At 48.1% G+C, this 1,092,028-nt stretch overlaps 1 protein-coding gene, 1 non-coding gene and 2 pseudogenes across 3 annotated transcripts; 3 read left to right on the forward strand and 1 right to left on the reverse strand.

Annotated features, from left to right (window-relative positions):
- Nucleotides 1-184,542: 184,542 nt before the first annotated feature.
- Nucleotides 184,543-831,021, forward strand: LARGE1 (LARGE xylosyl- and glucuronyltransferase 1). Of its 2 annotated transcripts, XM_075551019.1 has the most exons (16): nucleotides 184,543-185,043; nucleotides 264,932-265,146; nucleotides 340,334-340,521; nucleotides 451,891-452,192; nucleotides 481,466-481,548; nucleotides 496,776-496,899; nucleotides 551,900-552,071; nucleotides 695,295-695,399; nucleotides 726,205-726,317; nucleotides 728,498-728,623; nucleotides 767,774-767,929; nucleotides 787,647-787,810; nucleotides 802,798-803,076; nucleotides 821,051-821,197; nucleotides 825,047-825,242; nucleotides 829,534-831,021. In XM_075551019.1, the coding sequence occupies exons 3-16, from the start codon at nucleotides 340,416-340,418 to the stop codon at nucleotides 829,729-829,731; spliced, it is 2,271 nt and encodes a 756-aa protein (XP_075407134.1). In that variant the 5' UTR covers nucleotides 184,543-185,043; nucleotides 264,932-265,146; nucleotides 340,334-340,415; the 3' UTR covers nucleotides 829,732-831,021. The 2 variants fall into 2 exon arrangements, with proteins under 2 accessions (XP_075407134.1, XP_075407133.1); XM_075551018.1 differs by lacking the exon at nucleotides 264,932-265,146.
- LOC142451351 (small ribosomal subunit protein eS17-like) lies at nucleotides 247,361-259,623 on the forward strand (annotated as a pseudogene).
- LOC142450726 (gamma-aminobutyric acid receptor-associated protein pseudogene) lies at nucleotides 577,814-578,163 on the reverse strand (annotated as a pseudogene).
- A 146,067-nt stretch (nucleotides 831,022-977,088) lies between the features above and the next one.
- LOC142452068 (U6 spliceosomal RNA) lies at nucleotides 977,089-977,193 on the forward strand. Its single transcript, XR_012785131.1, has one exon. It is a non-coding gene; the product is annotated as a U6 spliceosomal RNA (small nuclear RNA).
- Nucleotides 977,194-1,092,028: the final 114,835 nt, after the last annotated feature.

Genomic DNA, 1,092,028 nt, shown 5'->3' on the forward strand with positions numbered 1-1,092,028 from the left:
AGGCACCAAAGAACAAAAAATCCTATCGTTGTTTGCTCACCTTCCCAATATAATCACTGAAGAAAAATAGCTACATAAGCAAATGTGGTGAAGAAAGCTGATGGTGCCCAGCTATCAAAAGATATAACATCTGGGGTCTTAAAGGCTTGAAGGTAAACAAGTGGCCATCTAGCTCAGAAGCAACAAAGCCCACATGGAAGAAGCACACCAGCCTGTGCGATTACAAGGTCTCAAAGGGATCAGGTAGCAGGCATCATCAGAACAAAAAACATCATATCATTGTAAATGAGGGGAAGTGTGGAGTGGAAACCTAAAGCCCATCTGTAGGCAATTGGATATCCCCTTATGGAAGGGTCTTGGGGAGGAGACAAGCCAGTCAGGGTGCAGTGTACCAAGTATGAAACATACAACTTTCCTCTAGTTCCTAAATGCTTCCTCCCCTCCTCACTATCATGATCCCAATTCTACCTCACAAATCCAGCTAGACCAGAGGATGTACACTGGTACATATAGGAACTGGAAACACAGGGAGTCCAGGGTGGATGATCCCTTCAGGACCAGTGGTGGGAGTAGCGATACTGGGAGGGTAGAGGGAGGGTGGGTTGTAAAGGGGGAAGCGATTACAAGGATCTACATATAACCTCCTCCCTGGGGGACGGACAACAGAAAAGGGGTGAAGGGAGATGTCGAACAGTGTAAGACATGACAAAATAATCATTTATAAATTATCAAGGGTTCATGAGGGAGGGTGGAGCAGGAAGAAAGGGGGAAAATGAGGAGCTGATTCCAGGGGCTTAAGTGGCGAGCAATGTTTTGAGATTGATGAGGGCAATGAATGTACAAATGTGCTTTACACAACTGATGTCTGTGTGGATTGTGATAAGAGTTGTATGAGCTCCTAATAAAATGATAAAAAGAAACGAAAACAAACAAACAAAAAATCCCCGCTCCCCACCTCTGGTTCCAATATGGTTTCCCTATTTGCACTCAAAAAAAAAAAAAGAATTGCCATGGACTTGACTCTAATTCATGGTGATCCGCGGGGTACAACATAGAACTTGGCTCCATAGGACTCTCTCAGCTATGACCTTCAGGGAAGACCAGCAAGCCTTTCTTCTATAGCACTCTTGGGTGGATTGGAACAGCCAACCTTTGGATTAGCAGTCAAACACAAGCCATTTGTACCACCCAGGGACCTCTCTGTACTCACCACAACCTCTGTTATAAATCAGCCTCTGTGTGATCCTCTTGAAACACAAGCATGGTTCCATTTTTCCGGGGGTAGAAACTTTTGATGACTTCCATGGCCCTCCTTCCAGAAATTCCACCTCAAGCATGTGGTGTGAAAGCCTGCCTGAGTGTCTGGCCTGCCAGTAGGCACTGCAGTGATCAAGATAAGAAGCGATGCGAAAAACGCTGAGGCCTCCAAGACAGTAGAGATGGTTGGCAGAAGTCAGGGATGGACTGTCCTTGGGAGAGAGACTGCCTGACCCACTAAAATAAAGAACCTGAGAGCGCCTCCTACTTGTTTGGATTTCTTCTGCTTGATGGGTTGGGTTGATCGGCATTGAGATGAAGAGACCAAGAAGAACAGCAGACTTGGACAATAAAAAGTAAGTAGTTGGACAAGATTCTCCTGGATGTGTGCATGACAAATTCGGTTGGACATGTGAAATAGCTATATGGATATATTGACCTAGAGTAGAAGAAGGTCTGGGCGGGAGATGATCACTTCAGCGTTATCACTAAACCCATAACCCAATGCCATCTAATTGATTCTGACTCTTGGTGATGCTACATAGGTTTTCAAAGACTCTACAGGAGCAGGTAGCCTCATCTGGGTTCGAACAGCTGACCTTGCAATTCATAGTCCAGTGCTTACCAGGGCTCCATCATCACTCAAGATGTGGTTTCTAAGAGCTTAGCCTGGGCGAAATCACTCAAGAAAGAGTGCAACTAAGGACGGGACCTCGGAAGAGGGCCTGGGCCAACCCATCCTTCTAAACGAGGTAGAAGATGTCCACTCAGACAGGAGAACGGCAACACTGGTGACATCAGGGAAACAGCAGGGGGATGTGGAGTCACTACAGTGAGGAGGAGCCCAGCACTCACAGAGATGAGGAGACAGGGGTCCAATCGATCAGCCCTTCTGCAGGACATTCGATCAGTGATGTCAGCTCCAGCGGGGAGAAGAAGCACTTACAGGGGAAATGATGTTGACTAAAGAACTAGCTGATGATCAATAGCCCCATCAGGCCAGGCAATTTGGTTCAAAGAGTAACTACAAGCAAAAATCACAGATGATGGTTTTAATTCATTTGAAGAGTTTGATCTGATAAAATTCAATCCCACCAGCTGGCATGGTTAACTTTGATGTCAACTTGAATATGTATGACAAGGTAGGGGTAGAGTGCCACCTGTCAATCAGGGCACAGCCTCCTTGAGGGGGTGGCCTTCTCATCAGAAAGGAAAGCTGGGAGCCTCCCTCTTTTGTCTGTCCCTCCCTGCCTGCCTCCAGGGGTGATCTCATGGGGGTCCCTGGCCCCTGAGTGTTGTTAGCTCTCTGCCATGCTTCCTCTGATGTTGGATCCACATGATTCTACACCCACTGGCCTGTGATTTTCTGACTTTCTGCCTCTGTTTTCTGTATCACCAGCCTGCAGCTGTGTGAGTCTAAAGAGGGACTTATGGACTAGCATCTGGCTTGAGTTGGACTGGGCTGGGATACCTTCTTGATATGTAATTATTTCTTGATAGAAAGCTCATTCTTACACATATGTGTCACTGGATTTGTTTCTCCAGGAAACTCAGCTTAATGCACCTCTTACTGCTTTCATTCTTGCTTTTCAGGCAAAAGACCTAGGATCAGTTTCCAACCAGGGCCCCTCAGAGAAGACATCAGCTGTCTATCAGAGGAACCTGTGGGTTGCCCTGTGATGTGTGTTTCAGCAGAACTTCCAGATCAAGACAGACTAGAAAGAAAGACGGGAGATGTCCTTCCCAGATTCAACCCAGAAGAACGCAATAAATCATAAGGGCTTCATGAGTAGAGAGGCCAACTCATCAGAGGCTAACAACCACAACAATCGCAATACTAGCCAGTTAGTCATTTCAAAGTCCAATGGTATAAAAGTTTCAGTGAAAATAGAGAATTGACTCACATTATTCTAGAACAGAAGTTTTCACAGGGGTCACCTGATTCATAACAGTACCAAATTACCGTGATGAAGTAGCAATAAAAATGTTATGGTTGGGGAGGTCAGCACAACCTGAGGAGCTGTATGAAAGGGTCGCAGCCTGAGGAAGGTTAAGAACCACTGTTCTAGAAGAGGGGACTGTTCACTGGGACCCCCTGGGGATTTGTGACTAGAATTCAGAGGCTCATGAACTTAGCTGGCAAAACAAATTGCATCTTTATTGTCACAAAGCTTCTGGATTGCTGACTTTTCCTTCAGTAACTTTGACTCTGTCACCAACCGAAATCACAGATATTTTTGAGACCATAATACAGTCCTTACATTTATCTTGAAATATTGTCTGCACACATCTTCTACTTCAAAGGAGACCCGCTGCTAGATCTTATTATTTCATGCATTAATAAAGAAGTGCAGGAATTACTGTATCGTAATTTGTTTGTGTTCTGTTTTTAGAAACGTTCTGATCACGGAATTTCAGTATCACCCCTGGGCAAGCCGTAGTGTGTCATTTTATATGTTTTTAAACATTGTTCTGAGAAGGGGTTCATGGTATGAAAAGATTAAGAGATCGTATCAGAAAGGGAATGTGACCCCAGGGGAGGAGAATGGCTACGGGAGAACCAGAGAAGATGGATGAGGCCGGAGCCATCCTGCTCCAGGAGAGAGAATCCTCCAGAAGTAAGACACTACCAGTAGGAATCCCAACCGAAAGCCTGGAGCAGGAGAAAAATGAAACACCGTGACTCTTAGAGGAGCAGCAAAAACAAAAACACTCCCTTGTTCAAGGGTAGACTTATGGCCCAAAGCAGTAATTTTAAAAGAAAGATTTTAAAAAGACAATAGGGTAGAGGATCAGTGGTTATGTTAATGGCTCCCAGTACAGAGTTGCCAGATCTAGCCAATTAAAATGCAGAACCATACAGGGAAATGAAATTTGTGGTACGTGCAAAAACATGAATGGACCTTCAGATACAAAAGAGGAAATACTCTATGATCCCATGTATACGCAATATCTAGACTGGGTAAGTGCATAGGGGCCAAAGTAAGATTAGTGGTTAGAGGTGGGGAGAGAAAGAATGGGGAGTTATTGCATAGTAGGTACTGAGTTTCTGTTTGGGGTGATAGAGAGTCTTGAAAATAAATACTGGTGATAATCACACAACATTGTAATTGAGGTCACTGAATCAAACATTTAAGTATGATTGAAATGGAAAGTGTTTTGTAATCAATTCCATTATTTTAGCTGAGATTCAAATTTAACTTGGTGCCCTGTCCTTTACCTTGAAGCCCTACCCATGAGTCATGCCTCTTGGTAGCCACATCTTTGCACTGTCCCGTCCCTGACCACCTGACTTGCTTTGGCCAATGAGGTGTCTGCAAATGTAACAGCACCAAGAGCTTGATTCACCCTCACACAGAGGCTGGCCCTCCTGGTGCCACCATGTGAGGACGCTCACTTTATCCTCTGTGGCTAGTGGGTTACTCGTAGGAATGCTAACCCCACGTTTAGCAGTTTGAGGCCACAAATTGCTCTGCAGGAGGAAGGTAAGGCTTTCTATTCCAGTAAAGATGACAGTTCTACCCTGTCCTATAGGGTCGCCGTGAGTCAGAATTGATTAGATGGCGATTAGTTTGAGTCTGAATTTGAGTTGAAGGAAGAAAGCCAGCAGGAAAGGAGAAGCCTACCTGGCCCAGCCCCAGTTGACCCTCCTGCTGAACGTAGCTGCACAAGCACAAAGGTAAGCCCAAAAGAACCTCCTGGACTGCCAACCCACAGAACCGACTCCTTGGTGGTTGAAGCCCCAACATTTGAGAGACGGTTAGTTATATAGCAATGGATACCCGATGCAGTCGTACTTTATCATAAGTCACCGTGTGTCAGTTTAGGGACACTGCTGGAATAAGTAGATGAGCCCGAGTTCCCAGCATGCTGCCGTCCAGTACATTAGACTTAACCAGATTATTTTTTTAAACTCCTATTGCTGTACCAGTGCTATTGAATCAATATCTCTGCAAGTAGGGTCAATAATTTGTATTTGGAATCAACTTCCCTTTCACTTCCCCTAAGTCCATTATGACTCATCGCAACCCTAGAAGATAGGACAGAACTGCCCCTGTGGGTTCCTGAGAGTGTATCTCTCTCTTTTTAAAAAACCATTTCATTGGGGACTCGTACAACTCTTATCACATTCCATCCATCCATCCATCCATCCATCCATCCATCCATCCATCCATCCATTGTGTCAAGCATATTTGTTTCCATCATCATTCTCAAAACATTTGCTTTCTACTTGAGCCCTTGGGATCAGCTGAGACGGTATCTCTTTCCAGGAGTAGAAAGCCTCATCTTTCTCCCGAAGAATGGTTGGTAATTTCAACCCAACTTGTAACCACTGCACCACCACAGTGCCTATAAAACTCCCTGGTGATTTTTAATTTGGTTTAGAGTTTCAGGGTCATTGCATTAAAAAGACATCGTAATTAGCACATACTGTCCTGCCTTTAAGCAGGACAGAGCGGTCCACAGGGAACTATCATAAAACCCAAACCAAGCCCACTGCCATCAAGCCAAGTGCAACTCACAGAGAGCCAACGCAGGATTTCCTCGGCCTTGGACCAGCCGCTGCTACGAGCTGAAAGAAGGGAGGCAGGTTAGTAATTAAAGAGATGATTGAAAGGATAAATGAGTTAATGAATGAGAGGTGGCGTAGATGATTAGAGATCATCTGGTCAAACGGCCTCTGATTCTGGAGGAAGATTAAGCAGAAGATCACCTGTTTGTGTTCGGTGGGAAAGAAAGGAAGGGTGGGTTCCAGAGGCAAGAGGAATTTGAGGAGAATCAACTAAAACAAGCAAGAAAGCAAAGGTGTGGATGTGTGGCAAGATCGACCTGCAGAGCATAGGCCTTTGATGGTTCACGAGGAAGAACAGAAAGGTAGATTGAGCAAGAAGACCCAGAAGAAGGAGTACGGGACACCAGGGCCTAGGGGCAGTAGTAAGAGCCCCAGAGCAGCTAGCTCATCAGGAATGAAGGCTGAGTGGGAAGCCCCATGACACTCCCTGAACTAAGTTCTGCCCAAAGTGAATAAGAAGCACTAATTGGTGATGAAATAAGCAGAGAGAGTTCACTGCTAAAGGTCAGTGAGGACATTAAGATGCCTGGGCATCATGTGTCGAGATCATTAGATTCTGTGGCTGTGCAGGTTAATGCTCCGGTCAAGGAGATCAGTCCATGCTGAGAGCCCTTAATTCTGTCCTAAATTAAGTCAATTCTGATCATTTAATTAGCTATCTCCTGAAGTTTTCTCACTCTGGAGAGGGGGGGGGAAGTCTTTTCTTCTGATTTCTGAGAAAATTAGACGAGACCTTAAGACTGCACATGTAAGCACTTTGAAAATTATGAGGTATCATAAAAATGCAAAGGGTGGCTCTCGTTAACCAACGAAGTTGGCTTAGAAGTGGGGGATGGGGTGGAATCAACGCGTACATGCTGAGCAACAGACACTTCAGAAACATCCCCTCACATCTTAAGTGCCACAGCCCTAAAATGCGTCTTGGAGGGTCCACGAGACCGGTCTAGAATCAGTCCAGCAGTGGTAGGGGTGTGGCTGTGCGCCTGCCTGTAGAGTCTGGGATTTGAGTCTCACTTGTTCGAGTCCCCTTGTAGGGTGCAACCTAGACAGTTCAGTTCATCATTAACTTGAAATACAAAGCATATTTTCCATGACCATCCTACTCGATGAACTCAGGGGCACGTCAAGAGGCTGAATGCTTGTGCTTCCTTGGAGGGGAAAGCGGTAAACTTGAGAGTTGGAAACCAAACCCAAACCAGATTCATCGTCATCCAGTTGATTCTTGGAAGTCAAGGGGTTTTCGTGGCTGGGACCATTGCAGAAGCAGATCGTTTGGGCCTTTCTTAGAGCCACTGGGTGAGTTCAAGCTGCCAATCTTAAGGTTAGAAACCAATCACAAATCACTTATTGTTGTAGTTGTTAGGCGCCATTGAGTAGGTTGGGACACATGAGCAGAATATCACACAGCCCGGTACTGCACCATCCTCACACACCACTTGAGATGTGTTGAATACAAATACGTCCCTAGTTGAGGCTTTGGGATGCTAACCAGAAGGTTGGTGGTTCAAACCCTTTTCCTACCCACTCTGAAGGAGAAAGATGAGGCTGTCTGCTCTCATAAAGATTCGCAATCTCAGAAACCCCAGAGAGGGATATCACTGTGAGTCAGATCAGCTCCCTGCTAGTGAGTGTGGTTTGGTTTTCTTGGGTCCAGTGGTCATAATTATCAAACATATTTTAAAAAACATGATCATTTACAAAATTCAATGTAAAACATGATTACTTACAAAATCCCACACCTAATACATATATTTCAAACTGAGTTCTTAATTTCTTCCCTAAAATTCTCCCAACCCCTGACCTCCTTGACAGTCATCCTCATCTCAGGAAATGTCACTATCACCTGTCCAATGGCTCAGGCAAGGCATTTCGAGAGTAGTTTTCACTTTCCCTCATCCCCTCCTTGTTCCCCATCCTGTCCTGAGGCTCACTCCCCTTCATTTTCTCTATCCTCCTCCATATCTTACCTCCTCCACATTTATCATTGCCAATGCTTCCCAATCTGTCCCCCAGTTCCAGTCCTACCCCTTCTCAGACTCCTATGTCATCTTCTTACGACATAAATGAAATCAGTAACCTGCTTAGAATCCTCCACTGATCTGGACTTGAGTTAATAATATTGTACCACTGTTGATTTCCTTGCCTTGATAAAGGTAGCATGGTTTGTGAGATGTTAAGTTTTGATGAATGCTTCGTGGTTATGTGAGACTAGAGGAAAGTGGGTCAAGGGCATGAGAGAACTCTTAGCACTATCTCCTCAGCCCGTTGGTAAATGTAACATTCACAATTTAAAAGAAGGGGGGGGGGATAAAGTCTTCTGATCACTTGTCATTCCCACAGCCTGCCCATCTCTTGCTTCTAACACTGTTCCCCTGAGGCCCCCTCCCAGCACCTAGAAAATATCAAGGTTCTAAACCCCTGTACACTTTGGGGTCCTTCCACCTGCCTTCTTGCCTCTTGGCACTTTCTTACTCTGTTCTTCAAGCTGCTTATTTTGGGTCCTTAGATCTCATCTTAAATAAGTCCTCCTCCAACCAACCACCTTATCTAAAGTACTGTCCTCTCCATTATTCTCTCTGCACACAGAGAAATGCGTGACTCTTGGTTGTGTGGTGGGTCAATGATAGGATCTCCATCATCCATGCAGGAGACTCAGGTTCCATCTCCAAGTAGTATTCCTCCTACCTGTCCATGGGGGCTGACTTGTTACTAAAATGCCAAACAGGTTTTAGCAGCGCTTTCAGACTAAGATTGGCTACAAAGAAAGGTCTGGTCATCTACTTCCAAAAATCAGCCAACAAGAGCCAGTTGGTACCCAGTGGTCCCATCTGCAACTGGTCATGGGATAAACCAGGCAGCACTTTCCCCCCATTGTGTATGAACATGCATGCCACTCAAGTCAGGGGCAGCTAGAATGCAGTTGACAACACCAGTCCTACATCTGACCGTGAACTCTCGGAGGGTTCACACTGTGTCTCTCTCAACACACGTTCATCCACAACCTTCACCACATTGTTTAGAGCCCAAAATACACTCCTCCCTCCTCCCAATCCACTTTCCCTCTCATCTGACAATGTGATTTCAAGACAGCCATTTGATGTTCCAAATCTGTCTGACTCTGGGGTCAGTATTTCCTTCCCAGGAGCACAATCTTTCACACCTGGAGAAACACATCTTCAATTAGGGTACATGCTTTTTTACAAGAAGGCGATGGTGGTTCCTTGCATTGATAATGTTCAAGGATGCGATGGTGGTCGAATTCTCATCTTGGGCTATTAAGCCCAAGGACGACAGTTCAAAACCACCAGCTGCTCCATGGGAAAAAGACAAGGTTTTCTACTCCTGTAAAGAGTGACAGTCTCAGAAACCCACAGAGGCAGCTCCTCCTTGTTCTATTGGGTCGCTATGAGTTGGAATCGACTCAAACGCAGTGTGTCAGTTGTTCGGAGACGCAGATTTTATTCCAGAACAATGCACTTCTTTTTTTTTTGGAACTACTAGACTAATAAAGAGTAGGATGGAAGGTCTGGAGATCTCCTCTGAAAACCAGCCAATAACAATTCTGTGGATCCCAATGGCACAAGGCTATTGTGCATGAGCTTCACTGAGTCAGGGACAGCTCCATGGCAATCCATGACAGCAGAGAACTTCTATTTCAGCAACAGTATAAAAAAAGAACTTTGGGGGGAACTGGCTGATAAAAGAATAAGAAAAAAAATAAAAGCACTTTCCTCATACACTGATGTCAGCCCTACCACAGCACAGCTATAAAACAGTTGTGGAGAGCATGACAGTAAGAGATGGAAGAAATCAGGCTGCCGTTGAGACCTCTGTGCCTAATTCAGATAAATGAGGCTTGGGAGACTGCCTTCTGCCGTCTCCTTGAATGTTTTTGATACCGTGGGATGCTCAGCTCAGCATTTTGGTGCTTGGATGCCCTGCACCCCCACCACATCCGACTTCATATTAAAGTTACAAAGATTTTACATATCACCCCAGGGAGCGGGACAGCCTTCAAAACAGAGTGCACATCATGGATCTGTGTAATGAATGAGAAAATGTGGTACGAATAGCTGTCATTGATTGAGTAGGGCAAGACGGGTCCTAAGTAAAGTGCTTGCCTTACATTATCGCACCGGATTCTTCTTGTTGTTTGGTTCAGTGGTGCAGCCAAATGTCTCCGGTAGGCAGGCAGGCGGCGCTCTGTCAATGAAGACCCTTCTAACCTAGGTATGGTGATTAACCCAGGTGTCCTCTAACCTACGTATCCTTCTGACCTAGGTATTCTCATCTTTCGGATGATTATTGTGGGGCTTGGAGAACACAATCCAAATAGAGACTGGGAAGTGCAGACGGAATTCTTGTCCAGGGTGAGCCTATAACCATCATGCCACTTCCAATTGGAGCAGCTAATCGGTCTTTCCAGGTCTAGAACTCACTGCGGATAAAACCAGCAGACCGAGTTGCTCGGGAGTCCATGTCGACTCATGGAAACCCCAAGTGTGTTCGAGTAGTACTTGGGGCCACGTGGCTTTGGATCTAAGATAAATGTTCGCAAGATTGCCTAATCCTAGAGTGCACTGTTTACTATTTCCCAAAATCTAGGAGCCCCATTCTCGCACCCACTTCTATATCAACTTTCTGGCTGATTGGATTGGCAGGCTGTTCTGAATGAAGGAGCAGCCTCATCAAGAGACCTTTCTTCAAACGAGCATTGACCCTTTATTTTGGAAGTCACTTGACACTGTATTTCTTTCAGTAGGTCAGGGTTGCTGAACTCCCACTTACTTGTTTTCATCTTGTAGATGCACAGGGAATACGCATGGCATAGAAAGCCCACATCCGTTGTTTTTCTGAGTAATCCAAGGCTGGAAACACGGGCTTGATTGGTGTTCTCGGCAGGCTGCTGGTCAGCACTCAGGAGAGTGGCATCGTAAAGAGTTGCACCTGCTCCCTAGATGTACAGCCTTTAGATGGTGACCAAGAGACCACAGGAAGGGGGGAAAAAACAAAAACCTGGGCGAGGAGCTAAAATGGAAGTGAGGCATTTCTCTTAGAAAACAAAAAGAAACACAGCAAGTCACTATTAGTGAATGGAACTGTCATGGAAGGCATATAATGGGAATGGAGCCCCTGAGGTTGTACAATATGGTGGACTGCTATGTGTACCAACAGCTATATTAAACACACATTCCCTCGGTTCTCTCAATCAATTCTCACAACAAACCTTTGAATAAACAGTATTACTATGTGGAATTTCCAAATGACAAGATCAGCCTCAGAGAGATTAACTATGTTGTCCAAAGTCAATCAGCTACTACATTGGAATTTTACCAAATTTTATGGAAGCCAGTAAAAATATGAAGAAGCTCTGGGCAGTGGTGAAATGTCCTGGGATATAGGATACCTGGATTTTAGTCCCAAGTCTGCATCTTGATTGATATGTGTTCTTGGGCTAATCCGCTATCAGCTTTAAGATTCATCTTCCTCACCTATGAAATGAGGAGACTGGCCTTTATCAGTCAATTGTATAAGCTTTTGCTGCCTGTGCATAGTGGGTGTCAGAAAGGAAAAAGGGGGGATCTCTAGTGCTGTCTGGGGTGAAGGAAGACATACGTCACAGGAGGTAAAGCTTGACTTGGGTTTTAAGGATTTATGGAAGTTTATTGAGGAGAGAAAAGGGGAGATAGGAATTACATGCATTTGGGAACAATATATTCTAAAAGATGGAAACAGTGGACATCATTATGAAGATCACTGGCAGCTATGAAGTGAAAAAGACCTAGATATAAATCTAGTTTCACACTTCCCAGCGGGGGATAAAAGCAGTGGTGATGAGACAGTAGATTCCAAAGATATTGAGATAAAACTAAAGTACAGAGTTAGATAATTTACTGGATATACAGGCACTGGGAAGGAAGGAATGTAGGACACGAATGGAGGGGTAGTTGGATGATTATGTGGATGATAGATTTGGATATAAAACAACTCAGCACAGAGACAAAATGTAATTCATGCATGTTCTCTTCCTGCACCCCAAGGAAACACTATATCAACTTCTCCATAGTCTCCCAGCTAAGTGGCACCAACTTTATATTCAAGGGTGTTGGTAACATGCTTAAGCCAAATTATTTTGAACTTCAGAATTACTTGTAAACAATGTCATGTATTGGCCTCTGGAAGTCCCTATGGATTACATTGAGAGTAAAGGAAGTTGCGCTGTGCAGAAAGGTGGGAAACTTTACTGCCTCTACATCTTTTTGACCGGATGACCTTGAGTAGGTCACCTCTCCTCTCCTCCTGTCCTCCCCTTTGCCCCTGAGCCTATGAAATTAAGTATTTGAGTTAGATATTGTGAAAGTGTCAACCCATTTAACATTATCCATTGGTAATTGTCTCTGTAAAGTTATCTAGAATAGTAAAAAGTAGGATTTATTAGATTTCTAGACAATATGGAATATGTGACCCATTTACCTACGTATATTAACTGCCTCCCTAATATCAGCATCTTATTTAAGTTACTACACTGCCTGGATTTGAACCTAGCCCCTCAACTATGAGCTCTAACACCAGCCCCCAACAAAGTAACCTCTCTCCATGGGTACAGTCTTTTCCAGAAGATATTTGAAAGAATAAGTAGATGTGTCTCTCTGGTCGTTTTGCTGTTATTAGATGTGACCTAGTCAACTCCGACTCCCAGAGACTCTCTGCACAACAGAAGGAAACATGATCTGGTCTTGCACCATCCAAACAGCCCTTGTTATCTTGGAGCCCATTGGTGCACGCACTGTGTTGATCCATGTCTGTGTCTCTACTAGAGATTAGAAAACAGAAAATAGTTACTGGATTCAGCTTCAGTTTTGTGTTGTTTTTCTCTCCTTTCAACCTGGTCACCCACTAAGATGACATAGACCTTCAGTTACATGACACGGATAAGAGAAAAAGAATGTTTTCATTTTCCCAAAAAAATTCCATTTCAATACCTAAGATGGTTTAGTAGACACTCAAGACCCGGCAGCAGGTACTCTCCCTTCCCAGTACACTCCCCTAACAACTGGACTCCAGAAATCTTGCAAGACTATAACATACTGCTTCAGTTGCCTGTTGCTATCATAACAAAATGTACTTCAAGTGGGAAGTTTTAAAGAACAGGATCTATTTTCTCACACTTTGGGAGGCCCAAAGTTCAAAGCAGAATCTCAGATACATCAATACCTCCCCATGCACCCCTCTCCTAGTTCCTGGTATCTTCCAGTGATGTTCTTTGCTCAGATGATACCTACCTTCCATCTGGTGGGTAATCATGCCTTAAAAAATACTAATCACAAGTGATTAGATTTAGAACCCACCCTATTCTAGGATGACCTCGGTAACATAACACAATAGAAATATCATTTCCAAACATGTCATATTTATAGGTAAGGGGTCAGAACTTGCAGAATTGTTTTGGGGACACACTTCAATTCCATAGTACCTAACACAATCTGAAACTGTGGCCTCTGCGGGGTTTGTTATGGTTACGTACCATCCAGTCAGTTCCAACCCCAAACAATCCTATGTACAACAGACTGAAACACTTCTCTGTTCTATGCCATCCTCCCAATCGTTCCAACGCCTGAAGCCATCATTGCAGCCATGATGTCAATCCATCACCTTGAGGGCCTTCCTCCTTTAGCTCCTGTACCAAATAGGATATCCTTCTCCAAAAAATCTAGCTCTCCTGACAATTGGCCCAAAGCATAAAAGACAATGTCTGTTATCTTGGCCTCTAAGGAGCATTCTGGCTGTACTTCTTGCAAGACGGATGACTTTGTCTTTTTATCAGCCTGTGGTACTTTCAATAATCTTCCCCAGCCCCACAATTCAAATGCATCAGTTCTTCTTTGGTCTTCTTTATTCCATGCCCAACTTTCACAGGCATCTCAGGCAACGGATAAGCCCATGGCTTGGGTCAGGCACACCTTAGTCCTCAAAGTAACACCCTTGCTTTTGAGTACTTTAAAGAGATCTTATGTAGCAGATTGACCTAATACAACACATCTTTTGATCTCTTGACCATGGTGTTTAGAAATCTATTTGTACATTAAAATGGACGTATAAAAAGAACTTCCTATCACCATCTGTAGAGAGACTCATCTTCAACCTGTTCTTTATATGACAAATGAAGTAACTGTAATATCTTCTTATTGACCTGTCCTACCTCCTAAAAGCCCACTATCAACACTCACTGTAAACAAGATAAAGCCATATGTTTTTATCAGCTAATGAGAGATGACTTCCGAAGCCTGCACGAGTGAACTCTGATATGAATGGCTCATACAGAGTAAAGCCATCCAATAAAAGATAAATTCCTATGACAGCACAATTTTCTCAGGAGATCAGAGCAGGTTGACAAGAGCAGAGAATTGCAGGGATGGACTTGAACTTTGAGAGGCTTTGCTCTTCAGAATTTATATGACTGCAGAAGGACAACTCCAAATGGAATCAATAATTATTACATTAAAAATCCCAAAGACTAAGAACATAGAATCAATCATGTGACAGATTTTTGTTTGTTTGCTTTCTTACAATCACCAAAAAATTTTGTTGACATTATAAGTGATCAAAGTATAGCATCTGCATAGCTTCCAGTTTTAATTAACCCTCAAGATGGTAACGATATGCAGTGAATATTTTCAGGTAGAGATGAAGATAGATACTTTTCCTTATCACCTGCTCCAAAACTTAATTCAACAGATCATGAAGAAAAGATCCGTTTCCTGTTTAAGACCCGCACAGGTAGTAGCATTAATTTTTTTTTATGTTCTGGAAGCTAAAGAGGCACATGGCAGCCTTCACAGACACAGCTAAGATGGGTTAGTTAGGAATATTAGCTTGGTCAGGGTTATCTTCAACATAAGAATAATACTTATCTTCCAGTATGGGGAAAATTGAATTTGAGATGACTCTGGAAGTCTGTCACTCTTCCAAAAAATCTCCTTACCTACTTTCTAGCCTCCCCCATAATTAATGTTCTCCTCATACTTCGAAGAATGCTGAAATTAATCTAAATGGTTTATTACTTTGGAGTATGGGGATGGGGATGATTTGAAAGCTGCAGGACTGATTTAACTTGATTTGATCCTGTGAGTGAGGAATTTGGACACCATTTCTGTAACTGAAATCAGACAAATCGTTTAACAAATACTTTCCTTTGGCTCAGACATCCCCTCAACCTTCAGACCCCATTCTCCATATGTGGTTCCATGGGAAATTTAACACTAGGAGCTGCTGGTGAAAAGGTTGATGAAAATGCTTGCTCCAGTAGGCATGAACTATAACTAGAGAGAGAGAGAGAGAGAGAGAGAGAGAGAGAGAGAGAGAGAGAGAAAACACATGATCATTAAAAACACCAGCTTTAATCTTACAATTACTTGCTATATGACCTCGGTCAAATTGCTTGGCCTTTCAGAGACTCCGTCTTCTCACCAGTAGAATGGAGATTGCAAGACTAGAGTTGAAAAGCAAATGTAAGTTCAAATCCTGCCATGACTAGAAGGCACACAGGATGGCGCAATCAGGTGATACAAGCACAATGGACGGAAGAGACCATGGTAGGTGACATCCCAGAGCAGTAATACAAATGAGTAAGCAGCCGGCACCACCCAGAGGTGCTTCAGAAGAAATGCTTAATGATCTGTTTCCAAAAGGTCTCAACCATGAAAACAAGAAGGCAGCTCTACTCCGCAACACGTGAGGTCACCACAATCCAGAATCGACTCCATGGCAACCAGAGTACTCTATTATTTGTTTTAAATAAACAGCAAGAAATAAAAAGGTTGTTGTTATAAACAAAACACTGCACCCTCCTTACACTTGCTATGTTTGCAGCCCATTAACAGCCACTGAGTCAATCCAAATCCATGAGTCTTCCTCTTTCTTTTTTTTTTTTTTTTGGGGGGGGGGTTATTTATTTATTTATTTATTAATTCTTTTTTTAAAATTTTTTTTTATTTTAACAATTTATTGGGGCTGATACAATTCTTTTCACAGTTCATACATATACATACATCAATTGTATAAAGCACATCTGTACAGTCTTTGCCCTAATCATTTTTTTCTCTTTTCTTCTTTTACATTTTATTAGGGACTCAAACAACTCTTACCACAATCCATACATATACATACATCAATTGTATAAAGCACATCCATATATTCCCTGCCCCAATCATTCTCAAGGCATTTGCTCTCCACTTAAGCCCCTTGCATCAGGTCCTCTTTTTTCCCCCCCTCCCTCCTCTTTCCCCCCTCCCTCATATGCCCTTGGTAATTTATACCTCGTTATTTTGTCATATCTTGCCCTATCCGGAGTCTCCCTTCCCCCCTTCTCTGCTGTCCCTCTCCCAGGGAAGAGGTCACATGTGGATCCTTGTAATCAGTTCCCCCTTTCCAACACACTCACCCTCCACTCTCCCAGCATCGTCCCTCACACCCTTGGTCCTGAAGGTATCATCCACCCTGGATTCCCTGTACCTCCAACCCTCATATGTACCAGTGTACAGCCTCTGTCCTATCCAGCCCTGCAAGGTAGAATTCGGATCATGGTAGTTGGGGGGAGGAAGCATCCAGGATCTGGGGGAAAGCTGTGTTCTTCATCGATACTACCTCACACCCTAATTAACCCATCTCCTCTCCTAAACCCCTCTATGAGGGGATCTCCATTGGCCGACACTTGGGCCTTGGGTCTCCACTCTGCACTTCCCTCTTTATTTAATATGATATATATATACACATACAAATATACATATACACATATATACACATACATACACACACTTATATCTTTTTTTTTGTATGATGCCTTATATCTGGTCCCTTGGGCACCTCGTGATCGCACTGGCCGGTGTGCTTCTTCCATGTGGGCTTATTTGCTTCTGAGCGAGATGGCCGCTTGTTCACCTTCAAGCCTTTAAGACCCCAGACACTATCTCTTTTGATAGCCGGGCACCATCAGCTTTCTTCACCACATTTGCTTGTGCACCCATTTGTCTTCAGCGATCCTATCATGGAGGTGTGCAGACAATGATATGATTTTTTGTTCTTTGATGCCTGGTAACTGATCCCTTTGGGACCACTCGATCACACAGGCTGGTGTGTTCTTCCATGTGGACTTTGTTGCTTCTGAGCTAGATGGCCACTTGTTTATCTTCAAGCCTTTAAGACCCCAGTCACTATCTCTTTTGATAGCCGGGCACCATCAGCTTTCTTCACCACATTTACTTGTTCACCCACTTTGGCTCCAGCCGTTGTGTCGGGAGAGTGAGCATCATAGAGTTCCAATTTAATAAAAGAAGGTATTCATGCATTGAGGGAGTGTTTGAGTAGAGGCCCAAGGTCCTTCCGCCACCTTAATACTTGACCTATAAATATAGACACATAGATCTATTTCCCCATCCTCCTATATATATTTGCATGTACATGTCTTTGTCTAGACCTCCATGAATGCCCTTTGACTCCTAGCTCTTTCCTCCATCTCCCTTGACCTTCCTCCTGCCCTACTACCATGCTTCATCGCCACCTGGGCTAGAGTATACCTCTTCTCTAAGCAACCTTACCCTTGATCATTTCCCACCAGGCCTGCCACTTCCTCTTTCTTGCTGCTCTTCTACTTTACCAAGGATGATGTCCTTTTCCCTGGATTGATCTCTCTTGAAAACATGCATAAAGTATAGGAGATGAAGTCGCACCACGTTTGCTTCCAAGAAGCATTCTGGTTGCAGTTCTTCCAAGACCAGCACCATAATCCAAATGCATCCATTCTCCTTGGGTCTTCCTTATTCAGTGTCCAGCTTTCATATATATATGAGTCAATTGAAAATATATTCGGTTGGCTATGACACCAGTGGAAACCTAAAACCCATTTGCAAGACCTACGCATGGATTAGGCCTCCAGTAATCCCCTTTGACTACGGAGATCATGGGGAAGGCAATCACGGCAGACATCGCTAGGTTAAAATGTAATGTCTGATTATTTGATCTCCCTTTGGACCCATCTTAAAGGTGTTTTATTTTTCCTAAGTGAAGGAGACGTATGCATGGATGATGCACAGTGCGTTGGAAAGGGATCATTGCAGATGCAAGTTAGGTGAACATTTAACACCTTATCATTTGATCTCCCATTGGACCGATTTTAAATTTGGGTTTTAATATTTTCCGATTTCTTTTTTATGAGGGTTTTCTCTGTTTTACTTTGCTTTTTTTGTTGTTGTTGTTATTGGTATGTTTTTTTTCTGTAGATGAAATCGAGGCTAGGTAAATCTATAGAGACAATAAATAGATTAATGGTTTCTCGAGGGTATGTCAGGGGAGGATGGAGGGAAATAGGGAGCTAATAATAATAATAAGTATGAAAATGAAGAAAATGCTCTAAAATTGATTGTGGGGACCCAAGCAAGAGGATAATTCTTTCGATATTTTCTCCAGCTTTCATGATATTTTCTGTTGGTATAGTTGTGAGGATTTGGGTTTTATTTACTTAGTGAGTGTTATTTATTTATTGAGTTGTAATCCATACTGAAAGTAGCAGTCCTTGGTTTTCATCAGCAAGTGCTTCAAGTCCTCTTACCACTCAGCAAGTTGTGCCATCTGCATATCATAGCGTGTTGATAAACCTTCTTCCAATCTTGATGCCACATTCTTCTTCCTATAGTCCAGCTTCTTGGACTATTGGCTCAGTATCCAGAAGAATCAGTATGCTGAAAGGTTACCACCCCAGTGGACACCTGTTCTGATATTAAGCCATAAAGCACTCCCTTTTTCTGTTTCTATGACTGCCTCTTGGTTCACATACAGGTTCTGCATTACCACAAAATCCCCATTGTTATCAATATTATCCATAGTTTATTATTATCGACTTTGCATAGTCAATAAAACACATGTAAACATCTTCCTGACAGTCTCAGCTTTCAGACAAGATCCATCCGAGGCCAGCAATGACATCCTTTGTTCCACATGCTCGTCCCAATCCAATTTAAGTTCCTGGCAGCTTCTTGTCATTGTACTATTGTTATTACCATTGTTGAATTGTCTTCAACAAAACTTTACTTGCGTGGGATATTGTTTGACAATTTACACATTCTGTTGGATCACCTTTCTGTGTAATGTAATGAACCTTTTTCCAGTGGGCTGACCAGATAGCCAAAACAGAATGTCATTAAAAAAAAAAAAAGGCATGTGCTCTGTGGGTCCTTTGTGCACTGCACCCAACGTAAAAGTGAAAAAGGGAGGGTGATTTTGTTGTCGTTGTTGAAATTTCTATGCGCTTAAGAAAAAATAACTTCACTTTTTAAAAAGAATTCTTTATTGTTAATTAAATAGGGGAGGGGGTTACACTTTAGATCATCAATTTTGTTTTCAACCACTTAAACTACTTATCAACCCCACATTATATGACCTGCCCCATTTTGATTTCTTCTTCTTCTTCTTCTTCTTCTTCTTCTTCTTCTTCTTCTTCTTCTTTAAACCCTTAGCTGCTTTTAAATTTCTTACTGCATGGACACTTGTTAGCACTGGATCAATCAAATATAATTTGCTTGTAACACTTGTTCTGGAATACAATTCCAAATATAAGACTTTAAAAATGTTACCTGGACAGTAAAAAGGTTATTCTGATTGAAAAGTAAAAAACAAAACACACATTTTACTTGAACAGTGTATGTGCAATAGAATAGAGTTTGTAGTCAAGAATAAGATAGATAAAATGTAGGACCCAGAAGAGATAAGAAACAAGCCACGGCCAGACATCTGTGCTCCAGTGTTCATCGCGGTGCAGTTCACAATTTCAAGAACTTGGAAACAACACAAATTTCCATCAATATACAAATGGATTAAAAAGCTGTCATTTATGCATACAATGGTACAATGGAGTAATACATATCCCTAAAAAGCAGTGATGAATGCATGAAGCACATTGCTGCATGGGAAGAACTAGAGGAAATTATGCTAAGCGGAGTAAGCCAAGCACAAAAGGACAAGTACATGGACCCGCTGAGGTAAGCTTAAAAATGCAAAAGGGGCATAAGGGGAAAGCAACTGTATACATACATACGTTCCTGGGGTGAGGTCCAGGTAATACAGCAGGGGCCAGACTAAACCCAGGGACACATATGGTAGCCAACTAAAAAGGAGGGGGGGGAAGACACGGGTGGCCAGGGAACAGGGCACTAACCCACCCAAATGGAGGGTGTCGTTTATATCTCCACAGGGAAAGAGGGACCAGACTTCACCCCGGTGCTCCAAGAAAAGAACACAATACACTGGCATGAAGCAGGGAACCAATTGAGAGGCCTGAGGGGCCAGCACCATTCCCGACTAAATGGACAACACCCCCTCCCCCGAACAATTCACTTCAGAGGTCAGCACTGAAGCTACAGCTCAGGGAGAGGAACATGTCTGATCAGAGCACACGGGAGCAAATGAAGAGGGGGGAGAAAGAGTAAAACACATCCTGACCCACCAAGCTCTAAGAATGATATTTCTGCTTAAAACAACCAATGCACAGAGAGAACCATGAGGTCAGCACCACCATAAGACACGATGTCCCTCACTGACCCATAGTACTAGGGGGACAACACTGGAGACACACTGCAGGAATCCTGCCCGATTTGAGCCCACCACACTGAGGTGAAACACTAAGGGAATACAATAGAACAGGAAAGGGGAGCAGGGAACACCAAAAATAGACTGTGGATCAGGGAGTGGCACCTCATCAGACTGGACTGGAAAACACTTGTCAAGGTCAACAAATAGACCTTGAACTTTGATAGACTTTTCTCTTTTTTTGTCATTGGATTTTGTTTTATTGTTGGAGTTACTGTTTTATTTTCTATTGTTGCTTTGCTTTTCTCAGTCTTGTGTTTGTGCCTATTATTATCTATGTGGGTATATCTAGATAAGAGAGGTGGGATAAACAAACTGGGGGAGAAAACAACAGGATGACAGTTCTGGGGTACATGGGAGAACGGGAGATGGGGAAAAGGAAGTACATGTTAACAAACCCAGGGACAAGAGAACAACAAGTGATCCAAAATCAATGGCTAGGAGGGTGGAGGAGGTCTGGTGGAGCTTGATCAAGGGAAATGTAGCCAAGAGGAATTACTGAAACCCAAATGAAGGGTGAACATGATATTGGGACAAGAAGAGAGTTAAAGGAAATAGAGGAAAGAACTAGGCGGCAAGGGGCATTTATAGAGATCTACATATATTTATAGGTTTAGTATTAAGAAAGCAGATGGATATTGGGCCTCTACTCAAGTAGTCCCTCAATACAAGAACATTTTTGTTCTAATAATCCATCATTCTGAGATGCTTATCTTCCAGACAGGATTGCTGAAGATAAATGGGTGCATAGCAAATGTGGTAAAGAAAGCTGATAGTGCCCGGCTATCAAAAGATATAGCATCTAGGGTCTTAAAGACTTGAAGATAAACAAGCAGCCATTTAGCTGAGAAGCAACAAAGCCTACATGGAAGAAGCACACCAGCCTGTGTTATCATGAGGTGTCGACAGGATCAGATATCAGGCATCAAAGACTCAGAACAAAATATCATGTCAGTGTGAATAGGGGGAGTGCGAAGTGGAGGCCCAAAGCCAATCCATAGGCAACTGGACATCCCCCTACAGAAGGGTTGTGGGGAGAAGACAGGCCAGTCAGGGTGCAGTATAGCACCCAGGAAACATACAGCTGTCCTCTGGTTCTTTAATGCTTCCTCATGCCCACTATCATGATCCTAATTCTATCTTACAAATCTGACTAGACCAGGGCATGTACATGGGTATAGATATGAGCTGGAAACACAGGGAACACAGGATAGATAAACTCGGGACAAATATTGAGAATAGCCATATCAGGAAGGTAAGGGGAAGGTGGGGGGAGAAAGGGGGAACTGATCACAATGACCTACCTATAACCCCTTCCCAGGAGGATGGACAACAGATAAGGGGATAAAGGGAGACATTGGAAAGTGCACAACATGGAAAAAATAATAATAATTTATAAATTATAAAGGGTTCATGAGGGAGGCAGGGAGGGAGGAGGAGGGAGGGAAAAAATGAGGAACTAATACCAAGGACTCAAGTAGAAAGAAAATGTTTTGAGAATGATGATGGCAAGAAATGTACAAATGTGCTTGACACAATGGATGGATTGTGATGAGAGTTGTAAGAGTCCCCAATAAAGTGATTTTTTTAATGTAGGACCCTTATATAAAGGCAACTTAGCTGAAATAGTCAAAATAGTCTTTGTACTATAAAGGCCTTGCAGGGATCTGACACATAGTCAGTGAATATTTGACTGAATCAATAAAATATTAATAGCATTAAAACCATAATACTATCAAACACTCAAACAAATGGACAAAAACTCAAACTCACTGCCATTGAGAAAATTCTGACCCAACTCATGGAAACCCTATAGAAGAGAACAGAAACATCTCTCTGGGTTTCCGTTACTGTAACTCTTTACAGGAGTAGAGAGCCTCATCTTTCTCCCTTGGTGTCACTGGTGGTTTTGAACCATTGACCCTATTGACCCTGAGGTTAACAGCTTGATGCATAACACACTATCCAAAGGCCAGGTACACATAGCAAGAACTTTACTAAATTAATTCATTGAATCTTCTCATCAACTCTCGTAGGATGACTACTATTGTGCTCATTTGTAGACAATGAAACTAAGAAACAGACCCATGTCCCCCACCCTGAAAAAAAATTTTCCACTGCCATTGAGTCTATTCACACTCACAGTGACCCTATACAGATTTCCAAGTCTGTACATCTTTTATTGTTGTTTAAATTTTTAAAATTTAAATCGTTTTATTGAGGGCTCATACAACTCTTATCACAATCCATATATAAATCCATTGTGTCAAGCACATTTGTACATATGTTGCCATCATTCTCAAAACATTTGCTTTCCACTTGGGTCCTTGGAATCAGCTCCTCATGTTCCCCCTCCCTTCCCACTCTCCCTCCCTCATGCACCCTTGATGCTTTATAAATTATTATTATTTTATCATATCTTACACTGCCAGATGTCTCCTTTCACCAACTTTACTGTTGTCCATCCCCCAGGGAAGAGGTTATATGTAGATCCTTGTAATCGGTTCCCCCTTTCTACCCCACCTTCCCTCCACCCTCCCAGTATCACCACTCTCACCACTGGTCCTGAGGGGTTCATCTGTCCTGGATTTCCTGGGTTTACAGTTCCTATCTGTACCAGTGTACATCCTCTGGTTACAGGAATAGGATAGCTTCCTCTGTTCCTATGATTTGAACCAATGACCTTGTAGATACCAGTCTAACCCTTAGCTGACATCTCCCCCAGGGCTCAGACAAACTCAATTTTCACTCATAGTCAATTCCTACTCACAGTAACACTATAGAACAGGATAGAACTTCCCCTGTGGGTTTCCAAGACTATGTTGGGGCTCTCTCCAGGAGCGGAAAGTCCCATCTACAGTCGACGAGTATGCCACCAGAATGACTGTGGAGAAGTATGGAGCAATGCCCCCCAAGTCACCCACCTAGTACGTAGTAAAGCTGGATTTGAACTAAGACAGTCTGACTCTTGAATCTGTGTGCTTACCTCTGAATGTATTACCATCACACAATAGGAAATGTATGAATATTTTTAAAGGAACACATATTTACTTGGGGAAAAGTACCATGTTTAGATTGTTAACCTTTGATTTACTTCCCTTTCTGCATTTTTTCTATGCATTTTAAGTAGAGTTATGAATATAACTTAAAACAAATCTATATACTGTTTCTAAATGGTCTAGATCCCTGATAGTGTATTGGTTATCCGATAGGCCACTAACCTTGCAAGGTCAACAGTTTGAAACCAGCAGCCACTACTCGGGTAAAAAGATGAAGCTTTCAGGCATCTTACAGAGTTAGAGTCTCAGAAACCCACAGGGACGGTTCCACCTGTTCTACAGGGCTGCTGTGAGTCAACATCGGCTCAGTGGCAAAGAGTATTTTTTATTATCATTCTAAAGGGACTGGTTAGGCAATCAACGGTACTGCAGGCAGTCTTGTTAAAAAATAAAAACTTTTGCAGCACAAGGATCTACATATAACCTCCTGTCTGGGGGACGGACAACAGAAAAGCGGGTGAAGGGAGACGTCGGACAGTGTAAGATAGGACAAAATAATAGTAATTTATAAATTATCAAGGGTTCATGAGGGAGGGGGAAAGGGGAGGGAGGGGGAAAATGAGGAGCTGATACCAAGGGCTCCAGTGGAGAGCAAATGTTTTGAGAATGCTGATGGCAACCAATGTGCATACGTGCTGGACACAATGGATGGATGGATGGATTGTGAGAAGCCTTGTTTGAACCCCCAATAAAATGAGTTAAAAGAAAAATGCAAATAAACTAAATGTTTACCTTGTGAGTAACGGTGCCCTCAGGAGCCGTGGTGGCACAGTGGCTATGAGGTGCACTGTTACCCTCAAAGTCAGCCGTTCGAACGCACCAGCCATTTGAAAGGAGAAAGACGGGTTTTTTACCCCCTTAGAGATTAGTCTCTGAAACCCACCGGGGCAGTTCTGCACTGTAGCGTAGTTATGCATGAGAATGGAATGAAAGGCGGTGGGAGAGGGTTTTGTTTTGTTTTTTTTTTTAGCAATGGTGACCAGTCCAAAAGTTGAAATCCAATCGCTTTTCAATCCAGGTTCCAGACAGACCTTCCCTCCCAGAATTAGATTCGCAAATATGACAGCTGATAGTTGACTTGTACTTATATCCCGATGTTACACGCTCAGGGGCATTCCACCTTCCCTCTGCATTGGGCATCAGTGTCCTCCCTCCAACCTCCTCCTATGTCCCGGTCAGCAGTCTATTTGGACAGTTGGAATTGTGCATGGCAGGGGGCAGTGAGCATGTGGTTTTTCCCCAGCGGAGTTCTTGTTAGTTTATTCCTCTGGGGCCTGTGGGTAACAAGCTACAGAAAGCAGTGTCTGTGCTTTTCAACCACAGTTAATAAAGTGCTACCACAAAGCTGCATGCGCCTTTTGCCCTTTGCTGCTTTCCAAAACCAGCATTTTTCAAAGTCGACTTACACATGGAAAGGAAGACACCGTGGTTCAAGAGTCAGAAGCCTCTCTTTTCTCTTGATATTGACCAGTAATATTGAAGAAAGTCCCCTTATTTCTCACCATGACTTCCCCAGGGAAAGTATGGGTCAAGGCCGTGATTCAAAATTTAGCTGATTTATTGTCGTCCTGAACAAGGTTTAAAGGAGCCCTGCTGGCACAGTGGTGAAGCACCCAGATGCTAAAGGAAAGGTTGACAGTTCAACCTTACCAGGTGTCCCAAGAGAAAGATGGGGCAGTCTGCTTCTGTAAAAAAGGCACAGCCTTAGAAATCCTATGCGAAAGTTCTATTCTGTCTCACAGGGCCTCTATGAGCTTGACTTAAATCCATGGCACTTGGGATTTTATGGTTTTGTGGGGGGGTTTGTTTTCTTTTTTGAGGGGAACACAAAATATTAAGGCTATATGCGCATTCCTCTTAGAAGAATGGGGAAAGAGGAGACATGTCATGGAATTCAAGTTAGAGGACAATTTCCAGAAAGGTCTAGAGTCGGGATCATCAAATGCATCCCAATAGACTATCAGAATGAGAATGAAAATGATCCATTGTAATTGGCAATTAGTTCATTCGCTCCACAAATGTTTGCTGAGAAATTACAATGTGCTATGCTCTCTGTTCAATTCTGGAAGTCAGAATTAATAAAGCCCCTGTCCTACCAGAACAGACAGTCTAAGTGACATTTTTGTGTTTCTTTCAATATACTAAAAGGAAGATAACTATAAAGTGTGAAAAAAAGATTTGGATGTAGGTTGCTGTACCCGCAAAATTATATTATTTAGTTTGGAAACTGCTTGTGGTAACAATTATACAGTCTACTTGATGTGATTGAAATTTGGAATGGTATATATGTATTAAATCCCAAATAATACATATATATATTATTTAAATGGAAAGATAAAAAATCAAAACTAACAGTAAATGAAAAGAACAAAAAACCAGGGAACACCTTGAGTAGGTGAGTAAACTTTGGGAAAGTTTTGGTCTGGTTGTAGCTTTTGCTTTATTTCTGTATTGAGACCAGCAAAGTATGATTGAGACCGAAAGAAGAAAGCAGTAGAAAAAAACTTGGAAACAGACAAAAGCAGCAATAGCCTTGACTCTTGTCTTAGTCTAGGTTCTCTAGAGGAATAAAACTAGTAAAGTGTATATAAAGACACGGAGAGCGAAATTTACCTCAAGGTAATAACACGTGTGATTGTAGGGGCTGGCAATTCCCAAATCTGTAATTTGGGAGATAGGCTGATGATGTCTGCTGGCTCGTGTGACTGTAGGGGCTTAGGCCAAAAGTTGGAAGCCACTTCAGGCTTACAGAGTGGCAGCCCATGCCCTGCCCCCACCCCCCAAAAATCACTGTCATTGAGTTGATGTTGACTCACAGTGATCATGTAGGACAAGGTCCTCTATGTATAACTATGGGTTTCTGAGACCATACCTCCACAGGAATAGAAAGCCTTGTCTTTCTCCCATGTAGTGGCTGGTGGTTTTGAACTGCTGATCTTTCAGTTAGCAGCCCAACTCGTAATTCACTATACCACCAGGGCTATGGCAAATCCAACATCTGCAAATCAGGTGGGAGACTGAAGATGTCTGCAAACTTGTTATTATCAAGTTGGCTTGAACTCATAGCGACCCACGAACAACAGAACAAAACACCGTATCTCCTGCACCATCCTCACGGCCGTTCTGATGCTTGAATCCATTGTTGAAGCCACTGTGGCAATCCTTGATATTGAAAGACATTCACAATGGCCCTTCTACCTTATCAAACATGACATTCATTTCCAGGGAAGGCTCTCCCCTGATAACATGCTCAAAGTATGTGAGGCGAAGTCTTAGCATTCTGAGTTCTAAGGAACAGCACTCTGTCTGCATTTCTTTCAAGATAGATCTGTTTGTTCTCTTGGCAGTCTAGTACTTGATGCTTTTAACATTCTTTGCCAGTGCCGTAACTCAGATGCTACATGTCTTCTGTGGTTTTCCTATTCACTGCGCAGCTTTCTTTCTATCACTAAGGTCATATTTTCTAACTACTGATCCTTCTTTTTTCCTACTTTGTATTCCAATCACCAGTAATTATCAGTGCATCTTGATTGCATGTTTGATCAGTTCCAGACTGAAATAAATTGGCAGAATTCTTCAATCGCTTCATCATTAGCTTTGGTGGTTGGTACTTAAAGTTGGCACTTCTGTTGTATTAACAAGTGTGCAAATATAAACTTATCACAGACAGAGGAATCAGTGCATTTGCATTCTGGTGCTGGTGGAGAATATTGAAAGTACCATGAACTCTCAAAAGAACAAACAGATCTGTCTTGGACGAAGTACCACCAGGATGCTCCTTAGAGGCAAAGATGGCGAGGCTTTTTCTTGGGTACTTTGGACATCTTGTTAGGAGAGACCAGTCTCTGGAGTAAGACATCATGCTTGATACACTATAGGGGCAGCACAAAAAAAAACCCAAAATTTGGACCCAATGGTATAAAACAGCGGCTGCAACAATGGGCTCAAACATAACCACAACTGTGAGGATGGTGAAAGACAGCATGGTAGTTCATTGTGTTGTATATAAAGTCGCTATGAGTCAGAACCAGTTCAATGGCACCTAAGTACAACAATGTGAATTGCTCTCGACTAGATGGTAGTGGTTTTGTCGTTGTTGTTTGGTTTAAAGAACTTTAAACCAAAAAAGAATATAACCCATTAAAGAATTTGAGAAGGGTCTTACAGTACCATGTTCTTAACATTTAACTAGACAACCTGAGGACACCTGCTTGTATTTCAAGAGAGATCTTGAAATATTTTTTGACAATGAATGTGACACCATTCCTCCTGTATTTGTCCCTCCCATCATGACAAATTATGATTGCCCAACTCAAAATGGCTAATAAAAATCTCTTTCGACTCACTAATGTTGAGAACAACAATCTTAATTTCCATTTCCCTTTTTACAGCTTCTGTTTTCCTTTGAGTCACCCTTTATACAACCTATGGTCTGATTATTAATGGATGTTTGCGGCTGTTCCTTTTTGTTTTAAGCCATGCTATATTAACAAATAGAAACCTGAGACTCTTTGTTCCATCCTTGTCACTAAAGTTGACTCTACGTTGAGGTCACTAGCTCTTCCCCTATTCAATTGTGTGTGCCTCTCTAAGCTGAGGGGTTCCTCTTCTGTCACGATTACAGACGGTCTTCCAACACTATTCCTAAGGTTTGCAGCAATTAATCCCAAATAAGTAGACAATCAATGTCTTCTTTCTAGGAGCCTTAGTGGTGCTACTGGCTAAGCAATGGAGTGCTAACCACTAGGTGGGCAGTTCAAATATGCCAGCTGCTCCACAGGAGAAAGATGAGGCTATTTGTTCCTGTAAAGATGAACAACCATGGAAACCTCATATAAGGTCACTGTGTATTAGAATTAACTTAATGGCAGTGGGTTTGGTGTTAGGTTCATCTTTTCTTACTATGAAAGCTCTGCTGGAATGTGTTCACCATGAGTCACCCTGCTTGCATTTGAAACACCGGTGACATGGCTTCCAGCCTCACAGGAACACACAAGCCACCATAGCAGTGTGACAAACAGCAAATTTCATTATAATACTTTACTTTGTCTTCTTGAACTGCTTTTTGAAATTTTCTGTTCAGCTCTGTGACGTCATCGTTTCTCCCATTCACAAGCTTAGCTTCCAAGGCTTGGAAGTCAGGCAACAAAAAGAGTGGACATGGGAGAGAGAGAAAGCTAGCCTTGTCCGAATATCCACTTATACACTGGAGACAACCACACCCCCAAGGAAATGCCCCTTTCACCTGATTGGTTGATCATATCAGATCACTTCTGAAAGCAATTGCATTATAGAAAAGCAGTTAGTCCAATGTCTACCAAACTACCGAGAATCATAACCTAATCCAGATGATATATAACATGAATCATCTCACCTGAAGAAAAACTGCATCCAGATCACAAAAGAATGTTTATTTTGGAAATAAATGTAATCTCTCCTTGTTCCAAGGCCAAAAGGAAAACAGTAAACCTAGTCGTATGCTCATGTGTAATTTGTGAATCAAGTACTTGCACGTGGAGTGGTCTGTGCCTTTCTGAGTGTAGGGGAGGTGATCTAGGAGGATTCACTTTGGATGAGAAATCATTTGTCATTTCCAGGTATGCCTGCATTTTATTGGGGAAACAGGACAAAATAAGCAAAATGGGAAGTTGTTGGGAAAGCTATAATATATGAGTGCTTAGATCTCCATCTGGAGAAGAAATAAGGGAAGTCGAGAGAAGACAAGCTTTCAGGCTCCATTTTCTTGGTACAATTGAAGCTGTGGGGGTGAAGTACTGAACTTTAAGAAGACAAGCAACGGCTTGGAGCAGTAGACATAAAGATGGGAAAGGGCACCAAACTGGTGTTATCTTGCATAGTGTTGGGAGCTACTGCAGAGGGATTTATGCATTCTGGAAGAGATGCTGAAGAGGTCATGCTGGTTTATGGGAAGCCTAATTAGGAAAGTTAATCAGATGCAAAATTATCCCAATGAATTCCATGCATTCCAAAGCTAAAGAGTTATGATTTGAGGATTGCCTGCTGTTTTGGAAGTTCTATGCTGCCAAGTCTCCTCCATTACTGCAGATAATTGTGTTGGCTACATAGAGGGCGGCTATCTATAAGTGTGCAGGGGCTGTCACACTTTTCCGGGGTGCCCCCTGTCTTGGCCAGCTAGGTGCCTTTAAATCAGTAGTAATACTACTGGGGGTTGGGCCTGATAGATGGACAAAAAGTCAGACATGAAGCTTCCATCTTCTTCGACTGTGCGAGTGAGCAAGTGTACCATCCCAGTTCCTGAAGACATGCACTCTCCGTTTCTAAATCGTCAGCTCTGATCTCTCGTATTCAAAGGTGGCTTCTTATTTGCTAGGAGCACAGGTTGATGGGGGGAATGGCTGACACTTTCATATCGCACGTCCTTAGGAGTAGATGCTAAGATAACTGTACTGCTGACTACTTTCAGCTATAATCTTGATGTAGCAGAAAATCTCAGCTCAGATTTTAGAGTCAGATAATTTGATACTAGAATAGAAATTCTAGTGTCTGGGGTCTTTTGGTATCTCTGTGTCTCTGTTTTGTTTTCTGTATGATAGGGCTTCTTCGATGTGCACAAATGTGTAGAGAGGTGAATGATCTGATATCGATGATGGAGATAAATGGTGAAACAGATAAAATGGATGATGTGATGAGGAGGAGGAAGACGCATGGATGGATAGCTGGATAGACAGATGAATGATGCGGTGGTGATAATAGACAGACAGATAGCTATGGATAGGTAAAGATGGAGGGAGGAAGAGAAGAAAGTTGTACAGGTTAAAAGCAGCAACACAGGCTCTGGAACTAGACTGCTTAAGTTATATCCAAAGAAACAAATAGTCCATTGAACTGATAAACCTTGCAAACATCAATCTCCATAATCTCCATAAACCCGAGACCTGAAGAACTAGTTGGTGTCCGGCCACCTCTACCACCTGCTCTGAAAAGCATCACATTCAAAGATCCCAAATAGAGTGGGAGAAAATGTGGAACAAAGCTCAAAATCAGCAAGAGACCACGCTTAGAGTTCAGAAAGAGACAGCTGGAACTCCTGAGACCATGGTCTTTAATTACCTGTCAGGTGTGAGACTGACCCAGCCCCTGTGTTAGACTAATCTGCCCTCTGAGGTTCAAAGGGCAGTCTTAACCATGGACAACGTTCATGGGGTTAGGCAAAAAGGAGGAGGGGAAACAGAAAACATAGGGAGAAAACAAAATAAATGAATAGACTGCAATGGGTGAGAGGAAATGATGTCTGTATGAATCGGTGGATATAAAATTGATGCTCTGCCCTGTGATCCTTCACCTAATGCACAATAAATATTTTAAAGAAAAATAAAAAATGAATCAACACAGCTGACACCGTTGTTGGATTTCTGAGTCTCCAGAGTGCTGAGACAATAAATTATATTTTTCATAAGCCACACACACACAACATGCTTCAGTTATTGGCTATGACTCCTTGGACAAGGTCAGTCCCATATTTGGGCTGTGGGGATTAAATTCAATATTTCTGTAAAAGCTTTGACACATAGCTATCTTAATAATCAATGACATGTAATACATGTTAGCCATCAAGCTGAGCAATCTATATTCATTAACCCACTGACTTCTCCTAACATCACCCAGAGAAGATGTCATCCCATTTTCAGATAAGAGGAGGGTCAAACAAAGCTGGATGGACAGAAATTCTATGATATGATGACAATGATGGTGGTGTTTGGAAACTCAGTTTGGCATTCAGATGGCTGGAAAAGAAGAAGAAAAAAGAAACTGTTGAAAAGATTATCATGACATATCTCCATTTCTCTAGTGTCCCGGCGTCTCAGGCTCTGCTCAGATTTCCATTAGCAAACCTACAAAGCCAGTTTACACCGGATTTAAAATTCTTTTGCACTTAAGCGCTGGTTATTCCCTACTCTCGATTAAATAGGTGTGGCTTGTCTTTTGCTAATCCATCTGCAAATGCCCCTTATTTCCAGTTTGCTCTTAGCCATTCTTGCCTCTCTGCTCGTTAGTGTCTGCTGAGCAAACAACAGCCAATAGAAATCCTAGCCCTAGTAAAGCTTCATTAGGAAATCAATGTGCTCTTCTCTTCCTCTGTGCTCTGATGAGAATCCCACAGATGAAGACCCAGTGAGTGGAGCCACCCATCAGCATTTAAGGATCCTGCCTGGGATTGACACCACTATGCAAACTTTATCTCCTTCAGAAGTTGTCAGCAAACTACTCTAGTCTACTCTTTCATCACTCCCTATTTGCTCCCTACCTTGGGTTCAACTCCAGTATTTGGGAATCCAAAAACAAACCCAATGTCGAGTCAATCATGTCGCATAGTAACCCTATAAGACAGAGTAGAACTGTTATACAGGGTTACCAAAATTGCAAATATTCTTGGAAGAAGACTGGCCCGTCGTCTTTCTCCTGAGGAGCTGATGATAAGTATGAACAATCAATCACTGGTTAACCCCCTACTGCTTTAACCACAGTGAATAAACCTCTGTCCAGGGTCCTGAAAACTTGTTGCCCGTTCTCTTTTCTTTAAGGAGCTCTGGTGATATAGTGGGTTACAGGTTGGGCTGCTAAGCAAAAGGTGAGCAGTTCAAACCCTACAGCTGCTCCTAGGGAGAAAAATGAGGCTTTTTGCTCCCATAAAGATTTACTGTCTCAGAAACTCACAAGAGCAGTCCCACAGAGTCACTATGAGTCAGAATTGACTCGATGGTAAAAGGCTTTTCCTTAAGTACCAGTGACTCCTGAGTACAATGCAAACAAAGTGAGGGGAGAGGTGAATAGTTAGGAAGGATTAATGTGGATAGGGAGACATGGAGATGGGGGATACATAAGAGGAAGAGGAAAAGACAGAGAAAGGGAGACAGTTAAAGAGTGGGAAGGGAGCTGGCCATTGCCACTGAAAAATTAAGATTGACATGGAGGAAACACCAACTTCCTATGACACTATTTTAAAATAACTTGCTATCTAAAGAGGATGATAGATCCTAGGAAGTTAAGGGATAGTATAGAGTTAATAAGCACACGCACAATATGAACTATTCTTACTGCCATGTGAGTGAGGCCTTACGTCTTTTGGGGTCTAGTGGTCTTAGCATATCCCCTTACCTGCATATTGCTGCCTGGTGGAGTATAAGGGAAGGGCTAAGCATAGCAGCTGGGCAGAGACACGGGAACCTGTGAAATGTTTAAATGGAAACTTCCTTTAAGCACTTATCTTCCTGGACCCAGAATTCCGACGCAGAGCCTTGTCTGGAGATACAGACTTGGGATTTATCAACAAATCTAGACCATGGATCCAATTGTCAAGGGAAATGACACACCAAGAAGAAATGCCTATCAAGAATGAAGCCATGATATGTACCATCACTTAAGGACAGCGGAAAGGGTGCCAGGGTGGTGGTTAAATGGCATAGTCTGTGGAAAGAGGAATCCCAGAAGACAGCACTCTCGGATGAATATACAGCCTTCGGATTTAGGTGCATGTGCCCCCAGGAACGACGACTGCAAGGATCACTTGAACATGCTGCTTTCAAGGAATCGGTCCTCTGACATGCATGTCCCAAATGTGTGCTTTCAACACTGCTCTGCCTGCACAGGTGCTGGTCATGGTCCTCTTTCTCCACCTTCCATTTCAATAATCACCTTCCCTGGCTTTGAAAGAAAAGCATATTCTTTGCATGTTTGTTTGTTTTTCACAAGAACATGTATTGGTGCATTGCTTTTTAGAAAACAAACTTAAAAGGAAACATGTAAACCACAATGAAGATAAATAAGAAAAAAACTCATGTACAGTGACAGTGATTGGTTAAAAAATGAGTGTTCATTACAAGGATTTTGAAAAATTAATCAGGACCAAAGCGTGTGGCAATCAATTGTAAAATAGGTTTCATGCAGATGGTGCCTGGCTATCAAAAGATATAGCATCTGGGGGTCTTAAAGGCTTGAAGTTACACAAGCAACCAACTAGCAGGGAAGCAAATAAGCCCACATGGAAGAAGCACACCAGCCTGTGGGATCTTGAAATGTTGACGATCAAGTGTCAGGTATCAAAAGATACAAAACAAACAACTATATCCATGTGAACCAGGAGGGGGAGGGTGGAATGGAGACCCAAAGCTCATCTGTAGACAACTGGATATCCTCCTACAGAAGGGTTATGAGGAAGGGACAATTCAGCCCAAGTGCAGTATAGCACCGACGAATCACACATCATTCCTCTAGTTCCTGAATGCTTCCTCTGCCCGACTACCATGACCCAGTTCTATCTTACAAATCTGGCTAGACTGGAGAGTACAAATTGGTACAGATAAGAACTCTGGACACAAGAAATTCAGGACAGATAGACCCCTCAGGAACAATAGTGGGAGTATCCATATCTTGAGGGGAGGGGGATTGTCAGAAAGGGGGAAGGAGGAGAAGGGAGAAACCCATCACAAGGTTGGATTATAGCACCCCCACCCCTGAAGGGGATGAATAACAGAAATGTGGGTGAAGGGAGACAACAGACAGTGTAAGATATAAAATAAAATAACAATATATAACTGACCAAGGATTCACGAGGGTGAGAGGGTGGGGATGGCAAGGAAGAAAAGGGGAGCTTATACCAATGGTTCAAGTAGAAAATGCTGGGATGCTTGGTACAATTTATGGATAGCATATCATAAGAGCTATAAAAGTCCCCAATAAAATTAATTAAATAAAAATTTTCAAATGTATAAAATAGTTCTCATAAAATGTTTGCTCTGAGGGTGTGGGAAATGTTGGCTTATACCCTGCTAACAAGGTGGAAGTGGGATAAGTGATGTTTCACTGCATGACTTTGGTTATTTTTTTTAAGCTCATCAGAGACTGTGTATACAAATGACCACAGCAGTGGTGTTCATTGTGGCAAATGTTCTTTAAAAAAAAGCCTTAAACTATAGGAAACTAGACAAACCATTCAGATCAAGCCAGGCACATTGGTCCTTCAAAATCATAAGAAAAGCATATCCTTCGCTCATCTTGAATCACTCCATGGTGTTTTGCCTGAAGATACATTTCCAGACAAAGGGTCAATTTAAAATACAGCCATCTGGAGCTCCACAAAAATGCCTTGCTTTTCCTGCCTGGTAAAAAAAATTTTTTTTCACAAGAGAAAAGCTTGTAGTTAGTTCAGGGATCATTTGCTGGCCCTTAGGAGTGTTTTCCAGTCCAGTCTGTTGGGGCACCACGCCCTGGCCCCAAAGTCCACTTTCAGCATTCCCTGGGGACCTTGCCACTCCATTCCCTTGCAGTTCCGCTGCACTCCCCCAGTGATTTGCCTCGGTGTGGTGGGATCAGGTCAGGTGCAGTTCCCACACTGTCTCCGGTGCAGTCCCCTGTATCGCCCTTAGTCACTGATTGGCATCATTTCTCATAGTGGGGCCAGCCATGTTGTTCTCTCTGTGGACTGGCTGCTCTACTCAGGAACATCATCATCACAGCCTGGTGGGCCAGGCTGTGCTCCACTCTCTCCTCCTGCCCCTTCATCTGCTCCCGTGTGCTCTGATCAGATATGTTCATCTCCCGGAGCTGCAGAGTCAATGTCGTCCTTTGGAACAAATTCTTTTTGGGGGAGGGGCAGGAATCCACTTAATTTATGGTGCTGGGGCCAGCATCCCAGACCTCTCCACTGGTTCCCTACTCCACGCCGGGATATTGCATTCACACCTTGCAGCACTGGGTTGAAGTCTGGTCCCACTTTCCCTGTGGAGATATAAACAATACCCTCCCCTTGGGTGGATTAGTATATTTTTATAAGGGCAAAGTGCAGTGTTAGAAATGTAATGTTTGTATAACCTTAACCCTACTCCTATCCTTATTCTATGCCTACTCCTAATCCCTAACAGAAAGTAAGAAAGGAAATCAAAGGAAATGTAGTATTTTTATCCATGCCTGATAATATTGGGGTATCAAAAAAACCCAAAACAAAACGTGGAAAAAGCTCCTCTGAGTGGAGTTTTCAACGTATGTATTTTTCCCGCTAGGAGAGCATCAAGCAACTCGCTCTGAGTTAGTGCACCGAGTGGCGTCACCTGAGAACGATCTCTCTGGTCACAGTGAATTTTTTTTTTAAGCTATTTCACTGAAACCTCGTTTTCTGGAACGGCCACTTTAAGAGAACAGAGTGCAGCTGTGAAATTTTGTTTCCTGCTCAGAAAAAAAATGCCGCAGAAATGGTTGTGATGTTGAACACAGCTAACAAGGACAGGGCTATGGAAAAAGCTCAAGTGTACGAGTGGTTTTCTCATTTCAAAAAAGGTGAAATGTCGACTGATGGCAAGCCTTGTTCTGGACATCCATCAACTTCCTGATCAGATGAAAATGTCTACTCATAGTGCATTCGGAGTTCATCCGACCAAGTCAGACTGTTAGTCAAGCTTTCTAAATAGAGGTTCTGAAAGAATTGCTTACCAGGCCTGATTTGTGGTAGACAGTAGATGGGGGACTGGTCTTCCCACCATGACATGCACCAGTTCACACAGCCATCTCAGTGCACCAGTGTCGGGCGAAAAACAGCATGCTTCTCTTGCCCCATGCACCTGAATCACATGACCTCACTCCGTGTGGCTTCTTTTTGTTTCTGCAAATGAAGAGGGACATGAAAGGACAGCAATTTGACGGCTTAAAAAAGTTGAAGAAAAAAACGAGGGAGGAACTGTCAGCCATCCAAACAGATGAGTTTGAAAGCGTTTCCAAGAATGGAATCACAGATTTGAAAAATGTATTAAGTATAATGGAGAGTACTTTGAACGTGATAAGCTTGTTTGGTTAAAAGATTTAAATACATAGCTTTGAAAAACTTTTTTTCAAAGAGGTACCCCTTGTATCTATATAGGAATTTAAATACTCAGCTATTTAAAATCATTATTCTTATATATTTAAATTTATGATAGTGTAATTGCTAGATTCCAATAGCTATTTTAAACCACAATGTGATCATTTCTTTTTCAAATACCAATACTTACAATCCATTGCAAATCACATACTTTGTCATTATTTAAACAAAAAAAATCTTAGATGGCAATTCAAAATATTTTGAGAAGACGTAACATAGTCAAAAACTATTTCAGAGAATGGTGCTAGGTGCTATCAAGTAAGTTCTGACTAAGAGTAACCATATGTACAATAGAGCAAAACACTGACCACTGCTTACAAGTGTTTTTATGTCTGTGTCCCTCTTTTGCAGCCATTGTGTCAATACATCTCGTCCCAGGTCTTCCTATCTTTCACTGACCCTCTCTTCTTAGAGAATACTAAGCAAAAATGTTTGGAAACTACTGTCAAACCAAGAGAGAGAGATAATGTAGGGAAACCATGGGTCTGGAAACCTTTCTATGTTCATTTTTTTGGAGGATCCTGTAGCTCTTCTAACAATCCTTGCATCAATTGTATGAGCACATTTGTACATTTCCGTGTCCGGTCAAAGTCTGACCAGCTGACCTTGAACTCATCTACCTCTGCAGTCATAGCTGTGGTCTTCCTGTCCATCTTGGATACATGAGCCTCCTAAGCTGCTCAGGTAAGAAGAAGCCTCCATTTTAACATTCAACCAATGGACTTGCAATCTGCCTGGACTCACACCAGACTTGCCCACTTCTCCAACCCTGTAAGCCATTTTCTTGATACACACACGACTGCATCACTGGCTTTGCTCCTCTACAGTACTCACCCCTAAGACATGCCCACTGGAACTTGCCTTCACTCATTCTGTGGGCCAGGAAGCCAACCACCCCACATCACGTTCCCTGTACTATGGCCTCTGATGCCTCTGTTGCAGGTGCCACTTCATGCAGGCAACTGGCTTGACGGTCATGGGATTCTCGGTTCCTGCTTCTCAGATGCCTTGCTTCATACCCAGTGGATTGGCTAAGCTGATCAATCCCTGTGTTAGTCCTCCACACCTTATTTGTATAATCCCACCCAGTCATTTGATAGAAGTTATGGGTAGAAGAGCCATATCAAATAAGTTCACTTTATCACAGAAAAAGAATCAACGTGCTAGCACCTAACAACAGCATGGTGCTTAAAAACACCTGCCCCTCTCCAGTTATGGTGGCAGATGTGTACCTGACCTTGGAAGTACCCCCCAGAGAAGTGTCAGAGATGGATCAGAACCCATCGTGGAGAGCAGACCCACAGACGTGACCTCTGTGTGCACATTGCAACTTCCTGAAACCCAAGGCTCTTCTCTTGGACTTACCCTTACAATTTCCTATATCGCTAGGTGCTGCTCTGGAGGCAGGAAATCTTCAAAAGGAAAGAAGTGGTTATAAGAGTTTCTTTCATTAAAACATATTTATCAATAATCTCTACTCCACCCAGTTTGCAGTAGTGAAGGAGGTTTAGCTACAGAAACAGGATTTGAGCTAATACCGAAACTACTCAGGAGCAAGTAATGGAAAACCCCAAGAAAGAAGATCCCAGTCAGAAAGGACAGGTAAAAGCTGAAGTCTTGAAGTCCAAGTTAACTTCAATGTCTTAACCAAAGAGGAAATCAGCATGACGGAACCCCAGTAACTGAAAAAGAAGTACAAAAGTAGTGCAATGCCATGGTAAGGCATTTTCACTAGTTCTAAGTCTTCTAAGAATTAAAATAAATCAGTATGAGTCTTTATCCTTGGAGTGAAATTCTCGCATTCACATATTTATCATTTTGATTCCCATAAGGACAACATAGGACTTTGAGTGATGAAAATGTGTTATACCTGCCACTCACACATACACGCACGCACATGCATGTACACACACTTATTTTTTCTCTTTCTTGAAGTCTCACCAAAATCGCACCAAATATATTTTATTTGAAGGCATATAGCCCAGTGATGGTAAAATGAGGGAGTCCCAAATTTTGAAACCTAGAAGGTGCATGAATAAATCGTAAAAGATGAACAGATCTGAGAAACCAACTTTCTGATGGAAATAAGGAAATCTGAGAACCAATTTTATTTATATCACAGAATCATTAGACAACTAAGAACTTAATGAATTTAGATACTTTATGTAAGGGACAAGAAAAAAATTTTTAATGGAAAAATATACTTAAGTCCAGATGAAGATCTCATTCCCCTCATAGTACAGTTGAGTAATTGCCCCTCTGTCGCAGGCTGGAAAAGCTTTGCTTCTCCAGAGAAAGTAAAATAGAGGGTCTCTGGTCTCGTGGGAGGATTGGGTCTCCAAGGACAGGGTTTCAGATGAAGTTATAGTATTACCAAACTAAAAAAAACAAATAAGTAAATATGTTCATTCTATATGCTGAAACTACAGAATTGTTTCTACCACTCATATTCCAGAATGGTGCCATTTATGTTTTTTGTGAGAGTTTTTCTATTTATAAGAAAGTTTAAAAGTATGATGCATCAAATAACTCCACATGAAAAAAGCGCAGCACCAACCAGTGTCATCCAATGATTGCTAACAATAAAACCCAAATTGCTAACAATAAAACCCAAATCCAAAGGAGGGACTTGGTATCAGAGCTTAAATTGTGAGCACCTGGTTTGCAGAAGGCGATGACAGTGGAAGCTGAAATTCCATTTGCAGGGTCCACACATGTTTTAAGCTTCTGATGAATCCCATCTGACCATCGTTGAGGGGACTGAATCGTCCTATCATCAGACAGACAGCACTGCAAATCTGATTATAGTTAAGTTAAAATGTGATATCTTATCACTTGATCTCCTTTTTTGACACATTTTAAAAAATAGAAATAAGAGATACCATCCAAAAAGAATCCCCAGAATAATTTATAAGAGACTGCGATAGGTAGGTTTATTGTGCCAGCCTGGCCAATAAGAACACGTGGAATTAATAAAGTCTCAGTTTGATTGGAGGGCAAAGAGATAAATGGCTCAGTGAGCCCCGCCTCTCTCTCTCTCTCTCTCTCTCTCTCTCTCTCTCTCTCTCTCTCTCTCTCTCTCTCTCTCTCTCTCTCTCTCTCTCTCTCTCTCTCTCTCTCTCTCTCTCTGGTGATCGGACCAATGTGCGGCTGCCTTAGCTAGTTCTCTGCCTCAACTTGCATGCTACACTACCTGTGGGATATTCAATCCGTGGACCATGCTGCTAGAGCTTGAAGTACCTTTGAAACTTGCTTCGCCACACTGTTGGTATATACATCGCTTGGGCTGGGAACTGTTGGATTCTGTCATCTGGCTGCCTGTTGGTGACCCACCCTGATGTTTGCTGTCTGTGGCCAGACTGCCTGCATTGCTCTACAGAAGACTCAGCTGTCTGCTTCTTTGACCTTGGACCCAGCAGCCCTCATGAGTTGAAGGACTTCCAGTATATTAGCTGTTTCACAGAAGTGAATTGAACTCAGCCATGTATACTGCTGGGTGGACTATTCCTTTGTACTGTATATATCTATATATAGACACAGAAAATCATAAGTGCCCTGGTTTTGTTTCTCTAGAGAACAGAGACTTTCTAGGATGCCAGTTGTGTCACAGGTATAAAAGGGCAAGGAATCAAAAGTGGGTAAGTTCTTTAATTTTTTTGCTTTCTTCTTTTCTTTTTTTAAGTGAAGGAGAAATACTCGTGGATTAAGCCTCCAGTAAATTCCCTCTGATCATAGACCAGAGATATGACTAGCATTGCTCTCCTGCACAAAGCATTGGAAAGTGGATTATTGGATCTGCGGTTAGGCTAGAATGTAACACCTTATCATTTGATCTCTCTTTTGGCCCATTTTACATTTCCTCTAATGTTACATATTTTATGATTTCTTTCCAGTTAAGGTTTTTCTCTGTTTTACTTTGTTATTGTTGTTAGGTTTGGGTTTGTTTGTTTGTTTGTTTAAGTTTTTCTATATATAAAATCCAGGAGAAGTAAATCTATAAAGAAAGTAACTGAATTAATGGTTCCTCAGGGGTGTAACAGGTGAAGTTGGAGGAAATGAGGAGCTAATAATGATGAGTACAAGAATGAAGAAAATATTCTAAAATTAATAGTAGTGATGATTTTACAACTCTTTTTAATATGACTGAACTATTGAATTGTATAGTTTTGGAATTATATGCCAATGAAACTACTTTTTTTTAAAAGGTATAAAATGTTTACTATGTAAATACCTGTAACAAGGATCCAAGATTTAGGTTAGATAAGTGCTGGGGTAGGGGAGATAACAATGAAAATTAAAGAGAGATGTAAAAAAAATCGAGAACACTCAGCATGGTTTTCAAATTGGAAATTTAAAAAAAAATCATTTTATTGGAGGCTTATACATCTCTTATCACTATCCATCCATCCATCCATTGTGTCAAGCACATTTGTGCATTTTCAAAATATTTGCTTTCTACTTGAGCCCTTGGTGTCAGCTTCTATTTTTTCCTCCTCCCTCCCCGGCCCTCCATCCCTCATGAACCCTTGATAATTTATAAATTATTACTATTTTTTCATGTCTTACACTGACCAATTTCTCCCTTCACCCACTTTTCTGTTGTTCATTCCCCTTGGAGGGGCTTATCGGTAGATCATTTTAATCGGTTCTCCCTATTTCCCCCCACCTCTTCCCCTTCACCTCCTGGTATGGCTACTCTCAATATTTGTCCTGAGGGGTTTACTGTCCTGGATTCCTTGTGTTTCCAGCTCTTATCTGTACCCGTGTACATGCTCTGGTCTAGCCAGATTTGGCATCATGATAATGAGGGGGAGGAAGCATTAGGGAACTAGAGGAAAGTTGCATTTTTCATCAGTGCTATACTGCATTATGACTGGCTCATTTCCTCCACATGACCCTTCTGTAAAGGGATGTCTAGTTGCCTACAGATGGCCTTTGGGTCTCCTCTCTGCACTCCCCCTCACTCACAATAATATGAATTTTTTGTTCTGGGTCTTTGATGCCTGATACCTGAATTTATTGACACCTCATGATCACACATGCTGGTGTGATTCTTCCATATGGGCTTTGCTGCATCTCAGCTAGATGGTCACTTGTTTATCTCAAGCACTTAAGATCCCAGATGCTGCATCTTTTGATAGCTGAGCACCATCAGCTTTCTTCATCATATTTGCTTATACACCCACTTTGTCTTCAGTGATCGTGTCAGAAAGGTGAGCATCATGGAATGCCAGGTTAATAGAACAAAGTGTTCTTGCATTGAGGGAGTACTTGAGTAGAGGCCCAATGTCCATCTGCTGCCTTAATACTTAACCTATCAATACATGTACATAGATCTATTTCCCCATCATACTATATAAATACATTTACATATATACATACCTGTATTTAGATCTCAATAAATACCCATTGCCTTCTAGTTCTTTCCTCGATTTCCTTTTACTTTCCTCTTGTCCCACTATCATGTTCAGCCTTCCTCTGGGTTTCAGTAATTCCTCTCAGTTACGTTGCCCTGATCCAACCTTACCAGGCCTCCTACACCCTCCTTGACATCGGTTTTAGGTAACTTGTTGTTCCCTTCAAATTGGAAGTTTTAATGGATGCTCAGCACAATTGATCAACATAATCCCAAGTCAAGTGGCATAAACATAAAATTTTAGAACAATAAGGATAAAGAGATACTTTAAACTCTGAAGAAGAAGAAAATGAAAACTATACGCAGGTTAGGTAATCAGAAAGCCTCAGGCTTTGTAATATTAACATTGGAAACCAGAAGGCAGTGGGAGGGAAGAACACTTTCGAAATACAGAAGGAAGTCTATTTCCAAGCTATAATTGTATATACCTAGCCAAACTATCAATCATGAGTCAGTGTAAAAAAATTTTTTTCAGAAATGCATAATGTGAAAAAAAAAGTCTTTCAAGGTCTCGTTCTTTGGGAAGCAACTAGTGAATATAGTCCACAAATAAACCAACAAAGAAAGAGTAAACCAGCAAAGGGATGGAACAGTAGCAATAGGAGATATTATCCAAAAAGGGTCTCGAGAATGATTTATAAGGGACTTTCTGTGATGCCAACTGTGTCCCAGGGATAAAAAGGCGAGAAACCAAAAGTGAGTAAGTTTTAAAGGCCCAGAGTATTACTAAGAAGGATAAAGTAAAGGGATCGTGGGAGATATATAATCGTTTGTTGATTTGAGGATTGAGAGTGTAGGGGTGGAGTCTAGCCTGTCAATCAGATAATAGCCAATGAGGCCTCTGTATGGGCATGGTCTTTTCCTGAGAATTCTGGGATGTCTGGTACTTCCTCCTTGAGGTGAGAGACATTTCTGTCTCTCTGGATGCTCCCTGGGAGATATAGCCACTGACAAGACACATGGACCCACCCTGATGCAGAGACTACTGCCAGCGCTGAGATGTTTCCAATGCCACTGGACCCAAAGACTTTATACCCACTGGCATATGATTGTCCTGCATTTGGCTTCATTGCATGTGTTTCGTGAGTCTGAAAAGGACTTTCTAGATTGGTATCGGACACATGGGCTAATATCGGACTTAATGGACTTGATGTGGACTGGGCTGGGAGGTTTTCTCAATGTTCAATTGCTCTTGTATATAAATCTCTTTCTTATACACATATGTGTGTCCATGGATTTGTTTCTCTAGTGTGCCCCAACTAACACAGGGATAATATCCAAAATATCTATATGTCTTGAAATGTAAGCATGTATCTGAGACAAATTGCTGAAGTCAGTTCCAACTCATAGAGATTCAGTGTACAATTGAACGAAGCACAGCCCTGCACTGAGCCATCCTCACAATCGTTGAGTTTCTTTGCACTCATGATTGCAGTCACTGTATACAAACCCATCTCATTGTGAGTCTTCTTTTCATTTCATTGACTCTTCTTTTTTGCTGATAAGAACATATAAAACTAAGCAAAAGGGACAAATTTAAGTACTGGCTCCAGGGAAAACAAAGATGATAAAGGAAAGGAAAAGTAACCATGATTTACTACACAGCTCAGCTGTGAATAGCATTTACATACTCATAATAAATAAACACAGAATATTGATCTAGCAAAAATTGTGATGGCTAGGAGGGTGGGAGGATGACAAGAATATATATGCCCGTGTTGTAGAACCAATTGAATTTCTTAGATAATGTCTAAATAGGATAGAGCAAGCTTGTTGTGTAGATAGAGCAGAATTAACATCTAAATTTTCAACCACAAAAAAATTAAAAGTATTGCTTCTGGGGAAAGGAAAATTAAGCAAGAGGGACAGAAAACGGATGCTTTATGTAACACTCTGTATAAATATTTTACTGTTTAAGCAATATTCATGAATAATAATATCTTATGATAGCAAAATTTATTGTGCACTTACGATGAGCCTTGTCCTGTACTAAGCATTTGCATGCATTTTAGTAATTGAATTTTTGTAGAAGCTCCAGATGTTTTTCCCAATGATTATTTCCATTTTACAGATGAGACAACTGAAGGACAGAGAAGCTAAGCAATTGGTATAGGATAGTAGAAATTAGCAGCATCATAATTCTCACAAACTGAGTCTAGAGTGTCCACTCTCTTCAACAATAGTTCAGCTTCTTGTTTTGGTCTGTTTTAAATGTTCTAGTCTATTGATATGTGTGCCATTTGCCATTCTGGTGGATTCTAGGAACGGCCATATTTTAAATGCACAATATACAAAAAATACATAAAATTGCCTGGAAACCCAATTGTATCTCAATAAAGTTGTCAAAATACTTTAAAATTCTATTCAGCAATGGATATGGGGAAATATTTGTGTTGTTACACAAGACACAGCAAGATCTAGCGGTGGGTTTAACCTATCTCATCATCCAAAGTGGTCGTGAGCATGAACAGTAATGGAATACTAAAATATCAACTTGGATTGCTGACAGAGTCTCTCAGGCACTAACCTAACTGAAGGAAAATTTTAAAGAAGATAGTGAAACTAAAGATAAAGTCTTCACCCATCCTAATTTGTCAACCTTGCAAATTCTACTCATGAACCCCAGGAATGTACACTACGCTATACTGCCTCTCAACTTTTGATAACGGTATAACATTAATTTAAAATGTCAAAGATTAAGGAAAAGGAAAAATAATGCTTATCATAGTAAGACAAGAATGGAAGGAGGGAGTGCAAAAATAAAGAGGTGAGTGCAAAATTCAAACCAGTTATCCTTCTAATGAGACCCCCACGTATCCCATACTAAAAGTGTGCTCCATAGGGTATCAATTGCCCAATATGTTTGCAAAGATAATTTCTTTCATCTAACTTACTGTGTTAATCCATTTCCCACATAGTACAGCTAAACAGTTACCAACTTTTCTCTCTTTTTAAATTATGTTTGTTTGGGGATATACTTCATATATCATACAACATAATCATTTAATTAAATTAAGATGATTTATGCAACTATCACTACAATCAATTTCATAACACTTTCTATTTATCATCATTAGCTCCCATCCCTACCACCCTCTCCCATTATTATGGCCCTCGGGTGATTATCAGTTCACTTACTATCTATCTAGATCCAGCCATTCTGGACTTTATATATAAAACCATACATAGTACAGACAGGAAGCAAACAATCAAACGAACAAAAAGACCCTCAACAACAATGACTAGAGAAAACATAGGAACACTTCATTCCCAAAGAAAGCATAAGATATTAAAAATCCATTTTTAATATCTTATGCTTTAGTTGGATGCTTTTTGAAGTAGATCATCAAGTGATTCTTCCAAGTCACCCCCGAGTGTGCTGGAACCCCCAACTTTTCAGTTAGCACCTAAGTATGTTAACTATTTCCACTACTCAGTGTAACAGTAAAACCCACTTCCATCTGTCGGTATCGGTTTAGAGCAACCCTATATAGAGTTTCTGAGGCTGGAAGTCTTTATGGGGGAAGATAGCCTCAACTTTCTCCCTCAGAGGGACTAATGGATTTGAACTACCAACCTTCTGGTTAGCATTCCAAAACTTCCTCAAGAGTAATAATCCCTGACATTTTCAGTACTCTGCAACTGTTTATTTGCTCTATAAAGTGCAGTTATTAAATGTTATCAGTCATCTCTTATCACAATAACATCATGTAACAAACCACCACAAAATTTCAGTAGCATACAGTAAAACCATTTATTGTTCAAAAAATCTAAGAATTCTGCCTACTAGCTCTTCTGGTTCTGACCTGGACTCAGTTGAGTAGCTTTTTCAGTCTCTTCCAAACTTTCCCAAATGTGTGTGAGTTACTTAAATTAATAATATTAAATAATTCGATATGGTTTGCATTGGGTTACCTTATCTTACCAGTTGCCATCAAATTGATTCCAACTCATAGTGGCCCCATGTGGATCACAGTAGAATTGTACTCTATAAAATTTTCAGTAGTACATAGGCCTTTCTCCCAACTTACCCGCAGGTACACTTGAACTTCCAACCTTTTGGTTAGAAACCAAGTATGTTAACGGTTTGTACCATTCAGGGACTACTAGGATAACCAAAGCCAAACCCATTGCTGTAGAGTTGTTTACAATTCATAACAACCATGTAGGAGAGTAGAACTTATCTACTAGGTATGTTTTTATGGGATCAAACTGCCACATCTTTCTCCCACTCAGTAGCTTGTGGGTTTGAACTGCCAACCTCTTGGTTAGCCGCAGAGTTGCTTAACCACCTTAAGGTAGCTAGGGCTCCATACTAAGATAACTAGGAAACCATACTTCTCTCAGTCTCCTGCAGGCTTGCCCAAGCAGGTTTTCATGATGGTGGCTGAAGTACGAGAGCAACTAGAATTACACAAACATTTTTTAACGTTTGGCTTGAGTCCTATTGGCTAACATCCCATTGACCACAGCAAAATGGCACGACTGAGCAGGGGCTGAGTGAGTTGCCTGGCAAATTAGCAAAGAACCAGAACCGCCAAGGCAATAATGCGAACAATCTAGCACATTGGGCCTTCGGCTGGTAAACGCGATGCTCCTTGTGGCATTGCGTTCTCCCTCTGGATGTGCACGGACTTGTCCTCTTCGGTAATCTAATAATGCCAGAGCCGACACAACACCGCTTCTCCTGGAGGTCTTCTTACAACAGCCTGAAGCAAAACTGTGGGTCGAATAAAGTTGCAGATGTCAGTCTCCCGGTCCCTCAGCTGCTGCTCCTCAACATTAAATAGGAGAAACGTTTCCATCTGCACTTCCCGTTTGGTAGTTTACGGTGCACATTGGCGAGATCAAACTAGCTGCTCTTTATTTTTCCTTTTCCAAGATTGGACGCGCCCATTATTCAGCATCTATTTGAAAAGATATGTATGTTGCTTCATTACCCAGAACACACACAGAAAAGGCAAAAAATAATCATAATTATTTTGAATTACAGCAATTTCTCATGCATCTATTTCCCCACTACTCACCCTACCTCTTTTTAAGGGAAAATTGTTTGAAATAAATTATTAGCCAGTCAAAAAGTGCTATGTTCAGTCAAGAAAAATTACATAGGGAAGGGGCTAGAACTAACTTTAACGTACGAGAAAACTAGGCAGTAGACTCCAATTGACAAAACTAGGGGTTGTCTGGGTACAGGTGGAGGATATGGTATTGCAAGACCCTGCTCAAATTCCTTAAAAGGTCCTTAAGCAAAAAAAAAAAAAATTGCCCCTGAGTTAATACCAACTCATCATTACTCCCTATGAGTTTTCTGAGACTGGAAATCTTTACAGGCACAGACAGACTCATCTTTCTTCCAAATGGTTCCCTGATGGCTACAAAAATATTTAAAGTTATTCAAGGTTCTTCACAATCTGGCCTCAACCAACTTTTCTAACAAGATACCGCAACACTTCACTTCATGTATTTGGCGCTTTAGCAAAAACAATCAACACCCCATAAGCAGTACCCATTCCTTGTCTCTTGGTTTTCTCCTGAGGTCTCCTCTGCCTAAAATAGCTTCTACTCCCTGAGCATCACCTGACCATATCCACCCTTCCATTCACGGCCACGCTCAAGCCATTCCAGTTTGTTAGCTAAGCATTTCTTGAGGGTCTCCTGAGTTCTGGACACTCTAGAAATTTCATTGATTTCTAAGAGAAGATTTCTGAAGATTAAGTAGGGATAAATGGAGGAAATGTGGATAGACAAGGAGAGGATGGAAAGAAAAATATTCCAGGCAGAATCAGCGGCATGGGAAAAGTCTTACAGATAGAGGAGAAACTCAGGTTACGTTCACAGGGTGACAGGTTACACAACATCATTGTTGCTCCTCTTACCTGTCATTTTACCTGGCCACTAACTCATGGAAATTCCATGCACAACAGAAAACTTGCCCACCCTTGGGTCACCCCCTTCATCAGATTGGTGTGATCCATGAGAATTTCACTGGGTGATTTTCAAGAGAAGATTGTCAGGCCTTTCTTCAATTAGCGCCCAATCGGAATAGAGTGCCAGAGCAGTGAGCTCTTGCTGTATAACAAAACCATCGCCCAAAGCCTTGTGGCTTAAAAAAGAATCACGTTCACGTGTTCATATGTCTACAGACCAGATAGAGGGCTGGAAGAGCCTTCCAAGCTGACCACATTCATGTGTGCATCATCCTCTGGAAGGTAGCTGAGTGCTGATGAAGCAAAGGATGCTCTCAGTCACACGTCTGGCTGATGGTTGGTGGCCATCTGGGGTGACCACCTGCTTCCAGCAGACTTGCTTGGAATTATCCTCATGGCAACAAGGCAAGTCTCCAGAGGAGGCAGAAGTATGCAAGGCACTTGAGGCCTAGAAACAGAATGAAACAATGCCATTATTTCCGTTTTCTATCATCCAAACGCATTACAAAACGATCCGAAATGTAAGGTATCAGGAAATGGCAAACCTATTACAAACAGTGGAGTTGGAGGAGGGTCTGCCCTGTCGCATTGTGATGGACATAGAAAGGGGTCGACAACTGGGGGGTCATTTATGGCATCAACCTACTATAAGACATTTAAAAAAAATCATTTTATTGGAGGCTCATACAGCTCTTATCACAATCCACACAGCCATCCATTGGGTCAAGCTCATTTGTACATATGTTGCCCTTAATATTTTCATAACATTTTCTTTCTATTTGAGTCCTTGGTATCAGCTCTTCATATTTTTTCTTCCTTCCCCCATATTCCCTCCCTCATGAACCCTTGATAATTTATAAATTATTATTTTTCTCATGTCTTACACCAACCTCTGTCGTCTATCTCCCACTTCTTTGTTGTCCATCTCCCTGGCAGGGGGTTATTTGTAGATAATTATCATCAGTTCTCCCTCTCCCCCCACCTTCCCCTGCCCTTCCTAAGATCTCTATTCTCATTATTGGTCCTAAGGAGTTTGCCCTGGATTCCCTGTGTTTCCAGCTCTTATCTGTACCTGGGTACATGCTCTGGTCCAGTTGGATTTGTAAGGTAAAACTGGGGTCATGATAGTGGCAGAGGGGAAACATTAAAGAACTAGAGGAAAGTTGTGTGTTTCATCGGTGTTATACTGCACCCTGACTGGCTTACCTCTTCCTTGTGACCCTTCTGTAAGGGGATGTGCACTTGTCTCCTTTATGGCTCCACTCTGAGCTCTCCTTCATTCGCATTGATATGATATTTTGTTCTGTATCTTTGATGCCTGATACCTGATCCCATCGACACCTCGTGATCACAAAGGCTGGTTTGCTTCTTGCATGTGGGCTGTGTTGTTTCTCAGTTAGATGGCTGCTTGTTTGTGTTCAAGCCTGTAAGAACCCCAGATAGCTGGGCACCATCAGCTTTCTTCACCACATTTTCTTATGTACCCCTTTTGTCTTCAGCGATCACATCGGGAAGGTGAGCATCACAGAATGCCAGGTTATTAGAACAAAGTTCTTGCATTGAGGGAGTACTTGAGTAGTCCATCTACTAGCTGAATACTTAATATATAAATTACAGGATATTTTTATACAAATAGGACTGAGGCAAAAAAATAATATCCTTACCAGAAGCAAACAAGGAAAAATATTGCCTGGCTGTAATGGATGGTGGTAGTGCAAAGGATGTTGTCCACCCATGGCAACCCCATGTGGCAGAAAAGGTTTACCCGGGTGGTGGTTTCTAGGCTGTAATTTTTTTTAATCATTTTATTGGGGGCTCTTACAATTCTTATCACTATGCATACATACATCCATTGTGTCAAGCACACATGTATATTTGTTACCATCATCATTCTCAAAACATTTGCCTTCCACTTGAGCCCTTAATATCAGCTGCTCATTTTCCCCCTCCCTCCCACTCCCCCTTACCTCATTCATAAATTGTTATTATTTTGTCATATGTTACACTGTCCGACGTCTCCCCCTGGTATCTTCTCTGCTGTCCATCCCCCAGGGAGGAAGCTATATGTATATTCTTTCTATCCCACGTTCCCTTCACCCTCCAGGCATCGCCACTCTCACCACTGGTTCTGGAGGAGTCATCTGTCCTGGATTCCCTGTGTTTCCAGTTGCTATCTGTACCAATGTACATCCTCTGGTCTAGCCAGATTTGTAAGGTAGAATTGGGATCAAGATAGTGGCGGGGGGGAGTATTTAAGAACTAGAGGAAAGTTATATGTTTCCTTGTTGCTACCCTACACCCTTACTGGTTCATCTCCTCCCCACAACCCTTCAGTAAGGGGGTGTTCGGTTGGCTGTACAATGATATGATTTTTTGTTCCTTGATGCTTGATACCTGGTCCCTTCGACAGCTCGTGGTCACACAGGCTGGTGTGTTTCTCCCATGTGGGCTTTGTTGCTTCTGAACTAGATGGCCACTTGTTTATCTTCGAACCTCCAATACCTCAGACGGCTTTTTGATACCTGGGAACCATCAGCTTTCTTCTCTAGGCTGTAATTTTTATGGGAACAGGTCATCAGGTCCACCTGGAGAATCTGGGTGTGTTTGAACCACTAAACTTTCTATTGGCAGCTGAGTGCTTAGCACAGGACTTGGAAGACAGAGACAAGCTCCTACTGAAAATGTACTATGTGTTCTTCCCAATAGATCGATGAAATAGATACTATGATAATCACAACCAGGCAGATATGGGAATTTTTTTCCCAATGAAGGAGACGCCCTCCTTAAGACTCTCCAGAATTTACACTACTGATCAGCAGAAGAAGAAGTGCACATCCAGCATCACCATGAGAACCTGGACAGCATACCTGGGCCCTACCTGCATTCAAACAAACAAACAAACACGCTGCCAGAGGTTTCCCTAGTTGCCTAAGAGCTACAGGACACTACTTTTCATCTGGATCTACTTTTCCCTTTGCATCTATTTTCTTTTATCATCCCTCTTGATTATCCCAATGCCTGGTACGTTGGTTTTTCAGTTAGTTCATAATGTCTTATAATAAAAGACCTTTCCCCCACTGCTTTATAGCGGCATGGAGAGGATTAAGAGTTAATCCAATGATGGCAAAATGCCCTGAGCACCTCTGAATTAAATATGTCGTGTGCAAATAAATAAATAAGAGCTTTAGAGAACAGAGGCATCAGTCTTTGCTGAATCACATGCTCGGAGTGTCTAAATGCATGCGCACACACAGCTAGCTGAGAAATCTACTGATTCCATGAGACAGGCACCAGGGGATCCGAGAATGCACTGGTTCCTGAGTGGTCTGAGAGGGAAGAGAAGCAATCCCAAATCTTGTCATGTACCGAATTTGCTCTTTTGATGTGGAGATGAAAAATCAATTAAAAATGCCTTCCTTAAGGTTTGATCATCCAAGACCTTCCCTTTCTCTCTCTCTCTCTCTCTCTCTCTCTCTCTCTCTCTCTCTCTCTCTCTCTCTCTCTCTCTCTCTCTCTCTCTCACACACACACACACACACACACACACAGAGAGACACAAATCTCTCTGATTCCTAGCCTTTCTGTCTCTTTCTTTTCCTGTCTCCTCCCCTCAAAGACTCTACTTCTGCAGTGAGTCCATTGGTGACTAACCCATGAGAGGGTTGAGGAGAATCTGCAAATCCAGAACATGAATAAGAACAGCTCAGTTTGACCTGTATAAGGACACATCCTCTGCTTTACTTTTGTTGTTAGCTACCAGTTGGGGGTAACCTTTGGTATCAGCATGGTCCTCACAATCTCCAATGGTGTTCAAGTCCACCACTTACACTACCGTGCCAATCCATTTCTCCGAGGGTCTCCCACCAACCATGATGTCCTCTGTCCTCTTCCAGAGATTGCTCTTCTGCTAATGGCATTTCCAAAGCAAGTAAGTGGGGCGATGTACTCTTGTAAATCACCAGGTGCTTTTTCTTAGCCTCTCTTAGTCTGGAAGTTCTGCTGGAAGCGTGGTGTAGTTACCAGCAGCATAGCCACCCCAGAGCAAGAGAAAATGAAAGATGGTTGCGGGCAAAGCAGAAAACCAATTGCTGTCAACTGGATCCTGGTTCATGGTGATTCCATGTGTGGCAGAGCAGAAGTATGCTCCGTGTTGTTAGATGCCATCAGTCCGCTCTACCCCTTTGCGACCCAATGCACAACAGAAGGACAGACTGCACCATCTATGCCTGAGCCCACTGAGGATACAGCTATCATTTCATCTCATTGAAGGCCTTCCTCCTTTCACTGGCCCTCCCTGCACTTTACCAAGCATGGTGTCCTTCTCCAGGATCTTCCTGACAATGTGTCCAAGTACATGAGACAAAGTCTTGCCATCTTTACCTCTAAGAAGCAGTCCGGCTGTACTTCTTCCAAGACAGATCGGTTTGTCCCTTTAGCAGTCCATGTTACTTTCCATATTCCTCTCCCGCACCACAATCCAAATGCATCCATTCTTCTAAGGTCTTCCTTATTCAGTGTCCAACTTTCACATGCATCTGATGCAATGGGGAATACCGTGGCTTGAGTTGGGTGCACCGTAGTAATATCCGTGCTCTTCGGTTCTTTAAAAAGGTCTTGCACAGTAGACTTACCGAACGCAGTGTTTTTTGATCTCTTGACTACTGCTTCCATGAAGAGTAATTGTGGAAGCAACTAAGACAAAATCCTTGACAACTGCAACCTTTTCTCCATTTATCATGATGTGACCTATTGGTCCAGTTGTGAGAATTTTGGATTTTTTTATGTATGATTATTTATTTGCTTATTTATTTATTTTATATTCCATAGGCTTTTCAATTGGCTGGGGTTTTTTTTTTATGTAAGTTACCAGGTCTTTCTTCAAAGGCATCTCTGGGTGTACTCAACTTACAACCTTTCAGCTAGTACCTTAACTATGTGCACCACTCTCTCTAGTTTATTAGCATATCTTTATAAGGAACCCTGGTGCTGTGCTGGTTGGATGTTGGGCTGCGATCCTCATGGTCGGCAGTTTGAAACCACCAGTATCTCTGAGCTTTCTACTCCTGTAAACAGTTATAGTCTCAGAAACCCAGAGTGGGTCACTATGAGATACCATTGATTAGATGACAGTGAGTACTCAAAGCATCCATTTATTGGTGCTACTTCCTCTCGGGCTGCTACAAATAGACCCTTCTATAAATGTTAGCCAGCCCCAAGTTCAGTCATCAACCCAACACCAACCAAGAACTCGGCATTCATGGAAGCCTGAGACTCAGGAACCCACTGAAACCCATAATTTAGCTGTGATTACATGTGGGGTCAATAAGCCTCTGTAGGTTGTGCTGAAATCATTTAAAGCATCTTTCTGGGGCGGGGGGGAAGAAAATATTTTGAGTCCCAAGCAACCGATAGGTGAATGAATTTCTAGAGTGTAATGATTGGCAGTCAGGGCTCCGTGTGAATCTAATCAGATGAAGTAACTCAGATGAGAGCATCCATTTCCAGGTTCACCCCTCCAGCTTCATGGTTCACAAGTTCTTGAATTAATTTTCCAACAAGGTTATGTTTGAATTTCAATTTAACCAGATTAAAAGGACGAAAACCTAGCCTCCAAACGACTTCACTAAAGACACCTCTTTGTTGTTGTTAGTTACTATCAAGTCAGCCCCAACTCAGGGGACCTGCTGTGTCACAGAGCACAACATTGCCTGATCCCCCAGCGTGTCCATGACCATGGGTAGATTAAGCTCGTTGGTGGGACAACTGTGGGAATCCATCTCATTGAGGGTATTCTCCATTTGGGGGCCCTCTACTTTCCTGATCCTGATGGCTTGCTGTGACTATTGGTATCACAACAGACGCCTTCAACAACAACAACAACAACAACAAACCTGTCTGCCATGGAGTCAATTCCAACTCATAGGACATAGTAGAACTGCCCCTGTGAGTTTCCAAGATGGTAACTCTATGGGAGTAGCAAACCTCATCTCTCCCCCACCCCCCCACCACCCCCTGAGCAATTGGTGGTTTAGAACCGCTAACCTTGTATTTATCAGCCCACCCTTTCTCCCTTCCCTTCTCCTTTCCCCCGTCCCTCCCTCTCTGTCTTCCGTCTCTCATTTAATCTCATCAGCCCCTTCAGGGGGGATGGTATAGCCTGCATTTAAATTACGAAGCCATTGAGATGACAGAGCTGTGGCTGTTCACTTGGTTCTGAGATGGATCATGTATGCATTAAGGACTCCTAGCGCAGGGTCTGCCATACAGTAGATGTAGGGTACAGGTTACCTCAAAAATCAATCCATCCATCAAATAAGAAGGGTGGGTGAAGCTGAATCAGAATAAAATCTACATCTATCCACCCCCTGAAGTTTGTGCATTTTTCTAAGAATTCACCTCCTTGAATGAGACCACAGTTTTTTCATCCTGACATAGGGAATGCCCCAAACTTAAAATCCATGAATCAGTTTGTCTGAAAAAGAAGCGCAGCCGGAATGTGCTGCCTTTGGCAATGCCAGTGTGCTTGACTTTCCCATGGACTTGCACTATCCTTTCTTTGCTCATCCCAGAGATGGACCTTCGATGAACGCAACTCCTGATAAAGCCATCAGAGACTCCAGTGAAAAGATGGTTGAAAAGAGAGAGGCCTTGAATTCATTGCAAACTGAGTATTTAGTTTCAAGAATACATTCCCAAGGGAAAGTCATTCTGTTACTAACTAGGGCTTCGAACCCAATCCTACAATGCTCACCATGATCTTGCTTGCAGGTGGCACACTGCCCTGACTTCGCAGTCCTCTCGTGTTTATTCACCTGGCTCTACTCATGATGACCTCCTTGCTGTTGTTTAGGCAAACCCATAATGCTCTGGCCTCAGGTCCTTTGCATCTGTTGAACATCTCTTCCTGAAGAAACTACACTGCTCACCACCACCACCACCCCCAAACTGGTCACATTTCTCATCGGTTTGCTCAAGTGTCACCTAATCAAGAAGTCATGCCTGACCACTCTCCCACAAACTCTAGCATATTGTGCAGTCTTTAACCTGTTTGTCTGTTAGCTGTAACACTTTGACCCCTCTCTGTCTCGCTCTCTCTCCCTCCCTCCCTCCTCTATGACATAGGGCTTATTTTGCCCACAGTTTTACCTATAATGCCTAGAGTAGTGCCTGGAACTTAATGGGAACTCAACCAATATTTTGTGAATAAATGGATGGCAAATACATATGCCCTCCCTCTTCTCTTCCATGCCCATAACATACCTTATTAATAATCATAGGAATAATTCCTTTGAGCCAAGATTAAGCCAGTTTCAACCAAATGATTCCAACGCATGGTGGCCCCGTGTATATCAGAGTAGAACTGTTACATAGGGTTTTTGACGACTGGCTGCCACACATTTCCTCACCACCAAACTTCCACAGAGCATCCAAGTGTGTTAACCGTGTGTACCTCCCAGGACTCCAGGCCTAGGATGGGGTCCCAAATGCATGCTTTACTAAAGCTTCTTAGATATTAGTCCACGTTAGACTTGATTGTTGCAAGTAATTAACACAGGTATTCCTTTTGTAAAATGATGAAAAAAGCCTTTTCAAAATCCTTGACTGCTGTTCAAGCAACGGCTTCCCCTCTCTGAGCAATGTTGGATGTGAGCTAGCGGCCCAGCTCATAAGCACTACACCACGAGGGGGCCTGGAGAGACCAGCCCCTGAATCCGGACACCGTGCTGGGTGAAGTGGAGTGGCAGCAAAAGAGAGGAAAACCCTGACTAAGAAGGATAGCCACCGTGGCTGCAACAACAGGCTCAGGCATAAGAACAATTGTGAGGATGGTCCGATGCCAGGCCATGTTCTGTTCTCTTGGGAGAGCAGGTGGTGCTTCATTCTGTTGAACAATCCATTGGAACCCATTCGATGGCACCTAACGATGACTTTGGATAAACCCTGCTAGCTATGGTTTTTACTGGACTTTTTCCACAGAGTGGTTTATTAAACTCACAAAGCAAGCCCACGAGGTGGAAACTCGCATTGTAGATGTGTCTGCTGTTATCATTCCCATTTTAGAGATGGGGAAACGGAGGCTTGGAGAATCCAAGTCATTTATATCAGGCCAAATGGTTGATAAGTTGCAAAGCCAGATTCTAGAACTTAAACCCTTAATCATTAAGCTTATTGTCTCCCAAAGATCTTAAAAAATGAAATAATAATGCAAATTGAATTAAGTGTAAGAAACCTCACTTAGCGAAGGAATCTAAAAGAAAAAAAAAATTTTTGATGAACCCAAAAATGTTTCTCAAAATCTTCACACACAAAAAATTCACTTTGCTGGATATTCCATGTATAGAAGTCAGAACGTTACACCTATATTTCTACGGGGCAGACAGCAATCAGAATAATTGGTTTGGGTAGAAATCAAAGCAACCAATAAATTAGTTTGAACATGACCTTTCAGAGGCAGCCTTCTATTTTACTCCTATTCTTTGGCCCTGAATTGTGGCACGTTAATTGGTAGTTTGTTTTCTGGTCGGACTGCCTGTTTCTGACACTGGGTAATGCATTATGAGATAATCTACTTTCTGTGACTTCACTCAGTTCCCATGGCAACCTTCAATGCCATTTCCCTGCAGAACGCCTGCTTCGTTTGTTCCCAAAAAAAATGTTGCAGGAATATAAACATCTTCGATAAAAATGTCCAGTGAAATGACAGCCTAAGCAAGGAGTACCAGGTGGGTGATGGTAATTTTCCCAACTCCCTCCCTCAGATTAAAAAAAGGGGGGGAGTGGTTTGGTTTAAAAAAAAACACTTATATTGTTTGGAGGGAAAAGCAAGGAAAAGGTTTACTTCACAAGACTTCATTGAGGAGACACAAGTCCACTATGAACAGAGTTTGTTCACTCAAGGGTCTGTTCCGTAGAGTTGGGATGGCAATGTTTCTGGGCGGGAACAACCACGTTCATCAACCAGTCACCTCAGACACAAAGCAGGGACTTAACCTTGACTGGCGCTTCAGGTAACCTAGGCATCCTGACATTCCAAGCTAAGATTCTCTGGATTGAGGGAGAAGGTGGCTTATGTTTAATTCTTGCTGGCTAGCTACCTAGTTGGCTCAACGTGAGTTCTGGAGGAAATAAGGTTTGACTCCAGTTCAAGCTTTCGGACGCCGCTCCAAAGTAAAGACAATCAGCAACTGGGTCCCCCACAGTACCAGAGAGTCAGCTCTGACTCACCTTGTTGTAAAGTGCAATGTAGTCAGTTCTGATTCACGGCCACCCTGTATCCACAACAAACCAAAACGCTGCCCAGTCCTGCAGCATCCTCACCGTCGTTTGCTTTTGAACCCATAATTGCAGTCACCGGTCAGTCCATCTCCTGGAGGGTCTCCCTCTTTTTCACTGACCTTCTGTTTCATTACACACGATGTCTTCTTCAGGGACTGATTCCTCCTGTTGACTTGTCCAAAGTACATGAAACGAAGACTCACTCTCTGGCTTACTTCTTCCAAGACAGGTCTGTTTGTTCCTCTAGAACTCCACAGTGTTTTCAGTATTCTTCACCAACACCATAACTCAAGTGCATGGTTCTTTCTTTGGTCTTCCTCATTGTGACTCAGCGTGACCCTCCCTAGTGTTTCTGAGGCCGATATCACTGTGGGAACAGCTAACCACACTTCTCTCACAAGGAGGAATCGGTGCGTTTGAATCAATGACCTTGTGTTTTGTAAGTCTGAGGCTTACCCAATAGTGCCATGATCACGTTTATAATGCTTTCTCCCAAATTGTGCACATGAATTTCCTTCTACCTCACATTCACCTCCCCACCCACCCACCTTCTAAACTTGCTCACCCCAGTCCCAGTCATCCTCCAACACTTAGCTGGGTTAGCTCTGTTAGCAAGGTGTGGTAGGCAGAATTCTAAGATGGCCCAACAGATTCCCAGCCCCTAGGGTACATAACTGTATAATCCCTGAGTCCGTGGGTGGCACTTATTAAAATGATAGAGTATCTTTCTTATGATTCAGCTAATCAAAGGGGAATTTATTCTGAATGGGCCTGATGTAACCAGACAAGTATTTAAAAGTATTTAATCGCCAACATTTTAGTTTCAGGGCAGACATAAAATATTTTAAAGAAATTGTCATTTCTATTCTTAAACCAAGAATAAATTAAACACTCTGAAAATCAGTACATTTTCTCAGGCACATGAGGAACTGAAAATGCTGAAATGTCCCCCCTGAGATCTGAGGGGACAGTTTTGTTCAGAGAGACACCTGTGATCTATTTACCTGGAATGGAAGCTTCTGGAGCCAGAAATTCAGAATAGACAAATAGAGAGACCAGAAAAAGAACTCTTAAAACCCAACAATAACAAAACAAACAACCCAATTAAAAAGGGAATAATATATTGCAGACATCCACCTCACCAAAGATGTCAGACTGGTGACAGGTACACATAGGAAGAGAGGCTCGAAATCATTTGCGATCAAGGAAGAGCAAACTCGGATGAGAATTAAATACCACTGCGCTCCTTTCAGGACAACTAGACTCCAAACGACTGACAGCATCTGCTGCTAATGAAGATACGCAGCAGCAGAAGCATTCATTCATCGCTGTGAGAATAAAAGGTGGTGCAGTCACCTTGAATGGCAACCTGGCCGTCTCTTGCCTTGCTAAATGTAGTTATGCAATATGATCCAGGAATCATTCTCCTATGTATTTACTCCACTGATTCCAAACTTCTCCGTCTATTCTACACAGGTCAGCATTCACGTGTCTAGTATCCCAATGTATCTGCTGAAAGGCCTACAGCACCCGAGTGCAACAAGCACACTAGCACTCAGATCTTGGCTTCTAAATCCATTCCCCAATAAAAGGCAACAGGACCTCTGATAAACAGGTGATGCAGTGGTTGGGTGGTGACCTACTAACCAAAACACTGGCAGTTTCAACCTAGCAATCTCCTTCTATGAAGATTTCAGTTTAGAAAACCCTCTAGGGCAATCCTACTCTTTCTGCACGTTATGTTTGGATTCATTGTTGCAACCACTGTGTCAGTAGGGGTTGAATAACCCTTTCACAGCAGTCACCCGATTCGTAACAGTAGCAAAATTACTGTTATGAAGTAGCAACAAAATAATTTTATGGTTGGGGGATGCCACAACATGAGGAACTGGATGAAAGGGTCACAGCATTAGGAAGCTTGAGAACCCCTGGGAGCCTTACCCTTCTCTTCCACTTAACTTAATCAAGCAAGATACCCTTTTCTGGAAGACTAGTCCTTCTTGGTAACATGTCCAGAGTACAAGAGATAAAGTCTCACTATCCTTGTCTCCAAAGAGCATTCTAGCTATACTTCTCCCAAGGCAGACTTCTTTGTTCTTCTGGAACTTCATAGTATTCTCAGTGTTTTTTGTCAGCATCATAATTCAAATATATGGATACTTCTTCTGTCTTCTTATTCTGACTCATAGCAACCCTGCATGGGGTTTCCAAGGCTGTATATCTTTATGGGAGCAGATACTTCATTTACCCCCACCCCCCCCCAGGGAACACTTGGTGGGTTTGAACCATTGACCTTCTGTTTAGAAATCCAAAGCTCACCCAACAGTGCCACTAAATCTCCTTCCAGATCTTGATAGCAAGTGTGAGCTACTGTGGATCAAAATTGACTTGACAGCACCCAACAACAATAATACTGGAGCAGAAAATATGCAGGACCACTTAGGATTATCTTGTAGTGCCAGAAAGTAAGGAAGAGCTAAACACAAAACTAACGTAAACAAAAAGGCTATAACAAAAGAGCATAGAAACAAACTAGAATTTTTCAGGGTCCGAAGTTCCCAGTTTCCATATTAAAACAGCTCAAAGTATAAGATAAATGCCAATGAGTTCATATTGACACCAAATAATGAGTCAATGGACGTGGGGAAATAGAAAAATCCCCCAGGCAAAGGTTTCCAAAGTTTGTGCATACTGACCTTGAAAGAGGAACATGGCTGTCCACTCCGTTAGTGTGGACTGCAGGTAGGGACTTTCTTCCAAAGAGGATAATATGGAAAGAGTAACTTTACACGAAATACACTTGCCAGACCCCACCTTAGCCAGGTGGCCAAGATGAACCTGAACAGTGATATGCCGTGTGCGGTGTCTCTCTTGATATTCATGATAAGGATGCACCTTACTGCTGTGTTGGTGATTAGTTCACAGGCAGCAATACTCAAACCAAACTGCCACTGAGTCGATTCTGACTCGCAGCTACCCCAGAAGAGAGTACAACTGGCCCCATACATTTCCAAGACTCTAAGTCTTTACGGGAGTAGCAACCTTGTCTTTCTCCCACAGAGTACTTGGTGGTTTCAAACTGCTTCGACCTATGACTGGCAGCCCAGCTTGTGTCCACTATGCCACCAGGGCTCCACACTAATATATGAGTTTTCCCTGCCTGAAGTAGTTAGTTTTTTGTGCCAATCTGGCCCATAAACACGTGTGGGGTTAATTGTAGGGCGGAGGGATAAATGGCTCGGTGAGCCTTGCCTTTGAGTTCTCAGGTCTCTTCCTTTTTGATAGTCAGGCCAGGGTGCAGCTGCCTTAGCCAGTTCCCTGCTTCAGCTGGCAAGGTTCACTTCCTGCAAGACATCCATGAGGGGAAGCCGCATAGACCTACCCCGATGCAGCCCTGAGAGCTGGAGCAGCCATGTGGAGACCCCTGCCAGCCCTGAGGTGCTTACACGCTCACTGACTCAGCTTTCCTCCTGTAATCGGCATCATAGTGTGTGTTTTGTAAGATGGAGGAGGACTCTGTGGATTGGTACTGGACATATGGGTTAATGGGTTAATGTTGGACTGTGGACTTTGGCAGCACTGGGTTGGAATGTTTTCTTGATGTACACTAACCCTTTATCTCAAACTCTCTTTTATACATATGAGTTTCTGTAGATTTGTTTCCCGAAAGTAGCCAGACTAACACAGTGCCTATCCAATATCAGACTCATGTGTTCCTCTTGGGGAGGGGGAGGGGTTTTCTATTCTCATTATTCTATTGATTTAGCTTGCTCCTATTGAGACCTACTGTGTGCATTGTGCTATGATCACTCACTGCCATTGAGTCAATTCTGACTCATAGCAACCCTGCAGGACAGAGCAGAAATGCCCTTGTGGGTTTGCAAGACTGTAACTCTTTATGGGAGTAGAAAGTCTCATATTTCTCTCAGTGTGCCATGAAAAATGCTGAGTATAAAGTGTGGTTATGAATGAAACAGAATCTTTGTTTTCATGGGGTTTAGAGTGTGGTGACAGACAGGCAAATATTATACAGATGTTTAATGGACAAACTGTAGTAGGTTTTCTAAAGGAAATAACAGAATGGATAGAAACTGAAATGCTGAGCTATCAGAAAAGACTTCTCTGGAGGAATTGATTTTAAGTGGATACTTGAGTGATAGGTGTGAATTTGATAGATAGCAAATGCATGTAGTGTGAATGTCCTGAGAAAAGACCAGAAGATTTTAAAACAGATGGATATTGAGCTACCATATGACCCAGAAATCCCCCTACTGTGCATATACTCAGAAGAGGCTAGAAACAAACCAAGGCCAGACATCTGTGCACAGCTCACAATTTCCAGTAGTTGGAAACAATCCAAATTTCCATCAACAGATGAATGGATTAAAAAACTGTGGTACATACATAAAATGGAGTATTATGCATCCCTAAAAAGTAGTAATGAACCCATGAAGAACATCACTGCATGGCAAGAACTAGAGTAAATAATACTAAGTGAAGTAAGCCAAGCTCAGAAGGAGTAGTACAACATTAGTCCGCTGAAGTAAGCTTAAAAATGTAAAAGAGGCATAGGGAAAAAGCTACTGTATACAAATATTCCTGGGGTGAGGTCCAGGTAGTATAGCCAGGGCCAGACCAAATCCAGAGATACATGTGGTAGCCAACTAAAAAGGGTTGGGGGGGAAGACATGGGTAGTGGGAGAACAGGGTACTAACCCACTCAAGGGGAGGGTATTGTTTATATCTCCACAGGGCAAAGGGAACCAGACTTCAACTTCATGCTCCAAGACATGAATGCAACATACTGGCATGAAGCAGGTAGATAGGTTTGAGGGACTGGCTCCAATCCAAACTATGTGGACAGTCATCCCTCCCCACAGAAGAATTCACTTCAGAAGACAGCGCTGAAGCTACAGCTCAGGGAGAGGAACATGTTTGAACAGAGCACACAGGAGCAAATGAAGGGATAGTAAGATTGAGTGGAACACATCCTGGCCCACCAAGCCCTGAGGACGATATTTCTGCTCAGAGAAGCCAAAGCACAGAGAGGTCCCTAGGGTCAGCCCCACTATGAGACATGATGTCCCTCACTGACCCATAGCACTACAGGGGACAATACTGGAGACACTAGTGGGAACTGCATTCAATCTGATCCCACCACACTGAGGTGAAACACTAAGATTGTGCAGCATAACATCAAGGAGAACAGAGCAACGGAGTCCCCAGGGAATACCAAAAATAGATCAGGGTGTGGCACTCCATCAGCCTCGACCAGAAAACACTCCTAAAGGTCAACAAACAGACCTTGAACTATTTATAGGCTTTCTTTTTACTGTTGTCTGTTTTTGTAGTTGTTTTCTTTTATTGCTTCATTTTACTCTGCCATGTTTTTGTGCATATTATTATCTCTGCAGGTCTATCTAGATAAGATAGGTGGGATAACCAATCTGGAGGAGAAAACAACTTGACCGATGGTTTGGGGGTTACATGGGAAAGGGGGAGGTCAGGGAAAGGAAGTGGGTGTCAACAAACCCAGGAATAAGGGAACAACAAGTGATCCAAAATCGATGGTAAGGAGTATGTAGGAAAGACTTGATCTAGGGCAATGTAATCGAGAGGAATTACTGAAACTCAAATAAAGGCTGAACATGATAGTGAGACAAGAGGAAAGAAAAAGGAAATAGAGGAAAGAACTAGGAGGCAAAGGGCATTTATAGAAGTCTAAATGTAGGCATGTACATATGTAAATATATTTATATATGACAATGAGGAAATAGATCTATGTGTATATATTTATAGGTTTAGTACTAAGGTAACAGGAGGACATTGGGTCTCTACTCAAGTACTCCCTCAACACAAGAACACTTTGTTCTATTAAACTGGCATTCCATGATGCTCACCTTTCTGACGCGATCAATGAAGACAAAGCGGGTGCATAGGCAAAAGTGGTGATGATAGCTGATGGTAACCAGCTATCAAAATATATACCACCTGGGATCTTAAAGGCCTGAAGATAAACAAGCGGCCATCTAGCTGAGAAGCAACAAAGCCCACATGGGAGAAGTACACCAGCCTGTGTAATCTTGAGGTGTTGATAGGATCAGGTGTCAGGCATCAAAGAAGAAAAAATAATATCATTGTGAATGAGGGGGAGTGCAGAGTGGAGATCCAAAGCCTACCTGTAGGCAACTGGACATCGCCTTACAGAAGGATTCTCCAGATGTAAATGAATCAGTAAGAGTACAGTATAGCACTGATGAAACATACAACTTTCCTCTAGCTCTTTAATGCTTCCTCCCCCACCCACTATTATGATCCCAATTCTACCTTACAAATCTGGCTAGACCAGAGGATGTACACTGGTAGAGATAAGAGCTGGGAACTCAGGTAATTCAGGACAGATAAACCCCCTCAGGACCAATAATGAGAGTAGAGATTCCAGGAAGGTAAGGGGAAAGTAGAGAAGAAACAGGAAACCGATCACAATGATCTACATATAACTCCCTCCCTGGGGGACCAACCACAGAAAAGTGGGTGATGGGAGACATCAGACAGTGTAAGACAAGAAAAAAAATTATAAATTATCAAGGGCTTGTGAGGGAGGGAGGGGGAAAAGGAGGGAGAAAATGAGGAGCTGACAACAAGGGCTCAAGTAGAAAGAAAATATTTTGAAAATGATGATGGCAACAAATGTACAAATGTGCTTGACACAGTGGATTGTATGTATGGATTGTGATGAGTTGCATGAGCCCCCAATAAAATAATTTTTAAAACAAGAGAAAAAAAAGTCAGAAGATTTTTGAGAAGTTATAAAGGACCAGCAGGATGGAAAATATCAAAGGCAAAGGAGAAGTCTTGAAAGAATCCAGAGAGAACAGCTAGTAAGGGGGCTTTGGGAAGAGGAGAGGGGCGGGAGTTATGTGTGGGCAGGGAGGCACTGGCTGTCCATGAAAGACCTTAAAGTCCAGGGCATCGAGTTCAGTTCATGCAGAGGGCCAATAGACAACATCCCAATAAACAGAAAAGATTGCAGAAACAGAAAAGATTGCAGTTGAAAGGATTTCTTCCCCCCTCCCCAAGACTGAAAATATTTATTTATTATAAATCATTTTATTAGGGGCTCTTACAGCTCTTATCATAATTCATATATACATCCATGTGTCAAGCACATTTGTACATATGTTGCCATCATCCTTTTAAAAACATTTTCTTTCTACTTAAGCCCTGAGATCACCTCCTCATTTCCCCCTTCCCCACCCTCCCTCCTTCATGAACCCTTAATAGTTTATAATTATTTTTCATGTCTTATACCAACCACTGTCTCCCTTCTCCCACTTTTCTGTTGTCCATCCCCCTGGGTAGGGGTTATATGTAGATCATTGCTTATCAGTTCCCCTTTTCTCCCCTCCCCATCCCCACCTTTCCCTTTCCCTCCTGGTATCTCTATCCCCATTACTGGTCCTGAGGGTTTCATCTGTCCTGGAGTCCCTGTGTTTCCAGCTCTTATCTGTACCAATATATGTGCTCTGTTCTTGCCGGATTTGTAAGGTAAAACTGAGGTCATGATAGTGGGGGTTGGGGTGGGAAGCATTAAAGGACTAGAGAAAAGTTGTGTGTTTTATTGGTGCTATACTGCACCCTGACTGGCTCATCTCCTCTTTGTGACCCTTCTGTAAGGGGATGTACAATTATCTACAGATGGGCTTTGGGTCTCCACACTCCCTCTCATTCACATTGATATGATTTTTTGTTCTAGGTCTTTTATGCCTGATACCTGATCCCATTGACACCTCAAGATCACACAGGCTGGTGTACTTCTTCCATGCGGACTTTGTTGCTTCTCAATGTGATGGCCCTTTGTTTATCTTCAAGCTTTTAACACCCTAGACATTATATCTTTTGGTACATAGGCACCATCATCCTTCTTAACCACCTTTGCTTATGCACCCGCTTTGTCTTCAGCAATTGTGTTGGGAAGGTGAGCATCACAGAATGCCAGGTTATTAAAACAAAGCGTTCTTGCATTTAGGGAAGAATTGAGTATAGGCCCAATGTCAGTCTGCTACCTTAATAGTTAACATATAAATATATGTACATAGATCTACTTCCCCACAACTCTTGCTTGTGTGATTTAACGACTGAATTATATGACATGGGAAGTATATGCCAATAAAACTGTTAGAAAGAAAAAAAGAAAGGAAACGATAGGCAAACTTTGTCTCATGTACTTTGGACATGTGATCAGGAGGAACCCACGTCTGGAGAAGGACATCATGCTGGGTAAAGTAGAGCATCAGAGAAACAGAGGAAGGTCATGAGCTCCAACATAACAGTTGTGTGGATGGCGCAGGAGTCAGAAATGACTCAAGGGCATTTAACAATATTATCAGAGCACTGTGCTAACATGTTAAAGGAAAGAGTGAATCCAAGCAGGACAACAGTTCACATACTGCTCCAGACATTTCAGTGGGAGACTAGCTCGATAAGAATGGCTTTCTTGGATGTGGAAGGAACAAGAAGACTTAAGAGCTCCCCAAAAGGCAGAGTAGCTGGACAGAGTAGTGGGTTTCTGGACCGAGAGGTGAGGTACTGCACATAGAAATAAATAGAAAGAAACAGCAATGCCAAGAATCCCCAGCCTTCCAAGGCCATGAGTCAAAAGCATAATTTGGCAAGGTGAGAAAGACTAGGGGGCTGTCTGCTGTGCTTTCAGGGTTACACATGCATAATTGTTCTTCCATCTTCTTCCCACACCATCTTGATCTAAGCAGCTCCTACTCTACCTTCAAAACCCAGCTCGGAAGTTACTTCTGAAAAGCATTCCCTGAGTACCCAGAGCTTAAATACTCTGCTCCAGTTGTCCTTGAGGACATCCTTTTGCATAGCACATTGTGTCGATGGCATAATGGTTCATACATTCCCTCACCCACGACATTAGGAACTCCTGAGGTGGCTGGAGAGACTGTATGTGGAAATGCTGTTTCCCACTAGAACAAATCGAGTGGGAAATGAAGGTCTGCCGGGTGATTAAAACAAGCTCTGGTGGTGCCACTGCTTAAGCACTCTGTTCACGCCTCCCAAATGAAATGAGGTCATCAAGCTGTAAACCGATTGACAGGTTAGACTCTACCCCTTCACAGGTTGACAGGAGGTTCTATAACTGCCACAACCACTAACCAGAAGATGGACATTCAAACCAACCAGCAACCCTACAGGACAAAGATGTGGCAATCAACTCCTGTTGCGATGACAGTCTTGGAAAGCCAATGGAGCACTTCTCTTCTGGCTTATACGGTATCTATGAGTCAGGATGCACTCAAGAACAATGCATTTGGTTTGGGCTGGGAGTGAGAAAAATGAGTTGTAATGTAAGTAGGATTCGATATTGGGAACCATGGCTCCTGAGCACAGAGCCCAAATCCAAGGAATAAACAAAAAACTTCTTAACCAGGAAGCAACTGCCTCTAAATGCAGTCAGCGAGGTTCCTGTTCTTGATTCAAAGGCAGACAGTTTCAGCCTCACTGAGAGCCCATGTCCTGCAGACATCATTGGAAGGAGTCTGATCTATCGGATTTCTCAGTCCACAACAGATGTGATGGCGCTTAGAAGGGTTGCCACCCCAACAATGAGGCACAGAACAGGAAAATTAAAAGCACTCAATTATGAAACCCGGGTGTCTCGGTACAAAGAAAAAGCAGTGAGTGAGTGTTTAATCTTCCTTCTGTAGATACATGATGAGTTGAGATTTCCTTAAATGGCTGTCATGATACAAACCATGATAAATCTGCATGGAACTGTCGGCATAGGAGATTCAGCTACTTTTTTATTCAGTTGATCTCCTTAACAAACACTGGAGACTGGGTGGATTGTTATAGAGATGTTAACGTATAATGCAATGAAGACTCAGCGAAAATAAGTTTGCTTTCCAAGAATAATACATTGAAAATGTGAGGGAGTGGAGAATCGGGGTGACCAGGAAAGCAAAGGGAGAGAGACATGAGATGGAGGAGAGGGAAGGAAGGTCTTCAGGAGTATTGGCCATCATCAGAGGGGCAGTGCAACCACCGTGGAGACGCCTTGTCCAACAGCACAACACCCTGCGTGGCCCTACATGATGCTCACAATTTTGCTTTAGCTCAGTGTGGCTGTCCATCGTATCCAGAGCCTACCTCTTTCTCGCTGACCATCCACTCATTTGTGTTCTTTACTGTTGCTCCCATGGACATTGATTGTCCGTGGCACAAGGAAAATAAATGAAATCCTTGACAACTTCTTTTAAACACCCCTCATATATGTAAAGCCACTCAATTGCATCACAACTGTCCTACCAGGAACATTCTATTATTCCCATCATGGAGACAAAGAGATGCTAACCAGGTAACTCCCAGACAAGAGGGCATTGAGTCCATTTCTACCAGACTCCAAACCTCATCCTAGCCACCAGTCCCTTCTTGTAAGATAGGTCCCTACCCTCAGTCTCTTAGTCATTTTTCTTAGCAGTGAAGAGAGAGGCATGTAGGAGTGACCAAGTTCTGACCCATCAATAATGCTGGTATGTACACAGGACCAGCAACTACAGAACAGGTACCAAGGTTTTGCTTCATCCAGAGCCATTGGGTAAAATGCTAAGCACGTGACTGAGAAGTGAAGCCTAAGTGCTCTGCTCCCATCTGAATCTTGGGATGAGAAGCTTCAGCCATGTCAGCAAGAGAGAAACAGGCAGGTGGGGCTTGATCAAGAGCAAGGCAGCCAAGATAAATTACTGAAACCTCAAATGAAGGCCAAACATGATAGCGGAACAAGAGGAAAGTAAATGGAAATAGAGAAAAGAACTAGGAGTCAAAGGACATTTATAGAGGTCTAAATATGAGCATGTACATATGTAACTATATTTTTATATAACAATAGGGAAATAGATCTATGAACATGTATGTATAGGTTAAGTACCAAAGTAGCAGATGAATATTGGACCTCAACTCAAGTACTCCCTCAAAGCAAGAACACTTTGTTCTAATAACCCAGCATTGTGTGATGCTCACCTTCCTGACACAATTGCTGAATACAAAATGGTTGCATAAGCAAATATGGTGAAGAAAGCTGATGGTGGCTGGCTATCAAAATATAGAGCATCTGGGGTCTTAAAGACTTGAAGATAAACAAGCGGTGATCAAACTAAGAAGCAAGAAAACCCACATGGAAGAAGCGCACCAGCTGATGTGATCATGAAGTGTCCATGAGATCAGGCATCAAAGACCCAGAACAAAAAAGAATATCAATGTGAATGAGAGGGAGTGCAGAGTGGAGACCCAAAACCCATCTGTAGACTATTGGACATCCCCTTACAGAAGGGTCACAAGGAAGAGGAGCTAGTCAGGGTGAAGTTTAGGAAACACACAACTTTTCTCTAGTTCTTTCATTCGTCTTTCCCCCACTATCATGATCCCAATTCTACCTTACAAATCTGTCTAGACCAGAGCATGTACACTGGTACAGTTAAGAGCTGTAAACATGGGGACTTCTAGACAGATAAATCCCTCAGGACCAATAATAAGAATAAAAATACCGTGAGGATAAGGGAAAGTGGAGGGAGAAAGGGGGAATCAAGTATAATGATGGACATATGAACACCATCCCCCTTCCAAGGATACAGAAAAGCGGATCAAGGGAGACAGAGGTTTGTATAAGAGATGAAAAATTATCAAAGGTTCATGAGGGAGGTGGGATGGAGAAATGTGCTGATACCAAGGGCTCAAGTAGAAAGAAAATGTTTTGAGAATGATGATGGCAAAATATATACAAGTGTACTTGACACAATGGATGGATGTATGGATTGTGATAAGAGCTGTACAAGTCCCCAATAAAATGATTTAAATAATGAAAAAAGAGAGAGGCAGAGACAGGCAAGCAAGCAGAGACAGAGTAGTGACTCCTCCCCATAGACCCACCAGGGGTAAGGAGTTAGCTATCTGTGGTCCATGTCATTGTAGTCACAGTAACCTTGCCTTCTAGACAAACATAACCCTGAGATGTTCTGAAGCTCAGTACATGGTTTTCTTCCTTGTGGAGAGTACTGTCCAGCACATGTCACTGGAGGTTGCTGTTTGGTGCTGTTGAGTCCATTCTGATTCACAGCAAGGTCATGTGACAGAGTAGAATTTCTCCACAGGGTATTCCAGGCTGTCACCTTTACAGGAGTACATCGCCAGGTCTTTCTTTCATAGACTGTCAGTTGGTGGATTCTGTCAACAGTTTACAGCTGTGATGGAAGATGGCATTTATTCAAAAGCCAAATGAAGCACTTCCCCAAGAACAGAGGGTCAGAAGGATGGACAGAAACAAGAAACACTGAGAGGAAGAGGAATACCCGGTGGTGCATTGAGGGCATTTCAATGGATGAGGTAGACTATGTGGCACTTACATAATCTTCTGTCAACTTGAGGAAGGTGTGGCAGTTACATATTCTGGTGCCAATCTGAGACCATTAAGAATGAAGGGGTGGAGTTTAACCTGTCAATCAGGTCACTGCTTGATGACCTCACTTGGAGGCACTACAAAGATAAACAGCTTGCTGAAAGTGGCATGCAGACTCTCTGCTTGGTATTCCTGATGACAAGACACATAAAGATAGGGCTACGCTAGAGCCCTGGAGTTGGAGGAGTCACGTGGGGACCCACGCCAGTGATGAGATACTTATACCACCACTGGATCCACAAGACTTTCCACCCACTGGCCTGTGATCTTCCTGCGTTCAGCGTCATTGCATGTGTTTCTTGAGTCTGAAGAGGAATTTATAGATTTATAGACTGGTATTGGGCATATGGGCTAATATTGAACTTATGGACTTGATCTGGACTGGGTTGGCATGCTTTCTCAATATGCAATTGCTCTTGTATATGAAGTTCTTTCTTATACACATATGAGTGTCTATGAATTTGTTTCTCTAGTCCAGTGGTTCTCAGCCTTCCTAATGTCGCGACCCTTTAATACAGTTCCTCATGTTGTGGTGACCCCAAACCATTAAATTATTTTTGTTACTACTTCATAACTGTCATTTTGCTACTGTTATGAATTGGGTGACCCCTGTGAAAGGGTCCTTCGACACCAAAGGGGTCAAAACCCACAGATGGAGTACCACTGCCATAGAACAAACCTTACCCAGTCCTGCACCATTCTCACAGGTTGAGAGCCACTGCTCTAGTCTACCCAGACTAACACAGAAGGGGTAGGGTCTAGCCTGTCAATCAGGTCACAGTTTGATGACCTCATTTGGAGGTGCAATAAAGATAAAAAGTTCACTGGAGGCTAGACCCACAGTCTCTGCTACACATTCCGGTTGACAAGCCACATGGAGTTAACACTGATGGAGCTAGAGCCCTGGAAACCCACCCAAGTGCTGAGATGCTTCCACCTACCACCGCAGGATCCACAAGACTTTCCACCCACTGGCCTGTGATCTTCCTGCATTCGGCATCATTGCATGTGTTGCATGTGTCTAAAGAGGAATTTATAGACTGGTATTGGCCATATGGGCTAATATCAGATTTACGGACTTGATCTGAACTGGGTTGGGATGTTTTCTCAATATAAAATTGCTTTCATATAAAACTGTTTCATATACACACATGAGTGTCTATGAATTTGTTTCCCTAGTCAACCCAGTCTAACACAGACTACAATGTGTATAAACTCATGACTGTAAAACTCATGCGCTTTTCTGTAAACCTTCACCTGAATCACAATAAAAAACTAAGAAAAAGAGCCCAGCAGTATTTTCTGCCTTTCTTTCAACACCAGTCTTAATGTTCACCAGCAGACTCTGCAATGACCTCTTGGCTTTAACAGCCCATCAACTTGATGTCTTCATGCAACAGTTCTCTGGAGTGCAAGGTCAACTCCTGGGTAAGAGATAATAGAGGAGAACCCTTCATCCTAGCATGTCACGTGGACCAGCCACTCTTGGCACATCCTATCCCATGAAGCATATTGACATATATGTCACACTGACACCCCTTCACCAGGACCCCATGTCTTCCTGAAGTCCCTTTGCATTGCCACTTCATAACTGAGGAACCTCAGGGTCAACAGTTACTATTGTGAAGAATGATTTTGAAAGCGCTTAAATGTCCAAGTTCCGCCAAAAACCCTGTGCTTTGTGCATCTCCATCTCAATGAGGGTGACCTGCATCACTTTCTAAATGCTAGCCCTTCTGACCCTGCCCATTTTCCAATGGGGTGAAACCGGTGTGGAATTATTCACTACAGATTAGTAAGTAAGTACCATTACTCCAACTCTGACTGGAAATTTGAAAATAGGCTTTGGTTCTATAAGAAGATGTTGCGGGGTTGGGAGAGAAATAGATGCCAGCCTCCGCTAGAAGCAGTATCTCTGCTATGTTGAAATAAAATGAGATTGTTCACTACAAATTAGTGAATCAGCCTAAGGAAGCCCGTTCTTACCTTGCTTAGGGGGTAATCCCTCCCTGGGTTTATTATTTACTTGTTTGTTTTGTTAATAGTCTCTCTTCCTATCAACACTAAAAAGGAAACTCCATGAGAGCAGGGCTTTAGTCTGGCATGTCAGTGCAGAATCCCTCCTTGGGAGTGAGAATGCCTTACACCTGGTGCTCAGTAGATATTTGTGGAATAAATGAATGAATATTGGCAATGAATTTTTCATTTCCAAATAGGCTTACATTCAAGGTCATGTCACCCATCCACCCCCCTCCACTCCCAAAAATCACATGATGCCTCAATAAACCGTGACATGTTATATTTAAATTCTTATAAAATCTCTAAATGAAACCATTCACTCCACCCCACACCCCCACCCAAAGTATCACTCCACATAGGCAAACGTGAGAGGTGCTTCTAAATGAGGCATAATTACATCTAGACCTTCCTTGAACTTCCATTTTTGCTTTCACCAGCCTAGGCTGCAGCACACCGACTGTGATAGTTAGGGTTGGGGTCAACTTGACTGAGCCAGGAACTTTAGTAGTTTGGCAGTTGAGGTCTTCCCCATGACATGACCTAACATAATCCGAACAACTCCCTGACGGGATCGGTTATGAGCAGCTGAGTAGTTGTGGGAAGATTAGGGTGAAAGGTAACTTTTTACTTAGGCCATACCCTTGAGTATGTTTCTGGAGCAGGGACCTATTTCACATACAAACATGCACACACAGAGAGAGAGAGAGAACATTCTCACTTCTTACTGATCTTGATCTGACTCTGTACTTGAAGTTCTTTGGACTTGAGTCAATGGCCTGCCATATTGCATGCCAACCACGGTAGGCATCCAACTGGCCAACCTTACATTCATCCACCTCTGGATCCACCGGTCACAGTCTGTCTGCTTTATCTTCTTTCCTTGCTTATCAGCCTCAGCAGTTCCTTGAGTGAGGAAAATCCTCCAGCTTAACATTGGAATCACAGATGTGCAGTGGTGTGGACTTACCTACCTCTACAAATGTGTGAGTCACTACCTTTATATAAATACACACACACAGCATCACTGGTTTTGCTTCTGTGGACAGCCCAACACACTGACCAGAACAGTAGAGAGAGAGCTACCGACTGTTCAGCAAAGACCCCAGTGGAAGGCTGTGCAGAATACCAGCCTTCTTGGGGATCTGCATTCTCACAACAACCCTATCAGGGAAGGACTATCACTATGCACATTTCACAGGTGAGAAAACTGAGGCACAGAAAGGGTAATGACCTGCTTGAGGCATACAGCTAATAAATAATAGACTTGAGGTTCAAGTTCTAACAAGCCCAACTCCCAGATGCACCTTTTAACCATTTTGCTTGACTGTTCTTTCTAAATTAAAGTCAAAGCGAGGATATCAAAGATTTAGTAGACAGGCCCATCAGAAAAGCTAGACTTCCTCCTTTTTTCCAATCCTCTGTATAGTCTATTCACAAGGTGGTCATTCCTGACAGGATATCAGCCTGCTACCTGAGGAGGCCCAGTTGCACAGGTAAGTGACTGAAATGAGCCCATGTAAGCAGCTTAGCAGACACATGACCAGCAGACTGGGCTTTCTCACTGCATCCCCTGCCCGCTAATTCCCATGGGTAGCACTGGTCAGCTTCGACTTCAAACACAAAATCCTTTCCTAATTGAGATTATGGTCCTTTTGACAGCTCCCAAAAGGAGAAGGATTACTGCTTAATAAAAGAAAAATTCTTACTGAAATAGAGTGTGGAGACTTTGACTTTCTGTCAACACAGTGTTGGCCGTGCAAGGAGAGGAGAGATTCCAGGTGATACGCGCACCCAAGGAACACAGTTAGGGATGACAACCAGCCAACTCTAGCTAATGGTCAAGAAAGGGGAGAATAACAGTGTCTAGCCCTTGCCTTAGAGTGAAGTAAACATGTGGAAGTGAGAGTTCTCAAGTCAGATTGAATTGGGGAAAATCAAGTACCAGGAACAATCATTTAGTTTTCTGTTTGTTTCATCTGGTTTGCTTGTTGTGTGCGTGCTTGTTTTTCTTGTCCTGCCTTCTTTGACATTGAGTACTTGGTAGCATGTTATCTTCCAATGGTGGATTTATTAGATGCAACTTGTTTTATATTTTTCAGAGGGTTCTCAAAATGTTACAATCTGAATGTTTACCCCATTGCAGCCTGTCTTCAAATAATATTATACTACTAATATGTATAAAAGTGTTTTTTTTAAGTTCAGAGAAATTTTTCATTATCTTTGATTCTATTTTCCATGAGTTATTGGAAGCCTCTTGTATAAGGAACATTGGCGGTGCAGCAGTGAAGTGCTCATCACCCAGTCTTCAGGAGAAAGATCTGACAATATACATGTGTAAAGATTACGGCCTAACAACCCTAAGAGGCAGTTCTCCATTGTCACAGGGAAACCCCCTGAGTCGAAAGCAATGCTTGGTATCTAACAACTCTACATGCATTGGAGCCTTGCTACAATGCTGTTCTATATCCTTACATTACTTCTTCCCCCTCATTATGCTACAGTTGTCACACATTTTATTTCTAAATATATTATAATCCCATAATACATTGTTATTATATTACTTACAATAGTAATTTGCCTTTTAAAGATGTTGCCTTAAAGAAGGTGGGCAATCTTCTATAATTATCCACATATTGATCTCTTCTGGAGCTCTTTATGTCAGTGTACAGCTCACCTGACAGCATTTCCCTTTAGCCTTTAATAAACCTTTCCCTTTCATTAACCTTGCCATATATGATTGCTCTCAGATTTTGACAAATGCTTTTAACTGGATTTCCTGAATATTTTATATTCATATTTGAAAGATATTTTCCCTAGGTATGGAGTTCTCCCTTGATAAAGGTTCTCTGCTGGCAGAGAATATTGGAAGTATCACGAATTATCAAAAGAACCAACACATCTGTCTTGGAAGAAGTACATCCAGAATGCTCCTTAGAAGTAGGGTTGGCAAAACTTTGTCTCCTGTGCTTCAGACGTCTCATCAGGAGAGGCCAGTCACCAGAGAAGGACATCATGTTGACTAAAGCGGAAGGACAGCCAAGAAGACGAAGGCCCTCAAGGAGACGGATTGACCCAGTGGCTGCAGCAATGGGCTCAGACAGCCGAGCAATCGCGAAGATGGCATCGCACCAGAGGGGTTTCATCCCGTTTTACACCGTGTGGTAGTTAGATGATTTTAGGTTAACCTGAAGATGTATGAACCTGTAGGGGTGGAATACAACCTGCCAATCAGGTCTGATGGTGCTTCCTTTGAAGCCTTATCATAAGGAGGAACCTAGGAACCTCCTCATTCCATCCCCCCCCCTTCCTGCTTGCTGGACACCCTAAGGGATACCAGAGCGCTGTCATCGTTCCACCCTTGGATCCACGTGACTCTGCACCCATAGGCCTGTGATCTTCGAGACTGAGTGAATCTGAAGAGGGACTTATGAACTACTATCGGGCTTAGGGACTTGCGCTGGACTGGGCTGGGATGCTCTCTTGATATATACTTACATCTTGATATAAAGCTTTTTCTTCTTTTTCTGCCATTTTTATTTTATTTTTAAAATCATTTTATTGGGAGGGTTCATACAACTCTTATCACAATCCATGCATACATCCATTGTGTAAAGTACATTTGTACATGTGTTGTCTTCATCATTCTCAAAAAAGCTCTTTCATATACACACGTAAGTGTCACTGGATTGGTTTCTCCACTTAGCCTGGCCTAACATACAAAGAACTGATTCGATGGAAACTAACAACAAGAATGCAATTGTATTGTCTTTGGGTCTGCATTGCTTTTACCGAGATACCTACAATTATTCTTGTTTATTCCTCGATACATGATGCATCTTTTCCTCTGGATGCTTTAAAGTTTTCTGCTTATCATTAATTTATAGCAATTTAATTGTTAATGCTGAGTTTGGTTCATCTTCCCTCTGGTGAAGTCAGAGGAGGTCAGACACCACCCCACACCATAATGATGCATAGCCTAACCAAGATGACACATCACATTAACTATTGCACTGTATTAGGGAAGACGTAGAGTAGTCTTTACTCGGGGGCTAGCTTAGCCTTACTTCTTAAGCTATAGCTCTTCCTTTATGCCTGCTCACGACTTAGACGACTCCAGTCTTGTGTGAACTCTGAGAATTCTTTAGTTTATATTTTACCCATACAAACACGGCTTCGTGTGCAGCAACTGATGTGGTTGCATCCCTGTGCCCTTAGGTAGATCTATGAATCTCTCCCCCTCTCTCTGATTTCCTCTCCCCATAGATATTTCTCTCTCTCTCTCTCTCTCTCTCTCTCTCTCTCTCTCTCTCTCTCTCTCTCTCTCTCTCTCTCTCTCCCCTCCAAATACAAAGAACCACCTTGTTGTTGTTTTGTTGTTGCTAGATTTCTTTCGGTCAGTTATAACTCATAGCAGCCTTAAGTACAACAGAATGAAGCACAGTCCGGTCCTGCCCCATCCTCACAATTGTTTTTCTATTTGAGTCCATGGTTGGAGCCACTGTGTCCATCCATCTTGCTGAGGGCCTTCTCTTTCAGAGTCCCTCTCTTTCACAAGCATGATGTCATTTTCCAGCGACTGGCCTATCTCCTGTTAACATGTCCAAAGCATATGAAACCAAGTCTCACCATCCTCAGTTCTAAGGAGCTTTCTGGTTTTACTTCTTTCAAGACAGACGTGATTGTTCTTTTAGCGGCCCATGGCGCGTTCCATATTCTCCAGCACCGTCATTCAAGTGCACCCATTCTCCTTCAGGCTTCCTTATTCAATGTCCAACTTTCACACGCATGTGAGGCCACTGAACATACCATGGCTTGGGCCAGGAGTCCTTAGTGCTCAAAGTAACATCCTTGCTTTCGACACTTTACAAAGATCTTGGGCAGTAGTTTTGCCCAATGTAATGTGTTGCTTGATCTCTTGGCATCTGATTCCATGAGCAATGATTGTGAATCTAAGCAAGGTGAAATCCTTGACAGCGTCAATCTTTTCATTGCCTACTGGTCAGGTGTGAGGATTTGAGTCTTCTGGACATTGGGTCCTCATCAGCACTGAAGACTAATAGCCGTAACCTTCATCAGTAAGTGCTGAAAGTCCTCCTACTTTCAGCAAACAATGCCTATCCCAGATTGCTAATAAGCCTTTCTCTAATCCTGAGGCAGAATTCTTCTTCATAAGTCCAGATTCTTTAATTATTTGTTCAACGTACAGATGGACTAAGTTTGGTGACAGGATACAACCCTGTTGCACACCTTTCCTGATTTGGAACCATGCGGCATTCCCTCAGTCAACCTCGCCTCTCGGAACTGTCTCTTCACAGCAGCAAGGCCACCACACAACACGGTCCTTACAGTGCCTCTGAGAAGGAAGTTAGGGAGTGAGAGGGCTTGCACATCTCTATCTCTTCTACCACGGATCACAGCCCTTCACGGCCTGCCTCCCAATGTCTGCAATCGGTCATTTCACATCTTGGGTTCTTGCTTTCTAGTTTTGAATGGGATGGTGTGTCCAGTCCAGGTTACATGACTGAAAATAGGAGTGCGGTTGGTTTTTAAACATGTTAGTAGCGAAATTCTCTTTTCAAACAAAATCTGTCATATAACCATGATGTAGCAGAAGGACAGGGGTGAAAAATCCAGGGTTTCCCTGAATGTCAACCTATGCAGTTGCGCACAATTCTTCCATTATTCGTGAAACCCTTTGTTTTGCCTCCCTGGATATTATATTTGAAAACTGTGGTCTAGACTAGCAATCAGATTAGAAAAGCATAGGGAGAGACAATGACGACTATTAGGCGCATTGGCAAAAATACTAAAATGTATGTTTCAACACCTTTTAAAATTTCTATTTGGGGTAAATGATTTATGATGCAGAAGACATGTCATAGGTGAGCAGAGCATTTGAAAACTTTATCAATAAACAAATACACCTGTGTAGGCCGAAAGACGATGGCTTTTTTATGTGATTTGTTTTACTAGTTAAAGTGCCTGATTTTTTTTTTTACTAGTAAAAGTGCCTGATTAAAATGGCTTGAAAGTCACTGGACAACATCAGGGGTCAACCAACTATTCTTATAAAGGACCAGGGAATAAATATCCCAAGGTTTGCAGTCTCTATCATCCTTGTCAAAGCTCCTCCGCTCTCCCATTGTAATCAGAGAGCAGCTGTAGACAATAACTAAATGAAGGAGCAGGGCTGCATCCCCACAAGATAATATTTGCCAAAACAGACAATGGACGTGATTTAAGTATGAGCCATGGCTTATTGTTCTTTGGCCTAGTTGATTTCTGAAGACCCTCTCAGCTGGTGTCTTTGGCTCAACTTAAATCTGTAGTCGGGAAGTAGGGGGGAAATCGGTAGTCGGACAGAGTTGAGCATCTTCAGCATGTCTAGCTCATACCAATTCCTAAAGAACTGATATAATTTATACCAATTTATTTAATTCTTCACACACACTATCTTTTAGCAGCATTCAAATACACAACAAATTATCTTCGGAACACCAAAAAGGTTAACATTAGACCCTGAAATCAAGCATAAGAGGCTCAAATCCCAACTCCATGGGTAAAATGACACTGTTTTCTTATCACCCTGGTCCCCTCCATCCCCATAATGTGTAATACAGATATTCTAACAACTACCTAGCAGGGCTAGTGTGAAGACTGAAAGAAGTCACCTGAGCATCCAGACAATACAGGGCAGCACCAGCATTCAACCCCAAGGAGTCTTCGTCTGCCCAGTCCATCATTCATTCTTCAACACAGTCCAGGGTCTTGGGCTGTGTCCGTGAGTAATGAATGGTCTGTTCCCTGGGACATCCCATTCTACTGCCCCGTAGAGCTTCCTGGTTTCTAAGCTTCCCTACACTGCCTCCCTTTGAGTGAAAGGGACTATTAGACAAAGTCTAATATTCCCAAAGAAGAGGGTATTTCCAATCCTGGGCCTTTCTGGAAAAGGTTGGTTATCCCCAAATACGGGAACAGGAAAGAAAAGCCACGGCAAGATGACCAAGTCCATGAGAATTCCTGCATCTTCAACTCTTCCTTGGCTGTCCTCCACACTGATGGGTAGGTCTTTGACAGGGGTCTTCCTCACATAGACTGAAGAAAGCCAGTGGTCACTCAATTAATCTTGGCTGGTTTTGTTTCCCTGAGCTTTTGCACTAATTAGATGGTGGGTTGTTGTTGTTGTTATTGTTAATGTTTAGGGTATTTAAGGCCATTCCTATGTCTTCCAATCATCTGCTATCATCAAGTCAAATCTGCCTCATTGTGACCCTACAGACGGAGCCAGACCTTCCCGCCCCTTGTGGTTTCCAAGGCTGAAAATTCAACAGAGGCTTCATCTTTCTCCCAGGGAGTAGCTGGTGGGTTCAAATGGCTGACCTTTTGGCTTAGCTACCAAGATTCCAATAGGGTAGAAGCTTCATTATTTTGGAATCACTATTTCAAAGTCATTGTCTGGAGAGAAAGAATGGAAAAATTAATGCTAGTCGGGAAGGGTTGTCTGGTGAAGCCATGAGCAGAGGCCACACCCACTGGAGCAGTGGTGATCAGGGGCCACACTCACTGGAGCAGTGGCGAGAGAGGTTCTAAGAAACTCGGGTTAGATTCTCAAAACAGAAGAGGAAATAAAAGCCAGGATGGTGGGACCCAGATTTTTCAGAGGACTTACAGATAGAGATCAGTACCAGAAATCTTTGCTGCCATTGAGAGATTCACCCCAGAAGAAAACCGTACACCGTCGTGAGGATTGGGTGTTTCGATACGTTGTTGTTAGATACCATCGAGTGAGTTCTGACCCATAGCGCCCTTATGCACAACAGAACATGTCACTGCCTGGCCCTGCTCCATCCTCACAGTTGTTCCCATGCTTGAGCCCATTGTTTCAGCCACTGTGTCAAGCCACCTCTTTGAAGGACTTCCTCTTTTTAGCTACTCCTCTGCTTCACCAAACATGATGTCCTTCTCCAGGGACTGGTCTCACCTGGCAACATGCCCAACAAATGTAAGATGAAGTCTTGCCATCCTTGCCTCCAAGGAGCGCTCAGGCAGTGCTTCTTCCGAGACGGGTCGGTTTGTCCTTTGGACCATCCTTGATGCTTTTGATATGCTCCAGCACCGCAATTCACATGCATCGATTCCTCTCCAGTCTTCTTCATTGAACGTCCAACTTTCACATGTGGATGAGGCCGTTAAAAATACTGTACACACCATAGGACAATGTATTTCTCTGTGAGCAGAGTCTTCTTGTGCTAGTGAATTTGAATGGACTTTACCACGAAGTCAGGTGTTTGGTGTGCTGTTTGCTGGCCTAGGGACTGCTCAGTCAGAACCCATACCAGGCAGGATCCATCTTAACACCGTTCAGAGCCCTCTTACTGGGCATTGAACATGCGCTTACCCACTGTCACCACCCACCAGTGTGATGAATTTAAAGGACATCTGTTCCCTGAGCATATCTTCAGAGATATGGGGCAGAGAACTACTAGCATAGGAAAATTGGACAGTGTCAGGTTTCCTAGATGAAGACATCCATGGGAAAACCTCAGGAAGAGTCCAGGGGCTGGGGAGCCAGAGACATGTGTTCCTCTTCCTGCTCCTCGGCTCTCTGCCTTAGTGGATATACCGAGTAATAATGATGATAGCAATATCACCGCTGTTAGCGGCCATCGAGTTGGCTCCAATTCCTGATGAGCCCTGTACAACAGCACAGAGCATTGCCAAGTAGCCTATTCTATCTGTACAATCATCAGTAGAGCAGAGCAGGCTCCAAGACCATTTGGACAAAGACTCGGTGGTTATCTCCCATTCTTGTCCATGTTCCCACTCAGCAGTGCATGGGGAAAGGTCTGGGCATTGGCTTCCATTTAGATTTCAGCCAAGAAAATCTTATGAGGCAGTACCACCAATAATGTGTGGGGTCGTCATGGATCAGAATCAACTTGATGAAAGCTAAGAGCTATCATCTCTCTCTTCCCCAGGCAACTGGGGACGGGAGAAGGTGGGTGTGGTTCTGCCCTTAGTGCAGATGCTCAAACCTGGGCTCACCCCCCGGATACCCCAAGCAGTCTGCTATGCCAAACAGCCTCCATGAAAACAAAGCCCTGCTGCCCTTCCTGGGGGGTTATAAGCTCTTTTCCATTTGAATTGATGGAGAAATATTTATCCAGGATTGCAAAAGTCCTCCAGGAGGGCATTATATATATTTTTTTAAGTTGGGGGAAAAGAAAAAGGTTTCCTGCTGTATTGGAGAAACAGCGCTTCCTTTCTGACATTTCATCAGGCATAAATTTTATCGCAACGGAAGCCCCAGAGACACCCTGGGAGCTAAACTGCAGGTGAAGGCATATCGTGCCGGAACCCAGGGAGCACTGTGTCCTTGTCTTTGTTATCCTGAGCACACGCTTGTCTCCAGCATCTCTTGTATGCCTCTTCCCTCTAAGGTGAACTCACCGGGGACTCCAGCCTTCAGTTAATGCTCTTCTAAAATGTATGTTTTCTTCCATGCTGCCGGCTCCCTTGCAGAACCCATCCTGGCAGGCAACAATGCGGGGATTGGGTACCTGGGGGCCGGGGGGGGGGAGGGTGGCTCTGCAGGAAAGCTGGCTCATATTGTTTCTGCCTGGCTTTGTAAAGTTGGCCTCCTGCTCTTCAGTCACAGGATTGCCATCAAGGTGACGACTCCCGTTGTCAACGAGTCGATGTTGGCTCATAGTGACCCCATAGGACAAGGTTGAAAACCCCATCTTTCTCCCAAGCAGCAGCTGGTGCTTTCAAACGGCTGACCTCTCAGGTCACAGCCCAACATATAACTACTATGCCACCTGGGCTCCTTCTTTAGGGTCAAGACTTGGTTTAAATAGGCACTTACTTTCTACACAGTGCTACCAGCTACTGATGGTGAGCCCTCATGATGCATTTCCTGTAATGTTAGAAAAATATTTTTAACAAAGAATTGAAACTAAGGTTAAAGAGAAGATCATATTCTACAAGAAGAAGGGGGGGGGAGGAATGAAGGACAGGGCAAGCTATTGGGAGGTTTGATAAGCTATTGAAATGCTTGAATTCAAAAACAATGAGCTGAAATATAAACCCCCATCTAATTCACAATGAAAAGGTTTATTTGTTTATTTTTTTACAAAAAGTGATTGGCAGTGTCTTAGTTACCTAGTCATGGGTGGATTACCTGGTGAGCATAGGCTTACTTACTAATCTGCACTAAACAGTTTCACCTCACATAAATATGTGAAACTGTTCACTATGTATTAGAAAGTAAGAACAAGTGAGTCCGTGCTTATCTTGTTGCCTTGGTACTTGAATTTGAAAAGAGACCTGCATTCAGTGGGAATGTGCTGTGAGGTTGAGAGAGACAGACAGATGCTGCCAGACCTAGAAGCAGGATCTCTGAGGTGGTACAAACATGATCATGACGAATTGGTAAGTAAGCACAATAAGTTCGTGCTTTCCTTCCTTATTGGGGGATCCAACACTGCAGCTAGTGCTGCTACCACATGTAAGTGGGTTCAAAGAAAAGAATTTTATTTTCTGGTACTTCAAAGAAGAGAATTTATTCTCTGGCTGGAAATCTGAATTCTGGGCACTGTAATAGGACAGCCTCACTGTGGGCTCTGAAGGGCTATCCCTGTATGTTCTGGCTCTCCTGTAGCCAGTGTTCCTAGGTTCCCTGGTGGTCTCCATTGTGACATCTCTCCTCCCCTCCTTGGTCCTCGTGCTTCTGCATCTGATGTGCGCTTTTTGTAAATTCAAAGTGGTTAGGTTTGGGACCCACCCTCCACTGACATGGTTCATTAGCATAACAAAGAAGGGGCCTTCTCCACAAAGATTACATCCAGAGTTAGAGGTTAGGATTACAACACATCTTTGGGGGAGCATAATTCAGTTCATAACAGATGAAGGTCAGAAGCTGATCTTGCCTGAGATCAATTTGAGGATCTCCTTAGTCACTTAAAAGGAGCCCTGGTGGTATAGTGAGCTATCTGCTGGCCTGTTCATCACAAGGTCACCAGTTTGAGCCCTGCAGTTCAAACCCAATAGCTGCTCCTGGGAGAAAGGTGAGGGTTTCTTCTCCCCAAAAGATTTGCAACCTGTAAACCCCAGGGAGCAGTTCTACTTGGCCACACAGGGTGACTCTGAGTCAGCGTGGACTCAAGGCAGTGGGCTAGTTACTACGGTGACACTGCGGGACAGGTTGGGCTACTGACCACCAGGCCGGCCATTCAAGCACACCAGGTGCTCCACAAGAGGAAGATGAGACTGTCTCCTCCTTTAAAGTCTCAGACACTCCATATCAGCTCATCATGAGATGGAGTCACCTGACTGGCAGTGAGTTGTAATTACTTAGAGGAGCTTTGGTGGTGCATAGATTAAGTGCTTGGTTGCTATCTAGAAAGCCAGTTGTTCAAATCCACCAGCTGTGCCACAGGAGAAAGATGTTGCAGAAGTCCCATAAAGATTTACAGCCTTGGAAACCCTAGGAGTCTTTCTATAGGGTTTGAGTATCTATTACTCAGTCCTATAGGGGCTATAAGTATATGATTACTAAATTGGAATCAACTCAAGAGCAATGTATTTGTTTGGGGATTCTTAGTTGCTTACAGAGAGTTCAAATATTGGCTCTCAAATTTTAATGGACATAAAATGTACCTGCTTGGTATATTGAAATTTGGACCCCTACGTAGTTCCCTTCTGGTACACTGGGAGGAGCTGGGCTACTGACCACATGGTCAGCAGTTCAAAACCATCAGTCCCTCCCCAGGAGAAAATGATTCTTTCTTCTCCTGTAACTATTTACAGCCTTGGATCTCTAAAGGGGGCAGTTGTCCTCTGTCCTATAGGGTTTCTACAAGTCAGAATCTTCTCAATGGCAGGGAGTTATGTCAGAAAGATCTGATTTAATAGGATAAAACTCATGACTGCCTGTAACACGGTCTGTGTGTGTGATTTTGATGTGAATGGCTGACAACCAGTTTTGAGGAAACACTGATAACATGAGAAGAGAAAGGACGCAAGTCAGGCAACCTCTGGTTGTAGTTGTTTTCCTTAGGTGCAATCAAGTCGAATTTTGACTCTCATGACTCCATTCAACAGAGTAGAACTGCTTTTTTAAAAATAGTTTTATTGGTATATAACCACATATCATACAATTTAATAATTACATCATATTAATAAGAATTGTGCAATCATCAGCACATACATTTTAAGATATTTCTCCTCCCATACTCATTACTGTTAGCTCCCCATTTCCCCTTCCAAATCCCTAGTTAATTATTAATCCAGTTGCTGTCTCTATAGATTTACCTTTCCTGAATTTCATGTACAGAACATACAAAGAACAAATAAGAAGCAATCAAAATGACGTGAAGGAGTGTAAACAAAGTGGAGACGCAAAACCCACACGTAAGACAATCACTCACAGAAGGGCCACATAGAAGTGATGATATATCCAGGAAGTGGCATAACACTGATGAAACACATAACTAGCATCTAGTTCTTAAATATTTCCTTCCTTACAATAATGGTCTTAGTTTTACCTCATTAATCTTGTTAGAACTGCATATGTCCATTTATATAATTAAGATCGCTGCGTGAAATCCAAGATCGGTAAACCCTGCAGAAATAGTAACAGGAGTAGTGATTCCCTGAGGGTAGGGGAAGAGTCAGGCGGTGGGGCCGGGGGAGTTGGGGACCAATACAATGATGACTATATATTCTTTCCGCTCAAGGGAAAGAAGGTGAACGGATACATTGGATGGTGTAAGATGTGATTTTATATATATACACACACATATATACATATATAACAATGTTTTATCTAATTGAATTATGAATTGTTACAATATCTATAGGAGCTCCCAATAAAATGATTTAAAAAAAACAAATAAGAAATAAAACAAAACAACAATGACTAATCAAAACAGAAAACACTTCAACCGGAAAGAAAAAAAGGCAGAAAATATTAAAAACTGAACAAACTTTAAAATGGGCCAAAGTGAAGACTAGTGATAAATTGCTACATTTTAACCCGGCTTCATCTGCCATAATTGACTTTACAGTGCTCTCTGATAGCAACACTGTTAACATCCCTGGGCTATGGTCAGAGGGGATTCCCCAGAGGATTAATCTACATGGGGACCCCGAAAATGGATTTGGGGCTTCCACGGTTTTTGGTAACCTTCTGAAAACTGGGTGCTCATGATTTAATCCTCCTTCAGATTTAGAGTTTAGTATTTACAGTCCTTTAATTGCACTGGCTGGTGTGCTTTTTTGAAAAAAATCATTTTATTGGGGGCTCAGCTCTTATCACAATCCATCCATCCATCCTTTGTGTCAAGCACATTTGTACATTTGTTTCCATCATCATTCTCCAAACATTTGCTTTCTACTTGAGCCTTTGGTGTCATTTTTTTCCTGCCTTCAACTAACCCTCCCTTATGAGCCCTTGATAATTTATAAAATATTATTATTTTTTCATGATTTACACTGACTAATGTCTTCCTTCACTCACTTTTCTGTTGTCCATCCCCCTGGGAGGGGATTATATGTAGATCATTGTGATTGGTTCCCCCTTTCTCCCCCAAGCTTTCCCTTATCCTCCTGATATCACTACTCGCATTATTAGTTTGAGGGATTTACCTGTCCTGGATTCCCTGTGTGTTCCAGCTCTGATCTGTACCAGTGTACATGCTGTGGTCTAGCTGGTTTTGTAAGATAGAATTGGAGCCATGATAGGGCAGCAGGGGGCATAATTAAAGACCTAGAGGAAAGTTGTATGTTTCATTAGTGCTATACTGCACCTTGACTGACTTGACTCTTCTTTGGGACCCTTCTGTAAGGGAATGTCCAATTGTCTACAGATGGGATTTGGGTCTCCACTCTGCACTCCCCCTCATTCACATTGATAGGATTGTTTTTTGGTTCTGGTTCTTTGATACCTGATCCCATCAACAGCTCATGATCACACAGGCTGGTATGCTTCTTCCATGTAGACTTTGTTGCTGCTCAGCTAAATGGTCACTTGTTTATCTTCAAGTATTTAAAACCCCCAATGCTATATCTTTTTGGTAGCTGGGTACCCTCAGCTTTCTTTACCACATTTGATTATGTACCATTTTGCCTTCAGCATTTGTGTTGGGAAGCTAAGCCATGTTATTAGTACAAAGTGTTCCCGTGTTGAAGGAGTAATTGAGTAGAAGCCCAATGTCAGTCTGCTACCTTGATACTTAACATATAAATATATGTACATAGATCAATTTCCCTATTGCTATAGATAAATATATTTAAATATGGACATGCCCATATTTAGACCTCTATACATGCCCTTTGCCTCCTAGTTATTTCCTCTATATCCTTTTACTTTCTTCTTGCCCCGCTACCATGTTCAGCCTTCATTTGGGTTTCAGTAATTCCTCTCAGTTACATTGCCTTGGATCAAGCCCTACCAGGCCTCCTAGACTCTCCTCACCATCGATGTTACAGCACTTGTTGTTCCCTTGCCCCTGAGTTTGTTAACACCTACTTCCTTTCCCCGTCTCCACCTCTTCCATGTCCCCTGGAACCATCAGACCTGTCATTTTCTCCTCCTGATTGTCTATCCTGCCTATCTTATATAGATAGACATGCAGAGATAATAATAAGCACAAAACAAGGCAGAGCAAAAGAAAACAACAACAAAAAGAAAAGCTTATAAATTGTTTGCTGACCTTTAGGAGTTTTTTCTGGTTGAGTCTGATGGGGTGCCACATCCTGGCCCCAAAGTCTATTTTTGGTATTCCCTGGGGAATACCATTGCTTTGCTCCCCTTACTGCTCTGTTGCAGACCCTCAGTGTGTCACTTAGATGTGGTGGGGTCAGATGGGGCACAATTCCAGCACTGTATATCCAGTGTTTTCCCTTGTAGTGCTATGGATTAGTGAGAGATGTCTTGTCTCATTGTGGGGCTGGCTCTATGGTCCTCTCTGTGCATTGGGCGCTCTGAGCAGGAATATTGCGCTCCGAGCTTGATGGACCAGGATGTGTTCCACTCTCTCTCCTTCCCTCTTTGTTTGCTCCTATGTGTTCTGATCAGATGCACCCTGCTCCCTAAGCTGTAGCTTTAGTGTTGTCCTCTGAAGTGAATTCTTTTGGGGTGTCCACATAGTTGTGAATGGGGCTGGTCCCACAGAACTCTCTATTGGTTCCCTGCTTCATGCTGGTATGTTGCATTCACATATTGACACCCCAGGTTAAAGTCTAGATGGTGTGCTTCTTCCATGTGGATTCAGTTGATGTCCCACTGAGATGGCTACTTGTTTTTAGACAAACCTTTAAAACTTGACATGCTATTCTTTCTGATAGGCACCATCTGGTTTCTTTAGCACACTTTGCTATAGCACCCATATCATTGGTGATTTTTTCATGAGGGGATGTATCTAGTAGGGCTGTATCATAAAAACTAATTGTTCTTCGAATAGTGCTACTATTAAGTGTGAAATCCAAATCTGCCATATATCTTTGGTTTATACATGTCTATGGTTCACTTTAAAGACAACATTATCATTTTATGATGCAGAGTATTATAAATGCTCCCCATCACAGGGGTTTTGGGATTGTAATCTTTATGGCAGGAGTCCTGTTAGCAAGTAGGTCAAACACACTAGCCATTCTGAGGAAGAAAAACCTGGTTGACAGTGTGTTTCCATAAAGAAGAAAATTTAGGAACCCTTTGGGGCAGTTCCATATCCTATAGAGTTGCTATAAATTGGAATGGACTTGTTGGCACTCAACACCAACAATTCTTTATGGGAGCACGTCACAAGGTCTTTCATCTGCAGAGCCATGAGGTAGCTTCAAACTTCTACCTCTTGGTTAACAACCAAGTGCTGAGCTATTGCACCACCATGTCTCCATGGCATCCTTTCTCTGATGTGACGACCAGTCTTGTCACTTGTTGTGTGACCTTGACCAGGTAACTGAACCTGTCTGTGCCTTTGTTTCCCCAACTGTAAGTGAATCTCTGTCTCAGAAGCCAGCCACCACCTCTGTATCTTTGGAAATGGATGCAGGACTCAATGCCTGATTTAGCCCCTCATATGTGCCAGACAAATGAATTACATGTGCTGCCCAATTACACCAGCCCTACCATCTCTGCCACTAAGCACCACTCCTTAGCATGCTAAGCTGTTTGGGCTTCGGATACAACTTGGGGGCAGTGGATATCCCCACCCACATAGAATGATATCATGAGATTTGGTGTCAACCCGTATAGTAACTCAAGGTGTCAACCCCAATCCACCCCATCAGCCCTCTTGGACTTCCTCCCAGACCAGACCATACAGCATCCTTAAAGGTTATTAACAATTACAACCATAGACTAAACTAAAGAAAGAAAGAACCAAACTCAACTGCCATGGGAGTCAACTATGCTGACTCATAGTGACTCGATGGGGAGGACAGGATTGCCCCCTGTGGGTTTCCTAGATCTCAATTCTCTAGAGGAGTAGAAAGCTTCAACTTCATCCCTTAGAGTGGCTGGTGGTTTCTAACTACTGAGCAGTCCAATTACTAACCATTATGCCAACAGGGTGCCTTCATGGGGATGACTAGGTGTTAGCTGCCATTGAGAATCCTGGCCCAGCCAACATGAACAAAAACCCTAACTCTCACACTCCCCCAGTGACGCCACTGCTCACAAACTCATGAAGGGGTTAATTTTGTTCAACACACAATAGTTATTTTGTAAAAGCAAAGCGAATTTCCCCAGGTTTTTAATGCACTTCTATTCCATAAATATGTATTGATGTTATCCATTCATTCATTCAGCCAGCATGCATGAAACTCTACAGTGCATCAGGCCTGCTGTGAGATGCCATGGGTCTCAGGGGAAACAAGCACCCCAGCCTCCCTACCTCCCTCACTAACAGGGTGAGAGACTTGGAGACTGCTGCCGCAGACACCACTGCTCTCAGCCTGGGTTGTGTGGGGGGTGGGGTGGGGGTGGGGGAATGGTAGAGACTTCTTTGGAACCCATTCTGAGAAGCCAGTCGAATAGAATCAGAACTTGGTGGTTTCAAAATAAGACAGTTTGGACCAAGTGAATTCAAACCACCTGCCTTTGATAAATAGCAAAATAATGATAATGTGATATTTAAACACCAGAGCCCAGAATTTCTTATCAGTAGCATGGAGCTCGTAGGAGGAAGGCCAAAACATTGAAAAGGCCATCCACACATGCTCCGACAGGAATATTGAGGTGAGAACAATAAGATTTCTCTAAATAGACCAGAGGCCAAGCAACCACCTGTGGGGCCCATTAAAAATTCATATTCCTGCCTTCACCCAAGTTCTGCTGATGAAGAACATCCAGGAAGGTTGGGAAACACGTCATTTAAAAACTCCCCCTGTGGACTGCCATCGAGTCTGAGAATCATTGGTGTATAACTAACTCAGGACACGCAGACCACACGCATCACTGTCAAGTTGACCCCGACTCAAGGGGACCTCAGGTACTACAGACTGAAAAACTGAGCTCCATGTTTTCTTGGCCCTCATCTTCACAAAAACAAATTGCTAGACCTTTTTCCACAGTACCACAGAGTGGATTAGAACCACCAAACTTACCGTTAATAATCCACAGAAAAATGTATGTATTAACCCGGGATTTCTTCTTGGTATGGTTGTTGTTGGGCGTCGTCTAGTCAGTTCCAACTCATGGTGACAGTGCCCAGTCCTGCACCATCCTGACAATCATTAGGTTTGAACCCACAGTTGCAGCCACTGTGTCAATCCACCTCCTTGAAGGTCTTCCTCTCTATCACTGCCCTTCCACGGAACCACATGCTGTCCATTTCCAGAGACTCATAGCTCCTGACAACATGTGCAACACACATGAGACAAAGTCATAATATTCTAGTTTCTAAGAAGCATTCTGGCTGTACATCTTCCAACAAAGATTTGTTTGTTCTTTGGACTGTCCATGATACTTTCAATAATTTTTGCCAGCATATAATTCAAATGCATCAATTCTTCTTCCGATTTCCATGTTCAGTGTTCAATTTTCATACGCAGATGAGTTGATTGAAATTATCATGGATTGAGTCATGCACACTTTAGTCCTCAAAGTAACAACTTTGCACTTTAATACTTGAAAGATGTCCTGTGTAGAAGATTGACTTAATGCAATCCATTGTTTGATTTACTGACTGCTACCTCCATGAGCATTGACTATGGATCCAAGTAAGAGAAAATCATTGACCGCTTCAAACACTTCTTCATTTTTCATGATAGCACCTCTTTGGCCACTTGTGAGTATTTTGGTCTTCCTTCCACTGAGTTGCATTCCATCCTTGAGCTTCATCAGCATGTGTTGATGAAGTCCTCCCCACTTTCAGCAAGCAAGTTTGTGTCATCTGCATACTACAGGTTGTTAATAAGCCTTGCTCCCATCCTGATGTTGTATTATTCTTCATATAAGCTTCACTGATGATTTCCTCAGCATATAGAATGAATAAGGATGGTGAGATAATTCAACCCTGTCATACACCTTTCCTTATTTTAAACCATGCAGCATCCCCTTGTTCTGTTTGTACAATTTCCTCTTGGTCCATGTACAAGTTCTGCATGAGCACAATTAAGTGTTCTGGAATTCCCATTCTTCTCAAGATTTTTCAGAGTTTGTTATGATCCACACAGTCTAATGTCTTGGCATAGTAAGCAAAACACAAGTAAACAGCTTTTTGGTATTCTCTGCTTTCTGCCAAGATTCATCTGATGTCAGAAATGATATCCCTTTTTCCATGTACTCTTCTGAAACTGTCCTGAACCCCTGTTAATGTAGTGCTACAACTTTTTTTGGATGATCTTCAGAAAAAATTTACTTGCATGTGATATTAACAATATTGTTTCTATAATTTTCACAATTTCTGGTCTCCTCTTTCTTTGGAATGATGACAAATAGGTATCTTATCCAGTTGGTTGGCCAGGTAGATGTCTTCCAAGTTTCCTGGCATAGAGGAGTGAGTACTTCCAGCGCTTCAGCAGTTTGTTGAACTATTTAAATGGGTTCCTGCCTCAAGGTCCCTGGTGGTAATATTGGGTAAGCACTGTACTACAAAACCCAGAGTTGGTGGCACTGTGGGAGAAAGATGAGGCTATCTCACTATGAGTCAGGATCAATTAATTGGTATTCCAACAATTCCTGGAGATTGTTTTTCAATAACGCCTTCACTGCAGCTTGGATTTCTTCCTTCATTACCATTGGTTTTTAATAATATACTACCCCTTAAAGTAGTTACAGTCTCTGAAACCCAGAGGGGCAGTTCTACCTTCTCCTATTGGGCTGCTATGAGTCAGAATCGACTTGATGGCAATGAGTTTGATTTGGAGAGTCATCTGCACTTTAAAACCAGCCAGAAAATAAGGAAGAGCAGAGAAGAATTGATTCATTTGAATCATGGTGTTCATGAGGCATATTAAAAGTACCATGGACAGCCCCCCCCCAAAAAAATCTGTCTTGAAAGAAATACAGCCAAAATGCTCCTTAGAAGTGAGGATGACAAGACTTTGTCTCACATATTTTGGACGTTATTAGTCCGTGGAAAAGGACATCAGACTTGGGAGACAAGAAGGTCAGCAAAAAAGAAGATCCTTGACAAGATGGATTGACACACAGGTTGCAACAATAGACTCAAACATAAGATAAATTATGATGTTGATGATGTAAAACCAGACAGTGTATTGTTTGTTCCCTTATACCTGGGGTTGCTAGAAGTCTGAAATAACCCTATAGTACCTATAACCCTATAACCTATAACCCTATAACAACATTGATTTTAAATCTCCTGTGTCAATGACTGATAGATGTATATGTTTTATACTATAGGTGGCTGACAAGCGTCCATATGTATGGTTTATAAGTAAACATCACCTGATGTTTATAAGTAAACATCTCAGATTTCCACACACTCAGATGGCATCATGTCTTTCTTCCCTCAACACTCTAGAAAATTGATTCCCCATTCCTGATATTTGCTTTGCTTTGAGGAAACCAGGTGCCGTCAAGACATCTCCAAGTCATGATGCCATCCTCTGTGTCAGGGAAGGACTATACCCTGTAGGGACTTGGGGTTAGTGGTAGTGTTGGTTTTTAACTTTTTCTTGGGAACTGGGTTCAAGTTTACAGAACATATTCATTTTTTATCCAAAAAACTCATACATATTTTTTTCATGTCATTGATTGTAACCCCCACAATGTAACATCACTTATTGCACTTCCACCCAGTTTCTCATTTCCCGTCCTCCTTCTTCCCTAATCTTTTTAAACTTTGTTCTTGGATAGATGTTGTGCTTTAGATCTTAAATAATTCATTCTTTTAAGGTACAGGTACCACCCTACCCCAAGGTTAATGTTTCACTCACCAAAGACCTCTATCTTGTTTGCTTGAAAATTGAGAGGCAGGTGACAGATTTAATTTCAATTCCAGACCTGAACAATGACTAAGAACCATAATTGACTGATTCTGGCATGATAGCAACTGATTAACACATACCAGAGGGACTTCACAGAAATCAGTGCAGGAGAGTCAATAAGGGGGAAAGTCCACAATGCTGGGTCACAGGAAGAGCATCATAAAGATAAGTAGGCATAGATCCACTAGGTTTTGAGGAGCTGGGGGCTTTTGGCTTACCACTGTGGAGGCCAGGTAGGGTTTAACCTTAGCCCCACCACTGTCTCAGCAAGAGCTGGAGTCCTTTGGAGCCATCCCAAGATCTTTATCTCAGCACAGTCACAGCTTGCTGTCACCTGGAGGCAGGGTTTAAATCCCTCCAGCCCCACAGTGAGGGCTCAGGGCTCAGCTATATTGTTACTTTTGTTTCCCTCTCTTCTCTCACCCCCATCCAGTATCAGCAGGCTCAGTTTTTTTTTCTTTTTCTCTTCCCTTTTCTCTCACACACCACTGCCAACTTCCAGACACGTCCACTTAACCTAGGGAATTTACTCCTCCCCTCCACCCAGCTGGGGGAGTTCCACCCTCTGAAGCAAACACAAGGCTAGCAAAAGCCTGCCTACCTTGTACCAGGAGATATCCCACCCAACTTCCTGCAGGGGAAATCCCGCACACCTGTCCACCTTCATCTGGGAGAAATCCAACCTGCCTGCCTGGCCTTTTCAGCACTTATTTAACACGTGGCTGGGGAAATCCCACCCACCTTCTACCCAGGAAAATGTCACCCAACCGCCCACCCTCTGCAGCACTTAACACATGGCTAGGGAAAATTCCACCCACCTTCTCCCGGAATATCCTGCCTCTGTGGCTGGGAGAGCTCCTACCCATCCTCTGTGGTCACATATGGCTGAGGAAATTTCCTCCTGCCAGGGGTAATGCTTCACACAGCTTAAGGAAACTCAGCCAACACTCTCCAGCACTCCACACTACTGCGGGAACCTCTGCCCAAACACTGCAGCGTTCTAGCTCACCAGGAAAATTTTTCCCACCATCTGGGGTGCTCTACACCAAAGTGGGCACACCTACCTGCCATCTATAGCACTCCCGTTGTAGAAGGCACCCCCGCACACCATCTTCAGTGCCCCAAGTGGCCATGGGCCACACCATCATGGCTTCTTGTGAGATAACCCAGTGCAGCACCACCCTCGTGGGTCCACAACCAGCATCCCCTGAGAGGAACATCCAACTTGCTCTCCAAATAACAGAATACTGATTGAATAGGGAAAGAGTGAAGTCACAGGAGGATAAAGCAATAGGCCAATCCTTTAGTGCAATTAGCTGCAGAGAGTTCAAAGAAGCATTCCTATGCGTATCTCAGAGAGAGACTAGTGCTCTTGGACTCTCTGGAAAATAGCACCTGGCTCCTCTAAACCAACGCAATGCAAAAAGCAATCAGCCCTAATGACCTCAAGGGAAAAAAACAGGAGAAACAAAAGGCAATGGCAGAAGATGTCCTGAACCTAACAACGTGCATAGAAAAAGTAGACATTGATCTTCCACAGAAATAAATTTTCGGAATGCTGCTTAGAGTCATACAGAATATGAGGGAAACAATACAGAAAAAGAATGAAATGATAGAGGAGATAAAGACCATACACCAAGGAGAAATACAAGAGCTTAGGAACGAGATTATAAAAACCAGTAGCAGACTCACAGACTTCGCCAACTGACTGGAGGAAGCAGAGAACCACACCAGTGACCTAGAGGACAGCCAAGCAGACTTTAACAAACATGAACAAGTCTAATAAGATCAGCAAAGAAGCTGAAGAAAACCTAAGAGCTATGTCTGATGCCATGAAGAGGAACAACATCAAAATAACTGACTTACTGAAAGAAGTCAACTGCAAAAATAGTGAGAGAATACTTGGAAAACTTCCCCAACTTAATGAATGAAAACCAGGCAACCATTCAGGAGGCTGAAAGAAAACAGGCTAGACTGAATCCCAAGAAGTAGTCACCAAAGCACATAATAGTTAAACTATCCAACTTTGAGGAAAAGGAGAAAATCATGAGAGCAGCTAGGGAAGAACAAGGAGTCACATATAAAGGTTTCCAAATAAGACTAAGCTCAGTCCTATCAGTGGACACTATAAAGAAGAGGAGAGGAGAGTAGTATATTCCAAAAATTTGAAGGAAAATAATGTGAACCCAAGAATATCTAGCCAAAGTCTCTATCAAGATAGATGGAGAATTATGAGTCTTCCTATACAAGGAAAAACTCAAAGAATACGTTAAAAGAAACTCAGCCTTATAAAGGATTCTTGCCGACCCAGTATGGACAGAAGAATAGCACTCACTGTGCACAAATAAGAGACTTCCACATCGAACAACCCCACCCACAGGGCAACAAAGAGAAAATAGCCCCCCAAATAGCACTGGTTTAAGGGTGGAAAGAAGTCAAGAATGAAACACACACACACACACACACGAACAACACACTGGTAAGGGAGGCAGGAAAACACCCAACACAAAAGGTGTAAGATGACATCAAAGAGTCCACAGATGGAGATAATAACCCTGAATATCAATGGCTGAACTCACGCACTAAAAGACTGAAGGTAGCAGACTGGCTTAGAAAACATAACCCATCAATCTGCTGCCCACAGGAAACACATCTCAAGATTACAGACAAGAACAGGTTGAGAATCAAAGACGGAGAAAAATGTACCAAACAGAAATTTTAAAAAATCAGGGGTTGCAATCCTAATCTCAGATAAAATTGACTTCAAAGTGCAAACAATAAAAAGAGATAAGGAGGGACACTATATAATGCTCAAGGGAACTGTAGACAAAATACCACTAAGCATTTTAAACATATATTCCCCGAACAAGAGACCCACTGAATCCGTCAATAAAATGTTCCAAAAGATGAAAAAAGAAATTACAGGCTCAACAATTATAGTAGGTGACTTCAATATATCACTCTCTGAGAAAGATCACAGGGAAAGAAACTCAACAAGGAGGCTAAAGATCTAAACATTACAATTAGACAATTTGACCTAATAGATATTTACAGAGCTCTCCACCCAAATATAGAAAAATTCACATTCTTTTCAAGTCCACATGGCACATATTTGAAGATAGACCACATGATGGGGCATAAATAGAATCTGCATAAATGTAAACTCATTGATATCATACAGAGCTCTGTCTCTGACGACTGTGCCATGAGGCTGGAAATCAACAAAAGGAAGAGGAAGAACACAAGGGCAAACAATTGGAGAACGAATAACTCTACTGCAAAAGGGGTGCATACTAGCACACATCAGAGATGAAATTAGAAAATTTCTAGAAACCAATGAGAGTGAGAATATGACTTACCAAAATTTATGGGAGAGAAAAGGCAGAGGAAGTTTCATAGCAATTCATGTACACAGATAAATAAACGCAGACTTATAATTGATATGCTAGCACAAATTTTACAACAACTAGAGCAGATTCAACAGGACAATCCTACTAATAACAAAAGAAAAGAAATAATAAAAACCAGGACTGAGATTCAGGAGAGGAAAAATAACAAAACTGGACAAAATTAATGCTGCTAAAAGTTGGTTCTTTGAAAGGATAAACAGAATTGACAGATCACTGACCAAACTAATGAAAGAAACAAAGGAACAAACTTCAATAACAAGGATGAGGGATGAAAGAGGGGACATTAGAACAGACCCCAATGAAATCAAAAGTATAATTCCACAGTACTACGAAGGACTGTCCTCTAATGAATTCAAAAATCTGGAAGACATGGACAAATTCTTGGAAAAACTATCCCTCCCTCTACTATCCCCAATGGATGTCAAGAATCTCAACAGACCCATAGAAATATAAGAAATAGACAAGATTATCAAGGGGTTACTAACCAAAAAAAATCCCCTGAACCAGATGGCTTCACAGAATTCTACCAAGCATTCAGGGAAGAACTGACACCAATCCTACACAAACTCTTCCAGAACATAGAAAAAGATGGAAAACTCCCGAACTCTTCCTATGAAGGTAGCGGGCAAAGATCCCACAAGAATCAAGAACTACAGACCAATATCCCTAGTGAACATAGACACAAAAATCCTTAACAAAATCTTGGTCAATAGAATATAAATGTATATAAAACAAATATTTCACCATGACCAAGTGGGATTCATACCAGGGATGCAGGGATGGTTCAATATATGAATGACCATTAGTACCATTTGCCTCACTGACATGAAAAATTATAAGAATTATGTGATAATATCAATAGATGCGGAAAAAGCATTCGACAACATCCAACACTAATTCCTGTTTAAGACACTCAAGAAGATAGGAATGGATGGAAAAATCCTCAATATAATGCAAGCTATATATGAAAAACCAAAAGTCAATGTTGGAGTAAATGGAGAAAAGACAAAAACAATCCCACTGAAAAAGGGGACCAGACAAGGATGCCCCTTGCCCCCACTCTTATATAACATCATACTGGAGGTCTTAGGTAACAGCATAAGACAAAAAAAGACATCAAAGGTATTCTCCTGGGGAAGAAAGAAGGTGAAACTATTGTTATGAATTTATATATAGAAAATCACAAAAGCTCCATAAGGAAAGCACTGGAAGCAATAGAGGAATATAACAGTGGCAAGATACAAGATTAACAAACACAAGTCTATTGGATGGCTATACACATCAGACAAGACCACAGAAGAGGGGATCAAAAAGGTGGTACCAATGAACAGAAGACCATAAGGGCAGCCCCACTGTGAGACACGACGTCCCTCACTGACCCATAGCTCTATGGGGGACAACACTGGAGACACAGTGCGGGAATTGCACTCCATCTGACCCCACCACACTGAGGCGAAATTCTAAGGGTGTACAACAGAACAGCAAGAGGAACAGAACAACGAAGTCCCCAGGGAGTACCAAAAATCGACTGTGAGGTTATGGTGTGGCACCCCATCAGATTTGACTGGCAAACACTCCTAAAGGTCAACAAACAGACCTTGAACTATTTATAGGCTTTTCTTTTTTGTCATTGTTTGTTGTTGTGGTAGTGGTTATTGTTTTGTTTCCTTTTGTTGCTTTGTTTTGCTCTGTTATGTTTTTTGTGTATGTCATTATCTCTGTGGGTCTATCTAGATAAGATAGGGGAGATAAAAAATCTGGAGGAGAAAATAACAGGACCAATGATTTCAAGGGGACATAGGAGAAGGGGAGGTGGGGTAAAGAAAGTGGGTGTTAACAAACCCAGGACAAGGGAATAAGTGATGTAATATCAATGGTGAGGAGGGCGTAGGAGGCGCTCCATGATTCTCACCTTCCCAACACGATTGCTGAAGATAAAGTGGGTGTATAGGCAAATGTAGTGAGAAAGCTGATGGTGCCCGGCTATCAAAAGATATAGTGTCTGAGGTCTTAGAATCTTGAGATAAACCAGTGGCCATCTAGCTAAGAAGCAACAAAGCCCACATGGAAGAAGTAAATCAGCCTGTGTGATCACAAGGTGTCAATATGATCAGGTATCAGGCATCAAAGAAAAGAAATCATATCTTTGGGAATGTGGAGCGGAGACCCAAAGCCCATTTGCAGCAACTGGACATCCCCTTACAGAAGGGTCTCGGGGAGGATAGGAGTCAGTCAGAGGGCAGTTCAGTATAGTACTGATGAAACATACAACTTTCCTTTAGCTCTTTAATGCTTCCTCCCCACCCGCACCCACATCCACTATCATGATTCCAATTCTACCTTAAAAATCTGGCTAGACCAGAGTACACACACTGGTACAGATAAGAGCTGGAAACACAAGGAATCCAGGGCAGATAAACCCCTCAGGACCAATAATGAGAGTAGCAATACCAGGATAGGGAAAGGTGGGGTGAGAAAGGGGGAAATTATCATAATGATCTACATACAACCCCCTCCCTGGGGAATGGACAACAGAAGAGTGGGTGAAGGAAGACATCGGTCAGTGTAAGACATGAATAATAATAATAATTTATAAATTATTAAGTGTTCGTGAGGGAGGGAGAAAAAGTGAGATGATACCAAGAGCTCAAGTGGAAATAAAATGTTTTGAAAATGATCATGGCAACAAATGTGCAAATGTGCTTGACACAATGGATGGATGTATGGATTGTGATGAGTTGTATGAGCCCCCAATAAATTGATTTTTTTTTAAAGGAAGAAAAAGAACCAGAATCACTGGGGTTCTACCAGTCTCCATCTAGCCAACAACTCTGGCCATTTTTATGATTTCTCCCCAACTCTATCCAGGACCGGTGACTATGACCCCCTTCAAAGCAGTTGACAGTAGTATTGAGCAACCTCTAGTTCGTTAGGTCAAAGAGTCATGGAAACTGCTGGTTGAGTAACCCATGAGTCTATTGGACTATGCATCTTTGATTTTCTTCTCTCTTCCTTCCTCCGGATAGGGAGAGACCAATAGTTGCAGCTTAGATGGCTGCTTCACATGCTTTTAGGATCCCATCACCATTCACCAAAATAGGATGTAGAATATTGTGTCTGTGGACTCGGTTACACCAATTGACGTTTGTGTTCCCAAAGGTCATAGTCCTGAGCCCCAGTGCCCTGTGAATTGTTCTGTGTGTTGATGTCTAAGAGGTTTTCATAATGTTGTCTCCTGTATGTTCCACCCATTTGTGGGTATGTTTATATAAAAGGGAAATACACACATATACAAATATCCTCTGTCAAACCTGTATGCATCTTTGTGCGTGTACACCCACTTCACCTCCCACCATGTTCAGCTTGTGTGCTATGTGCCTACCAATACACGTCCTTGTCAATCACTGTGAGTGCAGTGTTGTGTACAAGAGGGTACCAAACAAACAAACAAACCGGAATCGCACTGACTGTAGTGGAGCTTTTGAAGTACACATTTTCTCTGCTAGGCCAGCATTGAACTCTGGATGTTCACTCTGGGATAGTGCACCCAGTGGCATCACCTGGGAAGGTTCTTTCTGGTCACAGTGAATTTTTTCATAAAAGCAGTTTCGCTCAAACCTCGTTTTTTGTGATGGTCGTTTTAAGGGAACAGTGTGTGGCTGTGAAATTTTGTTCCTGCTAGGGAAAAGTACCAGAGAAATGGCTGTGATGTTGAACACCGCTTACATAAGGACAGTGCTATGGGAAAAGCTCAAGTGTACAAGTGGATTTCGCATTTCAAAAAAGGTCAAATGTCCTTTGATGACAAACCTCATTCTGGATGTCTGTCAACTGAATGAACAAAAATACCTACTCCTAGAGCATTTGGAGTTCATTCCACAAGGTCAGACTGTTAATTAAGCTTTCTATTTAGAAGTTCTGAATAGATTGCATAATAATGTGCAAACAAAAAAAAGGACTGATTTGTGGCAGATGGGGGACTGGTTTTGCCACCATGACAATATACCTGCTCACGCAGCCATCTCAGTGTGCCAGTTTGGGGCATGCCTCTCTTGCCCCATGCACTTACTTACCTGACTTCGCTCTGTGTGATTTCTGTTTATTCATTCCAAGAATAAAGAGTGACATGAAAGGAGAGCAATTTGATGACCTAAAAGAGGGGAAGAAAAACTCAAGGGAGGTGTTGTCTGATATCCAAACAGACGAGTTTTGAAAATGTTTCCAAGAATGGAATCGCATATCTGACAACTGTATTAAGTGTAATGGAGAGGACTTTGAAGGTGATAAGGCTGTTTAATTAAAAAATACATAACTTTGAAAATTATCAGTATTTTGAGGGATACCCCATCCTATGCAACAGCAATTACCTCAGTTCCTTTTGATTCTTGGAATCTACCTAAGATCTTCCCTGCCTCCAGCATGGTTTTGGTGACAAGAGGGAAGGTCCCGTAGGATTTTCAATCACTGATTCTTGGGAAACGGATTGCTCAGTCTTTCTTTTGCAGTGCCTCTGGATGGACTGAAACCTCCAACCTTTTGGTTAGCAGCTTGTCATGTTAACCATTTCCTCCACACAGGTACTCCATACTCAGAATAAAGCTTTCTCCATTTGCTACTATTTCCTGTGACTATCCACACTGGGAGCAAAAGAGGGGTGTAACCACTCCTCCATGTTCTCTGGGAGAATGCATGCCACTCTGCTTCTTCTAAGCATGCACTTCAAAGGAGTAGTAATTGTGTGTGTGTGTGTGTGTGTGTGTGTGTGTGTGTGTGTGTGTTTGTGCGGGGTACCCCTGTGCACCATCACAGTCATTCCCTTGCAAACACCACCATTTCCCTTGATTTTCCTTCCTTCATCTACACAAAATATGTCACCATGGACTCCATTCAAACTCCTAAGTACCTTACAGGACAGAGTTATACTGCCCCAAGGATTTCTGAAAGCACAAATCTTTCTAGACACAGACTACCTTGTCTTTCTCCTATAAACTGGCTTGTGAGTTTGTGCTAGTCCAAGTTAACTGGAGAAACAATACACAGACACTCATATGTGTATAAGAAAAAGCTTCATTTAAAAGAGCAATTATATATTGAGAAAACACATCAGCCCTTTCAGATCAAGTCCATAAGTCTGATAATAGCCCATATGTCAGATATTAGTCTATAAATTCCTCTTCAGACTCACACAACACATGCAATGACACTGAATGCAGGAAGATCACAGGCCAGTGAGTGGAAAATCTAGTGGATCCAGTGGCAGTGGAAGCATCTCAGCGCTGGCAGGAATCTCCAGCTGGCTCCTCCAGCTCCAGGTCTCTGGCTCCATCAGCGTACCTCCATGGCTTGTCAACAGCAATGTGTAGCAGAGAGAGTGTGTGTCTGGCCTCCAGTGATCTATTTATTACCATCATCATAGCTCCAAATGAGGTCATCAAGCTGCGACCTGATTGACAGGTTAGACTCCACTACTCCCCTCCTAATAGTCTCAAGTTGACACAAGATTATATAACTACCACAGGGTTCAAAGTGCCGTTTCCATTAGCAGCCAAGAGTTTGAACCACTGCACCACCAAGATGCCTTTCTCCCACCTACTATGCACAAAATCCCTGATTAACTGTAATTCTCAGCCTGATTAATGCCTGCTGACCCATGACAAAAAAAGCTACCACGTGTCTGAGAAAACTTCCAGTCAAGCTAACTATACTCTCTTTCACCGCTGAATCAAGTGGATCTTCATCCTGCCTGGTCCTCAGACAATATTTTCTACTACATTTCTTCTCCATCCTCCTTCGGAAGGTCCCTCAACCCTCTCCCTTGTTCCCCACACTCAGCTCAGTACTTTGTTATCTGTGCTACTAACGAAAGGAAGCATTGAAGCCAGAACTTCCAATGATCACACTTCATCTACCCACCTCTACCTGTGTCCACACACTGCCTCCCTTTCACTCTTTCAAATGAACCTCCCATGTGCATGGAAAGCCCGACTCTCTCCCCTCTCCTCCTTCTGGAGCCCAGACCCTGTCATGTCTCTTTTGTCTGAATTGGCAGCTTCTCCCTATTCCACTATTTCCTGTCTTAAAAATAATCCTCCTGCAGCAGCACAGCTCCATCCAGCAATTTCCCTTTCACTCTTCTGCTTTATAGTAAAACTGTCCATGCTAGCTGTCTCCAACTTGTCCCCAATTAGCCTCTGGTATCCACCACTCTACAGGCAGTGGTAAAACCAGTTTTCATCAAAGGCAGGCCATCCTCCACCTTTCACACTGTCAATCACTCCCTCATTCTGGAAGCACACTCTTCACTTGTCCTTGGGGCAGTGTGCTTCTTTCTCCACCCATTCTCCTTTACCAGATTCTTCTTGTCCCCTTAATTTGCTAGCACTTTTAGGACCCCAAGGGAAACCCAACCCAAGTATCCCCAAGTCTCCTAGCCTTAAGGACTAACGAGCCACTGTGTTTGAATTGTGGTGACGAAGAAGGGTATTGAAAGTACTAGGGACTGCTACAAGGAAGTAAGACCAGAGTGCTTCTTAGAGGTATGATTTTATTCTACATAGTTTGGGCATGTTGTCAGGAGGGACCAGTCTCTGGAGAAGGACATCACGTTTGGTAGAGAGGCAATGAAAGGAGAAAGACCTTCGATGAGATTGACTGATGATGCAGGTGCTGCAGCAATGGGCTCAGCATCGGAACAGTTGTGAGGGTGGTGCAGGATCAGGCAGTGTTCTGCTCTAGGGTTACTATGGGTTGGAACCAAATCCATGGCACCTAACAGCAACATAGACACTGCCAACTCCCACATTCATCTCTCCAGCCTGAACCTTCCCCTGAACACCAGGTTTCGTATCCCAGAGCCAACCCACTATCTCCTAGGAGGGCTGCCAAGAGGAAGCTCTAGAGCCGAGGTTTTAAACCTTCCTAGTGCCACGACCCTTTCATACAGTTCCTCATGTTTTGGTGACCCCCAACCATAAAATTATTTTTATTGCTACTTCATCATTGTCATTTTGCTGCTGTTATGAATGGGGTGATCCCAGTGAAAGGGTCATTCGACCTCCAAAGGGGTCACGACCCACAGGTTGAGAATCGCTGCTCTAGATTAACATGTCCACCAGCTAAACCTCATTGTCCTGCAAGTTATTCTTACATTTGCTCTGGCGAAAACGTTAAAGTCATTCTTGACGCTTCCTGTCATAACTCTTAGCCTATTGGTGAATCTCAGAGTCTACTGCTTATCTCCTAGGTCTGAGATTGCATCATTTCTGCTTGGTCCATGGTAGTGGTCTGTTCATTGGTCCTACAACAAAAGCATCCTGTTGTAGCACCCTCCCTGGACTCCCCATCTCCCTCAGTGTTAATGTTCATGGTTGGTATTTCTCTACCCACGTCTCTTTAATCCTCTCCACTCTCCCCCATGGTCACTCCTTTCCAAGCACGCATGTGTCCTCTGTCTCTAGAAGTTGCTAAACACATTCTGACTCTGTGGGCTTAGCACCTGCTCTTCCGTTGCCTGGCTCTCCCGCACTCAGCACACACGTGGCCCATTCCCTGTCTTCCATCAAGGCTGTGTATACAATGCCTCTTTCAGAGAGACTTGCTATTCTTCATCATCCTCTCTCAGATGTTGCTGTTAGGTGCCAGCAAGTTGGTTCTGATGCATAGCGACAGCACTGAGAACAAACATTGGTCAGGCCTGCCCAGGCTCACAATTGTTGCTTTGTCTATATCAATTCATCTCATCGAGGGTCTTCCAATTTTTGTTGTCAACCATCTGATTTACCAAGCATAATGTCCATCTCCATGTAGCTGTCCCTCCAGATAGTATATCCACAGCACATTCTGCCCTTTGGCCTTTGGCAAGTGGCATTGCAGGATGCAGCCCAAGGGGACTCCGGTGGAACCTGCTGTCTATTTGCATGCCAACATCCTCTTTTTGCCGTGGCCAGGAGGAGTTTAGAAACAAATGTGCAACTCCATAAAAAGCATCTAAATTGATCACAATGATCAACATATAAGTCCCACCCCCCCACCCCAGGGGAACGAACAAAAGAAATGTGGGTGAAGAGAGACAGTAGGAGGTGTAAGCTATGAAAAAAATAATAATTTAATTTCTCAAGGGGTCACGAGGTTAGGGTCTGGGAGGGAGGGCCAAAAAAGGGACTGATACCAAGGGCTCAAGTAGAAAGAAAATGTTTTGAAAATGATGATGGCAACAAATGTACAAATGCGCTTGATACAGTGGATGTATGGATTGTTCTAAGAGTTGTAACAGCCTCCAACAAAATGATTTATATTTTAAAAACAAAGAAAGAAAAGTATCCAAGCTTTTTCCTTTGCCCTAATTTCTGATTCCAATAAATAGTTTGTTCCCTTGACAGCCTATACGACCTCTAATCTCAGTGTTCTTAAGCCAGTTTGGGTTCGGCTTTGTTGTCTTCTCTTTACGAATCCATTTATATCCTGAAATGGCAGCGCCTTTGAGATAGTTTCATTCAACCTCTCATTTTACAGGTAGGAAAACTGAGGTGCCAAGGGCTCATATGACCTGCCTATTTCACTTCGAGTTATAGTCCCAGCCCTAATGTCAGAGTCTGACTGGCACCCATGAAATCCACTTGAATATTAACTCTGCAATGGCTAATAAGGCCCAGCCAGCCTCACCTTTGGATTCTTCTATCCAGCAAACAAGTCATCTAAGTCATCACACTGGGAACCGCCACACCCGAAGGGCCTCCATCAAGTGAGTCTCCTCCTGAATACAGGACACTGTGACCCTTTCAGTCTTTCAGCATGGCTCCTCAAATACTGAGTCAGGCCACTCTGTGGCCACGGCTCTCTGGAAGATTCAGCTCCCCATCCCTCCTTGTCTCACTGTCGGAGTCATGTGGCTGACTTGAGTCTTCCAAGCCTTCAGCCCTCAGTGGCAAAGCCACTCACCTGCAACAAACAAAGTGGGATTAGCTTCTTGCGGTGGCAGATTGGCAGGCATGTGCTGACTTCTTAAGCACGCACACTCACAGCACACACAGCTGCTGTGCTAGTGAAGAGTCAAGTGTTCAAGGGGGATCAACATGCCCCCGTGGTGGGTAGGAGCTATTCCTACCTGAAAGCCTCTGCTCTCCTTCTCAGGCTGCTTGAGCTGGTGGGCTGACTGACCAGAACCTCCCCGGAGCCTTGAGCCCAGCAGGGTCCCTGGCACTTGGTCGGTGCGCACCAAGTTATTTGCTAAACCATTCACCTGAACTTACCTTCGGTTCTACCATATGTTTCTTGGGCAATTTCCAACCTGAGAACAGATGCCAAAGCAAATCCGGTGGTAATTCAGCCAACCAATATTGAGTGCCTGCTGTTTGCTTTAGCTGGATTAAGATCAATGATTCAGGAGCTCTTCTTTCCAAGAGGCTGAAATTGTGGGGAAATGCAAGCAAGCACACATGTGCATCCTTTTTACACACACACACACACACACACACACACACACACACACACACACCTCAAACTCATTGCCATCAAGTCAATTCTGACTCAGGGAAGCCCGAGATGACAAAGCCGAACTCCCCTCCTTTGTTTCTGAGACTGTAAATCAGTTCAGGAGTAGAAAGCCTCATCTCTCTCTCAAAAAGCAGCTGGTGGTTTTATGATGACATGGTGATGAAAGCAGTCCACATGGTAGCCACTAGGCCTCCAAGATTCCTATCTTTACACAAGGATCCCCACTACCACCCAAAATAAGAAGCCCCACCACTCTCATCAACTCAATCCCAACTCATGGAGGCTTTCAGAGCTATATATCTTCATGAAAGCAGATAGCCTCATCTTTCTCCAGAGGAGCGGCTGGTGGATTTGAACTGCTGATCTTGTGATTAGCAGTCCAACATTTACCTGACAGCACCACTGGGGCTCCATATACAAGATTGTTGTTTTTGTTAGGTGCTGTTGAGTCCATTGCACACAACAGAACAAAACTCTGCCCAGTCCTGTTGGTGTAGCTCCTCATTATTTTACATTTGAGCCCATCATGGCAGCCACTGTGTCAATCCATCTCTTTCTTATTGCCCCTTTACATTACCCAGCATGCTGTCCTTCACCAGGGACTGGGCTCTCCTAACAACACGTCCCAAGTACGTGAGAGAAAGTTTCCCCATCTTTACCTTTTGAAAGCATTCCAGTTTTATTTCTTCAAAGACCAATTTGTTTGTTCTGTTGGCAATGCATGGTACTTGTAGTATTCTTCGTCTGAATACTGTAGTGTGCGTACTTCAAATGCACCGGTTCTTCTTTGGTCTTCCTTACCCAATGTCCACCTTTCTTGAAGCAAGTGAAAATACCATGGCTTTCACTTGCCAGACAGATGTTAGTCCTCAAAGTCGTATCCCTGCTTTTCAACGCTTTCCAGGGGTTTTGTGCAGCCGATTTACTCAATGAAATGTGTTGTTTGATTTCTTATTAATCATTTTATTGGGGCTCTTACAACATTCCATACATTCAAGGGCTCAAGTAGGAAATGTTTGGGAAATAATGATGGCAACATATGTACGAATATGATTGCTGCTTCCATGGGCATTGATTGTGGACCCAAACAAGATGAAATCCTTGACAATGTCAATCTGCTCTTGTTTTATCATGATCTCACTATTGATCCAGTTGCGTGGATTTTGGTTTTCCTTACATTGAGTTGTAATCCACACTGAAGGCTGAAACCCTTGCTCTTCATCAGCAAGTGCTTCAAGTTCTCCTCACCTTCAACAAACGAGTGATGACATCTGCATACGGCAGCTGCTTAATAAGCTTTCCTCCAATACTGATGCGGCATTCTTCTACATATAATCCAGGTTCTTGGATGATTTGCTCAGCATACAGACTGAATAAATATGGTAGCACACGGCTTTCTTCATTTTAAACCATGCAGTTTGAGGACTAAGGTTGTCTGACCCAAGACTTGGTATTTTCAATTGCCTCATATGCATGTAAGAGTTGGGTAAGGAAGGTCAAAGAAGAATAGATGCTTTTGACTTGTGCTGGAGAAGAATATTGAAAGTACCATGGACTGCTGAAATGACAAACAAATCTGTCTTGGAAGAAGTAAGACCAGTGGTTCTTAGAGGCAAGGATGGTGAGACTTCATCTTATATACTTTAGACACGTTGTCCCACGAGACCAGTCCCTGGGCATCATGTTTGGTGAAGTGGAGGAAAAGCAAAGGGGAGGAAGGTTCTCAATGAAAATGATTGACACAGTGGCTGCCACGGGCACAGGAACAATTGTGATGGTGGCACAAGGCTGGGCGGTGTTTCCTTCTGTTGTGCATAAGTTTTTTTCTGGGTTAAAATAGATTGGATGGTATCTAACAACAAAAACATAACACTATTCCATTGTTCTGTTCGCACAACTGCCTCTTGATCCATGTACAGGTTCTGCGTGTGTACAATGGAGTGTTCTGAAATAGTCTGTGATATTATGCAATTCAAAGTGGAAAGGTTGGCAGGACCCTGGGAAGAGGCCTGCCTATTTTTCCCCTTGACATTTTATTCACAGTGCCTGCAGGCTCTTGGGTCTCTGCGGCACTGCTGGCTCTTTGGTAGAATTCTTTCCTTCCATAAGGGAGACTCAAGCTCAATTCCTGGCCAATGCATTTCACATGCAGTCACTACCCATCTCTTAGTGGAAACTTGTGTGTTGTCTTAATGTGTTCTCTTTTACCACTCTGGGTTCTAATGTCCACTCTGATGGCTACACAGAACTCGCAGACAAAAATGCATGATTAATGGGTTTATGAAGGAAGTTCACCACTTTAATGCTGGTGAGAATGACTCGGAATCGTTTTTTATCAGTACAAAGTTTTTCAGGTCTGCTAATAAATGCCTAAAGGAGCATGCCACTCTGCTGCAAGCCTCCACCTGAAGGCATTCCGCTCAGGCTCCAAGGGTCAGCAAACCTGACACCTGAATTAAATGCCCAGAGGCACCCCACTCCAGTAAGCCTCACCCCAAAGGTGCTCCACTGCACTTCCATGGGCCAGGTAATCTGTGCTCAACTGGTTTCAGTGAAACTTCCCAACTAAGGAAGCTAAGAAAGGGCTGGTCGTTGCTTTCTGCAGCTCAACCAGTGAAAACCCTATAGCTCACAATGGAGAGATGGTGTAGGGCCCAGGTCCCCATGCCCCAGAGTGAGCTCCTGATGAGCAGAAATCAGTGCTTCTATGCCAAGCACCTAACACAGTGCTTGGCATCTTGTGCTTCGCAGATATTTTAGACTAATTCTGTTTCCAGAAGAACCTGTAGTCCTGGTTCTGCCATGTACTAGCTGTGTGGTCTGAATCTTACAGAATGGGATGGACCTTGATGGGAAGTGACCAGCAATGTGAGGGACTTTGGGGGCATTTCAGGCTGAGAGAGGAGAATGTGGTACAGTGTGGTGAAGTGCAATGGCTTAATATGGCTTTTTATTCATACTCTTTGTAACTCTTCCATTCATACTCTTTGTAATTCTCATCCATATTTGTACCCATTCCAAAGAAAGGTGACCCAACAGGATAAGGGAATTATTGCACAAGGTCATTAATATCACAGGCAAAGCAAACTGTGCTGACGATAATTGACGTACTTAAGACAAAGACCAAAATCAAACCATCCTGGATTAGCATGGGTCTTACTTTCAAAGACAAGGCAGAAAAGTACAGTCAGAGACATGAGACAAAAGGCATTGTGGAGACAACAGAAGGAACTGGAGTCATGCTGCCCCAAGTTGGCAATGTCAGAGACCACCAAAGTGGGAAGAAACAAAGAGAAATACTCTTCCTGGAGACTTCAGGGAGCATGATTGTGGGAGTTACATAATCTGAAGTAAACTTGATAAATAGAGTGAAGGAATGGAGTCTAGTCTGTCAAACAGAACACAGCCTGATGTAGGCATGGCCTTCTCATGAGAATCTGGGAACTTTCTCTCTTCCTACCTAAAGGCAGGATGCACTCTCTCTGCTTCACATTTCAGGTTGACAAGGCATATAGAGCTACACTGATGGAGCCAGAGTCCGAGAGCTGGAGGAGTCACATGGAGACCCATGCCAGCACTGAGATTCTTCCACTGCCACTGAATCCATAAGACTTTCTGGCCACCAGTCTGTGATCTTCCTGCATTCAGTATCTTTGTATGTGCTGCGTAAGTCTAAAGAGGAATTTATGGACTAGTATCAGACATATGTGCTAATATAGGACTTATGGACTTGAACTGGACTGAGCTGGGATGTTTTCTCAATATATGATTGCTCATTGATGTAAATCGCTCTTGCACACATATGAGTGTCTCTGGACTTGTTTCTCTAGTTAACCTGGTCTAACAAAATGGTACTGTAGACAACTTGAGTTTGGAATTCTAACTGCTGGAACAATGTCTGCTGTTAGGACCGTTCATTTGTAATGAGTAGTTCATGAGAGCCACCCTAGGATATCATTACCAGTAGAGTGAACATTCGTGAAGAGCCATGTGGCAAGCTGGTAGAATAAATTAACAAAATCAAACTCACTACTATTGAGTCCATGCCAACTCATAGTGGAGTAGGACTGTCCCCATGGATTTTCGAGACTGTAAGTCTTTATGGTAGGAGAAAGCCTTGTCTTTTCCCCCAAGGACCCACTGGTGGTTTTGAATTGCTTCCCTTGTGGTTTGCAGCCCAGCACATAAGCTCTATGCCACAAGGGCTCCTCGAGGGGTTAGGCAGAGCCTAGGAATGCTCCCAGAACACATTGACCAAAACTAGAAAGGTAGAAAGTAAGAAAGAATAATAAGCTACAGAAAAATCATTCCTGATCTGTCAGGTGGGAATTCTGGAAGGAAATAATTCAAAGAATATGAAGCCCCCCCAAAAATCTCATTGTCCTGTGGTTCATTCTAGACTCGCAGTAACCCTGTAAGCAGAGTGGAACTAGCCCCAGAAGGTTTCTAAGGCTGTAAATCTTTAATGGAAGTGACTGCCTCACCTACCTCCCATGGTGCACTTGGTGAGTTCAAACCGCTGCCCTTTGAGTTAGCAGCCAAGTGCTCTAGTGCACCACAGAGACAGAGAATATGAGAGTGAGTCAAAAAGTACTGCTGAAAATCATGGGAAACTTTGTTACACAAAAACATCAAATAGGAAGCTATTGTTTCGGACATAGCCTCCATCTGGGTCGGTGGTTCTCAACCTTCCTAATGCTGAAACCCTTTAATACAGTTCCTAATGTTGTGGTGACACCCCCCCAACCATAAAATTATTTTCGTTGCTACTTCATAACTGTCATTTTGCTACTGTTATGAATTGGGCAATCCCTGTGAAAGGGTCATTTGACCCCCAAAGGGGTGTCGACCCACAGATTGAGAGCTTCTGATCTAGCTCTATACACCTTTGAAGCCTATTTTTTTCCATTTCTGTTACCCTTCCCTGACGAATTCTTCACTCTTTGATTCACACCTGTCAAAAGGACATCTTTCAAGAACCCAAATCATGTTCCAGAGCATGTTTAACAATAAGAAACCTGGAGAGGCAAGATGGGGGCTATAGAGTAAATGGGGTAAGCTTTCCTAACAAAATTCTCCTAGAACAACTCTTACTACCATTGAAGCATGAGCAGGTACATGGTCATGATGGGGGCGGGGGAGTAAGAGGGGATTCCCTTGTGCCACTTTCCTGGCATTTTTCTCCCCAATGCAATTCCCAGTTTTCTTAAAATTTTTATTATAAGCCCCTGTGGTTACTAGTGTCCCTCAAGGAAATCTGTCAAGATGACCCCTTTGAATCTGAAAAAATAAGCTCTGTAGCCATCTGAGCATACCTCTCTGCCTTGCACCTCACTGGCTCAGCAGATCCCCGGAAAACTTTGTGGTGTAGTGGTCACCCACTGGGCTGCTGTGTTAGTCTGGGTCCTTTAGAGAAACAAATCCACAGAAACTCTTGTATAAGAGAGTTTTATATAAAGGTTAAGAGCACATCAATAAAACATCTCAACCCAGTGCTGCCCAAGCTCACAGGTCCAACATTAGCCCATTAACCTATATGTCTGACACCAATCCACAAAGTCTCTTCCATCTCACAAAACACACGCAATGATGCCAACTGCAGGAGGAAAGCTGAATCAGTGAATGTGTAAGCATATCAGTGCTGGCAGGGGTCTCCATATGGCTACCAGCACCCAGGGCTGCATCGGAGTAGGTCCATGCAGCTTCTCCTCAGGGATGTCTTGCAGGAAGTGAGCCTTGCCAGCTGAAGCAGGGAACTGGCTAAGGCAGCTGCACCCTGTTCCAACCATCAGAAAGCAAGAGACCCAAGAACCAAAAAGGTGAGGCTCACGGAGCCATTTATCTCTACACCCTTCAATTAACCCCCCCATGTGTTTATCGGCCAGGTTGGCACAATAAACTGACTACCTCAGCTGCTAATGGTAAAAGTAGCAGTTCAAAACCATCAGCTGCTCCAAGGGAAAAATATGAGGCTTTCTGCATCCATAAAGGTATTCAGTCTTGGAAATCCACGGTGACAGTTCTACTCCATTCTATGGGGTTACTCTGAGTCAGAATGAATGCCGTGGTAGTAAAGTAGAGCAAATTCTCTTTGAAGCTACTCCTTTGATTGGGTCTTTTCCCCCAATGGCACACTAATAAGACAAGGGTATTCATGAGATAATTTATCTGTATCCATACACTGAATGCCACAGCATATCATCACATGATTCTTGACTTAGGGTTTGTTTGTTTGGTTGGCTGTTTAATAAACCCGCCTGTGTTTGAATTGGAACCTTGGTAGCAATACTTTTTTACTTACCATTATAGAGGGAGAGGAACTACACAATGGTGGTGGTCCAGTGGTAGAATTCTCACGATCTATGCAGGAGATGCAGGTTTGATCCCCAGCCAATGCACCTCAAGGGCACTCAGCACATTTGTCAGCAGAGCTTATCCATTGCTATTATGCTGAACAACTTTTAGCAGAGCTTCCAGACTAACCCTGACTAGGAAGAGAGGTCTTCCAGACATCAGCCAGTGAAAATCCAATGGATCCAAGTTCTGATCCTGTTGTGCATGGGGGTCCTGATGAGTTAGGACTGCTAGCAAAAAGTAACCCCCAAAATAGAAAGAATAAGAAAAGTCATTTCCAGAGCATAAGCAAGGCACAAGGAGCCCTGGAGGTGCTGTCAGGAAAGTATTTGGATTGCTAACCACAAGATCAGCAGTTCAAGCCCACCATCTGCTTCATGGAAGTAATAGGAGGCTGTCTGCTCCCATAAAGATTTTCAGCCTTGGAAACCCAATAGAGGGCTGTTCTGAGTCAGAATTGACTCATTTGGGAGCAAAGCACAAGTCTTCAAACTCAAAAGAGACACTGAATGCTTAAAGAGGGAACGCAAAAGCTAATATAGATTCTCAGTTTAGGTAGCTGTCACCAGAGGTACTCCCAGGTCATCCCATCAGCATCCTTTGAATTTTGCACGGGGCACATCTCTATGTGGGGTCATTTCCTTCAGGTGTTCTTCCTCACTGGTCCTCTCCATCGTCGGTAATGCAATAGCAGCATCTGCTGAGACTTCGGCCTTGATGCTGAGATGGGTCCATCTCTAAGGGGGCCTGTGGTGTCATTTGCATTTATAGGCTTCTATGGTCTATGTTGATCAGAAGTTCATCCAGTTTAGCACACTCTTGGTCACACTGTCACCAGCTAACACTTTAGTCTCTGCCAAATTAGAGGGGAAATCAGGATAAAGAGCTTCTTGGAGATCCTTTATTGCATATAAAACATGCAAAAGTAAAAAAAAACAAAACCCAAAAACCTTAACTAAAACCTCAGCTAACAATCTGTTTGGGTAATGTTCCAGTGTATTTATTTGAAATGTTGACATTTAAGTGAGAAAATGATTGTTCATCAAGGGAAGCCAGCTGAGGATGGTAAAGATCCCTGAGCAGATAGCAGAGATAAAGAGCTACACGGTCAATCAATGGTAAAAATAAAAACAGTATTCATCTGGCGTGTGAAATAGCAATGTTATAGGCTTGGCTCTGAGCCTGCACTTGGTAACTTGTAATAGATCCTGAAGAGGGATCAGTTCACACGATTATTTTTTGTTAATCAACTCTTAGGGGACAGATTTGGGTGAGAAAGAAAACACGTTTTTTTTCCCCTTGTAAATGAAACCTATTTAATTTGGTGTCTCCTTCCATGATGGTTTATCATTAGAACAACCCATATCAAGAGGTATAACAACAGCCTCCATCAATAATTGTTTGACAGCTACTATGCTACTGGGTGCACCTTTCAAATTTATAATTAGGAAGACTTAGCAGATGGGACATGCTGATCGATAACATAGTCATTTTTCTATTATGGAAATAAATTGATATTTCCACTATAAAAACATTTCTCTCAGTCCTTTGGAACAACACACTTTATTTCCAGCAAGAAGGTAACGGAGAGGAGGGATCCATGTGAGACCAGTGAGAGCGGGCGTTGATCAGTCTTTCCCACTGGGCTTCATTTGCAGCATCGGGAGTTGGCTGAGGCACCTTAAGCCCAGACATCTGCCCGTGGAGGCTTGCCTGTGGCTATGAGACTGAGCAGGTTTTCACCACTCTTCCCGACGGAGACAAACAAGGAAGAACGGCTTAGTGGTCTACTTCCCAAAACACAGTCCAGGGAAAACCCACAGGTCGCAATGGGTGTGCTTGGGTTCCCCAGTGTGCATGGGGTCACCGTGCGTGAGCCAGGGCTGACTCAATAGCTGAGCCCATCAACAACATCAAAAAGAATAGAGCATTTGAGCATAAGCAAGGCAGAAGGATTTAAACACAAAGGGCCCACTGAATCCTGAGAGTTGATGCTGGTGCGATGAGCTTGGGTACTGTTCCCATGATGCTGACGTTATGAGTACGGGTGGTTGTCACACGTGGTGCTGAGAGGCAGCTGGGCGGTGCACCCCCAGCCCTCACCTTTGGTACACCGCACATCGCTGTAGAGGGGTAGCTTTCTTTCACATGAGCAGCAACTTCCTCGATGTTTATTCTCGGATATTTGTTTGTGTCAGGAAAGCTGGACACATACTTCTACTACCATCTGAGCAGAATCAGCATGAATGGAGCTGGTGTTGGCTTTGTGTGGTGCTATGAAACCAGCACCGATTTAGGACCCAGATGGATCTGGATACAAATCTTGGTCTTGAATTTGAGCACTGACTCTCTCTGAGCCTCAGGTTTCGCATCTGTAAACAGAAGCTGGTAGAGCTAGATTCAAGTTTGGGCTCTTCTACCAACTTACTTAGTTAAGTAATTTGAATAGGTTCCCGGACCTCTCTGAGCCTTGTTTTCTTCAAAGGGTGGCCATGAGAGTACAATAAATTCATGCACAGAGATATTGCAACACCAGGGATGAGTCTAATACATTTTAGTCCCTTTTCCCTTTCCTAGGATATGTTAAATGAGCAAAAGTACAGTCAATGTACCAAACTCCAAATAACCTATCACCCTCAAATCAATTCCAACTCACAGCGACCCCGTACATGCAGAGTATAGCCATCTCAAGGCTATGGTGTTTTGGAGCTGATGTCCAAGACTCCAATCTAAAACAGCTCTAGGTGGATTTGAGTTGCCAGACATTCACGCAGTAATCCAGCGCTTAACCATTTGTGCCACTCAGGGGTCCTTGTCAAGGTACCAGGGTACAGAAACATGTGATCTGGTTGTGGCAAGTTAGCAGTCCTCCTTGATGCTACTTTCTCTAAGAAGATCGATTTATATCAAATCTAAAATCACACTAATGTACCTGTTTTGTTCAGCAAATGTGACATCTCTGGCAGCGCGTCAACTTCAGTCTTTGCTGCAAAGTCACTATAGATAGGGTAGCAGAGAGAATGGTAAGAGGGCCATGTCATGACCTAGCCCTGACCTTGACCCTTACTCTGATGCTAATTCTAACCTTAGTCTCAAAGAGATTAAGAACAGTTTTAAAGACCAAGTCTCTACCTAATCCTAGAATACACCCAGTCTTGACAATGATATCAATGTCCCCCAAGGCTAAGGGAATTATCACCTATAACAAATGTCTGCTGAATTATCCAAAGGACATTGTGTCTGCGGGTTCTGGCTCCAGGGGCCTCCCTTGCCCACTAGGAATCCAGACAGCTTGAGAATAAGAGGAAATGGTGGAGACCTGTTTTAATTACTAACAATCTCATCACTTCTGCATCCATCTGAAGTTGAGAGATGGTCCACTCCCTCCAAGCTGACCATGTGATACAAAAGAATACTCAGAATTGGAGTACACTTTGGCCACTACTTTTGTCTTGGCGCAAGTCTTAATTTTAGTCTTGTGGTGGTTAGAATGGATGGTGGTGCCATTTATAGACAACAAGAAAAGAAAAAAGAGGTTTGCTGGTTTGGAGGGGGTGAACGAATAGATAACCAAGAGTTCTATTTGGATGTGGTAAGGTTTACCTGATCAATACCCAAGTGGAAATGTCAAGGAAAATTTTCTATATGCAAGCAAGAACTCAAAGGAGAGGTCAGCAGTGAACGGAAGTTATAGATTGGAGAACCACTTTTATAGGAAAGGGAAGTAAAGCCATGCAGTTCATGCAGATTTCAAGGAGAGAGTATAGAGATGGAGATGAAGTAAGCCTCAAGGAAGCCCTCCTGGGGAGATGGTATTAAAGGGGCCATTGTAATTTGAGTAGCTAGAGCAAGCACCACCTGAAGGATGCTCCAGGAAGTGAACAAAGACCCTGCAGGTCCATTGGGATGCCTTGTTGGGACTAGTAAAGACAACAGCTAACCGGATGTTCTACCAATGCCTGGCACAACCTCAGGGGTTCCTGCAGTGTTTCAGGGGCAGCACTTGGGGTCCAAGGGAAGACTGACCCAATGAGCCTTCCAGTCCTGCACCCCTACTTCAACCATAACAGTTCCTTTCTAGCCTCTTCTAGTGAATTTATTCATTTAATATTTTGTGAAAAGGCAGAACTTCAATGCTTTTACAAAAGTGGATTTAGTGACAAGATCTCATGTCTGAGAGTCCCAAGAGATGTCTTGCTCTCCAGATTCTACCACGTTATACTTATTTACTGTATGACCTTGACCAAGATAAAAGTTCCAACCTCTCTTCCCACTTGTAGAAAATGACACTTTGTTGGAAAAGGATGATGGCAACATATGTACAAATGTGCGTGTCACAATGGAATATGAATTGTTATGAGTGGTAAGAGCCCCCAATTAAATAACTAAAATAAGACAGAGAGGAATGAAAGAAACATGACAGAAAAAAAAATAATAAAGAAAATGACACTTTGTTCTTGCTTTTAGATGGAATGAAGAAGTATTGTGGGGCTCACATGTTTCTGTGTTGCCCCAGCATTTCAAATACCAGCATGGTTACCGATGGTGAGCAGTTCCAAGGAGAGCTTCCAGATCAAGACTAGGAAGTAAGGCCTGTAATTCTACTTTCAAAAGTTAGCCAGTGATGATTGTATGGATCACAATAAAATATTGTCTGATATCGTGTACAAGATGAGCCTCCTAGGCTGGCAACCACTCAAACCACATAACAGAATGGACCCCAATGAAAGGTGGTGGAGATGATGCAGCATTTCTCTGTTACATGAGGGGACTTCAGAAAATTTGAGGTTAAAAAAAGGAGTTAAATGGCAACACTTAACATACATATAAACTATTATATGACAACTCAATGTAAAAAACAATCCTCACAACTGGACCAATAGGTAAGATCATGATAGATTAAGAAGAGGAGGTTGAAGTTGCCATTGATTTCATCTTGCTTGGATCCTCTACCAATCTCATGGAAGCAGCAGCCAACAGATAAAATGATGCATTTCATTAGGTAAATCTGCTGTACATGACCTCTTTAACGTGTTGAAAAGCAAGCAAGTTACTTTAAGGACTATGGTACGCCTGACCCAAGCCATGGTAGTTTCAGTTGCCTAATATGCATGTGAAAGTTGAACATTGAATGAGGAAAACCGAAGAAGAATCAATGCATCTGAACTAAGATGTTGGGAAAGAATATTAAAGGTACCACAAACGGCCAAATGAACAAACAGATCCGTCTGGGAAAACATACAACCAAAATTCTTTAGGGTGCAGGATGGAGAGATTTTGTCGCATATTTTGGATGTATTGTCAGGAGAGACCAGTTCCTGGAGAAGGGCTCATGCTTGGTATACCGGAAGGTCAGCGAAAGAGAGGAAGACTTCAATGAGAGGGAATGACAAAGTGGCTGCATCAATGGGCTCAAATATAAGCAAAAAAATTACTTAAGGTCATCCCACAATGGTTACAGCAGCACTTGGAAAGGAACCTGCCAGAAGTTCAGGGCAGATTCAGAAGAGTATATGGAACAAGTGAGATCTTTGCTGATGTCAGATGGATCATGGCACAAAGGAAAGAATACCGGAAATATATTTACTCATTGCCATTGACCGTGCAAAGGCATTCCACTGTGTGGACCATTGTAAACTGCGGGATGACCTTGAGAGGAATGGGAATTCTAGAGCACTTCATTGTACTCAGTCGAAGCTTGAGCGCAGATTAAGAAGCAGTTGTGTGATGAGAACAAGGGGACACCACGTGCTTTGACATCAGGAAAGGAGTGCGACAGGGTTGGATCCTCTCTCCATACTTGTCCATCTGTATGCTGAGCAAAGCATCAGAGAAGCTGGATTCCACGAAGAAGAGTAAGGCATCAAGATCGGAAGAAGGGTTATTAACAAACTGCAGTATACAGAAGACACAACCTTGCTTCCTGAAAGTGGGGCGGAATTGAAGCACTTGCTGCTGAAGATCAAGGACTGTAGCTTTCCGTGTGGATGACGACTCAATGTAAGGAAGACGAAAATCCTCACAACTGGATCAATAGGCAGCATCATGATAAATGGAGAAAAGGTTGAAGTTGTTAACGATTGTGTCTTGCTTGGATCCACAATCAGTGCTCATGGGAGCAGCAGTCAAGACATCGAAAGATGTATTGCATTAGGTCAAACTGCTGCACAAGACTTCTTTAAAGTATAAAGGAGCAAGGATGTTTCTTTGAGGATTGAGGTGTGCCTAGATGTCTCCATTGCAGCAAACGCCTGTGAAAGCTGGACCTTGACTAGGAGGACCGAAAAGAATGGATGCGTTTAAATTGTGGAGCTGGAGAAGAACATGGAAATGACCATGCACTGCTAAAAGAACACTGGGGAAAGTGAGGTCATAGGGCTCCTTAGAGGCAAGGATGGCCAGGCCTCATCTTACATATTTTGAACATATTTTCAGGAGAGCCCAAGCCCTGCAGAAGGACATCATTTTTGGTAAAGTGGAGGCGGCGGTACAAAAGAGGAAGACCCCCAACGAGATGCCGTGACACTGTGGCCGCATCCACGGGCCCAGGCACAGGAAGGACTGTAAGGGTGGCACCAAACGGGACTGTGCTTTGTTCTGTTGTGCATGGGGTCGCTCTGAATCTGTGACGAGTCAATGGCACCTAACAGCAACAAGAAACTACGCCTTAACACAGTTCCATCAAAGCCAAGACGATCTGTAACCAATCATACCAACCATGCACCTTATCTTTAAAGAACGGAGGGTCCTGGGAATTGAACCGTGTCAGGGCAGTTTTCTCGCATTATTAACTAAAGAAAAATGGGAAGGTTGGGAAGCAAAAACAAGTCAAAAGGAGTCAGATAATGCCGGAGTTTACCAGGAGTCAGGCCCAACGAGTTAGCAAGAGCAGCAATAACCTACTGCCATCAAATCCATTGCAACTGGTAGAAGCATTACAGAACAGAGTTCAGCTCCCCCTTTGGGCTCCTGAGACTATGGAAGAGACAGCCTCGGAGTGACTAGTGGGATCAAACTTCTGAGCCTGAGGTTCAATCTGCATCCCAACACATAGCCCACTATACCACCAGGCCTCCACCACCATAATAGTTGGTGAATGTCAGTGATAATTAATTAAGAAAAGCTTTGTGAAGCATTTCACAGAGGTTCCCCACCCTTGGTGGTGTCCTTCCCTCCTTCCTGGAAGGAGTAGGGACATGGAGAACTATTCTAGACAAAGTCTTCCCTAGGAGCCCAGTCTCTAATCCCTTTAGTCTCCTCGGGCGTTTGTCTTCTTCTAGCACCAACCTCAGCGATGCCTCCATATCCACATAGGGTCACAATTACAAAAGCCCATGTGCACAATGTCATGTCTTTCTACTGCCCAACAACATGAAGTCTTCCTTTGTTTCAGATTCATATGCTGAGGCTCCATCCCACTCCCATACACCCCCTTGTTTCTGCTGTGCTGTATCTGCCAATCTACTGGGCCTCTCCTGGGGGACCTCGGGGGCAGAGGAACCTACCTAGTGGGCCTGCTCTTCTTATGAGTCAGCCTACTACATCAGGAGCTTCAGGGGTTCGCCAGCTCAATTCACCCCACTGAAAACCCAAGCTGAAGATGCCTGCTGAGGGGCTGGAGAAAGGAAAAACATTGAGGACATTTGATGGAAAGCTATAAATTGACTCCTCCCCAGACAGACTATATATATATTTCAAAAATAGCTGCCAGAATCCCTTCTATCCCACATGCTCTTCAATAATGTGAGCTTGTCACTCTCCCACCAAGAGGTGGAATCTCACGCTCCTCGCTCTGACATCTGAAGCCTCTTCACTGGCTAACACAAGCGGCTTCTAACTGCAAGATTAAAGGTTCAGGGGTGCCTGAAAGAATGGCTTTTTGATCTACTTTTGAACATCAGTCAGTGAAAGCCCAGTGGAGCGTGATCCTACGCTAACACATGTGGGGTTACCACTAGTCCAAGCCAACTCACACACAACAGATTTTGACATCTGAGTTGTTTGTAACCAGTGGGATGTGGTGGAGTTGAGCCTATGACTTATCAGGCTGGGTCAGAAACAGCCGTGCAGTTTCCATCTACCAGGGACCATGAGTTAGACTGGACTGGGTGGAAACTAGTAGAGTGTCGAGGTACAGGGCCTCCAAAACTCAAACAGGTCCTCCAGAGCAACTTTGCGATTATGGAAAAGAATAGAGACAGATACACAAAGCGAGCCACAGGGGCTCTGTGTCCCTATGTCAGGACCAAGGGAGTGAATGTATTTTCCAATGGGCATACGAGTATATAACGGGGCATACACATCATACAATGAACATATTGATAGTCAATGAGTAATATAAGAGAGTAACATAATAAATAAGCAAGGAGGTGAATCATCATCTTGACCTAGTGCTAGTTGACCTCGAGTGCCCCTGAGCTCCCCAGGAGAATCATACATGATCTGTATCAGCAAGAGATGTTAAAACAGAGTTTACTACATGTTACATGAGGATTAAGAAAACCAACATTAGCCAGCCTGCCACATGAGCTAGGCACTTATTTCTGGGTAAAGACCCTTCAGGCATAGTGATTAGTCTGATGCAGGAATGAGACATCGTGTATGGTAGCTTCTTTAGGACCGCTCCTTAATGGATGATTATGGCCGGCTGGGGGTGGGGGGCACATTTTAATCCCGGAGAACGTGTATTTGAAGGCATTTCTATTTTGGAACAATGGAGATCTGTTTAAAAGAGGGCCAGTTTTCCAGCCCCGTGCTTGCGAGTGTAGGAATAAGGCCCAATACACCCAAACAAGTGCTCAGTTTACCACATCAGAGAGTCTTCAGGTAAGAAGTCACACACACACACACACACACACACACGCACACACAGACGCACACATCTAGCTTTGTTGTTGAATGGTCTACTCTTCTTCTCCAAGATTAAAATTTCCTGGAGAACAATAACATGATGCGCGAGATGCACAGGGGAAGCACAGCCTTGGGAGTGGAGCCACTTTGTTCTAACTCTGAATAAGTTGCTTTCCTTCACCGAAACCCGGTGCAGACCCATGTGGCGTGCCCAGCTAGTCTTGCTGGAACAGAATGCTCAAACACCTTACAGGAATACCTACCTTTTTCTCCTCAGGATAAAATGATGACCCAGAAATAAGTGCCTAGCTCATGTGGCAGGCTGGCTAATGTTGGTTTTCTTAATCCTCACACTCTTTGAGTACCTGGCATAGATAGAAGGATGGATGGATAGATAGATAGATAGATAGATAGATAGATAGATAGATAGATAGATAGATAGACAAACTAAAAACCCAAACTCAGTGCCATTGAGTCAATGCCAACTCATAGCAACCCTATAGGACAGAGTAGAACTGCCCCTGTGCGTTTTCGAGATGTAACTGTAACAGGAGTAGAAGGTGGAGCAGCTGGTGGTTTTGAACAGGTGATTATGAATATTACAGTCCAATGTGTAACAATGAAGCCATCAGGGCTTCTGCAGATGTATAGGAAAATAGAAAAATGAACAAAAGGAAAGATAGAAAAATAGATTAAATGGATAGAAAGAAAGAAAAATAGACAATAGATCTACTTATATCTATGGATAACAACACAAGGGTGCTGCATCTCAGAGGATCTAGACAACCTGGGCAGAAATTATTGCTCAACCCTGTGGAGAATATGAGAAACACATTCTTTTTCATTAACTTAAGAGATAGCTGAGTTTGCTTTTATTGCACACACACACACACACACACACACTCTGCATATGGTGTCTCCTTGTAACCCTGAAGCCTGAGGTGGCCGCGGCATCGTTCGATTCCTTTCCTGGGGAGGTAAATTTAGATAGCCATGACTTCCTGAAGGAAGATCATTTGTTTCATCTTTAAAATTAAGAAGTGGAGGGAGGCGGGGTGGAAAGTTCCGGTGCTTCTTTTTTAATGCTCAGCAATTTCAACTCTTCCACTTAGAAGCAACTAAATTCATATCACATGACTCACCTTCCTGCCATAAATCTGGTGATCAATCTAAAAGCCCCAGTCTGCCAGCCATTTCCTAGGTAACCAAGCCCAAGTGACTTTCCTGGACAGCCCACAGCCGACCGAAACCAGCCAGCGAAAATAAAGCCTATGTCGCTTTTATACATTCTCTCACGCTGCTTAAGTTATTAAAAATGACATCAAGATGTGACTCCAAAGATGAAATATGTTAACTAGGATTGCAGATGACTTGTCTGCCTTCTTGGATTTCTTTGCGAGGGGAGCGCCACGGACTCCAAGCTTTAACCCATTCATTGCCTGTGAGTCAATTACAAATCACAGTGACCCGAGAGGAAGGTCACAGTAGACCTGCCCCATCGGTCACCAAGGATGTGCACCTTAATGAAAATAGATTGACCCACCTTTCTCCCACAAAATGACTGCTGGGTTCGAACTGTGAACCTTTCCGTTAGCAGCTGAGCACTTAACCGCTGCTCCACCAGTTTCCTGTGTCGGAGAAGAAATTTTCCTCCAACCTTTAGCATGAAGGTGAAGTTATTGGGCCGCATGTTGTTGACTAAGGATGTTTAAAATGGTATGAGCCCCACTTTGGTGGCAGTATGACCTCGAAGCCAACTAAAACCAAACTCACTGCCATCAATTCACTTCCGACACATAGCGACCCTGTATGGTAGGGTGGAACTGCCCCTGTGGGCTTCCCATACTGGAACTCTTTGCAAAGTAAAAAGCCTCATCTCTCTCCCACAGAGCAGCTAGTGGTTTTGAACTGCTAACATTGTGTTTAGCAGCCCAACATGCAACCCATTATGCCACCAGGGCTCCTTGAGCACCTCTGAATTTCCTTTTAATTTGAAAATGTCATGAACAGACTCTTTGGGATACCCGTTGGATTAAGGAAGCATAGAAGTAAAACATTCCACTTGGAAGTCAGGCCTGGGTGATGCCTCCATGCTCCATTGATCAGTCGTCTGACCTTTGGGAAGAAGGCAATTAGCTCTCTGAGCTTCTATTTCTTAACTGTGAAGGGGGCCTTAAAAACAACTCATTGTAGGGTTCAAATCAGGCCACACAGGAAAAACACCTAGCACAACTTTAGTCACATAATAAGTGCTTTAAACTGGTTAGAGATACGCAAGTAAAAGAAGAACAGCCTTCTTATTTGCAAGTACTGAGCATCCGGTGCTGACTTCAAGAAGGTGTTGTTGTTGTTGTTGTTAGGTGCCATCAAGTCAGTTCCAACCCATAGCGACCCGATGCACAACAGAGTAAACCGCTGCGCGGTCCTGTGCACCCTCACACTTAGTCCTATCCCTGAGCCCATCGTTGCAGCCACTGTGTCCATCCATTTCCTCAAGGAGCTTCCTCTTCTTCACTGTCCCTCTTCTTTACCAAGCATGAGGTCCTTCTCCGGGGGCGGTCTCTCTTGGCAACAGGTCTAAAGTAGGTCAGACGAAGCATCACCATCCTCGCCTCTAAGGATCACTGGAGCCATGCTTCTTCCAAGACAGATGTTTGTTTGTCCTTTTCAAAACAGGATTTTGGTCTTCTTTGCATTGAGTCTTAACATACACGCATGAAGATGCTGGGTGATTATAAAGCAGTTTTTAAAATGCACTGCCATCCAGTCAGTGCTGACCTGTAGTGACTTCCTGTGGGTGTTCTAAACTGTAACTGTTAATGGGAGTAGAAGGCCCAGTCTTTCTCTGACAGAGCTGCTGGTGGTTTCGAACTGCAGACCATGTGGATCACAGCCCAATATGTAACCACTATACCAATTATGGTAGATTTAAATGCTCCCAACTTGTAAGAAAGATCACCACCTGCTCTGGAATATTGTTTGTAGTCTCATAAACAGCAAATAGATACAGGCATCTTTTGTGTACCAATGCAGCCTGTTAGAAGGGAGAGCCTGCATTTGAGAATCAAGGAAACAAGTTCAAATTCAGTGTCCTCTTTATTATTGGTATAACCATGGACAAGCAACTCCCCTCTTATTTTCAAAATGGGTAAGCCCATCAAGGCTCAGGTTTACAGACAGCATAAATGAACTGGACTGCCTTATCCAAGAGAGCCGGTCAAAGGAAACATTTGGGGCCTTTATAGGAAGAATGAGAGCCCGAGGGCCCAGTTTGGAAAGTTAAAGAAGGTTTGAGACAGCTCCAGTGGGAATCATGGAGGATCAGGCAGCAGCGGTGGTCTAGTAGTTAGAGACAGCTATTGCTGTGTTCATGCATCTGACCCGCAACTGGCTCCACGCCACTGCATCACTGGCTCGGGTGTCCGAGTCCTGGATTATGACAACTCTATCACTTACATGCTCCCTGTACCACGACCACACTTACGGAGCTATGTCAGAAGAGGAATGTTGGGCACTAGCCAAGCGAGAGCTCTCTCTCTCTCTCTCTCTCTCTCTCACACACACACACACACACACACACACATACACACACGAACAGTGACATACTGCTGGTGCATAGGGACGAGTGTGAACCTGCCGCAGGGCTGGGCAGTGTTTCCTTCTGTTGTGCATTGGGTCCCTATGAGTCGGGACCCGCTCCACGGTCCCTAACTATAGCAACAACAATGCTGTGCATTTGTTGTGAGGACAGAGGAGGTAAGGTCCTTCAAGTGCACGTCACCATGTCCAGCACAGACTGGCACTCAAAGACTAGAAGCTGTTAGATTTCGAAGTTCAAACGACAGCCTCTGGAACAACCACACATTTGCAGTAGCCTGATAGCGCAGTGGCTTGGCACTCGGTGGCTGAGAGGCTGCTGCAGTGTGCTTCTGTAAGGACTACAGCCTTGGAAACCCATTCTCCTCGGCCCTGTTGGGTTGTGGTGGATTTGCTTTGGGGGTTTTGTTTCTGTGCCTGGCACGAGGCTAAGCTGGGGGTACTAATCCTAAGGCTACTACTATATTACATTGGTCTAAATGAGATTACCACGTCATTGGGGAAGGCAGAGAAGTGAACGCAAAACAAACATTTGGAATGGCTGTGAAGAGGACCATATGCTCTGGTAGGAAGAACACACTCTGGACTTTCAGAGCAGGGAGCTGCTCATTCTGTCTTGGAAGGGAGGAAAGGGGAGGCAATGGGAGACATTCTCCTCTCCGTTCGCCCTGATTCTGCACATCCTCTGAGCCCTGCAAGCTCTAATGAAAGAGCCTTGCTTCGGATTCCTTGATGCAGACAGCAGGATCTGAGTAAAGAAACATGCCCAAATGAAGCCTTCCAGGTTGGCCGTAGCTTGTCAGTCAAAACCAAAGGAAACAATAACAACATCAACAGAACCAGAAAGCTGCGTGGTACCTCAATGGATTCTGACTCACGGCTACCCTGGGTGCTGCAGAGTGGAATTGCAAGCTGCAAGGTTTTCAAAACGGTGCCCTTTTGGAAGTGGATAGCCAGGTTTTCTTTCAAGGTGCCGCTGCTGGACAGGTTAGGGCCAGCAGCCTTTCAGTGCACAATTATCTGTGCCATCTAGAGAATCCTCCTATTTGTGTGTCCCTTTTTGTAAAAAAAAAACAAAAACAATTTTAGACATATCATTCTCATACCATTGTGGTAAACAGACTTCTCTCAAGTCGTCTCCCCCCAAAATATGTTAGACTTAGGACACTGCTTGCAGCTAATGGTAAATGATTGTCAAGTTACCTCCCTGAAGGCAGTCAGCTGCCAGACTACTGCCTGGTCCCACCACAAGCAGGGCCCACTCCTGCTGTTAAGGACAATGAGCTACTTCTCCCTAAAGGCTTGCAGTCATGGGTTTGGTTCCTGTAGGTGGCGTTTACACCCTACTGATAATGGTTTCTATAGTGAGCCAGAGAACAGGTCAAACCTGCTCAGTGACATCCAAAGTTAGGCTGCCATCATGAATCTAGGATCCTCCCATCTTGTCACATGTGTACCCCCAATACCTCCCCTTCCTATTGTGTGGCTACCTCTAGATCACCCCACTCCCTTTACTGTGTTACCTGTAGCACAGCCATTTCCTGTGATGTATGTCTTCACCTGGAACTAGGGGGCTTGCACATCCCCAGAGAATATAAAAGCCTTGGTTAGTAATAAATATCTCTCTCTCTCTCCCCACGTGGACCACCTAGTGGGGCTGAGGTGAGCATGCTACCATGAGATGTGTCTGACTCCATTATTTCAATCTCTCGTCCATCTCTCTCATGCTCTCTATGACTTCACTATAATCTTTACTTATTATCGCCGTACAATTGCGCCTACTGTACCCGTGATGATGGGTTAGGGGCTGGTCACCCTGACATTCAATCATATTAAAAAGAATTCTGCAATCATCGTCACAATCCCTTTTAGGAGATCTTATTTCTTGTGCCCTTAGCTATTTGCTCCCCATTTCCTCCCCACCTCCCCTGACACACCCTTAAAAGAAAAGCTATTGAGCAGGTACTGTCTTCATAGACTTACCTATCCTGGATTTCAGCTACAGAAAAATATACAAACCACCACACACACACTCACACACACAGAAGCAACAACAAAATAAAACAGCCTCAATCAGAAAGAAAGCAGGAAATACTAAAAACTAGAACAAACTTAAAATGGCTCAAAGGGAAGATCACATGATAAGGTGTTAAATTTTAGCCTCACTACATCGACCATAATCCACTCCCCACTGCGCGCTGTCTGAAGTCAAGGCTATGTGCGCACATCTCTCCTCTGTGTTCAGAGGGGTTTTTATCCTGCAGCCAGTTCTCTTCAGTAGTGACCATTGTCAGCCCACATATAACAGTCTTTGTGTAACAGTCTGACTCCCAGCAAAGGCTTGCCTTTCATGTTCTTCATCATCAATATTTCCATGCGTGACTGAGCAATATTTCCATGCGTGACCGAGCAATATTTCCATGCGTGACTGAGGTGTGTTCATCAGGGACTGTGACTCCAGTAGGCCCTCTCAATGATTAAGCTCCTGATTTACATTTCTTAAGTAAACTGTACTACAATATATAAAATAGCTATCATACATGCACATATGGTATTCTAGAGCTGCCCGGTTTACTTTTTATGCCTTGCTCCTGAGTTATACAATCAACTAAAACCTGATTTGGGTTCAACCTTTGCCACTAACTCTCTGGGCAACCTCCAATGGGTCATCTAACCCCTCTACAGTCATTGAACCAGATATAACCAGAAGGCTCTTTAGAAACAAGTATGATAAATCTGGCTATGCCAGAGGATGTACACTGGAACAGATAGGAACTGGAAACACAGGGAATCCAGGCCAGATGATCCCTTCAGGACCAGTGGTGGGAGTGGCGATACTGGGATGGTAGAGGGAGGATGGGTTGTAAAGGGGGAACCGATTACAAGGATCTACATATAACCTCCTCCCCCCGGGGGACAGACAAAGAAAAAGTGGGTGAAGGGAGATGTCAGACAGTACAAGATATGACCAAATAATCATTTATAAATTATCAAGGGTTCATGAGGGAGTGGGGAGCAGGGAGGGAAAAAATGAGGAGCTGATGCCAGGGGCTTGAGTGGAGAACAAATGTTTTGAGAATGATGAGGGCAATGAATGTACAAATGTGCTTTAAACAATTGATGTATGTATGGATTGTGATAAGAGTTGTATGCGCCCCTAATAAAATGATTTAAAAATAAAGAAAAGAAAAGAAAAAATAATAAAATAAAGAACAGAAACAAGTATGGCGAGAACTTCCTCTCATATCCTTGGGACAGGTTATCAGCTGAGAGGGGTTAGTCCCTAGTGACGGCTGTCAGGCTGGGGAAAGTGGAGGGGCAGCCAGAAAAAGAGATGACTCTGTCCCAATGGGCTCCAGCGCAGCACCAATCAGGAGAGTGGTGCAGGACTGGGCAGTCTTCCCTTCTGGGTACCTCGGGCCACTATGCGGCATGCTATGAGGCAGGGCCAGGCAACGGCATGCAACGGCATGGCAGCGAACAGAGGAAACAAGACCTCTGAGTTAGCCGGTCTCGCATAGACGCTACTGCAGGCTAATAGGTGTTCATTGAGCATTCAATACGTCATTACTGTCAATGCATGTGAAACTGGCTCCAATTAGCAAAGAGGAGAAAGATTGGCATTTCCTATCCTTTCCAGTTCCCTCCCCTCCCTGCCTTGCCAAGGGCTCCCTGCTTGTCCGTCTGACTTTATCAAAAAGATGTCCTCTGTAGTCAGTATCCTCTGGCCTCCTGGAGGCCAAAGGTTAGCTTTCTGCTGTTATTTTCTTCTGGAGTCTGTATTCTATGCTACTGATTAGTATACTACATTCATTTTCTTTTATTTTGTGTTGAGTGAAATCACAAATGAGAGGGTGAGTGAAGGGGAAAGTGAGGGGGTGCGAGGGGACAAAACTCAGGCTGTAGTTTTCGGAAGTCGTGGTTAGCAAAAGGAAACGGGAAATTCAAGCAGCGCAGCAAAGTTCCCATGATCAAAGGCAGGTTACCATGCTTCTGTTGAGAGCCCGAGGCATCCCACTGTTCCTTTAGGGCCTAAACCAGGGAGGGAGAAGAGAAGATGCATGATCAACATTGAATCAATTGTTTCACTAATAACCTTATTTAATTCAGTAGGGAGGCTCATTATGCGACCTTCACCTTGCACAGCTCCGGAAGGTGCCGTTACGTACAGTCCATTAATAACAGCATGTAAGTTCTCGAACTTAGCACGACTCTGGAGTGACCAGGGAGCACTGTGAAAACTACTGATACCTAGGTTCCGCCCACTGGAGAATCTGGATTTAGATTTAGTTGGTGTGGGGTGCAGCCTGAGCATCAGAATTTTCTTTTGGGGGGAAGGGAGTGAGACTGGTTGCATAGAGAATTTTATTGAGAATCTTTCAGAAAGAAGCCACTCTACCAGTCAGCTGTGACCGGCTCTCTGGCACTTCTCTGCCGGGCCTTTTTTAAATTTCAAGAGGAGGAAACAGTTGAGAAGCTCAGCTGGGGTTTCTGGGAAATGCAAAGGTTTCAGGGAAATGTAGTCCCAAGCTAGCGCACGGATTCTGCGCATGCTCAGTCCAAATTTCCACCTCCGCTCCCATACCTTACCACATTGCCAGCTGAGAGATTTGATACACATAATTCTCTATGAAGGGGCAGTTGTCTCAGGTGGAGATGCTGGGCTTGAGGTTGTGAGACATCTATAGGCACTGGCCATCAGTCTAAGTGCTTCAGGAATGACAGGGTCTGTTTTCTGATGCTCAGTCCCAGGTTCTACTAAGTGTAGGAGCCACTGCTTTGAGGGGCCACTGTATGAACTCTAAGCACCGGCCCCAACCTTGTGCTCTCAGTGGGTTTGTCCATAAATCCTACTTTCTCTCATACAGGTTTATACGCATCCTGAGTGGGGGGACTGAGTGGGCGAGCTGAAGGTGTTAGTGTATTGTGATGGGAGAGGAGAGAATTGAAGTCAGGTAGTTCCAAGTCCCTGGGTGGCCTAGCAGGTTCTTCCTGGGCTGCTAACTGGAAGGTCTGTGATCCAATCTCAGCTGGTAGCATCACGGAACAAAAGATCTGATCTTCTTCCTCCATAAAGACAGTACCCAAGCAAATGGGGTTGCCATGACAAGACACTGACGGGCAAGAAGGTCAAGAGGGGCAACCTGGGTTTGCCTATGTCCAAATGTCCACATGGGCAACTTATAAAGGTATGTTCACACCCAGCAAGCTGATCTATTTATCTCACCTCAGAGAGGGTCAGCTCTCAAAGAAAGACGAGATGTCCCATGTCGCCAAGCAAGATCATCTCATCTCTAGCCTTCTCTCACACCACATATGAACAATGGGTGGCAAGCTCCAGCTCTCAGAGCAAACCCAGTTGCCCACCTGGTTTTGTAAATGAAGTTTTATTGCAGCACCGCCATGCTCGATCCTGTGCATAGGCCCCTGGCTGCTATCGCAATAGAGCAGCACATGGGGCGAGCTGCGATGCTGTTAAGTCCGTCGAGTCAGCTCCCATCCATAGCGACCTAATGCACAACAGAATGAAACAGTGCACGGTCCCGCACCACCCTCACAACTATTCCTGTGCCTGAGCCCATTGGTAACAGCCGCATGTCAGTAGCTGCAACCGCGATGGTATAGTCCACAACACCAAAAATGTGGACTCTCTGGCCCTTTTCTAAGAGAAAGAGGACGATTGCTACTCATAAACATGTTAATTTTTGGAAACTCAAAGGGGGCGTTCTACCTTGTCTTCTAGGCCTGCTACAAATCGAATCAGCTCAATGGCAATGCGTTCACAGAGATCCTTTTAAAGATAATGTTTGTGGAACCCTGGTCTGATCACTGAAGTAGATTTCATGTGCTATTGGTGCAATTAAGGACATATTGTTATTTGCATCTCCTATATTTAAGATGCTACGTTCTCGGAGGCCGATCTATATCATGTCTTTCTCTAATAAGCCGCCTGAGTTCACCTTCGCTCTGAACTTTCCAGAACACTTTGATCTGTGAGCTCACATTTCCCACAGAGTCTAGTATGGTGTTGAGCAAACCGAAGACACTCCAAAAAAATTTGACTGATTGATTGCATTTCCCTGATTTATTTTGAGCTCTAAGCAATTGGGTCAATGGTTATTTTTATCACTGGTGTGATAGGTCATGAACACCATCACAAATCCCTCTGTCAAACGGGGATGGGATATTTCAGACCATTGCATGGAAGGGTTTTTTTTTATTCCCTCCCAGGTAACATTTCTGGTTGTCACTAGTTTCTGCCAGCATCCTTTGTTAAACTGGATGCGCTTCTTCCCAAAAGAGATGGTGCCATTTCTGCAGAAAAGAACAATGTTTAGAGTCAGACTTGCGTTAAAATCCCAGGTCGTCCACTTTCTCTCTCTGAGGCCTGGGCCATATGGCTCAAGTTTCTGTATAATTTAGAATCTAGACAACTCGCAAGCCTGTTCTCTCTTCCGCTCATTTGTCTAAGTCTGACTTTCCTACCTATTAGGTTCACAAAGCAACGGTTTTCCATGTGCCAGCTCCTGAACAATCATACTGTATTTCCAAGGCAAGGGCGCAGACCGATCTAAAGTCAGGGAAATTAGCTCAGAGAAACCAAAAAAAGTGATGAGAAGATGTTCAAGGAAAAAGATAAGAGATGCCACGCTACCTGCATCTGCGAGGAGCGCAGCAACACGTCGTGTCATTGCATTGACCTACTTACAGTTCTTCAGCAGAGAAGGCAAAACACTCGATACTATTAAACGTTCCATCTCTGGACAAGATATTTCATTTTAGTGACAGTTTCTGGTGATTTTCTGCTTGCTATTGTATGAGCCCGGGAGACCACGCATGATTGTATGTGTGTGTGTCTGTGGGTTTCGTTTTTGGTTTTCAGTACTTGAGTTTACCTGGAAGATTTCATTATGAAAGTCAGCTGAATGTGGTCCAACAACTTATTGTGGCTACACGTAGAGCTGACGTGGAGAGTTTTGTTAAATGAGAGATGCGTGTAACTGTTTAGAGTGAATTCTGTCTTTCTCCCGGTATTGGGGATTCTTTGTTTGAATCTTGTTTTTATTTTGATTGTGACTGATTCAAAAGAGAACTTGTTCAAGGGACAATGTAGCTGGATGACGGACCCACTGTGGAATAGTCAATCAAAGGCATTGGAAGCCACACTTCTCAACAGCATGAGAAGATGGGTCAGACACTTTGCAGTTCTGGACACTATCTCAGGTAGCCAAAGGCACGAATTCCCTTCTTTGCTCTCAAAGACAAGTATTTGGAAGGAAGATGAATTTTTTTCCATTTATATTTAAATATGGAAAGATCTTGTATGATGGGGCGCCATTTTGAATTAAATAATGAGCCAAGAAGACTTGGCTATTCTTTAGACCCTTAATTGCGTTCACCAGCAGCTGCTTTGAGTTGATTTGGCTTATGTGACCCAGACTCAAGTCAACCGTGGGCGTTCAATGAGCACTGGGCTCCATGGGACTTTCAATGCCTGCTCCTCCAGGAGCAGAGCACCAGACCTTTCCCTGGAGATGCCTCTGGGTAGATTTGATTTGAAACATCAAACTTTCGGCAAGCAGCCACATGTGTTCAGTGCCAATTGAGGGAAAGGTATGCCTGACCCAAGGTCTGGTCTTTCCGGTGCTTTCGATACCTGTGAAAGTTGGACATTTGATAAGGAAGACTGGAGAAGAATCAATGCATTTGAATTGTGCTGGAAAGGAACATCGGAAGTGCCATGGACTTTCAAAAGGCCAACAAGTCTGTCTTGGAAGAAGTCCCACCAAGTGCTCCTTGGAAGCAAGCATGACAAGACTCCCTCTGTCACATGTTAGCTCTGTTGTCAGAAGAGACCAGTCCCTGGAGCAGGAGATCATGCATGGTAAAATGCAAGGGCAGCAAACAGAGGAAGGCCCTCAAGGTGAGGATTAACACGCTGGCTGCAACTCTGTTGGGCTTAAGCTGAGGAACAATGGTGAAGATGGGCAAGGATCAGGCAGTGTTTTGTTCTGTCGTAGGTAAGGTTGGGATGGGTTGGAACTGATGCCATGCTACCGAACAGCAACAACTGCGAGGAAAAACCCTACCATTTCCAATAGTGGTTGCAGTATTCTTAGTCTCCACGCCCGCACCAGAATTTGTTTGTTTTCTGGGTGTTTTTTCCCCCGTGAACTTGGCTATTACTGCTGGGGAGAGATGGCATCTGATGGTTCTTTTGATTTACGTCTATGATGAATAGGAATGGCGCCTAACAATAGCAATAACAGATTTTGTACAGAAAGAAACTGAGTCACCCAGAGGTATCTCTGAAGAAAGGTCTGGCGTTCTACTTCTGAAATTTCCTCAAATGACAATGAAGTGTTAAAAGAAAAAATGAAATATTCTTAGGGGTTTTATGATGCATATATCAGTGGCTCAATCCCATCAGACACTCCATGTTCAGGGCGATAAAGGCAAATCAGTCTGTTCCCATGAATCTGTGAGTTTCAGAAATCCTAAGAACCAGTTCCACTCTAGAGGGTCACTATGAATTGGAGCCAATACTTACATCGCACATTAATACAAAGGATGGGTAACTCATCAGACTTGTAATGTTTCAAAAGAGCTGTATATTAACTAAAGTAGTGGCAGGATACATATTGAGTTCCTAGAGCAATAGTTCATATGGGGCTGTCATTATAAGAGACTTGGGGTGACTCAAAAGCTAATAGAGATAGGACTTCAAGAAAGATGGGGTGAGCCTTCACACTTGTGGTAGGTACACAATCTGTCGTCCATTTGAGACTATCAAGAGTGAAGAGGTGGAGTCGAGCCTGTCAATCAGGTCTCAGCTTGATGGCCTCCTTTGGAGGCGCTAAGAAAACAAATAGCTCGCTGGAGGTTGGCCCCACGCTCACTCCCTGCTGCACATTCCTGTGGACAACGCACATGGAGCTACGCTGACGGAGCCAGGGCCCTGGAGCTGGAGGAGCCATGTGGAGACCCACGCCAGCGCTAAGATGCTTCCACCGCCACTGCATCCACAACACTTTCCACCCACTGGCCTGTGATCACCCTGCATTCAGCATCATGGCATGTATTGCGTGAGTGTGAAGAGGATTTTTTGAGTGGGATCAGACATATGGGCTAATATTGGACTTGTGGACTTGATCTGGACTGGACTGGGCTGTTTTCTTAATGTTCAATTACTCTTGTATGTAAAGATCTTCATTATGCACATATGAGTGTCTATGATTTGTTTCTCTAGTCAACCTGGACTAACACAACACACAATGCCCCTGAGAGACCAGGAGCGGTGAATTCTGAAAACTGACTCTCAGATTTTACTGGAAGTGACTGGCAATAGAGGAAAGAGGAGTGTTGGGGCAGAGGTGGGGGTCGGGACACACCGATGGTTGTGTAAGAGAGATTTTAAGTGGTTGGATTATGTGGATTGCATAAAACAACTCAAATTTTACTTTCCATGGGAACAAAATCTTTTTATTTTATTTTTTTCAAATTACTTAGGCCTGGGAGAAATGAGGAATGAAATTTGTTTATCCTTGTTTGAATATTGAACATATTTGGGCGTCGTTTGCCGCTAATGGGAAAGAGCCAGTGGGAAAGGAGAGGTTGATGATGCAAGAAATACTTGAGGAGATAAATGATGGAGCAGCCACGTCTGGGAATAGTGGGGAGGAATGGGACTTGATACTCAATCACAAGGACTGCCCTGACCCAGAGCTGGGCCAGGCCTCTCATGGTCACAGCAAGGACACAGAGTACAGAGGTGGGATGCAGCTGGTGGGTAGAGTAGGAAGACTCTGCTTAGTGCCCTCATCTCAGAGAAGTCAGAGGTAGAATCCTGGGCTAGACGTTTCATTCTGTTGTCCATCGGGCCCCCATGAGTTGGAACCAACCAATGGCAACGAACAATAACAACAAATGGTTAGGCAAACATTTTCAGCAAGTCTTTCAAAAGATGAGGATTCATGATACTCCGTCCTCAATTCCACCTGGGATAGAAGGTCTGGCACTGGGTATTAATGTATGTGCTTTTGTATTCCTCCCATTTTTGAGTATTCTTACTCATTTCAAATTTCCAAGACCTGGCCCACAGTGAGTGTCCAGAGTATGTTTGTTGCGTTGACCTGTACAAAAATAGTATATCCAATTAAGTTCTAGCCAGTAGAGTAGGGAGGCTAGGCTTAGCTAAAGGAGAAGCTTAGAAATAGTGACTTTAAGAATCCGAGGGTGAATGGATTAGCAATATAGGACTGCCAGGAGTCACTGGGCAGCACCGACAGTTAAGCACTGGGAGGCTGGAGGTCCTGGACAACTCAGAGGCCCCTCAGAAGACTGGCCTGGAGACCTGCTTCCAAAAGGTCACAGCCTTGAAACACTAGAGCACAGTTGTACTCTGCATCCATTGGATCTAAATCCATGGGAGAGCAACTACAAACAGCACAACAGAACTGGTAGGCAGTGCCGAAGTCTGCTTGTGACTTGTTGCCATGCATTTAAATGAGATCCATCTGCAGAGTTGGGCCATCTCTAGTGGGCATGTTCTTGCAAGACCTCTAGAGCCTCCGTGAGTACCGTGATTGCTCACACCATGCGGTGTCTCCACAGCTCTGCACCCAGCCTGACGCTTGGGCAGGACTGCATCACTCCACCCCTGCATGGACCTTGGTCTCTTCGTGATGGGCATGTGAGGCAGTGACAGCTGGAGGGTTTCCCCAAAAAGCCCTATCTTTCTGTCTGAGCAGAAGACTCGGGGCACAGACCTTCCACGTCTCTGTGATTGGGGTGCAAATGTGAATCAACCCATCCTGAAATCACAGATGAAGGAAGCCAGCAGCCTCTCTGCAAGGTCCTTCCATCAGGGCCCACTTCTTCCTTTTTCTCTTCTAAAAAAAACCCAGAAATATGTCCAATGGGCCTTTCTACAAAATTTCCCAGGAGAAGCACTTCTTAAGCATTGAGATGTCAAAAGACACCTCTGTTTGCAGAGTGCCCCAGAGCTAAGAAGTCAACAAAGTAAGTTATAAAGTGAAGAGATGCAGAGTTGTCCGGTTCAAGGGGACAAGTTATCTATCCCGGGGCATTGGAGTAGGAAGACCCCGCAGGTGGCAGCCCAGGGTGGGCTGAAAGCCCAAACAGGCTTGCGTCAACTAGTCAACAGAATGCAGTTCCGCTCTATAAAGAAGGCACATGGACCACGTGTGTGGGGAGAGATTCAGGTTAACGTATTAACCATCCCTCTCTGTCCGTTGAGGAGCCCTGTTGGCATAAGGGTTACGCAAGGAGCTGCTCATCACCAGCCGCTCTGCAACAGAAAGACAAAGCTCCCCACTCCAGTAAAGAGTCACAGTCTCAAAAATCCACAGGGGGCACTTCTATCCTGTCCTAGACGGTCACTATGAGTTGGAGTCCACTCGGTGGCAGTGAGCTTGGTTTGGTTTTTCGGTCTATCTGTTTGTTGTGCCGTGGTGGCTTGTGGGTGGGTGGGTGGCTATGCCACCTGGAAGCTATGCCACTGGTGTTTCTGTGAGCAGATGTCAACAGAGCTTTCAGACTAAGACAAATGAAGGAGAAAGGCCTGGCAAGCCACCTTCTCAATGTATCCAGTGAAAACCAGGCAGAGCCCTCGAGAAGATCGTGGGGCATCGTGCTGAAGAAGGCACTGCGAGGGAGGATCGTCCTCAGAAGACACACACACGGACAGAGCATCCCAACAGCTGTGAAGATGTTGCCGGCTGGGCAGCGTTTCATTCTGTCCAGAGGGCTGCCATGAGTTGGTGCCAACTCACAATGCCAACAATGGGTCTTAGAGAGAAGATGACCCACGATGCTTGTCCTCGGTTCTGTGCAGGTTAGAGGGTCTCTCGAGGTCCTAGCAATTCATGTACGTGCCGTTGCGTCCCCTCCCCCTTTTGAGTACTGGTATTCATTTCCTGTGCCTCAGACTTGGCCAACAGTGGGTGACCAGAATATGTTTGTTGCCTGGACCTCGACAGAAATGCAGTATGCGGTATAGTCCAAAGATTAATTTTTTTAAGCACTTGATTGTGCCTCGGGTGAACGTTGACACAGCAAATTGGTTTTCCCTGCAATCACTCATTCACACATTGCTCTGTGACATTGGGTCCAATCTCCGTAAAGGGCTGGAACTCTCCCCATCTACATCTTGGGTTCCCGGTTTCCATGTACCCGTTTCTCTCTCCCCTCCTGCTTTCTCAACTGCGCCTTGGGACAACTGTTGCTCTTTGGGTTTCGTGTCATTAATGGTCCTAAGGAGCATCATCTTTTGAGATGGTGTGGTTTATTTCTAGCCAGCTAACTCACTGGGCTGCGAACCACAAGGTCAGCACCTTGAGACCGCCAGCTGCTCCCAGGGGACGGGGGGATGAGGCTTTCTATTCCCATAGAGAATTGAAGCCCCCAAAACCCACAGGGGCATTTCTACCCTGTCCTACAGGGTCACTCTGAGTCAGCATCAACTAGACAGCACTGAGAAAAGACAATCCTGAGCTGACAATTGTCAGATTACAAAATCAGAACAGATCCTAAAAATAACGAAAGTTTATCGAAAATCCCTTATGAACTCTGCTGTGTCGCCCTCAGAGAAAGACTGTAAGGTAAGAGTCTCTGGTTGCCTTCTTTTTACAAATGACAAGGACAGTCAATACTCGTGTCCCGTTTAATAGGTGCCAGGAAATGCTCTAAGCAATGTATCAGCTATGATCACGTTGTCACAACCCTTTCCCAAGAATCACAAAGGCGCACAACTGATCACGGGGATGGTGAAGGGCAGGGCAGCCGGCCATCCCCTTGTGCAGGGGGCTGCCACGAGTCCGAGCTAGCGAGCAACAGCCCTTTGAAGCGGGTACTGATGTTGGCAACACCCTGCTCCCGAGGGGAAAACTGAGGCTCAGGAAGTCGCAGATGTTGCACTGCACCTGGCTTTGAGGTACCTCTGTTGCCATCCCAAACATCTCCTTCTCCATGGGTTCAGAACTTTGAATCCAAAGCCTGGGAGAGTAACAACAAATGGGTATGTGAGCTTGTCAGTCCCAGTGCATTGTGGATGGGTGAGGGGGTGGGGATCTCCATCAAGACTTTAGAAAGGTCTTTTTGTGTTGTTTTCAAAGCCCAGCTCTGCCCCTTGGGCAGTGAGTGTGCTGCCCTCACTGTAAGGGTGGATTTCCTATTTGATCAGTAACACCCATTTGATCATTAACATCATCTCACTCGGCCCCCAACCCCCCGAGGCTCACCAAGTTTACTTTTAACTACTCTCAGCACCGAGGCAGAGTGGGGGGGCAGGCAGCCAGGATAATGAGTCTCCACACTGTGTAATTATTATAAATGAGCAGAGGTAAACTACGCCTGTCAAAATCAGCGTTCAGCATCTGTAATTGCTGGTTTCTCCCTGTACGGTTTGCACACTCGAGTCTGAGCCCCCTTACGACTTTCCCCTACTCTCATTCCCAAGATTTCTCCCCCTAATGTGTGCCCCCAGAGTGAGCACACAAGGAGCCTGTCACCCCAAATTCTTCTGAGGATGAGAGAAAGGCTTCACGTAAATGGTTCCAGCAGGAAATCAATTGCTAAAATATTAAGAGTTCTCTGCAAGGGCGTCAGAAACGGGCTGGTCCATTGTGGTTCAATCTATCACCACTCAGTCTTTCAATCATACTCCCTTTTTTGTTCCTTTCCTCCAGCTTTGCGAACTGTCAGAGAGACAAAGGCGGCGCGGCATAGAAATCAAGCTAATTTCAAGTGTACCTGCACTGATGTTCATGCGGCAGTATTTGGGACGCAGGTACACTCGTGTCCCAGAGTCTGCGGTTCAAATCCAACAAACGAAACTATTGACTAGTTCCCAGTCGGTGTCTACAATAGCGGACAGCCGCCGTGTGTGTTTTTAATAATAGTACACATCTATGTTGCCTGTGCATTTGTTTTCTGATGAACCTGGCGTTCCCCGGGTGTCCCTGGGTGGCACACACTGTTCAGAACGTGGTGACTGAAAGGTCCATTGGATCTAACCAGGAAAACCTCAGAGGAAAGGCCTGGTGATCGACTTCTGAAAGATCATTGACACCCTTTGGGGGCCCACTTCTACCTGGACACGCCTGGGTTCTCCATGACTTGGGAATCTACTGGAGGGCAGCTAGGGGGTTTATTATATTTGTCTGTTTGTTGGCTTTGAGGCATATTAGTCAGGATTCACGGAGTCCTGGTGGCACCGTGGTTAAAACACAGCTGCTAACCCAAAAGTTGGTGGTTCAAAGCTGCCACCTTCTCTGCAGGAAAGGTCCTGTTCATAGGCTTTCATGAAGACTATAGCCTTGCAGTCTTTGGGGGCAGTACCCTTTGCCCCAGAGTCCCCATGAGTTGGAATTGTCTCGATTGCCACGGCTTGGGTTCGGTCAGTATACTCAGGATGTGAGCTGCGGAAATAAAGCAAAGGGGCTTTGGGAGTAGGGCATGGAGGTCACTCAGAACATCGGGGACTGAGCTGAGAACCAGGCAGGAACCGGGGCAACACTGAGCGTATCCAGAGTATGTCGTTCGGAAGATGCAATCAGATTGATTTTACCACCAGTCCATCCCTAGAGAGAAAGCCAGATTGGATTTATAGAATTGGTGTTTTTGAGAGGAGTGAGCCTGTAGCCAGGTTGGGGCATGGGATGGGGGGTGGGGAAGAAAAATAAAAACAAACAAGCCAGTAGTGCGGCTTCGACCCTGTGCTCAGTTTACAGCTTGAAGCAGGAAGCCCTTGATCTTCCAGGATTGAATTCTGGTCCAACTCCCACTTTGTCGCAAGACACAATGCTGCTTCTCTGTCAGTCCTTGCATGCTGAAACAACTCTGAGAGACAAGAAGGGCCGAGAGGGTCTACACGGGAGGCAGTTAAACAAAGTGAAACCTGTGAGTCTGCCCCTGGGGGCACTGGTGTGAGGATTCAGAAGGCGGTGGCTGGACTGCTATTGTGAGCAATGGAGTTGGTCGCCAACTCAGCGTGACCTCATGCACTATGAAACATTAGGATCCACGGGGTTTTCAGAAGCCAAGAAAGGTCACCAGGCTTTTATGCCTAGACCTTCTCCATCTAAAAGCACACTGGAACCAGTTCAGCAACGTGGCGAGACTCGAGCCTCCACAGATGGATGGGTGGTGGCTTCATCAGGAACCAGACCTGGATCTCTGGTGTCATGAGACTTCAACCACAGCGCCACCGCTGCCCTAAGGCCTAGGCAGCGGGTTCATCAGACAGTCCGCAGAGACTTCCGATCTGGAAGTTTCATTGGCAAACCCTCCATCCACCTCGTGATCCTCTCTGTTCAGCTTGATTCCGGGGATGAGACAGCCCAGCGGTGTGATTTCAAACCTTTAAGAACCTGCATGGCACAGTCTTTCACTCCCAGGAGCATGAAATTCCCACCTTTCATTTCTGGATCAGGGGAAAGTCTCAGGGATCCAGAAGGAGAACCAAAGTGACCAGGACACTGCCGGGTCCCTCACCGGCCTCAGTCTAGTGAAGGCCCACCAACCAGTGCAGAATCAAAACTGAAAACTCACTGCCATCGAGTCCATGCTGACTCATAGAGTGACCCTATAGGTCAGAGTAGAATTGCTCCTGGGAGTTTCTGAGACTATAACTCTCCAAGGGAGTAGAAAGCCCCTTCTTTCTCCCTCAGAGTAGCTGGTGGTTTCGAACTGTGCACCTTGAAGTTAGCAGCCCAATGCATAACCACTGGGAGTTCAGTATTTAGGAATCAGGAGTGCCTGCATGGTACAGAAGGTCAACCAAAAAATCAATGATTCAAAATTTCACCCAGAGGCACCTTAGCACAAAGGCCAGGCGGTCTACTCCTGAAAATTCAGCCAATGATAACTTTAGGGAGCACAGTGCTGCTCAGGCACACAGCGGGGTCTCCATGGAGTTGACATTGCCTCAAGGACAACCAGTATGGTCTCTGGCTGTGCTGCTAGGTTTCTGAGTGGCGGCACCAGCATTCAACTCCTGAAAGAGTGAAGACTGTTGGTATTTGGGTTGTTTAAGCAGACTCCAATCTACCTACAAGCAGTGCTAGAGAGTGGACGTTTTGATTGGGGGGCAAGAGATTGAGGAGAGCGTGCAGGAAGAGAAAAGCAAGTTGTGAATGAAGCAGCACAGGCCTATCCCAACTTAACCAGGTGCTCTTTTCTCCCCCCAAGTGAGGACCCAGTCTCGGGGACCTTCGCTCTTCCTATGGCTGCAGCCTCCTGATGCCCTCCCAGGGCTCAAGCCTCAAGTCTCAGGAGCTCTCTGCCGCTCTGGTCTGAGGCTCAGTATCGAAGTGGTCGCTGCAGTCTACAACACTTGGGTATTAGGACTTCCCTTCCTTCAACACTGGGAGATCCCCTAAGCCCCAAAATGGGATTAGCTCACTCACCCTCATTCTTCTTATACCTTCTCTGTTTTCACTTATTAACCTCTATACATATGCCAGCATACAGCCCTCACCAGCTGTTTCTACATTCCTGCTTCATCATCATCATGGGGACTCCCCTGCTGTCCTTCTTCCTCGAGCCATGTCTGTCTGTACTGAATGGGAATGCTCAGCCTTCCCTGAGTATGATACAAGCCTGGAGAGGTCATCATCAGAGGGTCTCCCCAGAACGAGGTTATTAATTGGGACGATGCCTGCTTTGGAGTAGCCCTTCTTTGTCACCCTAAATTCCAGCCTCTGCAGCCGTCACGCCTGGCACTTACACAGCATTCACGTTACCGAGCACAAGAGATTGGAGAAACTGGCCAAAATGGTCGGAGAAAATAGCCTTCCTTTTTTCCCAAAGAAGATCACCTTCCCCCAAAAGGTAAAATGACACCAGAAGGTGTCAGATCCAAGATAACTGAGGATGTGTAATAAGTGGCGATGAAGCAGCCAGCCGATTATCTTTCTCTGTCTTGGGAAGCCGTCAAGGGAAGTGGACAAGGTTGGGTTGCCAGCAGCAGTGTGACCGCCAACATCCCAAAACACCACAAAGAAGCCAATGGCCATTAATGGTCAACCCTACAAGAACCAATCTCCCTGCTTCATCCACCTGAGCCTCCACTACCCTGTCTACCTGGCTCTCATCCTTTTCCCTTGGCTCACTCAGTTCATGGCACCGGAAGCTGGTCTAAGTTCTTCAGGCTTCCGACTCCAGCACTCTTTTCCTCCTTGATGACTTCGGTCCACCTGGAATGCCTGATGGTTTGTCTCTCATTCAGACTAGGATCCCTGCTGGGCCTTCAGAAACCCTCCCCAACTATTCTGTATGCGCTGGGTGAATATATTTTCCCATTCTGTTTGGTTACTGGTTGCAGGTCACTGGATGGTGATTTCCTTTTTAAAAAGGAGTAATAGCCAAACACAGTCATTCTATGGAGCTAGCTAACATGTGTCTGTTACATAAAGTGTGACGATGGCGTGGGGCCATTCCCTTCCAAAGAAGCTGTGAAGTCTACTACCTTTGTTTCCATCTAGGATTGCACGAGATTTTATGTGGAAAAGATAGAAAACTGAGCTGATGTACCGCCTGAGAGATAAATGTGGGCGTGCTGAGGACATGTTGGTGTTTGCCTTCGGTTTGAGCAGCAGGGCTTCCCAGCTGGCTCTTCTTGGCAGGGCTCTTGGCTGTTGAAGCCATATCGACAAAAGATACGCATCACTTTTGGCAATTCGGCGCATTGCAATAATTAGTTGACATTTTCTGTGATTGATAGCAAAGCTTTTAAAGACAGATCTCTTTTTTTGCTTCTCCCTTGCCCCTTGTCAAAAATCCAGGGTTTAATTGTCCTTTCAAAGCGTTCTTGGGAGAGTTGGGGGAGGGTGTGAAATCCAACACAAAACTGAAGCCTGCGTGAGACATTTTCTGAAAACATTCCATCATGCAGCTGCGTGCTGGCAAAAAACTGTTGAGAAGACAGTTTTCAAAAGGGGAAGTGATTCCTAGACACAACGTACTCCCGGGTGTCATAGAAGGGCAAGGAAGCAAGAGTGAGTTTTGTTCCATTTTTGAGGAAATGCTAAATATATACACCCCGGTTTTACTATGGGAAGGTTAGTCACACTGTGCTTGAGTGGCAGGAATTCTGCAGTCTGAGGTCTAGACCTGACTCTCACGATATCGTGAGAATTGGAACAAAAGATTATTCACATATTTCAAAATATTGATTGAACATTTTCTAGGTGCACTGCACTACACTGGGCACTGAGAGTATTTACACGAGAAAGCAGACACGGTGCCCACTTTTAAAAGGTCAAGACAAATGAGAGTTAGATCCAGCAAGAGTGTCTTTGATGACCTTGTTGTTGATGGCTGCCGTTGTCTGCTCCCACCTCATGGTGGTTCCGTGCACATCCGACTGAAACATTGCCTGTTTCTGCACCATCCCCTTGATCAGTTACAGATGGATTACAGATCAGTTACCATATGGATAACTTTTGTTATCCATATGGTTTCTGCTGGCTGATTTCAATTGGCCTTGGGCTGGTGTGGAGTTAGATTCCCCTTCTCCTTTTTTTATAGCCAAAAGAAGTCAGGAATGGCCCCCAGACCATTGCCTCCGCTTCTTATAATCATAGGAACATGCAAGTTCTGGACTGGCCTTAGCAAATGCTATTATCCATGAAGCAATAGCATCAGAAGATTTACTGGAGTGGGCTGAGGACTAACACTGAGAGAGGAGTGGGCAACATCAAGGGTCAGCAAGTGTTTTTAATCTATGTGGGAAGGTCAGTGTAACTGAATGGCATACGCTTACGGGATACGCATCATATGTAAAGTCAATTTCACCCCCAGAAAGAGTAAATGCATAGTGCCAGCATTTATCACTTGATGGGAGATCTCTCTCAATCGAATTTAAACTCTGAATTATTTGGATTGTATCTGATTGACACAGAATGACTTGGCAAGCCTGAACAAGGAGGAAGATCTCGTGCGTGTCTAGTCTGTCTTTGAATATGCATGGTTCTCTGTTGTGGTCCTTGGCAACTATAAGAACCGGACTCTTGGAACACCATTTTGTTTGGAGTAGATGCTCCAATGGCTGAGGATTGACATGTGTGATAGTTAGGTTTACTGTGCCAACATGGCTCCCATAGGAACATGTGGGCGGAGGTTAGCCTGTCAATCAGGTTGCAGCTTGATTGGAGGGTAACCAAGATAAATGGCTCTCCGGTAGCCTCTTCTCTCTCCCTGGAGGTGGACCACACACACTCTCTCTGCTTTCACCCTCCTGTGGACAAGCCACATGGAGCCACGCTGAGACTGGCAAGAGCCCTGGAGATGCTTCCACTGCCACTGGATCCACAAGATTTTGCATCCACTGACCTGTGATCTTCTTGAATTTTGATCATTGCATGTGCTGCTGTGTGATTCTGATGAGGGACTTATGGGTTATTACTGGACTTAGCATGCTAACATTGGACTTATTGACTTGATCTGGACTGGGCTAGCATGATTTCTTAGTATAAAACTACTCTTTTATATCAAAGTTCTTTCTTACACATATTTGAGTGTCTCTAGATTTGTTTTTCAAGTCATCCTGGTCTAACACAGCATGTTTTTAAACAGGGCCTGGTTCTGAGATAATATTATGGGTTCTATTGTCAAAATTCTTCCTTGATTCTATCTTAATATTATACTATTGAGTTATTCTTTCCTTGAAAGTAATACTTCTGTAAACATGATATATAAATCACCTAGAACAGTCCTTAGAACATAGAGAACATGTAAATACTTGCTATTATAACAATAATATAACTATCATTTCTAATGCTTAATCCCCCAGAAGAAGAATATAGCATCAGGATTGGAGAAAGGCTTACTATCAACATGCGACAGGCAGATGACACAACCCTGCTTGCTGAAAGTGCGGAGTGCTTGAAGCACTTGCTAATGAAGATCAAGGATTGCAGCCTTCAGTATTGATTTCAACTTAATGTGAAGAAGACCAAATCTTCACAAGCAGACTAATAAATCACATCATGAGACATGGAGACAAAGTTGAAGTTGTCAAGGTTTTTGTCTTACTTGGATGCGCAATCAATGCTTATGGAAGCACCAGTCAAGAGGTCAAAGTATGACTTGTGATAGGTAAATCTGCTACACAGACCTCTTTAGATGACTGGAAAGCAAGGATGTGACTTTGAGGATCAAGGTACACCTGACTAAAGCGATGGTATTTTCAATTACCTCCTGTGCATGTGAATGCGGGACATTAAAAGAGGAAGACCGTAGAAGAATGAATGCATGTGAATCATGGTGCTGGAGAAGAACATGGAAAGGACCGTGGTCTCATAAAGGACAAACAACTGTTTATTGGAAGAAGTCCAACAAGAATGTTCCTTAGGGGAAAGGACAGGAAGGCTTTGGACATATCTGGAGAGACTCATTCCTGGAGAAGACTTTCATGCTTGGTAAATAGAAGGGCAGTGAAAAAGAGGAAGGCCGTCAAGATGGATAGATGCAGTGGTGACAACAATGGAGTCAAACATGAGCAGCACTGTGAGGATGGGGCAGAAGCTGGTGGGGTTTCGTTCTGTTGTCTGTAGAGAGGCTGTGAGGGAGAATCAACTGGACAGCCTCTAGTAACAGCAACAATCCCCCATCAGGACCTTGACTGTGAGGGTCTAATACCACTGCTAATTCCTGGTCCCTAGGCAGATAATAACAGAACACAGCCAGAAAGAACCACTTCTTTGCATACCAGAGTTTTTAAAACCATGCAAGAGGTCGTTGCAGCTCAGTGTTGGGGGCTTGGGGACCAGGATGAGTGACTTTTGAGAATGACTTAGCTGCAATAACAGATAACAAGAAGTCCATAGCTCTGTTGTTAAAGAGCTTGGCTGCTGACCAAAGGCCAACTGTTCAAACCTACCAGCTGCCCCTTGGGAAATAGATGTGATAGTCTGCTTCTGTGAAAATTTACAACCTTGAAAACTCTATGGAGCAGTTCAACTTTCTTATAGGATCAATATGAGTTTAAACCCACTCCACGGCAATGAGGTTTTAATGGAACAGATAACACTGAGTCAATTGATGCAAAGAATAAAGATTTTTTTTTCAATTTCGATTGCAAGCATCCTGAGGAGAGGATGTGCAAGTTGGGCATTGATAAGGAAACTGCCGTAGAATGGATTCATGTCAATTGTGGAGTTGCTGAAGAATACTAACAGAGACACACACATTTGTCTTGCAAGAGGACAGCCAGAATGCCCCTTAGAAGAGAGGATGGTGAGACCTCATCTTATGTCCTTTAAACATGTACATTTGGAGACTAGTCCCTGGAGTAGGACATCATGCTTAGTAAATCTGAGGGGCAGCACAGATGAGGAAGATCCTTGATGAGCTGGATTGACACATTGGCTGCAACCGATGGACTCAAACCTAACAATGGTGAAGAGGGTGCAGGACCGGGCAATGTTTTGTTCTAGTGTGTGTTGTTGGAACCAGGTTTGCGGCACCTAACAAAAATGTGTGCTGGAACGCTACGCCTTGTACCTATGGAGGCAGTGGAATAGAATTCCATGATGGGATGCAATGAGATGCTAATGCGGGGTGAGGCCTCAACCTAATCACTTCGTAGCTATGAAAAGAACAGCATGGACGCAGAGACAAGCACCCAATGGGCCAGACATGTGAGGACCGTCAAAAACCAAGGAAGAGTCAGGGCTGCCAGAGAGGAAGGCATCAGCAAGGCCAAGATCCAGACTTGGACTTCCAGCTTCCAGAATGCTGAGAAAATAAATGGACACTCTTGAAAGCCACTGGTTTGTCATCTTTCTGCAACAGCATCATCAGGAAATGAAGACAGGTGACTTCAGAGCCAATGAATCCAGAGGTCGGTGACACCACCAAGAACCCAGGTTTCTTCTTATTTTCAGCTCTACGATGGGGTTCAGCCTCATCCTCAGTGGGGTCATGGTCGCAGGTTGGTTCTTGCAGTTCTAAGGACTCGGTGCAAGCATGGGGGTGTCCAGAGGAAAGACAGGCCTCAACTCTCCCTTCAGCTGAGTCTCTGATGTGCAGAACTGAAACCTACTCCCCAAAGCTTCAGAAAGCTTCTCATGGGCCAGAAATGTGTTAACCCACATACCGACACTGATTTCTGGAAAAGGCAATGTGTGCTTGCCTCAACGGTAAGTCCAGGTTAGTTAGGAGAACCCCTGGAGCTGGGGACTTTGGCAGTAACATTGGCAGGAGAACGGCCTTGACCGTGGGCCCAATGCCTGCCATGGGGGAATGACTGCATGGCCAGGGCGTGATCAGATTGCAGACTCGTGGCTTTTCTTAGTGCATAGAGAACCATCAGGCCTCCTGGGATCTCTTTGCAAGGATGCACAGAGTAGCCTATGAATAATTTATTTAACAAATTTAACAAAGAGCTGGCATTCTGGGCAAGGGGTGGTAGCAGAACAGTCTTGGACACACTGCCTCTGGCACCTTCTTGCTGGACATTCTTTGATGGCAACTGAAGAAAAATTTTCCATGGGCAATGGATACTCCAAACTCCCAATATAGCCTCCTGGCTGGAAGAGTGCCTTGCTCTCTCAAGGCAGTAAGTTTGGATAGTGAAACGTGTAAGGTCATCATGGAAATCAGCAGCAGCCAAGAGGACACACAGCCATCAGAGACCTTTCTTTCTCTGGAATCCATGGCTTGGGAAGTGGAGTGGGAAGAGTGGGATGGAAAAGGAGACACATGAAAGTCGTGAAGACATGGAAGGGATCCAAAGTCAACCAAGCAAACAAACACACTCACTGCCATCACGTCAATTCTGACCCATAGCAACCTATGGACAAAGTTTCATAAGGCTTCCATAAACCTCCCGGATGGATTTTGAGGCTATAAATCTTTGTAGGAGTAGAAACCATCATCTTTCTCCTTGCAGTGGCTGGTGGGTTCAAAGTGCTGACCTTGAGGGTAGCAGCCAAACATGTAACCCACTGCATGCCCAGGGGTCCTGGGAGAAGGGCTCACACCCAAAACCAAACCCCTTGCCATCGTGTCAGTGTTGCCTCATAGTAACCCTATAGGACTGGGTAGAACTGCTCGTGTGAGGTTCTGAGAGAGCAACTGCTTGCAGGAGTAGAAAGCCCCATATTTCTCCCGGGGAGCAGGCTGGTGGTTTCAAACTTCAGACCTTTCAGGTAGCAGCCCACCTGTCCCCACTACACCACCAGAGCTCCTCTTGTAGGAAGGGTTAGAAGAGAGACATTCATAGCAACAAGCCCACCCTGCTGTTTCTGGCCCTCTGAAAACCCAAGGGAGAAGGCCTTTCGCTCTCAGCGCAGGTTTGCTTTGTGCAATAGCATCGTGACTGTTGACAGCTGGACCGAGACTCTTCAAGGGGGGGTGCCAGTGTATGGGAGAGCTTTCATGGCATAGCAGGTAAGTGCTAGACTGCTAACAAAAAGACAGTTCCCAACTACGTGGACGGACCCCACTCCTCCAAGAAGAATTCACTTCAGACGACAGCACTGAAGCTACAGCTCAGGGAGCGGGACATGTCTGACAAGAGCACATGGAAGCAAATGAAGGGGGAGGAAGAAAGAGTGGAGCACATTCTGACCCACCAAGCCTTGAGGACGATATCCCTGCTCAGAGCAGCCAATACACAGAAGGACCGTACAGCTGGCCCCAATACGACACATGACATCCTTCACTGACCCAGAGCCCTACAGGGGACAACACTGAAGACACAGTGTGGGAATTGCACCCGATCTGACCCCACCACACCGAGGCAAACACTAAGGACATGCAACAGAACAGCAAAGGGAGCAGAGAAATGAAGTCCCCAATGAACACCAAAATTGACTCTGGGACCAGTGCGTGGCCCCATCAGACTCAACCGGAAAACACTCCTAAGGTCAAGAAACAGACCTTGAACTATTTTTTTTTAATGACGTTTCAAACCAACCCCACCCCCAGTCCCTAAAGGTGTGACATTGGTCCTGTGAAGATGAGCGCTTTGGGAATGCTGTGGGTTATTTAAAAATCTGAATTTTGGGGTCGCCAGGAGTTGGAATCAACTTAATGGCAATGATTTGGCTCTTATCACTGTATTGAATCCATTTATGGTAAGTGTTGCTTTGTTTTTACTACCTTATCAGAGTTCCTGGGTGAGGCAATGGCTTCATGGCCTTGGCTGCTTCCCAAGGTTGGGGGTTTAAGTCCATCCATAGGTGCCTGAAAAGAAATATCTGGAAATCTCCTTCTGAAAAGTTAGTCCTTCAAAACCCTACGGAGCACAGCTCAACTCTGCCACACAGGGAGACACTGAGAGTAGGAGTTGATTAAGCCGTGATAATTTATCGCGGTCTCAGGCACCTCTGTCTCAGGCACCTGACTGGCAGGGGTCTCTTATGCTGCTCATTCAGGTTTTGGTAATCAGGCTCTTGCTCATCATTATTTAAGGGATAAGAATCTATCTCTCTTTGATGCCTGATACCTAATCCTATTGACACCTTGTGATCAAAGAACAAAAGAAAGCATATCATTGTGAATGATGGGGAGTGCAGAGTAGAGACCCAAAGCCCATCTGGAGGAAACTGGACATCCCCTGATGGATGGGTTACGGGAAAGAGATGAGCCGGTCAGGGTGCGGTATAGCAACAATGAAACATACAACTTTCCTCTAGTTCTTTGATGCTTACCCCCTACCCCACCACCACCACTATCATGATCCCAATTCTACCTTACAAATCCAGCTAGACCAGTGGATGTGCACTGGTACAGATAGGAACTGAAAGCACAGGGAATCCAGGACAGATGCTGGGAGTGGTGATACCGGAAGGGTGGAGGAAAGGTGGGGTAGAAATGGGGAACCAAATACAAGGATCTACATATAACCTCCTCCCTGGGGGATGGACAACAGAAAGGTGGGTGAAGGGAGACGTCGGACAGTGTAAGCCATGAAAAAAATAATTTATAAATTATCAAGGGTTCATGAGGGAAGAAGGTTGGGGGAGTGAGGGGGTAAATGAGGAGCTGATACCAAGGGCTCAAGTAGAAAGAAAATGTTTTGAGGATGATGGCAACAAATGTACACATGTGCTTGACACAATGGATGGATGGATCGTGATAAGAGCTGTATGAGGCCCTAATACAATGACTTTAAAAAAAAATCCTTCTCACTCCTCTCCATGATTCTTTAAGCCTCGAGATGAATCACAGTGCTTTTGAGTTACTTTGCCTAAATTACCTAACAGGATGCATGAGGCCAGAACATAGTAAATAAAGTATAGCATGGTCTTCTTGAAATTACAACTCTTTAAAGGGCTTAATCAAAATTATTTTTTAAATTTCTTGGTGTTAGCACTAAAGGCAGATCAGATTGTACCATCCAGCCAAAATCTTTAGCCATTATATCAGGGTTGTCACTAGTCACTTGTGGATTGTCCTGGGAACCATCAGCCTCCTGAGAAGAAATGGCCATCCAGTTTGGTTAATATCACACACTGGCACAAAAGAACAGGGAAGTTCTTCAGACAACAGTAGACAACTGCAATGATTATGGAGACTGAACAGACTAAAGCTAATTAGAATTAATTAAGAAGAAACTTGCTGAAGGAAGACTTTAATTAAGAAGAAACTTGTTGAAGGAAGCTCCTCGGATCATAAAGGGTCACAAGAAAAAGAACAGTTATGACCACTTATTGGTGGTCCATTATGTGCTGTGGAGCCCTGGTGGCATAGTGGTTATGCATTGGGCTACTAGCTCTAAGGTCAGCAGTTCAACACCACTAACCACTCCGTGGGAGAAAGAGAAGGTTTTCTACTCCTCTGAAGAGTTAGTGTTCTGTTTTTCATCATTTTCTGTTGGGCTTCCCAGCTGTGAAGCACAGGAGGAGTGGATATATTATGAGATTAACTGACACAAGGGGGTTACAGGAAATGCACAGGGGGTGGGGAGGCACTATAGGAGGGAAAGGGGAGTTGGGGAGAAAATAATGAAGCAGGGAGGGAGCACTAGAGTGGATTATATTTGCACAACTCATGTTAAAGGCATATGTTAGTCTGGGTTGACTAGAGAAACAAATTCATAGAGACTCATGTGAGATAAGAAGGAGCTTGATATAAAAGAACAATTGTATATTGAGGAAATATTGAACAAACATTCCAGCCCTGCCCAGATCAAGTCCATAAGTCCAATATTAACCCATATGTATGATACCAGTCTATAAATTTCTCTTCAGAATCATGCAGCCATGCAATAATGCCAAATTCAGGAAGATCACAGGCCAGTGGGTAGAAGATCTTTTGGATCTAGTGGAGGTGGAAACATCTTAGTGCTGGTGTGGGTCTCCTGGTGGTTCTTCCAGTTCCAGGACTCTGGCTCCATCAGCATAGCTCCATGTGGCTTCTCAATAGGAAGACAAAGCAGAGAGTGTGTCCGGCCCACCTCCAGTGACCTATTTATCTTCATAGCACCTCCAAATGACATCATCGAGCTGTTACCTGATTGACAGGCTAAATAAACCCCACCCCTTCGCTCTTAATAGTCTCAAGTTGACACCAGATTATGTAACCACCGCGAGGAAATTTATCCAATTTGGGGGGGGGGGGTGTTCTAACACTGATGTGGTGGTGACTGTGCCTTGATAAGGTTGAACTATTGAACTATTGAATTATTGAATTGTATGACATGAAAATTATGTGACAATAAAACTGTAGGGAGAAAAAACAAAACGGTACACTCTTGGATACTCACAGAGGACTATAGGGTCACTCTGAGTCAGAAGTGCCTTGATGGCAGTGAGTTTGGTGTTTGCTATTATGGGCCAAGCATTGTGCTGACTGCTTATGTCAGGCAGGTTTTGGTGTTTCTGAGGAGCAGAAAGAAAATTTGGGGAAGGATGTCAGATGGTGCAGTGAAGAGTTGAGAATGCTGACAAAGCCCATTCTGAAAACTGGCAGGAAGTCTCTAAAAAACTGAACCCACAGGTCAGGGCATGCCTCCGAGTGTATCTGATTAGAAGGCTACTACATCTAAACAATCATATCTCCTCCTTTGGACTGCTGCAGCTTCCAGCTGATCAGCCTGGATCAGGTTGCCATGTCCTAGCTTCCAGAGAGAAAGATAATCTGCCCTTAGCTCTCTTACTGGGTCGATGCATGGCTCACCACAGCCCTTATACTGGAGACTTTTCCCCATAGAAACCATGTGTCCGAGTCTATCCATGAGCAGGTCATCTCAGCTATCTAGCCTCAATTGTGGATGCTCCATGCACAACGCCTTCATCAAGTGGAAGTGTTACATGTTCCATTTGTCCAGGACCCCAAACAAAGCCAACCCACTACCATTAAGCCGATTCCATGGTGATCCTATTAGGACAGAGTAAACTTCGAAGTCGACTTTATAGTCTCAAACCCCTGCTTCCTACATTAATAGTAATAGCAGCAACAACAACAACGGATGGTTTCCCACTCCATAATACTAGGAAAGAGGATGAGAATAGTGAACCCAAATTTGGCATGTGTTGTCTCCCCAAACCTTAGAGGTTGTGGATCTAAAACACAATGGTTTGCCCCTCCCTTTGGAAAGAAATTGGTGAATGTATTGTAGAGCACTATTGCTAGTGGTGCTATTCAATGTAATCAAATTGTTCCAATTCCTAGGGACCCTATGTCCACCAGCACAAAAATCGTCCCAGTCCTACAGCATCCTCACAGTCACTGCTTTGTTTGAACTCATTACACAGCACTGTCAATGCACCCTATTGAAGGTCTTCCTCTTTTGTTGACCCTCTAGTCCACTAAGCATAATATCCTTCTCCAAGGACTGGCCCTTTCTAAAAACAGATCCAGATGCATGAGATGAAGTCTTGCTATTCTAGCTTATAAGGAAATTTCTGGTTGTACTTCTTCCACTGGATTTGTTTAGTCTTCTGACAGTCTGTGGTACATTCAATACCATAATTCAAGTGTATCGACTCTTCTTCAATCTTTCTTATTCATTGTCCAGTTTTTTCGTGCCCATGAGGTGGCTGAAAATACCATGGCTTGGGTCAGGTGTACCTTAGTCCTCAAAATGACATCTTCAACACTTCAAAGAGGTCTTTTGTCACAGATTCTCCCAATGAAATAAATCATTTGATATATTGACTATTGCTTCCATGAGCATTGATTGTGGATCCAAGTAAAATGAAATCTTTGAAAACTTCAATCTTTTCTCCATTTATCATGATATTGAATATCAGTCTAGCTGTAAGGATGCTTGTTTTCTTTATGTTAATTTGAAATCCAAACTGATGGCCACAGTATTTAATATTTATCAGTAAGTGTTTCAAGTCTGCTTCACTTTCAGCAAGCAAGGTTGTGTCAGCCATATGTCATAGGTCTTCTTCCAATTCTGATGACAATATAGTATAGTGTATATATGGTATAGCCCAGCTTCCCAATTAATTTGCTGAGCAGACAGATTGACTAGATATGGTCAAAAGATACCTGACCATACCTGACACAAACCTTTCCTAATTTTCAACCAGGCAATATCCTCTTGTTCTGTCTGAATGACTGCCTCTTGGTCTGTGTACAGGTTTCACATAAGCACAACTATATCTTAAAGAATTCCTATTCTTTGCAAAGTTACCCATAATTTGTCATGATCCACACAATTGAAAGCCTTTGATCAGTCAATAAAACACAAGTAGATATTTTTCCAATATTCTCTGCTTTTAGTGGAGACCGATCAAGATCCATATAACATCAACAGTGATTTGATTTAGTCAATGTCCTCTTTTGAATTGGCTTGCATTTCTAGAAGCTCCCTATGGATGTACTGTTGCAACTGCTTTGAAAGTATCTTCCATAAAATTTTGCTTGTGTTGACATTAATTGTATTTTTTTTAATTTCCTCACATTACTGGATCACTTTTCTTTGGAAGGGGCACAAATATGGTTGTGTGTGGCATACATGTATGATCATTTCCAATGTTTGGTCCATTTGTTGAGAATTGCAATTGGTCTTCTATCAATTCCTGGGACCTTGTTTTTTGTCAATATCTTCATGCAGCTTGAACTTCTCCCTCCAGTACCATCAGTTCTTGACCATGTGCCACCTCCTGAGCAGGTTGCTCATCGAGCAATTATTTCTAGCGAGTGACTCCACGCATTAATACGCCTCATGAGTCCACCAATATTTTGCCGCTAGAATCTTTCGACATTGCAACTAGAAACTTGCCGTTTTTCGTCAGTCCTTTAGCTTGAGGAACGCTGAGCATGTTTTTCCCTTTTGGTTTTTCAAACATCTGGTCTATGCGCATTTCATTGCCCTACTCTAGATTGCCGTTTTGAGCTATGCTTTAAATTCTTCTGTTCGGTTCTTTAACTTCATCGTGTCTTTCATTTGCTTTAGCTATTCCACACTAAGTAAATCTGCAGCACAAAACCTTTTTAGAGTATTGAAAAGCAAGGATGTCACTTTGACGACTATGATGTGCTTAATCTTCTCCATTGCCTCATCTGCTTGTGAAAGTTCGACATTGAATAAGGAAGGCCAAAAACGACTTGATGCATTTCAATCGTGGTGCTGGAGAAACCTATTGAAAATGCCATGGATTGCTAAAAGAACAAATCAGTGTGTCTTGGAAGAAGTCTGGCCAGAGTACTCCTCAGAGAAAGGATGGTGAGAGTTCAGCTTACATACTTTGGACATATTGTCAGGAGATACCAATCCCTGGAGAAGAGCTTCATGCTTGGCAGAGTGGAGGGCAGTGAAAAAATGATGAAGTCCCTCAATGAAACGGTTAAGGATTATGTCAACTAGACTCTCCTGGGTAACGATAAGGGCAGAGCTCCACCTACCAATTGCATTGCAGCCTGATGGCATCTCCCTAGCGTCATAAGCCTTTTTTGTATCAGAGAAGGAGACCAAGCAGTTTCCCTTCTGCTAAAGCTGGACCTTGCATCTGGCTCCTTAATCGCCTGTTAGGTCCCCTGCAGATCCCAGGAACCTTCAGCAGTCAACCGCCAATGGAGCCATTCAGCTGATTTCGCATCTGTGTATCCACTATCCTGTGATCCTCTGCTGTCTCTGCTTCATCATCCTGCTTCCTGTTCATCAGCTTCCACATGTCAGGAGATGCCTGACTTAAACCAGACTGCTCACCTATTTCTACAATTATATAAGCTATTTCTTGCTATAAATTCCTTTCTATCTACAAACCTCAGTGGCTTTGCTTCTCTAGAGAGCCCAGCCTAACACACTGGCCTAGAGGGAATGGCTTTGAAAATACTTTTCAACGATGCTAGAATTCCTCTCACAAATATATTTTTCAATGCCTCAAAAAAGGTCTTTCCTTTAGATCTTTGGGGGCGGGGGGGAGCTTCTTAGATTGATGTGTGATATAAATGATATAGCCACTCTCGCCTTCCTATCTTCTAATGTCTTTGGCTTTCTTCCCCAATGTGGCACCAAGGAATTTCTGACACCCTTCCTCCAATATACAGACAATCATGGAGTTTATTTCTGTCAACCAACCGAGCCATCAACAGGAACTACTCCCAGCTGTTTGTGTTAGACCCCTGACTCCCGCTCTTCCTATCTCACTCGCTGCCATCAAGTTCATGCCAACTCATCAAGACCTGATAGCACAGGGGAGAAGGGCGTCTGTAGGTTTCTGAGACTGTAGCTCTTTATGGGAATAGAAAGCCCCATCTCCTCCCCCTCCCCTCTCTCCCCACCCCACCCCAGAGCTGCTAGTGGTTTTGATCTGCTGGTCTTGCAGTGATCAGCTTAATGTGTTCTTTCTTTCTATTTTTTTACTTTTTAATTGTGATTCGGGTAACAGTTAACAGAGCAGATCATCAGTTATCAGTCTTACATTCAATCATTCATATACGTTTTATTTCATCCCATTCACTGCAACTCCCTTCAAGTGATATCACATCTTCCACTTCCCCGCTGTTGTTTCTGTTTCTATTCCTCCTTCTGAATTTTGTCCTTGATCTCAAATCAGTCAAGGACTGCTCTAAGATGTATGTTTCTCATTATAGTGTTACTGTTCCCCTCATAGACCCGTCTATTATAGGGTTGAAAATTGAGGCACAGAGGTGAATTCCATTCCACACTTCAAGGGTGACTAAAGGTCATGGTCTTAGGTGTTCCATCAGTCTCTGTCTGACAACTTAGCCTGCTTTCTGGATCATTTTGAGTTTTGTTCCACGTTTTTCTACCACTCGATCCAGGGCCTTCTATGGGGCCCCCTTTCAGAGCATTTGGTCAGAGGTGTCAGACACCATTTCGTTTCTCTGGTCTCGGGATCATGGAGACGGATGTTCAAGGGGTCAGTTAGTCCACTGGACTAATTGTTTTCATGTGTCTTCAATTTTCATCACTCTTCTTTCTCCCAGATGAGGAGACACCCATAGTTACACCTTAGATGGCTATTCGTGAGCGTTATAGACCCCGGTCCATACTCACCAAAGTAGGATGTAGAACCCTGTCTTTGGGGACTATGTGATGCCAACTGACCTTGCTGTCCCCCAAGACTATGCTCCTGGCCCCCTGCTCCAGCAACTCATTCTCTCAAGGTGTTTGGTTGCAGCTAAGAATTTTTCAAAGCTTTGCTGCCCTGTATGCTGCATCACATTCATGGCTGTACGCAAAGGTAAACAGCTATGTACAAATTACTATGTACTAATATTCTCTGTCAAACTTATATAGATAATAGTGGACATAGTCCCACTTACCCTCCAACACCTGGTCAGCCTGCGCGCCTCTCCATGCATCTACTCACAGACCTCTCTCATTGCAGAATAGTGTGCGTAATACTATTTCCTTCTGTAGCCTTTGACTCTTTTAAGCGTTTCATTGAACTCCCAAGTCAGAGTGTCCTGAGTTCTGAGCTGTAAGCCATACTATACAGCTAGTGACACACGCAGAACTAGATTCTTCTAAGAGAATGCCCCTTCTGGTAAGGGAGTTACCTTCGAATACGAGAAAAACAGCTTCATCAGACATGAGAGGAAGGAAGAGTTGCTTTACTTGGGGTTTAATAGGGAGATTTTTGAGGGTTGAAATAAGTTTCCAATGCTCTAAGACCTTATCCATGTCTGCAGGGACCACTATTCTTTTACAAGAGCCTACCTGTTACAACCGACATTTGGGGATGCTGTGACTTCGGCTAGTATTGTTTTGGCTATCCACAGTATCAGACTTTGCTTTGGGTCTTTGGCTGAAATAGATAAGAGATTATTTAACTGCATTAATTCAAAGTCCCTGATTTCTCTCTGGGGTTTGCGCCAAAATTTTAGAGATTTGAGCCTACCGTTTTTGTTGTTTTACATCATGACCCAAGGTCTGTGAATTCCTCGAGCTCCTGAAGACACGAGCCAGGATAGATTCAGACAGTTCTTAGCAATTCTCTCTGCCCAGCTCTTTTTCATACTGTAAGGCTTAAGCTTTTCAGCCCACTCCACCCCTCCTCGATGCCAGCTGATGTGATTTGATTGTTTAGCTTGAAGCTTCGGTTTTTTCTAACCACCGAAGAAAGAAATCTCAGGAAAAGACAGAGATAAATGTTCATTCGCGCCCTTCGGCTGTAGAGAAATCGACAAGATTTTGCATGACGATACTAAGCTTGCAAATGCACTATTCTAACAAACGCACCCCTGTGAAGCACGCAGACTTCAGATGGAGACAGTGGCCTGTGAAAGTCACCTTTCACCTCCCCAACCCCTGCCATTCTCGTTGTTATTTTAATTATTTGCTGCCTGCGTATAGCATATAATGTGATCTCCCAGTTTTATAGTCCTATAAAGTCTACAAATGCCTGTGATATTTCCTTGGTAAACCTAAAAGATAGCACCCTTTTTATCCCATATGAGTAGAGATAAGAAATAATAATAATATGAAAGAACCTTTGGACTCTTGGATTTCTTATGTAAACAAAGTAGCTCAGACTATTTCAGTAAAACCCTCCAGACTGTTCTATAGCCAGGAACATTGAGTCTGCCTTCAATGGACATGTTGTTTGAAGGAACCGAATGCATTGCTTTAATTAGCTGTGGGACCACAGTCCACCTTAGCCCACCAGATGCCCACAGTCCCAAAGAGGCCAGAAATCAGTACAGATTGATCCCTTTTCCCTGACTGTCAACTGCTGTCTGCAACTAACTCATCTGGTCAACGGGTCGTCTTGGATGCAAACATCAGATGGAAAATTATTTTATTAGAAGGCGATTGCTCAGTCCCAATGTCAAAGAATCCAATGAACAAGATGAGCACCCGTTTACATATGCTTCCTTACTTATCTGTAATGAACCGTTGCACATTTTTTTTCCTACATCAAAGATGCTGTTTCAAGACCTGGCTGGCTTCTGTTTCTCCCAGCCCTGCAGCAACATCCTACAGAATCAAAGCCTCTTTCCAATGTTACAGTCCCTGACAGAGATGGCAGAACCAGTAAGCAAGGTTAGCATGAGGGTCTTTGTGCTTAGTTACTAATCGGTAGTGAATCCCATGCTTACTTTGCCTATTGGGTAATCTGTCCTTGCATAACTCATGGAGTTAAAAAAAAGTAAGCTCAGAACATGCAAAATTAACAGAAGTTAAGAAACATTGAGTGTATCTGTCATACTGGACTTCTCTAAAATGTCAAAGAGAAAAACTAGTCACTTGGAGGACTAAGGTGTACCTCTGTGGTATCTCAAAAGCAGAATTCTTTACTTTTGTGTGGGAAACCTAGGTTCAATTCTCGGCCAATACCCCCATGAACAGTTACCCTCCATCTGTCAGGGAAGGCATATATGCTGTTTGCATGTTGAGCGAGCTTCAGCAGAGCATCCCTCACAAAAGCAGATCGAGAAGAAAGGCCTACTGTTCTGCTTCTAAAAATTAGCCAATGGAAACCCAAGGGATCGCCACGGTGCAATCTTCAATGTCTCCTGAGCACGTGCAGAGCTTTGCAGCATTTCGTGTCATTGTGGGTAGGCTCACCGTGAGCTGGCAGCTGACTTGACAGTATCTGACAACAAGTTAAAATCATAATCGGGGTAGGTTAAGGTGTCTCCTCTAGGACCATCATCCCTGGAAAGTTACTGCTACTTCCCCATTGGTCAAATCCATCATGGCCACCAGAAACAAGCTCTAATTGACCCCTGGTCTCTGCTTTGCTATTTCAGATCTGACACTGCTTGGGGACCATTTGATTGGCTCAGGCTAAGCCACATGCCCAAGCTTTAACTGCCAGAGCATTAGAGGGCAGGCCTGCCCTGGAGGGGCTATTTGGGTAGTCATTGTGTTTCTTGGCAGCCTGGTACCTTCGGGGTACGTTGTCATCTCTGGGTAGTCTGCACCCTCCACATGAGTCCTCCTTTGTCCAGGTACAAGTCTGCCGAATCATGTTCCCAGATTCTATTGTGATTTCTGACCCAACATGCAACCACAGTTCCAAATGTCACCTGGAGACACCATGAGGGGAGAGGCTCTGTGTAGTCACACAGATGTGGCACCCCACAGGAGGCAGAGGGTCAAGTTCCTCATGGGAGGAGAGGGTTATTCAGTATAAAGTAGGGTCTGGGGCAGCTGTTTCCCTTCAGGCCAACTGTCCATCCTGGTTCTTGGTGTTTCTCTGTGGTACCCTGGGTTCTCTAGCCGAGTAAAGCCAGCGAGGAGTATACAGAGCATGCAAACTGACTTCAAGAACACGGGTTACACAATTGTAACTGCCTCTGTAGTTCACATGGTTATGGGCACTGATAGAACCAAAAACCTGTAGGCCTAGTGGTAGGCTAAAGGCTTCTGTCCCTCCCCAGAACTGACGGTCAGGTGATGAGAAGGTTGTTAACAGAGAATTTTGCCAGAACATCCTTTTATATCTTGAATGCAGGCCACACCCCCAAGGAAACTCCCCTTTCATCTGGATACTCACATCTGCTCACAAAAGGATTACATAGTAGCTGCCAAACCATTGAAGATGATAGCTTAGCCAAAACCCACTGAAGAATCATTGCCTTGCCAGGTTGACACAGAGTACTAGGCACCACATGTTCCTCCTCTCCTGAGCCTGTACTTGAGATGTATTAGTTGGGAATCCTTCAAAGCCTGGTCTAATTCCTAGCTATGGTAGGTTTTGTGTCACTTTGGTGCACCTGGGGGAAGGTGCAGGTGGAGATCAATCCCTCCATCAGGGAACAGCCTAGTCACATTTCCTTGAGGGTGTGACCAATTTAACAGAGTTGCTGTGGAGAACTAGCTTCTCCCTTTTGTCCCTCTTCTTGCTTGCTTGGATTCTGCATCTGGCTCTGGGGATTTTGGCCCACATGACCTGCCAACCCCAGGAGCTGTGAGTGCCCTGCCATATTCCTGCTGACCTTGAATCAACACAATTCTGTATCCAATGGTGTGGGATTTCCCAGCTTCCAGCCTCTCCCTCCTGCTTCATGGGCCAGTAGCTGTGTGAGTCTGGAGGGGCCTCCAGCTAGCATCTGACTCAGGGACTTGAGTTGAACTGGGTTGAGTGGCTTCCTTGATATAAATTTATTTATTTATTTTAATAAATAATTTTATTGGGGGCTCTTATAACTCTTTTTACAAACCATATGTCAATTGTATCTGACATATTCGGACATCTAGTCCATCGTACTTTTCTAGATATTTATTTTCCATTGAGCCCTTGGGATCAGCTCCTGTTTTATTCCCCCACCCCATCACAGCCCTCGTGGTCCCCTGATAGATTATAGGTTGTTTATTGTTTTCAGGTCTCACACTGACTGCTGTCTCCCTTCCCCTGTGGTTTGGATTGCTCTTACCCCTGGCTGGGGGTATGTAGTTATGTGCCATTCATTGTGATCGGTGACCCCCTTCCTCCCCACCACTCCCCCCCTTCCTCCTACCCTTTTGGTATCTCTATTCCCATTCCTGTTCCTGGGTTCCATGTGTTGTGAGTTTTATCTCTTGCCTACACCTATGTACATACTCCCATACAGTCTAGATTGGGAGGTGGCCCTGAGGTCGTGATAGTGGGGGATGAGGAGGCCTCCAGGGAACAGAGGTATATTGCGTGATCCATTAGTGCTCTCCTGCACCCTGATTGACTCACCTCCTCCATGAAACCCCTCTGTAGGGGAATGTTCCGTTGTCCATAGATGGGCTTTGGGTCTCCACTCCAACCCTCCTCCATTCTCACCAATGCATTTTTGTTTGTTTGTTTACTGTTTGTTGTGAAACTTCTGATGCCCATTGCCCAGTCTCGATGACACCTCTCATATGGGTTTGTTGCTTCACTGTTGGATAGTCGCTTGTTTAACTTCAAGCCTTTAAGACCCCAGGCACATATCTTTTAATAGCCAGGCACCATCCTCTGTCTTCACCACATCTGCTATGCACCCATTTTGTCTTCAGTAATTCTATGCTCATGTGGGGGGTGGGGAGGGAGCATCACAGAATGCTAATTTGTTAGAACAAAGTGTTTTTGTATTGAGCAAAGGTATTAGCCTAGGCCCAAGGCCAGTCTGCTGCTTCAGTGTATTGCCTTATAAATATATGTACATAGGGTATTACCACTATTGTTATGGATTAATGTATTTGCATAAGTACACACCTCTGTTAATCTTCCTATCTATGCCTTTGCTTCCTAGAGCTTGCCTCTGTTACCTAAGATCATTGGTCCAGGGAGTTCATAGGTTCACTGCAATAGGGAGGGTTACACACAGGTGAACTGGAAATCAACAAATGGGATTTAATAAGAATAAAACACCTGTGCACTTCAAAAGATGGTAACAAGGCAACCCACAGACTGGGAGAGTATTTTTAGTAATGACACATCAGACAAAGGGCTCATTACTAAAATCTACAGCACCCTCATGGCCTGCAAACAGAGGAAAACAGTTAAATCCATAAGGAAGTGGGCAAAAGAACTGAAAAGAATTTTCACTAGGGAGGAGAATCGGATTGCCAACAAACACATGAGAAAGTGTTCCTGTTCATTAGCCATAAGAGAAATGCAAATTAACACAACCATGAGATACCATCTAACACCCCCGAGACTAGCCCAATTCAGCAAAATCAGAGAGCAACAAATGAGCAATCAGAGAGCAACAAGTGTTGGAGGGGCTGTGGTGAAGTAGGAACCCTCCTCCACTGCTGGTGGTCGTGTAGATTTGTACAGGCACTGTGGAAAGCGATCTGGCGACACTTAAAGAAAATGGAAATTGATCTACCTTATGCCTCAGCCATCCCTCTACTGGGCATATACCCAAAGGAGGTAAGAAATAAAACATGATCAGTCATCTGTGCTCCAATGTTTATTGTGGTGCAATTCACAATTGCAAGGAGTTGGAAACAACCGAAATTTCCATCAATAGGCAAGTGGATTAGTAAACTCTGACACATACACACAATGGAGTACTATGCAACACTAAAAATGTAGACGATCACATGAAACACATTGTTGCATGGGAAGAGTTGGAAGGAATTGTGTTAAGCAAGGTAAGCCAATCTAAAAAGGACAAGTATAAATTTATTTCTTGATTCAAAAGTTTTTCTTATACATATGAGTGTCACTGGTTTTGTTTCTCTGGAAACCTAGCCTAACACATGAACGAATACAGTGGTTCTCAACCTGGGGGTCATGACTCCTTTGGGGGTCAAATGACCTTTTCACAGGGGTCACCTAAGACCATATTTCCAGTGGTCTTAGGAATTGAGACACCGCGCCTCTATCCGTCTCCAGGCAGGTCCTCCCACATGCAGATATACCCACATACAGGGTCACCACACATTAGGAACTGTATTAAGGGGTCATGGCATTAGGAAGATTGAGAACCACTGAACTAATGATTCTATGACACCACAAGTTTGCATTAACAAGAAGTAAAAGCATAGCATAAAACAACAGCAGCAACAAAATTCAACGGTAAACACAACAATCCTCTTCCCCACCCAACGCTTTCCAAGAAAGCACATGTTTCCCAGGCATGAATTTCGAAGTATGTTCCTAAACACTGCTCATTGCCATGGAGTCATTTCTGACTCATAGTGATCCCATATGGCAGAGCAGAGCTGCTCCCTAGGGTTTCTGAATCTACAAATCTTTATAGAAGCAGAAAGCCTCAATTTTCTCCCTCAGAGCAACTGGTGGTTTCAAACTCCTGACCATTCTGTTAACAGCCAACATGTAGTCAACTAAACTACCAGGGCTCCTTGAAGTGTCTAAAAAGGGGCAATATATGGGGGTGTTTACCAAAAACCAAATTCACTGCCATTCAATCGATGCCATCTAGTAGCAACCCTATATAGTGGGTAGAAGGACCCACTGTGGGTTTCTGAGGCTGTAACTCTTTATGGGAGTAGAAAGCCCTGTCTTTCTCCCAAAGAGCAGCTGGTGGTTCTGAAATGTTGACCTTTCAGTTAGCAGCCCCAACTACAGCCAAGAGTTGTGGTGGTGCAGTGGGTTGCATGTTGACTGCTAACTCAAAGATCACCAGTTTGAACTCACTAGCCACACGATGGGAGAAAGAGGGGGCTATCTGCTCCCTTAAACATTTACAGCCTTGGAAACCTGCAGATGAATTTCTACTGTGGCCCTAGGTCCCTATGAGTCATAATGCACTCTTTGGCAGTGGGTGTGAGCTTATTGGTTTGGGTGGTTGATTTAGTAGGGTGAGCCCTGTTGGCACTGTTGGGTAATCATTGGGTCACTAATTATAAGGTTGGCGGTTCAAACCCACCAACAACTCTGCAGGAGCACCATGAAGCTATCTGCTTCCATAAAGACTGAGTCTTGGGAACCCTACGTAAGATCACCAGTGATTGAAATCAACACAGTGGCAACGGGTTTGTGGCTAGTAGGGTGATAGGAAATGCCTTTACCCACAATTCCACAGCAAGTGCAAATGTGGGGTTCCTTCAACTGAGGCAGTGCAGCACCATATGTTAAGAACATGGCGTCTGACTCAATGATTGAATAGTTAAACTGTATGATATATGAATTGTGTTCTAATAAAACTGTTGGGGCTGGTGGGGGGGCCATGGTGTCAGGAGTCAAACAAACTTGACTTTCAGTCCCACCTTTCCCACTTGATCTGTGGGATCTTTGGCCAGTCTCTTAACCTCTCTGAGCTTCCTGTTACTCATCTACACAACAAGGATAATAATAGAGCCAGTCCATTTGGTCACGGGGGTTGAAGAGAAAATGCATATCAAGCACTTAGGGAGTTCTAGGTCTGACATGTACTAAACGTCCAACAAAGGTTGGCTATTCTTATCCTTGGGTGACCTTTGATAAAAGGCAACGGCATTCCACCGAGGAGCAAATCTGAGAATTTCTTATCTAGGTCTATCTTGGTCCTACACCAAGTAAATCATGGCTGCATCTTTTTTACTTTGGGGTTGTTGGTTGGTTTGTTTTATCTTCCCAGAGAGATAATCACACCCATGCTCCCTACTTTTCAGAATCATTAAGCAGACAAAATAAGATAATGTATGTGCAAGAAAAATCACTTGGAAGAAAAGTTAAGTGCCATCAAGGTGCAAAGTATTATTGTCCTTGTGGTTTATATTGTCTCGGGAAAGCATTTACCCTACTAAATAATAAGACTTGCCCTTGAGAACCCTTTAAGGATAGAGGGCATGGCTATGTGACCTAAAAAGAAAAAGTTTAAGAGATGTAAATTAGCCTTTCCAAAGGAGGGCTGAACGGTGTGATTTAATTATTTTTTGTAACATGGATATTGCTTCCACAGGGAGGGTTATGACCGAACTGTCTGGTTTCTACTAGGTCTAAGTAACAGGAAATTAGTTTCAAGTGCAACTGAAAAAGATAGGATGACTTTAAGAAACACCCCCAGATATTTTATTGGAAGGGTTAAAGATGTCATGTGTCTGAAGGAATGCTCAGGATCACTAGTCATTTAACAACTGTCCATCAAAACAACACTGAAGAGATACCACCGTAGACCAGTGTGGGTAGCAACTTTCAGAAGATAACAATTGGTGGACCGTGTGCAGCAAGATAGGAACCTCCACCCACCACTGGGGGACTTTAAAACCGCATGTCCCCTGTGGAAAGCTTACACAATAGGGTCGTGGCTTTTATTCTGATGCTAAGTTGAGGTGGGATATACATTAGCCAGGCTGGAAGCTCAAAGCCACACAAGTGTCTGGAGGTGGCCCCAATACAACCAGCATGGCCGAGGGCCCATCCCATTCCCAGTGGGAAAGAGATGAGATGAGAGAAAATATCAGAAGGCAACTCGACTGGGAGTCGATGAAGTAGGCGCAATGTTCAACTAACTTTGCTGCTTAGGGCAGGCTGTTCTCCGAGCATGGTTTAGGACTCGGATGAATGGGGTGATGGAGTGGGTCCGCAGCCCGTTCATGCAAAAGACATGTAGAGGCAACAGAACCCAACCATCGCTGGGTTTCCAGAATCTCCATAACAGAGGCAAAATGAAAGAAAGAAAGAGAGAGAGAGAGAGAGAGAGAGAGAGAGAGAGAGAGAGAGAGAAATGGAGTGAGAGCGGAGAAAGTCCCCAAACTGTCCTGCCTTGGATCAACATTAATTCATGCTAAATTCAAAGGGACCACACTGCTACTTAGCAACCCATTTATTCATCTCTTGTTGATTCCCCTAAATACCCCCAACAGCTGTTCATGGCTTAGCCTTCTCTTCAAGACTCCCCCTCCCACTCACTGAGCTCCAGCTACACTGGCCTTTCACTTCCTCAAGCATGCCAGCCTCCCTTGTCTCATTGCTTTGTGCACGTTGCTTCCTCTACCCGAGAATGCCCTTCTGTCTGCCTGCCTCATTGCCTGAAGAACACCTTCTTCAGATCTCAGCCTAAGCATCCCGTCCTTGGCATATTTGTTGCCCCATCGAAGTACCACCTCGATGAGGCCTGCAGAAGCAGCAGGATCCTGGAACTCCTAGATGGGCCTAACTCCCAAGGCCTGCCCTCTGTTCTAGAAGCTCTAGATCTCAATGAACCAGCAACCACCCTCTGGTCCAATAGGTGTCTCGTGCCTACATCCATTCAGTACGGAAACTGCTAGGAAGCAGTTGGGCAGAAACTGGGCAGCGGTCCTAGCTCTATGACATTGGAGGAGGGCAGTGCCCTTCCTGTATTAAGCAGTAGATGGGAAGGCAGGGAGAGGAAGAAGTGGGAATTGCAGTTTTGCAACTCCATCCATTCAGAGTATCAGAAAGTCAATAGAAGAGTTTATCTGTATGTCTATTTTGGTCAGCAAGTAGAACAGTCTATCTTTATCTGGTGAAGCTACTTACGGTACCAGTCTACTGAGAGTGGAGCATTGGACCCGGGGGTTCTTATACAGAGCATCCTTGTTTCCAGGTGTGGTCCTGAGAAACAGTTCAAAACACCCTGAGGATTGAATTAAGGCAATGTTACCCAGCCAGCGTCTTGGTAAACACAGGTGGTCAGTGGGGTTTGTTCTTCTTTGATAATGCATGAGGGGAGAACAAGAGACACCTGCCATCACTGAACAAGGGAGAAGAGAAGAGCATCCTAAAGATGGGAAGAAGGAGGGGTCCTCTCAAAATGATGTACTAGAGGAGATAAGGTCTTATTTTAGAATCTGCTTGGCATCTGTAAAACTGGAACAGAACATAGACAATGAGTGAAATGAAAAGGGAGGGTATGAGCCCCTAATAAAATGTAAAAAAAAAAAGAGAAAATGATTAAGGCAAAGAATGTAGAGATGTGCTTTATACAATTGATGTATGTCTATGTATGGATTGTGATGAGCGTTGTATGAGCCCCTAATAAAATGTTTTTTTTTTTAAAAAAAGGGGGAGGCAGGTGGAATACACACGGGACGTAAGGAGCATGCAAGATGAAGCAGAAAGAGAGAAGTGATAACCCACCCATGCGGCAGAACTTAACCAGGTGGGAGCGTCAAAGAAGGTGAAGCAGGAACATAGTGATGGGCCAGCTTCATCTTCTCAGAAGGCATCTCAACAGGACTGGAAACTAGTGGATGGTGAATGATGGCAGATGCCACCCAGAAATAAAATCCTAGCCATCCAAACTGCCTCATGGTGCACTCCCTCCTCAAGGCGGGGAGTGACCTGTCCAAAGCCCCTGCAAGACGGCACTGTGGGAAGCACAGTAGCGCCTCAGAAGGCTCAGCAAAGAACCCCTATGAGACTCAGAAAGCCCAGTCCCAGGTCCTGTCGCCCCGAGAAGTGAAATTGGAAACACAAAAGGAACCCGGACACCGGTCTTCACCGCAGCGCTTTGCACGAGAGCCCAAAGGTGGACGCAATGGAAAATGTCCATGAACGGTTGAGTGGCTAAACAAAATGTGCTCTTGAGAAAGGGAAATATCATTCAGCCATCGAGAAGGATGGGGTGCAACACATGCTCCAACATGGATGAACTGTGAATCTATCACGCTGAGTGAAGTAACTCAGGAAAGGACAAATGTTGTATAATCCCATTGATGTGAAAGAAGCAAATATATAGAAAACGAATGATCTTAGTGATGGAGGTGTGGGGGAAGAGGAGCTTTTTGTTTAGAAGCTATTGAGTCTGTGTTAATGGTGATGGGATAATTTAAGAAAAGGACTGTGATAATAGGGAGCCATAGTGGAGGGACGCTTATGCATTGGGCTGCTAAGCGCAAGGTCAACAGTTTGAAACCTGCAGCCACTCCTCGGGAGAAAGAACGTTTACCCCCATCCAGTTACAGCCTGGGAAACTCCCTGAGGCAGGTATACCCTCTCTGATAGGGTCGCTGAGTCAGAATTGACTGGATGGCAGGGACCGCATGATCCTGGTTGAAGAACAGAGTCATTGCTACTGAACAACACATGAAGAAACAATAACGAATACTAAAAACTCACGTACGCTTTTACCCTTTAAAAACCAAAACACACCTCATGGTGCTTTTTGTTTAGAAGCTCAGAGCTGTCCCTCCAATTGCACCTCTTACCCCCTGTTGCGGTCACCTTGATTTATTCTGGTGCGCACACTCATAAAAGCCATGCGGCACACGTATTAAACACACACATTCTAGGTTATATGGCCTGTGCTGGAGTTCTGGTCCCACCCATTAGCAGGCGTGCAGCCTTCAGTTAGCTATATGACCTCTTTATGTGCTAGTTATCTCGTTTGTAAAAGGCAATGATGATGATAATCGTGGTACCTACTTCATGATGTGGCATGGATTTTGAACACTGCCTAGCAGGTTGCAAATCCATTGTAAAAAAAATTATTCAACTATTCCCTGTTGGCCCTTCCATTTATGTAATCTTTTTTTAAATCACTTTGTTGGGGGTTCGTACAGCTCTTATCTCAATACATACATACATACATACATACATACATACATACATACATACATACATTGTGTCAAGCACATTTGTACATTTGCCATCATCATTTTCTAAACAGTTTCTTTCTATTTGAGCCCTTGGTATGAGCTCCTCATTTTTCCCCTCCCTCCCTCATGAACCCTTGATAATTTATAAATTAGTATTATGTTTTCATGTCTTACACTAAACAATGTCTCCCTTCACCCGCTTTATTTTGTCCATCCCCCAGGGAAGGGGTTATATGTTGATCATTGTGATCAGTTCCCCCTTTCCACTCCACCCACCTTCCCCTGCCCCTCCTGGTATTTCTACTTTTATTATTGATTTTGAGGGGTTTCTCTGTCCTGGATTTCCTGTGTTCCCAGCTCTTATCTGTACCCATGTACATGCTCTGGTCTAGCCGAATTTTTAAGGTAGAATTGGGATCATGATAGTTGGAGCTGGGGGTAGGGCATTAAAGAATGAGAGGAAAGTTGTATGTTTCATTGGTGCTATACTGCATCCTGATTGGCTCGCATCTTCCTTGTGATCTTTCTGTAAGGAGATGTCCAATTGTCTACAAATGGACTTTGTGTCTCCACTCTGCACTCCCCCCTCATTCACAGTGCTATGATTTTTTGTACTGGGTCTTTGATGCATGATCCCTGATCCCATCGACAACTCGTGATCACACAGGTTGGTGTACTTCCTCCATGTGGGCTTTGTTGCTTCTCAGCTAGATGGCCGCTTGTTTGTCTTCAAGACTTTAAGACCCCAGACCTATATCTTTTGATAGCTGAGCACCATCAACTTTCTTCACCACATTTGCTATGCACCCATTTTGTCTTCAGCAATCGTGTTGGGAAGGTGAACATCACAGAATGTGATTAATAGGTAGAACTTGAGTAGAGGCCCAATGTCCGTCTGCTATCTTGATACTTAATATATAAATACATGTATATTGATCTATTTCCCTATCATTATATATAAATATATTTGCATATGCACATGCCTGTATTTAGAGATTTTCGTGCAATGTTCTGGGTTTGGAGTTTGCTTTGGGCTGTCCTCTCTGAGCCCAAGGAGAAGTTCTATGTCTGCCTCTTGGATAGTCCCCAAATCTCAGTCTTGAGTGAGTATATCAGATGCCAACATTCCTAGGGAAATCAAACTGGAATGATAGTTATTCTTGGGAAGGAAATAGGCCAGTACTACAAAGGCAAACAGAAGTTAATCAGGAATGCGTCTAGATTTCCTTTGTGGAGGTGATTTGGTTAGCATTTTGGAAGAAATAGGGGAATGCTAATATTAGAACACTGAAAATCGGTAGGTTGGTTTTGTGATATTCCAGGTGAGAGCTAAGGGTCTGAGCTAAGGTTGTCACAGATTGAATGAAGGAGAAGGAATGGATTTGAAGACTATTTTATGAGTAGGGTTGTCAGGGATTTTGACTAAGAGAAAAAGAAGTGAAGTCAATGAAAACTAGAGCATTTAACCATCACCTAGCGATGCCCACCTCCCTATTCATTTGCCTGTGAGCTGGAAAAAATAAAATAAAATAAAACTGTCTCTGTTTTTGTTAAAATCCTCAGTGGTGAACATAAAGACTGACATGGGGGATGAACAACAGAAATGCAGGTGAAGGGAAACAGTGGATGGTGTAAGATATGAAAATAATAATTTATCAAGGGGTCATCAGGGTGAGTGGGGCAGGAGGGAAAAAGAAGAGCTGGTACCAAGGGCTCAAGTAGAAAGTAAATGTTTAGAAAATTATAATGGCAACATAGGGACAGATATGCTTGATACAATTGATGTATGGATTGTTATAAGAGTTGCAAAAGCCCCCAGTAAAATGATATTTTAATGAAAAAAAAACTAAAAATCTTTCTTACACTTTCTTTTCATGTAAAAAAAAGTAAAAAAAAAACATAATGACTGACACATAGTAGGGATTCAGTGAATATTTGTCAAATGAATCTAGATCTGGTCAAGTTTTTCTATCTCTGAACTTTTAAACAAGTACTTGACTTACAAAGCACACTTCTGCGTAATGTCTTTGTTGTCTTTTCACCGGTGGAGTTGATAGAAATCCTATCCACTTACATCTAGTCACATCTTGTCAAATCCTCAAAGCGTAGCAAGCATCCTTTCTTTGTAGAAGTCTTCCAAAGAAGACACAGACCGTGGGGATCTTTTTCATTCAGATTCAGAGGACTGGCTGTCCTTACTGTGTCTTCCCCCCAAAATCAAGAACAACTCTTGGAACTTTTCTAATTGCTTCAAAACCACCTAAGTCTGTCAAGAAAATAATTTGTCTCTTGCACTGGATAAGAGGATGTTCAAGTGCATAAAGTCCACCAGATGTCTGTGTTTGTCTTACTCTGGTGGCTTGCTTGTGTGTTGGTGGGAAGATGGGATCTGTGGCATCGGCATTTCAAGTATCAGCAGTGATATCCATGGAGGACAGATTCCTTTGGAGATTCCACACTATGACTGACTTGTCATAAGGATCTAGTGATCTCCTTCTGGAAAAACATTGGCCAGAGAATTCCTTCAGGACAACAAGGGGACATTGTCTGATGTAGAACAAGAGGATGAGACCCCCAGGTTGGAAGGCGCTCACAATAACTCTAGTTAAGAGTTGTCTCCTCCCAGTAGAGTAGACTGTAATGGTGTGGATAGAGCAAAGCTTTCAGAGTCTTCATTGGCTGACATAGGATGACTCAAAATAAGAATCAATGGCTGCAAACATTTACTAATAATCAGACTGGAGAACGTTTACTGTGTGAATCTAGGAGAATTGCAAGTCTTCAAAAATGAAATGGGATGCATGAAGATTGATATCCCAGGCATTATTGAGCTGAAGTGGACTGCTTCTTGACAGTTGAATTTGGACTGCCAATTAGTTTAATGCACGTGGAATGACAAATTGAGGAATGGCGGTGTGATCATCAACAAAAAGTACATTTCAAGATTTCGGCTGAAGTACAATACTATCAGCAATGAGAAAAAATTCATACATCTATGAGGAAGACAGTTAATCAGACTGTTTAAAAACACATGCACTAATTACTAATACCAAAGATAGAGAAATTAAAGCTATGTATCAACCTCTGCAGTCAGAAGTTAATGCAACATGCAATCAGATGCATTTGTAATTACTGGTAATTGAGTGCAAAAGTAGGAATCTAATAAGAACCATCAGTAGTGAAACTATGGCCTCCGGGATAGAAGTGATGTAGGAGATTGCATGACTGAATTTTGCAAGATCAGCAACTTATTCAATGCAAATACCTTTTTTAATAACATAAGCAGTGATTATACATGTGGACCTCACTAGATGGAATGCGTAGGAATAAATTCAACTACATCTGCTGAAAGATCATGGAGATGTTCAACATCATCAGTCAGAGAAGAAGGTAATGGACTGACTGAAGACTCTATCATTCATATGCAAGTTCAGGTTGAAACTAAAGATTTAAAAGGTCTATGAGAGATAAAATATGATCATCAATATAGTGTTCATACAATTTTCCTCTAGTTTCTAAATGCTTCCTCCTCCCCCCACTATCATGATTCCAATTCTACCTTACCAATCTGGCTAGACCAGAGGATGTACACTGGTACAGATAGGAACTGGAAACACAGGGAATCCAGGGTGGATGATCCCTTCAGGAGCAGTGGTGAGAGTGGTAATACCAGGAGGGTGGAGGGAGGGTGGATGGAAAGGAGAAACTGATTACAGGGATATAACCTCCTCCCTGGGGGATGGACAACAGAAAAGTAGGTGAAAGAAGACATCGGACAGTGTAAGGTATGACAAAATAATAATAATTTATAAATTATCAAGGGTTCATGAGGGAGGGGGAGCAGGGGTGGAGGGGGAAAATGAGGAGCTGATACCAGGGGCTTAGGTGGAGAGCAAATGTTTTGAGAATGATGAGAGTAATGAATGTACAAATGTGCTTCGTACAATTGATGTGTGTATGGATTATGATAAGAGCTGTATGAGTGCCAATAAAATGATTTTTTAAAATGAATATATTTTCAAGCACTTTCAAATCCATCTCAACCCATAGCCACCTTATGAACAATAGAGCAAAATACTGACTGACCCTGGGTCATCTTCACAATAATTCCCATGTCTAAGCCCATTGCTGCAGTCATTGTGTCAATCAATCTCATCAAGGCCTTTCCTCTTTTTTGATGCCCTTCCACTTGATCAAACAGGAGTCCTGTAGGGACTGGTTTCTCCTGGCAACATGTCCAAAGTATGTGTGATGAAGTCTTGTCATCCTTGCCTCTAAGGAGCACTCTGGCCTTCCTTCTTCCAAGACTGATTGGTTTGTCCTTTTGGCAGTCCGTGGTACTTCCAACATTCTTTTCCAGCACCGCAATTCAAATGCATCAATTCTTCTTCGGTCCTCTTTATTCAATGTCCAACTTTCACATACGTATGAGGCCATTGAAAATACCATGGTTTGGGGCAGGCCCAGCTTAGTTCTTAAAGTAGCATCCTATTTTTCAATACTCTAAAGAGGTCTTGTGTAGAAGATTGACCTAATGCAATCTTCTTGTCTCTTGACTGATGCTTCCATGGGCATTGATTGTGGATTCAAGCAAGACAAAATCTTTGACAATGTCGCCCTTTTCTCTATTTAACATGATGTCACCTATTGGTTCGGTGGTGAGGATTTTGGTCTTCGTTACATTAAGCTCTAATCCATACGGAAGGCTACAATTCTTCATCTTCATCAGCAAGTGCTTCAAATCCTTCTCACTTTGTGTCATCTGCATGTCATCAATTGTTAATAAGCCTTCCTCCTATTCTGATGCCACATTGTTCTTTATATAATATAGTTTCTTTGATGATTTGCTCAGCATACAGTTTGAATAAGTATGGTGAGAGAATACAGCCCAGTCACACATCTTTCCTAAATTTAAACCGTTTAGTATCACCTTGTTTTGTTCACACAACTGCCTCTTGATCCAGGTACAAGTTCCAACTGAGCACAATGAAGTGTTCTGGAATTCCTATGCTTCTCAAGGCCGTCCCTAGCTTGTTATGATCCACACAGTTCAGCGCCCTTGTATAGTCAATAAAACACAAGTAAACATCTTCCTGGTATTTTCTGCTTTCAGCCAAGATCCATCTGACATCAGCAACAATAGCCCTTGTTCCACACCCAATTCCGAAACTGGCCTGGCAATCCCCAGTCAGTGTACTGCTGTAACAATTGTTGGATGATCTTAAGGAAAAATTTGCTTGCATGTGCTATTAGTGATATTGTTCTATAATTTGAGCATTCTGTTGGGCCGCTTTTCTTGCATCACTTGGCCAAGCAGATCAGTTGGCCAAGTAGCTGTCTTCCAAATTCCCTGGCATAGATGAGTGAGTACTCCCAGTGCTTCATCAACAAGGAGTCTACCACCACCACCGCCCGCCCTGAATTTAGAAAGAATCTCAATAATCAATTTGACATATTGTACAATAACAACCAAAGACCATACGAGTGGGGGGATGATATCAGAGAAACCAGACGTGAATAAAACAAGAGGTCATTAAAAAGATAGGCAAGGTTCCTAGGAAGCCTGACAGGATGGTTTGATTCTAAGGCGACAGATCTGATGGGTCCCCGAGGCAACCGTTCACTTCTGCCGTGTCCGATCTGGAAGACCTGAGATTTGTGCCCGCAACCCCAAATCGATGGCTCGTGGTGCTACCAGATGTGCGCATCTGGGATGGTCAAGACGCAGACTCAACAGCGACTTTGCGACCGCGTAGACCCTCTTCACAGCAGTCCAGAGAGCAGGAGTTTGACAGGACAGTGCGATGGCCGCCCCCGCTGACCACCTGCTGGTGGGGCAGCCACGTTTAAATCTGTGCCATACAGTGGATAGCTGTCCTTTGCTGATCCAGAGGATTGGTTACAATGGGACAGGGCGAAGCCAGTGTCCTTGGGTCCCTAACTCGGACGTCACCACTGCTTTAAATACCCAGCATCGTGAACATGCAAACATCTAGGACCAGCAGGTATGGCGGTGCCGCCGCGGGCTCTCTTTGTCTTCCATCCTTGAAGCCAGTGCAGCAAGATGGTGGTAAAGTAAGCATCTGCGCTTACTTTATATTTCAAAGGAGAGGCCATCACCCTAGAGAAACTTCCATACGGCAAGGAAAAACCTTATGGGCCAGCTTTACCTGCTGCAAAGAGACTCGTCTGGGAGTGTGCTGCGACCTGAGCAAGGGCCCTGGCATCTTGGAGAAGAAGGCAGGACCTTGAGGGAGGGGTGAGGCCACCGGGCCGAGTTGGAAATTCAAACTTCATTGAAAAGAAGCAAGGACGCTCCTAGAGGACAACCTCCACTGAAAAGAGAACAAGGACTTTGTCTTGGGTGGCTTGCCCCAGAAGTAACTCCTGCGACAAGAAACAGCAGTCATTGCTTGGCTCCCTCCCTCCTTCCCTCTCACTGCCATCGAGGACAAGGTAGAAGTGTCCCTGTGGGCTTCAGAAACTAACTCTTCAGGGAGTAGAAAAGCCCCAGCCTCTATTAACGTGAGTCTTCTTCCCTTCTTTGCTTTCGAAATGGGTAGGTTCTCTAGGCTCTGTCCCGTTTGGACTCTTTTCCAGTGTGCTGATTTGCTCCAGTGGCACTGGGTTTTGCCTAGTTTAGATAGAGGCACTTATCAAAAGGAGCCTTAGGTGACTGACCTGCTGCCAGCAGAACAGCCTGTTGCTTTATTCATTGGGTCTCTCGGTTTTGTAGGACTTGGTTTCTAACAGAATAAACTTTAAAAGCAAAAAAAAAAGATAGGCAAGAAAGAAACGACCCAAGTGAATGCCAGAAGAGATTCTGGAACTTGAATGTAGAGCAGTTAAAGCAAGTCCGCAAGAAACGATGCAGTAAAAACTCAGAGAGGATTTCAAAAGATGGGTGGTTAAAAAAAAAAAAGACAAAGTATTACAATGAAATGTGCAAACATTTGGTCATAAGACCAAAAGGGAAAACACAATCACCATTTCTCAAATGGAAAGAACTGAAGGGAAAAGAAGGAAGCCCAGAATTGCAGTACTTAAGGCTTCCATGGGCATCAGATGAAGGACATGTAAAACATCAAAAGAAGCAGCCACTGTCCCCAGAAGAATTGGTCACCGTTCAACCATTTCAGGAGAAAGCATTTGTTCGGGAATTAGTGGTGATCGCTGGAAGTATTCGTGAAAAATAGTGCTTCAGGAATTGATGGAATACCAAGAGAGATCTTTCAGTGAACTGACGCAACACTGGAAGAACACATTCTTCTATATCTATGTCAAGCAATCTGGAAGACAGTTACCTTGTCAACCACTGGCAGAGATCCACATTGGACCCATCCCAAAGTAGATGATCCAACAGAAGGAGGAAATGATCAAACAATATCACTATTACTACACCCGAGTAACATTTTGCTGAAGATCAATCAAAACCACTTGGAACAGGACATCAACCGGGAAGTTTCAGAAATTGAAGCTGGATTCAGAAGAGGACGTGGGACAAAGAACATCATTGTTCACGTCCAATGGATCTTGGGTGAAAACAGAGAACACCAGAAAGAAATTTACTTGTGTTTTATCGACGATGCAGAGGCATTTGATTTTAATAAATTATGAATAATAGTGCAAAGAACGGGATTATTTGTGTACATGGTGAACCTGTACCTAGACCAAGAGACAATCATTGTACTACAATAAAGGGTTATTTCCTGGTTTGAAATCAGAAAAGGTGTGTGTTAGGCTTGCACTTTTTTATTATATTCAGTCTGTATGCTGAGCATACCCTGTGGACTGTATGAAGCTGGGCTGCATGAAGCATAGTATAGGGTTGGAGTTTACACTTCTGCAACCTGTTACATGCATCTGACAAATTTTGCCTGCTGAAAGCAAAGAAGATTTAAAGCACTTACTGATGAAGGTCAAAGACTGCAGACTTTTATATAAATTACATCACAACCTAATGAAAACCCTCACACTGGGCCAATAAGCAAAATCACAACTTTGCTCCAACTTTCGAAGGGATCACCGTCCATTTCAGGCTTAGGTTTGAGAGCTTTCCTAGAGCTCAAAGATCGGCTCTTCCACTTTGTTGTTGTTCTATTGGCAATCCGAACCCCTTACTCTTGTGATCAAAACACAAATACATGTGCAATCATGCTCCAAACCAAACCCACTCTCGTCCGATGGATTCCGACTCACAGCGACCCTATAGAACAGAGCGCAGCCACCTCCATCACATTGCTAAGGCTGTAAACCTCGCAGAAGCAGATTGCCCCATCTTTTTCCCGAGGAGTGGCCGGTGGGTTTAGCCGGCATCCTTTCCATGAGCAGCCCAGTACTTACCCACGGTGCCACCAGGGCGCCCACTCCCAGAGAGAGAAATACGCATCAAAGACTTCATTGTCATGGGGACCTGGGTGCTTCCTTTCGGTGATGAGCACTTCTTTGGTTGGGCTTTTGCCAAAATCTAGATCTGCCAAGGTTAAGGTCAAGGCTTTGAGAAGCTGGCTCCAGCTCTCCAGATGGAAATATGAGTGGGCTTTTGTGGAAAATCCCATTATCTTTTCATTTCATCTCTCCCCCCCACCCCCACACACAATCTTCTTGGAACTACTTTGTATAGGGTCGCAAGTAAGAAGTTGTTGGTGTGAGGTGCCATCAAGTTGCCTCTGACTCATGGCAAATGTGGGTCTTCCTGCAAAAGAACAAAGCATGGCCTCGCTTGTGCCATCCTTGTCATCATTGCTGCCGTTAAGCCCATTGTTTGATCCATTCTGTCATTATTTACCCCAAAGCTGGGTTTATTGACTCACATTAATGAGGAGTTCAGAGTAAGGACACGCTTCATTCAGGGACTTGATGGTGTCAGCAAGGATTCCCCACGAATACCCGGGAGATGCTTCCTCTCTGTCTGTGCTCAAAAAACACTGCAATCCTCTATCTTTAGAAGGTGAATCACGGCAGGTCTGAGTCAACCAGCAAGGAATGTTTCCAACCCAAGGAAGGTGCTTTTCACCTTTTTGTTGTTGTTGTTGGTGGTGGTACTTTTTTGTGGGGTGGGGGCTGGGGTTAGGGGTGATTCATGGTACTTTCAATATTCTTCTCTAGCTCCATAATTCAAATGCATAAATTCTCCTTTGGTCTTCTTTATTCAATGTCTAACTTTCACATGCCTATAAGGTGATTGAAAAACCCCTGGCTAGGGTCAGGCATACCTGTTATCCAACATAATGTCCATCATTAGCTACAGTGGCTTTGTTTCATGTACATAGTAGCTGCATTGTGTGAGTCTTTGTGACTAGGCTATCTTATTGACCACTGTCGATATACAACATTTCCACCACATGCAAAGTTCCTTTGAAAGGCCTCAGCAAAACTAATCACCAGTTGGCCCCAAAAGAAATCCTCTCATCTTCCTTCCTTCCTTTTCCCTTTCATTTCCTATGAAATCACCATGCTTCCTAGTATCACTTCCCAGAGAAGTTTCTGGCCTCAAAATTCTTACCTTAGGGCTTATTTTGGGAGTAACCTTGATGAATAAAAACTCTCAGGAGTAGGAAAGGATGTTGGTGGACATATCACAAAGGTCCTCTGTTGTTGTTGTTGTTGTTGTCATCAGGTAGACTCCAACTCGTGGTGCCCCACATGGAATAGATGGAAATGACGTTGCTCAGCCACCATCTCAATCATTGGTATGTTTGATTCTGGGGGCTCTTGTGTGAATCCACCACATGGAGGACTTCTGTCCCTTTATATTACCAAACATAACATCCTTTTTTGGTTGTTTTGGTGCCCAAAGTAAGCAAACCAGAGTCACCTTGCCACTTTGCTTCTACATTTTTTTTGGTGGGGGGGGGGTTGTTTGTGCTAGACAGGGTTAACTAGAGAAACAAATCCAGGGACAGGTATATATGTATAAGAAAGAGCTTTATATCAATGAGTAATTATGTATCAAACAAACATCCCAGGCCAGTCCAGATCAATTGCATACATCCGATACTAGTCCATAAATCCCTCTTCAGACTCACGAAGCCACTTGCAATGATGCAGAGTGCAGGAATATCACTGACCGGTGGGTACAAAGTCCTGTAGATCCAATGGCCGTGGAAGCATCTCCAGGCTCTCTCAGGTCTCAGTGCGGCTGGTCAACAGGAAGGTGAAAGCAGAGTGAGAGTGTGACCCACCTCCCAGGATAAAGAAGAAGAGGCAGACCTTCAGTCTGATTGACAGGCTAAACTCCGCCCACATGTTCCTACAGGAGCCATGTTGGCACAAAAATCCTGTCACAGTGCTGAGATGTAGTCAATTCATATAGGCAGGCCTTCCCGCCATGCTTCCTGATAGTTGCCGACTGTGTGTGCCTCCTTCTTTGGGAGGGGGTCCTCTGTTACAGAATTAGGGTGGTAGGTATCCTTGACAGTGTGATTGACATCACCCTCCTTTGTTTCCTCTGGGTATGGTCTGCTGAAAAAGAAAACCACACCTCCCTCAAACTCACATCTCTGCATACAGGCCATCTCGGGCAGAGGGAGAAAGCCCAGGGCCATCAGAAGAGCATATTCCAGCTCTCTGTCTGAAGTAGTGGAGGCTGAGACCAGAGACAGAGACTGTGGCACAGAGACCATGTGACAGAACAAGAGGAGCAGTGCTGAGACTACAGGATGTTGATACAGTGACAGTCAAGCTTCCTGGTCCGAGAAGGCAGAGACCAAGTACCACGTGACTGAGAAGCTGAGGACTGGAGAGAGACTTGAGTGTTGACCAAGTAGAGGTGTTGTTGTGGACCAGTGGCTGTATCCTTACTGTTTACTGATCTTGACTTTGGGTAGCCTATTGGGTCTCCTGAAACCCCACCCCCTCCTTAATCCTGAGTATCACCTTGGAGTTCTGGGTAGAAATTGCAAGGCATTCTCAAACCCAGCACAAAAGTAGAGTGCCTCTGAGTGGCAGTTCGTGTCAGGAAGGTAAGGAATGATGGAGGTCGGAGGCAGGTCTGGCCCCGGCCTCCTGGCAACAGGAAAGCTCAAACCAAAAATCAGACACACTATCATCAACTTGATGCCGACTCATAGCGACCCTATCGGACAGAGTAGAACTGCCCCTGTGCATTTCTGAGACTGTAACTGTTTAGGGGAGTAGAAAGCCCTGGTGTTCTCCCAATGAGTGGCTGATAGTTTCAAACTATTAACCTCGTGAATGGCAGCCCAGAGATGGTCAAATATGGCTCCCATCTTGTTTACTGCAAGTGTTCTCGACATCCTTGCTACCCCAGAGTGTGCTTCCTCTACAGAAATTTGTCAGAGAAGCAGACGCAGCCCTCCTGAATCAAAATGCGCCTTCTACCCAGGTCCCTAGGTGAGCTGCAGGCACATCAAGGGTTGAGCTGCCCCTGTTCCACAGTTCCATTAGATGGAGGCCAAGGGTGTCGGGAACTGAAACAATATCTCCGGATCTCTAACTACCATTGAAACAGGATGGCTCCCTTTAAATCGCCAGCAGGTATGCACGACTGCCTTTTTTCTCAGGACTTTTTTTTGTTTCTTTCCTTTCATTTTTGTATTGAGGGTCCTGTGAGCTCACAAGCTTGGGGTCCCTCTTCCTTCCTGGGGGCCAGGGCTTTGGGAAGAAAAACTCACTCAGAATCAGCTCGATGGCAATGAGCTTGGTGAGGGGTTTGGCCCTTTTACACTGACCTCTTGAGTTCATTTATCCGCAGCACTCTTTTGCTTTCTGGTCTCCAGAGGGTCTTTGCCTTCCCAATACAACATTTCTCCCCACCCCCTACCCCAGGTGATCAGAGAGCTATGGAGCTGACAAGGCTGCTCTCTGATGGACGCTCCCAGGCAGTGAACAAATAAACCCCTTCTCCTCAAGACAATGGGATTCTCCATTGAGAGCCTCATTTGTTCTAATTAGCTGGCTCCGAGGTTGGCAGTGGCATGTCTGCCGGAAGTTAATAATGCTATTTTGAGACTACCTGTGTCTTCCCCGCTTAATGAACATGATGCGAACATAAAATATTTTTCATTCTGTGAAGAAAGACTTGATCCCCATTCCTGCCTCGCGTTCTGGACCGGCTTTGTTCTTAGTCAAATTATGCTTGAATCACACGTCCATTAGTGCTAATTTGGTGGCTTTTGCAGTCTTCTTTCATTCTTCAGCTAGAAAGTAGCTTCTTCTCTGTTTGGTCCTGATGGAGGCATTCCGTTCGTTCCGTGATGTCTTTGGATGATTGGCTAGAATAACAGGAATGTTTCGTGCCTGGTGCCTGAATTCCCACACGAGATGTGGATGGACAGCGGTTGGTGGGGGGGCATCTTTTGCAGAGATAGCTCCAGATTGGATGAAGGATGAGTGAGCCCCTCTGCATGTGTATGGCATGACGACTGTTTGATTCCTGACCCTCTCAAAGAACATCTTAACCTTACTTACTGATAGGCTATGGGGGGTGGGGGACTCAGAGACCACAAAAATTTAATGTTTAGATATTGAAACCCGAATTGGAAGAGGGGGGGGAGTTCAAGGTAACCTCATGTGGATCTTTGTTTTGACAAAGATCACTTGACATGCTCAACTCTTAAATTTCCTCCCAAACTGGCTGGTGAGTATGATGGTTAGATTATATGTCAACTTGCACCAGTGTGAAAGTAGGGATGGAGTTCAGCCTATCAATCAGGTCACAGTCTGATGACACCTCCTTAGGGGTGTGGCCTTTTTAATAGAGAGATCCTGCCCCTCTTTACCTTCCTGCTTGCTTGGATTCTGCCTTGGAGGCCAGGGCCACTGGTCCACGTAGCATGCCCACCCTGAGAGCTGTTGGTACCCTGTCATGTCCCAGCTGGCCTTAGATCCACAGGACTCTGCCTCCTTGAGCCTCTGATCTCCCAGTTGCCTGCATCACCTTCCTGCTTCATCCATTGGCAACTGCGTCAGTCTGGGGAGTACTCCAGCCAGTGTCGAACCCAAGGACTTGAGTTGGGTGAGGCTGGACTGTGATCTTGATATAAAGTTATTGCTTATCCAAAGAGAAGCATCATTGGTTTTGTTTTTCTAGAAAGCTCCATAAGTAACCATTGCATTGAGCATATCCCCACTGTTGCTTCCACAATCTGCCTCATCTTCTAGGTGCCACTGCTCCATCCCAGGAACTCTCTCTTCCAATCCCACCCCCCCCACCCCACCCCCAACCACCACCACAGCATCTTCACCAGAATCCATATGGAGGAATCAATACCTGGCCTAGCAAGGGTCTCCAGCATCCTAGGCTAACGACAGGGCCCCAGTGGCTGGCTGACTTCCCATATCTTGATGGGAAGGTGGGTCCCCAACAGTTTGATGTTGCTACAATTAGAAGCTGTGAGCTTGATCCTGGCTCATGGCAACCCCACATGTGACAAGGTACAGATGCCTCCGTTTTCTAGGCTACATTCTTAGTGGAAGGAGATCACCCGATCTTGTCTTCCTTGGTACCTCGGGGTGAGTTTGAACTGCCAATCTTCAGGCTAACTATGAGTGCAAACCACCAAGGGTGTTTAGTGTTTTGCATATCACCCTTGTGGAGATTACTCATCTGATTTCTCAGCACCAAGAGAACATGCGGCCGTTCGGAAAACAACCCCCAAATCTTGGAAAGCCGGTTTTGTTTCGAAGAGTAAAAGTAATTGGGTTGTTTTGAGATGACAAGCGTATCAGGTTGCCTTCGTTATACAAGTATGATACTCACATTCCTTTTTTTCACCAGGTGACAGACACAGAGTTAGACAACTAAATACGTGACCCAGAAGTCGAACTTGGACTCTGGGCTTTCAAACCCTAAAGCCCGACTTGCTTCAAGAGTTGCACCAGGTCCTTGCCTTGTCTTTAGATTCCAGGTGTGGTAGGTACACAGAAAATGAATCCAGGGAGAAAATTGAGCTGAGCGAGTCTGGTCTCCCTGCTTCCTCTTTGAGATGCCTTTACGGCCCCCTAGTGGTCGTTTTCAGACCTCCGTTTTCTTAGGATGATGTCTCCTTGACCCTCGTATATATACAAAGACCTTTCTGAGTACCTTCAGCGACAGGCACAATAACTTTGCAGAGATAAACAGATAATGGTTGGTTTCAAGGGCTCAAAATGTATTTTCTTACATATCCCAGTTCTCAGCGAGAGCAGTGCAGATTCTTTAGAAACAACAGATATATCTAAACAGATACATATTTCTAAACAACAGATATTTTATTCTGCATTCACCTACGGCATGATGCCGTGGCTGAAACCCTTTAAAGGCATTTATTCCCTGGTTTATGCAAAAGAGCTATAATCCGTAGGCATGCACATCCTACTGAGGGATGTCTACATCTATCTATCTGTATGTATGTGTGTATGTATCATCTATCTCTCTATATCTATCATCTATCTATCTATCTATCTATCTATCTATCTATCTATCTATCTATCTATCTATCTATCTATCTATCTATCTATCTATCTATCTATCTATCTATCTATCATCTACTGGTTAGCCAAGGGGCCGGGCGTTATTCAGGAATCTTTTGAGTGATTCAACAATCTGAAGGTTGTTTGGACTGGGGAGCTCAGGGCCTTTGCAATTGTCCAAAGGAATTTAAGTCGTGGGGTTCAATTCGTGAAATCTTTCTGTCTGACAATACTCCCGTAATTTAGAGCAATAGGTATGTCACTGATTTAAACACACACGCAATCCCCGCCATGCTGGATTGAAGGAGCAAAGCTTTTTAGAAAGTCTACAGTTGCTTATTCACCCATGCAAGTAAGTCCCGTGAAACTTCCTAAAGAACGCATCCGTCTTCAAGGTAACGCATGGATCAGAGGAAATATTGCTCTCTGTACCCAACGCTGGTCATCTTTTCCGTCCTAAAATTCAATCAAAAGAGGGACTACACTTGGGTTTATTAAACTGGAGGTGGTTCTCCCCCCACACATGCTAATCTTTTCTTTTCTACTGTTATTCAATTATTTCTCCTGTGCTTGTCCCAGGTCCCTCCTTCCCTCTCCTCAGCCACACAGCCCTTATTAATATGCTAATGTATTGTAATAATGCATTTTACACCACTAATGAAGTGAAGCAAAGCAATGCATAAGAATAAAGCGCGGATTCTGGCCTAAACTCCACCGGGTTCTGTGGTGGGTGTCTGGGTGGGGGAGGAGAAAGAGAGTGGAGAGGAAGGGCTTTGACCCCTAAAAAAAAAGGTCCCCTTGTTTCGAGTGCACGCGCCACGGAGCTGCGCGTCACAGGAAGCAGTGAGCAGCATTTGAGTTAAAAGGCTTGGCATTAAACTTTGACACTTTAATGGTCTCTAGGATATGAGATAATATTTTATCATATAATGTTTCTCTCCGACACGGTAATGGCATCAAAACCAGATGCGATCTTTCCCTTTCTGCAACCTGAACAGCGAGGCCCCGCAGAGATAAGACATCAGGACCCGGGCTTCGCAGTTAACTTATCCAGAAGCGCCCAAGCCAGCGTTGTTTCCCACTTCCTTGCCAGGGACGCGGCGGGGCAGCTGCGACCTTCCTCTCGCCTTCTCCGAGATTAGGTAAACGGAGCTCCAGAAACCGGGGGTGGGAGGGGGGGTGAGGGAGGACAGCGGTGGCGGCGTTGAGTGAAGTGACCGGGGGACTCTGGAGGGTCAGGTTCCGAGAGCTTGAGGACAGTGGTTGGAGCCTGTCTGCAGCGCAGCGCGGGGCCTAACCTCCGACCCCTTGGGACCTGACCTGACCTCTGGGGAGCTGGTCAGCGTGGTGGCCCGGGTGGCTTTCTTTTTTCCTTTGCACTTTTGCATCTCTCTTTCCCCCAGTCCCCTCCAAGAACTAAGGTGGTGTTGCGGACGCAGAGTCGGAGTGCAGGTGCTCAGAGCTTGGAGCACCTTGGAGCACCGAGTTCCGGCAGCGGAGCCTGGCTGGGGAGAGGTGGGGACCCAGGGGGTGAGGGGTGCAGGAAAGAGGGTGGGTGGGGGGGAACACCAAAGCTCTGGGACCGAACTCAGGCAAAACCTGGCGAGCTGGATCGCATGCCTGGAGGAGCCCGGGTATCCAGTCCGAGTTGGTCCTCGCCTAAGGTCCTCTTTCTCCCCCTTCATCTGCCATCTGGCTGCTGCCCGGGGATTCCTCCAGAGACCTTCTCCTCCCTCCCACTCTCACACTCCGGTCCTCTTTTTTCCGGCCCATTCTACCCTCCGCCTCCGGAGCCCGGGCGGGGGTGTCCCTGGGCACCCCACTCCAGTGCTTAGTGCTGGGAGGCTGCGAGTGCTTGCCATCCAGTGCTGCGCGCGGGCGTGCGGGGGGTGGGGGTGGTCTTGGTCACCAGGAAAGATCAAGAATGAAACGGACCGGGGAGGGGGCGTGCTGTGTGCGCAGAGTATGCGAGTGGGCACACACGTAGTTTCCCTGAAAGAATGGGAGCGAATTCTTGGGTACTGAAACCGAAGGGATGCGGTCGGGCCCGCCAGCGTGGCTTCTTGCAGCCCGCGACTGCCCCGAGCCCTGTCCTCCTACAGGGACCGCGAAGCTCCGAGTGAGAGGTGGAGGCGGGGAAACTTCCCACTTCCCACGGCGGCCGACGATCTGCCCGCTCGGCCCTGCCAGTCTGCACGCGCCTCCACAGCGGCAGCTGCCGACCGGCCCCTTCCCTTCCCCCGCTGCCCACCAGCCACGCCGAGCCCTAGGCGGCGGGGAGCGGCCCGGGTGGGGGAGCAGGGCGGGGAGATCCAGGCTTTGCACTCTTGCTGTCGGACCCGGCCCGGGATCCTGGCTCCGGGTGTTGCCGCCGCCTCCGTGAGAGCGAGCTGGAGCTGTGGATGGGCGGGGCCTCGGCGGGCGGGGGGCGGGGCCTTGGCGGGGACGGGCTGGCGAGCCGCGCGTCTTCGGAGGCTGCCATTGGTCAGCTGCGCTGTCATGGGGTGGGGGCGGGCGCCCAGGCGGCCTCCGGCCCCGCCCCCGCTCAGAGCCCGGCCCGACTCGCGGTCCCCCCCAGCTGCACAGACATGACACAGACACACAGTCACTGCAGCTGCTGAACAAGCCCGGCGCTCTGGGCACGCGGCGGCGGCGGCGGCGGCGGCGGGGCCAGCCCGGAGCCCGGACCCAGCGCCCGCCCGCCCCCGCCGGCTCCTGAGCGGCTGCTCCCGTCCGGCCGGGCGCGGGCGGCGGGCATCGCGCCGGCTCCGGCCAGCGGCGCCCGGCTGCCGGCGGCGGCTGCAGCGGCCGCCCGGCTCCGAGCGCGGGCGCTCCGGGAAGCCGGCGCGCCTCGGCGGCGGCGGGGCCGGCCGCCTGGGTGCCCCGCACCCACCGCGCGGCGCTCGGATCGCCGCGCCTCGGCTCGGGTGACCTTCCCGGGGCGCCTCTCCCTGCCCCGCGCCCCGGCCCCGCGCCCCAGGCCGGGGCGCGGCCCTCTCCAGAGCCTCCTTCCCGCGAGCGGCGGGCGGGCGGGCGGCGCAGGCCGGGGGGAGGGGGCGCGCGGCCGGCTGCAGCCTCCCCCCCACCCCACCCCTCCGCGGAGCTCGGCTCCTAGCCGGTCCGCCCTGCCCCGCCGCCGCCGCCGCCGCTCGGGAGCCGGGCGCCCCGAGGCTGGGGGCGCGGCCGCGCTCGCTCCTCCGGTTCGGGCGGGAGCGGGCAGGCCCTGCCCTAAAGGGGCGAAGCTCTGGGGCGCTGGAGGAGGAGCCCGTCCTGGAAGCTGTCCGCGGTTCTCCAGCCGGAGGCAGGAGCCCGGCCCCTGTCGGTGCAGGGTGCCCGGTTTCGGAAGAGTTCCGGGAGCAGAGAGCAGCTCCAGGCGGCGCCGGCCGCTTCCGAGTCAGAGGAAGAAGGGAAAAGAGCTCTGCTGGGGCGCCCAGACCCTGCCCGGGGGCGTTTGGAGCAGGCTGGGAGGGCCGCCCCGAAGTCTGCGCTGGACACCACTAATCGAACTAGGACAGCACCTGCTAGGACCCCGACCTAGAACCCCTGCCCCCTCTTAGGTGGCCCTGCCGCCACCCAGTTCTTCCGCGTCTGCTCCTGCCTGGCAGCAGCCACCGTCAAGGTAAGAACCCAGGGGTGCTCAAGAGCTGAGGCTGGGGGCGGGAGGGGGGCCATCCTAGCACGCGGTGCCTGACAAGTTCTCTGAACCTGTGGCTGGTATTCCTAAACTCGGGATGTTGGAGGAGAGGGAGAGAGGCAGGGTAGGTCCGGTGTCTTTTGCCTGGGCCTGGAGCTGCCCAGAGAGGCCGGAGGAGGTAGATGCCTCTGAGTCTCTCATCTCTCTAGGACGCGCCCTATACCTAGTGAGAGCCTGAAGTTCCCCTTTAACTTAGAGAGACTACGCTTCTGCACCCCTAGCTATTTCCCATCCGCCAGCCACCTGTGCTTTGGAGCACCGGTTGTGCTCACAGCAGATGGTCCCTTTTGGCCAGCCCTGCTCGCTTTTCCTGGAGTGATGTTGGGGAAGAAGTTTTCTTTGCGCCCTGTTTCAGGGAGCCGAGGCCGGTGTTGAGCCGAGCAGGCACAACTTTTACGACCCTCTGTGATGGGGTAGAGTAAGTGGCAAGGAATTGGGAGGGGGAGGAGGCAGGGGACAGGGACGTCCAACCAGCACGCCAGCCCTAGTAGACAAAGCTGCTTGTGAGGAGCAAGCGCTCAATGGACAGAGAGCCTGACAGTTGAGTAAATATCACTGCTTCTGGAGGGTAGAGTGACCAGCTCCGAAGTTTGAGTGCCCCGGAGTTCTTTTGCTGTTTGTCTGATGACCATCTTTTACATTTTCCTCGGAAGGGAGCGACAGTTCTACGAGCATGCCCTCGCCTGTTGGAAATGTATTAGACTCGCAAGCTTCCCCGGGAACACTCCGATTTTAAATGGGTCACCTCGGAGGGAGCAGATTGCCTCCCGCACACTGACTCCATCCTCTGGGTGACCCTGTTTGATGGCAGTGGCGGCAGCGATAGAGACTCTCCCCGCTGTGTACCTGAGCTGACGTCTGTCCCTCGTGGTAGCAGGGATTTCTGCTGAATTTTGCCCCCGTGAACTTTGTCACCCACTCCATGAAAATGATCTCCCGAGGGAGCAGAGCAGGTTGCAGGAAGTTTTACAGTGTTAGTGTCTTATATAAGCACCCCACCCCCTTTGCTTCCCCCAAAAGATTCCATGCTCCTGCTGTGTTCACCGGAACCTGTGTTCACGGGACCTCCTGCTGTGTTCCCGGGGGTGGGTGGATGGCAGTGGTGCTCATGTCACTTCATTGGGGAAGGTGGAAGGAGAAGAGCTAATTCCCTTCCTGGATCCTGTCACTTCAGGAGCATTTTCACTCTCTCTCACCTGCCCTCGCACCTCTGGGGTCAGCTCTGAGAGGTTTAAGATAGGGAGTGTTGGATATTAGGCAGGATCCGCTGGTGATTTCCCTTCAGGCCTCTCAGGAGCATGTGACATCAATTACTCCTAGGCAGGCCAGGCCCTCACCCAGGGGTGGGGGGAGAAGAACCTGGCCCTACCGGTTTCACATTTATCTTTGCACACCTTTCTATTTCAAGAATGCTTAAACTTCCCGAAAATGGCTTGTAGAGAACACATTTATCATGCCTGGCTTCCTGTTAATTCAAGACCAGCGAGAAAACTCACTTGAACAGAGAGGCAAAGGTTATCAAGATTGTGATCTGAGTGGATTTTCAGGAGTGGTGAGAGAGAGTAGTAGAAGAGAGAGGTGTGTGTTTTTTTTTTTAAAGAATAGATTCTATCTGGGAGTGGAGAGAGCCAGGCAGTAGCCACTATTGTGAAGGTAGGTTTCTTCACTAATGTGAAGGTAGGTGCATTGCGGGCTGTCAAGTTGATGTGGGATGCAGGGGGCTACAAGGCAGGTTGTCCCGTTTCTCTGCCTCCTACAGTGGCCAGGACACTGGGAGGACTAGTTTTCTGTTTCACCATCAGTGAAGAAAACTCGAGGACCCCCGTTATCAAGCAGGGTGTTATCTTCGGGCCTGCGAACCTAGCTTGTTGGGGACCAGTATGCACTTGCACTGGGGAGTGGATTCCCACTGCCTTCTGAAGCGATGGGTTTGCTCACTTCCTACTGGAGGTGTTGGTATCTCAAGGCTGTTGGGGGCAGTCATTGTTGGGAAGGCAGAACTTTCTGCCATCCCTGCTTTTGGGAATTACACAGGTGAACTTTCAATCCCTGTGACTGTCAGGAATACTTCCCCCTTTTAACTTTCTGGCTGAAATACCCTTTCAGTTAAGATCCTACCACTTCTGGGCCTCTCTAGTCTCGATCCATCATTAAACTCCTAATACTCCCTTGTCATCTCTGTACCCAGGCACACTCCTTGTGTGCACACAGTGTGAGCCTTACCAGAGACAGTGGGGCTATGCTTCCACTTACGAGGTACAAGCGCTTAGTCAGTCTTGAGTGCCAGGATTCTTTCGGCTGAACTGAGGTAGCATTTGAATTCCCGGAAGAACAAAACCCCACAGCCCCATGCTTGTCTGCAGGGGTGAAGCTGATCAAAGCTGGCTCCCGAGGGGAGCTGGCAGAGCCCCCCAAGAGAGGTTGTTCAGCTCAGAACACTAGCAGGAGCAGGGGCATACATGTCACCGATTCAGCAGGTAGAATTAGGTCCAAGGCCTGGAACCAGAGAATGGCAGGAGGGGATGCATTCCCCTGTGTTCTTGGGGTCTGGCTGTCCGCACTCGGGACCCTTTGCGCAGAGTTGTAGAGAGCTGCATGGTTAGGGGGCTGACGGGGAGCTACTGCTACAGCTTAAGGGAAAATGGCCAGCCTCAAGCAAGCTTTGTTTCTGCTATTAAGGCTTCACAGGTTGATTCTTGTCGGGTCAGTGCAGTCTAGGAGAAGAGAGTAGAGCAGAGCAGGTAAAGGCAATTAAATTTGTGACGGAGCACCTAAGAATGGAAACTGTTGGGAGAAGACAGGCGCCATGGTCCTATGGGGTGGTTGTGAGGGAGGCAAGTGGGAGAGACCCAATAGGACATTGAAGCCAGATGCCGGATGCTGGCCTACTTTAGGACCGTTTGCTGTTGGCGGACTTGTGGGAGCCTGCGTTTGTAGATGTGGACTGTGCTCCACTGGGTTCTTCCCAATGGCTGATTTTTCAGAAATTGATATAGGGCCTCTCCCCCAAACAAAAACAAAAGAACCCCGGGACTCACTATTGGATTGATTCTCCTAACGACCTTATGACAGAGTAGAACTGCCCCTATGGGTGTCCATGACTGTGACGCAAGTAGAGAGCCTTGCCTTTCTCTCATGGAATAGTTAGTGGTTTTGAACTACTGACCTTACCGTTCACATCCCAACACGTAACCCACGGTGCCACCAGGGTGGACTTAAGCCACCACGCTATTTATTGGCAGATGAGTGTGTTAAATGATCATAGCACCCAGGGCCTCTGTGCAAAACACTGCAGAGGACACACTCCCCGTGACCCGGCCCAGGGGGACTGAGGGCTCCAAGCATCCTGCCATTGAAGCCGCTTTTGGTGACACAGCTGCTTGCCAGGTGAGCTGCTCTCATCAGGAGTGTGTGTCATCCAGAGGTGCTGGGCCTCGGCATCTCTCATGCCGAATGGGCATTTGGAGAGCCAGTGTCAGTAGATGAAGGCCAGAGCCCTGGTGGCGTGTTGGGTTACTCTGTTAGCTGTAAGGTTAGCAGTTCAAAACCACTCGCTTGGAGGAAGATGAGGCTTTCTGCTCTCATCAAGAGTCACAGTCCAGGACACCCTCAGGGACACTTGGATTCTGTTCTGTCGGGTTCATGATGAGTCAGAATGGATTTAATGACTGTGAGCTGGGTTTTTTGAGGGGTGGAGGCCAGTAAGCATTTTACAGGATACTTGACAGAGTGTATTTTAAAGGATGCCTCTCCTTTGAATTCAGCCAACCTTCCTTGAATGCCTGCTGGGTGGCAGGTGCCTTGCATTGTGCTGAGGCTAAGCATTTTGTTTGTCACCTTTTAGGAGCAGCAGGCAGTGCAACTTGACCCCATGCTGGGAACTATCAAGTTAGGAACTGACTTTAAGGGCAACTGAGGTGTTCCCGTTTGCAGGGGTGTGGGTTTATCACAGGAAGCAGAAGAAGAGGGTCCTGAGCAGAAAGAGCATCCTGGAAACCCGAAGCTGTGTCCCCTGTGTGGGGAGCTGAGGCATTAGTGTGGCTGGCAGGTGGGAGGTGCTGGCAGTGGGATACTGGGCGTTAGAAGGGAGACCATTTAATATGTTTCCCTGCTGAGGTTCTGTCTATTCAAATGGTGGCAAGCGTGGCTGTTGGCTGAGACCCAGGAATACTAGCTGATTATCCTGCACTGCTATTGGAGCCAGAAGGAAAAAGAAATTTCCTGTTGGTCCATTTGCCTTCGACATACAGCATTTTGCTTCTGTCCTGTTAAAACTAAAAAAAGGTATTAGCAATGCAAATTATGAAAGGGGTCCTTATCAGCCGTAAGTCTGCCCTCTTGTGTACATGAATTACTTCTGGGGCTTTCATTATATGATTATGCAACAGTGGGAAACATGACAATGTTACTTGACAAATGATATAGTATGGGGTGGGGGCGGGGGAAGAAGAAAAAGCCACCCTTCTCTGGGAGAACAAATTGCATTTTGTCAGATGTGCTTCTGGGTAGAGTTACGGTCCTGTCGAGCGCTAACAAGGCTCTTGTGTTTGAATCATTTCCATTCGGCACTTTCTTTCTCTGGGGGAGATGATATTGAGGTTGCGAGCGTGTATGTCTCAGTGTTCGTGTGTAGTTGCACACGAGTGTGTTCTGTGAGACACGGGGACTATCTGGTGAGGAAGGAAGACAGAACAGAAACTGAGCCGCAGAGGATGGAAAATCACAGTTGCAGCCAGCGCCCTTCAGCACCAATCCCAGTTTGGCTTTCAGGAGCTGAAGCCAGAACATTGGAAGTTAACAATCAGAAGCCGTGTGTGTGTGTGTGTGTGTGTGTGTACACGCACACTCCCGTTTTCCTGTGGCCCCTCTCATCCATCCCTGTGTTGAGTGGAAGGCGTGTGGAAGGTGTGGTGGTGTAAGAAGAATCCGGAGACCTGGGTGCTAACCATGCAGCCTATGTTGGCTTGCTGTGTGACGTTTGCATACTTCTTGACATCTCTGGGCTTTAGGCACTGTCTGTACACATTCCTTGAACTGTTTGCCTTGTAACTAGCTATTTAGAGCCCGGGTTGAGGATGTGCATGCCTAAGCTGGTTGATGGTCAAGGTCATGCGACTAATGAGGTTTTCTAGCTTGCTAACTGCAATGGGAAGAGGCCTGGCCAGTTGAGAGGTGTACCCTGCCTTGAACGATAAAACACTGCCGGTGGGAGGGCTGAAGAGAAGAACCCCAGGACCCTTGCTGTGGGTTTGTAGATTCTGCATAACATAGACTGCAGCATGAGACCTCTGATAGAAAGACCAGTCTTGCCCAGGAAACGGGTCTTATCGCCTTACAGACTGCTCAGTTTGCTAGCTCCATAGGCACCTGTTGGCCCCAAATGCGGTATTATTTCTTGACTTTTGCTATTGCTTCTGCTGTGTATCATCCAGTTGATTTTGACTCCGAGCGACCTTGTGTGGCAGTAGGGTTTTCTAGGCTGTCATCTCTATGAAACAGGTCGCTAGGTCTCTCCTGCAGAGCCTCTGGGTGGATTTGAACCGGCAGCCTTTCAGTGGATGGTGCCACCCACCAACTACCATCACCGCTGCCATCAAATTGATTAAGACTCCCAGTGCCCCAAAAGAACAGACTAGAACCATTCCTGAGGGTCTCTTAGACTGTCCATCTTGAAGGAAGCAGACAGCCTCATCTTTCATCTGAGGAGGATCCGGGGGATTTGAACCACCCACCTTTCTGTTAGCAGTCCAATGAGTAACCCACTGCATCACCCAGGCGGCCACATTCCTTGACTACTACTTCAGAATTAAGTGCTTACTGATAACTCCATGCTGGTAATGTGGATTATTTCCAAATGAAGTTGACCAAAGTTGGAGATTTAAGATGTCGCAAAGCCCGGTCTGCCAGCGTGGAAGATGGAACTTTGCCATTTGAGGGGGATGGGGTGGCTCACCTTGTTGGTGAGCTGTTGGGGAGTATAGAAGGAGAGCGCTCTAGAAGGGAATTAGACCCAGAAAGGCAATAGTGTTAGGTTCGAGCCAGAAATACGAACTGCCCAGACATGGCTGGTCTTCCTAGCTGAGAAGGTGTGCTGCTTTTATGTCAACTTGAATTTTCATGACAGTGTAGGGGTGGAGTCCAGCCTGCCAATCAGGTCACAACCTGATGATACCTCCTTGGAGGAGTGGACTTCTTACAAGAAGATACACACAACCTCCCTCTCTCTCTGCATCTTTGCTGTCTTGCCTGCTGGGGCTCTGCCTCCAGGGATGGTCCCATGTGGGCTTCCCTGAGCATTGTCAGCATCCTTCCGCACCTCCACCAACCTTCTTCCTGCTTCCTGGGCTAGCATAGGACGTATGGACTTGTGTTGGCCTGGGCTGGGATACCTTTGTGATAATGTAGTTACTTCTTGTCATATAAGGGTCTTTCTTAGATGTGGATGAGTATCACTGTATCTGGTTTTCTAGACAACCCAGCCTAACACATGTGCCTTGCTAAAAGGGAGAGTGCTGGCCACTCAGCCCCTGGTCTCAGGCGTGGGTATACGTACGAAGCAGAATCGTGAGGAGGAGGGGCAGTCAGCATGTGTGTGGGGCATCACGTTTGGGACATGTTTGTTCCAATGTTGAAGCTAAGGAGTGGAGTTTCCTGTTTTAAGAGAACTTTGCAAATACAACCTGATCTCAAAAGCAACTAATTTCAGTCATCCTTTGGGTGGGTGGTTGAGGTGGAAGATACCAAAGGATTTTTCACTTCCCTAAAGGGGATTTATCACAAGCAAGCCTCTTTTGAATAGACTAGTCCTTGATTGCTGCTGTGGGGAACCTTTTTTACCCAAGGACCATTTGGATATTTATAACATCATGTGCGGGCTATAGTGATCAGACATTAAATTAACTCACCCCCGATGTGATGGCAGGAGCCCTGGTGGTGTAGTGGGTACATGTTGAGCTGCTAAAACTGCAAGGTCAGCAGTCCAAAACAACCAGTCGCTCTGAGGAAGAAAGATGAGGCTTTCTACTCCTATAAAGAGTTACTGTCTGGGAAACCCACAGGGGCCGTTCTCTGTCCTGTATGAGTTGGCATCCACTCAATGGCAAAGAGTGTTTTTTGGCAGGAATGGGATGACAAGGAGCTCTGGTTGCATAGTGGTTACGCATCGGGCTGCTAACCACAGACAGCCTCAGCAGTTTGAAACCAAGAGCCGTTCTGAGGGAGAAGGACGAGGCTTGTTAGTCCTGTAAAGAGGTACAATCTCAGAAGCCCACAGAGGCAGTTCTACCCTGTCCTACAGGTCCCCTCTGGGTCTGAGTAGACTCAGTGCCACCGAGTTAGGACCTTGGGTTGAACGTTGAATGTGATGGCTGGGAGAGGTTTCTCTTTGGCAAGGCTTGCGACGTTAGCGGGTGTTGATGATTTTGTGGGCTTTATATGTTCCCATGCCTGCTTGATTGCATTTCACATTAGTTGATGGACACTTGCCGTGTGTGTGTGTGTGTGTGTGTGTGTGTTTGGGGGGGGTGTCGAAGGGCTTTTCAAACACATCAAAAGCTTTTCAACCCCACACCTCCTAGGTGTGAGGAACCTCAGATTGAAGGGCGCCCCAGGAGGGATAGCAGTGAGTATGGAGGCTTATGTCGCCACTGTCACATCATGCAGAAGGCCCTGGAGTGGTACAGATGGCCTGTCCTCCGTCACTAACTCAACCCCGCCTGCCCGCCCTGATGTTCAGGCCCTTCCTCTGGCTCTCCCAAGGCTGCAGCCCTGGCTTCCCTGCCTCGCCAGCCTCTTCTTGGCCCTCTCTCTGCCTAGCTTACTGGCTGTTGCCTGAAAAACCCCATGTAGTTCCTCCCCCCCCCCCATCTTCCCCACCCCATCACCTTATCTCGCTCTCCCCACACCCTCACTCTGTGTGTAGCTGCTTTCATCCCGTGAACATGCATCTTCATCCTGAGAGAGCTCTCCTGCCCACTCAGAGGACGGAGCCTTCTCTCATTCAGCCAGCAGTCAGCGGGCCCCTCCTGCGTGCATGCTTAGACAGAGGACCACAGAGGGCAGGCAATTGCCCCATCTCTGCCCAGCAGTCTAGTCTTCGTGCAAGCAGTCCTGGCGGCGCACCGTGTAAGTGCTCAGCTGCTAGGTCAGTGGGAGAAGGCCCAGCAGTGACCTCCCTTCACAGAGCTTCTTCACAATCCCTGCACAGTTGACCTGCATCAGAATGCACTCGCAGACACCTGGCAGCAGTCTCTATGAAGGAAACTCTGCCACTGAGTTCCTGCCTGTGTTAGTCTGACTTGACTAGAGAAATTAATGCAGAGACACTCATGTGTGTAATGGTGAACTTTATATAAAGGGTAATTATATATTAAGCAAACATCCCAGTCCAGTCCAGATTTAGCCCATAAGTCCAATATTAGTCCATATGCCCAATACCAATCTATAGATTCCTCTTTAGACTCACATAACACATGCAGTGATGCCGAATGCAGGAAGATCACAGGCCAAAGGGTAGAAAGTCTTGTGGATCCAGTGGTGTGGAAGTATCTTAATGCTGGCGTGGATCTCCACGTGGCTTCTCCAGTTCCAGGACGCTGGCTGCATCAGCGTAGCTCCCATGTGACTTGTCAGCAAGAAGACCAAGCAGAGAATGTCTCTCACCTCCAGGGAGGAACACCAGAGTTCTCAGAATCCTCAGAAGAAGGCCATGCCCACACGTAGGCATCATTGGCTCTGTGATTGACAGGCTGATTGGCAGGCTAGATTGTACCCCTTCACAAGTTGACAGGAGATTATGTCACTGTAGCACTGCCTTATACAGACATAAAGTTTCTGCCTTATGGAGACTTCTTATAAAGACTCTATAGGATAGCGTAGACTTGCCCATTGGATTTCCAGAACCGTAAATCTTTACAGGAACTGAAAGTCTCACCTTTCTCCTATAGAGGTGCTGGTGGCTTTGACCTGCCGACCGTGGAGTTAGTACTCTAACGTATAACCTATGATGCCACCAGGGCCCAATTAGTGCAGGAAGTTGGTGCTAGTAAAAGCATGAGCGAAGGACAGTGGGGCACGATGTTGGAGGCCACTTTGGCAGGAGAAGATGAGAGATTATATGATAGACCTGGTCCTTGTCAATAGGGGAGGAGGGTAGGGTGGGTGGAGACATTACCAGGACAAAATGAAAAGCTTCCACAAACAAACAAACAAACAAACAAACAAACAAAATATACACTGTGCTTGTCATCTGCTTGGTCTCCTGAGTGTCTATCTGGCTATGCATTTTTCTTGGTCTAAGCAGCACAGTGGTTCCATGGATTAAGCATTGCACTGATAACCAAAAGTCCAATGTTCAAACCAAGAAGTCCAAGGTTCAAACCCACCAGCGGGTTCATTGGAGGAAGATATGGCAGTCTGCTCCCATAAAGATTTACAAACTCTGAAGCCCTGTGCACGGTTCTAGTGTGCCCTGTAGGGCGAGTCCCTGTCCGACTCCGGAGGTAGCGGGTTTTCTCAGTCCCTCCCTCTGTGTGTCAACTCCTTAAGGGCTGTAGGGTATGCTCGGCTAATCAAGCTTAGCTCTTAAGAATCCTTCAATAAACATTTATTGAATTAAGTTGAAAGCTGTCCTTGCCCTTAAGGAACATCGTTGGAGAGATTGAACAACATGCGTGAGGAGTTACAGCCCTAACGGAAGGAAGGGTGAAGCGAGCCGTTCAAGCTTCACCCTTTGAACGTGGAAGTGGTGAGGCTGTGAGGACAGTGGAGGCCTGTGCACCGTGGAGCCTCCAATTTGCGGGAAAGCCAGAGAAGGGGGCTGACTGCAGCCACTTACACTCAGTGGAGGTGCTGTGGTTTGAACCCGGTCCTTCGACACAGGAGAGTCGAAACCTGAAATGTGAAGTTGAAAGTAGGGTAGGGGGACATGCCAGTTTAGGGAGACATCGAGTTGGCTCAGTGGTAGAATTCCCACCTTCCTTACAGGAGACCTGGGTTCTATTTCCTGCCAGCCATCTCCTGTCCAGCACCACTGTTCCACCATTGGAAGCGGTGGATGGGATGCTGGGCGGGTTTCGGTGCTGCGTCTGCATTCCGACAGACTAGGAAGAGGCTGCTCAACCAGTGGTACCCCTGTGAACCACAGCTGTCCCTCACCAACTGACCATGGGCTGATGGTGAGCCATCCTGCCTGGGGGTGGGGGAGCCCCCATTGTGCATGGGGCCCCCATGTGTACAGGGACAACTTGACAGCAACAGCTAACTGTGAAGTGGCCAGCCAGGCTGGGTTGAGGAAGAGATAAACTGCTGATGGCCAGGTCTGCGGTTCAAACCCACTGCCATCAAGTCAATTCTGACTCAGAGTGACCCTGTCTGTGTAGAGTGGTGGGCTCGAACTGTAGACCTGTGGGTAGTAGCCCAACACTTCCCCCGCTTCGTGGCTCAGAGTATCAAGCATGTCAGGCTTCTGTTAGCAAAGAGCTTGAGGTAAAGCTGACAAACGAGGTTAGGGCTGTAGGATTTGGGGATGGAGGGAGATGTTTGAGAAGGTGGCGCATATAAACGCAGCATGGGGGACAGATGGGAGCAGAGCAAGTAAGAGGCTGGGGCCTTTGGACGCCTGCATATGACATTTAAAAGCCACTGGGCTGGGCCTGTTCCAGTAGCACAGAGACAGAGAGGAGCTTTTGGACTTCTCTCTCATCCCAACCATTGCCTCAGCCTGGTTTGTTAGAGACTGAAGTCTGAGATGGCATTCATTGCCCACTGGACACTGGCCTCCTTGGAGCAATGTCTGCTTGTGACACAAGCAGCAATTCTTAAAGTGACCCCCTCTCCCTTGGCCCGCAGCTGGGCTGGGGAGGGAGCTTGTGTGAAAAGACTCCCGCGGGAGCCTCTGTCCTGAGTGTCTGTTTAAGAGTAACTTCTCTCTCCTCATGGATGGCAACGAGTGAGGGCTGTAATGGAGACAAGTCTGCCTGCCCCCGAGGGGCTCCGAGTGCAGGGTGACGAGCCAGGAACAGGGTGAGTGGGGCTTGGACATCTGGGAAAGGAAGGGGTGGGGGAGGGTGAGTGCCTCTGCGTGGGGGAGAGGGGATGCGCCTCTGTGTTGAGGGGTGGGGTGGTGCGTGCCTCTGCGTCAGAAGGGAGGGCAGGGGGGAGGAGTGTGCGTGGCTCTGCGTCGGGGAGGCCCTTGCTGTGATGTTACAGAACACACTTTGCTCAATGGTGGCACTGAGCCCTCTGGAAACCAGAAACTTTCAAGTAGGAGAACCCAGTCCCTTATGTTGCTGTGGTTTGTGCCTTCTGGACCAGGCAGTTCACGGCAGCGTCGAGCTGCCCCATAGGGCATCCTGGGTGGCCGTCCTTGGGGGACAGGTGGCCAGGCCTTGGTGCTCACAGAACTGCTGGGTGGTGGGTATGACATGGTGCCGCTCCTTTCAGTCCCTTGTGGATAGTCTTCATGTTCCGTCTTTAAGGACCGAGAGCTTTTCTAGAATGCTCAATGCACTTGCCCTTACTGGTGCACATCCATCTTTCTTATCAGGACCCACACAGCTTGGTGTGATCTGACTGCTGCCGTTCCCTGCAGCCCCATCTCCTCCCACCCACCCCTAGTTCCTCGGGTCACCCATCGCTAGCTGATTCTTCTTCTCTCCCACGATTTCCCCTCGAAACCTGTCCCCGTGCAAACTTCTCTCCGGTCTGGTCAACTCTTGCTCCCTTTTCTGCTGGGGAACCTCATTCCTTTTCCTTCCGATCTGAGCTCAGGCGATTTGCCCTATTTTGGAACTGTGTACCTCCTCGTGTTGGCCCCGCTGACACACAGCAGCCTCCCCTGCCCCCCAACCCGGATTCCTGAGACCCTGCTGCTGTCTTGCTAGAGCACGGGGCCTTTCAGTGAAGGCCGCTCTGTTGAGTCCAGCGATCTTCAGCATCTCTCTGTAAGCCCAGCACATATACGTGTCCAATAAAGAGCTGTTACTGTTGTTCTCTTGAGGAGCACTCGGTGGTTCCCCACCCACCGGCTGCTCCACAGGGGAAAGATGAGGTACTTGGCTTCTGGGAAGATGGACAGTTTCAGATACCCTACGTAGGAGTGGTTCTGCCCTGTCCTGTGGGGTTGCCATGAGTCGGAATCGACTCGCTGGCCATGGATTTGACTTTGCGTTGGATGTTGTTATCTTGGGTACACCGGAATGTGACATTCCAAGCATCATGCGGCCCTTTCTTGCTGAGCGGCAGGGGCTGCTAGTGCTGGTGGGAATGGGCTTTGAAGATATTCTGTGGGTAGAGCAGGCGTGCTGCTCACTGCCTCGCAGTCGGCACTGACTCAGGACAGCCGGTGGACAGAGGAATGGCCATCTCTGCCATCGATCGGAAAGCTAAGTCCATGGTTGTTGCCAACTGCGTTCTGAATGCTTTTCCAACCCAGACAGTTCACTTTCCAGCCCTGCCGTCTGCAGGGTTTCTGTGCGTCAGCTTGGGTCTTCTCAGTCTGCCTTCAGTCTGGAAGCTTTGCCATCACCTGCCCGCCCTTGGTGCATCCTGCTAGCATTTGAAACCCTGCTGGCTTGCCTTTCAGCACCCAGCATCATTCAGGCCACCACCGTGGACAGACTGGTGCAGTTGGGTGGTGGAGAGAATCCATGTCCCTCCACCAGTTTCTAGAATGTACCTTCCTTGAGTGCACTGATCATTGGGCGGTGGTGGAGAAGGGACCCCTGTCAGTTCTTCAGACTCAGAAACAGCTTCCGTGCATGTCCTCAAGGGCTAAATCTTGGAGCTGTGTATCTGAGGAATCCTTTTGTCCTCACTTCCTTCTTTTCCTCCTCAGACATCTTCTCTGCTACTCTGCTGCTAACCATTTCCACCACTTCTATCCAATCTGTTTTCATTGCCACAGGGCCGCCCTGCTTTTCTTAATTTTATTATTTTATTTTTTTGCCTTCTACTTCCTCCTCCTCTCTTCAATTACCTTGTTCTTCTTGGCCATCGAGTCTAAGCCGACTCAAAGGGACCACATAGGACAGGGCAGAACTGCCCCTGTGAGTTTTCGAGACTGTAACTCTTTACGGGACTAGAAAGCCCCATCTCTCTACCATGGGGCAGCTGATGATTTTGAACTGCCGACCTTGCAGTCAGCAGCCCAGTGCACAACCATTACGCCACCAGGGCTCTTGGATAGGAAAGAGTAGTCCTTGGGAGTTGTCCACCACCCCCAAACACACTTTTTCATCCCAAGTCAGAACGTGACCCATCACTGGGACCCTGAGCTTTGAGTGTGCGCTTGCCTCTTCCTGGCCATACGGATGGGCTATGGGGCCATGGGTTTTGTTCAAAGTCTAATGCCCTTCATAGTCTTTGGAGAACCGTTTGCAGAATGGCAATTCTTATTGATTGGGAAAATATGGCACAGTGATGGGGCGTGCCCAGAGAAAGTCAGATCAATGCGTGCAGAAGCTGGGCAGCAGTGCCCAAAGCTCTCCTTCAGAGCCCCACGTCTCTGGTGAGCTCCCTCTGTCCCACTGCCTGTGTGAGGGAGGCGTTGGTGCTGTGTTCATGGACTTGCTCAGCATCCTGAGAGGTGTGACAGGTGAACCCCACAGTGCTCTGGGGTTTCATGTGCTACAGCCCCTAGCAAACTTTCCCAAACTTGCGTGGGGGCAGTGCTTCTGGGGTTCACAGTGCCCCACTGCTTTTCCAGAGCCATTTGACAGTGCACTGTGAGGAATGAGTTTTCTGGGTCTTAGTTTTCGATGAGGAACCCTGGTGGTGCAGTGGTAAAGCGCTTGGCTGTGACCTATACGGCCAGGGATCCAAACTCAAGCAGCCACTCCTTGGGAGAAATGTGTGGCAGCCTGCTTCCGTCAAGATGCCTGCTGGCTTGACTCCTGCTGCTGTCCGGTTCATCCGGGCTCTTCATGGACCAGTCAGACAGGGTAGAGCTGCCCCCACAGGGTGTCCATGGCTGTGACCCGAGCTGAAGCAGATTGCCGCATCACTCTTCTCTCCTGTACAGGGGCTGGTGCGTTTGAACGTCTGGATTTTTGGTAAGCAGTCCAGTGCAAAACCATTGCTCAGGAACACGCTAGCCTAGGTTCTCAAAGTTATTTATTCTACCACCCCCTTTTCAGAAAGAAAATCACTCAAAATTTGTGCCCTAGAGCCCATAAAACCCAAAACCAAACTCATTCTGTGGGTTTCTGAGACGCCAACTCTTTACAGGAGTAGAAAGCGTTTTTTCTTTTCCCCCTCAGAATGGCTGGTGGTTTCAAACTGCTGATTTTACAGTTAGTCCAACACATAACCATTGTTTATAATCCGGGTTCAAGTGTAAGTACATGATTTTGACCCTGACTTGGTCTAGTGCTCCCGAGGGAGCAGTACTGCCCGCTTTGGGAAACACTGCCCTGTAGGCCAGGTCTCTCACTGACTTTGAGTTGATAGTGACTCATAGTGATCCCTTGTGGGTTTCTGAAACCGTAACTCTTTCCGGGAGTAGAAATCTCAGTCTTTCTCCCTCAAAGCTGCTGGTGGTTTTGAACTGCTGACCATGCAAATCACAGCCCAACTCTTAACCACTACACCACCAGGGCTTCATGTAGGACAGGTCTACTCTCTCCTCTAGGGGAACTGGGAGTCCAAGTAGACACGGCAGATGGCAATGGGTTTGGGCTCATTTCTTATAACATTCCCACCCCCACTCCCCTTGCAATTGGGTTTGTCCAGAGCTCTTGTTGAAACATAACACTTTTGAGCTTATTAAAAATGTTTCTGGATTACGCTTAGTAGAAGGTACTCAGCAAACGTTGGTGGTGTTACTGCTGTTACCCAGAGCTCCTCCATTTCTCCGTCGCTTGCTCTTGCCTCCTGTGGTGTGGCCAAGCTTGGGGAAAAGACGAAAATGATCAATTCTTCTGTTCTGAGGACAGGGCCACCGTCTTCCTCTTAGACCTGAATGGAGCATCCGCAGAGATCCTGAAGGTAAAGGCTTGCCTACGATCACTCAGGGCTCCTCTCTGTCTTGTTTCTTTCCCTCCCTAGAAGTGTGGGCTCTGGCAGGTGAGGAACATGAGCCCTAGGGCAAGTGTGAGAAAAGAGACCCTTCCTTCTCGGGTTCTGATGACTGATATTTAAAACCTGGGGGAAGAACTATATAGATAAGATAGTCAGCTGCTGTCGGGTCAACACCAGCTCATGGTGTTCAACAGAACTCAGTACTGCCCGGTCCTCAGTCAGCCTCCAGACTGACAGTTTGTTTGAGTCCGTTGTTGTAGCCCTTGTACGTCTCGTTGTACCCATGGTCAACTATATCTTCCTTGGCTGTCTGGTGGCCTTGTGGGTTGCAATTTGGGTTTCTAACTGCAAGGTTAGCAGTTCGAAACTACCAGCTGGTCTGTGGGAGAAAGAGGAGGTTTTCTACTGCTGTAAAGATTTACCACTCTCAGAGGTGTTATGCCATGAGAGGTCACTCTCTTGAATCTATGTTATATGTTTTTATTACATGAAACCCAGGATCGATGAACCTATAGGGACAGCAAGTAGAATAGAGGTTTCAAGGGGAGGGGTGCAGTGGGGGCGGGGAGCGGGTAAAATGGAGATGATGTCCAGGAGTCCAGGAAGAAAAAGAATGGAAACTGAGTGTGGTAGCAATTGTGTAATTCTTCTTGACATGATTGAACTATGCAAGGATATGATACATGGATTACCTCCCAGTTAATCATAAGAAATTCACCCCCTTGGTAACTGACAAGGCTTGTTGTTCTTTGCCCTAACGGGTCAGTAAGAGAGACAGTGGACTCGATACAGTGAGTTTATTTTATTTTAATGTTTTGGCCTTCAGGGATCAATTCTTCCGATGGCATGTCGAAAGCAGGCAAGTCTGACAATCTTCTGCTCTGATCCATCAGGTTTTCATGGGCACATTATTAGGAATAGAGCCTCGTCTGCCACAGTCTGGAAGCGCCATGAAGCCTGTCTGCCATGGGTGCCCCGTTGGTGTATGCAACAGTGTAGCTTCTAGCATCCCTGTGACACCTGCCACCGCAGCACAGCACGCTGGAACTGGGTACTGAATATGTCTTACGTGCTTTACTTAGATGCTGGGACTCGATCCTCTCACTCTAATCCTCTGAGCTGAGTCTTTCCATTATACAGCTGGGGAAGCAGAGGTTCAGAGAGGAGATTATTTGCTCAAGAGACTGAATTGGACAGACTCCAGGTGTCTCAACCCTGGAATGGACGTACTCTTGTGGTGATATGAGCAGCCCTGATGGTGGTGTGGTTACATGTTGGGCTACTAATCGCAAGATCAGCAGTTCAAAACCACCAGCTGCTCCACAGGGGGAAGCTGAGGCTTTGTATTCCCATAAAGAGTTACAGTCTCAGGGCACCCACAGGGCAGTTCTTCCCTGTCCTGTAGAATCACTATAGGTCAGAATTGATCTGATGGCAGTGAGCTTGGTTTGGGCTCGGGGCGACATGAAGACTTTTCAAGGAGTGTGCAGCTGTGTGTGGTTTTGCAGAGTCTGTCTTCAGAGATTCCCCTCACCCATGCACTGTCTACCCTTCCGTAGCATCAGCTACCCCTCAGGCCAGGTTCTTCCCTCCACCTGCCTTTCCTCGTCTTCCGTCTCCATTTTATAACCGTGAATTTCTTACCGGGCAGGCATCTCATACGTTCGTGGCTATGGGTATAAAATCCCCAAGGGACACTGAGTTTGGATGCGTGTGTGGGAACTATCTCTTGATCAAGACAGTGCTGTAGGTTCATCTTTGGCACACAAAAAGTAAAAAACTGCTCAATCTCCCTGTCATCAAGCTGATTATGACTCATTGTGACCCCGTAAAACACAGTAGAACTGCCCCTGTGGGCTTCCGAGACTAACTCTTTACGGGAGTAGAAAGCCTCCTCTTTCTCCTGTTGAATGGCTGGTGGTTTCGAACTGTCGACTTTGTGCTTAGCAGCCCAACATGTAATTACTAAGCTGGGTGCTAGAAACAGTAGATTTGGACTTCTTTTATTTTTCTTCTTTGAACTCTTAAGTGTGTGTGTGTGTGTGTGTGTGTGTGTGTGTGTGTGTGCATGCGTGCGATTGGGTGAAGATTTACAGATCTCATCAGTTTTCCGCTCAACACTTCATGCGCTTTTTGTTTCATGCCCTTGGCTGCAATCCCACCGTGTCCCACCAGTCACCCCACTTGCTCCCTGTGTTCCCCTTTCTCTTTCCTCCTCCTTCCCTAGGCCCATGCACCTTGTCTTCTAAGGTGTGCTTACCTCCCTGGTCTTACTGCTGTTCCGCTCATGGACCTGTCTATTGTGTGGCTGCAAACTGGACCAGGGGGAGGAAAGGGTTTCCCACCTGAACGGTGGAATTCAGGGTAGCCATCTTGACTTCCACCAGTGTGGTCTGTCCCACCTCCAAGCCTGAACTTTTAAAAAATGATCTTGAGTCTTGGCCTCCAGATTGGGGCCTCCTTTCTGATGTGAAGGGACAATATGAAATCTTCAGGTCTTAAAAAAAAACAATGTGCTCTTGAATTTTAAAAAGGAATGATGGATATCAAATTGCCAGTGTTTCATGTTTATGATGGGCTGTGTAATTGCGTCCTTAGAAACTATTGAAGTGGTGATGAAATTTTTAGATGTCAGCCTAAAAATATGCAAGGGGGGTGGTGGGTAGTTTTTCAAATTTCAGAATTTGCAGAAAGCTTGAAGAGCCCATCCTTTTTTCCCCCATAGAATATCCTGGATATTAATAGGCCCCCGAAGCTCGTACATGCAAGCTGATGAAGCGTCCTTGAAATCATATGCAGTGTCCGTAAACAGTTTAAATCTTGGTGAAATTCTTACACGTGTAGTTCCACATGCGTTCATGTAGAACAAAGTACTCTGATGGGTTCTTGAAGATTTGGAAGAGAGAGAGAGAGAGAGAGAGAGAGAGAGAGAGAGAGAGAGAGAGAGAGAAGGAAGAGCTGGAATGGAGGAGTGAGAGCCAGAAAGGAAGAGAGCACCCCAGAGAACCAGCTCTACTCCACACACGTGACTTTTCCAGGAGCCAGAAGAAACTCCCGTGTGTGTGTGTGTGTGTGTGTGTGTGTGTGTGTGTGTGAGAGAGAGAGAGAGAGAGAGAGAGAGAGAGAGAGAGAGACCTAATCCACACTGCCTTTAAGCAAAAACAACAGGACTTTCTCTGCTTCGGCATCAAGCAGGACTCCTCCACCCACACCCACAAACAGTGCCATCACCTCGCCCCTCCGCCTTCTCCTGTGCTGGTCTTCTCCGGCAGACGGTCCCCATTGGATAGTGAAGGTAGCTCCCAGGAAGCTCAGGGGTGCATCTACCTGTCTCACTCTCAAATCCTTGTCCTAATAACGAGGTATCTACAACTTGATTCTGACACACCGTGACCCCTGCTTGTGTCAGAATAGAATGTTACCCTTTAGGATATTTTTTTTGTATGTCAGTTAATTCCATTTTCTATCTCCACGCCACCCTTCTCCCCCTTTTTATCATGGTAACTATGGATATAACAAAGTGTTTACCATTTACATACGGTCTTCAACAGCTGCTTTTTTAAAATAGATGAGCAGGTCAGTGATCTTTTCTCGAGGCATTGGTCTGCAGACTTGAACTTCTAGCCTTCTGGTTAGATGAGCATGCTCATCGTTTTACACCGGGGATGCCTTTGTCCCCGTCGATTTGGAAAATGCCCTCAGCATGATTCTGGTTAGCTTGCTTGTGGTTAGATGCCGGCGAACTGGTACTGGCCCATAGCGACCCTCTAGTCTAGTGGTTCTCAACCTGCGGGTCACGACGCCTTTGGGGGTGGAACAACCCTTTAGAGGGGTCGCCCGATTCATAACAGTTGCAAAATGACAGTGATGAAGTAGCAATGAAAATCATCTTATGCTTGGGGGTCACCACCACGTGAGGAACTATGAAAGGGTCGCGGCATTAGGAAGGTTGAGAACCACTGCTCTAAGACAACAGAGACGTTGCCCAGTCCTATGCCACCCCCACAATTGTTCTAGGCCTGAGTCTGTTCGTTGCAGCCACTGTGTCAATCTATCTCCTTGAAGGCCTTCCTCCTTTCCGATGCCCCTCTGCTTTACCAAGCAGGACGTCCTTCTCCAGGGACTGTTCTCTCCTGGTGACAACATGTCCAGAGCACGTGAGTCACCGTCACGCCATCCTTACTTTGAAGGAGCGAGCGTGCTAGCTGGGGGTCCTCCCCGACAGATGCACTCTCGTGGCGGTCCACGGCACATCCAAGATCCTTCTCCAGCACCGAAATCCAAATGCATCGATTCTTCTTCCGTCTTCCTCATTCATTGCCCAGCTTTCCCGTGCATGTGAGGCAGTGGAAAGTCCCATGGCCCGGGTCAGGCACACCTCAGTCCTCCCAGTGACATTTCAGCAAGGTCATGAGCAGCTGGAGCCTGGCCTAGATCTCTATCGGGGAGTTGGAGGTGGAGCTTTTCCTGAATTCCTTTGAAAGAAGGGTTAGGGATGGTTCCTGAAGAGAAACGGGGCAAGGAATTCAAGTCAGAGGAAGATGGTTAACCCTGAGAGCTTGAGTTCACATCCAACAGACGGCAGGGCCCGTCTTCCAAACCTGTTTCCTCTCCCAGGAGCCCCTCCCTGGTCACCACTAGCCAATAGCTTCCCAATGCAACAGACACCCCAGGGACACCTCCCCTTCCCTGCTTGGCCATCTCAAACTCTTTTCTGGAAACGACAGAGAACCCTTTACTTTGTGTTGTGTGTGTGTGTGTGTTTGTGTGTGTGTGTGTGTGTGTGTAAAGACTACTCATTTTACAGTTTTCTTTATTAAAAGATTAAAAATGACTTAGTTCCAGTTGCTGTTTTCTGTTTCTGAGGATGCCTGTTGTTTATTGAAATATAATTGTGTAGACCTGCCTGCTTTGAAACAGAGATTAGTAAGGAAGCAAGCTGCTTCAGGCAGCGAGTGCTGTCCGGGCGTGGTGTGTGGCCTTCTAGAAGAGTCAGGGGAGGCAGAGGGCAGAGACGGCGACTGGTGGTAGGCTCGCCTGAATGCCTGGCACCGGAGAGCTGGCACCTGGGCCTCGTGTGTCCTGGGCTCAGTGCTGCCTTGTTGGGATCGTGGCACTGTTCTTTTACAGAGGATGGCATCTCTGAAGCAGTCTCAGGTAGGCTTCGGGTTTTATGACTGTTTTGGAGGATGGCAGAAGAGGCTGCCCTAAGCCAAGACTCTTGTGGGCAAAGCCAAAAGCACATGGCCACTCCAGCCCCCTTTCCACCCTTGTCTTGGAGCCTTGTGGCGCTCTGGCCTGCAAATCTGCCGGTTCTCATTGTGAGCTAGGCAATCTTGCCAGCCTACCATTAATGTCTTGGGGACGCCGTTACGTCTCTTGGGGACCAAAATGTGCAAGCGTGGGGTTTTCAGGTGACCCAAGTCACTAAAGAGCCACAGGTGTGTTAAGAATAGTTTGTTTTTTTCACTCATGCCCAGAAAGAATTTTGGTGAAGACTATGCCACCTATAGGCCTGCCCATTGTTCTGCTTCGCTATGAATTCTCACGGTTCTTCCTCCACCCCCTTTAATGGTGGCTTCAGTGTGTTCGTGTGTGTGTGTGGTCTGGTTGTGTTTACAGTGGGAAGTCACAGCTGAAGAGATGTAGTAAGTGGGCATGTCACATGGTAGGTTCTTTGTGTCAAAAATGAACACCCTGCTCCCTCCAAAAAATGTGGGCTGGGGGGAATCATGCACAAGCCAAAATGTCAATACTGTAGAAAACAGTTAGCTGCACCTGTAGGGCCTGAACCCCTGGGGATGCACTGCTAAGCACTTGGCTGCGGACTGAAAGGTTAGTGGCCCCAGTCCTGCCCAGCCTCCTCACCCCACCTCCCAATCCCCAGCATCCCCAAAAGAGAAGAGACCTGCCCGTTAGCTCCCATAAAGATTAAACTGAAAGTAAACTCGCTGCCGGAAAGTTGATGCTGACTCTTAGCAACCCTGCTCGACAGGATAGATCACCCCTGTGGGTTTCCGAGGTTGTAACCCTTTACGGAGTGGAGAGCCTCGTCTTTCTTCCAAAGAGTGGCTGGTGGTTTCCAACCACTGACCTTGAGGATTGCAGTCCAAGCGTAACACAATCCATCCCCAGGGCTCCTTGAATGGAAGCCCTGGCTGTTAATATGCGCATGGCCTTGCTGGGTGGGCTTGGGTAGAGGGAGCTTGTTCTGTCAGCTTCAGTCCTCTCAGTGTAAAATCCACTGGCAGCTCCAGAATCAATGCACTCCTGTGTCCTGGGGATGCCTTTCCTCTGCAGTATCTGGTGTTTGGTGAGCATGTCCCTCTGACTGGGACACGGACCCTATGATTTTGTTCTCATCAGTAGCTTCTCTTGGAAGGGGGACTGTTGGCCAGGAGCTGTGCACTGGGGGACAACCCAGGACAGCTTGGTACCAGAGTTTCAAGCACCACCCCAAAGTGTGAGCACCCAGGCTGCGCCTCCCCTTCGTCCTGCGGGCACCGGCTGCCCTGTTGTACGAGTTGGATGTAAATCCTGAGCTGTCTCATCCCAGCTCCTGAATATTTCATGGAGAGCGTGGGAACATGCGGCTGCTTCCTTGGTAAGTTGTCACAAGCTGTGTTTTGATATTCGGAAGAGGTTCATGTGGGGGCAGAGGCTACGCGTGTTTTCAGAATGCGTTTCTTTCATGTCTCCTAATAGCTTGCCAGTGGTAAGGGACAGAAACCAGACAAACGAGAAAACAAAGAAACCGAAAACGGCCCCCAGCCCCTCACATTGGCATTGAGAGGAGTGAGGTCTTTTTACCTGCAGCGCAATGCATGCTTCTGTTAGAATGCATGCTGTCGAAGATGGTTTGGGGGAAGATGCTCGGTTACCTGCTTGTTGTCCGTGACGTGACTGGAAACCCCGTGTGCCAAGGAACGAACCCCTGCCCGGACCTATGCCATCCTCATGACCATTGGTAGTGTGGACCCTCGTCCTGTCCAGGGTTCCCACGGGCTGATTTTCACAAGTGGATCACCGTTCTTTTCTCACTGGTTCAACTCAGTCTGGAAGCTCTGCTGAGACCTGGTTGGCATCCCAGCCACCCTCCACTGGAAAACAGGTGCTGGTGCCAAGTGCAGCCATGGAAGATGAGAGTCCCTCTGGGAGGGAAGCCTGTCTCCTCTGCAGAACAATCTTTGCACTCTCCCCCATCGACTTGTGCCCGAGTTTCCAGGGGCTGCAGGTCATCAGAGTCATCTCTGGAATTTTCACTCCTTCCTCTTTCACTCACTCAACTGTTGACCATCTGCTGTGCTGGTCACGAGGCCCTGCTTCCGGGGAGCTTGCCTTCTGGGTGGCCTGGTTCATCGGGACTGGTCTAGGTGGCCTAATTTGTTGGAACTAACTCCGGTGGCCTGGTTCATCAGGACTGCCTTAAGTAAGATGCAGAATGCTTCCAGGCAAGCTGTGCCCATCCTCCGTCCGTCCCCGCCCCTCACTCTCACCCCCAGACCATTCGGGGGTACAGGCTACCCTAGACACAGTGTGTGACTCTCACGCACATTTATTGGGTGGTCATCCCGTGCTTTGCGAAGGCAATGGCATCTTGTGGAGTGATCGCTATGCTCCAGCCCCTCGAGACTGCTCCACTGGCTCTGATGATCCTGTGGCAGTTGGGTTTATTGTGCCAACCCGGCCAATAGAAACATGTGGAATTAATCAGGTTGCAGTTGGATTGGAGGGCAAATTGGTAAATGGCTCTGCAAGGCCTGCCCCCCTCTGTCTTGCTCCCTGGTCATCGAACTAGCATATTGCTGCTTTAGCTAGTTCTCTGCCTCAACCTGTGTGCTACACCACCTGTCAGCCAAGCCAGCCTGTGGATCCTGTGGATCGTGTTGCTAGAGCTTGAGCCTCCTTCAAGACCTGCTTTGCCACGCTGCTGGTGCGTACATTGATTGAGTTTGAGGCTGGTGGATCCTGTCACCTTGCATTGCTTGAGTTCCAAATCCTATCCATGCTAAGCTCCCAAGCTACTGACTGTTGCTGACCCACCCTGCTGTTTGCTGCCTGTGGGCAGACTACCTGCCTTGTCCAAGGGACGACTCCGCTGTTTGCTTCCTTGACCTTGGACCCGGCAGCCCACGTGAGTCAAAGGACTTCCAGTATATTAACTGTTCCATGAAAGTGAGTTGAACTGAGCCCTCTGTAGTGCTGTGTGGACTAGTTGTATTTCCTCTCGCTGTGTAAACCTATCCTCTTATATATATGTAGCTTTTTTCAGTTTGCCTGTCCTGAATTCAAGCTCATTCAGGAGTATTATGCAGGCTTTATATCAGTGCCTCTCAGGTGGGCCATGGTGTTCTGGGGGCTGGCAGGACGGGAGCTTGTTGCCTTGTTCTGTGGTGATGCGGAAGAGCACAGTGGTGGCAGGGCGCTGTTTCTCTGTGTCTAGCTGGCCTGGCACAGCGAGTTCCCACCGGGGAGCACCTGTCCTCCAGCCACTTCCTGATGGATACAACGGGGAGAGGATTCATGCTTTGTCTCTAAGAACAGCGATCTTTGAAAACTGCATCTCTGATGTGGGGTAGGATCTCAGGAGGACAGGAAGGAATTCACTTGCTGGACGAAGACAGCTGCCTAATGGACTGGTTTAATTTGAAGATGGCCCTTGTCATGACCTCATTGAACGGGCGATGGGAGACATACGACTTTTCGACTGAAAGTTCTTCATGCCTGTTCAGCATCTCAGGGAAAGGCAGGCTCTCTGAGCTCCAAAGAGGAACATGGGCTACTTGTTTACTTAGTTGATGGAGGCTATGGAGACCCAGAAGACCAAGGGCTTGGCCAAGGGCACGCCTACCCATGGAATGGCAAGACCTTGGCCCCCTGATTCCCAGCCTCTCCCCAGCAGCAGCCAGGCAGCCTTCCCACTCATTCAGTGTCTCATGTTGTTGTCCGGTACCAGAGAGTCGGTTCCAACTCATAGCGACCCATGCACGACAGATCCGAACACAGACTCGTCCTGTGCCAGCCTGCTCATTCTCCCTGTGCCCCGCCCATTTTTGCAGCTCCTGCTAAGCATGACTGAAGCTGTTATAGGGGCTTGGACATCCCCCCATCGAAACTGCAGGTACTTTTGGGGGTTGCTCTGTTTGTGGCCATGCTGGCACTGGGAGGAATAACAGGGTTGGGTCTTGTGTGTTGTTTTTTGTTGTTGTTGTTTTTAAGCAGGGTCTCATTGCTATGATTATTGAATGTGTCTTTTAAAGATGAATATAAAACAGCTACCCTCCCAAGCAAATCATAAAACAAATTATGCCCTTGCCACCCAGAACTACAGAGAAACAGCAGGTCGTTGGTGGCTGAGAGAATAATGGCTGCAATATTAAAACAATGATGGGAAACCCAGGATCCAATAGCCGGAAGGCAGGGAGGAAAACAGCCCTGAAATCCCCCAGGGATAATGGGTCTAAGCGACAGGTCCCTGTGATTTATTGTGCTTAATGTACTTATTTTTATTTGTCCCCTTCAACACGGAGCTTTGTCACTGAAGAGATTTGATAATGGCCTGTTTGCAGTCACTTAGGCTCTGTAATAAAGCGCCTGCATTCTGACTGGCTGTGGATTCGGCCGACCTCATTGGCATTCCCCCTCTGACTTCATCCTCCATGGCTGAGATGGGATGGGTGAAGATAACAGATAAAACCTTCTCCGTGGGTGCACCACAGCCCACCAAGCCGCCCACTCTGGCTCCTGCCACAGCCAGGCTTCTGCTGCCCAGGCCCAAGCTGACTTTCCCCTGTATCTTCTGCTGGGTGGCTTGGGCTCGTGGTTCCAGACTACCAGCTGCTTTGCTGGAGAAAAAGGAGGCTTTCTACTCCCAGACAGAGTGGAAGTCTGAGAAACCCACTGGGGCAGTTCTTCCCTGTCCTATAGGGTCCTGCATCCAAATGATAGCAGTGAGTTTGGTGTGGTTTTTGGTTATTGTGTTGGGCTGCTAACTGCAGGATCAGCAGTTCAAATCCACCAGCCCCTCTAAGGGGAAAAAACAAAAATCCCTCCAGACTTTTTATCTATTCCTATAAAGAGTTACAGTCTTGAACACTCACAGGGGGCATGTCTGCTCTGTCCTGTAGGATCGCTGTGAGTCAGAATTAACATAGAGTTTGAGTTAGGGCCAGCAGGAAGACCAGACCGATCCAGATTCTGACCCACGGTGACACCGAGTGTTACAGACTAGGGCAGCTGCATGGGGCGTTCTTGTCAGCAGGCTTTGTGGAGAGTCCCTGACTGGTGCAAGCAGTTAAGCTCTGGGTTTTGATTCGAAAGGCACGTGTTTTGGACCTACCTAGAGGTGCTTGGGAAGACATGTCTGGCGATCCGCCTCGTAAAGCTCAGCACCTTGAAGCCCAGTGGAGTGCTTCTGCTCTGCACACACGGGGCCGTTACGAGTCAATATCCACTCACTTCTAACCACAACAAGAACCATCTCGGTGGAAGCTGGTTACCAGGCCTATCTTCCGTGGCACTGTTGGGGAGTGAGTGTGAATTTCCATCCTCTGGGTAGGTTGGGAGTCATTGTTGTAAGCTTCTGACTCACCGTGGCCCTGCATAGGGGTTCTGAAGCTGTAAATCTTTATGCGAGCAGATACTTCATGTATCACCTGCGGAGTGGCTGCTGGTTTTGAACCACCGATCTGGCAATAGCTAGCCATCCCAAGGCTTACCTGACAGCACCATAGGGAACCCCTTATTCTGTGTCTAATGACAGATCCCCTGGACCTGGTTCCCAGGAGCCACTGGCAAGCGTTTGCAGCTCACAGCTTTCAGGGTAAGCAAAAATAAAAGTGGAGGAGTGTGTGTGTGTGTGTGTGTGTGTGTGTGTGTGTGTGTCTTCCATGAAGAATGGGCTTGATTTGAACACTCCAGCTGCCTTGGGAAGTAGGGTGTGTCCCACTGAACAGATGTAAGTGAGCCAGCACTGCGAGGTCTTTAGCTTCTTCCTGGAGGGCAAGGGGGCAGTAGCCCTTCAGAGACACACCCCCTCCCCCCACTCCTGCCTCCAAGAACTGCCTACCAGGGCCCGGAAAGGCCTTGTTATCAGACAGGGCACATTTTCTGCAGTTGCAGTTTTAGGTCCAAATGCATCCACCTCATCCTTCTATCTCCCTCTTGACCTAATGCATAATTGTTGCAATTTTTACCATTTTCTACTTTGTTTCCATTTAGAGTTTCTCTCTGTTTCATTCTATTGCTGTTTGTTGGGCAGTTAGTATGCCTTTGGTTTGGATTTGGAATGTTTTCCTGTGCATGAAATCCAGGTTGGAAATCTCTGGAGACCCCTGGATGACTCTCTTCAAGGGGACACAGTGGGGCGGTGGGGGAGTGGGAGGCTGGGAGGTGGTTGGGAAACAGCGGACCACAGGCGGGTACACAGGAGGAGGACACACCCAGGAAGGGAGAGTGGTGGCAGGGCGACACCGCTCTTGCGTGTGTGGAGCCAGTGAAACGTGTGCTCCGTGAGCAAAGTGCATGTTGGCGAAACTGTCAAGAAGACATTACTAATGAAAATGTAAAGCGAAGAAAAGGGACTGGCTGCCGTCCACTCAGAAGCAAAAACAAACAGGAAACCCCAAACCCGTGGCTGTGGAGTGGGTGCTTGTGCGGAGACCCCAGGCCTGAGAGAGGGAGCTGAGCTGGGAGATGGCCTGCCGTCTCTGCGGGAACAAAGGGATCTCCAGACCTTGCTCCTGCGGAGCCCTGGGCGGGTTCAAGCTGCACCTCTTTTGGTTAGGAGTTGAATGCAGACCATCTGCGCCCCTCCTCACTCACCTTTAGGTCACACAAAAGCAGCTTCTCTCTGGCCATGGTGTGTCAGAACGCAAAGGGCAGTAGGGGTCGGGGACAAGGGGAAGGATGTGATTGGATGGGACTCCTCCTCTCCCAGTCCCCAAATCTCCTCTTCTGAGGTTATAAATCTTGGAGCAGCTGGTGGTTTTGAACTGCTGACCATGTGGTTAGCAGCCCACTTTCAGACCTCACCAGAGGAAAGGGGCTGCCATTTTTATTTATTTTTAAAAAGTTTTCTTCCCTTCTGCTCTTGATTTTTTTTGTCATGGTCCTTACTTATTCTCTTGGACATGAAACAAAACAAAACAGTCTCAAACTCACTGCCGTCAAGTCAATTCCAACCCACCGGGACCCTGTTTAGGGTTTCTGAAGCTGCATGTCTTTACAGGTGCAGCCAGCCTCATCTTTCTCCTGAGGACCGACTGGTGAGTTTGAACCACCAACCTTGTGGTATTTAGAAAAGTTCCTCCTAGGAGCAATGGTCTGTACATCACTGCCAGGTTATGAGCAAGAGTGGCCGGAGACCGGCTCCACCCATCTGTATGCAGATGAGCGCTCCTCCTCATCCTCACTCTGCCACCCCCACCCCCACCACTGGCAACATCCTAACCCTGCGTCTTGGCGGTCCTCCCCCCGCGACAATGCCCACACCACAATGTGGGTAATCAGATTCTCTGGGCTGGCTTTAATTTCATATCGCTGTCCCCATAAACCATTGAAGTGTCACAGAAATTCAGCTTTGGGTTCCAAGCTTTTATTGGATGGTGCATCAGGAAATGCCACTGCCATTGTTGGAGTGTCTGCTGCGTGTCACCCAGGGTCTCTCTGGTGTGGCAGTCCTGCTACATTTGCATGGTCCCTGGGTGTGCCTGAGCCCAGTGTTATGGCCACTGTGTGTTTTGTGGGCTTCCAGCACCGCATTGGACGGTATTCTGTATTATGATCCATAGGGCTGTTAGAAAGACCCCTGGTGGTGTAGTGGGTTACAATTTGGGCTGCTAACCACATGGTCAGCAGTTCAAAACCACCAGCTGCTCCAAGATTTATAACCTCATAAATCTGAAGAAGTAGTTGTACAATGTCTTATAGGGTTGTTATGAGTCAGAATCAACTTAAACACTGAGGTTGGTATTTTTTTTTGGAAGGGTTGCGTGGTAGTTACATAATGTTGTGTTGACTTGATAAATAGAGTGAAGGGGTGGAGTCTAACTTGTCAATCAGGTCACAGCCTGATGGTACCTCCTTGTGGACATGGCCTACTCATAAGCAGGGTCCTGGGAACCTCCCTTCTCTTGCTTGGCTTCACCTTCCTGTTGAAGACCTACTTCGAGCCACACTGATGGCAGCCAGAGCCCTGGAGATGTGTCCACTGCCATTGGATCTACAAGACTTTGCTCCTACTGGCCTGTGATCTTCCTGCATTCTGCATCGTTGCATGTGGCTGCATGAGTCTGCAGAGGGGTTTATGGACTAGTATCGGAAGTATGGAATAGTATTGGACGTATGGACTAGAGCTGGCCGGGGCTGAGGTGTTGGCTTGATGTAGAATCACTTCTTGATACAAAACTCTCTGTTACACTTCCATGAGTGTCCCTGGATTTGTTTCTTTAGTCAACCTGGCCTAACACGGGTTATCACTGGCTCATTATTGGAAGTAGCTTTCTAAGCCTTTCTTCCTAGTCTGTCTTAGTCTGGAAGCCCTGCTGAAATGTGTGCACCACGAGGGAGGGGCCCTGTTGGGATTTGAAATACATGCTTTTCTCATCGCAGTGACCTTTAAGCCAGCGCAGTAAGACACACGGACAGAGATGTGTGCCTGCATCATCGTCGGAGTTGTCAATTTGCTTCTTAGTCAGCACTCATCACCGCAGAGTTTGCCTCTCAGATCGGCATACATATCCCACGTGCTGTGCTAGCACTGGCTCTGTGTTTACAGTCCGGGGGTCATGCTGAGTTTGGGGTCTTCTTCCAGGCCACCGAGTCCTTCCGGAGGAGACGCTGACTAGATCTCAAACATCTGTGGGAAGGCACCGTCAATTTCTTTGTATCTGCCCTGACTTGCGTATCCTGCAGACTTTGAGCAACCTAATTTCGTGGCTGCTCTGAGTAGCTTTTGGAAGTTAGAACCCTGAGCGTCTAAGATCCCTGTGGAAGGGAAAATTGGATGCTTCTTTTTCCCTTCACTAACTTAAATTTGTGTCTCTCCCTTAACTTCGCACTTTCCTTCCCCCCATCTTCTTCTTTACCCTGCTTAGTTTTTGCTTGGGTTGTTTTGGGGTTTTTTTTGTACAGTAATTACCATTAGTGTCAGGAGCCCTCAGAGCTTAGTGGTTACACACTGGATTGCGATCGCAAAGATGGGCAGCTTGAGGCCACTCGCTGCGCTTTGTGAGAAAGATGAGGCTTTCCACTCCCTTACAGAGCTACGCTCTCAGCAAAGCACCCGAGCAGTTCTTCCCTGTCCCACAGAGTCGCTGTGAGTCGGCATTGACTCGATGGCTACGTTTTTGGGTTTTTTTAAATCACCACTTGCTAATATGTTGTGTCATTTATTTGAATGGAAGCTAACGAAGGTTGCCCAGGACTGGGCTAATGAAATATATTTCATTCTGTTATCTGTAGCTGGCCACATGTGTCCTGGTTGATTCGGCAGCAGCTAACAAGTCCCCAGTGCTGAGCTGTTTCTCTGTTTACACATGGAAGACGGTGGTGCTGCTGCCAGGTGCCTCGGTGCTATCCAGGTGGTTCCGGCTCAGAGTGACCGTCTGCACAGCAGAGCAAATCCATGCCTGGCCCAATTGGTAGGGTTGACCCCATGTTTGCAGCCATGACTCAGCCCATCTCGTTGATGGCCTTCCTCTGTTTGCTGTCTCGCTACGTTACCGAGCACGACTTCTCTCTCTCACACATGCGCGTGGCAGGGCCTTGGTAAATGCTTGTTGGAAGTGATCCGTGGGTGTCCATGAGGCTTTAGACTAGAAGAAGATGTCGAGACTCCTGGGGCAGAGCTCGAGAAGCAGACACAGGGTCTCCATGGGCAGGGAGGCGGGGAGCTATGAGTTGATTTTATGTTACCTACCCTCTTTAAGCAGGCGCCTTCTCTCTCGATTAAAATGTACTTTTTAAAGCGGTTACCTTGTGGAGGAAAACGGCACTTGTCAGCTTTAGTCTTTTATGGCTTTTAAACCGAGCCCTTTCTCCCCACCGTGGCTCCCAGACTGCCTCCTTTCATAAGTTCACAGAATTTAATGTGCCTCCGCTGAACCTCTGGCCCCGGCGCGGCGGCTCAATGGAAATTAGCCACTGCAGGTTGGGTTCAAAGTCACCTACGCACCTGCTCCCTTTTTGTATGTCCTCCCTCCGCCCCTGTATGCAAAACAGAGAGGCCTCTGTCTTTTTCCTTTTCTCCAGCGGTAGAGTGAGACGCAGCGTGTGTGTGTGCACACAGGCTCCCCGTGTGCTTGGGAATCCTGACTCATTTCATCATCCGAGATCCATGGGAAGGCAGCAGTGTGTACACACAGGCTTTTGAAGTTCTGCTTCTCCAGCATACAGGGGCATGCCAGCCACCATTTGCCGACTGGCTCTGCTATCCTGCCAGGCTTACGATTCACGTTTGCTGCTGGTGGTGTTGGCTCATGACTTCTGGGCAAGCCTGTGCTGAAGTTTACTCACTCTCTTCATTCATTCATTCATTCATTCATTCATTCATTCATTCATTCAGTGCCTAGTGTGATCCTTCAATGGAAGAGAACAACAAGCTTTTCTGCGCCCATGAATATTCCCGGCCTCGGAAACAAACCCACAGGGACTGTTCTACTCAGTCCTCTAGGGCGGCATGAATCTGAATCAATTCAATGGCAGCTGGGCTTTGGTTTGGATTACTCTGTATACGGGAGGTACCTGGTGGTGGATGTGACGTGGTACATCGTGTGTATGAAGGAACCCAAGTCTTCACCTGTCTCTGTATCTGCAGCCTTTACCATGTGACCTGTAAGCATCTCCCAAAGGGGGTCGTGCATTTCCCTGGCTTTTGACTTTGAACTCAGCTATGTCTCTTGCCGTGGCAGATGTAATGATGTACATGTCTAGTACTAGTTCTGGGTCCAGGAAGACCATGTTTATATCCCTGCTGTGTCTTTGGTGCTGTTGGCTGCCGCTGGGCTAAGGAAGGGGACACTTGAAGTGGACTCGCTGCCAGCCCATGAAGCCTTCCGTGAGAAGCCAAACCCAGCAGGACCAGCCAAGTCCTAGCTAGCTTACCTGCAGATGCTTGGGTGAAAACAAATGATTTGTGTTTCGGGCCACTGCTTTATGGGCTTGTTTGTCACGCGGCATTATTGTGTACCCGATGACTGAAACAGTGAGGTATTAATGTGACCCAGACAGGGAGCCTGTGGAAGAGCAGTCTAGAAAAGCACTCAGAAAAAGCATGTAAGGAGGAGGAAGACCTGCTAGAACATCGAACAGAGTTGGCCCTGTGGGGGAGGTGGCCTTCAAGAAGGAATGCTTAAACTGTGTTGTCATTCAGAATGTCCTCAGGTTCCATTGACTCAGTTCTGATCCCTAGTGACACCATAGAATGAAACCCCGCCCAGTCCTGTGCCAGCCTCACAATTGTTCCTGTGCTTGAGCCCATGGTTGCAGCCACTTTGTCAATCATCTTGTCCATTTTCAAAGCGTGATGTCCTTTTCTAGGGACTAGTCTCTCCCGACAACTTGTCCAAAGTATGTGAGACAAAGTCTTACTATTCTTGCCTCTAAAGAGCATTGTGGCCCCTACTTCTGAGACAGATTTTTTCTTTTTGTAATCACTGTATGTTTCAGTTTTCTTCTCCAGCACCACAATTCAAATGCATGGGTTATTCTTTGGTCTTCCTTACTCAGTGTCCAACTTTTATATGCCTATGAGGCAAGTGAAAATGGCTTGGCTCGGGTCAGGTCCGCCTTAGTCTTCAAAGTAACACGCTTGCTTTTCAATACTCCGAAGAGGTCTTTTGCAACGGATTTACCCAGTGCAACTGATCTCTTGTTCTTTTGACTGCTGCTTCCTTCATTCGGAATAGAGGGGCATTAACTAGGCTTCTGAGTTAATAAAATACGTGATGCTCAAAGTTGATTTCTCATCAAAGCTAATTTCCCATGAAACATCTAATGACTTGACTTTCAGTGGACCAAAATAATAATTTTGAAAGATGGCAAAAAAGCCTCTTAAAGGCCTTACATTGGTGTCAGAGAGCACCACCCCATTTGATTATCAAACCCAGCAACCAACCAACCAACAGACTCACTGTCATTGAGTTGATGTCAACTCAGCTACCCAGTAGGACAGGGTAGAGCTGTCCATGTGAATTTCTGAGACTAATTCTTTATGAGAGGAGGAAGCCCCAGCTTTTCCTTGCCGAGTGGCTGGTGGTTTTGAACTGCCAGCCTTGCAACTAGCAGTCCGACTCATAACCACTATGCTACCAGGGCCCTTTGATAATAGCCCATGCTTCTAGGGTCTTTATGAGACAGATTCAGGTTTTATAGTGGCTTAGGGATTTATAATGCTTTTTGTACATTGTGTACCTGGAGGATGTCTCTTAGGGTTTTATCAACATGATCTCACTATTGCTTGGTGTGCTGCTCATAGTATGCTCTCAGCCCCATAGAGCGGAGTCCCCCTTATAACAGCCCTCCAGGACAGGGCAGAACTGCCCCTGCAGGTTTGCGAGACTGCAACTCTTTACGGGAGTAGAAAGCTCCATCATTCTCCCCTCAGAGGCCTGGTGGTGTCATACTGCTGACCTTGCCGCCCGGCGCATGACCACTATGCTCCACTGCACCTAGTAGATGCTCAGAAGACAGTTGTTCAGTAAAACAAAACGAAGCATTCCATTAAGAGGGAGTCAGACAGTGAGTCACGTATGTATGGAGGTTGTTGCCTGGTGGGGGAAGCCGAAGCCCTGTCTGAGACTTATAAAATGAGGCGGCAGTACTCGGTGGTGGCGTGGGGTGGGGGGTGGGGTGTCACAGAAGAGGGACACTTGGCACCACAGAGAAAGCTGACACCTCCTAGGAGGGTGAGCTGGGAAATGTGCCTCACGTGGTGAGTCAGACTTAGCAGGAGGGAGAAGCAAGGGGCTTGCCTTCAGAGGAGAGAAGAGTTCTCAGATGTGACTCCCATGCACCACCCACACCCCAGCTTCATACCAGGACTGGCCCAGCCCTGTTTTCCACTCTGGTTATATGTGGGTGCTTCTGGTAGACCCTGCAGAAGCTACAGCAGCCCTGTGGACCCCTCCCCCTCCCCCTGCCCAAGCCCCAGGCTCCTGTCTCTGGGAGTTGGCTGAACAGAGGCCCCACTTGAGAAAGGTGTGGGAACTGCAAGAGGATCCAGAAGTGGGAAGAGGTGTTTATTTAAAGAAACCATTTTGCATGATGTTCATAGATGGATCATGCTAGCTCCCAAGTTGCAATCTTCTGAATGGACAGATTCCAAAGAATGTGCTTTCTTTGCTTCCGTTGAAGAAGATGTTACTGTCGAGGGATACGCAGAAGTCTGCCAGGCCGGGAGGCTGTGGAGAGCCTGGACAGAAATGGCCAGACAGCGCTGTGCGCAAACCCCACCCTTAAAGCATGAAGACAATACAATTGGATAGGAAGCCTTTTCATTGATATTGGCTGAGGGATCCCTGGAAAATGCTCCTGTAAGTAAAAGGGGATTGGAGGAGCTTCTGAAGGGAGCTGGCACGTCAGGAAGAACTCCAGAGGCAGGTGACACCCTTTGTTTCTACTTCACAATGTGTGGTTCTCATCCTCTTGTGAGGGGAGGTTAGGACACACCTATGTTTGAGGGCCAGGCAGGCCTTGAGTTCCCCTTGCTTTTCACTAACTGGGCCACAGCCTTTCACTCACACAAGCCCGGGAGCTTTCACAGTGGTATTGGCAAAGTTGGTTGAATCTGCTCCGTGTAGCAGAGGAACACACGGCTCAGATGCTGAGGAGTCCAGCCGAATGTGCCCCAAAAGCACTGGGGAGGGTGGCTGAACTTGGACACGGCTCCGGTTAAGAGGGATCCCGGGAAAAGGACCTGATGCTTAGCAGAGGCCTGATGGGAAGGCGTGGACGCCTTCAGGGAGATGGCCTGACCGCATCATCAGAGCAGGAGGCTTCACCACAACAATGGCCACTGAGGTGGCACAGGACCCGGGGGAGTGGCAGTGTTTCCTTCTGCTGTCCATGAGGTCAGCCATGTATGGGAACTGACCTCCCTGAAACCAGGGAGGACAGCCATGCCAATTTCACCAGTTTCCTTCCCTCTTGAACGGGCGAATGGGAGAAGGATGAGGCGCCCTACTCCATAAAGAGTGACAGTCTCAGAAACCCACAGGCTAGTTCCGCCCTGTCCTGTAGGGTCACTGTGAGTTGGAATGGACTTGATGATGGCCTTGTGTTGAGCATGGGTGAAAGGAGCCCTCTGGGACTTTCTTCTGTAAACCTGCTGTGATGGAAAGTGTTAGATTTGGGATAAGATTTGGGTTGTAGACTAAATTCTTGGCCCTGGTAGGGTCGTGGGTTACAAGTTGGACTGCTAACTGCAAGGTCAGAAGTTCAAAACCACCAGCCATTGCACAGGAGAAAGATGAGGCTTTCCACTCCCATAGAGAGTTATAGACTCAGAAACCTATGGGGGCAGTTTGACCCTGTTTTATAGGGTCACTGTGAGTTGGAATCAACTCGATGGCAGTGGTGAGTTTTTTCTTTTGGAACATGGGTGACATTTTTAATATTTGAAGATACTTTGTAGATAATAGAAGCTCGATTCATGCTAATTAATTCCACACCCGGTCTGTGATGTACATACTATGTATCTGAAGCAGATCTGAGACGAAAGTCCTGCATTTCAAAAGCTTCATTATGTTTATCCACCATGCACACATCATTTTCTGGACTGGGAAGGAAATGGCGAGGCGTGTGCGGACTCATCAGGGAGAGAATTTCTTGAGATTAGCGAAGATTTCGACAAAGCAGCAGGGCTGGAGGTGACTGACACCGAGGGAGTTTGTTCCTGTGGCAATGTCGCATTGTTCCCAAAGCAGGCGACACTGCCTCCCTGGGGCCCCTGGACCGAAGCAAGTGCAAACTCACTGCTGGCTGTCCAGACAGTTTCTACTGATAGTGGTCGTATTGGACCGAGTAGAACTGCCCCTGTGGGTTTCCGAGACTGTAACTCTATGGGAATGGAAAGCCTAATTTTTATCTTGTGGAGCAGCTGGTGGTTTCAAACTGCTGACCTTGCGGTTAGCAGCAGCCAGGTGAATAACCCACGACACCCCAGGGCTCCTGGAAGAGCCCATGGGGGCGGCAGATACCTACACTTTATCCTGGTCATGGGCTGTAGTACTAACGTTTTCATGGCCAGTGGGACACTGAATTTAATAAATTCAGGGACCTTTGCCTTACCGGCCAATAGATGTGTGCACGGAATTTTAAAAGATAATTTAAAATATTTTAACTGACATGTCAAGTTAATCTTAGTGTCTAAGATTAATCTAAGCATCTTCTGGGTGTCTGCGTGACAGCACATAACCAGTTACTAGTCTTTGATCTGCACTGATGAGTCATCGCTTTGGTCCCGAATGGCTTCTCTTGGTGCAGAAAGAGGAAGCCGGTGGCAGGCAGCAGGTGAGGGGGCCCACTGTCTAAAGTTGCCTCTGGACAGCCCTGCAGTGAGTGGGCACAGAAATACGCAGCTCCACCAGCGGCTGAGAGCATCAGCCTCATGGGAACCCAGACGAGCCTGAAGGCACCCAAAAGTGCTCCCCCCAGAAGTCGTGGTGGTGCTCTCTCAGGTTCCCCGAAGCAGCGTGGACCGCCATGTTGAATTATGACTTTAAGCTTGAATTGTGTTGTTCCCGAACTTAAAAAGCAACACCAGGCACCTTGTAGTCTCAATTGCTGTCCCGATTGCGTAAGACTTTCCAGAACCTTGAGAGGGTGGACCTCATTGATAATTGAGGGTTATTCTTTCCCTTGGAATTGCCTCTACCTCCCCACCTCCAGCATGCGTATTACTGCCTCCGCCCTCCTGCTCTTGTTGATACCTCCATTTAATGACTTGTTTCCTCCACCTTCAAGGATCCTTGGTGGCGTGGTGATTACGAATCGGGCTGCTAACCACAAGACTGGCAGTTCAAAGCCATCATCTGCTCTGTGAGAGCAAGGTGACACATTCTACTCCCATCAAGAATTACGGCCAGGGAAACTGAGTGAGGCGGTATTCTAGGCGTTGTGTTTCCTCCTAGAGGATGGCTATGAGTCAGGCTGGACCTGAGGTTGGTTTTTCGGTTTCCTCAACCATCCTTACTACCTTATCACCGCAAACACTTGCCTCTGTGCCCTCCAACAGGCTCCCGCCAAGATCACAGCCTTGAAAGCCACGTGGCAGTTCCACGCTGTCACACGACGTCACTGTGAGTCAAAGCATGACCGGAGCATACCTCCCAACAGCAAGTTGTCTGCTTCATAGGGTGATATCGAGATGGTCGCCAAGTGCTGACAGCCTGGCCCACAGTGACACTTCCGTCCCCACAGCCGGCGCCGGAGTGTTTGCACCGATCACTTTGTCGTGTTTCGTTGAAAAGGTCCTGTAAGCAGCTGAGGCTGAAGCATAAAGATAACAGCCACTCCCTGCGGCCACAGCTCCTCCAGTGTTCGTAGCCGAAGGGACCTTGAGAAATGTCCGAATCCAACCTCCTTGCGTTTGTCGATTTGGAACCTGGGCCCTGCGGTCTGTTGTGTCCCGTGGTCCCTATGGGTTTGTGGCAGGCGGTGGGACTTGAGAAAATGCCTTTATGGACCAGCGGATTAAGAGCATGCTGCATGCGTCTTGTGGAATCCCCATAATTTGATGCCTTTGGAGTCCCAGGTAGGCAGAGCACAGACATGGAAGAAGGTTGGAAGAAAATGAGCATCCTGCTTGGTTCCAGGGGCAGGCGGAGGGTGCCGGTTGCCACGTGATCAAAGCGCCCGGGTTTGTCAGAGGGTGTTGTTATACTTAAGTGCATTTCCCTGCGCTGTGGAATTGATGAAACTTTTATTTGCAAAATGCCTTATTTCCTGTCATCCGTGACTGCTTGGCATAGAGGTCCCCAGTGCCGGGCCTGCTTGCTTCACTGGTGAGAGAGCCGTGGCTTTCCTCGCTCAGTCTCATCCTTAACCTTTTCACTAAGCTGGCGCTGTGACCTCTGCTGCGAAGTCCCGTGTCTCTGGGTGCTGCCCTTCATGACTGGAGGACAGACCGGGCAGCTTGCGGTGGCGCGATCTGGGTATAACTGGTTCTGTCTTTAAACACGTTTTGCTGGGACTAGGTAAAGCCCTGGTACCATAATGGTGAAGTGTTGACCTGCGATCCACAAAGTCAGCAGTTCAAAGCCACCAACCTCTCAGCAGGAGAAAGACGGGACTTTCTACTCCAGTCCAGCTTCACAGTCTCAGAAACCCACAGGGCAGTTCTTCCTTGTTCTATAGGGGTGCGGCGGGCGGACATCGATGTCACGGCAGGGCGTCTGAGTCTGAGTGTTTTGAGGTTTCTGGCCATTTTCATTCGGCTGTAGGATCGAGTGCAAATGGTGTCAGTCGCCAGCTGGGAGTGCGTTAGTCCGTGCCATCTGTCCTTCCGGGTTGCATGACCGGCCTGCAGGCTTTTGCAGCATCAGCTGCGTCCTGCACCAGAGAGCCAGCATATGCCAGTCCCTGCATGCTTGCGTGCTGCGGGCCATCCTCCCTACCCCCTGTAGATGGTCCACGAGACTACTACTCTTCTTTTTGTAGGGATTCGTTTCCCTAGAGATGAATCCCCAGGCTAGCGAGTAGATTCAGACTCCTGGCAATCCCGAGTGTGTCGGACTAGCACCAGAGTTCCTTAGGATTTTCAGTAGCTGATATTTTGAATGAGGTAGCCAGGCCTTTCTTCTGAGGCTCCACTACATGGACTTGAACCTCTGACCTGTGGGTTGGCAGCAGGGCGCATCACTGCATACACTCCTCACCAGCCCCAGGGTCATTTCAGGAAAGCCGCCTGTCTTTTCCTCGGGCTTGGGGGGTTTTCTTGTGGACTTTGGTTCTCTGTGCTGCCCTTACTTGGAACACTTCTTTCCCCTGTCCCTGCCTTGGTAGGCGCCCTTTGGTGGGCAGTGAACTTGGAAACGGGGCCAGACAAGAAAAGACATCATTTTACCTGTTAATGTTCTTTTCAGCCTTTTGACTGCAAAAAACAATAGAGCTTCCACCTCTCCATTATAAGTTGCTATTTTTAACTTTCAATAAAGATGCCACCAAGGCCACTAGGTCAAATCATGGTGACACATCCTTGCGGGGCTCCCATATGGACCACCTAACTGTCCAAAAACCTTCCCAGGTAGCGGGATTCCAGAAATAGTTGCAGCCACCCGCTCCTGGACTGGAAAAGGAGTCCTGGCACAAGACACAACCCACAGTTTACTGTTCAGCTTAATGGGGAAACTGCTCGAAGCTTGCAGTGGGCCAGCATGATGCGGGGGTCCTTGTAACCAGGCGCAGCCAGGTGCGGTCACCCCTGCCCTCCAAATAAGTGGGCAAGGATCGCAGGAAGAGGGGCACAGCTGTGAGGGAAGCTGGCCTGAGCCTCCTCAGCAGAGAAGGGGAGGCAACACTTAGAATTCCACATGTGTCTCCCATGCATGGTCATAAACGCCTCCCTTTCTTCTTTTTTAAAAATCATTTTATTAGGGGCTCATACAATCCATACACACATCAATGTGTGAAGCGATTTTGTACATCCACTGCCCTCATCATTCTCAAAACATCTGCTCTCCATTTAAGCCTCTGGCATCAGCTCCTCCCTCCCTCTCCCCACTCCCTCATGAACCCTTGATAATTTATAAATGATCATTTTGTCATATCTTGCCCTGTCTGACGTCTCCCTTCACCCACTTTTCTGTTGTCCGTCCCCCAGGGAGGAGGTCACATGTAGATCCTTGTAATCATTTCCCCCTTTCCAACCCACTCTCCCTCTACCCTCCCAGTATCGCCCCTCATACTCCCTGGATTCCCTGTGTTTCCAGTTCCTATCTGTACCAGTGTACATCCTCTGGTCTAGCCAGACTTGCAAGGAAGAATTGGGATCATGATAGTGGTGGTGGTGGGGGGGTATTTAGGAACTAGAGGAAAGTTGTATTTTTCATCATTGCTACATTGCACTCTGACTGACTCTTCTCCTCCCTGAGACCCTTCTGTAAGGGGATGTCCAGTGGCCTACAAATGGGCTTTGGGTCTCCACTCCACACTCCTCCCTCATTCACTATGATAAGATTTTTTGTTCTGATGATGCCTGATCCCTGATCCGCTCGACACCTCGTGATCGTACTCCCTTTCTAGGGCTGAGAAGCCACAGAGGACGTTTTCAGAGCTGGGTGCTCGGAGATAAGGCACACGCGTTAATCAAGGGGAATGTACTTCTGGTTTCTGTGGCTGTTATCACAATGAAGGATCATGGCAGTTGGGTGGGTGTGTTTTAGTTCATCATCAAGATAGAAACCCCCAGAGCTTTGGTGTAGTAGTGGTTTTACCTTGGTGCTCACTTCAAGGTCAGCAATTCGAAACCCCACTTGCTCTGTAGGGAAAAGAGGAAGCATTCTGCTTTCACACAGAATGACAGTCTTGGCCCTTCACAGCCGCTGGTCTACCCTGTCCAGTAGGGCCACTTTGTGTCCGAATTGACACAAACCCAATGGTGGTGAGTTTGGTTTTGAGTTATATCAAACTTTTGCACTAAAAAAAAGGGGGGGGGGGCGGATGTAAACCTGTGATTGAACGAGTTTGGTGTAATTAGTTTGGAGCACCTTCCTCCTCAGAACACTTCCTTGGGGGTGGTCCAAATGGTTAAGGGTTGGCTACAAACCTCAAGGTTAGCAGTTCAAATCCACCGAGAGGTGCTTTGGAATAAAGACCTGCCAAACTCCCTCCAAGCACACTCAGCCGCTGAAAACACTACAGTGATGGGGGCGCATTCCAGCTGGATATCTCCCCCCTCCAAGCTGGTTCCCCCTCCCCAGCTGGATCCCCCCCAACTGGACCCCCCTCAATGGCAGCCGATTGTAAGTTGGTGAGGATGGGGCAGGCCACAAGAAGAGGCAAGTGAGTGACCCTCAGGTCCTGTTGAAGAGAAGTGGTCACCACTTATAACAATAATAAAGAATTCCCCCTCCCAAACAAACAAACAAACAAACCCCCAAACAAACTTACTACCATCCAGTTGATGCCGACTCATAGCAACCCTATAGGACAGGGTAGAACTGCTCCCTGGGAGTTTCTGAGTTGAACTCTCTACTGGAGTCAAAAACCCTGCCTTTCTCCTGAAATACAAGGAAGAGGTTATGAATTCTAGCTGTCTTCTGCCACCCTGGTAGGTGTATGTTCTGTTTCTCAGCAGAGCCTCCCTTTCCATATTTGAATAATAAATTGCAAAGGATGGCTAACCCAGTAGCCATTTATTTTGTTCCAGCTCATGGGGACCTAGTATGTGTCAGTGTGGGACTGTGCTGCATCGGATCTTGTGTAGCTCATTTTCACATACACCGCCAGGACTTTCTTCTGAGCTACCTTGGGATAGACTTGAACCTCCCACCTTTCTGTTAGCAGCCCAGCATGCTAATCACCATCTGTACCTCCTAGGGATGCTTAAGACTGCTGGGATCGCACAGGAGCAGGAATGACCTCTCTTACTCTGATGAAGCGGCTTGCTCTGTGGGCATTGCCGATGGCTAAGATCTGGGTCAAGGCTATGCTCCCAAATGACGTGCACTCAAATATTATGGAAAAACTATGGCAGTTCTGCAGAGTCCCCAAATCTATGGGGTTCTGGTTTTTGCTTTGCTTTCACCCACAGCCTTTTTCTTGGTCACCCAGAAAGGCTCGCGGAAACAAAATCATGCTAGTGTGGGTGGACTATGTTTGGAGTGCTTGATTAACTGGGCAATTAATAAAAACAGAGAGGTGACAATTGGTGCTACCAAGCTACAGTTGAAAGCAATGCACTTGGCCTCTCTCCATGCGAGCAGATTGAGGGAGAAGCCACCCCGGGCGAAGAACATCAGAATTCAGAACAAGGAAGCCAGCTAGAAACAAGGTTCTCGGAACAGGAAAACACAGGTAGCAAGGTGGGCTGGCCGGTTGATGATTTCATTCCTTCATTCACACATTTCTGTAGACTCTTCACAAGGTGTCTCTTCCTGTGCCAAGGAGCCTGCTGGTGTTGTGAGTAAGCATTGGGTCGTGAACTGAAAGGTCAGGGGATGGAACTGAACAGCTGCTCCGCAGGAGAAAGATGAAGCCTGTCCCCTCCCCCCGCCCATTTCACATTTACATCCTCCCTGTAACCTGGCAATTCTGAGTGGCCCTGTAGGGTCATTATGAGCCAGAATCAGCCCCACAGCAGTGGGGTTGGCCTTTGTTTTGTTTGTTTTTTAAGATACTATGTCAGGAACGATGAGGCTTTCTACTCCCATAAAGCATTAGTCGCAGAAATCCACAGGGGCAGTTCTACCCTATCAGGTTGCTATGAGTTGGCATCGACTTGATGGCAGGGAGTGTGGGGTTTTAGTTTTTAGTAGAAGGAACAAAGATACCCAGGAGGGGGCTTCAAAGGGTGAGTAGAAAACAAAATTGGAAGATAATGAAATTTTTCCACGAATGTTTTGAAGACCCTTGGCATATTGAGAAGGCCGGTCTCACCCAGGAGGAAACTCTGGAGAGCCAATGGGCGGGTGCTAGTAGATGCAGTTCATTCGTTCTTCCCATGCACTGTGGTCAGTCAGTACTGGGTAGACATTGTCTCAGGCTCATGGTGCCCAAAGGAAGGTGTGGTTGGTCTTTACAGAAAGAGAGAGGACCGTCCAGAAAAGATGGTTGTAGACCACGGGAAAGGGTGTTTCTAGCACAGGGTACTGGACAATCGGAGTACAATCAGGAGCAGTGCAGGTGTGGGCTTTCTGGACTTGGACTTCATTGCAGACACTGATGAGCAAGGTGGCCTCTGGCTAATCACTGAGGCTTTTCTTCTGAGCTGGTTTTCTCCTCTGTCAAATGGGAGGGTGGGTAAGAATGCACGTCTAATGAGGTCTTCAGAGGATTCCATGTTAATCAAGGTGAAGTCACCTGTGCTTAGCTGATAGGGATCTGTTCTGTGTTCATTGGTGCCCTGAGGCATCTGAGCTGGTGGGGCAAACAAGGGAACTGTGATTGGGGCTGGTACTGCCAGGGTTAAAGGCATCTGAATATCATACAGAGTCCTGGTGGTGTAGTGGTTATGCGTTGGGCTGCTAACTGCAAGATCAACAGTTCGAAAGCACTAGCTGTTTGGAGGGAGAAAGATGAGGCTTTCTGCTTCTGAAAAGAGCTACAGTCCTGGAAACCCACAGGGGCAGTTCTACCCTGTCCTGTAGTGTGGCTCTCAGTTGTAATCAACCCAGGGAGTGAAACATCCTGTATTCTGCTTTCATGTGTAGACAGATACCCACACCCCTTCCAAGCTACCAAGCTTTCCCCTGTCACTGAATTAACATCCATTCCTGGACATTGATTCATGAAGACTCTCATGTATGTTAGAGTAGAGCTGTGCTACCGGGTTGTCACGGGATGTTTTTTGGAAAGTGGATCACCAGGCCTCTCTTCCTCGGTACCCCTCAGTGAACTTGCACCTCCAATCTTCCCTTTAGAAGCAGAGGACTTCAACTATTGCCATCACCCAGGAGCCTAAAGATTTCCACTCACTTGGTGGGACAGAGTTATCCCTGGGTGACGTGGTAACAAGGTTCATTCTTAGTCCTTTCCTGGGGTGATGGGTGTAAAGAGACCACTGTTTAGTGATGGATCCGACCCCAAGTCTAGATAGAGCCCGAGCTGAGTCAGATCCTGGCTGCACCGCTGGCTAGCTTCCTGACCTCAGGCACGTCAGGGCGTGGCTCACCTCATTTCCACATCCGTGAAATGAAGGGAGCGCATTGATGCATTGGCGTGTAGCATGCATGTCAGAGCCGTGGTACCCATTCCTCCAAGGTGCAAAGCGAATGCCTTTGTAGGAGCATGTGTTGATAAACTAGACCAGCTCTGCCCCAAAGGCTCGAATGGGAGCCGCATATGTAGTTGACGATGTTCCAGTGGCCGCATTGAAACAAAACAAAAAGAATAAAGAGAACATCAGTAAAATTAACATGCTATATTTAACTCACTGTAACCAAAATAAAAATGCTGAAGGGGACACTTATGTTCTTTTCTTTTTCAGGACCCAGCTTTAAAATAGAGTTTGCGCTCTGCACTGAGGGCAACTCGCAGTCCAGACCAGCCACGTTTCCGTGTGAGGAAGCCACGGTGGCTCTAGGTGACAGGGAGGAGCCAGAGGTGCGCATGCTTACCTCCACCCTCCTTCTATCCACTCTTTTGATCTCCCTCCCTTCGCCCCTCCATCTCCGACCCTTTCTCTCTCATGCCCTGTCAGGAAAGGGATGGGAAGAAACAAGAAGGGTGGAATCCGTCCTCAGTGAATGCTTGATATTACTGGACGTGTGGGGGGAAGAGAGACTGGACTGTGTTTCCTGCCAAGGGCCATTTGGATATTTATAACGTCATTTGTGGGCCATACAAAGTCACCGACATAGAAATTAGCCTGCTGAATCTGGTAGCATAATGGTTATGCTTTGGGCTGAGATCCTCACGGTCTGTAGTTTGAAACCATGGCTCCTCCTCGGGAGAAATCCTGCAAACAGCTACAGCCTCGGGAACTCACAGAGGCAGTTCTACCCTGCCCCATGAGGTCGCTAAGAGTTGGCCTCCACCCGATGGCCGTGAGTTTGGTTTTTGGAAAGTGAGGGCTGGAACTGCATCTCTTTGACAGGGCGTGCGATGTTAGCGGGTATTGCTGTTTTCTAGGGTCTTCTATGACCCTTGGGTCAGTATCCCTTACCCCTGACCTAGAGGGAGAGGTGAGCCACTAGGAATTCAGAGACTTGTGGCAACTGTAACAGTGAAGGGCATTGAGTACAATGGCCTTCAAGAGTGCTAGTCGCTGTTCTGAGCATTTTACTGGCTGAATCTCATCAAATCAAGTTCATGGCCATCCATCGAGTTGATGCCGATGCATAGCGATCCTTTCTACAGGAGCATAAAGCCTCTTGGTACTCCCATGGAGTTGTTTCAGAAGTGTCCCACACATGGGGTTCTTTCAAAATGATTTACTACAGAGAAGGACCTTGCAAGGGAAGATGTGGTGAGGGTCCTAAGACAACACAGATCTGGTCTCTTCAAATGAGGGCAAAGGAGAGGTTTATAAGGGAGTTTAGACAGGAAGGACATTATGTTTATTCATGAACAGATGTGGAGGATTCTGGGAATTGGGTCAACACAGGTGGGCTTATGCTAATTGGGTGCACAGGCAACAAGTGCTGAAAATAATGAGTTTAAGGTCAAGGTTTGTGGGTAGGGTGTGGTCACTTAGGATGGGGTGGTGGCCATGTGCCCTCACCTTTATGGGAGCAGGCTGCCAGCTCTTTTCTCTGTGGAGTCACGGGATGGATTGGGACATCTAACCATTGTTCCAGCAGGCCTCAGGTGAATGGCCTCAGGTGATCCACCTCCTCCTCTTCAGGCCCACAAAGAAAGTGTGTTTTCAAGAGGATTGCGCTTTCATAGATTTACTTAGATCTGATCTAGACCCATGCCTGGTACATTGTATCATTATTTATGGATGTCAGTGTTGGGGAAGTACAGCCAAAATCACCTGTTCTCGTCAGCCCAGCAAACCTCCCTGCAAAAAAATATGAAGGGAAAGCTGTCATCTCTTTGGTGATGCGGCACCCAGTGGGTTACATCCCAGGTGAGATGCTAAGGAGACCGCCAAGCACCTGAAGCCACATCGATGCCATCCGTTTCGCACACATTCTCGTGATAAATGACAGCACTTTTGGTCACATGTCAAAATGGAACCCAAAGCTGTCATCGGGTTCACCCCTGACTCCTGGCAATGCCAAGCAGCTGTTGCAGGGTAGAGCTGGGCCCCAGTGAGTTTTCTGGACTGTAATTTTACGGATGTGGATCACCCACCTGGCTAGCTGTTGTGAGGTACCAGTGAGTTAGTTCACATAGTGACCTTGTGCACAGACACTGCCTGGTCCATCTCACAATTGTGCATGTGCTTGAGCCCATTGTTGCAGCCACAGTGTCCATCCTTCTCCTTGAGAGCCTTCCTCTTTTCCGCTGCCCCTCGACTTCACCACGCACGATGCCCTCCTCCCGGGGCTGGTCTCTCCTGACAGCGTGTCCAACGTATGTAAGATGAAGTCTGCCATTCTTGCTTCCAAGGAGCACGCTGGCTGAACTCCTTCCCGGGCAGATTGATTTGATCTTTTGACAGACTGTGGTACTTTGAATATTCTTCCCCAGCTCCATAATTCCAATGCGTGGTTCTTCTTCAGTCTTCCTTATTCAAGGTCTAACTTTCACATGCATGTGAGGTGATTGAAAATAACACGGCGTGGATCAGGTGCACCCTGATCCGCAAAGTAACCTCTGAGCTCTACAACTCTCTAAAGAGGTCTGATGCGACAGATTTATCTAATGCAACAGGTCTGGCTAGTGGTCAGCGCTTAGTCACTGGAGTCACCAAGCAGTCCTTGTCACACCGCAGAAAAGCCACAAAGCGAACTTTACTGTTGTTGAGTCGATCCTGGCTTGTTGTGACCTTATCCCAAATTCACTTGGCAATTGGAGCGTCAGGTATGTTTGCTGATTGACTTTATCTAAAGGAAAGTTGGGTTACTTCTTGTGCCTTTCTGAAGGAGCTAGTTTTGTCACTGAAGGCAGGCACCTCCCTGCCATGTTAGGAGCCTGTGTCCTCCCAGGGGTACTGAGTGTGTGAGGCCAGGTTGACTAGGGAAACCAATCCAGTGACACTCATCTGTGTGTAAGAAAGAGCCTTATATCAAGAAGTCAATGTATTTCCCAGCTGGAAAACATCCCAGCCCAGTCCAACTCAAGTTCTTATGCCCGACAAGTCCCTCTTCAGACTCAGGCAGCCACTTGCAATGATGCAGAATGCTCACAGGCCGGTGGGCGCAAAGTCACGTGAATACAAGGTCTGTGGAAGTAGGGCGGGACTCCGGTGGCTCTCAGGATCCGTGGCAGAGAGAGAAAAGGGGGAAAGAGAGAGCATTTCCCAGTGTCTCACATTCCTGTACCACCCAGGAGTCATCAAGCTGCAACTTGACTGGCATATCTGACTCCAGGCGTGTCTGGTTGACATAAAACCACCTGTCTACCACACTGGGCAATGACCTTGATGGTTGCGCCCACAGAGGTGGCTCTCAGGGCTCTGGGTGGAAAACTGGCAAAAGCTTGACTTAAGTTTTTAAAAGCTTGACAGACATCTCAAAGGGTCAGAGGCAGAATTTCCAGGGAGACCATTGCTAAGGAAAAGGCTGTAAGGAAAGAGCAGGGGATTGGAGACACTCTCTCCTTGTCCCAAGAACTCCAGTGCTTCTTGTTACCAATGGGTGTTAATCAGGGAGGGCGAGCTGGATTCGCTGGGCCGATGATCTCCTAGAGTCCGCCCGTGGTGGTCCTGTGATGGGGATTGTGCAGCAGGTCTGTACCTGGAGATATTGCCTTTACACAGACAGCTCTGGGCTGAGGTATTGAACTAGTTTAAAGGCTGGCAATTCAGATCTGGTGCTCCCCCCTCTCCCCCCCAGTGGTGATCTGCACCTGTAAAGATCCCAGCTGCAATCACCCCATGGGGCACAGTTCTGCTCTGCAGCTCAGTGTGGTTGCCAGGAGTCGGACTAGACTTGAGGGCCTGGGGTTTGGAGCAAAGACAAGAGCTCTCATGGAGAGATGTGAAGCCTGTCTCCCTTGGGGCCATGGTCTATCCCTGAGGGCAGTCTGACTGTCCCCTGTCAAGATTCTCCTCCACGCCCCCTGTTTTTTCTAACAAAGATTTCATTTTATTTTGTTGAAACAAAGTACAGAAAAAGTCTAAGTCTAAAAGTCCACAAGTGAGTGCAGCCGAAGGGAACAGACCTGTGTAACCAGCTCCCAGACCAAGAGACAGGACAGCGCCAGTGCCCTGGGGACACTGCCGGGTAAACTGCAAGGTTGGTAGTTCAAGCCCAGCAGACAACTCTGCTGGAGGAAGGTAGGGGCTATTTGCCCTTATAAAGATCTATAGTCTCAGGAACCATTGTAGGGTCTCGATGAGCGGGAATTGGCTGGCTGGCAGTGGGCTCGAGTTTGGTTTGGTTCCCCAGACCCATATTCCTCCCCTCCCCACCCTTACTGTTCCGACTCTCCTGATGGTGTCCTTCCGACATCTGACCCCTTACCTTTGAGTATCCTGCTTTTGAGTCCATCCCAGTGGTTACTTTGTCCCAGTGGGTCTCCAGGGCTGGAGTTTGTGTATGGTTCCTCTGGCCGTTGCACAGATGGGGAAAACGAGAGGCCCTCAGGGGGGTTGGCAGCTTGCCCCAGCATCCAGGACTGAGGAATAGACAATAATTCAGACCCATGGCTCTGATGCTTCACAGTGAGTGGTGCGGGTCTCCTAGGAGGTTTTGTCTAAACTTCCTGAGCTGGGCTGTTTTGGGTGAGGTAGCTGGCTCAGCAGCTGTGACTCTCAGCTGGCCCACCCTCAGCTCGCTGCCGGGGCCGGCTCATGGTTGGTGACTAAAGGCCACTCCATGCCACCAGAATGACTTGGCTCACTGCACCCCACCCCAGTAGGGCTCCAGGAGACCAGACTGTGGCACAGGCCGGCTCCCCATGGCCCTGTGTGTCCCACCTCCACGTGCAGACATGCACACCCAGGCACTGCCGAGAGACACTTTCAATTATATTGAGTGAAACGGCTCATTCCTGTGAAGTGAAACTTCGCCGGGCTGCAAAGCTCTTGCTGGCTGAGTGCGCGCAGGGCATGGCTGGCTGCAGCCTAGGAGCAGTTCCAGGGGGCAGCACGCTGAGGACAGTAGCCCCTGCCCAGCCTGGACGTCTCTTGCAGCGTCTGGAGGCAGGAGTGTGGCTCTCAGACGTGGGGGCCGCTCTGCTCTGTGGCCCTCCCTCCTGCCCCCTCTGGTGCTCAGGCAAGAGGACAGGTGGTGGCAGAGATGCTGCAGTTGGCCTCACCACAGAGAGGTTTTCCAATAACCCTGGAATAGCGATCCCCCCTGGCCTCTTTGGACCACACTCTGCAGCTTGACCCATAAAGCTTCAGGCAGGCAGTGCCCTCCGCCTGGCTCCCTCTCTACCACAATGGGTGGGGGGAGCAGGCCGGCGTGCAAGGTTGGACATGAGATGCCCCCCACCCCCGTCCCCCACCCAGGACTGAAACTATTCAGATGCCACCACTCCAGACAATGGCATCTATCATAATGAAGCCATTGTGTATTATAACAATACTGGCCAGCGAGTTGTTGAGCCGCTTGCTTTTGGCTGGCCGTTGGGCTGGACAGTACTGAGTCCAATGGCGAGGGCTCAGGGGCCAGATGGCTGGGTTGGAATCCTGAGCCTCTATTTAATGGTGTAACCTTGACAACGTTACTTGATACTCGGTCACCTGGAAAATGGCGGTCACCTTGTAAAGCTGTATGGGCGAACGAATGCCTGCAAAGTGGGTAGTGTTCTTGCCTGGCATGTTGTAGAACAGTGGTTCGCAACCTTTCTAATGCCGTGACCCTTTAATATAGTTCCTCATGCTGTGCTGACCCCAACCATAAAATTGTTTTTGTTGCTACTTCCTAACTGTAATTTTGCTACTGTGATGAATTGGGTGACCCTTGTGAAAGGGTCATTCGACCCCCAAAGGGTCTCGACCCACAGGTTGAGAACCACTGTTGTAGAGTGTGTTAGTCTGGGTAGACTAGAGAAATTCATAAATACACATATGTATATAAGAGTTTTATATACAAGAGCAATTGAACATTGAGAAAACATCCCAGCCCAGTCCAGATCAAGTCCATAAGTTCAATATTAGCCCAAATGTTTGATACCAATCTATAAAGTCCTCTTCAGACTTACGAAACACATGCAGTGAAGCCAAATGCAGGGCGATCACAAGGCAGTGATGTAGAAAATCTTTGGGTCCAGTGTCATTGTATGCATCACAGTGCTGGCAAGGTTCTCTGTGGCTTCTCCACTTCTGAGATCTGGTTGCCTCCATGTGGATCATCCTCTGCAATGTCTCCCAGGGAGTAGCAGAGAGAGAGGTGTCTTCCGCCTCCCAGGAGGAAGTACCAGATTTCCCAGAATTCTCAAGAGAAGACCATGCCCACCCAGAAGTCTCATTGGCTATCTCCAGATTGACAGTCTAGACTCCTAATACCTAAATTGACAGATCAAGTGAGTACCACGTTAGGTAAATGACCATTTTAGGGGAAGCGTGGTGGTGATCATGATATGATATGGATGATGGTGGCGGGGGCCGGTGCTGTAGTCACCAGTTTATTGTCTGTAGTTTCCAGATGCCGGGAAACAAGCACAACCAGGTTCAATCCCTGGCCCAAGTGTTCGCAGCCAACCTCGACAAACTTGGAATTTGAGCCCAGGGCCGGCGATCTGGCTCCCGGCTTTCCAGGGCACAGCCGGTTGAAAGTTTTGTGTTTTGTGACTTACTGCAGATCTAGCACCCAAATATTCCGTTTATTTAAAAAGTCACCCCAGCCCCCTGGCACCTTGTCTCTGTGAGCAGTGGGGCGAGGTGGGCTTGGTCATTTGGCAAAGGGCAGTGGGGATGGCCGCTCAGCAGGGTGAACGTGACCCGAGCCTCACTGAAGGACCCATGTAAAGATTGGTGCATTGCCACATGTTTTGTTTAAAATGTAAGCTACCACCTGTGTTTGATTTGATGTGGTAGCCCCTGTGTCAATCCATCTAGTGGAGGGTCTTATGTTTCTTTTTTGGGGAGTGGGGAAGCTGACACCCAGAAAAATTCTATGGTGCACTACAAGTTGTGTCCTAAGTAACCAACCAGACAAAATCAAGGACCAGAAGGACAAATTGGAGAGCAGGGGAGGGCAGAAGACATTGTGGGCGGGCAGGGAGGTGCCCGGAGAGGGGGAGGGTCATGCACTTGGATTTCTACTCTGAAGGGGGTAGGAGGCCAAGCCCAGCTGGGGAGGCAGCTCTCAGGAGCTGGAGGCAGTGTGAGGGTACAAGCAGAGAGCAGGGGGAGGGGAAGGGCGGGCTGAGGTGTGAGAGAGGGAGGGACTTCGGAGGCCTACAGAGGACACCCCGCTTGTTGAGTGCCTTTAAGGGAACTCAGAGCAACTGGTGTGACAGAGTTGGCCAGCCTCGTAGCGTTTTCTAGGTCAAAATGTTGATGGATCCAGGTCACTAGGCCTTTTCTCCTAGGGAGAAGTTGTGTGGGTTTGAACAGCTGACCTTTCTCTTAGCAGTTGAGCACTAACTGTCACACCACCAGGACTCCTTGACACATCCCTGGCCAGCAAGAGCTTGTCCCGACATCCATTGCTCCTCCCATTGTGTTCTGGGCTTCTCAGGAAGGCAGGGACATCTGGTGGGTGGGAGGGTGGTGGGGGGTCATCTGTACATCAGGACCTCACTCCCAGCTGCCCAGGACCTGGCACATGAAACGCCCCATGGTGTTCACTCAGAACCCACAGCACAAATGCCGTGAGAGTATCACCCGTCTGGGAACAGCTCAGGCTGATTGGGGCTCACGCCAGGGTGGTTAAAAAAAGTTCTCCCGCCTGACCCAAGGGCTTTTTTGGAAAGTGCAGCAACAGTGTCCCCGGCAAGGAGTCAGCCCTCTGAGGAGCGAGGTTGTGTGTGCTAACGGGGCCAGGGTTTTCCCAGCCCCTGGAGAGAATCCCAGCCCCTGGGCTCTCTCAAAATCCATCCCGAAGCCTCCCTGCTGCCCAGACAGAGGTGAGTGGGGCTTGTTTTCTGTGAAAAGGATTGGATTTCAGTGTTCAGAGCTGTGTGTGTGGTGGGTTAGGTTGCTCCCTATCCGCTGGGTCCCTGGTTACCTCTGCCACTGTGTTTCCCTGAGAGCTACTCCCAGCAGCAGTCAGAGGCTGCCCTGCCCACGGTGTCCCGCATTGGAGAACTCCTCTCATCGACGTGGGGACGGAGGTTCTGGGACACTGCCCAGAGTTGGCTCCCAGCTGTGGCAGGGATGATGAAGGTGTTGATGAAGACATGGAGGAGGAGGAGGAGGCCATTGTGTGTGGTGGAGGTGATTTCGACTCACCGTGTGACTGCCTGGATCTGCTCCCACGGGGTTTTTCCCAGGCAGTCAGCTCAGTGGGAGCCAAAGGCCAGGACATTACTCCCTGGGAGCAGCTGCTGGGTTCCACCCTCCGGCCTTTCAGTCAGTGGCAGAATGAGTGACCGGGCTACCACCACAGGCACCGCAAGCAGGAGAGCAGCTACTAGTTGGCGGGGGTACATTCTTGGGTCATGAAGAGTGCTGTCTTCATTTCTCTGGACCAAGGGAGCAAAGCAGGTGGCTCTGAAGAACAGGCATGTATTGTCCCTCGGACTGAGACTAGGCATCCAGTCTGGGTGTGGGCCTCAGCGGTCATGTCCTTTCAGGGCTCTGAGAGAGGAGCTGGAGGCACCCCTGGCTGGGTCCTGGTGGCTCCCTGCGCACAGTGGGTCTGCTGTGCTGCCAACCCTGATGTTCCCCTCCGCCCCATGCCCCCAGTGTGATTGTCTGCCTGTCTGTCCTCTCTTTTTATAAGACACCACTCATAAAGGGCTGTTGTTAGTCACCCTGGTGTGGACTCTGGCTCATGGTCACTCCCACGACCAACAGAATGAAGGGTGGCCGGGTCCTGTCTGTGTCACCTCCCCCAGCCTACCTCCGCTCCAGGGTGCTGTGTGGCCGGAGTGGCCTCCAACCAAGGGACGTATCTTCCGGCTCTGCATCGGACCGTCTTGTGTTGTGAGTTTTTGTTTTCCATTGGCTTAATTTCTGGAAGTGGATTGTCAGGCTATTCTTCTTAGTTGAAAGCTCTGCTGAAGCTTGTCCACTCTGGGTGACCCTGCCGGCATTTGAAATCTTGGCAGGTTCCTTCCCACCGTCACAGCAATACGCCAGCCATCATCGTGGAGTGGGCGGTGGATAAGGACTTAACTGAACGCTCTGAGTTAACTGAATGCTACTTAGAGGCAAGGACGGAAAGTCTTCCTCGCACATACTTTGGACATGTGGTCAGGAGAGAGAGACAAGTCCCTGGAGAAGAACTTCACGCTTGGTAAAGTCGAAGGGCAACAAAAGGGAGGAAGATCTTCGACAGCACCTGCGGTGGTGGGCTCTCAGCCATCCGAGACTAGTGAGGAAGGGGCAGAATGGGGGCCGGGGCCGTCTGTTGTACGTTGTGTCGCTGTGACTGGGGCTGACTGGACGGCCTAACAACAGTGTAATTGATAGGAGCCCTCCTTTATGTGTTGGGCTGCTAAATGCAAGGTAAGCAGTTCAAATCCACCAGCTGCTTTGTAGGGGAAAGATGAGACTTTCTACTCCCGTGAAGAGCCACAGTCTCAGAAGCCCACAGGGCCAGTCCTTCTCTGTCCTGCAGGGTCTCCGTGAGTCAGAATCGACTAGATGGCAGTGAGTTTAGTTTGATGTTTTCGGGAACTTACCCGATATCATTTTCAGAGAAAGAACATTGGGTCAGGGAGCAGGAATTCAACGTGGTTTCTTTTGTGTGGTGGGGGACACAGCTGAGTCCCTTACAATGGCCTCATATTTATTCTGTGCTGGGCAGCCTCTGAGTACTGTCTGACCACTTGATCTGAGAGCAGCCCTGGATGGAGACTCGGTTTCCCGGGAGATGCTGGCCATGGGGATCGGGTCAGGTCAAGACTCTCACCCTTCAGGATGTCCGATTATCATGGACCATGGGACACCGAGGATGGGCAGGGTGAGGGGCTGGCTGGAAGGTTGGTTACAGGACACCTCTCTGTTTGTGATCATTCCCACCCACTGTCCTGACTGACAGCCCTGCCCCCAGCACGGTTCACTACTCCTTTGTCAACTTCAAAATAGACCGGACCTCCTGGTGCTGAGCCACTTTAGGTGAATTAACGCAGACAGCAGCCATCTCCTAACTGCTATTGTTTGGGGTGCTGACCCTAACAGGAATTTTTCTCCTAAGATGACCAATCCATCTTGTTCCTTTCATGCCAGACTCGCAGGCTGGGAAACAGAGTGTCGCTAAATGTTCTGTAGGTCCCCAGTGTGGTGAGTCCATGCAAGACATGGAGGGGTAGTTCAGGGAGTGGTTGTGTGGAAGGAGATGCGTGTTGGGGGTGTGAGAGATTGGATTAGATAGGTGGATTGGGCACTAAAATCAGAAACTTGACAAGTTTGTGCCCCGAAGTTTATGCCCTTTTTTTCTTGAAGATGCAGTTCATATCCTGCATTATTTTCACCGGTTAAGCAATGAGCTGCTGACTGCAAGATCAGTGGTTCAAACCCACCAGACCCTCTTGGGGAGATAGATGAGGCTGTCTGCTCCCCTCAAGATGTACAGTCACAGAGACCCCAAAGAGCAGTTCTATTCTGCCTTGGAGGGTTGCTATGAGTTGAAGGTGAGTCGGTGGCTGTGGGTTTGGTTTGGGCCGGTGACCTTGGGCAGTTCTCTGACCGCCACATTTGAACCTCAGTTTCCCTATCTGCTCGTCCTAACTGTGAATGAAGTGTTAGTGAGGCTGAGTGACTTGCCCTCCCTAGATGAGGTGGGGGTTGCTACATGCACGCAGTAGCAGTGGGTTGTACCTGCCCCAAGCCCATGGCCCCTCCTCCCTGCTGCCAGTTCCTTATCACTCTCAGGTCCAAACAGGTGCAGTCTTGGAGTTTCCGGGCCCTGTTTGCTTTGCAGTCTCAATTAGGAGTGGATTTTTTTTTTTTTCGAATCTGGAGCTAACAGACTTGCTACAGAGGAGTCTAGATATCTATGGAAACACACCTAATTTTAGCCTTGCCACACTTAACACACTTAATGCCAACCAAGGGAGTGCTGCTACACCAGGTCAGGACCCAGGGGATGCGGAAGCGGAGCCGGCTCTGGAGGTCAGGGCCAGTGCGGAGTAGCCAGCATTCGGTGAGCTTGGTGGAGGATGGGTTGGCTGGACCCGAGTGCATGGACCCGGAGGAGTCTAGGCCCAGGATACTGCCCTGAGGTCCAGGAGGATGCCTGGGCAGGCCTGCAGGAAGAAGTGTGGGCTGGAGGGAGAGGTGAGCACTGGTCACAGAGGTGTGTTGAACTAAGGAATCTCCCCACTGCCTTTCAAAGTCCCGGCCCCTTTCAAAGGCTAGTTGAAGAGCTTTCTTTCCTCCAAGTCTCCACTGTTAGCATCAAGGAGCTAACATCATAGTCAGATGACATCATAATCAAGAGCTCGAACGCTCAACCCAAAGGGAGAAAGAGTCTGGCGGTCAGCTCTCCTCCAGACTGCAGCTTTGAAAAGCCCCGGGACAGGTGTACCTAGGCTGGTGTACTCTGGAAATCGATTCTGTTGAGCCCACCTTCGGAGTCAGCTGTCCCCTGCCCTGCCCTGCCCTCATCATTCTGTTGAAGCATGCCTCTGTTTTGTGTTGAGGTTAACCATTCCTGGTGACCCCTCCCTATCTGATCTGGAGCCCCTCCAGGCCAGCCTCAGTCCTCGTCATGTCTGTGTGCTGAGTCAGCCCAGGCAGGAGTAGGTGCAGAGCAAGTGTGGTGACTGCTGAGATTTGACCTCACTGTGAGTTCAGCATAAAGGCCTCCTGGTGGCACAGTGGCTTATAAGTTGGGTTCTTTACTGCGAGGTCCCCAGATCGAGACCACCAGCCATGCCTGGGAAAAAAAAAAACTGAGGCATTCTGCTCCCATAAAGATGTATCTAGCCTCAGGAATCCACCGGTCCCATTCTACTGTGTCCCCTTGAGTCCCTCGGAGTGGGAGTTGACTCAGCGAGGCTGGGTCTTGGTTTGGCAGTTTCTCCTGTTAGGAAGATGCGTGACACTGTGTGTGGAAGCCCTAGAGGCAGGGAGGGGGCCCTGGGTGCTACAGCCAATGGACGTGCCTGCTGACTGAAAGTTTGGAAGTTCAAGTCTACTCACAGGTCCCACAGATGAAAGACTGGCCATCTATTCCAAAAAGTCAGCCACCGGGAATTCTGTGGAACACACACAGGCCTACTTGGAAGCCCATAGGATTGCCCCTGAGGGGGTACTGCTGGGAAGACCGACCTGCATGGGGGAAAGACACTGCCTGTCATTTCCTTTAGGACATGCTGGGAAGCCACAGGGGTGCAGTGGGACAGGTGTTGGCCTGCTGACCATAGAGTTGGTAGTTTGAACTAACCGGCTGCTTTTCTGGAAAAGGACAAGGCTGTGTTCTCCAATAAAGATGGTTAGCTGCAGAAACCCCGGGCAGGCTCCCTAAGGGTCAGTCTCTACTCCAGGGCACTGGGCTTGCTTTTGGCCGGAGAGATGCCATGCCACAGGCAAGGCAAGAGCAAGCCACAGTACAGTGCCCTGGGTGTTGGATATGACGGTGCCTGGGAAGGAAAGGACATCGGTCATTTGAGGATCCCTCGTCAGTCCACTTCAGCTCTGTCCAGCATCAGCCCAACTTGTGTGTGTTGGGCAGTATTCAAGACGAACAGTTTTGCACTGACACCCAGTTGTGTATTGTGTTTTATTAACATGGGCCACACGGTAAGACGAGTGTGGCACACCTGTCATTTCTCAGGTGTCACTCTGCAGGGTGATGCGGATGGATCACGGTAGGTGGACCACCTCTCACAGACCCCAGGAACCACCCGCAGGGCATTGATCACACACGTCTATGGGCACTTGGGGACCTGTCCTAAGCAAGTGTCTGCTGTGACCATTTGGATGCGAGGCTGGCGCAGATGGGAGCAGCTGCGGTATGAATTTCTGTGATGAGTGTCCATCTGCCTCGTCGTGTTCTTTTCAGCAAGATGAACGGCACTGTGGTCGGGGTGCACTGGGGCCTTTCAGAGATGGACAGGCAGGCTGTAAGGACAGGGACCCAGGCAGGCTACCAGCCCCTGCTCTGACCAGCACAGAGGTAAATGGTGGCAACCCTGGGACTTGAACCACAGCCGCTCCTCTGAACACCTTATCTTGGCAAACAAGAACCAGTGTCTGCCAGCCTACCCGGAGTGCCGTGGAAGAAAGGCCGGGTAGTCTGCCTCTGTCAAGGTTACACCCAAGAAAAGCCCTTGGATTGGTTCTGAAATTCAAGGGCAGGGGTCCTCAAACTATGGCCCGCAAGCCTCGGCCCACCGAGGTTATTTATCCAGGATGCTGGGTGTTTTTGCCCTGTTTTGCAGTGTGCATAGGAATTTGTTCATAGTTTTGTTTTTTTTTAAACTGTAGTCCAGCCCTCCAACGGGCCTGAGGGACAGTGAACTGGCCCCCTGTTTAAAAAACTTGAGGACCCCTGCTTAAGGGTATTGCCATGCGTGAGCCCCACTCTGATGGTGAAGGGCTGGGGCGCTTCTTTTTTTTAAGTGCTGTTACTGGTCTCACTGACAGTGCTATTAGGCAGACACTGCCCCTTGTCCCCTCCCCCGCCCCATCTACAGTCTGAACAGAAGGAGGCAGGGCCCCCAGGAGATGAGAAACCTGGCTGAGGTTATCTTGCTGGTAGGAAGTGTTGTTCCTTGTGGGTCAGCGTGCCCCGTTTGCACAGCAGAGTGAAGCAGCGCCAGCCTTGTTCCATCTGCGGGCTCATCACTACCTGCGATGGCGGAGCCGCTGTGTCCAGCCTTCTCCCTGAGGGTTTCCCTCATTTTCTTTGGGTAAGAAGTAAACGTGACTCCAGGAGGCTTCACAAGGGGGTGTTGAAATAGAAAAACACAAAGGGCCAGGGAAGCCTGCCTCTTCCCGGAAGCTCTCCCCAAGGGCCTGGAGAAGAACCAGTTCTGGAATGGGCGCTGCTCAGGCAGGCAGGTGCTGGGAGAGTCTGAGCAATGGGGTGGCTTGCCTTGAGTGGTTCTGCCCGTCCAGGGCCAGTGGAAGGCAGTGTGGTCCCCGAGCCACCCCAGGGAGAGGCGGGTCCCTCAGTGCTGTACAGGGGCGGGAGCAGCCCCAGCTGATGGGCTGAGTCAGAGCCGAGCTCAGAACAGAAGGCAGAGGGCACGTGTGCGAAGACCATCCTCTCAGAGAAGAGGTTTTAAGAGTCCTGTTAAAGATGATGAAGCGTTTATATAGGACACTATTTGCATGTGCACACAGCTTTATGATCAGCTATTCGTGTCGCCTGGCAACGGCCCTTGAGTTACCTTATCCACCAGAGGGTATTCACTTGGGATCACTCAGGGGCGGGTTCACTACTTGTGCATTATCAAGCTTCCCTTGCCCTCCAGCCCCTCTTTCTTTCCCTCCCTTCCTACCATTTATCCATCATTCTATTTATTCTTCCTTCATCTACACACTCATCCATCCATATACTCACCCACCTGCCCACCCCTGTATCCATCCATATATTTATTCATCCACCCTTCCATCCATTCTTTCATCCTTCCATCCACCCATTCATCCATCTTTCCATCCATCCACCTGTCCATCTATCCCAGTGGTCCTCAACCTTCCTAATGCTGCAGCCCTTTAATATAGTTTCTCATGCGGTGGTGATCCCCCAACCACATTATTCTCGTTGCTACTTCATCACTGTCATTTTGCTACTGTGATGAATTGGGTGATCTTAGTGACCCCCAAAGGGCTGAGACCCACAGGTTGAAAAGTGCTGCTCTGGGACAGGGTGGAACTTCCCCTGTGAGTTTCCAGGTCTATAACTCATGATGGGCGTAGGCAGCCTCGTCTTTCTCGGGGCAGCTGGTGGTTTCCAACTGCTGGCCTTGTGGTGTGCAGCCTGGGCTCCCCACCTCACCCCTCAAGGGTGCACAGAGAAGCCTGTAGTCTTCCTCAGGGCAGTGCATGCTGTGTGCCGCCCCACCCCCAAGGGAGCTTGCCCTGGAATCAGGACTCTCAGCCAGCGGCTGGACGCGCGTGAGTGCAGACCCGAGGTGTGCCCTGGAGCTGCCCACGTACTTTCTTCTTGTGGGGCTTCTTCCCTCCCTTGGCTGTGAGCACGAGGGTGGAGTTGGGTACTGTTTGTGATAGAAACTTCTGGTTGTCACCAACACCCAGCTCTTTCCTTCCAAGGACACGGGAATTCTCCACTGCCCTATCCCTTGGCGGTTAGGGAGGGCCCTGTGGCTGCTTCCCCCTGAGGAAGGACAAGCAGAAGTCACTGTGTCCTTTTAGCTAAAGCCTGTGCAGTAGGTCCTCGGATCCTAGGATCCACTTCTCGGGGGAAAGATGAGGCTTTCTACTCCCGTAGCGAGTCGCAGTCTCAGGGGCAGGTCTGCTCTGCCCTGTAGGGTTGCTGTAAGTTGGCCTGGACTTGATAGGAAGAGTTCGGTTTGAGTTCCCAAGATTGTAAATCTTTATGGGGGCCGAAAGCCTCATCTCTCTTCGGAGGCGCGTTTGAACTGCTGACTTTGCTTGTTGTACCCCCGCTGGGCTCCTTCGGGGTCACCATACACCTTCAATTGGTTAATTGTGCAGAACACAAGGAAGCGCAGGGCAGTACGATGAGGTGAGCTTGTGTCTTTCCGAGTCTCCATGCCGGGATCTCTCGTCCCAGGAAGCTTGCCGGGGACCCAGTGTGTGCCAGGATGGGGTGGAGGTGGAGGCCTTTTGCTCCTGCTCAGTGAAGGCCGTTCTCTCTAGAGGGTGGTGAGCGAGTCTTTTTCTATGGAACCTTCCCTCAGCCTGCTGGATCCAAGCAACGCCTTCAGCTGTTCCGAAATCAGCCCCTATGACAATGCAGCATCCTCCTCCTCCTCATCGTCGTCAATGCCTCCACACAGGTTGTCTTGGCCAGGCTCGCTCCCTTGACGCTAGGCCTTTCCCTTCAGCGTGGCTGCTGCTGCTGCTGTCGCTCGCCTTTGAGTCGGTCCAGACTCGTGGTTGACCCCGCCTGGGTCAGAAGAGGACAGTGGGTGCTACACGGGGTTCCCAGGGACAGGTTCATCTATTTTTAAAGAAGTGGCCTTGAAGTGCCTTTCCTAAGTGTTCATGGAAACAAACTGTCCCCCGAGGTGCACCTATTTTACCCTGGAGCAGCGTAGCCAACTTAACGACTCCAAGTTAGAGAACACTGTATTTGAGGGTGCCCACCAGCCAGGGGTGCGCAAAGCCTGTGGTGCTCTGTTTGAAATCAGAAGATATAGAGCATATGGACCTTTGACTCTGGAATTTACACGTTGGGAAGTCACGTACAGATGCTTTACATTAACTCCGGTTTCCGCCTAAGCAGGAAAAACTACTGTTGACGCTGAGCAAGCCAATAGCAACAAGGTTCTTTTTCCTTATACATTTATTGGCATATACTTCACATAGCATACAATGTAATTTCCGATCACAGTAAGAAGATTTGTGCAAACATCACAGCACTTTCCGAACACGTTCTTCTTGTACGTGTTGTTAGTGCCTCATCCCCCGCCCCTAGGCAATGAGCAATCCAGTTACTGAGTTACTGCTTCTATGGCTTGGCCTAGCCTGGATTTCATATACAGATAATCGTACACAACACAAACAAAAAGCAACAACAACTAAACCTCAATAAAAAAGCAGACAATATTAAAAATGGAAACAACTTTGAAATGGGTTGAAAGAGCGACCAGAGGTTGAGGTGTTACATTTTAACGGAACTACATCTGCCACAATAGACTTTACATTGCTCTCCCTCCCCATCCCTGCACTATGGTCAGAGGGGGTTCACTGAAGGCTTCATTCATGTAGCGTCCCAGCAAAGGACTTGGGGCTTCTGTCATCCATCGTCTTCAGCAGACCGGGTGTTTATAAGAGAAACTCTGATAAGGACCCCTCCTGATTCGGATAGTAACCAGGCTCTTTAAGTCTCCTTGCTGCCCCTATGACAGGATGTCTTTTCTGACTAGGTAGCAGGGCCCAACTTTTATTCACTAAGCCAACTGAGATAGAGCCGCAAACCTTTCTTCCTAGTCTGTTTTGGTCTGGAAGTCCGCTAAGCCCTGTTCAGTATCACCATACACCACACACATACACACACAGGCCTCCGTGGGCAGACTGGCGTGAGCTGCATTGGTTAGGTCTTTGTCTTGGGTGGCAAGCGTTCAACCATGGACACTGACTAGTCGCCTAAGGGCCTTCCTGAAGACCAAATTAAGAGACTGAAACATCATCTCTAAAGTCTCTCTCTCCTGGAACTAAAGGCGATCATCCGGGAGATGGACGAATAGAACAGGACACAGAAGGAAAGTCCCACTGCAAGTGAGAACTAGGAACTGTTTCCGAGTGAGTGCCACATTAGGTTACTCATCACAAGGTCAGTAGTTTGAAACCCACAGCTGCTTCTTGGGAGAAAGACGAGGTTTCCAATTCCTGTCGAGAGTCTCAGTCTCAGAAACCCACAGGGGCTGCTCTACTGTGTCCTATAGCGTCGCTGTGAATTGGAATCGTCTCGATGGCAGTGGGATTTGGTTTTGTGAGGCGGCCCCACTGGGTGATCTTCTGTGGGAGAAACAGCTGAGCCCGGAGCCCAGCCCTGAGAGGAGGGCAGCCCTGAGCCCCGGGCTTGGCCCTTGTGAAACTGGGCACCTTTCCACCGCAGTCCCCGCGGCTGGGAAGTGGAGTTTGCAAAGGCGAGGAGCACACGGAATGCCCGGCTGTCAGAGATGCTCTGCAAATGGCTAACGGCTCTGAATTGGTTTCTAAATGTAGGCTCTACAGAACAGACCGGGCCCTTGAAGTTTCGCTGGGGCAGATCAGCCCGCTGTCACTCTTCCCACAGTGCTGGTGTGCTCGGTGTAAGTAACTAGTGCCTTCTCAGGGGCTCACCTCTCATTCAGTCCGGTGACACCGAAGTTCCTCTCCGGCACGTGGGCCCCTTTGTAATCATCCAGAGAGCTTTGGAGGCTGGGAGAAGCGTACTTTCCTCTTGCTTGGTAATTAGCCTCGATGATTAGACTATCTTTTCACTTGTGCTTTATTTTTACTCTCCTGGAATTTATCAAGTGGCCTCTTTCTGTGAAGGTTACTCTTGGAGTGAGGGAAGCAGGCTCTCGTGCACGTGTGTGTGTGTGTGTGTGTGTGTGTGTGTGTATTATAGTGGGGGATTGCCTTGCAATTTTTAAAAACCAAGGAGCTTGCTGGGGAGAGCAGGTGTGGACACGGCAGCCCTGCTGTTCTAAAAGAGGCCTTGTGTTTTGAGGACCAAGGCTGTCCCTCCCCCCCCCCCCACTTCGCCCCCCTACCCTTTTTCCTTTTTGGCTGACAAGTGATAAAGCCATTATGCCTCACTTTTATTTTAGCCTTTGTTGTACAGTTAACAAAGCTTCCTGACCAATCTCACGTGCGGATCTTTGTGCCCAGGGCAGGATCCATTTCTTTTAGATTTTACTGAAGCACAGTGATCACTGCTCTTATCAACTCTGACCCTGTGATATATTAGCTACTGGGATGTAATGCTGCTTTGGGGCTGTTTCTTGGATGCAGGTGAATTTGGGTGGGGGGTGGGGATGTGTTTGGTGCCCTATGTAACTTTCAAGAGGAAATGTAATCGTCTTAGTGGGCATCTGACGGGCGTGCCCAGGGAAGGTCAAGTGGGCATCCAGCCCTGCTCTCCTGGCTGCCTGGGGACCAGTGGGAAACAGTTTCACTGTCACACCACTTTCTCATCCACAGTGACCTGAGGGGGGCGCTTAGGGACTCCTGGAGCAAAGAGCCAATGGAGGGGCTTGCTGCTATTCCTTCTCCCATTCCTCTGATGGTTATTTAGAGCTGTGTTTTCCCAAGGGGCAATACCGCCCCGTGCAGGGGTGCCGGAACCATCTGTGGGGCTGCGAAAGCAGATTCCTACACTTTATCCTTGACCATGGGCTACGGTACAAAAGTCTTCCATTGCTATGAGAGCATTGAGTAAACACACACACACTATATATGAAAAATAATATACATATACACATGTGTATATACTATACATGTATGTGTGTTTTCTCTTTCTGAAAGTGGGTGCTAGGTCCAATAAGCCAGGGAACCTGTGAGTTAGACCCTGCCCCAAACTAAGGAGCTCTGCTGGGCAGTTGTTACAGTCCTGGGCTGTGAATTGAAAGGTCAGCAGGGCAACCCACTGGCCACTCCACAGAAGAAAGACATGACAGGCTGCTTCCATAAAGATGACCTGGAATCAGTGTGGGGCAGTCCTGTCCTACAGAATGATGAGCCCGGAAACCGAAAGATCACAGACTGGTAGGTGCAGTCGTGTGGAACCAAGGTCTGCGAAACATGGTCGTTTGCCGGCAGCTCTCAGGCTCGGTTAGCCCACATGGGGCCGCTCCTCAAGGCAGGCAGCGTTCCAGCAGGCAGGCAGGTGGCAGGTCAGCAAGAGAGCAGATCTCCGAGCCCCTCACTCATACAAGAGGCCTCACCCCCACTTGAAGGACAGATTTAACTCCACCCCTTGCCAGGAGAGCCTAGATGACATGTAAGCATCCAACTACTACACCAGAGATGAGCTGTTGAGGAAAGGACTAGATGGGCTCTTGAGACCCAGGCCTTTCTCTGGATTTTACTACACATGAGCTCTAAAGAGCTCTAAGCTTTAGATCTGTAACTGGTGACAGGTAAGGTCAATAATCCCTCCTCCTAGTTACACCCAACAGAGAGAGAGAGCAAAGGCAGTGTTATGGTTAGGTATTGTACAAGGCCTTGCTCTACTTGTGTGGGTGTTGGGGAGCAGGGAGAGGGATGGGGAATATAGCTTCAAGGTATTTCACCCATCAGCCAGATGTTAAGTGACTCCTCTGCCTTGAACTGCCCAAACATTAGCAATGAAGGTTTCCATAGGAACCTTGCCATTGTAACTCCGAGGTTATAAATGTGGTCATGTGGTCTACTTTTAAATGCTCGTTAGGTTACAAGTAAGCAGGAGCAGGGCCGGAGGATCAGCTGGAGCATACGTTGTGGACATATAATGGGGAGGGGAGCCATCTGTGGGTCTCTTGTCTTCTGCCCCAGGTGAGGGGCCTAGGACGCATCCGTCTACCTGTCAACCATCTCCCCTCCACCTCCGCTCTGAGTCAGACTTCATTGTTCAAGGATTTCAATTTTTAAATGATTTTTTGCTAGGTTATCCTTCCAAATAAGGTTATCAGTTCTACCCCTCTTTAGAGGGCAACGTTCCTCCTGTGGCCCTTCAGGTGGTGGCGGTGGTGATGATGGGGACCATAATTCCATCTCTTCTATTGGGTGTTTGCTATCTGCCGGTGTTAATTATCATGCACATGCGTTCTCTCATTTAGTACGTGTGAGAAACCCACGATGATCTCTCTCTGCAAAGGAGGAAACAAACTCATGTTGATGAGGCATCCCGCACCACCGTCACGCTGCTCCCAGGTCTCCTGGCTGAGCTTTGAACTAGGCCCTTTTGGGTCCCCCGTACTGGAGTCTAAAGATTCCACTCTCCCGGCCTCTCCCAGGCGACCCCTGGGTATGCGAGCTATAAGGAAGGCAGCCATCTTTCCCATGGGAACATGGAAGTTACAAGCGGTGAAATGTCAGTTCCAAGGCCCAGTGATGTTGGGGCCTGGGTGAGGGGCTTGGTTCCCTGAGCTTCCTCCAAGAGGGTTGATATAGGACCTGTCTCCTGAGGGGGTTGACTCTTGTTGGGGCCACCGATTGTTTCTTGGATTGAAGTGTGGTGGCCCGGTGGCCCTTTGCTTTTCATTGGACAAGAACTCAGACACCAGAGCCCCATTGCCTGAGCGCCCAGGCCAGCTGCACCGCTTAGCCGCCAGCCCCCCTTGGACTTGCTGCTTAATCTCTTTACACCTTTGTGTTTCCTCAGGTGGGAAATTGGGTTAATAACAATGCTGACACCATCAGGTTGTGATTAGAACTAAAGGAATTGATGCATGTAAAACTCTTAGCCTGGTCTTTAACGTGTGGTTAAGGTCTCAGTTAAGTGCTACCTGGTAAGAACAGATGCGATTCCTTGTAGGAAGGTTGTAGGCTTGGTTCAGGTGGGTCCCACCCAGTAGACTGGACCTTTGGCCCTCATCTCCCAGGCTCAATGATACTGGACGCTGTTGACGTTGATGGGGCCCTGAGAGGTGTGGTGGAGAGGCACCAGCTCATGAAATAATGATGGATTTGCCAAATCCACCAGGTGGCTGGATGTTGTGTGAACTGGGCCTGTGCGTGTATGTGTGTGTGTGTATGTGTGTGTGTTAGCACTGGGGTTCCAGGGAAAGGTTGATTTTGGTGTCCGAAGGGACAGGGCTCTGCTCCTTGAAATGATTCAGGAAGACAAGGCATTTCCTGGCCATTGAACTCGATGGCACGTAAATCAGAAAGGGTGACACCACGGTTCTATGTTGCTCATCTTGGTGACAGATGAGGAGCGTGGTGAGTGAAATATCCAAGGAATGTCCGTGGTGATTGGGTGCAGACAAAGTGGATGGGATACACCAATGGAACACATGCAAGCAGAGTAAGTGAAAGGGGAGGTGTGCAGTGGAGAAGGGAGCCCCCCTCCCCTATTGTGCATTGTCTTTTAAAGCCTTTGTAAAACACTATAAGGTCGTGAAGACAGCCTTCAGAACAGGTGGTATCCCATAAGTTCTTTGCTCGGGGGAGTTAGGAATTGTTGCTGCCATTAGACTCCCCAGAGTAGAGTGGATTTCAGCTCCAAGAGACCCACAATGCACTCTTCTGCTAACCAGGAGGTCAGAGGCTTGAACCTCCACTTCCCTATGAACGTTACAGGGTAGAAAACCCTGTGGGGCAGCAATACTCTGTCACATGGGGTCACTGTAAGTCTAAAATGATGCGATGTTACCCAACTGTAGGAGTTTGGGATGGATTAAGGACCCAAACCAGTCCCTCTGAGATGGGGGAACCTGCCTCAGGTGATTGCTCAGATGACTACTCAGGTAATGAGTTCAAGTAAGGAATCTTGACTTCATGTTGACACGTTGGGTTGCTAACCGCAAGCTCAGCTGTTCAAAACCACCAGCTGCTCCATGGGAGAAAGAGGAGACTTTCTACTCCCATAAAGAGTTATAATTTCACAAACTCACAGGGAACAGTTCTGCCCTCATATAGTGTCGCTATGAGTTTGCTGTCAGTGAATTGAGATTTGAGGACCCCCATCTAAACCATTGCCTTCAAGTTGATTCAGACTACTAGACAGTGAGGTTCCCAAGACAATTACCTTTACCCAACAAACTGTGATGTTTTTCTCCCCCAGAGTGTCTGGTGATTTTGAACCCTTGATCTTTTGGTTAGCAGCCGAGTGTTCAACCTCCATGGAACCAGAGATTTGTTTTTTAGGACCCAGTGGCTGGATAAAAGAAACAACTGGATATGTGTGCCTCCAGTGTGACTTTGAATCTGATCCACAGTCTGGGTCCAGCAAAGGAGGGATGGGAAATATGGAAGGCGGAGGAACGTGTTAAGCACAAGGTTTGGAACTTGTTTGAAATGGCTTATTCAAGTCCCATGAAGCAAAATCAGAACAGACCTACCAGAAATTTTTAAATCTGGGTGAAGTGCAGTGAGAACCAGAAGAGAAATTTTATGGGAGGCTTGGAATAGGCACAGGAAACCCTTTCAGGAGCCTGGTGCAAGGGGTTGGGTTATTGACAGGCCTGGAGAGCAGCGCAGGTCAGAAGCAGTGAGGGTGGCCGCCATCTTTGAGCAGGGCACTCCTGTTTTTTTTAGTCAGCCAATCAATAGACTCGATTTCTATGCAACCTGCATACTGCCTTTGTTTCCTAAGAGAGAGATTAAGTTTCTAGCAGGGCATCAACCTCTAATGCTTTTGGTTTTCTGGTTCACTCCACATTTTACAAATTCGGGTCTATTTTGATTTTGCTTCATTAGTGGTGACTGAACTGGGAAGACCTGGTTTTGAAGCCCTGGCTTAAAAATGCATTAAAATCTCTTCAAATTCATCCAAATGTGGGCAGTGGGAAAACAGAGGAAAACCACTTAGTTCTTCACCCAATAAAATGTAAGGGGAAATAACGATGAAGCAGTGATCTATTGAGTCAGAGGCAAATGACCATCAACCCAGTGAACTGTACAGGGCTTACTCTGATCCTGATTTGAATAAGCAAAAGTCGTTACAAAACTAAAAATCAAGACTATTGGGGTAATTTACAATCTGACTGGATATCAAATGATAGTTACCCCCCCCCCCAAGTGTGCTAATGAGACAGAGAGTGAGTGGTTCAAAATCTATATCTTTTGGAGACATATTCCTGAAATGTTTATGAACAAGATGATAAAATATTGGGTCATGTTTAACCATCAGGGTAGAGCTGGAACAGTATTGGCCACGAGTTGATCATTATTGATGCAAAGTCCTGGGGCCATGAAGATTCTTCTTTGAGTGTCTTTTGGGGGTGTTTTTTATAATACTACTGCTACTCACTCATTGACTCTCTCGATTTCTGACATGTTATTTGCAGCCATAGGGGGGAACAATCTACCACTGGAGTGTGTTACACATTCATGACACACATCTGGCACATGAGTAACAACTGATCTGGGGGTCCCGCAGCTTGCCTGCTATGGGTAAACTTGGGGATATCGTCTTTCCTCTGAAGCTCCAGCTTCCTGTTTCTAAAATCTGGTGGTGCTTTACCCCCCCTCCCACTTTCAAAACAAATCCCCAAATTCAAAATTTGAAGCCAGAGTAACACTGGCTGCGTACGGCTCAGGTTGTGTAGGTGGTTTGGGCATTGACGTAATGACATAATTGGGGAGCTGTGTCATGATGAAACCTGGCAGCTGTATTGCAATGTAATGTGGCGCTTATATCCTGATGTGGCCATCTTCCATTTTGTGAGCTGATGTAATCAACCTCCATTTTCACCCTGCAACTGATGTCTCCATAATGACCTGGTCTTTGGATCATAACTCTGTCCATACGTGAGGAGTGGGTATCGTTTTGAATAAAATAAGTCAATTTAGTCCATTGCTCAACTCCCCCACATGGACTTGTGAAATGTGATTGTAAGTAACATTTGAGAATGTTCAAACATGGTGGGATCTTAGATTCCTGACCTGGCTCAGGAGTCTTGGGAGAGAGATTCAAGTAGATGGGACTCCACGGATCTCATAAATACACTTTAGTTACTTCTACCTGTTTGCATCCTGGAGTTTCTCCGTAAGCTTCTTTTAGGGTTTTTAAGGTGGGAAAGAAGTTCAGGAAGCACCAAGAAGGAAGCTGATGTCCCCAAGTTCACACAGCATAAGGTGTAGACCCCAGACTCACCCTTAGCTGTTCCTCTTGATCCCAGTTGGTAGATCCTCCCGGTGAAGGGGCCCCAAGGAAGGGCAGGTGGCCATCTGCATCCTGGTGTTGAATGCTGCTTTCCCCTCCCTAACATCATTAGGGTGCCCTAACATCGTTCTCAGGAGTCAAAGCCCAAAGAGAGAACCCTGTAGGGGTGAGCTCCCTGCTGCCCTGCCTCCCAAGTGCTCCCTTCCCAGGAACCTCCGCCCGAGCTGGGCAGTGAAGCCCTGTAGTCAGAGTGAGACATCAGATTTGGGAAATTAACGGCCTTGATGGAACTCCACAAACCGGAAAGCCTACATAGTGAACGCATAATCACTTTTAGTGCTTGTTTCACCTGCTGCTCCTTTCCGTTTGCCTTCAATGGAACTACAGAAACTTGGAGGGACTGGAGAGATGCCCTGTCTTTCAGGGTCAGGGACACACAGAGAACAGCTGAGATCCAGGGTTGAGTGCTTTGTCTGTGAACATCCCACTCTGCTGCACATCCAGACAGACCACAGGAAAGGAAGGGCATGTGTGTAGGATGGGTGTCCCCCTGAAATAGGTTTTCCAAACCCTGGCTCCTGTAGTTGGTATGCCCCCATCTGGGAATGGAGGTTCCTTGTTAAGACAGTATTCGGATAGGATGTGCCCTATTCTCTTTAGAAATATTAGTGATCTTGATTTACAGTAGGTTTGCATTTCCCTGACTGTGCTAAGTTGGTGCTCATGTATGTGAATACTTGTCCAGTTTTCAGTCATACTGTCTTTGAGCATCAGCATCTATAAATCTGCCAGTGGATTGGACAGCAAGCCATACACTTGAACATCTTTTGAGTGGACATCTGAAAATAACACCAACCAATTACACGTTGCAATATCTTACTAACTAGATTTACAACAACTGAAAAAACAGAAACAAAATGAATTGCGCATTTCACTGTACCTTGAATAGATGTCCCATGTCGGACTGCTTGTACAAGTAAAGCCTGTGGGAACCGGACAGAATCTTGACAGGAAGAAACCTCAAACATATCCTACTAATAGGAGCGCTCATGGGGTCGTGGTTACAGGCAGTTCAAAGCCATCAGCCGATCCACAGCAGGTAGATGGGGCTTTCTACTCCCAAAAGAATTTCAGTCTCAGCATTCCACAGGGGCAATTCTACCTTGTCTTGTAGGGTCACTGTGAGTTGCAATGCAGTGTGTGAGTGACAGAAAAGTATTAAGGTCCATTCAAACAGAGCAGGCTCCCTGAGTTCTGCTTTTCATCGTTTTCATTGGTCTAAAACAGGAGATTGGGGAAGCAGAGATGGGGGTGGGGGAGATATGGTGATGATGTCAGGCCACATGGAGATCACAAGGGGCCCAGGAAGAGAAGCTGAAAAGATAGCGGGATGCTTCCCCAAGTCTTAGGGCTGAGAAGACCTTCCCCTAGGACCAGGAGCTCAAATGTACACTCTGGTCCCTTAAACCGTGAGGAAATAAATTTTCATTTGGTTCTGCCACTTGTGTTTTTCCTGTAGCAGCGCTAGCTAACTGAGGCAGTTGTTGGGTACCGCCAAGTTCGTTCAGCTCCGAGAGGCCCTGTCTGCAACAGCAGAAAGCTGCTCAGCCGGGTTGACTAGAGAAATAAATCCAGCGACCCTCATGTACACGCATGACAGAGATTTATATCAAGAAGTAGGTATATATCGAGAAAACATCCCAGCCCAGTCCAACTCAAGTCTTTAAGTTCAATATTAGTCCATGAGTCCCTCTTCTGACTCACACAGCCACATGCAATGACGCAGAAGGCAGGAAGATCACAGAAGGGTGCGTGCAAAGCCCTGTGGATTTGCGGTCGGTGGAGACATGATGCTCGGAGTCACGTGCATGAGTCTGGTTTCAGAAGGTTTGCTTTCTCTTGGTCGAAAGTACATGTCTTGGCCGCCAAGGAGTGCAGTAGGGAGGTGCCAAGTCGGGGTGGGGGGGAGGATGTTGTGTGCAGAAGAGGACAATCACCTGAGCCCGCTGCCATGCCTTCAATTCTGAGGCCTGGTAACCAACCCCACAGGACAGAGTTGAGTTCCCCAGCAGGAAAGGGCACGTCTTTCTCCTGTGAAACCACAGGTCTTTTGGTGAACAGAGCGCTTTAACTGCTCGGTCATTGCTACCCCGATGAGGAGGATACCACCATCACTTCTGATGGTAGAACTGCCCCACAGGGAGGTCTCCAAGGCTGTCATCTTGACCGCAGCCGACTGCCGTATCTTTTCCCCCACCGAGCAGCTGGTGGCGTACAGTCATCTAAGTCTTAGTTGGCAGCTGAGCGCTTTGACCTGGAGTCTCCATCCTTGTTAGTTGCCATGGAATCGGTTCCAACTCAAAGTGACCCAAACACGCTGGTCCTGCAGCATCTTCTCCATTGTTCCTCTGATGGAGCCCATCCTTGTAGCCACCGTGTCAGTGCATCTCCTTGAAGGCCTCCCTCCGTCTCTCCTGACTGTGAGAGGTCAAAGTACGTGAGACAAAGGCTTGCCGTCCTTGCCTCTAAGGAGCTTTCCGACTGTACTTATTCCAAGACAGATCTGTTTGTTTGTTTGTGTGTTTTGGCAGTCCATGGCACTTTCACTATTCTTTTCCAGCACCATAATTCAAATGCCTTGATTCAAGTGTCCCATATTCTTCAAAGTGACATTCTTGATTTTCAGGACTTTGAAGAAGTCTCGGGCGGTAGATTTGCCCCAATGCGAAATATTGTTAGAATTCTTGCCTGCTGCCTGTGTGAGCATTGATTGTGGATCCAACCAGGCCAGACCAAATATGTGCCAGCGTCACCCTTTTCTCCATTTGCCATGAGGTGACCCACTGGGCGCAGTCCCTGATCTTCAGCAGCAGTGGTTTCCGGGGCGCCTCACTTGCAGCAAGCAAGGTTGTAGCATCTGCACATCACGGACTGTTAGCAAGCCTTCCGCCAATCCTGATGCCACTTTCTTCTGTGTCAAAACCAACTTCTCTAATTATGTGCTCACCAGGGTTCCCTAGTTAGAGGAGAAGCGCTGTATAATTCCCTCGGGATAGGAGTATTGGCATCGGTGCTGCTTTTGAGTGCTGTTTTTAATCAAGAAACATGTAACTTCTCCTTAAAGCCGGCAGATCTGCTAGTTTCATTAAAAAAAAAAAAAAAGGTGATGGCAAGTCTATTTTTAATTTTATGTTTTATTTTACAAAAGGTCCTGCTGCCTGAGACTCTAATCTCTGAGTGAATAATAAGTGTCATTTTAGAGTTGTGAATAGTCTGTGCTATAGCCTGCACCGAGGGTACTTAATAAATAGGCCCGGGGGCTCTACATTAGTACGGGGACAAAAATAGGTCAAAAAGCTTTTCCTTCTTCCTTTTGAGTCCAGTGTGCTGGCGTGCCAGGTGGTGGAAAACCATTTAGAACCAGTAAAGGGACTTGGATTTAGATAACGGTAGCCCTGCTTAATTTTGTGAAATGTTTGTTTTGTAAAAGGAACTTGGCTTTCTTTGAAGCTCTGTGAGCCGTGGATACATATTTCAGACTCTTGTTGGTGGCCCAGTGACTCCTTTCCAAAGTCTTTTGTCCTCTGTCATTCACCCCTGGGGCTTTAAAATAATTATCCACACTCTTTGTAGAACTGAATTTCAGAAGATCCGTGCTTGAATCTCGATTCTTGTCCCCGTGTGTCTGGGTGCCTTTCAGAACGCCACATAGCTTCTGCTGTGGACATCTTGTGGTTTCATTCTCCCGCAAAGCCAAAACAAACTCACTGCCATCAAGTCAATTCTAACTCATGCTTACACTCTAGGACAGGGTAGAACTGTCTCTGTGGATTTCTGAAAATGCACCCCTTCACGGGAGTAGAAAACCTATTTTTTTCCGGAGGGAGGCTGGTAGCTTCAAACTGCTGACCTCGGGGTTAGAGACCCAACATGTAACCACTACACACCAGAGCTCCTCTTGGTTTTGCTACTTGACATTTATTCAGCCTGCTCTTTCCCTAGAATGTCCTCACACCCCATCTGCAGAGGCTTCAGTAGCAGCATCACCAAGCTGGCTTCTGTGTGAGGTGTCGGACTCCGACTGATGGGATTGGCTGAGGGATGAGCACATGACCAAGTCAGAGCCATAGCCCTGTGGTGAGACTTTTGTAGGGTCTCTTGAGGGTGGAGGCGTTCTAGGTGGATCAAGCATCTAAATGCTCAGCTATTAACCTCAAGGTTGGTGGTTTGATTCCAGTCAGGCATGACTCAGAGGAAAGACCAGGCGATTCACTTCTAGAAGATCCTAAAAGCCTTATAATCTCCATAGCATTCATGATGTCATTACTAACGCTCCTAAGTCGTAGTTCCATGGGATGTTGTGTTTAAATAATCTAGACCGGTATAGATAGAATGATCAGAATATCTCTGTTTAGGCGTGCTTACGTATGTTTGCTCACTTACTCATTTACCCATTTGTGCACCACACCTCTGCCAGATGTAGAAGCAACATTTTTTTCCCTTTTCAAACATTTCTGGGTTTCCTGGTGAGTCTATGGACAGAGCTGGTTGAGAAGCTTCTGTTAGGGAAACATACTTTTTCTCAGGCTCCGTGTTTACTCGTTCTCTTGGGATATTTTTCTGTTGTGGGAGTAGTCCATTCCTCTCATAGTTGGACAGATTGTTTCCTTGTGACAAATAAAAGGTGGCTGGCTGCCACGGGGAATCCGAGCAGGTTCACTGGTGCAGTGGGGGTGTAATTGAGAGATGGAAGCTATTTCAGCAGGATCTCTTAGCTGCTGGAGTTGTGGGTTGGTAAAATGGACTGTTCCCGGAATGGTTGAGTTCTACTACCAAGGTCTTTCATCAGAAGACAGAAGATAGATATAATTTCAATTTGTACTGTGAATTGGGTGAAGGTTTACAGAACAGATCATTAGTTTTATATCCAGTGGTTTATACACATTCTATTTTGAATGTCAGTCTTTGAGGTTCTAATGGTTCTTGAGTCCCTGACGATTGAAGACCAATATCAGGCATGTTTACCCAACACAGCATATCAGTACTGGGAAGATCTCCTCTAGTCCAGCGATCACTGGGGGGAATAGTGAATCGTCTGGAGCAATGGTTCTCAACTTGGGGGTCGAATGAGCCTTTTACAGGGTTGGCCAATTTGTAACAGTAGCAAAATTACAGTTACGAAGTAGCAATGAAAGTAATTTTCTGGTTGGGCAGTCCCCACCGCATGAGGAACTGTGTTAAAGAGTCAGGGCATTAAGAAGGCTGAGAACCACTGCTCTAGAGCAAGGCTTGCCCAACTGTAGCCTGCCACCTACTTCCAAAGGATTCTTGAGCTAACAATGGCGTTTATACTGTGAGAGTCCAGAGTGCTCACCGTTACACCATGGGACTGGTGGTAGCTTTTATACTTTCAAATGGCTGAAAAATCAAAATATCAAGATTCAAGTATCAAAACGGTGATAGTTACATACTATAATCTTGTATCAACTTGAGGATATTAAGAGTGAAGCAGGGGAATCTAGCCTGTCAATCAGGTCACAGTCTGATGATGTCTCCTTGAGGGCATGGGCTCATGAGGATTCTGGGAACTTCTCTTTCTTTTGATTCTACCCTCTGAAGAAACCCCCCTAGCCCCCCATCCTCTCTCTATCTGCTACACCTTCTTATTGACAAGCCACAGGGAGCCACGCTGATGGCAGCCAGAGCCCTGGAGATGTGTCCACTGCCATTGGATCCACAGGACTTTCCACCCACCAGCCTATCTTTCTGAATTTGGCGTCACTGCATGTGTTGCATGAGTCTTGAGAGGAATTAATGGGCTGATATTGAATTATGGACCCGATCTGGACTGGGCTGGGATGTTTTATTGATTTGTACCATATATACTCATGTATAAGCCGAGTTTTTCAACACATTTTTTAATGCAGTTTCAGTGGTAAAATTAGGTGCCTTGGCTGATATTTGGGTCGGCTTATACTCGTGTATATTTGGTAATTACTTCTTGATATAAAGTTCTCTCTTACACACATTTGAGTGTCTCTGGATTTGTTTCTCTACTCTACCTAGACTAGCACAAAAACCATAGTACATCTGCAGAGAAAGTAACTGGATTGATAATTACCCAGGGGGAGAGCAAGGGGGGCTCAGGGGAAAGGGAGAGCTAAGAACAATGATGACAAGAAAGAGGACAATGTTCCGACATGGATTGTGGTGATGCTTCCACACTTCTTCTTAGTGTTATTGAGCTATTAAATTGTGTGGCATGTGAACACTATGCCAATGAAATTATTAAAGTCTATTAAAAACACATATGAAGAAGAATATTTCTTAGCACGTGAATGTTATGTGAGATTCACATTTCAGTGCAAATCAATAAATTTGTGTTGGAGCACAGCCATGCTGTTTGTTGAGGATCGTCTGTGGGTGCTTTGCAAAGAGCCCTGGTAGGGCATCTGTTGACCTGTGTTATTGTTAAGAGCAGCTGTTAACCGAAATTTCAGCAGGTTGAATGTACCTACCGCTCCTTGGGAGGAAGACCTAGCAGGATGCTTTCATCAACGTTTTCTACTCTCTTCCCCAGGTTCGCAATGAGTCGGAGGTTCACTTGATGGCAATGGGTTTGGCTTTTATTTGTCCTGTTTTTTTTTAATGGCTGATTTCATGCCCTGGTCGAGTAGTGGGTGATAGGTTGGACTGTTACCAGCAAAGCCAGCCAGTTGGACCCCACCATCCTCTCCAGAGGAAAAGATGATGCGACCTCTTCCTGTAAAGATCGATAACCGTGGCTATCCTGTGGAACAGTTTTACTCTGCCCTATACAATTGACTTGATGGCAGCTCTTTTATCATCTACCCGCCAATGTGGGCTGCGTTTGCACGAAAACCATGAAGAAGGTGGCCCGGATCATCACTGAGAAATTCTACACAAGGCGGGGCAATGGCTTCCACAGTAACAAGTGTGTGTGTGTGTGAGGAGATCACCATTATTCCCAGCCAGAGGCCCCGCAGCAAGATAGCGGGCTGTGTCACACACGTGATGAAGAGCCGTCAGAGAGGCCATCAAGCTGCAGGAAGACGAGAGAGAACGGAGAGATCATTACGTTCCTGAGGTCCCAGCCCTGGACCAAGAGATTACTGTAGTGGATGCAGATACTAAGGCAATGTTGAAGCATTTGCACTTTGGCCGTCTGTCCAACCTGCAGGTCACTGAACCCACAGTTGGAATGAATTTCAAAACACCACATGGAGCCATTTGAATCTGATTCACAATGCTGTAATATTTTCAAAAAATATTTTCAAAAATAATTGACTTGATGGCAGGTGGTTTGGTTTTCATGCTGTAAGAGCAGAGTTGAGTAGTGACGGAGTTGAGTATTACAACAGAGTCCTGATGGTGAAATTACCATGATTTTAACGGTCTCGGGCCACCAGCTAGAAAAGTGGAAGCCTGAGGACTGAACCCGTGTATCTTGAAATCCTGAAAACTTCCACTGCCATGGGTAGCATCTTGAGACCAAGAATAACCTTAGTGTGGAATTAGCAGGGCTGGTGGGGTGCAGAACTTGAAAGGAGTAGAGGGGACATGGGGGGGGGACTAGAGTGCAAAAAGCCAATAGGAAATTGAGCAAAGTGTGCATGGCAGGTGCCTCAGGGTGTGCAAGAAGGAGCCAGTGAGTGGAAAGACGTGACAAGGCTTGTATTTAGTCCTATGGACATGGGAAGCCTTCTATTGCCCCAGCAGGAACTAAGAATGAGACCCACACTTGGTAGCTACTGCATGCCAGGCATTTGTTAATACATTCAGTTCCCCTAACAGATGTACAAGGAGATGACCTGGCACCCATTGCACTGAGGAGACACCATGCTCAAAGCAGGAGGGAGCGCTGGCCAGTGTCACCTGTGAATCAGGGGCCAGAGCCAGGTCCAGGATTTGACCTTTCGAAGCACTGGTCTTTTCCTTCCCGTATGTCATACCCACTCAGTGTGCAGGAAGCAGGAGGGAAGCAACACTGGTCATTGTCAACCTCTCCTGCCTGTAGGTCATTGTAGACTGCTGATGTGTGGTCTCTTCATTCGTGCTTATTTGAGCATGCTTGCATGCATGGGCACACATGTGGATACACAGCTCATGCAAGCACATTCCTTTGCAAACATTCGAAGTTCTCTGTGGACTGAGCGTCCTGGTCCTGACCTGGGAAGTCAGACTAGACCATGACTAAGCAGGTATAAGAAGAGCAAGATAGAGATCCTTCCCTCTATTGCTCTCTCACCAATCAGCAGTAATTCCAGCCATCGAGCGATTAGCATAATCAAGCACATAATGTATGTCTGGTCTGGAGCTTACAGACATGAATTCATTTCACTATTCCTGCCCCCCTGTGTGGTGCTGCAGGTCAGGCTTGGGGCTGCTAACCACAAGGTCGGTGGTTCCCACCACCTCTGGGGAAGGATGAGGGTGCCTACGGTGATGAATGTCAATGTCAGAAACACTAAAGTGGGGAGGAAAACAACGTGGGGCCATCTCTGACTGCCATTGACTACACTAGGGGGGAGGAGAATCCATTCTACACAGACTTGACGCTGATGGCCACAAGAGAGAGGTCAGACATGCCGCCACCCTCCATCTTTCTTCACCTGTTCTGACACCAACGATTTCTCCTAGGATGCTCTACTTTTCCCATGGGGTTCAATCAGCCGCTGCAAGGGTCACACAGAATGTACAGACAGAGCTCAGATGTGAGGGGGTGAATGAGGAGACTTAACAGGATATCACAAGCCAGCACCTTTTCTTAGCCAGTAGGCAGATCTTTCTTTTCATCCTCAGCCTCTGAATCACGTGGCCCCACGTGGCCCCATGGACTCTGCCTCCCAGGCGCATCGTCTCGGTGTTGTTCCTCTGCTCTGTCTCATGGTCTCCTTGCCTCAGCCCCTGGTGTTAGCCTGGATGCTTTGCCTTGCCCCATGGTCCCTGAGCCCACAGCCTTTGTTGCATGTGGTCTCAGCTTCCACCACCGAAATCTCAAATGTGCTCCCCTGCTGGCTCTTCTTCCTCTGGTCCTAGACTCTCTGTCTGCTCCTTTGTGAACAGAGGAATAGCTTTTGTCTTTCAGCACACCATATTTCCAAGGGCCCGGGGGAGAGGTGGTCACTTGGTTTACACCTTGGAGGCTCAGAATACATCCCACTGTAGCCCTGTGCATTAGCAGTGGACAGAACTCCTTCCAAACTAGATTCTAACCACAGGCATGGAGGCCAGAATTTATATTCTACCACCTCGGGGATCATGAGTGGAAGGTCCGTGTTGATTGACTGCATCTCAGGGGGCCACAGGGTCACCATTGGCTAGAATTGAATATGAATCAAGTGTGAATGGGAATCCACTCGGTGGTAGTGCTCTTTGGTTTTGCAGGGCCTCTGTGGTAGTTCTTAGAATTTCCCCTTTGTAGATGGCAACCTAAGGCTGAGTTTTGGGGATTTCTTCAACCAACGGGAGCCAGACAACCTGGATCCTAACTTGGCCCCTAATGATGCTGCTTCTCTGAGCTGCTGGTCGACAGCTCGTGGCTGCAGGTTTTCATGAGGAGCACATGTAACTGCTTACCTGCTGGGAACCACGGGTCTCGGGGGGAGTTGTTGGATCTCTGGTCCCATCTGCCTGCCCTGGGATATCTTCACCCAGACAAGTAGCCACACTCCTCGAGGGGCAGAGCTCGGGCATGAAGCGGCCCCCAGAGCAGGCAATCCCACTGACAGCAGTGGAGACGGCTCAGAGCCATCCAGAAGCCTGACAGTAATGGCTGTGTTCCGACCCGCCTGCTATTACAGACCCCGAGGTGCGGAATTGCAAACGAAAGGGCACTCAGGGATGCCGCATCTTACAGGCATGCTCCTGGAGCAGTCAAATATTATACCAACATAAAACCCTTATAAACACATAATAATAATTTACGCCCAAGCGCCGGCTATAAAGAGAAATTCCTCGCGTTCCCGTTTTGCCAGTGTTGTCCCTGGTGGAGAGTGCTAGCCATTGAGTGACTTCTCATTGGGTGGAGAAAAACAAAATCCATTTCTCGGAGCACGGCGATTCTTTGCATGAGCTCTGGCCTCCAATTTTGGAATGAGAAAAAGACTATCTGGCCTGGGAGATGCTAACGATATCATTTCAAAAGCTGCAGCTGATGTTACTGCTGGGTGTCGTGCGTCGAGCCAGGCCTGACTCCTGGCAGCTCCGTCTATGCCATGCTCACAAGCGCGGTTCTGTTTGAGCCCATTGCTGCAGCCACTGTATTGCTCCACGAAGGTCTGCCTCTGTTTGGATGAGCATCTACTGACCATCTCGTTCTGTTTTCAAGGACTGGTCTCTCCTGATAACATGTCCAATGTACACGAGATAAAATCTTACCATCCTGGCTCCAAAGGAGAATTCTGGCTACACTTCCTTCAAGACAGGTGCACTCCATCCTCTGAAAGGCCATGGTACTTTCGATAGCCTTCACCAGCTCTGTCATTGAAACGCCTAAAATCTTCTGTGGTCTCCCTTGGTCATGGTCCACCTTTCGCATGCAGAAAGCGACCGAAAATACAGTAGTTTGGGTCAGGTGCACTGAGGTAGTTCATTGTGCCAGCCTGGCCGATAAAGACAAGTAGGATTAATTGAAGGGTGGAGAAATAAATGGCTTGGTGAGCCTCGCCTTTCTTGTCTCTCGCTCTTTGATCATTGGACCAGTGTGTGGCTGCTTTGCTTGTTCTGTGCCTCAATTTGTAAGCTACACTACCTGTGGGACACCTAACCTGTAGACTGTGTCGCTGTGATTTGAGGTCCCCTTAAGATCACACAATTGGAATTTACAACTCTTGGGCTGGGGACTGACTGTTGGTGACCTGGCTGACTGTTGGTGACCTGCCTTGCTGTTTGCTGCCTGTGCCAGTGTAGCCTGAATTCTCTCTACAGAGGACCACCTGGCGGCCTTCAGGACTTGAAGGACTGCCAGTGTCTCACAACTCTCTCACGGGAGTGAGTTGCACTGAGCCATTTGTACTGCTTTATAATTTAACTGTTCATTTCTTGTATTACATATCTATCTGTATATAATCTAATAGTTCATTTCTTGTCATATATATATATAGATATATATAGATATACATAAAATTATTAGCAATCTGGTTTTGTCTCTCTAGAGAACCCTGTCTAACATATACACCTTTGTCCCCAAAGTGAAATCTGTGCTTTTTTTATACTTTCCAAGGGGTGTTTTGTGGCCCATCTGCCTGGTGCCCTGTGCCATTTGACTTCTTGACTCCTGCTTCCACAGGCATTGGTAGTGGATCCAAGTGAAGTGGAAGCCTTACCACTTCAAACTTTCCTGTTTATCCCCGTGTTGCTTATACGGTCTAGTTGTGAGGATGCTTGTTTTCCTGACATTGAGGTGGAATCCCTGCTGAAGGCCGTAGTCTTTGATCTTCATCAGTAAGTGCTTCAGAGTTTCTTACCATTCTGCAGGTAAGCTTGTGTCATCTGCATATTGACGCTTGTTCAGCATCTTTCTCTGACACTGATACTACAACCTTCTTTGTATAATCCAACTTTCTTCTCACATGATCTGCCTGGCGTACAGACTGAGTCAACCTGATGCAAGGCTACGGTCTTAACACACTTCTGTCCTGATTTTAAGCCATGCAGTGTCCCTTTGTTGTGTTTGCACAACTGCTTCTTGGTCCATGTACAGCCTCTTGTGCAGCTTTGTCACTGAGATCTGCTAACACAGTAGGAACTTTTTCTGGGGGTATATTTCTTAGCCCTACGTGATATTTTTCATTCACTCTAAGAATGGTGACGTAAATGAGCGATGTTGTTGCTGTTGCTTTTGTTCTTCAGCATTTTCCCCTTGTGATGGTTACACAATTTCATATTAACTTAATAAAAAATGAAGGGGTGAGGCCTAGCCTGTCAATCACGTCACAGCCTGGTGATCCTTCCTTGTGGGCGTGGCCTTCTCATAAGGATTCTGGGAGCTCTGTCTTGATTCTGCCGTCATAAGAGGTGGGCCACTCTCTCTCTCTCTCTCTCTCTCTGATTCACAATCCTGTTGACAAGTCACATGGAGCCACGCTGATGGCAAGCAGAGCCCTGGAGATGGGTCCGCTGCCATTGGACACATAGGACTTTCCACCCACCGGCCTGTTATCTTCCTGCATTTGGCATCATTGCGTGTGCTGTGTGAGTCTGAAGAGGAATTCATGGGCTAATATTGGACTTACAGACTTGATCTGAATTGGGCTGGAATGTTTTATTGATGCATAATTACTTCTGGATATAAAGTTCTCTCTTTTACACATATATGGGTGTCAGTGAATTTGTTTCTCTAGTCAACGCAGTCTAACACACGCCTCTTCTGATGGTTACAGGATTATATCAGCTAGACACTCCTGGGAAGGGCAGGGTCAGCGCTCTGCCTATCAATTGTGTTGTAGCCCGGCGATACCTCCTTGGTGCTATAAGCCTTTTTGTATAAGGAAGACACCCTGAGCTGAGCCGACTCCTCTTTGGCCCTTTGCCTTCTGTAGGAGCTGGATCTTACATCTGTTGCATTGCCTGTGGATCCTGGGCGCCATTGAGAGACTAAAGGTGGTGGGTTCATTGAGCTGTCTTTGGACCTTTGCATCCACTAGCCTGTACCACCTGCTACCTCTGCTTCCTCATCCTGCTTTTTGTTCATCAGCTTCCACAATCAGGAGAAGCCTGACTTGAACCAGACTGGACGTAACCTTTATCTGCAACTGTGAGTCATTTCTTGATAGAGATCTCTTGATCTGCAACACATTCCCATGTTATGGATTTTGCTTCTCTAGAGAACCCACCCTAACACACCTCTCTTACTTGTTTTTACTGTTTGGCCTTTTCTGTCTTTTTAAAGCATTTTATTATAAACGTGTTCAGCTAAGGCCATAGAGTAACATAAGAAAACATCAGTTATGTTCTCAGCACTCTCCAATAATTTCTGAAGATAAATATTTCATACTTATTTATTATGGTTATCATTTATCTCCCCCAAGCAAAGTACCATGTGCAGGGCCTTCGTCTCTTGGATCGCTGTAGGATCGTTCGTTGTACTTGACTTCGATTGAGTGGGCCCCTGGTTTATAATCACCCTATTCCGAACAGAGGAAATTCTTGCCTGGGGCTATGCCATTCCCATGATTGGTTGTGAATGGGACTGTTGTAATCTACAGGGAGTTTCAGAAGTAGGTCACCAGGCTTTCCTCCCTAGTTTATCCCAACCTGTAAGCTCTGCTGAAACCTGCCCCACAACGCAGCAACATCCGCGCTCCTCTGAAGGCTGCCTGGGTGCCGCACGTAATGTTCATTGACTGGGAATCCAGCGTGGTCGCCCCATTGGGAGGTGAGAATTCTCCCACTGAACTCTCATTGCCCCCATTAGGGGGGGGGGTTCTGGACCCCATAAAAAGAGCGTAGCAGATAGTGGATGCTCAGTAAATGTTTGTCCTGGAAGTGACAGATCCTTAAGAGGTCAGGGAAGGAACCAGTGGCTTCAGCAAGTTATGTAGCTTCTTGAGATTCCAGTGTTCGCCCCATAAAATCACAGTCGGCGTCTCGTACTGTGACTGATCTCATGGGGTCCTTGATTTGATTATGCCTTGTAATCGGTGAAGTGCAAGTCAGATGTTCAGGTAGAAATGAGGAATGTGATAGCTCGTTGTGGAGATAGTATAATTAAGAGATTGTTAATCTTGAAGCCAGCTGGTCCCTTGACAGGCAAGATGCCACCCAAGACTTGAGTTGACCTCCGGGGAGCTCCTCTGGGCATTGTGTCATCTCACGTTGGCTTCTTCAGGGTGTGCCTTCTAGTGGTGGGCATCTGATGACACTGGGTCTTACTTACTCACTGCCAGGAAGACAGACCCACACTGCACTGGCTGAGTAACTGCTAAGCCCTCCCTGGGCAGGCCGACCACAGAGGTCCACTAACATCTGAGCCTGACTGAGCACTGACTGCGGGCCTGACAAGAATAACAACAGGGATACAGGTTCCTTGCCCTTTAGAAAGGGTCCTTGTCACCCCTAACAGGGGAAGAAAACAGAGTATGAATCGCAGTTCAGGAAAGGGACAAGTGATTATCTGTTTGTGTCCTACTGGCCCTGGGGGGAGGGTGAACCTGCCCCTGGGGGTGCTGGAATGACCCAGGGGGGCAGCACAAGCAGAGACCTACTCTCCATCCTGGACTTTGGGCTATATTCAAAAGTTTTGCATTGCCGGGTGGGCTGAAAAAATTGGTTTTTCCCCTGTAAAGGGGGCCATAAGCCAAATAAGTTTGAGAACCTCTGGACTTGACACTTTCTGGGTGGGTGTTTGATTCTAGAGTCTTGAAAACAGGGATAGAGTCAGCCAGGTGGAAGAAGTGAGTGAGGGGGGACTGCAGATGAGGGGGGACCTTGAGGTATGGGTGGGCAGTGTGTGAAGTATCTGCCTGGAGATTACACCAGGGCCAGACTGGGAGGGGCTTTGTAGGCAAGGCAAGCGGCTTGAGCCAACTTGATCCTCTTTGGGGGCCTCAGTCTGAGGCTGTGTTTGCTGAGGACTCAGCCTTGCAAAGACTGTTCATCCCCGGCCAAGTGCCCTGTAAGGGTGGAGTGGGCTTCCTGTCAGTGGGGCGGCAATGGGGGCTGGGTGGGAAGGCGAGAAGAGGAGAGAATCAGGTGTGCTCGCCAGGGCAAACTGTTGTCCACTGATATTTTACAGTAACTTACCACCTTTTCCATAGTGGGTTCCAGGGGGTGGCTGGTAACCCTGAGCATGCGCCCAGGGGCCCCATGCTTCCATGCCTCCCGAGGAAGTGGTGCAGGTGGGCAATGGGCTCCCAATGCCATGAGGAAAAGGAGGAAGGGGGCGGTTACTGAGCAGTTGCCCACCAGCCCTCATGCCAGCTCCTTCTGCTCTCCCTGTCCCAGCATTTTTCCACGTCTCCCAGTCTGTTTGCCCATCTTTCACCATTAGGCCCAAGGGAGGTGAGAAGGGACGCAGAAGATGAGCAGGCTCTCCGCTGCCTCTCCAAAGGCATTGTTTTCTTCATCTCCATCATCATCCCCTGCCTCTGTGCCACCCACCGGCACTCTCTGCTTTACATGTAATAGCACACGTGATTTTTCTGGCCACCGGCACCCAGTGACCTGCTGCTGTCTTGATCTCATCTTTGATCTCACCTTTGATCTCACCTGGTGGTGTAGTGGCTCAGCTTTGGGCTGTGAGATGCACGGTCGGCAGTTCGAAACCACTGGCAGCTCTGAGGGAGAAGGACGAGGCTGTTTACCCCCAACATCAGTTACAGTCTCAGAAACAGGGGCTGGTTTGCTGTGGGTCAGCATGGACTCGGGGGTCATGAGTTTGGTTTTCATGGTGTGGAGGCACAGAGCGGCTCAGTGCGTTTTCTCAGGTCACACAGCGGGTTCATGGCAGAGCCACTCGGCCCTGGGGCTTTGAACCTGTGCTCTACTGCCTCCCACACAGCAGGCGTGCTGGTGGAAAGAAGCCATATCTGCAGCAGCCTGGGTCTCCAGCTACCACTGTGGGGCTTCCCTGCCCAGCGTTCTCCACGGATGTGTCCTGTGGAGTGTAGTTGACATGGGCACCTGACGATGGTACTGCACTGCCGTCAGCATTGGGTGTCCCGGGAAGACAGTGGTGTGGGTCTCCGGCCTCAAGTCCTCGGGTGGGGAGCACACAGCTGCCACCCCTGCAGCTGAACATGTCGGTGGGCTCCCTGCCCGAAGGACCTGGTTGAGTGATAAGCAAAAGGCACCTTATGCCGATCATGGGGTAGCATCCCTCCCCTCCCTACTCTGAGGAGTCTCTTCATCCGGCCCTTCCTGCAATACGTCATCTTCGATCCCCCCAGGCAGAGGCTCAGCGGCCGCCTTGCCATCCGTTCCCCTTCTCAGGGAGGGTGGGTTCTTCTCAGTGTGTTTAAGGCCGCTTGGCTCCGGATGTGCTAAGCCCAGCTTGGCCGCCTCCTGGGCACCCGTTCCTCAGCATCACTGTTCATTTCAATCTTCATTATCTTGAGTGACAATGCTGTCAGCACCCGGGAGGGGTCCCAGCGCAACCAGATGGTGGCTGGAGTTTTCTCCCAGTCATCACTTTCCGTCCGATTGCAGCACAGGTGCAGGGGAAGGCGTGTACTTCCTGTGACTCCCACGGTCCCTGTAGACCATCCCCCCCCCCATGGGGACCTTGCATTAGGGATCGTGATGGACACGGTGATTCCAGAGAGGCAAAGTGGTGGACTGCTTTACCACCTGCTAGGTGCCAGGCTTGCATTCGCCACAGGGACACTCGTGCTTACTGCCTACAGCGACCTTGTAGGAGAGGGGAGAGCTGCCCCTGTGGGTTTCTGAGACTGTAACTCGTTATGAGTAGAAAGCTCTGTCTTTCTCCCATGGAGTGGCTGGTGGTTTTGAACTGCTGCCCTTCCAGTTAGCGGCCCGATGAGTTAGCTACTATGCCCAGGAATGAGTAAGGCCAATCCTCTGCCCCAGTGGACCTTATAATCTAAGCAATAGGCAGGTCAGGGCTGGGCTGTATCTGACTTGGGTGGGGTGAGGTGGAGCATAGCAGAGAGTGCTGGGGAGGGGCATGAAAGGAAGCGCCTCATCACAGGAGAAGGACATGCTGGCGAGAGGGAACAGCATGTACAAAGGCCCTGAAGTCTGTGTTGATGGCATGTGTGGGAGGTAGCAAGGAAGAAGTGGAACCAACGTAGTTTGGGAAGCTTGTAAGGACTCTTTCTTGACTTCCATTCCTGGTATTACTCATGATCTCCCTTTCTTCCTTCCTTCCTTCCTTCCTTAATCTGTCTTTCAGTGATCCTTCATGAAGGATGCTGTTGACTTCAGACGCTCCACGAGGGATTGGGATTCTGAAGGAAATGGAACACAATCTGCTCGGTGGAGCCACTGGTGGCGTAGTGATGAGAGGGAAGCATTGGCTCTCAGACCTGCCACTCCTCACTTAGGGGATTCTGACATGTTGGATGAAAAGTGGTGGTGGCCAAGGTTTGGGGGATCATAGCAGGGAGAGCCATTTGTGGGGAACTCCTCGTAATTGGGTGCTGCCTTTGGAGGCTCCCCCAGAGTTGTCAGTGATTTGTTTTGAGTGATTCCTGGGATCTGAGACTACAACGTCTCTTGTTGCTCTCTGTCAGCTCTGTAGGGGCAGGAGCTCTGGGGGCCTGGTGGTTACATGTTGTGCTGCTAATGGCAAGGTCAGCAGTTCGAAACCACAGCCACTCCATGGGAGAAAGATGAGGCTTCCTACTCCTGTTAAAAATTACAGTCTCAGAAATCCACAAGGGCAGTTCTATACTGTCCTATAGGGTCACTAGGACTCGGAACAACTCAATGGCAGTGAACTTGTTTGTCTTTGTTTTGTTTTACTTTTTTTAATGTCTATTTGTATTTGATTGACTATATCAAGACATTCGATTGTGTGGATCATAACAAACTATGGATAACCTTGAGAAGAATGGGAATTGTATTTATGTGTAACTTGTACATGAATCTAGAAGCAGTCGTGCCAACAGAACAAGGGAATACTGTATGGTTGAAAATCAGGAGAGGTGTGTTACAGAGTCGTATCCTTTCACCAAATTTATTCAATCTGTATGCCGAGCAAATCATCAGAAAAACTGGATTATATGTAAAAAGAATGTTGTATCAGGGTAAAGTTAATTAACAACCTATGATATGCAGATGACACAAGCTTGCTTGCTTAGCGTGAGGAGGATTTGAAGCACTTGCTGATGAAGAACAGGATTACATCCTTCAGGAGGGATTACAACTCAATGAAAAGAAGACCCAAATCCTCACAGCTGGACCAACAGGCAACATGATGATAAATGGAGGAAAGATTGCGGCTGTCAAGGATTGTATCTTGCTGTCATCTACAACCAGTGCTCCTGGAAGCAGTGGTGAAGAGATGAAAAGATATGGCCCATTAGGTAAATCTAATGCACAAGACCTCTTTAGAGCATTGAAAATCAAGGACATTACTTTGAGGACAAAGCTGCCACTGACCCAAGCAATAGTATTTTCAATTGCCTCATATGCACGTGAAAGCTGGATATTGAATAAGGAAAACCAAAGAAGAATCAATCCATTTGAATTGTGGTGCTGGCAACAAGTATTGAACGTACCGTGGACTGCTGAAAGGACAAACGAATCTGTATCGGAAGAAATAACGTTAAAGTACTCCTTAGAAACAAGAATGCTGAGACTTTGTCTCACATATTTTGAACATATTATTAAGAGAGACCAGTTCCTGGAGGACATATTGCTTCGTAAAGTCAAGGGGAAATTTTGTTTTACTTCTATAGAAGGTTCGTTCTCATTAGAAAGACATAAAACCTCTTCTTTCTCTCCACCCTGGATCCTCTTCCTTCCCCCAACAGACTTCAAAGAGGAGCCCGCAGCCAAGATGTTCACATTCATAGCTTGGCTTTAGAATCCAGCTTCCATCCGTCAAGCTCTTGTGTGGGTTGTGTGACCTCACTTTAAGATCTAAATGCCTTTCCGCCATCTGACCTTCATCCCACCTGGACATTGCAGCAGCATCTCCGCCCACCGGCCACCCCTTTCTTCAGAAGCCCCCTCTGCCCTTCCTTGAAAGAGACTCGCGGGTACTCCCATCCAATCGCCCGCAGCAGTATCTCTTCTCGGACCCTTTAGAGACAGATCTTCTCCAGCCTCTCTGGCTGCTTCTGCTAGACCAGTTCGCCTCTTTGTTAGGGAATCTCTTCTCCCACCTGCCCTGCTGGAAGAACTCTTCCACTTCCCTCCTGCTCACCACCCGACCCCGCTCTGTGCGTGGCACCTGACCCCGCTCTGTGCATGGCACCCGACCCCTCTCTGTGCTTGGCACCCGACCCCGCTCTGTGCGTGGCACCTGACCCCGCTCTGTGCATGGCACCTGACCCCGCTCTGTGCGTGGCACCCGACCCCGCTCTGTGCGTGGCACCTGACCCCTCTCTGTGCGTGGCACCTTGGCCTCTCTCATTTCACCTATCAGAATTCCGGGATTCTTCCGGTGTCATCTCGGATAGCCACCCCATTGGTTTCTTTTCGGCTTTGCTTCCCTGGGCTACGTTCTCCATAGAGTTGTCATTTTCACACTGTTGTCCCAAGACCAGGAGCTTTACCCTCACTGGTCACCCGGGAGCTTCATAGACGTGCTACTTCCCTGAACTCATTACCTGTTGGATCTAAAATCTGCAAGGAAGTGAGGGAGGGTGTGTCTTGAAATCTGCCTTTAGTAGGTGATTTTGACGGGCCCCAGTTTGCAAACAGTCAACAACAGGAAGGTAAGGCGGAAGAAGGCAGGTGGCATTCAACGTGTGGGGTTGGCAAGTGGATCGAGCATGTCGTGGGTGGATAGAAGACGGACCCACACAGACTTAGAGGAATGACAACCAGCATGCTCGCTGGAAACAAGGATGGTGAGGCTTGGGCCTACTTACATTGGACACGTCACTGGGAATGACCGATTGGTAGGAAAGGACTTCATGGCCAGTAGAGCAGAGTTTCAGGGAAAACCAAGGAAAGGCTCCTAATACCCATGTCAATGGGATCACTCATCTCAATGGTAATGGAGTTGGTGGCATTGAGGGTAACAGTTGATAGTCTGATGTATTTATTATAGGAGGGCCGTGGGTGGGGATCAACCACAGCACTTAACAGCAACGTTTGCAAACAGCCACGGTGGGCCACTGACTCTGCTTCCTTCCCCATCTTCATGACTCATTTCGCTGTCCCTGTCAGCCTGTACACCATGATGTCACCTTCACCTTCTCGTAGAACAGCCCCGATCAGCTCCCTCCACTCATCGCACACCTGCCTGGCCTCTGGCATTGGCCACTGTGTGACAGGTCTGCGTGAGCTAGGCCAGACTCACTGCGTTTTCATCTCTGGTCTGCTGGCCTGTCCCACGAGTCGCTCTCATGGTCAGTTACCTCCCTTTGTAGGGACACCGCTCATTTCACACAATAAGTGTGCCCAAATGTACATGTTACATTTTCTGGGCACAGGGAGGGAATATTCTCTTCAATGACTGCTTTTGAATGACTTAGGGGAAAAAACCAAAAAGAAATAAAGTGGCTTTTGTTTGTAGGGTGGATCTTCTGGTTAATATGGAGTAAATAGATTTCACTCCCCGCTTCATCGGTTTATAGTTGGAGGAAGGTGAAATTAGCTGATTTCCAAGGCTGCTTTTGGCTCGGATATTCTAGGTCTGTGACTCTCCTTTGCCCGCTTTGAAAGTATGATGATTTCTTGATTTTTCTGAAAATGATGAAGGAGAAAAAAAGAGAAAGAAAATGACGTAGGAAGAGAAGAAAGAGAGACTGTATGTCCCAAACAAGCTATGAAAGAAAGCTTCAGAAGCAGGGAGGGCTGCACACCAGTGTCTGTCGACTGTAGCACTCTTTGCAGTATATTCGCCATCCCCAAGAGGTAGAATCACCCACTACATGGCCTTCAACAGGTGATAGGATAAACAGAATGCGGTATGCTCATACAAGGGACTACGACTCAGCCGTGAAGAGCAATGAAGGCCTGCTACACACAACGTGGCTGAACCTTGAAAGCATTATGATGGGTGAAATAAATTGGTCACAAAAGGATAAGTAATATACAATCGCACTTCTATGAAATATGAAAATAGGCAAGCACATAGTGATACAAATTCATTTGTGCATCCCAAAGGAGCCCTGGTCCCTTAGTAGCTTATGCACTGGGCTGCTGCTCACCATACAAGGGCATCAGTTCAAACCCACTAGAACAGTGGTTCTCCATCTGTGGGTCTCTACCCTTTTGGGGGTCGAGCGACCCTTTCACAGGGTCACCTGATTCATCACAGTAGCAAAAATTACAGTGATGAAGTAGCAACGAAAATAATGTTATGGTTGGGGGGTCGCCACAACATGAGGAACTGTGTGAAAGGGTCGCGGCATTAGGAAGGTGGAGAGCCGCTGCACTAGATGCTCTGGGGGGGAAAGGAGGCTCTGTGCTCTCCTAAAGATTTATGGTCCTCGAAGCGCACGGGGCAGTTCGACTCTGCTATAAGGCCCGCCGTGAGTCAGAGGCCATTCGAAGACAGTGAGTTCTGTTTGAGTGGTCATCAAGGCTGGATGGGAAGGAGAGATGGTTTGTTAGAGATATACTTACCACAATAAAAGGGTAATAAGAAAGAAAGGGAAACGTAAATAGTGGGCGTGACCTGCAGTGTCTAGTGCTACTGGTTGACCAGGGAGATGGAGCATCAATAGTTGACCCTTATGAGGTACATCAAGGACCTTCACCCCCAACCAAAAGACACACACACACACACACACACACACACACACACACACACACTGCATGAAAACCTTCTTCTAGAACTGATTATGGATTTCTAGCCTAATAATCAACAAAAACATGGATTTCTGTTGGTCAGGGTCACCTCCGGTTGGTAGTTCTGTTCTCGCAGTACCAGGTAACAAAGACAAACGAGCCAACCCACTGAGACGCTGTAGGACATTATAGAATGGCCGCTGGGGATTTCTGACGCTGTGCATCTTCACTGAAGCAGAAAGCCTCATCTTTCTCCCTTGGAGCGGCTTGTGGTTTTGAACTGATGGCTTTCTGACTAGGAGCCCAGTATATAATCCACTATGCCAGCCGGGCTCCTAGGTAACAAAGGCAGATGGTTATCGATTCAAAAACCAACTCCTGTGTGACGCTGAGGGCCATGGAGGTGATGCCCGCTCAGCTGGCGTAGCCATGGTTGTACTATCACATCCTGGACAGGCCAGTGAGGGCTGCACCCATGTTGAGGCATGAGGTGCTATGGGCTGGTGCCTGAATCTGCCCAGTAAACAGGACAGCACAGCAGGGTGGAGAGCAGGCAGCTCTGTTTGAACTGGGTGGCTTGACCCCACAGAGAGGCAGAAAGAACAGGACCCACTAATAGGCATGGCTGGAACATTCCTCAGCAGCCTAGAGGGGAGGGACAGGCATGTCTGCCCACCGTCAGGCTGTGGTGGGCTGAGTCACCAGCCCTGTCCTCAGATGTGGAGGTCAGAGACGGAGGGCACGTGGGCCGCAACAGGGAGTGGGTCTGGGCTGTCTCTCGTAGCTGGGCCTCCGTTCTCTTGGCGTTGCAATTTCCAAGGGCTGATTCTCAGGTATCTGTTACCTAACGGAAGCAGGACAAGAAAGTTCACTTGGATTAACATCGATTAGTCCTTTTGCAATCACAATGTTTTCTGCGTTAAATTCCACGACCCCCTTGGCCCCCTCCTTGGGACTTTTTTTCGGAAATGGAAGGCATGTTGAACAAAGCAAAACTTTTTTGTTGTGGTAATACAGATTTGTACCCTGTTCGTGGGGCACGTAAAGAGGGGTTCAAAAAGTGGGAGGAAAAACGTTTTTGTTATTGTATCAAAACCCTCACGGATTTTTTCAAGCTCTCTCAGGTATTTAGAGTTGATTGGAACCAAAACCCATTTCTGCTGCTACATTCAGTTCCACAGACCCCCCCCCCCCGCCACCAGAGGGCAGTGCACACTAAGAGCGGGATAGCAGTTTCCCACTAAGCCCCACTGCCCCAAACAAACTCACTGCCGTCAAGTTGATGCTGACTCACAGTGACCCCCTAGGACAGGGTAGAATCACCCCTGTGGGTTTCTGTGACCGCACATCTTTATGGGAGCAGACAGCCTCTTCTTTCTCCCCACTGAACCCCAGAGGTAGGAAATGTTAGTGGGCACATTATGCTCCATGAATCACCAAAGGGGTAAGCTGTCCTCCGTGCCCTAAACAGTACCAGGTTCTGTACAATAGGAACAAAAACGAGGCCTTCTTGGTCACTGGGCAGCTTAGAATCCTGAAGGCCATAGGTCATGCAGGCACAGAGCCAGGCCTTGTGGCTCTTTGTGAGGGATGCAGTGTACCAACACACACACACACACACACACACACACACACACACACAAAATGGGCAACCAGAATATGTGCCCCAGTCCAAGCATAAACTCAGAGGGGCTTTCTCATTAGAACGCTTCTCAGTTGATGACTCACTCACAGACTTTCCACTAGCACCATTGGCACCAGTCCAGGTGGATTACGTCTTGCTGTTATTATGGACAACCCTGAAACAGCTGCAGTGGAAACAACAAAGATGTCTTGCCTGTGAGCACATGGATCACAAATGTGTATGTGAGTATGTGTCAGAGAATATGTGTGGGGGCGTATTAAGATACGTATATTAAGATACGCGTGTATATTAAGATACATCATGTGTGAATGTGGGGTGTGTATAGTATGGTATGTTTGTGTGTGTGTAGTATGATTGTGTGTGTAAATGTGGGGTGTGTGTATAGTAGTATTGTGTGTGTGAATGTGGGGTATGTATAGTATGGTGTGTTTGTGTGTGTGAATGTGGGGTGTGTATATTATGGTGTGTTTGTGTGTGTGATGTGGGGGATGTGTGTAGTGTGATGTTTGTGTTGTATGCGTGTGTGTGAATTTGGAGTGTGTGTATAGTATGGTGTGTGTGTGTGTGTGTGTGTGTGTGTGTGTGTGCATGTGTGTTGGGCAGTGTGGGACCGTCCTATGTCCCAGTTGGACAGAGTTCTCTCCATCTGGTATGCCACAGATCACAGAGTTGGGAGGAGGCCAGGAAAATGATATCCTGATTCTAAAAGACATTTGCTTCCACTCTGGGCCAAAGCGAATCTTGAGGTCACTGTCAACTCCCGGGGGTCAGGATGACCAGTCCCGTATGTTCTTGGAAGATGAGGGACCCAAAAATACCCGTTTAAGTCTTGCTCGTAATTCCGAGCAGTGTTGTCTTTGACACTGTCAAGCACAAGAGGTCAACTAAACAGTCCATTTGAAAGGGGAGCTGGAGAAGCCGAGGCAACACTTGAAAAAGAATGAAGTGTCGGCCTCCAGGAGAACGAGAGAAGGGTCATAGCGGCCAACTGTTACGAGCCGAAGCTGTGATGGGAGTGGAGCCTTGGCGCCAGGCCCATCGCTGGACACCTTTGTAGCTCCCAAGGGCGCCCACAATGCTATTACAGCCGAGCAGAATTTAGTGCTACCGAGCTCCTGCACCAGGCGCCATGCCAAGCCTGGGGATGCACAATGAGCCAGGATCATTAAGAAAACTTTTGAATATTATATTGGTTACAAGATCAGGGGAGTGCCTTTTCACATACTTAAAGCAGAATGTCGTAGCTACGAGAGCATGACAGTCAACCTCCATTGTGGAGCCCTGGTGGAGGAGTGCTTACAAGTTGGGCTGTGATCCACAAGGTGAGCAGTTCAAAACCACCAGCCATCCTCAGGAGAAAGACAGGGCTGTCTACTCCTATAAAGCAATTACAGTCTCAGAAACCCACAAGGGCAGTTCTACCTGAATCGTGAAGGGTTGGAATGAGTTGGCATTGACTTCAATAGCACTGAATTAATGGATCTGGAGTCACCGGAGCACTGCCGCTTACATGTTTTCCATTTCTTTCTTGCACACTTTTTACATGCTTGGTCATTTGGGCAGACTCTTTAGTAGAAAGGCCTAGTTATTTTTAAATTTCCTTTCCTCGTTCACTTTTTTAAGAATTTTGGGGAATTTATCAAAAGTTGAGTTCCTCTGATATGGCAACAAATGGATAAATGTGCTTGACCCAATGGATGGATGGATGGATTGTGATAAGAGTTGTACGAGCCTCCAATAAAATGATTTTAAGAGAAAAAAATAGGATTTACTTGTGCTTATGTGGGTGGGTGTTCACGGGCAGAGGTTTATAAGTCTATGCGTACACACACACGTGTACACACACATCTTTCTGTTAGGAGAAACATATGCTTCAACAAGTAGAAGGCCACTTACAGTCAGGGGCCGTGGCATGGTTTAGGAGTGGTCTTGCATTCCTATTTCTGTTCTGTTCTCAGCGCGCTCTTAGACACCGTTTCTGAAGCTGGCCTGGGAGAAAGTCTTAACTCCCCTTGCATTCCTGGGGGCCCTTCCTGCCTCCATCCATCAAAGAGGCGTTTGTCCGATAGACACGGAGTTAGTCCAAGGCCCGGTCTGCGTGCGCCGGTTGACTCTCTTCGCAAGGGAAGCCAAGTAGAACTTCCTGTGGCCTCCAGTGTGCTGGGCTTGCTGCCTGCCCATCGTGGTGTTAGCGGAGAAGAGAAACTATTCCCTGATCAGAAAAATCCAGCTGTGAAGAAATACAGCCAGAATGCTTCAGAGAATCCAGGATAGTGAGACTGTGGACACGTCACGAGGAAGAGCGATTGCTAGAGATGGACATTGCTTTTGGTGCAGTCGAGGCTCAGCAGAAGACGAAGGTATCCACAAGAGCCACAACAATGGGCTTCATCGTACCAAGGATCTGGGTAGTGACGCGGGATCGGGCACCACGTGGTCCTGCTGTACAGGAGGTTGTCAGTCGTCAGAGTGAACTTGATAGCAATGGACAACAGCTCAGAGCCAGGCTGTGCTCGAAGCTCTAAGTTGGGGACTTCATCCTGCTGAACCTTGTTGTTCCATTGATTCCGTCTCCACCCATCACACCCCGGACAGTAACCCGGGCACATAACTAGAGGCTGCAGTCCTTTCTCCTGCTCACCTCCTGAGGGGCTGCAACCATTGACCTTCCTCGAACCCCACTACTGCCCTAAGAGTTGATGCCCCTTTCCCCTAGGTTACTAATGAAGAGATTGTGACTTGGAGAATATTGTGGTAATAATCTCTTTCAGGAAGATTAGTACCAGACTAGTCCCAAGGAGTTGGAGAATTCTGATGCCCCAAATGTCCGACTCTTCCACGATGCTCACCCACTCCATCCTCAGCAGCCCCACTCCTTGAGCATATTCCCTCATGTGTCTGGGTTCTGAGAATCGCTGCACTGAAACTCACACAAGTTTGAGGAAATGTCTCACATGGTGGTGGGTGCTGTTCCATCCCAAATCTGAAGGTCAAGCAGAGATCAGTCAGATGCTGGGTCCAGAGGACAACGCTATATTCCTGGCTCCTGCGGGGCAGGAGATCACAACCTCTGCTTCTCAGAGGGCTCATTTTATATGGAGCAGGAGGGCATTGCAGGGAATCCTGGTCACGGGTTTCCTATCAATGTCTTCCCCCACCTTCTTACCAGTCCCATGCAGGGAAAGGTCGTTTGGTGAGCGTTAATCAATAGTTCAATCAAATTGCATGTAACTGTTTACCCTTTAAATGATATCGAGATATAATATAGTAAACAAATATAACAATATAAAGTCCGCCCTGGACTCTATTTTATTCATGCGTATGTGACTTGAGGCCTCGGGCAGGATGTTTCCAGTAGGCATTGACCTCTTACGAATCTTAACCAGCCAGCTTCCCAGGCCACTCCAGAAGCAGCCTTTTTCCTCTCAACTGTAGCACAGCATTGCTTACATCCATCACAAGTAACAGTGACCAAGATGGCCAGTAAACAAGAGTGTGGCCCAATTCACACCCTCTACTAAGGTCAGATCTTAATCTCACCTGTTCCTGTTCTATGGCGGATACTGCCTTCCAACGTGGGATGATAGCCCCAGGTGTGGGAAGTCTAGAATTCTGTAAGGGATTAAGGTTGGAAGGGCCACATCAATTGACTATAATTCACAGATAACGAACTTTATCATCACTGTATAGTCATGGAAAGAACCTTGTGGTGCCGGGCTGATGACCACTAATGTAAACCCACCAACTGCTCCACAGGAGAAAGAGGAGACTTTGTGCTCCCATGAATATTTACATTCTTAGAAACCCCAGGGGGTTCTGCTCTGCCCTAAAGGGCCCGGTGAGTCTAATAGACTCTAGGGCAGTAGGTTTGGTTTGGATATAGCCATGGCAGCATTTATATATGAAGCAAGAAGTCTCTGGATCCCCAAGGCTATGTCATTCTGTCCCAATCATGTCACCATTATTAACACAGACCACCTACCACCTACGCCCACACTGCCCCATTCCCTCTTCCACCCTGGTAAGTCCTAGTAACCTTTGACTTCTAAATGTATTTTGCTTATTTCATAAAGTGAGGTCATACAGTGCTCATCCTCCTGTGACAGATCTGTTCAGTGTGGTGTACTAAAGCTCCATCCATGCTGTAGCGTGTATCAGGCCCGCGTTTCTGGTTCTGCCAGTCACATCCCCTTGTCTGTGCATACCACATTTTATGCATTCATTTGTCGCTGGACCTCTCAGCTGTTTCTACCTTGTGGCCACTGGTCAATGTGCGACAGGGGACACTGGAGTACAGCTTCCTGTGTGTGCACCTGCCTTCGTGTCTTCTGAGTGTGTACCTTGAATTGGGATCTCGGTCACATGATGTCTCTGTGTTAAGCTTTTCTGAGGACGCACCCACTGTTTGCCACAGTAGTTCTGGCACCAGGGACATTGAAGTGTTTAGCAAAGCAAGAGGAGTAGGTGGCCTCACAGGGCTGTTTGAGCTGGCCTGGATGATGGGCTAGTTGGAAAGGAGGGGAGCCTGCGGTTTACTAAGAAGACTCCAAAAGCATTACCGTCCAAGTGACCCAGTAGCTCAGCGCATGGTTGTTATTGAAAAGTCAGTAGTTCCCAGCCACCTGGCCACTCTACTGAAGAGGGACCCATGGCTTTCCCATCCCATAAGATGCCATCCTAGGAAACCCTGTAGGACAGCTCTGCTTCGCCCTGTACGGTCACTATGAGTTGGCACCAACTCACCGACAGCTAACACCACCACCAAAGGAGAAGTCTCGCGATTTCACAAAGGTCACCAGGACATTGGCTCATGCCTCCTTCAATGCTGCCCTGAGCACCGCCGATTTGACGGGTAGAGAGCTCTGAGCTCACACACCACATTGGAGGCGACAAGACAAGACGGGATGAGGGGCCTGAGAGCAATTGGCTTTGGGATCAATACTTTGGGGATTACGGAGACCGTAGGAGCCCCAGTGGATAGCACATGTTTGACATGTGCTACCAGGCAGCTCGTGTTCTTCAAGCTGGTGGTCTTTGAAGTGGGTGTGGAGGGTGGGAATCAATCCATTTGCCATCGGCTGTTTATTGAAAATGTGCCATGTGGCCTGTCATTCACGACATCCGCTCCTAGGATGGCAGTGGGAAGTAGGGAAGGATTGTAGCCCTCGGCCTTCTCCAGGATCTCACTGCTGGGAAGGTGCACGCCTTAAGGCACCAGTGACCCGTTTGGACTTCCCGATGGGTGGATGGAGAGATGGTCCCAGTGCAGAAAGACCCAGAAGGCCTGGATTCTCACTCTGTTGATATTTGAGTCTTTCACCGAAGCCGCCCTGGGTGGTGGATGGCTAAGATAAGTAAAAAGCTCAGGGAGGCTCCCTGTTGCCTTCGTTCAATAGACACATGCTGTGGTCCCGTGTTCAGGTCCGGAGTGCACAGGTGGGTAGCATACAGGGCGGCTGTCGTCCCGAAGCAGAAGGGCCAGGTGGGCTCGTGCAGGGAAAGTAGGAAAGAGGCTCCAGTGGCGAAAGAGGCCCCTTGTAAAAGCCACTTTTCTCAAGGCCATGGACGTAAGCAGCTGAGAGATACCCAGAGTAGTGCCCAATGCCTGCTTTCAAGTTGGGAGCAGGGATGGATGGGTCTCAGCTGGAATTCTTGCCTTCCATGGGGATACCCAGACCTATTCCCAGCCTTTGTACCTTATTCACAGCCACCAGCCTTTATAAGGGGAGCTTGAAGACTCACACAGAGTAGGAAGAAAGGGCAGGTGACCTACCTTGTTTCCAAAACTCAGCCACTGAAAGCATAGCTGAATCCCGGCAGTGGTGGAGAGTGGATCGGGACGGGGGCACAGGACCGGGCAGTGCTTTGTTCCATTGTGCAAGGGGTCGCCGTTGTGAGTTGCAGGCCTGACTTCACAGCAACTGGCAACAACAACTCTCAAGTTCATGACAATCCTGTTAGCCCCATTGGACTCTCGCCCTTCCTTCCCCTTTATTCATCCAGTGAGCATTTAGTGGGTGGCTACCATTCATCAGGTTCAGGTGAGTTCACATGAACCCTGGTGTTATGGGTCCCAGTTGGGAGGAAGAGGTGGCTTTGTACTTCCATAAACAGTTAGGGCTGATCTAGCTTGTCCTGTAGGGTTGCTGTGAGTTGGAATCCACTTCATTGCAGTGAGTGTGTTTTGTGTGACTGTCCACGTGGTGCACCTATTGTCCTGGGAGTAGGAGATTCTCAAGAAGTAAGCAAATATGACCATTTCAGATAGGACTGTGTAACAGGAAGGAAGGGAAGCCGGCTGCGTGGGTAGAGTGACTGAGGTGAGACATACTGGGTAGCCTCTTTGGGGAGGTGGCAGGAAACTGAGCGAGGGGAAGGAGCCTCTAGGAAAGGCTGGGGGAGGTGGCAGCGCACGAGTTGGAGACCCCAATAGCCTTTGGACTGCTTGGAGCTGAACGCAGTCCACGGCGCATGAACATCTCAAACTCAGGATGAGGATAGAGACACTAAGATGCGTTGGGTGTCATGGTTGGTCAAAAAGAGGGTCAATGAAAATGCAGGAGACTGATCCCCCCCCCCACACACACACACGACAGTGGACATCAGCACAGCTGCAGCCACAAGGGTGGTGCCTGGCCAGGACAGTGTTCTGTCCTGCTCTCATAAGGTTGTTGAGAGTCGACACCAACCAGTACCCACAGCACCATCATTTCCATTTTCCTAAGCAAGGCATCTAAGGCACACAAGTTGGGCAAGGTCGAGTTAGTGGAGGTTCTCAGGGCTCCGTACAGCGCCTGTCCAGAGAAGCCCTTCTTCCTCTGTGTCCGGCTGCCTTCCCTGTCTCACCCCCATCCCCTCCTCGTCCCTCCCTCTCTCAGCTGCACCATCTGTCAAACCTGGTTAATGGTTTTGTTCTACCTTAAAGCCGACCCCTTAATAATATTGACCTAGTGGGGAAGTTGTACGGCTTAACTAATAAAAATGACAAGGAAGCATTTTGCCAATAGCAGGTGTGCTGGTGGATGCAAATACAGATACAGGCCTGCCGGTGACCAGAGGGTAGATTTACTAGGCAGCTGCTTAGCCTGTGCAGTCCTTCCTGACCACACTCAGCTGTGAAGCTTGAGTCCCGCTAAGGCAACTCCATCCTCTGGGCTCCCATCGGGTGTACTGGCTGTGGTCTCTGCTTGGGTGGACCTGGTGACTCTGCAGTGTCGCCAAAACTCTGGTGCTGTGAACTGGACTTGGCATTCTCCAGCACCACGGCCATCGTGGCATCGACACGTGCTGACTCCCCACCACCCGTGGATGCCATGCCATCAGGCCTGAAGGTCTCTGGTTTGGTTTGGGAAAAGCTACCAGTACAGTGAAGGGTGTGAGTGCGATGGGATCGCCTTAGCTCAGCCTGAAGGAGAGGATGGAGGCAGGCCCGGGGAGCCGGACATAGGAGACAAGGCCAGCTGCATTTGAAGCATGGGCAGTACTCTGAAACTGACCTGTTGCTTTCTAGTTGTTAGCTGTGGTTGTTGTTGTTGTTGTTGTTGTTGTCAGGTGCCATCGAGTTGGGTCCAACTCCTAGTGAGCCCATGTGAGCCAGATTGAAACACTCTTCCGTCCTGCGCTATCTTCACAATTGTTACATTTGAGCCCATTGTTGCAGCTGCTGTGGCAGTGCATCAGCTTGAGGAGCGTCCTCGTTTTCCCTGCCCTTCCCTTTTCCAAGCACGATGCCCCTCTCCAGGGACCATTCTCTCCTGATAACACATCCAACGTATGTAAGAAGCAGTCCTCACTTCTAAGCATCATTATCTCTCTACTTTCTCCGAGGCAGGTTTGGTTATTTTTCCCTATTTCCTATTGAAGAATTTTCAATCTTCTCCCAACACCATAAGCCAAATGCATCAATTCTTTTTCAGTCTTCCTTATGCATTATCCCACTCTCACATGCATATGAGGCAATTGAAAATATCATGACTTGGGTCAGGCGCACCTTGACCTTCAAAGGGACATCCTTGTTCTTCAACACTCTGAAGAGGTCTCGTGCAGCAGATCTACCCAGTGCTATGGATGCATCATCGGATGTTTTGATTGCTGCTACCCTGAGCATCAATTGTAGACCCAAGCAAAATGAACTCTTTGAAAACTTTACTGTTTTTTCCCCTTCAAATTAAATGAATTAACCTATGCCAACAAACACGTGTGTGTGTGTGCATGCATCTATATGCTAAGCAGAAGTACCAATGCTTACAAAGGCTTGTAGATGCCAGTGTACTTTTAAAGGACTTGTCATAGGGCTGTTGGCAGGCGCCGGGCAATGAAGAGACTTGTGTGCTTCTCGGCACGGAAACTACAGAGGATGGATTGGTGAGGCAAGTGTATGCATATGCGCGTGTGTGTGCGCGCACACACAAGCATGCCCAAGTGTAGGAGTCCGAGGCAAAACAACCCATTGAGGACTAAACTGAGCGTGGAAATCCACCTGCTGCTGTGCACTGGGAGAGCAGAATCTCTCCCTTCCACTACTTCCCCTCACAGGCCACAGGGGCGCTGGTGGGCTCCAGCCTTGCCTGCCCATCGCTCTGTCCTTTCTCTTTGTGCAAACAGTCCGGGCATCTGAACCACAAGGCCGCGCTTTTGTTCACTCCTTTAATGAGAAATCGGAATGCACAAGAGGGAGAGTTTGGGGATAATTGGGCTCTGGAGTCTTGCCTGTTTTTCGGAGGTGATGAGCAGTTAGTTGATAGTCTCATAAGAAGTGCTTATGATGATCTACCAGCGATTCTGCAGCCGAGCGGCTTCCTCCCAGGCATCTCCCAGCCTCCAGCCGCTTCTTCCAGAGGCACGTGCTGCTCAGGGCTTGGCTGTGCCTGGGTTCTCTGCCTGCCTGGTCAGAGAAGAAATTCAGAGCCAGCCCAGGACTCTCGCTAGGTTGTTATTTGCTGGCCCCTGTGGGAGCCCTGGTGGCAGAGGGGTTGCAGTGGGCTGCCAAATGCAAGGTTAGCAGTTCAAAAGCACCAGCTGCTCCTCAAGAGAAAGATGAGGCTTTTTACCCCTGTAAAGAGTTAGTCTCAGAAACCCACAGGCTCAGTTCTACCCTGACTGACAGGGTCGCTATGAGTTGGCATCAGCTCAATGGCAGTGAATTTCAGTTTTGGTTTTGATAAGTTATTTTAAAGAAGCTTTGGTGTCACATGGTCAAGTGCTTGGCTGGTAACCTGAAGGTTGGCAGTTCGAATTCGCACAGCTGCTCCATGTGGGAGAGATCTGGTGATGTCAGTGTAGAAAGCTCTCTAGGTTAAGTCTACTCGGTCCTATCAGGGCCATTATGAATTGAATCAACTTGACCTCTCCCAATAACAATGCAGCAGCAGCAGCATTCGAGTAAAGCACAAGGGGGCTTTAGAAAGTTCATGGAATCTAGAAATACAAGATCAGGGAGGTTAAAGAAAGAGAAAAACAACTTCTTTATGGCGACTTTGGTGAAGGCACACAGACAGAGCAGATGATCCACTTCCTCCCTGCGTCTCCTGGATCCATTCCTCACCTTTTCCTAACCCTCCGGACTCTCCTTGGGGAAATGCTGCTCTCTCTGTCGTTAGTGGTGGATGATTCTACCACAGGGGTGAGTTCAAGCCCACACCTGAAGGGTGACGAAGGACATGGTCTCGGGACGTGGGGGGTGTCCACTAGTTTCTGTCTGTCCAATAAGCCCAATCGCTTCGAGGATTTGGGCTTTTGTTCCACATGGTTTCCACTCTCTCCGGGACTGTTCTCTTGTGATTCTTTCCAGGGCAGTTGGCTGTGGTGGTAAGGAGACGGCTGTTAGTGTGGTCCCCTGGGTCCCTGGACTGATTGCTCCCCCACGGCTTTCGGTGTCCAGCCCTCTTCCTTCCTCCAGCTGGGAGAGACCAGTGAGTGTACCTTGGATGGCTGCTTGTGAGCTTTTAAGCCTCCGAGTGGGCTGTAGAGTTGTTTCCTTAGTGAACTATGTTTTATGTTGTATCATCGCCCCTCCGAGACTGGCCCTGCGATCCCAGCGACTGATTTCCTCCAGGACTTCGCGTATGTCTAAGAAGTATTCACAACGTTCGTTACGTGCAGGAACACAGAGAACACGCAGTCAGTTTCTACTGGACATTGACTGCAGTCTTCAAACTGGACAACCGCTGTGGCTCCCTTTTTCCAAATGACCTCACCCTCGTTAACCTATCTCAGTGCTCTCGGAGCAAGCTCTCCTCCTGCCCTCTCCTCTGCCGGCACGAGCCACCAGTCGTCCTACGTATTTGCTCGTTTTGTGCAAGGGATAGTTTGTGGCGGGCGAATTTCACTCAGCGTAGTGTTTTCAAGGCCCAGCCAGGCTGTTCATTTCTCCCGAGCATGGAGTTGTATTCCGGCTGAAGTGTGGGCCACAATGTGCTTGCTCCTTCCTTAGTGGATGGACATGGTGGTTGTATCAATCCTTTGGCTGTTGGGACTGATCTGTGGCAGACAATAGTGACCATGGGTGCTCAGTCTCTGTTTGGAAAGCCCTGTTTTTATTGCCAACCTGTCTCTTCTCCATTTAGGGGCCCAAGTGCCTGTGTGTGTGCACATGTGTTTGGATCCGGCTGACTGACAGCTGTCTGCACTGCCCTCGGTTGAAGTTCTCAAGGAGGGGGTCTCCGATTAAAAGCAGCTTGTTTGGTGGGGCTTAGCCCTGGTGGGGTAGTGGTCACAAGTTGCTCTGCAATCCACCAGGTCACCGGTTCAAAACCACCAGCTGCTCCTCAGGAGAAAGACGGGGCTTTCTCCTCTGGTAAAGAGTTACAGTCTCAGAAACTCACAGGGCCAGTTCAACCCTGTCCTAGAGGGTCCCTGTGAGTCGCCATCGATGGGATGGCAGTGAGTTTGGTTGGGAACATCTCTGACGCATGACCAGGCAGCTCAGGGCTCCTCTCCAATCGCAGGTTCTTGACACAAGGAAAGGGGCATAATTGAAACACGAGCACTATTCACCGAGCAATTAGTGTGCCCAGTAATGAGGTTTACATGAAAGCTTCCAGGACATCAATGAACATCCACGATGCTGGCATTCATGATAAAGAGCTGGGCAGCTTGATAAGGCGGCCGACGGAAGGCACTTGGTTTAGATGAGGTGACGGGGACCAAGGGAGATGTTAGCCTCTGCCACCCTCTTCTTTAGCTCTTCTCTGGTCCCAAGTCTGTCCTCTCTGGAGAAACTGCGAGTGCTAGGCACAGTGGGGACCCTCAAACAAAGGACCAGAGCAGCCTCTGGCCTGGGCTGTGGGTCTACAGCTGCCTTGGGCTGGCCCTCAAAATGCAGCCAAAGGCCAATCAGGGGATCTCCTTTCTGCCTCAGGAATTCTTATTAGGGATTATGGCCACTGAGGCTCGAGGGGAGTTCGGCTTGGGAGGGATGCCCTCTATGCCACAAAGGATTAAGTTCGTGCTTACTAACCAAAAGGCTATTCCTCTACCCAGAGGTGCCTCAGAAGAAAGGCCTGGCCATGGACTTTGAAAAATCAACCATTGAAGGGCCCTTTGAGGCATGTTTTACCGCTGACACACAGAGGGCTACTGCCCCACCCGGCAGCAGCGGTTTAGTTGGTTAGTTTGGGTGCTGGTGGCAGGAGGTGGCAGCAGCATGGTTGTTAGGTGCTATCAAATTGGTTCCAACACAACAGAAAGAAACACTGCCTGGCCCTGCACCCTCCTCACAATCGTCCCTATGCTTTGATCCCCTTGTCGTGGCCCCTGTGTCAAGCCATCTCATTGAGGACCTTCTTGTATGATGCGCCCCACCTCCCACTTTACCAAGCACGACGTCTTCCTGACAACACGTCCAAAAGACATGGAACGAAATCTCCCATCCTTGCTTCTGAGCAGCACGCGGACAGCACTGCCCCCAACACAGAGTTGTTTGTCCCTTTGGCAGTCTGTGGAACCTTCATTACTCTTGGGAAAGCAGCACAGTGACTTGACCTTCAACCCAAAAGTCTGCGTCTGAGTTCTAGCCCTGTGTTAGTCCTGGCTGGCCAGAGACACTCGTGTATCTGTGTAAGAGAGAACTTGATATGAAGAGTGACAGCATATTAAGAAAACATCCCTTAAATGAGGGCAAGGACACTGAACCTTTCAGGTGTGTTGCAAAGGTGTGGCACCTGGCGTGTTGAAGCACTTACTGAATGGTAGCTCCCCTTCTTGTCTGGTTATTCAGAGGAGCCTTGGCGGGGCAGGCGCTAAGCTTTGAGCTGCTAACACGAAGATGGGGTGTCTGAACCCACTCAGCAGCTCCGCACGAGATAAGACGTGGCATCTGTTTCCGTACAGATTGCAGCCAAGGCACCCCGGGGGCCGTGCATCTCGGCGCACGCAGGGTGGCCATCAGCAGCAATAGAGGAAGGACGCCAGTAAAGGAAGCGACATGCCCTATAAGTGGACTCATCTTGTCGGCTCTCTGGTTCCCTGGTTTAGTTAGGTGGGGCTGTGAGCTCCTGGGGGACCCAAGGCTCTCTTCAGCCATGAGTGTCAACCAAGGCTAGCCCTGGTCCTGCCCTGTCCTCAGGCACAGTGCGTGTGGGCCAGACCAGCGAGCACACGGTCAAGAAGCTGCACTGTCCGGTCCGTGTTGTGCTGTTGGCCCGGACCGCTGCAGGGTCACAGCTGCGCTGACAGAATGAAAGCCTCCACAGCAGCACTCGCTCCATCGTGGACCAGGATCCCAGGGGGCGACTCCCAGAGTCTGCTAGATGGGCTGGATGGCCCTGTCATGCCTGAGCTGGATGCACTGCCACCCAGCAGGTCAGCCGGGGAGGTGTGATGGAGCGAGGGATTCTCTGAGACTGCTTCTCAACAGGGGGTGGATGTTGGGGTGCCTGCTGGCAGGGAGAGAGGGGGGCTGTAGTTAGAATCTTAAATTTCTTGAAGGGCTGGACCAAGGGTGGTCTCATAGTAGGATAGGCAAGAGTCTTCTCTGTGTACACATCTCGGGGGTTGTGAAAAATGGACGAGGGTAAGTGGCCCCTGAAAGGCTTGCCCGCACAATGGAAGTAGGCGGCGGGCACAGCGGTGGGCAGGTTGAGGTGCTCAGCTGGAATCATGAAAAGGCAGCTCGGCAGGTGCACTTCTCAGTCGGCAGAGACACGAGTTCATCGTCTTGTCTTAGGGGTAGATGCTCCTGGAAGGTCAGGGATTATGCTGCTTCGAGTTGGGAGAGAAATCCGTTTTCAGATTTACCCACTGGGGACTGCCCCCGAGGTACAATGGTGAAATTCTTGGCTGCTCATCACCTAGGTCCGTGATTCTAACCCTCCCAGGAACTCCGTGATAGAAAAGACGTGGAGATGGACTTCCAGGAGGGTGACAGCCTGGGCGGCCCTGAGGCGCAGTTCTGCTCTGTCCCGTAGGGCCGCTCTGAGTCGGAGTTGAGTCGGAGGCACGTAAGAACAACGGCACGGACACATCATAACAGTTTCCTGAACTTCCATCCTCAGCTGTGACCCTCACACACAATCTCTCTACCACCAAGCCAATGCCAACTCATCGCACCCGTCGGACACAGAAGAACTGCCCCTGTGGGTTTCCAAGACCGCAAATGAGACTGTGCCTATGGAAACAGGAGGTCTCATCTTCCTCCCACTGGTGCTTTTGCACTGCCTACCCTGCGGTCAGTAGCCCGACACACATCACCCGCTCTTAATGGCATTAGTCCCCAAGGTTAAAAACTCAGTTCTTTCTCTCCCTGCTGTGCCCCTCACTGCGCCCGCCTACTCCCGTCACCCAGTTGAGTGGAGAGCCTCAGCGAGCCTTCTGCTAGCCTCTCTGGATCCGTGAGCCATGTCAATCGGGGTGGGGCTCCAGCCAGCATCTCTACCCTGGATGGTTGTGCTAGCTACCAGCCTGGTCTGCTGTCTCTTGAGCTTCTGAGCCGCCAGTCTCACGCTGCCCAAGTGGCTCTTCTAAAGCACCTGGGAGCTCCCAGCAGCCCCTCCCGGCTGCACCTGGATAATTCCACACAACCTAACACGGTGCACCAAGCTCTTCATCCAGCCTTCTGTCCTGGCCTTGGGCCCTAACTCTAAACCAGTGTTTCCCAAAGTGGGCGGTGACATGGTCCCCAGGGGCTGAGGGTGAGGGTGGGGGTGCCGGAAGGACCCAGGAGGGCTGCAAAGGCAGATACCTACATGTGGCCCTTGCTTTTCTCATGGTAAAGAGGTTCCGGGCAGCAGACTTACCCAGTGTCCCACTTCGTTTGGTGCCTTGACTGCTGGTTCCATGAGCATCGACTGGAGCCAAGGGCTCCGGTGAGCCTGACGCCAAGCCATGGCACCGTCAATCACTCCATGTGCCTGTGAACATGGACAGTGAACAAGGAAGGCGAGGAAGAGGAATGGATGCACTTGAATTGTGCTGGTGGAGAATACTGGAAATACCGTGGACGGCCAAAAGAACAAACGGATCCTTCCTGATGGTGAGACCTGGTCACACGTACTTAGGACACGCTCTCTCTCAGGGAAGACCAGATCCCTGGAGAAGGCCATCAGGCTGGGTAACATCGAGGGGAAGGGAAAAGAGCAAGACCCTTGATCAGATGGATTGACACAGTGGCTGCACCAAGGGGTTCCAACATCTGAATTTTTTAAAAGAATCATTTTTGCGGGGGGTTCTTACATCTCTTATAACATTCCATATATCAGTTGTATCAAGCATATTTGTACATGTGTTGCTATTGTCATTTCCAAAACATTTTCTATTTGAGTCCTTGGTATAAGCTCCTCTTTTTTTGCCTTTCCCCTCCCCCTCCCACCGAAGAAGGATTTGGGGGGTGGTGCATAACCAGGCAGTGTTTCATTCCATTTTATATTAGGCCGCTGTGGGTTAGAACCAAGTGTTGGCCCCTACCAATAAACCCGGACCACCCAGGATTTTTGAGTGACACATTGCCATAACAACACTCTACCCTAGATTATAGTACAGGCACTGTTCACTGCCAGGGAGAGACTGAGCCATGATTGATTGATTGATTGATTTTTCTGCAAACGGAGCGAAAGACCAAGTAAGCTTAGGAGCCTATACTCTCAAGCAAAGCATCGTTCTCCTGCTCCCTCAATCCAACATGTGTTCAGAGGTTCTAGCTCCACACAGAAAGAAAGGCCTGGTGATCCACTTTAGAAAAATCAGCCACGAGCAACCCCCTGAGCACAGTCCCACTGGTGCACTGGGGGGCGGGAGGGGGCAGGCAGGAGTTGGAGTCTAGTGCTAGCAGCTGATGGTGGTGCTGAAGTTCAGGTTCTGGTTCACCTTTCTGAGTCTTGGGACTTCCCTGCTGGTGCAGTGGCTGCTGACTCTGAGCCTCTCCTTGGGAGGAAGATGACTTTCTACATCCCTAGAGGGTATGTTGTCATGGAAACCCGCAGGGGCAGTTCTGCCCTGCCCTGCACAGTTACAGTGAGTTGCAATCGGATAGTGAGCTTGGAGTTTCCTCTCCTGAGAAAGCCTCTTGGCTCTTCTTCCCGGCAGACTCCCGCTCCTCTCTGCAGCCTCTGCATGTGGGTGGACTGAGCTGAACAGCTTGCAGGCAGAGGCGCTGCCCGGGTCAGCAAACTTGCCGGGAAGCCTCCGAGTAGCGGGTGGCTGTCTCCCCGGCTCCAGCCCCTGCCGGGGCCCACTGGGAAGGTGCTTTTGCTCAGGCCCTGACTGGCTGGACTAAATTGTGACTTGTTGGTGTGCGAGTGTGCACTGCTGCCCAGGCTACTGTGCTAATGATGGGTAATTGCTTTAATGAGCGATTTGTAAGAAATACAGCAATACCAGGAGGACCCAGACCCCTTCCACAGCTGGTGGTGTGACAGGCCTGTGCGTGACTCCTGGAGGAGCAGTCTGCAGGAATCTTGCAGCCCCCAGAAGGACATGCTGAGTGACCCCTTACCTGTGATCACCCAGTGTGCGTCCACCCCCTGCCCCCACCCTTTGGCCCAGAGTAGGGAGGTGCAGGAACTAACCGCTGTGGCTTTTAACAGTGAAAGAGTTTTCCTCTCTCAATCCACATCCCCACAGGCCACCTGTAGCTCTGTTCGAGTTTGTCCTCGCTCTGGGACCTATGTTGCTGGTTGTGATGGCAGAGACCGAGAGAGACATGGGGGGGATATGTGAGCGCACACACACTCTCTCTCTCACACACACACACACACACACACACGTGTTATTGAATGGATTCACACCTGGCCACCATGCGTGTCCAAGTAGGATGATAAAATGATGCTCCACAGGCTCTTCAAGGGCTGGCTTTTGCAGCGAGACCCACCCTGAGTGGACTCCACCCTCTGGGTTAGCAGCCAAGCACATTAGCTACATGCACTTCCTGGTACTGAGTCCTCCCAGGCACCAGAGAGGGTGCTCTGATGTCTCTAGCCATAGCGAGGCTCTGGCCGGGCCTGGGTGCAGGCCTTCTGTCTTGCTCAGTGGTCAGAGCCAGAGAACGGATCATTGTCAACAGCCTAAGCACCATCTTGTGCGGGGGGAGTGGTGCTTACATAGGTTCTGTATAACGTTAGCTCCGGGAGGCTTTGTTCTTGTCGGCGTTGGGTGCTGGTTCCTTATGGAAGAGAGAATGAAATGCTGTCTGGTCCTGCACCATCTCCATTATTAGGCCTGAGCTGTTGTTGCAGCCACCTTGTTGAAAGAGGATCGGCTTCCCAGAGACACTGTATGGCTAGGCAGAACTGCCCCTGTGGGTTTTCGGGAGTAGAAAACCCTTCTTTCTAAGGAGGAGTGCCTGGTGGTTTTGAACTGCTGACCCTTGTCCTGAGCAGCCTAGCTTGTAACCACTGCACCACCAGGGCTCATCCAAAGGAGGCTGTGGGGAGAGCTTATCACCCTCCTTATTAGGCAGTGCTGTGGTTAAGGATGCCGACTTTGGATCTAGCTAGCTCCTGGTTTACATCCTGGCTAGCTCTCTGGATATCTCTCACCTATGTCCTCCTCAGGAGCTGGCCAACAGCACTACTGTCAGGATTGTTGTTCAGGATTAACTGAGATTATGCACCTGAGCGCATGTCCAGTTTGGCCACAGTCCACGTTAACGCCTCCCCATCTCCATCCTCAGGTTGTGTGCAGGAAGGGCCCGTGTTGACCGCAGGCTGGCTGTTGGAATTTCTGTCTGCTCTCTCCCCACACAGAAGCTACACCCACCTGTGACTGTCCAGTGCTGGCAAGCAGGTGCTTCTGTGTCTGAGGAAAAGTTAGGGAATCTCCTTTTGTATGGAATGGTGCAAATGATGCAGCCTCTCTCCCCCTCCCCCCTCTCTTTATTGCCACTTCACTGGCTGGGAAGGACTCCTTTCACTTTAATTGTTGACAGGTTAGCATCCAAACAGAGGCAAACAGGAAATGTAAAATACAGCCTGGCTTTTGAAGTGGAGGAGAAAAGAATGTCAGGTTGTCTTGTTCATCATTTTCATGTAGATTTTATGCTGAACTTCTTAGACAGGTTGGGTTGCCTCAGATGGGATTCATAGGAATTTGACCAGTTTGTCACTTCTGGAAATACAGGCATTGAAAACAAACAAACAAATCCCAAAGTCCCTGTCATTGAGTTCATCCGGACACAGAGCAACCCTACGGGACAGGGGAGAGCAGGCCCGTGAGGGTCAGACTGAATCTCTTCACAGGAGTGGAAAGCCTCATCTTCGAACACTTAAAATCATATGCACGGCTTACATTATATTTCAACTGGGCAGCAGTGGCTTAGAGAACGGAACAAGGCCTATGGCTCATGGGCCATCCAGGTGGCAATGTGGGTTAGGTGCTGCACTGCTAACTGCAAGGTCATCAATTCAAACCCACCAGCCGCTTTGCAGGAGCAAAATGAGGCTGACTGACTCTGTAAAGATTGATAGTCTTGGAAACCCTGGATTTGATTCGCTATGAGTCAGAGTCACGTTGATGGCAGTGGGTTTTTATGCTTATTCATCTATGTGCTCATCCGTCCATCCATTCATCCATCCACTATCCATCTGCCATTCATCCATCCAGTATATACTTAGCAGCTTCTGTCTGTCTGCCCACGGGCCGGGCAGAGTGCTCAGTGCTGATCCACACTGGCATCTGCTTTGATCACCCTTCGCTCACTGTTTGTTCAGGAAGAGGGAAGCTCGATCATGTCACTGGATGGGTACAGATGTGTCCACGGTTGAGTGCTATGTATGGAAATGTGGAGGTCAGGGATAGCCAGCACACAATCTTGTCATCTATCAGGCGGGTGGGGCCAAGGGAGGACTTACTGAGGTGGAAACTGGAAGGAGATGTGAGTGGGGCCAGGAGAAGGGTGTCCTAGCAGAAGGCTGTGGGTGGCACCCATGAGTAATGTGCTTGGCTGCTAACCGAAAGGTTGGAGGTTCAAGTCCATTCAGAGGTGCCTTGGGAAAAAAGATGCCTGGAGCTCTCCTGAGAAATCACCCACCGAAAAGCCCGAGGAGCAGGGTTCTGTCCTGACACACGCAGTTGGCGTCGTTTCAATGGCACCTAGAGTTTTGGTTTGTCCTGGGTATAGCTTTTCTGGTAAAGGAGTGGGGAGGGAAGGCCCAACAGTTTAGGGGAGACCGAGGAGAGAGCACACCTCTCTTTCTAGTACTCCTGAAACTCAGGAATAATCCACTTTCTTGGGAAAATGCAAAAGGAAGGTGGCGGCCGTCTGAGACCTGGGGTTGCGTCCTTAAGGACAAACTCAAGATCATGTGCATCTCTGGGACTTGATCCGACTCCCATGCCACATTGTCGGTATCCTGCGGATGGAACGCAGGACGCCATCATTGTGTCCGTGGTCCCAGAGATGTGCAAAGTGCATGGCCGGCATTTAATCAGTGTTTGCAGACTGGGTCGATGCAGTACTGGAGAAGATCTGTTATCTGGATAACCCTTCATTCATGCATGTGTTAGGTTGTGTTCTCCAGAGAGGCAAAACCACTGATCCTTGTGGGTGTGGCATAGAGAGAGAGATTTCTATCAAGCAAGGTTTCTAGGCATAGGTAAGTCCAGTCTGGTTTAAGTCGGGCTTCTCTTGACTCAAGGAAGCAGGATGAGGAAGCAGAGACTGCAGGGGGCACGGGCTGGTGGATGCAGACATCCAGTGTTGGCTGAATGAATCCACTGGTGGTCATCCACTGGTGGCTCTTAGGAACTGCAGGTGACTAAGGCACCAGACACAAGATACAGCTTTGGCAAAAGGCAAGGGGCCAAAGGGAATTGGACTCTGTTCTACATCTCTCCCTTCCTCCTTTGCTTCCTCCCTCTCTTCCTCTTCCTCTTTCCCTCATGCAAAAAGGCTTGTGACACCAAGGAGGTGTCATCGGGCTGAGATGAAATTGATAGGTTGAGCTCCACGCCCACCCCTAGCCAAGAGTGTCCAGTTGAACAATCCCTAATCCTCCCAATGAGCAAAGTCCTTTAGTAACGCCTTCCAGCCTTCCGAGGCTGCTTCCTTCTGGTTGCAGAACAGGAGATGGTAGCATGTAAATCCTCAAAGACTGCAGCTCAGCCTCGTATGGAGCTCTTCCTAGAGGCTAGCCCCTGTCCTCCCCTGTGCCTCGACCTATGCATTCGTTCATTTCATCCCAGCCACCTCGAGAGGCAGCTACCATGGCTCTCCTTCTGGTCCTGGAGCTGCTGAGACCAAGCTCAGAGGAGTGAAGCAACTTCCCCAGGGTCACAGGCCTAGAAAGAAGGAGAGCTGGGGCTTAGAACCAGGCAGGCTGTCTGCCAGACTTTGTTCCGAATGGCTTGCTGTGTGCTCCCTGCTGCACCAAACTGCCCCCCCCCCCCCAAGCTGTGGTGGCAGGTTGGAAAGGGCAGGGAGGGGGGGGTCTGAAGTCAGCGCTGCTTGCTTCACCACAGCTCTTCTACCGTGTCTCATTGCCCCCCCCAGCAGTGCACACACCAGGGACACCCTGAAGTGACTGGTGTTCCAAGATGAAGATGCTTCAGTCCTGTCTCCAAGGAGGCTGTGGTTGGGAAGCTGCCACACTGGGAGACATTTGGGGCTAGTGCTGCCGTCAGGTTACTGGAAAACATTCAAGGAGGCGCGTGTGGTGCTGTGAAGAGGGACTTCTGCTGAAGCGGATGCCGCGGCACCGACCCTCTAGCAGGCCCCGGGCTGACTTGGTCTCCACTGCCCTAGAGAGCCTCGCTGGCTGCATTGGTTTTCGGGGCAGCAGGAGGTACATGCAGTGGGAGAATTCTTGCCTTCCATCTATCCAATTGCACCTCAGTTGCACTCGGCCGAGGCATCTCATGCGTAGCCAACGCCCATTAGTGGGTGGAGCTTGGCTTGTTCCTGAGCAGGTGTCAGGGCAGCTTTCAACTAAGACTAGGAAGAAAGGCCAGGTGGTTTTCTAAAACCAGTCAGTAGAAATCCAATGGCGCACAAGGGTCCCATACTGTGGGGTCGCCGTGCATTGGGTAGCAACCCAATGGCAGCGTACGGCGTCATCATCCTTGGTTTGGTGTTTGGGATCACAACTGAGTCTCCAAGGATACTTTCCCAGGTTCCTTTTTCCTTCTTTTCTTTGAGATGATATGGCTTATTTATTCCTCAGTCATTCAGTTACTCACCCGTCTACCCATCCATCCACCCACCCACCTACCTACTCACCCACCTACTCACCCACTCACCTCCCTGCTCACCCACCCACTCACTCACCCCCCTACCTCCCTACTCACCCACCCCCCTACCTCCCTACTCACCCACCCACCCACTTCCCTACTCAACCAACCACCGACCTCCCTACTCACCCACCCACTCACCCACCCACCTACCTCCCTACTCACCCATCCACCGACCTCCCTACCCACTCACCCACTCACCCAGCCAGCCAGCCAGCCAGCCAACAAATGCTTACTTTTGCCCAATTGAAGGGCAGAAGAGCATTGTCTTCACTGTCATCCAGTTGATTTTAGCTCATGGCGATCCTGTAGGACGGTGTGGAACTCCCCGGTGGGCTTCAGAGGCTGAGGGTTTCCATAGGGAGCAGGAAGTCTCATCTTCCTCCCTTGGAGCGGCTTGGTGGTTTCGAACCACAGCCCATCTCTTAGTGCATTATGCCGCTTGGGCCCTAAGACACAGGTCTAGGTTCAGGAAATACGGTGGTGAGTAAACCAAAGCCTCTTGTTAAAGCGTAACATCCAGGGGATGTCTGCAGTAACTGAGCAAACACTTGATCATCACAGTGAGCATCTCTCTTAATGGGAGCAAAGGCACCAGGGGCATGTGCCGCAGAATGACAGGTTGTCATTTCCTGTGACAGGTCAGGGAGGGAGGCGCTGGTGAGCGACCTAAAGGAGGTGACATGAGCCTAGCCCAGGTGGAGGTTCAAAGGGGCATGTGGGAGCCTTCTGTGAGTTCTAGAAAGAGCAGTGGCTGGAGCCGGTGAGGTTCCCCTGTGTGAGTAGACCGGCCCCCCCACCCCTACCCCCTGTACTGACTCGTGAGAGGCATGGGGCCCAGTGTCACCCCTCTGACCAGATGTGACTTGGGTAAGAGATGAAGTCAGACAGAGAAAACAGGGCTGGGGGCTTCCCATCTTCATATGGGCCTTGTTCCTGAGTGCAAACATGTCCGGGGGAGGTGAGGGGGGGGGGGTTTGCAACAGAGGAGCCAGGGGACCTGACTTTGCTTCCAAAGGGCATCTCTGGCTACTGTGTTGAGAGGCTGAGGCCAAACTTATAGGCAGAGAGCGTGGCCAGGATTCCGCAAGAGATGCCCAATGCCTGGACCAGAGTGGCAACAGCCGGAGTGGTGGGACTCATCAGACTTGGTAAATTGCATTGACTTCACTGACAGAGGAATGTACGAATCCGTGGAAATAGAGGGGCCCAGGGTGAAGCTAGAGTTTCTGCCCTGGGGAGCTGGAAGGAAGGGGAGCTTGCATTTGCTCCAATGGTGCAGGGTGCGAGAGTAACCGAAGTGGGAGAGCCAGCGAGCCCTTTGGCCTTAGTCCTAGGGGTGGGTGCCTTCTAGACATCCAGATTTGTTTGTTGGCCTGGGCCGTTGCCTATGGGTCTGGAGTCGGGGAGCCAGGGGGGGCTGGAGATGCAGCTGTGGGCAGAAATGGCCTCCCAGACTTGAGAGCCGGTAGAGAAGAGACTGGGCTTGGCTGCACTGCTTCCAGGCTCTTGAAAAAATAAACCTGGTTGCCTGACTATACTGGGAGCTATTTCAGTCATTTGTAAAACCAGATTATAATAATTTTTTTTTCTCCACAAAAAGCAAAGAGTTGGACCCTTCCTCCCATAGGGAGATAAAAAAAACGGCTGCCCCAGGTCTGACCACACAGGCAGGCCTCTGGCTCTCTGCACGGGGTTCCAAGCCTAGTGGTGCCAGGTGCCCAGGTGCAAGTGTGATCTGCACGCATCATATGGAGCAGCCGTGGACTGGGGGCCGGTTGCTGCAGCTATCGCCTGTGTCTGTGTGTCCCCGGCAAGCAGCAAATAGTTTGGAATCCAGAAGGTGTGAGTAGATCTCTCTCTCTCTCTCTCTCTCTCTCTCTCTCTCTCTCTCTCTCTCTCTCTCTCTCATTTGACAGGATGCACAAAGGGCCCTTTTCCCCTTCAGTCTGTGAAGACTACGCTAGGAAGATCTACTCTCATTGCTTCATGTGGTTTGGACCAAAGAGACTGTGTATATTTAGGTGATTAGAGATAAAGTTCCCCTTCCAGGGTTGAAGATTTAGCGAAATTCCCACGGACAAATCCCAGATTGCTGTGGCTAAAATGAATGAATGAATGAAAGGACAGATTTTGTTTGAGTGTGTCCCTGGCTTCTCCTTTTGCACACCTGTTTTTGGCTGTTTGCTCTGTTAACTGTACACACTCTTAGAATCATTAGAATCTGTTGCAAACGAGGTTCAATACATCTGCAAGATGTCCAGGTTTCCAAGCTAGCGTGCTTTTGGAAACTGAGGCATAATCCAGAGTGCATCCAGGAATAATTTGGTCTCAAAAGGTTTCCACATACAGGACAGGACATGACGGATACTTTGGAGATGGTGGAGACAGACACGAGTGACATGGTAAGCTGGGGAGAACATATTAACTCCATACATGTTTTGCTCCCAGAACAGGTTGTGTAAGTAAAATGCACTCCCACCCAGACCTGGAGCCTAGTTGGCCCTGGGGGTTGGGCGGCTAGCCTCAGGGTTACTGATTCAAACCCACCAGCCTCTCTGAGTGGGAAAGACGAGGTTGTCTGCTGCCATCCATCAAGATGTACAGTCTCAGAAATCCCAGATAAGTTGGAGTGGACGGTGTGGCAGTGGGTTTGGTTTATGGGGGGTGGCATTCTTTGGTGATCTAAAAGCTGTGTTAGAGAAGGTTTGTGCCCAATCCCATTTGCAGGCTCCCTACATGGATTACGTCTCCAGAGATTCCTCTCTGACCACGGTTGGGAATGTGGATAGCTTTACTATGGGAGAACGTTGTAAAGTTGATTGTGGCAGATGTCTCTCTCACCGCCATGGAGCCATGCCGACTCTTAGTGATACCCTCCTCCCCCCACCCCCTCAGGGGTTACGGGAGTAGAAAGATCCATCCACAGAGCTGCTGGTGGTTTCAAACTGCTGACCTTTCTGTTTGCAGCGCCACTCACAACCGCTATGGCCCCAAGCTCCTAGTTCCAGAACTAGTTAGGTTAAAATCTAACACCTGATCATTTGATCTCCCTTTGGACCCATTTTCAATTTGTTTTAGATTTTAATATTTCCTGCTTTCTTTTCAATAGAGAGTTTTCTTTGGGTTTATTTGGTTATTATTATTAGGGTGTTTTGGGGTTTTTTGCTGTTTATTTTTGGTATGTTTTGTAGTTCATGAAAATCAGAAGAAGTAAATCCACAAAGACGGCAGCTGGATTAATGGCTTACTGGAGGGTTGGGAAGGGAATTGGAGCTAAATAACAGTGAGGACAAGGAGGAAAGCAGTGTTACAGGGCGGATTGCAGTGAGTGACAGCCGTACAGCTCTTTTTAAAAAAATCATTTTATTGGGGGCTCATACAACTCTTATCACAATCCATACATGCGTCCGTTGTATAAAGCACATTTGTACATTTGTTACTCTCATCATTCTCAAAACATTTGCTCTCCATGTAAGCCCCTGGCATCAGCTCATTTTTCCCCTCCTTCATGAACCCGTGATAATTTATAAATTATTATTTTGTCATATCTTACACTGTCTGAAGTCTCCCTTCATCCCTTTCTACACCACCATCCCTCCACCTGCCCAGTATCACCTCTCACCACTGGTCCTGCTGTGATCATCCGCCCTGGGTTCCCTGTGTTTCCAGTTCCTCTCTGTACCAGTGTACATGCTCTGGTCTAGCCAGATTTGTAAGGTAGAATTGGGATCATGATGGAGCTGGCAGGGGGTCGGGGTGGTGGGGGGTGGCGACAGGGAAGAAGCCCTTAGAAACTAGAAGAAAGTTGTATGTTTCATCTCATACAACTCTCTTATGACTGAATGGCTGAGGTGTATGATATATGAACTGTATGCCAATGAAATTTACTTTTAAAATAATGTTTGAAAAATAGATTTCAAAAGAGGGCTCCTGGCTGCCGTCCCTAAGGAGTTACAGAGGTGCCTTGGGCATTTGTGGAATTGGGTGGTGTGGTTACTCTTGTTTTAGTTTTCATCCATCTGCCTGGGCAACCCCTCACCACCTTCCTGTGCATTCAGTTGTCCAGCGCCCTGGTTATCGCCTGTCCATCACCCCTCTGGGCAGGCAGCTGCCACCACTGTGGAGCCTTTGGGATGTGTGCAGCTTGGGGATGGATTTTGTAGGCCCCTTTCCTCCTGAGGTGTGATCTGGGCAGTGTATATGTGCCGGGTCCCATTGGAGCACAAGTTCTGTTTCTCCTGCTGGGCAGCAGAGATGCAGGCTTCGCTCCCAGCCTTCCATCCACAAAGGCACGCTGAGCCCAGGCATTGGTGTCGGGGCTTTGTCTGATGCTGCCTCCGTGGTCCTTAGGCAAAGGAGGGGAGGGCAGCCTCCTCCTATGGAAGCTTCCCTCAGGTTCCATAAGACCAATCTTTCACCTGGCTTCTAAGTGACCCAGAGCCACCTAAGTACACAGCTGAGTGCCCCCTCCTCTTCCTCTTCCTCCCTGTGGCAATCCAAGGAAGGGAACCTACTGAATATTCTGGAAAGTTCAGCAGCACCTGGAACTCCTCTCAGCTTGAAAATTAGGGCTGGAACTGCACCCGCCCCTCCTTCCCCAGGCACCTCCTGCGATTCTGAGCCATTTGCTACAGGGACAAATTGGGTAGGGTCAGCCGCTGTGCAATGAGGAAGCCAAATTTTATTTCTGGCTTTGCCTGGGGTCAGAATTCCTTTTCTTTCTGATTACCTTTTGTTTAAGAAACTTGGCCTGGTTTCTGTGTTCCCAGGGTGTCCAAGGGAGGGGCAGCCTATCTCTTAGGAATTTGCCTGAAATGGCCCCTGGTGGAGTTTGGGGGGGTCCAAGGTTCTGCACAGTCATGGGTCATGCCCTGGCTGCCCTGGTCTTGTACAGTTTTCTGCCTGCAGTGCGGGTCCCACCTACTGTCCCTTTCTTGGTCCTGTCATCCCCTCTGCAACCATGGCGACTTGATCTGCCTCCAGTCCTGATCATTCGATGGTTTCCGTTGTTCACCACGTCCTATGGAAGTGGCCACGTTCCTCGGCGTCCTTGCCCATCATATGACCCTTCTCATCAGGAGGATTTGTCTGAGGCTTGTCGCTGTCCCGTTGAAGACTCAAATCAATGGGTGCACAAATTATCTTTGGATGTGTGGTCTCTTCCTCTCCAGAACAATCTGTAATGACTTTTTCTTTTTAAGCATGCGTGTGGAAACTCATGTCACTTTCTCAAGGTCTGTAGTGTCATCACTTGTATTCTGCTGATGTCTGTCCATCGGCTCATCATTCTGAGGATGACTGGAGTCCTTGTAGGAGCCCTTGTGTTGTCATGGTTTAGTATTTGGAGGTTGGTGGTTCGAATCCACTAGCTGCTTTCTCTGTGGGAGAAAGATTGGGAAAAGATGTAGCAGTCCCCTTTTGTAAAGGTCACATTCTTATTCTACTCTGTCCTTAGGGTCCCGCTGCATCAGAATTAACTCCAGGGCCATAGTTTGGTTTGGTTTTACAGATCTCTACTCTAGGGAGGAGTCCTGGTGGCAAAGTAGGTTATGAGTTGGGCTTTTTCTCACACGGTCAGCAGTTTGAAACCACTGCCAGAAAAAGGTGATGCTTTCTGCTCCTGTAAAGATTTACAGGCTCAGGTAAATCTATAGACTCAGTAACTGGTTTGGTATGCAGGGTTCTCTAGAGAAACAAAACCAGGACATTTATGATTATATTTCTATGGTTAGATTTATACAGTATGAAGGAATATAAACGCTAATTAGTCCACACAGCAGTACTGAGGGCTCAGTTCAACTCACTTCTGTGGAACAGGTCATATACTGGAAGTCCTTCCACTCAAGAGGGCTGCTGGCTAAAAGGTCAAGGAAGCAGACAGCCGAGTCTTCCTTAGGGCAATGCAGGCAGTCCAGCCACAGGCAGCAAACAGCAGGGTGGGTCACCAACAGTCAGCTGCTCTGGAGCTTAGTGAAGCAGACCCAGATGAGATAGCAAACTCAAGCAATGCAAGACAACAGGGCCTGCTAGCCTCAAGCTCAAGCAGTGTACACACCAGCAGTGTGGTGAAGCAAGTCTTGAAGGAACCTCAAGCTCTAGTAACATAATCCACAGGTTGGCTGTCCCACAGGTAGTGTAGCTCAAAAGTTGAGGCAGAGAACTAGCTAAAGCCACCACATGATGGTCTGATTACCAGAGAGCGAGAGAGAGGGGTCGGGCTTGCTGAGCTATTTATCTCTTTGCCCTCCAATCAAACTGCAACCAAATTAATCCACATGTTCCTATGGCCAGGTTGGCACAATAAACCTACCTATCACAACTGGCGTCATGGATTTAAACATCGGGGAAACTGTGAGCTAATAACACAGTACAAGGATGAAGAAAATGTTCTAAGATTTATTGTGGTAGTGATTGTACAGCTCTTTTGATAGGATTGAGCTGTTGTATGAGATGTGGTTTAGGTGCCAATAAAACCATTTAAATACAAAAAAGAATGAAGGTTGATGTCAAGGTTTTAAGACCAAGCAATCTGAAGAAAGAATATGCTGTTTACTGAAATGGGGAAGATGACTGAGAAGTATGTGTGGATGGTGGTGAGGGGTGATGTTTTGGGTGTGCTAAATTTGTACTAACTTTTGCACACCCAGCGGTACCTATTGGAGAACAGATGTATGGTGTTCAAGTCCACATATTAGTTTATACAGCTATACTTTTACCTCTGTGTGATAGTGAACAGAGCTTACCTTACAGATGAACTAAAACTATTGTTCACTGATTAGTTGACATTTATGAGAGTGCTGGCTATAGTCTATAAGTTTAATTATTATCATAAAAATTATCTTGCAATCCCCTTAAAAAAAAGAAATCTGCAGGCTTGGATACCTACCAAGACAGCTCAACCCTGTCCTACAGAGTTGCTAGGAGTTGGCATGAACTTGGCAGCAGTGAGTTTGGTATGGTTGGGTGCTGTGACTCTCGGTCCTCTCTTGGAAACTTCTTGTGAATCTGCCATTATTTCAAAATACACATGAACAGGCTATAAATAAAGCACAGGGGTGCATATTTCGAGGCCAGAGCATCGGATAGGCTCCTCATATCCAAGACACTTGGCATTTGAATGGGAGGGTGGAGGCCTATCTGTATCTAGCTTGTGGAAACAAAACGCCAGTGTTGGGACCCAACCACACTCTGTGTTGAGCTGGGAAACTTGGGAAGTCAAGCCTGCAGAGAGCTCGTGGGGTAGCTGCTTGCGGGTCCAGTACAGCCGTGGCTGCACCCACTGGGCTGCTCTCTGCTTCACTGCCCAGAAGCTGGGCAAGGCCAGCTGCGGAGAGGGCTCTGTTTGCCTCTCCTCCACTTGCAGTCAGCCACTCTTGCTTTTCTTCTTTATTCTGAATCAGTGTCTTTACAAAATAGAGCATCTCCACTGCTGGGCCAGGTCTTCAAGGGCATGGCGGGCACCTTCTCAGAAGCACTGCCTGGCCCTGCCACTGTTCCAGGGAATGGACTCTGGGCTGTGGGTGTGTGTCTCCAATGCGGCACCTGACCCCTCATATGAGTGGAATTGCCAGTGATGCCCGGCCCCATGGTCTGGCGCCCAGCAGCATTCAACAAAGGTGTGGGCCGTACTGACTGCCGACTCTCCTTCCTGCGGTGGGTCAAAAGCTCTTAGTCATTTCCCGGAGAGAAGGAGCACTCAGGCAACCGTGCTTGGGTAATGGAGGTCCTGGTGTCCCCCTCGACTATGCAGATGCAAACCAGGATTCACCACTCCGGTGGCCAAGGTCGCCAGTGTGAATGGAATGCAGATCAAGGCCATGAGGTCTTGAGTGGGAAGTGAGGTTGGCCTGTCTGACCTCGAGCGTGCCTTCTGTCCCTGTGGCTCCCATGGATGGGGGTGTTTGCTCCACCACAGGGCAGCGAGGTAAATCTTGCTGGAGAATTCTTTTCAGGGAAGGACTCAAGGCGGCATTTGCAACCTGCGTCATGGAGCAGACAAAGCTGGCCGCTGACCAGTTTTCCGCATTTTTCCACTGTGCACAAGAGCTTGGGACCGAGCAAGCCAGAGTGATGATGCCACCCGCTTCAGACTGGACCTTTGGAAAAAATGTCAAGATTCTCAGTCCAGCATTTAGAGCCTCAGCCCCAGCATGGAACATTCCTGATGCAAGAGGCTGTGTGTGTGTGTGTGTGTGTGTGTGTGTGTGTGTGTGTGTGTGTGTGTGTCCCCGCGCATGCGTGCACACTCCAGAGAGTGAGGAGAGGAAAGGAAAATGACATTTGTGGGTTCTCTACAAAAAACGAAACCAGTGAAGCTTTAACATGTAGACACTGAGGTCAGTCTGTGTCAATGAAATCTCTCACACAGTTGTAGAAGCAGGCCACTCTCCAAGTCCATGGTCAGATGTGAGGCTTCTCCTGATCGGAGTGGCTTCGAGGACGGACAAACTCAAGATGGGCACAGGGAGATGGTAAACTGTGTGGCTGCAGAGGGGAATCTATCTATCCGAAATTGGCGAGTCAGACTTATGGGTGCAGAGGCTAATGAACCCTTGATGAGTAAGCCACTGGTGACTCCCAGGATCAGCAAGCAGGACAACAGGCTGTTGACTCAAGTCCAAAGAACCAGTCATGGTTGAGCCAATTGCAGGATCCAGACGCTGTGGTTTCTGTCCGACCTTCCTGTTGATCCACAGGAAGCTCCATGCTGTTTCATGACACTCTGTTTGCACTTAGGTTTATTAGTATATGATATATGTGTTCATATTTTAAAAATTATTGAGGTAAAAGAGTACAAAACAACTTTTGTTATTTTGACCATCTGTGATAGGTTTATTGTGCCAACTTGGCCAATGAACAGATTCAGATTACTTGAAGGGTAGAGAGATAAATGGCTCGACGAGCCTCACCTTTCTTGTCTCTTGCTCTTTGATGATCGGATAAGTGTGCAGCTGCCTTACCTTGTTCTCTCCCTCAATTTACAAGCTACACTACCTGTGGGACACCTAACCGTGGACTGTGTCACAGTAGTTTGAGGTTCCTTCAAGACCTGCTACGCCACATTTCTGGAGTACACATCGCTTGAGCTGGGGACAGTGGACTCTGTCATCTGGCTGACTGTTGGTGACCTGCCTTGCTGTTTGCTGCCTGTGGCTGGACTGCCTGAATTGCTCTACAGAGGACTCAGCTGTCGGCTTCTTTGACTTGCACTGGGTGGCCCTCAAGACCTGAAGGCCTGCCAGTGTATTAGCTGTCTCTGAACCATTGCACCGAACCATTTGTACTGCTCTATAGACGAATTAGCTGTTTATTCCTTATGTTGTATGTATATATATCTATATAAATATATATATATATAAAATCATAAGTGCCCTGGTTTTGTTTCTCTGGAGAGCCCTGTCAAACACGCCATCTTTAAGCGGACAGTTCAGTGAAAGGAATTACATACACTCTATTCACTGTATTGTGAGATTGGAAACTGATATCCATTTCCAGAAGTTGTTTGTTTGTTTCACCACCTGCAGACAGGAAGTCAGGAGCCTGGTGGCGTAGTGGACTATGGGCGAGTCTGCTAACCTCAACCACTATTAGCTCCGAGGGAGAAAGGGGAGGCCGTGTGATCCTGTAATGATGAATAGCCTCGGGAACCCAGTCCGTTGGGTTGTTACAAGTCAGAATCAACTTGATGGGACTAGGTTTTTATTTATTAATGGATTACACCAGAACCCCATGCCCTGTAAACCACAGCTCCCTCTTCCCCTGATAGGTAGCAGCCACCGATACACCTGCGGCGATTACTGGCTGTGCAGTGGTTCAAGCTCTTGGCTGTCGATAGGAAGGTTGTTTGTTCAGACCCGCCCAGTGACTACAGGAGAAAGAGCTGGTGTTCTTCTCTGGCACAGGGTGCCTATGAATAGAAAATGGACTCAGCTACACCTAACCACAGTGGTGAAGTTTTGTTTCTGGACTTTTGCAACAGGAGCTTGGTGGTGGGGTAGGTTATACGCCTGGGCTTCTACCCAAGGTCAACCATTTGAATCCACCAGCCGCTCTGGGAGAAAGATGAAGCTGTCTGCTCCCATGACGATTTGCTGCGTGGGAAACCCATGGTGGCAGTTCTGCTCTGCCCGCTTGGGTTGCCGTGAGTTGGAACTGACAGGTTGTAAGTGGCAGTGGGTTTTGGTGTGAGAGATCGTATCACATCTGTCATCCGCATCCTGTTTCCCTCCGTGTTGTGTGTTCAGGGCTTACCCTGCTGTAGCACGCATTAGAACAGCATTCCTCTCCACGGCTGGGTAGCACACCACGGTGTGGCCGCACCACGTTTGCTTTATTTGTTCTATTCATCAGTTCGTGGATACATGAGTTGTTACCACCTTTTATTTATTTATTTTCTTAATGCTGGACTTCACATTGTTACTTCATGTAGAGGATTAAATTGGACACACATCCTCCTGGCAGGTCGCCCTGCCAACTATGGGGCTGTCCATGAAAAGGACTAGCAATGTAGCAATGTAATAACCAAACAAAAACGCTGAAGTAGGCCACTGATTTCATAGCGTAAGAAAAAAATCCCCTATGCTTGTCTCTCTTAAGGCTTTGTAAATGAACGGCCCTTTGTCAAAGACTGCTTGAGTTATATACATTTCCCTATTTAGCAAAATGCCGGGAAGATGCTAGAACTGAGGGCAAGCTTCCGAATGAAACCAGACGCAAAGAATAAACTGAGTATTGCTCAACAAGTGATGATGATGTTGTCAGGTGCCATTTTCAAACTGGTTATAACTCTTCATGACCCGTGCACAGCAGAAGCAGCACTGCTGGTCCTGCGCCATCCTCACCCTTGCTCCCGTGCTTGAGTCCATTGTGCAGCCACTGTGTCCGTCCGTCTCGTTGAGGGCCGTCCTCTCTTTAGCTGCCCGTCTGCTTTACCAAGCATGATGTCCTCCAGGGACTGGTCTCTCCTGACAACATGTCCAAAATATGTGAGATGATGTCTCACCATCCTGCCCTCCAAGGAGTACTTTAGCTGTACTTCTCCCAAGACAGATTTGTCTATCCTGTTGGCAGTCCATGGCACTTTCAGTCGTCTTCGCGAGCACCACAATCGAAATGCATCGATTCTTCTTCAGTTGTCTGGATCCAGTATCCAACTTTCGCATGCAAATGAGGCGATTGAGCCAGGTGCACCTTAGTCCTCAAAGTCACATTCTTGCTTTTCAGTCCTCAAAGAGGGCTTGTGCAGCAGATTTCCATCTCTTGACTGCTGCTTCCATGAGCATTGATTGTGGATCCAAGCAAGACAAAATCCTCGACCACGTCAGTCCTTTCTCCATTTATCATGGTGTCACCTATCGGTCCATTTTGGTTTTCTTCCCATCGAGTTATATCATCTATACCGAAGGGGCCATCCTTGATCTCTATCAGCAAATGATGAAATTGGAAATCTAGGTGGTTGACAGAAAGGATCTTGGTTCAAGGAATACATCCCCCAAACCTCCCCTTAAAGAGTGTGCTGCTTTTGATTTTGTGGGTCAGCCGGCTGTGTACCTAGGTGTATAAATATCTGTTTGAGTCCCTAATTGGCAGTCGTTCGGGTGTGTATTTAGGAATGAGATTATTGGGCATTTGGTAAGCAACTGTTTTCTACAGCAATGGTCACATTTTCCAGCTTATTGGGATTAAGCCTTTGTCGGATATTTGTGTTTTTAGGTTGCCTCTCTTCTTGATAAAGCCATTTGATACATACAAGTGTTAAGTGGTGATGATGTCCACTGTGGGTTTTCTTTCACTGTTGGTGATTTGGGTGGTGTTATCAATGCAGTCTGTTGTCAAAAATGACAGCCTGATGTTTTCCTGGTTTCAATTCTTACTTTTAGATCATCAATCCAATGTTGGTATCAACTCATTTTCCCTCTGCCCCTACCCTCCCTCCCTCCCTCCCTCCGTCCCTCATGAAACCTAGATAATTTATAAGTAATTATTATATTTTCATGTCTTACACAAAACGACGTCTCCCTTCATCCACTTTTCTGTTGTCCATTCCCCGGGGAGAGGGTTATATGTAGATCATTGTGATCAGCTCGCCCTTTCTCTCCCCACCTTCCCCTCCCCCTCCTGGTATTGCTGCTTTCAGTATTGGTCCTCAGGAATTTACCTGTCCTTGATTCCCTGTGTTCCCAGTTCTTACCTGTACCAGTGTACATGCTCTGAGCTAGGTGGATTTGTAAGGCAGAACTGGGGTCATGATAGTGGCAGGGGTGGGGTGGGAGATAGGAAGCATTAAAGAACTAGAGGAAAGTTGTCTTGTCAGTGTTATACTGCACGCTGCTGGCTCGTCTCTTCCTGTGACCCTTCTGTAAGGGGATGTCCGATCGACTGCAGATGGGCTTTGGGTCTCTACTCCTCACTCCCCTTCATTCACATCAGTATGATTTTTTGTTCTGGGTCTTTGATGCCTGCTACCAGATCCCATCGATACCTCATGGTCACCACAGGCTGATGTGATTCTTCCATGTGGACTTTGTTGCTTCTCAGCTAGATGGCCACTTGTTTATCTTCAAGCCTTTAAGACGGGGAACTTTCCTATGTCACAGCTGTAAGGAAAAAACTAGAGAATCACAGTGACCAGTTTACCTTTCGCACCAGCCCCAGCCCCACTGTACAGGTCCAGGCAGCCATATTGCCCAATGTCAGTTTATCAGTATCAGTGAGGACCCTGTTGTCTTAAAGTATCAGAGTCTACAACCTGGCTTAAGCTATTTAGGGGAGATGGGGATATGAGTTAGTTTATTGTACCAACCTGGCCAATAAACACATGTGGGGTTAATTGAAGGGCAGACAGATAAATGACTTGGTAAGCCTCGCCTTTCGAGTTCTCAGGTCTCTTGCTTTGTGATGGTCAGACCAGGGTGCAGCTGCCTTAGCCAGTTCCCTGCTTCATCTGGCAAGGCTCACTTCCTGCAAGACATCCCTGAGGAGAAGCTGCATGGACCTACCCTGATGCAGCCCTGGGTGCTGGAGCAGCTGTGTGGAGACCCCTGCCAGCGCTGAGATGCTTACACATTCACTGACCTGGCTTTCCTCCTGCAGTTGGCTTTCCTCCTCATTGCCTCTGTTTTGTGAGATGGAGGAGGACTTTGTGGATTGGTGTTGGACATATGGGCTAATGTTGGACTTGTGGGCTTGGCCAGCATTGGGTTGGGAGGTTTTCTTGATGTGCACTTAACCTTTATATAAAACTCTCTCTTATACATCAGTTTCTGTGGATTTGTTTCTCTATCTAAAGGACCCAGACTAACACAGGGCAGATTCTCTTTCATTAAAAATGTGTCGATAGGGGAGACATCAGGGGAGGCCGGTCAGGGCTAGGACTTTTTGTCCTGCAGATTTTTAGACGCTGTCTTCTCCCCATGCATCTTTCCCCCAAAGCATTGTCATGTGGAAGTCAACGTAAAGGCCGTGAGTTCAACCCTGCCAGCCAGCTCCACGGGAGGAAGACAAGGCAGTCCTCTTCCGTAAAGATTTGCAGCCTTCGCGGCCGAATGGAGCGCGTCTGATCTGCCACACAGGGTCACTCCGAGTTGGAATCGACTTAGTGACAGTGGACTTAGGCATCCCTTAAGCATGCAGTGATTTTCTGCCAGCTGTCAGCCTCACGTGTTGGATCAGGGCTTGTTTTTCCCTCTGTCTCAATAAGCTGCTTTATTTTTCCGGCAGTTGTGGGAGGGTGAAGCCTTAGAGAAAACATGGAATCCAAAAAAAGAAGAAGAAGGAGGGAAAAAAACACACACAACCCATTTTTGGTTGTTGTTAAATAAAGTTTCCCCTATCAGTTTCGTGTGTATTAGCTTTTATTTTTAGATCTGTTTTCATGGGAGTGAGAGAGGCTCACAACACCCCATCCTTTTGTGATCAGGACCGAAAAGCGAGGAGATGACATATTTTTTAAGGGGAGCAAAATAAAAGGGGTGGGAGGGGAGAGTTGCCTTAATCGGGAGAGCAGAGATGTGTGGTGATGGGAAATCATGGGAGCCTGGCGTGTGTATGAGGAGATGAGCGAGCAGGGTGCTGTTGAGAGAGCAGGGATTTGTCCGCAGGCTCTTGGAGGAGGGCCGGGGGGACTCTGGTTGTGGCACTCGTTATTCTTAGCTGCCATCCGGCTGACTCCCAACATGTGGGGCCCCGTGCGTGAGGGACCCCACAGTTCAGGCTGCCAGTCCCATGACCGCCTGCTTCATGACCCAAGCAAGGGGCTTTTGTTGACTGAGTTTGGAAGTAGATTGCCAGGCCTCTCTGCGCCATCTCATTCTGGAAACTGCTGAGAGCCGGTCCGCCTGCAGGCATCGGCTGATGGTGGCTGTGCCTGGAGCACAGAAGCCAAAAGGGAGCCTGGTCTCTCATGTGAAAGGTGAGGATCTGGACTCTGCCGCAGCACCCGCCTGCATCTTGGAATAGTGGGAGTTAATTCCCCAGGGAGAAGTGGGGTACCATCCTCATACCGATCCCGGTATTGGAACTGGCCATCAGAGACGGATGTGGAGAGCAGAGGACAGTATGGAAATCCTCACGTATATCAACATCCCTGCTGGGTTAAGGGTGAACGCTGCGAAATACAAGGTCAGACGTTTGAGCCCACCAATTTTTCCACAGGAGAATCAGGTGGTCGTCTGTTCCTGTAAAGATCCAGTCTCAGAAACTCTTATCCTATCAGGTTACTAGGAGTGCAGGTTCCTAAATGCAAGCTTCGCAGTTCCAAGCCACCAGCCACTCCACAGGAGGAAGATGAGGCTCTCAGCCCTTGGAAAGAGGTAGAACCTGGAAAACCCCCAGGACGAGATCTACTCCCTCCTATAGGATCGCCAGGAGCCAGAGCCTGCTCAAGGCACAGTGGTGCTGGAAGGATATCTTCCCTGTGGTCCAGGTGCGAGTTGTGTACAGGAAGCAGGAACTGAGATAGATTGTATCCTTCCTCCTGGAAGCTTGGAGAAGTCTAGCTTCCTTTCTCAGACTCAGAGTGCCCGGCTCTTCCCCCTTCTCCCCGGCATGGCGTGTTTAAAATTGACAGACCCGCAGAGCTCCAGGCTTGTGAGGGAAAGATTGGCACTTCCAACTTTCCCAACATGTTTTCCCACTCCTGTTTGGATTGCTAATGAGAACCATCGTGCCACACGGCATAGCTATCACCGCGGTGCCTTAGGCTTGGGACACGCCGCTCCTCTGTCATCCAGGCCCGGCCTGGGACGCAGACAGCTGGCCATCCTTCCACACCAGTTCCCTCCTTGGTCACTGTCAGAGGTCTCTCCATTTCTTTGTGTGAAGCTGTTCTGGGTTTTACATAAGATAGTACTTGGCATGCGCCCTGTTCCTCTTGTCTCTCCTCCTCCTCCTCCCTGCCCCGTGTTGTTCTTTTCCTCATAGGTGGGGCTTGGAGAGAACTGTCCTGGGCATCGTGGGGAAGCATCCTGTCCCCTGAGGACCTGGGACATATTGGCTAAGGAAGGGAGGTGGGGGAGATGAGGATGCATGTGGCAGTGACTGGAGGCAGGGCTGCTGGGAAATCAGACATTCTGAGGGCAGAAGAATCCCAAGCTTTATGTTGGCCTGGTGGGGTAGTGGTGATGCATCAGGCTGCTACCCGCAAGGTCAGCAGTTCAAAACCACCAGCTCCTCCTTAGGAGAAAGATGGACTTTCCCTACTCCCATAAAAAGGTGCCGTCTTGGAAGCTCAGCGGGGCAGTTCTACCCTGTCCAGGAGGATTGCAGTGAGTCAGCCTCCACTCAATGATAGTGAGTCGTGTTTTGTTTCCCCCCTGGATTTTGACTGTGGCCCTGTTGCTCTGTTTCTGGACTTTTATGCGAACCTTTAATGCCAGCACGTTGGAGGCGTGAGTCCACTTGGAAAGTGCCTTGGAAGAAAGGTCTGGCTGTCAGCTCCCCAAGGCCATTGGAGACCCTACGGAGCACAATTCTCCTCTGTGAGACCTGGGGTTGGCGTGGCGAACAGCTGGCTCTGAGGGTTGTTGTGTCAATCAAGTGACCACACACTCACTGAGCACCTCTTCTAGCCGTTAGAGGCATCCTCTGCATTGGACACACACGCTCTTTCAGGACTTACAGACGAGGTGGGTCATAATCTTCCTCGGCAGCCGTGTTTGTCCTGGGAGTCTTAGAACTAGTCGCACCTGTGCCAGCACTGACAGTAGTGTGAAGGGGCTTTGGGAAGTTCTTGGAAAGATGCAAAGATGATGGGGTTTTTCCAGGAGCTTTCTGAAGCCCCCTTGCAGTACTAGTACCGGAAGGACTCAAGGCAGCAGTGCTAGTGTGGGCCCTTGCTTCAGTTTACGGTGGTTCGCGTATCATACATTTCCGTAGGCCAGGCGTATTAAAAATAATTGTTCCATCAGTTCTGTTTTCTTCTCTTCTGTGTTCATTATTAATTCCCCGTCTCCCTCCAATGCCCCTTCCTCTCCCTGTGCCTTCAACAAGTTACTATCTCTATAACTTCCCCCATCCAGGACTCCAGATACTGCAGAACACACCCGTGGAAACAAAAGAAAATGATTTTAACAAAAAGAAAGAAAGAAAATGATTTAAAAACTCAGAAAGAAAAAAGCTCAACAACAGTAATAAAATAAACCAGAGAAAACACTCCAATCGATAAAAAAGCCGGACATACTAAAAACTAGAACAAATTTAAACTTGGTCAAAAGGCGATGAAGTGATCAGGTATTGCATTTTAACCTGATTACATCTGCCTTATTCTTACTAGGTTTTAACCTAATTACATCAGCCTTCGCTTCTCTGTCTGAGAGCATGTCCATTCACGTCACTCAACTCCGGTCAGAGGGGATTCATCACAGAGGTTCAATCCATGTAGGGACCCTGAAGATGGATTTGGGCTTCCCTCTGTCATCATTGCCTTCTGCGAATCAGGCATTCCCCATGGAACCTTTGGTCCCATCCCTCCCTTGACTCAGCCATGGGGGTCTTCATAGACTGGCCTCTTGTACTTGGCAGCAGCATTCCTGCAGGAACTTTCCCGGGGATAATTTCATGGTACAGGAGCCCGCACAGGGGAATGTCCCGATGAAAGAGCAGCCTGCCTTCGGAGCAGCAAAAATTCCCAATGCTAAATAAAACATATAATGGCTTTACAAAATTGTTCTGAAGTTGTTTAAAGTAAATTCAATGTATGCCTCAATAATCTAAATTCAGACTTTGGAAGCTTAGAACTCTCTCCCTTCTCCCACAGACAACAGAATACCCTTTAAAGTGTTGGTAGGGTGCCCTATTGTTATCCATAGGGGTCCCCAGGCATTATGGGAAAGCGGCCGACTGTTTGCCCGCACACTGAGTGGCCCCCACTTTGTTTTTCTTCTGGCAGCTTTTTATTGTTCTTTCTTTAGGACTTTTGACAGCTGTCACGGTGCTGCCGGCCCGTCCTCGCCATCCTTCAATTGCTTATTGAAGAACTGAAGTAAGCGTTGATCAGTTGTTGTTACGTTCCTTTGAGTCGGTTCCAACTCACAGGAGCTCCCTGTGCAGCAGCAGGAGATGCCGCCCGGTCCTGTGCCGGCCTCACCGCCGTTCCTCTGTGTGAGTCCCGTGTGGGCGCTCCGTGTCCATCAGTCTCATTGACGTGCTTCCTCTTTTTTTTCTGTTTCACTGAGAAAATGATGTCGTTTGCCAGGAACCGATGCCTGCTCATTCCTTGTCTAAAGTTTGGAAGGACAAGTCTTGCTTCTGAGGAATATTCTAGCTATATTTCTTCCAAGGCAGACATGCTCATGCTTCGGCCAGTTATGGCCCAACTGGTATTGTTTGCCAACACGATCATTCCCAGGCATGAATTTCCCATTGGCCTTCCCTTATTTATTGTCCAGACTTTGGTTGCCGAAGTGATTGAAAAGACCATGGCCGAAAGCAAATGTGTTGAGAATGATGATGGCAACAAATATACAACTGTGCTTGACACTCATTTATCTTAAAAAAAAAAAATCATGGCTTCGTCTTCAAAGTGACACCTTAACTTGTTAACTCTTTAAAAGCGATCTTCTGCAGCACATTTGACCAATTCAATGTGTCCATTGATGTCCTGACTGCTGCGTCCCCACAGGCATTGTTTGTAGATCTAAGTCAAGTAGAAACCTTGACACCTTCAATCTTTTTCCCAGTTCTCAAAGTATATAAAAACCGGCTGCAATGGAGAACAAATGTTTTTAAAATGATGAGGGCAATGAATATACAAATGTGCTTTACCCAATTGATGTATGTATAGATTGTGATAGTAGTTGTATGAGCCCCCAATAAAATGATTAAAAAAAAAAACCCAGTGCAGTCTGGTTGATTCCAACTCATAACAGCTTGAGGTGACAGAGTGCAGCTGCTCCTTTGGGTTTCAGAGACTATACAAAAGCGGACAGACCCGCGTTCCCCCCGAGGAGCGGCTGGTGGCTTTGAACCACCAATGGTGCAGTTAATAGTCCAATACTTAACCAAGTGCACCACGTAAACTCCTTGCCCAAGCAAATCCTCACTGCCATCGAGTTGGTGCTGACTCACAGCAGCCCTGTGGGACAGGGTAGAACTGCCCCCGTGCGTTTCCAAGACCGTACCTCCTTGAGGTTAACAGCTTAACGGTAACCACCCTGCCACCCAGGCTGCTCTCCAAGCATCTCGGCCTCAAATGTTCATCTCCTCTCTGGTAAGCTTTTGCTACTTAGTTCTACGAGAGTGGGCTCTTCCTTTCGAAGTCTTGTCTTTATGACTCCTTTCAAGTTGTGGAAGAGTGCGGCATCCTTTCTGCTTGCGGAAGGAACTTTAGTTTGCAGTGCTTAAAAAGCAAAGCAATCGCAGTTGTGTTCCATGGGACTTACCTGGCGGTCACCTTGAAAGGGACATGCACCTGTGGGCATTTTAAAGAGAAAGGTTCCGCTTGAAACTTCAGAAGTCATCTCAGTAAGTATCCTGCTTATACATCGCTATGAGCAAAGAAAATCCAAAAGAGCTTTAGGAAAGACCTATCAATTATGTCATATATTTCCCAAACTTAGGAAGCTGGTATGTAAGATCAGTAGATATTCTTGACTTGGAGACTGTGTTTTCATCTGCATGGCAGTGGGGTAAATGTGAACTTCAATGGAATCCCAGAAAGTCAGAGTTGAGGCTTTCATCTTGTTATTGAAGGCAAAAAGATAGATGTTCATCTCTGGGGGGTGTGCACTGTGCTCCTGCAGAGTTACGAATCCCTCAAGGAGAAGAACCATTTACATGTGCTTTTTTACTCAACAAATATTTGCCGCCTTTGAAGCACCTTGGTATGGGCCTCTGTTGGTGAAACTGTTTGCGGACTGGAGTAAGAAGACTTGTTTCAGATTGCTGCTCTGTCCCGGGATGATTGAGTTTCAATCTCCGTTTGTCCGTAGCCCTTCACAAACAGTGATGGCGCATCAGCAGGTTGTCACGCTAGCAGTGACTGACATGGCAGTGGTCCAGGTGGACACCCAATCCCTGAGTTTACAATCAGGCAGGGCTTCCTGATCTTTGTCATTCTCTTCTTCGATTTCAGGGTTAGGCCATATCTCCAGAAAGCCTTAGGAAACACAGTCTTGTTCAGTAGATGTCTGTGCTGCTCTCCATCAGTAGCAGGTGACCAAAGGGACTATCATGTTAAAGTGGGTTTAGCTTTCCAGCCAAAAGGTCTTTGAATGGAGGTTGTCCGTTCCCTCTGCAAGGGATTGTGGTTATGTTGCTGCTAGCAGCGTCTTAGCATCTGTGATAGCTATGTGATTCATGTCAACTTGCTGTATAGGAGTGTAGGGGTGGAGCCTAGCCTGTCAATCAGGTCACAGCCTGATGGCACCTCCTGGTGCGTGTGGCCCCTCTCTCAGTGCTTTTACCTTCCTGTTGGCGAGCCACGTGAAGACCTGTGCGAGCCCAGTGATGCGGCCACCGCCATTGGATCTGCACAACCCTACGCCCACTGCCTGTGATCTCCCTGAATTCTGCATTGCATGCGGCTGCTTGAGTCTGAAGAGAGATCTATGGATTAGTATCAGACTTATGGACTTGGTCTGGACTGGGATGGGATATTATTGATGCTCGATTACTTCTTGATATAAAACTCTTTCTTACATACGCAAGTCCCTCTGAATTAGTTTCTCTAGTCAACCCAGCCTAACTCAGCATCATTCTGTAACTCTTCTTGAAGCTGATGTTCTTGGTGTCATTGCGTTGGCCCTTGACTCATCTGCCTTATGCCATCGTTGAGATTGGATGGTTCATTGTGATCCATGATTTTTCAGCAGTAGATCACCAGCATTTTTTTCCTTGTCCGTCTTGGTCTGGAAGCTCTGCTGAAACCGCGTCAGCATCGTGTCAGCATGGAAGCCTCCATTGACAGGTGGTGACTGTGCATGAGACTGGCCTGAAGTCTCCCACAGAGAAGGCTAGAATTCTCACACATGCTCAAGTGAATCCCTCACCTTAAGTCTAGTCGACTGCTCTTCTTGAAGCCACTGGGAGGGCTGAAAGAAAACAGAAGAAGAGGCAATAACTTCCTTCCTGCAGCGATGGGTGGAGCCTTTTAAAGACGAAATGTGTGTTCTTGATTTTCTCTGTTGGTGCCGAGCACTGCGTGATAGGGAAGGCACCAGGGAGGAGGTGATAGTTGAGCAGGAGCTAGAAGGACAAAGAGTTGACACGGGTTTTGCACTCAGAGGTGCATGCACAGGGCTGGACCTGGGCTCCCAGTAGTTTGTTAGTTGAGGCCTCCACCAGGACGTGGCTTCACATGATTTAACCAACTCCCTCATAGATTCCGGTGAGCAGCAAGGCAGTTGTAGGGAGATTAGGGTTTATTGCAACCCCTAATTCAGGTCAGAGTCTGCTGATATCTCCTTGAGGATGTGGTGTCTCCTTGAGGATGTGGTCTATGTAACACACACACACACACACACACACACACTCTATTAGGACCCACCCAGGGAGCTGTTGGCAGCCTGCCATGTTGTCTAGCTGGGAAGTTGTGGATGCCCTGCCATGTCTGCTGACTTCAGGTTTATTGGACCCAGCCTCCACCAGCCAGCTTCCTGGTTCCGTGGGCCTCAGTGTGTGTTGAAAAGGGCACTCAGCGTAGCATCTGACCCAGGTGCTTGGGTCTGGACTGGATTTGCCCACTCCTGACTTCAGTGCTGCACTGTGTTAATTCAAATTTCTTGCTTCCACATACAAATCTCATTGCTGTGCTTCTTTCTCATAAGCGAACCTATCTTAAAGGTAATTTGGACAAAGGACATTTCAAAGAGCCACTAATAAAATGGCTTTCAGTCGGTGTTGAAATGTGTGTATAACTTTCCTATTTGGCATCAAATGTAGCATTTTGAAATTATAGACATCAGCAACCCTTTCAAAAGAAGAGTGAGTCTTCCTCAGGAAGACCTGCTCTCCGGAAGAGTATAGGGGAAAGTGCCCTGATCAATCCCTACCAGACTCACTCTTGCTACAGCTATTGAATGACAGTCTCCAGCCCAAATCAGGCATAATTTTATGGCTGGGGGGGGGGTGGCGGTCACTACAACATGAGGAACTGTCTTCAAGGGTCAAGCTGTTAGGGAGCTTGAGGATTCCTCTACTCTCTATTGGATGCTAATGCCTGGTCTCTCTGATGGTTTTCGGTTCTTTTTCACAGGTTTCTCCCACTCTCTAGTTCTCATGCGACTCTGCAGAGCGTTAGTCATGATAGCGGGGCACCCTCTAGTTCTTCTGGTCTCGGGCCGGGGAGGCTGTATGTGGTTCATTAGTCCATTGCACACAACACTGGAACTCATCACTCCTGAATGACCCTGATGTTGATCATTAAAAACACATTTTTACCGTCTACTGGATTTTTAAAAAGCAAAATAAACAACAAAAGAGACTGTTAGAATTGGGCCCTTAAGCAGTATAATTCTATCATTGGCTTCTGTCCACAGAGCATTTTAAATGTTCCTGCCATGCTCTCTGTCTCTTAGTGCGTGGAGAGAGAGAGTGTGTGTGAGAGTGAGTGTGAACGAGCCCACTGTTTGTTTGCATGGAAACGTCGCACACATTGCATCAAATGGCAATTCTGTCCCCTGACTGCTTTTTGTTTTGTTTCTCTGAAACAGCTTTGACAAGAGTCTGGGCCAGACTTTTAACTCACCAGCCTGGCCCTTTCTCCTCCTCAGCCATTAATGAACTTAGAACACTGGGGTTTTCTCTGGCGGCCAAACCCATTTTGTTTGAGGAAGGGCTGAGAAGTATTTGTAAACAAGAACCAATTGGGGAATGCTCTTTTTTTTTCTTCCCATTCTCCCCAACTAGAACTGCACTGGATGTTAGAGCTCTCTCTCTCTCTCTCTCTCTCTCTCTCTCTCTGTCTGTCTCTCTCTGTGTGTGTGTCTCTCTCTGTCTCTCTCTGTCTCTTTCAGTTTGACAGGGTTTTGTAGGCCTTTCTCATTGGTTTGTCTCAGTTGTCCCTTCCATGATGTGGGCAGCTTGGGAACTAAGGCACATGGTGGCCCCTGTAGAGGTCTCCACTGTCTCAGGGTCCTTGGAAGTGTGGGGCCTTGAAGTAGGCAGATCTGTACTTGACCAAGCAACTCCTGCTATGGTTGACTTGTATCTCCCCACAAGATGGGATAAGGTTCTAAACCCTGTTCCTGTGAAGGCGCCCTTGGGTTGTTTTGTTGTTGTTGTTGTTGTTTGGGGGGGCGGGGAGCGCAGGTTGTTGCTGTCATTGTTGTCTTGTTTGTTTCCTTTTGGGAGGTCAGCAGCTCAGTGAGAGGGCTCTGATACGGATCCCTTTGGAGGAGTGGTCTATGAAAGAAGAGGGCAGAGCAGGCACACTTGAGGCAGTGGGCCTGGGGCAGGGAGGCAGAGGCATCCATAAGAGGCAAAGACACGCCAAGGGTTGCTGGAGGCTTCCAGAGCCCAGGGGAGAGACAGGGGCAGCTCTTCTCTCCGGAGCCCCTCGTACATCTGACATCCAGAGCTGCAGAGAAAACAGAGACAGCAGAACCAGAACAGGTGACCTCAGGGTCCAGACTGCAGGAATTCCTTTGGGCCCTGGGTCACAGGGAAGGTATCCTCCCCTTGTCTAAGCCCCCATTTCTTCATTTGGTTTCTAGAACTGCCCTCGTCTCCAGCTCTTTTTCAGGCTCCACACTCCCTGATCTTGGTCTGTGCATATTTATGTTGATTGGCTTTCGAATTGGCATTTCCACTCCAGCCATTGACTCTTCTAGATCCCAAGGTAATTCTTACATATACACACACCCCAAAATGCTGCCATCACTAGTGTTCTGACTCAGAGCGACCTTACCTGAGGCTTCTGGGGCTTTTAAAATAGTTTACGGGAACAGCCAGCCTTCGTGTTCCCCCTCGGAGTTGCTGGTGGGTTGGAACTGCTGATCTTGAGGTTAGCAGTCCAATGCTTACCTGACAGCACCACCAGGACTCTTTAGGTGTATAAAAAGGAAATCAGCAACACACTCCCATTATGTCAATGCCAACTTATCGAGGCCTGATAGGACAGGATAGAGCTGCCCCTGTGAGTTTCCGAGACTGGAACTATTTACGAGAATAAATAACCCCCCCATCTTCCTTTCTTCGAACTGCTGACCTCTGTGTTAGGTGCCCAGTGTGTGTAGAGCCAGTCTCAGCCCTACTTTAAATACATCCGGCTCCCCAAGCCTCCTGTGCTGCCTGGAAAGCCCAGAGTCGGCTCTTTCTCCCTCCCTTCCTCCTCCCCTCTCTTCCTTCTTAATTTCCTTCCTTTGCATTTCAGTGTTCCATGTAAAAATAAAAATCTCCATAAGACATGCATCACTGATATTTGTGTGTGTGTCTGGAAAGCAGGGATCTTGTTCACAAATTCCCTCCTTGAGACAGCTAGTGTGGTAGGTGACATGCTGGGCTGCCAACATCAAGGTCAGCGGTTCGAAACCACCAGTAGACGAGACTTTCTACTCCCATAAAGCTCTAGAGACCGTCTCAGAAACCCACAGGGGTCTGTTCTGACTCGCTCTGAGTCAGAATGCAGACTCTCTCTGGGACAGTGAGCTTGTCTTTCTTTTGTTAATAGCCTGTGAGGATAATTGATGTCGATGTTTTAACAAGAGGCATGGCAGGCAACATCTTCCTGCTACTGCTTGGTGATGCCCACGGGTCCCCAGAAGTCACAAGTGACTCGATGGCCGAGAGTTTGGTTGGGGGTTTGGCTTGGCGGTGGGCAACCCTGGGTAGACCCGCTGGCATTTTCCCAGGTGAAACTTGTTCCACGATCAGCCCACCTGACCCCAGGTGGAAGTTTCCCTGGGCCTGGGCCGGGGCCTCTGGTCTCTGCTCTCCCTCGATTTCTGTCTCGCCCTGTTTCACGGAACACGCCAGTCGGAAATTATAGATTTGGAAGAAACAGATGCAGCGAGGGAGCCATTTACCTTATCCTGCGCCCCTCGACTGGCATGGGAAATGAAAAACGTCCCAACGAAGACAAATTCATTAGCCCCCAAACCACCAGGCTATTGATTTTTGGAGCCAGACAGCACGGTTATGAATTGGGTGATAAAAACGGGAAGCGTTTAGCTTGACTTCTAGGTGGGGACAGCTGTGTGTGTGTGCTATTGCGGCCAGCAGGTTCTCCTGACAGCCCACAACTAATGAACTCGCACTTATTAACTGGCCTGTTCACTCTATGGCTGCATCTGTCTGAGGTGCTGTGTGAGTGAGAGATAGCTGGGCGGTTGGATATTTTTTTATAGACGCCTAGATGCCGGAGACGTCGTCTGGCTGACATTGCAGGGACACGCAAGAACGTTCTTAACCTGCAGCAGGGAAAGCAAGCAGTGGCTGGTGTCGCCTCCAGTCCCATCCAAGCAGCCAGGGAGGGCTTTCCATCTCCTGGTGGATTCAGACAGCGGCAAGCAGAAGCTGAGCGTTTGGTGCTAGGATTGGAAGATGGTGTTGGATCGGTGATGGAAATCCCCTTTATTTTACCTGTGTGGGCACCGAGGTCCAAGCTCAGTCAAGCAGTTGGTTGCTGGCTGAGCAGGTCTGGAGCCAGGTGCCCTGCGTGGGAAGTGGGTACCTTGTTCCTTGCCCCCCACTCACCTGTCCATGGTGATTGATGTGCCCATATGGTGCTGGGAAGGTTTTGGGCAGCTTCTGGACTAAGATAGACTAGGAAGAAAGGCCTGGAAATCTCCTTTCACATATCAGCCAGTCCAAAAAAACACCACTCAGTGCAAACCCACAGGGCATCGTGTCCTGCTGCTTTTTAGAGGGTGCCCCCTGGGTCAGTGACCAACACAATGGTGCTAACGGGCCATCAGCTCAGTTTACTTACATGCCCCCCACCCCCAGTTGTAGTTTCTTTCCTTTTTTAAAAAAATATGTAAGTGTGACTAAGTACTTGATTAGTTAATTAGTGTTTATTGTGGAGCTTCTCTGTGCCAGCCAGCACCCTGGGCATTTTTCCACTGCATTGGATCTCTGGTCTGTTCCCTCCCTCTGTGTGCATTCTAACCTGCAGCGAGCTGCTTCACCCCTCGCAGCCATGGTTTCCTCGTGGGTAAAACATGCAGACCATTAGGACCTGGTATGGGGGAGGCAGTGAGATATCACTGTGCACAGGAACCCAGAAAAGCTGGGCGCTTTTTGACACTCAATCAGTGTTGTTGCTGAAGCTCCCTGTGTGTCCGCTGCTCCGAAGGCAGAGTCATAAGGAATAACAGAGGTAAGTCCTGGCGTGCACCAGGCTTAGCCTGTCTTCCAAGGAGCCCCCTTCATTACTCGCCAAGAGATTTATTGATGGTCCCCAAACACCAGTGGGGGTATGGAAAGAAAGGTTTCAGGAGACAGCTCTGAGGGCCCATCTCCTCCTAAAGTTGCGTTTCTGTGATGTCAGGAGACTTCCTGACCAGTGCCCTTAGTCCTGAGAGCGGTGGTTCTCAACCTTCCTCAGGCTGCGACCCTTTCATACAGTTCCTTATTCGGTGGTGACCCCCCCAACCATCACATTTTCATTTCTACTTCATAACTAATCTTTCTACTGTTATGAAACGGGCAACCCCTGTGAAAGGGTCATTCGACCCTCCCCAGGGGGTTGAGACCCACAGGTTGAGAACCACTGCCTAGCGTGACATCCTCTGTGTGACTGGAGTCAAGTATCTGAAAGAGCAATTTCCTCTGGGGACACGCTCCTTTCCTGTGGCCCCCCAGAGCGCTGTGACAGCTTTTGGTTGCATTGCAGCTTGTGGCCAGAACTGGGCGATGGACCACTAGCTGTCCAGATCCCAGACAAAGTAGAAGGCGCTACACAGGGGTTGTATCCCATGCTGCTAGAGGCCCTTCCCGCAGCAAGCACAGTTCTGCCCTCTAGGGGTGGAATGGGCCCACTGTTCACGCGAATGCTCTGGGTCAGCCCAGTCTCCCTGGGGAATTCTCCTATTGGACCCTTGTCTTCTCCTTCCCTGGGTCCAGGGCTCCTCCAGCTGCCTGGACCATCCCTTCCCGTAAACACAGAAGCCGCATGCCCTGCTCGGGATCTTCAGTCACTCCCCAAGGGCTGTAGAACCGAGTTCTCCTGTACTTTGCCCTGCTTGCTCCCTTCTACCTGGTTCCCAGCATCTTCCACTCTGGAAGGAAAGGGATCAGCTTGTGCTGGTCCCACGGATGCTGGAGCACCTTGCCCAGTGGTCCCTTGGCCAGGGATAGGTCTACTTTCCTTCTGGGCCTTTTGAACCAGTGCTGCCCTCTGGGACTCAGCTGCGCTCTCTCCTCTCGGGAACCGTGTCTCCCGGATTCTGGTTTGGACTTATGCCCATGGGATTTGTGTCCGTTCATTCCCTAAGTTCTGTTAAGCATCCAGAAGGGCAGTTTCTGACTCCGGGCAGCCCCATGAGTGCCAGGAGGACAAGTGTGCACCCCAGGTCTTCAATGATTGTTTTTCCTTTTTTCCTAAGGAAGCAGATTGCCAGTCCTCTCTTCCAAGGTACTTCTGAGTGGATTCAACCCATTTGGGGGGCAGCAGCTTGAATGTGTGGACCATTTACACTGTGCAGGGACTGCTCTTTAAAAACATTTGTGTGTGTGTTGTTTTTTCAGTGAACATTTACAGGGACGATTAGATTCTCCTTTGACGGTGTCTGTACATAGTGTTCCGTGGCATTGGTTAGTGATGTTTTCCGTAATGTGTCAGCATTCTCAGCATTTCCATTCTGTTAGTCCTCTTACTGTTTATCTAGCTTCCCTATCAACCCCCTCCCCTCACAGTATCATATTTGCTTTAGGGGTAAGTTGATGGTTTGGTCTTAAGGGAATTATTATTAGGAATTCCTTTGAAGGACAGGGCTCCTGCCATCTCCATCTCCCTGTCCCGAGCATCTAGAGCTGTCCTTGTTAGGTAGGATCTGCTCAGTTGGGCTCAGAGTGACCCTGTGGACAGCGTAGCATGATCCAGCATCACCCTCCCCATCCCGGTCATGTTTGAGCCCCTTGTTGCAGGTCTGTGTCAGTTCACCTCCTGGAGGGTCTTCCGCTGTTTTGCTGCCCTTTTACTTACTATTGAGCATGATGTCTTTTCACAGAGACTGGTCTCTCCCCAAAACATGTCCAACGTCCATGAGATGAAGTCTCACCATCCTTACTTCTAAGGAGAATTCTGGCCGAACCTTTTCCAAGACAGATTTGTTTGGTCTCCTGGGCACTGTCATCCTTCTTTGCCAGTACCACAATTCAAAGGCATCAGTTCTTCCTTAGTTTTCCTGATTCAAGGTCTTCAAAGGGCACCGTGGTGAGGATGGCGCAGGACCAGGCAGTGTTTCTGTCTGTTGTCCAGTGTTCACATGCCTAGGAGGTGATGGAAAATACCATGGCTTAGCTATTTTCAAACTCTAACCAAGCCAAATTCCCTGCCATCAAGTCCAGGCTGACCCGTAGTGACCGGCTGTGGGCTTCCAAGACTGTAACTGTTCATGAGAATAGAAAGTCTTCTCTTTCTCCCATGGAGCTGCCGGTGGTTTCAAACTGTTGACCGTGGAGATCTCAGGCCAAAGCATAACCACTACCCATCAGGGCTCCCTAACTTAGGCCAGGCACACATGAGACCTCCAAGTGCCATCCTCGCTCGTCAGCTCCTAACGAGGTCTTCTGTTAGCAGAGGCGCTGGGTGCAGTGCTTCTTCTTGACTGCTTCTTCCAGAGCATGAGGTGTGGATCCAAGCCAGACAAATGTTTGGCAACTTCTACCTTTTCTCCATTGATCATGATGGCACCTCTCGGTCCCTCTGAGTCAGAAAGAACCCAGTGGTCGTGGGGCTTAGCGACACCCCGCTCAAAGGTATCACTTCTCCAAGAGAAACTCTTCCCCAAGCGAAGGGCTCAGCAGGACAGCCAAGTCACGGTGGCCACCTTGTCCTCCAAGCCACCTTTCCTGGCCTGGGGACCCTGGAGGGTGCTGGCCTGCACACCAACTGCTTCCCACCCAGAGTGTGATGCCCTACTCCCTGGGCGCCGCCTGCAAAGGGCAGGGCTGGGGCAGCATGGAGCTGCAGTCCACAGGCAGACCAGGAGTACTTCCAGAGCACAGCATTCTGGGCAGGGGGAGGCAGGGAGAGGAGACTCCAGGCTCTAATCAGAAAGGCCCACTTACAGCATTAACCTCTCTCCACATGGCACTGCCAAACGGATCTGCAATGCAAATGGGTCTTTGCAGAGGACCTCCTTTTTCTGGGGTCAGACAGCCGCTGCAGGAGGCCTGGTGTTCTCCGGAATGTCAAATCTGGCCTTCCTAAATCACATCCACGCTTGCCCGAGAAGCCGCCCATGGAGAGTTTCCGTCTCCGAGCTTTGGGTTTTCGTCATGGGCAAGGATGACTTCAGATGCAGGCAAGGCCAACAGTGTGAAGCCGCCAGCCTCTCCTTGGGAGAAAGGGGAGACCTCTTCTCCCTGCAGTAACCCCGCAGTGACCTTTCTTTCCTGTCTTATGGGGTTGTTGCCATGAGCCGGAATCAACTCAAGGACAGAGAGCTCAGCAACCCCCAAGAGCTTCAGGAGGGCCGGGGCTTGGAGAACCACTTCAGGATTCCCGGCCAACCCAGGGCAGCAGGTGCAACTTGTAGCATCTATTTCTCCTCCTGTAGCATAGTGGTGACACGTCGGGCTGCTAACCAAAAGGTCAGCCGCTCAAAACTACTGGCCACTCCTTGGGAGAAAGATGAGACATTTTACTCCCATGAAGAGTTTCAGTCTCAGAAACCCTCCTTGGCCTATAGGGTTGCTTTTTGTTGGAATCTCGCCCATGACAGTGAATTCAGTTTTATTTCTCCACTGCATCTCCAGGCCCACGGGCTCTCTGCAAACCTCCTACATGACACTGCATTATTTAATATGTCTCAGAATTCTAACCTTTGCTGCTCCCACCAAACGACCCTCATTTTCCCCATGGGTCTGGGTAAGAGGGTGGGGTAAGATTCTGGTTGGTTGTATCCTTCATCTGTGAGCGACTGCCTTTCTCCTGGGGGTAAAGCAAGCCATCTCAGAAGCAGGGGGTGGGGAGAATCTCACTACTAGCAAGGAGCATGTGTTCTGGACCCCAGGATCCCTGCACTGTGAACCTCCTTGATCCAGTGGCAGCGGAACAGCAGCAGTGGAATCAGGAGGCAGAGCAGTGGGCTTCCCAGTCCACACAGCAAAGTCAAGCTCAGTGCTTTGAACAGGAGGCCGGCTTGTGGAGTGGGTGCCTCGGAGCTCTCAATGCAAGGAGCTGGGTTTGCTGACCCACGGAGCTGGAGCTGAGTGCCTTCGGGCTGAGGCTTAGTGGAGCGCCGTGCCCTCAGGACACTTTGTGTTGGTGTTAGGGCCCATGGATTCATCCCAACCCAGAGCGACTCTATGTACAATAGAACAAAACACCGGCTCGTCCTGCACCATCGTCCCCATGGTTCCTATTCCTTCATGAGCCGCCCTGAAAGACCTTTGTAACGTGTCCTGACTGAACAACTGTATTCTGAGCAGGTCTCACCTACTTTGTAGCCTGATAGCTGCTACAATAAACCCCATAATCATGAGCATTGGCGGGAGTTCTGTGTGGCCTTGGCAATGAATGAAAGAACCGGGCAGGAACATAGAGAAGGCTAGAGAAGACAGAATGGAAGATGATGACAAAAGAAGGCAGCGTGCCTCTCTTCCCTTTCCCCCTGCTGTGCCCTCCTCCTCCCCTGCCCAGTGCTTACTGGGTGTCTGCTCCATTCCAGGCCTTGTTGCTGAAAGTGAGGAGGACTTGAAGCACTTGCTGATGACGATTAAGGCTGCAACCTTCAGCATGGATGACGGCTCTATGTCAAGGACCCAAATCCTCACGCCTGTGAGGACGTAGTAGCACTGCCCCACTGGGTTTCCAAAGCCGTCGGTCCATACAGAATCGGACTACCGCCTCTTCCTCTCGCTGAGCGTGCGGTGTGGTGGGTTCAAAACCACTGACACTTTGGTCACAACCCAGCGCTTTAACCATGGTTAAACCAGGCACCTTCTAGGGCGTCTTGATCTCCTCAGTACCACCATCTCCTACTGCCATCAATTGGTGCAGATTCCTGGTGGCCCTATATGACCCTTTGTAGGGTTTCTGAGACGGTGTGCCTTTATGGTCTTCGTCCTGCAGAGCGGCGGCTACAGGGGGCTTGCTCTTCAGCCGGGACGTTAGCAGCCCAGTGGCTAACCCACCTGTCGCTAGGACTCCTGTCTGTCGCTGAGGTCTTACCCTTCTGTGCCGTGCAGGCTGTCCCGTGCACTGTGGGCTACGTATCTGCCCAGGTGTGACCACCAGGAGTGTCTGCATCACCTGGAAATGATGGCTCCTACATCTGGGTGGAAGTGAAGGGCCACAGGGCCGGGATGTTTCTGTGGGAATTAAGGCCACCTTTAATAGCTGACCAACAGCAGCACCTGCCGCCAAGCTTCCTGGGCACCATTCTCACACCCAGAGCAGGGCTGATGCCCGGAAACTGGGTGGGGTGAAGGGTTAGAACCTTGCAGCCTGCACTGCCTCGCTCCAGGGCCCCAGCCCCAGATGGCTACTGAGCACTTGGCCTGTGGCTCCTTTCAGTTGAGATGGACTCTCTTTGTTGGGGTCACACTGCAAAGCATTCCAAGGCTTAGTATGAGATCCCACTGCCTTCTAATCTGTTCCAACGTGTGGTGACCCTGTAGAACAGAAGAGAACAGGCCCTCAGGTCCCAGGCTGTAACTTGTTACAGGAACAGACAGCCTCGTCTTTCTCCCTCCGAGCGGGTGGCGGGTTGGAACTGCCGACCTTGCGGTTAGCAGTCTAACGCGTAACCCACTATTCTACCAGGGCTCCTTCGTTTGAGATAGAGAGTGTGAAATGCCTTCTTGCTATGTTTCTTTCAATCACATGCTTCAACGCTAATATCTTGGATAGAGATGGCTACAAGAAAGGAACCTTCCTTGGTGGCGTTGTGGGTTATGTGTTGGGCTGCAAACCACAAGGTCAGCATTTCAAAACCACCAGATACTCTGTGGGAGAAAGATGAGGCTTTCTACTCCCATAAAGATTTATAAGCTCAGAAACCCACAGGGACAGTTCCTCTCTGCCTGATAGGGGCACTCAGGGTCCCGATCCATCTGATGGCCGTCAGTGAGTAGGCTAAGTAAGACAGGTTGAAAGACGTTTCTCTCTCTCTCTCTCTTTTTAAATATTTTTTAAATGTGTCTACAGGAAATTAAGTATTATAATAGTATTATTATACTCCCACCAGATGGCTCTGAGAGGAACTATGAGAGGACCAAGTCTGGCTGGTCATAGAACCTGAGAAAAACCTTCCTGATGTTTGATGAATTTTCAATGATCTGAGATCCCAATCCCAAAACACTGCTGGAAAACCCACAGGCTTTTCCACGAGGGGTTATTGGTTGTCTTCTCAAAGGCAGTGGCTGGATTCTTCCAGAGAGAACTGTTTTCTGGCTCTACATTGTGTGACGCAACTGGTTTGATCTGCAGGCTCCTTTCAGGGCAGGCAAGTGGCCCTCCATTAAAGAACAGGATCATAGTGACTCCTGTCTTTAGCAGAGTCGTCTCCCCCAGTAAGGCTAATCGTGCTCTCTCCTGGTTAGTAGTTCTCTGTGTGAGCTTCAGGCTGCCCGGGGCAGGACCAGGGTGCACACACCCATGTTTGTCTTTTCGTTCAGTACCACCTACCATGTTTGCATCTCAGCCATTCCTTCAGTTTGATTGGTTGAGCGACTAACATTCATTTTAATGTCGTCAGTTCCGCTAAGGCAGCTCACATCCTTGTGTGATCATATTTCGGATTTCATTTGTTTTCCCCTGATCCTTACAGCAGCCCCTAATGCCTGATCTTACTTTTGGGGGTTTCCAGAAAAAGGTATGATCATGCTGCTGGCCACTTTGAGTCAGGGCCCCCAGCTCCTGGTAACCTCTTGTACTGTGGAACTCAATGCTCCCTGGCCCTCCTGCACCATCCTCGAGATGGCTTGCAGATCAGACCTTTGTGATCTGCATGGCTTTCATGGACTGACTTTCAGAAGTATATTGCCAGGCCTTTCTTCCTAGTCTGTCTCAATCTGGAAGCACCTCTGAAACCTGTTCAGCATCCCAGCAGCCTACCAGTCTCTGCTTTGTGTGCACGGCGGGGGCGGGAGGCGGGGGTGTTGCACTGGTTATAAATGGAACTGCTGCCCTTGAAACCAAGAGTATAAAGAACAATCATGTGCAGAGATGGGGCTTGAACCCAGGTAATTGTGATTCCTGGTCCTTTTCGGTACGTGCAGCCCAGCGTGAAGCTGTGCTGGGTTGCTTGCTTTTCATCAAGCAGAAGGTGGGCAGAACTCCCAGGCTGTAAGCCATGTGTCCTAAGGCAGAACTGTGTGAGAGTGGGCGGCTGGCAAAAGTGTATTGGGGACGTTGGTGAAACCACTGCCCTTGATCTGTGACATCACAGTGGCTTTGAGGGCAAAAGGGCTTGTTTCCCGGCAGTAAGAGAGTTTTACTTCACAGCGGGATCAAGAGGAACCAGGCTGGCATAGATGGCTGGACTGCTGGAGACGTCTGTGCATCGTGAACTTCTTGTCCTCATTTGTTCCATAGCGTAATACGTGCAGCTGTTACTCTGCTCTTCTGCTTCCCGTGACCAATGTTTTAACCGTGCCCCCAAGGCCAAGGGCTAGCTCCCAGTGAAAAAGAAGTCAGGCCCTGTGTCTGACAGGCAAGAGGCTCCGCCACAGGAGGGAGATGCCCTGGCGTGTGAAGTCACGGCTAGTTAGGAGGGAAGGAGGGCAGTGGGGCTTTCAGAGGGCAAGCTCCAGCCCCAGGGGGAGAAGCTGCGCTCTTATGTGCTCCCCATGGATCGGAGGAACTTTGAAAGGCCCAGAAATGTGTCTGGGTCCCACCACTGCCTTGGGGACCTACTTGAGGCACTGTGACGAGGCTGTGCCTCCTGCAAATGAGGAACAGACTAGTCGTCAGAGTTTGTTAAGGAGGCCTCTTTGTAGAATTCCAGAGTGACTGCGAGGTACCTGGTGACTGAATCTCCCAGCAAACTCATCCCCACTCATCCATCCATCTACCCACTCATCTATCCATCTACCCACTCATCCACCCATCTACCCACTCATCCATCCATCTACCCACTCATCCATCCATCTACCCACTCATCCATCCATCTACCCACTCATCCATCCATTTGTCTACTCACTTATCTAGCTCCTTAGTCATCTATCTATACATCTGTCCATCTGTCTCTCTATCTGTCTACTTATACGTTGATCTACCCACTCATTAACTCCCTCATGCATCCATATATGACATATTCATCCATCTATATATTCATCCACCCATACATACATCTATCCATCCATCCATATATTCATCCATCTACATATTCATCCATCCATCTACATATTCATCCATCCATCCATCCATGTATCCACCCACCCTACAAATACCGATTGTCTCCTATTTGCCTGTGATGTTGTTATTGTTAGATGCCATCAAGTAGGTACCCACTCATAGCAACCTTATCTACAGCCCCGTGCAGCACGCCTGTTCCTGCACCATCCTCACAATTGTGGTCTAGGTAGCTTGCGTGGCTTTAACTAGAGGGGCTCATCTTCTGGCACCATATCTGACAAGGTTGTGCTGCTATTCATAAGGTTTTTCAGAGGCTGATCACTCAAAAGTGGACAGCGTACAATGAATGGACAAATGGGCTTTACACAATTGATGTATGTATGGATTGTGATAAGAGTTGTATGAACCCCTAATACAATGATTTTTTTTAAGTGAACAGCCTATTCCTTCTTTGTAGTTAAATCTTTCCAGTTACGTATGGAAACTGAAACTCGTCCACCTCGGGCGATCCTGCGGGTATTTGAAATACCAGTGGCAGAGCTTCCAGCATTACAGGCACAGGGAAGCCACCGCAGTGACAGACAAGTGGTGGAAGGACAGTGTGCCCGGAAAAGCACTGACTATAATGCTGTCATTGTTTTTGCCCAATGGAGATGAAAATCTAGTGGGCGAGACACAGTCAATCACTCAACAATCAAATGATTTTACAAGGGGCTTTGGAAAACTCCTGGGGAAGTGGAATGAAAAGTTGATGGTATATTTCCATGAACTGTTTGAACTGCCCTCATGTAAGTTCACATTGCAACGAGTGCCATGAAGGAACACCACCACTTTACCTGTCTGCACAAGACCTTCTAGAGCAGCGGTTCTCAACCTGTGGGTCGCGACCCCTTGGGGGGGGTGGAATGACCCTTTCACAGGGGTTGCCCGATTCATCACAGTAGCAAAATTTATGGTTATAAAGTAGAAACGAAAATAATGTTATGGTTGGGGGGTCACCACAACATGAGGAACTGTATGAAAGGGTCGCAGCATGAGGAAGGTAGAGAGCCACTGTTCTCGAGTAATGAAAAACACGAGTGTCACTTGGAGGACTAAGGTAGACCTGACCCCCCACCATGTTGGACAGGGACTAAGGAGCACAGAAGAAGAATCGATGCATTGAGTTGTGATGTTGAAGAAGAGTGTCTAAGGCACCATGGATTCTTAAAAGAACAAACAAATCTGTCTTGGAAGAAGTCCTTGGAGACAAGGGTGGCGAGACTTCATCTGCTATCACTTGGACCTGCTATCAGAAGGACACCATACTCAGTAAAGTAGAGGGGCAGTCAAAAGGCAGAGGGCTCTCAAGGGGCTGGCTTGACACAATGGCTGCATCAATGGGCTCAGGCCTAGGAACATACGTGAAGATGGCTCAGAACCATGCTCTGTTTCCTTCTGTTGTACACAGGGTCGCTATGGGTTGGAACCAACTCAATGGCACCTAACAATAACATCATGAAGGAAACAAGTAGGGCATGGTGGTAGCTGAATGGGAGGAAGTCTACTTGGGCACAGGGTTGTATGAGGAAGACCTCCCTGGCTTGAAGGCATTTAAGATCGAGCTTGAACTTTGAATAAGGAAGAGTTGGTGCATTCGATTGTGGTGCTGGAAGAAGGACATTGAAAGTACCAGGAACCGAAAGTACCAAAACTGTCTTGGCATAGATACAGCCAGGGTGAGATGGCATCTCACATACTTCAGATATGTTATCAAGAGAGCACAGCCCCTGGAGGAGGTCACCCTGCTTGGTCAAGTAGAGGGGCAGTGCAAGAAGAGAAGGCCCCCCCCTCGAGACGATGGACACAGCGGCTGCAGCAGTGAGCTCAGTGGTAGGGACGAGCGTGAGGATGGGGCAGCACTGGGTGGTGTTTCTTTCTGTTGCTTTGGGTAGGAATCAACTCGATGGCACCCAACAAGGGCAACACTTCCGACGGAGATCTGGAAGGTGCTCTCCCAACAGTGCTGTGCTCTCGTCTGAAGTCTGAGATGGCTCTTGGACGGAGGAGTAGCTTTCACTGAGGTATGGTTTCTGTCTTTTAGAAGACTGTAAGACCCCCAGGGAAACAAAGGGTGGGGCTTGGCGCACACCTCTGTGAGGTCAAGACTCAATCCCACCTTAATCCTGTACATTAACATTAGTATAGCAGAGTTCCCCGTAAATGGGTTTAGAGGCATAGGCCTAGAGTCTAGAATTATAAGGCAATGCATGAGGGACTGTAGCTAGAAGGACCGTTTCAATGCTCTATCTACATCTCAAGATGGGAAAGCAGCAAGGAGGCGTGGGCATGGAAGGAGGAATCTGGAGCTGAGGTCTGAGAAGTCTGTGGACGTAGCTGGTGGAGACAGATCATTGCGTATCAGACTGTGTAGCTCAGAGACGAGGACACTGGTGGAGATACAATCGAGGTAGACATTAGCTTGCCGATTGCCTTACAAGTCCTAGAAAGGGAACCTCTCACCTATGACTGGAACCAAAGCCTGCCCTCCCCCCACCACTACTGGACCCTGGGACCCACCCAGAATGTGAGTTTGGGAAATACAAGGTTTGAAGAGAAGTAGAATGTGTGGAATAAACATTTTCAAGTGTGGGAGAGTGAGTTCACCCAAGAAAGCTAGACGCATTTCTGAACTGTGGACAGCCCATCAGAAAGCTGAAGGATGAAAGAGAACAGGGATCGCCTGCACCACCCATATTGAAGAGCCCTGGCTGTGGAGCGGTTACATGTTGGGCTCCTAGCCACAAGGTCAAGAGTTTGAAGCTACCAGCCGCTCCCCGGGAGAATGATGAGGCTTTCTACCACCCTAGAGAGTGACAGTCTTGGAAACCCACAGGGGCAGTTTACCCTATCCTGCAGGGTTGCCATGAGGCAGAATTGACTCCATGGCAGCGAGAACACCTCACACGTGATGACATGGAGGTAGGAGGATGGTGTGGTCACTGCTGTTTCCTGGCCCAGTCCGGTTGGAGAGAAGGCAGGACCGGGAAAGTGTGCAGGCAAAGGGAGTTTATAAGGATGACCCCTGGCTCTGAGCTGGGCAGGAGCGAAGCTAAAGAAGGTCAAGATGGGTGTTGAAGGCCAATTTCAAGGGCTTGCGGAAGATGCAGTTTGGTTTGTGTGATGGCTGGTGCCTTTGCGAAGAGACACCTGGTGGGTGTTGACACCTGAGGTTCGGGTGGTTGTGGTGCTCTCTGTGAGAGTGGTTCGAGAATGTGAGGCTGCTTTAAGACATGGGACACGCATTTTCTTCAGGCCATTGCTGTCACCAGCTCTGAGGTGAAGGAGGGATGCTTGTGAGGCCCTCAGGTCTTCCACGAGCGACAGGGACCAGGAGTTGCTCCATGACAAGCCAGAAAGACAGTGAGATGCAAAAGATCGGGGTCTTCCTGCGAGGGGGGCAGGGAAGCCAGGAAGACATGAAATGCTTTGCGGGGGTGGGAGAGAGATTTCCTCTGGGGGAAGCCAAGAGCTTAAGGGGACAGCTGTACTTTCATGTCCAAGCAGGAGGTAGATGGCACTGAGAGGAAGTTGACAGGAGAGACAGGGCTGATGAGGATGTCGTGGGATGTCCACAGGGCTGGGGACTTGGGAGGGAAGAGTGGGGCGGGAGTTTGTGTTTGCAGAGGGCTTGGTGGGAGAATGAATCTCCAAGGAGACTGTGGGCTGGCACTGAGAGATTGGGTCATTGATCCATTCCGTAAATGTTGATCACGTTCTGTGTGGCAGGTCCTCTGCTGCTCCCATATAGCTAGATGGGTCTACAGCTCTGGCTACGGGGCCTGCCCAGGACATGAGGCCCAGACAGGGGACTAGGTCTGCCCATGAACTCGGTTCCACATCAAAGAGTTGCTTTCTTTCCCAAGGGGAGTGGGGGTGCCAGCATGTCCCTTGCACTGGGGCACAGCTCTCAGACCCCCTCTTCCACTAGAAGCTGTTTTGGGCAACCCTGCCTGGGTCCTAGATGCCTGACTCAGGAGTCCAGGGATCCTTTCCACAAACAACTTTGCCCTTAAGGGGATTCGGTGTGACAGAGGGGGATAATCTAATTTGCATTAATGGATTCCATTAACTTATTAATTTATAAGAACATAACAAACCAAGAAAACCAAACTCACTGAGATCAAGTCCATTCACACTCATAGCAACCTTATAGGATGGAACAGAACTGCCCGTGCGGGTTTCTGAGACTGTAACTCTTTATGGGAGTGGAAAGCCCGGGAGAGACAGGTTCAAGTCTTTTCATGTAACCTTATGAGACGGTCACCATGTTATTGTAAGACAACAGCACAGCATATCTTCTCTGTCCGATTTGTATTCTGTTTCCGAAGAACAACTAGCATTTCTTTTTGCTGGAATCATTGCTGATCAGACTGTAGTGGTTAAGCAGGGTACATTTGTGATCCTTCCTGGCCCAAGGCTGGGTAAGAATGACTCTCAATTTACAGCAAGTGCAGAAAGCACCCATTGTACTCTATCCGCACAGCAGAGCATGCTGGTTGCCATGGTGATGAGATGCTACCTGCAGAAGGTGTCAATTATGAAGTGGGTTGGTCTAGTGGTGCAGAAGCCCCTGGGGTGCTGTAAATGGTGGTTGCACTTGGCTGCTGGGAGGTGGGCAGCCCATGTCCACCTCAGAGGTACCGAGCAAGACAAGCCTGGCCATCGACTTCGGGAAAAAGCATCCTTGAAATCCCTCTGGAGCCCACTCCCTGTGACGCAAGATCGCCTTGCCTGAAACAGCTCTGGGTTTAGTTTTATTTTGACACACAGCTAGCTCACTGCCATCAGGTGGATTCCCCCCCGTAATGACCCTATGGGACAGAGTGGAACTGGCCCCGTGGCTTTCTACCACCTTCACTTTTTGTGGGAGCAGCAGCCGGAACCTTGTTCTGGAGAGGCACCCACGGTGGGTTTGAACCGCTAACTGCAGTTCGCAGCCCATTGTGCTACAAAGAGGCGTGACTTAGTATAAAAAGAAAAAAACTTCTCAGCAAAGAGCCCGGGCATTTTCCAGGTTCCAGGAGATACTATAGAGGGAAGTACACGCGGAGCAATGGAAGAGAAACAGCCCCGGTGATGGAAGGCCGAAGTCGGGAGGCTAGTCGGGAGGAGGGAGTCCAGTCCTGGCCAGGCACGGGCAGCGGTGTGGTCTAGGGAAAGGTCGGGTAGGGAGGCCTAAGAAGTTCTGTATCCCTTTCAGTAAATGCCGTTTCTTTGGTCCCCGTCAACCAATGGGCAAGCTACCCTGCCACCTGGCTTCCAGATAGAGCAGTCTGATGAAAGATAGCCTTGGCCCGAATGCAGCCACCTTCAGAAGCGTGACCATCTATCAGGGGGCAGAGAGGACACCCTTGACAACTTTTGACACCCTAGCTTTGTCTTCCTGGACTCGGGACAGCACCTGTGAAAGGGTGAAAATGTACGCCAGGCACCACTGGTCCCATGCTCCCAGGATCCGTTTGCAAAGTGTGTGGCCCGCTGGCTTCCTCCGGCTGCTACTCGTGTGTGTGTGTGTGTGTGTGTGTGTGTGTGTGTGCACCCAAACCTGAGTGGCATTTCTAGACTAGCCACACATCTGGGGACACCAGTCGAGACCGGTTTCTGGCTTCTGTGATGCTAATTAAAACAGAGCCTCTGGGGTTGACCAGAGATGGCTGGAGTGGCGGTGGGAGGGTGGGCTCCTGCCTAGCGTTTGTCATGTTGTAACCAGCTGCCCCTGGAGGGAACGTTCACAATTAGGATGTTAAGATCGACGCAAAGGAAATGCACAGAGCGTGTAAGCAAGCGCGAACACGTGCGCGAGGCCCCGGGACTGTAGTGCAACTGGAAGACACAGTGATTCAAGCTTTTCATGTGCCGTTTAAATTACAAAGAGTAATACAGCTCCAATTTGGGGGAAAGAGATGTTCTTCTAAGGGGCCTTGGTGATGCTGTGAGCTGAACATCAGGCTGCTAACCTCAAGGTCAGTGGTTCAAAACTACAAGGCAGGAAAAAGATGAGGCTGATGGGACCTGTAAGGATTGAACATCTTGCAAACCCAGAGGGGCAGTTCTGCTCTGTCCTGGAGGGTTGCTATGAGATACCGGACTTTGGTGGCAGAGAGGCGTTATGTTTGTTTAGATGTTCTTACAAGGAGCCCAGGTGGCAGTGTAGGAGAAGCACCTGGCTGCTAACCCAAGGTGGGTGGGTCGAACCCACCAGATGATCTGGGGGAGAAAGATGAGGCTCTGTGCTCCATTAGAGAGCCGTCCTCTCAGGAGCCCACTAGAGGGTTGCCGTGAGTTTGAATCGACTCAGTGCTGGAGGGTTAGGTTACTGCCTTTGTATGTAGGAGCCCTGGCGATGTGTTGGGCTGCTATCCATCAGGTCACCAGTTTAAAACCACCAGCTACCTAAGGGAGAGAAACAGGTCTTTCTACTCCCTTAAAGAGTGACAGTCTGGGAAACCCACAAGGACAGTCTGCCCAGTCCTATAGGGTCACTATGAATTGGTATCAACTCAGTGACAGTGAGTTTTTGCTGTTGTTTTCTAGGTTATAATCATATATATTAAAATTATTCATATCTCATAGTCAGCGATAACTTTCAACATGTAAACCTCCCTCACTTGACCCCCGAGGGTTAAGAGCCACTGAGCTAGAGGGTTCCAGCTGCCAACCTTCCCATGAGGGGTGAGTGCTTACCCACGGCACCTCCAGACTCCCCACACAGCTATGCACCCACGCACGCTGTCGATGTCGCTGTGACTGGGCATGGAGTTGGCGCCCACTCCTGTCTACACAAGAGAACAGAACACTGTCATCCTCCGTGTCGGAGGCAGTCTGGGTCAATGTTTGTGCCCACTCTGTGTCCTGAGTGTCCCCCTCCGAGGGGTGCCTGCTCCGGCACAATACTGGACAATACTCCATTGCTCCTGGGCTGCTGGTGTGCTGGGAGCTGACACATTGACTTTTCAAAGACCAGCAGCATCCCATTGCAAACAGAGCTTCAGACTAAGAAGAAAGGCCTGGTGATCTATTTCCAAATATGTATCCGTGGATTGCTAGCTACTGTTGTTATTTGGAATTTTTTTCAAATGAGGCTTACACAGAGGCGGGGGGACTTGTCCAAGGTCCTGGCTAGCCAAGGGTGCTGCTTGATTCGAACCCAGCTATACACAGCCTTCCCAACTCTCCCTTTCTCTTAACTTGTCTTGAAAGCCCTGCCTTTTCTCTTGATGCTTGCTGAGTCCCAAATCTGTGGGCTTAGCCCGCTTCTCAGAGTTTAGACTGAGTCAACATCTTCTTTGTTTAGAGGAATTTGCTTTCTCAGTGTAACTTTCAAGTCTGCACCCCGGGGCCCCTTGGCATTTTGGCTTTTCCAAAGAGGGTGTTAGGGGGCGCTCCTCTGGGTCATTCAGAGGCTGTGTCTGATCTACAGCGGGAGGTTGCCCATGGTTAAGGTTGTATTTGGCTTCCTCACACCATTGGTTGGTGGTGACTCGGTGGCTTGGTGACTTGGCGAACGCCAGCTCCGGCCACTCAACCGCTGCCTTTGGGGAGGACGGAGCCCATTTCTGTAACAGGATCGTGAGGGACCTCAGGGTCCCGGGGCATGTGCGGCGGGCCAGAGGGGCTGGCTGAGTGCTGAGAGAGACACAGCCTGTCCATCATCGGGTAGGGTGCCAGGGCTGGGGCCGAGCAGGGACACACTGGGAGCACAGCAGAGGCTACCCAGCCCAGCTCTCTCCTGGACAGCCTTTCTTTGGGGATCTGGCGCTTGGCAGAGCAGTCTGCCATGGCGGGGCTGCACCATGGAGGCTCCTCATGAAGTCCCCCTGTGCCCACTGCCAACTCGCTGCTTTCCCCTGGGAGGTGGACAGAAGTGGTTTTTAAATTTCCTTCTGACTCAGCTGGTTTCCTCGCCAGGTGTAAGATCCAGGGCCCTCCACTCCCAGAGGTTGCCATGGGGAAGTCACCCGCTTCACCACTGAAAAGCCAGCCATTCGCAAGCCCCCCAGCCATTCTGTGGGAGAACACCGCGGCACTCTGTTTCCTGAGAGACACAGCCATGGAACCCCCTCCCTCCCTCCCTCCCTCCCCCTGCCCCGGGCAGCTCCACTCTGTCCTCCAGGGCTTCTCCGAGGCAGAAGTGACTCCATAGCAAAAGGGTTAGGTTTGGGCTTCTTGATACCGCCATCAACCCAATTCTGACTCTTAGTGATCCCAGGGGGACAGAGTGGAACTGTCCCTGTGGGTTCACAAAACTAGAACTCTTTATGGCAGTAGAAAGCCTCATCATTCCCCTTTGGAGCAGCTGGTGGTTTCAAACTGCTCACCTTGTGATGAGCAGCCAACATGTAACCCAGTACGCCACCGAATCCCTTAAAAAAAACCCACTGCTGTGGAGTCGATGTCGGCTCACAGTGACTATGTAGAACATTGTAGAAACACTCCTTAGGGTTTCCAAGACAGTCCATCTTGGTGGGAGCAGACTGCCTCCTCTTCCTCTTGCGGGGTGGCTAGTAGGTTTGGACTGCCTACCTTGCCTTTAGCTCCCTCCCTCTTACCCTGCAGCGCCCACCCCTCCCTGCTGTGAGATGGCAGCATTCCACGTCAGTACAGCTGAGAGCTGTTGTGTAGTGTGGCATTGCCGCTTGTTGGAATGACTCGTGGTAACAAGTTTGGCTTTGGTGTTTTGATTTTTCTACCCATCTCGAAGGGCATGGGTCATTCGGCAGTAGAACTCTCCTACCTTCCTCGCGGGGGTTCACCTTCCATTTCTGGCCAGTGCATACCAAACACAGGCACTGCCCAGCTGACATGGGAGGTTTGAGTGATGTGTGGATGGTGAATTGGTTTCAGGAGCGCTTTTAGACTAAGACTAGGAAGAAAGGCTTGGCAGTTTATGAGCATTTGAGAGTCAGCGATGGAAAGCCTATGGATCACAGACTGTTGGATTGTCCAAGGAGCAACCTGTGTGAGCGTATGATGCAGGACTGGACTGCCCTCCTTCTGGGTGTGCATGGGGCTGAGTCACCGTGAGTGGGGGGCCAGCTTGGTGACAGAGGCAGCCCTCCTCTCACTTGACTGGCCCCATGTGTTTTGGGCAGTCAGTCTTCTGCCTTGGCTCAAGGGCAGTCCCTGTGCAGGCTGGTGATGTGATGCCTGTGTGCCCCCCTCCAGGCCTGTCTGGATGGATGTTGTCTCCCATATGAGGATAAGGAGCTATGAGACAGCCCCTGTTCATATTTTGGGGTTTCTGCTTTGAGTACGGCTGAGTCTCCTGCAGGTGGGTGCTGTGCCCTGGCCAGTCTACAGTCCTTGCGTGTGCTTGTGTCCTGTCTTCTGTCCATCACCTCACACTGTCCATCCTCTGCCTGCCACCCAGGGTCTGCAGCCAGGCCGTCTTGACGGCACAGGATGGCCTCAGCTCCGCCAGCTGCACGTTGCCTGCAAACCTCAGGGATCTCTTCTCACCTCTGGGTTTCTGGGGAGGTTTTTGTCTGGTCTTTCTGAGACAGTGCTCTTAAAAGTCAACCTGATAGCCCCCCCCCAATGAAAACCAAAATAATTTAATTTAAAAATGTTAACACAGTTTTATTAACTGATAACTCACATACCACATGGTTTAAACCGTCAACCCGCATTTGGTCTTCTTTGCAAATATAGCACTTGGTGTATGCTTGGGGCATTAAAAAAAAATCCAGCTGCCGTTCAATAGAGTCCAACTCTGGGCAGCTCCCTGTGTGTTGGAACTGGGCTCCATGGGCTATCAATGGCTGATTGTTAGCGAGTAATTGCCAGGATTTTCTTCCTAAGCACTGGTGGGTACTCTTCTTCCTGGGCACCAGCCTTGTCACTAGCATCAAGCCTGCTCACCACGGTCCCACCCAGGGTCTCCCGGTGCCTATGAAGTCCTAGAGCAGTGGTTCTCCACCTTCCCAATGCTGAGACCCTTTACTGTTCCTCATGTGGTGGTGACCTCCCCCCCCCAACCATAAAATGATTTTCATTGCTACTTCATCACTGTGATTTTGCTACTCTTATGAATCAGGGGAACCCCTGTGAAAGGGTCGTTCAACCCCCACAGGGGTCGCAACCCAGAGTTGTGTCCATAGAGACTCCCAAGCCAGCGTTCATGCAGTAAAACGCAAGTGGGCACCTTTATGTCTTCATCTTTTATTTTAAAGATCTGCCTTCGCTCGAAAGACCGCAGCGTCATCCGTGGACACACAGGGCAGGTGGGAACTGTGAGCTCATGTTCCCGGTCAGGTTGCATCCGTGTCCCGGGCGGCTGACTCAGCCCTTCTCTCCCCCTGCTCTTCCTTTCAGAAAGTACTATGAGGGAGGCCGAGGACTCCACGCTCCGGCCAGAGACTCGGCGCTGGGATTAGGGATTGCCCCTTCTGAGAGGATGCTGGGAATCTGCAGAGGGAGACGGAAATTCCTGGCTGCCTCTCTGACGCTTCTCTGCATCCCAGCCATCACCTGGATTTACCTGTTTGCTGGGAGCTTCGAAGGTAAGTGTGGGAGCTAGAGGGATTAGGGAGCGGGCAGAGAGAAGAGGGCGAATCCCGGCTGTCCCAGAAGTCCAGAGATGCACCTCACAGCTGTCTAATTCCAACGCACCTTTCTGTAGGGCAATAGGAAGGCGGTGGCCAGGCCCAGGGCATGACTTGGCTGCAGGAATCTAGTTAGAGGCAGTTGTGACGAGCCAGAAGAAAACAAAAGCCAAACTGCCTCTTGATCCAGTGGCGCTGGGGTGGATTTTGTACACATCAGGTAGCACTTCTGCCAAGTCCCCTGGTCCACCTGTGATGGGGACAGCGCTGGACCCTGGAGGAGTCACTTAGTCATTCACACATCAGGCCAGAGGCTTCGTCCTTGCTTCCATCTAGTCGTTTCCTGTCCACCCACTCAGTGTTCTCCTGTTCCTGCCCAGCATGTACGTATTTACCCATCGCCTTACATACTTACTCACACGCTTCCTGGCTCGCTCATTCATTAATCCGCTCGTTTCTGTGGAACATTAACCACCGACCCCGGTGCAGAGGGTAGAGTGAGAGCAGGTGTACAAACTCACAGTGCAGGAGGGACGGCAGACTGGCACCCAGGAGATCCGTCACAGGTGCCGGCGTGTGTTGTGGTGGAAGCCAGGGCGAGGCTGAGGTGGGAGGGGTGTGCTGGATCCCACAGGCTCGGGCTGGCTGTGAAAGGTGACAGGGACGCAGCTAAGGAGCTGCCCTCCCCAAGCAGAGACAAACGCCATCCCTGCCTGCCACTTCCTAGCGGGTGCTTTCTGTGCCCATAGAGTTTCAGCCTTGGAAACCCACAGCAGCAGTTCTGTCTGGCTGGGCCCTGTAGGGTTGCCATGAGTGGGGGCAGTTCTGCCTGGCCCGGTACTATAGGGTCACCATGAGTCGGCATCGATCCATGGCAGGGAGTTTGGTTCCTGCATTGGAAAGACCTGGCGGCTGATTGGCCAAGTTTTGAACATATCTGAGGGGGTTTTCTGAGCTGCCCCAGGGAGGAAAGGCATGGCAGGGTAGAAAGGCCAAGTTTTAGTTAACCACCCCCTGCCCTCCACATACTGACTGCTCGTTTTCAAAATAGGGAAAGGGGAAATGTATATCAATGGAGAATCTGGCTCCAGGATGTCACTGCTGTGTCTCTGCCCATCTCATTGTCTGCAACGATCTCTGGACAGCTCAAGGCAACCTTTAAGTTAGGAGTGCTACTTCCGTGTCTAAGATTTGCCTTCCCTCGGGGAGGCTGCGTCTGAATGAAGTGCAATGGTCCCCATGCCTGGCACGGGGTAGAAGGACCCAGGAGTCATGGTCCAGGGCTGGGGCCCAAAGGCATCCTGTCGCGCCTTCTGGGCCGCTCGCTATTGGTGGAGGGATTGGTGGGGGGGCGGAGATGAGTCGATGCTAGAAGAGCTCCCAAGCATGGTGGGAGGCAGGTGTGTGAAGTTACGGCACAGTCACTTGATAGTGTGACTTCACTGGGCATAGTCTTCGATGTTGTTAGAAGCCATCGAGTCGCGTCCCAGTCATGGTGACCTGAGGCACCACAGAAGGAAACACGGCTCGGCCCGGCTCCGTCCTCACAGTCGTTCCTCTGCCTGAGCCCATGATGCAGCCACGGTGTCCATCCATCATGTCGAAGGTCTTCCTCTTTCTCGACTTTGCCAGACATGATGTCCTTCTCCAGGAACCGGTCTGTCCTGACAACAGGTCTCAAGTACTTGAGACCTAGTCTCGTCTTCCTTGCCTCCAAGGAGCGCGATGGCCTTACTTCTTCCCAGACAGCACCTCGCACCCACAGTGTGCAGCAGCCATCCACGGCCATGGCAGTGCTGAGATGCTGAGATGCCACGTGCGTCTCAGGGAGGAGTTCGGCAGTGCCATTCTGGCCTGCCAGGGTGCCCTCCCTCTTCAAAGGCTCACTGCCAGATCAACGTTAAAGATTGGTGTCAAGTTTTTGCCCCCTCCCCCTCCCTTGTTTTGCTAACAGTGAAAATCCTTTTCTGATTTATTAGGTGACATGATGAAAAGCAAAACAAAACAAAAACCCCCAAAAGCCAAACACTGCCATCTAGTGAATTCTAACCAGAGACCCTCTTGGATAGGTGAGATAGTTTATTGTGTCAGCCTGACCAATAACACAAGTGGGATTAATTGAAGGGCGGAGAGATAAGTGGCTGGGTGAGCCTCGCCTTTCTTGTCTCTCGCTCTTTTAACCATCGGACCAGTGTGCGGCTGCCTTGCTTGTTCTGTGCCTCAGTTTAAAGGGTACACTACCTATGGGACACCTAGCCTGTGGACTGTGTCGCTGTAAGTTGAGGTCCCTTTAAGACCACATGATTGGAATGTACATCTCTGGAGCTGGGAACTGACAGTTGGTGACCTGCCTTGCTGTTTGCTGTCTGTGCTGGGATAGCCTAGCTCTCTCTCTCTCTCTACAGAGGACTACCTGGTGGCCCTCAAGACTTGAAGGGCTGCTAGTGTCTGACAACTCTCTCACGGAATGAGTTGCACTGAGCTTTATAATTTAACTGTTCATTTATATAATATCCTGTATTATATATCTATCTGTTTATAGTTTACCTCTTCGTTTCTTATATTATATATCTATCTGTATATAATTTAGCAGTTCATTTCTTGTGTTCTATGTCTATCTTTATATATGTATATACACACACACACACACACACACAATTATCAGCAATCTAGTGTTATCTCTCTAGAGAACCCTGTCTAATACAGTAGGGAAGAACCACTCCTGTGGGTTGCCCAGACTGTAATTCTTCACGAGAGTAGAAAGCCCCATCTTTCTCCCTCGGAGCTGGCTGATGGTTTTGAACCGCTGACCTTGGCCTCGGAATTGTGGGGCAGTGTCAGGTTCCCACAAGTCAGGATGTGGTCACTGGTCCACAGCACCACCTCCCCTCAACCTGCAGCCACGTCTCTCTCTGGTCCTCAGGCTCTCAGCCAAGCGGTACCCTGACCTTCCCTGCCTGGACCAGGAAGCCACCTGGCCCTCTACCTCACAGTCCCACAGCCTCCATGCCACAGTCCTGTGTCTCTGGTCACAGCCGCCTCCACTCAGACAGATTGGGACATGCTCTTCTGATGGCACACAGGTTCATCTTTCTCCAGAGGAAGAGCTGGTGGGGTGTGAGCCACCCATCTTGTGGTGAGCAGTCCCACGCCTAAGTCCCTGAGCCACCATGTCTTCTTCCAGCTGCCGGCAAGTCTGTGCCCACTCAATAGTAGGGCTGATGCTGCGTAGGCTTCCCGAGGCTGTAAATCTTTACAGGAGCAGACAGCCTCATCTTGCTCCAGAGGAGTGGCTAGTGGATTTGAACCACTGACCTTGTGGCTAGCGGTCTAATGCTTCTCTGACACGGCCACCAGGGCTCCCTGAGATAGTCTATGTGACCCCTCAATCCACTGCTTGTTGTTGACTTCTTCGTTATCCTGCAGAAATTGTAGTGGGGAGGCAGAGAAGGATGCCCAGTTTGCTCCTTTGTACCCATTCTGCTACCAGATGTTCTCCGCCCTCCCCATAGGCACCAGGAAGGGGCGGGAGAGGCAGCATCAGAGACAGGTTGAACCTAAGGTCCTGAATACGCCTGCAATGGGATCTGGATGCAGTGGCCATGGTTGGAGAAAATTGAATTATTTTGCATGGCTGACCTGGTGTGAGGAGTCGAAAGAGCAGCAGAGGGGGAAAAGGGCCTCCGTAAGCGATGAGAGAAGTCAGCTCAAAGTGCTGTCGCTGGCAAGGCCACACGGGCTGCTGGTCCTCAAACCTGCCCTGAAGAGCTGTGTGTTCTCAGGACCCAGGTTGCCACTCGGCTGAGCAGCAGCCCCTCTCTGAGCCCAGGCCGCCCGCCTTCTCCAAAACGGGAGTGGTGAGACCTGGGTGAGGAACTGCTATTTGTGTGTGAGGGTGGGTATTAGATGGTTCCTCTGGCAGAGTGGTCACAATTTGACTGATTCACAAGGTCAGCAGTTCAAAACCACCAGCAGTCCCATGGAGGAGAGATGGCACTTTCTACTCCCATAAAGAGTTACGTTCTCGAAACTCACAGGGCCAGTTTGAATCTGTCCTGGAGGGTCGCTGTGAGTCACCATCGTCTCTAGGGCAATGAGCTTGGTTTTGGTTTCCTGCCTTGCACAGAGTAGGTCTACAAAGTCACTTCCTGTTCAACTGTCACTTTGCTGTGCTGACTGCTTCCTGAAGACAAGCCATGCTGGAAGAATCAGTGAAGTTGAAAGGTTAAGGCTGCATCCTTCTAAAGATGCTTAAAGCTGCTGAGATACTGGTCTTTAATAGGGTGGGACCTTTAAATAAAGGGTCCGTCCAGCAGAGGGCACCCCAAACCCCCTTATGGGCCAACCCATTATTGCCCTTAGTGAAGCCCAAGCCTTTGCTAGGCATTGAGACTTGCGGTCATGTCCTAGGATGAAAGTGTCCTCCCTGTACCGATTGGTAACGAATAGGTGTCCAGTTGATCATCGAGCCGACCTGGTTTGTGGTGCCCATGTAGGTCAGGGTGGGGGGTACTCCGTAGAGTTTCCAATGGTTGTGGGCTGTGGGTCGCCAGGCTTTTCTTCCTAAGTGCTTCTGTGTGGCTTGGAAGCACCAAGCTTTCTGTAAATAGCCAAGTGCTTAAGCCTTTGCTCACTCATGAACATTAGCAGTTACGATAATAACCAACACACGTCAAGGTGGGGGTGCGGGGATAGCGCCACCGAGTCACTTCCACCTTGCAGCGATGCTATGCACAGCACAATGAAACACGGCTCGCCCTTGGGCCACCGTCACAAATATGCAGTTATGTGTGAGCCCCCTTGTTGCAGCTATTGTGTCGATCTGTCCTGCTCAAGCTCTTCCTTTTTCCGCTGCCCCTCCACTTTGCCGAGCATGATGTCTTTCTCCAGGCAGCCCGATAATAGGCCCAAGGTACGTGAGATAAATTCTCCCCATCCTTGCTTCGAAAGTGCATTCTGGCTGTACTTCTTCCAAGACCGATCCGTTTGTTCCATGGTATGTTCGGTAAGCTTTGGCAGCCTCATCAATTCTTCCTCGGTTTTCCATATTCAGTGTCGTCCCCCTTTCACAGGCATATGACCAAGACAAACCCAAACTCACTGCCAACCAGTTGATGTGGACTCACGGTGGTATAGTGGTGAGGCGTGGGGCCGCTGCCTGCGAGGTCAGCAGTTCTAAACCACCAACAGCTCTGTGGAAGAAAGACCGATGATCCTACTTCTGTAAAGAGTTGCAATCTTGGAAGCTCACAGGAGCAGTTCTACCCTGCCCTTTGAGGTTGCCTACGTGGGGCGACGGAGAATACCACGGCATGGGGCAGGCACTCTCCTGAGTCTGCGAAGTAGCATCCTCCTTGTCTCAGCACAAGAGGTCTTGTACCTAGTGCAGTGTATCCTTTCCATGAGCAGGGATGGTGTATCCAAGCAAGACAAAGATCCCTGACCACGTCAACCTTTTCTCCATTGATCCTGATGCTACCTATTGGTTCATTTGTGGGGATTTTGCTTTTAATCCATACTGAAGACTGTGATCCTGGATCTTCACCAGCAAGTGCTTCAAGCCCTCCTAGGAAGCATTATACTTTTTAATAGGTTTTGGAAAGGCTGGTGGGATCCCATTAACTTTTCAGTTCATTTTTAACACCAACTCTTTGAGCCCCCACCCACTACATTTGGATACCTACCCTCACCCCAGAAATTCCATTGGAGAGGAAAGGCACCTTTGTTTCCAGGGCAAAAACCCAGAATTGCAGGGCTACCATTAAGTCACCCAAGATCATACATTCATTCAACAAACACCATTACTGGTGCTAAGCACTGAGGATCGTGCTATCATTGGTGTCTCTCCTCTTGGATGTACCAGAACCATGAAAGGGCCCATCTGCATGATGCCGAGTAGTGATGGCATATTCCAAGGAAGAGGGGGGGCATGGGACAGTAGTGGGCACATGGTAGTGGGCAGGCAGGGGGAGGAATGGGAAAGGGAGGGAGCTATTTGAAATCAGAGTCCAGGGATCTCTCTTATAGTGGATGAGTGATCAGTCAGGGGGAGGCCTGGTGGCCTGGTGGGCTATGCACCGGGTCAGTAACCACAGTCAGAGGTTCAGAGTGACAAGGTGCTACACGAGAGAACAATGAGACTGTCGACTGCTGTCATGAGTTACCGTCTCAGAAACCCACCGGGGCCGTGCTGCTCCACCCTGCAGGGTCTCTCTGTTGAAATCTACTTGGTGGCAATGCGTGGGAGAATCAGAATCAGATGGAGAACAATTGGACAGCCACCTTGGGTTGAGGTCATAGCCAGCGCTGGAGGGCCTGGGGCCCCTGTTACTCTCCTGAGATGAAAAAGTATACCCTCTCAGGGCTCTGTGGGCATGGTGGCTGCACAGAGGGGGAGTACAGAGCCACAGGCTCCTCCAAGGCCCTTGGGCAGGTCCTTTCGCACCTCTGCTGGCTCTAGTGGATCCCAGGGCTCCCTGACCAGCACCTGCACCTTCACTTGGCCATCGTTACCCTCTCTGCTTCTCTGTCCCTTGTCCCCTTTCACAAGGCCAGCACATGTCATGCAGGACATCTGGATTAGCACACTCGTGCACAGCCACCCCAAGATGTCACTAACAAGCAGTGGATTCAGGGGTCACATAGACTGTCTCAGGGAGTCCTGTCAGGGAAGCATTAGCCTGCTAACCACACGGTAAGGCCAGTGGTTCAAATCCACCAGCCATCACATTCACCCCCTGCGAACCCAGCCAAGGAAAACCCCTGGTCCTGGAGCTGGTGCGGACTCAGAACCCACTCCTCCCCGAAGGTCCTGGGATTGCGGCTCACCTACGAACTGCAGTGATGCTGGGACGATAGGAGGACCTTCTGTTGTCCAGTGTATCTTGAAAGCCCCTATTTGGCAACAAGAGCACCTTCGCAGGCACCGGGCTTAGGAGGTCGGCACAGCTCTCTTCAGTGGATATCATCGATGCCCAACAGCCCCTTTGTGAGGCAGGGGGCAATCTGGGAGTGCTGATTAGGGCTGGGCTGGGGGCCTGAGAGAGAGGTCTGGTTACCCTGCATCCTGACACCCATCCCCACTCCCCCCACCCCCCAACTTCTCCCTGACATTCTGGATTTGACTTAGCAAAGGCTAAGAGGAACCTACCAGGGAGCTTTTCTGCCTCCTGCTTGTAAGGAGGTCACCTAGACCCTTCATCCCAGAATTTGGGAGACCATAAGACTCACCTGGGGCATTTGTTAAAATTGAGACTCCAGCCCATCCCCTAGCCCCCTGGAGCTGCCCAGGTTCCTGGGTCTCTTCCCAGACATGGGACTTCTCAGGAAGAGCCCATATCTATATTTGTAACCAGTGCCCAGGTGCTGCTGCCGCCATTCTGCCCAGTTGGGGCAGCAATGACCTGGGTGGAGTGAAGCCTATGGGTGGCTGGCCTCCCCACTGCCCCCTCCTCCTCTCCTGGGCACAGGGACTCAGGTCATCATCATCATTAATATGACCCAGGCAGAGGATGGAGTCCCTGCTGTTTGCCTGGCCAGCAGCCTTTCTACACTTAATCTCCTTTGACATTTAAATCTTAGCCCTGACTCCCACCTCCTGATGGGGGAGTATTAGCCCCTGTCAGAGTATTGTTGACATCTCTGTTAATGAGGCTCCTCATTTGCATGAAAGCACCTCCTTCCCAGGGTGTGTGGGCTGTGAAAAGTGATGGAGTAAGTCGCTGGGGAAGGTCCCTGAGCGTGTGAACTAATCCATGGTCATTAAGCCTAAGGAAACGGAAATCTCCATGCCACTGCCTGCTCCTGCCCGCTTCCTCTGTCTTGGGCACAACACCTGGGACAGTGTTGGAGGGGGAAAAAAGCACTACCCCTGTGGCTTCCTGAGCCTCATCTTTCTCCAAAGAGCAGCTTGGTGGGTTCGAACTGCTGGCCCTGTGGTTAGCAGCTCATGGCATAGCCCATGACACCAGGCTCAATAACTGGTGATGTATCAGAAATAGCAATGATGGCTAGCATGTAGGAAGAACTGACATCACGTTCGGGGCCACTCAGCATGACACTATACAGGGTTTCCAAGTCTATAAATGTTCACGGGAGTCGACAACTTCATCTTTTTCTTTCTTTCATTTCTTCCTTATGGTTTTTCTAAAACCATTTCATTGGGCGTTGATGCAGATATCATATCATTCCACAGTTCAGGCCTATCAAGCAGTGTGGTATCATCATCCGTTTCAAAACTGATGCTGCCACCCTCGGATTACAAACATTCTCTTTCCTCTTGAACTCCTTGATATCAGCTCCCCTTTCTGAACCGCTCCACCCCAGGAACACTTACTGTACTTACTGTCTCTATAGAGTCTTCAATCCTGGGTTTCATATACTGAAAAACAGACACAGTTTTGTTCTGATCCATCTGCCTTCCTCAGCATGGAGAGAGACCAGCAGTGGCAGTTTCCATGGCTGCTCAGGGACCTTGGAAACCCCTGTGCCCACTCACCTGAGCAGCGTGTAGAATGCTCTGCCAGTTGGACCTTCATGCCCCCCAAGATTAGGGTGTTCATAGGGCTTTTGTCCACTAACTTTTGGATTTAGGTTGCCAGCCTTTTCTTTCTAGTCCATCTTAGTCTGGAAGCTCTGCTGAGACATGTTAGCATCATAGCAACCCACAGGCCTTCCCTGACTGTGATCATTGGTTGGGACTCGAACCCAGGCCTTCCACATGGAAGGCACAGCTTCTACCACTGGGGGACTACTCAGAGATGGTACCATGGGATCAGAACCTCCTCTCCAGTCTGCCTGGGCTCAGTCCCATTAACCTTTCTTATCTCCCAAACTCTGCATTTTTCCTTACTGGCCTCCTTGGTTATGTGCGCATTCCCTCTGTTGAGGCTTGGATCCAGGTCCAGAGACAGATAAGACTCAGCCTGTTCTGAGCAGGAGAGATAACTGGCTCTTACCTGCTCCTTCCAAGACCCAGGATGCATGCTTCCCAGAATGCTGTGCATGGCTCCCTCATTCTGTGCTTTGAAGAACTCCTCAGGGGTGAGTAGCAGGGACGGAGCATGCGGGAGGATCTCTGAGAAGGCCACATTGACTGATGTTGTGCTTAGTCTGAGGACTTTAGAGAAACCAATCCACAGAACTCATGTATAAGAAAGAGTTTTACCTAAAGGGTAAGTGCACATCAAGAAAACATCCCAACCCAGTGCTGCCCAAGCCCACAAGTCCAACATTAACCCATTAACCCATATATCCAACACCAATCCACAAAGTCCTCCTCCATCTCACAAAACAGACGCAATGATGCGGACTGCAGGAGGAAGCCGAGTCAGTGAATGTGTAAGCATCTCAGTGCTGGCAGGGGTCTCCACAGGGCTGCTCCAGCATCCAGGGCTGCATCGGGGCAGGTCCATGTGGATTCTCCTTGGGGGTGTCTTGCAGGATGTCAGCCTTGAAATATGAAGCAGGGAACTGCTAAGGCAGCTGCACCCTGGTCTGACCATCACAAAGCAAGAGACCCGAGAACTAGAAAGGCGAGGTTCACTGAGTCATTTATCCCTCCACCCTTCAATGAACCCCAGCTGTGTTTAACGGCCAGGTTCGCACAATAAACTAACTACCTCAGACGTCTTCCTTTTCGCTCACACAAGTCTCCGTCTTCATAGGCAGCTCTGCCTGGGTGGCTCGCTGATGATCAGAAACAGGGTCTGGTGTTCCTTTTGGTCCTGCCTGTTCCAAGCAGAGCCTGCAACACCATGCAGGTGCCTCCCTCAGTGGGCTGTGCAGGAGAAGGTGCCCGTTGTGCTGCATTTCTCCCCCGCTGCTGCAGCACGTGTTGAGCCCCAGGTGAAATGGATGGGCTTCTTCTGTCACTCACTGCCAGCGAGCCGATGCCAACTCATAGGACTGCGTTGAACGTCCCCTGTAGGTTTCAGAGACTGTGACTCTCGGCAGCAATAGAAAGCTGTGATCTGCAAGGTCAGCAGTTTGAATCTGCCAGCTGCTCTTCGGGGGAAAGATGGGTCTTTCCACTCCCATCCAGAATGAGTCTTCCACGGAACTGCATCAGAAATAAGTCTTCGCAGAACTCCCTCTATCTGCAATGGGAGGGGTGGGAGGGCAGTGGCTACTAAACAGAGAGCTTTGGAGAGATGAGTATAGAAGGTCAAAGGTGTAAAACCGACTTGAACCGTTAGAACATTGCCAGTAGATTCCCCCACCTATGATGCAGGCTGGACCTGATCTGGTTTCCAAAATTGCATCTTTGGTCTGTGTTGTTCTGATTGTTTTTTGCTGGTCCATATTAGGCTGTATCTCGGACATGTCATGTCATGGGAGAGCACCCCTCCTGAAGTTGTGATATATGTTTTTCCTTTTTTTGGTAAATGAAACCCAGGATTTTGAACCTATGGAGACACCAAGTAGAATAGGGTTTCTTTCGAGGGGGGGGGGGTGTTAGCCCGGGTTGACTAGATAAACAAATTTAGAGACACTCATATGTGTAAGAGAGAGCTTTATATGCAAAAGCAAATGTATATTGAGCAAATATCTCAGCCCAGTCCTGGTCAAGTCTGTAAGTCTGATATTAGCCCATAAGGCCAATACTCGTCCATAAATTCCTTTCAAACTCACACAGCCACATGCAATGATGCCAAATGCAGGAAGATCACAGGCGGGTGGGTGGAAAGTCCTGTGGGTCCCGTGGCGGTGAAAGCATCTCACCACTGGTGCGGGTCTCCACATGGCCCCTCCACCTCTTCCAATGTTTCAACAGTGGGAAAGTGAAGCAAGGAGAGAGTATAGCCCACCTCCTGGGAGGAAGAGAGGAAATTCCCAGAATTCTCAAGAGAAGGTCATGCCCTCAAGGAGGCATCATCAGTCTGTGACCTGATTGACAGGCCAGGCTCCAGCCTTTCATCTTAATGCCCTCATGTTGACAGGAGCTTAGGGAAGACCACAGGGGGAGGGCTGTTCAGTGGTAGAGGCGGGGATGAAGGGGAGACGACGTCAAGGGGTCCACATAGAAAAAGAATGTGTGGAAACTGAATGTGGTAGCAGCATGATTGAACTATGGCATTATATATATATATATATTAATAATTAAGAAGATCAAGTACAGCCTTGGAAGCTTACAGGGGCAGTTCTACCCTGTCCTGTAGGATCCCTACGAGTCAGTATCCACTCAGTGGCAGGGAATTTTTCTCCCTTTGTGCAACTGGTGGTTCTTGAACTGCTAACTTTGTGGCCCCACATTACGCCACCAGGCTCCTCCACTGCCGCTAGTGTAGGGGGATTCCCACTCACACATGTCGAGCGTTTGCTGTGTGCAGTATGTGAAGCACCACACTCACTTTCCCCTACATCTCTGGGACCTCTGGGTACCGAAGTGGATGGGTAGATAGCTCGATGGTAGGTCGGCATCGCTGTTGAGTCTGGGCACTCATGGCATGCCAGAATGAAATTGTACTTGGACTTCTAGCATCTGCTTGATGGCCAGTGTGTTTGAGTCCGTAGCTGCATCTGTGCGTGTCCCTTGTCTGCCGATTGATCTTGCTCCCTCAGTTGAGAATTTAAAGAGACCTGAAAGCCAGAACATTCAAGGCGCTTGCAGGTTGATTGGCATAAAAAGACCTGCAGAAAAACCAAATGATCAGGCCCTTGGGTGATTGACAGGCCCCTTTAGCGGAACAGAGATGTTCATAACCATGCAAGTGTGCTTAAGCCATGTGCAGAAACGCTGGGGCAGCAACTACACCCAGCCCTGCTGGGCCTGGAGCCCCCACCCCACCCAGGAGCGTTCACCATGGCCGGCTGGGGCTCCAGGACCACAGACAGGCGGAGAGAGATGCAGAGGCAGCAGGACCAGCGTGCTTGGGACTGCAGCTCACAGGGAGAAGGCTCGGCTCTGTGGTCCTGCAGCAAGTCCAACTCCCGAGTGCTCTCAGCCTGTGGCAAGTCCAGGATGCCCTCTCCTCCTCTGGGGAGATGACACCTGCCGTGGCTACCCCCAGAGAGTTGCCGCCGAGGTCAGATGGAACAGTGCGTCAAGAAGGGAACTCGAAGTATACCAATATGAGCCGGCCTGACCTAACCAAAAAAACCAAACCGTGTGCCGTCCATTCCATTCGATAGAGTAGACCTGCCCCATGGGGCTTCAGGGGCCTTCAGTCTTTACGGAAGCAGACTGCCCTGTCTTTCGCCCACAGGGCAGCTGGTAGAATTGAACCACTGACCTCTGGCTAGCTAGCAGCCCTGTTGCCACATGGACTCTGGTGGTTGTTGGCTGCCATCAAGTTGGCTCCTGACCCTTGTCGACCCCTGTGGGCCCCCTGTCTTCCAGAGTCCAACTGCTCCCTCGGGTTTTCCTGGCCTCAGCTTCATGGAAGCCGTATTCCATGCCTTTCTTCTGCCGAGCAAAAGGGGAGGTTCACACTTCCATCCTTTGGGTTAGAAGCTGGTCGCCAGCGCTTGCACCCCCAGGTGCCTTACAACACCATTGCTGGCTGATGAATGTTCCCCCCTTTTGTTTCCTGGAACTCTTTGGAAACAAGAAGCTGCTTTGGGTCTATGTGTGGACCTAGCGTAGGCGTTCAGAGGACCGAGGGCTTCCTCCCTCTGAATCTAGCTGGCATCCTCAGGGAAGGGGGGCGCGGCACCGAGCCCCACAGGAGAACGCTTGGCTTCCTTCTCCTCCTCTGTATCCCAGGGAGAAGCTTCTGAATCCAAGGCTGCACCCGCTCTCCTCACCCCGCCTCTCCCCACCCTTCCCGGCCCAGCTGGAAGTCAGACTGCCTTCCCAGCACCCTTCACTGGAGTGGTCTTCCCAGCCTGCACTGCGTTCTTCTTGCCCTGCAATCCCACAGCCGTCTTGCCTGGGTTGGGCGTGTAGATCAGGGCCTGCAGTCTTGCTCACGATTCTGCCTTACTTACGGAGCCCTCCATTCAGGCCCAGCTAAGGAGCCCCGGTGCCCAGGATTCCCTGGGCAGTGCCAGTGGTTACCACACTCAGCTACAAGCTGAAAGGCTGCTGGTTGGAGTGCACCCAGAAGTGGCTCGGAAGAAAAACCTGGCTGTCTACTTCTGAAAAACCAGTCACAGGAACCCCCGAGAGGGCACCATGCTTCGTGTGCTGACACCCTTGGGGTACCCCGTGAGTCAGGATCGGCTTGGCAGTAACTGGTATGCCCACAGCATTGCTCCTCATCAGTCCAAGTGAGCTGCTAGCCCTTGCTTTGGTGGACCGTTGTGAACACTCAGTGAGGGGGCCTCACGGGCAGCGTGCCAGGGGCAGAGTCTGCTGGTCAGGAGCTCACTGCCTTGAAGGGAAATGGGTGGCTGGACAGCGTCCTTACCCATAACAATCACATCTAATGTGTCCTCGCTCTATGCTAGGTCCCATCCCGTGTGGCTTACATAGGTTGACTTCATCCTCATGACCACCTTGTGAACTGCTGCATCCCCGGGTACAGGGGGGGAGGCTGAAGTCGGCTGTTGGCTGTTGTGAAGTTCATGGCTCCCATTCACTTGCGGCGCCTGGTGGAGAGCAGGTTGCGATGCGGTCCCCATGGGCTCTGGAGTCTTTGAGCCCATTGTTGTGGCTGCTGGGTCAGTCCATCTCATTGACTGTTCCCTTGTCTCCTCTGACCCTCGTCTTTACCAAGCATGATGCCCTTGTCCAACGATTGAGCTTTCCCTTGAGGCTCCAGGCCCAGCGGGGCTGGGTGTCATTGCTGCTTGCGAGTTTCTGCACTTGGTGTGCTCAAAAGTTTATGAAGGTCTCCCTTCCATGACAGGTGCTTGGAGAAGATCCCAGGGACTGGTTTTTTGCCATCTCTGGTTTTTTGGTAGGTCTTTTTCTGCCCAAGAGACAGCCCGCCAAGCCCATTGGAGTATCTGGGTTTTCAATCCCTTTCCATCCCTACGGAGGGAGGAAGATGAGCGAGGATGTGGCACCTGTAAAGACTGCCAGCCCTGGAAACCCCAGGGGCATTCTGCTCTGCCCTGTGGGGTGACAGTGAGTCGGAACGGGCTCCGTGGCAGGGGGTGGGGTTTCGTGCACCCCCTACGCTGCTCCACACATGCGCATGTGGCTGAACACGGCTTTGTAGTCAGCGCTGACTCTTAGCAACCTTCAGGACCTGAGAGCTAAGTACTGCCTGCTCCTGCCGGTCTTCAGAAGGCTTGCTATGGTTTGAGTTCATTGCTGCATCTCATTGGTAACTTCTGCACTTCCCTGTGAAGCTCCCCCTCCCCCCCCCCCACAACTGTGAGTGAGGTCTGTGAGATCTGTGTGGCCACTGCCATGCATCATGGAACCCAACGTGTACGTGGGGTACCACAGGGGGAGGGGTGCAGGGATGGGGTGGTGTCAGACTGAGGCCGGAGGGAAGCCAGAGGAGGTCAGAGAGGGCCTCCTCCATGTAGTTTCCTGCACTTGGGGTCTTGAAACACCAAAAGGGTCTGTGGTGAGAGCCTGGCTGCTGAGAGGCGGCAGGATCTCCGAACAATGTTTGAGGTCACCACCATCCAGCAGGTTGTCTTAGGCAGGAAGGTGATGGGGGAAGTCGGAAGCCCGCTGCGGCATCACGGCTCCACGGCTCACCTCTGTCTCCATCCGGTTGCCTTCCACACACACACACGGGGGCTGCCGAGACAGTCTGCAGGGAGGAATTTTAGTTCCTTTTTTGTTTCCATACCCACAAGGCTCTCCCACCCCATCCCCCACCCCTTCCCCACCCCCGCTGAATTAATAGCTTCGATTAAGCCACCTCAGCTCATCAAGGAGAAGACATTCATCTTTATCAGGCCCAGGAGGAGCTTCTGGGTTTTCTGCAGGGCCCCACCCACAAGAGTCCAGGTGTAGCAGCACCTGTGGGACGTAGTCTTCTGCTGGTGCAGGGGTGTGTCCGCCTGTTTCCCATCGCCTCCCACACCCCAGCATCCTAGTGTGCAGTGCAGGCCGCAGGCCAGTAATTGAAGGTCACTGTCAGCAGATGGAGGGAGGGGCACAGTGTGCCTTTAGATAGAAACCCCTGCCCCCATTGTCCTCTGCCACAGCTGGTAAATTGGACAGGGCTGGACCACAGCTGGGAGCTGAAGAGCCAGGGCTGGCCGGCCTGCCTTCTGCACGTGATGTGGCATGGGTATTGGATGCCCAGGGACGGGAGCCAGAGAATGAGGATGGAGAGGACTGGGTTCCCCAAGCCGGGCCAGTCCTACAGGAGGGAGACAGCCACCAACAGGGCCTCACGGTCCCTCGGGTTTCTGTTCCACGTGAGGCCCTGAGCCAGCTCAGTAAATCAAACGCATTGTCCCATGTTAATCTTCCACTTGCCAGCTACACCTTGCAATTCACTCGTTTGATAGAGGGAAGGAGGGAGGCCTGAGAGGCGGTGAACTTGCAAGCTCGCTGGGTGTTTCAGGGGAGAAAAGCAACCCCCGAGTCTCAAATATCACTTAAGGCGAACACTGAAGATGCGTGCAGTCTTCTTTGTTCGGCTCAGTGATACTGCAGCTAAAAAGTCAATTCTTTTGCCAGAGGGGAAGCAGGCTGAACCGAACAAAGAAATCAGAAGCGTTTCTTATTATTTAGATGGATTAAATATTTAAATCTTAACCTTGTTCTCCCGCAAAACATTAAGTATCGCGAAGGTTCTTTCTGACCCCATGTTGCAGAACTTGAACACGTTAAAAAGTACTTTCGAAGACTTGGCCTTTGGGTGTAGTAGCCGGATGTTGGTTCATTTCCTTAGGAGCCTCATGCTCGAAAGATGTAAAGGTGGATTTTAAAAGAATTTAAAGAAATTAGATAGCTTGGGTCTGTTCAACTGTTTCGTATCTCTTGCCTCAGTTTCTGGTGATTAATCTCACCATCCGATTACATAAAGCGAATTTGGAGGGAGGTTGGGGGTGGGAGGCAGATGGGTCTGGGGTCTTCTACCAAGGCACTCAGGTTGTGACTTATGACTATGCCCCCGCCAACACACACACACACACACACACACACACACACACACACACACACACACACCAGTCCAGTGATTTCCATCAAGGACAAGCCACCAAAGGAGATGGTCCTTCCCTGGGCTGGCTGGAGGCAGTGGAGGCACCCCTGGTCCAGTGCACTGTAAGTAGCAAAGAGAGACTTGGCAGGAGTGTTGCTGCAGTCCACGGACGTTATCCTGCAGTGTACGGATCCTGAACGGCAGCTACCTGTGAACGTCCCTAATAAACCTCCATCATTGTGAATCTATCAGTAAGTCTGACTGTAAGACTCTTCACATCAGGGAAGGTGGGGCCGAAGGGGGGAACCGATTACAAGGACCTACATATAACCTCCTCCCTGGGGAACGGGCAACAGAAAAGTCGGTGAAGGGAGATGTTGGACAGTGCAAGACATGACAAAATAATAATAATTTATAAATTATCAAGGGTTCTTGGGGGGGAGGGAGGGGAAAATGAGGAGCTGGTACCAAGGGCTCAAGTAAAAATCAAATGTGGTGAAAATGATGATGGCAACAAATGTGCTTGACACAATGGATGTATGGATGGATTGTGATAAGAGTTGTAAGTGCCCCCAATAAAATGACTAAAAAAAAGAAATCTAAGGTAGGTAGATCTATAAAGACGTTAACTTGATATAGGCATGGCAAGAAAGGGTGAAGGGTGAGGTGAGGAGCTAACAATGAATATGACAAGAAAATGTTCTGAAATTGATTGTGGTGATGATTGTACAAATCTTCTAATATCGTTGAAGAATTAAATTGTATAATATGTGAAGTATATGCCAATAGAATTATTTCTTTAACAGAAAAAGACTTCACATCTCTGGTCAGTCCCCCCTAAAACAAACATACTGCCATCGAGTTGAGGCCAACGCATAGTGATCCTAGAACTACCCCTGTGGGTTTCGGAGACCGTAACTTTATTTTTTTAATCATTTTATTGGGGGCTTGTATAACTCTTATCACCATCCATCCATCCATCCATCCATCCATCCATCCATCGTGTCAAGCTCATTTGTACATTTGTTGCCATCATCATTCTACTTGAGCCCTTGGTATTAGCTCCTCATTTCCCCTCCCTCCCTCCCTCCTTCTCCCACCTTCCCTCCCTCTTGAACCCTTTATAATTTATAGAGTGTTATTTGGTCATGTCTCACACAGTCCGATGTCTCCCTTCTTTCACCCACTTTTCTGTTGTGAGCCCCTAACTCTTTAGGAGCGTGGAAACCACCCTCTTCCTTCCGAGGAGTGGTGGCAGGTTCAGACAGCTGAAGGTCATCAAGACGCCAAGGTCAGAAGGAATCCAGTGGAAGCTTCATCCTTGTGGGGACTGTGAATGGATTCGGGTCTTTCCCTTTCAGCCATAGCTGTCTGCCAAGGGGCCTGCTCAGAATTTACACTCTAAGGTGTGGATGGCACGGAGGGGACCTCATTCCACCTGCAGCTTCTTGATGCCACTGCTGGTGCCTACAGTGGCTTTGGAATTCACTGCCTAACATGAGCCATGCACAGCGAGGCCGGGGCAGCAGGCCCAGGGCGAGGAAGAAGCCAGGGTGCCCTCTCACCTGTGCCACTGCTGGAGGCCAAAGGCATGCTTCCGCTCTGCTTTGGGAAGCAGAACTGACAAGAGGGATCTGGTCCCCTCTTCCTCCTTTCCCTGTGTACCTCGCTCCTGCAGGAAGTTACCCGCAGCACTGTGAGCCCTGCCGGCTCACTGACCCAGGCAGGCCCCATGATTTTGCTTGTAAAAGGAAGACTCTCTCCAGCTAAGCCATCTTCAGAACCAGGCCACATCAGAGGGGCTCTTGAACTCTGTCCACTCTGAGGATGGGCCTTTGTTCAGCCATTGAGCACACCTGGGTTGGAGAGAGGCTGCTTTTCCTAAGAATGGGCTCAATTTGCATTCCATCAGCCGCCCTCCACTCCCAGGCATCCCAGAGATATTAAATTAGCAGAAAATCACATTAGGACTAAGAACCAAACTCGATTACCCGAAATATGAGTATTTATTGTAAGGAATAAAACCACCACCCCCTCCACCCCCATCCTCCCAGGACAGACTTTCACCCTGAATCTTATTCATGCCGGCTTGCTATTTAAAAAGGAGCCCTCTTGACCCTGCACTTTCAATGTTGGGCTGCTAACTTCAATGTCTGCTGTTTAAATCCCTCAGTCACTTTGTGGGAGAAAAATGAGACTGCTTACCCCTGTAAAGATTTACTGTCTTCGAAACCCTAGGTAAGGAGCCCTGGTGGAGTACAGGCTGTGATCCTGCCCTGTGATCCACCATCAGTAGTTCGAAACAACCAGCCACTCTGAGAGAGAAAGATGGGGCTGTCGGGTTCTGTAAAGGATTACAGTCTGGGGAAATCACAGGGGCTGTTCTACGCTGTGTTACAGGGTTGTTGTGAGTCAGCAGCGACTCAATGACAGTGAATTTTTTATTTTTAATGCATGGGAATCAACTCACCAGCAGTGGGTTTGGCTGGTTTTGGTGGGGTAGTGGTTTAACTGTTGGGCAGGTAGTCACAAGGTCAGCAGTACAAATTCACCATCTACTTCCATAAAGATTATAGCTTCAGGAGCCTTATGCAGGGTCCCCATGAAGGAGAATTGACAGCACTGTGCTTGGGTTGGGCTATGCTTTTATTTGAAATATCTAATTAAAAAAATTTTTATAGGCTACCTTAAAGGCACAGAATGTGTCCTAAGATTACACACCAGCACAGCGCAGGTTTGTGTGTGCTGGTTCCACATGTCATTTACTGGCTGTCCCATGAGTGTGGATTGTGATTTATTGTGGTCCACTAGGGGGTTTCTGCTTTAGCTCCTTTGAATTTGTCTTGGGGTACAAAAGAGACCTCAAATTTAAGGAGAACATTTATCCAACAGGACAGAGACAAAGGCACGTTATGGGCGCGGGGTGGGGGGTGGGGGACCATGAGCCTGAGCTCATGATGGCTTCTGAAGATTTGCTGAGATACAGAGCTTTAAAAGACACATGGGAAGGCAAAGGCAAGTGTCACCAAAGCATAATTGGTGACAGATAAATGCATCAGTTACAAGGGAGAGGACGGAGCAGGAACAGGACCATCATAGGGACATGCACAGTCTGACAGAAGAGCTGACAAGATTGGCCCCGGGCTGTCTAGGGCCAAGGGAGTCAGGGGCATAATTCCTGGTTCTGTGGCTCCAGTTCCCACCTGGGACACACCCAGGCAAGCCCCTAAGGGAGATGTGCCCCTCCCTGGGCTGGGTGGAGGTACTCCACTTCCCGGTGCACTCTGCCTGAGGGCAAGCTAATGGGCAGAAGGAATTCAGTGGAGGCTTCATCTATGTGGACTCTGCCCATGGGTTTTGGGCTTTCACTGTCATCCATTGTCAGCAGATGGGGTGCTCCGAGACAAAGCTCTCAAACAATGCACGATCCCCGGAATCCACCCATGCTCCCACTCTGCTTTTCTCCCTCTGAGTTCCACCCACGACCCCCTGCACTTGCTGCCTTCCAGGACACAGCTGGCATATGATCTTGGCAGTTCTTGCCTGACCTTGCTTCCTCAGGGTGGTGCTGCACAGGCCAGTGCTCAGTGTGCAGGGAGCACACAGCGACCCTCTGGATACCAGAACACACCATCTGATCTGTAAGCCAGTGCATTGGCTAGATGTTGGGTCAGATTCTGGGGCTCCTGTTCAGGGCTCTCACCGGGAGCAGGTGGCCCGCACAGTGACAGAAAGAGGTCACTGACATGCCGAGCACTCATTGAATCTTCCCAACATCACCTCAGTGTGGTGGTTCTCCCTGCTGACAGAGGGAGAAACCCAAACATGCAGATGTTAAGTCTACCTCACCCAAGGTCACTCTGCGGGCAAGTGTGCTAAGTGGTTGAGCTACATGTTGAACCCAGGGAGTCTAACTCTTGAGCCCATACATTTCAAGACCTCGACCCTCCTCTTGCCCCCCACCCTCACCCGAATGTCCCCTGTTGCCCTTGTTGCTAGGTGTCCTTGTGTCAGTTCTGACTCATAGCCACTCTGTGTACAATCGAACAAAATGCTGACTGCTCCCCACTGCCCTCGCTCATTGCGACATATAAGCCCATGGTTGCAGCCTGTGCCCCGCTCTCTGCTGGAGGGTCTTAATCTTTCTTGCCCTCCCCCTGCTTCTAATAGACCGATGTCCTTCTCCAGAGTCCGTGCACTGCAGTCTGCCATCCGCGGTTCTAAGGAGCATTCTTGGCTGTATTTCTTTCAAGGCAGATGTGTCGATGCTTCAGGGAGTCTGTTTCTTACTCGGTTAACCTCGTCAAGCAGGAGCGTGTGGGCCGCTGCAGCTGCAGGTTGCTAACGTCAGTGGAGAAAGCACCCTCCCTGGTGTCCACTGCAAAGGACCACATAGGCATCCGGTTTGGCAGCTACAGGCTCCTCCGTCTTGAGAAACAACTCAAAGTGCAGCCTTGGAAGAGGACCTGCTTCCTGACACTGAAAGAGAAGTGTGTGTGTGTGTGTGTGTGTGTGTGTGTGTGTGATGGAGTCAAATCAGTTTCTCCTGCTTACCCACTTCCAAAAGAGAAGAGCCATCACGCACACACACAGCTATACACACTTAGAGATAGACTTTATAGATATCATTTTATTGGGGGCTCTTACAGCTTTTATAACAATCCATACATCAACTATATCAAAGCACATTTGTACATAGGTTGCCATCATCATTTTCAAAACATTTTCTTTGTACTTGAGCCCTTGATAACAGCTTCTCCCCCCACCCCCGACTTCTCCCTCCTACCCTCGTGTCCCCTTGATAAATTATACATTTTTATTTTCATATCTTATACCGCCCGCTGTCTCCCTTCACCCAGGTTTCTGTTGTTCATCCCCAGCAGGGTGGTCAGTGGTTGGGGGGTATACACAGATCATTGCAATCCATTCCCCTTTTCTCCCCCTTTCTCTCCCCCCTTCCCCCTGTCCTCATGGTATTGCTGCTTCCATTATTGTTCTTCTTTTTTTTTTAAAGGAAATAACATGCAGTTGTGAAGGCTGGTAAATCATCAGTTTGTGGGTTGGGCTAGCGGTAGAGGCTTCTCCTCACTCATGTGGCTGCTTGGGTTGATGGGCCCACAATCAGCAAGTCAGATGTCAGGCTGCTGGTCAATGGTCGAGAGGAACTGGGCAGTCTGAAATTCTGCCCGTGAGACAGCAGTCTGCTGGTTCACATTTCTAGACCCAAAGGCTAGATGATGATGAATCAGGGCAGAATTGAGAGAGAGAGAGAGAGAGAGAGAGAGAGAGAGAGAGAGAGAGAGAGAGAGATCCTTGCCACGGTATCTCTGTATATGGGATGCAGAGCACACCCCCAAGGAAACATGCCCCATATTAGATCATAACATGGGGGAGAATTACCAGAAAATAATGGCTTAGCCAAGTTGACACACAACCTTAACCGTTTCACACTGCATTTACTGCTGTTATCTGTACATGTGGGTAGGGTTAATCTCAATGTATTCTTAAACCTTGGATATGTGCCTATCAAATAAGAAGGATGGATGGATAGATGATGGACAGACAGATGCCTTGATGATAGAGCCTACCCATTTTTCCTGGTTGCCCTGTTCCACAACAGAAAAACCATGTTCTTTGAATCAAAACTCAACGTTTTAAAATGCAAATGATCGTTTGAAGGATATATTTGTCATCTCTATTTGAGTCTCTCGTTGGCAAGCAATCTTCAGGCATTTCCCAGTGTAAATAACTCTGAATGTGTTAAAAAGTTCGCCAGTGTTTAAGTTCATTAAATTAATGTTGTCATTTTGGGCTGCTGAGCGCGTCGCAGGTTGTAAGCCGTTCATCACGTTTCTGTAATCCAGCAGTAATGTCACCTTTGGAATGTGGGCTGTATTAAAAATAGAAGAGCTGCCTTAAATCAAAGAGCCCCTGACTGGTAGGAAATGACTCCGGCCTGCCAGTCGATGCAGTGTGCCATTATCTGTTCATTTGCTTGGTTACTCGACTAAGCTCCGAGTGCCCATCGTGTGCCATCCTCTCTGCTCGGAATTCGAAGTGCAGAGGTAGACTCAGTCAGCTCCTGCTCTCTCTCTCTCTCTCTCTCTCTCTCTTTCTCTCTCTCTCTCTCTCTCTCTCTCTCTCTCTCTCTCTCTCTCTCTCTCTCTCTCTCTCTCTCTCTCTCTCTCTCGCTGTCATCAAGTCGATTCTGACTCTAAGCTACCCTCCAGGACAAGGCAGAACTACTCAGGTGCGTTTCATACACTGTAACTCTTTGGGAGTAAGAAAGCCTCATCTTTCTTCCTTGGAGCAGCTAGTGGTTTGGAACTGCTGACCTTGTGATTAGCAGCCCGATACATTCCCACTGTGCTACCATAGCTCCCAGGCTTAGAGGAGGGGGCTTAGAGTGTACTGGGATGAAGTAGACCTTGGGGACCAACAGTGGAGTGATAGGATGGAAGATAGCGTAGGAAAGGGTCCCTCGGCCCCTGCATTTTGGTGGTTTGTGTTGGTACGTGGAGTTGGCTTCAGCTCCTAGAACAAAACACGGCTGGTCCTGTGCCATCCTCACAATTGTTGTTATGCTGGAGGCCATGGTCACAGCCACTGTGTCCGTCCACCTTGCTGAGAGTCGTCCTCTGCTGGCAGCCCACAGCCCGTCCATCATTCTTCGCCAGCACCGTGGTTCCAGGGCATCGGTTTCTTCCTTGGGCTTCCTTATCTGGTCCAACATTCCCAAACACAGGCAGCACCTAAGAATGCCATCGTTCGGGTCCAGCACACCTTCCTCCCAGGTGGCATCCTTGCTTGGGGTGGTCCGGAGATGTCGGGGTGCTTTCAAGGGCTCTCTGCTGGAGACACGGCTTTTCACCCAAGAAGGCAGATTGTTCGCTGCTTGGCATGCTTCCCCCCCTCCAGGTGGGGACATTGGATGCGGGCCGCAAACACAGAGCAAAGCGTATGCAAAGGCACGGAGGTCCCTGGATTCGTTAGGGTGCCTGTGATCAGGGCCGGAAGCGTGCAAGTCAGCGGCTGGCTACTGTTTAAAGAGATGAGTTCAGGGTCGTTTAAATCTGCAGTCCCTTCTGGTCATTTCCCCCCATGCAAAATAGTGCGGGATAGCTAGTGCTGGGGGCGGAACCCCCTGGGTCAGAAGGCACCGTGCAACGACCGCAGAGAGGGCACAGTACCTGGCAATGCCTCACCGACCCTGTTGTTTCTGGGATCTCAGAGCCCACTCTCCAGCATCTCTGCCCACCTCCTTTGATGTGAAGATTGAAGTCAGATGTGCCCAGTTCAAAATAGGTGCTGATCCAATGACTAATCAAGCCTTCCCAGCCTCAGTATTTTAGGTGGTCCATGACATCGCTCGAGTCTGTGGGGCCTGGGTGCTGATTTCTAATTCTTGTGACAACATCCTCATCAGAAATAACACCCACTTTCTCCATGGGAGCCAGCCCACAGCTGCTGCTGCTTCGTGCAGCTCTCTGGCTTTCCATCCTTGGTCATCTCCCACAAGCCCAAGGCTACCCTGGTGGCTCTGACCTTCTGATGCCTTTGTCTCTGCTCCCAACGATGGCCCACCTGTGCTGGTCTATAGAAGCCAGTTTTCTCCCATGATGCTTTTCCGAGCCAATCCACAATGCAGCTCAAAAACCTCTCCCCTTTGACTATGTGCGGCTGTGGTTGCTTCTTCCTCTGCCATTAAGTAGGTATTGATTTCTATTAAGATGAGCATCAGGAATTATTGAGCAGAGAGGTAAATATTGGCAGAGGCAGGGTGGGGTGTGGTGATCCAAGTGGAGAAGGAATTCTAGACCCACTGGCTAGAGTTAGTGGCTTACAGGTTGGGTTGCTAAGTGCAAGGTTAGCAGTTTGAAACTGCCAACTGTCCTGGGAAAGAAAAACGAGGCTTACTACTCATGTAAAAGGGATATAGGCTTGGAAACTCACAGGGGCAGTTCTGTCCTGCCCCATGGGGTCTTTATGATTTGACATCAACCCAATGCAGTGAGGTTTTTCTTGTTTTATGTTTTGAGTGTCAAGTCATAGGGAGCTCCCGCACACTCTGTAGCTGGAGGGGAATTGCCCACCCTGGGTCTGAGCAGGTATCTAAGAGAGTCCTGGTGTGCCTTGCATTTGAATGTCCCTGCCTTAGCCGAGGTTGGCTATGGATTTATTCTTTGGATAGAAGGAAGGCAGAGAGGGAGTACATTGACTCATTCCTTTTCAATCTTGAAATAATTCTGTCCTGGTTATGGAGTCGCCCTGGGTATGCAGCTATGCACAAGAAAGGCAGCCTGTTTCAGGGGACCCAAAGGACCCCAACCTCAAATATAATTTAAGGAGAACACTTATTAGGTCTTGTCAGAGATGAAGACAACACAAACACACAAGCACATCATTCGGTTGAGGGAAGCCCTTAGCACCAGGTCCAAGTGGCCTCAGATGGATGCTGGTCAGGAGGCTGGTTCAATAAGGGATGGAACCAAGGAAGCTCTCCCCAGTGCATGATTGGGGCAAGTTAACCCATCGCAGCTCCAAGAAGCACCACAGAAGGAGGAGCAGGACCATGATTGGAACACGTACGTTAGGCTAGATGGAAGAGCTCACAGGATTGGCCAAGGGCCTTCTGACCAAGGCAGACAGGGCAAGACTGATCATGACTCATGGCTGTGTGACCCCCAATGCTGGCCATGGAGGATGCTCACAGGCAAGCCCCTAAGAGAGACTTCTTTCCCTGGGCTGGCTGGAGAGGGGTGGGCGTAATCCATTTCCCAGTGCACTGTGCCTGCAAGCAAGGTTATCTACATCCCTGGTTCATGGTCAGAAGGAACTCCGTGCAGGGTGAACCTCTGGGAGGACTGAGCACATGGATTTTGGGGTTTCCTTGTTGTCCGTGGCCTCCTGGGAATGGGATGCTCACAATGGAGGCTCTACAACAGCCCAGCTTCTCAGTCTGCCAGCAGACTCAGGGAACACAGGTGTCTTCTCTCACAGATCAGGAAGCCTTGCTGAGGAAGGGGTTTTCATGCTCTTTGGGGAAATCTCAGGCCCTTTCAGCTTCCCTGTGGGGTTTGAATGGGAGCCTTTGGTAATCTCCAGGGGTTATCAGTTCTCCCTTTGTGCATTCTGGCCTGGGTGCCAAGCAGCCTATTGTGTCTCTGAAGGGATTGGTTTAAAACCAGGCCTTCAAAACAGGTTCATTCCTCTGCAGAGAATTTCCCCTTCCACCCCCCACTGCTCACCCCCCATATACCAAATAACTCAGAATCTGCATTTGAACAAGATCCCAGGTGCATGCACATATCACCCTTGGGAGAGTGCACATTCTCAACTAGGAGGCCTAACAATGCACCCTCTGACCACAGACAAGTTCTCTGATGTTGGCATCTGCTCCATGGTGGGGGAGTTTGGTTGGAACTGTCCCCCCCCCCCGCCCCGCCCACAGTGGGTTAGGGTTGTTTTGTTTAGACTGGGCTGTTGTCTCATAATGGGGTGACATCCAGTTATGCCTGCTTGTTGTTAGGTGCCCTTGGGGGTATTTTTCACTCAGAGCACCTTCCCCTGTGGCAGAGTAGAAGTGCCTCCTAGTGACCTGAGTGCCTTGCTGGTGTCAGGAGCCATGGTGGCAGAGTGGGTTACCCATGGGCATGCTAACTATAGGGCCAGCAGTTTTAAACCAACAGCCCCCATCCTCCCTCCCCTGCCCCCACAGGAAGTAAGAGCAGGCTTTTTACTCTTGTAAAGAGTTGTGGTCTTGGAAGCCCATGGGGGCAGTTTTGCCCTGTACTACAGGGTCCCTCTGAGTCAGAATCAACTCATTGGCCGTTGTTTCTTCATGTCTAGGGGGTTAGGATTGACAGCACATAGTTTCAATCCATCCCTGTGACAAGGAGCCTGCTCCCCTCCGCTGGCAGCCATGGGTCACCTTTGTTTGAGACCCTTAGTTGGGAGCAGCTTCCTGTTCCCTCTGCTTTGCTCGGCAGGAATGTCTTTGTTCAGGGACCCTCTTCTCTCTGCCTGTCTTTTAGCTGGCACCTCTGTCACATTGGCACGCCCCCTGGGCCGCATGGCCGAGTTCCCAGACTGTGTTTCCTTGCTCACTTCTGGTGTGCTACCCTCTGTCACACTTGCTGCCCCCCCCCTATCATCTCCCTTGCACTTCCATGGGCTCATCTTCCCTCCTCTCTCTAGGCCCACTTTGACCCTTGTTCTTCAGTCCATCTGGGAAGCAGGGGACTGGTCTGATGTGCACTTTCTTCCCTTCTCTGCCTCCTAGACTTGGCCACCCTCGAGAACAGGCCAGGGATGAGTCCCCGTTGGATGCTTGCTTGCTGGGGTCAGGCCCTGCTCACTCAGGCTGAAGCCTGAGTGATCCACAAGATCACCCTGTGTGTCGCAAGAGAGCAAGACGCCAAGGGGCCTGGGCTGGCTGTGGAGACAGCAAGGCCAGCTGAGGCCCCAGAAGGCAGATATCCTCTGGAAGTGCATCCCAGAGCCTGTCTTCCAACCTATATGCCAGTGAGTCTTTAGAACTTCAGCTTAGGCCCACTGAATCCGGAGCCCAGCCCCTCATTTTAAGGAGTGGTAGTGGCACAGCAGTTAAGCACTTGTTGGCTTACAGAGAGGGTTGTGGTCCAGACTCACCCAGGAGGCCATCAGAGAAAGACTTGGTGATCAGCTTCTATAAAGATCGCAGCCCTGCAAGCCCCGCTGGACCTGCGGGCTTTGCCACATGGGGTGCTGTGGATTGCACATTGCTTGCTCGGGGAACACCCCGCAACAGCCATCCCTCTCCCCCTGCTTCCTTCCTTAACCTCTCTTATGTCTCTCCCCCAGATCTCAGACTCTCGTGGGTCAGATTCTTGGCATGAGCAGCACTGCCCGTTCTGTGCACACCATAGAACAAAGGCGTCCAAAGGTGCTCGTTCAACAATTGCAGGGATGGCACCTGTGACCGTGCGTGCCATTGCATTCTGTCATGCATCAGGTCGCAATGGGGCAGAGCTGCCCAGAGGGCACCGAATAGCCACAACCAGCGACAGTGGCCGTAGGATGAGCTGACTCTTAGTGGCAAGGTACGAGGGTAGCTGTCCACAGTGTCTCTGCTCCTTCCCCACTCTCTCAGATGGCGAGGGGGACCAGGGGTGGTGCGTCTCCCCGGACTCTTGAGGTTGAACTTCATTCATCAGGAACTCCAGTGTTAGAGCTAGCTCTGCAGACCACCCGGGAATTCATTCGTGATTTCCCCCTTGACTGGTACTCCGTAGAGTTCTCTGAAACTTGATATTGCTCTTTCTTGTCAGGATCCCTGTGCTCTGGTTGATGAGCCTTCCCCCCCAATCCCACGTACCTCCCCCCTGAAACTCAGAATGTGACTCAGAAATAGTGTCTGTGGGTGTGCACCAGTTACGATGAGCTTGGACCGGATCACAGTGGACCCTGAACCCAAGGACAGGTGTCCTCTTAAGGCAAGGCAAAAGTGGACACAGACTGAGACCCAGGGTAGAGACATGGCGGAGCCTCCCACGGAGGAATCACTGAAGATGTGGGCCGAGGTGGGAGCTCTGTTGCCATCAGCCGAGGACTAGGCAGGAATGCCAGGAACCACCAGGAATGAGGATCGGGCATGGAGCAGATCCCTCTCTCGGGAGGAGCCAACCTTGCCAACCCTGAGATCTCTGACTTCTGTGAGAGAATAGATTTCCACTATTTTAAATTGCCTGTTTGTTGACCTGGGTTCTGACTGCTGAGGACAGGACCACAGCCCTCGGCTGCCACCTTGTTTCAAGAAGCCTTTGTGGGCTCATGTCTGACTCCTCTCAAACATTAACTCCTAGCATCCTCCCATGGGGGGTCTTCCTCCGGGGATTCCTGAGAGTCCTTACTGCCTAGGGAATAAAAGGCCAAGACCTGAGCCTGTGACCTTTCCATGTACCATTGCCTGTAATCTCCAGTTCCTTTGCAAGTCCGGCAAAACAACTTGCCTCCCAGCCGCAACTCCAGCTCAGGACCCCGTCCCATGACGTACTCGGGTAGGCTCTCCCACAGTCCTTACATTTGTTTCTCTAGTCAACCCGGACTAACATACCCGGCTTGATTGTTTTTTCTTCCAATACCTGCTCTCCTATTTGCTTATGTCTGAATTGTGTTTCCGCTCTTGGGAATCACCTTCATACCCCTCTCCACGGTGGGACTCACCACCGGGCACCTTCTGCTGTGACTCTGTGGTATGTTTGTGCCTCTTCCATTCAATTCCAAGGGCATGAACAGAAAGTCGACTTTGGTCCCATGCACGAACCTAGGTGTTCAACACACTTCCATGCATTTGCGAACTTTCCCTGCTTTTGATATATTTTATCATTTTTACTGTTAATATTTTCATACCAGGAGAAAAAAGAATTACTGGACTCAATGTGTAACAAGAGTTGAACTGGGCATCATTGGGTTTTTAACAGCTGTTTGATGGGAGATATTAGAAGGCCCCTCTTCTGATGCATTTGAACCTCCAATCTAGCAGCTAAACTCTGAAAAACTCTCTGCCATCCAATCGATGCTGGCTCACAGCAACCTAGAGCATAGGGTAGAACTGCGCCGGTGGGTTTCTGAGACTCTAACTTTGTGTGGGAGTATAAAGCCCCATCTTTCTCCCTCAGAGTGGCTAGTGATTTGGAACTACTAACTTTGTGCTTAGCAAGCCAACTCATTATCACTATGCCACCAGGGACCTAGCCATTCGGTAGCAATAAATGACTTATATCACTGATAATGCCAGAAAGCCCAGGCCATTGTCTGGAATGCCTCTCTTCATCTGCCTGACTCCTGGTAATCATTGGGATTTGGCCCAATGGGGGCTTATTCCTGGACAATTTTCTGGACCAGGGCCCACCCATCCATCCCACTGGTGGAAGAACAGCCCAGCCCTGTGTTCCAACAACATCCCCTGTTGACCTAGGTGCTAAATCGAACTTGGCCATCTACCTTCTGCACTCTGGCTCATAGGTGCCAAGTCGAAGTCTTGTATTTCAGCCAGCACCAAGTACTGGGTGAAAGACATAGAAGGTGCTCGACAAATGATGGTTGGGTGCAGACCTTTATTTAAAGCATTATTTCAAGTAAATAATGGTCTTTGTAATAAACTCAAGAGGTGTTTGATATTGGTCTTTCCAATTCTAGACATTTGAGCTATAACATGCAGCCGTCTGGTCACCTTCAAGGAGAGTGAGGCTCTGAAGTTAAGATTGGTCCATACCAGGGAGCCCAGGAATGGGAAGACACCAGATTTCAACCTGCTCATGTAGGAAGCGAGTCTATTTCCCTCCAGGGTTTAGGGACCTTGGGGTCTATCTGAGTCTGGATACTGCAAGCAATTAGGTGCTTGCCTCCTAGCCTAAAAGTTGGTAGTTACAACCTACCCAGTGGGGCCTTAGATGGCATTGCTGGCGATCTGCTTCCGAAAGCTCACAGCTGTGAACAGCCCGTGGAGCAGCTCCCTTCGGCACACGTGGGATAGCCACGAGTCAGAATTGGCAGGCCCACAACTAACAGCAACAGAGTTCAGCTGGTCCTCTGCTGCTTTGTCTCTCTCTCCCCATCTGTTCCCTCTGTCTACCCACGCCCTCCCTCCATTCCTCACCTGCGCTTTGCTCTCGTTCGCCTGCCCAGCCTCCACTGCCTTCCTATGGGGTTCCAGTCCCCACAATCGGACTGGTCAAAGGGGTGGTTGTGTAATTGAGGGGTAAAAATTAAAGCATCATCGGACAATATAAGGCACACGGTTGTTCACTTCCTGGATGGCCATGATCTCAGCAGCCAGGTCCGTGCAGAGAGAGAGCATATATTTCCAATCACAGCATATTTACACGTTCAGAGACGTGCAAGTCCCCCTGATTGCATCATAACGGGAAGGGGTTGTATAATTGGCATACATCAATTAGAGGGGACCAAGCTAGGGGTGCACATTGCAAGCAGAAAGGGTGGCACTAAGGTATACATGTGAGAAGATGGGGGGACCCTAGATTCAAGATGGCAAGATGGCGGCCTAACCTTTGCTCTCCTTGAGTGGGCTCACCTTCAGGGAGACAATCCACTATCCTTATCAGAAAGGAGTGGGCCCTACTTAGGGTGGAAATGATTATAGGGTCTGACTGCTCAGATGGCTGATAACCCTCAGGGAGATAACTTCGTTGACCTCCAGTTGTACTGCCAGTTACCATGTGTTGCATGCAGGGTCTTAGGTTTGGCATATATTTGGGGGACAACCTGGGGAAAAACCCTCCTGCATCCCACATCTCCCCACCTTTCACACAACCCACCATGGTGTTCCCACCAGCCAGGCTAAATGACCTGCCCACTCAGGCCCCTCCAGCCAATGGGAGCCACTGCGCTGCAAGGTTAGGAGAAGGACTGAGAGTTGCTTAGGAGTGCTCTTGGAAGCCTCTCACTCTTTCTTGGGCTAGGAGCCCATGGCGGGTGCAGAGGGGAGGGCAGGCAGGCCGGCCGGCAGAGGGTAATAGACACATCTAGGAAGCATCGTAAGAAAGTGGTTCTTCTGGTTGGTGCAACCAAAGGTTTAATGGGATCACGCGGTGATGAGGAAGATGAGGAAGCCATTTCTCTCTAGGTCCTAGGATCTTGGGTTGGGGTGGAAAGCCAGCCCTCTGACAGTTCATGTCATTTCTACCATATCCGAACCTAAGTCTACTCAAGCTGAGTCATGGCTTCAGCGTCTATGACTGCCTCTGGGAGTCCAGTCAGCACATCAATTAATTATCCTCCGTGGGAACAGATTTCCTCTATGAAGCCGCCCGTTTATTTTCTTAGTCTCATTCTGTGCCTTCCAACTTGTCCAACCCAGTTCCCGTTGTACACTGGCCATTGCCTTTGGTTTCTCGCCAGCATCTGGTTAGGCGCCTGCTGCGGCATTGTCTTCAGGTGAGGCTGCCATGGGTCTGACAGACACACAGCCCAGGAGCCCTTGGTGCCAGGGGAGGGACCTCGGCCTGGCTCCCCTTCTTGGTATTGACATTCGTGGATATTTGTTGTCCTCTCCGGACACGGGCAGTCGGTGTGCTAATAAGGAACCTGAGTTGACAATAGGTAACCGCCCACTTGGTGTGATTGAAGGTGGATAGATGGCATCTAGACTCTTCTGCAAGCAGAGGACCAGGTTGTCTATGCTGTGGCATTGTGATTGATCCTCTCTCCAAAAGGTTTATTTCATCAAGTGTCCCGGAAAACTGGAGATTAGAAGGAAATAAAACAACAGTCAGCAAACAATAACAACGTTAGGACTAGTGGGTTGGAATAAATGAGAAACATGAAGACAACTAAGGGGATTTCTTGGGGGTTGAAATCACAGGCAGGTAGAATAGGCGGGATCCCACAGAGGAAGGTTGGAAGAATATGCTTGAAGTGAAATTGTAGGGTATGATCGTTTAAGTAGGTGATGCTGGTAGTGTCATAGATATGAGTTGGGCTGTCAGCCTCAAGGACAGCAGTTCAAAACCACCCACTGTTCCCTGAGAGAAAGATGAGGCTTTCTACTCCCATGAAGAGTTAGTGTCAGATGGGGAGGGAGGGGGAAAATGAGGAGCTGATACCAAGGGCTCAAGTAGAAAGAAAATGTTTTGAGAATGATGATGGCAACAAATATACATGTTTTTGACACAATGGATGGATGGATTGTGATAAGAATTATACGAGCCCCCAATAAAATGATTTTTTTTAAAGTGATACTGTATTGAAGAATAGCAAATAAATGCACTGGCTGGATTCAGAAAAGAAAAAAAAAAAGAGTTAGTGTCAGAAACCCACAGGGGCAGTTCTACTTTGCCCTATAGCTTCGCTGAGTTGGAATCGACTCAATGGCAGTGATTTTGGTTTGTTTTCTTGGTTGGTTATATGGTGCCTTCTGGTTCTGACAATCTCCATTCTTTAGGCTTCCAGTTGCGCGCGCGCGCGCACGTGTGTGTGTGTGTGTGTGTGTGTGTGTGTGTCTTCTGTTTGTTTCCCTGGAGAGATAAGTGCCAGCTGATGCCTTAACCATGCCCCTTAGTGATTAATACTGTTCTCAGAAGCACCTGTTGGGTCAAACATCTGCCCAGATAACCTGAGCTCAGAGCATTCTTGCCCCGCTCAGGCACTTGAGTTTTCTGGAGAGGATTTATTGGCCCTTAAGGACCCACTGCAGATTTTGTGGATTTCTGCAGGGTCATAATGTGACCCTAGCAAAATACTTACTAGGTGAAGAGAAGAATTGGGTCAAGGAGTCTGGTCTCCTTCCAATACTGGAAGCAAAAAAAATGCCTATTCTTGTTGGTATCAGTTGAGAGCATATTTACAGAATATTTCACCTAAAAGGTCCTTGGGGGGAAAAAGAGGTCCTTGATGGGAAATATTAGCTTCAGCTCTCAGAGAATCTGTTAAAGACTAAAAACTCGATTGGCATGGCTTCCAGTGGCTTCAGAGTATTGCTCCATTTTATAGTAAATACATAAAGGACAGCCAACCCTCACATACATGGACAGCATCCAACACTCATGTGCATTGCTACATACACGTTACACATACAAGTATACACATCACGTAACCCTCACAGTGGTGGATGGATGGAAGAAAGAATGAGTGAGCGAGTGAAGGGGAAGGATGGGAAAGAAACTAGGGCTCATGGACATGAACCTCAAATAGTAATGACTTCACTGTCACTTGGAGGGACAGAGCAAGACATACACAGAGGAGTACAGGCGCGACTTGTTTGGTTGTACACCAAACACTGCATTTTTAACAGGCTGGGCATGTGTGGCAAGTTTGCATCAAGCAATAAGACTTACGGTTCCTTCTACCACCTCCACCCACCCTGCCCAAAGCGATGTGCTCCTTGTGTGTCTGTGTCACGTTTTAGTCATTCTAATGACATGGAAACTTTCTCATAATGCAGTTGCACCTTCAATGGACGGCAGCATGGTGGAAGCCTTATATGCACTGGGAAACCCCAAGTCTGTGTGTCTTGCTTTCTGGCCAAACTCACTTTACTGCTGTGGTCTAGACCCGAACTTTCAGCATCTGTGCAGTGTGCCTGCGTTCTTTGAGTATCAATTGGAAAGAAATCAGTTGGACATTCCAAACCAAACCAAGCCCACTGCCACCGAGTCAGTCCCCACTCATTGGGACCCTGTAAGACAGCTGAAGAGTGTTTGCTTCGCAGCCCAAAGCAAAACCCAGCACAGCACCGGGGCTCTTGATCCAGGTACTCAAGAAAACCCAGCCTCCCAGCCATGGAGTCAATTCTGCTTCAGAGAGACCTAATAGGACACATTAGAGCTACCCCTGTGGATTCCTGAAGCTATGGCTTTTGATGGGAGTTTAAAAACAAAACATCTTTCTCCCATGGAGTGGCTGATGGTTTCAAACTACTGACCTTGCAGTTAGCACCCCAACACACAATCCACCTATATCCCCTTAGGCTCTTGGTTTGGGTACTCACCATCCACTGTCCTGGTAGAACTGCCTCTTGTGTTCCCAAGACCGTAACTCTTTGCAGGGGAAAGAGGATACTTTCTACTCCTGTAAATAGTTACAGCCTTGAAAACTCACAGGGCAGCTCTCCCCTGTCCCATAGGGCTGCTGCGAGTCAGCATCGACTGGATGGCAGTGAGTTTGGTTTGGGTTGCTAGCTCTTCATGGGAGTAGAAAGCCTCATCCTTCTCTCACGGAGCAGCTGGTGGTTTTGAATTGCTGACGTGGTTAGAATCCCAATGCACAAGCACTATGCTTGGTTTGGGTACAAGTAACAGAAAATTGTTAGCCCTGCCCTGAGAGCTTGGCGCTAGGCAGTGGTTGGCTTTCCTTCACTAACTAGCCTTGCCTCTGAGGAGCGTTCTGGCTGATGTCTTCCAAGACAGATCTGTTCTTTCAGCCGTCTATGTTGCTTTTAGTATTTCTCGCCAGCACCATAATTCAAACAGGCTCTTCTTCAGACTTCTTTATTCACTGTCTAACTTGCCCGTACATATGAGGCAATTGCAGCTACCAGGGCTTGGGTCAGAGGCACCCGAGTCCTCAAACCCCTTGCTTTGCAACGCTCTAAAGAGGTCTTGGGCAGCAGGTTTACAGAATAGGTTTCTGATTCATAGAGACCTAAGTGGCCTGGCTTCCCTCACTTGACCCATCATTGGAGTCACCTGGGCATCTGGAGCCCCCCACTGGTCCCTAGGCTCCTCCCCCAAGAGATTCTGATTCACTGGGTTGCACATGGAGGCCAGGGATCGGTGATTTGACCACCTGGATCCTGGCTTTCTCCTTCTCCGGGATGAGCTAGGGAGAAGTTTCACTCAGATCCAGCTGCAGCAGGGAGAACGCTCTGATTTCAGAACCCTGCAAGCATCTCACCACTCAACAGTGAAGAACTTGCCTTTCACAGGAGAGGTGGGCCAGGAAGCCAAGAGGAAGAAGTTGCTCAAATGAGGGAGGACAAGATACAGGAAGTGTATCTTGTCCATCAGCTGATAAAAGGGAAGCTGGTGGTCGAGTGGGTTATGATTAGGCTGCTAACTATATGGTTGGTGCTTTGAAACCCTTAGTTGCTCCCTGGGAGACAGATGAGGCTTTCTGTTTTGGAAAATATTGACCGGATCGGACAACACCCACAGGGGCAGTTCTGCATTATCCTTTAAGGTCACTGTGGGTCCGAGTCAGCTTGATGGCGGTGAGGGTTTTCTTGAGCCACTCACGTTAATGCCTGCACAGACTGTGAAGCAAACAAAGTTCAGGAGCCCTGATGGCGCAGTGGTTAAGCAACCTGGCCACTTAACCGAGAGGTCAGCAGGCTGAATGCACCTGCTGCTCCCGGGAGAAAGATGTGGCAGCCGGCTTCCATCAGGATTTCCTCTGTCAAGCAACCCTACCGGACAGTTCTCTGCCCCCCAGTGAGAGCCTGCCTGAGAGTGGGCAACCCTGAGGCAAAGGCAGGGAGAGCAAAGGGGAAAGGAGAAATGGATGGTGTGAACACTCCTGGGGTTAGGGTCTGAGACCCAAGGATGGAGGGAAGTGGCTCTCGGCAGAACAGGCAATCAGAAAAGAGCTTTCCTTCCTACGGCCGTTCCTGAAGAGGCCGCCAAGAAGAGGCCTCCCACATCCTGGCTCTTCGCAGCGGCACCGTTTACAGGGGCAGGCCTGGGGGGCACGTATTCCCAGCCCCTGAGGCGGCTCAGACTGGAACTCAGGGTGCAGTGGGGTCCAGGGGGAGGTTAACAATGGCTCACAGTCTGTGAGGCCTGGGAGCCGCAGGGCTGTGTGAGAAAGAGCACCAACCTAGGGCTGTGCCAGTCAGTTATACCTGAACATCGTGGATTATTTTACTAATTTCTTTTTCCTTAACTTTTTTTTTTAACTAAGGCCAACTCATGTAACAGTTCTTCAGTTAGTGCTTATGATCAAACGGAAGGAGCCTCGGTGATGCTAGGGGTTAGGTATTGGCCTACTCACCCCAAGGTAGATGGTTCAAACCCACCAGCCAGTCCCCAGGTGACAGGTGAGCCTGCCTATTCCTCTAAAGATGGACAGTCTCGGGAACCCGAAGGAGCTGCTCTCCTCTGCCTGATGGGGTCCCTCTGAATTGGAATCTACTTGGTGGCAGTGGATATGTTAGGATTGAAACAATTAATAGTTGTCATAGTCCTGAGGAGCACGCTGTCTTCTTTTCTTTTGTCCTTCCTTCTTTCTCAGTTTTGCCTCTCTGGCCATTTGATCCTGTGGAGTTGGTATAATTCATTTCTTCAGTTTGCAGTTGTGGCCCACGGGCGTCTTGCGGACGAATGACTAACAAGTAACCTGAGAATTCCAGCCTTGGAACTGGCTTTGCGTCTGACCTGAGAGCCGGGACTGCGCTGCCCTCCCTGCTCTCGAGATGAAGGCCCATTCCCTGAACAAAACCACCTCCATTTTATGAGCCACGAAGAAAAACATTTAAAAAAAATTTTCCTGGTCACATGACCCAGAATGGCACTAATGGTGTCCTTCCAGCCTGTAGGGGAGGTAGAGGTAGGATATAGGGCCTTCTGCCAAATCTGCATGAAAGTGCCGGGATCCCATGTTCTAGAACATCTGGTTCGGCTTTGCTGAGTGGTGACCACTCCGTTTGAAATGCTGAGTATCACACGCTAGGAGTAAACGAACACACAGAGAGACTGTTTGTGATTTTAGAAATTTGAGAGAGAAGGTGGGAAAGAGGAAGAGAGGAGAAGCGAAGCTTGAGACAAAACCATCCCCTCAACAATTAAGGAACTGTCAGATCCAATAGTGTCCACCTGGTTGGCCGTGTCTAGCCTCCAGCGTTGGCTTGTGTGTGTAAATAAACCACCGAAGTCCACGGTAACTCACAGAGCCCAGCTGTAATTGATCGCTTCCCAGCCCACCGAAGGGGGTGCCAGCATTTATATACTGAAGGAGTGGAGGGCGGGGGATTCTTGGCTGAAGGCTGTGTGGTGGGTTTATACTTCAACATGGGTTCAGAGGCAGGGAAGCTAGCCCTCTCATTTTTCTTTATCTGATTCAGGCTCGGGGAGGGTGCTCGCTTTGGAGCCTCATTTAAAACCACTCCATCCATTTATTTAATGCTCATCAGCACTGCACAAGCCTGCCGAGACCATTGTGTATAATCGTTTTTGAAACTGGTCTCCATGTCCTCTCTCTTTAGGTCCATCTCCCCCCTCCTCCTCTTAAATAACACTGATTAATTGTAGGAAGATAGATATGAAAGAAACAGAGCTCCGAGGTCCTTAGCAAATCCTCGCCCTCCCGTGATGGGATTTGGTTCTCAAGGTGGAGAGGGTCCGTAAAGGGGAGATTTTGAGGACAAGCTCCAAACAAAGGGGCCACGGACGGAGCTAAGCAATGTAGGTGCCTGTGAAGGAGTTTATGATGCGCCCTCTGGGTGTGCGACCACGATGCAACGCTGATTCCTGAGGGCAGTGAGCTTGTTCCAGGGGAACCTAATGTAAACTCGGCTCCAGCAGACATTGTTGAACGCTGGGTGGCGGGACCACTGGCTCTTCTCTCTGCTGCCATCTTGCTTCCTCGTTCAGAGACCAGGGTCCTGGAAGCTGAGGCATGTGGGGCTGCTAACGGAAAGGTTGAGGGTGTGAACACACCCTGAGTCTTGGTAGGAGAAAGACCCAGTGTTCTGCTCCCGTAGAAATAAGGTCTAGGAAACACTATGGGGACAGTTCAACACTGTCGTGTGTGGTCCCTATGAGCCAGAATCAACTCACCAGCACTCAGAGATACTGTTGTATTAGCAGTTGTTCTCGCTGGCCTCTGTGGGGTACGGGATACTGACCTGTGAGTGTATACATACACGGACACCCAATCTCTCTCACTAACTCATGATCTTTCTTCTCCGTGCTGTGACTTGATCCACTGCTGGGGTCCTTCCATGCTTCAGCTCTCCTTTCTGTCACTTGGTCATACAACAAGCCAACTCATAGTTGTCCAGGGCTTTCTGTGGAGGGTGGAACGCAGTATGTGGCTCACCCCGTTGTCCAGTGGTTGGACCACACCAATGCTAGGTCTCACAGCCAGTGAGCCTGGCCGTAGTGAAAATTCTCCTCTTGTGCTCTTCTTTGAAGGCCTCTGGTCCCTTGACCTTCTGGATTGTGCCTGCCCTACAACTCGGGCGGCCATTGGCTCTGTTGAAGCAGACAACCGTACTGGCCCAAGGCCATTCATGCTCTGCGTTAGGCTTGCTTCTAACTTCTTCAGCTTCCTTACCAAGATCAACCACCACCACCACCGTTCAATGGATAGCACCAATCACTACCTCTATCTTCACTTCAGCGTCTTCTTTTTGTCTTTCTGTCTGGTTTTTAAAAGGTACCCACCATATTGGCTCACCCTATTCTACCATGACTTCCTGTTAATGGATAACATCTGCAGTAACCCTATTTCCAAATAAGGTCATGGACACAGGTACCTGAGGCTTAGGACTTCGTTATATCTCTGGGAGAGAGACAATCACTCAACCCATGACACCTTGGTTCACCCTTTGAAGGTGGTCCTCCTCTGTCGGACTAAGCTGGAGCCACGTGGTTCTCTCCCAGGCTGCTGTTAGCCCTTTCTCTTCTTGAATAGGGCACAATTCTGTGATATGAATGTCTGTCCTTCCCTAGCACTTCCATGTACATAGGAAACACTCAATACATGACAATCGACCATTTATACCATCAGAGTTTTGAATCATCTCCTCTCAAAGGTCCTCCAGGAGATTTGTTGTTTGTGTTGTTTCTAACGTTTCTAAAATCTTTTTTGTTTTTCCCTCTTTAGTCTTACTTATTTTGTTGTCATGAACATTCATAGCAAAGCAACCACCAATCCAACTATTTCTACATTTACAATTTGGTGACATTTGATTACATCCCTTGAGTTGTGCAACCAATTTCATTCTCCTTTTGTCCTATGACTGTGGGTGAGGCATTGGGCTAGTAATTGCAAGGTCAGCAGTTCAAACCCATGAGGGAATCCGCTGGAGATAAAAAGAGACTGCCTGTTGCTTTAATCATTTCAGTTGTGGAAACCCCATGAGTCAGAAGTGACTGGACAGCATGGAGTTTGGTTTGGATTTTGCTAAGTGGTTCCTCTTCCTTTAACAAACTCACAGCCCTCCAAGGTTCCTATCTCATCTTGCAAGTTGCTTTTGTTAATTTGATCCCATATGGATTGTTGTTGTCGGGTGCTTTGGAGTCGGTTCAGACCCATTAGGACCCTATGCGCAATAGAGTAAAATATCACACGGTCCTTACCGTCCTCAGAGCTGTTCTTATGCCTGAGCGCATCGTTGCAGCCACTGTATCCATCCATCGCCTTTATTTATCGATCCTTTTTGTACTTGCCATGTTCTCCAGCACACAATCCAAATGCATCGACTCTCCTGTCTTTATTATTCTGTGTCCAACTTTCCCGTGTATGTGAGGACATGGAAACCACCACGGCCTGGGTCAGGTCACTTTAGTCCTCAAAGTAGCATCCTTGCTTTTCAGTCCTCTAAAGAGGTCTCGTGTAGCAGGTACCTAATGCAATACGTGTGTTGATCTTTTGACTGCTGGTTCCATGAGCATTGCCAAGCAAGATGAAATCCTTGACAACATCACACTTCTCTCCATTTACCGTAATGTTACCTATGGGTCTAGTTTGGAGGGTTTGAGTTTTCTTAACATCGAAGCCTCCTAATCCATCCTGAGAGCTGCGTTCCTTGACCTTCATCAGCAAGTGCTTCAAGTTCTTACTTTCAGTGAACAAGGTTGTGTCATCTGCATATCACAGGTTATAAAGAAGCCTCCTCTAATCCTGAAGCTAAATTTTTCTTCACATAATCCAGCTGCTCTGATGATTTGTTCAGCATAAACCACTTGACAGTCAAAGTAGTGGCCCATATCGACAGCCCCTTGAAAAACACAATACTATTTTTATTAGCTAAACTAAATTATTGTATGGTTTTAAGAACAACAAGGAGTATTTTTTGATTGAAGATCTGAAAACTATCTCAAGGCAATTATTTGGGAGCTTCATTCAATCTTCAGGACTCCAGGAAGTCTGGATTCCATGGGAATTTGAAAATCTGTTCTGTATTTCCCTTTCTTTTGATCAGGAATCTTCTGTAGAATCTTTGATACAAATCTTTTAAGATTTTGAGCAAAACATCTGTGTACAGTTTTCTCCAAGTTTAATGCTACTTTGGGGAGGTAATTCCCTCCAGTTGAAATGGGCTCCACATTTTAATGCAACGTAGTGTTTGGAGTATTGGTTCTTCCTTGGCTCATCCCGTTCTAGCTCCAAGCAATATTCTATGCCTGTGGAATATTCTATGACTGTCCTTCTTCAGCTGCTAGTGAACAGGCCTCTGACTCGTGAAGTCCCATGCAAAACGTGATTTCACCCTTGTGAGCTAGAAGATTTTCACTGGCTTTTTTTTAATAGACGGCCAGACCTTTCTTCCTAGTCTATCTGGAATACTATGGAATACCGGTAGTCAAAAACATTTGTATCATCCTACTCTTCTGCTCAGGAAAGTCAGATGGGAGTGTGATCCTCCTTGCATACAGGTTGAGCGAACCATTTGTAGACCTCTAGGACCCCCCTGTGAAGGTCATTATCTCTCCTTTAGCCTGCCCTGACTTCTTTGGATGACCCCTTGTGGTGCTGTGGGCTGAGCATTGGGTTGCTAAGGGCAACGTCTGTCAGTCCCTTATCTCTGGGAGATGACATCCAGGGTCTATATATGGCATGGTTCTTCCTGACTTACTCACCCCCTGGGCCAACTCATGTCCATGGTTAGACTTGAGTCTAGCCCGGGGAAGGGCCAAGGTCAAGGTTCCCAGTCATGGTTTCCTCTCCGATTCTTTGGGGCATCACCACGTAGCCTCCTGTGTTCGCAGGAGCCTTTCTTATTTGGCACCCCAACCCCAGAGGCGACATTCCTCAATAGTTTGACACTCATTCATACAGTTTGTGGTACATTCTTTGCCATCCTCGCGCTCATCTCCTTAACGTGCACGTTAGCTCCAGGCCCTCGTGATCTATGGTTTCCTTATGAGTTGGAAACGGCCCAGGGTGGTGGTTTACTTACACAGCTGTGCAGACATGTGTGGATGAGCAACATCGTTTCTAAGTAGGAACCCAGCCAACCAGAGGCTCAATAGACAATAATGGGCATTTTTTTCCTCCCATTTTTCTCCACATCCAGCAAGTTCCTGGTGAGAAAGGCAAGTGCATCCATCTCAGTGTTGATTAATCACCAGCAGGACATTTCATTGGTTGCAGAGACTGTTCATCATTTGGTATCTGTTATTCTCTTGGGCAGCTTCTTATCACTTCTATTTTTACTGTGGGTGCTGATGTGCGAGCAGGTTGGCTGGGGAGGAGGCAATCCTCAACCAGCCCACGGTAGTCCCACTGGGTCAGCCTCTTACAGCAGAATCAGGGCCTTACAACTGTACAGGGCCTTGTGTTAGGCTGGCTTGTCTAGAGAAATAAATCCAGTGACACTCATCGATGTATAGAAAGAACTTCATGTCAACAAGTAATCTTACATCAAAAGCAGGCATCCCAGCCCAGTCCAACTCAAGTCCACAAGACCGATGAGAGCCAGCAGGCTGCCTCTGAAGACCCACTCAGCTGATGCCGAAAGGTGAAGGGGGGAGCAGGGAGGTCATGAACAGAGTCACATAGATCCAAGGTTGGTAGAAACATGTCAGGGAGCCGATGGTGGTCAGGGTTGGTCTTTGCACACAAGGCCATCCCTAGAGGCAGACACAGTCTGAGGGAAGTCTTAGCAACCAGGAAGCAGAAGAGACAGAGAAAGAGATAGTGCCCAGAACCCCTCACTCTCATACAAAAGGCCACACTCCCACAGAGGTGTCATCCAATGATGACTTGATTGACAGGTTTGACTCCACTCCTAGCCAGACTATCTTCAAAAAAAACCACACTCCCTGCCATTGAGTCAGTGTTGACTCAGCAGCCCTGTAGGACAGGGTAGAACCGCCTCTGAGACATGTCAAAGATGGGGAGTAGAAAGCTCCAGCTTTCTCCTGCTGAGCAGCTGGTGGTTTCAAACTGCTTGCCTGACAGATTGCAGCCCAATGGCATCACCACTGTGCCACCAGGGCTCCAGCCCTACGTGTCTAGTTGACAAACTTGATAAAGTTCATTGTGCCAACCTGTCCAATAAACACGTGGGGTTAATTAAGGGCAGAGGGCTAAATGGCTCAGTGAGCCTCGCCTTTCTAGTTCTTGGATTTCTTGCTTTGTGATGGTCAGACTAGGGTGCAGCTGCCTTAGCCAGTTCCCTGCTTCAGCTGGCAAGGCTCACTTCCTGTAAGACATCACCAAGGAGAAGCTGCATGGACCTACCTCGATGCAGCCCTGGGTGCTGGAGCAGCCATATGGAGACCTCTGCCAGCACTGAGATGCTTACACGTTCACTGATTCAGTTTTCCTCCTGCACTCGGCATCATAGTCTGTGTTCTGTGAGATGGAGGAGGACTTTGTGGATTGATGCCAGACGTATGAGTTAATGTTGGACTTGTGGGCTTGGGCAGCACTGGGTTGGGATGTTTTCTTGATGTGCACTTACCCTTTATATAAAACTCTCTCTTATACTAAGGTGACCAGATTTTGACATTGGTAAAGCGGGACACCATTGATAAAACTCATATCCTGGTAAAATAGCCACATGGCAGCAGAAAACCATATACCCCAGCTTGTCGTGCATTCTTTCCAAAAATCAGGAATTTTTAAAAATGCCGCGGGACACGGGGAAAATTGTTAAAAATCGGGACTGTCCCGCCAAAAGCGGGACATCTGGTCACCTTATCTTATACATGAGTTTCTGTGGATTGTTTCTTTAAAGTTCCCAGACTGACACAAATTCATCCAGCTTCTCCAGGTCTGTGGAGGTTACTGTGATCTTTTCCAGCCATCTTTCCGTCCGGAGGTCCATCCCCCTCTCTGCTCATTTACATTCGTTTGTGCTCTTCCTTCTTTCACGTAACCCCGATTTTCCTTTAGTGAATCACTTTGTCCGAGGTGTGTACGAAGCACCATTCAGATACCAGTTCTCAAGCCAAACCCTGTGGAGTCAACCCCGACTCCTAACAGCCCTGCAGGATGGAGCAAACCATCCCATAAGGTTTCCAAGGCTGAAAATCTTTTTTCCCCCTTAATATGAAGTGGCAGGCACAATTTACTTGAGAAAATATCTGCCAGGTGCTTCCGTTTAAATCGCCGTCCCCTGTCTGTTAGCCATTCTTTCAACAGGTGTTTTCTGTGGGGAGAGTGGGTATGTCCAGGACTCTCTGCTCAATTCCCCACTTGCTTCTCTGCAGTTAAACCATCCCATTTGGGTCTGTAGTCAAGCACAGCAGTGTCCCTCCTATATTGTCACAGAGGCTACTAAAATGCGATGTGTCCTCTAGGATCAAGACTGAATAGTTTTAGGAAATTACTCTTTGGCTACATTCTCCCGATTCTAATGATCTGTTTTCATTTTGCTTTAAATTTCTCCCATAGCCCAGTGGATCTGCAGCGTTCATAGCGTGTCCATGATTTCTTTCACTTTCCGTATCCTTCTTGCTGGTGGCTGCTCCAGTGGGCTTAAGCATCGGGACAGTGGTGAGGGTGGCACTAGAGTGGCCAGTGTGCGTAGGGTCGCTATGGGCCGGAACCAACTTTGTGGTTCCTAATAGCAACGGTATTCTTGTTAGGGATTTCTAGCTACATTCTCTTATGGTCAGATTAGATGCTTCATGTGGCGTCAGTCGTTTAAAACTTATTGAAATGCATTTTATGTTCAGAAAGTCTATACCTGACACAGGTGCAGTGAAGGAGAACATGTGCCCCGCTCCCTTTGAGTGGTATACTCTATGTCTTTGAGGTCCAAATGGCTCCTATTATGCAGGTCTTCTGTTTCTTCATGCACTTTTAAAATAGCCTCATTCATCGTTTAAAAAAACAGTCTCATTTTTGGTCTGGTAATAAATTGTGTCTTAAACTTGTTATCAGATAATAATGCTGTACTCCTGCTCTCTTGATATCACAGCTCACGTGGTATGTCATTTCCTGATACACAGCCCCCCTTACTTTTAATCTGGTTACACACCTGTGCTGCACCTGTGGTTAGGTGTGAGTCTTTACAGAAGCAGACAGCCAGGTGTTTCTCCCTTGATTCAGCTGATGGCCTCAAATGGCCACCCTCGGGTCTGCAGCCAAGAGCTTCCCCACTGCTGCAGGGGTCACTTAGGGCGAGCGGGCATGTTTAGCCCCCTGACTGGGTGGCCTTTGTTGAGCAGTCACTGAACCCCTCTCTGAGGAGCGGTGAATCCTGGAGAGAACATGTAGCCAGGGTCTGGACAGCTGTGAATGGAAGATACCTCAGTGCGCTTCAGCCGGTTGCCGATTCCACAGAGAGGGCTTCTGATGCGAGAGCTCGTTGAAAATGGCCAGTGGGCGGTGTATTGCACAGACCCTGGTAGGAGTCCTGGCGTCACTCCTTTGGTGAACTGTGTCTCCTAGGTCTACCTGAAAACCAGGTCCCACCAATGCCAAATTCCCCGAGTGTCTCCCAGTGGCAGGAGTGTGTTCTGGGTGGGGTGGGGGTCTTAGAAGTTTGTATGTCAGATCATTTACTATTTCATTTTCCTCTGAGGTAGAAAAGATGGTGATGGCATTCACCTGGAGAAGATGGTATGTGTTGGCTAAGTGAACGTGGTGGGCGCCGGGTGGTGACTGGTTCATCCTGGCCAGCAGGGCAATCTGGCCGACTTCACGCTGGACTCTCCATCAAGGCCTCTCTGTCCTCATTCAAGCAGCCCTAGTGGTGTAACGGATCACGCATTGGGCTGCCAACTGCAAGATCAGAGGTTAGATACCACCACCAGTTACTCTCCAGAAGCAAGATGAGACTTTCTACTCCGATAGAGAGTTCCTGTCTTGGAAACGTACCGAGGCAGCTCTGTCCTGTCCGATGGTGTCTCGATGAGTTAGAATCGACTTGATGGCAAGGAGTGGAGTGGAGACATACTCATCCTTGGAGCCCTGGGCATGTGGCATGCTACATCTTGGGCTGCCAGCTGCAGGGGCAGCCTTTCAAGCCACCAGCCCCTCCCAGCGGGAAGGGCAAGAGTGTCTGCTCCCATAAAGACCTGCAGCCATGGCAAACGCTAGGGCGCAGTATTTCTATCCCCTGTGGGGTCACCTGGAGTTGACTCAGTGGCCGAGGTGTGGTTTTGTCTTGGGATGCCCACATTCAGGGCATCTCCTTTCCATGCAGAAAACCTGGAATTCAATTCCTGGCCCAGATCCCTCGGGCACAGCCACCGTCCACTCATCGGTGGGAGCCTGTGTGCTGGGATGCTGAGCTCATGTCAGCAGAGCTTCCAGACAACAGCAGAAGAGGAAAACAGGCCTGGTAGCCTGATCCCGGGAATCTGCCCGTGACAGCCCTGCAGGTCCCACGGTCCAGTCTGAAGGACATCATGAGGATGTTGTGCCTGAGCTCGCCATGAGGTGGTTCCGCCTGGAGGATAGGTAAAAACAACACCAATTCCACTCCCTCACCTCCCACGGTGCTGCTCCTGAGGAGGCAGACTGGGTACCTGGCACACAATCAGGTCAGTGGGGTTTGCCAAAATGGCAGCTCTGCTGAGAGTCTCTGGAGAACAGTCACTGGACAGAGCCTGGTTCCCCTGCTCTCTGCTTCCTGGGTCCTGAGCCCATCATTCTAAGAAATGGCCAGAGGGTCCCAGTCGGTGATGCTAAACTCAAACAAACCTCGATGCACACAGCCATCATCAATTCTGGCTCCTGGGGGCTCCAGAGGACAGGGTAGAACTTCCCCTGTGGGGTTTTGAGACACTAACTCTTTCCAAGAGTAGAAAGTCTATCTTTCTCTCTCAGAGCACCTTGTGGTATCGAACAGTCGACCTTGCGGATTGCAGCCCAACGCATAACCACTGGCTGCTGCGGGGACTGCCTTGTTCCCAGCACCATGGGCATCACCAACCAGGCAAGTGTCACTGCCGGCCTAAAACCCGGGACTCAGTCCTGCCTGTGTGTGCGTGTGTGTGTGTGTGTGTACGTATGTGCCCCCTTTTATTTTATTTATTTGTTCATTTATTTTGTGTGTGTGTGTATCCTTTTAATCGGTCTTTTGGTGGCAATCTGTGGACACGCCCAGAGCTCAGTGCACGATGTCTGTCTGTGCTGCTCAGACGGTTCACAGTGGAGGCTGGGCTGTGGGGCTCTCGTTCGTCCCCAGTTCCTCTCGAACCTTGGTTGCCACATCAGCCCCTCAGGGTGTGGGAGGGGGGGAAGGCAGCTCCATCTGTAAGCTTAAAAGAGAAACAGAACCTTCAGTTCCCACGCGCCCCGACTTCCCTGGAGCTCTGCATGTAGACAGGGCCAAGTAGGGAATGTACAAATTGACACACTTTTCCTAGAGCGGCTTGACTCTTTTAGGAGGTTCTGCAGATGCCAGGGAGCGGGGCGCAGGGAGTGTGTTTGGCCAGGAAGCCAGAGCAGTTGGAGGAAGGCAGGGGCACAGTGCCCATGTGCCCCGAGCCCCGAGAGCTTGGAGCATTGCGGCAATGAGTCTGCAGATGGCCCCCTCAGAGGAGCCCTAGCATGAACCCAGCTGCTCACACCTGGAGCCGCTCTACAAGTCGCGGGGGACGATCCCTGGCGAGCCCCACTTGTCTAGTGAATGTTGGAGTGTGTAGCTTGAATGCTTTCTGTGACCACCTGGGTATTGGATAGAGAGAGCTTGCTCAGGCTGCCGGGACCAGAGGGCAGGGGTGGCCCCGGGAGGGAATGACAAGTGCAGCTAGTGCCAGGCAGCGAGGAAGAGGCACTGGGGCTGGACCCCCTCCCCCCTCCTTTCCTCCTGCAGTTGTAGCACTGTGACGCTGCCATTAGTCACTTAGTCGGTTCCGCGACTCTCAGAGAGAATGGGATTGTTATTTTTTGAAACGCGAAACCCATGGCCAACTTGATTCCAGCCTAAAACAGTGTGATAGGAGGGGGAGACTGTCCCGTTAGGTTTCCAAAGCTCCCCTCATCATGGGGAGACCTGGTGGTGCAAAGTTAAGTATCAGCTGCCAACAGAAAGGTTGTTGGTTCTAAGCCACCAGCCACTCCACACGAGAAAGAAGACCCAGTCTGTTCCTATCAGGGTGGCGGTTCCTCTCTGCCCTTTAGGGCCCGTGTGAGTCCAAAGGAGGCATGGCGGTGGGTTTAGAGCTGTTTGTTCGTTGTACTTATTGGGGAAACAAAATGAGGCATCTTTCTCCCTTGGAGCTGTTAGGTAGCTAGATATGGGGACGGAGTTGTCCCTCCCATGCCTGCAAAGGCCGCCATAAAGGAGGTTGGGAAGAACTCAGGCGACCATTAGACACCTAGGTGGAGACCCTAACTGAGCATGCGCCAATTCAAGCCTGGAGCCAGGTGGGAGGTACACTTGGGCTGCCCAAACTAGGCCCAAGCTCATGACATCACCCAGGTGGGCTCAATTCAGCCAATGGTGTTAACCAATATCTTCAACCATGCCTCCCCAGCCAGAGGTTTGAAATACTCTGGTGGCAGGAAGGTCAGTTCTTCTTTAACCCTGCTCCTGGTCCGTGGCAGGTCGGAGGGTGAGGTCTCAGGGCCTCAGTCAGTCAGTCAGTCAGTCAGTCAGTCAGTCAGTCAGTCAGTCAGTCAGCCAGCCAACCAGCCAGCCAGTCTCTGTCTCTTTCTTCCTCTCCTCTCCTCTCCTATCCCCTCTCTTCCCCTCTCTGTTCCCTCCCCTCCCTTCTCTCTCCCATGCTCTCGCTGACCCCAGTCCTCTTGCCCTTTCTCCCCGGAACCCTCGGTCCCTGGGATCCATCTCCCGGTTCCACATACATGGGTACACTGTTCCACGAGGTTGCTCGTGACCAGCTGTGAGCCCCAGCGTGGCTTCCGCATAGCTTGGCATGCTTCCCTGGCATAGCGTGTACTCTTTCGAGACTGTAAAACCTGGAAATTCTCCTGTCCGTCTTAAAAACCCGCTTGGGTTACAAAACGGGCTTTGGCGTGAATTCTTTCCAGACACCGAGGTCTGACCCACCCGAGGAACCTGACAGCCACTGTTGCGTTTCTGTTGCCGACCTACCCCTTTGTACCAAGCACTTTAGCCACCGCTCCCCCCAGACATGGTGCTTTTTTGATGGCAGAGTGGGTTACGCCCACCATGTCTGCAGCTTCTTAGGGACTTTGGGCACGTTGCCAGCCGAGGTCAGGCTCTAGAGAAAGGACATCACGCTTGGTGAACAGAGAGGCCACAAGAAAAAGGAAGACCCCCAATGAAATGGACTGTGGGCTCAAGCCTGGGAACAACTGGGGATAGTGCAGGCCCGGGCAGTGTTGTGTGTGGCACTGCTGAGGCTGCGCTGACTCCGACGCTGAATAAGAGCAGTGAGTTCCACCTGGGGCCCTAACGGTAAGGCCAGAGGTTTGAACCCACCAGCTGCTTCACTGGAGGAAGATGAAGATACCTGTTCCTGTAAAGGTCGACAGCCCTGGACACAAGCCTATATAGGATTGTCATGAGTCGGAATTGATACTCTGCCAGTGGGTTTTTTGAGGGCCCATGGGGGCGTTTCTGCTGTCTAGCTAGACGTGAGCCTAGATGTGTCAGGAAAAACTTGGGGTGGGGAAAAGGTCCAATCCACAAGCTGAGGGTCTGCATCCAAAGGGTCACCATGGGGCACTTAGCCAATGAGCTGGGACTCAAGCCCCTTCAATCTCCCTCTGCTGAATCATTTTTCTTGCTTTGAAGTTTGTCTTTGCCAGAATCTGCACCCCACCCTTTCAGGAGCTGAGAAATTACAAATCCCATGCTGGTGCTAAGACCACGCCCCCGGGGCAGGCGAGCACAAGGTTGTAAAGATAGACATTGCAGACCCACCCACTTCATGCAGGGGAAGAAAGGCCTTCCTGCAATCTGCTCTCCACGAAGATTACAGCCAAGCAAACCCTGGGGAGCAGGTCCTCTCTCTAACTCAGGACTCAGCCAGCTTGGTGGCACTAGGTTTGATTCTGGCTCAGGTCAACAGTTGTTGACCAAAGAGGGGGTGGTGTTTCGGTCCCACCCAGGAGTCCTGGGTGGTCTGCTTCCATCATCCCAGAAACTCCAATGGAGCACCGTTTACTCTGACACGTGGAGAGGCCTTGAGTTGGCATTGACTCATTTTGTTGTTTTTGTCTAATAATTTTATTAGTTGGGAAATCGATTGCAATGATGGATGTATAGCACGCCGCCCCCCCTCCCACCTCTGAGGAGGACGAACAACAGAAATGTGGGTGAAGGGAGACAGTGGACGGTGGTATAAGATATGAAAATATTAACAATTTATAATGTATCAAGGGTCCACCAATGGGAGGATAAGGGAAGGACGAATGGGGAAAAGAGCTGATACCAAGGGCTCAAGTAGAAAGAAGTTGTTTTGAAAAGGATGATGGCAGCCTGTGTACAAATGCGCTTGATAACAATGGAAGCGTGGATTGTTACAAGAGCTGTAAGAGCCCCCAGTAAAATGATTTGTAAAAAGTAAATAAATGATCCTATGAGTCGTCAAGTTTGATGCTGAGTTAATGTCAGAGCTTGGAGTCAAACCTGGGGCTTCCTTTCACAGCTCAGTGCTGTCTCCCAGGCTCCAGAGGCTGCTCTCCAGGCGTGTGCTCCTTGCTGTGCCAGCCTCACACCTGCAGAGGGCGCCCTCAGAGAGTGCCTTCCCATCTCTTCTGGTGCTGCCATGCTGGAGCCTCCTGCTGAAATGTGGGCAGATCCGAGGGGCAGCAGCCCCCCAGCCTGGAGAATGACTTGCATCAGTATGCAACTGGTCTGATGGGCTGGAGATAAAAGCAGCAGGAATCAGGTGATGCCCAGCCAGCACAGTGGCAGGAAAACAGACTGAACCAGAATGCTGCTTGCTCTCCCACTTCCTTGGGACCCTGTCCTTCTTGGCCCATGCTTGGTGCTCATGGTTAGGGATTATGCCAACTAGCCGCTCCTGGGTAAGGGTAGGGGCGGAGCTCAACCTGTTGATGCGTCTCTGCCTGATGGTGCCTCCTTGGGGTCATAAACCTTTTTTTGTGTCAGAGAGACTAAGCAGAGTTGTAGCCCCTTGGGCCCTCCCTCTTCTGCAGGAGCTGGCTTTTGTACCTGGATCCCTGATTCGTTGTGTCACCTGCCGATCCCAGCAGCTCTCTCTGGACTACCAGCAGTGCTGACTTCACACCTCTGCAGCCACCAGCCTGTGCCCCAGCTGTCTCTGCCTGATCATCCCGTTTCCTGTTCCTTAGCTGCTGAGAGTCAGGAGAAGAAGCCTGGCTTGAGCTGAACCGAGCTTACCTATTTCTACAACCATGTGAGCCATGTCTTGATATAAAATCTCTCTCCATCGACAGCACATGCAAACGTCGCCGGTTTTGCTTCGCGAGAGAACCCCGCCTCACCTAGGGGCCATCCAGTCTTGTGACTGAGCATTCAGCCTTTTAAGAGAGCCCTGTATTTGGTCAAGTTTCTTGATGGGTTTATTTCCCACAGCAAGTTGCTTCCCTGGCTTCTGGTCTTTCACTGATGCACTCAGCATGCTGCTGCCCTGCTGAGGGATGGCTGCAGTTAACAATGTACTGTGTGGACGTCAGCGTACGGCCACCTGCTGCTCACAGCCCCAGCAACCAGTAGTTGATAGGGGCACCGGCTCTATCCTTTTTGCATCGTTGACTTGGATGGACGTGATGATGTATCTAAGCTAGGACCCAGCCTAGACACTGGTCTGTGGCTTTCTCTAATAAAGCAGATCGTTACAGTAGTCGGGGATGAGTTCCGGATCTAGATAGCTCAGCAGAACTGGAAGGTCCCTGGACATACACCCCCAACCCTTGCCTCCAGGCTGCCTGTGTTGCTAGGAGCACGTCTTCACACTTGACCGGGGCTCACTGTTCTCAGTCAGATGGGTGTGGGTGAACTGAAATTCCTTCATAGGACTCTGCTAACCACAAAGTCAGCAAATCGCAACCAGCAGCAGCTCCTCTGGACAAAGAGGACACTTTCTAGTCCCGTAAAGATTGACAGTCTGAGAAACCCACAGGGGCAGTTCTACGCTGTCCTATAGGGTCACTATGACTCCACATCAACTAGATAGCAGTGTTTTTTGAGTTTTGTTTTTTTTTATAAATGACCTGTCTTTTTTTATAACATTTTATTAGCTACTCATACAACTCTTATCACAATCCATACATATACATACATCAATTATATAAAGCACATCTGTACATTCTTTGCCCTCAACATTTTCAAAGCATTTGCTCTCCACTCTAGCCCTTTGTATCAAGTCCTCTTTTACCCCCTCCCTCCCCTATGACCCATGTCTTTATAACTCTCCCCCTTTCTCTTTCTCAGTGATTGGATGGGACTATGCAAATAAGGCATGTGTAACGTAATTGAGTGGACTGGTCAGTTTTGAATTAGTACCCAATGACTCTAAGGTAGGTAAACAAGGATGGAGCGTGAAGGCATGTCAGACCCCTGTTGAAATGGGCTTTGAGCCTTGTCATGGATGGAATTGGAGCCTCCCAAAACTTATGTTGGCAAAGACTATTGGAAGAGCCATCGACTGCCAGAAGAACAAACAAATCTGTCTGGCAGGAAGTACTGCCAGAAGGTGCCTTACAAGCCAGCATGGTGTGACCTCCTCTCATGCACTTGGGTTGTGCTCGTGGGAGGGACCAGTTCCCCGGAGAAGAACATCATGCTTGGGAGAGTAGAGGAACAGTGGGGGAAAAAAGCAAGACCTTTGATGACTTGGGTAGACACGTGGCTTCAGCAATGAGCTCAACATTATAATTGTGGATATGGGAAGCTAGCCACACTAACAACAAGGAAGAAGATGGCTTAAAATTGATTGTGCTGGGATTGTCTGGCTCTTCGTCATGTGATTGAACTGTTGAATTATATGACCCATCAATCATATGCCAACGCAGCTGGTGTTTTTGGGCTGTTGACCTTGAGGTTAGCAGCCCAATGCAGAACCAGTAAGCCAGCAGGGCTCCTGGTGCAAGACTCAAACCAAAAACAAAAACCCAAACTCACAGCCATTAAGTCCGTTCTGACTCATGGCAGCCCTGTAGGACAGAGTTGAGCTGCCCCTGTAGGTTTCTGAGACTGTGACTCTGGGCGGGAGTAGAAAGTCTTGGCTTTCCTCCTACAGAGCGGCTGGTGGTTTTCAACCACTAACCTTGTAATTAGCAGCCCAATGCATAGCCAGTACGTTGCTGTTGGACGTGGGAGTCCTGTGACTTGGAACTGACTTGAGAGCCCTGAGTAACTATAAAAGATGTGTCAGAATATTGACCTCTTTACCTTCAGGTGTTCTGATAGGTAGATCTTTTCTTGTGTTAATGAGGCTGATCCTCATTAAAGGTGAGGCTGACTGGAACCACTCCTGAGGTATATCACAGGGCAGACTAGACCCAGGGCTCTGACCCACCCACTGTAGTCCATTGTCATCAGTGTCGTGTCTTAAAGCAACACACACCCACTGTCTTTCTGTTCTGGGGCTTGGAAGTCCAGAAACCAGTCGTTGGAACCCCTGTGGAAAGCAGTCCTGCTCTGGCCCACACAGAGTCTGAGTTGGGTTTGGACTTTTGATTCTTGGAGCCATGATTGTTCTTGCATTTCTTTGGGAGAAAGATGGAGACAAGGCTTTCTATTCCAAGAACTAGTGACAGTCTTGGAAACCCACAGGGGCAGTCCGACCCCATCCTGGAAGGTCACTATGCATTGGAATCAATTCAGTGGCAGTAAGTCGGTCTTTGGTTTTTCTCTCCTGGCTCCAGGAGTCCTTGGGGCCAGCAGGGCCACCTAGTGATGGCCTTGTTCTCCTTACTTCCTGGAGCCATGGCTCCCCAGTTGTTGCTGTCGGGGGCCATCAAGTGGGTTACCACCCATAGCAACCCTGCGCATGGCAGAATAAAATACTGTCTGGTCCTGCAACGTTCCTCACCATTGTTTTTAGACTTGAGCCCATTGTTGCAGCCACCTGTCAGTCCAGTCATTGAAGGGCTTCCTGTTTTGCGATGCCCCTCCACTTGACCAAGCATGATGTCCTTCTCCAAGGACTGGTCTCTCCTGACAATAGATCCCAAGTACGTGAGACCAAGACGTGCCATCCTTGCTGCTGAAGAGCACTCCGGGCAGACTTCTTCGGTTTGTCCTTTCAGCAGTCCATGTTATGTTCAACGTTCTTCTCCAGCCCCACAATTCAACGTACTGACCTTCCTTAGTCAGTGTCCAGCTTCCACCTGCATAGAAGGTGATTGAAACACCCTGGCCTGCATCAGGTGCGCCTTAGTCCTCAAAGGAACGTCCGTGCTTTTCAGCACCCTAAAGAGATCTCGCGCAGCCCAGAGCACCCACTGTTTGGTGGCTGCCCAGGAAAAGTGAGAACCAGGCAGGGGTGGTGACACCCACCCAGGAGCCGTTCCTCAAATCCCTTTGTCTGGACGTGTCTGCTATCTTCTAGGCTCCCGATTTCATTTTCTCCGGGGAGCTGAAATCCCTTGGGTGCCTGCTCGTTAAGGTCCCCGTGTGTTCCTGTCCCTTCGGCTGCCTAATTCCCTCTTTGTTGGGCCGCAGTAGATTAGCCTAAGTTAAAGCGAATAGACAATTTCCTATTAACATTTATATTGCTTTTCTCTCCTATTTCTTGCTGAGGCTCTGAGGACTAGGGCTGCGTCGGAAAATGTTCTTTCTTCTAAATGATGTCCTGGTCGGGGGCTGGATTTGGGCTCTCTCTCTGCGGCTGAGCAGAAGAGTGGGCAGGGTGGACAGCGGGGCCCCTGGGATGTGCAGGCACAGGGGTGCCTCCAGGTACTGCGAGCTGGATTCGTCAGTGTGCCAGGGTGCGGCGAGCGTTCTCGCCTAGCATTCATGAAGCGCTGATTCCATGCCAGGCCTTATAACAGATGCATGCATTTCATCATCTCCTTGACTTTGTAGAACATTCCTGGGGAAGGCACATGCCTCTGTACCATTTTATAAATGAAGATACCAAGGCAGACAGGGATCATGCTGCTTTTTCAAGGTCTCACTCCACCGTATGACTCAGGGTTCCAGAGCCCACTGAGGTGTGCCTACTACTCCCTTGCTGTCCCAGAAGCCATAGCCCATGTCTTCAGTGAGCTGGTGGCCTGGCAGGGGTGGCTTCTCTGGGGCACACTTAGAGGCGAGGGGGTCCACAGGTAGTCAGGTTCTGAAGGGCATTCCTGGCAGGTAGAATAATAGAGATGGCAACCCAGAACAGTGAAAGTGGTCATTGCATTTCAGGAAGAATAAGGAGCAGTTGAAGGGGGTCTTGGCTACTTTGAGGAGTCCCTGGGAGAGGCAAACCGTTAAGTGTTCTGTTGCTAATTGAAAGACTGGTGTTTGAGACCCATCCAGAGGGGCATCAGGATTACGACCTGGTGATCTGCTTCCAAAAACAACACAGCCTTGAAAACACCAGGGAGCGGTTCTGCTCTGTACCTACAGGGTTGCCACGGTTCACAATGGATTCTGTGGCAGTTGACAGCAGGCTGCTTCTGAGATAGTAGCGGAGATTGACCAGGAGAGAGAAACCTGGAATGGCAGGCAGTTGTGGCCAGAGAATGGCTTTCCACACCCATGATTTGGAACGCCGGGCAAGGACCAGCCATTAGTGGGCAGGTACGTCCCTGGGGATTTTGCTAAGCAGAGGTGGTGGGCCTGTTGCCAGGCGGGAGACAAGGCTTTTCTGGCAAGCTGCCAGGGGATGCTGTTGCTGCCGACGGCTGGACCACAATGAGACTTTATTGGCGAGTGCGAGCGTTTTGGGGGTATTACTGCCAGGCTCAAGAGCTGGGTGGGGCCCTGATAACATTATCAAGAATAATTGCAGCCAACAGAGGGGAAAATTGGGAATTGGAGGCATCGTGTGCCTTACTGTGCTGCTAACAACAATAAAAAAATCAGCTGTCTGAAATCACCAGCCACTCCAAGGGTGAAAGGCAAGATTTTCTACTGCAGTAGAGTTACCATCTCAGAAAAGCACAGGGGCAGTCCTGCCCTCCTCTAGGGTCACTCTGAGCCAGAATTGACTCAATGGCAGTAAGTAGTGAGGGTTGTGGAGCCAAGTGCAATGATCTTATACTGAAAGGGGCTTGTGGGAGATGAGGTGGTGAAGCTTCTGCAGTTAAGCTCAACAGCTTGTGACCAGCCGTGTCCTGCAGTTGTGGCCTGAGCGTTGCTGTGATGCTGGAAGCTGTACTACTCCCCTCCGGAGACTCCAGTAGGCTCCCTTCTGGTGGCAGCTTTCAGCACAGCTTCCAGACTAAGCCGGACTAGAAGAAAGGCCTGGTGGTCTACTTCTAAAAAATTAACCAATGAAAATTCCGTGTGGATCACAATAGACTGTCTGTCATTCATTATAGACTAGAAGCTGGGCCCCACGGCCGGCAGGTGTCACCCGTGGGCTCAAGCACATCAGGCATTATGAAGCAGATGCAGGGCCAGGGCACCTTTTGTGGAGTCCATTTTGCGTGGAGTTCCATGAATCAGAATTGACTCGATGACAACTAATAGTGATCCACAGGTGATCAGCTCTCTCCTCCTCATATGTGAGATGCAGGAGGCTGGCAGTGCCGAGTGGATGCAGCTTAATGGTGCCCGTGGAGTCCCAGGGGCTTATCTTTCAGCTTTGTTATCATTGGCTCTAGGCTAAGATAGACCATCAAGTTCAATCTGACTGCTACAGCATCAATCTTCTTGTAGGCCAACAGCTGAGAAAACAAGATAGAGGAGAGAAAGCCAAAAAGGGCACAGAATCCAATTCAAGGAGGGAAACGTGCCTTTAAATGGCCTTCCTGAAGTCCCACACAGGCACGCGCCCAGCTGCAGAGAGGCTGCATGATGGTCTTTTGTCTGGGAGCATTGCTTCTGGAATGTATTCACACACATACAAACACACACACAGATTTGTCTCAAGGAAATAGCTCAAATGGCTGTAGAGGGTGACAAGTCTGTGGGTGAGATGTCAGACTGCTGGTTCACGGGTGTCCCAAGAATGGTAGGCTGCTGGCTCAAGTCCCAAGAACCAGAGGTCAGAAGATGATGAGTGTGATGGAGGATCGTGAGGAAGCAAGCAGCCAGCGAGCTTTGCCAGAAAATCCATCTATTTGAATGTAGACCATACATCCAAGGAAATGCCCTTTCACCTGATTGATTGGCTGCTCTTAGCAGATCTCTACATGGAGGGGATTTCATTACATTAGATCATAAAATGGGGAGGAGTACATCAATACCGAACAGCCAAACCATTGAGAACCAGGGCCCAGCCAAGCTGACATATAGCCTTCATCATCACTGGGAGGACCGGTCTGAGGTACAACTTGTAGCCTTAGATGCAAGTGGGGACTTAAAAAAAGGAGGTGGCTTTTGAATTCATCGGGTTGTTTGGGGACACCTTGATGATGCCCCGGCACTCACAGGACTCTGAGTCTGCTTGTGCTCTATCACCCCTCTTTGTCTGCCAGCCTGAAGGCTGGGTATCTCTGTTGGCACAAAGAACCTGCCATGTCCTCTCGCCCTGCAAGTCCAGCTCCATTGCTGGACTTGGGAGGATTACTGGGATGCTTGTGTCAGACTCAGTCTTCCATGCTGCTCCATGTTTGATTTTGTTGTCCACACACACGCCCCTTCTGTACATGGTGAGCAGCATCAGCCCCATACCGTGCCTGGTGCCTGATGAGTCCCCAGGACATTTTAGCTGAAGCTCCATCAGTCTGTAGATCAAGCTGCTGCTTTTTTGCAACATGCTTCTCAAACTCGTACGTTCCAGCATCCCCTGAAGAGCTGAGGGGAGTGTGAGTGTGTGTGTGTGAGTGTATGTGTGAGTGAGATAGTTACAGAAGAGAGAATGGGGTGAAGTTTCACCTGTCAATCTGGTCGCAGCTTAATGATCTCATTTGGAGGATCTAAGGAGATAAATAGCTCGCTGAAGGCGGGACACATGCTCAGCCCCTGCGAGACATGCTCGTTGACAAGACACATGGAGCTACGCTAGAGCCCTGGAGCTGAAGGAGCCACATGGAGATCACTGCCAGCACTGAGATGCCTCTACTGCCACTGGATCCACAAGACATTCCATCCACTGGCCCATGATCTTCCTGCTTTCAGCATCGTTCATGTGTTGCGTGAATCTGAAGAGGAATTTATACCTTGGCATCGGACATATGATCTAATATTGGACTTATGGACTTGATCTAGATTGGCCTGTGATGTTTTCTCAATATTCAATTCCTCTTGAATATAAAGCTCTGTCTCTTTTTTATCATTTTATTGGGGGCTTGTACAACTCTTATCACAATCCATACATAAATCCATTGTGTCAAGCACATTTATACATTTTTTGCCATCATCATTCTCAAAACTTTTGCTTTTTACTTGAGGTCTTGGTATCTGCTCCTCATTTTTCCCCTCCGTCCCTGCTCCCTCCTCTCTCATTGACCCTTGATAATTTATAAAGTATTATTTTGTCATATCTTACACTGTCTGATGTCTCCCTTCACCCACTTTTCTGGTGTCCATCCCCCAGGGAGAAGGTTATATATAGATCCTTGTAAAGCACATATGAGTGTCTATGAATTCGTTTCTCTAGTCTACCCAGACTAGCACAAGGGGTCATCAGTTTCTGAGTGAGTGAGATAGTTAAATTTATTGTGTCAACCTGACCAATAAACACATTGGGGTTAATTGAAAGGTGGAGAGATAAATGGCTTGGTGAGCCTCTCCTTGGTAGTTTTGGGGTCTCTTGCTTTGTGATGGTCGGACCAGAGTGGGGCTGCCTTAGCCAGTTCCCTGCTTCAGCTGGCAAGACTCAATTCCTGCAAGACATCCCCAAGGAGAAGCCTCGTGGACCTACCATGATGCAGCCCTGGGTGCTGGAGCAGCCATGTGGAAATGCCTGCCAGTGCTGAGATGCTTACACATTCACTGATTCAGCTTTCCTCCTGCAGTCAGTGTCATTGCATGTATTTGTGAGATGGAGGAGGACTTTGTGGATTGGTGTTGGACATATGGGTTAATGTTAGCCTTGTGGGCTTGGGCAGCACTGGGCTGGGATGTTTTCTTGATGTGCACTTACCCTTTATATAAAACTCTCTTATACCTGAGTTTCTGTGGATTTGTTTCTCTAATGTACCCAGTTGGGACTTAACAATGCATCCATAAAGATTTATAGCCTCAGGAACCCTGTGGGGATCTCTCTGCCCTCCAGGGTCCTGTTAGACTGGACAGAGGACCCAAGAATGTCAGCTTCTCACAAGCCCCCTGTGGTGCTAATGCTCCTGAGCTAGTGACCACCTGCTGAGAACCACAGATCTGCTGCTCTGCCACTCAGACCCTCCACTGTCAAAAACTCACCTCAGTTGGGTTGATGCCCATTTATAGCGACTCTTTGGACAGAGTAGAGGTATTCCAGTGGGTTCCTGATACTGTTTGCTCTTTATGGAGGTAGAAAGCCTCCTCTTTCTCCTGAGGAGCGACCGGTGGTTTCAAACTGCTGATTGGGGTTAGCAGGAACTGCTTACCACACTGTGCTGCCAGGGCTCCTCCTGCTTTCACTGTCACCTTTGTGACGCAGTCAACGTGGAATAGAGACACAGGAATTAAGTCCAGGGAAATTAAGTCAGTGGGTGAACTTGGGGAAAAAAAAGTAGGGTCAAGGGTGGTCTGTAATCTTGTCTCTAATTCTTGTTTAAAGGGATTTGCTGCATACCTCATCTCAGGTGTTTGCCGACCATTATTTTATGGAAGATGAAAACCTTTTCTACAAGGGCTTTCAATGAGACCACACAGGATGACCTCCTGCCCATTAACTCTCCTTTTCTTTTTGTGGAAAGAGCCCCTTTCCACCCAGTGAGTCTGATTTGTTCATATCTCACTGTTGTGCTTACACAGGCAGGAAATAACGGCGAGTCAATAGCTCAGCGTGTCCTGAAGCTTCTTCATGTTGCGCCTCATGCTTCTTGTTCACGTGGCAGCTCTGGCTTCCCAGGGCCTGTTTCTACATTGTACCCTCTCTAGGACTGGCAAGGACAGGCAGCATGTTTAGCTGAATCCCAGGAAGAAGGTTCTCATGCTGCTTCCAGGGTCCCTGGTGGTGGTGTGGCTGGTTATGTGTTGGGCAACTAACTGCAAGATCCGCTGTTCAAAACCACCAGCTGCTCCATGAGAGAAAGAAGAGGCTTTCCACTCCCATAAGAGTTACAGTCTTGGAAACTCATAGTGGCGCCTCAACCCTGTCTCATCAGTCACCGTGAGGCATGATGGACTCATAGCAGCGGGTTTGGTTAATTTTAGGTGGTACAATAGTTAAGTGTGTGACGATTAACCAAAAGGTTAATGGTTCGAGCCCACCAGCGGCTAAGCAAGAGAAGGACTTGGTGGTGGCCTGCCTGCCTGGAGAGCCCTCTGGAGCAGGTTTCTTCTGATGCATAGACTTGCAGTGAGTTGCATCTCTTGATGGACCTCAGAATTACAAAGCCTGCTTGGAGGCCCAGTGGACTCCGCCTCTGTGCTGGCCCCTCTCTCAGGAATTCAGCTAAACACATCTGACTCTCCATCCTGCTTGGACCCCCCACCTACCCCGAGCCGTGTAAGGAGCAACCCCCTCTACTATCTCCAGAGTTTTCTTTTCAGCTGCCCACACCATTCTGCAAGATACTTGACTGTGTGGGCAGTGACGGCTCCTTCGTGAATGGCCTCCGATGACCACTCAGACGCACAATGTGGGGTCCATTGACTCTTTGGAATATCCATGTTCTACAGTACTTGTCCAGTGTGTTCAACCTGGTGATCTAGAGAAGCAAGTCCAATGACACATTGTGGTAGTCGTGTAATCATTTGTCAATTTGAGAGGATTAAGAGCAAAGGGGTGGAGTTTAGTCTGTCAATCAGGTCATGGCCAATGAGGCCTCTGTGTGGGCATGGCCTTCTCCAGAGGATTCTAGGAACTCCTGTCTTCCTCCCTGGAGGTGGAACACACCCTCTCACTGCTACACATTCCTGTTGACCAGCCACATGGAGACACACTTTTGGAGCCAGAGCCCTGGAGCTGGAGGAGCCACATGAAGACCCTGCCAGCGCTGATATTCTTATCCTGTCACTGGATCCACAAGACTTTCCACCCACTGTCCTGTGATCTTCCTATATTCGTGTCATTGCATGTGTTTTGTGAGTCTGAAGAGGAATTTATAGATTGGTATTGGCCATACGGGCTAATTCTGAACTTATGGACTTGGTCTGGGCTGGGTTGTTTTATCAATATTCACTTGCTCTTGTATTTAAACCTCTTTCTTATACACATATGAGTGCCTATGAATTTGTTTCTCTAGTCTACCCAGACTAACACACTTATCTCAAACTTCCTAATGCCTCAACCCTTTAATGCAGTTCCTCATGTTGTGGTGACCCCCCCCCAGACCATAAAATTGTTTTCATTGCTACTTCATAACTCTAATTTTGCTACTGTGATGAATCAGGCAACCCCTGTGAAAGGGTTGTTTGACCCCCCCCCCAAGGGGTCTTGACCATTGATGTAGAAGAAAGAGCTTTATATCAAGAAGTAATTATACATCAAAAGACATCTTAGCCCAGTCCACTTTGAGTTCATGAATCTAATACTAGTCCATAAGTCCCTCCTCAGACCACATAGCCACATGCAAAGATGCTATACAGGAAGACCACAGGCCCATGGGTACGGAGTCCCATGGATCAGAGGTTGCTGGAAACAGCAGGGCCCTGGCAGCTCTCAGGGTCAGCGGCAGAGTCCCAGCAAACAGCAAGGCAAAGGGACAGAAAGAGGGAAGGCTCCCAGTCCCCCTTCCCAGTGATAAGTCCACACACCCCAAAGAGGCATTATCAGGTTATGACCTGATTGATAGGTTGGATTCCCCCGTATACTTTCATACATCTTTGATTTGATATAAAATCATCTAACCATGGCATTAGGCTGACTGTGTTGGTTTTGTTTGAGAGATGAGGGCTTCTAGCCAGCAAGCCAGCAGGCGCACATCCCTCCATCAGCTATTTGCCCCACTCCTAGGGTGTGTCCTAGTGGTGGAGTGGGTTATGCCCGGGGCTACTAAGCATAAGGTCAGGAGTTTGAAACCACCAGGTTCTTCGTGGGACAACGATGAGGCTTTCTACTCCTGTAAAGAGGGACGGTCTTGGAAAACCCATAGGGGCAGTTCTACCCTGTCCTGTAGGATTAGAATGAGTCCGAATTGAGTCAATAGCAGTGAGCGAGAGTTATTGGTGTACACCAGTCACCATGCTAGCTGCTGAGACTAGCGTGATGGACAGAGGGACAGTGGAATCGCCACGTAAATACTAATCAAAATACACATCAGTGTGTGCAGGGGCTTAGCAGAGGTGTTTTTAAATAGCAAAGACGGAATTGTGTTTGGCATGTGCAGCAAAGAGATGGGAAATGGACTGGCACACCACCAAGGCGATGTCTGACTTGTTAGGTGCCATCAAGTTGATTCTGACCCATAGGGGGCCCCGTGTGCAACAGCATGCAATGCTGCCGGGTCCTGCCCCATCCTCACAGTGGGTCCTATGCCTGAGCCCATGGCCGCAGTCACACTGTGTCAGTTCTATCTCCTTGAACGCCTTCCTCTTTTTCCCTGTCCCGCTACTTCACTAGCATAAGGTCCTTTTCCAGGAACTGGCAACGCGTCTAAAGTCCCTGAGATCAAGGCTCTAAGGAGCCTTCTGGCCATACTTCTTCCGAGACAGATTGCTTTATTCTAGCTGCAGTCCACCGGACTTTACGGGAAGGGTGCTTGAGCGGAGGGCAGGATGGTGCTGGGGTGCACACCCGCCCTATGTCACAGGGAAGCTGCGTGTGCGTCGGGCGTGTGGCAGGCGTGGGCGTGACGTGGCTGTGGTGCAGTGAGGATGCCAGCTGGGCTGGCACCGTGGTGGAAGCACAGAGAAAGTTGGAACGAATGGCCCCAGCTGGGCCATAGCAGCGGCGCCGAAATGTCTAGCTTGCAGGTTCTGATGCGGGGACGCATGAGAGGCCCTTTCAGCTGGCGCTAGTCTCTGCTTAGTGGAGGGAGTGTAATCTTCTAGGCAACGGATGTCTTCATTAATTCGGCTCCAGTGGCAAAGCACAGAGTGGGAAGAAAGCTCCACCCGCTCGCCATTGTGCCGCCCAGGTGGGACCCGGGGCGGGGCTTCCTGCTTCTGTGGCTCACTCAGCCCAGGTGAAGATCATTTCACACGCCACCCTCTGGCGAGTGTGGAAAGGAGCAGCCAGGGAACCCCCACATCGCCCTCCCAGCTCTGGTCCTCAAAATAGAACGCGGGCCTTTCACCCCTTTGAAGCCCGGGTGCAGAGGCAGACTGGGGATACCCGCTGTGCCAGAGAGCAGGGCGCTGGGCGTGGGCTCTGCCGGTTCTTAACTGTGGAGCAGGATGCCTCCGAGTTCTGTTAGTTACATCTGAACCTGTGCCTTTGGTGAAAGGGGCCTTCGACTCACTACACTGATTGAATGCTGACTCCTGGCGAGTCTGCAGGACAGAGGGAACTGCTGCCCCCGTGGGTTTCTGAGACGGTAACTCTTTGCAGGAAGAGAAAGCCTCATCTTTCTTCTGTCGAGCAACTGGTGGTTTTGAACTGGTGACTTTGTAAAGGGGCTTGTTGGCTGCCATGTTTAGTTAGGCACCTTGGAGAATGAGAGGAGAGACCAGTAGTGCAGGCCCTCGGCTTAGCTGGCCCAAGCAGCATCTTTTAGACCCACCCTGGAGAACATGGCCCCTTCCTCGCCCATCAGGATGCCCCGACGTAAGGTCTCTGGGTGGGGAAGCCGTCTGTGCTCCATTACAAACTGGAAGCTGGGGGACACAGACCTGTCCAGGGGCACCCCGGGAGAAAGGCCTGGGCATCTATTTCCCTAAAGATTACAGCCGTGTCTGCATGGCACAGCTGTGGTGCTGCATGCGCCCTGATCCAGAGGGAGATTGGGCTGGCTTGAAGGATCCCAGGCTCCGCTGCTGGTGGTGCCTGCGGGACGCAGTCGAGGGCGTGGCCTCTGAGCCTGGGGCACGATGGTTCGCGTCCTTGGAGGCTGATCAGTAGGACAGCAGTCAGAGCCACCAGCTGCCCCAGGCAAGAACGTGGTGACAGTCCATGACAGCCTGGGGACAATTCTCTGTCCTGTGGGTCATGATAAGTCAGAAACCACTGGATGGCAATAGGATCGTTTTGTGTGTGTTTGTTTTATAATCAGGCAGGTGTGTCTGCCAGTGGACACTAGCTTCACAATAGGAGCTGAGCGGGCCACCATGTTTTGGAAACTTGACCCTAGGTGCAGGGAACGTTCAGCCCACAGGCCATATTGTTGTTAGGTGGCATCGAGTCAGAACCAACTCACAGTGACACAATCTGTATCCAGCAGAATGAAACACCACCTGCTCTTGCCTTGCTCACAATTGACCCAATGCGCTCCATCATTTGATCTCTTGACTGCTGCTTCCTTGAGCATCGATGGTGGATCCAAGTCAGACTAAATTCTCAACAACGTCAATCATTTCTCCATTGATCACCTCTTGGTCCTGTTGTGAGGATTTTGCTCTTAATGGTGAGTTGTAGTCCATTCTGAAGGCTGCAATCATTGATCTTCTTTAGCAAGTGCTCGAGTCCTCTTCACTTTCAGCAAGCAAGCTGCGCCTTTTGCATTACCCTAGGCTGTCAATCAGCCTTCCTCCAACCCATATAATAAGGTCTGTGAAAGCAACAGCACCAGCTAACATCACACCCCAACCCATATAATAAGGTCTGTGAAAGCAACAGCACCAGCTAACATCACACCCCTCAGCAAAGAGAGGCAGTTCCAGCCATCATATTAGGAGTGAATTAATTCAGTGTTTGACCAGGATGGCCAGCAAGTGATGCTATCAATATCCAAATGGTCCTTGGCAGGAAAAAAGAAAGTGTTCCACGCCCCCTGCCTGGTGCATGGAGAGGAAATAGAAGCAGTCTCATTGTGTGTGGGGAAGGCTAGCGTGATGCCCAGAGAGGTAGCAGGTTCTACACTTCACTCCAGCCAGTCACATGTCAGCTCTCCGGGACAGCTAAATAAGAGACATCTAAAAAAGAGATTTGAGGTAGCTCTGTTCTGAAACCAACATCCAATGGTCTCATATCATCATGCGGTGGCTTAAGGGTGCTGTCCGTGGTGCTAGAAGGTCCACCAGGGCATTTCAAATGCCTGCAGGTGGACAGGTTTCAGGGGAGCTTTCAGATCGGAAGAAAGACTTAGTGATCTACTGTTGAAAATGAGCCTAACAAAGACCCTAGATGTTTTTAATAGAGCGCCTCTGTCTTCATCTTTTTTTGTTTGTCTTAAGTGTTCCTGCTTCCTAAAATGCCTCTGTCCCGACAACACACTGGTAGAGGAGGTCTTGTGGTGTCAGGATTAAGCTTCCAGCTTTGATCTGCAAGGTCAGCAATCTGGAACAAACTACCAACTGTTCCTTGGAAAGAAGACAGGGCTTTCTCCTCCTGTAAACAGTTAGTCTCGGAAACTCACAGGGGCCGTTCTCTCCAGTCCTCTAGGGTCACTCCGAATCGTCAGCTCCAGGGCAGTGAGTTTGGTTTTGCTTTTTGTATCACCACCACCAACAACAATGTAGGGGGGAGTTAAAAAATTACAGCACCAAACTTAGATTTGCTTTACACAAATCAGTCCCAGGTGTATTGAGTCATGAGCCAGAGATAGGTAGGCTATTGGCATCCTTTGGGCAACTCTGCTCTGGGCAGGTTGTGGGTGGGTTGTGGATCCACTGCTGCTGGCCCTGGGGAGGACTGCTCTCCCAGTGGCTGGTGGCCACACAGGCAGCTTTGTGGCCACAGCAGTTTTTAATGTCCCGCATCATAATGAGAGAATTGTGGCTTACAGTGGTTTTGTTTCATGTTAGGGAGTCGATTGGGTCCGGCCCTTGGCTTAACATATCTGGTGCGTTGTAATCTGCTCCCATTAAGAATAATTGGAAATCGGTTCTCTCTGCTTGAGCTTTTTGGCAAAGACTCGAGAAAGTCCTGGGGGAAGGAAGCATGCTTTGTACACTGATTTGCCAACCCCACAGCTCTGCTCATTTTGAAGGGAGTAGATACCTGAGGGTCAGGGTGTCTGGAGGGAGGGACCTGGCTTCCCCACTGACCCCAGAGCTCCGAGAGTAGACATTCCCTTGGGGCTGGGGCCCTCCATGCTTCTTTAAGTCCCCACTGCCTCCTATGGAGCCATCGTAGGGTTGGGCTTGGACATAGGGGGAGGCTATTGTCCCGAGGCATTGTGGCCTTCGCCGCTGCTTATTGGGAAGCAGTGGGCTTGGGGTAGGCTCAGAGATGTGTGGCACTGAGCCGATTGGCCTGGCTGCATCTGGCTGGGGATGCATGGGTGTGAGCGGAGCAACACAGGGTTTGTTGCTTCGCATCCTCGCTGCCTGTTTGCGTGGGGCTGCCTCCCAGACCCGCTCTCTCTTTCCACTCAGTCGATACTTGCCAGGGAGAAATGAGTCCACAGGTACCGCCACGTCCAATACTCAGCCAGGCTTATTCTCTCTGTGATCAATGTCGTGTTTGGGCGACAACAAATCTATTTTTAATTCTCTCTTTCCTCCCAGCTTGCAGGAAAGGGTGAACCCACTCATCCTCACCACAGAGTTCTCCTCCTCCGCCTTCCCTGGAAATGTCAACTGGATTACAACTTGGGTGTCACGCCTGTCTCCACATCTGCGGGGCTGCGGGGCGTCTTGGCATCCTGGTGCTGTCTTTGTGGCCCTCTCTAGCACGGTGTGGAAGATTGGCTTTGCTCTCTGGCCAGGGCCACCTGGCTGAGGCTGTGCCCACTGCAGTGAAGGTGTCAGAACCAGGAAGGACAGCCTTGCTGGAGACTGAGGGGCCAGGCAGGGTTGGCTTGAGTGTGCCGCATGGCTGGTCCAAGTGGACAGGTAGCATCAGGGGCAGCTCAGAAGCAAGCATAGAGGCTGGAGAAGTAGCTCTGGGTGCTGGCTTCTCTTGCTAGCAGGGTTGCCTATGGCCCAAGGAGGGCAAACATGACACAGAACCCCTGTCTTGGTCAAAAAGGTCTCAGGGTGACTTTCCACACTTTTCTTTGGTTCTCAACTCTGGTTCCTGCCTCTAGTGATATCTACTTTCTCCCCCTTCTCCTTGGTGTCCTTCTTCTGTTCCCCTTTTTGGGGTTCCCTCTCCCTGCTCTCTCCCAACCTCTTGGGTGGAAGGAATCTGGAGAGTGGAGCTCCCTCTTTTTCCTGCTGAATGCTGCCTGCCTGCACGTGGGCACCAGCTTTCTCGGGACAGTGGGGAGGAGATGGCAGGGCTGGAATTCCCTCTTCTGTGTAGGAGATCTGGGTTCGATTCCTGGCTAAGGCACCTAGTGGTGCCACCACTCATCTGTCCAGGGAGGCTTGCGTGGTGCTGTGGTATTGAGCGGGCTCCAGGGAAGCTTCCAGATTCAGACAGACGAGAACATGGTTCTGCCACAGCAGACCCTGCGCCTCTCAGTGATACAGGCTGCAGACTATCACAGACATGCCCCCAGGGGCAGGCAGCCCTCTCCTGGCACTTGTGTTTGACTTTGCCGTGAGCGCAGCAGCAGCACACAGCAATCATTTGGGGTACAGTTGCTAACTTCCGGGGCTGTTGAGGGAACAGAATAATAAAGGTGTCCCTAGTACTTTCGCAACTTTGGTATATATACCACTAGGAATCAGGTATACTCATACGTCCTCTGGGAGGCCCCAGGACACAGGCCTCTGCTCCTCCCAGCACAGGTGAGGAAGAGGGTCTGGGAAGGTCACGTGGCTCAGACCTGGGGGAGCCTGTCTCCTCAGTCCCGGCTCTTAGACTTGGATGCTGTTCCTGCAATGGCCCAGGGAAGCCTCCAGTCCACTCGGGACTGAGACACAGACATCTGCTGAACTTGGACAAATATGAGCGCCCTGCCGGGCTCAGTGGAAGGTGTGCCTTAGAAGTGCCACCAACTGTATTCAGTCCTGTCCTTCTGTCCCTGTGACATTTCCTTTTTGTTTCTTTTCCTTCGTCCCTCGTTTTCTCTTCCTGTAGCTCCTGTCTGCCTGAGCTCTGCTCCGCTTTCCCATGTCTCCTCTTTCCAGTGCCTGCTTTCCTCTCTGCCCCTTTCCCTTCCCCCTCTCCTTCCGCACCAAGCCTGGTCTGCCTTCTGCCTTCCTCCCCTAGCTCCCTCCTCTCTCCCCTCTCTCTAGAACAGCAGTTCTCACCTTCCTAATGCTGCGACCCTTTCATACAGTTCCTCATGTGGTGGCGACCCCCCAACCATAAAATTATTGTCATTGCTACTTCATCACTGCTATTTTGCTAATGCGATGAATCGGGTGACCCCTGTGAAAGGGGCGTTCAACCCCCAAAGGGGTTGCAACCCATAGGTTGAGAGCCGCTGCTCTAGAAGTATCTATCTTGACACTTGCCAAACAAAATCCCACATCTCCAGCAGGGGCTGTAGGGAACCCCTTGATCGGGAGTGGGCTGAGCACGGAGTCGGTGTGCACCTGGGGTTGCGTGGTCCTGCACCCACACATCCCAGAGGATGGCGTGCTCACCCTGAGTGCCGTCTGGGAGTGGGTGGCTTTATTTATTCCTGAAGTGGTGTGTCTCCCCTGGCAGAGGGGAATCACATGCAGCACTGGCCCCGGATGCTGACCTCCTCAAAGTCAGGAGGCTGCTGTGAGATGGGACCCCTGTAACCTCATTACATAGCCGGCCTGATATCTCTGTCTATTTATTCTCTCTCTTTCTCTCTCTCTCTCTCTCTCTCTCTCTCTCTCTCTCTCTCTCTCTCTCTCTTTCTCTCTCTCTCTCTCTTTCTCTCTCTGTCGCAGTCAATTTGTCAACCCACAGTACTGCAACGCACAGTTCTAAATATGGCTGTGGTAGCAAGAGAGATGGTTACTGTGGGAACTATAATTTTTAATTCAGTGCTCAGAACTCTTAACTGGGCTTGTTGCTTAATGTAGTGTTTTTATATTTGGATGTGTGCTCAGGAAAGACATCCACCCTTACACACATCGAGGGGCAGAGGGGCTGGAAAATATAAAGGGGGTTGAATGGGGCCAACCAGCACATGCCAGGCAACCAGGAGTGGAAGGAGACAAGCCCTAGACAGGCCAAACCCTTGGGCAGGGCCCGGAATCACCAGCGACTTCAGCTGCTAGAGGAGACCGGGGGTGGAGCTGCGTAGGTGGTATGGCCTAGGGAAGGGGGCTTTGGGAGCTATAGGAGCCAGTGGGTGGGTTCAGAGGAGTGCAAGTCTGAGCTCAAAATCACAGTGAGCATTCAAGTGCTGTTTCTTGTGTGCTGGTCTCCTGGACAGTCATTTCACCTGCCCCAGGCCCCACAAGGATGGCTGCTCTTGTCTCCACTCTATAAAGGGGACATGGAGGTACAGCCAACTTTGCAGCTGGGATTTTGGTCTAGGCAGCCCGGCTGCAGGCATCATCTCACTGCATTTATTTAAACCTAAACCCTGACCTGGTTCCTTCCTTGTTGTGTTACGTTGGGCCAGTTCCTTCATCTTCTGGTCCTTGCTTTACTAGTCCCGGTAAACTGAGAACCCAGGGCACCGATGTAAGTCATCAAACCCAAACTCATTGCCAATTCTGACTCAGGGTGACTCTATAGGGCAGGGCAGAACAGCCCCTATGGGTTTCCATGACTTTAGACTGCCTCATCTGCCTTCTGAGGTGGCGTTTGTGGATTCGAACCACCCACTTCATGGTTAATCAGCTCAATGCATGACCCACTACACCACCAGAGCTAGATCAGAGCCAGTGGTAGAACTCTTGCGCTCCACCTGGGAGTTGACGTTCAGTTTCCGGCCGATGTGTGTAGTGATGACATATTCAGCAGTTCAAAACCAACAGCCTCTCCTTGGGAGAAAGATGAGGCTTGCTACTTCTGTCAAAGAGTTGCGGGGTAGAAAACTCGTGGGGGGCAGTTGGAGCCTGCCCTGCAGGGTTGCTGTGACTGTACGGACTGATGGCCATTATTTGGGAGGTTGGGGAGTGCCTCATGCTAGGGCAGGCGTGCCTGCTACTGTGATGGCGAATAGGTTTCAGCTGAGCGTCCTGGGAAGCCTGACAAGATCCAGAACCGGGATCTATGCCAGAAAACCTACCATGGAAGGCCATGTGGGGCACCTTGGTCTAAAGTCGCTTACGCCGGCAGCCACGAGTAGGCAACACCTCCGGTATCTGCGTGGGAGGGCCTTATGTTGGGGAGGCCAATTTGACATTGAACTAACAACCAATTAGGAGCAATAGCACCTCCCGTGTGGGGTCCCGGTGAGCCCCAGGTGAGGGCAGCCCGCAGAAGTCCTTGCTCACTATGAGCCCACATCAACTCAAAGACGTAGAGTTAGTTTTTGGTCCCTCAGGTGGTCTAGTGGGTATGGGTTGGGGTGCTAACTGCAAGGTTATCAGTTCGAAACCACCAGCCACTCGGTGGGAGAAAGAAAGAGCTTTGTTCTCAGTAAACAGCTACAGTCTCAGAAATTCACAAGGGCAGTTCTACCCTGTCCTATAGGGTCATTGTGAGTCTGCATCTACTCAATGACGATGGGGCTGGTAGAGTTTTCCTCCAGCTCACCTCTCTTCTCTCTCACAGCTGGAGGAAGAGGTACCCCTACCAAGTGCAGCTCCAGGAAACTTCTCTGGGAAGAGAGGGCTTAGGCAGGGTTCTGATTGGCTGTGCTTCTATCCTATGTCTATTCCTGGGAGAATCCCAGGTGTTGGGTGCACTACCCACTGATATACCCCCCACCTCCCCACCGTTGTGTGGAGTAGATCCTGACTTGCAGTGCCCCTACCAGACCGAGCAGAACTGCCCGAAGGGGGTTTTATGCCCTAAGAAGTGCAGTCTTCATGGAAGCAGATGGCCTCCCTTTCTCCCACATGGACTGATGGGTTTGAACTGCTCTCCTGACCACTGTGCCTCCTGACTCCTTCTTAGGTGCGTGGGGAAGTATAGTTAACTGGTCTGTGCCTGCCGGCTCACCCAAGGCACCTGCAAGTCTTTGGCACAGAGGTGCCTAGGAGATGCAGCAGACATCATCTGACATCTTGGAGCCATGAAGCAACAAGTTTGAGCTGAGAACATGGGTGGGGGCGGGGTGGGGGGGCAGGGAGAGTCAGTGAGACTAAGGGTATGTGAATGGGGTTACCGGGAAGATGGGGTAGAGAGAGATATATTGGTCTCATATTACCTCTTGGCTGAACTTTAAGTGACATGGAGATCTCTTTCTTCACCGTTGACTATACTAATGAGGAACTTATCATCATATATACAGTGACCCCAGTGAGCTCGTTCCTGAAATGCTGCAATCTCTTGCCATTGTCTGTCCCTAAATGGGCTATCTGCTGGCTAACAGACAGCAGTACCCAAGAAGCAATGGAGCCCCGGTGGTATAATGGTTACATATTGGGCTGTGATCCACATGGTTGGCAGTTCTAAGCCACCAGCAGCTCTTTGGGAGAAAGACTGGGCTTTCTACTCCCGTGAGTAGTTGCAGTGTCTGAGACCCACGTGGGTCGCTATGAGTCAGCATCGACTCGCTGGCAGTGAGATTCAAGCATCATAGTGAAACCCCAGACCATCCTCAAATGAAAGTTTGTAAAAGTGGCCTCGTGTGTTTTCCATCTGCCCCCCTTGGTTCTCAGGGGCATGATGTGCCTTGTGGTTACCAGGGATGTGAAGAATGTAAAATACGTGGGAGTCTGGGATTTGTCTTTAGACCCTTGCCTTCTCCTTGGCCTCCTTCGTGATTGTGTTCAGGCCGTCTTGTTCCCTGTAACCGTGCTGTTAAGACGCTGGTGGAAGGAGCTTGCACGCAGAAGGCAGCAGATACCAGAGAGCGAGTGAGAAGCCCGATGAGCCGGCTTCCCCGAACCCATTCCGCATTCTCCGGGTGTACCATCTGCGATGATTTCTGCGGCCGCTGACTTCAGGGCCAGCGCACTGGGTCCTAAATCTTGCTTTGCCTCTGATTAAGAAACTTCTCACTATAAAAATGTTATATGGGCATCTCAGCGTAGTTTACTCCCAGACGTCTCCACTCAACTGACTTCATGCCAGAGGACAGCCATCAGGCTCGAGTCATTGTGTGGCTATGAATCCGATTGTTGCCATCACGAGTCATAATACAGACGTCTCCTTAGAGCCCCCGGTGTCATTGGCATTCTTCCTACCGCAGGGTGGGACTTCAGCAGCAAGCCCCCAGAGAAGATCCCCAGCTGTCCTGCTGGGACGAGAGGTGGGAGATAGCAGATGGTTCAACTCTCATCTCCACCACTTAGTAGCTGTGTGACTCATCGGATGTAGATTAACTGCTCTGTACCTCACTTTCCTCATCTGTATAATGGGGATAATAGCAGCATGTACCTTATGGTATTACAAGGAAGAAAGGAATTCGTGATATGGAGTGCCTAGAACAATGCTTAGTATGTAGGAGGGTCTCAGTATATATTGTTGTTGTTGAGTTGACCTCGACACATGTGATACAAACAGAAATGGCTCCATTTGGTTGCAGATCAGATTATTGTGATCTGTGGAATTTTTATTGATGAATCTTTGGAAGTAGATCACCAGACCTTTCTTCTAAGTCTCTCTGTGTCCAGAGGTTGTGTTCAGCACCTAGCCTTACTTAAGCTTCCGTTGATGGATGGGTGGTAGCTGAGCATGAAGTACATTTGCTAGAAAGGGAACTTGGGTCTTCCCTGTGGAAGGTAAGATTCCTGCCACTGGACTACCTCTCTTCGCTTGAGTATGCCTCCCTATTGTTACGCATGTCCATCTTCTCTGCCAGCACCACCATCACCATCACAACACCATCACCAACAACACCATCCTTACCCACACCACTGTTGATCGTTCAGGGAGAATCAGAGCCACAAAGCTGGGATTGAACTCCTGGCCCTGCTCCCGACTCTTACGTGGTTTGGGGCAGATATTAAACTTGTGAGTTTTAGTTAGCCAAAACCACATGTCTCTGGTGATGTTTCATTCTAATGCTCAGTAGTAAGCACGTAGCAGAGAGGAGACACAGCAATTCATTCAATGGCCAGTGAATTCCCACCCAGCACCTGCTGTTTATCAGAGTATGTGCCCAGTTGGAGATGCATGCATTCAAAGATGCATGGTCCCTTATTCCTAAGAGTCTGTTGTTCCATGGGCATCCCCAGGTGGCACAAACAGTTAGCATGCTCAGCTACTAGGGAAAGGTTAGAGGTTCAAATCCACCTGGAAGTGCTTCAAAAGGAAGAAAATGACTTAGCAGTGAACTTCCAAGCAAAAGCACAGCCATTGAAAACCCTGTGGGAAGCACAGATCTGCCCCGACACACAGATCACCCTGTGTCAGAATGGACAATGTAGGATTCTATTGTTTCCTGAGAGCGCAGAGGTGACCAGAGAGTAGTCCCTACAGAAAGGTGGAATGGAAGGTTCTAGGAGAGGAGCAGGGCCAGCAAAGGTGAGCTCAAGTCTGCCAGAGGGAATCGGGGAGGCTCCATGTAGGTGATGTTGGCAGAGCAAGACCTTCCCATTTGTGGGGGACCAACAGAGGCTGGGTGATGGAGAAGGTGGGGTGTCCTGGGGAAGGGTACCTGGTGGGCAGTCTGGGCGAAAGGTCACGATTAGGTCGCCAGTCCTTTGCTTTTGGGCCAAGTTTCTTGTCACCATTTTATAATCCCTGTTCCAAAGGGACCCTGCTTTCACAGACCCCTGCGCTGTCATCCGCTATTTGAATTCCCTGACTTAAATATCTGCTCTTTGTGTCGAGGTCACTTGAGTGGGTGATGAGAGCACAGCCACTGCGTTGCAGGCGTGCTAATAAAGTTGCAAACAGAGTTGAAGTCATCAACGTACTTTGGCCAACGTTCTCTGTCCTCCCTTCAGGACAATAAGAGGGAGCCAAGTGGCATGGAATCCGGACGGCCGGTGGCTTGTCTTTCTTACCACATTCCTCACCGCTTCCAGCCAGAGAGGGCCGGAGTACTCCACACGCTGTCCTCAGCCTCGGCTAGGTGTGCTCAGTGTTGTTGGTTTGTGCAGCCTTGCCCTGTTCTCTTGTCAATTCCCAGGCTGCCCACTGAGTCTCGTGGTGGCCCCCTCTCTCGGGGGAGAGCTCTGCTCTGTGGGGTTTGCATTGGTCAATGGCTCAGAAATAGACCTTGTTCAGAGGTACCTTAGGTGGTCTCGAACCCCCAGTTTCCCCGTTAGCAGTCAAGCACGGTCACTGTTGGCACCACTCCTCCCTCCTCGATCACTAGAGAAAAGGAACGCAGTGAGCACGGTCTGGCTGTGAACACAATCAACTCATCGCCATCGAGTCAATTCTAACTCATAACGTGCAGACCTGGCGGTGCAGAGTACCTCTGCTCCTGTGAGTTTCCAAGACTGTAAACCTTTCTGGAGCAGACAGGTTTCCATTTCCCTCACAGTGTAGCAGGTGGATTTGAACTGCAGGCCTTGAAGTTAGGAGCCCAATACATCATTCATGCTGCCACCAGGGCTCCTTATATAAATGATACAAAGAAAGTCCCTTGCCGTCAAGTCAACTCCAACTCATTGATTTACAGCCTCAGAAACCCTGGAATCTTTACAGGAGCAGACAGCCTCATCTTTCTCTCACGTAGTGGCTAGTGGGTTTGAACCATCACCCTTGTGGTTACCAGCTCAATGCCTAGCCCATAAGAACCATTGTGATTATTCATAATGTGGGGAGTACTTATTGTGCTAAGTACTTAAATTATGCAGGCAGTGGAGTGGTTATGTATTGTGCTGCAAACCACAAGATCAGCAGTTCGAAACTATCAGCCACTCCTTGAGAGAAAGACAAGGCTTTCTACTCCTGTAACAGCTACTGTCTGGGAAACCCAGAGGGGTGATTCTAGTCTGTCTTACAGGGTCTCCACGAGTCAAAGTTGACTCCACAGCGCTGAGTTTGGAGAGCTTGTTGTTGCTAGGTGTGTTAGGCTGCATTGCATAGAGAAACAAAGCCAGTGGCACTCCTATATGTGTAAGAAAGAACTTTGTATCAAGAAGTCATGTTATGTGAAGAGAGCAAGCCACCCTACAAGCCATCCTACAAGACAGTAGGAGAGGCCCGCACACAAGGGCTGCATGGTGTGTGTGTGTGTGTGTGTGTGTGTGTGTGTGTGTGTGTGTGAGAGAGAGAGAGAGAGAGAGAGAGAGAGAGAGAGAGAGAGAGAGAGAGAGAGAGAGATTCAGGAGACTCAGGCTGCGGTACAACACTGATGAAACTCATAACCATCCTCTGGTTCTTTAATATTTTCTCCCCTGACTATTAAGGCTTATGTTTCATGTCATTAGTACTGTTAAACCTATGCAGGTTCGGGCGTGTAAGTCAGGTCGCTTGATGTAGGAACGCCAGGATGGATGGCCCTCCAGAAACAGCAGTGGGAGCAGTCGTTCCCTGAGGATACGGGCAGACTGTGGGGAAAGAGGGGGAAACTGACAGCAATGATGCCTGTATAACTTCATGTGAGGGGAGCGAATAACAGACTTGTAGATGAAATGTGTGTGTGTGTGTATGTAATCATACTAGGCTGTTAGTAATAATATATAACAAGGGTTCCTGGGGGAAGAGTGGGGGAGGGAGGGGAAAAGGGGGAGCTGACATCAAAGAGTTTAAGAAGAAAGAAAACCTTTTGAAACTGATTGTAGCAGCAATTGTACAATTATGTTTGAATTGAATGATGGAATGTTATGACATCTGTAAGAGCTCCCAATAAAACGAAGAATTAATTAAAAAAACAAATAAAATGTACTTTAAAACAAAAATGCAAAAAAGCATCCCAGTTCAGTCCAACTCACGCCCATGGGCCTTCTTCAGATTCACGTAGCTTTAGGCCGGTGCACAGAAAGGTGAAGCAGGAACAGGGAGATCACAGGCTGGCGGGTACAGACTCGAGTTGACCTATGGTCAGTGGGGATGTGGCAGGGTGCCTGCCAACAGCTCTCAGGTTGGCGCCTAGCATCAGCAGCCCACGTGGGCCCCGTCCCCATGAAGGTAGACAGAGTCCCAGGAAGCAGGCAGGGTGAAGGGGCAGAGAGGAGGAGAAATTCCTAGTTTCTCTCTTGTGGAAAGGCACACCCCCAAGGAGGCATCATCAGGATGTGATATGATTGACATGTGGGACACCGCCCCTACCTCCACATAAGTACTATCAAGTTGACATAAAATCTAACTGCTACACCAGACAATGTTCTGAAAGATATAGATCTTATATATATGTGCGTGTGTATGTATATGTCTTCAAAGTTGTACTGTGAATTAGTATGCTAGTTTTGTATGCATATATGTATATGCATTATGTATTCAGTATATATGAAATCTGATTTAGCCTTCACTACACCCTGTAAGGTTACTGTCATCAAGTCGATACCGACTCATTGTGATCCTGTATAGGATTTCTGAGACTGTGAATCTGCAGGAGTGGAGCAAGGCTCTTTGTTCGATCTTGGAGTGGCTGGTGGGACCACTGACTTTGTAGTTTGCAGAGCCACTGAAATGGCATTCCAATGTAACTCGGGAGGAAGCGGAGAGCTTTAAGTCATGAGCATAAGGATACAAGGCTAATAAACACGCAAGTCAGGGTTGAATCCAGGAAAACTGCCCCCGAAGTCTTTGCCCCCAACATCGACAAAGAGTGCAGACTGACATTTCAACCCCTCTTTACAGAGCTGCTCACCTTTTGTACAGTTAACTGGTCACGTACTCCTCCCATCCCCTGCCTGTAGTGTCTTGGACAGAGTGACAACTGGTTAAAACTTAATATTCAGATCCATGCTGCCCTGGCTCTTTGGCAGCTTCAGATATAAATCTACCTGAGAGATGTACAAGTACAAATTATACAATTTGATTTTTAAGTGCTTTTTCCAGCAATATAAATAATGAAGTGTGTTGGAACTGGCAGGTATAGTGCATTAAATTGAGTGCAATTAAAACACTGTGATATTTTTAAATGAACAAGGGAAAAAAACGTGGGAAGATGGAAAAATCAGAGGTCGTCCCCACTGCCTCCCCTGATGGGGACTGCAGAGTGTCTTGGTAACACTGACGCCCCGCAGTCCGGGTGCCACCACAGCGCGATGGAACATGAAGAGCACGTTGATTTCCATGCTGCATACCAGGCAGCTGGCATTTCCCACCATATCTTCTTCTTGGGTTTTGCCTGAGTGCCAATGATGAGGGAGGCTTCTGAGAAGATGTCTCGCTTCTGGGTAGTGTCTCAATGAGACAGACAGCCCAGCGCCAGGCTTCTCTCTGCTTCACACAGAGGAGGAGGAGGAGGGGTCGGCCTGGCTTATGAGCCTGGGTGGGCTTTGTCCTTTCCAGAAGCCAACAGGAACAGAGGGGAAGGTGCAACTGTGAAGGATGGCCTTCCTTGCCTCTCCCAAAGGCTTGGTGTTGGGGGATCTGATTTCAACTAGAAGTTATTCTCAAGTGCAAAACAGAGAGAGCTGTTCCTTGGGGTTCTTCTTTGTACGTATGCACACACACACACACACACACACACACACACACACACACACACCATCTCCGTGAATGGTCCTTACCCTTCACTGTTCACTGACTCGCAGCACGCCGTGCCCTTTCCCAGTGGACCGTCTGTCTTTGTTTGTGAATGCCTCATCACACAGCTGCTACAAACCAAGAGGCTTTAAGGAGAGCTGGTTTCTCATCCTTCTGCAGGCCAAGTCAGGGTCACAGCCAAGTTGATTCCTGCCCATCGGTAGCCCTGGGCCTTTCTGGGTTTCTTTGAGGTCCCTCCTTGGCCTTGGCCTTGGACTTCCCCTAGGTGCATATATCCCTGGATCTAATCTTCTCTTATATGACTCAGAGGCTAAAAATTAGATTCAGGTCCCACCAGATTTGGGTCTGATCTAATCGACAGAACAATGCAAACTTATTTCCAAGAAGGATTATGCCCACAGGGATGAGTTCCATTCTCAGTGGAGCTCAGTGTAACTCCAATTTTGGAGACTGACTTCATCGCCTACAGCCCATCCTTTTGGGTGTGGCATTCTTAGTGGTGGGGCGGGGGTGGGAGGGCAGGCAGCTTGTCTGAAGGCTGGTGTGTAGCTTCCTCGTTTTCAAGTCCCTGTAACTAGCTAACTGGCTGCTGCATAGAAGATCGGTTCACACATCCATTCATCCGTTCCTTCATTCCCTAGGTCAATATTTGACACTTGCCTAATGTAAGATACTGTTGCATTTACTTTTATTTTTTAAATAGTTCTTTGGCCTCTCCTTCGTGTACCATGTCATCTATTAAGATTGTACAGCACTTCTCACACTGGTTGGTAGCTCCCCTCTTCCCACCATCCTCCCCTGCTATTCCCCTGTCCAGTTACTGTCTCTATAGACCTGTGTATAAAATCCTGGATTTCACATACAGAAAATCACGCAAAATACAAAGTCATACAAAGCAAGCAAACAACAGAAAACTAATAAAGACTAGCCCAAACAGGGAAAGCCGCAATCAAAGATAATAAAGAAAATACTAAACACTGAAACAAGCTTAAGGTGGGTCCAAAGGGAGATCACATGATAAGGTGTTTCATTTTAACGGAACTGCTCTGACTTTCCCATGCGCTCTATCTAATAGCAAAACTGTTCACCTCTTTGGACTCTGAGCAGGGGAAATTCACTGGAGGCTGAGTCCATGTGGGGGCCCTGGGAAAGGATCTGGGGCTTCCACGGTCACCCATAGCCTTCTGCAAAGCAGGTGTTCACAGTGTAAGCTCTGATACCATTCCCTCCTTTGGTTTTAGGTTTTATTATTTGCAATCCTTGGATCACCCAGGCTGGTGTGCTGCTTCCATGCGGACTTAGGTGACACCTCAGGCATGGTTAAAGACATTGGTTATACACCAGTGGGCAAAACAGATCCACCATTGCTCTCAGCAAGCCTCCGTTTTAATGGGGGCAGAGATACATGACAAAAACATGTAACATCAAGTCGCAGTGTGCATGATGAGGGAAAAGAAAGCCAATGAGGCAGGTGACTGACCATGGGCCCGGGGAGGATGGTTGAGGTTGGGAGTTCAAAGATCTCTCAGAGAGGAGGGCATTTGTGCAAAGACGTTCCGGTGTGCTATTGGATTCCGTTGAGCCCGCTCTGTGTGACAGAATAGAACACCCTCTCTGGAGTTTCCTAGGCTGTCCTGCTGGCTCCGTAGTTACACATTGGGCTGCTAGCCTCAAGGTCAACAGTTTGAAACTGTCAGCCGCTCCTTGGGAGAAAGATGGGGATTTCTACTCTCATAAAGAGTGACGGCCTTGGAAACTCCCACCCTGTCCCATATGAGTCGGAATTGAGTCCATGACAATTTGGCTGTGTTTTGTTTTTTTCTTATTCCTCCATCTTTACAGGAACAGATGATCAGGAGACCTTTTCTTCTATGTGCAGACCTAGTGGGGCGGGGCCTTAGATTAGCTGATCTATCAGTTATCAGCCAAATGCTTAGCCTTTGTGCCACGGGTCCTCCTGGAAGACTTCACTGGAACAAGAGAATAAGCTACAGCAGTGGCTCTCAACCTTCCGAATGCCGTGACCCTTTAGTACAGTTCCTCATGGGGTGGTGAACCCCCAACCATAAGATTATTTTTATTGCTACTACAACACTGTAATTTTGTTACTGTTATGGATCAGGTGACCCCTGTGAAAGGGTCGTTCAACCCCCAAAGGAGTTGCTACCCACAGGTTGAGAACCACTGAGCTATGGAGAGATTCGAGTGAAAGAATGTACAGATGTGCTTTATACAATTGATGTATGAATATGTATGGGCTGTGATAAGAGTTGTATGAGCCCCTAATAAAATGTTTTAAAAAAGATGAAAAAAGAGAATGTTCTAGAAAGAGAGGGATGCTCAGTTTTATGTTACTTAAGTGATATTGATTGATCCCCAGTACACAGTTATACAAGCAGGCCTGCTTAAGTGCGTGGCTGCTATCTGAACGCTCAGCAGGAACTTGACGGCACATACCACTCATAAATGTCCTGGATATTCTAGCTTTGTCCGTGTCCACCTTGTCTATTGACACAGGGGGAAGTACTGCTGACTGGGTCTGCGGGTTCTCGGGAAGTCTGTTTGGTTGTATTTCTTTGACCTCTTCCCTCTCTGCATGGAAGGGCCACATTTAGAACCCTAAGGGCATCTACAATTCAGCACCAAGGCCAGAGGGCAGAAGCCATGGGCAGTGGGGAGTCCTGATCTTGCATTGGTTATGTGTTGGCTCCTAACGCATCTGTTTAGAACCCACCAGGATCTCTGCCGGTGAAGAGCTCCAGAGATCTAGTCCAGTTAGGCTTCCAGCCAAGGAAAGACTCTATGGGGCAGTTTCTGCTCTGTCCTGCGGGGTCACTGTGAGTTAGACTCACTCAATGGCAGCAGATACATGTATAAAGATTCAGATCAAGAAGCTGTTTGGGGGAGCAGGTATAATTTTAAGACCTGGTAGGGTTTTGGGGGGTTATTTCCAATAAATCAGGACTGGACAGCAAGTGCGGGGTCGAGCATGCACAGTGGACTTCTCTCAGAATCTTCTGACACACTTGATCTGAACCTTAACCTGGAAGACTACTTCCCTGGAGGGATTTGAAGGAGTGTACCGTACTAAGGCTCAGAGCATCTACCCATCGATGACTCAGACCCATGGAGTTTTAGAGAGCCTCTGAGCCCATTCTGACCTTCCTCCCAAGACGGTACTGAGGCTTGCCTTCCAGCTTTCCCAGTGGGACTCTGCGTCCAGCAGTCTCTTTAGCAAGTTTTGGGATGTGTAACTTGGCTGATCCTTCTGAAGTTAACCCACTCAGTACTGGGCTCCAAACTGAGCTAGTTGGCCTATGCACATGGTTTACCTGTCAGGTCTTCCTCCCTGAATGAGGGGCTGTGTGTCTGGGTTCACATATTTTATCCCTTAAACCAGTGGTACTCCATGCTGCCTGTGAAGCTGAGCAGCTAGAGGATTTTGTGCTTCCAACTCAGACTGAAGATTGGGAACTGGCTTCTTAGAGATACATAGGTAGATGGATGGCTGGATGGATAACATACATATAGAGTGAGTTAGATAGATAGATAGATAGATAGATAGATAGATAGATAGATAGATAGCCATTAAAATTTTGAAATAGAGCTCTTTTTTCCTTACAAAGCTCTAAGTATAATTCTGTTGTACTTTCATAATTAGTGCATTGACCTTAAGCATCGACACCACTCCCCATGGTCTACTGTTTGACTGTAAGTACATCAATGAAGTGACTAGACATGGATGTGGCGGATGTCACCTCTCTTCCCCACTACAGTGTTTTGGCCATTGAGAGGCAGACCCTCACTGCCTGGCCTCTTCCGCCGGATCCTCAGGAGCAGCTCTGTTCCACCGTGAAGTGCTCAGATTTGTGGAGGAAATGTCATAACAGCCTGCCCCTTCTTCAGATCTCAGCAGGCCATCAAGAAATGCGGAGGTATCTGGGTCAGCTTGGAGAAGCAAGAAAGAATTAGCTGGCTCCCATTGCTAGTGCTAAAAACCAACATCAGCAGAGACTTACCTTCTCGTCTCTTTTGGGCCGTCAGGCCAGAGAAATCAAAGATGAGGATGGTGTTTCCCGTGCTAGCTTCTCCATAGTGAAATCCTACAAAGCGGGAAGAAATCTATGCAAAGTCAGACACGCTTCCTCCTCCCAGTGTCATGTATACACACTGATGACTGATACTGAGTTCTCTATCGGTTCAGGTACTCTAACCCCTGTTAGAATTCCTACAGGAGCCCTGGGGTGTAGGGTAGTGGGTTACTCCTTGAACTGTTATCCACAAGATTAGTAATTTGAAACCACTAACTGCTCCTTGGGAGAAAGACAGGGCTTTTTTGTTAGAGTGGGTGACTAGAGAAACAAATCCAGAGACACGCATGTGTGTATGAGAGAGTTTTATATGAAAGAACAAATTTATATTGAGAAAACATCCCAGCCCAGTCCAGATAAAGCCCATAAATCTGGTATTAGCCCATATGTCCAACACTAGTCCATAAATTCCTCTTCAGACTCACAGCACAAACAATGATGCCAAATGCAGGAAGATCACAGGCCGGTGGTGGAAACTCATGTGTGTCCAATGGCAGTGGGTGCATCTCCTGGGCTCTGGCTGCCATCAGCATGGCTCCACGTGGCTTGTCAACAGGAAAGTGATGGCAGAATCAAGAGAGAGCTCCCAGAATCCTCATGAGAAGGACACGCCCATAAGGAGGGATCATCAGGCTGTGGCGTGATTGACAGCTAGAGTCTACCCCTTCATTGTTTTATCAAGTTGATGTGAAATTATGTAAGAACCGCAGCTTTGTATTCCCATAAAGAATTACAGCCTTGGAAATCCACAGGAGCCGTTCTCTCTGTCTTGTAGGGTTGCTATGAGTCGGCATGAACTCAATGGCTGTGCCTTTAAAAAAAATCGTTTTATTAGGGGCTCACATAACTTTTATCACAGTCCATACATACATCAATTGTGTAAAGCACATTTGTACCTTCATTGCCCTCATCGTTCTCAAAACATTTGCTCTCCAATTAAGCCCCTGGTATCAGGTCCTCATTTTTTCCCCTTCCTCCTCCCTCCCCGCTCCTTCATGAACTCTTGATAATTTATAAATTATTATTTTGTCATATCTTGCCCTGTCCGACGTCTCCCTTCACCCACTTTGCTGTTGTCCGTCCCCCAGGGAGGAGGTCACGTGTAGATCGAATGGCTGCTCTTTTATTAGAATTTGTTGCCAATTCCTCTAAGCCAATCAGGAGGCTCCTGTCTGTGTACATATTTTCTCTTACTCTAGCCCTTGCAGTGATAGATAGTCTCTTTTTCCATCTGCCCATATGTGAGGTTAAGTCGGAAAACATTGCTACAAATATATAGATATCTGTATTGAGTGAAAATACCTTACTGTGAAACTGTGTATTTTTTTCCATATGGCTTCCGTCACTTCGAAGATGGTGTTTCCAGTTCTCTAACCCTTCCCTAAATGTTTACAGGAGTAGACGGTCTCAGCTTTGTCCCTCAGAGCCTCCTGTGGTTTCGAACTGCTGACCTTGCAGTTAGCAGCCAATGCATAACTCTTTACTCTTTACACCATCAATTAGGGTAGTTCTGCTCTGTCCTACGGGGTTACTATGATTCAGAATGGGCTCCATGGCAGTGAGTTGTTGTTATTGTTGCTGTTGTTGTTCTTTAACCCTTCCCTAGAGAATTCTGCATTCCTTGATGTATTTCACATTAAAACCATAGTTTTGACATCTTCAAAGGATGCAAATTATGCTCTTTTTAAATGTTCTTTGAGTTTGGGTACAAACAGAAGCCTGGAGAAGCAAGATCAAGGCTATAAGGCCGGTGGGATAATGTTGACCCTCCAGTTATTATTTCCCCTCACGATATTCTAGAATATCGTTGCTATCCTCAGAGAATAAACCGGTATATTGTGTTGGAAAATCCCTTAGCCCAACTTTCCTGACCTTTCCTACTGATGTAATTTTCAATTTCCTTCTTCATACAAAGCCGCTGTGACCACTCTGTCCTTTAAGAAAGTCTATCAGTATTATACCTTGACCTTCCAAAAAACGGTTACCCTACCCTGTGAACTTACCTCTTTGATTACATATTTGACTTGAATACAACTGACCTCACAGATCCTCCCAAGAGCCAGTGTTGGGATTGGGCCTATTTTTTGGCATAGTGGTTCCACGTTGGACTTCAAACTACAGGGTCAGCAGTTTGAAACCACCAGCTGCTCCTCAGAAGAAAAACGAGGCTTTCTACTCAGGTAAAGAGTTACAGTCTTAGCAGATGGACATTGGGCCTCCACTCCACTTCTATTAAACTGGCATTCCATGATGCTCACATTCCCAACACGATCGCTGAAGACAAATGGGTGCATAAGCAAATGTAGTGAAGAAAGCTGATGGTGCCTGGCTATGAAAAGATATAGCATCTGAGGTCTTAAAGACTTGAAGAAAATTCGGCAGCTATCTAGCTGAGAAGCAACAAAGCCCACATGGAAGTAGCACACCAGCCTGTGTGATCACAAGGTGTCGACAGGATCAGTTATTGAAGAAAATTCGGCAGCTATCTAGCTGAGAAGCAACAAAGCCCACATGGAAGTAGCACACCAGCCTGTGTGATCACAAGGTGTCGACAGGATCAGTTATCAGGCATCAAAGAACAAAAATCATATCATTGTGAATGAGGGGGAGTTCGGAGTGGGGACCCAAAGCCCATCTGTGGCAACTGGACATCCCCTTACAGAGGGGTTGTAGGGAGGAAACAAGACAGTCAGAGTGCAGTGTAGCAATGATGAAACATACAACTTTCCTCTAGTTCTTAAATGCTTCCTCCCCCCACTATCATGATCCCAATTCTACTTTATTAATCCAACTAGACCAGAGGATGTACACTGGTACAGACAGGAACTGGAAACATAGGGAATTCAAAACAGATGAACCCTTCAGGACCAGTGGAGAGAATGGTGATACTGGGAGGTTGGAGGGAAGGTGGGGTGGAAAGGGGGAATCAATTACAAGGATCTACACATCACCCCCTCCCTGGGGAATGGTCAATGGAATAGTGGGTGAGGGGAGACATTGGTCAGTGTAAGACATGGAAAATAATGATTTATAAATTCTCAGGGGGGAAGGAGGGGGAGGGAGGGGGAAAAATGAGGAGCTGATACCAGGGTCTCAAGTCGAAAGCAAATGTTTGAGAATGATGATGGCAACAGATGTGCAAATGTGCTTGACACAGTGGATGTATGTATGGATTGTGATAGAAGTTGTACGAGCCCCCAATAAAATGATTAAACAACAAAAAGAGTTACAGTTCAGAAACCCACAGGGGCAGCTCTACCCCGTCCTCTAGAGTCTGAAGGAGTCAGCATAGACTGGATGGAAAGGAGCTTGGTTTTGCGTTTTGAACGAAACAAAGTGTCTCACTGAGAGAACTCGCTGTAGTTGTACACTGATCACAGAGACACATTTAAACGCGTTTCAAATAAAGCCCGTGGCCGCATGAACTAGAACCCTAGTGGTAGTACCTGGAGAAGGACAGAGGGCAGAGAACCAGAAGGAAGACCCTCAGCCAGAGGGATGGACACAGTGGCCGCAACCCTGAGCTCTCCCTGACAGTTGGGCTGGGTGGAGTGTTTCCTTTGCTGCCACATCAGGTGGCTGGGAAGGCCCCTAACAGGAGCGACCTCCCTTTGCATACCGTCAGAACAGCCCTCCCCACTGGGGCATTTTTACAAATCGGCGTTTTCATCTGCGGTGTTATTTTGATCACGTTCATGTCTGGTTTCTTTCCAAGTCCTCTAGCTTCTTTCTGAATTGAGTCAATAACATCCCATATCTTTGAAGTCTTTTTTTTTTTAAACTCCAGCTTGGCTTGGTGTTCCTCCAATCTGTCTGCTGCTTCTCTCAAACGCTGGGTCTCTGTAGCCGTCTTCCTTTCCCCCCTCTTATCAGACTTGTCAGGTTGTCTTCCCTCTGCTCACAGAGAGCCCTGCTTGGCTTTTGCCTTTCTTCCTGCATTTCCTGCTCTGCCTGGTCCCTCCCAGTCCCTCCCCCTTGGACCTTGGCCACTGCACTGTGGGGCCACCTGTAACTCACTTCTAGACCTTTAAGGTTCTTCTTCCCAAGCGTTTGGACAGACAGAGTACACACTGTGGATCCCGAGCCGAAGGAGTGGGCAGCCCCAGGCTAGGGTCACAGTGTGGGTCCCGAGCCGAAGGAGTGGGCAGCCCCAGGCCAGGCTCAGCAGTGTGGGTCCCGAGCCGAAGGAGTGGGCAGCCCCAGGCCAGGGTCACAGTGTGGGTCCCGAGCCGAAGGAGTGGGCAGCCCCAGGCCAGGGTCACAGTGTGGGTCCCGAGCCGAAGGAGTGGGCAGCCCCAGGCCAGGCTCAGCAGTGTGGGTCCCGAGCTGAAGGAGTGGGCAGCCCCAGGCCAGGGTCACAGTGTGGGTCCCGAGCTGAAGGAGTGGGCAGCCCCAGGCCAGGGTCACAGTGTGGGTCCCGAGCTGAAGGAGTGGGCAGCCCCAGGCCAGGCTCAGCAGTGTGGGTCCCGAGCCGAAGGAGTGGGCAGCCCCAGGCCAGGCTCAGCAGTGTGGGTCCCGAGCCGAAGGAGTGGGCAGCCCCAGGCCAGGGTCACAGTGTGGGTCCCGAGCCGAAGGAGTGGGCAGCCCCAGGCCAGGCTCAGCAGTGTGGGTCCCGAGCTGAAGGAGTGGGCAGCCCCAGGCCAGGGTCACAGTGTGGGTCCCGAGCCGAAGGAGTGGGCAGCCCCAGGCCAGGCTCAGCAGTGTGGGTCCCGAGCTGAAGGAGTGGGCAGCCCCAGGCCAGGGTCACAGTGTGGGTCCTGAGCTGAAGGAGTGGGCAGCCCCAGGCCAGGCTCAGCAGTGTGGGTCCCGAGCTGAAGGAGTGGGCAGCCCCAGGCCAGGCTCAGCAGTGTGGGTCCCGAGCCGAAGGAGTGGGCAGCCCCAGGCCAGGCTCAGCAGTGTGGGTCCCGAGCTGAAGGAGTGGGCAGCCCCAGGCCAGGCTCAGCAGTGTGGGTCCTGAGCCGAAGGAGTGGGCAGCCCCAGGCCAGGCTCAGCAGTGTGGGTCCCGAGCCGAAGGAGTGGGCAGCCCCAGGCCAGGGTCACAGTGTGGGTCCCGAGCCGAAGGAGTGGGCAGCCCCAGGCCAGGCTCAGCAGTGTGGGTCCCGAGCTGAAGGAGTGGGCAGCCCCAGGCCAGGGTCACAGTGTGGGTCCCGAGCCGAAGGAGTGGGCAGCCCCAGGCCAGGCTCAGCAGTGTGGGTCCCGAGCTGAAGGAGTGGGCAGACCCAGGCCAGGGTCACAGTGTGGGTCCCGAGCCGAAGGAGTGGGCAGCCCCAGGCCAGGCTCAGCAGTGTGGGTCCCGAGCTGAAGGAGTGGGCAGCCCCAGGCCAGGGTCAGCAGTGTGGGTCCCGAGCCGAAGGAGTGGGCAGCCCCAGGCCAGGCTCAGCAGTGTGGGTCCCGAGCTGAAGGAGTGGGCAGCCCCAGGCCAGGCTCAGCAGTGTGGGTCCTGAGCCGAAGGAGTGGGCAGCCCCAGGCCAGGCTCAGCAGTGTGGGTCCCGAGCCGAAGGAGTGGGCAGCCCCAGGCCAGGCTCAGCAGTGTGGGTCCCGAGCTGAAGGAGTGGGCAGCCCCAGGCCAGGGTCACAGTGTGGGTCCCGAGCTGAAGGAGTGGGCAGCCCCAGGCCAGGCTCAGCAGTGTGGGTCCCGAGCTGAAGGAGTGGGCAGCCCCAGGCCAGGCTCAGCAGTGTGGGTCCCAAGCTGAAGGAGTGGGCAGCCCCAGGCCAGGCTCAGCAGTGTGGGTCCCGAGCCGAAGGAGTGGGCAGCCCCAGGCCAGGGTCACAGTGTGGGTCCCGAGCTGAAGGAGTGGGCAGCCCCAGGCCAGGCTCAGCAGTGTGGGTCCCGAGCTGAAGGAGTGGGCAGCCCCAGGCCAGGGTCACAGTGTGGGTCCCGAGCTGAAGGAGTGGGCAGCCCCAGGCCAGGCTCAGCAGTGTGGCACACAGACCTGATCATGAAGCAGCACAAGTACCCGTGGACTCAGCAGAAACACTCAGCTGGGGAAGCAGGGCCCACGTGGTAGGCACTCCCAGGAAAGTACATAGGCAAGACTCAGACTCCTGCCACCAGGAGAGAAATGCAGTGAGTTCCAATGGATTTCCAGCCCTGCGAAGGATCCGGGGATGGCTTTCCTGGAACTTGTTCACGGATTTCTGGTAGACGGTCCTTTTTCTCGTGGGCCAGCTTGAGTGAGTGTCTGTGGACTGCTCCTGGAAAGTTAAAGGCAGGCTCCCAGGACTGTGCCTCCCTCCATCCTCAAGCAGTTAGGCACGTGGCAAAGTCACCAGCCCCTGGGAGTAGCAAGGGGCGCATGCCTGGATTCTAAACCTGGCTCAGCCACTTGCAGGCCACTGCAGGGCCTGCACACAAAGTTTTCATGACCTGGAGCAGGATCGCCTTCTGTGAAATGGGATGGGTCACACAGGCTGTACCGAGTGGGCTTTTAGGGGAATTAAAACTTTCAGAGACAGTTTTACAGTTTTTCTTTCTCTCACCTTTTTCCTTTCAAACACACTATGGGGTTGGGTTCTTTATATCATATTGATTAATATGTTCTCTTAAAAATTGCCTTTTTAAAATATGTTTTCAGCAAAGGCTTACTCAGCATGTTGGGCTCCTGTGGGTTGTGTATTGAACTGCAAACGCCAAGGTCAGCGCCGGTCAAACCTGCCAGCTGCTCCCGGGGGAAGATGACGCGTTTGTTCTGATCAAGATGTACAGTAGTTCACACCCTTGTCAGGTGGCAGAAGGCCCTGCTGGCCCTGGTATGCTCTGGGCTGCTCACGGCAAGGCCAGCAGTTTGAAACCACAAGCTGCTCCGTCGGGGAAAGAGGAGGCTCTCTACACCTGTCAAAGGGTTACAGTCTCGGAAACACAGGGGCAGTTTAAACTTTGCTCTTGGTATAGTGGACAGTTTGAACTTGGAGCCTTTGGACAGCTGAGCTATCACTGTACTTAGTTACCTCAATGCAATATTTGCAAGTGTGCCCCATGTGGGGGTGGGGGGTAGGGGTGACTGGGAGATAAACATGTGTTTCTTCTATACATATCTATGTGTGTGTGTTCATGTATATCCATGTAATGTCACACATATCTTTGGTTGTTGCTGCTGCTGTGACAATTATATGCATTATTCTTGCAAAATCACTTATGCTGTGGAATTTAGCAAACCAGGTCCCTTATTCTTGCCATCATTTGCCTGGGTCAGGATGAGCACCCCCACTCACCCACATTGGGTGCTGCCCTTCCTACCACCAGAAAGAACAGTGTCCAGAGAACGATGTTCCTCTCCCCTTTCTTCCTGATACCCACCTGGGAATGCTGGCTCCTGTAGGTATAGCTACCTTTACCCTTGTTATGAATGTGGGGGACACAGCATCCATCATGGATTTGTGGCTGATGTACTGCACTCAGCGGAGTCCCCAGCAGATTCCTCCCTGTTATGTTTCTAGAACTCATCATCTTCTGTAGCGCTGCATAGTATTCCCTCGTGTGGATGGACTGCTTGATATGTGTCCGGTCATCCGTTGGTAGGGACTTTGGTTGGTTCCATCTTTTCGCCATTGTGAATAAGGTTGCAACAATTACAGGGATGCATTTAGAAATAGTTGGTTTCCCCTACACATCTGATGTCCAAATCTTATGGCGTTAAATGATCTGAGAAGGCTTATTATTGACCTTGAAGAACAAGGGTTGGTGAATCACAGACTGTAGATCCAATCTGCCGCACCATTGGCTTCTGTAAATAAATTTCAATTGGGACGCAGCTGGCACATTGTCTGTGGCTGCTTCTGCACGACAATGGCCGTGTTGAATGCTTGCGACGGAGACCATCTGGCCCACAAAGCCAAAAATATAGCGACCTTCACAAGAAAAACTGGGCACCCCTTGTTTAAAATACCCCTCCCATCTTGAGAGGAGTCATAAAGTGCCCTGGTACCCATGTTGTATATTACTCACAGACTTCAGCTCTATAGGTTATTGATACCTGTTGAGGCTCTCCCTTATTCACCTAGCTGGTCCACTTTAGGCCAGCCCAGTTCTCTTTCAGCTGTTGCAACGGAATGTTTCCAAATGCAGCTGGCTTGCCCTTGGCTTGCTGTGTGGTCAGCAGGGCCCCTCACCTGTAGCCACCTGCCTCTCGCTCCCCTGGTTTTATCTCCAGAGTCTGGCCTCTGGGGGGAAAGTGCCACTGTAACCAGAGCCGCTGCAGCTTGGGTCTTCCTTGTGGCAGACAGATTCTGCAAAAACAGAAGGCCTGTCCCAGGCCTTTCTGCAGGCTCCCCACTAGGACCGAGTGAGGACTGCAGGGTGAGCAGGTGTGTGCTCACTTTGCAAGCAAACAGAGAGGCGGATTCCCCTATTATAGGGTGGCTTTCATGGTGCTGCTAAGCATAGGTCAGTAGTTCAAAGCCACCAGCAGCTCCATGGAAGGAAGGTGAGGCTGTCTGCTCCTGTGAAGAGCTACATTCCTGAAATCCTTTGTTGAGTTGCTGTGCGTCAGAGGCAACTTCAGGGCCATAGAGTTTTCTTGCTAGAGAGTCCGGCGGCAGGGCAAATGATTCAAGAACCCCGTTGGTAACCAAATGGTTGGCAGAAGGAAGGCCTGGCCGTCTCTTTCTGGAAAATGATCCATTGAAAGCCATGTGGACACAGTTCCAACAACAACAACAACAACACACACACACACACACACACACACTGCGTCAGGGTGGGCTCAATAGCAACTCGCTTTGTTTTGTTTTCTCTCTCCTGACACTTTCTTGGCCCGGGAGTTTTTCTGAGATATTTCACAGAAGGGTCCACAGTCCCCTTCACCTTCGGAAGGCAGCCCCTCGGGTCTATCATCCAGGCACCGCTGAGCTGGCCCCACGGCAAGTAGGCTGAACGTGGGGTGCATGTGATGAGCCGTCTCCTGTGCTGCACGCTCATTCTAGAACTGCCCGAGCGACAGCCCTGCTCTCGGCACTTCCTCCTCCCAGGCGGGGTAGCTCGCGGAGTGCTTTGATCGCGTCATGCCCAGCTGTTTTCTCACTTTCCAAAGTGCCAGCTAAGTGGCGCAGAGCCAGTTTCACTGCACATTGGTAAAAGCTTTGCTCTGCCTGGGAAGACACTTCTCTTACACATCACACATTACAGGACAAAAAGGCTTTCCAAAAATATGTATGTATATTTAGAGGAAATCTTTTCAGGGTTCTTTTTATACTGTGTTGCAGTTTTTTGGTAACATAATGGAACATGTATCCCAGTCCAGCATTCTAAGAATCTTCAATGATGCTTTGGGTACTTGATGACATACAATGTTTCCACTTGATGTTTCCCCATACATTGTTTCCACTTACTGAGCATCTGCTTCCTGAAGCACGTGGTGCTTCTGCTTCGCAGGGCAGCACTGTCTCTGGGTCTCAAAGTTCTTTGAGGGGCTGGAGGAGGAACGGTACTGGCGCCACCAAGTGGAAGGCTCAGCAGTGGCTAGAAGGGAGGAAGACTTAATAGGGATCAGATGAGGGTGGGATTGACATGTGCCATGAATAGGTGCATTTTGGAATATGAAACTCACATATGTAAGTTTCACCTGCGCTAACTTTCTGTTGTGAAGCATTTTCCACGCCATGCACCACCTTCTTTCGCTTAGATGCCACCCATGAAGTGAAATTGGATCATCTTTCTGTGTTCATTGTTGGCTCCCTTCAGGGTGTTCAACTCATTGTGAAAGTATGTGCAAAAGAGCTAAATGGTGCGTGGTCTCAGGCCGTCCTCCGACGTGGCTATGTTTGAGACACTGCCTTAGCCACTGTCAATCCAGCTCATGGGTTTCCTCTTTTGCCCTGCCCTTTATGTGACATCAAGTGTGATACCCTTCTCCAGGCTCTGCTCTCTCCCGATAACATGGCCAAAGCACGTTGACAAAGTCGCCCGATCCTTGCCTTTGAGGATCCTTCTCGCTGTACTCCTTCCGAGGCAGATTTCTTTGTTCTCTTGGCAGTCCGTGGTACTGCCTATATGCTTCACCAGCACTGTCCTTCAAATGTGCGGGGTCTTCTGCAGCCTTCCTTCCTCCATTTTCACTTGCAGGTGAGGAGATGGAAGCTACTCTGGTGTGGATCAGGTGCGCTCTAGTTTTCAAAGTGTCCCCCTCACGGCGCAACACTTTACAGAGGCCTAGCGCTGCTGATTCCACCATTGCCATATGCCACTTAATTTCTTGACTGCTGGTTCCATGAGCGTTGACTGTGGGTCCGAGCTAGACCGAAGCCTTGACCACTTGGCTCTTTTCTCATGATGTGAAATGCAGGATAGCTGTTCTTTGGATGTGGTGCACTCGAACACGGAAGCAGTGAGCTAGTCAGATTAGTGAATGGGGGCTGGGGTGGGGTGGGGGAGAACGAATGCATCGCCCCTGTTCCCTCTTGGGGGAGGTGAGCTTGTAGGCTGTCGGGAAGCCAAGCAATGGGGCCAAATGAGCAGCTAGAGGACTGCAGGGCCCTTGTCACTTATACAAGAATGTCTTTTGTAAAAGGCTAGCCTTGGTGACATGCCGTGCCTCTTGTCTTCGATGACCTCGTCTGCTCCTCCTCAGCAGCCGACAGCAGCTCTCCTGGTTATAACCACGGGCCTGGTGAATTGTCATTCTGATCATTTTGCATTTATTCATGTTGTGAGACACTGACCCAGAGACACAGCTCTGTGGCTCAGAAACTGCAGGTATGACTTGCTTCAAACGTGCTTGCTCTTTCCTATAGGGAGAAATAATCGATTAAGTCACCCGATGCTCCTGCAGAAAACTCACTTGTGCTCCAGACTTGACCGAGGGCCGTGGGAAGCCTGGGGGCTGTGATGTGGCCTCTGTCAGAGGGACCAGCTCCTGGCGTCTACCCCCGAGCAGGCGGGGAAGGGTTAGCAGATGGCCCTTTGTGTTTCCAGAGTCTGCTCCCGGAACTAAAAAGACCTCAGGAGTGCTAGGATGGAATGCAAACCAAGAGAAAGTCGGGGGCCCCTGAGTTGATCCGGCCGCCCCCACGTGTTGCCGATTGGAACTGCTCCGCGGCGGTTTCAAGATGGTGACCCTTCTGGAAGGCAATCTCTAGGACTTCCTGCCTTCCCAGCCACCGCCGGGTGGGATGGAACCACCAACATTCCGGTTGGCAGTCGATGGAAAACCAGTTATCCCACCCAAGAGCCTCCTGCTGTAAAGATTACCTCCAGGTGGTCCTTTCCTTCACGAGTTATAGCCCCTCTGATGACTGCTCTGAGCCTACAGACCTGGGCTTGCTTCCTGATATGCAGCTTAGTACGCCGGCCTCCTCCACAGGTGACTGTGGACTCCCTTCAGGATGTGCGTGAAGGGTGGTTCATAGCAGTGTGGGGAATCCCACCCACGTCCCATGTAGTTCGCTTCATAGTCATCCCACGTTCTAGCTACACTGGATGACTTCCCATAGTGAAGCCTTTCCCATTGACTTCCTTTTATAGTTTTGGGTTGTTTTTTCTTTAGGTAGAAAAGTATGTTCCCTGATCACTGAGTCACAGACGTGTTGAATGACTTTCCCAAGATTACCAGGTTGGTCAACCTGTTTTATGTTCTGCTGCTGTGGCCCCGGGGCTGCTGCCACAAGGCATCGTTTCCCACCTCTGCTGCACCTGACTGAGGGCCCTGGTGGGGGAGGGGTTACCAGTTGGGCGGTTGACTACAAAGTCAGCAGTTCAAACCAGCAGCTGCCCCATGGAAGAAAGAGAGGGCTTTCTACTCCTATAAAGAGTTCTGGTCTCAGAAACTCACAGGGCCAGTTCTACCCTGTCCAATAGGGTCACTCTGAGTGGCAGTGAGTTTGGCTGCAACTGAATGGACTCTGGGAGACCTCAGCAACACAGCCTGGCCTTCAGGGCTCAAGATCTACTGGAATACGTCTCCTGGAAGGGCGGGGCCAGCTGGGGTCTGGGCAACGCAGGTAGCCACCATGAATTGGTATCAAGAACTGGTTTAAACTCAGAGGCAGCATGAGAGCTGAATGCTTCCTGGGCCAGGCCTCCCTTCTTCTCCCAGACACCGGGAGGGAAATGCTCCGTGCTAGACCCTTAGCCACCCTCCTCTGAAGGAAGAGCGCATCCAATGGCCCAGGAGTCATGCCTCCTGTCCTGTCCTTCTGCCCAACATGCTGTCGGGTGCCCACTGCCCGGGGCGCATCCTGGCTCTACCGCCGCCCTGTGGCGCTGTCCTCATTCCCCACCCCAGCCCTGGAATGGCACGCTTAGCCAGCGGCACTGAATAGATGCAGTTACGCCATTTAATGAATCACTGCCCCAAGTGGTGGAAGCTGCCTGCAAGAAGAATGTGTCTCGGTGGAAACTAGGCAATGTATTATATTGTTTCCGGCAAAGAAGGCACCCGTTCTGTTTTTGCTCCTTGTTGTTGTTGTTTTGCCAACTGCTCCCACCGCTTTGCGCATTATTTTTCTAGGCACGCATGCGTGTTCTATGGATGAGCTCGTCATTTACATGGGCAGGTCATTAACAACCACAAAAACACAGCATGTTAGCAAATGGCTTTTAAACTAGCTGTCAGATTAACTGTAAGTGAGACAGCTAAACTCGGGCAGAGGGTAAACCATGAAAAGACTGCTCTACTGTGATCACTACACCTTTTAAGATTTTCCCTACACTTTTGAAAAAACTGAGTGGATGGTCGCTTCCACAGTGGGCATGTGATCACAGAAGAAGCCCCCATCACCCCATAGCCAGAGATTGTCCAATGAACGCAGGCTGCTGTCTGTTCTCAGTGCACATCCTACAACACGCCAGATCCCTGATAAGCTCCAAAACCCAAACTCACTGCCATCCGGTTCAAAGCCCCCCTTCTAGGAGAGGATGGCACTGCCCCCGAGGATGCCGAACGAATCAAACTTCTGTGGAGTTTTTAAAGTCCGGCCATGATGCCGATGGTTTGTGCTTCAGTACTGAGCTATGGTGAGCAGTGTGAATTCGCCCCGTGACGTGGGGGAGGAAGGACCTGCTGGTGGTCCGGCTCCATAAAGATTGCGGCCTGGGAGTTCTTGTGGAGCAGGGTATGCTTCTCTCTCACGGGTGGGGTTGTCATGGACGATAGTGGATTCAGCTGCACCAGGCACAGAATTGCTACCCCCATCGAACAGATGGGGACAATAAGATCCCAGGCAGAGCACCGTGATGTCTGTGAGACTTTATGTTGCTGGCTGCTTCCGACTTTAGAATGCCCTGGATGTGACCCATTTATCTCCCTGCTGAGAATTGATCTTTCCATGCCTGATAGACCAACTCAGGTTCTCCATTTTCCCAAGATCCCAGGTGCGTTGCAGGTTCTGACTCTCTGGAGTGAGGTAGATTCTGATGCAGTGTAGGGGGTGAGGGGTGGGAGGCAAATTCTCATGCAGCGGGGAGGGTGTCAGGCTTCAAATCCCCCTGTCTGGCAGCTTCCCTATATCCAGGTGCCCAAGACACTGAGGCCTATATGAGAGCTTAAAGTCAAAGCACCCCACTTCACCGAAGGCTATGGGTGGCAGGGGCAGCTGCAGCGCCCTTCGCGAATGCCCACACAGATGAAGCCTCCAGTGAGTTCTCTGACCACTAAACAAAGGAGGTAGCTGATCTTGCCCTCAAGCAGAGTAACTCGCTCATTGCCTTTGAGTGGACACATGGACAGGGCAGAAACTGCCCCCTGGGAATCTCCAAGTCTGTAACTCTTTTTTTTTATTTTATTGGGGGCTCTTACAACTCTTGTTACAATCCATACATCAATAGTATCTGACATATTAGTACATATATTTCCATCATTCTTTTCTATACATTTACTTTCCATTGAGCCCTTGTGACCAGATCCCCTTTTTTTCTCTCCCTCCCCCGCCCCACCCCACCCCTCATGGGCCCTTGAGAGATTGTAGATTGTTAATCATTTTCAAATCTCACACCAACCACCTTTCCCTTTGGTTTCTGTTGTTTTCCCCCCTGGATGGAGGTGTGTGGTTATGTGCCATTCATTGCGATTGGTGCCTCCCTCCCTCCTCACTCCCCCCTCCCCTTCACCCTACCCTTTTGGTATTGCTATTCCAATTCCTGTTCCTGGGTTCCATGTGTTGTGAGTTTTATCTCTTGCCTATACCTATGTACATGCTCCAATCTAGTCCAGAGTGGGAGGCGGCACTGGGATCATGATTGCGGCAGGGGTGGGGTGAGGAGGCCTCAAGGGATCAGAGGTATATTGTGTGATCCATCCATTGGTGCTCTACTGCACAGTGATTGACTCACCCCCTCCCTGTGACCCTGCTGTGGGGGGCTGTTACAGGACTCCTTTCTCCTTCAGAGCACCTGGTGGTTTCAAACTGCACACCTTGTGGAATGCAGTCCCTAATGCATAACCCCACCACCCAGGCTTCAAGCTTAGGCAAGTAGATTACTTCCACCCCTCTTCAGCCTGCCCAGGGAGGGACAGTCTATTGTAGAAGCTTGCCTGGGCATGTCCTTTGTGGAGATCACCTGCTGGGGGTCAGAGTCACAGGTCCTGCCCTATCAGTTGGGAGGAAGAAGTACCAGGCCAATCTCCTAGTAAACTCTGGTATCTGACAATGTATGTGTCCTCATCATGGTCCTGTTTGTGATTCTGTACTCCAACCTATAATTGTAACGTACTGACTGGCCACCCACCATGAATTTGTGACCGCACCCTTTCTTCAACGCTGTTTAACTAGCCAGCAACTGTGAGCCCTGGGACCCCATGTTGCCCTCTTGCTAATGGCCGCCTTCATCCGCATGACGTGTCTTTGGCTCCTTTAAGACTTGATGCTATGTTTAAGACTCGGGGTCTCTTTTGTATCCTGAAACAAACCACACCGGTCTCTCCCAGGCCCTGGATGTGCAGCCCCCACTGAGGTCAGCGTCTGCACCGGGCTGCCTGTCCTCGGGTGTTCTTTCCCAGCCGCGGACGAGGCCTGAAGTCCGGGCTCTTCCTTCCCTTCCTCGTGCCCAGATAAATGTCACCAGATACTCGGGGGCTGATGCTGTTTGCAGCTCCTTCTGGCTTGTTCTTCTGGGCTGTGGATTCTTAACCGACAGGTGCGAAGATGGAAACATGTCAGGAACATGGGAGGGCCGTAGAGACAAACCAGGTGCAGCCTGTGTGTCTGAGTGTATGTGTATGCTTGCATGGGACGGGGTAGGTAGAAGCCCCTGGACACTTGGGAGGCGGGAGAACCTACCCTTCTCAGTGAGGTGAGGTCTCCCCAGGCACCCCCCAAAAGCTTATTCCTGGCTGGTTTCATGCTGAGAAGCACATGGGAGGCAGACTGGAGTCCTCACCCTTCAGGGCCTCTCTGAGCTGCTCTGGCAGGAAGCCTGTTCTCCCGCCCGTGGTGGCTCCGCTGAGAAGTGCGCCTCACATATGCCAATGGAGGCCCCAACTTTCCCTTAATCACTGTCAGCCCCAGCAGCTGAAGCTCCTCACCAGGCCTGGAACTTGGAGTTAACCATTTCAGGTCCCCTGATGGTGGTAGTGATGGCGGCGGTGGCGGCTGCACCCCCTCTCTGAATGCCCTGGTGATGGAGACCACAATTCCTGATCCCCTCTGTCCTTCAAGGCCCCTAGCCTTCGGCCAGCACCCAGCAACTGACCCTTTTTACGGCCCTGTGTGCACCTGCCTCTGCCCCAGCCTCCTTTCTCCTCCCCACACTCCGGAAAGGAAGCATTAGCAGCTGCGCAGTGCTCACCTCTCTCGGAAGTGCCCCCTGCCACGTTCCCCATCAACAGCTCTGCATCCTCTTTCGGTGGTCAGTTTGGAGGTGGGATGCCAGGGCTCTCGTGTGGAGATACAGACATCAAAGGATCCCATCTAGTTCTTCCCCAGGGCGAAAGACACAGAGGAATGGCCAGAGCCTTGTAGACAGTGGGTGAGGTTCTTGAGACACAAAGGGCATGGCTCTGTACTCAGTGTTACAGTGTTTGCCTTGAACCAGGTTCCATAACATAAATGTATGTTTAGGAAATGAACAGGCTCACCTTTTGAGGCCAGTTGCAAGTCATCCAGATCCTACAGGACAGGGTAGAACTGCCCCTGTGAGTTTCTGAAATTGTAACTCTTTATGGGAACCCCATCATCTCCTGCTGAGCAGCTGGTGGTCTTGAACAGCTGTCCTTGCAGATCGCAGCCCAAGGATTAACCACTATACCACCGGGGCTCCTCAGTTGCATAACAGCGATGGCCAATAGCAAAGAGCCACCACCTTGGATTCTGCCAGCAGGTGGGAGGCTGCAGACCAGTTGGTGACAGTGCAAGCTGAAGGACAGCCGCTCGGCCTGGACAGGGTGGGGAGGTGTCCTAGAAGGGATTCTGGGGCCAAATTTAACAGGGTCTGCAGCAAGTGGTTACACATTGAGCTGCTAGCCACCAGGCCAGGGGTTGGAAATCACCAGCCGCTCCACAGGAGAAAGACGGGGCTGTCTATGCCCGTGAAGAGGTGCAGTCTCAGAAAGCTAGAGGACAGGGCCAGCCGCCCGGTGAGGCTGCTGGGAGTCAAGTGGACTCAATGACCGTGAGGTTGGTTTCAGGGATTTGGCAGCAGTTCACCGGGGTAACAAGGCATACAAAGAAAACAGCAGCTATATTGAAAGCGTTCTTCCTTCTCCAGCCCCTCCCCCACCCACTTCCAGGAACTTAGCACCAGGCTCACACCTGTAGCTGCTGAGGAATTGGTTCTTGCTGAGGATCGATGGTTCTGTGAGCTATCATTCAGGAAAAAGGTCTACCATACAGGGTGTTTCACCAGGCACTTCCAGGAAGTACCGGAAAGACTCCAGCTAAATGCACTGCCATCAACTCAAGAGTAACCCTACAGGGTAGACTCGAAAGATGAAAGCAACCCCTTTGGGTTTCAGAGATGATCCACCTCCATGGGAACAAGAAGCCTCCTCGTTCTCCCCCAGAGCAGCTGCTGGGTTCCCGAGCTACTGGTCTGAAGTTCGCCCCACCCGTCATCAATCCTTTATACCACCAGGGCTCCCTCAGAAAGCCTAGACGCTGGATTTCCCCTTGCCAAACCTGCCCATCACCATTCCTTTCCGAGTCCTGCCTCCGAGGTCAGTCCCCTTAGCACAGCCTCGGGGCCACCATCGTACAGGGGACAGGAATCCCGATGTGGTTCCAGAGGCTCCCTCATCATTGGTCCTCTGTGTTTGCGAATGCGCCCCACACCCAGGCTCCCCCTGCCTGTCAAGGTGCAGATGAAAACCCTGGCCCTGCTCAAGGTGGAGGTGAGGCAAGGCTCCTTTGTTTTCTCCTCTTGCTTGTAGATACTGTTAGAAGCTCCTTATAGAAAACTCACTGTCGCCCCCGGCGTGGGACGTGAAGGCAAAAACAATCCATCAATAGCAGAGTTCTTGAGCTCCATTGGTGTGAGCGCCGTCTGCTACCCACACCTCTCACTCGCTCCTGGTAATACGTTTTCTTTGCCAAGTGCCCATTTTGATGAAGCATTATCAAGCTGAGTTGCTGATACGAGTTTTCTCACCCCACTTCCCTGAATCTATTCATTCATTGCTGGTCCCCCCAAAGGCACATTGGCTTTGGCAGAAGTGAGTCCAGGGGGGTGGCAGGGGTGTGTTTGGTTGTTACCTTCTGTCCCTTGTTCCCTTCTAGCTACTCATGAAGAGAGGGCTTTAATGCAAGCCGATACAGGGGCTCAGAGGCTGTTGAGAAGGGGAAAGGGATATAGGACCAAGAGGACAGGCGTTGATGGGCACAGGGATGCTCAGGCATGCTTTGACTTGTTTCCTCTTGTTTTTAATTTACAATTGAGCAGCAGAAGACACCATCGATTTAGGTGACTTGGCAGCTTTCAGGAAAGTGATGCCATTGAAGGAGTCAACCTCTCTCTCTCTCTCTCTCTCTCTCTCTCTCTCTCTCTCTCTCACGCACACACAACTTGCTTCCTTCTTTATTTCCTTTTTTGAGATGGGTTAAAATGTGCTTATGGGCCAGTCCCAATCCCAATTATGTGGACACCGTCCCCCTCCCCGCAGAAGAATTCACTTCAGAGGACCGCACTGAAGCTTTAGCTCAGGGAGAGGGACATGTCTAATCAGAGCACACAGGAGCAAACGAAGGGGGAGGAGAGAGAGTGGAGCACATCTTGGCCCACCAAGCCCTGGGGACAATATTCCTGCTCAGAGCAGCCAATGCACAGACAAGACCATAGGGCCAGCCCCACTATGAGACATGACGTCCCTCACTGACCCATAGCGCTACCAGGGGCAACACTGGAGGCACAGTGTGGGAATTGTGCCCTATCTGACCCCACCACACCGAGGGGAAACACTAAGAGTATACAACAGAGCAGCAAGCCGAGCAGAGCAACCAAGTCCCCAGGGAATACCAAAAATAGACTTTGGGCCCAGAGTGTGGCACCCCATCAGATTCCACCAAAAAACACTCCTATAGGTCAACAAACAGACCTTGAACTATTTACAGGCTTTTCTCTTTTTTTTGTCATTGTTTTTTCCATTGTTATTTTGTTTTCTTTTGGTGCTTTGTTTTGCTCTGTCTTATTTTTTTGTGCATAGTATTACTTCTGCGTGTCTATCTAGATAAGATAGGCAGGATAAATGATCTGGAGGAGAAAACAGTGGGACCAAAGGTTCTGAGGGGACATGGGAGAGGGAGAGGCATGGCAAAGGAAGTGGTGTTAACAAACTCAGGGACAAGGGAACAACAAGTGATCCAAAGTCGATGTCAAGGAGGGTGTAGGAGTCCTGGTAGGGCTTGATCAAGAGCAATATAATTGAGAGGAATTACTGAAACACAATTGAAGGCTGAACATAATAGTGGGACAAGAGGAAAGTAAAAGGAAATAGAGGGAATAACTAGGAGGCAAGGGGAATTTATAAAAGCAGGCATGTACATATGTAAATATATTTATATATGATGATGCAGAAATAGATCTATGTACATATATTTATAGGTTTAGTATTAAGGTAGGAGATGGACATTGGGCCTCGACTCAATTACTCCCTTAATGCAAGAATACTTTGTTCTATTAAACTGGAATTTCATGATGCTCACCTTCCCAACACAATTGCCGAAGACAAAGTGGGTGCATAAGCAAATGTGGTGAAGAAAGCTGACGGTGGGTGGTTATCAAAATATATAGCACCTTGGGTCTTAAAGGCTTGAAGATAAACAAGCAGTCATCTAGTTGAGAAACAACAAAGTTCACATGGAAGAAGCACACCAGCCTCTGTGATCATGAGGTGTTGATAGGATCAGGTATCAGGCATCAAAGACCCAGAACAAAAAAAAATCATATCATTGTGAATGAGGGTGGGAGTGTAGAGTGGAGCCCCAAAGCCCATCTGTAGGCAACTGGAAATCCCCTTACAGAAGTGTCATGGGGAGGAGATGGGCCAGTCAGAGTGCAATATAGCAGCGATGAAACATACAACTTTCCTCTAGTTCTTCAATGCTTCCTCCCTCCCTGCCCCCGCCCCCATCATGATCCCAAATGTACCTTACAAATCTGGCTAGACCAGATGTTGTACACTGGTACAGATGGAATGGGAAACACAGGGAATCCAGGATAGATAAACCCCTCCGGAACAATATTGAGAGGAGCCATACCAGGAGGGGAAGGGGAAGAGGAGGGATAGGGGGAACTGATCACAGTGATCTACCTATAACCCCTGCCAGGGGCATGGAGAACAGAAAAGTGGGTGACGAGAGACATTTGTCAGTGTAAGACATGAAACAATAATAATTTATAAATCATCAAGGATTCATGAGGGAAGGAGGAGTAAATGAGCTGATATCAAGGGCTCAAGGGGAAAGCAAATGTTTTGAAAATGATGATGGCCAACAAATGTACAAAAGTACTTGACACATGGATTGTGGCAAGAGTTGTATGAGCCCCCAATAAAATGATTAAAAAATAAGAATGTGCTTTAATGGCAGTTACTCCTGATGCGGCTCGTTCCCTCGGAAGCCATTGCTAACTCTTCCTGATGCAGATGGAGACCCTATCTTGTCTTTGATCTAAAGGACTCTACGGACTCTCTCTTCCAAGGCCTGCCTTCCAGGATCTCAGCTGCCCACTGGGATAGTTGTAGAGGAAACACTTAGGCCAGATCTGGATACTCCTGGTGGACGGTAGCCTGCATGTAACCTGGCATCCATAAAAGGTTAGGAAGGAGTGGCTGGGTTGTAGGAAGGGCAATAGCTTTGTCTCAAAGCCAGTAGAGAGGAGGTATGTCACATGGTCCAGAGACAATGGTGCAAGGTAGAAACGGGATATTCTATTAATCCGTATTACCCTTACTGACTTGCAAAAGAGAGTACAACTTTCATTCACAGTTGGCAGGTGCATAATTTGAGGTCCAGTCAACAAATTGACCACCTTTGCTGGCATCAAGCATGAAGTCCACTTTCTAGACTTTGAGTCATGCTTGGCACCCGCCTGTCTTCTTGCCGTTTGAGAAGCATTTCCAAGTGAACTACCTCCACCACTCAGAAATCCATATCAAAGTCAAGTTTGCATTTGGGTGACCTGCTCCCACGGGGAGGGGCAAAGGACTACAATTTAACGCTGATGCTTTTCAATAAGGACAATATAAGGTAACGACTTTCTTGAGTCCTTTTAATAAAGGTCCCTAGCTCATGTCAGAGAAGCTGGATTATATAAAGAATAATGCAGCATCAGGATTGGAGGGGGGCTTATTATTCCACCCGCCATATGTATATGATGCAACGTTGCTTGCTGAAAGTGAGGTGGACCTGAGGTGCTTGCTGGTGAAGGTCAAGGACTGCAGCCTGAACGATGGATTTCAACTCAATGGAGAGAAGACCAAAAGCCTCCCAACTGGACCAATAGGTAAGTAACATCATGAAAGATTGAAGCTGTCCAGGATGTTGCCTTGCTTGGATCCACAATCAGTGCTCCTGGAAGCAGCAGTCAAGAGATCGAAAGATGTGTCACATTGGGCCAATCTGCTGCCAAGACCACTTTAGAGTATTGAAAAGCAAGGATGTTACTTTGAGGCCTTAGGTGCCCCTGACCCAAGCCACGGGATTCTCCACTGCATCATACGCATGTGAAAGTTGTACACTGAAGAAGGAAGATCGAAGAAGAATCGATGCATTTGTATTGTGCTGCTGGCAAAGACTATTGAAGGGACCATGGACTCTGAAAAGAGCAAATAGATCTGTCTGGGAAGAAGTACAGCCCGAATGCTCTTCAGAGACAAGGATGATGAAACTTCTCATGTACTTTAGACAGGAGAGATCAGTCCCTAGAGAAGGACATCATGTTTAGTAAAAGGAGGAAGGGCAGAAAAAATGAGGGAGGCCCTAGACTTACCCCCCTCCCCCCCCAATAAAAAGGCTGGACACAGTGACTTCAGCGATGGGCTTAAACAGAATGACTGTGAGGACGGTTCAGGAGCAGTCTTTTGTTTCCTTTCATGATCCACAAGGGCTGTGAGTCTGGACTGAGTCCACAGCTCCCGACCACAACTCTCTCCCACAGATGAGGACCTCACACTGATAGCCCACCCTTCAAATCAGATGTCCTGGATCGGAATCCAAACTCACCGTCATCGAGGCGATTCCAACTCAGAGCAACCCTCTAACACAGATTAGAACTGCCCCTTTGGCTTCCTGAGGCTGGAACCATCTTTATGGGAGCAGTCAGCCTCATCTTTCTCTTGAAGTACGCCTGGTAGTCTCGAACTGTGGATCTTGTGGTTAACGAGTAGTTCACAATGCCACCGGAGTCATTCATCAAATGATCACAGCTAGAGAAACACAGTGGGAGTGGTGAAGGGTGTTGAGTTGGTTTTCAACTCACAGTGACCTCACATGACATGGTAGAACTACCCCCATAAAGGTTGTTTTTTCTTTTTTTTTAATGCCTTAGAAGTACAGCCTTTATTTTATTTTTAATTAATAAATCATTCTATTGGGAGCTTACATATATTATCACTGTCCATACATCCATTATATTAAGTGGATATGTGCAAATATTGCCATCAGCAATCTCAAAACATTTTTCTTTCTCCTTGAGCCCCTTGATATCTCCCTCTTTTTTCCCTTCCTCCCCTTCCCTGCACCCTTGAGAACCCTTAATATAGTGTGGATAGTTATTTGTACACATCTTACACCATCCCTTCTATCCATTCACCTACAGTCCTGGTATTTGTCCCCCTCCAGGAGGATGAGGGGGTTGCCATCATTTCTATCATGAAGTTCCCCTTCTCCACCTCATTCCCTTTCCCGACCCTCCTGAAGGGTTTTCTGTGCTGAATTCTATCCAGGAGCACGGTGCCAGGCCTTCTCCCTGTGGGGCTTCTGGATGGATTCAATGTGCAAGCCCATTGGTTTGCAGTCCAGGGCTTAACCCGTTGCTCTACCTAGGCTCTTAGTAGACACACTGGGGAGGCTAAAGAAACAGTGAGAACAGGATTCAGCTCATTTATCTTGGGTCCTGAGACAGCCACAGGCTGCTATCAAGAGCTTGCCTTTCCCTGGAATCTAGTGCAGGTATTAGGATCAGTTCTTCACATCACCAAAAAGAGAAAGAAAAATAATTTTTGTAAGTGACTCTGGCCACCAGGCATGACAATTTGGTGTTTCTACCATGTATGGCTCTGCATAGATTTTTAAAAAATGTATAGTTTTCAACATTCTTAGTATGATGGATAAAAAATGAAATTTAAAAACATCTCTAATGAATTGGACAGATTTTAGTTAAAAAGTAAAATAAATATGAAATCTCATTAAAATTTTTCACTGGAAGCTGTTATCCCCAACATTTGCTCCTCCTTGCTCTTGGAACGTATTAGTGGGATTTTATAAGGGCTATGAATATTTCATACACAATAACACATTGCGGAAATTAAAGGAGGAATTAGCGCAGTGCAAAAACACCAACTCTTTCATCATCTGTCAAAGAACACATTACGGAATTCTGGACTGTTTCTGGATCTCATTCTACAGGCAAGAACCACATCGAAGAAATTTTAAAAATAAAATTAAAAAGTCACCTCGATGACTTAGGATGCCCAATCCATATTTTACAATGGATAAAATCATGAGCCTTGTTTGACCTTTACCAGTTTAACCACCATGAGGGATGGGCTCATCAACTCTGGTACATATGAAACGACTCAAAGGGACGTTGGAAGGAGATGGATTACTGTCTTATCTTCAACCCTCCAAGACCTCCCACCAACACTGATGGTATCTTGGAGGCTGACAGAGGAAAAAATTAGTTGAACTTGATGAGCTAGGTAGGATTTCAGGTGAACAAAGAAGACTGAGACTTGAATGTATTGACTCTACCATGTTGGTGGGTTTTCAGGGGTTGGGGGTGAATATCTAAGCATCTTTTCCGGGTGCTAATAGTTTTTCACACCACCCAGTAATCTACAAGAAGACCTCAACCCTGCTGTCAAGTCGTTCAGTTATATAAAAAAATGAATTCACTGAGCACACTATTCTTTACGTGGGCGACGATTGGAGTGTGCTTCAGGAGATGCTTCTGTCCCGTCCTTAAGACACCTGGAGGAGGAATGTGAAGGGCTCGATTTAAAAGCAGGAAGACTCCGTTGTCTGAGTATGGGAACAATAGTTCAAAGACCAGGTGCTGTACACTTCCAGAGCCTAGAATATGTCACAGGAGTGCTGGAAGCTCTGGGATCATCAGACTGGAATTTCTAAGGAGCAGAACAGCAGCTCTGTGGCTCCTTAAGAGACACAGGAAGCATTTGTTTACAGCCCAAAAGACAGCCTGGATACAGCAAGCGGGCCCCAAAGCTGTCTGCACTTCCTTGACTTAGTGACGCTCGTTAAAGCAGAGTTCTTGAAAATAATGGGGGAGAGGGGTGCTAAATCTCATTCAGCCTATTATGGGACAAGGAAACCAAGCTTCTTTCCCTGGCATGGTGATTGCAGACGCTGCTCAGAAGCGTGTGAGAAGTTCTCTCCTGTCTGTTGTTTGGCTGCTTCCAGAAGATCTCCAGGATCTTTGCTGGGATTGCCAAAGATAACTTCCAGAAAAATATCACTTTGCGGGGTTTGAGGATGAGCTGTTTCCTGCTTACCCAGTCATCAGGCAGGCTCCCCCCACCCCACCCCTCCTCCACAAGCCATTATTTCCCCTTTCCTCCCCAGAGTCAATCCAGACTTCTGAGTAGGAGAGTCTGGACCAGCCCTCACTCTGCTCTGGCTTCAGCACTCCACGGAAAGCTCCAGACAAGGCAGCGGTCTCAGCTCTCAGGTGACCCTCGGGCGACCAGCTCTGGGAACACGTTCAAGCTCCAAATAACATTTCCTAAATTGTTCAGAAAGGACCTTAGTGGCAATCATTAGATTTATCTTGAAAATGTCAATGATGCGGAAGGGGACAGGGTAGGACGCTGGAATGTTCATTCCAAGAAGAGCATCCTGTTTTAAAAGTTTGCACAAGACCGGCCTTCGTGAGCACAGGCCTAGGTGGGAGAGGAGAAGCCGGAGATCCCACTTGAGTGGCGTGACGTCTTGGTCAGGACAGCTGGAAGCACTGTGGACTGGGTGGCAGCCCTGCTTTTGAAGGAGGTTCTGGTCTCCGGATGGAGGGAGGCATAGACAGAGGCAAGTGCTAGGCTCAAACCAACACCATTGTCTTCCTGGAGACGTGACCAGTGGCCAGACTGAATTCACGTCTGTGGGATCTGGTGCATGACCTCCGTCTGTCAAACGGCAGAAGGTGGCGGAAATAAGATCCAAGAACAGGGTCTCTGCTACTCCTGAGTGGGGCTGGCAGGGACCCAGAGAGACTGGCCAAGGAGACCAAGGGAATGTCCTACAGGGGCCCAGGACTTTAACCTTTGGACCAAATGCAGCCCACCACCTACTTTTTAGTAAATTTATGGAAACAGCTACTTTTTATCTGCTCTGGTTGCTTTTTGGCTTTGCTGTCGGTTGCAACAGCAGCAAGCATGGGCCACCTTGTCAAAAATAATCTTCGCTCCCTGGGTATTTGTTTGTGATCCCTGGTAATAGTGCAGGTTAGATATTGGGCTCTTGGCCTTGCAAGGTTGACCATTCAAGCCGACCAGCCACTTTAGAGCGAACGATGAAGCCGTCTGCTGTCTCAATATCGACAGTCTCAGAAGTTCTAGGCAGGGTTGTTGTGAGTCAGAGTCCCTCAGGGGCAGTGGGCTTGGGTTTGGGGCTTCAGCGGGCATTTACAGGACACATTAGATGCCCTCCGTTATAGAGAAAGGTAAAACGGCGGAGCTTGGGATGACATGTGTGAGCAAGAAGGGAAGCAGATGTGCTTCAAGCACCAGAGAGAAAGTGCTGGCGGGCCCCAGTGACGGATGGCACCTGGGGAGATTTTGCCACGTAGGGGTTAGGGGCTCAATGTCTTCATTGAGAGGAGTACGAAGGAGAGTGTTTTCATAATCAGTGGTGACACAGGACTGGAGACATGGAGGGCTGTGCCCCTGGCAGGGCATCCTCATGCGACCCTGGCATGGGGGAGTCCAGAGTCTGTCTCTTTCCGTGACTGTCGGGGGTTTTTTACACCTGTGCCAGTGGTGGTGAACACACACTGGGTTTGCCTCCTGGTCTGCTGTGTGTCACTTGATGGTGGCTTGTGTGTTGATGTGCTTCTGAAAGGTATGCTCCTGACATTTCGCATTCCAGCAGGGTCATGCAGGGTGGAGCTTCCAGACGAAGACAGATCAGGAAGGGGGCCCCGGCAATCCACTGCAGCAGAACCTTGTCTGTAGCATACACACTACAGAGCATCAACGCTCGGGAGAGATCCACGGCGCTTCAGATGCACATGAAATTGGTGCCGATCATCACTTAAGGATACTTTGCACGGTGCTTCTCTAATCACTGTCACCGCACTGCGCAGGGGTTGATTTTCAATTTACCCCTTTTTGTTCTGCCTCCTAAGATGCTTGATGCTTAATTCTGAACATTCATCTCGAGTAGATGCAGAGATTCACACCCAAGGATAAATTCGCATTTGTTGTGAAGTTTTGGGGGAGAGAGGAGGAAGATGTTGTCAGTGAGGGTTCTGAATAATGTCTTGTTTGGCATTTTCAGGCTCAAAGTGGGCCGCACCGCACATGTACACAGACAGATGCTGTGACAGAAATATGCACACGCATGGCAATACACTGTGCGCACCCCAAACACACAGAAACCCGGAAGGAAAGTGAGCGGAGAGGCCAAGGCCGAATGGGGCTTCCCCTTGGTTTGTCACGATCTGATCTAGCGAAGGTGGGGGCTGGCAGGGTGGGGTGTGGAGATTTGAGCCTCTATTCTGCTTAGGTCTGATGCTACCAAACAAAACTGAACCCATTTGCTGTGGAGTCAATTCCAACACACCACCACCTTGCCGTCGAACAGGGTAGAACTGCCTTGTAAGGCTTCCCTGGCATGTTAAGGGAAGCAAGCGGCCTCATCTTTCTCTTGTGATACAACTGCTGGGCTCAAACCACCGACCTTTTGATTAGAACCAAGCGCTTAATCATGACACTGCGCCACCCAGGCTCGTGGAGCCCAATTTGTGTTTGGGCACGTGTAGAAATATATGAAAGGCCTTGGGTGGTGGACATGGTTTCCCTTGTACGAGTCATTCAATTGAGCTCAAAGTCTACAGCCTCATCTTTCTTCTGAGCAACAGCTCGCTGGTTTGAACCACCAACCTGGGAGATACTCAGCCCAAGGCTTAACCCATAGTGCTACCGAACCAACCAGCCATCCAGAAGTGATCCTTCTGCCACACATGAGCACTTCTTAACAGGCTCCCTGGTGATGTCACTGCACTTTCATTGAGCTATTAGCCTCCAGGCCACTGGTTGACCCCACCAGCTATTCCGAGGGGGAAAGATGAGACTGTCTGCCTTGTAGAGGTTTAGAAGTCTGAGCACCGTTCTCCCCTGTCCTCTAGGCTTGCTTCAAGACAAATTGACTTGACGGTGAGGTTGGGCTTTCCCCGCAACATTGGTTCTTCTTGTCATTTGTGTGTCTTCACTAGTGATGGATCTATAGAGTTTCAAAGTAGAGAAAACAAGTCATTAGAAAGTAGAATCTAGTGAGAAACCATCTGACATCTTCACAACAACACTAACAGCAAAACAGTCGGCTGTGAGTCCGATATGACACGTGGAAACTGCGTGTGTGACAGTCAGGCTGCATTCCTTGGCTTGTCACTAGCTGTTTGCTCCCAGAGAGGATTGCCAGACCTCTCTTCTGAGGTGCTTCCAGGTGACTTGACCTGTCTTCCTTTGGGCTGCCAGCCAAATGCTTCCTCTCTTTGTGTGTCATATGAGCTTTGTCAGATGTCTGAGTGTGCCCACGGGCACAGGAGAGTGATGGCACGTCCTCCCAGTAACCCTGGAATTGTAATTGATTAATGATTATGTAATCTGTTCAAAGAATTCCTATGCATCTCATCAGGAAGGACAGCTTACTTCTCTCGCAACAAGGGACTGTGGGCGCTTTGGGGAGAGGAGCCAGAGGAGTGAGCAAACCCTATGGGGAGACATGCCGTCTTCTCCAAAGCTTTGCCTCTGTCTGGAGCCTAAGCTGAGGAGCCCTGTGGCACACTGAGTTATGTGTTGGGTTGCTCACTGCAAGGGCAGTGGTTCAATCTCACCCTCCACTTTCTGCTGCTATAAAGATTTACCACTCCTGAAACCCATAAAGGCAGTTAGTTCTACTCTGCCACGTAGGGTCTCTCTGAATCACAGTCAATGTGATGGCAGCAAGGTTTGCTTTGTGTGTGTGACTTAGAGCAGAGCCTAGCACTTCACTGGACTGAGGCTGAGAGCAGGACTCTTCGGGGACACTTCGTTGCCAAGTGAGCCACTTCCACGTGACTAGCTCTATGCTCCGAAAAGGTGGAGCCTTTCCTGAGTTCCATCGTCCGCTCATCTTAGGCATGTGTCACCAAGCCCATCAATAAGTGGGAGCAGGTTAGTGCTCGGGGCTTTGTAGGGAGTCTCTTCCTTAAACGTCTCATCATTGGAACTAGGCTCGTATGTGTGGCCCATTCCACAGGGGACAACGTGAAGGTTTGCAACGTTTAAATAACTCCTTGCAAGAATAAGCTCCCATCACATTTATTGTGGAAATTTCCAGAGATCCTGGGACCCTGGTGGGTTTCCCATCAGCTTCCCAAATTCTGCCCTACATGTTCCCAAATGCTATCCTGACCTCACAGACTTCAGGGCATTTGCATCTCCCATTTGGTCCATAATGGCAGCGGCCTGGCATTGTACAAACCCAAGAAGCCTCGTTTCCCATCCCGCTTCCCCGCCCTCGTTGCCCCATTGGTGTGCTGACAGTCTGGATTTCCTCATCTCTACCAGGAATGTGTATTCCCATCTTCTTGGGCTATGGGAGTTACTGTGTCAACTACCGGTCTAGGCCAGATACAGAACAACGCTATGTGAGCGTAACTCTAAGGGGCCTTGGTGGTTGTATGTGGGGCTGCTAACCACAAGGTCGGCAGTTCAAAAGCACCAGCCATTCCATTCCATGGGAGAAAGATAAACGTTTTTACTTTCATAAAGAGCTACAGCCTCGGCCACCTACTCTGTCCTAGAGGGTCACTATGAGTCGGAATCAACTGAATGACAGCGCGTTTTATTTATTTGTTTGTTTGTTTGAAGTGTAACTAACTCGCCATGCAAGTGGGTCCATCTTCATTAAGATAACACTTGCTATTTATTGCCTTGCCTGTTCTTCATTCTCATTGAAACTAATTTGGTTTTTAACCACACAAGGAGGCAGATATCAAAAGAGCCTGGGTCAGAGATTGTAATTGGCGAGCTCGGTGACAACTCTGCCTTAATGAACTGATGAGCTCATGTCCCCAGACTCTGCCTGGGCCTTTGATTTGTGCTCCCAGGCAGTGGAATTCAGGGAGTGAGTCACATTTGTTGCATTGATAGAAAGGAGCCAGGAGCTCCAGCGTTTAACCCTGGGGGGATTAAGAGGGAGGGGGTAGCAGAAAGGAGTCCTATTTGTGAAGGCCCAAAGATACATCAAAAAGCCCCGAGCAGAGCTGGGCTCAGTCCCAGCAGCACAAGGTGAAACCTTCAGCACAGTCTTTGATCTTGAATGTTGTGAGTCACATAGACTCCCTGGGACAGTGTGGAAGCTCAGTGGGGTCTGAGCTGGAAGGAGAAAACCCCAAGTGTGGAAAAAGAGGAGCCTGTTTTCTGGTTTTATTTTATTTCTGGACAGGAGGCTGAGCAAGGCAGTTTTCTAGAGATGTGGTTTGGTTTGTTTTTATGTTGTTGGTTGGTTTTTTTTGCTTGGTTGGTTGTTGTGCCAACAGTGGGTGTTTCTGACACTTGTGACCTCTGCAGAGTACGATGAGAGAAAAGAGAAAGCTTTATGGGTCTCCTGTGCTGCCAGGACTCCTCAGAAGACAGCGTGCATGGAGAGCCTACTGTCTACAGAGACCTGTGCTTAGCATCCTTGGGGGAGAGAGTCTCTGAGTTGATACCTTGTTTAAAGCACATGGTTGATGCCCTTCCTAGGAAAGTGGGGTGTGCAGGCGTGGGGCAGACCTGCTGGGAATTCTCGCAGCGCCCTGCGTTGGTTGTGTGGCTTCAGGTAGGCCCCTGATCGTGTGTCAACAGCCACCATCGCAGGTTTGTGGGACTGCTAGATTGGGATATTGCCTGCAAGCAGTTTGATGGTACTGGTTTTCCTGGGAAAACCCTAAGATGAGTCAGGCCTCCCGACTTGTTCCTCCCCCGTCGCGTTGCATTATTTTACTCGGCACAGATGTGGGCAGCGCCTTTCCAGCATTTTATCAGCTAGGGTGACCCATGAGGCCATCCAACTAAGGACAACTCGGAACTCACAATCTTCCCAGGAAACACGTGATAAAAGTGTTTACCTGATCCAGCAGCAGGTGCAGGAGGAGCCCAGTTGGGGGGTGGGGGTGGGGGTGGGGGGCGTGGTTCTACTGGACTTCTAACCATGAGATCCAGAGTTCTGAACATGCAGCTTCCCTTTGGGAGAGAGGTGGCGCTTTCTGCTCTCCGTAGTGACATTTTTGGGGGGAACTCACAGGGGGCGCTTCTCCCCTGCCCTAGAGGGTCCCCTGGAGTCAAGATCAACTCAATGGTAGTGTCAGAGTGGCAGGTGCATGTTCCTCTGCAGCTCAAACTGACTGCCATCCAGTCGATTCTGACTCATGGAGACCCTATAGGGCAGAGTAGAATGTCCATTGTGGATTTCCAAGATGGTAAGTCTTTACGCCTGTAGAAAGCCTTGTCTTTCTCCCATGGAGCAGCTGGTGGTTTTGAACTGCTTACCTCTCGGTGAGCAGTCCAATTGGTATCCACTACACCACCACGGCTCCTAGCATATGGAGAAAATATTGTTGGAATATACAGAAGGATATTGTTGCTTAAGGGTTGTAGAAGGCTTTACCTAGGAGGTGATGTTCCCCAAATGGGGTTTTGAAAGATGAATAGGTGTTTGCCTAAGAAGAGGTCAATGAATTCAGTTGTTGGTCTTTATTCACCTTCTGTCTGTAGCTTCCTCCTGTTTCTTGTACTCTCTTCTACCTCTTAGTTTACCTTCTCCTTCCATTCCACACACACACCGTCCCTTCTGCGTTGGACTGGAGCATCAACCTAGAAACAAGCCAAACAGGGAGATGATAATAGTGCATTGCATTAGGAGAAATTATGTGTTGCTTGTCTTCACTCAACAGCATATTAATTTTCATCGCCCGCCTAAGTCCTTCTGTTCCTAACTTTGTCCCGGGTTCAATCTGGATGCGCTTATTTGTAACTCGCGCACCATCTGCTTTCCCTGGAAATAAGACGGCGAAGGGCCCCCACGATGTGGTCAGGAGCGTCTGGGGTACATGCAGGGGTAGGGAGCACGCCTTGTTCCTGCGTTAACCCTCGCCCGGCCTCTCTGTGCCCTCAGATGGGAAGCCCGTGTCCCTGTCTCCGCTGGAGTCCCAGGCGCACAGCCCCCGGTACACAGCCTCCAGCCAGCGGGAGCGTGAGAGCCTGGAGGTGCGCGTGCGCGAGGTGGAGGAAGAGAACCGAGCCCTCCGGAGGCAGCTCAGCCTGGCCCAGGGCCGCGTCCCTGGCCCGCGCCGCGGCAACCACTCCAAGACTTACTCCGTGGAGGAGGGCACCGGCGACAGCGAGAACCTGCGCGCGGGCATCGTGGCGGGCAACAGCTCCGAGTGCGGCCAGCAGCCCGTGGTGGAGAAGTGCGAGGTAAGCAACTGCTGGTGCTCCCCAGGCGGGGTCGCCCCCAGCCCCTTGGGGAGCCCTCCTGGAAGCACAGCCCAGCTTTGGACAGAGCTGACGCTCTTGGGTGTGAGCCAGCCCCAGACACCAACGTTGCCATGTGCCCTGTTGAGTTGGTTAGTTTCTTGTGCCTGCGGTTTCTCATCTGGAAAACGGGCATCTGTGACCGAGTCCAGAGAGAGACTAAGACTCGTTCACTAGCGGACCTCACCCTCTCCTTCCCTCTGGTCTCTGCACTAGGTGTCATGCTGCTGACACAGCAGTGGGAATGCGGAGCCCTGGAGGGATGGCCTTTGGGGCTGTAACTTTAGACCATCCTGTGAACGGTACACCGGAGGTGTGTTGGGTGTTCTCGCTTCACCTTATGAGGAACCTCTGCATAGCCAGCACCAGAGGCTGGCTGGTTACCTAAAGCAGCGATCGGAACTCCTCTGATTGAATAGTGATTCTGGAAATTCAACCCTTAACCCATGCACCCCTGAGAGCCATGTCGATGTGTGCCCTGTGTGTGTCCTCTCTCTCTCACACACATACATACTTACACACATTTCCTGTTGCTTCCAGTTTTCCTGCAAAGACCGAGGTCTTTTGAGTCACAGGCAAACCTGGGTTCGCATACACTCCAGCTCTGGCTTGAGCAAGTCACCTAACCTCTCTGATCCACAGACCTCCAGCGGTAAACTACAGACAAGGCGACCTACTTCTTGGAGAAGGGTGAGGATTCAAGGAGGAGAGGATGAAGGCCACGGGCAATGCCGGGTGCACATCAGGTGTTCGATGCCCGGGTTGAAGGCGGTCTTCATGTTGAGACAGGCAGTGCCAACTGTCCCTTTGCTCTCCTGTCCTGGCCACACTCTCCAAAGATGGGACTCAAACTCCCTGAAGCCTCTGCTGATGAAGATCAAGGATTGCAGCCTTCACTCTGGAAGACAACTCCATGTAGAGGAAGCCAAACTCCTCACAGCTGGAGCAGTAGGTAGCATCATGGTCGAGGGAAAAGATGGATGTTGTCACCGATTTCACCTTGGTTTAATCCACAGTCAGTGCTCATGGAAACAGCCGTCCACAGGTCAAGGGCTGTGTTCCATTCAGTAGCCCTGCTGCTGCTGCTTAAGCTCATTTTAGAGATCATTGTAAAGCAGAATGTGACTTTGAGGACTCAGGTCCACCTGCCCCAAGCCATGGTCTTTTCAATGGCCTCCTATGCGTGTGAAAGTTGCACCTTGATTAAGGAAGACCTAAGAAGAACCAATGCATTTGAATTGTGGTGCTGGAGAAGAATATTTACAGTACTACAGACTGCCAAAAGGACAAACAGATCTGTCTCCAGCCGGAATGCTCCCTAGAGGCAAGGATGGCGAGACTTTGTCTCAGATACTTTGGATATGTCAGGAGAGACCAGTCCCTGGAGAAGGGCATGGCGCTTGGTAAAGTAGAGAGGGGCGGCAGAAAAGAGGATGGCCCTCAGTGATAGGAACTGTCACCGTGGCTGTAATGATGGGCTGAAACATAAAAACAATGGTGCGGGAGACTCGGGACTGTGCTGTGTTCTGTTCTTTTGTACACACTGTGGGTTGGAGCTGACTTGATGACACCCAACGACAACACGTTACCACAACAACCAAGTATACGTGGGTCACTTTCCATGTGTGGAAACCCTGTGTGTGTTCAAATGCACCTGTGGTTCTATGGTCATACAGTTTTCAGTGGCTGCTGTTTTAAATTGATTGCCAGGGACTTTTTTTCTGAGGCAACTGTTCAGACTCATACTTTCTATGTTTTTGAAAGTAGCCAAGTACATTACCGTCTAAATGTTTGCACCAACCAACACCTTCTGTTGTGACTCCCTGTAGAATTGACCGGCATTCTGACTCATAACAACCCGACACAGCAGAATAGAGCTGCCTCTCTGGGTTTTTGAGGCTGTAAATCTTGACAGAAGCAGAAAGTGTCAATTTTCTCTTGTGGAGCGGCTGGTAGGCTCAAACCGCTGACCCTGTAGGTAGCAGCCCAACTCAGAATACACTGTGCTGCCAGGGCTCCAGACTTGTAGGACTCACTGCCATTGCGTTGATGCTGACTCAGAGCGATCATATAGGACAGCGTGGAACTCCCCTTTGATTTTCTGAGACTCGAACTGTTTCCAGGAGTACAAAGCCCCATTTATCTCCCACAGAGCAGCTGGTGGTTTTGAACCACTGACATTGCAGATCATAGCCCAATGTGTAAACACTAGGCCGCCAGGGCTCCTCTTTCATACATTTAATAGAGGGAGAAAAATTATCTCGGCTAGTTAAGGGGAATTATCTTTGCTCAAATCGGGTCAGTGGCCCCTACTTGTTTTTCACCTTCGAGGCAGGCACCACCAAGACCTCCAACAGCATCTGCTAGAAGGACTCCTCCGCACAGCATCCACCTGAGCCTATGGTTTATGACCCCAGAAGGAAACAGAGCAAGTTTAGCATGTTGGGGAAGGTATGCGGGTTAATCCCAAGGAGACTAGATGCACGTAGCCCAGAGTCTTCTTCCAGGACTGTCACACAGGATGCACTTGTTTCTCCCAGCTGTGCGGTGTGACAGCTCAGTGCCAGAGACACTCAGTCCCCGGGGCTTTGTGAAGAGACTGACTTGGAAAACACCAGCAGTCCACTGTATACCCCAAATCTTACCCTTCCAGGAGGAAAGCAGGTGGTAGCAGGAACCACATTGTCTATCCGGTTGAAGTAACAAGAGCCTCTCTGATGAGTCCCAGGGATGGTGAGCATCCTCCTGCAGGCAGGCTCCCAGAAGCCAGCCACGGGCCCACTGTGCAGGTGGACCTGCCCAAGGAAAGGCTGCTATGTCCTCTCTTTTCAGCACAACACACTGCTTCTGCAGAGCGCCTTCTACCACCAGGAATAATGCTAGCAAAAAACCATTGGTGACTGGAGCCAGGAGGCTTGAGTTTAAATCCTGGTCCCCTCCCTAGCTTAAGGGATATATGTGTCCTTGAGCAACTGATTTCACTTTTCTGGGTCTTTAGACCCTGTTCTGTTCACTGTAGATTAAACTCAGGTTGCTGTCTCATATTACTTTGCTTGTAATAACGGATATGCAAATTTGAAGAAAACTCTAAAAATAGTCCATTAGGCTTCATATTAGATTCTACAGTGAATTATCAAAAGATCACAACTAACCAGTGGCTTGAAAATGATTTGCAGGTTTGCAGTTACATAATCTCCTGTCAACTTGAGTGAAGGGGTAAAGCTTAGCCTGTCAATCAGGTCATAGACAAGAAGGCCTCTGTATAGGCATGCCCTTCTCCTCAGTATTCTGGGAACTCCTGTCTGCCTCCCTGGAAGCGGGACTTACACTCTGCTACATATTCCATGGAGGTGAGCCAGGCCAGCTCTGAGATGCCTACACCGCCACTGGATCCACAAGACTTTCCACCCACTGACCTGTGATCTAACTGTATTTGACGTCATTGCATGTGCTGCATGAGTCTGAAGAGGAATTCATAGACTGGTATCATACATATGGGCTAATATCAGACTTATGGACTTGATCTGGGCTGGGATGTTTTCGTAATATACAATTACTCTTTGATATATATATAGCTCTCTCTTACCTGTATATGGGTGTCTCTGGATTTGTTTCTCTACCCAGATGAAGACAGAAGGCTCCTCTGCCCAGTTAAATCTGGCGGCCATAAGTGTAGGACTGAGCACTTCACATCACTCCCCAGTGTCCGGGGGACTCACTCTCTTGGGCTCTTGCCCCAGCTCACAGAAGGGCCATGTCGAAGGCCATCTCATGGTACACGGTGACTCTTAGGGCTCAGCTCTGGCATTCCCATCTCAGCTGACAGGAAAGAAGAAATAGTAAAGGTGCATGCAATGTCTTATATAGAGAGCCCATCTCGAGATGTTCACACTCCACTTCCTTTCAGATCAGTCTCATAGGCAGAATGCCATGCAAGGGTTAACCCGAGCTGCAAGGGAACCTGCAGAGAAGAAATTGCATTCCAGGAAACCTTGCTGCTTTCCTACCCTTTGGTGCTATGTGTCTAGAGAGAACAGATTTGGGGTTCTAATACAAATCCCCTGCCATGCGAGAAACTTCCAAACTTGACCCCCGAGACAGACGAGTTGTGAATTGCCGGGAGGGTAGCCCTCAAGAATATGAGTGTGACAAAACAATGTTTAAAAAATGATCTGGGATGTTGACAGTTGAAGGGATCAAGGATTTCATTTTACTGGGACCCAGGATCGCCACTCATGGAAACAGCAGTTAAGAAGTCAAACACATGGGTCTGTCTGCTGCAAAAGCCAGCCCGTCTCTCTGAGGACTAGCGCATGCCTGAGCCAAGGCAGAGTTGCCAGGGTAGTGAGTGAGTTAATGCGACTTTTCTAACGAAAGTCTCCAACTCCCACCAAATGGCCTTTCCCCGCCTGGGTCTGGTAAGAAGGTGGGGAAGTTATGGGATCTGCTGGAATGCAGTCCTGTTGGATATAAAATGAGTCCTCTAAAAAGCAGGGGCAATGGGATGGGGGTGTCTCAGGACCAACAAGATCCAGGAGCAAAGCTTGTCCTCAAGTTTGTCCGCTAGACCCGAGATTCCTGTGCAGTGAACTGTCTGGATCCAGAAGACAGCTACACCATCAGAGGAGCAGCAGCAAAAGCAAGAGCCAGCGCATGGGACAGAGTGATGAGCTTCCAAGCCCAAGGAGCAAGCAAAGCTGGGTGCTTTGGGGCACAGCGCTGACTCATGAAATGAGAGGCCTTTGGGCACTCACTTGGGGTAGCTGGACTTGCTGACCCACAAAGGCAGAACTGAGCGCTTTTAGACTGAGGCTCAGTGGAGTCAGGTGCCTCAGGGCACACAGTTCAGGGATCTAGGTTTGTTAGCCCACAGGGCTTTAGCCAAGTGCCTTTGGCTTGGGGCTTACAGTGGAGTGGGATGCCCTTTGAGCATCTCCGAGCAACCATGAAAGAACTTTGTAACATCTCCCGAAGAACAAGTCTACCCCGAGCATTTCTCACTAGTAGTACCGTCTGTTCACGGCCTTAGTAAATCTTTTCATCATGATTGTGTCTGTAGGTTTTTTGCAGTCACTGCAATGGATATTAGAAGCTAGATAGCTAGAATGCTCCTCAAGACGACAGCATTTTCACTCATCTCGTTTGCATGCGAAAGCCGGACGATGAATAAGCAAGATCAGAAAGAATTGATTTGCTTGAATTGTGGTGTCGGTGAAGAATAGTGAGTGCAAAATGGACTGGCAGGAGAACAAACATCTGCCCTGGCAGACGTCCAGCCAGATTGCTCCTTAGACATGAGGGCGGCAAGACTTTGTCTCGTGTCCTTTCGAGATGTTTATCCAGAGAGACCAGTCCTGTAAAAAGGACATCAGGTATGGATTGTGATAAGAGTTGTATGAGTCCCTAATAAAATGTAAAAAAAGAAGAGGAGAGAAAAAAAAGAAAATGATTAGGGCAAAGAATGTACAGATGTGCTTTATACAATTAATGTATGTATATGTATGGACTGTGATAAGAGTTGTATGAGCCCCTAATAAAATGTTAAAAAAAAAAAAAAGGACATCAGGCCTGGTAGCAGAGAGGGTCAGCAAAAGAGAGGAAGACTCCCAAAGTGATTGATTGGCTCACTGGCCGCAGGGGTGGCCTTGGCCTAGCAACGTTTGAGAGGATGGCACAGGATTGGATGCCATTGCCTTCTGCTGTGCCCAGGGTCACTGTGACTCAGACTAACTGGGTGGCTCATAGCAATAACATGCTGGAAGTCAGGCACGGCGGGTGGGGCGCTCTTTGCTGTCTTCCAGAGATAACAGCAGCTTTGGCAATTTAGACTTTAAACCCAAGACTGTTAGGCTAACTTACTGGTCCTTCCTTTCACTTGAAACTCTGGGTTAGGTAGGGTTCTCTAGAGAAGCGAAACCAGGATCGCTTTGTGTGTGTGCACGCCCAGAAAGAGATTTGTATCAATAAGTAGCTCACCCAGTGGTAGAAGTAGGTAAGTCCAGTCTGGTTCGAGTCTGTAAGTCTGATGTAAGCCAGAGCTTTCTCCTGACTCCTGTAGCATCAGGAGCTGACGGACAGCAAGCAGGACAGCCAAAGGCTAGGGGATGCAGAGCTGAATGAATCCAAAGCTTGCTCTCCACTCCTGGCTCCTGAGTGATGTAGCAGGTGATGTACAGGAGGTTCACGAACCAGATGTAGGATACAGAGCAGGCGGAAGGTGAGTTGTGCCCGAGATCTCTCTTAGACAAAAGGTCAGACTCCCAAGGAGGTGTTATCAGGCTGCGATCTGATTGATAGGTTGAAGTTCACACCTACCTTCATCCAGGTAGTCAAGTTGCCATAAACTCTACCCATCATAGTCCACTCCTTGTCCACTCGACACCTGGACCCAACTCTTTAAGCATACATAATCTCCAACCAAAGACAATCATAAAATCACACTTGCACCTAACATGATACAATTAACGCGTGTCACCAAAGATGCAGCATCTTCATATTTTATAAGGTGACAGATCAAAAACATGTGATGCATGCATGCCAATAGGAGTCACTCATCACAAGTACAGTCCTCACCTCGGCAGCGGGTCATGTGGCCATGGCTGGTATTTAGAACCACCTTCTTTCATGGACCCGTCTGTATTTGCTCTGCCTTCAGCGAGTGCCGTGACTGGTCGTGGTCCTTTGCCTGGTGGTATGACCCAAACCTTCTATCATTGTCTTATCTTTCCTTTGTGTTTCTTGGTCATATTACTTTTTAGACCCTTGGAAAATAGAATGTGTAGGTGGCGAGCCTCTGATCCTTATTGGAGTCTGAATGATGAGCTTCGGAAAAGCCTGGATCTGCTGCCATCTTCTTTGGACAGGATCTGTTCCCGGCATGCATTGGCTTTGATGTGCAGGCACCATTCCCACCAGCAGAAGGCTTCCTCTGTCTCCCATCACTCACTGTCTTTAATGCCATAGTGGCAAAGACGACATGTCAGTCAATGGAGTCAAAGAGAAGCCTTGTTCCCCATCCTGCTTTGGTTAGAGCCGCAGAAGCTGGGCTTGACACTGTCAGGGTGCAGGCTCCTAATCAAGAATGCCCCTGTCCTGTGCTGTCCTGCTGAAACCTCTCTGGGGTGTGACAAGTATTTCTGCCAACTCCTCTGTAATGCTGCCCTGGGTGTCAGCTGGGTACTCAGTGATAAACGCAATGACTTCTCATCTGTCTGCAGGCCCTCTTTGTAGTTCCTAGCTGTGTGGCATCCAGAGAGCTGCCCAATCACCCCTGCGGGTTCCCTGGGCTGGGCCATGCTGTCCCAGTGAAGGAGTGGCTTCTGTGTACCTCCAAACATGGAACCAATTAATCCCCTTGGCCCCCCACCTGTGCCTCTGTATTCGGTGACCTCTGTTTTAGTTGCATTTCTTTGGGGTCTGGTATATTCTGAAAGTCAGCTGGGCTGTAGCCACGGAATCACTGGCACTGGACTCTGAAGGGCTCAGCAGGTATCCTCTTTTTTCCACTCGGCTGCTAATTGAGAGGTCAGTGGTTCGAATCTACTAGCTGCTCTGCAGGAGAAAAGACCTGGCACTTGGGTCCTGTAAAGATCACAGTTTAGGAAATCCTATAGGGCTGTGGTTCTCAACCTTCCTCATGCTGCAACCCTTTCATACAGTTCCTCATGTTGTTGTGATCCCCACAACCATAAATTTATTTTCGTTGCTACTTCATCACTGTCATCTTGCTACTGTTCTGAATTGGGCGACCCTGTGAAAAGGTCGCTCAACACCCCCAAAGGGGTTGTGACCACACAGGTTGAGAATCACTGCTGTAGGGCAATTCTACCCCATTATACAGAGTTCTCCAACTTCATGGCATATCCAACTTAGCCTGCAGCTCATTTCTGACCACCGGGGTTTGTTTTGTGGTGGGGGCGGTGGCTTTGTTTTGTAAATTTTATCATTAGTAATAAGTACTACATGCATGGCTGCAGGTTGCAATTTGCTGATGCCTCTTGATGGCGGTGTGGTTAGGCTGTGGACTGTGACCCACACGGTGGGCAGTTCGAAACCACCAGCAGCTCCACGGGAGAAAGACTGGGCTTTCTACTCCCGTCAACAGTCTCTGAAACTCACAGCGGGGCCACTGTGCATCAGCATTGACTTGATTGCAGTGAGTTAGGTTTGGGGTTGGTAGTTCTCAAATCTTCACTCCCAGATATTCGAAGGTTGGATTTAGAATGATATGAAGAATAAGAAGCAATGAGGTTTAACCCTTAAAAAAGAGAGCAGGGGACAGGGTGAGGCTTCGCCTTGGATCAGCACCGCCGTAGGGTAGACCCATCAGAATAGGATACCCTCAGAAGTCTAGGCCTTCCTCCAACGGTTGCTGTGGGTCACAATCAACTGGCAAGCCATCAGCACAACAGACCTGGGTTCTGTTCCGACCAGTGCATCTCACCCCTGTGCATCGCCTGCCCTGGGAGGTTGATTGTTAGGATGCTTAGCACTAAGGTAATGTAGGAACAGAGAAAAGGCCTGTGATCTACTTGTCACGATCTATTGGAAGCCCGTGGGTCCCAGCAACCCAACCCGCAAGTGACAGAGGAATGGCACCGTGCTTCACTCCCTTGGGCGCAGGGTCATCTTGTACCAGAGGCCCAATGAGGATATCAACAAATCTTGGGGCCGTAGGCAATTCACTGAACCCTGGCCGATTCCATTTCAGTGTTATAAAATGAGAACAGGAGTGTGTTCTTCATAGTGCAAAATGGGTGGGAAACTCTAACACGGTGTGTCCCCCACATAATAATTATTATTATTATGGCTGCCCTGGTCCCCGGTCCTGCATCAGAAGTCACCCAAAACTAAATGATGGAAAAACATCCATCATTTGATTAGTTCCCCATGGTGTCTGTGGGCCAGGGATTTGGGAAGGGCTTCACTGAGCGGTTTTCCGGCAGTGTTTCTCAAGCAGTTGGTGATTGGAGATGGAGCAGTGGGGGACTGGAGCAGTGGGGGCTAGTTCATCATCTCTTTGTCCTCCAGTTGACTAAGGGTCTCTCTGTTTGGTCCTCCTGTTTGGGCTTGTTGGGACTTCCTCAAAATATGGCAGCTTCAGGACACCCCACAGAAGGGTTCTAAGGAAGGGATGATTCAACCAAGGTGCAGTATAGCACTGACGGATCACACATCATACCTCTAGTTCCTGAATACTTCCATGAGCCAGTTCTACCTTACAAATCTGATTAGACCAGAGAACACACATTGATAGAGACAAGAGCTCTCAACACATGGAGTTCAGGACAGATAAACCCCTCAGGAACAGTAGTGGAAGTAGTGATATCATGACGATAGGGGATGACCAGGGAGGGGGAAGGGTGAGGAACAGGGAACCCATCACAAGATTGGCTATATAGCCCCCGAAGGGGAAGAATAACAGAAATGTGGGTGAAGGGAGACAATATATAATTGATCAAGGATTCGCCAGGATGAGGGAGGGAGGGGGGAAAGAGGAGCTTATACCAAGGGCTCAAGTAGAAAATGTGTTGGAAATGATGACGGCAACATATGTACAAATATGCTTTATACAAATGATGTATGGAGTATTATAAGAGCGGTAAGAGCCCCCAATAAAATGACTTTTAAAAAAAGGCAGCTGCACCCATGAAAGTTGGAGGCTCAGTGCCCCTCTTCCAATGAGCAAGACAGAGCTGAAGAACTATTGACGACCTAGCCTCCAAAACCACACAGGGTCCCATCTGCCGATCGTGTGCTCTATACAAGGAAGTCATCGCCCATCCCAACTGCTTTCAAGGACGAAGTGACTTACATGGCCCGGCTTCATGGGAGGAATCTCTCAGAATTCATGGCCATACTTTAAAGTCACTTTGATGGACATTGTTATCATGGAAACCAAATGATGACACCCCTTGGGGTCAGAGCCCCCCTCCCCCACTCAGGTCATTCCTTCTCTAGGTTCTGCCCTTCCTGCCTCGTGGCAATTATCCTAGTGCTAACGTAACGTAATCATTTTCATCAGCCACAGTGTCTGTCGGGTACCGTGCTCATAACACGGTGCACATCGTAGTATCTCATGTAATGCACACACTCACTTTTCAGATTGAGGACTGCTGCTTGGAAAGATGAAATGACTAAGCACGCACAGCCCCGCAAGAGGTGAGGCTGGGCTGTACATCTGGAGCCTGTGCTTCGAACCGCTGCCCTCCGCTGACGGTCAGACACATTGCGGCAGGCCTTCTCTGCTCTGCTCGTTCATCTTAGTCTGGAAGCCTCACTGAGACCTGTTTGGCATCCTAGCAGCACGCAAGCCTCCACTGGCAGGCGGGTGTTGGCTGGGAAAGAGGCGCATAGACTGGGGATCGTAGAACCCTAGCCTCTTGCGTGGAAGGGTAGGGGTTCTTCCCATAGTTCGCCCCTTGCAGATCCATCGGTGCCGCAGACCACGCTACTCTCAAAATTCGGCAGCCAGACTAATAAACCTGCTTTCTCTGATGGAGTTTCTGAAAGTCTGGAATCTGGAAGCTGCCTGGCTGAGGGATCTCTCCCGAGTCTGCAGTGAAGACGTCTGCCGCTTGGACACCGTTGTTCCTTGTGGCTTTGTTTCCCGTGGGCAAAAGGTGAAAGCAAGTTAGAGGCCCTTCCACAGAGGAAGGGGTGATCCTGCTCAGACAGGAGAAATGAAATCTCCCAACCTGCTGCAGTACACGTAGGGCTGAGACATCCTGCCAGGTGGACAGCAGGGTTAAAGGTGACGGGGAAACTGCGCAGACGAAGGAGAGGGCTGCGCAGCCTGGTATTGTACTTGCTGTCAGTAGGTGTGTGTACACCTGTACAAAGTTGGATTAGCCAAAGGTGTGTGATAGATCCATTTACCACGGTCACCGCTCCCTGCCACTCGAAAGGTAGCCGCCAATGTGACCGTAGAGGTTTAGGTTGGCTAATTTTCACCAGGAGTTTCCTGTAGGTCTGTCCTTAGTCAGGAAATTGGACAGAAACCTGTCTACTAGGTGAGATCCTGATGGAATCTGAACTCTTGGTGGCACAACTTCCAAGGTCATAGAACACACAAGTCACCCCAGCATGGGAGACTTCTATCCGCTCAATAGCCCGTGAGCTGGCACGTGTACTTCCCTTTTTGTGTAGATGATGACACTGAGCTCCCAAGAGGTTGCTTATGTCTTGAAAGATGGGGAAGAATTTGATAGGTGGGGAGGAGGGCACCGTATGGAAGCAAGAAAGCCTAACCTCCCACAGGATCATGGGCACAAGAAAGAGGGGACCTGTGGGTGATAATGCCCCTAAGCACACCTGTTTTCATTTATTGGGCATGTATTTTTTTAAATCATTCTATTGGGGATTCATACAACTCTTATCACAATCCATACATCCATCCATTGTGTCAAGCACATTTGTACATTCATTGCCCTCATCATTCTCAAAACATTTGCTCTCCACCTAAGCTCCTGGCACCGGCCCCTCATTTTCCCCCTCCCTCCTGGCTCCCCTCTCCCTCATGAACCCTTGTTTATTTATAAATTATCCTTTTGTCATACCTTACACTGTCCAATGTCTCTCTTCACCCACTTTTCTGTTGTCTGTCCCCAAGGGAGGAGATCACATGTAGATCCTTATAATCGGTTCCTCCTTTCCACCCCACTCTCCCTCTACCCTCCTGGTATCACCACTCTCACCACTGGTCCTGAAGGGATCATCCATCCTGGATTCCCTGTGTTTCCAGTTCCTATCTGTACCAGTATACATCCTCTGATCTAGCCAGTTTTGTAAGGTAGAATTGGGATCATGGTAGTGGGTGGGCGGGGGAAGCATTTAGGAACTAGAGGAAAGTTGTATGTTTCATCGTTGCTACACTACACTCTTCCGTAAGGTGATGTCCAATTGCCTACAGCTGGGCTTTGGGTCTCCAATCTGCACTCCTCCTTATTCACAATGATATGATTTTTTGTTCTGAGGATGCCTGATACCTGATCCCTTCAACACCTTGTGCTCACACAGGCTGGTGTGCTTCTTCCATGCGGGCTTTGTTGCTTCTGAGCTAGATGGTCGCTTGTTTACCTTCAAGCCTGTAAGGCCCCAGATGCTATATCTTTTGATATTTGGACACCATCAGCTTTTTTCACCACATTTCCTTATGCACCAATTTGTCTGCAGCGCTAGTATCATGGAAATGAGCACACAATGATATGATTTTTTGTTCTTTGATGCCTAATAACTGATCCCTTTGGCACCTCATGATCACGTAGTCTGGTGTGCTTCTTCCATGTGGGCTTTGTTGCTTCTGAGCTAGATGGCCGTTTGTTTACCTTCAAGCCTTTAAGACCCCAGACCCTATATCTTTTGATAGCCGGGCACCATCAGCTTTCTACACCACATTTGCTTATGCACCTGCTTTGTCTTCAGCGATTGTGTCGGGAAGGTGAGCATCGTGGCATGACAGTTTAATAAAACAAAACATTCTTGCATTGAGAGAGTACTTGAGTGGAAGCCCAATATTCATCTGCTACCTTAATACTAAACCTATACATATATGCACATAGATCTATTTCCCCATCCTCATATATAATTATATTTAAATATGTACATGCCTTTATTTAGACCTCTATAAATTGGGCATGTATTTTTTGCCTGGCACTACTCTTGCCATATTTTTGCTCATCTACTCAATTTTGTCATTCTCCTTTATATTCATCAGGACATTGGTCTGCTCACTGCAGAGTCAGCAGTTTGAAACCACCAGCTGCTCCACGGGAGAAAGATGGGGTTTTCTACTCCCTTGATGAATTACATACACCAAAAGGAAACAAATAAATAAAGAGTTACAATCTTGGAAACTCACAGAAGTACTACCTTGTCCTATACCGTCACTATGAGTCAGAATTTACTCGGCAGTGAATTTGGTTTTTTGTTTGTTTGTTTGTTTGTTTTTTAATAGATGGGAAAATCAGGCTGTTCACATAGCACAACAGTGCAAATCCAGTTTACAAGTCTCATATAGAATATTCTCTATCTACCACGAGAGACACAGGTGGTAGGATCACGAATAATCTAGCATTTCTCTCTCCACCACTGCACCTCCCTGTCCCAAACCACCGTATCCCTTTTGGCTGGGTGCCCCCATTGATCCTGATGAAACTGAAGCACGGTCTGAGCTGGAATTTCACCTGCAGGTTGTCTAGTAAGGAGTGCCTATGTCATCAGCACCTGTGTGAGGGGCGGGGAGGGTCAGGGAGGAAGCAGTCTATGGCGTAGGAACAAGTGGGGCCCCAGTGCTGACTCAGCAACACCTTGCCCCCTAGGGAGCTCTGGAACCAGAGTGGCCCTTCAGAGAGATTCCACATTAGGCCCAAGTAGCCAGCCCTTTCTGTAACTGCATCCATATTGGATGTGGGCTCTCCAAAGAAGGAGCATGACCTTGGAAGGGAAATTTGATAGCGGGGCAATTCCTAGAGATGCCACAGCCCAGGCAGCTGCCAGCAGCACTGCTCGCAGTGGGGACTGTGTCCCCATCAGAGGGCTTTGTACAGCGTAGCACAGTAAGTCTGTTACTAAGTTAATGCAATGGCTCCCTGACTGGCTTCCTGCTTCCACCCTTGCTGCTTGCCCTGTCCCCCGTCACTCCCTCGCACGTGCACGTGTGCACGCACACAGTCTGTTGTCAGTGGGCTGCCTGTGCGGTCCCTTTGTTTTAACCCCTGATTGTAAATTGAAGGAACGTTTTCAGACCAAATTTATTTTCATTCCATCAGTGCTCATTTTGCTTCCTGCCATCGATGCCATGCCCTTACTTATGCCGCGTCTCCCCTGAGTGCCCTGCTTCCTCCATGCCTCCTTTTCCAACCTTTGGGGACATGCTGCCCTTTCACTGCACTTGATCTTAGCCAAAAGGCCAAGAAGCAATGCTGCTGCCCTTTTAATCTCATCGTTGAGGGTTCTGTGGCCTGATCCTTTTAAAATAAAAGTCACATACATCATGTGACTTCTCAGCCCGAGCTTCCAGGGGACCTTCGTCTTTACCCACTGGGTGAACCAAGCCCTGGCTCTGGCTACACCACCCTCAGGAAGCCCCACTTGCCTCGTCGCCATCTCTCCTCCTAGCTGCCTCCTCCTCCTCGCTCCTCCTTCCTTGACCACTCAGGCTCCTTGGTTCATTGGAATTCCTTCCCCACCCCCCTCACCCCACACCACACCCACCCCTGATAGGAAACCTACAACGTTCGTTCCCTCTCCTAGTTCTGATTTGTGCTCTAACGTCACTCTCAGTGTTAGGCTGTTTTCTCTAGAGAAGGCCAAACTGGTAATACAGAGATCTATACAAGAGAGTGTGTGGTTTTGGTTTTTCAATCAGCTTTTATCAAGAAAATGGCTCACATAATTGTAGGAGGGGTGCCATGTCCAGTCCCGTTCAGGTCCGTGGGTCAGACGCTAAGCTGGACGTGTTTTCTGACTTGCGTGGCTGTAGGGGCTGACAGACAGGGAAGCAGGAAGATAAAGCAGGAAGGCTGGTGAGTGCAGTCAGATGAATCCAGGACCAACAGGTCAAGCTGTGGGTGTAGAGTCCAATGCAGCCAAGGTCAGTAGATCAGGGTAACAATAGCTCCCAAGGTCAGCAAGCAACATGGTGGTCCATTGTTCAAGTCCAAAGAACCAGACATTTATGAGTTAGATGCAAGATCCAGACCCAACAATAAGTGAGTTAGCTTGCCCAGAGTGTCAACTTACATAGGGAGTAGGCCTCCCCATCACCGTCAAAGAAACATAAAGTTAGGGGGTTGCAGTCCACCCTAATCATCCCACAACTGTTTGGCTGATCCCATCGCTGAGTTGATTCTGTTATGCAGGGTACATCATGGGTGATTACAGCCAAACTACTGAGACTCTTGGTCTACCCAAGATGACACGAAACCTAGCCATCACACCCTTCGAGCTTCTAAAGACTTAACTGTTCATACCCCTGCTTCCTCATTGTTCACTACATTACATTTTCCTTTTTATTCATTTGTGGCTCTCTGTTATATTTGACTTTCCTGCCCTCCATCTGGAATGCCAGCTCCTTAGGGACATGGAGATGTTTTCTTTCGCTTACAGCTGTGCCCACAGCTCCTCCCTCCGGCAGGTCCTAGCACACACAGCGAGCACTCAGTTCAGCGTGTGCTGAAGAACGGCGTGTCTCTGGATTAGACTATGGGGCTTTTTGTTCAGGCGCCATTGTGAAAGGCTATTTCTAGGCAGCCCACCTGCCCCAAACATCAACCTACCTGTGCTAATTAATCTCCTTTCAATAATCCACCCGAACATCAGTCTGGCCACTCGGTATGTCCTTAGCTTACAGCTTGTGGTTCTGATTCCATGGTGATTGTGCTTCTCCCAACCAGCAAACTTGTTTTAAAAGCCCGTCGAGAGTGAGTGGGATGGAGCCTGGTCACGCGCTGGGCATTTAAGGGCCACTGACTATGAAGAAGGCACTCACTGTCTCCCCTTAAAGCTCTGGCCCCACCTATCCTCACACAAACCCCTGGAGCCCACCCCTGGCATCCCCAAACTTGCCAGCTGAGCCCCAGGAGCCCTGGCTTACATTATAGCCGTCACCCTTCACTTCTGTTGTCGGTTGACATGGTTTTGTCTTTTGGGTCAGTGGTTCAGTATTTAGAGCAAATAGAATGAGATCGGGCTCCCTGAGAGAGGAGAGGTGCCCCGCAGGTGTGGGAGGTGGTTGGGTGGCAGGCCAAGGACGTCTCTTGTTGGTTTCCCCACAGTCAGGTGTGTGTTTTCCTGGAACCAGGCTCTGTGGGTTTTCCAGCAGGACTCCCACAACAGGTCCTGGTCTTTACCCCTGGCTGGCTGCGCTGTGGGACCTCAGACAAGCCACTTCACTGAACTGCGCCTCAGCGCCTCCGCCTGGACGTTTCTTTCCATTTCAGGAAGCCCTCAAAGCCCCAAACCAAACTCACTCTCACCCTGTTGATTCTGACTCATAGCAACCTAATAGGAGAGGTAGAGCTGCCCCTCTGGGCGTTTCCAAGTCGGAGCCTCTGTATGAGGGTAGAGAGCCACCTCTTTCTCCAGCCGAGCGGCTGTGGTTTCTTTTCTTTCTTTAAAAAATAATTTTAGCATATTTTATGTTATTCTTAAAATCTACATCTTTAATCCTTTTGAAATCATTCTTTTAAAGAATAATTTTATTGGGGGCCCTTACATATATTATAATCCAGAGATCCATTATATCCAGTGGACATGAACACATGTTGCCATCAGCAATTTCAAAACATCATTTTTTTTCTTGAGCCCTTTGTCATTAGCACCTCTTTATTCCCTCCATCACCCACCTTGCCACCCTAGAGAGCTCTTAATACATTATGGATTGTTATTATTACTTATACATATATTATTATTACTTATACACCACCCATTCTATCCCTACACCTACTATCCTTTTGTTTGTCCCCCTCTAGGGGGGATTATTCCGCCATCATTGCTGCCTGTTCCCCCTTTCCCCCCACTTCTCCCCCTTCCCTTCCCCTACCTTCCTAGAACTTTTACACCCATTACTGTTTCTGAGGGGTTTCTGTATTTTGAATGCCATAGATTGAAAACTCTCGTCTGTACAGCTCGTGGTTTCTAACAGCTGACCTTGGAGTTAGCCACCCAGAGTATAACTTCTGCATATAAGGAAAGCCCAGAAGTTAGGGAACTCTGGATAAAGAAAGTCTAGCACACCCACCACCACCGCCCACTTTCACAGCCATTAAGGATCAGAGAGGTTAGTAGGCTGGCTTAAAGTCACTCAGCAGGCCAGAGGCAGAGCTGGGACCAGAAACAAGCCCTCCCGTTTCCCAGGGCTTTGTGTTTGCTGGGCCACAGCCTGGGCTCCTATGTTCCCGCCGCCTCTGCTGGCTTCTTCTTCAGCTCCTTGAAGATGTGTGGATTCCAGGGTCTCAAGAGATGTGATGGAAGCTGGAGGATGAGGGCCGCATCTTACTTGTTTTAGACAAGTTCCAGGAAGCGGTCCTCTCTGCTCAAGAGGCGTTGGGAGATGGATTCTTTGAATCTCCACGACACCTCTCACGGGCTCTCAGAACAATCACAGCGCAGCGGTGAGTCTTTCCTCGACAGCACACACTCAGCTCGTCCGTCCTGCACAGCGCTGCGCTGCTTCTCAGGGAACGGAAGTCTCAGCACCTGCAGCGGGGGCATCCTGAATCTGATGCGCTGGGGCGGGGCCCAGCCTCCTGTTTCAGCAAGTCCTCTGGGGGTGGGGGGGGGGGCGGCGACTCTGACATGCACTTGAGCCTGAGCACCACTTGTTAGGTGTCATTCTCCCTTTTATAGAGAAGAGCAGGTTGAAGCAGGACGGTGATCCGCAGTTTCTCATCGTGCTGTTTGTTCTAGAGGAAAACATAGAAACAAGCAAAACGCACTTCCTGGAGTGGACACCCGCTCATGGCTGGCCCCGTGTGAGTCAGAACAGGGCTCCCTCGGGTTTAGTAGAAGCAGAGCAACAGTCCTTTCTTCTAAGGTACCTCTGGTAAACATGCACCTCCAACCTTTCGCTTAGCAGGCAGGCGTGTTAACGTCAGAACCTCCCAGAGAAACCAAACGTCAGCAACTGTTAGATGCCATTTCTTGTCTTGGCTGGTTGAAGCATCATAACATAACAACCCCCAGAGGGTTGCTGGCTATTTTAATGTCCATTTTACAGGTGAGGATGGTGAGGCAGGGCGGGTGGTAAGGGGATGGTTCCAAGGTCAAGGAGCTGAGACTCAAACCCAAGCCTTCCCACCTTGTCCAGAGCTCTCCCCACCTGCCCACTGTTGCCCCTGACACTCAGTCACCGCCATCTCCTGCATCCTTGCTTGGCTCCCACAGCATTCTCTGCGGTTCAGCTGGGTTTGTTCATTGATTGCGTGGCCACTAAGAACCCATAGAACATACTCTTGATTGTGGGATTCACTAGGAAAGTTAGTGGGTGACCATTCAGTTGGAAAATGCCCAGGATACAGTGGCTCGGTGTGGGAGTTGGATTTTCCGTCAACTTGAACCCATGTGAAAGTGTAGGAGTGGAGTCCACTCTCTCAACTAGGTAACAGCCTGATGATGCCTCCTGGAGGGTGTGGCCTTTGCTACAAGAGGAAGTCCTCTCCTCTCTTGACCTTCACCTTTATCCTTGCTGGGACTCTGTGCCTGCCTCCAGGGCAGCCCAGGCCACAAGCCCAAGGAGCCCATCTCCGAGCTGTCAGTGCCCTGCTGTGTGTTTCCACGGACTTTGGATCCATGAGACTCTGACCCCAGAGGTCTGTGATCTCCCTATATCCTCCTTCATCTGGGGGAGTCTGATCTCAGAGAGCTCCAGTTATCTGCAAACCAGTGGCCTCAAGTTGTACCTGGCTGGAATGCTTTCTTGATACTGAGTTATCTCCTGAGATCAAGGTCCTTCTCATGCATTCACGAATGTCACTGCTTTTGTTTCTCTAGACAGCCCAGCATGACACAGTGAGGACAGTCTCTGATGTGCCCCCCCCCCTGGCAGCTAGCTTGCTCTCTGTCTCCCCCCTGTTCCCCCACCCACTACTCCAGCTCTTTAGGTCAGCAAACTCAGCTCCCCCAGTGAAGTACCCAGAGGCACCCCACACCGCAAGCCTTGCCTCCTGCCCCAAAGCACTCAGCGTTCCTTGCTCTGTGGGCTGGGACGCCCACTGCTCTGTCACATGCTCAGTGCTCTGGCTCCTTGTTCTGCTCCTGCTGCTCCTTGTCACCAACTTCTCTGGTGTTTAAGTTGGCTCCCAGATCAGAGAGGTTCGGTGCACAAGAATCTTGGCATCTATGGGGTGTGTTCCCTTCCTGGCCCTTCTCTCTTGCCTGTAGTGAGATCCCTTCCCCTACCCCCCTGGGACCCTGGCCTTGCCTCCCTGCAATACACTCCACTGCAGTGTCTGTGTGAAATCGGGGTTAACCTGTCTTTGCATAGAACATCCATCCCTTGCAGAAGCTGGCTTCCACTTCTCCCCCTCCAAAGTCTCCCTGATAGGAGATGCTGTAACCAAGTTGCACCCCAAGGCAGACAGCCTCCACTGGGTAAGTGTTGACTGTTTCTGCCAGGGCCACTGCTTGCCTGCTGTCCCTTCGTTTGGGCCTCATTTTGGATTAGGAAGAGGCTTCTTTTGATCTTGGCACATACCTTTCCTGCTTTTAAACCATGCAGTTTCCCCTGGATCTGTTCAAGCAACTGCCTCTTGGTCTATGTACAGTTTCCATGCGGCACAACTGAAAGTTTTCTGGAATTCCCCTTCTTCACATAATTTGTTGTGATCCATAGAATCCAATATCTCTGCCTAGTCATTGAAATGCAGGTGTATTAGTCGAGGTTGACTAGAGAAACAAATCCAGAGATACTCATATGTGTGTAAGAGAGAACTTTGTATCATAGAGCAATTGCATATTGAAAAAATTTCCCAGCCCAGTCCTAATCAAGTCCGTAAGTCCCATATTAGCCCATATGTCTGATACTAGTCTATAAATTCCTCTTTGGACTCATGCAGCACATGCAATGATGCTGAATGAAGGAAGAGCACAGGCCGGTGGGTGAAAGTCTTGTGGATCCAGTGGCAGTGGAAGCATCTCAGCCTGGCGAGAGTCTCCACATGGCTCCTCACAAAAAAGAGAAGCAGAGAGAGAGTGTGGTCCTTCTTCTGGGAGATAGGAAGTTCCCAGAATCCTCGTGAGAAGGTCACACTCACAACCAAACCAGGGATAAGGGAATAACAAGTGAACTAAATCAATGGAGAAAAGGGCATAGGATGCCTAATGGGGCTTAATCAAGGGTAGTATAACAGCGAGGAATTGCTAAACCCAAATAAAGGCTGAACATGATGATGGGATAAGAGGAAAAGAGGAAAGAATCAGGAGGGAAAGGACATTTATAGAGGTCTAAATACAGGCATGTACATATGCAAATATACTTTATATAACAAGAGGGAAATAGATCTATGTACTTACATGTATATGTTAACAATTAAGGTAGCAGATGAACATTGGTCCTCGACTCAAGTACTCCATCAACACAAGAACACTTAGTTCTAATAATCTGGCATTCTGTGATGCTCACTTTTCTGACATGATTGCTGAAGACAAAAATGGGTACATAAGCAAATGTGGTGAAGAAAGTTGGTGGTGTCTGGCTATCAAAAGATATAGCATCTGGGGTCTTAAAGGCTTGAAGATAAACAAGTGACCATCTAGCTGAAAAGCAACAAGGCCCACATGGAAGAAGCACACCAGCCTGTGTGATCATGAGGTGTCAATGGGATAAGGTATCAGGCATCTAAGACCCAGAACAAAAGCATGCCAATGTGAAGGGGGTGGGGGTGGCAAGGAAGAGTGGAGACCCAAAGCCCATCTATGGAAAATTGAGCATCCCTTTACAGAAGGGTCACAAGGAAGAGAGGAGCCAATCAGGGTGTAGTATAGCATTGATGAAACACACAACTTTCCTCTAGGTCTTTAATGCTTCCCTGCTCCCCACCCCCCACCCCACCCCTGCTGACTATCATGACCTCAATTCTACCTTACAAATCAGATTAGACTAGAACATGCACACTGCTACAGATAAGAGCCCACAACCCTGGGAAGAAAAAGTCCAAGATAGACAAACACTTGAGGCCCAGCAATGAGAATAGAGATACCAGGAGGATAAGGGGAAGGTGGTGAGAGAAAGGGGGAATTGATCACAAGGATCAACATATAACCCCCTCCCAGGGGGGTGAACAGCAGGAAAGTGGATGGAAGGCAACAGAGGATGATGTAAGATATGAAAATAATAATCTATAACTTATCTAGGGTTCATGAGGTGGGGAGAGGGAAAAATGAGGAGCTGATACCAAGGGCTCAAGTAGAAAGAAAATGCCTTGAAAATGATGATGGCAACGTATGTATAAATGTGCTTGACACAGTGGATGAATGTATGGATTGTAATAAGAGATGTAAGAGCCCCAACAAAAGTATTTAATTAAAAAAATTTAGCAGCCCAACACATAACCCACTATGCCAAAAGGACACCTGGATATATATAATTAATATATGTAAAATAAGAAAATATATATCTAAACAACATAAGTGACATATAATATATACTCTATCTATATTGGCTTGGTACAGTTTCAAAGACCAGGTCGTGATGTGAAAATCAGCATGGTGCCAACATTGAGAATGACCGGGTCAGGCCACAAGAAGGAGGATGCCTGCATTGTTGCATAACTGCCAAGCCAAGTTGGCATAGCCCCTTCACCACCACTGCCAGCCGCTCTCGCCTCACGTCTCAAGTTTACTGCCCGCAGACACGGCAGACGTTTGGCTGTTGTCCCAGATATCAACTATTGGGCAAGGAGAGAGTTGCTACGTCCGGAGGAAATGCACAATTCCAAATAAGTATAAGAAATAAATAAGTGCAAGATTGATTACATACGATTCGAATTTTGAAATTTCCAGAATTTTCGTGTTTGGCTGCTCCTCCCTTGTTAACAGTAGTCGATGTCGTGTCTCTCTGTGAATCCCCAATAGTCTTCCAGACTTGTTTCCAGCCTCAAGGCCAGATGATAAAGGCATGGGCAAGAGGTGACAGAAGTCAGTAAGGACTGTCCCTGTTGACTAGACTCTGAAAAGAGTAGGAGCACCTGGCCTCTTTCCTCCTGTCCACCCATCTTCTCCTGGTACCTTCTCTTGGTCCACGTCAACCAGAAAGAAGAGGGGCCCTAGTTCAGTCGATTCTTTCCAGACAGATCTGCTTGGACAACTCAGAGCAAGTTGAAGAAGGGGGAGAGTGAATCTTTATGGACAAATGAGAACAGTAGCCCACCGTGCGTCCAGGAGTTGGCCCACCTAAAGGCGCTGATTCCATCCACAGTTGCATGGTGAAGGGAAGAAGGTTTAGGTGAGAGGTTACAGCATCTTTCCATGCGATCATATCCAAGTCTTCGTGGCCACCTTTAACCCACCAACCCCAGAAACTTGAAAGCATGGATTCCAGAGCCTCCAAACCTACTTATGGCGATAAGACCATTTGGGGGACCCTATTCTTACAAGGAATAGTCATCTCTGTTCCCCACTCACCCAGCCTCCCCGACCACCACTCCACACCCCTTCACTTCTGCGCCCACAGCACTTTGGATGACCCCAAACTCCCAGAATGCATTGACTGTGCTCCAGTTTTCCACTTCTCCTGGAATAGCAGCGGCCCGCTGCTACTGCTCCAGCTGATGAATTTATTCATGGCGGCAGGTGTACAGGATGAAGCTAAGGAGATTGGAAAATTATGTAAAATGTTTGAGAGCGTGCGTGCCTGCGTTTCCATTTGATGGGCCCACTTTAGGAAGTCCCTGAACCCTGAAACCAAGACAAAGTTTATTATCTCCGAGGCTGCTTGTTCAAATATTTGTGGTTCAGAAGAACCTGAGCCCGTGTGCTTTTGACCAGCCTGCCGGGCTATGTCTCTTCATTTGTCATCCTGTTCCTGTTCATTTCCCTCTCAACTGTGGCCTCAAAGGTGACATGCGCATCACGATCTTTCATTCCGAGTCTTTTGAAAGTATTATCCAAAGATAAACGATGACATCTTCATATTACAGGTGGAGACATTAGGATGTGCATATGTTAGACTCAGGAAAATTAACATTAGAATCCCAGAGGCAGGAACACAGAGTCTTTATCCCCAGCCTGTTTCTTCACCCATTATCCTTCCCAACAACAAGGTTACTCTACAGCAGCGCTCTTGACACTTGGGGCAGGCTGTTATTTGTTGGGAAATAACCATGGTGACATTATTGGATACGCATTTCACTACTAACTTCAAGGCCGGCAGTTCGAACCCACCAGTCACTCAGCAGGAGGAAGATGAGGCTATCCTACTCTTGTAAAGCCTTGGAGCCTCTGAAACCCTCCGTAGGGATGCTATGAGTTGGAATCAACTTGATGGCTATGGGTAGTTCTTTGTTGAGGTTGGAAGTTGTCTTATACACTTGGTTATTTAGAAGACATTGTGGCAATTACATAATATGTCAACTTGCAAAGAGGTGGAGTCTAGCCTGTCAATCAATCCGCAGTTTGATGACCTCATTTTGGAGGTGTGAAGGAGATAATTCCTTCACTGGAGGCAGACCCCCACTCACTCTCTGCTTCGTCTTCCTGCTAACAAGACACATGGAGCCAAGCTGATGGAGCCAGAGCCCTGGAGCTGGAGGAGCCACATGGAGATCCCTGCCAGCACTGAGATGCTTCCACCACCACTGAATCCACAAGATTTTGCACCCACTGGCCTGTGGCCTTCCTGCATCTGGTGTCATTGCATATGTTGCGTAAGTCTGAAGAGGAATGTATAGACTGGCATCAGACATATGGGTCAATATCAGTCTAATGAACTTCATTTGGACTGGGCTAGGATGTTTTCTTAATATACCATTTCTCTCTATAGAAAGCTCTTTCTTATACACATGTGAGTCTGCCTGGGTTTGTTTTTCTAGTCACCACGGACTAACACAGACACCCACCAGATGCCAGTAGCACAGGGTCTCCTTGTCCCCTCCAGTAAACCCCAAAACCAAACCCACTGCCATCAAGTTGATTCCAACTCACAGCAACCGTCGATGGTTACCTGGTGATCGTCACCATCAAGCCAACTTTGATGCCATCTCTGCAGAGTAGAACTGCCCCATGGGCAATTCAAGACTGTGATCATTCCAAATCACCACCAGACCAGTCTCCCGAGGGACCTCTCAGTGGGTTGTCCCCACCAACCTTTCAGCTAGCAGTTGAGCGTCCATCCGTTCCAGGGACTCCCTTAGAGATTGTGAGTTCATTGCTTTTAGAGTGGGGCAGGGCGCAGATAGATATTTTTAAGGATCCTGGATGCGTGTGATGTGCAGCCAGGGTGAATTGCCCCATCTCTGAAAGCCTCCGTTCCCTGGCCTACAATACTGAAATCGTAATCCTGGGCTGCGTCCTATGGCGATGAGACGTAACTGGGATGGGCCGTGTCAAGAATCAAGCAGAGTGCTTGCCCTGCGGTCATTGCTCATATACAGTTAGTCTTTCAAGCCCCTCACCTTTCTTCCGGACTTCCCGTTCAAGAGCAGAGATGTATATTGCAGCCCCGACGCTGGGGTAGGGGGTTGCCTATCAAAAGCAGAGAGAAGGGGGGCTTAGAGCAGTGAAGAGCTGGTTCAGTGAGCAGTAGCGGAGACCAGAGAACAGGGACCAGTGAGGCAGAGGCTGATAGAGTGGGTTGTGCAGACCTTCCAGGGAGGGTGAAGAGTAAGCATAGTGGGTATTGGGCTGTGGGGACGCTGCAGGTGTGCACAAAGGTGACGTTTCTGAATCGCCGAGATACAGTGGGGCCATCAGAACAGGGGTTGACAGGCTGGGCTCTGTAGGAACTTCCACAGAGGGTAAAAAGTTGGTGCCGTGAGTGCCAGGCTGTGGAAACCCTCCAGGTGAGAGTAAGCGTGTATGCAGTTTCCGAATTTCTGAGAGAATAAGATTTCAGATGAAGACAAAGCCCAATCTCCTGGCACTGGACATGGGTGGCCCAGGTGGTCCCTGGAATGGCGAAGGTCATGGAAGAACGGAAGAGGCTGTCGGATGGTGTGTCCACAGTTGGTTAAACTTCCCATGTGACGTCAGGAGGTAGCGTCCCTTGTTAACCTTCTGTGGAGAAGCCTGGAAGTTGAGTGGTTAGACAACTTGTATGGTGATGTCGGGAGGTAGATGCTGGACTTTTTGTGGCCGTGTCAGAAAGGAGAGTGGTTAGACTTTGGGCGGTGATGTCAGCCAGTGGACTAGTCAAACTTTCTCTGGTGATGTCGGCAGGTAGAATGGTGACACTTCCTGTGTGGTGCCAGCATGGGCAGTGGCAAAGAGGACATGGGAATCACAGGCTACTGTCCTGAAAGCTGGCGGGGGAGTGGCCAGGAAGCAGCAGCCCTGTGATGATGAGGAGGAGAGGGGGGGTCTCGGTGCTGTGTCCTAGAAGGAATGGTGGTGGGTAGCCCTGATGAACAAGGATTGGCATCGAGACAGGCTGTCCTTTGGTTCCAAGTAGTCAGTGCGGGACAGAAGGCCTTTGTTGACAGTACCACCAGGACAGAACAAGGCTGGGCTGGTAGTTGGGAGGAGGGGACAAAATGGAGCAAGATGAGCTCCCCATTCTTGGACCTGCTGTGAGCGAGGCACGTTGACTTCTGTGCAGGAGAGCCTATGTGGCCCTTTTCTTTGGGGTCAAGTCATAGTCCACATTTTTTTTTAAAGAAAGAAAAATCGAACCCATTGCCCTCGAATTGATTACAATTTGCGGCAACCATATGTTATTAGAGGCTTGAACTTTTCTGTAGCCTTTCCGTGGCTGTCACCTGCGGTTGGAACCCCCCAGTGACTCCATGGGAAGGCCATGTAGCTGCTGGTATGCGTACAGATTGCTGCCCTGGAAGTCCCATCATGGAGCAGTTCTCCTCTGGCCCAGAGGGTCGATAGGAGTTGGAATCGATTGGATGCCAACAGGCTTTTGTTTTAAATCGTTACAGATGCAAACCAGCAGACCTTTCTATCATAACTGCTGGATGCATCCGAAATGCCAACCGTTTGGTTCGTAGTCAAATGGAGACCACGTGCCTCATGCAGGGATCTACCCGAGTCAAACAGAACGTGTTACATCCATGTATGGGACAAGGAGGGACAGAGCAAAGGGGCTTAGCAGCCACTGAGGGGGCGGGTGGAGGGGGGGGGCGGCAGTGAGACCTGCCAGGTCGCCTTGTGAGCTTGAGGAGGCAACTGTCTTTGACACCAGTCATTCCTTCATGGAAAATGAGGGTGTCGCCGCATTTGGGAAACTCTAATCTTGAGAGTCGCCTTCCTGTTGTTGGAATGCACTGAGTCAAGCACGGTGTTCCACCCTTACCACTTCCGCCCTCACGGATCCACACATCATCGTGCAAGAGACATCTCTTAGGTTGCAACTGACACTGCAGCTTCTCCCGAGTCGTTTCCCCTTGAAGGGCAGAGCCAAGATTCATGGCCAGAGCCCAGGCTTTCGGTGACTTGGCTAAGATGACCTCTAGTGAATGTGCCTTCGGTCCCGACAGTTTGACTTTCTATCAGTGATACCCCAGAGGGTACCCTTAGGTGCTCAAGGGTCTCTTTAGCTGGTATGGGATCGGCCCTACTCTGTATGGAGAGACTGGGACCCCATACATTGGTGACGAGACTATAAAGTGGTGCAACCACTGTGGCAAAGGGCACTGCTTGGAAGCTTGGAAGTAAAACTACCAGATGACCCAGCAATCATTCTCAGTGTCCACGTCCTGGAACAACGAGCCACAACAAGCAGAGAGATGCACACGCACAGCCGCTCTTGTCACAGTAGCAAGAGCGTTGAAATAACCTCCAGGCCCATCCGTGGAAGAATGGTAGGTGCATTGTGCTGCATGCTGTGTTCCACGAAACACTGCGTGATGGGGAATCTGGGAGACATTTCCTCACATACATGAACCTGCAAAATACCGTGGTGGATAGGAGCCTTCGTGATATAGTGGGCTGCTAACTACGAGGTCAGCAGTTTGAAACCACCAGCCGCTCTGCAGGAGCAAGACAGGGCTTTCTACTCCTGTACAGAGTAGAGTCTCAGAAATGCACAGGGTGGTTCCGCTTTACCCCAGAGCAATGGTTCCCAACCTTCCTAATGCTGAGACCCTTTCACACGATTCCTTATGTGGTGGTGACCTCCCCAACCCTGACATTATTTTCATTGCTATTTCATCACTGTCATTTTTCTACTGTGATTAATTAGGCGACCCCTGGGAAAGGCCTCATACACTAAGCGGGAGGTGAGCCTCACATTGTGGAGGCAAGGGCAGACGCTGGGCTGAGTGCCAGAGTTCAAGGCAGCAGAAGGAAATACTACAATGCACGCAATTCTGCAGGCGTTCCCCTCTACAAATAGATGCATGGATCTACCTACAGGCTGCGTGGACGGGGGAGAGCGAGTGAGAATGAACCTGAGAAGATATAAAGGTCTGAGAGAGAACGGCTGTGTGTGTGTGTATTTACCTTTGTGGCCTGTATACCGAGACTGGTGTGTTATTGTAGGTGCTGTGGAGTGGGTTCTGACGCACAGCTAGCTATCCTGTGTACAATAGCGGGAGCCACCACTCGGTCCTGTGCCATCCTCACCATTGTCCTTACGTCCGAGCCCTTGACGCAGCCCTCTGCCAAATCCATCTTGTCCAGGCTCTTCCTGTTAGCTGCCCTTCTGGTGTCCTGCTCCAGGGACCAGTCTCTGCTGACCACGTGTCCATAGCACGTGAGATGAAGTCTCGCCATCCTTGCCTGTAGGAAACATTCTGGCTGTACTTCTTCCAAGACAGGTTTGTTTGTTCTGTGGTCGATCTATGATACCCCCGTATTCTTCCCTAGCACGACTAATCAAATGCATCGATTCCTGGAGCATCTCGGGTGTAAAAGTTAGGAAAACTTCTTTGGCAAAACCAAACACCTCGATGAATGAGTTGCTGGGTTTGCGGGCTCAGGACCATGGCCTGGGGGGACACCAAGTTCATTTAGTGTAACACAGTCCACAAAGACAGTGTTCTGCATCCCACTTTGGTGAGTAGTGACTGGGGCCTTAAAAGTTTGTGAGTGGGAAAAAAAAGTTTGCAAGTGACCAGCTTATGTGCAATTACGGGTCTCTCCTTGTCTGGTGCGAAAGAGAGTGGTGAATATTGAAGACACCTAGTAACAATCCACTTGGACATCAGTCTCCACAACCTTGAGACCTGAAGAACTAGCTGGTGCCCAGCTACCACTACCAACTGCCTGGAAAGGGACCCCCTTAGAAGGTCTTGGCTAGAGTAGGGCTGAAACAAATCCAGCTGGACCAGAGGATGTACACTGGTACAGATAGGAACTGGAAACACAAGGAATCCAGGGCGGATGATCCTTTCAGGACCAGTGGTGAGAGTGGTGATACCAGGAGGGTGAGGGAGAAAGGGGGAACTGATTACAAGGATCGACATACAACCTCCTCCCTGGAGGATGGACAGCGAGAAGTGGGTGAAGGGAGACGTTGGAGGGTGTAAGATATGACAAGATAATAATAATTTATAAATTATCAAGGGTTCAGGGAGAGAGGGTGGAAATGGGGAGCTGATACCAAGGGCTCAAGTAGAAAGCAAATGTTTGGGAATGATGAGGGAAACCAATATACAAAAGTGCTTGACACAATGGATGTATGTGTGGATTGTGATAAGAGTTTTACAAGCCCCCAATCAAATGATTTAATTATTTAAAAACAAAATCCTCAAAATCATAATAAGAAAAATATCAGGCTTATTGGTGAGATAGAAACAAGTGGGACTTCTGAGACTCGGGACCCTTCATCACCCTTCAGGTCTGGGAACAAACGTAACTCCCCGTGACTCAGTTTTCAGCCAAACAAGAGGTCTGAGGGGGACAGTAAGACTGGGTAGGTACACACATCTTAGAATAGTCAACCATTTGAGATCAGACAGGTAGCATTGTGCCATGTACAAATTCCAGAAGGTTTAGGAAAAAAAGAGGAAGGAAAGCAGGCGCTTAGGGAGGCCCTGGAATAGATGAAGTTTCCGGGTGGGGATGGCAGTCCACGATCCGGAACAAAGTGTCTACAGATGGCTCAACGGGAAACCGATCAGCTCTGTAAACCGCTCCCGATTCACAGTGAAAAGTTAAACAACATTGATCCCAATCCAAGCCATCGCCTGAGAACGTCTCACAAATTCCCGGCCGCGGCTTCTCGGTGTGAGAGCCTCAATTGCCAGTGAGTTCATCCTCGGGGATGTGTGGCTGTGTTCGTGCTTGTTCACAGCTGTCATTGTCCTTCAGCTGGGGGGCAGGAGATGCACCGTTTGCCTGTTTGAGCCCATCACCATTTCTCTCGTCCCCAACATGTAATTGAAAAGCGCCTTAATGGTTTCCAAATGATGATGGCTTCATAAACCGATTAAAAAGGCCTTAATAAAACCGTCTCGAGTTATTTTCCACAGCTGCCGACTGTGCCCTTTGTTTCCTAATCGCCCCAACAAGAAAGCAGGGTGATTTTCCTCTCCCGTCGGTGGGGTGGACCGCAAGGCAGGCCTCCTTCCAGCCGAGTAACTGCTTCCTCCATTCTCTTCTCTCCCCAGACGATCCACGTTGCTATCGTCTGCGCTGGATACAACGCTAGCCGAGATGTCGTCACCTTGGTCAAGTCCGTCTTGTTCCACAGGTAAGAGTGACCCCTGTTCCCTGCGGGCTGGTGTCCGGACTGACTGGCCATCTCCACATTTTTTTGGGGAGTCCTTAAGAAAAGAGTCCGAGTTCTCATTCTTTGCTCAAGCTGCCCTGGGAATGTACTTGGGGTCTGCGGCCCTGGGGGAGATGGTTATGTGAATGCTGGAGAGCAGCAATTCGGTGCTGTCTTGCGGCACTTACAAAGGGAGCTAGCGGGCCATTCAAGGACACACACACCACCCTGCCACCTGGCCATCGAGCTTGAATTTCCTAATCTGCTTCCCCTGCCAAAGCACCCCTGGGCGTGTATCCTGTCAGTGGATTGCTCACTCTTTCACTGTGGCCCTCACACCTCTGGGTAAAGCTCTGCTTTACGTATAAATGAAAACAGTGTCCCGTCCCGAAGGGAATGCCATTGGAGCCCATCCCTAGGCTGGATTCCTCTTCTACCTTGAAGTTACAGTACTTCCCTCTTCATCAGATTAGACACCTGCCTTGTGTTCCTGCTCTCTCATGGGCTTTTGACTTTCAACATTGCCCTGTTTTCATGGCTATACACCCTACTTAGCTAACACCTGGTTGGAGTCCAGAGTGCTGGCCATTGCCTCATTATCCCTTGATTGGGATGAAACGTGTCAATAGCTACTGCCAACAGGATGGATCCAGAAGGTTCTGAGAAGTTGGCACAACCATAAGAGCTGTCAGAGTTTAGCCTGGTAGCATTAAGTGGACCACACTTGTGATTAAGGGGCATATACAAAAATGGTAGAGAGTGTAATGGCCAGGACCTCCCTCCTGCTAACCCTACAAGAAATCAGGATTCTTTGACTCTCCCCATGTCTCTTAGTCTCCTTCTATTACCATTGTCTCTTCATGTTTCTTCTTAAATAGTCTTCTTTTCCATTCCCTTTCCGCACCCTTAAAGCTCAGGGCTGCACACTCGCACCTGCACTTGGCCTCCCTGCCAGTCCCCTTTGGCTTCTTCAACTCTGTCTTAGATTGAGTTGTCTAGAACCTATATATAAATATCTCTCTATATATGTATGTATATATACATGTACACACACTTATATATACACATACATGTATATAGAGAGAGTTTTATATATACACTGCTGTCTCCATGGTGTGTTCTGCCTGTTATCTATCATATATATGTATATATGTATATGTGTGTGTATGTATATATATATATATATATATATATATATATATAGAGAGAGAGAGAGAGAGAGAGAGAGAGAGAGAAATTTATATTAAGGGTTTAAACAGTTGTAGAAGCAGGCAATTCCAAATCTAGGCAGGTTCCACATCATTGAGTCAGATATCGGTCTGGAGGCTTCTCCTGACTCTTGTAACTACAGAGGCTGATCAACCAAAGATCAGCAACTAGATGACAGGCTGGTGGCTGCAGAAGTTAATGAATCCAAAGTCAGCGGATAAAACTTGTGGCTGCAGAAATGAGTGAATCCACAGTGAGTAGGTTGCTCATGACTCCCAGGATCACCAGGCAATATGGCAGACTGTTGGCCTGTGTCCCAAGACTGTTAGGTCCATGAGTTGGATGCAGGATTCAGATCCAGGCAAAAAAAGCAAGCAGGCTTTCTCACAGCATCCACGTATGTTGGAAGCAGGCCACAGCCCTGAGGAAGCTTCTTTTTAATCGATGGCCTGTTGGAGGGCTGTGGATGTGAGAAAGGGTGTCACACCCCACCCTGCTAGTCCCACAACTGAAGAGCTGCTCATCCCATTAAGGAGGGAATTGCACTGTGTTAAGATCTCTACATGGGGAAAGTCTGGATCTTAACTGACAAGCCACTGGGAATCTTGCTCCAGACACATTGGCACAAAACCTGAAGACCTCAAGCTCCATATTCTCTGAAGCCAGAGTGATACTTCAGGTTTGAAAATCTGATCTCTCTGCACCTTTCAGTGGGTTCTCCTTATCGAGGGAAGCAAGCAGGTTCCTCATTAGGAAGGCACACAGACACCCTGTCCCAGCCTCGGTCTCCTCTCTTCTCCGTCGTTTCATGCTCCCAGTGCACTGAGCTGTCTCAGCTCCCACTGCCTCCATGGTGTGTCCTGCCTCTTGTCTGTCACCACAGACTTCACATAGCCTTGATTTCTAATGGGAAACCCTCCCATAGCCGTCAGTCAGGTTGGGTAGAGGTGGGGGGATCCTCTCCATCTCTTCCAGTCTCTGGACTTTTTCTGGAGTGCCTGGATAGTAAAAAAGATTCAGCACTCGACTCAGCTACTAACCAAAAGATTTACAGCTCGAATCCATCCACAGCAGTGGCTCTCAACCTTCCTACTGCTGCGACCCTTTCATACAGTTCCTCATGTGGTGGTGAATCTCTCCCCCTGCCCCAACCATTAAATTGCTACTTCATCACTGGAATTTTGCTACTGTTTTGAATCAAGCGACTCCTGGGAAAGGGTCGTTCAACCCCCAAAGGGGTCGTGACCCACAGGTTAAGAACTGCTGATCCAGAGGAACCTGAGAAGGGCTTGGGAATGTCCTTTCAAAAGATCAAAGTCATTGAAAACCGCTGAAGCACAGTTCTACTCAGTAGCCCCAGGAGTCACCATGAGTTTGGGTAGCATATGGCAGCGGGTTTGCTATTCACCTATTCATTATACTCTAGCCCAGTGGACGCTGGGTCTGCTGGGGGCATCGACTGTGCTTTACTTGTCTCCAGGCCACCCATATACCGTAGCCAAGTACCAGACCTGAATGATAGACTCGCCGCAGGCTCCTCTGGGAGGACACCATTCATAAGCTCAGGGTCATTTATTCAGCCAGTTCCCATTTTGACACTCTTTTCAACAGGTGATTTTCACACTTTAGACTTCGGTTAGATTTTGCTGACTCCTATTGCCTCAACACTTCGAAAACTCACTGCCATTGAGTCGGCGCCACCTCTTGGTGACCCTAAAGGACAGGGTTTCTGAGTTTCTGAGACTGTAACTCTAAGAGGAGTAGACAGCCCCTTCTTTCTCCCAAGGAATCCCTGGAGGTTTCAAACTGCTGAGCTTCTGGTTAGCAGCCCACTGCATAACCCCTGCGCCACCTGATACCCCAGCACTTAGGCTAAGATGCCATTTATTTCATTCTACTCTGGCCTGAGCTCATCTGGGTGTTTCTGTTTAAGATGCTTCCAGAAAGCATTTGCCATTTCTGCATGCCTAGCGGAATGACATTGATTGCACAGTCTGTGTTGTACACCCCTGGTCGCTGTCATGCGCCTAATTGTTCTTTGTTCCACCACCAATAACATGAAGAGAGAGCTGGTGGTTCGTGTGCCAAGCCCCCATTCGTGGTAAGCTCGCAAACCGTCAGATCCCCTGCTCTCTCAGAGTGCGAGGGGAGAGGCGGAGAAGAGTCAACCCAGAAGTGGGTGGTCAGCCTCTGCCGGTCAGTCAGTGTCCTGCAGATCCTCCTGAGCACTCTACCCGGCTGGCATTGCGGGCTGTTCCTACATCTGAGGAGGGCCGGGCAGGTTGGTGTTTGAACCCCACTCCTGGCAGTAGGCTTGAGATGCCCTTGTCGCACTGGCAGAGCTTCTGTGCCACTGAAATGCTTTGTGGTTCTGCAGCCTTCCTAGGCAACTTGAAACCAGGTGTTTTGTGGGTGAGCCATCGCCCGCGACACGCGGTTCCCAGGCTTTTATTCTATTTATGACTTGTCTTCTTGAAAGAACTCGGGTCCCGCCCTAAGAGAAACAGAAAGCCCACTTTTGAGAAACGGATATTTGCACAATTACAGATATTCAGGTATTCTGTGTTTTTCAATTATGGCACGTTTTCAGGTCACAAAACCCTCTGGTGGCGTTGCGGGGGTTGGGGGTAGCTATGATTACTGCTGCTTTAGCTGCAAATCAGACCTCCGCTGTGGTGGGGGGATTGCAAGAAGCCGATGGAGTGTCAACTGGTACTCCTACGGTAGCGGCCTAGCACCAAGATGGTGCGTTTAAAAATAGCATCAGTGTTCTTATCACTGCTGACGGCCTGCCTGCATGAGATTGTGGCAGCCTGGGGACGGGAGAAGAAAGCCAGCTCCTCATGTCGGTTAGGAAGACTCTGCCGCCCCGTCCCGACTGCTTGATCTTCTAGGATGACGTGGACCAAAGGCCCTCTGCCTGAATCCATCCCCGGCCTGAAATGCTTCACATAAGAGTGCTTCTGTGAATGGACATGTTGGTGATAATGAGTGACGATAACAAGACAAAAGGACCTTGGAAAGAGTTTTCTGCTTAGAAAGCCCAGCTATAAATAACTTCCTTGTCTCCCGAGCACTTTTTTGGGGGAGGGGCGGGGGGAGAAGAGGCACTGATTAACTAATGCATGATTGTATAATACTTTGACAAATGAAGTACCTTCCTAACATTAAATAATAATATAATAATAGAGGGGCAGGATGCTTCTCCGGGCTTTCTTTGTTAATTACAGTCATTAGATTTACTTTCTTGACAGGGTTCTCAGCAAGTTTTCATTTAAGGCTCACTTGGTTATATCAAATCCATTTCACTTCTGCAGCACACACCGGGGGGGTGGGGCCCACTGCTCCTTCTCAAAGGTGGTGACGGGATGACCCAGACACGCTGAAGCGCTGATGGCAGCTCAACAAATTGTTGTGACCTCTGGGGAAGTAATGTCCCAGCAAGGATGTCACAGCCCTTGCTACTCTATGGGAACTTTAGGGACACCATCCTAAAAAGATTATTCTTACTATTTAAAAAAAAGTCCTGAATGAAGTGCGGTTTATAGTCCTAAGATTTCTATAATAATCAAAGGCAAGCACAATCCATCCTGGAGCATCCTTTTCTGGTAACCCATGTGCTTTTCAGGGCATGTTTAACACGGACCTGTGCTTGGGATCTAACATGAGGGCCATACAATTTCAAAGTAAGATGCAGGGCGAGGGCAACACAATTTAGGGATGTGCATCATTGTTCTTGACTGAGGCCAGGTTGACTTGGGCTCAGGCCGCCCCCTGGTCCTGTCCGTCTTCGCCCTTGCTGGTGTGCTCCTGTCCAGTGGGTTTTTGAAGGCTTTCCGATCTCAGGAGTTCAGCTTCTGAACTTCTGTGGTGATCTTTGGGGTTTTCTTTATTTTGTCATTTATGTCATTGGGGGCTCTTGGAGCTCTTATCGCCATCCATACTTCTACTGTATCAAGCGTATTTGTACAGAGGTTGCCATCATCCTTTTCAAAGCATTTTTTCTACTTCAGCCCCTAGTCTCAGCTCCTCTTTTGCCCTCCCTCACCCACCCTCACGACCCCTGATAAATTACAAATTATTATTATTTTCATATCTTATACAATCTGGTGTCTTCCTTCATCCACGTTTCTGTTGTTCATCCCCCCTGGTTGGGGGAGGGGGCAGAGTTACACATCGACCATGGTGAACGGTTCTCCCTTTGTCTCCCCCACACCTTCCCCCTACCCTCATGGTATCACTACTCCCATTATTGTTCCTGAGGGGGTTTATCTGTCCTGGATTCCATGTGTTGAGAGCTCTTATCTGTACCAGTGTACATGCTCTGATCTAACCAGATGTGTCAGGTAGAACTGGAGTCATGATAGTGGGGGGAGAGGAAGCTATACTGTCAGTGCTACACTGCACCCTGGCTGGCTCATCCCTTCCTTGTGATGCTCTGTGAGGGGATGTCCAATTGTCTACAGATGGGCTTTGGGTCTCCACACAGACCCCACTGCACTTACATCAATATGATCATTTATTTGGGGTCTTCTGATGCTTGATACCTGATCCCATTGACACCTCATAATCACACAGGCTGGTGTGCTTCTTCCATGTGGGCTTTGTGCCTTTCCTGCTAGATGGCTGCTTGTTTAACTTCAAGCCTTTAAGACTCAGATGCTATATCTTGTAATAACTGGGCATCATCAGCTGTCTTCGCCACATTTGCTTGTGCAGGTCCTTGGGATGTTCAAGGATGAATTTTCAGAAGTTCATCACCAGGGCTTTTTTTTTTGGTCCCTAGCCCTGGTGGTCTAATGCAATGGGCTGCCAACCACAAGGTCGGCAGTTCAAAATTACCAGCTATTCCTCAGGAGAAAGAGGAAGCCTTCGAGTCCCCTAAAGAGTTACAGTCTCAGAAATCCACCAGGGCAGTTCTACTCTGTCCTGAGTCGGAGCCCACTCGGTGGCAGCACATTCACCTGGGCACAGTTGACGCCTGTTCACCAGGGAGATCCTGTCGGTATTGGAAACACAGGTGGCATAGTTTCCAGCATGGTAGCAGCCTACAAGCCCCCGCAGACAGACTGGCAGACAGATGGTAGCAAAACTCAGTATGCCATCCAATCCAAGACACAAGAAGGTGCTCGTGTGTGTGAATGCAGGGAGCTCTGGTGGCCGTGTGTGCGTGTGTGTGTGTGTGTGAGAATGCTGGCCCTGAAGGGGGAGTGTCAGCTAGGGAGATGAGGCCATCTGCTCTTGGAAAGATTACAGCTGTGGACGTGCTCCCGACGGCCCCATGGAGCTGGATCTACTAACGGCTGTGAGTGAGGGAAAGACTAACAGCAAAGACACAGACGTGGAATTGTTGCCCGCTGTGTTGGACTGGTGGTCACAGAGGTGGCCTAACCTTGGTCTTGCCTTGTCTGTATGTATCAGTGGGGCTTCCAAAGAGTTGTGGGGGGGAACGGTGATTTTTTTTTCATTCCATTTTCCCGTGAACTTTTTGAAACCCCTCCTGTGTCGTCCACGGTTGCAGACTTTACAACGAGCCACAAAGTCATGATCTACTTGGAAGAAATGTACAAATGTGCTTGACACCATGGGTGGATAGATGGATAATGATAAGGGTTGTACGAGCCCCCAATAGAGTGACTTTCAAAACAGAAACCGAGAAAAAGCAGCATGGTATACAAAGTTGATGGAGCCAGAGTTGAACCAGAGAAGGCAGCGTTCCCAAGCTGGAAGGCAGTCCAAGAAAAATCCAAGGCGGGAGGTGTCTGTACCTCCCAGCTCAGATGGCACATAAACTGGGAACTGTTACTGCTCTTGGAAGACACCTTGTTCTTAGTGAGCAGAGGGAAACCATATGTGGGTAGTCAGTACGTGTGTACCTCCTCGGCAGGGACGTGGAGCCGCCTGTGAAAATGTAATCGTTGTTTGCGAGAGTGTTCCGCTTACTCACTCCCCCCACCCCCGTGTTTGTAGAAAGAAGCTGGATTATTCCCCTCTTTTGATGCACCAAGCGGTGTCGTACAAGATTTTATTTAATTTGTTCTTGCTGTTGCTGTGTCCTGTCTATCCGTTGCGACTGTGGCCCTGAAAACCATGACAAATGAAACCGCGTCTGTGCCCAGGGGCCGCATCTAACTCTCCTGTCTCTTACCCAGCCTCGGAGAAACGACAGCCGCCGTTTCTAGATTAGCAGGGCAACACGTGGTGGTGGTGATCGGTGGGGCCCGTTGAGTTGACTCTCACTCAAAGCGATCCTATGTACAAACTAATGGATTTTGAGTAAAACTGACAGACTTGGGTCCTGGCTGTGTCTTTGCCAATGGCTTAAGAGCTTGGGGGTTCTTGGCAAATTCCTATGCCCCTTTCGAGCTTTGTCTTACTTTCCGGCCGACCCGAGAGCCTCGCTGTAGATCTCCAAAGAGATGCCTGTGAACGTGGGACACTGAATAAAGATCGAAGAAGATGCGATGCCTTTGAACGGTGGTGCTGGAGAGGAATGTTGAAAGTACCAGAGACTGCTAAGAGGACAGACGGAGCTGCCGTGGAAGAAGTGCAACCGTAGTTCTCCTTCGAGGCAGGGATGGGGAGACTTCACCTTGCGTGCTTTGGGCGTGTGGTCCTCAGAGACCGGCTTCTGGAGAAGGACATCCTGCTTGACTAGAGCTGAGGTCAGGGAAAGAGGAACCCCCCTCCCCCCACGGGATGACTTGACGCAGCAGCTGCACCAGTGGGCTCAGGAGTCGGAACATTTGCGAGGCTGGCGCTGGACCGTGTGGCGTCACTATGAGCCGGAGCCAGCCTGATGGCTCCTAACAAAGCAAGAATATCAAGGTACCACCAAGACCGCATGACCGCACCAACCAGCAACGCGTGCCGCAGAGCCCTGGCTCTGGCTGCTGGATTGTTCTGACAGGACTTCTGCTCAGTCTCTCCTGTGTCGTGGACCCTCGGAGCATCCATGTTGTAGCCACAGACTCTTCCTTCTGAAATTGTCATTCCATCGTCAACTGAATAATTAAGGATTATTTCAGCTCCCAGGTCCCTGTGCTTGTTAATAAGAAAACAGGCCTTGGAGTGCCTTCTAGACGCTGTGGCTCGTCCCCAGCAAAGGAAGCAGGGAGAGGAAGGAAGGGGGCTGTGGTTGGATCATCACTGCCTCTTTGTATTACCATATTTATTGCCTCCCATCCTGGAGCCGGGGAGCAGTTAAGGAAACCAGAGGCAGCGGGAGTGGGCCTCATTAAGAGCAGAGGCTGCAGGCTCCACTGAAGATGAAGCGCACGGCCACTTCCTCCTTCAGTTCTGATCCGTCCACAGAACCCGCTGGATGTCTCCAGCTGGACCAGGCCTGCCCTGTGGACTCCTTGTGGCTCAGGACCCCAACCAGCCTGTCCGCATGGGGCTGAAGCTGTGCTTCCGCACGTATGACTGTTGGCTTGCTGTCCAAGACTCTTCCATCTGCTAGGCTGCTGTGGAACGCAATGGCATTGGGTCACAGGTTGAGGACATCATTCCTCTCGTGGTTCTTCAGTCTGTAAAATTAATTGGTGGTAAATGTGTCCTTCACATCCACTTGTATTTGAACCGACAAGAGAGGCGGAAGGTCGTGGACAGAGAGCCTTTGAGTCATATATTGGAATTTGTGGGGCCCACCATGAAAGCACGTCCTTGGGACACATTATCAGGAGAGGCCAGACCTTGGAGAAGGATAGCAGGCTTGATAAAGTAGAGGGACAGAAAAATATATATATATATTTTTTCTTTTAAAGGAAGGGCCTTGACAAGATGGGTGGACACAGTGGCTGCAGAAATGGGCTCAAACATCAGCACAATGGTGGGGCTGACGCAGGACTGGCATTGTTTCATGATCATGTACTTAGAGTCACTATGAGCCGGAACCAACTCGGATGGCCCCGTGACAACAACAGCATTTAAACCAGCCTGTAAGGGCTTTACAAGGAGCCCTGGTGGCTCAGTGGTTACGAGTTGGGCTGCTGACCTCGAGGTCACCTGTTTGAAACCACCAACCACGCTGCAGGAGAAAGAGGAAGTTTTCTACTGCTGTGAAGAGTTGTCGTCTTGGAAACCCACAGGGCCGGTTCTGCCTTATCCCATAGGGGGTGCTGTGAGTCAGTATCGGCTTGATGGCAGCGCGTTTGTTTTTATGTACTTGATGCATTTCTAACAAAAAGATTGCAAGTTTGAGTCCAACCAGCGGTACGTCTGAAGAAAGGCCTGGCGATCTAATCCTGCACAATGATGTGGCTCCCACTTCTACCCTGACACCCGTGGGAGCATCATCAGTAGGAATCTGCTCAAGGGACTCTATGGTGTTCTTTGACTGTGGTTGTTTCATTCCTTAAAACGGTTCTTCCCCTCCAGCGGTAAGAGCTGCCTGAGAAATACGACCAAAGCCCTGCTCACGGAGAAGGGAAGTCCAGCGGCATCGGGTTCTTCCTGAGCCGTAGATGCTCTTCCAAGGGTGGCCACAATTGGTGGCCGCCATCTCTCACCCAGCGAACACCCTATGGATCATTCTGGCCTCGGCCCCTAGTGCATCTTCTCCCCCTGGTAGGCGGTGAGAAGGAAACAGCTGCACAGCGTGCTGCGCCCTCCCTTGGGCCACAGTTCCCAGAAATTGACTTATCCTTCCATGTTGGCCAGAACTTGGACATGTGGCCATGCCCGTCTACAGAGGAGGCCGGGAAATGTCAGTCCTTGTTTTCCGTGGATGCATATTTCTAGTTCTGAGGGTTGAAGGGAAAGAATTTAGAGTCATTTCCAGGCTTGTCGGTGGACCACAAAAGACTCTCTACATCTAACATCCTGCTAATTGCATCAAATTGTGTGGGGATATGTCTGTTTCTTTGAATAATTATGCACTCATGCACTCATCTCTTTATTTATTCGGTCAATAAACAATTACTGGTGGGAGACACGCAGAGAATGCAATAATCTAGGTGTGAGATTATTAACAAATTACAGGTCCTGATGATAAAGCATCATCTTGCCGAGGACAGACAAGCTCCAATAATCAGTCCACTGCAGCCCAACCCACTGGGATGAGTACTGAGCTCAGGAATCAGTGGGACCTACGAAGGGCACCTGGCCCAGCGAAGTGGCTTCCTCTGAGTCCTTGAGAAATGAAGGCTGAAAGCAGTGACCTTGGCACCATGTAACGGGCCCAAGAAGAGGCGGCAGTGTGAAGACAAGCCTGGCTAACCACCGCAGTGGCTAGCCCGCTAGATGGATAGAGCAGTCAGCCAGGGAGCAGGTACTTTGTGGAGCTCGAGACTCGCTGCTGTGGATAGCTTACAGGCTAGCGGCGAGAGGACAGGTGGACAATAACCTGCTAGACCTGCAGTGGCGAAGGGGATTTCTGGAACTCGTTTTCTCCCATTCTCTAGGTTGCCTTTATACTTTTTTGGGGTAACGTCCATGATGAACAAAAGAAATTCCTTTTCATGCCGTCCTGTGTTTAGGCTGGGTTCTCTAGAGAAGCAAAACCAGTGTGTGTTGGAGTGAAGTTTTTCCTCTGGCTCTTCTACCCAACTTTCTGTCTCGCCCATCGAATGACCCTGTGGGGCTCTGCAAATACAGCATGTGCAACACTCAGAGAGAGGATGGGCCTGTTTTCGTTACCGCACCCCAGCTAAAGGAATGAGCCCTCTTTGAGGCAGCAGGAGAAAGGAGAGACCCCCGGAGGACCTTGGAAGGCATGTTCAAGATCTCTGTCTGAAGTAGCAGAGGCTGCTGAGACTAGACAGACGGTGGCAGGGAGACTCAGAGGAGCTATGCTGAGATTATGGGGTGCATTCTCCTTGTCTGGTCTGAGATTATGGAACTGTGGGACAGCGTGGCTGGTGAGCTGGGCTTCTGACTCATGGAACCAAAAACCAAGGGGCCACATGGCTGAGACACCGAGAACTGGAGAGAAACTTGGTTACTGGCAGAGAAGGCCAATGACTCTCTCCTTAGTGTTTGCTGATTTTGACTTGTGCTAACTTACTTACTTCCCTAACAACCACCCTGACCCATGAGTATTGTCTGTGTGTGCTTGGGGACCATTGCAACGGATTACCAAACCCAGCAGAGAGGTAGAGTGGCGTGGGAGGAACCGTTGGTATCAGAGTAGGTAAAGGAATATGGAGCATGGAGACAGGTCTGACCCCCTGCCTTGTGGCATGAGGGAAGCCAGAGGAGGTCAGACACGTCCCCCTCCATTGCCGCTTATCGTAGAGTGATACACATGTTTCAAGAAAGTGGCTCACACAGTTGTAGCAGCGGATAGTTCAGTCTGGCTCAAGTCTGGGAGTCAGACGTCAAACTGGATGCTCTTCCTGACTCGAGTAGATGAACCAGGAAGCAGGACCCAGAAGACCATGACTGGTGGGAGCAAATGAATCCAAGGTCAGCAGGGAAGATGGCAGGTACTGATGGCTCCTAGCATTGGCAGGCAGTAGGGCCGGCCATTGGTTCAAGTCCAGAGAACCAGAGGTTGATGAGCCAGGTGCAAGATCCAGGACAGCAGGAGTAACGAGCTCTCCACAGCATCTACCTGTGTGTGAAGTAGGCCTCACCCCCAAGGACACATTGGGACGGTGAGCTGAGTAAATAGATGCTCTGTACCCTCTTCTTCCCACCATGCTTGGCTGCTCACAGTAGATCAAATCATGTTTATTTAATTATATTAGATCACATCCTGGGGAGGTCTCAATGACCAAACCACTGAGAATCTTGGTCCAGTCAAATTGACACAAAACCTAACGATCAATGGTCCAATTTTTTCTATTTTTGTCTTTTGCTACTTGTGCTTTTTTAACCATGTCCCCCACACGTTCTTCTAAGATTTATTTTTTTAGTAAATCATTTTGTTGGCTGTTCTTACAGATCTTCTAACAATCCGTACATCTGTTGTATAATCAAGCACCTTTGTACATTTGTTGCCATCATCATTCTCAAAACATTTCCTTTCTACCTGAGCCCTTGGGATCAGCTCCTCTTTATTCCCTCCCTCCCCGTTCTCCTTTATTATTATTTTCATATTTTACACTGCCCGCTGTCTCTCTTCACCCACCTTCCTGCTCTTCATCCCCCTTGGGGAGATGGGTTATGCATCAATCACTGCGATTGGCTCCCCCTTTCTCTCCCTTCAACCCCCCCACCTTCCCCCTACCCCCATTGGTATCACTATTCCCATTATTGTTCCTGAGAGATGTATCTATCCTGGATTCCATGTGTTGAGAGCTCTTATCTATACCAGCTAAGGTTTAACTTTTAAAGTCAAAGGAAACTTTATAAAACAAAACCATCCCAAAACAAAGCTATTGTTTCTCAACATATCCCCCAGCTAAGTCTACACCCTTTCTGAAGGAGAGGTGTCACCATCTCTTTAGCCTCTCCCTGAAGAATCTAGTGATCTCAGTCTTCACATTGAGATCCCTGATCCATTTTGAGTCGGTGTTATGTGTGGTGCACCAGGAAGAAGACAGTCAGGAGAATGGGCTAGAACAGTGGTTCTCAACCTTCCTCATGCCGTGACCCTTTTGTATAGTTCCTCATATTGTGGTGAGCCCCAGCCATAAAATTACTTTCCTTGCTACTTCATAACTGTAATTTTGCTACTGTTATGAATCAGGCAACCCCTCTGAAAGGGTCATTCAACCCCCAAAGGGGTTGCGACCCACAGGTTGAGAACTGCTGAGCTAGGGGGTGATGGAGGAGGGAGGCAGGGACGCTTTCAATGTGGTGACAACAGAGTCGTTCTGAAGACGGGCAGGAGTGGGCCATGCACAGGGCTGGGGAGGAGACTGCCAGGAATACAGGGTTCAAGGAGGGGGTGGGGAGGCATGCGCTTGGAAGGTGGATGGGGTGAGGGAGATCATTAAAGGTTATCATGTTAACTGCAGGCAGGAAGTGAGACTGCGTACCTGATCTAGTAAGCAGGGAATTGTGTGATGCTTTGGGAAACATCACATGTGATCGGATCAAGGACATTGAGGGAGCAAGGCCCGGTTCCGGGAGAAGGAATAAAGCCAGCCACCACGGATCTCCAAACGTTAGAAGCCACACTTAGAAGGGGAGAAAGACGAGGCTCTCTGGTCCCCCAAAGAGTTAGTCTCAGAAACCACAGGCTCAGTTCTCTCCTGTCCTATGGACTCATTGTGAACCAGCATTGACTCGATGGCAGTGAGTTTGAGTTTGAGTTTGGGCTCGCAGGACATGGGAGGTGACCGGCTGTGGGGTATTGCTGGGACGCTTGCTTTGCTAGCTTCTGCGGTTGGGTGCGTGGTGCCCCTTTAACTCAGGCAGGACACGCAGGAAGCCAGCTGGGGAAAAGAGCCAGAGAGGACAAAATGATTTCCGTTTTGACCTTGACCTTGTTATTCATGTCAGTCACCATTTAGAACACCTACTTCATACACCAGGCACTGTTGCAGGCGCTAAGATACAGTAGTGGAAGACAGTGCCTTGTTCCCTTGGAGCTGATGCCTAGCGGAGGAATGTACTGAACAAGCATGCCACTCACAACCAGGTGGTGTCATGAGGGTTGTCACTGGACCTTCCTGGTTTCAAGGGGCCTCAGGTGGGGCCCTCTGGTGGGCAGATTTACAGGCCAATGGCACTAGAGAAGATGCCAACCGACATGGAGGCTCCAGGGGACTGTGGCCAGTGGCCAGTGTTCCCAGTTGGCTGTGATCCTGGCACGTAGAAGAGGACACCGGCAGGAGTCGTGTTCCGGGACGGCATTTGCCTGGCAATGCTACAACTCTCGGATCTCAGAGAAGCCCAGCCGCTGGACAGCCTGTCTTAGATGGCTGTGGGTGTGAGGAGTTGGTATGGAAACCAGGGCTGCACAAGGGTGCAGGAGTACCCGTCGCCCCATGAGTCAGCAGGCTTCCTGGAGTGCCATACGAATCCATTTCGATTAGAATTCTTGGGTGCCATTCAGGCCTCGCTGATCGGGATTCGGGTCTGTGAGTGCTGAGGGATGGGAGACCCAATGAGTTCATCTTCCTCCCTCGCTGTCCCTCCGAGAGGAGCAAGCAGAAGACAGCGCTTCACACTGCCAGGTGTGAGGCATCTCCCGACCGTATCCACTCCCCAGTCACGTGCTTGTGCTGACATGCCCAAGGAGTAGCCTCCAGGTGTGTTAGTCTGGGTAAACTAGGGAAACAAATCCACAGAAACTCATATGTATAAGAGAGAGTTTTATATAAATGGCGTGTGTACATTAAGAAAGCATCCCAACCCAGTGCTGTCCAAGCCCATAAGTCCAACATTAGTCCGTCTGTTTGACACCGAACTACAGAGTCCTCCTCAGTCTCACAAAACACATGCAGTGATGCCGACTGCAGTAGGAAGGTCGAATCAGTGAATGTGTAAGCATCTCAGCGCTGGCAGGGGTCTCTACACGGCTGCTCCAGCACCCAGGGCTGCATCGGGATATGTTCATGTGGCTTCTCCTCAGGGATGTCTTGCAGGAAGTGAGCCTTGCCAGCTGAAGCAGGGAACTGGCTAAGGCAGCTGCACCCTGGTCTGACCATCACAAAGCAAGAGACCCGAGAACTCAAAAAGCGAGGCTCACCTGGCCATTTACCTCTTCACCCTTCAGTTAATCCCACATGTGCTTATTGGCCAGGTTGGCCCAGTAAACCTTAACTATCTCACCAGGGGTTAGCCACTGGTTCCTCACACTTCACTGAGGATTCGGGGAAACACTCATACCTTGACAACAGGTGGGGCAGTTGCCATGAATCGGCTGCCATGAGCTTTCGTCCTTTCTCATTTTTGGTTGCAACACCTATGGGACGCTCAGTTTGGGGGAAGTGCCCTCTCCACTCTTGGCTCCGATGCCCTCCTGAGTGAGCGCTACCATGGCTGGGCGCCGGGCATACTTCCATGGCAGCACCTGGACTCCTTCCAGGCCCTCTGCATCTGTGCCTCTGGGTTCCAGGCACCTTCCCTCCGCCTCCTCACGCTGCTTCCTCTGCTCCCCACAGGCGGAACCCGCTGCACTTCCACCTCATCGCCGACACCATCGCCGAGCAGATCCTGGCCACGCTCTTCCAGACGTGGATGGTGCCTGCCGTGCGCGTGGACTTCTACCACGCCGAGGAGCTCAAGGTACGGGCACAGGGCGGGCGCCTCCCTGCAAATTCCTTTCACCCTCCGTCATTTAGGAGCCCGTGGCCACATCAGAGCTCTGGGTCCCAACTGAACCCCCCCAACCCCCCGTGGAGGGAGGTGGTTTGCCAGCTGAATCTGCCAGTGTTACTGGATGGTGTCCACAGCGCCTCCATCGGCACAGAATCCGTGGTGGACTGAGTGGCCCTAGGCCCCAAGGTTACACACAGAGGCTGGGAGCATTTGGCCTGGTTCATAGGAGAACTAGAACTTGTATACCTATGGTCTAGAGAACTCTGCCACCCAGGGAGGGAAATGCTGAACGCAGAGGTGGGCATGCCTGGTTTCCACTCGCAATCCCTGGGTGACAAATGCATGCCACGTACACAGCTCTTATGTGTCCGTTAGTGTTAGGTACAAGTGCCCACCCTTTGAAGCCATGGCACCAGCTTCCTACCCCAAACACATTCTTCATTGAAATCACCTTCTGGTGCTGCATGAGCAGCATGTGACAAATCATTGAGGCCCCAACAACCACCAGCCCTGCCCCACTGCCACCACCGCACAGTAATGCTGTAGGACAGAGTAGAACTGCCCCAGTGGGTTTCCGAGGCTGCAAATCTTGATGGGAGCAGGCAGCCTCATTTTGCTTCCGCACTGTCGCTGCGAGGTTTAAACTGCCAACCTTGTGGTGAGCGGTTCCATGGCCGAACCCCCTGCGGCAACAAGACCCTAGAATAAACAAAACCCATGTGCACCTGTTCATCCTTACTTTCAAACTCTGCTTCAAGACACACTTCAGAGCAGCTCTGGTTGGGAACCCATTGTCACGGTCTGATCAAGAAACAACAAAAGCAAATCGCCTATCTTTTGTGCTCCTTGATTTTGTTTTGTCTTGTTTCTTCATCTGCATAAAGATTTTCTCAGACTTAGAGAGGGGGGCAGCCCAGGGTGGGGGTGGAGGGAGGACCCTGGGTGGCATAGTTACATACTCAACTACTACCAGAGAGGGTGATGGTTAGAAGGGATCCCTGGGACCCTGGAAGAAAGGCCTTGGTCATCTGCTTCTGAAAGAAGGGCCCCAGCCTTGCAAGTCTATGTAGTAGTTCCACTCTGCCATTGTGAGGTCACCCTGTGTGCAAGCTCTCTTGGTGGAAATTAGCCCTGGGTAGGAAAAAGGCCCAAAGGAGAGACTATGCCAAACCCAAACTCACTGCCACTCATAGACTTGCCAGCTCATAGCGACCCTTCAGGTCAGGGTCGACCTGCCTCTGAGTCTGTAACTCTTTGCGGGAGAAGAAAGCCGCCTCTTTCTTCCATGCAGTGACTGACTGGCGACCTGGAAGTTAGCGGCCCCATGCAGTCACTACACCACCGGGGCTCTTAGACAATAAATAGACCAGGGGCTTCCACACGTTTGTGGGGAAATTGGATTCGAAGATGATGGACTAATCACACCACCGACATTTGGAATTCCCCTCATCTGTGAATGAGCTTGTCAAAGACAGAACCAAGCGAACCCACTGCCCTTGAGTGGATGCTGACTCACAGCAGCCCTGCAGGACGGGGAGGACTGTCCTGTGAGCGTCCCAGACTGTAGCTGCACAGGGGCGGAGAAAGCCCCGTCTGTCTCCCAACGAGCGGCTGGTGGCTTCTAGCTGCTGACTTGGGGATGGCAACCTGATGCTTAATCACAGTGCCACCAGGGCTTCTTCATCCGCAATAATGTTAGCAGAATAGTAAAGTTCTTATTGATCCGGAGGCTTGCAACTAACTGAGGCCCATTTGCTCCCCATCACTCCCTTGCTTAGAACCCTTCCAGTGTGGCTTGGCTTGCCTCCAAGCTGAGATGTTACAGGCCGACTGCGGGAAGTCCGCTTCCTCCAGTCATTTCCCCCAATCTACTCCACCACTTAGCTCCAAGAGGCCACCTGGGTTTCCCTCTGCCCTTTCTCCTACCTTTCAGCCATTGCTTATGCTGTTTTCTTTATGTGATGCATCCTGCTCACCTGTATCTTCTTGGCTTGGCCTTCCTCCTTGCTGCATGGCCAGCTCACCTGAAACCGGAGTGGGGACTTCTTCAGGTAGAAGGGAGGCCTTTTCTGGTCCTGTGTCTGTCTCCAGTGCTCTACATGGGAAACTGCTTCAACGAGTCTTCTTAAGGTCTCTTGTCTGGGTTTCTGACACGTGGTAGGTACTCTGTCAGTGTTGTGAATGCAACAGATTCCTATTCAGAGAGGCGCTTCCAATCCTGTAGGCCAGGAGTTCTCAGCCTGTGGGTCGCCACCCCTTTGGAGGTCGAATGACCCTTTCACAGGAGTCGCCCAATTCCTGACAGTAGCAAAATGACAGTAACAAAGTAGCAATGAAAATAATTTTACGGTTGGGGTGGGGGTGGGGCGCCACCACATGAGGACCTGTGTTAAAGGGTCTCGGCATTAGGAAGGTGGAGAACCACTGCTGTAGGCGTACCATGACACATGGCCTTGAGCCACCTTGGGAAAGGAGGAAGCACCCAGGCATGAGACCCACCCCAGCCGAGCACTTGCTCCCAACTCCACAGAGCCATTCCCTGTTCATTCCAGAACCTTCTCACCGCCACAGATCATGGAGAAGCCAGCCTGTGTTTGAGGGCTTATTTTCCCATACTTCAGCCTCTGGAGCTGACGGAGGTATTCCGACTGTAGCATGTGGGGATTGTCGTGGTAATTTGTGTGCCATTCCAATCTATTCGGAGCAAAAATTGATTAACACTCTTAAAGAGGGAAAAACAAAATTTAGCAAATTGCTGCGCTAATTAAGGTAAAAGCCAGCCACTCTGTCTCCCAGGGTCTCCGCATAGACACCGTGGGGAAAAAACCACGGGAGGCGGCGCTGCATCTGTGCAGAAGGCTGTGCCTGCCTCCTTGTTCACCGTCCTCCTTCCCTCTGGCAAGCCTGCACATGCTTTCCGGGTTTGAACACTCTACCTTGCAGTGAACAGGACCCAGAGAGAGAAGTCCATCAGCATCAACAAGTTCACTGCCATGGAGTCCACGCCGACTCAGAGTGACCCTGCAGGACAGGGGAGAACTCCTGTGAGTTTCTGAGACTGTAACTCTTTACGGGAATAGAAAGCCTCTTCTTTCTCCCATGAACCAGCAGGTGGTTTCGAACTGCTGACCTTGCAGCTAGCAGTCCAACACATAACCACTATGCCACCAGGGCTTGCATTGAGAAATAAGTCACCGGTTGAAAAATTTTGAGTTCAAGTTGCGGTCGACACTGAAGGACTCTGGGACTCTCATTCTGAGGCTTGGCTGGGTGTGGGCCGTGCCTGCTCCTCACAGATGAGATGTAGGCCCAGCCGCATCTGCCACGCACAAGGTTCTTGAACTAGGTTGTGCTCCACTTCCACCACCACTCACGGTGATGAGGCCCACAAGAGATGGTTGGTCTAAATGAGAGTTGATAAAAAGGTAGAACAATTTTTTTTAACTAAACAAAGGCCAGGCTTACTGGTCTGAAAGACTAACTCCAGAGACCAGTGCCCTGAGCCAACTTGAAACACAAAATACTCCCTGAAACCCCCTCTCAGCCAAATAAGAGGTACGCCTAAGAAAGAGACCACAGTACCATGAAGGAGACACGTGCCCCCGACAGCCGGCATGTCCTCAGGACCAAAAGCGCAGCCTTTGTGCAAACCCAAAGGGGAGAAGTCTGAGGAGCGCAGGAAACCAGATGGACGGAACCAGGGAGGACATGGGGAGAGGGCTGCTACTCAAGCCAGTCAGGGAACAGTCTGCGAATGACTCTGTGGTTAGACGGCTCATTTGTATGTACATGTTCACCTTAAGCACAGGACATTCGAGCAAAAGATGAATGGAGCCCAGCATTCATGACGGAGTCACCATAAGGCTCCTACTTCCTCCTGTCCTCGTGTCCTACCACTGTGACCTTGCTCACCGGTTCTTCCAACGTGCTGGGCCCCCACCACCCCTGAGCATCTTTCCATGAGGGCTTTCTCCGACCTAATGCATCCCCCCCTCTCCACCTCGCTACTTAATCATAAGGTTCTGCTTAAACTCTGCTCAGGGAAAGCCCCCCACTGCCTTCAGCCTCTCACGTGGCCCCCTTTGTTACATGCTCGAATCGAATGATGGACATCGCTGCAGTAAACTCCTGTGCACAGTGATGCTGCAGGCCTTTGTGTGATGAGCCTCCGCCACGCTGTAAGCTCTTCGAGGGTAAGGAGATGTCTGGTGATCCTCCGCGAAGCCTGGCCAATGGAAATGTTTGCTGAATGATGCACAGCGAGCCCTAAGATCAGGATGAAGGGGCTTCCGATGCATGGGGAAGATGGAGCAAGAAGGCAGAGAAGACCCTTGGTAATTTAGAGAAAAGGCGTCTTCATCATAGTTAAGAGCCAACACCCCAGGTTTTTGTCTGCACGTGGTCCTACAATGGCTTGCATGAAGAAGGTTTAAAAAGCCCGTGGAAAAGTGGAATTAAAAGATAAGAAAAACTTCCATGGATTTTTTTTGAAGCTGCATGTACACGTGTTTTATGTAAAATAGAGTGCGTGCGGGGGGGGGGGGGGCTCAGATATAGGCACAGTGCCCCTGGGCGGACGTAAACTTCCCCAAACAGCTGATAGGCAAACATACTGTTTTATAACCCATAGCCACCCTTTCCTGCCCACCCAAGTGCAACAACAACAAAAGAAAAACTCGCTGCCATCGGGACAAACCTGGCTCATGGCGACTTTATAGGACAGGGTAGAACTGCCCCTGTGAGTTTCTGAGACTGTCACCCATTACAGGAGAAGAGAGCCGCCCTTTCTGATGGCAGCTTAATAAGTAACCACTGAGCCACTAGGGTTCCTCTGGCTGCACCAGCTGGGGTGCAGTCCAAGAGCAGCAGGGGAGGAAGGGTGGGTCTCTGAGAGGTGCACTGGTGAGAGGGAAGGTTAAAGAGCCCCCAGTGATGGCATGGGGGAGAAGCAGAATGGGGAGTGGTTCTGCCATGGCTTTCAGGAAGCGCCTCAGATGCCGCAGTCCCCCTAGCCGTTGGCAAGGGCATTCCTCAGAACTGCTCCTGGGGCCCCATATTCTATCCGTGGGTGCTGGAGGAAAGAGGATGAAGAATCGGAAGTTTATGAAGGGCCGGTGCGTGATGATGCACAAATCCAGCCGCTGGGTACATTTCTCCCTGTCGTGACCAGTTGGTACAGATTTGCAAACGGGACCGCTCCCCCTGCCCAGCTCTGTGGCCTGTGGAATGCTAGGTTTTCTAACTGGTATTTACGCCGCTGCCCATTCATTCAGCTGCAGCCTCCCTGAGGCTGGCTTTGTCCTCTGCACTCCTCTCCAGGTGTGCAGCCCTCCGGAGAGAGCAGGAGAGCATCTCTCTATGTTGTAGCACTGCTGTCGGCCACTTCCCTCCACCCTTCAGTGGGCTGGAGAGGCCAGGGTGTGTGCCGCTGTTTCCCTGATCTTGATAAGCTGCAGCCCGAGAGTTGAGCATTGGCCTAAGAGCTGGCAGCTCATCTGCTCCACAGCTGGTATTTATTTGCCTTCTCTCTTTCCAAATGAGAAGCTGGGAGCTCGGGGATTATACTGGGCCAGGAGCGCAGACACAGGGCAGAGCCTCTGGGAAGGAGAGAGACACCAGCTTCAGCTCTCTGGGGAGCAGTGTACCCTCTGAGGAGTCGCACTTGAACCCCAGGTTCCTCTCTGCAGTGACTTTGGATCCCCTTGGCTAGAAGCATGATTGTTTCTGGAACACTTGCCCCTGCTCCCCCGATTTATTTCTTTTTCCTTGTTTTACATGGTGCTCCCTTGAGGCCCATCCAGCAATTCTGTGGGGGAAGTCCTTGAACAGAGAGCACCCCATTGTACGGCTAAGGGCGCTGAACCTTACGGAGGCGAACTACTGCAGTACAAATCAAAGAGGCAGGATTAGAACCCAGGACTGTCCGAGTGCAGCTTTCATCCCCTCTCCCCTGTGTGTGGGTCCCACTTTGTAGCCCTTCTTGAACTGAGGTCCCATCCTTGTGTCTACACAAGGGGCCTCTAGGCTCTTCCTACAGCACAGGAGTGTGGGCCCGAGCCCCGCCTTTGTCAGGGCCCACAGGATCGGAGCTGCCTGTTGGGGATCAAAGGACAGCCACCTGACAAAGCTGCTGAGACTTGGGCCAGCTCTCTGCCTCACCTCCACGAGCGGCACTCTGAGCACCCATCGCTCTGGTATCACTTGCTGTCAGTCTCTTGCCAGTAGAACATCTCTTGCCAAGCTCAGATGAGGCCCAGTCTGCAAAGCTGCCTCTGATCTTGCCCCAGTTTGCCCAGATTCCCCCCAGCGCCACCACCAGGCTGAGGATGCTCCCGAGCTCCGCTCAGGACACAACCCGGGCAGTGACTGTTTCTTGATGCCCTTGTCAAGCTGGGGGCCCTAGCTCCTCTCTTCTCCTCCCAGACCCGATAGCGGGGGGGGGGTGCTCGTGACCAACTTCAGACACATCACGGAGGGGGACCCAGGACTCGGGCAGCAGCAAATATTGATGGTTGACTTGCTAAACCTGGCTCTACTGCTCGTCTTAATTGCCTGTGTGCAGGGCTCTGTGGGGAATGACCCAGGCTCTCTAGATCACTGCCATCTCTGCACCCGGCGGCCCCTGGGGAAGCAGTCTTCCATTGTTCCTCTCCCCGGGGAAGTTGGTCCACTGCTGCCCACCTTGTCTCGCTCCCAGGTTGGCACACTTCCTGATTGAGAGGCCTTCTCAGCTCAAAGAGGCCTAAGAGAACGTGAAACCAGAGCGCTTCCGATTGAATATGCTTTGCTTATTTGGGAAAAGAACAAGGGCAGAGACAGGTGAGCGGTTCATAATTGCCTGGGCAATTCTTGGCACAGAAGCCAGACCTCAGGACCCTTTGTTCCAGTACCACTCTCTTTCCCCACATGGGTCTGGGTCTCCTGATGGCCAGCCCGGGATATAGTTGAAAGGCCCGCGTCCAGCATTGGTTGATGTTCATGGACTGTGACCAGGCCCTTTGGTACACCTGGAGAAATACTATTAGACTTTGCCTGCACAGCGAGAAAGAAGGCCTGGTGTGTGTCTTGCATGTCATTTGTCCCGCAGCCCCTTTCTTAGGGAAAAACAAACAAAAAACAGCACAACCCACACACCACAGCTAAAAGCTTTTGTCTTCTAGCCCATCATTCTGGATGAAGTATAGCTATCTGTTTTTGCAGACCCCCCACCCTCGATCATTCCAGGACCCACCCCCCCAGGGGTTGGTATTGCCCACTTTGGGAAACCTTGCTCTAGAGATTGAGAGGTAAGATATTCAATATTAACAGGACTGAGTCATCCTATCCACTTTCATCAGGAAGATGGTCAGCCCCAGATGACCACACAGAGCTTATAGTTTATTGCTATTGGTAACCCTAGAGGCCTTTGACCGGTGAGGGTGAAAGGCCGTGACAGTGATTCCTTATCATCTGCAGCGTGGGACAGAGACATGGGTCTCCACTTCCCACGCCGAAGACTTTGATGGCATGCCAGCTGTTGCACCCCATGCGTAGCCAACACCCACCTGTCGGGTGCTTGGCTTCACTTCGTACCATGATGCTGATCAACAGCTTCCCGCAGAGCTCCCGGACTAAGATGGGCTACCAGGAAGGGTCTAGCAAATCCTTCTGGGAAGATCCTAGGGGGGAGCAGTGCTTTTTGTTTGTTTGTTTTTCCTGTGACCATCCTGAGGTAGCCCAGGACCAAGCAGTGTTTCATTTGGGGTACACGGGGGTGGCACTAGATAGTTGCTAACAGCCCTGTAAAATGCAGTATTTTGACACACGGTGCACACTTAACCCATTTCGTTTCCATGCCGCCGCCCGCATCCCCCAGTAATACAGTCTTCCATTGGTTTGAAGATGATTGTGATGAAGCTCCTGAAGTTTCCCTTTTCGGGGGCTTCGGGTCACTTTCTCCTGCCCCCCTCCAAAGGTAAACAGGTGCCTGCTGGGCTCTCATCTGAAGACACCCATTGTGGTTTGTTTCCTTTAAAGGGTTCATGGGGGTTAGCGCTCGCTCCTTCTCGACTGTGGGTGTGGCCTTGTGAAGAGGGAGGACGGGTTACTGAGCACAGTGTCCGAGTCTGGGAGAGTTTTCATCTTCTTCAATGCTCCTCTCCTTCTTCCCCACCGTCTCTGTATAGAGGAACTGGTCGTGTAGGGCCAGGGAGGCACCCCTGGCCTCTGTGGTGCCCCTCCTCCCACCCGCCAAGGAGGCTTCTCTGGGAGACAGGGTGAAATCACATGCATGGATTCATGGGTTGGAAAACAGACCTCTCTGTTTTTCAACATCTGGTCGTGGCTGCTAAATATTGGCCGTGGACAGTTGTCTACAGGCAGCAGAAACAGAATGTGCGTCAGAAAAGAGCCTTCCCGTGCTCGCTGTGGGGGGATTCCCGCTCTTACTGAGTCACCGACTGTCATGCGCCTGTTACATCAAGCAGCATTCTCCATCGCCATGCCCCTTTGCAGGATCATAGGCACTTCATGAGGAAGGAGCTTGGCGGTCCTCGCGCAGAACCTTCCTCCCCTTCTGTACTGTTCTAAACACGTGGCCATTCCCCTGTGCTTTGGAATACTTCCAGAGATGGGAGCTCATTACCCCCCAAGGTCCCCACTCCCTATTTAGAAAGTCTATTAGAATCACTCTCCTTATCCTGTCCCCAAACTTGCTTCCCCTGGTTTCTCCCATTTGCCATCCACCCTGCACATTCATAAGCCAAACAAAAGTGTGTGTGTGTGTGTGTGTGTGTGTGTGTGTCTGCTAACTTTGTCACCTTTTGCATGTGGCTGTGACACCCTGCAGGAGCAGGGTCTGTATGTCCATCTCTGTGTCATAGGCCAGGTCTGGTCAGAAGTGCTCCCCAGCAGTTGCTCCACCATTTGGAGCTGCAGAGAGTCAGTTTTCCCAGTGGTTAGACAACCCGCATACCAGGGGTACCTCCCAAAACCAGAATCTTCCCCCCCCCCCCAAGACTATGTATTTAAATTTTTTTTTACAAAACAACCTTGTCACCTTTAAAGTACTCTCCATTTCACTGAATACATGGTCAAATCTACGATTCCGTACTTAGAAACATTTTTCAAACTCATCGGTTTGGATGGCTGACAGTACCTGCCTCGTTTTTTTTCCCCTTCATCTTTTCTATGTCATCAAAGTCAAATCGCTGCCCTTTCCTGTCCCTCTTCATTCAAGGAAACAAAGAGTAGTCTCATGTAGTGAGGTCAGGTGAGTAATGTACATGGAGCAAGAGAGGCATGCTGGTTTTTGCCCAAAACTGGTGCACCGAGATGTCTGCATGGGTAGGTACATTGTTGTGGTGGCAAAACCAGTCCCTCATCTGCCACAAATCAGGTCTTTTTAGTCACACACTGTTACACAATCTTTTCAGAACTTCTAAATAGAAAGCTTAATTAACAGTCTGACCTGGTAGAACAAACTCTAAATACACTGCCCCCTTCACATCAAGAAAATGAGTGAGCATCAGCATGATCTTTGATTTCACTTCAAGCTTTTCTGGGGTGAGGCATCTTCCACTGGCTTGACTGATGTTTGCTTTTGCTTTGGAGGTCATAAGAATAGCACCATGTCTTGTCACCAGTAATGACCTTGTAAAAAATGTCTGGGTCACTTCAGAGCTGTTCTTTCAAAGCACAGCATGCTTCTACTTGATGCTCTTACCTGTTCAGGCAGAACCCGAGGCACACATTCCAAAGAACCCTTCTCATTCCCAAATCGTCTGTTAACATTTGCTGAACCAAACTCCAAGACGGTCCAGATGACTTCCCCATCTAATTTTGTACACATTTTGATCCGGTCAGGAAGTTGAGGTTTGTCATCAAGTGACATTTCACCTCTTTTGGAACAAGAAAAGCACTCATTCACTTGAGTTTTTCCCATGGTGCTGACCTTGTGAGTTGTGTTCAACATCGCAACAGTCTCTGCGGTAATTTTTCCTGAGCAAGAAACAAGGTTTTGCAGCCATAAGCTCTTCGCTTAAACTAGCCATCACAAAAAACAAAGTTCACACAAAACTGCTTTTATGAAAAAATTCACTGTGATCAATGAGAACCTTCCCAGGTGACACCACTGGGTGCACTAATGCAGAGTGAGTTTCTCGATGCTGGCCTAGTGGAGGAAATGCCTGCTATAAAAGCTTCTCCCAGCGGAGCTATTTTTCCTTTTGGGGGTGGGGGGCACCCCTGCATATACTAACTGAGCCCTCCCTTCTCAGTGATCATTGCCCCTTCCCCTGAGTGGCAGTGGTTGCAGCCTCGTTGGCACTCAACGTTGCCTTCTGCCGTGCCGTGTAAGCAGCGTTTCCGGCGTCTGTCTCTATCCTCCTTGCCTACCTTGAGTGAGCATCCATGTAGCTTCTGTCCCAGATCCCTTGATTCTCTTTGGTCCTTCAAGGTCCCACGGTTGTCTCCCACCTCCACGCAAGGCTGTATCAGAAAGTATCACTGTTCAGACTCCAGTGGATGCTCCCACAGGTTTATTTCACAGAAAACATGTTTTCGCTTCTCTCTGTGGTCTGTGCATGGCTGCAAACAAGTTCTCTCGGTCATATGCTTGTCTTAGTCTCGCTAGGGGGCCTTTCAAAATTACAAAAAGACGTTCAATGCAAGCAAACAGCGGCTTCCAAGGGCAAGTTTGATTCAAGGCAGAGAGTTCAGCTCAAAAGAGTATGGAGACTGTTTGGGGGAGGATCCCAATGGTGTCATCTTGATATATTTTCTGGAAGGACAGAGATGACCACGGGGTCTTTTGACGAAAAAGTTGCAAGGACATTGAAAAGTGCATGGATGAGGGGAGGAAACCAGGGAAGTTACATCAAGGAATTCCTTTGTCAGGACAACAGTGCACGGTACGCCTGCTCATTCTCTGAAAGTCAACAGGCCTAACCTGTGCGGACTTCATGGGAAAATCTTACTCCGTCTTCTCTACAGCCCTGATCTTGTCACTTCGAACTTCTTGAGCTCCCCAGATTCAAAGAACATTTGACAGGAACATGATTGGAGATCCGAGAGGGTTCTGGAGCTGCTGTTTTGGTGCGGGGTAAAAGGAGGAATGCAGAATTCTTTAGGGAAAGGGTTAATCAACTTCACTGCTAGCGAGTTGATTCTGACTCTTAGAGACACTGTAGGAACTGGCCCAGTGGGTTTCTGGGTCACCAACTCTTTTGGGGGGAAGAAAGCTTCCTCTTGGTTCCCCAAGGAAGGGTTGATGTTGTTAGGGGGCGTCAAGTTGGTTCCAACCCATAGCGACCCTGTACACCAGACAAAGTCTCCCCATGCTTGCCACCACAGGACACTCTGGCCTTAGAACAAGACAGGAGATGGAGATATCTGATGGAGAGATGGAAACACCACCTTCAGAAGTGGATAGACCTAGATGGCGGGTATGTCAAGATGCGATACAATGTAACCCCTCCTCTCCCCAATTCACAGTGCAAAGTTTATTTAAAAAGGAAACAGTAGCTTTATTTTTTGAAGTTTTTGTGTAGCAATGCTTGTTTGACTTACCATTTTCTATGCACACCTTTGTATCCATGAGGCTATAACTCAATAAAGCAACGGGTATCTCTTGACTAACTTTTTACCTGTCTTGAACATCGATTGCTTCTCAGTCTGGCTTCCTGTGGTTTTTCTTGTTCCACATTCTTTCTCCTTGAAAAAGAAGAACGTTCTGCCGTGTGATTTATTGTATCCTATTTGTATAAGAGCTCCATGTAATAGCAAGGACACAGGGTTTCTTCATTTTATTGATAACAGATTTTCCCAGGTGATTCTGGGAATTGAAAGCAGAATGAGTACTGCCATGGGTCCTTCTGGCCTTAGGTCTTCTCGTAGACCAAAAGGCTTAATTAAAAGCTTGGGGTGAGAACAGCTGGCATGATTCCAGAGTGTGTGCTGATCGTGGTGGATATGAGGTGCTAATCTCCATGTGGCTGTTTGGAACCACCCAGCTGGTGCTGATCCATAGCAACCTCGGGTACCAGAGAATAAAGTACCAGGCAGTCCCGCACCATCTTCACGCTATTACTAGGTTTGAACCCATGATTTCAGGCACCGATAAAGAGCTCCCTCTTTTGTGCTGACCCTCCACTGTCAAACATGATGTGCTATTTCAGGGATGGGTCCCTCTTGATAACATGTCAAAATATGTGAGACAGAGACTCCCCATCCTCACTCTCTCCCTCCCCCTCCCCAATCACTTAATTGGGGGCTCATACACCTCTTATCACAATCCATACATCCATCCGTGGTATCAAGCACATTTGTACATCTGTTGCCATAATCATCTTCCAAACATTTTCTTTCTACTTGAGTCCTTGCTATCAGCTCCTCATTTTCCCCCTTCTCTCCCACCCTCCCTCCGTCACAAACCCTTGATAATGTATAAATTATTATTTTTTCCTGTCTTACATTGACCGATGGTTCCCTTCGCCCAGTTTTCTGTTGTCTATCCCCCAGGGAGAGGGTATACACAGATCCTTGTGATTGGTTCCCTACATTCCCCTTCCCCTCCTGGTTTCACTACTCTCATTACTGTTCCAGAGGGGCTTATTGGTCCTGGATTCCCTGTGTTTGCAGCACTTGTCTGTACCTGTGTACATGTTCTGGTCTAGCCAGACCCCAATCCTCACTCTTTTTTTTTTTTAATTTTAACAATTTATTGGGGCTCATACAATTCTTTTCACAGTTCATATATATACATACATCAATTGTATAAAGCACATCTGTACAGTCTTTGCCCTAATCATTTTTTTCTCTTTTCTTCTTTTACATTTTATTAGGGACTCATACAACTCTTACCACAATCCATACATATACATACATCAATTGTATAAAGCACATCCATACATTCCCTGCCCCAATCATTCTCAAGGCATTTGCTCTCCACTTAAGCCCCTTGCATCAGGTCCTCTTTTTTTTCCCCTCCTCTCTCCCCATTCCCCCCTCCCTCATATGCCCTTGGTAATTTATACATCGTTGTTTTGTCATATCTTGCCCTATCCGGAGTCTCCCTTCCCCCCTTCTCTGCTGTCCCTCTCCCAGGGAAGAGGACACATGTGGATCCTTGTAATCAGTTCCCCCTTTCCAACCCACTCACCCTCCACTCTCCCAGCATCGTCCCTCACACCCTTGGTCCTGAAGGTATCATCCACCCTGGATTCCCTGTACCTCCAACCCTCATATGCACCAGTGTACAGCCTCTGTCCTATCCAGCCCTGCAAGGTAGAATTCGGATCATGGTAGTTGGGGGGAGGAAGCATCCAGGATCCGGGGGAAAGCTGTGTTCTTCATCGATACTACCTCACACCCTAATTAACCCATCTCCTCTCCTAAACCCCTCTATGAGGGGATCTCCATTGGTCGACACTTGGGCCTTGGGTCTCCACTCTGCACTTCCCCCTTCATTTAATATGATATATATATATATACATATATATACATACATATATACATATACACATATATACACATACATACACACACTTACATCTTTTTTTTTTTTTTGCATGATGCCTTATACCTGGTCCCTTGGGCACCTCGTGATCGCACTGGCCGATGTGCTTCTTCCATGTGGGCTTATTTGCTTCTGAGCTAGATGGCCGCTTGTTCACCTTCAAGCCTTTAAGACCCCAGACACTATCTCTTTTGATAGCCGGGCACCATCAGCTTTCTTCACCACATTTGCTTATGCACCCATTTGTCTTCAGCGATCCTATCATGGAGGTGTGCAGTCAATGATATGATTTTTTGTTCTTTGATGCCTGGTAACTGATCCCTTTGGGACCACTCGCTCACTCAGGCTGGTGTGTTCTTCCATGTGGACTTTGTTGCTTCTGAGCTAGATGGCCGCTTGTTTATCTTCAAGCCTTTAAGACCCCAGTCACTATCTCTTTTGATAGCCGGGCACCATCAGCTTTCTTCACCACATTTACTTGTTCACCCACTTTGGCTCCAGCCGTTGTGTCGGGAGAGTGAGCATCATAGAGTTCCAATTTAATAAAAGAAGGTATTCATGCATTGAGGGAGTGTTTGAGTAGAGGCCCAAGGTCCTTCCGCCACCTTAATACTTGACCTATAAATATAGACACATAGATCTATTTCCCCATCCTCCTATATATATTTGCATGTACATGTCTTTGTCTAGACCTCCATGAATGCCCTTTGACTCCTAGCTCTTTCCTCCATCTCCCTTGACTTTCCTCCTGCCCTACTACCATGCTTCATCGCCACCTGGGCTAGAGTATACCTCTTCTCTAAGCAACCTTACCCTTGATCATTTCCCACCAGGCCTGCCACTCCCACTTCTCTACCATTTGGGGTCCCATGTTTTTCCCTTGTCCCTGGGTTTGTTAACACCACTTCCTTACCCCCCCTACCCCCCACCCCAAGTCCCCCCAAAACTGTCGGTCCCGTTGTTTTTCCTCCAGATAGTTCATCCAGCCTGTCCTATTCAGACAGACCTGTGGAGTCACTAACATGCACGAAAACTAGACAGAGGAAAACAAAGCAACAGTATACAACCAGACAACAAAACAACAAAAACAAACCACTGACAAAGAACAGAATAAAACAGTTCACAAGAGAAAAGCTTGTAGTTAGTTCAGGGATCGTTTGCTGGCCCTTAGGAGCGTTTTCCAGTCCAGTCTGTTGGGGCACCACGCCCTGGCCCTGAAGTCCACTTTCAGCATTCCCTGGGGACCTTGCCACTCCATTCCCTTGCTGTTCCGCTGCACTCGCCCAGTGATTTGCCTCGGTGTGGTGGGATCAGGTCAGGTGCAATTCCCACACTGTGTCTCCGGTGCTGTCCCCTGTATCGCCCTTAGTCACTGAGGGGCATCATGTCTCATAGTGGGGCCAGCCATGTTGTTCTCTCTGTGGACTGGCTGCTCTACTCAGGAACATCATCATCACGGCCTGGTGGGCCAGGCTGTGCTCCACTCTCTCCTCCTGCCCCTTCATCTGCTCCCGTGTGCTCTGATCAAATATGTCCATCTCCCAGAGCTGCAGAGTCAATGTCGTCCTTTGGAAAAAATTCTTTTCGGGGGAGGGGCAGGAATCCACTTAATTTATGGTGCTGGGGCCAGCCTCCCAGACCTCTCCACCGGTTCCCTCCTCCACACCGGGATATTGCGTTCACACCTTGCGACACTGGGTTGAAGTCTGGTCCCACTTTCCCTGTGGAGATATAAACAATACCCTCCCCTTGGGTGGATTAATGCCCTATGACCCCACCAATCCTCACTCTTAAGGAACATTCTAGCTCTGCTTCTTCCAAGACATAACTGGTTTTCTCCTGGCAGTTCTTGGCAGATGCAGTATTCTCCCATGCATCAGTTCTCCTCCGTCTTCCATATTCCTTGTCCAGATTTCCTGCACATAAACGGGAATGGAAAATGCTAGGGCTTGGATCAGATGCACTTAACCCTCAAGTGGCATTACGGCTTTTTAACACTTTAAAGACCCCTTGGACAGCAGGCACTTTGCCTAATGCAACACAATGACTGATGCCTGATGGTCACTTCCGTGAGTGTTGATTGTGGAGCCAAGTGAAATGGAGTCGTTGGCCACCCACCTGTCACTGTGTTGTACTGTGTGGCTTGTTTGCTACGGCAGTACAGGCGCCTCTGGCATTGGTATTTCTAGTTCCAGCAGGATTCCCCATGGTGGGCAGATCTTAGCAGCGTGGTCAGACTGTCTACTTCTAAACACCTTGATCAGTGAAGACCTTCTAAGTCATTAAGTCATATATGTAGTTTATATGGATAGTAAGAAATAGATATAATCATATCTGTATCTATATATCTATATCTACTTATATACCCCCCTCTCTGTAATGTGTGTTTGCATGTGTGTGTGTATTCAGGAGCCCTGGTGGCATACTGATTATACATTGAGTTGCTAACCTCAAGGTCAGTTGTTTAAAACCACCAGCTGCTTACTGGGAGAAAGACGAGTCTTTCTACTCCAGTAAAGTGGCACAGTCTCAGAAACCCACAGGAGCAGCTCTGCCCTGCCCTGTGGGGTCGCTGTGAGTTGGTGAGATACATATCTATCTCTAAAAGACACAGAGCTGGATGGAGCGCATGTAAAAGGGATGGGCTAAGTGACCTAGAAAGAACTAGAGGTCAGGGAATTCTTCCAGTGGGTGTGGGAGTCCCTCCCCAAATGTCCTGAGAAGGGAAAAGGCTGGATGTGGCCGTTTGATTTTGGGTCGACTGTGTGCTTGCATTCAGCCTTGTGACTCTGGGATGCGGTGATAAGGTGATGCGGTGAAAAATGAGAACTTAGGAGCTCCACGCACTTTAGGCTCCGGGCTAGTGGGTGACTCACTCATGGGACAAAGACATATGCACACATTCTTTTCTAACTTGAAAAGAATATATATCCTCACAACGAGACTTGGGGTGGGGGGCTCTCCTGTCAACCATACACCCTGAAATAGAACCCCTTTATCTCCCTGATGGGTCTTGGAGCTCCAGGTAACTCTCAGGCCAATTCTTCCTGATCCCCCCAGGTGATGGATTCTATTCATTAATCGGGTTAGCACATCACCCCGGTGCGGCAGCCCGCATGACACTTGTCAGGCCGTAAGTACTGGGTAGCAGCAATCCTGGCAGAAGGATTGCTTGTGTGTGTGACTCACCCACTGAAATGGAAAGCCCCCGAGGATGGGGCCCCTGGCTGCTCGCTCCAGCTGCATCCCTATTGTTAGCTCCGTGCGCCTGCACATAATTGACTCTTCTGTGAATGTGTGAATGAAGAACTCTTGATAAGGAAGTGGGGAAGCTTTTCCTGGGACTCAGCAGGGAAGAGTCCCAGGAGCAGTTAATTTTATCTGCTGTGAACATAAAAAGGCAAGAGGGAGATCTTATGTCCTGGGAAGCGATCAAGTCCTACTCAGGCTGGCATTTCGGACTGGGAGAGGAAGACCGGATAGCGCAGCCCAGGCTATTGTGAGGAGTGAGCATTTAAGGGGGAAAGTTGAAAATCAATGAGGACATCTCCAAATATGAAAAGACATAACATAAAGTTTGGGCTGGTGTTCAAAAAACAGATACATTAAGCAAAATGGGGAGGAAAAGATGAACATTTTGACAATCCGAGGGCAAAGAAGTTTTATAAGCTCAAATGGAATAGCAGAGGGAAGATTTAAGAGACACAATGCATTGAAATGGGGAACAAATAAAAACTGAGTGTTAATGAGCATTGGAAACGTAATTGGATGGTGTGGGATCAACTGGGGACATTGTAATTATATTTGAAACAGGCATAAACATATATCCATGCATTGCTGCTGAATCGATTCTGACTCAGCACACTCTTAGGAGAGAACTCCTAAGACCCAGCAAGACAGACTCCTGTAACTCTCAACTTGACACAGCGCGGGGGTCTCCAGCCCCAGGTGCTAGGCAGCTGGTGTTACTCAGCTCAGTCTCCCGGGTGTCTCCCCCCAAAAGCTAACTTCTCGGGGTCGAGAGCACTTCATGGTGGGTCCTTTGCAAAGAGAATGGGCGGGTGGATTCACCCATGTCTCCACCTGCATCATTTCAGGGAATGGCACATCTCCCGTTTGGACATTTTCGGCCACCATGTGCTACACTACATGGCAAGCTTCAGAAGAGTAGTGTGTCTCAATGGGAAACAACTCTTGCTCGTCCTGCTGAAATCTGTTCATTGCTGAGTTTTAACGTTCTTGGATGACCCTAACACCCAACCACCAGCTTGGCTCGTGATTCTAGGAATCAGGCTTGATTGCTCCATCCCTCCTCTACTGCCACATCCAGTGTGTTAAACCCCATCCCGTGGGGGCTTAACAATCAATTTGCCTTTCAATGCAGCCACCTGGAAGGATGAACACAGCCTAGAGAGATAGCTTTTAACCAAAAGGTTTCTACATCTTCTCTTTGGGAAGTGCATAATGTAAGTGAACCTATTCTATTCTGTCTTGATTTTCTATGCTTCCACAAAGACAGTCTGCCCAGGACCCTCTGTGACTTCATCATCAGACATGAGCGCCTTCAGGTCAGCATGTTAGGCTGGCTTATGCATCTTAGCAATATTGTATGTGGCATTGGCATTCAGTTGGAATTTACTCAGATAAAATCGTAGTAGGTTAGGTGTTGGCTGCTAACTTCAAGGTCAGCGGTTTGGAACCACCAACCCTGCTCTGAAAGAGGGCTTTCCACTCCCGTTCAGATTTACAATCTCTGCTCTATAGGGTTGCTATGAGTTGGAATTGACTCGATGGCGATGAGTTTGGCCATCCAGGTGTTGGGGACTATGGTGATTCAGGAATCCAATATGTATCTGCCATGCAGGTGACCTTGGGTGGATTCCTGACCAAGGTAGGGTCATGCACAGTCACCACCTGTATGTCCGCAGAGGCTTGTGTAGGGCTATGCCCCTAAGCAGGTTTTAGAGGAGTTTCCAGACTAAGATGGATGCGGATATAAACCTGGTGAACCTCATGAAAATCAACCCGTGGATCACATTGCTCTCTACTCCACAAGCGACCGCAGGGATGGTGCTGAACTGGGTAACACCCATCCTGTGGTGCTTGCATCTGTCATGAGTCTATGGCAGCAACTAACAAGGGCAAATACCGACAACAAAATGCAAAGACGAAGCAGAGGGAAGTTGGTGTGGCAACACCACTAGTCCCATCCAGCTGCCTCTTCAGCACTAGACTCTGTTGAGTAGGTGTGGCCCAGAGGGGCTGAAGTGGTCAGGTAGACTAGGTGGGCCCTGTACAATGAAAGTTTGACTCTCCAAATGTAATAGGCCACACCCAACTGGTCAGCATGTTTCTCTCCCCTTTGCCCTTGAGTGTCACTCTGGTGCACACGTGTCTCTCCCCCATGTGTGCATCCTGTAGGAAAAAGCCGCCATATTGAATTTTGGAAAACAAGTTTTTGGTTCGTGTACCTCACTGGTGTTCTTGATTCACTTCTGCATCTGCCCCTTGTGCGGTTGAACATTGAGTCGTGGCGTGAATTTGATTCCACATCCAAAGAGTGATAACGAGCCAGTCTTCAGGGTTTCAGCTGGCTCGCCCATCAGTGAATTTGGACACTGGGATGATTTTGAGAGTTTGTTCTAGATTTTTCTCCCATTCTACCCAGGACATTCTTATGGGCTCCTTTCCACGCCCCCCCCCCACTCCCCAGCAGTAGTAGTGGTCACCAGGCAGGCATTACCTAGTTCTGGTCTCAGGGCCATGGGGACGGATGCCTGCATGGACCACTAGTCACATGTCTCGTTGTTGGTATGTGTCTTAGATTTTCCTCACTCATCTGTCCTCCAGACAAGACGAGACCAACCATTGCCCCTTAGAGAGCCACAGGCTCCGAAGACCCCAGCTGCGACTCACTGAAGTAGAATGTAGAACATTGTCTTTGTAAGATGCGTTATGCCAATTGACCTTGCTGTCCCCTGAGACTAGCAACTTGTTTCTTCCAGGTGTTTAGCTGTTTCTAGTGCATTTTCATGGCTGTATGCCCTGGATATTCCACCACATTCTGGGTGTCTTCACAGCAGGTGTAACTACCCACCAGTTGTACCTTCAACCCCTTAGGGCTTTCCCAGATGTTCAGCCTAGGATAGGCATTTGACTTGTCTGCTATTTAGTTTTTAATGACAAGGAGACCATTGTGACTGCCCACCACCTCATCTGTCCGTGTGTCAGGCTGGGGTGGATGGAGTGATACTCTAGGCTAGAAACCATGTTACTGGTATGGCAGGAGGGTTTCAGTGAAGCTTGCAGACAAAGACAGACCAAGGAGGGTCGCCTTCTGAAAAAAATGGGCCAGCAGAAACCTTCTGAAGAGCAGCAGAACACTGCCTGATGCTGTACTAGAGTACAAATCCCCCTGTAAGAAAGCAAGGAAAACACTACTGGGGACGGGCTCTCGCCGCAAAGGAGAGCTGATCATAGTAACACCGATGGGATAAAGTGGTCAGAACCTTCTCCTGCTGATGACCCAAACCACAATAAGGCAAAGAGCTGCAAACACTCTGTAATGGAACCAAGGAAGCACGGGGGTCAAGCTCGGACACCTGGAAGTCCCCAGAAAGGAAGTGGAGCTCCTGACGATTTCATACGTAGGATGACATCACATATGAAGGACGCCATCTTTAAAAGAATAGGAAAGAAAGAAAAGATCAAAGTCAAGGCCATGAGAACCCCTTTGCCATTCTCTCCTAGAAAGACCAAAAATAAAAAAACAACTAAAAGCCTCTCACTTCCCCAGTCACCTTGTAGACATGGGCGTGTGGCCCAATTAGGACCAGTGTCCAGGGGTGAGTCCTCCTGGATAAACGGGGAGTGATGGACACTGAATTCCACCATCCTCTTCCCCATGGTCTCAGCAGGTGCTCTCCATATACCTTGTGACCAAGAGGAGCCCACGAGGCTGCCCGAGATGCTCACTCACACCGCCCACTGCCAGCTTTACTGGTCTCCAAAGCAAGCTCGCTGCCATCCACTCGAGGCCACCTCATAGCGATCCTACAAGACAGAGCAGAACTGCCCTGCAAGTTTCCCAAGACTGTAACTGGTTTTATAACCAGTTCATTGGTCCTTTATCCACATATCACACAATTCAATAGTTCAATATCAAGAAGCATCTTACAATTGTTACTATAACCAATTTTAGATCACTTCCCCCACCCATGGTTAAATCACTTTTAAAATGTTGTGTAATCACCATCAGATCTAGTGCTTCCTCCCCCCTCCCACATACATTGTTTTCTCCCTCCGCCCCTCACCCTCCCTATTTCCCGCATGCCCCCACCTCCCCTATTACCCCTGCCATCAGTTCTTATGTCTGTGCATCTGCTCCTTCCGTGCTTCAGAAACTGGAAAACCCAACAGAAACCAGAGAAAATGAAAGAAAGTGGTAAGGATAAAATAATAACAATACGGGTTCGTTCCCCAGCATCTCCACCAAAAAAAATAATAATAATAACAATACTAAGATTAGAACACAAATAACAAGTAAAAAAGAAAAGGCCACTGCGAATATTTAAAAGGTTAGGGAAGAAATGTTTGTCATGGAACTAGCTAGAAATACTCGCACCTAAAATTTCAGGTTGGGTCAAGAGGAAGGTCAACTGACCAAGTATTGAGTTCAATTTAGCGTAATCACAATTACAGTGACCCCTGTCTGGCAGTATGGCTGTTCGAGCCCCTTGCCTCTGGCTAGTTGGGCTCTACCAACAACTGAATCTGACTAGGTCCTCTGCAGATGGGTTTGGGGCTGCCTCTGTCCTCCACAGCCTTCTACAAGTTGGGTGTCAGAAGACTGTAACTACAGGAGTAGAAAGCCTCATCTTTCTCCCTCAGAGGGGCTGGTGGTTTCAAACTGCTGACCCAGTGGATCACAGCTCAATGTATAGCCACTGCCCTTACTGGACCCAATCTCTTGTAGAGTCCTTTCTTTCTTTTTGAATAAAAAAAAAATCTTTTATTGGGGGCTCTGACAGCTCTCATAACATACCATACATCAGTATCAAGCATATTCGTACATCTGTTGCCATCATTTCTTATTATTTACTTTCTATTTGAGCCCTTACTATCAGTTCTGCTTTTTTCCCTCCCTCCTCCCTCCCACCCTCGTTACCCCTTGTTAAATAATAAGTTATAATTCTTTTCATAGCCCACAATGACCGCTGTCTCACTTCACCCACATTTCTGTTGTTCATCCCCCTGGGGGCGGGGAGGGGACACAGTGGAATTCAGCCATCTCTCCCCTTTTATCTAAAAGTACTTGCTCCTGGTTCACTGGTCCCAATTGTGTCATATGCCCATGTCTACAAGGGAGATGGAAAATGAGGGACTTCGGGTTTTGTTTTGATTTGGGGGCTTTCCAGTAGAGAATCGGAATTTTCCTTAGTGACATCACTGCATTCTCTGACCCCACAAAGACCCTCAAGCATAGTCTAAGAGGGCAGAGAAAATCAGCTGCAAACCTCTTGCAGTCCATATGGGAGAGACAGGTTCCGTTTCCGGCCTGTATAGCTGTCTGTCAGCAGAGGCGTGCATGTTGCCAGATACTGAAAGAGGTTCCAGCAGGCCTTCAAGACTAAGACCAGGAAGACGTGGCCATCAACACCTGCAAATCTGCCCATGAAAGTCCATGCATCCCAGTGATCTGACCAATCCCACAGGGCATGGGTCACTGGGAGTCATTGGCCATAACGGGTGGCCTGATTGATACCCATGAGGCTCAAGAATTTTTACCGCTAAGGCCACCACTGACCTGACAGCCTGACTCACCTGGGCCAGGCCTCACCTTCGGCCTGGGCTCCTCTCTCTTCCCTGGAAACGCAGAGAAGCCAAGGTCGCTCCTTCTCCTTTTCTTCCCCTTATCGTCTCTGTTTTTCTTTTCAGTGTCTTGTGCGAAAGTATATTTAAAATCTGGGCATACCGTAGAAACATAAGGTAAGAAAAACAAACAAATGAATACATTAAATTCCACTAGACTCCCACAAGAAGTAGCCTATCAAACGGTGCCACACGTGTCTTCCCACCCTTTTCTCCTAACTACATGAGTGGACCGCAGGCCTTTTAGAGGGGTGAGGGGAGAGCCGAAGTAGCAACGGGCCTTTTTAAAAATGCAATATTGCCGCGCCAATATTTCCCCCTTTTCACGTATTCAAGCGACATTCAACTGTGATATTAAATCAATAAAAATCTTATTTGAACACAGATCTTGGAAAATTTCATATATCCTATTGTGAAACTGTATCAGAATCTCTGCTCTTAACACCCCTGGGATTCGGGCTGTTTCTTATTTTTGCTCCCGGCAAACTAGAGCTTCGAACCAGCTCTAAAGGGTCCGTCCCAGGCAAGAGAAGCAAGGGAACTGTTTGTGGCCACAGAAATCAAATTGCTTGCAAGGTGGATTTTGACCTGAGCAGAAAAACAGGTAGTGGTCCCCTGCTCAGAGTGGGTGGCCAACCCACTTTCAAAGCTAAAAGCAGGGGTGCCATCTTTGAATGGTACCCCACTCACTGCCTGGGCACTACTCTCAGTGAAATACCACGCAAAAGAGATGGGACTGCTGTCCACCTCTGCCAATGCCCTTGTTTCTGCCTGTCATGATGAGCCATGTGGAACCCTTTGATGCCCTACTATAGAGAAACAATACTTTGATGAAGTCCTCTGGTCCAATTTGATTTACATAGAATAGATACATGGTGTATTCCACAGAGTTAAAAGATAATGGAAATTTTGCATGAACATCAGGAAGCTCATATATTTATATGCTATTGATACATATTGCCTAACTTTTATAAGAAGGTCAAGTATGAGATTCATTGAAAGCAGTTATCTTCAGGAGGATGAGCCCAGTGGATACTTGTCAATACAGGAAGTCCCAGGTTAGAAACAAGAGGGAACGAATACACAGAGTCGCTCTACCAAATAGAAGTAGTCAACCTTCCCCCCTTTCACACAGTAGCATGTAAGCAAGAATTGATGGTACTGGAAGAAGGAGTTCAAGCTACAGGGAAAGAATTAGCCAAAAACAAGACTCCAGGAAGTGATGATACGCCAATTGAAATGTTTCAGTAGGCTGATGAAATGCCGGAAGCACTTGCTGGTCTACGCCAAGAAATTTGGAAGACAGCTTCTTGGCCACTTAACTGGAAGAGCTCCCTATTTGTACCCATTCCCAAGAAAAGTGGCCCAACCGAACACTCAAATTCTAGAACGATAGCATCAGTATCACATGCAAGTAAAATGTTTGCTGAAGATCCTCCCACACTGGCTACAGCAATGGCACATTGACAGGGAGCTGCCAAGGACTCAGGCCAGATTCTGAAGTACAAAGTACGTGAGATGAAGTCTCAGCATCCTTGCCTCTAAGGAGCATGGCTGTACTCCTTCCAAAATAGATCCGTTTGTTCTTTTGGCAGTCCATGGTACTTTCAGTAGTCTTCTCCAGCACCAAATGCTCCAAATGCTGTCATTCTTCAGTCTTCCTTATTCGGTGTCCTACTTTTGCATGCCTAGGAGGTGATTGAAAATACCAGGGTTTGGGTCAGATGCATCTTAGTCCTCAAAGTAAAATCCTCGCTTCTCAATACTCTCAAGAGGTCTTGTGCAACAAGTTTACCCAACTTAATGCGTCTTTTTGATCTCTTGGCTGTTGCTCCCATGAGCATTGATTGTGGAGCCAAGCCAGACAAAATCTTTGACCACTTCAATCTTTTGTCTGCTTATTGGTCTAGTTGTGAGGGTGTTTGTTTTCTCTACACTGAGTTGCAATACATACTGAAGGCTGCCGTCCCTGACTTTCATCAGTAAGTTCTTCGAGTTCTCCTCCCTTACTGCAAGCAAGGTTGTAGCAGCTGCATATCGCAGGTTGTTAATAAAGCCTTCCTCCAATCCTGATATCCTGTTTTTCTTCATATAATCCAGCTTCTCTGATTAATTAATGTTCAGCATACACATTAAGTAAGTGTGCTGAGAGGCTACAACCCTTACACACACCTTTGCTAATCGTGAACCATGTGATATTCCCTTGTTTGGTCCCCATAACTACCTCTTGGTCCATGTACAAGTTCCACACAATGAAGTATCCTCCATTCTTCTCAATGCTGTCCATAGTTTGTTATGGTCCACACAGTTATATGCCTTAGCATAGTCAACGAAACACAAGTAAACATCTTGCTGGTAGTCTCTGCTTTGAGCCAAGATCCATCTGCCATCAGCAATGATATCCCCTGTTCCACGTCCTCTTCTGAGTGTGGCCTGAACTTCTGGCAGCTCTTTATCAATGTACCACGGCAACTATTGTTAGATGATCATCAGCAAAATCTTTCTTGCTTGTGATGTTAATGATGTTGTTCTGTTATATGAGCATTCTGTTGGGTCACCTTTCTTTGGAATGGATACAACTATGGATGGATCTCTTCCAGTCAATGGCCAAGTAGCATTCTTCCAAACTTCCTGGCATAGACCAGGGAGTATTTCCAGTGCTTCGTTTCGTTAGCTTGCTGAAACATTTCAGTTTGTATTTTGCTACTTCCTAGAGCCTTGGTTTTAACGAATGCTGCCAGTGTACCTTGAACTTCTTTTTCCAGTTCTGTTGGGTTTTTGCTCATAAGCTACCTCTCAAAATGCTTGGATATGAACTACCGTGTATACTCAAATATAAGCCAACCCGAGTTTAAGCCCAAGTACCAAATTATTACCTGGGAAACCAGAAAAACTGATTGACTTGAGTATAAGCGTAGGGTGGAAAATGCAGAAGCTATTGGTGAGTTTCAATAATCAAAACAAATAAAAATAAAATTACTAAAAATTGAGACATCAGTGGGGTAATTAAATATTTATTTTAAATAAAAACCTAAATAAAGGGACAACAAGTCATTTAGAATTAGTAAACCAGCAGAGTAGTGGTAAATACGTTCAACAAAAACAATAAGGTATCAACAATGATACCTTAAGAGTACTATTCCCTGAGCTCAATCAGCAACCAAGCTAAAATGTAAATCCTTCAAAACTGGATTCCTCATCATCATCTGTATCCCAACACAGCTTCAGCTGGTGGGAGGTCATCATAGACGCTGTCCTCGCTGGGGTACCACTGACCCGTGTATAAGCCGAAACCATTTTTCAGCACATTTTTTGTGCTGAAAAACTCAACTTATACACTAGTATATACGGTAGTCCTTTTTGGTACAGTGATTTTGTTTTGTTTTGTTATGCTTTCCATTGTCTTTTGATGCTCATAGAATCGCATCTTGATTTTTTTTTAGTTTTTTTTTTCCACCAGGTACCCTAGTTGACACATTGGCTAGAACACTCGACTGCTAATCAGAAGGTCAGCAGTTCGATGGGAGAAACGTGTTTAATCGGGTTTAGTAAACATTGACAGCCCCGAAAACCCTGTGTGGCTGCTCTTCTCCGTGCAGGAGCGTTGACGTGCATTGGAATCAACTCAGCCAGAGTAGGTTTGGTTGTGTTAGTCACCTGAAGGTTGATGGTTTGAATCTGCCCAACAGCATTACAACTTCTGAAGACCCCATGGAGCGCTGCTACTGTGGCTCATGTAGTCGCCATGCGTGGGAATTGGTTTGAAGGCAGTGTTGCTGTATTTGTGGTTCTTTTTAAAGGAAGTTACCACATTCTTTCTGTAAGTAAGCCGCTGAGGATTATAAACCCTTGCCCTTTTCCTCTCCCATGGTTCCTCTAGATAATGCAGCGCTTCCATTAGATCCAAATAGCGGCCAAAATGGAGTTTTATACTCTTGCACCAAGATCAAACCAAGACTCTGTTGTCACTAGAGCCATGGGACAGGGTGGGGCCTCCTCTTCAGCACCTTTGCCATTTGGGCCTTGGTCATTCTCTGGTGTGGGTGGGGACTCTCTCACGTGCATGGGAGGATGGGGAGCTGTGAGGACCATCCTGTGTACTAGAGAATGTAAGGAAATGTCCCTGGGCTTCACTCACTAGGTGTCCATCACACTCACCCCTCCAATGTGTGACAACCAAAACTACTTCTAGGAGCTGGCAAATGAGGAGGAGCGGAATCGTGATTGCCTGGCAACCTGATGGAACTGGAAGTCGCCATTGTGCAAGCAAACTCTGATGTGCTTGTTTTGAGAGAGATGGGGTGGGAAATTCAAGCCACCGTAATTAGCCATTAGCTGAATAAATGCACCATTATCCCTTGGTATCTATATCAGGGATTGGCTCCATGACACCTCCCCACCCTCCACCCCCAGTGCCCAAATCTGAAGATGCTCAAGTGCCTTATACAGAATGGCACTTTGTGTTTACATACATTCTCTGCGCATCTTCCTGCAGACTCTAAATCACAGGTTCCCAAACTGATTGGACTTACCCATGCCCTTTTTCAGCAATAAAATTCCTAAGCAACGCCCCCGCCCCAACACACACACACACACACACACACACACACACACACACACACCCTCAGACCTGGAAATTAGAAACTTTCCTGCTGTCATTCAGGATAAAATGTAACTCCTGGGTTCACTGCCACAGTGTCCTTTCCAACTCAAGCAGCCCTGCGGGACAGGGCAGACCTTCCCCTACAGTCCGTTTCTGAGACTGGAACTGACGGTGGCAGTAGAGAGCCTCCTCTTCCTCCCAAAGGGCCGGGGGTGGTTTCCAACTGCTAACGTCTGGGTTACCAGCCCAACGCATAACCCACTGTGACACCAGGGCTCCTTCAGGATAACATGATGGTATCTGCTTGTGCAGCACCCACTCCTCCCGATCATTCCAGCACCCTCTCCCCCCATGAGGTGGTTTCCCTCACTTTGGGAAGCGCTGGAATGTAGCATCCAAATCCCCTCGCGGTTCCATAAAGCACCCAGGACAAAACACAGGCTGCACACGCCAAGTGGCAGTCGGCTCCCTGCCAGCCTTTCTGGGATTTCTCTTTGTGTTGACCTTTTGGTGGTTGTTGGATACTTTCTGTCCTTGATCGGCTGATGCCAAGGACATGGACCCCGTGGATGTGCAGGGCCAGCCGTGTGGCATGTTGTCCCTACCGCATCCAGTGTAAGCCATCCAGATATTGCCTGCACGTGCCGCATCCCCTCTGGACCCCTTGCTGATAGCCACGCATGACCCTCTCCCACCTTTGGGACCCCGCGTGCCAGATTCTGCTGTTTGCTAATTAAAAGATGGGAGCCAGCCGGCAACCGCTTCTAAACAAGGATGATGCTGAATCGCAAAGTTGGACTCATTTCAGGGCCTCCTCCCAAACCACCAGCTTGGTGTGGGGGTGGAGTGGGGAGGGGCACATGGGAGTAGGTGCCCAAAATAGACGTTTTCTTGCTGAAGAGAACACTAGATCTCATCTCTCGTTCAATGGCTTCCATCTGCCTCCCAGGGCAGTCCCGGGAGGTCGGCCCCACTGGCTGCACCAGGGATGGCTCAGTGCATCTTGGTTTCCTCCGTGCAAAATGGACACGCGGATTCCTTTCCTTGCTTAATTTGCAGCGCCGTGGCAGGAGTCGAGCGAGATGATAGACGGACAGATGTGTGAAGCTCCCGCTCGCGTTGTAAGATGCGGCGCCCCTGATGCCGTCGTTACCACCCTCTCCGTCAGTCCTGTTACCATTTCTCAGAGATGGATTTTGTCACAAGCTTGACCTGCTAAGTGATCCCTTTTAGATACGCCGCTCCCTCGACTTACAAACTCGTCTAAGTAAGGTATTTTCATTGGATTTAACCACTCAGCCAGGCTGAATTCAAGAACCCCAGTGGGTTTTAAATCTGCTCGCTCCTGGCTAAATAATAACGTACGAAGAGAAAATAGCAAACGACGATCAACATCTTATTCACAGGCATAATAACACGGCTGAGACGCTCCTTTCTCATCCCCTATTATTATTAATGTGGTGTTATTACTTAGCGTACATTGTGTCCCCAATGTGCTGGGTGCCTTTACATTACATATACGTAATACATCAGCCCCACCCGCCTTCCACAGCCAGCCGTTTCCGAGAAGCCAGAGGAAATCAAGAGTGCTGACAGATGCAGCAAGACGCTCACATTTCAAGCGTGCTCACTCTGATCCAGCCTGTATTCGGGTTGTCACTTAATGAAATATTCCTCACTTCCAGGTTCAGAACTAGCTAGCAGCTCCTGAAGGCTGACCCTGGCAAGCGCCATGCACGGCACGTGAATTGTTCTGAGGCTCACAATGCGAGGAGGGGAGACTTCTGCTCTGGGTCCCGGCCGAGCCTTAGAGCCAGAGAAGGAAGTCAAGCAGATTTCACCTGTGTTTCCCAACTCTGACCCCAGGGCTCCTGTCTGTGCTCTGGAGCGCGTCTCAATTCAGGGGACTTGTCTTGTTTCTGATTAGGGTAGACATCTCACGCAATGCCAGCAAGTCGGGTCCGACACATTGTCACCCAATAAGGCAAGGGAGAACTGCCCCTGCTGAGTCTGTACATCTTCACAGGAGCAGAAAGCCTCGTCTTTCTCCTAAGGTGTGGCAGGCGGTTTGGAACTGCTGACCTTGAGGTTAGTAGTCCAACGCCTAACCGACTGTCCCACCGTGGCTGCTCAAGATACAAATGGAAATTTGATTATGTCTCTGCAAACATTAATCCCTCCTCCCCACAAAAATACAGCCCAAGTGAAGAAACTGTGTTGTCATTGGGGATACGTTGGTTTTCTCCATTGTTACTGTTGCTCCTGCAGTCGATTCTGACTGACATCACCCTGTGAACAACAGAGCAAAGCACCGTCTGGTTCTGCCCCATCCTCATGAGTGTTCTGTTTGGGGCCCAGTGTTGCAGTCAGTGTGATGGTCCATCTTGTCCAGGACCTTCCTCTTTTTCACCACCACTGGCGGGTCAGCTTGTCATAGCGGTGGCTGGTGTGTGGCTATGAGGCTGGACACCTTGTCACTGGTGTTTCAAAGTGAACAGCTTTCAGCACAGCTGCCAGATGAAGGCACAGACTATGAAGAAGGAATAGGCTGTCCAGCTCAGGGGCATTCGCCAATGAAAACCCTTTGGATGGACAGCACTGAAACACTGACGGCTACTGCGTTCTCCGTTAGAAGTTAGAATGGATTGGTTGGATCATTTCCCTACTTGAAATGTGTCTCTGGTTTGATTACATGTAAGAATCAGTTGGTAGTCATTTAGAAAACAAAATGATATACACCAAAGCATATCCTCAGGGCTCACCCTGGGTTGCACATTAGAATCACTTGTGATGCACACACACACACACACACACACACACACACACACACACACACACGGGGGTGGGTACCTCCCCCCAAAAAACAGAATTGTGCTGGGTGGAGCAGAGCTCTGGTAGTATGCATTTCATTGTCCCAGCTAGGCAACAGCAACTGGCTGTGAGTTAGTGCACCCAGTGGCATCGCCTGGGAAGGTTCTCCTTGATCACGGTGAATTTTTTCACAAAAGCAGTTTCACTCGGACCTTGTATTTTGTGATGACCAATTTACGAGAACAGTGTGTAGCTGCAAAATGTTATTCCCTGCTCAAGAATAATGCCACAAAAACTGTTGTGATGTTGAACACAATTTACAAGGACAGCACTGTGGGAAAAGCTCAAGTGGTTTTCTTCTTCCAAAAGAAGTGAAATGTCGATTGATAACAAATCTCATTCTGGACATCTGTTAGCTTCCCAAACGGACAAAAATGTAGACAAAATTACATATAAACAAAGCTAAGCAGTGATACTAGGCCCTACTCCTCGACCTCCCAGCTAGCCTACCTGTAGGCTCAGCTCTGGCCCCTGGCTCCCTCAGTTTCATCCACGCTCTTGCAAGGCAGGTACCAGTTATCAGGTGGCCTCGGTGTTCGGTTTCCTTGCTTGCTGTCTAGGCAAAGCCCATTGAGGACAAAGTCATGTACAGCACGAAGAACTGTTGCTGGCTCCTGCTCCATTTCCACGGTTTTTAATAGACTCTAGTTCATTACCGCAGCTATTGTGTAATTCTGGGTGCCTTCTAAGATGGGGGCTCATGTCCCAGCACCCTGTCAGATGGTAAGAGTCCAGGTGGTGCTGTGGATTAGGCATTGGGCTGCTGTTAACCTCAAGGTCGGTTGTTCAAACCCACCAGCCACTTTTCAGGAGAAAGATGAGGCTGTCGGTTCCCATAAGAGTTAAAGTCTCAAAAACCCTCTATATTCACTCGATAGCAGTGAGGTTTTTAGGTCACACAATATTCTCTTGTGGTCCACAAGGTCATCATTAGATGCGTCTTAGAATTGGGCCTTTCTTCCCACTCAGTCTTAATCTGGAAGCTCTGCTAGGGGCGGTGCTGATGGTACTTGAACTTCCAAGGGCATAGCTTGCCACATACAGGCCGCCCAGTACGACAAATCAATAGTCAAGGACCTCTCGATAGCATGCTTCCGATGGCAACTGTTGCTTTTAGAAGACTGAGCCTCAGTGTCTGAGTGTTTTCTAGGTACATTCTTTACATGGTAAGGCATGACAATTCAGAAGTCACGGAAGGGATGATAAATATAGGGAGCAGTAAAGCACCGATGAAACACATAACTATCCTCAAGTTCTTTAATACTCCCTCCCCTTACTATTATGGTCTTTGCTTTACCTCATTAACCTCATTAGACCTGTGTATGTTCATTTGTATAATTAAAAGCATTCGGTGCATGAAAACCAAGCTAGGCCATCCTTCAGAAACAGTAACAGGAGTAATGATTCCCTAAGGGTGTGGGAACAGAGGTGGGGGAAGGGAGAGTTGATAGCAATAACTGTATAACCCCTGTGTTACTCTGGAAGTAGCAAAGAATTCATAGATATTCATATGTGTATAGGAAAGAGCTTTATATACAGCAACAATTGAATATTGAGAAAACACCCCGGCACAGTCCATATCAAGTCCATAAGTCAGATATTAGCCCGTATGTCCAATACCAATCTATAAATTCTTCTTCAGACTCAATGAAACACATGCAATGATCTGAATGCAGGAAGATCACAGGCCAGTGGGTGGAAAGTCTTGTGGATCCAGTGGCTGTGTAAGCATTTCAGCGCTGGCATGGGTCTCCGTGTGGCTCTTCCAGCTCCAGGGCTCTAGCGTAGCTCCATGTGTCTTGTCAATAGAGCGTTTCCCAGGAAGTGAGTGTGTGTTCCACCTCCAGTGAGCTATTTATCTCTTTAGCCTCCAAATGAGGTCATCATGCTACGACCTAATTGACAGTCTAAGCTCTACCCCTTCACTCTTAATAGGCTCAAATGAACAACAGATTATGTAACTACTGTGCCTCACTGAAGGTGAACAAATAACAGAATTGCAGGTGAACAGATACATCAGCTGGTGTAAGATATGGCAAGTAATAATAATATATAATAGGGTTCCTGGGGAGTGGGGTGGGGAAAGATGGGAATAGGGGGCAACTGACAGCAAAGAGTCTAAGAAGAAAGAAACTGATGGTGGTAACAATTATAAAATTATGCTAGATCTAACTGAATTATGGATTGTTATAATATCCAAAGCTCTCCCAATAAAATAATTAAAAATCCATTGTAATAGGTTTTGTGGGAGGGGTCCCCAACTTTTTCAATCATTTTATGGGGGACTCATATAATTCTTATCACAATCCTTACATATATCAATTGTATAAAGTACATTTGTGCATTCGTTACCCTCATCATTCTCAAAACATTTGCTCTCCAATTAAGCCCCTGGCATCAGCTCCTCATTCCCCCCCCCTTTTTTCCGTCTCCCCTCTCCCTCATGAACACTTGATACTTTATAAAGTATTAGTTTGTCGTATCTTACACTCCGACATCTCCCTTTGCCCACTTTTCTGTTGTCCGTCCCCCAGGAAGGAGGTTATATGTAGATCCCTGTAATCAGTTTCCCCTTTCTACCCCACCCCCTCCACCCTCCTGGTATTGCCACTCTCAGCACTGGTCCTGAAGGGATCATCCGTCCTAGATTCCCTGTGTTTCCAGTTCCTATCTGTACCAGTGCACATCCTCTGATCTAACCAGATTTGTAAGGTAGAATTGGGATCATGATCGTTGTTGGGGAGGGTGGGGAGGAAGCATTTAGGAACTAGAGGAAAGTTGTATGTTTCCCCATTGCTACATGCACCCTGACTGGCTCGTCTCAGACACCCACAGGTGCAGGTCTATCCTAGCTTACAGGGTCCCTGTGAATAGGAGATGACTGGATGGGAATGAGACCCTAAGGTGTTATCCAGCAAACACTGACCTGCCCACCTACAAGTGAGTGCTTGAAACCCACTAGTCTCTCTATGGGAGCACATGGAGGCTATGTGTTCCCATGAGGGTTTACAGCCTCCAGGGTCACTATGCATCATTGACAACTCAGGGACAATGCTTTCTGAAAATCTTTGTTGGGAACGCCGATGCGCCATAGGCTGAGCATGGCCTTGCCGACTTCCTGTGAGTGGCTCAGCACTTACCCAGCATGCAGCGCAGGCTCCTTGCCCATCCAGACCCAGGTGTAATTAGTGGAATGTTCATAGAACTGTCTATATGGGTTCCACTGCCTCATGGTCATCGAAAGGGCTTCTTAAAGTCCGTTTAAATGATTAAGATGTGCAGAATGAAGCTGGTCGGCTTCTCCTTCCAGCTTCTATCAAACACTCTGCCCATGTGATTCCCTCAATGGCTGCTTCACGGGGAGATGGTGTGAATGAAGAGAGCTGTTAATGTCCTTCACTAACGCGCCTGTGACATAGTAATCGCTTAGCAAATGGGATATTACCGCGATTGCCATCAGTATGATAATATTCCTCACCCTGTTCTCTGTGATCGCCGGCAAAAGAGGAGCGTTTCGTCTCTGCCGTGATTACCTCGGTCTCTAATTCAGTTTGGCGCACACGCTGGAGGCTTAGATAAACGAGTCGCTTTCCGAGTTAGATTTAGTTTATTTATTTACTTGTTTACTTTTGGAACGGGGATTTAGAGTACTTTGGACTCTCCTTGGTCAGTAGCCAAATTCCCAGGCAGAACTAAAGGCCTGCAGGCATGACCGGTGCACCACGCACCAGCCTCTGCGGCGCTTCCTAAAGGGGATGTCTGTTGCCCTTCTGCGTGCTCCCGGATGATACATTCCAAACCTAGACAGCTTAGACAGCTAGCCTCCATACCTGGTTTCCTTGACAACCAGTCTTATAAATAGCAAGGGCCTGTTGTGGGAGGGAGGGGGGATGAATGCTAATACAACCACCATCAACTTTGCCTGCAGATAAGCTTCAAGGTCAAGGTTAGACCATTTGAAGGTAAGACCTTTGGTCGGCATTGGTTCCATGGGCGGCAGGGCTGGCCAGTGAAGAGGGGCATTTTGCCGTCTTCAAGTCCTGGCGGCCGTGCCCAGCGCCCTTAGGCAAGGGGCCTAATATATGCTCGTTTTATGTGCCACACAGCAGGGCTTTGCCTTTGGAACCTTGAGAAAGAAAATCGCTTTCAAAAACTAACCAGAAATTAATTAAGTGGCTCTTCTGGTTCATCCTCCTTAGCCATCTTTAACAGCTGGGGAAGGGGGGTGGTGGGGGTAGAAACTGCCAGGCGCTGAACTGGGTGACTCTAAAGCTCGGACAGAGAGGATCACGGGAGGGCCTCACCTCCCCTGCACTGGTGGGCGCTCTGACACAGAAATGCGCCCCAGTCGTGCGCAGCAGCATGGCACCTGCTTAACTGAAGCCGCTGGGGCTGCTCTTTGGAAGACTGCCTGGGAAGGAGGAAGGTGGTGGTCAGATTGGGAAAGATGAGTGAGGAAGAGGATGGGCAAGGTGCACCCCACAGACGAACCTGGGAATACACAGCTGCCATGTTCCAATTAAATAATTCAGGAAGGCAGGGAACAGGCCCCGTCTGTCTGCTGCTAGCTGCTGCTGGTTTTGAACTGCCAACCATGCGGCTCGCAGCCCAATGCATAATCAGTGCACCACCAGGGTTCCTACAGCTAGGAGCTCAATAGTTTTTTCAAAGAATAGGAGTCTCAGGTTTTACACAGGCACGCTCAGGGTACACACACACACACACACACACACACACGCGCGCGCGCACACACACACATGTGGAAACCTGAGTCCAGAGAAACCTGCAGCGCAGGCAAGCAATGAGCTGCTGAAAAAGACAAGGCAAGACCGCAGCATAGCCGGGCCTTGCTGAACTGTGTAAGAGCCGCTGGAAACGCAAGGATGGTCTCAAAGTTTCTGACTTTCCAGGCCATTACCCACCCCACCCCCGTTGGGAGGCATGGTCAATAATACCGTTTGGCCCCATTGGCTGAATTAAATTCACCTGGCCTAGATCAGGGTCCCACCAGGTTTATTGGCTTCCTGTCTCAAAGACCTGAATGTGTGCATGCCCTCTAGCCTTAAGCAACTTCCAACTTCCTGTACTGGAGGAGGGAGGTTTGGCATGTCGAGGGACAACTCCTAGTTCTGCCCTGAGCTACATAACAGGCTCCTATAGCTAGGACCTCGGTAGATGCCATTATCTGGACGCGGCTTCAGCTGTGCGCGTGCATGCGCTCACATCTCTCTCTTGCTCTCCAATTGGGTGCTGTGCTTTCACAACTGTTTTTCCATGATCACATTTGCATCCCAAAGAACTTGGAAGTTCCTGGGTGGTGCACAGGGTTTGTGTGCTTGGCTGCTGACTGAAAGGTTGGAAGTCTGGATCCACCCCGAGGTGCCTTGGCAGAAAGGCCTGGCAATCTACTTCATCCAAAACTCAGCCACCGTAAACTCTGTGAGCACAGGGCTACGCTGACACATATGGGGGCTGAGATAGTTAAGGTTTATTGTGCCAACCTGGCCAATAAACATGTGGGGTTAATTGAAGGGCAGGGAGATAAATGACTCTGTGAGCCTCGCCTATTAAGTTCTTGGGTCTCTTGCTTTGTGATGATCGGACCAGGGTGCAGCTGCCTTAGCCAGTTCCCTGCTTCAGCTGGCAAGGCTCACTTCCTGCAAGACATCCCTGAGGAGAAGCCACATGGACCTACCCCGATGCAGCCCTGGGTGCTGGAGCAGCCTTGTGGAGACCCCCGTCAGTGCTGAGGTGCTTACACATTCACTGACTCAGCTTTCCTCCTGCAGTTGACGTCATTGAGTATGTTTTGTGAGATGGAGAGGACTTTGTAAATCGGTGTCAGACATATGGGCTAATGTTGTACTTATGGGCTTGGACGTCACTGGGTTGGGATGCTTTCTGAATGTACACTTACTCTTTATATAAAACTCGCTCTTATACATGAGTTTCTGTGGATTTGTTTCTCTAGTCTATCCAGACTAACACAGGGGCACCGAATTGCCTCCCTCCCTCAAGATTTCAGTGTCACAATTCCCTTTGAGATTTCTTGATGGCTGTCTCACCACCATTAGGAAGGTGAGCTGCAGAATAAAATGTGTAGTTGTGGGGAAACAACTGTGAGTCCATGCCCCCACCCCACCCCCGCACGCCCCATCCCCATTTAATAGCAAAAGTATTGTCTCCACTCTTAGCATGTTAAGCCAGGGTTAAGGAGAGGTCTGCATATAATGTGGACTCTGAATGCAGCTTGGACCTAGCAACATTGCTCAAGATCTAACGTTAGTTGCTATGGAAGCCAGCCTTGCCTCCTATTGGCCTTGTGTATCATAGAGGGAGCCCTTGCCCCTTCCTGGGCCATCTTCATGATTGCCGGCGTAGATGGGTCCATCGCTGCGGCCACCATGTCAGTCCATCTCCCTTGCCTTTGAGGACCCTGCACGTGGCCAGTCATGGTGTCCTTTCCCGGCGATAGCTCTTCCTCAAGGTCAGTCTGTAAGCCACAGACTCGCCATCCCTGTGTCTGCGGCGCATGCTAACAGCATGGCAAGTCGAATGTATAGCTTCTCTCACCATCCGTTGGTCACACTCGTCTTCCTGTGGTGGCCTGTGTGTTGCTGTGATGCTGGAAGCTGTCCCACTGTTATTTTGAATACCAGCGGGGCCACCCATGATGGACAGGTTTCAGCAGAACTTTCAGACTAAGACTGGGAAGAAAGACCTGGTTACCTACTTCCAAAAAGCAGGCGAGGAAACCCCTATGGATAGCAACAGGCGCTCCTAGGGAATGCTGTCTTGCATGTCGTGCTTCAGTGGCTGATCACCAAGGATCCTGGAGTCAAGTCTCATCCCCCAGAGCAGATGAGGATGCTTAGCTCAATGGTGGTGGCCAAGCTGGATCCTATTTGAAGTCCTGTGATCGCATGCACTAGGTCATGCCCTTTCTGCTCGGCCACGTGTGACGTGTCTCCATGCACCTGGGCGCATAACACTCAGGAGGACTGCTGTTATCTAGGTCACGGTGTACACAGAGCACGCCCTGGGCCTTCTAATTTGGAACTAGAATACTGTCACCCAAGCCACTTGGGGGCCCCACATGCATCACTCTGTGCCCCTGCCCCCATCAAGGTAACCCACCCACTGAATGGTGGACGGAGTAATGCCTCTTGAGCTTATTCTTCTACCTCCTCAGACTGTCCTGTTCACCCCCTCGGAGCAGTCATCTGGGACACAGCCTCCCACTTAGACGTCTCTGAAGCATTTGTTGAATGAATGATGAATGAATCAATGAAAGGGGCCAGCAGAAGATCCTTAACATGCAGAATGGTCAGTACTAAGCATCTGCGCTCAAAGGACAAGGATGCCCTGGTGGCACCCACCAACAGCAGTCTACTTTCACAAAGACTTACAGCCTTGGGCCCCCTAGGGTCCTATTGGGTCACTGTGATTCAGAGTCAATTCAAAGGCAAGCTTTCCTTTCATTCATTCTCAGAGGTCACAGTGACTCCTTGTACGCAAGGGAAGTGTGTTCCATGGCGTTTCTAAGGCTGGGACTTTTCAGAAGGGCACCTCTTGGCCTGTTTCTTTTCTTTTCTTTTTTTTAAAAATCATTTTATTAGGGGCTCATACAACTCTTATCACAATCCACACATACATCAATTGTGTAAAGTACATTTGTACATTCATTGTCCTCATTCTCAAAGCATTTGCTCTCCACCTAAGCCCCTGGCATCAGCTCTTCATTTTTCCCCTCCCTCCCTGCTCCCCACTCCCTCATGAACCCTTGATAATCTATAAATTATTATTTTGTTATGTCTTTCCCTGTCTAACGTCTCCCTTCACCCACTTTTCTGTTGTCCATACCCCCAGGGAGGAGGTCACATGTAGATCCTTGTAATTGGTTTCCCCTTTCCAACCCACTCGCCCTCTACCCTCCCAGTATCGCCACTCACACCACTGATCCTGACGGGATCATCCTCCCTGGATTCCCTGTGTTTCCAGTTCCTATCTGTACCAGTGTACTTCTGGTCAAGCCAGATTTGTAAGCCAGAATTGGGATCATGATAGTGGGGAGGAGGGAGCATTTAGGAAGTAGAGGAAAGTTGTATGTTTCATCGTTGCTACATTGCACCCTGACTGGCTTGTCTCCTCCCCAATACCCTTCTGTAAGGGGATGTCCAGTGGCCTACAAATGGGCTTTGGGTCTCCACTCTGCATAACCGCCCTCATTCACTATGACATGAATTTTTTGTTCTGATAATGCCTGATGCCTGATCCCTTCGGCACCTCGTGATCACACAGGCTGGTGTGCTTCTTCCATGTGGGCTTTGTTGCTTCTGAGCTAGATGGCCGCTTGTTTACCTTCAAGCCTTTAAGACCCCAGACGCTTTATCTTTTGATAGCCAGGCACCATCAGCTTTCTTCACCACATTTGCTTATGCACCCACTTTGTCTTCAGCAGTGTGTCAGGAAGGTGAGCATCATAGAATGCTAGGCCTGTTTTCTGAGGAGCCTCTTGGTGAATTCAAACCACCAACGTTTCGGTTCATAGTCAAGCACTTAACCTTTTGGGCCACCTTTGGGTTGCTGCGATCTAGAATCAGCTGGATAGCAACTGTTTGTTGTTGTGATGGTTGAATCTCAATGAGTCACAGAAAACATGAGATTTTCTGTTCAGGCTTTCAAGGTTCTTTTCCCAAAGTCGTCTTCAAGTTATTCTGTGTGTCAAGCATGGTGTGAAGTACCCACACATAAATACACACTGTGCTTGGTAATAAGAAAGATTGCAGCTTCTCAAAATATTAAGTCCGGGCTACGCAGGAGCTAATGCAATTTTCTCCTTGGTGCATTGAGAAATCTATTAGTTAGGAAGGCAATGAGATTTCAGGAAATTAGACCACTGTAGCAGTCTATTTCACAATCCAGAACGCCTGTGCTCTGGAATGCTCTATTTCAGGGCCCAGTACTGTGAGAGGTGAAGGCAATCCAGAGAGGCTCCAATGACCCAACCCTCCTCCCCGCCACCCAAGCTTTGGAAGCTAAGTAGAGGATGTTTCCCGCCAGGTGATGCAAGAGAAGGAGTTTTGTTATCACTGAAAGGAGGGATGGGTTTTTAGCTCCATGATAGTATACCTCTTGAATCTTCTTTCTCTTTGTCATTGTTCTGCAGTTACCTGCCCTTGTAAAAGGATGGCTTCTTGGCATATTTGCTGAGTGAGGGGAATTTTAGGTGGAAGCCTGCTAACCTTATACTAGGCTTAGATGGTATGTTGGGAGCCAATGCTAATAGATGTAGTATCATGGGAGGGGCTATCACCTGGAGAGAGCAGCTTGGAGGCTGCCAAGGTTTTCCTCCAAGATGCCAATGTTAGGAGACGTGGAATGTGTCTGTCACCCTACTCCTCTCAATATGGACAGCTCATCTAGAGCTCCAATCATTGCAATGAGAGTCCCACATAAAGAAGAGGACCGGCCGGAACTCTTGGCTTCACAGGCTTAAACGCCCTCCCATTGCCGGTGAGTAAGCTGACACTCGAGGTGACCTTGTGAGCAATGGGAGGAAGTGCTGCCTGGTCCTCCACCACCTCCATGGTGGCTGGCAGCTCAGGTCCATTGTTGCAGCTGCCGCTTATCCTGAGTCCCTTCCAACCAGAGTAATATCGAGTCCTGTCCAACACTCTGTTGGTCAGTGTGCCATTGTCTAGGTTTCAGAAGTAGATCGTCAGACCTTTCTTCCTAGTCTGTCTTAGTCTGCACATTCTTTTGGAAAGCTGCCCCCTGCCCCACCCCAACCATGTGCAACCTCAGTGGGGTCACTTCTAGCAGTACAGCAAAGTCCCAGCCACTACACTATGACAAACCGACAGACGGCGGTGGCTCTTTCAGTGTAAACCCAAACTGACAGTCCCTTAAGTGACCCCGTACAAATGTCCCTGTGAGTTTCCGAGATTGTAACTTTTAGGGGAGTAGATAACCCTGTCTTTCTCCCTCGGAGCAGCTGGTGGTTTCGAACTGCTGACCTTTCCGATCTCAGCCCCACTTGTAACCACAGTACCACCAGGGCTCCCTCCCCTGAAGTATAGGGCCATGTAAAGAACTGATCTCCCATCAACACTCCTTTTGTCTTTGAGATAGGTCTCCTCTCCTTGTTTATCCAAGAAAGTTCCCGGTCTGATGGCTCCCTTAAGTTTGGGTCTTTTCGCTTCATCTGTACACTGGTTGGTGATCAAGTATCAGTAACTCATCTGAGAAAGCTGGGGGTGGGGAGGTGGGGTTTGGAGGGATTCTGTATCTCCTCACATGGTATTTCTCAGACTATGTGGTAGTTGCATAATCTGCTGTCAACTTGAGACTGAAGAGTGAAGGGGTGGAGTTTAGCCTGTCAATCAGGTCACAGCCTGGTGACTTCATTTGGAGGCACTAAGGAGATAAGTAGCTCAATGGAAGCAGCGCACACATGGACTTCCTGTAAGACATATGAGCCTGATGGAGCTACACGGATGCAGCCAGAGCCCTGGAGCTGGAGGAGCCACATGGAGACCCATGCCAGTGCTGGGGTGCTTCCACCACCACTGGATCCCCAAGCCTTTCCACTCACTGACCTGCCATCTTCCTGCACTCAGTGTCATTGCATGTGTTGCATGAGTCTGAAGAGGAATTTATATAATGCTACTGAACATAAAGGCTAATATCGGGATTATGGACTTGATCTGGGCTGGGATCTTTTCTTAATGTACAGTTACTCTGTATATAAAGCTCTTATACACATATGAATGTCTATGAATTTGTTTCTCTAGTCAACCCCGACCAACATAGTGTAGTCTGAGGATCACCTGATTGACAGTCACCTGGGAGGCAGTTCGAAACAGAGCAGACGTAGTGAGTCATTAGCACCAGGGCTCCAGCAATGGGTGCGCACCTGATAACAATGGTGAGGACGGGGCAGGGCAGTGTTTTGTTCTGTTGTGCTTAAGGTTGCTGTGGGTCGGAGCAAACTCGATGGCCCCTAACAACAACCTGACACTGAATCATCCATCAGCTCTGCATGACCCCGCCATCTGCCTTCTCAGTGGGCATCCTCCTAGGTCCATGCCTCGGAGCTTCCTTCTCTTCATCTCTCTGCCACCAGTTGGTAGAGTGTATTCCCCAAGTGCAGATGCGATCATGTCCGTGTCGGTGTGTCCCCTCTGCCTCTAGGATATTGTCTAGAGCCTTTTCGCATGCCGCGTAGCATCTTCCAACGTTTGCACCTTTCCTGGTTTTCCACGTCACCCTTCTTCCTTGTTTCCAACTCTAAGCTTTACAGTTGCATGTATCAGATGGTGGTTATTTTCCAAGACCTTGATTACATGATACACACACACAAACACACACACACACACACACACACGGAGAATGGCCCCTGTATGCCTCTGTGCAAGCACTCATGTGGAGTCCCACCTAGAAGGGATGTCTCTAATCTCTCCAACACTTGACTGTTTCCGTTTGAAGACCCAGTTGTAGACTCAGCTCTTTCAGATACCCAGATCTGATGAACCCCTCCCTTCGTAGGCTGCTGAAATACTACCTAGGTGAAATGCACTATCGTTCGGTTCACAATATGCTATACTCTATCGATGGGATAGCCTGCTTATGTTGCCCCCGTGGACATATACTCTTCTTCTGATATACACAGCATTGGCTGGCCCTTCCCTCACTGCATGAAGCTGACCTGTAGGACCAGTAAGATTTCATGGGGATTATGATGTGTGACATCTGAGACTAAGTTATATCGGGGCTTCTCTTTCACCCTCTCTTACATCACTTGCACCAGCAAAAACCAGATGCCATACTGTGAGCTCACTCAACAGTCCACTGAGCAGGTTCCTGTGGCAAAGAACGGAGGCCTCCTGCCAACAACTGGGATTAATTCGCATTAGACTCATGGGTGGGTGACTGAGGATGGCGCAGTCATCCTGGAGAGCTTCATTTCGTCCTTTTGTACACAGGGTCACTGACTCGACTCAGGGGCACCTGGCAGCGACCATCTTTATGAAAACAGGTAGATCTTTATTCCATGGAGAGGCTGCTGAGCTCCAGCTGCTGCCCTTCCAGTTAGCCACCAAGAACTTGACCAGGGATCCACCAGAGCTCCTTCCCACCTACCTACCCATAACTCATAACTCACTGCCATCGAGTGGCTGTTCCACTCAGTGCCCTACAGGTCAGGTTAGAACTGCTCTGCGTGTTTGTGAGACTTAAACCCTTTACAGGAGATTTAGAATGGCCTTGCCTTTCTCTCAAGGAGTGGCTGATGGCCTTGAACTGCTGACCTTGGGGTTAGCAGCCCAAGATATCACCTCAATGCCAAGGTCCTCCCAAGTTCCTGGAGCAGATGAAATGTGGGGTAACAATGGTTGTCTTTGAAGCCTCTCTGCTCAGCAGTCACTTGTTGGGAAGCAGTGGCCAACCATGACAGCGGGTTTGCTTATCCTTCCCCACCCCTGGATCCAAGGTTCCCTAGAGCACGGGGCATGTTGGATTCATCATTGCCCTCGGTCCCTGGCCCCTTTTAAGCACCCAGCCAGCCCTATTCAAATACACTCCCTTGAACAGAATTAGAACTTTACTGCTAAGGAGAAATGCTGGGAGTATAATTTTTCCTTGACCGATGAGTAAGAATCTCGTGTTTCATGTCATCCTTTATATCAGTAGGAGCCTGTGTGGCATAGTGATTATGCATTGGGGCACTTAACTGAGAGATCAGCAGATCGAAACCACGAGCCATTCTGTGGGGGGAAAATGAGACTTTCTACTCCCATAAAGAATTACAGTCCGGGAAACGCATGGGGGCAGTTTTACCCTGTCCTGTGGGATCCCTACAAGTCTGGGTCAGCTTGATGACGGTGATTTTGGGGTCCTATCATTAGTCATGGTGAGTAATCGCAGGACATGTGTACATACAGGCACACATGGACAAGGGGCTGAGGGCAGCGGACTTTCATTGGTACAGTTCTCACATTCACTGTGGCACTCTCTCGATTCATGGCCAGTGCGCCTCATAGGCAACCATCTCCCACCTACCAGGGGGGATGGGCTCTCATGGTACACAGGCTGCAGCAGAGCCTCTGGACTGAGACAAGTAAGAAAGGGCTGGTGATATACTTCCGAAAAAGAACCAGAGGGGGGTTATCCTGATGATCCAGTTTACATTGTGTGCTTCTGCTATGGGTGACACCCACCCAAGGGCAGTGAGGTAGTTAGTTGATTGTGCCAACCTGGCCAATAAACACAAGTGGGGTTAATTGAAGGGCGGAGGGAAAATGACTCGGTGAGCCTCGCCTTTCTAGTTCTCTTGCTTTGTGGTGGTCACACCAGGGTGCAGCTGCCGTAGCCAGTTCCCTGCTTCAGCTTGCAAGGCTCACTTCCTGTGAGACATCCCTGAGGAGAAGCCACATGGACCTACCCCGATGCAGCCCTGGGTGCTGGAGCAGCCGTGTGGAGACTCCTGCCAGAGCTGAGATGCTTACACGCTCACGGATTTGGCTTTCCTCCTGCAGTTGGCATCATTGCATCTGTTTGTGAGATGGAGGAGGACTTTGTGGATTGTTGTCGGACATCGGGGTTAATGTTGGCTTGTGGGCTTGGGCAGCACTGGGTTGGGATGTTTTCTTGATGTGCACTTAACTTTTATATAAAACTCTCTCTTATACATGAGTTGCTCTGCATTTGTTTCTCTAAAGTACCCAGACTCACACAGGCAGCTAAAACCAGCAGGCTTCCATGCACATGTACATAAATGTGTGTGTCTGTCGTCAAGCTTCCAAGTCCAACAGAGGATGCACTGGGTGTCTGTCTGTCTTACAGATGAAAAACACTGATGTTCAGAGAGGTTTTACTCCTTGCCTACAGTGGCTCGGGAATCAACCCTGGACCATTTTAAAAGCTAATGTGCCGCCCTGGCTTCCATCGTCTCACTGGGTCCTTCTCCACAGCTCAGGTGCTTTCTGATTCTCTCATTTCGTGGGTGAGGGAAGAGAGACCCCAGAGGAAAGTTTGCTGGCTTAGTGGTGGAGGAGGCAGAAGACAGTAAGTAGCTAGCCAGTCCGACTCCAGAGCTTCTCCCACTTTCATCTTCCTCTTCCTGGTCCTGGCTCTCTCTTGCTCAACAATGATGTTCCGAACATGCAGGTTGGTTGCCAAGACGACCACCTGGAAACAAGATGAAAGGCAAATGACTTTTCAAACACTCTGCAGCTTGGCTGACTTCTTTTTGAATTAAAAAAAAAATGTGTCAGGGTGATTTGTAATCCATGGGGGGTTGGGGGGCTGCTCGGGTTAGCATCCTCTTTTGAGCAATAAACAGCTGCAGTCTGGCAGAGGAAGAAGTCTCGCCAACTACAAATATTGTATCTCCCCAGGAAAGGAGCGGGTTATGTTACTGTTATCTCCATTTTAGCAGGTGAGGGTTTGAGAAGATGTACTGAATCGGAATCCTCCATTTAACAAGAACCCAGCTGCTTCTCATGAATCCATCAGGCTGGGCCGATCCACAGCCAACCATGGGGATGGCACGGGCCTGGGCAGCCTTTTCTCCGATAGTCTGTGCCCCCCCCCCCAAGGGCAGCTAGAAACAACATACCTATATCTGGAGAAACGTGTAGAAGCAGTCAGGTGAACACAAAATAATCGCCTGGGGCTCTGTAATACCTACCAGGGAGCTTGTTGAGCTGTAGGTTCTGAGTCAGTGTATCTGGGGCTGGAGTACACCTTCTCAGCAGAGGCTCGAAGAAGCAAGGCATGCCCAAGCCTTTGATACTTCCTTACCACGAAGGTCTGCCTCTTAGTGAAGGAGGATTTGCCTCGGTGGAGGTTGGCTTCTCTAACGACCATGACCCGGAGTAGGGAGGGGCAGCTGTGCACAGACCGGGGGCAGTGAGAACCAAGAAGAAAGCAATCCTAGCTCTAATTCCCAGGAGACCGTCCATGGTGGAGATGGAGACTAGGAGAGGGAGACGAGGCGGTTCTCGCTCATGGACTTCAGGTACTGGGAGAGTAACAGGTATCGCTTAGGCTTGTTGGGAAGAGGTTGACTGAGTTGCCATCAGCTATTGTTGTTAATTCCCTTTGGTTAACTTCTGAGGGCTGATGATGCCATGGCTGGCAGATCCAGGCCTGCACCATCCTCATGGTGGGCTGCACAAGGAACCATTTTGATCCATAGCAGGATGTTCACCGGCTGATTTTTCTAAGTGGATCGCCAGGCCTTTCTCCCTACTCTCAGTCTGGAAGCTTTACTGAAACCTGTCCAGTATCACAGTGGCCTCCAAACACCCAAAGGCTGGTGGCTGTGCATGAAGGTCATTGGCCAGGAATTGAACCTGGGTCCCCTGCCTGGAAGGCGAGCATTCTCCCACTGAGGAAGCACTCCAAAAACCAACCAACCAACAAAAAAAATGAAAACTCACAACTACTGGGTCACTTCCATCTTCTGGTGACTCTACAGGACAGGGTGGGAACTATCCCTGTTCTCCAGTTTCTGAGACTGTATCTCTTTACAAGAGTAGAAAGCCTCATCTTCCACAGAGCAGCTGGTGGTTTTGAACTGCTGAACTTCTGGATCACAGTCCAGTGTATAACCAAAACCACCAGGGCTCCCAGGAAGCATTCAGTTAAAGGCTAAAACACAAGACAACCTCCTGTTATCATTCTCGGGGTATCCCCGTGCCATCTGCAGGAAGAAACGAACAGCGTTCTCCACAAAGCCATCATCTGCTCTTACCTACCCGGTGTCCATCAAAGGCCAGAAACTCAGCTTTGTGCAGTTTTCCTTCAGCCCGGTTGCTTTGATTTGATCAGCGGCCATTGAGATGTGTCTTTTCTGCAAGCTAGGCCTCCATACTCCTGTCACTGGCCCACTCACATTGCCCGAGTCCCCTATCTGCAGGCCACACATCATTAGCTGACCCCCAGACTCATGGGGTCCAACTTCCTCCTTGAGAACATCCTCCACTGCCAGCATCACGCAAAGTCAACTCGCTGCCTCCCAGTCGAGCTCAGTGCTATAGGGCAGAGTGGACCTGTCCCCTTTGAAGAGTAAAGACAGCCTCGTCATTCTGTAGCGTGGGTGGCGGGATCCTAACCGCCATCTGATCAGTTAGAAGCTGAACATTTCACCATGCTGCCCACCGGTTCCTCCCACTTTACACGGAAACCCTTGAAAACCCTTTCAGCCTGTTAAAGGCCCATGTGGCCGCCTATGTAAGTAAGTGCATTGGGCGGTCTTCTTGGGTATGACTGCGTTTTTTGCTAATTAAAGCTCAGAACATGCTGCTTAGAATTATTAACACAGATTGCCCGGATAATAGTCTGTCCATTAAAATAAGCCTGGCTTTCGTTTTTATTGTCATTTTAATTATACAAAGCCCTCGGCGTGTTTATAATGATGGAGACAGTGCTACAATGCTCTGCCAGGCTCGGCCTCCCTGCAGGGCACCCCTGGGGAAATGGGGCGTGGTAACCCCAGGTCTGGAGCCTTCCTCTGGTGGTCCTCTTCACTGACCCCTGACTTACTGTCCCAGCTTGGATCAAAACCTTTGGTGGCCGGCCGGGTGGCATCGACATGGCTGGGAATGCCACCACTTGGTCCGGTGGCTGGTCCACTGCTGTCCACTTCCCCAAAGCCCAAGTGCTGCGGCCTCGTGTGAGGGGTTCCCATGCTGGGAGGTTCGCCACAAGGCGAGAGGCGTGGATGCACCCTGAAGGAAGAGCTGGCATTCTGTTTGGGGAAAAAAAACAAGCCACTGCAAGCCATGAGAAGCACAGTATTCCGCTGACACACCTGGGGGGACCATGAGAGGGACTGGCCCACCGGCACCTGCGCATTAACAGCAGACTGCACCACCCAGCTTGGAGGGCCTCTGGAGCAGGCCTGCATTTCCCAGTGCCTTTCAGCTGGTCCAGGTGGTAATCTCTCATAGAGAAGCTGGGGGGGGGGGGGGACCTAGCTCCACCAATTACATCTCCATCCCCCAACCTTACTGACAAGGGTGTCATCCGACCAGCTCAGGGCCCTGAATTCCCTGAGCCCGTAGTGTTGGCAGCGTGTCAACAAGGGGAAGCTAGTTAACTCACTAGTTAACTCACTAACTAGCTAACTCACTAGTTAACTCACTCACAAAATGGTGGGCTCAGGGGCCCTGGGACAAAGCCTCTTACACTGTGGGCCAAGACCCTCAAAGGGGACACATAACTGACTGCGGCGGTCTGCAAACGTTTGGCAACAGTGAAAGTTTTCAGAACACGTGACCAGATATTAATTCAAAATCAACCGTGTACTGCCTCCGGCAGCACTTGTGCTGCGTCGCACTATTTCTTGGGCAGAAAGCAGTCAAGAGGAGAAAAAGCTCAAGACACCCTGCTTTAGGACAACCCTGCCCTATGGGGATGTGGGTATTTTCCGCCCCATTTGGCAGAATTAAAAAATAAAGTGTTTAAAGCAGTTATTGTGATTCCTAGAAGTGGCTGCCTTCAATTCAGTCCCTGATTCTTGGCGACACCCTGAGCAAGAGCAGACGTGATCACTTGTAATGAGACCCTTGTGATCCATGGGGTTTTCATGGCCTGCGGTGGCAGTTACATAATCGGTGCTCAATTTGAGCCTATTAAGAATGAAGGGGTGGAGTTTAGCCTGTCCGTCAGGTCGCAGCTTAGTGACCTCATTTGGCGGCACCAAGGACATAAACAGCTTGCTGGAGGCGGGACACCTGCTCATTCCCTGCGAGACATTTCATTGACAAGGCACATAGATCTAAGCTAGAGTGCTGGACCCAGAGGAGCCATGTGGAGGCCCCTACCAGCGCTGAGATGCTTACAATGACACTGGATCCACAAGACTCCCTACCCACTGGCCTGTGGTCTTCCTGAATTCGGCTTCATTGCATGTGTTTCATTGAGTCTGAAGAGGGCGCTATAGATTGGTACCGGACTTATGGGCTAATATCAGACTCATGGACTTGATCTGGACTGGGCTGGGATAGTTTCTCAATATTCAACTGCTCTTGTATATAAAGCTCTTTCTTATTCACCTATGAGTCTCCCTGGATATGTTTCTCTCGTCGACCTGGAGAACACACCTGACTTTGGCCGCTAGACCGCCAGGCCTTTCTTCCAGCGCATTTCATTGTGGGCGCTCTGCTGAAACTTGTTCAGCCTCAGAGTAACAGCATCTTCCACTGGGGCCACTCATGCTGTGCATGGTGTGAGTGCCGCAGGGGAGGCAGGGCTCTTCCGCAGACGCACCCGGCCCATCCCCAGGGGAGACGGTGCTGAAGTCTGGCTTTGCCTTCTTCATTTCTTCTGCTTTTACTTTCATCTGCTTTTATTGTAAGCTTCACTGAGTCCTGAGCCGTAAGTTTTGCGTCTTCAGCTTCTTCTGGGACACCGTCCTCTGTGCAAGCTCCTCTTCTAGTTTAGGAACTGCGTGTTCCTCAGTGGAAAGTCAGGGTCATTTCCGTGTGGCCGGGGGAGCTCATGGACACGTTGATCTGACCGTGAGCTCTGCACACACAGTGGCACATCGGCACGTGGTGGGGGCTTTTGTTCACCTGGCTGACTGTGCTCCGTGGCCAGAGGATCCGCGTTAAACCCTGAAGTTCCGCTTCATCACTTTCTGCTGCGTGTGCAGCAAAAACTCGGCACTCTTTGGGGCCACCAACCTTGTGTCCAACCCCACTGTTAGGTCCGGACACACCTACCCACTCCACCGTTGTGACATAGTTCCATAGGCGTACCCTGCTTCTGCAGCGGCCGCCGCGCAGACCCTGACGGCCTGGGCAGTTTCACGGTGTTCCTGAAATGGGCTGGGAGATCCGACCCTCTCGATTTGTAGGATTTTATGGGGTTTTCTCAATCAAACCTTTTTGGCAGCTCACCTCAGGCCGCTGCAGGAAGACAGCTGAAGCACAGACTTTCCTATCGCACAACTCAAACCCTGGACTAAGTGATACTTAGCTCATCATTAAAATGCAGATGGAAATATTGATGGTAGGATTTGAACCCAGGCCTGCCTGGCCCCATGGACACGCTCATTTGTTCATTTCTACCTGCTTTGTGCCGTTATCATGAAGACGCCCCTGTAATCCAGATGTTGTGCCAGGCCTTAGGCATTGGATCAACGCGAGGAGAGGGCCATTGGAAGTTAAGCACAGCACAATTCCTATTGGTCATGAAGAAGCACAGGGACAGGGACTCCTCCCAAAAGCAGGGGCAGTGGGGCAGGTGGTGACTGGAGGTAGTGTGAACAGATGAGGTGGGGAACTGGGCATGGATGAGTCCTTCATAATAGATCCATCTGCTTCTTACCGAGAGCCCTGTCCCCTAAAGAGCCTTTCACTTTCTCCCCTTCTTCTCTCTGCATACAAACACTTTCGAATGCTGCCTTGACCCCTAATTGAACAGTCTGATTTAATTGATTCTGTATTAAGTTGGGGACTTGGGGTGGCCCACAGGTGTGGGCTCATGTTGAGATTAATTTTATTCATGTAGTCCCACTGTTTTGTGATGCATACAAGGGTGTGTGCGTGTGTGTGTGTGTGTGTGTGTGTGTGTGCAATAAAGCAGGGAGCCCGGGCAATCTGATTAGACGGCTTAATCCAACATGCTCACTCTCTGCACCCAGCCCCCCTGATTTGACGGGAACCAAAATAGGTGAATAAGTTAATCAAAGGTCTGATTAAACAGCACTACACGGCCCCATGGCTCAGTGACTGCCCAGCTTCAGTTCAGGGGAAATTCTCAAGGGACAGGAGGGACTGAGCTGAGGTCCGGAGGTCCGGGCTTTCATGAAGACGAGGCTTATCTAGTGCACAAGTGGGACTTCCTCTCCAAGTGCTCCAGCCTTTGAGCTTCAGGTGGACACATACCAAGGAAGCTTTGCCCACAAAAGGGGGTTAGTGCGGTTTTAGAAAGAGCACGAGCCCTTACCTGGTCAATTCTAACTGCAGCTTTGTAATGGAATCGTAAGCACATAACTCACTTTCTGTGTCTATTATCCATCCATCCACATATTTACCCATCTATTCATCAATCCGGCCATGCATATACTCATCCATCCATCTACCCATCTAATTATCCCATCCATCCATCCATTCATTCACCCACCCATCCATGTGCCCAACCCACCTTCCCTTCCTCCCCCTGCGTTTCACCTCACTGGTAAGACATTGCACGTAGGCCTTGCCCCCATTAGTGTCTGTCCTCAAGTCTGACTGTGCTGGTTGTGTTCTGTTTGTTCCACTAGGTCACTTTCCACAGTGCTCCCGGGAGGTGGGCCCATAGGAACCGCTCCCCTGACTTCACCTGCTCTCCACTTTCCCTTGGGTTTGGCCGAGGGGCACCCAATCAGGAGATGAGTGGTCAGGAGCAAAGTGAGGCTGGATATTTTTCCCTGTCCTCCTCCTGTGGGCTTGACACAGGGTGCCTGTGCCCTTCAACTCACAGCCCCTGTTCCTGCCTGCTGACCTTGTTCATATGCTCTCCTCACTGAATCCCAGGAAGTGCTGGCCATTTTGAACCCCACCCCCACCCCACTCCACCCCACCCCACTGGAAGACTGCCCTGTGCCTCCTTGCCCACTCTTTAACAAGGTGTGATGCTTTAAATGTGGTAGCTACTGCTAAGTCCATTTGGGCTCACCATGACCACATGACAGAAAACCCCTAAGGGATTCCAAGGCCGTAGGGTCATTATGGGTCTGCATCGACTCATGGCAGTGAGTTTGATTTGGGGTTTAACTCTTTATGGAAGCTGATGGTTCGAGTCTTTCTCCTGAAGAGCTGCTGTAGGGGGTTCGAACCACCACCGTTTAGATTGGCAGGCCAACATTTAACTTACTATACTACCAGGTCCCCTGAAAGCCCACCCTAGTAAGGGCAGATGATACACACATGCCACCACCCCGTGCGTGCACACAACTGAAGACCGTTGTGTTCAGTACTTTGACATGCAGGTGGGGAAGTGGGCTAGGGCCGGAGTGGAAACTGTTGTTGGCTGGGTGTCTTTTGTTTATCTGTCACTTAAGAAATAAACAAGAAACCTCACTGCCATCGAGTCGATGCCGACTGATGGCACACCTATAGGACAGAGAACCAGCCCCCATGACTTTCTGAGCTGCTGAGTCCTTTCAGGAGTAGAAAGCCTCATCTTTCTTCTGTGGACCAGCTGGTGATTTTGAACCACTGACCTTGTGGTTGGCAGCCCAAGGCATAACCCCCTCTGCCACCAAGGCTCCTTAACACCAAACTCACTGCAGTGAGGTAAATTCTGACTCATAGCGACCCTATAGGATCAAGGAGAACTACCCCTACATGGTTTCCCGAGACTGTGAATTTTCTTCGGGACTAAAAAGCTTCATATTTCTCCCAAGAAGCAGCTGGTGGTGCCTAACTTTTGACCTCTTAATAGCAGTCCAGCACGTAACCCAATTCTGCTGTAATTTTGACCTCAACTTTGTCATATGAGTGGCACTTCCATTTTATAGGTAGGGAAACTGAGGCTTAGAGAAATTAAAATCCAGTACCAGTCAGGGCCCACATTTGAGTTCCCGCCTCTCCTCGCTCTCCTACACCCCGGCCACTGCCAGGTGCGGGACTAGAGAGGCTCGTGGTGGTGAGCTGGGTGGGGCATTCCAGAGAAGACCATCCGTTTGCATGCAACAGGTCATGTATGTATGTTCCAACTCCTCCTTCGCAATCCCTTCAATGGACCCTCTCGCGTCCCTTTCTCCTGGAGTCTCCTATTTCCATGCTTCCGCCTTTCCTCAAGCTCCAAACCTTGCGCTTGGGCAGCTGTTGCCTTTTTTACCTTAAATAATTGAGGACTCCACCAAGGCAACGGGTCCACCTTCTGACCCAAAGGGCAACTAATGGCCAGACAGTCTCTATCCAACCACTAACCCTGGTCTCCTGGGCGACTTTGAGTTCCGGTCCGTGTATTTCTCCCACATTAGTGTGATCCTTTTCAGGGCAGTGGGTAGGAGTGGCCGGTCACCCTCTAGTTCTTGGGGCTTCCCAAGTCTTTCTTTCTCACAGTTTTCCCAAGTCACCTTCCTGAGTGGTTTTCTCCCCTCTGCATATCTAGATCCTGATAGGCAATTACTTCTTGAAAGTGCAAAGTGGGGTTTGTCTTCTGGGGAAACTCTCCTTGGGAACTGGGATGGGGTCCCACCCATAGTGAGCTTCATACAGGACGCTGCACCCCTGATAGCGCTCACCAGCCCTGGTCTTTTTATTTGTAGTAGAAACAGGAACTTAATATAATATTCAAGTCTAATATTTGCTATAACAAATAAAGATTGCCCCTCCCCAGTCAGTAAACATTTGTTTTTGTCTTTATACAAATATTCACTCCCCACCCCCCTTCTATCTCTCCCGCAAGGCCTCCCCCTCCCCTTCCCCCCTCACACTGTGTGTCCTCAGGCCCAGAAGCAGTGGCATCTTTGGGACGCACTCTCAATGGCGCTGACGTGGTCTCTTTGGTGCAGCTTGGCAAAGTCGAGGGTGGTGGTGGGCGGGGTAAGCCCCCCTGGGAAGGTCACAGGTGGTACCCCGGGGCACGTAGAGAGAACTGCAGTGGTCAGATGCAGTGGGTTAGCGGTGCTCCAGGGTGCCTGTGCGCACAGGTGGCCATGACCTGCAGCTATGAGGGAATGAGGGATGTGTACAGAGGCAGTACCCAGCACTGGGCAAGGGCATCATGCCCATTGGCAACACTCGGTGGCAAAGGCCGGCTAGTCATCTGGTTCCCTGGAGCAGAAGGCACCTAAGGCCAGGAATGGTTCCTGGGGGTCCGGATCAGTCTGGCGACTGGCAGGCATCATGCCCCGTGACAGGAGAGGTTTGGCGGTGAAACTGAAGTCTGGGGTTGGCCTTGGCTGGCAGGCTGGGAGGGAGGTGCCCGCCTGGGCTGCGCCCCTCTGGTCTGTATGTGTTTCCCTACCTAGCCAGCCAGACCCTGGAGAGGATGGCCCTGAGGCTGGCTGGTGCTAGAGACCTGTTAGAAGGTGCCTTGGCCATTTTGAGTTCTATCTGTTTCATGCATGGAAGGGTTGAGCTGACCCCATGCTTGACCTGTGCCCCCTTGCTGAAAAGTCTGCTTCTTCAGGGCAAAGGCATAGTTGGCAGTCAAGTTCATGGTATAGAACACATTGGCGTTGTCCGGGATCTGCAGCTTGTGATCCCGCAAGATGACCTGTACCAGCTCACAGTCGTCCCTCATCCAGGTCGTGTTTGTCCATGGCCTTGCAGATCATGGTGGGAGCCTTGTCTTGGCTGGTCACCAGGAGGCTCTTGTACATGTTGCCGTTGTCCACGTCAAGGCTGACTCAGATGACCCAGCAGTCGCCCACCTGCTGGTTGTAGAGGGGCATTGAGGAGAGTGCTTGCGGGTGCGTGTGGAGCCAGGCCTGGCCATATACCTTTGTATTTGTAAACAGTACCTTGGGGTCCCAAAGGGTGTCTGTACACAAGATGTGGGTTTGACGGAAAACGCTGCTCACTAGGGGACATCTGTTATTTCTTGTGAAGGTTTGTTCCTGGTGTGTGTGTGTGTGTGTGTGTGTGTGTGTGTGTACACGTACCCTGTCCTGCTGTGAGATGACAGACATCACATAGATTATGACCATGCCCCCCTCCTGTGTGTATCTGAGACCAAGTCTATAATCTACTAAATGGTCATATAAAAAAGTCTCTCACTGGCATAGAGTCACTTCTAACTCATGGCGACCCCATAGACAGGGTGGACTACTTCTGTGGGTTTCCAAGATTAACTCTGCAAAAGAAAGCCTTATCTGATTTCAAACTGCTAACCTTGTAGTTAGCAGCCCAGTGCTTAACCACTGCACTACCAGGGCTCCTTGTATATAAGTATACATATAGGTGTGTATATATGCATATATGTGTATGTTAAGGTGACCAGACATCCCACTTTTGGCAGAACAGTCCCGATTTAAAAAAATTTTTCCCATGTCCCGTGGTATTTTTAAAAAGTTCCGATTTTTGGAAAGAATGCACAACAAGCTAGGGTATACGGTTTTCGGCTGCCATGTGGCTATTTCGCCAGGATCTGAGTTTTATCAATGGTGTCCCGCTTTACCAATGTTAAAATCTGGTCACCTATATGTACATATATTTGTGTGTATGTGTATATACATGTGTGTGTGTGATACACAAGCACAAGCTTTAGGATATCATAGGCAGTTGTCCTTTTACCTGGAGGTGATCTAAAGGAACATTTCACCTGGGGAAGGTCTCTGGGTGGGTCTGATCATTTGCACTCAGATACTAACCAAAAGTTGGTGGTTCAAAGGGCCCATCAGCACAGTGGAAGAAAGGCCAGGTGATCTGCCCCATTAAAGATCATAGTCACGCACAGCCTGTGGGGGGTTCTATTCTATAATGCCCTGCGGTTGCCGTGAGCAGGAATTGACTTGATAGCAGTAGACTTAGAGGGTAAGGAGGGGGGTTATCTATAGTATTTCCTTTGGCGTATTTAATTTTTCTCCAACTTGTAATAATAAAGCAATTATTTTAAAAGCCTTGCACGTCTGTGATCCAAGGGACTACTTTAAAAAGTTTGTGGAAGGAAGTAGTGGCGGGCGCTCTGAAAGAACAGCGTGAGCTAATAGGAGATGTGAGCTAAGTGGTTGAAGTTGTTGGAGATGAAGGTGATTAGCTGAAATGTACCCTCCCCCCCAACTTCTTTACAATAGACTTTTGAAAAGGCTTTTTGAAACCCTCTTGTAATTATTTCATAAACAATATGTTCCTCCCTCTTTTTCCAGATGCGCCATGCCCTTCCAAAGAGCTCGCACATGTCCGAATGGGGATACCCGTGGACCAGTCTTTCAAATGAGCTCCTTTATGTAGCACGTTGCTTTACTTCCTTTCTCATTCATTCGTTCATTTAATCATTTATTTGGGGTGCCAAAACCGGGATTGAACGTTCAGCTCATGTCCAATGCTGGCCTTTTCTATTCCAGACACTAATCATAATTTTTAAGCCGTATATAAATGTACTGATTTTCTTTTTGTACTTCTCCCTCCCCCACCCCACCCCCCTCTCCCGCTTCCTCTCTACCCTCTCCGGTGCAGTCTGAAGTGTCCTGGATCCCCAACAAACACTACTCGGGGATTTACGGTCTGATGAAGCTTGTCCTGACCAAGACCCTTCCTGCCAACCTGGAGCGGGTCATTGTCCTCGACACCGACATCACCTTTGCCACGGACATTGCAGAGCTCTGGGCCGTGTTCCACAAGTTCAAAGGTAACGCGCCCTGCTTCCCCGGCGTCTTTGGAGGCCCTGCCCTGCCAAGGACAGGGATGATGATTGCTGGTTGGTGTTGCTGTTTGTGTTTTCAAGCGAGAGCAGGTCGAATGCACTCTTGCTGAGGACGTGGATAAGGGGATACAAACACTTTTGCCATCAACCTGTCTCGCATCTCTTGGAAACTTGTTGGAGAGAAGCTGGGACTTGTTTGCATTTCTGTAGAGTCCTGATCTCTGGGGAGAGAAGGTCTATGTTCAAAGGAAGAGCTGAGTTTGGGATACTTTGTAACAGATGTATACCAGTTCTGCATACTTTGTATACACATGATGGAGTGCTTCCCTACCAGCTTGTTCTCTGTCTCAGGTGGTATCTGGACTGCTGGGGAAATCTGGGAAGGAGGGGAGATGGACACCCATCACTGCGTGTTTGACAATGTCTGTGGGCTCTTGCTTTCATGAGCATTGTGAGCTGTCATTTTATACAGGGATGTAGGTTTGGCTTCGTAGGCTCTCCTTGCTAGTCTGGTTAGTTTCTGGAAAGTGTGTATATCCCTCTTGCCGCTGCCTCTGGGTATGTGAGAGTGTCTGGTGGGATGTTGCAATGTTGCAGTGACATTACGGGACTTCACTCTGTTGTAGACGCAGAGGAGAGGTGGCCAGTTAGCACATCTCCATGGCTAGAACTTTAGTATCAAGAGCCCTGGTGATGCAGGAGGCTGTGTGCTGAGCTGTTTACCCAGAAGGCCAGTGGTTTAAATCTCCCAGCTCCTTCATGGGAGAAAGATGAGGCTTACCTGCCTCCTGTAAAGATCTGAAGGCTCAGAAACCAGAAGGAGCAGCCCTGGCCCTCCCATGTGTCTTGGGGTGGAAGGCAGTTCTTCTCTGTAACACACGAGGGCTCCCCGAGTCAGGATTGTCTCCACTGCCATTGGGTTGGATTTTGTGCCAGTGTGTCAGGCAGGGTGCTGGGCTCTGGGCTGATTGTGTTCTACGAGGGGCAGCGAGTACTGCAAGGCACAGTGAGAGTCGCTGTCTCTCATGGGACGGCATCACGGAGAAGGTGAGGCATCTACTTCGTCTTGGTGGGACAGGTGTCATGGGCACACAGAACACCCCTGTGGGAGATACGGGCTTCCTGCTTCCATTGCTGGAGTGCCGCCTGCAGGTGGCCTTTGGTTATCAGTCTCAGCAAGTGAGTGGCACCTTGGCCTTGGCCTTGGCCAAGGTCATGGCCCCATACCGTGCAAGGTCTGAGGCTCCCGTAGGGACCAGCTGAGGCTTTGTCAAGGATTACCTTTCACTTTAATTCACAGTCAGCACCCATGGACGCAGCACTCATGAAATCAACGAGCCTACCTATTGCATTGGACAAAGCTGCTTCCTTTTGAAAGAGGACTGACGTGCCTCTGACCCAATGCATGTAGGATGTTAGGGTTTTTTGTTTAATTGTTTCAGTTGACATATAATTAGCATCTGATACAACTCAACGATGTAATCATCACCACGGTTGAACTTAGCATATTTTCTTCTTTCTTGTACTCTTTATTGGCTCCCCATTCCCTCACCCAACCTCCCCCACCACAGTCCTTAGAAACTGTTATTCCAGTTACTGTCACTATAAATTGACCTATTCTGGATTTCACATACAGTGAGACCATGCCAAAAAAAGAGACAAACAGCAACAACAACAAAAATCCAATGACAAAATAAAACAAAAAACTCAAAAAGAATACAGAAGATATTAAAAGCTAGAACAAATTAAAAATGGGCGCATGGGAGAACAAGGGTGTTAACTTTTAACCTGACTGCATCTGCAGTAACCCATTCGTCAATGCACTCTGCCCACTAGCAAGGCTGTTTGCAATTCTCATCAGTGGTCCGAAGGGACATACTGGGTGGGGCCTTATTCTGTGTGGGGCCCTGAAAATGGATTGTGGGCTTTCACTGTGATCCATAGCCTTCTGCAAACTGGGTGCTCAGAATTTAAGTTCTAATCCCATCTCCTCCTCCACTCTTGGATTGTATCCTTTAATCCTTGAATCACACAAGCTGGTGTGCTTCTTCTGCGTGGACTTAAGTGACACGTCACTTAGATGGCTGCTTGTTGTTGTTTTTTCTGCTGTAATTTTTTTAACATTTTATTAGGGACTCATACAACTCTTATCACAATCCATACATATACATACATCAATTGTATAAAGCACATCTGTACATGCTTTGCCCTAATCATTTTCAAAGCATTTGCTCTCCACTTAAGCCCTTTGCATCAAGTCCTCTTTTTTCCCTTCCCTCCCCGCTCCCCTCTCCCTCATGAGTCCTTGATAATTTATAAATTATTATTTTGTCATATCTTGCCCTATCCGGCATCTCCCTTCACCCCCTTTTCTGCTGTCCGTCCCCCAGGGAGGAGGTCACATGTAGATCCTTGTAATCAGTTCCCCCTTTCCAACCAACTCACTCTCTACCCTCCCAGTATCACCCCTCACACCCCTGATTCTATAGGTATCATCCACCCTGGATTCCCTGTGCCTCCAGCTCCTATCTGCACCAGTGTACAACCTCTGCTCTATCCAGACTTGCAAGGTAGAATTCGGATCATGGTAGTGGGGGGTGGGAGGTGGGAGGAAGCATTTAGGAACTGGAGGAAAGCTGTATTCTTCATCGGTGCTACGTCGCTGGCTGCTAGTTTTAAGACAAGCCTTTAAGATCTCAGAGGCTATTCTTTATGCTAGCCGGGCACCTTCTGCTTTCCTCACCACTCTTGCTACAGCACCCATATTTCCAGTGAGCTCTTCATGAAGGCAAGGTATGGAGTATGGCCACGTCATAAGAAGTAATTGTTCTTAGATTGGGGCTACGGTTAAGTGTCAGCTCAAAACTCCTTCTTGTGTCTGTGTTTTATATGTATCCCTGGTCACTTTGGAAACATCATTATTATTTTATTAGGGGACATGATAAGCCACCCCCATGGGGCATATGGTATTTCTACTGACGGTATCATTAATTTAGCCCATAGTATAGAATTTAAAATACTGCTGAGAACAGGACTGTAGATGTGGAGGACTGCTTTTTAGATTGTTCTGCCAGCTCCGTTTCTCCCTCTGCGTTGTCCTGCTCCTTCCCTTCTTCCTCTGTACCCTCCCTGGGTGCCCATACCGAGAGCAACACCGCCGTTACGTCTTGCATGCCAACTTCCCTCTCAGAACCTGGACAAACCAGCCTGTTCCGCCCTTTCCCATCTCCAAGGTCTCTCAGGACGTGTGCAGTGTAGCGAGCTCCCCGGAAACAGGCAGGTAGTAGCTCGTGTCCGTTCCATCCAACCAGGACTGGCCAGTGTGTTGAAGCTTTGGAGGCTGCTCTCAGTCCTAATAGCTGTGATTCTGAAACACTCCCCAGATCATCTGCGGAAGAGAAGCTGCCAGCAGCCCCTGTTCATCTCACAGCTGCCCTGCGGATTTGCCTCTGAGGACTTTTAGGTTCAAGGCCATGCTGGCAGCTGAGCCCAATCTATGGGCCAAGGTCAAGACGGATTCAAGGGCAACTCGCTCGTGTGTGGGGAGTGGAGCTAATGGGCTTGATGTTACCTGTGCATCCTCTTGCTGGTTTCTTCCTGGCTGGGTTAAGCCCCCAGGGTGCAGCGGAATGTATCTGAGGCCGTTATTGTTCTATCAAGTGTTGATGAAGACACCCCCTGCCTTCCAGGAACCCCCAAACAGGCAGAATGTGCAGGGTTGAGACCTCACCAACCAGGGGTTGGGGTGGTGGGCAGGGTGCAAATAGCATCTGGGGCTCCCTGCGCTCACCCGACTGCCCCAGAAAATGGGAAGATGAAAGGGGAATAAAGGGAATTCTCTGCTTTTCCAGTCACGCTTTTGTACAGTTTTTTTTGGGGGGGGTATTTGTTTCTAAAGAAGCCCCAGTGGCATACTGGTCACAGGTTGGGCTGCTAACTGCAAGGTCAACAGTTCAAAACCCCCAGTCACTCTGAGGGAGAAAAACAAGAATTTCTAGTCCCTTAAAGAGTTGCAGTGTGGGCAACACACAGGGGCAGTTCTGTCCTATAAAGTCACCATGTGTCACAGTCGACTCAGTGGCAGTGAGGGCTTTGGTTTGTTTGTTTGTTTTCATTCTGGCTTGTTTTTGAGAAAGGAGCCTGGATGGCACAATGGGGTGGGGTACCTGTCTGATCGCCAACCACAAGGTCAACAGTTCAAACCCACCCGCCTCTCCGAGGGAGAACAACGAGGTTGTCGGCCCCATCAATGTTTACAGCCTGGGAACACCCTCGGGAGCAGTTCTACTCTTGGCTTTTGGGGTTGATAGGAGTCGGGATGAACTCAAAGTAGGAAGGTTTGGTTTGGGGCTGTGTTACGTGTTTCTGAGCTGTAATGACTGGAAGGTCACAGAGCAGGAAGAAAACCTCATAGGACAGACACATCCACGGACAGCATTCTGCTCCCGGGGAGAGTTCCCCTCCCACAAAGGCAAACTCGCACAGGCGGTATTTTTCACAGTAAAGATGTGGAGGGGCCTGGGTGTCATTGGGCCTTATGGAAATGTCTTTCCGTTTTAGAAGAGCCACTTGTCCGGGGCTGGCCCCACTCTTGAGCTAGGGATGGAGACCACCCTCCACATGTACCCTTTGAAGCCCTTGTATGACCTTATTATTGTGACTGTTCCCTGCCCTCAATGTCTCCTCACCCGAGTCGGTGGCTCTGCCCAGCCTCTCCCATCATGATGTTGAAAGGCCCTCTTACTGACTGATGCCCGCATGCTGCTTGAGCCACAATTTAACCCAGGTGGCAAGTGCCCTTGTCACCTCATCAGCAGTTTTTACCCACACTGCACTGCTGCAACCTCCAGGGTATGGTCAGAGCTGCCCCTTCTTAGCCGAGCCTGTTGATCAGTATAGCTAGGACTTCTTCCTGGGACATATGAACCGAACGCCTAAACTGAATGTCATCGAGTAGAATCTGATTCATCGAGACTCTATAGGACAGGGTAGATTGCCCTTTTGGATTTAGGAGTTGGTTACCCTTTAATGAAGTAGAAAGACCCCTCTTTCTCCCTTGCATGGGCTGATAGTTTCGAACTGTTGACCTTGCAATTAGAAGCCTAACACATAACCACTACACCACCAGGGTTCTAGGGGCAGAACACATACTAGTTGTCAGTTTTTTAGCTGTTGCTATAATTAAACTAACCCAGTCCCCACTGTCTATGAAATAGGACATTTGTATTTGAATGGGAGAGACAGGCATTCAACAGATAGATGTGTATGTATAGTACACGAGACACTGATTAATGCGCTAGAGAAAATTCAAGGAGATAAAGAATGTGTGTGATTTTAATATTCAGCTAAAGTGATCATTGGAGGTGTGACAAGGAAGTTGATGTTTAAGCAGAGAAAGCACAGTGTGGGGGAGTCTAAGGGGAGAGGGAAATTGTGTGGACTGGTTACTGGCAGAGGTCTCTGGAGCAGGTGAGACCTGCCTTGCTAGAGGGATGAGACGGAGGCTGAACCGGCAGAGTGAGCCCAGGAGAAGAGCAGGTCTGAGCACTGCTCACTTTGGGGTTGTTGAGGGAGGGTGGGGTGGTGGGAAGACTTGGCCTTTCCTGTTGGTGCCGTGGGAAGCCTTTGGAAGCCTTTAAGCAACTTGACTTGGGTGGTGCACACGGTTAACACAGTCCGCGGCTAAGGCAATGCTTGGGGTTCCAAGTCCACCCAGAAGTGCCTCCCCAGAAAGCCTGGGGGTCTACTTGTGACAAATCCGCCATGGAAAACTCAATGGAAGAGTTCTACTCTGACACACACACAGTCCGGGGCGATGCCAGCCACAGGCTTTGCCTGTGTTTGAATGGATCGTTCTGCTGGTCTTCTGAGAGCAGGGAGGCCACCACCTCACAGATCGTGGCAGGTGAGTGAGGGTGCCCCCCTGGGGCCCGAGCGAAGCGCTGGAGGTGGTGAGAAGTCGTCAGGGCTGGGCGCATGGGGAAGGGAGAGTCGTCATAAAATTTTATATCGATTGAACATGAGGACTGACAGAGCGAGAAGGGGTGGGGTGATGAGATCGGGCTCACCGAGGTAGACAAACTGCAAGCTTTGGGGCAATGCCTGGATGGTGTCACTTGAAATTTGTGGAAGGTAGTGCTCCATGAGCCTAGCAGTGCGCAGGAAGGGGGCAGGTAGATAGTGATTTGCAAAGGAAAACCAACTACTGTTTTCCTCATGACTTCTTCTATTCCCAGCTCTGACAGGTTTCTGTATTTGAATGGCAAAGTCAACTAGCACCTGAGAGAATCAATGTGCTTTTCCCCCGCGCAAAGAGTGAGGGCCGAGCAAGGCTTTGCCCAGCACCATCGGGTCCTGATCACAGGACCCACCCATGACCCCATAGGCCACAGCCGTTCTCAACCTCTGGGTTTCAACCCCTGTGCGGCTTGAATGACCCTTTCACAGGGGTCACCTAATTCATCACTGTAGCAAAATTACAATTATGAAGTAGCAACAAAAATAAGGTTATGGTTGGGGTCACCACCACATGAGGAAGGGTCGCGGCATGAGGAGGGTGGAGAACCACTGCCCTAGGGAATAAACTCTGATCTTGGTTTGGGGAGAAGGGGCACACAAAGCTGTAAATAATAATAAATGCCTGCTCATGGCTTGGAGCTTTGGGGAGAGAGCCAAGTTGAATATTCAGAAGAATGACTGGCGCAAGGCCCATGAAGTCAACAGGGCCCGCTCGTATCACAGTCTCAGCAAGGAGACGCAGTTTCTGCCATCACCTGCTCACCCCAAACTCCTGCCATCTCTGGGTGGTGTCACCCACTGCAATGCCTCATTGATCTCCTGATGGCTGCTTCCATCAGCATTGACGGCAGACCCTAAGCAAGATGAAATCCTAGCTTCCCTCTCTTCTCCATTTATCACCTATTGGTCCACGTGTGCGGATTTTGATCTTCCCTGTATTGAGTTTGTGCTCCATCCTGAGGGCTACACTCCTAGCTCTTCATCAGCAAGGGCTTCATGTCCTCCTCACCGTCAGCAAGCAAGGGTGTGTCGTCTGCAGATCCCATGTTAATAAGCCTTCCTCCGATCCTGATGCCCTATTCATCCTATGACCCAGCTTGTCTGCTACAAAGGAACGACATATGCAAACACAGTGACCGACCGAAAGGAGCCCCCCGACCACATTGGCCCGGCCCGGGGTCCTTAGAGCTGCTTTCTGCTGTTCTGTCTCTGCTTTTCTTGCTGCCAGAACTCTCTCCCCAGCCCCTACTGTGCCCCAGCTTCTCAGGGAAGCTTTCTGGGATGGCCCCAGGCTGAGTATCCCTAGACCCTCTCACCCTGCTGTTTTCATTGTTTGCTATAGCACTTTACACCTTCAAACCAAATGTATCCAGCTTGTGGATGAATCTTGTTTGGGGTTGGGTTGCCACCTCCCCGCACCCAACACACAAACACATACACACACACACACACACACACACCACATCTTAGTCCCACCAGGGCAAGGTTCATGTCTGTTTTATTCATGGACATACCTCCATCACCTCAGTCAGTGTCTGGGACATAGCAGGTGATTGACAAGTATTTGTTGTCTGAAGGAACTAATGGGCCTGGATAGCCCAATGGTCATGTACCAGGCTGCTATCCAAAAGGCTGGTGGCATGAACCTACCTGGCCTGCAACTCCATGGGAGAAAAGCCCAGGTCATCTGCCACCCAGGAAGCCCCCCCACAGGGCAGGTGTCCTCTGTCCAGCAGGACCACCAAGAGTCAGGATCAATGGCACCACAGCAGTGTGACCCGAGGAAGCACACGCTTCGAGGTGCAGTGAGTGACAAGAAAGAAGGCAAGTGTGTCCAAGGTCTGGATGTAGAAATAAGGCACGTATGCCCAGGGGCTGGAATGTCGCCACTCTGACTTTATGCACAGGTCCCTGAAGGATGGCTCTGAGCTCTCAGTATGGAAGCTGGTGGTTAGATTTGGAGAGAGACCTCTTCCTGCCATATGCGGATGACCAGAAGGACAGAGAGCCCTAGCCCCTTAAAAGGGAGCTTCAGCCACAGACAGGAGGTGACAGCTCTTGGGCCAGCAGCACTCGATAGTGACCTGCAGAAGGGTATTGTCCTTGGGGGCAGTGGAACGGACGTGTGGATGGAGACCCACTGACCGAGTGGGATAGGGGATGGGTGAGGGAGTCGATGAGCTCAGTTTGGGCTAAGCAAAGATGGACCAAACAGGTGTGAGCCTTCGGAGAAGGGTTTGAGCTGGAAATATCTTCAGGGGGTTTCTTTCTGGGGCTAAGACAGTGCTCTTTATACTAAAACAGACCTTCTGATCAGATGAGGGCAGTTTCCTTTGCTCGCCTTCCCTGTAGACCTCAGGGGCGCCGGGGGCTGTGGCCCCCAGGCCAAAGGGAAAGGAGCAAGAGTTGATGAATCTCGGGAGGGCTCCTTAAAGGAGGTCTGGCTGCAGTCAGCAAGCGCTGACGCCTGGCCTGGGGGCTGTGAGGAGCCGGGAGGAGTTGCGGAGTGAACACCAGGCAGAGCTCATCAGAGGGGAGCTAGATCACTGGTCTCGTCCTAATTGAGTACGAGAGTCCGCTTCTGCAGACTACGGCTGCCTGGTAGAACCAGCTGGACCTGGGGTCCCTGGGTCTGTGCTACTTCAGGGATGGAGGTGAGCGACCACCTGATGCATCATCATGATGCAAGGTCCCCTAAAGGTGGACGGGACCTCTGTCACTTGTGTGACTTTCTTCAGAGCCTCTGGGATCCAGGCTCCCTGAGAGATGAGCTGGGGCGGGGCTAGAAGGTCTGGGCGGGGCTAGAAGGTCTCTTGTCTACCTTTCCTTTCACCCTCTCTGTTCGACTGCACTGGGTTATTTCTGTTTCGCAGTTGGCAAAATTGAGACATGCCTCCCAGAGCGACTTGACAAGTGCTCTTCTTGCCCTAGAAAGGGTTTTGACCGATCCTCCGATTGGAGCCTTTACGAATCCGGGAAAGATGGCCTTGTTTTTGTTCCTGTCACTTCTCAAGCGGCCCTTTCATCTTTGAGTGGTAGAGGCAGAATGGGGCAGGGCTTCACACTGGGGAAGAAAGGGCTGAATGGAGAGGCTGACTGCCGTGGCGGTGTGCCCCTGAATCTGTTCTGACCCATAGCGACCCTGCGCACAGCAAGACTAAACTTGACTGCTCCTACACCATTCTCACAACTGCTCCTCTGCCTGAGCGCATGATTGCAGTCACTGTGTCCACCCAGCTCCTGGAGAGCCTTCCTCTTGTTCACTGATCAACCATGAGGTCCTTCTCCAAGGCCTGGTCTCTCCTGACAACATGACCAAAGTATGTAAGATGAAGTCTTGCCACCCTTGCCGCCAAGGAGCACTCTGGCCAGACTTCTTCCAAGACAGATTGGTTGGTCCTTTGGGCAGTCTGTGGGACTTTAAATAGTCTTCACCAGCATGACAATGCAGACACATCGAGTCTTCTTTGGTCTTCCTTCTTGGAGTCAGCAAACAGGGCCCTCCTGTCTGCCTTTCCTGGTTGGACAGCTGTGCCTTGGCAGGTTTGGCCGGCTTACACCTTTGGTCACTCCCTCTCCTCACTTGCCCTCCCATTAAGGAGTCAATAGGTCTTTCTGGCCAGCAAGTCTTTAAGTATCATGAGGACACGGAGAGAGGGGGTAGGTCAAGGGCCTCTGAGTCCTGGACGAGAGCTCTGAGGATTTATTTGAGGATTTCCCAGAGAGAGGCCCCAAAGCTTACTGGCATTCAGGCCAGCATGGCAGGAAAGCCGCTCTGCTCAGAAGTCTCTTTGTTTGCTCAGAGTCGATAAATATTTATTGCACACCTACTTGGTGCCAGATGCACAAGTTTCCCTCTCTGATGCTCAGTCCATTAGATATTCATGGAACCAACTCATCCTTTGCCAAAAGAAGGAAAAGAAAGAAAAGGAGGGGGCAGGAAGGTTGGAATCAGACCCTTCTAGGAACCCTGTATTTGGCTAGAGTGCTTTTCTAAGGTCGCCGATAGCAGCTGCTGGGAGTTAGAGAGGTCCTGATTAAAGAGCCATTATGGGTGCATAGAGCTTTGAGGTGGGAGGGCTCACCCACCTGGTTCTGGCAGAGACTCGAGTAGAGGAGTAGGTGGGAACCCCAGAGACACTTGGAGGCGGAGACACTGAGAGAACACAGCAAAACAAGGAGGAGGGGGGAAGCATGAATCAGTTGCCTCTGGATTGAGTTTGTGAGGGTGAAGGCCACGCCTATCTTTAGAATCATATCTTTAAACTAAAAAAGAAATAAACTTGCTGCCATCGAGTCAGTTTTGACTTAGAGACCCTATACAACAGGGTAGAACTGCCCCTGTGGGTTTCCGAGACTGCAACTTTGAGATAATTAAGGTTTACCGTGCCAACCTGGCCAATAAACACATGTGGGGTTAATTGAAGGGCAGAGAGATAAATGGCTTGGTGAGCCTCGCCTTTCGAATTCTCGGGTCTCTTGCTCTCTGATGGTTGGACCAGGGTGCAGCTGCCTTAGCCAGTTCCCTGCTTCAGCTGGCAAGGCTCACTTCCTGTGAGACATCCCTGAGGAGAAGCCACATGGACCTACCCAGATGTAGCCCTGGGTGCTGGAGAAGCCATGTGGAGACCTCTGCCAGCGCTTAGATCCTTACAGGCTCACTGACTCGGCTTTCCTCCTGCAGTCGGTGTCATAGTGTGTGTTTTTGTGAGATTGAGGAGGACTTTGTTGATCGGTATTGGACTTATGGGCTTGGACAGCACTGGGTTGAGATGCTTTCTTAATATACACTTACCCTTTATATAAAACTGTCCCTTATATACATATCAGTTTCTGTGTATTTGTTTCCCTACTTTACCCAGACTAACACAAACTGATAACGGGAGTAGAAAGCTTTGCCTTCCCCATTCAGAGGGGCTGGTGGTTTCGAACTGTTGACTTTGTGGTCAAGAGTCCAACTCGTAACCACTACTTCACCATGGCTCCTGGTTCAGACTCATGTACTCAAGAACTTTTGTATTTGGCTTAGTCTGCAAGTATCTTGGGCAAAGGAACCCTGCCTGAGGATTGAGTCTGTCGCACTGGCTGAACGAGGCACTGGAGCGTTCAACAATAGCGTGATGAGCCTTCACAACCCCACGCAGGAATTCTGAGTTGCAGTGTGAAGGGGGGCATCCTTATTCGAAATCCCCTTTAGTGTCTTTCCTAAAGGCACAAGTTCCAAGACCTGCTCCCATCCCCAACAACAAACTTGACATCACCAACTTAAGATGTGCTGTCTTTTCCCTGGAAGGATGCAGGGTACCGAGGGAAGGTGAGTTAGAAGTAATCAGACCCCAAAGCGTTCATTCCCACAGGGAGCACTGGCTTTGGGGATGACCTTCCCTGGGAATGACAGGGAGAAACACCTGCTCTCATCTGCATACACACAGAGAGAGGAAACCCTGTGTGACATTCAGTGACTGTCACAAGGACGCTTTTATTTTTCACTTGTGGTTTTTGGGGTTTTTTTTATCTTCTCCTTCTCCTAAATGCATCTACATCGATTATTAGCAGCATCTAATATGTGACAAGGACGGACGTGGCTGTCAAGGAAGACAAATACGCTGGTCTCCTCCACACAATGTGCAGGGCTGGCCCGTCTGCTGAGGACAGTGTGCAGAGAGCTGGGTGTGCAGGCCGCTTGTGGAGATGGATGGACGAGCATCCTAAAGAATCAGCGCTGGTAATCGCAGGCTCTGCTGACACTGTCAGCTTCTCTGAGAGCAAAAAAACACCGCCACTGCCATCCAGTCTAATCGGACTCACGGAGACCCTGTAGGGCGGGCAGACCTCCCCCTGTGGATTCCCAAGACTATAACTCTGTTGACAGGAGTAGAAAGCCTCATCTTTCTCCCTTGGACTGACCGGTGACTTCAAACTGTTGACAATTACCCACTAGGTCACCAGGGCTCCTTCCTAAAAGCATAAGGGTCTGTTCACTCCTGGCCATCTCATCTGTCTTCTCATTTCTTCCTTGTCATTTGAGGGCCCAGGGACAATGGATCCTGGTGGAGTGAGAGGGGAACACGCTTGGCTGATAACCAAGTGGCTATCTGGAGTGTTTCCACACACACACCCAGTCCCTGTCCCCCAGAGATGCTTCGTAAGGGAAGCCTAACAATCAACTGTCAACACGTCAGCTGCTGAGAACACATTGAACACAGTTTGGCTCTGATGCCCCGGGGTCGGACGCCATGAGTTAGGAGGGACCCAACGGCAGTGGGTGGAAATGTAGAAGACAGGGCAGCTGGGGGGTTTCTTTTTCTTTTTAAATCATTGTCTTGGGGGCTCATATAACTCTTCTCACAAACCATCCATTCATCCATCCTTTGTGTCAAACACATTTGTACATTTGTTACCTCTTCATTCTCAAAACATTTACTTTCTACGTGAGCCCTGGGTATCAGCTCCTCATGTATTCCCCTTCCTTCCCCCATGAACCCTTGATAATTTATAATTTTTTTTCATGTCTTACACTGACTGATGTCTCCTTTCACCCACTTTTCTGTTGTCCATCCTCCAGGGAGGAGGTTATATGTAGATCATTGTGATAAGTTCCCCCTTTCCCCCCCTATTGCTACTCTCATTATTGGTCCCGAGGAGTTTATCTGTCCTGGATTCCCTGTGTTTCCAGCTCTTATCTGTACTAGTATAAATGCTCTAGTCGAGCCGGATTTGTAAGGTAGAATTGGGATCATGATAGTGGAGGGGAGGAAGCATTAAAGAAGTAGAGGAAGGTTGTATGTTTCATCGGTGCACCCTGACTGGCTTGTCTCCTCTAGAAACCTGGGGGTTTCTTTTTTATGGCTTTGCTAGCAAAAGAGCCTTCAGTCATATCCCATGATAGTGAGAACTCTTACTCAATAAAAAGGAAGATTCGCCAAGCCCAGTCAAGTAACACCCTGTTTTGATTCTTGAGGAAATGAGATACACAAATATATTTAAAAGGAAAAAGAAGCAGTCCTTGAAGGACCTGCCTTTTCCTTAGGTTGTACAGAGGCAAAAGTGTTGGTAGGGTGAAAGTTAACTTTTGGGGGTCAGGTGGTAGGTGGCACTCATATTAGTAGAAAAAATGTTAAGATAATACATATTCCTGCATCTTATTATCTTACCCCAGCATCTTCCTTAGTACTGTATATATTTTTTATGGGCTTTATATCTGTTAAGATACCTGGTACAATCCAGGTACAATTTGGGAACAGAGAGTCTCATCTATCTCCCTTGGAGAGGTGGGTGTGTTTGAGCTGCCGACTTCAGAGTTAGCAGCCTAATGTGTAAGTCTCTGGGCCACTAGGGTATAGCTGTGTATCCTTGAATCCCCTTTATCCTGTTCCGGCAGAGGCACAATGCAAAATTCACATTTTACAAAGGGAAAAACCAAGGTTGAAAATGTGAGCTAATTGAAAGTTAAGGAGTTTAAAAAGAGCATGAGTAAGTGGTACAGCCAATGGGATTTCTTTGATCTGCTGATTCATTTCGCTGTTTGTTTGTTTTTCACATATCATATGACTCAGGAGTTCAGCCTTATTAAGATTTGTGCAGTCGTCACCGCAGTCAATTTCAGAACATTTCCTTCTTCTTTCTTGTACTTACTGTTGTGAGCTCCTCATTGCCTGAAACCTCTCCTGCCATTCCCCTGGGTAATTAGTAACCCAGTTACCAGATCTGTAGATTTACCTATCCTGGATTTATTTTATATACATAAAATCACACAAAACCAGCACAAGAAACAAACCAACCAGAGAAAAGTGTCCATGGAAAAGAAAGCAGAAAATATTGAAAATGGAAGCCCATGAAATGTATTAAAAGGGAGATCAAATGAAAAAAGTATTATATTTAACCTAACGATATCTGCCGTAATAGATTTGTAATGTTCTCTGAAAAAAAAAAAAAGAGGCTATTCCCATCCCTGGACTCTGGTCAGAGGACAGTGAGTTGGGGTTGGGCTTGGGGGACCCATCATCCAAGTACAAAATGACCACTGTCTGAGCAGAGGCTGAGGGGCAGCCACAGAACAAGGGCTATTAAGGCTGAGCCATGGGGGTCACGATAAAATGTGTATTGAGAAAGAAAATATGGAGAGACCCCTAGTTGCCCAAGCTTAGAAGAGCAGGTTAGAAAAGCTGTGGAGATGCCCTCTTTCTACTCTAAAGAAATTAAGAATATATACCCGAACAGACATACATAGACCTTTCCACAGCAATTTCCACAATAGCAAAAACATGGAAAGAACCTCAAACCCCAACTATAGAGGAATGGATAAACAGGCTCTGGTACATTCATCCTATGGGATTGTATACATCAATTTTTTAAAAAATGACTCTCTTAAACACTTCAAGACACAGACAATACTAGAGAACATTATGCTTAGCAAACTCAGTTAATCTAACAAAGATAAATGCTTAATATCACCCTTATTATTACAAATAGAAAGAAGTACGGTTTATAGACCAAAAGACAAGACTTGGATGACTTCGAGGAGGCAAGGGAAAAGGGAGATGGGAGGCGTGGGAGGGGAGAAATCTCCAGGAAGCATCACATTAATGGATTCAGGCTGTCTCTCTCTGCCTTTTTGTTGTGGTGGTTGGCTTTTAACTCTAGCCAAGCATTTGTTCTTAGCACACAACTGTATCCTGCACACTGATAGGCATGCTCTTGTGCCCGTTCTCCATTCATCTCCCCGCTCTGCTACAACCAAGGTAGTGCTGCCATTTCTTTTGAAAACCCTGCCCCTGGTCACCTCAGTGGGATTTCAGGGGGTAAAGAGAAGGCGTAGAGTGAGGGGCAGTTTTGATTTCTTTTGGGGGCTGCAAAGATGCAGACCTGACCCACTCTGGATCACAATGGGACAGTTGGCATCTCCCTCGGGGTAGCAATAGGTTCGAAGATGGATCTGTGACACAAGCTAAGCCAATCAAAACAAATAGCATTAGGCCAAGGTTATATGCTAGAACCATTGCAGTTGCTCTTATGAGGTGAGACCAGGACTGCTCTCAGGCAACCCAAGACCACCCGCTGTAGGGGTTCCCTGGGAGGAGCCACAGATCTCAGCACACAGTGCTGCTCAGGCTTGTCCTCATTCTCAGCGTCTAGTAGATATGCCCGTGGTTGACTTTAGCGTGCGTTCCTAAAGCAAAACCAGGGCACCCACAAGACGTATGGGATGATGCCCAAAAGAAACCAGTTGCAAGCGTCAAAAAGCCTCTCCTGAAGGAATCATACCAGGCACGCCTAGCAATGCCAGACTTGGGTCATGACTACATATGGCTAAGGCTAACAGGGAAACGCACTAGGGTCTCTAATAGGGGCAGGTCAGCAGCCCTTTGGCTAATAGGTGTCGACATTCCAGATTCCCCGAAGGAAAGCAGATGGTCAAGATGCACCTTCTTGTTTTCACACATTATTCTATTCCAATAAGTGATTCTCCTCAGGGAGCGAGCTCATGGTCCAGCTCCATGCTTTTTTGCTGTGAACTTTCAAGAATGGTCCAGAAAGGTTTTTGACATGAGATCTAGTTACAAGAGGATTAATTTGGCTACTGGTCTCTGTTTCATCATACCTAACTAGGTAGCCAGAGTCACTCATTCTACTTTGTCTTGTTGCAAAGGTTCGGTATGTTTGATGAATATGCATCAGATGACTGGTGAAGGTTGGCTGGATGACCGCTCTAGTCATTCACTCTGTTGCCATCAAGCCAACTCCATGGGCGGCCAGAGAGGAACCGGGCTGACCTCCATAAGGTTTTCAATGAGTGATTGTTCAGAGGTTGACCTCCATTGCCTCTGGGTGGACTCGAACTGCCAACCTCCAAGCAGCCAAGCACATCACCTGTTTGCACTGCCCACGTTCTGACTTCCTCTAGTTATTAGTTGAGCTCAAAAGCCTGCCTTGATCATCTGTAAATTCATATTGGCTGCGATAGAGCCAGAAACATGGCAAGGAGGGTACCTTTGATGCCTCTCTTGCTCCCTGCATCCTGCAGTCATCTGTAGTGAATCCCGTTGACTCTGCCTTCAAAGTGTATCCCAATCCCAGTCTGTTGTCATTGACAGTACATCTCACTGAAGGTCTTCCCATTATTCACTGACCCTCAACTTGACCAAGCATGAAGTCCTTCTTCAGGGGCTCGTCCCTCCTGACCACATGTCCAAAGTACATGAACCAAAGCCTCTTCCTCCTTGCTTCTGAGTAACATTCTGGCTGTACTTCTTCCAAGACAGATTTGTTTGTTCTTCTGGAAATCCACGGTACTTTCAGTATTCACCAACACTGTAATTTAAAGGCATTCATTCTTCTTTGGTCTTTCTGATTCATCATCCAGCCCAGCTTCCACATGCATTTGGAGTGATTATAGGGTCTGGTGCACGTTAGTCCTCAACGTTACAGCATTGCTTCTCAACACTGTAAAGATATTGTTTGCAGCCTAATTGCAAGCTGGTAAAAACCAAACAAACCTAATGCCATCAAGTTGATTCTTACTCATAGCGACCCAATTGGACAGCGCAGAACTGCCCCACAGGATTCCCAAGGCTGTAATACTGACGGAAGCTGATTGCCACATTTTTCTCCAGGGCAGTGGCTGGTCATCAGTCTCCATGGCTATTTAAAGTTCTAGACTTTTAAGATTCTCTTTCTTATTCCTAGAAGGTAGCAACTAACACCCAGGGAACCTTTCTAAGCAGGAAACCAGGACTGGAGGCAGAGTCCTGGGAGATGATAAAGTTGGCTCAAGACAGGCTCCCTGAAATTTCACATGGACGAGTAAGCCGTGCCCCTGCTGATCTCTCCCTCTGGACTACCCCTGGTGAGAGCCCCCAAAGGGACCATTGGCTTCCAAGCCCCTCCTAGTATCGAGCCTGCCTCTCTAGATACAGACTTTGCCGCAGATACAGTGTGGGGAGGCCTTGCAATAGCAGCGCACAGGGGATGCTGAGCCCAGCGTGTTCCTTTCTCTGACTTCGACCTTTAGAGATGCTCTCACAGCCCAGACCCGTGCCTCCACACTGGGCCAGGGAGGGGGTTGATTGCAGGCTAGGTGTTCTTGCTGGCACAGTAAGAAGGAGAAGTCTACATGAAATAAAAGGCAGGCAGTCTAAAGATGCCCAGTGAGCATTGCTGGAAGGCAGGAAAGGACTTCACCCGCAGCAGGGCTAATCAAGAATTGATAGCCCCCCCCCCCCGCCCATTTCAGGAAGAGAGGCACAGGCTGACCCCTCGGGGGGAAGACCGGGACTGAAATTCTGTGTGTCCCGGGAGGTTGGCGGCACAGAGAAAGTAAGCTTGCTTGCCTGTCTGCTGAGAAGCCCTGGTAGTGTAGTGGTTATGCTTTGGCTGCTAATTGCAAAATTGGCAGTTCGAAACTACCAGGGGCTCCGAAGGAGAAAGATAGGCTCTCTACCCTGTAAAGAGTTACAGTCTCAGAAACTCACAAGAGCAGTTGTACCCTGTCCTGTGAGGTTACTATGCGGCGGCATCGACTTAAATTAGGGATGTTTGTGTTTTTTTTTCTGTCTGCTACCCTGACTTGACCCTGATTATCATCTGACTCTCACTTTTTAGATGTACTCTATGTGTACAAAACTGTGAGTTCAACGGGATCATGTGAAAAGACTGTTTTATGTGCTAAACAGTCTTTTTGCCTTTGAATGATCGTTGTGTTTGCTTGGTGTCATTCTGTATGTTGCTTGGTATTCTGCGGAGTCATGGTGGCTTACCAGTTATATGTCGGGCTGCTAACCACCGGGTCAGCTGTCCCAATCCACCAGCCTCTCCGTGGGGAAGCACGAGGCTGTCGGTCAGCATAGTTACAGCAGTGGTTCTCTACCTGCCTCCTGCTGTGACCCTTTCATACACTTCTTCATGTGGTGGTGACCCCCCAACCATCACATTATTTTTGTTGCTACTTCACCCCTCTCATTCTGCTACTGTGATGAATCCGGCGGCCCCTGTGAAAGGGTCATTCGACCCCCATAGGGGTCGCAACCCACAGATTGAGAACCGCTGGGTTACAATCTCAGAAACCCACAAGGCAGTTGTGCCCTGCTCTAAGATCACTACGGGTCGGCATTGACTCAATGGCAGTGAGCTTACGTTTGGCATAGATACGATTTGTCTATTTGGGCTGGGGGATCTGCTTCAGGAAATTTGTCATGGAAAACACTGACTTGCACAGCAGTTCCTCGTCCCACCACACACACACATACACCACAAGCAGCCGTCCGGCTGGACCCAGCACCTTGTGCACGGGTCTCTCCGAGTCCGGGCCCAGCTGCATGATCGATGGCGGCAGCAACAATGCCTGATTCCAGTGCTTCTGGGGCTCAGACTCGGTTGGCCTCGAGTGCTGGCCGCCGTGAGAACCAGGGATGCCTACACTGGTCGCATGTGGGACAAGTAGTAGAGGTCGACAGGAAAATCTTGGAACTTGAGCCTCCCGGGAAGCAGTGACAAGAGCTCAGAGATCAGAACCCAAGCCCACGTCACAAAGACCAGGACAGGCCTGGGCTGGTCACAGGCAGCGTGGAGCAAGTACAGACCCCATTCTTGGAGCTCACAGGCAGCGCAGGGAGGAGGAGACTGGGCCCGCCCCTCCACAAAATGGGGTTCACTTGACTGGTGGTGCTGCTTTTGCAGGGGGCGGGGGGTGGGGGGGAATGGGGGAGGAGAAGGGCCATTTTCTCAGCGGTAGCTCCCCTTGACGCATTAGTGTAGTTGCCATGTGGGTTTGTTTGGTTTTTTTTAACCTCTCTGCAAAGGCTCCCAGAAAGAGGAAGGGAGTGGAAGGGGCAGGCATCCCTGTCTCCTGAGCCCCTGCTCTGTGGCGGACCCCACCCACCGGGCCCTTTGCCCAGATGCAGGACCCAGGCGAGCCTGCTGAGGTCAGGGTGGGCCAGCCGCCAGCCCGGGCTTTCCTCCCTCATCTGCAGAACACCAAGCCCGATTTTTGTTCTAAGCGATGTCAGTCTTCAGGGGTTGGTGGGTTTAATTAGCTCATTTCTGGGTAATCTGCTAGTGATTGTGAAAATTCAATGGAGACCCATTCGAGGCTATTTAAAGGAATGTTTCACATAACCGTGGCAGGCCAGCTTCAGTAACAGAACAAGGGAGACTCACTTGAGGGGTGGCTGCCACCTCCCAGAGGCCCCCGAGGAGCTCAGGCACTCAGGGTTGGCAGTGGAGGGAGTGTGGAGGCCAGGCGCCCATTGGGCCGGGATTCTATCTGCTGTGAGCCAGGCCTTTTATTCAGGATGCTGGCAGGAACCCTTTGCTGGGCCTTGCTCTTCGTGAAGTAAGGAAGCAGGCTCGTAGTCCTGTCTGCCTTGCCTGGCTCCATCCCACAGTAAGGAATCTGTGTCACGCCACAATTCAAAACCGTATCACTCACGGAACGACCACTGAGTCAACACCAACACAAATCAACCCTACAGGACAGGGTAGAATGACCCCCAGCCCCTGGTGGGTTTCCAAGACTGTACCTCTTTACAGAGTAGAAAGCCTCATTTTCCCTCCTGGGAGCAGATGGTAGTTTCTAACTACTGACTTTGCGATTAGCAGCCCAACACATGCATAACCTACTGTACTGCCATGGCGCCATAAAAACTGTGTGTGTGTACATGTGTATATGTGTGTGCACGTAAGTATGTGCATATGTGTGTATGTGCTTGTGTGTCTGTGTGCGTGCGTGTATGTGTGTGTGTGCACGTATCAGTCAATTGACTGAGCACTGCCATTGAGCATGTGGCCTAGCCCTCCAACTCAGGGCAACCTTTTGCACAACCAAACCCAGCCTTGCCCCATCCTGCTCCATCTTCATGATCAGCACCCACGTTCAAGTCCATCACTGCTGCTCTAGAGCCCACACATCTCACTAGGGTCTCCTCCTCCCTCGCCGGCCCTCGACTTCCATCAAGTGTGAGGTGTCCTCCTCCAGGGATAGACTGCACCTGTGACGTATCCAAAGCAACCAGCCCAGACTGTGTCTGCTGTGCTCCTCTGGGTAGTGGTTGGCTAATTTGGGGGAGTAGATTGGCAGGCCTTTCTTCCTACTCTATCTCTGTCTAGAGGCTCCATTGAAACCTGCCCACCACTTGGGGGGGGGGGTCCCACTGGTACTTTAGATACCAGTGGTATAACTTCCAGCATCATAGCAACAGCCCACAAGGCACTGCAGCATGGCCAAGTGAGATAGATGCTCATAGGCACACACACCTGTATAATTACATTGAAACATACACAGATACCAAGCTAAAACAATGCTTCCACACCACCACACTTAGCCTTATGATAGCTGGTGGCAGTTTCTCTCTTCTAATTGATCGGGCATCGCTTCATTTCAAGCAGCTCGGCAGAACCCATGGCATAATCTTCGCAGCCCTCTCCTGTGTTGCTAGCCCTCATTTCAAGCACACTGGACAGGAAGATCCCTTAACGTGCCTTTTGACTTGGATTTAAACATGCTCTGAAACTCAGTGACACTGCCAGTAACCAGAGACGCAGCCAGGGCTGTATTTCCGGACTCTGTGTGCTGGAAGGGGCCCAAAGAGCTCATCGGGACTACTTCCTTCTTGGCGTCCTCCACTGAAATGGATGGAGTGTCAACGAGATGAAGTGCGTGGTGGCCTTGAGCTCTGTGGCTGGGCATGTAGTAAGGGGATTGTCTTCCTTTCTTCCCAGGCTGGTGTCCTGTCTTACTCAGCTCTGTCTCGCTGGCCTCTAATGTAAATATGTAAAGGAACCATCCTGGTGGCAGAGTGGATTCTGCATTGGGCTGCTCACCACAAGGTCAGCAGTTTCAACCCACTGTTAGCCCATCCACTGGAGAAAGAGGAGACTTTCTACTCCTCGGAAACTCACAGGTGCAGGTCTGCTCTGGCTTCTAGGGACGCTGTGCATCAGAATGAACTTGACGGCAGTGAGTTTGGTTTGGAACTTAATGTGCAGCTGTGGGAAAAGCAGGTTGATGTGGGCAAGCTGGAAAGATGCAGCTCAAGGCTCTTGTTGATATTAACTTTTCAGGGAGACTGCACCAGCTGCCCCTATCATACAGTTCTATTATTGTTGTTGTTGTTGTTATGTGTGCATCCATTCTTGATTTCAAGTATTTATAAAATACCACTAGGCTATTCCTCACGATGGGCGTCCAGGTTGCTCCCTTCACAACTTGCAAGAAGCTAAGTCCACAATGTTAAAGCACAGAGGGCTGCCCTTTAGCTGAAGCTTGACTGCTTGACCGGAGAACACAGTTCGGAGTGGACCCAAAGGGATGGAGACCAGGCAGGGGAGGGTGGGTGCCTGGGAGGGTGGACGCCTATTTGAATCAAACTTCAGTTGCCCTCGGGGTCAATCGTATGGCGGCACAGCCATGGAGGCTGGGTGGGGAAGCTCAAGTACACCTCAGGGTTCCACATGTCTAGGTGGCTACACCGCTGGCTGAGATGCCATGAGACCAAGGTTGCTCACATGCCTGTCCAGCCAACCTCCTGCTGCAAAAAAGCCCCAAACTGAGGATCAGGTTCCTCCGGAAATCATTCCTATCGGTGGAGAAGCATTAGATGTCCCAAAGCTGATCTCCCATGTGGCCGGGGATCTCGGGAGGTTCGTTAGCGGATCCTGCGGTGCCAACGCCAGTGAAAGCCATGGCAGCATCTTCGAGTCTATTATTATTAGCCTTTAATGAGCTTCCACGTAATTCACGAACAGGTATGTCAGGTAACATGGATGTGAATGTAAAAGCTACTAAACAGCACACAGTTGGCATCGAGTGAGTGCCAAGACTTGGTGCCCCTGGGCATGACAAGGGGGAACTGCCCATAGGATGGTTCTCATCTGTAATCTTCGTGGAAGCAGCCTTCATGGAAAGCCAGATCTTTCCCCACAGTTCACTGAGTGGGTCTGAGCAGCCTGTCGGGCAGTAGGTAAAGGCACCAGGAGCAGGTTTCCCCCAAGAGCCTGCAGGGGAGGCAGCTCCTCTGACTTCTTGACGATTATTTAAGAAGGTTGGCTTCAGGCTCCCGACCTCCCAGGTGGGCAGAAAACGTAGGATGGTTTACCCAAGCGGCTTTAAACTGGGTCCTGACTGCGCATGGGGTCACTGAAGGAGAGGGTCACAAAACGGTGTCCACAGTCAGAGGTTTCTGGATGCACAAGAAGCGAAAATTAATTGAAAAGCAAATGCATAATATGAATGAACAGTGCTTCTGGCAGTGCTTGCCCATGTTGTAAACTTACCGAGAAATTGGGGTCACGTGTGGAAATGCTTAAGCCTCGGTGTGGGTCACTGAGCTGGGGAGATCAGCTGTAAGAAACAAACTCACTGCCCAGTGGCCTTGGGGATCCATCTTCTCCCGTTCAGAATGGGAGACCTTGGGTGTAAAGCAGGAGGTGCAGGGCGGTGTGGAGGGATTGTGTTAGTCTGGGTATACTAGAAAAACAAATGCATGGACCCACATGTGTATCAGAAAGAGATTTTTATACAACAGCAATTGAACATTGAGAAAGCATCCCAACCCAGTCCAGTCCAAGTCCTTAAGTACGATACTGGCCCATATGTCCAATACCAATCTATAAAGTCCTCATCAGACTCATGAAACACATGCAATGATGCCGAATGCAGGACGATCATAGGCCAGTGGGTGGAAAGTCTTTGGATCCAGTGGTATTGTAAGCATCTCAGTGCTGGAAGGGGTCTCTACATGGCATCTCCGGCTTCAGAGTTCTGATTGCATCAGGGTAGGCCCAAGTGGCTTCTCCAACTTGGGACACTAGCATAATGCCATGTGTCTTGTCAGCTGCAATGTCTCCCAGAGAGTGGCAGAGAGAGAGAAAGAAAGAGAGAGAGTGTATGTGTGTCTCCCTCCAAGGAGAAAGTACTGGCTTTCCCAGAATCCTCAGGACAAGGCCACGCCCACACAGAGGCCTCATTGGCTATGATCTGATTGACAGACTGGACTCCACCCCTTCAGTCTTAATCCTCAAATTGACAAGCGATTATATGTCTCACAGGGATGATGGGTGGGAGAAATCAGACCTGAAGTAGCAGCCTCATGGGGCTATGGTGAGGACAGTCTCTGCTTCTCTAGAACTGGCTTAGCCCAGCCTCTGGCATATTCATCAGAGACCACGTTCATTTGTGGAACTCAATCAAATTGAGACCGAGGGGTTGTTGGGACATCTCTGTTCAGCCCCGATCAGTACTTATGAAGAGATCCCTGAAGATAAGTGTAACGAAGAAACAAGGTGGTGCCCAGTTAGCAGAAAGAATAGTGTCTGGGGTCTTAAAAGCTTGTCCTAAACAGCCACCTAAGTGAGGTGATAGCTCAGCCTACTTGGAGGAAGCACATCAGCCTGTGTGATCCAAGGATTGTAAATAACAAAATCCAAGATCAGAGGAGGAAAACGCATTAAGAGCTTAACAGAAGGGGGAGGGGGTGTCCTGGTGGCGCAGCGATGACATGTTGGGCTGCTAACAGCAAGGTCAGGGTTTGAAACCACCAGCTGCTCCTCAGGAATAAGACGAGGCTTTCGAATCCCCTGAAGAGCTCGACTTAGAAACTCTCAGGGGCAGTTCACTCTGAGTCAGCATCCGCTCGATGACAGTGAGTTTGGGTTTGGGGTTTCCAGAAGGCTGTGGATGACAGAAAACGGCCAAAATCATATTTGCAGAGACTCCCCAGGAAGAATGCGATTCCAGTGACTATCCTCAGACCACTAACTAGGGGTGTGAAGAGCCCTTCCCACAGACAAAACACATCCGAAAGTGAATTATTGCAGATAAACTTGGTTTAAATTTTAACATCTTATTTCCTTTCCCTTTCATCCTTTCTTAATTGGTTCTCTTTTTAATTTTTGCCTGCTTTTTTTTTTTTGATGGAACAAAAAGAATGTCACCAGTGTCATTGAACAAGTTGTATAGAAATGGTTAAATGAACACCTAATCTGTTACATAAGCTTTTACTGAACACACACACACACACACACACACACACACACACACCCGGGAATATGCCAGGAATTCCAACTGACTTGACAGCATCTGGTGGTGTACGGCTTTGTGAAACCAACCTCAGGGTCCAATGTAGCTGAAAGCTCCCTCACGCCACCCCACTGAAATATTTTTAATGGTGACAGTTGTCTACAAGTAAATGAAAAAGCTACACTAATTTTAAACTGCACACGAGAGAGAGAGAGAGAGAGAGAGAGCTGGTGGGGGTGCTGCATCTCCTTGCGGTGTGTGGTCATGCTCACGAGCTTGCCTTTGCTTCTGGTTAAACTACGAGTGAAGGGGCCCTGAAGTCCCATGTTTAACACTCTGCTGCCAGCCGAAAGGTTTGGTTCAAACGCACAGAAAGACCCGGTGAGCAGCCTCTGTGGCGCTAGCAGCCGAGAAAGTCCCGTGGGGCAGGTCTGCACTGCCCTTTGGGGTCACACGCAGAGTCGGAGTCGACTGGATGGCAGTGGGTTTCCTAGGAGGAGGGCATGGGAATCAGAAGCAACTTGATGGCCATGAGGTTTTGCTTTGTTTTCTCGGGGATGTGGTTTGGGAATCAGAAATGGTCCCGTGGTGCCCGCCAGCAACAGCAAACCAACACGCTCCACGTTCATCATGATGCCTCCAGGGCAGGGGTTCTCAACCTGTGGGTCGCGACCCCTTGGGGGGGGGGAATCATATGACCCTTTCACATGGGGTCGCCTGATTCATCACAGTAGCAAAATGACCATGATGACGTAGCAACGAAAATAATTCTATGGCTGGGGGGTCACCACCACATGTGGAACTGTATGACAGGGTCACAGCCTGAGGAAGGTAGAGAACCACTGCTCCAGTGTGTTGGCTCGCAGCTGGACACCACCCACCACCGAGGGTTCTGTACTTAATTGATGAATGGGCAAACAACTAGTCTGCAGGGTGTTACATGCAAGTAGGGACATGCATGTGGCCACCATAGGGACCCAGGTCAGAGAGATTTTTTCAAAGAGAGTTCAAATCCCTCCTCTTGGACTTTTCTGCCCGTGCTCGTTAGCCCTGGTCTCAGAGGGAAAGCACAGCTGCAGACTGTCCACAAGCAGTCTCCTCGCCACCATGAGTCCACTTCCCAGTCTTCTCTGTCCAGAGGGACCCAGAGCCTTGCAGCTCTCCTGTGTCCAGAGGGCAGCGTTGTCCTCCTGGCAGATGTTGCCGCACAGAGGCTCTGAATGCAAAGTTGGCCTGCAGACGTGTTGCCAGGGAGCCACATGCCCTTTGGTTTAATGATTTTTTTTTCCCAGCTGGGTGGTTTCCTCTTTATTGATGTGCCTATCTCCCCCATACAATTTGAGTCCCTTCCATCTACCCCCAAAGGGAAGGCAGTGGAAGACATTGTTGAGGTTCTGGGCCCCTCGGGTTGTTAGAAAGGGAAGAGAAAGCGACAATGATCCCTGGATGTAAGACTGACAACCAAGAAGTCTGAAGTGGAGTGGGAAAGGAGGAAGAAAGAAAAGGAGGGTTACTGAGGGCCTTGTCCACCATCACTGCTCCTGCTAGGAAGGGCTGGGGTGAAAGTCGCAGACAGTAAGTAGTGCAGGTCCCGCAGAAGGAAGGTGGTATTTGAGCTGGAAGGAGGGACGGGTCAAGAAAGGGGGGGCACCTTTTTCCTTGCAGAATGGAACGCCCCAGCTCCAGGGCAGCAGCTTCACAGACCATAGACACTTCCATCGCTGTGGGCAATGTACAGAAAGAAGTCTTCACCGCGGTGCTCCTGGTATAGCTGACCCCCTGTGGCACTGGTGGGCGGGATGGCGTTGTTGACAAAGAAAAACAAGGCGCCTGTAGCTCGGAGATGAGTTCACTTCCGGATCAAGAAGTAGCATTGACCAACTGTGGGATCAGACGGTACCAGGTATTCTTTTTGTCCAGATCACCTATCCAAGTTTTGCGTGCCTTTTCTATCACCGGGACCTGGACCGAATATTTTTTTTGGATCTTCTCACCCTCAGAGCGGCGCTTCTCGAATGGATGCTCCTTTTTATACATGATCCTCATCCTCCCAGGAACCCGGGTGGACTGGGTGGGGCTGAGAGAACCGGGGGTCGTGGGGGGGGGGGCTGGGGGCGGAGGCGACTCGCAGGCAGATTCAGTGGAACGATCCCCAGGCCTTGCCTGTTTAATGATTTTTTACGGGATGGTAAAGCATATGGCAGCTTGAGCAGAAATCCTGGCCTCTGTGTCCTTCCAGGGTCTAACAGGAAAGAACCAGCCAAAGACATACATCCATAAGGATGTCAATGGTGGGAGAAGAGAAATCTGCCAACGCTAGGGTCATGGGAGACGGGGGGGGGGGGGTGTGCTTGGGAACCAACATCCAAGGCGGCAATCCCACTGGGCTATAAGACTGAGCTGGCCCATGCAGGACGCAGGGATGGGGGCCTCCAGGTGCCCTCGTGGGTTGAATGGCATCTGGATAGCAGCATCTACCGGAGCCAGTTTGGTGCAGTGTTGATGCGTTTGAATTGTGTTGCTGAAGAATGTGGAAAGCAAGCGCTGTGGCCTGTGTGAAGGACAAATAAAAGTCTCGGAAGCAGTACAGCTGGAGTGCTCCGGAGAGGAGGCCGGGAGAGTGAGGCTTCATCTTACAGACTTTGATGGAGTTGTCAGGCGAGACCAGTCCCTGGAGAAGGGCGTCATGCTTGGCCACGTGGAAGAGGAAGGCCCTCGGGGAGATGGACTGACACAGTGGCTGCAACTATGGGCTCCGTCATGGGAACGGTGAATTGTGAGGACGGCATAGGACCGGGCAGTGTTTCATTCTGCTGTGTGTAAGGTCATTGTGCATCTGAGAGGACTGCATGCTACTGAATAACATCAACCAGAGCCAGCTAATTAGCATCGAGCCAGTGTGATGCTGAGTGCATCAGTCAAACTGCGCTCCATAGCAGGTTCAGTGTTTTGCCAGGAGATCGCCAGGGCTTTCTTCTGAGGTGCCTCCAGGTGGATCAGAACCTCCAGCGTTTGGGTTAGCATTCAAGCCCGTGAGTCACTTATAACCCCGAATGCTGTGGACTCCACTGGACAGCCGTTGCTTAAGAAGTGATGGGGAGTTCTGAACCCTTCCTTTAGCCAGTCCAGGTCGTCAGCTAAATGCTTCTCCATAGAGCCCTGAGCGTCCTGGGAGTTTCTCTTGGGAGACACTGGGCCCACGTTGTTCTGAACACAGGTCCAGCATACGCCACTGAGGAGTGGGTGAAAATTGGGGGAATCCCTAACAGCCCATGCACTGAAAGGGACAATGCCATAGCCCCTTCCCCTACTTGGAACTCACGCCGCAGGGTCAGTGGTGCAGCCTCCAGCTACAGCAGCCTCTGGTGCCCATGACTGCTTTCCTCAGAAGGCCTGTTGCAGGTCCTCCACATTTCTGGCCTTTACTGGATGGTGCCAGCCAGAGACTCTGCTAACAGCTCAGCATTGCCAGCGGGTTCCACATGTCATTCTGCAAAACTGAGGCACCAGGGGGATACTGAGGCTGGGGTGGAAGAAGCAGCATGCTCCAGCTCACTGAGCCAGTGGTGATGGTGGTGGTGGTGGTGGTGGTGCTGGTGGTCAGAACCTCCCAGCCCAGCTCCCTTCATGGATCGTAGAGCTGGTTCTGGTTTTCAGCCCATTCTCTTTCTACTCCTGGGACCATGGCACCCACCCTCAGCTCTGTTTCCCATCTCTGCACCCTGCTCTCCATTGCCTTTCCAAACTTCTGAGTTCTCGTGCGTCTTGGTTGCGGTAGCCCTAGGAATGGTCGCCCTTACTTGCAGTTGCTATTTCTGCACCATCTCAGGCTCTGCTTTTACAAAGTCCTCACACCTGGCCCTCCGTTGCCATGGAAACCGCTGCCGACCTCCTGTGTGGTAGGGTAGAGCTGGCTCCCAGAGGGCTTTCTGCCTTTCTCGAGAGTTAATGAATTAATTATCATTACTTGGTAAAGATAGGAGGCGGCTTCCAAAAGTTCATGGGAGACGTCCACGATCTCTCAATTCCACTTTCTCCACAAGCATTTTGAAGCCTCTCCTGCAAACCCAGTAAAACCTAAACCACCTCAGCTTCTCCATGGGTAGTTCACTGATACTGACCCCGTTCTTCAAGCTCTGCTACTCTTTCCAGCTGGTTTTTCTAGGTGGTTTCACTGTCATTAACACAGATTCCCGGGTGAAGGACAAGGCTGTCTATTCTGGTAAAGAGTTGCAGTCTTGTGGCATGTGGGGCGCAGTAAAGGGGAGGTGGTGTCAAAGAGTTCAAGAAGGAAGAGAATGTTTTAAAACCAGTTGTGGTAGCATTTGTACCATTCCGCTTGATGTAATGGAGCTATGGAATGTAAGGATGTCCGTATTAGCTCTTAATAAAATGGTTTTGGACAAAAAGAGTTACACTCTCAGAAACCCACAGGGACAGGTCTGCCCTGTCATAGGTTTGCAATGAGTCAGCATCGACTTGCTGGCAGTGAGAAACACAGACTCACTGCCCCCACTTTCTAAGTGTCTCATCCATCCTTTCGAGTTTCTGTGGTCCATTTGATCACACCGAGATAAGTCCATGGATGGGGATATTGTGTCATACAGACATTTTTTCCTAATGGGGCTAAATTGCCATTTAGTTCAGGGGATTGTTTGAATCCAGGGCTTAAGGCATCACCATGGCGCCCCAAAGGCTGGGCCCCTAGAGCTCCCAACGGCTGCATTTCCAGAAGGAGGTTACCATGTCTTTCTGTGGAGGCACCTGGCAGCCTCAAACCCCAAGCATTTGAGCACAGGAAGTGTTTGCATTGCCCAGGTTCAGCTAACCCGACTTTCATAATGAAACCAGACCTACTGCAGTCCATTCTGCCTCGCAGCAGCTCTCGGCAGGGTTTCTGAGATGGTAAGTCTTTAGGGAAGCAGACAGTCTCGTGTTTCTCCCATGGGAAGCCTGTTGGGTTTGAACCGCCATCCTGCACTGAGCAGCCCAACACCTAATGACTTTCACTGCCATCAACTCAAGGATACCCAGTTGATACCAACTCACGGCGGTCCTAGAAGACAAGGTTGAACTGGCCTGTGAGTGAGGAAGGGGGTAGAAAGCCTCATCTTTCTCCCTTGAAGTGGCCGGCGGTCTCAAAGAGCTGAACTTGAGGTCAGCAACCTAACAACCCACCACACACCAAAAAACCCTAACATTGATGGAAGATGACTTATTGGACCCAGAGTTCACGTCCCTCTCCTTAGTTGTTGTTAAAAGCTGTTGAGTAGGGTCCAACTCAGAGTGACCCGTTATACAATAGAAGGAAACACTGCCCAGTCCTGAGCCAACCTCACATTGCTCCTGTATTTGAGCCCATTGTTGCAGTCACCATGTCAATCCATCTTGCTGCAGGTCTTCTTCTTTTTGATGCCCGTTACTTTGCCAAGCATGATGCCCTTCTCCAGTGACCGGTCTTTCCTGGCAGCATGTCCAAAGTAGGTGAGGTGAGGTCTCACCGTCCTGGCCTCTAAGGAGTCCTCTGGCTGTACTTCTTCCCAGACAGATTTCTTTGTCCTTCGGCAGTCCGCAGGACCTTCAATATTCTTCGCCAGAACCATCATTCAAAGGCATCGATTCTTCTTCAGTCTTCCTTATTCCATGTCCAACTTTCACAGGCACACGAGGCCATAGAAAATACCAAGGCTTGGACCAGGTGCACCTTAGTTCTCAAAGAGCCATCCACACTTTAGCACCCTGTTTGTTACCGAGAACAACCCACAAAGCCTGGGCAGTCTGAATCCGTTCAATCCTGAACCAGAGGCTCCAGAGCTTCTGTTTGGTGCACACCTTCCCGTCAGCCTCTCCGCCTCAGGGGAAGGGGGCTGCTTACCAGCAGACTGTGTGTGTGTCGCTAAAGTAGGCTGGCGTTCCGAAGAGAACTCAGCGGATGGGAGCTGTCCCGGGTGGGGACTCATCCTTCTGCTTGGGCAGGGCCACCTGGCTCCCGACTGCATTAATGAAGTCATCAGGCAGCTGTTAGACTGGCTTGACAGGGTCCCATGTTGTTAATGGGTATGGGGAAGAAAAGAGATTGGACAGATCTTGTCTTTGCTCACAAGATGAGCATCGTTAGTGCCTGGAAGTCTGGGACCCAGGCAGAGTAGCTGGGCTCTGCTTCCTTTCTCACCCCGGGATGCTCAGCCGCTTATCACCTTCTCTAAAGTGGCCCTTGCTGGGCTGACACCTCCTTGGTATTTGTTTTTGAACTCTTTGTAGGGTTTTTGTTGGCCCGACCCTGACCCCCCACTGCCACTGAAAGAGCTTGAAATTAATCACTCAGATTCAGTAGTCAATCTGTGGGTTGCACCGAGCTGCCGGCAGTTGTGTGCCATCTGTTTGGTGAACTGGTGAGCATCCCCGGTAGCCCTGGAGATGGTTCAACAGTGGTTAGCAGGCCAGCAGGGCTGAGCACTCTGCCGGACCTTCACCCTGGAATGAATCAATACTTTTGCTGTATATACGAACTCAGAGAAGCCAAACACACAAGCAAGCAAGCAGCATTCACTGCCATTGAGTTTATCCTGACTCATAGGGACCCTCTAGGACAGGGTTTCCTACCCCTTTGGGTTTCCAAGATTGTAACTGTTTACAGGAGTAGAAAGTATCGTCTTTCTCCCACAGAGGGGCTGATAGTTTTGAACAGCTGACCTTGTGGTCAGCAGCCCAATGCATAACCACTGCACCACCAGTGGGCTTCAAAAGGTCCATGGGAAGAAAATGGGATTGAAAGCTCTAGGGGAAAGTTTGCAGCCTGGGATTCTTTCTGGTCCTTTGAGCAATCTACACTGTCTGAATGGGACCTCTAGAGAAAGCAGGGGACCCCCAAAAATCTAGAATTTGAAAGTGAATGGTCAGGATGATGAAGATGATCGTGATGATGACTTACAAACCACCACGGTGCCACTCGCTGCTTATGCGACTCCCCTCCTCAAGCCGGTGGCCCTCAACCTCTCAAAGCCTCGTCTTCCCGTCTGTAAAAGATCTCTTTCAAGCACTAAAAAGCACCACTGTCACTTTGAGGAAGAAGGTGCTCCTGACCCAATTCATGGTATTTTTCATCTTTCACATGCACGTAAAAACTGGACAGTGAACAAGGAAGACTGGAGACAAATGGATGTATTTGAATGACATGCCAGGGAAGACTATTGGAAATACCATGAACTGCTACAAGCAAAAATAAATCGTCCTTCGCAGAAGGCCAAGAACACTCTTTAGAAGCCAGGATGACAAGATGTTATTAGGAGGGACCGGCCCCTGAAGAAGGACAGCCTGCTTGGTCAAGCAGAGGGGCGGGGGAAAGGACACCCTCAAGGAGATGGACTGACACAGTGGCTACACCGTGGGCTCAAACATCGTGATGATCATGAGGGGGAGCAACACCTGGTAGGCTTTCCTTCTGTGGTGCATGGGCTTGCTGGGAGCCAAAATTGTCTTGATGGTCCTGAACAACAAGACTACACATGGAGAGTGAACGTCTCAGACCTAGAGGGAGCCGAGTTAGCGTCTGGATTCCTATGTAATGTATGGAGTGTGGCTCAGCATAGGGGCACAGTCAATGCCCGGCCCCCAGCCCCCCGGGTTTTCAAGACTCGCACATCGATGTGTCCACTGCTTTTGCACGGACAGAAACTGTAAGGACACAAAAGACAGTACCCTCTCCCTCCAGAAACTGACAGTCCAGAACTGTAGTCTCCTTAAATTTCCCAGCGATGGGAAGAACAGGTCAAGGGGCATTGAGAGATGAGCAAATCCAGGGATCTCAGTTTACAGGAAAACCAGGCTGAAACGAATACTCGGTGTTGGGGGAAATATGGATGTACTCATTTCCTCTGAAGCCTATCACTTGCATTGACTTCCAAACCAACCCCAGGACCACTGCCATCGAGTCGACTCTGACCCATAGCAACCCTCTAGAGCAGTGGTTCTCCGCCTTCCTCATGCTGCGACCCTTTCATACAGTTCCTCATGTGGTGGGGACCCCCAACCGTAACATTATTTCCATTGCTACTTCATCACTGTCATTTTGCTACTGTTATGAATCGTCATGTAAATATCTGATGTGCAGGATGTATTTTCATTGCAACAAACTGAACATCATTAAACCATAGTACTTCAGCACAAAACAGTATGTAATTATATATTGCGAAATATTTCTTTCTAATGACAAATAAATGAAATTTTGTCTGGAAGCATGGTATAGCATGGGTAACAGTCTGCCTGCCGGGTACTCTTGTATGTGGGCATATCTTTGTGGAGACGCATGGAGGAGAGGTCTCTCGGGCCCTAAGATCATCGGAAATATGTGTTTTCTGGTGGCCTTAGGTGACCCCTGTGAAAGGGTTGTTCGATCCCCAACGGGGTCAGACCCACAGGTTGAGAACTGCTGCCCTAGAGAGTTTCTGAGATTTTAAAGTCATACAAGGGCAAATAGACTCATCTTTCTCCCGAGGAGCAGCTAGTGGGTTTAAGCATCCCGCTAGGCAATTAGCAGCCCCCTGCCTTACCCGCAGCACCTCCCTCTTAGCACTGAAGATACCAGGTGCTCAACTCGCTTTTTACAGATTATCCTGGGACTCTAAAAAAAATGTGAGCCCCTCTTAAAAAATGACCCATCTCACAAGTGTACAACCTGTGCTGCAAACATCCCTCTGGAAGGAGGGTCGCCTGGCACCTGGAACTTGAGAGAACACACTATAAGCCTACCCCAGTGTCTCTCTAATTTGTTCTTTCGTATTTGAGTTCTGCCCTCGAGATGCTCCCCCGGGAGGCCCATCACATGGCCATCACACTGCCTGGACTCTTCTTCTCCTCTGAGCCAGGCTGCCCATGTTCCTCACAGGGAAGGAGCCCAAGTTCTTCAGGGTCCTCAGACAAGAAGGCAGCATAAAATCATGGAACCGGCATGGACTTTGGTGAGAGATGGTGCTGTGAGCATCTCAGCACTGGCAGGGGTCTCCACATGGCTTCTCCAGCATCGAGGATTGCGTCTGGGTAGCGTCCATGTGACTTCTCCTCAGGAATGTGTCACAGGCAGTTAGCAGAGAAAGAAAGTGTCTCCCATCTCCCAGGAGGAAAATACAGGAGTTCCCAGAATTCTCAGGAGTAGGCCATGCCCACATAGAAGCCTCATTGGCTATGATCCGATTGACAGACTAGACTCCACCCCTTCACTCTTAATCCTCTCAAGTCCCAAATTGACACCAGATTATGTAAGTACCACAGATGAGTACAGTGCCTTGACAGTCCACTCTGCCACTTCCATGTGTGTCCATGAGCCAGTGACTGGCTCTCCATCTGGTTTCTCACTTGGAAGTGGGGGTCACTGTGGGGTCTCCCTCTAGGGGTTGGAGGTGACATGGATGTCATTCCGCCTGAGTTCTTCATGGTGAAGAGCTTCATGGTTCCTCACCTCAGGTGATCCTAGCTGTCCTCATGTGTGACTTCTGCGGCAGTATGGTGTCCCCTGTGCTAACCCTAGCCCTGTTTAGTGTGTCCAGGCCACAGTTCACAGATGACGGGGTGGAAGGGCCATCAGGCCATGCAAGTCCCCAGAGTGGCATGTCTCTCAGTGAGATAGTGCTATAGTTTATTGTGCCAGCCTGGCCGATAAACACAAGTAGGATTAACTGAAGGCCAGAGGGTCTAAATGGCTCGGTGAGCCTCGCCTTGCTTGTTCTGTGCCTCAGTTTAAAGGGGTACACTACCTGTGGGATGCCTAGCCTGTGGACTGTGTTGCTGTAAGGTGAGGTCCCTTCAAGCCCACACAATTGGAATGTTCATCTCTGGAGCTGGGGACTGACAGTTGGTGACAGTTAGTGAGCTGCCTTGCTGTTTGCTGCCTGGATATATATAGCCCAGCTCTCTCTAAAGAAGGGGACTGGCAACTGGAGGCTCTCAAGCCTTGAAGGACTGCTAGTGTCTCACTGCTTTATAATTTAACTGTTAATTTCTTGTATTATCTATCTATATATAATTTAATGGTTCATTTCTTGTATTTTATATATCTATCTTTATAAATATATTTTTATATAATTGCTAGCAATCTGGTTTGTCTCTCTAGAGAACCCTGTCCAACACAGAGAAGGTATGAGATGAGATGACAGCAGTGTTTGTCACCATGACTTCCTGAGTCAGGGATCCATCTCTGCAATGCTTGAGCCCCTGCTGTATGCACTGTGGTGCTTAGTGGCCAGCCAAGACCAGATTGTCCTTTGAGTAACAGAGGAAATGACTGAACACCCAAAACACTGCACCACGGTCACAGCCCATCATACTGGCTGGTGTTTCTTACATCTGAATGTACATCTGTGTCTGGACTCCCTGTCCCTGGACATTCAGATTTAGGGGGCCCAAGGGTGGGGGCTGGACTTTTGAGAAACTTTCAGTTGGTCTTAAGGCAACATAACTTCCCAGGGTGCAGGAAACCAGACAGGCCTGGCTTCTAAATGCGGAACCCATCGAGTCAATCCCAACTCACCGCAACCCTGTAGGACAGAGTGGAACGACCCTGTTGGGTTTTCTGTCATAGGGGCAACAGCCTCTTCTCCCACCATAGAGTGGACAGGTGGAGTTGAACTGCTGACCTTACATTTAGTAGCCACATTGCTTTACCCACAATGCTACAAGGTGAACAGAATCTTGTAAGGCCAGAGAAGAACGACTGCCTGAGAGATAAGGATGTTGTCCACCTGGTGGCTTTATTTTCACATTTAATGAAGATGGAAAAAATGAGAAGTGTCTTGTGACACTTCCTCTCCTTAGGAAGCCCTGGCTTTTGATTTAGGATGGACCAACAGCAGACATCTCTGCACATCCATGACATAGAAACAGGTCACAAACTGAGCTCAACGTCAGCATGGGCAGCAAGAAATAGGGTTAGCATGACTGCTTGACACTGGTTATGGGTCATCTCCCAGGGCTACAGAGATGCCTGCCTTCCCTCACATCTGGGATCAACCTGTTGTCTGAATATAAAAGCTTGGTTCTCTTAGCCTGGGGAGAGGGAAGCAGCTTGTGAATAAATCACAGTCAACATTTCCCATGAGCCTCTGAGAGGACATGTGGCCTGTGATATGACACGGCCAGCAGGAGGTAGAGTTTGTCCCTGAAGCCCATAGGCCTGCCATTGTGTGTCCCTGCATCTTAGATCACAAGCCTGCTTACAAATTCTGGGAACTCCTGCAAACCTGAAACACGCCCTCCTCCTGTGTCCCCATGCTACAGATGAGACAGCGAAGGCTGGCACACCAGATGGTAGCTGCTGGCCTGTGAACCCCATTGCATTTTGTCCTTGGCGTGTAGGGTTTTTGCCCTGCCAACAGTGCACGCGCGCACGCACGCACACACACACACACACACACACACAGATGCTTTGGATTCTGTGTGTACTTCACTGCCCACTGCTGTGTGAGGCATTGATAAACCATTGATAAATGCTCTGGACTCAGTGCCCAGTAGGTAATGGGCTGTCCTCTATAAACTAGGAAGATGATTTCAGCTGTTAGGCTTTGATTGACATCAGTGGGGCATTGTCACTGCCTGATGCTGTCCAGCCCGACTGGCAGACAAGCAGTGGAGGGGTAATAGATAATTGAGCTGGGTGGCCAAGGCAAGAGGTGGTCATGAGACCCCCGGTGAGTAAACCGATCCACTGCCATCGAGTTGGTTTCAATTCACGAGGACCCTAAGGGCAGGCTAGTTTCTGAGGGTGTCAATCTTTAGGGAAGCAGACAGCCTCGTCTTTCTCCCATGTAGTGGCTGGTGGGTTTGAACCACCAACCTATAGGTTAGCAGCCCAATGCCTAACCCACTGCACCACCACCGAGCCTTGCCAAACAGTGGTCTGGCACACAAGATGGCCTTTGAACTTCCCCCAGGCCTTTGGGAGAGTTCCCTCTTGGTGCCACCTCCACGGATAAAAAAGCACCCCAAGAAGGGAAAGCGAGAGAGAAAAAGGGCCAGCTGTGTATCAGATGTGGGGGCGGGGAAGCAGGTAACCCCGAGACGTGTTCCCGATGGAGGTGGGCCATTTGTTTTAGCCGAAAAGCTTTTCTTTGCTGAACAGTGGGGATGCTGGCCGCAACCACCCCTCCTCCAGATTATTCTAAAGATCGCATGAGCCGCTGAGTGCCGCAGCGTGCTCCGCACAATGCCTGGTGCATTGCAAACGCCCAGTGCACATCTGCACATCTGCTGCGACTGCTCTCAGGTGCCTCCAAGTTGGTTCCAACTCACAGTGACCGTCTGCGCAGCAGAAGGAAGCACGGCCCGGTCCGGCGCCATCCTCGCAATGGCCCTTAGTTTTGCGCCCGGGATTGCAGCCACTGCGTCAGTCCATCTCACCGAGGGCCATCCTCTCTTTTTGCTGCCCCTCTACTCTACCAACCATGATGTCCTTGTCCAGGGTACCTGCTACTTTTATGCATATTAGAAATTCTGCCAGATTTGACCCCCCGAGCCCCAAAGTAGCTACACTTGTTTAGTGCAAGGATTTATTGCAAGAACATTTCACTCTTTTTTTTTTTTTAATGATATAAGCTGTCCAGGAGCCTGAGAGCTTGATATTAAAGGGCTGGTTTCCCAAACAGGAGATTTGGGGAGGGCAGAGAGGTTAAACTGCCTGTCCCAGCCCAGGAAGACATGGACACCAAAGCCAGTGCCACTTCTGCTGTTCCAGGCCAGACGGCCACCTCTGCGGACAGCTGGCTGCATCCCGTGTAACAGTGGGAGACCACCAGCTCACGCTTCCTTGCCCCGTGGCTCCGCCGGGGCCTCCTCTCTCCCCTTGATTCTGTTTGTCAGGATAGCTTGTTGTGGCCACATGGTGAATCAGTCCCTTACGCTCCCTGTTGCTTCCTTCTTTGCATGGGGCCAGCTTCTGGGCTTCCCCTGAAGGGAAGATACAAAGAGGCCAGGGGAGGCCAGGCTGCATCGCACCCAGGGGTCAGGCTGGCATCACATCTCATGAAGGGGCATCTCAACTCAGCTCGATGGAGGAAGATGACAGAGCTGGCTCAGATTGGCAGGCGTCTCTAAACGGAATCCCATCCTGGGATTCCCATCTCTAAACGGGATCACATCCTAAGATAGAATCGCCCTCTTATCCAACAGAGGACAATGCAAATAAGTCAATGGCAGCAGGCTATTAGGTCAAAATGTCTTATCTTATCATTTGATCTCCCTTGGGGCCCATTTTAAAAACCATTTGCATTGAAAGCAAATAAGCCAATGGGGAAGAACACGTGGATTCATCCCCCAGGGCATCAGTCCCTGGGACCATGGACCAGGCCTGTGAATAGCCAGGCTACTGTGCAGAATGAGTTGTGACGTGGATTGTTGCACCTCCTGTCAGGTCAAAGTTGAGCGCCCTCGCATTTGCTCTCCTGTATGATCCGGGCCAGTTTGTTCTAGTCTCCAACATTGTCCGCTTGCTTTTCCATTGAGGCTTGTAGCTGTTGGCTCTGTTATGCTAGTTTGTTTACTGGTTGATGTTTTTCTAGATAAGACACCCAGGACAGGTAAATCTATAGGGACCATAACTGGCTGGCTGGTTCCTTGGTGGGAGGGAGTGGGGGGTGGCAGGGGAGGTAGAGGTGGAACCGGGGAGCTCACGATGAGGAGTACAAGGCTGAAGAAAATGTTCTCAAACTGACTCGGTGATGTTTACAGCCCCTCTGGATTGGACTGTATTGAGTTGTACGTGAATTCTATGTCAGTATAACTGCTCAGAGTGGGACGGTGACAGGAGAGGAGTCCTTGGAGCCAGTGCAGATGGTGCAGGCTCTGGGGTGCTAAGCAGAGGGTTGGCAGCCGAGGTCCACCCAGAGGTGGCTGGCAACCTAGTCCCCAAAGGAATCAGCTGTAACACGCCCAGTGGAGCACAGTTCTGTGTGGACACCCTGGTGGGCGGTGGAAGGATGCTTCCTAACTGACCCAAGGGTTCATGTCACCCCATGCTGCCATCCCTGTACCTGTGCGACCCCCCTACCAAGCCCGTGTTTCCCAAAATGCATCCGAGGACCACCTGCCCTTGGGAATGCCGGTTCCCAGGCCCGCCGGGCTTCAGTCCCCAGTCTTCCCCTGGTGGGTGCCAGCAGGCTGGGGACCTGGCTTGGAGAAACACGCCGGGAGCTGCTCAGGAGCCAGCTGGTGCTTTTATCTTTGCATTCCAAGCCCTTCGCCTGGTGTGCGTTTTTTAATTGAATGGAGCATTAATTGAGTTTTTGATTAATTATTGCACAAAAGGAACAGAGAGATGTCCAGGAGAGGGAAAGGTGGTGCTGGTGGTGGTGGGGGATTCCTAGTTTAGTTGCCTACACATAAGGGAAACAGTGAATCAAAGGCACCCTGCTAGAGCAAGACCCTGTGGGGACTTGAGGGTCCTCGTTGGGTGCGCTCTAAGCCCTGCCCAGGGACCCCGCCCCGCACAGCCAAGCTCTGGAGCCTGCACACCGCAGACCTTTCATCTCAGGCCAATTCCCGAGTCCTGGCACTCAAACAGATGGCCATGCCAGGTGCACCCATTTGATAAATGCCTCCAAGACCCGCAAGTCTGGTGCAGATCACCCCCCTCCCTCCCCTACCCCCACTGGAAGACTCACCTCCACACTCCCCAAGCAGGGTGGAGCTCTTCCTGATTTATGGGTCTCCTCTTCCTACCTTACACCTTCCCACCTCCCCTACCCCCAACCCCCACCCAGCCCACCTGCTGCCATCTGGCTCATTCTGGCTCATAGTGGCCCCCTAGGGCAAAGTGAAGCCCCCTAGGGGTCTCTGGGGTGGCCATATCTTAGGGAGCAGACTGCCACCGCTTTCTCCTGCAGAGCTCCTGCGTGGCATGAGCAACCAGCTTGTGGGTTAGCTCAGAGTAACTCACCACTCTGCCACCAGGCTTCTCAGGGGCCTGCCTAGTACTAGCCTGTCCACATGTTCACAGTAGGTCAGAAACTTTTTCTTTTGTTTTGTTACAGTTTGTATTCTCAACTCACTGCCATGGAGTCGATGCTGATTCACAGTGACCCTATAGGACAGGGTAGAACTGCCCCTGTGGATTTCTGAGACTGTCACTCTTTTTTTTGTTTGTTTTATTGTGTTGGGGGCTTGGACAGCTCTTATCACAGTCCATCCATGCATCCATTGTGTCAAGCACACTTGTACATCTGTTGCCATCATCATCCTCAAACATTTTCTTTCTACTTGAGCCCTTGGGATCAGCTCCTCATTTTTTCTCTTCCTTCCCCTCCCTCCCTCATGAACCCTTGATAATTTATAAATTATTCCTATTTTTTTATGTATTACACCGGCCAATGTCTCGCATCACCCACTTTTCTGTTGTCTTTTTACCTGGGAGGAAGTTATATGTAGATCATTGTGATCGGTCCCCCACCCCCTTTCTTCCCCAGCCCCTTTCCCCTCCTGGTATTGTTACTCTCATTATTGGTCCTGAGGGCTTTATCTGTCCAGGATTCCCTGTGTTTCCAGCTCTTGTTTGTACCTGTACACAGGCTCTGGTCTAGCCAGATTTGTAAGGTAGAATTGAGATCATGATAATGGGGGTGGAGAGAAGCATTAAAGAACTAAAGGAAAGTTGTACGTTTCATCGGTGCTACACTGCACCCTGACTGGCTCGTCTCCTCCCCGCTACCCTTCTGTAAGGGGATATCCAGTTGCCTACAGCTGGGCTTTGGGTCTCCACTCCAAACTCCCCCTCAATCACAATGATATGATTTTTTATTCTTTGATGCCTGATAACTGATCCCTTCAGCAACTCATGATCACAGAGGCTGGTGTGCTTCTTCCATGTGGGCTTTGTTGCTTCTAAGCTAGATGGCTGCCTATTTACCTTCAAGCCTTTAAGACCCCACTGCTATATCTTTTGATAGCTGGGTACCATCAGCTTTCTTCACCACATTTGCTTATGCATCTGCTTTGAGACCATAACTCTTTTTTTTAATGCTTTATTTTATTTATTTATTTTTTATGTTCGTAAGGGTTTTATTTTTTAATTTTTTAACATTTTATTAGGGACTCATACAACTCTGATCACAATCCATACATACATCAATTGTGTAAAACACATCTGTACATTCTTTGCCCTCATCAATTTCAAAGCATTTGCTCTCCACGTAAGGCCTTTGCATCAGGTCCTCTTTCCCCCTCCCCTCGCTCCCCACTCCCTCATGAGCCGTTGATAATTTATAAATTATTATTTTGTCATATCTTGTCCTGTCTCATGTCTCCCTTCACCCCCTTTTCTGTTGTCCATCCCCAGGGAGGAGGTCACATGTAGATCCTTGTAATCAGCTCCCTCTTTCCAACCCACTCACCCTCTACCCTCCCAGTAGCGCCCCTCACACCCCTGGTCCTGAAGGTATCATCCACCCTGGATTCCCTGTGCCTCTAGCTCCTATCTGCACCAGTGTACATGCCTCTGCTCTATCTAGACTTGCGAGGTAGAATTCGGATCATGGTAGTTGGGGGGGGGGGAGCATTTAGGAACTGGAGGAAAGCTGTATTCTTCATCGGTGCTACATCAAACCCTGACTGACTCATCTCCTGCCCTAGACCCCTCTGCAAGGGGATCTCCAGTGGCTGACAAATGGGCTTTGGGTCTCCACTCTGCACTTCCCTCTTCATTCACTATGGTAAGATTTTTTTGTTTCTGATGATGCATTATACCTGATGCCTTCGACACCTCATGATCGCACAGGCTGGCGTGCTTCTTCCATGTGGGCTTTGTTGCTTCTGAGCTAGATGGCCACTTGTTTACCTTCAAGCCTCTAAGACCCCAGACACTATCTCTTTTGATAGCCGGGCACCATCAGCTTTCTTCACCACATTTGCTTACTCACCTGCTTTGGCTTCAGCGGTTGTGTCTGGAGGGTGACCATCACAAAATGCCAATTTAGAGACCTACCGTAACTCTTGATGTCAGTGAAAGCCCCAACTTTCTCCTGAGGAGCACTTGGTGGTTTTGAATTGCTGATCTTACAGTTAGCACACTGCCACCAGGACTCCTTTGAATTAATTCAGATTGTAATACCTGGCTTATTTATCAGGCAATCCTCCTTAATAAAGTTGACAATGAGCTGCACTTAAGACCCTTTTTAATAATGCACATTAAAAAGGGGATGCATCTTACAAATTGCTCTGTAATCCAAATACATGGTTGCTTGGAAAACAAGTGTTAGAAGAGAAGAGCCTATGTAAAAAAGCCAGGTTAGAAGGACCGGGACCATCCGGGTTCCCTCTGCCTCTGGTTGTCTTTTCCTCCTGCATCAGCAGTGTCAGAAACGCTGTCCTGAGCAGTGTTCTTCAGCTGCTCACGTCTTACAGCAACGCCTGCCTTCCTGGTTTCGTTTCGCCGGAACCAGCCAGCATTCCCTAGCACCCATTAGGACTTTCCTTTGAAGTTCCCAACACCGACTTACCTCATTTTCCCAACCTGAAGCACATCACCATTGCTGTCCCTGCTCTGTTTGGAGGATGACAGGGCTCTAGAAGTTTCTTTTGCTTCTTTCTAGGGTTTTTTCCCTAAGCAATTTGACTTTTCCTGTTTTGTGTCAAGTTCACTATCAGAGTCACTGCCCGATGAAGAAATGGGTTCCTCTGATGTAGGCTCTGCTGGCTCACTCTCTCACTCACTCTTGACTTTGACCAGAAACTCTTGGACACGGAGAACTTTTCCTTCTTGGGCAACTGCCACTGACAGAAACACTCGCTGCCACCGAGACAGTTCTGACTCATAGCAACCCCGTGAGTTTCCGAGACAGTTACGTCTACAAGAGTCAAAGGCCCCGTCTTTCTCCCATGGAGCCAATGGTTGTTTTGAACTGCCGACCCTGGGGATTACAGCCCAGAGCATAACCCCTACTCCATCAGGGCTCATGTGCCAAGTCTTTGTGCACTGAGACCCATGGAGTCACCGGATTCTAATACCACCTCTGCATCCCAGGCTTAGCCTCCTTGCCTCTAAGTTCCCTGTCTACCATCCGAGCCATGATTAATGAGTAGATGGTGCTGTGAATGGAGACCCTGCTGAAGGGTCTTGATCACTGTGTTAGACAGGGTTCTCTAGAGAGATAAAACTAGGTTGCTGATAATTATAGATAGATAGATAGATATAGATATAAAAAGATAGATATATAACTCAAGAAATTAACAGTTAAATTATAAACAGATATATAATACAAGAAATGAACAGTTAAATTATAAGCAGTACAAATGGCTCAGTGCGACTCACTCCTGTGAGAGAGTTGTGAGACACTGGCAGTACTTCAAGTCTTGAGGGGCGTCAGGTGGTCCTCTGTAGAGAGAGCTGGGCTATCCCAGCACAGGCAGCAAACAGCAAGACAGGTCATCAACCACCAGCCAGGTCACCAACTATTAGTCCTCAGCTCCGGAGATGTAAATTTCATTCGAGTGGTCTTAAAGGGACCTTAACTTACAGCGACACATTCCACAGGCTGGGCATCACATAGGTAGTGTGCCCTTTAAATTGAAGCACCGAACAAGCAAGGCAGTTGCACACTGATCTGATGATGAAAGAGCGAGAGACAAGAAAGGTGAGGCTCACTGAGCCACTTATCTCTCCGCCCTTCAATTAATCCCACTTGTGTTTATCGGCCAGGCAGGCACAGTAAACTATCTCAATGACCATGTATAATATCCTTGCTGGGCGTGGGTGCCTTGAGGGGCAGCTACATTCCTAAAGGCTGATGGTTCGAACCCCCCTGAGTCCCTATCGGAGGGAGGCCTGGAAGCCTGTTTCCATAAAGAGTACAGTGCTGGGGAGACGTTCTGCTCTTGAATGCACGGCATCACCATGAGTTGGAATGAACCCCACAGCAATGGGTTGGTTGACTTGATTGTTCGTTTGGGTGTGTTTAACATGGTAAGGGACCATCAGCCCATTCCAAAGTAGCCACGCCATTTTGTCGGCCTGTGTCTTAGATTGAGCCATCTGTGTGCACTAACCCTGGTCTTATGAAATCCCAGCTAATCGAGCAGGTGAGAATCAGGGAGTGAGTGTGGAGCAGGAAACCACAGGAGCTTCCATCACTGCAGATGGAAACAGTGAATGAGTGGGCCCAGCTCACTGAGATCAAAAACTCCAGGGGACCCGGGGCTCAGGGTCACCTAGGGAACAGATGAAGATGTTGGACCGTGGAGTAGAAACAGGATGACAGTTAATAGATTGATTTCCATGTCTGAAGCTTGCAACTTAATCATGGATCATGTCTTTTCGGTGTTGAGAAACACTTCAGCACGGTTAACCCTTGGGGTATTTTAGCAGGTCAATTGGGCTAGCTTCATCTCTCTCCAGCTGTACCACGGGCTCAATCCAGGTTCTAGGGGCCTCCCGTTGTTGATTGAAAGGTACCCATTTTCTGCTGCTCCTCTTGCTGGCCCCCTGACCCCAGTGGCAGTGGTGTTTGCACAGGAAGCCCTCTCATTGGAGAACTGTTTTCGCTGCTTCTCCATCCTGATGGGGATCAGGCTGAGCACATTACTGCCAGGAAGTCCACGGCCCCCTTTATTCTCAGTGGCAGAGCATGTAAAGAGACACGATGCAGACTGGAGGTCAGGTAACTCCTCTTCCTCCTCCTCCTTTTCATCCCCTGCCCCTGTGACCAGGACTCTTACAGAGATTTTTGATACTTCAACATGGTGGCAGAAAGATTCCATGCAAAAGATTAAGCCCATTGAGCCTCCCTAAACCCAATCTGTGGACTAAATTAACACCTGCTCATGCATCTCCATGTGGACACACTCATCTCACGTCATGGGAATCCGGCTCCAACTGCAACTAACTCCTTCCTGCCAGGAGCCGGGGAGAGGGTGGGGAGAAGGTTTCCACCAGTCCCTCCCACTCCTACTATAAGGGGACATCATCAGCTGTGTGCACCAACTCCAGAGTGAAGGGAAACCGGTAGATTGGAGGGATAGGAGAGGCCCAGAAAGGTGGCCATGGATGAGCTGTGGCAGGCCCCGGAACCAAGCTGGAAATGGTCCCTGTTGAAGGCGACCCGTGTTGCACCTGGTTTGAAGTTCTCGAGCCATCTGTGGGGATTCCTTCTGATGATGGACAGATGTCCAATGGGCCTTTGCTGTGGCTCCTGTCGATCCTGACTCATGAGCGCCCATGGATGCAGAGTAGGACTTCTCAGCGGGTTCTCAGGGCTGCGGGGACGTTTCTGTTTTCGTGTTTTAAAATCAGCACAGTGCATTTACAGAAGCGCCTCCCGGGTGGGAGGAAGTGGTGGGCAAACATATGCAGAGGGCGGTTATTTGGATAAAAATGTGGGAGGTGTGATGTTAAAGGGGAGGGTGGTGATGGATCTCAATGGTGGTTACTTGAATCTAAAAATAACAATAGGCACCGAGTCCATGCCGACTCAGAGGGACCCCGTAGGACAGAGTAGAACACCCGTGATCAATGGTGTACAGTGGAGCCACTTGGTCCCGGGGTTAGTTTGACATTGTATTCTACTTACATAAGATCTTACCATCAGAGGAAACCGCTGCCCTTGGCACCCCTTTGCCAGGGGTGAGCAAGCCCGGACTTTACCCTGCCGGCAGATGGATAACATATGTGGCCGGAGGACCCCACCCCCATCTACGCTGCCCTCTGGTGGCTGGGCAGGCCACCATCAGGTAGCCAGCCCCAGCCAGCCCACCCGTTGCTTTCAGAGGCATGGGCAAGCCCTCCAAAGAGATTGACCCCCACCTGGCCCAGAGTACAAGACTGGCACAGGCCTAATGACCTGACTGGGTGACTTGTTACCCAGCAAAAACTGACATAGGACGGGCTGCTTGTCCAAGCCATGACGGGTGCCTCCATGCCCTCTCCGCCGGCGCATCGTGAGTCCCGAGGGAACGGCATCGTTACAGGGCAGCTAGACTTCCTTCAGCCAGGAAGGCAGTGCCGCTACTTGCTCACTGTGCCAGGCACCGGGGATGGAAAATTGAAGGAGGCTCTGTCCTCAAACTTGTCCCCAATGAGGGGGGAATTCAAAAACCCAGGCACCTCTGAGTCAATTTCAACTCCTAGGATCCCCGTGTTTGTCAGGTGCTCCTTTCTCTAAGCTTTTCTTTCTCGGTCAGACATGTTTCTCTGAAGGAAAAACAAGAAAAGAAAGAAAGAAAATCTTAACCCGAAAGTGTGCTTTTACATCCAGAGATTAGGTCATCTCTGAAGGCGCTGAATGAGAGATGACTCCCAATCTCGTTGATCTAACAGTGGAAATGCGAAGAGAACCAGTGTGAAGAGAACCAGTGTGAAGAGAACCAGTGTGAAGAGAACCAGTGTGAAGAGAACCAGTGTGAAGAGAACCAGTGTGAAGAGAACCAGTGTAGGGTGCTTCCTTGGGTTTTCCGTGGGTGGTTTTCCAGCAGGCGATCTCCAGGCCTTTCCTCCAAGTGCCTCTGGGTAGACTCAACCTTCAGACCTTCCTTAGGCAGCCACGCGCACTGTCACCATGGGCTGCACCCAGGCACTCCTCACGTGGAGGTAGAGACATGTAAGCAGTATAACAGAAGAGCAAGTATATCCTGGTTTCAGGCTCCACTAAGCATTAAGTGGTTATCACGGACGGCCAGAAGAACAACCCGATCTGTCTCGGGGGACGTACAGTCAGAATGCTCCCTGCCAGTGAGGATGAAACTCCACTCCACTTGTCGGAGGAGCCATGTTCCCAGGAGCGACCAGAGCCCTGGAGAAAGGACGCCATGCCGGGTAAAGGAGAGGGTGAGTGAAAGCGAAGACGACCTTCAACAAGATGGAAAGAAGCAGCGTGACAACAGTGGGCTCAAACCCCACAGTGCTTGTGGGGCTGGCTCGCCGCCAGTCTGCGTTTCCTGCTGGTGTAGACAGGGTCGCTGGGATTGGAACCAACCGACCCCAGGCACCGACCAGCAGCAAGCTGCCCAGGACAGCATGCTCCAGGGGAGGAGGACACTTGGTTCAGCAACTCAACTGTCTTCCCAAATGACTAAACTGAACCAGCTACAGAAAGACGGCTAACAGCCCCAGGGATTTTTTTGCCAAGCCATGCTTTGCAGAGCACTGTTGAACTTGAGACAGAAAGGGAGCACTCAGGGGAGTCGGCTGGAGCCAACTCACATTAGAATTCTGATGCAGCCCCAGGTGGGCGCCCAGTCAGCTTGGCAGCCCGTGGGTTCAGTGATACCCTTTTACTTCAGTAGCTCCACCATCGCCCCTGAGCAATTCCAATCCCTAGCATCTCTGTGACAGGACAGAGTAGAGCTGCCCCCAGACAGCTTCCAGGACCGCAACTCTTCACAGGCGCAGGGTTTCCAGTGGATTCGAAAGTCCCACCTGCGGGTTAGCAGCCCAGGGCGCCACCACTGTGCCAACAGGTGTGTGACACAGGTGTGTGACATGGTTTAGAAGGGAATGTGGGAGGCAGAAGTCACCAGCTTTTTAATAAATGTAGGAAGTGAAATCATCAGGGGTAGGAGATGCGGGTCTAGAGGTGACCCGGGAGCTTTGGTGGGCAGTCTAGGGGCGGCCAGGAAGTGGTTCCTCATCTCTGGGGGCACTGTCTCCCAGGGGGGCCTAGGTGAGTTTGAGAGGTGACGGTGCCCCCTCCTGGTGCCAGCGGGGAAGGCATCGCCTTGTGAAGTCAATTTGCTTCTCTCCAACAGAGGGGAAGTTGCAGAAGCCCAACTTTGCTAGTTCCCTTTGGGGAGGCTCCCTCACCCCCCACCCCCTCCTGGTCTCCTTTGGGGTGAGCCCCTGGCTGGAGTACATATGCCTCCCACACCAGTACTGCCAGAGATAGAAGGCCTCCCCTCTACTTTTGGAAACGTCTCTTTTACAAAAGGCCAGCATTTGTGCCCAAGAAATCCCAGACCGTTTTCACTCTCATGAAACAAGATAAAAAGTGAAACTAGCATACAGCGAGCTGGTCAGGGAGCCAGGTAGCAGCCACCCCCCTGCGGCAGCCTGCATCTGTGGGGGGACAGCTTGGGAAGCCCTCGGGGTCTGTCCTCTGTCCTGTGGGGTGGCCACTCTGTGGTCTGCTTTTAATCTCATGGAAGTCGATCCACATAGCTTACGTCCTATTCAGCCACCAGTGGGTTTGAACACCGACCTTTCCACTAGTGGTCAAGTGCTGTACCACTGCACCACCAGCCCCCCCCCCCATCAGTTTGTATTCATTGACCTGGCAGTTAGCAGCCCAAATTGTAACCATGATGCTACTAGGGCTGGTATATAGAGCTTCTCTATCTATCTATCTCTCTCTCTATCTATCTATCTATCTATCTATCTATCTATCTATCTATCTATCTATCTGTCATCTTTCTATCTATCTATCATCTATCTATATATATGTATGTATGCATATGTATATATATAAAGTTGAACTTGATTCTAGTGTAAAGCCTGCGCATATGTATATACCTGTTCAACATTAGAGGATGGACATTGACTTACTGGGGCCGACATTGGGGTTTTCGGAGCGCTGTGGTTTCTGCAGAACTGCTAGCTCCTGAGGCGCACATTGGAGAGGGTTCCACGGGCCGAAAAATGCAGCCAACCCCCTTCCATCTCCAGGTGTCTGTCACCCCTGTTGTGCTCCCAGGAGCTTTTAGTTGGTTTTCTCTTCTCCGCATCTTTTGTTTTAAATTGTTTCGTTTGGGAGCTTTGCATCTTCCCTTCCAGAATCCATTGATCACCCCTAGGTTTAAGCAGCAGGAGAGCTGCTTGCTGCAGGCCTCTGCCCCGCTGGGTGCCAGGTGTCAGATTCCAGACCCTCTCAGCACCAGCTGGCCTGGAGCATGACCCATAATGTGTTAGTCCGGGTTGACTAGAGAGCCAAACTATTGACACACATATTGTATGTACTCGTGTGTAAGCTGAGTTTTTCAGCACATTTCTTCTACAGTCTTTGTGGGAAAATTAAGTGCTTGAGCTGATACTCGGGTCGGCTTATAACTCAAGTATGTATGGTATATGTGTAAGAGAGAACTTTATATTAAGAAGTAATTATGCATCAATAAAACACCCCAGCCCAGTCCAGATCAAGTCCTTAAGTTTGATATTATCCCTTAAGTCCGATATTAGCCCATGAATTCCTCTTCAGACTCACGCAGCACATGCCATGATGCCGAGTGCTGGAAGATTCCAGTCTGCTGGAACGGCTCCTGCTTCACTAATGCTCCAATTTCACAAGGTTTTGCCCACGAAAAACAGAGGGAACAATGCTTAAAATGTAGACCAGGGTCGCTTTGCCACGTACCTTGAAATTAGTCTTGATTACCCTTAAATTATTGACGACTGGCCGCCAGGCAAAGTGGTTTCTCCTTTCATCCATCTTCCTAACTGGCTGCAATGGTGACCAATCTTTTATTTTTTTTTCTTCCCCTGGCCAGCCCAGGCCTTCCCCTCCGCAGCGGGGTGCTTCTCCTGCTGGGGCTCCTTCCTTGCATCGACGTGTCACATCAGACAGTGCATGCTGGCAGCTGTGCTTCTACACTAGCAGAGTCCCCGGGATGCACTGTCCACATCTCCTGGGGTGCCGGGGTACCTCTTTCTACAAATACACTTTGATTCAGTTAATGGAGCACCTCTGGCTCGCTCATTAGGACAAGAATGATGGGTAAGCTATCCAGGAATGAGCATGCGTATCCCGAACCCATGGAGTCAGGAGAACTGAGGAGGAAAAGGAAAGTGATCACATATCCTCCTGTTACCTAGAGATGGCCACTGTTTGACTGAGTTCCCTTGGGTTAGTCCCAGTTGACTAGAGAAACAAATGCAGAGACACTCTTATGTGTCTTAAGAGAGAACTCTATATCAACGAGCAATTGTACATTAAGAAAACATCCAAGCCCAGTCCAGATCAAGTCCCTAAGTCCAATATTAGCCCATATGTCAATACTAGTCCATAAATTCCTCTTTAGACTCACATAGCTACGCAATGATGCCGAATGCAGGAAGATTACAGGCTGGTGGGTGGAATGTCTTGTGGATCCAGTGGCGGTGGAAGCGTCTCAGTGCTAGTGTGTGTCTCCACGTGGCTCCTCCAGCTCCAGGGCTCCGGCTCCCTCACTGTAGCTCCATGTGACTTGTCAACAGGAAGGTGTAACAGAGTGTGTGTGTCCCACTTCCAGGGAGGAAGACAGGAGTTCCCAGAATCCTCAGGAGAAGACCATGCCCACACAGAGGCCTCATTTGCTATGACTTGATTGACAGGCTAGTCCCCACCCCTCCACAAGTTGACAGGGGATTATGTAACTGCCACAACCTCAAACTCTATTTTTGTTTCATGCATTTGTATACAGACAGTCACCTGCATGCTGTATGTACTTCAGATGCCTACCTACCTGCCTTTTGAGTTTTGCCCTTCATCATTGATGCCAAGTGAAGAAGCAGCCCTTTTTCTGCCCAAGCAGTGTTGCATCCAGTGTCAAGTCCTCATTCTTTTTTTTAAAGGATTCTGTTATTGTTTAGGTTGATTCTGAGTTTGTGAAAATCTCATTAAGGCCCTTGTGGTAGTTGCATAATTTTGTGTCAACTTGATAAATAAGTCTAAGGGTGGAGTCTAGTCTGTCAACCAGGTCACAGCCTGATGATGCCTCCTTTGGGGCATGGTCTTCTCATGAGGATGCTGGGAACTTCCTCTCTTTCTCCCTCAATGTGGGCCACATTTTCTCTCTGCTTTCACCCCCTGTTGACAAGCCAGGTGGAGCTGTGTTGAAGAGACATACTCAAAGAACTGGGGGAGCCATGTGGAGACCCTCCCCAATGCTGAGATGCTTCCACTGCCGATGGCCTGTGATCTTCCTGTATTCGGCATCATTGCATGTGGCGCATGAGTCTGAAGAGGAATTTATAGACTAGTGTCAGAATATGGGCTAATATCAAACTTAGGGACTTGATCTGGACTGGGCTGAGATGTATTCTCAATATACAATTGCTCTTTGATATAAAGCTCTCTCTTATCCACATATGAATGTCCCTGGATTTGTTTCTCTAGTTAACCCAGTCTGACACCCCTTTGGACCATCTTCGGCATACCACATTCTTGTGAGCTCATGTTGGCTTTCAATAGAAACCAGCAGGTGTGATCTTGGAGTTTTCAACCGGCCTTACTCAGGATTCATCCAGGTGCATGGGGTGGCCATTATAGAGGGACAGTCTGACAAGTGCCCTTGCTTCTGGGGGAGTTGAAGGCAGGAAATGTAGAAAAATAGAAAAATTACATTCTGTGCCATGTATCAAAGCAACTTTGAAACCCCTTCTGGTCTGCCTCACCAAGAGAGTGTGCGCGGAGCCAGCCTCTCCAAGACACAGGATGTATTCAAGTCAGTCCCAAGTGCCGGACGAGACAGACCTGGTTGTGCCAGCAGATGGAACACACTCCTTCTTATAAATACTGTCCAACCTGCAAGACATTTTCCAGGAAGAAGTGCTCCATCACAGCTACTTACAAACAAGACTCACTGCTATCCACTGGTTCAGATGCAGAATGTCCTGCCCTGCAGGACAGCTGTGGTGTGTATGGAAGCAGACTGCCCTTTCCTTCTTGTCCAGCATTGCCACAGGGGTTCACAAATTCCCCAGCTTTGGACAGCCCATTCTTTCAACTGGAATCGCCCTCTCTTCATTGGGGGGACACTACTGAGGTCATCAGTGAACTTCAACTATGAGGGAGCTAGAAGAGCAGTGGGGGTTCAGTGGTAGAAGTCTCTCCTCCCAGGTGGTAGCCCCGGGTGGAATTATTAGCCAATGCACCACAAGTGAAGCCACCTGCCAGGACTGGGAAGCTTGCATGTTGTGACCATTAGGGGACAGGCCGGAAGAAAGACCTGGCAGTCTATTTCTGAAAATTAGCCAGTGAAAACCCTGTGGATCACAGCAGCCCATTTCTTCTGGGCAGGAGGTTGCATGAGCTGAGAGCCCGGCTGGCCAGCATGATAGCAGAGCCAGACACACTCAGTGGTTTATGGTACAGACTCAGCACTTACGGTGTTATCTGCAGTAGTGCTGTGGGTCACCTGTGAGAAATAGCTTTAAACATGAGGATATTCTTCCTGTGTCAGAGGCTGCATGTCTCCTAACAGCTTCATAGATACTCAGTGCATGTCACTGTGGGCATGAAACTTCCAGACTCCTCCACATAAAGACATAAGCTAGTCCATCCACGGGACACCTCTGTGCGTGTGGCTCTGGTGCTGTAATGCAGAGCAGAGCGTGGCATGTGAAGGTGCCCACAGGCAATTGCCACATGTGAAACATCTGCCCAGATGGGAGCAAAGTCTGGCTGCCCCAGATGGCTCTCATTTGTCATTTAGTTGCCTGTCAGTAGCTAGGAAGAAAGCCAGCCTTGTCTGTGGTGGGCAGCTTGACATCCCAGGCATGGCACCCACCACCTAGTACCAGGGTCGCTTGTCTGTGTCTGTCCACCTCACAAGAAACAGGCACTGCATCAGACAGCCTGGGGTGATGGAGCTGAGATGCAGAATAGCTGCCCTGCAGGACAGCATAGAATCATTTCCAAGGCTGTGATGTGCATGGAAGCAGACTGCCCCTTCCTTCTTGTCCAGCATTGCCACAGGGGTCCACAAATGCCCCAGCTTTGGACAGCCCATTTATCTGCAAAGAAAGCTAAGTCCATTTCTCTGGACTTTCTGGTTTTCCTCTCTACTAAAGTGTCGGGTTGCTATGAGTCAGCATATCAATTAATGGAAGTGAGTTTTGTTTATATGTTTGTTTGTTTGTTTGTTTGAAGTATAGGTAATAGTACTAGAGGGTGATGCATCTAGCTGCTAATTTCAAGGTCAGCAGGTAGAACCCACCAGCCGTTCTGTAGGAGAAAGAGGAAACTTTCTACTCCTGGAAACATTGCCATCCTCAGAAGGCTGCTTTGTAAAGTTCCCGAGGTGCAGCAAGGCTGGTGTGAGGAGTAAGAGAGTCAATCTGTGTGAAGTACCCAGAGGAGACTCAGGGCATGGCAGAGGTTGCCCAGGGCCATCTCACCAGGTGGGTGCAGGGATCTTCCTATTGTTTGCTCCTGGTTGGGGCTTAATCAGGGGCCAACCGTATTGCTATGTTTAAATCTTTAACTCCCAGCACATGGCCAGATTGGGGTCGTTTGTTGAATAGAATACTGAGTTCATTCTTCTGATTTCCTCTCCAATGAGTGAGGAAGGGACTGGACTAGTCATTTGATTGCATGATGGGGTTCACGCATAATCTAGGTCATTTGGGCGAATGTGTAGCTAAAAAGCAAGGTTGAGGGGAGCCCTGGCGAACTCAAAAGACTTTCCCCGCCCGAGCTGCCAGGTTGTCACAGCGCAAAAAGCCCCCTGGACAGATTATAAAATGCCCTGCGAGGGAGGTGGGTGGCAGCAGCATTCTCTTCTAGAATGTTCTTCTCTGTTCTCCGTGGCTCTATCCATGCTTGCAGCGAATTGCGTGCTGAGGCCTTTAGGGTGCGCACTCTTGACGCATGGCCTCCATTTTGCAGGTGGAAAAATCTGAGGAGCAGGGGAGGCAGAACTTGCCTTGGATGAGGTCACCGGAGAATGGGGGAGGCCGGTGGTCTCCATCGAAGGTCCTGGAACCACCACTGCCACCAACGGTGCTTAGCAACTGGTTAAAATTTCACATTCTTGGGCCCCACCCGAGACCTGAATCTGAATCTCTGGGGCCAGGGCCCAGCCATCTGGGCTGTGAGCAGCTCTCCAGGTGAAGGCGGTGCTTGGGGTCATCTGAGACCAGGGCTGAGACCAGGCATTTCAAGCAGGTGGTTCCTTCCTGTAGGGACAGCCTGGAGGCTTGACATACCTGCTCCTTTCCCTCACTCCCCAAGCAAATATATACCTGTGACCACAGACTCAGAGTGGTAAATTGAAGCCAATTAACAGCTAAGTGACTGCCAGCACTTGTCACCAGGGTAGTTGTTAGTAATTAGCACTAATGACTCTAGAAAGGAAAACAGTTGTGGTTCAAAGACATCCCCACCACTGGAATTCACTCCGGGGTGTTTGGTGGAGTTTATTTTTGTTTTGTTTTGTTTTTGTTTGGTCACCACATGTTTCCCTTCATGCAAACATCATCCATGCTTCTCCTGAAACAGAAGCCATCATCCGTGGTGCTGGTGTTTCTGGTGCAGAGGCAGGATGCACTGATCTGCATGGGGTGCCCATGACCTTCGGGATTCACCTGCAGCAATGTCTGGTGCACGTTGCCACTCTCTGCAGGAAGCAGAGATGGTGATTTATAGGCATGGCAGAGACTGTGGGATGAGCCCACCAAATGACCCCCCCTCTTCCCCCGCCAGCATTTTTTGTTAGAACAGACCCAGAGAAAACAGAAGAAAAGAGACTGCCCAGAGTTGGATGCGCATGCTTCGGTGTCGAGATACCAAACAGAAAACTTTACCACGTAATTTGTAAGCATGAACACACTCGTTCCGCCCTTCGTGTGGCTGATGGATGTGGTAGGTGTTGGGAGAGGGTAAAGCCCACTTTTGGAACAGGTGTGAGAGGAATCGCCACCCTTCAGAACTAGATGTCAAAGTCACAGTCCACCCCAGGTGTCCAGTGAAGGCGACTCTGTTCGGAAACAGGGCCCTTGAACGTGTTATGAATTAAGCTGGGATCCTAAAGAAGCTGGCCCAAACGAGTTCCTCTCAAGCTATTTCCAGCTCATGGCAGCCCCACTCAGGTCATGGTAGAATCATACCCTCCACAGTTTTCGGGGGCCGATTTTTGGGAAGTCGCTTGCCAGTCCTTTCTTCCAGGAGTCACTAGGTTGACTCCAGTCTCCACCCTCTCTGGAGAGTGAGTGGATAACTCTGCCCAGGGACTCCGTGTGCAGTCGGGTGAGCCCTAATCCAATTGCTGCAATGATCTCTAGAAGATGAAGAAGGGCCAACAGAGACAGAGAGAAGACAATCTGTGATCTTGGAGGTATGCTTCAGCTGCAAGGCAGGGAATGCCTGGGCTTCCAGAAGCCAGGAGAGGCAAGAAAGGATGTGTCCCTACCGTTTTCATTGGGTGTGTAGCCTAGTGAGCTGGTTGACCTGGAAGCTCAGCCTCTGTCACTGTGAGACGGTAGCGTTGTGTACCAAGAAGCCACCCACTTTGTAGTCTTTGGTTACAGCAGCCCTTGGGTGCCCTGGACACCCCTTCACATCAACAATGATTGTATCAGGTTCTCCCCCAGTTCCCTGCAGTGCCCACCTTGCCTTGCTCCGGGCACCCTCGCCATCCATCTCCAGATAGCTAAGTGGCCTTGAGCACGGTGGATGGAGCAGCACCTGATTTGTGGCTCATGACAGATACTGTGTGTGCACCACCATGATCCAAGCCCGTCGCTGGGAAGGTTTGTGGAGGTGGCAGATGTTTAGACATGTGGGGTCTTGTTAATTAGGAGAGGGGGGCACGCTATCCAAGGGAAGTCTGGCAGTTTCCACTCCATCTCCTTTCTTCCCTCAACCCAAGGGTGTAGATACAGGGGACATTGGTCAACCCCTGGGTGGGGTCACTTCCCAGGGATGAGACCATGTGAGATTTAAAGACCCGCCTCCCCCAGAAGTGACCGCTGTTTTAAACTGCTAGCTCATCTGTAAGAAGTGGGACTGGGACAAGTCTCATAGGTGGATTCATCATTTCAGAGCAGACCTGCTGGTGCAGTGCCTAGGCACTCTGATGCTGACCAAAAGGTTGGTGGTTCGAATCCACCACCCACTCCATGGGATAAAGATGTGGCAGTCTGCATCCTTAAACATTTGCAACCTTGGAAATATACACAGGGGCAGGTCTGCCCTGTCCTGGAGGATCGCTGTGAGTCAGAACTGACTCGATGGCAGTGGGTCTTGATCAATTATTTCAGAATCACCAGCTTAGTACAGCAGCAGGTCCCAGACTTCATAGCTTACGGACGGGCAGTCTTGAGCTTGTGTCTTCTGGAGCAGCCTGACTCCTGGGCATAATCTTTAAAAAATATTATTAGTAACTGTTTTATTGACATATAATTCGCATGCCACCCAATCAATGGTTTCGCCATATGAAAAAGGTATGGAATCACCACCACAATCAATTTGAGAACATTTCTCCTTCCCATCCTCCCTTGCCATAACCCTACGAAACTATGAATCCACTTACTATCTCTATAGATGTATCTATCCTTGATTTCAAATCCAGAGAAACATGCCCACAACAGAAACCAACAACAATAGCAGAGTAAAACAGAGAAACACCTCAGTCGAAAAGAAAGCAGCACATACTAAAAGCTAGAACAAATTTAAACTGGGTCCAAAGGGAGAACAAATGAGAAGGTGTTCTATTTCAACCCAACTTTAACCTAGCCACTTTGCAATGCACTGTGTCTGATAGCAAGGCTGGTCATATCCCTGGTCAATGGTTAGAGGGGATTCACAAGAGGGTGCATCCCTATGGGGACGCTGCAAGTAGGTTTTGGGCCTTTGTTAACATAGCTTTCTGCAAACAGTGCTCATAATTTAAGCTTGACACCATTCCCTCCTCTGGTCTTGGATTTTATTATTTATAATCCTTGGATCACACAGACTGGTATGCTGCTTCTTTGTGGACTTAAGTGGCACCTCGCGTAGATGGCTGCTTGTTTTAAGTCCAGCCTTGAAGACCCAGGACACTATTTTCCTGGGCCTAATCATAAGGACCTTCAGCATCCTTCTCTGGGTGCTCGAGACCCCTCTCAACTTCAACACCAGGTGCCATGCAAACCCTTTACTGTAGCCACTCTGGAACTAGTGGTGACATATACCAACAAGGTAAATTACATCCTCTTGGCTCTCTAGGTCTTTGCCCAGACTGCTGCAAATTCCTAGGATGCCCTTCACGTAACCATTTCTGTCCCTCCTCCTGCTCGAGCCTTCCCTCAGACGCCGCCATGCACCTCTAGTCGACCCTAACTCATGGAGACTCCAGAAAAGAACTGTGCTCCACAAGCTGCTGTTGTGCTTTTGTTTGGTTTTTCAGTAGACTTCCTGGCCATTCTTGCAATGCACGTGTGATTGAGTTGAACCTCCCCCCTTGTAGTTAGCAGCTGACTGTGTTAAGGGCTTGCCTCACCCAGACTCCCCCCAGGGCTATGTGCCCATAGTCCCCTGTGCAGACTTGGCTTATGGTCTATAACTTTGCCCTAAGCCTGATTCCCTTGTCTCTTTGTGACTCCTGACTCCTGCCCCTTCCACCTGGGTGTAGCTGTAGAGTCAAAAGCCCACCTGTGTCTCCTGCCATCAAGACTCCGTGCATGGCCTGTGATCAGTGACATTTCCTATTCGGATCGGTTAAGAAGATGTGGGCAGCTTACAAGGTGGGGGTTCAGAGTTCTGCCAGGACTTTACTGAAGAAGCGACCCACATGGATCCTGCATTGAGTTCCCGACCATCGTAGGGAGTTCCTTCCCACGTGGAATCCTGTGAGTCTCCTGCTGAGACAAAGCAGAGGAGGCACAGCCAGTTCCTGCCTGCCAGTCAGTCTCCTTGTCTGAAGCCAGAGCCCTGCTTTGAGAGTCCCATCTGCGACTCAATGAGACAGGTAGCTTCCGTGGCTCCTCCAGAGCCATCGTTTGATGCTGGCCTTCCATGGAGGTTTTTCCATAAGCAACAGCAGCTGCCTCGCCAGTCCCGAGGGAAAAGACCGTCTTTGTATCAACAGAATTATTTTATTCAGCACAGACTAAGCTCAAGGCATTCCTGTGAGGCAAAACGGTTTGAGAAGAGACCCCTCCCCACTCCCCTTCCCTCCCTTCAGGGAAAATACAATCTCACCGGCAGAGAGACAGAATACATGAATAGTTCAGAGTCCTAAGGCATGTCAGGAAGCGCGGGGGTGTGCCTCACCCCTGCCTCCTGATTGCTTACACACTCTGTGATTGCCAGGAAGGAGGGTGGCGTGGTAACTAGGCCCAATAGTGTAGACCCAGGGGCTTCCTCAGAGCCAGGTGCAGGGTGGTCCAGGGGCGAAGTTGTCAGAGCCATCAGTTGGTAAGGGAGCCAACCATCGCTGCTTTTGAATGGTGCTGTTAGAAAACAGAACAAACCTGTCTGGAAGGAAGTGCAGGCAGAACGCTCCGTGGAGGGCAGGATGGTGAGCATGTTAGTCAGGGTAGACTGGAGACGCAAACCCAGAGACACTCTTATATATGTAAGAGAGAACTTTATATCAATAAGTAAATATGCATCGGTAAACCAGCCCAGTCCAGATCAAGTTCATAAGTTCAATATGAGCCGATAAGTCCAATATTAGCCCACGAATCCCTCTTCAAACTCACACAATACATGCAATGATGCTGAATGCAGGAAGATCACAGGCTTGGGGGTTGAAAGTCCTGTGAGTCCAGTGGTGGTGGAAGCGTCTCAGCCCTGGCAGGGGTCACCACATGGCTGTTCCAGCTCCAGGGCTCTGGCTGTCCTCAGTATAGCTCCATGTGGCTTGGCAACAAGAATGTGAAGCAGAGAGAGTGTGTGTCCTGTCTCCAGGGAGGAAGAGAGGAAAACTCCCAGAATCCTGATAAGAAAGCCAAGCCCACAAGGAGGCATCCATCAGGCTGTGACCTGATTGGCAGGCTAGACTCCACCCCCATACAACCTGTTTATCAGGTTGACATACACTTATGTAAATACTACCGTGAGACTTTGTCCCTCATTCTTCGGACAGGTATCCAGGAGGGACCAGCAAGACATGGTGCTTGGAGAGGTAGAGAGTCAGCGAAAAAGAGGAAGGTACTCCTCCCCACGATGGCCGGACCCACAGACTGCACAGTGGACTCCCACAGCAATGCCTGTGAGGTTGACACAGGATGAGACAGTGTTTCTTTCTGTCGTGCAGAGGGCTACTGTCAGTCAGAAAGGAGCCCTGGTGAGATAGTGGCTTCCATGTTGGGCTTCTAGCTTCAAGGTCATCAGTTTGAACCCACCAGCCACTCCATGGAAAAAGGAGGAGGCTTTCTACTCCTCTGAAGATGTGTAGGTTTGGAAACGCACAGGGACAGTTCTACTCTATCCCATAAAGTCACTGTGAGTCAGAGTCGGCTCAATGGCAGGGAGCTACCCGATGGAACTGACTCCATGACACCTTAACAGGTGAGCAAGAGAAGAGACAATGGCTTCCAAGGGGCAGAATCAAGAGATAGTTCCTCCAATGATACGATTTCATCATGACAAAGAACCCTAAAGGTCTCAGAAGCCCCTCCACCTTGGCCCAAGCCCATTGGTCAGCCTGTGCACAGATCCCTCACATACTCCCAAAGCATGGGGAACTCACTACCTCTCAGGACAGCCTACTGTGCCTCCAGAGAGCCTGTCGACCCTTCCAAGTTCTTCATAGCAACCACCGCCCCCAAACGCCTCTTGTGATGTCTCACTGATATACCCCTTGCCCCAGCATGGCTCTGACATGCACCCAGGAGCCTTTTCTCCTTCCAGGGATACCCCCCGCAGGTCCTGCAGCCCTTCTGGGCAGGGGGTGATGCCTGCACTTGGCAGAGGATGAGTAAAGCCAGGTTGTTGCAGGAGGACTGGGGGTCATTGAGTTCCTTCCAACTCACCAGGACCCCAGTGTGTGCAGAGCAGAGCTGCCCACGGACGTCTCCAGATGGTGACCCCTCAGAGCAGATCAGCAGCTTTGTCGAATGAGGTACCGCTAAGAGCTGGGGCGGGACCACCAACCTTTAGCTAGTGATAGCCCCCTGAGCTGCTGGCACCACCCAGGGACAAAGCCTGTTGAGAAATGTGCATCTTTGCTGACACAAGGGTGTCAGACAGAGCTCCGGAGGTCTATACCTGAGAGAACCTGACCGTCCCCACCTTCAGCGCAGAATCTGGTAGCCACCTTATTGGGTCCCTAGACACCCTGGGCTCATGCGCTGCAGGACAGAGAGGACAGCAGAGGAAATGGACCAAGCCATCCAAGCTCATTCCAGACGGAGACTGACGAATACTGCCTCTCTAGGAATGCACGGGTCATTGGTAGGTGTCACTTTTAAGACCGACATGTCAGGAATAGAGTTGGTCCCTCCAGTCTGTGTGGCTGGCCATTCATTGCCTCCTCGTCACTGGGTCACTGCCAGTCAGAATCAACTTGAAGGGAGTACTCTATACCTTACACCTTTGGCCACCGGTTACCTTCTCAGTTGAGACAGCCATGTCCAATCTGCCTTATCGTGTAACAGAGGACAGGGAGTAACCATCTGAGTCACATGCCTGCCTGTGCCTGGGTCCCCTTGTGCTCTTAAATGCCACGTGTCCCGGCCGGCCGTCACGCCAACACGCCGTCCCTTAAGTATGAAGCTTTATCTGGGCCACCACGCCCAGGGCCACCTTGAGCCCCTGCAGATACTGGCTTCACTTTGCAGAAACAGGAAGCGACCCCTCTCTGTGAAAGACCCCATTCTAGAGGGGCTGCAGCCTCAGCACCTGGTGTGGGTGCGGTCTCCCACAGAAGAGAGAAACCAACCCAGAGGGCAGCCCTGCTGCCCTGTTTCCCACAGCCGAGCAGTGAGCGGTCAGTTCCAGCCCATAGCGACCCTGTGTACAACAGAATGAAACACTGCCCGTCCTGTGCCATCCTCCCCCTGGTTCCTGTGCCTGAGCCTAGTGTGGCAGCCCCTGTCCTTGAGGGCCTTCCTCTTTTTCACCGCCCCTCCACTGTGCCAAGCATGAGGTCCTTCACTCGATACTGGTCTCTCCTAACCACATGTCCAAAGTGCATAAAGCGAAGTCCGGTCATCCTTTGAACCATCTGTCCCCCTGCTTATGGATTGGAACTGACTGCCGGCAGGCAATTCCAGAACATCCTCTTTCTACCACAACCCCCTTCTTTGCCAGCCCCATCCCACCTGTGACCACCCCCAACCCCTGGTCAGCACAGGAGCCTGCATCCCAATGGATAGCCGTTAGTCCCAGGGTGAACCTCATCCCACCCCCAAGTCAGCATCCTCTGTGTCCTATTCTTCAGAGGAGCAGCTCATCCCACCCCCACCCCTCTCTCTGCCCGCTGCCCTTGAAGTCTGTGTCATAAACTTTGCCAGCTGGTGACAAGAAGAGCCTCATTAGCCTCATCCCGGACTTGGGGAGTGGCTTTAATCCACTTGCCTTGGAGTCCTAGTCTTTAATGTATCCTTTTCAATCCAGAGCCCAGCTCAGAGAGCCCCGAGACTTCTTGGAAAGGTCCCCGCCCCTCTCCCGCCCCCTCCCACTCTGAATTCCTTTTCATGTTTCAGGCTGGTCCAGGGGGGTGTTGGGCTGAACCAGAGTGATGTGCTTGGGCGCTGTCCTCTTGGTGGTCTTACCAGGAGACGGGCCAGGAGCAAGGGTCTCTCATCCACCCTCTGCTCACAGTCACTCTGCTTCCCGTTAGCTGTGAATCTCCATCAGGCTTCTTCTGTGCTGTTGTTGCTTGTGCCGTCAAGTCTGCCCTGACTCACAGTGCCTCCATGGACAAGAGAGCAAAACACTGCATGCCTGGTCCTGGGCCAGCCTCACAAGTGTGCTTGGGCCCATTGTTGGCGCCACTGTGTCCATCCATCTCCTTGAGAGTCTTCCTCCTTTTCAAGGACCCTCTACTTTTCCAAGCATGATCTCCGTTTGCACGGACCAGTGTCACTTGACAACATGTAAGAGCGACAGGAGACAAAGTGTCATTTCCCCAAGGTCCCCCTCCTCCCGCTGGCTGGTCCTCTGCTCCAGCACACACTCCATCCTCCTCCAGCAATTGAGCAATGTTCTGTGGGAATCACGAAGGTTTTCTTTTTCTACATTTTGTTACCAGGTCTTTCTTCCTGGTCTTTCTCAGTCTGAAAGCTCTGCAGAAGCCTGTCTACCCTGGGTGACCCTGTTGGTACTTGAAACACCAGTGGCCTAGCTTCCAGCATCACCACATACAAACAACCACAGTACCACCGACGCGCAGACGTGTGGTGGAAGAACAATAATAATAAACCAAGCCAAATTCATTGCTCTTGAGTCATTGTGGATGTCACGGGACAGGGTAGAACTGCCCCTGTAGGTTTCCAAGACTGGAACTCTTTATAGGAGCTGAAAGCCTCCGCTTTCTCCTGCAGAGCAGCTGGTGGGTTCGATCTGCAGATCTTGCTGTTAGCAGCCCAACACATAACTACTATGCCACCGGGGCTCCTCTCCCAAACCAAATGACAAGCTCACTGCCATCAAGTCAACTCTGACTCTTGGGGACCCTACAGGACAGGGTCGAACTGGCCTCTGTGGGCTTCTGAGACTGCAGCCCTTCCCAGAAGTAGAAAGCCTCATCTTTCTCCTGAGGAGCAGCTGGTGGTTTTGTGTAACCACAACATCACCAGGGATCCTTTGAGTTTCTTCAGTGGGTAAGCCCGTATGACTCGACTTCACCATCACCAGTTGACTGTGATGCCTGGTGCCCTCCTGTATGTCAGAGTAGAACTAAGCCCCGTGGGGTTTGCAGGCTGAGCTGTCAGATGTGGACTCACCAACAGCCAGGCCCTTCTTGGCAAGGCACCTCTGGATCTGGACGGACTCAAAGCTCCCAACTTGTCAGTTACTGAGCCGTGTGCACTAACCGTCTGCACCACCCATGGGCACCACCCTCCTCAGGTCTCAGGGCAAGACTTACTCAGACAGAGGGTGCCGGGCTTTTCCTGCAAACTAAATGCGCACTCAAAGGCAAAGGTGGGCCCCTTCCTTCAGGGGGCGCTGGGCTGTAGGACCCGAGGCCCATAGGAAGACCCGGAGCAGCCCGGCCATGTTTGCAGCAGCATCATGAATATGCATTGCTGGTTTCCCAGGGGACTGCTCTGAAGGAGAACACAGCCCCATTGCAGCATGTTTCTTTTTTTTTTCCATCAAGCCATCCTGAGGAGTTAGGGAGATAGGATCTGAGGAAAGCAAACTGACTGAATGAAGGACGAGTTGCCCTTCTCCAAGTGCTAAGGAAACTCGATCAGAGAGACAGTTACACTGCATTCCCCGGGCGGTGGGGCCCCGGGCAAGCCGTTTCAAATCTTGGTTTCCCCATGTGTGAAGTGGGCCTCCTTTGACCTTTGCTGTGGACAGTGTAGTGACGCTGGTAGTAGTGGCGGGGGGGGGGGGGCCTTCACACCAGCTCATGCCCATGTCCCGTGAGTTGTCTGCCGAGGAGACCTGCCCCACCATCAGGTTTGCAAACTTGTGAGCTGTCAGAAGCGGGGTACCAGGTCTGTCAGCCAAGGTGCCTCTGAGTGGGTTCAAACTGCCAACCTTTTGGCTAGTTGTGGAAGAACCATGTCCCCAGGCAGGGAGTTCAGTGTGGGTCCCCTGAGCCCAGCAGGGGAAAGTTCTACAATAATTAGAGGCCAGGTAGTAGAAGACGATTCATGTTCCGTGCCAGCATCTGTTACCAAACTGGATTTCTTTGGCATGGTGCTGGTAAAAAGTTGGCACCCATTAATAACGTTCCGTATTGATATGCATGCCTTGCTCCTGAAAAAGAATTGCTCCTGTTGATGGAGCAGGGCCTGGACACTCTGTATACTTTATCTTATTGACTAATTGTCAGGAACACAGCCCTGAGCTTCTGGCAGGGATGTTTTATGAATCATTTCTTCCGAAATCCAAGGCTCTTGCCCTGGTGTTTGGAAAGACTCAAGAGACGGAGCCCCACTAACAGCCCTTAGCGAGTGTCCCAGTCGCCGCACGGCAGACATTACTAGTATTGTCTTGATTTTATTCTTTCATTTTGTTGTTTTCTTGATTTTTATGGTGAGGAAACTCAAGCGTCAAATGGTTAAGTAATACGTCTATAAAAGTAGCAAAGCAAGGCTCTGAATTTACCAGTGTTGCTACTGAATCCAGGACATAGGTCAGTCCGTATATATACAACGTATCTCAGAAAGCAAGGGTTGAAAAGTATTGCTACAAAATAAATAGACCCTTTTCCCCCCAAAAAACCCCACACTGCCATTGAGTCAATTCTGACTCTTAGTGACACTATAGGACTGGGTAGAACTGCCCCTGTGGGTTTCTGAAACTATAAGTCTATGGGAGTAGAAAGCCTCATCTCTGTCCTGTGGAGCCACTGGTGGTTTTGAACTGCTGACCTTGCAGTTAGCACTTGCCCAGCATTTATCTCTGTGACTATTCCCAACAGCCTGGGAAAGCAGGTTTTGCTAGTTCCATTTTAAAGGTGGAAAGACTGAACTGTTAACAGTTAGATGCAGTGCTCAGGACCCAAACCTGTCAGTGATTTTTAAAATGCCAGGACTGTTGGCCTCCATTTCATCATTCACCCCCCACCCCCCATCATGCTCCATCACCTCTCCGGTGTTGCTGGGGACCACTGCCAACATCCCTGGTGAGGGAAAGAGCGCTTACCCTGTGCTGTTGGGAGGAAGAGCAGATGCAGCAGATTTCAGTGGTGTTAGACAGTGAGCGGGCAGCGTCATGCTCTGAGTAGCATCTTTTAGACGAGCGCCTTCAACAGGGCTTGACCGACTGCTTAGCTCATTGCCAACAGCAAATACCCGTGACTGCTGCCCAGTCAGAACATGCTGGAGAGCCCTACTCAGCAAACGGCCTGGGGAGTGGGGGTGGGGGTTCTGAATCACGTCCGGATAATGAGCACGCTGATCTGCATCTGGACTGAGCAGCCAGGCAGCCTGGGCCCCTTGTTGAACATGAGTCCAACTGGCGTCCAACTACATGGATAACCTGGACCCCGGCCCCCAGGAACCCCAAGTGGGTCCCTTTGGACAATAGGCTTATCCTCCACATCCTCAGCTTCCTCATTTGCAAATTGGTCTTGCTCAGACTGCCCACCAACCAGCCTAGGGTTGGTGATAAGGCCTGGCCATTTCTGTGGAGGTTGTCATTGGGGCATGTGTGGCCAGTACCTGAGCCAGCGCTCAAGTGTTCATTGCCATCACATCACTGCCGGGCCCTCAGATTGTGTCCCTCTCACAACTGACATGCACGGACATGAAGGTGGACAGGTGGCTCTAGAGAAAGCCACTTAAACATGGGGATATTTTCAGCAAGCCTGTTGCCTGGAAGTTTTTCTTTTTCCCCCATTTGAGAAAGTCCGCACAAATGATCAGCCAGAGCATTATAGAGTACACTCAAAATTATGTACCCAGCCATTACACACAATTTTGGCTTTACTGGGGTACCCGGACATTGCCCCGTTGGCCCTGGGAATGGAAGAAGATGCCTTTCAGGATGGGTCTTATCTCACACTGCACCCCCCCATCACCCTCCCCTCACCCCTCGGGCCCTTGTCATTAAGTCACGAACTGCAGTCCCTCATGACAGGCACCTTAACACACTTTTTCAGTCAGAACACAAGTGAGCATAAAATTACAGGGCAAAGCACACAATGTGTACCCACGAGGAAAACACAAACGGAGACTGCAGCTCAATCCCTCGCTGCTGGCAGGCTCATGCGGATGGTGTGCAACTTCCCAGGGGCTCTGAAGATTGTCTTAGTGAAGAATTGGGTGGGTGGGTGGCCCTGGAGAGCTGACCTGGAGACTGACCAGGGGACAGTCCCCACACTGCCAGCGGAGCATCTGAATATGTTGTTCAGTCTCCTCTGCTTTGCCATTCAAACCAAACCAGTTGCCGCCAAATCAATTCCATGGACTCATGGTCACGGCCACCCCCTGTTCTAGAATGTGTTCTTTATACCAGCAGATCCACAGGCCCACCCTTTGCAGAGTCACTGGGAGGATTCGAGCCTCGAGAAAACTCGCTGCCTTTGAGTGGATTCTGACTCACAGAGATCCCATGGGACAGGGTGGAACTGCCGACCTGGGTTTCTGAGCCCGTAACTCTCTTTGGGAGTAAAAAGGCCCATTTTCCTCCTGCAGAGTAGCTGACATGGAAGTTAGCGGCCCAATGTGTAACCCATGACACCACCAGGCATCTTTTGTAGATTCGTTAAAAAAAAAAAAGCCCAAACCATCCAAATTCACTGCCATTGATTCAGGACCTGCTCATAGCAACCCTATAGGACAGGGTAGACCTGCCCCTGTGAGTTTCAGAGACTGCAACTCGTTACGGAAGTAGAAAACCTCATCTTTCTCCCTCAGAGCAATTGGTGGTTTTGAACTGCTGACTTCACGATTTGCAGGCCAATGCTTAACCACTATGCCACCCAGGCTCTTTTAGATTAGTGGATCACAAACCTGTTTGTGTAAAACAGCGATGTTAATTTACATTTCAACTGCTTTGGGGGAAAATGGGGGGTGGGGGCACATGGTTGAGGTTGGAGACACTGGCCAGCAGGCGATTTTCATCCCATTTTGCCCCCACCCATCCTTAGTGTCATTTGGCATGAGAGAAGCCAAGTCTGCTCCTTGTGGGTTGGAATCTACATTCAGAGTCTCTTGGCTCAAGGGCCTTCATCTGGAAGGCTTCCCTGCCTTTCTCTGGTATCTGCCTTGAAGAGATGGATTAGCTCCTCTGTCACCTGCCAGTGACTGGCCAGTCCCCATCCATCTTCCAGTTTAGCTGTTTATCCAAGAGCTTTGTGTCCGCAACACCCACCCTCCCCCCTCTTCCCCCCAAGACTTCAGCATTCTTGTGGCCACTCCTGGGAGCCATGGGAGGGCGCCCTGATTATCTGTAGCTCTCAGACATTCCTTGGACTTCACTTACCATTCTTGAAAAAAAACGTCCTTGTGGGTCCACCCCCATCGGAGCACAGCTGGCTTGCCCCTGGTTTTCTTTTGTCCCTGGTTTGGTCTGCATTGGCTAGTAATCCCGCCCTGTCTGGAGGTCTTTCTTCTGTTTCCATTGGACCATGACTAGCAGCCACCAAGACCAATGACCTCAGACTGTCCAGGTGCCTCTCACTCCCCCAATGCCAGACACCAGGCATGAGCTGAGGAAAAGGCTTACAGCCAAGGCAAATCCCCAGTGACTTCCTTCCTCTTAAGCAAGAAACCAAGGCTCCAGGGAAAGGCAGGCACAACACTTTAATTAAAAGGAAGTTCTGAGAAGCCGCTTTCATCTTCCGGAATTGTCTCTCACCTTGAAATGAGCGTCGGGCATTGTCTTTTAAATCACGGAGCCCAGGCTGCCTGGGAGAACCGGGCTAGGCGTTTGCATTCATCTTTTTAACGACCTTTATCAGGAATTCTGTCTGGTCCCCCATGGACACAGGGATAATGACCTCCAGCTCTGACCTGACCTGCATGCAGCTCTATCTAAACACCTAGCTTCCTGCTTGAACCCAATGCACGATGCTTGCGCTGCAGTTGACATCACCGCATGCAGTAGATTGTCAGCTCTTCGGAAAACAGCACTTTAGAGCCCTGGAGTCTTGGAATGTTCCTCATCTTGGAAGTAGATAGAGAACCATCAACACAGAGAGGATTCCTTACCCAGAGTGCCAGCGATCCCTGTCACAACTCTCCTTCTGAATGTGCATGCCAGGATAGGATGTTGTTGCTATGGGTGTGGGAGATCCTGTTAGGCTGCACCCTGACTGATGCTGCCAACCCTGCACCACCGCCCCGATGATCAGGCACAGATTGGGCCTTTTGCCCCGTAGGGTTTTCACCAACTGGTTTACAGAACTGCATAGCCAGACCTTTCTTCCTAGTCTGTCTTAGTCTGGAAGCTCCCCTAAAACTCTCCAGCAGGACAGCAACCAACAAGCCTTCACTCTGATGGGCGGTTGGTGGCCGGGTGTGAGATGCACCTGCCAGGAACCAGGCCCGGGTCTTTTTCGTGGAAAGCAGGAACTCAGAAACACTGCCGCCACACAGCCAAGCCAAAGGCCAAGCTCCCTGCCATTGCGTCGATGCCGACTCACAGCGACTCTGCAGGCCAGGGTAGAACTGCCCCTTTGGTTTTTCCAAACCTGGAAACTCTTTATGAGAGTGGAAAGCCCCATGGATCACACGGTGACCTTGGAGTTGGCTGCTCAGTGAGTGACCACTGCACCACCGCCGGCGTTCAAAAAGTCCGTGGAAAGATGACACGAGCCGCCGATGGGATTTTTTTCCATGAACTTTTGGAAACCACCTTCAAGGGGTTTGCTCCCACGTACGTGCCCCCCCTCATCTGCTCTGAAAGCAGATACCCCCGCCCCTCTGTTTGACAGGAGGCCCCGAGGTGCTTCAGCCCTGAGTGGCTTCACAGCCGGGCATGTGGGACCAGACTCAGTGGCTCCGTGTGTCCCAGGCTCCATTTTGCCCAGCCTTGGAGTTGGGGGGCCTTCCGTTTTCTCAGAGACTGTGTACTGTACTGGTTGTGTTTCTACACACAGCAGCCCCACAGGGGCTGCCATATCCACGGAGCAGGTCACTGGGACTCTTCCGCGCAGTCTCGGGTGGGTCTGAGCTGCCAGCCTTTGGGTTAGCAGTGGTGCACTGGACCACCAGGCCACCGGGGCTCCAGAGAGAATACATAGCCATGGTAACAGACAAGAGACACACCCCCTCCCCCATGAGGGACGAGCACCCAGGGCATTGGTGAAGAGAGTGTGCAGGGCAGCTCGGGGTGTGGAGTACAGTGCCCCCGAAATGCAATGGCATGGACTTTGAACACAGCATTGATCTGTGGAGAGGGTGCAAGATGGCAGAAAGCATTGGGTCCCCAAACTTCCTGGGTGGACTGTCCCCTTCTCAGTGGGGGGTGGTGGTGGTGGAAATATGGCTCAGCACACCCCTGGTAAGGAGAACTTTGGTCTATAGTCCAGGCTTAAGTGCGGGGGTCTGCTTTTGTAGCACTCTGGATCAGTCCAACACCCCACAGAGGCCTTCTCCTGAGTGAGCTATCCTGGGCCCCCCAGTACAGCAGCATCTCCTCTCAGGATCACTAGAGGCTCATCTTCTAGTTGGAGGCCAAAATCCGAACACAAAGGTAATGCCCTAGTAATTCACGTTAGTCATAATAGCTATGACCACCTGTGGTCGTTACATAATCTCGTGTCAACTTGAGGATAAGAGGAGAGGGGTGGAGCCTAGTCTGTCAATCAGGTCACAGCCTGATGCCTCCTCATAGGCATGGCCTTCTCTTGAGGATTCTGGGAACTTCCTCTCTTCCTCTCTGGAGGCCATGCTCTCTCTCTCTCTCTCTCTCTCTCTCTCTCTCTCTCTCTCTCTCTCTCTCTCTCCCTCCCTCTCTCTCTCTCTCTCTCTCTGCTTCACCTTCCTGTTGGCAAGACACATGGAGCCATGCTGATGGCAGCCAGAGCCCTGGAGATTCATCCACCACCCCTGGATCCACAAGACTTCACCCACCAGCCCCTGGGATCTCACTGTATTGAGCATCGCTGTGAGTGGCTACATGAGTCTGGAGAGGAATTTATGAACTAGGATTGGATTTATGGGCTAATATTGGACTTGTGGACTTGATCTGGACTTGGCTGGGGTATTTTCTTAATATACGATTACTTTTTGATATAAAGCTCTTTCCTTACATATTTGAGTATCTCTGGATTTGTTTCTCTAGTCATCCCAGACTAACATACAACTGCTCCTACTCCCTGAGCAGTCCCTCCGGCCATGGGCTAGTCTCATGTCCGTGTAAGCGAGTGAGGAGTAGGTGGAAGGGAAGGGTGTGCAAATATACAGACAAAATGCAGGGGTTGCTCTCCAGGGCTTGATGGCAGGGAAACGGCCAGTGAGCTTAGCAGTTGGCATCCTTTGGAATGCATTGATGAAGACATGACACAGTTCCTGCTCTTGAGGAATGAGGACCCAGTGGGGCTCTTTGGGTTAACATTGGGCTGCTGACTACAAGGCTGGCAGTTCAAACCCAGCATTGCTCACCTTTACTTATCCTCCACTGTATCTGACAGGGCTAACTATTCCCGCGTGAAGGTAGTGAGTTTGGTTTTGGAGTTTGGTGTCTGCCCAGAGGGTCAGGATCTGAACTTGTTTCCTTACCCCCACAGCTGTATTTCTCACAGCTGGTCTCACCTGGCTTTTTGACACGTGGCAGGTGCGCAGTTCCTACTTGTGGATGATCCCTGGGGATGTTGAGGGGAAAGGTGCAGACTGGGGGCAGGAAGGCAAACTCCAGTCAGCCTGTGCCAGACTGAGGACTCTGGTTCAGTGCCCCCGGGGATGGGTCCTTCCTGGGGTCTCAGACACTGGGGTACTGTGATCAGATTGGCACCAGGAGTGCCAGGTGTGGCTGTGGGGGTGGTAGGGAGCAGGAGGGGATGGTTGGTGGTCGTAGTCAGGTTGATTCCCCCATAGGTAGTCCCACGTACGTGTGTTCTGGGAGGCCGTCAAGGCTGTGACCCTTTGGAAGCAAATTGCCAGACCTTTCTTCCAAGGTGCATCTGGGTGGGTTTGACGCGCCGTTGAGTTCACAGTCCAGCATGTCACCATCTGTGGCATTTGGCAATCCCGGTTGAAACTGCCAGCACAGAGGCAGGTTCTTCCTGGAAAGATGGTCTGCATTTGTAAATAAGATGCGGCCTTTCCCAGTGGGGCATGGGGGTGGGCAATGGTCCGTTGCCGGGTTTATCTCAGGGGAACTGTTCTTAGGTGCTGAGTCATCAGAATTAAACTAGTCAGGGCAAAGGGCCCAGGAACTGTGTGGCTCATCAGGGGGGATTCTCTACAACTTCTGTTTCAGTCTTTATCTTTGCTAACGAGCCAGAGATCTGGAAATGCAGTCCCTTTGGGTGGTGCTGAACTGGTAGTAACTGTCCCTAATAAAGCTATCCTGCCACACCATCCAAACCACCTGGGGAGCCCCAGAAGAGGAGCCACTTAAACTTGTTAGTCCAGAAAAATGTTCCAGACTTCCATGTCGAATCCCTCCCTGTGCTTTCATGGACAGATTCTCATATTTCCCTTCCCTGTGCAAGTCCTGACGCCCCCCTCCCCCCCCCCCACACACACATGAACACACCTACCCACCTGTCAGTAGAACTATTTGCACAGCAGATAGAATATTTCATACCTGCACTGCCCACAGCGGCGGCCACATATGCTCATGAACCACTTGAAATGTGTGTGGCTGGTGCCGCTGAGGAGCTAGAATTTTGTAGAACTTGGTTTTAACGCATTTACATGTAAAGAACGGGGACATCCGATTCTAAACCCTAGTGCCCCTGGAGGACAGAGTAGGAACTGCTCGAGGGGATTTCTAATTCTCAGTCTCTTAGGGGAGCAGACCCTGCTCATCTTTGTGGAGTGTCTAGTGGGTTTCGGCCACCAACCTTGAGGTTCGCAGCCCAGGCATCACCTGCTGCGCTGTCAGTGCTCCTCAGAGCTGCAGTGGCCACGGTCCCAAGTAGAGGAACCCTGACCATTGGTGTCACCGCCCTCTGACATTTCACTGAGTCCTTTGTGCGCCCTTGAAGGGTTAGGAGACCCCAGTAACCCCAGTTTCTCTCTTTCTGGGAAACAAAGTCTGAGACTCAAACGCACTGCCATCAAGTCCATTCCACGTCACAGCGGCCCTCTGTCCTTCCACAGGGCCTGGCGCTGGGCCTGCCACGAGCAGCAAGACTGGGTGCCACGAAGATTCTCTGTGTAAAAGCGCTTCAAACCTTCTACCTAGCCTGCGGTCCATGCTCCACAGATGGATGCAAAGCCAGTCCCGGCTCACGATGCCCTGCTGTCGAACAGAGCATCGCGGGCCCTGGTCCCAAGCCATCTTCACACCCATTGGTAGGCTGCAGTACCACGTCTTGGCTGTCCTGTCCACCAACCTCATGCAGGGCTTCCCTCGCCCTTCCCAGCCCTTTGCGGTGGCTGCTATTGCCCGGTGCCCTCGAGTCGGTCCCAACTCACAGCAGTCCTGGACCGTCTCACAGTCAGTCCTGTGTCTGAGCCCACTGTGGCCGCCCTGGGTCCATCCGTTTCACTTGGTGCCAATGACCTTTTTGCTGACTCTCTGCTCTACCAAGGGCAAGGCCCGGTTTCTGAGATGAGCTTATCCTGATCACGTGCCCAAAGTACGTGAGTCGAAGTCTTCCCGCCCTAGTTTCTAAGGCACCTCTGGGCTCTGTCCTCGACACAGATGTGTCTGTCTCTCTGGCAGTCTGCGCTGCCTCTGCACCACCAACTCCCACCTCCTTTTCCTGAGATCGGTCTTTGTGATGGTGTGTGTCCTAAGTGAGGGGGCGGAAGTCTCCCCACGCTGCCATCCTGTAATCCGCACAGCAGCTGCTTAACGGGAGAGAGCATCACCTGCATGTTGCAGCTATGGAAATGGGATCCCCGTGTTTCCCTCAGGTGGTCGTTTTGCATTTACCGAGGAGGAGGACAGGATTCTTGGCCAAGTGTGTGTGTGCTTCCTGGTGCATGAGGCCAAGAGGCCAGTTTCCCAGACCTGGGGCAGGTCATTCACCCCCTGCAGCCGCCCCCTGCCCCCCACGGAAACCACGCCAGCACCAGCCCTTTGCGGCACGTCCTGGACCCTCCAGAGTTTTGTCGAACAGAGACCCTGAGCGATAGATAGACATCTTCGCCAATCACCAGGGTGGCCGCGGCTGGAAGGAAAGACCTTTACCACTGAGGTGCTTGCCCAAAGCTCAGATTTGCTTGACTTGTGAGCCAGGAAAGCTGTGGAGGGGTGGTGGGACAGGGGAGGGGCATGGAGGGCAACAGGAGGAGAGCCTTCAGTTGCTGTGGAGGAAGCTATCAGATGATGGAACGTCTCAAGAGGAATCCATGATCTCCATCCCAGTGGCATCGATGGCTAACCACTAAGCTACCAGCCAAAAGGTTGACAGTTCGATCTCAGCCAGAAGCACTTAGAAAGAAAGTCTGGTTAGACTACAGAACTAACTTCATAGATGCACTCATATGTGTATAAGAAATAGGTTTGTATTATAAGAGCAATTGAGCATTGAGGACACATCCCAGCCCAATCCAGGTCAAGCCCATTAGTCTCATATTAGCCCATATGTCCAACACTAATCTATAAAATCCTCTTCAGACTCAGGAAACACATGCAATCAGACCAAATGCTGGACGATCACAGGCCGGTGGGTTGGAAGTCTTGTGGATCCAGTGGCAGTGTAAGCATCTCAGCGCTGGCAGGGGTCTCCACGTGGCTCCTCCAGCTCCAAGGTACGGGCTGTATCAGCGTAACACCATGTGTCTTGTCCAGAGAGAGTCTCTCAGGGAGTGAGCTAAGAGAGAGAGTCTCCTGTGCCCAAGGAGGAACACTGGAGTTCCCAGAATCCTCAGGAGAGGGCCATGCCCACACAGAGGCTGCATTGGCTGTTAGCTGATTGCCAGGCTAGACTTCACCCCTTCATTCTTATTCCTCTCAAATTGACAGATGATTATATAATGACCACAATCTACTTTTGAAGATACCAGCCCTTGAAAACCCCATGGACCGAACCGTAGTGTAGCCTAACTTCTCGGGAATTGCCGGGCTCAAACATCGGGCTCTTTTAAGAAAGATGCCCGTGGCGTCGGCCTGACGAGAGCAACGCAGAGATTCGAAAGGAAGGAAGCGCAGGGGGCAGCGAGTTTATGTCCACGAGGGAGGAGCAACTCAGACAAGGAGGGTCAGTCTGTTGGACACAAGTCAGCAAGCGTCTTTGGCGTTGCGAGGGAGTGCGTCAGGGCATCGTTGGATGGGCGAGTGACACGCTGTGTGTCTTCTCAGCAACAGCAGAAAACAAGTGATTTCAGCAAACACTGTGAGCAAAGAGGAGCTCTGACATACACGGGGTTACCGAGCGGTAGCCGCAACAAGCGGTGGGCAGTAGGTAGGTTCTGAAGCAGCATTCCGCCCCTGGGGCTCCTCCTGTGTTCCGTGGGGCGCCACTATGGGTGCAGAGAGGCAAGGACTCATTCTTGTTTAAGAACCCTGCCCCCCGATCGCCCGGATACGTGTCTTTGTTAAGAGGAAACACTCTGTAATGATCTGTCAGATGGATGAACAGGTGAATTAATGAATCATTTTACGAGCAGATGGTTACAGTGGCCCTGAAGCGCTCTTCCCCAGCACCAGCGTGCACCCTGCCAGCCTCCAGCCGGAGAGAAGGACCAAGCACACGACCAGGCTGCAGTCACTCACCCGGAGGACGGTCCTGAGGCATATTTTCTTCTTTAAGCCGGGTCTCGCCTGTTGATAAAAGTCACAGAATGAAAATAAATGCGGTTATATAACCCAGTAAACAGATCCCGTCGGAATCTGGCTCTGCAGTCCTCGGTGCGTTGAAGACGAGATTGAAGATGCCGAGCCCTCAGGCCAAGTTGGGAAGTGGGGGTTGGAGAAACCCAGGCAATTTCCAGCTCTCTATTCCAGGGATGGGGCGACAGCACCAGGAGCAAATGAGTAGGGCCGGATCGGCACAGATCTGTGCAATCCCCAGCGGAGTGGTGCGGCGTGACTGGTGCCTAAGGAGTACTTAAATAAGATTTGGATGAATTATGTGAAAATTAACTTCTCTGATTTTAGAGATTCTCTCGTTGCATTCAATCTCACTGATGGATCCTATCCATCCTTCTCATCTCCTCTCCTCTTCTCTCCCCTCCCCTCACCTTCCCTCTCCTTTCTTTTCTTTTCTTTTCTTTTCTTTTCTTTTCTCTTCTTCTTCTTCTTCTTCTTCTTCTCCTCCTCCTCCTCCTCCTCCTCCTCCTCCTTCTCCTCCTCCTCCTCCTCCTCCTCTCCTCTCCTCTCCACTCCTCTCCACTCCTCTCCTCTCCTCTCCTGTTTAGTTCTGCTGACGAAGTCTGGCTGGCTCAGGTCCATGCCAGGCTTGATCTGCATGCTTCTTGAGATTCCCCAGCTGGATGAGCCAATGGATACACTCAGTGAGATAGCCTCACTGAAAGCGCCTTTTCCATTGCCGAGTCCCGCACCCCAGTAGGTAGAGGCTCGGGCTGCACAGTGGTTAAGCAACCGGGCCGCTAACCAAATGATTGGCAGTTCAAACCCAAAGGTTCCTCAGGAGAAGAAAACTGAGGCGGTCTGGGACTCTACAGTCTTGGACTACCCTCCCCACCCCTCCCCACCCGCACACCATGAGGCAGTTCAATCCTGTCCTGGAGGGTCCTTATGAGCTGGGATCCCCTCGGCGGCAGCGTGTTCAGTGACTCCGATGCCCCGGTGGAAGGAGGTGGCTTCAGTAGACCTCTGGTGGTGGATGGCATATGCACAATCAAAACGCCAACTCGGCAGCAGTCCCATGAGTATCAGAATAGACCGTACCCCATTAGAGTTCTTATGGCTGATGTGTTGGTGTTGTTGCTTTTGCAAAGAGATCACCAGGCCTTTCTTCCGAGGTGCCTCCAGGTAGTTTTGAACCACTAACCTTGTGTTCCGCAGCCGAGCTCTCCTCTGTTTGCCCCACCCTGGGGCTCGCAGTCCTTAGGCATACACTCGCGCTTTCAGGAACTTGACGTGATGTACCCCATCCAGCCCTCTTCACACCCCAGGAGAAAGAAACAGGCAAGCCCTTGGGAGTGTTCCCCATCCAACCCGTGCCTGTAGATCACTAAGGACGGGACATGAGGCTCAGGCTGGGCAGGACGCTTGTGCAGGATCAACCAGGAGACTGGCAGCAGAGCCCTTGCTGGCAGACAGGTCTCAGCATCGCCTTCCTGTGCATCCCCCCACACCCCCTTTCTGCTGACATAAGGGCCAGCTTGGAATCTGCAAAGGGTGGCGGCATCTGGAGCACTGGCCCTTGCATCTGACAGTCTCTGCTCTTGCACGAGAAGCGTGTGCACGTCTTGAAATAATTAAGACCTCTCCCTGCAGCATCCCTTTATCCTTGGGCTCCGGGGACATAACACCCGCACAGACAGCTCTCCCTGCCCCCTGGGAGCAGACGAGAAACACATAAGCAAGTAAGGGTGCCAAAGGGAGAGCAGTGGGTGGTGGCCCTGGCACTGGAGAGGAACGCGAGAAGTAAGGGGTAATAGGAGTGGAGGGCACCGAGGTGCCGGGGGAGAGGAGTTGCCTTCTTGACGCGATGGGGGGCAGCAGGGGTCGAAGAGACTTCGCAGACAACGTGGCGTGCTGGAGTCTGGCTGGGGACCTCGCTTCCATCTCCAAATACATGTCATAATTTGGTGGCCATCAGCGCAAGATTAAAAACAATAGCAACAAGATGCCAGACAGTCAGTGGACCAGACGTCAGGGAATCTGTGCAGGGACTTTCAAAGGTTCCCAGAAACGGAATGACATGAAAAGATCATGGGATAGATAGATAGATGTTTGTCTTTGTGCTTTTTGAAGCCTCCTGGCACACACCCATGTTATCAGTGTTCACCTCTAGTTCGCAGCATTTCAGTCATCTCTCTTTTATGTGGGTTGTAGGTTTTCTGAGTTTCTTTAAAGAAACATGCCGTTCCTTTCATCATTAAAAAATGGGGGGTCCCCAAACCAAAAATTAAACGAAAACCAATTACAAAGAGGGTACTGATCAGCCCAGTGGGGAGACTTCAGTATTGTGAGGTGGCAACAAGCCAACCGAAAGGCAGCTGGGGGTCTTTTGTGCGAGAGAGTGCCCATTGTGCAAGCAGGTAAGAGCTTAGCTCAGGGTTGGCGGTTCGAGTTTACCCAGGGGCTCCTTGCAAGAAGAATCTGGAGCCTGGAGATCTACTCCTGGAAAATTAGCCACTCAACCCCTCCAACACAAAGGTCTCCCCAGATATGCAGGGCTCCCCTGAACGGGAACGGGCCCATGGCAACTAGTGCCCGTGAGAGGGGCGGCTGGCTGTGGGTGAGGAGAGATGGGACAAGAAGAAGCACCCTGGGAGCCGGGGTGGCTCTTAGCTTAAGGTGACCAGACGTCCCGCTTTTGGCGGGACAGTCCCGATTTTTAGCAATTTGTCCCGTGTCTCACAGCGTTTTAAAAGAGTCCCGAGTTTTGGAAAGAATGCACGACAAGCTAGGGCATATGGTTTTGGGCTGCCATGTGGCTGTTTCGCCAGGATATGAGTTTTATCAATGGTGTCCCGCTTTACCACTGTTAAAATCTGGTCACCTAACTTAGTTCCAAAACCTTTGCATCTAGTAACAGGTGTAAGGGAAGAAATTTGGAGGGAAGAAATTCAACGCAGTTTTTGTTTGTTTGTTATTAAAAGATCACTTTATTGGGGGCTCTTATAACAATCCATACGTCAATTATGTCAAGCATATTTGAACATATGTTGCCATCACTAAATATTTACTTTCTATTTGAGCCCTTGTTATCAGCTCCTTTTCCCCCTTCCTCTCCCCCTCACACCCTCGTGACACCTTGATAAATGATAAATTATTATATATTTTCATATCTTACATTGACCACTGTCTTCCTGCCCCCACAGTTTCTGTTGTTCATCCCCTTGGGGGTGGGAGTTGTTATATGTCAATCATTTTAATCAGTTTCCCCTTCCTCCCCTCTTCTCCCCACCTTCCCCTTACCCCCTGGCATTGCTACTCCCATTCCTGTTCCTTGGTTCTGTGTGTCATGAGCTCTTATCTCTTATCTGTACCTGTGCACATGCTCTGGTCTAGCCAGCAGTGAAAGGCAGGATCGAGGTCATGATATTGGGGCTTGAGGAAGCCTCAAGGAACCAGAGGGATAAGGTGTGTTTCATCAGTGCTTTACTGCGCCCTGGTTGACTCATCCCTTCCTTGTGACCCTTCTGTGAGGGGATGTCCCATTGTCTACAGACAGGTTTGGGGTCTCTGCTCTGACCCCCTCATTCTCAACAATATGGTTTTGTTTATTTTGGGTCTTCTGATGCCTGTTACCCAAGCCCGCCAACAGGCGGTATGATCACACAGGCTGGTATGCTTCTTGCATGTGGGTGTGTTGCTTCTCAGCTCAGTCATTTGTACAGGCTTTTGTTTAAAGTCAACAAGAGAATGGGACCTGTCCCTGCCTTGGGACAGAGGGTCCGCCTCAGGGAGCTGCTGTCCCAGTCCACTTGCCATCACTGCTTCCAAGTGTGGGCGTGGGGGGGGGGGGGGAAGGTGTCTGCCCGAAGCCTCTCTGGGCATCTTGCTTCTCCTGCCTTTGGGTGGTCAGGGGTCTCTGCCCCATGAGCACGGCTCTGGGTCTTCATGTTTCTGAAATGCTCAGAAGACAATGGGAAAGTCATTTAGCCTCCTGAAACATCAGTTTTCCAGAAACAGTATTCTCTTTCCAAGTCTGAGTCACAGTAGGATGTCCTGAGGAAGTCCAATTCCTACATGTAAATCACGATGACACTGGGTTTGCTTCTTTCTAAGGTCCTTATATAAACATTAAGTTAAACTTCCTCAAGGGGAGAGACTGGGGCTCGTTTTTCTTTGTATCATTCATTGTACTAACCCCATAAATATGTATCAACATTTTCCCAGAAGGGACTGTTTAGGTAAAGTGAGAGGAACACATGAGATGAAGTTAAGTAATTTTTCCACAGTCAGAAGATGGAAGATCTCTGCAGGGCACCCAGGATCTCAGTGGCTTCGCAGAGTTGGTGAGGAGTACTTTGGAAGTGTGTCATGCTGACAACCCAAGTAGAGGAATAGATTTATAGGAAGGACATGGCTAAGGTCACTTCTTTCTGTCTTTTCCTTTTTATTAAATCATTTTATTGGGGGCTCTTACAGTTCTTATCACAATCCATCCATCCATTGTGTCAAGCGCATTTGTGCATATGTTGCCATCATCATTTTCAAAACATTTTCTTTCTACTTGAGCCCTTGGTAGCAGCTCCTCATTTTCCCCTCCCTCTCGCCCTCCCTCATGAACCCTTGGTAATTTATGTTATTTTTTTCATGTCTTACACCAACTGCTATCTCCCTTCACTCACTTTTCTGTTGTCCGTTCCCCCAAGGAGGGGGTTATATGTAGATCATTGCAATACGCTCCCCCTTTCACTCCCCACCTTTCCCTTACCCTCCTGGTATCGCTATTCTCATTATTGATCCTGAAGGGTTTATCTGTCCTGGATTCCCTGTGTTTCCAGCTCTTATCTGTACCAGTGTACATCCTCTGGTCTAGCTGGATTTGAAAGGTAGAATTGGGGTCATGATAGTGGGGGCAGGGGAGCATTAAAGAACTAGAGGAAAGTTCTGTGTTTCGTCGGTGCTATAATGCACCCTGACTGGCTTGATTCTTCTTGTGACCCATCCATAAGGGGATGTCCAATTGCCTGCAGTTGGGCTTTGGGTCTCCACTCATCTCTACTGTTCATTTCCCCCATCTCCTGGGTGAGGCCTTGGTATTTCAGCAGAAGGATGCTCTCCTTCCCTGTGAGAGACCCGAGTTCAATTCCCACCCAAGCTGCTTTCTGCACAGCCAGCCTCATGTGCCAGTGAAGACTTGCATGCTGCCAGGATGCTGAATTGGTCTTCACGGAGCTTCTAGAATAAGACAAAGTAGGACGAAAGGTCTGGCGGTCTACTTGCAAACTTCAGTCAATCATTTGTGGGCAGGGCATGGGTCTAGACAGCATCTTGATCCATTCAGTATCAGGCTGCCGTCAGTCAGGGGCAACAGAGCACAGCCAACAGCACCAGGTCCCGGAACCCGCTCTAGACGTGCCCAGGGCCCACCAAGACGGGGGAGGGCTTCCAGCCATCTGGATCGTGGCCTTCAACCTCGTGCCAGATGACCACATTGCCTGTGCCCCGACCATCAGGCCTTGCCAGGCAGCAAAATGAAATGCCAGGAGTGGGGTGCTCTGTGCCCTAGGATTCCCCCCCCCTGGTCTGTTACCCCGTCAGGATCCCTAGCCCTTGGGCATGCCATCCATGTTGCCGGGGAGGATGCTCAAAGCCAGTGGCCACTGTCCTGCCTTTTTCAGTTTAACAGAGTGAAGATAATTTAATCACTCTTTAATGAGGCAGGATCTTCTTGCCTTGTGGTTATAATTAAGAGCAGCAGTGATCATTATAAGCATCCATTTTCCTGGCACGGTCCCCTCCTCTTTAGTTCCCCTTGGCTACTCCTTCGCCCTCACTCCCACCTACCTCTGTCTTTCTTCAAGTGCCTGAAGCCTCCATTGTCACAATTTCTAACCTGCCTCTTCCGCTCTCCCCTTTCCATCCTCGCCTCTCCCGTCTGCTCAAGACCATTGGATTTCCTAGGCTGTGTTCCTTTACGAGAGTAGACAACCCCGTCTCTGCCACCAAGTGGCTGCAGGTGTCAAACAGGTCACTTTCCAATTAGCAGCTGCATGCTGCACCAACACGCTAGTAGTCCCATGGATGGAGCTCTTGGAACTGATGCATGTGAACAATGCTGTTGGCCAAATAATAATAATAAGAACTATACCGTGGACTGCCCAAGAATGAGCAAGTCTGTCTTGGGAGAAGTACAGCCAGAATGGTCCTTAGAAACAAAACCTCAAGCCAGACTCACTGCCATCAAGCCAATGCCGACTCATCTCCGCCCTCTAGGACGGGATAGAACTGTCACTGTGAGTGTCTAGACTGTAACTTAATGGGAGTAGAAAGCTCCACCTTTCTTCCTTGGAGCAGCTAGTGGTTAGAACTACTGATCTTGCTGTTAACGGCCCAACTCCTATCCACTATGATACCTTACAAACAAGGAGGGGCCAATCCCTAAAGGAAAGGCATCATGCTCGGCAGAGCCTTTATGGAAAACGAGGAAGAACCACGAGGAGATGGATGAACACAGTGGTGCGCCCATGGGCAGTGTTTCTGAGTTAACCTGACTTCAGGAGCTTGTAAAGGCAACCCTGACACGGGTGCATTTGCACAGGAAAGAAATCCCTACACAGCCGTAGCGGTAGGGCTTAGGGTTCCAACGCGTATTTTGCAGGGCCTCAATTCCATCCCTAATGTTCTACAAGCCTTTCTGGGCCGCTGGTTCAGAGGAAACTCATTTCATGAATTAAAGAAATCCTGGGGGGGGGGGGGCTCTCTCCAGGGTGAGCTCCAAAACGTGGGAGGGGATCCCTTCTCTAGAAAGAAAGAACTAGACCAAGGACCATACCTGGAGCCCATACCTTTGACCCCAGTCCCATCCTGCCCACCCCTGCTCTCTTGCTGGCCTTCGGGACAATACCACATAACCCTTTCTGTATGGGCTCAAGTCCTTGGGAACGAAATCTGAGACTGGCTCTGTTAGATTGGATCCTCTAGAGAAACAAAGCCGGTGATTCTTGTGTGTGGGACCAGAAACGGCTCACACAGGGTGGAGAAATAGGTCATTCCAGTCTGGTTCCAGTCGGGGTGGTCCGCTGACGGCTCTTGGGAATGGCAGGTGATGGAACAGGAGAGCCAAGGAGCTAGATGCACGATCCAGCACCAGCACAAGGTGAAGGGTCAATGAGAATTCGACTCCCCTTAGTCTCTGTCCCTTCTACAAAAAGACTTCTGATGCTAAGGAGATGTCCCCAGGCTGCGAGGCAGCTGATAGGTTGAGCTCCGCCCCTACCTTTACCCCGGAGTGGCCAGTTGACATCACCTCTAACCATCACACAGACTGATCAAGACTTTAAAAGGTCAAAACCACCCTGCTCGAACGGAAAGATGCCCATATACCCGCTCGACCGGAAGCATGACTACACCTGACAGGAGGTAGGTGGTGGAGCTTTCTGATGTGGTGGTGGTGGTTGGTGCTTCAGGGCCTTCTGGGCCCTGTCTTACTCTGCTCATGTGCCACCTCGGCCGCCCCGGTCTCCCAGCATCTGTGAGTGGAGCACCAGGTCGGCCTCCACAATGGGAAGCCGCCCAGCTCTCGGCTTCATTAACATGGGTAGACAATGGCGTCCGCTTTCTGGTTTGTGTGTTCTCCCACACAGAGGGTCTTGGAGCTCTCGCTTCTGCTCTGCAGGAATTGTGTTGCCGGGCAAGTCGGCCCATCGCATCATGACATCTCCCTGCTCGTGAAGCCTTCCTTTCCCACATGGGAGGTGGCCTTACAGACCTACAAGCCGTGAGCCGCCCCCACCCCGCCCGCCACTTTGAAGATGATAGTGTATTTTGCTTGCCTTTGGCCACTGCAGCGGGTGAGTGCTAGGTACGCGTGTGAGAGGCGGAAGGCAAGCTAAGGAGACAAACACAGGACGAGGACACCGTGTTTGTCAACATCCCAGCCACTGTGTCCCACTGCAAGCCTTGTGGAGTCCCCAAGGGGTAATTCTAGCTTTTCCACAAGTCAGCTTTCAAGACTTCCGCCTGTGACCTCGGGCCAAATGAATTTGCAGAATTCTCCATGGAAATTGGTAATAAAATTTAGCAGGCGTCTTTATGGCATCGAACCGCCTAGGAAATGCTTGCAGCTGAAATCAAGATGTAGTCTGCAGAGTAAGGAGTCCCCGGCTGCCAGCCAGAAAAATGAAAAGGTTGTGGTGGACTGAAATTACTTTTTCTTTTTTTTTATTAAATACTTTTATTGGGGGCTCTTACATCTCTTATCACATTCCGAACATTCATCCAGTGTGCCAAGCACAGTTACACATATGCTGCCATCATCATTTTCAAAGCATTCTCTTCCCACTTGAGCCCCTGATATCAACTCCCCATTTTCCCCCTTCCTCCCCAACCTGCCCTCCCTCACGAACCCTCGATAAGTTATAGATTATTATTTTCATATCTTACATTGTCCTCCATCACCCCTCACTCACTTTTCTGTTGTTCATCCCCCTGGGAAGGGGTTATAGATTGATCCTTGTGATTGGATTCCTCCTTTCCCTTCTACCCATGCTTCTAATTCCCATCGGCTCAGTAGGTGGGGCTATGCAAATAGGGCACGTGGAACACCAATAGAGGGGATGGGTCTGTTTTCATTACCCCACCCCATCCCCGCTCCATTGCCCCCTGTCTGTAAGGATGAGCCATCCTTGAAGCATGGGGAGAGAAAGCAAGCCCCAATGGTTGGAAGAACCCATTCTGATGTCTGAAACGGTGGAGGTGAAGACCACAGGCACCAGAGCCCGTGGCAGGGAGAATCAGGGAAGCAGTATTGATACTACTGGTCACCTTCTCTTCATCTGGTCTGAGACAATGGAACGCTGTAACCGAGTGAAAGGTCGACGGGCTTCCTGGTCCATGTGGCTGAGAGACTGAGGACCCGAGAGGGACTTGGCTGTTGGCTGAAAAGCGGTGTTGTTGTGGACCAGTAGAGCCTGACCTGTGGTAACCTATTCTCTTCCCTAATCTCACTGGCCATTGAGTCCATTCTTACTCAGAGCGACCCTATAGGAGAGGGTAGAACTGCCTTTGTGGGTTCCCAAGACTGTATCTCTTTACAGGAGTAGAAAGCCTTGTATTACTACGGAGGAGCTGGCCGGTGGGTTTGAACTGCTGACCTTGAGAAACTATTGCAACACCAGGACTCCTGGATTGTCCCTTCTAAGAACCTCCCGTAATTGTGGGTGTTGTCTGTGAGTTCCATGGAGTCTTTGTAACAAGCGATTGACCCCAGCACATAAGCACGTGGCGAGGAAAAACCGCTGTCAAAGTGGGCCAGGAAGGCTGGAGTGTGGAGGAGGGCCTGCCTCCTGCTTTGTGGCGATGGAGAAGCCAGAGGAAGGCCGAGGCGGCCTCCGGCGCCATTTACTGCTGTAGCTCAGTGGTAGCTGGTAAAAACCCAAAGCCGCAGTTCTAGCTCCTCTGTCCCACGTGGGGTCACCGTGAATTGGAACCCACTGGGCAGCCACGGGTCTGGTTTTCTTGTTCGGGTGGCATGCTTGTTGTTTGACTGAGGAGAAAACTGGGGATCCCAAGTCAACTTCCTGGGCTGATTAAGGAGTAGCGAAATTTCAGTGTAAGTTTTCTTAACTGCGAATGTTCGAACCTGTCTTAGACAACCCCTCACCCCCACTCCCACCACGTCACTCAAAACTTTATCCCAGATGAGGCTGCTGCTGTTTGGCATTACAAGAGAACTGGAATCCTCTCTCTAGGACCAAGGTCTGGGTGACCTCCCAGGTTCCACTGGAATTGATGGTCAAGATGTCTGCTTACTGCTCCTTCCCTGTTCTGCAAATTTCAGAAACACAAATTAAATGCATCCAAAGTGATTGGAAGCCTTGGTTCCATGGCGTGAGGTCCCTAAGTTTCCCTATGGCCCTTGGAGACTGTGTCTGCCACTTAGAGCGAGGCACAGCTCTTCTAGAAGGTTCTCTCAGGGAACCTGCAGAATACCCCCTTGGCGCTGGCCTGCCTGCCTTGAGCACAGAACCAGAGGAAGAAGCAGAGATTTATCTCTGCTTGACTTCTTCTTCTTATCCCTTTTGATTAAAAAATACATCCAGACACGAGACGGATGGAAAAACCCATAAAAATTGTTTTACTGCATCATAAAAGGCTTACATTCCTGACATTAGGATCACAGGAGGATTAATAGAAGCCTTCGCTCACTGCCTCTCTAGCGGAGCACGCTCTGGCTGGGAGGGCACGCCCCTGCTTCGCCGTCTTTGAAGTCACCGAGGATGGCTGCATCCTCTCCGCCATTGCCATCACCCCATGGTGTCATCGCAGCTCCGGGAGGGCAGGGACCGTGCTTGACTGTATTCCCGGAACTTTGCAAGCCTGGCCCCTACGTGGCACTTATCTTTGTTAGTTATCCATCATCCCCACCCCCGATCGTTGTGATTAACGCGCATATTAAAATGTCCTAATAATTTGGGGGAACAAGTGGAACAGGAAGTCCTCGGAGGGTCATTTGATTTGTCAGTGAGTGGTGACTGCTTACAGCCAGTTTTGCAAACGGCGGCTTGGCTTAGCTTTTTACGTCATTCATTTGCTCACTTACTGAATTTTTATTTGGTGTTTCCTAGCATATGGCAGGCACTCCTACTGGGTACAGCAGGGACTTAACAAAGAACTAAAGTGCTATTGTTGTGGCCTTTGTATTCCAGTGGCATTAAGACCAGTTCCTTTTTTTCCTCCTTCCTCTTGCACTTCATGAGTCCCTCCTTCCTTCCCTCTCTTCCTCCATCATCATCTTTTCTATCTGTCCTTCCATATCCAGCTACCCACTCATCCCTTCAGACCTGCACCTACCCACTCACCCACTCATGCCTCCATTTCTTCTTCCATCCACACCCCACCCCTTTACCCCCCTCCATCCATCCATCCATCCACCCCTCCACTCCTCTACTCCTCCATCTATCGCGTATTGTGCAGGAGCTGAGCTAGGTATTGGAGGGTATCAGCAAACAAGACCTGGTTCCTGTTCTGAACACTGGAGGATCTTGGCGAGAAATGGGAGCATCAGGATTGCCTAGGAAGAAGTCCTGTGGGACATTCCACCCACCATGCCAAGAAGGCACCTTGGAGTAGTACGCTGTTCTTTGCTCCATAGATCACCTTGTCCTCTCATCCTTAAACAAGATTCCTGAGCCAAAGCCATTCAGCATTGTTCAAAGTCCTGCGTCTGTAACTCACTTCCTGGGAGGCAACTCTGCCTCCGGACTCAGGAATGCAGAAATGGAAGCAAACCAGGAACCCACCAGCAAATAGTACGCCCCCTTGAACTCTTAGCTGTAACATTAGGATAAACTTGACTGCACTCACCTGCTTGGTTCAGAGATTAAACAGGAGGTGCAAGTCCCATTAAGACCCAAGGTCTGAGACCTTGAACCAGTCCCGGAAGAAAAAGACTAACAATATATTTCTACATCTTTAAATGCCACCCAGTTATTTGGACTGAGAAAGATGGGGCTTTCTACGCCCATAAAGAGGCAGTTCTTCCCTGCCCTGTTGATCCCTGTGAGCTTGGCTTTTGGGGTTTTGCTGTGGAGATTCAGCAAGGCGGGGGAGCGCCTGTTAGATTGCTTCCTGGCCTTGTGCCAGGTTCATCCTACCGCTTTTCATGTTCACAGGAATCTTGTGATGGATGACATGGAAAGGGTGGCTCCGAGAGGTTAGTTGCCTCAGTCAAGGTCACAAGTAGCGAGCCCCGAAAATGCAGTCCCCCCCCACCCTTCGAACAGGACGCGTTGGCCTCCTCCTCAGCCCGCCATTAGAAAAGCAGCACGGAGGGCTAGGGTTCCCTGTGGCACCTTATTTGAAGTCCTCTTCCGGCAATTGCCACATCCTACTCCGTAACGCAGAGCTGCCTCCCTAAGGATTCTGTAGCACATAAGATGTGAATAGATGGTCTAGCCACAGGGGTGAGAAGGGGATACTCCTGGTTAAACACACCGGGAAGAAGCAGGTTAAAGTGTGGGACTGCCGTATACTTCCCCGCCTTGTGACGCGCCCAAAGAGAGAGGACACACCTGGAAGAGCACACAGGTCCCCAGGTGTTCGTGTCCCATTAATTCCACAGTGGCAAACACGGTCCCTTCAGAGAGCATTGCCTGAGTCTCTACAAATGGTCACTCTGGTCCCTGATCTTGCCTTCCGCTGGATCCTGAGTCCCTGAGAGCAGCGACTGTGTCTTACTCCACCCTCTTTCCCAGTGTCCATTGGACTTCTCATAACGGGCATGGGGAAGTTGCTATGGCGCTAAGGGAGAGCTTCTGGGAAGGGGAGGAAGGGGAGGGCTGTGCTGAAGCACAACAGGTGATGATTCATGTCTGGGGGTGCTCAGTGAGGTTCGGCTAAGGCCGGATGTGCGTTCGAATCGAATACAATTTTGGAGACCATTTCTCTAGGCCTTAGAACTGTTGGGAATGCAGTGAAATGGGCATTTGCAGGACACCGAAAGGTCAACGGTCATCAAAGCCCTTGGCTGGCCGTTCATTTTCTAGGAATCACATTGCTGATAGTCTGGGTCACAGCCGTACTGCTTAGTCAAAGCCACGCTTCAAGCCCATGGCTTGTCGGTAGGATTCTTTGACAGGGCCCTTTGACTAAGGAAGCGCACTGTGATTTTTGGATGGGCTGGTGGTGGTGGTGGTGGCAGCAGCGGCGGCGGTGTGTGTGCCTCAGAGCCAATGAGACTTTCTACTCCAGTCAGGAGTTACAGCTCAGAAACCAACCGGGCAATTGGTCTATAGGGTCCCTGTGATTAAAAAATTAACTAAAAGGCAATGAGTTTGGTGGCTAATTTTCTAGGGGTCTGTTCTCAACCCCCTCTGCTGTATTTTTCTCGAACTTAAGGTCCCATGAAAACAGTGGCTCTCTTTTGCTTTCTTCAGGAGACTGTTAAATTCTCGGGTGGGAAATACCTCTGTCCTTGGCTTCACAGGAGAAAGAATTCATGCAGAAGCCTGGTTTGTGATCCAAATGAGTTTTCATAAAGGATCGAAGTTTCAGTTTTACAGAGGGCCCCTCAGGGCACTTTACACCCACACGTGGGGACCTGAAGCCAGAGGAACCTGCAGCACAGCCTGCCCTGCCTAGAAGCAGCTGATAAGAAGGCAGTGGGCTCCTGATTCTGGCTTTTTAGGGCCCTCTGCTGAGAGGTGTGGTCGAAGGTACTGGTTGACCCCATTGGCTGAATTAAGCCCACCTGGCCTAGATTGGGACCCACCCACATGTACTCCTTTCCTGGCACAAGGGCCTGACTTTGCGAATGCCCTCTAGCCCTTACTGGCTTTCAACTTCCTGTAGGGGGTGGGGGGATGGGAGGCCTTGGTATGTACAGGGACCACCCCTGGTTTCTACCTCTAGCTCCCTAACAAGACCAGTAGACAGATGTTTCCCTAATAGAAGAGCAAGCATGTATGGTTCCTAAACAGAGGGTACTTCTCAGTAAGAACATTTGGATGTTGGGTTAGTCTGGGTACTTTAGAGAAACAAATCCAGAGAAACGCATGTATAAGAGAGAGTTTTATATAAAGGTTAAGTGCACATCAAGAAAACATCCCAACCCAGTGCTGCCCAAGCCCACAAGTCCAACATTAACCCATATGTCCAACACCAATCCACAAAGTCCTCCTCCATCTCACAAAACACAGGCAGTGATGCCGACTGCAGGAGGAAAACCGAAATCAGTAAATGTGTAAGCATCTCAGCGCTGGCAGAGGTCTTCACACGGCTGCTCCAGCACCCAGGGCTGCATCGGGGCAGGTCCATGTGGCTTCTCCTCAGGGATATCTTGCAGCTGGGCCTTGCCAGCTGAAGCAGGGAACTGGCTAACGCAGCTGCACCCTGGTCCGGCCATTAGAGAACAAGAGACCCGAGAACTCGAAAGGCGAGACTCACCAAGCCGTTTATCTCTCTGCCCTTTAATTAACCCCACATATGTTTATAGGACAGGTTGGCACAATAAACTAACTATCTCAAATGTTATAATTATCACACAGAAACTTCCAACTAAGGCCCTTTCAGATGCTACACATTTTGCAAAATTCCTTGCCTTACAAGGACTTACTGCAAGTTTTCTCTTGGAAGGGATTCATCAGCCTCACCTTGCTTTCGCTTAAGTATAGTGCGTACTGTCCACCGAGGCCCTCCTGACTCAGGCCTTTTCTCAAGCCCCGGGTCAGGTTTTGCCTAAGAAGACCCTTTGCAGAGTCCCCTTGTGGCGATGTGGAATTGGAAGGTGCTCAGTTCTTGGCTGTTCTTTTCCATCTCTTTGAAAGACCTTTCCAGGGAAGCCGTGTGTGTGTCCAGAGAGCAGAGGGCTGGTGGCGAGCTCCGAAGGCAGATCCTGTAAGAAACTTTGTATCTTAGACCCAAACCCCTTCCCTTCAGGCGAGGAACAGCCACGTGTCACAGGCAGCACATCCCAGTGCATTTCTGAGTGCTGTCAGTAAGCCTTGCTGTCACATGTTGTACACACCTCTGCTGCACCTGCGTACACACTCTGCTGATGCCAGTTTCCCACACCCAACAGTGTTCTCTGTTGACATCTCTAGGTCTCATCTTTTCACCCATGACCTTGCCAAGATTATACCAGTCAGACGTCTGTAATGAATGCCCAGTTATCCCCTGGAAATAGGGATAGGAGAGAGCATAAAACTGACAAGTTACTCTAATCACACTGTTTCCACAGCTTTAGGTGATGCCAGCAGCCTATCTCAAGGGAGTCAACTCAGGAGATGGGGCAGAAGGGACAGTGAGAGAATTTATTTAAATCAGTGGCATTGGAGATTTGAGGGAGTCCCCAAGGACTCGTAGCGACCCTACAGGACAGAGGAGAACTGCCCTTGTCAGTTTCCAAGACTGTAAATCTTCATTGGAGTAGAAAGCCTCATCTTTCTCCTGAGGAGTGGCTGGCGGTTGTGAACTGCTGACCTTGTGGTTAGCAGTCCGTCATCACCCACCACATCACTTTGTGTCCGAATCACCCAGATGGCAGTGAGTCTCCTCAAAAAAGCAAGCAGAGAGCTTGTCCCTCAAAATCTGCCTCCTTGAGTGACAGGTCAGGGGGTGTTTTATAGACAAGGCTTATAGGAGGAGATTTTCCAGAGCAATCTGGCTTGAGATAGGCCATCTGGTTCTCAGGTTGTTCTCTTGGATCAGAGGGGGCAACCACATTCCAGCGGCAGGTATCTTTAGCGAGTTCTGTGCTTCAAATGGAGGTGGGTCTATTTCTAACTTCTAAAGAGAAAGAGTCACGGTTTGGCTGTTCATCATGGCTTCTAACAGAACTGCAAGATTGAAGCAAAGGGAAGCAAAGGACATGAAGCCCCAGCGAGGTGGTGGGGCCAGGACGGTGTCAACACCCACCCGGCGATGGACTCTGGATGAAGTATGGGCAGCAGAAATGAGGCTTGAAATAATGGCTTATTGTATGATATATGATTAATTATTGATAGATTCATTATTCCTCAATCATGAAATATCGTTGGATAGTGTGCTATTTAGAATTAATTTGAAAAAAAACAGTGTTTAACAAGTAAAGGGTCAGTGAAAGTAAAGCGACCCCCCAGTGAGCTGGATTGACATAACAGCTGACTCAAACTTACCAGCTATCACAAAGGGGGTGCAGGCCAGGGCATGCTTTGTTCTGTAGTACGTAAGCTTTCCATGAGTCGGGGCCAGAACCACCACTGTGAAGTGTGTAGTGTGTGCCGTGAACTGGACTATGTTCCCTGTGTTTTTCTCAGTTCCCCTTCATAACAATCTCTACGCGGTAAATCCTATTATTAACATCCCTCCCTCCCACGCGAAGTGCTGGCTCACAGAGAATAGTGGAACTTGACCTTCCCTGGGAAGGTTTCACTGCTAGGAACTGATGAAACAGGATTGCTACCCTGGTCACCAGAACCACCTTCTGTACCAGTGTGATGGTTAGGGATGAAGCCAACTAGACACTCCTGTCTAGGAAGGGAGTCAAGCCAGTCAATCAAGTGGTAGCTGGATGACCCCTTCTTGGGGATGTGACCTTTTGTAGGAGAATAAGGGACTGCAGGACTGACCCTCTTTCTGCCGCTACACCTATCTACCTTCTGGAACTCTGCCTGCCACCAACCCTGAGAGCTACCAGTACCCCATCCTGATACCACTGACCTTGGATCCCTAGGACTCTGCACCTACCAGCCTGTGATCTTCCTAATTCCCGGTTCACGTTTCTGCATCACCAGCATGTGGCTGCGTGAATCTAAAGGTGGACTTATGGACTAGCTTTGAATTTATGGGCTTGAAGTTGGACTGGGCTGGGATGCCTTCTTGATATATAATTATGTCTCGAGATAAAACTCTTTCTAATACACCGATGTCACTGGACTTTTTTCCTCTAGACAACCCATCCTAACCCAACTGAATTAGTCAAGAGTTCAGAAATACTTCCTCTAAACTCACTGGATGTTACCCCTGTTCCAGTGAGCAGACTCTCACGTGGCCTGAATCCATTGTCCATTCTTCTGCCCTGCCCACTTGCCCAGCTTGGACCCCAAGCACTGGTTGCAGTCTGAGATAAGATGGCATTCGGTTTCAGTACGTCCTGATGTTACTTTTAGAAACAGATGTTGCAGGCTCCTTACATCTATCTGCTGGCTCCTTTCCCACCACTTCTCCCTTAAACAAAGTTGCTTCCAGATTGCCGACGAGCAGCTGTGTTTTGGGTGCAGACGTTTTTGCATCTTGCTGACAGCTGAGTTTTCTCTGGGGACATCAGCTATCCCGCAGTGCCCTGTCACTGTCTGTGCTCCTCCTTTTCCTGTGGGCTCTGGTTGGTTCCTCTTGTCACCACCACATAATTACACAGAACCAGTTGCCTGCTCTGCCCCATGATCTCAAGCCAGATGTTCAAGACGAGGCTCAGGATCACGCCTCACAACTGTAGAGGGGATGTGTGGCCTGGTCCTGGTACTAAGAGGCCTCAGACTCACTTGGATGCAGGTGGAAGGCAGGTAGCATCAAGACGCAAAGCTTTCCTGGTGTCGAGTGGTTGGTGCTAAGATCTTGGGTTGTAAGGAAGCATGTCACCTGTCCAGGTGTATGTGAAACATACAATGTGAAAGCAAGTGAAACACAATGGCCAGCAATGTGTTTCTGAAACCCTGTGGGCACAAGAGATTATTCAGATTTGATAACCTTCACCAAAAACCAAGCTCCCTGCCATCAAGTTGATTCCAACTCATATTGACCTGAGAGAACAGGGTAGAGCTGCCCCTATTGTTTTCACGACTAACTCTTTGTGGAATAGAAAGCTAGATCTTTCTCCTGCGGAGCACCTGATAGCTTCACACTGTTGACCTTCTGTTTAGTAGCACAAGACATAGCCACTATGCCACTAGGGCTCCCTAGAAGACCTTGAAGTCCCCTTAAAAGCTGATAAACCTGGAGTTGACAATGATAGGATTTCTTTGTAGAAAGTAGAAGCTAGGCCAGCCTGCTTGCCTCCTCCAAAGGTGAATTGAGGACGTACCTGGCAGAAAACTGTAAGCATAGGAAATGTCTTCAAATGGTGGGGTGGGGGTGGGATGGTGTGTCTTGTTTTCAATTGCAGGTTTCTAGAAAGGACCATGCATATTGTATTAGTCTGGGTACTTTAGACAAACAAATCCACAGAAACTCATATATAAGGGAGAGTTTTATATAAAGGGTAAGTGCGCATCAAGAAAACATCCCAACCCAGTGCTGCCCAAGCCCACAAGTCCAACATTAACCCATATGTCCGACACCAATCCACAACGTCCTCCTCCATCTCACAAAACACGTGCAATGATGCTGACTGCAGGAGGAAAGCTGAGTCAGTGAATGTGTAATCATCTCAGTGATAGCAGGGGTCTCCAAACAGTTGCTTCAGCACCCATGGTGCATCAGGGTAGGCCCATGTGGCTTCTCCTTGGGGATGTCTTGCAGGAAGTCAGCCTTACCAGCTAAAGCAGGGACGTGCTAATGCAGCTGTACCCTGGTGCGACCATCACAAAGCAAGAAACCCGAGAACTAGAAAGGTGAGGTTCACTGAGCCATTTATCCCTCCGCCCTTCAATTAAGCCCACATGTGTTTATCAATCGGGTTGGCACAATAAACTAATGCACATATGAAATGGAATGTGTTTCTATAACTCTGGGGAAATTGCCTCTTTTCTTTACCCCCTCCCTTTCCTCGAATTCATTCAGCAAATATTTTTTAGCTTTTTCCATGTACCAGGAGCCATGATTATATGTGCAGGGGAGCACAATAAAGAATCGATGTCTAATTTGGAAACGGTGAGTCTCAGTAGTATAAGCAACCCATTCTAGTTGACCTCGAACTTTCTTAATTTAGCATCAAAATGCCCATATCCTGGAAGCCTCTCAATCCTAGGCAAACGACGACAGTGGGTCACCTGAACGCTCAGGCATGACCGCTCATGGAGAACATTATGGGCTTGTCAAGTGTTGCCATTGCCAGCCGGGATTTCTGTGATTATGACCAGCACAGAGGCAGAGAGATGCAAATATGCTCTAGTGGTCACTCGGAGACTCCTTTTTTTAAATCACTTTATTGGGGGCTCTTACAGCTCTTATAGCAATCCAGACATCAGATGGATCAAACACATTTGTACATATGTTTCCATGACTCAGGGACACTTATAGATATTACAGAGGGGCCTTCACAAAGTGTGTGGGAAAAGTCTCAGTTACCTCTGGATTCCATTTCCCCACACACTTTCTGAAGCCCCGCCTCTTTCACAAAGTGGTGAGCAACTCTTGGTAACATTTCTCCCAGGTAAAAAGTTCAATCTTCTCTTCATTGTTGCCTTAGTAGAACATGTAGCACGTATTACAAGACTTGGAGTTTAAATGTAAAATAGGCTCTAGAAGCAGCAAAGGGAACAGAGCAATGAAGTCCCCAGGGAGCACCGAAAATAGACAGCGGGACCAGGACAACAAATAGACCTTGAACTATTTATAGGCTTTTCTTTTTGTTGTTGTTGCCTTTTGGTTGTTGTAGCTTTTGTTTTATTTTTTATTTCTGCTTCATTGTGCTCAGTCTTGTCTTTGTGCATATTGTTATCCCTGCATGACTATCTGGATGGGATAGGCAGAATAAACAAGCCGGAAGAGAGAACAATGGGATGACAGTTCCAAGGGGACATGGGAGATGGGGAGGTGGGGGAAAGGAAGTGGGTGTTAACAGACCCCAGACAAGGGAACAACAAGTGACCAAAAATCAATGGCAAGAAGGAGGTAGGAGGTCGGGTAGGGCCTGATTGAGGACAACGTAACTGAGAGGAATTATTGAAACCCAAATGAAGGCTGAACATGATAGTGGGACAAGAGGAAGGTAAAGGGAAATGAACGAAGGACTAGGGGGCAAAGGGCATTATAGATATCTAAATGCAGGCATGTACATATATAAATATATTTATATATGACGATTGGGAAAATATCTATGTACATATACTTATAGGTTTACTATTAAGGAAGCAGATAAATATTGAGCCTCTATTCAAGTGCTCCCTCAACACAAGAACACTTTGTTCTAACAATCCGGCACTCTGAGATGCTCACCTTCCTGACACGATCGCTAAAGACAAAGCAGGTGCATAAGCAAATGTGGTGAAGAAAGCTGATGGTACCTGGCTATCAAAAGCTACAATGTCTGGGGTCTTGGGGGCTTGAAGATAAAAAAGTGGCCATCTAGCTGAGAAACAGCAGAGCCCACATGGAAGAAGCAAACTAACCTGTGTGATCATGAGGTATCGATATGATTAGGTATCAGGCATCAAAGACCCGGAGCAAAAAATCATAATGTGAATGAGGGGGGAAGTGAGGAGTGGAGGCTCAAAACCAATCTGTGTGCAGTTGGACATCCCCTTACAGGAGGGTCCTGGGGAGAAGACGGGCCAGTCAGGGTGCAGTATAGCACTGATGTAGCATACAGCTTTCCTCTGATTCTTTAATGCTGCCCCCTACCCCCGCACCACTATCATGACCCCAATTCTACCTTACAAATCTGGCTAGACCAGAGCATGTACATGGGTACAGATACGAACTGGAAATACAGGGAGTACAGGACAGATAAACTTCTTGGGACCAATATTGAGAGCGGCCATGCCTGGAGGGGAAGGGAAAGGTGAGGGGAGAAAGGGGGAACCGATCGCAATGACCTACCTATAACCCTCTCCCAGGGGGATGGACAACAGACAAGGGGGTAAGGAGAGACATTGGACCAGGGGATAAGGAAGACATGGAAAAATAATAATTTATAGATTATCAAAGGTTCATGAGGAAGTGGGGTGAAAGAGGGAGGGGAAAAATGAGGAGCTGATGCCAAGGGCTCAGGTAGGAAGAAAATGCTTTGAGAATAATGATGGCAACATATGTACAGGTGTGCTTGACACAATGGATATGTGTATGGATTGTGATAGGAGTTGTACGAGCCCCCAGTAAAATGTTTTTTTTAAAAAGGCTCTTGATTGTCTTCACAAAAGAGTTGGATCACTTGTGTGAAGCTCTGAGGAGACATTTGAAATCATGAGAGATGAAAGGCAACTCTGTGGTGATCGCCCAGTAAGGTGCTGAATATTAACCATCCATTGCCCCTGTTTCGTAAATGCTTATAGCGTCCTCCAAGCACAAACCAAACCAACCAACCATTGCCATCAAGTCCATGTGGACTCAGAGTAAGCCTATGGAATGGAATATACCTGCCCCTTTGCATTTCCAAGTTGTTCATCTTCATGGAAGTTGAATGCTACATGGGTCTCCCTTAGGCTATGAGTTTGGACCATTGACCTTTCGGTTTGAAGTCCAGTGTTTAATCACTCCAATCATAGCAACAGCAAAACCTCCTATGCAGATTCCTGGAACAAAGCACCTCCCAGGAGCAGTGCACCAGATATTGGAGAATCAATGAATAAATACAAGAGGGCTTCAATCTGGGAAACCCAGCACCTTGAGGCAACAAGTCACTGGAACTAGGGACTCTGGACCGTAGTCTCAGGAGACACCAAGGTCAATTGGCGTAACACAGTTCACAAGGACAGTGCTTTACACCGTACTTTGGTAAGAAGTGATTGAGGTCTCAAATGCTCAGGAGTAGCCATCAAGGTGCAAACATTGGTCTCTCTTTGTCCAGAGGAAAGAAGATTGACAAAAATTGAAAGACATTTGCAAACCATTTGTCCACTGAATTAATGGACCACACAAGCAGTAGTCTCCACAACCCTGAAATCAAACAAACTCGATGGGGCGGAGGTGGGAAGAAGAAGTAGGTGGTACCACTAGATTGGTGCCACTTCCAATTGCTCTGAAAAGGGGGATCGCATTCCTAGATAAAGTGGGAGAAAAAATATGGAACAGAACCCAAATTCATGAGAGAGAACTGCTTGGATAGTCGGGTCAAACCCCCAAGACTGTGAACCTTAGTTACCCTTCAAGACTGGAACTGAACCCACCCCATGTTAAGAATAATCACTCATTTATGATCAAAAGGGTAACATTTACCCAAAGACAAAGTTCAGTGGCTTAGGAAAGAGGTAGGAATGGAAACAGGAAACAGAGGAAGCAGGCTATGTGATGGACCCATGAGAAGACTGCAGTGGATGAATTGAAACAAAATGGGTGTAAAGTATTGACTGTAAAACTAATGGTCTGGTCTGTAAACCTTCATCTAAATCACAATTAAAAGTTTTTTAAAAAGTTGATGGAAAGGCAGAAAGATAAGCAGATTTGTAAAAGCCAAGCAAACAAAAAGAAGTTCCTGGAAAAGTGGAATCAAAAGATAATCGCCCCCCCCCCCACACACAATAAAATTAAGTTTTAAAAAAAATTAAGATAATGAAAATTTTCCATGAACTTAGCTGCTCACAGTTGAAAAAGGATTAAATACAAATACATCCTTCTTTTTCATCTCTTTTCCCTCCTCCCTATTCTCACTCTTTTTTCCCCTCTCCAACTGCAGCGGTTGAAATTTTCCATGTGTGCATCAGCCTACAATGTGCTTAGGAGAGACTGCAGATAACTATCATCTTTGTCTCAGAATGTTTGAGGAACAGAATCTAAATGAAGTATTGAATGGTGTGGGCTAGACCAGAAGAGCGATTGATGTTCAGGGGACAGCGTGCCTGCAATGGGGAGTCTTCCTGGAAGAAGGGAAACCCAACCTAGAAAAAGTGAGGGGAGGATTTGCATGGGAAATGAGAGGACTTCCGGAGAGGTGGATGACACCAGGTACCCACACTGGGACCTGGCTTATTGGGCCAGTAGACATTTGAGCGTTTGTGTGCTTTGACTGAGAAGGGATTTGGGAACAAAAGGACCAGCTACTAAGATCCTTTCGTGTAGAAATGTAGTTACGTCTGTAGCCCCAACACCGGAATGGTAGCTGCTCACTGACTGCCATGGAGTTGACTGCTACTCCTAACATTCCTAAACAGCACAGTAGAATGTCTCTAAGGACTTTACATCTTTATGGGAGCAGCAACACTTTTCTGCCAAGAAGCAGCCCTGTGAGTTCAACCTGCTGACATTCATGTTAAGAATCCAATGTGTATCCCCAATACACCACCAGCACCCCTTCGCTAGCCCAGATGCAACATTGACTTGAAGTTGCATGGACCGGTTGAAGCCACGCTGACTTGAAACCATCAGCCAGAGAAGGCTTGGATCCCGTTGAGCCCATTAATCATAATGTGATTTTGTGATTAATGAAACTCAGCTCCCAAGGAAGTTTTCCCATGAACTTCTTAAAGCCTGCTCAGATTTGAGAGCAAAGGTAAAATACAAATGTATCCTTTTTCATCTTTTTTTTCCTTCTTGTTTTCATTGTTTTTTTTTCACCCTCTCCATCAACTGCATTAGTTGAAATTTTCTGTGTGTGCTCCAGCCTACAAAGTGCTTGGGAGAGACTGACGGCATTTGCTCTCTGGATAATGTGGCGGATGTGGTGTTTATCACAAGGCTGATCTGGCAGTGGTCTCAGGTGGAGAAGGGGATTTCTGGGGCTGTAAGCACCAAGGAAGACCTGGGCTCCCAAGGGCTCAGCTAGAGGAGAGGTGAAGGATCAGCCTTCTCAGGAAGCAGGTTAGCGTGATATTGGCAACTGGGCATTGGCGTCAGATGAGCCTGGATTTCAATGGCAGCACTGCCACTTTCTACCAATCTGCTCTCCGGCAAGTGTCTTACACGCTCCACTTCAGTTACCTCTGCCGTGAAACCTGGAATGATGATGAAGCATATCTCAGAGTGCTGCTTGGAAAAAATAAAACAGATAAGATCAGTAGTAGAACTGTACCAAGTGGCTGCCTATCACAAGGTTGGTGGTTCACACCTACCACCCAGCCATCTATAACAGAAAGCTTTCCCCAAAGGTCTGTCGTGCAGGAAATGGCTTTCTTCCATTTTTCCCCTAACAAATTATTGAGTAAAATTTGATAATTAATTGAATTTAAGGCTCCGGGGCACTTTGCACAAGAATGATGACAGTAATTTTTAAAAATGAGTTTGGGTTTTTGACATGTTGAATTTGAATGACAGCCTAGCGAACTGTCTGCTGTGGAGGTGGCGATGTGGGACTGAAACCCAAATGAGGTCTGATAAGAGTGGGCAGCATGGGAGACATTTGTTTGCAGAGCCCTTGGCAATGAAATGAACGTTCTCATGCCGGAGGGTAGGAGCGCAACAGAGTCTAGGCTCCCAGGCTTAGTGCTCTCGTCAGCATTGCCTTGCTTTCGCCAATAGGCCAGTTAATTCCATGCGATGGGACAGTCGGATGTGGGACCTTCAAATTCGAACTCCTAGTATCCCTCATCCTCTCCAACTCCAGTTTGTACCGTTGGCTATGTGTGCAGGTGAGAAGCAGGAAGTAGGTCCTTCCTTGGTACCCAGGGTAGGCTGAGATCCGTCACCTTCCACAGAGAGATGAATTGGAGTGACAATCTTGGGTCACTTGGAAGCCCACCAAAGAGAGATTCCAGATGTTGTAAACAAAACCCCCTCCTCCTCTGTTTCTTTCTCCCCCTGGCATTTTGATATTATCCAGAGAGCAAATGCAGAGTAATGAAGTCTGGATCACTCCCTGTCTATCTCACTAAATGCCACTCGGAGCCAGCATCTTTTCCTTTGACAATAAAATCAATGAATGAAATATCGCAAGGTTGAAAGCAGTGCTGCCCAGAATTCATTATGGGCAGCGCTGTGTTCCCAAGGATAGAAAGGCTCTTCCTCGCTGCACTTCACTTTCCGGTAACAGCAACACATCTATTTAATGAAACTTGAACCTTCTACTAATCCCTCACTTATTTTCTTTTAAACTTGGATCCTCTGAGCAAACTCGGAAGTCCTTCCCTTTTGATTCCGTCTCTTTCTGAGTGGGCTAGCATTTAAGGAAAGATAGCACATGCATGTTGTGTTAGTCCGGGTAGACTAGAGAAACAAATCCATGGAAACTCATGTGTGTATAAGAAAGAGCTCTATATACAAGAGCAGTTGAATATTGAGGGAACATCCCAGCCCAGTCCAGATCAAGTCCGTAAGTCCAATAATAGACCCTATGTCTGGGACCAATCTCTAAAGTCCTCTTCTGACTCACAGAACATATGCAATGATGCCGAATGCAGGAAGATCACAGACCAGTGGGTGGGAAGTCCTGTCGATCCAGTGGTGTAAGCATCTCAGCGCTGGCAGGTGTCTCCACGTGGCTTCTCCAGCACCCAGGGCTGCATCAGGGCAGGTCCATATGGCTTCTCTCAGGGATTTTTCACAGGGAGCCAGACTTGTCAGTAGAGAGTCTTCAAGGGAATGAGCCCAGAGCAAGAGAGAGAGAGAGAAAGTATCTCCTACCTCCAAGGGGGAAATACAGGAGTTCCCAGAATTCTCAGGAAAAGCCATGCCCACAGAGGGACCTCATTGGTTATATCTTGATGGACAGGCAAGACTCCACCCCTTCACTCATAATCTTCTCAAATTGACACCAGATTGTTAAAGGGAAAAGGGGTTAATTTGGAAAATGTTTTATGACGTTGAAGGAATTTGCTAACCATCATTGGGCCCTCTGCCAACCAACACGATTTCTTTGAGTTGCTCTATCTTTCCAAAGAACATCTCAACACAGAGGAAGCTAAGCTAAGCACCGTGCCTGGTGCAGATGCGGAGTACACAAGGAGTGGGTAGCAGAGGAAGTGGCTGATGGAGGTGACGATAGTCCCTGTCTTTTCCTTGGAGTTGGCAGCCACCTCTGGGAAGATATAAAGCAATGTTGAGACAATACTAAACTTAAAGCTGATAAAAAAAGTAGAATCAATGAGAACTACTCTCTAAGGTGGGTGTGCAGAGAGGGGAGAACAGCGAGAAATCAGGGCACGCCTAATCTGGACGTGCACCAGTGTTACAACAGGTGAATTTGGTTCATTCCATTTTTCTCTTGTACACGAATAAACCACAATGCTCATCTCTCTTTCATCCCTTGACAGGTGGTTGTTGATCATGTGGGGCTGGTCGCAATAAGGCTTCTATAAATGTTATTTCTATACCATGCTTTCCTGAGGGATTACACGTGGGAGTGGGCTAGAGTAGGAGCATCTATCCTCAACTCATCTGTGGTTGCCAGTGGTTTTCCAAAATAGTTCTTCTCATCAACACCTTCCAGGCGTAGTGATTAAGTCTTCCATTGCTCCCCGTCTTCATCAATATCATTATTGTTTGGCTTTTGAAAGTTGGTGGATTTAATGAGTGGGAATGATGTCCTACTGGCATCATAATATTGATTTTCTATTCATAATGTTGACTTTTAAAACAATTAGAACAGTGGGTTTTTTCTTCTTTTCTTAAAATCATTTTATTAGGGCTCATAAAACTCTTATCACAATCCATACATACATCAATTGTGTAAAGCACATTTGTACATTCATTGCCCTCATCATTCTCAAATCATTTGCTCTCCATTTAAGCTCCTGGCATCAGCTCCTCATTTTCCCTCTCCCTCCCCGCTCCCCTTCCCTCATGAACCCTTGATCATTTATAAATTATTATTTTGTCATATCTTGACCTGTCCAACGTCTCCCTCCACTTTTCTGTTGTTCATCCCCCAGGGAGGAAGTCACATGTAGATCCTTGTAATCCGTTCCCCCTTTCCAACCCACCCTCCCTCTACCCTCCCAGTATCGCCACTCACACCACTGGTCCTGAAGGGATCATCCACCCTGGATTCCCTGTGTTTCCAGTTCCTATCTGTACCAGTGTACATCTTCTGGTCTAGCCAGACTTGCAAGTTAGAATTGGGATCATGATCGTGGAACTAGAGGAAAATTGTAGCTTTCATCGTTGCTACATTGCAACTTGACTGGCTCTTCTCCTCCCCGAGACCCTTCTGTAAGGGGATATCCAGTGGCCTACAAATGGGCTTTGGGTCTCCACTCTGCACTCCTCGCATCATTCACTATAGTAAGATTTTTTGTTCTGATGATGCCTGATACCTGATCCCGTCGACACCTCTTGATCGCATGGGCTGGTGCGCTTCCTCCATGTGGTCTTTGTTGCTTTTGAGCTACATGGCCACTTGTTTACCTTCAAGTCTTTAAGACCCCAGACGCTATATCTCTTGATAGCCAGGCACCATCAGCTTTCGTTGCCACATTTGCTTATGCACCTATATGTCTTCATTGATCTTATTATGGAGATGAGCACACAATGCTATGATTTTTGGTCTTTGATACCTGATAACTGACCCCTTCGACACCTCATGATCACAGAGGCTGGTGTGCTTCTTGCATGTGGCCTTGTTGCTTCTGAGCTAAATGGCCACTTGTTTACCTTCAAGCTTTTAAGGCCCCAGATGCTATATTAGCTTTCTTCACCACATTTGCTTATTCACCCGCTTTGTCTTCAGCAGTTGTCGGGAAGGTGAGCATCATACAATGCCAACTTAATAGAAGAAAGTATTCTTGCATTGAGGGAGTACTTGAGTAGGGGCCCAATGTCCTTCTGCTACCTTAATACTGAACCTATGAATATATGCACATAGATCTATTTCCCCATCCTCATATACAAATATATTTGCATATGTACATGTCTTTATCTAGACCTCTATAAATGCCCTTTGCCTCCCAGCTCTTTCCTCTATTTCCCTTGACTTTCCTCCTGTCCCACTGTCATGCTCAGTCCCCACCAGGGTTTCAGCTATTCCTCTTGGTTACATTACCCTTGATCATGCCCAAACAGGCCTCCCACACCCTCCTCACCACCGATTTGGATCACTTGTTGTTCCCTTTTCCATGGGTTTGTTAATACCACTGCATTTCCCCCCACCTTACCCTCTCCCATGTCCCCCTGGAACTGTCGGTCCTGTTGGTTTCTCCTCCAGATTGTTCATCCAGCCTATCTTATTTAGACAGACCTGTGGAGATAATAACATGTATAAAAACAAGACAGAGCAAAACCAAGCAACAATATACAACAACAACATACCAATGACAAAAAACATAACACAAGAAAGAAAAGCTTGTAGCTAGTTCAAGGATTGTTTGTGGGCCTTTAGGAGTGTTTTTCAGTCAAGTCTGTTGGGGCACAACGCCCTGGCCCCCAAAGTCCACCTTCAGCATTCCCTGTGGACCTTGCCACTCCATTCCCTTGTTGTTCTGTTGCTCCCCATCAGTGTTTTGCCTCAGTGTGACAGGATCAGATCGGTTGCAATTCCCACACTGTGTCTCTGGTCTTCTCCCCTGTAGGGCTTTGGGTCAGTGAGGAACATTATGTCTCATAGTGGGGCCGGCCATGTGGTCCCCTCTGTAGACTGACTGCTCTAATGGGGAACATCCTCCTCGAGGCCTGGTGTTCCACTTTCTCCTCCTCCCCCTTCATCTGCTTCCGCGCGCTCCGATCAGATATGTCCCTCTCTCCCGGAGCTGCAGATTCAGTGCCGTCCTTAGAAATAAATTCTTCTGGGGGGAGGGGCAGGTGTCCACTTAGTAGTTGGGATTGTGGCCGGCCCCGCAGCGTAATGTTGACTTTTTTAATGTGTCTATTGATTGGTTCAATTTTCTGAGGACTATTTGTTCGTGACTTTTGTTCATCTCTTTTTTTTTTTTTAAATATTGGTAGCTATTCTTTATATATTCAGGCTACTAAACCATTGCTGGTCACACTGTGTGCTGCAAATACCATCGTGGGTTTTTATATGCCTCTCCAATGACTTTATGGTGTCTTTTAATAGGATTATGTTCTTTATTGTAATGCAGCCAAATTTATTCATCTTTTCCTTAATGGTTTACATGTTTTGTTGTTTTTATTTGGGGTGGGGTCTTTGTCTTTAAAATATCTCATTGTTTTTGTTCATTGCTGTCAAGTGACCTCTGACTCATGGAGACTTTATGCATCAAAGAACTGTATTCTCCTCATCCAGCACCATCTTTATGGTCTTTGAGGTATTTGAACTGTGGTTTTGGTAGTGATTGTTGCGTCACGTCGGTTCACTATATAGAAGGTCTCCTTTGATTTTGATCCCCCTCTGCCGAGCGTGATGTCCTTTTCTAGCGATCAGTTTTGTGTGATGGCACGTCCAAAGTAAGCAAGATGAAATGACTGTATTTCCTCCTCCTTGTGGCAGTCCCTGGGATTCAGTATTCTTCAGCAACACCAGCATTTAAGTGAATCCACTTTCTTGTGCTTTCTTTTTCCATTGTTCAGCTTTCACATGCAGATGGATTTATTGAAAAGATCTTGGCGTGTGTCTGGCACACCTTAGCCAATAAAATGGTATCTTTGCTTTATAGAAACTTTAATGAGTTTTTTTGTTTTTGCTGCTGCAGTAGCAGCTTTTCCAAGGCAATATGTCATTTGATTTCTTTTGGTTCCGTGGGTGTTGCTTGTTGATTTAAGTAGAATTAAACCCTTGACAACTTTAGACTTCTCCATTTATCATGATGTGTGTTGATCTCTCCAATTGGGAGGATTCTCATTTTCTTAACATTCAAAAGGTCTGAACGATGCCCAGAAACCAGCTGTAGGCCTTTACCTTCAACAGTAAGTGTTTCAAGCTCTCTCCATTTCTGGCAAGTTTGTGTCACCTGCAGGTTGTTGATGAGTCTTCCTCAAATCCTGATGCCAGTTCTTCTTCTGGTTGTTTGTTCAGCAAACTCATTGCCATCGTGTCCACTCTGACTCTTAGCAACCCTGTGGGACTGAGTAGAACTTTCCCAGTGGGTTTCTGAGATTGTAGATTGTAAATCTTTATGGGAGTATGTGCCAGTCTGGGTAGACTAGAGAAACAAATTCATAGAGACACTCACATGTGTATAAGGAAGAGCTTTATATAAAAGAGCAGTTGAATATTGAGAAAACAGCCCAGCCAAGTTCAGATCAAGATATTGGCCCATCTGTCCCATAACAATCTATAAAGTCTTCTTCAGCTTCAGGAAGCACATGCAATGGCGTTGAAGGCAGGAAGATCACAGGTCAGTTGGTGGGGAGTCTTGTGGATCCAGTGGTGTTGTAAGCATCTTAGCGCTGGCAGGGGTCGCCATGTGGCTTCTTCAGCTCAGGGCACTAGCTTGGTTCCATGTTTCTGGTCAGCTGCAGTGTCTCCCAGGGAGGAAACCTATGTACCACTTCAAGCAAGGTATTTATCTCCTTAGCACCTCCAAATGAGGTCATCAGCTGCTACCTGATTAACAGGCTAAACTCCACCCCTTTGCACTTAATCCTCTCGAATTGACAACAGATTACATAACTACCACAGAGTAGAAAACCTTATTTTTCTCCTAAGGAATGCCCGGTGATTCTTAACTGTTCACTTTTCAGTCAGCATGTGGGTCAATATGTAACCCACTACACCACCAGGGCTCCTTCAATCTTCAGCATACAGATTGAATAAATCATTTAGTGCAAGGGTACAATCCTGCTGCACACGTTTTTCAATTTTAAACTTTCTTCTATTTGAAAGACTGCCTCCTACTCCATGCACAGATTCCACATCAGCACAGTTAAGTGATCTGGACTCTTTATATTTTATTCTGAATTTTCAAATGACTTGCCTCTCATATGTAAGTCCTTCATTCATATGTGATTGACTTATAGGTGAAGTATGGCTAGAGTGTTTTTTCATATGGTGTGTTAGTCCGGGTAGACTAGAGAAACAAATTCATTGACACTCATATATGTGCAAGAGAGAATTTTATATTATGCATCAATAAAAACAACCCAGCTCAGTCTAGATCAAATCCATGAATTCCTCTTCAGACTCACACAGCACATGCAATGATGCCCAAATGCAGGAAGATAACAGGCCGGTGGGTGGAAAGTCCTATGTGTCCAATGGCAGTGAACTCATCTCCAGGGCTCTGCTGCCACCCGCATGGCTCCATCCATGTTCTTTGTCAACAGGAATGTGAAACAGAAAGACAGAGTGTGACCTACCTCCAGAGAGAAAAAAGGAAGTTCCCAGAATCCTCATGAGATGGTCACGCCTACACTGAGACACCATTAGTTATGATCTAATTGACAGGCTAGACTCCTCCCCTTCACTCTTAATATCCTTAAGCTGACACGCAATTATGTAATTTCCACATATGGCAACTGTGTGTCCCAAATAATTTACCAAATGACTTTTCCTTGACTTAGCTGGCTGAGATCAAGTTTCCATCTATCTTTGTATATATTCCATTGGTCTGTTTGTATATTCCATGTCAATGCATATTTTGTCTTTAGATTATGAATACTTTTATAATAAATCTTGGCAACTGATTGTGTTAGTCTCCTCACGTGTTTGCCTTCCTGTTTTTCCCTGTTGAACTACATAGAAATATAATACATGTATATAATTTTCAATGGATCATCCCAATTTTGGATAAACGTCTGTATTTTAAGAATGCATTAGTTGCGTTCCATGCATGCAGACATCAGCAGAGTCATTGGCTTTTTGTCTGGAATTTCATTGGCTTTGTATCTGTAAATCAATTTGATGAGAGTTGTTGTCTTTATGGTAATGAGAACTGCCTACCTACAAACATGTTTTGTCATTTCATTTAGTTTGCTCTTCTTTAACATCTGCCAATAACATTTTACAATGTGCTCCATAAAAATCTTACATATCTTTTATTAAGTGCATTCCTAGGTGCTAAAATATATTGTCGTCATTGCAAATGCTATTTTTTGTATCCTCTACTTGTTGCTGGTGTATGGAAAGACAATTAAATTGTGCCTATTGATATCATATCCAGATAACTCATAAACTCTCCTACTGAAATAATTTAGTAGGCTAAATATTCTTATAAAGTCTACCTCTAGTAATATAACTTACCTTGAAGTCTCTTATATTTCTCATTAATACAGATATACCAGTTTAATTTTTGCTTGTATTTGCCCTTCTTGTCATTTTTCACCCTTTCACCTTTAATTTTTTTCCATTTAAATACCTGGATATACTTTTTCCCCCCATGGGAAACTACGTATCGTCTACCCAGAAACTGTAGCTACTTAAATTGCTTGCTGTTACCAACAGATCCAAACCAAACTCATTGCCAGTGAATCACATCAGACTCATAGAGACTCCATAGGACAGAGTAGAAGTGCTCTGTAGAGCGCCAGTCTTTAAGGAAGCAGACAGCCACATCCTCCTCCCACTGAGGAGCAGGTGTGATGGAACCCTTGACCTGGTAGGGCTATGCTCCTCCCACAGCATCACCAGCACTCCCGTTGTTATCTTTGCCACTTGATTTCGTGTTTCCCGTTTTCCCTACTTTTCTAGTTTCATTTCCTCATTTTTAGCCTTCCTTGATTGAGTTAATCATGAGATTTCTGTTCATTTTCTTAGTCTCTATTTTCTCCTCTACTGGATTGGAAGTTAATACACAAGGACTCCAACATGCATATTTAGCTTCAAGCCTGGAAGTAATACTTCACTCCGCTCTTGGACAAAATCCCAACCTTAGACTTTGTGTCCCTTATCATCTCCACTTAAGTTACATGCTTGCTCTGTCTATTGTGGCTTTGGTCTAACCTCACTCATTGGATAATGTTCTTGATTATGTCATCGGTCTGTTTTAGGTCTTATCTATCAGTTGCCTGTCTTGCTACTTCTCACATCTCAGACGTTGCCCTTGGAGGGTTGTTGTTTTTCAGTGAGTGTCTGCAGCTAGTAACAACAACAACAAATCAGTTTTTGATGTTCTTAAAAAAATGTCTTTTTTTCGCCATCCCTAAAAGATGTTTGCACTGGACAGACAAGTCCAAGCTGACAGCTAGCTCTTTGCCTCCCAGTGCTCTGAAGATTTGATTCCACTTTCCTAAGACGTACATTGTTTCCATTGATAAGTCAGCTGTCTGCCATTTTTTCTCATTTCTACAAAAATTTTCTTGGTGCTTTTTAAAAAAATCTGCCTGGCCACTTTTGACAGTGTTCCTGTTCTTTTGTCATACTTCTTATACTCTATCTGGTCTGCTATGACTGTCTACTAAATGACAGTAACATCTAGTGGCTTAGAGCAAGTCCTTCATTATGTCTCATGCTTCCTGTTAGCCAAGCAGCACCTGCTGGGGACCTCTCTGCGGTGGTGGTCATGTGTCAGCTGGGGCTGGATAAATCGACTTATAAGGTGACTCACTCACCTAGTTGGTTTGTGGTGCTGACTTGTGGCTTCATTTCACCTCCAGGGGTTGCCACAATACAGCTTGAGTCCCTTCATAACATGGAGACTGGCTTCTCCCAAAGGGGACAAGCCAAGAGAAATAGAGAGAGCGAAGGCGATAAAAAGAAAGAGGATGCAAACAAGATGGCGTTCAATGGGCAGAAGCTGTATTCTTGCCATCAATTAGCTTCAGAAGTCACAGAGCACCACTTTCTAGTCGTTAGAAACAGGTCACTGAAACAAGTCAGTCAGTGGGAGGGGAAGTAGGCTTTCCCTTTTGAAGGGAAAGAGTGAATGTATTTGGAGACATATTTTATGACCCCTACCTTCTTCCTGTGTCTTTGAAAGCCCTTGAGTGAGATCCGGAGGCAACTATCTGGTTACCATGCTTGCTGAAAGACCACGTGAGTTGGCTTGCCATGTGACCTAGGTTCTCTAGCCCTCCCCAAGGCCCATATCCATGTCTGCGTGTTGCAGTGTTTCAAAACCCCTATGTTCTTGCCCCGAATGTTCTATAGATGTTAATCATGAACATCCATCTCTGGGGGGTCTCATGCATTGCTGTTTCAGTGGTGTGACCCGCCTGAGGGTGTTTCCCGATGTGGCATGTGAGGCTCCTTGGCTTTTTTTGCTTTCTTGGTTATTGGCTGGTTTCTCTGGTGATTTTTTTTTTTTTTTTAGGTTTGGTTCATGCTTCCTGGAACTTTCTCTGCAGGAATGCTTTGAGGTCAGGTGTTAAACTACAAATGCTCCCGAGAGAATGCAGGTGTCCGGACTTGATGCCAAAGGGCTTTTGCCACACAAGGTTCACGGTGTTTGTAAACCCAAGTGTTTGTGAAGCAAAAGTGCTTGTGAGAAAGGTTCACAGTGGTTTTTAGCAAAAAAAAACCGAACTATGAATTTTGAAGCCCAAGTACCACGAAGAAGAGCCCAGAGGTATGAATTCTCAGGGAAGGCCCCTTTGCCACTATTTGCACCCCACTCAACATCAGCACAACCAACGCTCTTAATCTCTTCTCTGTAGAAGTGGGTTTTGTTTTGTTTTTCACTCTTTCCCGCCATCAAAGGGTGCGGCCTAGGATCCAGTCTGGCTTGATCCTTTGTTTCCCAGGCTGTTCTTGCACATCCTTCATCTCTGGCTCCTTTTCCTGTGGTTGGTCCATTCCAACCAATGCTTAAGAAGGCTGCTCGTGGCAGTCGCCTTCCCAGCCCAGCCTCCCGGCTTAGCTGGCCTGCCTCTCTCGGAAGGTGTGCTTTCTTACCTGTTTTCCTAATGGCTCTTAGGATCCATTTCTGTCCCAGCCTACTCATCCTTCCGTTATACAAGCACGTATATCCATCATACACACACACACACACACACGAGTAAATATATACATATTTGGGGGTCATTTCAGATTTTTCCTGCCAGGGTTTGCCTTTGATTTACAAGGGGACTTCAGGAAGTTCATGGAAAAGTCTATCATCTTGTCATTATCTTTCCCCCAAAATGTTTGTTTTGTCTATTCAGTCTTCTCTTGGTTTATAGGCATCATTTCCATGGACAAAGAAGCCGAGGCTTCCCCCTCCTGCGGGTCCTCGCCTTGCTTCCTCGTGGTCCACGATGCCTGCTGAGTAAGTCAGCGACTGAGCCCAAACTGAGGCAGTGGGGGAGCCGGTTGTTCTGCCACTTTTCAAGATCTACTAGCTGCACATCAGCTCTCGGGCTGACCACGCCACCCTTGTTGAACCTGCCCATGAAATTCACAACAGTTTCCCAGCGCCGTGACCATCAGTCATTTCAAATTCGCCAATGCAGCCATGCTTCGTCATCAAAGTTAGAATCCAGGTGACTTTGGAGCACCCAAGTCATGATAAGAACCTGGTGCCAGCCTCTCTTGTTGCCAGTATCGATGCTCTTTGGAGCGTCGGCTAAGGTGTTTATGCCACAACTATGGTGGCACGGAAAGATGATGGAAAGAGCTCCCACGCACTGTTTTAAAGCCCCCCGATATTATACTCCCTAATGTCGGATCTTCAGGGACTTAGGGAGCTATTTAAAAACACAAAGCCCCTGGTCTAACCACGACTTGAGCACATTAGCAACTTCTGAGATGGGGGCCATGTATATGCATTTTATAAAAATCTCCCCAAAGGAGCCTGGTGCCCGCCACTGCTGAGAGATAATTATTATAATGAGACATGGTCCAGAAGCAGTAGAGGCTCAGCAGGAGAGCTAAATTTGTCCCTTGAAGTTGAGGGAGGCTTTATAGAGAAGGAAATTGTTTTCTTTGCCCTTTGAAAACTATCGCAAGGGTGGCAGTTAGCCTTATGATATGTAAATACTCTAACATCAGCATCATGCCAGGTACTGGAAGGCCCTTGCCTTGGGACATGCCCAGAGGCAGCGGTCTGTTTCCCATGTGACCTGCGAGACCATGTAACTCAGCTTGCCGTGTGCTATCAGGTTTTCCAGCACAGGTCAATACCTTTATCCATCTCAACCCATTGCAGTGATAGTGGCTCCATGTTGGGTTGCAAACAGTGAGGTCGGCAGTTCAAAACCACCAGCCACGAGGCTTTCTAATCCCATAAAGAGTTACAGTCTTGGGGACCCACAGGGACAGTTCTACCCTGTCCTGTAGCATCACCATGAGTCGACACGATGGCAGTGAGTAAGAATGCTATATGTCAGAGTCCACTCAATGGCAGTGAATGTGGGTCACCTTATGTCTGGGAACTCATCTGCATTGCCTTCTGCTTTTACTGAGGGTAGAGGTGAGATGTCTGGACTAATGGGTCTAAGTATAAACATCTGAGAAATGCAGTTGTACTAGGTCAGCAAGGAGGATGCTGGACAGGAGAAAGATCTTCCAAGATTGGAGCTCATTCTTGCATGACCCCCTCGCTATGCCAAACACTAAGCTGGCAGGAGCGTCATGTTTTACTTTAAAAAATAATCAATATGCACTAAGCTGGCAGGAGTGCCATGTTTTACTTTTTAAAAAATCAATATATATATATAATTTTATTGTTTTTTTCATCATTTTATTGAGGGCTCGTACAATTCTTATCACAATCCATACACACATCCATTATGTCAAGAACATATGTACATTTGTTGCCATCATCATTCTCAAAACATTTGCCTTCTACTTGAGCCCTTAATATCTGCTGCTCGTGTTTCACTTTAAGACCTCTTAAAGTGTTGGAAAGCAAGGGTGTTCCCTAGAGGACGAAGGGACACCTGACACAAGCCGCAGTATTTTCAAATGGCCTTATATGCCTGTGAAAGGTGGACACTGAATAAGGAAGACCGGAAGAGAGTGGATGCGCTGGGTTTAGGTGCTAGAGAAGAATATTGGAAAGACCATGGACCGCAAGCAAACAAGAACATCAGTCTTGGAAAAAGTGCCACCAAAAAGCTCCTGAGAAGCCAGGAAGGCAGGACTTCATCTCACGCCCTTTGGACATGTTGTCAGGAGAGGCCCTCCCTGGAATAGGCTTGGTACACAGACGGGCAGGGTGACCACAGCCATGGCTGCCACAAAAGACGCAGGAGCGGGTGGCCATCATGTGTTGTCCTTGGTCACTCGGAGTCTGAACAGCGCCCAACAGCAGCAGCGACCCAGGCTTTCAGGGGATGCCTGTCCCTATAATCCATATCACGATGAAGTGCTGACCAGGGGAGAGACACGTACTATTGGAGTTAGGAAGACCTGGGCTTGAAGCCTGGCCTTCTCTCGAGCTCATGACTAGCATCACCACAGGCAGAGGGTTTGAATATCCCAGCACCTTTCTTTCCTTGTCTGTGCAATGGAGAGTAGCCACACCCCTTTGCTAAGGTCAATGGAAGAATTAAATAAAGGGAAGTATGTTTCCAGCCTTTGGGCAGCACCTCGAGGGTTTGGCGGGTGGGTCAGTCACACCCACCAGCGCTCTGCAGGAGGAAGTTGAGGCAGAATGCTCCCCCACAGGCCCATGGTCCCGGAATCCCAGAACAGCAGTTGTGCTAGAATCTAGCCTATCAGGGCACTCTGAGTTGGAACGAACTCATTGGCAGTGGGTTTTTTTTTTTTTAGGTAGAGCACAGCCCCCAGTCTGTCATGCTACACACTGGGTGCACTTTAGTCCCAGGTTGGATTGCTAACTGCAAGGTCAGCAGTTCAAAACCACCAGCTTCTCCTTGGGAGACGGAGAGGGCTTTCTACTCCTGTAAAGACTTACAGCCTTGAAAACTCCCAGGAGCAGGTCCCCCCTATCCTATTGAACTGCTGTGAGTCGGCATCAACTCTATGGCCATGAGATTGTGGATTCCTGGAAATGAGGCTGACAAACGTTGGCCCTGCTAGCGGAAGAGCTGGTTTGTTGACGGACCCGGACATTCCCAGCCTGTAAGTACACAAGTTAAGACACTTCGTAGGTCCACGTTTTCTAAGATGTGGGAGTTTATTTTACTTGATCACACCTTCCGTCCTCTTCCCCTACCCCCACCCCCACATTCTAAGTCTTTCTCTGTGACTCTCTTCGGCTCCTTCATTGACACCTGGCACCTTATTCCAAATCCATAAAAGGTGGCTGGCCAGCATGTTGCGTTTATTAGCTCTGAGCCACAGTTGCCGCCCCATGCACAACGTCTTTAAAGGGACCCATCCTGCAGAGCCTCACCCCTCGGGCCGGGGTCGCCATCCACCAATGATGACATAAGTGGAAGAGAATTCGAATCTCTCTGGGGCAGCAAGGTTGCACGTATAACCGGTTCTGTCATTTCTGCGATGCCTTTCGTTCGATGCCACTTCAGTGGAAAGTTCATTGAAATGAAAAAGATCCAGCACGAAGACACTCCCTAAGCAAAAAAGGATTTTATTAAGATGTTTAGGCTCACTGATCAGGCAGAGAGTAAAAGTCCCAGGCAAACCAGGAACTTGGTTTCCAAGCTAGTTAAGAAGACAGTGCCAGGGCAGCGAGGTCCAAAACATACCAACCTCAAAGCGAGATGGAAAGTGTACAGGGAAAGGGGTACTGGGTCAGCAAATCGAGGAGCCTATGTTACAGATTGACTGGTGGTTGTGTCTCCATCTTCAACACCTGGGGCCGAACGTCTGAGCCGCGTGGAACTCCAGGGGACTTTGAGGATTATCTTGGTGAAAGCGCCTTATTGCACAGAGACTCAGGTTCCGGTCTGAAAACACTTGTGTCTTTTGTTCTCAGACTATCACAATCTGGCCAGAGTGCAGGACACACAACGTCCAAAGAAACCGTCACCATGTGCTGGGAGAATTGCTAGGAAGGACGGCACTGTCCTGCCACAGCTCTTTCTTGGGGTTGGAATACACTCATTCGAGTCATGTGTCCCCTTCCTTAACTGGTCAGCACCTTGAATGTAATTTGCGACTACAGTTATGTAAGGCCAGCTAATTAAGGACACTCATCAAGCACAGGAGTACAGCGCCCAACTCGATTTGCGATCTCTTTCTCAGTTGTCTGGCCTAATAGACCTTTTTATTTTTTCCAAGCAGCTCACTATTATTGGGTCTTCCTCCAGAATTCCATTTCGCTTTCAGAGCACCAACCCTCATCATTTCCCCAAGTCACAATTAATTGATTTACATAATATGCATTTAGAGCCCTTCCTTGCAAACAGCCAGAAGTAGCGCCAACAGGTGTGGGAGCAACCAGCGCTCACTCTTGGTAAGCGCCCGCCTCAATGATGGAAGCAGACATGTATGTGCAGACTACAGGGCAGCCTGCTCCTGCTGGGCCTCGTGCGGGTCTGAAATGCCAGTCAGTGTTGACTTGCCGGGGAAGGAAAGAAAGGGTGAACTGGAGGCCTGCCATCCCTTCAGGGAGGGAGGGAGGGAAGGGAGAGGCCTGGTTTCTTAGGCTCTTTTCTAGAGCAACAAAACCCTTGACGCACATGTACACGAAAGAACCTACTCTCAAGAAAGAAGGCTTTATCCAGAAAGCAGCCCAACCTGGTCCAATTCAACTGCCTCGGTCAGACTCACACAGCTGCCAGCAGCTAAAGCAAGGAGGGGAAGCTGGGAGATTCCGGGGCAGCGGGTGCAGAGTTTCATGGATTCCAGGTGTGTAGGAATTTGGCAGGGTACAGACAGCTCCGCACGTGGTGGTGCGCGTGGCACGAGACATAGGGTCCAGTCAAGCAGGAACTTGAAGACGCAGGAGAAGAGGCCTTGGATCTTCTTCGTGTCTCTCTTATCAAAAGGCCACACCCCCAAGGAGGCGTCATCATCTGGCTGGCACCTGGTTGATAGGCTGGACTCTGCCCTGACTTCCACACAGGTGCGTCAAGATGACATGAAGTCGAACCATACCTGGTGAAGCCGCATACATTTTGATGGCCTTTGGGCAGGTACATAATAATATTTACTAGGTGAAAATCTCCCTCAGTGAGTTGCTTTTTTGTTTTGTTTTTACTATTTTCTATATATGACATTTTATTTATTTTGTTTGTTTGTTTGTTTGTTTTATTTTAACAATTTATTGGAGCTGATACAATTCTTTTCACAGTTCATACATATACATACATCAATTGTATAAAGCACATCTGTACAGTCTTTGCCCTAATCATTTTTTTCTCTTTTCTTCTTTTACATTTTATAAGGGACTCAAACAACTCTTACCACAATCCATACATATACATACATCAATTGTATAAAGCACATCCATACATTCCCTGCCCCAATCATTCTCAAGACATTTGATCTCCACTTAAGCCCCTTGCATCAGGTCCTCTTTTTTTTTTCCCCCTCCCTCCCCATTCCCCCTCCCTCATATGCCCTTGGTAATTTATACATCGTTATTTTGTCATATCTTGCCCTATCCGGAGTCTCCCTTCCCCCCTTCTCTGCTGTCCCTCTTCCAGGGAAGAGGTCACATGTGGATCATGCAAAAAAAAAGATATGTGTGTGTATGTATGTGTACATATGTGTATATGTATATATGTATGTGTATATATGTATATATCATATTAAATGAAGGGGGAAGTGCAGAGTGGAGACCCAAGGCCCAAGTGTCGGCCAATGGAGATCCCCTCATAGAGGGGTTTAGGAGAGGAGATGGGTTAATTGGGGTGTGAGGTAGTATCGATGAAGAACACAGCTTTCCCCCAGATCCTGGATGCTTCCTCCCCCCAACTACCATGATCCGAATTCTACCTTGCAGGGCTGGATAGGACAGAGACTGTACACTGGTACATATGAGGGTTGGAGGTACAGGGAATCCAGGGTGGATGATACCTTCAGGACCAAGGGTGTGATGGACAATGCTGGGAGAGTGGAGGGCGAGTGGGTCGGAAAGGGGGAACTGATTACAAGGATCCACATGTGAGTTGCTTTTAACAAGGTGCCTAGGTTTGCTATGGGATTAATGGATGTATGAGATGTAACTCCCTGGAAAAGAGTATAAAGAACCTTTAACTATCAGAGTGGGAAGTGGAAGTGTTTCCTGGAAGATGTACCTCCCTTTAGAGTGAACCACGGTAGTGTGCACGGTCCAGAGACCTTGTGCGCTAAATCTGATGCAGGGAATTTTGTTTTCCACGTGGCGAGGAAGGGGAGGTTGCCTTGGCTGTCCCTGGCCTCTCTCTGCATCTCCTATGACGTGTGACGATTTCCATGACGTCATTCATAGAACCTGATACCAGGTGTTGTCTCTGATTCTTGCGAGTCTGATTTGACCCTCTGTGGTAGTCGGATGGTTTTACGTCCACTTGAATGTGTAAGAAACTGTGGGGGTGGAGTCCTACCTGTCAATCAGGTCACCGCCTGATGATGTCACCTTCTTATAAGGAAGAAACAAGGAGCTTCCCCCCTCTCTCTGCTCTTCGCCTTCCTGCTGACGGGACTGTGCCCACAGGCCCTTGTGGGAGATCTGCTGGCTCCCTGCTAGCTTTCCACCGATCTTTAATCCACACAACGCTTCTTGCTTCGCCTTCCTGCGTCATTGGCCCACAACTATGTGAGTCTGAAGAGGCCCCGGTTTGCCTCAGACTTATGGACCTGAGTTGAACTGGGCTGGGGCGCCTTCTTAATTTAACGTTCCTTCTCGACAGAAAGCTCTTTCTTAGGCATACATGAGTGTCGCTGCTTTTGTTCTCTAGACAGCCGGCCCAACACTCCGTCTGACCCTTTATGTCATCTCAGTCACTTCATCCACTATCTGCTGTGTGTCCCAAGTACAGCGGGGAAATAAAAGAGTGGTCTTTTCACTTCTCAGAAAGGTGTACAGCCCAGGGACAGCCTTTGATCAACGTTGTTCTCTGTAGATTTGCCTTTTCTGGGTCTCTCTATGCACGTGAAGTCAGATGATCTTGTCCTTTTGTGATTGATGGATTGATTCCAGCATCGCATCTTCCTGCTCCATTTAGGTGACAGCATGCATCAAGACCGAGTTTCACCTGCTGGTGAAGTCATATTTCATTGTGTGACACTCTCTCGTCATCTGTTTGAGGCCCTTCTCTGAAGGCCTTCGAGTATATATGAGGGGGACTTCAAAAAGTTCGTGGGAATTTGAAATGAAAAGATAATGGAATATGTCCATAATTTTTTGAAGGTCCCTGGCAGACCTGGAAGGGGGTGTTGCTGGGTCATCGGGTAGTCTAGTGTGAGTGGGAAGGGCCTTCCTGTACATGGGGCCCTTTGGTCGCTCTTTGAGAGTATCTGGCTGTCCCACCTAGGAAGTCAGTGAAAGACAACATCTCAAGTTCTTAGCTTCAAAGAGTCCCAAGCCTCTGTTGTTGTTGTTAAGTGCCATGAAGTCAGTTCCGACCCATAGCAACCCCTGTGCGCAACGGAGCGCAACACTGCCCGGTCCTGCTCCATCCTCACAGTGGTTCCTGTGCTTGAACCCATGGTTGCAGCCACTGGGTCCATCTGTCTTTTTAAGGACCTCCTTCTTTTCACTGCCCTCTACTTTGCCAAACAGGATGTCCTTCTCCAGGGACTGGTCTCTCCTGACCTTATGTCCAAAGTATGTAAAACATAATCTCCCCACCCTTGCCTCTAAGGAGCCCTCTGAGCACACTCCTTCCAAGGCAGACTTGTTTGTCTTTTAGCAGCTCGTGGTACTTTCCACTGTCCTTCTCCAACACCACAATTCAAATGCATGATTCAGATACAACTCGCTAGAGGGTAGAAATGAAGTCATGCTGTCCCTGGCTCCCCTTAGCAACTGGGCAAAGGGAAAGGCTGGGCAAAAAAGGCCTGTCTGGCCCATCCTAATCAGAGGTGGTACCAGAAGTGTAAACAAGATAGAACTGAACGGGCCTTCTGTTTGTACAAACTCTTTGATGAATCATTGGCAGCCCCCAAGTGAGAGATGTAAATCACCCCAGCGTTCATGATTTGCTTCTAACAGCGAAAGAAATGAGCATTCTGTGGGATGCTGTATGTACTAATGGAAATCAGAGTCACGTTGACTAAGAAAAAGGAGAATGAGGCAGCCCCTGCCATCTTTGAGGTCTCGGCCTCCCGGGGAGACTGTCCTATGCTGGGCTCCTTCTCTACCTGAGACGGAAATGTTCCCCTCCTCTGCTGGCTCTGAATGTAACTCTGGCGTCTCTGCCACTCGACAGATGTCTCCGTGACCTATTCATTCTGCAGCGGCATGGAGTCCTAAATAAGGAACAAATGTCATCCCAGGCAGCTTGCACCCGCCACTCACCACTAAACTGTGACCTTTTCCCATTCGAGCATGCGACAACTCACCTGGGACAGGTGCTCCGAGACTGCCACGCTTCCCTGCCTAGAGGCCTCAGAGCGTCACTGTGTATCTGCCACTCTCTCTTCGTTCCGTGACATTCTTCTGAATAAGGTGACATTCTCTTTCTCCTCAAATGACATCTCAGCTACGATATCCTAACCCCCTCTCTCCACCTTAGATGCCTGCAGGTCTCTAGAGGAGCAAAACCGGTGAGATGTACCTGGGCCACTGGCCTTTCCGGCACCGCCCACCCTTGGTGCACAGGTTTCAGCAGGACTTGCAGGCTAGGAAGAAGGAACGGGTGGAGCATTTCTGAAACATTCTCGTTGTTATCGTTAGGAGCTGCCGAGCCAGCTCGGACTCACAGACCCTGCTTGCACCAAAATGCAGCCCTACCCAGCCCTGTGCCATCCTCGTCGTAGCCACTGTGTCCGTCGGTCGCATTGAGGGTCTTCCGCTTGTTCCGTGATTCTCAGCCATCATGATGTCCCTTTCCAGGGTCTGCTCTCTCCTGATAACGTGCCCAAATATGTGAGATGGCGCCTGCAAGCTTATGAATAGAATAATACCATGGAAAGCCTTATGAGAGGCATAGTTACATATACTCTTTTTCTTGGTCTAATCTTTTTTTTCATTAATCATTTTATTGGGAGCTCTTACGGATCATAATAACAATCCATCATTCAATTAGGTCAAGCACCATGGTACAATTGCTGCCACCATCGTTTTCTTTTCTTTAAAAAAAAATCATTTTATTGGAGGCTCTTATAGCTCTTATCACAATACATGCATACATTGTGTCAAGCACATTTGTACATGTTACCATCATCATTTTCAAAACATTTCCTTTCTACTTGAACCCTTGATATCAGCTACTCATTTCCCCCCACTCTAGTACCCTTCCTCCCTCATGAACCCTTGATAACTTATATATTTTTTTCATGTCTTACACAGACCGCTGTCTTCCTTCACCCACTTTTCTGTGTCCCTCCCCTTAGGTAGGGGTTATATGTAGATCATTGTGATCGGTTCCCCCTTTTTACCCCCACCTTACCCTTACCCGCCTGGTATGACTACTCTCAATATTGGTCCTGAGGGGTTTATCTGTCCTGGATTCCCTGTGTTTTCAGCTCTTATCTGTACCAGTGTACATGCTCTGGTCCAGCCGGATTTGTAAGAGAGAATTGGGCTCGTGATAGTGGAGGGGAGGAAGCATTAAAGAACTAGAGGAAAGTTGTATGTTTCATCGGGGCTATACTGCACCCTGACTGGCTCGTCTCCTCCCCACAGCCCTTCTCTAAGGGGATGTCCAGTTACCTCCAGATGGGCTTTAGGTCTTCCCTCCACACCCCCCCTCATTCACAATGATATGATTTTTTGTTCTGGGTCTTTGATGCCTGATACCTGATCCTATTCACACCTCATGATCACACAGGCTGGTGTCCCTGTAGGCTATGTTGCTTCTCAGGTAGATGGTCACTTGTTTATCTTCAAGCCTTTAAGACCCCAGATGCTATATCTTTTGATAGCCAGGCACCATCAACTTTCTTCCCCACATTTGCTTATGCACCCATTTGTCTTCAGTGATCATGTCAGGAAGGTGAACCTGATCACAGAATGCCAGGTTATTAGAACAAAGTGTTCTTGCATTGAGGGAGTACTTGAGTAGGGCCCAATACCCGTCTGGTACCTTAATACTTAACATATAATTATATGTACATAGCTATAGTTCCCTATCATTTTATAGAAAGATATCTACATATGTACATGCCTGTATTTAGATCTTTATTTAGATCCTAGTTCTTGCCTCTATTTCATTTTACTTCCCTCTTGTCCCACTATCATGTTCGACCTTCATTTGGATTTCAGTAATTCCTCTCAGCTACACTGTCCTTGACCAAGCCCCACCAGGTATCCTACACCCTCCTTGTCATCAAATTTAGATCACTTGTTCCCTGTCCCTGGATTTAACACCCACTTCCTTTCCCCAGCCTTCCCCTCAGCCCTCAAGGCATGATGGGGCTGCCTGGTCCCAAATCTGTAGGTCAGGCTGCAGGTTTGAGACCTCTTTGAGTTCACAGGATTGTGAAGGTAGGTGAGTTCTGTGGGCCAGGAAGCAGACCAGAGACTTTGCAGTCTTGTTGCCTCTGAGAAGAATGCAGGATCTAGAGAGAGAGCAAGTCCTAACAAAACATCCTTTTATGTACTGAAGGCAAGCCACACCCCAAGGCAACACTCCCCTCAGCTGATTGGCTGCTCACAACATGAGAAGCGATTCGATTATATGATATTATAAACTAAGACCGTATCTAGTATCTTCCAAACCTTTGAGACTCAGAGTCTAGCCAACCTGACAGACACCATTAGCCATTACCACCTCCTCACCCTCTCCCTATCACTCCCGGTCCTTGTATCTACTCTCCCTTTCATGTTCCCACTTACCACCACTTGGACTTTTAGGATGATTTTTATTCATTTGAGGACTAGCTCCTCTACGAAAATAGAAGTGCCAATGAAGCAGGAACTTTCTTGTTTGTCTGTCTGTTTGCTTAATAACTCAGATCCCAGTACAATAATCAATTGCCGTTGAGTTGATTCAGACTCCTGGCACCTGCCTGTGTAGACCCTGTGTGACAGGGTTCTCTGGGGCTGATCTTTCAAAAGCAGATCTTCCAGACTTTCTTCCAAGGCACCTCTGGGTAGATTCCAACCTCCAACCTCCAGCCATCCGATGAACACCTGAGCACGGTAACCATTCACACCATCCAGGGACTTCCCCAAACACCACTACCTGGCACGTAGTAGATGACTCAGTCAAGAAGGGATGCCTGGAAGTATGAGGGAAGTCGTGCTTGGAAGAGTGAGCCAGATTGCACTTAGTTTCAGGTTCCTATTTGAGAAATCTTCCACAGGCACGCCTTCTGTGCAGGGTGGCCAGCCACACACGCATTTGTATGCTTACTTCTTCCCTCTACTGACCTGCCAAAGGGAGGCATCTCCCCAAAGGAGGTCAGCAGTGGGCAGGTTTGGGAAGAGTGAGTTAGTGGATTCCACTTGGGTCGGCTTGACTAACGGAGGCAAAGTACCCCCCTACTGTACCAGGGGCGTACGGATGTGGTGTGTTGGCTGTTTAGCACGTGGAGGCGTTGGGTGAGAAAAGCCTTCTCTCGGGGCATGAAGAGAAGCCCAGAGCCATTCACCAATTCACCCATCCATTCGCCTGTTCATTGCAGCATCTTCCTTTCCAACTTGAGGAGTGACTGAGAAATGCCTTTGCTCTCTTTAAGAGACAAGGGGAAGTGCTTCCCTTCTCTGCTACAAGTCTCCTCGCAGTCCGATGAGAGGGCTGGGTGAGATAACTACAAAGGGTTTCCTCCAGGTGCACTACAGTACAACCCCGGACACCTCGATGGTAGCCCGCTCTAGAAGGAGTATTGAGGTGCTAGGCAGTCCAGTTCCGAATCAGGTTTTCCCACAAGCAATAACTGAAAATGGATTCATCTGTTCTCAACTACCTAGTTTTACCCTAACCTTGCCTTTTTATACAAAGCATTACACAGAAATGTCAAAGAAGTTCAGAGTTAAATAATATGATTTAAATAAGAAACACAACATTGAAAATGTTTTTTAAAATATGGTATGGCTCATCCCTTGAGATTGATGAGGATCTGGATCTGGAGACATGGACGTGGAGAGGAGGGATGGAGAGAGAGAGTCGTTGTTAGGAAGGGTCCATCAAATCAACTGGTAGCTGCTTTTCAGGAGTTTTTTTCTCTTCTTTACCTTTTTTTTTTTCCACTAGGACCTGGCTGGCTTTCTCTAAAAACAACAACAACAACAACAACAACAATAAAACCTGTCTAACGTGGTCTGCTGTTGGTGTTTCCTTAACTGTTTTCTTAAAGGGTTTACTAAATTACCATAAAAACATCAATAACACGGTTGATCTGTTATTGTGATGATTCTTTTCAAAGAACTGTTTCTTAGGACCCATGTTTTTTATCTAAACACAGTACAAAAAGCCAACAAAACTATGAAAATTATAGCAAAACACTTGGAACACAGTCGCAAAAGGCTTCAACAACACATACTAACAACACCAACCAATGCCGAGTAACCGAAACAGAAACTGCTTTTGTTTACAAAAATCACATGCGTCGAGTCGGATTCCCATGTTTTGTTGGAGCTTTGATGCAACCTTTTCTTGACATTTCTTGGTCGAAATCGATTATGTCGCATACTGAGGTGGTCCAGTACTGGGGTTCTCCTGTATCTTTAGACATATTCAGATATTTGATAGTACCACACGCTTCAATAGACCTATTTGATACTCAGATATTCGATAGCACAAACTTCAATAGACCTATTTGGCTGTTGGTTTTCAGTCTCCCTGCTGAAGCTTCTGTTTTCGTGGGAGGAGGACGGTATCTACTTGTGGGTCATCGCCCAGTGTCCAGCACAATGCCTAACACTTGGACCTGAGTGAATTCTGCCACCCAGTTCTCTTCATTGCACTTACCAGCCTGTCAACAGAATTCATAAATAAGCAATGACATGCCCCATAGACAGATAACGTGTGGAAAATTCATAAATTGTCCGTGCATAAATTCTCATTCCTGAGTTACTCTTGGCAAATCCTCTCGAGCGTCTCTTTCAAGTAGAATGCTTCCTTTGATCCCTTGACCCCGTCCTTCTCCTCCTTTTATCTTCATCCCAGAAAAAGGAGCCCCCAGTCCAGAGAGGCCACGGTCATTACCACTGACTGTGGGAAATAGAGGCGTCCCTAGGTGGTACAAAATTAATGAACTAATTCACCTGGCTGCCTACCAAGAATATGCTGATTCAGATCCCCTCGGGCACCATGGTAGAAACGCCGGGCAGTCTCCTTCCCAAATAGCAGCCATTGGGAAGTTGACAGGACTCAGTTTCACTCTGACCGGCACAGAGTAGCCATGAGTCAGAATCGGTTCTGTGGCAAATGTGTTTTGCTTTGTTGTTTCACTGTAGTTTGGTTTTATTTTAGTGTGAAATTGGGGTCGATACATGCTGTGTCTGGACTTCAGGTTGCCGCCTTGTCAATGAGAATACTACTCAACTTCAGGATTTGGCCCTCTTGGCGTAGTGGTTCTGCTTTGGGCTGCCAACCTCAAGGTGAGCAGTTCGAAACCACCAGCAGCTCCATAGTGGGAAGATGAAGCTTTTACTTCCATAGTTGTTAGTCTTGGAAATCTGCAGGGGGCAGTTCCACCCTGTCCTGCTGGGTTGCTATGAGTCAGGACCCACTCGACGACAGGGTGTTTAGAGTGTAGATTTTCAGGGTTGAGGAAGACGATGAAATGAGACCATAAACAGTGTAGCACAATGCTGAACAGGGACTCAATAAATGTTGGTCCTCCAGAGCTCAAGTCCAAATGTCCCTTGACCTCTAGGCTTCCCCAGGTAGGCTCAATGATGGCTCTTTAGAGAAGCAAGAGCAGTGATCCTTAAAAGTGCATGTATATATAAAGAGACCAAGACTCGGCTCACACAGTGGGAGAAGTAAGTAGATCCAGCCTGGTTCAAGTCTGTAGGTCAGATATAAGTAGATATAACTGCAGAAGCTGACCAACCGGAAGCAGGAAGAAGAGGCAGGAGGGGTTAGCCAAAGGAAGCCAAGGCCAGCTCCTGGGATCAGCAGGCAGTGCAATAAGAGATTGAGGAAACAGATCCAGCAGGTGTAAGGATGAGAGAGTTGGGTTCTGCTCAGGGTCCCTCTTCTGTGAAAGGCCCACCCCCAAGGAGGTGTCATCAGCCGGCGACCTGACTGAAAAGTGGTGTTCCAGCTCCACTTAGCCCAGGTGTGTCTAGTTGACATACATTCTAGCCACCACAGGCGCCTTGGTTAGTATCTCTCTTGGAACGTCTCTTTCTGCGTTTGCAAGATGGACACTAGAGAGCTGAAAGCCTGTGGGGGTAACCAGCCCCTCACACTATCACAGGTCCACTAAGTACACTTGCACGGTTATGATATATAAAGATTATAGTAAAGTCAGAATAAGGAGAGATAGGAGAGAGAGTAAAATGAAGGAGTCAGACACATTCATGGTAGCACGCTCACCTCCTGGACGGCCATGGTCTCAACAGCCAGGTCTGCATGCACAGCATGGACTGAGAAGGCAGGAGGAGTCTTTCATTTCTAGTCAAGGCCCATATATACTTAGGGGCATGATTACAGGTAACCACACACGTCACAGGAAGGGACTGTACAATAGGCATAAGCGCGTGACAGGAAGGGATGAGCTAGGGGTGTGCATGTAATAGGAAGGGGCGGGGCTAGGGGTATACATGTGACAAGATGGACGGACCCTAGACAATATGGTAGCCTAACCTTGGTCACCCTTGAGTGGGCTTGAGCAACCTGGGCTCTCCTTCAGGGAAACAATCTAGTACCCCTATCTGTAGGGAGTGGGCCCTACTTAGGATGGGACAGACTATATAGTCCGATTGCTCTAGATGGCTGACAACCCATAGGGAGCGTAACCTCTGGCCTGCTTTCGTTGACCTCTAAGTGTATAGTCACTGGCCATGTGTAGCAAGCAGCTAGCTAGGTTTGGCATATATTTGGGGGAGACCACTTAGAAGAAATCTTTCTGTATCCCACAAAATCCAGGGGACATCTTGGCTACAAAAGCATTTTCTCTTTCCTTTCGTCCTCCCTGCCTTCATGTAGGTTTCAGCTTGATGATGTCCCTGTAGGACAGCATGGCATTGCCCCATAGTGATTTCCGAGACTCTAAATCTTCCAGGAAACAGTCCGCTGCATCTTTCTCCCCGAGGAGCAGAGCAGCTGGTGGGTCTGAGCACCAACCTTCGGGTTTTCAGTCCAATGCTTAGCCCACACCGCTGCCGGGCCTCGTTTCCTTCTTCCTCAGCCCTTGTAAGAAAGCAGTGGCAGCTGAGTCCATTCTCGCTCACCAGTGTCCCTGTATGTATGTGTCACCATAGAACTGCTCCCTCGGCCTTTCATTTGGCTGATCTCTTGGGTTGTGGTCATCAAGCCCTGCTTCTGAGGTACCCGTGGGTAGACTTGAACCTCCAACCCTTTGGCTAGCAGCCAACTCCATTAGCCATTGGTACCACTGCTCTCTCTTAGCTCCCACATCGAAAAACCAAGCCCACTTCCATTGAGTCAATTCTGATTATAGAGACCCTACAGAGGGCTTGCAAATCAGTAAAGCCTTACAGGAGCCGGCCATGTAATCTTCCTCCACAGAATAGCCGGTGAGTTTGAACCACTGATCTGTCGATGAGTAGCCCAAGTCTAACCTGCAACACAATCAGAGCTTTTTGTGTTATATTTGGTTTTCCCCAGTAGAGGGTGTTCTGCAAATGATAGATGATTGAGGTTACTTTATAAGGAAGAGGGTGGACCAATATAAAGAAATCCCAAGGCTCCTCTTTGGATCAATATGCTTGAGTATAATATGGACTATGTTAGTCTGGGTTGATTAGAGAAACAAATTCATAGACACCCATATGTATATGAGAGAGCTTCATATCAAAGAGCAATTGTGTATTGAGAAAACATCCCAGCCCAGTCCAGATCAAGTCTATAAGTCCGACATTATCCCACATGTCCTTTCCTAGTCTATAAATCCCTCTTCAGACCCACACAGCACATGCAGTGATGCCGGATGCAGGAAGATCACAGGCCAGTGGGTAGAAGGTCTTGTCAATCCAGTGGCAGTGGAAGCTTCTCAGCACTGGCACGGGTCTCCACATGTCTCCTCCAGCTCTCTGAATGTCTCAACAGCAGGAAAGGGAAGGCCGAGAAAGTGGGTCTGGCCTCCAGTGAGCTATTTATCTCCTTCCCACCTCCAAAGGAGGTCATCAGGCTGCAACCCGATTGACAGGCTAGACTCCACCCCTTTGCTCAAGTTGACAGGAGATTTTGTAACTCACATGGACCAATATGGTCGAGTTCCAAGACTCCTCTTTGTTTCTATTTTCTCATCCTTCGGGGACTTGGCTTCATAGGTCGCTGGCTTTTCCACCATATTCTTTCCTGAATAAAGAGAAGTAACTGATTTTTCTCTTGAAAAACTATATACCTAAACATGTGCATACTAGACACTTCAACCCCAAACAGAGGTGACCAATACAGAGACCTTGGGTTTTCACTGAGCAAGCAAAGGAAACAAGCTTTTGAAAAGAGGCTTAGACAAAAAAGATATGTCTGGATGCCCAGTGAGCTGATGAGAAAATACTTGTCATCTTTTGATGGTTAGTCATCCAAGAAATGCAAATGGAAACCACACCAAATAGCATGACCCACCCACTAGAATGCCCAAAGTGAGTGTGGAGTGACTAAAACCCTCATACCAAATGGTCCTGCTGCCAGTATCTTATATCATTAAGCAGACACGTACTGTACAACTTAGCAGTTCCTCACCTCGGTATTCACCCAAGAGAAATGAGAACAGATATCTACTCAAAGATTGAGGCATAACTGTACATCACAGGATTATTCATAAGAGCACACACCAGGAATCAGCCTAGCTGTTCATCAACTGATGGATGTACCAATGAACTTCGACATAGTCACCCATTGGAATGTTATTGTTGTTAGGTGCTGTCAGGTAGATTCCAGATCATTCAACCCATGTACAACAGACTGGGACACTTCCTGGTCTTACACAGTCCTTACAACTATTGCTATGTTTGAACCAATTGCTGCAGCCGTTGTGGCAATCCATCTACTCTACTCGAGGGTCTTCTTTTTTGTACTGACCCTCTGCTTTACTAAGTATGATGTCATCCGCCAGGTTTCTCCTGACAGCAGGTCCAAAGTACGTGAGACCACCATCCTAGCTTCTGAGGAGCATTCCAGTGCTCTTTCTTCCCACGTAAATTTATTTCTTCTTCTGGCAGTTCATGGTATTCTTAATTTTCTTCACCAACATTATAATTCATGCTTCGGATAGTACGCAGCAATGTAAAGGAATGAACTATGTAACAACTTGGCTGAGCTTTTAAAACCTTGTGCTAAGTACAAGAAGTCAAAACTCCATCCATGTGCAATACGAGGAAAAGGTAAGCTACAGCAACCGAAAGAAAATTAAAGGCCTCTTGCTGTACAGTCTGAGGGAGGAGATTGGCTGCAAAGAGGTACGAGGAAACTTCAGGGTGTCAGAACAATTCTTTTTGATGGGGTGCTTACGTGACTACGCAATTACTAACATTTGTCACCTTGGCACTTGGTACGTGTTCTCAGGAGAGACCAGTCCCTGGAAAAGGACATCATGCTTGGCCAAGTGGACGGGCAGTGAGAAAGAGGACGGTGCCTGCAGCAACGGGCTCAAACCAGCAAGCCACTCAGGATGATGGCGCAGGGTCAGGCGGTGCTCATGCTTTGGCATGGGGGGGTTGCTGGGGGTAGAAAGGGACTCAACAGTACCTATCAGCAATATTTGCTCTAGGTGCGTTTATGGGATTTGACGGTACGTCAGTAGAGTAGCAGAAGTGGGGTGGGAGGGTGAATCCATAGCTGTAGGTCTAAGCATCTGGGAAGATGGAGTGTGGATGTTGCTTTTGATTAATGTAGCAAACGCGAGGGAAACAGCCAGGCGCTACGCAGTCCCCATGACGCATAGCAACCCTGGTACCCCATAGCAGAGCCCTGCTCAACCTGGCCCCATCTTCACGGTCTATGCTGTGTTTGGACCCTTGTTGGAGCCACGGTGTCAGTCCATCTCCTTGATGGACTGATGGTGTCAGCCCTTCTTCCTTCATGACGTCCTTCTCCAGGGACTGATATGTGTGTGTCTTAAAGGCACGACACAAGCTCTTGCCACCCTCCATTTCTAAGGATAGTTCTGCCTGTACTTTTCCCAAGACACGTTTGTTCATTCTTTGGCAGCCCGGGGAGCTGCTATTTGATTGACACGAGGAATACAGAGGAGAAAGGAGGGGCGGGAGGGGACACGGAGAGTTCAATTTCACGTGTCTTCTATTTGAGATGCCTATTAGATGTCCAGAATGGAGGTCTTGAGTGGGCAGCTGGATTTATGGCTTTGGAACTCCACGGGAAGGTCAGGCTGGAGATAAAAATTCGACGTTGTCAACATGTTGGTGTTTAAAGCATGGCCCGAAGGAGGCCCTCAAGGACGCAACGGGTGATAGAGGGGAGGGCAACTCTCAGGACCGAGCCCTGGGGCACCCCAGCATGGACGCTGAAGATCAAAGGGGGGGTAACTGGTGCCAAAATGGTGTTGGCATATACCAAGGAATAAGTTGAGCTGCTCACCACGAGGCGGGTGGTTCAAGGCCACCCACAAACGCCACAGGAGAAAGCTCTAGGAGTCTACTTCCGAAGAACCGGCCATTGAAAACCCATCAGTCAGATGGACTCAAGGACAAGGACTGGACGACAAGGCCAAGAACCAGCCTTAAGAATGTGAGGAGATTTGGCACAAGCTGCTGCTTGAGTGGATTTCCACTCACAGGAATACACCCTGCCCGGTCCTGTGCCCTCCTCGCAGTGGCTGCGACATGTGGGCCCCTCCTTTCAGCCACCATGTCAGTGCATCTTGGTGAGGCCTTCCCCCTCTTTCGCTGCCCTTCTACTTTACCAAGCATGATGTCCTCTGGTGAGGACCAACTGCGCCAGTGGTTGGGCTTTTGTACACAGGCTTCCCAATTGCTCTTCCTTATCGTTTGTTTGAAATGAACGTCTTTTTCACCAAGTCCATTTCTCTCTCTCTCTCTCTCTCTCTCTCTCTCTCTCTCTCTCTCTCTCTCTCTCTCTCTCTCTCTCTCTCTCTCTCTCGCCTCTGAGGCCACTATTTAGGTTTGAGGGATAAGGAACGTGGAGGGCTTGGTCTTTGTTTTTAAAGAAGCACACTGTAGGTATTGACACAGCCCGTCTCAAGAAATGAAATCGACAATAGTCCTCATTGCTCTTGAGCCACTCAGCCGCCTTCATTGCCAACATCCACGGGCCAGTTGATGGTTTGTGAGACTCAGGTTTGCTCCGCAGCTGGCCCTGGGGAGGAAGAGAAGCCAGCAAGGAATTCCGTGATTTCAGAAATGAGCTCATGAAAGAAAACCACGAGGCACAGTTCCCAAAGACCCACCCATGGGTGGTACGATGGGAGCGACTGGTCCAAACGGAAGGGTCTCTTAGCAACTTCATCTTCTCCCACTCTTCTCCCAACCTGGTGATGGGAGCAGGGTGATGTTTATGACAATCCCTTTGGAAAAAGCCAAACGCCAAGGCACGCTGATCGAGTGGTGTGGCCCAGGGCACATAGCTCATCACTGGAAAGCCCACGACCTACATGCTGGCCGGATAACCCAGCAGAATGAATGCTTTTCCTGCAGCCCAGGGAGGGAGACTGGACTCTACCTTATCAGCTCTCTTCCCTGTGAGCCAGCGGAGTGTGAGGGAGTGGAGTCTCTGAAAGATGCCAACCGTTGGATCTGACAAATGAGACAAATCCAAGACCTCTGTGGGGAGATGTCGCCCCTGGACCCCAGCCAGCTTTCTGGCCTAGTGGAGCGCGTGGCTGCCTGAGAGGTGGCAGCCACCGGCGTCCTGGGATTCGGGTGATAACAGTAGCCTTGGAAGAGTGCCCGGCGGCTTCACATCTCTCTCTGGTTTTTCCCATTTCCAAAGACCAAAGATCAGGGAAGGAAGAGGAGAGAAATCACTATCTGAGATTGAGCAGGAACTTGTAAACCGTAAATTAAGTGAATGTGGGCCCGCTGGGGACCGGCTTGGTGGAGAAGGGAGGGGGTGGGTCCTTGGATCTTGGCAGATGGGATCTTTATCTGGACTTTCATTGGAGCGTAGAGTCTTTTGCTGACTCTCGGACCTTCCTGTTCTCCCCCGGTGCCTCTGGGGAGATGTGCTCTCGACTCAGTGCCCTGTGGGTCACAGGTAGCGAACATCTCACCAGGAAGGCAGCAGAGCTTGGTGAAGGCCCCTGGGCTCGTGCCCTGGGTGGCTGGGCGGCAGTGAGAGGGAGGCAGAAACTGGTGGCTTGCCAGCTATGTCGTGGCCTGGCTTTCCGCCAGCTCTGCCATCCTTTCAGGAGTCCCTGGGAGACTCCAGCTACTAATCAAAAGGTTGGAAGTTTGAGTCCAGCCAGGGATGCTTGGGAAGAAAAGGCCTGGCCATCTATGCACATCCCCCCCCCCCCAAGAGCTGTTCAACATCCCAGGGGGCAGAGCTGACTCTTGTGGAGCAGAACTGACTGGGCGGGAACTGGTGTGGGCCTTGCTGTCTTCTTCCTCGGGAGCTTGTGCCCGTCACAGCCCTCCCACCGAGGCAGAGAACTAGAACCCCACCTCTCCCCCACCTCCCCAGGGGGCCGGTCCCATGCTCCCGACAGTGCGTGCAATTTTGAACGCATGGGCTCTTACAACAAGCAGACCATCTTTGCTCAAAGTCCCTGCCATCCGGTAGACGCCGCCCCATTGCCACGCGGTAGGACAGGGTAGAACTACCCCATGTGAGTTTCTGAGACTCGAACTCCTGATGGGAGTAGAAAGCCCCGTCTTTCTTCCTTGTTGGTCCTCCTAGAATGAAAAAATAGCAATTATAACAACTGGCCCGTCAGTGCCTACTATGTGCCAAGCCCCTTGTCTGACCCTTTCGATGCACGATCCCATTGGAGCTTCACATCAGCCACATGACGTAGCTTCCATGACCACTTTACAGATGAGGAAGGCGAGGGGTGAAGCGTTTCCCCAAGGTGGCCTGTCACGGCACTAATGGAGTTCAAAGAACGACAAGGAGACCACGTGGAGAAGCGTAGGCAGAGAAGCACTCGGCCCACCATGCCGCGGGCCTACTTCTGCATCCACTGTGTGATCTCACCCACCTCCGCCTGCTCCTCTGATCATCTGTAAACAGGAGAGGCAGCTCCAAAGTAATTACTGAGACCTTCACGGCTCCATAAACTCCTGTGACCGCAGAGTGCATTTAGCTAGAACTGAGCTGCACAAGTCGCAGCCCTGAATCACGCAAGTCCTGAAGAATCCCTGAGACCTTGCCGCCGTGTTTAAATGCCCTTTTGTGCTGCATCGTCTTGGGAGAAGTTTTACTTATTCCACACCCACCAGCCAGGGGCACCTAGAACCACATAGCGGTTCTTTTAGGGCGCTTAGTAAACAGTAATGCGAGCCTGTACGCTTTCCTGAGTATCGCCAGCCTGCCCTTGGAATGGTGCTGTTAAAGTCTTTTCTATTTTAAAGTAGCTTATTAGAATAAGTATGAGCTTGAGAGGGCACTGTTGCGTCTCTGCTGACACTCTGGACAGCCTCTGGTTATAACATTCTAATATGCACCTGCTGGTTTGATGTGCAGCCGTGATTGGCAGGCTCCCTCTCTGCGCTCAGGAGCGCTCCTGGGCTTGGGGGTAAGGGCAGCTGGGGAGGAGAGAGCAGGACAAATATCCTGCAGGTTAGAGCCAGAGCCACTTGCTCCCAGTGTCTACCTTGAGACGTGAACCAGTACGCACCCACGCCCTACCCCATTCAGATCCAGGTCACCGATCCCCAGTGGGCTGGGGCTGCGGGGTTGTCAATCAGATTTATTTTTCTTTCATCTCTCCATCCACCCACAAATACAATGGAGGAAGCAAACTCAGCAGAATCAAACCAGAAGGCTAGTTCCCGTTGAGTGGACACCGACTCAGAGAGTGACCCCATGTGTCTCTAGAGTAGAACTCGGCTCCACAGGGTTTTCCAAATGTGAGCTTTGGGAGATAGATTGCCGGACCTTTCTTCCCTCCCAGGTGCCTGTCGGTGCATTTGAACCACCCACATTTTGGTTAGTTAGCATGTACCCATTGGCGTCACCTAAGGACTTTCAGATCTTTTTGTTGCTGGGTCATTAGAACAGAAAGGGAAGGATGAGCAAGTTAGACTCCGATGACCAAGAACAGGCCCATGATGAAGTCAGGCAGAGCAGGCTGTGTGTGGGGGGGTAGGGGGGTGGGGGTAGAGTGGAGATAAGAAAAAGTAAGGGGATGAGCTGTCGAGTATGGTTATGGCCAGGCAGTGGGAAACGAAAGGGGAGTTAAGATTGAATGGAAGGTTCATCTGCTAGTAGTGACTGGTGAGATCTGATGCGACCAACCAACAGACAATGTATGGGACAGGCCTTTCTTTACAAGGGGATGACTGTGGCTTTCATTTGGGTCACGCTGAGTTGAGGAGTACTGTGGAAAGGCCCAATGAAGATGGTGAGTGGATGGTGGGGTTTAAGGTCTGAACTGGAGATGTTGCTGGTAGGTCCTGTCGGGTGTGTCCCGACTCATAGTGAGCCCCGTGTACAACAGAACAAAAACACCTCTCGGTCCTGCGCCATCCTCACAATTGTCCTTCCGTTGCAACCGATTGTTGTCGCCAAGGTGTCCGCCCCTCTTGTCAAGGGCCTTCTCCTTTCTCGCTGCCCCTCTGCTTCCCTAAGATGTGTCTTCCAGGGAATGCCTCTCCTGATCACACATCTAAAGGACATGAGCTAAGTTCCATCATCCTTGCTTCTAAGGAGCATTCACGTTGTCCTCTTCCAAGGAAGATGTGTTTGTTCTGTTGGCAGTCCATGGTGCCTTCGGAATTCTTAGCCTGCGCCACAGTTAAAACACATGGATTCTTTTAAGGTCATCCGTAGTTAATGTCCACCTTTGACCTGTACCCGAAGGGGGTAGGGAGTGGGAGCGTACTGGTTAACCTCTCAAGGTAGACCAGGAACTGCACACCATCATGAGTGATGGGTATCTTCCTATGCACGAGTCTCACAGGCTTTAGAGCGGAGCCCGTCACTCGGTGCATTAGACCGCATTGTCTAGAGAAACAAATCCAGTGACACTCACATATAAATGAGAAAAAGCTTTTTTTTTAAATAAGTATTGCTATATCAAGAAGGCATCTCAGCCCAGTCCAACTCAAGACCGCAAGTCTGATGCTCGTCCATAAGTCCCTCTTCAGATGCAGGTAGCTGCAGACAGGTGAAATAGCTAGAAAAGTAAAGCGTGAAGCAGGACGCTCACAGGCCAGTGGGTGCATGCAAGGTCAGTGAGAGCCTGGTAGCGCACTGACAGACTTCAGGGTCTGTGGTAGAGTCCCAGTCAACAGGAAGGGGAAGGGACAGAGAGGCAGTTCCCAGAGTCCCTCACCCTCATACAAAAGGCCACACCCCCAAGGAGGTGTCCTCAAGCTACCCCTTGACTGACAGGTTGGACTCCACCCCTAGCCGAGTGTGTCTAGTTGACCTAAAGCGATCCAGCACTCACCCTCGGGATCCCTGTGCAGCCGGAAGAAAAGAACACGAAGGGGCAGGAGCCTCCTCAGGTCTCAGGAGGGAGAGGAGGTCCAGGAAAGAGGCAAGAAAGGAAAGTTGAGAGGCAGCAGACAACCCAGAGAACATCACAGAGAGTGAAGGCAGCAGCAGGAGAGGCCACCGTGAGCCCCAGACCAACTGCTGCGGCGTCCAGCCCATGCGGCAGGAGCTAAGAGTGGAGCACAGCGGCACAGACTTGGCGGGCTCTTGTCAAGAACGACGGACGCTCACACTGCCAACAGCCACGGCAAAGACTCACTAGGCCGCAGAAAGGCCAGTGAGTTTATGGTCGTGGCAGAGGACCAGCTGAGAGTGAGCCCCCCCCGAAAGGATGTCCCCAGTGCCCTGGAATTCTACCACGTGGAAATGGTTGGACTGGTATGTGTTCTGCCATGCACAATGTCAACAGCAAAAATAAATAATTCTTTTTCAAACAATGGAACAAAAAGCTTAGACATCACGGACATGGGCCACACTGAGTGGCCCTTCCCTTGAGTGGGTACCATGAGCCAGGCACTTGGCCTGCTTTATTGTATTTTATTTTATTATTTTAAAAATCATTTTATTAGGGGCTCATATAACTCTTATCACAGTCCATACATACATCAATTGTGTAAAGCACATTTGTACATTCATTGCCTCATCATTCTCAAAACATTTGCTCTCACCTAAGCCCTGGCATCAGCTCCTCATTTTTCCCCTCCCTTCCCGCTCCCCCCTCCCTCATGAACCCTGGCATCTATTGTATTTTATTTTTTATCTCTTGGAAGTACAGTTTGTCTTCTCTCTCTCTTCCAATTCCCCCAACAGGGCTGCCAAAGCAAAGTGCCACAAACCAGTGCTTCCCACCACAGAGGTGTCTTGGTTCTCAGCTCTGGAATCTAGGAGGCCAGATTCAGGCTGTTGGCAGAGCTGAGCTCTTGGGAACTCATACGGGAGGAGCTTCTGGTAGCCCCAGCCTTCTGATGGCTGTCCTCACAGCAGTCTCTACCACTGTGTTGGCCGACCCACCCCTTGCCTCTCCTCCTACTTTTATAAGGCCACCAGCCAAATTGAATTAGGGCTCACCCGATCGCAGGAACTCTGTGCTGCTAACTTTCCAGGTCAGCAGTTTGAAACCACCAGCCACTCCGTGGTAGAAAGACGAGGCTTTCTAGTCCCTAAAAGAATTAGGGGAACTCACAGGAGGCAGATCTACCCAGTCCCATGAGTCGGCATCAAATTGATGGCCGTGAGTGAGCCGCCACAGCATGACCTCACGGAGCCACTGACATCTGTACAAACCCTGTGTCCCCACAAAGTCGCTTTGCCCCATCCTGGGGATTAGCATTTCCACCTAGTTCTTAAGGGAACACAGTGGTGGCCTCACTTTAGAGAAGGAGGCTTGGAGAAGTTCTGCATACGTCTGTGGATCCGGACAGAAGGGGGCTGAACGGGCTCTAGGGCCTTGTTCTACTTGATGTTGAGGCCCTTTGTTCTTCCTGTTTATCAGGCCCCCTTCCCTCCTACCTGATGGACCGATGTCTTGGTTGACACTTGCCGGCAAGCAGGTTGGCGAGCCAGGGGGGAGCATCGTCAGCCCCACCCCCTCACCCTCACCCTCTGAGCATCCTTACCTTACCTGCTTTGAGCCCAGAGCTGGAAGCACAGGGAAGCGTTCCCAGCCAGAAACCATCCATCTGCTGACTGGCGACGCCAGCACCGGGGCCCCAGCAGAGCAGCAAGCTTGTTCACTCTTGTCTGGCTGTTAGCAGTGATGTATGAATAAGCAAAGAAGACAGCTTCATTTTCATAAGTTAACTTGCGCCTGTAGTAAGGAAGGCGGAGAGCAGTGCACTTAATCATAACCACAGGGCCAGCGCGGAAGACAATGAGGAAGCCTTTCCCCCCAGTCCCAGTGTTTTATGGCAGAAACTCCTCGGGAGACGGCCTGCGAGATGTGGAGCTGCACGTGGGGGCAGCCCTGTCATCTCCCCAAGAGGCTTCCCCCTGGGCTTCACCTCTTCGTGAGATGCCGATCCGGGGCTCGGCTTGCATCATTGAGGGTAAAGCTTTAGCTTTGAACCTCTGGAGACCAGGATTTGAAGGCCACCCGGTGGCCAGGGAGCTGAGATCGGCAGAACTGACCACGGCCTGTCTGGTGCACGCTGTCACCAGGGAGCGTGTGCTGTTTGGGGATTTGGAAGCATGTCGGGTGCGGGGAGGCAGGGGCTGCATGTCAGCAATGATTCTGGGAGATGACGCTGGATGGAGACTGGTGAGCAGACATCACCCCCTTCCCGGCAGAATCCATTTTCCCTGCTCTCCATCCCCCTGCCCACTCAGGGTTTTTGTCGTGGCAAGTATCAGGCAGGTTCACAATTGTCCGTTCAGCACCCCTTCCCACTGCCCCTTGAGCGAGGACTGTGTTTGATTTGTCTTTGATTCTTTAGGGTGTGGTGTCTTAGCTGAAGAAGGGAGCCCTGCGTATGGAGGTGGCTGGGTAGTGGGTTAGAGGTTGGCCTGCTCACCACAAGTCAGCAGTTCGAAACCACCTGTCGCACCATGAGAGACAGAGGAGGCTTTCTATTCCTGTCAAGGTTTACAGCCTCTTAAACTCACAGGGGCAGTTCTAACCTGCTCTGTAGGGTTCCATGGGTCAGAATCGACTTGCCGGCAGTGACAGTTATTTTGTTTGTGTGTTTCTGTCATGTACAGCAAACCCTCAGTCGATATAAAACTGCACCAATGTCTAAGTGGCCCAAAGGACAGTCCAGCTATGGAACACAGGCAAGCATGGGGCCTGGGCATCTAGGCAGACAGGACCAAATATAAACCTCCTGCTGTCGAGTCACCTCCTCCACATGAGGGCCCTGTGACAGCAGAGTAGAACTGTGCGCCATGGGTTTTCGGTGGCCGTGATTTTGAAGTAGATCGATAAGCCTTTCTTCCAAGTTGCCTCTATGTAAACCAGAACTTCCAACCTTTCAGGTAGCAGCTAAGTGCATTATCAGTTTGCTACATCCAAGGACCCCCAGGGCCAGATATAAGGCCAGGGGATTCTGGGTGTTATGATAATAGCAAATGCCTACAAACAGCGGCACTGTTTTGGGTCCCGTTCATGGTAATATTTGAATAAGCAAAAGGCACAGCTTCCTTTGCACCAAGTAACTTGTATGTAGAGGAGAAGAAACAAAAGCAACACAACACACTCATTTACTTGTGAGGCACGTGTGATTATTTTAATTCCAATGTTCCAAATGAAGAAACAAGCCCAGCAAGCTTAAGGTCACTCAGCCAGGAAGTGGAGGCATTGGGATTTGAACACCGGGCAGCCTGGCTCTGGCTTACATTTCGTGCACTGTTTTTTTCTGCACTCAGGCAGTGCAGGGAGGCAGCCGAGGCTGCTGCTGTGGTCAGCTGGCGGTCAGCTAGACTCAGGCACCTGAAACGTTGATTGTGTCCCAGCCACTTGGGAAACTTGCTCTCGATTGAGGTAGGGAGTGAGCTCTTAGACACCCATCAGCAATTATGTCGGGGAGGCTGCAAATTATGAGTGCCCCCCCAAGCCATGATTTATATTCTGAATTGCTGGTGGAGGAGAGAATTTAGGTCCTCTCCTCTATTCCACCAATGTAGAGCTGGTGGTGCTCGGGCAGCGCAGCTCCATGTTTTACTGACAGCTGCCAAGTTGGAGTGCTTGTTCACCTACACTGGGTATTTCCATTCTCAAAACCCGGAGCTGGGTCTGCCCATCTGTTCACCTTCACCGGATGTACTAGGCAACGTCAGCCTCCTGGACTGGGCTCTGGTGATCAAACTCCAGGAAGAAGGGACACAGAGTGGGCCTGAGCTACACGTACTGTATGGTAGTTACAAAACTTCATGTCAACTTGAAGTGTAGCGGTGGAGTCCAGCCTGTCTGTCAGTCAGGTCACAGTTTGATGACTTCATTTGGAGGTGTCACAGAGATAAATGGTTCTCTGGAGGTCTCTCTCTCTCTCTCTCTCTCTCTCTCTCTCTCTCTCCCCTTCCTGCTGGCAAGCCACTTGCTGGAGACCCGCACTAGTCCTGGAAATTTGTCCACCGCTATTGGATGCTCAACACTTTGCACCCACCGGCCTGTGATCTTCCTGTATTTTGCATCATTGCTTGTGGCTGTGTGAGTCTGAAGTGGGATTTATGGACTCGTATCAGACTTAATCTGGCCTGGGATGTTTCCTTGATATCCAATTACTCCTAGATATAAATCTTTGTTATACATATATGACTGTCACTGAATTTGTTTCTCTGGTCAACCCTGCCTAACACACACTGGGTTCTCTCTGAAACTATGCTGTCAGATAAGCCCTTCCACCTCCATGCAGAAAAGAGAGGAATGGCTCAGAAACCAGAGCACTGCCTCCTTCTAGAAACTGGAAAAGTATGTGGGTGGGTGGGGAGCCCCGCTTCCCCATCACTAGCAAATAACTTGTAGGTTAAGAACCCTACATTTTCAACTAAACCCGCAGGTGATCAGGCAGATGCATTGGAAACAGTGTCCTAGAATGACCTAATTGAGCTGGGGGCCCCAGAAACACCCACATGATGCCACTCTCTCTTTCAGAAGCTTACAGGAGAGTTGAAAATAAGCATCCCTTATATTGTACTTAATGTGCTTCACAAGTTACCGGGCGTGGGGTATGCCTGGGGTAAGTAAGTATGCGTGGGGTAATCAAGTGATTAACTGTTCTTCTAAAGGTTGGGGGGTTCAAGTCCACCCAGAGGCACCCTCAGAAAGGCCTGGAGGTCTGCTTCCAAAAAGCCAGCCTTTTTGAAAAGCCCTATGCGCAAACCAAAACCAACTTACGTGGAATCCATTCTGACTCTTAGCAAACTTTGAAGACAGGGTAGAACTGTCCCTGTGGGTTTCCGAGACTGTAACTCTTTATAGGAGTAAAAAATCTCATGGGTCTCCTGAAGAGTGGCTGGTGATTTCAAACCATGGACCTTGTGGGTAGCAGCCAAGTGTGTAACCACTGCACCACCAGGGCTCCTGTTGAAAACCCTATGGAGCACAGTAATGACCCTGACACATGTAGGGTCGTCATGAAGACAATCGATGACAGGGCAACTGAGTTGTTTGGTTGGTTGGTTGGTTGGTTGGTTGGTTGGTTGGTTGGTTGGTTGGTTGGTTTAAAGATGGTTCAGCCCCTGGTCTGAACACCTTTCACGTAGTTAGTTGGTCATTGAAATCTCAGGACAGCTGCAGCAATAGGAAACGGAGACAGAGAGAGGTTCTGTCATGTTCTCGGGGCTGCTCAGCTGGAAAGTATAGAGCCAGGAATGGGGACCAGATGGCTCTGGCTCCAGTGTACACTCTCTACCTTCAGCCTACGTGGCACAGCTGGCTCCCTGTCCACAAGGCACTGGCGTCCATGAGGAGCAGCCAGCTGGGGACTGGCCTCAGGGGGCTCACAGACCTGGTGCTGATGAGAGATGAGCAAAATCATGCCACTTAACTAATATTTGAATCAATATAGCAGCTACGAATCCATTTTTAAAAGAAAAATGATATCTTACCGACTGCCTGGGAGTTGATCCTGAGTCTTAGTGACCCTTCATGGAGTTTCCAAGGCTGTAAATCTTTACAGGAGCAAGCAACCTCATCTTTCCTCCAACGATATCTTCGTTTGCTTTTGCTCAAACCAAAGCTCTAAAAATGATTCCGACTCACGGAGACCCAATTTCCAACAGAATGAAAGACCTCTTCCTCCAGCCACATCCTCACAAATGTTCTGATGTGTTAGCCTCTCGTTGCAGCCAGTGTCCATCCAGCTTGTGGAGGGCCTTCTTATTATGCTGCCCCTCCACTGTACCAAACATCATGTCCTTCTCCAGGGATGGGTCTCTCCTGACAACATGTGCAAAGTATATGAGATGACTTTGGCCATCTTTGCCTCTTAGGAGCACGCTGGCTGTACTTCTTCCAAGACAGATCAATCTGTCTGTTTAGCAGTCCACAGTACTTTCAATAGTCTGCCCAAGCACCATAATTCAAATGCATCGATCCTTCTTTGGTTTTCCTTATTCAGTGTCCAACTTTCACATGCCTAGGAGACCATGGAAAATATCATGGCTTGAGTCGGGTGCACCTTCATCCGCGAAGTGTAGCATCCTTGCTTTTCCAAACTCTAAAGGAATCTTGTGCCGGAGATGTACCTTGAGAAAAGAAAGTTTGCTTACCAATGGAATCTTCGTGGATAACAAGACATAAGTTGGGATCGCGTGACTTGCATGAACCTCTCAAAGGATCCCTTCTTTGAAGAGTAAGACCTCTAGGCAATGAATGTGCCACAAAGGAGAGGCCTTGTAAGAAGTACAGCCAGGAGCTCCCTAGAGACGGGGATGACAAGACATTAGCAGAAGAGACCAGTGCCTGGCGAAGGACATCATGCTTGGCACAGGAACAAGGCAGCATCCAAAGAGGAAGACCCTGGACAAGATGGATGGAGACGGGCTGCCTCGCTGGGCTCCAACATGAGAGCAGTTGTGAGGGTACTGCAGGACCAGGCCGTGGTTTGTTCGGTTCTACAGAGGGTTGCTATGAGTTGGAACCAACTTGACGGCACCTAGCAACATCAACAAGTGTGTTTCCGATACTACATCCTTGCCTTCTGACTAGAGTGGAGTTTGGCCTCGGGGTGATCTAAGTTATAATAGTCGGAAAGGTTGCCCCCCTCCTATGCCATCCGCAGGACTGTTGGGTTTCTTTGAGTGCAGTGTTGCGTCCACTCTGTTGGTCCATCTCATGGGAGGGGGGTCCCTCATTACATTGGCCCTGAACTGCATGTGACATCCTTCTTCAATAATCGGTCTTTCCTGAGAACTTGTCAAAATAAGTGGAGCAGAGTCTTGTGAGCCTCAATTGGAAGAACCTCCGTAGCGCAGTTGATGTAGAGACGGGGTGCTGCCATCCCATCCTCGATGCCCCTCCCCTTAATAGATGATAAGGCAGACGCCTGGGTTCCCAGAGCGTGGAGTGGAAGAATGTGTTGGTCTTTGCAAATGTGAAGATGCTGAAATGTTGTGCAGCATCAGAAATTGAAGGCACTCACCTTCGTGGACAGTTGGACCAGGGGCCATTCCCCCACCTGCTGTCCTCGATGGAACAGACATTGACAGAGCACGCAGCATGTTTTAGATACAACCTCTCTGTGCCGGCTGACTAATGTGAGCGATGAATGTTTACAGGGAGGCGTGTGGGTGTGCCTTCAGATCACTCACTTTGCCCTTGAAAGGATGGATTCCAGCCAACAGTGAAAGCCCCAGTAGTGAGGGCTCAGTAGAAACGTCCATTTGACATAGGAACAAGATAAAGTGGGCATTCAGTTAGGGGGGGGAGGGACATTCATGGGGGGTTTCATGCTTGAGATGAGCCTGAGAGGATGATGGGTAGTGGAGGGGACCTCCACCCATCTGTCAGCTTGTCAGACAGTGGTAGTTCACCACATGTTGCTAGGATGCTAGCAGCTATATGTGGTAGATATATAATCATTTGTCAGTTTGAGGAGTAAGAGTGTAGGGGTGGAGTCTAGCTTGTCAATGAGATCATAGTCAATGAGGCCTCTTTGTGGCCATGGCCTTCTCCTGAGAATTCTAGGGAATCCGGGACTTCCACCTTGGAGGCGGGAGACACTTCTCTCTCTGCTCACACCCTGGGAAACATTGCAGCTGACAAGACACATGGACCCACCCTGATGCAGAGACCCCTGCCTGCGTTGAGATGCTTACAACGCCACTGGCCTGTGATCGTCCTGCATTCGGCGTCATTGACTGTGTTTCATGAGTCTGAAGAGGACTTTATGGATTGGCATCAGACATATGGGCTAATATCAGACTTACGGACTTGAGCTGTACAGGGCTGGGATGTTTTCTCAATGTTCAATTGCTCTTGTCTATGAATCTCTTTCTTTTTTTTATTTTTTATTTTAACAATTTATTGGGGCTCATACAATTCTTTTCACAGTTCATACATATACATACATCAATTGTATAAAGCACATCTGTACAGTCTTTGCCCTAATCATTTTTTCTCTTTTCTTCTTTTACATTTTATTAGGGACTCATACAACTCTTACCACAATCCATACATATACATACATCAATTGTATAAAGCACATCCATACATTCCCTGCCCCAATCATTCTCAAGGCATTTGCTCTCCACTTAAGCCCCTTGCATCAGGCCCTCTTTTTTTTCCCCCTCCCTCCCCTTTCCCCCCTCCCTCATGTGCCCTTGGTAATTTATACATCGTTATTTTGTCATATCTTGCCCTATCCGGAGTCTCCCTTCCCCCCTTCTCTGCCGTCCCTCTCCCAGGGAAGAGGTCACATGTGGATCCTTGTAATCAGTTCCCCCTTTCCAACCCACTCACCCTCCACTCTCCCAGCATCGTCCCTCACACCCTTGGTCCTGAAGGTATCATCCACCCTGGATTCCCTGTACCTCCAACCCTCATATGCACCAGTGTACAGCCTCTGTCCTATCCAGCCCTGCAAGGTAGAATTCGGATCATGGTAGTTGGGGGGAGGAAGCATCCAGGATCTGGGGGAAAGCTGTGTTCTTCATCGATACTACCTCACACCCTAATTAACCCATCTCCTCTCCTAAACCCCTCTATGAGGGGATCTCCATTGGTCGACACTTGGGCCTTGGGTCTCCACTCTGCACTTCCCCCTTCATTTAATATGATATATATATATATATATATACATACATACACATACATATATACACATACATACACACACTTATATCTTTTTTTTTGCATGATGCCTTATACCTGGAATCTCTTTCTTATACATATAAGAGTGTCTATGGATTTGTTTCTCTAGTCTACCCAGACTAATACATTATATCACTAATATTTCAAATACCAGCAGCAAGTCGCTCATGTGTTCAGCAGAGCTTCCGTAGAGCTCTAGAGTAGGCCTGGTCAGCCACCTCTAAAGCATAGCCCCTGCAAACCTTATGGGTGACCAGGGAATGTTGTCCATCAGAGGGGACCAGCCACTAAAGGAAGGCTCCATGTTTGGTGGAGAGGGCCAGCGAGGCGTGGGAGGCCTTTGGTGAGGTGGGCTGGCCCCACCACCCCCATAAGGATGGAAGGGTGCCGGTTATTATAAGGGTGATGAGGGATTGAGCAGTGTGTCCTCCTGCACTACTTGGGGCCTCCTTAAATTCGAATGGACTTGATGACAGCTAACAACATGGCAAGCCCTGCCTGGAGGGTTATATGAGCCAGACACACATGTGACAGCCTAAGCAGTATTATGCATTAAAATCTTCCAAGAGTGAAGTATGGCTCCTAGAGATGAGACTGAAGGAGAGGAGCAGGCACACAGGATGCCAACACACGGAGTTGGACTTCCAGGTAACTGAGAATGAGCTTACTGGAAACCCAGAGGCCAACCCTCATCCAAATAACTGAAGGGACCCTAGTCATAGGAGTCTTGGCTTGGTGGTGGGTTACCAGTGGGGCTGCCAGCCAGCAAGTCAGCAATTTCAATCCACCAGCCACTCTGTGGGATGAAGATGAAGGAGTCACTTCCCGTAAAGGTTTACAGTCTCGAAACCCCAAGGGACAATTCAATGTAATCCTCTAGGGCTGCCAGGCCTTGGAACCCAGTGAGTTGACCCCAATCCAGTGAAAGAACAGCACTCTTTTGTCAGTTGTGAGCACTGGCTGGCTCACCAACCTGGGGTCATTCATTCATGGTTATTCTGAACCAACCCCAAGGCCAACTCCCCACTGTGACCTTGATGCTGACTCCGAACGACCTGGGAGGAGCAGAGCTGCTCTTTGGGACTGCTGAGCCTGTAAGTCTTTAGGGGAACAGACTGCCTCACCTTTTCCCCATGTAGCTGCTGGTGGCCTTGCACCACAGACCTCTCGGTGAGCAGCCCCCATGCTCAAGCCACGGCTTTTGCAGGGCTCCCTTGATTGCGAACCAGTTCCTCTGACAAGTGCTCCAGCAGGGCTCCCGGTGTCAGGACGAGGCACACAGCACTCTCGCTTGGGGCCCCAGACCTCTCGGATCTCATTGTTTAGCGCAAATGTCCCAAAGCCCAGCTTGTTGTCCAGGGGATTGACTGAGTCTTGTGCTTCCTGAATTGGTGATGTGTTTTTCTGGGAGAGTCTACACGTTTGGGATGGGAACATGTACAGTGATAAAGTGGGTGGCAGTATTTTTCCCATGCCTCTAATTTATGTATTTGTGCTGGGGTGATGATTTAGATAGGAGCTGAATAAATTGATCAAATAAATTACAGCAGACCCACACACCATCACTTCAGGGAGCTGTCAGCTCACCAAGGAGGTCCTGTATCACCCCGTGTGGTGTGCCAGGAACGCTGTGCTTTCCCAGCATGCTGCTGGGCTTTCATTCAGCCAGAAAGGTCTTTATTTCTCAGCTTGGCCAACAATGACAGGGTTTCGTTCCCAACGGTAGGGCTCCGTGGCGGAAAACCAAGTCCAGCCCGCTGCCATCAGGTCAATTCAGACTCATAGTGAGTGACCTTATTGGACAGAGTAGAACGGTCCCTTTGGGTTTCTAAGATTTTAAATCTTTACGGGAGAAGAAAGCCTCATCTTTCTCCCTCAGAGGAGCCAGTGGATTCGAACTGCTGACTTTGTGGTTAGCCACCCAGTGAAGAACCTATGAGGCCATCAGGGTTCCTTCACTGGGGAAGATAGTTGATCATTCACGAGCCGATTGACCTGCAATGATGTCTGTAAACACTCTGGTTCTTAGATTTCCTTGGGATAAAATATAGATTCTGAATTCCTACCTCTCAAGATTGTTGGAAAAGTCAGCGTAAGAGCTTGAGCTCATGGGAAGGGCCATTGTTAGATACCTACTCCATTGGCTGCAATCCGGGTCTTGCCTCTGAAGGCAGTGGGGGCCCAGTGAGAGAATGCTCCGGTCCCAGCCAGCGCTCCTCTGCCATGGTCACCAGCTGCCTGTCGGTGGAGACTCACCTCACATGTTACTGTGATGCTAAACAAATTTCAGTACATCTTCCAGACCAAGATGGACCGGGAAAGGGAGGCTACTTCAGCAAATCACAGCAATCTGGTCCCATGATGGGAATGGCGAAGGGCCAGGTAGTGTTCTGTTCCACGGAGCATGAGTCCGCACCTGAATACCCGGGGACAACACCAACAGCTTGGCTCCATCGCTAGCTGTGCGCATCACTGGGCCCTTTGGGAGGGTCTATTTCCTAAGCTGATGAGATGGTGTTGAAGATAATTCCAGCATGATGCTTCCCACGAGTGGCAGCATGGTGTTGGCTAAAGCAAGCCAGTTGGACCCAGCACCCTCTTCAGAAGACCCAGGATCTTATTCCTACCCACGTCACAGCTCTCTGACCCAAGAGATTGTCTAGGAGACAGATTCACCTAAAGACACTAAGGTGCCCGAGAGCCCGAGGCCACCGTCCAAGCAGAAGCTGAGCACCGGGGGCGGAGAAGTGATTGTACCTCGAGAGGAGGCTCCTCCAGAAAGGATGCTTTCGGCACCAGTTTTGTTTTGTTTTGAATGATGCGATGTTGACATGATACTTCTTGACATATGATGAATATACCTTAGACGCAGTTGAGATGAGAGCAAAAACACGATGTCAAGGTAGTCACCGGGTGGTTGCTTTTAATGTTCTGTTTTCATCAAACAAGGGGGCACTTCTTCCACTCTGGTATGAAAAATTCCACTCCGTTTCAGCCCCCAAAGCCAGTCAGTTTATACGCTGGAAAAACAGCCCTGGAATTGGAATACGTCAAGAATAGTCTATTAGTCAGTAAATATATGTTACATGATTTAGAGGATAGATGGATGGATGGATGGATGGATGGATGATGGGTGGATGGATGGATTGGTTGATTTGGAATCTGGTTGTCTCCCAGATGATCTGTTCTTCCAAATCATAAAACCAGACTCATTGCCATCAAGTTGGTGCTGACTCATAGCGGACCCCCCTGTGGGCTTCTGAGACTGTAACTGCAGAAGTAGAAAGCCCAAGGAATTTGTCCAAGGAGCTGGTGGTAGTTTTGAACTGCTGACCATTCGATAAGAGCCCAATGCTCTACACTACACCATCAGGGCCCCTTGGACACGTTAATAACTCTGGGCCTCTATTTCTTCCCCGTGAAATGGGAGTCATCATAATGGCTGTATACTGGAAATAACTCAATATGTTCATACCAGTCACGTCATTAGGTGAAGACCTGGAAGCTAATCAAAACGACCAACAAATGTAAGATATTGTCATGAGCATTTGCCTGTCTTCTATCATCTGTTAAGTACTCTCTCATCAAAAAGTCCCCTCCTCCTCTGACACCTGCATTCTCTGTGTTTGTAGGTCAGCAGGTCCTGGGCTTGGTGGAGAACCAGAGCGACTGGTACCTTGGAAATCTGTGGAAGAATCATCGTCCTTGGCCTGCCCTCGGACGGGGCTATAACACAGGTAAACCAGGGGGGCGGCAGAGGGTGGGAACTCGGAAATGCTGAAGTGAGGGCATGAAACATCTTCCACTGCAGAGGCAGAAGACCCGCTGCCCACTGTTGGTGATGGGCGGGGGGCTGGCAGTCCACCTTCCCATTCTCTGCTGCTGCAGCAGTAGCCGACTGTTGGCAGACTGGACACCTCTGCTGACCTGCAGGCCTGGATCCTGCTGGCCATTGTGGTCAGTATTGATCCGTAGGCTGCTTGGATTCATTATTCTAGACGTCAGGTCATTCTGCAGTGACCCATCACCCTGACATTTCTTAACATGACAGAAATGTATTTTCTCTCCCTTACTGCATGTCCATCGGAGGTCAGCAGGTAATTGTCCTCCCTGTGGGTACCAGGGGTCATCTTAATACACAGCTCCAAGGTGCAGGGAGGAGACAGAGCAGGTCTCAAAGTTGTTACTGTTAGTTTCCAACCCATTAAGTCCCTGCCTCTTGGTGAACCGTCTGAAAGCAGGCCAGAGAAATTTGATGCAGAGGTTTTCAGAGCCTAATTTTTCAGAAGGGGGTGTCCAGTCCTTTCTTCCTTAGTCTGTCTTAGCTTCGCTAAAAACTGTTTAACCTCATAGCAATATGCAAGCCTCCACTGACAGACACATGGTGCGTTGGGTGGGAGTTGAACCATGTCTCCTACCTGAAAGATGAGGATTTTTCCAAAAAAAATGCCACCGCTCCCCACAGGTATCCTACTGGCTCGGAGAGTTTGCACTTGGAAATGACACCATGCCTGTGTTTATGGCCATGCTTACACAGGGAAGGTGGCCAAGTGGAAGGCCACCCGTGTCCAGGAAAAGAAAAGACAGAGGCTTTGGTCACCAGCATTTAGGAGTTCACAGCCCTCGATACCATGTGTCTAAGTCAAACCCATCCTTTTGTCTTCTGCTGGCCTGGTGTCTGTCTCTCTGTATAGTGTCATTCTCTCAGGGTTCCTTTGTTCACCATCCTTCTGTCGAGAGGTCACTGTGCTGGTGTGGAATTCAGCAGTGACAAGCTAGGCAGTGCCCAGGGCCCCCACGGAACCCACCGAGAAGCCAGCCAGAGCCTGTCTCCCTCTTGGTCAGTCTGTGCCCGTGTCTGTCTTTGAAATAGCTCTGGGACACCCACCTCATCCTCCATCTCAGCTGCCACCTTGGTGGGCTGCTCTCAGAGGCTGTGATGCCCCAGTCTGGGAACTCAAGGAACTCTAGAATGGGCCAGGTCAGGAGGGGCTGGAACCAGGATTGGGCCAGGTGTCGGGATGGTGCCATCTGAAAGTGGCTGGAGAAGCCCTGTCCTACCAAAAACTCACTGCCATTGGGTCGAGTCCAACTCATAGGGACCCTATTAGGGCAGTGTCGAACTATCTGTGTGGGTTTCCGAGCCTGTGACTTGGTACGAGAGTTGAAGGCCTTGTCTCTCTCCTGTGGTGTGGCCAGTGGTTTCCAGCTGTTGCCCTCACCCCACTGTGCCCCAGGGTGACAAAAATGATGTGCCCTCTCCCCGCCCCTCGCAGCTTGGGGCCAACTGTGTGGAGTCAGGGGGCCTGCTCTGAAGGGCAGGAGGTGGGTGGCCTGGCTGTAGCGGGCAGTGAGATCGTCCAGTCTGAGAGCTGAGGTCAGACTCCCCACTGAGGCTAAACGCCGGGGCTGCAGAGGCCAAAGGAAAATGGGTTAGTGCTGAGCTTTCCAGAAGTGAGGGTTCAGAAGTGGAGACAGAAGGGGGGTGGGTCCAAGCTGGAGGAGGACAGGAAGGAACTGTTCAGGGTCATATTCTAAGCAGCCAGAGATGGCAAGCAGGTACCCTACATGGGGTAGGGGACTGTCCTTCGTAGACACTGGCCAGAAGCATCCCGGTGTGCCTCCTGTCTGCATCCCCCTCCCCCACTCACCCCCCTACTTCTAACACCCCCTAGGCATTATCGCATGCAGAGATTGCAAATGAGGAATTTTCACCGCCAGCCCTGAACCTTGCTAGAGCTGCATCTCCGGCTGGGGCTGGCTGGGAATTGACCCTTTGGTGGCCACATCTTGCTGGAGTCCAAGGAGTCCTCAGGGGCCACGGGGGAATCGGAATTGCTGCAGGGTGTCCAAGCAGTAGCGCCTTTCTAGCCAGCGGAGTGCTGTGTCCCAGAGAAGATCCAGTGCCCGCTGTTGTGGGAATAAGTTGGCAGGCCATTCTTCCAATTGTTTCTAGAGCAGCGGTTCTCAACCTTCCTAATGCTGTGTTCCTTGCATGCAGTGCCTCATGTTGTGGTGACACCCCGCCCCCCACCAACCATGAAATTGTTTTCATTGCTACTCCATCACTGTCATTTTGCTACTGTTATAAATCAGGCAACCCCTGTGAAAGGGTTGTTTGACACCCCCCCAAAGGGGTCGTGACCCACAGATGGAGAACCACTGTTCTAGATCGATTCACTTCTCTCGCTTTGTTGAGTGACCAAGAGCTGAATCATTTGTGCCCCGCCCAGGATTCCAAGGAAGGGAAGCCAGTTGTAACGTATTGAATTGTACCTGCAAAGGTGGCGGGGAGGGGGAGGGAATGGGCGTCAGCCTGGCTGGGCCGAGATCTTCAGTGGAGGGGCAGTTATGTAATGGTGCGCCATTGATGTACTTGGGCATGGTCGGCGGCAGCAGAGGAGAGCCGGGTGCAACCCTGGTCTGTCATCAGGCCACAGCCCTGAGCCCCCGTCAGAGGAGCTGCCCTGCAGGGTGGTGTGCAGCACCTGTTCTCCTTGAAGAGGCCGGCCTCCGAGGAGACAGGCGAGCAGAGGGAGGGACACGGACTACCTACCGCCAAGACAGAAGGACCGGGTGCAGCGCACAGCCTTTGGACCTGGGGTCCCTGTGTGGAGAAGCTCCTAGATCCAGGAGAAGGGTGACGCCAGGACACATGAGAATCACCAAGCAATACCGGGTCCACCGACTGGACGGCGATGAGACCCTTCCCCCAGACCCAACAGAGAGGAAGCCACGCCAGCCCTATGTGGCTATTTCTTTTGTCGCAGCTCTAGAGGACTCAGACCCCAAGAATTAGAGTTGAGTTCTTGGAGTACAAGCACAAGGGTTCCCCTGGAATTGTGTCCACACCCAAGATGAAGGGCATTCTATAAACCAGAGGCTATGCCTAGAGGGAGTGGGGAGAAAGGAAGTATTTCGAAATAAAATGAATCCTGCTCTTTGCAGTCTCCACATTAGGCCAGGGACAGGCAGATGGAGACCTGACCTTCTAGGGAGGGAGGGAGAATTGGGGCAGGAACCCTTAGCTGCGAAGCAACAGAATTGGAACACTGGGGACACAGTCACCTCTGAGTTTGGCGTAAACCCTGGTGAGAAGTGGGGGCTGCTGGTGTGGGGGGGGGGGTAAAATTGGACACCTGGGTAGATTCTAGAGCGGCGATCCACAAGGGGAGAGCAGGTTGTTAAGTAGCAATGAACAGACCGCTCTGCTGACCTCAGAGGAAGATGGGATCCAGGCGCACACAGAGCCCCGCCTCTGGCATCGGACTTTGCAGCCCCTGGCGGATGGTGGTACTTCTCCGAGCCAGAGCTTTTCTTCTGTCAAGGACTGAGGACTCGGAGCTCTGGAAGGAGACATGGGATTGGATGAGGCTCGCCTGTCAGAGTTGGGTGGAGAGAAATGAGCTTTAAATTCGATCCGGGCAGTCAGGCATGCGGGCCAACACAGGCTACTGCATGGACAGGATCCTGGCAAGGTGGGGGAAGTGGAACCATATTTCAGGAAGATGGATGATGCCCAGCGCCACCCTTCAAGAGTATGGCGGGACAGGTGAGAGGAGCGCGTTCCGAGCCACCAGTAAACGTGGGATTACTTGAGCTTCCGGAATCAGGGGCCCTAGTAGCATAGTGGTGATGCATTGGGGTCAGTGGTTCAAGGCCACCAGCCGCTCCATGAGAGAAAGTTGGGACTTTCTACTCCCTTAATCCCCCAGGGGCAGTTCTTCCCTGTCCTGCCGGGTCGCCATGAGTCGGCATCAGCTCGGTGGTAGTGAGTTTGGTTTGGGTTTGGTTTTGAGCTTTCGGCATGATTGAGAATCAGAGTGGGATCTTTATCCTAGAGTCGCCCGGGACCAGCTCTTTCCAGGTGATAGAATTCCAGGAGACGTTAGCAGGTGTTGTGAACCTGGACAAATGGAGCTCAGAAGTCTGAATACTCATCTCTCTACAAGGGCTTCCGACTGCAGAAGAGCCGTGAGAGAGCCCTCCTGAAGTCCAGCCCGGAGAGAACGTGTTTCTGGTTCTGAACGCTACTGCCTGTGTTTCTGTCAACAGCCAGCCAGGACACAGAAACCACGTCTTGACTCACCACCTTTGCACCGGTTTTGACTTGTAGGGAGCCCCCAGGACAGAGAGGGACTGCCCCCACCCCCGTAGGGTGTCCCAGGCTGCCATCTTGACCAACACGGACAGCCGCATCATTCTTCCATGCAGTGGCCCGTGGGTTAGAGGTGCAGACCTTTCCGATAGCAGCCACGCGCTCTAACCACTATGCAGCCAGGCCACCTTCATTAGGAAGCTAAGACAGCTCTACCCAGTCGGCTGGCAGTTTCTAAACAACACCCACCCCATCCCACTCCCGGTGGCCCTAGGGGGAGACCACCCTCAACAGCAACCTTTGTCCCCTTTCTGGCCTCCATCTCTGCCATGTCCCTGAGTTCTCGAGTTTTCCTCTTGTCGCCCTGTGCCTGCAGCCTGATCAACACTCCGCCAAATCCCCCATCAGCAGGCCTAAAGGGCCCTTACCCCACACCTCTCTGAAGCACTCCAGCAAGGCAGCCAGGTGGGTGGGAGGGGAGACTTGTTAAAAGACCTGTGGGGTAAGGGGTGGGGGGGGGCGCTAATTAAATTGGGTGTTCCCAGCTACATCCTGAGGAGATGGCCGGGCTTGGAGATTTCACCCATCGCCTGCCTCCTGAGCCAGAGACTGCATTGGAGGGGAGTTATTCTAGCATGGCTTCCTCCTTCCTGGGGCCCTGGGCTCCCACAGAGAACCGTTGCTCTCCAGTGGGTTCCACTCACAGCAGCCTGTGGGACGTAGCAGAACCGCCCTCCAGGCTGTGGCTTAAGAAAGCAGAGTGCCACCCTTTCAGCTCCTAGCAGCCCTGTAGGACAGGGTAGAACTTCCCCGGAGGGGCGCCTTCAATGGTATCTTTGTGAAGCAGCCTGCCTCACCTTTCTCCCATAGAGCGGCTGCTTGGTTCCAACGACTGACCTCTTAGTTCTGAATCTCTGCACTTCCAGGGCTCATTCACAGAGGACGGCGTATTTAGGCCACGAGAATCTGACCTTAAGGAAAAGAGCACTCTGCCCGACTAATTCTCTTGTTTATGAAAGGCCTTTCCCCCCTGAGACCTGGTGGTGTAGTGGTTACGCATTGGCTTCTAACCGTTAAGGTCAGCAGTTCAAAACCTGCAGTCACTCCATGGGAGAACGGAGAGGTTTTCTACTCCCTTGAAGAGTTACCATCTCAGAAACCCACAGGGAGAGTTTGCCGCTGTCCTATGGGGTCGCCGTGAGTTAGAATGGACTCTTTGGTAGTGAGTACTGTCCTCAGTGGTGCAGTGGTTGGTACTTGTCTGCTAATCAAAGGGTTGGTGGTTTGAACCTAGCAGCCATGCTCCACAGGAGGAAAACCCAGCAACCCATAAAGATGTCAACCTTAGAAACCCTATAGAGGGTGTTTCTCCTGAGTCAGAATCGAAGCAATGAAGGCAGATTGGTTGTATTTCTTTTTCGTCCTGGCCTTATAAATGACTTCTTTGATTTCCTGGGTAACTCCAGCAGTGAAGTCTTGTGGTCTCCATCCTTCTTGGCTGAGTAAACCTCGGGCTCCAGATGCTGATTCAATTGGGGGGGGGGGGATTGGGTGAACGGACAAAAAGAAGCCCAAAGCAAAGCCCGTGCCCTGAGCTGGGCTGCTCTGCAGGGAGGTGAAGGAGAGCAGCCTCCTGTCCCTGGCCTGGCACACGGGGCACCTCCTGGCTTAATTCCTAACGGCCTGTGCATCCCGAGCTACAGGTGGCCCCACAGCCTCGCCAAGCCTTGTCCTCTCACCTGTGAGCTGAAAACAGGCACGTCTTCCCCAGCATTGCAAGAAGAGTGCAGAGAAGGCTCAGAGGGCTGGCAGTGAGGGGAAGGACAATATCGTTCGCCAGGGCGTCGGCACAGCATCTGAACCAGAGCTCCTAGTCCCCCTCTGACAAACAAAGTCAACCGTCCTGGGGCCACCAAGTCAATCCCGACTCAGGACATCCCTCAGTGGCCTGGAGGATGACTGTGCCCCATGGACTTCCCACCGGATGGTATTTGAGGTTGTAGATCCCAGGGTAGACTCAAACCTCCAACCTGTCAGTTAGCAGCGGAGTGTTTTGACTGCTGTCACCACCTAGGGATTCTTAACCCAGTTGCCTTCTCGTCCCCTCGACTCTCGGTGGCGAGCCCCTGTGGGTCAGGGGAGTGCCGGGGGTTCACCACTGGCATCACGCAAGGACATCAGCGCCTTCGTTCATAACCACGTGCTACTCACTGGCCGTTCCCAGTCTGGTCTTACTTGTGCTTCCAGCCCATCTTCCTCCACATTGCAAGGGACCAGTTCATTGGAGGCCCTCAGCCTTTTCTCTCTACTCATTCTGCTTCTACAGTCAAGAGGTTGGTGAGCAGTTTCATAAATCCCCAAGTCAGGCTGTCTACCACACCTGCAGGGAGGGTCTGTGAGATCTTAGAGCAAAGTGACCAGATTTTAACAGTGGTAAAGTGGGACACCATTGATAAAACTTATATCCTGGCGAAATAGCCACATGGCAGCCGAAAACCGCATACCCTAGTTTGTCGTGCATTCTTTCCAAAAATCAGGATTTTTAAAAAATGCTGTGGGACGTGGGACAAATTGTTAAAAATCGGGACTGTCCTGCTAAAAGCGAGATGTCTGGTCACCTTATCTTTGAGGTTACAAAGGCCTGGTGTACCACAAGTGGTTAGGGAGCTCCACTGCTCCCCAAAAGACTGGAGCTTCCAGTCCAGCCAGAAAGGCCTGGCCGTCTATTAATGAAAATGCAGACATCAAAACCCCTACAGCGCACAGTTCCATCCTGATGCTCAGGGGGTCGCCGTGAGTCAGAGTAACAACAGTTGGTTTAGAAGCGGGCTGGGGAGTGTCAGGCCGCTGGGCTGCAGGCTAACATCACAGGCCTCACCAGCACATTCTGAACTCACTGCCACCAAGTCAAATCTGACTCATAACGACCCTTTAGGACGGGGTACAATGATCCCTGTACTCTGTGAGTCTATATGGAAGTATGAACCCCCCCATCTTTCTCCATCAGAGTGGCTAGTGGTTTTGAACTGCCAACCTTGAGGTGAGCAGCATAGCCCCCCTAACCACCGCACCACCAGGGCTCCGAGCCTCACCATCAAGGTGAGTTAATTAGATGATTTGACCAGTCTGGCCCTTGAGTGATATTATAACTATCAAAATGGCCTTTAGCAGAAGTAAGGTCCTCCACCCCTGGTTTGAAAGATTTATGTAGAAAGCATGAGGTGTGTTGTCGCTTAGTTCTTGAGAAACTGTGGGTTGTTTCCATAGTACTGGAAACACAGGGATCCTGGCTCTTCAGAAAGAGCCGTTCCATGGCTTTAAATGTTCATGATGGGCTTTGCCAGGTGCTAGCTCCAGGGGGAAGGACTGGGCTTTCTACTCCTGTCAGTAGTTCCAGGCTCAGAAACCCACAAGGGGTCACTATGAGTCAGCCTGGACTCGATGGCAGCGAGAGATTAGGTCCCTTTGTGTTACAAGCGTCACACGATCAACTGCTAACCTAAGGGGTGAGTGGCGAATCTACCCAGCTGCTCCACGGAAGAAAGGCCTGGCAAACTGCATCCATAAAGATTACTGCCAAGGAAACCCCGTGGAGCCACTCTTCTCTGTCATTTGGGATCATGGTGAGTCGACATCAACTCGGCTACGTTGGGTATATGCGTGTTAGAGTAGACTGACGAGAAGGATCCCATTCATTTGAATATGAGGGGCTTCCAAAAGTTTGTGAGGTTAGCCAAGCACCCACCTGCCCACCCCACCCCCCTCACCAGTACCGCCAGTACCGCCAGTACCACCAGTGTTAAAAAGCAAAGAGGTCACTTTGAGGACGAAGACATGCCTGGCTCAAACCACATTATTGTCCGGCATAGAAGCTGGATCATTCACCAGGCTGACTGCAGAAGAATGGACATGTTTGAGTTAGGTGTTGGGAAGTAGTCCCGAGTATTCCCATACGGGCTGCCAGAAGAGTGAACAAATAAATCCGCCTTGGGAAACGTGCTACTGTATCAGACCGCTCCTTCGGAGTGAGGATGGCACGATTGGGTCTCACATGCGTAACCTCCGTCCCTGGAGAAAGACATGCTTGGTGAAAAAGAGGAAGACTCTAAAAAAAAAACCCAAAAAACCAGACTGCCACAGTGCTAGCCCTCATAGGCTCAAGCAGAGCAGGGCTTGCCAAGTTGGCACAGGACCGGGCAGCGCTCTGTTCTGTTGTACGTGGGCTTACTGTTCACTGGAACCTGCACCGTAGCCAAGAGCAACCGTTGAAGCGCTCAGCTGCTAACCCACAGTTGGTGGTGCAGACCTGTGTAGGAGCCCCGTGGGAGAAAGGCCTGGTGATCCACTCCCCTAAGGACGACAGCCTAGAACACATGATGGGACAGTTCTCCTTTATCACATGGACGCAATGCCTCCCATCGACAACAGCATGCCCTTCCCAAACTGCTGTCGAGTCCCTCCTTGAGACCTGGAGGGTTATGCATTGCACCGCGCCCTGCACGGTCAGCAGGTGCAAACCACCACTGCTCCGCAGGAGAGAGATGCAGCTTTCTGCTCCCGTCCAGAATTAGCATCTTGGAAACCCCCAGGGGCAGTTCTGCGCTGCCCTATGGGGGCAGTCACCATGTGTATGTGTAAGCACCAAGGATAGCCATTTTCTGAGAACTGGTCTTCGCCCCTGTGGATTTTTACTCACTCCCGAGGGGGTGGAAGGGCATCACTTACTATAGCAGGAACTAGCTCACCGGCGCCCTGACACCTGTGTTGTTCAGTGGCGGTTGAAGAGGGAGAGGAAAGATATAACCGTCAACCTTCTTCCCGTGAAGATCGCCTGCCCTTCATTCGGTGCATGGCTTCCTGGAAGACGTATTTATGATGGGAGGAAGCACCTGATCTCCTTGGGGCTTCTCAAGTGCACAGCCTTAATCTCTGGGACTTGACTTCTGTTGTCCTGTGCATTAACTCAGGTAATCCCCATTTTACAGAGCGGGTGATGGGGGCTTGGAAAGGTTCGTTGATGTCAGACCTGGGCAGAACCAGTCAACGACCACAAAACCGTGCACGTAAACTTCTGATAGGCACTCAGAAAGCAAAAGAGCCACATGTCTTGCTTGGTTGCGATAGTCACTTTGTGGCCGTGGCCGGGGACTGAACCCATGTAGTCATCACCAAGGGGTGCCTTTGTGTGCTCAAGCCAAGTGGGTGATTCCCTTCCAAAGGCGGCATTAGAGTGACACCCTAAGCCCCTCTTGACTAGCCCTGTTCCCTCTCTTCCATTCTTCTAATCGCCCCCTGAACCCCGGGCCTCCACCACTCCTGGAACTCAGCAGAGATTTTCAGAGCATCAGCTGTCCAGGCTCAGACTCTGAAGACGGTGGGCAAAGCCAGAGGTCTGGCCTTCGTACAGTGATGCCACCAGGGACCAGGGGCCAGGGACAACTGAGAAGATGTCCCAGGAGGTGACATTTAAGCTGAGATCAGAACCTGCCAGCCAGCTAAGTAGGAAGAAGAGTATGGCAGCCCATTGTGGGCACCGAGCTTGGCCAGGGTACGGGTGTTGGATTTCTATCCTGAGAACTTAGCGGGACAGATGGCACCTGGCATAAAGGGAGTGTCGGTGGTACTTTGTACGTCGTAAATTAGGAGTGATATGCATAGTGTACAATTAACTTCTCGTTATCAGCCTTTGTTCACTAGTCACTTCACAGCCTATGTCCCCTCCGACCTTGCATGTCTGGAAGCTGTTTATTAATGTGCTTGGCACTGCCAGCTGTGCCTACTAAGAAGCCTCCCCATCACTCCCCCATCCCAGTGTGCACACGATGGGGAGGCTGAATTCTCCGTCCTAACTGACTTCGAGGATTCAGACAAAGGGGATTGTCGGCATGGACTGATCAATATTTCCCGGAAGACGCCTGGGATGTTCCATCTCTCAGCCTCTCTCCTCAGGTGCCTTCTAAACGTGAGGTAGACCAGGTGGCTCTGAATGAGGGCCCTCAGAAGGTTGATAGCTCTCCCTCCCTCATCCACCCATCTCCCTCCCTCCCTCCCCCCTGGAAATAGCCTTATCAGGTACCCTTAAAACCCCGTTTCCATCTCAAACAATACTCTCTGCTTTCTCATCTTTGCAAGGGCCACACACAGACATTGTTCCTGGTTAAGGGGTTGATTAACTCACTGCCATCGAGTCAATTCTGACTCACGATGACCCTGGACGACAGTAGAGTTGTCTGGTGGGTTTCCAAGACTGTAACTCTTAATGGTGGTAGAAAGTCCTGCCTGTCTCCCATGACATCTACACTGGATTCTGGGCTAGAGTAGAAAAGTTCTTCCGTGCCGTGGGTCCCACCACCCTTTGTGTAGTCAGCCATTCAGCTCAGTTTCGCTGAGCCTCTGTGGCTACTGGTGGGCACAGCAACTTCTTAGTCTGTGGAGCTCCTTTCTGTGTTCCTCAGCTCCATGGCCAACATTCTCTTCAGGGGTTTGGCATGATGACGTAACATGCTCTGTGCTCCATGTTGTAGCTGAGTGGTGATTCTATGCCCACAGGTCCATAGGAAGAGGCTAGTGCGGTTTTAAAGTGTATCTAGCTGTTATTGACTTCATTCTGGCTCATGGAGAGAGACCCCCGTGTGTGTCACAGCAGAGTGGTGCTCCCCAGGGTTTTCAGTGGCTGCTTTTCTAGCAGTAGATTGCCAGGCCTTTCTTCCAAGGCACTCATGGATAGACGCAAACTCCAGCCTATTGGTAACAGCCAAGTGCATCGACTTTTCACCACCCTTGGATTGGAACTGGTGCCCGGTGGCACAGTGGGTTACACATTGGGCTGCCAACTACAAGGTCCATAGTTCGAACACATCAGTCGCTCCTCAGGGGAAAGCTGAGGCTTTCTGTTCCCGTAAAGATTGACAGCTTTGGAAACCCACAGAGGCAGTTCTCCGCTATCCACAGGGCTGCCACAGGTCAGAATTGACTAGACAGCACTGAGGACAAGCTTTTGTTTCTGGAGAGTTTATGGATTCGTCAGGGAGTCTTGGTGGCACCACCAGGTAAACATTAGACCACCAACTGCAAGGTTAGCAGTTCAAGCTTTACCACCTGCTTCAAGGGAAAAAGTAGAGGCTACGTAGTTACCGCCTTGCAAACCCACAGAGGCCACGTACATCGAGTCAAGATGGACTCGATGGCACTGGGTTTGGTTTGGTTTGGTTTGCAAGATCATGACAATGCTGCGTCCAGGGAGACGTGGGCAGGATCGAGGACATTGATAAGGGAAATGGAGACACCAGAGATCCTAAGGCGGGGGAGCTGTTACTACTCACTGTGAAAGTACGTGACTTTGGCCGGCAGAAATGGCACTCCTCAAAGCTCAAACAGGATGGGAATTCAGGGTGTGTGATGGGGGGGCGGGGGAAGCTTTCATCTTGCCTGGGCTCTGGGGGGAAGGTCCTTGATTCAGGATTCCTGGGTGAGCCTCACATGCCGGGGGCACTGCACTTCCTCCCTGTCTGCTTCCTCTCTCTGTCTTTTCCAGAGCTGAGCTACATCTGCCACCAGCCCTGGAAAGACTGGCTTGTAAATGACACAGCCTTGTAGACTAAGTGTTCTTTCTCTGATGTGGCAAAACCCACATTATCTTGAAGAATGAGCAGACCTTCCCGTTGGTAAACACTCTTGACAGTTATGCAAATCTTAATCTCAGTTTTAATTGCTCTCCAGCTAATAAATGCTCACCGGCTAGTAAGCATGGAGGTGATGTGTGGCTTGACGCACAAACTCTTCCTCTTTAATCTTTATACTTTGCTGCTTTAGCTGCGCCATGTGGGGGTGCCTGAGAGAGGGAACTACCTACCGTATATACTCAAGTATAAGCCAGCCCGAATATCAGCGGAGACACCTAAAAACTGCATTAAAAATGTGCTGAAAAACTCAGCTTATTCGGGAGTATCCACGGTACATTCTTGGAGGCGTTCTCAAGCCAGCCAGAGCAGCAAACAAGGGGTTGGATAAGAAAGGCCCCCCCAAAGGCTTGTGCCGGAGCCCTCTCACTCTGCCCGTAAGCCGAGTCTTGCTTTCAAGCCTCTTTTCCAGAGGGAAGAGACCACGCAACACGCTGCCCAGAGTGCCATCCCCTCCCACGAGGCCCTCCCTCTGGAGGCAGCTTGTGCTTAGCCTGCGGCAGAGCTAGAGTGAGCCCACCATGCCGTCGGCACCAGTCCGGCCTCAGTTCCAGTCCCAGCTCTGTCAGCAGCGGTATGACCTTGTACGTGTACTCTTTGTTTCCTTATGTGTAGCATAGCCGAACCTTCTCCATGCCTTGGGCCCGCTCAGCAGGTTAGAGGAAGTGGCTTCCATGCAGCATTTGAGATCCCAGCGAGATGCAAATCCAAACAGAGACGCAAGATCATGAAAATGCTGCTTCCAGGGAGACGCGGGTAGGATCGAGGGCATTGATAAGGGAAATGGAGACACCAGAAATCACAAGGAGGGGGAGTTGTTACTACTTCTGGGTTAAAAGATGCTCTCCAGTGCCATTGAATTGATTCCAACCCATAGCCACCCAATAGGACAGAGCAGGACTGCCCCCTCTCGTGGCTGTGGTTGTCAGACCTGGAAAGCCTTATCTTTTCCACTCAGAGAAGTTTGAGGGGGGATTCACACTACTGACCTGGTGGCTACCCAAACCAACCAAACTCCTTGCCATCAAATCAATGCCGACTCATAACAGCTCTATAGGACAAGGTCGACCTGCCCCTGTGAGGTTCTGAGTGTTAACTCATAGAAAGCCTCGTCTTTCTCTGGAGGAGCAGCTGTTGGTTTTGAACTGCCGACCTTGCAGATTGCAGCTCAACATGTAACCACTATACTACCAGGGCTCCTTCAAAGGGTGTTAGGGGCAGAGAGAAAGCTGCCAGAAGCCACCGGGAGCTGAAGCCATCGCAGGAGGCTGGCCAGCAGCAAGGGAAGTGGGACCCAATATAAGCACTGTTGGTGCTTCCAGCCAGGAGTGAGCCCCTCGGGGTCCCAGGGAGACACACAGCCTGTGAAGCACACAGCGGCACTTGGGACATGGAAGTCCCCCTTGTGCCCTCAGGAAGGGATGTGGGGTGCTAGGGAGACCCTGCGTGCCTTTCCTCAATGCAGGCTTTTCCTCGGAGCATGGGCATGGGTGACTCATGAAAGGACCCACAGTGTGACCTGCTCCGCTTAGGGCGAAATTGCAGGCGGCTTCTTGCCCTCTCCACAGCCCATTAGCCGGGCGTTCGCTCCCTCTGCCTGCCAGCCCGCCCTCCGCTGGTCGGCACTGCTCGGCCATCCCGGACGGCTCCCCGTCTTCACCGGGCAAATGAGACATCATCTTGTGCAGTGAAGCATCCAGCCAGACCGGGAGGGGGAGGCCGGCTCATTATTTGTAAGAGATGAGAAATCTCCATGCTGACCAGGCAGTCTGCAGATCCAGCTCCGGAGCGGAGGTGGAGTCTCTGCCAGGACCCTGGGGGAGCCGAGGGACTTCAGGTGTCCCTGCCCACTCGCAGAGCCTCGGGGGCTTTATTGCCTCTTGCTGGCTTCTTGTAACATTGCAGTCTGCTCCCTTTGGGGGGTTTTCTCTCCCCACTCCGTTGGTAATTTTAAGTCTCACATCTTGATACTTTATCCATTGTTCCTCCTAAATAGCTCCAGAAGATTCTTTCTACTTCCTCAAAGTGATTGCCTAGAACATCTTTTAGTCACAGCCTGCATTACAGAACCCTGGTGGCGTGGCGGGTTACACTTCCGACTGCTTACCACAGGCCCAGCAGTTCAAACCCACGAGCCTCTCTGGGGGAAGAAGATGAGGCTTTGTGCACCCGTAAGGATGTACAGTGTCGGAAAGCCACAGAGGCAGGTGTTTGCCATTCCTAGAGGGCGGCTGTGAGTCAGAATGTCCACCATGGCCATGGGAGTGCTCATCATGACGATGTGGGCATGGCCAGCGTCCTCGGATCAAAGTTTGTCATCTCCCTCTTTCTGATGGGCTGGCTGTAGACGGTTCTTCTCCGCTCTCTGAGCAGTCTAGCAAGAGGCTCTGTTTCCATGGTATTTTGTGGTGGGCGGAAAGAGCATCATGGAGCAGCAGGGCACAGGGTTTCTACCTTGGCTTTCTCTTGCCACTTGCTATCTCTGACCCACCAAACCAACCTCACTGCCATCCAGTGGCTGCCGACTCAAAGGGACCCTAGAGGACAGGCAGAACTGCCCCCCCGGTGAGCTTCCGAGAGGTAACTGTTTATGAACGAGTCCAGCGCCTGGTGATTGCAAACTGGACCTTTCGGATCACAGCCCAATGTGGCGGAACCCCGACCGAATCGTTCACCCTCTGCAATGTCATGACTGTGCAAATCTGTCCACGCTGCAAAGAGGCAGGAAGGCACATGGCCCACAACAGTAGCCCAAGGGGCCTGAGGAAATGTTTAAATTACTTAATCCTCCTGGGAGCTGCTTTCGGACAAAAACCTGTTGGCTTGACATCTCCTGTCTTTGACCTCTGGTGCCCCCATGTGTGTCAGAGGAGAACTGCACCCAGTGAGGGTTTTTTTTTTTTTTTTTTTTTTTTGATGGTGGTTCTGCTCACAAGGTCTGCAGTTTAACACCATCTGCAGGAGGCAGATGGGGCTTTCTATCCTTGTGCAGAGTTAAAGTCTCAAAACCTATAGGGGGCAATTCTACTCTGTCCTGTAGGGTCACTGTGAGTAGGCATCGACTGGATGGCAGTGAGTTTAGTTTGGCATTTGGTACCCTGGCTGCACATTGGATAATTCATAAGGTTTTCATCCGGTGATTTCAGCAGGATATCCACTCGCCTTTCTTCCTAGTCCCTCGTAGCCTAGGAGCTTTGCTGCACTGTGGGCACCCTGATAGGAATACTGACTGGGAATCACTCCCCTGCTTCCGGAAAGGCAGGCAAGAATCCTACCACCGAGCCCCTGCGGCGCCCAGAGCACCCCCAGCCCATGGAGCCAGGACCCACTGTGTTGTCTCCCTCACCGTCTACACCTGGTTCCTGGTCTGTGGGAGTGCTTGGTCAGCCAATGACCACCAGCTTTTTATAAATCCAACTCGCTGCCATCAAGTGGATTCCGATTCATTGTGACCCTATAGGACAGGCCAGTACTGCCTTTTTGGTTCCCGAGATGGTAACTCATCACAGGAGTAGAAAGCCCCATCGTTCTCCCTCGGAGTGGCTGGTGGTTTAAAACTGCCGACCCTGTGGTTAGCAGCCCAAGGTGTAACCACACCACCACGGGAAGGACTTAAAATGGAAGCATTTTGGTTGTGGGGTTTTGATTTTGTGTTTTCCTCTTTCAAGAAAGTGGGGGTGGGAGGTGGCTTTGGATAAGCTAGAAGTAGCCCACAGAGGCTTTTTAATTTACATGATCAAAAGTGAGGCGCAGGTAAACTCAGCAGGGGGCTTCACATGAGATGGTTTTTAATAAACCCAGCTCTCACAGGGGTGATGTGCATGAGGAGAGAGAGCCCCGTTCTTCAAAGCAGAATCGGGGCACTGCACGCAGGGACTCCGAGGGTCAGTCTGGGGCTCAGAGCCTGCAGCCATAGCAACCCGTTCCCGCCCACTTCCGTGATCTCGGGTTCAAACCCGCGAAGCCGCAGAGGCTGCTGAAGGCCTGGGGAAGGGATCTTCATTTCCTTGCAGTGGAGGTGATGGGGTGAGGTGGGGGGACTGGGTGGGAGAGACAGGCTAGACCCTGAGGCCGTAGGGTGAAGGGTGGGTGACTCTGGAGCGCAGTGGCTGGGACAAGCCACGTTGACAAGCCACTGGGGCCACGTAGCTACATCCAGCGTGGTTTCACAGAACTTCAGCAGAGCTGCAGCGATCCCGGCTTCTCACGTCACCTGCGCACATCCTAAGGTGGAGTGCGCTGTGGGCATGCGGTGTAGGGAGGAGACGGGGAGTCTGCCACCCCAGCCCCCCAGCCTGGTCTGAAGGTGTCCCTCAGCCGCCTGGGACGGCAGTGTCTCCAGAGAGTGAGGGCCACCTGCAGACTAGATTGGCCAGGTGAAGCCTAGCTACGCTCTTCAGAAAGCAGGCTGCACGGGAAGAAGGGGGTAGCAGTGGGGGTGAGGGTGGGGGTGGGGGTGGGGGTGAGGGTGGGCGTTTAAAGTGATGAAAGTGGGTGGGGGGAGAAAAGAAGGAAGGAGGGAAAGAGGAAGGAAGGGTGGGTGGATGGGAGACCTTCCTCATTTTGTTTTTTAAATTTTTTGGTACATAATTCACAAATCATACCATTCAGTAGTTCAGTTGTACAATCAACCCCACAGTCAATTTCAGAATACTTCCTTCTTGTGCTTGTTATCAGCCCCCCGTTTCCCTCAGACTCCCACCCCCAGGAAACCATTAACCCGTCACTGTCTATAGATTTACCTACCCTGGATTTCATACACAGGATAAAAAAATTCAAACACAAAAAAACTAACAAAAGTAAAGCAACACAGAAAAACCTCCATCCAAGGTAAAAGAAAAAAGCATAAAATAGTGAAAACAAGGACCAATTTAAAATGGGCTAAAAGGGAGATCAGATGACCAGGTGCTAAATCTCCACTTCTCGATGCACTCTGCGGGATAGCAAGACTCTTCGCCTCCCTGGTCGTGGTCAGAGGGCTTCACCGGAAGGGCCTCCTTTCCAGTAGATGGTTTCCTCTGTGCCGGCATGTAGTATTCTGTTTGCTGACACAGTTCTAAGGGCATCTCTCTGCCCACAAAGGGCAGTAATGAATTCGCACAATGAGACGCTGGTTTCAGCTGACTCCCCCGAGCAGAAAGAAGAGACGGGCCTGACGTGCGAGAATGAACGTGGAAGTCAAGAAGCTGTGAAGTCGGGTTTGGATTTAAACCGTTCTTAGTCCAGCTCAGCCCCACTCCTCTGGGTGCAGCTTCATGCCAGGCAAGACTGTCCTCGGAGAAGCACCGTCTCCTTGGCTGGTCTCATACCACGCTGGGTCTTCTCCCAGGGGTTTGCCCTGACTGTCTGGTATGTGCAAAGTTCTTCAAACACATCCCTCTCCTCCAGCACCTACCTGACTTCTTTTAGCTTTGGGCCACTGACTCCATTCTGCCTTGCCATAATGAGAACCCCTGGGGGATGCGAATGAGGAAGGCCTCTCATCTGCTAAGCAGAAGGTTGGAAGTTCAAGTTCAAGTCCACCCAGAGGGTCCTCTGAAGAAAGACCTGAGCAAAAGGTAAGGGCCACATGGTTGGTAAAGGAGAAGACTCGGGAGATGGAATGACACAGCAGCGGCAGCAGGACTGGGCAGTGTTCCCTTTGTTGTACACAGGGTCACTGAGTCGGCACCTACCAATAACCAACTGACAAGCGGTGGGTGCCACACCTTGCTTGCTGAGAGTGACGAGGACTTGAGGCACTTGCTGATGAATGTCCAGGATTGTAGCCTTCAGTGTGGATTACCACTCAGTGTAACGAAGACCCAAATCCTCACAACCGGACCAACATGGTAAACATGGCAGAGCAAGGCTTTGAACCAAGCGGCATCTGACCCAAAGCATAGTGTTTTCAATCACCTCATCTGCGTGTGAAAGTTGGACATTGAGTAAGGAAGTGCGTTTGGAATGAGGGTGCTGGTGAGGAACCTTGAAAGCACCATGGACCGCCAGAAGAACAAACGAATCTGTCTTGGATGAGGTGCAGCCAGGATGCTTCTTAGAAGCCCGGAAGGAGAGACTTTGACTCATACTTTGGATATTTTGTCAGAAGATACCAGTCCTTGGAGCAGGACGGACGCCATGCCGAGTAAAATAGAGGGGCAGCAAAAAAAGAGGAGGGCCCTAGAAGAGACGGATTGACACAGTGGCTGCAATAATGAACTCAGCATAAGAACAATCGTGGGATGGCCCAAGCGTGGGCAGTGTTTTGTCCTGGTTTGCATGGGCTCGCTGTGGGGCAGAGCCAACTGGAGGGCACCTAACAACAACGTGAATCACAGTCTTCTCGGACACTTGGGGGCTGGCCAGGAGTCAAAGTTCTCACACACACACACACACACACACACACACACGAAGACCACAAGTCCACGAATGAGATCGATTCTGCCTCTCACTAGCCTTCATTTCTTTCCTGGGCTGATGGGTGTAAGTCCACCGACCTAGCAGGTTTCTGAGAAGAGTCAGGAGATCATCTCAGGACAGCACATTGTCCCTCCATGTTACCAGTTACCCGTCTGTTCTTCACTTGGCACCCGCAGCGCTGGAAGCACCATCAGAACAGTCTCTGCACACATACCTACCTTGCTTTCCCTGCCGGCTTGGCCACCAGTTCCTTCCTGCAGATTCCGTTTGGGGTAAAGGAACCTTGCCCTGATCCACAGATGACACGCCCTCCCACCGGGCCAGATGTTCGCCAGCGAAGCCTTTGATTTTCCACGCACCACTCAGTTATTTGCACTGCTCCCCTGCACCCAGCACAGCAGCGGCCAAGCCCAGGCCTCCAGCAGGCTCCGTGGAGCGCCCCTGTCAGGTGGAGGGCACGCTGACCGGTGCCGAGCACTGGCCTCCTGGGCCAAGGCCCCCCTTCCACACTCCCAGCCCCTGACAGCCAACCTGGAAATGGGCAAGTCGCAAAGCAACTAAGGCCAAAGCCAAGTGTGGTGGCCCCACCTTCCCTCCTGTCTGCAGTAAACCCTGTCAGAGTCTGACATGGGGCAGACCTCCCAAAGCCAATGCTGTGTTGTTTCCGCTTGAGAGTATCTGGTTTTCCGTGAAGCCGTTTCCATTCTTCCACCCAGGTTCCCTCTCAGAAAGCTTGCTCTCACTGTGCACGCATAGGCATAATTCACATCCACCCTCGTGGGAATTGCACAAGTTCAGTGAGTGATCATTAGGCACCTTAATGAGGAAATGTATAGTTTCTGTCACATTATTTATTAAGCGTTTAGGAACCTCTTCCTATTCCCAAAGCCTTCTGCAGTCTTTAAGGAAGATAGCTCCCCAGCTACCTAGGAGAGAGGTCAGTGAACAGAGTTTCTCTCGCTCTCGGAGAAATGGTGCTTATCAGCCATTTGGTACAACCAGGACGCATGCTCCTTACCTCTGGTGGGGAAAAACCTGGCCCATTCTGCTGTATGTTTGTGTCAGTAGTGTTATACTTAATAGCCTGGGTAGGAGGCACCACCCTAGCTACTGAGAATGTAATGTATGCGCATAATTTTACTTGGAATCCGTTTTCTTTCCTTTAGTATTACTCCTTGTACCTCCCTGGCCATTAGCTCTTAGGTGCCGCTGAAAGACACCTTACGACCACTTAGATAGCGACACTAGAAGCTGACTTTGGGCAGAAGACTGGAAGGGAAGATGGGCAGGGAGCTGTGTCCCGTGTCCAGTCCTTTCCACGCGCACCAGTGGGCTCTTTAAGGACCAGCGGGATCCTAGGCATGGGTGTTCATGATGAATGGCTGCTTTCCCTCCTAGCAGGGTTTAGTTCTGTTCACCACAGCAGGTACTTTTAAAGGTGCACATGTAACTATAGACTTGATATATGTAACATAATATACAAATATAGTCAGCCCTCTTAGAGTTATTACATACGACTGTTCCCGTATCAGAAACAGAGGACCAAAGCTCAGAATTCCCAAGGCTTTTTTCCCCATCAAGAGTTGTGTTGCCAATAAGTAATAATATTATAACTCAAACCCACGGCCTCTGAATGTAAGTCTACTGCAGCGTAGTTGCTGCTGCTGCCGCTGCCGCTATTGTGTTCTGTTTCTTTTGGCTTTTCCTTCTTGTGAGTTAGCTGAAGGTTTACAGAGCCTGAGACCGCACTGGACAGGCAGCCTCTCACTTGGTGGTCACGACCGCAAGGCCTCGGTCCCCAGACCTCCGTGTGCCACATCCATCCGAGAGCATGAGGGACAGGTATAATGTGTGGCTAATTTTAGACTTAGGAGCAAAGACAACCGTTTCCGTCCACGCTAGACAACTTTATGGAGCCTCTTCCTTCTATTTACTCCTCCTTTTCGGGGAAAGTCGGGGAGGAGAGGGGGAAATGGGTCTTTGCCTTTTCAGGTCTTCTTACAATGTGGTGGAAAATATCTTGCTCCCTGGTGGAAATTTGCAGCAGCTAGTTCCACTGAGAACACCACCCCAAGGGAGAAGTCGCTCTGCTTGACCTTCTCCCTGCCCTGCACCGAAGTGATCCTCTTCGTCCTTAAGTTTTCAGAGTTGTTATGTATCTTGGGGAGCTTTTTCCTAAACGCTCCTCTCCACGATACCCTGACAATGATAGGTTTCCTTACCCCAGTTCCCACCCTCCCCACATCTGGATGGCAGTATCACCGTGCTTAGTCCTTGAGTGGAGGAAACCATGAACCACTTGGCTACTAACTAGTACTTCAAAAAGTGCGAATCCACCCAGGGGTCCCTGAGTGAAGAAAGGCCAGGCCATCTACCAAAAGATCACCATCGCTGAAAATTCTGGGCATTGCTTTAACATGACAGACATTGGGGTACCCACCATGAATTGGAATGGATTCGGTGTGTTGGTTTGTTTGTTTGTTTGTTTTGCTTGAGGGGGTAGGGTTGGTTACTTTGCCTTCTTTCCTACTGAGCATTTGCTTCGTGAGGACAAGGATTATTTCTTGTGAACTTTTGAGGCCCCCAGTTAACCCAGTGAGGAGATCCAATGGTGGTGTTTCCAAATGAGCTTTCCAAATGAGGTAGTTACTTTATAGTGCCAATCTGGCCGATAAACACATGTGGGATTAATTGAAGGGCGGAGAGATAAATGGGTCAGTGAGCCTTGCCTCTCTTGTCTCTTGCTCTTTGATCATCGGACCAGTGCGCGGCTGCCTTGCTTGTTCCGTGGCTCCATTTGCAAGCTACACTACCTGTGGGACACCTAACCCATGGACTGTGTCACTGTAACTTGAGGTTACTTCAATACCTGCTTTGCTACACTATTGGAATTTACATCTCTTGAGCTGGGGACTGTCAGACCCTGTCATCTGGCTGACTGTTGGTGACCTGCCTTGCTGTTTGCTGCCTGTGCCAGGATAGCTTGAATTTCTCTAAAGAGGACTATCTGGTGGCACTCAAGACTTGAAGGACTGCCAGTGTCTCACAACTGTCTCACGGGAGTGAGTTGCACTGAGCCAGTTGTACTGCTTTATAATTTAATTGATTGTCTATTTCTTATGTTATCTAGCGATCTATCTGTATAAATATATATAAAATGATTAGCAGTCTGGTTTTGTTTCTCTAGAGAGCCCTGTCTAACACACCAAGTGAAGACTTTGGCATAAAGGGGTACTCTCTTATCAAAGAGAGGCATATCCCAGAGAGAAGACTTCGAATAATGTAGTCCAGGCCTACATTTTCCACGACATGTTTGCCAAGATGTAGAGCTGGGCTGTGAGACGTGAGAGCCCTGATTCTTAGGAGTTCATGACCAGGGTTCACCGTGTGTCCCTGTGGATGCGAGTGGATTGCATCAGGCAGTGCAGTCTTTCCAGGTTTGAAGCCTGGCCGTCCCGTAGGCCCTGTTAACACGGGCACAAGACTTCACTGGTTCTAAGATGAAGCCCATTCTCTAGACTGAGCAGTAGGAAGCACTTGCCAGCCCTCTGGCCTTGGAAGACTCACCTCACTTCCCGGGCATGGTGGTTTCCACGGCTACCCCACGGTGAGAATGGCACTGGCCCTGCCTCTTTGCTCCCGATCTTGATAGCTTGGAGGAGGCGCTGGCTGGGGAAGTCGCTTGACTGCAGAAGCCGAGAGGAAGCTTGGTGGCATGTTTGCTCATGAATTGTATTTGTTTGCTTTGGCTTCTGATTTTTGATTGACTTGGAGCAAGGAGAGTAGCATATTTAGTAAACATTCTAGGTTTACCTACGAGGACATCCAGCTGAATGTTGGCTCATTTGAGATTACAGGGAAACCGGATCGGGTCATTGAACATGCTCGTGCTGTTGAGCTAGTTTCACTGGAAGAAAGGGAAAGAAGAGTAAACGGTGGCCTGACGTTCCAGGCTAGGGAATTAGGACTTGCCCATGTCGCCACCCTGAGGCACAGGGATGGAGCCCTGGTGACACAGTGGCTCAGTGCTAGACAGCCCAGCCAAAGATTGTCTAAATGTGCAGCCCATTCAGGATCTCCAAGGAAGAAAGGCCTGGGGATCTGCATTCCTCATGATGACAGCCAAGAAAACACGATTGGGCAGTTCTGCAGTGTCACATGTAGTTCCTACGAGCTGGAATTGACTCAGCAGCACACAGCAACAGCAGGATGCCTGGAGTGACCACGCGTGAGCTCTAATAGTAGGGTACAGGACACCCACACACTCCTGAAAGCCTGGGCGTCTGTGAGGTGATGTGGGAAAGCAATGCTTCAGGTTGACTTTTCTAAAACAGATTCTGTCACGGTCACTCCCATGCTCAAGATCTTTCCTTGGCTCCCCACTGTCCTCAACAGGGCTTGCCAAGGAGTTTGCTGCACATGAGTAGCAGGTGCAGCAAGACCATGATCCCCTCAGCCAGGAGGACAGCAGCGTGGAGCCTGGGATGGTACAGCTCTTGGGCCAGGCTTCCAGCCGCATGTCCTCTATGTCCCCACTAGGTAGCAGAAGGATAGAATTCTGTATAGGGAGGGGCATGAAGATGATTTAAAAGCACGTCACTCATGTAGATCTCCCTGGTGGAATCCGGCTCACCAGCCTGGCTCATGTCCTAAAACCGGTCACAGACCATATGTATGGAAGCGATCTAGCCATCACACGTGCTTGGTCCTTATCAAATTTTTATTAATGTGTTTATGAGTCATTTGCATAGTACCATTGGAGAAATATTTACTCAGATCTTTTGCTCATTTTTAAATTGGATTACATCTTTAAAAATTTTTTTTCACTTGTGATTTGGATGAACATTGAGAGAGCAAATTGGGTTTCCTGCCCACCACTCCTACACATCATGAGACCTGTGTGTAGCATGATCCCCACAAGCTAACAGAGCTCTTCCCGCACCCCCTGGTCTTCTGAGCTGTCTCTGGGAAAATGCTGCCCTTTTGATCCCCTCCTCATGGCTGAGTGTTCTAAGACCGTATGCTTCCCTTGATGTTATTGCTCCATTTACAGACCTGCCACTTGGCTGAACATTGAGCCTTGCTGGTTAAGTTCGTTCCAGGCCTGAAGGCTGCCTAATGGCTACAGTCTCCAACGCCCAACAGTCTCACTCAGACTCGCGATCCCAGTTTGTGTAATTGAGTTTTGGTTCACACTTTTTCTTGCTTAGCCCTGACTTGCCAGACTGTCTTCTACCTGTGTGCCTGTCCTTGCTCTTTCTTCAGTTGTCCTTGCTCTTTCTTCAGTTGCCCCCACCTGGCCAGGCTGGTCTACTCCCAGACCCAACCCCACCCCCCTTCACAAGTGGCACCTCTGGGTGTTGGCAGTGATTCTGTTGCATCACTGTGTGGGTGTCTTGTATTCATCTTCTCAACGCACCTGGGAAAGATGAAATGTTGTGTTGTTGTTAGGTGACTTCAGTCAGTCGTCACAGCTCGCAGTGACCTGGTGCACAACAGTAGAGAGCATGTTCGATCCTGCTCCATCCTCACCACGGTCCTTCTGCTGGAGCCTGTGGTTGACACCTCACTCCCATCCCATTGAGGACCTTTTCCTCTTCCACTGCCCTCTACTTTACCCAGCAAGATGTCCTTTACCAGGGCCCATTCCCTCCTGGTAATATGCCCAAAGTATGCAGGGCAAAGCCTCACCATCCTTACTTCTAAGGAGTATTTTGACGAGACATCTTTCCAGACAGATGTGCTTGTTCTTCTGGAAGTCCACGGCACTTTTAAAATTCCTTGCCGGTCCCATAGTTTCAATGCATCAATTCTTCCCTGGTCGTCCTTAGTCCATGTCCAACTCTCCCATGCTTATGAAACTATTGAAAATACCACGACTTCAGTCAGATAGACTTTCATTCTCAAACGGACACCTTTGCTGCTCAATACTTTAACCGAAGTTTTAAATATTAGACACCCAGTAAACCCATGTCATATCCATTTCTTTAAAGAAACCCCTGGGGTATTAGGGAAGTACTGGGCCGGGGGTAAATAAGCACAAATCTATTTCAGTTTGTTCCCACATAATGATTGCTCAATACATAACAGACGAATGAAGACAGACGTGGTGGTGACTTCAATGTTTGTGGAAGAACAGCACTGAAAAGAGTGGAATTCTTCCATGAGTGTTTTCGACGCCCACTTAGAAAGGGAAAGTGGTAACAGTATCTTTTTTAACTTTTCATTGGTGATTTTGATGAAAGTTTACAAAACCGATGATCAGTTCTACACTCAATAATTTGCAAACATTTTGTTTCAACTCATTCATGTCAGTCCCCTAAGTGTAACATCGCTGATCTCAATTCTTCCGTTTCCTGTTTCCATTTCTCCTCCTTTCCTAACTTCTGTCTTTGGGGAAATGCGATCCTTTTGATCGGAAATGATGAGTTATTCTAACATGGAGGGGAGTCCAGTTCCAGACTTAAAGGGTGACTGGAGGATCTCACCAATCGCTATCTGACCAATAAATAGTCTCTTTTATGAGTCTGTGTCATGCATTTCTCCCACTCTATCCAAGCCCATCTGATATGATCCTTTTCAGACCAGTTGGTAGTGGTAGTCGGGCACCATCTAGTGCTTCTGGTGTCATGGTTGTGGAGCCTGATCTTCTCGTGGCCCATTAAACCCACGGGACTAATTGTCTCCATGAGCCTTTCCATTGTCATTATTCTTTCCTCCTGATGTGGAGAAACCATGATTTGTTAAGACCCCAGTCGGCACTCACCAACATAGGATGAAGAACCTTGTACATGTGAACTATGTCCTGCCAGGAGACTTGAGTGTCCCCTGAGACTATGGTCCTGAGCATGCGGGTGTAACAACGTTCTTAAATGTAAATTGTGAGTCCGTGATGGTTTGGCTATCAGAGACAAGGAAGGTGAACCCACCCACGATGTCTCAAGACAAGAAGCAGCCTTCAGCCCAGCCATCCCTGTCCAACTCCAAAGCCTTCCTCCTCATGAAGTTCACACACATGTGCAAGAATCGGGACCGGATATTGATGGTAGCATTTCTCGTAAGAGGAAAAGTACTAGAAACAAACAGAATGTCCTTTGGTCGGGAAACAGATGAATAAAAAGTGATATATTTATTTAACGAACAGAGTGATTGCACTGAACACACGAGATTTAGAAATAGGGGCAGGGTTGAAATTTAAAGGCATCTAACACTAGGTAAAAAGACAAGTGTGACAATAGGAAGTCCGCAACATGCGACCCGCTATCGAGTACCAGATTTGTGTGTCGCCATATTGACTGAAAATAAGCACATTAAAAACCTCCCTGAATCTTAGCCTCAATAAAGCCTTTACTTACTTTTCAAAAAAATTAGAACCTGCCTAGAAATGAGGCATAGGCACCACGGAAGGGTGCTCCCTCCGGAGAGGGAAGAAAAGACTGAGGCCAGGGGATCTTTGCTGGACCCATGACATCCTATGACTGTTTAACAACGTGAGGCAGCAGATGAACATGTATGAAATCTGGGTGGCTGGTGTTGGGAATATTAGTCTGAGCCTCAGTCAGCATCAACCCAAGACAGGGAGTGGGTCTTGCTTTTGTTTTCCTGTACTTTAAAGTGGTCCATGGTGTCGATGTATAAAAGTCACATGAGAGCAGAGTTTGAGGAAGTGGGTGAAGGCAGTGTGTCTTCTGCCTTTAGAGTTTTCTTCCAGACACGTCCCTCCCCACCCCACCCCCTGTCCCGTCACGGAGACCAGCAAACGGCGTGCAAAAGCAGCTGCCATGAGGGCCTCGCTGAGTCGGAACCGCATTTAAAAGCACCCGTTCTCAGCTCTGTCTCCAGAGACTGAGAAATAGAACACAGACCTCTCTGGAGGCTTCCTTTCCAACTGTCCCTTAGTCTCTTCAATTGTGGAGTGTCGCTTCCAAGCCCCCACCACCAACGCCACATTTGCTACGTGTTAGAGCATCTCTCCAGCCTAAGTAAAGAGCCTGGCAGCTCGGTGGGTGAGTGCTCAGGTGCTGACTGAAAGGTCAGCAGTTTGGACACACCAGGTGCCCCATGAGATGACAGCCGCATCCTCTGCCTCTCCACAGGTTACAGGCTTGGAAACTCCAGAAGGCTGTTCTGTAGGATGACTATGAGGCCAAACCAAGTCAACAATAATGGGATTAGGGCTTTATTTTGGGTTTATTTCACCCCACTTTATTAATGAGCCCAAACTGGGCTCTCTGCCGCAGAATGTGGCACCAGGATCGGAGGAAGGCTTATTAAGCGACTTGCGATATGCAGATGACACACCCTCGCCTACTGACAGCAAAGCACTTGCTGATGAAGATTGAGGACAGCAGCCTTCTGTATGGCTTACAACCCAATGCCAAAGAGACCCAGATCTTCACAACCGGACCCCTGGGTGACATCATGATAGACAGAGAAGATGGGAGCTGTCAAAGATACCATCTTGTTTGTATCCCCAGTCAGGACTCACAGAAGCAGCAGCCAAGAAATCCATTGGCTCGTTGCCTTGGGTAAATCGGCTGCACATGGTCTCTGTAAAGCATTACAGAGCAAGGATTTCACTTTGAGGACGAAGATCTGCCTGACCCAAACCCTGATCGTTCCAATCGCCTCATCTGCTTGTGAAGGTTGAACATCGAATAAAGAAGGCGGAAGAAGAATCCGTGCATTTGAATTATGGTTCTGGCAAAACATATTGAATGTACAATGGACTGGCAAAAGAACTAGCAATTCTACCTTAGAAGAAGAGCCAGAATGCTCCTTAGAGGAGATATGGATGGCGAGGCTTCGTCTCACGCACTTGGGACAGGTTGGCCGGAGAGACCAGTCCCTGGGGAAGGACATCATGCTTGGTCAAGCAGAGGGGTAGCCCCCAAAAGAGGAAGTCCCTCCACATGAAAGATTGGTACCGCGGCTGCAACACTGGGTTCCTGCATAGGACCGCGTGTGCAGATGGCGAGCGACCATGTCCTGTGTCCTTCTGTCGGACACAGGGATGCTGTGTCTCAAACCGACTCGATGGGACCTAACAACAACAGTGGATGAGTCCAGGTGGCTTGGTGGTTACGAGTGGGTGCTAGCCGAGAAGGCTGGTAGTTTGAACCTCCAAGCATCGCAGGAGCAGCCTAGCAGTTTGCTTCAGTAAATTTTATAATTTAGGAAGATGCCCTCTAAAGGAATTAGACACCGTGATTAAATGACATCTCTATGAGTAAAATCTCAACTCAATGGTCCCTAACACCAACAACATCTAACCTAATTAGACTTCAGTTTTGCAGTAAGACTTAATGAAATCCCCTTTCTCATGTTCAGCAAATCCATTGCCAGTGACTTGGATCTCGCTAATCTCCTACTTTGTAACTTGGTAAATATTTCTCTCCCTTCTCCCTTCCCCCAAAGCAACCAAATAGTAAGTTGCGCCATGTTACACTATTTCTAAAAGTGCTTCTTGAGACGGAGGTTCGGTACCTGGCCGATGCACCTCGTGCACAGCCTCCACCTGTCAGTGGAGGCTTGCAAGTCGCAGCAATGCCAACCAAGTTTCAGAGGTGCTTCCAGACTAGGAAGAAAGGTCTGGTGACCTACTTCTAAAAATCACACCTTGAAAACCCAATAGAGCACAATAGCACAGTGTTCCTGCCCGTGGGGCCATGCAAGTCGGGGAACTGATTCGACAGCTACTAGCAGCAATACTAAAAGTGCCTCCTTGGCCGGAGAGCCATGTCGGCCATGCACTGGAGCTGCTTCATACAGGCTTAACTGGGCAATGTCCATTTCTTTCCAACTCGGTATCCAGTGACCTCACATCAGTAGGCCAACGCAGTCACGGTGGCAGTGTTTACACCACAGAAACTGGTACATATGCCACAGATCGGCTCGTCTTCCCCTCCGCCCTCCCAGGAGAGCTGGTGGTTCCGCATCTTCCAGCCTGTCCTCTAGAGTGCTGTCCCCCAAAGTGGGTGAGAAATACCCCCGGGAAGTGCTGGCACGATTCAGGGAGGGCATGAAAGCAAAGATCGACATTTTATCTTGGATTATGGGTTTTTTCTAGTACAAAAGAGTTTTCATTTCTGCCATGTATGTATATGTATATTGCTAGCACTTTTTTAATATATAACCTGAAAGGGGAGTGCTCGGTCCAATAAGCTTGGGGATCGGTGCCCAAGAGCCTTCTAGGCGTGTGAGGTGTGCGTTGCAAGTGGCAGTGTCCTCGTCTTGCGTCTGCAGGCATTGATAGTGGACAAGGACAGGTCCGGGCCTGAGTCTCAGGGCTCAAGCCACATCGGTGCTCAGGAACCCCAGGAGCACTGGCTGGAGAATCAGGCAAACCCGGATTTGCATCTGGCCACAGCTGCTTCGGGGCTGGGAACCTCTCCGGCTCCTCCTTAGCTTTCCTGAGCTCCCTATGACACGCTTAGTAAAGAGTGAGGTACCAGCCGCATTCAACTTCCAACGGTCTGGAGTTGTCTCCACGCTCTGTCCTGCTGAGCCAAGCAGCTGAACGCTGATTTGGGAGCTGCGGTTCTACCCAGCGAATGAGCTGCTGTGACCTGCAGGGACTGTCACTGGGCTCATCCTGTCCATGCCCCACGTCTTCTCTGCCCACCCCAGTGGACCTGGAGGGAGTTGATGGTTTCCGGCAGCTCAGCAAAGTCAGGACGGGCTTCTCCTTGTGGATTCTGACGAACTGATTTCTTTCCTTGTTTGAGTCCATTGAGTTATTTTAACATTGTAATATAGGCCTAGGCAAGGGAGCACATGCTCCCTTTGAGGCCCCTCCCTAGCCCACCCAGGCCTCACCTCTCAGCAGCCCCCACAGAAAGACAAGAGCGAGGGGAGGGAGATCAAAACTCTCACGTTATTGCTTTGTGATGAAACCAAAGGCTCATCTTCCAAAGACCCAGCTCGGCACAGCTTTCCCTGTAGGTGGTGGTTGTAAGGTGCCGTCAAGTCGGCTCCGACCCATAGCAATCTGCCACCCAGCGGGCGAAACACTGCCCGCCCGGCGCCATCCTCACAAGTGGTCCTGTGCCCAAGCCCGTTGTCGCAGATTCCACCGTGTCAGTCCGTCTTGTGGAGGGTCTTCCTCGCTTCACCTGCCCCTCGACTTTACCAGGCATGATGGCCTTGTCCAGAGACTGATCTCTCCTAAGGACATGCCTGAAGCACGTGAGATGAAGTCCCACCCTGCTGGCCTCTCAGGAGCACGCTGACTGGACTTCGTCCAGGGCAGATCGGTTTGCCCTTTTTGCCGTCCAAGGTACTTTCCATTGTTCTTCTCCAGCACCACAACTCAAAGGCTTTGGTTCTTCTTCCGTCTCCCTGGTTCAGTGCCTGACCTTCACATGCGTAGGAGGTGATTAAAAAGACCGCGGTTTGGGTCAGGCACACCGTAGTCCTCAATGTAACCCCCTGGGTCACGATACGGTGATTTGGGCCGGGCTAGAGAAGACCCGACGTGGAGCCAGGAACTGGGATGAACTCACACGTCAGTCACTGGAACAGAAATCGGCAAAGATGTACTCGGAGTGAAATCATGAAACACCCACCTGCTCCCCCAAAAGCCATTTTACATCAACTCCTCATACCTTTCCAGCATCACCCACCCTGTGCTCCTTAGGGTCTCCGATGTCTGATGGGGGCGGGGTGGGGGAGTCCATTGCCATGCCTTTCTTCCAAGGTGCCTCTGGGTGGGTCCAAACCTCAACCCTTTTAGGCCTATAATGCCTGAATCTTGAATTTCAGGGAAAAAAATGTTCATTTTCTTTACTTTCATAGTTATCAATATATATACGTTTAATTAAATGTTACAAAAACATCGTGCTCGGCATTAGAGGGTTAACTCATAACCCGGCACGTAACTGTCTGTGCCACCCAGAGGCTAACGTTAGTTACAGCGAAATCGCTCTCTCTCTTTAAAAACACCTGACAGGCATCCTCTTGTATAAACCCCCTCTATCAGCTGCGGCCTCGTGGGTTATTCCGTCTTTGGGGTAGCAGTGGGGAAAATAAAAACCCGAGGGCTTATAAGACATCTCCCACTTACCAGATGCAACGCCAGTTTGCCAATTCACTCACTCTGACCATCGCCCTGCAAGGCCTGCTTTGCTGCCGTCTATAGGATGAGAATGTCTCAGAGGGATTGCTGAGTCTATACCAGGGTCTGTCTCCCTCCAGCCCATGTGCCTTAGTCTGGGGGGCTCACCACAGGACTGTGTACAGGGGAGATTCCTCTCTGCGAGACCCCACCCCTGAGGTTTGGGCCAGCACCTGCATTGAACACAGGTGTGTTTGCTCGCGGCCTGACGGTTGTGTTTTTCTTGTCTCTTCCGTGCTCTTGCCCAGGGGTGATCCTGCTGCTCCTGGACAAGCTGCGGAAGATGAAATGGGAGCAGATGTGGAGGCTGACCGCCGAGAGGGAGTTGATGGGCATGCTCTCCACATCCTTAGCCGACCAGGTGAGTGGCCAGGTTCCGAGTGGAGTTGTTCCTGGTCCCGCTTATCAAAGCGGCAGTAGAGCAGGTGGACCTGGAGCTGCTACTTAATGTGTGACTCCTCTGTACACTTGGCTAGACCTGCCTTGTACTTGGGGGGCCCTGGTGGCACACAGGGATATGTGTTGGGTTGCTAATCACAAGGCTTGGCGTGTGAGATCACCAGCCACTCCAGGGGAGAGAGGCAAGGCTTTCTACTTCCCTAAAGAGTTACGGTCTCAGAAACACACAGGACAATTCTACCCTGCCCTATAGGGTCTCTGTGAGTTGACAGTGACTTCGTGGCAGTGAGAGTGACCTTACAGTAGACGTGAGATACAAACCCTGTCTGTGCCCATTTACATATAAATTTTATTTAAAGACAAATGAGAGCGGGCCTCGTTTGTGATGCAGGGCCTGTAGGCGATGGTCTGGTATGTTCAGGGGCTGTAGTCCTTATTGGCAAGTGGGGAAGGTGTTTAAACGCCTGCTCCCTGCAATCCCCAAGGCCACCGCATGTGTGCCTGAGAGGATTCCATTTGCCTGTCTGGCAGTAGTCTGATTTTAGGCCAAGCCTTTTTATTCAGGCCCTGTCCCAAAGAGCTTGTTACTCCCTCACTGCCCTGGAGTCGACACCAACTCAGAGCAACCCTGTAGGACAGGGAAGAACTGTCCCTGCGAGTTTTTAACACTGTCACTGCTCTTGAGAATAGAAAGACCCGTCCTCCTCCTGAGGAACAGCTGGTAGTTTTGAACTGCTGACCTTGTGGTTCACAGCCCAATGCGTAACCTCCACGACACCAGGCCTCCTAGAAGATCCGATACTCAAGGGATATTGCCTTTAAATAAGAAAAAACAAGCTTCTTGGCTGGAGAAACCACCTTTTCACCCAAAGCGCTCTGAAAAACAACCTTGAAGTTGACCCAAGCTCAGAACAAAAATGTGCCAAGCCTGCAATCTGCGTGTTGCATGGCACGGGCCCTACATCTCCAGCTTTGAATCTGCGAGGACGCCTCGTCTGTGTCTTGACCTTCCTGTGGGGTAGCCCAAGATCTTGGAATGAAAGACATTTTCTCTGAGTGGTGGTGGTGTCTGTCTTTCCCCACAATACAGAGTGCAGCTTCTCTGGGTTCCGTTTGTTTGTTTGCTTCCTCCCCCGTCCCCCCTTCAAGGCCTGAGCCCACTCTCTGTGCCGTTGCTTAAGGCTCAGTTGCTGGATTTATCCACGTCTTGCAAACTCGACGTTGTTGCCCAGACAGAAGGAGCGGGCAGCACTCTGGTGGGCTGCTTTGCCATTTCCCTTGTTATTATTCAGCATTCCCCAAGCAGCTAGAAACTAATCTCCTTTCTTCAAGTAGGAGCCAAAGCATAATGAATAAGTTGAAAAATAGCCCAGCCAACACACACACAAACACACACACACACACACCCTCAACTCCGGTACCTGGATTAAACCAAAGGGGAAAACCGCCCACCATCATCATATTTTAAGTCAGGTCACAGTGACTCCAGCGTGTCCCCAAAAGCTAACAATTGCATGTTCCCATCCAGTGAGGATAGTTGATTCAGCCATCTCTGGCCGTGCCAGCCCATCAGTCACCGGGCAGCACCACCTGGCAGCTGCCGGTTAACAAGCGTGGCCCAGTGCTGGGTCTTGGAGGAGAGCCCATGGAGGTAGAGCCTCCCCAGTCTGGAGTGGGCTTTTGAAATTGGGTGCACATCCTCTGGGCATCCACCACGGAGCCCACAGAAAGTCCCAAGTGGCACTGCCGTTTGTCTCAGCCACCTGAATAAGGAAGCAACTTGTCCGAATATAGCCAGGAGGCTCGGGCCGGAGAGCACAGGGCTCCGCCAAGAGGTGGGGGGAGCAGGTGGAATGGATACATCACTCATCAAGTGCTGTCCAGAGTAGGAGAGACACCCCACTTGACCTCTGTGGCTGGTGTCCTCAGAGACCAGCAGGACTCATGAGCCCTGGGCGCTCCCCATCTCTCTCACCCAATGTGATGACTTGGTTCCTGGAGCTAAAAGGGGCGGCATGGACACAGCCCGAAGTGCAGGCCGCCTGTCACCACACAGAAGCAGCCCTCGGGGCCTTGAGAGCCCACAGCTTGAGCTGAACCCTCCCGGCTGTGTTGACCCTGACCTTGGCTTTGCTCCTTCAGGATATCTTCAATGCTGTCATCAAGCAGAACCCCTTCCTGGTGTACCAGCTGCCCTGTTTCTGGAACGTGCAGTTGTCCGACCACACCCGCTCTGAACAGTGCTACAGGGACGTGTCTGATCTGAAGGTAAGAGCAGGCGGGTTGCGATGTCAGCAGAGATGCAGGGAGCCAGGCCTGGGGGCCACGGGGGAGAGAGAGAGGGAGACTGGGTGCCCAGGAGATGAAAGATCATGCTCTCCTCCTCCTCTTTGCCCCTCATTTGGGCTTTCTGGGGAGCATAAGTGGCCCCGGCAAAGGAAGCAGATTCAAGAGAGCTGGCTGGCTGGTGTGGCTATTCTATGTGACACCTGCCACCAACTCTTCCCGCACGTCGTCAGCTCCCCAGAAAGCGCTCATCGGACATGGACAGAAACATTTATCGGGAGGCCCCGCTCGGTGCCAGGTGCTATCGCCGCGGAGGCGGAGAACAGAGTCCACCACATCTGAGGCATGCCCGGCTAAGGGGAAGCGAGAAGCTGGGGTGGACGTGAGTGGGAGAGCCTGTGGCAGCTGCTGTGATCGATGGGGGAGGGAGGCACAAGCATAAATGTCTCGTTCGACCTCGGGGAGAAGGGACGGTGACAGGAGAGCCATCATCACCGGCCTCTGGGTCGCAAACATAATTCTTAAGTTCTAGCTGATGAAGAAGACAGGATCTATCAGTTATCTAGCGCCACAAATAACCCTACTGAGCAAATGCCTCCGATGGTGATCTAATCAATAACCATTTAGCTGATGAGGCTGGTGGGTCTGTGACCATCACTGCCTTGCCCATAGTCTGGCCAACTCGGCTTTCCTCCTAGGCCCCACAGGCCAGCCGGCATGTGCCCACTGTGAGACAAACTACCATGGAAAGCCTATTGCCTAAGAAGAGCACTTGAGACATCGCTGGGCCTGTCCTACCGGACACAAGTGATCACAAGGCTGAGGCCAGAGTTAAGGGGTATGTTAGAATACACCACGTACAGTGGACGGGGGTCCAAGCAGGAGCCTCAGGTTCGAGTCCAAGCCAATGCACTTGGGGCCTGCCAGTGGCACCTGGCATATGGCCACAGTGCTGTATTGCGTTCATTAGGCCTCCCAGGCTGAGGTGGTCCAAGAAGAAAGGCCAGGGGGTGCCCTCCAAGCCAGTGAAAACACTGGTCTTCACCATGGTTCTGTCTGCAGCTGTTGTGGGGACGATGCGGGACCAGGCGGCGGTTCACTGCACTGGCATGAGGTCACCATGGGCCTCAACTCAATGGGAGCCATTAGTGTGAAATGATAGGATGAAGATTTGAAGGCAGGTCCAGTTGACCCTTGGATAGCATCTAAGGGGAAGGACTGTAGATTGCACCCACAGTTTATTTCATGAGAAATCTGTGTTCATTGCCCCGAGGAAACTGTGGTAACAACAGCACCCCTCTTTTTAAGGAAGGTAAAAAGAGCCCGGCCCTTGATATTCTAAATTCTGATTGGCCTCTGATGCATGTGCAGGTGTGTGTGTGTGTGTGTGTGTGTGTGTGTGTGTGTGTGTGTGACATCTTGTTTCTAATCGTGACGCACAAGGAGGTTTATACTCTGCTTCAAGCCACGCTGAGCCATGTGTTTCCTGAGCCAACCACATGGGGCCACACCCACTGGACCCCATGCTTATTGTGCTTTCCCATCAAGTGGCTGCCTCATACATCACTTCAGCGATTTCCTGAACCTGCACTGTTTTCCAAGAAGCCTCGTTGGCCTAGTCGGTTATGCATTGGGCTGCTACCCACACGGTTAACAGTTCGAAGCCACCCTCCACTCCTCAAGAGAAAGATCGGCTGTCTATTTCCATAACCGGTTGTAGTCCACAGGGAAAGTCCTCTGAGAGGAGGAATCACGTTGATGGTAGTGAGTGCGTGGAGAGTCGTTTCACAGCCTGTCACAACTGTCTGTTATAATGGAATGAAGACATTCTCCATCAAGCCTCCATGTTTGGGGGTTACTTTCCCAAGAGAAAGATAACAAGAGTCAGAAAGGAAAACCCTTTACCCCTCCACCCCCAACGTTAAGGTTCTTTGCAAAATGTTAGAAAGTGTTTCTACAAGACATCACTTGTGATTTCATTTGATGTTCATGAAGTCCCTTCTACGTGCCAGGCCCTTGTGGCTAGGTGCCATCCGGTTGACTCCAGCTCGTAGCAAGTCAACAGAAAGAAACCCCGCCCAGTCCTGCGCCATCTTCCCCGGTAGTGCTGTGTGTGAGCCCATTGCTGCAGCCACCGTGACAGTCCATCTCCGTGAGGGTCGTCATCTGGTTTGCTGCCCTCTGCTTTATACCAAACACGATGCGTGGTGTACATTCCACGTTCCAATTATGACTGGGTGTTTGTAGCTGATTCTTCTCATTCTGAGTCAGGCCTCATCAGCACATGGAAGTCTCAAAAGCTTTGCTCCATCCACATCATTATGGTGGACCACTTTGAGAAGATAATTATTACATATCAGAGGAAAACAGATGAGACAAATCGTTATATTTCTAGGAAGAGAGTTAACTAGAAGTTAAAAGAGAAGGTAAATCAATATAACTCTGTAATGAACACATAAACATTATAGATATATAAAATTTCTTTTTAATGTTTTGCAAGTATAGTTGATGCCAGAAGCTACAAATGATACTGAAGTGTGAGTCTGAGAAGAAAAGTAAAAAGTAGCTGGGTCGGCCATTTCCCAAGAGAGCCATTGATCATTTCCAGTGGCCTAGAATCTTGTTTCAAAGTAGGTATATTCCAGAAAGAGTCTTGGTAGTGCAGAGGGGCTAAGCACTTGACTGAAAACCATAAAGTCGGTAGTTCAGTCCCACCAGTTGTTCCGTGGAGAAAAATGTAGGAGTCTGTTTCTGCAAAGATTAGAGTCTCAGAAAGCTTTTGGGGGGGGGGGCAGTTCTGCTCCAGGTCTGCAGCAGGTGTGCAGAACCTCTGGTCTGCAGGCTGTGTAAGGGCCCAAGAAATCATTGATCCCAGGCAATATCACACTCCACACCAAGACAAGCAATTCCAGCTATACCTTTAGGGGTGAATTGATAAAGTATTTGACCAGTATTCCCCTCACATGATAAGCTGGATATGTAAAGCAACATTTTAAGGATAAGCAAATAAAAGACTTAAAAAACAATACATGACTACCCAATCCATGATGGGTGGAATAGAGAGACGGATAAGAAAAATGTAAAAATGAACATCCGAAATAACAGAATCACCCAAATAAGAATAAAAATAAACAGAAGAAAGTGTGAACAAACTGGAAAAAATAGGAAGCAAAAAGCCAAACTAATAGACACAAACCTCAGTCTATGAATCATCAAATGTGTGGAAACACATATTTGGGTAAAGTGATGACAGCAAAATTGTCGGATTGAAATGTAAATGTATGAAACTATATGCTGTTTACAGAGACATACCTAATACATAACTATCCAACAAGATTAACAATAACTTTATGGAAGGAAAAGGGGAATTACAAGGCAAATAGCGCCCCAAAATCTTGGGTAGCTACACCGAAATCAGAGAAAGTAGATATTAAGACTGAAACTATTCATAGGGATAGAGGTAGTGACAACTTAAAAACAAAGTCGAGCTCACCAGGAAGGTGCAGTAATCCTTGACCCATATTCATGGCAGTTGTGTGCTTCCCAGTCAGTTTCACCCTTTGCCCTTGAGCAGCCCTTGAAGGACCTGCCCCGTAGGGTTTCCCCGGCTGCAGTCTCTCAGAGAGCAGATTCAGACTGCCGGGTCTTTTCCCACAAAGGAGCTGCCGGGTTCAAATCACAGCCTTCTGTTGAGCAGCCACGTGCTTAACCATTGTCCCACCAGCCCCCCTTAGACCTCAGAGAGTAGCCACGAGATGTAGAGCCAAAGCTCAGTAGAACTCCATAGAGAAGTTGTCAAGGCTCCTACCAAACACGCATCCGGCAATAGTCCTACAAGCCTGTGTGGTGGTGTGGGTCAAGCATCCACTGCTCACCGAAAGGTGGGCAGTTCAAATCCACCAACTCATCTACGGGAGAACAATGAGGCCATCTGCTTATGCAAAGGTTTCCAGCTTTGGAAACCCCATGGAGCAGTATGACGCTGTCTTGCATCCTCTCTCAAGGATGGACTAAAGGGCTGTGGATTTCCATTTTTTAGGAGCCACGTATTAGTCTGGTGGGTAGATCATCAGGCATACTTCTGTACATTTCAAAGGATCATATTATGCCATAATTCTCTGAATACACTAAATCAGGAGGCGTGTTTTAATCTCTTGGATTAAAGCTAAGAGTCTGCATTACTCATGGTTCTAGACAGAAATCATAAGTGAAACAAAGATGACTTAAAACAATGGAAATAAAATCAATCTAGAATCTAGATAAATCCAGTTTATCTTCCAGCTGCTAAAATAATTAAATCAGCCGATAAACCATCAGATCACAGTGTTGATAGAGATAGGATCCGGCAAGAGTTTTACTAAAGGCTAATGTCCAGTTTTGCACAGACCTTTCCAGAGAGTAGGAAGAGAGGAACATTTTTCAAACCCCTCAATGAAGCCAGAATATCTTTGATACAAAAAAAAGAAGAAGAATGCAAGGAAGGAAAATTACAGGCCAGTTTCATGAATATTGATGTAGAAATCTTAAGCAAAATATTAGCAAACCAAATCCAGCCATGTCTAAAACAGACAATGCTTCACACTCGAGTTGGGTTTATTCCAGGAAAGACAAGGGTGACTTAACATTGAGAAATCCACAAGTGTCGTTCAGTATAGTCATAGTTTAAAGGAGAGTCATAACTTGATCATCTACGTAGATACAGAAAAGTTAACTTGATAAAACTCAATACCCTTTTGTCACCACAATTCCCATCAATAGTATTTACTAATGACCGACTATAAATTTCTGGTGAGCATTTGCTCAGGGTTAATTAATTAATCTGAATGAATTGACAGGAAGCCAAAAAAAACCCCCACATACTTATGGAAATTTCATATTTAAAGAGGAGATCTTGTTGATCATTGGAGAATTCCATAAATGGAAATTTAGGAGACACTTGATTATCTGTGTAGGAGAAACATTCAAATGGATCCCTTCCTCACACTGAACACAACTTTTATTCCCAAGGGATTAAAGACTTAAAAATGAAAAGCCAATGTAAACTTTTGTTTTAGAAAATAGGAAAATACTCAATAAAACCAAAATAGACCAAATTATATATGTATATAATTTTGAGTTTTATATAATAACATATATGTAATCTATGTAATATCTGAGGACCTAAGAGTAGGACAGAATTAATCAGGCAAGACATCGGAATCACAAATGAAAGTGCCGATAAATCCAACCTTATTAAAATTATCAATAAGATACCACAAAAATAAAACTGTTTCCAGACCCTTTGGGATCCCTGGCGAACCTGCTGGGTAAGTGTTGAATTCTAACCGCAAGATCTGTGCTTCAAATGCAGCGGCCACTCAAAGGGCCCATCTTTCTCCAGTCTGACTGCGCCATAACTATATCTGAAAACACCCATTTCAAATTCAAGCCGCATTCCGAGGATCCAGGAGAGACTTGGATTTTGGAGGGATGGTATTCAACCCAAAACAGAGGGGTTGGAAAAAGATAGAAGTAGATCACTTCATGTATGTAGTACCTTATCATTTCCTCAAAACGAAACCTATTAGGTGGATTCTAATTCCTAGTGAGTGACGCTACAGGGCAGACAGACCACCCATAGCGTTTCCAAGTCTCCTCTTTATGGAAGTGGACGGCCCACAGAGCAGCCCCACCGCTTAGAACCAGAGCCTGTTAGTTAGCCTGTGGGAGCTGACCCCTCGCCTCTCTGAGCTCGTTTATCCTTGTGAGAGTCAGTTGCGCTAAGGATTTTTACTAATAGAATACACGCTGAATCATGCTGACACTGTGAAACCTAACACCAAACTCCCTGTCATCAAGTTGATTCCAACTCATAGTGATCCTACATAACAGAGTAGAACTTCCCCTGTGGGTTTCTAAGACCAACGTTTTATGGGAATCAAAAGTCTCCTCTTTCTCACGTGGATCAGAAAGTGGTTTTGAACTGCTGACCTTGTGGTTAGCAACCCAACGTGTAATGCACTATGCTACCAAAGCTCCTATAAATGCTCTGTGAGAGACATTATGTCCCCCTGGACTTATTACCAGAATCAGGTTCTTGTCTTTAGCTGAGAGAATTACTCTGTTGAGACTTAAGGCAACACTGGGCAGATTTTAATTAGAGGTGGATCCAGAAGGGACCCACTGCCTGGACACTTAGTAGATCCAGAAAGATGCCCACCACCCCCCCACCACACACACACACCTCCCCCCCCCCCAACATGGGCACAGACACAAACACAAACATGGCTTGGGCTTTCTAAAGTTCCTGCTGTGTGAATTAGGCTGGGTTGACTAGAGAAACCAGTACAGTGCACTCATATATATGACAACGAGCTTTAGATCAAGAATTATATATCAAGAAAGCATCCCAGCCACGTCCATCAGTAGGATAGGTCTCTCTTCAGACTCACACAGCCACATGCAACGGTGCAGAATGCAGGAGGCTCACAGGCCTGAGGATGCAGAGTCACATCGATCCAGGGTGGGGGGAAACATGGCAGGACTCCGGCAGCTCTCCTGGTCAGTGGCAGAGAGGGAAGAGGGCTTCCAGGGTCCTTCCTTCTCCTTATGAGAAGGTCACCTCTACCCCCCAGTAGGCGCCTTCAGGCTGTGACCTGATTGACAGGTTGGATTCCACCCCTTCACTCTCCTACGTTTTCAAGTTGATATTAAATCATCTACCACACTGGGCATGAGAGATTTTAGCGAGTGCAGTTTATAATGTTTGTATGATAGCCAGGGAGACCTTGAAGGCTTTCAGGATGGCATTGGTCATGAGGGATTCTGGGAAATGTAGTCACAAGAATGGATTTTGTCTGTGGGTTCCTCTGTGAGCTGGGACCTCTGTAAAACGGTTAAAAGTTTCATTGAAAGTGGTCTCTGGCTTTGTAAGATGTTCCCTCTCTGAACTCTAGTACCACTACTTAGGGAATTACTTTTGCCTCAGTCTATGGTCATATAGATGAATCACTTGACATGCCCTTGTGCCCCCGCCCTGCCTCAAATTGTGGAAATAGGATAAGTGAGATGAGACTTGAGAAAGTCCGTTAACATCTAGCAAATGTATTTTTTTCTGTGGGAAACATTTGGAAACAGGTGATAACCCATGAAGGTTTCGCCCTCCCCCCCCCCCACCCGCCCCAAGGGCTGCACGTGATTGTGGCTTGAGGCTCCTCCTCAGTGCTGCCTTCTCTCACCTTCCAGCTCCCTTGGCAGGTAGCTACTCTCTAACCATGCTGACTCCTGTTTGCTCCCGAGGAAGGTCTTGCTATTCTTCCTATTCCCAGACCACAGTGTCCAAGAGCAAACCTGGGTCTGTGAAATTTAGTCTGTTGAAGGAGCATTTGTTGTCTTCAGGCTCTCTCCATGTTGCCTCTCTGGGATCTAATAGCCAGTGCAGTGGCTAAGGAAGTCAGCAGGTTGTAATGCCAGTGAGAAACGCTCAACACAGCTATTTATCAGGATGTGTTACAAGGTTTGTGCAGAACTGCCAATAAATGTCCAAATGGGCATACCACTCTGCTAGAAGCCTCAACCTGAAGGCTTTCAGATCAAGCACCATGGGTCAGCAAACCCAGCTCTCTGAATTAAGTGTTCAAGGACACCTCACTCCACTAAGCCTCAGCTGGAAGGCACTCAGCTCCACTTGCATGGGTTGACAAGCCCAGCTTCCCCAATTAAGTGCCCAGAGGCACTCTACTCTGCGAGCCAGCCTCCTGCACAAAAGCCCTCAGGTTTACTTGCTCCGTGGGTTAGGAAATTCATCACTCTGTTCCATGCTCTGGCTCCTGCTTCTGCTGCTGCACCTCTGATGTCACAGCTGTCTGTCTTCTGGATCCAGGAGCCTCCCTGTACAGGGATACCTAGAGCTCAGAGGACACACTCCACTTCTGGCACACTTGCTGGTAATGACAGTTGTTCTTCTGATTCTCAGAAGGCTCAGTTTATACACCGCAAGATGTCAATCCCAATGAAGCACATTAGCAGTGACTCACAGCTGAAAGCTATCAGTATCTTGCCGACCCTCTTATCAGACCCATGCAGGGAAAGGTTGTTTGGTGAGAGTTAGAGACTTTGGCTTGAAGAGCCACCTTAAATGATCCACTGCCCCTGCAGAGCAAAACAGCCCAGGCCTGGGCGGTACCTGGTTTGGGTTTCACCACAGCCCTGCTGTGAAAGGAGCTTAAATACAGAGGATCTAGCAAGTTCGAAGAAAGTTCTGATTGGGTGACCGATGAAAACGATGCTTTTAACAGACATAAGACCACAGTAAGCGCCCCTCAGACATTTGAGTCATTTAGTAGCTTGTCGTGTGAGGATCTCCAGGGCCAGCCTGAACGAATGCTTTTCCTGGGAGCCTGCAACATATGAGAGGCAGGGGGAGGAAGGAAGGAGGGTGCCTGTAGGCTTCCTGAGTCTCACTAGCTGGCCTTTGACATTCACCTCAGAATTAGCAACAAACGGGGCAAAAATGGAGTCCGGCCTCTCCTGGTTCTTTTGAGCTCCCTCCAAGAGTAAGCTGCCTAAGGAATTGCTGGTCACAGTGCCCCCATTGCTGGGAGGTGCCACCAACTAAATTTGGCAGCTCGCTGACAAAATCACCTGGGTACAAAAGGGTGCTGCTTGCAAGCCAGCTTAGAAGGCGCAGTAATTTGCAGAAAGATCATCAGTTTCCATCAAAACGCAGTATCATCCCCGAAAATAAGTTACTCTCTTGAAAATTACGTCATCACCAAAACCTCAACGGCCAAATGACACCAGGAACCAGGACACATATTTACAGGCTGAAGTCTCTGTGCCAACACCAGAAGAGACCGGAGTTTAAACAGTCACCCCTCCGTGTTGCCCCCTCCTTTCGCACGCTCTTAACACTGTGATCTGGCACCAAGGAATGTCGCTGCAGGGACAAACGGTTATACATCACCCTGGCAGATGTTCCCAAGTACACTAGGGGCAGCACTGGCATCCCAAGACACAAGAGAAGCAAAAACCTAAGTATGCCAGTCACTCCTCTGCGGTCACAGAATGGTTTTAACCCTTGCCTCCCCAGGGCTCTTGTGTTGGCCTTCCCAAAAACCAAACTCACTGCTCTTGAGTCAATGCTGACTCATAGTGATCCCCTGTGGGTTCCCAAGGTGGTAACTGTTGACCAGAGTAGAAAGCCCAGTCTTTCCCGGAGTTGCTGCTGGTGGTTTTGAACTGCCGACCATGCGGATTGCAGCCCAGTGCATAACCACTGCACCACTTGATTCAGTGAAATGCCAGAATGACAGTCCTCTGGGTCTTATTGACTCTGCAAAGGCATTTGGCTTTGGGGATCACAAATTCAGATCCCATTCCAAAGAATTCCAGAACACTTCATTACCCATGATGATGGACTCTTGGTGGAGCGCAGCAAATTCAAGTTAGCACTGCAAACACGGAGAATTCCAGAATGCTGAATTTTGCCCCTGTGGAACCTATACATGGACCAAGAAGCAGACATGCAGATGGCACAAGGGTGCCATTTACGGGGTGGCTTAAAGTCTGCCAGGTGTGCACCAGGGTCACAATCCTTTCACTGTGCCGCCCATGCTAAATCAGTGGTCACGCTGAGCAGATCATCTGAGAAGACAATCTGAGGAAGGGTTATCAATAATCTGCAAAGCGGAGAGGACTTGAAGCCCTTACTGATGAAGATCAAAGACTGCCTTCCATCAAGAAGAAATTCTCATCGCTGAACCAGTAAGCAACATTGCGACAAAAGATCGACGCTGTCAAGGATGTCATTTTACCTGGATCCGCAGGCAACGCCCACGGAACCTAGTGGTCAGGAAATCAAGCAACCCATCTTGCATTGGGCAGATCCGCTGCACAGAAGTCTGTAAACGATTAAAAGGTGAAGAGATCACTTTGAAGACTGAGATGCACTTGATCCACCTCATGACCTTTGCAGTTGCGAGATGATCCAGGACAAGGGAAGAAGAATCAATGCCTTTCCATTGTGGTGTTATCAGAGTCATCAATATGCCTTGAGCTGCCAGAAGAGCAAACAAATATGGGTTGGAAGAAATATCGTCAAAATGCTCCTTAGACTTGAGGATGGCAAGACTCAGTCACCTATACTTTGGACACATTATCAAGAGAGAAGGGCATCATGCTTGGTCAGCAACAAAGAAGACTCAAGTAGATGGATGGACAGAGTGGCTACCACAGTGATCTTAAGCGTAGCAAGAATGATGAGGATGGTGCAGGCTCCATTCCATTGTATATAGCCCCGCTGTGACTTACAAGGGACTTGAGAGGACCTGGCACCACCAGCACCACCTAATCCTGCAGCCAATTTTCTTAGGGACTTGTCTTTTTTTTAAAAAAAATCATTCTACTAGGGACTCGTAAAGCTCTTATCACAATCCATACATACATCCATTGTGTCAAGCACATTTGTACATTTGTTGTCATCATCATTTAAAAAATATTTTCTTTCTACTTGAGCCCTTGGTCTCAGCTCCTCCTTTCCCCCCTCCCTGCCGCACCTTCCCTCCCTCACGAACTCTTGATAATTTATAAATTATTATTATTTTTTCATGGCTTACACTGACAGATGTCTCCCTTCACCCACTTTTCTGCTGTCCATCCCCCAAAGAGAGGGTTAAATGTAGATCATTGGGATCAGTTCCCCCTTTCTCCCCTCACCTTCCCCTTCCCCTCCAGGTATCGTTACTCTCATTATTGGTCCTGAGGGGTTTATCTGCCCTGGATTCCCTGTGTTTCCAACTCTGATCTGTGCCCATGTACATGCTCTGGTCTAGCGGCTTTGTTAGACAGAATTGGGATCATGGTAGTGGGGGGAGAGTGGGGGAGGAAGCATTAAAGAACTAGAGGAGAGTTGTATGTTTAATTGATGCTATACTGCACCCTGACTGGGCCATCTCTTCCTGTGACCCTTCTGGAAGGGGATGTCCAATTGCCTACAGATGGGCTTTGGGTCCCCACTCCGCACTCCCCTCATTCACATTGATAGGATTTTTTGTCCTGGTCTTTGATGACTGATACCTGATCTATGGACACCTTGTGATCACACAGGTTGGTGTGATTCTTCCATGTGGCCTTTGTTGCTTCTCAGCTACTTGTTTATCTGTAAGCCTTTAAGACCCTGGATGCTATCTTTTGATTAACCAGCCACCATCAGCATTCTTCGCCACATTTGCTTATGCACCCATTTTATCTTCAGTGATTGTGTCAGGAAGGTGAGCATCACGGAATGCCAGGTTAATAGAACAAAGTGTTCTTGCATTGAGGGAGTACTTGTGTAGACACCTAATGTCCATCTGCTACCTTGGTACTTAACATATCAATCTATGTACATAGATCAATTTCACTGTCATTATATATAAATGCATTTACATATGTACATGCCTGTATTTAGGCCTCTACAAATGTCCTTTGCCTCCTAGTCCTTTCCTCTGTTTCCCTTTACTTTCCTCTTGTCTAGCCTTCATTTTGGTTTCAGTAATTCCTGTCAGTTACATTTGCCCTTGATCAAGCCCTACCAGGCATCCTACACCCTCCTTGCCATCAATTGTAGATCACTTGTTGTTCCCTTGTCCCTGGGTTTGTTAACACCCACTTCCTTTCCCCACCTCCACTTTCCCAAGAGGGATTTGTCTTTATGGGGTTCTTCTGAAGAATTTAGCTTGCTTCTTCTTGAACTTAGGTGTCATCAATTCAAATAGTTCATTGTATTTCTAGTCACATTAGAAATACAATGTGCTAGATACAATAGATGTATGGATTGTTATAAGAGATGTAAGACCCCCAATAAAATGATTTATTTTTTAAAGAAAGAAAGAAATACAAGTAGCATGCAAACACAATTGGTAACAAACAAAACCTGCTCTGCTGGGAAGCAGAGAGTTAGCTTCTAAGCATCAACGTGCTCCCTGAAGCTATTAGAGAGTAGGTTCCTAGCCCCGAGCATCCAACCTGCCCTGGATGTCAATGCAGAATCTTGTCCTGAGGAGAGGTTATTAAGAGAACTTTGCATGGGCAGAAATAGGAGTCTCGGGAAAGTTCACAGTTAACACACTTGGCTTCTAACCAAAAGTTTGGAGTTCCCGGCCTCTGGGAGGCACTCGGGGAGAAAGGCTTTGGCAATCTACTTCTGGAAAACCAACCATGGAAAGAAAACTCCAGTGGGCCCAGTTCTACTCTGATGAACATGGGCTCACCATGAGTCGGAGTCGACTCGGCATCTCCTGGCTAAGGGCAGCAGTGGTTTGACCAAGGCGGCAGAGGTTGGTTGTGGGTTTTTGGAGTGGAGCCATTCTGTGAATTCTGACAGCCCTGCCTCTTCACACACACATTCACACACACACACACACACACACACACACACACACAAAATGGGGCCATTATTCTTGGCCCCTTCTCATCAGGCCCTTGGAGTGCTCCACAGAAAAGCACTTGACTTGTGTTTCTCTGTCGCTGTGTTCCAAAGACCTTCATTTTTATAGCTCCTCACTCCCAAAGCTTGATGGCGCAGCCTTCTGTTCTCTCTCAGAGTCTGAAGATGAAAAGATAAAGGGAAGGGCCCGAGAGAGCGGTTTTTTCCATCTCTTCACCAGCAGCTCAGGCTCACCGGAGACCACCGCGGGGCTGCGTGCTAAGGGAGAGAAGGGAGAATTGAGGAGATTGTGTGATACCATGTGCTGCTGGCTCCTGAGGCACCCATGGGCCAGTCGAAGAAAAAGCCTTGGATGGGCACAGTGGATAATCGCCAGAAATGAGAGCAGAAATTCCAGCCCGTGGGTTTATAGGACATAGTGGAGCCCCTCAGCTGGGAAGCCAGGGTCATGGTCCTCCAGAAGCCCAGGGTCCAGTGAGAAGTACTAATCCATGAGAAGGCAACAGAAGATCTCAGTCCAGCCAGCTGAGGGCTGCCAGGCACTGGGGTGAAGGGAGGGGGCTGAGGGCAGGCAAGGGAGTGGCTACCTAAAGGTCATGCATGGCTTGGAGCACTTCCATAGAAGGCCTGGCTGAATCTTCCTAGCCAGACTCCCAGACGTCTCAGCTCTCCCTCTTCCCTGTCTCTGCCTCAGACCATTCTTCATCCCCCTAGCATCCCTGCTGCCCCTCCCCCCAGACTTGTGTCCTTAAAGCTATGGAGAGTATAGGGGCTACCTGGGGCAAGAAAGAAACCCAGAGACATACTGTTTGTGTTGTTAGCTGCCGTCAAGGTCATGTTCATGCTTGTTGACCCCATGCAATACAGAAATAACATGCAATCTCTCTCACATGCCCCATCGCACCCTTGAGGCTAGTGTGCTCACCCAGCTCACCCAGAGCCTCCTTCCCTTTCTCTGGTCTTCTCCCAACAGTAGGTCCTCCCCCAGCAACAGGTCCTTCCTGGTGGCGCGTCCAAAGCCAGTGAGCCCAGTGGTGGTCTTTTTCTGCTGGCAAAATGTTCACAGGTTGGTTGCCACGCCTTTTCTTCCGACTGTGCGTTCAATCTAGGACTCGGGCAACGTGCCAAACACCAGTTGGAATACTGAAGTGAATACTGGGTAGGCGCACACCAGCACCCTCACCATTCATTCAAAAGGCCTGGTTCCAGGGAGGACAGGAAATACAGTACAGGTGAAGTGAGCCATGACCTGGATTCCTGTTCCAGTAACATTGGGTGGAATGGTGCTCCAAGCATGGCCTTAACTTTATCTTGACAAGCGTTTCATCATCCTTTTCCTACGTCAGAGAATGGAGGGCCATGCAGATGAAGGATTGGCTTGCCCAGGGTCCCACTGGTACAGAGGACACAGGTGAGATTCCATCCCAGGTTTCTCTGGCTCTTAAGTCCAGGACTCTTTCCTCTGATCACAAGCAGAGTTCCTACTTAAATATATTTCCCCATCTGCCATATCCTGACTCCTCTGGGATCATTCTAGGCAAGCCATCTCTGGAAGAAATGGATTTTAAAGATTAACACCCCCGATTCAAAACTCTTAACCAAGCATTGTCTCCTAAAAAGAATATTTGCATTTGGAGCAACAGAGTAAGTAAAGTCTACCCTTTAGTCCCCAATCTATTCCTAAAATGGGGATTAGGTTAACAAATAGATCAGAAGAGAACAATGAATGGAGCACGTGCCATCCACGGAGGAAGGAAAGTGATGTATTCCCCCAGAGGCCACTTGTCGCATTTGCATAAAAGGGGTAACGCGCGGGACTCAAGTCGTGTGCTGTCTCCCAGTGCTTCAAGCTGTGTCAGTTTCCACACCTGGGGAGAAAGATGGGGGCTCCTGCCGGTTCGTTACCATAGTGAACATGCCCCCGCTAAGCAGCCCACAGTGAAAAATGAGGCCGGGAAGCCGGGGAGAGGGTAATAAGAATGATAAATGGTGCGATTGATTTGGGAGGATTAGGATGGATGGAGGAAGGAAAACCATTGCTTTGGGGGCAAAGATCTAAGCCTGAGAATCAACACCCTTCACCACCAGACCTCTCATTACTCCAGGCCACTTCCATGGCGGGACTGCAGAACAAGGGTGCTGACCTATTAGCTGTGTGCACTGCTGTGTCACTGAACCCAAGGGCGCTCCCCAGTTAAATCCAAGACAGCCGGCCCCGCTCAAGTCAGCCGGCTTCTGGCTCTGTGAGCTGGGTCGCACGACTCGGGATCACGCCTTCACCCACAAACACGGCAGAGTGTCCTCGCTGGGCCTGCCTGGGGGCCATCACTGAGTCCCTTGAATGTGTCTGCACCCACCTTCCTTGCTCTGAAGAAGCAGTAAGATACACTTAAGCCTCCCTAGCTCCAGTTCCCCAGGCACAGGTTCACCCAAGCTGGGGTCAGCAGCATCTGGGGGTGGGGAGCATCATGAAGTGGTCCAAGCCATCCCTTGGTGGCTAAGCGGGACCATCCTGTGCTGGTTACATTGTATGGGTCGGAACTGACTCTATGGCACCTGACAACAGCAGCAACAACTGTAGTTCTTGGAGTAGGGATGATTTCAAGTGTGTGGGTTGTATGCCAACATTATGCCGTCTTATCTTAGCATCTATGTATTTGGGTAGTGGGGTGGGTCCTGGAACCAGTCCTTTCCCTATACAGAGGGTGGCCTGTATTCATGGCTTTACAGAGGGGAAAGCTTAAAAGAGGTCATAGGACAAGCAGTAATGGCAAAGGATTGCTACTCTGGTTCTCTCTCTCTCTCTCTCTCTCTCTCTTACACACACACACACACACACACACACACACACACACACACACACACACACAGTGTGCTGGAACATGTCAGTTAGTGGATGTCTGCAGACAGATTCCCACAGGAATCCACTTGTCTTAGTCTCCGTAGGGTCCAGTCAGTACAGTGACTTCTCGGGGATCTGCTGAGCCTGTTAAATTCAAAGCAAAGAGGTCATTTCAGCAGGTGACAGTGCCTGTTTTTTTTGGGGGGGGGTTCCAGAAGGATATCTTGATAGGCTTTCTTCAAAGGATATGGTTAGATCACAAGGGCTTCTTAGGAAGAACTTTTTTGTTTGGTACAGTGGTTATGCACTGGGCTGCAAGCCTCATGATCGGCAGTTCAAAACCACCAGCAGCTCCTGGGGAGAAACACCTGGCTTTCTACTCCCACAAACAGTTACAGTCTCGGAAACCCATGGAAGGTCACTCTGAGTCAGCATCGATTAGATGGCAATGAGTTTGGGTTTTTGATTGATGACAAGAGAAACAAATGGTTTTCGTGTGTGTACAGACAAGGAACCACACAGACTTCCTGAATTGGGGGGGAGTGGGGACCGTGGCGGTGTAGTGGTCACAAGTTGGGCTGCTAACTGGAAGCTCAGCGGTTTGAAACCCCTAGTCACTCCTCAGGAGAAAGACAGGGCTTTTTACTGACACTCTAAAAAAATCATTGTCCTATAGGGCCGCTATGAGTCCACATCAATTCAATGACCATGAATTTGAATTTGGGGTTCACAATGGTGTAGTGGATTATGCATTGGGCTACTGCCCTAGGCTGTTTGTTTGAAAGTACAAGCCACTGCTCAGGAGAAAGACGAGGCTTTCTATTCCCATAAAGAGTCACAGTCTCAGAAACCCACAAGCGCAGTCCGCCCTGTCCAACTCGGTCACTATGAGTCAGAAGCTACTCGATGGCAGTGAGTTTGGTTGTGGTTTGAATTTTTTATCCCCGTTCAATGTCCAGCATTCTGACTTGTTGACAGCCCTCCCCATCCTCTAATCCACTGGTCACATTCATGGAGGTCCAGTGGTCAAGCCACATTCAGCCCGTTTTTCCAGATGCGCCTCTTGCTTCTAAAACAGGTCCATGAATGGACGATGGGGGCAGATATTGTGTTCCTTTCTCAGTGTCTCCGGTCCAGGGTTCACTGGAAGACGCGGATGTAGGAACAGCTGATGCTCATGGACCTGGATCGAGCTGCACAGAACATGTGTTATTCTTTGAAAAGCGGTCCTGCGGTGGCCTATTGATGGCCGTGCATGTAAGGTGGAAGATGTAGGTTGTAGGAGGATGGGTACCAAGCGCAAAGGCAGAGAAAAAAAGAGGGATCTTCTTGGTCTAAGAGTTTCAATTCCCCCTTGAAATCCGGTTCCTTTTATTCCGAAAAGAAGTAAGGAATGGAGGTCTCATCTTCTTTGAGCCCAAAGGGGTGCTGTTAGGGACTTCTGCGGACCAATCTTTACTCTAAGCTGAGGAAGACATTGAAGAAAATGGAAATCGGTATTGGTGAGAAAAAGGTCAGGAAAGTTGTACTGAGGCTGTTGATCCATCGCTACAATGTGACTGCTCATTTTTCAAGCCTACCAAGGGCTGTCCTCTGAGAGTTTCAGTGGGAAACCTTAGCCCGTCCACCCTATAGCCAGCAGTCAATTCTGAGTCAGAACAGCCTTGTAGGACAGAGTAGAACTGCTCTGTGGGGTCAAAATCCATTGTCACCCTTTATTTGGGAGTTAATTTTGAAAGTTAAAAATGATGATAGATAACATATCGTTTTGGATCCCAGAATCCTACAGCAACGGAAACCGTTTCAAATATTTATGTTCTCACACAATATGCCTTTTAAGGCTTCTATCCCAAAGTACATGAATAACCATCACAGTCACCAGAGGCTCAGATTAAACGTGCATGGGTTTTGTTTTGTTTGATTTTGTAAATTTTGGTGTTATAGGAGGTGTATGGGATATATGGGAATCTTTGCCATTTGGGCCGTTTTTAGGTGAACAATTCAGTGACATTAATAACGTGTAACCACACTGTTTTTATCACCCCTAACAGAAACCCAATAACCCTTCAGCAATACCGCTCTGCTAATCACTAATAAACTTTCACCTCCATGCCCTCGCCTCACCTGCGTATCTCTTTGAAGCGGGATCGTACATTACTTGCCCGCTTGTGTTGGACTTATTTCCCTCTGCATACCATTGTCAAGGTTGGTCCACATCGTGATCTGCATGAGAACTTTTTGAGGATGAGTATCTCGGACATGTGCTGATTTAGTACATTTGGTTCCTCCATTCATCTGTCGCTGGGTACTTAGGTTTTCCTCTTTGGGGCTGCCGTAAATAATGCTGCCGTGAGCCCGAGTGTGCTTGGATCTGTGTGACTGCTTGCTTCGAGTTCTTTGGGGTGTAGATGAACAACCTAGGAACAATGGTGAGGCTGGCACAGGACCGGGCAGTGTTTCCTTCTACTCCACCAAGGGTTGCGTGGAGTTGGACCTGACTGGATACCCTCAGCTCCCAGGAGTGGAAATGCTGGAGCATCTGGTCATTCTATGCGTCCATGTTGTGAGAACTCACCACACTGCCAGCTACAGTGGCTGCAGGATTTTCCAATTGCACCAGCAACAGAGGGGAGTTCCCATACCTTCCCTCCCCTGCCCTTACTTGCTATTTTCCTGGCTTCTTAACAGTCAGCTTGGCGAGTGTAAGGTGGCATTGACCTGCATTTCCAAACGTGTCGCTTCTCTAGTGAAAAGTAGGAGACAGCGTACGAACGACACGCTTCTTTTCATAGACACAGAAATGCATGCAGCTCCGTTTCATCTGCCGGCCCTTTTAAATCTGGTGTCATGCGTTCCCCAGCAAAGCTGACTTGTACAGAAGGCTCTCCTTGTTGTTCCCTATGTCATTCAAAAGAATTGTAAACGTTCTGTGATACGCTCACAGTCTTATCTTTGTCAGACCAGTCCACCAATGAAGGACCTCCAGTGGCCGAGTGGTTATGGATTAGGCTGCTAACCCCACAATCAGCAGTTGGAAACCACCCCAGGAGAGAAAGATGGGGCTTTCTACTCCCCTGAGAGTTACAGTCTGGAACCTCACCGGGGCAGTTCTACCCTGACCTGTAGGGTCGCTGTGGGTGAACCTCGACTGGAGGCAGCCTGGTTGGTGTGAGTTTTGGAGTAGGCTTTGTAAAACTTGGGCTTTCAGTATTTTCCCGTAAACTGGCCTCTCCATGGTGCAGTAAAGGAATTGGATATTGGGGTTTCTCTCTGTAGCCTGGCCCTGGAAGCTTTCCCTTAGTCACTCCGTGAAAGCAGTGGCATCATCGGTGATTACATACATGTTCTTTGCATCAAACATTGTCATCATTCAAGTAGGACTTTGCTATTCAGCACTCCCCTTTGCTAGTACATCTTTCCTTAAGTGCTCACAGGGAAAAAAAGTCACTTGTGAATTTCACTATCAAAACTGATTTTGCCAATGAGCACAGCCCCAAACAATCCAGAGTCCTCTGTGTGTTAATCACCCTCTTGACCAGCCACGTACTGTCTTCTAACGCTCGTTTCTTTAGGTCTTCCACAGTGTCTTCTATGACTCTTCCAACAGTAATTGCTGGTGCAGGGATTTGCATCTTGTGGTGGCTGTGTTAACTTTTTTTTACTTTAATTGTTTTTATTGCAAATTGAGTCAAGCATCGTAGATCATCAGTTTTACGTTGAGCCATCCCTATGCGTTTTGTGCATTTCCTCCATCGCAATCCCCTCAAAGGGCTGTCTCACGCCCTCCCCTCGTCTCCCACGTCTGTGCTCCATATTATCAATTCTTATTAATTCTCTCTTCTGCCATTTTTGCCAACGCAGAAAAGGCAAGTATGTCTCCCTTACTGGGTTTTATATAAACCTTTACTTTTTATGTAAGTGGTCTCTAAAGAGAAGTCTAAGCTCCGCTCACTGAGTTGCACAAATGTAAAGTTCTAGCTGAGTACAAGGCTCTCAGCACTGTCAAAAAAATTAGGGAGGTTTGTCTTCATGTGCTGAATGCTTGTTTTATATGTCTTCTCATATCTGCCTTTGTACTAACACCAACTAATGTCTCTAGGCATAATATGCACTTGGGTGAAATTCTTCCTTAATGATTGTTCTTGCAAATCCATACATATTTCAAATAGACTTGAGAATTATTGTTATTATTATTCTTTGCCAATGTCTTGTCAGATGTAATTAGTCATTTCCATAGTTTGTAATGTAGCTAAAGAAGAGCTTGTATCGGGAATTTAAAAAAATGTCAACGCAGCTGTTTTTTGTGTTTTGGGTTTTTTTTGCTGCTCACACGAGCTTTTCTTAGTCATCGCCTTATCCACCCCTCCCGAGTAGCGCTTTTCAAGCCTGCAAAATTTGAGTTGGAAGATTCTTCGCCTTACCGAAAAGTTGTCGAGATCTTGAGGGGCCTTTCCAGAGGTTTGTGGGCAGATGCCTGTTTCTTTTCATTCCATTTCTCCACGACCTCTGGGGAGCTCCCTCACGTTACAACTCATTTCCACTGACTGCCATGAAAGCTTCACTTTGCACGTTAACGGCTAGGGAAACAGCAAGGACGCCCCGGGACTGACCCACTCATTGGCAGCTCTCTCATTGTCCTGACCTCTGCCAGTTCTGAGGGGGACTGGCCAGGGCTTTCATAAAGTGTCCCGTACATTCGGTCTGCCTGATCTGTTTTCTCATGAGGCTGAGTGATGGGTTCATGGGAAGAATCACTCAGGGGGTGATATGCTGCCTTCCCACAGGAGACCAGGAGGTCGGCAGGCACCCGAGGCCCACGCACCCATCGCCAGCGAGGTCAGCCATCATTCTCTGGTTCCGGCAGCATTTGAGTAGTCTGTGCTCGTTTAAAGCCACACTTGTTCCCCGGTTTTGACGGTTGTTTCCAGGGGCCGTCGAGTTTTTCCAAACTGTCCCCATCCCTGCACCATCCTCACAGTTGTTGTTTGAGTTCATAGTTGCAGCAGCTGTGTCAGGCCCTCTCGTCAAGGACCTTCCTCTGTGTCGCTGCCCTTCTGCTTTACCCAGCATGCTGTCCTTCTCCGGGGACCGATCTCCCCTGACCACGTGTCCTACATGCATGGGGTGCAGTCTCACTATCGCCATCCTCGCCTCGAAGGAGCAGTCCGGCTGTGCGCCTTCTAAGAAAGATGTATTTGTCAGGATGAAGTGAAAGGTGCGTTGGGGTTTAACTGGCCAAGCCTGCTCCAGTTCATGGCAACCGTGTGGACGATAGAACGAAACGCTGCTCCATCCGCATGAGCCTCACCGTGGCTGGCCTGTTCAAGTCCACCTCTGAAGCTTTTGTGCCAAGCTATGTCCCCAAAGGTCTCATGGGCCCTCTGCTTCACCAAACGCCATGTGCTCCTCCAGTGATGGGTTCTTCCTGGGTCAAGCCAAAGCAAACAAGCTGGACAGTGTAGTTTTGTGAGGTTTCCACTGGCTCTGTCTCAGAAGTAGACCACCGAACCTTTCTTCCTTGTCTGTCTTAGTTTAGAAGCACTGCTCAAAGCTGTCCATGGCAACACCAGGGTCTTAGCTTTGGGCACCATTGCAACAAACGGACAACCATAGTACAGCAAACAGACAGGTAAAGTTCTAGTAATTCTCAGTGAGACGAAGACCACAGGGCTGGCATCCCTACAGGGCTTACATGTCTGCAGCAGGCAGTGGAAGTTATGAGTGTTTACCTCCCATCTCCATTTGCGGCTTGGAACAGCGTATCAGGAAATTCTTCACATCTGACAGCCAACAGGGAGCCCTGGTGGTGCAGAGATAAAGAGTATGGCTGTTAACCAGAAGATCAGAGGTTCGATCCCACCCACCACTCCGTGGGAGAACAATCTGGCAGTCTGCAGCTGTATCGATTTGTGGCCTTGGAAACCCTTTGGGGCTAGCTGTACTCCTTTTAATAGCACCCCTGGAAGTCTCCATGGGTCTGATCTCTCTGGTTTGGTTATTGCAAACAGGATCCCAACAGGATAAACCCAGTGAACATTAGAGGCTGTGACTGGATCCTCTTTCTCGGGGGTGCATGACCCTCATGAAGCAGGGAAAGTACGGCATGGAACAGAAATGTAGAGGGCATGGCCTGGGGGCCCATGTTCCAGGTGAGAGGACGGAGTGACCAGTGAGCTTGGCCTGTTCTCTTCCCCTTCCCTGAGCCACGAAGCCTTTCTGTCTAGGACAGTGGTTCTCAACCTTCCTCATGCCGTGACCCTTTCATACAGTTCCTCGTGGTGTGGTGACCCCCGTCAACCATAGAATTATTTTTGTTGCTACTTCATAACTGTAATTTTGCTACTGCTATGAATCGTGATGTAAATATGATGTGCAGGATATATTTTCATTATTATAAATTGAGCATAATTAAAGCATAATGATTAATCACAAAACAATATATAATTACATATTGTGAAATAATTATTTCTAATAACAAATAAATGACATTTTGTCTTGAAGCATGTTGCAGCATGGGTAACAACAGTCTTCACGCCGGGTACTCATATGTGGGTGTATCTGCATGTGGGCGGACCGCCTGGAGATGGATAGAAGAGCGGTGTCTCCGTTCCCAAGACCATCGGAAATATGTGTTTTCTGATGATCTTAGGCGACCCCTGTGAAAGGGTCATTCAACCCCCAAAGGGGTCACGACCCACAGGTTGAGAACCTCTGGTCTGGGAAGACATGCTATTCTTTGGTTAAAATTCCTAAAAGAAGTGGCAGGATCCTGTGTAAAAGGAGGCGACGATTTGCCGTGGCCAGGGCACGAAGCAGTGTCTTCTGTGATGGCGCACTGCTGCCTAAAGTCAAGTCTGCGTACCAAGGACACCACTTCTATTTAATAGCAGCTACCTGGTGATTGGGAGAAAGATGAGGCTTTCTTCTCCCATCAAGAGTTACAGTCTGGGAACCCCACAGGGGCAGTTCTACCCTGTCCTAGAAGGTCACTGTGGGTTGACATCGGGTCAGTGGCAGTGAGTGAGCGACCTGGTGATAGGGGGCCCTGGAGGGTGGTGGTGGATCAGTGGTAGAATTCTTGGCTTCTGGGTGAGAGACCTAGGTTTGATTCCTTCCCAATGTACTCCATGCATAGCCACTACCCATCTGTCAGTGGGGGCTCACATGTTGTAATGCTGAGCAGGCTTCAGAAGGCTCCAGACTAAAACAGACTAGGAAGAAAGGATGATGGAGTACTAAAACCCAGCCAGTTATCACCCTATGGTTCACAAGGGTCCGACGTGCAGTTGTTCACGGGGCTGGCACAGGACCGGCGGCAGTTCATGCCATTATGCATGGGGTCAGCAGAGTTGGCGGCTGACAGACGTAATGGCAGCTAAGAACAATAGCATGGTGATTTGTACACTGGGGCTGGAAAGAGGAGTGAGGTGTTCTAGAAGCTTCAGCAGGAGATGGAGGAGAGAAAACTTTCATGGACAGCCCACAAACATTGAACAAGCATTTGATACAGGCCTGTTAGTCCACATACAAAGTTAACCAAAATATAGGTCTAGATTCCTAATCTAGTCCAAATGAAGTCCCAAACTATAGAGCTCAGAGTCCAGGTTTTGAAGAGAAATTGGAAGGCAATGTCACTGTAGCTACTGTCAAGGAGAATGTGACATGGGGGGATCAGAGTATATATTCATGAGACACTACTCACTTGGGCTGGACACCAGTCTGCTCCATGTTCACTGGTGGTCACCTTTACATACCTTGTCTCATCATTGATCTTCTGTAACAGATGTCATTCTCCACTCTCACAGACTGGAACATGAAGGTTCAGCTACATTAAGTTGTTTGCGTTTGACAGAGTGGGGAAGAAGCAGGGTGATGTTTTAATCTCGGTCTTGCTCTTCTGCCTACTTGATGCTCTTACTGTTGAACACTATCAATCAGTTCCAACTCATAGTAACCCTTTGTACAACAGCCCCAAACTCCATCAAGTCCTTTGCTGTCTTGACAACTGCAATGATTGAGCCCATTGCTGCAGCCTCTGTGCCGGTCCATCTTGTTGAGGGTCTTGCTGATTTTTGCTGACTTTGCCTTCTACCTTTCTGATTTGTCCTTTTCCAGGGACTGGTCTCTCCTGATAACATGCTCAATGTGCCCGAGACAAAGTCGCACCACCTCTCCTCTGGCAGTTTGTCATACTGTGGTGGCTTGTGTGTTGCTCTAAGACTGGAAGTTGTGACACCAGTATTACAAACACGAGTGGGGCCATCCCTGGTAGGCAGGCCTCAATGGAGCTGATAGGCTAAGACAGAGGAACAGCTGGTCCATTTCTGGGAGATTAACCATTGGAAACCTTATCAATAGTAACAGAGCATTATCAGATATTGTACCATACGATGAGCCCCTTGGGTTGGAAAACTCAAGGACTCACTGCCATCAAGTTGATGTTGACTCATAGTGACCCTATAGGTCAGGATAGAACTGCTCCTGTGGGATTTTGACATAGTAACACTGCAGGAATAGAAAGCCCCATCTTTCTTCAGCTCGGGTTGGAAGGTACTCAAAATACGACTGAGGAAGAGCTGCCTCCTCAAAGCAGAGTTGACTTTGATAATGTGGATAGAACAAAGCTTGTGGGACCTTCATTTGCTGGCAAGGCAGGGCTCAAAATGACAAGAAACAGCTGCAAGCAACCCTACTTTCTAGCACTCCCCAATCTGAGCCCAGCATGTCAAACCCAACACAAAATGATGGGCTTCCCCCAAAAGCCTCCTCCCAGGCCTCTCTTTGCAGCCAGGAGGACCCCTGCCCCTCACTTGATTTCCTCTCTGGACTATGTTCTCTGTGCTCTCTGCCCTGCTCCCCCAGACTCTGGGACAGTCTGCGGTTCCTATTTTTTTAAATCGTTTTATTAGGGGCTCAGACAATTCCTATCACAATCCATACATACATCAATTGTGTAAAGCACATTTGTACAGTCATTGCCCTCATCATTTTAAAAATATTTGCTCTCCACCTAAGCCCCTGGCATCAGCTCTTCATTGTTTACCCTCCTTCCCCACTGCTCCCTCCCTCATGAACCCTTGATAATTTCTATATTACTATTTTGTCATATCTTGCCCTGCCTAACGTCTCCCTTCACCCACTTTTCTGTTGTCAGTCCCCCAGGGAGGAGGTCGCATGTAGATCCTTATAATCAGTTCTCCCTTTCCAACCTACCCTCTGCAGTTCCTTCTTAACACAGTGCTTCTTGTTCCTCTTTATATAGATTGTCTTGATCCAACCTAGCTATTTAGTATCTTTTAAAAAAATCTTTATTGGAGAATCTTACAGCTCTTATCACAATCCATCCATCAATCCATCCATTGTATCAAGCACATTTGTACATATGTTGCCATCTTCGTTTTCAAAACATTTTCTGTCTGCTTGAGCTCATTGTCCCCTCCTCCATGCTCCTTCCCTCTGTTTAGTATCTACTGCTGTTTCGGTTCATCACATTGGTTCCGACTCAGAGCGCCCCTACATGACAGAGTAGAAGAGCCCCATAAGCTTGCCAATGCTGAACATCTTTATGGAAGCAGACCGCCAAGTCTTTTCTCCTGTGGAGTGACTGGTGGGTTCGAACCATCGACCGTTCAGTTAGCGGCTAAACTCTTACCATTGTGCCATGATGGCCCTTACAAACAAACACACCAAGCTCATTGTCACCAAGTCAACTCCTAGTGACCCTATGGGACAGAATAAAACTGTACCTTTGGGTTTCCCATGTTGATCATCTTGATGGGAGCAAAAAGCCTCATCTTTCTTCCTTAGAGCAGTGTGGGTGGGTTAGAACTGCTGGCTCTGAGGCTAAGTGCCCAATGCATATCCACTACACCATGGTAGCCCTTGCTGCTGCTGCTTCTGGGTGCCATCAAGTTGGTCCTGACCCATAGCAACCCTATGTACTACAGACCAAAACACGGCCCGTTCCTGCGCCACCCTCACAATCGTTCATGCGCCTGAGCCCACTGATGCAGACACTATGTCAATCCATCTTGTTGAAGACCTTTCTCTTGCTCCCTACGCCTCCACGTTACCAAGCCTGGTGTCCTTTTCCAGGGATTGGTCTCACCTGACAACATGCTCAAAGTACGTGAGACAAAGTCTGGCCAGCCTTGCCTGGCAAGAGCGCTCTGGATGTACTTCTGGCCCCTGGTTATGTCATGGGTACTACAACCAGATTTCTTTCCTGGTTTCAGGCATACTCAATATATCTTCACACTCACTAGTTCATCAGCCCTAACCTTGACCTAACACCGCCACAGGTCGTTATTGTGAGGCTTCGTTTACAGATGAGGGACTTCTCCGTGATGTGAGCCAGCGTGGTGCAGGTCACACCGTGACAAGAGCAGTAGCTAGGGCGGGCATGTAGGTCTGTCTGTTCACCTCCATCTTTTACATCATTATCCTGAAGACGACAGCAGCCAGGGCTCGGGATTCCTCCCCTTGAAGCGCCCCACAGAGGGAGCTTAAGACTGCTTCCAGAGCAGATGACAAGCTGCGTGGTCCTTAGACAAAGGGACAGTAGAAATGTCTCTCCGCCCTCAGACCCGTTTGACGAGGGCCTTTTTAGCTGACTGACTGTCGACCCAGCATGGGGATTAGTGAGAATGCCGTCACTGTGATTTCCATTCTGGAACCAAAGGGCAGTTATTGAATACTAACGACCTGCCAGCCACCGCGGCACTCCTGGAGAAGAACAAGACATGCTCCCTGCCAGCGCAGAAATTCACTTCTCCTGCCAGATGTAGGCATGTCAGTCAATAATCACAAAAGCAGGCGATCAGTTCTCCATGAGGGTCTGGGGAGTTCTGAGGAAGGAACCAGAAACTGCCTAGGTGTTACATCAGGAATGCTTAAACCAAACCCACTACTGTCGAATAGATTCCACCTCGTAGGGACCCGACAGGACAGAGTCCAGCTGCTCCATAGCATTTCTAGTCCTGGAAATCTTACGGGAACAGACTGTCTCGTCTTTGTCCTGGAGATCAGCTAATGGGCTCAAACCACTCTCCACAGCCCATTGCTAGACCCATGATACCAGGATCCTGGGTGGTACGATGGCTAAGAGGTTGCACCCACCCAGCACCTCCACACGAGAGAGTCCGGGGGTCTGCTTTCATAAATATTACGGCCAAGAAAGCCCCATGGGCAGAGCTACTCCGATCACAGGGGTCTCCGTGAGTCGAAAAGGGCTCCACAGTTCCCCACAACAGAAAGCAGAAGGCCCAACTTGCACTGGCTTAAAGGAATACAGAGGGCCTGCGTTCCTCATGATATTCCTATAGCAGCCCACTACACACATTGCTCTTTCATCGGTCACCAATGTCCTGACCCCTCCCTCATGGTCATAGGATGGCTGTCATGCTTCCCGTCCTTACGACTCTGTCCAGGGCAAAAGAGTGGATGGGGTCGGAGGTTTGAGCAGAGGAGAGCACCAGCCATAGCTGTATTTCCTTATCAAGAAATACTTCCCCATGTATTTTTTTGGAGAAGTCCTGGGTCACATGGTTACCTCTAGCTGCAAGGGAGTCTGGACTTCAAAGACTAGGAGCTTCCAAGGGAACAAAAGTAATTCAATTCAGTGGCAAAGAGGATGTGAGGGGCCTGGTAGGGATTGATCAAGGGTAATGTAACCAACAGGAATTACTGAAACCCAAATTAAGGCTGAGCATGATAGTAGGACAAGAGGAAAGTAAAAGGAAATAGAGGAAAGAACTAGGAGGCAAATGGCATTTATAGAGGTCTAAATACAGGCATGTTCATATGTAAATATATTTATATAGGATGATAGGGAAATAGATATACGTGCATATATGTGTAGATTTAGTATTAAGGTAGCAGATGGACATTGGGCCTCCACTCAAGTACTCCCTCAATGCAAGAACACTTTGTTCTATTAATTTGGCATTTCATGAGGCTCACTTTCCCAACACAATTGCTGAAGACAAATGTGTGCATAAGCAAATGTGGTGAAGAAAGCTGATGGTGCCCGGCTATCAAAAGATATAGCATCTGGGGTCTTAAAGGCTTGAAGATAAACAAGTGGCCATCAAGCTCAGAAGCAACAGGGCCCACATGGAAGAAGCACACCAGCCTGTGTGGTCACAAGGTGTCAGGTATCAGGCATCAACAGAACAAAAAATCATATCAATGTAAATGAGGGTAAGTGCAGAGTGGAGACCCAAAGCCCATCTGTAGGCAACTGGACACCCTCTTACAGAAGGGTCATGGGGACGAGATGAGCCAGTCAGGGTGCAGTGTAGCAATGATGAAACATACAACTTTCCTCTAGTTCTTAAATGCTTCCCCCGCCCCCTCTCCCACCACTATCAAAAGCCCAGTTGTACCTTACAAATCTGGCTAGACCAGAGGATGTACACTGGTACAGACAGGAACTGGAAACACAGGGAATCCAGGGCGGATGGTCCCTTCAGGGCCAGTGGCAAGAGTGGCGATACCAGAAGTGTGGAGGGAAGGCGGGTTGAAAGGGATAAACGATTACAAGGATCTACATATAACCTCCTCCCTGGAGGATGGAAAACAAAAAATTGGGTGAAGGGAGATATCAGACAGTGTAAGACATGACAAAATAATAATAATCTATAAATTATCAAGAGGAAGGAGGGAGAGAGGAGCAGGGAGGGAGGGGGGAATGAGGATCTGATAAAAAGGGCTTAAGTAGAAAGCAAATGTTTTGAGACTGATGAGGGCAACAAATGTACAAATGTCCTTGACACAATGGATGGATGGATGGATTGTGATGAGTCGTATGAGCCCCCAATAAAATTATTTTTTAAAAATAGGACCACCCTGATGACTTGAATCCTTAATGGATCACGAACCACGCACAGGGCCTGAGGACATGTCAGTGGCAGTGTGTGTGTGTGTGTGTGTGTGTGTGTGTGTGTTGTGTTGTCTTGGGAAGAATGGGATGAGGAGGGAGGCCACTTACATGGTCAGGAACATCTTTACAAAAGAGGTGCGTGTGAGGTTGGCCCTGAAGAACAAGCAGACACACACTAGGGAGAGAAGAAGTCAAGGGCATTCTAGAGAGGGGGAGCAGCATATGCAAAGGCAGTCATGAAAGACATGCTCGGAGATGATTGGGGATTTCGTTTTCCCCGGAGGTGACGGAGCTTGGACTACAAGTGAGGCCGGTTTGTCCCTTCATCTGGAGGAAAGAAGGCTCATCTTCTCGTTCCCCTGGAGTTCCCGGCTCCATGCGGCACTTGTGCAGCATCACGTACAGTCTTTATGCCAATCACGTGCGCAATATATGGATTTTACAAACTCCGCGGCCCACTCCCTCACACACGAGCTTCCTGTACATGCTAAGCACACTGTATGCATGTGCGTGTTACTCTTTACTTACAGGGTGTGGGGGGCACATTATATGCAAAAAATTCAGCCTTGTGAACTCTCTGGAGTCTGAGTACCTCAAAAGCCAAAGCTTTTGCTGAATCCTTTTCAGCCTTGCCCTTGAACCGAGGCCCAGTGGCTGCCTCTGAATTGCTTTTTCCTTGTGCCCTTGATGGCTGACAGTTTCCCACATCCCCTGCAATCATATTGACTTCTGTTGTCTTCTCAGATGATATTTAAGTTTCCTGGACAGTAATCCATTTCCGCCGATTTTCTCTGGCTCCGTCCGGCAGGCTGGGGGCCAGACCTGTCCAGGCATTTCAGAGCCAATCCAATCACACCCTGGGGACCCTTGATGCTCAGCCCCCTTCCAGAGTCCACCTGGAATCCCTCTTCTCCGGTTTCTGCAGAGGTGGAGGCCCAGCCTGGGTCCCTGGCACGTTCTCTGCCACCCTGCAGCCTTGGTCTCCCAGGGACAGTGGTGTGGCCCCTGTGTCTGGAAATGGAAAGTAGGCTTCATCTCGGATCCTGACATTGGTGGGCCCATGGGAGAATTCTCACCTTCCAGACGGGAGCCCCATGTTCGGTTCTCAGACCACACACCTCAGGTGCACCCACCACCCACCTCTCAGGGGAGGCGCATCGGTTGCTATGATGCCTACCGGGTTTCAATGGATGGTGTTTCCAGTTAAAGATAGACCAGGAAGAAGGCCTGGATATCTCTTTTAAAAAACAAAACGAAAACAGCCAATGAAAGCTCTAGGGATCATGAGAATATACATGGATCTGACATACACCAAGGCCCACTCCATAGCAGCTACAACCAGGAGTTTGTACACGTCGGATCCTGTTCGCAAATTGACTCAGTGATAGACTCCCATCCTCCAAATGTCTCAATTTCTTGGGTTTACAGTTGGGTCTCCCACCCTCTGCCTCTTTTCCATCCCATCTTCTCCCCTTCCCTCGTCTGTAAGGTGTAGGGTGAGGATCCTACCGCTTATCTCATAAAGCCGTGTGAAGATTAAACGAGCTATTACAAGTAATGTGTGTCGAGCAGGGCTCAGAATCATAATGCAGACTATTACCATTTTAATATGCCTCAGAAAGTAGACTAAGTTATGCCAGGCCCTCTCCGCGCTCCTGGTAGACCCACACGCACTCCTTCGGCTCCGCGCAGGCATCTATTCTGAGCACACTGGGCCGTGTCACTCCGTCTTAGGGAGGGGCGCCTGTCAGAAAGTGTCATCTACATCACCAGCTTGCTGCCCTCCAGCCAGCGGGGATGGGTGGCTCTGTCCCTGGAGGGAATAGGAAGAGACATTCCGCACTAGGTGGAGAAGTGCCCATCAAAAAGATCAACAGTCGGCATCCTGAGCCAGGCCTTCTGAGTGCGGGGTGTGGTTGAGTGGAAGGCGCAGATGCAGGAGATGGGAGCGGGTCTCTGCACACTCTATGTGACCCCTGACAAGTCTCCCCATTCTCTGCTGGGTTCTTCCACCCTTAAAGTACCCTCTCCCCTCCAGGAGAATCACTGACGGCCTTAACTTTTAAATCCACTTTTCATTCCTCAGCCGTAAAGAGAAACCTAGCCTGATGCCCGCCACAACACGGGAGTACCTTGAAAACAGGATGCCGGGGGAAGTGAGTCCCCAGACAAACCAGGGGTGCAGACAGTGTGTGCTTTCCTTGTCACTGAAAGGCTGGGGTTCTACGCATGCGGCAGTACCGTGGAAGAAAGCCTGGGGATAGCCAAGAGCCCCTGGGGTAGTTCTGCCCCCCATAGCATGGGGGATCGCCATGAGCTGGGCTTGGTTTGGTTTGACTTGTGGTGAGAGGGAGGTGGCAGGGAGAGGTTTGGCTTAGGGAGGGAGTACACTGAATATCTGTCGATGGTGATGTTGACTAATTCAGAAACCCCCAAATGGAAACCCACTGCCACCCAGGTGGTTCAGACTCGTAGGGACCCTCCGGGACAGAGTAGGTATCGGAGACTTTAAGTCTTTACAGGAGCAGACAGCCCTGGCCTTGCCCCAGGGAGAGACTGGTGGATTGGTCTCATTGCGTAACCCACTACCCCAAAGAAGAGAACAAACACAGCCAGGCTAGTCATGAATGTCATCCATGCCTACACTGAGTTAGACACAGGGAAGTCGTTGAACTGGGGGATGTGTGGCTGTGTGTGTTCTCACACAATGAAAGGGAGGGAGCCATATTAGACTCATGATGTAAAAATGGATGGTCTTGCACATATCCTCATCCACCTGTGTTGTAAGTTCCCCCTAAGGCAGGGTCACCTTCTACAGCCCTCTCTAAAGTCACAGCATGTCTCACAGTGCTGGCTTGTCATTGGTGCTCATCTCGATGCTGTTGACTGGGCGGATGATGTGATGCAAAGAAAAGACCTTGGCACAAGAGAGACCTGATTTTCTCTTAGTCTTGATCGCCTACCAGCAGGCGGACCCCGTACTAGTCTGAGCCTCAAGCTCATCATCTGTGACATGGGAATAAAGAGAAACAACTTTATTGGTGGCTTGGCGATTGAGTGAGATTGTATGTATATGTGTGCATATGGATACATATATACACATATGCATACATGTATACATCCAGATATGCATGCATATATATGCACCCACACATGATGGGGGTTCCAAAAGTTCATGGGGAAATTCCATTACCTTTTAATTCCACTCGTCTTTCAACTTACTGAAGCCTCCCTTACTCACACGAGGAAAACCATGAGAGAAAACAAACACATCGATCAAGTCAATTCCAGCTCAGAACGGCCCTTCGGTCAAGTACAACTGCCCCTTTGGCTTTTGGAAACCTTCAATCTTTATGGAAACAGCCTCATCTTTCTCCCAAAAAATGATGGTGGGGGGAGGGTGTCCCGGGGTCCAGCCACTGGCCTTGAGGTTAGCGGCTCAATGTGAGGGCCACTAAGCCACTGACCCGGTTCTTCACACGCATACATGAGGGTGTAAGGAAAAAAATATTACTACAGAATTCTGGAAACCTTTATTAAGCAAAAGTATCTGTATGCGACACTTTTGTTTTTTGACACGTCCTCCATCGAGGTCTGCATATTTCTAAAGGTGGTGTTTCTGTCCCTTCTACCCTTCCCTGAAGAGTTCTGAATGCTTTGATTGATACCACATCAAAACAGCAGTTTGGGCATCATCAAAGAACTCAAATTGTGTCCCTTTTCAACGTATTTTTAGGTTTTACGAACAAAAAGAAGGCTGCAGGGTGGCTGGGGTAAGTTTCTCAGCCACATGCTCGCGGGCCAGCCCGCACTCCCCTGACGAATGAGCAGGTGCATTGTGGTGATGGGAACACATTCCTGCGTGCAGCTTGCCTGGCCTTGTTCTAACCGATGCAGCATTCAATTTTCTGGAGACTTCTTCTAAATAAGCCCCATTGATCTTCCTGTATGCCTGGAGAAAATCTATTAAGATGACCTCCTTAGAGTCCCCAACAAACAGACTCCCAAACCTTGTAAGCGAATTTCTCTGCTTTGAGTTTCACTGGCCCAGCAGATGCCCCCAGAGGTCCGTCTGGATTGGACTGTTGCTCGAAAGCTCCGTTTTGAATGGCCTCTTCTTGAAAGCACCTTAATGAGATGAAGCCACACGTATGACTGAGCGAGCTTGCCTGCAGCCATCCATGGTTCACAGATAGCGGCTTGAGTGCGTTTTGTTTGGAATACGCCTATGCATGTACGAATGAATGGTCCCCCAGTAGCAGTACTTTTTAGTGAACGCTCGTACATGTAACCCGTTGTCATCAAGTCCATTCCAACTCATGGTGACTCTGCCACAGAGTGGAACAGGGATGTATGGGGTTGTCTTGGCTGTAATCTTCACAGAGGTAGATCGCCAGGCCCTTCTCCCGTGGTGCCATTGCTGGGTGGATTCCAAACATCAACCTTTCCATTGGTAGCTGAGCACACATGAAATACTTGTGCCACCCAGGAACCAACTGTGTGTGTGGTGTGTCTAGCATAGAAACCGAAAATTGAACCAAACTCACCACCACCCAGTCGATGCTGACTCACAGCGACACAATAGGACGGTATTTATAATAGGACACACTAGACACAATTGTTTGGGTTTTGTTTTTTTTAATCTAGAGGCTTGCACAAGGCAATGGGGTTATTTGTGGTCTAGGAATTCAAAACTCAGGTAAGAAAAGGTAACTCTGAAGATACACTCGGAGACTTTGAGTGGTCGTACCCATTGGGGGGCAGCTGCATTGCAAAGGACTGTTTTAAAACCCCTTCCCCTGCCTATGACGCCGCCCTCCTCGCTCGCCCCGCACCTTCCCGTAACGTTTTGTGGGTTTCCATGTCACATTAGCATTTGCATGTGGTCAGCACACAAACCCACATACCCAGACAGACACAGAGCAGAAGGAGGTATGCTGGGACCACAGGTGGCTTGGGACCCTGGAGTCCTGACCTTCCCAACACACCCTCCCCTCCTCTCTGTAATCATCACCCCCTGGGCTATGCAGTGCAGAGGCAGGATGAAAATTCACTGCCATCGAGCCTGTGCTGACTCACAGTGACCTTACAGGACAGGGTCGAACTGCCCCTGGGGGGTTCCAACACTGCAAACCTTTACAGGAATAGAAAGCCTCATCTTTCCCCTGCAGAGTGACTGGTGGTTTCGAACCGCTAACGTCAAGTTTAGCAGCCCAATGCATAACCACTCTGTTGCAAAGGGTTCTTAGGGCAGGATTAGTGGAGTGCCAAGTCCCAGCACAGTCCAGGACGCTCCAACAGCAGGATGCTCAGCCCATGGAGGCCATGAAAGACAGCGGTTAGACTCTCAGCCGCCTCTCGGGGGAAGAGCTACCTTCAGCCTCCACTTCACAACTTGGCAGGCTGTGCGACATGGACGTGGCTAAGCCAAGGGGCACCCAGAAACAGGCACAGCGTCCTTCACCTAGGATCATGGGTGGATTTAATGAGATGCAGTACCCACAGCGCCTGGCCTGCCCGATTTGTGCACACTACATCGTCGTCGTGACTCTGGGGACCCGTGGGCCAGCCCTTATTTCCACTTCATTTAAGCATCTCCATGCCGGCGGGGGACGTGTCCCGAGCAGCCGTGTGTTCCCATCAGCCTTCTGCTGGCTCAGCACTTGGCAGGCACCAGCATTGCTTGTGGGGAAGACAGCGTCCCCAACGGAGGTCTGAGTGACATCTAGCCCGTATGCAGTTACTTTAATGGATGGGCCAGGACTCCCTCTCTGGGACAGAAGGATGTGTTCTCAGGGAAGTGCCGTCCATCTTCGGCCCTTCAGAAGGCCCAGGATTAACCCCTCATCTTGTGCACGCATGCCTGCCGGAAATGCCGGCTTGGCGGTGCTTCGCATTCCAGAGGGTTCTGCTGATCCCGTGCCTTCCAGAATGCACAGGGTCTGCTTCCTGGCTTACTGCTGCATTGGGGGCGTGGGGTGGGGGGGTATTTGTGCATCTCATTGCTCCATCTTGAAGGGGTGGAGAGGGAACCCTCCATTTATGGAGGGAGCCTGGCTCGAAGGCACAGAGATAGGCACTTATGGTGCAGCCCTCCAGCGGCTTGGTGAGATCAAGCGTCCGAGCGCCCCACCTTGCACAGGGGGGACGCAGGCCCTAGGCAGGGCAGTGAGTTCCCACAGCACACGACTGGGAAACAGCTTAAGTTCATCTTGGTTTGACTCTGCGCTCTGGCTTTGACTGCTACACTGGCACTGGTTATGGGGGTTAGGAGAAAGTGGGTTGGTCCCAAAAGGCAGAGAATTAGCCTTGAGGAAGTAAGATGTACCTTGACCCCCAGGAGGGGGAAGGCAGGAGGGGCTAGGGCTTCTAGACCTTTCTCTTTAGGACCTGCTGCAGGGGCCTGTAGGCACAGACAGGTGGAAAAAGGAGCCAGGAAGAGACCCAGCTGCTCTCATAGAAGCTGCCCCCCACCCCCAGAGGAGGACGGAGCGGGGCATGCGGAGCTGTAGTGAGCAGGGGTGAGCTGTATGGTGCCCTCTGTAAGCTGGCAGAAGAAAATATCAGAAAAAGGATTTTTTTTTTTCAGAAGCCTGGCTGCTCCTGATCTCCATGGTGAAGGGCAAAGAACACAGGCTTTGGGATTCAATGACTTACGGTTGAATCCCAGCACTAATCATGACCCTGAATGAGGCCTTGGGCATGTAACTTCTCCAGGGTGGCTCCATTTTGGGCACAGAGTTCCTGGTGAGGGTCATGGTGAGGATGACGAGCAGCCAGTGAAGGCATACCTGTAGAGGACAGAGAGCCTGGGCCATGGAGGATGGAGAGCCTGAACCATGGAAGACGGAGAGCCTGAGTCACGAGAATGGAGAGACTGTGTCACAGAGGGTGGAGAGCCTGAGCCATGAAGGGCGGGGCACTTGAAGCGAGAACATTCAGCTCAGGAGGAGCCAGCAGGGTGCACGTTGCCCGATTCAGTAAAGCTGGGCCTCAGTGTCCATGACCTGGCGGCCTGCAGACCCCAGGTCCCCCTTCTTACAATAGGTATCTAACTGAGGCCACTGTGGAGAAGGCCCGGGTTTACCTGGTGCCCACCAGCTAGCATGTGAAGTGTGGCCTGGGGGAGTATGTTAGTCCAGGTTGACTAGAGAAACAAATTCATTGACACTCATATATGGGTAAGAGAGAACTTTATATCAAAGAGCAATTAGTATATTAAGAAAATATCCCAGTCCAGATCAAGTCAATAAGTCCAACATGAACTCATATGTCCAATACGTCTGTAAATTCCTCTTCAGACTCACGCAACACATGCAATGATGCTGAATGCGGGAAAATCACAGGCCAGTGGGTGGAAAATCTTGTGGATCCAGTGGTGGTGGAAGCATCTAAGTGCTGACATGGGTCTCCACGTGGTTCCTCCAGCTCCAGGCTTTGGCTGTAACAGTGTAGATCCCTGTGGCTTGTCAACAGGAATGTCTCACAGGGTGTCTGTGTCCTGCCTCCAGGGAGGAAGACAGGAGTTCCCAGAATCCTCAGGAGACCAGGACCACACAGAGGCCTCGTTGACTGTGACCTAATTGACAGGCTATATTCTACCCCTTTGCCAGTTGACAGATTGTGTAACTGCCACAGGAGGGCTGGAACCACTGTTACTTGGAAACCCCACTTGGGATTCTCCCCCAGCGCTGTTCTTCTCTGTGATTCCCGGTGATTCCCCTCCTTTGCCCCAATTGGACCACTCCTCTCCCCACACTCTGTCCATGCTTCAAGGGCAGTGAACGATTGGATGAGGCTATTCTAGCCAGTCTCTAATTCCCACCAAAGGACCATTTCCTGCATGGATCTGGTAAGGTGGGGGAAGATACTGATAGCATTCACCTGGGAATCATTGTGAACAAGATTCCCTGGAATACTATCCTTCTGTGTATTAAATGAGCCCTCTGAGAAGCAGGGTGTGTGTGTGGGGGGGGGATCTCATTACCAGCAAGAATCAGGGGTAGAGCATATCCTTTAGACCTGCGATCCCTGCACAGTGAACCTCCTGGATCCAGAAGACAGACAGCTGTGACATCAGAAGTGCAGCAGCAGAACCAGGAGCCAGAGCATGGAACAGAGTGATGAACTTCCCAACCCCCAGAGCAAGTAAAGCCGAGGGCTTTTGTGCAGGAGGCGGACTTGCAGAGTGGGTGCCTCTGGGCACTTAATTGGGAAAGCTTGGCTTGCTGACCCACGGAAGTAGGGCTGAGTGTCTTTGGGCTGAGGCTTATTGGAGTGGGATGCCTCTGGCCACTTAATTCAAGGACGTGGGTTTGCTGACCCACAGAACTTGAGCTGAATGCTTCTTGTTAAAGCTTACCGCAGAGTAGGATATCCCTTTAGGCATTTATTAGCAGACCTGAAACAACTTTGTAACATGTCCCTATAAACATCTATCCTAAGCATTTCTCACTGGCATTGCAACCTGTTAACGTCCTTAATAAATCCTTTATTCGAAACAGAGGAATGATCTAGGAAGCAAAGCTATATATAGATATAAGCATAGGTGTGAACATATGAATACATTCATTCATAAAAATAGAGGTATTGGCCTAGGTACTTACATTTATATGGCAATACACTGAGGTAGTGGATGGACTTCCGGCCTCAACTCAGACCCTCCTTCAATGCAAGAACACTATGTTCTAACAAACTGGCATTCTGTGATGCTCACCCTCCCGGCACATTTGCTGAAGACAAAATGGATCCATAAGAAAATGTGGTAAAGAAAGAGGATGGTGCCTGGCTCTCAAAATACATTGCATCTGGGGTCTTCAAGGCTTGAAGTTAAGCAACCATCTAGCAGAGAAGCAACAAGCCCACATGGAAGAAGCACACCAGCCTGTGCGATCATGAGGTGTCGATGGGACTGCGTAAAAGGCATCAGAAGACCACAAACAAACAAAAAGAATATATACTATTGAGAATGAGGGGGGTCAGAACAGAGACCCAAAACCTATCTGTAGACAATGGGCTATATCACCTCACACAAGGGTCACAAGGAAGGGACGAGTCAACCAGGGTGCAGTATAGCTCTGATGAAACACACAATATTTCTCTGGTTCCTTAAGGCTTCCTCACCACCACCCCCCACTATCATGACCCCAGTCCTGCCTTTCACTACAGGCTAGACCAGAGCATGGCCACAGGTACAGATCAGAGATAAGAGCTCATGACACACAGAATCCAGGAACAGGAATGTGAGTAGTGATACCAGAAGGGGAGAGAGAAGGTGGGAAGGGGAGGGGAGGAAGGGGGAACTAATCACAAGGATCGTCACATAACCACACACCCCTCTCCAGGGGGATGAACCACAGAAACTGGGGGAAGGGAAACAACAGTCAGTGTAAGATATGAAAATAATTAAAATTTATCAAGGGTGCATGAGGGTGAGCGATGGAGGGGGAAAAGAGGAGCTGATACCCAAGGGCTCAATAGAAAATAAATGTCGAGCAAAGAATGATGGCAACGTATGTACAAATATGCTTGATAAAATTGATGTATAGATTGTCATACGAGCTGTAAGAGCTCCCAATAAAATAATCCTTTAAAAAATTAATAAAGAAACCCTTTAATCATGAATTTTGTCTGTGGGTTCTATGTATCCATTTTGCAATGGCTACTAGAACTCAGAGCAGTAAACTAGAACTCAGTGAGTAGTAGAACTTAATGAAGACAGCACACACAGGTCGTCATTATCGTTCAGGACCCAGCTCTGTCCCAGTGCTGCGAGAAGCCCACCTGACTGGCCCACCCTCTGGTCATCTCTTTCCTGAGTGAAACAAACACCAGCGATCCTTCTCAGAGGCAGTGCCAATGCCCTGAAGACTGGAACCTGGCTGCCAGGCTTGCAGCCCAAAGCTCCAATCTCCTACACACATGACCTCAGGCACGCGGTACGCTGTTTCTATACCTCTCCTGCTATGAACCGGGGTTCATAGCCCACCTGTCCTGCTCCCACAGGCTCATTGGGATCAGCAAGACAGTGGCTATTGATTCATGGTGACTCAAGGGTCAAACTGTGCCCAGTCAGGCCTTCATTTTTTCAAAAGTGGATCGCCAGGCCTTTCCTCCAAGGTGCCTCTAGGTGAAATCAAACCTCCAATCTTTCATTAGTACCAAGCTAGCGGAGCCACATGGTTGTCAAACCCCACCCTATCCACCCCCCAAAATTCACTGCCATCAAGTGGATGATAACTCTATAGGACAGGGCAGAACTTCCTTCTCTGTGGCTTTCTGAGAACATAATTCTTCACAGGAGTAGAAAACCCCATCTTTCTCCTAAGAAGAAGCTGGTGGTTTTGAACTGCTGGCCTTGCCGGTAGCAGCCAAATGGGAAACCACTACGCCATCAGATATCCTTCCGGCTGGTAGCAAAGAGCACACAGTCACACTGAGGATCCTAGCCTGGATGTCGTTGCTGCAAAGGAAGGAAGGGCTGCTGCAGGGACAGAGGGAGCGCATGCTGACAAGACCAGCAAAGTGGACCGGGAGGGACAGGTCAGCCCATCAGGTCCCCTGCATGCCTCCTGTCCACAGCGCCTTGCCAGGAACAGAAAGGAAGCTGGCAGAGTCCCAGCCTTGGCATGGGAGCGCAGGTTTGGAGGGGAGAGACGCTGGCTTAATAACGAGAACAGAGTGGTTACTATTCCCATTTCACAGGCGAGGAAACTGAGGCCCTCCGAGACGAGGGTTAAGCGGCCTCCCAGAACCGAGGCAGGCCTGCACTGCTGGTAGGAGACATGGCCGGCACAAGCAGGCATGCCCGCCGGAGCGGGTGTTGCTGTGAGCCCTGTGGCTGCTCCCAGGGGCATCAGGAAGCCTGGCCGTGCAGCCTCTGCCTGAAGCGTTGAATGAACATCGGCGAGCGCTCGCACGATGCCCAGCCCACGGCCCCTTCCCTAGGCTGGCTCCCGCTCCACACCTGACTGTCTCCCACTGTCCTCCCCCCCCCCCCAGGTCATTCACTGGAACTCCCCCAAGAAGCTTCGGGTGAAAAACAAGCACGTGGAGTTCTTCCGCAACCTCTACCTGACCTTCCTGGAGTACGATGGGAACCTGCTGCGGCGGGAGCTCTTTGGCTGCCCCAGCGAGGCCGACGTCAACAGTGAACATGTAAGTGCCCGGCCAGCCTCGGTGGGCCTTCTCCGTGTGCCCGCCGACTACCTCCCCACGCCCGGGCTGCCCTGCCCTGGGAGGCCACAGACCGCTCGATGCCCATGGCTGTGAGGAGGGGGGTGAGGCTGGATGGAGTCTCCCATGGGGGTGTCCATGCAGAGGAAAGAGAAGGAGCCACCTCACCGGTGAGACGGCCAGGGGGCAGGTGCCCTTCCACAGCCCGGGTGTGCTCAGTGGCCAGTGCACGAGGCAGAAGCCGAAGAGATGTGCGTGCACCCAGGGCTCCGTCAGGCCTTGGCCAGGCTGATGGGGGCGTAGGCGCCGTCCAGGCTTGTCCTTGTCATTATGCTTCCTGTCAGGCTGGCCCCTGGTCCACGGTGACCCGTGCACATGGGATGGTACCCCTGTGATCCGTACGGCTTTCAAGGGTCAATGGGATGTTTTCTGGAAGTTGGCTGCCGCGTCTTTCTTCCTAATCCATCCTAGCCTAGGAGCCCAGGTGCAAGCTGTTCGTCACCATAGCAACACGCATGCAAGCCTCCACTGACAAATGGGAGGTGCTGTGCTTTGGGGTGCATTGACCTGGGAATCAGACCCAGGCTTCCCACGTTTTGCTCTTCACAACTGGCGGTGGAGGCAAGGCAGCCGTTGAGCCCTAGAAATCTAGTTGATTCTGGGAAGCACTTAGAGGCTTTGAGAAACTCCTACCCTTGGGGTTTTTCCCTCCATTCTCTTTGCTCAAATTGGTATTTGTCATCATCTTCGAGAGCTGAGCGCCCGTTTGGCACTGTTCTCCAAAGGCACAATGAAAGGTGTTTTCTTGCCACCCCCCACCATCTTTCTTGTTCTCTCTCTCTCTTCCCCCTTTGTGTATGAGATGCCCATTAAAGGCCTAAGGCTCCTTTTATAAGTGGCTCATCGATCTCTCCCCTCCCCTGGACTCCTCAGGTGGGTGCCCAGAGGGAAGCGGTCATCAGGGGCCTCTCTTCCCAAGCTGTGGCGCGTCTGCATTTGCTTGCTCAGTGGACATGTGTGAGAGCCACTGGCTGGTCCCTACAGCTCGTGGCCTCTGCTGATCCCAGCAAGGGTGGCAGTATGAAAACACTCAGAGGTACCTCGGAAGAAAGGCCTGGAGATTGTTGCCGGCCCCGGTCTCACTTCGAGTGGCTGAGAAACACAGACCAAGACTGGGTGACAGTGACGGGGGAAGCTGTCCTTTGGTTGATTGAACAAGGAGCAAGCTGGAACTAGAGTAGCCACAGCTAGCTCCTGGGAAAAGGGGGTTTGCAGTTTTATCCGAGTACACCAGGGAGTAGACTAAGGGGTTTTTGAATATGTAACGGATTTCCTAGGAGTGGTCATGAATATGCATTAGGGCATGGTTATGATGCTTGACCAGATATGGCTTATCAGACCTCTCTATTTCAGATGTCTTCCGAGTTGGTCTGGTGACCAAAGTGCTTTTGCCCTGTGACTGTCCCTTCTGTACCTGCTCTGGGGTCCAGGTCTGCTGGTAACCGGTGCTGTGAGGGGGTGCACTCCTGGGGGAAATGGCTTGAATGAGACACATTATGCAGGTTACTCGTGGGCAGTATGTGAGCTGTAAATATTCCAAACCCCTGTGTCAGCAAATCCGATCCTATGGCTGGGCTCTCTGGAAAAGCTGTGGGCTTTATTACGTCCCGCCGGGCAAAGTGGGCTGAGAGTGTGGACTGGAGGACAACCAGTACGCATGAGCACGCATGAGTGCCAGCCACCACATGGGACAGACACGTGGCTGAACTTAGAGCAGACCTGGCCCTTCCCAGGAGCTGCTGGATGCATCACCCCTGCATCCCTGAGGACTGCCTGGCCCGCCTCCTCTAAGCACACACCCACAGCCACCAAAGCCAGCCCAGCCACTCTCCTCAACTCTTCGCTTGAGCCACACTGGCCTTCCTCTCCTTCCTGCAGCATCCCAGGCTCCTCCTCTCGGGGGCTCGGTACTTCTCGCTCCCAACGTCCCGAGCACCTCGTCTCCAGCACTGAGGACCCCCACCCCCAAGGGTCAGATCTACATTTCAGAAAAACCACTCAGGGACAAGACTTGAGGGACAAGGGACAAGAGCAGAGGCTGGGGACCACTTAGAAGGCAGTCCCCACACACCCCAGGCAAAACATGTTGATGGGGTTCTGTGATGGAGGGAATGGTCTCCCCCTTAAGCTGTGTCCTGAGGTCTTGAGCCTGCGAGCAGCATTCAGTGATTCAGTGTGTGAACAGGGTCTCAGTATGTTAGGTTTTGGGATGTTGACTTCACACCCCAGACAAAGGATGATGGTCAGTCTCTGTGATGGATGGAATTGTGAACCTCCATAATACATACATAGGTCCCGAGCTGGGGTGTCATTCTGTTTGGGAATGAGGTTGTATTTGTTACGTTGATGAGACACCATCTGCGTGGGGAGTTTGCTGAACCTCTAACCACTTCTGAGTGGTAAAGGCACAGCCTGGACTCCAGGGAGCACAGATGCAGGAAGCCAGGCACTGGCTGATTCTCCCCGAGGCAGATGGACCTGTAAGCCCAGGACCCCAAGGGTTTTCGGCCAGTAGAAGCTGAGCCAGACAGAAAAGGATCTCCAAACAGAGCCACAATCTGGAGTCACACTTGCCGCCGCCTCCCCCAGTGTCCTTCCTGAGTCAGTGACCCCACAGGACAGAGTGGCATCACACCTTTCTCCCAGGGAGCGCCTGGTGGATTCAGACCACTGACCTTTTGGTTGGCGGATGAGTGCCTAACGACTGGGCCACCAGAACACCTGAACCGTGAGAAAATAAATTGCTGTTCATGAGAGCCACCCACCTGTGGTATTTCTGGCATGGCAGCAGTGGTACATGGTGCAGGATCTCCCCTACGGCAGAAGAGACTCCATCACCAGCGCGTGTTTGTGGCACTCAGAAGGGGTGCAAGTCCCCATGGCTGGCCGCTGCTAGGTTCCCTGGCTACGTGGCCAGCAGGGGCTGGGGCTGGGCAGGAGTCTGTAAATACTGCACTCCTGGAGTCATGTCTCTGGGGGAGGTCCACCACCTGGTCTTGCACAGCATGTCAAGTATTGTCTGCAAACAAGCAGATGGAAAGGGCAGCATCTGGGTGGCAGCCCAAAGGCGGAAGCTCCCAGCTCCGTGGGACCAGGCCGTTAGGGCCCCGAGTGCACAGATGGTGGGGAGTCTCATGGAAGAAAAAGTCAGAAAGCTCTTCATTGGACGGAAGACCCCAGATGGCAAATAACTCCCAGGCACAAGCCAGCAGCCCAGCGTAGAGCACAGCAGGGCAGGGCAGGTTCTGGCTGGCAGGCTTGTCTGGGGAGGGATGCAGGCCGCCAGCTGAGTTCTGTGATAGCAGCTGGCTTCTGGGAAGACTTCCTGGAGCAGGAGAGGTTTGAAGTATAACTGAGCAGGAGTGAGTGTTCCTGAACAAGGAACAGCATGAGCAGAGAGGGAACAGCATGAGCCAAAAAGACCAGGGATGGTGAACCTAAGGATGGCCTATTTAGGGACGAGCTAGCAATAGGAGCCTTGGTGGTGTCATTGGTACATGCTGGGCTGCTAACCTTAAGGTCAGCAGTTCAAAACCACCAGCCGCTCCATGGTAGAAAGATGGAACTTTCTACTGCAGTAAAGACTTAAACAGTCTTGGCACCTCACGGAGGCAGTTCTGCTCTGTCCTACAGGGTGGCTATGAGTCAGAATGATTCAATGGCGGTGCGTTTCTGAAAACAATTGAGATCCAGATGAAGGCATTGTGAGACCTACAACAGGGCGGCCCAGGCTGATTTGGGCATGGTGATTATTTCTTCAGTGAGGAGGTGCTGATGGTGCTGGTGGCGGCGATGGGCACGAGCTGGCTGGCAATCCCAGAGCACTCATTTGAATCAACATAGCACCTCCGAGAAGTCGCTCAAATGCTCTAAGCCTTAGGGGTCACCATCTGACAAATGAGGACATTGACGCCTTTGCCCCAGAGCCACAGAGCCTCCCAGATGATTGGTGTTGATTTGTCACGAAAGGTGGGCTTGTCGCCAGGAACATTGGCATGCAGTTTTATTTTTTCCATAAATGGCATGGCCTAACCAATCTGACAACCCCAACCCTAAGCCCACGGCCATCAAGGTGGTTCTGACTCGTGGAACTCCTGTAGAGCAGCGGTTCTCAACCTGTGGGTCACGACCCCTTTGGGGGTCGAATGACACAAAATTTTCTTGGCTCTTATCCTTTCAGAAGTCGATCACCAGGCTTCTCAAGTGAGTGGCCTCGAACTCCCAACCTTTAGGTAGGTAATCCAGAGCAAACTGCAGCGGCCTGAGTTCACTGTTGTTCTTAGGTATCATGGAAGTGGCCCCAACTCAGAGTAACCCCTTGCACTACGGCAGGAAACCCCGCCCATCCTCGCAATTGTTCTTCAGGTTGATTTCACTGTTGCAGCCACTGTGTCCATCCAGGTCACGAAGGGCCTTCCTCTCCATTGCTGCCCCTCGACTTCACCAGACATGATGTCCTTCTCCAGGGACTGGTCGCTCCTGACAGCACGTCCACAGGATGTGAGGCCAAGTCTCGCCGTCCTTGCCTCTAAGGAGCATTCTCTGGCTGTACTTCTTCCGGGACAGATGAAGTTGTTCTTTTGGCAGTCCGTGGTACTTTCGGTACATTTCACCTGCATCAGCATTCAAAGGCGGCCATTCTCCTTCCATCTTTCCCTTCTTCACTGTCTGCCTTCCGCTTGTATGAGGCACAGGCATCCGCTGTGACCGGAGTGGAGTAGACGTAAAAGCTGAAACTCTGTCTTAGCATTTCTCTCTCTGTTCAGCAACCCAGTCCCTGGAGCACACGCAAGAAGCCCCGAGACTCCGCAGAACACAATGAGATAACCTGGGGTCCTCTTCACCCATCTGCCTGCTCAGGTGTCCGTCTGTGGCAGCCGTAGCCATGGCCGGCTCCTGCTGGAGTCCTCTGAAGGTTGGATAACTCACCACCTCCCAGTGCAATTCACACTACTGTTGGAAAGTTCCAGATGCGAACCGCTCCTTCCCTGTGCTAAGTAAGGTCTACCCTTCTCTCCTCAAAGGAAGCCATTCGTCTGCTGCAGATGCGAAGAAGGACATTCAGAAAACAAACTCACCACCAGTGAGTCAATTCTGACTCCTGACAACCCGGTGGGCCAGAGCGGAGCTGCCGCTGTGGGCTTCCTCGGCTGTAATGATCCTGGAGCAGAGAGTGGCTTCTTTCTCCCAGGGAGCAGCGGGTGGATTCAAACTGCTGACCTTCCTTCAACAAAGACACTCATGTTTCCAAGCAGAGGGTTACATGCTCCTCTTGCGTTTGTCGAGAGAAGCCTTCTTACCCAAAGTGCCTTGGGTAACAATGAAGGGGGTTTTCCATACAAAGGAGGCTTACCTTCTTAAAGGCAAAATCATTCAAAGATATATGTGTTCACCGATCTGGCCGGGCCTCATAATAAAGTGCAGCTCCTCCCTCTGGTAACCAGAGTCTGTTAAACTCAGTGTATCGTTTTTGATGGTGAAGGCTGTACTGGGTGTCCTGGAGGGGGTGGGAATGGGCCAGAGGAGCGAAGCCGCTGGGCATCCTGGCAGGAAAAGGCCCTGCTCTATTAGCTGCTTAGTCCGCACTTTGCTTTCTGACAGCTGTCACTGTCAGTTCATCAGCTTCACAACAACCCTTTCTGGGCTCTCCTCCCTGTTCATCCTTCCCCTGGCTGCCCGCTAAAGACCGATGACATTTAAGACAGAAAGACGGATGGTAAATGAGTTAGCGATTATCATGTAATGAGTTAAAATGTACAGCACTTCAAACATCCAGAAAATGTAAAACAAGAAAGAAAACAAAAATGAGGGGGATGACTGGTTAGTGATGAGTTTTAGCATTAATAGTGTAGGGCGACCATCAGTGTCTACACGTTGACAACTTTTATCGCTTTATTACCCTCGTCCACAGCAGACATCACTAATCGATGGCCACACTCTTTGCACCTGGCACATCTCCAAGCTCCTCCCTAAGACAGTACTTTAGATAACCATTAATGCCCCAGGGAAGCTGACAACCATCCGTAGTCTAAGTCTTCTAGCACTCTCCTTCCTTCTGCATTAGCTCAGTGCTTTGTCTGTTCCAAGACCACGCTCTGCTCTCTTCTAGCTCCTGGGAATTGGAAGTACCCAGTAGAGGAAAAGAAATACAACTTTCATCTACAGCATAACCATGGGAGGTAGACATTATGAGTCACATGTCACAGATAAAGGGAACCAAAGTGCCTAAAGGATGAATTACTTGCTCTGAGTCACCCAACTCCTAAATGGGTCAAGAGTAAAACCAGAGCCTTCCAGCCCTAAAGCAGCAGCCCCCAGGGTCATGCTTCCTACGTGGAAGTAACTGCGCATTTGGAATGAACATCATAATCATGACTTAGCAATTCACTCAGCTATTTGACTTCGATCGTCTCTCTCTTAACCATGCAAGGTAGTTACTGGGGTGGTTCAGTGGTGTTGAGCCTGCCCCCAAGTCGTGGAGACACCCAATCGCAATGGAATAAAACATTGCCTGGGTCTGTGCTCTCCCTTTGGTTCCATTGCAGACCAGGCTGCCGTGGTCCAGAGGGCTTTCGTTTGCCTTTCAGAGTGGGATTGCTAGGCTTTCCCGTGCTGTCCTTCTCAGTCCGGAAGCTCCACGAAACCTGTTCAGCATCATAGCAACTCACGAGCCTCCACGGACAGATGGGCCATGGCTGCACATGAGATGCCCTGGCCAGGAATTGAACCCGAACCTTGTACCTGGACGGCAAGCATTCTTACCACAAAGCCACCACTGCTGCCTAAGCTAGATCTTAGTATCTCCACTTTAGAGAAGAGGAAAGAGTGACGCACGGACGCACAGTCATGCAACAGATGAGTGGCAGCGAGGTTGCTGGTCTTAAGCCCCTGATTTAGCTCAGTGATCTTCTACAATTATTTAAAGCACTTCCCTTTCTGAAATTGGTATACTTGGACCCTCCCCTTTAAGTCTCTGCCCTCGCCGTTAGCTTCCACACACACAGGGCTTTAACAATCAGGTATTTGTTTTCTTACAGTTTAGGAAGCTGGCCGTCAGGGCGGCAGCTCTAAGAGATGATTTGTTCACTCATCAGCTCATCGTTTAGGAGGGAAATTCTTGTCTCCTTCAGACATCTGTGGGCCCACCATCCCCTGGAGACCTCCGTGCATCTTGGCATCAATTTTCCACTGGATTTAGGAGGTTCTCAGCACAGGGACCCTGGGTTCAAATAGTGCTCCCAGCTCCTGATCTCCTCTAGCTTTTGAAATTCTTTTTCTATCTAGATTGACTGAAACGAGATTGACTGAAGACACAATCTAATCCTGTAGTTTCTGTCCTGCCTTGTCCACGCCACTGCCTCAAAACCTGCCTCAACATCACAGAGATGAGGGGTTACAACAGAGGATAATTGCATCAGGTCACAGCAATGGCAGATGATTACATAATACTGAGACTACTGCCCAGGTTAAGTTGACACATAATTTGGAGGGGACACAGTTCTCTAGGGTCCTTGCCTTTCATTGTCTCCCTAGCACCTGTCCCCCATGGATATATTTAATTTATTGATTATGTCTTCCCCCGCTCCTACCCCCACTAGAATTTAACTCTCTGACTGAAGGGATTTTTACGTGCTTCATGCATATATGATTGCCTGGCACTGTCCTGAGTTCAATAAATTTTGTTGAACACGTGAACTCTTAACAAGCCCTTTCTTTGAAGCATGTATGATGTGCCAGAAAGATCCTGGTACTTGGAACTAAAAACCTGGCCCAAGAGCTAGATCCATGACTCTCAACATAACTCGCCCCTCCCGCAAGCCTGTATTTCTTCACCTATGAAATGCCCAGTAAATCAGTCCACCCTAGGCCATTAGGAAATCCTCCCAGGGGGAGGCGAATGGTTAATACTCTTGGCAACTCACTCGAGAGTTTTATAAGTTCAAGTGTATCCAGAGATAGCTTGGAGGAAACCTCTCAGTTTACATCCCAAACCTCAGCCATTAAAAATGCGGTGCAGCCCGGCTCTGGGGGCACCAGGCGTTGGAACCGATCGGGTGGCACCTGTTTGCACCAGGTAGGCCATTTGCCAGGATGATGGGGTCAAAGTGTGCAGAGAGCCATGCAGCTGTGGGAAGTTATTGCAGAGTGCCAACCAGAACTGGACTGGGCACCTTCCCCCTTCCAATGTCTCCGAGAGCCCTCCTCCTCTCTGAAGGCGAGGTCTTCCAAGTTGAGGTTCCTTGTGCCCTGAGAGCCCTGGGTTGCCTGCAGGCCATGCTCCCTGATGCTGAGCCCACTAAGCAGGGATGACAACGGCGTCACCGTGGCTCAATGAGAAGTTAAAAATAAGACACATATAAACAGATTCTAGAGCCTCTTCAGGGCGCTGCTCTGCGCGGCAGTGCCAACTAACAGATGGCTCTGTGGAAACAGCTGTACCTCTGAGAAGCCCCAGAGAAAAAGCCAGGATTCATTAATACTCTTGCGGGTGAGCTGCGTGCTACTCAGTCTCCCAGCACATGGTGGGCCATGGAGCCCAGGGTGGGCGGGGCCTAGAGCCTTTGGAGGGCAGGCTTCCCTGGGGCAGCCGTGTGATGCTCCAGAGGCCTTCTGGGTCACAGGTGTGGCCCAAGAGGCCAGGGGAGGGGATGAAGAGAGAGAAGCAAGGGCATTGGTACTCTGTGAGGGCAGAGATGGATCCAGCTGGGCCACACATGTACCCTTCTGCTCTGCCTACTCTTTCGGTTCAATCTCAACCTCTGGGCATCCTGTGCCTAAACCTGCCAGGCCAGTCTATGCTGGGCCATGTTGTGCCTCTGTAGCCACTGCCTCCCTCCTGACCTGGTTCGATCTCCTTTGACTAGGCGCAGAGCTCCTGCGCTGGTGCTGTTAGGTCAAAGCCTCTCTTGGAGGGAAGCGGCCTAAAATCCTAGCACCACTAGCTGTCGGATCGCGGGTAGTTTACTGAAGCTTCTGTGGCTCTGTTTTCTCATCTGGAAAATGGGCACAGTGATTGCCTCCCCACCTCCCGGTAGATCCAGGTATATGAGGACTGAATAAGCCCCGAGAGCGCAGAAGCTTAGGGCAGCATAGCACGTGGTCCCAAAGCCAGACCCACTGCTGTTGATTCCCACTTATAACGACCTTCCAGGACGGTCCAGGACCAGCCCATAGAGTTTCCAAGGCTGTAATCTTTATGGAAGTTGACATCCTCCTTCTCCTGTCGAGTGGCTGGTGGGCTCAAACCACTGACCCTCAGTGACCAGCCAGGCACTTAAATCCCTGTGCCACCAAAGCTCTTTAGCACATAGCCCCCACCAAACCCACTACTGTTGAGTCAATTCCAACCCATGGTGACCTTAAGGACGACACAGAATGATTCCCTTTGGTTTTCCAGGACTTTAAATCTGTATAGGAACAGACAGCCTCATCTTGTTCCCAAAGAGTCACTGATGGCTTTGAACCATTGATCTTGTGGTCAGGAGCTCAATGTGTAACCCACTACTCCACCAGAGCCCCTGAGGACCTAGCCTCTGACACTCAACTTCAGTTCTGTTTGCACTGTGATCTCAGGGAAGAAGTCCCGGAGGTGTAGTGGGCTACATGTTGGGCTGCTAACTGCAAGGTCAGTGGTTTGAAACCACTGGCTACTTGGAGGGAGAAAGATGAGACAGTGTTCTTCCATCAAGATTTAGAGCTTCAGAACCCAACATGACAGTTCTCCTCTGGCCTAGAGAGTCACTATGGTCGGATGACAGTGAGGGGATGAAGGTGGCCGAGAACTGCAGTTGCTGACTGGCTGTGACATCAACTCTTTTTTTTTTTTAACAGCCTTACATCATTTATTGTTAAACTTGATTAGGAAGCAAAAAACCAAGGAATAAACCAGATTATTTGCCAATAGAAGTTCAAGTCATCAAATGGGGACAAAATTTGAGCCTGGGAAAATGCGGCCATGCGTGCCACCCTTCAGGGGGCTCCTTACAGCCCCAGCTTGGTTCTTCTCCAATGTCTTCTCTTGGAGTTGTACCTGATTTTATTACCGGTTTTCATTCGAATCCATTGGGGAATGGGCCGATTCTGCTTCTGTTTCTTGGCCAGGAATCTCTTGATCCTGAAAGTCTTATGAGACAACATGGTGAAGTCAGAGCACCACCACACTCGGGGTGGCAGAGAAACAGAGAGAGGGAGGAGAGGGGACATCAACTCTTTAAATGCATAAACCGGGGGTCCCGTCTCCATTCTCATACAGGACTTGGCCTTTTCATTGTACACAAGGGCAGTGTCAGCCCAGGACGGGGCAGTGTTTCATTCCGTTATCCTGAAAGTTACCTTGAGCCTGAGCCAGTTCACTGGCAACTCACAACTCTGCCGTGCAGTGTGCAGGGGGTGTGTTGGTGCTGGGAAGCAGGAGACTGGGACTTTTTCTTCTCTCTCCTCTGAGCTCAGGTCAGGGCTGAGCTGACCAGAACCCATTCCTCTCCTCGCCTTCGAAAGAATTACCCAGGGTTTGGTCTCCTTCATCAGAGCTGCCTTTGCTTCCTGGGATGTTGTTGATTAATAGACACAGTGGGAAAACTGTGAGCTAGTGACCATTCCCTACCTGTGTGTGTGGTGTAATTATAACCTGGCAGATTTAATAAAAGTGCACTGCTTCATGGCAAAGAGCCCTGATGGAGTTGTGGTGACATGATGGGCTGCTAACTGCAGGGTCAGCGGTTTGAAACCACCAGCTGCTATGTGGGAGAAAGATGGGGCTTTCTACTCCCATAAAGAGGTAGTCTGGGAAACTCCAGGGGCCGTTCTGCCCTGTACTGCAGGGTCGTTGTGAGACTGAGAGCTTCATGGGGCTGAGGCTCCAGGAGACAAGGGCAAGAGTCCCGGGTCCTTGGAGCACACCTGCGGGGTCCCACATCCTCAACGGGCAGCAGAGGGTGCTCTGAGCAGCCAGGCCTCTCTCCTGCAGGTGTGAGGGAGGAGCAAATGAAATATGGATACAAAGTCCTCTCACACAGAAACATGAAGGGCACCACGCTTGAATCTTAACCTCCTCATCAGATGTGTGCAGTCACGGAGCCAAGGCAGCAGGCAGGGGAGGAACCAGAGCCCTTCCAAACCCAGACCCCACTCCCTGCCGTGAAATCGACTCCCGACGTGCAGCATCACAGGGGAGAACTGGCTGCGAGGTCCAAGGCCAACGCTCTGGGTGGGAGCAGAAAGCCTCCACTTTCTCCCACGGAGCTGCCTGCGGTTAGCTGCCTAAACCCGCAGCACCTACCAGGGCGCCTTGATGGGTTAGTGGGGAGCCAGTCTCAAATCTGTGGGGAGCAGGTCATAAGGTTGGGGTGTTGTGTTGACCTCTCGACCTTGTAGCTGGTGTCTGCCTGTTTGAAAGTCTCCAGGATGATGTCCCTTGAACTTGTGACTTCACACCTAGCTGCAGACTCTTGTGGCTAGGATAAGAGAGACAGGGAGAGGGAACCAGAGAGAGGGAAGGATGGGAGGGTGGAGAGAGAGATGTAAACCCACAGAGATGGGGAGAGGAAGGACCAGCCTCAGAGAGGGAGGGAGGATGAGATAGAGCCACGAGGGAGAGAGGGCGGGGGAGAGAGAAGCGCGGCCACGAGGATGGCAGGGTGCAGGTTTTAGGACCGGGTCACCTTGTGGGGATGGCATTCCTGCAGTTTCACAGTCCAGACTCTCCCTGCGCCTTGAGACAAATGACTCGCTCAAGGTCATCCAGAGAGCTAGTGTGGGAGAGGCCCGGCCTCCATTTCCAATCGCCCCCATCATCTCCCTCTGGGGCTCTGTTCACTGGAGACAGAAATCCCCGAGCACAGACGCTCGCAGTCTCCCAGCCTCTCTGACCAGCAGCCGTGACCATCCGTCATCGCTGGCAGCGCAGGGGTCAGCCCAGGTCACTGTCCTCTAGGATGCAAAGCAATGAATGGAAACTGCTCGGAGGCCTGTTTCCCTTGGAGCCCAAATCTCCCGGTGCCTCAGCTGGCTGCCCAAAGAAGCAATTTAGCAAATGTGTTTTATCTCCGGAAAAATCCATCTTTCGTTTCTGTGACTGACTTGTCAGGAGCCCTCTGCTCCCCCAGTGGCCGGGAGTGCAGTGTGGTAGCCTTCGGACCTGTTCGAGAAGCCCTCGCCCTTGGAGCCAGGGCCTCCCTGGAGAAATTCCTCAGACCCCAGGTGGGATGGAAGGATGCTGGTTGGTTGGTTGGTTGGTTGGTTGGTTGGTTGGTTGGTTGGTTGGTGATGCTGAAGCTGAGAACCCTCGCCCCGTCCCCTGCCCCATGAGTTAGCATCCAGCACACAGTCAACAAATCAGCACACCAAGATGGGAATTGGAGAAGGCTCATAATGTAAGCGGAATGACATCGCTCAGATTTACGTAGCACTTTACAGTTTACAAAAGCGCTTGCGTGCAGTAGCTGATTCAAGGAGAATTGCAGAGGGATTAGTTAACTACAGGAAAGTATAAGGCAGCAAAGATGATTCACCCTGCAAATCCACCACTCAGAGGAGCCATCCTCAGCATGGTAACGGGCCGCCTTCAATCCGTCCTCTGTCGGGGGCTGCTGTCTGGGGATGTATTGGGTATAGATTGTTATGTTCATGGAACATTGTATCCTTAACCATTTTATTGGCTCCTCTCACATCCATCCCCGGGTGGGGGAAGGGGAGGTGGTAGTGAATGAGAGGAGCGAAGTAACTGTATGCTGAAGATGTCCCTGGCTTGAATCCACACATTTCTCAGTGCAGACGCTGCTCCGTGCCGGCCAAATGAAGCTCTTGTCTTATACCAAATGGTGCTGAGCCTCGGTTTCCAAAGCTAATGCCCCACACCAGAGGATCGCTGGGAGATTTACCTCGGTGAGACATCAGATCAGAACCTCTCACTCAGCCCCTGACTCTGAGTCGATGCTTAGTTCATAGGAGCTGAATGGACGGACAGACTACCCCCCGATGGTGGTGTTGCTGTAAGGTGCCGTCGGCCTGTTCCTACTCAGGGTAGTCCTGTGTGCAACAGAGTGAAACCCCGCCCGGTCCTGCCCCGTCCTGACATTTGTTGGTATGTTTGAGCCCCTTGTGGCCGCCACTGTGTCAAACCATCTCCCTGAAGGCCTTCTTCCTTTTCACGGTCTCTGCTTTCCCAAGCATGCTGTCCTTCTCCAGGGACTGGGCTCTCCTGACATGTCCAGAGTATGTGAGGTGCAGTCTCCCATCCTTGCCTCTAAGGAGCCTTCTGGCTGTACTTCTTTCGAGGCAGATTCTCTTGTTCTTCTGGCAGTTGAGGGGACTCTTCATGGGAATTATGGCCAAGAATATGGACCGCACCCTCAATAGCATCTGAGGAAGATGACGTGGGTACTACGTCTGACCACCTCTGGACACCCAAGGGGGAAGACGACTCGAACTCCACACCAGCATAAGGCTGATGGCCACAAGACAGAGGCCAGACCTGCCTCCACCCTCCATCCTTCTTTATCCTAGTCTGACATTACCCATCCCTGCCAAGGCGCCCTACTTCTTGGCTGGGTTCAATGGCCATACAGAACTCAGACAGTGCCCCTGATTATGGGAGCAGGGTTATTAGGGAAGCTGACAGGTTACCACAGGTCAAGACCAGACAACTGCAGGGCGCAGTCCTGTGTCGGCAGCAATGTCTTTTTTGAGCCCTGCTGGTCAGTATGGCCCTCAGTCCCTTAACCACAAAGTCCCTTGGCTTCTGCCCACTTCAGGCAAGTATTACAACGTTCCCGTAGTGCTGATAAACGCTCAAAGGATACCCCGCTCAACAAGCCAGACTCCTGGCAAAGGGAATCAACGTCCTTTGCTCCATGAGCTGGTGTGTGGTCTCATGGTCTCAGTGCTGCTCCTCTGCTCTGTCTCGTGGTCTCCGCGCTGCAGCCTCTGGTGCCTCTGATTTCTCCACCACTTCAGGTAGGGATTTAGCACTTGCTCAGCTGGAGGCTCTTCTTTCTAATGGTCAAGGTATTTCCTGTGTTCCTACTTCTGAGATGGCTCATTTTTATACCTGGCCGAGTAGCAAACCTGTCCAGTCCCCAAGTTAGAGACCTCCACACCTGATTTGCCTGCGCTTGGATAGTTGAGCCACACCAAGCAATTTCACTGCACCCACCATCTGATTGGCCAAGAGTTAAAGTGGACAAAGTCTGCTGGCACCACCGCTGTTATGTTTTCTACAGTATAAAGTGCTCCCAAGACCTGATGGCTACAGGTAAGTTTGGAATGTGAATGACACGCATTGTTGGTACGATGAACTTCGTAGAGGCTGCTTTCCTCCCTGGACCACTGGTAGACCCTTCTTACTGGGGCAGGCCATGCTTGGGTTGTTCAGAAAGCATTCTTCAGTGGCCATGCCGACCCCAAGTGCACTCAGTTGAGGCTCGTTGAGCCTATAGGATGCTCTGCCTCGATAGGCTTGGTTCAGGGGATTCAAAGATGAACAGGATACAGCCCTGCCTTTAAGAGCCCACGGTATGGATGCTTGCTAGAAGATGGCTCCTGGAGGCATTGACGTGTCTTTGTGATCTACTGCTATTCCAACAGAAATTCCATACATGGGAGACTTACATAACAGGAATCTATTTTCTTGAAGTTCAGGAGGAGCTAACCAAATGCAGGGTACCAGGATCGGGGACTGCTCTGTCTGGGGGCTCCAGAGGAAACTCCTTATGTCCTTTAGCTTCTGTTGCCCCTGTGTTGATCCGCCACTCCTGGGCAATGTCCAAAGGCCATCTGTCTCCTCCCCGACCCCGTTCCTGCTGGCTTGTCTCCTCACCTGTGCTGCTTCCTCTCATGTCGCTCAGAAGTGATAGCATTTGGGACACTGCTGTGACCTCATTCACGTAGCAAAACCCCTCTTCCCGAATAGGCTTACACCCTCAGGGACAGGCAACAGGACTCCAACACGGATTTGGGTGTTGGGGGAAGGCGCACCGTTCACTTCATAACAACTGGGAATGCCATGTTTCCCTGACTCATTCTCGAGATGGCGATGTGTGAGGGTGGGGTGAGTGCTGGGGAGAGATGAGAGCCCCCTGCCTGCCCCCCACCCCGACCCACACACGGGTTTCTCCTGTTCTTGACGTTGACTTGTCTTTCACGTGATGAAGAGAAACTTCTTATTGAAGCCTCCTCCGAGAAAGACCTTTGCTCTCCACACACACACTGCCCCCCACACTCATCCTCTCACACACAGATGCCTATACACACACACACCCCTCCTCAAGCACTCTCCTCTCATTGTGGAACTGGAAGCCACGCCCTCTGTCACATGCTAAACAAAACCAAATCCCTGCTTTTGCCATGCATGTTTGTTCTCTGACCTGGTCTTGGTGACCTTGAGCTGCTGGAACATCAAGGCCACATATGAGCAGCTTTCCCAAACAGAAGTTTGTTGTTTTACTGTCTGAAGGCTGAACATCCAAGCCCCCCGGGCCTCTGCATTATTGGCCCTCCCTCGTCAACAGCCTCAGCGTTTCTTGCAATTCCTTGGATCTTAGACAGTCCTCACTTGACACCTACCCAGAAGTGATTAGATGTAGGACCCATCCTTCTGGTATGATCTAATGAACATAACAGAGAAAACTCTATGTGCAAAAAGAATCACACGTACAAGAATCATGCCTACAATACATGGATTTTGGGGGGCTGAGTGATAATGTTCTCTAATATAAAATCACAACGATGTCTTTGAGGTAGACCAGAGACATATATAAACCATAGATGCATGAATGGATTTGGAGCTTGTTCTTAATTCTAGCTCCAATCTAAGAACGATTAGTTCTTCTGACATGGCTCTGCTTGATGCTCACCCTCATGAAGAGTTCACTGAAGATACAGGTGCTATAGCAAAGTGTACTGAAGAAACTAGATGGTGCCCACTTGTCATAAAGAGTCATGTCTGGTGTCTGAAAGGCTTGTTTTCAAACAAGCAGCCCTCTAAGTTGTGATGGTGCTAAGTGAGGCATCAAATAAGTCCACAGGAAAGAAGCGCACCAGCCTGCGTGATCCAAGGATTGTAAATAATGTAATCCAAATCTACAGGAGGGAATGGCATCAGAGGTTAGACTGTGAACACCTGGTGTGAGGAAGGCACACCATGGATGACAGTAGAAACCCCAAATCTAGTTGCAGCATCCACACGTGGATTAAACCTCCATGGAATCCCCTCCAGTCGTAGTTCAGGGATGTGAGTAATCCGTTCTCGGACAGAGACCATTGCAAAGTTGATTATGGCCAACCGAGTTAAGCCAAAATGTACTATCTTTTCATTTGCTCTCCCATTTGACTCATTTGAAAGCTGTTTCAGTTTTTTAAAAAATGCTTTTAAGTGGAGGAGTGGCAGGACATACATGGATTAAGCCCCAGGCGAATCCCCTCTGACCGCGGGCCAGGGAGTGGAAAGGGAATGAGGGCAGATGCAGTCAGGTTAACATTTAGCAGCCTGGCATGTGATCGCCCTTATGACACATCGAGATTCGGTCTAGCTTTTAATACTTCTGCTTTCTTTTCCATTGAGGTTTTTATTTGGTTTACTTTTTAATTCTTGTTTAGTTAGTGTGTTTAATGTTTTTCTATATCTGAAATCCAGGACAGGTAAGTCGATAGAGACAGTAACTGGATTCATGGCTCTTTGCAGGTATGGCAGGGCTGTGCAGGGAAAGGGGGTGCTGATAAGAATGAGTGCAAGAAGGTGGTGATGATTGTTCAGCTCTTCTTCATGTGATTAGACTTTTGATTCCATATTTGAATTATATGCCAATAAAACTGTTGGGGGGGAAACTGTGGCTTAGACAGCACTATGAGGTAGTTCGACTTTGTAAACCATGGGGTCACTCTGAATAAGCACCCATCACAATAACATCAGGACCGTTACCTCAAAACCCACCAACCCTCAGAGGCCTACAGCAAGCAATGGCTACCGAGACACTCAGAGTTTAAATCCTGCGTGTGACTGCAAGCATCTGGCTTCTGGCTGGTACAGTGCAGGGGCAAGGGGAGGGGGGCTCAGCCCACCCCAGCAGCCCAGTCTAGGAATCTTCTTATGGTACTGGTAGAGGGTCAAGAAATGTAGCAATCTACTCAAGGCCAAGCCTTCAGAGGGACATGACATTACTTCCCTGGCATTCTATTCGTCGAAACAAACCATACGGCAGCCCAGATTCCAGGGACAGGGAGGCAGACTGCCTCTTCAATAAGGGTGACTGCAAAACTGTATTGCTTGGGATAAGGATATGGGGATTGGTGAAGAACTGGGGCAAAGAATACAATTGTGTCTACTACTCAGGGATTGAGAAACTGAGCCAGAGTTTAATCCAGCGGTTCTCAACCTGTGGGTTGAGACCCCTTTGGGGGTCAAAGGACCCTTTCACAGGGGTTGCCTGATTCATAACAGTAGCAAAATGACAGTGATGAAGTAGCAACGAAAATAATTATCTGGTTGGAGATCACCACAACATGAGGAACTGTATCAAACGTTAACGGCATTAGGAAGGTTGAGAACCACTGCGATTGAGGCGAAGGTCTGAATGGATGTGCAGTTACACAGAAGCAAGGTCACGTGGGGGTTTTGTGGTTGTTGTTGTTTTTCTTGTTGATTATTGCACTCTTGGTTTGGAGATTTTTAAACACAGAAATGCCTTCTTGAGAAAATGCCCTCCTGCTTTCTGCCAGGTATGCATCTCCAGCCACGTAAGTGGTGATCTCTTTCCAGCACGATGGCATGACTGGATGGGCAAGGCTGATGGAACCCAAAGAGTATTGGGAACACCTGTGTGACGTTGAGTGACTCATCTGTGATAATTGTGCCATTGCATGGCGTCCCTCTTCCCAGTCAGAGTTTGAGTGAACTTCAACCCGAGCAGCTCATCTTCCAACCGTCTATCTGACAGTGCTCCGAAGTCATCCCTCCCTATCGTTGTCACTGGCCAATTCAGTTACTTTAATTTCTTTGAAGTAGATCACCAAGTCTTTCTTCCTAGTCTTAGTTTGGACTCACTACTGAAACCTGCCCACCTCTGCTGGCATTTGAAATACCAGAAGTACAGTTTCCAACATCACAGCCACGGAAAAGTCATCACAGTCTGCCTAGGAGGGAAGTTGAGAATACTGAAATATAATGTACACGGAATGAGTCCTCCACCCAGTCTAAGAGCATGCCACGGTGCATACAGCATGTTAAAAACAAACTCACTGCTGTCGATCAAGTCAATTCCAACTCGTAGGGACGCTGTAGGACAGGGCAGAACTGCCCTTAGGGGTTTCCAAGGCCGTAACTCTTTGTGCGAGCAGAAAGCCATGCCTTTCTCCCACAGAGCAGGTCATGGTTTTAAACTGCTCATCGTGTGGTGAACAGCCCAGCACATAAGGGCTCCCCTTGCCCCCAAATCATGAAATGAAACATTCCTATCCTTGGTGGCCTAATGAGTTCCATATTGGCCTGCTAACGGCAAGGTCAGAAGTTCAAAACAACCGGCCATTTCCTTGGATGAAAGATGAGGCTTTCTCCTCCAATACAGATCTGTAGGCTGGGAAACCCACAGGGGCAGTTCTGCACTCCCCTGTGAGGGTGCCATAAGACAGAATCAACCCGAAGGCGGTGAGTTGGCTTGGTTTTGTTTTCTCATCCCAGAAGGTTCTCTCCCTGTCTGTTAACGGTCCCATCCCACCCACAGGCCTGCTCTCTGTCTGCACAGGCTCCTTTGTCACCAAGTCACTTCACTTCTTCAGGCTCAGTGCCTTCATCTGTAAGACAGGGTGTCAGAGGGCCTTGCCTTGTTAGAGGGGGGTTTGGCCCTGAGACGGGGATCCAGTAGTTTCCGATTGACAGGTTAGTCCCATCTGTTTCCTCTTTGGGGTGGAGAGGCTTCTACAAACAGGCTAAGGACATGAGGTGGGCAGAGTTAGAATTTAGCAGGGTGCTGCCCGGCGCACTACTTAAATTTAGATGACGTGAAAGGAGAACGGGGCATTTTTGTGTAGGTGTTGGTTTTGCTGTTCTTCAGGGGTGGTCTTGCATGCAACCCCCAGGGGGTGGCTAGGCTGTAATCTGAATGGGAGCCATCCACGGCGTCTGTTCGCCCACGAAACTGCCTGCTGGTGGGTCTGAAATGCCAGCCTTTCTGTGAGCAGCTGCAGGCGCCCTCACCAGGGCCGGGCTTGCAGACCGAAACCTGTAACTTGAGGCAGAGAGATGTGCGTGGTCCACAGAGGTGGTGCCCCACCCGGTGATGGCTCCTCCCATGCACACACCCCTCCCTGCCCCTGACGGGTCCTCCTGTGTGATGGAGTTGCTTGTCCATGTTGCCTGGGAAAGCACTTTTTCTTGGTCGTAATGAGGGTTGGTCAGCAAAGCCTCTGCCACTGTTTTCAGCGACCCGGGGCTCGCTTCTCAGGTGATGGGCACCGTGCCCTCCCTCACTGCCACGTGAAGTCTGTATTTCGATGTGCAATGAACAGCGTGACCATCTCCTTCTACCTTGGTCACCCAGAGACGGTGTGCCAGTCATTGATGAGCTCCATGGTGGCCAGGGCCCTGTGGATGGGCCCCTTGCACGCCTCGCGCTCATCTCCCCGTTCTCATGGACTCTCTCTCTTTCAGCTCCAGAAGCAGCTCTCGGAGCTGGACGAGGATGACCTGTGCTACGAGTTCCGTCGGGAGCGGTTCACCGTCCACCGGACCCACCTGTACTTCCTGCACTACGAGGATGAGCCCGCGGCCGACAACACGGACGTGACGCTGGTCGCCCAGCTCTCCATGGACAGGTCAGGCAGCGGGGGCCCCTCCCCACTGCTCTCATGGGATGCAAGAGGACCAGCCTCTCAGGCCGGGACTATCGATGGGAGCCGGGGTGTAGTGTAGGGAAACAGGCCGCCGCAAACCTCAGCCACCACGAGAAATGACTGCCTGCAGTTTCTGTGTCAGCGTTGTGAGGTGCCACGGAATGAGTTCCAGCTCAAAAGTGACCCAGGGCACAGCCGACCACAACCCTGCCCGGTATTCTGTCCTCATTATTGTCGTTTGGTTTGAGCCTGGCACATAATAAGTGCTCAATAAATGCCAGCTATCAGTAGGCGTGGGTCACTGGAGAAGGGACAAATGAAGGAAGGGGCTCTCAGCCATGCAAACTCACTGCTACCGAGCCCATGCCAACTCTTAGCGACCCTATAGGACAGGATAGGACAGCCCCTGTGTGTTTCTGAGACAAAACTCTTGCTAAAAAATTTCTTAATAAATACATCATTTATTGGAGGCTCTTACAGCTCTTATAACAATCTATACATCAATTGTATCAAGCAGTTACATATGTTGCCATCATAATTTCTAAAACATTTTCTTTCTACTTGAGTCTTTGATATCAGCTCCTCATTTTTTTCCCTCCCTCCTCCACGTTCCCACCCTCATGAACCCTTGATTATTTATAAAGTATTATTATTTTCATATTTTATACCGTTGCTGTCTTCCTTCACCCATGTTTCTGTTGTTCATCTCCTTCCCCCAAGGGGGGTTGTACATCCATCGGTTCCTCCTTTCTCCCTTCTCCCCCCACTTTTCCCCCTACCCTCATGCTATTGCTACTTTCAATATTGGTCCTGAGGGATTTATCTGTCCTGGATTCTGTGTGTTGAGAACTCTTATCTATAGCAGTGTACATGCTCTGCTTTATCCAAATTTGTCAGATAGAACTGGAGTCATGGTAATGTGTGTGGGGGTAGGAGGAGGAATCGTTAAAGAACTAGAGGACTGTTGTGTGTTTTGTCGGTACTATACTGCACCATGGCTAGCTCGTCCCTTCTTTGTGAGGGGATGTCCAATTGTCTACAGTGGGTTTGGGGTCTTCTGATGCCTGATGTCTAATCCCGTCAACACCTTGGGATCACATGGGTTGGTGTGCTTCTTCCATGTGGGCTTTGTTGATTCCCTGCTAGATGGCCATCTATTTTCAAGCCTTTAAGACCCAAGATGCTATATCTTATAATAGCCAGGCACCATCAGCCTCCTTCAGCACATTTGCTTATGCACCCATTTTGACTTCAGCCATCATGTTGGAAAGTTGAGCACACAGAGTGCCAGGTTATTAGAACAAAGTGTTCTTGCATTGAGGGAGGACTTGAGTAGAGGCCCAATATCTGTCTGCTACCTAAATACTTAACCTATAAATATATGTACATAGACTTATATCCCTATCGTTATATATATTTACAGATGTACATGCCTATGTTTATACCTCTATAAATGTCTTTTGTCTCCTAGTTCTTTCCTCTATTTCCTTTTACTTTCCTCCTGTCCCTCTGTCATGGTCAATCCTGATTCTTCCCTCTGTACTTCCTCTTAGCTACACTGCACTTGATAGAACCCTACCAGGCATTCTATGCTCTCCTTGCCATCGATTTTAGATCTCTTGTTGTTCCCTTGTTCCTGGGTTTTTTGGCTCCCCACTCCCTTTCCTCCACCTTCTCCTCTCCCCTGTTCCCCTGGCACCATCCATCCCATTGTTTTCTCCTCGGGATTGTTTATCTTGCCTTTCTTATATAGATAGACATTTTTAAAAGGGAAGAAGAAAAATACCCTATGAAGAATTCCAGGTCTGTCAACTGCCCCTTATGAATGTTTTCCAATTGGGTCTCATGCAGTGCCAAGACCTGCTCCCTGAGTCCAAATTCTATTTTCAGAATTCCTCTGGGCCTTTGTTGCTTTGCTCCCCTTGCTGCTCTGTGTGGTGGGGTGGGGGGCGGGTTCCAACCGGGAACAATTCCCACACTGTGTCTCCGGTGCTGTTCCCCTTAGCACCGTGGATCAGTAAGGGGACAGCATGTCTTGAGGTAAGGCGGACCCTGAAGTCCTCTCTGTGCATTGGCTGCTCCGAGCAGGAAAGTTGTCCTCAAAGTTTGGTGGGCCAGGATGTTTCTCTCTCTCTCTCTCTCTCTCTCTCTCTCTCTCTCTCTCTCTCTCCTGCAACTCGTTATGGGAGTAGAAAGCCCCATATTTTTAGTAAGGAGCAGCCAGTGGTTTTAAACTGCTAACCTTGCACCCACTCATGCACCCACTATACCACATAAAAGCAGTCCATGCTGTGCTACGTTTGGGACCCTCCCACATTATGTTTGGAATTTGGGCAAGTTACGTCCTCCATTTCACCTGGAATCTGAGAGTGGGAATGAAAATAGCAGCCTTCCCAGGTCACTGGAAAGATCCAATGAGACAATACCTACCAGTAGTTAGCACTGGTAGACTTTCAAACGTGACCGCTACTGGCTCAGGCCATCACCTTGGTGGTGCTCAGTGGACAGTCAGTAGACGCGGGTACCAGCAGCCCGGGCAGCAGGTCTGACCAGCTAGGTCTCTCCTCGGCTGGTGCTCTCAGGCAGTCCCCTCACATCTTTGGGTATCTGTTTTCTCCTCTAAGAAAGGCCAGAGAGTACCTGTCTCTAATAAGGTCGTAGGTGGGGTTTTATGAGAAAGACTTTGTGAAATGCCTTGGCATTTACTTGACATCCAGAACGCCCTCACTAGATACAAATGCCTTAGCTATGGCACCACTGTGCCAGGTAGGTGTTTGGGAAAGATAATTAGGCAAGATGGTAGGAGGGGGCCGTCAGGTAAGCATTAGCCTGTGAGCCACAATGCGGGTGGTTTAGACCCACCATCCACTCTACAGGAGAGGGATGGACCACTGATCCCACAAAGATTTCAGCCTCGGAAATGCTGTAGAGGCTTGCTATGAATTGGCATCAACTCGACAGCAGTGAGTTTGGGTGGCAAAGTGGATAACCAAAGGGTTGTTAGATTGAACTTAACTTGTGTCCCATAGGAGGAAGCTCTGCTTCTGTAAAGATTAAAAGAAACAAAACCAAACTCTTATGTCATCGAGTTGATTCCAACTCATAGCAACCCTATCAGACAGGGTAGAACTTTCCCCTGTGAGTTTCTGAGACTGTAACTCTTTACAGAAGTAGAAAGCCTCGTCTTTCTCCTGCAGAGCTGCTGGTGGTTCTGAACTGCTAACAGTACCAGTTCAACGCATAACCACTACACCACCAGGGCTCTGTTCCTAGAAAACTCATGGGTGGCAGTTCTATTCTCCCACATGGGCTGCTATGAATCCGAAAGGACTTGCAGCCAATGAGATGCTATGAATGTGTGTAGCGGGGAAAGAGGATCCCGGGTTCAAAACCCGAGTGGCACCACTTACTAGTTATATGGGGTTGGGCAAGTTAGCCTTTTTGAGCCTCCGTTTACTTATCTATGAAGTGGTGATAATATTGTCTCATTTACAGATTGATATCTGGTTTCTATACAATAACTCAAAACTCACTGTTATTGAGTGGATACCGTCTCGGCACGGCCTTATAGGACAAGGTAGAATTGGCCCTGTGGGTTTCCAAGACTGTAACTCTTTACTGGAGTAGAAAACCTCGTCTTTCTCCTTTGTATACAATAAGAGACTATATAATGTTCCATAAATGGTAGGTGTGTGTTAAGGCTTGAGCAGTGGGCCCAGAAGATATGTATTGCAGTTCTGGCCCCTATACCTATGGGAGGGGGGCTGTTTGGAATATAGTGTTTCCTTAGCTATGTTAATTAGATGAGCCTAAATCCCCAAATCAGGTGGGTCCTAACCTTCATCGCTTCCGAATTTTAAAAAAGCAGCGTAGACACAGACACACCTGCCGGTGGGCAGGCAGAGGCCAAGGATCACAGGCAGATCCCAGAAGAAGAGGGGCACTCCTGGAAAGAATCAACACAACCAAGATCCCGTTAAGACTTTCTACCTCAGTTGAAGAAAAAAGTAATTTTGGTCCTTCCAGCGCTCGCCTGCGCTCTGTCTGCTGAGGCAGCACTGGATGACTCAGCCCATGTGCCAAAAGAAATTAAACATTAGCTTCCCTCTCTGACAGACTTTTCCACCTCAATACTGGTCATAGAATTTGCTAACTAGAATACAGAAAAAAATGAGGAGGATTTTCTTTCATGGTTTTATTGTTGCAGATATATATATACAACAGCAGTTTCCAATTTCAACATAGAAAAAGAATGTGTACACTTCCTCCTTCGGTACACACGTCCCAAAACACAACAGAGTAAGCAAGCCTCCCCTTCCATTGTCCCCCTGACCTCAGCTGCATGTGACACTGTGGGATCTTTTCTTCCCTCACCGAACCAAGCCTTCAAGTAGCTCCAAACTCACAGTGATCCTGCAGGCAGAGTTGAACTGCCCCTCTGGGTTTCCAAGACTTTAAATATTTACTATTTACGGGAGCAGGCAGCCTCACCTTTCTCCTTCAGAGCAGCTAGTGGATTAGAACCGCCAACGTTGCAGTTGGCAGCTCAGCGCCTAACCAACCGTGCCACCAGTTCTTTTTTCCCTCACAGCCAACATAAATAAAAGTCCCAGCACCACGCACATCAGCTGCCAACCCTAACCACAGAGGCCTCCCTTCAAAGCACACACATCCCCAAACACGGCAGACACACAGGGCCCCTAACACGTTGGGACAAGCATCTCCATCCGGACAGCCCCTCAGAGAACCCAAGTAATTCCACGGCAGCTCGAGAGATGCTTCTCAGAACACAGGGAAACTGATCTAACAGGGTCACCCCAGCCAATGAAGACGGTAGAAATCCCGCCCGCCACTTCTGCTTCATAGTCCACATCCAATTATGATGCAGCTCACTGACTGGTGCCTGCTAGATTGATTTTTAATTTAAGAAACATTCCAAGTGTGTTTGTAAACCTTTGAGTCAAAAGTAGGCTCTACGTGAGTGCCACAAGCAATTAGGGGAAATGGCGCGTGGGCCTCTGGGCCGGCTCCCTCTAGATTTCCGCTCAGAAGGAATGAGCGTTGGCTGGCGCGGTGAGCCGGCAGCTCAGCTGCCCTCGGAGGTGCTCAGCCTCCTGCCCGATGGTGGGGAGAGTGAGGGGTCTGAGCCAGAGGGTCGGCCCAGAGCCTCCTGACATCTGGCCTGGGAAAAACTGGCTTATTTGTTGTTGCACGCGTGTTAAAATATGTAAGAAAACATCTGCTGTTTCAACTCCGCGTACAGGGACATCTCAGTGACATGTCTTACATTCCTGGTTTTGTGCAGCCATGGCCACTGGGTTTCCAAATTGTCACCACCCTTCATAAAACTCAGGGTCCCTGCAGCAATAGCTCTTGTCCTCCCTCCTGGCTGTCCCCGTTTGTTAGGTTGTGACTTGCCGTCGAGTGGGTTCCGACTCATAGTGACCCATGTACAACAGAACGAAACACTATCCAGTCCTGCGCCAGCCCCACGATTGGCATTGTGCGTGAGCCCACTGCTCCAGCCGTCGTGTCCACCCATCTCATTGAGGGACTCCTTTCTCGTTGCCCACCATCATGTTCAACTTTCATTTGGGTTTTCAGTAATTCCTCAGTTGCATTGCCCTTGAGCAGGCCCTACCGGACCTCCTACATCCTTCTCGCCATTGATTTTCGGTCACTTGTTGTTCCCTTGTCCCTGGGCCTGTTCACACCCACAATTACTCTTGGTTACCTTGCCCTTGATCAAGCCCTACCAGGCCTCCTACACCCTCCTTGCTATTGATGTTAGGCGGTCCACCTTTTCCATTCTGCCCATCACTCACCCATTTTCTGGCCAGTGGTCCTCTTCTGTTGGCTGACCACATACAGCTTTTACCCTCAGTTCTTCCTTCCTCCTAGAGTTCTCCTCCCCGGAGTCGCAAGAGGCCAGGTTTCTTATGTAGGTCTCTAGCTCCCTCTCCTCACATCTGCCTTCTTTGAGCAGCCCGCATGGTGGGTCTCGTCTCCTTCCACTTTTCCATTGCCTCTCGAATCCCTTAGACCAGTGTTCTCAACCTTCCTCAGGCCGCGACCCTTTCATACAGTTCCTCATGTGGTGGTGAGCCCCCCACCCCCGCCGCCCCAACCATAAAATTATTGTTGTAGCTACTTCATCACTGTCATTTTGCTACTGTTATGAATCAGGTGACCCCTGTGAAAGGGTCATTTGACCCCCAAAGGGGTCACGACCTACAGGCTGAGAACTGCTGCCTTAGACCCATTAAAAGGTATCTTGGTTTGGCTTGGTTGTTTGCTCCCCCAACAAATGGAAGTTTTAGGAGGACAGGAGCCTTATTTTTTCTGGTGCCTGGTACAGTACACAGCCCACAGTACACACTCCGGAGACCTGAGTAGTACAAGATGACTAGCGTGTTTAATTGCCAACCAGAAGGCTGGTTCGAGTTAACCCAGAGGCTCCTTGAATACAATCTAACCTTCTACTTCTGAAAAAGTCCGTCATTGACAACCCAGTGGAACCTGGTTCTGTTCTGACATTCATGGGGTTATCATGAGTTAAAATCAACTCAACAGCTACTGGTTACTGATAGATATGCAATAAATATTTGTTGAATGAATGCAAATTCAAGCGGCCAAAAACTGAACCCAGGCTGGGAAATTCAGCTATCATATACCAAGAGCCTGCTGTATTTTTAGCTTTATGCCAGACTCTTCGTATAATTACCTGTATTTAGTAATCAAGCCTGGTTATATAGTGTTTTGGCTATCCATTGTTGCTTAACAAATTATCAAACATTAGGACCTTAGAGCAACAATCACTGTGATCAGGAAGACAATAGAAGGTTGGGATTCTAAGCGTTGACATACTAAGGAACCAGATTCCGTGGCTTAGGAGTTCCGCTTCGGCTCCACTGGGCGCTTCTTCTGCAGCTCTCTGCTGGGCTTATTCGAGTATCTGCAGTCCGCTGCTGTCTGCAGCCAGGCAACCCTTCTCTGGGGGTTGTCTGAGACATTGGGGACACCTGGGCCATGTGTCATCATTTAGACAGGTAGGACAGGACTGCTCATGTGGTGGCTGTCACAGAGTTCCAAGAGCAGCTGGTTTGTGGAAGCTGTGTTCCATGATTCAATTTATTGTTTCCGTTTTTTTGTTTTGCTTTTCAGTTTGCAACTTTATTCCATTTCTAGCATTTATTTACCCTTTGTTCTTCCTGATGATGATTTTTTATTTTTTGAGTGTGGTGATCAGAGAAGATGGCTTTTTAGTATTTTGAATTTTTAAAGCATTTATTGAGGCTTGTATTGTGCCGTAAAATATTAACTATGTTGAAAAATGGTCACTGCATGCAGAAGATGTTGCTGTTAAAAGTAGTGTCCTGTGTGTGTGAGATCAAATTGATTCACTCTTATTTAGATCTTCTGTATCTTTGTTTAATTGCTGTCATTGTTTTGTCCAGCATCAAAAGTGAGACCTTCGAATGTCTCTTTTGCCTCCTGTTATTATAGAACTGTCCCTTTTTAAAATTTTTGCTTAGTATGTATTTTGGAATTCTACCATTGGGAGTATAAATAGTTAATTGGTTATGTCCTCTTGGTGGATTGTCTCATAATCAATCATTTTACAGTACCCTTCTTCTTCTCTGGTGATGGAGTTTGATTTAATCATTATTTTAGCAGAGATTAATATCACCACTCTTGTTCCCTCTTGGTTTCTGTTTGCTTAATGTATTTTCCCCCGTCCTTTGATTTTCAGCCTATCTGTGTTCTTATGTCTAGAATGTATTTCTTGTAGACAGTTTAATGAGTCTTTAAAAAAATGAATTATACTCTGTCTTTGACTGGTACATTCAAACCTTTTGCAATTAGTATGATAATCAGTAGATATTAATTTGCTGCTGTCGCTGTTAGGGTGTTTGCATGTGTCCTTTTCACTGTATCTGTATTTTGCTTAGTTCTCTGAACTGTTGTCTTTGTTTGTGAGTTGCCCTTTCCTTTCTTGTTGCTGTTGATTTTTGGTGTACTGAGTTTTTCACCTTTTTCCTTATTTTGGTGAGCTGGTTTATTTTCCTTGTGATTATTCTAAGATTTAGCGTTACACTACTAATCTTAAAACACTGTATGATTTCCTGGTGTTACCTTGATTTTTTTTCTCCCTGTGGAAGGTTTATGACTACATCATTTATTCTCCCTTGTTGTTGATTACAAGTTGACGTCCGTTTCCTTCTGGCTTTATTTTAGTGTTGAGAGTCCTGGGTTGGCATCTGGATGAAGCTGTCGACTGTTTTAAGCTCAGGTTGTTGAGAGCCACAGCTTCTCTGTCCAAAGGATTCCCTTTAAGAGTTCTCCTAGGGTTAGTCTGGTTTTTATAAATTCCCTAAATATACTCGAGGTGATTTAGCACAGTAAATGATTTTTACTTGGCAATACCGATCTTTCAGGATTTTGTATCTATCATCCTGTTACCTCCTTCCTTGCCTGCACAGTTCCTTCCCAGATCAAAACTTAGCTTTATCATTGCCCCAATTGTAAGTGATATCTTATTTCTTACAAATTGCTTTCAGAATTATTTCATCTGTCTGTGGCGTTGGAAAGTTTGATTATGGTACGTCTTAGTGACTTCCTTTTGGGATCTATCAAAAGGGATGGTTGAACTTCTTGGATGAAAGTCTCCTCTTTCATGATATTAAAGTTTTCTGCCAGCAAATCTTCAAAGACAGTACTCTACATCATTTTTTCTTCTTTTTTCGAATTGTTGTGTGGTCAAAATAATATCAAGGAATTTATCCTCTATTTTGCTGACTCTTTCCCCCCATTTATTCTGCTTCTGTATCCATTTGTTACATTTCTGAATTTTTATTGTTAATCTTCTGGACTTTTAGTTGCTTTTCTTATGTAGTTTCTAATGTATTTTTTTCTGTTTTTCTGAATTAAAAAAAGATTTGTCTTTTTTTCTTTTTTTTCTGAATTAATCTGGAGTTTTGTCTGTTTGTCTTGGTTTTGTCTGTGTTTTCCTCAATCTCTTTGCTGATCCTACATACATCTTTTAAAATCCTTTATCGGGTAGTTCCATTGCCATAGCTTCCTCAGGACAATTTTCTGATTTTCTTTATTTTTTGGTCCCTTTCTTGAGCCATCTTGTCCTGCTTCGTTATGGGCTTTGACATTATCTGTAGTGTCTGAGGCATTAAGGCATCACTTTATTGCTTCTATATTTGTTTCTTTCATGTTGGACAGTTGACAACATCAATGATAGAATCTAATATTGAGAGGGCCATCTCGTCATGCCTACACATTTCTGCCTGAACCCCATGCCCTCTAGCCATGATTATTTCCACATATTACAAAGTGTTATTTCTAGTGTTGTCAAGTCAGCTTCCACACACCAGGTGTATCAAATGAAACGCTGCCCCGCCTGTGGCATCTTGACGATCATCGTGATGTTAAAGGTCTACTGTGACAGCTGTTGTGTGTTACCTTCCAAAGCCCACGGGTCATTGTTCAGCCCTAGACTGAACAAGATCCTTTTTTGAGCCAAAAGGCTTTCACTGGCTAATTTTTGGAGGTAGATCAGGTCATTCTTCGTAGTCTGTCTTAGCATGGAAGCTCTGCTGGACCCTGCCCACCACGGGTGTATTAGATTTCTCAGGTGGGAAATGCCTCGGTCCTTGGCTTTGCATGAGAAAGAATTCACGTGGAAGCCTGGTTTGTGATCCCAGTGGGTTTTCATAAAGGACTGAAGCAGTTTCAGACGGTACAGTAATTGAACACAGGCGCCCTCATGGCACTGAACACCCACACATGGTGGCCTCAGGCCAGAGAGAGAGCACAGCCATCAAGCCGAACCTCGGCCGAGCCACAGTCAATGGTACTGGTTGACCCCATGGGCTGACTTAAGCCCACCTGGCCTAAATTGGACCAATCCAGGTGTACCACCCACCTAGGTATACCGCCCTCCCTGGCTGGGGGCTTGAATTGGCGCATGCCCTTTAGCCTTTATTGGCTTCCAACTTCCTATAGGGGGCCCCTAGGCATGGAGAGGAACAACCCCCTATCTTGCTACCTAATATTTCCCCACTGAAAGGGTATGCACCCAAATCTTTGGGGAACTGGGTGACAACATTTCTAGCTGCTTGCTGCTGGCAAAAAGGGACATGGTGTGGAGCTCTGGGTCCACACTCTTCCTACTCTGTTGAAGGGGTTGTCTACTCAAGGCCCACGATGGATGAGGTTGGGGTGGTCCCAGATCTGGTGATCCTGGAGCTGGCACCTTTGGTTCAGAGACACTGGTAACCTGAGAACTTCTGGAGGAAACAGAACAGGTAGACAGTTTAGGTAAGATCGGGGTAAGGCTGTGAGATGGCAGTGCCCTTGGAGGTGTGGGTTAGTGTCACAGGAAGTTTAGGAAAGAGGAAATCTTAGGGCTGACAGGCATGGGTGTTAGTTCACTTTAAACACGGTAATGGTGTACAAGCATATACTGGCTTGAAGACTGAGGGGTCTAAGGTAGGGTTTTCTGTGGAGCATTTATCTGTCCTGGGGTAGCAGTGAAACACACCCCCCCCCAACAGCTCTCAGGGGTGCTTGTCTGTGTGCTCCACTTCTGAGGGGTCTGGCTGCAACATCTCTCCCAGTTTCACCCGTGAATGGTGCCAGGGTTCAGGGAAGAATGCAAGGACAGGATATAATGGAGGAGAGATCCTCCAATCCCCATCTAGAAAACAAAATCAGCAGAGAAGCCACGAGAGCTTGATGCCTCAAGGTCAGTGGCTGCAGGTTCAGCGCGTGAGGGGGTTTCCCTGCCCGAGGGGAGGGGTCGGGGACCCAGTCTCTGCCGGCAAACTGGGCCCCGACTGTTTTCTAGACAGCAAGCAATGACCACCGACTTGGGTGACCATCCAGGGCCCACAGAGAGAACTACTGGCATGAGTAATTCACCGGGCCTCCGAAGGCGAGCCCACTGCTGGGAGTAGCCTTCCAATAGCTTTCACAGGCGAACCCGGGCAGGAGCAGTCTTCCAAACCTGTGAAGGGGAGCAGAGGCCCGTGAATGGGCTCAGGGAACATTCTAAGGAAATTAAGATCTTTGGTTGGACATGTACTGTTACGGCAGAGCTGTACCAGGAACATGCTGAAGGCAGTATTTCTGAAAGGCCTTCAGAGAGGACAATTAGCAGTTACCCAGGGGCTTGGCTTTGGCTGAGGCTTCAGCAATGGAAAACCAGCTGGTAGGAAAAAACCAAACGAGTACACTGGCAGGACGCTACAGCAGCTTGTTTGTAAAACCAAGAGAAAACAAAAGGGAAGGGGTAAAGGTATGTCCAACCACTGGAGGACTAGGTGGGCCTAGTTCCCAGTGCTGAGCAGCCAGCCCACTAAGCACTGCCCCCACCACATGGTTGGAGCAGTGAGCGTCATCTTGGCCAAGGTCACGTGGTCTGTTGTCCTAGGCGACACCACCTTGCCTGGGAGGGGAGAGGCACATGCCAGGAAAATGGTGGCCACCGCATGTGGCCTAGTCGAGCAGCAGGGGGCCAGCCACTGGAAGCAAGAGTCCTGCAGAGACCCACAAGTTTATGCGTGTGAGTGCTCAGCCGACTAGATGGCTGGGGCACACAGCAGACTCCTGAAAATCAAAAAGGCTTTGAGGAACCAACACTGTCGGCTGCAGTGTTTCGCTCCCATCCCAGAAAGCGAGGCTGGGGAGAACATGCAAGCCCCTGGAAGCACAGAAAGGCGGGCCCACAGCCCCATATGCAAATAGGAAGCACAGATAGAAAGGCAGACAAGAGGGAATGGGACTTCCCAAATACATTACACGTGGCCCCATCCCCAGTCCCAGCAATGTCCACAGTAGGAAAGGTCCAGGCTGGTGTCCTTTCCAAATTGCGTTCAGTGCAGTTTTAAAGTCCAGCTGAGCTGCTGTTTCCTCAGCCTTATAGATCCAAGTCATGGTACCATAATGTTAGATTTCTCAGGTGGGAAATGCCTTGGTCCTTGGCTTTGCATGAGAAAGAATTCACTCAGAAGCCTAGTTTGTGATCCCAGTGGGTTTTCAGAAAGGACAGAAGCCATTTCAGGTGTTACAGTAACTGAACACAAGCACCCTCATGGCACTGCACACCCACACATGGTGGCTTGAGGCCAGAGAGAGAGAAACCGCGGCCTGGCAGAACCATGGCCCAGCCAAGTGGAAGGTGGACGAGCAGATGGAAACGAAGGCTGTGATTTCCAGGTTCCGGCTGTTTAGGGCCTTCTTCTAGGAAGCATGGTTGATAGTACTGGTTGACCCATTGGCTGATTTAAGCCCACCTGGCCTAAATTGGGCCAATCCAGGTATACTGCCCACCTAGGTGTACCACCCACCCTGGCTCGGGGCCTGAGTTGGCACATGCCCTTTATCGGATTCCAACTTTCTGTAGGGGGCCCCTAGGCATGGAGAGGAACCACCCCCTATCTTGCTACCTAACAGGTGACCCCACTGGTATTTGAAATACCAGAAGCATGGCTTTCAATATTACAGTATAACCAACTGGCAGATGCTGTTAGCATTCAAAATTACTCTTGCTCTCCCTCTCCTCCCACTCTCAAGGTAGAAAGAGCTCACTTCAGAAGCACAGTCTTGCCATATTGCGAAAGATGAACTGAGGTACAGGTGGGATCATGGAAAATCCTAGATGCTTAGCATCCAGGAGTGATCAGGACCCTACAGAAGGCCAAATGCCAAGTAGAATGAGATTAAGGATGGTGCACAATAGTACTGCCTCCAGAAGAAAAGGCCCTGGTGAAATTGATTAGCAAGCATTATGAGGGATGAGAGACGGAGATTTTGCCCTGGTGAATACCTTAATCCAAGGTAAAGAGGAAGCCGATGGGCAATGCTAATTCACAGAATCACTCAGAGGAAACTGGGAGCCCACGGAGAATGCCATTGGAACAAGATCGGTGTGTCCATTTCCTTTTGTGTAGAGACAAAGGGCAGGCCTAGGATCATCTATTTCCTGGTAATTGTTTAAAGAAAGTGGGCATTCTGACTGGAAGACTGCTTATTATGCAGCTCTTGCTGGGTAGAGGAAAAGCTGAAATAGGCTTTTACTGTCTCTTAAGCATAGATTTTTATGTACCAAGTTCTTCAAAGCCTTTTTTTTGGAGGGGGGGTTGTATGTGTGTGTGTAAATTTTTATAAGTAAGTTTCTCTTCAAACATTGTTTCAGAGCCCTCTCTGTTTGAAGCACCTTCAATTTTCCTCCTGGACTGTATTTCTCCCCCACTCTCTTAGCCGTGATGGCTCCCAGGTAGCTTTGCAAAAGTGGCTGTGGGCCTTTGAGGCATGAAGGACTTAGACAAATGAAGACAGTATCGCTTTTGTTCTCATTGTCCACATGGTTTTCCCAGCCTCTTTGCCAGGCATTCTGGCCTCTGTACCTCTTGCCACTCCCCCACCCCCCCAAAGCTCTGGCAATGAGTCTGTCTACACATGCCTGGACTCAGTCCAAGACTAAAAGCTGAGTGAACAGCAGACCCTCAATGCCTTCATCTGGAAAACTGGGATGATGACCACGAACTCCAGAAAGAACCTGGCACTCATCAGAAAGGCAGTCGTCACCAAGCTCCCTCTGACTCTGACTCATGGGAGACCCCACGTGTCAAGGTCTAAGAGTAATCCGGAGGGGTTTCCATGGCTGCGTTATAAGAAGTGACCACCTGGCCTTCCTTCCAGAAGAAACCTCTAACCTGTACACTAACAAGAGAGAGTGTTAACTGTTTATAGCACCCAGGGACTCCTGATAGGTGGTAACCACTCAGTCATCCAATCAATTCCCACACATTAGTCTAATTGTGGTACTTTTTTTTTAACTATTAGTTCAATGCTTCTTGGGCCTCAGGGTCTTTTCCTAAATGCCCTATGTCTGGTCAGTGCTTTAGGAGAGCATACACCTTGGATGAAAGAACAGGGGAGACCGACATTTAGATCTTTCCGTGCACTGTCCGCTCCCCATTCCAAGAGAAAGGTCCCCGCATGGTGCCAAGAGCTTGCTTAACGACTAACCTAAATCTTGGTGGTTTGAACCTTTTGTGGTACCCCAGAAGAAAGACCTGGTGATCTTCTGTTAAGACCGCAGCTATCATGAGGTGTCAATGGGATCAGGTAGCTGAAGATCCAAACAAACAATTCTATCTAGGTGAACCAGGGGGCTGGGAGTGGAGACCCAAAGCCCATCTTGTAGACAACTGGACACCCCCCTCACAGAAGGGTCACAAGGAAGGGACAAGTCAGCCGGGGTAAAAAGTATAGCACGGAGGAAACACTCCTCTTGTTCTTGAATTCTTCCTCCCGCTGACTATCATGACCCCAGTTCTATCTCACCAATCTGGCTAGACAGGAGCGTGTTCACGGCTACAGATAAGAGCTCTCCACACACGGAATGCAAGATAAACCCCTCAGGACCAATAATGGGGGTCGCGATACCATGAAGGTGGGGGAGAAAAGGGGAACCATGGCAATGATGAAGTATAAGCCGGCCCCCTCCCCCCAAAAATAACAGGAAGATGGGTGAAAAAAGACAGCAGACACAGTAAGATATGAAAATAATATCATTTGTCGAGGGTTTACCAGGGTGGTAGAGGAGGGGAGGGCAAAAAGAGGAACTAATACCATGGGCTCAAGTGGAAAGGAAAAAAAAATTTTTTTGAAGACTTAAGCTAAGGAAATCTTAAGGTGTTCTTAACAGGGATCGGTCAGAGTGGATCCTGACAAGGACCCAAGGAAGAGGCCGCAGAGAGGGAGGCGGCAGGAGTGCATGGCTCTGGCTGCCCACAGAGACAAGAGTAGAGGCAGCGGAGCCGGGCTCTGGGTCCACTCTGGGCTCCTGGGCTCCCCGGCCATGCGGTCCCTAAGGCTTCCGGAGGCAGAGGCGGGTAGGCGGCCGGCCGGAGGCAGGTGCGGCGGCTCACCTGTCGCGTCTCTTCCAGGCTCCAGATGCTGGAGGCCATCTGCAAGCACTGGGAGGGGCCCATCAGCCTGGCCCTCTACCTGTCGGACGCCGAGGCGCAGCAGTTCCTCCGCTACGCGCAGGGCTCCGACGTGCTCATGAGCCGCCACAACGTGGGCTACCACATCGTCTACAAGGAGGGCCAGTTCTACCCCGTGAACCTGCTGCGCAACGTGGCCATGAAGCACATCAGCACGCCCTACATGTTCCTGTCCGACATCGACTTCCTGCCCATGTACGGGCTCTATGAGTACCTCAGGTAAGGACCCGGATGTTTCCATGGTCGGCCCTGGCGAGCCCCTAGGGCAAGGACCCGGATGTTCCGCCTCTGGGAGTTCCACGGGCAAAGACCCGGATGTTCTGCCTCTGGGAGTTCCACGGGCAAGGACCTGGATGTTCCGCCTCTGGGAGTTCCACGGGCAAGGACCTGGATGTTCCGCCTCTGGGAGTTCCATAGGCAAGGACCCGGATGTTCTGCCTCTGGGAGTTCCACGGGCAAAGACCCGGATGTTCCGCCTCTGGGAGTTCCACGGGCAAGGACCTGGATGTTCCGCCTCTGGGAGTTCCATAGGCAAGGACCCGGATGTTCTGCCTCTGGGAGTTCCACGGGCAAAGACCCGGATGTTCCGCCTCTGGGAGTTCCACGGGCAAGGACCTGGATGTTCCGCCTCTGGGAGCCCCCTCTGTTAAACAAAGTATGTATGGTCTCTGTGTTCCTCAGGGAAGCGCCCAGGGCCCACCCCCGTGGCGGGCATAGCCCCTCGGGGTGCCAGGTCCAGTATAGACTTAGGAATCCTCACCCAGCCCAGCCCTGCCCTGTAACAGACGGGGAAACGGAGGCTCAGCAAGGAGAAGGGAGATCGTGCTCGACTGCCAGGCCTGGAGTGGGCATCCGCAGGCCATTCAGAGCCGCCGTGCCACCACGTTGTGCAGAGTGAAATAAGAGTGGGCAGATCAAGTAGAAAGAAAATGTTTTGAGAATGATGATGCAACAAATGTGCTTCACACAATGGACAGCTGTATGGGTTATGATAAGAGCTGTAGGAGCCCCCAATACAATGATTTTTTTAAAGTGGGCAGAGTGTGGAGCAGGGAACCGCCCTCAGCTGGGCCTTCCCAACAAAGACCTCCTCGGTTAGCGATTCTGGAAAGAGCATCTAGTCACTAAAACAAAGTAGATGGACTTGCCTGTATATGTGTGGGGGGGGGGGGTGAGGGCGGTGCGCTTCCTATGTGCCAGGCATTGCACTCCGCCCCCATCGCTGCCGGGGCAGCTCCGATCACCGCCCTCTTACACATGGAAAAACGTGGGAACGAGACCTTAAGCCGTTGGCCGAGGTGACAGGCCTAGGAAAGCGGGCAGCCAGATCTAACACAGCCAGCTGGACGGACCCCAGAGCCTAGTGCTGGATCTCCACTGCGGCCACCTCCCTAGACCCCCAATGACCCTCCACTTAGGCCGGCGTCCCACCCGGCTCAGCGCAGGTATGGACAGCCCTGTGGTGAGTGGTATTCCCTGCAGGCTTCACCATGCAAGCTGGAGGAGACTGCAGCATTCATCTGACCCCCAAATCCCCATTTGGCAGATGACAGTAGGCTTCCCATACTCCAGCTACGCTGGGAAGAAGTCTTTGGCTTGCTGTCTCTGTCGACGTGAATGACTGTGAGGTTGGCACAGGTTCTCTCCTTTAGTCACGAAGTCCGAAATGTAGGCGTGGTTATTTCCGTTTTACAGCGGGCACTGGTGAGGCTCAGAGAAGCAGAGACGCTGTCTCAAATTCATAGCATTTGCAATATGGCAGTGCCTCGATTGGAATCCATGCCAGTCCAACGCTCGAATCTACAGGCCCCTTGCTTCACTGTTGGCTGGTTGCCCTCAGGTTTCTGGCTGTCCCAACAGGAAGGCTCTGGGTTGGATGCTCTGTCCCTCCATCCTTTCCACCTCTGTCTGAGACACACTTCCTCACCCACTGCCATCGATTCGATGCGACTCACCGTGACCCTATAGGACAGGGTAGAACTGCCGCTGTGGGTTCCCGAGGCTGTAATTCTTTACAGGAATAGAAAGCCCTGTCTTACTTGAGTTTCCATAAGACTTACACCTTTTCCACCAAAACCAAGGCTTCAGCTTAGTGCAGGTACCAGATGTTGCCATCCCTCCCTACTGCCGGTGGTGGGGGGGGGGCGGGGGGGGAGGATGACAGCATACACTCTGTCCAGCTTGAAACTCGGGTTTCCTCTGGGAGCATCTTGGGGCTTCATTGCTTGACTGACCGCCCCTGGAAAAAGGAGGAGCCTAGGCCAGCCCTTCTGGGTTCAGAAGAACAGGATGATTGGCCCTGAGCGAGTGTAGGCCTGGGTCAGGGAAGAAAGAGGGGTATTAGGGGCCCTAGGAGCGCTCAGTGACAGACAGCACAGCTCAGAACCTGAGGGCCTTCAGAAGAAGAACGTTCCTCCAGCTTCAGTTTCAGCTCCTGCTGGGGCCTGGGAATCCCAGTGTGTGGAGTGAGGGCGCCCCCATGTGGCCAGATCGAGCTTCCAGGCCCTGATTCCTAGAGGGAGAGCTGGAAAGTGCTGGGTCCCAGGTCAGAGCTCTGGAAGGACTAGATAGTGGAGGTGAGGGTCTTCAGGATGGATCTCCCCGCTTCCTCAGCACCCGCAGGAACCTCTGCTCCAGCTAGTGGAAGGTGAACTGGTCCCATCTCAAAGAGTCTGGGTTTTCTGTTCCTTTCTGTTCAAAGATTCTTTTCAACCTACATGGAAATCACATTTTAAAATCTATTCCACATGAACAGACGGTGGTTTTCTTGCTGTATCTCTACCTGTCCTTTGTTCAAAGGTGTCACTCATAGCTCCTCAAGACTTTATTCCACGTGAGCGAGCGCTGTTTCCCATTAGTTTGAATTCCTATTTTAGTGAATGCAGCGTCCAGTGAGATTTCGCCTGGCTTGAGCTAGCATGATCACAGGAAAGCAGCTCATTCCCCTGTTTGGTTCTGAAATGTTGAAATTGTCTCTCGAGCCCTATCGATTTCCTCCGGGACCCTGAGCTGAGAAGTGACCGTCTTTCCCGGTCCTTATTTTTCAGTAGTGTGTGGACACTGAGACCAGGGAGGTGAAGGGGGGCCCCATCCACAGTGAGAAGACAGGGGGGAGTTTCTGCTTGTCCTCCTCCATCCAGAATGCATATTCATCTGCTTGTGAACCACCTACTATGTGTCCTTACTTGCAAACCACTCAACTAGGACCCCTGCATCGCACCGTGTACAGGTCAACCAGAAAGGCAAGATAGTGAAGATACAAGTTCAACTGAGAGCTTTGGGCTCCATGATGAGGGTGTTGGGGGCAGTTGGGCTAGTCTGGGAGTGGAGGGGCGCAGGGAAAGATAGTGCAAGGAAATCGGATTTAAGCAGAGGCCTGCAGGGGGCTTTGGACTTTCTGAGGCAGGTGGCAATCGAGACCTGCAGGTGAGAACATCACATCGGGGAAGGGCAGAAGCTGCCATCATCAGGGGCAGCAGAGGGTCAATAAATTAGGGACTAGCATTGCATCATTACCTTTCTGTTGAGCGGAGGGGCAGACGAGGTCGCAGGGACAGGTAGATGGACCAGAGGGAGATTCCAAAGCAGAAATCCACGCTTTCTGCAGAGGTACCTAGACTTGAAAAGGAAAGGTAGAGAGTTTCTGTTCAGTGTTGCTAGCTGAAACCTGATTGGTACTGTTTATTTGCATGAGCCCACCTGCTCTGACTGCTGCTCATGGCAGCGCCACTCCCCCCACCCCAGGGGACTGTGCCCACGTCCTCAGGGCATCCAGTAGGATATGGCAATGGCATTCACTTGGGGCTGGGGCACTGTGGCTCAGTATGACACAGATGGGTCTAAAGGGGGGAACAGCCAGGTCACGCCGACAAAGACTAGATGTGAACTCAGGTCCACAGCAAATCACACTCCCTCTCTAGATCGCTGTGAATGTAAAGCACTTTTTTCTGAACCTGACGAGTGTTTCATCCCGTACCTGGCATTTGGTGGTACTATCTTTGTTGGGTGCTGTTGAGTGGATTTGAACTCACAGCAACCCCTTGTGACAGTAATGCTGTGCTATAGGGCATTCGAGGCTGTCGTCCTTACAGAGACACATCTCCAGGGCTTTCTCCAAGGGAGCCACCGGCTGCTCTAGTGAGCAGCCCAGCCCTCTGCCATAGCACATGCTCTGTGGATCATCCCAATCCCAGCCCGCATTCCCTGGGGTCGGATGGGTCTCCTTCTTGGATGGAGCTCTTTTCTCCCGGGCACAGCTGCCTCCACATTTCCAGGAAGCAGGGACACTCCCACTACCACCCCCGCCATCAGCATTCTTTCTGTACCCTTGTCCACCCTCTCCAGGCAGGTGATCCCGGGCCGGGGTGAGGGGCGCTGTTTCTGTCTTCTTCCTTTGGTCCATAGCTCCTTTGGCGCCAGGCAGTTGCCACCGACTGTGGATTCTGTGAACATTCTTTGTATTTCCACTGTGCTGGGAATTCAGCAGAGTACTTGGAGAGCTTACAAGTAAATCAGCGAGATCATTTCAAATGTGCCCAATGGAGAAATCCAGGCTAGTGTGACAGAGGGACCTTAGCCAGCGGAGCAGGTAGGGTGGGGGTCAGGGACACTGCAGCTGAGCTGACATTTGAGAGGTGAGCCCTAGATAGAGAGGAGGACACCCATCCAGAAGACGGGGCAGAAGAAACCATGAACAAGAGGACTCCAAAAGTAGCCTTTGACACCATGGTCTCTAACTCTCAAGAGGCAGGCAGTTCCTCAAACTCGCGTCCTGAGAACTGGACACAGTGACAGGTGACTAGAATCAGAGTGACATGTCATTAGGTTTCCCAAAGGGATGTCATGTTTTCTGACGCTTCTTGGTACTGGTCACAGAAGGGGGGTGTGTGTGTGTGTGTGTGTGTGTGTGTGTGTGTGTGTGTGTGTGTGTGTGTGTGTTTGAGCCTCGTCTTCCCTTTTCAGGAACAGATAGTTAACACACCTCTTCTGGGCTGTAGTGTCCATTGCTGTGTAAGAATGTTTGGGGAGCCATCGAGGTCATGGGGTAAAACTGAGCGACACACCTAAACCTATAGCTGTCAAACCCTTTCTGACTCCTGGTGGCCCTTCAGGAGAGAGTAGGTCAGCCCCATCTACTTGACCGGGCTTTACATCTCTGCAGATGCACACTGCCTCATCTTTCTCCCAAAGCGCCGCAGGTGGGTTTGAACCACTGACCTTTTGGTTAGCAGCCCAGTGCACCTCCCAGTTCATGGCCATTCCAAGTTAATTCTGACTGATAGTGACCCTATAGAACAGAGGAGAGCTGCTCCTGGGGCTTTCTGAAACCTGACATTTTTTTCAGAGGCAGACAGCCTCTTCTCTTTCCCCAGAGCAGCTGGTGGGCTTGAAAAGCAGACCTGGCAGTAACACTGTGCCACCAAGGCTCCTTCAGTCACACCTGGCACTCCATAAATATTCAGCTAGAAGGAGCTGCTGCTGGTCACTGGAGTCCGTGGGTCTGCTCACAGAAAGGTTGGACTTCACTCAGGGGTACCTTGGAAGAAAGGCCAGGTGGTTTAGCTCTGAAATATCAGCCATTGAACACCCCAAGGAGCACGGGTCTGCTCTGACACCCCGGGGGTGACCATGAGTCAGATGGACTTGGTACATGTCTATCGTGGCAACCCTGGCTCGGGTTTCTCGTGCTGTCTGAGATCGGGGTCCCTTCCCTACTGGGGACAGGCAGCTGTGGATGGAAGGCAGCCTGTCGCCTCCAATACGGTGATGTTTTCAAGTCAGCAAGATTTCAGAAGGTGATGTTTCTACTGAACTTCTGGCTAGAGGCCCAACCAGCAGCCTGAGTGGACCCTCAGATACTTACTCCAGTCACTTATTTGGGAGATGTTCAATGTGCTGAAAGCATTAGTTCCAAGAATGGAAGGAAGAGCCATTGAAATAGCTCAACAGCCTGATGAAGCACTAGAAGCACTCAGCCCTTCTAGGCCAAGAAATTGGGGTTGCGACATAGTCCCTGGAAAAGGACACCGTGCTTGGTAAAGTGGAGGGGCAGTGAGGAAGAGGAAACAGTGGCTGCAACAATAGGCTCAAACATAACCACAAGTGTTACAACAAAATTATATCTATATAAAACAACAATACCTATTCCACTTACTCTCACCTACCATGTTGTGAGGACCACAATCGTGAGGATGGCGCCAGGCCAGGCAGTGTTCCATTCTGTTGCCCATGGGTCGCTATGCCTTGGAACTGACTCAATGGTCCCTAAAACAATAGCAGCAGCCCTTTCGCAGGGTATCATAGACAGGTGTTCGCTTTTTCCTGTCCTCTGGCATCTTCAGGAGTCTGTAGGTGATGCCAAGGGTTAAGTGCCGGGCTGCTAACTGCACGGTTGGTGATCTGAACCCACCTGGAAGGTAGGCCGTGTCTAAAGAGCCACGGTCGTGGAAACCTGCGAAGCAGCGTGGGCTCAACAGCAGCTGACCCGTGGGAGTGGTTTCTCTCTGTTGGCTTGTTCCTAGCCCGCCGTGTGTGGGACTTCCTGTCCAGCCCCTGCTATTCCAAATGCCACAACCGCCGGTGCAGCTGGTGGAATGCCAGGAGACCTTGGGGCACAGACAGTGAACTGAAAGCGTGACAGTCCGAGATGCACCTGGGAAGACAGGTGTGCCCTCCAATAGCCACAGAGCCAACCACTGAGAACCCTGTGGCCACTTACCAAGCCACAGAGTACGTCGCTGACCACTGGTGCTGGAAGGAATGGCGTGGGTGGGGGTCTCAAGGGGACGGTCTGGGGTGAGCATCAGCGGGTTCTGTTGAGCCTGGAGACCTGTGGTCGGGACCCCATGGCCTGGCCCATCATCTATGGCAGCGGGGTTTTGTTTTTGATGTATGCTCTCATTTTTAGCATTTCATGTTACCATTCACACTTTCAGTGCTTAATGAATTCTAGAAACTACACATTCCTACGCATTCCTCAGACATGCTCTCTAGTTAGCGCCTCCTCGGCCCGAGGCAGGGTGCCAGTCTGTGGGTGGCAGTGCTGCCCCTGAGCCCATCGGCCCCACCTTTGGATGAAGAGCGCTTCTTACTGAGCCCCCATATGACCTCAGGAAGGTTACTCAACCTCTCTTAGCTTGTCTCGAAGCCCTGGTGGTGGAGTGCTTGCAAGTTGGATGGCTAACCTGATGGTCAGCAGTTTGAAACCACCCGCCGCTCCTTGGGAGAAAGGCTTTCAACGCCTGTAAAGTGTTATAGCTTTCGAAACCCACAAGGGGCAGTTCTACCCTGTCCCCCAGGGTCCCTGTGAGTTGGCATCAACTCGATGGCGCTGAGAACACGAGAGTGAGCTCATTGTCTGGGGAGTGGACACGGAAATGGCGTGGGATTTGCGAAGCGCCTCGCACGTTGGGTGCCTGCGACGTTCTTCATTCCGTGGACGCAGCCAGAGTGTCTGGGGCAGTCGCAGTGGACAGAGAGGCAAGGTCCCTGCCCCCCACCCTCTATCCCTGGAGTTTACAGTCAAATCACTGGTGCTGCTACTGTGTGTCGTGGCTCTCACTGTGGCTCCAATAATCGGTGGGGTGTGATGCAGAGATGAGCGGCCTCTGTCTGGGAACCCATGGCTCAGTGTGGCAGGTCAAGGAACGTCACTGGACACGGTCATGGTTAAGGTGAGGGCTGAAGGGTTAGTACGTACAAGCCTACTGCCATCCGATTGATTCTAACGCGTGGCGACCCAACAGTGGGTTTCTGAAGCTGTAACTCTTCATGGAGCAAAGAGCCTCTTCTCTCTCCTGCAGAGGGACTGGTGATTTGAACCACCAACCTGGTGATTAGCAGCCCAACACATAACCTACTCTGCCAGTAGAGCCCTGGCATATTTAAGGAGCTCAGAAGCAGGTGGGTGTTACAGATGGAAGGAGAGTCCCGGCACCCCCCCCAAAAAATGTGTTGTAAGCCCTCTAGTGCCACAGTGAGTTACCCGGTCAGCTATTAACCACAATGGCAGCAGTTCGAACCCCTACAGAGTCTCGGTATTATTACCATCACCATCATGGGAAAGCGGGGGAGAGGGGAGCAGTCCAGGGCAAACCTAACCAGGAGACACCTTGAGTCAATCACGAGAGGGGGAAGGGGGCTAGGGATAGGCAGGCCTCCTATTAACTTCCCACAACGCCTTGGGAGACAGCGTGAGGCCCTTCTTGGGCTTTGGAGACAGACCTATGTGCCAGAGAAAGTTTCTCTCCCTCCTCCCATCCACGTTTAATATAGCTCTCCTCCAAGTCCCTGGGAACTTGTACAAGAACTGCTCGGATTCCCAAAGACTCGGTTTTGATTAAACAGCGGGCTCGCTGACATTTGATGCCGTGGAATTGGGCTGTGGAAATCCAGGACTCGGAGAGCTGACAGGCCTGGCTCGCTCGGCATTCTGACAGCAGCCTAAGTCCCTCCAGCTCCCCGGCTCCCAGCAGTTTGTCACTTGTCAGCCTCAGCCTCAGCCTCAGCCTCAGCTCCTCAGTGCACTGTCAAAGAGAAATCAGCACCGGCATGTCTATTAGTGGAGCGGAGGCTCCTGTGGGCAGACAGGGAGTGTCACCCCCCTTTCTCCCCTCCCCTGCTTAAGAGCAAGGGACAGCAAAAGGTACTAGAACAATACCTCCTCTGTCTGATGCTAGAGTTGTGACCAAACGAGGCTGTTCAGGATTCTGCGAGCAGGTGCCCATGCTCGGGGAAGAGAATCTCACAAAAGAGAGAGTAATGGTTGGAACCCATGTCAAGAAAGATAAGGAGTCGACTGGAGTTGACCTGGACGGGGCCATGGCTGACCTTGGCCAGAGCCCAAGAGTCAAAGGCAGATCGTCCTCATTTGAGAAGATAATGGGTGATAAGAAGTGCCGTGACATCATAAGCCAGCAGGTCCCTGCGTATGTCAGTAAACATCCAGCCCTTGTTTGGTTTCTGGCTCCTGCCCCAGTTAGCTCCTCCTCGGGGGTCGGGTCTGCCATGTGGATGAGATTGCATAGTATGTATGCCGTCAAGGCTTCCTGTCAAGATGTCCCCCGACTCCTTCCCTAACCAGGCCCCCCCTTGATCTTTGAGCCCTGAGACATTGTCCCAGTGGCAAGGTTGGAAAGGTGATCACAGAGACAAACATGACCCCAATAGCTGCCACAACTGTTCATCGCTCTTGGTTACGTCTACACAGCTGAAGTCTCCTCCTCACTGTCATCCCGACCAGGATGGTGAGCGTGACAATTCCAAGACATATTTCCTAGGTTCTAGTGTCTTCCCTGGAGAGGATAGTCCTTTTGGGGTCTTGGTCATGAAGTGGGTGGGCTTATACATTGGGCTGCTAACTACAAGATCAGTAGTTCTAACCCTCCAGCTGCTCTGTGGTAGAAAGATGAGGCTTCCTGCCCCCGTGAATACAGACAAACTCAGAATCCCACAGCGGCAGTTCTACCCTGCCCCGTTGGGTAGAGATGAGTCAGACTGGACCCGATGGCGGCGAGTTGTTATTGGACGTCTTCCGGGGATGGTGGCTCAAGAAGTGACGCATACAAAGCATGTATCAAAACCCACTGCCACTGGGTCGATGGGGACCCTAGAGGGCAGGGTAGGACTGTCTCGGGGGGGGGTCTCAGACTGCCACTTTTGACTTGAGTAGAAAGTCTCTTCTTTCTCCCCAAAGCAGTGAACACCATGCTTGAAACAGAATGCATGCAAACACGTGGATTCTGTTATGATCCCTGCCTTTTATGCAGCGCCCCAAGTCATGCCGATGGTTTGTGCCCCAGCTGCTAACCCAACGGTTGGAGGGTCAAGACTGCCCTCCTCCAAAGAGAGCCCTGGTGGCTTGTGTTTAAACCGAAGCTCCAGTGGGGCACAGGTCCTCTCTGACACACCGGGGACCACCTTGAGGAGGAGTCAGCTTGGTGACAGCTGGTTGGTTAGCCGCTGCCTTCGTTCACTCGTGTGATGAAAGCGACATGACTCAAGTGGGTGGCTTTCACAAACAGAAATTTATTTCCTCACCATTCGGGAGGCCAGAAGCCAGAGCTCAGGGCACTGGCTCGAGGGCAGGAAGGTTTTCTGTCTGTGTTGCCTTGGGGCTGTCGAGGAAGGTCCTCCATCTGCAGGGTCTTGTTTCCTCAGAGAGCACCACAGAGCCTTGCATCTCTCCTGCCCCATCTCTGCGGCCTTCGTCGACTTATTTTACAGATGTTAGGAGATCGACTCAAAAGGATGCCACAGACTAACCCTCCATTAACCTAACAACCCACTCTCCAATTGGGTGTTAGCCACACGCATAAGTTAGAATGGACCACACATGTTTTTATGGGACACAATTCAGAGCATACTATGCATGCTGTAGGAAATTAAGATCCCCCAAATCCTGTCTGTGCCATCTCCCTTCTTCGGGTTCCTCCTCTGGGGTCAGAACACAGCTCTGTGAAGCCCTTGGCAAGGCAGCTGTCCGTCCCCCATGCACCCAGGAGTCCTACAGAACACGTGTCTTTCCTCTCCCAACCCTTTCAGTTCCAGAAGGACAGAGGTTACATCTGTTCCCACAGCTCTGGACCCCATCATGCATATTCATGAACTAATGAATATAAGTATCTCCATCCTTGGCCAACTATGGAGGGCTTGTTGTTCTTCAGATACACAAGCAGGAGCTTGGTGAGGCGAGCCTGCCGTGAGTGACGTGGTGAACAGAGTCAGAATCCACAGCATCGGCTCTAAGAGAGCTTGCTCTCTTCTCACCTCTCCGCCTCCCTGCCAGCTGGCTGCCCCTGGGAGCTAGCCAGGCCTCACATGTGTCAAAAAACGTTGTAGATGGTGTCTCTCGAAGCACCAGTGTATCTACCACATTGATGCCACAGCTCCACGAGGCAGTTCTCGTGGCTTGTATTGTATCCCCCTGAGAAAAGAGCTGTCTCTGACCTCCTCCATCTACACAGAGCCAATCTCCTCGCCTGCCCAAGGCCAACCGTCCCAAGGTCAGGCATGCCTCCTCCCCGTCTTTGTCTAAACTCTTCTGACATCAGCCACTGCTCACAACCCACAGACAAAGTTCACAGTGTGAAGGTGTGTTAGGGAACTTAGCAGGTGGCCCCATGTCGACATCAGTAAACAGTCATGATCTGGCTACTGGTCCCCTTACCGGGCAGCTGAGTCAGTCAGTCTCTCAGCTTCCCAGTCGTGTGGTCCCTTGACTTCTGCCCCCCTGGGCCAGGAAGCCTGACTGCTGCTCCACCTACTGTCCCACAGGCTCAGATCTTAGGAAGCTTTGCTGTGCCCCAGGGTCTACGTGCCCAAGCCCCTGGTGCACCCTCTGGTCTGAGTGCCTGCCACTTCATATCTGGAGCGCGAGCCTGCTTCACCTAATGGTGGTTCCCCTTTGATGGTCCTGGAATGCAGTCTTCCTGCTTCTTAAATGACTCATCCTTATGCCCCCTAAACCCTTCTACATCATTTCCCATGCACCATTTCCATGGCCCCTCCCAATGATCTGGTAGGCGCTCCAGAGACATGGGTAGAAGGACCGTGTTAAACAACTTCCCTTTACGACACCCCTAAATGACGGTGTGTCAGGAACCCTGTGCCTGTGAATGTAACCCGATTCAGGGATAAATAGGATCGTATGCGTTGTATTAGTAGGGCCACCTCGGTGTAGGATGCGTCCTAAATCCAGACCCTTCGAAGTTTGAAGAAGAACAGATCAGACACAGAAGCTAGCAGGTATAGGGGAGAGAAGCACTCCATGAGAATGTCTGCAAGACAAGGAGCCAGGGCCTGCCCGGGGCTTCCAGAAAGGGTCCCACATGGCTGAAAGCCTGATTTGGACTGGCAGCCCCTGGTCCTTCTGGTATACCACCACTAGGTCACTGACCTTCTCCAGCACCCGCTAAGGTGAATACTCTTCTTGTTTCCAGCTCATAGATCCGGAAATGAATAAAGAGGCAAAGTATTTATCAAGGGCTGAGCCCAGGCAGCCTGGCTCTGCAGAGCCTGTACCCTCCCCACTGTGGGGCTGAGGCGGCCAAGCCATCAGAAGTGGGCATCTTTGTCCTCTTTCTGGACACTTTGCCATACATCATCTCTGCCTGCCGGGGAGGTGGGCTGTTTCCTTGGTTACGGAGACCTGACCCCAGGGCAAATGACTGTGTAAGAGAGAGAGGGAGAGAGAAATATGAACTTCCAGGGTCCCTGCATCGTAGGCACTGTGATAGAGCGAATGTGACTTGTATCTGAGAAGGACGTGCATCTTGGGGAACCAAAGAGCGGACTGGTACGCATTCGGCACAGCATAACCTGTGTTGGAATCGCTATCCCTGTAAGGGTGGATGTAGCTCCGCTAGGCATGGTGTTCTTTGCTACATTAAAGAGGTTACAGCCATGGTGAGGGGGGGGGCGGAGTACACCATAAACCTCATAATCACTCTTGAGGTGGGAAACGGCAGTGTAGGCCCAGACACCAGTGCAGAGAGGTGCCACTCCTCGTGAAGGTGCCACAAGGGCCCAGTGATGCTGGGAGACACATGGAGGCTCCCTAAGAACCCACAGAGAAGAGCGCTTCCCTCTCAGAGCTGGAGCCCTGGAGTCACTTGTAGCCTCCTGCTCTGGGGGGAAACTTCAAAGCCATGTGGGGGTGTCGGGCCTGTGACAGCTGCTAGAACCTGAGGCAGCCACCCACCTGGACTGTGCTCTTCCAAGTCCCTGAGCCACCTGCCTCCCCAGCCGTTTCTCCCTTCCTTCTGGGTGCGTCTTGCCCTTAATGCCCAGCGCCCTGAGGGCTGCCGTTAGCCTCCCCTTGGTTGGCACGTTGTTCACAGTGGCAGCAGAAAGGTCTGTGGATGATTTGCATCCTCGCCCAAGGACGGTGACGCCACCAGGACGGGACAGTGTTTGGTTCCATTGTTCACAGGTGAGCTGTGAGTTGGAGCCAATGTGGTGCTGCCTGGTCACAGCAGCTGCCCCAGGAGTTAAGCAGAGGCACTGAGGGAACGTACCCCTTCAAAGAGGAAGCTGAGAACTCTGCACATCAGCCTGCCCGGCTCTGGCGTCCCTCCAGCCAGCTCCTGCAGATGGAAGGAGGTGGATTTATTCTGTCAGAAACGCCTGGATTGCCTTTGACATGAAGAAGGGCTCAGAGGGCAGCCTGGAGACTGAGCTCTGATCAGCTCTGCTTCCACAGACAGCCGGGCTAGCAAGCCCCAAACCTGCCTGCGTCTGAAGCAGACCTCTAGCTGCTCTGAACCTCCTCGGCCCTCCCCTCGCTGCCCAGAAAGAGGGTGCCAGCAGCCTCTCCTCTCCAGTGGCCCGCATCCAATGTCTGAGCCAGGTTAGACTCCAGGATGTCTGTGTCGTTCGGTCTCACAGCCGCCCTGTGCCGTATCTCGTATCCCCCCCCCCCCACCACACACACACACACTCTACTGTGGCAGCCTGTACCTGGGAGATGGGGAGCCGAGGGCCCAACGTCCTAGGTGGGACCAAGGGGCAGAACTCAGCTGGGTCCTAGGCACCTTCTTTTGCCGTGTTTGCCAGGGTACCAGAGGAGTCCCCAGTGGCCTGTGGTTTCTTTCACGAGGTTTGAGGTGCCAGAAGTCATGAAGGGTGTGTTGGGATGTTTTCGAAGGCGTCATGGACAAAATCCAAAGGCAGCCATGTATCAGTCATTGTACAAAGCATGCACTTTCCCACGTGCATGCATGTACACACACACACGCACGCCCTGCTTTCCCTGCTCATAGTGTTTTATGAGCACATGAACTCTGAGACTTAGGGGGGGGGGGCAACTGTGACTTGGCCTCTTGCGTGACTTACCTGGGGCAGCTGGAACTAGAAACGAGGTTTGTCTGGTTTTCAGGACACCAAGCTGCCTTTTAAAAACCCATATATTCACTTAGATCTAGTGAGTTAAGAGAGAGTCGTGAGGTGAGCCAAACCCATTCAGCTCATCAGAATCAGACCTGGTCTCCCTTGTCAGAGACAGACCCAGGACTCAGGTCACACTCCCAGCCGGCACTGCCCTCTCATTCCTTCCCAACGGCCCCCTGTTCCCTGAAGTCCCTGCACAGGAAGCAGCCCGCTCCCTGTGGAACTAGCTGCAGCTCGTGCTACCCCAGGCAGTCGGCAAGCGGAGTCAGACAGACTAACAGACACACAGAAGGGTCTAGGCTTGGCTGTCCCGTCTCGGTCAATACACATGATCTCGGCACCTGTGCCCTGAGAACCACTCTGTGGCTGAAGCAGCTTCATACTGAGACCCCTTCAGGGCAGCTGTACCCTAACTGCCGCAAGCCGGGGCTGGAACCGTCTGTACAGGGGACAGCCATCTTCAGGGCAGCCTGTTTCTCACTGAGGTTCCGGAAGAAGTGGCAGGGAGCTCCCTCAGATCTGATGCTCCCCATTTCCCAGGGGAATGCAGCCTGCGAGGCCCCACTGTGTAAGGCATGCTGCTTCCTGAGAATGGGTGAGAGGAGAGAGGGGGAGACAGGGGTGTGTGTGTGTGTGTGTGTGTGTGTGAAAGGGGGGGAGAAAGGGTGTGTGTGTGTGAGTGTGTCAGCCCCCTGGATGGTACACGTGTCTCTCTCTCTCTCTCTCTCTCTAGGGGTGGGGGTGGGGGAAAGGGGTGTGGTTTGTGTGTCAAGCCCCCTGGGTGGTACACGTGTGTCTCTCTCTCTCTCTCTCTCTCTCTCTCTCTCTCTCTCTCTCTCTCTCTCTCTCTCTCTCTCTCTCTCCCTCTCCCTCTCCCTCTCCCTCTCCCTCTCCCTCTCCCTCTCCCTCTCCCTCTCCCTCTCCCTCTCCCTCTCCCTCTCCCTCTCCCTCTCCCTCTCTCTCTCTATCCCCCTGGGTGGTACAAGTGGGTAATTTGCTCCACTATTAATTGAAAGGTTAGTCATTCAAACCCACCCGGAGGCTCTTTGAAGGAAAAGCCCAGTGATTTGCTTCTGAAATGTCACAACCGTGACAGTTCTTTCTGAAACACACGAGGTTGCCAAGAGTCAGAAGTGACTCGATGGTAACTAACAATGAGAGTGAGTGAGTGAGTGAGTGAGTGAGTGAGTGAGTGAGTGAGTGAGTTAGCTAGCTAGTTCAGCAGACACAGACGGGTGTAGTTGTTCAGGGCAGTGAAGTCAGTTCTGACTCAGGGAGACATGATGGACAACAGAACACAGTACGGCCACGCCCTGTGTCACCCTTACTGTCCTGGCCCTGGGTCGATCCAGCTCCTTGACGGCCTCTCTTTTTTGCTGATTCTCTCCTTTAACAAGCAAGAGATCCGTCTCCAGGGACCAGACCCTCCTGATAAAACGTCCAAAGTCCATGAGATCAAGGCTCGCCAGGCTTGCTTCTAAGGCACACTCTGGCGGTGCCTCTCTCAAGACAGTGTGTCCGTCTGCAGTCCACAGTGCTTCCAATGGTCTCTGCAACACCCTAATTCAAAGCCATCCATTCCTCTGCAGTCTGCCCTCTTCCTTGGGCAGCTTCACATGCCTGCGATGAGATTGTAAATGTGGTTCAGATCAGTGCGCCTGAGTTCCTTCAAAGTGCCGTGCTTCCTCTTCAGAGACTCAAGTGCATCTAATCCAAGCCAGGGCACCTTCAATTGCATCACACTTGAAAGAGGTCTGGGGCAGCAGGTTTGCCCAGTGCACAGCGCCACTGGATCTCCTGACTGCTGCTTCCATGAGCACCGGTTGTGGGTCCTAGCAAAATTAAATCTTTGACAACTGCAATCTTTTCTCCATCGATCGTGATATTGTCTATTGAGCAAGTTTTGAGGATTTAGATTCTCTTTGCGAAAATGGATTTGTGTTAATGGACACACGGGGGTCGATAAAACGTCCCTCTGTTGGGGTCATTGTGTTTGCACACAACAGAAACCCACACGAGGCAGCTCAATGAAAAAGAAATCAAAGGAAAAGCAAACACATCAGTTAGGAGATACGTGTTATGGAATCAAAGAGACAATGGAAAAACCAGCACCTGGGAGCACAATTAGCCAGGCCACCTGAGCCCCTCCACGGTCAATACTCAGAAGCCCCCAGAGGACCACTTGCCAGTAACATCAGCACTGTAGCGTCCTGGTCCAGAGTTCAAAGGGTGAGGAACTGATTGGCTCAGCTTGTACCCACTCTGTACACTCTGTCCCAACCAGGCCTTCATGTAGAGCAGGCTTGACCCCTGGGGAAGAGGGACCATAGAGGTGGACACGCCTAAGGAGCGACTGTGAAGATAACCATAGGTTTCAGAGTCACTTGAGGCTCGTGTATCCACAGAGAGGCATCCATGTGTATGTAATTGTGTCTGTAGTGGGGTCGGAGAGCTCTGGGAGCAGAGTGGTTACAAGTGAGACTGCTAATCACAGGGTCAGCAGTTTGAAACCACCAGCCACTCTGGGAGAAAGATGGAACTTTCTACTCCAAGGGGAATTACAGTCTCAGAAACTCAAAGGGACGGTTCTGCCCTGTCCTGTAGGGCAGGTCACTGTGAGTCAACGTTGACTTGATGACAGGGAGTGAGAGAGGCTGGTCCATGAGGTAGGCCTTGGGCTGCTAACCATGAGGCCGGCAGTTCAAACCCACTAGCAGCACAGAGGGAGAACGACGCAGTTGTCGCCTTCTGTAAAGACTTACAGTCAGAAGCCCTTCGCAGGGTCTCTGTGAATCAGAATCGACTAGGTGGCAGTGGGTCTTGTTTTGCCTGTGTTGTAAACTAAAACATAAGCACAAAGGATATTCGGTGGGGTGGGGGGTGTTAAAATGAACTCCTGGTAGATCTCCTAACCACGCCATCTGCACCGGGAATTGATAAGATGCTGAACTAGCTGTGGCCTTGTGGGTTGACCACGCCTGGAGTCAGCGGTCACCCTGCACTGCAGCGCTGTGGCGCCCCCTGGCTGGAGCTTGGAGCACCTCCTCACTGCTGTGGGGTTGATTCCAACTCATAGTGACCCTGTAGGACCATGAAGCACTGCCCCTGTGGGTTCCCAGGACTGGAGCTGTAACTCTCCACGGGAGGAGGAAGCCTCGGCTTGCTCCCACGGAGTGACTGCTGGTTTCCAACTGCTGACCTTGTGGCTAGCAACCCAACCTGGAAATACTCTGCCACCAGGGCTCCTGCTTAGGGCATCCCTACTAGGAGGTGGCTCTTTCTACTACCATTTTAGGGAAGAGGGATCCAAGCCCGAGTGACAAGACTCGGAATGTGTCAGAGCCAGGATTCACATCGACTCTGTCCATCAAAGGCCTCATACTGCATGGTCCTCCCTGTGCCTGCCTGCCTTCCTGCCCTGGTGCTGGCCACCCACAGAGTTCTCCTCGGCCCTAGAGGAGCACTGCGACTTGACTCCACAGGCAGTGAGAAAACACAGACCAGTCTAGACGGGCCAGTGCAGACCATCAGAGGAGCTGGGGCAGGAGGAGGGAGAGTTGGAGAGCTCGCCCACCAGAGGGCGCGGGTACCAGAGCTCCATCTTCCCAGGTCCTGGCTGCAGGATGCAGACTCTGTTGCACTTACAGGCATGGCACGGGCCCTGTAGGATCCAGGGGCTTGAAAGTCATGGAGTTGGCACCCGAAACACCCTCTGGGGTCGGTAGTTTGCATGTCGGCTTTGCACCCAGCAGCACAGCTTCCGTGCCCCTGTGTTAGACCAGCCGAGTGAACCTGACCAGTGGGACTCAGAAGGAAAAGCCCAGTGATTTGCTTCTGAAATGTCACAACCGTGACAGTTTCTTCTGAAATGCACGAGGTTACCAAGACTCAGAAGTGACTCTATGGTAACTAACAATGAGAGTTAGTTAGTTAGTTAGTTAGAACTGCAGCACTTCCTTTTGGCTTCAGGGGGGCTCACACTACACAAGGCGGGGCTTTCCCCAGGCCCTCCTAGCAGCCCTGCCCTCTGCTCACTCTCTGGAAAGACTCTCAGCTCTGTCCTGGTAATGCCTGGGGGCACAGTGAGTTAGTGACACATGGGGCTGCTAACCGCCAGGTCAGCACTTTGAAAGCACCAGCCACTCAGCGGAGGGGGCGGGAGGGGGGAGATTAGGCATTCTGCTCCCGGAAAGAGTTACAGTCTCAGAAACCCACGGGGCAGTTCTCTCTACACTTCCCCCAGGGGCAGGTGTTGCCTGGCATCAGGGGGCCCTGACTCTCAGTCTGTCTCCCCCTCTCTTTCCAGGAAGTCTGTCATCCAGCTGGACCTGGCCCACACCAAGAAAGCGATGATCGTCCCGGCATTCGAGACACTGCGCTACCGGCTCTCCTTCCCAAAATCCAAAGCGGAGCTGCTGTCAATGCTGGACATGGGGACCCTCTTCACCTTCAGGTGAGGGCTCCCTGCTTCCACCCCCAGGGCCACCCGGAGACAGCCTCTCTCCTGGGACACAGTACAGGGACAGGTTCACAGTCCCTTAAGTCCCCGTACAGTGCAGGCGGTTGACCCTGCACCACTTGACTCCCCTCTCCCCCTCCTGTGGTGCTGGGGAGACAGGTCCAGCAATCTACTTTTGCAGACTGCAGCCGCAGGCAAACCTTACTGAAGAGCTTGGTTCTACTCTGTGACAGGCGGTGTCACCGTGAGCCAACAGGCTTGGTTTTTCTGGTTAACAACCACCGCCTTGCCCTCTGCACTGGCTAGCCAGCCAGCCTGATGATCACTGTTTGGGGCTGAGCCAAGGGAAGCCACAGCCCACTCAGAGACCAGAATTAGTCCCGCTGCCCCCCAACTGGACCGTGCAACCTTCCCCTCCCCTTAGCAGCTCAGCAAGCTTAAGTGTAATTTATCCAAGAGCAAAAGGCAGCTAGGTCAGCAGAAACACTTTGCTGTGCAAGATTTTCACAGCTCCTAAGTAACCAAGGTGGGATTTGAACCTTGGTCTGAGGTCCCACTCTGCCCCGCTTGGCAGCTAATCTATGATAAAGCCATTGCTTGGGCTCTTCCTATCCCATCAAAGGCTGCAGATGGCAAGACTACCTGCTCAGCAGTTTACAGGTGGAAATGAACTCCTTTGCTCTGAGTTCTGGGTTAGACGAGAGAATAGCATCCTCGCACCATCCTCCCTTTTCATGGTCTGTCAAAATGCCATTCCCGCATCTTTTGTTCTGCTTACGTTTACTGACTGTGGTTTTGGTGGAAGCTGCTGAGCTCACCCAGCTGAGGTTCAGGCTCCTGCTGGGCCATCTAGCCGAGCAACGCAACTTTCAAGTCTGCCTATTGGCCAGGGCACAGTCCACCACTGACTCGTCCTGGGAGCGTCAGTAGAAGTCTGTCCTCGGGGCGGAAAGAGCAAAATCCGGAAACAGTCCTGCTCCCTGCCGGAAGAGCTTCCCTAGCCACACCAAACACATCGCCTCACTGGAGCACCCCCTTGCTTCCAAGACCCTTCCCAGGAGTGGAACTAGAACCCAGGATGGGAAGCTCCCTTCTCCTTACAAGTCTCTGGGTGACTCATGGGTAAGCATTCTGCTGCTAACCAAGAGGTTCGCCAGTTCAAAGCCACCTTGAGATGCCTCAGAAGAAAGCCCTGGACACCAACTTCCAAATGGCCACAGCCAATGGAGACCCTCCGGGGTACCTGCGGTTCTACCTGCAAACACCTGGGGTCACCATGAGTTGGCATTGACTCGGTGGCAACCGACTGGTTTGGGTTATCTCCCTACAGGAGGCCGTTGGGGCCACCTTCTTTCTTTCCACTGAAGAGCCTTTCATTTCTGGTTGTTCACATTATTGTCCCCCAGCTCCTTCCTCTCAGGCCCCATTTGTGGCTTCCCTGACTCCTATCTTTATGCCACCGCTTGGCAGCGTGCAGAGGCCCATTCCTGCCCCACCTGCAGGGATGCGTCTCAGGCACCTCCGACGTTTTTAGATTCCTCCTTCATTCATTCAGTTGAGTGTAGCTTTCTCAGAGTACCTGTTCTGTAGGTTCTGCGAGACAGAAACATAGAAAGAGAGGTTGCCTGGTTGGTTAAGGGTCCCTTGATCCTCCCGAGCCAGGTTTGTATGCCAGCTCCACCACCTAACTATTTGTAACTTAACAATGAGTACATTAGGAGAATTTTCTGAATAGGTTTAAGGAACATTTAGTTGCAGAATATGCATAAAAAAAAACACCCTATGCCGATTCTGTAGTTTCTACCTGGACCACTTCATGCTGACATTGACTTCATGCTAGAACTGTTCTTGCACTTATTTTCCTGACATATTCCTCCCTCATTAACATGAACCCACTGTCCCCAAGGCCCCCCAGGACTCCTTTGAGTTGCTATTGACAATTTGATCCCAGCAAGATGGTTCTTTTTCTTTTTTTTCAAAACCATTTCACTGGGAGGTACCATAGATAACATATCATTCCATAGTTCAGTCACACCGAGCAGTCGTGTACAACTGCTGCCACAATCAGTTTCTAACATTCGCTTCCTTCTTGAACCCCGTGACATCGTTTGCAGATGGTTCTGAAAATAGTACAATGCTCAAGGCAGACATTCTTCACGAGTTCAACTAAACTATTGTTTGGTTTTAAGGAGCCAGTAGGGATATTTCTGGTGTATGGTTTAAAGATGACCTCAGGGTCATACATTCAGAGGTAAGTCATAAGAATTTAAAACAATAGAGACCATGTTTGAGGTAGCGCATCGTGCACGCCTCGTATGTGCTTACTGCAGAGTTGTTTATCACTCTTGTTCTCGTGTGGTTGCGTTCGTTTTCTGCTGTTGTATGAAACATTGCCACAGCCTCGGCATCTTAAAAATGCAAATGTATTACCTACCTCACAGTCGCCGAGCATCACACCCGGGCACGGCATGATGGATTTGCTGCTCAGGGCCTTGCTGAGCTGAAATCAAGGTGTCGACAGTGCTGTGGTTGTGAAACAGAAGGCATGGTTCTTGTCCATGTGGCTGTAGGACCGAGTTCCCTGTTATCCTGCTGTCAGCCGAGGGGCCCCTTCTCTCCTAAATGCCACCCAGAGTGCTTTGCCACATGGGCCCTCCCCACCAGTGGCAGCTCATACAGGACTCTTTGCTTTTTCCAAGCCAAACAGAGCATGCATCTCTCTAACTTCCTCTTCTGCTTCCAACCTCTGGGCTCAGCTTACAGGTGCTCTTGTGTACTAGGTCAGGACCAACTGCACCATACCCCCTAGAATTTCATCCATAGTCAATTGATTGGTACCCTTAATTATAGCTACAAAAATCTCTTCTCCCTGATCACGTAACAAAATCATGAGATGCTCTCACATCCTATTCACAGGTTGTGCCAACACCCAAGGAAAGCAGGGTGGGAGGTTATGCAAGGGTAAGGGTTGGTCATTGAGGGTCGCTTAGAATTCTCCATACCACAATAGCCTCTGATGGGAGTGACTATAGTACAGACCAACCCCCAACTAGTTTCATATTCATGGCACACAGAATTCTAAGAGTTCAGGGACCACATGGCTGGAATCCACCAGCCTAAGTGATTTAAGGAGTGCTAATACTAAAATTCATGACCAGAAGAGGGAATTGTAGAGCCTAAATTCCGAGCACCCAGGAGGCTATGGATGATGGTGAAAACCCAAAATCCATTTGCAGAGTCCCCACATGGTTTAAGCCTCTGTTGAATTCCCTCTGACCATTGACCAGAGTCATGAATAGTCTTGACCTCAAACAAAGTATATTAGAAAGTGGATTACCCAACCACACCCCGCACCCCCAACCCCAACCCCACACACCCCACGGCTTACTAGCCCAGGGAGGACTAATCTTCTTAGGTTCTTACCTTGTTGTGTCCTTGACGGAGATCATGGTCATGGGGATCACATAGCTATGGATCATGCCCTGACTGTCTCGGGGGAGCCCCTAGACCCATATTGTCAAGTCCTCTGCCTTACACAATGCACATCCCAGTCATGGCCCTGACCTCAATCCGTGCGGCCCACCAGTAGCTATGTGGGATTGATGTGTCCACGACGACAGTCAGGTGACTGTTTGCCCTCCCATGCCCTTTGGAAAGCTGGGCAGTGCAGCAAACCCTTGGGCACCATTATGACCTCCTGCTAGTGGTCCTCCTTATCTGGATGCTAAGTCTGGGAGGTTGTTCTGCCCATGCCCCCCATGAGGAAGGCGGACACGAGTCAGGTCAGCACAGACCCTGCTCCTCCTTCGCCTCCTCCCAACGGCTTGTCTCCGTGTGTCCTAGGTACCACGTCTGGACAAAAGGCCACGCACCTACAAACTTCGCCAAGTGGCGGACCGCCACTACGCCTTACCGGGTGGAATGGGAGGCCGACTTCGAGCCATACGTTGTCGTGAGACGGGACTGCCCAGAGTACGACCGGAGGTTCGTGGGCTTTGGCTGGAACAAGGTGGCCCACATCATGGAGCTGGACGCACAGGTGAGAAGAATGGAATGTCCCACCAGTGTGGTGGGAGGGGAAGGGAGGCCTGGTTCTTAGCACAGAAAGGGGACGTTGGAGACAAGAAAGCAGTGACCTAGGCGGGAACAAGACGTGTTCAGAGACTTAAATAAAGAATGCGCCAGTGCTCAAGGCCAGCAATTCCCAGTGTGTCCTCCATCCGTGGGTGAGAGTGGGGTTCCAGGCCAAGACCCGCCAAATCTGCATTTCCTGGGACAAAGCAACTGATCCTTTTGTTCTCACCCCGGCCTGCGGTGAAGCCCAGCGAATGAGAACCATTCATCCCCAGCACCTGAGCCCTATGGTGACACAAAGCATTCTGGGAGCTCCACTATGCATGACAGAAAGAGTTCAGCTTAGAGCCAGCTATCATTTCATCCTAGAACTACAAAGAGTGATTTTTATGCTGTATCGACTCCCGAGGCCCTTCCAGCCAGTCACCCAGTTTTTATGGAAAATCTACTTGAAAGGGAATCTTAGGCCGAGTTCCAATAGGGTAAGCCAGAGTTGGGCAGACTTGATCTGGAAAAGCTCAGGCGGTAAATATTTGAAGCTCTGTGGTCCTGCGGGTCTCTGTCAGCGTTACTCAACCCTCCGTGGTGGTGAGAAGGCTGCCCTTAGACAACACGTGGGCAGATGGGTATGGCTGTGTCCCAGTAAAACTTGATTTCCCACACCAAAGCTGCAGGGCTGAATGCCCAGGAGCTTGTCAAATTGTTGTAGTTACGTTTGGAGAAGGTTACCCGTGCCCCTGCCCCACCCCCAACTTTTCCCTTGGTATAATCGACCTGCAAGGCCCCTCAGAGAGCCCAGTGTAAATAAATATTTCTCAGCAACAACTCTCCAAATTCAGGAAAAGCCGAGTAAGCGAGCTGGGGGCTGGCTGCCCAGGAGAACCTAACAGTCCCAGGTGATGGTACCAGCACACCCAGGGTGGAGAAGTACTAATTCCGAGAGAAGGCTGCGGAACAGCGTCCATTGGTTAAAATAGAGAGCCCGGCCTCCCCTATCCAGATTCGTCTTCGGATGTGGAGAGAGAGCCCAGAGCTGCTCGCAGGCAGAAAGGTTTAATCTGCCTCGGCTTCCTCCAGCTGCAAAAGAAATGGCCCAGTCATGCGCCTAGCAGTGCGGTGAGGTGTAAACGGCTTCAAATGCAGTGGGGCTTTGCAGCCTGGGAACCGGACCTTTGTTCCTGTAGCCATCTCTGATAGCACCTTGACAACAGAGTGTCAGCAGCCCACGCCAAGCGTAAATTTACTCCTTCTGGGGAGTCAGGGAACCGGCAGGCACACGACAGGCGGTCAGCCACACCCTCGGCCGTTAGTGGGATCCCTCCCTTGCTGCCTCCGATGGACTGGGACTGATGGTGGCTCTAGAGCACACTGCGCTCCACAGAACGGCCCCGCTGGTTTCTGAGACGGTAGCTCTTGGGGGGAGTAGAAAGCTTCACCATTCCCCCAAAGAGTCATGCCAGTTTCTGTCTACTGGCCTTGCAGTTAACAGGTCACTCCATACCCACCATTTTAAGGGGGGGTCCCAAAGGTGCCCTGCCCCGCTCCGCCTCTACACAAAAGGTTGCAGTCAGCTAAACTCCAGGAGTTCAAGCCCTTCCTCTTCCTAGAAAACTAGCCGTTTGCTCAGGACTCCCCTGTCTGGGACAGTTGCCACACACACACCCCTTCCCAATTGCCCTCCTCTGACTTCCTTCCATCCAGCTCCGGGCCAGGAAACTAGATGGCCCAAGCGTATCCAATATTTGTGTGAGTGTTCTCTACAAGAGGGGTACAAAATGTTCGCGGGGGAGAGGGGTGCAGGACAGAATGGAAGAATAATGAAACGCTTCCCCAAACTTTTAGAAACACCCTCGTATTGTGAGCAGCCAAACTCCAAACCAGACCCACGGCTGTCAAGTGGATCCCAGCGCATAGCGCCTTTGGGACAGGGTAGAACCGGCCCCGTTGGGCGTCCCAAGCTGTAGGCCTCTGCAGCCACCCCATCTCTCTTGTCGGAGCAGCTGGTGGGTTCAACTCACCATCCTGTCGTTCCCCACCACATGCTTTAACCACGGTTCTACCAGGGCTCCTCTGGGGCCATACCAAAAAGCCTTTGTTATTATTTTTAATTAATTAGTGTGATTGTAAAAGAGTTTCAGCAACACACAGCTCACCTGTTGTACATCTCAATAGCTCAGTTGCTTCCAGAAGCCTTGCAGAACCATCAGCACCATCACTTCCAGGACATTTCTTCCTCCTGTGCTCCTTGCTCTTAGCTCCCCATTGCCCACGCTCCGCCCCGCCCCCCGCAGCCAGGACCCTTTGGAACTATTCATCCCATTGCTGCTTCTCTTGGTCTACCTAGCCTGGGTTTCATATGCAGCAAAACAGACAAAATCCAAACAGAACACACCAAATAGCCCAACACCAACGGCAGGGTGAAACGGAGAATACCCTCAATCGTAAAACAGAGCGGAAAACGTGAAAAACGAGAACTGTACGCATTAGGTCAAGAGGGCGACCTAATGGCGAGCTATCACTGCTCCCCCCCTTCAATATGCTCTGCCTGGTAACAAGCCCCGCCCCGGTCCACAGTCAGAGGGGGTTCACTGGAGGTTTCATCTACACAGGGGACCATGCGAATGGGTTTTGGGTTTTCATGGTCATCTGTAACCTTCTGTAAAGTGGGCGTGCAGAATTTAGGGTCCAATACCATCCCCTGCTCCAGATTTGGTCTTTATGATTTCCAGTTTGGGGGCACACAAGCTGGTGTGCTTCTTCCATGTGGAATGAGCCGACCCCTCACTGAGACACTCTTCTTCAGCAAGCCTTTGAGACGCTCTTCTTGCCGCTGGCCCGGCACCATAGGCTTTCTGCACCCCAGGCTGCTGGAGCACCCACACCTTCCGTGATCTCCTCATGGGGCAGGCATCGAGCTGAAAGCCTTTTGTTGATTTACTTATTCGCTTATTTATTTGGTCTGTGTTTCGGACTGCCTGCTGCTGGGTTGATGGTGTGATCAGTTGCCAGGATGTGATGAGGGAATTGTTCTTAGTGTGCTTCGGCCAGTTCAATATTTGGGAGTTTGTGGAGAGAGATTTGTTGGCTTTCTTATGGCAAATATATACATAACCCAACACTCACCAAGTCAACAAATTGTCCATGTGCAATCACATCACACGACTCCAGTGACATCGTCCGTGTTGTCCCCCCACCCACAGCATCCCTTACTGCTAAGTTTTCTGTTGAGATAAACAGATGTTCAGTGCTTCCTAAACAGTGACTCCTCTCCCATTCCCCTCTCTCGCCCCATCCAAATCAACAAACAAACTCAATGCCAATTCTCATAGCGATCCTATAGGATGGAGTAGAGCCACCCCTATAGGTTTCCAAGGTTTTACCTGTTTATGGGAGTAGAAAGCCTTATTTTTCTAAAGCAAAGCTGGTGGTGGATTTGAACTACTAACCTTGTGGTTAGCAACCCAATACACTACCTACCACAGTACCCGGGTTTTTCCCCTTGCCCTTGGAAAGTACCAATACACCCAGCCTCTATGCTTTTGCCCTGTCCAGCGTTATCAGTGAGATCTTGACAATACTTGCCTCTTTGTGTTTGGGTTACTTCACCCGCCATAACATCTTCAAGGTTCATGCACGTAGTAGATGGGCCAGGACTCCTGTGTGTTTTCAATGACTGTGTGTGTACACCACATTGTGTCCATCCATCCGTCTATTCATGAGCATCTAGGCGATCGCCGCCCCTGGACTCTCGTGGGAAAGTGCCGCAGTGAACACTGGTGTATGTGGGAACTTGTGTTCTCAGGGTCTTTGTTTCTCCATGTTTCTCTCTGTGCTCTTCTCCTGAGGGTGTCACATGTCACCCAGGTCCTGTGAGCCATCACAGAGGCCGATGGCAGGGAACTGAGCAGGAGACGCCCCCCTGGTTGGCACCGTCCTAGAATGGCGATGTGCGTGTGCATGCACGCCATCAAGAACCTTCTTCTGTGGCCCAGAAGCTGGGCGCCTCATCCCTACAGAAATCCCTCAAGGGCTGTAGTTTTAATCTACAGAGGACACGAAGACTCAAGGAAGCTAAGCCATCATCCAGGGTCACAGTAGTGGCCCCAGGTGGTGGCGTTCCAGCGCTGGTGTGCTTCCCATGGTGCACGATGGGTCGTGGCGCCTCTCACCAGTTCGTTAGCTACCCCTTCCCTCTGAGTGTCCGCGTGCCCGGGAGGGCTCCTGCGGGTGCTCACGCTGCTGTGGTCTTCTTCTAGGAATACGAGTTCATCGTGCTGCCCAACGCCTACATGATCCACATGCCCCACGCCCCCAGCTTCGACATCACCAAGTTCCGCTCCAACAAGCAATACCGCATCTGTCTCAAAACGCTGAAGGAGGAGTTTCAGCAGGACATGTCGCGGCGCTACGGCTTCGCCGCCCTCAAGTATCTCACGGCGGAGAACAACAGCTAGCCCCACGACCGCCCACCACCAGGGGAGACGCACTCCGGGGGAGCACTGCTCGCTGTTGGGGGGGCTCGGCCCTCCAACTCACAACAGAGCGCTGCTCTTTGGTTTGTTTTCGTTTGTATCTTTGGCCCGAGATCGGGAAGGAGGTTCCAGCAACCCCGTCTGCCCCACTACCAGGATTCCCAGAGTGTGGGACAGCAGCCTACCATTGTTGTCTCTTCAAGAATGGGACCCGGAGGCTGAGGAGGGAGTCAAGGGGTCGCCCCCAGACCGTAGAGCCGCACCACCCAGGCAGGTCTTTAGGATGAGCTCTTTGCTTGTTAATGACTGTGCTCCCCACCATCGCTGGGAGACAGGGACCCCCGGGGAGTGAGGGGGGTGGGGGTTGGGAATGAGCCATCCCAGGACAGAAAAGCAAAACGGTGTTTCTATGAAGACAGGGAGCCCTTTCTGCCCTGCAGGCTGGATGGAGAACCAAGACAAGGGCCGGTCAGTGCTGTAAACCAGCCTTTGGGAAGATCCAATGGGGACGTCCCATGCGGAGGGACCTGGAGGAGGTGGTGGTTGGCTCTTTATCCTCAAGGCCCCCCTGGCTTTGTTTTGAGTTGATTTTGTTTGGGGCATTTTGTTTTTGTGTCTTTCTTTCTTTTGGGTCTGGGAATTCACAATAGAGAAGCTGGCCCTCCATGCCCCTCTGTCAGCGGAACAGGGAACAGAGGGGTCTTCAGCCAGCCAGTTACCTATGGGCAGCCTTCTTCATGAGGGCACCCAAGCACCCCTGATAGAAACTCCCAGCACTCCTGAATCCAGGAGAAGCGGAACTTCTAGGGCTGACTCTGTATGCCAGACACCTTTCTCCCGGCATTCGAAGGGAGAGTGTTTGTGCCCCCAGAAAGGTACCACCCTCCCAGGCCTGGAGAAGAACTTGCATAATTACTGGGAGCCCAGGCCTGAAGAGTCGCCTGCCGTTTGGAGACCGAGGGAGGGACACGTGTGGGCCCCGCTGTCTCCTGCCTGCTTCACTGTGGATGGGAAGAGGTCACCACCTCTGTCTCCCTAGGGGACCTGCCCCTCTACCTCCCCCCACCTCCCCAGAGAGGCAGCACCTTCACCACCACACCGATCGAGGAGACACTGGACTTTCTGCCCATTTGCGTTCATCTTCAATATTAATGTTGTGTTTACATTGACAAGAACACGAGTTAATGCCCTACCCTCTGCTGGGCTGTTTGTATTGAGTTGCAATGTGACCAGTGCAAGCTGCATTCAATAAAGGAAAGTAAGACGCTCCTGCCCAGGCCCTGGCACTGCCCTGGGGGCTGCGCAGACCCACTCTGGTCAGCGAGCAAAGCCTGCGACAGCAGTTCATCCCTCTCATCATCTGAACGTATAACCGTTCCCCGCTGCCCTGAAGTTAGACCTTACTGTATCCTCTGCTCCCCTCAAAGCGTTTTCAAATCTGCCATCTGGCCCTGAGGCCCGGTGTCTCACAACCCAGACACGGCCGGTAAGACCCCTCAGAGTGAGCAGTGGGGCAGTCGACACCCATTCTTTGTCCCAGTAATTACATGGAACCCCATAATAGTCAGGTCCATGAGACGCCCTTCAACGTGTTACCTGCTCACATGGTTGCTTCACTCAGCTTTCTTTATACCAAGATGAGGCAAGCTACAATTAGGACTCACCTTTATACAGATCTACATAAGTTTACATATTCATATATATACTTGCATATGGAAGCCCATACACATCAGTATGTCTATATGATGGATAGCTATATGCATATATAACTCAGAAACTCACTGCCATCGAGTTGATCCCGACTCAAAGGGACCCTATAGGACCGAGTAGAACTGCCCCTGTGGGTTTCCGAGATTAACTCTTTACAGGAGTAGAGACCCCTGTCATTCTCCTGCAGAGCGCCCAGTGGTTTCAAACTACTGGCTTTGAGGTTGGCAGGCCAACAATAACCACTATGTCACCAGAAGTCCTGGATGCACATATACCAATGTGTATATGGAGATATAGCCGTTATTATTATGAAAGCAATCATGTAACGGAATTAAACCGGTTCAAAAGTATGCCACGCCCATGGACTGCCGCCCCTTCCTCCAGTGGTCGACTGAAGCTGCTGCTGCTGCTGCTGTCGGGTGCTGTTGAGCTGTCTCCATCCCCTGGTGACCCCGCCCCACCCAGCCCTGTACCAACCTCATAGTTGCTGCTGTGTGAGCTCACTGCTGCCGCTACTTCCTGATCCATGCAGGTGAGGGCCTTCCTCTTTTTCACTGGCCCTCTACCAAGCGTGAGCTCCTCTCCCGGGGATTGGCCTTTCCTGGAAGCATGTCCAACAGATGAGATCTCATAGGCGAGATGAAAAGTTTCTCTGGAGCATTCTGGTTGTACTTCTCCCAAGACCAATTCAATTGTTCTCTTCGCAGCCCGAGGTACTGCCTTATTGGCCGACACCAACATAATTCAAATACATCCATTCTTCTAAGACCTACCTTCGGCATCGTCCACCATGCACATGGATGTGAGGCAAGTGACCATGCCATGGCTTGGGTCAGGCTCACAAAGTGACATCTCTGCTCTTTAACACTTGAAAGAGAACTCACGCAGCAGATTTGCCCAATACAGTACATCCTTTGATCCAAACGGCTGCTTCCATGAGTATTGGTTATGCATCCACGTAATAAGATGAGAGTTCAACTCACTGCCATCAAGTTGATATAAGGAGCTTATAGGGCAGTCTTTAACTGCCCATTTGGTTTTCTGAGACTACCCGTTTAGGGGAGTAGAAAACCTCATCTTTCTCCTGGGGAGGCCCCGAACACCTAACCTTATGGTTGCAGTCCAAAGTGCAGCCCACTATGCCACCAGGGTTCCTATGATAAGATGCCAGCTCTGGTCAATTCATGAGGAACCACGGTATGCAGCTCTTCCTAACTCCGTGTTCACTGGCATCGTGTTTGTAGCTTGACAACCTGTGTCTTTACACCACGGGAATTGGCGAACACCATAAAACAGGGCATTCCTTCCCCAGAGAGCTGAGTGGTGAGCATGTACCTGCACACCACTGTCTTTCCGCTAAGTACACAGACACACTGACTCCTCTTCCTTCCCTGGAGAAGTCCACAATGAATGTGTGGGCTCATGGATTTTAAATTAGCCATTGCCAGCTACTGAAACCAGATGAAAGGGTTCTGGTCACACTCGTTCTTCAATGGCAAGTCAATATTTAACTCCCCTGAAACCTTTTCTCAGCATCCGAATCAGGCCCAATACCCTGGCTTTCACTTGGATTTCTCTGAGCACAGTCAAAGGCCACAAAACTTACTATTCCAACTGGGTCACTTCTGAGAGTAAAAGGTGTGAATTCCTATGAGACGATGGGTATCAACTGGGGGAGGTATGTTGTGCCATGTCCACTGCAATTATGAAAGAAAACCATAGAGGGACACTTGAGACCAGGGGGGGACAAGCCTGTTTCCTCAAGAGTGTTTGACACCTTGAAGCTGAGCTCGGGCATGAGGTCAGATGTTGGCCAATGGCCAAGTTGAACACAGAGGCTCCAAGTGCCAACCCAATCAAGGCGAGGGTCTTCGGTGCCAATGGCATGACTTCCCAGAGCCCCTGTTAGGAGCAAGGACTCATTGCTAGCCCTGCCCATGTGGGGCTGTGGCAGCCCATCCTTGCGAAGGATCTTATTTCCTGTCCCCCATAGTACGCCAAGCTTATAAATGGGTCACACTCAACTTGACTTTCAGTTGGGAAAAGGACAGGATTTTCCCATAGCCCCCATAGCATCCAGCTCTTCCAGAGCCCAGTCCTGGAATAACCCTTTGCACGCATTGCACCTTTGCACACAAACTGTTCAGTGGGTGTTACTGTTTAGAGACAAGCTGAGTTCTGTGAAAGTAAGTCACTTTCCCACGTGCACATATGTGTCAGTCAATGACAGAATCGTGCCAGAACTTATACCCCGGTCCAGTTGTCTGGTTAAGCTCTGAGCTCCCAACAACTGGTTGGTTGGAGGGTCAAATTGACCCAGAGGTGCCTCCGTCAGAAGAAAGGGCTGGTGATCTGCTTTGGAAAGGTCACCACCCATGAAAATCCTTAGAGGACAGTTCTACAATCCACACATAGAGTCGCTGTGAATTAGAATGAACTCGATGGCCAATGGCTTGATTTGGGCTACTTGTCTCACCTCAGAGCCACATAAGCTGCACTCCGTGTCTCTCCTCATTAAGAAACAGGCATTGCATTGGAAAAGAGGGTTTCAACCGATAGAAAAAGACTGTTCGGCTAGTCTTCTCCTTCAACATCTTGCTAGGGGCATACAGTCTACCCAGCAACCTCTCTGACTTTGGTCATGCCCACGACTTTCTGAAAATGGATGTGAAATAGACCTGGGCAATTTGTAATCATCCTTATGGGGCTGAGTTCAATTCCAGAGAATGTTAGAGATTCCCCAGTGCCTTTCGTGGGTTATTTCCCGGCATTGCAGGGCATAGGTCGAGTCGCTAAAATGTAAGCTCTGCCTTGCACCTCAACTCAGCATGTGCTTCAAAGTGCTCTCTCTGAGTGTGTCGGCCTGATTTCCAGAGCACAGGTTTGCTGGGTTGAATGTTGGCTTCTCTGTGCCCCATAAGGAAAGGACAGACCCTACTTTAATTCAGTTCCTTTCAAAGACCCTTCTGTCTCGAGGGTATGGCCTCATTTGTGGTCATCCTGTCTTTAGGGGGCTCTGTGCTAGTGGAAGGAATGGGATTGAAATCCTTCTCAGACCCAGCTTCTGCAAACTATCGGTGAAGAGCCAAGCTGCAAGGGGTTCCGTGGTCATCGGCACTGATGGATCCTCTCAACGACAGTCTAACACAGGGAGGGTATGATTAGCTCTATTCAGCTCATGGAGAGGAGACAGACCTCAGAAAAACCATGTGATTTGTCCCAAATCACACAGATTTTTAGTGGAGGTATTGGAATTTGAACCAAGAGATGACTGGCATCCATGTCTCCCCCTGATTGGCTACCTCCGCCCCCCCCCATATGATAACAGCTGCTTGATGGGTATGCTTACAATGTCACATCTTCAGGTAGCTAGCTCATAACAATATGCTGTTTTTCTTCCCCTTTCTATCCTAAAACTTAAACCAAACTCACTGCCATCGAGTCATTTCTGACGCAGTGACCCTCTAAGACAGGGTAGCACTGTTCCCCGGAGTTTCAGAGACTGGAACTCTGTGCAGGAGTACAAAGCCCCGCCTTTCTCTCCTCCAGCTGCTGGCGGTTTCCAGCTGCTGACTTGGTGAATCACAGCCCGACCTGTAACCAGAAGGCACCAGGGCCCCTCCCAAGAGCTTATCAAAGTCTATGAAGCCTGAACGGCCTTACATATGCATCCTATGATGCCTCAGACAGTGATGCTGGAGTTACCATCTTCTCTGTTTGTATCCTTTGAACAAAAGAGGTTCCTGGTAAGTGTCTTCAGTTTTGAGGGATGGAGCTTGACATCTACCAGGAGCTGATGGCGGACTCCACAACAATGGGAGGTTGATGACTCTGCCTGGTGGCCTTGGTCGTTGATCCCAACACTCTCAGATTGTCTTGAGAGACTAAATCTTCGGGAACGGAGGAGAGTCAGTTCGGGGACAGTGTTTCCCAGGACCATCAGAATTTGGGGGCGTGAGTGACAGAAATGACAGGTAAGGGTCACTCAAATTTATACTCTTCAGCAGACTCCTGGTAGGTAAGTTATGCTGCCGTGGATATGCCCTGCGATGGCATCGGGACCAGTCCGTTGTGTTGGCTGTCATTTCTTTGTGTGTGCTACAGGTATTTCTGGAGCATTGACTGTGGCTAGGACTGTGAACCAGACAGTTAATGATGTGAACAGAAAGGTTTATCTTACGCCTTTGGTGTAAATCCGTTTAGTTTGGTTTCCTTGAACTTCTCCTTTTAAAACTCGGAGAAGCAAGCTTTCAAATTTACAGACAAATGGCAAGGCTGATACAATGCAGTTGGATGCACCTTCCAACGAGATTCATCGATTATAATGTTTTGCCATATACGCTTCATCTCTCAATATTTGTCTGTTTTTTGCTGAACCCTTCGAGGGTGTATTGTAGTCACCATAATCCTTTAAACTAAAATATCTCCATATGCATTTCCTAAGAGCAAGCACAAGGACCAAATGCAGGGCCCTCCTTCTAGTGCATGGTTCACATTCAAATGTGATGTTGCCCATTGTCCCAATAATGTCACAGTAACAGTAGCTCTCCACCACAATAGCGCCCCACCTCAGTTTCAAGATTCAATCCAAGATCTCATAAGACATTTAGTCATCTAGTCTCTAGTCTCTGACTTCTTGGAGTTTCGTGGCAATGGTAATTTTTGAAGAGTACAGGCCACTTGATTTGTTAGTTTCGTGTTTGAGGGAGAAGCTGATTACCATACAGGGCCATTAATAAAACAGGTTGAAGAAATGGCGTGGGGGCCACATGGACCTCTGCTGGCTGCACAGGGACAAAAAGGAGACCTGTTACCACAAGGCAGCGGTCAGACATGCCTCCACCGTGTGCCCTACTTAACCTAGTCTGACGCCATCTGTTCCTCTGACAGCACCCTGCTCTCCGCTGGGTTCAATGATCAGTTGCAATGACCACGTAGAACTCACAGACAATATGCACACTTGTGGGTGTCTATTAGGGAAGTTAAGAGGATACCACAAGCGAAGATCAGAAAAATCCGGGACATAGTCGTTGGGCCACACAGCGCCTCTTCTCAGCCAGCGATCATGTCCCTGTGGCCCCCAGGCTCTCAGCCACAAGATCCCTTGGACTCTGCCTTGTTCCAGGGGCCACCAGGAAGCCCACCCCTCTGCCCACCACCTTGGTGCCACTCTGTGCTCTGCCTCATCATCTCAGTGCTGCTGCCTCCCCCATGTTAGACCAGAAACTCGCACACGCTCCCCTGGTGGTGCTTCTTTCTTGATGGTCTCAGCATTCTCTCTCACGCTGCTGCTGAGATAGCTCTTATACCCAGAGGAATCACCCAGCTGACCAGTCCTCTCTCTCAGGGTTTCATTGCATGGTTATGCCCATCATTTGATAGGAGTTGTAGAGAGATGGATAGAAGAATCAAAAGTAAGTATTTTCACTTCACTCAGATAGGTTCATATGCGTATGTGGCTCTTTGAGTCCATTAATTTCTTATTCCGTTCTCTGTGGTGTATTGTGGCAGGTGAGGTTGAAGAAGCCAGGACTCAGAATACTCATCATCAGTGTGTCCCCATGGCTGAGAGAGTCTGACAGATCGAATGCAGTGTCGACTATTATAGGTTTTAACACTCACCCGACTCACTTATCCAATCAAAAACAGTGGAAGTGGTCACTTTCATAACCGTTTTGCAGAAGCTTCTAGGACATATTCAGTTATTGAAAAGCTTTATTTTCATTCCATAATGTGTTTGTGAGTGATGATAGATGTGTATGATGTGTGACTATAAAGGTGACCCTTTAGGGTTTTTAAAATTCTGTTTCTCAGGTCTGCAAAGAAAAAGATAGATCAAAACAGTCATTCCAGAATTCTTACCTTCCCCCAACTTCCTTACTCGTCCACATTGGCTGGCGCATTCATATTTCAACCCTGAATCTCTTTGTCCCTCCAAAGATGATTTAATACTTAGGCAGGGCTATTCATTTCCCATGAATATTAAGGTCAATGTTTAATATTCAGAACTGCAGAAGATCAGAAAAATCTTCCACCCCTGCGAGAGAAAACCGACAGACCCTACTAAGACCAACACCCAGGACGTGGAAGAGCCAGCGGACCTCTTCTTTGTGGTCACTGCAGGGAACTTGTCTCTCCAAAATGCCTCTGTTTCCTTGGTGGTCCGTGGATGCTGTGACACAGCAGCCTAGTGGCTCTCAGATCCACCCCACCCCCCACCCCCCAACAAGGAATGTCTACAAAGGGGATATGCTGATTTCCAGTCTGCTAGGTTTGTATATGTTCCGAAACAAAATATACCATTCTCCTCTGGGCCATTTCATCCATGCTGAGTTATTTGGATACAAGACCTCAGTTCTAATCCAGCAAAAGCAAACAAGAAAAATGGAAGACTCCTTACTTCATTCTGTTCTCTGACAGCAAATCTTTTACATCCTGGCACTGCTGAGAGCTACCTGTAACCTGTCACGACTCCCATTTAGGGTTCACTGACTACCAAACACCAAAACCCACAGTCCTCGAGTTGATTCCAACCCTTCAAGACCCTATAGGGTCAAGTAGAACTGCCCCTTTGGGCTTCAAAGGCTGTAAATCTCCACAGCTGCAGAAAGCCTCCGGTGTATGGAGAGGCTAATGGGTTCAGACAGATGGCCCCGAGGTTAGCAGATCCATATAGAACCTGCAATGCCACATGGCTCCTTTATTACATATCAAGTGTGCCACGTTGGTCGTTTCCAGTTTCTGTCCCTTGGCTGGAGGAGCTGTCGCTTGAAGAGACCAGGGAGCTGAGGCTCAGCAAGCTAAAACACAACCAAGCTCCCCTTTTCTGAATCTAAAAACCATTCTTGGCACTCTACAGCATCTCAGTGATAAGACACATCAGTATAGGAACCAAGCTCCGAAGGTCTGCACAATTTGGGTGGGTGGAAGTGAAATGTGTGTAGGAGCCAGACCATTGAGCATTGGTGAGATCAGAGAGGTCTTTGCTAAGGGACTCTGTCTACTGTGGCCTTGGAGGTCCCATTACCATGGCGGGCAGGCTGGGCCACCGGGGCTCTCTCTCTTAGAGTCTATAGGGGTCCTCAAACTATGGCCCATGGGCCACATGTGGCCCACCGAGGATATTTATCCAGGCCGCCGGGTGGTTTTGCCCCGTTGTGTTTTTTACTTCAAAATAAGATATGTGCAGTGTGCATAGGAATTTGGTCATAGTTTTTTTTAAACTATAGTCTGGCCCTCCAATGGGTCTGAGGGACAGTGAACTGGCCCCCTGTTTAAAAAGTTTGAGGACCCCTGGATATACCCTTTCAATCTGCTCCTTGGTAGTCACAAACCATTCTATAAAATCCAGAACAAAAGTTCAAGATTTGGAGTGGGGGAAAGGGGAAAAACTTGTTGAACAAGATGCACTGTCTTATTTAATTAGTAATAGACGCATATAGAGTATAGGTACCACCACCCCCTCCCACCCACCCGATTGTAAAGACAAGGTAATGGAAGCTCGGGGTTTAAATGTTGGAAGGTATTGAGTTGGTCCTGACTCAGCAATCCCGCATGACAGAGCAGAATTTCCCCCCCGGGCGTTTGGTTGGGGTTGGGAGCTGTACTCTTCATGAACACAGATTGTCAGGTCTGCGTTGACAGTCCTTGCCACTGATCGCTGAGTACTCAACCTTTGTGCCAGCAGAGCTTCTGAGAAGTTCAGTGGCAACCTTGAACCCGGGACTATGTCACTCCAAAGCCCTCGTGTTTTCTGTGGTCTACACTGTTTCCTAGAGATCCAAATGAATGTCAGGTGGAAGAAGTTCTGCTGTTGAAAGGGCCCTAATAGGAAGCCTGGCCATTGTCTAATCTCTTTGACTTAGACCAGGGCTTCTCAAATTTTAATGTGCATATGAATCATGGGAGGATCCCATTAGAATTTGATCCTGAAGGTCTGTGGTGTAGTGTGAGCTTCTGCATGTCTGAAAAATCCTTTGGTGGTGGCTGCTTCTTGTCACCCCTTCAGGAACTGGCTAATGTCTGCCTGTCTAGCAGTCTTCCCTGGATAATACAAAGGCATTGTAGGCAATGGATGGCTTCTTCTTTGTTTAAACAGTTACTGGCTTTTGGCCCTAGTGTCAGGTCATGATAATTCAAAGATGATTGAAACCCGGTCTCCGTCTTGATGGAACCCCAGTCCAGTGAGAGAGACAAACACTTCTCTAGACGGGGCCAATACAGGGAGCAAAGCGGGAGCTTGTCAGAAGGGGGTTCACTCAACATGGGGATCAGGCAAGGCTTCCACGACATTGGGCACTTGAGGCCAGATGGTGGTGGTCCTGAAGATAAGAAGGTCAACCTGATTTGAGTGGTTCACTCAGTATGAAGAAAAATCAGAAATGAGAGTTTCGCATCCACCCAAGGTGCTTCTGATGAAAGGCCTAGCAATCTACTTCTAAAAAATCCATTTAAAGCCTTGTGGGGCATCATCCCCTCTGACACACATGGGGCCAACATGGGCCAACTGGATGGCAACTGCTACTGGTACTGGTAGCCACTACAGGGAGGCCTGAGGTGGCCTCAATCTCCCTGACTCCAGCTTCGGCTTGATTTCCCCATAAGTGAGTTTGGATATGATTTTTCCTGGTGGATGCTAGTTACCTTTTCTTCAGAATTAAATCTGATTTGAGAATTTGTGTGCCAGACATTGCATCTGCTCATGGTTTCCACGTCTGTAATATGAGGTGAAAGCTGGACATGGAATCAAGAAGACTGAAATAGCATTGCTGCATTTGTACTGTGCTGATGGAGAAGACAATTGAAAGTACCATGGACTGCTAAAATGGCAAACCAATCTGTCTTGGAAAAGGTTTGGCCAGAGTGCTCCTTAGAGGCAAGGATGGTGAGACTTCGCTTTACATACTTTGGACATGCTGTCAGGAGCGAGCAGTCCCTGAAGAAGGGCATCATGCTTGGTCAAGTAGAGGAGCAACAAAAAGGAGGAAGGTCCTCAAGGAGATGGATGGACACAGTGGCTGCGATGATGGGCTCAGACACAGGGACAATGGTGAGGAGGGCGCAGGACCAACAGTGTTTGATTTTGTTGTGCATAATAAGTCATGATGGGTCAGACATGATGGAATATAACAGCACATTAGTCCCTACCACAGTACACAGGGCTCAGTTCAATTCACTTGTTTTTTTGTGGGAAAGTTAATATACTGAAGGTCCTTCAAGTCATGCAGACAGTGGAATCTGCCCTCAGGGCAAAACAAGCAGCAAGAGCCAGTAGTGGGAGCTTAGTGAAGCAGGCCCCAATGGAGCCTCAAGCTCTAGCTATGCACAGTCAGATGACATGGTCCACGGTCCACGGGTTGCCCACAGGTAGTCAGCACACAGTTGAGGCAACGGACTAGCTCAAGCAGCAGCTTGTCCGATCGCTGGTTGATCACCTGGGAGAAAGAGTAAGAGGCCGGCTTCGCAGAACCATTTATCTTGGTTGCCGTCTCCCCCTTTCCCCAACCAAGCTGTGACCTGATTAAACTCCACCCATATGTTCCTATGGAAGTCTAGTTGGCACAATAAACCTATTACAGCACCTGAATTTGGAAGAGGCAGAGAACTCGTCTTTCCCTACAGACATCAGAGAAAGGGCAAATGCACCGCAACTGGGTTTTGAACACCTGACCTCCGGAACTGGAAGAGAATATGGAGCCATAGGAAGCGAATGCAACCTGTAAGCACGTGTTCTGTTTTGACTCTTAACGCTAAGTGCTTAGCATTTGATGGCTACTTAGGTGAGCGGTCCTAGTGGAGCAGTGGGTTACACATTGAGCTACTTCTAACCGTGGGTCAGCAGTTCAAACCCACCAGCCATTCTGAGGGAGACAGATGGGGCTTTCTGCTCCCCTAAAGGTACACAGCCTCAAGAAATCCAGAAAGGCAGTTCTACTCTGTTGCTATGATTTGAATTAAACTTGATGGTGATGAGTTTGATATTTTGTTTTTTATCTTTTTTGATATAGTCCATTTGATAATCTAAAGTCATTATAATCACTGGACCCTTTCATTTTACAGAGGGACAAATCGACACACAAAAAGGTTGAGTCATTTGTTCATGGTCCCACTGTTAGTGACTAACAGATCTGGGATTTGAACAAACCAGCCAGGTTGATTCCTGAGTCCACGCTCTTAACCTCTGTACTCTCCATAAACTTGTACATGAGCCAGGAAGCAGGCCTGTATGTGACACAAAGGGACACTGAGTGGTTTAAAATCAACAAGGGTGCGCATCAAAGTTCTATCCTTTTATCATACTGGTTCAACCTATCTGCTACACGAATAACCCAGGAAGCTGGGCTATATGAAGAAGAATGAGGCATCAGGGCTGGAGGAAGACTCAGTAACAACCTGCAATATGCAGCTGACACAACCTTGCCTGCTGAAAGGCAAGAAGACTTGATGTACTCGCTGATGAAGATCAAAGACTAGAGCCGTTGGCATGGATCATACCGTAACATAAAAACCAGAGGACCTGATGCAGAGGGCTTAAGTGGAGAGCAAATGCTTTGAAAATGATGAGGGCAAAGAATGTACGGATGTGCTTTATACAATTGATGTATGTCTATGTATGGATTGTGATAAGAGTTGTATGAGCTCCTAATAAAATGTAATAAAACAACAACAACAAAAAAAAACCCACTGCCATCGAGTCTATTCCAACTCCCAGTCTCCAGATACAAGGTTTCTGAGGCTGTCAATGTTTATGGAGCAAGAAGCCTTGTGGTAGTCCGGGCTCACTAGAGAAACAAATTCATAGACGCTCATATGTGTGCAAGAGAGAGCTTTGTATCAAAGAATAATTTTATATTAATAAATATTCCAGATCAAGTCCTTAAGTCTGATATTAGCCCATATGTCCAATACCAGTCTATAAATTCCTCTTCAGACTCACGCAACACTTGTGATGATGCCAAATGCAGGAAGATCACAGTCCAGTGAGTGGAAAGTCTTGTGGATCCAGTGACAGTGGAAGCATCTCAGCACTGGTGTGGGTTTCCACATGACTCCTCTAGCTCCAGGGCTGTGACTCCGACAGCATAGCCCCATGTGGCCTGTCAACAGGAATGCGAAGCAAAATGTGGGTCTGGCTTCCAGTGAGCTATTTATCTCCATAGTGCTTCCAAATGAGGTCATTAGCCTGATTGACAGGATAATTCCACCCCTTCACTCTTAATAGTCCCAAGTTGACACTAGATTATGTAACTACCACAAGCCTCATCTTTCACCAGGTGAGCTTGAACTGCTGACTCCAGCTAGCAGGCTAACACCCAACAGAGCCACCAGGGCTCCTTAACTCAACATAAAGAAAAAAACAAGCAAACAAAAATCCCCTCAGGGGACCAATAAGCCACATTATGGTACATGGAGAAAAGATTAAGGTTGCTGTGGAATTCCTTTTACTTGGAGCCAGAATCCACACCCATGGAAGCAGTGCTCAAGAAACCAAATGACACGTCGCATTGGGGAAATCTGCTGCACAAGACGCTTGAAAGTGTTAAAAGCAGAGATATTGCTTTGAGGACAGAGGTGCGCTGCCCTGCGCCATCGTACTCTCCATGACGTCATCTGCATGCGAAAGCCCGGCACTGAATAAGGAAGACTGGAGAATCCACGCATTCAAATTATGGTGTTGGCAGAGAATGTTCAATATGCTGTCGACTGCCAAAGAAACCATCAAATATGTCGTGGAGGAAATATAGCCAGACCGTGCCTTAGGAAGGAGGAGCATGTACTTGGACATGTTATCAAGAGGAACCGGTCCCTGGAGAACGGCATCATGTGGGTAAACCAGAGGGTCAATGAGAGAGAGGAAGACCATTGACGCAGTAGTTGCAGTGATGGACTCAAGCACAACAGCAATTGTGAGGAGGGGGTTGTGCTGTGCGGCGTTTTGTTCTATTCTACGTAGGGCCTCTGAGTTGACAGGCCCTGACAACACCCACAACATCCTCGACGGCTTCTCTGATGGAGGACAACGTGGCTTGGTGGTCTGTTTCTGAAAGACAGCCCACAAAGACCCCATCGATCACCACCGTCCATCCCACCCTGGGGGTGACACAGGACCAGGCAGTGTGTCATTCCATTGTGCATGGGAACACCAGGAGCCGGCCTGACATCACGATAGTCTTTACTCTCTTTGGGGAAAAGCTCTGGGTGGTGCCAACAGTTGAAGAACTGGCTGCTAATCAAAAGGTTGCAGGTGTGAGTCAAACTAGAGGCACTGTGGAAGAAAGGCCTGGAGATCTTCTTCCAAAACATCGGCCCTACTGACAGCCTCATGGAGCCCAGTTCTCTTCGGACACAGATGGGGTGGCCAGTAGTCAGAATCGACCAGATGGCCACTCTAGTTGATAGGTGACCGACAGGCCAGTCAGCTGGGTCGCCCGTCTATGGGGAGGCTTGGTGAACAGAAGGGTTGTGGCCACAGCAGAACTGCTAGTGACTTCTCCTACCTGCCCATCCTAGTGTTGGAAGGAACAATCATGGCCTGACAGCCACAGCAGGGGTTCAGTAAATAAAACCCAGTGAACATTGAGTCAGTTCTGGCTCCCGGGACCCATGGGTGTCAGGATACATCTGCGCTCCACCGGATTTTCCATGGCTGATGTTTCTAATGTAGATCGCCAGCGCTAGATCTCTGAGGTAGCTCCTGGTAGACCTGAACCTTCAACCAATGGTTCAGTCTGAAGCCTGACAGAGACAAGGAGATGACGCTCCTGGTGATTTCCTTCTTCCCTTCCGGTGCAGGCTGCGGGCAGTGCCTGGGGCAGGCTCAGAAGGGCATTCATACTGCGCGAGAGGCAATGGCTTGGGCTATGTTTAGCAAGGTCAGCAGTTCAAAATCACCAGCCTCCATGAGGGAGAAAGACGAGGCTTTCCACTCGTGCAAAGAGTTACAGTCTCAGAAACTCACAGGGGCAGTTCAACCCCACCCTGTGTGGTCGCTATGAGTCAGCAGTGAGTTTGTCTTGTTGATTTGTGTTTTTACAAAATGTAGAGGGGACCTGGTGGCACAGTTGGCTAAACATTGGACTGCTAACCCCAAAGTCAATGGTTCAACTCCCCCAGTCACTCCACAAGAGAAAGAGCAAACGGTCTGCTCCCATAAAGATGCCCTGCCTCAGAAAGCCGTAGACAGGGTCTCTATGGGTCACAACGGAGTCGATGCCTGTGGGTTGAAGTTTGGGTCAGGAAACATGGGGTCCCAGGGCAGTTGGCGTCAATGCTCTTGGCTGATCACCCCCAGATCGGCGGTTCAAGCTCACCCTGAGATACCTCAGGGAAAAAATACCTGGTGACTCTCTCCCAAAGGCCAGCCATTGCAAAAAGCTCACGGCTCACAGCTCTGCTCCCACACACGATGGGTCTCTGCCACTTGGGGTTGCTGAGTCAGCACTTGGCATTTAGAAAGCACGGCGATTTTGAGATGGGAAGCTCTCCATTCTGTCCCAGACACCCTCCATCCCTGGCTCTCCCTTCCTCTTCACGTTCCCTGTGGCCGTTCTTTTCCCAGCATGCCGTGGGGTAGGGTGAGGTGGCTCTGTCAACTTTCATCCACTTCCATGTGACAAACATCCTGTGAGAACCTGTTACCACAGCGCTGGCTGTGTTGTGTCTGAACCGACATAGCATACTTGTGAGAGGGTTTGAGGGGACACTGTTTCATGCAATAGATGAACACAGAGAAGGACCAGCCAACAGCATTGGCTGCAAAAGAGTCGATGGCCCTCCTGTGAAGGGCTGGCTGCGGTCAATTATCTTAGAAGGAAACTCTGGGATCAAACATTGTGCTCCATCCGCAGAGAGTAAGCACAAGCAGAGACCTTTGCAGTAGGGCTGATTCTGACCCCTGGGGACTCTCCCAGGTTTCCGAGCAGAATTGCGCCCACGGGTTGTCCGTTGTTGTGCTCTTGGGGAAGTAGACCTCCAGGCCTTTCTTCCGTGGATTTGCATGACTTATCTTTTGGTCAGTAGCCCAGAGCAAACCGTGTGTGCCACTCAGGGACCTCACAGCACACAGTAGGTGCTCCATAAATACATACTGTCTGGGAAGCAAGAACAGAGGAGCCCTGGTGGTGCAGTGGTTACTGGTTGGTCAGAGGTTCAAAACTACCGGTGAGAGAGACAAAGTTTTCTACTGCCCTGAAGAGTTACAGTCTCAGTCTCAAGTTCAGAGGGGCAGTTCTACTCTGTTCTGTGGGGTCGCCATGAGTTGGCATCCGTGAGCTTGGTCTGAGATGCTTGGGAGGTAGACCAGCAGGCCCTTGGCAGCCAGCAGCTGAGCTTCCTCCAGCTATACCATTCAGGAATGCCATCTGGACTGGGTATCCCTTTTCATCATGTGAGTGCACATGAGAAGGTTCAAGGGTAGAGCCGTTCACCATGCAGCCCAAGGAAGCAGAGCCGGAGCTGAGACTCGGGCCTGGGTCCAATTCTGTGCCTTCCGAGCCTCTGCTGGATGAGCCATCGGGTGAGAGCGCGGTTGGAGTGAGCTCTGGTCTAAGCAGTTCATCAAATGCACGCTCTCCAGAGCTGTCAGAGCCTGCGAAGGGCTGATGAAGGGGGAAATAAAAGGTTATGGTTGGCTGGAGGTTAACAAATAAAGGAAGCAAAGGTTGAGGAGCTTGCAATAAATCATCTGCGGATTTTCTTTAAGATTCCTGGATGACTGAGCCGTGAAACTGGCAAGCCGAGAGCAGGCAGGGAGGGGGGCGCAGGGGCTCCTGGAGGGAGCGGGAAGCAGAGAGCTCTGAGCTGCCACGGAGCTGAGGCTGAGGGTGACGTGTGTAACGGACCCCCACTTTCTCACTGAACTCCTTCACCTACCACCCCCACTGGGTCCTCCTCTCCACAGATTGGGGAGCAGGGACCAGAGCAGTGAAGTAGAGGGACCCCCAGCCTCCCAGGCAGGGTGGCTGCTAACTGTCACATGACCTCACAGTGGCCCTGCGCATGCATAAAGATGCAGGATGCTGCCTGACCCTGTGTCTTCCTGACCATCCACTGCCCATTAGACCAGCCTGGTCCAGGGGGTCTTTCAGAAGCAGGATTGCTAGTCCTTTCTTCTGAGTCTGTCTGCTGGAACCTGGTCCGCATCACAGGGCCACAACAGAAAGGCTTCACGGGTGGAAGAATGGCGACTGTGCATGAGCGGCCATTGGCTGGGAACCAAACCTTGGTCCCTCTCCCACAAGAAAACTGTGAACCCTGCCCCAAAGTCACTACTGGCCCTCATTCAGTATAGTGGGGCTATAGGCAAGCCCCAAACTCCATGCCCCTCCACCCACTCACCCGCTTCCCTCAGCCCAAAAGCAGAGTCTTCAGGTGGCAATGCCCAACTTCTGAAAGTGGCTAGCAAAGGTGCCACTGGGCCTCCTCTTCATCGCACCCATCAGAGGGCAACCCCCCAATTGAGTTCTCGTCATTTGGAGACGTCCCGGCGGGAGCTATCGTCAGCATCCCGGGCTGCCAGGAACGATGAATGACCCAAGTGGCTCAGTTAATTGGAAAAGAAATGAGATGAATCTGAATTAGCTTGATGACTCCTTTATCGGGAATGTCAACACAAAGTTTGCTAAGAGGAGGAAGCACGGGCGAGGGGTGTGTGTGTGTGTGTGTGTGTGTGTGTGTGTGTGTCTGTGTGTGTGTGTGTGTGTGCGTGCGTGTGCGCCCCTGTCCACAGGCACAACTCACGTGGATCGGGCTTGCCAAGAAACAAGGCTCTTGCCTGTCCAGGTAAGACGGCAATGGCATTGAAGGTCTCCTTCCACCCCCACAGGTTGGTTTGTTTGGTTTGGTTTGGCGCTTTGAATGTTTTGAAGACGTAGGTATGTTTTGTAGGTAAGCAGCCTCCTCTAGCACGTGTAACTTCATGATAAGGTGATGGCTGTCCATTGCGGGATCCCTGGCTGTGCTGTGTGTGGTTCAAGCACGTGACTGCTAACCAGAAGGTCATCTATTGGAATCGACCAGGCTCTCTGGGGGAGAAAGATGTGGCAGTGGGCTTCCGCAGATATGACCTTGGAAACCCTATGGAGCAGTTTGCCCTGATCTACAGGGTTTTCGTGACCCAGAATTGACCAGAGAGTCATCGGTTGGCTCGGGTTGCTAGGTGCACACGCAGTGAGGATTCCCATTCGTGGTGATCCAGTGGGTACAGAGCAGAGCTGCTTCGTGGGATTTTCAACGCTGTGGCTTTTCAGAAGATCACCAGGCTGGTCTTCACAGGCTCCTCTGGGTGGGTCCGAACTACTAACCTTATGGCTAGTAATCTAAAGCATAGTCGTCAGTGCTACCCGAGGCTCCACATTTTTACACACAAGAAGAAGCAGGCACTTCCCAGCATTTCTTAGGAGAAAGGCAGAATTTCCTCTTGTGTGGGATAGGGTGTGGCAGGCTTTGACCTCTTTCTTCATTTCCGCCTGCATCTCCGTAGAAAGTTCAACCAGCGTGCTCCTTATTCCTGAGGATGGCAAGAACTTGTCTCCCGTACTTTGGACGTGTTGTCAGGAGAGACAAGTCCCCTGGGAAGGCCACCCTGCTTGGTAAAGGAGATGGGGTTGTCAGGGGCCATTGAGTTGGTTCTGACTCGCGGTGACCCCGGGTACAACAAAACAAAACACGACCCGGCCCCGCACCATCCTCACGATTTTCCTTATGTCTGAGCCCATTGTTTCAGCCACTGTGTCCGTCCATCTTCCCGACGGCCTCCCTCCTCTTCACTGCCCCTCACTTTACCAAGCATGGTGTCCTTCTCCCAGGACTGGTCTTTTCTGACACCATGTCCGAAGTATGTGAGACAGTCTCTCCAGCCTTGGCTCTAAGGAGCATCCTGGCTGTGCTTCTTCCAAGACCGTTTGCCCGCCCAGGAGACTTTCAGGATTCTTTGCCAACAGCATAACTCCCATGCATCGGCTTTCCTTTGGTCTTCCTTGCTCCATTTTCAACTTCCACATGTGTATGAGACAACTGAAGACAGCTTGGTTTGGGCCAGGCACACCTGAGTCCTCAAAGCAACATCCTTGCTTTTCAACACTTAAGAGCAGTCTTGGGCAGCAGATTTACTTAATGTAATACATTGTTTGATCTCTGGATGGCCGTTTCTATCAGCACTGATTGTGGATCCAAGCAAGAAGCCATCCTTGACAACGTCAACCTCCCCTGTTTGTCATGATACTACCTGGCGGTCCAATTGTAAGAATTTTCCTTTTCTTTACAATGAGTTGTAATCCATCCTGAAGGCGGCAATCCTTGATCTTTATCAGCAAGTGCTTCCAGCAAGGTTGCCTCACTGAATATTGCAGGTGGCTATGAGCCGCCCTCCAATCCTGATGCCACATTCTTCGTCACATCAAAGTAGAGCAGCAGTGAGAAAAAGGAAGGCCCTCAATGAGATGGATTGACACAGGGATGTCCACAATGGGGCCCATTATTTGGGAAACAATGGGAAGTGTTTAGTTGTGTTGTGCAGAAGGTTGCTATGGGTCAGAGGAGACTCAATAGCACCTAGCAACCGCCACAACAATGACAGCCTCATCTCTAAGCTCACCCACTGCCTGAAATGTCCTTGGCTCTTTCACCTCACCCCTCCTTGTCATACTTCAGGTCTAGCTCTAACCACCTTCCTTCCAGGCCAGGGAGCTTGCTCCTGGGGATGTCGCCTAGCACCTAGTGGGTCCCCTGTCACGCCTGCCACGGTTGGGTTTCACTTTTGCTTATGGACTGTTTTGCTCCATGACTACTTCTCTGCTCAGCCTGCAAATCCAGGACCTATTTTATTGACCAGATCCCACAAGTAAGAGTCAGCCCCAACTCACAGCAGCCCCATCTAGGGCGTCTGTGCATCTGTAAGTCTTGGCAGGAGCAGACACCTTCATCTTTCTCCCGAGGAATTGCCGGTGGGTTTGAACTGCTGGCCAAACCCATTGCTATAGGGGGCCCTGGTGGCACAGTAGGTTACACCCTTGGCTGCTAACTGCAAGGTCAGCTATTCAAAACCACCGGCTGGCTCAGAAACCCACAAGTGCAGTTCTACCCTGCCCTGTAAGGTCACTATGAGTCAGAACTGACGCATGGTAGGACGTGAGAAACCCACTGCCACTGAGTTGATGCTGACTCATAGTAACCCAAGGGCCTCTATGACTATAAATCTTTACGGAAGCCGAGAGCCAGTAGCCTCATCTTTCTCCCACAGAGCGCCAGAGGTTGAACCGCCAGCTCAACACTCAACCCACTGCACCACCAGAGATCCTGGCTAATGTCTATAGCTTCTTACTGTAGACCCCAGAAAGCAAAGGGAATCACCCCCAAAGCATGACTGGTAGCAGGTCAAGTTCTCACTGATCAGGACCACATTTGGAATTGGCACACATGTGTAGATTAGAAAAGCATATAGGACCTGGGGCCCTTCAACCACCTAGCTACCTGATGGATGGATGGATGGATGGATGGATGGATATGACTCCTGGGCATGCAGCTTTGGCTCCCTAACTTCCTAGTGGCAGGCATCTACCTGAGACTCTATAAGGGCATGCCCTGGACAATCCTTGAGAACAAGACTGTCCTTCCCTGTGCTGGCCCCAAACCAAAACACCATGCCCACTGCATCGAGTCAATTCCAACTCATAGTGACCTGTGGAACAGGACGGAGCTGGTCCTTTGGGTTTCCAAGAGTATCTGTCTATCTATCTATCTATCTATCTATCTATCTATCTATCTCATCTTTATTGGCACCTAATCCACATATCATACAATTCATTCAACTGTATCCAGAAGAACTGCACAATCATTACCCCAAGGCTATCAATCTGAAAGGGAATAGATAATCTTATCTTTCTGGGAAGGGGTTGAATCTCTGACTTTGCAGTTTTCACACCAATGCTTAACCCCAAAATGTCACCAGGGCTTCTTTCTTGGATCAAACTAAAAAATTCACTACTACCCGGTCAATGCCAACTCATGGAGACTCTATAGGACAGGGGAGAACTGCCTCTGTGGGTTTCTGAAACTGTCACTTTTCATGGGAGTAGAAAGCCTCATCTTTTGCCTGCAGAGTGGCCAGTGGTTTCCATCTGCTAACCTTTTAGTTAACAGCCCAAGACGTAAGCCACCACAACTTGGCAAGGGACTTGATATCTGCTTTCAAAACAGCCAGGTTGATTAATGGCAAGAAAGAACTCCAGTGGAGGTAATGTTTCCAAGGTAAGCAGCAGCCTCCCACCAGCTGAGCATTTTAGCATGTAAGCTCCAGCTTATATAAATAACATGAGGTCGGGGGGCCGGGGGAAGCTCCAAAAAATTCATGGGAAAATTCCATCATCTTTTAATTCCATTTGCCCAGAAATTTTTGAGGCCCCTCTTGTACAGTCTCTATTATTCTACTTAAATATGAGGCGGTGTCAAAACATTTGTGGGCAAATGGTATTAAATGAAAATGAAAACGTCCCATGAACTTTCTAAAGTGCCCTGGTATACGCTGCGTGAAAACAAACCTCAAATCACTGCCCCCCCCCCAGTCATTCTGACCCATCAAACAAACAAAAACCTCACTGCCTTCGAGTTGATTCTGATAGATAGAATGAGTCTCTAGAACAGGGTAGAACTGCCCTGTGGGTTTTCGAGAGCAACGCCTTACGGGAGTAGAAAGAGGAGCCTTTGTCCCCATGAATGCCTGGTGGCTTTCAACTGCTGACCTTGCAGTTAGCAGCACAGGGTGTCACTCACTGTGCCTCCAGGGGCTAGGCTAGGCCAATGGCATGCAGCACCATCCACCCGCCTGGAGCCAGGCACACGTTTGGCTGCTCAGTAGATGTTAGCGGCCTCTCCTCACCTTCCTCCTGCATGGCTGGACAATTATGAATATTCATGGCAGCTTGGGTTGGGGAAACTTTGCGACGAGGTTGATAACTTACCTCTGAGCCGAACTTAATCATGTCTCAAGCCACGTTACCAGACAATTTTGTGAGCAATACAGAAGAGAGCTAACCATGTGAAAAGCAAAGCCCATGAACTTAGCTTGCTCTCTCTCTGTCTCTCTCTCTCTTTCTGTCTCTCTCTGCCTTCAAGTCAATTCTGACTCATAGGGACCACAGGCTAGAACTGCCCCTGAGACTGTAACCTTGTAGCTAACAGTCCAACACTTGCTGACAGCACTGCCCAGGTCCCTTTCAATGGGAGAGTGGAGTGTTTCCCATTCCTTTATATGTTGATCTCCTCTCCTCTCCCCTGTACATCACACGAGGCTTGTTTGTTTTGTTTTATGTGAGAGGAATAGTGCATTTGGAGTTTGTCCCACCAGGTCAGACTGTAAATAAGCGTCCTACTTAGAGGTTCTGAAAAGCTTGCACCTCCGTGTGTGATGGCAACAACAACAAAGGGCCCGATTTGTGGCAGACGGGGGACTGGTTTTGCCACCACGACAATGGACCTGCTCTTGCCGCCATAAAAGTGCACCCGGTTTTTAGCAAAAAACAAACAAACAAAAAACAGCATGCTTCCCTTGCTCCACGCACTTGATTCACCTGACCTTGCCCGTTTTGTTTCTGTGGATGCAGAGGGACATGAAAGGACAGCAATTTGACCATGTAGAAGAGGGGAAGAAAAAACAAGGGAGGTGCTGTCAGCCATCCAAACAGATGGGTTTGAAAAATGTTTCAAGAATGGAATCACAGATTTGAAAACTGTATTAAGTGTAATGGAGAATACTTTGAAGGTGATAAGGTTGCTTTGGAAAAAATTTAAATACAGAGCTTTGAAAAAATATGATTTTTTTAGGGGTACCTCCTCGTATTTCATAAAACTAAACTCAATGCTATTGAGCTGATTCTGACTCATAGTGACCCTATTGGACAGGGTAGAACTGCCCCTATGGGTTTCCAACACGGTAACCCTTTTGGGGGAGTAGAAAGCCTCATCTTTCTACACTAGAGTGGGTGGTAGTTTTGAACTGCTGACCTCAGGTTAGAAGACCAATGTGTAACGCACTACACCACCTGCACAAGACCACAGGGAACTTTAATGGTTCCCTGTCTTGAGTTTCTAATCTCCAGAGACTGTTTCTCTCCTAGTTCTTTCTATCTGCTTCTCTCCAGCACTTGGCTTCAATTTGAACCGTTAAAAAACCACCTAGGTGTCCATGAACCCCCCAAAGAACAAAGAGAGTCCCACTGGTGTCATCCAAGCAATGCCAAGAACCTTTCCTGGGGCCTTTTAAAGGGGGTAGGCCACACCCAAAAGATTGCGGAGCCGCAGATGGTGAAGCCAATGAACTCTGTGGCAGGCATGGTTGGGAGTAGTCTGTTGATATCACAGCAGCACACACGCCTCCCCTGCAGGCTCATCCAGGCCCTGACTGGGAATTAAACCCGTGTCTTGTAGAGAAGGCGAGCATTCTGCCATGGCATCGCAGGGTTGTGTGTTTGTCTGGCTGACAGTTCTTTGCTTGAATGGTCGAGGAAGCAACAAAAGCTGCCACTGTGGACTCGCCTGAAATGAATATGGAACAACTGACCGGTTGTGTGGAAATAATCGGACTCTGCATGAAAGGAGCAGGTAGACATGGAGTCCGCCGGGGCATGAAGGGAGGAAGCCCCCCCCCCCCCCCTGGGCTGAGCTAGGGGCTCTGGACTTTATAACACAGATGCCAACTGCGAAGGCAAAATAGACATGGTCCCGGGAACAGACTCTTCAAGAGAAAGGCAAACCTTTCAGTGAAATGGAAGGCTCTGGAATATTGAATCCGACAATATAATTTAAAATATTCCTAATCCGGAATGAAAATGCCATCCTAAAAACTTAACGTGGCTGCTCTCCTCCTTCGAACAGGAGAATCGGGCTCCTGCTCTGTGACTGACTCGAAGGCAAGGAGCCCCAAAGGGTGCCTTAGGGAAAACTCAAAGCCGCCCACACGTCCCGCCTGGAAAGCGGGGCCTTGGTGAAGGACTGGCTTACCATGTACAATTGTGACTGTTTATAAGTAAACCTCTAGCTTTCTTAGAAAAACAAACAAACATCAGTGTGGCTGCCTAGGTACCGTCTCTGTGTTAAGTAGAGCCCCTTTGGCTATAGTGACCTATTCACTTGGTCTCAAACCATGGAGAAAGCATTAAGAAGGATTCTGGGTACATGATGAGATCCAGGGGCTGCTATGCCCCTGCAGTGGCTGTGGATTGCGGAGCCACGGATCATTAAGCCACACTCTGTAGCTAAGCTTTTAACACAAACTCAGATGAGCAAGAAATGCCATATCTCTTAGTTTTTCTTTAAATCACATGAGAGCCATCTGGCTTTGGTCCTCCCATTTCACTAGGTTGAAAGGGAGTGGAACCTGGGTCACTTGGGAATGCCTTCCTCTGTCTCCTTCCAACGGGGCAGAATGTGGACAAAGCACCAGGATCTTTCCACCAATGACCTGTCTGTTAGGCTGTCCGACCATAGTGGCTTGTGTGCTACTGTGATGCTGGAAGCAATGTCACTGGTATTTCGAATATGATCCGCATCACCCATGGTGGACAGGTTTCAGCAGAGCTTCCAGACTAAGACAGATGAGGAAGAAAGACCTACTGATCTACTTCTGGAAATTAACCAGTAGAGAACCTTATGGATTGTGTTGGGTTCTCTACAAAAGCAAAACCAGTGGTGTGTGTGTTGGGGGTGTGTGTGTGTGTGGCTTGTCTGTCAATTTGTGTTACTTGGGGCTTGCATGTTGCTGGAAGCGATGTCACGGATATTTCAAATACCAACAGGGTCACCCAGCGTGAACAGGTCTCAGCAGGCTTCCAGACAAAGAACATCCAGTAAAGAAGGAGTAAGCGGTCCACCTCAGAGGAATTGGTCTCACTGAGACCCCCATGAATAGCAGCAGATCATCATCAGAGTCGATCATCATGGCCTAGATGGAGCAAAATCCTCGGGACCATCACCCGCTCATGGGGGTATGATTCAAAATGAGAAGAAGCAGCTATAAATATCTATTAATAATTGGAACTTGGAATGGACAAAGTACGACTCTGTGACACTTAAATGAAATTGAACGCATGAGTGAGCTGCAATAGACTGGCCTTGACCATTTCGAATTCAACGGTGCTGAGAAGAAAGGATCCAGAGGAAGGGCATCGCATTCCTTGTCAAAAAGGTCATTGCAAGATCGTTATCGAAGGACGATGCAGTCTGTGATAGAGTCATAGCTATGCACACTCAAGGAAACCCGTGGGCAGCCTCAGAAGAACAGGAATCCCAGAATAGTGCATTGTGCTCATGCGGAAGCTGGACATGGAGGAAGAGGCAGTTGTGCAAACAGAACAAGGGAATACAGCATGGAAAGGTGTGAGTCAGGGTTGTATCCTCTCACCATACTTATTCAATCTGATGAGCAGGTCATCAGAGAAGCTGGGTCACATGAAGAAGAGCATGGCGTCAGGAGTGGAGGAAGGCTTATTAACCACCTGCCATACGCACGTGACACAACCTTGCTTGCGGAAAGTCAGGAGGACCTGTAGCACTTGCTGATGAAGATCAAAGGTCAATGCCTTCGGTGTGGATGACAACTCCATGTAAAGAAAACCACAATCCTCACAAATGGACCAGAAGGTAACACCATCGTGATAAACAAGAACGCTTGTAGTTTGTAGTCCTCAATGCTCATGGAAGCAGCAGTGAAGAGGTCAAAAGACTCATTGCATTGGGTAAACCTGCTGCCTCTTTAGAGTACTGAAAAGCAAGGATGTTACTTTAAGGACTCAGGTGTGCCTGGCCCAAGACATGGTATCTTCAAATACCTCCTATGCATATGAAACTTGGACATTGAATAAGGAAAACTGAAGAAGGATCAATGCATCTGAACTATGACTCTGGCAAAGAATATTGAAAGGACCATGACCTTCCTAAAGAGCCAACAAGTCAGTTTTGGAAGAAGTACAGCCAGACTGCTCCTTATAAGCAAGGAAGGTGGGGACTTTATCTCCCGTACTTTGAACCTGTTATTCAGAGAGAACGGTCCATGGAAGACATCAAAAGTGAGGAGGACCTTGGACAAGATCAAGTGGCACTGTGGCTATACCAAGTGGCCCAGATAAAGGAACAATTGTGAGGATGTCACAGGACAGGGCAGTGTTTTTCTTTTTTTCCTGTTGTCCATAGAGAGGCTTTGAATTGGAAGGGACTGTGTGGCAACTAACAATAATACCGGTGTAATCTTGCGTGGGAATAGTTTTCTTTGTTATGTTAATCAGGCCACATCAGTGTAGGGTGTGTCTTAAACCAAAAGGTGATTAAGAAAAGTTCCCTGTATTGCCTAGGCCTTTAAGATTCTGGTAAACCAGATGGCCTTGTTCTGGGATTCTCTCTTACCCACAGTCCTACATGGCTTCTCGGTGTTGAAGGCACTGTTGTTGTCTACCCTGTGAAATCCACAGTCAAAGGAATGCCAAAAGGCTGACTATGGTTAGGTGCCATTGAGTTGGTTCAAAGTCTCGGCAGAACAACAGAATGAAACACTGCCCAGTCCGGCACCATCTCACGTCTGAGCCCATTGTTGCAGCCACTGTGTCAGTCCATCTTGTTGAGGGACTTCCCTTTGTTGTTGTTGTTGCCCCTCCACTTTACCAAGCATGAAGTACCTGAGACTAAGTCCCACTGTCCTGGTTGCTAATGAGCATTTGGGCTATACTTCTTCAGAGACAGATTTGCTTACAGATACTTCCAATCCCTGGGTGGTACAAATGGCTAAGGCCTTTGACTGATAACAGAAGGGTTGGTGGTTCTGTCCACCCACAGACACGTTGGAAGAAAGACCTACTTCTGAAATCCAGTCACTGCAAACCTTGAGGAGCACATTTCTCTGCTGATGACATGAGTTGACATCCAAGAGTTGAAGCCAACTAGTACATCTGTTTGGCTTTGTGCTACCACTTAGAAATGAGAGGAAAGAATGCAAAGGAAAAATTCCCAAGCATTTTCTAGCAAGATTTCCTTCCTAGGTTCTGGGAAACCCTTAGCAGCTCCTCATGTTGGGTCATTGTCTCTGCTTCAGTTTACAGATCTACCCGTTCTCTCAGCAATTCATTGTATTCTGTCTAGTTTTAACCCACTGCATAGCGTCCGCGTTTATTACCTCTACCTTCAATTCTGGAAGACAGAAATTGACTTCCCAGGTGTGGACCCCTTGTCCAACCAACTGTTGTCAACGCACATGAGGATGTCGCACAAACATGGCAGGGAAACCTCCGATCTGGTGGTGAGCTCAAAGGGAAAGGGGTGTCTCAAAGAAAGATCGAGAATTCTCTGTATATGTACAAAAGTCAGAAGGAAAACCAAGTCAAAAAACTCCACCACCAAGAATGTATGAACCCCAAAGAAAGTCAAGGCCGACAAAGTTCTAAATCTTGTCCAAAAGAAACAAAGAGAGACACCAAATGACACATTTGAACCGCTGACACAAGAAACAGAAAAAACGTAAATGACTCTGTTCCTACTTTGCTGCCACGGAGAAAGATTTCTAACCATAAAGGGTAGGAAAACTATGTTTAAGAAAGCCCTACCCTGAAGATAAAATATAATAATGAGAGAACATTTAATATGCTTTAAATGAATTCAAATTCCCTGGACCAGTAGAATTACATCTCAGGGCACAGAACGTATTAATACAATGTATAATTGCTGCTCTAGGAAATGATGGATAATCTGAGCTAGTTTGGAAGATAGCGAGAAGGTAAATTTGATTCATTTTACCAAAAGGTTAAAAGTAAGGATTCTACAAATATATATGAATGACTTTGCATTTGGATTGAGAAAACCTACTGCAGGGATTATCATGAAATAAATGTTTTCTAAGCATTTATCATTTAGATAATTACTAGGAACCAGCGAAGGTTTTATTCTGTTAATTAATTTATTCATACATCAACACATTTACTAAGCATGCCAGATATGCCACAGAGATGATAAAAAATATATTAGACTTAACTTTGCCATCGATCTAGTTGCATTTGTTAATAAGAATTCAGACCAAATTAGTCTCGTTTTTTCTTTCGACATTTCTCTACCAGCCACTTTGTGGAAGAAAAAGTTAAGGCTACCTGCTGCCATAAGATTTACAGCCTTGGAGATCATTCATGTGAAGGGTTGTAGTGGGGTTAGGCTTGTTTGTTTGTTTGCAGCTTTAGTGTGTGTTTTGGTAGAACACAGGGATCCATTAAGACTTGTGTGAGGCCTTCGAAATGGTCTCTACGAGCCAGTCAGGGTGCAGTATAGCAACAACGAAACATACAACTTTCCTCTAGTTCCTAAATGCTTCCTCCCTGCCCTCGCCCCATTATCATGATCCCAATTCTACCCTACAAATCTGCCTAGACCAGAGGATGTACACTGGTATAGATAGGAACCCAAAACACAGGGAATCCAGGGCGGATGATCCCTTCAGGACCAGTGGTGAGAGTGACGATACAGGGAGGGTGGAGCAAAGGTGGGTTGGAAAGGGGGAACCGATTACAAGGGTCTACATATAACCTCCTCCCTGGGGGACGGGCAACAGCCTTGGAGTGAAGGGAGGAGTCGGGCGGTGCAAGATATGACAAAGTAATAATTTATAAATTATCAAGAGTTCATGAGGGAGGGGAGAGTGGGGAGGGAGAAAATGAGGAGCTGATTCCAGGGGCTTAGGTGGAGAGCAAATGTTTTGAGAATGATGAGGGCAATGAATGTACAAATGTGTCTTACACAATTGATGTACATATGGATTGTGATAAGAGTTGGATGAGCCCCTAATAAAATGAATTTTTTAAATGAAGTTAAAAAAATGGTCTCTAATATTTTATAGACAAGAGGGAGAACAAAGGACTAACTGATTACTGTTGAATATATTCACAACTGGTTAGAAGATTCTGGACAGACGCTGTGGACTGTCCCTCAGTCTTCCCACCGTTTGAGGTTCTACGTTCCAGCGATGCTGTTTCCCAGGTGGCGGGGAGAAGGAAGGAGCGGAAGCGAAAGACTCCGCCATTTCACTTCACCAAAGGGAAAACCACAACGAAGGGAAACGGCCTGGTAGTGGAGGTTGGTATTGGGAATGGAAGAAAGTTAAAAGCAAGCAAACAAAAACCACCTCTCCCCTACTTGATTGAAAAAGGATCGAATGGTATGAAAACTAGAGGGCGAATCAGAATATTACCGTTACTACTAATATATGTTTGCATTGTCAAGTGGGTCCTAACTACAGGCAGCTGAAACCCTAGTCCTGGTGTCCAGGGTCACACGATCCACCATGTCACCATGAGCGTTGGGCCATGGCCAGGGGAGTCCACGTGAGAGCAGCCTGCTGAATGTTTGGCATGATACCAAGAGGTACAAAGGAAGACAGCGCATACCAAGTTTCTTCTTAAAAAAAAAAACATAAATAACATAAAGGAAGGTAGAAAGGCCAGGTATTCTAATTGTGGAAAATGTCATTTTCTAATATTTCATTCCGCTTGGATCGACCAGCAGTGGTCAAGAGTCCCACCAACATAGTGCACTGGGGAAATCTGCTAGAAAGGCCCTCTTTAAAGCGCTGAAAAGCAAAGGTATCAGATTGTTATCAGGGTCCCCAATAAAATGGTCTTTAGAGAGAGAAAGAAAGAAATGATGCAAAGTAAAAGTTCATGGTCCTTTTAGTTAAAAAAATAATCAAAGGCATCATGTTGGTAACTAGCAGATGCCTGCCAGGAAGCCATAGTCTTATCAGTAGTTCAGATGTGAGTGAAAGTTATAAAAGGGAGCTCACGGAGAGTCGATGCCTTGGAATTGCAGTTCAGTGTGCCCACCCGAGGCTTGAATTTTTCTTCCGTTTTTTCAGCTTGCTGTATGTTGACCATGTCCTTGTTTTGTTTTCAGACTAGGTGTTTGCACACATTGTCGTAGACTTTTCTTTGTCTTCTTGAGCTGCCCTCGGACACTTTCTGTTCAGCTTTTACCCCGTTGTTTCTTCCATGTGCTTTAGTGACTCTACAGTCAAGAGAAAGTTTTTTTAAAAATCACTCTTCTGATGCCCACTTGAATATTTTCTTTCTAGTCTTTTTATAGTCTGTCTGCATTCTTCGTGTATGATATTCTTGTCATCCCACAGCTCCTTGGTTCTGCTATCATTCATGCTGAGTGAGTCAGATCTATTCTTGGGATGTTCTCCAATTCAGGTGGAATATATTTAAGACTGTATTTAAGATCCCATGGACTTGTTTGTTTGTTTTTCAAATCATTTTATTGGGGGCTCATACAACTCTTATCGCAATCCCCCATGGACTTGTTTTAATTTTCTTCAATTCCAACTTGAACTTACATATGGTCAATTGATGGTCTGCTCCACGGTCAGTGCCCAGCCTCGTTTTGACTACAATATTGATTTTCACCATCATCTCTTCCCAGAGATGTAGTCATTTCATTCCTGTGTGTTCTGTCTAGAGAGGTCCCCATGCATCATTGTCATTTATGTTTTTGAGACGTGTATTTGTAATGAAGAAGTAGTTGGTTTTGTTAGGGAGCAGAGGCAGAAACCAGGGGCTGTCCCTCCCCCCGCCCGCGCTTCAGGAAGTTGGAAGCCTATAAAGGTAGCGGGCATGCGCAGATTCAGACCCCTGAGCCAGGAAGCCAGTACACCTGGGTGGGCCCCAATCTAGGACAGGTGGGCTTAATTCAGCCAATGGGGTCAACCAGTACCATTGACCATGCTTCTCAGTGGAAGGCCCTAAAAAAACAGAATCAGGAGCCCACTCTCCCCTTTTCAGCTGCTCCTCGACTATGCAGGGTTTCTCTGGGCTCAGGTCCCCATGTGCGGGTGTGCAGTGCCCTCCCTGGGGGCGGGGAGGTCCTGGGTAAAACCTGAAACTGCTTCGATCCTTTATAAACACTCACTTGGATCACAAACCAGGCTTCCAGATGAATTCCTTCTAGTGAGAAGCCAAGGACCAAGGTCTTTCCCACCCGAGGAATCTAACAGTTTTGCCAAATTCTATCATGTGAGATCCAGCTTTGTTTCTATTACTAATACCATATTTCCCAACTACTTTTTCTTCCGCCTTGTCTCCAACTTTTGCATTTCATTCACCAATAATTATCAATGCATCTTGATTACATACTTGATCAATTTCAAACTGAAATTGTTGGTGGAATTATTCAATTTCTTCATCACTAGCTTTTGTGGTTGGCACATACAGTTGAATAGTAATTGTATTGATGGGACTTCCTTGAAGGCAGGTAGAAATTAAATAGACGGATCCAACCCTGAGAGAAAGAAATGGAAAAAATAAGGACAGAGGCTAACTTAGTAAACAATCTATTATTCAGTATGTGTTTCTGGTCCAGTGGGGTGGGGCGGGGGTGTCCCTCTTAAGAGAAAAGAAATCCTAGTTGGGACTTCTACTACAGGGGTTATAAAATATTATAATATATTCTCAGTGTATTCATTTCCGAGGTAAGTCATTAACAAAGTATCCCACACATTGGGCTGCCTATAAGAATAGAAATGTATTGGGTTTTGTTTTTTATGGCCTCCTGGAAAGTAAAAATCTCAAATCAGGATGTTGCCCATGTTGGTCCCTTGTAGAGGCTCCAAGGAGGAATCTGTTCCACGTTTCCCTCCCATCTCCTGGTGATCATCAGGGATTCTTGGAGTTGCTTATTCAGGTCTCAGCTTTATCTTCTCATGGAAATAGTACTTCTGCCTCTAAGGAATCACACACATTGGATTAAGACTATGACTTCATTCTAATTCATTACATCTTCAAAGATCCTATTTTCAAATTAGAACACAATCACTAGCACTGCAACATAACTATTTTGGAGAACACAATTCAACTCATAACACCTGGTTTCTCAGCATCTGTAGACCACTTAAAGAGAATTTGCTGTCGTCAAGTAACCTCTCACTCATAGTGACCTAGAATGACCTCATGGGCATTCATTTAAGAGGTGCTGTGTCTAACTTGATAATAAATGGCTTGAGCTCTATGGTTAGGTACCATAATCACTTAGTTTATTTCCTTCATCTTTATTCCTTCTAAATTGGAAGGTTTTGTCAATAACTCTACCTACCCCTTGATTATTACTTATCCTGCTATATTTTTCATTAATAACAATAATAAAAATTTGCTGATTGTGCATTAACAATATATGTCTGGTAGTAACTAATGCCAAGATGCCAGACAAGAGTGATGATGGTTGTTATGGTTAAAGGTTTATGTCAACGCGGCTGGGGTATGATCCTCACTGGCTTGGCAGTTATGTAATGGTGTGATTTGGTAGTAACATAATTATGCCCCCTACTGTGAAGGGAGAGAGCCCATAACAAATCATCATAGGTCTGGTAGGTGCAACTGTAGAGTGATAATAAATAAAGATTATAGTAAAGCCATAGAGAGCAAGAGAGATGGAAGAGAGATTGAAATAATAGAGGCAGACACATTTCATGGTAGCATGCTCACTTCAGCCTCACTTGGTAATCCACGTGGACAGAGAGGGATATTTATTCCTAACCAAGACTTTTATATTCTCTGTGGATGTGCAAGGCCCCTAATTACAGGTGAAGACATACATCACAGGAAAGGGTTGTGCTATAGGTAATACAGTAATGGGAGGGGGGTGATCTAGGGGGAGAACATGCACTAAGAGAAGGGGAGGGAATATTGGTTTATATGTGACCAGATGGGCGGACCCTCTATTCATGATGGCTACCTGACCTTGGTCACCCTTGAGTGGGCTTGACCTCCCTGAGCTCTCCTTCAGGGAAACAATCTCCTACTATCCTTAGCAGAAGGGAGTGGGCTCTACTTATTGTGGGATAAACAATGGTGTCTGCTTGCTCTGGATGGCTGATACTCTTTAGGGAGAATGACCCCTGACCTATTTCTGTTGACCTCCAAGTGTATAGTCATTTGCCACATGTAGTAAGCAGCTAATTTTGGCATATATTTGGAGGAGACAACTTGGGAGAAATCCTTCTGTTTCCCACACACTATCAGTCATTGATCATTTTGTGATCTGGTTTTTGGAGCCTAGCCATGTTGATAAGAAAGAAGTGGGAGTATAATGAAAGTCAACTGACACATGGGATACGAAGGATAGAGATTTCTCACTGAAATTAGTTTTCATGTTCTATTAGACAAATACACAATATGCAAAGTTTTTAGGTTTCAATTTGAGAGATGAATACCAATACAGTGCTTGATTGGATACATTTCTGAATTTCTTCATGATGTGTGGCAGTAGTTGGGTGTATTTTTTCCCAAATATTATCAACAATATACCCTCAGTTTCTCTGACAATTGAAGGAAATGATCACATATAGTAATTGAACATATGGATGCATTTCTGTATGTACGTAAGAAATTCTAATGTGGTCTCCTGACCATTAAAGATGATAATCATTTACCTTTAAAGTGATAGGTTCAATATACTAAAATCACTGACTCCAGTTTTTTAAACGATCGGGACATTTCTTTCTTTTAAGCTCTACCTTCAAAAACCAGCATGAGAACTTTTGTTTTTATCAATCACTGTACATTAGTAGGAAAGAAAGTAGAGTTTTATACACTCTGGACATTTTTTTACACATCACACTAGAAAAAATTTGGACAGAGAGAGAGAGAGATACTTTCTGTGGGCAATCCAAAGTAAGCATTTCCAGTTCCTTGTAATATTGGATTAGCATTAGGAGGCATATTATTTCCTTCCGATTATGAAATATTTGGGGAAATCCGTGTATCCTGTTTGGGTAGATCACAGTGCATTGCGAACTGCTCTTTGATACAGTTCACTCATTGTTTCAATTCAAATAGATAAGGAAATAAAGGTTTTTCTTGTGTCCTAGGCTTTTAGAGATAAAATGTGTTGAGCAATTTTCAGTCAAATATCTATCCCTTTTCTCACAAGTGTATTCTGACTTGTGGCAATCCCATTTGAGTTGACCTTGGCTCCCAGTAACTTTATGTGCAACAGAATGAAACACTATCTGGTTTTGAGCCATCCTCATAACTGTTACATTTAAGCCCAGGGTTGTATGTCACTGTTACACTCTACTTCACTGAGGGCCTTCCTCGCTTTTTGCCTCTATGTTACCAAGCAGAATGCCTTTTCCATGGACCAGTCTCTTCTGATAGCATGTCCAAAGCACAGAAGACAAAGTCTCACCATCCGTGCTTCTAAGGAACATTCGGGCTGTACTCTCTCCAAGACAGATTTGTTTGTTCTTTTGGCAGTCCACGGTACTTTCAATGTTCTTCACCAACATCATAACTCTAATGCATCCATTCTCCTGCAGTCTTCCTTATGCATTGTCCTCAGCCACCTATAAGGTGACTGAAAATACCATGGCTTGGGTCAGGTGCATCTTAGTCCTCAAAGTGACCTCTTTGCTCTGTTGGACTTTCTTCCTAGTCTGTCTTAATCTGGAAGCTCTGCTGAAACTCATCCTCCCTGGGTGACCGTGCTGGTATTTCTGATGCTAGTGGCATAGCTTCCAAAATCACAACACGCGCCACCACTTATGACAAGCTGACAGGTGGTGGTGAAAGCTTTTAGGGGATCACTAGAAGTGCCGCCATTTGTATGTCCTTCCTCTAATTATACTTGGATGATTAAGACTTGATGGTTGAAGATATTAGTGAAGGAATCTCTACTATGGCAGGCCAAGGAGGAGATAGTTTGCTTAGTTGATTTCTAATTGCCTAGAGAGATGAAAGTATCGTTCTTTTGAGACCTTTGAAAGTAACCCTGGTGAAAGAGGGACCAGACTTCAACCAAGTGCTCCAAGATGTGAATGCAACATGCCGGCATGGAGTAGGGAACCAGTGGAGAGGTCTGGGGGGCCGGCCCCCAAATCCCAACTACATGGACACCTGCCCCTCCTCCAAGAAGAATTTATTCAGAGGACGGCACTGAATCTGCAGCTTTGGGAGAGGGACATATCTGATCGGAGCACATGGGGCAGACGAAGGCGGAGGAGGAGAGAGTGGAGCACATCCTGGCTCACTGGGCCTTGAGGACAATGTTTCTGCTCAGAGCAGCCAGTCCACAGAGAAAACCACATGGCCGGCCCCACTATGAGACACGACATCCTTCACTGACCCATAGCCCTACAGGGACAACACCAGAGACACGATGTGGAAATTGCGCCTGATCGGATCCCACCACACCAAGGCAAAACACTAAGGGGGTACAACAGAACAGCAAGGGAATGGAGCGGTGAGGTCCCCAGGGAATGCTGACGGTGGACTTTGGGGCTAGGGTGTGGTGCCCCAACAGACTGGACTGGAAAACACTCCTAAAAGCCAACAAATGATCCTTGAACTAACTACAACCTTTTCTTTCTTGTTGTGTTTTGTTCTTTGTCAGGGGGTTGTTGTTGTTGTTTTGTTGTATATTGTTGCTTGGTTTTGCTCTGTCTTGTTTTTTGTGCATTTTATTATCTCCACGGGTCTGTCTAAATAAGATAGGCTGGATGAACAATCTGGAGGAGAAAACAAAGGGACCGACAGTTCTCGGGGACATTGGAGAGGGGAAGGTTGGGGGAAAGGTAGTGGTGTTAACAAACCCAGGAAAAAGGGAACCACAAGTGATCAAAATCAGTGGTGAGGAGGGTGTAGGAGGCCTGGTAGGACATGATCAAGGGTAATGTAACCAAGAGGAATTACTGAAACGCAAATGAAGACTGAGCATGATAGTGGGGACAAGAAGAAAGTCAAAGGAAATAGAGGAAAGAGCTAGGAGGTAAAGGGCATTTATAGAGGGCTAAATAAAGGCATGTACATATGTAAATATATCTACATATGAGGATGGGGAAATAGAGCTATGTGCATATATGTATAGGTTTAGGATTAAGGTAGCAGAAGGACATTGTACCTCCACTCAAGTACTCCCTCAATGCAAGAATACTTTGTTCTATTAAAATGGCATTCTATGATGGTCACCATCCCAACACAACCGCTGAAGACAAAGTGGGTGCATAAGCAAATGTAGTAAAGAAAGCTGATGGTGCTCGGCTATCAAAAGATATAGCATCTGAGGTTTTAAAGGCTTGAAGGTAAACAAGCGGCCATCTAGCTCAGAAGCAACAAAGCCCACATGGAAGAAGCATACCAGCCTGCGTGATCACCAGGTGTCGAAGGGAACAGGTATCAGGCATCAAAGAACAAAAAATCATAGCATTGAGTGTTCATCTCCCTAATACGATCGCTGAAGACAAATGTGTGCATAAGCAAATGTGGTGAAGAAAGCTGAAAAAATTTCATATCTTTGTGAATGAGGCGGGTAGTGCAGAGTGGAGACCCAAAGCCCATTTGTAGGCCACTGGACATCCCCTTACAGAAGGGTCTTGTGGAGGAGACGAGCCAGTCAGGATGTGATGTAGCAACGATGAAACACACAACTTTCCTCCAGTTCCTAAATGCTTCCTCCATGCCCACTATCATGATCCCAATTCTACCTTACAAATATGGCTAGACCAGAGGATGTACAGATAGGAATGGGAAACACAGGGAATCCAGGGCGGGTGATCCCTTCAGGACCAGTGGTGTGAGTGGCGATACCAGGAAGGTAGAGGGAGGGTGGGGTAGAAAGGGAGAACCAATTACAAGGATCTACATATAACCTCCTACCTGGGGAGGGGGGCGGCGGACAACAGAAAAGTGGGTGAAGGGAGACGTCAAACAGTGCAAGATACGACAAAATAATAATTTGTAAATTATCAAGGGTTCATGAGGGAAGAGGGAGTGGGGAGGGAGGGGACAAAAATGAGGAGCTGATGCCAGGGGCTTAGGTGGAGAGCAAATGTTTTGAGAATGATGAGGGCAATGAATGTACAAATGTGCTTTACACAATTGATGTATGGATGGATTGTGATAAGAGTTGTATGAGCCCTAATAAAATGATTTTAAAAAGAGGAACCCTGGTGGTGTCTTGGTTATGAATTGGGTTGTTCACCCCAAGGTCGGCAGTTTGAAATCATCAGCCACTCTGAGGAAGAAAGACGGGGCTTTCTACTCCCATGAGGAGTTATGGTCTCAGAAACTCACAGAGCAGCTCTACCCCGTCCTGTAGAGTTGCTATGAGGTGGCATTGCCTCGATGACACTGAGTGAGTGAGAAAAGCAGATTTGGTACTCATGTCCCAAGGAGCTTCATCCTAAACTCCAAAGAGCCAAATTGCCTAAACATGAGGCTCATAGATGAAGTTGAGGGAGCAGAGTATGACCAATCAGAAGAACATCCAGTTTAAGATTTCGCTCTCATTTAGCCTCATTGAGCCTCCGTTTCCTCATCTACAAAGTGGTCATCCTTGCCTTAGCTTTTTCCTAAGATTTGTGGCAAGAATTGAATGTCACAAGGAATGGAGAAGGGCTTGGAAAACTTTAAATCCACCCATAGCCTTGAATAGATTCCAACTCTTAGTGATCCTACAGGACAGAGCAGAGCAGCCTCAGGGAGTTTCCAAGCCATGGTGTTTGTAGAAGCAAACTGCCACATCACCGTTCTCCTAGGGCTGCGACTACTGATCTGTTGGTTAGCATCCAAGTGCTTTAACTGCTGAGGCACCAGGCTGACCACCGAGTAAATAAAAATAGCTATCAATGCTTACTAAGGGAATGGTGATACCTAAATGCTTGCCTGGAGTGGATCTCAGAACCCTTGACTACAGTGGGAAAATCAAAGTCCTCTGTGGGGATTGGCGAAATCCTTGGCTGATTTTGCTATTTACAAAATCCAGAAAAGTGAGCTCCATACTTGTGTTGGATGACCCAAGACTTCAGTTCCTAAGCTGTCACCCAAAGGAAATGAGAACATAGGTTTACACCCACCCAAACATGCAGACCCCAACTGGAAACACATCAACAGCTTGTCAACAAAAGAAATTGTAGCATGTTCATGAAACAGCTCAGCAATCAAAGAAAAGACCCAAACTATACACACAATATGGACGCATCTCATAGATACCATGATGGGACTTCAAGCCCCACCCTGAGGACTAACATGTTAAATGATTCGATTTTTGTTAGACTTTTAAATGGAAAATAAATTGGATGACAGTTGTCAGCACAGTGGTTGTCAGAGCAGTGGTTGGCGGGGGAGATATTGGCCAAAAAGGGAAGCAAGGATGTAAATTTTAACTATGGTTAACATTGTGCAGGATGGGAATTTCAGAACACTTGATTATGTGTAAAGTGTACACAGGCCAAGAGGCAGTCATCTGAACAGAACACGGGGATGCTGCATGGTCTAAAATAGGCAAAGGTGTGTGTCAGGGGTGTATCTTTGTTCCCACATTTATTCAGTCTGAATTTTGGGCGCATAATCTGAGAAACTAGCCCCCATGAAGAATAATGTGACAACAAAACCGGAGGACAGTTGCTTAACACGCTGTACTCTGCAGACAACATGACCTTGCTTTTGGCCAAGAGGACTTGAAGCACTTACTGATGAAGGTCAAAGGCCACATTTTTCAGTGTGGATTGCAACTCCCTGTTAGGAAAACCAAGATCTTCATACTGGACCAATCGACAGCATCTTGAGAACTGGAGAAAGATGAAAGCTGTCAGGGATTTTATTTTACTTGGATCCATAATCAGTGCAAAAGAAACAACAGGTGAGAAATCAGGTAATGTCACGCCTTAGGCACATCTGCTTCAAAAGCCCTCGTTAAAGTATTAAAGAGCAACACTGTCACTGAGGACTCAGGTGAGCCTGGCCCACGCCACGGTGTTGTCAAGCACCGTGCCTGCGCGTGGGAACTGGACAGCGAATAAGGCAGCTGCAGAAGCTTTGAACGCTTGAATACTGGTGTTGGCGAAGAGGGATGAAAGTCGCCTGGACTGGAAGAGGAACAAATGATTCTGTCTGCAGGAAGTGCCACCAGAATGCCCAGTAGAAGTGAGAATAGCAAGAATATGTCTCGTGTGCTTTGGACAAGTTATCAGGAGGGACCAGTCTCTGGGGAAGGGCACTATGCTTGAGAAAATTACAAGTCAGTGAAAAAATGGAAAACTCCCCAGTGAGATGGATTGCAACAGTGGGATCAACTATAATGATTGTGAGGATAGTGGCGGACCAGGCAGTGTTTCATTTTGTTGTTTATGAGACTGGAAATCACTCCAAGGTACCCAAGAACAACAATTTTCTAGATCTCTTTAGGGTAGGGTGTTAGCTACATAGATGTTTATACTTGTCGACACTTGATGAATTATATACTTAAAATGTATGTTAATCATCTCTAACTATAGCCTATTTTTAAAAGGTGCATTTCGGTATATGGGCTCTTCTGAGGGCTTCAATAGTTAGTGTTAATTCTGTCCCTATGGGTTGGTTCTCAGCCTTGATAGTTGTTAAATTCAACATCTATTTACTGAGCACCATTAAGGTATGCTGTACTATTGTGGGCCCTGTGGGGAAACCCAAGAAATAGGAACTGCTCTATTTAGGGAATGTGGCTGTGAAAACCAGAAACATCAAACAAACATTAGTTCTTTCAGCTCCCAACAGGAGTTTTGAGATAGTAGCCCTGTCAACCAAAATTATACACGAGTGCTTTAACAAGTAGAAAGCCAAAAGACTCATTTTCAGTTTGCAATCTATCTCCCAATGGACCAAGAATGTATCATGCTAGTTAACACGTTTCTGTTCCAGTTCAAGGAATCTACTTGGGGGAGTGCATTAAGATGAGAAGATTGATGGGTACATAAAAAATGAATTTGGTTAAGGGTTATTTTTAACAAGTGTTGGGAACAGAATGAGTCACATGTCTCCACCATAGGCACTTACATCTTTGGTGGGTCAAGGTTCCCCCACCCACCCCCGCCCGCCCCCTGGGTAGGTCCTGTGGACATACTGACAGCGTCGGCTGAGTTTTTAGTCTGTCATGTATTCACCCAATCATTTATTGACTTAATAAATACTGGTATGAAGTACGTGCCAAGCACAGTGATACTGCCTATTCAACAGCGAGAAAGACCCACTGGAATTACGGGGTACAGAAGAATTGTTATAAGAGCTGAGAAAAGGAACCTCTAAACCAGCCTGGGGTCATCAGGGGCGGTGTCCAGGCTAAGAGAACAGGGAGGGTGTAGTTTTCAGGTAACTCTAATCGCATGTACAAAGATCCAGACGTGGCAATGAACAGTCACATCTCAAGGGATTCACGGGATCTCGTCATGGCTGAAGCGAGAACACAACACAGAGAATCAAGTGAAGAGGTCACAGACAGAGACAGGGCCTGATCAAGCAGAGATTTGTGTGCTGTTTGGGAACTCGACAAGTTGGCGATTTCCAGGAGTTATCAGCCACGTCTTCCAAGACAGCCCCTGGAAGCAGGAAAAGAGCGAGCGCCGTCATGCTTTGTCAGAGAGATCACACTACTAACTAAGCAGCACTCACCAGGAGGACAGCAAGCTGTAGACCTGGAGCTAGGGTGTTACTGGGTGATGAGAGGTGCGCTGAAGATACAAAGCATCAAACAAAAAGATGGCAAGGGAGCACACAGGGGGTTAGTTGGATGCCCATGTACAATATAGGAGGTTCAAACATAGAGCAGCAGACATTGAGCCAATACTGATTCATAACAACCCTCTAGGACAGGATAGAACTGCACCCCCTGAGTTTCTGAGACGATAACTCTTAACAGAGGGAGAAAGCCCCATCGTTCTCTCTCGGAGCGGCTGGTGGTTTCGAACTGCCAACCTTGTGGATCATAGCCCAACACATAACCACTTTGTCACCAGGGATGCCTAGACCTCAATATATATATTGTTTCTAGGCTATTGTTTCTGGGCATATCAGGTCTACACACTTTTGAAGGTGGTGTTTCCTCCAACGACACTGGCCCAAAGAATGCTGCCCTCAGCGATTTTCACCCCATCCAAACAGCAGTTGGAGCATCTTCCAAAGACTCAAAGGGTGTTCCTATTAAATGTCCATTGAGCTTGGGGAGCAAAAGGAAGTCCGAAGGGTTTTAGGGTGGATGGTAAGCTTTCTCAACAAAATTCCGTATAACAGCTATTGACATAATGAGCTACCAGGTAGCCATAAGGTCAGCAGTTCAAAAACATCAGCTGCTCCTCGTGAGAGGAGTGAGGCTTTCTGCTCCCATAAAGAGTTACAGTCTTGGAAACTCACAGGGGCAGCTCTACCCTGTCCTGAAAGGTCACGATGACTTGGCACCGACTCAATGGCAGTGAGTTCGGTTTTGGATCCTTAAAGAATGTGCAGGTGTATTGCAACGAGGGGGAAAAACTTGCTTGGTGCAACTTTTCTGGTCTTTTTCTCAGCATTACCTTCCTATTTTCCTTAAAGATGATTGATAATAAGCCCTTTTCTTTTGAGAAAATCTATCAAAATGATCTCTTCGGGGTCACCAAGCAGTCATGATAACTTTTCTGAGCGAATTGCTTTAACTGTCCAGTAAATCCTCTCGGGAGCCTCTATTTCAATTGCACCTTGCTCTCTGGATTGGATCGGTGAACCCAAGAATCATCCCTGGTTATGATTTGTCACATACAATCATCTTCATGAGCTTTCATCTCACCTAAAAGAAGGATGGAAAGATAAGTGATTTCAGTCAACTGATCTAATACATTTCATTTTGATTTGTCTTAGGCTGGGTTATCTAGAGAAGCAAAATGAGGGACGTCACAGATGAATATATTTAGAGGTGTATATCAAAGAAATGCCTCACGTCGTTGTAGAATCAGACGTTTCACTTTCATGGCTCAGATGTTAGGTTGAAGGCTTTGCCTCAGCTGCAGAGCTGATGAACCCAAGATTGGCAGGAAGATGACGGCTTGTTTTGCAGGACTGGTTGAATCTAAATTTAGTAGGTAAGAGGGCAGGCCACCGACCATTCCTGGGATCACAAGAAATATGGGCAGGCTGTTGGTTCAAGTTCAAGGAACCATAACTCAAGGAGCCAGATGCTAAATATAGACTTAGCAAAATACAAACTAGCTTTTCCATAGTATCCACTTCTACTGGAAGAAGGCCAAGAAGATCTCATCATAGGGGAGGATTAGTAGATTTAACTTCCAAACTACTGAGAATCCTGGCCCAGCCAACTTGATTTAAAACCTTATCTGTAATAGGATATATATTTTTAAAAGGTATGCTAATGAGACTAACAGAAACCTTGACGGGGCTGTTGGATAAGTGTTGAACTAAGAATTAGAAGCTCAGAGGCTGAAACCCACCAGCCGGTCCATGAGAGAAAGACGAAGCTGTCGAGTCCTGTGAAGATTGCAGTTTCAAAAACCCTATAGAGCAGCGGTTCTCAACCTGTGGGTCTCGACCCCTTTGGGGTTAGAACGACCCATTCACAGGGATCGCCCAATTCATAACAGTAGCAAAATGGCAGTGATAAAGTAGCAACAAAAATAATGTTATGGTTGGGGGTCACCACAACATGAGGATCGCGGCATTCGGAAGGTTGAGAACCACTGCTCTAGAGGTTCACTATGATCCAAATTCACTTGTTGGCAGTGAGTGTGGGAACTAGACTAAGGGAAGTGTGTTTTTGAGGAGAATTTGCCTTCAGCCATCCATCCATTTTGTTGGAATAAACCTATGGATCTATAAACTGGAACCCTAGTAGCAATACTTTCTGACTTCCCCTTGCTATGGTCACATGACTTTGGCCAAGGCATCACGCCGATTCATTGGAGCAAAGACAGTCTTTAACAAATGGTGTGTTAACAGCTGAATACTGGTTTGGGGGAAAATGAACTTTTTCCTCCACCTAATGCCAATGTCAAAAATGAGTTGGAGATGAATCGTAACTCAACATGTAAAACCGTAAACCATGCTATTTTAGAAAAACATAGCAGTGTCTCTGTGATATTGGATTAGGTCTTATAAAGGACTCTGAAAGCTTTAATCATAAAATGAAATAAAATCGACATGCATAAAATGAACTTCAACTCTAAACACTTTTGCTCATCAAAAGACATCTGTGGATAGAGCTTCCAAAGGGGTCTCCTTGCTTGAGTGAAGAGAACAAAATGTTTAACTCAAAAAAAAAAAAAGACATCTGTTTCACTTACGTTTTGTGCCAACTGGGCTGGGCCAGGATTTTCAGTAATTAGACAGTTAATACCTAATAATCCACCCTGATGTGAGGGAACAATTTAATCATCACCAAGCAGGTGTAAAAAGATTATGATGGGATGCTTTACTCGGGTCACAGGCCTGATGTGGTCAATTGGAAACAGGTTTCCTCAGGGATATGGTCTGCTTCTTACATAAGGGCACCCTGTGGAGAAGCTTCTTTGCTTTTCGGCTGGGCCTGCTTCCTGCCCCTGGCTCATAGAGTGCTGGTTCTTTGGACTTGAGCCAGCAGCCTTTCATATTGTCTGCCAATCCGAGGAGTCATCAGTGACCTTCTATCTGACCTGCTGACCTTGGACTCTGCCTCTGCAGCCAGAAAGCTGACTTTGGGTTCATTCACCTCTGCAGTCATCAGTCGATAGTCTTCCTGCTGATCACCAGCCCCTACAGCTACATGAGTCAGGAGAAGCCCTCAACCTGACATCTGACCCACAGACATGAAACCTACCTGAACTTGGACTTGCCCATTTCTACAACCATGTTAGCCATTTAAAAAAATATAAATTTCTCCTCTCTCTCTCTCTCTCTCTCTCTCTCTCTCTCTCTCTCTCTCTCTCTCTCTCTATATATATATATATATATATATATATATATATATATATATATATATATATATATATATATTCACTGGTTTTGCTTCTCTAGAATACCCAGCCAAAGACATCATTAGGAAAATGAGCAATCCACAGACTAGAAAATATAGTTACAGTACCGATATCTGATAAAGAGTTCCTATTCAGAATAGAAAGAGGTCTTTCAATTTAAAAAAAGGCCAACATCTTCAAAAACATGGGCATGTACCTGAGCAGACACTTAAAAGATACAAACATGGGCGCGATGAAATCAAGAGACGTTCCATAGTATCCCTCTGGAGGAAGATTTAAACGAAAGTTACAAAGAGTGACTATTTCATACTGACTCAATGGAATGAAGCACTGCCTGGTCCTGCACCATTCCCATGATGGTTTGTGGATCAGATAATTAGGTCCTTAGGGTTTCCAATGGCGGATTTTTGGAAGCAGATCTCCAAGCCTTTTCAGTGGTTCTCAACCTTCCTAATGCCGTGATCCTTTCATACAGTTCCTCATGTGGTGGTGACCCCCCAACCATAAAATTATTTTAATTGCTGCTTTATCACTGTCATTTTGCTACTGTGATGAACCGGGTGACCCCTGTGAAAGGGTCATTTGATCCCCCAAAGGGGTCGTGACCCACAGGTTGAGAACCGCTGAACTATAGGATTTTTTGAGACTGTAATCCTCACAGGACTAGACAGCTTCGTCTTCCTCTCATGTAGAACCCCTGGTCTAGATGATCCTTGGAACCCAGTGCGGCATCATAGCCTGGGGATGGGTAGGGCATGGCTATTCATTAAGTGCACCAGTCAGGAATTGAACCTGGCTTTCTTGTGGAAATACATAACACAGCGAAAGGACAAGAGTGAGTGAATCCTGCTAAAGTTTAATTTAGTCGAGAGAAAAAATGCAGATCACCTAAGCAAATGAACTGTCATGACAACCTGTGATAACAGGAGCATTATCTTCCCGCTGGAGCTGGAGGTTTAATTACAAAAAATAAGAGAGATTTAAAGATAGTGCTCTTAGAAACTTGATAGGTTGAGCTGGCTAACCTTACTTGGATTTAGAATGTTTAAAGAATTGAATGAGAAACTGGAGTTAATGGAAAAGTACAGATACATGACACCAAGGAAAATGCATTTTTGAAAACAAACAAACACTGGAGTACAAGAGTTAAAAGCAACAGAAGTTAAGTACCGTTATATATACAATCCTACATTCACAGAAATCTTGAGTGATGCATGGATAGACACAAAGGTTAAACAGATGTCAGAGGGAGTATGGGAGCATATACCTAGGAATACATATTTATATATATACAATTCATATATACATATATATGACATAGAATATTTGTACATAGATATATGTTCTACATCCTATTTTTGGTGAATATTGACTACGATTTTTACAGCTCATGACTGACCCTCTGAAATGTAACTATTATTGTTCTCTATCTGGAGGAAAGACAAGTGATGGCAATTGAAAACATATGGAAACAATTAGTTCTGTGGACCAATGAAGCACTGAGACAGGCAGTCTCCGTGACTTTGAGATCAGAACTAGAGGGTGGTGTGTCAGTTCAGGCTGGCTAGAGAAACAAATCTAGAGATACTCATATGTGTATAAGAGAAAGCTTTATATCAAAGAGTAATTGTATGCAAGAACACTTTGTTGTATTAAACTGGCATTTCATGATGCTCACCTTCCCACGATTGCTGAAGACCAATGGGTGCATAAACAAATGTGGTGAAGTAAGTTCATGGTGCCCAGCTACCAAAAGATATAGCATCTAGGGTCTTAAAGGCTTGAAGGTAAACAAGCAGCCATCTAACTCAGAAGCAAAAAGCCCACATGGAAGAAGCACACTAGCCTGTGTGATCATGAGGTGTCAAAGGGATCAGGTATCAGACATCAAAGAACAAAAAATAATATCATTGTGGATTAGAGGGAGTGCAGAGTGGGGACCCAAAGCCCATCTGAAGGCAACTGGGCATCCCCTTACAGAGGGTCGTGGGAAGGAGATGAGCCAGCCAGGGGCAGTGTAGCAACAATGACACCTTAAATACTTAAGTTCTTAAATACTTTCCCACCCCACCCCACCCTACTCTCATGATCCCAATTCTATCTTACATATCTGGCTAGATCAGAGGGTGTACACTGGTACAGATAGGAACTAGAAACACAGGGAATCCAGGAAAGATGAACCCCTCAGGAGCAGTGGTGAGAGTGGCATTACTTGGAGGGTAGAGGGAAGGTGGAATAGAAAGGGAGAACCGATGATAAGGATCTACATATAACCCCCTTCCTGGGGGACAGACAACAGAAAAGTGGGTGAAGAGAGACATCGGATAGTGTAAGATATGAAAAAATAATAATAATTTATAAATCATTAAGCGTTCATGAGGGAGGGAAAAATGAGGAGCTGATATCAAGGGCTCAAGTAGAAAGCAAATGTTTTGAGAATGATGAGGGCAACAAGCGTACAAATGTGCTTGATACAATGGATGGATGGATGGATTGTGATGAGTTGTACGAGCCCCCAATACAATGATTACCAAAAAAGAGCAATTGTATATTAAGAAAACACCCCAGCCCACTCTAGATCAAGGCTATAAGTCCAATATTAGCCCATATGTCTAATACCAGTCTATAAATTCTTCTTTAGACTCATGCAGCCATGCAATGCAGGAAGGCCGGTGGGTAGAAAGTCTTGTGGATACAGTGACAGTGGAAGCATCTCCACGCTGGTGCAGGCTCCACGCCGGCACAGGTCTCCTACAGCTCTCTGAGTGTCTCAACAGCAGGAAAGGGAAGGCAGAGAGAGTATGTCTGGCCTCCAGTGAGCTATTTATCTCCATCAAAGCTCCAAATGAAGTCATCAAGCTGTGACCTGATGGACAGGCTAGAGTCCACCCCTTTGCTCAAGTTGGCAGGAGATTATGTAACCGCCCTATCCTGCTACCACTCTGAGGCAGTTAGACTCTGTGCTTTAGGGGCCACGGTGAGTGGAGATTGACTCAGCAGGAATGACATTTCACGTGACAGCGTAGGACGCTTACAAAGCAGACTACATACTAGCCCTGAAACAAAATCTTAACAAATACCTAAAAATAAAATTTTTACATTGCCATAAAATTAGAAATCAATTACACAAGTGCAACTCCCTAAAGCCACGCTCACTTGGTAATGGAAAACACATCTTTACAATTCATAGTTTAAAGAAAAAAATATCATGGAAATTAGGAAATACTTAGAATTACATAGCAACGGAAGCATTGCATTGTAAGAGCCCCCAATAAAAAGATTTATTTTTTAAAGAAAGAAAGAAAGACAACATTACACACAGTGACTTTCATGGTAGTGGTAAAATAGTTCAGTACTTCTTAGAAAGTCAGTCAGTAGCCTTAAATTCATATAATGATAAACAAGAAAAAGAGAAGATAATTGAAGAAGTTTATCAACTTGAGATGAACAAGAAACCACAGAATTAACCTACAGGAATAAGAAGGTTCAAAATAATAAGGGTAAGTGTTGAAATTCATGAACTGGAGAACCAAGAAACAGCAAGCCCAATCAGATCAATAGTTGCTACCTATTTAGCAGAATTTGCTTACTTGCTTTTTCTACCTGGGGATCAGAGAAGAAAATCATAGTTCGTATCACCAAAGTCTTCTTCCTTCAGGGTGGATTTACATTGATTTTTGCTTGAATTCTGAGATTTCAATCATCCTGGACTAATTTTATTTTCAGATTCTTCCTTGAGCATTTCACTGTGCAGAGTATAAGCTTAATTTTTACTTACATTCCTGGTGAAGGCATGGAATTTTCATTTCTCATAGATGACATTCTCTGCACCTCTCGGGGCTGACACTAAATTATCTGGAGAGAAGCAAGCTTTCTTACTGCTGACGACTGGATCCTTGACACGTTCCCACAGTGGTGAAGTCTCTGACAATGGAGGAATTCAGGGAGAGCAGCGTGATCGCCACAGGAGGTGGCAGAAGGATTGTGAAGAGTTGGACAAGACCATTATTGCCCAAGGCTACCCTTCCATGATCATCTCAGTTGTCCTATGTTTATTAGAATTTCCAAAGGTTGTCCACATCCAGTAACTCCCTTGATAATGAGATGCCAATGACTCGGTGGTCTTTAATCTCCTCACCAGAAAGCTTCCAGCCTCACTTCTCAAATTCCTGTCAGACAGCTGGAGAACAATTTCCCGAGGCACATCCAGAAGGCACGGGAGACTTGTCTAAGCCTCTCTTTCTAATGCTTGAGACAGACTCCGTCTTTTCAAATCCTTGGGTAGCTGTCACATCTATGCCATTCCTGCCACCTCCCACTAGCTTTAAAGCTGGACTGGCTTGGTGCCTGGTGGGGAGGAGTGTCAGCAGTGGCCACAAACAACTTGATGATGAATTATGGTTCCTTGGCTTCAGGTACAGCTGGAGCCTAGAAACTGTCCGTGCATTAGCTCAAGCTTTATACTCTGCTGAGAAGAAAAGTTGGAAATTCATTCTGGTAGAAAGAACAGCGTAACTTGCAGGTGGATATGTAAACTGTTTCATAAACCCACTGAGGGGAATGTTGTGTTTGCACACCCTAACACTGTCCAAAGAAGATCTTGGGAGGCGTAAAGAAAGGAATACATCAGCACACACAGAAATGTACACACGCACACATACACCCACACATGTATGTTATAAATAGAATATATAAATTTTTGAAGAAATGCCAGTTATTAAGACTATTGATATTCTTTAATATGAGCAATTGTCGCCGACTGTATTTTCCCAAACTGACTCAGCAGTAGCCCCTCTCCTGCAGGCTCTTTCTGTAATGAGACTCTCTCAAGAGAAGGTAGAGTTGATTTCTGCAGCATCTTGGATCTGAGCAGGCCCTGTGGTCTTGTGGACCTGTAGCATGCTTTGGAAGTGATTCTGTCCTCATTCAGACTGCTTTCTGCTTTCTACCTTGTGGAGAGTTTGGACACCCCCTCTCAGAACTCTGCTATCATGCTGTGAGCAGCCCACTTGCACCACACAAAGACGTGTTATGTTGTTGCTTTGGTGCAATCCTGGTTGAGCCTGTAGCTGATAGGCAGTTTCAGTTGCCAGTCATCTGAGTGAATTGCCTCACCTTCCGATGTCTGGAGCCCCAGCCACCGTTTGACTGAAACTTCCAAGAGAGACCTTACGCGAAAATGCCCAGGCGAACCCAGTCAGTCCCGAGACCAGAGAACAAGATTAAACTACTGGGTTCAATCAATTTGTCTGAAGTTGTTTGCATTGAATAAGGGGAACAATGACCAAGTCATTTGGAGAAACGTAATTCGTTGTATGATTCTCCTTAACTAATGGCGGGGTGACTCAGTGGCTGCCATAATGGGCTCAAGCAGAAGAACAATTATGAGGGTGAAACAGGACTGGGAAGTGTTTCATTGTCTGGTACAAAGGGCCGCGATGAGTTGGAACTGTCTAGAGGGCAGATAACAACAAATCCCCCAAAGTGCTCAAGCCACAAGTCACCTTGATTCCTCTTTCTTCCACTGCTCTTCCACTCAGCCACTACGTCCTGTTGATCATATGCTCAAAAACATGCCAAGTCCTGTTACTTTAGCTCCTTCACTCTTCCTATGCACTGTTTTCCCTCTGCTGTGGCTACACTCTCCTGGGGAAACGCAAAGATAAGGTGACCAAGTGATACACATCCACCAATGAAGTGTAAGCAAAAGTGATGCATGTCCCTTCCTGCTGGAAGCACTCAGGACCTATGTTTGATATGCCACTGTCTTGCTCTCCCTTAGTCATGGGTCATTCAAACTCATGCACTGCCATTGAGTTGACGCTGACTCATGATAACCCTAGGCGGCAGGGTAGAACTGCCCCTGCGAGATTCCAAGACTGTAACTTCTCTTGAGAGCAGAAAGCCTCATCTTTCTCCTTAGGAGCAGCTGGTAGTTTTGAACTGCTGAGCTTGAGGCTAGCAGTCCAACAAATAACCACTACACCAGCAAGGCTCCTGATAATTATGCAGGCACTCATTCAAATAGAGGCTTCCTCTACTGGGTCTCTGAGTGACTGTGTTTAAAAGGGACCCCTGATGGCCTGTGGCGGACATACTGCACGGGCAAGACGAGCTAGTCGCTGGATGTGGTGGTTGCTACTGCAACCAGTCCTGGCCCCTGCAATGTGGACCGACCCTAGTACTGATGGGCTCATGTGGGCGATGAGGGATTCTATAATACAGGGGTGAGGCATAAACAATGTTCAGAATATCGTTTTGGTATAAGCACCCCTGCATGGTGGAGCTGGGACAGAGTTTGGGGGTAAACTCTGAACTTTCTGGATTCTCTTCTAAGGGTTTCAGGGGCAGAGCCTTGGTGAGCAGGGTAGCAGGAAGGCATTCAGAAGACTTGAACCAGCAGTTAAATGCCAGCAGGTATAGGAGTGTTATGGAATCTTTGCCATTTTAGTGTGGATATAGTATTAGTAGGAGATTGAGCATTAACTCCAATTGAGAGATTGGCTTATGGTTTCAATCCTGGTCCTTCTCCTTACTACTACGTGACTTAATTTTCTCATCTGTGAAAAATATCACTATTAGCTCCTTTGGATGGGCTCATGGACTAATGAAATAATTTTGACCCAGTACAAAATGTTGACAGTCTGTGAGTGCTACATGTATTTTTTATAATAGTGTTTATCAAGAGATGTAGTTGCTGGTATCCTCTAACCCCATAACGCCGAGCGCGATGTTTTTGTAACATTTAATTAGAATGTGTACAGTAATTTATATTGATAACTATGAAAGTAAAGAATAAAAACAAAAATAATTTTCCCTGAAATTAAAAATTCAGGTGTAATATGGCTAAGATGTCTTTGTCCTCTACGATCTTAGGCAATGTGTCACCGTTTCATTTTTCCTTGGACCTGACTGCACCCCTTCTTTGGTTCACCTATCTGAGCCATCTCTGATCTAGGTACATCTCTGATCTGAGTATAAAGAGTCTGACCATTCTGGGTTTTACACATTTTGTGAAGCACATTTCCATCGACCTTATTGCACCTATATGAATACACTGGAGGAAAGCTTATTAACCTGGGATGTGGAGGACACAACCTTGCTTGTTGAAAGTAAGGAGGAGTTGAAGCACTTGCTGATGAAGACCAAGGATCTGACAAATAGCTTTCTGCTCCTCAAACTTATTAGTGATTTCTAGAGTGCTCCTTCTCTCAGGGTGTCAAGCTCTGAGGGTCTTGTCCTGGGGACCCTCTTTAACATCTGAGATTCATGTCCCTGCTGATAGTCTCGCTTTACCCTGGGATGGAAAGGATTTCTCATCTCTCCATAGCTACCTCTAGCTCAGTACACCTGATGCTGAAATCAAAGGATGCAGTGAGAACCCCAAAGGAGGGCAGGGAACAGAAGAAAGCCTACAGTATCTGCACTTACTGTCAGGATTTCATGTTTTCATTTGACTTGGATCCACAATCAGCACCCAAGGAAGTAAAAAACCAAACTCACTGCCATCAAGTCCATGCTGACTCACAGAGACCCTTATAGGTTCCTGAGATACTGTGTGTGGGAGTAGAAAGCTCTGTCTTTCTCCAGAGGAGCTGCTGGTGGTTTGAGCTGCTGACCATTTGGATCACAGCCCAACACTTAACCACTACACCACACTCCATGATTTGTCTGTCGACATGCGATATAAATCAGGTGTGAACATTCTGAGTCTAGGCTTGTTGCTGATCGGCGCCGTCAAGTCAGTTCTGACTCAAGGGACCCTTGTGTACAGAAGGAGATGCTGCCCAGCCCTGTGTCAACTTCGAACTGCTGACCTTGCCGTTAGCTGCCCAATAGGCAGCCCTGTGTCAACTTCACAATTGTTGTGATGTTTGAATGCATCGCTCTAGCCATTGTGCCAAAAATCGCATCCAGGGTCTTGCTCTTTCTCACGGGCCTTCTCCTTTACCAAGCATGGCATCCTTTCCCAGACACCAGTCTCTCTTGAGAACACACATCAAGTACGTGAGACAAAATCGCACTGTCCTTCCTTTGAAGGAGCATTCTGGTTGTATGTCTTTCAAGACAGAGTTGTTGGTCATTCTGGTAGTCTATGGTACTTCCAATATCTTTTGACAACACCATAATTCCAAGCACCAACTTATCTGAGGTCTTCCTTATTCGGTGTCCAACTTTCACATGCCTATGACGCCATGGTAGCTACCATGGCTTGAGTCAGATGCACCTTACTCCTCAAAGTGATCTTTGTCACATGAAACCCTTTAACCAGTGGTTCTCAACCTTTAGTGCCATGACCCTTTCATACAGTTCCTCAGGTTATGGTGACCCCAAACAATAACATTACTTTCATTGCTACTTTGTCACTGTCATTTTGCTACTGTGATGAATCAGGCGACCCCTGCTAATGGGTCATTCGACCCCCAAAGGGGTCGTGACCCACAGGTTAAGAAATTCTGCTTTAACCCATTAAAGAGGTCTTGTGCAGCAGATTTAAAAAGGGTTGTTTGACCCCCAAAAGGGTCACGACCCACAGGTTGAGAATGGCTGCTTTAACCCATTCAAAAGGTCTTGTGCAGCAGATTTGTCCAAAGAAATACATTGCTTCATTCCTTGACTGCTGCCTCCATGAGCGTTAGCTGTGGATCCAAGTAACATGAACTGCCCAACAACAATGCAATGTCGACGGGTTGTGTGTGTGTGGCGTGGGGTGGGGGGATTGAACACCAACCCCATTTCAAAGCTTGGCTGAGGGTTCACTTCTTGATTCTACGACTCAACTAGCACTGCCCTCGGCTTGGCCTGGACTAAACCTTCTGTCAGTGGCAACCTCTAAGTGTTTTTGTTCTCTACTTTGCCCTCCTACCCACTGCTGCCAGCTTCAGCATCACTGCCGGGGCTACCAGCAAACCAGGCTTCAACAGCTTCCTGGGCCCAGCCGGTTTCCGCTCCTGGGCCTTCATTCTGTTCTTGAGCCTTCTAGAACAGGGTTTCTCAACCTGTGGATCGTGACCCCCTGGGGGGTACGTTGAATGGTCCTTTCACAAGGGTCACCTGATTCATAACAGTAGCAAAATGACAATGATGAAGTAGCAACAAAAGTAATGTTATGGTTGGGGGGGTCACCACCACATGAAGAACTATATGAAAGGGTCGCAGCATGAGGAAGTTTGAGAACCACTGCCCTAGAACCGCTCAGATGTTCTCCTGCCTCGGTGTGTGCTCCAGATGTTGGGAGCTGCCTCAAGAAACAAGCCCCCGATGATGGTTAAGAGCCCTTGGAAAACGAAGACTCAGATGTGTTGTCAGAACTCGGGATCCCGTGCGCATTCGACCGTCAAAGTTCTACAGAGCTTTCTGGGGACTGCGACCCCCCCCCCAGCTGATGAGTACCCCACGAGACAGAAGCACAAGCTCCCGGGGAAGGTGCGTGACATTGGGAGCACGATCACTTTCTCATTTCTCTGCATCGCTTTGAGGCACACTTGCCAAATTCTAAAAGAGCGATGGACTCATCAGTCCATAAGCCAAGCACCTTGCCAAGTGGAGGCCATTACTCTCCTGTTTTCCACCCTCCCTTGCGAGGAGGCTCCATTTATCTGAGGCTTCCCTGCTGCCCAGTCCGCTTCTCTTCGCTCCTGCTCCGCATTCCTGTCCGTTAGACTCGTGTGGAATCATCGCGTAGGGATGCACTTCATCATAATCCTCCTGCCAAGAGCTTCCACGGAGAGAAAGCGGGAGTGTCAGGCTTCCCAAAGACCAGCAGGAAGATGGGATTTGTCTTTGTTTATCAGCAGCTCATCCACCGGCAGGCCCTCAGCCCCAAGGTAGTCTGATATTGGTCATTTGTCTTTGTTACTGTTGTTGTGGCTCCCTTTGTCCCAGCAGATGAGCATGACGGAGCTCATCCTGGCCCTCACTGATGTCCCCTGACTTGTCATTTGTGGGACACCTTGCATGTCAGTGGGTGCTCTCTGCCTTGAGGCTCTTATAGAGCTTGGAACAGAGGCGTCTGCTGGGTGTAGGGAAAAGCCCATACTCTTTCTAAACCATTCATCACGATTGGCATCTTGACAAACTGTCCCTGATCTTCAGGCTTGCAGCTGGCAACAATCTGTTTGGTGGGCTGAGAGAAACACCTGTAACGCTCTGGTCAGAACCTGTTCCAGTGTGTTCAAATGAATTTCCGGCCACGGCAGATGGGCGAGGCGGACAAAGCCTGGTCTTGGGAGTCAGATGGATCTAGGTTTGTGTCCTGAAACTTCTGCTTACCAGCTGTGTGGGGGGAGCGATTTTCTTTGCATGTGTGGTAGTCACCTAATCTGGTGTCAATTTAAGGATTAAGAGTGTGAGGGTGGAGTCTAGGCTGTCAATCTGGAGATAGCCAATCAGGCCTCAGTGTGGGCATGGTCTTCTGAGAATTCTGGGAAATCTGGTATTCCTCCTTGGAGGGGGAAGACACCTCTCTCTCTCTGCCACTCCCTGGGAGACATTGTAGAAGACAAGCCACATGGATGCAACCAGACCTCGGAAGCCCGAGAAGCCACAGAGAGACCCCTCCCAGCGCTGAGATGCTTATACCACTGGACCCAAAGACTTGGCCTGTGATCGTCCTGCGTTGGGCTTCACTGCATGTGTTTCGTGAGTCTGAAGAGGACTTTATAGATTGATATCGGACATATGGGCTAATATCGGACTTAGGGACTTGATCTGGACTGGGGTGTTTTCTCAATGCCCAATTGCTCTTGTTTATAAGCCTCTCCCTTATATACCTATATGTGTTTATGAATGTGTCGCTCTAGTCTACCCAGACTAACCCAGCATGGTTGAGCTCCTATGTCTGAATCTGAAAAACGGGGGCAGGACCCCCATTCCGCCAAGTTATTGTCATGGGGAGAGAGGATGCCTTTGAAGTGGGTGACGCTGTGAACGGTTCAAGTAGGGAGGACAGCACCATAGCAGAATGCCTTAGACTCGAACTGACAGCAGCTGCTCTAGTCCTGGCTGTCCTCTAGATATTAACAGGTGTTGTCCGAGGCTTAGTGAGCTGCTGACAGTGCTGTCCAGGAGTGCTGGACTGGACAAGTCCCTCTGAGACCGAGGCATCTTAGAGTCACCGATGGCTCTCCTCCTTTTCTCCTTCAGCTTTGGTAAAATATGCTCGATTTCAACCTGGGGATCAACATTGGGACCTGCATCTGCTCTAAGACAGCACGGGATGTCTTGACAGGCAGCTTGGGGCCCAGCAGCTGACTGCACCCCCGAGACGTGGTCTTGAGACTCCAAAGAGAAAGGATGGGAGCCCAGCCAGGAGCTGCCCAGAGGGAGGTGACAGGCAGCCTTGAATGGCTTTCAGCAGAGAAAGTCCTCTGTGGGGCTTCCCAGAAATGCCTGGGGGGCGTCCTGGTCTTCCGGAAGGCTGGCTGTTTGTGCCATTTGGTTAAGTGCCCTGAGTTGTGTAGGAGCGCGGGATTTCTGTTGAACAAGCAGCACCCAGGTGTGCCTGGTGCAAGGCTGAGGCTCAGCAATTGGTCCTTCCCTTTCTCTTATTCTCCATATGTTGTGAAGCAAGGGCTTCCTGAAAAACAAGACCGAAAATAAACCCTGTCAACGCATTTATTTCAAGTCAGTGTCAGCTGGTGGCAACACTGCGCGTTACATAGCTGAACTCCCTAGGGTTTTTTCAGCGGTAGTCCTTAAAGAACACCATCAAGCCTTTCTCCCACAGTGCTGGGGGGGGGGGGGGGGTTGCAATGGCTAGGTAGCCAGAATGGGGGCCAAGGGGAGTTGTCACCCCAATGCCTGCCTAGGGCCACAACCAAGGGGTTCGAGAGACATCAGGCACACTGATTAATTAGATACCGATAGAAAGATCCAAACTGAGCATGCCCAGACTAGGACCACCGACACGCAGGTGAAACCAAACCTTGCCTTAACCGAGGCCCATGACATCACACAGTTGTGCCCAATCTCAGCCAATACCCTCAACCACGCTTCCCAAGCAATGGGGATAAAAGCAGTCCCCAGGCAGGCTGTCCCTCTCTTTCAGGGTGCTTGGCAGGAGGGTGGGAATCTCTCCCTAGTGTGGGTGCACACATGCCTCTCAGGCCCTGGGGTTCGAGCCCCCACTCAGCCCTCTCTCTTGGCCCCTGGGATTTCCTGGTTCCTCAGCATGGTTTTGTGTTCCTATATTTTTTCCACCTGTTTGTTTATTTTTACGTTCAGCCGTGAGCTCCTGCGTGGTACCCCCTGCAAGCTTGTCGTGTTCCTGAAAGAGCATGTACTTTTGGAGACTGTCAGACCTGAAAACTTCCCTTTTCCTCTTAAAAGTCACTCGGATTACAAGCGTGCTTCTGCCGTGTGCATTCTTTCAGCACTGCAAAGCGAGAGCGGAGGGATCCCAACCCCCAAACCTAACACAACCACCAACCTTTAGGTTAGTAACGGAGTGCAAGCCCATTTGCACCATTTCAAGACTTTCAGGTGCCTTTGGGGCCCCTCAGATTAGGACCAAAAGGGTAGGTCTGGCGTCACCTCTGCTCCCAGCCCCAGAGCAGCCTGATGGCTTTGCTAAGCGTGTCACCGGCTGCTGCACTCCAGGCTGGTGTCCATCACGTCCAGCGCTGCACCGCCCCGAGACACCTACTCCTGACAAACAAGAGGAGATGGGGAAACAGGGTCTCCTGCTGGGGTGCTGAGCAGAAGCTTTCTCAGTGAGCCATGTGACAGTCCTGACAGCTAATGCCGCTGGGGGGCCCTCACCAGAAAATGGGGAGTATGGGATGACCTGGGCTTCCAGTCGGCGACCAGGCAGCTGCTCACCCCCCTGTAGGGTCTGCGCTCACCTCAGCAATGCTGGCATGCCAAAGCAGGAAGACAATTTTCTTTCCCTCCTCTCCCAGACAAATGCCTCTGGCTCACTGTCCTGTTTCATCCCCATCAGCTGTCAGATGTGGCTCTGTCTCCTTTGAGGCGGGCTGGCAGCCTTGAGCCGGTGAGCCCCCACTGCTGGGCCTTGCATACACACCAGCTCCTCTCCTGCTTCTGTTGCTAGCAAGGGTCCCCTGCAGGCAGACTGTGAAAAGGCCCGCAGGTTGGGACCGGATGCGTTGTCTGCGGACACCCAGGAATGTGTTGGGTCTCAGTTCAGGTCATTGTGGACCCCTGGGCACAGGGTGATCCTTCATGACATGTGAAATATGCAGCCTGTTTTTCTAGTCTGTACAGGGACTGAACATTTTCCTGGGGTAGAGAGGTGCGAGGCAGGCATCAAAAGTTTGGGAGCAATTCGTTATCTTTTAAGTACATTATTTCTTGTATTTGTTTTCTCTTTGAAAATAAAGCTCTCCTTCAAATAGATTTTGTTAATTTGTTTTGACTCAGCAAATGTGGTGCTTAGATTTTATGTCAACTTGAACCTGGGTGAAAGTGTCGGGGTGGGGTCCAACCTATCAAACAGGTCACTGCCTGATAATGCCTCCTTGGGAATGTGTCCTTTTATAAGAGAGACATTAGGAACCTTTCCCCTTCTCTCTGGTACTTCACCTTCCTCCTTGCTGGGATTCTGTGTCTGCCTCCAGGGGCAGTCCCATGTGGGCTACCGACCCCGAGAGCTGTTGGCACCCAGCTACCAGGTTCCCACCAACCTTGGATCCACATGACTCTGTGTCCACAAGCCTGGGACCACCCTGCTTCCAGCCTCACCCTTCTGAGCCATTGATCTGCACCTGTGTGAGGCTGAAGAGGGCCCAACTGGCATCGGATGGCCGGACTTGAGTTGGACTGGGCTGGATATCAAGTTATTTCTTAGACATACATGAGTGTCCGTGGTTTTATTTTCTTTAAAAAAAATTTTTTTGTTTTATTTTCTAGTCAGCCTACAAAACACTTAAGGAAAAGAGGGAGTCAATATAAAGACCATCAAGAACATAATAGTACTGGCTATTGGCATCAGTGTACAATAGCCCCTGACTGTGCTGGGCAATGAATACAAAAGACCAAAGCAGTGTTGTATTTGAATGTTGGTGTAGGAGATGAATACCAGCTGTTAGAACTAACACATCTGTGTTGGAAGAAATACAGCCAGAATGTTCTTTAGAAACAAGGATGGTAAGATTTCTTCTTAAGGACTTTGGACAGGAGGGTCCATCGCTGGAGAAAGGCATTATGCTTGGCAAAGCAGAGGTTCAGCGTACAGGAGGATGTCCTTCCACAAGGTGATTGACACGATAGCTGCCACAATGGATTCAAGTACAACAGGGGTTGTAAGGATGGCGCAAGGCCAGGCAAGGTCTGTTCTGTTAGGTTTTGGGTCTCCATTAGTCCGCACTGTCTAGACAGCCCCTAAAACAATTGGAATTTAGTGTTCCAAATCTGCTTTGCTTCCAGCAAGGAAGATTGTGTCGTCTGCATCCTGTAAGTTTCAATGAAACTTTCTCCAATGCCTTTTGTTTTGTTTAATTGGCATATAATTCACATAGCATGAAATTCAATAGTTCAGTCATATCAAGAAGAGCTGTGAAATTATCACCACCATCCGTTCTGGAACATTTTCTTCTTTCTTATGGTCACTGTTGTTAGTTCCCTCCTCCTCCTGCCCCGTTCCCTCCTCCCCCCCCCCTTCCCTATCTTTCCCTAGGTAATTGTCAACCCAGTAGATTTACCTATGCTGGGTTTCATATACAATAGAACCCCGGTACTCGACTGCATCAGTACTCGGATTTCAACACGAAATGTCAAGAAAAGTTTGCATCCGAGCTCAAACAAAACATCAGAATCTGACCGATGCATGTGTTTCTTGTAAACAAAAGCAGTTCATGTTTCGGTCACTCGGGGTTAGTTGGCATTGTTCGTACACATGGTTTAAATCTTTTGCTGCTTGTTCCAAGTGTTTTGCTATAATTTTCTTAGTTTTTGTGGCTTTTTGTACTGTTTTAGATTTAAAAAAACCATGGGTCCTAAGAGAGGGTTTTTTGAAAAGAATCATGATAAGGAACTGGTTAACCATATTATCAATATTGTTGATGATAATTTAGTAAACCCTTTTAGAAAACAGTTAAGGAAATGCCAACAGCAGACCACAGTAGACAGATTTTTTTTTTTTTAGACAAAAAAGGCAAAGAAGGGGAGAAACAAAAACACAAAAAACCTCCTGCAAAGCAGCTACCAGTTGATTTTATGGAAGGGGATTCCCCTTGCAAACCATGATGTTCCAGCCCTCCTCTCCACATCCGTGTCCACAGATCCATCAGTCTCAAGGCATGGGCCATACTGTAGTTGTTAAAAAACTTTTTAAAATGTGTTTCTTATTTAAATTATATTATTTATCTAGAAACTTCTTTACCTTGAAATTTTGGTGTAATGTTTTGTATAAAAAAGGCAAGGCTAGGGTAAAATCTTGGTGGTTGAAAATGGATTAATCCATTTTCAGTTATTTCTTATGGGAAAAATTGCCTCAGAATAGACAATATGGCATCTCGAGAGGCCTTCTAGAATGGATTAGCATTGAGGTCCGGGGTTCTACTGTGCAGAAAATCATGCAAAACAACAAGAAAGAAATAAACAAAACCCAGCGACAAGATAAAACAGAAAAAAAATCTCAACTGAAAAGAGGACAAATTTAAAATGGGTCAAAAGATCAAATGAGAAGGTGTTATATTTTAACCTTACAGACGATGCTCTCTGTCTGCCTGCAAGGCCCTTCACGTCCCTGGACTGCGGTCGAGGGGAGTCACTGGAGGCTTGATCTATGTGGGGACCCTGCAAATGGATTATGGGCTTCCCCTGTCATTCATAGCTTTCTGCAAACCAGCTGTTCAAAATTTAAGTTCTGATACTGTTTCCTCCTGTGGATTTGGAGATATATATTTTTTAATTAAAAGATCATTTTATTGGGGGCTCTTACAGCTCTTATAACAACCCACACATCAATTGTATCAAGCACATTTGCACATATGCTGTCATCATTATTTCTTAAACATTTACTTTCTATTTCAGCCCTTGGTATCAGCTCCTCTTTTTCCCCTCACTCTCCCCTCCTACCCCGAGGAGCCCTTAATGAATTAGAAATTATTATTATTTTTGTATCTTACAACAACCACTGTCTCCCTTCCCCCAACTTCTGTTGTTCATCCCCCTGCAGGGGTGGTGGGGGTGTTATGTGTTGCTTATTGCAATTGGTTACCCCCTTCCACCCCTCACTCTCCACCTTTCCCCTCCCCTCCTGGTATCTCTACTCCCATTCCTGTTCCTGGATTCCGTGTGTTACGAGCTCTTATCTCTTATCTGTACCTGTGCACATGCTCTGGTCTAGTCCAAAATGAAAGGCGGGACTGGGGTCGTGATAGTGGGGGATGAGGAAATTTCCAGGAACCAGAGGAATATTGTGTGTTTCATTGGTATCATACTGCACCCTGGTTGACTCATCCCTTCCTTGTGACCCTTCTGTGAGGGCATGTCCCATTGTCTACAAGTGGGTTTGGGGTCTCTGCTCTGAACCCCCTTATTCTCAACAATATGGTTCGTTTGTTTCCTTGTTTTGGAGGTCTTCTGAAACCTATTACTGGATCCTGTCGAAACCTCATGATCCCAAAGGCTGGTGTGCTTCTCCCACGTGGGCTTGTTGCTTCTCTGCTAGATGGCCTCTTGTTTAACTTCAAGCCTTTAAGAGCCCAGATGATATGTCTTTTGATAGCCAGGCACCAGCTACTTTCTTCACCACATTTGCTTATGCACCCACTTTGTCTTCAGCGATTGTGCCAGGAGGTTGATCATCACAGAATGCCAGGTTGATAGAACAAAATGTTCTTGCATTGAGGGAGGACTTGAGCAGAGGCCCAAACTCCATCCACTACCTCAGTGTATTGCCATATAAATATATGCACCTAGGCCAATACCTCTATTTTTATGAATTAATGTATTTACATATGTACACACCTATGTTTATACCTCTATCCATAGCTTTGCTTCCTAGATCTTTCCTCTGTTTCCTTTTAACTTCCTCCTGCCCCACAATCATGCTCGCTCCTCTTCTGTCTCTTAGTAATTCCTTTGGATTTGGATTTTATTGTTTACATTCCTTGGATCATAAAGACTAGTGTCCTTCTGTGTGGATAAAGTTACACTTCACTTACATGACTTCTTTTTTTTTTAAAACAATTTATTAGGGGCTCATACAACTCTTATCACAGTTCATACATATACATACATCAATTGTATAAAGCACATCCATACATTCCCTGCCCCAATCATTCATAAAGCATTTGCTCTCCACTTAAGCCCTTTGCATCAGGTCCTCTTTTTTTCCCCTCCCTCTCCTCCCCCCCTCCCTCATGTACCCTTGGTAATTTATACATCGTTATTTTGTCATATCTTGCCCTATCCGGAGTCTCCCTTCCCCCCCTTCTCTGCTGTCCCTCTCCCAGGGAAGAGGTCACATGTGGATCCTAGTAATCAGTTCTCCCTTTCCAACCCACTCACCCTCCACTCTCCCAGCATCGCCCCTCACACCCTTGGTCCTGAAGGTATCATCCACCCTGGATTCCCTGTGCCTCCCGCCCTCATATGTACCAGTGTACAGCCTCTGCCCTATCCAGCCCTGCAAGGTAGAATTCGGATCATGGTAGTTGGGGGGAGGAAGCATCCAGGATCTGGGGGAAAGCTGTGTTCTTCATTGGTACTACCTCGCACCCTAATTAACCCAGCTCCTCTCCTAAACCCCTCTATGAGGGGATCTCCATTGGCCGACACTTGGGCCTTGGGTCTCCACTCTGCACTTCCCCCTTCATTTAATATGTTATATATATATACACATACACACACATATACACACGCATATATCTTTTTTTTTTTTGCATGATGCCTTATACCTGGTCCCTTGGCACCTCGTGATCGCACTAGCCGGTGTGCTTCTTCCATGTGGGCTTTTTTGCTTCTGAGCTAGATGGCCGCTTGTTCACCTTCAAGCCTTCAAGACCCCAGACACTATCTCTTTTGATAGCAGGGCACCATCAGCTTTCTTCACCACATTTGCTTATGCACCCATTTGTCTTCAGCGATCCTATCATGGAGGTGTGCAGTCAATGATATGATTTTTTGTTACATGACTTCTTTTAAGATAAGTCTTTAAGACCCAATGTGCTATTCTTTCTGATAGCCGGGGACCATCTGCTTTCTTCCCCACACTTTGCTATAGCACCCATATCTTCAGTGATCTCTTCATGAGGGTAAGCATCAAGTGGGGCCATGTCAGAAGAACTAATAGCTCTTAAATTATGACTCCAATTAAGTCCTAGTCCAAATTCACTCATATATTTATAGTGTTACCGGTATGTACATCCTGGTTCACTTTAGACACATCCTTATCATTGTATTGGAGAACGTTCAGAATCATCCATATAAGGCATAAGGTAATTCTACTGATAATATCCTTAGTTTAACCTATAGTATAGAATTTAAAACACTACTGAGCAAAGGAAATTGTATATGTATAGGCCAGCTTTTTCTATCATAATCCATGAATTATGGACTTGAACAGATTAAATGTTTAAGTGACTGGATACTACTGTTTACACAATAATTGAGGATAAGGCAAACTTTCAATAATACTCGCTCACAAAGGCAGAACCATGCCGGCTAGACTAACACATGCCATGAAAAAAAGCAAAGAGTGTATGAAAACAGTAAATATGCCTATGTCAGTCTGGGGCCCACCATTCATTGGGCACCCTCAAAGCAAGAGATTTGAACCAAAGTGTAACATCCCAGGTGTATTCAACCAGGATCACCAAAGGCTGGATAAGAAACGAGGTTGAAAGTGTCCGTCTAGGAACATAGCCCTAGGCATATTCTCCTTTTGTTGTCTGTAAAGTAACGTTAGGCCACAGCATCTTCTGCTGTCAGCTGGTCTATAAATGCACATCCATAGCAGTGCAGGAGCCTGAATGATACAGGTCGTTTCCAACTGGCTTCTGAGTTAAAGGTTGCTGGTTCTTACCCCCTCAGTGGTTCTGCAGAAGAAAGTCCTGGCATAAAGTCATAAAGATGGCAGTCGGGAAAGCCCTAGGGAGCGGGTCTCCTCTGTAATACATGGGGGCTTTAGAGCTGCGACTTTTTGTAAGCAGATCGCCACCCCTGTCTTCTGAGGCACCTCTGGGTGGGTTTCAACCCTCATCCTACTGGTTCCTAGATGAATGTTTAACCACATCTACACCCCAGGGACTCCTTTTGACTCAGAAGGATGCCGGGTTCCTGGTCCCAGGTGCATGAGTTAGGAAAAGGTGAAGGGGGGAAGCAACCCGGGGCTCACACAGGAAGTGCCCCAGCCCTGTCCTCTGGAGGGAACCAAGTGAGAGAGAAGAATGGGGAGGCAGCCACCCAGAGCCCAGGGCTCAGGATCCTTGCCCTCACCCAGCAAGACCACAGCTTGTTCCCTGCATAGCAAGGGATTACATTCAGCTGTCCTAAGCGAATGCGTTTTCAGGAGAAGCTGGGAGCAAGGGGACTGGGCAGCTGGCGCAGGTTTGAAAAGGTCTGAGACGCAGAGGCAATCTGGCCAGTCCTGGGCTGAACAGCGCCAGACTCACGACCGGCCAGGTGCCCTGGCCACGCGCAGGCAATTTACAGCTATCCACGGTGACCCTGCAGACCGGCTCCAGGCTGGGAGGAAAGAGACAAGCAGGTCACTGACAGTTTTTATGGGTCACGGAAGTGAAAAGCTGATGCCCTTGTGCTCTTCAAATGGAAAGAGAAAGAGAGGGGGGGGGGGTCCTACCTAAGGGTTTTTGTTCCTTATTCTCTGTCCTCTTTTCTCTCTGAAAAGTTATTTTATTGACATGGCATCCTCTCCGCCCTTTATTAATTGGTCACTACACTGACCCTCCCTTTTATGTGGTTGGGACTTGGTTTTAATTGGGGGGTGTGTCTTCTTATTTTCCTGCCTTGATTTTACCCCCTTTTAAAAGCACGATTAAAACAGACAAGAGAATCAGCAAGGACCCTCACGTTGGCCAAACAGCCGATATGGTTTTAGGATGGAACCTCTGAGCTCCTAATAATATTAGCATGCTCTCCGCCCGCTGGGGAGGAGGTCATTTTGACAAAATGGCTTTGAGCTGGCAGTGAACAAACGCTGTCCGTTCCATGCCGCTGGAGATGTGTGCGACCCCACAAATTACAGGTGGCCTTTCTTTGTCCCTGTCCCATTAATGCCAGTTAGTGGCTGCCCCAGAGCCCCTGGCAGTGGCATTCAGGGCTGAATCAAATTCGCCACTGCTTGTGTTACCCGGTGTTATCAAGGCGTGTGGACTACAATGAGAGAAATCAAGGATAGAGCAAACTTTTATTAGAAAGTCATTTCTAGTGGGTTTTGTTGTTGTTGTTTGTTTTTTCCCCTTCTTTCTCAGGACTAAGGCGGTCTGAGGCAGAGATTCTCACACCTTTATGAGATCTTGCTGGGAACAAACTGTCCCCTGTGACAGTGGGGAGTCTTGACCTTCATGCCTCCTCTGGGCTTCAGACTAATTACCTGTTCCATGCGCAGGCTGGACAATAAATCCACCAGGAAGGGGGCCTGTGTGGTGGCAGCCTGAGACTCCTCTCTGGAATTAACAAAGGCAGAGGGTCATTGTGCTTTGATCCTGGCGAAAAGATCCCTAACAACACACACGCCACCTGCCCAGATTCTGCACATCTTTCTGAGCAGTCATTACGGCCCTTGCTCTCACTATCCTAGTCTAAACCCTTCCACCACCATGCTCAAACACCAATTGGGGGCTCATTTTAATGCCTTCTTAACAGATAAAGGAAGCCCAAGGGTCATTGCCTAGTGGAGTTTGCTATGGATTTGGAATCTTAAAGATAAGGAAAGCCAGGGGCTCCTTCCCAAATAAATGCCTCCTTCTAGGCTCTTTTCATGCATCAGGTTTTCAACTGTTCCTTCCTTTGATGTGGGCAGTGCAATCCTTCCTCGTCTGTTCTCGGTCTGGAAGCTCTGCTGACACCCGTTCTCTTTGGGTGACCCTGCTGGCATTTGAAATACCAGGGACACAGCTTCCAGCAGTGCAGCAACACAGAAGCCACCACTATCCGACCCACTCAGACCAGTGGGCGCGATCGGGAGTACAGCGCAGACTCCGCAGCGTTTCCTTGTGTTGTACATCAGGGCCGCTAGGAGTCGGAACCAACCCAATGGCACCTAACAACAGCCTCTTTTAAAAAGTGCCTTTTGTTGGGCATTGAGGGAAGGTTCATAGAGCAACTCCGTTTTCCATTCCACCGCTTTTAAAAAATCATTTTATGGTATCACAATCCATACATCCATCCATTGTGTGAAGCATATCTGTACAAAGGTTGCCATCATCATTCTCAAAACATTTTCTTTCTACTTGAGTCCTTGGTATTAGCTCCTCTTCCCCCCCTCCATCTCCCCCCTCCCTCCCTCATAAGCCCTTGATAATTTATAAATTATTATGATTTTTTTCATCCATTCCACGATTCACGCACCTTTCGTTTCATGACTGCCAGCCCCATACTGTGATATCTCTTATCTTACTCCCTTCCTCTGCTTCCCAATTCCATTCTTCCTCCTTTTTAATTTTTAAAAATCATTTTTGTGGGGCTCATACAGCTCTAATCACAATGGATGGATGGATGGATTGTGATAAGAGCCATTTGAGTCTTCCCCCTTTTCTAACCCTCCCTGCCCTCTGCCTTGTCCCAGAACAAACGCTGCTCTTTTGACCTCACACGGTTGCCTGGAGAATAGAGTGCACACCTGCCTGGGGGAATTGTCCATTCAGACACCTGGCTGCAGTTGAGCCTTGGAGACGTGTTCAGTGCCGGGTGTGAAGGTGGTGAAGGACCATTGTCTCAGGGGTTCCGCCAGTCTCTATCTGTCCAGTAAGCCTGGTGGTTTGGTTTGTTGTTGTTTTTTTAATGATTTTGAGTTTTATTCCACACTGTTCTCCCACATTATCCAGAACCTTCTAATGTGATCCTGTGCAGTGGTGGGAAGAGGTGGTCCAGTACCATCTTGCTGTTCTGCTCTCAGGGCTGTAGAGTCTGGGGATTGCAGGCTTCACTTGTCCTGGGGACCCACGGTTTCTGTGCAGCTTTGATTTTCTTCATTCATCTTTGCTTCAGTCGGGAAGAGACCGACAGTTGCATCTTAATGGCCACTCAGAGGCTTTGAAGATCCCACATGCTACTCACTAAATTCACCAAACTCTCACGGCATCCAGTTGGTGCTGATTCATAGTGACCCTCTAGGACAGGGTAGAGATGCCTCTTTCTGAGGCCAACTCTTTTCCTTGTCTTTCTCCCATGGAGCACCTAGTGTCTTTGACCCACTGGGCTTGCAGTTGGCAGCCCAAGGTGTCACCACTATGCCACCAGGGTCCCTGGCCACTCACTAAAGCAGGATGTAGTCCTTGACCTTGTATTCTTCTAAGACTATATTCTCAAGCCCCCAGGGCCAGTGACTCATCTCCTCACGATGTTTAGTTACATCTGAGAACTTTTCATAACTTTGTCCTCACAGGGTAGAAAACCTCATCTTTCCTCCAAGGAGAGGCTGGCGGGTTCCAGCTGCTGACTTTTGGTTAGCAGCCTTGTGTATCACCAGGACTCCCTGGGTGTCTTTTCAGTAAAGGTAAGTACATAGGTAGAAATGTCCTCTATCAAGGCCTTAGACTAGGGGCTTTAGAGAAGCAAGCTTGTGTGTGTGTGTGTGTGTGTGTGTGTGTTGTTAGGTGCTGTTGAACCAATTCTGACTCCTCGCGACCCTGTGCACTACAGAACAAAGCACCTCTCTGGTCCTGCACCATCCTCACAATTGTATCTGAGCCCATTGTCGCAGACCCTGCGTCAGTCCATCTCATCGAGGGTCTTCCTCTTTTTTGCTGCCCCTCGACTTTACCAAGCATGATGTCCCTTTTCCAGGGACTGATAACATGTCCCAAGTGTATGAGGCAAATCCTCCCTTCTAAGGAGCATTCTGGTTGTACTTCTTCCAACACATTTGCCTGTGGTTTTGGTGTTTTTTTTTCACCAGCACCAGAATTCAACACAGTGATTCTTCTTCCTCTCTCTTATTCAGTATACAACTTTCACAGGTATAAGAGACAATGGAAAATACCATGGCTTCGGTCTGACACACTGTACTGTCTGTGGTAGTTATATAATTGTCAATTTGAGGATTAAGAGTGTAGGAGTGAAGTCTTGGCTGTTAATCAGGATATGGCCAACGAGATCTCTGTATGGACGTGGCCTTCTCCTAAGGATTCTGGGAATTGCTGAATTTCTTCCTTGGAGGTGGGAGACTCTCTGCTCACACCCTGGAAGACATAGCAGCTGACAAGACACATGCACCCACCCTGATGCAGCCCTGGGAGCCATGCAGAGACCCCTGCCAGCACTGAGATGTTTCCAATGCCACTGGATCCGAAGACTTTCTACCCACTGGCTTGTGGTTGTCTTGCATTTGGCTTCATTGCATGTGTTTTGTGAGTCTGAAGAGGACTTTGTAGATTGGTATCGGACATATGGGCTAATATCAGACGTATGGACTTGATCTGGACTGGGCTGGGATGTTTTCTCAGTGTTCAATTGATCTTATATATAAATCTCTTTCCTATACACATGTGTGTCCATGGATTTATTTCTCTATTCTACCTAGACTAACACATCATCTAAGCGAGATTCTTGCTTTTCAACACTTGTGCAGCAGATTGGTCCTAATGCAATATGTTACTTGGTCTCTTCACTGCTGCTTCCATGATCACTGACTGTGAATCCAAGCAAGACAAAATCCTTGACAACCTCAATCCTCTCCCCATTTATCACAATGTTACCTATTGAGCCACTTGTGAGATTTTTGGTTTTCTTGACGTTCAGTTGTAATCCATAGGGAAGGTTATGGTCCCTGATCTTCATCATCAGGTGCTCCAATTCCTCCTCGCTCTCAGTGGAACCCCCCACATTTCAGCATATCAACGAGACAGTGAGATTCAGAAATATTAAGGTAGTTGCTGTAGGTAACAGTGCATGGCCGACTTGGCTTCTACTGCCACAATATAGAATGGTAACTTGGGAGCAAAGGCGCAGCCCAGGACTACATTTCCCAGCCTCCCTTGGATCCACATGGAGTCACGTGATTCGTTTTCACCAATAGAATCAAAGTAGAAGTGATTACGTCACTTTCAGGTAAAAACATTTTTAAAACGGGTATTTTTTAAGTAAAGACCCCCCTCCCTTTATCGGCAGAAAACTCTAGTTAGGGCTCAGATAGTGCCTCTGGGCTCACACCAGTTGCGCTTAATCTTGACCTAGCGGTCTGATTGGTGCCCCGTGAACTTCTTTTTGACAACCGCGGGCTTCCCCGGGGGTCGGAAGGCAGCCATGGTGGTGGGAGATGGCTGCCTCCTCTGTAGCCATTTTGCTCTCTCCGTTTTGCTGTTTGGAGTTTTGTGACGCTACGGATAAGACTATACAAATAGTTTCATGTTGTGTTGAAATCAAGTTTTTACCTCTGCTGCTTCTGATGGTGTAGGCCCTGGTAGCACAGTGGTTAAAGTGCTCGACTGCTAACTGAGCGGTCAGTGGTTTGAGAGTGGACGAGAGATTGGACTTCTGGAGGATTTGCAGCCTGGGAAACCCATGGGAACGTTCCACTCTGCTCTGTAGGCTTGCTATGAATTGGAATCGTCTCAGCAGTAGTGGCGTTGGGATTCGGGGTGTAGGTCCTTGTTTCTTCCAGTTAGATTTGTGTTATCTCGTACAAGTGCCATGCCCATTTGTTCTGGTCATTCTACCTGGCCTTGATTCTAAAACCCAAATAAGACCCATTGCTAGCAAACCGTGCCAACTCATCCACCCAATAATACAGAGTTAAACTGCCCCATCGGGCTTCCAATGTTGTCGTCTGCGCAGACGGCTAAGTCTTTTTTCTGCGCAGAGTTGCTGGGTTTGAACTGCTGACTCTTCAGCTGGGCGCTTAAACCACGAGGTCACCAGGGCTCTCTATTGAATGCGAAGACATCTAGAAGGCTTGGAGCGTACTCCAGGCTTCTGGGAAGTCGTCGAATTATAACTCTTGGCTCAACAGAAAACAGAACCCCAAGAAAATCTTGTTTATAAACACTTCCCTGGGCAGGAATGACATACAAGGCGGGTGGGAGCATCATGATGTAGAAAGGATTGACGCTGTGAAGGAGTTCATCTTGCTTGGATCCACAATCGATCGTTATTTGCAGGGAGGACAAATAAGATGGAGCGCAGTCGTGAGCTGGCCTCTGCTGTGGGAAGCGAAGACCTCCAAGGTCACTCCCAGAGGCCACTCAAAGGAGAGGTGTCTCCAAAGGAGGAAAGAAGAATATATCTACTGAACTCCATCAAATCAGAGTCCATGGAGAACCTGGGAGCATCCAAGAGCATCTGCTCGTCTGCCTGCAGGGGGCAGCAGAGGGCAGGCCAGGTGAGCCAGTGACTTGTGAACACAGTGTTTCTGGGGCTAGCAAAGGTGTGAAGGGTATGTAGAGTGGGGAGCTGTCTGCTGTGTGGTCATGCCTGTGAGTCACAGGAGGGACTGGGAACAGCCACCGTGAACGTTCAGTCAACAGGGCAGGCAGAGCACCATGAAGGGAGCAACTGAGCTCTCTCAAGGCTGACACCACCCTGGAAGGTGCCCAGGAAAGTAGTTCTGCCTGGTGATCTTTCTGGAACACCATTAGGTAATAGTGCACAGGAATCTGGGCAAACCGTAATTTTCCAGAGACTGAAACAATTGAAGGTCCCAGGGTGACACAGAAGGTCGGCAATTTACAATTAACCTGCAGAAGGGATTCCTGGCTATCTGCTCCCAATGAGACTACAGCCAAGAGAGGCCTAGGAAGTAGTCCGATGCTGTAAGTTGTGGGGTTTCCAGGGTAGGAATCAACTCCAAAGTTTTAGGTTGGAAGACAATTGAAAATAAGTTCAGTTTTTACCCACTAGATGTCAGCCTGACACCAGCTCGTCTTCCATTTTCAGCAACATGTGTGGAGGTGTGGAGCGAGAGAGGACCAGGGCACTATTCCTGCAAGGTGACGGAGATCCCAGCCCTCCATCTGAGATCCAGATTGAATGGAAAGCGAGAGTGACAGACCCTGGATCCAGACCATGGATCCCTGAAACATCTGGAAAGTTAAACAAAACAAAGCAAGAAAAGATGCCGGAAATCAGAAATCTCCTGATATGGATACACATGGAGGGCATTGTGCTGAGTGAAACTAATCAATCATAAAAGGCCACGTATTGCAGGAGATCATAGTTATAAAGGAAAAAAATCAGAAAGAGTCTTTTGTACCAAAATAAATAGACTTTGATGGTTACCAGGAAGGTAAAAGGAAGAAAGGAGAAGCAATGGGCTAGAACAGCGGTTCTCAATCTGTGGGTCATGACTCCCTTGGGGGTCGAATGACCCTTTTACAGGGTCACCTAATTAATAACATTAGCAAAATGAAGTAGCAACGAAAATAATCTTATGGTTGGGGGTCACCACACCATGAGGAACTGTGTGAAAGGGCCACGGCATTAGGAAGGTTGAGAACCACTGGGCTAGAAGGCTATTGTTGCTGCTGTTATTACTGTCAGGTGCCCTGCCTTGGTTCTAAATGAAATACTGCCCTGTCATGGTTCACACTCACAATAGTTCTGATGGACTAGCCCATTGTTGCAGCCACTGGGTCGATTCATCTTGTTAACGGCCTTTCTCTTCTCCACTTTACTAAGCGTGATGTCCTCTGGGGACTGGTTTCTTCTGATGACATGCCTAAAGTATGTGAGACCAGGTCTTGCCATCCTTCCCTCTAAGGGGCATTCTGGAAGTACTTCTTCTGAGACAGGTTTGCTGGTTCTTTTGGCAGTCTGGTACTTTCACCATGCTTCCCTAGCTCCACAATTCAAATGCAGTGGATCTTGGTCTTCCTTATGCAATGTCCAATATGCATGTGAGGCCATCGAAAATACCATGGCGTGGGTCAGGCACACCTTAGAACTTAAAGGAACATCCTTGCTTTTCGACACTGGAAAGAGGTCATGTGCAGCAGATGCACCCAATGTGATGAATCCTGTGATCTCTGGACTGCTGCGTCCACGAGCATTGCTTGCGGGTCCAAGCAAGACAACGTCCTTGGCAACGTTAAGCTTTTCTGTATCGTGGTCTTACAGATTGGTCTCCTTGTGAGGGTTTCTGTTTTCTTTGCTTGGAGCTGTAATCCCGACTGAAGGCTGCAATGCGACCTTCATCAGCAAGCGCTTCCAGCCCTTCACACTTTCAACAAGCAAGGTTGTGCCATCTGCCTATTGCAGGTGCTAATAAGCCTTCCTCATGTGTAGAATGGAAAAAATGAGGATGGGTTGATGGTGTGTGTGTGTGTGTGTGTGTGTATGTGTGTGTTTTAGGGGTGAGGTCACAATAGATACAACTGTGAGATACAACGACTTTCCCCCAGCTCTGTCTCTCCCGAAGATATACCAAACATTAGAGGCTGTTTGCCAGCACATGGTGGGAGGTCAGATGCTTAGAGATATTCTCCCTGAAGGCATCTGGTCCACTGTAGGTGGGGCTCACAGCCTACTGATAAATATAGTCATTGTTTCCATGGAAAAGCCAGAGAACAGGTCAAACCTGCTCAGTGACATCCACAGTTAGGCTGCCATCCTGAATCTAGGATCCGCTCATCTTGTCACATGTATACCCCCAATCCCTCCCCTTCCTATTGCGTGAATACCCCTGGATCATCCCCCTCTCATTACTGTATAACATATAGTACAACCCCTTCCTGTGACGTATGTCTTTACCTGTAATTAGGGGACTTGCACACCCCCAAATGTATATAAGCATTGGTAAGAAATAAAGAGTTCTCTCCCCTGGTCCTTGCTCTCCTGTCCCATCTCCTCTTGTCCTCCTTCCCCTCCCCTGCTCACCCTCGCCCTCTCTCTCCTGCCCTGTACCACAAAGAGGAGCTGAGGTGAGCATGCTACCATGAAATGTATCTGACTTCATTATTTCAATCTCTCTTTTATTGCTCTTATTCGTTATGACTTTACTATAATCTTTATGTATTATCTCTGTACAACTCCACCCACTGGACATGTGATGTTTTGTTAGGGGCTGGCTCCCCTGACATACAACTATGACCATGAGCTACAGAGACTCATAAGTATATTTTCTTTTAATATTTCCTTCATATTTGTTCTTTCATTTCTAATCATTTATTCATCTACCTGAGGGGCATGTTTTCAGCAATTTTTATATTCAATCTCTGAACTAGGAAGGAAGACTTTATTTTATTTTTAAATCATTTTATTGGGGGCTCATACAACTCATATCACAACGCATTCATCCATCCATTGTGTCAAGCACAGTTGTACATTTGTTGCCCTCATCATTCTCAAAATGTTTGCTTTCTACTTGAGCCCTTGGTATCAGCTCCTCATTTTTCCCCTCCCTCCCTGTTGCCCTCATGAACCCTTGATAAATTATTATTATTTTGTCATGTCCTACACTGGCATCTCCCTTCACCCACATTTCTGTTGTCCATCCCCCAGGGAGGAGGTTATATGTAGATCCTTGTAATTGGTTCCCCCTTTCTACTCAACCTTCCCTCCACCCCCCAGTATTGCCACTCTTACCACTGGTACTGAAGGGATCATCCGCCCTGGATTCCCTGTGTTTCCAGTTCCTGTCTATACCAGTGTACATCCTCTGGTCTAGCCAGATTTGTGAGATAGAATTGGGGTCATGATAATGGTGAAGGGGGTTGGGGTGAGTATTCAGGAACTAGAGGAAAGTTGTATGTTTCATCATTGCTATACTGCACCCTGACTAGCTCTTCTCCCAGCGACCCTTCTGTAAGGGATGTCCAGTTGGCTACAGATGGGCTTTGGGTCCCCGCTCCCCACACTCCCTTATTCACAATGATATGATTTTTTTTGTTCTTTGTTGCCTGGTACCTGATCCCTTCAACACCTCGTGATCTCACAGGCTGGTGCGCTTTTTCTATGTGGGCTTGTTGCTTTTCTGCTAGATGGCCACTTGTTTACCTTCAAGTCTTATTTTAAAATTCATTCATTCATTCATTTGCCTTCAAGTCTTTAAGACCCCAGCTGCTATATCTTTTTTATAGCCAGGCACCTTGCTTTCAGCCAGTATGAGACAGACCAAGATATTTTCAACAAAACACCATCATTTCTTTCGTAGAGGCTGGGTTAAGGGAGAAAGCATCTTTGGTGGGAACACAGTGGAGGAGTGGCTGGCCACCTCTGTTTGTGAGGTTGGGAAAGCCTCTTCCCAGAGCTGGATCTCCAGGAAAAGACTTCTGTCTTCTTTAAAAGGGGTCCAGCCCCTCTGGCCATAGCCCAGGGACAGGAATAGCTTTGTTATCAGAGAACATTGTTACCTTGATTGTGGCGGATGTAGTTAGGTTACATTGTAACACTTTATCATTTGATTTCCCTTTTGACAAACTCTAAAGTTGTTTCCTATTTTAAAAAAGAGAGAAGGGACAATACACGTGATTAAGGCTCCAGTGAATTCCCTTGGACCATGGACGGGCATGGGAACAGTCTTGTTATCATGCAGAGTGCATTGGAAAGTTGATGGTTGCCCAACCTATTAGGTTAAATTCTAGTACCTTATCATTTGATCTCCCTTTCAACCCATTTTAAATTGTTCTAGTTTTTTTTTAATGTCCTTCCAATTAAGGTTTTCCTCTGGTTTGTTTTTTATATTTTTGCTTTTTATTTTTAAAATATGTTCCAGATCCAGTACAGGTCAATCTACAGATAGAGTCATTAGATTAATGGCTTCTTGGGGGTGCGAGAGGAGAGGGTGGTAGGAAATGGGAGCTTGGAAAAATGCGTATAAGAAGGAAGACAGTGTTCTGGAACTGAATGTAGTGATGGTTGTGCAACTGTTTTTTTTTTGTTTTATTTTTTAAATCATTTTGTTAGGGGCTCATATAACTCTTATCACAATCCATACATGCATCATTGTGTAAATCACATCTGTACATTCATTGCCCTCATCATTCTCAAAACATTTGCTCTCCACTTAAGCCCCTGGCACCAGCTCCTCATTTCTCCCCTCCCTCCCTGCTTCCCCCTCCCTCATGAACCCTTGATAATTTATAAATTATTATTTTGTCATATCTTGCCCTGTCTGATATCTCCCTTCACCCACTTTTCTGTTGTCCGTCCCCAGGGAGGAGGTCACATGTAGTTCCTTGTAATCGGTTCCCCCTTTCCAACCCACTCTCCCTCTAAGTTCCCAGGATCGCCACTCCCACCACTGGTTGTACAACTGTTTTTAATATGGATGAGCTATTGAACTGTATAAAATGTGAATTATATGTCAATAAAACTATTTTTAAAAGTGGAGTGGGGGAAATTCAGGAGTATTGCCACCAGAGGGAACCCAACCCCCACTCTCTGCCCCCCTCTCCAAAACAAGCCCCACTGTCACTGAGTCAATTCTAACTCATAGGGATCCTGTGTCATGCTTTGGATGCTGAAAATCTTTATGGGAGCAGACAAACCTCATATTTTTCCTATGGAGTTGCTGGTGGCTTTGAACCACTGACCTCGTGGCAGAGGAAGCACCATCACTAAAAGCATAGAGAAGTGAGCCTCTTTGGAGGTTATAGAGGGTATGCTTTGTTCTGGGGACACTTGACTTGAGCATCAAGCCCAGCATTGCTGAATATGATGGGGGCTGAGGCCAGACATAAGGAGAAAAGAGGAAATCAAAGGCAAAGGGGATTTGGGTTTTATCCTATAGACAACTGAGAATATTCATGTGGAGCATATTCTGATGCAGGTCATCGGGGAAATGCCTCGGTTCTATGAGAATGACAAAGGGAAAAAAGAAAAAGAAAACCAGCGGATATTGTTCAAACCAAAAACTAAACTCACTGCCACGGTGGTGATTCTGATTCAGGGATCCTCTATAGGATTTCCAAAAGAGTACAGAAGAGATCCAAATCTCAAATAGTGTCAGGAGAACATTTATTAAGTCTTAAATGGGACAAAAACCGTGACAAGAATGTATCATCAGGATGAGGGAGGCCCTCAGCATGAGATAATAATGGTGTCTAAGGATTCACCGCCCACGCTGCTTAAACCAGACACAAATCAGACCAGTACGTGAGAGTTACAGGTGGGACTGTAAGAGCTTGCACAGGACCATGCTTGGGACCCCGGCATAACGGTGGGAGAACTTACACATCTGTCCTAGGCCTTCAGGGACCAAGGCAATCCAGAGTTGACTCAGGATGGTGCAACTCCCACTACTTGGCTTGCCATCAGGGACCCACCCAGGCTCACCCCAGAGGGAGACTGCCCCGCCCAGGGCTGGCTGGAGAGGCAAGGAAGGAATCCACATTCCAAGGTGCTCTGCAGTCTGCCTGAGGGCAAGACTGTTCTCATCCCTAGTTCAAGGTCAAAGGAAGTCAGCAGAGGCTGAATCCACAAAAAAAACTGTGCAAATGGACTTTTTTGGTTGTCACTGTTATCCAGAGCCTTCTTCAAAGAATTTAAGCTCTAAGACACAACACCGTGAGTCTTTAGGGATGGCGTCCTGGTGCGGTAAAGTCTTTGGGGCACTGGGCTGCTGTCAAAACAATTCTGATTCACAGGGATCCTCCAGGACAGAGTAGAACTGCCCCCTTGGGTTTCCTGAGGTTGTAAATCTTCATGGGACCAGAAAGCTTCATCTTTCTCCCATTGAGCAGTCAGTGATTCCAGACCACAGACTTTGAAGTTAGCAAGTCAATGCATAATCCTCAGTGGACCAGCACTCCTCTTAGGCCAGCAGCCACCATCCTTTCTCCTGCAGAGCAACTAGTAGGTTTGAACCATCAACCCTGTGATTAGCAGCACAATGCTTAATGCATTACACCACCAGGGCTCCTGAGATGATGATCAAGTTGTGGAAAGACCAGACCCCTCACGCATTTTCATGGGAGAATCTAAAAGAATACAGCCTCTGTGGAGATGCGCCTAAGAATGGAACTTACAATTACCAAAAAAGCCAAAAACAAAAATGAACCAGAGCAACTGTTGTGACTCATAGTGACCTTATGGGACAGTGTAGTTCTGCCCCATTGTGTTTCTGAAGCTGTAAATCTCACGGGAACAGAAAGCCTCACCTTTCTCCCTCAGAATGGCTAGTGGGCTCACACTGTTGACTTTATGGTTTAGAGCCTGTGGTAATTACATAATCTTGTGTCAATTTGAGATTATTAAGAGTGAAGGGGTGGAGTTTAGCTTCACAGTCAGGTTCCAGCTTGATGACCTCATTTGGAAGCACTATGAAGATAAAGAGCTCACTGGAGACCAGACCCACACACTGCCTGCAAGACATTCCTTGTGACAAGCCACATAGAGCTACACTGATAGAGTCAGAGCCCTGGAGCTGGAGGGGCCACGTGGAGACCCACGGCAGCACTGAGATACTTCCACCACCACTGGATCCACAAGACTTTCCACCCACTGGCCTGCGATCTTCCTGCACTCAGTGTCATTGCATGTGTTGTGTGAGTCTGAAAAGAAATTCATAGAATGGTATTGGACATATGGACTAATATCGGACTTATGGACTTGATCTAGACTGGGTGGGGATGTATTCTTACTGTACAATTGCTCTTTGGCATAAAGTTCTTTCCTATGCATAGGTGAGGCTCCCTAGACTTGTTTCTCTAGTCTACCTGACCAACACAGAGCCAATCTAGTAGCCCCTCCACCATCGTGGCTCCTTTTAGAACGATGATACCACCCAGAAATCACAGTCCTGGGCGGAGTGAAAGCAGGGACACAGACAGCGGCCTGGACACCAATGTTTGCTTTTAACAACAGCCCCAAAGAAGGAAACAATCTAATGCCCATCTGCAGATGAATGGACAAACCACGTGGTTCCCTGGACTGCCAGGAGAAGCCACGTCCTGATGCACACCACATCATGGGTGAATCTGGGAACCAGGATGCCGAGGGAATATCAGTCACCAAAGAATAGCCATTTCATAATCTCACTATATTGTAAAGAAAACCCTAACGGGGGATTTTAACCATTGGAAAAGAAGCCTGGCACGTGAACTTCCCCATTCCCAGAACACACTCCTCCCCCGGCCTCCCTTCCTAATTTACTAAGGACCATGTCTGCACTAGAAACCCCTGCCTACCCCTCTTCTGTGACCTTGAGCTTGCAAAGTAGAAGATCTATGCTCTTCCCGACAGTGAGGGCCCTGATCTTCCTGAACACTGGTTCCTCTGGGTCAGGGGCTCATAAATGTTTCCTCTTTCAAGTTCTCCAAGAGATGCCACAGGTCATTCATGAGCCACGGTTTGACTGGCACAGTATGAAATAAGCAAATACACAGAAACCAAAGACTATGAGTGGTTGTCAGTGGTGGGAGAGGCAGAAGAGGAGTCTTTGTGGAGGGGGCATGGAGGTTGTGTTCATGGTGGTGGGACCCTTTGCTAAAGGTAGGGAGTGAAAGAGCGCACACCCCACAACACCACTGACTTACTTGCCAACGTGGAAATCATGGAAAAGGCAGGGGAGAGAGAGAGAGAGAGAGAGAGAGAGAGAGAGAGAGAGAGAAAGTAAAAGACATTTGCGTTTTAGGAAGAATGATCACTCTGGCAGAAAGTGTGGATAATGGAGAGAAAAAGGACACAGAGGGGACTGTCAAAGTCCTCTAGGTAAGTCATGATGAGTCCCTCGCATTGAAGACAATTCTGGGCGCACAGCAGTTGGCTTTACTGATGAGTTGGATGTTGGGAATGAGGGCGAGGGAAGCGGTCTTAGGGATTCCTACCTTGGGAGGCTGCTGAGTTTGTTAAATAAAGAGACGTTTCCAAGCCAGAAGCTGCACGTTAGTGAAATGCAGAGTTAAAATCCTCTCTCTAATGGTTTTATTGATCTTCTAAATTGTAGCTCTCTCATCCCAGCAAAATCCATTCTCTAAGTGTCTGATGCTTTTGAGAGAATGAGGATAATGACCATTATTATATTAATTTTAGGATTACACAAATAGCTCTTTCTTTGACACAAAATGAGTCACTCTCGCACCACTCCACTGCTTTTGCTGCCAGCTTTCAGTTCCTGCCTGGATTGCTGTCTTCCTTGCCTAAAGAGAGAGTTGGGGCGAGGGTTGGGGGGTTGGGCATTTTCCCCCTAAGGGTTTTTAATCTAACCCTTCCTAATGATCTGTGCATACTCTTCCCTTTGTGCATGTATTCTTAAAAAAATTTTTTTTGTAAAATGAATTAGTGCCCTGCTCCCTCCCCTTTTTCTCCCTCCCCCTTCCGTCCTTTTCCCATTATTGTGTTGGACCAACATGTACCTCCTTGGGTTTGGGCCAACCTCCTCCCACTTCCTTGTATCTCAACCCAATTGTTGTTATTCTTTTAGCCATTCAGGCACCTGACAGTATTCATGATAAAATTCCTCACTAATCTGTGAGGACATCTCAACTAATTGGATACATTCCCCATACTGTAGAGCCTGCTTCCTACAGGAAAGACAAATATGCACACACGGATACGACCATCTAAATCAGTGGTTCTCAACCTTCCTAAGCCACGACTGTTTCATACAGTTCCTCTTGTGGTGACCCCCCCAACCATAAAATTATTTTTGTTCCTACTTCATCACTGTCATTTTGCTACTGTTATGTATCGTCACGTCAATATCTGATATGCAGGATGTATTTTCATTGTAACAAATTGAACATAATTAAAGCATAGTGATGAATCACAAAAACTATGACATTATATACTATGAAATATTTCTTTCTAATGACAAATAAATGAAATTTTGTCGTGAAGCATGGTGTAACACGGGTAAGTGTCTTAATATAACAGCAGTAAATGACATTGCTCCATTTTGCCACAGACTGCATAAAAAGCCAATGTCAGTGCGAAGGTTGAAATCGCTTCTTTCTCACCAGATCAGCATATCTACTTGTGGGCAGACCCGCCTGGAGTGTCTCAGTTCCAGAGACCATTTAAAATATGTATTTTCCGATGGTCTCAGGTGGCCACAGAATTAAATGGTCAAGGGTAGAGGGCATGAAGAAGGTAATGTAAAAAGAGTTGGTCTCCCAGGAAAAGGGCCAGAGAATTGCTGATTAAGAAGGGGTCAAGGCACAAGGCGGAGTGGCTGGGAGAGCAGAATGAACCAGGGAGTAGAAATCCCAAGTGCCTGAGGTGCTGAAGGAACAATGGGTTGTCAGCCGCCAGCAAGTTACCTCCATGCGCTGGGTCGGGTCATTGGGATCCGCAGGTTTTTCATTGGCTGCCTCTCAGCAGTAGATCGCCAGGTCTTTCTTCCCCATCCCTCTTAGTCTGGAAGCCCCCCTGCCACTTGTCCAGCACCCTGCTGCTGTTAGACGCTGTCAACATCTGACGACCCATGTGAAACAGAACAAAGCACTGTCTGGTCCCCCGCCATCTTCACAATTGTTCTCTGACGTTATTTCAGTGCTATTCGTAAGGTTTTCCTTGGCTAATTCCTCCGAAATGGATGGCCGGATTCTTCTTTGCAGTCTATCGTTCGTCTGGAAGCTCTGCTGACACCTGTTGCCATTGAGTTGCCCTGCTGGCATTTGAAATATCAGTGCTATTGTTCCAGCATCACAGCAACGCACAACACGTGATGGGCTCGTCCCCATAGCAACGTGCACGTCTCCACCGACAGATGAATGGTGCCTACATACCAATGGTGCGGCAGGCCTTGCCTGAGCTTGCATTTTACTGCCTCTGCCTGCGCCCTGTTCCATTTGATGCTCTCACCCTCTTGATACACACACCCACTACCTCCTTGCTTCAAGGCATGGGCAGCCACGAAGCCTTCACAGCCACAGTCAGTCAGTGCAGATTATTGTCTGTGCAATACCTGCTGTCTCATAGCTGGACACTTGGGGGCACTGTCCCCATGCAGAGGGGAAGGCTAATGCTGACCGCGGCCTCAGCAATCATTCTAGTAGATTTGACTTTCATGATCCCAGGGCCCGATGAAGCGCTCACACGGCGTGCAGTTTGCTCTGCACCACAAACAATATTTCATTAAAGTTTAGGTGAAGTTTTACACAGCTAGTTAGGTTCTCCTGTAATATTTTCTGTACAGATAGTTCTGTGCCATGGGTACAATTTTTTACAAGATACCCTGGTGACCACACGGTCAGCAGTGTGAAACCACCAGCTGCTCCATGGGGGAGAGAGGAGGCTTTCTATTCCCACAAAGAGTGACAGTCTCAGAATCCCACAGGGGCAGTTTTATGGTTTCCCTTAGCGTCTCTACGAATCAAAATCGACTCAATGGCAATGAGTTTGGTCAATAGTATTCCCAAAGGAAGATAAAAATGGTAGCAGGGGAGGTGGGTGGGTACAGGACAATGATGAAGAAGACCCCTACACGAGAGATTTACTGGGATATTGTAGTGATTCTGATTCGAGGTGGGTTGTACAAATACATATCTGATGTTTATCTTTGTATGTGTTCCATTTCACATGTAAAAGGAAAAACTAAACTCAGTACATTGAAAAGAAAAAAGAAAATAAGGTTCATAGCCTCAAACTCACTTTGCCGAGCATAGTATCCCACAATTTTGTCCATGTGAGGAGGCATTGGACATTGTTTTGTGAGCGACGCCTAACAGTCTATTGAACAACCGTGACAGAAGACCTGGTGAGCTGTGGGAGGACATCAAGACCATCAGTCGTGAAGAAAGCCAAAGGTCATTAGAAAGACAGGAGAGAAAGACAAGAGGCAATCACCAGAGAAGCTGGATTGGATGAAAAAGAGGTCAGGGTTGGAGGAAGGCTTATGAACGACCTGCGATTTGCAGGTGACGCCTTGCTTGCTGAAAGTGAGGAGGACTTGAAGCCCAAGATCAAGATCGTGGCCTTCAGGATGGATTACAACTCCATGTACAGAAGACCCGAATCCTTCCTTTTCCTGATGGGCCTCGGTAAGATGGGGTGGGAAGATACTGAGGGCCACTTGTTTATCTTCAAGCTTTTAAGACCCCAGACCCTACATCTTTTGATAGCCAGGCACCATCAGCTTTCTTCACCTATTTTGTCTTCATCGATCGTGTCAGGAATGTGATCATCACAGAATGCTGGGTTATTAGAACAAAGTGTTCTTGCATAGAGGGAGAAATTGAGTAGAGGCCCAATGCCTGTCTGTTACCTTGGTACTTAACATATAAATACATGTAAATAGATCTATTTCCCTATTATTATGTATAAATATATTTACATATGTACATGTCTGTATTTCGACCCCGATAAATGTCCTTTGCCTCCTAGTTCTTTCCTCTATTTCCTTTTACTTTCCTCTTGTCCCCCTATCATGTTCAGCCTTCATTTGGGTTTCAGTAATTCCTCTCAGCTACATTGCCCTTGATCAGGCTTTTATCCATAGTATTATTATCTAAGTGGTATCTTATGCCAAAGGTGAAAATTGTTCAACATCCTTGCTAACAAACATATTCCGGAAGGGTATCTAAAGAAGTCATTCAATGACAAGTTCTGGGTGGCTTACTGGGTTGGTCAATTTTGGTATTCTTTTTGATAATCATCGATGTGCTATTTGTCCTGTGCCTATATAAGTAATGACTTAAGGAAAAGACCTACTAACTATTCACTTAAAAAATTAATCTGGCAGAAAGAAGAAAAATTAATCTGGGACACAGTTAACAAACATGCATCATTTCCCTCTCAGAACCATTTTTAATTTGCTTCGTTGTACATTTCGGTTGTTGTCGTTGTTAGATGCCACGAAGTCAGCCCCCCTCATATTAACAGTCCTGCAGCAGTCACCTCCACAACTGTGCTGTGTAGCCATTGGAGCCCATTCTTGGCAGCCATTGTGCTAATCCATTTCACTGAGGGTCTTCCTCTTTTTTGGCAGACCTTCTACTTTTCAAGTCTGATGTCCTTCTGCAGGAACTGGTTCCTCCTCAGAACGTGTCCTATGCAGAAAACCTGTCCAGTGCAATGTATCATTGGATGTCTTGACTGCTGCTTCCATAAGTCTTTCTTGTAGATTCAAGAAAATTGAAATACTATCATTGACGACTTCCTTCTTGTCTTCGTTTAGCATGATACTGTCTATTGGTCCAGTTGTGTGTATTTTGGTTTTATTTACATTGAGCTCCAGCCTTACTGCCGGTTGCCATCTTTGATCTTCATCGGCAATGCATCAAGTCCTCCTCACTTTTAGTAAGCAAGGCTGTCAGGTGCAAATTGCAAGTTGTTAACAGGTCTTTCTCCAATCCTGACGCCACACTCTTCTTCAAATAGTCCAGGTTCTTGGATGATTTTCCCAGTATACTGATAGGATCAATATGGAGGAAGGAGACGACCCTGATGCACATCTTTCCTAATTTTAAACCATGCAACGTGCCCTCTCTTCTATTCGAGTCCTGTCTTTTGGTCTAGAACCAGATTCTGCACGGGCATATTGAAGTACTGTGGAATTCCTCTTCTTGCAAATGTTATCCAGAGTCATGCTGACCGGCACCGCTCAATGCTTTCTCACAGTCAGCAGAACACCCCGAAAAACTTCTAGTCTTCTTTGCTTTAATCCCAGCTCTATCGATGTCAGAGATCCTCATGCATGTCCTCTTCCGAACCCAGTGTGAATCTCTGGCAGCTCCCCACTGATGTATTGCTGCAGGAGTGTTTGGGTTTGTTTTAGCAAAATTTCACTTTCATTTGATATTATGGTATCAATTGATAATTTCTTCATTCTGTTGGTCACCTGGCATTGGCAGAAGCACAGGTATGGATCTCTTTCAGTCATTTGGCTAGCTAGATGTTTTCCATGTCCCCCTCCCCCCATAAGTCAGTGAGTGTTTCTAGTGTTACACCAACTTGTTGAAACATTTCAGGAGGTATTCCATCAATTCTTGGAACCTTGCTTTTAGCTAATGCCAATGGTTGAAATGGTTGAAGGTCCCCCCATTCTTTCTAGTGCAGTGACTCACTCTATATTCCTTCCATCTTCTTTCAAAAGAGATAGTGGGCATGCAAAAGAAAGAACTAATGTTCATGGAAAACCACATGCATGGCATTCATTATTCCATTTAAGTGTGTGCCACATATTACCACTGAGTTAACCATGTTTCCCCTCATGCATCATTCCCATTGGAAATAACCTTCAATTCTAGGCTTTTGCTTTGTGTTTGTTTGTCTTGTCCAATAAATTGCTTGCAGAAACTGCTAATTTATAGTTAAACTCAAAGAATAAGGGTTTAGAAATCAGTCAGAAAGGGAGACCAGACAGCTTCTTTACTCTTTCTTGGATTTCATCTGTGTTATTAGTTACCATCAAGCCAGTTGACGGATATGCAAAATCTCCTTCCATGATATGCCTCCTGGGAAGGAAATAGAAAAATGATTCATGGTCTGTGGTCTGCAATCCGATTTGCCAGAAGACTCTAAGCCAGTCAGAATGGGTCCCCCAGTCCACCTGGTAGTTAAATATTAACCAACTGTTGTCTCAGGTTGAAGCAGGGGTAAACATTGGGAAAGGTGATGTGGTGTCATTGAGCAAAGTCTTGCTCCGATGAAGCAGTGTCAAGGACCCAAGCCTTAGGCTGCATACGGAAGGCATTTGAGGAATAAGTCTGAGAAGAAGTTCATTCGCCCAAGGATAAAGACTTCCATCCTGACAATGACTGGTAGGATAACGATACGGTTGTGGGTGGGATTCACCCGTTTCAAGAGGGTGGATGGAGGTTATGTTCTCATCGATGGGGGCATAAAGACCCCAGAGCCAAAATGAATATTTCTCCCATGATCTTCTGGGGTGGCTGCTCTGGGGGCATGGGGACAAATATAGAGAGTGTAGATGCTATTGTGTTCCAATCGATTTCTTGTGTGCAGCTGCCCCACAAGATCTCGTTGATAACAGAAAAGGGAGAGCCAAGGGCTTGGAGAAGATGAGAGCCCAGGGCGACTGGGTAGCCATTAACTAAGCAACTGAAAGCCGGCCAAGGCTGGTGCGTGATCAAGGAGGCACGTGTGCCTCTCAAGGAGGCGCTGGTGAGGAATATTGACTGCACCAGGCATCATCCGAAGAAGGAACAGATGCGCACCAGGCATCATCCGAAGAAGGAAGAGATGCAGCCAAAAGATTCCTAAGAAGCAAAGCTGGCTCTTTGGACCTGTGGTTGGGGGGAGAAGGACATCATGCTTGATAACGCGGAGGGTGAGCGACAGCGTAGAAGCCCCTCGATGTGAAATGGCACCAATGAGCCCCAGTGCCACAACAATTGTGAGGCTGGTGCAGTGCGTCCTTCTGTTGTGCCTGGGGTTGCTGTGGGTCAGAACCGCCTCTGTACCCCCTGACAGCAAGAAGAATGCCAACCCTTCATTCAGAAATCCAAGGATTAAAATCCTGTTTTAGGTTCTAACTGTTTACTTGGGAGTAAGTCGGTTGAGCTCTTTAAATCTCACACTCCTGAGCTCTAGCATAGGAACCTTATGCGGGATGCATATGAGGAGCATTTCATGAAATGATATGTCTAGTATAATTTTCCCTGTATGACAAGCAGTAAACATGCTGTAGGCTAGAATCATGTATCATTTATCAGTTAACATGATCAAGTGCTTTCTAAATGTATTGTCAAGCCCAAAATGGATGAAAAATGAGAGTTGGTTGTGCAGGGTGCAGAAGCACATTTAAATGAGTAATGGTGGGGGAAGGACAACAGAAAAGGGGGTGAAGGGAGACACCGGACAGGGCAATATATGACAAAATAATAATTTATAAATTATCAAGGGCTCATGAGGGCGGGGGTAGCAGGGAGGGAGGGGGAAAAAGAGGACTTGATGCAAAGGGCTTAAGTGGAGAGCAAATGCTTTGAAAATGATTAGGGTAAAGAATGTACAGATGTGCTTTATACAACAGATGTATGTATACATATGGATTGTGATAAGAGTTGTATGAGTCCCTAATAAAACGTTAAAAATGAGTAATGACTGCTGAAGTATAATTGTTAATATAGTTAACAAACTGCTAGCTGAAGTCCAGAGAGTTGAATTTGTCCAATGGCTTATCTGAATCCAGAGCATCTGATTCTCAAATCCAGACTAGGTTGAAATCCTACCTCTCTCGGTTTCCCATAGGAGGCCTCAGGGCATAGTGGGTTACATGCTGACCGGCCAGCCGACAGGTCAGCCATTTGAAACCACCAATTGCTTCACAGAAGAAAGATGCGGCTTTCTATTCCCATAGAGAGTTACAGTCTTAGAAACCCACAGAGGAAATTGTACCCTGTCCTGTAGGGTTGCTATGAATCGGAATTGACTTGATGGCAGCTTGGGGGAGTCTTTACATGATAGCAAAAGAAAAAAAAATCTCCCTTTTGTTCCCTTATATTAGGTACCTGGACATTGCCTAGCATTGTCTTAATAGCAACTGTTTTCTGTGAAAATGGAGGATATAGTGCCTTTCCACCACCTCAAGGACCCCCTGGACCTCCACCACCTCGAGGACCCCCCGGACCCCCCGGACCCCCTGGACCTCAAGGATATCAAGGACCTCCTGGAGGTTCCGGAATTCCAGGACCTCGGGGTTGGTTGGGGCCTCCTGGGCCAAGAAGTAGAAGAAATCTATTTCTTGGTAGATTTCTTCTATCAAGATTTAGATTTCTTCTCTCACTTACTTCTCTTGCTTTTTTTATTTGAACAACTCTGAAATGCTTTGATTTTCTCCTTCATCTCCTTTGTGTCCAACACATCATTAAGAATGGCGACATTCGGGTATTTGTTAACTCCTTTCTCCCATTTCTTCTGGGATGTTACTTTTCAGGTGCTTGTTAAAGAAGAAAAAAATGTTTTTGTTCCAAGAAGAGCAATCGATTATTATGGGGGAGTGTCTCCTTCCCTTGTTCCATCCACTGCAGTCCAGTGAGGGGCACACTCTATTGAGGATTAGACCCAGGTTCTGCCAAGTCATTCCCGGGACATTTCCACCAGAGCTGGATCTGTATCCCACCCCTCCTCTCGGCTGCTACCAATTAAGAATGTGCATGAGTTCAGAAACTGCCAGTAGCGGTGTCTCTAGCCGCCTGGGGCAGCTGGATGGAGATTCTGAAGAGACCAGGCAATAAGAGTAGTAAGAGAAGAGATGAGACACACAGCACTTTCCTGGCTCCAGCCCCTGGGGTCCTCGTCGTTGTCTGGAGGCCTGTTTTGCCAAAATGTCGCCGTTCAGCCCTTCCCTCTCTTTTGTCACGACTCTGTCCATGGCTAAGGGTTCTTTAGCCAACCAACCACAAGGCTAGTGATTCCAACCCACCAGCTTCTCCCACACAGACTTCCAGAACCAAACCTCTCGTAGTGACCCCATCGGACAGAGTAGAACTGTTCCTGGGGGGCTTATGAGACGGAACAGACAGACTCGTCTGTGTCCTGCAAGGCAGCCCGCGGTTCATGCAGTTAACACCCCAACAGTTAACCACGACACCACTCAGGCGCTCAGCCTTGAGAAAACTTTGAGGGGAATTGCTATTGTGTTTCATGGGGTCCCTCACTATGAAGCAGGTGGGATTCCACAGCCATGGCTTGGTGTTTGGTTTGGTTTGGTATCCGTTCAATAGGTCCCACGTTCTTCTTCAGCTAGTTCCACTTGATTCCCTGTAATCAAGAAGCCTCGTAAGCGTGGGAAGCCATGCACAAAAAGGACGCGTGACTATTGTGAGAGGCTACTAGAGCGAGAGCTACGTAAGGCATAAGGCGTGTGGCCTGTGCCTCCGAAAAGGGGCATGTAAAGTTGGTTTTGATTTGTGGCATCAGAGGAAAGTATGGATTCAATGCTTTCACACATTGACATCAAATCAAGGACAACTCTAAGGGACCCTGGAGGGTGTTCACGGCTGGAGATGTTAACAGTAATACGGCCACATCTTTCTGCTGGAGGGCAGCTAATGGGCAGAAGCCACCGTCCTTATAGATGCCACAGTAGGAAGCGTTATGGATGGAAAGAATCGGGGGAGAAATGAGCAGCTATAGCATGGGGACCCAAAGGCGAGGGGCAAGTAGCCGAAATCCACTCAAGAAGGGTCAGAAGAGAGAGGCCTCCTCTAGTTCCGTGGACTCACAATGCAAACGAGAGAGTCATGGCGGAAGCAGGCATCTCATGTAGATTGTGTGTCATGAGTCTAGGTAGACAACCTAGCCACCTGGACCCAGTCCTGCTGTTATGCTATTAAGTGAGCATCTGCATGAGGCAGCAGAGGTTTCCCCAGACCTTGTCCTGCTCCTCCGGGGGCTTCCTTCTAGGTAAGTGAGCACTCTCAGGGAAACTCACGATTCAATTCCGCGTGCTCTCTTTTGGGGGTCATTATCAGTGACCACGAGGCATGACAGTTGATGACCCAGAGACTTTCTGGACCTCAGGATTCGACACCCAGGTCTTTTCATTTCTTATCTTTGGGGAAAGCAGACTCGTTCGTAGAACTTGGTGGTGGTGTTGCGATGTATTCTGGCCCATGGAGACACTCTGTGTGCTGAGTAGTAGAACTTCTCAGTGGGGTTTGTCACGGGGCCTGTCTTTTGAAGTGACTTTAAGTGGCTTTGCACGGCTCCTTTCTCCTGGCTAGTCATACAGCACTTACTGCTTCCTCCCTCCAGGGACTCTAACAAAAATCGAGGTTGTTGTTAGGTGCCTTCCAATCAGTTCCAGGCCGGCGCCACCCGATGTGCATGATGGAAACACTGCTCGGTCCAGCGCCATCCTCACAATTGTGCCTATGCTTGACACCACTATTGTAGTCACTGTATCAGCCCCGCTCACTGAGGGCCTTCCTCTTTGCCCCTGTGCCTCGACTTTACCAACCACGATGTCCTTCTTCAAGGATTGTCTCCTGACAACTTGTCCAGAGTATGTGAGATGAAGTCTTGTCATCCTTGCCTCGAAGGAGCACTCCAGGTGTGCTTCTTCTGAGACAGATTTGTCTCCCATGGCACTTTCAATATTTTGTACCACCCTCATAATTCAAGGGCATCAATTGTTCCTCAGTCTTCCTTATTCAAGGTCTACCTTTCACATGCAAATGAGGCAATTAAAATGACCATGGCTTGGGTCAGGCACACTGTAGTCCTCAAAGTAACATCCCTTCACTTCAGCACTCAAATGAAGTCCTGTACAGCCCATTTAGCCAATGCCACACGGCATTTGATCTCTTGACCGCTGCTTCCAGGGACATTGATTGTGGACCTGTGGAAGGTGAAATCCTGGATAACTTCCAACTTTTCTCCATTTATCAGAATGTTACCTGTTGGCCTAGTTGCGGGGACATTTGTTTTGTTTGCATTGAGTTGTCCATACTGATGGTGACAATCCTTGATCTTCATCAGCAAGTGCTTCCTGTCCTCCTCGCTTCTAGCAAGCAAGGCCGTGTCACCTGCCTGTCGCAGGTTGTTCATAAGCGTCCCTCCAATCCTGATGTCACACTCTTCTTCATCTGACCCAGCTTCTCTGTTGATTTACTCAGCATACAGGTGGAATAAGCATCGTGAGAGAATACAGCCCTGACACACAACTTTCCTGATTGTAAACCATGCGGTATGTTCTTGCTCTGTTGCACAGCTGCCTCTTGATCCACGCAGAATTCCACATGAGCACCATGAAGTGTTCTGAAATTCCCATTCTTCCTCAAGACGAGTCATACTTTGTTAGGCTCCACACAGTCAAATGCCTTGGCATAGTCAATAAAACACAAGTGATCATCTTTCTGGTAGTCATCTGCCATCAGCAATGTTCCATGTGCTCTTCTGAATCTGGCCTGGACCTCTGGTAGCTCTCTGTTATGGTACTGCTACATCCATTGTTGGATGATCTTCAGTAATATTTTACTTGAATGTGACATGAATGATACTGTTCTATGATGTGAGTATTCCGTAGAGTTACCTTTCTTTGGAATGGGTACAAATATGAATCTATTCTCGTCAGTTGTTCAAATAGCTCTCTTCCAAATTTCCTGGCATAAATGAGTAAACTGCTTCCAATGCTTTCAGCTCTCCCATGCTTGTTGAAACATTTCCATGGATATTTCTTCAATTGCTGGACCCTTGTTTTTAGCTACTGCTTGCAGTATAGCCTGAACTTGTCTCAGCTTCATTCCTTTTTGCTCATACCTCTTGTATGAGCTTACCTCTTGTAAGGACTGAATGCCAACTAGTTCTTTTGGGTACAGCAACTTTGTATATTTCTTCCATCTTCTTTGGCTACTTTCTGCATCATTCAATATTTTGCCTGTAGAATCTTTCAATCTTGCAACCGGAGGCTTAAATTTTTTCTTGAATATTTTCAGTTTAAGATATACTGAACTCTTCTTCCCTTTTGGTTTTCTAACTGCAGGTCTTTGCACATTTCACTATAGTATTTGAGCTCGTCTTCTCGGGTTGTCATTTGGAATGTTCACTTCAGCTCTTTGACTTCTGCATTGTTTCCCTTTGCTTTATCGACTCGATAATTAAGAGCAGTTTCTGACATCTACCTGATGTTTTCTTTCTTTCTAGTCTTTCTGATGACCTTTTGTTTTCTTCCTGAGTGATACTCTTATTGTCCTCTCATACCTCATCAATTCTCTGTCACTAGTGTTCCGTGAGGCATATCTGATTTTGAAATGTTCTCAAAATTCAGGTGAGATAGAGTCAAGGTAATATTTTGGCTCTCGTGGCATTGTTTAATTTTTTTTTTCAACTTCAACTTGAACTTACATGCAAGCAATTGATGGTCCGTTCCACAGTCAGCCCCTGGCCTGGTTTTAGCTATTGATACTGAGCTTCTTCATTGTTTCTTCCCACATACGTAGTTAAATTGACTTCTCTCAATTTCATCTGGGGAAATCCATATGTGTGCTCACCATTGTGTTATTGAAAACAGGTATTTGCGATGAATAAGTTGTTGATCTTGCAAAATTCTATCTAGAGATCTCCAGCTTCGTTTCTATCACCAAGACCCTATTTTCCAACTATTTTTCATGCCTTTTTGTTTCCAACTTTTGTATTCAAATCATTAATAACTATCAATGCATCTTGATTGCATGCGTGCTCAATTTTGGACTGAAGACATTAGTAGAATTCCTCAATTTCATCATCACTAGCCTTTGTGGTTGGCGCATCAATTTGAATAATAGTCGTATTGATTAGATTTCCTTGAAGACAGATAGATGTAATGCTATAGAAACCTTATACTTCAAGATATATCTTGAAACGTCCTTTTTTGACAATGAATACAGTGCCATTCCACTAAAACTCCAAATATTCCAATGTGTAGTCATGATTATCACCTTTTTTAAAAAATGAAGAATGGTAGACCAGTTCGTTGGCTTTAGGACACAGCTAGCCATTTCAGAGACGTGACATTAACCATTTAAAGCATCTGCCGACCATCAATCTCTATGCAACCAAGTGGGCGGCTTCATAGGTTTCTGAGCCTATCCTCTTCTTCTTGCTTTCAGGCAGAAGAGGAGCTCCTGGACCTGACGTCCAATGTCCATGCAACACAACGCCAGCTTTCACCGTGAAGCTCGGGGACAAGCTGCCTTCACCTGCCACGCCGGTCAGCTTCACAGAGGTGTTGTACAACAGTGGGGGAAACCTGCAGGAAGATACGGGCATCTTCACCTGCTCAGTAGCAGGCCTCTACCATTTCCACTTTGATGTAGAGCTCCAACACTGTATGATGACGGTTTCGCTGGTGAAGGATCACACACATGTCCTGGAAAAGCACCAGGCCTCTGCAGAGGAGTACAGGGACCTGTCGGGCAGATTGGTTCTCCCCCTGAACCAAGGGGACAAGGTGTGGCTGGAAGCGCAAGTAGAACCTGAGCAAGCAGAACAAGTCTCTGTGACCATCTATTTCTCAGGTTTCCTAGCCTAGGTCTGGCCTCTCTGCAACAGAGACTAGCCCCTGGATGTTTCTGTGGCCTTGAATGAATGAATGAGCAAATAAAACATCAAACAAGTAACACTATCTTGATTTCTTGGGTGTTCTTTCCCTCTGCCTTGCAAAATTCCAGGAGAAAGATTCGGCATTTATATAGAGGAATAAGTAGATTTCACCACAATGGAATTGGGCCTTAGAATTGTATTCCAAAATTCAAAATATTATTTCACTTAGAAATCACTTTTCTTCTACCTCTCAATCAAACTATTCTTTCCTAGTCACCAAGGCTGAATTTACATGCGTTTCCATTTCACTTAAAAAAATTGAAACATCTTTGAAATGGGTCAACAGGGAGATCAAATGATAAGGTATTAAATTTTAATCTAACCATGTCTGCCATAATCGACTTTATAATGCTCTCTGTTTGATAACAGGGCTATTTATATTCCTCAGCTGTAATCAGAGGGGATCCATCGGAGGCTAAATTCAGGTGTGGACCCTGCAAATGGGTTTTGAGCTTCCACTGTCATCCATAGCCTTCTACAAATCATCTTTAAGGGATTCGACAGCCTCATCTTTCTCCCACAGAGTAGCTGGTGGCCTTGAACCACCCACCTTGCGGTCAGCAGTTCCTCCTCTAGCCAACAGGGTCAACCAAAGTCACTGTCATCCAGTCAATTCTGATTTAATTCTCCCTCCCATGGAATGGCTGGTAGACCTTGCAGCTGGTAGCCCAGCATGGAAAACACTGCAGTGCAAGTCCTTGTTTGTCGGAGAGCACAGTGCTGCCAACAGCCTGAGCCAAGACACCGCCAAGTCATGATTGTCCAGAAACCCTTGTAACCTCGGGTGGCTACATCCTTAGCCAAAGAGCAAATAGCAACAACACCACTTCACTTACAAGGGGGTTGCTTGGTACTACCAGGAGCTGGGGAGAGAGGAAGGCCCTATCGACGTTTGTGGGGAAAGCATGGTTATGCCAACAGTCTGAATTCAGACTGCTAGGTTCCAGCCCTGGGAGAGACTATACTTAGGCTATTTAATGAGTACATGATGTGGGTTCTTGACTTGGTGTATAAATGGATTAGAAAGAAATATATATATATATATATATATAAATCGCAGACATACTAACGACTGGCCAAGGTTGGCTGTGGTTAGCTGCTATTGAGTCAGCCCGGACTTATGGAAGCCCCATGCGCAATAGAGCAATGACTGCTTGGTCCCACGGTCAGTTACATATGAAGTCACTGTCATCCATAGGACCTCCATGGCTGATGTGTGGGAGTAGATCTCTGGGTATTGTTTCATCTATCTCAGTCTGGAAGCTCTCTGTCACACGGCCTCAACAACACATGGGTGGTGACTGCACGTTGGGTGCGTTGCCCAGGACTCACACCTCGGTCTCCCATATGATGTCGTCAGGTGCCATCAAGTCAACTTCAAACCACAGTGGCCCTGTGCCATCCTCACAAGTGTTCTATGCTTGAGTCCCTTGCTGCAGCCACTGTGCCCATCCATCCCCTTGAAAGTCTTCCTCTTTTTGGCCTCTCTTCCACTTTATCAAACATGATGCCCTTCTCCAGAGATTGGTCCCTCCTGACAACAAGTCCAAAGTATGCCATCCTTGCCTCTAACGAGCACTCTGGCCTTACTTCTTCCTAGACACATCAGTTTGTCCTTTTAGCAGTCCGCGGCACTTTCAGTATTCTTCTCCGGCACCACCATTCAAAGGCATTGATTCTTCTGCAATCTTCCTTATCCAATGTTCGGCTTTCACATGTCTATGATGCAATGGAGAACACCATGGTTTGGCTCAGACGCACCTTAGTCCTCAAAGTAAGATCCTTGCTCTTCAATACTCTAAAGAAGTCTTGTGCAGTAGATTGACCTAATGCAATACTTCTCCCCATGGAAGGGAAGAATTCTGCATAGAACCACGGAAGTCCTCTGTGGGTACTGGCACGCACACGAAATTGTTGTTTTTTGTGCCCGAGCATTGCCTTCGTAACCCAGGCAATCTCACACGATGAACTAAGGTCAACATCGATCCACATCGGGACCTGGAAGAAATCAACTGCCAGTCTCCATAGGCACAGACTCCAGTAGTGATTACAAGCCATTTCTAGACATAACAAACCCCCCTGCAGGATTGGCTCGTCGGGTTTGGAGTACTGGCAGCAATGGTCCACATTAGAAGAAAACCACACACTGAAAGGCAGGAAAAGGGACCATGAACATCATCTACCTGAACACACAGACAATGTAACTAGACTCGTCCCATCACCACCCTGTAAGAAAGAGTAGAACTGCCCCTGTGGGCTTCTGAGGCTGAAAATCTTTATGGGAGGAAAAAAACTACGTCTTTTGTCTGGAGGAGAAGCTGGTGAGCTTGAACTACTGACTTTGCATTTAGGACCAAAAATGTGGAGCCCACTATATCAATTGACTCAAACAGAACTAGCCTCAACCAGAACTGTCCTGGACCTCCATATACTGTTAGGATATAAAAGAATGACAAATCCTGCCCTGCACCCATCCTGAACACTAGAAAATAAATCTTAGGGATAAAATTAGTTGTACCTTGGATGGTCAGTTCTGTAATTTTAATTCCCCAGGCACTATTTACCAAACTAGGATGTATAGATCATAAGCTTTATAGATTGTGCTGTGCTAGTTGACAGAGATATCCCGAGACTATACTGCAAACCCAATAAACCAATCCTGCCAGATGTTTGGTTATGTCTGAGAGGGATCTGTGACTGTACCTCTATGTACTTTAGTACATGTATACGTTCAGCCCACATCAATGTGTATATAGTCACACCTATAGATGCTCATATATAAACACGCATATATCTTCTTATAGGCATGTATGTTCAAGCATTTACCAATAGTGTCCCTTATTCTTGTATATTTCTTCTGGTTTTTTTAATACTTTATTGTGCTTGAGGTAAAAGCTTACAGAGCAAATTTCCAATCATAACTTACACACAAATAGCTTTGTGATGTGAGTTGCAATTTCCACAATGTGCCAGCATTCTCCCCTTGTCCTTCCTGGGTTCCCCATTTCCATTCTCCGGTTTCCCTGTCCCTCCCGGCCTTCTTATCTTTGGTTTGGGGCAAAGGTCCCCCTTTGGCCTTGTAGAGTTGATTGTAGGGAGCATATTCTTGGCCTGTGATTATGTTCTAGTACCCTGTATTATTTAGCTGGAAGGTGACCCCCAAGAATGCCTTGAGTTTCAAGTTAGAAGGCTGTCGTTTGTCAACAGTTTCAGGAGTTCTTCTGGTGTCTTTTAGGTGAGTAAGGCTGCTTTTTTATAATTTAATTTTATTTTGTATCTTTTACCCATTCTTAGAAGGGCTTTCTATTGGGGACTTTGTCACAGTGATTTGTAATGGTAGCTGGGTACCATCTAGGTCTGACCCTGGAGGAGCGTCTGGTTCATATGGACTGATTCTTTGGGAATAATTGTTTCCTTGACTCTTTGGTTCTCTTCATTCTTAGGTGGTTTCTCCCAAGCTTTTTTTAATAGGAAATTTTATTAAAATAGTCTTTTGGTTTAATAATTTTATAGCATACTATTAGAGGATCATGTGTACCTTGCTGCTTTGCTATAAGTATGTTCAGTTTTATTTTTTAAATGTCATATTTTGAAAACACAGCTGTATTGACTAAAAGTAGACATATATAAAGCTGGTTCAATAAAATTTTTATTGCAAAACAAATCTTTTGTCCCCAATTTTAAATGACTTAAGCCCATAAACACTTATTATGCTTAGTTTTGTACACTGGCTAGACTTATTTTTCCTCCATTGTCTGTTTCTTTTCATAGTTACTGCTCTTTTTCCAACAAGAAATTAAGTCAATTTCAACTGAATTTTCGTGCAAACTAGAAAAACTAAGTCCAGCCAGTCTCCCAAGCTTTTAAGACCTCAGACTCTACCCACGTTTTCTTTATGAACTGTGTGGGCCACTGACCCTGACCGCCCGCAGAGACTCTGGTCCTAAGCCTTCAGATCTGGCAGTTCAGCCCAGTCTCTTCAGTCGTTTTGATCCCCGCGCCTCGTTTGTGTTTTCTTAATATAGGATTCTATTTGCCGTATTTACAAATTTCATGTAGCGGCCAGGATTTTTATTGCTTCACGTTGAGTTGTAAGCATACTGAAGGCTGCAGATCAAGCATCAGCAAATGTTAAATGTTCCTTGCTTGCAGCAAGGAAGCTTGTGTTGTGTGTCTGTCCAAGGTCGTCAATAAGCCTTTGTCCAGTCCTGATTCTGTGTTCTTCCTAAAGGCCAGCTCCTTGGCTTATTTGCTCATCAGACAGATTTGTGTAAATATAGTGAATGACTACAGCCCTGCTGCCTCCCGTTCCTGATAATAAGCCACACAGTGTTCCCTTGTTCGGTCTGAACAACTGCATTGACCCGTTGCCTTATATTCCTGGGTAGCTCTCAGGCCCTTCCTTCCTCTGGGTTACATTGTGCCAGCGTCCTTCATATGCTGTACTGCCTTTTCCTTCACGACAGTTCGTGCCTCTGCATTCTCTAATTTGTGATTCTCCTTTCTTTCCACTCCCATTCCTGGTAGCCATCAAAGAAAGTTTCTCTCTGTGTATAACCTATTCTTGACCTTTTCTAATCGTTGTTGTTGTTGTTAGGTGCCGTCGAGTTGGTGCCAACCTGTAGCGACCCTATGAACAGTGGCACAAAACGCCGCCTGGCCCTGCAGCAACCTCACGGTTATCCCTGTGTTTAAGTCCATCGTTGAAGCCACGGTGTCAATCCGTCTCCTTGACAACCTTCTTCTTTTTCCACGTTCCTCTGATTTACCAAGCAGGACACCACCTCTTCTAGCATTTGTCCTCTTAGGAGTGACTTATTTCACTCAGCATAAGAGACTCCCAATTAACTCGGGTTGTGGGATGTGTCACAGATTCGTCAGTATTCTTCATCATTTTATAGTGTGTTATTGTATGTATGGACCACAGTGTGTTTACTCATTTATCTGCTGATGAGCTCGTAAGTTGTTTGCATCTTGTCTCTTATAAGCAATGTGCAACGAACAGGGGTGGACCGATGTCTGTTTATGTCACAGGTTGACTTTGCAATGCTTTCCGTCTGATAACAGAGCTAACTCACGTCTCTCAACTATTATTGGCATGTAAATCACACAGTATACAATTTAATAGCTCAATCATATTCAAAAGAGATATCCATTTATCACCACAATTAATTTCAGAACATTTTCTTTTTTCTCATATTCATCGTTGTTAGCTCCCTGTTACCCGCCCCCCCCAACCTCCACCGCCATAACTCTAGGTAATTATTAACCTACTTATTATCTCTGATATGATATCCTATCCTGGATTTCATATGCAGAAAATCATACCACACAAAAGTAAGAAACAAACAAAACACCACCTCCAATGACATGAGCCGCTCAGACTAAAGAAAGCAGAACGTATTAAAAACTGATAGAAAAACTTTAAAATGGGTCAAAAGGAAAGTAATAAAGTGTTACATTTTAACCTAATTACAGCTGTTATAATTAACTTTTCAATGCTCTCTGTCTTAAACTCACCTCTAGAAGATTTCACCTTTCTCTGCTATCAAGGCATCTCCATTTCCGGGACAATGATCAGAGGGGATGCCCAGAAGCTTAATCCATGTGGGGACACTGTAAGTGAATTTTGGTCTTCTACTATCATCCATAGCCTTCTGCAAAACAGGAGTTTAAGATATAAATTCTGATACCACTCCCTCCTTCAGTTATGGATTTTACTATTTGCAATCCTTGGATTACAGGCTAATGTGTGTCTTCCATGTGGACTCAGTTGATGCCTCATTTAGAAAGCTGCTTGTTTTAAGAAAAAACCTTTAAGACTCCAGACACTATTCTTTCTGACAACTGGGCACTCTCTGATTTCTTCATCATACTTTGCTGTATCACCCATATCTTCAGTGATCTCTTTATGAGGGCGAGTATTGAGTAGGGCCATGTCATAATAACAAATTGCTCTTCATCAGTTTGTTGAAACATTTCAATGGGTAGTCTACCAATTTCTGGAGCCTTGTTTTTGGCTACTGCTTTCAGTGCAGCTTGAACTTCTTCCTTCAGCACCACTGGTTCTTGCTCATCTGCTACCTCCTGAAATGGTAGAGTGTAGACCAGTTCTTTTCGGTACAGTGTATTCTTGTGTACTCTTTCCATCTTCCCTCGATACTTCCTGCATCAGTCAATATTTCACCCATAGAATCTTTCAAGATTTCAACCAGAAACTTGAAATTTTTCTTCAGTTCTTTCAGTTTAAAATATACTGAATACATTCTTCCATTTTGTGTTTCTAATTCTAGGTTTTTACATATTTCATTATAATTTTTGACTTTGTCTTCTTGATCTGTCCTTTGAAAGGTTCTATTCAGTCTTTGAGTACTCTTTTCTCCCATTTACTTTAGCTACTCTACGACTAAGAGCAAGTTTCAGAATCTCTTTTGACATCCACATTGATCCTTTCTTTTTTCCTGTCTTTTTAATGATCTTTTGCTTTCTACATGAATGATGGTCTTGATGTCCTTCCACAGCTCAACAGGTCTTCTGTCCTTGCTGTTCAATGTATCATATCTGTTTTTTGAGATGTTCTTGAAATTCAGGCGGGATAGACCCAAGGCAATATTTTGGCTCTTGTGGCTTTGTCTTCACTTTTTTAAAGCTTCATCCTAAATGTACATATGATCAATTGATGGTCTGTTCTACAGTCAGCCCCAGCCTCATTTTACCTGATGATGTTGAGCTTTTCCATGATCTCTTCCCACAGATGTAGTTCATTTGATTTCTTTGTATTCCACCTGAGGAAATCCACGTGTGTAGTAGCTCATTGTGTTGTTGAAAAAAGGTATTTTGCGATGAATAAGCTGTTGGTCTTGTAAATTTGTATCATGTTATCTCCAGCATCGTTTCTTGCACCAGAATCCTATTTTCTAACTATCGTTCCTTCTTCTTTGTTTCCAATCACCAAAAATTTGCATTCCAATCACCAAAAATTATCAATGCATCTTCACTGAATGTTTGGTCATTTTGAGACTACAGATGTTGGTAGAATTCTTCAATACTTCATCACCAGCTTTTGTGGCTGAAGCATATATTTGAATAATGGTTGTATTGATTGGATTTCCTTGGGGGGGTGTAGATAGATATAATCCTATCACAGAGGCCATTGTACTTCATGATTGATTTAGCAATACCCTTCCTGACAATGAATGCTACACCATTCCTTTTGATTGCGTTATTCTTGGCATAGTAAATCATAGGATTTTCTGATTCAAAATAGCCAATACCAGTCCATTTCACCTCACTAATGCCTTATGTGTTCATTTCATTTTTGACCACTTTCAATTTTCCTAAATTCATACTTTATGCATTCTGTGTTCTGTTCATTAGCAGATTTGTGCAGCTATTTCTCTTTACCTTGAGTTGTGCCCCATCAGAACATAAAGATCCTTCCTTGTCTATTCTGAATCTGGAAGCTCTGTTGAAACCTGTTCACTCACTTTGAGTGACCCTGCTGATATTTGAAATATCAGTGACATCGCTTCCAGTATCACAGCCACACACAAGCCAGCCAGTCCGATAATCTGACAGACAAGTCCTGGTGCCTATCTAAGGGTTGCATGATGGTGTGTTGGGAGCTCTTACTTAGGGGATGCCCTTAGCCATGCATTGATTCTCTAACCAGAAAATCTTTACACTTCCTAGTGTACTAGACTCTGGGTTCCTCATTAAGAGTTTTGGTGGTACAGCCAGTTACTTGCTGTGCTGCTAGCCGAAAGATCGGGAGATTGAATTTACCCAATGGCTCTGTGGAAGAAAGACCTGTCCAGCTACTCTTGTAAAAGTTTTGGCCTAGAAAATCCTGTGGGGCCGTTCTACTCTGTCGCAAAGGGGACACGATGGGTCAAAATGGACTTTGGGCACCTAACGGACAATAACAATGGTGTGCTCAGACTTCTCCTGACTGGTCCTAACTATTACAAAATATTTGAATGCCACTGATCTAAAGGGCAATGATTAGAAGTAGGTAAACAGAGATGTCCCTGTTTGTGGGCCAGTCATCGAATTACTCATATTCCCAAATATTTGCAGTACACCATCAAATCATCTGAAGTGAGTCCTTGGAAGATCATGACAGTCAGAGAACCTCTATCAATTGTAGAGGCTCTGATACACACAGCTTCCATGAGCATTCTGGAAGCCCTGGACGGAAGAGAGTTTGCCCTGCCCTCAACAGGCACATTTTCATGATTGTGAATGTTGCTTGACATGGATCTAGGTCCTCACCCTGTGTGAGCTGGATGGACGCAGTGGCTACAACAATGAACTCAAACATGCCAAGGACTGTGATGGCGGTGTAGGACAGGCAGTGTTTTGTTCTGTCCTTATAGTCATGACTCACTGGCCTTTGACAAGAATATGTCCTCAAAGGCTCCCCCCACACCATATTCTTTTACTTATTTTTGTCTGTACATTAATGCTGGGCGGTTTCCCTCTGCATTCAGACCCAGCAAGATTCCTTGTTTAGAAGCCAGGAGTTGCTCTTCTTGGTAGACATCTCAAACAAAAAAACCCAAAAAAACAACAAAACAGGAACAGACTCTGAGACAGCTGTGAAGCCACACCCTGGTCGTAACCACGCCTTTGTTTTGTGTACAATACATCCTTATCTTCATTTGTTTTTAAGCAATTGTGGATTTCAGGCAAGATCAAAGCAGAAACCCGTAACACTCAGTTGCGATGTGTTTTCTAGTATCAGTTGGATTTTTAAATGGTAAACACACAGAGATGCACGCACACATATACGCAGACACACACATCAATGATGTGGTGTAACTCTCACTCGTATCCACTGCCCAATTTTCTGTCGCCTAAAGCAGAAAACACAGTGCTTCCCAAACTATGATTCCACCCTTCCCTCCCTCCTCCACAACCATGATGAAGCTTCGCCCTCTGTACACTTCTTTTTGCTTTCTTAATAATGTTTCCTTGAGATTCGCATGGAAGTTTCCTGAGCCCACTGGTCTTTCATTCAACAATTCATACAGGATTATTCTGTTTCGAAACCTACAGTCAATTCATAGAGAATCCACAGGACAAAAGCAAGCTGCTCTATAGGCTTTCGGAGCTTGTCCATCTTTATGGAAGCAGACTTCCTCCTCTGTCTCCCTCAGAATGCCAGTTGGACTCGAACCACTGACCAATGCATTGGCAGTGAAGCACTTTAACCACTGCACCACCAGCACAACTTTCTCAATCCACCTTTCCCAGTCTAGACACTTTATCTACGAATCATCCTATAATAGTGGTCCGTTGGGTCTGACTTACTTTACTGGGCAGAGTATTGTCAGCCATCTCTGGGCATGTGGCTGTTTTTGCAGCTTGAAGTTTATTCTAATATCTAGGCTCATCCCTTATTGTTTGGAGGCTTAAATAAAGTTAGGCTTTTGGAATTTGGGTGAAATGAATTTTAACCATGTAAAAGAAAACTTTGCTTTTAGTATGCAAATTACATAGGTAACGTTCCTGCTAAAAGTTGCTTTAAAAAGATTGCGCACTCAGCTTTGAAATCTCAAGTGGGATTTGAGGCCAAGATGTGGGCTACCTTGTATATTTGCGTGCTCTCAAATCCATCAGGAATGGACCACTATTATGCTTTGAACACACCTATGTACAGTCATTCATAATATGAACTTAGAAACTGCAACATGAATCGCATCGTTGTCGTTATTGTTAGGTGCTATCAAGCAGGGTCCACCTCATAACGACCCCATGTACAAGAGAATGAAGCAACAATTGTTCTTATCTATCAGTCCATGGTGGCAGCCACTGGGAATGAGCGAAGCAGATGAGGGAAGCAGCCCGGAGAACAGAGGAAGCAATGGGTGAGGAGTCAGTTTTCCTCAAGTAAACTGAGAGCTTGGAGTGGAAACTTTAGGAGCCTACAGGTCAGAGCGTGTATCCCTAGCTTGAGCATAGAGAATCCTGGTGGGGCTGTCAGGCAAACATGGGACTGTTAACTGCAAGGTCAGTGATTCAAGTAGCCACTCCTCTGGAGAAAGATGAGACCATCTGCTGGAGTAAGGATTGACAGCCTTGGGAACCTTACATAGGGTCGGTCCTGGGGAGTTGGAATCGACTTGATGGCAGCGGCTTTTTTCTTGGGTTCCACAGGGGAGAGTCAACAACAGAGACCATGTGTTTGGACAGGACAGGCCATGGCCTGGTCCTCAGCTCTGGGCTCACTGCCACAGGTTCAAGGACACGTTCTTTGGAACAGAACTCAGTTCTCACTCCCTGTATTTCCTGGAAACTCTGGTTAAGGATTAATCAGGGCAATGGCTTTACTGAACCCTGTCAACCCAACACCCATTCCTGGATCTATGGGGGGTTGTTGTTGTTGTTTAAATTTATCATTAACAAACGTCATGTCATTGCATCATTTAATCATGTCGAGCAGAACTGTACCATCGTTTCCATCATCAGTTTCCAAACATACTATTTCTTCCTGGGTTTCATGATATGATCTTCTTTTATCTCCTCCCTCTCCTGTACCACCACTGCCTCCTTAAAATCCTTGTTCTACCTGTTGGGTTTCATTTACTGAAAAAAAAAAAAAAGCCCAAAACATATATCACAATTTCAAGAGGGTAACCCCCAATGACAGTACCTCTGAGAAACACCCTAATGTGAATAAACAAGATGCAAATACAAACAGAACGACCGTCACAGGTTTGCTAGACTAATACACATCTTAATACAGCATATTGATGTAGCAAGACCTTATCTGTCTGCCTCCCAACAGCTCACTAATCATGGTACAGCTTTTTTCTGCTTCCTCAGACACCATGTAGTTTCCGACTTAAGCCCTTAAGTTCTAGGAAAGTCCTTAAGTTTTGGACTCACACTAAATCCTAGCTCTAACTTAACAACAATTAGTCTTACATCAAGGCCCTGCTCGACACTCGCCCTCAGGAAGGGAACACAGAGGAGATGGGTGCTATAGCAAAATGTGGTGAAGAAATTAGATGGTGTCCGGCTATCAGATAAAATAGTGTCTGGGGATCTTAAAGGCTTCTCTCCAAACAAGCAGTCAACTAAGTCCACAAGGAAGTAGCACACCATCATCAGTGACTGGAGGATTATGAAGCATATAATCTGAAGTCAAAGGAGGGATTAGTGTCAGAGCCTGAAGTGTGAGAATCTGGTTTGCAGAAGGCTATGGATGACCGTGGGAGCCCAAGGTCCATTGGTGGAGCTACATAGGAAAGAAGCCTCCGTGAACCCCCTCTATCCACAATTGAGGGATAGGAGGAGAGTGGATAGAAGATCAAGGGCATAAACTTGACGTGAACAGTTAAAACTTTGTCAGCAGATCCCTCTTATGCACACTGACCTGATCTTCTTTCCAAAATTTTCTATATTTTCGGTTCATATTGCTTCGCTTTTGTGCATACATATTAGAATGGATATCAGAGGTGTTAGGTCATTGGGGGTCACCCTCTTGAATTGTGTTGTATGTTTTTTTTCATTTTTCAGTATATGAAACCCAGGATTGATGAACCTATAGAGATACCAAGTGAAGGGGAGATGATGTCAAGGAGTCCATGTAGAAAAAGACTGTTTGTAAACTGGCTGTGGTAGCAAATATACAATTCTGCTGGATGTGACTATGGAATGATACGATATCTGTATGCATTCCCAATTAAAAATATATAGTTCTAAAACGTCTGTCAAGCAAGTATTGAAGATTATTGCTGGTGATGCTCAGAGCAAGCAGAAGACAATGGCTGGAATGTCCTTAATTTTCTGGGCGCAGAGCATTCAGCCAGTTCAGAAATTGCTTCTACATTTTCCTGGAGGGAGAGAGGAAATTGGGGAGGCAGGAGCAGAGGGAGGGGTGTGGTGGGCATTGATACTTTTTTTAAGTTTTGGAAAGCCGTTGGAGTCACTTTTGATTCTCAAAAGAGTGATGTTGTGTAAGACACTGATATTAATAACGTTTCCCCCCTAGCTAATTTTCTTCTTTTTAAAATTTTTTTACATTTTATTAGGGACTCACACAACTCTTATCACAATCCATACATATACATACATCAATTGTATAAAGCACATCCATACATTCCCTGCCCCAATCATTCTCAAAGCATTTGCTCTCCACTTAAGCCCTTTGCATCAGGTCCTCTTTTTTTTTCCCTTCCTCCCCCCTAGCTCATTTTCAGGCTTCTTGTGGAAGGTAAGGCAACATTTCATTTATCCATTTTACTTCATTCGAAAGCTATAGGTTGAAACTGAGTGAGCTCTCTTGTCACGCGGAATTGTCATGGAAGGCAGAAGAGTAGATCCATTCATTATAAAGTCCATGCTTTTGTCATGTGTTAGACCTGGCTTTTATTGTATGCTTCGTCAACACATTCAAGAGTGTCTGGTTTGTTTTTCTTCTTCATTGTGAATCTAAAGCTATTTCAAAGTTTCTACTCTATTCCCAACTCCTTGAATCTATAAATAAGTGCACTCGTCAGATTATATAAGTAAATTTTCTTTTCTTTTTTAAAAATTATTTTATTGGGGGCTCTTACAGCTCTTATCACAATCCATACATCCATCCATGGTGTCAAGCACATTTGTACATATGTTGGCATCATTTTCAAAACATTTTCTTCCTACTTGATCCCTTAATATCAGCTCCTCATTTCCTCTCCCCCACCCTCCCTCATGAACCCTTGATAATTTATAATTTTTTTTCATGTCTTACACCAACTGTTGTCTCCCTTCACCCACTTTTCTGTTGTCCATCCCCCTGGGAAGGGGTTATATATAGATCATTGTAATCGGTTTCCTCCTTTCTCCCCCACCTTCCCCTTCCCCTCTTGGTATTGCTACGCTCATTATTGGTCCTGAAGGGAAATTTTCTTTTCTTTTTCACGGTAAAAAAATAAAACAAAACCCAAAGACAAAAGCCTTGTGGGAAATTGTTGAACGCGATGAGCATAATAAAGTTATTGAATTGTACATGTGAGGATTGTTGCACTGGGGAATGTTTTGTTACCTGCATATTTTACACACACACACACACACACACACACACACAAGATTAGTAAGACCACATCTCCTAGAGCCTTTGCAAAGCAAAGCAACCAGGAGAACTGGGTTACTGGTCAGGCTCCCAGCTTTCTTCCACAATCAGGGTGGCTGGAAACAGGAGATGCGCAATCCCTCTGGTCCTTGATGAAGCAATGGCCATGTGCTTCACCGCTGACCCAAAGACTGATATTTGAACCTCTCCATGGCTCTGAGGGAGAAAAGACCTAGTGTCTTATTTCCCATGAAGATCACAGCCTGGGGCATCCCGTGACAATGGACTCAATGGCATAGAACAGAACAGTCTCCATGACTCCCACAGCTCCCTAGCACTCTCCAGATAGGATCTTTGAGTGTATATAGCTTCTTAAATCCTGGTCAGCAGGTCTGATCATCAACTGCACTACTTTAACTGGAAAGTGTCATTCAAATGTTGACTGTTGGTTAAAACATGAACGTTCTCTTTGTGACACCTCGGAGTAGACCCTCTGTGAAAGATGTCTGTTGAAAGATCACTGATTTTCAGAATCGTAGCTTATCACAGTTTGTGGGCCAGCCTTCTCATAAATGCCCCATACATTGTTATGACTCAAACAGGGGCAGCATTTGGTATGGGCCAGTGGGCAGGCTGCCATAAGAGATCCCTAAAAGCTGAAAGTGGTTGGAGAGTTGGACAATGAGTAGAATCGAAGGAATTTTGGCATGCCTTAATTAGCCTGGAAGAGTCTCCTAGTAGATGTGTGGACATGCAGGGCAATTCTGATGACGGCTCAGAAAGAAATGAGAGCTGGGATGACAATGTCTACTGTCACGAGCAGAAAGCTGATAGAAACGCAGACATTAAACGTACTGCTGGTGTCTCCTATAGATGAATGTAAATCAACTGAGGAATTTGGCTTCCTTTGTTAGGTGTTTGGGGCCCTTCCAGTATAGGGTATGTCTTAAGCCAACCACTGTTGAGATACAAAGGGAGCAGATTAGGCACAGAATCAAAACCAGAAAAGCCAAACTCACTGCCACTGAGTCGATGCCGACTAATAGCCACCCTATAAGACAGGGTAGATGTGCCCCTGTGACTTTCTGAGACTCCCTCTCCAAGGCAGAAAGACGGGGCTTGCTACTCCTGGAAAGAGTTAGTCTCGGAACTCACAGGTGTAATTCTACTCTGTCCAACAGGGTCGTTATGGTTCAGCATCAACTTATTGGCGGTGAGTTTGCTTTCTTTTTTTTTTTTCGGCAATCATGTTCATAACTGAATCCACTGTTAACTTTAATGATAACATGGGAACAGAAAGCCCCATCTTCCTCCCGTGCAGTGGCTGGTGGTTTCAAACTGCTGACCTTCTGGATCACAGATCAGGGCAAACACGCTGCCACTCCGCCACCCAGGCTCCTCGGCACAGCGGCCAGGGAGCAAGCATAAAGGAGAGAAGGAGATGCCACCCAGGATCTCTTAGAGGAATGAGGAGACACTTCCAGAAACAGAGACAAGGATTACACGCAGAGCTCACGGAGAGAGCTTTCCCTAGAGCCAGTTCCCCGAGTTTGGGCTTCTGATCTCCAAACTGGTCAGAAAGTAAATCTCTATTTCTTAAAGCCTCGTGGCATTTCTGTAATAGCAGCTCTGAGAAGCCAACGCAGACGTCAAGTTAAACAAGAGCCACACCTGTTTAAGCACCTGTTTTACATCTCTCAGAAGAGATGTGTCTTTCTAGCTCCATTACAGATGATCAAAGCGAAGTGATGCAGGTGGCCACCATCAAACCTTATCCCTCACGCCTCCCAGCTGGCTTTTCAGACATGACGAAGAAAGTAATGAGCTCTCCCCACCCCAACCCTGTCTCAAATCGTAGGCAACCTGCTCTTGACTGCCATACCTACTGACCCTTGCTCTCAGCCCCTCCCCCAAACCCCAAACTCACTGCCATCGAGGCAATTCTGACTCACAGCGACCCCCCCCTGGGGGTTTCCGAGACTAACTGTTGACAGGAGTAGAAAGCCCAGTCTGTCTCCCCGGTGCTGCTGGTGGTTTCAAACTGCTGACCATGCGGGTCACAGCCCAACACAACCACGGCTCCATTGGGGTGCCTATATCCCAGTTCCTAGAAGATGGGAAAACGCTGGAAATGTGATTGCTTTCAATAGGGAATTGCTGACCAATTCACACAATTTTTATCTTTATTATTTGGGGCGTTACATTCACATGACTTAACGGGGCTAGCTCTCATTTAGGGGTCCTGAGGGAAAATGCACAGCAGAGAGGGGTACATCATTTCCCTTTGATTGCTAAACTCAATTGAGAGACTTGAATGCCGTGTATTTTCTAGCTATTTTAATGTCCTTCGAGTAAATAGCCAAAGAACACACTTTGGATCAGCCCTTTCCCAGGGTCTGCAGTGTCTAGCTTGGATTCCAGCCAGACCTCATCCCCTTTGGTCAGCTCCAGGATGGCAGTTTCCGAAATGTGCCGGTAACTGTTCTTGGCCTTTGCTTCCTTCTCGAGGACTTGTTCGGTATTCTTCATGAGCCTCAACTTCACAGGGTGCTGGAACAGTTCAATGTCAAAGCCAAAGAGGTAGACACCAGAGTTTTGGCAGGAGAACACCCCTGTGGTGAGATTGAAGAGGTTCTGATGATTATGAAGGATGTTCTTGAAGACAATGGGTTGAGAAGGTTTTGGGAGCGGATCACTCAGCTTCACCGCAAAGGCAGGCTTTGGGTGGACAGAGCACTTCTCAATGTCTCCAGGAGGCCCTGCTGGCCCCAGTGGTCCTCGAACACCTGGTATTCCTAAACACCAAGTTAAGGAAAGGAATAAGATATATGAAATGGAACGATTGTAGAGCCCGTACAAACTTTTCACTTTACCCCTTCCTGCCAACTTTCACTTGAGCTGCCACGACTACCTTAAAGCACCGCCATTCCCAGGAAGGCTTCCTCGCCTTGCCCAGTCTTAGCAAATTTCTCTCATCTGTACCATGATGAGAGGAGAGCCCTGGCAACATAGTGGTTACATGATGGGCGGGTAACGGCGCCAGTCTTTCCAAGGGAGAAAGACAGGGTTTCCTACTCCTGTCAAGAGTTAGTCTCAGAAACTCACAGGGGCAGTTCCACCCTGTCCTAGAGGGTTGCTGCTCAATGACGGTGAGTTTGGTTTCTTCCTCTTTTTACTTTTTTGGTATCCTGGCAGTAACAGAATCTGCTATTAATTTTCGTGATAACATTTTCCACAATGAATAGTTATCTCTCCTGTAAGTAATTGTTTTTAGTTTTTTTGCTCTTAACCAGACTGCATACTTGTGTCTTACATGACTTTGTTTCTATAGTACCACGGCAGTGTCCAGCCTGAAATTGGCTTTGGATCTAAAATACTCCTCAGATATTTTCTGAAGCAGTCACAGGAGGAATAATTGCCCGGATGGTTCATTTCATCTTATTCTAGAAGTAGGGTCATTTGTTTTTATTATCATAAACATAATGATTAAGGGCTGCTCTTGGGAAGCACTCATGCAGGAAAATCCAGGAATTATAGCCTATCCAAGGTAAGAGCTTTATAGCAATGTTTCTCTAACTGGACTGTGTATGGGATATAAAAAAGTGCTTCATACATGTACTTTGAGTGCAAAGGTGCACCTTAAAAGCAAGGCTGTTGAGGCTTGGTCTCACCTACTTTGGACATGTGATCAGCAGGGACCAGTCCCTGGAGAAGGACATCATGCTTGGTCAAGTAGGGGGCAGTGAAAAGGGGAAGACCCTCCGTGAGATGGACGGACACAGTGGCTGCAACAATGGGCTCAAGATGGAGCAGTTGTGAGGCTGGTGGGCGACTAGTTGTGTTCTACTGTCCACAGGGTCGTGAGTTGACGCGACAGCACCTTGCTAGCCAACGACCACAACAAAACCAGAAGTCGACTTGTAAAGCAATAATGCAGAAAGCGTCTGAATCAGAATTTCTAGATGATGAATTCAGGAAACGGAATAGCAAATTCCACGGACCATTTGGATGCTTCAATAGGTTTGGGACTCACAGGGGAAGACATAACCCGGTGGTCTGTTTTCTCCTGTGTTGAAAATAAAATGTTTGTCAAGTCGGTTAGAGTGAAGAGGGTTTATTGGGTGGGAAACTCTTCATGAATAGGGAGTGACCCAAACAGGGGAAGCTCCAGTCGACCCAGTTACAGTGCCCTTGTAAGGCCTAATGAGTGAATGTCTTGCTCTTTTCTTTAATAGGTTCATCACACCTATCAAAATATCCTTTTGTTTGAGAAAGTTGGGTCCCTGAGTGCTAAGCAGGTTTAGCTGGATTGACTAATTCTTGCTCAAACTCTCTGGTAAGTGCTAACTCACAGTAATTTAGACTGATATGAAATAATTTGCTGAATTTTTCATTCTAGCTCTTGCACATGATGTTATAGTTAATTTTTCTAAGGCTGTTGGCCAGGGAACTTATTTTCACTCACACCTCTATTAAAGAAAAAAAAATCGGATATCAGCGCAAGCTCTCCGAACCAAGGCGAGGTCCTTGAATGCTTTGCTCTCAGTTGTTTTCAGGATGATCCTACCCTGCTCCTGGCTTTGCAGGAAATGCACTGCTGTCCGTGGGTTCACTGTTGAGTCCCTGGACTTGCCACACACATTCCAGCGTGGTCTTGGTTCACTGGGCAAATGTATAGCAACGAAGGGGCCGTTCGCCCTGTGTCGCTTGAAATGCTATCCAAATGATCACGGACCTTTTAAATTAGGCATGTGAGCATCCAGGGCTAGCTTCTTTGGGCCACATCCCTGACATTTTTATAAATCATTTTATTAGGGGTTCCTATAGCTCTATGACAATCCATACGTCAATTGTATCAAGCACGTTTGTGCATATCATCATCGTTTTCAAAGCATTTTCTTTCTACTTGAGCCCTTGGTAAAAGCCCCTGTTTTTTCCCTTCCCTCCCCCACCCTCTCTCCCTTATGAACTCTTGATAAATGATAAATTTTTATTTTCATATCTTACATCTTACATTGTCTCCCTTCACCCATGTTTTTGTTGTTTGTTCCCCTGTGTGCATGTGTATGTGTGGGTGTAGGGTTATAGGTTGATCATTGTGATCCGTTCCTCCTGTCTCCCCCATTCTCCCTCCACCTTTCCCCTACCCTCATGGTATCACCATTATTGTTCCTGAAGGTTTTATCTGTCCTCGATTCCGTGTGTTGAGAGCTCTTATCTGTACCGGTGTACATGCTCCGGTCTAGCTGGATTTGTAAGGTAGAACTGGGATCATGATAGTGGTGCGGGGCAGGCGGGGGGGAGGTAGCATTAAACAATGAAAGGAAAGTTGTGTGTTTCATGGGTGCTATACTGCACCCTGACTGGCTCCTCCCTTCCGTGTGGCCCTTCTGTGAGGGGGTGTCCTATTGTCGATAGATGGGCTTTGATTCTCCATCCTGCCTGACATTCTTTTAGGGCAAAACCCCTGCAACTTTCTTAAGATCTTAGATACTTTGCTGTGGTTGGGAATGGAGATCACGGTCAGTTTTCTCCCCAAATATTTTGTGTCATAATTACCGACTCAGAAACGCCTGGGTATTTCCACTGAACTGACAGTTATTCAAATAAAAGAGAAACAAAAGTGCTTCACGCGAGTCAAAGAAAAGCTTTTCCTCACCTGGTAAGCCCGGAACCCCTGGCGGACCTGGGGGTCCTACACTTCCTACACTTCCTCTAGAATTACAGGTGGTGCTTTCTGGAGCCACGAGAGTAGCCATGGCGGATACCACCGACAGCACGGAAATCAAGACATCTAAAGCAAGAGATCAAAGGATAAAAAGGGCCATTAGCTACAAGATGGGCTGATCCATTTGAAGGTTTATGTCCCCAGTCCCATCCAAGGGAAATGAATTCTCCCAATCCCAAGAAATAAGTAGGCAGTTGGTTGTATCAGCAAGGAGGTACAGCAAGCTCTGGAGAAAGGCGATATTAGTTACACTGTCACTAGTTCTTCACTATCATCAGTCCTTCAGGAGAACACGTGGAGAGAGAGAACTGACTGAAAAGGAGTCAACATGGAGGAAGTGACAGGAGGAAACATAGCAACATTTTGGGGGCTGGAGAGTAAATGAGAAGTGCATGGCCAGAGCAGAGACAGACACATAGAAAGGCTCACAGGTTCTCTGTCGGTGTTGATTACAGCAATAAGACAGTCAAGTCAGGTTATGTACATCAGAGTAATAACAAACACATTCCATAGTCAAATACATGCAATTCACAATATTTGACCCTCTGCTGTATGTATGTCATGATGTTGACAATATTGACTTTTGCTCACATTTGAACCCCGTATCCATGTCTGTGTCTCCCGTATTTGACTAGAAAGGCTAACATGTAATCTATCACTTGTGTGTAGTATTGTGGGGAAATTGCCCCTCAGTATTATGACGATGATAAAATGAGTTGCAACAGCAAGCGGCAACCCTTTGGAAAGTTCTCTGTCGCGGGGATATTTGTACATGGATATTTATCTTTGCTACAAATCAATCTGTGAATGTGATGGGCCCAGATTGGGGTCAAGTTATGGAAATTTCTCAGTTATAACCAAGCCCCTTGAGGGATTGAGCCACGAAGTCTCAGCCTGAGGGACTAGGAACATTTTTCCTCGGGGTTCACCACCATCAATTGCCATCACCTAGTCCCCAGTGACTATGTTCTACATCCTGCATTGATGAGTAGTGACTGGGGTGTTAGAAGCTTTTGTGCAGTCAGCTAAGGCACATCTATTGGTCCCTTCCCATCTGGAAAAAAGCAATTGAAAGGTGAAAACAGAAGATGCATATTAGCAGTTAGGGGCCCTGGGGGTGTAGTGGTCCTGTGTTCGACTGCTGACTGCTAGGTCAACAGTTCAAAACTACCAGGCACTCCTTGGGAGAAAGACAAGCTTTCTACTCCTGTAAAGAGTTACAGTCTCGGAAACCCACAGGGGCAGTTCTACCCTGTCCCATAGGGTCGCTATGAGTCGGCGTCGACTCGATGGCCGTGAGATTTTTATGTTAACATTTAGTCCAGTAGACTAATGAACCATGCAAACATTTGCCTCCACAACCCTGAGATCAGAACTAGATGGTGCCCTGGCACCACAAAAAGGGTCACATTAGAAGGTTCTCAGTAGAGTGGGAGGGCGGGTGGTGGTGGGGGGGCCGGTAATGAAAGGAAACTTGAAAGAAAGATCAGACTCACCTGTCAGATAGAGATTGATGGAATCCCTGGAGACTCAGGATAACCCTTCGTTACTCTTCAAGTCTGGAAATGAACTCACCCCCATGACTCAATTTCCAGCCCCCAAATCGACAAGTTGATAAGGGGAATGCAGTTCCGCCTAGTCCTGTAGCATCAGTGTGAATGAGATGAGTGAACAGTAACCTTAGAGAAGTATGACAGCCTTAGAGTAACCACCAGCGGAGACTACAGGTGCAATGTTCACTCCGGGACAATGTGGAGAAGACTTAGGAAGGACGGAGGAATGGAAGTGGGAAACAGAGGAAACAGGAGAAGTGACATTCTGTTAAGGGGATGGCAGTGAATGCAAGGAAAGAAAGTGTGTATGAAGAATGTAAAACTGAAATCAGCTCTCTAAACCGTCACCCCATGCACAATAAAAAATTAACACCACAGAAAACAAGAAGAAGGACGGTCCTGTATTCATATAGAGCATTTAATCTTTATCGCTCAGAACTATTAGCTTACCTTGAATTCGCATGAAGACAACTCTCCTGTCTTCACCAGGCATGCCGACACTCAGATTGCAATTTTTGTAATGACTATGTCTTCGTTTGTTTTTTTCCTCTACTGCCTGCTTGTCTTTCAAAGATTTGGGGAGGGAGGTACAAGAGATCAATGCTTCTTAATATTTAATTTCTCAATGTCATTCGGGGCCAATGACCTCATTGGATTTTAACCTAAGTGGCATTGTGTCAAATGGTGTTGAAACAGAGGTTTGACTTGCTTTAACTTGTTTCTCTCTTTGATTTGTTCTCGTCCTCTCTCTTGTTCTTACTCTCTTTCATTCTTTCTCTCTTTTTCAGCCTTATTGTGGAATAATTGAGTAATTTTTTTGTGGTCTAGTTTTATCTACACTATTGATTCATCAAGGAACCCTGATGGCATCTCGAACCCAGGACTCACAGCCAGTGAGTTGACGCAGACTCACAGGGCCCCTCTAGGACTGAGTGGAATTGTCCCTGTGAGTTTCTGAGAGAGTAACTGGTTATCGGAGTGGGAAGGCCCCTGTGGCCCGTGGAGTGGCTAGTGGTTTCAACTGCCGACCTTGCAGTTACAGCCTGATGTATGACCTCTACCACACCAGGGCAGAGGTTGCTAACTGCAATGGCCCCGGCTCGAAGTCACCAGCCACGGTGCAGGAGAAAGCGGACACTGTCTGCTTCTGTAAAGATTTGCGGCCTCAGCAGCAGGGCTGCTATGAGCTAGGATCGATCCAGTGGCAATGGGCTTCCTTTCTTATTGTGGTTACTGGCTCCTAACCTCGACTTCTTTGTTCTAATCTTTTGTAACGTTAACAGTGTACTTCTTCGATGTTCTTTTTGCTAATGTTATTTCATTTAAATTTTTAAAAAGCATTTTATTGGGGGCTCATTCAACTCTTATCACAATACATCCATCCACCCATTGTGTCAAACACATGCGTACATTTGTTGCGATCATCATTTTGCTTTCTACTTGGGCCCTTGGGATCAGCCCCTACTTCTTCAATTTTCACAGAATATTTATAATTAACATTAAACTACATGAAGTGGGGAAAAACAAAGCAAAACACCCGACCTTTAAAGTATCATGTTCTCATAACTTTCTTTCCTTTTATTTTTAAGATGATATTCTTGTTATCTATTTGAAATCTTCATGCCTTTTAGATCTCATCGTACCTTGCTACTTTTTGTAGTCAGCACTAGACTTAGTCATGAAAATAAATGAGGAACTTTCCCACAAATTTCTAACCTTTCAAGTGGGCTCAAATGTTCCACGTGTAACGTTATAGGTTCTAGGTGAAAAATGGCTCAAGTGAAAAGTTGACCAAGAACAAATCTGAGAGACATTGTTTTATTTGTATGGTGGGGGTGGGGCGGGGGTGCACACAGGCTGGGGCACACAGTACTGCTTCTAGCAGCAGCTGGTCAGGAATGTTTCCCATCAGGAAGTCCTTGCAGAGGGTTTTGGTTTTTTTAAAATCATTTTATTAGGGACTCATACAACTCTTATCACAATCCATACATACGTCAATTGTGTAAAGCACATTTGTACATTCATTGCCCGCATCATTCTCAAAACATTTCCTCTCCACCCAAGCCCCTGGCATCAGCTCCTCATTTTCCCCTCCCTCCCAGCTTCCCCCTCCCTTATGAACCCTTGATAATTTATAAACTATTATTTTGTCATATCTTGCCCTGTCCGACGTCTCCCTTCACCCACCCCTCTGTTGTCTGTCCCCCAGGGAGGAGGTCACATGCAGATCCTTGTACTCGGTTCCCCCTTTCTATCCCACCTTCCCTCCACCCTCCCAGCATCACCACTCACACCACTGGTCCTGAAGGGATCATCCACCCTGGATTCCCTGCGTTTCCAGCTCCCATCTGTACCAGTGTACATCCTCTGGTCTAGCCAGATTTGTAGGGTAGAATTGGGATCACGATAGTGGGGGTGGACTACAAATGGGATTACAAATGGGCTTTGGGTCCCCACTCTGCACTCCCCCTCATTCACAATGATATGATTTTTTGTTCTTTGATGCTTGATACCTGTTCCCTTCGACACCTTGTGATCACACAGGCTGGTGTGCTTCTTCCATGTGGGTTTTGTTGCTTCTGAGCCAGATGGTCGCTTCTTTACCTTCAAACCTTTAAGATCCCAGATGCTATATCTTTTGATAGCCGGGTACCATTAGCTTTCTTCACCACATTTGCTTATTCACCCGCTTGTCCTCAGCAATCATATCATGGAGGTGAGCACACATGATATGATTTTTTTGTTCTTTGATGCCTGATATCTGATCCCCTCAGCACCTCGTGATCACACAGGCTGGTGTGCTTCTTCCATGTGGGCTTTGTTGCTTCTGAGCCAGATGGCCGCTTGTTTACCTTCAAGCTTTTAAGACCCCAGATGCTATATCTTCCGATAGCCAGGCACCATCAGCTTTCTTCACCACATTTGCTTATTCACCCACTTTGTCTTCAGCGGTTGTGTTTGGAAGGTGAACATCATAGAATGCCAATTTAATAGAAGAAAGTATTCTTGCATTGAGAGAGTACTTGAGTGGAGGCTCAATGTCCTTCTGCTACCTTAATACTAAACCTATACATATATGCACATAGATCTATTTCCCCATCCTCATATATAGATATATTTACATATGTACATGCCTTTATTTAAACCTCTATAAATGCCCTTTGCCTCCTAGCTCTTTCCTCTATTTCCTTTGACTTTCCTTTTGTACCACTATCATGTTCAGTCTTCATTTGGATTTCAGCAATTCCTCTTGGTTACATTACCCTTGATCATGCCCTACCAGGCCTCCTACACCCTCCTCACCACCAATTTGGATCACTTGTTGTTTCCCTCTCCCTGGGTTTGTTAACACCACTACCTTTCCCCCCACCTCCCTCTATCCCATGTCCCCCTGCCACTGTCGGTCCCATTGTTTTCTCCTCCAGATTGTTCATCCAGCCTGTCTTATTTAGACAAAACTGCGGAAATAATAACATGCACAACAACAAGACAGAGCAAAACCAAGCAACAATATAAAACAAAACAACAACATAAACAAAACAATAACAAAAAAAGAAAACACAACAAGAAAGAAAAGCTAGTGGTTAGTTCAGGGACTGTTTGTTGGCCTTTAGGAGTGTTTTCCAGTCCAGTCTGTTGGGGAACCACACCCTGGTCCCAAAGTCCACCTTCAGAATTCCCTGGGGACCTCACCGCTCCATTCCCTTGCTGTTCTGTTGCATCCCCTTAGTGTTTTGCCTCAGTGTGGCAGGATCAGATCGGGCGCAATTTCCACACTATGTCTCCAGTGTTGTCCCCTGTAGGACTATGGGCCAGTGAGGGACGTCATGTCTCATTGTGGGGCCATCCATGTGGTCCTCTCTGTGGACAGAAACATCATCCTTGAGGCTTGGTGGGCTAGGATGTGCTCCACCCTCTCCTCCTCCCCCTTCATCTGCTCCCATGTGCTCTGATCAGATATGTCCCTCTGCAGGAGCTGCAGATTCAATGCTGTCCTTTGAAATAAATTCTTCTGTGTGGAGGGCAGGTGTCCACTTAGTAGTTGGGATTGAGGCCGGCCTCCCAGATCTCTCCATTGGTTACCTAGCCCAAGCCGGCATGTTGTATTCACATCTTGGAGCACTGGATTGAAGTCTCATCCCTCTTTCTCTGTGGAGATATAAACAATACCCTCCCCTTGGGTGGGTTAGTGCCCTGTGCCCCTACTACCCATTTCTTTTTTATTATATTTTTCCTTTCCCCACCTCCTTTTTACTTGTCTACCATGTGTATCCCTGTATTTGGTCTGGTCCCTGCCATATTACCTGGTCCTCACCCCAGGAATGTTTGTATACAGTAGCTTTTCCCTATGCCCTTTTGCATTTTTTTAAAGCATACCTTGGTGGATTCATGTTGTACTTGTCCTTTTGTGCTTGGCTTACTTCACTTAACATGATTTCCTCCAGTTCTTCCCATGAAGTGATGTGCTTCATGTGTTCATCACTGCTTTTTAGAGATGCATAGTACTGCATTGTATGTATGTATCACAGCTTTTTAATCCACTCATCAGTTGATGGAAATTTTCATTGTTTCCAACTCCTTGCAATTGTGAACTGTGCCACAATGAACATTGGAGCACAGATGTCTGGCCTTGGTTTGTTTGTTGCCTCTTCTGGGTATATGCCCAGTAGGGGGATTGCTGGGTCATATGGTAACTCGATTTTCATCTGTTTTAGCTATCACCAGATCAATTTCCATAGTGGTCGTACATGCTTACAAGTCCACCAGCAGTGGAGGAGAGTTCCTGTCTCCCCACAGCCACTCCAACACTTGCTGCTTTCTGATTTTTTGAATTGGGCTACCTTTGAGGGTGTTAGGAGGTACCTCGCTGTTACTTTAATTTTCATTTCTCTTATGGCTAAAGATTGGGAACATTTTCTCATGTTTTTTGGCCATTCGGATTTCTGCCCCTGTGAAACTTCTGTTCAAGTCCTTTGCTCACCTCCTCAGTGGGCAATTAGTTTTTTTTTTCTTTTTGGAAGTTAGCAGAGTATTGTAGATTTTAGTAATAAGGCCTTTGTCTGATGTGTCATTGCTAAAGATGTTTTCCCAGTCTGTGGTCTCTCTTATTACTCTCTTGGTGAATTCTTTTGATGTACACAGGTGTTTGATCTTCAGTATATCCCATTTGTCAATTTGTGTTTCCTGTGTGTTTCTGGTAACCTATGTATTCCCTGTGCCAAAGTTCTCAAGTTGGTCCCAATTCCCTCATTGATGGCCCTAATAGTTTGGGGTTTAACCTCAAGGTCTGTGATCCACCTTGAGTTTATTCTTGCACACGGAGTGAGATAAGGGTCTTGCATTTTCTGCAGGTAAATATCCATTTTTTCCAGCTCCATTTGTTAAAGAGGGCATCTGCTTCTCATTTGATATTTTTTGGCCCCTTATCAAAGATCAGTTGTCTGTATGCTGATCATTATATTTCCAGGTTTTCAGTTCTTTTCCATTGGTTTCAGTGGCTGCACAGTATGTGCTAAAGTCAGGGAAAGCAAGCCCTCCCACTGTGCCCTTTTTTTTGAGGAGTTCTCTGATAATTCTGGGTTTCTTCCCTCTCCATATGAAGTTGGTTATCAGTTTTTCCATTTCTTTGAAGAAAGATGAGGGTATTTGTATCGGGATTGCATTAAACTTATATTGTGCCTTAGGCAGAACTGACATCTTGACTATATTGCTATGGAATATTCTTCCATTTGTTGAGTTCACTCTTGGTTTCTTGTAATAGTGTTCTGTAGTTTTCCCCATATAGATCTTTTGTTCTTTTAGTGAGGTATATCCCTAGATACCTCAATTTGTGTTTGGCTATTGTGAAGGGTACCACCTTATTGATCTCTCTTATGTGGTGTTATCCGATGTATGTAGCAGTTCAATGGACTTCTGTTTGTTGATCCTGTATCCTGCCACTCTGCCAAACTCCTCTGTTGCTTCCTGTACTCCTCTTGTGGAGCTTTTGGGATTTTCCATATATAAAATCATATCACCTGCAAATAATGACTGTTTCACCTCTTCCTTTTCCAGATGAACACATTTGATGTCTTTTCTTTGCCTTATGCTGTTAGCTAAATGCTCCTGCATGATATTAAATAAGAGTAGGGACAAGGGGCATCTTTGTTCGGTCCCTTTTTTCAGTGAGATTGTGTTAGTCTTTTCTCCATTGACTACCACGTTGGCTGTTGGTTTTCATATACCATTTGTATTGTCTTGAGGAATTTTCCTTCCATTCCTATCTTCTCAAGTGTCTTAAACAGGAATAATTGGTGTCGGATGTTGTCGAATGCTTTTTCTGCATCTATTGATAATATCATGTGGTTCTTATAGTTTTTGATGTCAATGTGGTGAATGATATTAATGGTCTTTCATATGTTGAACCATCCCTGCATCCCTGGTATGAATCCCACTTTGTCATAGTGAATTATTATTTTATATACTTTTGTATTCTATTGGCCAACATTTTGTAAAGGATTTTTGCATCGGTGTTCATTAGGTTTATTGGTCTGTAGTTCTCGATTCTTGTGGGCTCCTTGCCTGGTTTTGGTATCAGAGTTCATAGAAGAAGTTCGGGAGTTTGACATCTTTTTCTATGTTCTGGAAGAGTTTGTGTAGGATTGGTGTTAGTTTATCCCTAAATGCTTAGTAGAATTCTCCAGTGAAGCCATCCTGTCCAGGGGATTTTTTTTTTTTGTTGGTAATCCCTTGATAACCTTGCTATTTCATCTATTGCTATGGGCCTGTTGAGATTCTTGACGTCCATCGAGGATAGACTAGCGAGGGATTGTTTTTCCAAGAATTTGTCCATGTCTTCCAAGTTGTTGAATTCATTGGAGCACAATCCTTTGTAGTACTATGTAATTATCTTTTTTATTTCATTCGAGTCTGTTGCAATGTCCCCTCTTCATCCATTATTCTTGCTATTGAAATTTGTTCTCTCATTTCTTTGGTTAGGTTTGCCAGCAGTCTGTCAATTCTGTTTATCCTTTCAATGAACTGGCTTTTAGCAGCATTAATTTTTCCATAGTTTTCTTATTTTCCCTCTCCTGAATCTCAACCCTGAGTTTTATTATTTATTTTCTTTCGCTATTAGTAGGATTATACTGCTGACTCAGCTCTATTTGTTGCAAATTTTGTGCCAGCATATCAATCATGAGACTCTCTTCCTTTACCAGGTGTGCATGTTTTGCTATGAAACTTCCTCTGATAACTGCCTTTGCTGTGCCCCATAAGTTTTGGTATGTCGTGTGCTCATTCTCATTGGTTTCTAGAAATTTCCCAACTTCATCCCTGATCTGCACCAGTACACACTCCTTTGCAGTAGAGAGTTATTCATCCTAAAATTGTTTGCTGTTGTTTTCTTTGTCTTCCTTTTGTTCGTTTCCAGCCTTATGGCACAGTGGTCAGAGAGAGGTCTGTATGATATTAATGTACTTAAATTTATGTAGACTCATCTTATGCCCGAGCATGTGGACTATCTTCGAATATGTGCCATGCAAGCTTGAAAATAATGTGAATTGTTTGGTATTTGGATGAAAAGCTCTGTAAATATCTATCAGGTCAAATTGTCTAATTTGTAGTGTTTAGATCTCTAGCCTCCTTGTTCAGTTTCTTTTCCTGTGATCTATCTTTCTTAGAGAGTGGTGTATTGAAGTCACCCACTATAATTGTTGAGGTTGTGATTTCTTTTTACATCTTTTGGAATATTTGGTTGACTTATTCAGTGGGTATCTCATTCAGGGAATATATGTTTACAATTCTTAGTGGTTTTTTGTCTACCATTCCCTTGAGCATTACATAGTGTTCCTCCTTATCTCTTTGTATGGTTTGCACTTTGAGGTCAATTTTATCCGAGATTAGCATTGCAACCCCTGCTTTTTTTTGAATTGCTGTTTGCTTTGTACACCTTTCTCCAGCCTTTGGTTCTCAGCCTATTTTTGTCTGTTTCCTTGAGATGTGTCTCCTGTAGGCAGCAGATTGATGGGATGTGTTTTCTAAGCCAGTCTGCTAGTTTCAGTCTTTTAATGCTTGAGTTCAGACCATTGATATTCAGGGTTGTTACCTTCATTCTGCAGACTCTGTGATGTCATCTTACACCTTTTGTGTTTGTTTTTTCCTACCTTCCTTTCTCATTTTTGTGTTGTGTGTGTGTGTGTGTGTATCATTCTTGATTTCTTTCCATCCTTAAGCCAATTCTATCTTGGGGTCTGTTTTCTCTTTGTTGTCCTCTGGGTGAGGTTGTTCTATGTGGAGGTCTCTTATTTATACTTGGTGAGTGTTGTTCTTCTGCCCATACTGGGTCGGCAAGGGTATTTTGTAGGGTGAGTTCTTTTCAATCTTATTCTTTGAGTTCTTCCTTGTCTGGGAAGACTCTTACTTCTCCATCTATCTTGATTGATAATTTGGCTGAGTAGAGTATTCTTGGGTTTGTGTTGTTTTCCTTCAATTTTTGGAATATGTTACTCCACTCTCTCCTCTTCTTCCTAGATTCTGCCGATAGGTCTGAGCATATTCTTATTTGGGAACCTTTATATGTGATTGCTTGTTTTTCCCTAGATGCTCTCATGATTTTCTCCTTTTCCTCAAAGTTGGATAGTTTAACTATTATGTACCTTGGTGAGTTCTTCTTTGGATCCAGTCTAGCTAGTGTTCTTTCAGACTCCTGGATGATTGCCTGGTTTTCATTCATTAAGCTTGGGAAGTTTTCCTCCAAGAATTCTCTCACTATTATTGCAGATGACTTATTTGTTGTGTCTTCCCCCGGTAAGCCAATAATTCTAATGTTGTTCCGCTTCATAGCATGAGACATAGCTTTTAGGATTTCTTCAGCTTCTCTGATGATCTTATTAGATTTTTGTTCACATTTGTTAAAGTTGGCTTGGCTGTCCTCCAAGTCACTGATGCAGTTCTCTGCTTCCTCCAGTCAATTCGTAAGGTCTGTGTTTCTGCTACTGGTTTTTGTTATCTCCTTCCTAAGCTCCTGTATTTCCGTTTCATGTATAGCCTTTATCTCTACCATTTCAACCTTTTTGTGTATTGTTTCCTTCATATCCTGTATGAGTCTAAGCAGCATTCTGAAAATTTCTTTCTGTGGCAGCTCAATATCTGCTTCTTCTGTGCATGTCGTTATGTTAAGGACATCTTCTGTCATTGACTTTTGTTTCTCCTGTTTTTTTCATGTGGTTGTTGGGGCTGATGGCTGTTTGTGTTGTTTTAGAGGAGCCAGGTGCCATTTTCCAGGGAATCAAAGAGCACTGGCTCTCTCTGGGAGACTTGTAAGAATGCTTCTTTGAACTGCCTACAGCTAATTCACTACAGTTAATTCACTATGGAATTAATGTACCACTTTATTCTCCTATGGCTTCCCTCTCAGGAGAGTGACCCAGAATGCTGGTGGGTTGCCTACTTTGGTGTTGCAAACGTTGGTCAGAGGTTCCTGCTGCAGCTTGGAACTTTGATGAGTGTTCGCTGAGCTGCCTTAGTCCCCGAGGCACACAGGCAGGAATTTCCTGGTAAAAAGTTGGGTAAAGTATCCCCTGGTGGAGGTTGGTAGGGCTTTCCCCAGCCTTGGGCTAGCTGCACAGGGTGGAGCTCACCTAGCTGGGTGTGGTGCAGGTGTAAATGCCCTAGACTAAGGGGAGTTGTCTGGAGGTCATCAGTGGAGTGTGAGAGAACAGGAAAGAGACAAAGAGGAGAAAAAAATTAATTAATTAAAAATTGAAAAGTAAGCCCGCTGAGACTGTGCAGGGATATAGAGAAGAGAGGGAAACAAAAGTAACAATGTAGCTGAACCATGATCCCTGCCGTGGGGCTGCAAGGGTTTAGTCCCTGCCCAGAAGCCAGCGGTGGCACATTGTCACTGTGTTGAGATTAAGTCCCCTGAGTGAGCTCCAAGTGGTCCTGGCTCCAGCAGAGACAGTGGCGGGGTCAAGGTCAAGCCCTAGCCAGTTTCCACTGTGGTAAGCCCAAAGCCCCCAGTCTCTCAAAACCTTGTGGGTCTGTGCCTACTAATCTTTATGGTGCTCCTCCTGCAGTCCAGCAGTGTTGAATTTCCCTCTAAGCAACTCTCCTGGGCTGAATTCTGTGGAGTCCCTCTCGAAGTTCTGCAGAGGGTCTTTTTATAGCTTGGATGGGATGGGTTACTGAGACCATTCGCTTCATAAGGCTAGCCTACCTAAAAGTCATTATCAAGACTCTGCTGATAAAGGGAAGAAGCAGTGAGTGTTTGTATTGCCTCTGGTTGCTCTGTGTGGTGCCCTATCCACTGTGGGATAGGTAGGTGGGCCCAAGTAGTACCCTAGCAGCGGGGTGCCTGCTTAGCTGAAAGAGCCATTCCAGAGCATGGATGTGCTGACGGTGAATACTTCCTAGAGCTGCCTGGTCAGAGTCCAGCAGCTGACACCTTGATTTCAGTGTTGTTCAATCCGAGCAAAAGACCCAGTTCCACCAACCAGGACTTTAGATTTAGATTAGGGGCTACAAAGTTGATGTTGTGTCGTGGCCGCTCCACGGGATGGAGGAGAACTGTCCTACAGGGTGTTCTTGACTACACCTTTAAGGGAGAAGACCTCCAGGTCTTTCCTCTGCAGAACTGCTGGGAATGGGTGGGGGCGGGGGGCACTTTGGGGGTATAAACTTCCAACCTTCCGGTTAATAACCATGAGCTTAGCCAATTATGATGAACTATGGAGTAACAGACTTCTAATCTTTTAAGCTGATAAAGCTGTGATAATTTGTTAGAGCAGCAATACAATGACTACAGCTCTAAAATCAATATTCTCAAATTGCACAACTTTTCGAAGGAATCATATAAGAAAGTCTTCATGCACTGGGATTTTTCACATGACACTAAAAGCACGAAAATATAGGATAGAGTGGCTGCCACAACAGCACAAACCTAATGCTTGTGAGGATGGTCCGGGGTCAGGCTGCACAGAGGGTCACTGTAAGTCAGAACCATCAATGGCACCTATCAGCACGAACATCACACATGTATGTGTGTAGGCATACATTTACGTATACATACGTGTACACCTATATGTAACTGCAGATGGCATTATCAAACTTAAACCATCTGCCCTGTGAAAAATACTATGTAGAGGGTGAACAGTTGTTTGATAGAGGGGGAGAAAATGTTTGCAAGTTCAAATCTAACAAAGGACTTCTGTTGAGAATAAGCTTAGAAATCCTATAATGAGAGAAACACATGTTTGCCACAGGACCCAAATTATCCTAAAGAATGTAAAACTATGTTCATGCAAAAATGTGTACATAGGATTACATGCCAATAAAACTGTTGAAATGAAAAGAAAGGGGGCACATAAATGTTCATAGCTGTTTAAATGCCCCCCCCCAAGGAAGGATCATCAGGCTGTCACATGATTGATAGGTTGGATTCTACCCCTACCTTGTCACACAGGGGCAAGTTGACATAAAATTCAACTGCCACGCTGTTCAACAATCCATATTGTTGATAATCTTTAAGAAATATTATTTTATGGGGGCTTGTACAATTCTTATCACAATCCATACATATATCAATTGTATAAAGCAAATTTGTACATTTGTTGCCATCATCATTCTCAAAACATTTGCTTTCTACTTGAGCCCTTGGTATCAGCTCCTCATTTTCCTGCTCCCCCCTCCTTCATGAACCTTTGATAATTTATAAATTATTATTATTTTGTCATATCTCACATTGTCTGGTGTTTCCCTTCATCCACTTTCTGTTGTCCATCCCTCAGGGAGGGGTTTATATGTAGATCCTTGTAATCTGTTCCCCTTTTCTACCTCACCTTCCCTCCACCTTCCAGGTGTCACCACTCTCACAACTGGTCCTGAAGGGGTCATTTGTCCTGGATTCCTATGTTTCTAGTTCCTATCTGTACCAGTGTACATCCTGTGGTCTAGTCAGATTTCTAAGGTAGAACTGGGATCATGATAGTGGGGGGAGGAAGCATTTAAGAACTAGAGGAAAGTTGTATGTTTCATTGTTGTTATCTTGCACCCCGACTGGCTCATCTCCCCACCATGACCCTTCTGTAAGTGGTGTCCAGTTGCCTACAGATGGGCTCTGGGTCTCCTCCCTCATTCACAATAATATGATTTTTTGTTCTTTAGATGCCTGATACCTGATCCCCTCAGCACCTCATAGTCACACAGGCTGGTGTGCCTCGTCCATGTGTTGAGAATCTTTTTTGCTGCCCCTTTATTTTACTAAACATGATATCCTTTTGAAGGACGGGTCATCCCTGATAGACGCTTATTGAACTTCAGAAATTCCTCACCTCTATTCCAAGCCCTCTGGTCCTCCCTATAGTAGCCATTGTGGTGCAGTAGTTGGCTGTTAGCCATAAGTTAGCTGGTTCAAACCTACCAGCCACTTTATGGGATCCAATTAGGCTTTAGGAAAATCATCTGATTTAATGTATTCTCATTTGGTCTGACTTGAAGTAAATCTCCTATCTCTCCCAGAACTATTTATTTCTATATCTGTGTCCCTAGTTTTAATAGTGGGTTTAAGCAACATTTTTGTCTCCCGGAGTAAAAAACCCAGAATACTTAACAGTAAACTAAAATGGAGGTTTTCCTGAGCCCTTAACAGAAAACTGACTGGGCAGCGTCCTACGTAACTTTATCTATTTATTTATTTTCCACCTCCTACACAATTTTGCAAGCCAGATTCTAGAAACATTCTTAAGTTGTTGAATTACAAATAAGGAATAGTCAGTAAATTGATTTGATTGTCTTTATTGGTTTCAGTGATCAATATTCTATTCTTTCTATTGAGCTAGGTCATTCTCAAGTTTCCACAGTATTCATTATCCAGTGGTGCCAATGGAAATATTTGAGATAAAAGGAGCAAAAAGCTTCCTGCACCCACCCATCCCTGCACCTTCCGTTCACACTGCCTCTTCAATTCAGAGCAACCTGAGGAAGAAAAACACGCTGTTATTCCAAGCTTGGATTATTACTGATGAGAAATCCATAGAATATAGTTTGTGTAGTTCCTTGTTGAGATTGCCCTTTGTCCAGCTTAGACTTCAGCCAGACCTTGTCCCCTTTCTCCAGCTGCAAGATGGAATTTCCTGAGAGTTGCTCGTGGCTGTTCTTGGCCTCCGCACGTTTGTCCCTCACCTCGTTGCCATTCTTGATCAGGCTCACCTTGACAGCATTCTCAGACAGTGCAATGTCAAAGCCAAAGTTGTATACACCAGGGATGGTACAGGTGAACACTCCAGTGGCCAGTTCAAAGTGGCCCTGATGGTTATACAGAGCCTCTTGGAAGACAATGGGCTCTGTGGACTTGGGGAAGGGTCCACTCCGTTTCACATAAAAGGCAGACTGTGGGCACTTCACCACATATCCAGGTGGCCCAATGGGTCCAGGTGATCCTGGAAAACCTATAAATCCTAAGTAAACAAAAAGGAGAATCAGATCATTTGTAGATTTGTTTTTCACAATCCGTGAGTTTCTCCTTCCTCCTTGCCCCTGTTGTCCTGTCTAGCTACCTTCCCTTCACTCTTCAGAGGTCAGCCGAAGCATCCCTGCTGCCAAGACGGATCTTCTACAAACTCGCCTTAGAAACGTTCTACCTCTCTGCCATGGAAGACCATAGCTGGTGAGGAACTTTGACCATCATTGGAGAGTATTACCACAAAGAATTGTAATCCTTCCGGTAAGTGACTGCCTCCTTGTCTAGCCCAGGAGCTAAGGGTTAACTCCATTTTTGTTTCTAAGTGTCATGCTCAGTATCCATGATCAGCTAATCAAAATAGAATTAGCATGCAATGTATGTTTGGCGAATGCGTACTTAGATGAACAAACAGGTGAATTGCTCTTCAGACATGCACGGTCACATCTTTTCTTCCCTGTAAGGCTGAGAACTGAAGATCATGATAGGGAGGGAAAGGGCTCCTGGTGACAAATTAGATAAAGCCCTCTGCTACTGCCCAAACGGTCATTGAACCTACCAGATACTCCGCGGGAGAAGGGGGCAGCAGTCTGCTTCTGAAACGCTTTACAGCCGAGGAAACTTAATGGGGCCCATTTGTGTTCTTTCCTACAGGGGTGCTGAGTCAGAATCAACTTGATAGCAGCGGGTTTATTGGGAGAGAATGAGCCAGAGAAATTCATGGCAGAATGTAATAGAAACTTGGAGCAGTGGTATCCCACTCTGTCTGTTTACTACAACCAGGGGTGGACCTCCCCACCACCCAGTTTCGCCCTCACCTCTTGCCTCACTGCCAAGTGACCTAGGACCAGAATACACCGGGGCCTTTTAGAAGCGGAATCTTTGCATGGATTCTAGGAGCCTGCATGTTTAACCTGTCCTTGGGCAATCAGTGCCTTGGCAGTTCGGCACGGGACTCCGAGCTGCTAGGCTCTTCATCTGCACTTAGTCCAATACCTCTCTCAGCAGGATAACCAGAGAAGAGGAAGCCGATGTATCTGCTGACCCGTATCCCTGGAGCATCAACAGCGGAGCCTCCCCTCAGCGCACTCCCATGTAGGGTACTGTCATTGCGAGTACTCTAGGCCCCAGGCCTATAAAGCAGCCTGAGCTGGACTTCTAAGTCTCAATGTGGACTGTCCTCCAACCGTGTCCAAAGAACTAGCTATCTTTCAGGTTCAGATTTCTTGGGAGCCGGAAGTGGTGACAACTAATGCATCTAATGATGCTTCAAAGCCAAGAAAAAGAGCCAATGGTCATTAACGATTTCCTCCATGATGAATATTTCCATTGGTTCACCTGGAGGAGTTTACTGAATCTATGAATATTTTAATCAGTGAGGAATTATGAAAGGCTATTTGAGGGGAGAGATAGAAATGATTTTTTTTACCTGGTAGACCGGGAAGACCTGAAGGTCCTGGGGGCCCTGGGGGCCCTGGGGGTCCTCGAGGTCCACAAGGGGGAGATGCTGCATCAACCACAAGTAATGGGACAGATAGGGCCCAAATCCACAAACCTAGAGTGGGGGAAAACTCATAACGTTTCAGTTAGGTTGCGGGATGAATTGGTAGCTCTTAAAGGGGCTTTTACCAACCTTTACAAGAGGCAACATGTTTTCACAATTCCAAAAGGCCAATATTAAATCAATGTTGTTACTTTTGTTGTTAGGCTGTTAGGTCCCTTGAGTCGATTCTGGCTCGTGGCTACTTTATGTACAACAGAACAAAATATGCCATCATGCTTACCATTGCTGTTATGTTTGTGCCCATAATTATAGGCACCTGTCAATCTGTCCTCTTGAGAGAAACTTGCTCTTTGTTGCTGACCTTTTATTTTACCAAGCATGGTGTCTTTTAGCAGGGGCTGGTCTCTCCTGATAACATGTCTGAAGTACACTGGGTGAATTCTTGCTTCTAAAGAATATTCTGGAAGTACTTCTTTTGACAGTTGACAGTATGTTCAGTAGTCTCTGTCAACCCCATACCTTCATGTGCACTGATGCTGTGACTCACCAAGAGATGGTCAGGAGGACTTTGAGTTGATATATCTTCACATTGGGTACAGCAAAGTCCCAGGAAAATGGATAATCCATTCTATTTAGAACTAACGATACTTTCAAACTCATGTGAGCATTTGGTGGACGAGGGACTGTGACAACTCAGTACCTGCTTTGCTGATGTATATGTTAAGTGTTATTATGATCTCTTTATCTCTATGGGTTTGGACCATAGCAAATGAATGACTGACTCCCTGATAGTGAACTAACACCATGTACGAAACATTGAATTAGCCAGCTGTTCTTCCCCACAACCCAGTGTGTGTGTGTGTGTGTGTGTGTTTAGTGTAATGATCTTCCTTTCACTCTAAAGTGACAAGTAATAAGACAGAGATATGTGCCTTCCATATAGTTCTATTAATGAATTAATTATATTGTCCCATTGGAGACACTACCTGATCCTGGGGACCTGCATTGTTGAAATGGCTGGCTGCTCTCAATAATTAATTACCTTTATGAATTACAAACCTATGCAACAACTCTATTAAGGAATCTGTGGAGCTACCCTAGCACGTTAACCTTTCACGTGATCCTGCCCAGGCGCTCTTACCAGTTGTTGTATGACATCATCGACTTGATTCCAGGACAGAGTGTTTCTGAATGTCCACTAATCAGTCACCATAACTTTTAGAGCATGCCTTCAAATTCAGAGAAGGTATTTGTCCCATTCCCCCCCACCTTGTGTGTGTGAGTGTGTGTGTATGCACGTGTATGTATGTATGTGTGTGCACGGGTGTATATGTGTGTGCATGTGTGTATGTGTGTGTGCATGTGTGTATACATGTGGGTATTTGTGTGTGTGCATGTGTGTATACATATGTATGTATGTGTGTGCTTGTGTGTGTGCGTGTACGTGTATATATGTGTGTATGTGTGTGTAGATGTGTGTGTGTGTGTGTGTAAACTGGTCTAAGTTTCTGATTCCGGTGACACTCCTCCAAAGCTAAAGGCATGTCAGGCTGGTTGAGAAGTCAGAGGAGACGGTCTGAACTCTCAACTCGGTTACCACCTTGGCCATATCCACCCCTAACTCGGGCACCAGCCTCATCTGTAACATTGCGTGGTGAGCACCTCCCAACTGATGTCATTGCTTGAAGGCTTAAAGAAAATGATATGTCTAAATTCCCTGCTAGGATGGCTGGACAATATTATTTATTTCTTTTTTTTTTTTTTTTAAATCACTTGATTGGGAACTCTAACAGATATTATAACAATCCATAATTCAATTAGATCAAGCATCATTGTACAATTACTGCCACCATCGTTTTCAAAACATTTTCTTTCTTCTTGAACTCTTTGATATCAGCTCTCCTTTATCCCCTTCCTCCCCACCCTGTCTCCCAGGAACTCTTATTCTTATATTATAAATTTAAAAAATAATAATTTGTTTGGGCCATGTCTTACACCATCCACTGTATCAGTTCCCCGACGATTCTGTGACTCATTCCCCTCGAGTGGGATTATGCAGTCATCTTTGATATCTGTTCCCCATTCTCCCACCTTCCCCCCCAACTCCCTTCCTATACCCCTAGGGGATCATTTTATATTTCTGTAAACATCATGTATTTCTAATTGTATCCTTTTTGGGGGACCTCCCAAGGACTATGTTATCCTGATTTTAAAACTGGGGGAGAATGTTAACTCCCAAAGGGTTGACACTTTAGTACAGGAAACCCAAGGGTGTGACTCAAGAGTCTTCAAAGGATCGTCAGCACCTCCTGGGGGTTTCCATAACTTTCTGAAGCTTCACATTTACCAATCTCCTCTGTGAATAGGCCGGGGCTTAGCCTTGTGCTCCACACTGCCAGGAAGGAGGAACTACATTAAGGGTCGTACCTCCGCCAGGATTTTTTGTTCCTCGGGATTGAACCAGGGCTGAAACCCACATTTCCAGATTCTTGGGTGGTTTGGTTAATAACCTCACAGTCCCTGACTGTCCCCTCCAGACTTCCCTCAGTGCATGTTATTAGTTTAGTTGCTATAGGGCCAGCCCCGAACTCATGGAGACCCCAAGCACAGTGGAACAAAGCACTGCCTGATCCTGGCGTATAACCAGCTGTGGATGAGATGCTGTGACCCAGATGGCTTTCATTGGTTGGTGTTTAGAAGTTGATGGGCATGCGTTTCTTCGTAGTCTGTCTTAGTCTACAAGCTCTGCTCAGACTTGTTCACCATCAGAGCAGCACACAGCTCCCAGGGAGAGATGGGTGGTAGCCTGGCTGGGAGTTAGTTGAAGCTGGGTCTCCCACATGAGGGTTCGATCCCCAAACCACTACAGAGCAGCCCTTGAAGTTCTGTTGATGATTGTCTTCGTCCCTGCACTAATCCTGCTTTATCAGCCTGGTGTTTGCAACACTGGGGCAGATGATTGAATGTATTCATTTCTCTAACTAAAAGGTCTAACGATTGGAGTTCACCCAGAGTCAGCTCAAGAAAGAAAGGCCCGGTGATGTCATTTTAAAAGTCAGCCAGGGAAAACTCTATGAAGCCCAACTTCATTCTGACCTATGTGGGGTCGCCGTGAGTCAGAATCAATTCCACAGCAGCTGGTAGGGTGGTTTTCCCTCCTTAGCACCTACCCACACACATGCTCCCAATAGAGGGGAACATACCCTCAGAGCCACATAGCGACTTTAATTAGTACAAGGCTCTTCACTGGCCACAGGGGGGAATACATAATTCTTGCTGCTGAGTTAATGGCTCTCTGTGTCTCACAAGATCCTGGCGAGGCAACAACTGAACGATAGCGGCTAAGCCTTCCTTTAGGATCAGAACATTCCTGAGGACTTCATTTGTCTCCTTCCCTGTCCATACAAGAAGAGCGGAGAAGTGGTTTTCCTTTTGACGAAAGGTCGGAATGTCCAAGGAAGAGGTGTGCTTGAGCCACACAGAACACATAAAGTGCACGCGTGACCATGTTGTCCTATGTGACTGATGATGAGGGAATTTGGATATACATTTTTAACTCTTTATGTTGGCAGCTTGTTCTTTCCTTGTCTTCTTTTGAGCCTGTTTTGAAGAATTGTTTGTTTTTATCTATACTCTTATTTTTATCCACTTATGATACTATGTCAGCTCATGAAAGCCCCCTACAAAATAAAGCAGGATTAGGGGGAGACAGAGAGACATGGAAGACAGTGTGTGTGTGTGTGGGGGGGGGGGTTGGGGCTGACAGTGGGAGTGGGGGTGAGGAAAGCAAACACTTGCCTTGGTTCTTAAATATGGGTTAGGAATTTCAACCATCAACAGTTCATGAAGAAAAGTTTAAAGTTGTAAAGGATTTCATTTGATTTGCATCTACCCTCATGGAAACAGGGGTAAAAGCCAGTACAAACAACACAGTCCATTGGGCAAATCTACTGCCCAGGATCTCTGTAAAATGTTAAAGAGCAATGATGCCACTCTGAGGACTAAGGTGTGCCTGATCCAAGCCATGGTCTTTAATGATGTCACTCTGAGGACTAAGGTGTGCCTGATCCAAGCCATGGTCTTTTCCATTGCTTTCTCTGCATGTGGAAGCCGGGCAATGGATGAAGAAGACTGGGCATGCATGGATGCACTCAATTATAGTGTTGGAAGCACTTCTAGAAGAACAAACCGATCTGTCTTGGAGGAAGTACAGTCAGAATGCTCCTTCGAAGCAAGGATGTTAAGACTCAATCTTATAGACTCTCGACATGCTCTCAGAAGCCATGCCCTGCAGAAGACCATCAAGCCTTGTACAGCAGAAGGTCTGTGAAAAAGCAGACAACTGTCCAGTGACTGCAACAATGGGATTGACACAGTGGCTGCAACGAGGGGCTTACATGGAAGCATTGCAAGGATGATGAAGGATCAGATAATGTTTCGTTCTATTTCATGCAGCATGGCTGTGAGCCCTCGCGGACGTGGTGGCTTCAAACAGCTGTCACGAAGAACAGGTGTGGGCAAACTTTTGAGACAGAAGAGCCAATCCTGTCCCTTCTAACAATTTAATCATTATTTGAGAGCTACATATATATTTTTTTTAATAAATTAAAATCACCACAAATACATGTATCCATCATAAAAGAATAACATCCTTTACATGGTTTCAATTTCCCTTCAGAGCCACATGTACTTACCGGAAGAGCCACATACAACCGAAGTTGGCCAGCCTCTGATCAAGAATAGAATGATCGATTACCACCGGTTGTCTACTAAGAAAGGTAAGGGGAACTGGAACTATAATGAGTAAAGACACCAAGAACTCCTAGGATAGAGAGATTGCCAGAAACAGGAAACAACCGAAGGCAACAAACCATGAACACATGACGATGAGAGGCAAAAGGAGATGAAATCAAGACAGAGAACGGCAGAAGCGGAGAGTCCAAGAACAGGTAGACTACAATATGTTATACAGAGCAATCATTTATGCATCTAGTTAACTTAGATTCTGAGTATTACAGTTTCTGTCTTCAATGCTCAGTTAAAAATCAAAGAGAAATGCATTTTGTTATTGCCCGTCTTTTCCTTTATTTAGATCCGAATGATCCTGGTTGATTGGAATAATTTGGTATTCATTCCATTTGGAAAGCAAGGATCTTGGCCCCAAGTTGGCTGCCACATTTACGATTCCCTTCTATTTGCATTATCTAATTGACAGGATTAATAATGTCTTTCTTCACACCCAGGCTTGTGGAACATTGTCTTTCAGGATTCTTCCAATAGAAAAAAATTTTTTTAAGCTCACTACCATCCAGTCGATTCTGAGTCACAGCGACCCTGTACGACAGGGTGGAACTTCCCCTCTGGGTTTCTAATACAGGAATAGAAAGGCTCATCTTTCTCCCAGAGTGGCTCGTGGTTTCAAACTGCTGACCTTGTGGTGAGCAGGCCGTTGCATAACCACCATGCCACCAGGGATCCTTAAAAAAAGGGGTGGGGGATTATGTCTAGGAAAAAGACAAAAGCTTTAGAAAGTGTTGTAACTAATCTAATGGATCTTTCACTCTGATAGACAGTCATGAGAACACTTACCAGCGTTGGCCATGGAGAGAGTCCTTCCTGCGTCCCTGGGCATTGAGGTTCTTTTGCTGGTCAGCTTACTTGAGTTATTCCTTTCGTATCAGCTTGGCTTTTGAAGCACTGGCATAGAGGGTTTGCTGAATTGATTTCTCTCAATATTTAGTTTTCTGTCACCCTAAGCCTGAAGTCAGGGTTAGTTTTTAACCAGAGTAGTTAAATATTCAATGTGTTTGGGAAGTTCAAACCCAACAAAAATCCGTATGTCCAATCACACCTGGCAGCAGCTTCTCATGGAGAATGGCCAAACTCGAATGAGTCTCTTTAGCTAATGAACTTTGTTCCCTCACTCTGGGTCATTTCATTAACATTACCCTGGCACCCATGGGTGATTCATTCCAGGAGAGTTGGGATATGCCGCATTCCCTATCATCTATAGGGTGTTTCACATACGATGCACCCACATAGCTGATGTGCACATGCATGTGGCGTGCTTAGGAAACTAAGGCAAGAAGGGGTCTTGTAATTTGCAAACAAAGAAACAAACAAACCCAAACATAATGCATGTATTATTTGCATGGAAACATGGTAAATTCATAATTTTTGCAGATTAGAAAATTGAGACTGAGGCACAGGAAGTGATGTAGTTGATCCAGTCAGTGACGTTGTTGTTGTTATTAGGGGCATCCAGTCATTTCTGACCCCTAGCAAGCTTATGCACAATCGAACGGAACGTCACCAGGTCCTGTGCCATCCTTTTAAATGTCCCTGGTTTGAGCCCTTCGTTATAACCAGAGTGTCAATCCAGCCCTTTGAGGACCTTCCCTGCCCCTCTACTTTACCAAGCATGAAGTCCTTCTCCAGAGGTAGGTCACTCCTGACAACATGTTCGAAGTATTTAAGGCAAAGTCCCGCTGTCCTTGCCGCTAAGAAGCACTTGGGCAGCACTTCTTCCAGACAGATGGGTTTGTCCTTTGAGCCATCGATGATCCTTTCAAGAATCTTCTCCAGCACCACAATTCAAATGCCGTCTTCCTTATTCAATGTCCAACTTCACATGCCTATGAAGCAATGGAGAATACCATGATGTGGGTGAGGCGGATATTAGTCCTCAAAGTAACGTCCTTGCTCCTCAATATTCTAAAGAGGTCTTATGCAGCTGATTTACCCAAAGATCTTTTGATCTCTTGACTGCTGCTTCCCTGAGCATTGATTGTAGATCCAAGAAAGACAAAATTCTTGGCAAATTCAACCTTTTCTCCATGCATCATGATGTTACCAGCTGTGAGGACTGGGGTCTTCTTTACATTGAGTTGTAATCCCTACTGAAGACTACAGTTTTTGATGATTCATCAGACAGTGCTTCAAGTCCTCCTCACTTTCAGCAAGCAAGGTTGTGTCATCTGCATGTCTCAGGTTGTTCACAAGCCTTCCTCCAATCCTGATGCTGCATTCTTCTTCATCTAATCCAGCTTCTCTGATGATTTGTTCAGCATACAGACTGAATCAGTATAGCAAGACGATACAACTGTGACACACACCTTTCCGGAATTTAAGCCATGAAGTAAGTAGTCCCTCGTTCTGTTTGCATAGGTGCCTCTTGGTCCAGAGATCGAGGACAACACATGTGTTCATTCAAATTCAGAGCCCTTCTGCTTCTCTCCAGTACTATTACTATTTTCTAGAACCTTCCCACTCTTCTCTAACTATCCTTGAACTGATACCTTTGCTTGTGCTGGCCAGTCTCTGTGCTCGCCAAAGTGAGCCTCAATTAATGAAAATGGAATTAATTAAGAATGATACTTTGGGAATGGTTGTGTGAAGAAGAGTTGCCAAGTTCTCTTCTCAAAAGGCAACAAGGAAACTGGACACAAGAGCCAAAACAAGCACTTAAATACTTTGGAAAATGTCCAAAGTGCACAACAATTTGAGAAGTATTATTCAAGAAATGCTATTAAATCCAAAAAGAACAATGGAAATCTGGTGACTTCACCTGGGGCTTCCACATCCATTTTTTCAGCTCTGTGGTGCAGAAGGAATCACCGGGGGGTGGGGGTGGGGGTGGCACAAATGGTTAAGTGTTGGGTTACAGACAGAAGAACTGGCAGTTCAAAGTCACCCCAAGGGAGCCAGAAGAAAGTGCAGTAAACGGCATGGAAGGTGGCAGCCAGATATGACCTCATTGGGCTTCTTATTACCACAAGGCAGAGGTCAGATATGACTTCAGCCTCCATCCTTCTTTCCTGTGTTCTAACATCAACCATTCCCCCAGGACACCCTACTTCTATACTTGGTTCCTTGTTACGGGAACAAGGAACTCATAGACAAATGCTCACGATTAAGGGGTTGTGGTGTGGTAGGTTCATAATTTGATGTCAACTTTAAGATATATAAAAGTGTAGGGATGGAGGTTAGCCTGTCAATCAGGTCACAGCCGGATGGTAATATTGCAAATGCACTTAGGTTAAAATGGTGTTAAAATTTAACCTCAACTCATCTGCAAAAATTCACTTTCCAACGCACATCCAATGATTGCAAGGCGAGTCACATCTCTGGTCTGTGGTCCAAGGGGATTCACTGAAGGCTCAATTCATGAATATTTACCCCCTCCGATTTTGTTCAACCTGAGACAGCATTAACATGGGTCAAAAGGAAGATCAAGTGATAAGCTATTATGGTTTAAACTAACTGTACCTGTCAATGGACATTGAGTAAGAAAGACACTGTTGAGAAAAGGAAATGATTCATGTTGATGCCAGCCTTTCAGACCGCAGTGCATGGATATATTGGCGTGTGTGTATATTAAAAGCTAAGGTGACTAAAGACTGTTTACATGGACAATGAGGGTCGGGGATAAGAAAGACGTTGATAACACTCATTCACACAGGCAGAACCGGGCCTGCCCGAATAATACATTTCACAAATAAGCAAAGCGAGCATTACAATAGCAAATATGTGGTAGTCCTGGGTCACCATTGATTGGGTATTGCCAAAGCAAGAGATCAGAAGCAAAGTCCAAAGACCACCAGTCCTGTAACCTTGAGATTACAGTCATCTGCATTTTCTCAGACTACGGAGTTTCAGCTTTAAATTCAAGGGCTACAGCTGAGAAAGAAGTATTTCTTATTTGGCACCATATTAATGATACAGATATGCAAAGTTAGAGTCGCAGAAAGAAAATGACAGGGGAAAAGAAAACCCCTTAAAGACATAATTTTGAGCATTTCAGAATCCAATAAGACACCAATTTATCGATTCAAGAAGTTCAGCAAACTGCAAGCAGAATTACAAAAGAAGAATGCAGAAGCAAACACCTTGTAGTCAAACAAATGAAACCAAGACAAAGAGGAAGTCATGTTAGATGCCAAAATATAGATCTTGACTTTAGAGGGCTAAAATATGAATATTCAAAAGAAACCATAGAAACTAGAAAATAATATTATATCTTCAAAATGCTAATAGGCCACAAATAAAAATGTATCAACTTAGAATTATATGCTCAGAAAAATGTACTTCATAAATGAAAGAAAAATAAAGATGCTTTCAGGTGAAAAAAATTGTCCCCAAATTTGTACAAGCCCATGTGAGCTACAAAAAAATAATAAATGGAATTCTGCTAATCTGGAAACATGATAGAAGATATATATAAACAATTGGTGGGAAAAGCTACAAAGACAGCAAGTGGATTAATAATTACTTGGGGGCATGGACCAGAAAAAGATGGGGCTTTCTACTCCTGTAAAGAGGTGCGTGCAGTCTTGGGCACTCACCGGGGCATTTCTATCCCGTCCTGTAAGGTCACCATGAATCAACATGGACTCAGTAGCAGTGAGGTTGGAGCAGGGCACGGAGAGGTGAGTGTGGGGGAAATGGGGTCAGCGGCAATGGAGATAAGAAGGGCGAAAATGTTTCATAACTGATTAAGGTGAAGATTGCATAACCCACTTTAATGTGAATGCACTATAGAATTGTATGGTCTGTTGATTAGATCTCTATAAAAATACTTAAAAAAAACAGCTGGAAAAATGGAGAGAATCAGAAAGTTTAGCTCTCTGGATAAAAGTAAATGAGTACTGACCATTTGAATTTGCAATAACGGCCAAGTCTTGTAAGATACATATTATCTGCGAGGAAAATTTATGAACCAAGCACACAGATGCTATCTAATGGTTAAACAGAATTCAATTGTGGGAGGGGCCTGGCAAGGCAAAACTATGAAGTGGCAAAGAACTAAGTTAAAAGTAGGCCACGTAAATAAAAATGCATGTTTTAATCTCTAGGGTAATAGCCACAAATAAAGCAATTAAGACTGACAAACTAATAAATCAGAAGTACAGAATCACAACAAATACTTTATTCATCAAAGTTCAGAGAAGATAGTAGAGAACAAATGAGATAACTAAAAATCAAATAACAGGATAATGATAAGTCATTTCAACATAAGACCCTCAATTCACTCGCACCCTGCCATCACGTCAATTCTGACTCAGAGCGACCCTGTAGGACAGGGTAGAACTGCTCCTGTGGGATTCCAAGAGGATAACTCTTTACAGGGGTAAAACGTCTCACCTTTCTCCTGCAGAGCAGCTGGTGGTTTCAAACTGCTGATCCTAACTCGTAAGGACAACGAGTTCCAAAAGATAAAATACAGAAAAGTTCAATGTGAAGGCAGACAGAAAGTCATAGTCCGGTCATGCTCAGCACACTCCCTCTATGACCTCTAGAGGGAGCTCAGAACCCACTGAACAGACCCCAGAGCTGCTGGACAAAGTGAAGGCCATTGAGAAAACAGGGAAGAAATAGGCAAAGAAGAGCACTCACTGCCATGGAGTCGATGCCAACTCATATGACCCTATAGGACGGGGTGGGACTGCCTCTGTGATTTCCAAGACTGTAATCGCGTCTGGGAGCAGACAGCCCAGGCTTCCTCCTGCTAGCGGTTTCCAACTTCAGACTTTGCCGATAGCAGCCCAGAGTGTAACCCCGACACCTCCAGGGCCCCAGGGCCCCGAAAAGAAAAAGCAGAGAGAGCTATAGAAGGGCAGAGTCCCTCACCTGTGTGGAAACGGATGGTTGGCTGTGGATTTCTATCACCTGTTGGATCACGGTGTTTCCGTGAGCATTTGGTTTGCATTCCGTCCGACCCACAGCTTTGGAGGCAGAGTTGATCCATGCGTTCTACTCGGTCCGAGCATTCCAGCCGAGCAGCAGCCTCAGGGCAGCAAGGGGAACAGGATGCTATTGCGTCACCCTGACTGAAGGCACCCCGTGTATGTCAGTGTGGAATTGTACTGGGGGCTTTCCGGGGCTGAGTTTTTGGAAGTAGACTCCAGGCCTCCCTACCAAGCTGTCTCTGGGTGGAATCAAAGCTCCAGTCTTTCCGAGGGCAGCTGAGCGTCCGACTCGTTTGCAACACCCAGGAGCTCCAGAAGCAATGTCAGTGCGGTCCAGTGTATCTTCGTGCTGCGGAGTAGTCTCTTCATCGTGCTTTGCACACACATGGAATCCCCCCCCCCCCGTCACGTGACAGGCTCAGTAGAATTGTACTCAGAGATGCAAGGGAGTCTCAGAGAAGGTCAAGTTGACTCCCATTCACAGCAACACTGGGAGACCCCGTGAAAGTGAATTACCCGGAACACACACCAAACAGCGTCAAGGCCATCGGTGGAGAGGTTTCTGACTCCCAGCGACCCTGTTGGACAGCGAGTGACGTGCCTCTGTGGGTTTCTGCGACTGCCAAGCTTTAATGGGAGTAGGAAGCCTCGTGTTTCTCCCAAGGAGTGACTGGTGGTTTTGAACTGCTGACAAATAGCAAAGTACGAATTTTCGAATTTTCAATGCAACCTATGGCGTTTCAGAAAAAGAGGAAAACATCAGGGCTCAGCATGACCTCTGAGATCACCCAGCCCCCAAAGAAAAATTTGTGGGTGGTTTCTCGTCCCCTGTTCAAAGGGGCCGTTACTTTTTCCTGAATGCCTCCAGTCTGGGAACGCTAGCTTCCACAACTAGATCCTTTTTCTGGGAACTGTTCTGACAGGCACTTCCTCAGTTCTTCTGGAGATGTCTCCTAAAATCATCCTCTGTAGCCCACCAGCATGTGGCCAAACTTCATTTCACACAACATTCCCCATCAGGTTTCAGATGCGTAGCGTGAGCTCAAGCCCCACGAGGTCAACGAAGCATTGGCTTTGCTCAGAACCCTGGGCTGATTTCGGCATCTCTGCCTCTGTTCAACAGATAGCTCTTGTAAACTAAAGCCAGTCTCCATATAGGTGCATGTGTAAGTTACATGATTCCTAACAAAAACTAAGCTAAATTTTCTCTGCTATATTTTTATAATGAAAATTCCTCAACTTTTCATTATTAAAAAATCTATAAGGCTAAAAACTAGGCTTCAACAAATTAGCTAACTTTTAAAAATTGTACACTGTACAAGGGAATAACAAATGATCCAAAATCAATGGTGAGGAGGGTGCAGGAGGCCTGGAGGGCTTGATCAAGGGCAATGTAACCAAGAGAAATTACTGAAACCAAAATGAAGACTGAACATGATAGTGGGACAAGAGGAAAGTCAAAGGAAATAGAGGAAAGAGCTAGGAGGCAAAGGGCATTTATAGAGGTTTAAATACAGGCCTGTACATATGTAAATATATTTTTATATGATGATGGGGCAATAAATCTATGTGCGTAAATTTGTAGGATTAGTATTAAGGTAGCAGATGAACATTGGGCCTCTACTCAAGGACTCCTTCAATGCAAGAACACTTTGTTCTATTAAACTGGCATTCCATGATGCTCACCTTCCCTATACAATCAATCGCTCAATCACTGAAGACAAATGGGTGCATAAGCAAATGTGGTGAAGAAAGCTGATGGTGGCCAGCTATCAAAAGATACAGGTCTGGGGTCTTAACGGCTTGAAGATAAACAAGCAGCCATCTAGCTGAGAAGCCACAAAGTCCACATGGAAGAAGCACACCAGCCTGTGTGATCATGAGGTATAAATGGGACCAGGTATCAGGCATCAAGGAACAGAAAATCATATCATTGTGAATGAGGGGGAGTGCAGAGTGGAGACCCAAAGCCCATCTGTAGGCAACTGAACATCCCCTTACAGAAGGACTGTGGGGAGGAGATGAGTCAGTCATGGTGCAGTACAGCACCAATGAAACATATCACTTTCCTCTAGTTCTTTAATGCTTCCTCCTCCCCACTATCATGATCCCAATTCTACCTTACAAATCTGCCTGGACCAGAAGATGTACACTGGTACAGATAGGAAATGGAAACAGAGAATCCAGGACAGCTAAACCCTTCAGGACCAATAATGAGAGTAGCGATACCAGGAGGGTGGAGGGAAGGTGGGGTAGAAAGGGGGAACCAATCACAAGGATCTTCATATAACCCCCTCCTTGGGGGTTGGGGGAGAACTGAAAAGTGGGTGAAGGGAGACACCGGACAGTGTAAGATATGACAAAAGAATAATAATTTATAAATTATCAAGGGTTCATGAGGGAGGAGGGCGGGGAGGGAGGGGGGAAATGAGGACTTGATACCAAGGGCTCAAGTAGAAAGCAAATGTTTTGAGAATGATGATGGCAACAAATGTACAAATGGGCTTGACATATGGATTGTGATCAGAGTTGTACGAGCCCACAATAAAATATTTTTAATTGTAAACTGTTACATATGAAAGGAAATTATGCCAAATAAAACTTAATCATTTTATACAATTTCTTATAAATATATACAGCATCTTAAGCATAAAACAAGTGGAGCCCCATAAGACCCGAGCCAGTCCTCCTTCCTCAAGATCATTCTGTCAGACTGATATCAACCCAAGGGTGTCTTCGTTGCCTAGTGTTACTATAACAGAAGCCACACGCGTGGGTGGCTTTATTTCAGAATAGAAAGTTGTTTTCTCGCTGCTTCAGAGGCTCAAAGTCCAAATTCAGGGCTCTGGCTGCAGGGAAGCCTTGCTCGGTCGGCTCTGGAGGAAGGGCCTTGCCTCTGTGGGCTTCTGCTCTTGGGGGCTCTTAATGTAGGTTGCCTTCTCTTGGTGTGATTTCCCACCCTCTTCACTTGCTTGCTCTCTTTGATCTCCCGTATATGGCAAAATAAATAAATAATCGTGATATTTACCATCTCTGCAAGCAAAGAGAGTGGATGTGCTGTCTCCAACCTCTCACTCTGAGGCTCTGTGCCAGGTAACTGCCTGTAACCCAGTGCTCCACCTCTTTTCATGTGCTTTTCAAATTTCATAAGGGCCAGAAGCCTGCGAATGTGGACTCCCTATCCCAGCATCCATGACAGCAAGAGTCAACCAATGTGAGAAATTTGCATAAATGTTGGGAGAGGAGAGAGAGAAAAGGAGAGAGAGAGAGAGAGAGAGAGACTTGAAGGATGGATTGAAAAGTTAACGATGGAATTTCAAATTGTTGGGAATCCAAATTTTCTGGAGCCACTGAGGCCAGAGAAACCCCTACAACCATTAGACAGAGGTCATCTCTACGCCCTGTGGCACTTACATCATCTCCTGTCAACTTGAGCGAAGGGGACTATGTAGCCTGTCAATCAGGTCATAGCCAAAGATGCCTCTGTGTGGGCGTGGCCTTCTCCTGAGGATTCTGGGAACTCCTGTCTTCCTCCCTGGAGGTGGGACACTCTCTCTCTCTCTCTCTCTTCTCTCTCTCTCTCTCTCTCTCTCTCTCTCTCTCTCTCTCTCTCTCTCTCTCTCTCTCTCTCTCTCTCGGCTTCACCTTCCTGTTGACAAGCCACAAGGAACTACGCTGATGGCAGCCAGAGCCCTGAGGCTGGAGGAGGCCCGTGGAGACCCACGCCAGCTCTGAGATGCTTCCACTTCTATTGGATCCACCACTGGCCTGTGATCTTCCTGCACTCGGCATCATTGTACGTGCTGCGTGAGTCTAAAGAGGAATTTATGGACTAGTATCAGAGATATGGGCTAATAACAGACTGATGGACTTGATCTTGACTGAGCTGGAATATTTTCTCAATACACAATTGCTCTTGAATATAAAGCTTTCTCTTACACACATGTGAGTGTCCCTGGATCTGGTTCTCTAGTCAAACCTGGACTAACACATGGTGCAAACAAAATGTGCCCTGAAGTCCCGTTTAAACCAAATAATGCCAGAAGAAGGAACCCACTGTTGTCTAGACAATCCTGGTTCCTGGTCTTGCTGGAGGGCAGAGTAGAACTACCTCATTGGTTTTCCAAGGCTATAATTTTTATGGTCTATAGGAGCCCTGCTGGCCCTGTTAGATAAGCAGCGGACTTTTAAGAACAGGTTAGTAGTTCAAACCCACTGGCTGATTTCCATGAGAAAGATGAGGCTCTCTGTTCTTGTAATGACTTACAGCTTCTGAAATCCTGTGCAGGGTTGCTATGTGTTGTAACGGACTCAAAGGCAGTGGGTTTGTGTGGGAATCTTTAGGGAAGCACACAGCCACAGCTTTCTCAGCAGGGCATTTGTTAGTTCAAACCTCGAATGCTTTAACCACCATTCCACCAGGGCTCCGTAAACTCGAGGATCATTGAGCTTCACTCTTAAAGGATGTGTGCCTTGAGTATTGTGATTACATTAAGCATATAGCTTGCCGAGCGCTGTCTGTACTGGAACACATTGTGTTAATGGGGAGACCACGATTTGGAAAATGAGGGGGAGAATGGTTGCACACCTTGAAGACTGTAAACAACATCGGTGAATTGGCCTTGTCAAAATCGCTGAATTGCTATGTCCTGCTCTGAATGTCTGCAACAAAAATGAAAACAGGTTATAAAAATAATGAATGGATGGGTGGACAGCTTGCTAGAGAGAGAGAGCTCCTTTGTAAACAGCAATGTGATTTGTGGACTCCTTCGGATATGAGATTTTTAATTTCCTCTAGACATTCAATCACTCACCATGGTCCTGAAGATTTCTGTAACAATTGTCAGATGTTTCCTGAGATTCCACACTTTCCTGATATCTTAAAGACTAGTAAGACCACCACCCCTGATATTTTCCCTCTGGCCTTGATGTAGTCTTATAAGCAATGATCATAAATCTCTTGCTCTTGTGAATTGTCACTGAGCCACCTTTGACTCATGGTGACCTCATGTGTGTCAAAGTATGTTAGGAAGCAGGGATGATTCTATGCTTGGGTATCTTAATACATATTTTCTATAGCAGAATAGACTGATGCAAAGCTAATTCTCTAACTGGGACTCAAGATCTAGTTGGCTCAAAGCATCTAGTTGCTAGATGTCTAGTTTGGGGTTTTTTTTTCTCAACATGAACTCAACAAGTTTTTATTGAATGCCTACTACAGGCCACGTGTGTTGAGAGATTTATTTTTGTATGTGAATGAAGTAGAGAATAGCACAAAAATACAGTTCAAAAGATAACTGCAGATCAGAGAGTAATCAAGGTGGTGGTTTTAAGAAAGGTTATTAGGGGGAGAATTCATTCAGAGGTGACACTTGGACTAAGACCTGAAGAATGAGACTGATAGACATTTTAGGCACAGAGCCATCTCGAAGACCATAAAATGGACAAGGGCTTGATAAACCAATGAACCGAAGGAGCTTGCTGAGCATGACCAAGGTGTGGTGCCATGAAGTTCTATAAAGGGGAAAGAAGCAATCACATGCCAAGTCTTGTGGGTTCTTAGTAGAGAAATTAATTTCCTCTGCTCTTCGTGTCTCGTGCAATGGGGTTGGCATTAGAGTAATATTTCTGTGCCTCTCTGCCCCTTACTTCTCTTTCAGAGGAAGAATGATTTATCTAATGTGAGACTTGGGGAAATGAACCTGTGATAGGTAGGTTTATTGTGCGAACCTGGCCAATAGGAGCCTGTGGGATTAATCAGGTTGAAGTTTGATTGGAGGGCAAGGAGATAAATGACTCGGCAAGGCCCACCCCTTGATCTTTTGTTCTCTGGTGATTGGACCAGTGTGTGGTTGCTTTGGTTAATTCTCTGCCTCAACTTGTGAGCTACACTCACTACCTGTGGGACAGCTAACCAGTGATCACATTGCTAGAGCTTGAGGTTCCTTCAAGACCTGCTTTGCCATGCTGCTGGTGTGAACATCGCTTAAGCTTGAGGCTGGTGGATCATGTCATCTTGCATATCCCATCCCGGACAACTTTGCTAAGCTCCTGAGCTGCTGACACTTGGTGACTCACCCTGCTGTTTGTTGCCTGTGGACTGACTCTGCCTGCATTGCCTTAGGGAAGACTCAGCTGTCTGCTTCCTTGACCTGGACAGAGCAACCCTCGTGAGTTGAACTGAGCTCTCTGTACTGCTGTGTGGACTAATTAGCTGTTGTATTCCATATATATATATATATATATATAAAGTGTCCTGGTTTTGTTTCTCTAGAGAACCCTGCCTAACACAGAACCAAGCCTCTTAATCCTCGCTCCCTTCTCTTTATCATCCAGGGAATTTCCAGGAAGCAGGCATTCCCTGCTCCTTCTTACATAGGCTTTACGTGAACAAACCTTTAGCAAGGAAGCTCAAACATATCTATCTCTGCCTATGACTGTATTGTTGCTGGTAAGCACCAGCTCGTCAGCCCCCACTCATATTGATCCTGGCTGCAATGATCTCGAGCCATCTTCACAATCTTTGCGCTTCTTGAGATTACTCTTGCAGCCACCAGCAGTCCATTTTGCTAAAGGTCTTCCTATTTTTCACTACCAGGCATGATGAATCTATAAGTAAGATTAATTCTGGTAAGATTAATTATGTCTTCACAAGCCCATTTTCCCATGGACCTTAAACTTCACTCTCCAAGTAGCTTTAGTGAATATGTGTGCCTCTCTCTACATCATCTCCAGGAAAATTACAGTAGCCTGGTGGGTGGGTTAAGCTTTGGGCTGCTAATCATAGGTCAGGGGTTCAAACGCCCTAGTCACTCTGCAGGAAAGAGAAGAGGCTGCCAACTCCTGCAGCTGCATCCTTTTCCTGCCATCTGCTTCTATGAGGACACCTGGTGGCATAATGGTTATGTGTTGGGTTGCTAACCGCAAGGTCTGACATTTGAAGCCACAAGCCACTCCTTGGGGAAAAGACAAGGCTTTCTACACCTGCAAAGAGTTACAATCTAGGTAACTCACAGAGGCAGGTTCCCCCATTCTATCAGGTCACTCTGAGTTGGAATCAACTCAAAGCCAGGGAAAGTTTTTAATCTGCTCCCATTTGGGTTCACAGCCATGGAAACGCTCTGTCCTATAGGGTCACTGTGAGGTGGACAAGATAGCAGTGATGGGATCTTTATCCGTTTGAACTCAGGTGGAGAATGGAAATAGCTTTTATCAGGCCACCTGCTACGGACTAAAGTGTGTTGCTTTAAAAAAAAAAGAAAAGATTAAACCTTAAGCTCTAGCACTTGTGAATGTGATCTTGTTTGCAGATAAGGTTTTTGAACTGATAGTAACCAGGTAAATGAACTTCAATGAGGGTGTTTTCCTAATCCCATCTGAGTTTCCTTAAACAAGAGAAGAGAGGTGTATATAAAGACAAGAGGGCAACATGAAGAGGCATCTACAAGCCAGGGATCATCAAGAGATGCCTGGGGCTACCCACATTCAGGAGAGGCAAGAAAGGATCCCCCCACCCAACCCAGATTTCAAACTTCAGTTCAGTGAGAAATTTTTTTGTTCTTATTGCTGCTGTTGTTATTTGTCATCCAGTTAGTTCTGAGGGTCCTGAACTCTCGTGAGTTTTTCTAATCTGTCATCGTGGCTGTCTGCCCATCATGTCCCTCTCCTGCTGCTGTAGCCCTGCCCGCGACAGTGATGAATGACCTGCTGCCAGTCACGATTTTGGGACGATTTTCATGCTCTGCATCATTCGGGTTCTAGAAGAAAAATAGGCTCCAAACGCAAATGCAATTTTTTTTATTTTAACAATTTATTGGGGCTGATACAATTCTTTTCACAGTTCATACATATACATACATCAATTGTATAAAGCACATCTGTACAGTCTTTGCCCTAATCATTTTTTTCTCTTTTCTTCTTTTACATTTTATTAGGGACTCAAACAACTCTTACCACAATCCATACATATACATACATCAATTGTATAAAGCACATCCATACATTCCCTGCCCCAATCATTCTCAAGGCATTTGCTCTCCACTTAAGCCCCTTGCATCAGGAGGACCGCAAATGCAATTTATAGAGACATATTTATTAAGTCTTTTAAATTATTTATTTTGGGGGCGTTCTTATCATAATCCATACATATATCCATGGAGTCAAGCACATCTGTTGCCATCATCTTAAACAGGACATAGACAGGCAAAGTCAGTTCCTGCGGATGAAGGCTCCTGCCAGCACTAGGCCAGAATGGTGTCCAAAGATTCTCAAAAATGAGGTCACTGAAATAGGAGATGAGAACAAAGCACACTGTCACAAAATCGTGTTTGGAGGTAGATCAATGCTTCACGGTTATAGGCGGGACTACTGAAGCAGGACAAAGACCATGATTGGGATAGGTACATTTCTGCAGATAGAAGCATGTACAAGGTTGGTCAGGGCTCTTGGATTAAGGCACTCCAGGGTATAACTCCTGACCATGTGAACCCTAGGACCTCAAGTTTCATCAAGAGCACACTCAGGCAAATTCCTAAGTACTCTGCTGTCCCTTCAATCTAGGGCAGTGGGAGCAATCCACTTTCAAACATACAACTTACTACCTCTTGATGGTTAGAAAGAATTCAACGGAGGCTGCATTCAATTCAGACTCTGGAATGGTGGAGGCACACTGGCCTGTGTGATCATGCGGTGTCCATGGGTTCAGGTATCAGGTATCTAAGACCCAGAACAAAATCATACCAATGTGAATGGGGAGGAGGGGCATGGAGCAGAAACCCAAAGCCCATCTGTAGACAATTGGACATCCCCTTACAGAAGGGTCACAAGGAAGAGACGAGCCAGTCAGGGTGCAGTATAGCACTGATGAAACATACACTTTTCCTCTAGCTCTGTGGTGCTTCCTTTCCCCCAGTATCATGACCCCAATTCTACCTTACAAATTGGATTAGACCAGAACATGCACACTGCCACAGACAAGAGCCTGAAACACAGGGAATCCAGCATAGATAAACCCCTCAGGGCCAACAATGAGAATAGAGATACCAAGAGGATAAGGGGAAGGTGGGGGGAGAGAGGAAGACTCGATCGCAAGGATCAATATATAACTCCCTCCCAGGGGCACAAACAACAGAAAAGTGGGTGAAGGATGACAGAGGACAATGTAAGATATGAAAATAATAATCTATAACTTATCAAGGGTTCAGGAGGGAGGGGGGAAATGAGAATTTGATATCAAGGGCTCAAGTTAAAAGAATATGCTTTGAAAATGATAATGGCAACATATGTACAAATGTGCTTGACACAATGGATGACTGAATGGATTGTGATAAGAGATGTAAGAGCCCCCAATAAAAGTATTTAATAAAGAAACCCAAAAAGTTGATGAAGGGCTTTCATTGTAAACTGTAGCCTTCTGAAAACCTAGTTCTGAGAACTTAAGCTCCAATAAATTAGCAATGTGACTGGGAATACTTGGGAGACATTATGGCCTCAAGCGAGCATGGTGAGACTTCACCATCTTTCAACATGTTATCGGGAGACCAGTCCCTGGGAAAGGACATCGTACAGTGCATGGGGTAGCTGTCACGAGCGGCACGATCAATAATTACTTAAAGCTATTTGACATTTTTGAATGCTCAGTTTATTCACTGCAAACGCATACCAAACAATCTAACAATCTTAACACTAACTCAAATTCTTACTATGAGGGTAACACACAATTAATTCAGCATCATAGTCCCGTTAAGCATTGCCTTCATCAGTGTACTCACCCCGGGTAGAGTTGGAGAGAGCAGGAGTTGATGCCTCCTTGGTTCCTACCTCTCTGAATTCTCTACCCGGGTTTACATAGGCAGTTCAGCTGGCCATTTGATGTCATTCTGGGTCTTATCAGGGTCCCCCAGACTTTCTGGGGTGGCTCCTAGTCCACTAGTTCACTTCTTTGCTGTGACTCAGCGTTTCTGCTGGGCCTTGAAGGACTTTCATGTTCTTTCAAGATGGAGTTGCTCGTGTTCATCACTCATCGTCTTACAAGACAGTTCGCATCTTGCAAGGTAGTTCTTTATTGCTCTCATCAGTAGCGAAACAGAGGAAGAACCTAGTGAACATGGATCGACACGGTGCTGCACCAATGAGCTCAAACACAAGCACAATGTGTGAGGATGGCACAGGACTGGGCAGTGTCGAGTTCTGTCGCACCTAGGGTCACTCTCAGTCTGAACCAACTCGACAGTACCTAACAACAACAACAGCAGCAGCAGCATAGCCTCAGGCTGGGAGTCCCCCTCATCTGCATGAGAAACATACAAAACAAGTCCAAACAATAAACAAGGACCAGCATTAATGAACATATAAATCAGAGAAAGCTCAGTCTCAGGGAAAGTGGAGAATTTTAAAATATTGGAACAAATTCACGTTGGGCCCAAAGGGAGAACAAATGACAGGTGTTACATTCCCAGCCCAAGGACAGCTGCTAAACCCCACTTACCAGTGCCGGCTGATATCAGGGCTGCTAGTGCTCCTCCTCTTTGTGCACTGGGGATGCATTGGGCACTCAGTCCATGTAGCGACCCTACAAATGGATTTGGGACTGCCGCGATCACCCATAGCTTTCTGAACACCGATGCTTGTAATTTAGGCACTAGTACCATTCTGTCCTCTGGGTTGGATCTCACTATTTGCAATCCTTGGATCCAACAGGGTGGTGTGCTTCTTCCATGTGGACTTAGCTGAGATGGCTGATTGTGTGGAGACAAGTCTTTAAAACCCGACACTCTTTTTCATGATAGCTGGGCGCCAACAAGACATTGTATTCTATCATTTTCAATGAGTTCCACATACTCGATCATGCCTATATTTTCAATAGTCTTATCAAATTTGCATTTACACGCTCACTTCGGATGCACATATACTAAAATCGGAAGGGCACAGAGAAGATTAGCATGGCCCGGGAGCAAGGATGGCACACCAATTCATGAAGCGTTCCATATTTTCAGTTTAATGAGAAAAAGACCTTGCACTTACATTTGGCCTCTTATAATAAAACTGAAATACTATCCCCCCAAATTAAATATATATATATACTAAAAAGAGAAATTTGTTGAAAATAATAATGAATTGCTGTCTTAGAAACCCACAGGTTAGTTCTACTCTTTCTGGAGGGGTCATTAGAGGGCAGAACCGACTAGGTGCCAGTGAGTTTGGGTTTTTGTGAGTTTTGAAATTGTGCATTTTGTCCTCACCACCACTCTGAACTATAAATTATCACGCCTGTCTAGCAAATGAAGAAACTGAGGTTTAGGCAACTTTAACTCCTTCCAGAAAGGTGACTTGGTGCCAGAACTAAAATTCATACTCACAGTGTCTGACCTAGTTAGGAGTGAAAACAACACAGATACACATGAATGGGATTATTTGTCAAGCACATAAGGATAGCCACGGTATAGCCAGTCACCTGTCTCAGGTGGCAGGGCTTAGGATGTGTTGTGAAGATAGAGTAAAGCAGCAGCAAGAGCGTCTGCACTGGAACTCGGAGATAATAATAATTATGTGTTTACTCTTAGGGGGAAATTTCCACATAATTTACATGTAGCTCCTTTAATCCTCAGAATAAATCCACCTGCTCTTGAGAACCCCTGTTTTTTTCCCCCGCTAATGAATTTTGCCAGAAGTGATGATATATTTGCAAAACAATATAATATCACTATTCCTACCAACTATATCCATACCAACTAACGCTCACTACGTGCCCCATACTGGTCTAAACCCATTGTTTAATTTAATCCTCATAATAACCCATAGGTACTTCAATGCCCCCATCTTGTGGAATGAGGCACACCACCATGTGACTCGCTCAAAGACCTATGTTAGTAAGTTGAAGGACCAGGTTGTGGATCAGGTGGTCGCTGGTATATCAGCTTACTGGCTTGGAGATCCACATCCACTGGGCCAGTTGGGTGATTCTCCTCTATGGGAAACAGAAACAGGAAGAGAGTGTATGCGGACAAACTGTCAATACTAATGGTTTAAGGAGTCTGAGAGGCCAGCGCTCCCACGGAGGGAACCTTCACATTCCTGGATTGGAGATGGGTCCTACTCACATTCTCCTAAGTAAAAGTCATTCCTCTCAATGTGGCCCCCACCCCCAATAATACCAAATGTAAGATGCTGTTTGCAAACAGGTGGTCACTTATTATACTTTTGAAGGTCAACTGCTTGAAGGCTATTGACCTAAAGGTTATCTGCCATCAAAAGCAATTAGACCCTATTGCCTGTCCCACCCTAAGCAGGGCCCACTCCCTTCTGATAAGGACCAGAGTTTGTTCACCTGGAGATGAGTTCAAAGGCATCTAAGGTCAAGCCAAGTCAGAGACAACCAAGGTTAGGCTGCCACCTTGACTCTAGAGCCTGCCCATCTTGATAAGTAGTATGTGCTTTCCTGTCACATGCATGCCTATAGTGCCTCCCCTACATGTTGCATGTATATCCCTAGCTTGTCCCCTTCATGTTACATGTATGCTTTTAATACAACCTCACCCTGTTATATATGAGCTTACCATGGCTTGCTTGCTCAAGATCATATAAATCTGTGAAAGAATAAAGGACAATCTCATTCTTATTCTGGTCTCTATCGGAAGAGGTGAGCCCTTGCTTGATCTCCTCTGAGGTCTCTTATTTACCCCTCAATGACACAAGCGCCCCTTGGATCTATTCGGTTATGGAGGCGGGTCCTGCACACTCCTCTGTCACCAAAATTGGGCAGAGTGGTGAGGGGGCAGATGTAGGGCTTAAATAACTTTTCTAATTCACAGTGTTAACAAGTCATAAAATTATGTCCTATGGGCAATGTAACAGATATTCTGGTCAAGTCACATCCTTTCTTAGCCTCAGGTCCATCCAACTGTGAACTGGGAGCGATACAAATGAGTCATGTTGCTCCCTCAATCAATGCCCTAAACTGGCTCCTCATTTCCCTTATGATAGTGAGCTAAATCATGGGGTCTTGAACTCTCTGGGCTACCCAGTGCTCTTCAGCCTTATTCTACCTCCACATAATCCGTTCCCATATTTTATTATCTAGTTCTAATGGATTTCACCTGTCCCTACACCTGGTATGCCTGTTCCTGCAGGTGGAACACTCTTCCCTGCCTTCCATCCTCAACCCTGAGAAAAATGAAGACCTTTCTGCCTCATAGTTACTCCCAAAGCACATGAATTCTCACATAATTAAGTGCACCTGGAGGATTCCTGGGCACCCCTTAATCCACCTGAACCTTCGACAGGTGAGGAAGCTGAAGTCAGGTGACCTGCTCAAAACCGCAGCCGCCCAGCAAGTGGCAGAGGTAGAGGATAACACATGCCGGTCTGATTCTAGGCGCTAGTGTTTCCTCTGAGCTTTGTTGCTATGATTTTTCGAAGTTCAAAAACAAGAAGTAAAGGCAGCTGGAGAGAGAGAGAGAGATTGTTTATGAGGCTGCAGTTAATCCAGTCCAGAAGAGAAACAGAATATTAGCAGATGCCTCCGGGGATCGGAAAGACATGAGTTAGCTCCAAGTGGGGAGGGAGGTTCTGCCTTTCAATCAGTGTTTTCCCCAGTCTACTTCTGTCTGGTTGTCATCACAGGGGCTGTATTGTTAGCGCCCTGGGCAAAAGCCAGCTAGATGATCGTCCTTAGCAACCAGAGGCACCTGGGATCGGTTCTGGGGAGTCAGAGACTAAGAACGCGCACTTACAGGAGAGCAGAAAGGAACAACTTCTGAGGAAGCAATAGCGCTGAGAAGCCAGGGATCCTGCAATGGACTTGAGTAGCTTCTCCGAACCTGATGCCCACCCTTCTACCCTCTGGCCCCATCACCCATTGTATTCTTTTTGAATCTGGATTTGGTTGCTCTTCTGGCCATCCATTGCTGCTGTTGTTGTTTTTCTGTGCTCTCCAGTTGGTTCCGACTCCCAGTGACCCCATGTACAACAAAACAAAACCACCCCGATCCTGCGCCATCCTCAGAACTATTCTGACGTCTGAGCCCAGTGTTTGAGCAGTTGACCATGTTCCGCTGCTCTGTGTGAACTTTCCATATCTGGCGGTGTTTTGCAGCTACGCATAAGCTTTTAAGCAGCTCCTTCCTCGGAAGTGGGGAACGAGTCCTCCTTTGTGGTCTCTTCTTAGTCTGGAAGCTCCGCTGAAACCTGTTCACTTTGGTTGAACCTGCAGGCACTTGAAACGCCAGTGACATGTTGTCATGTTGTGGTTAGGGGCCATCAAGTCATTGGTTCCAACCCATAGCGCCCCCATGGACAACATGAAAAACACCGCATGGCCCTGCTCCATCCTCACCATTGTTCCTAGACCTGAACCCACTGAGGCCGCCACTGCATCAATCCACCTTTTTTGAGGGCCTTCCTATTTTTCACCACCCCTCCACTTTACCAAATATGATGTCCTTCCCCAGAGACTGGTCTCTCCTGATCATATATCCAAAGCAGGTAAGTCAAAGTCTTGCCGTCCTTGCCTCACGGGAGCCCTTTGGCCTTTCTTTTTCCGATGCAAATTGGTGTGTCTTGTGAGCAGTCCATGGGACTTTTAGTGTTCTTCTTTAGCACCACAATTCAAATGCACCAATTCTTCCCCAGTCCTCCTTATTCAACGTGCAACTTTCACAGGCATATGAGGCACTGGAGAATGCCATGACTTAGGTCCCAGGCACCTCAGTCCTCAAAGTAACCTCCTTGCTCTTCAGTCCTCTGAAGAGGTCTTGGGCAGCAGATTGACCCAGTGCAATACATCTTTTGATCTCTTGACAGCTGCTTCCATGAGCATTGATTGTGGGTCCAAGCAAGACAAAATCTTTGACAACTTCAATGTTTTCTCCGTTTATCATGATGTCACTTATTGGTCCAGTTGTGAGGATTTTGGTCTTACTTGCATTGAGTTGTAATTCATATTGAAGGATACAATCCTTGATTTTCATTTCGAGTGCTTCAATACCTCCTCACTTTTCAGCAAGCCAGGTTCTATCATCTGCATACCTCAGGTTGTAATAAGTCTTCCTCCAATCCTGATGCCACACTCTCTTCATATGATCCAGCTGCTCTGATGATTTATTCAGCATATAGATTGAACAAATATGGCGAGAGGGATACAGCCTGGATGCACACTTTTCCTGATTTTAAAACATTCACTATTTCCTTGTTCTGTTTCCACAACGGCCTCTTGAGCCATGTACAAGTTCCAAATAAGCACAATGAAATGTTCTGGAATTCCCATCCTTCTCAAGGTCATCTACAGTTTATCATGGCCCACCTAGTTGAATGCCTTGCCATAGGCAATGAAACACAAGGAAACATCTTTCTAGAATTCTCTTTGTGGAGCCAAGATACATCTGACATACATACCCCATGTTCAAGGTCCCCTTCTGAATCTGGCCTGGACTTCTGGCAGTTCCCTGTCAATGTACTGCTACAACCATTGTTGGACGATGTTAAGCAAAACTTTACTTGTGTGCACTATCAATTATATCATTCTAGTTTGAATATCCTGTTGGGTCACCTCTCTTTGGAATGGATACACATATGGCTCTCTTCCAGTCAGTTGGCCAAGTCGCTGTCTTCCAAAGTCCCTGGCATAGACGAGTGAGTGCTTCCAGTGCTTCTTTGGTTTTCTGAACATTTCAAAGGGTATTCCATCAATTCCTGGAGCTGTGGTTTTGGCTAGTACATTCTGTGTAGTTTGAACTTATTCCATCAGCACCATTCATTGGTTCTTGATCATATGCTACCTACTGAAATAGTAGACTGTCGACTAGTTCTTTTTGGTACAGAGACTCTGTGTATTCTTTTCAACTTCTAGCTCCATTTAATATTTTTCCAGTGACAGTTTGCAGTATCATGGCAACATAGATGCGACTACAATATGACAAACTGACAGACAAGTGGTGTTGGCAATTCTTGGTATAGTCAACATTCTTCACCAACACCACCATTTGAATGGATCGATCCCGGTTTAGACTTCCTTTTTCCTCCTTCAGCTTCTGTCTGCAGACAAGGCAATGGAAATAAAGACTGTGGCTCTAGTTAGGCTCTGCTTAGTCTTCCAAGGGAAACCTTGGCTTTGTCACCATTTAAAGAGGCCTGTTGCAACAGGTTTGCTCGATGCGCTCTGTCTTCTGGGCTCTTGACGGAGACTTCCGTAGACATTGGCTGTTGATCCCAGCAGAATGAAATCCCTAACAACTTCATTTGCTCTTCATTTATTGTGATATGGTTTATAGAGCCTTCTTTATTTTACAGTGCAATAAAGATGGTACCTACTCCCTAGCATTGTTTGTCACCGCATGGAATCGTTCTATGTAAATGGGACTAACTAGCCAGGCACATAGGGAAAAAAATTAAGTGAGTGATGCTGCCACCTGCCCTCTACCTAGAAAAATGAAAATAAGACAGTGCCGGAGACTTCTGTGTAGTGTGGATACCTGTGTTTGGGCCCAAACTTCTCCACCTAAAGGGGTAGTGTGGTAATAATTTGTTTTGTAAGAATTAATACCAGACTAGTCCCAAGGAGTTGGAGATTGAGAATCTCCCAAATGTCCAACTCTTCCAAGAAGCTATTCTGCTCCATTTCGCTCCCCAGGCCTCCTTTAAGTGTATTCTCTCACCTCCCTGGGTTCTGGGATTTGCTGAAACTGCTCAGAAACTCAAGAAACTTTGAGGAAACCTCTCCTGTGGTGAAGGGTGCTGTTCAGGCCAAAATCTGAGGGTCAGGTAGAAGCGAGCCAAATGCAGCCTCCAGAGCCAAGAGCCAAAAATGTCCCAAAGCCACCATTTTCTTGATTCTTCCAAAGCTCGGTCAGAAAAATAGAGGTCTAACTTTCCAGCTGAGGTGGTGTATGGTGGATTAGAACCATCCGTTATACCTCTCAAAAGATGGGGTCTCAAGACCCACCCTCTACCAAGGTAAAGTCAAAGATGTCTCCTAGGAAACAAAGGGTATGGCTTGATTCATACCTTCAACTAAGGTGGGAGCTTAGGAATGCCCTCAATGAGGCCAAGGCTGTGGCTCAGCCCACACTCTCCACCAAGGTCAGGTCTCACTAGCACCCCACTCCTGTCCATGTGCCTAGTAGAGAATGCCCTCCAAGATGGGACCACAGCCACAGGTGTTTGAAGTCTAGAACCGTAGTCTATCATTGCAGGAACCGTGGCTAGAAGGGCCATATTAATTGACTATAACTCAGGGAGTATGGGCCCCTTTTGCTTGGGCGTAAGCCCCTTAGGTTTGGGCATAAATCTATTCCCCTAATTTTCCCAAAAGGCAACTCTTATTGACGATAGCCTTCTCTCCTATTTCCCAGATTACTAGATAGAAGTCCACTACATGCATGGCACTGAGCAGAGACGACTGTGACTGCCCCCTTGCCTGCCAGCCCAGCAGATGCTCACCTATTCTCATTTATTAGGGCTGGTTTATCCATTAGACTCTATGGTAACCGTCTCTGAAGCTTCCAAGCTTTCCAAGGGCCCAGGGAGATATTTTGTGATCTCAAGCACAGCATTAGGGACTCTGAATGAAGAAGAGAAAACAGCAGACGTATGACACCACCTTTCCAAGGGATTGCAGGGCCCCGTTGTGGCTTTGTCACACGACGGACCACACGAAGTTGTAGGGCCTCTCTTATGACTGGGGCCATTGGCCTCAACTGCTGTCCTGATGAGGGCATTTCTATGTAAGGTCCCCTATTGACCGGGAAGACCACGGGGGTTTGAGAATCGCCACAGCCCACCCTCCCTGATAAAGAGCAGATCTCAAAGAATACTAGTGTGCCCTGTGGTGTGACGAGAGGCCCTATGCCTTGGCCCTTATCCGGTTTAACACTTTTTAAAAACATGCTAAAGACATGCCATACAACGTGATCTTTCTATAAGCATTCTTTCATAGCAGGGTTTTCTTGTTTGTCTCTGGCTCACGCGGAATTTTCCCTTTTCTGTTTGAATTCTCTTTATGCAATCTGTATTGGTTAGGATAGAATCAGGCCACCAGATAAACAGCGACTCTAGCCACCATCCCCTTGGCATTGTGATTGATGACCAAAATCTGTTGTGTAGCAGAATGCCAAAAAGCTTCCTGCCCGGCTGCAAATGATCTCAAGGGCAAACCACCTAGGCAGCTGGGCACTGCAAGAAGGCATGGGATGGAGAACAGCTTCCACTTGGACTTTACCTCTTTGCCTTAGTGGCTATGTGGAAATCCTTACTCGGGCTGATCGGAACAAGAAAGATGAGTGTGGACCCTCAACTAGGAGTCTCAGGATTGGCTTAACCCAATGGCTCCTGTCACGCTTCCTGGCCAGACCCTATGACGGGTACCAGGCCGGCCACAGGCAGATGGTGACCTGGCTGCAGCGCCAGCAGTTCTCAAATTCTCATCCGGCAATATCTCAGGGTGTATTATTAGCTAGTTTTTCCACAACAAAGCATACTGCTTGCATTTAAAGGCCACAAATTTATCTTGAAGTTCTGGAAGCCAAATCGGGGTCCCAACCTTATAAGGCTTCTGCTCCCCTTTCCCTTTGCTTCTAAGGTTTGCCAGCAAGCCTTGGCATTCCTTGGTGTTCCTTAGCATCTGTTTACTGCTGTGTCTGTCTGTTCAGCTCTTCTTGTAGCTCAGAAGTGATTAGGTTTCAAACTCACTGCCATTGAGTCAATGCTAACTCATGGCCACCCTCTAGGACCGAGGAGCACTGCCCCGGTAGGTTTCCCAAACTGTAACTCTTTATGGGAGTAGAAGGACGCATCATTCTCTGTAGGAGCAGCTGATGACTTCCAACCGCTGACCTTGTATTTGGCAGCCCAACTCGTAACCACTACGCCACCAGGACTTCATTGATTAGGTTTAGAACCTACCTTATTCTGGTAGGAATAAGTGGCATAGCAAAAGAAAACACTATTTTCACATGGTATTAGGAAGGTTGAGAACCATTGTTCTATGACCTTCATAACTCAACGGCAAACTTTCCCATGCACACGAGGCAATTGAAAATATCATGGCTTGGGTCAGGTGTACCTTAGTCCTCAAAATAACATCCTTGCTTTTCAACAGCGGAAGGAGGTCTTGTGCAGATGTGACCAATGCAGTGCAATAATCTCCTGACCGCTGCTTCCATGACCACTGATTGTGGATCTGACTAAGATGAAGTCCTTGACAACTTCAATCTTTTCTCCATTTATTATGTGGACATTTTTGGCCAAAGTCCTGATCTTTCCCTTGCACCTTTTTGGTTCAAATTGGGTTTTATGCTCATCTCTGAACCAATCCCTGTGGCCAGCGAGAACACTTGCTGAAATTGGCTTAGACCTGGCTTTTCCCACGGAAGACTGAAGTGTGGCTTCTAGGACTTCAGAGATGCGGCTGAGTGAGGCGCTGCCACTGCAGATCCTGTGGGGTGGATGGTGGGAAATAAATGTGAATTGTCCAGTTCGGGGCTAATTACTCACCTCCTCTGAGCATCAACTTCCTCGCTCATAAATTGGGAGTAGAAACACACATTGGGTATGGATGGTGCTGAAGGTAATTTATGTGAAATAACAAAACACCATGCTTGACACTAAGTAAGGGATCAGAAAAGAAGCTAACATTTGATTAACCCATTCATTAATTTGTTCCTGGAGATGTCCGTGACTAAATCAATGAGCAATCCTTTACACTTCTGCAGCTGGACTGTAGGGAGGGTGCTTGGGTGCATTGTGAAGGCTCTTGGAAGCAGCAACCAAGAGATCAAATGACACACTTCTTAAGGTCAATCTGTGGCACAAGACCTCTTCAAAGTGTTGAAAAGCAAGGGGGGTACTTTAAGGACTAAGGTGGGCCTGGCCCAAGCCATTGTATTTTCAATCACCTCATGTGCTTGTGAAAGTTAGATATGAAATAAGGAAGACCAACGAAGAGCTGATGCATTTGAACTATGGTATTAGTGAAGAGTGTTGAATGGACCACACAGCCAAAAGAACAAATCTGTCTTAGAAGTACAGTCAGAACCCTCCTTCAAGACAAGCCAGGGAGGCTATCGCACGTACTTGGGACATGTTATCAAAAGAGACCAGTTCCTGGGGACGGACATCATGCTTGGTAAAATGGAGGGCCAGAGAAAAAGAGGAAAGCTCTCAACACGATGGATGGGCAGAGCAGCTGCAACAATGGGCTCACACCTAAGAACCATTGTGCAGACGCACAGGACTGGCCAGCGTTTCGCTGTGTTACACACAGGGTCACTGTGAGTCAGAAAAGACTGTCTGGCACCTACCAGCCATAGCAGCGTGGGATGCCGGAAGCAAGGACACATCTGTTTTCGAAGAAGCACAGCCGGAATGGCCCTTAGAAGCAAGCATGGCGTGATTCCATGTCACATACTTTGAACAAGTCACCAGGAGGGACCAGTGCCCAGAGAAGGACATCACTCTTGGAAAAGTAGACGGCTGGCAAAAAGGAGAGCCCCTGAACACGATGAACTGACACAGTGGCTGTGGAATGGGCTCCAATGTAGGGACACCTGTGACGCTGTGACGACCCGGGCTGCATAGTGTGAGATGTATGCGTGAGTTGTAACTGTGCCCACCAACAAGTGCTGGCAGAGGCCAGTGGAAGGGCCTCTGTGGCCTGGGGCAGCAAGGACTGTCCCGTGGGAAGCTGGAGTGCCAGGACTTGGTGCTGGAGAGAATGGGGGTATCTAGTCTTCAGGTAAGGGATGGATTGAACAAGAGTAAGCAGCAGCGATGTGTAAGATAGATTGCGGGCGATGTGAGGCAGCTGGGATGAAGTGTTTCAGCCTCTTCTGCTCTTTTGCTGCCAGCCTTCCCAAAGCCTCCCCGGGTTTATCATGCTCGTCCCCACTCCAGGCAGTTGCATGTGCCTGTAACTCTCCCTGTTGTCCTCTGGGTCCCTGGGTAGCCCACGTGTTTGGTGCTCCACTGCTAACCCACTGGTTGGTGTCTCAATCCTACTCGGCAGTCTTACAAAAGAAAGGCCTGGCAGGCGCTTTCCCCATGAGTAGAGCCATGACAATCTCATGGGACAGTCGACTAGGCTGTACTCGGATTGCTGAGATGAGTCAGAAGCAATTCAATAGCAAGAGGATTGAGTGTTAGCCCTGGTGGCCAGGTTTTAAGTGCTTGGCTACTAACCAAAAGGTCAGGGGTTTGAACCCACCAGCTTCTCCATGGAGGACAGGTGAGGCAGCCTGCTTCCATGAAGACTACAGCCTGAAACACACTCTCTGGGGGCAGTTGTGCTGTGTCCGAAGGGGTCTCTGGATCCCAGAATAAATTAGTCACCTTTGACTTTATCCTGTAAGACTATTTGCAGAGCCCACCCCCTGCCCACATTCTTTCTGGCCCCGTCTTGGGAATTGTTCAGAGCTATCAATGGAAGCTGGGGGGGGGCGGGGATTTCACCAGCCTCGCCCTTTCTAGGCTTGTTATTAGGTGCCATGGAGGCAGTTCCGATGCATAGCAATCCTGTGCACAACAGAAGGAAACACTGCCCAGTTCGGGGTCATCCTCAAAACGGTCCTTCTGTTTGAGCCCATTGTTGCAGCCACTGTGTCGATCCATCATGTTGAGGGCCTCCCTCTTTTGCACTGCTTTACCAAGCATGTCAGTCTCGTTTGGCGCTTTGTCAGTTCGTTGGACTTTCAGTATTCTTCTCCAGCACCACGCTTCAAATGCATTGATTCTTCTTTGGTCTTCCTTATTCGATGGCCAACTGTCACAAGCATATGAGGCGATTGAAAAGACCATGGCTCGGGTCAGGTGCACCTTAGTCCTCAAAGTAACCTCCTTGCTTCTCAATCCTCTGAAGACATTTTGTGTGGCAGATTTCTATGCTTCCACGACCACAGAAGAACAGCGCTCGTTGCTAGTCAGCCGTCAAGCTCAGACTCGTTCCTCTGCTCGGCTCTCTTTCCCAAATGGTGAGTTTCCATACAGGAAGTGAGGTAGTTTATTGTGCCAACCTGGCCGATAAACACATGTGGGGTTAATTGAAGGGTAGAGGGATAAATGTCTTGGTGAACCTTGCCTTTTGAGTTATCTTGGGTCTCTTGCTTTGTGATGGTTGGGCCAGGGTGCAGCTGCCTTAGCCAGTCCCCTGCTTCAGTTGGCAAGGCTCACTTCCTACGAGACATCCCTGAGGATGGACCTATCCCGATGCAGCCCTGGGTGCTGGAGCAGTCGTGTGGAAACCCCAGTCAGCACTGAGATGCTTACACGTTCACTGATTCAGTTTTCCTCCTGCAGTCGGTGTCACTGCCTGTGTTTTGTGAGATGGAGGAGGATTTTGTGGATTGGTGTCGACATATGGGTTAATGTTGGACTTGTGGACTTGGGCAGCACTGGGTTAGGATGTTTTCTTGATATGCATTTAACCTTTATATAAAACTCTCTCTTATATGTGAGTTTATGTGGATTCGTTTCGCTAATGTCCCCAGAGTAACACAGGGAGTACGGCCACCACTCCGGTAGGTGGGCAGCCACCACCTCCTCCCCTGGCGGAGTCCTTGGATGTAGTTTTCTCGAGCAGCTGGGGCTGTGAGGAGCTGCCTGAAATGCCTGAGAGAGCGACAGCCCCGCCAGGCTCTTCCCACGGGGTCCTTGATCATGTTCTCTTTTCCTCCTCCAGAAACGTGGGGGCTAAAATAAGCCCAGAGGCTGAGGGAGGGGTGAGTCAGAACCTTCAGAATGGAGCAATCCCTGCAAGGCTGCTCCTTAGAAGAAGCCTCCCCAGTGAGCCTGAGTTGTTTATGCCAAGAGCTGTAAGTCTGAAAAATGAGCTCTCCCAAGACAGGCTGTGAACGCGCTCCCTTTCCTGCAGATGGGATGGCGCTTAATAGGGTGGAAACTTTCGGTGCCTGTTTAAGGGAGAGGAGGGGGGTGGGCACACATGCCTCTGAGCCCAGAAAGTCTGGTGACCGTGGGGGAGGAGCCTGGGCCCGAAGCCAGGTGACTGAGGCCTACTCTCCTCTGTATTGCCCAACAGTTAGGACTAATTAGGTAGATGCTTCCGCACCACTGTCTCTCTCTTTTCCCCAGCTGTCAAAGGACAATAGAAGCCCAGATGATTTCCAAGTGCCTCCCTGGCCTGGGCATTCTTCTGGGGAATCGGAGCAACCCCAGCAAGTGCCGGGTCTCCAAGCTCATGCTCAGTTCCGGGCTGCTACAGGATATCACAGATGGAGAAAGGCCTGTAGTCGCGGTGGGGCCACGGAGCAAGGCTCGACGGGTACCCACTGGTGGCGCACCTCCTCTGTGCCAAGCTACTGTGACCCACCTGGGGAGTCAGAGATGAATGAGACCAGTCCTTTCAAGAACTAGCAGGGTGAGGGGATGGAGGGGAGATGATGTGGATGACATCGAGCTGGCCCGCGATGCAAACCCTTTCAATAGATCCCGAGTGAGTGGTACAGCAAGAGCTCAGCCTGAGGGCCAGGCCACAGTGGTCCACTGGTCAGGAAAGGCCACTGCACAGAGGTGGGTTCCAGATGGGGATTCAGTTTTGAGACTAGAACCACCCCACCCCCCACCCCTTGGTCAAATGCTTTATGGTGACGTAGGTTAACAGGAAATGCCCATGAAAGGTCACAATTCATTTCCTCTGGATGGCACAGCATTTCGATAACCACATCGTTTCCCCTAGGCATTGTGGGTGAGCATCCCAGCACTCCTCGCCAGCTAGTTCGAAGCACATGCGTTCATACCCGCTGATGGGGTTACTCAGCTCAGCTCACATCCAGCGCCAAGGCGAAGGGGCTGAATACACCCTCAAAGTTATGCCTGCAGGTTTCTCCGCTTTCTCCCACAGCTTGGCACAGTCAGCACTTCCGCAACAGACGTTCTTGAATAGTGTAACAGCATTTACCTAGGGCGTTTGCATTAGAACCCACATTTTGGAACCCGGTATCAATGTTTAATGACTGACTTGGCTACTTTGAAACATCACGAGGCTTCATTAGATTTGATCATTTTCTCATGAGGATGATGTATTTTTGTCGGTGGTGATGGTAATTTGGTTTGGCTCCAACTTTTCTTGTTCTGCATTGTTCCAAATAAAGTCAGAAGGGTCTTAAGGTCATACCAGACATGCAGACTGCTACCCAGTGCCATTGAGGGGCTTCTGATTCACGGCAGCCCCTTGAGGGCAGGGAAGCACTACCTGCCTGTAGGGTTTTCCAAGGCTGTACTCTTGATGAAAGCAGCTGCCGGAACTTTGTCCCATGAAGGAGCTGACGGGTTCAAACTCTGATCTTCACCTTATCAGCCAATCTCTTTCTCCATTGCACCATCTTTGCGTATCGATGGTCCCTAGATAAAGATAGCTGTCCACATAGAAATAGATATCTAGGTAGAAAAAGACAGATACCAATTCGTGCGCACACACACAAACACACATGAAACATACATAAGAATTTTCAGGCCAACACTGTCTGCTGACCCACCAGGTTCTCTTGTCCTATACATTCCACGCCTTTTGGTCTGAACTGCCTGCTCGCCTGTGCCCCAGAGCTGTACTGCAGCATCAGAAGCACAGGCTGGTACCTGGAAAACAGATGGAGCTCAATGGACAGATAGGTAGTCAGGGTAATCGAAACTCTCTGATTCATTCAACAAACACCCACTAAGCTGCTGGGGCACAGAGAAAGTAGCGCTTCACAAGGGGGAGCTGCTGGTCAGCATGGTGAGGGGAGAGAGAGCTGACCCTTTCCCCAGAAGGAGAGCCATGAGCAGAGACGCAGAGACCTGAAAGAGACTGCCGCATGCTGGGAAGGGCAGAATGAGGAGCAGGAGGGGATCTTGGAAGGAGTTAGATTTTTCCTTTAGGATCACGAAAAACAAAGGTATTTTATTTATAATACTATGGAAAGATTCCGGGCACAGTGAGTAGAAGTATTGGGCTTATTTATAAATACCATTCATCATGGTTGCTGTTGTGATTAGGTACCATTGAGTTGGTTCTGACCCACAGTGGTTTTACGAACAATAGATTGAAACACTGCCCAGCCCTGTGCCATCCTCACAATTGTTTCTTGCCTGAGCCCATTGCTGCAGCCACTGTGTCCATCCATCCCCTTAAGGGACTTTCTCTTTTCTGCTGCCCCTTCACTTTACCGAACATGAGGTCCTTCTCCAGAGGCTGGTTTCTCCTGACAACCTATCCAGATTAAGGAAGACTAAGGCGAAGTCTTGTCATCTTTGTCCCTAAGGATCACTCTGACTTTACTTCTTCCAAGACAGATAGGTGAGTGCTTTTAGCAGTCCAGGGTACTTTCAATGTTGTTCTCCAGCACCACAATTCACAACCAGACCAATAGGTGACATCATGATAAATAAAGAAAAGGTTGAAGGATTTTTGTCAAGGATTTTTTCTTGCTTGGATCCACAATCAGTGCTCATGGAAGCCGCAGTCAGGAGATCAAACAATGCGTTGCGGTGGGTCAACCTGCTGCGCAGGACCTCTTTAGGATATTGAAAAATGAGGATGTCACTTCGAGGTCTAAGATGCGCCTGACCCAAGCCATGGTAGTTTCGAGGGCCTCACGTGTACGTGGAAGTTGGAATTTGAATCAGGAAGCCTCGCAAAGAGTCGATGCATTTGAATTGTGGTGCTGGAGAAGACGAGAGATGGCCCCATGGTCCTTTCATCATTAACTCTGGCAAAGAATAATAATCGCTAATATTTGTAGAATCGGCTCAGAACTGTAGACGCACCGTGTCATTTCATTGCCATAAAAACCCTCTAAGGTTTATCCTACGGTGGCCGTAGGATGTAATGATAAGGAATGCACGCTTGGACGCTAAACTCTTGGTGTCAACTTCCAACTGCACCCTTCTGGGTTGTTGTTGAGCCAAGTCGGCCACCGACTCGTGGCGACCCCATGCACACAGGAACGCAGTGCTTCCCGACTGCCCTGCCGGCATGGTCAGTTGTGATTGGACCGCTGTGATCCACAGGGGCGGCGCTGGCTGATTGTCAGGAACATCAGCAGACCTCTCTCTAGTTCATCGCAGCCTGGAAGCTGCTCTGGAGCTTTCCCGCAGTAGGTGACAGACGGGTAGAGGCTGTGTGTGAATGCGGTTCTTGGCTGGGACTGTAACCCAGATGTCCTTTATGGCAGGTGAGACTGCTATCCCCAAAGCACCCATGCTTCCCACACTTGCTAACTGTATACTTGGAGGCACCTAAAAGTATATCGCTAGTACACCTTTTCCACACTTCCCTTTCCTTATCTTTCTAACAGGGTAATATTAGAAATGCCTCGTTTACGGACGGCCCTGTGGTAGAGAGGAAGGAGCTTCTGTTTTGACACGTGGTGTTTGACAAGTCTTGCTTATTTGAGAAATGAGGAAGGTGAATGGCAAAGCCAGGCCCTTTTCTCTGATTGCAAGAACAGTCAGCTGTCGATTCTGGATTCCAACCCAGGCCTGCTCGTTCCAGAGTCCGAGCTCCTTGTCACTGTCCTGGTGACTGTTCTGGAACACAGCTCCAACCGCGGGTGGCTCTGAAGAGCCAGGTTCCATGTCTCACCAGCTTGGAGCCTGGACATGCAAATCAGGGTATTAGCTCTGGGGGAGGGTCCTTCCTTGTTATTGTTGTTGTTGGTAGGTGTTGTCAAGTCGGTTCTGACTCAGAGTGACCCTGTGTACAAACAGAACGAAACACGGCTTCGCTGTCCTTATGTCCGAGCCCATGGCGGCAGCCACTGGGACAACCTTCTCATTCGGGGTCTTCCTCTTTTCCGCTGCCTGCGATTTCACCAAGCATAAGGTCTGCCCGAGAAAGCGCAGGTTAAACACCACCTTTAAATCGATTCTGACTCACCTGCTTGGAAAGGGCTGACTTCAGTAGGTCAGGCTCACGTGGAATAGCTATTTCCCTTTCTTAAAGCCTACGGGTCACGTCGCGTCGCGTCGCCTAATCGCAGAAGTAGGAGCTCCTGGGTCGTGCATGCGGTTAGTGAGGTTGACTACTGATGGGAAGGTTGAAAGTGCAAGTCCATCCAGAAGTACCTCCAGCAAAATCGTCCATTAAAAATCCTGTGGGGCACATAGCAGCTCTTCATGGTTCAGAATCCACTCCACAGCACCTGGTGTTGGTAAATCCCAGGAGTATAATCCATCCTGGCCTGTCTATCAGGGGTGACGGGCTTTGGGGGCCACCTCACAATTCTTTCAATCTCCTTCCTATGGAGGAAGGACTTTTGCTTTCAAGGTCAGCTTCAGAACTCCCCAAGTTCTCTGGGCAAAGGGCAGCTTTTCAGCCCAAAGCACTGAGAGCTGCCACCACACCACGCCTCTCAGGGGACTCCAGGATGTAGACAGGGTCCGGAACATGGGCTTTCTGAAGGGCAGAGGGGCCGTGAGCATCGGGTCTGGAGACTGATGAGGAGGGGCAGGTGAGCGAGGCCAGGTGTGGGGCTACTGCTTGAGTAGGAAGTAGGAGAAAGACACGGAGTTAAGTTTTGGCAGGTACACGGGAATCGAGAGGAATGGAGGAGAACGATTTTAAGAGCATGACTGTGAGTTGTAAATAATACCCTTTAGAATGCTCTTCAAGAGAAGCCAGTAAAAGATGCTGGGCTGTCTTTCCTCAACGGTGACACATGCCGAAGCCGAGACTACTGACAGAGTTGCAAGATGCATGTGTGAGTATCTTGTCTGACTGTTTCTACTATGAACCGAGCCACTCCATAGCATGAGCAGAAATCTTGAGCAACAACTTAATAGAGAAGCATAGATTTTCTTAGAAAAGTATCATCTAACACCAGGAGACATCTTTTTTTATTTTTTAAATTTCTGAAGCAAAATACATAGCACCTCATTCCCAAAGACCTTTGCCGGCACCTGGAATCTTCTCATGGATCTCTTTCAGGCCAGGGACAGGATCGTATCTGGTCTCTAGTCCCTCGTGTAGGAAACGTATAGGAGTGTATGTGCCTTTCAACCAAACCTCTTTGACCAACAAGTATAATAATAGTTCAGGTGTACAGTGCACTTACACAGCGTGCCAGGGGACACGACTATTTCCCCTTTTGGATGAGGGGAAGCTGAGGCACAGAGAGTACTAGCGATTGGTTCAAGTTCATAAGGCGAATCGGTTCTAAACCCAGGAATGTACTGCAGGCGTTCTGACTCTGTGGCCGTGTGCTTGTCCATCCAGTGACGGGCAATGGGCTAATATAATACAGGTCTTCTCACCTTGAAGGAAGAAATGGAGCCCAGGAAGGATATGACAGTGGCAGTGATTGGGTGCTTGAACTCCTTGTGGCCACCCTGTGACAAAGCAGAGCGACCTCAGAGAGGCTTTTTCGGCTACAGTCTCTGGAGAAGTAGATGGCCGGGTCTCTGTCCCACGGGAGTCCCTGGGTGGGTTGACATCACAGACCTGTAGATTCACAGCTGTGTGTAACACTTGCACCACAGAACTTCTTGGGCATGGAAGGGGTCCATGGAGCTTACCATGACTCCTAAGTCATTGGTAAGGAGCCCTGGTGGTGTAGGGGTTATACATTGGGCTGCAATCTGCATAGTCAGTAGTTTGAAACCACCAGCAGCTCCCTGGGCTTTCTACTCCTAGAAACAGGCCCAGTCTTGGAAACCCACAGGGGGCGCTGTGAGTCAGCTTGACTGGATGGCTGTGAGTTAGGGTTCCTTAAGTCCATGTTACTAAAGTGTGCTGGTGAATCCGCAGCATTGGCGTCCCCGGGGAGCTAATTAAAAGGCAGAATTTCAGGCATCCCTCTGTCCCATCCATCAAAATCTGCTTTTTAAAGATCCTAGGTGATTCATAGTCACATGAAGGTGTGAGTAACACATTCTCAGTTTACCTAGACGAAGACCGTCTAATTCAAGTTTCTGCCCTTACTCAGTGTCATTGAGTCAATGCTGAGTCACAGAGGCCCTGTAGGACAGGGTAGAACTGCCCCTGTAGGTTTCTGAGCTGGTAACTATTTACAGGAGTAGAAAGCCCTGACTTTCTCTGGAAGACCGGCTGTTGGTTTTGAACTGGTGGTTTCTGCAGCTCTGCGGAAACTGCTTTCTTCATTCGTTCCTAAGTTGGTCCTTGGATCTTCTACACGTTTCTCTCTGATTTATCTCAGGCTACAGTTCTGTGTGGGGATGTCTTGCGTCTTATCTCATGCTCCAACTCTGGTTGGAGGTGTCCAACTTTCCCCAGGCTATCCCTCTGGGCAAGATGCGCCAGGATGTCCACCCAGCCTGATTTCGATGTGGAGACCTTGGCCAGGTCTGTTGTGCTCTGACCCAGCATTTCTTTTCCGAGCCTGCAGAATGCTCACCCCTTAGCAGACAGAATGTTCCACCCTAGCAAGCAAAGCGTTCATTCCCTTTGCAAGTGGAAGCTCCTCTCCTGTTCCTGTCAGCTGCCAATTAACTAAAACAACAATAATAACAACAAAACCCCCAAAAAACTCACTGCCACGGAGTCCATGCCGATGCATAGCAACACTACAGGACAGGGTAGAACTGCCCCTGTGGGTTTTTGAGGCTGTCACCCTTAATGGGAGTAGATAGCCTCATCTTTCTTCTGCAGAGCCACCAGTGGGGTCGTGGGTCACATGTTATCCTGCTAACCTCCAGGTCAGCAATTCCAAACCCTCAGCGGCTCCGAAGGAGGAGGATGGGGCTATTTACTCCTGGGAAGATGTAGTCTCTGACGCTCACAGGGGAAGTTCCACTCTGTCCTGTAGGAGTCAGCTCGAGCGATGGCAGTGAGCTAGAAGCAAAGATGTCACTTTGAAAATTAGCACGCACCGGATGCCGAGTATTTCCGATCTCCTCAGATGCATGTGAAAGCTGGAGGAGAATTGACACATTTGAATTATGACGATGGAAGAATATTGAAACAGCCAGGTGAGGCTGTGTTTTAGGTGCTTTACACATGTCGATTAGGAGAGATGAACCCCAGGAAAAAAGATATTTTGGTCCTTAAAGTAGAGGAGCAGCAAAGAAGAGGCAGTTCCCCGGGGAGTTGGATTGCCCCAGTGGCTGCAGCAACGGACTCAAATATAACAGCAATGAGGATGGGGCGGGCTGTTTCCTGGCGATGTCCATAGGGTCGCTCTGAATTGGAACCCACTTGTGGGATCTAGGAGCAACAACAATACAGACACTCAAAGACTACTGGAAGAGTTTGACATTCTGTCATGTAAGAAACTAACCATGGGGATAACTCCACCCACCTTCCTCTTATTTTCCGTAAACTCTCAACTCCTGCCTTAGCTAATAGCCTCATTAAAAATAACTTGGGTAACAAAGGTATCATAATAAGGTCTTGAAATTCGTAGGAAATGAGTTTATTTGCTTGGATAGAAATACCTCTGAAGGTCATTCAAACATAGCAATCCATATTGACTTAGGCTTTTCTTGGGGTGGGCAGGGGTGTGAGTGAGACTTGATTGTCTCTCGGCTGTTCCTTTTCTCCATATTAATACGTTAGTGCTCATGATCCTGTTGGATGTGCGCCCTGGGGCTGTTAACAGCAATTGGCATCGTATCTAACATTCTAAATAAATGAACTCTCTGCCAGAGGACCCATAAGAACAAAGGCGCAGGAGCTAGGATGTCTGATTAGGGTGGAGTAGCTTTCTCCCATTCTCCTTCAAACTCTCTGACCTCTCTCTCTCTCTCTTTCCCCTGCTATTATTTTTTCCTTTACTCGCCCCCTACATATGTGGATTTCCCTAAGGTTTGTCCTCAGCACCTTCTTCCTCTGGGAGTCCTGTTATTCCCTGGGCCATCTCATCTACCAGGGTCTCAGGAAGCAAGCGAAGGGGACCCAGGTAAGAAAGATAAAAGGCCTAAGTCACTGCACCAAGGCCAAACCTACTGATGCTGAACAGAGTCCTGCCTTGTACAGTTCACAAGGCTAGACATCTTTGTGGACTTGTTAGGTAGCCACACAGGGACAGAGGGTGTCCCCCCCATGGCTGCACAGGTCTCCATGGAGGAGGTGGGGAAGGAATCAGGTGACCATTAGGCACCTGCGAAGACCTTAACTGGGCATGCTCAAATTCAGGCGCCAAGCCAGGTAGACATTACACATGGGTGGCCCAAACTAGGTCCAGGTGTACTTAATTCAGTCAATGGGGTCAACCAATACCTTCGACCATGCCTCGCCAGCCAGAGGGTTGAAATACCCTGGCAGGAGGAAGGCCGTTCTCTTTAAGCCTGCTCCTGCTCCTGCTCCTGCTTGGGTTGTGCCCCGCACTCTCTGCTCTCAGTTCACCGGGGGCGCAGTCCCAAGAAGTTGCCCCGCATTCAGTTGTGGGCCCCAGCATGTCTTCCACGCAGTGTGGTACACTTCCCTGAAATAGCGTGTACTCTTCGGAGACTGTAAAACCTAAAATGTCTCCCATCCTTCATAAAAACTCACTTGGATTACGAACTGTGAATCCTTTCTCGTGTGAAGCCAAGAACCAAGGTATTACCCACTCGAGAAACCTCACAAAACCAGACAGGAACAACTTTCTCCTGTAGAGCAGCTGGAGGATTTGAACCGCTGACCTCCTGTTTAGCAGCTAAGTGCTCTAACCACTGTACAACCAGAGCTCTTCAGTCACCCGGAGGTGGTATTTCAACTCATACTTCCTCTTCCTTTATCTTTTGTGGAATTCTAGCACCAGAATCCTCAGGAGAATTCTTTGGGAGTCGCCTGGCTTTACCTGGAGACAATTAAATGGGGATAAACTGTGATTTTAATATGGCCACTAATCCTACTGACAGAGAGACTTTCTGAACTCTCCCATGTCTTCTGAAAGCTCTAGCACAAAAGAGCCCAGGAGTGTTTGTAGCATCCCTCGGGGTAGGGTTGGCATTGCCCAGCACAGGGCCCGAAACAACATCCTTCCCCTCTGTCTGGTTGTGGTTGTCAGGTGTTATCAAATCCATTCCCACTCACAACTCTGCAGACGAGAGAACAAAGCACTTCTCAGTGCTGCGCCCATCTTATAGCGGCTGCTATGTTGGAGTCTTGTGCGGCAATTGCTGCATCAGGCCATCTGTTGAAGGCCTTCCTCTTCTTCACTGACCCTCTACTTTACCAAGCATGATGTCCTTCTCCAGGAACTGGTCCCTCCTGGTCACCTGTCCAAAGTCCATGCTACCAAATTCACCATCTTTGCATCTATGGAATATTGTAGCTGTACGTCTTCCGAGACAGATTTGTTTGTTCTTTGAGAAGTCCATGACGTATTCAATATAGTTCACCAACAACATGATTCAAGGGCATCAGTTCTTCAGGATTCTTTAAGCATTGGCTAGCACACATGTGAGGTGATTGAGAATACCACGACTGGATCAGGCGCACATTAGACCCCAAAGGGACAACTTTTCTTCCATACTCTATAAAAGGTCTTTTGCAGCAGATTGGCCAGGGACATCATTTGATTCCTGGACTGTGGCCTCCATGAGCGTTGACTATGGATCCAAGTCAAATGAACCCTGACAACATCAATGTTTTCTCGATTTATCATGGTATCGCTTCTTGGTCTAATTCTGGTTTAGGTGCAATCCTTATGGAAGTACTGTAGTCTTTGATCTTCATCAGCAAGTGCTTCGAATCCTCTTTACTCTCAGCAAGCAAGGTTGTGCCATTCATATTACAGGCTGTTAATGAGCTGTTCATCCAGGTAGCCTAGAGAAAAAATCCTAGGGGACTCATGTGTGTAAGAGAGAGTTTTATATAAAAGAGTAATTGTATATTAAGAAAACATCCCAGCCCAGTCCAGATCAAGTCCATAAATCCGATATTAGTCCATCCCAGTCTGTAAATTCCTCTTCAGACTCACACAGGAATATCACAGGCCAGTGCATGGAAAGTCTTGGGGATCCAGTAGCAGTAGAAGCATCTTAGCACTGGCATGAGTCTCCACATGCCTCCTCCAGCTCCAAGGCTCTGGCTGCCATCAGCATAACTCCACGTGGCTTGTCAACAGGAATGTGAAGCAGAGAGTGTCTCCCGCCTCCAGGGAGGGAGACATGACTTCCCAGAATCCCCAGGAGAAGGCCATGCCCACACAGAGGCCTCACTGGCTATGGCCTGATTGATAGGCTAGACTCCACCCCTTTGCAAGTTGACAAGAGATTATGTAACTGCCACACGAGCCTTCCTCCAATCCCGATGCACTGTTCTCTATATATCAAGCCTCTCAGATTATTTGTTCAATGTACAGATTGAGTAAATGTGGTGACAGAATATAATGCTGACACACCGTTTCTGATTTGAAATCACCCAGTGACCCCTTGGTCTGTTCAAATGAATGCCTCTTGGTCAATGTCTATGGCATCTGGTGGCATAGTGGTTAAGGACTGGGCTGCGATCCACATGGTTGGCAGTTCAAAACCAGCAGCAGCTCCGCTGAAGAAAGACTGGGCTTTCTACTCCCATAAACAATTATGGGAAACAAGTATCAGAAACCCCTTGGGGTTGCTATGGGTCAGTGTGAACATGATGGCAGTGAATGGCCAATGTCCAGTTCTCTGTGGAACATTTAACTGGGGTCACTATGAGTAAGTGTGGACATGATGGAAGTGAGTGGCCAATATCCAGTTCTCTGTGGAACACTTAACTGTTCTGGAGTTCCCTTTCTGCAAAATATTATCCATAATTTGTTATGATCCACATAGTCAAATGACTTTGCATAGTTCCAAAAGCACAAGTAGACATTTCCCCCCCAATATTCTCTGCCTTCAGTGAAGATCCGTTTGACTTCCACAAGAATGTCCCTGGTTCCAAGCCCTCTTTCTGAACCTGCCTTGACTTTCTGGTTGTTCCCTGTGGATGTGCTGCCTCGAATGTCTTTGAACAATGTTAAGTAAACTATGCCTTGCCTGTGATATTAATGGTGTTTGGGATCATTTCTGTTGGTTCACCTTTTGCTAGCATGGGCAGATATCAATCTCTTCCAGATGGTGTCTGAAATACCTGTTAGCATCCCAGCAACACACAAGGTACCACGACTGGACAGATGAGTGAGCTCTTCTATGAGTTAACTCTAGCTATGCTGGAAACAACACTCTCCCAGGACTTCTCAGTGATATTGAAAATCATAGTTTTACTTTAAGCTATCTTAAATTGAGATTTCTGTCAGCTATCACCAATTGAGTTCTAAGAAATATTCCACCTATTTGTCAACGGCCTCCAGCTACCATAACTTTTCTCTGAACGTCAGATCTGGGATAGAAGCTATCTACCCATCTGGAATTGTCTCTAATGGTCCTTGATGAGCTCATCTGAACATCATGAGGCTGTACCTGACATCTGTGTTCCCTTCCTCCTCTACTCTGTCCCTCAGTCCCCACCACTAATGGTCTTTATTTTAGTCTTTTCCAGTCTTCTCCCTTCCGGCCCCTGCTGGTCTCGATGGTCAAAGACCCTTTGAGTCTCTATCCATCTTTCCCCTCTCCTATATCAACGTCCACTTCTAAAACAGTTTAGAATTCACTTCCCTCTCCAATTCTACTTTTTGTTCCTTGATTTGGTCAGTATGTTGTCATCTCTTAATTGGTGACATCTTCCTAATTGGTCTCTTTGTCTCGAAATGTGTGCAGCTGTAAAGTGTTGAAAAGCAAGGATGTCATTTTGAGGACTGAGGTGCACCTGACACAAGCTATGGTGTTTTCGGTTGCTTCATATGTATGCAAAAGTTGGACATTGGATAAGGAAGACCGGAGAAGAAATGCATTTGAATTACAGTGCTGGTAAAGAATATTTAAAGTACCATAGACTGTCAAAAGAACACACAAATCTCTGTCTTGGAAGAAGTACATCCAGAATGCTCCTTCGAGGCAAGGATGGTGAGACTTGGTCTCACGAACTTTCTGTGTGTTGTCAGGAGAGACCAGCCCCGGGAGAAGGACACCATGCTTAGTAAAGTAGCAGAACAGTCAAAAAGAGGAAGACCTTCCACAAGATGGATTGACACAGTGCTGCATCGATAGGCTCAACCATAAGAATACTTGGGAGGCTGGCACAGAACCGGGCAGTGTTTCTTTCTGTTGTACATCAGGTTGCTATGAGTTGGAACTACTCAATGGTGCCAAGCAACTACTCAATGGTATCCTACAATTCTAAAATTGCGTCTCCCTACCCCATTTCTCAATACTTTACACATCTCTTGGGCCACTCCATTACTCTCAGGATGAATTTCAAGCCCTTTAGCCTGGTGTTCAAGGACATTTGGAACTTCAAGTCTCCATCTCTGGCCACTGTTGTCCACCGCTACCCTCCATCGTCTTGTGGTCATTCTGTTCTCAAAACATTCCATGCAAGGTTGCCCTTTCACATTTTTATACTGGTAAACTTACGACTTTCCCACCACACCCGTGCCTGCTCCCTCTCTCTGTAGCCATCTCTGACTGCACACACCCAAGACAGAATTAATTGTTCTCTATTTGCGTCTTGAAGGGAGCACTGTAGACAAGACCTCTCATCTAGAACTTTTGCCACGGCATCTCCATTGGTTTCTGCTTGGTATTTGCTCCTTGAGTAGACTTCTGGGAGGTCCTTGAGCTAGAAAGAACGCACGCACTTCTGTTTTCCTAGCCTGGCACACGGGGGGCTCTCAAGAAAAGCTTGACTTCAATTGAGATGAGTCACTGATTCATTTGGCCCACTTGTATCTTTCATGTCCCTTTTCCACTGCCTGCCCTCACTCATTTCCTGTGTGTGGGTTAGGCTGTGGACTACAGAGGGAGGGAGGTATACTGAGAGCTGAGGCAAAAGACCGCCAATTGAGTTTGAGCTGCATTTTGGGTGGTCATAAGGAGCACTGGTGGCATAGTGGGTTATGAGTTGGGCTGCTAACCACAAGGTTAGTGGTTCAAAACCACCAGCCATCCTCAGGAGGAAGATGAGGCTGTCTCTGTCTGTAAATACTTACAGCTCTGGAAAGCCCAGGGAGCAGTTCGAACCAGTCCTATGAGTCAGAATTGACTCAATGGCAGTGGGTTTGGGTTTTCGTTTGTTTGTTTTTTCTTAATGAGTAGCCATACAGAACACAACTAGATGAACCACTTCACCTCTCCAAGCCTCTTCTTCCTCCCTGTACAATGAGGATGCTAATTCAAGTCTCTGGTCTGCTTATGTGATAGCCACAGAATTCCTTCAAGACAGAGCCGACCCCATGGAGTCCAATGAGGTGACAGGAGTTAGTTGCAGCCCCTTTGAGATCCACAAGCTCTCTGCAGGCAGCCCAGCAGTGACAGAGGCTCTGGGGACCTGGTCATTGCTGCCCAAGTCCTCTTCAGGTGGTCTTCCACTGGGCTAGTGAAGCCTTTGGCAGAGCTGCTGTGCTGTGGAGGTCTGGTCTCCGTGGCTTTTCTTCTCTCTGCCCCGCTCCCTTTCCACCGATGCCAGGAGGGCACCAGGGCCTCACATCTCTCTCGGCTTCCCCTGGTTCCTTTGTGGTTCACAGGATAACCTCCATCACATTTCTGGCTCTCCGAACGCCGTTCTGGGTCTGCTTCCCAGAACACTCAACGTGGCACGGCTCACCTCTGAGCATCGTTGTAGCGAAAAGCAGAGCGAAGGGCATTGTTAGAGATCAGATTGCGTCCTCTAAAGTATGTGCTTGTAAATGCTAACCCCGCACACCTGTGGTATGCATCCCATTGGGAGTATGATTTTGGTCTCTGAATGAGACTCTATTGATGCAGGGCGTGTCTTAATCCAAACACATTTCAGTTATAGGAAAGAGCAGGGTAGCTACAGAGAAGAGTGGGGGTAAAACAAGTCCCACGAAGATCAAAAAGGAATAGAGGAACAAAAGTTAAATTTAAAAGTACAAGGACATTCTCCCAGAGCCGAGAGCGAGAGCGAGAGCGAGAGCCGAGAGCGAGAGCGAGAGCGAGAGCGAGAGCGAGAGCCTTTTCCTGGAGCCGGCACTTGACTTCAGACTTCTATCCTCCTAAACAACGAGAAAGTAACGTCTGTTTATTAAAGCTCTCCACTTGGGACCTTTCTGTCATTGCAGCACTGAGAAACTATGACGGACGTCATCTGGTGTCAGTTTGGGACTTGAGAGGATTAAGAGTGAGGGGGTGGAGTCTAGTCTCTCAATTGGGTCATAGCCAATGAGGCCTCTGTGTGGGCGTGGCCTTCTCCCGAGAATTCTGGGAACTCTGGTATTTCCTCCTTGAGGCAGAAGCCACACTCGCTCTTTGCTCACTCCCTGAGAGACACTCTACTGACAACACTCATGGAGCTACCCTGATGCAGCCTGGGTGCTGGAACAGCCACGTGGAGACCCCTGCCAGTGCTGAGCTGCTCACAACTCCAGTGGAACCAGAAGGCCACAACCCACAGGCCTGTGATCTTCCTGCATTAGGCCTCATTCCATGAGTTTTGTGAGTCAGAAGAGGGCTTTATGGATTGGTATTGAACATCTGGGCTCATATCAGACTTACGAACTTGATCTGGATGGGGCTGGGATGTTTCTTCAATATTTAACTGCTCTCGTGTAGAAACCTCTTTCTTATTCACATATGAGTCTCTATGATTTGTTTCTCTAGTCTATCCAGACAAACACACAGTCATAAAATCGAGTTACAGAGCGGAAATGTTATTATGCACACAAGACAGAGCATGAGCATAACGCATTTAGAAAGGGAAAAAAAGGACATTGATCAGCTAAGTATGATTTGAGTTCATTCTATGTTCGCCTCCAGAGCAAGAGGAACCACTGAATAGTTTTCCGTTCCTGTCCCAGATTTGTCACTTGCTAACTACCTCCAGAGTTCTCCTCAGAGGCAAGGAGGGCGAGACTTCAGTCTTATAAACTTCGGACACGTCGTCAGGAGAGCCCACATCATGAAAAAGAGGCAGGCCCTCAAGGCGATGGACTGACACAGTGGCTGCAACAAGGGGCTCAAGCATAGGACCAACTGTGAGGATGGAGCAGGACTGGGCAGTGTTTTGTTCTGCCATGTGAAGGTCACTATGGGTCAGAACTGACTGGACTGCATCTAACAATAATACATGTACCGATGCCAGTGGTGGTCAGGTTCACTCTGACTTGTGGCAATCCCTAATGTATTAGAGTTGAATTGTGTTCCCAAGGGTTTCATCTATTCAGAAACAGACGGCCAGGCCATGCTTCTGTGGGCCCTCTCTGAATGGACGGGAGCCTGCCAGCTTTTGGTTAGCATCTGAAGGCATTCATCAATGGCACCACCCAGCCTCCATCTCGCAAAGAGATAGGAAGAACGCATGTCAAAAATAAACTTTGAATCCTACATAATAATTCACCTAAACATTCAACTTCCACAGTCCCTGTCTCGGCAACTCTGACAACATGGGCATCCTCTTCCTCTTCCCAAGTGGGGCAATCGAACTCAGAACAGGAACGAGGAGGTGGGGACTCATTACAGACGAGCCCACAGATTGATCCTGCGTCTAGAAGCAGAGAGTCAACTCCCCACAGCTGTTGAGTGGGAGCAGGATCTGGGGGTCCTAGGGGAGCTGGGGTCCCAGCTGGACGCCCACGCTCCTGAACTCGCTGCCAGCCAGGTCCTGAATTAGTCATGAGCACTCTGAGATCTGACACACGGGTATGCCTATTTAAAGCTGCAGGAGGCAGGGTGAGCTGAGGACGGCATAGGGTGTATGCTGGCCCATCAGGCACATCGCAGGGAGGAAATGATGGGCGAGATCACGGAAGTGCTAGGTGCGGGCTCAGCACTCAGCACAGCGCCTCCTTCAGGGCAGCACAGCATCTTGCTCTGAAGGAGGCGCTCGGAGAACGTGCTTCTGCTGCGAGAATGCACCCTTCTGTTCAATCCTTTCATTGATTCCTTCATCATTTCAGGAGCTTTCTAACCACGGGGTTGAGTTGACTCATCCTCTGGGACAGGGCAGAATGGCTCCAGAGGGTTTCCAAGGCTGCAATATGTTTTCCTCCCTTTTTAATTTATTTTTATTTTGAAAAGTCATTTTATTGGGGCTCTTATAGCTCTTACTCTTCCAACATTCCACACATCAAGTGGATCGAGCGTATGTGCACATGTGTTGCCAGCATCACTTTCTAAACATTTACTTTCTATTTGAGCCTTTAGTGTCCGCTCCTCTCAAGGCTGCTGTTTCTATGGAAGTAGAGTGCAAAGTGGCTGGTGGGTTGGAATCAAGCCTTTGGTTAGCAGCCAAGTTCAGCGCACCAGGATGGCTCCTTTGAGCATTTTAAAGCACCTTTTATGTGCCAGGCTGTGACAATGCACAATCATGTAAAACCAGGTGTTGTGAGTGGAACCGAGTCTCCCCCGCGAAATAGTGAAGTCCTAACTGTACCTATGAATGGGAACCTTACTTGACAATAGGGTCTTCCTGTGTACAATAAAGTAAAACTGAGGCCATACTGGATTCATCGAGCCCTAACTCAGTTACTTTTTCTTCGTAAGAGAAGACGGGTCAAAATCCAGACATGGAGACCACATGAGCAACAGAGGCAGGGATTGAGAGATGCAGCTGCAAGCCAAGGACTGTCAGTGATTGACAGAAGAACCCACCATCACCACCAAAGCTCGGTTCCTCTTCTTGAAGAATCAGAAGAAGAATATAAAGAATACTTCTGCTGGATTCTGTGGGCTCTGGCTGTGGAAATAAAAGGAAATACCGTACACCACAAGAGGAAAACAAGGTCAAAGTCACAGAGGCGAGAAGGGCATTAATGTGGATGGAGCCTTTATTAGGAACCAGGTCACTGTAAAGGTGTCAAACCACTAAGCCACAGTTCTCAGTGGTTGGCACTATCGACTTCATTTCCCAGAAAAAGAAACAAAGATCCAGAGAGAAGGAACCAGCTCTTCAGAGTTAGACACTATTGAATGGGATTTGAATCTGTGTCTATCTGATTCCAAAGTCTTACCCCTGCACTAAGCAATTACCTCAAACTTGGCCCAGACAGAGGATGGAGGTGGCTCTGGTATGGTCTTTCTGGCCAGGTTATGCCTGGATTCCCTTTGAGTTCAAATACACAGACTGAGAGCAGATTCAGCAGGGAGACAGTGGCATACTGGCTACATTTGTCTTATGACAAATGGTAGAAGGAGCTGGAGTCGATCAGTTTGGGGAAGAGATCCTCTAGGGATATGACAGCTGTCTCCAAATATTTGAAGGGCTGTCATGAGAAAGAGAAATTAGATATATTCTGAAAGGCCTCAGGGCATATAATGATCGATGGCAATGACAGGCAGACAGATATCAGCTCATCCACCAGGCAGAACTAGGGAGATGGGCAACCTTGGGGGGGAGAGCGCTCCCTGTCACTGGAGTGTCTAGAACAGGCAAGTTGACTATTTGGTAGGAATGTTCTGGAAGGAATACCAGGATTGATGGGAAGTAGAACTTGAATCTCTGACAGAATGCTTCTAGCGGCCCAGAGAATCAAATTGTGTGGTCTACTACAGCCAGTCCCAAAGACTGACTTGAAAGAACTCTGCCATTAATGATTATCTTTGCTTCTCAATGCCCACTGAAATACCACACAGGGACAGCATGAACAAATACAAATCTATTTTTACACAGTTTAGAAGGCTGGAAGTCCAAATTCAGGGTGCCGGGTCTAGAGGGGAGTCTCAATTTCTCTATGGTTGTCTTCAGTATCCTTGGAGATATCCACATGACACTTACTCGTTCCCCTGATATTCTCATCTCTGACTAAACAGATCACAAAAGTGGGTAGAGTTGAGATAAACCTTACACTGACATGGGCTGATTAACATAACAAGGACCACCTTATTCACAAATGGGATTTCACATTCATGGGGCTTAAGATTTATAGCACTTAGTTTGGGGAAGGGGTCATAATTCAACCCATAATAACATTGACTCTACAAATGCCCGCTCCCCTACATACATTCTGTGGCCCTGTTAAATGCACTGGAAAGTAGTTGCTGTTTGGTGGGTTACAACTCAAGAGTTCTCACGTGCCTCAGAGTAGCACTGGGCTCCACGGGGTTTTCAATGACTGATTTTTTGGGAAGTAGATTGCAAGACCTTTTTTTTTTCAAGGCCCCTCTGTGAAGGCTTGAACTGCCAACCTTTATGTTAGCAGCAAAGTGTGTTAGCCCTCTCCTCTACCCAACTTTGCTCAAAATGAAGACCAGAGTCCTCGTAATACTTTATAAGGTCTTACATGATATGGTACCGCCTCCATTATGCCACTCTAGAAACATATGGTCTTTTCTGTGCTTTGAGCTAGCTGGACACTCTCCCAGGCAAGGACATGTCCAGTGTCTATTCCCACTGACAGAGACACTGTCCACCCAAGTAACGTGCATGGTTATTTCCCTGAGCTCCTTCAAGTATTTGTCCAAAGGGTAACTTCTCCATGAGTCTCACCCTGAGAATTCTGTTTCAAATTATTACCCACCCTTACATCCAGGCCTCCAAACCTCATTGGCCTGCTGTATTACTTTCATAGGATGTATAATTTTCTAACATCTGGAATGTCAAAGAAAGAGGAGGCTTTCTATTTCCATAGATTTGCAGTCTTGACAAAAACAGGACCAGTTCAGCTCTGCCCTGTAGGGTCACTGCGAGTCAGAATCGACTGCGGGGTAGTGAGTTGAGAGTGAACATATTAAATCATTTTATTTCTTGTGCTGTGTTTGTTTGTTTACCATTCATCTCTCTCCACAAGGAGGAATTTTATTTGAGCGTTTGTTCAAAGTTGACTCCCAACTGCTTACGTGTCTCTGACACAAGGGAATCTTGATTAGATAAACAAATAAATAAATGAGATTTCTTGCTACCTAAGTTCCCTTTCTTGAGAAGCTCTTCAGTAAGCCTAAGAGACAGAAATCACCCAGCACAGCAACAACAACAACAAATCAGAGATACCAGTTGCCGTCAAGCCAATGCGGACTCAGGGACCCTAATAAATCCAAGCAGAGCAGACTTCCATAGGGCTTTCAATAGCGGTGGTTCGGGGAACTAGATTACCAGGCTTTCCTTTGAGGTCGCTCCAGGTGGACTGACTTCTACCCTTCCAGTCAACAGCTGAGCACATTAGCCATTCTGACCACCCAGAGATTCCAACCCATGAAGGTTAGCGCTGACAGATGATCAGATCGATGTGAGCACAAAGATTTGGTCAACAGTCCCTGCATTTGGATGAAAAGAAAAGGCTAATTGTCTCCTCGAGAGCACAAGATGGCCCAGATAGTTAATCATGGACTACCAGCCCCAACGTGGACACTCTGAACCCACCCACAGTGTCTTCGAAGAAATCCAGCTAGAATGCTCCTTATAGGCAAGGATGGCAAGACTTTGTCTCACATGCTTTAGACATGTTGTCAGGAGAGACCAGTCCCTGGAGAAGGACATCATGCTTGGTAAAGGACAGGGACAGGGAAAAAGAGGACAACCTCCATCAGATGGATTGACACAGTGCCCACAACCATGGGCTCAGACCTAAGAGCCACGGTGAGGGTGGCACAGGACCAGGCAGGGTTCCTGGGGTTGTGATGAGTCAAAGCAGACTAGATGGCACCCAACAGCAACAATAACAGAAATACCTAGAGGAGCCCTGGGAGCGCTGTTGGGTAAATGTTGGTCTGCTAAACACAAGGTTGGTGGTTCAGCCCCTTCAGATGCTCCATGGGAGAAAGATGAGACCATCTGCTACCATCAAGATGTACAGCCTTGGGAACTGACTCAATGGTGCTAGAGGTGTCAGTTGTATATAAAGATGCAGTGTGGAGTCTTTGGCAGACCGCTATTGGTGAATCACAGTGTAGACCGTTGGGATTTTGGAGTAAAGTCCTGCCATCCTCTGCAGACAACTACTCCCCCTTTGAAAAACAGCTGTTGGCCTCTTACTGGGCCTTGGTGGAAACTGAAGGCTTCACGATGGGCCACCAAGTCACCATGAAGCTTGAACTACCTATCATGGACTGGGTATTGTCTAACCCACAGAATCATGAAGTTGGACATGCACAGCAACACCCCATTGATAAATGGAAGTGGTATATATGAGATCGGGCCAAAGCAGGACCTGAAGGGACCAGTAAGCGGCATGAAGAAGTGGCCCAAATGCCCACAGTCTCCATTCCTGTCAGATTATCTTCCTTCTCCCAGTCTGTACCTATGTCTCCCAGGGTGTGAGTAGAGAGTCTCCCACCTCCAAGGAGGAGATATCAGAATTCCCATAATCCTTAGGAGAAGGCTATGCCCACACAGAAGCCTCATTGACTATGACCTGATTGACAGGCTGGACTCCACCCTTACACGCTTAATCCTTCAATTGACAATTATATAACCACCACAGGAACATTCTATGGAGTCTCGATGAGATGAGATTGACACGATCGCCGTGGGGTATGGTTTTGATTTTTGTAGAGGTACCTAAGAAGGCAAGCTTAGCAATTTGCTCCTGAAAGGTCAGCGTCTTAAAAATCCTAAGAACTTCTTCCCGATGCCCGTGGGATCACCATGAGTACGAATCCACAACTACATTGTCTTCTCCAGTGAGCTCTATAGGTGGTGATTCTCTAGGTTCACTGTATGGACAACAGAGACGTTAAACCCAAACAAAACAAAACAAAACACCAAGGCCCCATTGAGGAGATAGATCAAGAGAGAGAACGTTATAGAAGGTCAACCACAGTGGACTCAGCATTAGACTCAAACTCCCAAGTTGATTCTGACTCCTTGAAACCCCACAGCACAGAGCAGAACTGCTCCCGTGCCTTTCCAAGTCTATGAATCTTTGCAGGAGCAGAGAGCCTCAGCTTTCCCCTTCGGAGCAGCTGGTAGATTCAAACTGCTCACTTTGTGGCTAGCAGCCCAACATGTAACCCGCTCCAGCATGAGGGGCCCCTGGACTCAGCATCCAACCAACCAACCCCAACCAGCCAACCAACCAACCAACCAACCAGCCAACCAACCAACGAAAACCCAAGTCCATGCTGACTCATTGTGTCACTGTAGGACAGGGAAGGACTATCCGTCAGACACTGTAAAGCTTTGAGGGAGTAAAAAGCCTTGTTTTCCCCGAGGAGTGGAGTGGTTTCAAACTGCTGACCTTGAAGTTGGCAGCTCAATGTATAACCCACTGTGCAGCACAGATAGTAACAATAACTAATCTTTTAACTTAATTATGTCAGAAATTCTTTAAAACACTATAATGGTTCTCAACCTGTGGGTTGTGACCCCTTTCCCAGGGGTCGCCTGATTCATAACTGTAACAAAATTACAGTTATGAAGTAACAATGAAAATAGGTGGTGAGGGGGGGGTGTGTCTCCACAACATAGTCGCGGCATTAAGAAGGTTGAGAACCACTGCTCTAGGTGGAGAAAATGGCTAATGCACTGAGTTAGTCTGGGTTGACTAGAGAAAGCAATTCAGAGAAACTCATGTGTATAAGTAAGAACTTTATATCAAAAAGTAATTGTATATTAAGAAAACATCCCAGGCCAGTCCAGATCAAGTCCATAAGTCCAATACTAGCTCATCTGTCTGATATTAGTCTATAAATTCCTCTTCAGACTCACACAACACATGCAATGACACAGAGTGTAGGAGGATCACAGGCCAGTACATGGAAAATCTTGTGGATCTAGTGGTGACTAGACAAAACACTAATCATCTCAGTGCTAGTGTGGGTCTCCAAGTGGCTCCTCCAGCTCCAGGTTCTGGCTCCATCAGCATGGCTTCATGTGTCTTGTCAGCAGGAAGAGGAAACAGAATGTGAATCCCACCTCCAGGGAGGAAGACAGGAGTACCCAGAATCCTCCGGAGAAGGCCATGCCCACACAGAAGCCTCATTGGCTATGATCTGATTGACAGGATAGACTCCACCCTTCTGCTCAAGTTAACAGGAGATGATGTAACTGTCACATATGCTCACCTGCTAAACAAAAGGCTGGCGGTTCAAGTCTGCCTAGGGGTGTCTTGGGAGAAAGGTCAGGAGATCTGCTTCCAAGAAAACAGCCACCGAAAACCCTGTGAAGCAAGTTCTACTCTGACACCATGGGGTCTCCATGAGTTGGAATGGACTTGACCACAGTGGGTACTGGTATGGATTACCTTGAACTCTTATAGCCTTGAGCCAGATGCCTATCTATTTAGATGAGTGTCAGATCTGTGCTGGATTATCTAGAGAAATAAGCCAGTGACAGTCATCCGTGTACAAGTTCATGGCCTCTTCAATTCAAGTTCACAGGCCCTAGCCTAGCCGGGACTCTCTTCAGACTCTCATAGCTGCAGGTCAGCGATGCCAAAGAGTGAAATGGGAAGCAGAGAGATCAAAGCCGTGAGTGCAGAGTCACATGGGTCCCAGGTTGGTGGAAGTAGGGTGCTTACACTCTCAGGTACGGGGGGGGCCTCCTTGAGGCTCCCTCTGGAGGCAGAGTCCCAGCGATGTTCCAGTGAAGAGGAAAGTGAAGTGGCAGAAAATGTCCGTGTTTGATCTTGCTCTTATACAAAAAGGCCGCACCCTCAAGGAGGTGTCTCCAAGCTGCCACTTGATTGGCAGGCTGAACCCCTGCCCCTAGCTAGGAGTGTCGAGTTGACATAATATCTAACTACCACAATGCCCATTTTGTTGCTATTGTTGTTAGGTGCCATGGCGTCGGTTCTGCCCATGGCGACCCTGTGCACAATAGAACGAAACACTGTCTGGCCTGTGCCATCTGCACAAACGTTCCTGTGCCTGAGCCCCTGGTGGCAGCCCCGGAGCCCATCCACCTCACTGAGGGCCTTCCTCTGTTTTTGCTGCCCGTCCACCTTTTACAGATGGAAAAAAGACATGAAGTTCATTAGTGAGTCTAAAACCATATCGCTTCTAGTGGTAGAGGTGAGCCTGGTGTCTGGCTCCTCAGCCCGTACTCTTAACTCACATTAAGCTCTATCGCCTGGAAAACAATAATACAAGGCAAACAGGTGCTGGCCTCAGGGTTCTGTGCCTAACTGTGAGGGGCTAACAGTAAGAGATCCTTACTATTACGGTCCTGCCTATGTCTCCACGTGCTCGGCTACTGACATGGGCTCCCGCCGTTTCCAAACAGCCCTCCTGCTTCCTATGACACGGGCAATTTCTGAACGGCGTGGCATTCAGCTGGAGACAGATTTCCCACTGGCACAGACTAGACAAAACACTAACATTTGGACGGTGTTTTAAAACTTACACATAGAAATATTTTTATTGGCTACTCATAACAAATATGTGAGGTATTATAAGCAGACTCTTGTAAAGAGAAGAAATACCAGACACATGGTTACTGAACTATGAAGTCAAGACTTCCCTCCCAGCCATCTGGCCCAAAGGTTCAAGGTTTTCCCCTTTCCACCATGTTGCCTTCATCTACACAAAGTTGTCTATAGTACCCTAACCTCTAGATTCCTGCCATCTAGTAAAAACCACTGTGGCAGCTACATCATCTGGTGTCAACCGGAGCGTATTAAGAGTGAAGGGGTAGAGTCTAGCCTGTCAATCAGGTCACAGCCTGATGATGCCTCCTTGTGGGCATGGCCTTCTCTCTCCTTTTAAAAACAAATCATATTATTGGGGGCTCGTACAGCTCTTATCACAATCCACACATACATCCATTGTGTCAAGCACGTTTGTACATTTGTCGCCAACATCGTTTTCAAAACATTTCTTTCTACTTGAGCCCTTGGTATCAGCTACTCATTTTTCCCTCCCTCCCTTTCCCTCCATCCCTCATGAACGCTTGATAATTTATAAATTGTTATTATTTTTTTCATGTCTTACACTGACTGATGTCTCCCTTCACCCACTTTTCTGTTGTCTATCCTTCACCGAGGGGGTTATATGTAGATCATTGGGATTGGTTCCCCTTTTCTCCCCCAACCTTCCCCTTCCCCTCCTGGTATCACCACTCTCATTATTGGTCCTGAGGGGTTTATCTGCTCTGAATTCCCTGTGTTGTGAGCTCTTATCTATACCTGTGTACATGCTCTGGTCTAGCTGGATTTGTAAGGTAGAGTTGGGATCATGATGGGGGGGGCATTAAAGAACTAGAGGAAAGTTGTGTGTTTCATCAGTGTTATACTTCACCCTGACTGACTCGTCTCTTCCTTGTGACCCTTCTGTAAAGGGATGTCCAATTGTCTACAGATGGGCTTTGGGTTCCCACTCTGCACTCCCCTTCATTCACATTGATATGATTTTTTGTTTTGGATCTTTGATGCCTGATACCTGATCCCATTGACACCTCATGATCACACAGGCTGGTGTGCTTCTTCCATGTGGACTTTGTTGCTTCTCAGCTAGGTGGCCACTTGTTTATCTTCAAGTCTTTAAGATCCCAGACACTATATCTTTTGATAGCCGGACACCTTTATCTTTCTTCACCACATTTGCTTATGCACCCATTTTGTCTTCAGTGATCATTTCAGGAAGGTGAGCATCACAGAATGCCGAGTTATTAGAACAAAGTGTTCTTGCATTGAGGGAGTACTTGAGTAGAGGTCCAATGTCCTTCTGCTACCTTGATACTTGACATATAAGTATATGTACATAGATCTAGTTCCCTATCCTTATATATAAATATATTTACATAAGTATATCTGTATTTAGACTTCTATAAATGCCCTTTACCTCCTAGTTATTACCTCTTATTTCATTTTACTTTCCTCTTGTCCCATTATCATATTTGACCTTCCTTTGGGTTTCAGTAATTCCCCTCCATTACATTGCCATACCAGGCATCCTACACCCTCCTCACCATAGATGTTAGACCACTTGTTGTCCCCTTGTCCCTGGGTTTGTTAACACCCACTTCCTTTCCCCAGCTTTCCCCTCTACTAAGTCTCCCTAGAATTGTTGGTCAGGTTTTCTCCTCCGGATTGTTTATCCCGCCTATCTTATCTAGATTGACATGCAGAGACAATAATAAGCACAAAAACAAGGCAGACCAAAAGAAAACAAAAAACAAACAAAAACTAATGACAAAAATGAAAAGAAAATCCTATAAAAAGTACCAGGTCTGTTTGTTGATCTTTAGGAGTGTTTTCCAGTCCAGTCTGATGGGGTGACATACCCTGAACCCAAAATCTACTTTTTATATTCCCCAGGGACTTCATTGCTTTGCTCCTCTTTCTCCTCTTGCTGCTCTGTTGCACGCCCTTAGCGTTTTGCCCTGGTGTGTTGAGGTCAGATCGGGCACAATTCCCACACTGTATCAGTGTTGTCCCGCATAGCGATATGGGTCAGTGAGGGATGTCTTGTCTCATGGTGGGGCTGGTCCTATGGCCCTCTCTGTGCTTTGGGTTCTCTGAGCAGGAATATTGTTCTTGGGGCTTGGTGGGCCAGGATGTGTTCCACCCTTTCTCCTTCCCTCTTTGGTTGCTCCTGTGTGCTCTGATCAGATGCACCCCTCTCCCTGAGCTGTAGCTTCAGTGCTGTCCTCTGAAGTACATTCTTCTGGAGGCAGGGGGGGATGTCCACATAGTTGGGATTGGGGCTGGCCCCCCAGATCTCTCTATGGATTCCTTGCTTCATGCCAGTATGTTGCGTTCACATCTTGGTACCCAGGGTTGAAGTCTGGTTCCTCTCTGCCTCTCCTGTGGAGCTATAAACGACATCCTTCACTTGGGTAGGTTAGTGCCCTGTTACCACGTTACCCATGTTTTTTCCCCCCATTTTTCTCTTTCTTTTCCCTTCCTTTTTAGCCGGCTGTCATATGTATCCCTGGATTGAGTCTGGCCCCTGCCATAAATCTTTATGGGAGTAGAAAGCTCTGTTTTTCTCCTGTGGAGCAGCTGCTGGTTTCAAACTGCTGACCTTCCAGTTAGTAGCCCAGAGTGTAATCACTATGCCATCAGGGCATCTCCAAAACAGTTCAAGAGGGAAGGAAATGGAGAGTGAGCCTTTTGTGAAATTGTCTCTTGCCAATTGTTCCTCTTTAACTCGGATCTAGGAAGAACCTTCCGATCGTTCACGTGCATGTGATTTTTCAGACGATGTAGCTCCTCTGCTCCTGGCATCACTGGCAATTTCCGGGGCTTGCATAGCAAGTGGATAAGCAAATGTGTACGTTGCTCTGACTGCTGAGATCAGAAACCTCTCTCTGGACGTTGTCCAGACACTGGGGAATCAATATCAGCTGTCAAGCAGCTTCAAAGCGGATTACCTTGAATGAATGGCCAGGCCTCTTCCTGGGTCTCCATCCTCCCATGGTTCCCAGGATCCGCTGCAATACATTAGGACGCTAATTAGGAAAGATGATGATCGGCAGATGACTCCTTTGTGCAGAATACTTAACTACCGGAAAAGTCTTGGAGCGGATCTGCCGGCATCCACACAGAGAGAGAACCTGTAGACAGGGCTGGTGCTGCCTTCATGGGTAGTGGGGTGGGCATTGTATTTCAGCGCCCTGCTGGGAGTAATAAAGGCTGACGTTTGTAATCAGGGTGGCAGTTGAGAAATGGAAACTTGAATCGGAGCTGCTCTTCTGTACAACTAGAGCCAGTGAGAGGAAAACAGATACCGCTGCAGCTGGTTGAAAACACGACTCTTTGCCTAATGATGAAACCAGACCCTATACCTAGTAACAATGATATCTTTAAATCAGGTTCATTCCAGTTTTCTGCCCCCCCCCCCCCCACCGGGGAGAATTTGTATTTCCACCCCAGGTACAAGGAGTAAGAATCTACATTTTAACAAGATCCTCAATGCCCTCCCCACCCCATACCCATACCCAGTGGTTCTCACGGAGTCTCAAAAAGTGAAAATAAATAACCAAAATGAGAGTTGATTCTGATTTGGGGTTAGCAGTTGAATGTTCAAATGCTAGGTCTCCTGCAAAACAGTGTAACAACCAAACTCACTGCCATCAAGTCCATGCTGACTCACAGCGACCCTGCGGAACAGGGTAGAACTGTCTCTGTGGGTTTCTGTGGTACCCTTTACAGGGGCAGAAAACCAGCCTTCTCCCACCGAGCATAGCCACCACAGCACCAGGGCTCCCCGTGAGTCCCCGCTGATACCTATGTATGCATATCTACCTTATCAGAATCTGTACCCGAGTCCTTTTAAAAGGGAGAATTTGATCCAGTCTATCTGGGAGGGAAGTGCTCAGTCTCACTAGGGGGTTGAACCAGAATGAGTATGTTTGAGTTTTGTACTAAATGGAAGCTAACCTCTAGCTATCTTCTTGGTCCATCAGCCTAAAGCTTGTGGCTTAGTCTGCCTTCGCCTGAGCTTCCTCATTAATAAAAGGGGATTGCGAAGAATGCATTAGAGCCATAATTTATCATACCTGGCAAAGTTTCCAGCACGCGTGCGCGCGTGCGCACACACACACACACACACACACACACTCCAATTCATGAAGTTCTCCTTTCTCTTTTCCTATGAACTGTTTAAAGAGTCTTGATATTTGTCCACAGTCCCAAGTGTGGTGTCTGATGGGATAAAACAAAAATTCCACTAAACCCACTGCTATCAAATCCACTTCAACTCATAGCACCCTTATAGGTGAGCTCCATAAAATCCTTGATGCCATCCAGCCCATAGCAACTGCATTACAGCAGGAAAAGCCAACACGGGTAGTGATAACCCAGGGGCTACACTGTCCCAAGACAGATTTGCTCATGCTTCTGAAGGTCTCTGGTTTAGTCAATATACGTCATCGTCATTCAAAGGCATTGATTTTCTTCAGCCTTCCTTAATGATTGTCCAGCATGCATATGAGGCAACTAAATAATACCATGACCTGTGTCAGGCACACCTTAGTCCCCAGAGTGACATCTTTACTTTCTAATATTTTAAAGAGATGTTTTGTAGCAGATTTCCTCAATGAAATACATTTTTTCACATTTCTCCCCAATAAATCCTTTTATTGGGGTTCTTACAGCTTATAACAATCCATACATCAATTGCATCATGCACATTTGTATATTGTATATGTTGCCATCATCATTTTCAAAACATTTCCTTTCTACTTCAACCCTTGGTATCAGCTCCTCTATTCCCTCCCCCAACTCTCGCACCCTCATGACCTCTTGATGAATTATAAATCATTATTATTTTCATATCTTACACCATCTGCTGTCTCCCATCACCCATGTTTCTGCTGTTTGTCCCCTTTGGTGAGGGGGTGGTGTGATGGTGGTTGTGGTCATACATCAGTCGTTTGAGGTTTTGACAGATGCTTCCATCGGTGTTGAATGTGGATTGTGCTCCCCTGGGTTTGAGTGTCTACCTCTTGGCTCATACACAAGTGCTGCATCTTTTACATGTCTGGGCAGAGGCAAACGAACACCCCCAGCTCTACATCCATTTGTCGAAACATCCCAATTGGTATTCCAGCAATTCTTGGAGCCTTACCTTTTTTTGGCAATGTCCTCAGTTCAGCTGGGATTTCTTTCTTCAATACCATTGGTTCCTGATCACATGTTACTTCTTGAAATGGTAGAAAATTGACAAAATAATTTAATATAGTGGCTCCTTTCTCTCTTGTTTTGGTACTTTCTATATCATTCGATACTTTGCCCATATCAAAAATCAGACAGCAACTATAACAAAAACTTACTGCCATCGAGTCAATGTGGATTCACATCAATCCTGTCAGGTTTCCAAGACTAGAAACCTTTATGGGAGCAGACAGCCTGACCTTTCTCCCTCTGATCAGCCGGTACGTTTTTACTAATCACTGCTTGGCATAGAATCGTCACTATTTCAACTCTAGGCTTGGATTTTTTTCTTCAGTTCTTTCAGTTTGAGATTTGATTAATGCATTCATCCTTTATGGTTTTTTAACTCCAGGTTGGAATCTCTTGTCCAGCACTTTTATTTTACCTCCCCACCCCACCCTAACACTTTCTGTAGTTACTCTACATCCAGGACCATGTTTCAGAGGGTCTGCTGACATCCACCTTGATAGTTTCTTTCCTTCGTATCTTCTTAATGACCTTGCGAGTTCGTCATGAATAATAATATCGTTGAATGTCAACACGCAACTCATCTGGTCTTTCGTCATTCATTTTCAATGTGTGCATTTTACTCTTGGGAGATTTCTAAGTTCTGTTGGGATATCGTCAAGGTTGTACTTGGCTCTCAAGGTCTTCTTTTAGTTTTTTTCAGCTTCAATTTGAACTTGCATATGAGCAATAGCGTCTGTTCCACAGCTGGCCCTGGCCTTGCTCTGGTAGTAAGCTTTTGATATTGAACTGCCCCATTATCTCTTTTCACAGATGTAGAAGATTAGATTACTGTGTATTTCATCTGGTGAGGTCCATATGATAGTCACCATTCATGAAAAAGAGCCTTTCCAACGAATGGGTCATTGTTCTTGCAATATTTTCCAACAATCAATCCTTCTTCTTTGTTTCCAAGTTTCTCATTCCAATGAACAGTAATTATCAATGCATCTTGATTGCTAGTTTGATGAATTTTAGACTGCGGAAATTGGTAAAAAACAAACAAACAAACAAACTTCAATGTCGTCTTTTCTATCAGTGGTGGTGAAAACTTGGAATAATAGTTGTATTCACCAGTCTTCCTTGTAGGCGGATGGATAGTGACCCATCACAGGTAGCATTGTACTTCAAGAGATCTTGAAATGTTCTTTTCGACAGTTATCACAAGGCCATCCCTCTTTGATTTGTCACTCTAGCACAGTGGACGACCTGATGTCTGGTTCAAAAAATGGCCAAATATCAGCTCATTTCAGTCCCCATCTCTCCATCAACATTCCATTTTATTTTTGAAAATTTCCAATGTTCCTATATTCTTATACAGTGCATTCCACATTGCAATTCCTCGTGGACATTTGATGCTGCATCTTCTCATTTGACCATTTTCATCAACAGATGAAGGTCTCCAGAGCATTACTCCGCCTGCATCATTGAGATCCACTCTGCTTTGGGGAGGCAGCTCTTTCCTAGTTGTATTTTGAGTACCCACCAACCTGAGGAGCTTCCACACGATTCAGACAAGGCTCAGCTGCTATTCCTAAGGTTTGACACTGGCCACTTTCTTTCCCAGGGGTAGATTGCCAAACCTTTCTTCCTGATCACCGTCTGGAAGCTCCACTGAAGCATGTCCGCCGGGGACAACCTGATGCTCTTTGAAACATTGGTTACACAGCTTCCAGTCTCACAGCAATGTGCTAGCTGCTCCAATATGACAAACGGATAGGTAAGTGTTGAAGAAGAAAAAACCTTGATGATTTATGCAAAACATGTGAATGTAGTCTTTTCACATTGTGTTAGACAGGGTTCTCTACAGAGACAAAACCAGATGGCTAATATTTATACAGATAGATAGACAGATAATACAAGAAATGAACAGTTAATTATAAAGCAGTACAAATGGCTCAGTGCAATTCACTCCCATGAGAGAGTTGTGAGACACTGGCAGTCCTTCAAGTCTTGAGGGCCAGGTAGTCCTCTGTAGTGAGAATTCTGGCTATCCCAGCACAGGCAGCAAACGGCAAGGCAGGTCACCAACAGTCATTCCCCAGCTCAAGAGATGTAAATTCTAGTAGCGTGATGAAGCAGGTCTTGAAGGAACCTCAAACTACAGCGACACAGTCCATGGGTTAGGTGTCCCACAGGTAGTGTAGCTTGCAAATTGAGGCACAGAACAAGCAAGGTAGCTGCACACTGATTCGACGATCAAAGAGCAAGAGACAAGAAAGGCGAGGCTCAACAAGCTATTGATCCCTCCGCCCTTCAATTAATCCCACATGTGTTTATCGGCCAGGCTGGCACAATTGTCATCAGCATCTCTAAGGAATGTTAAACTCCAAAATGAGTGAGAAAGCTTGGTTTTGTGATCTAGTCCTCTTCACCTTCTACTTGTTTTCTCCTTGTTGACATTGTGCTCCTTGTGCTCCGGCCCCTTGGCATTCCTCCAACGCGCCAAGCGTATTCTCAGCTCAGAGTCATTTGCTTGTGATTCGCTCTGTCCTGTGTCTTCACATGATAAACCCAGCCCAAACATCTGCTTCTGCAATAGTCTTTCCCTGAATTCTCCAGCTAAAGTGGCCCTCCTAGGCACTTTCTGCCTTATTGCGGTATTTGTCGACCTCCTATCTTATTGATATGATGAAGTTCAACTTCATATCCCATATTGACTTTATTCTTGACTCAATTGCTCAGTTGAACGTACATTCCATCAGTGCAAGGCTGAGCCTTATTCATTCCCGATTTTCAGTGGATGAAAGTAATGTGTTCCGATCTGAATCTGGCACGTGTTTTTGTTGTTACCTGCTGGGATGTTGGCCTCCAATGCATGGCAACTCCATTCACAAGGAGGAGGTCTTGAACCATCTCCGTAACTGGTTGCAGATCTACCTACTGACATCTATTGATTTTTCACTGGCTGATTTCTAGTTGTCACTTCCTCTGTCTTAGTCTGGCAGCACCACCAGAATCTACTGAACAGCCTAGTGCTCTGTATGCTATCAAGAATAGATGTGGCATGGGGGTGGGGGGCGGTGTTGTGCATGCGGTACATTAGCCAGAAATCAAACCTGTATCTTCCACATGGATGGAGATACATTCATCACTGAACAACCCGAGCCCCCCTTGCGGCCTTCAGAGTCCCAACGTGCTTGACGGCGGTTCAAGTCTACCCAGAATGCACTTCTAAAGAAAGCCTGGAGAATTACTTCCCCCAAACCAGCCATTGAAAACTCTCAGGAGCACAGTCCTCTGGCACACAGGAGGTCACTGTGAGTTGGAATCCACTCAGCAGCCCGGCCCACAGCAGACACTAACATCAATGCAAGGGCTGGAACCCAGATTTCCAGGCTCCCGTGAGAGTGTGATTCTCACTGCATTTTGTAGTTCCAACATCACCAAAGGTACGCTTGAGAGGAAGAGGAATGGACCCACAACAGCCTTCCTGCTGCACATCTGTTGCCTCTAGTTCTAAGGAGACTTGAACTGAGCCAAGCAATCGCTCCAGTGACAAGTTCCCGAGGACACTGTCACTCCAGGGTCACTCGGGCAGCTTTCTTAGTCCTCCCCCACCCCCGAGACCAATGTTGTCACTGTGGGAGAGGACAGGAGAGGCTCTTGTCATGGGTCTCCTCCTCCTCAGCAGAGCATCTCTATCCACCTGTTTGTTGAGACCCCCTGGTGAAACTGTGGCTTGAGGAGAAAGTTCCAGACAATACCTAGTGAGGCAGCCACTTCCTCTTCTGTGATCTTTGCTGGATTTTATTAAAGCAAATTCCACAGAAAAGCATTTGTAAGTGTTTAGATGCCCATTGCTCACACATGTCCTGAGTCCCTGAGGAGCATTGCTTATATCTTTTAATCTCAGCATCTAAGGTATCTGGCTCAAAATGAAGGCTAGTTCAATGTCATTGCATTGACCTGTAAGGACTGAAACACATGGATGTATAGGAGTCAGCAGAACACAGTGACAGAGAATAGAGTGGCTGGACACTGACTACCTAGAGGCACATGTCAGCCAGTGAGCCTCACAATGGATAACATGGCCATGGGCATGAGCATCTGTTCGCCTGTGCCTCTGTTGGTCCATCTACACAGTGGTGCCAATAACAGCCCATATTTCAACAGACATTGTAAGACTGAATGAGGTAATGGAGCATAGAATCTAGCCTGGGTCCTGTCATATAATATTGTCCATTGCCACTGAGTCAATTCCAATGCATGGGGATCCCATGTGTGCCCAAGTACAACTGTGTTCCATAGGGCACACAATGGCTGTTTTCCCCAAAGTGGATCACCAGGTCCCTCTCGGGCACCTGGAGGCAGGCTTGAGCCTCCAACCTTTCCGTTAGCAGTTGAGGGTGTTAACAGTTTGTACCACCTAAGGACTCCCGGCATCTAGTGAGTGCTCAATAAATCTAGCTGCTACGGCCTGATGCTCCTGGTACATTTCTCACTGAAGATGCATTATAGTGATGCCTATGTGACTACTGAGAAAAGTGCTCTCACAAACAGAGCTAAGTGATGACACTTTGGCAGACGGAGAGGTGTAAACCAATTTATCTGTAAAGCTTCTATCCTCTAGGTAATTTGGTTCATGCCCAACAGCAACAAGCATTGTGTTTAGCATTCTCCCCCCCATTCAGATGGATGGAAGCAGAGCAGTCGACAGCAGGGGTGGAAAACAACAACAATCCTGCTTAAAATTGATTATGTCATTACCAGTTATTTTCTGGGACCATAATGAGGCAGCTTTCATGATTTCTTATTCCAGTCTCCTACTGTGGATTGCAAATTATATATACAGTTCAGGTGTCTCTAAAATAAAACCTGGCTTAGAAAAGAAATTGGGAAAGAAACATATTCATTCCAGTCAGACATGAACTGCCTATTACTATATTCCATGTCTACGTGGGATCTCAAAGAAAGAATGACAAGTATTCATATTTAAACTATTGACCTAACTTAAAATGGACTACTAAAATTATTTTAATAACCAGATCAGATATAAATTAAAAGTCATAATATGCCCTCAACTCTGTCAAGATAAATAATGACAGCCCCCCCACCCAACAAAGCACACATAGCATATGTTTACATACTAACTGGAAAACGGATGACAAACATTCTTTTCTTCCCAGCCCCTCAAGGAAAAAAATGGAAAACAAGAAATTCATTTTTTAATGTGATGTTGTTATGGGCTCATATTTAGGGAAGATTTTTAACATAAAAACTTGCTTTGAAGTTGCAAACTCTCTCTGAGTCCCCAACTTCTCTCCTACAGTGTGGTGGCTACATAATCTGTTGTCAATTTGAGAATTCAGAGTAAAAAGGGTGAAGTCTAGCCTGTCAATCAGGTAGTAGCTTGATGACCTCATTAGGAGGCTCTAAGGAGAGAAAGAGCTCACTGGAGGGGGGACACATGCTCTGTCCCTGGGAGACATGCCTATGGAGAGAGGTTGATGGGGCCAGACTTCTGGAGCTGGAGAAGCCACGTGGAGACCCCTGCCATCACTGAGATGCTTACAACGCCATTGGATCCACAATCCCACCCACTGACCTGAGATCTTCCTGCACTCAGCATCATTGCACGTGTTTCATGAGTCTGAAGAGGACTTTATAGATTGGTATCAGACAAATAGGCTAATGTTGGACTTATGGACTTGATTTGGACAGGATTGGGATGTTTTCTCAATATTCAAATATTCTTGTACATAAACCTCTTTCCTATACACATATGAGTGTTCATGAATTTGTTTATCTAGTCTACCCGGACTAACACATACAGAAATGATCTCTTTATAAATTCAGCCTCCTCCCCATAATATTGCCAACATTGGAGAAGCCAAATATTTAAAAACAATGAAGTATAGTGCTTAAGAGTCCAGAACATAGAATCTAGACAGTCTAGGTTTAAATCTTAGTTCTAACATTACAATGTGACCCTAGGAACGTTACTTAATCTTTCTGTCTACGAGATTTCTCACCTTTTAGTGCCTATAATAGTGCCTAGATTGTGGCAATCTAGTAAATTAACATCTCTGGCACACAATAATCCCATCAACCTTGTATCTAATAGTCACAAATCTCCTTACTGAAAGAGAATGGAAAGAAGAAGTAAAAATATCGGCAATCACAAATGGCAATCGCATTTTCAAAGTTGTTGGTTTGGCTTTGAGCATAGTTTGTGCATGAATGCCTATGACCGTAAGAGGACCCCTTTGAAGTGGTCCTGTTGGGTGAGGTCAAATGACTTGTCCTAGTCCCCCATATAGCAAGCAGCTGAGCCAGGATCTAAACCCTGACAGCATGATTCCAGAGAAATTGTTCTCAGTCCTGGGTGGCGTAGTGGAATATGAATCGGGTTGAAGGGTCAGTAGTTGGAACCCACCAGCCACTACTCGGGAGAAAGGCAAGGCTTTCTACTTCAATAAAGTGCTACAGTCCCAGAAACCCAAAGGGCCAGTTCGTTCCACCCTGTCCTCTAGGGTCCCTAGGTCTCAGAATCGACTTGATGGCAGTCAGTTTTAAGTTGAGTCATTCTCAGCCATTTGTTTTGAGAATTATCACAGAATAGATTCACCTTTTATTAAAAATAAATATCCACGGAGCAGCTCTTCTGCACCAAGCACCACCCGGGCTTATGAAATGCAGAGCCCAAGAAGACACCGGAAGTCTCTCTGCCTCTCAAACAGCAGGGGAGTCTGTTTAGGCACCTGGCTTCTAATAAAAAAATTGGCAGTTCCAACCCGCCAGCCACTCTGTGGGAGAAAAGACCACCAATCTTTTGGTTAGCCATATGAGGCAATTCTACTCTGCCCAATAGGGCTAATAGGGGTTGAATTTAACTTGACAACACCCAGCAACCGATAGGTTAAGTGTTTGGCTGCTAACTGAATGGTTGGTGGTTTAAACACACCCAGTGCTCCACGGGAGAAAGATCTAGTAACCTTCTCTCATAAAGACTACAACCTAGAACACTCTACACCGCCAGTCTACTCTATCACCTGAGATCTTTACAAGTTGGCACTCAACAGGACAGTCCATCATAGCAGTAGGAGAACTGACAGTGTCAGAATTTGTCCACGCTCACCTTGTTCATAGACATAAGGAGAAATCCCACTGACCCCAGAGTCCTTATGAAGTGTAACGATTTGGCTGAGCTTCTTTTACTTGGTCTCTTCTACCCACAGCATCCAGATTTGGAATGCTAAGGATTTCTATAATTCAGCACCAAGGACAGAGGATAGATCTCTCAGTCAACTGGAGCCCTTGACCTCTCAGGATAGGTGGATAGAGCCCAGTGGGTGCTCTGCAGGAGAACAGACCTGGTGCTGTGGCCTCATCAAGAATAGGGACTCGGAGACCCCATAGGGAGAGTCCTCCTCTGTCCTATAGAGCCCTATGAGTTGAAGTCCTTTTTTGGGGGAGTCATGAAGAACTTGATGCTTCATAATAGCACCTGTTCTGTGCCACTTCAAAATGAAACAAAACAAAACTAGTAAGAGTGTCCAAATACGTCTTAGGAAGAATCTTAGAAATTACCAAGCTCAATTCCCTGGAAACAGAGAGGGATATTGACTGTACAAGGCCCCACGGCTTAAACCTGAATTAAGCTCCTAGAAATCTAGGAATCTAATCTAGTAAACCAATTAAATGATAATTCATCCCGTCTCAAATGCACTATACCACTCTCTAGAAGAATTATGTATGCATTCGATTACTATTATGATTTCTTAAATAGGAACCAAAGAAGAAGCTGGGTACTCTTTGATCTAAGCAAACCAACCTCCAGAGAAAGTCCTTATGTAGCCAGGGTCAATTCTGACTCATAGCGACTTTATAAGGCAGGGTAGAATTTTTCCTGTAGGTTTCCAAGATTGTAATTCTTTATGGGAGTGGAAAGCTTCCCTGTTCTCTCAGAGTGGCCGGTGGTTTTGAACTGCTGACTTTAGTGTTTAAAAATTCGAGTTAAAAAAAAAAAGTTTCAAGGTTAGAGTAGAGACAGATCCAAGTACTTGAACCTCTGTTTAGACATTGCGTCGATTTGATCTCATTGACTAAATCAGAATTATTTCCGGTCAACCTCTGTGTATTAGATTTAATACCACCTAATTCTGGCATCCCAAAGGAAAGTGACTCATTTGCAGTGAGCGTGTTATCAGTCTCAGAGGTTGTCTAATCTGGATGACATCATCTTGTCTGGAAGACACATCTGAGCTCCTGAAAGGGAAACTTTCCACTCACTGGGCTTCTCTCGCCCCCTTCCATTAAAGCACCCACGAAGGGCACTCAGAGAGGAAAAGGCTCTGGTTCTGATTCAAAACCATCCGTTCACCCGCTCCAGGCTGTATTTACTATTATAGCCAGGGGAAAGTTCTCCCCAAAAGACCTCATGTTGCAAATAAGGAGCCCCGGACACCTTGCTCCTCCAAGGCCCACCTACTCACGTTCCAACCGTGGAAGGTTCACCATGTCCTCTCTGCTATGACCGTGATTAGGGAGGAAAACATGCATCACAGAGACTTCTCCCCACGTTCCAGTGAGGAACAGGGAGTGAATTCCAGGGAGGGGGAGGAAGAGAGGATGGAGGAGTCACCTGTGAAGGAGCAGGAAGTCCTGGCTAAACAGGGAAAGGGGGATGGGAACGGACGTGTGAAAGAAAACTATGGCATCTCCCCCTGGCATTTAAAAATGCTAACCTTGGACTCAGCTGATGCGGCAAACCTACCCAGTTTTCCAGTTGGCCACAGTCCAGAGCTGAGAAACACAGCATGAATCACCAGTGTGAACAGATAACAACAGGTTCAGAAGCGCTCAGGACAGGAAGGGAAGAGAGGCCCGGGAGAGGTGCTTCTGTTGAAGGCATACGGGAGCCAGGGTGCTTTCCTGCTTGGGGAAGAGGGTTATACATATACACTGACAGCGGGTGTTTGAAGGGCCGTGTTCTGTAACACAGAGGCTGCCTCCCCCGTGTGCATAAAAGAGATGGGATTTATTAACATGTCTATGATCCCAGCTTCCACTATCTTCCATTGTCCTCATTGAAAGAAAAAAAAGTTTGCTTTTTGACTTGTTCAGTAACCAGTGTTGTTTGAGCCAACGGGTGTACTTCTTGGAATCCCTTGTTGTGGTGGTTAGGTGCCATCGAGTTGGTTCTGGCCCATAGTGACCCGATGCACAGCCTAACAAAGCACAGCTCAGTCCTGCGCCATCCTCCCAATTCCCTATGCCTGGCCCCATTGCTGCAGCCACTGTGTCAGTCCATCTCATCGAGGCCCTGCCTCTTGTTTTTGCTGTCCCTCCACTCTTCCAAGCATGATGTCCTCCAGGGACCGGTCTCTTCAGACAACATAGCCAAAGTACATAAGACAAAGTTGTGCCATCCTTGCCTCTAAGGAACACTCTGGCCGAACCTCTAAGACAGATTGGTTTGTCCCTTTGGCGTGGTACCTTTCCATGGTACTTTAACAGGATTAGTCGGCACCATACTGCAAATGCATCGATTCTTCTTCAGCTTCTGTTGGAGTCCCTAGGTGATGCAAACTTGAAAGCCACTCAGAAGAAGGTCAATGGAGAGAGAGAGAGAGAGAGAGAGAGAGAGAGAGAGAGAGAGAGAGAGAGAGAGAGAGAGAGAGAGAGAGAGAGAGAGAGAGAGAGAGAGAGACCTAGAATGTAGAGCAAAGGGTTGGGAGGAAAGAAAACCTCAGTCTGTGGGGGGTGGGGGGGTTGTTGGGGAGGACTGGGAGACTTCCGGAGGGAGGATTCTGGAGTTTCCATGGGACAGTGAGAGGAATTAGGAGAACTTTGGGAAGTTTCCCAGGGTTAAACATGGATCCTCTTGGTCATGCCTCAAGAGATCCAGGAAGAGTTTAAATTCCTTCTGGTTGCTAGATTGGACTTCTCATTTCTTTTTAACTTTTTAATGTGAATTGGGTGAAGGTTTGGAGAGCTGATCATTAGTTTTACATTCAAACATTCATACACGCTTTGTTTCAAACCAGCCATTATACCCCCCTCAAGGTACCTTCATTCGTCCCTATTTCCATTTCTGTTCCTTCTTATGTTCTAATCCTCTGAACTCAGTCATTAGGTAAATGCTACCCTTTGATCTTAAAGGGTTGTTTATTCTTCCGCAGCCCCGAGTTCAGTTTCAGGCCTGAACGGTGATTAAGGGTCATAGTCTCAGGGGTCCCATCTGTCTCTATCTGACAATGAGCCTTGTCTGTTTTATGATTTGGGGTTTTGTTCCACATTTTTCTCTCACTGTACCCAGGACCTTCTAATGTGGTCCTTTTCAGAGTAGTTGATCGTCGTAGCCAGGGACCACTTAGTTCTTCCGGTCTCAGGACAAGGGAGACTTATTGGTGTGGTCTTCAGTCCATTGGACTGGTTAGTCCCATACGCCTCTGGATTCTCATCGCTCTCCTTTACTCTGGGTGGGGAGAAACCAACAGGACCCCAGTCGCTGCTCACTCAACTAGGCTGCGGGACATTGTCTCTGTGAACTATGCTAACCCAATAGACCTTGATGTTTCCGGAGACTATGGTTCACTTGGATTTTCAAACATGGTTTATTATCATTCAAAATGACCTATATTAGTGGTTAAATAGAGACAGGTAGAGCTCACCAAACTATGCTCCCTGGTCAATCGTCAGCTCTGCCAATGAATTCATCTCCACGGCTCACTTTTCTGCGTGGCCATAGACAGGTCTATAAGAGGAACAGCGCCACCAGCGGGGTTCGTACACATCTCAGACGAACTATTTGAGATAAAAAGAACCCAGCTCAGAAGGGTTAAGAAGAAAACGAGGAACAGGAACAGGAAACATGGGGAGGAAGTGGGATAAGGCATGTTACGTTGCGCAGATTGTAATCCACGAGATGAAATGAAATGTGTGTGAATTGTTGAATGGAAAAAAATGATCTGCTCTCTAAGCCTTCCCCCAATTTACAATAAGCTTTCAAAAAGTGACTTTATTCAGAGACTGGGGTTCAGGGTCCAGTAATCAGGGTTACCTATGTGCACACTGACCTTTTGAACATCAGCCCTACTCACTAAAGACATGGACTGGGACTTGCAAGCCCCCTTCGGCTTGTTAAGAAGTTGTGGGGGCAGGGCAAGTAAGAAAGCACCAGCAACGTTTAGATGCATCACCAGGAATCAAGTTAAACCTTCAGTCTAGGCGACATTCTATCACTACTTGTCCCCCAGTGGGATAACAAACCAATCAATAGAGGATCTATTTAATTTGGATGAGAGTTGAATGATGTTCAGATCACCAGGGAAATTACCAACTCTAATGACAGGAAATATATATCCCTTGAGACTGCTGCCGAAAAATCGGTTTTCTCCGTGACTCAGAACTGTCTGTGCTGAGGAGTGTGTGTGTGTGTGTGTGTGTGTGTGTGTGCGTGTGTGTGCGCGCGCGCCCGCGCGCCCACGCGCATGTGCATCTGGATAGAATGGGGTCAATCCTGGGGAACACAAGCCAGTGTTGCATATGCTGGGCTGGTGAACAGCCCTTGCTGATGTGAGCTGAGTCAAAGGGTTGAAAGGAAGGTTCTTGATGCTCTGAATTGCCTGGAGTGGGCGAAGCTGGGCTGCGATCTGCAGTTGACACAGAGAGAATCAGAGCTGGCAGCTTAGTCACCTAGTACTACTGCAACATAAATATCACGCGTAGGCGGCATCAAAGAAGACATTTAAATGCATTTCCTCTCAGTCTCAAGGCCAAGTCAGGGTCTGGCCTTGTCAATTCCTGTCTTGTCAGTAACCTTGCTTGTTCCTTGGTTCTTTGGATGTTGTTCCTTGTCATTCTTCGTTTCCTGGAGAGCCTCACCTGGTATTGCTCCGTGTGTGTGTGTGTGTGTAGGAACCCTGATGATTACATGTTAGGCTCCTACCAAAAGGTCGGTAGTTCAAACCAACCAACTGCTCCTAGGGAAAAAGATGAGATTTTCCACTATCATAAAGATTTACAGCCTTGGCAATGCTGGGGAGCATTTAGTAGGGTTGCTATGAATTGGAATATATTTGGTGATAGTGGATATAGGTTCAGTGTGTGTGTCCCTGTGTCTTCTCTGATCATTTTATAATTCAGAAATTACTAGTTTTGGGACCCTACATTGAAACAAAGAAACATTACTTCTAAAACAGGGTCGCAGCCTCAGGTACAGGGATCTAGGATTCCAACACATATGTGGGGAGGCCACACTTCAGCCCCTACTAGTACTTGGGTTTCATGAGGATAGGAGAGCATGCCCCGAAAAAGTCCTTAATCACACACTACTATGCAAGTAGAAACGCCTAGCTCTCTACTTTGAAAAGATCAAAGCCATTGAGACACACACACACACACACACACACACACACACACACACACACACACCGGGAGAACGACAAAGCTTTCTACTCCCGTAAAGAGCTAGTTATGGAAACAGGAGCAGTTCTACCCTGCGCTCCAGTGTCACGGCGAGTCAGAATACACCTGATGGCAATGAGAATATATGTATATGCTTCAGCTACGCAATGAGCTTAGTGGGTTTTCATTAGTATCCTCATTTCACAGATGAGCAAATTAGAGCATGGGAATTTGAAGAAAAGTTGACAAAGAGCATACGGTAGTAGTTTGGTTCCAGAGCTCAAGCACTGGATCCCCAGATATTACCAAGGATGATCAATGCAGTAGTTATATAATCTGTGTCAACTCGAGGATATTAAGAGTGAAGGGTGGAGTCTAGCCCATCAATCAGGTCACAGACTGATGATGCTCCATGAGGGTGTGGCCTAACCATGAGGATTCTGGGAACTTCCTCTCTTTCTCCCTGGGGGTGGGCCACACACTCTCTTTCTCTCTGCTTCACCTCCGTGTTGAGGAGCCACACTCAGAGAGCTGGAGGAGTCATGTGGAGACTCGTGCCAGCACTGAGATGTTTCCACCACCACTGGATCCACAAGACTTTGCACCCACCAGCCTGTGATTCTCCTGCATTCAGTATCATTGCACATGCTGCATGTTTCTGAAAAGGAATTTATGGACTAGTATGAGACATATGACCTAGTATCAGACTTATGGACTTGATCCGGAATCGGCTGGGATGTTTTCTCAATGTACACTTTCTCTTTGATATAAAGCTCTTTTTTATACATATATGAATGTCCCTGGATTTGTTTCTCTAGTCAACCTGGGCAAAAACACAATGGTACCAGGGGTGGGGTACTAGAGAAACCATCAAGATGGAGAATGGATGCTTGTTTGACCTCTGCCTCATAGTAGGCAGTCAGAGGTCAAATAGGACCACACTGTTTACTCGACAGTCTTCTGGAAAGAACATGGGAATTTAAGGTTTTGATTCTTTCCCTTGGTTGCTGTCTTTGGTTATTCTCATTAAAAATGGCAAAAAGGAATGTAATAAATGTACATTTTGAGCTAAGGGGGTGAAATCACCCCTTGAACCTTTCCTTTGAGACCATGCTACTTAGTCAGAATGGCTGAATGGACTCGTTCTCTAGTCAACCTGGACGTACACAGCTAACACCTGTGAACCTTCTTTTGTCCTATACGTCACAGCACCGTAAGATTTCCTTTATTCTCAGTATTGCCATCCTCCTGCAACACACGAAGCATAGGGAGGTTAACAACCTGCATGTAGTCATCCATGCAGGGGCTGAAATGTGTCCTCCGGCTGACCGTAAGGACCCTGCCCCCTTAGCCACCAGGCTGTATTGTAGTCCAGGGGCTGAAATGTGTCCTCCGGCTGACCGGAAGGACCCTGCCCCCTTAGCCACCAGGCTGTATTGTAGTCCAAATGACTGCCGACTGGCGTCTAAGTCATTTCTGAATCCCACACTACAAGAAGAAGCTGAGTGCACAGCTTTTGAAAGAAGGACAAGGAGAGATAAGCTGCGGAACTCTACGTTAGGCGTGTGGAGAGCCCGAGGGGTGCTTTGAGACTTGAAGGTTTTACCCTCAATCAACTCGGCTTGCACTTCATCATTTAGGAAGCAACAGGTCCCTGGCTTCTTGGGTTCCCCCATCCAGTTCTAATGCTGAGTCCTTGAAGCCAAAGTCCTGGGTTTATCCAAAGAGCTCCCTTTCCATCTCAGAGTCCAATCCTGTAAAGCACCTTCTTCCCGGGTTCTGATTAGTTTGCTCACCTCAAGATGTAGGTGCTGTCTCGGTTGCCTGGCAACAAGAGGATGGGGCCTGCCAGGTCTCAGGGGAGCAATGAATGATGAGGAGAGATCGTCCCTCTGGAAGCAGCAACCACGGCTCGTTGGGCACTCAGCAGAATCAATGTGTATGCCATCCCGCCAACCCAATAGCCTAATGAAGATATTTGGGGGGAAAGAAAAGGGATTTTCATTCTGGAGAGGGCAAAAATGCACACTCGTGGGGGAAAGGAGAGACTGCACCCCACCTGCCCATTCTGTGGCCTGATCACAGAACTCCCCAGCACAGGGGTCTTCTCTGTCATCACTCTTCAGGGACCTCCCTCAGCTCCCCGCCAGGTACAGAACATCTGTTCCCTCAGTCCCACTGCCTTTGAATGAACACCCCAGGTTCTGGATGACAGAACTTGCCATGCAAAGTGGTCCAACCGATCCTTAGCACGACCCAAGTGCAGCAGGTAGGGATGAGCAACATGTTAGAATCAGGTCGTTGTGGGTTCAATTCCTGGCTCCACCATTTAAAATATGTGTGAACATGAGCCTCCTCGGTTTAGGACCTACGTATCTCAGAGTGTCCTTGGCAGAATTAAGTAAGATCATGGAAGTTAAATAAGAGAACGGTGCTCGGTACAGATTCAATTCTTCAAACCCTCCTACTGAAAAAAAAATGTACTGCCATCAAGTCAGAACTCCCTCCCTTTGGATTTCTGAGACTTTCGACAGACTCATATTTCTCTTCAGGCCTTGGGGAATTATAATGACAACCCTGTATGAGACTTGCTGGTATAACAAGATACCCAAAGGTCAACAGTTTGAATTCACTCGCTGCTCTGTGGGAGAAAGACGAGATTTTTAAAAAACAACTTTGGAAGCTTAAAGGGGACAGTTCTGCCCTGTCTTATGGTGTCACTATGAGTTGAAATGTACCCAGAGGCAGTGAGGTTGAGGGTTCTAAAACAGATTAGAACTGCCCACAGGTTTTCCTAGGCTTTCTCCTTCCTGGGAGCAGATTACGAGGTCTTTCCTCCCAGGAAGTCCCTAGTGAATTCAAACCTCTAACATACTCAATATTTTTATTACTGAGAATCTCACACATCACTAAGCAAGGAGTAGAGCTTGGCTCTGAGCCCAGTCTCCAGTAATGCTCTGGTCCCTCCTTCATCTCTTCTTTAAAACAGAAGAGCCTTCAAAAGAATGTACGCGTTCCCTAAATATTGATGTGATTGGGATACTATTGAGCTTCTATTGCCATTTATAGGCCAAGGAATATTTTTATATGAATCCTATAACTTAATAAGATGGTCACTTTTCTAGTGTCTGAAGGGAGATGATTTGGAGAAAGCAATGGTCTTCCTCTGTAAGTTAAACCCAACTCTTCTCCAAGGACTTGACAGCTGAGTGGGGCTCATCACCCACTGCAGGGGGGCTAGCACAGGGTAAGGCAGCCAGGGGAGCCGAGGAAACGCAGTAGCAGCAGCCAGGCCCACAGACTTAAGGAGAGTTACTCCTTGGTCCTTCTCTGTTCTGCCCAAGACAACAGAATGGGAACAGCTTTCTGTGTCTGAGTCCAGCACGGATAGACTCTATGTAGCCAAGCCTTTAGCACTACCCCAGCTAGGCATCCTCTTCTCCACCTTCTCCGGAGGCACATGCACATACAGGCATACTTACACAGGTGTAAGTACGACCGGCTAACTCCTACTTCCCTTGGCTCAGGAAACCTGAGCCAAGGGAAATCTTAGGAATTCTCTTTTCCCAACCTGAGCCAAGGGAAATTTTAGTAATTCTCTCTCTTCCCAACCTTGCATCACACACACACACACACACACACACACACACAGACACAGAGAGAGAGAGAGAGAGAGAGAGACTTTGCAATGACCTCTAAGCCTCCTCTTGGGAACATTAGGGCAATGGGAAATACAGTTAGAAGGCCACTGGCCAGGTCCATCCCCCTCGCCCTGCAGAGGGAAAGCAGAGACCTGAGGAAGGGAAGAGACTCACCCAGGTCACACAATTTGAATCGTTATCTAGTGATCATCTTCTGCATAGCACTAAAAATAGGATGCACGCATTTGCATTTAAATCTCCCATTTAAAATATCCCACTGCATGGTTCAAATTAAAAATAAAATGCAAAGATTTTGGTGTTTTCAGTGACTGTTTAATTATATTATTGATAACAGAACTATTAGGCCAGATCTACCTCTGTTGAAACGGTGCCACCTCATAGTGACGCCATGGACAGAGTAGAACTTCCCCGTAGCACCTGAGGCTGTCAATCAGGGGGACAAATAGCTTTATCTTCATTGCGAAGAGTGGCTGACAGGTTGGAACCATCAACCTTGGGGTTAACAAGTCAGTACTTAACCCACTGTGCCACCAGAGTTCCTTAATATAAATATGAAGTCTCAGAAAAATATAAACATTTAAAAAGACCAAAGAGCCCTTTGCCCGCCGCCCCCCTTGCACCCACACAAATGCCATTGGTAGTAACATTTGGTGCTCTGCCCACTAACACACACTGTACTAAATGCACACATGCCACAGACAGTGGTGTAGTTGTGTAAGTGCCATCACATTGGCCCAATTCATAATGGCCCTATGTACAATGGACTGAGGCACTGCCTGGCCGGGTGTCATTCTCACAATTGTGATATCTGAGCCCATGTCTGTAGGCACGGTGTCGATCCATTTGCTTGATGGTCTTCCTCTCTTTCACTGACCCTCTACTTACCAAGCATGATGCTCTATCCTGTTAACATGTCCAAACTGCAGGAAATGAAGTTTTGCCATCCTCCCTTCTAAGGCGTATTCTGGCTGCACTTCTTCCCATTTGTTTGTTCTTCTGGAAGTTTACGGCACTTTAAGTATTCTTCACCAAGACCAGAATTCAAAGGCATCAACTCTTCTGTGGTCTTCCCTAATCACTGTCAAGTGGTCACATGGGTATGAGGAGATCGAGATACCATGGCTTGGGCCGGGTGTACCTTAATCCTCCAAGGGACAACCTTGTCCTTCAACCTTTTCAAAAGGTCTTGTGCAGCACATTCGCCCAAGGCACTGTGCTAGTTACTTCTTGGCTTGTGCTGCTACTCCACATCCTACAGGCACAAAATGCTACCATATATATATATATATATATATGATCATTTTTGGGTCTCTTATAACAATCCACACAGCAATTGTATCAAGCATAATTGTACATGTTTCCATCAAAGCTTTACTTTCCACTGAGCCCTTGTTATCAGCTCTTCTTTTTTGTCTCCCTCCCCCACCAACCTTCATGACCCCTTAATCAATGATAAATTATTATGATTTTCATATTTTATACTGCCTGCTTCTCTCTTCCCCCATGGTTTCTGTTGTTCGCCCCCCATGGTGTTATGTGTTGATCATTGTGATCAGTTCCCCTTCCTCCTCTCCTCTCCCCCTTCCCCCTCCCTTCTTGGATACACAGTGGTTAGAGGTTAGCTGTCCACTGAGATCAACGGTTTGAAGCTGATCTGTGGGAGAAAGGTGTGGCAGTGTGCTCCGGTAGAGATTTTAGCCTCGGAAACCCTATAGGGCACATATAGTCTGCTCTATAGGATTGCTCTGAGTTGGAATGGACTTTACCACCACAGGTTTGCACACTAGTGTTTTATGATATTCTGCGCATGCAGTCCCAATGCACATCATTCCCCTTAGCCGTTTACTGATGAACACTTAGACTGTTTCAGAAACAAACTCACTGCCATCTAGTCGATTCTAACCCACAGTGATGCTATGGAACAGAGTAGAACTGCCCCTCTGGGTTTCCAAGACTAGCCCTTTGCAGAAGTAGAAGCCTCACATGTCTCCTATGGAGAAGCTGGTGGTTTCGAACTGCTGATCTTGTAGTTAGCAGCTCACCATGTAACCACGAAGCCACCAGGGCTCCTGGCTCAAGCTAAATGACAATGAATGTCTTTGTTGTTTGAATGCCTGCTTCTGCACATGAGTGACCCTGACTAGGACGATCCCTAGACGTAGAACAGTTCAATCATGGGATCACATGAAAACCGAGTGCCACCAAGTTGATTCTAACTCAGAGTGACCCTAAAGGACAGAGTAAAACTGCCTCTGCGTATCTTTGAGAATGTAAATCTTTATGAGAATAGAAAGCCTCATCTGCCTCCTGAGGAAGGGCTGGTAGTTTGGAACTGCTGACCTTGAGGTTAGCACTCATTATGCCCCCAGGATCAATCATGGGATACAACATTCTAATTTTGCTGCAGCCCTAAATCCTTTCTCTTGACATCCCACTGGACCCAGCAGGGCTGCCTCTGTCAAAGGTTCCTTCTACACCAAAGAGGAAATGAGATGAAATGTCTAACTGATGAAGTAATGTCACATGTACAGGCGAGCAGAAGGGTCTGGAAACAGAACATGCGCAAACAGGAGAAGCTTAGGTGGAAGTAGAAGGATAAGAAAGGTGCCTGGAGTTCTGTCCAGAAGCCTAATCCGCCACCAGCCAACAGCAGTGCCTGTAACGTCCTGCATCAGTGGCCCTCCTTCGGGAAAAAGCAGTCAGCTACCAGAACGCCCTTGTGACGCTGTAAATATGGTAGCTTGGGAAGGAGACAGAGAATGCCATTAACAGCCACTCAGCGGGGACCAAGAAGCCTACAAACTCGAACAAGCCGGTTTATTTCCTGAGTCACAGCAGAATGGGCTCCAGAGGGCCGTATGAAGTCTTAATAAGACAAAGTGGGTCCAGAGGGCCGTATGAAGTCTTAATAAGACAAAGTGCCCTTGACAAGTACCAGCTACTCAACAGAGTGTAGTTTGGGAGTTTGGGCCTGGAGAAGTAAGGATATGAGATAGGTAACATTTTAAATTGGGTCACTGGTTAAGCCCAAACTCATGGCCTTTGGCTTGATTCTGACTCATAGCTACCCAATAGGACCAAGGAGAGCTGGCCCTGTGGGTTGCCAAGTGTTTATGGGAGTAGAAGGTGACTGGTGGTTTTGAACTGGTGACTTTGTGAGGAGTAGCCCAAGGCCTACCCACAATACCACCAGAGTTCTGGGTAACAGGTTGGAATTGGGGAATGCGTGGAAGGTTATTGTGATTGTTGCTAGGTGCCATCGAGTTGGTTCCAACCCAAATTGACCCTCAGCGCAACAAAACAAACCCAGATTTGTTCCTGTGCCATCCTCCCCGATGGTTCTTACGTTGGGGCCCAATTGTTGCAGCCACGGTGTGAGTCCATCTGGTCGAGGGCCTTCCTCTTTTTCACTGCACCTTTACTTTAGGAAGCATGACGTCCTTCTCCAGGAGCTGGTCTCTCCTGAAACAGCCCAAAGTACGGGAGGTGAAGTCTCACCATCCTTGCTTCTCAGGAGCATTCTGCCCGTAACTTCATCCAAGACAGGTTTTGGCAGTCCATGGTAGTTTCTATATTCTTCACCAGCACCACAATTCAAATGTTGGATTCTTCTATGGTCGGGAAGCAAATGTTCTCAATAGGTCTTCTCTGAGTGTGTTACGTGTGTCAGTCCCGACTCATTGTGGACCTGTGGCCAACAGAATGGAACGTTGCTCGGGACTGCGCACAGTCATCGCTCAGAGGGAAGGTCAGCCTAATTTCAGAGGGTCCTTTTGTAGTTCATACTCATTCTTTCATCTCTTCATGGTCCCTCCATCCCCGCCAGGCAAATGATCCCAACAGCCCTAGGAAACCGGGAGGACATTGAGGAAACTAAGGTACAGAGAAGGTCTTGTAGCTAGGAAGTCCTGACTGGGGCCTCTTCTTCCTTACTAGGGCACAAAGCGAATGAGATCTTTGTAGGATTCAAAAAGTGTGTTGACTTCCCGATGTTTGCTCCCTTGGTGTTATTGGAGGTGAATCTTATACTAAGGGGGAGAGGTGAAATTCTGTTCAAATGTGATAAGCCAGAGGGGAGATGAGGGACTGAGTTCTACCAACCAAGCACAAGTTGGAAAGGAGGAACGTGGGACTCAAACATGCGGAGCAGCGTTAGGGAATCAGGCCAGGTGGGTCAAGTCTCTGGGTTCTAAGACTGGAGAGGGAGATGTGTGGACCACTGAGAAATCATCCAAGCTCAGCTGACAGGGAGCACGGTGGTCTGGGGCATTGAGTAGGTGCTTGAACCCTAGACCCCTTGTGGAAGAGCTGTGTGACCACAGTACAGCAATGTACTTTGCCCCCTTTCTAGCTCCATTTTTATATCCCACGAGAGAGATGGTGCAGTTGGTCAATTTCTCAGGATTGGTAGGGGGATTTGATGAGCAGATGATCTTAAAATGCTCAGCATGAAGTCTGGTGTATGCCAAGTCATCCATGGCAGAGAGCATGATGATGGTGGTGATCATTATTAAAAACTAGGAGGCAAAGGGCATTCATAGAGGTCTAAATACAGGCATGTACATATGTAAATATATTTATATATGACGATAGGTAAATAGCTCTCTGTGCATATATTTATCCGTCTAGTATTAAGGTAGCAGATAGACATTGGGCCTCTACTCAAGGACTCCCTCAATGCAAGAATACTTTGTTCAATTAAACTAGTATTCCATGATGCTCACCTTCCCAACATGATCGCCGAAGACAAAGCTGGTGCATAAGCAAATATGGTGAAGAAATCTGATGGTGCCTGGCTATCAAAAGATATAACATCTGGGGTCTTAAAGACTTGAAGATAAACAAGTGACCATCTATCTCAGAAGCAACAAAGTTCACATGGAAGAAGCACACCAGCCTGTGTAATCACAAGGTGTCAATAGGATCAGATATCAAGCATCATCAGAACAAAAAAAATCATATCATTGTGAATGAGGGGAGTGTGGAGTGGAGACCCAAAGCCCATCTGTAGGCAACTGGACATCCCCTTACAGAAAGGTTGCGGGGAGGCAACGAGCCAGTCAGGGTGAAGTACAGCAACAATGAAACATACAACTTTCCTCTAGTTCTCTAATGCTACCCCCCAATATCATGATCCCAATTTTACCTTACAAATCTGGCTAGACCAAAGCATGTACACAGGTACAGATAAGAGCTGGAAACACAGGGAATCCAGGACAGTTAAACCCCTCGGACCAATAATGAGAGTATCCATATCAGGAGGGTAAGGAGAAGGTGGGGGAAAAGGGGAACTGATTACAATGACCTGCATATAACCCCCTCCCTGGGAGACGGACGACAGAAAAGTGGCTGAAGGGAGACATCAGACAGTGAATAATTAATAATAATAATTAATAATAATAATCTATAAATTATCAAGGGGTCATGTGGGAGGGAGTGTGGTAGAGAGAGGGGGAAAATGAGGAGCTGATATGCATGGCTCAAGTAGAAAACAAATGTACAAATGTGCTTGGCACAATGGATGTATGTATGGATTGTGATAAGAGTTGTACGAGCCCCTAATAAAATGATTTTTTTAAAGAAAGAAATCAGAATGGTGAGACTTCATGCGTTTTAGACTTATTATCAGGAGATATTATCAGTATTTGGGAAAGGGCATCATGCTTGTAAACTCTCAGGTTAGAGAAAATGGGGAAGAACTTCAAGAAGATGCATCGGTACAGTGGCTGCCACCATGCACTCAAATTTCACCACAGTTGTGAGCACGGCACAGGACCCAGCAGTTTCCTTCTGTGGCCAGGGGCTGGCTCAATGGCACAGGAGCACAGCAACACCATAGCAGAGGAGCCTGAAGCTCAAAGGAGGCTCCGAGTCCTTCGGCTAGCAAGTGGCAGAACAAGGGTTCAAACTCAGTGTCTAGATCCAGCTCTTCATCATGCTCTTCATCATTGCAGGGTTTGTGTCACAGAGTCAATGGGGGGGGGGCGGGCAGGATCCACTTTCAATCTTGTCTAGCTATTTCTATGATCACTGAGCAGAGCATATGCACTGAGCTGCCAACCACCAGGCCAGTGGTTTGAAACCCCAGCCCCTCCTCAGCAGACAGATGAGGCTTTCTACTCCCATAAAGAGCTACCATCTCAGAAACCCAGAGGGCAGTTCTACCTTGTCCTCTAGGCCCTCTAGCAGTCAGAATCAACTCCATGGCAGTGCGGTGTTCTTTTTATATGATGAGCTTAACTCAAATTCAGCTAATACCGAGGACTCGGGATTTTCCAGCCTCTGGAGTGTTTTAGCTCAACAGCAAGCTTGGCCTGTTAGTAACACCATCCTATTTTATAGGCAACAAGCTGGGGCCTTGGTCAAGTGAAGGGGCTTGCTTATCCAGCACACAGGCAAGCAAGTTTGGGGCCAGGGGATCAACTCCAGTTCAGGGGTTCTCCACCTTGGCTGCACAGTAGAGCCCCCTCAGGGGTTTACAAAGCATATGCTGCCCCACCCCGTGGCAGTCAATTAGGCTGAAGTGGGACACAGGCCAGAGGTGACGCCAATGGAGCGGTGAGGTGCAGTGCTTTCCCGATGCTTCACTGTTGCGGCTCCTCTCTCAGCCTCCACATACCTACTTCCCACTGAGTTGTGGAGGGAGATGGAATAGGGCATTGCCTTGAAAGCCACTTAAATAGCTAGAAACCTTCTCATGCCTTTGAGGACAAAGAAACTCCCACTTGTCGCTGCCCGCTGTTAAGGGGACTCCACGGACTTGTAAACATGCGCTGCCAGTTGCTATGACGATCCTTTGTAATGTCAGCAAAAACTTATTTGCTCTGTCAAACAGCATGCACTAAAGTCCCCAATGTCTCCAGCTCAGAATCTGCCTCAGCTCCAGACCTGGCCCTGGCATACCTGAGCCATTGCTTCCAAATGCTAGTACCCAGACATGGACGTTAGGGGGAACGGTCTAAACAGCCCCCGCACTTTAAGAAGGCTCAGGAGATAGATCATTGACCTTGTGTTGAGGATCAGTTGGTATTTACCAATCTTCTGTCCTCTATAGGAAGTTCGTTCTCTCTCTCTCTCTCTCTCCCCCCCCCCCCCCCCGGTAGTGGAGGTGTTTGCTTTTTGTTTGTTTTTAAAATCAAAGTACCATATATACTCGAGTATCCACCGACCCGAATATAACCCAAGGCACCTAATTTTACCATAAAAACCTGGGTACACTTACTGACTCGAGTCTAAGCCTAGGGTGGCAAATGCAGCAGCTACTGGTAAATTTCAAAATAAAAATAGATACCAATAAAATTACATTAATTGAGGCATCAGTAGATTAAATGGTTTTGAATATTTATTTCAAAGTAAAACAGTAAACTAGCTCTGTAAGTGGAGAAGAGGGTCAACAAAAGGAATATGGAATCAACAATAACCATACACGCATGCGCTGCATTACTACACACACTGCCTTACTGCATGTGCACAATGCAGCTTCTATCCTTTGAGCCTAACACAGGCTGATGATGTTCCAGAATGTGATGACATGACTGTTCGCACAGAGCAGCCTGTGTTAGGGCTCTTACTATGCACGCCGTGTTGTGTGTGCACTGCGTTACTATGTACACAGCGTTGCTGTATATGTGTGGGAAGAGCTAACGCAACACGTGCAGTAACACGGTGCATACACAATGCGGCGTGTCTAGTATGAGCCCTAACACAGGCTGCTCTATGCAAGGACAGTCAACACTGGGTCCAGATAGGGGTTAATAAGAAAATAAAAAATAAAATATAGCCGACTAAGTACTGTAAACAAACATACTGTATATCCAAGACCAGGGATATACCAGTACATGTGTTCAGTGATGCTTGGGTGGAACAAGGGGGCGTGGCCAAGCAGGGCTAAGACTGTAAAGGCTACGTCATTGGTCACAGCCCTGGAGAAGAGCGGCCGCATCGACATTCATCTGACCAGGATGCGGTGCGCCCCAGGTGCCAGCACACAGAAGCGGGCAGGTTCCTGCCCAGTGCGGCACGACCAACACAGAGGCTGCCAGCGTGCAGCAGAAGAGAAGAGCGGTCATATCAGCAGTCATCGGACCACTCAAAGAGGCTGCAGATGCCGGCAGATGAGCCAGAGAGACCGGAGAACACCTGCACTGCACCGGAGAACAGGTGAGTGGGACCCTCACTCGAGTATAAGCCGAGGGGGGCTTGCTCAGCATAAAAAATGTCCTGAAAAACAGCTTATACACGAGTATATATGGTAAGAGGTGAACTAGAAAAGTTCTCCGACCTACACCTTGTTTTATTAAGCCTCTCTGGATGGAGCCCAGAGAGAGTTTACTCCTCTATTTGATAAAACATAACACTGTGCTCCTTACAGACATGTTCTCATCTGTATACCCCTGCCTGGCAACCCTCCCCCATAACAATCCATTTGTTAATTGGGAGAATGTTCGGCACCAGTGGTAAGTGTTACAGATAGTTTCCATTGAGTCAGCTTCAACTGTGTAATAAGAAAACACTGCCAACTTTGGTGTCACTCTGTGGTAAATGTTGGGTTGGGAACTGCCAAATTCAAAGTCCAAACCCACCAGCTTCTCCAAGGGAGAAAGATGAGGCTGTCTGCTCCCGTCAAGATTTACAGTCTCTGAAACTCTGTAGAGTTGTTATGAGTCAGAATTTCCTGATGTAGATCAGTGAGTGTGTCCAGTGCTTCATCAGCTTGCTGAAACATTTCAATTGGCATTCCATCAATTCCTGAGCCCTTATTTGTGGCTAATGCGTACCATTGGTTCTTGCCCAAAGGTTACCTCTTGAAATGATCACATGTTAAGTTCTTTGGGTAAAGAGATTATGTGTGTTTTCCCCATCTTCTTTCGACGCTTCTTGCATCATCCAGTATTTTGCCTACAGAATCTTTCAATATTGCAACTCGTATCTTTCCGTCGGTTCTTTCCATTTAAGATTTGCTGGGCGTGTTCTTCCTTTTTTATTTTCTCATTCTAGGTCTGTGCCCTATTTTGTCATATTTTACTTTGTCTTCTCAAACTGACCTCGGACATTTTCTAGTAAGTTCTTTGACTTCAACATTTCTTCGATTTGTTTTAGCTGCTCTATGATTAAAAATATGTTTCAGATTCTCCTCAGACATCCATTTTGATATTTTCTTGTCTTTTTAAGCACCCTTTTCTCTCTTCATGTTTGAAATTCTTTATTTCTTCCCACAGCTCCTCAGATTTTCTGCCTTTGGTGTTCAGTGCACCAGATCTATTCTTGAAATGTTCTCTAAATTCAAGTAGGATATACGCAAGGTAGTAGTTTGGTTCTCGTGAACTTTTAACATTTTTCTTCAGCTTCAAGCTGTACTTATAGATGAGCAATTGATGGTCTGTTCTACAGTCGGTCCCTGGCCTGGTGTTTATGGTGAGCTTCTCAATTGCCTCTTCACGCAGATGTAGTTGATTGATTTGTGTGTTTTCCATCTGGGGAAATCCAAGAGTATAGTCGCCATTTGTGTTGTTTAAAAGGATTTTTGTTATGAAGAAGTCGTTGGTATGAAGAAGTCGTTGGTCTTGCAAAATTCTATCATGCACTCTCTGGCTTGGTTTCTATTTCCAAGATCATATTTTACAACTACTGTTCCTTCCTCCAAGGACCTTTGGTGACACAGGGGTTACATGTTGGACTGCTAACTGCAAGGTCAGCAGATTGAAACCCCTCGCTGCTGTTCAGAGAAAGACAGGGCTTTCTATTCCCTTAAGGCATTATAGTCTCAAAAATCTTGTCTACAGGGCTCTGCACTGTCCGATAGGATCACTGTGAGCCAGCACTCATTCACTGCTCGTGGGTTTGGTTCCTTCCTTTTCCTTTCCGACTTGTATATTCCAATCGCCAATAATTATCAATGCAACTTGATGGTGTTTGATCAATTTCAGACTAAAGACACTGGTAGAATTCTTCAATTTCTACCTCACTAAGTTTAGTGGTTGGCGCATAAATTTGGATAATAGCTGTCTTGACAGGATAGCCCTGGATGCTGTAGATATTGTTTTATACAGGTAGCATTGTACTTCAAGATTGATCTTAAAATGTCCTTTTTTGATGATGCAAGTGATGCCATTCCTCTTGAGTTGTCATTCCTGGCATGTTATTCTGATTCAAAATGGCCAATACCAGTCCATCAGTGCACTACTGCCTAGAGGAAGACCCACAGAAGAGTCATTATATTTGGATGGTGGTGCTGGTGAACAATACTGAATGTATCATGGACAACTGAAGGGACAAACTGATCTGTGTTGGAAGAAGTAAGGCCAGAGTGCTCCTTAGAGGCAAGGATGGCAAGACTTCATCTTACATACTTTGGCCATATTATCCGGACAGGACAGTCCTTGGAGAAGAACACCATTCTTGATAAAGTGGAGGGGCAGAGAAACAGAGGAAGGCCCTCAATGAGATGGATCGACACAGTGGCTGCAGCCGTGGGCTCAGGCATTGCGACAATTGTAAAGATGGCACATGTGTCAGTCTGGGGACTTTAGAGAAACCAATCCACAGAAACTCATGTATAAGAGAGAGTTTTATGTAAAGGTTAAGTGCACATCAGGAAAACATCCCAACCCTGTGCTGCCCAAGCCCACAAGTCCAACATTAACCCATTAACCTATATGTCCAACACCAATTCACAAAGTCCTCCTCCATCTCACAAAATAGACGCAATGATTCTGAATGTAGGAGGAAAGCCGAGTCAGTGAATGTGTCAGCATCTCAGCGCTGGCAGCATCTCCACACGGGCGCTCCAGCACCCAGGGCTGCATTGGGTAGGTCCATGTGGCTTTTCCTCAGGGATGTCTTGCAGGAAGTGAGCCTTGCCAGCTAAAGCAGGGAACTGGCTAAGGCAGCTGCACCCTGGTCCGACCATCAGAAAGCAAGAGACCCAAGAACTAGAAAGGTGAGGCTCACTGAGCCATTTATCCCTCCGCCCTTCAATTAACCCCACATGTGTTTATCAGCCAGCCTGGCACAATAAACTAACTACCTCAACCCACCCCTTGTGAACCTGGCACCTGTACATAATTCTTTAGCATAACGATTGCAATTAAGTGACACCTACACCTTAATCCTATAAACATGTTCCCCCACCTATGGAAGTTTGTAAGCTAACCACTTCATGCCTTTATCCCCACCCCATTTTGAGTATCCAATTTATATACTGCCCACTTACATCAACCCAGTTCTCTGAGAAGACAATCATATTTTTCGACACGAAGAGTCTTCATTCCAGATACAACCTTGTGAAGTCTGCATCCATAAGCAAATTCAAATCCAGACAGGTTATCCATAAAGTCAGCAACAATATGCACCAGTTCACAGGCTCAAAAATCTCCATCTGGTAGAGTTCTGGTCAATTCAATGTGGGCTGCATAAGTCAGCCTCCAGAGGGTGTCCATTGGTCACCTTACCTTTAGAACATGGACTCTCACCCATACTCAACAAGCCTAGCCCTTCGTGCTAGGTCATGAACTTTAGACCAGTTAATCCGTTCTGATCTCCCTTTTTTCCCTGTAAACCAAGTCCACAGGTGTCAGTGGCCAAACTCAACCTGTCTCTTTATTGCTGCATCTCTCCCACTTCCACTCAACAAGTAGAGCCAGGTGGACACCTAGCAAGCCTTTCAGCCTTCTCACAACAGCGCGCAATGGGGCAGCGTTTCGTTCCATTGTGCACGGGGTTGCTATGGGTTGTAACTGACTTGAGAGCAGCTAACAACCACCACCACCGAAGCATGCATCCAAATGTAGGTGACTTCCTGCAGTGACCTGTCCCAATGTTGCCATCATTTCATTCCTTACTGAATCCATCAAATTCTTGGTTGAAAGCAACAGGAATCATTTGCACCATGGACGACACAGAAAGGAATTTAGTAGAGATAGGAAGCCCTGGACATAAAATCAGATGGTAGCAAGAATGACATGAAAAACTACCCAGCTGTTGTTGAGCCAATTCCGACTTATTGTGACCCCATGAGTTGTAGAGTAGCGTCGCACTCAATAGCATATGGCTTCCTCCCCCATTGATGCCTCTAGATGGATTTGAACCATCAACCACTTGGTTAGTAATCCAGCACTAACCCTTTGCTCCATCCAGGGACTCTGCATGCAGAACAGAAACTGGAGGAAGCCAAGGGAGTTCCAGAGGTTGAACAACAAGATTTATGAGCAACCTCCAGTCTCGGCTCCAACCTCTTCAGGAACCCATGGTGCCACATTTTATGTCCCAGATCCCTTACTCTACCTGGAGAGGCAACAGCACTGAATGGAGCAACTGATGGATCCAACTTAGCTTTGTTTCTAATATTGTTAGAGACTTGGGGCTAACACATGGTGATAGAATCTGGCTCTGAGAATTTCCCGTTCACCACACGAGGAAAACTGCTCCCTCACAAGCCATGTCTAATAAGTAGACAGCCCCGTGACACCAACCGATTGCAAAGCCACCTTTGGACTAGCTTTTGTTTTATCCATAAAGAAACTATAATGCAGAGAGAGTATTTAATGACAGTCGTGGGTGGCCTGGCTGCCCACCTTGTGTCTGAGCTCCAGCACCACGCAGTCATTTGGATATATGTCAGCTGTTTCTTCAGCTGTATACAACCTCTCAGGTTGGGGAGGGAGGAACATGAGGGATTCTGTGGAGGGTAATGATCAGCTCTCAGGTCCTTTCATTACAGGAGTTCGGCTCAAAGAATACATGATACTAGAATGACCTTGACCTCCAATGCAGGGCTGGAGGGTCTCATTATAGACAGTCCCTGAGTTTTAAAGAAAATCCATTTCTGACGGTGTCTTTAAGTTGAATTTGTAGGTAAGGCGAATTTGGAACAGAGGCATAAAGCTTTGTTTAGCATTCGCTCGGTGCACTAAGGAACCCTGGTGGGCTGCTAACCACAAGGTCAGCAGTTTGAAACCATCAGGCACTCTGAGGGAGAAAAATGAGGGTTTGTACTCCTATAAAAATTGAGAGTCTCAAAAAACCCCAGAGGCAGTTCTACCCTCTCCTTTAGAGCCTGCTATCAATTGGAATCTACTTGGTGGCAGTGAGTTTGGGTTGAGCTCTGACGCCCGTGTCCTTTAAGAAAATCTATCAAGATGGCCCCGGGAATCCTGAAAGTGCCTTTCACGTCCTTCAGAGCTGACTTGTCTGCCTTGAATTGAACTGGCCCAGATGGCTCCTTTGGAAGCCACTTTTCTCATTCTTTTAATTTTTTCATCTTTCTTGTTAGATTAATATCGTATGTTTCTTGCTAGATTAGTACCCTATATATTTTTTGTTCATGATACAAGTTTTCCTTTATTTATTTATATTTATTAATCATTTTATTGGGGAGGCTCTTGCAGGTCTCATAACAATCCATACTTCAATTGTATCATGCACACTTGCACATATATTGCCATCATCATTTACAAAATACTTTCTTTCTACCAGAGCCCTTGGTAACAGCTCCTCTTTTTTCCCCTCCCTCCCTCACCCTCATGAATCTTTAATCAATTACATATTATTAGTATTTCATATCTTACACCATCTGTTGTCTCCCTTCACCCACATTTCTATTATTCATCTCCCTTGGGGTTACATATCCAACCTTGTGATCAGTTCCCCCTTTCTCCCCTTGCCCCTCCTACCTTCATAGTATCGCCATTCCCATTTACCTGTCCCAGATTCCATGTGTCCAGAGCTCTTATCTGTACCAATATATGTACTCTGTCTAGCTGGGTTTGTAAGGTAGAACTGGGTCTTGATAGGGGGGTGGGGAGCATTCAGAAACTAGAGAAATGTTGTGTGTTTTTTTGGTGCTATACCACACCCTGGCTGAATTGTCCCTTCCTTGTGACCCTTCTGTGAGGTGATGTCCAATTTTCTACAGATGGGCTTTGAGTTTCCACTCCGACGCCCTCTTTCACATCCACATAATTGTTTGTTTTGGATTTTTGATACCCGATCCCGTCAACACCTCATGATCACCCAGGCTGGCGTGCTTCTTCCATGTGGGCTTTGTTGTGGAAGCCATTGTTTGGTTGGGAACCCCCCCCCCTTTTTTGAGGCACCGTAGGTAATAATGTATAAAACATGCAATAGTGTATAACATAATATATAAGCGAACTTGTCTTCAGTCATCCGCTGATCCCAGAGACATATTTAAATATATTTGTTTGGAAGACACCAGTGCACACATGAACTGAAAGCCTAGTAGCTAGACTTTTTAATTTGCCTTTGTCCATGTCAAACCCCAAACCCATTGCCAACTAGTGGATTCCGACTTGTAGAAACCCTCTCCAGGATTTCTGAGACCGTCGGTCTTTCCTGGAGCAGACCGCCTCATCGTTTGTTCTTCTGTCGAGAACTGGTGGGTGTGCACTGCCCATCTGTGGTTGGCCGTACAGCACCAGCTGGGCTCCTTTTTGTGTATGTACACAGATGCATAGATGTAGAACAACGTAGACAGAGCCTACTGCCGTTGTTGTAGTTGTTAAGTGCCATCAAGTTGATTTTGATTCATTACCACGCGCCGCCCTCCTAACACCCCCCCTCCCCCAATGAAGGGAGTAGAACTGCCCCCCAGGGTTTTCTTGGTCATCACCTTTCCTAGAAGCAGTTCCCCAGGACTACCTCCTCCTACAGCGTGACTGGACTGGATGGTTTGGAAAAGACAATCATTTGGTTAGAGGATGCTTAACCCCTTGTGCCACCAGGACTTCTTGCTGCTGCGTTGCTGTGGTCGAGTCATAGTGACCACTCATAGCGACCAATGTAGAGAGAAAGAAACAACTCCCTGTCCTGTGCCAGCCTCACACTCGTTTCTACGTTTGAGCTCCTCCATGCAGCCACGGTGTCAATCTAAAGAGTCCAAGGTCTTCCACCTTTTCACCGTCCTGCTACTTGACCGAGCATAGTGTCCTTCTCCAGGGACAGGTCTCATCTCTCCTCTGACAATAGGCCCACTCAAAGCATGTGACACAAAGGTTTTGCCATCTTGCCTCTAAGGAACATTCTGGCTGTACTTCGTCCAAGCCAGATTTGCTTGTTCTTTTGGCAGTCAGTGGTATTTTCAATATTCTTCACCAGCACCATAATTTACTTTTTTGTGTGTGTGCTTTTTAAAAGTACTTTTATTGGGGGTTCTTACATCTCTTATCACAATCCACATATTCATCTAGTGTGTCAAGCACATTTGCACATATGACGCCATCAACATTTTCAAAGCATTCTCTTCCCACTTGAGCCCCTAATATCAGCTCCCCATTTCTTCTCCTCCCTCCTCCTCCCACCCTCCATCATGAACTCTTGATAAATTATAGATTATTTTTTCCATATCTTACATCATCCTCCATTGCCCCTCACCCACTTTTCAGTTATTAGTACCCCTAGGAGGGGGTTCTAGGTTGATCCTTGTGATTGATTCCCCCTTTCTCCCTCCACCCCCCACCCCCAATCCTCCTGGTATCTCTACTCTCCTTGTTGGCCCTGAGGGGTTTATCTATCCTGGATTCCCTGTGTTGTGGGCTCTTATTTGTAGCAGTGTGCAAGCTCTGGCCTAATCTGATTTGTAAGGTAGAATTGAAGTCATGATAGTGGGGTGAAGGAAGCACCAAAGAACTAGAAGAAAGTTGTGTGTTTCATCGGTGCTATACTGCACCCTGACTGGCTCATCTCTTCCCTGTGACCCCACTGTGAGGGTATGTCCAATTGTCTACAGATGGGCTTTGGGTCTCCACTCCATGCCCAACCCCCCACCCATACCCCTTAGGTATGATTTTATTCTGGGTCTTAGATGCCTGATAGCTGATCCCATTGACCCCTCATGATCACACAGGCTGGTGTGCTTCTTCCATTCAGGCTTTGTTGCTTCTGAGCTAGATGGCCACTTGTTTATCTTCAAGCCTTTAAGACCCCAGATGCTATATACTTTGAGAGCCGGGCACCATCAGATTTCTTCACCACATTTGCTTATGCACACATTTTGTCTTCAGTGCTCATGTCGGGAAGGTGAGCATCACAGAATGCTGGATTGTTAGAACAAAGTGTTCTTGCCGCACCGTAATTTAAATGCATTGATTCTTCTTTGGCCTTTCTTATTCAATGTCCAACTTTCATGGAGGGGGATATGAGATGATTAAAGATACTATGCCTTCAGTCAGATATACCTTACTCTTCAAAGTAATATCACCCTTTCTTTTCAACACTTTAAAGAGGTCTTGCACAGCAGATTCAGCCAAGGCAATGTGTCACTGGATCCTCTGAACTGCTGTTGTGGTAGGCACCTCAGATGTCTAACATGGAGTCCTTGATTGTCCTGTGCTTCCCCACTGCCCCCCTTCTTGACCTTGGCACTATGACCCACCAGAGACTCAAGTCAAATACCCATGGGTCATTCGTGTCTTCTCCCTTCCTCTTCCCTTAAGTCCAATCCACCACCAAGGCTTTTCTGTGCTGCTCTCAAAGGATAACCCAGTCAACCAGCCCCTCTTTCCGCTGCTCAGTGGCTACACGGTGTTCCAAATCTTCCAGAACTTGTTGCCAGGACTTCCGAAATTGACCTCCCACTTCACACTCTCCTTCCTCTTAAATCTGATCTCCACTCAGCAGTGAGGTGGACCTTTCGAAACTCTCACCAGACTTAATGGCACCAAGTGGATTCCAACTCATCGTGACCCTATAGGGCAGGGTAGAACTGTCCCTGTGGGGTTTCCAAGACGGGACCTTAGTACAGCTTTTGCTGCGAGGCTAGTGGTTTGAAACTGCTGACCTAGTGGGTCGCAGCCCACCATGTAACCACGACGACACCAGGGATCCTTAGAACCCCCTCTTCAAACCCTTCAGAGGCTTGTTTTGGTTCTTAAGACTCCATCCACCCCTCTCACCTTGGCCCATAGAGCTCTGGGTGGCTTAGTTCTGGTAATCTGTCTGGTCACAAGCTCATTTCCCCTTTGCTCACTCGGTCTCCCACCATCCTAGTTTCAGGTTCCAGCCTGAGAACTGGCCCATTTGCTGTTCCCTCTGTCTGCGATGCTTTTCCTGCAGCCCTGGAATCCCTTTTACCCTTGGATCTTAAACTCAAGTATCAGCACTTCTTTAGACCTTCAGAGAGCATCCTATTTCTAAAGGCCTTGTTTGCCCTCTCGTTTTTTAATCCACTCCCTCCCCTCATTGCGCTGAAAACAATCTGACATTATGTGGCTCCATGTCTACTTGCACAGAACCTGCGCAGCCGCGCCCTGGACTAACTCTGTGAGGGCGATTTCCCCATCCAGGTGGGCGCACCTGACACCTGTACTGGCGCCTATAACATCACTGGAGCCAAAGGAGAGCCCAGCACTGCCTTCGGTCGCAGGAGGCCAGGAGACTTTCCCAAAGCTGGCTTCCAGGGACACCACACTCTTGGCACTCCCCGAGGGCATTCTAGACCCTCTAGGGATGGAGAACTGTTACCTCACTAGAGGCTGCCTGAGCTCCAGCGCAGGATGAAGAAGCAACTTTCCCTGTAGAGCGAGAGATCCAAGGGCTTGAGGGTGGAGGAGGCGGGGCCTGTGGGCGGAGCCTCGAGGCCTGAGCCAATGAGGCGCCGCGGCGCGCGGTGGCAGACACAGAGCCTGTGACCCGCGGGTGCGGACAGAGGCACTCGCCGGCGCCGGCTTCGGAGGGGCGGCTCGCAAGGTAGGCGCGCGCCGAGCCCAGTAGACGCCGCGGGTGATTGCGAGCAGGGGTCCCCACTCCAGCCGGCGCTGCTGGGGCGCGTCCTCGTCCTGGGGCTCCTGCCCGGAGGGAGCCCGCGGGGTGCGCGCGCGGAGGGCCCGCTCGGAGCCACCACCGCGGCTTCTCCGCAGGCTGTCCGCCCGGCTGCGGTGGCCTGCACGGGGCTGGGCTGCGCGCGCGCGGCCTGGGAGCCCGGGAACCCGGGAGCCGGGGAGCTGGGGAGCCCGGGAGCGCGCGCCGGATGGGGGCGTCTAGAACCCAGGGAAGAGCCTGCGATAACCGGAGTCGCAGCGGAGGGACCTGCACCTGTCTCTGGATGCAGACCGCGGCGGGGTGGAGGGGGTGTCGTCTTGGAGCTGGGGGTCCCATGCGCCCTGCCATCTCCTATCCGGAGTCATCCTGGGGCGCTAGGAGCATTCTCAGGGACTACCTCCGGCGCCCCGCGTTTGCAGGCAGCCAGGCGCTGGGCCCAATCCTAAGGACGTGCGGGAAGAGCAAGGGCAGTGTAGGAAGTTCCTGGGGGCTGAGGACCTTTCCAGAAACAATTACAGCCCAGTGCAGGGGGCCGCTGCGGGAGAGGAGAGGAAGACGGAGGAGGGGGAAGAGGGAGGATTGGCTAGGCTGAAAGCTGTGTGTGTTGGGAGCCTGTGGAGTTGGGAGAGCAAGAGTTCCCCCGGCAGGTTTTCTTGCAAAAGTAAAGGAATGGAAAAGATGGCATTTGGAAGACAGGATCTTCCTGGAAGCCCAGGGGATGCGCAGGACTCCGGATGTGGTGGGCAGGGAATGAGCTGGCGGCCGGGGGCGAGAGCGTGGGAGAACCACAAGATGCAGCTCTCCACAAGAACCCCAAACTTCCTGCATTCTAATCGACTCCTGGAGACGCTATAGGACAGGGTAGAACTGTGGATTTCTGAGACTGTAGCTCTTTACGGGAGTAGAAAGTCCTGTCTTTCCGGCAAAGAGGTTAGCAGCCTTAGACTACTTAAGATGTTGTCGGAGGCTGTGTGGTTCGGTCAGTGCCGCTTGGTTGGTGTGGATTCATAGCTGTATTGGCCAGCACCATAATGCAAATGTACCCGCTCCCTTGCCTACCTTACTCACTGATGGAGCAGGGCTTGTGGAAGACTGTCTGCTTGTGAGCAGGTCACTCTAGGTCAGTGGTTCTCAACCTTCCTAATGTCGTGACCCTTTAATACAGTTCCTCCTGCTGTGGTAGCCTCAAATCATAAAATTATTTTCGTTGCTACTTCAGCATTGTCATTTTGCTACTGTGATGGATGGATCGGGGAACCCAGGTGAAAGCGTCATTTGTCCCCCAAAGGGGTCAGGACCCACAGATTAAGAACCGCTGCCTAGGGACGGTCTGTCAGAAGGCTGTTAGAGTGGTTCTTTGGGACCTACTATTTGCACCCCTTCCTGCAGCTCCCAGACCCTGGGGTCCTGCTTCCTGGCTTTTGGATGTGGAGTGGGGTGCCTCTGTGACCCGAAGTCATTTTCCAATTGCTTCTGGAACTTGTGACCTGGATCTTGCCCCCAGGAGTGGGGCTTGGAGGACTGCGAAGTGGCCTCTCTGTCCCTCTGCTTGGGTACTCTGGCCCTCTGTGTGGCCTTCTTCTCCCCTGAGGCTCTACTTTCTGCCTCACGGAGGCTCAGCTTTGGCCCTTAGAGGCAGAGCTGTGTCACGTGGAGGAAGAGGGAGCATGAAGGCTCATCAGGTGGGTCAGCCAGGAAAGTCCCATTTGCTGGGCGCCTCCGGGACAGTATCAGCCTTCAGTTTTCCTAATGACAAAGGGTGTTGTATCACCCCCAGCTGCAGGCTGGGCCTCCTGAAGGAGGCCTGAGAGGGACCATGCGCACAGCAGGATTCCTGACGTCTGTCCTCACTCACAAAGAGAGCAGGGAAAGGTAAACCTGGTGAGGCTGCAAGGGAGACTCTCATGGAACCCCTAGGCTGGGGAGCCAAACCTGGGGAGCCCAGCTTTGATGAGCCAGTGGGTGCAGGCTGCTTTCTGGAGGGGAGCTTGAGGCAGCTCCCCCACCTTCGGCAGGGCGGTTACTGAGCTCTGAGCAACCAGCACTCCTGATAACTGGGGTGGGGGCAACGAATGCTCCCCCCCTCAAGAGGGATCTAGAGGTGCTTGACAGCATCCATAACAGTGCCACACAAGATGGGTTTGGGAAGGGCAAGCGATAAAGGACAGAAAGTACCTGTGCAGAGCAGACAGGTAAGCATACCCCTTATTCTCACTTAGAGCCCTTGGCATTTTGGAGTCTGAGTGCCCTAAGTCAGGGCTTGTGAGAAAATGCTGTTGTTGTTATTAGGTGCTCTGGAGTCAGTTCCAACTGCACCCTGGGCACAGCAAGAGCAAACCTGCCGCGTCTTGCCCCTTCCCCACAATTGTTTGTACTTTGGAGGCCCTGGTCGCAGCAGGGTCAGGCCATCTCACGGAGGAGCTGCTTCCTTTTCTCCGCCCCTCTGCTTTACCAAGCATGCCCTTCTCCAGGGACTGGTCTCTCCTGACCACAGCTCCAAAGTACGCGAGACAGTCTCACCATCCTGGCTTCTAAGGAGCATCTGGTTGTACTTCGTCAAGGATAGGTTTATTTGTTCAGTCTTCCCTTGAAGATTTGATTCGGAGGAAATAGGCCTATAATTGCCATCACTACCGCGATCCAGCCTGAGCAGGGCCCTGCGCCATAGATCGTCTCTCTTCATTATCCAACAATACTCCAAGTCGGGTAGTATTTTAAAGTCTCTTTTGCTATTAAAAAATAAACATACAAAACCCAATGTCTTTCCATCTCACTCCGATTAAATCCAAGCTACCTTGGCCCTCAGCCATACACGTGACCACTTTGCCATCAAACGGATCCAACTCAAGGCGATCCCGTGTGTTCTAGATGAGAACTGCTCCATATGTTTCCTTGACTGCAATGTACATGGAGTCACATTGCTACGCTGTGCTTCCATGTGGTCGCTGGATGGGTTTGAACCGCCAACCTTTAGGCTAGTAGTCCAGCGCAATCCATGCCCCAAGGTCCTCTCTACTCTGATTCTTGCACTCATTTCTTAGCATGCCTTCTACGCCCCCATGCCGCCCGCTCCTCTGCTCTGGGCACAGTTTGTTTTTTAACAGTTCTATCGACATAGCATTCACACAGCCTACAACACGCTGGTTTAGCTATCTTACAAAGTGTTGTGCGGCCATGCCCACAGTCCATTTTAGAACAGTTCGTTCATCCTTGTCCCCATAATTAGCTCCCCATTACTTTCTAGCCTCCCCTGCCATAATCCTGAAGAACTATTAATCTAGTTACTGCCTCTATAAAATGAGTTATCCTGCATTTCACATAAAGCAGTGGTTCTTAACCTTCCTAATGCTACGACCCTTTAATACAGTTTGTTGTGGTGACCCCAACCATAAAACGATTTTCCTTGCTACTTCATCACTGTCATTTTGCTACTGTTATGAATCGAGCGACCCCTGTGAGAGAGTTGTTTGACCCCCAAAGGGGTCGCGACCCACAGGTTGAGAAACGCTGATATAAAGGAAACCATTACAAACAAACAAAACAAAATAATTGGCTTCTTTGTAGGAGAAAGATGGGACTTTCTACTCCAGTAAAGATTTAGCGTCTCAGAAACTCACAGGGCAGTTCTACCCTGTCCTGTGGGGTGGCTGTGAGCCAGCATCGATTCGATGGCAGTGAGTTTGGTTTTGGTGTTTGGGTTCTTTCACTGTCGTTTTACAGTCAACCTAGTCTTTCCCAGGACCTGGAACCACAAAATAATAATAACAATCTGTATGATTGTTAACATCCTACAAATGCTTGTGAATCCAAACCAGTGTGTACGTGTATCCCTTCGATGGTAGGCCCTGTCCTAGGTGCCAGGAGTGCAGCTTAGTGTATTAAGGGACACAGAGACAGAGGTCACATGCCTTTTTTCTTCCCAAGCAAAATTTGAAGCCTGTTGCAGCCTGAGATATCCCAGGTGCGATCTAGATTAAGAGGTCTTTCGCCCATCGACTCCTCATCCCTCCGTTTCCACGTTGCCTCAAGGTGGCCTTCTGAGACCATCTGTGTAATGTGGTCCCCTCCCTTTTATTTTGCTTCCTAGCATTTGTTGGTCCACTTTCCTGTGGTTGGTTCTCCCCACCAGCAGGTAGACTCTGGGCAACCATGCATCCTGCAGCCCAGGAACCTAGCATGTGTTTCCTGAATGACATGACTAATGGGGTGGCCCGGGTAGGTTGTTCTGAGGAGGTGCTATTGACAGAGAAGGTGAGACAGAACCAGCAATGTCAAGATCAGGGGAATAGTGTCCAAGGCAGAGGAAAGAGCTTGTTCAGGAACCACAAGGTGGGAGACAGGAGCCCAGTGTGAATGGAGCAAGATGGACTATTGGGGAGAGCGACTTTCCATGGGTTTGGAGAGGTAAGTGGGGGTGGGGCGTGGGCTTAGGGGCTATGATGAACTTGAGCTTTCTTCAAATTGCAATGAGACACCACTGAAGGATTTCAAAGCGGGGAAGGACCTGATATGACAGTATGTGTCCATTCGCTGCCTACCTTACCTCTAGAAGAAGGGCGATCGGTCGTCATTGGGGAGATGGTTTCCGTTTTAAAAGATTTCCAATGGCTTCCAGGTGCAGAGTGGATTTGAGAGGCGAATGATGGGAGCTGTCACCAGTTAGGAGTTAGCTGTGTAGGTGGGCGGGGCATGCTGGTGTCCCGGGGATACGGGAGAAGAGCAGGCTGGAAAAAAGTAGGATCTGAGGTATGGGTTGGAGGTACAGCGGACAGGACTGAGGACTACATTGGGGATGGGTGGCCCTGTCAAGTCAGTTCCGACTCACAGTGAACCTAAGTTGACTATGGCTCCCCAAAGCTAACACTGCCGGTCTGGCCATGCTCACGATTGTCATTGGACTTGTGCCTACTGTTGTGACTCCTGTGTCTGTCCATCGCCTTGAAGGTTTTCCTTTCTGGCTGACCCTCTGCTGTACCAAGGATGATGGTCTTCTCCAGGGACCGATCCCCTGACGGTGTGTCCAAAGTACACAAGGGGCAGTTTCACCACCCTTGCCTTGTAAGGAGCCTTCTGGCTGCACTTCTTCCAGGTGACTTTTGTTTGTTCTATTGGCAGTCTCTGGTACTGTCAATGGTCTTCATTAGCTCCATCGTTCAAGTGCATGGATTCTCCTTTGGTCTTCCTTATTCAGTGACTGTCACATGCAGACGAGATTGAAAATACCCTGGCTTGGGTCAAGTGCACCTTAGCCCTCAAAGTAGCCTCTGTGCTTTTCAACACTTTAAAGAGATTTTGTGCAGCAGAATTTACCTAAAGCCATGGATACATCAGATATTAGGAATAAAGGATGGGGGTGGGGCGGCAGTGTCAAGGATGACCCTGTGACTTCAGCTTTCAGATTGGGTGTATGGGAGGAGCAGTCACACAATGGATGAGACTAGTTGAGGAGCAGACCATGGATGCTTTAGTTGGTGTTGAATTGATTTCACATGACTCACGTGATAAGCTAGGACTGCCTGGTAGGGGTCTCTGGGCTGTAAGTTTTATAGAAACAGGTCAACCGGTCTTCTCATGAGGCTGTTGGGGGCCTCCAATTTCCAACCTTTAGGTTAACACCCCATTCCTTGGAGACAGACATTGGATAGGAGAACGGAGGGAAAGTCTGAGCCAGAGGGAGTCAGTTGTCAGCACTTAGACATGAGGCCACGGAGAGAGCTTGTGTAAGCAGCTGAACAGATCCTGGATCCGACTTTCACTCAGTCTTCATCACTGCCCTAAGGCACGTGCACGTGTCTTCCTTTTGCAGAGGCCCCAAACAATGACTTGCCCAAGGTCACGTGGTTTGTTCACAGGGATTGCAGTCCTTTGGCCCTCCCAGTTCAGTGTGATGCCATTTCAAACGTCAGCAATGCCATGCCCTGCCTCCCTGCCTCCCTCTTGCCCTCCCCTCCCCTCCTTCTTGGTCCTTCCTTCCTTCTGAATTGTGACAGCATGATCGCTGTGGGAGACACTGTTCATGGCAGAAGGTGGGACTTTCACCGCATGGAATCCACCTGTCAACAGGGACCGGAAGCCCACTGGTCCAAGGCACCTATTGGAACAAGGAGGAGGTGAATCGACTCCAGGTTTTGCGGGGGGAGGAGGCTTCCTGGAGGAAGTGATATTGGAAGCTGAAATGCAGTTGGGGAATTCCCTCTTCTTCCCATTTCCCAGTTCCGCACAAGTCACTGCCATTTTCCAACCCCCCAGAGCTCCTGTCTTTTCTATAAGGAGTCCTGGTGACTGTAAGTACTGGCCCACTAACCCCAAGCTCATCAGTTCAAACCACCCCCACCAAGCCACTCCCCAGGAGGCAGATGAGGCTGCATGCATGTAAACCTTCCTAAAGATCTACAAAGGCTCAGAAACCCTGTCTAGGTTTGCTATGAGCCATCTCCGACTCGATGGCAGTGAGTTTTCTTCTTCTTCTCTCGTTTTGAGGAGGGTGTTTTCTATAACCTTGGGTAGTAAGTGGGCAAACAGCTTGCTTTGAGTTGAAGTGGGATCTTCAGGGGGATAGGAAGACAAGGTGGGAAACACCTGGCTCTCAAAGCCAGGCTCCTGCTGAGCACAGTACCTAACTTCTCCGAACTTTCCTCCTGATACCTGTGCATGTGACCAGTGATACCCCTGCAAAGAGGAGGAGATGTATGAAATGAGATCGCCAGGAGCGTGGGTGGCACAAGGATTAAATGTGCAACAGCTGCCCTGTGGTTGGCAGTTCAAACCCACCCAGTGATTCTTTGGGAGAAAGATCTGTCAATCGACTCCCATGAAGATCCCAACTGAGAAAACCTTGTGAGACAGCTCTACTCTGTCTCCCAGGATCACCCTGACTCGGTGTCCACAGCACACAACAACAGCAACAGCTGAAAAACCCAAACTCTGCCATCGAGTCGATGATGCCGACTCATAGTGACCCTACAGGCCAGGGTAGAACTGCCCCGTGAGTTTCCGAGGTGAGGCTGTCACTCTTTAACGGAGTTGAAAGCCCTGACTTTCTCCTGCTGGCCTCTAACTGCTGACCTTGTGGCTATCAGCCCAACCTGTAACCAGCAGGCCACTAGGGCTGCTAGAACCATAGCCCATGGGGACTACTTAGGAGAATGGCACAGCATCTTCCTTCCTTCAGCGAGGCAGTTTCAGGGCATGCCTGTGGTCCCCACACTCTGTTTACAGCCCTCCTCCCTTCTCCCGCCTGAAGACCCTGACCTAGACAGTGGGGTGGGGTGGGAATTCAGCAGTGTGTGTGCTCCTGCTCAGGCTGCACCCCAGGGCTTTGCTCAGCATAGCGTGAAAGGGTTAAGCTCCTAGAAGCCCAATTGTGCCTTCCAGGAATTCTTAGCCAATGGTGGTGCAGACCGATGATGTAATGCCTCTGGCTGGCACTCCATTGGTTAAGTGTATTGTTTCTCTGTCTTTGGCGGTGAGGCCGAGCTGGAACCCAAGGGTTAATAATTCTGTGGCAGCCAATGGAGCTCACTACGGGATCTCCCCACACCCCCATTGCCTCCCTACTCCCCCCGCCCCCCCCCACACCGCCTTAGTCCTCTCCTGACAGGTGTGAGTGTGTAGCCTGCTGGGCCCACAGAATGCAGTCCTTCCCCTTCCAGTAAACAGCTGCCCCTTCCTACCCCCGCCCAGGCCTCCCCAGCAGAGCACATGTCCCTGTAGTACTACGGAGGAGGAAGAGGAGGGGGTCGGGAGGAGAGGAGGAGCCCTTTGAAAGTTCCTGCAGCAGCAGTCACCCCTTGTCAAAGACACAGCCCAGCCCTGGCTGCTCTGGCTACAAAGCCCCCTCGGGATGAAGTCCTAAGCTGTCACACCCCAGCGGGACCTTCAGAACCTGGAGGTGAGCCCAAGGTTTAGAAGCGGGTCTGGGGCAGTGGGTGGAAATCGTGTGTGGCTGAGGGTCCGGCAGTGGCTCTTGCCCTCTGCTGTCATCCTGCCATGCTGTGTGATCTTGGGCCAGTGGGTCACCCTCTCTGGTTCTGTGGCCAGGTGCACAACTGGAGGCTTGGATACAGGCCCTCTGAGTTCTGGGAGACAGAGGCTGAGGTGTGCGCTCACCAGGCGCTGAAAGCAAACCATGCCCAACTCCATGTAGCTTTCCAAGGAATGCTTCCTGGAATGGGTGCTTTTCCCTATGAATCTGCCTTGGGAGCCAAGCCAGGCAGGATCAAGCTGTATCCCCAGAGCCAGCCACTGCCAGCCTGGACTCCTTTTTCAGTGCTCCCGCTCGGCCACATGGTACTTGTTAGATCCTGGTGGGTGGGGTGGGGGGGGGGCTGATCACATCGTTTGGGGGTACCTTAGGTCTTTGAAAGAGCCCTAGGGATGCAATGGTTAAGTGCTCAGCTGTGAACCCCCAAATCAGCAGTTCAACCCCACCAGCTGCTCTGCAGGAGAATGGTGTGGCAGTCTGCTTCCATAGATTTGCAGCCTTGAAAACTCTGTGATTGGGTCCGATTGGCTCGTTTTAAGTCCTTATACATTCGACAGCAGTGGGTATGTTTTTGTTATTGTTGTTAGATCCTTGGCTCTTGCGTTATTGATTTGCCTGAGCTTGGGTACTCCCCTGACTGTTCCAGGCAGGTGTTCTCAGGGGTGGGGTGGGCAACGTGATTTGTATTGTGGGCCTTGCTGTCGAAGCGTTTCCTGGTTTGTGTTCAATGGGACATGACTTGTTGCCCCAGCCGGAAACCCCTCGGAGAGGGTCCTGGTGCAAGCATGGCTGCCGTGAGGTGTAAATGGAAAACAGGAGGGACGAGGGAGGGGAGAGCAGCGGCAAAGGCTGCTTGGGAGAAACTCGGGCTGAATAGTAATTCACGGGAGCCTGGTTTCACAGGCTTCTTCTGCTGAGCTGGAGCCTGGTGGGGCAATCGTGACGCCCTCACTCAGCTGCTAGGTCAGCCCGTTGCATGGAAATCACCAGTCGATCTGCAGGGGAAGCTCTGACCGTCTGCTTGGGGAAAGCCTCGGAGATACAGTGGGGGAAGTTCTCCTTTGTCGCCCAGAGTCGTTAGGAGCCAGAATCCACTGGACAGCACAGACAATGGCACTGTATCACTCCCTACCGCTTCCCTTGGGGACTCTGCCACAATAGACCGCCCTGCAGAACTCTCTGATTTTCATGTAGGCTTTGCCTCAAAGTGGGCACTCCAAGTTTCTTTGGGGAGAGTAGACCTGGCTGAGGGGCCTCTCCTTCGGCCCTTGGCTCCTGCAGCCTCCGTTCTGGAGCAGGTGTGGCTGCCGGAAAGCAGGTAGGTTCAGGAGCCGTCCATGTGACTCTCTGCAGCTCAGCTCCCTCACGTGGAAAGGACAGAGGGGGAAGGAGTCGGACTAGTGGAGTTTAAGAGTGCGTCTAGTGCTGGCCACATATGCTCTGGCTCAGTCAGGCGTGGGGGTCGTTGAGCCTGCTGATTGGTCAGTGGGTTTGATGAGTAGAGGATGATTGGTCAGCGACACACAGCACATGTTCTCATGGCTCGAGGTGTTCAGCACCTGTTTTAACTCCCTCGAGCCTCCCAATAGTGGAATTAACCCCACTCTACCAAAAATAGGTCACGGCTGATAGAGGTGGAAGGGTTTACCCTAGGCCACACAGTTGATAAACTTGGAAGTTGGTATTTCCACTGAGTCAAAGGAATGTACCAGTGTGTCCTGGAAACCTAGAGGGACAGTACTACCCTATCTTAGAGGGTTTCTATAAGTCAGAATGAGTTCCATGGCAGTGAGTTTGGTGGCCCCTGGTCATGCTGTTGGGCAAGCGTTTGAAGCTAACCACAAGGTTAGCAGTTCAAGCCCATCAGCCACTCTGTGGGGGAATGATAAGGCTTTCTGCTCCAATAAAGATTTACAGCCTCAGAAACTCCAGACAGGGTCGCTGTGGATTGGGCCTTTGGGGGTGGCACATGGCTGGTTTATGGTGGTTCTGGAGCTGGATTCATTGTCTGTCCCTTGCCTCCTTCCTGCAGTGAGTCCCCTCTCCCCCCATAATGTCTGCTTTCTACTGGATCTACCGGGTTCTTGGTGGTGGGGTTAGATGCTGTTGAGTCAAGCATGACCCATCCTGACTCCACAAGACAGAGTGGAGCTGCCCTCCAGGGTTTCCAGGCCTCGTCTTCACTGGAGCTCCTCGGGCAGGCAAAGCCAGATCATGGTAGATGATTTGGTCTGCTGTATGTGATTGCGGAAGCTGAGGGGATGCTGGACTTGAAAGGGACCAGTGATTGGATCCAGGCCTCTCAATGGATGTGAGAAAACCAGCTCTAGGCAAGGTGGGGGCTTGCTCCGTTTCTCTGTGCCAGCTTCTTCCTCGAGGCAGGAGATGGAGACTGAAGCACCTTTTTTTTTGATATTTTCAGTGTTGTGTTACTCTGGGTTAACTAGCGAAACAAATTCATAGACACTCATAGGTGTGTATGAAAGAGGTTTATGTACAAGAGTAATTGAATATTGAGAAAATATCCTAACCCAGTCCAGTTCAAGTCCATCAGTCCGGTATTAGCCCATATATCCAATACCAATCTATAAAGTCCTCTTCAGACTCATGCAACACATGCAATGATGCTGAATGCAGGAAGATCACAGGCCGGTGGGTAGAAAGTCTTGTGGATCCAGCGGCAATGGAAGCATCTCAGCACTGGCAGGGGTCTCCATCAGCTCCAGGGCTCTAGCGTAGCTCCATGTGTCTTCTCAACAGGAATGTCTTGCAGGGAGTGTGTCTGTGTCCCGCCTCCGGTGAGCTGTTCATCTCTGTGGCACCTCCAAATGAGGTCATCAAGCTCTGATCTGATTGACAGGCTAGACTCCAGTCCTCCACAAGTTGACACCAGATTATGTAACTACCACAAAGTGGGATTGCTCTTGGTGAGTGGAGAACAAATCCTCCATCTGAGAACTTTGGGATGGCTCCCCTCTTAGTTATTCTTGGCCTCCAAGTGCTTTACTGACTCAGCACACTGGGGTGAGACTCACCATGTACCTGCTCTTCCCTTGACATTGCGGCAGGTTCTTGAGGCAGTAGGGTAGGGGGAAAGCAAGCAGCAGGTGAGACTTGGTTCTTTTCCTTGAAGAGCTTCAGTATGTGTATGTTTCATGAAGGGAGTGGTGGTTAAGGTGATGTGTCCATTGGCAAGACCATGCCTCTCGGTGGTTTGGCAGGTACTATGCATTCATTCCCCATGGTGTGATCTCATATAAGCAGCCAATCACTTAAAGAAAGGAGTTTCCTTGGGGGTTTGGTGTATGTCCAACACATATGGATGCTCTGGCAAAGCATGCCCGCTCCAGACCCTGCGCCAGTCTTGTGATTTTCTGGTTCCTGAGATGAGAGCCAGCAGCTTGCCATCTGACCTGTGGATTTTGAGATTTGCCAGCTCCCAGCCCCATGAGCTGACAACCTTCTGTCTGACCTGCTGATTTGACTTGATCCGCCACCGCAATCACAGGCGTCAGAAGAAGACGCCAGCCTGACACCTGACTTGCCAGCCTCCACAATTGTGTGAGCCCTTTCCTTGAAGTCACTCTCTCCCTCTGCCTCTCTTTCTCTCTCCCCACCCCCCTCTACATTTGCTCCTCTAGAGAACCCAGCCTGAGACGAAGGATCTAGTCCACAGGCCAATGGATGGCAGGCACCCCATGTGACAGAGTAGAGTTTCCTTAGTGAGTGTCCAGGCTGTATTATTGATGGGAGCGGATTACCCGTTCTTTCTCCCACAGAACCACGTGGTGAGTTCACAGCATGGGCTTTTCTGATAGCAGCTGAGTACTCAAGCACTGTGTCACCAGGCCTAGTGCCTAGCATATCCCACTCCAAGAACACTTGTCGCATGGCGCCTGGTCTCTGCATGGTGCCTGGTGGCTTCCCAACAATGCTGCGTGTCTTCAGAGAGCGCTCCCAGAATGTTGGGCCAAATGAATTCATGGAGTTAAGGCGGGGAGGGGTGTAATGTGTGTGTGTGTGGGGGGGGGGTGGTGGTGTATGTGTGTGGAGCATCAGTGTCTTGCATGGACAGGGATAAACATTCTGAACTTTACATATATTTAGATAGATAGTAATTAAAAGGACAATGGAGATGGTAGACTTCTCTCGCCCATGTCTGAGCATTATCATTCTGATGCTGGGTTTCCAACCCTTAAACGCTGGTCATGGGAAGGAGGGGTGAGAATGACCATGTGGAGATGGAGGACAAGGCTGGCAGCTGCCCCAGAAGGTGGAGCTCTCTGGACCGGAAGCAGAGAGTGGATGGAGGCAGAGTGTACTGATGGTGGGAGCCCTCCCCCCCACCGGGGGTTGGGTTCCACTTCCACACCCAGCCCTTGCCACTGGAAGTGTGCAGTACCCCATGCCCCCTCCCAGGGATTTCTGCCCTGGCACAGAGTTCTGGCTTGGTAGTTCTCATTTTACTCCTTGAGCCACGGATTCTTGGTGAGCTGTCCACCTGAGAAGCCTGCAGTACAGTTGAGTGTAGCATGTTCATTCTTCAGCGCCCAAAGCCATGGTGGGTAAGGAGTATGGCTTTTCTTTGAAAATGATCAGTGGAAATACTTTGTTGTGGTTGTTAGGTGTTGTCAAGTCACTTATAGGGACCCTCAGTGCAACAGAATGAAGCACCGCCCGGTCCAGCCTCACAATTGCTGCCTCTGAGCCCATTGCTGCATCCCCGGTGCCATTCTGTTTACTTTACCGAGCATGATCTCTTTCCTTCGCTGGGACTGATCTCTCCTGATAACATGTCCCAAGTATGTGAGACGGAGTCTTGCCATCCTTGCTTCTAAAGAGCATTCTAGTTGTACTTCCTCCAAGACAGATGGTTTGTTCTTTTAGCAGTCCATGGTATTTTCAGTATTCTTCACCAGCACCACCATTCAAAGGCATCAATTGTTCTTTTGTCTTACTCAGTGTCCAATTGTCACATGCATATGAGGCCATTGAAAATACCGTGGCTTGAGTTAGACACAGTTAATGCTGAAAGTGTTAATATGGTAGTTACCTAATCTGGTGTCCATTTGGTACTTGAGAGGATTAAGAGTGAAGGGGTGGAGTCTAGTTTGTCAATCAGGCCATAGCCAATGAGGCCTTTGTGTGGGCATGGCCTTCTCCGGAGAATTCTGGGAACTCTTGTATTTTCCTCCTTGGAGGTGGAAGACACACTCTCTCTCTCATCTTACTTCCTTCGAGACTCTCTACTGACAGGGCTGACTCCCTGTGAGACATCCCTGAGGAGAAGCCATGGAACTACCCTGATGCAGCCAGACCCTGGACCTGGAGAAGTCCCATGGAGAACCCTGCTATTGCTGAAGTGCTTACAACATCACTGGATCCACAAGACTTCCTGCTCACTGTCCTGTGATCTTCCTGCATTCGTGTTATTGCATGTGTTTCATGAGTCTGAAGAGGAATTTATCGGTTGGTATCGGACATAGGGGCTAATATTGGACTTATGGACGTGATTTGGACTGGGCTGGGATGTTTTCTCAATATTCAACTGTTCTTCTATGTGAACCTCTTTCTTATACAAATATGCGTGTTTTTGAATTTGTTTCTCTAGTCTTCCCAGACTAACACAGACATCCTTGATTTTCAACACTTTAAGGAGGTCTTGAGCAGCACATTTTCCCAAAGCAGGATTTTAATGGCCGACAATATTGCACCATGCGTGCATTTTTTGTATATAGAGTCCTGAGCAGCAATTCCTATGTTAACCGGTGTGCAAACCACAAAGGTGTGCCGGAAAAATAGCAGAAAGGAAATCTCCATCGCCATTGTCTCAGCCTTCAAACCATTCCATCTGTAAGGTGACCGCCAAATTCCTAGCTGGAGTGGAATTTTCAAGTGTTGTGGAGCTCTGATGGTGTAGGGCAGTGGTTCTCAACCTTCCTCATGCCGCAACCTTTCATGCAGTTCCTCATGTGGTGGTGACCCCCCAACCACAAAATTATGTTTGTTGCTACTTCACCACTGTTATTTTGCTGCTGTTATGAATCGGGTGACCCCTGTGAAAGGGTTGTTCTACACGCCCCCCACAGGTTGAGAACTGCTGATATAGCAGGTCACGTGTTGGACTGTTGACCACAAGATCTGCGGTTTGGGCCCACCAGCCGCTCCACAGGAGAAAAATAAGACTTTCTGCTCCCATAAAGATTTATAGTCGGAAACTGCAAGGGGAAGTTCTCCCCTGCCCAATAGGGCAGCTGTGAGTCAGAATCGTCTCAATGACAGTGAGGGTTTTGGGGGGGAGTGTTCTTGCTTGCCATTCCTTTTGGATAGACAGTTTCTAATGCTTACACAGTGCTCAATGTGTTTTAAAAGTGGTAACTGAAAATTAAGTGAGGTAAGATACGAGGAACCTCCCAGCTCAGGAACGGTCATACCACCTGTTGCCAGGAGGTAATCTGTATCTTAAAGAAGCCCTGGTGCTGTCGTGGTTACACATTGCACTGAGAACCAAAAGGCCAGCAGTTCTAAACCAACAGCTCTTCCGAGGGAGAAAGACGGGGCTTTCTGCTCCTGTGAGCAGTTTCAGTCTTAGAAACTCACAAGGTAGTTCTACTCTACCTAGTTGCTGTGCGTCGGCATAGACTCCGTGGCATTGAGGCGAGGAGGAATCTGCATCTTGCTGTAGCAAACTTGCTCATGCTGGTCTTTGAGAAGGTTTGGTAAAGACCCTGCCCACTGTGTCTGGTGTGTCCTGTTTGAGGTTGGCATTTCCTATGTGGCTCCATTGGACAGTGGTTCTTGCCCCAGTGACATGGTGGATGAAGCTACTAACCACAAGGTGAGCAGTTTGAACCCACAAGCTGCTCTGCCAGAGAAAGTTGAGATCATCTACTTCCTGCAAGATTCACAGACTCGGAAAGTCCAGGGAGTGGCTCCGCTCCGGCCTGTGGGATCTCCGTGATTAGGAATTGACTTGATGGTAGTGGATTTGGATTTCGGGGGCTTTGGAAAGGTCTTACTTTCATGCTCTTGAATATTGCTTATGATACCCAAAATGGAAAAGGAATAGGATTAACAACTACTTGAGTTCAAAATATTAGACATTACCTCCCACAGTGTGGCGTGGAGTGTGTTATTCATCTCTTGTGTATTTTGTTTTGTAACTTGTGAAAATGAGTCCAGTGGAATCCACCTTGAGGGGTGGATGAGAGGACTAAATGAGACCCTTTACTGAGGGCTTGGGACATATAGAGTGTTCTACGAGTAGTATTCTATTAATGAGGCAGTCCCAGGGCTAGGTGTGCAGAGTGGCTGTTGGGCTTTTAAAGCCTCTTGTGATAGAATGCCTGTACTAGATACACTGTCGAGGGGTTAGGTGTCTGGTGGGAGCTGGTAGCCTCCAGAAAGAGAGGCAGTCTTTGCACTATGGTGGACATGGTTTGTGGAATGGAGCTGACTTCTGTACCAAGCTGGGCCCTAAAGCAATGGAACCATGGTGGGTTAGGTGCTGGGTTTAATCCCAAGGTCAGCAGTTCAAACCCACCAGCTACTCTAAGGGAGAAAGATGAGGCTATAAAGATTTACAGTCTCAGAAATCCTATAGGGTTGCTAGGAGACGCTTGGGGTTGCTGGAATCTTGGTATCCCCCTATACCCACCAAGTCCATCCCGACACCATCACCCCATAGGACACAGTAGAAATGCCACAGCGCATTTTCAAGGTTGTTATTTTTATGGCAACAGACTGCCTCATCTTATTCCCACAGAGCAGAGGGTGGATTTGAACCACTGATCTTTCTGGTGTGGACCCAAGCACTTAACTGCTGGGCCACCAGGGCTCCTTCTTTAGCCCCTATTGGCTGGTTCATCGCAGTCCAACATCCTGACTCCTCGGACATCACTTTCTTTATCCAGAGCATGGGGCTGGTGATGCCTGCTACCCAGGATTGCTGAGTGCATGGAAAGAGACTCTCTTGGCTAACACCTAGCCAGGCGTCCAGGGGATGCTTGCCAATGCAACATGACGATGATGGACTATCACAGGAGGCTTTAGGGAGAAGAGAGGCTGTGTCTTGAACCTTGGAGGTTTTTAAGCAGGCTTTCCTGGCAAGGCTCACAGCAGAGAGTCCTGGGGTATTGGGGTAGGAGGCAAAAGACACCCTGGACCGGGCACGACCCCGGAATGCTCTCCTGCAGCTCAGGGGTCCATTGACCTGGGGTTCATGGGACTCTATTTTGGCTAACAGTACCGAGCTGGGAATTGAGCCCTCTTGGTTGGCGGGCATTCAAAATACACGTGACCACAACAATGAATTTGTGAAGATGACCCCGGGCTCTCACTCACCGCCTTCAAATCAATTCCAACTCATAGCAACCTTACAGGACAGGGGCGAAGTGGCCCCGTAAGCTTCCCAGACTAACTCGTTAGGGGAGTAGAAAGCCTTGTCTTTTTTCCTCAGAGCGACTGGCGATTTTGAACTGCTGACCAACATGTAACCACTACACCACGAGGGCGCCTGGCTTAGGACCATGAGGCTTAAAGTTCTGTTGTGCACTGGCAGGACCCGAGCTGGAGCCAACAGCTAGCGCCAGTGGCCTCAGCTAACCCTGGGGCAGGTGAAGGAACGGAGAACCAGCCGCTCCTCGCCTGACTGAACTTTTCTGTGAAGAGGGATGTGTCTGCCATGGACAGGTCCCAGCAGGGCTGTGGTGAGTCCTCCCTGACTCTTGTCCCTTCATCCATGGAGAAGGTGCCCTCACATGCTGGAGGCAGGGCCAGTTCTGGGGACCTGGCGCCATGTTCTGTGGTCCCCTAAGGTCTCAAAGGTCCAAGAGCTTGGCTTCCTTATAAGGTGAGGTGGATTCTGCCTGGAGGCAGCTCTAGACTTTCTGGGCAAAGAGATCTGCAGATTTTGTGTATGATGTGGTCTGTCTATTTTCACTAATTCAAACAAGCAAACAAACAGCTGGGAAAAAAAATAAAACACCCAAAGACTTGGCCATTGAGTTGACTCCAACCCCGGGTGACCTGACCCCTTGGGTGCTCAGGTAGAACTGTGCTCCGAGGTTTCAGTGGCTGGTTTCTTGGGAAGACATCACCAGGACTTGCTGCTGAGGGGCTTCTAGGTGGATCCAAACCACCAACCTTTCAATTCACTTAAAAAGTTAAGTGTTGGACGAACTTCACTCAGCCTACGTTAGTCACTCACAAAAAGACAAATATTGTATGAGACCATGGTTATAGAAAGGAAGAAAAAATCAAGACACACATTTTCATATCCAAAGGAACAGAGGTTTATGGCTACCAGGAGTGGGTGGGAAAGGAAAATTATAGACTAGAGCTGTTTCCCAAAGTGGGTGACAGCATCCTGTGGGAGACACTGGAAGGACCCAGGGCGGTTACAAAAGCAGATACCTACACTTTATCCCAGGCGATGAACTTCAGTACAGATGTTTTTCATTGTTGGGTGTGGGGGTGGTGGCTTTGGGCGTGGATGCTGAGTAAAGTAAAAAAAATTTTTTTCCTTAAAAGAGGGCAGTTAGCCTAACAAGTTTGGGTACTGTGGTAGTTAAATCATCTGCTGTCAATTTGAGAGGATTACGTGTGAAGGGGTGGAGTCGAGCCTATCATCACAGCCAATGTGGCCTCTGTGTGGGCATGGCCTTCTCGTGAGGATTCTGGGAACTTCTGTATTCCTCCTTGGAGGTGGGAGTCAACTCTCTCCCACCTCACTCCCTGAGAGACTCTCTTCTGACAAGACACATGGCACTGCGCTGATAGACCCTGTGCCCTGGGAACTGGAGAAGGCCCGTGGAGACCCCTGAGACCCCTGCCCAGCGCTGAGATGTTTATGGCACCCTGGATCCACAAGACTCCCCACCCACTGGCCTGTGATCTTCCCGTATTCGGTGTTGGCATGTGTTTCGTGAGTCTGAAGAGGACTTTATAGATTGGTATTGGACATGTGGGCTAATATCGGACTTAAGGACTTGGTCTAGACTGGGCTGAAATGTTTTTTCAAGATTTAATTGTTCTTGTACATAAACCTCTTTCTTACACACAGATGTCTATTAATTTGTTTCTCTAGTCTACCCAGACTAACACAGGTACTATGGGCTAGAGGGTAACAGGTGTTAACATGGGTGAAGGTGGAGAGGATATTCTACAAGAAGGTGAAATGGGAGAAAGAATAGGGGCCTGGACAAGCAATTGGGAGATTAGGTAAGTTGTTTTAAGTTGTGATGATCTGAAATGTAAGTTTCCACCCAGGTCCCATACAGCATTTCAAAACATGAGAACGATGTAAAAAGTAAATTAATAAACAAGGCGAGAGGCCTCTGTGGGCTTGAAGGCCAGCCCAGCTTCCCTTCTGCAGAGCCAGCAGCTGGCAGGCAGGCAGGTGGCAGCAGGGTCGGTCTCTGCAGCTGGAAGGAGGCGGGAGACTGAGGAACGGCCGGCCTCCTCGCAGGCAGGCTTGTGCTGGGGTCTTTGGGGAAGGAGCTGCTGGCATGTCATTGTGGAAATCGCTGTGCCCGGGCCTGTCGCTGGTCATCCGTGGCAGGGTATCCTAGTGGCTGGCCTGAGGGTGTTACTGCAGCTTGGCTACCGCAGCTGTTGCTGGCGTGTCACTGCGGAGGGAGCTGGGAAGCTGAACTGCAAACTGCTCAGGGAGGTTTTGTTGTGGTGGTGGTTCTTTGTTTGGGGGGTCCCCCCCCCCCCAGGGCCGTTTTCTCATGCTTTTGTTGAACTTTGTTCTCTTCATTCTGTTGTGGTTGTAGCTTTTCATTCATTCCTTCTCTTTTTAAAATTTCTTTCCATTCTGGTTCTCTCCTTTCTCTCCCCCATTTCCCCTCATCTTTGCGCCTAAGTGTTCATTTTCTCCATTTGTTTAATTCACTTCTTTTGGAAATAAGCCTTTAAAACATTCTTTTAAAAACAAACTTAAAAAAAAATCCTTAATTTGGTGAGGGGGGTGGTTCCAAATCAGATGATCATTTTTGCCTTCAACAACGTAAAGGATGTCCCTAACCTCCCCACAGCTTCCCTGCCCCTGTTTCTCACTTCTTTTTTTTATTTATTTAGTTTTTTTTTTTTGTTTCTCTCTTCTAAGGTAACTCCTCCTTCCTCTGCACCTGGGTTAATACCTGTCCACACTCTAGCCCCTTGCTTCTTCCTCTCTCCTCCTCCTTCCCCTGGTTCCCATCAATGTCGGTTTCTGTAGGCACGGACATCTTTGCCTTTTGTTTGTTTATCACAATGACCTTGTGCCCTAGTTGTCCTTGTTGAGATGAACTGACTTGGCTGGTCATGTGTCTTCAAGTCGGTTCCAGCTCACAGCCACCCTTGGTACACAAGCACGATATCCCCCACCCCCACCCCGTCCTGCACCATCCTCACCTGAGCCTGTGTGGCAGCCCCTGTGTCAGCCCATCTTGTGGATGGTCTTCCTCGCTTTGACTGCCCCTCGCCTTTGCCCAGCGTGGTGCCCCTCGCCAGGGACGGCTCTCTCCTGACAACATGCCGAATGTATGTGAAATGAACTCTTTCCTCCTTGCTTCTAAGGAGGCTCCCGGCCGTCCTTCTTCCCAAGACAGATTTGTCTGTTCTTTCTAGCAATGCCTGGTACTTCGCGTGGTGGGGTAGTGGGTAAGGCTGCTAAAGACGAGGTTGGCAGTTCACCCGCTGCTCTGCGGGAGAATACAAGGCCTTTTATTCCCATCAAGACGGGTAGTCTGAACAGCAGAAACGTGGGTGTAGAGATGGCGGCCAGTGTAAGATGTGAAAATGATAGCAATTTATACTGTATCAAGGGGTCATGAGGGTGGGAAAGTGTGGGAGGGAAGGAGAAAAGAGGAGCTCATACCAAGGGCTCAAGTAGAAAGAAAATGTGTTCAGAATGATGATGGCAACATATGCACAAATGTGCTGCATACGATGGATGGGTGGATTGTGATAAGAGCTGTGAGAGCCCCCAGTGAGATGATTTATTAAAACACAACGGCTGTTAGTCTTGGAAATCCACAGGGGTAGCTCTGCTTTGTCCTATGGGCTCATGAGGTGTGGCTATGGACTCAATGACACTGGGTTTGATAGCTTCGTCCAGACCAGTGGTTCTCAACCTTCCCCATGCCGCGACCCTTTCTTACAGTTCCTCATATGGTGGTGATTCCCCCCCCCCCAACCATAAAATTATTTTCATTGCTACTTCATCACTGTCATTTTGCTACTGCTGTGAATTGGAGGACCCCTGTGAAAAGGTCGTCACTACCCACAGGTTGAGAACCGCTGATCTAGAAGCATTCCAACGTAATGTCTCCATCAGTTAATATTTGTAAATAATTCACTCAGCATAATGTCCTCAAAAGCCATCCGCAGCAGAAGGCGTGTGATGTTAGCTTCTGTTGACTCCTGCCTCCTCTAGGTCCTGGATTTGGTCTGCCAGCCCAGCATATTCTTAGTCCCCTGCGAGAGCCAGGGGACCCTGGGGGCAAGGGGCAGCCTGCCTGCCCTCTGGGGACTCAGTTACTGTGGGAAGATGGGAGGAGGATCAAGTAAACTTGTCACTTCTTTCCTGTGGTTGAAGGCCCAGCCTCTGGAGTCAGACCAACCTGGTTAGACCTCTGCTGTGTTACCTTGGGCAGCTTGCTTAACCTCTCTGAGCTGGCAGTGGTGCCTCCGTCTCCAAGGAGGGCGATGGAAGCTCCTGCCTAGGGCTGTGAGTGCAGGAGAGAGTGAGAATAAAGGGCTCAGCCCCAAGTCTGGCATGGTGCCATGGAGGTGATTGGACATGGGGTCTGACAGCTATCGTCATCAATCAGGACAAAGGCAGGCAGAGAAATAGAACTCCTTCGAGGACTGGTTCTGGCCCTTCAAGGTGAGAATCCAGACTGTATACCTGAGCTCTTTAGGTCTGATCTTTCATTATACCCATGGGGTGGGGGTGGGGGTGAAGGCAGACAGGTGGCAAGGCAGGATGTGCAAAGGCTGGGGAGGGATGGGGCTATAAGGGAGGAGGAGGCCCAATGGCTTGTCCAGAGAGGTCCGCTTTGGAAGACTCCGACTCCATGCCATCTGGGCTCCCTGGCGCCCTCCCTCCCCCTGCTGAATAAGTGTGCTGTGGGACCTGGACCGGTTACTCTGTCCTCCTGTGCCTCTGTTTCCTCCCCATGTAAACAGGAGGGCAGAAGCAGAGGGTTACTGGTAGGACTGATTGATGTGATACACGCGCAGAGCTCGAAACAGCACCAAGCACATAGGAAACACCGCACGAACATCGGCTGCGGTTCTTACTGCTTATCGCCATCACCCAGGAACCCTGGTGGTGCAGAAGTTAAGTGCTCAGCTGCGCACCAAAAGGTCGGTGGTTTGAACCCACCAAGCAGCTCTGCGGAAGAAAGGCCTGGCGAGCTCCTTGTATAAAGACTACTGCGTCGAAAACCTACCCAGGCAGTTCAACTGTGCCGCTTGGAATCAGCTTGACTGCCCTTGGCAACAATAATCATCATCGCTATTGTTAGGGCGACACTGCAAACCTGTCAGCAACTATGAGCATGTACGTGCTGGCTGGTTGTCTGCACCCCAAGCATTTGCATACTAACCATACATACCCCCAGTAGGTGCACACTGGCAGCCTGCACCCCGAGTGTTGACATGTGGCCACCCATACCCAGAGTGTGCACACTCACCATCTGCACCTTGAGTGTGAGCACACTAGCCAGCGGTCCCCCGGAACCTCTACCCCAACAGTGAGGTTGTGGCTTCCCTAGCCTAGAAGAGGGTAAGTGTTTCCCATCACGGCCACTGCAGCTCAGCCTGCTGTTCCTGGAGCTTTCTGAGCCAGTGCCAAGAATCGGCCGCTCAAGGTGAAAGGCATCACAGCAGTGGCTCCCACATGCTGTCCAGTAGGCTCCAGGTTTTCCAGGCGAGCCCCAAGGCCACATGGTGAGGCTGCAGGAGTGGTGTCAGCTGGTGCCCAGGCCCTGGCTTGCACTGTTTGGGGGCTGCATCTGGAGGGAGGCCAGACTGATCTGCCACCTACTGGGTGTGTGATATACTGCAGGTTGCTGGACGCCTGTGAACCTCAGTTTCCTCATTTGCAAGACGGGTTTCCATGAGGATGAAGGAGATGGTGCATGCAGCTGGCCTGGATCTGAGTCAGCAGCTAACCTTGTGGCTGTGATTGTTTTGTTATTAAGGAGAAAAATGCTCCCTGGCTGGGAAAGGCAGAGCGAATGACTAGCCAGTATGCATGGCATCCTGAGTACTAGGTTTTGTAACCTGTGATTAATATATATATAGTTTTGTAACTTGTTATTAATATATATATAGTTGTTGAAAGTGTACACAGCCAAACTGACACAGGTTCAGCAATTTCTACCTGTGCAGTTCGCTGACCCTGATATATTCTCCAAGACCTACACCGTCCTGGCCTGCCTTCCTCCTGTGGACCTGAACTCACTGGCCCCTAAGCTTCCTTCCTGACCATCTCAGTCTCCCAAGATTGATTGTCACAAGGTAGGGGTGTCAGGTGTGCCTCCACCCTCCATCCTTCTTTGCTCTGTGCTGACACCAACTCCCCCTACCACTGAACCCTCTGCTTTTTTGCTGGGTTCGCATTGGCCACCCAGCACCCACAGACAGTGCCCACCACTTGTTAGGGAAGTTAACAGGTGGCAGTTCAGTTGAGAAATGGTCAGGATACAGTTGTTCTGTCCGGAGAGTGTCTTCTCTGCAGTGCCTTCTGCAGGCCTCTCCCTGGCCACAGCCTCTTGGGCTGGCCTCTGCCCAATGCTCTTTTAGGGCTGTCACCTTTCTGGTCACTGGTGTCAGTGTGGTCTCATCTTGCTTATGAGCACGTTGTTCAAGGCAGACATAGCTAACCAAATCACCAGCCAGCCTGCAGAGCCTCCTATCATAATTGTGATCCTCTTGAGAGTGAGGAAGTACTGCCTCTTATCTGACCCTGGCCTTGTCACCGGTCTGCAGAGTGACCTGGGATGTCTGCAGTCTCCCATCAGTCAAACAAGGGTCATGGGAGCAGAGTGCCCCAGCACGTGGTGACTTTGTGTCACGTGGCAGGCCCAGCCGCAACATGTCAACTGTGTCTCCCAGGTCGCATTTAACCTTTCTGGGGGACTGAGGGCGCCTCATGGACCACCCAGTGCCCACGGTGTGTCAGGGTCTCTGTGAGGTGGACCAGAGGACCAAGCAAGGCAGGCGAGGTGATAGCTTCTACAAGTCTCATTTCTCAAGAGGAGAAGCTGGCAGGAAACGAAACCCTTCTTCCTGCACAGAAAATGCCACAGGATAAGGCATGCTCCCTGGCTGGGCAGGGCAGAGCGAATGACTAAGGGGTTGCGGTCGTTACATGAGCTGTTGTCAATTTGAGGACTCAGAGTGAAGGGGTGGAGTCTAGCCTGTCAATCAGGCCGTAGCTTGATGACCTTATTTGGAGGCGCTAAGGAGATAAATGGCTTGCAGGAGACGCGCTTATTCCCGGAGAGACATTCTTGTTGACAAGCCATGGAGACAGGCTGATGGCAGCCAGAACCTCAGAGCTGAAGGAGTCACATGGAGACCCCTGCCAGCACTGAGATGCTTCCACTGCCACTGGATCCACAAGACTTTCCATCCACGGGCCTCTATTCACCCTGCATTCAGCATCATTGCATGTGTTTCGAGAGTCTGAAGAGGAATTTATAGACCGGTATCGGACATATGGGCTAATATCGGACTTAGGGGCTTGATCTGGACTGGGCTGGGATGTTTTCTCAATATACACTTGATCTTATATATAAAGCTCTCTCTTATACCCATATGAGTGTCCATGACTCTGTTTCTCTTTTCTTTTTTGTTCTCTAGTCTACCCAGACTAACATTCAAGGGCGGGTAGGTGGGTCTCCATTCCATGAAGCGGTCGGAGAAGGACTCTGAGGAAGTCATGTGAACAGCAGGATGTGCATGGCTAGGAGGCACCAATAGGGAGAGTCTGGGAAGAGCATTCTGGGTAGAGGGAGCAGCGTATGCCAAGCCTCAGGGCAGCGTGGTGAGGGCTGGCTGGTGTGGGGGCCGGAGAACCGGCATGAAGGAGGAAGGCTCGGCTCACACAGGCTCTGCAAGCCGGTCAAGGGGTTGCGATCGTATCCACAGAACAGCGGGAACAGGTCAGAACCACAGGCCTGCATGCCAGGCGCTCTCCCGGAGGTCCTGGAAGCCGGCAGGAAGGCGACGGAAGCTCGGTGAATAGCCACATGGTCAAAAGAAGCTGATGGACTCAAGGTGTTTGGAGGATAAAACTGGTGGGAGCGGACAAAGAGGACGGAACCCAGTGGATGTCCCCATTTCTAGCTGCTGTGACAGGGTGGCGGGTCACCTCTGTGAACTTTCAATTCCATTGTTCTGTGAACTTTCGGGAGTCCTCTCACGTTCACTGACACAGGGAAGGTAAAAGGGAGCAGTTTGGGGACCAGGACATCAGGGGTACTGTTCTGGACGTGATACGTTTAAGACGTAGCCCTGCCTTCTCTGGCTTCCAGGGGGAACTTGCTAAATTGCTCATTAGGCCGCTGCACCTGGCCACCTGAAGCAGGGCCAAGCTGGCCTGGCCATCTGCCCTGTCTGTCATGGTTCGGCGGGGGGCCCTGGGCACCTGAACAGAGTGAGCCTGGCCGAAGAGCCCTTTGTCTCCAGGAAGGAGGTTCCTGGCTTGGCTCCATGCCTTTTCTTATCTAGCCCATGCCTGGTTTCTCTGTCTGGGCAAAACAGACATTTGCCCTTGACCTGGGCTGCCTGGCTCCACCTGCAGGTCTCTCCAGCCATACAAGTCTAAAGGCGGACACGGTGCCTCTTCCCCAAACCACAGGCACGGGTTTGTGCACGGGAAGCTCCGAGAATGCAGGGCAGCTGGCTTCATCCACACTGGGTTGGTGAGAAGTAGTCAGGGAGGCCTTCTTTTTTTTTTTTTTTAATTTTTTTATTTTAACAATTTATTGGGGCTGATACAATTCTTTTCACAGTTCATACATATACATACATCAATTGTATAACGCACATTTGTACAGTCTTTGCCCTAATCATTTTTTTCTCTTTTCTTCTTTTACATTTTATTAGGGACTCAAACAACTCTTACCACAATCCATACATATACATACATCAATTGTATAAAGCACATCCACACATTCCCCGCCCCAATCACTCTCAAAGCATTCGCCCTCCACTTAAGCCCCTTGCATCAGGTCCTCTTTCCCCCCCCCCTCCCCATTCCCCCCTCCCTCATATGCCCTTGGTAATTTATACATCGTTATTTTGTCATATCTTGCCCTATCCGGAGTCTCCCTTCCCCCCTTCTCTGCTGTCCCTCTCCCAGGGAAGAGGTCATATGTGGATCCCTGTAATCAGTTTCCCCTTTCCAACCCACTCACCCTCCACTCTCCCAGCATCGTCCCTCACACCCTTGGTCCTGAAGGTATCATCCACCCTGGATTCCCTGTACCTCCAACCCTCATATGTACCAGTGTACAGCCTCTGTCCCATCCAGCCCTGCAAGGTAGAATTCGGATCATGGTAGTTGGGGGGAGGAAGCATCCAGGATCTGGGGGAAAGCTGTGTTCTTCATCGATACTACCTCACACCCTAATTAACCCATCTCCTCTCCTAAACCCATCTATGAGGGGATCTCCATTGGCCGACACTTGGGCCTTGGGTCTCCACTCTGCACTTCCCCCTTCATTTAATATGATATATATACACATACATATATACATATACACATATATACACATACATACACACACTTATATCTTTTTTTTTTTGCATGATGCCTTATACCTGGTCCCTTGGGCACCTCGTGATCGCACTGGCCGGTGTGCTTCTTCCATGTGGGCTTATTTGCTTCTGAGCTAGATGGCCGCTTGTTCACCTCCAAGCCTTTAAGACCCCAGACACTATCTCTTTTGATAGCCGGGCACCATCAGCTTTCTTCACCACATTTGCTTATGCACCCATTTGTCAGGGAGGCCTTCTTGTAGGAGACGGTAACCAAGTGAGTGAGGAGGAGTCAGGAGAGGCCGGCTGAAGAAAGGAGGTGTGCTTAGGGTAGAACATCCCAGGCAGAGAACAGAGATGGGGAATTGCTGGGTGCAGGGCAGTGGCATGTGGATCAAGAGCTTTACATTTGGCTGTATTGGAGCCTTTGCGGTGTCGTGGTTATGCCTGGGGCCGCAATCCGCAGGATCAGCAGTTCAAAATCACCAGCAGCTCCTTGGGAAAATGACTGGGAGCTTTCTCCTCTGGTAATCAGTTACAGTCTGGGAAACCCACAGGGGAGTTGCTATGAGTCAGCATTGACTCAATGGCAGTGAGAGAGCTCGAGCTAAGTTTGAGCTGTCATAGAAGCCAGACAGAGGCCCGCAGTCTCGTGATGTGATAGAAAATCCATGAATCTTGGCCTACTACAGACCTGGGTTCGAGTCCTAATCTCGAAGGGCAAGGTAGCCAAGTGGTGAGGAGCATGCATGCTGAAGGAATCTAGGTTGCCTGGCTTTGAACGGTAGCCTTCTACCTGGGTGTTTGGGCTGCTCACCGCAAGGCCAGCAGTCTGAAACCACGAGCTGCTCCACGGGAGAAAGATGAAGCCTTTTATATAGATTTACAGTTTTAGAAACCCACGGGGCACTTCTGCTCTGGTGCTGGGAGTCGGAGTCGACCAGATGGCCGTGAGCAAGTGTGGGTTGAGTGAGCCACTTCTTCGCAGTGGCACCTTGGGCCTCAGTGTTCCCATCTGTAAAGTGGAGGTTGAGAGTAGCATGCCTAATTCCTGTGGCGGCGGCGGGATGGGAGTTCACACGCATCAGGTATTTAGAGCAGTGCTCGGCAGCAACAGCGGCAGCAACGATGGGCAGGTCGGCAACTCAACCACAAGGATGACACAGGGCCAAGCAATCCAGATTGCCCAAGAGTGAGAGTTGACGATCTCTCTCTCTCTCTCTCTTTCTCTTCCCCTCTGCATTCTGAATGAGAAGCTAACGATGCTTCAGACAAAAACCACCATCGTGTAGCATCATTTCCTTTGAACAAACAGGAAGCAAGCAAGCTTCAGAGAGGTTAGGTAACCTTCAGAAGGGCAAACAGAGCACTGGCAGAATGCATGGCCTCATTGTTTCTGGGCCTCAGTTTTCTCACGGGGAAAGTGCGTGGTAACCGTCCCTTTGTGGGGACTTCATCTGAGCCAAGAGCGAAGTGCGTGCTCGGCTCCACGAATGGTATCCGACATCTCCACCGTCGCCACCTTCACAGTGACTATGCTCCTGCGTGGGCTATTTTAGACACCAGGCACTGCCAACCAACGCCCTTCCCTCCGAAAGTCAATCGTCGTGGAGCTTGGAGTCAGGAAGCGATGAGCTGTCAGTCCGGGCCGTGGTCGCCCTGAAGACACCACTTGCCTTTGACTCTGCTGGCCCCTGCGGCCATGCACCCCGCCTGCCCCGTGCCGTAGCGCCTGCGAATTCACATTCCACAGAGGACTTCTGGAAAGGGAGGAACTTGAGGAACTCCCAGGGGCATGTGCTCTCTGCTGTCTCCACTCACGTGCGGGCTGCATGGGTGCTGACGGGAGGAAAGCCAGGCTCAGGCTCCCGGCATCCCGGGTTGGTTCGCTGGCCGTTTCCCTCCCTGGCGGCTTCTGATCAGTTCCCCATCTTGGCAGGGGACAGAGCCTCCCCGTGATTAAATCGGGGTCCCGGATCCAGGCGGCAGGAGGGTGAATCTCAGCTCCATTACTGACTTCGTCTTCCCGAGCTTCCCTGCCGCATCTGTATCGTGGAGATGTTGTTAACGATCTGGTAGCTCTCAGGGCTGTGAGGAAGATTTAATGAGGCAATGCAAACTAAAATTTCACAGTTTTCTTCAGAGTTCAAAATTCCCGTCTCTTGCTAGGCATTTGCCTCTTTATTCATAAAAAGAGGTAATTGAATTAGAAGTCCTCTTCAAGAGCCTCCTTCAGACCATTAGGCACTGTGATGCAGTATTGGAAGAAAGGTAGACTTTCTACTCCCGTAAAGAGGTACAGTACAGTCTCAGAAACGCACAGGGGCAGCTCTACCCTGCCCTGTAGCATCGATCTATGAGTCGGCATCAACTCCATGGCAGGGAGTGGAGGTGAGTGGGAGGCTTTTCAAGGAGCCCGGGTGGTGTAGTGGGCTGTGCTTTTGGTTGCTAACCTCAAGGTCAGCTGTTGGAAACCACCCGCCAATTAAAACAAGCACGTGGCTGTGTCTTCTCATTTGGAGTCATATTTCATGAGCAATGAAGGTCCTAAAAGTATTGCGTCCGCCACAGCATGAAGATCGAGCTGTTGTTAACTCTGACTCTTGGGGACCTTCTGGATTGCTTGGCTCTGTGTCATCCTTGTGGTTGGGTTGCCGACCTGTCCATCGTTGCTGTAGCTGATCCAAGCCATCTCACTGACGACCTCCCACACCCTTGTGCTTCACCAGTCATGCTGTCTCCCTCTGGTGATGACTCTTTCCTGATGTGTCCAAGGGAAACGAGTTGACAGGGGGTCATTTTAAGGGTTTCCGCTGGGTAATTTTAAGAAGTAGATCGCCAGCTCTCTCTTCCTGATTTTCTAAGCCCCTCCGAATTCTGTGCACAGTGGGTGACCCTGCTGGTATTGGATATATCAATGACGTAGTTCCCAGAACCTTAGCAATACCTCAGCCACCACAGCATGACCTCCTGACAGAAGGGTGGCGAAGATGTGTGTATGTGTGTGTGTGTGTGTGTGTATACAGTTTGGATTACACCTCAACATAAAGACAAAAATCCTCACAGCGAGACCTTTAAGCAACGTGGTGGTAAATGGAGAAAAGATGGATGTGGTCGAGGTTTTCAGTGTAGTTGGATTTGTAGTCAACACCCGTGGAAACAGTATTCAAGAGATCAAGTGATTTATCTCATTGGACATACCTGTTGTCAGAGACCTCTTTACAGTGTTAAAAAGAAATGCTATCCACTTGAGGGGAAGGGTGGTTAATACCTAACCCAAGTCTTGCGTCATTTGAATCATCTCATATATATGGAAAAGCTGGACAATGAGGAAGAAACCCCCAAGTACTGAGACATTTAAATAATGGCATTACCGAGGAGTATTGACTATCTCACGTCCTACCAGAAGAAACAAACAAAATCTGTCTTGGATGAAGTACGGCCAGAGTGCTCCTTGGACATAAGGATGGTGAGACTTCATCTCACGCACTTTGGACACGTCCTCAGGAGGGGCCAGTCCCTGGAAAAGGGCTGCCTGGTCCTGCCCCATCCTCACAACTGTGCCTGTGAGCCTACTGCTGCATCCACTCTCTCCATCGTGCTGAGAGCCTTTGATTTTTCACTGCCCCTCTACTTTCCCAAGCGTGATGTCTTTCCTGGGACTGGTGTCTCCGAGAACATATCCAAAGAACGTCAGATAAAGTCTCACCATTCTTGCCTCTCAGGAGCATTCTGGTTGTACTTACTTCTCCCAAGACCGATTTGTTTTCTCTTTAGGCAATGGGAGGCGATGGAAAATGCCCTGGCTTGGATCAGGCACATCTTCATCCTCAAATAACCTCCCTGCTTTTCAGCACTCCTAACGAGGTCTTGTTCAGCAGATTTACTCCGTGCAGTGGGTGGCTTGATCTTGTGACTGCTGCTCCTATGACCATTGACGGTAGATCGGAGCACGATAAAATCCTTGACAACTTCAACCCTTTCTCCACTTGTCATCATGTTACCACTTGTCATCATGTTACCCATCGGTCCAGGTGTGAGGATTTTGGTCTTCTTCACATTGAGTTGCAATCCCTACTGAAGGGTAAATCCTTGATCTTCATCAGCAAGTGCTTCAAGTTCACCTCACTTTCAGCCAGCAGGATTGTGTCATCTGCATGTCATAGGTTGTTAATAAGCCTTCCTCCAATCCTGATGCCATCTTCTTCTTCATATAAGTCAGCTTCTCTGATGATTTGCTCAGCCTACAGATTGAATAAGCATGGTGAGAGGATACAACCCTGACACATATTCCTTTTTTGTCTGTTTGTTTTATTTTACTTATCTATTTTAAAATCATTTTATTGGGGACTCGTACAACTTTTTTTTTTTGACTCGTACAACTCTTATCAGAATCCATACATACATCCATTGCCAGACACACTTTCTTTCCTGATTTTTAAACCATGCAAGAGTCTCTTGTTCCATTTGCCTAGCTGCCTCTTGGTCCATGTATAATTTCTGTATGGGCACAATTAAGTGTTCTGGAATTCCCATTCTTTTTAAGGTTATCCCTATTTTTTTTAGGATCCACATAGTCAAATGCCTTGTCATAGTCATTAAAAAAACAAGTCAACATTTTTCTAGTATCCATCTGACATCAGCAATGATATCTCTGTTCCACGTCCTCTTCTGAATCTGGCCTGAACCTCTGGCCATTCCCTGTCAATGTGCTGCTCTAGATGTTGTTGGATGATCTTAGGCAACATTTTGCTTGAATGCGATTCCGATGATATTGTTCTAGAGTTTGAACCTGCTGTTGGGTCACCTTTCTGTGGAATGGGCACAAATAGGGATCTCGTCCTGTCGGTTGGCCATATAGCTGTCTCCCAAATTTCCTGACATAGATGAGTAAGTGCTTCTGATCCTTCCTCAGCTTGTTGAAGTGTTTCAGTCGGTAGTCCATCAATTCCTGGAGCCTGGTTTTTGCCTAATGCTTTCAGTGCATTAGGCAGTAGGTTTTAATTTAGTCAATGTTAATATTCATCTGTATAATGAAAACAGAAGCCAGAAGAAGAATTGAAGCATTTAAATTGTGTTGTTGGCAAAGAATGTTGACTATTTCAGAAGAACAAACAGATCAGTCTTGGAAGAACTGCACACAGAATGCGCCTTAGAAGGAAGGATAGTAAGACGTTGGCTCACTTTCTTTGGACACATCATCAGGAAAGACCATTCGCTAGAAAAGGACCTAATGTTTGATAGAGAATCATCAAAAATGAAGGAAACGTTCAAGAAGATGGATTGAAACAACTGCCACCTTCCCCCAAAACACAAAACAAAAAGCCTAATAAACTCATTGCCATCGAGTTAATTCTGACTCATAATAACCCTATAGGAGAGGCTAGAACTGCCCCCATAGGTTCCCAAACTGCATATCTTTACAGGAGTGGAAAGCCTCATCTCTCTCTCATTGAGCGGCTGGTGGTTTCGAGCCGCTGTCTTTGTAGTTAGCAGCCCAACGTGTAACCCATTATCCTACCGTGATGCCTCTAAGAGCCACAACACTGGACTCAAATAGATCCATGCGCTTAAAGCTAGCACAGGACCGAGCACCTTTTTGTTCTGTTGTGCATAGAACGAGAGCCGACTTGTTGGTAACGAACAATCCAGTGTTCAATTTACAGGACTGTTGTGGGACTCTGGCCCTTTCTCTGTGAAGAGATTTCAGACTGGGAGATGGTTTCCAATACACAGAAGAACTTTTCCTTTGTGGACTACTGGGAAATCTCCCCCAATATTCCCTGACATCCTGGGATGTTCTCCAACCATGTATGTCTGTGTGTGTGTGGGAGGGGGGTGGATCTGTAGATTTCTTTGGACAGTATTGACATTTTTACAGTGCTTGGTCTTCCTTCAAATGAACGTGGTATATTCTAGTATTTATCTAGATTTTGTGTAACAGTGTTTTATAGTTTTCTTAGACCTATGGTCTTTTGTTCCCCTGGTTAGATTTAATTCCAATATTTTGTCTTTTAGGTGGCTGCTGTAAATGTTAGTGTTTTAAAGCTCTCTTTGTTAGTGTATAGGAAGCCAGCTGATTTTGGGATGTTGATTTTTGTACTCTGCCACTAGATGGAATCTTTCGATTAGTTCCAATAATTTTCTTAATAAATCTTTAGGATTTTCTATGTATGGGATCCTATTATCTGAAAATAGAAAGCTTTATTTCTTCTTTGCCAGTTTGTATGCCTCTAATTCGCTTTCAGTATGGTGAGCAATTTTACCTTCTGCTCCTGTATTGTTAAAAAAAAAGTGTTTTTCTTTGTTCACGATTGGGTGTTATATTATATCAAATGCCTTTACTGCGAATTGTTATGATTGTGTGGTTCTCATGCTTCATTTATGTGGTGATTTACATTGGTAATTTTTCTAATGTTGAATCATCCTTGCATGAAGGTAACAATATTTAGGGTGAGATTTGAGAGCCTTTTGCATGAACAAATGTGGCAAAGAAACTCTCTCCACTTCCACCCATTACCTCTAAAGTGCTACCACGAGGACAGGTAGGAGCATTACATTTAAGGCCTTGTTTCCATAGTTCACGTTGAGGTGCTAATTCGTTGTGGACTGGCTTCCCTTCTGGCCTGCTTCTCCAGAAATTCCCTCTTGTGCTTGGCGCCTCCTCTCCTAGGAGTCTGGGCTTCTGTGAGTTTGAGCTTCCAAGGACCAAAACCTCCTGAGACGGTTAGCGCTTTGGGGGTGAGTTGTTGAGATGGGCCAAAGTGAGGAGGACCCAACAAGGTCCAGGGTCCAGAGACAAACCGCATGTCCTCCTCTCAACTTCCTGGGGATTGAATCTGTGTAGATGGGCATGTTTCCATGGTGACTCTAGGGAAGGGGTTACATTTGAGAAGTGTCGGCTAAAGTGGATTCTGGTCTGAAGGCGTTCATGGGCAAGGTGTGTAGCTAGTTCCTGAGAGCCATTGGTTGGGTGCTGCTGGCTCTCTAAATGGTAGCTGAGACCAGCACTATTTGAAATAAACTAGTGATATTTTAAAAGTACTAATAATACTAGGTTATTATTAGCTGTATACTCATTTGCTGTTTCAAAAGAACTTCTGTGTAATCTGTCATTCAGCCATCGCAGTTGCATAGGTGAGTAGATAAGAGGAAGGGGCAGCAGTATCGTCAATACAGCGCACACGGAAGACCACAGCAGAGGGATGCTTTCACATTATGGTGTGACGAAGGCTGTTGCAAGTACCAGGGACTTCCAAGATAAGTCTGTCTGGAAGGAAGTGTAGCAAGATGTCCCTGAGAGGTGAGGATCGTCTGCATTGAACTCGACTCTTGGCCAGTTGACTACCCCGTGTGTTCAGGGTGCAGGTATCGCTTGCTGGTTCCACGACAGAAATTTCTTCCCCGGCTTTTTGATTTTTGTTGGCCGTCTTTTCCTTATTGCACATTATTCGTGTTTTTGTCTGTGTACTATTGTTTTCACCCGTACCACCTTGGCATGATTTTGTTTTCTGTTGGTCTCACAGGTGTGGTGCACGGGAGGAGTGGATACAGAATGATAATGACGGATACAGGGGGCATAGGGAATATGGGTGGAGTGGGGTGGAGATAGAGAAGAAAGGGGGATTTGGGGAGTACCTAATGAAGACGGGAGGGGGGAGGGAGCATTAGAATGGATTCTGATTGCACAAAGCATCTTAAAGGCGATTTGACCATGGGAGAGGGGGAATGCTCTAAAATTGATGTGGGAGTGGTTGTGCAATTCTCCATGATATGATTGAATGATTGAACTATTGAATTATATGATTTGTAAATTACTTGCGAATAAAACTGCTGGGGTAAAAATGAAGTCAGGATGGTTAGACTTTGTCTTACGTACTTTGGGCATTGTGTTATGCTTGTTTCTCCAGTGATTGTCTATCTCTCTATCTACACACACACCGATTTATATCAAGAAAATGGTTCACATGGTTGTAGAATCAAGTCCAGTGTGTGAGTCAGATGTAAGCTGGAGGTTTCTCCTGACTTGCATAACTGTAGGGGCTGATGGTCCAGGAGGCAGGAAGACCACAGGCTGGTGGGTGCAGAGCGCAGGGAGCACAGGGTCAGCAGGTCAGGCGGCAGGCTGCTGCTGGCGCCCAGGGTTGGCAGGCAATTGAGAGGGCTGTTGGCTCAAGTCCAAATAATTGGAGGTCAGTGAGCTTGATGGAGAATCCAGACTAGGAAGATGCAAATAAGCTCTCCGCAAAGTGTACTTGTATAGGAAGCAGGCCACACCCCCAAAGGCATTGAACTTCAATTGCATCAGGGCCGTGACCTGAGCAAAGGGGTCACACTCCAGTCTCTTGCAAATGCTTGGCTGCCCACAGCAGATACAATCTTGGAGTTGATTACATTATATTGGGTCAGCGGGGATTACTAGGCCTTAACTGTAAAACCACTGATCAAGCAGGAAGCTGATATACAACCATCATAGACATTGACGGGAAAGGTAGGGGCCGAATCATGAAAGTCTGTCTGTGTTGGGGTACCCTTTTTCCTGAAAGCTCATAGGAGGGGTGGGCCCAGAGGGGACATCAGTTTGGTCAGACGCGTCATTTAGAAAGCTTACTTTGGCTGTCCCATTGAAAGTGGATAGGATGACATGAGGCAGGCCACTAGAGGCCTCCACAGTGGGCAAGGCATGAGAGAGCTGTCAGGCTCAGAACCGAGGCTGTGGTAGGAAGGATGGAGAGGAGGAGAAGGGGGACGTTGCCCTGAGGGGACTGCAGTGAATGAGACGAAACCGAATGTATGGGAATCCTTGGCTGCAAAACGGATCCTCGGCTCTGCAAACCTTCATTTGAATCGCAATAAAAAATTTAAATAACTAGGTACAGCTGTTCGGCAGATAAGATTGTGGTGACCTGGAGGCCGGGCAGCAGCTTTCTTCCTCCCGGGAGGCATGCACAGCACGGTAGCGCCGTTCCCGCAGGTGGGGATCCCGGCGTATAAACTCACCTTCGATAACTCCTGGGCATCTGTGAAACATCTGATCAGAGGCGGCCATTCTCCGAGGTCCTTAGATGCACCGTGGGGCGGGTCTCATTCTCTCTGCTTGGATGCCAAGTCTGTGTCCCCTGTGAGGTCCATGTCTGCCATCCGGCTTCTCCAACAAGGCCCCGTCCGTTCTCTTGGCTTTTCTTCTCAACAGTCTCCCTTCACCGCACACCGTCCAAGAAGGAAGCTTCTGCCAAGTTGTCTTATAAAAGGCTGATTTGTTTCCTGTGCATTTTCGTGTTTTCTCCTCCGGCTTGGTATAGTCACTGGTCAACCCTGCCCTCTGGTGGCCAGTGGTGGAGCCACACAGGGCTGTGTATGGCACTGGATGCTGGTCTCTATACCAGTATACCTTCTGCCCTTCACTCCCTGTGGCCTTCTCCCTCCAGGCTCCCGCTCATGCCCTGCCATCAGGTAAAGCTTGTCTCTGAAGAGCTACTCAGTTTCCTATGGGCACAGGGAGGGCGTGGGTCCCAGAGCAGGAGGGGACCTCTTGGAGCATATGAGCCAGAGCTCTCTTCTGTCTGCCTTGCACTTCAAGGTGTGCACAACAGTCCTGCTAGCTTGTCCGTCTGCTTCCGCCCACACCCCCTTGCAGTTTCTCTTTCCACACAGTGTCCATGCAAGACACACTGCGTGACCCTCCAGTGACTTCTTAGATCAGCTGTTCTCAACCTGTGGGTCGCGACCCCTTTGGGGGAAGAACGACCCTTTCACAGGGCTCGCCTGTTTCATCACAGTAGCTAAATGACAGGATGAAGTAGCAACGAAAATAATGTTATGGTTGGGGGGGGGGGTCACCACCACATGAGGAAGTGTATGAAAGGGTTGCGGCCCGAGGAAGGTTGAGAACCGCTGCCCTTGATGAAAATTCAAGTCATGTTCACGATGGCCCTCCATTACTTGGCACCTCTCTTCTCGAAACATTCTCTCCTTCCCGCACGCTGGTAAAACTGACCACCTTTCTGTACTTCAAATATGCCTCGCTCTTCCACCCCTTGGGAAGGGAATCTGCTCTACACAGATGGGCTGCTCTCCCCCAGAGCACAAGACACACCCAAAGTCAGTGACCATCAGATGATGCCCCATCCCCAGTAGGCAAGCCGTGGGCCAGCGTGGGCTGAGGTGGGAATGGCTCTGCTTACCGTCACTCTCAATGACCCACATGGAGAGTTTGTGCTTCCTGCCGCTCCACATGGGTTTGAGACTTTTTTTCTCCACAGAAGGCATGCTTCCACAGGAAGTCCTAATGTACCTCAAGCCAGATTGGATCTCTTTGGACTCTTTAGGCAGAGAGATTCTCAGGCCAGGATAGGCGTTCCCATGTGGGCAGGAGCCATCGACCCTAGTCATCGGGAAGAGATGGGGAGGCTGTTTTAGACAAGACTGGGAAGGGCTGCAGCAGGCAATCTATTTGTACCCAGGTGATGCTGTTGGGTGTCTCTTGATATTCCCTTTCCCACCTTTGATGGTAGATGAACAAGGTCAGAAGGCCTGGGCTTAGAATGCCTGGTGACCAGAGGCTCAGACTTCTTAGGGATGAAGGTGTGCGGCACTCTGTAGGTAAGTCATCCGGCTAGCAGTGGTGTTAGCTGAAGTAGCAGGATCTAGAACAGGTGCTGGTTGAGAGGGATGGTGAGGATGATGGAAACGTCTACAGGAGTGGATGCTGGAGTTCATCCTACCATCATCCCTGGAAAAAGAGTCCCTAGAGACCCCCGGGAAAGCTGTGCCCACAACTTTTAACTTGACATCCGTAGGACCTAGTAGGAGTGCTGTCCATGACGTGCTGTCCACTCTTGCCCTCTTGTCTGCACTCATGCAGGCGCATGCCTAGCAGTCCGGATCCTTAGAGACGAGGGTTTCTCAGCCAGAGGCTCTATGAGCTTTGCCCCCAGCCAAAGAAGGCCCCTTTCTTCAGGCCAATCCCTTTCCGATGACAAGCTGACATCCAATGACTGGTTGATGTGAGAATAAAGAGGTGGTCTTTCTGCCAAGCTGTGGTGCCACTCGAATGAGATGCTCCAGTTCCATGGTCCCAGTAAGACCACTGAGGCCTCTGATGAAACAGTCGTGTCGCGCAGTTCTGGGCACAGATCAGTTCTGCTCTTCCTACCAGGTGCTGTGTGAGCGACAGTAGAATGGTGTTCGGTAGAGTTACTCATGCCTGGTTTTTAAGAAGTTGATCGCCAAGCGTTTCTTCCGACGAGAGTTGAACCTGCAATGTTTTGGTTAGCAGCTGAGGGTGCCAACCATTTTCCCCTCCCAGGAATTCCTCCCTTGTTCTTGCCTGCCCATAGCTGTGCGGGACTGGCAGCGTTCGCCAGTGACCTTCTTGAATACAAGTCAGGATGACAGAATTTGCTTCCTGGGGAACTCAATGGATAACAGTCCTGGAAACCCTATAGAGCAGTGGTTCTCAATCTGTGGGTCGCGACCCCTTTGGGAGTTGAATGGCCCTTTCATATGGGTCACCCGATTCATCACAGTATGAAGCAGCACTGAAAATAATGTTATGGTTGGGGGGTCACCACCACATGAAGAAGTATACGAAAGGGTTGCAGCCTGAGGAAAGTTGAGAACTGCTGCTATAGAGACGATGCTATGCGTTGGAATCAGCTGGAGGGAAGTGGATTTGGGTTTGGGATTTTAATTGACAATTATAAAATAGGACACTTAATGATTACAGAATACACAATGTTTTAAAAGTCCATGGAACATTCAACATAGACCGTGTGTTTGGCCATAGCTTAGCCTCAATGAATCTCAAGGACTAAAACAGACTAAGTTTATTACTTGAAAAGGAATATTAAGATATATAACAATCGACTATCTAGAAGAGCATTTCAAATAACACATGGGTCAAAAAATCATAAAGGAAATGAAAAACACTCTGAATCAAATAATAATGAAAATACAATGTGTCAGCACTTGGGGGATGCAGCTAATGCAGTTCTTAGAAGGAAGAATCTAGCTTTGAAAGTGCTTATCTTAGGGAAAAAGAAATGCTCGAATGATGGAAAGTTAATCATTCCATATTAAGACACTATAAAAAGAAGAGAAGACGAATCCTTAAGGCCCAACTGAGAAGAGACAAATGCCTAAAGATGAAAGGAGAGGTAAGTGAGGGAGACACTCCCTGGTCCTGTACAACCTCACAACGGTGCTCTGCCTGAGCCCACTGTTGCAGCACCATGTCAGTCCACCGTGCGGAGGGCCTTCCTCCTTCCCACTGCCCCTCCACTTTACCCAGCACGATGCCCTTCTCCAGGGGCCGCCCCCCCCACCCCGACAACAGGTCCCGAGTAGTGAGACCAAGTCTCGCCATCCTTGCCTCTCGGGAGCACTCTGGCTGTGCTTCTTTCAGGGCAGATTTGTTGGGTTTTTTTCGTCAGTCCACAGTACTTACGTTCTTCTTCTCTAGCGTCAAATTAAGCACATCGATTCTTCTTTGGTCTTCCTTATTCGGTGTCCAACTTTCGCATGCATATGAGACCACCATGGCTCGGGTCAGGTGCACCTCAGTCCTCAGAGTAGCATCCTTGCTTCTCAGTCCTCTAAAGAGGTCTGGTGCACCAGATTTACCCAAGGCAGCTTGTCTTTAGATGTCTTGACTGCTGCTTCACCCTGTGAAGTTACTCAGTCACAAAAGGGGAAAAAAAATATTAGAGGATCATTTTTATTGGGAGCTTGTACAGCTCTTATAACAGTCCACACATCAGTTATATCGAGCATATTTGTATAGATTTGCCATCATCATTTTCTCAATATTTACTTTCTATTGAGCCCTTAGTATTTGTTCCTCTTGTTTTCCTCTCTCCTTCAAAAGGATAAATATTTTGCGAGACCACTGATATAAAGGAAAAGGGGGCAAAGATCTTCATACTTTCTAGTTCAGGGCATGGTGGGGAGAGGTGAGGCAATAGGTTCGAAGGTAGAGAGGTGTTCACTTGGGTAAAGACGGTATTTATTCTACAGGAGGGAGAAGAGAAATCAAAGCGGGCGCAGGGCAACACACCGGAGGGGTTGATGAATAATTTAAATGCTAAATACAAAATCGATTAGCTAAGACGCAAATCCCCTTCTAATTCACAATTAAATTAAAGTATAGGGACAGGGGAAAAGAGAATGATCCTTAACCAGATGGCCTGGCACAGTATATGTGGCAGTGGGTTTCGACAGGTGCAGTGACGATGAGGACGGCCCAGTGTTCTGTGATCCTGTGGGTCGGGTCACGGTGAGCTGAAACCTACGTCGCGCTTGGTCACAACAGCGAGAACGTCAGAAAAGAAACGACATCTTTGCGCTCTTGGTGTTGGCAAAGACTCTGTAAAGAACAGATCCGGAAAGCACGAATTTCACAAGACACACTCGATAAATTCGACTTCCTCAAAATTAAAAACATCATCAAAACCTCTGAAGATCTATATGTAGTATATGATTTCATATGGGCATATCAATGTGTTCACATGGGTACAGGGAGCCCTGTGACGCAGTGGTTGAATGACTTGGTTGCTAATCGGCAGGTCAGTGGTTTGAGCCCGTCGGCTGCTCTGTGGGAGAAAGATGTGGCAGTCTGCTTTCGTCAAGTTCACAGCCATGGAGACCATAGGTTGGCAGTTCTAGTCTGTCCTATAGGGTCACGAGTCAGAATTCACTAGCTAAGTCTAATTTTTAACACCCACACACATATCCATACATGTATTATGAATTTATAAAATATAAGATACTCCCAGCAGCCATATGTGGAATTACAATGTTCCCTGGTGGTATACAATTTTGTTTTTCTCACTGGTCCATTTTGACCTTGAGTAAACCATTCTTTTTTTTTTTTTTTTTTGTAAGAGCTGTTTAATTCTGCTAAATGGCTGCTCATGAAGGAACTAGAAAGGTGCCACACAGACTGGCAGAAAATGTCCCCAGTTCCCATGTCTCCAGCATGCCTACAGAAGTTCCACCAATCAATAATAAAATATATGGAACCCACCTTTGACAAGTGGCAACGAACGTCAATGGGCACTCTGTCCAAGAAGATGGGTCACGAGCCCCTCAGCATCATTGGTTCTCGTAGAAAGGGGCATGAAAGCCACAAGCACTAGTCTGCGCTTCCTAGAAAGCCTGGAAGGAGCCCCGACTTAAGAGCGCGGCTGCTAACCGGAAAGTCAACCGTTTGAACCCACGAAACACTCCTTGAGAGAAAGATGTGGCGGACTGCTTCCATAAACCTATATTGGTATCTGCAAGGTTAGCAGTTCAAAACCAATGTGAAGCAGCAGTCAAGAAATGAAAAGACGAGCTTCCTGGGGTCAATCTGGTGCACAGGACCTCAGGGATGTTACTCAGGGGATTAAGGTGCAGCTGCCCCGGAACTTTCTGGGGGGATAGCGTGGTTCTTATGCCTGAGCCCGTTGTTGCAGCCACGGTGTCCGTCCATCTTGTTGAGGCCCTTCCTGGTTTTCACTGCTTCTCTACTTCACCAAGCATGAGGTCCTCCTCCTGACACACCCAGTGGGTGCATTTGTCATAAAAGGGTATTTATGCCCTTCACATCCATTCATTTTACAATTAGTGTTTCTTCAATAAAATGATTAAAACCCTTACCAAAAACAGCAGACAAGTTTATGCCCGGGGTTTACATAATCCTCATTCTCCCTGGGATGTTCTGATCTCAAATTTGATCTGAAATTGCTTTTATTCTGTTCAGAAAAGCAATACATATTGTATTCCAGGAAATCTGGAAGGTACAGCTAAAGGAGGAAGCAGCAGAAGAAGAAAAAACAAGGGAGACAAACACACGACCCACATCTAACCAC

Source organism: Tenrec ecaudatus, chromosome 6 (genome assembly GCF_050624435.1).
Source record: "Tenrec ecaudatus isolate mTenEca1 chromosome 6, mTenEca1.hap1, whole genome shotgun sequence".
Classification (NCBI taxonomy): Eukaryota; Metazoa; Chordata; class Mammalia; order Afrosoricida; family Tenrecidae; genus Tenrec; species Tenrec ecaudatus.

What these genes read in the sequence shown, in the direction of transcription:
- LARGE1 (XM_075551019.1), top strand. Translation starts at nt 340,416, where the DNA reads ATGCTGGGAATCTGCAGAGGGAGACGGAAATTCCTGGCTGCCTCTCTG. An exon ending in CCGTGGTGGAGAAGTGCGAG is followed by an intron (nt 452,193 to 481,465) that starts GTAAGCAACTGC and finishes TTCTCTCCCCAG; the next exon opens with ACGATCCACGTTGCTATCGT. An exon ending in TCATGGAGCTGGACGCACAG is followed by an intron (nt 825,243 to 829,533) that starts GTGAGAAGAATG and finishes GTCTTCTTCTAG; the next exon opens with GAATACGAGTTCATCGTGCT.